At 53.4% G+C, this 1,000,405-nt stretch overlaps 337 protein-coding genes across 344 annotated transcripts; 166 read left to right on the plus strand and 171 right to left on the minus strand.

Annotated features, from left to right (window-relative positions):
* Positions 1 to 3,547: 3,547 nt before the first annotated feature.
* On the minus strand, positions 3,548 to 4,741 carry KRP23_2206 (6-phosphogluconolactonase; the record flags this gene model as incomplete). Its single annotated transcript, XM_067886912.1, has 1 exon — positions 3,548 to 4,741. One exon carries the CDS (start codon positions 4,739 to 4,741, stop codon positions 3,548 to 3,550), a length of 1,194 nt encoding a protein of 397 aa, XP_067749549.1.
* Positions 4,742 to 5,445: 704 nt separating this feature from the next.
* KRP23_2207 (Coenzyme Q-binding protein COQ10-like protein, mitochondrial) lies at positions 5,446 to 6,993 on the minus strand (the record flags this gene model as incomplete). The annotated part of the gene is made up of 3 exons (XM_067886913.1): positions 5,446 to 6,580; positions 6,668 to 6,724; positions 6,830 to 6,993. The coding sequence occupies 3 exons, from the start codon at positions 6,991 to 6,993 to the stop codon at positions 5,446 to 5,448; spliced, it is 1,356 nt and encodes a 451-aa protein (XP_067749550.1).
* A 154-nt stretch (positions 6,994 to 7,147) lies between these two features.
* Positions 7,148 to 7,876, plus strand: KRP23_2208 (uncharacterized protein; the record flags this gene model as incomplete). The annotated part of the gene is made up of 6 exons (XM_067886914.1): positions 7,148 to 7,187; positions 7,240 to 7,288; positions 7,369 to 7,411; positions 7,479 to 7,581; positions 7,648 to 7,731; positions 7,812 to 7,876. The coding sequence occupies 6 exons, from the start codon at positions 7,148 to 7,150 to the stop codon at positions 7,874 to 7,876; spliced, it is 384 nt and encodes a 127-aa protein (XP_067749551.1).
* Positions 7,877 to 10,360: 2,484 nt separating this feature from the next.
* Positions 10,361 to 12,724, minus strand: KRP23_2209 (Coiled-coil domain-containing protein 112; the record flags this gene model as incomplete). Its single annotated transcript, XM_067886915.1, has 3 exons — positions 10,361 to 10,726; positions 10,802 to 10,957; positions 11,030 to 12,724. The coding sequence occupies 3 exons, from the start codon at positions 12,722 to 12,724 to the stop codon at positions 10,361 to 10,363; spliced, it is 2,217 nt and encodes a 738-aa protein (XP_067749552.1).
* Positions 12,725 to 12,858: 134 nt separating this feature from the next.
* On the plus strand, positions 12,859 to 18,120 carry KRP23_2210 (uncharacterized protein; the record flags this gene model as incomplete). The annotated part of the gene is made up of 9 exons (XM_067886917.1): positions 12,859 to 12,908; positions 12,999 to 13,384; positions 13,455 to 13,834; positions 14,788 to 14,833; positions 15,795 to 16,166; positions 16,271 to 16,654; positions 16,722 to 16,796; positions 16,877 to 17,143; positions 17,522 to 18,120. 9 exons carry the CDS (start codon positions 12,859 to 12,861, stop codon positions 18,118 to 18,120), a joined length of 2,559 nt encoding a protein of 852 aa, XP_067749553.1.
* A 722-nt stretch (positions 18,121 to 18,842) lies between these two features.
* On the plus strand, positions 18,843 to 19,337 carry KRP23_2211 (uncharacterized protein; the record flags this gene model as incomplete). The annotated part of the gene is made up of 1 exon (XM_067886918.1): positions 18,843 to 19,337. The coding sequence occupies one exon, from the start codon at positions 18,843 to 18,845 to the stop codon at positions 19,335 to 19,337; it is 495 nt and encodes a 164-aa protein (XP_067749554.1).
* A 453-nt stretch (positions 19,338 to 19,790) lies between these two features.
* On the plus strand, positions 19,791 to 20,318 carry KRP23_2212 (uncharacterized protein; the record flags this gene model as incomplete). Its single annotated transcript, XM_067886919.1, has 1 exon — positions 19,791 to 20,318. The coding sequence occupies one exon, from the start codon at positions 19,791 to 19,793 to the stop codon at positions 20,316 to 20,318; it is 528 nt and encodes a 175-aa protein (XP_067749555.1).
* Positions 20,319 to 20,747: 429 nt separating this feature from the next.
* KRP23_2213 (Rhamnogalacturonate lyase A) lies at positions 20,748 to 22,370 on the minus strand (the record flags this gene model as incomplete). The annotated part of the gene is made up of 1 exon (XM_067886920.1): positions 20,748 to 22,370. One exon carries the CDS (start codon positions 22,368 to 22,370, stop codon positions 20,748 to 20,750), a length of 1,623 nt encoding a protein of 540 aa, XP_067749556.1.
* A 516-nt stretch (positions 22,371 to 22,886) lies between these two features.
* Positions 22,887 to 24,635, minus strand: KRP23_2214 (Rhamnogalacturonate lyase A; the record flags this gene model as incomplete). Its single annotated transcript, XM_067886921.1, has 1 exon — positions 22,887 to 24,635. One exon carries the CDS (start codon positions 24,633 to 24,635, stop codon positions 22,887 to 22,889), a length of 1,749 nt encoding a protein of 582 aa, XP_067749557.1.
* Positions 24,636 to 26,472: 1,837 nt separating this feature from the next.
* KRP23_2215 (putative rhamnogalacturonase) lies at positions 26,473 to 28,107 on the minus strand (the record flags this gene model as incomplete). Its single annotated transcript, XM_067886922.1, has 1 exon — positions 26,473 to 28,107. One exon carries the CDS (start codon positions 28,105 to 28,107, stop codon positions 26,473 to 26,475), a length of 1,635 nt encoding a protein of 544 aa, XP_067749558.1.
* Positions 28,108 to 28,948: 841 nt separating this feature from the next.
* KRP23_2216 (Transcription initiation factor IIF subunit alpha) lies at positions 28,949 to 30,382 on the plus strand (the record flags this gene model as incomplete). Its single annotated transcript, XM_067886923.1, has 1 exon — positions 28,949 to 30,382. One exon carries the CDS (start codon positions 28,949 to 28,951, stop codon positions 30,380 to 30,382), a length of 1,434 nt encoding a protein of 477 aa, XP_067749559.1.
* Positions 30,383 to 31,147: 765 nt separating this feature from the next.
* KRP23_2217 (DIS3-like exonuclease 2) lies at positions 31,148 to 31,770 on the minus strand (the record flags this gene model as incomplete). Its single annotated transcript, XM_067886924.1, has 2 exons — positions 31,148 to 31,330; positions 31,423 to 31,770. 2 exons carry the CDS (start codon positions 31,768 to 31,770, stop codon positions 31,148 to 31,150), a joined length of 531 nt encoding a protein of 176 aa, XP_067749560.1.
* A 345-nt stretch (positions 31,771 to 32,115) lies between these two features.
* On the plus strand, positions 32,116 to 33,336 carry KRP23_2218 (Peroxisomal acyl-coenzyme A oxidase 1; the record flags this gene model as incomplete). Its single annotated transcript, XM_067886925.1, has 1 exon — positions 32,116 to 33,336. One exon carries the CDS (start codon positions 32,116 to 32,118, stop codon positions 33,334 to 33,336), a length of 1,221 nt encoding a protein of 406 aa, XP_067749561.1.
* A 1,750-nt stretch (positions 33,337 to 35,086) lies between these two features.
* Positions 35,087 to 35,821, minus strand: KRP23_2219 (DIS3-like exonuclease 2; the record flags this gene model as incomplete). The annotated part of the gene is made up of 1 exon (XM_067886926.1): positions 35,087 to 35,821. One exon carries the CDS (start codon positions 35,819 to 35,821, stop codon positions 35,087 to 35,089), a length of 735 nt encoding a protein of 244 aa, XP_067749562.1.
* Positions 35,822 to 36,886: 1,065 nt separating this feature from the next.
* Positions 36,887 to 38,128, minus strand: KRP23_2220 (putative beta-glucosidase btgE; the record flags this gene model as incomplete). The annotated part of the gene is made up of 1 exon (XM_067886928.1): positions 36,887 to 38,128. One exon carries the CDS (start codon positions 38,126 to 38,128, stop codon positions 36,887 to 36,889), a length of 1,242 nt encoding a protein of 413 aa, XP_067749563.1.
* A 1,031-nt stretch (positions 38,129 to 39,159) lies between these two features.
* On the plus strand, positions 39,160 to 42,447 carry KRP23_2221 (DIS3-like exonuclease 2; the record flags this gene model as incomplete). The annotated part of the gene is made up of 1 exon (XM_067886929.1): positions 39,160 to 42,447. One exon carries the CDS (start codon positions 39,160 to 39,162, stop codon positions 42,445 to 42,447), a length of 3,288 nt encoding a protein of 1,095 aa, XP_067749564.1.
* A 704-nt stretch (positions 42,448 to 43,151) lies between these two features.
* On the plus strand, positions 43,152 to 44,873 carry KRP23_2222 (Glucan 1,3-beta-glucosidase; the record flags this gene model as incomplete). Its single annotated transcript, XM_067886930.1, has 1 exon — positions 43,152 to 44,873. One exon carries the CDS (start codon positions 43,152 to 43,154, stop codon positions 44,871 to 44,873), a length of 1,722 nt encoding a protein of 573 aa, XP_067749565.1.
* A 1,090-nt stretch (positions 44,874 to 45,963) lies between these two features.
* Positions 45,964 to 46,656, plus strand: KRP23_2223 (Chloride conductance regulatory protein ICln; the record flags this gene model as incomplete). Its single annotated transcript, XM_067886931.1, has 2 exons — positions 45,964 to 46,351; positions 46,439 to 46,656. 2 exons carry the CDS (start codon positions 45,964 to 45,966, stop codon positions 46,654 to 46,656), a joined length of 606 nt encoding a protein of 201 aa, XP_067749566.1.
* A 225-nt stretch (positions 46,657 to 46,881) lies between these two features.
* Positions 46,882 to 48,343, minus strand: KRP23_2224 (26S proteasome non-ATPase regulatory subunit 12; the record flags this gene model as incomplete). Its single annotated transcript, XM_067886932.1, has 3 exons — positions 46,882 to 46,961; positions 47,050 to 47,176; positions 47,240 to 48,343. 3 exons carry the CDS (start codon positions 48,341 to 48,343, stop codon positions 46,882 to 46,884), a joined length of 1,311 nt encoding a protein of 436 aa, XP_067749567.1.
* Positions 48,344 to 48,765: 422 nt separating this feature from the next.
* On the minus strand, positions 48,766 to 49,464 carry KRP23_2225 (uncharacterized protein; the record flags this gene model as incomplete). The annotated part of the gene is made up of 1 exon (XM_067886933.1): positions 48,766 to 49,464. The coding sequence occupies one exon, from the start codon at positions 49,462 to 49,464 to the stop codon at positions 48,766 to 48,768; it is 699 nt and encodes a 232-aa protein (XP_067749568.1).
* A 2,609-nt stretch (positions 49,465 to 52,073) lies between these two features.
* KRP23_2226 (uncharacterized protein) lies at positions 52,074 to 53,752 on the minus strand (the record flags this gene model as incomplete). Its single annotated transcript, XM_067886934.1, has 7 exons — positions 52,074 to 52,148; positions 52,211 to 52,286; positions 52,372 to 52,457; positions 52,528 to 52,642; positions 52,696 to 52,799; positions 52,876 to 52,967; positions 53,401 to 53,752. The coding sequence occupies 7 exons, from the start codon at positions 53,750 to 53,752 to the stop codon at positions 52,074 to 52,076; spliced, it is 900 nt and encodes a 299-aa protein (XP_067749569.1).
* A 110-nt stretch (positions 53,753 to 53,862) lies between these two features.
* KRP23_2227 (Dynein light chain Tctex-type 1) lies at positions 53,863 to 54,473 on the plus strand (the record flags this gene model as incomplete). Its single annotated transcript, XM_067886935.1, has 5 exons — positions 53,863 to 53,973; positions 54,036 to 54,098; positions 54,169 to 54,233; positions 54,305 to 54,333; positions 54,403 to 54,473. The coding sequence occupies 5 exons, from the start codon at positions 53,863 to 53,865 to the stop codon at positions 54,471 to 54,473; spliced, it is 339 nt and encodes a 112-aa protein (XP_067749570.1).
* A 102-nt stretch (positions 54,474 to 54,575) lies between these two features.
* Positions 54,576 to 59,974, minus strand: KRP23_2228 (Kinesin-like protein KIF13B; the record flags this gene model as incomplete). The annotated part of the gene is made up of 6 exons (XM_067886936.1): positions 54,576 to 57,385; positions 57,460 to 58,405; positions 58,489 to 58,524; positions 58,594 to 58,672; positions 58,739 to 58,878; positions 58,961 to 59,974. 6 exons carry the CDS (start codon positions 59,972 to 59,974, stop codon positions 54,576 to 54,578), a joined length of 5,025 nt encoding a protein of 1,674 aa, XP_067749571.1.
* Positions 59,975 to 60,728: 754 nt separating this feature from the next.
* KRP23_2229 (5-oxoprolinase) lies at positions 60,729 to 64,772 on the plus strand (the record flags this gene model as incomplete). The annotated part of the gene is made up of 3 exons (XM_067886937.1): positions 60,729 to 60,886; positions 60,952 to 61,189; positions 61,269 to 64,772. The coding sequence occupies 3 exons, from the start codon at positions 60,729 to 60,731 to the stop codon at positions 64,770 to 64,772; spliced, it is 3,900 nt and encodes a 1,299-aa protein (XP_067749572.1).
* Positions 64,773 to 64,895: 123 nt separating this feature from the next.
* Positions 64,896 to 65,909, minus strand: KRP23_2230 (uncharacterized protein; the record flags this gene model as incomplete). The annotated part of the gene is made up of 1 exon (XM_067886939.1): positions 64,896 to 65,909. One exon carries the CDS (start codon positions 65,907 to 65,909, stop codon positions 64,896 to 64,898), a length of 1,014 nt encoding a protein of 337 aa, XP_067749573.1.
* A 351-nt stretch (positions 65,910 to 66,260) lies between these two features.
* KRP23_2231 (CCR4-NOT transcription complex subunit 7) lies at positions 66,261 to 67,082 on the plus strand (the record flags this gene model as incomplete). Its single annotated transcript, XM_067886940.1, has 1 exon — positions 66,261 to 67,082. The coding sequence occupies one exon, from the start codon at positions 66,261 to 66,263 to the stop codon at positions 67,080 to 67,082; it is 822 nt and encodes a 273-aa protein (XP_067749574.1).
* A 235-nt stretch (positions 67,083 to 67,317) lies between these two features.
* KRP23_2232 (Signal recognition particle receptor subunit beta) lies at positions 67,318 to 68,216 on the minus strand (the record flags this gene model as incomplete). The annotated part of the gene is made up of 3 exons (XM_067886941.1): positions 67,318 to 67,648; positions 67,706 to 67,792; positions 67,864 to 68,216. The coding sequence occupies 3 exons, from the start codon at positions 68,214 to 68,216 to the stop codon at positions 67,318 to 67,320; spliced, it is 771 nt and encodes a 256-aa protein (XP_067749575.1).
* A 206-nt stretch (positions 68,217 to 68,422) lies between these two features.
* On the plus strand, positions 68,423 to 69,448 carry KRP23_2233 (putative oxidoreductase; the record flags this gene model as incomplete). The annotated part of the gene is made up of 1 exon (XM_067886942.1): positions 68,423 to 69,448. The coding sequence occupies one exon, from the start codon at positions 68,423 to 68,425 to the stop codon at positions 69,446 to 69,448; it is 1,026 nt and encodes a 341-aa protein (XP_067749576.1).
* A 141-nt stretch (positions 69,449 to 69,589) lies between these two features.
* On the minus strand, positions 69,590 to 70,209 carry KRP23_2234 (Pyridinium-3,5-bisthiocarboxylic acid mononucleotide nickel insertion protein; the record flags this gene model as incomplete). Its single annotated transcript, XM_067886943.1, has 4 exons — positions 69,590 to 69,694; positions 69,764 to 69,896; positions 70,026 to 70,103; positions 70,178 to 70,209. 4 exons carry the CDS (start codon positions 70,207 to 70,209, stop codon positions 69,590 to 69,592), a joined length of 348 nt encoding a protein of 115 aa, XP_067749577.1.
* Positions 70,210 to 70,277: 68 nt separating this feature from the next.
* On the minus strand, positions 70,278 to 71,564 carry KRP23_2235 (putative nickel insertion protein; the record flags this gene model as incomplete). Its single annotated transcript, XM_067886944.1, has 4 exons — positions 70,278 to 70,281; positions 70,364 to 70,585; positions 70,663 to 71,417; positions 71,484 to 71,564. The coding sequence occupies 4 exons, from the start codon at positions 71,562 to 71,564 to the stop codon at positions 70,278 to 70,280; spliced, it is 1,062 nt and encodes a 353-aa protein (XP_067749578.1).
* Positions 71,565 to 72,473: 909 nt separating this feature from the next.
* Positions 72,474 to 72,827, plus strand: KRP23_2236 (6-phosphogluconolactonase; the record flags this gene model as incomplete). The annotated part of the gene is made up of 1 exon (XM_067886945.1): positions 72,474 to 72,827. The coding sequence occupies one exon, from the start codon at positions 72,474 to 72,476 to the stop codon at positions 72,825 to 72,827; it is 354 nt and encodes a 117-aa protein (XP_067749579.1).
* Positions 72,828 to 73,273: 446 nt separating this feature from the next.
* Positions 73,274 to 74,560, plus strand: KRP23_2237 (putative nickel insertion protein; the record flags this gene model as incomplete). Its single annotated transcript, XM_067886946.1, has 4 exons — positions 73,274 to 73,354; positions 73,421 to 74,175; positions 74,253 to 74,474; positions 74,557 to 74,560. 4 exons carry the CDS (start codon positions 73,274 to 73,276, stop codon positions 74,558 to 74,560), a joined length of 1,062 nt encoding a protein of 353 aa, XP_067749580.1.
* Positions 74,561 to 74,583: 23 nt separating this feature from the next.
* On the plus strand, positions 74,584 to 75,236 carry KRP23_2238 (Pyridinium-3,5-bisthiocarboxylic acid mononucleotide nickel insertion protein; the record flags this gene model as incomplete). Its single annotated transcript, XM_067886947.1, has 4 exons — positions 74,584 to 74,660; positions 74,735 to 74,812; positions 74,942 to 75,074; positions 75,144 to 75,236. 4 exons carry the CDS (start codon positions 74,584 to 74,586, stop codon positions 75,234 to 75,236), a joined length of 381 nt encoding a protein of 126 aa, XP_067749581.1.
* Positions 75,237 to 75,482: 246 nt separating this feature from the next.
* Positions 75,483 to 76,733, plus strand: KRP23_2239 (Transcription termination factor MTERF4, chloroplastic; the record flags this gene model as incomplete). Its single annotated transcript, XM_067886948.1, has 4 exons — positions 75,483 to 75,740; positions 75,799 to 75,834; positions 75,900 to 76,043; positions 76,116 to 76,733. 4 exons carry the CDS (start codon positions 75,483 to 75,485, stop codon positions 76,731 to 76,733), a joined length of 1,056 nt encoding a protein of 351 aa, XP_067749582.1.
* Positions 76,734 to 77,138: 405 nt separating this feature from the next.
* Positions 77,139 to 79,133, plus strand: KRP23_2240 (Gamma-aminobutyric acid receptor subunit beta-3; the record flags this gene model as incomplete). Its single annotated transcript, XM_067886950.1, has 1 exon — positions 77,139 to 79,133. One exon carries the CDS (start codon positions 77,139 to 77,141, stop codon positions 79,131 to 79,133), a length of 1,995 nt encoding a protein of 664 aa, XP_067749583.1.
* A 4,786-nt stretch (positions 79,134 to 83,919) lies between these two features.
* Positions 83,920 to 85,980, plus strand: KRP23_2241 (uncharacterized protein; the record flags this gene model as incomplete). The annotated part of the gene is made up of 1 exon (XM_067886951.1): positions 83,920 to 85,980. The coding sequence occupies one exon, from the start codon at positions 83,920 to 83,922 to the stop codon at positions 85,978 to 85,980; it is 2,061 nt and encodes a 686-aa protein (XP_067749584.1).
* Positions 85,981 to 86,176: 196 nt separating this feature from the next.
* On the plus strand, positions 86,177 to 86,659 carry KRP23_2242 (uncharacterized protein; the record flags this gene model as incomplete). The annotated part of the gene is made up of 1 exon (XM_067886952.1): positions 86,177 to 86,659. One exon carries the CDS (start codon positions 86,177 to 86,179, stop codon positions 86,657 to 86,659), a length of 483 nt encoding a protein of 160 aa, XP_067749585.1.
* Positions 86,660 to 90,243: 3,584 nt separating this feature from the next.
* On the plus strand, positions 90,244 to 93,849 carry KRP23_2243 (Calcium-transporting ATPase 1; the record flags this gene model as incomplete). Its single annotated transcript, XM_067886953.1, has 1 exon — positions 90,244 to 93,849. One exon carries the CDS (start codon positions 90,244 to 90,246, stop codon positions 93,847 to 93,849), a length of 3,606 nt encoding a protein of 1,201 aa, XP_067749586.1.
* Positions 93,850 to 94,510: 661 nt separating this feature from the next.
* KRP23_2244 (putative rhamnogalacturonate lyase A) lies at positions 94,511 to 96,136 on the plus strand (the record flags this gene model as incomplete). The annotated part of the gene is made up of 1 exon (XM_067886954.1): positions 94,511 to 96,136. One exon carries the CDS (start codon positions 94,511 to 94,513, stop codon positions 96,134 to 96,136), a length of 1,626 nt encoding a protein of 541 aa, XP_067749587.1.
* A 121-nt stretch (positions 96,137 to 96,257) lies between these two features.
* On the minus strand, positions 96,258 to 97,274 carry KRP23_2245 (putative oxidoreductase YqjQ; the record flags this gene model as incomplete). Its single annotated transcript, XM_067886955.1, has 1 exon — positions 96,258 to 97,274. The coding sequence occupies one exon, from the start codon at positions 97,272 to 97,274 to the stop codon at positions 96,258 to 96,260; it is 1,017 nt and encodes a 338-aa protein (XP_067749588.1).
* A 387-nt stretch (positions 97,275 to 97,661) lies between these two features.
* Positions 97,662 to 99,217, plus strand: KRP23_2246 (uncharacterized protein; the record flags this gene model as incomplete). The annotated part of the gene is made up of 4 exons (XM_067886956.1): positions 97,662 to 98,321; positions 98,386 to 98,592; positions 98,657 to 98,723; positions 98,784 to 99,217. The coding sequence occupies 4 exons, from the start codon at positions 97,662 to 97,664 to the stop codon at positions 99,215 to 99,217; spliced, it is 1,368 nt and encodes a 455-aa protein (XP_067749589.1).
* Positions 99,218 to 99,781: 564 nt separating this feature from the next.
* On the minus strand, positions 99,782 to 102,585 carry KRP23_2247 (uncharacterized protein; the record flags this gene model as incomplete). The annotated part of the gene is made up of 2 exons (XM_067886957.1): positions 99,782 to 102,360; positions 102,447 to 102,585. 2 exons carry the CDS (start codon positions 102,583 to 102,585, stop codon positions 99,782 to 99,784), a joined length of 2,718 nt encoding a protein of 905 aa, XP_067749590.1.
* Positions 102,586 to 102,932: 347 nt separating this feature from the next.
* On the minus strand, positions 102,933 to 104,391 carry KRP23_2248 (uncharacterized protein; the record flags this gene model as incomplete). The annotated part of the gene is made up of 4 exons (XM_067886958.1): positions 102,933 to 103,864; positions 103,949 to 104,026; positions 104,130 to 104,177; positions 104,277 to 104,391. The coding sequence occupies 4 exons, from the start codon at positions 104,389 to 104,391 to the stop codon at positions 102,933 to 102,935; spliced, it is 1,173 nt and encodes a 390-aa protein (XP_067749591.1).
* Positions 104,392 to 105,044: 653 nt separating this feature from the next.
* Positions 105,045 to 107,081, minus strand: KRP23_2249 (Gamma-aminobutyric acid receptor subunit beta-3; the record flags this gene model as incomplete). Its single annotated transcript, XM_067886959.1, has 1 exon — positions 105,045 to 107,081. The coding sequence occupies one exon, from the start codon at positions 107,079 to 107,081 to the stop codon at positions 105,045 to 105,047; it is 2,037 nt and encodes a 678-aa protein (XP_067749592.1).
* A 1,480-nt stretch (positions 107,082 to 108,561) lies between these two features.
* Positions 108,562 to 112,035, plus strand: KRP23_2250 (Calcium-transporting ATPase 1; the record flags this gene model as incomplete). Its single annotated transcript, XM_067886961.1, has 1 exon — positions 108,562 to 112,035. The coding sequence occupies one exon, from the start codon at positions 108,562 to 108,564 to the stop codon at positions 112,033 to 112,035; it is 3,474 nt and encodes a 1,157-aa protein (XP_067749593.1).
* An 834-nt stretch (positions 112,036 to 112,869) lies between these two features.
* Positions 112,870 to 114,072, plus strand: KRP23_2251 (uncharacterized protein; the record flags this gene model as incomplete). The annotated part of the gene is made up of 2 exons (XM_067886962.1): positions 112,870 to 113,299; positions 113,699 to 114,072. 2 exons carry the CDS (start codon positions 112,870 to 112,872, stop codon positions 114,070 to 114,072), a joined length of 804 nt encoding a protein of 267 aa, XP_067749594.1.
* A 353-nt stretch (positions 114,073 to 114,425) lies between these two features.
* On the plus strand, positions 114,426 to 115,172 carry KRP23_2252 (Synaptotagmin-2; the record flags this gene model as incomplete). The annotated part of the gene is made up of 1 exon (XM_067886963.1): positions 114,426 to 115,172. One exon carries the CDS (start codon positions 114,426 to 114,428, stop codon positions 115,170 to 115,172), a length of 747 nt encoding a protein of 248 aa, XP_067749595.1.
* A 1,407-nt stretch (positions 115,173 to 116,579) lies between these two features.
* On the minus strand, positions 116,580 to 116,999 carry KRP23_2253 (uncharacterized protein; the record flags this gene model as incomplete). Its single annotated transcript, XM_067886964.1, has 1 exon — positions 116,580 to 116,999. The coding sequence occupies one exon, from the start codon at positions 116,997 to 116,999 to the stop codon at positions 116,580 to 116,582; it is 420 nt and encodes a 139-aa protein (XP_067749596.1).
* A 467-nt stretch (positions 117,000 to 117,466) lies between these two features.
* Positions 117,467 to 119,581, minus strand: KRP23_2254 (Zinc finger MYND domain-containing protein 10; the record flags this gene model as incomplete). Its single annotated transcript, XM_067886965.1, has 2 exons — positions 117,467 to 118,054; positions 119,006 to 119,581. The coding sequence occupies 2 exons, from the start codon at positions 119,579 to 119,581 to the stop codon at positions 117,467 to 117,469; spliced, it is 1,164 nt and encodes a 387-aa protein (XP_067749597.1).
* Positions 119,582 to 123,806: 4,225 nt separating this feature from the next.
* On the minus strand, positions 123,807 to 125,082 carry KRP23_2255 (Transcription termination factor MTERF5, chloroplastic; the record flags this gene model as incomplete). The annotated part of the gene is made up of 4 exons (XM_067886966.1): positions 123,807 to 124,418; positions 124,495 to 124,638; positions 124,714 to 124,749; positions 124,825 to 125,082. The coding sequence occupies 4 exons, from the start codon at positions 125,080 to 125,082 to the stop codon at positions 123,807 to 123,809; spliced, it is 1,050 nt and encodes a 349-aa protein (XP_067749598.1).
* A 6,976-nt stretch (positions 125,083 to 132,058) lies between these two features.
* On the plus strand, positions 132,059 to 133,552 carry KRP23_2256 (putative alpha-1,3-mannosyltransferase MNT4; the record flags this gene model as incomplete). The annotated part of the gene is made up of 1 exon (XM_067886967.1): positions 132,059 to 133,552. One exon carries the CDS (start codon positions 132,059 to 132,061, stop codon positions 133,550 to 133,552), a length of 1,494 nt encoding a protein of 497 aa, XP_067749599.1.
* Positions 133,553 to 134,219: 667 nt separating this feature from the next.
* Positions 134,220 to 137,441, plus strand: KRP23_2257 (putative alpha-1,3-mannosyltransferase MNT4; the record flags this gene model as incomplete). Its single annotated transcript, XM_067886968.1, has 3 exons — positions 134,220 to 135,734; positions 135,909 to 136,280; positions 137,235 to 137,441. 3 exons carry the CDS (start codon positions 134,220 to 134,222, stop codon positions 137,439 to 137,441), a joined length of 2,094 nt encoding a protein of 697 aa, XP_067749600.1.
* A 1,672-nt stretch (positions 137,442 to 139,113) lies between these two features.
* KRP23_2258 (uncharacterized protein) lies at positions 139,114 to 140,571 on the plus strand (the record flags this gene model as incomplete). Its single annotated transcript, XM_067886969.1, has 2 exons — positions 139,114 to 139,439; positions 139,833 to 140,571. The coding sequence occupies 2 exons, from the start codon at positions 139,114 to 139,116 to the stop codon at positions 140,569 to 140,571; spliced, it is 1,065 nt and encodes a 354-aa protein (XP_067749601.1).
* A 158-nt stretch (positions 140,572 to 140,729) lies between these two features.
* KRP23_2259 (uncharacterized protein) lies at positions 140,730 to 141,397 on the minus strand (the record flags this gene model as incomplete). Its single annotated transcript, XM_067886970.1, has 2 exons — positions 140,730 to 140,804; positions 140,879 to 141,397. 2 exons carry the CDS (start codon positions 141,395 to 141,397, stop codon positions 140,730 to 140,732), a joined length of 594 nt encoding a protein of 197 aa, XP_067749602.1.
* Positions 141,398 to 141,542: 145 nt separating this feature from the next.
* Positions 141,543 to 145,062, minus strand: KRP23_2260 (Tyrosine-protein kinase Fer; the record flags this gene model as incomplete). The annotated part of the gene is made up of 6 exons (XM_067886973.1): positions 141,543 to 143,510; positions 143,580 to 143,827; positions 143,917 to 144,065; positions 144,139 to 144,236; positions 144,315 to 144,588; positions 144,665 to 145,062. The coding sequence occupies 6 exons, from the start codon at positions 145,060 to 145,062 to the stop codon at positions 141,543 to 141,545; spliced, it is 3,135 nt and encodes a 1,044-aa protein (XP_067749603.1).
* A 587-nt stretch (positions 145,063 to 145,649) lies between these two features.
* Positions 145,650 to 148,336, plus strand: KRP23_2261 (Phosphatidylinositol 3,4,5-trisphosphate 3-phosphatase and dual-specificity protein phosphatase PTEN; the record flags this gene model as incomplete). The annotated part of the gene is made up of 3 exons (XM_067886974.1): positions 145,650 to 146,468; positions 146,529 to 146,654; positions 146,726 to 148,336. The coding sequence occupies 3 exons, from the start codon at positions 145,650 to 145,652 to the stop codon at positions 148,334 to 148,336; spliced, it is 2,556 nt and encodes an 851-aa protein (XP_067749604.1).
* A 2,162-nt stretch (positions 148,337 to 150,498) lies between these two features.
* Positions 150,499 to 152,106, minus strand: KRP23_2262 (Vacuolar amino acid transporter 6; the record flags this gene model as incomplete). The annotated part of the gene is made up of 1 exon (XM_067886975.1): positions 150,499 to 152,106. The coding sequence occupies one exon, from the start codon at positions 152,104 to 152,106 to the stop codon at positions 150,499 to 150,501; it is 1,608 nt and encodes a 535-aa protein (XP_067749605.1).
* A 400-nt stretch (positions 152,107 to 152,506) lies between these two features.
* On the minus strand, positions 152,507 to 153,842 carry KRP23_2263 (SNF1-related protein kinase catalytic subunit alpha KIN12; the record flags this gene model as incomplete). Its single annotated transcript, XM_067886976.1, has 2 exons — positions 152,507 to 152,827; positions 152,907 to 153,842. 2 exons carry the CDS (start codon positions 153,840 to 153,842, stop codon positions 152,507 to 152,509), a joined length of 1,257 nt encoding a protein of 418 aa, XP_067749606.1.
* Positions 153,843 to 162,047: 8,205 nt separating this feature from the next.
* KRP23_2264 (uncharacterized protein) lies at positions 162,048 to 164,271 on the plus strand (the record flags this gene model as incomplete). Of its 2 annotated transcripts, none has more annotated exons than XM_067886978.1 (5): positions 162,048 to 162,605; positions 162,665 to 162,724; positions 162,803 to 162,901; positions 163,030 to 163,266; positions 163,351 to 164,271. In XM_067886978.1, 5 exons carry the CDS (start codon positions 162,048 to 162,050, stop codon positions 164,269 to 164,271), a joined length of 1,875 nt encoding a protein of 624 aa, XP_067749608.1. The 2 variants fall into 2 exon arrangements, with proteins under 2 accessions (XP_067749608.1, XP_067749607.1); XM_067886977.1 differs by having other exon boundaries at positions 163,354 to 164,271.
* A 153-nt stretch (positions 164,272 to 164,424) lies between these two features.
* Positions 164,425 to 164,748, minus strand: KRP23_2265 (uncharacterized protein; the record flags this gene model as incomplete). The annotated part of the gene is made up of 1 exon (XM_067886979.1): positions 164,425 to 164,748. One exon carries the CDS (start codon positions 164,746 to 164,748, stop codon positions 164,425 to 164,427), a length of 324 nt encoding a protein of 107 aa, XP_067749609.1.
* Positions 164,749 to 164,965: 217 nt separating this feature from the next.
* KRP23_2266 (Outer dynein arm protein 1) lies at positions 164,966 to 166,843 on the plus strand (the record flags this gene model as incomplete). The annotated part of the gene is made up of 1 exon (XM_067886980.1): positions 164,966 to 166,843. One exon carries the CDS (start codon positions 164,966 to 164,968, stop codon positions 166,841 to 166,843), a length of 1,878 nt encoding a protein of 625 aa, XP_067749610.1.
* Positions 166,844 to 167,116: 273 nt separating this feature from the next.
* On the minus strand, positions 167,117 to 168,820 carry KRP23_2267 (E3 ubiquitin-protein ligase pellino-like protein 3; the record flags this gene model as incomplete). Its single annotated transcript, XM_067886981.1, has 1 exon — positions 167,117 to 168,820. One exon carries the CDS (start codon positions 168,818 to 168,820, stop codon positions 167,117 to 167,119), a length of 1,704 nt encoding a protein of 567 aa, XP_067749611.1.
* Positions 168,821 to 169,081: 261 nt separating this feature from the next.
* Positions 169,082 to 171,880, minus strand: KRP23_2268 (Potassium voltage-gated channel protein Shab; the record flags this gene model as incomplete). Of its 2 annotated transcripts, XM_067886983.1 has the most annotated exons (6): positions 169,082 to 169,252; positions 169,312 to 169,656; positions 169,719 to 169,890; positions 169,959 to 170,182; positions 171,144 to 171,702; positions 171,780 to 171,880. In XM_067886983.1, the coding sequence occupies 6 exons, from the start codon at positions 171,878 to 171,880 to the stop codon at positions 169,082 to 169,084; spliced, it is 1,572 nt and encodes a 523-aa protein (XP_067749613.1). The 2 variants fall into 2 exon arrangements, with proteins under 2 accessions (XP_067749613.1, XP_067749612.1); XM_067886982.1 differs by lacking the exon at positions 171,780 to 171,880 and having other exon boundaries at positions 171,144 to 171,221.
* A 1,945-nt stretch (positions 171,881 to 173,825) lies between these two features.
* KRP23_2269 (putative DNA-directed RNA polymerase I subunit RPA2) lies at positions 173,826 to 177,449 on the plus strand (the record flags this gene model as incomplete). The annotated part of the gene is made up of 2 exons (XM_067886984.1): positions 173,826 to 173,938; positions 174,020 to 177,449. 2 exons carry the CDS (start codon positions 173,826 to 173,828, stop codon positions 177,447 to 177,449), a joined length of 3,543 nt encoding a protein of 1,180 aa, XP_067749614.1.
* Positions 177,450 to 179,532: 2,083 nt separating this feature from the next.
* On the plus strand, positions 179,533 to 181,065 carry KRP23_2270 (uncharacterized protein; the record flags this gene model as incomplete). The annotated part of the gene is made up of 1 exon (XM_067886986.1): positions 179,533 to 181,065. The coding sequence occupies one exon, from the start codon at positions 179,533 to 179,535 to the stop codon at positions 181,063 to 181,065; it is 1,533 nt and encodes a 510-aa protein (XP_067749615.1).
* Positions 181,066 to 181,131: 66 nt separating this feature from the next.
* KRP23_2271 (Store-operated calcium entry regulator STIMATE) lies at positions 181,132 to 182,024 on the minus strand (the record flags this gene model as incomplete). Its single annotated transcript, XM_067886987.1, has 3 exons — positions 181,132 to 181,644; positions 181,705 to 181,815; positions 181,881 to 182,024. The coding sequence occupies 3 exons, from the start codon at positions 182,022 to 182,024 to the stop codon at positions 181,132 to 181,134; spliced, it is 768 nt and encodes a 255-aa protein (XP_067749616.1).
* Positions 182,025 to 182,186: 162 nt separating this feature from the next.
* KRP23_2272 (Cathepsin Z-1) lies at positions 182,187 to 184,422 on the minus strand (the record flags this gene model as incomplete). Its single annotated transcript, XM_067886988.1, has 5 exons — positions 182,187 to 182,404; positions 182,480 to 182,757; positions 182,839 to 183,022; positions 183,094 to 184,065; positions 184,161 to 184,422. 5 exons carry the CDS (start codon positions 184,420 to 184,422, stop codon positions 182,187 to 182,189), a joined length of 1,914 nt encoding a protein of 637 aa, XP_067749617.1.
* Positions 184,423 to 184,755: 333 nt separating this feature from the next.
* Positions 184,756 to 185,583, plus strand: KRP23_2273 (9,11-endoperoxide prostaglandin H2 reductase; the record flags this gene model as incomplete). Its single annotated transcript, XM_067886989.1, has 1 exon — positions 184,756 to 185,583. The coding sequence occupies one exon, from the start codon at positions 184,756 to 184,758 to the stop codon at positions 185,581 to 185,583; it is 828 nt and encodes a 275-aa protein (XP_067749618.1).
* A 124-nt stretch (positions 185,584 to 185,707) lies between these two features.
* KRP23_2274 (Serine/threonine-protein phosphatase PGAM5, mitochondrial) lies at positions 185,708 to 187,253 on the minus strand (the record flags this gene model as incomplete). The annotated part of the gene is made up of 2 exons (XM_067886990.1): positions 185,708 to 186,841; positions 186,915 to 187,253. 2 exons carry the CDS (start codon positions 187,251 to 187,253, stop codon positions 185,708 to 185,710), a joined length of 1,473 nt encoding a protein of 490 aa, XP_067749619.1.
* A 1,013-nt stretch (positions 187,254 to 188,266) lies between these two features.
* On the plus strand, positions 188,267 to 189,661 carry KRP23_2275 (Ribosomal lysine N-methyltransferase set10; the record flags this gene model as incomplete). Its single annotated transcript, XM_067886991.1, has 1 exon — positions 188,267 to 189,661. One exon carries the CDS (start codon positions 188,267 to 188,269, stop codon positions 189,659 to 189,661), a length of 1,395 nt encoding a protein of 464 aa, XP_067749620.1.
* Positions 189,662 to 189,788: 127 nt separating this feature from the next.
* KRP23_2276 (Transducin beta-like protein 2) lies at positions 189,789 to 191,456 on the minus strand (the record flags this gene model as incomplete). The annotated part of the gene is made up of 7 exons (XM_067886992.1): positions 189,789 to 189,977; positions 190,055 to 190,152; positions 190,229 to 190,331; positions 190,403 to 190,648; positions 190,719 to 190,810; positions 190,881 to 190,917; positions 190,983 to 191,456. The coding sequence occupies 7 exons, from the start codon at positions 191,454 to 191,456 to the stop codon at positions 189,789 to 189,791; spliced, it is 1,239 nt and encodes a 412-aa protein (XP_067749621.1).
* Positions 191,457 to 192,303: 847 nt separating this feature from the next.
* KRP23_2277 (15-hydroxyprostaglandin dehydrogenase [NAD(+)]) lies at positions 192,304 to 193,095 on the plus strand (the record flags this gene model as incomplete). The annotated part of the gene is made up of 1 exon (XM_067886993.1): positions 192,304 to 193,095. One exon carries the CDS (start codon positions 192,304 to 192,306, stop codon positions 193,093 to 193,095), a length of 792 nt encoding a protein of 263 aa, XP_067749622.1.
* A 433-nt stretch (positions 193,096 to 193,528) lies between these two features.
* On the minus strand, positions 193,529 to 194,602 carry KRP23_2278 (cAMP-dependent protein kinase catalytic subunit beta; the record flags this gene model as incomplete). Its single annotated transcript, XM_067886994.1, has 2 exons — positions 193,529 to 194,395; positions 194,465 to 194,602. The coding sequence occupies 2 exons, from the start codon at positions 194,600 to 194,602 to the stop codon at positions 193,529 to 193,531; spliced, it is 1,005 nt and encodes a 334-aa protein (XP_067749623.1).
* A 901-nt stretch (positions 194,603 to 195,503) lies between these two features.
* KRP23_2279 (putative glucuronosyltransferase PGSIP8) lies at positions 195,504 to 197,240 on the plus strand (the record flags this gene model as incomplete). Its single annotated transcript, XM_067886995.1, has 1 exon — positions 195,504 to 197,240. One exon carries the CDS (start codon positions 195,504 to 195,506, stop codon positions 197,238 to 197,240), a length of 1,737 nt encoding a protein of 578 aa, XP_067749624.1.
* A 228-nt stretch (positions 197,241 to 197,468) lies between these two features.
* KRP23_2280 (Mitotic-spindle organizing protein 1) lies at positions 197,469 to 197,899 on the minus strand (the record flags this gene model as incomplete). Of its 2 annotated transcripts, none has more annotated exons than XM_067886998.1 (3): positions 197,469 to 197,492; positions 197,578 to 197,783; positions 197,857 to 197,899. In XM_067886998.1, 3 exons carry the CDS (start codon positions 197,897 to 197,899, stop codon positions 197,469 to 197,471), a joined length of 273 nt encoding a protein of 90 aa, XP_067749626.1. The 2 variants fall into 2 exon arrangements, with proteins under 2 accessions (XP_067749626.1, XP_067749625.1); XM_067886997.1 differs by having other exon boundaries at positions 197,569 to 197,783.
* Positions 197,900 to 198,232: 333 nt separating this feature from the next.
* On the minus strand, positions 198,233 to 199,987 carry KRP23_2281 (2-(3-amino-3-carboxypropyl)histidine synthase subunit 2; the record flags this gene model as incomplete). The annotated part of the gene is made up of 4 exons (XM_067886999.1): positions 198,233 to 198,815; positions 198,884 to 198,997; positions 199,062 to 199,553; positions 199,626 to 199,987. The coding sequence occupies 4 exons, from the start codon at positions 199,985 to 199,987 to the stop codon at positions 198,233 to 198,235; spliced, it is 1,551 nt and encodes a 516-aa protein (XP_067749627.1).
* A 99-nt stretch (positions 199,988 to 200,086) lies between these two features.
* Positions 200,087 to 201,947, minus strand: KRP23_2282 (putative Dol-P-Man:Man(5)GlcNAc(2)-PP-Dol alpha-1,3-mannosyltransferase; the record flags this gene model as incomplete). The annotated part of the gene is made up of 3 exons (XM_067887000.1): positions 200,087 to 201,411; positions 201,496 to 201,669; positions 201,743 to 201,947. 3 exons carry the CDS (start codon positions 201,945 to 201,947, stop codon positions 200,087 to 200,089), a joined length of 1,704 nt encoding a protein of 567 aa, XP_067749628.1.
* A 1,283-nt stretch (positions 201,948 to 203,230) lies between these two features.
* On the plus strand, positions 203,231 to 204,082 carry KRP23_2283 (Egl nine-like protein 1; the record flags this gene model as incomplete). Its single annotated transcript, XM_067887001.1, has 1 exon — positions 203,231 to 204,082. The coding sequence occupies one exon, from the start codon at positions 203,231 to 203,233 to the stop codon at positions 204,080 to 204,082; it is 852 nt and encodes a 283-aa protein (XP_067749629.1).
* Positions 204,083 to 205,787: 1,705 nt separating this feature from the next.
* KRP23_2284 (WD repeat-containing protein 70) lies at positions 205,788 to 208,189 on the minus strand (the record flags this gene model as incomplete). Its single annotated transcript, XM_067887002.1, has 3 exons — positions 205,788 to 207,494; positions 207,579 to 208,089; positions 208,164 to 208,189. The coding sequence occupies 3 exons, from the start codon at positions 208,187 to 208,189 to the stop codon at positions 205,788 to 205,790; spliced, it is 2,244 nt and encodes a 747-aa protein (XP_067749630.1).
* A 7,279-nt stretch (positions 208,190 to 215,468) lies between these two features.
* On the plus strand, positions 215,469 to 217,100 carry KRP23_2285 (uncharacterized protein; the record flags this gene model as incomplete). Its single annotated transcript, XM_067887003.1, has 1 exon — positions 215,469 to 217,100. One exon carries the CDS (start codon positions 215,469 to 215,471, stop codon positions 217,098 to 217,100), a length of 1,632 nt encoding a protein of 543 aa, XP_067749631.1.
* Positions 217,101 to 217,209: 109 nt separating this feature from the next.
* Positions 217,210 to 218,951, minus strand: KRP23_2286 (uncharacterized protein; the record flags this gene model as incomplete). The annotated part of the gene is made up of 6 exons (XM_067887004.1): positions 217,210 to 217,345; positions 217,413 to 217,594; positions 217,670 to 217,797; positions 217,864 to 217,984; positions 218,061 to 218,286; positions 218,353 to 218,951. The coding sequence occupies 6 exons, from the start codon at positions 218,949 to 218,951 to the stop codon at positions 217,210 to 217,212; spliced, it is 1,392 nt and encodes a 463-aa protein (XP_067749632.1).
* Positions 218,952 to 221,989: 3,038 nt separating this feature from the next.
* Positions 221,990 to 225,542, minus strand: KRP23_2287 (Calpain-type cysteine protease DEK1; the record flags this gene model as incomplete). Its single annotated transcript, XM_067887005.1, has 10 exons — positions 221,990 to 222,019; positions 223,008 to 223,052; positions 223,114 to 223,173; positions 223,243 to 223,676; positions 223,751 to 224,006; positions 224,079 to 224,496; positions 224,559 to 224,671; positions 224,744 to 224,847; positions 224,908 to 225,047; positions 225,121 to 225,542. 10 exons carry the CDS (start codon positions 225,540 to 225,542, stop codon positions 221,990 to 221,992), a joined length of 2,022 nt encoding a protein of 673 aa, XP_067749633.1.
* A 1,634-nt stretch (positions 225,543 to 227,176) lies between these two features.
* KRP23_2288 (uncharacterized protein) lies at positions 227,177 to 227,632 on the minus strand (the record flags this gene model as incomplete). The annotated part of the gene is made up of 1 exon (XM_067887006.1): positions 227,177 to 227,632. The coding sequence occupies one exon, from the start codon at positions 227,630 to 227,632 to the stop codon at positions 227,177 to 227,179; it is 456 nt and encodes a 151-aa protein (XP_067749634.1).
* A 482-nt stretch (positions 227,633 to 228,114) lies between these two features.
* KRP23_2289 (Reticulocyte-binding protein 2-like protein a) lies at positions 228,115 to 230,449 on the minus strand (the record flags this gene model as incomplete). Its single annotated transcript, XM_067887007.1, has 2 exons — positions 228,115 to 230,241; positions 230,306 to 230,449. 2 exons carry the CDS (start codon positions 230,447 to 230,449, stop codon positions 228,115 to 228,117), a joined length of 2,271 nt encoding a protein of 756 aa, XP_067749635.1.
* Positions 230,450 to 230,719: 270 nt separating this feature from the next.
* On the plus strand, positions 230,720 to 231,814 carry KRP23_2290 (Spindle assembly abnormal protein 6-like protein; the record flags this gene model as incomplete). The annotated part of the gene is made up of 6 exons (XM_067887009.1): positions 230,720 to 230,831; positions 230,897 to 230,952; positions 231,026 to 231,091; positions 231,165 to 231,551; positions 231,627 to 231,674; positions 231,758 to 231,814. 6 exons carry the CDS (start codon positions 230,720 to 230,722, stop codon positions 231,812 to 231,814), a joined length of 726 nt encoding a protein of 241 aa, XP_067749636.1.
* A 187-nt stretch (positions 231,815 to 232,001) lies between these two features.
* Positions 232,002 to 233,662, minus strand: KRP23_2291 (Cyclin-dependent kinase C-1; the record flags this gene model as incomplete). The annotated part of the gene is made up of 6 exons (XM_067887010.1): positions 232,002 to 232,848; positions 232,934 to 233,017; positions 233,076 to 233,184; positions 233,255 to 233,363; positions 233,428 to 233,509; positions 233,574 to 233,662. 6 exons carry the CDS (start codon positions 233,660 to 233,662, stop codon positions 232,002 to 232,004), a joined length of 1,320 nt encoding a protein of 439 aa, XP_067749637.1.
* Positions 233,663 to 233,817: 155 nt separating this feature from the next.
* KRP23_2292 (putative complex I intermediate-associated protein 30) lies at positions 233,818 to 235,175 on the plus strand (the record flags this gene model as incomplete). Its single annotated transcript, XM_067887011.1, has 8 exons — positions 233,818 to 233,878; positions 233,958 to 234,062; positions 234,172 to 234,294; positions 234,370 to 234,575; positions 234,650 to 234,691; positions 234,762 to 234,848; positions 234,927 to 235,045; positions 235,115 to 235,175. 8 exons carry the CDS (start codon positions 233,818 to 233,820, stop codon positions 235,173 to 235,175), a joined length of 804 nt encoding a protein of 267 aa, XP_067749638.1.
* A 181-nt stretch (positions 235,176 to 235,356) lies between these two features.
* Positions 235,357 to 235,734, minus strand: KRP23_2293 (Multifunctional methyltransferase subunit TRM112-like protein B; the record flags this gene model as incomplete). Its single annotated transcript, XM_067887012.1, has 1 exon — positions 235,357 to 235,734. One exon carries the CDS (start codon positions 235,732 to 235,734, stop codon positions 235,357 to 235,359), a length of 378 nt encoding a protein of 125 aa, XP_067749639.1.
* A 502-nt stretch (positions 235,735 to 236,236) lies between these two features.
* KRP23_2294 (uncharacterized protein) lies at positions 236,237 to 237,046 on the minus strand (the record flags this gene model as incomplete). Its single annotated transcript, XM_067887013.1, has 2 exons — positions 236,237 to 236,435; positions 236,511 to 237,046. 2 exons carry the CDS (start codon positions 237,044 to 237,046, stop codon positions 236,237 to 236,239), a joined length of 735 nt encoding a protein of 244 aa, XP_067749640.1.
* Positions 237,047 to 237,972: 926 nt separating this feature from the next.
* On the plus strand, positions 237,973 to 239,252 carry KRP23_2295 (KRR1 small subunit processome component-like protein; the record flags this gene model as incomplete). The annotated part of the gene is made up of 2 exons (XM_067887014.1): positions 237,973 to 239,076; positions 239,157 to 239,252. The coding sequence occupies 2 exons, from the start codon at positions 237,973 to 237,975 to the stop codon at positions 239,250 to 239,252; spliced, it is 1,200 nt and encodes a 399-aa protein (XP_067749641.1).
* Positions 239,253 to 239,853: 601 nt separating this feature from the next.
* Positions 239,854 to 241,755, plus strand: KRP23_2296 (uncharacterized protein; the record flags this gene model as incomplete). Its single annotated transcript, XM_067887015.1, has 5 exons — positions 239,854 to 239,978; positions 240,065 to 240,119; positions 240,201 to 241,154; positions 241,235 to 241,288; positions 241,369 to 241,755. 5 exons carry the CDS (start codon positions 239,854 to 239,856, stop codon positions 241,753 to 241,755), a joined length of 1,575 nt encoding a protein of 524 aa, XP_067749642.1.
* Positions 241,756 to 243,394: 1,639 nt separating this feature from the next.
* KRP23_2297 (putative low molecular weight protein-tyrosine-phosphatase) lies at positions 243,395 to 243,928 on the minus strand (the record flags this gene model as incomplete). The annotated part of the gene is made up of 1 exon (XM_067887016.1): positions 243,395 to 243,928. The coding sequence occupies one exon, from the start codon at positions 243,926 to 243,928 to the stop codon at positions 243,395 to 243,397; it is 534 nt and encodes a 177-aa protein (XP_067749643.1).
* A 134-nt stretch (positions 243,929 to 244,062) lies between these two features.
* On the plus strand, positions 244,063 to 245,082 carry KRP23_2298 (Protein SUPPRESSOR OF FRI 4; the record flags this gene model as incomplete). The annotated part of the gene is made up of 3 exons (XM_067887017.1): positions 244,063 to 244,348; positions 244,415 to 244,938; positions 245,014 to 245,082. 3 exons carry the CDS (start codon positions 244,063 to 244,065, stop codon positions 245,080 to 245,082), a joined length of 879 nt encoding a protein of 292 aa, XP_067749644.1.
* Positions 245,083 to 245,460: 378 nt separating this feature from the next.
* On the minus strand, positions 245,461 to 248,301 carry KRP23_2299 (uncharacterized protein; the record flags this gene model as incomplete). The annotated part of the gene is made up of 1 exon (XM_067887018.1): positions 245,461 to 248,301. One exon carries the CDS (start codon positions 248,299 to 248,301, stop codon positions 245,461 to 245,463), a length of 2,841 nt encoding a protein of 946 aa, XP_067749645.1.
* An 860-nt stretch (positions 248,302 to 249,161) lies between these two features.
* KRP23_2300 (Ornithine decarboxylase) lies at positions 249,162 to 250,373 on the plus strand (the record flags this gene model as incomplete). Its single annotated transcript, XM_067887020.1, has 1 exon — positions 249,162 to 250,373. One exon carries the CDS (start codon positions 249,162 to 249,164, stop codon positions 250,371 to 250,373), a length of 1,212 nt encoding a protein of 403 aa, XP_067749646.1.
* A 150-nt stretch (positions 250,374 to 250,523) lies between these two features.
* On the plus strand, positions 250,524 to 251,092 carry KRP23_2301 (uncharacterized protein; the record flags this gene model as incomplete). Its single annotated transcript, XM_067887021.1, has 3 exons — positions 250,524 to 250,547; positions 250,638 to 250,986; positions 251,070 to 251,092. 3 exons carry the CDS (start codon positions 250,524 to 250,526, stop codon positions 251,090 to 251,092), a joined length of 396 nt encoding a protein of 131 aa, XP_067749647.1.
* A 3,925-nt stretch (positions 251,093 to 255,017) lies between these two features.
* On the plus strand, positions 255,018 to 256,070 carry KRP23_2302 (uncharacterized protein; the record flags this gene model as incomplete). Its single annotated transcript, XM_067887022.1, has 1 exon — positions 255,018 to 256,070. One exon carries the CDS (start codon positions 255,018 to 255,020, stop codon positions 256,068 to 256,070), a length of 1,053 nt encoding a protein of 350 aa, XP_067749648.1.
* A 164-nt stretch (positions 256,071 to 256,234) lies between these two features.
* Positions 256,235 to 258,947, minus strand: KRP23_2303 (putative serine/threonine-protein kinase drkD; the record flags this gene model as incomplete). The annotated part of the gene is made up of 2 exons (XM_067887023.1): positions 256,235 to 257,841; positions 257,918 to 258,947. The coding sequence occupies 2 exons, from the start codon at positions 258,945 to 258,947 to the stop codon at positions 256,235 to 256,237; spliced, it is 2,637 nt and encodes an 878-aa protein (XP_067749649.1).
* Positions 258,948 to 259,937: 990 nt separating this feature from the next.
* On the minus strand, positions 259,938 to 262,534 carry KRP23_2304 (uncharacterized protein; the record flags this gene model as incomplete). The annotated part of the gene is made up of 8 exons (XM_067887024.1): positions 259,938 to 259,984; positions 260,071 to 260,162; positions 260,255 to 260,546; positions 260,612 to 260,754; positions 261,070 to 261,442; positions 261,508 to 261,717; positions 261,795 to 262,286; positions 262,354 to 262,534. The coding sequence occupies 8 exons, from the start codon at positions 262,532 to 262,534 to the stop codon at positions 259,938 to 259,940; spliced, it is 1,830 nt and encodes a 609-aa protein (XP_067749650.1).
* Positions 262,535 to 262,667: 133 nt separating this feature from the next.
* On the plus strand, positions 262,668 to 263,681 carry KRP23_2305 (putative metal-dependent hydrolase YcfH; the record flags this gene model as incomplete). Its single annotated transcript, XM_067887025.1, has 2 exons — positions 262,668 to 262,991; positions 263,073 to 263,681. 2 exons carry the CDS (start codon positions 262,668 to 262,670, stop codon positions 263,679 to 263,681), a joined length of 933 nt encoding a protein of 310 aa, XP_067749651.1.
* A 76-nt stretch (positions 263,682 to 263,757) lies between these two features.
* KRP23_2306 (uncharacterized protein) lies at positions 263,758 to 264,328 on the minus strand (the record flags this gene model as incomplete). Its single annotated transcript, XM_067887026.1, has 2 exons — positions 263,758 to 263,825; positions 263,890 to 264,328. The coding sequence occupies 2 exons, from the start codon at positions 264,326 to 264,328 to the stop codon at positions 263,758 to 263,760; spliced, it is 507 nt and encodes a 168-aa protein (XP_067749652.1).
* A 162-nt stretch (positions 264,329 to 264,490) lies between these two features.
* KRP23_2307 (uncharacterized protein) lies at positions 264,491 to 266,075 on the plus strand (the record flags this gene model as incomplete). Its single annotated transcript, XM_067887027.1, has 4 exons — positions 264,491 to 265,072; positions 265,144 to 265,641; positions 265,721 to 265,970; positions 266,050 to 266,075. 4 exons carry the CDS (start codon positions 264,491 to 264,493, stop codon positions 266,073 to 266,075), a joined length of 1,356 nt encoding a protein of 451 aa, XP_067749653.1.
* Positions 266,076 to 266,167: 92 nt separating this feature from the next.
* KRP23_2308 (DNA-directed primase/polymerase protein) lies at positions 266,168 to 268,610 on the minus strand (the record flags this gene model as incomplete). The annotated part of the gene is made up of 6 exons (XM_067887028.1): positions 266,168 to 266,222; positions 266,287 to 267,062; positions 267,129 to 267,179; positions 267,250 to 267,333; positions 267,412 to 268,255; positions 268,333 to 268,610. The coding sequence occupies 6 exons, from the start codon at positions 268,608 to 268,610 to the stop codon at positions 266,168 to 266,170; spliced, it is 2,088 nt and encodes a 695-aa protein (XP_067749654.1).
* A 120-nt stretch (positions 268,611 to 268,730) lies between these two features.
* On the plus strand, positions 268,731 to 269,921 carry KRP23_2309 (actin; the record flags this gene model as incomplete). The annotated part of the gene is made up of 1 exon (XM_067887029.1): positions 268,731 to 269,921. One exon carries the CDS (start codon positions 268,731 to 268,733, stop codon positions 269,919 to 269,921), a length of 1,191 nt encoding a protein of 396 aa, XP_067749655.1.
* A 191-nt stretch (positions 269,922 to 270,112) lies between these two features.
* KRP23_2310 (uncharacterized protein) lies at positions 270,113 to 270,415 on the minus strand (the record flags this gene model as incomplete). The annotated part of the gene is made up of 2 exons (XM_067887031.1): positions 270,113 to 270,195; positions 270,277 to 270,415. The coding sequence occupies 2 exons, from the start codon at positions 270,413 to 270,415 to the stop codon at positions 270,113 to 270,115; spliced, it is 222 nt and encodes a 73-aa protein (XP_067749656.1).
* A 149-nt stretch (positions 270,416 to 270,564) lies between these two features.
* KRP23_2311 (uncharacterized protein) lies at positions 270,565 to 273,348 on the plus strand (the record flags this gene model as incomplete). Its single annotated transcript, XM_067887032.1, has 1 exon — positions 270,565 to 273,348. The coding sequence occupies one exon, from the start codon at positions 270,565 to 270,567 to the stop codon at positions 273,346 to 273,348; it is 2,784 nt and encodes a 927-aa protein (XP_067749657.1).
* A 141-nt stretch (positions 273,349 to 273,489) lies between these two features.
* KRP23_2312 (Ubiquitin recognition factor in ER-associated degradation protein 1) lies at positions 273,490 to 275,080 on the plus strand (the record flags this gene model as incomplete). Its single annotated transcript, XM_067887033.1, has 8 exons — positions 273,490 to 273,492; positions 273,555 to 273,622; positions 273,696 to 273,766; positions 273,841 to 273,873; positions 273,940 to 274,061; positions 274,130 to 274,260; positions 274,328 to 274,563; positions 274,638 to 275,080. 8 exons carry the CDS (start codon positions 273,490 to 273,492, stop codon positions 275,078 to 275,080), a joined length of 1,107 nt encoding a protein of 368 aa, XP_067749658.1.
* A 310-nt stretch (positions 275,081 to 275,390) lies between these two features.
* Positions 275,391 to 277,294, minus strand: KRP23_2313 (putative tRNA pseudouridine synthase; the record flags this gene model as incomplete). Its single annotated transcript, XM_067887034.1, has 4 exons — positions 275,391 to 275,516; positions 275,587 to 276,104; positions 276,168 to 276,873; positions 276,941 to 277,294. The coding sequence occupies 4 exons, from the start codon at positions 277,292 to 277,294 to the stop codon at positions 275,391 to 275,393; spliced, it is 1,704 nt and encodes a 567-aa protein (XP_067749659.1).
* A 126-nt stretch (positions 277,295 to 277,420) lies between these two features.
* Positions 277,421 to 283,032, minus strand: KRP23_2314 (uncharacterized protein; the record flags this gene model as incomplete). The annotated part of the gene is made up of 12 exons (XM_067887035.1): positions 277,421 to 278,938; positions 279,018 to 279,431; positions 279,518 to 279,758; positions 279,844 to 281,338; positions 281,429 to 281,551; positions 281,635 to 281,919; positions 281,993 to 282,071; positions 282,142 to 282,173; positions 282,255 to 282,525; positions 282,583 to 282,664; positions 282,728 to 282,814; positions 282,881 to 283,032. 12 exons carry the CDS (start codon positions 283,030 to 283,032, stop codon positions 277,421 to 277,423), a joined length of 4,779 nt encoding a protein of 1,592 aa, XP_067749660.1.
* A 1,552-nt stretch (positions 283,033 to 284,584) lies between these two features.
* On the plus strand, positions 284,585 to 285,301 carry KRP23_2315 (Tubulin polyglutamylase TTLL5; the record flags this gene model as incomplete). The annotated part of the gene is made up of 1 exon (XM_067887036.1): positions 284,585 to 285,301. The coding sequence occupies one exon, from the start codon at positions 284,585 to 284,587 to the stop codon at positions 285,299 to 285,301; it is 717 nt and encodes a 238-aa protein (XP_067749661.1).
* Positions 285,302 to 285,316: 15 nt separating this feature from the next.
* On the minus strand, positions 285,317 to 286,284 carry KRP23_2316 (uncharacterized protein; the record flags this gene model as incomplete). The annotated part of the gene is made up of 2 exons (XM_067887037.1): positions 285,317 to 285,725; positions 285,794 to 286,284. The coding sequence occupies 2 exons, from the start codon at positions 286,282 to 286,284 to the stop codon at positions 285,317 to 285,319; spliced, it is 900 nt and encodes a 299-aa protein (XP_067749662.1).
* A 408-nt stretch (positions 286,285 to 286,692) lies between these two features.
* Positions 286,693 to 288,610, plus strand: KRP23_2317 (DnaJ protein ERDJ2A; the record flags this gene model as incomplete). The annotated part of the gene is made up of 2 exons (XM_067887038.1): positions 286,693 to 288,315; positions 288,413 to 288,610. 2 exons carry the CDS (start codon positions 286,693 to 286,695, stop codon positions 288,608 to 288,610), a joined length of 1,821 nt encoding a protein of 606 aa, XP_067749663.1.
* Positions 288,611 to 289,517: 907 nt separating this feature from the next.
* KRP23_2318 (Vignain) lies at positions 289,518 to 291,326 on the plus strand (the record flags this gene model as incomplete). Its single annotated transcript, XM_067887039.1, has 1 exon — positions 289,518 to 291,326. One exon carries the CDS (start codon positions 289,518 to 289,520, stop codon positions 291,324 to 291,326), a length of 1,809 nt encoding a protein of 602 aa, XP_067749664.1.
* A 1,076-nt stretch (positions 291,327 to 292,402) lies between these two features.
* On the plus strand, positions 292,403 to 294,397 carry KRP23_2319 (E3 ubiquitin-protein ligase pub3; the record flags this gene model as incomplete). The annotated part of the gene is made up of 1 exon (XM_067887040.1): positions 292,403 to 294,397. One exon carries the CDS (start codon positions 292,403 to 292,405, stop codon positions 294,395 to 294,397), a length of 1,995 nt encoding a protein of 664 aa, XP_067749665.1.
* Positions 294,398 to 294,648: 251 nt separating this feature from the next.
* KRP23_2320 (Alpha-ketoglutarate-dependent dioxygenase alkB-like protein 3) lies at positions 294,649 to 295,524 on the plus strand (the record flags this gene model as incomplete). Its single annotated transcript, XM_067887042.1, has 1 exon — positions 294,649 to 295,524. The coding sequence occupies one exon, from the start codon at positions 294,649 to 294,651 to the stop codon at positions 295,522 to 295,524; it is 876 nt and encodes a 291-aa protein (XP_067749666.1).
* Positions 295,525 to 295,577: 53 nt separating this feature from the next.
* On the minus strand, positions 295,578 to 296,573 carry KRP23_2321 (Cytochrome b5; the record flags this gene model as incomplete). The annotated part of the gene is made up of 1 exon (XM_067887043.1): positions 295,578 to 296,573. One exon carries the CDS (start codon positions 296,571 to 296,573, stop codon positions 295,578 to 295,580), a length of 996 nt encoding a protein of 331 aa, XP_067749667.1.
* A 247-nt stretch (positions 296,574 to 296,820) lies between these two features.
* On the minus strand, positions 296,821 to 297,722 carry KRP23_2322 (UPF0598 protein C8orf82; the record flags this gene model as incomplete). The annotated part of the gene is made up of 3 exons (XM_067887044.1): positions 296,821 to 297,348; positions 297,442 to 297,502; positions 297,589 to 297,722. The coding sequence occupies 3 exons, from the start codon at positions 297,720 to 297,722 to the stop codon at positions 296,821 to 296,823; spliced, it is 723 nt and encodes a 240-aa protein (XP_067749668.1).
* A 61-nt stretch (positions 297,723 to 297,783) lies between these two features.
* KRP23_2323 (uncharacterized protein) lies at positions 297,784 to 298,674 on the plus strand (the record flags this gene model as incomplete). The annotated part of the gene is made up of 2 exons (XM_067887045.1): positions 297,784 to 298,425; positions 298,501 to 298,674. The coding sequence occupies 2 exons, from the start codon at positions 297,784 to 297,786 to the stop codon at positions 298,672 to 298,674; spliced, it is 816 nt and encodes a 271-aa protein (XP_067749669.1).
* Positions 298,675 to 298,934: 260 nt separating this feature from the next.
* On the minus strand, positions 298,935 to 299,267 carry KRP23_2324 (uncharacterized protein; the record flags this gene model as incomplete). The annotated part of the gene is made up of 1 exon (XM_067887046.1): positions 298,935 to 299,267. One exon carries the CDS (start codon positions 299,265 to 299,267, stop codon positions 298,935 to 298,937), a length of 333 nt encoding a protein of 110 aa, XP_067749670.1.
* A 1,200-nt stretch (positions 299,268 to 300,467) lies between these two features.
* On the plus strand, positions 300,468 to 300,800 carry KRP23_2325 (uncharacterized protein; the record flags this gene model as incomplete). The annotated part of the gene is made up of 1 exon (XM_067887047.1): positions 300,468 to 300,800. One exon carries the CDS (start codon positions 300,468 to 300,470, stop codon positions 300,798 to 300,800), a length of 333 nt encoding a protein of 110 aa, XP_067749671.1.
* A 266-nt stretch (positions 300,801 to 301,066) lies between these two features.
* On the minus strand, positions 301,067 to 302,930 carry KRP23_2326 (WD repeat-containing protein WRAP73; the record flags this gene model as incomplete). Its single annotated transcript, XM_067887048.1, has 7 exons — positions 301,067 to 301,158; positions 301,225 to 301,487; positions 301,574 to 301,788; positions 301,870 to 302,046; positions 302,129 to 302,210; positions 302,279 to 302,379; positions 302,445 to 302,930. The coding sequence occupies 7 exons, from the start codon at positions 302,928 to 302,930 to the stop codon at positions 301,067 to 301,069; spliced, it is 1,416 nt and encodes a 471-aa protein (XP_067749672.1).
* Positions 302,931 to 303,899: 969 nt separating this feature from the next.
* On the plus strand, positions 303,900 to 304,977 carry KRP23_2327 (3-ketodihydrosphingosine reductase; the record flags this gene model as incomplete). Its single annotated transcript, XM_067887049.1, has 2 exons — positions 303,900 to 303,965; positions 304,030 to 304,977. The coding sequence occupies 2 exons, from the start codon at positions 303,900 to 303,902 to the stop codon at positions 304,975 to 304,977; spliced, it is 1,014 nt and encodes a 337-aa protein (XP_067749673.1).
* Positions 304,978 to 305,150: 173 nt separating this feature from the next.
* KRP23_2328 (putative pre-mRNA-splicing factor ATP-dependent RNA helicase DEAH5) lies at positions 305,151 to 308,705 on the minus strand (the record flags this gene model as incomplete). The annotated part of the gene is made up of 1 exon (XM_067887050.1): positions 305,151 to 308,705. One exon carries the CDS (start codon positions 308,703 to 308,705, stop codon positions 305,151 to 305,153), a length of 3,555 nt encoding a protein of 1,184 aa, XP_067749674.1.
* A 310-nt stretch (positions 308,706 to 309,015) lies between these two features.
* On the plus strand, positions 309,016 to 309,902 carry KRP23_2329 (Zinc finger protein ZIC 3; the record flags this gene model as incomplete). Its single annotated transcript, XM_067887051.1, has 3 exons — positions 309,016 to 309,296; positions 309,364 to 309,453; positions 309,524 to 309,902. The coding sequence occupies 3 exons, from the start codon at positions 309,016 to 309,018 to the stop codon at positions 309,900 to 309,902; spliced, it is 750 nt and encodes a 249-aa protein (XP_067749675.1).
* A 441-nt stretch (positions 309,903 to 310,343) lies between these two features.
* Positions 310,344 to 312,062, minus strand: KRP23_2330 (T-complex protein 1 subunit theta; the record flags this gene model as incomplete). Its single annotated transcript, XM_067887053.1, has 2 exons — positions 310,344 to 310,517; positions 310,599 to 312,062. 2 exons carry the CDS (start codon positions 312,060 to 312,062, stop codon positions 310,344 to 310,346), a joined length of 1,638 nt encoding a protein of 545 aa, XP_067749676.1.
* Positions 312,063 to 312,254: 192 nt separating this feature from the next.
* Positions 312,255 to 314,558, plus strand: KRP23_2331 (putative ATP-dependent RNA helicase DDX31; the record flags this gene model as incomplete). The annotated part of the gene is made up of 1 exon (XM_067887054.1): positions 312,255 to 314,558. One exon carries the CDS (start codon positions 312,255 to 312,257, stop codon positions 314,556 to 314,558), a length of 2,304 nt encoding a protein of 767 aa, XP_067749677.1.
* Positions 314,559 to 314,641: 83 nt separating this feature from the next.
* KRP23_2332 (uncharacterized protein) lies at positions 314,642 to 315,417 on the minus strand (the record flags this gene model as incomplete). Its single annotated transcript, XM_067887055.1, has 2 exons — positions 314,642 to 314,837; positions 314,912 to 315,417. The coding sequence occupies 2 exons, from the start codon at positions 315,415 to 315,417 to the stop codon at positions 314,642 to 314,644; spliced, it is 702 nt and encodes a 233-aa protein (XP_067749678.1).
* A 144-nt stretch (positions 315,418 to 315,561) lies between these two features.
* KRP23_2333 (Gem-associated protein 2) lies at positions 315,562 to 316,344 on the plus strand (the record flags this gene model as incomplete). The annotated part of the gene is made up of 1 exon (XM_067887056.1): positions 315,562 to 316,344. The coding sequence occupies one exon, from the start codon at positions 315,562 to 315,564 to the stop codon at positions 316,342 to 316,344; it is 783 nt and encodes a 260-aa protein (XP_067749679.1).
* Positions 316,345 to 316,482: 138 nt separating this feature from the next.
* On the plus strand, positions 316,483 to 317,921 carry KRP23_2334 (Maspardin; the record flags this gene model as incomplete). Its single annotated transcript, XM_067887057.1, has 9 exons — positions 316,483 to 316,722; positions 316,780 to 316,860; positions 316,927 to 316,968; positions 317,033 to 317,133; positions 317,204 to 317,236; positions 317,309 to 317,387; positions 317,476 to 317,589; positions 317,659 to 317,730; positions 317,817 to 317,921. The coding sequence occupies 9 exons, from the start codon at positions 316,483 to 316,485 to the stop codon at positions 317,919 to 317,921; spliced, it is 867 nt and encodes a 288-aa protein (XP_067749680.1).
* An 88-nt stretch (positions 317,922 to 318,009) lies between these two features.
* On the plus strand, positions 318,010 to 319,480 carry KRP23_2335 (uncharacterized protein; the record flags this gene model as incomplete). Its single annotated transcript, XM_067887058.1, has 3 exons — positions 318,010 to 318,081; positions 318,165 to 318,956; positions 319,025 to 319,480. The coding sequence occupies 3 exons, from the start codon at positions 318,010 to 318,012 to the stop codon at positions 319,478 to 319,480; spliced, it is 1,320 nt and encodes a 439-aa protein (XP_067749681.1).
* Positions 319,481 to 319,546: 66 nt separating this feature from the next.
* On the minus strand, positions 319,547 to 320,847 carry KRP23_2336 (uncharacterized protein; the record flags this gene model as incomplete). The annotated part of the gene is made up of 4 exons (XM_067887059.1): positions 319,547 to 319,931; positions 319,999 to 320,276; positions 320,340 to 320,552; positions 320,644 to 320,847. The coding sequence occupies 4 exons, from the start codon at positions 320,845 to 320,847 to the stop codon at positions 319,547 to 319,549; spliced, it is 1,080 nt and encodes a 359-aa protein (XP_067749682.1).
* A 419-nt stretch (positions 320,848 to 321,266) lies between these two features.
* Positions 321,267 to 322,196, minus strand: KRP23_2337 (uncharacterized protein; the record flags this gene model as incomplete). The annotated part of the gene is made up of 1 exon (XM_067887060.1): positions 321,267 to 322,196. One exon carries the CDS (start codon positions 322,194 to 322,196, stop codon positions 321,267 to 321,269), a length of 930 nt encoding a protein of 309 aa, XP_067749683.1.
* Positions 322,197 to 324,339: 2,143 nt separating this feature from the next.
* On the plus strand, positions 324,340 to 326,606 carry KRP23_2338 (uncharacterized protein; the record flags this gene model as incomplete). Its single annotated transcript, XM_067887061.1, has 8 exons — positions 324,340 to 324,463; positions 324,525 to 324,601; positions 324,670 to 324,702; positions 324,782 to 325,016; positions 325,117 to 325,823; positions 325,906 to 326,015; positions 326,093 to 326,282; positions 326,346 to 326,606. The coding sequence occupies 8 exons, from the start codon at positions 324,340 to 324,342 to the stop codon at positions 326,604 to 326,606; spliced, it is 1,737 nt and encodes a 578-aa protein (XP_067749684.1).
* Positions 326,607 to 326,758: 152 nt separating this feature from the next.
* Positions 326,759 to 327,694, minus strand: KRP23_2339 (uncharacterized protein; the record flags this gene model as incomplete). The annotated part of the gene is made up of 1 exon (XM_067887062.1): positions 326,759 to 327,694. The coding sequence occupies one exon, from the start codon at positions 327,692 to 327,694 to the stop codon at positions 326,759 to 326,761; it is 936 nt and encodes a 311-aa protein (XP_067749685.1).
* A 598-nt stretch (positions 327,695 to 328,292) lies between these two features.
* KRP23_2340 (uncharacterized protein) lies at positions 328,293 to 328,940 on the plus strand (the record flags this gene model as incomplete). The annotated part of the gene is made up of 1 exon (XM_067887064.1): positions 328,293 to 328,940. One exon carries the CDS (start codon positions 328,293 to 328,295, stop codon positions 328,938 to 328,940), a length of 648 nt encoding a protein of 215 aa, XP_067749686.1.
* Positions 328,941 to 329,046: 106 nt separating this feature from the next.
* Positions 329,047 to 331,228, minus strand: KRP23_2341 (Echinoderm microtubule-associated protein-like 6; the record flags this gene model as incomplete). Its single annotated transcript, XM_067887065.1, has 2 exons — positions 329,047 to 329,172; positions 329,240 to 331,228. The coding sequence occupies 2 exons, from the start codon at positions 331,226 to 331,228 to the stop codon at positions 329,047 to 329,049; spliced, it is 2,115 nt and encodes a 704-aa protein (XP_067749687.1).
* Positions 331,229 to 335,195: 3,967 nt separating this feature from the next.
* On the minus strand, positions 335,196 to 336,187 carry KRP23_2342 (uncharacterized protein; the record flags this gene model as incomplete). The annotated part of the gene is made up of 2 exons (XM_067887066.1): positions 335,196 to 335,250; positions 335,328 to 336,187. The coding sequence occupies 2 exons, from the start codon at positions 336,185 to 336,187 to the stop codon at positions 335,196 to 335,198; spliced, it is 915 nt and encodes a 304-aa protein (XP_067749688.1).
* Positions 336,188 to 336,374: 187 nt separating this feature from the next.
* KRP23_2343 (Protein translation factor sui1) lies at positions 336,375 to 336,797 on the plus strand (the record flags this gene model as incomplete). The annotated part of the gene is made up of 2 exons (XM_067887067.1): positions 336,375 to 336,405; positions 336,499 to 336,797. 2 exons carry the CDS (start codon positions 336,375 to 336,377, stop codon positions 336,795 to 336,797), a joined length of 330 nt encoding a protein of 109 aa, XP_067749689.1.
* Positions 336,798 to 337,083: 286 nt separating this feature from the next.
* Positions 337,084 to 337,675, minus strand: KRP23_2344 (54S ribosomal protein L51, mitochondrial; the record flags this gene model as incomplete). Its single annotated transcript, XM_067887068.1, has 3 exons — positions 337,084 to 337,221; positions 337,344 to 337,405; positions 337,486 to 337,675. 3 exons carry the CDS (start codon positions 337,673 to 337,675, stop codon positions 337,084 to 337,086), a joined length of 390 nt encoding a protein of 129 aa, XP_067749690.1.
* A 142-nt stretch (positions 337,676 to 337,817) lies between these two features.
* KRP23_2345 (uncharacterized protein) lies at positions 337,818 to 338,920 on the plus strand (the record flags this gene model as incomplete). Its single annotated transcript, XM_067887069.1, has 2 exons — positions 337,818 to 338,817; positions 338,904 to 338,920. 2 exons carry the CDS (start codon positions 337,818 to 337,820, stop codon positions 338,918 to 338,920), a joined length of 1,017 nt encoding a protein of 338 aa, XP_067749691.1.
* Positions 338,921 to 341,909: 2,989 nt separating this feature from the next.
* On the plus strand, positions 341,910 to 346,967 carry KRP23_2346 (Serine/threonine-protein kinase ATR; the record flags this gene model as incomplete). The annotated part of the gene is made up of 2 exons (XM_067887070.1): positions 341,910 to 342,139; positions 343,118 to 346,967. 2 exons carry the CDS (start codon positions 341,910 to 341,912, stop codon positions 346,965 to 346,967), a joined length of 4,080 nt encoding a protein of 1,359 aa, XP_067749692.1.
* Positions 346,968 to 347,092: 125 nt separating this feature from the next.
* Positions 347,093 to 349,944, plus strand: KRP23_2347 (Ketohexokinase; the record flags this gene model as incomplete). The annotated part of the gene is made up of 12 exons (XM_067887071.1): positions 347,093 to 347,159; positions 347,232 to 347,242; positions 347,315 to 347,368; positions 347,432 to 347,590; positions 347,664 to 347,932; positions 348,032 to 348,471; positions 348,563 to 348,862; positions 348,941 to 348,975; positions 349,040 to 349,085; positions 349,158 to 349,264; positions 349,338 to 349,474; positions 349,548 to 349,944. 12 exons carry the CDS (start codon positions 347,093 to 347,095, stop codon positions 349,942 to 349,944), a joined length of 2,022 nt encoding a protein of 673 aa, XP_067749693.1.
* Positions 349,945 to 351,913: 1,969 nt separating this feature from the next.
* Positions 351,914 to 354,146, minus strand: KRP23_2348 (E3 ubiquitin-protein ligase SMURF1; the record flags this gene model as incomplete). The annotated part of the gene is made up of 2 exons (XM_067887072.1): positions 351,914 to 351,952; positions 352,038 to 354,146. The coding sequence occupies 2 exons, from the start codon at positions 354,144 to 354,146 to the stop codon at positions 351,914 to 351,916; spliced, it is 2,148 nt and encodes a 715-aa protein (XP_067749694.1).
* A 2,606-nt stretch (positions 354,147 to 356,752) lies between these two features.
* KRP23_2349 (Iron-sulfur cluster assembly enzyme ISCU, mitochondrial) lies at positions 356,753 to 357,229 on the plus strand (the record flags this gene model as incomplete). The annotated part of the gene is made up of 1 exon (XM_067887073.1): positions 356,753 to 357,229. The coding sequence occupies one exon, from the start codon at positions 356,753 to 356,755 to the stop codon at positions 357,227 to 357,229; it is 477 nt and encodes a 158-aa protein (XP_067749695.1).
* A 1,025-nt stretch (positions 357,230 to 358,254) lies between these two features.
* KRP23_2350 (putative lipase ROG1) lies at positions 358,255 to 359,869 on the plus strand (the record flags this gene model as incomplete). Its single annotated transcript, XM_067887075.1, has 3 exons — positions 358,255 to 358,782; positions 358,859 to 358,940; positions 359,007 to 359,869. 3 exons carry the CDS (start codon positions 358,255 to 358,257, stop codon positions 359,867 to 359,869), a joined length of 1,473 nt encoding a protein of 490 aa, XP_067749696.1.
* An 857-nt stretch (positions 359,870 to 360,726) lies between these two features.
* On the minus strand, positions 360,727 to 362,130 carry KRP23_2351 (Ketohexokinase; the record flags this gene model as incomplete). The annotated part of the gene is made up of 7 exons (XM_067887076.1): positions 360,727 to 361,165; positions 361,239 to 361,507; positions 361,579 to 361,737; positions 361,802 to 361,826; positions 361,884 to 361,912; positions 361,972 to 361,982; positions 362,064 to 362,130. 7 exons carry the CDS (start codon positions 362,128 to 362,130, stop codon positions 360,727 to 360,729), a joined length of 999 nt encoding a protein of 332 aa, XP_067749697.1.
* A 490-nt stretch (positions 362,131 to 362,620) lies between these two features.
* On the plus strand, positions 362,621 to 363,487 carry KRP23_2352 (E3 ubiquitin-protein ligase RING1-like; the record flags this gene model as incomplete). Its single annotated transcript, XM_067887077.1, has 1 exon — positions 362,621 to 363,487. One exon carries the CDS (start codon positions 362,621 to 362,623, stop codon positions 363,485 to 363,487), a length of 867 nt encoding a protein of 288 aa, XP_067749698.1.
* Positions 363,488 to 365,326: 1,839 nt separating this feature from the next.
* Positions 365,327 to 367,097, plus strand: KRP23_2353 (T-complex protein 1 subunit zeta; the record flags this gene model as incomplete). The annotated part of the gene is made up of 3 exons (XM_067887078.1): positions 365,327 to 365,438; positions 365,503 to 365,981; positions 366,063 to 367,097. 3 exons carry the CDS (start codon positions 365,327 to 365,329, stop codon positions 367,095 to 367,097), a joined length of 1,626 nt encoding a protein of 541 aa, XP_067749699.1.
* Positions 367,098 to 367,244: 147 nt separating this feature from the next.
* On the minus strand, positions 367,245 to 367,735 carry KRP23_2354 (uncharacterized protein; the record flags this gene model as incomplete). Its single annotated transcript, XM_067887079.1, has 2 exons — positions 367,245 to 367,535; positions 367,604 to 367,735. The coding sequence occupies 2 exons, from the start codon at positions 367,733 to 367,735 to the stop codon at positions 367,245 to 367,247; spliced, it is 423 nt and encodes a 140-aa protein (XP_067749700.1).
* A 154-nt stretch (positions 367,736 to 367,889) lies between these two features.
* On the plus strand, positions 367,890 to 369,159 carry KRP23_2355 (Multiple myeloma tumor-associated protein 2-like protein; the record flags this gene model as incomplete). Its single annotated transcript, XM_067887080.1, has 5 exons — positions 367,890 to 367,944; positions 368,039 to 368,128; positions 368,203 to 368,314; positions 368,384 to 368,790; positions 368,870 to 369,159. 5 exons carry the CDS (start codon positions 367,890 to 367,892, stop codon positions 369,157 to 369,159), a joined length of 954 nt encoding a protein of 317 aa, XP_067749701.1.
* Positions 369,160 to 369,343: 184 nt separating this feature from the next.
* KRP23_2356 (putative FAD synthase) lies at positions 369,344 to 370,219 on the minus strand (the record flags this gene model as incomplete). The annotated part of the gene is made up of 1 exon (XM_067887081.1): positions 369,344 to 370,219. The coding sequence occupies one exon, from the start codon at positions 370,217 to 370,219 to the stop codon at positions 369,344 to 369,346; it is 876 nt and encodes a 291-aa protein (XP_067749702.1).
* Positions 370,220 to 370,662: 443 nt separating this feature from the next.
* On the minus strand, positions 370,663 to 371,052 carry KRP23_2357 (uncharacterized protein; the record flags this gene model as incomplete). Its single annotated transcript, XM_067887082.1, has 1 exon — positions 370,663 to 371,052. One exon carries the CDS (start codon positions 371,050 to 371,052, stop codon positions 370,663 to 370,665), a length of 390 nt encoding a protein of 129 aa, XP_067749703.1.
* A 398-nt stretch (positions 371,053 to 371,450) lies between these two features.
* On the minus strand, positions 371,451 to 372,431 carry KRP23_2358 (Carboxylesterase NlhH; the record flags this gene model as incomplete). The annotated part of the gene is made up of 1 exon (XM_067887083.1): positions 371,451 to 372,431. One exon carries the CDS (start codon positions 372,429 to 372,431, stop codon positions 371,451 to 371,453), a length of 981 nt encoding a protein of 326 aa, XP_067749704.1.
* An 820-nt stretch (positions 372,432 to 373,251) lies between these two features.
* KRP23_2359 (Alpha-elicitin MGM-alpha) lies at positions 373,252 to 374,007 on the plus strand (the record flags this gene model as incomplete). The annotated part of the gene is made up of 1 exon (XM_067887084.1): positions 373,252 to 374,007. One exon carries the CDS (start codon positions 373,252 to 373,254, stop codon positions 374,005 to 374,007), a length of 756 nt encoding a protein of 251 aa, XP_067749705.1.
* Positions 374,008 to 374,298: 291 nt separating this feature from the next.
* Positions 374,299 to 376,083, minus strand: KRP23_2360 (uncharacterized protein; the record flags this gene model as incomplete). The annotated part of the gene is made up of 2 exons (XM_067887087.1): positions 374,299 to 375,099; positions 375,169 to 376,083. The coding sequence occupies 2 exons, from the start codon at positions 376,081 to 376,083 to the stop codon at positions 374,299 to 374,301; spliced, it is 1,716 nt and encodes a 571-aa protein (XP_067749706.1).
* Positions 376,084 to 376,312: 229 nt separating this feature from the next.
* On the minus strand, positions 376,313 to 377,254 carry KRP23_2361 (uncharacterized protein; the record flags this gene model as incomplete). Its single annotated transcript, XM_067887088.1, has 1 exon — positions 376,313 to 377,254. The coding sequence occupies one exon, from the start codon at positions 377,252 to 377,254 to the stop codon at positions 376,313 to 376,315; it is 942 nt and encodes a 313-aa protein (XP_067749707.1).
* Positions 377,255 to 377,903: 649 nt separating this feature from the next.
* Positions 377,904 to 378,620, plus strand: KRP23_2362 (uncharacterized protein; the record flags this gene model as incomplete). Its single annotated transcript, XM_067887089.1, has 1 exon — positions 377,904 to 378,620. The coding sequence occupies one exon, from the start codon at positions 377,904 to 377,906 to the stop codon at positions 378,618 to 378,620; it is 717 nt and encodes a 238-aa protein (XP_067749708.1).
* A 496-nt stretch (positions 378,621 to 379,116) lies between these two features.
* Positions 379,117 to 380,058, plus strand: KRP23_2363 (uncharacterized protein; the record flags this gene model as incomplete). The annotated part of the gene is made up of 1 exon (XM_067887090.1): positions 379,117 to 380,058. The coding sequence occupies one exon, from the start codon at positions 379,117 to 379,119 to the stop codon at positions 380,056 to 380,058; it is 942 nt and encodes a 313-aa protein (XP_067749709.1).
* Positions 380,059 to 380,522: 464 nt separating this feature from the next.
* KRP23_2364 (Mitochondrial proton/calcium exchanger protein) lies at positions 380,523 to 383,023 on the minus strand (the record flags this gene model as incomplete). The annotated part of the gene is made up of 2 exons (XM_067887091.1): positions 380,523 to 380,734; positions 380,809 to 383,023. The coding sequence occupies 2 exons, from the start codon at positions 383,021 to 383,023 to the stop codon at positions 380,523 to 380,525; spliced, it is 2,427 nt and encodes an 808-aa protein (XP_067749710.1).
* Positions 383,024 to 383,242: 219 nt separating this feature from the next.
* Positions 383,243 to 385,017, plus strand: KRP23_2365 (5'-3' exoribonuclease; the record flags this gene model as incomplete). Its single annotated transcript, XM_067887092.1, has 8 exons — positions 383,243 to 383,330; positions 383,460 to 383,493; positions 383,579 to 383,885; positions 383,966 to 384,133; positions 384,209 to 384,295; positions 384,373 to 384,417; positions 384,486 to 384,560; positions 384,637 to 385,017. The coding sequence occupies 8 exons, from the start codon at positions 383,243 to 383,245 to the stop codon at positions 385,015 to 385,017; spliced, it is 1,185 nt and encodes a 394-aa protein (XP_067749711.1).
* Positions 385,018 to 385,192: 175 nt separating this feature from the next.
* KRP23_2366 (Leucine-zipper-like transcriptional regulator 1-like protein) lies at positions 385,193 to 387,446 on the minus strand (the record flags this gene model as incomplete). The annotated part of the gene is made up of 10 exons (XM_067887093.1): positions 385,193 to 385,426; positions 385,498 to 385,715; positions 385,799 to 386,047; positions 386,151 to 386,297; positions 386,370 to 386,467; positions 386,521 to 386,572; positions 386,661 to 386,729; positions 386,811 to 386,891; positions 386,976 to 387,173; positions 387,323 to 387,446. 10 exons carry the CDS (start codon positions 387,444 to 387,446, stop codon positions 385,193 to 385,195), a joined length of 1,470 nt encoding a protein of 489 aa, XP_067749712.1.
* A 199-nt stretch (positions 387,447 to 387,645) lies between these two features.
* On the plus strand, positions 387,646 to 388,193 carry KRP23_2367 (putative histone H2A variant 3; the record flags this gene model as incomplete). The annotated part of the gene is made up of 3 exons (XM_067887094.1): positions 387,646 to 387,648; positions 387,716 to 387,814; positions 387,885 to 388,193. 3 exons carry the CDS (start codon positions 387,646 to 387,648, stop codon positions 388,191 to 388,193), a joined length of 411 nt encoding a protein of 136 aa, XP_067749713.1.
* A 386-nt stretch (positions 388,194 to 388,579) lies between these two features.
* Positions 388,580 to 402,853, plus strand: KRP23_2368 (Cytoplasmic dynein 1 heavy chain 1; the record flags this gene model as incomplete). Its single annotated transcript, XM_067887095.1, has 3 exons — positions 388,580 to 389,329; positions 389,398 to 389,537; positions 389,614 to 402,853. The coding sequence occupies 3 exons, from the start codon at positions 388,580 to 388,582 to the stop codon at positions 402,851 to 402,853; spliced, it is 14,130 nt and encodes a 4,709-aa protein (XP_067749714.1).
* Positions 402,854 to 403,309: 456 nt separating this feature from the next.
* Positions 403,310 to 404,065, plus strand: KRP23_2369 (Elicitin-like protein 2; the record flags this gene model as incomplete). The annotated part of the gene is made up of 1 exon (XM_067887096.1): positions 403,310 to 404,065. The coding sequence occupies one exon, from the start codon at positions 403,310 to 403,312 to the stop codon at positions 404,063 to 404,065; it is 756 nt and encodes a 251-aa protein (XP_067749715.1).
* Positions 404,066 to 404,185: 120 nt separating this feature from the next.
* Positions 404,186 to 407,545, minus strand: KRP23_2370 (uncharacterized protein; the record flags this gene model as incomplete). The annotated part of the gene is made up of 1 exon (XM_067887098.1): positions 404,186 to 407,545. The coding sequence occupies one exon, from the start codon at positions 407,543 to 407,545 to the stop codon at positions 404,186 to 404,188; it is 3,360 nt and encodes a 1,119-aa protein (XP_067749716.1).
* Positions 407,546 to 408,573: 1,028 nt separating this feature from the next.
* Positions 408,574 to 410,909, plus strand: KRP23_2371 (Leucine-zipper-like transcriptional regulator 1-like protein; the record flags this gene model as incomplete). Its single annotated transcript, XM_067887099.1, has 11 exons — positions 408,574 to 408,703; positions 408,801 to 409,028; positions 409,112 to 409,192; positions 409,253 to 409,384; positions 409,462 to 409,513; positions 409,595 to 409,695; positions 409,781 to 409,918; positions 409,988 to 410,245; positions 410,322 to 410,398; positions 410,465 to 410,605; positions 410,676 to 410,909. 11 exons carry the CDS (start codon positions 408,574 to 408,576, stop codon positions 410,907 to 410,909), a joined length of 1,572 nt encoding a protein of 523 aa, XP_067749717.1.
* A 1,438-nt stretch (positions 410,910 to 412,347) lies between these two features.
* Positions 412,348 to 413,493, minus strand: KRP23_2372 (uncharacterized protein; the record flags this gene model as incomplete). The annotated part of the gene is made up of 1 exon (XM_067887100.1): positions 412,348 to 413,493. One exon carries the CDS (start codon positions 413,491 to 413,493, stop codon positions 412,348 to 412,350), a length of 1,146 nt encoding a protein of 381 aa, XP_067749718.1.
* Positions 413,494 to 413,648: 155 nt separating this feature from the next.
* On the plus strand, positions 413,649 to 415,748 carry KRP23_2373 (tRNA uridine(34) acetyltransferase; the record flags this gene model as incomplete). The annotated part of the gene is made up of 1 exon (XM_067887101.1): positions 413,649 to 415,748. One exon carries the CDS (start codon positions 413,649 to 413,651, stop codon positions 415,746 to 415,748), a length of 2,100 nt encoding a protein of 699 aa, XP_067749719.1.
* Positions 415,749 to 416,871: 1,123 nt separating this feature from the next.
* Positions 416,872 to 418,659, minus strand: KRP23_2374 (putative serine/threonine-protein kinase; the record flags this gene model as incomplete). The annotated part of the gene is made up of 1 exon (XM_067887102.1): positions 416,872 to 418,659. The coding sequence occupies one exon, from the start codon at positions 418,657 to 418,659 to the stop codon at positions 416,872 to 416,874; it is 1,788 nt and encodes a 595-aa protein (XP_067749720.1).
* A 2,374-nt stretch (positions 418,660 to 421,033) lies between these two features.
* Positions 421,034 to 421,345, plus strand: KRP23_2375 (uncharacterized protein; the record flags this gene model as incomplete). The annotated part of the gene is made up of 1 exon (XM_067887103.1): positions 421,034 to 421,345. The coding sequence occupies one exon, from the start codon at positions 421,034 to 421,036 to the stop codon at positions 421,343 to 421,345; it is 312 nt and encodes a 103-aa protein (XP_067749721.1).
* A 255-nt stretch (positions 421,346 to 421,600) lies between these two features.
* Positions 421,601 to 423,370, minus strand: KRP23_2376 (uncharacterized protein; the record flags this gene model as incomplete). The annotated part of the gene is made up of 7 exons (XM_067887104.1): positions 421,601 to 421,623; positions 421,705 to 421,782; positions 421,849 to 421,921; positions 421,984 to 422,653; positions 422,751 to 422,781; positions 422,865 to 423,030; positions 423,329 to 423,370. The coding sequence occupies 7 exons, from the start codon at positions 423,368 to 423,370 to the stop codon at positions 421,601 to 421,603; spliced, it is 1,083 nt and encodes a 360-aa protein (XP_067749722.1).
* A 70-nt stretch (positions 423,371 to 423,440) lies between these two features.
* KRP23_2377 (U3 small nucleolar RNA-associated protein 18-like protein) lies at positions 423,441 to 424,902 on the plus strand (the record flags this gene model as incomplete). The annotated part of the gene is made up of 2 exons (XM_067887105.1): positions 423,441 to 423,718; positions 423,792 to 424,902. 2 exons carry the CDS (start codon positions 423,441 to 423,443, stop codon positions 424,900 to 424,902), a joined length of 1,389 nt encoding a protein of 462 aa, XP_067749723.1.
* Positions 424,903 to 425,033: 131 nt separating this feature from the next.
* KRP23_2378 (X-ray radiation resistance-associated protein 1) lies at positions 425,034 to 427,619 on the minus strand (the record flags this gene model as incomplete). The annotated part of the gene is made up of 12 exons (XM_067887106.1): positions 425,034 to 425,149; positions 425,216 to 425,287; positions 425,349 to 425,451; positions 425,513 to 425,641; positions 425,727 to 425,780; positions 425,843 to 425,922; positions 426,007 to 426,037; positions 426,106 to 426,558; positions 426,634 to 426,891; positions 426,976 to 427,080; positions 427,138 to 427,256; positions 427,337 to 427,619. 12 exons carry the CDS (start codon positions 427,617 to 427,619, stop codon positions 425,034 to 425,036), a joined length of 1,803 nt encoding a protein of 600 aa, XP_067749724.1.
* A 400-nt stretch (positions 427,620 to 428,019) lies between these two features.
* On the minus strand, positions 428,020 to 428,823 carry KRP23_2379 (Vesicle transport through interaction with t-SNAREs-like protein 1A; the record flags this gene model as incomplete). The annotated part of the gene is made up of 4 exons (XM_067887107.1): positions 428,020 to 428,169; positions 428,233 to 428,350; positions 428,408 to 428,610; positions 428,668 to 428,823. 4 exons carry the CDS (start codon positions 428,821 to 428,823, stop codon positions 428,020 to 428,022), a joined length of 627 nt encoding a protein of 208 aa, XP_067749725.1.
* A 396-nt stretch (positions 428,824 to 429,219) lies between these two features.
* KRP23_2380 (Sodium/calcium exchanger NCL2) lies at positions 429,220 to 430,914 on the minus strand (the record flags this gene model as incomplete). Its single annotated transcript, XM_067887109.1, has 1 exon — positions 429,220 to 430,914. One exon carries the CDS (start codon positions 430,912 to 430,914, stop codon positions 429,220 to 429,222), a length of 1,695 nt encoding a protein of 564 aa, XP_067749726.1.
* Positions 430,915 to 433,169: 2,255 nt separating this feature from the next.
* KRP23_2381 (SWR1 complex subunit 6) lies at positions 433,170 to 433,868 on the minus strand (the record flags this gene model as incomplete). Its single annotated transcript, XM_067887110.1, has 2 exons — positions 433,170 to 433,651; positions 433,757 to 433,868. The coding sequence occupies 2 exons, from the start codon at positions 433,866 to 433,868 to the stop codon at positions 433,170 to 433,172; spliced, it is 594 nt and encodes a 197-aa protein (XP_067749727.1).
* Positions 433,869 to 434,075: 207 nt separating this feature from the next.
* KRP23_2382 (TBC1 domain family member 9B) lies at positions 434,076 to 438,096 on the minus strand (the record flags this gene model as incomplete). Its single annotated transcript, XM_067887111.1, has 9 exons — positions 434,076 to 435,689; positions 435,760 to 435,844; positions 435,909 to 436,186; positions 436,263 to 436,358; positions 436,428 to 436,634; positions 436,715 to 437,365; positions 437,472 to 437,563; positions 437,638 to 437,717; positions 437,816 to 438,096. The coding sequence occupies 9 exons, from the start codon at positions 438,094 to 438,096 to the stop codon at positions 434,076 to 434,078; spliced, it is 3,384 nt and encodes a 1,127-aa protein (XP_067749728.1).
* A 474-nt stretch (positions 438,097 to 438,570) lies between these two features.
* On the plus strand, positions 438,571 to 440,189 carry KRP23_2383 (uncharacterized protein; the record flags this gene model as incomplete). The annotated part of the gene is made up of 6 exons (XM_067887112.1): positions 438,571 to 439,092; positions 439,155 to 439,278; positions 439,345 to 439,401; positions 439,468 to 439,542; positions 439,620 to 439,796; positions 439,879 to 440,189. The coding sequence occupies 6 exons, from the start codon at positions 438,571 to 438,573 to the stop codon at positions 440,187 to 440,189; spliced, it is 1,266 nt and encodes a 421-aa protein (XP_067749729.1).
* Positions 440,190 to 447,170: 6,981 nt separating this feature from the next.
* Positions 447,171 to 447,794, plus strand: KRP23_2384 (uncharacterized protein; the record flags this gene model as incomplete). The annotated part of the gene is made up of 2 exons (XM_067887113.1): positions 447,171 to 447,601; positions 447,692 to 447,794. The coding sequence occupies 2 exons, from the start codon at positions 447,171 to 447,173 to the stop codon at positions 447,792 to 447,794; spliced, it is 534 nt and encodes a 177-aa protein (XP_067749730.1).
* A 407-nt stretch (positions 447,795 to 448,201) lies between these two features.
* On the plus strand, positions 448,202 to 450,596 carry KRP23_2385 (Integrator complex subunit 9; the record flags this gene model as incomplete). Its single annotated transcript, XM_067887114.1, has 6 exons — positions 448,202 to 448,210; positions 448,350 to 449,366; positions 449,423 to 449,528; positions 449,598 to 449,941; positions 450,022 to 450,318; positions 450,399 to 450,596. 6 exons carry the CDS (start codon positions 448,202 to 448,204, stop codon positions 450,594 to 450,596), a joined length of 1,971 nt encoding a protein of 656 aa, XP_067749731.1.
* Positions 450,597 to 450,783: 187 nt separating this feature from the next.
* On the plus strand, positions 450,784 to 453,201 carry KRP23_2386 (uncharacterized protein; the record flags this gene model as incomplete). Its single annotated transcript, XM_067887115.1, has 5 exons — positions 450,784 to 450,841; positions 450,899 to 451,047; positions 451,128 to 451,230; positions 452,209 to 452,417; positions 452,494 to 453,201. The coding sequence occupies 5 exons, from the start codon at positions 450,784 to 450,786 to the stop codon at positions 453,199 to 453,201; spliced, it is 1,227 nt and encodes a 408-aa protein (XP_067749732.1).
* Positions 453,202 to 453,314: 113 nt separating this feature from the next.
* KRP23_2387 (Ubiquitin carboxyl-terminal hydrolase 5) lies at positions 453,315 to 455,942 on the minus strand (the record flags this gene model as incomplete). Its single annotated transcript, XM_067887116.1, has 1 exon — positions 453,315 to 455,942. The coding sequence occupies one exon, from the start codon at positions 455,940 to 455,942 to the stop codon at positions 453,315 to 453,317; it is 2,628 nt and encodes an 875-aa protein (XP_067749733.1).
* A 964-nt stretch (positions 455,943 to 456,906) lies between these two features.
* KRP23_2388 lies at positions 456,907 to 461,634 on the minus strand (the record flags this gene model as incomplete). Of its 2 annotated transcripts, none has more annotated exons than XM_067887118.1 (1): positions 456,907 to 461,634. In XM_067887118.1, the coding sequence occupies one exon, from the start codon at positions 461,632 to 461,634 to the stop codon at positions 456,907 to 456,909; it is 4,728 nt and encodes a 1,575-aa protein (XP_067749735.1). The 2 variants fall into 2 exon arrangements, with proteins under 2 accessions (XP_067749735.1, XP_067749734.1); XM_067887117.1 differs by having other exon boundaries at positions 456,907 to 457,602.
* A 117-nt stretch (positions 461,635 to 461,751) lies between these two features.
* On the plus strand, positions 461,752 to 462,989 carry KRP23_2389 (uncharacterized protein; the record flags this gene model as incomplete). The annotated part of the gene is made up of 6 exons (XM_067887119.1): positions 461,752 to 462,205; positions 462,272 to 462,321; positions 462,389 to 462,503; positions 462,573 to 462,687; positions 462,754 to 462,843; positions 462,923 to 462,989. The coding sequence occupies 6 exons, from the start codon at positions 461,752 to 461,754 to the stop codon at positions 462,987 to 462,989; spliced, it is 891 nt and encodes a 296-aa protein (XP_067749736.1).
* A 2,706-nt stretch (positions 462,990 to 465,695) lies between these two features.
* KRP23_2390 (uncharacterized protein) lies at positions 465,696 to 467,231 on the plus strand (the record flags this gene model as incomplete). The annotated part of the gene is made up of 1 exon (XM_067887122.1): positions 465,696 to 467,231. One exon carries the CDS (start codon positions 465,696 to 465,698, stop codon positions 467,229 to 467,231), a length of 1,536 nt encoding a protein of 511 aa, XP_067749737.1.
* A 5,774-nt stretch (positions 467,232 to 473,005) lies between these two features.
* On the minus strand, positions 473,006 to 474,264 carry KRP23_2391 (uncharacterized protein; the record flags this gene model as incomplete). The annotated part of the gene is made up of 2 exons (XM_067887123.1): positions 473,006 to 473,046; positions 473,154 to 474,264. The coding sequence occupies 2 exons, from the start codon at positions 474,262 to 474,264 to the stop codon at positions 473,006 to 473,008; spliced, it is 1,152 nt and encodes a 383-aa protein (XP_067749738.1).
* Positions 474,265 to 474,746: 482 nt separating this feature from the next.
* Positions 474,747 to 475,959, minus strand: KRP23_2392 (uncharacterized protein; the record flags this gene model as incomplete). The annotated part of the gene is made up of 2 exons (XM_067887124.1): positions 474,747 to 474,792; positions 475,115 to 475,959. The coding sequence occupies 2 exons, from the start codon at positions 475,957 to 475,959 to the stop codon at positions 474,747 to 474,749; spliced, it is 891 nt and encodes a 296-aa protein (XP_067749739.1).
* Positions 475,960 to 477,935: 1,976 nt separating this feature from the next.
* On the plus strand, positions 477,936 to 479,144 carry KRP23_2393 (uncharacterized protein; the record flags this gene model as incomplete). The annotated part of the gene is made up of 1 exon (XM_067887125.1): positions 477,936 to 479,144. The coding sequence occupies one exon, from the start codon at positions 477,936 to 477,938 to the stop codon at positions 479,142 to 479,144; it is 1,209 nt and encodes a 402-aa protein (XP_067749740.1).
* A 2,601-nt stretch (positions 479,145 to 481,745) lies between these two features.
* On the minus strand, positions 481,746 to 482,765 carry KRP23_2394 (Arylacetonitrilase; the record flags this gene model as incomplete). The annotated part of the gene is made up of 1 exon (XM_067887126.1): positions 481,746 to 482,765. The coding sequence occupies one exon, from the start codon at positions 482,763 to 482,765 to the stop codon at positions 481,746 to 481,748; it is 1,020 nt and encodes a 339-aa protein (XP_067749741.1).
* Positions 482,766 to 484,883: 2,118 nt separating this feature from the next.
* On the plus strand, positions 484,884 to 486,891 carry KRP23_2395 (Retrovirus-related Pol polyprotein from transposon 412; the record flags this gene model as incomplete). The annotated part of the gene is made up of 2 exons (XM_067887127.1): positions 484,884 to 486,759; positions 486,839 to 486,891. 2 exons carry the CDS (start codon positions 484,884 to 484,886, stop codon positions 486,889 to 486,891), a joined length of 1,929 nt encoding a protein of 642 aa, XP_067749742.1.
* A 4,273-nt stretch (positions 486,892 to 491,164) lies between these two features.
* Positions 491,165 to 492,373, minus strand: KRP23_2396 (uncharacterized protein; the record flags this gene model as incomplete). The annotated part of the gene is made up of 3 exons (XM_067887128.1): positions 491,165 to 491,953; positions 492,018 to 492,233; positions 492,308 to 492,373. The coding sequence occupies 3 exons, from the start codon at positions 492,371 to 492,373 to the stop codon at positions 491,165 to 491,167; spliced, it is 1,071 nt and encodes a 356-aa protein (XP_067749743.1).
* Positions 492,374 to 496,414: 4,041 nt separating this feature from the next.
* Positions 496,415 to 497,569, plus strand: KRP23_2397 (F-box/LRR-repeat protein 14; the record flags this gene model as incomplete). The annotated part of the gene is made up of 1 exon (XM_067887129.1): positions 496,415 to 497,569. One exon carries the CDS (start codon positions 496,415 to 496,417, stop codon positions 497,567 to 497,569), a length of 1,155 nt encoding a protein of 384 aa, XP_067749744.1.
* A 281-nt stretch (positions 497,570 to 497,850) lies between these two features.
* Positions 497,851 to 502,453, minus strand: KRP23_2398 (Ubiquitin carboxyl-terminal hydrolase 38; the record flags this gene model as incomplete). The annotated part of the gene is made up of 2 exons (XM_067887130.1): positions 497,851 to 497,994; positions 498,062 to 502,453. The coding sequence occupies 2 exons, from the start codon at positions 502,451 to 502,453 to the stop codon at positions 497,851 to 497,853; spliced, it is 4,536 nt and encodes a 1,511-aa protein (XP_067749745.1).
* An 863-nt stretch (positions 502,454 to 503,316) lies between these two features.
* KRP23_2399 (uncharacterized protein) lies at positions 503,317 to 506,080 on the minus strand (the record flags this gene model as incomplete). Its single annotated transcript, XM_067887131.1, has 2 exons — positions 503,317 to 503,379; positions 504,335 to 506,080. 2 exons carry the CDS (start codon positions 506,078 to 506,080, stop codon positions 503,317 to 503,319), a joined length of 1,809 nt encoding a protein of 602 aa, XP_067749746.1.
* Positions 506,081 to 506,289: 209 nt separating this feature from the next.
* On the plus strand, positions 506,290 to 508,545 carry KRP23_2400 (RNA cytosine-C(5)-methyltransferase NSUN2; the record flags this gene model as incomplete). The annotated part of the gene is made up of 1 exon (XM_067887133.1): positions 506,290 to 508,545. One exon carries the CDS (start codon positions 506,290 to 506,292, stop codon positions 508,543 to 508,545), a length of 2,256 nt encoding a protein of 751 aa, XP_067749747.1.
* Positions 508,546 to 508,621: 76 nt separating this feature from the next.
* KRP23_2401 (Protein-ADP-ribose hydrolase) lies at positions 508,622 to 510,439 on the minus strand (the record flags this gene model as incomplete). The annotated part of the gene is made up of 1 exon (XM_067887134.1): positions 508,622 to 510,439. One exon carries the CDS (start codon positions 510,437 to 510,439, stop codon positions 508,622 to 508,624), a length of 1,818 nt encoding a protein of 605 aa, XP_067749748.1.
* A 748-nt stretch (positions 510,440 to 511,187) lies between these two features.
* Positions 511,188 to 511,711, minus strand: KRP23_2402 (uncharacterized protein; the record flags this gene model as incomplete). Its single annotated transcript, XM_067887135.1, has 2 exons — positions 511,188 to 511,462; positions 511,546 to 511,711. 2 exons carry the CDS (start codon positions 511,709 to 511,711, stop codon positions 511,188 to 511,190), a joined length of 441 nt encoding a protein of 146 aa, XP_067749749.1.
* Positions 511,712 to 511,962: 251 nt separating this feature from the next.
* On the minus strand, positions 511,963 to 512,871 carry KRP23_2403 (Protein-ADP-ribose hydrolase; the record flags this gene model as incomplete). Its single annotated transcript, XM_067887136.1, has 1 exon — positions 511,963 to 512,871. One exon carries the CDS (start codon positions 512,869 to 512,871, stop codon positions 511,963 to 511,965), a length of 909 nt encoding a protein of 302 aa, XP_067749750.1.
* A 536-nt stretch (positions 512,872 to 513,407) lies between these two features.
* Positions 513,408 to 515,449, plus strand: KRP23_2404 (tRNA-dihydrouridine(47) synthase [NAD(P)(+)]-like; the record flags this gene model as incomplete). The annotated part of the gene is made up of 2 exons (XM_067887137.1): positions 513,408 to 513,529; positions 513,595 to 515,449. The coding sequence occupies 2 exons, from the start codon at positions 513,408 to 513,410 to the stop codon at positions 515,447 to 515,449; spliced, it is 1,977 nt and encodes a 658-aa protein (XP_067749751.1).
* Positions 515,450 to 515,929: 480 nt separating this feature from the next.
* Positions 515,930 to 516,613, plus strand: KRP23_2405 (Histidine triad nucleotide-binding protein 3; the record flags this gene model as incomplete). The annotated part of the gene is made up of 1 exon (XM_067887138.1): positions 515,930 to 516,613. The coding sequence occupies one exon, from the start codon at positions 515,930 to 515,932 to the stop codon at positions 516,611 to 516,613; it is 684 nt and encodes a 227-aa protein (XP_067749752.1).
* A 51-nt stretch (positions 516,614 to 516,664) lies between these two features.
* Positions 516,665 to 518,457, minus strand: KRP23_2406 (Sugar transporter ERD6; the record flags this gene model as incomplete). Its single annotated transcript, XM_067887139.1, has 3 exons — positions 516,665 to 517,206; positions 517,261 to 518,225; positions 518,294 to 518,457. 3 exons carry the CDS (start codon positions 518,455 to 518,457, stop codon positions 516,665 to 516,667), a joined length of 1,671 nt encoding a protein of 556 aa, XP_067749753.1.
* Positions 517,022 to 517,414, plus strand: KRP23_2407 (uncharacterized protein; the record flags this gene model as incomplete). Its single annotated transcript, XM_067896053.1, has 1 exon — positions 517,022 to 517,414. The coding sequence occupies one exon, from the start codon at positions 517,022 to 517,024 to the stop codon at positions 517,412 to 517,414; it is 393 nt and encodes a 130-aa protein (XP_067749754.1).
* Positions 518,458 to 518,553: 96 nt separating the features above from the next.
* Positions 518,554 to 521,044, minus strand: KRP23_2408 (uncharacterized protein; the record flags this gene model as incomplete). The annotated part of the gene is made up of 3 exons (XM_067887140.1): positions 518,554 to 519,004; positions 519,085 to 519,263; positions 519,332 to 521,044. 3 exons carry the CDS (start codon positions 521,042 to 521,044, stop codon positions 518,554 to 518,556), a joined length of 2,343 nt encoding a protein of 780 aa, XP_067749755.1.
* A 440-nt stretch (positions 521,045 to 521,484) lies between these two features.
* KRP23_2409 (Exosome component 10) lies at positions 521,485 to 526,302 on the plus strand (the record flags this gene model as incomplete). Its single annotated transcript, XM_067887141.1, has 5 exons — positions 521,485 to 523,943; positions 524,102 to 524,391; positions 524,498 to 525,285; positions 525,349 to 525,437; positions 525,507 to 526,302. The coding sequence occupies 5 exons, from the start codon at positions 521,485 to 521,487 to the stop codon at positions 526,300 to 526,302; spliced, it is 4,422 nt and encodes a 1,473-aa protein (XP_067749756.1).
* Positions 526,303 to 526,516: 214 nt separating this feature from the next.
* KRP23_2410 (UDP-galactose transporter senju) lies at positions 526,517 to 527,638 on the minus strand (the record flags this gene model as incomplete). The annotated part of the gene is made up of 1 exon (XM_067887142.1): positions 526,517 to 527,638. One exon carries the CDS (start codon positions 527,636 to 527,638, stop codon positions 526,517 to 526,519), a length of 1,122 nt encoding a protein of 373 aa, XP_067749757.1.
* A 2,601-nt stretch (positions 527,639 to 530,239) lies between these two features.
* On the plus strand, positions 530,240 to 530,764 carry KRP23_2411 (uncharacterized protein; the record flags this gene model as incomplete). Its single annotated transcript, XM_067887144.1, has 1 exon — positions 530,240 to 530,764. One exon carries the CDS (start codon positions 530,240 to 530,242, stop codon positions 530,762 to 530,764), a length of 525 nt encoding a protein of 174 aa, XP_067749758.1.
* A 163-nt stretch (positions 530,765 to 530,927) lies between these two features.
* KRP23_2412 (Condensin-2 complex subunit G2) lies at positions 530,928 to 534,302 on the minus strand (the record flags this gene model as incomplete). The annotated part of the gene is made up of 3 exons (XM_067887145.1): positions 530,928 to 532,715; positions 532,780 to 533,358; positions 533,439 to 534,302. 3 exons carry the CDS (start codon positions 534,300 to 534,302, stop codon positions 530,928 to 530,930), a joined length of 3,231 nt encoding a protein of 1,076 aa, XP_067749759.1.
* A 207-nt stretch (positions 534,303 to 534,509) lies between these two features.
* On the plus strand, positions 534,510 to 536,253 carry KRP23_2413 (T-complex protein 1 subunit alpha; the record flags this gene model as incomplete). Its single annotated transcript, XM_067887146.1, has 2 exons — positions 534,510 to 534,818; positions 534,922 to 536,253. The coding sequence occupies 2 exons, from the start codon at positions 534,510 to 534,512 to the stop codon at positions 536,251 to 536,253; spliced, it is 1,641 nt and encodes a 546-aa protein (XP_067749760.1).
* A 91-nt stretch (positions 536,254 to 536,344) lies between these two features.
* KRP23_2414 (Leucine-rich repeat-containing protein 23) lies at positions 536,345 to 537,504 on the minus strand (the record flags this gene model as incomplete). Its single annotated transcript, XM_067887147.1, has 6 exons — positions 536,345 to 536,581; positions 536,640 to 536,717; positions 536,782 to 536,915; positions 536,982 to 537,060; positions 537,128 to 537,307; positions 537,403 to 537,504. The coding sequence occupies 6 exons, from the start codon at positions 537,502 to 537,504 to the stop codon at positions 536,345 to 536,347; spliced, it is 810 nt and encodes a 269-aa protein (XP_067749761.1).
* A 162-nt stretch (positions 537,505 to 537,666) lies between these two features.
* Positions 537,667 to 539,258, plus strand: KRP23_2415 (GTP-binding protein YPT32/YPT11; the record flags this gene model as incomplete). Its single annotated transcript, XM_067887148.1, has 6 exons — positions 537,667 to 537,742; positions 537,807 to 537,901; positions 537,995 to 538,059; positions 538,122 to 538,202; positions 538,265 to 538,559; positions 538,638 to 539,258. The coding sequence occupies 6 exons, from the start codon at positions 537,667 to 537,669 to the stop codon at positions 539,256 to 539,258; spliced, it is 1,233 nt and encodes a 410-aa protein (XP_067749762.1).
* Positions 539,259 to 539,892: 634 nt separating this feature from the next.
* Positions 539,893 to 541,783, plus strand: KRP23_2416 (E3 ubiquitin-protein ligase RNF13; the record flags this gene model as incomplete). The annotated part of the gene is made up of 9 exons (XM_067887149.1): positions 539,893 to 539,960; positions 540,054 to 540,080; positions 540,149 to 540,216; positions 540,290 to 540,449; positions 540,528 to 540,688; positions 540,763 to 541,283; positions 541,353 to 541,455; positions 541,536 to 541,606; positions 541,688 to 541,783. 9 exons carry the CDS (start codon positions 539,893 to 539,895, stop codon positions 541,781 to 541,783), a joined length of 1,275 nt encoding a protein of 424 aa, XP_067749763.1.
* A 194-nt stretch (positions 541,784 to 541,977) lies between these two features.
* On the minus strand, positions 541,978 to 545,325 carry KRP23_2417 (Secreted RxLR effector protein 83; the record flags this gene model as incomplete). Its single annotated transcript, XM_067887150.1, has 4 exons — positions 541,978 to 543,000; positions 543,060 to 543,179; positions 543,244 to 544,479; positions 544,540 to 545,325. The coding sequence occupies 4 exons, from the start codon at positions 545,323 to 545,325 to the stop codon at positions 541,978 to 541,980; spliced, it is 3,165 nt and encodes a 1,054-aa protein (XP_067749764.1).
* Positions 545,326 to 545,440: 115 nt separating this feature from the next.
* KRP23_2418 (Axonemal dynein light chain domain-containing protein 1) lies at positions 545,441 to 549,139 on the minus strand (the record flags this gene model as incomplete). The annotated part of the gene is made up of 1 exon (XM_067887151.1): positions 545,441 to 549,139. One exon carries the CDS (start codon positions 549,137 to 549,139, stop codon positions 545,441 to 545,443), a length of 3,699 nt encoding a protein of 1,232 aa, XP_067749765.1.
* A 512-nt stretch (positions 549,140 to 549,651) lies between these two features.
* On the minus strand, positions 549,652 to 552,536 carry KRP23_2419 (Phosphatidylinositol 4-phosphate 5-kinase 3; the record flags this gene model as incomplete). Its single annotated transcript, XM_067887152.1, has 2 exons — positions 549,652 to 552,403; positions 552,481 to 552,536. 2 exons carry the CDS (start codon positions 552,534 to 552,536, stop codon positions 549,652 to 549,654), a joined length of 2,808 nt encoding a protein of 935 aa, XP_067749766.1.
* An 8,619-nt stretch (positions 552,537 to 561,155) lies between these two features.
* Positions 561,156 to 562,026, minus strand: KRP23_2420 (Eukaryotic translation initiation factor 4E-2; the record flags this gene model as incomplete). Its single annotated transcript, XM_067887153.1, has 4 exons — positions 561,156 to 561,329; positions 561,447 to 561,556; positions 561,620 to 561,759; positions 561,860 to 562,026. The coding sequence occupies 4 exons, from the start codon at positions 562,024 to 562,026 to the stop codon at positions 561,156 to 561,158; spliced, it is 591 nt and encodes a 196-aa protein (XP_067749767.1).
* Positions 562,027 to 562,216: 190 nt separating this feature from the next.
* Positions 562,217 to 563,231, minus strand: KRP23_2421 (Methylglutaconyl-CoA hydratase, mitochondrial; the record flags this gene model as incomplete). The annotated part of the gene is made up of 3 exons (XM_067887155.1): positions 562,217 to 562,539; positions 562,622 to 562,847; positions 562,908 to 563,231. 3 exons carry the CDS (start codon positions 563,229 to 563,231, stop codon positions 562,217 to 562,219), a joined length of 873 nt encoding a protein of 290 aa, XP_067749768.1.
* A 223-nt stretch (positions 563,232 to 563,454) lies between these two features.
* KRP23_2422 (60S ribosomal protein L15) lies at positions 563,455 to 564,075 on the plus strand (the record flags this gene model as incomplete). The annotated part of the gene is made up of 1 exon (XM_067887156.1): positions 563,455 to 564,075. One exon carries the CDS (start codon positions 563,455 to 563,457, stop codon positions 564,073 to 564,075), a length of 621 nt encoding a protein of 206 aa, XP_067749769.1.
* Positions 564,076 to 564,260: 185 nt separating this feature from the next.
* On the minus strand, positions 564,261 to 564,590 carry KRP23_2423 (uncharacterized protein; the record flags this gene model as incomplete). Its single annotated transcript, XM_067887157.1, has 1 exon — positions 564,261 to 564,590. One exon carries the CDS (start codon positions 564,588 to 564,590, stop codon positions 564,261 to 564,263), a length of 330 nt encoding a protein of 109 aa, XP_067749770.1.
* Positions 564,591 to 564,738: 148 nt separating this feature from the next.
* KRP23_2424 (Protein phosphatase 2C-like protein 1) lies at positions 564,739 to 565,998 on the plus strand (the record flags this gene model as incomplete). The annotated part of the gene is made up of 8 exons (XM_067887158.1): positions 564,739 to 564,741; positions 564,818 to 564,920; positions 565,009 to 565,111; positions 565,183 to 565,311; positions 565,379 to 565,424; positions 565,489 to 565,586; positions 565,652 to 565,714; positions 565,797 to 565,998. 8 exons carry the CDS (start codon positions 564,739 to 564,741, stop codon positions 565,996 to 565,998), a joined length of 747 nt encoding a protein of 248 aa, XP_067749771.1.
* Positions 565,999 to 566,078: 80 nt separating this feature from the next.
* KRP23_2425 (uncharacterized protein) lies at positions 566,079 to 567,241 on the plus strand (the record flags this gene model as incomplete). Its single annotated transcript, XM_067887159.1, has 2 exons — positions 566,079 to 566,123; positions 566,198 to 567,241. The coding sequence occupies 2 exons, from the start codon at positions 566,079 to 566,081 to the stop codon at positions 567,239 to 567,241; spliced, it is 1,089 nt and encodes a 362-aa protein (XP_067749772.1).
* A 141-nt stretch (positions 567,242 to 567,382) lies between these two features.
* KRP23_2426 (Alpha,alpha-trehalose-phosphate synthase [UDP-forming] 6) lies at positions 567,383 to 571,513 on the plus strand (the record flags this gene model as incomplete). Its single annotated transcript, XM_067887160.1, has 8 exons — positions 567,383 to 567,915; positions 567,979 to 569,857; positions 569,930 to 570,101; positions 570,165 to 570,256; positions 570,338 to 570,385; positions 570,460 to 570,776; positions 570,866 to 570,928; positions 571,000 to 571,513. 8 exons carry the CDS (start codon positions 567,383 to 567,385, stop codon positions 571,511 to 571,513), a joined length of 3,618 nt encoding a protein of 1,205 aa, XP_067749773.1.
* Positions 571,514 to 571,622: 109 nt separating this feature from the next.
* Positions 571,623 to 573,785, minus strand: KRP23_2427 (E3 ubiquitin-protein ligase TOM1-like; the record flags this gene model as incomplete). The annotated part of the gene is made up of 3 exons (XM_067887161.1): positions 571,623 to 572,728; positions 572,800 to 572,896; positions 572,970 to 573,785. 3 exons carry the CDS (start codon positions 573,783 to 573,785, stop codon positions 571,623 to 571,625), a joined length of 2,019 nt encoding a protein of 672 aa, XP_067749774.1.
* A 902-nt stretch (positions 573,786 to 574,687) lies between these two features.
* KRP23_2428 (Synaptotagmin-9) lies at positions 574,688 to 575,425 on the plus strand (the record flags this gene model as incomplete). Its single annotated transcript, XM_067887162.1, has 1 exon — positions 574,688 to 575,425. The coding sequence occupies one exon, from the start codon at positions 574,688 to 574,690 to the stop codon at positions 575,423 to 575,425; it is 738 nt and encodes a 245-aa protein (XP_067749775.1).
* A 193-nt stretch (positions 575,426 to 575,618) lies between these two features.
* On the plus strand, positions 575,619 to 578,723 carry KRP23_2429 (Cilia- and flagella-associated protein 251; the record flags this gene model as incomplete). Its single annotated transcript, XM_067887163.1, has 1 exon — positions 575,619 to 578,723. One exon carries the CDS (start codon positions 575,619 to 575,621, stop codon positions 578,721 to 578,723), a length of 3,105 nt encoding a protein of 1,034 aa, XP_067749776.1.
* Positions 578,724 to 579,999: 1,276 nt separating this feature from the next.
* KRP23_2430 (Protein sel-1-like protein 1) lies at positions 580,000 to 582,858 on the plus strand (the record flags this gene model as incomplete). Its single annotated transcript, XM_067887164.1, has 1 exon — positions 580,000 to 582,858. One exon carries the CDS (start codon positions 580,000 to 580,002, stop codon positions 582,856 to 582,858), a length of 2,859 nt encoding a protein of 952 aa, XP_067749777.1.
* Positions 582,859 to 583,052: 194 nt separating this feature from the next.
* On the minus strand, positions 583,053 to 584,554 carry KRP23_2431 (3-ketodihydrosphingosine reductase TSC10; the record flags this gene model as incomplete). Its single annotated transcript, XM_067887166.1, has 7 exons — positions 583,053 to 583,290; positions 583,367 to 583,409; positions 583,469 to 583,506; positions 583,590 to 583,861; positions 583,930 to 584,160; positions 584,249 to 584,364; positions 584,437 to 584,554. 7 exons carry the CDS (start codon positions 584,552 to 584,554, stop codon positions 583,053 to 583,055), a joined length of 1,056 nt encoding a protein of 351 aa, XP_067749778.1.
* Positions 584,555 to 585,659: 1,105 nt separating this feature from the next.
* On the minus strand, positions 585,660 to 590,747 carry KRP23_2432 (FYVE and coiled-coil domain-containing protein 1; the record flags this gene model as incomplete). Its single annotated transcript, XM_067887167.1, has 1 exon — positions 585,660 to 590,747. The coding sequence occupies one exon, from the start codon at positions 590,745 to 590,747 to the stop codon at positions 585,660 to 585,662; it is 5,088 nt and encodes a 1,695-aa protein (XP_067749779.1).
* A 24,826-nt stretch (positions 590,748 to 615,573) lies between these two features.
* KRP23_2433 (uncharacterized protein) lies at positions 615,574 to 617,230 on the minus strand (the record flags this gene model as incomplete). Its single annotated transcript, XM_067887168.1, has 6 exons — positions 615,574 to 615,705; positions 615,773 to 616,611; positions 616,689 to 616,793; positions 616,893 to 616,928; positions 617,000 to 617,125; positions 617,188 to 617,230. The coding sequence occupies 6 exons, from the start codon at positions 617,228 to 617,230 to the stop codon at positions 615,574 to 615,576; spliced, it is 1,281 nt and encodes a 426-aa protein (XP_067749780.1).
* Positions 617,231 to 617,596: 366 nt separating this feature from the next.
* Positions 617,597 to 618,483, plus strand: KRP23_2434 (Mitochondrial ATPase complex subunit ATP10; the record flags this gene model as incomplete). The annotated part of the gene is made up of 2 exons (XM_067887169.1): positions 617,597 to 618,318; positions 618,390 to 618,483. 2 exons carry the CDS (start codon positions 617,597 to 617,599, stop codon positions 618,481 to 618,483), a joined length of 816 nt encoding a protein of 271 aa, XP_067749781.1.
* A 25,253-nt stretch (positions 618,484 to 643,736) lies between these two features.
* KRP23_2435 (uncharacterized protein) lies at positions 643,737 to 645,092 on the plus strand (the record flags this gene model as incomplete). Its single annotated transcript, XM_067887170.1, has 8 exons — positions 643,737 to 643,743; positions 643,918 to 644,003; positions 644,076 to 644,153; positions 644,424 to 644,566; positions 644,679 to 644,737; positions 644,801 to 644,848; positions 644,940 to 645,005; positions 645,073 to 645,092. The coding sequence occupies 8 exons, from the start codon at positions 643,737 to 643,739 to the stop codon at positions 645,090 to 645,092; spliced, it is 507 nt and encodes a 168-aa protein (XP_067749782.1).
* An 89-nt stretch (positions 645,093 to 645,181) lies between these two features.
* KRP23_2436 (Leucine-zipper-like transcriptional regulator 1) lies at positions 645,182 to 646,325 on the minus strand (the record flags this gene model as incomplete). Its single annotated transcript, XM_067887171.1, has 2 exons — positions 645,182 to 645,234; positions 645,311 to 646,325. 2 exons carry the CDS (start codon positions 646,323 to 646,325, stop codon positions 645,182 to 645,184), a joined length of 1,068 nt encoding a protein of 355 aa, XP_067749783.1.
* Positions 646,326 to 647,027: 702 nt separating this feature from the next.
* On the minus strand, positions 647,028 to 650,742 carry KRP23_2437 (uncharacterized protein; the record flags this gene model as incomplete). Its single annotated transcript, XM_067887172.1, has 7 exons — positions 647,028 to 647,213; positions 647,294 to 647,431; positions 647,514 to 647,591; positions 647,663 to 647,889; positions 647,970 to 648,209; positions 649,206 to 649,484; positions 649,557 to 650,742. The coding sequence occupies 7 exons, from the start codon at positions 650,740 to 650,742 to the stop codon at positions 647,028 to 647,030; spliced, it is 2,334 nt and encodes a 777-aa protein (XP_067749784.1).
* Positions 650,743 to 651,533: 791 nt separating this feature from the next.
* KRP23_2438 (Upstream activation factor subunit spp27) lies at positions 651,534 to 652,685 on the plus strand (the record flags this gene model as incomplete). Its single annotated transcript, XM_067887173.1, has 1 exon — positions 651,534 to 652,685. The coding sequence occupies one exon, from the start codon at positions 651,534 to 651,536 to the stop codon at positions 652,683 to 652,685; it is 1,152 nt and encodes a 383-aa protein (XP_067749785.1).
* Positions 652,686 to 653,020: 335 nt separating this feature from the next.
* KRP23_2439 (U3 small nucleolar ribonucleoprotein MPP10) lies at positions 653,021 to 655,003 on the plus strand (the record flags this gene model as incomplete). The annotated part of the gene is made up of 3 exons (XM_067887174.1): positions 653,021 to 653,074; positions 653,169 to 654,857; positions 654,953 to 655,003. 3 exons carry the CDS (start codon positions 653,021 to 653,023, stop codon positions 655,001 to 655,003), a joined length of 1,794 nt encoding a protein of 597 aa, XP_067749786.1.
* A 324-nt stretch (positions 655,004 to 655,327) lies between these two features.
* Positions 655,328 to 656,809, plus strand: KRP23_2440 (Glutamate decarboxylase 4; the record flags this gene model as incomplete). The annotated part of the gene is made up of 1 exon (XM_067887175.1): positions 655,328 to 656,809. The coding sequence occupies one exon, from the start codon at positions 655,328 to 655,330 to the stop codon at positions 656,807 to 656,809; it is 1,482 nt and encodes a 493-aa protein (XP_067749787.1).
* Positions 656,810 to 657,032: 223 nt separating this feature from the next.
* On the minus strand, positions 657,033 to 658,091 carry KRP23_2441 (uncharacterized protein; the record flags this gene model as incomplete). The annotated part of the gene is made up of 1 exon (XM_067887177.1): positions 657,033 to 658,091. One exon carries the CDS (start codon positions 658,089 to 658,091, stop codon positions 657,033 to 657,035), a length of 1,059 nt encoding a protein of 352 aa, XP_067749788.1.
* A 1,693-nt stretch (positions 658,092 to 659,784) lies between these two features.
* KRP23_2442 (uncharacterized protein) lies at positions 659,785 to 661,385 on the minus strand (the record flags this gene model as incomplete). The annotated part of the gene is made up of 6 exons (XM_067887178.1): positions 659,785 to 659,858; positions 659,918 to 660,065; positions 660,146 to 660,293; positions 660,374 to 660,524; positions 660,617 to 660,715; positions 660,788 to 661,385. 6 exons carry the CDS (start codon positions 661,383 to 661,385, stop codon positions 659,785 to 659,787), a joined length of 1,218 nt encoding a protein of 405 aa, XP_067749789.1.
* Positions 661,386 to 661,529: 144 nt separating this feature from the next.
* KRP23_2443 (Abasic site processing protein HMCES) lies at positions 661,530 to 663,228 on the plus strand (the record flags this gene model as incomplete). Its single annotated transcript, XM_067887179.1, has 9 exons — positions 661,530 to 661,620; positions 661,709 to 661,821; positions 661,907 to 661,974; positions 662,045 to 662,119; positions 662,199 to 662,274; positions 662,341 to 662,454; positions 662,515 to 662,635; positions 662,706 to 662,765; positions 662,831 to 663,228. The coding sequence occupies 9 exons, from the start codon at positions 661,530 to 661,532 to the stop codon at positions 663,226 to 663,228; spliced, it is 1,116 nt and encodes a 371-aa protein (XP_067749790.1).
* A 282-nt stretch (positions 663,229 to 663,510) lies between these two features.
* KRP23_2444 (DnaJ-like protein subfamily B member 14) lies at positions 663,511 to 664,714 on the plus strand (the record flags this gene model as incomplete). Its single annotated transcript, XM_067887180.1, has 2 exons — positions 663,511 to 663,924; positions 663,992 to 664,714. 2 exons carry the CDS (start codon positions 663,511 to 663,513, stop codon positions 664,712 to 664,714), a joined length of 1,137 nt encoding a protein of 378 aa, XP_067749791.1.
* Positions 664,715 to 664,977: 263 nt separating this feature from the next.
* On the plus strand, positions 664,978 to 667,113 carry KRP23_2445 (uncharacterized protein; the record flags this gene model as incomplete). Its single annotated transcript, XM_067887181.1, has 3 exons — positions 664,978 to 665,649; positions 665,716 to 665,790; positions 665,857 to 667,113. The coding sequence occupies 3 exons, from the start codon at positions 664,978 to 664,980 to the stop codon at positions 667,111 to 667,113; spliced, it is 2,004 nt and encodes a 667-aa protein (XP_067749792.1).
* Positions 667,114 to 667,884: 771 nt separating this feature from the next.
* KRP23_2446 (uncharacterized protein) lies at positions 667,885 to 668,643 on the minus strand (the record flags this gene model as incomplete). The annotated part of the gene is made up of 1 exon (XM_067887182.1): positions 667,885 to 668,643. The coding sequence occupies one exon, from the start codon at positions 668,641 to 668,643 to the stop codon at positions 667,885 to 667,887; it is 759 nt and encodes a 252-aa protein (XP_067749793.1).
* Positions 668,644 to 670,239: 1,596 nt separating this feature from the next.
* On the plus strand, positions 670,240 to 673,584 carry KRP23_2447 (uncharacterized protein; the record flags this gene model as incomplete). Its single annotated transcript, XM_067887183.1, has 4 exons — positions 670,240 to 670,383; positions 670,446 to 670,524; positions 670,597 to 670,799; positions 670,882 to 673,584. 4 exons carry the CDS (start codon positions 670,240 to 670,242, stop codon positions 673,582 to 673,584), a joined length of 3,129 nt encoding a protein of 1,042 aa, XP_067749794.1.
* A 420-nt stretch (positions 673,585 to 674,004) lies between these two features.
* KRP23_2448 (uncharacterized protein) lies at positions 674,005 to 675,158 on the minus strand (the record flags this gene model as incomplete). The annotated part of the gene is made up of 4 exons (XM_067887184.1): positions 674,005 to 674,071; positions 674,139 to 674,179; positions 674,250 to 674,303; positions 674,385 to 675,158. 4 exons carry the CDS (start codon positions 675,156 to 675,158, stop codon positions 674,005 to 674,007), a joined length of 936 nt encoding a protein of 311 aa, XP_067749795.1.
* A 510-nt stretch (positions 675,159 to 675,668) lies between these two features.
* Positions 675,669 to 677,405, minus strand: KRP23_2449 (Deoxyribodipyrimidine photo-lyase; the record flags this gene model as incomplete). Its single annotated transcript, XM_067887185.1, has 1 exon — positions 675,669 to 677,405. One exon carries the CDS (start codon positions 677,403 to 677,405, stop codon positions 675,669 to 675,671), a length of 1,737 nt encoding a protein of 578 aa, XP_067749796.1.
* Positions 677,406 to 677,797: 392 nt separating this feature from the next.
* On the minus strand, positions 677,798 to 681,214 carry KRP23_2450 (putative E3 ubiquitin ligase SUD1; the record flags this gene model as incomplete). Its single annotated transcript, XM_067887186.1, has 2 exons — positions 677,798 to 679,419; positions 679,855 to 681,214. The coding sequence occupies 2 exons, from the start codon at positions 681,212 to 681,214 to the stop codon at positions 677,798 to 677,800; spliced, it is 2,982 nt and encodes a 993-aa protein (XP_067749797.1).
* Positions 681,215 to 696,417: 15,203 nt separating this feature from the next.
* KRP23_2451 (Peroxisomal multifunctional enzyme type 2) lies at positions 696,418 to 697,514 on the plus strand (the record flags this gene model as incomplete). The annotated part of the gene is made up of 4 exons (XM_067887188.1): positions 696,418 to 696,515; positions 696,585 to 696,646; positions 696,724 to 696,906; positions 696,988 to 697,514. 4 exons carry the CDS (start codon positions 696,418 to 696,420, stop codon positions 697,512 to 697,514), a joined length of 870 nt encoding a protein of 289 aa, XP_067749798.1.
* A 263-nt stretch (positions 697,515 to 697,777) lies between these two features.
* Positions 697,778 to 698,790, plus strand: KRP23_2452 (NEDD8-conjugating enzyme Ubc12; the record flags this gene model as incomplete). The annotated part of the gene is made up of 6 exons (XM_067887189.1): positions 697,778 to 697,982; positions 698,054 to 698,133; positions 698,190 to 698,252; positions 698,325 to 698,366; positions 698,452 to 698,599; positions 698,684 to 698,790. 6 exons carry the CDS (start codon positions 697,778 to 697,780, stop codon positions 698,788 to 698,790), a joined length of 645 nt encoding a protein of 214 aa, XP_067749799.1.
* Positions 698,791 to 699,151: 361 nt separating this feature from the next.
* KRP23_2453 (Autophagy-related protein 18) lies at positions 699,152 to 700,917 on the minus strand (the record flags this gene model as incomplete). Its single annotated transcript, XM_067887190.1, has 7 exons — positions 699,152 to 699,208; positions 699,279 to 699,437; positions 699,502 to 699,981; positions 700,043 to 700,322; positions 700,397 to 700,506; positions 700,608 to 700,755; positions 700,856 to 700,917. The coding sequence occupies 7 exons, from the start codon at positions 700,915 to 700,917 to the stop codon at positions 699,152 to 699,154; spliced, it is 1,296 nt and encodes a 431-aa protein (XP_067749800.1).
* A 1,352-nt stretch (positions 700,918 to 702,269) lies between these two features.
* Positions 702,270 to 702,965, plus strand: KRP23_2454 (uncharacterized protein; the record flags this gene model as incomplete). The annotated part of the gene is made up of 1 exon (XM_067887191.1): positions 702,270 to 702,965. The coding sequence occupies one exon, from the start codon at positions 702,270 to 702,272 to the stop codon at positions 702,963 to 702,965; it is 696 nt and encodes a 231-aa protein (XP_067749801.1).
* A 211-nt stretch (positions 702,966 to 703,176) lies between these two features.
* KRP23_2455 (uncharacterized protein) lies at positions 703,177 to 703,935 on the plus strand (the record flags this gene model as incomplete). Its single annotated transcript, XM_067887192.1, has 4 exons — positions 703,177 to 703,331; positions 703,404 to 703,483; positions 703,550 to 703,743; positions 703,816 to 703,935. The coding sequence occupies 4 exons, from the start codon at positions 703,177 to 703,179 to the stop codon at positions 703,933 to 703,935; spliced, it is 549 nt and encodes a 182-aa protein (XP_067749802.1).
* Positions 703,936 to 704,081: 146 nt separating this feature from the next.
* On the minus strand, positions 704,082 to 704,993 carry KRP23_2456 (uncharacterized protein; the record flags this gene model as incomplete). Its single annotated transcript, XM_067887193.1, has 3 exons — positions 704,082 to 704,385; positions 704,453 to 704,663; positions 704,735 to 704,993. 3 exons carry the CDS (start codon positions 704,991 to 704,993, stop codon positions 704,082 to 704,084), a joined length of 774 nt encoding a protein of 257 aa, XP_067749803.1.
* A 241-nt stretch (positions 704,994 to 705,234) lies between these two features.
* On the plus strand, positions 705,235 to 705,939 carry KRP23_2457 (Caltractin; the record flags this gene model as incomplete). Its single annotated transcript, XM_067887194.1, has 3 exons — positions 705,235 to 705,237; positions 705,309 to 705,605; positions 705,682 to 705,939. 3 exons carry the CDS (start codon positions 705,235 to 705,237, stop codon positions 705,937 to 705,939), a joined length of 558 nt encoding a protein of 185 aa, XP_067749804.1.
* Positions 705,940 to 707,158: 1,219 nt separating this feature from the next.
* KRP23_2458 (uncharacterized protein) lies at positions 707,159 to 708,005 on the minus strand (the record flags this gene model as incomplete). The annotated part of the gene is made up of 6 exons (XM_067887195.1): positions 707,159 to 707,214; positions 707,319 to 707,427; positions 707,492 to 707,575; positions 707,643 to 707,703; positions 707,775 to 707,872; positions 707,934 to 708,005. 6 exons carry the CDS (start codon positions 708,003 to 708,005, stop codon positions 707,159 to 707,161), a joined length of 480 nt encoding a protein of 159 aa, XP_067749805.1.
* Positions 708,006 to 708,078: 73 nt separating this feature from the next.
* On the plus strand, positions 708,079 to 709,859 carry KRP23_2459 (uncharacterized protein; the record flags this gene model as incomplete). Its single annotated transcript, XM_067887196.1, has 10 exons — positions 708,079 to 708,112; positions 708,191 to 708,230; positions 708,295 to 708,373; positions 708,445 to 708,594; positions 708,653 to 708,781; positions 708,840 to 708,869; positions 708,948 to 709,097; positions 709,173 to 709,405; positions 709,468 to 709,536; positions 709,601 to 709,859. The coding sequence occupies 10 exons, from the start codon at positions 708,079 to 708,081 to the stop codon at positions 709,857 to 709,859; spliced, it is 1,173 nt and encodes a 390-aa protein (XP_067749806.1).
* A 63-nt stretch (positions 709,860 to 709,922) lies between these two features.
* Positions 709,923 to 711,498, minus strand: KRP23_2460 (Ankyrin repeat, bromo and BTB domain-containing protein; the record flags this gene model as incomplete). 2 transcript variants are annotated; one of them, XM_067887198.1, is made up of 3 exons in its annotated part: positions 709,923 to 709,978; positions 710,060 to 710,264; positions 710,335 to 711,498. In XM_067887198.1, 3 exons carry the CDS (start codon positions 711,496 to 711,498, stop codon positions 709,923 to 709,925), a joined length of 1,425 nt encoding a protein of 474 aa, XP_067749808.1. The 2 variants fall into 2 exon arrangements, with proteins under 2 accessions (XP_067749808.1, XP_067749807.1); XM_067887197.1 differs by having other exon boundaries at positions 710,060 to 710,267.
* A 397-nt stretch (positions 711,499 to 711,895) lies between these two features.
* KRP23_2461 (CTP synthase) lies at positions 711,896 to 713,638 on the minus strand (the record flags this gene model as incomplete). The annotated part of the gene is made up of 1 exon (XM_067887201.1): positions 711,896 to 713,638. The coding sequence occupies one exon, from the start codon at positions 713,636 to 713,638 to the stop codon at positions 711,896 to 711,898; it is 1,743 nt and encodes a 580-aa protein (XP_067749809.1).
* A 744-nt stretch (positions 713,639 to 714,382) lies between these two features.
* KRP23_2462 (Zinc finger protein CONSTANS-LIKE 4) lies at positions 714,383 to 716,818 on the plus strand (the record flags this gene model as incomplete). The annotated part of the gene is made up of 1 exon (XM_067887202.1): positions 714,383 to 716,818. The coding sequence occupies one exon, from the start codon at positions 714,383 to 714,385 to the stop codon at positions 716,816 to 716,818; it is 2,436 nt and encodes an 811-aa protein (XP_067749810.1).
* A 346-nt stretch (positions 716,819 to 717,164) lies between these two features.
* On the plus strand, positions 717,165 to 719,270 carry KRP23_2463 (Aspartyl protease family protein 1; the record flags this gene model as incomplete). Its single annotated transcript, XM_067887203.1, has 3 exons — positions 717,165 to 717,367; positions 717,453 to 718,049; positions 718,118 to 719,270. The coding sequence occupies 3 exons, from the start codon at positions 717,165 to 717,167 to the stop codon at positions 719,268 to 719,270; spliced, it is 1,953 nt and encodes a 650-aa protein (XP_067749811.1).
* A 596-nt stretch (positions 719,271 to 719,866) lies between these two features.
* On the plus strand, positions 719,867 to 721,189 carry KRP23_2464 (uncharacterized protein; the record flags this gene model as incomplete). Its single annotated transcript, XM_067887204.1, has 1 exon — positions 719,867 to 721,189. One exon carries the CDS (start codon positions 719,867 to 719,869, stop codon positions 721,187 to 721,189), a length of 1,323 nt encoding a protein of 440 aa, XP_067749812.1.
* A 173-nt stretch (positions 721,190 to 721,362) lies between these two features.
* On the plus strand, positions 721,363 to 723,567 carry KRP23_2465 (Beta-secretase 2; the record flags this gene model as incomplete). Its single annotated transcript, XM_067887205.1, has 5 exons — positions 721,363 to 721,646; positions 721,711 to 721,936; positions 722,006 to 722,744; positions 722,815 to 722,898; positions 722,978 to 723,567. 5 exons carry the CDS (start codon positions 721,363 to 721,365, stop codon positions 723,565 to 723,567), a joined length of 1,923 nt encoding a protein of 640 aa, XP_067749813.1.
* A 173-nt stretch (positions 723,568 to 723,740) lies between these two features.
* On the plus strand, positions 723,741 to 724,596 carry KRP23_2466 (2-5A-dependent ribonuclease; the record flags this gene model as incomplete). Its single annotated transcript, XM_067887206.1, has 3 exons — positions 723,741 to 723,973; positions 724,057 to 724,151; positions 724,223 to 724,596. The coding sequence occupies 3 exons, from the start codon at positions 723,741 to 723,743 to the stop codon at positions 724,594 to 724,596; spliced, it is 702 nt and encodes a 233-aa protein (XP_067749814.1).
* Positions 724,597 to 726,144: 1,548 nt separating this feature from the next.
* On the plus strand, positions 726,145 to 727,719 carry KRP23_2467 (SPX domain-containing protein 1; the record flags this gene model as incomplete). The annotated part of the gene is made up of 4 exons (XM_067887207.1): positions 726,145 to 726,340; positions 726,404 to 726,540; positions 726,639 to 726,755; positions 726,886 to 727,719. 4 exons carry the CDS (start codon positions 726,145 to 726,147, stop codon positions 727,717 to 727,719), a joined length of 1,284 nt encoding a protein of 427 aa, XP_067749815.1.
* Positions 727,720 to 728,178: 459 nt separating this feature from the next.
* Positions 728,179 to 729,342, minus strand: KRP23_2468 (Vesicle-associated membrane protein/synaptobrevin-binding protein; the record flags this gene model as incomplete). Its single annotated transcript, XM_067887208.1, has 3 exons — positions 728,179 to 728,244; positions 728,309 to 728,530; positions 728,605 to 729,342. The coding sequence occupies 3 exons, from the start codon at positions 729,340 to 729,342 to the stop codon at positions 728,179 to 728,181; spliced, it is 1,026 nt and encodes a 341-aa protein (XP_067749816.1).
* Positions 729,343 to 729,644: 302 nt separating this feature from the next.
* On the minus strand, positions 729,645 to 730,782 carry KRP23_2469 (uncharacterized protein; the record flags this gene model as incomplete). Its single annotated transcript, XM_067887209.1, has 2 exons — positions 729,645 to 729,929; positions 730,009 to 730,782. The coding sequence occupies 2 exons, from the start codon at positions 730,780 to 730,782 to the stop codon at positions 729,645 to 729,647; spliced, it is 1,059 nt and encodes a 352-aa protein (XP_067749817.1).
* A 315-nt stretch (positions 730,783 to 731,097) lies between these two features.
* On the plus strand, positions 731,098 to 732,519 carry KRP23_2470 (Phragmoplastin interacting protein 1; the record flags this gene model as incomplete). The annotated part of the gene is made up of 1 exon (XM_067887210.1): positions 731,098 to 732,519. The coding sequence occupies one exon, from the start codon at positions 731,098 to 731,100 to the stop codon at positions 732,517 to 732,519; it is 1,422 nt and encodes a 473-aa protein (XP_067749818.1).
* Positions 732,520 to 732,858: 339 nt separating this feature from the next.
* On the minus strand, positions 732,859 to 735,317 carry KRP23_2471 (G patch domain-containing protein TGH; the record flags this gene model as incomplete). Its single annotated transcript, XM_067887212.1, has 2 exons — positions 732,859 to 735,180; positions 735,288 to 735,317. 2 exons carry the CDS (start codon positions 735,315 to 735,317, stop codon positions 732,859 to 732,861), a joined length of 2,352 nt encoding a protein of 783 aa, XP_067749819.1.
* A 351-nt stretch (positions 735,318 to 735,668) lies between these two features.
* On the minus strand, positions 735,669 to 736,589 carry KRP23_2472 (uncharacterized protein; the record flags this gene model as incomplete). Its single annotated transcript, XM_067887213.1, has 1 exon — positions 735,669 to 736,589. One exon carries the CDS (start codon positions 736,587 to 736,589, stop codon positions 735,669 to 735,671), a length of 921 nt encoding a protein of 306 aa, XP_067749820.1.
* Positions 736,590 to 739,115: 2,526 nt separating this feature from the next.
* On the plus strand, positions 739,116 to 739,835 carry KRP23_2473 (uncharacterized protein; the record flags this gene model as incomplete). The annotated part of the gene is made up of 1 exon (XM_067887214.1): positions 739,116 to 739,835. The coding sequence occupies one exon, from the start codon at positions 739,116 to 739,118 to the stop codon at positions 739,833 to 739,835; it is 720 nt and encodes a 239-aa protein (XP_067749821.1).
* Positions 739,836 to 740,039: 204 nt separating this feature from the next.
* Positions 740,040 to 741,830, minus strand: KRP23_2474 (uncharacterized protein; the record flags this gene model as incomplete). Its single annotated transcript, XM_067887215.1, has 1 exon — positions 740,040 to 741,830. The coding sequence occupies one exon, from the start codon at positions 741,828 to 741,830 to the stop codon at positions 740,040 to 740,042; it is 1,791 nt and encodes a 596-aa protein (XP_067749822.1).
* Positions 741,831 to 742,041: 211 nt separating this feature from the next.
* Positions 742,042 to 743,779, plus strand: KRP23_2475 (Transmembrane protein 231; the record flags this gene model as incomplete). Of its 2 annotated transcripts, none has more annotated exons than XM_067887216.1 (10): positions 742,042 to 742,177; positions 742,233 to 742,423; positions 742,479 to 742,607; positions 742,689 to 742,816; positions 742,897 to 743,006; positions 743,068 to 743,182; positions 743,251 to 743,296; positions 743,374 to 743,442; positions 743,524 to 743,564; positions 743,638 to 743,779. In XM_067887216.1, 10 exons carry the CDS (start codon positions 742,042 to 742,044, stop codon positions 743,777 to 743,779), a joined length of 1,107 nt encoding a protein of 368 aa, XP_067749823.1. The 2 variants fall into 2 exon arrangements, with proteins under 2 accessions (XP_067749823.1, XP_067749824.1); XM_067887217.1 differs by having other exon boundaries at positions 742,900 to 743,006.
* A 95-nt stretch (positions 743,780 to 743,874) lies between these two features.
* KRP23_2476 (Peroxisome biogenesis protein 19-1) lies at positions 743,875 to 745,421 on the plus strand (the record flags this gene model as incomplete). Its single annotated transcript, XM_067887218.1, has 10 exons — positions 743,875 to 743,941; positions 744,000 to 744,124; positions 744,192 to 744,276; positions 744,339 to 744,553; positions 744,620 to 744,709; positions 744,795 to 744,850; positions 744,926 to 745,071; positions 745,144 to 745,187; positions 745,261 to 745,306; positions 745,381 to 745,421. 10 exons carry the CDS (start codon positions 743,875 to 743,877, stop codon positions 745,419 to 745,421), a joined length of 915 nt encoding a protein of 304 aa, XP_067749825.1.
* A 146-nt stretch (positions 745,422 to 745,567) lies between these two features.
* KRP23_2477 (Tubulin polyglutamylase complex subunit 2) lies at positions 745,568 to 746,645 on the plus strand (the record flags this gene model as incomplete). The annotated part of the gene is made up of 7 exons (XM_067887219.1): positions 745,568 to 745,693; positions 745,761 to 745,851; positions 745,935 to 746,056; positions 746,118 to 746,196; positions 746,260 to 746,372; positions 746,444 to 746,482; positions 746,556 to 746,645. The coding sequence occupies 7 exons, from the start codon at positions 745,568 to 745,570 to the stop codon at positions 746,643 to 746,645; spliced, it is 660 nt and encodes a 219-aa protein (XP_067749826.1).
* Positions 746,646 to 746,715: 70 nt separating this feature from the next.
* KRP23_2478 (TP53-binding protein 1) lies at positions 746,716 to 750,363 on the minus strand (the record flags this gene model as incomplete). The annotated part of the gene is made up of 7 exons (XM_067887220.1): positions 746,716 to 746,917; positions 746,995 to 747,186; positions 747,258 to 747,352; positions 747,433 to 747,510; positions 747,594 to 747,653; positions 747,729 to 747,860; positions 747,943 to 750,363. The coding sequence occupies 7 exons, from the start codon at positions 750,361 to 750,363 to the stop codon at positions 746,716 to 746,718; spliced, it is 3,180 nt and encodes a 1,059-aa protein (XP_067749827.1).
* Positions 750,364 to 750,527: 164 nt separating this feature from the next.
* Positions 750,528 to 752,157, plus strand: KRP23_2479 (uncharacterized protein; the record flags this gene model as incomplete). Its single annotated transcript, XM_067887221.1, has 2 exons — positions 750,528 to 751,191; positions 752,147 to 752,157. The coding sequence occupies 2 exons, from the start codon at positions 750,528 to 750,530 to the stop codon at positions 752,155 to 752,157; spliced, it is 675 nt and encodes a 224-aa protein (XP_067749828.1).
* A 1,496-nt stretch (positions 752,158 to 753,653) lies between these two features.
* On the minus strand, positions 753,654 to 754,577 carry KRP23_2480 (uncharacterized protein; the record flags this gene model as incomplete). Its single annotated transcript, XM_067887222.1, has 5 exons — positions 753,654 to 753,730; positions 753,809 to 753,991; positions 754,071 to 754,141; positions 754,207 to 754,236; positions 754,309 to 754,577. 5 exons carry the CDS (start codon positions 754,575 to 754,577, stop codon positions 753,654 to 753,656), a joined length of 630 nt encoding a protein of 209 aa, XP_067749829.1.
* Positions 754,578 to 758,836: 4,259 nt separating this feature from the next.
* On the minus strand, positions 758,837 to 759,791 carry KRP23_2481 (uncharacterized protein; the record flags this gene model as incomplete). Its single annotated transcript, XM_067887224.1, has 6 exons — positions 758,837 to 758,880; positions 759,005 to 759,044; positions 759,118 to 759,259; positions 759,326 to 759,419; positions 759,487 to 759,593; positions 759,661 to 759,791. 6 exons carry the CDS (start codon positions 759,789 to 759,791, stop codon positions 758,837 to 758,839), a joined length of 558 nt encoding a protein of 185 aa, XP_067749830.1.
* Positions 759,792 to 771,814: 12,023 nt separating this feature from the next.
* On the minus strand, positions 771,815 to 772,957 carry KRP23_2482 ([Pyruvate dehydrogenase (acetyl-transferring)] kinase, mitochondrial; the record flags this gene model as incomplete). Its single annotated transcript, XM_067887225.1, has 1 exon — positions 771,815 to 772,957. The coding sequence occupies one exon, from the start codon at positions 772,955 to 772,957 to the stop codon at positions 771,815 to 771,817; it is 1,143 nt and encodes a 380-aa protein (XP_067749831.1).
* Positions 772,958 to 773,242: 285 nt separating this feature from the next.
* On the minus strand, positions 773,243 to 775,198 carry KRP23_2483 (Histone-lysine N-methyltransferase EHMT2; the record flags this gene model as incomplete). The annotated part of the gene is made up of 1 exon (XM_067887226.1): positions 773,243 to 775,198. The coding sequence occupies one exon, from the start codon at positions 775,196 to 775,198 to the stop codon at positions 773,243 to 773,245; it is 1,956 nt and encodes a 651-aa protein (XP_067749832.1).
* A 314-nt stretch (positions 775,199 to 775,512) lies between these two features.
* On the plus strand, positions 775,513 to 776,982 carry KRP23_2484 (Phosphatidylinositol:ceramide inositolphosphotransferase 1; the record flags this gene model as incomplete). The annotated part of the gene is made up of 4 exons (XM_067887227.1): positions 775,513 to 775,545; positions 775,612 to 775,788; positions 775,875 to 775,904; positions 775,963 to 776,982. 4 exons carry the CDS (start codon positions 775,513 to 775,515, stop codon positions 776,980 to 776,982), a joined length of 1,260 nt encoding a protein of 419 aa, XP_067749833.1.
* Positions 776,983 to 777,123: 141 nt separating this feature from the next.
* Positions 777,124 to 777,961, minus strand: KRP23_2485 (uncharacterized protein; the record flags this gene model as incomplete). The annotated part of the gene is made up of 2 exons (XM_067887228.1): positions 777,124 to 777,809; positions 777,874 to 777,961. The coding sequence occupies 2 exons, from the start codon at positions 777,959 to 777,961 to the stop codon at positions 777,124 to 777,126; spliced, it is 774 nt and encodes a 257-aa protein (XP_067749834.1).
* Positions 777,962 to 778,267: 306 nt separating this feature from the next.
* On the minus strand, positions 778,268 to 779,525 carry KRP23_2486 (uncharacterized protein; the record flags this gene model as incomplete). The annotated part of the gene is made up of 5 exons (XM_067887229.1): positions 778,268 to 778,611; positions 778,679 to 778,785; positions 778,867 to 778,919; positions 779,000 to 779,047; positions 779,106 to 779,525. The coding sequence occupies 5 exons, from the start codon at positions 779,523 to 779,525 to the stop codon at positions 778,268 to 778,270; spliced, it is 972 nt and encodes a 323-aa protein (XP_067749835.1).
* A 583-nt stretch (positions 779,526 to 780,108) lies between these two features.
* On the plus strand, positions 780,109 to 781,760 carry KRP23_2487 (Zinc finger protein BRUTUS-like; the record flags this gene model as incomplete). The annotated part of the gene is made up of 9 exons (XM_067887230.1): positions 780,109 to 780,119; positions 780,185 to 780,287; positions 780,352 to 780,537; positions 780,600 to 780,637; positions 780,698 to 780,759; positions 780,837 to 780,910; positions 780,985 to 781,326; positions 781,390 to 781,572; positions 781,653 to 781,760. The coding sequence occupies 9 exons, from the start codon at positions 780,109 to 780,111 to the stop codon at positions 781,758 to 781,760; spliced, it is 1,107 nt and encodes a 368-aa protein (XP_067749836.1).
* A 722-nt stretch (positions 781,761 to 782,482) lies between these two features.
* Positions 782,483 to 783,320, plus strand: KRP23_2488 (uncharacterized protein; the record flags this gene model as incomplete). Its single annotated transcript, XM_067887231.1, has 2 exons — positions 782,483 to 782,570; positions 782,635 to 783,320. The coding sequence occupies 2 exons, from the start codon at positions 782,483 to 782,485 to the stop codon at positions 783,318 to 783,320; spliced, it is 774 nt and encodes a 257-aa protein (XP_067749837.1).
* A 2,310-nt stretch (positions 783,321 to 785,630) lies between these two features.
* KRP23_2489 (uncharacterized protein) lies at positions 785,631 to 786,134 on the plus strand (the record flags this gene model as incomplete). Its single annotated transcript, XM_067887232.1, has 1 exon — positions 785,631 to 786,134. The coding sequence occupies one exon, from the start codon at positions 785,631 to 785,633 to the stop codon at positions 786,132 to 786,134; it is 504 nt and encodes a 167-aa protein (XP_067749838.1).
* Positions 786,135 to 788,425: 2,291 nt separating this feature from the next.
* On the plus strand, positions 788,426 to 790,324 carry KRP23_2490 (Sodium/glucose cotransporter 1; the record flags this gene model as incomplete). Its single annotated transcript, XM_067887233.1, has 1 exon — positions 788,426 to 790,324. The coding sequence occupies one exon, from the start codon at positions 788,426 to 788,428 to the stop codon at positions 790,322 to 790,324; it is 1,899 nt and encodes a 632-aa protein (XP_067749839.1).
* A 138-nt stretch (positions 790,325 to 790,462) lies between these two features.
* KRP23_2491 (uncharacterized protein) lies at positions 790,463 to 791,829 on the minus strand (the record flags this gene model as incomplete). Its single annotated transcript, XM_067887235.1, has 2 exons — positions 790,463 to 791,094; positions 791,169 to 791,829. The coding sequence occupies 2 exons, from the start codon at positions 791,827 to 791,829 to the stop codon at positions 790,463 to 790,465; spliced, it is 1,293 nt and encodes a 430-aa protein (XP_067749840.1).
* An 856-nt stretch (positions 791,830 to 792,685) lies between these two features.
* KRP23_2492 (Elicitin-like protein 2) lies at positions 792,686 to 793,057 on the plus strand (the record flags this gene model as incomplete). Its single annotated transcript, XM_067887236.1, has 1 exon — positions 792,686 to 793,057. One exon carries the CDS (start codon positions 792,686 to 792,688, stop codon positions 793,055 to 793,057), a length of 372 nt encoding a protein of 123 aa, XP_067749841.1.
* Positions 793,058 to 793,371: 314 nt separating this feature from the next.
* Positions 793,372 to 794,229, minus strand: KRP23_2493 (Esterase OVCA2; the record flags this gene model as incomplete). Its single annotated transcript, XM_067887237.1, has 1 exon — positions 793,372 to 794,229. One exon carries the CDS (start codon positions 794,227 to 794,229, stop codon positions 793,372 to 793,374), a length of 858 nt encoding a protein of 285 aa, XP_067749842.1.
* A 205-nt stretch (positions 794,230 to 794,434) lies between these two features.
* KRP23_2494 (Esterase OVCA2) lies at positions 794,435 to 795,244 on the minus strand (the record flags this gene model as incomplete). Its single annotated transcript, XM_067887238.1, has 1 exon — positions 794,435 to 795,244. One exon carries the CDS (start codon positions 795,242 to 795,244, stop codon positions 794,435 to 794,437), a length of 810 nt encoding a protein of 269 aa, XP_067749843.1.
* A 345-nt stretch (positions 795,245 to 795,589) lies between these two features.
* KRP23_2495 (uncharacterized protein) lies at positions 795,590 to 797,101 on the minus strand (the record flags this gene model as incomplete). The annotated part of the gene is made up of 1 exon (XM_067887239.1): positions 795,590 to 797,101. The coding sequence occupies one exon, from the start codon at positions 797,099 to 797,101 to the stop codon at positions 795,590 to 795,592; it is 1,512 nt and encodes a 503-aa protein (XP_067749844.1).
* Positions 797,102 to 797,442: 341 nt separating this feature from the next.
* Positions 797,443 to 798,714, plus strand: KRP23_2496 (uncharacterized protein; the record flags this gene model as incomplete). Its single annotated transcript, XM_067887240.1, has 1 exon — positions 797,443 to 798,714. The coding sequence occupies one exon, from the start codon at positions 797,443 to 797,445 to the stop codon at positions 798,712 to 798,714; it is 1,272 nt and encodes a 423-aa protein (XP_067749845.1).
* A 217-nt stretch (positions 798,715 to 798,931) lies between these two features.
* Positions 798,932 to 799,636, minus strand: KRP23_2497 (Rhodanese-like domain-containing protein 6; the record flags this gene model as incomplete). The annotated part of the gene is made up of 1 exon (XM_067887241.1): positions 798,932 to 799,636. One exon carries the CDS (start codon positions 799,634 to 799,636, stop codon positions 798,932 to 798,934), a length of 705 nt encoding a protein of 234 aa, XP_067749846.1.
* Positions 799,637 to 799,841: 205 nt separating this feature from the next.
* On the minus strand, positions 799,842 to 800,585 carry KRP23_2498 (Rhodanese-like domain-containing protein 6; the record flags this gene model as incomplete). Its single annotated transcript, XM_067887242.1, has 1 exon — positions 799,842 to 800,585. The coding sequence occupies one exon, from the start codon at positions 800,583 to 800,585 to the stop codon at positions 799,842 to 799,844; it is 744 nt and encodes a 247-aa protein (XP_067749847.1).
* Positions 800,586 to 800,815: 230 nt separating this feature from the next.
* KRP23_2499 (uncharacterized protein) lies at positions 800,816 to 801,480 on the plus strand (the record flags this gene model as incomplete). The annotated part of the gene is made up of 4 exons (XM_067887243.1): positions 800,816 to 800,828; positions 800,917 to 800,963; positions 801,065 to 801,155; positions 801,290 to 801,480. The coding sequence occupies 4 exons, from the start codon at positions 800,816 to 800,818 to the stop codon at positions 801,478 to 801,480; spliced, it is 342 nt and encodes a 113-aa protein (XP_067749848.1).
* A 403-nt stretch (positions 801,481 to 801,883) lies between these two features.
* Positions 801,884 to 805,648, plus strand: KRP23_2500 (Ubiquitin carboxyl-terminal hydrolase 47; the record flags this gene model as incomplete). The annotated part of the gene is made up of 1 exon (XM_067887244.1): positions 801,884 to 805,648. The coding sequence occupies one exon, from the start codon at positions 801,884 to 801,886 to the stop codon at positions 805,646 to 805,648; it is 3,765 nt and encodes a 1,254-aa protein (XP_067749849.1).
* Positions 805,649 to 805,872: 224 nt separating this feature from the next.
* KRP23_2501 (Chromosome-associated kinesin KIF4) lies at positions 805,873 to 808,923 on the minus strand (the record flags this gene model as incomplete). The annotated part of the gene is made up of 6 exons (XM_067887246.1): positions 805,873 to 807,489; positions 808,096 to 808,176; positions 808,244 to 808,309; positions 808,377 to 808,452; positions 808,517 to 808,617; positions 808,690 to 808,923. 6 exons carry the CDS (start codon positions 808,921 to 808,923, stop codon positions 805,873 to 805,875), a joined length of 2,175 nt encoding a protein of 724 aa, XP_067749850.1.
* Positions 808,924 to 809,161: 238 nt separating this feature from the next.
* On the plus strand, positions 809,162 to 810,314 carry KRP23_2502 (uncharacterized protein; the record flags this gene model as incomplete). Its single annotated transcript, XM_067887247.1, has 5 exons — positions 809,162 to 809,209; positions 809,287 to 809,586; positions 809,663 to 809,900; positions 809,979 to 810,139; positions 810,210 to 810,314. The coding sequence occupies 5 exons, from the start codon at positions 809,162 to 809,164 to the stop codon at positions 810,312 to 810,314; spliced, it is 852 nt and encodes a 283-aa protein (XP_067749851.1).
* Positions 810,315 to 810,547: 233 nt separating this feature from the next.
* Positions 810,548 to 811,861, plus strand: KRP23_2503 (putative 6-carboxy-5,6,7,8-tetrahydropterin synthase; the record flags this gene model as incomplete). The annotated part of the gene is made up of 7 exons (XM_067887248.1): positions 810,548 to 810,708; positions 810,811 to 811,066; positions 811,144 to 811,317; positions 811,386 to 811,441; positions 811,514 to 811,583; positions 811,658 to 811,699; positions 811,778 to 811,861. The coding sequence occupies 7 exons, from the start codon at positions 810,548 to 810,550 to the stop codon at positions 811,859 to 811,861; spliced, it is 843 nt and encodes a 280-aa protein (XP_067749852.1).
* A 699-nt stretch (positions 811,862 to 812,560) lies between these two features.
* KRP23_2504 (ATP-dependent RNA helicase DBP2) lies at positions 812,561 to 814,518 on the plus strand (the record flags this gene model as incomplete). The annotated part of the gene is made up of 2 exons (XM_067887249.1): positions 812,561 to 812,896; positions 813,505 to 814,518. The coding sequence occupies 2 exons, from the start codon at positions 812,561 to 812,563 to the stop codon at positions 814,516 to 814,518; spliced, it is 1,350 nt and encodes a 449-aa protein (XP_067749853.1).
* Positions 814,519 to 814,789: 271 nt separating this feature from the next.
* KRP23_2505 (Inward rectifier potassium channel Kirbac3.1) lies at positions 814,790 to 817,705 on the minus strand (the record flags this gene model as incomplete). Of its 2 annotated transcripts, none has more annotated exons than XM_067887251.1 (1): positions 814,790 to 817,705. In XM_067887251.1, the coding sequence occupies one exon, from the start codon at positions 817,703 to 817,705 to the stop codon at positions 814,790 to 814,792; it is 2,916 nt and encodes a 971-aa protein (XP_067749855.1). The 2 variants fall into 2 exon arrangements, with proteins under 2 accessions (XP_067749855.1, XP_067749854.1); XM_067887250.1 differs by having other exon boundaries at positions 814,790 to 816,814.
* Positions 817,706 to 820,707: 3,002 nt separating this feature from the next.
* Positions 820,708 to 823,867, plus strand: KRP23_2506 (putative serine/threonine protein kinase IRE; the record flags this gene model as incomplete). Its single annotated transcript, XM_067887252.1, has 6 exons — positions 820,708 to 822,063; positions 822,158 to 822,243; positions 822,321 to 822,405; positions 822,476 to 822,546; positions 822,647 to 822,695; positions 822,788 to 823,867. 6 exons carry the CDS (start codon positions 820,708 to 820,710, stop codon positions 823,865 to 823,867), a joined length of 2,727 nt encoding a protein of 908 aa, XP_067749856.1.
* Positions 823,868 to 824,089: 222 nt separating this feature from the next.
* Positions 824,090 to 825,289, minus strand: KRP23_2507 (rRNA-processing protein EFG1; the record flags this gene model as incomplete). Its single annotated transcript, XM_067887253.1, has 6 exons — positions 824,090 to 824,569; positions 824,642 to 824,707; positions 824,802 to 824,858; positions 824,938 to 824,997; positions 825,083 to 825,192; positions 825,274 to 825,289. 6 exons carry the CDS (start codon positions 825,287 to 825,289, stop codon positions 824,090 to 824,092), a joined length of 789 nt encoding a protein of 262 aa, XP_067749857.1.
* Positions 825,290 to 866,592: 41,303 nt separating this feature from the next.
* Positions 866,593 to 867,988, plus strand: KRP23_2508 (cAMP-dependent protein kinase type I regulatory subunit; the record flags this gene model as incomplete). Its single annotated transcript, XM_067887254.1, has 4 exons — positions 866,593 to 866,818; positions 866,886 to 867,027; positions 867,095 to 867,347; positions 867,422 to 867,988. The coding sequence occupies 4 exons, from the start codon at positions 866,593 to 866,595 to the stop codon at positions 867,986 to 867,988; spliced, it is 1,188 nt and encodes a 395-aa protein (XP_067749858.1).
* A 392-nt stretch (positions 867,989 to 868,380) lies between these two features.
* Positions 868,381 to 869,295, minus strand: KRP23_2509 (ATP-dependent protease subunit HslV; the record flags this gene model as incomplete). Its single annotated transcript, XM_067887255.1, has 4 exons — positions 868,381 to 868,541; positions 868,623 to 868,974; positions 869,051 to 869,095; positions 869,179 to 869,295. The coding sequence occupies 4 exons, from the start codon at positions 869,293 to 869,295 to the stop codon at positions 868,381 to 868,383; spliced, it is 675 nt and encodes a 224-aa protein (XP_067749859.1).
* Positions 869,296 to 869,418: 123 nt separating this feature from the next.
* KRP23_2510 (Trafficking protein particle complex subunit 13) lies at positions 869,419 to 871,122 on the plus strand (the record flags this gene model as incomplete). The annotated part of the gene is made up of 5 exons (XM_067887256.1): positions 869,419 to 869,512; positions 869,597 to 869,735; positions 869,819 to 870,467; positions 870,539 to 870,841; positions 870,931 to 871,122. The coding sequence occupies 5 exons, from the start codon at positions 869,419 to 869,421 to the stop codon at positions 871,120 to 871,122; spliced, it is 1,377 nt and encodes a 458-aa protein (XP_067749860.1).
* Positions 871,123 to 871,196: 74 nt separating this feature from the next.
* On the minus strand, positions 871,197 to 871,724 carry KRP23_2511 (uncharacterized protein; the record flags this gene model as incomplete). The annotated part of the gene is made up of 2 exons (XM_067887258.1): positions 871,197 to 871,341; positions 871,411 to 871,724. 2 exons carry the CDS (start codon positions 871,722 to 871,724, stop codon positions 871,197 to 871,199), a joined length of 459 nt encoding a protein of 152 aa, XP_067749861.1.
* A 14,187-nt stretch (positions 871,725 to 885,911) lies between these two features.
* Positions 885,912 to 886,525, plus strand: KRP23_2512 (uncharacterized protein; the record flags this gene model as incomplete). The annotated part of the gene is made up of 2 exons (XM_067887259.1): positions 885,912 to 886,442; positions 886,493 to 886,525. The coding sequence occupies 2 exons, from the start codon at positions 885,912 to 885,914 to the stop codon at positions 886,523 to 886,525; spliced, it is 564 nt and encodes a 187-aa protein (XP_067749862.1).
* Positions 886,526 to 894,374: 7,849 nt separating this feature from the next.
* KRP23_2513 (uncharacterized protein) lies at positions 894,375 to 896,921 on the minus strand (the record flags this gene model as incomplete). Its single annotated transcript, XM_067887260.1, has 1 exon — positions 894,375 to 896,921. The coding sequence occupies one exon, from the start codon at positions 896,919 to 896,921 to the stop codon at positions 894,375 to 894,377; it is 2,547 nt and encodes an 848-aa protein (XP_067749863.1).
* Positions 896,922 to 914,625: 17,704 nt separating this feature from the next.
* Positions 914,626 to 916,511, minus strand: KRP23_2514 (DEAD-box ATP-dependent RNA helicase 41; the record flags this gene model as incomplete). The annotated part of the gene is made up of 4 exons (XM_067887261.1): positions 914,626 to 915,192; positions 915,287 to 915,970; positions 916,023 to 916,376; positions 916,440 to 916,511. 4 exons carry the CDS (start codon positions 916,509 to 916,511, stop codon positions 914,626 to 914,628), a joined length of 1,677 nt encoding a protein of 558 aa, XP_067749864.1.
* Positions 916,512 to 916,779: 268 nt separating this feature from the next.
* Positions 916,780 to 917,252, minus strand: KRP23_2515 (uncharacterized protein; the record flags this gene model as incomplete). Its single annotated transcript, XM_067887262.1, has 3 exons — positions 916,780 to 917,012; positions 917,081 to 917,171; positions 917,250 to 917,252. 3 exons carry the CDS (start codon positions 917,250 to 917,252, stop codon positions 916,780 to 916,782), a joined length of 327 nt encoding a protein of 108 aa, XP_067749865.1.
* A 283-nt stretch (positions 917,253 to 917,535) lies between these two features.
* KRP23_2516 (Serine/threonine-protein phosphatase 6 regulatory ankyrin repeat subunit A) lies at positions 917,536 to 918,657 on the minus strand (the record flags this gene model as incomplete). The annotated part of the gene is made up of 7 exons (XM_067887263.1): positions 917,536 to 917,643; positions 917,719 to 917,805; positions 917,874 to 917,983; positions 918,048 to 918,209; positions 918,280 to 918,378; positions 918,448 to 918,496; positions 918,568 to 918,657. 7 exons carry the CDS (start codon positions 918,655 to 918,657, stop codon positions 917,536 to 917,538), a joined length of 705 nt encoding a protein of 234 aa, XP_067749866.1.
* A 160-nt stretch (positions 918,658 to 918,817) lies between these two features.
* Positions 918,818 to 921,946, minus strand: KRP23_2517 (Phospholipase A1-Igamma2, chloroplastic; the record flags this gene model as incomplete). Its single annotated transcript, XM_067887264.1, has 7 exons — positions 918,818 to 919,000; positions 919,077 to 919,369; positions 919,449 to 920,378; positions 920,448 to 920,758; positions 920,835 to 920,932; positions 921,004 to 921,516; positions 921,590 to 921,946. 7 exons carry the CDS (start codon positions 921,944 to 921,946, stop codon positions 918,818 to 918,820), a joined length of 2,685 nt encoding a protein of 894 aa, XP_067749867.1.
* A 122-nt stretch (positions 921,947 to 922,068) lies between these two features.
* KRP23_2518 (uncharacterized protein) lies at positions 922,069 to 925,926 on the minus strand (the record flags this gene model as incomplete). Its single annotated transcript, XM_067887265.1, has 5 exons — positions 922,069 to 922,608; positions 922,672 to 922,816; positions 922,890 to 923,591; positions 923,659 to 925,718; positions 925,786 to 925,926. The coding sequence occupies 5 exons, from the start codon at positions 925,924 to 925,926 to the stop codon at positions 922,069 to 922,071; spliced, it is 3,588 nt and encodes a 1,195-aa protein (XP_067749868.1).
* A 2,841-nt stretch (positions 925,927 to 928,767) lies between these two features.
* On the plus strand, positions 928,768 to 929,088 carry KRP23_2519 (uncharacterized protein; the record flags this gene model as incomplete). Its single annotated transcript, XM_067887266.1, has 1 exon — positions 928,768 to 929,088. One exon carries the CDS (start codon positions 928,768 to 928,770, stop codon positions 929,086 to 929,088), a length of 321 nt encoding a protein of 106 aa, XP_067749869.1.
* Positions 929,089 to 929,967: 879 nt separating this feature from the next.
* KRP23_2520 (Acid sphingomyelinase-like phosphodiesterase 3b) lies at positions 929,968 to 931,606 on the plus strand (the record flags this gene model as incomplete). The annotated part of the gene is made up of 3 exons (XM_067887267.1): positions 929,968 to 930,346; positions 930,413 to 930,600; positions 930,659 to 931,606. 3 exons carry the CDS (start codon positions 929,968 to 929,970, stop codon positions 931,604 to 931,606), a joined length of 1,515 nt encoding a protein of 504 aa, XP_067749870.1.
* Positions 931,607 to 931,723: 117 nt separating this feature from the next.
* On the minus strand, positions 931,724 to 932,404 carry KRP23_2521 (Peptidyl-tRNA hydrolase 2, mitochondrial; the record flags this gene model as incomplete). The annotated part of the gene is made up of 3 exons (XM_067887269.1): positions 931,724 to 931,834; positions 931,899 to 932,089; positions 932,149 to 932,404. The coding sequence occupies 3 exons, from the start codon at positions 932,402 to 932,404 to the stop codon at positions 931,724 to 931,726; spliced, it is 558 nt and encodes a 185-aa protein (XP_067749871.1).
* A 129-nt stretch (positions 932,405 to 932,533) lies between these two features.
* KRP23_2522 (Sphingomyelinase phosphodiesterase D) lies at positions 932,534 to 934,034 on the minus strand (the record flags this gene model as incomplete). The annotated part of the gene is made up of 3 exons (XM_067887270.1): positions 932,534 to 933,253; positions 933,343 to 933,530; positions 933,596 to 934,034. 3 exons carry the CDS (start codon positions 934,032 to 934,034, stop codon positions 932,534 to 932,536), a joined length of 1,347 nt encoding a protein of 448 aa, XP_067749872.1.
* Positions 934,035 to 935,283: 1,249 nt separating this feature from the next.
* Positions 935,284 to 935,662, minus strand: KRP23_2523 (uncharacterized protein; the record flags this gene model as incomplete). The annotated part of the gene is made up of 2 exons (XM_067887271.1): positions 935,284 to 935,403; positions 935,474 to 935,662. 2 exons carry the CDS (start codon positions 935,660 to 935,662, stop codon positions 935,284 to 935,286), a joined length of 309 nt encoding a protein of 102 aa, XP_067749873.1.
* A 630-nt stretch (positions 935,663 to 936,292) lies between these two features.
* Positions 936,293 to 936,613, minus strand: KRP23_2524 (uncharacterized protein; the record flags this gene model as incomplete). Its single annotated transcript, XM_067887272.1, has 1 exon — positions 936,293 to 936,613. The coding sequence occupies one exon, from the start codon at positions 936,611 to 936,613 to the stop codon at positions 936,293 to 936,295; it is 321 nt and encodes a 106-aa protein (XP_067749874.1).
* A 1,273-nt stretch (positions 936,614 to 937,886) lies between these two features.
* On the plus strand, positions 937,887 to 938,207 carry KRP23_2525 (uncharacterized protein; the record flags this gene model as incomplete). Its single annotated transcript, XM_067887273.1, has 1 exon — positions 937,887 to 938,207. One exon carries the CDS (start codon positions 937,887 to 937,889, stop codon positions 938,205 to 938,207), a length of 321 nt encoding a protein of 106 aa, XP_067749875.1.
* Positions 938,208 to 938,838: 631 nt separating this feature from the next.
* KRP23_2526 (uncharacterized protein) lies at positions 938,839 to 939,232 on the plus strand (the record flags this gene model as incomplete). Its single annotated transcript, XM_067887274.1, has 2 exons — positions 938,839 to 939,027; positions 939,101 to 939,232. 2 exons carry the CDS (start codon positions 938,839 to 938,841, stop codon positions 939,230 to 939,232), a joined length of 321 nt encoding a protein of 106 aa, XP_067749876.1.
* A 678-nt stretch (positions 939,233 to 939,910) lies between these two features.
* KRP23_2527 (uncharacterized protein) lies at positions 939,911 to 941,290 on the minus strand (the record flags this gene model as incomplete). The annotated part of the gene is made up of 4 exons (XM_067887275.1): positions 939,911 to 940,054; positions 940,117 to 940,138; positions 940,199 to 940,260; positions 941,234 to 941,290. 4 exons carry the CDS (start codon positions 941,288 to 941,290, stop codon positions 939,911 to 939,913), a joined length of 285 nt encoding a protein of 94 aa, XP_067749877.1.
* Positions 941,291 to 946,324: 5,034 nt separating this feature from the next.
* On the minus strand, positions 946,325 to 946,780 carry KRP23_2528 (uncharacterized protein; the record flags this gene model as incomplete). Its single annotated transcript, XM_067887276.1, has 2 exons — positions 946,325 to 946,438; positions 946,592 to 946,780. The coding sequence occupies 2 exons, from the start codon at positions 946,778 to 946,780 to the stop codon at positions 946,325 to 946,327; spliced, it is 303 nt and encodes a 100-aa protein (XP_067749878.1).
* Positions 946,781 to 948,070: 1,290 nt separating this feature from the next.
* Positions 948,071 to 948,526, plus strand: KRP23_2529 (uncharacterized protein; the record flags this gene model as incomplete). Its single annotated transcript, XM_067887277.1, has 2 exons — positions 948,071 to 948,259; positions 948,413 to 948,526. The coding sequence occupies 2 exons, from the start codon at positions 948,071 to 948,073 to the stop codon at positions 948,524 to 948,526; spliced, it is 303 nt and encodes a 100-aa protein (XP_067749879.1).
* Positions 948,527 to 949,683: 1,157 nt separating this feature from the next.
* On the minus strand, positions 949,684 to 950,139 carry KRP23_2530 (uncharacterized protein; the record flags this gene model as incomplete). The annotated part of the gene is made up of 2 exons (XM_067887278.1): positions 949,684 to 949,797; positions 949,951 to 950,139. The coding sequence occupies 2 exons, from the start codon at positions 950,137 to 950,139 to the stop codon at positions 949,684 to 949,686; spliced, it is 303 nt and encodes a 100-aa protein (XP_067749880.1).
* Positions 950,140 to 951,429: 1,290 nt separating this feature from the next.
* On the plus strand, positions 951,430 to 951,885 carry KRP23_2531 (uncharacterized protein; the record flags this gene model as incomplete). Its single annotated transcript, XM_067887280.1, has 2 exons — positions 951,430 to 951,618; positions 951,772 to 951,885. The coding sequence occupies 2 exons, from the start codon at positions 951,430 to 951,432 to the stop codon at positions 951,883 to 951,885; spliced, it is 303 nt and encodes a 100-aa protein (XP_067749881.1).
* Positions 951,886 to 953,042: 1,157 nt separating this feature from the next.
* KRP23_2532 (uncharacterized protein) lies at positions 953,043 to 953,498 on the minus strand (the record flags this gene model as incomplete). Its single annotated transcript, XM_067887281.1, has 2 exons — positions 953,043 to 953,156; positions 953,310 to 953,498. The coding sequence occupies 2 exons, from the start codon at positions 953,496 to 953,498 to the stop codon at positions 953,043 to 953,045; spliced, it is 303 nt and encodes a 100-aa protein (XP_067749882.1).
* Positions 953,499 to 954,788: 1,290 nt separating this feature from the next.
* On the plus strand, positions 954,789 to 955,244 carry KRP23_2533 (uncharacterized protein; the record flags this gene model as incomplete). Its single annotated transcript, XM_067887282.1, has 2 exons — positions 954,789 to 954,977; positions 955,131 to 955,244. The coding sequence occupies 2 exons, from the start codon at positions 954,789 to 954,791 to the stop codon at positions 955,242 to 955,244; spliced, it is 303 nt and encodes a 100-aa protein (XP_067749883.1).
* Positions 955,245 to 955,723: 479 nt separating this feature from the next.
* On the minus strand, positions 955,724 to 957,480 carry KRP23_2534 (Uracil phosphoribosyltransferase; the record flags this gene model as incomplete). The annotated part of the gene is made up of 2 exons (XM_067887283.1): positions 955,724 to 955,845; positions 955,920 to 957,480. The coding sequence occupies 2 exons, from the start codon at positions 957,478 to 957,480 to the stop codon at positions 955,724 to 955,726; spliced, it is 1,683 nt and encodes a 560-aa protein (XP_067749884.1).
* A 1,420-nt stretch (positions 957,481 to 958,900) lies between these two features.
* Positions 958,901 to 960,624, minus strand: KRP23_2535 (Sphingomyelinase phosphodiesterase D; the record flags this gene model as incomplete). The annotated part of the gene is made up of 3 exons (XM_067887284.1): positions 958,901 to 959,848; positions 959,910 to 960,097; positions 960,156 to 960,624. The coding sequence occupies 3 exons, from the start codon at positions 960,622 to 960,624 to the stop codon at positions 958,901 to 958,903; spliced, it is 1,605 nt and encodes a 534-aa protein (XP_067749885.1).
* Positions 960,625 to 960,978: 354 nt separating this feature from the next.
* Positions 960,979 to 961,655, plus strand: KRP23_2536 (60S ribosomal protein L23a; the record flags this gene model as incomplete). The annotated part of the gene is made up of 2 exons (XM_067887285.1): positions 960,979 to 961,340; positions 961,571 to 961,655. The coding sequence occupies 2 exons, from the start codon at positions 960,979 to 960,981 to the stop codon at positions 961,653 to 961,655; spliced, it is 447 nt and encodes a 148-aa protein (XP_067749886.1).
* A 325-nt stretch (positions 961,656 to 961,980) lies between these two features.
* Positions 961,981 to 964,326, minus strand: KRP23_2537 (Striatin-3; the record flags this gene model as incomplete). Its single annotated transcript, XM_067887286.1, has 8 exons — positions 961,981 to 962,088; positions 962,155 to 962,216; positions 962,293 to 962,458; positions 962,534 to 962,718; positions 962,828 to 962,884; positions 962,969 to 963,428; positions 963,506 to 963,609; positions 963,678 to 964,326. 8 exons carry the CDS (start codon positions 964,324 to 964,326, stop codon positions 961,981 to 961,983), a joined length of 1,791 nt encoding a protein of 596 aa, XP_067749887.1.
* A 215-nt stretch (positions 964,327 to 964,541) lies between these two features.
* On the plus strand, positions 964,542 to 967,932 carry KRP23_2538 (putative vacuolar protein sorting-associated protein 13A; the record flags this gene model as incomplete). The annotated part of the gene is made up of 2 exons (XM_067887287.1): positions 964,542 to 967,832; positions 967,915 to 967,932. The coding sequence occupies 2 exons, from the start codon at positions 964,542 to 964,544 to the stop codon at positions 967,930 to 967,932; spliced, it is 3,309 nt and encodes a 1,102-aa protein (XP_067749888.1).
* Positions 967,933 to 970,532: 2,600 nt separating this feature from the next.
* On the plus strand, positions 970,533 to 978,038 carry KRP23_2539 (putative vacuolar protein sorting-associated protein 13A; the record flags this gene model as incomplete). The annotated part of the gene is made up of 4 exons (XM_067887288.1): positions 970,533 to 970,661; positions 970,737 to 972,111; positions 973,066 to 974,101; positions 974,189 to 978,038. The coding sequence occupies 4 exons, from the start codon at positions 970,533 to 970,535 to the stop codon at positions 978,036 to 978,038; spliced, it is 6,390 nt and encodes a 2,129-aa protein (XP_067749889.1).
* Positions 978,039 to 978,071: 33 nt separating this feature from the next.
* On the minus strand, positions 978,072 to 980,629 carry KRP23_2540 (Heavy metal tolerance factor 1; the record flags this gene model as incomplete). The annotated part of the gene is made up of 3 exons (XM_067887289.1): positions 978,072 to 978,236; positions 978,302 to 978,342; positions 978,796 to 980,629. The coding sequence occupies 3 exons, from the start codon at positions 980,627 to 980,629 to the stop codon at positions 978,072 to 978,074; spliced, it is 2,040 nt and encodes a 679-aa protein (XP_067749890.1).
* A 294-nt stretch (positions 980,630 to 980,923) lies between these two features.
* On the minus strand, positions 980,924 to 985,704 carry KRP23_2541 (uncharacterized protein; the record flags this gene model as incomplete). Its single annotated transcript, XM_067887291.1, has 3 exons — positions 980,924 to 981,586; positions 981,650 to 985,483; positions 985,576 to 985,704. 3 exons carry the CDS (start codon positions 985,702 to 985,704, stop codon positions 980,924 to 980,926), a joined length of 4,626 nt encoding a protein of 1,541 aa, XP_067749891.1.
* A 220-nt stretch (positions 985,705 to 985,924) lies between these two features.
* On the minus strand, positions 985,925 to 986,512 carry KRP23_2542 (uncharacterized protein; the record flags this gene model as incomplete). Its single annotated transcript, XM_067887292.1, has 1 exon — positions 985,925 to 986,512. One exon carries the CDS (start codon positions 986,510 to 986,512, stop codon positions 985,925 to 985,927), a length of 588 nt encoding a protein of 195 aa, XP_067749892.1.
* Between the last annotated feature and the right edge of the window lie 13,893 nt (positions 986,513 to 1,000,405).

Genomic DNA, 1,000,405 nt, shown 5'->3' on the forward strand with positions numbered 1-1,000,405 from the left:
GGTGTTCTGCGTGGTTCCCGAAGGCGTCGAACTGGATGATGGCTTTGACTGCCTGGAACTGGTGAAGGCCATCTACGGTCTCAAGCAAGCTTCGCGCGTGTGGAACGAGACCTTCGACGAGTTCATGTGCTCTATCGACTTCCAAGTGTCGGCCTTCGATCCGTGCCTCTACATCAAGGTGGTGGACGGTCAGTGCGTGCTAGTGCTGGTGTACGTGGACGACGTGCTGATTACCGGGAGTTCGCCCGAGCTGATCGCACGCACGAAGACGGACCTGAAGACGCGCTTCGAGATGACCGACAGCGGCAAGTGCGCGTTTGTTCTTGGGATCGAGCTGGTGGACGGCCCGGACGGCAGCGTGACCATGTGTCAGCGTCGCTACGTGGACGACATCCTGAAACGCTTCGCCATGGACGAGTGCAAGGCTGTGGTGAGTCCGGTGGACATGAGCACGCGACTGGTTCCAAGCGACGCGGCGACCAAGGTGAACGCTCCGTTTCGCGAAGCTGTTGGTGCGCTGATGCACCTGATGACCGCCACGCGCCCGGACATCGCGTACGCCGTTGGCTATGTGTCGCGCTTCATGGAGAACCCCCAAGAGGAACACTGGGTTGCGGTCAAGCGCATCTTTCGCTACCTGCAAGGCACCAAGACGCATGGCATCTGCTTCAAGCCGGGCGACAAGGTCGACTTTCGCGGCTACTCGGACGCAGACTGGGCCGGCGACCTCGCGGACCGCAAGTCCACTTCAGGCTACACGTTCATGCTGATGAGTGCGCCTGTGAGCTGGGGAAGCAAGAAGCAGTCAAGTGTGTCGCTGTCCACGAGCGAAGCGGAGTACATCGCGCTCAGTCTGGCTATCCAAGAGGGCAAGTGGATCCATCGCCTGCTGTGCGAGATTCTGGCGGCTGCCAACGACACGGGACCCGAGCTCATGATCCGTGAAGACAACCAGTCGTGCATCAAGATGACCAAGAACCCGGTGAACCACGGCCGCGCCAAGCACATCGACATCAAGTACCACCACATCCGCGACGAAGTGAAACGCGGTGAAGTGAAGCTCGAGTATTGCGAGACTTCTGTGATGCTGGCGGACATCATGACGAAGGCGCTTGCGGGACCACGCCACACGGAGCTGACGGCGGCTCTCGGCATTCATGGGACTTCGCATTGAGGGGGCGTATTGAGGGTATGGAGGGTTACCGGTTTGGTATCGGTTGTTGACCGTGAACCGGTTAACCCGAACCGGTCCAATCCGAACCCACGCCGATTACGCCACCAAGGATTACGCCACTGTCGATTACGCCACCTGTGGGTACAAGATTGTAGGTACAAGATGGGCTTCGACGTGGCGCTCTCTCATTGGCTGAAGTAACTCAGTATCCAGTAAAGAATCAAGTAGTGTGTATCCAGTAGGTCTAGAGTAGCGAGAAGGCTAGCGAGCTAAAGACCTCAATCAATCACTTTCGAATCTTCATTCTACCCCTCAAGTGGTTTCCAGTCTCCGCTCCGGTCTCGCCCAGAGTGCTGCCCTCCCTCCGCTCCGTCAAGCTTCGGTGTCCAAGATCCATACCTTCCATCAGCACGAAGCAATCGCCGGCACCAGAGTGAAGGTGGTAGAGAGTGCATGTAACTCTCCACCATGCTTCAAGTACCGATGGGTACCTCGGTGTCGATGTCCGACACCGAAGCGTCTATGGTACGACGACCTAGACGCGGGGTGGAGCTTGCTGCTCTACCCGAAATGCTCTTAGTGATGAGCAGGCTGCTAATGGCAGCCGTCGTATCACTACGACGAAGCACGATGCTTTGTGCTTTGGTCAACGAATGACCTGAGCGCGTGTACGGCGTCGATGCTTCACGCGCTCAGCCATGACTAGCGTAACCCATGCGGGTCCGCTATCATGGCAGGAGGTGAGCTGCGAGCTCCCTCCACCCTTGGGCTATGTGATGCCCGGGATGGTGTCGACCCACACGGGAGACACAAGACACACGAAGTGTCAGGGAGGGCCCACGGCTCCTCCCAAGTGAACTGCAGGTGGTCATGGAGAACCACCGCAAGTTTGGATGCAGTAGCATCCCGTGCCGAAGCACTGTGCGCTTGCTAGCACCGCAACGCGAGTTGCTAAGGACGGCGGCTTCGCGGCCGACATCGTCCTCTGTGCAAGGAAGCACCTCGCGGTGTCCGCCACGGACACAAGTCACTGCGTGACTGTCGAGAGGGCGCGCCAGCCGTGCTGTGGCTGCGCCCGGGAATTCCCAATTTGGGAGTTCCAATTCTCTCCCTTCTGATTGGAGAATAAGGTGTGATTCTCAGATAAGTGGGGGAGGATGTAACGGGGTACACCGACGTGTACCCATGTTACATAAAGAGTGACGGGATGTCTCTCTTTTGTGCCCATGGTACGTGGTACCGGTTGGCGGTGAGCCAACCATTGGGCACTTGTTTAGCTTTTACTATAGTTGACTTAGAGTTTGTAAGGATCAAGCTTGACTCACCTATAAATATATTCAGTCTTTAAACCTACCGTCTAAGTCGTAGTCGGTTCCCTTAGACCGGGAACCGTGAACTTGTTGTTCACCGAGAGCTTACGCTCTCTAGCACTTCCTCTGTGCAAGGTGCTGTGTGCCCCGTCACAGTAAGCTTACTCGATGCAGATATTGTCACGGGAGTCACACAGCACCTTGCGCTTGAGGAAGGGCTAGGAGTATACAAACTTCAAGTGAACGGCAGTTCACGAGTTCCCGGTCTTGGGGAACGGTTGACTTAGACAACGTAGATTATAGACTGGTATATTTATAGTTAGTTACCTACAAATCGTCCTGCAATCCAATTCCTAAGTCAACTACAGTTTCTCCTATATATCTTATACCATCAACGGTGTCAGTGGTGTTTGATACACCATGTACCCAACTCGGAAGAGTGATGGGCACTCTTCATCTAACCCCGTTACAGATATCGTTTTCAGTGGTCAACTTTACTTGGGAATTCCTTGATAGTATTGTTGCCGCTCTGCCGGCGAAGAAAGACCCGCCGTTTGCGGACACTAGTTTTATGCCGCCGACTGGCAATGTTGAGTCTAGCGCATACATATAATGTGGCTACGCGAGAACATGTTATTATCATAATAACGCTTACAACGCCGCCCAACACAGACCCGGACAATAGCTGCCAGTGCAACGAACTAATCTTCAGTATCCACTGACTTTTTCTACAGTGACGCCAACCAAGGAGCGTAAAGTTTGGGTAAAGTATGGGAACAATAATTTCCAGGTGTATGACGCCTGCGATTTGTGCAGCCCTTTGAAAAGCTTGTATGGCCAAGATACGTATCATGGACAAGAATGACAGGTGAACGGATACCCAGAGCGACATCGCAAGCATAACTGCAGCAGTAGCTGACCCCACGCATGAAGCAAACGTGATCACATGTGACTGTTGTAACAAAAGATTAGATTGTTTGTAGACTTGGTAGACTTACTTCAAAGAGATTGCTTTGTGCTGTCCAACAGTCGTTGTTCCCAACACTAGCAAGCGTCCATCTATCTAATACTCCGCGACATACAGGCACACAGCCGTTCCAATCTCGTACGAGTTGCCCGTGTACGAAAGCAGACCCGTCTTGCTGTTCACCGCAAACACGTACATGTCGTTCGAGTTCTGGTTCGCCACGATCAGCCAGTCGCCGTAAATCGTGAATCCACGCGGGACAGTACCCCGAGTGCTCTCCCAGCCGAGCGACGTCAACGTGCCATCCGTCTTGTCAATCGAAAACATGGCAATAGAGTCGTGGCCGCGGTTGGACGTGTAGAGGAACTTGCCATTGCTGGACAAGTGAATATCAGCACTCGTGCTGGAGTTCGTGAAATCTTCCGGTAGTGTCGTGATATTCTGCACGGAGGCGCTTGACAGCAGAGCCTTCTTCTTGTTGATGCCGTATACGCCAACAGTGTTGGAAATCTCGTCCACCACGTACGCGATGTTACCGTCAGGGTGGAGTGCCATGTGCCGGGGTCCAGATCCGGGCGGACGGGCCACGGTTGCCAAGCTCTTGAGGGTCTGCTTCTTCTCGTCGAGCTTGTACTGCAGGAGCTCGTCGCTTCCTAGGTTGGCGGCGACCACGTGCTTGGAGTTGGGCAGCCACGTGGTGCTGTGGATGTGGCCGGTAGCCTGCTGGTCCATGACGATCTCACTGCCGTTGGGGAACTCCTGGTGGAACGTCTCGTTGGCGAGCGAGCCGTCGTCATTGAGAGGGAACATTGACAGACTACCAGCGTAGTTGGACACGACGAGGAAGTCCTCGCCCGGACTCAGCGAGATGTGCGTGGGAGATCCGCCGTGGGTCTCGAGCGTGTTGAGCAGTTCGAGCGTGCCGTCAGTGTTCAATGTCAGAGCCGACACGTATCCGGTCTGAGTTCCTGGGTTCGTGGGGGACTCGTCCGACACGGCGTTGATGGCGTAGATCACCCGTTCACCGGTGCTAAACGCCTTGGTCGAGCCCTGCACGTACATGGGGTTGATGCCGAGAGGGGTGACGCCAAAGGGTGTGAGGGACCCGTCGCTCGTGTCCAGCTTGTACGTGTAGATGCCCTTGCCCGTGCCGTTGAGCCAGCCTTCGTCGCGGGTGTAAGTGGCTGCGAACAGAATCGGCTGCGAGGCGGTTTGCTCTTGTTTGGGCGAGCCGGCCGAGACGCCCGTCACGGCGGCCGCCAAGCCGAGGAGGAGACTGGGGAGGTGCATCTTGTCTGAAGCGGAGGTAGTTGTGGCACAAGCCCGCAAATAGAAGAGTGGGGCGATTGTTGTCATCCGGCGATGCTGCACAATCCAGAGATTAACGACGTCCTGTGATCGCGGTACATGTTTACTGCCAGTAAATTGCTGGAGGGCGAGGAAGGCACATCCGGCTAGCATATCATGCGAACCCAAGCCATCTTTACATGGTTGGGGAGGGAAGGTGCGGCATCTGTGGTCAAGAGGGACAGCCGCCCTCGCAGGGTGCAAGTGTCCAGAGGCCGTACTTTGGCCTTAGAACGCTGGCTACAATAGAAACGCCGCGTGTATGAAGGTGGTACTTTGCTGGTGCTTCGTGACTTCATCCCATGAAGAATAACGAGCGATTAACATACTGAGAGAGCTCATCGTCCTGCGTAGAAAACATAATGGTTATGGAGTCGTGATCGCGGACAGTGCACATCGTGCAGCTATATAATAGTGCTGCTGTTTTTAAGTGTTTTCCTGTTCGCCACATGCTGTGGCGGGCATAAGTAACTGACTGGCTCCGCTCGAACAATCAATCATCTGGAGGATTTGAGTCACAAATTGATGTCCTGGCAGGAACATGCAGCACTCATCTATTTTCACTTCTGTAGCTAAATGCCCTCAGTTGATTTACGGATGTCATTGGCAAACTTCGTTTTATAAAGGAAACGATCATCAGAGTGATATTAGTCCACGTACGTTAGCCTTGTGTCAAGGCTCTGGCCGGAGGACCCTGTCTTATCATCGCCGTCGTTATCATCATCGCTGTTGTTGGCCTCCTGTACGACCGACGCCCATTGCGCCATCTTCTTCATGCCGTCGATTGTCAGCAGCTCCACAAACTCCGGGTGCGCCTGCCACGCGAACAGCCACTCCTGTTCGCGGATGTAGTCGTCCTGGTCGAGATCCGCTTCACGGAAAATCTGATTCACGGCCAGGGGGATCTCTTTCTCGACCTCCTCCATCAGCTTCTCGATCGCCTGGACACTGTTCGCCATGGCCGCGTCCTGGACAGACGATAGTTCTTCGACCTGCTCGTTCGCCATTTGGATTTGCACTTGGTCATGGAGCAGCTTGGGAAAAAGTTTTTTCACTGCGCGAATACGGCGCTGCATCGCGTGGGTAAGCTCCTCGCGAGTGATTTTGCCGTCCCCCGTTTTGTTCACAACTTCAAAGAGGTTGTGCGCCTTTTGTTCAAACGTTCCTTTGGTCATCAGATACACGCCCACGACGAACTCATCCAGCGTAAGCCACTCCTTCGGCGTTGAATGGGTCTCAAAACTGGAAAACACAGCCCCTGCAAGCGCGGCACTGTCACTAACGTCCTTCAAGTCCTCGTACTCGTCACTCAGCGCCATGCAAGCCGCTGTGAACCCGCCGTAGTAGAGTTTGCTGTCCTTGTCTGCATAGTCGGTGAATACTGCAGCCAGGTCGCTATAGTTTTGGGCAGAAATGCCACCTTTGATGCGGCGTGATGCCCTAGCTTTCGCCTCCCGTCGAGCCGAATCATCTTCGGAGGATTGCGTTGATGCAGTCGAACTGATTGCTGGTGCAGTCTTCCTGTCCGAGCTTTCATTTCGTGCATCTTGTGCGCTAGACCCGCTGGTCACCAGTCCGGCTGCAGGGGTCTGGGACATTGTACGAGGAGTTGTTCCGTACATTTTTCGAGCGCGGCCAATAAATGCATTAAGCTGAGTGAGTGCAACATCGTCGAAGAAGAGCTGAATGGCGTTGGCGTGCAGGAACGACGACACCTCGAAGGTGACCTTAAAGTTGATCTCGCAGCTTCCGGGCGTGCTGCAGGGCTTAAATACCCACTCACTGTCATCAATAAAGCACCATCCAGCTAGTGTTCAGTGACGGTATTGCTCCTCGTTCTACCTCACACCACTAAAACTTCCAACAAACCTCTCGATCCGCTTGAACGTGGGCGAATCGATCGCTTTCGTTGCAATTTTGTTAGGTCTGCACATTGCGCGGCAGCATACCAATAACCAGCAACACAATAGCAACTATGAGCTACACCGTCTCAACAGTTCTTCACTCAGTAGGACCACACAACAAACGCACCGGATCATGAGGACGCGGGACGTGTACGACTCGGTGAAGATGTTGAAGCCTATCCGCAAAGCCGCCTCCATGACGTTGTCGTTGGGGCTTCGCAGCACGCGCGACTCGACGCAGAAGGGCAGGAACTCGCTGTAGTGGGCCACGTCCGCCACCACGGCGAACATCTCGGAGCAGGAGAAGGGAACGACGCGCGTCTCGGTGTGCGACTTGACCAGCGCCTGTGACGCTGACGGGAACGAGAAGAAGGAGGCGCGCTGGTCCAGCCACAAGGCCGTCCTCACCGCGCGCAGGCGCCGCCCCGAGCGCAGCAGCATCGCCATGAGCTCTGTGGCTGGCAATTGGCAGATTGAGACATTGCGTATGTGACGGACGTTATAGGTGACGCGAAGGTGGACTGAAGTTCTTTATAGAGGAAATTTCACCCTCTATAAGACACTATAGCTGCACTGATCCGCAGAGGTGCGTGGGGCCCACGCGCATTGGCGCTGCTGTTAGTTGATCGGAGATGCCATTCTGACGATCGAAACCTATTGGCGCAGAGAGCTGGTGACTGTGGGCGAGATGTCGGGCGTCGTTCCTGAGGTGCGGCGTTGACGGTGGGCTGCTGCTGTTGCTGTCTGCAGGTGCTGATAGTGTTTGGCGTGTGCAGACAATCCCGCCGACGGTTCCGTTGAGCCAAGAGCTAGAGTCGCTGTACGAGTTCCTGGCGCACCAGAAGCCAGCCCTCGCGGCGGGAAACCGTGAGTTCAATGGTTTGTGCTCTGCCTTGTCGATCGAGTAGATGCGAATGATGCTAATAGTGCTTGGTGCGACGCCAGAGCTGGCCCAGCTGAACGAGAAGGAGCTGGACGCCAAGATCCGCGAGCTAGAGAACTGGAACTTCCGCCTCAACCTCGACGAAGGTGCGTTTTCACCGTGTGTGCTGAGATTAAACGAACAGCGCTGACGCCGACGACGTCTTTGCGACGGTAACCACCTGCAGCGAAAGAGATGCAAGACAGCATCAACCTCGGGATTGTCGGGGACGAGAAGCAGCAGAAGCAGTGAGATGTCGTGCTCATTGCCCTACCGATGCCTCGTAAAAGCAGCCTATAATCCCACCAGGTGTCGTCGGAGAGAGGTGCAATAACCATTGTTGAAAGGGCAAATGGCTCGACTTGAACCTCAGAATTCTGCATGGACATCAAACTCGAAAACTCTGGCGGAGTTCACGATATCGTAGCAATCACTTAGGTTTCGCCGAGGTTGCCTTTGCCCACTCAAGTCGCCTTGACCTGACCCACTGTATCCATCAACACGTCATCGCACTTAGTCGAGAGCGAGAACTTGCTTTGCTCGTCTCCGCACATTTCAGCGCAACACGCTGCCCAGCATGCGAACACGGCGAGCGTCCAGCGCCGGCGACGACAACAGCCCCGCTGTCGCTGTATCTGCGCCTCCATCGATCACAATCGCCCCAGCCGCATCTCCTAAACCCTCCAAGAAGCGCGCGCGGCGCCAATGCTCCCACGCCGACTGCAAGAAGGTGGACGCTGGCGGAGGCTTCTGCGTCGCCCACGGTGGCGGCAAAAAGTGTTCGTTCCCGGGCTGCACCAAGGGCTATCAGACCGGAGGTTTCTGCAGACGACACGGCGGCGGTGCACGATGTCAAGTGGAGGGTTGCGGGAAGGTAGACGCCGGCAGGGGTCTGTGTCGCGCCCATGGCGGCGGCAAGCGCTGCCAGATCGCCGAATGTCCCAAAGCAGACGTGGGTGGGGGCCTCTGCACGGCTCACGGAGGAGGCAGACGCTGTTCAGAGCCAGGATGCACCAAGATTGACCAGGGAGGAGGCAAGTGTCGAGCCCACGGCGGCGCGAGACGCTGTCGACGACGGAACTGCCAGCAGCCAGCTCGAGGAACAACAGGATTCTGCACGGAGCACGGCGGGTCACGTGTGTGCTCTGAGTTGAGCTGCAGGAGACTGGTACGTTCACCAAGCGATTCAGGGACTTTGTGCGCGACGTGTGCGAGAATCCAGAAGCAAAAAGCGAAGACGGGTGAGGCTACTCGGGAAAACGCACCAAACAGTGACCACTACGACGACAGTCCTCGAAACAGTGCGATACCAACCCCCGAAGGATCAGGAACTGCCGTGCTGGCCTCGCTCCCACCTCTGTCTCCAGCTTCGGCAAATGCCCGCTGCGACGGCACACAAATCGCCAACTGCTTGGAAAATGGCTGCACACGGAGCTTTGGCGGCGACTGCAATTGTGTTGAGGACTGCTCCTGCAATAGTCCAACGTCACTGTCTACGTCGCGCATAGTTCCTCTGCTAACAAGCAGCAACACCTTCACAAACGTTGCTGCATCTACTAACCAGACCATCAGCGCGAGTGACGCCAGCGATTTTCATCCTCTTTCTGCTGTATCAGGGTCGACACCGAGGGCCACAATGATGCAGCGGTACTTACTTCAGATCAAGCCATTTTCAAGTTTATTGGGAATCGACGCAGTCGTGGCGGTGTTAACGACAATGTCAGGTGTGAGGAGCGTGCACATGGTTCCCAGTAGCGCGACGCGATCCGTACAAGAGTCAGAAAGCGGAATTATACCAGCTTGCTCCGCTCTTAATACGGCCCCGTCGTCGCGGCTTGTTGTAGTGCGTGGGAGCCAATCGCTTGATTTGGAACCGTCGTTGACATCTCTGCGGGATCTCAAGCTTGCACAAATTGACATCATTGAGCAGTCAACAACAGCTTGGATGCGGAAAGAAATAGTGCTGCATGTACCGGATATGATGTGTCCTGGAAATTGCGGTTCATCAGTTCTCAATGCTCTGCGCGTTGTAGAAGGTGTGGAAGCTGCTAGGCTTCGCTTTGGGCAACGTCAAGTGGCCGTTCGCGGAGATATGAACGCAGACGACCTTCGTACGGCTGTAATGGACATCGGTTTCGACTCGGAGGTACACGCAGAGACATTGTTGCCACGACGATTTCGGTTCCGCGTAGATGACCTGAGTGATGTGGGATTAAGCGACGTGCGGCTTAAAAACGCCCTCAAGACTGTGGAAGGCGTAGAAAATGTTGTGCTGCTGACGGACCGCGTTGAAGTGCTGGTTGTAGCCATGCTGTTGCACTCCATGCAGCTTGTAGAAGCTGCTGAGAACATCGGCTTTGAAATGCTGGAGTTGTCCGAAGAAGCCTGGGGAATACCGATGGAAGTAGTGCCACCAACTCTTTCATCAAATGACGCGGGGTCCAATGTATCAACGGATGCAAACGCGTATCACCAACCTCACAAGTGTGATATGCGCATTTGCCCACAGAATGGATGTTCGAGGTATATGACGACGGTGGCACATACTGCTGCGCTCGCCGTTGGTTGGGCCGTTCCTGGCTGTGGCATGTCCTCTGGGGGAGAGTGCACGTGTGGTGACAGCTGCAAGTGTGAAGGTTGCCCCGAGCATAATCCTGCCTCGTAAGCATCGCGGTCTACCGTTACCCTGTTTCTTCGTATGCGTTTGTACGCCAATATTTAAACTCGTCCAGAGAATTAAATATTTTTTCTCCATGCTGGCACCGCGCGTGGCTGAATCGGCAAGTGGCCAAAGCTTTTGAACTTAGCATCAGGTATCGCCTTTTCACCAGGGATGAAGCCATCGTGGGCGCTTTGGCGTTCCCTCAGTCGCGCTTTCTTTCGAAGCTCGTCCTTGGTGAGTTCCCGTGCTTTTGATGCCTCAGTCGGATTAAACACCAACACTGGTTTCGGGGAAGTGTTAGCAGTTTCGTTGGATTCCGGGCGCGGCGGTAGTTGGATTTGTTTTTGCCTGCGCTCTTCGATTTGTTGGAGTCTAAGACGCTTGGCTTTTGCATACTCGATTGCGATTCGGGAACGCTCAACCAAATCTTCCTTGGATGTCTAGGCATATTGAAAGCAGTTGAGTAAGCTTCACAAAAGCACTCAAAACCCAGAAACAAAAAACGCTTAACGTACCGGCGACACAAATGGTAGAGGCCCGGTTTGAAGGCCGTCTTCTGTTGCACTTTCGTGACGAAATTTTGTTGTGCGATCCAGCATCATCGCCTCTTGCTCCTTCTGTAACTTATACAGCAAGATCTTCTGTTTGGCATCCAATTGCTCTTGCTTTCGCTAACGAAAACAAATAAATCAGTGGTCAGCAAAAAGGAAAGAAATGCATTCAATGTCGCGCAATGTGCTCACCTTAGCTTCAACTGCTTCGCGCTTCTTCTGGAGCTCTCGTCTGCGCTGCTTCTGCTCTTCATCCTTCTGTTTCTTCTCTAATTTCCATTTTTCTAATAGGCGATCCGTCTTCTCACGTGACTTCAGCTTGATTCTTTTGCTTTGATTGCGTGAGGACGGGTCACGGCTAGCCTCCGGTATGCCTCCACGAACTAGGCTCTCGAGTACTTCTCCATCAGCATCAAAGCTGAACTGGAGAATTAGCTGTCGCTCCTGTTCCTTCCGCACTTTCCATTCCTGTATCACGCGCTTCTTCTCCTCCACGAGCTCAAGATGCCGAAGATACCACTCGAAGTGTGATCGCACTGAGCTTTCTGTCTGAGTGACAACCTTTCGCATGCATTTCCGAAGAAATCGTGCTACCTGCGTCTCGTAGTCGCTGCAATTCTGTTGGGACGGCTCATCGTGGTGTGACTCTTGATTTGAAGCGCTCGCTTTGTCTGAGGGAAATAAATGTTGAAGCAATATATCGTCGGAGAGACTGCACTTCACAAGTAATGTCGTAAATGTGGCATGCTCGCGACTATCCCATCCCCCTTTCAGCCCACCCGACCGAAGAATTGCGTCGTTCAGCCGACGCACTCGATTCACCATGCCGAGTTCATCTGAAGCACCTGCTCGCGTTGCTCGATCCTCGCTCTGATTAGTACCGCAGCATTGATCAACCGTTTCGTCGTTATTACTCTTGCTTTCCATTCGCGACAGATTAACATGATGCTCATCTAGTTTTGCCTCGCTACCAAGATGAATGAGTCTCGGTCCTAAACATGCCGTACTCGCACCACCTCGCCCAAGACTAGGTGGAGGCTCATTCTCCCAGTCGTTCATATTTTCCATAAAAATTGCAAGCTCCTTCTCCAACATCTTTTCCTCCAGAATGTTCTCCTCAAACAGTTTTCGCTGCGAAAGCCGAAACTTCGCCAGCGCTGTTTCCATCGCATCGATTCGTTCCTGAAGCTCCGACAAAAACTCACCTCCATTCTGAATCTCCTCCACCTTCATCTGCACATCGTTCGCCTTGCTGCTCAGCTTCCGCAGCTCCTGCTTCATCTTCTGTACATCCTCCCCTCTCAGCGTCTCCACTTCCTCAATCAACTTATTAACTTCAATGGTCGACACAAAGCCCCCAGACGAAGCCGAAGTCCCGGCACCAGCAAAGAAGCTCAACCACGCAGCCTGACACTCCTTCTCGAGCGTCGCAGCCCGTACGCTATACTGCAGCTGCTTCTCAATCCACTCCGCCTCCTGTTTTCCCATTCTGTGTCGACCAGCACTCCTGTCTTCCTCCTCAGACGTCGCCTCTCCTCGTCTCCGTACCGCTGCGATCTTCCTCGTCGTCTTGACCTTCTCCACGGGCCTCAACGCGCTCTGCTTCCTCTCGCTGCGTTCCGTCTGCATACCACGACGTGCCGCCGTCACTTTGTCCCTCAGGCGTGCGGACGTGGACACGCCGTCTCGGTCCTGCTGTCGCTCGTACACTATAGCGTCCACAGTGCGCGATACCAACGCATCCCCTGGTTGCTGTAGGGGAGCAGAGACCCCCCCGTCACGCTTCAGGTGCCGCTCGCGCACATTGTTGTCGCCGGCCTCGCGCAGCTCCCGCAGACGCCGAAGCTGCTGTCCACCGAGTGGCCGTGCGCGCACGAACTGGTGCATGGCGGGAATGGTCAAGAGTGAAGGTCGCGTCGCTTTAACTTCAATGAAAACGGACGTTATATTGGACCTTTCAACGTTGGTTAGTTGGAAAGAAACGTTGCTTTAGGTGTTAGGTTCGGATTTTCAAGGGGAAGATGGAGGAGGGAGCGACGCTGGGCGTCGTGGTCGTGTACCAGCGCCAAGAGTGCGTTATATGAGGGCTACAGAGGCTGATTAGTTGCTGCAGATGGGTATGTACTGACTGTGGTGGCTATATTTGTCGCTGTAATCGCAGATATTACGTGGCGACGCAAGCTTCTGCGGATCGGAAGTCGCTCGTGGTGGATTTACTGCAATGCCAGCTGCTGTCGCTCGTGGGGGTGATGCCAGACGAGCAGATATTGCTGTCTTCCACTGGGGAAGTGCTGTACGCGCCTAGTAAGGGTGACGTGGCGGCTATCGCCGTGTCCACGGGGTCCCGTCCTCGTTTCTTCCTCTTTTCCAGTGCCGAAGCGACTGCTGGGGTGCCGGAGATGGCGAGCGACTGGAGACAGATCTGCACTAAAAGCACGTTTGGAAATATAGAAGTGGTGCAACCTGCTTTCAGGAAGGTCACTCCTGGTGGAGAGGATCCGCTGGCCACGCTCATCTGTGAACCCTGTGCCAAAACGTGCACAACAGGTAAAAAAAAAAATGTCTGGAACTTGTTTTCTGAGTCGGGAAGTACTTATGACGTTTATGTTGGCTATAGCTTTCCAGCCTGTGAATCCGATGAAGTGGAATACGGCGTCACGGTTCATCTCCGAGGTCGCGGTGGTTGCTGGCGACGTGGATGTCGGTGCGCCGTCTGGATTTACGAAGCTGCCAGTGGAATTGAACTTCTCGGCATCTGGTGACTATGTGTATTTGTGTGTGAAGCGTGGAGGACCTCGTGCACTGACGCAGGTGCACGTTCTGCTTGATCGACGTGATGACGGTATTGGTAAAGAGGGGTCCCAAACTCCCGGTGAAGTGATTAGCGGTGGTATTGCTGGAGATGGAAATGAAATGAACATTCGCATTGGCTACGATTTAGTACAGCTTAAGGGCAGCATGGAGCTGCTCGAGACGCTGGCTATCACCGATATTGCTGTAGTCGTTGGTGACAACTCTCCCCCATCCCCAGCGTATGTGAAAATTTCGCGAAATTTGAACGAAGGGGCTCAAGGGGCTCAGCCTGTTTTCCTGTATTATCAATTGTCACCTCTTGGAGGTTTCGTGTGTGATTCGAGTCGAAAACACAGTGAGTTTGGTGAATGCCTTTTTGCTGCTCGTCATCTGGCCGAAGTTGAAAGCATCATGGATTTGGATGAACGACGTCTCATTGTTGCTAAACCTGCATTAGCAGCGGAACGCGGACGTGGAGATGCTGTAATTATGGAGGCTCATTATCGTCAACACCAACCTGGAATGTTGAAGCGTTTACAAAGTGGGTTGCAGCGAGCACAGTCCTACGAGAATAAGCAGATGCAGGCAGAGGCATTGAGGCGAATTCCGGTCGACAAGCTTCATGAACGCGCACAGGCCAACCCGTCACCGATGCCGTTGTACCAGGACGAACTAGTCAAGCAGCTGCTGCACTGGTTCAAGCGCGAATTTTTTACTTGGATGAATCAGCCTCGTTGTTCGACATGCAACCACGAGAAAACTCGATCGGTGCGAAATGAGGGGCCCAGCACACCCGAAGAGATAACTGGTCATGCAAGCCGCGTGGAGGTGTATCAGTGCCCCGTGTGCAGTGCATTTACCAGATTCCCTCGCTATAATGACCCCGTAAAGTTACTCGATACTCGTACTGGCCGTTGTGGTGAGTGGGCAAACTGCTTTACTCTATGCTGCCGTGCAATGGGATTCGAAGCTCGGTATGTCTTAGACGTAACCGATCATGTTTGGACCGAAGTGTACTCCGATCACTTCAAACGATGGCTGCACTGTGATTCATGCGAAGATCAGCTTGACTGTCCTCTGACGTATGAAGTTGGCTGGGGTAAAAAATTGTCGTACATATTTTCCTTTGCTCATGACGAAGTGGTCGACACTGCTAGGCGATATACGCAGAACTGGGCGGAAATGCGCTCAAGGCGACAAGAAGTGAGTGAGAAGTGGCTAGAGTCGACAATTAATCAGATTAATTGCGGCCTCTGGGAACGATATACTCCTGAGAGAGTAGCAGTTTTGAGGGAACGAGCACGGAATGAGAGCGAAGAGCTGCTTCGTGGACGGGCTGCCCAAACGACAGAGGTTAAGGGGCGTGTTTCAGGTTCTGCGGAATGGAAGAACCAACGCAATGAAGAAGGAAAGCAGAATGAAGCACCTACTCAGGTTACGAGCGCGCCATCCTCAGCGAATTCGGCAGCCGTTGTGCCAGTTACCGACGTGCTGCAAGAGATTTGTAAAAATCTGGTTGTTGGTTGCCAGTCTTCGGGCTGCACCAACCCATTTTGTCTTACTGGTCGTACAGGATTAAGCCTCGTGGAAGCGTCTACTGATGTAAATGAACGAGCTGCACAGGCTATTGAAGTGGCCACGACTTTAAGTTTGAATGGGTTTTCGTCCGAATCATTGGCGATGCTACGATGTCCTACAGAAACGATGGAGCTTCGCAGCTTCTTGTGGAGGCAGAAGCCGTTGGTGTACTTGCCTTTGCAAGACTCGTTTTCTCCCCATGGGGGGTTGCTTCTGATAGACATATCAGGGCATGGCAATCACGCAGAAAATAAGCAGCAAAGCGCTTTGCGGAAGCCGTTCAGGATTCCGAATTCTGGGAGTGAAAATTCGTTCGGTATGCAGTTGCTTGGAGGTCGACGGCTATCGATTCATGCAAAACGCGTCCTTCCTGGAGAGTGTATGCTATCATTTCTCGTGCGTCTCGATCGGAATGGAAGGATTGAGTCAAATAGCGATGCCGTCGTAAGTATTCTAGCAGGTCGGCTGGGTGGGTCCGACTGTTCCAGCTCAGTAAAATTTCGTGCAGTCTGGAATTGCTCGGAACAGCACTTCAAGTTTGAATTGCTAGCCAATAACGACCAAACCGCCTTCAGTTTTGATTCAGAACTAAAGTTTGGTCGATATGCCCACATTGCTGTTGTGCGCGGCACACATTCGGTCACGATGTACATCAACGGGACGGAAACGGGGCAAGTGGACGTGGTAACCGAAACAATGCGGTCGGTTGATGGCGAAATAGCCTTTATTGAGGGACCTACACAGTCAATATCGAGTGGTGCGGCTGTAATAAGCCATGTGGCCCTGATACCAGCAAAATCGCCAGCAGAAGTGCGAGATTTCTGCGCTTTGATGAAAAATAATTTCGTATCTGCCCCGCCTCTGAGAGCTTTTGGCCCCGATGGAGAGCTTAGCGGGCGGCGGTGCTTCGATACTGCCGCAGAGGCACAATCTGGCTATCGTGTCTCACGAGTCAAGAGTACGTTCACTTCTTTTACGGGCTTTTTACTCGGACGAACTTGCTGCAGTAAATGACTTATGTGCTCTAATATTGATATCCTGTTTTCTTTGGCTGATGTTCAGTGTGGGGTGGACAGTTCTTCGATGGCCTGCAGTTTGTGTACGAAAACCCTCAGAAGCTCGGCGATGAAAACACTACCGTTTTCGGTGCATTATTCGGAAATGCTGATGCAAAGCGTCAAGCTTCACAGCCAACAGTCACACTGAAGCTGCTACCGGACGAGATTATCACTCGAGTGAGTGGACACAAAGGGGCCTGGACCGATTGTATCACTCTTCATACCAACTTTGGACGGAGTGTCACTTGTGGGGGAAATGGTGGGGGTCACTTCTCGGTTCCTGCGCCTTCAAAAAGTGAAATCCGCTCCGTCACCTTCAAGTTGGGTGATCATTTGACAGACATCAGTGTTTTTGTGCTTGAAACGTCTTCAGCGGAGTCTCTTGAAGGTGTACTTTGATCTTTTTTTCTCCGTTTGATGAGTACTCTGCATTCTAATCCTTACCCGTGTGTTAGATGAAGCAACGAAAATTCTCCTGGGAAAGCTATCGGCAGCTGAGCCTGCATCTCGCCAAAGCGCAATTTCTGCAGGTGCGAATTCATTTTTCATGCTCCTTATTTACCAAAGTTGTGGCTTTCGTGGCTCATTTTGTTGTTCTGTTTGCGCACAGCACTTCGCTATCTTGATAACATTGCAAGGCAGCCAGAGGAGCCGAAGTTCCAACGCATCCGCGCCAGCAACAAGTATTTTGCTGCTAGTGTTGGCGTTTTGGGCGACGAAGCCGCCAAGTCGTTCATGAGCTGGTGTGGTTTTGAGGAGAGCTCTGAGCAAGGAGAACAGTTCTTCGTCTTTCAACCATGTTTGCACGAAGAGGAGCCGTCGCCTCAGCGGCTAGCTGCAGAAGCGCACAAGCGAATCCATTTCCTCAAGAATGTCGGTACGCAGTAGAGTGCATTCAACTGCTAGCGTTGCTTGCAGTACCACCGAAATGGGATACTACTCAAAAGTAGATGAGACAATCTGAAGCTAGCTGAGACCAAGCAGATTGGATCGCGTTCGTCTACCACTTGCCGCATTCTCTGCAAAACGTTAGATAACTGGGTACACTTCATCAACTCCATGTAATCGTACTTGACCAGAACGTGCTTTGCAGTCATATGATTGATTTTCGCGCCCGCGAAGTGAAGCATAGCTTCATCTCTTGATATTGTCAAGCCATTACATCAAGCCATGAAAGGCGATCGCTTTCGTACCGCTGTAAGTGGCGTTCTGCTGGGATTTGCGTGAGTGTTGGTTTGGTAGCTGTACTTTGTAGGCGCGTCTGGTAAATCATTCGTGAGAGATCAGTTCATTAGTCAATTTGCTTTGAAGGGCGCACTAGACAGCACGCAACGACTAGCGCCACGCTTCGTCACGGCTCACGAACTCATGTCGATTTCAGCTCCCACGATCAGCGCTACGGATGTGTCCGGCCTGCTAGCACGTGGATCGTCGCCCCAGCGAAATAATGCAGTGCAGATCGGCAAGTGCCCGCCGCCCAGGACGCGGCGCCCACGGACACCCATTGCACTGACCGAAGAAGATATGCGCACTCTCAGTCCGGACGAAATCCGGAAGAAGAAAAATCGCGTGTCAGCACAGCGCGACCGCGACCGCAAGAAGCAGCACGTTCAGGACCTGGAGGATATGGTGTGTGAGCTCTGGAAACGAGTGCAGTACCTCGAGGGTGTTATCACGTCGATGCACCCCAACCAGGACCTGAGCGGGCTGTACCATTCGTACGAACCGTACGACGTGTCACGCAGCCTGCAGCCCCTGACAGGGCCGACTCCTGGCGGTCTCAATGAAGTTGACATGACCGAGCTGGCATGGTTGCTGGACTCCATGCCGATGGATCCATGCAGCGAGGACTAACTGCCTCCAACCCCCCCCCCCCCACACACACACACGCACTCACTACACGAAATTATAAATTCAATCCTCCAATTCACTTGTACCCTGGTGCGTTTGCCAAAACTCACAATATGGTCCATACTTGTTGAGCTACCCCACATCGACGTGAGCCACAGCAACTTTTCTTTCAAGTGGCCCAACCTATGAATCAAATATGTTGCTTGGCCGCCAAGTTGGCGGGACCAAAACATTTGCGAGTCGTCGTGCTCATCATGCGGGGAGGGCACCAAGCTGCACACTCCGGCTTCTTCTCGTTCGTAAGTGTTGCACAGTTTGGATCGAGTCGGAGGCAAGCGTATCCAACGTCAGCAAAGCTGCACTTCCAAAGTTTTGCTGGTGATGGTCTGGTCCAAACCACCTTCACTCCCTCGGTTGAGCACGGTCTCTTCCCGAATCAACCCGCGAAAGCCAAGGCTCTACGATGTGACGTCCGCTGTAAGATGTCTGTATCCATGTAGCCCCGCACGCCGCGACTCGAAGCATCATATATTTGAACTGCACTACAGTATTCAGCTCCGTATATCCGACGGATATTATCCGTCAATTTTCCGACGTCTATGCAGTCAATCTTCAACCCAAGCAGAAGTTGGCACAGCCGCACATGTCAAGTGAAGCTGGCAACCAACAGACATTTGGCAACTTGCCGCGTGACACACACTCCATTGCAATCTTCCGTCCACGTGATGAACGTCAACGCCACCACCATTGCCGCTCTGCTGGGCCCTGGTGCGTCCTCCAAGGTGCAACACGGACAGGTTCAAGTTGGCAAGTATCCTACGTCCACGCGCAGTCGGCGTCCCCGCGAAACCATCGAGCTTGAGCTCACCGAAGATGAACTACGCACCTTGAGTCCGGAGGAGATCCGAAAACTCAAGAACCGGGTGGCAGCCAAGCGCGCTCGAGGCCGAGCGCAGCAGCGCACCACCGACCTGGAGAACACCGTGTGCGAGCTCTGGAAGCGCGTGCAGTACCTCGAGCGTGTCATCAAGCTGCTGCACCCCAACGAGCCCATGGAGTACTTGTACAGCAAGTACACCATGTACGCCGACTCGCCCAACCTGGAGCCTCTCACGGCGAGCGACGCCGAAAAAGGCACCCTCTCCCTCGACATGCACGAGCTCGAGTGGCTCTTCAACACGACCCCATCTGGGTCGACAGACGTTGACATGAAGGAGTGAACAGCAATAGCAATACAGGCACGCCGTGGCCATGCAGCCAGATCACTCAAGCTGCCAAGGTTCGACTAAGTGGAGACGACGTAGCGCCAAGAAACTCAGACCGAGATGAAATACTACAAAGGATAGGGGGCATGCACACATTCGATAGGCATCATGTGAGCAATATATAAACGTTAGGCCTCACTCCGATCGCGCTTTGGTTGCTACAGTCGTCTTGGCTTCAGCTTGTCTGTCTAATACGCCGTGTACATCGAGAAAATCCACTGGTATCATATCGTAGAGCATAGAGCCTCGATGCTCGTTCACCTCCGTTACGTGGGACTCGATCCATTATTTGTACCCAGCTCCTCGAGGCTTTGTAGGTGTTAGTGCAACGCATTACCCGGTCCTCTGTCTCTCAACGGGTTGAATAAAGGTCTCCATTACGCATTCTTACCTACAGTGCGCACCTCAATGTCCGCGGAATCCAGCAAGAGCGAAGTCAAGCGACCGGTGTTGGCCCCTACCATCAGTGTAAACGACGTGTCCGCGCTGTTGAGCGTCGGTGCATCACCCGCCTCGGATTTCGAGCGGGTACGAATCGGCAAGTGTCCGCCAACGCCTCGGTCCCGCCGTCCTCGAGAAACCATTACGCTCACGAACAGGGAGATGCAGACGCTCAGTGCAGACGACATACGGAAAAGGAAGAATGCCATCGCCGCGCAACGCGCGCGGGATCACAAGGAGCAGCGCACACGGGACCTGGAGGACATGGTGCGCGAGCTCTGGAAGCGCGTGCAGTATCTCGAGTCAGTCATTCAAACACTGCACCCCAACGAGGCACTGGATGATTTATACAGCCAGTACGAGCCTTACTCCGTGTCCCACACCATCAAGCCATTGCATCGCCATGACGATGAGGGCGAGAACTCCCCGCCCTCAACCAACATGAAGGAGCTCGCCTGGCTACTTGTCGGTCACTCGGGACGCTCAAACAACTGATAAATCGATTATGGACATGTTTTCCTCATCTTATTGATAGGACACATTACATTCGCAGCGGTAAATACCAACCAGTTCTCCCCCACGGTGTGGCACTTCATGTAGCATTCAAATGTTGAGCCCTTCCGGCCGTTATTCAGCATCCCACCTTGCCATGAACACTTGCTCAATGAAACGTCATCATGCGTTGACTTCGGCACTTCGTGGCTCATGAATCGTGTAGACACGGCTTGGTGAAGAAGGGCAGCATCATGAAGTGTAATCCAGTTGTGGACGCGCGCTGCCTGGTTCCAGCACTGTAGCAGCAACATCTTACCCGGAAACGCAACACTTTCGTATTGTGTCGTGATGCGCGTGGATTAGCACATTCGACATCCATCTAAACTACCAACAACGTATCTTCTTCACATGGACTCCGCATCACCAAGCCTACACAAGTTCGAGAGCATCGAACACAACAGAAGCAGACAGCCATTTCTCGCTGGGGTCAGTCGAGCCACTAGCGATCGACAGCTTGATCTCGTTGGTGCCCGTTAGCAAAGCAGAGGTCGGGATGGTGTACTCGTAGAGCTTGTAGTTGCCCAGCGTGACGCCACGCGTGACACCGCGCGTCGTGACGGCCACAGACGCCGGGACATCAGCTGTCCAGTCACTGTTTACCGTGACGCTGCAGCGACCACTGCTTTGCGCAAGAGTCAAGCCGATCTTGAGTGTGCGGGCATCCGCAGCCTGGCCACTCGTGAGCGTGAAGCTCAGAGTGATGGGGTCGTTGACAGCACGGAACATGGCCATGGGGAAGGTGCTGTCATCGTCCGTACCGGGCGCGAAAGTCAGGGAGTCCACCCAAGTGTCCAAACGGGAGTCGCTAGGATGCATAGTGTGGATGTTCGCGGCATTCAAGAAGCCGTCGGGCGTGCCGTCCCATTCGCCGATGCGCCAAATGGGGCTAGACTCGAGCTCGTAGGTCACGTCAAGTGTCTGCGTCTTGGTGCTACCCGCTGTAATGAGGACTGAATCGGAGCTCACTGCAAGCTGCTTCTTGTAGATGGTGGTGTTGTAGCGGCCACCGCGCATGAGCGGCGACGTGAACGTTGTAGCATTCGAGTCAACCGACACCCAGTACTGCACCTGGTCGTTGGAGAAGCCCACAACAATATCGCTGCCGAGCACGGCATTATCGTCCGTAATGGTACCGGAGAGAGTGCCGCGCTTCGCTTCCGTGATGAAGCCCGTGAGACCCAGATCCTGGAAAAAGCCAAAGTCCACATCAGATGTCGAGGGCTCGGTGCCGTCCGTGAAAACGAGTGCATACGGGCCGTGGAAACCGTAGCGGTAGTCCTCCGTGCGCGTGTGGTCCGAGTTAAAGTAGACCGTCAATTCATTCGCGGTCGTGCACTGGTTGTTGATGTCGCGGAAGAACGGACCACCGAGAGACGCCTCGTACGCGTAGTCGGACATGACGAAGAATACTCCACCAGCGTCGCCGGTCACACCATGAACCTGGTCCTCAATATGCGCGATTCCAGAGTAGAACTTGGAAGCCGTCACACCGTCGTCGTCGGCGTAGATGTCGGTGGACTCGATCGCAGACATGCCATCGATCTCCGACGCTGCGCTCATCCCGTTGTTGAGGGCGGTGCGATCCAAACGCGCAAGAAAGCGCAGCTCGGCGAGCTCCAAGTCGGTCGTGTGGTACGTGCCCATGTAAATGGCATTCTCGTTCGGGCGGAACAGATAGGTCTGTTCAAGACCGGTGGTCTTGCAGATGATGCGGATGGTCGAGTCGTCAAGAGTCTTGATCGAGCTAGTGACGCTGCCCAGACCTGAGTTGACGTGCGTGTTCTTGGCCGAGTACTGCAGCTCCACGTCATTCCAGAGCATGGAAGTGATGTCGCACGTGTCTTGATCCATGGTGACGGTGAGGCCTCCGCCCGAGCTGATCACCCACGAGCCGCCACTCGACGTGTAGCCGAAGCTCGTTGCTGCTTGAGCAGCGGGCATGAAGCCGCTCGCAAGCAGCAAAATCGCGCTAACGAGGCGTCCAGCAAGCATGCTGGATAGGGTTTACTGTCGTCCGAAGCTGGCAAAAGTGGAAGTGAGGAGTGCCAAGCGCGCCAGGATGGCGTACAGTTGTGAAGCGCCGATTCCAGCCGCAGTGCATTTGCTGCCCTGCGCTGTAGAGGAGCGAAGGGGGCAAGAGGCACGAATGAACAAGCTTTGGTGGTCGTGATCGTTGTTGATATCCATATAGACGCTCCGAGAGAATCACCAGCCGGAAGACAAGCATGCGTCTGCCACCAAGTAACGCAAATGACTAAGGTCTCACCTTCAATCGATGAGACTCCCGACCATTGTTAGCGGGCTACCCAAGATAACGCCAAAGTATTTGAATGTGCAGGGAGAACTTATGTGGAAACCATCGATTCTACAAGAATGGGTAAAATGAGAAACCCACTCACGGACAACGTCAGTGTATTTAGATGTACAGCCCTTGGCTGTAAAGGACGGCAATTACGTCGTTATTTCTATCGTTCGTTTGACCGACGTAGTTGTGAATCCTGATCGACTTTAGACGAGCTCGAGCGCGTCAAAAACCACCGAAGCGGATAACCACTCTCCCAGCGAGTCCTTGTTGCCGCTGACGATCGAAAGACGGATCTGGTTGGTGCCCTCAACCAGCGCGGTGGTAGGAATAGTGTAGTCGTAAAACATGTAGTTGCCCACGGTGACACCGCGCGTGACACCACGGGACTTCACAGCCGCACTCATAGGTGTCTTGGGGCTGAAGTCGTTGTTCACAGTCACGCTGCAACGACCATTGTTCTGAGAGAGAGGCACGCCAAGTTTTAGAGTGCGATCTTTTCCGGTCTGCTCCTTGGTAAGCTCGAAGTTGATCGTGATCGGGTCGTTGACGGCTCGGAACATCGCCATCGGGAAAACTGAATCCTTGTCAGTGCCGATGGTAAAGTTGAGTGGTTTCCAAGGCTCCATGCGTGAATCGCTGGGGTGCGCAGTGTGGATCTTGTCGGCGTTCAGGAAACCATCGGGCGTGCCGTCCCATTCACCGATGCGCCAAATGGGCTCAGCCACGAGCTCGTATGTCACCGTGAGAGCTTGCGCCTCCGTACTCTGCGTTCTGCGTGACTGTCCATTGTTCGTGGCTGGGGCGGGACCCGCCTGAGAGTTAGTAGGAGTCGAGCCACCGGCGATTGTGATCGGGTCTGAGCTAACCGGAAGCTGGTTCTTGTAGATAGTTGCGTTGTAGCTTCCAGCGATCATCATGGGCGACGTGAGTGGCTCCGTAGTCGAGTTCATCGTCACCCAATACTGGGCATCGGCGTTCGAGAAGCCCACCACCACGCTGGAGTTGGCCAGCACTCCGTTCTTGTCCGTGATGGTGCCCGTCCACGAGCCACGGTCGGCTTCCGGGACGAAACCCGCGAGAGTAAGGTCCTGGAAAAAGTCAAAGTCCACGTCCGAAACGGTAGGCTGCTTTCCATCCGTGAACACCAAAGCATACGGGCCGTGGAATCCGTAGCGGTACTCCTCCGTGCGGGTGTGATCCGAGAAGAGATAAAGGCTTAATTCGTTCGCCTCGGTGCATTGATTGTTGATGTCGCGGAAGAACGGACCACCCACGGACTTCTCGTACGCGTAGTCGGACATGACGAAGAAGACGCCACCAGCGTCGCCGGTGACACCGTGAACTCGGTCCTCAATGAACGGGATGCCAGAGTAGAATTTGGAGGCCGACACGCCCTTCGAATCAGCGTAGACATCGTGCGCCTCGATTGCTTTCATGCCGTCGATGTTCGACGCGGGCACCATGGGGTTGCTGAGCTGCTTGCGGTTTAAGCGCGCAAGGAATCGCAGCTCTGGTAGCTCCATTTCCGTGGTGTGGTGCGTACCCATGTAAATGGCATTCTCGTTAGGGCGGAATAAGTACGTGTGCTCCAGTCCCGTGGCCTTGCAGGAGATGAGGATGGTCGAATCCTTGAGCGACTCGATGGAGCTCTTGACCCTCTTACCGAGACCGGAGTTGATGTGCGACTTCTTCTTGGAAACCTGCAGCTCAGTCTTGTTCCACAGCATCGACGTGATATCGCACGTGCGCTGGTTCACTGTGACGGAGAGACCGGCACCGGAGTCGATCACCCACGACCCACCAGTCTCCTTGTATCCGAAGCTGCTGGTCGCCGCTCGTTCCTCTCCAGAACTGAAGTTCAGGTTTGTTAACTGCTTGGTGTTTGCCTGCGCCACAGCCAGCAGACCGCTGGTGAACAGCAAAGCTGCTCGAAACAAGTGTCCAGACAGCATGCTGCACTTGGTTCAAGTCGAGACTTCTTGCTGTAAGGTGGGGAAATGCGAAGTGCCATTGGTGACATGGTCCCTGCGAGCCAGATCTACAGCTCCTCCCCATCGAGCCGAGCAGCAAAACAAACACAAAACGTGAAGAGCTCGAAACGAGCTTTGCAAAATCCATTGAAGGCAGCAATGACTGTACATGTACATGTAGAGGCGAGGTGACTTACACTTGTCCCCGACTTCGTTGGTCGCGCGACATAGTCGATCTCGATCTCGAGATTGTACAGGGGCAAGAGAAACGATTACCTTCACCGAAGACCTTGAGGTGGTGCAGTTTTAAACGCAAAGCTTTGATTCGTTTTCAAGCAGCCAAACAGCAACGACATAAGGCAATGAACAAGTAGTAAACAGTAGTAAGCTTACATGTACTGGCAGCACGCGGTGGATGTGAATATTTTGCGCTGCATACATGTAGGCTGGATGGCGGTCGCAGCGACTTCAACTACACCTCAACCAGAGAAGTTATTGTATACACATTGGAGGGGGCAATTCCATGGAGGCTTTCACGACTCGTGACTCGCGAATCGCGAACACCGGCGAACGGAAGCTGCTTCCTTTCCATATGCGGACTGCATTTGCTTGATGAGTCCGTGGCACGGACTCCGTGCTGACTCAAAATGAGGATAGAGCGGAAGATCTGAAGCCGAAGCTCTGGCGTTCTGGAGTACAGACAGCGACACAAATACCCGGGCCAAACAGGCCACAGACCAATGCGCTGATTGGTAAATACAAACTTCAGAGAAAATATAAAAACGCCATTTTATTAATCGCTTAAACTGTCATTGACTCGATGCTAGGAATTGCTGTCTGAAAGCTACGAATTACTAGCTCCTCTGAAAACTCATATTGTAAATTTCAAATGGTTAGTAGGAGCTGTAGACAGACCAAAACTTAATAGCAAAGTCCTGCTTAATCTGCATCAGATCTAAGCACGGCAACTTCGTTTCTTGAGCCTTTTGTGTCGAAAATCCATATCTAAAAACAGTACATAATGACAGTACATGACACATTTAGTATAGATATAATGTTCAATGTACTGAGACAAAAGTTTTTACCGATTTGCTGTTCTCTGCAGTAGTCTCTCCAGCGCCTTTCGGCAGCTCTGAGGCGACGTTTTGCCTTCTTCATATTGTTCTAGCCATTCTTCATAGTTCTCCGCTATAAAACCTATCATTATCGACGTAGTGAGCCACTACATAGACGCTTAACGTTAGAAATAATGCAAAAATTGTAAAATATGATAAAACGTACGTCTTCGTCCCGCCGAGTGTCCTTCATGAAGGTGACGAGGGCTGGGGTGCAAGGAAAGCTTTCCTTGCGCCCCTGCCCGTTTATCGTCTTGGACAGCTTGTTTCCGGCGTACGCTCGGAGCTTGTCACGCGCCCGCCACCACCCGTCCACGGTCCCATGGGGGTACCGGAGCTCGGCGACCGTCGCGGTCAAGCCGATCCGCTCGATGGAGTCCAGCGCCACCAGCTTCACCTTCACGGTGTAGCTATGTTGCTTCCGCGGCATTTGTTGCAGTGGCAGGACTGGCCGGTGCCTCGGCGTTTTAGCTGCTGGCCATCCAATTTTTATTTTTTCATGATTTGTAAATATAATTTTTTCTAGTAATTTGATTGGTCAAAATAAATGCATTTTCTCGTGTTCCCGGGTTTTGTGTTGCCCGGGTATTTGTGTCGTTGTCTGTAAACTCCATGATAGCAATTTGCACTTGCACACCTTTCCTTGAAACACTACACACAGGTATTTACGGCTCTGTACACGTCTACGAGATCACCTTCTAGCTTTAAACCAACTCCAGAGCATCAAAAACGACAGATGCAGCCAGAAACTTCTCGGCTGGATCGCTGGCACCGCTAGCAACCGTGAGCTTGATCGTGTTGGTACCTGCGACGAGAGCAGACGCCGGAATCGTGTACTCGTACAGCTTGTAGTTGCCCACTGTGACACCTCGGGTGATGCCGCGCGTTTTCACTGCAACGGAAGCGGGCACTGCAGCAGTCCACTTGCCGTTCACGGTAACACTGGAGCGACCACTGCTCTGCGCGAGCGTCAGACCAATTTTCAGGGTTCTAGACGTCTTGGCTTGAGCTGCCGTCAGACTGAAGCTGACGGTAATGGGGTCGTTCATTCCGCGGAACTGAGCCATTGGAAATGCACTATCGGCATCCAATCCTGCCTTGAAGGTGAGCGCCTTCCACTCAGACATTCGGGAGTCGCTCGGGTGCATCTTGTGGATCTTGTCGGCGTTCAGGAAGCCGTCGGGAGTGCCATCCCACTCGCCGATGCGCCAAATAGGCTTCGATGTCTCATTATACGACACTGCAATGCCTTGCGTCTTGGTCGTGCCAGCGTTGATGAGGACGGACGCCGTGCCCACTGCTAGTTGCTTCTTGTACACGGTGGCGGTGTATCGACCGGCCTTCATCAGTGGTGACGTGAACGTCTTCGTTCCAGCGGCCACCTTTACCCAGTACTGAGCAGCAGCGTTGGAAAACCCAACAACAACATCGGAGCCACCCAAGACATTCTTCGAGTCGGTGATCGAGCCCGCCATCTTGCCACGCTTGGTGGACGGAATGAAGCCGGTCAGTCCGAGGTCCTGGAAGAAGCTGAAGTCCAGCGACGAGGCCAACGGAGCAGCACCGCTCGTGAATGAGAGGGCGTACGGTCCGTGGAAGCCGTAGCGGTAGTCCTCCGTTCGCGTGTGCTCGGAGTTCATGTAGAAGGTGAGTTCATTCGAGACGTCAAACTTGTTGTTGATATCACGGAAGAACGGACCACCGCTGGACGTCTCATAGCCGTGTTCCGACATCACGAAGTACACACCAGCAGCGCTGCTCTTTACGCCATGAACCGCATCGTCAATGAAAGGTACAGCCGAGTAGAACTTGGAGCGCGTGAGCCCCTTGGAGTTAGTGACCACGTCCTCAGCTTCGATGGCGGTCATGCCCGACTCGATGGTGGCCTCAGTGATACCGGAATTCACGACAGTCTTGTCCAGACGAGCGAGGAAGCGGAGTTCCGGCAGTACGAGGTCGCTCGAGTGGTGCGTGCCCAAATAAATGACGTTCTCGTTCGGGCGGAAGAGGTAGGTCTGCTCAAGACCCGTGGCCTTGCAGATGACGCGGATGGTCTTCTTGGAGTCACTGAGCGTTTTGATGGACGACGTGACCTTGCCGAGACCCGAGTTCACGTGGGTGGCCTTGGACTTGTACTGCAGCTCCTTGTCGTTGTATTTGATGGACGTGATGTCGCACGTCGATTGCTTCATGGTGACCGTGAGCCCCTTGCCAGTACTGATGATGTACTGGTCGGAGCCCGTTGTGTATCCGAAAGCCGTAGCAGCGGAGACCGTCGATGGTGCCGCTGTAAAAACGGAAGCGGCCGCCAAGACGGCGGTAAGCAGACTGCAAAGCATGGCGTCGAGCGAACTTGAGTGTTGTTGGGCTTGCTTAGCGAGCTGGAAGTTGCCGAGTGAGCTCTACGAACTCGATAGAGCGGCAGGGAGGCCGCTGCTGGCCATGCGGAGTCCGAACGCGAACAGCACAAAGGAAAAGCGCATCCACGGCTGTTGATCCATATGAAGAAGTCATCCTACAGCTGAAGCTCAATCCAACATCAAGGTTTGTGAGACTGTGATTTGGTGAGTGACGGAGCGGCTGTTCACGGCGAATCTGCTTGTTCAAGACCTTGGTCATCGCGTTTTCACTAGTGGGCACAGCGCCCACTCTTCGATAGACGCCACGTAGCGACGGAAGTGTTTGCTCGCGTTGACCGAGTATTGCGCAGATTGAATGCTGCACATGTAGCGCCCAGCCACTGCCCACAGCGACGCCCGAGATGCCAATTTCCAGAGGGCGGAACGTGTTGTCCGCAAAAGTGTCTGTCGGCCCATTACCTTACTAACGAAATAGCCGCAAGGTGACGCCGATGTACTGCAGCCATAGGCACTTCCGTTCATTTGTTGTGAGCGACGACGAGGCACCGCCGCTCAGTTGATAAACGGCGAAGCATGGGTTGCTTCCATGACGACCGAGTTTTGACAATGAACGTGCAGTACATCCACGTCGAGAACAGAGAATCTCGATCCCCCACGTTGCGATTTACAGTTGAACATCCATGGTCCTCATACGTGCATGCTTTCACACCTGCAATAAATGTAGCCAAATTGCAATAAATGTAGCCAATTTGTCTCGGATATTGTGTACATTTCGTGCACCGATACGTACTCCACACTAACCTCCCTTCTCACTCTAAAAATGCAGCGTGGGCCGTCACCCGCCGGACACGCCGCGTCGTCCGCGCCGGAGACGGAGACGCTGGTGCTGCGCGCGACGCCGTCCATCAAGCGCTACAACATCGCGCGCTTCGACCTTCCGCAGCTGCCGCGCTTCGGTGCGTGCCCACAACCCGTCATGATGTACCGCGAGCCGGAGCGCGTGGACGACGAGGAGGACAAGGAGGACGACGCTCCCGTGGGCTACAACCCGGCGCTGCGCAAGCGCCGCCGCCGCCGCCGCAAGGACACGCGCACGGCCGGCTGGGTGATCGAGGACAGCGAGGGCAAGAACAAGTACAACGGCACGTTCGAGGGAGGCCAGTCGTCCACGTACATGCTGCTGGTCAAGAACCGCCACAATGACGAGTTCAGCGTCATCCCCGTGGAGCAGTGGTTCCGCTTCAAGAAGCCGCTCAACTACCGCACACTCACGCTGGACGAGGCCGAAGAGATGAATAACGAGAAGAAGCGCGCGGTAGAGCGCTGGCTCATGAAGCACAAGCTCGCGGGCGAGGACAAGTCGGACGCGGCCGGAGACTCGGTGAGTGCCCCGCGTGTCCGTACAGGTGCTTTGGCTACAGCTACTGCTCGGACCAAAACGGGGGAAGGGGACAATATCTTTGGTGGTACGACGGAGGCAAAGCCCCGTCGTGCACCTCGTCCCAAGGCTCGCGGAGAAGGAGCCACGGGGGAAGACGGCGGAGACTTTGAAGAGAAGTTTGATGATGATGAGAGTGACGCGGAGATCCATAACGATGCACCGCAGGGAATCGAGTCGGACTCGGACGAAGACGAGTTCGAGGTGGACCCCGAGGGGACGGGCAAGCTGACCGAGACCGGCCAAGCCATGAAGGACCTGCTGAAGCGCGCCCAGAACGGCGAAATGCTGGAGAACAAGGAAAAGGACGAGGAGGAGGACGAGGAGGAGGAGGACAACTTCACGGCCAAGGACATGGACGTCATCAAGCGTGATCTGGGTGGAAACATCATTCGCGACCGCTCCGTCGCCGTGGGAGATGCAGGTGCCTCTGGTGACGCCAAGGCTGGAGCTACTGTTGCTGATGGGGCCTCCACGGCGGATTCGAACGGCAAGGCAAAGGCGCCGACTGGCGCGGACAGTGGCAACGGCAAGAGGAAGGCCGAAGAGGGTCGTATGAAGGAGGAGACGCCGTCCAAGGCGGCTAAGACGTCTGCTGCATCGTCCTCGACCAAGCTCACTGAGGCTGGCGTGCAGCAAGAGCTGATCCGTTACGGCGGACGCATGCGCACGCGTGATTTGCTAAGGAAGCTGAAGAAGCTGATCGTCACGGACAATGATAAGGCCTTGCTCAAGGATATTCTGCGCACCATTTGCGATGTGGAAGTGGATGCTATTGACGGACGCCTGCTGGTGCTGAAGTCTCAGTTCCGTTAAGCGTCAACTCGACGCGGAAAAGGAAGTACGTGGGTATCACCCCAAACAAAGCAAAGACAACAAAAACAAATAAAAACCGCCAGATGCATGCGCTTCGCTTTCGTCTTGCTCTTCAACATAATTTGCACACGTTTCTTGGGTAGCTCAAGTTGCCTTTCCAACGATAGCGAAAGTCAAGGCTAGCGGTATCATATTCGTCGTCGATACGCGCATCTTTAAGTTGTCCATGATCGACAACTTGATCATCCACGCACCCGTGGACAGCCGGATTGAAGTCTGTGACCTCTTCTTATCCCACCACCCCCAGGCGATATTGAGCTCTTTGACAAACAACCGCCTCGTTATTCCAAGCTCCAGAATGCCAGTCCCTCCAATATCGCCGTGGCGCCGCACGTACGCACACAGATACACTTGGTCGCACTCGGTTTCGGCGTATCTCTCATTTCAGAGCAGCGTTCTGCAAGTGATGTGAGCTCTTCTAGTCTGTTTTTCGGGTCTTTATCCTCAGACACACGGCTGAATTCACAGGGGGTAAGTGGTCTCTGGCAATACTCTCCTGAAGCAAGCGGTGCACCACAACGTCCGCGCTCCGGCGAATAGGCGACATGAAGTGCGTATAGTAAGGAATGTTCAGGGCGTAGTGACACCACGACTCTGGAGACGCGCCGTTACCCGCGATAATGTACTAACAAGACTTCATCGGCTTGGCGAGCGTTGCTTGGACGACCACGAACGCTGCATCACCTCGCTCTTCTTGAATACGATTCAATGATTCCATAAAGCTGCTTTGGGGACACACTCATGGTAATCCCGTGCTTTGTTACGCTGCAAGAGCACCCTGTCCATCGATCGCTGGATCGGCGGCGATTGGTGGCGCAGGAATGCAGGAGGGCCGTGCGCTCGAAGCAACTGCTGGGCAACCAAGAAGTTCGCCAGCAACATGTACTCCTCCACCAAACGGTTAGCTCATAAGACCCATATCGAGTCGGGTTTCCCTTCTCATCCAGAGAAAACACGAGCTTCACATCGTTCAAGCTCACCGCACCCGTCTCGAAGCGCATCGCGCGGCGATTGACACCGATGCTCCACAGGTCTTTCACACTCTGGATCACCGTCGCGTTCGTGATGTCGGGGTTTGCATCAGGAATTGGACGTCGGTTCTCTTCCCACTCGTCCACGTTGTCGCTGTTAATGACTCCGTCGAGCATTTTCTGCGCCGAGCCGTAGTCCAGTTTGCAGCATGAACGAATGATCGATTTACCAAACCACGGCTCGACTCCGTCCACCAAAGTGCCATCCACGTTCATCTGCCACACGACTGAGAACGCCAACCGATCCACTTGCGGTTGCAGAGAACACAGCTTTTCGCACAAAATACGAGGTAGCATAGGCAATACTCGGTTGGCAAGGTAGACACTGGTTGCACGCGAGCGAGCTTCCCTATCCAACAGCGAGTTGTGCTCGATGAAGTGATTGACTCACCCACGCTGACGAGTCGCAAGTGGTGGCCTGGCGGACTGAGCAAGACGGCCAACCATGCCATTGTACATGCGAGGCTGTTCCTGGACGGGGAGGACGTGGGTGTGCAAGCGTTCTTGGTGCAGATTCGGTCGCTGAAGGACCACGAACCGGTGGTCGGGGTGGAGGTCGGTGACATCGGCCCCAAGGTCGGATTCCAGTTCATTGACAATGGCTACTGTGCATTCCACAAGGTTCGCGTTCCTCGTGAAAACATGATGATGAGGTATGCGAAGGTGCTGCCGAATGGGACGTTCGTTAAGCCCAAGAGTGACAAGCTCGTGTACTTGACCATGGTGCAGATCCGCGCGTACTTGATCCGATCGCTCGGACAAGGGATGGGGATGGCCACGACCATTACGACTCGCTTCAGTGCGGCGCGTGTGCAAGGTCGCAAGGCTCCGGGTGCGACGAAAGGCGAGTTCCAGGTGCTGGACTACCAGAACCAGCAGCACGTGCTGTTCCCGTATATTGCCATCTCGTACGCTGGTTTCTTCGCCGGTACGGGGCTCATTGGCATGCACGACTCTGCGCTGGCCATTGTCAAGAGTGGCGATCCGTCGTTCGGCTCCAAGCTCGCGGATCTGCACGCCGTGTGCTCTGGACTGAAGGCGTGGCTGGCAAACCATGTCAGCGACGGCATCGAGAACTGCCGTCGCCTGTGTGGTGGGCACGGATTCACACACTCGAGCAACCTTGGTCACTTGTTTGCGGAGACGGTTGGTGCCTGCACGTACGAAGGCACGTTTGATGTGCTGGTGAACCAGCACGGACGCTACCTGTTGAAGGCCCTTTCGAGCGGGAGCCACCTCCCAGACAGCCCAACGGCGTTCCTTGCAGACGCGAAGTCACACGCCAACCCGAACTTTCGCTGCAAGGCGCAAAAGCCCGAGGACTTTGCCACCCTGACACTACTGCTGGAGGCTTTCCGTGTGCGTGCTAGCCGTGCGGTGCTGACTCTGGCAGCTGAGATGAAGACAGCCAAGAACAACGCCAACGCCTGCATGGTGCAGATTACACGTGCGTCTACTGCCCACGCGGGGCTTCTTCTCGTTGAGGCGTTCGTGACCGGCCTGAACTCGATCCCCTCGGGCAGAGAGTGCCAGGCTGTGGCCCACCTGTGCGAGCTCTTTGGTGTCTGGCTGATCACCAAGACCCTGGGCAACTTCCGTGAGGACGACTACATTTCTTCCAAGCAGGCTGCCATGGCTCGTCGGCAGCTCGTGAGCCTGCTGCCCGTCATTCGCAAGAACTGCGTGCTCCTTACGGACGCCTGGGACTTCACGGACTTTGAGCTGAACTCGACCATCGGCCGCTATGACGGCGATATTTACCGCGCCTTGGTGCGTCGTGCTGCTGACGAGCCGCTGAACAAGACGCAGGTGCCCGAGTGCTACGAGCAGTTCCTCAAGCCGCTTTTGCAGTCGACCCTGTAAGATGGTTGGATAGTGTATGGAGTAAGTCTTAACAACGGAATGAAATGAAAAACTGATCGTGATCAAATGAAAAGCGTGAAACGCACGTACATTTAGTGCTATCAACCTCCTACCACGGTATGCGGCATGAAACTCAAAACCTTAGCCGCCGGCCAACTTTGAGAGCACTGCGTCCTTGTTTCTGATTGTTATTGGGAATTTTACTCTCACGAAACAGGGTATTGTTGTTCGAGATACATGTACTACATAGTATGCCTGGATTCTGCTGTGAGTAGTTTGAGCTGAGTGAAATTCGTGCTCAAGTCACGAATCAATAGTATTGATTCAATACATGTACAATTTGCGTTGAGAGTGATGCCCGACGGTTATCCGATTGATTGTTGTCAACAGTAAGGACGTTGCAAGAGTTGAAGCCCCTCGTGCCAGATTAAAACATTAGGGCAAGCAAGTGATGCAGCGAATATACTTATATTGGTGTACTTCTAGCAATATGCAGGGTGAGCAGCAACGTATAACCGAAGTTCTCACAAAAAAGGGTTCTCCCTAGAATCATGGATCGCATGACTCGGAGATACCAGAGGCGTAAATCTGCACCCAATAGTGCTTGCTGGACGTGTTGTCGTTGTACACGTACGCCGCTCCGGCCATCGTGAACGACTTGTCGAGAATTCTGTCGCGACCCACGTTCTTCATCCACCAGTCCACCACATCACCCGCGTTGGCATTTCCGGAGTCAATGTTCTCGGCCATGTGCTGGCACTTAAAGCCGGCGTCGCTGACACGAGACTCGGGAGTCGAGTTGTCGGTACCGTAGTCGGACATGTAGTCCGACCTCGACTGGTCCTTGGCATGACGCTGCGCTGCAGCCTGCAGCTTCTTGTTCGAGCAGAGTGACGGTAGTCCGTGGGCGGCGCGCTCCTTGTTGACTCGGGCCAGAATGGCGGACGCGTACTGGTTCGTCTGTGTGTAGGTGGCTGCTGCCATGTCGTTCAAGTCGCGGTGGTCCTGGCGGAGGCTGGTGGCGTCAGAGACACTGCTGGACACGGCAACGAGCGCGAGCAGGAGCGCGATAGAGGATTTCATGGTGGACATCATGACTTGCTTGGTTTGATCGGAAGATGGTAACTCGAAGAATGGACTTGTCTGGATGGAGAATGGGATCTGTTAAACAAAACATCGGGAGAGGACGGCGCTTGTTCGGACAAGCTCCGACGCCACGAGATATATGCAGTTGGTAGTTGTCTCTGCTTGCCGTAAGAACTTAACATCTTCTCTGCTTTTAATAATCAAGATAAACTGCCGGATGGTAGAATAGGCACTAACGTCTGTCACGAAGGCTTCTCCTCCACAGACTCGGCGACCCAGACAACATGCAGCAGGAGCCTGCTAGTAACCCTCTTGCATATGTGGTTGATTATGATATGCATGCATCGGTTTAACCAAGACCAATAGGTGCTCCATGAAGGGCTCACTTTACTATTAATAGCAACATTGCAATTTGGTAAGCTTAGCAGCAGCAACTCGGGGTCATGTTGAAGTCTCACCGATGACGTCACATCTGCAATGTGGACACCGATCTCAAACTTCGCGGGTATCATTGAGGGTTTTGGTTTTGGAAGTGAGGTACATTAATGTCATTTAGCACATGCTAACGCCACCTAATGTCCGTTGCCTGCTCACTCCAGTGTCGTAGTCAGCAGGGATGCGGTCGGGTTCGTGCCAGGCGCTGGAGGGACCGCCCCCCGTAAGGTTACGCCGCGCCGGATCCGGCTGCAGCTTGCTGCTGCTCTGTCCTCTCGTTCAACCATGCTCGAATATCCGTGTCCGCACAAGCGATGATCGCTGTCCATTTACTGCTCTTTGGGGTGGCCTCTCTAGCTGTCCAGCTGACTCCCTGTTGCGTGGTCCGCACTTCTTTCATGATCTCATGCGTGGTTCTGTTGCATTCCCGTGGCAGGGTGCTCCAGCTGGCGACACCTACAGCGTCCGCCGTCCGTCTGGCCACCCAGAAAGCTTTCTTGAGCGCAGCCACCTTTGGGGGCCGTCGAGTTTCCTGCTGCCGTACCCCAACAGCGTTGGTCCCTGCAACATGCACAGGTCCCCACGACCATCGCCTGCAGATCCTCAAACCCTGCAAAAGCCCCAGATGTGGGGTATCATTGAGGGATCGAATATGCAGCGCGTCGTCCAAATCGCGGGCGTTGTACGGGTCAATGCTGAAGATTTGAGTCTCACGAAAATCGCGGCGCTTCGTCAGTTCTTCTGCGGGAACTTCCCACTTCTCGCCGCTTGTGCCGTACTTCTCGTCCAGTTCTGTCAGAATCGAGCTATCGAAGTCGAGTGTGTGCGACTGCAGGCCGTTCTTCGACAGAATGGCTGAGATGCCGGTTTCAATACCCATGTACTCTCCGACTGTCTTGACAAATTCGGCCAACGGACTTGGGTCTGTGGTGGGCCACTCAATAATTCGACACGAGTAGAGCATTGTGCTGTAATTCCGCACCGAGGTGTCGATAAAAGCTGCTGGAAGCTGCAGCGTCGGAATTCGGATTCGCTGGCGTTAAAGTAAGCGTAGGAACTACGAGAGTGACAAGGCTCGAGCGATCCAACAAAGCACTTGCTGTTGCCTTCGGGTTGAGCAAATACGAATACCACACTTGCAGTCAGACGACGTCCAGTTTCTTGAATGAGCTCGCTGAATCGGACCATATAATCCTTCAGCATATTCGTCGCTTCTTTCGTCGTCACTTGGATATGTCGAGTAAAAGTCTGGAAGTAAACAGACTGCTACCACATCACCGTATAAAGCGCGGTTGCGGGCAACGAGAGCATCAACCGATAAACCATTCACCGTGATGTAGCCACCATTCGGGTCCATGATGCTATTTACCCTTGAATAATGATCCCGTCTCGAGCCCTCGAACCACCACATTGGGGTCAAGATACTTTGTGTACGTTAGAGGACTACTGTCGTAGACCCTCGGTGGGTGGAACAAGTTTGGCACGGCCATTGGGAGAGTGTTGGGGGCTCTGGAGGCAGCGTACGTATGCAAATCTGGGAAGTGACAAAATCGAGGATTTTGACCGGAACTTTTCTTCTGTATATTCGTAAGAGGTTTGACTGCAGTAGTTCGCAGTTTTGTAGGTTGTTAGAAGTCTTATCTCGCGTGGCTTCGGCAGACTGAGCTGTGTTTTGACAGGCCTTACCAATGCTTTCCTGTACATGGATATCGTAAATCTGCAACTTACGTTAGCCAATTTCGGCCCACGATTGTGGGTTTCCGCTTTCATGTCAAGTTGGTCAAGTTGGTATACATGTATCATTGGATAGATAAAACTTTTGAAGCATTTCAACTACGGAGAATGTGCATTACGATCTTGGCTCGAACACAACTTCTCAGTCTTAACAAGTGCATTTTTGGTACGAATATATCGCCTTGGATGGGTTTCTCACGCCTTCGTAGCGAACACTCGTGGTTAGTGCCCATTAACTTGGCCGACTTGGGCTGGCACAAAACTGGTGGGTACTTGATGACAATCGCGCTTAAGCTTAACAGCTATCGTGCGTTGCCACGGTAGGTTCTGGAGTTGACGTCGCCGCAGCAGTAGATACCGTGGTTGTCGCTGGGGCGGTTGTCGTAGCAATAGTCGTTGTCGAAGGAGTCGTGGTTTCAATCTGGGTCTTGGTCGAGATTGTATCTGAGCTAGAAACGGCCGAGCTTGAAGCGGGGTTAGAAGAGGTCTGCTGGGTCTGGGTCGAGCTCGAAGTGGTTGTCGTCGAGCTAGAGCTGGACGAGACGGCACAGGCGCCATCCAGAGGGGCCAGGTAGTTCTCGCTCTTGAGCTGGCTGTCGTACGTGTAAATGCCAAAGTGTCTCTCCAGCTCGACGTCCACTGAGGTATCATCCGAACGGCGGTCGAAGAAGTCGAACCAGAACTTCAGAGCCGTCTCCGCACCTGTGGGGACCCACGAGGTGACAGCCTCGAAATACTGGACCGACGACTCCAACGAAGGGGTCACATCCGGCGACAGTGTGGACGGATCACCTGCCGTGGGGAAACCAGTCTCGCACAGGAGCATCTGCGAGACAGAGTACTTGGCCGCAATTGCGTTCCAGACCGAGTCCAACAGGGCGGTGGGCTCACTCGAATCATAGCTGTCATCGAAGTACGGGTAGATGTTCACGCCCAGAATGTCGAGGCTCTCCGACAGCAGGTTGATCTGGTCGTCGTAGTCCGTGTCCAGGTACTCGGTGGATCGTTGCACGGTACCGAACAGAATGTCGTCGGCAGCATCACCCAGGGTCTCCTTGAGGGAGGTGACGATGGCGATGATCTCCGTGGCGGTGGTACCGGTGTACATGTTCTCGTTACCGATGAGAATGGCCTCAACGGTGCCGGGGTAGTCCTGGACAGCAGCCACCGCGCTGTCGATTTGGTCCTGCTGCCAGGACTCATCGGTCATGTAGATACCGAGGTGCAGCTTGATGCCGTGCGCGGCAGCGTACTGGGCGACGCCCACTCCGTAGAACTGGGAGTAAAATGTTCGCACGTGTGTGAAGGTCTGCGCGATTAGCTCCATGTCGGCATCAATGGCCTTCTCCAGCGCAGTAGTATCCAGGGTCTCGCTATCTGTCAGCGGGTAGGCGGTGGAGTGCATGGCGCTGTAAGTGGTGGCCATGTAAGCTGCCGGATTGGTCGACGTGAGGTTGCGCGAAGTAGTCGCGGCCGACTGGCAGATAGCACCGACGGCCAGGCCAATAGTCAACACGACGTTACTGGCAGTAAACATCGTCGCTGAGCTCTCGAATCGAAGGAACCAGTTGCTGACGAGTGCGCGAGTTTTGAAATGAGCAAAGTTGGCTCGGAGCTCACGGCCTGGAGCTCACGACGAAGACTTGGAGCGGAGCAGGCGAATCCACGCGCACATCAGATGTGTGACGCCGCATTGCACCGTGCGCACGCACAGCACGGTCAGTTTCTCTATGTCCGTCCGATACTGATTTGTGCTGGTTCATTGCCTGCCCTTTGCCATGCCCGACAGAGCATTTCAGTGGCGCGACTGGTTCGAAAGCTTCGGATGTCACGTTGGTAAAGGTGCTTGGTCTCACGAGCTGTCACGGAGTGGGACCTGCACAGAGCTTTAACATCCTCGTACCTGATCGGCATGGGACACCAGGATTCATTCCGACGTGTTACCCTGGCACGAGCGAGGCCATGGAGGGCGCACTCTCCAGTCCAGACAGTGGGCATGCAGGCTCGGAATGGCATTGCGACACTGGTCGCGACGAGAGCGAAGTCGACTCCTACCGTCATATTGCCTTTTCGGTGCACTGTAACTGACAGCCTGTATGCCTGGTGAGGTGAGGTATATTGTGTTACTTTTCCTATCGCTAGAAGTAAACTCTAAAAAAAAGTATTTACTGACAGCCTCTATGCCGCTGTGAGTATACGTTTCCTTTTAACCCACACACGTTTTTGAGTGGAAGCCGACGTGGAGACACGTACCTGAATGGATCTGACAGCAGCCAGGCTGACTCATCGAACGCAAACCTCCGCCCAGCGTGTAGGGCACACGTGCACGAAGGATCTCGAAGGCGCTAGGGAATCAAGCAGTCATAGCTCGGCGGCAGCGGTGTCAAGAGTCTTGGCTCTCTGGACTAAATCGTCTTTACGTGGTGGAATTCCTTCAGCAGAACTATGCTTAGTCCAGTTGTTGGGTGATACACAACTTCACATAATCCTACGTGTATCTTATGTATTATGAGTGAAGGTCTCAAACGAAGCCTTCAAAGCGGATCCAAAGTGACATTTTGACCCAAGATGGCGCATCGCGGTGGTCGTTCACGCGTCAAGGTCTCGTGGCAGGACGCGCTCGGTCAGCAGGATGAGGAGGAGAAAACGCAGACACCCAAGTCGAAGCCCAAGAATCCGCCGCAGCCCAAGCCTAAGGGCAAGAAGCGGCACCCGAACGACGTCCGGACGGAGCAAGACTTGGACGCGATCGCAGGCTTCGACGACAGCTCGAGCGACGAACTGGATGCCGAGATAGACACGCTCGGCTGCGCGGGTTTCGTGCTTGTGGACCTGGAGAGCGAGTTGGAGGAGCTGGCGCTCGTGGCCACGGAGGAAGGATTCGCCAGTGTGCGCGTGGGTCGCAAAGAGAGCAAGAAGAAGAGCGAAAAGGATAAGAACAACGGAAAAAAAGAGGAGCAGCAGGTGAAACTGGAGAAGAAAAAGAAGAAGAAGCAGGAGAAGAAGAAAATGAAACAGGCCCAGAAGTTGCTGGAAAGCGTTGAGAGCGAGATTCAAGTGGAGATTGGAGAGGGAAAAGGTACAAAACAAAACAAAAAGAAGGGTAAGAAGGAAGCTGCAGCAAATATTGCTGCGGCGGCTGTTTCGAAGAAGGGGGAGAAAAACTCGAAGAAGGAGAAGAAGAATGGCGACGAGAAGAGTGCTGTGAAGGAAAACAAGACTACTAAGAATGAGAAAAAGAAACAAAATAGTAGCGAGGTGAAATTGGAGGAGAAGCAAGCGCTACCCCCAAGAAGTGGGACGGACTCGAACTCCAAGAAGTCTGCGAGAAAGGATGCGCGTGGGAATGGTCCGGTCACTTACTTTGAGTACCTGGATCGCGAGGTGGTTCTTCGTGGACTGGAAATGGGGAATCTTCTTCAAGGCAAGCTTCGCGTTAACGCAATGTACCGCATGGATGGCTACATCACCGTGGACGGCTTGTCGATGGATTTGCTGGTTAAGGGTATGCAGGACCGTAATCGAGCACTTGACGGAGATCTTGTGGCAGTTCGACTGCACCCAGAGTCCGAATGGAAGCCTTTGAATGATGAAAATGAAAGAAAAAGCGTCAATGCTACTGTATCGATGCCGATGTCTTCGACTGCCGGCGTGGACCAGAATGCGCTGCATTCGCTGTGGCTTCCCAGTGTGGAGACGGATAAGTGCTTTTTCGAGCGTTCTCCGGACGAAGAAAATTCTGTCGACATGCTGAAGCAGACGATGGCTCGCCTTAATGAGCGTATTAAAGAGTCTCGCTGTCGCCCCACTGCGACTGTGGTATTTATTCTTGCCCAAGGCAACGCTAACGGTTTTATTGGATCCATAGAGCCTAAGACCCGAGTGAAGGACCTGAATACGCCACTCTCTACTGACGACAACTACGCGTACTTCAACGCCGATGACCTCCGCTTGCCTCGCCACATTCGCATTCCGAGGCTCCAGCTTCCAGACGAGTTTATTAGCCGCCCGTTGTTGTATTCTAAGTCGATGCTTTGCTTTTGCCGGATTAAAACCTGGTCAACTAGGCACCAGAGTCCAATGGGCGAATTTGTCAAGACAGTCGGAGAGTACACGGGTATTGAAACCGGCATCTCAGCCATTCTGTCGAAGAACGGCCTGCAGGCGCACACACTCGACTTCGATAGCTCGATTCTGACAGAACTGGACGAGAAGTACGGCACAAGCGGCGAGAAGTGGGAAGTTCCCGCAGAAGAACTGACGAAGCGCCGCGATTTTCGTGAGACTCAAATCTTCAGCATTGACCCGTACAACGCCCGCGATTTGGACGACGCGCTGCATATTCGATCCCTCAATGATACCCGCACGAAGTTTGAGATCGGTGTCCACATTGCAGATGTGACTCACTTCATCGAGCACAACTCGCTGTTGGATAGGGAAGCTCGCTCGCGTGCAACCAGTGTCTACCTTGCCAACCGAGTATTGCCTATGCTACCTCGTATTTTGTGCGAAAAGCTGTGTTCTCTGCAACCGCAAGTGGATCGATTGGCGTTCTCAGTCGTGTGGCAGATGAACGTGGATGGCACTTTGGTGGACGGAGTCGAGCCGTGGTTTGGTAAATCGATCATTCGTTCATGCTGCAAACTGGACTACGGCTCGGCGCAGAAAATGCTCGACGGAGTCATTAGCAGCGACAACGTGGACGAGTGGGAAGAGGACCGACGTCCAATTCCTGATGCAAACCCCGACATCACGAACGCGACGGTGATCCAGAGTGTGAAAGACCTGTGGAGCATCGGTGTCAATCGCCGCGCGATGCGCTTCGAGACGGGTGCGGTGAGCTTGAACGATGTGAAGCTCGTGTTTTCTCTGGATGAGAAGGGAAACCCGACTCGATACGGGTCTTATGAGCTGAAGGATAGCAACCGTTTGGTGGAGGAGTACATGTTGCTGGCGAACTTCTTGGTTGCTCAGCAGTTGCTTCGAGCGCACGGCCCTCTTGCATTCCTGCGCCACCACCCTCCGCCGGTCTCACGATCCATGGATCAAGCATTGGAGCAACTGGACAAGAGTGACATTAAGCTGGACGGCAGATCGACGAAGCAGTTGACAGAGTCACTTGAGTGTGTTCGGCAAGACCGTGGTGCGACTACGTTTGCTATCGTGCAAGCGCTGATCATCAAGCCAATGAAGCCCGCGGAGTACATGGTAGCTGGGAACGGCGCGTCTTCCGATTCATGGCGTCACTACGCCTTGAATATCCCATATTACACGCATTTCACGTCGCCCATTCGCCGGTATGCGGATGTTGTTGTGCACCGCCTGCTTCAAGAGAGTGTATCAAGCGAGTTATCGGCGTCGGACAGTTCAGACTCTGAATCGAGGATTATGGAGTTCACCTCGGCTGCTCAAAACTGCAACGAGAAGAAAATGACGTCGAAGAACGCGGAAAAGGAATGCGACAAGGTGTTTTTGTGTGCGTATGTGCAGCACCACGGTGATGTTGAGGTGACTGGCGTCGTGCTGAGTATGGGTCAGAAGAGCTTCACGCTTTACATTCTCGAACTTGGATTAGAGCAGCGACTATTCCTGCAGGAAATTCATTTGACGGGCTCGTGGAACGAGAAGACGGGGGAGCTCTCAATCAAACTACCTGTGCCACAGAAGAAACAAGAAAAAGAGGTTGAAGATGACAACGGTGAGAAAGATGATCAAGACTCGAGTAAGAATACGATGAAGAAGGAGGCTCTAACGGAGACGATCAGGCTGACGTTCATGAAACAGCTTTGCATTCGCATGTCGACAACGAAGAAAATGCCGCTAGCTTTGACATTCTCCGTCATCGGGGAAAAGTAACGGGAGGCGCAAAGTTGTTCGTGACTTCATAAGATAAAAAATAAAATATGCATGTTGTAGAGTGAACGCCGAGGTGACTCATGATTGCCGCATCTTCATTGTTTTCGCACCCCGTAGGATTGGTCGTTTCGTTCAGCACATTGCCAACTCCTTTCATGGAGCAATATTCCTGGCTCTGCAACAAGTGACGCACAGGTTTTGCAATAACGGCAATGAAGGCAGATATGCAAATGCCTTTCCTAAACATTGGTGGCGACCGACCTCCCCCGAAGTGCTCGTTACTCACAAATGGCAGCGTCCAGTGCAGATAATAAAGAGCTGAAGTCGCCGGACCCAGTTCAGCGCAGCGATCGAACACCTGAAAACAAATTTTGCTTTCCACGCTGCACTGTTTGTTTGCTTGGGCATGCTGTTATGCTAAGTGCTTCCATATCAAAGACGGATCCAAGTGATGTTGTCAGGAAACGAGTCATATCTTCAGCTTTGCGTGTGCGTAACGTGTGCCTCGGCCATCCAACTGAACAGTGAAGTTGCGTCGTGCAGGCAATCACAGAGAGCCCTCCACGTCTTAAACGGCAGATCCAGCGATTGTGCGTGCTCTGCTCGCAACTCACTTTTCATTTTCCTATTTGCCAGCCCCAACGCACTGAACGGCGCCAGTCGAGATGGCATCTACTACCCGCGCACTTGCACTCGCAGCCGCAATGGTCTCAGCGTCCGTGCTAGGTTTCACCCAAGCTTCTCCGATCGACACTTCGATGACCAACATGGCAGTGACGTACAGCCCCATGCACTCCCTCGACTATCCGCTCGGCAACGAAGTCTTCAACTACGACAATTTGTCCGCATCCATTGACATCGACATGCAGTATATCGCGCAGTATTTCACGCATGCTCGAACCTACTACTCGCAATACTATGGGGTACCCGTTGCTGACATTGCGAAGAAGCACAATGTTTTGCTCCACCTGGGAGTCTACATGACGAGCGAGTCATGGCTGCAGGCAGAGATCGACAGCGCTGTGGCAGCTGTTGAAAACAACCCCGGCACGGTGGAGGCTATCTTGGTTGGTAACGAAAACCTGTACCAGGACACTGTCAACGCGTCCACGATCCTTGACATCGTGACCTCAATCAAGACCCGCCTAGGAGCCAAGGCCGATGCAGTGAAGTTTGGCACGGTGCAGCGTGTTACGGAATACTTGGATTCGAGCTACGATACCCAAACCGCCTACCTCTCCGCTAACCTGGACATCCTTGGCGTGAACCTTTACCCATTTTTTAGCGACGGGTACGATGCATCAAAGCCGACTGCCATCTTGGACAGCTTATGGAATATGCTGGTGGCGAAGTTCCCCGCCTCACAGCTGCTGCTCACTGAAACGGGATTCCCGACCGCGGGCGAGTCTTCGTCATCGCACGCGCAGCCTGCGCTCAACGAGTCAATCCACTATTTCAAGGCGGTGGTAGATTGGATGCCGACAGGTAATGAAGATTCGCTCAAGTTTTGGTTCGACATCTTCGACCGTCGGCCTGATGACAACTCCATGAGCGGTGAGCTTGAGAAGCACTTCGGCTTGTACACGTACAACCGCACTGCAAAGGCCGGTTACCCTCTACCTGGAGACGAGTGGGATGATGGCTCCGATGTGTTGTTATCGGTATCTTCATCGTCTGCCTCCGCGTCCTCCGCATCATCTTCGTCTTCGCTGGCGTCGGGATCCGGCTCAAGCTGCGCAGCCGAGGGTGATAACTGCGGAAGCGACCACGACGGCGCTCATTGCTGCGAGTCAGGTTCCTATTGCCAACCTTGGAACCCATGGTATTACCAGTGCCGTGCATCGCCCGAACAGTGCGGTGTCCAAGAAGTGAACGTCGACTACTTCGGAGAAGACATCTCGAAGGTGTTCGGCATTTTGCCGGAGGCTTGCTGTGCTAAGTGTGCGAAGACCCCTGGGTGCGCTGCCTACACGTACATTAACTACAACTACGACGATCGCTCCGTATGTTACCTGAAGTCTGGTACCGGCACCAAGCAGGAGAGCGAAGGCGCAGTGTCGGCGATAGTGAAGAACCCTCTGTCAGGTTGTCCTACTGCTGCGGGCGGTCAGTGTGGTGACGCCAACGGCGCTACATGTTGTCCGTCGGGAACTTACTGCCAGCCGTGGAACATCTGGTACTACCAGTGCATCAGCACGCCAGCACGGTGTTCCAGGCAGTACACGAACGTCGATTTCGTCGGCAACGACCTGTCCGTCGTCTACGGCCTGCAACCCGACGCGTGCTGCGCCAAGTGTTCGCAGACGACCGGATGCAAAGCCTACACGTTCATCAACGACAACCCGGGACGCACCGCCTGCTACCTCAAGAGCAGTACAGCCGGTAAAGCTACCAAGACCGGCGCCGTCTCGGGCATCGTCAACTAGCGAAAAGCTATGTTTTAAACAGAATTCACCGATGTCAGAGGGTACGACAAGTCTGAAATTCAGCGGCGACACGTGAATGTCGGCTATTGTTTGATGAGCTTTCGTGTATTTCACAGTGTAGGAAAGTGTAAAGCACTACTGGCCCTGCTCCGGAGGATTTCTTGCCGTAATTTATTGATCAAAATCAAAAGTGTGAACTGCTGCCCAGTGCAGACATGGGGAGATCTGTCCGTGCAGCTCTCTCAAGTCTAACCTAAAGCTCTGCACTACCAGTCATGTTGGACACCACCTACGCAATTGCCTCCCTCGCATTGTTGGCCGCACGCACTTTAACATTGTTCTCATGAACCCAGCATCTGCAGCCAATTCGAAGGTGTTCGCGAAGGTGTTGTTGGGTACGCCCTGAGACTTCACTGCTCCAGCAAGCTCTCACTTTTCATTTTGCTCCATCAAGCGCACTTGTCCAGACTCCAAGGTCCAGTGTCGCGCAAGCGCCGTCCTCCGCGGGAGGCGAGGATGCGGAGGAGGAAGAGGAAGAAGGTCGCTGAAGGAGTCCCGAGAGCCCGTTGTTCACTGCTGAGGAGCTACCCGCCACATCCAAAAATGCTATTCTTGGCGGACCTCCCAGCGCGGACGTAAGTAAGGCTCGAGGTGAATGCTACGAGCTGCTCAACGGATGTCACGTCATGCGACCTGCATGGCGAGACTGAGCACCGTCCAAATTTGCTTCAAGACAAGACGTAAGCAGAAAAGTTTCATAGTGTCGCCGTGTGCCTATCTGGAGGTGGGAAGGTTGCATGGTGATAGCCGGCTCAGGCATTAGCCCTTTCGGACTCTGTAGGCTACTTACCTGTAGGACGCCCTTCGGGAAATAATGGGTTAAACAGAATTTGTCCAACATTTAGGAACCGAAATTTGGGTAGCTTTGAAATCCGTTAGCATTTTCGACCATTCACAACGCAAAGATTCGATTCGACTTGTCGAAAAGCAAGTCACGCTTCCAATTGGCCAATATGAAGGAGGATCAATCGACTTGACCTTGGGCCACTTACTGGATCATCATTCTGTCAGTCAATAATTCCGTCCAATAATGAATCTCTTGAACGTCGCAGACTTGAGCGCCGATGGCTCGCCGCTGCTGCGCACTGGCGCTGGTGACGACGAGGAATTTCTGCTCGCGAGCTTCACCAACGTGGAGATCCACGCATCCACCAGCGACGTGGGCGAGGAGGACGACGGAGAGGCACTGACGCTGCCGCATAGCGGTTTAACCGGCGGCCTGTTCGTGACCACACGCCGCGTCATTTGGCTGGGCGCGTTGGCGGGGCCGCACGTGGGCTACGCGTGGGAGATGGGCGATGTGACACTGCACGCCATCTCCAGAGACCCCGCAGCCTTCCCGAAGCCTTGTTTGTACTGCCAGATGAGCAGCCAGGACGTGTCGGAAGTGCGCTTCGTCCCGGCGGACGACAAGACACGTACGACTGCAGTTGATTGAGTTAGTGCTGATGTTATTGGTGGAGATTCTGACGTGGCTATGGTGTTTTGTATGTTGCTGGAAGCAGTGCAAGACTTGTTTGATGCCTTTTGCAAGGCGGCGGAGATGAATCCGGATGACGAGGAGGAGGACGACGATGGCTGGATCTGTGACGAGGACGAGGTGGCGGACGGTGCTAGAGCGGCTCAGCTGGCGGCGCACTTGGACTCGGTGCTGCATGTGTCGCCGGAGCTGCAGACGGAGGCAGGGCAGTTCGATGATGCTGATGAAGACAGTCTGCTGTAGGGCACTGGAGGATGCGTAGTGATAGGAAATTTTCTTGAAAGAAACAGCACATGGTTGCGATGGAGTGTTGGTTTGGTGACGACAATACACGCGCGGAAGTAAGGACATACTGCACGAGCCTCAATTGCCGCTGCATTTTTGTTTCAGTTTTAGGTTGCCGGGCAAAATGTCCGTCAGTCCGCAGCAATTGCAGCGCGCACTTACGGGCTTGTGCTACATGCGAGCTTAGATCTTGTGGATCATGTTCTCTTTGTTGACTAAGTGGCACGTGGTCTCCACCAAGCGAAGCAACTGAGAAATATCCGCTGCAAAATGCCAACGCACAGGAGCAAGTTAGAATCGTCAACAGCTTTCGACGTGCATCTTCGCGAAAGTGGAAAGCTGGGAACGTACCCGACCAGTCGGAGAGCTGCTCTTCCGGCGAAAGTGGTCTGTGGAATGACACGAGCTTGGCAGGGCGGTCAATCTTCGCGTAGATGGAGCCGTCGCTCACCAGCGTCGAAATACTGCTCTCAGTCAGCTGTAAACCCACACAAGCAACATTAGTTCATCGCAAGTAACCACCTCGCGACTGCAAACGTACGTCTTCTGCAAGTCCAATCATGTTTGCAAGGTGGGGCAGACGGATACGCTCGTAGTGCTCTGCCACCACGCGAATATTGTGCTCGACGACGCGAGTGTGCAGCGTCTTCCACCACTCGGCGCCTCGCTCGGCGTGCTTAAAGATTGGGTGGTTCTTCAACACGGCGTCCTGCTCCATGGGGAAGGCAATGATCTCCTTGGTCGTAAACTGCTTGAGCACAGCGGCAAAGTCCGGCACCTTCTCCGCGAGCTTCTCATTGGCCAGTTTGTGGAGCAGGTCGTTCTGCAAGTTGGAGTAGGCCGAGAGCACGACGAAGACGGTGGCGTGCTCCAGTGCCTTCTTCCACATCTCCTGTTTCTCCTTGACCATGTCCGTGTTGAAGATGGCCATCCAGTGGCGACACAACTCGAGCGTGTTGTTCTCGTGCGTGTCGTACTCGATCATCAAGTGGTAAAACTTGAGCTTGCACTCCTGGAAGTTCTTCTCCTCGAGCGTGCGGCGCAGGATCTTCTTGGCCAGGATGTTGGCTCGCACAAAGTCCTTCTTGGCCAGCGTGAGCCGCACCTGCTCCAGGATGTACTCGGTCTTCTCCAGCTTGGTCATGGCTCCGTACGTCTCCACGTGGACCTCCTGCAGGATTGTGGCCGCCTCGTCGATCTCTCCGCGCGCCTCCTTCATCCTGGACAGCATCTGCGTGAGCGTGGCGCGCTCTTTCTCCAGGAAGATCTTGCCTTCCGCCACGGAGCGTAGCGCGTCGATGAGCTCCATCTTGACGGCATCGGACGGCGTCTCGGCCAGGAACTCCATCGCGCGCTGCACCACAACCGTGATGGCACCTGATTTTTGCGCGCGGCGCTTGGCCAGCAGCGCCACGTGGTCGCGCAGCAGCTCCCAGCGCTTGTGCTGCGCGCAGAGCGTGAGGATGGCGCCCACCGCCTCCTTGAGTGTGGCCACGTCGTTCGACAGTCGTGCCTGCTTCTCCAGCGCCAGCAGCAGCTCGCATGCGCGCTCCACGTCGCCGCTGGCGGCCACGGCCTGCGCCTGAGGCAGCACGCGCTGGAACTCGGGCCCCAGGTCCGCCTTCTTGCCGATCTCGTCGCTCATGCTTGAAATCTTTTGTGGGGGAAGGTCGAGGATTAAGGTACACCAAGTGAACATGAAAGTGGTGTGGTGGACATCATACTGGGAAAAGGCATTTGTAGCCATGTGAAGGAGGACGTTTCATTGACGACCTTCTTGAAGTGGACGCAAGATGGAGTTGCGGTTGAGACTAAGGAGTGCGAATTTTCCACTGGACGTGTAGCGTTTCAAGCTGCGAAGGGCCTGAAGCGCGTGCTGAACAATGCTACGTAGTACCTTGCATGCATCAGGAAGTCCACAGGATGAGTGAAAAGCGGCGTGAGTTGTCGTCTATTGTATTGTACCCGGCAGCCTTCGCGCTGCGCTTAAGCCTCCTAGTCTCTGCGGACGGTCACCGCTTGGGTGGGCGCCTCCGGATCGAGAGGACATGAAAAATGGTCGTGGTTTTAATATTCGGGTTGCCGGTGCTCCTCGAGCGGAGGAGACTCGCCACCGTCCGAGAAGGAGTCGAATCTTCGTTTCTGTGGAGTGCCGTCCGGGGATCCTCCGCTGCCGGTCGACAGCTTGAGCTTGCGGCTTCTTAAATAGGTGAGCGCATTGCGCAGCTGGATCTTGGTGGGCATGAGGTCTGCGCCGAAAGCGCCTTGCTCGTGCAGTGCTGTGAGCTCTTTGTAGATGGCCATGGGCTTCACGTCCGGGTTCTCTTGCAGCATGCGCACGATGTGGACCTTCATCTCCTCCGTGACCGATGTCTGCAGTGGCTCGGCGGAGTCGTGCTCCTCGCTCAGATGCTGATAGGCCTGGCAGATGATGCCGGCGAACGTGAGCTGGCACGTCGACATGCGCACCTGCACGGGACACGCGCGCGACTTGCTCGGTTCGTCGACCTCGTTCTGGTTGTTGCCCTTGGGGTGGCACAGGGCCGAGGTGCACTTGGTCCACTGCACCTTCATCTTGTGTTCGGTGTTCGCGACGTCCACGCCGAGGTTCTCGTGGTTCATGGTGCAGTTGACGAGGTGGGTGTTGATGATGGCGTTGCGCTTGAGCGAGCGGCGGAACTCGTTCATCTCGGCCTCGCTCTTGGTCTCGCCGATGATGTACCAGCCTCCGTCGTCCGGGTTGTGCAGCAGGCGCCGGATATCCATGGCGGTGGTGTGGCGGGCGCGTGTCCGATTCCAGAATGGGGCTGGCGTCCGAAGCGAGCGTGGGAAAGGCTCGAGTGGATGCTTGTCACACTCGGTTCTTGTCAAACGCACCGGCGTCTCTTGGCCGCGGTTGGGTCGCGCGAAATTTGGGGGTTGTGAACGCTGCTCGTTCGCGCAGGTTTCGCGGAGTCGGCTGGGCGGTGCCGCGAAATGATGAGCTGGCGTCGGTCTGCTGTTTCGACGTGGCGCGGCTTGACCGATGCGATCGAAATTGGAAACTGAAGGGCGATCCCCACCGAGGCAAGTCCGAACCAGCAACGTGGTCTGCACGATGGTGATGGAGGGGTGCAAAGAAGAGAGAGTGCTCAGCTCCGAGTCACCGGCTGACGCGAGAGCGCGCAGAGAGAAGGGCTCGCCGCCACACGAGAGAAAATCCGAGCACGCCGTCGTCAACGGCTCAACGGCGCAAACTTCCGCCGCGATTGCGATCCGCTGGACTGCAGTGGCGGATCCGTTGCTGCTGCAGTTGCCCTTATTCACCGACAGCAAACAGCAAGCGCTCTCAGGTGTACCAGCATCCATCCGTGTCATAGGACTATTGCTGTATTCGCAGCGACCGACCGACCGATTGCAGCTGTTGTAGCTTTGAGCCGCTGCTCGAAACGGCAACAACGGATTTCGTCGCGAGCGGATAGACACGTTGAAGTCGGGCACCGAATAATACTGTTTTCCCTGTACGGCGATCCGTCAGTTCTACTAAAACGTATCTTCGGCGACTGCAACGAAGTCGACAGGGATCGATCGGCCTGGCGGTGGCGTCTCGGGCTCCAATGTGGAGCTTAGAGTCCAAAGCTGCCTCCGCGCGCTGCGACTCTTGTAAGTTATGTGTAATAGTCGGGGGCCACGCTTGTGACCGATATGCCTGCAAAACCGGGCAGCGCGAGCACTTGTTTTCCGAGAACCCTTGACCATGATGGCGAGGTGGCCAACGTCCGGACCGATGGCGGGCTGTCATCTCCGAGATTCGCGGGATCATTAGTCGCGGATACCACCCTGACAGGTGCACCTGCCAAGTGTCCGTTTGTGGCGGCGCTTGATGTGATCCCAGGTCGGCCGGGGCCGTTGGGCTTTCATTTTTTTGAGCTCGACAGCAACTTGGACCAAGTTTACACGAACGCAGTAACGATCCGGTCTCCGCCCAGCGCGTTGTACGCGCTACGATCCCGAGATGCTCGTCCACGTTGCATCGAAAAACCCGCTCGCCAGCCAGAGACCAGCGCGCGCTCACTCATAGGAAGCTGACAGCTGCAACCTGCCGGCGGCGCCGTCAACAGACATGAAGCAGTGAGCACAGGATTTGATTGCCACGCGGTTCTCAAGTAAGGCAGGTAAGCTGTCTGTCGCGGGCAACAGCAAGTACATGGAACGTTACACCTCTGTATTAATACATGCAAGTCCCTGCAAGTTGTCGGAGTGTGCGAGAATCGTCAATTGGTATTTGGTAAGCTCGCCGACGCCGACACCGACGATCTGGTCCAGTGTTGCTAATGACAGCAGTAAATCTCGCGACGGCATCAGCGCTGGCCCAGCGACGATGCAAGTCGGAAGGATGCGAAGCCGAGCCCATGAGCAAGGCTTAATGAACAGGTTCCCAGTCTGCACATCACGGCGTGTCCGTCTTCGAATTCCGACTTGCCCAGTTCGACTGGTTGCCATCCGCGCGGCCCGGCCTTGCTGGTCGTACCGTAACCGTATGCCAGTCATGACCACCGCAGCTCTCTTCACGCCGTCACTCGGCAAGAGAAGTTGCAGTCGTGAACATGATAATGGAGACCGATCGACTCCACCGGCTTCCTCGGTGCGGTGACGGCACTATCCGCGCCAGGACGAATACCTCGGATCTGTTCGTGCGACTAGAATTTCCAGTCCGGACAGCGTTCGGCCCGACCTGCGACCAGAATGCAAAAATGCGGCTAGAATGACAACGAGACACACGCAGAGGCCATGAAACTTCACCATGAAAAAGGAGTCCCTGCTGACCCTCGCGCGGTGGAATTGGATCGAAATGAGGAAAGCTTCGAGCGCAGGTTCTTCCGCGAGCTTTGTCCCAGTGTGCGTGCGCGAGACGTACGTCCACCGACTTGACGACTTGCCGAATGCAAGTGTGTGCTCGCCGCGTCACTATGTCGGTTGAACCAGAGTCTCTGGTCGATGATCGAGCGTTGCAGGCATCTGAGTGATCGGCGCTTGTTCCGGCCTCGCTGCGCGCGCGTACTCTGTGCTGCCAGTTGCTTGCTGCGCCGCAATATGATGAATACGGCCCAGGACCTTGATGCGAGCCCTGCTCGTCACCTTCATGCCACCCACCCACTCGGAGATCGAGCTGCTGCAAAAGAGACCGCCTCGGTCAATGGAGAGCTCCACCGAAACGATCTCACTCAATGTATGGTGAGATTCCAACCGGGGCTTGCAAGCATGGCACAGTTGGTAAAACCAGCAATCGAAGCAAGGAGCTTTGCATGGATAGGAGTCAGTGGTTCACTCGTATCATTCACTTTATTCCAGAATCTGTGACGCGGCAGATGTAGCCATTTTGTTCCGAGCCTAGGCTAGCTGGCCGCGGTGGGGCGGTGTTGCGCCTGCAGCTTCGCCACGAGAACGCCTTCAGTGAGCTCGATCGCACGCTGTACGCAGAGACACGAACAGTGTTAGTTGGCATTGCCACAAGGCTCACTCGTGTTCTTACGTGGTGCAGTTGGATGAGCGACTTCAGGTCCTCGACTGACGCGCCATCGAGGTGAGTTCCCTCCAGCTCGTCGACTCTGCTCAACAATGAAATATGAGCAAGAGTGAGTAGCGATCCCGGCATTACTGTTTGCGTCCATTGCATTGCTACAAAAGACTGACCGCTTCTCGTGGGCTGAGAGAGTTTCTTGAAGCTCCATGATTCGGTTCCGATTCGCGCTTGTGGATGACATCGTCGCGCTGCATTGCTACTACCCAGGAAGACGACAACATCATTAGCATCCGTCAAACAAACGACGATTATCGATGCAATCGTACCAGTGCAACTAGTAGCCAGGCGGCTGTAATGAGCGCCGTGTTCAAAATTGCGCACACTTGCAGAGTCAAGATCCGGCGTTGGAAAATGTCTGATACCGGAGCAACATCCTCACACCTGCGCCAATGTGAGTATTGAGTCCATGACGCCCCAACACAATACCTGCTTACCAAGTAGCATTCGATTGCTGAGCTCGACTCAGTCTCAAAGCGGAAGGCGACTCGATTAAAAGCACCAGTAATGCCGTGGACATTAATGCAGTTGCAGCCTGGAGCTATAACGTCAAACACTGCACGTTAGCCTAACAATGGCAAACAAAAATCGTATCAACACTAGAATAATGAGCAAACCATTCGATAAGATGTGAGTTCTGCAACGGCGCCATTTCCCAATGCTTCATACCCTTGGTTGTGATCCATTCGGCTTAGCTTCCGCATGAGTCCTATCAACACGCCAGTGAATCCGTCATACAACACACGCGAGCTAGATGTAAGGATCCCACACCGGGAAAAGTCATTGTAAGCCCGTGACCAAAGATTCAAGTCGTGAAGGATATTTGAACAGGATGAAGAGGTTCTGCCGTGTGCGGTTGGCCCCCGCGCTGTATGTGCAAAGGAAGCGGTCAGCCCCGCTAGTCGACGATGAAGCAGTTCCTGATCGCAGATTTAGCACGTCCATCCAGCACATTCCTGCTACGATCCCTAAAGCCACGACGACCGCTGCTTTCTCGCCGTCTCGCTGCAGGATTGCCCACCACCTCCAATTTTCCGCCTTCGTGGAGCTATCTCGGAGCTTCTGCTGTGCTTTAATCAACGAAGACCGTCGGTGTTGGGCGTGCTCCGGCAAAGACGAGTGTAGTTTGCGTTGCCTCGTACGCACTTGGTAGAAATCACCACTGACCTCGTTCTCGACAAGGTATCGCGCAGTCGTCGCTCCCGAGATCACGCGTGAGTTCTCGTCGCCCTGAAGATGAAACATCTCAACTATTGCTGACGGTGACAGACTCGTAGCGCTGTCCGATCGAATAAGTTCTCGTTCAGCTCCGTCCGCATCGGACCTGACATCCTGCACTTCCTGAGCTTGTGGTTGTGCGTGTGCCTGGGCTCGCTGTGCGTCTTCGCGAAATTGGCGCCGAGTTCTCTTGGCCCTGGGCTTGTCACCCTTCTCTTTCTTCGAGGTGGTAGCTTCAGCTGCAGTTGAGTCCTTAACAATATCATCTCCTCTCATCTTCAGAGCTTGACGAGTCGAGCACGACGCTAAAAGCTTTCGATACACCACGAACCGACACCCGACACCAGACCCTTCGTATCGCTCCAAAACGAAACGAGATCCTAATCATGCCGACGGATACCTGCTACGATTTCCCACTGCTCAAGGATGAAGTGAGCGCCATCGTGCAGGACGCCGTGCTCAGTGTACTGGAAGGCAATGTGTACGACAACGCAAAGGTGAATGAGGAGGGCTTGAAAAACCCAACAGCAGCTCTAAATCCATAAATCCTTGCTAACAGGCGAACGACTGGGTCAACATGGTGACCAATGCCTGCACTGAAGACCTGAGGCGCCTCTGTCCTGTACGGCATGCAGTGGTTCCGATGCTATGGTTATCGTTTCCACACTAGCTGACTTGGTTAGTGTTTGCAGAATTTCAAGTACATCGTGACTTGCTACGTCCGACAACGAAAGGGGGCGGGACTCGAAGTCAGCAGGTGGGCGTGCTTCCTTCCTGTATTCCTCTGGTGTTGTAAAGCTTAACTAGTGCCGAACTATGACTGTGCAGCGGCGCGTATTGGGACGAGAAGTCTGATGGTGCGTCAAAGGATCACCAACAGGACAATACCTATCTTGCTGATCGTTTGCATTCAACATTTACGATAGGGTCTTGCACGGTGTCATGGGAGAACGCTACGATCGCGGCGGTCTTGTACGTCTACGGTTTGGCTATCTGAGTGCAACAAGGAGGGAAACCACGAGCGAATTCATACATGTATGCAAACGACTACTATTATAAGCGTAGAATGACGATAGCTTGTTCTCTGATCTCCTGGTAATTATGCTGTAAGCGCAGGTGTTTGTCCTACTGGAGGCGTCGGCGCGATGCTTTGCCTTGCTTCGATCTTGAGTGGGTCAATCGCTACGAGCCACGCCCGCATCTCTGCCGAAGTCGAAGCCTGGAGCCACCACACCGCCGACTGCTTTCTCCCGTCAACGCACACCAGACGAAACGAAAACGGCACATCAGATGCAGTCGACACGATCAACTGGCACAGCGAGAGGTCCATCACACCCGTTTGCTGCTTCCGCGCGAAGCTCTCGTACGCATACAAAAACGGCCTCTTCAACACAAACCACTGTCGCTCCCACATCATCTTCGACGCACGGCTAGCTTTCGGAGGGGTCCTTGGTTGTGCTGTGTTATTTCGTAGAGGTGCAACAACCGCAGCAGCCGTCTCCTCGTCCATAGAGGACGACAGCGAAAGCATGAGGAAGCCACTCATCTCGCCTCCCAGCTGATCGCCGCCGACTAGTTGAGTTGGCTCCGAAACGAAGTGAATAATGTGTCCCCTACGCTTCTGCGGTGATCGATGAAGGGAAACTGCAGACACTGCATCCAGACCTACCAGTTTTCCCGTGAAGAGATTCATCAGTAGATCCGTTCGCCTCAAGTGACGAATAAAGAGCTCAGGTGAGTCGAATTGTACGCTTTCGAACACTTGAACTTCGTCCTCAGTCCTTTGGAAAATCTCGTCCAAGCATAGGTTCACCTTGGTTGGTGTCAGTGATTCTTCGAAGCTTGTGTTGTTACCATCGCTTTGATCGGAAGATCCAGCTTTCAAATTCATCATAATCAACACCTTCTGCCTTATCCGTTCCAGCTGCATCACGATTTCCAGTCGGTACAAGCCATTGACATGGCAGGTCACCGCAGCATCGTTGATAGAAGCAGTCTTTGGCGCATCTTTAGGTTGATCGTCGTTGGCTGGATCACCATTATCATCCTCAAATGGCTCATCTTCAGCAATGATGTCCGCCGCATACCAGGTGCCGAGACGGTAGCTGCGGCTGAAGCTTTCTTTCGCCCACCACACAGTGCGTGAGGCAACCAAGCCACGCGTAAACCTTTGCGTAGCCGAAACGCTACTACCACACACCTTCGCGACGAGGGTCTTGGAGATAACAACGGGCACCTTCGACAAGCTGGTGGTGAATGCGATAGCTAGTCGATACGTCGACCGTGCACCAGCGGTGTTGATCGGCTCTAGATCGCTGTCAGGGGCTCTGTCCCAGCGCAAAATAGCACTCAGTGACCGACTCGCATCGTCAACACCGCAATCGCCACGGAACTCCAGCACCTGCCATCTGGTTGACCCCTGATCGATCAATTGGGACTCGCCGGAAGCTACACTGGAGGACTGGTCGTGATGGTCATGAAGCATACGAGAGGATGGCAGCATCCTTTGTGTCGTCTTCCCCATCATTCTTGACATTGAGGCTGTTCTGTTGACCGAAGGAGCATCCGGAGCTGCAATTCGGACGTGCACAATTTGCGAGAGTGTGAAGGTTTGTTGATCAGACTGTGTCACGCGAACCATCAACCGACGAGACCGGTTCGCGTGGAGACGCAATGCGCCGTCAGGCTTAACAGCAACGGGATGGTACAGCCCGTCCACCTCGCGCTCCTCCACATCCACGGACACGTAAAACCCCACTTGCTGCGGCTCCAGTTCGACAGCGTCCATTGACTTCACTTCATCTGCTCTGGGGGCCATGCAGCGTGTTAGCTTGACATCGTATCCCCAGACTTCTACCAGTAACGACTCCTCTTCAGCGGTACGACGGCTAAACAAGGTGTTCTTCTTCGCAGTAATCGAAGTCTCGAACTGTTCCCCGATCAAAAAGGTCTTCCGACTTTCATCCAGAGCCAAATTGCCATCATTAGAAGTCTCCACCGGTGGCACTCTCGGAGTCGAAAAGATCTTTGGGGTACCTGCTTCTTCCGGAGATGCATTCTTGGTCTCGTGTCTTTTGAGCTTTGCATTTGCCTTTGAAGCTGTTTCCTTCAGTGTGACGGAAATGCCCGACGCAACCAGGAGGCCCTCTGCGTCAAATTTCATTCTGTCGAGATGAACTCGGACACGGTGTATAGAGGTTTCGAGATCTTTTGTCGGTAGAATCCCTCGTTTCTTCCCAAGCACTGCAGTTGCGGAGACCCCTTCCAACTGCGACTCCAACCTGCCAATATATGCCCCAGAGGAATCGTAGATCGCGACAGATAGCGGCACTGTCGATCCTGGCGATTGGGCTGCTACGTAAATCCTTCCGTAGCCGAGTAGGCGCAGCGAGGGCATCGTCTGCGATTGGGGCTTGCTGTGATGCACCAACCCGTCATTGTCATGCATCTCAGCGTGAGATTTATCTTGGGCGCGTGAGGATCTGCGCTCGTGGTCAAATGATGGGCTTGGTTGGCGTGAAGCAGCGACTTTACGAGATGGTTCGGGAATCTGCAAGTCTTCAATCTTTGGGGCTTCCTCGACTGTGAAGGAGACGACGTTTTCAAGCGAAGCCGCAAACTCACGCAAGAATTGAAGCTTTAGCTCGAGCATGGTTCGATCCCAATGCACGGTGCTACAACAATTCGACTCCAACTTCTTCGTTACGATCACAGTGCCCAGCCCTTTGCTTTCATCGTTTGGGTCCTTCCCCACGGCAAACTCAGTGTTGAGGACCCACTTCGTGCAGATTGCGTTGGCCTCCTCCACCAGCACCTCAAGCGCCCGCCCTTCATCGTCATCAATCTCTAATTCAGGCGGTTGCTCCACTGCTTCGGCGATTCTTGGTGTTGACACCGCACAGCCAGGAACTACAGTAGATTGGAAGGCAAATATGTTAGAATGACCGATCAAACCAAATGGAAAGGCATTTTGTGCGGCTTACCATGGATACGGAAGCAGTAGGGCTTGCCTAGTCGAACCTGGTCACCATGATGAAGCTTTGTCGGGTGCTCACCCCCATATTCAAGTGGCTGACCATTCACCAGAAGTATCGCCGTAGGGTCCAATGATTCAAGCTCCACAATATACTCAGGTGCATCCTCGTCAGCACTCGTAGTGTCGTGTTCATTCGATATACGGGTACACGTGAAACGAGCGTGGCGAGGTAAGATTCTGCTCACGTCGTCGCCTGGTAGCTTGCATACTTGCATGACCGAACGTCTATCGGCAGAAAGAGCCAAGGTGACGTCCGATACATTCAGGTTTGATCCCTTGCGTGACGCTTTCCCACTTGGAGTAGAGGGAACACTCCGTGAAGAACTTTTTCGCCGTCGTAACATTATTGATGACCAGGAACCATGCCGTTTCTTCTGCTTAGGTGGACTGCTTGCATTTGCATTATCTTCAGCACTCTTTCCGTCGGCTCCATCATGGTCCTGCTGTATTTCCACAGTCTCGTACTTGGTCATGTCAGGATTGGGGTCGGATCCAAACAAAGTTGTCCCCTCCACTAACACATACGCAAGTGCTTCACCAGGTCCCAGGTTGGCACTCATGTTCACTAAGCTGGGAAGGCTGTCACTCAGATGAATGGCACGAGGCGTCGTTGTATCAGTCAAGTGTTTCTGTTGTGAACGGAAGAATTCGACCTCCGTCTGCAACTCTGCATAGAAAGATTCACGCTCCACCAAACTCGCCGATATGCCAGCGTTCACGAGTTCTTTTCCTGGGCTGCCCTCCTTTCGAGCGAGCTGGGACCGCAGTTCTTCAATTTCCTGGCGAAGTTGACGGATAATACGAGCATTCTTGTCTTCATTCACAACAGCACGATTCATCACTCTCTTCGCAGATTCCGCATAGCGCAGAGTACTCATCGTTTCGTCATAGTTCTGTTGTGTACAGCAATTATACGCGGTGGGTTAGTATGATTTCTAAAATGAACAAATTAGACAAATTTGCGTTTGCTGCTTACTTCTGAGGATGGACTGATCATAGCAAACATTGTTGTCTATCATGGGAGAGCAGGATAGTTAGAATCTGTCGACAGTCACGTATCACTGTCGAATTTGCAACATACCTTCGCGTTTCCTCCCAGACTCTCCTTTAGAAGCCACGTGAGCGTACTATCTCGATAAGGAATCCGATCTGAACCTTGCCTGCGCCAGTCAGAGCAGTTCATACATTAGCAGCCAATACCGAGAGTATTCGATTGAAATACGTACTTGCTTAACGCAGATATGACGCGTCCAAGTGTTGTGAGGCTTTTGTTAATCATGGCACCTTCTTTCAGTCGGTCGCCACTAGTTCCCGACACATTTGCGCGTTCTGAGCCCGCCAGATCGATCATACTAATCTTCGAGGTCTGAAACCGACCCCACCAAACAAATACCATCTTCTAGTTAGACAACAAATCAAGTATCCAACAAGATAGCTTCCGTCCAAACCTTATCATTGGCGCACTGCGAGATCGGGTCAAACGTCGTCTGCGTGAACGTGATCGTGAACACCGCGTGCGAGCGAGAGGACACTGCGTTCATGAGCGTCGATGCCACCGTCCGCAGTTTCTCTCCAGCAAGCATTTCTTCAGCGATATCCGCATACGAAGTGACGGAACGGAGGCTCAGTCCCTCCACAAAGGGGCCCGTCACTGGGTGTTCTCGAACTCTCAACGTTCGACGTGGTACATTTGCTTCATTCTCCACAGTCTGCGTCTGGGTTGTAAACGATGGTCGGCGCTTCTCTGGATTCATCACCGCTTCGGTATCGAGCAGGTCGTTCACCTTCTCCTTGTAGATCTCGCAGTAGCTCACATGAGCACTGTACATGGTCCTCTTAACGTCCGAATCTCCTTCTTCTTCCTGTAAGATGGCTTCTTTATCTCTTCGAGCGTCGATTTCTCGGAAAAGAGCTTCACACACTCTCGGGATCACGCCCTTCCCACTCACCGTCTTATCCCCCACCATAGTATGGGTCTTGCCACTACCCGTTTGCCCATAAGCCAGCATGGTACAGTTGAATCCTTGAAATGCCGACTCGATCACGGACTGGCCGACTTCGTCGAAGATGAGCTCCTGGTTGGGTCGTTGGGTCTCTAGGTCCACATCAATACTGGTAGAGTCCCCTATAGAAGCTCCAAAGCACCGATCGAAGTGGAACGAGCGGCATTCCCCTGCCGTAGTCGCTGCATTGATAACAGCCGTACTGAGTGCGAGGGACGCGTCCCCAATTGAAGGGGACGAAGGACCGACTGTCTCGAGGAACGACGGGTCGGAGAACACGATAGGATTCACCACTTGCACCGCGGCGCGACTGACGTTGACGATGACGGGCGTCTTGGCCTGAAGCTCCCGTTCATTGAGTGGACGGGAGCGCACCACCACTTTAATGGCACAAGGCACGTCCTCGTCGTTGGACGAGGAGTTTGGGGACCCCCGACTCAGTGAGGGGCGCGGCTTCATCGGATGCCTGGGTGGAAGCTGGCGGATCTGAAACTGAGACGAAATGATGGAAGCGTGAGCAATCCGCAGCAAAGAACGCGCCTCTTCAACAAGATTTTTCTCTTGCGACGATTATTCAAAAGAAACCTGGCACGGGGTGAAGTGATGAACTGAGGTGGAATTAGTTGGATGGGGGTGACGGAATGGAGGAGAACGGGGAGAGCGCTGACGGCGGCGAAGCTTTTAGTGTGGAGGAATTGTGGAATGACACATCGAGCCTCTGCCACTTCAAGTTGGTACCGGCGATCTCTAGTATTTTGATTGGATGAAATGGTTTTGTACGCGTTTGATTCGTTGAAAGTGGGGCCAAGTTGAAGCAACTACTTTGATTACCTGAATTGTCGACCATCGATGTTGTGCAGCACTATGGGGGAATGCTTTAACAACGCCTTCACTCCAACTCCAAACATCCCATCCAGCGTGTCGATGGTCTCTTGAATTCGGGCAGGTCTTAAGAGAGCACATTGGTGATGATTTCAGGCAGTTCCTCCCGCCAACACCACAGGCGAGCATCATAATACTTTGCTACCGGTTTACCGATATGTTTTACCCATCCCGAGATAATTGGCCAATTAAGGTGCTTCCCAGCTACTACTTGGCCAATCAGAATTCGATTGCGTTCTGTCCGTCACGATGCCCATCGTCATTGTGCATTTTGCACGCATCCAAGCAATCCAAGTCCGAGAAGGTTTGTCTGTGGCACCGCCTGCTGAATATGCGCGTCTTCCGCTTCGCCATCGACCGCGGCGGCACCTTCACGGACGTCTACGCCGAGATGGACGTGCTGGACGCCCAGGGAAACGTCGTGGACGTGCAGCCAAAGGTCATCAAGCTGCTGTCGGAGGACCCCGCCAACTACCCGGACGCTCCTCGGTACGGGGAACAAATACTATGCAATGCTGAGGGGTAGTTACTCACAATGTTGTTCATGCACTTAGAGAGGGAATCCGCCGCGTGCTGGAGATCATGACAGGCGTCCCGCACCCGCGCGACCAACCAGTGGACACGGCCAAGATCCAGAGCATCCGGATGGGGACGACAGTGGCCACCAACGCGCTGTTAGAGAGGAACGGAGAACGCACGGTGCTGGTGACCACCAAGGGCTTCCACGACCTGCTGTACATTGGCAACCAGTCGCGTCCCAAGATCTTCGATCTCGAGATCCACATGCCCGACGTCAGTTGAGTCATTTATTGCTGATTGGGTGCTGAGTTTTTTGACGTGGTGTATTTTTTATGACGTGAAATTGGCGCAGACGCTATACGACTCGGTGGTTGAGGTGGACGAGCGGCTGCAGATTGTGAGCAATGAGAAGGACCGTCAACCGACGGACGAGAAGGGCATCAGTGGCGACTACATTCGTGTGATCCAGGATCTGGATGCTGACGACCTTACCAAGAAGTTGCAAGCAGCGCGGGATGATGGAGTGGAGAGTGTGGCCATCGTGCTGCTGCACTCGTACACGTTCCCGCGCCACGAGCAGCAGGTTCGCGACATTGCTGTCAAGTTGGGCTTCACGCAAGTCTCGCTGTCGTCGGAGGTCATGCCTATGGTGAAGGCTGTGCCGCGTGGTTTCACCACGTGCGCCGACGCTTACCTGACGCCGGTGATCAAGAAGTATGTGGCGTCGTTCTGCGCTGGTTTTGGCGAAGGATTGGACCAAGTGAACATTAGCTTCATGCAGAGCGATGGCGGACTTGCGCGCATGAAGCACTTCCACGGGCACCGTGCTATTCTCTCTGGTCCTGCCGGTGGAGTGGTGGGCTACGCCCGTACGACGCGACCGCCGGAAACGCCTGGTGCTGCCTCAGTGCAGCCTGCCGTGATCGGATTTGACATGGGCGGCACCTCCACGGACGTCTCTCGCTTTGATGGCAAGTTCGAGCACGTTCTCGAGAGTGTGACGGCCAACGTGACTGTGCGTGCACCGCAACTGGACATCCAGACGGTGGCTGCAGGAGGTGGCTCACGCCTGTTTTACAAGAACGGACTGTTTCTTGTTGGCCCTGAGTCCGTGCGAGCGCACCCCGGGCCTGTGTGCTACCGCAAGAACGGCTACCTGAGTGTCACTGATGCCAACCTGGTCACTGGTCGTATTCTGCCCGACTTCTTCCCTAAGATCTTTGGCCCTAATGAGGACGAGCCCCTGGATGTTGCTGGATCGCAGCAAGCGTTCGAAGAGCTCACAAGGGAAATTAACGCTTCTGCAGGTGCTAGTGGAACCAAGTACACGATGGAAGAGGTAGCCTCGGGTTTCCTGCGTGTGGCTAACGAAGCTATGTGCCGCCCCATCCGAAACCTTACGCAGAATAAGGGCTACGACATCAGCACGCACATCCTGGCATGCTTTGGAGGTGCTGGACCGCAGCATGCTTGCTCCATCGCAAAGGCGCTGGGCATGTCGAGGGTTTACATTCACCGCTACAGCGGTATTCTCTCGGCGTATGGCTTGAGTGTGGCTGATAGTGTTGTTGACAAGCAGCAGCCCTCGTCCGCAGAATACAGTGCCGCGACCAAGCCCGCTTTGATTAGCAGTCTGACTAAAATCGCTGACGAAGCGGTGAACGAGCTGGTTGCTGATGGGTTCCAGCATGAGGACGTGCAGGTGCAGTATTTCCTCAACATGCGCTACGAAGGCACCGATAACGCTGTCATGACACGCGGACCTGCGGGCGCGAAGGGCGAGTCTATTGCAAGTGGTGCGGACGCTCTCGCAGTATTTGATTTCGAGGCCACTTTTGTGAAGAAGTATCAGCGTGAATTTGGTTTTGTTCTGCAGAACCGCTCGATTCTCATCGATGACGTTCGTGTGCGCGCTACGGTGTCACCCGACCTGAAGGACCCGGCATTGACGGTCGGCGCAAGCGCTGTTGAGGCTGTTGAGCCGTGCTCACCCCACTCGATGACGCGCTTCTACTTTGAGCAAGAGAAGGCTTGGAAGCAGATTCCCGTTTATCTGCATGAAGAGCTTCTTGAAAAGCGTGGTGCCAAGTACACCGGACCGGCAGTTATTATGCAGGGCACGGCGACAGTAGTTGTGGAACCTGAGTGGGGAGTGCAGATCATGCCCAGCGGTGACCTGTTCCTTGTCAACAGTGTTGAGGCTGCTGGGCCGGAAAATGATCACCCCGCTCTGCGCTCTGAAGACGTGCCGTTAGACCCCATCCAGCTCTCGGTGTTTTCGCACCGATTCATGGGCATTGCCGAACAGATGGGCCGTACGCTGGCGCGTACGTCGGTGTCTGTGAACATCAAGGAGCGCTTGGACTTCTCGTGTGCCCTGTTTGGCCCGGATGGTGGACTCGTGGCAAACGCGCCACACCTTCCCGTTCACCTTGGTGCTATGCAACAGGCAGTGCGCCACCAGCTCAAGTACTGGGGCGACGATCTCTCTGACGGAGACGTGTTGCTGTCTAACCACCCTCAGCTTGCTGGGGGTTCTCACCTGCCAGACATCACCGTCATCACACCTGTGTTTGACCAAACGAGCGGTAAAATTGAGTTTTTTGTGGCCAGTCGTGGCCACCACGCCGATATCGGTGGCATCTCGCCTGGCTCCATGCCTCCTCTCTCAAAGACGCTGTCTGAAGAAGGCGCAGCAATTGTGGCGTTCAAGCTGGTGGATGGCAAGGTGGGCGAGTTCCGTGAGAAAGAGATCACCGACATCCTACTGCAGAAGGGACGTATGGATGATCAGGGACGCCCTTGCATCGGCACGCGCAACTTGCGCGACAACCTGTCCGATTTGCGCGCTCAGGTCGCTGCCAACCAACGTGGTGTGGTGCTGATGCACGAGCTTTGTGCCGAATACTCGTTGCCGGTGGTCACTGCCTACATGGACTACATCCAGCAGGCAGCTGAGATTGCCGTGCGTAATATGCTCCACGAGTTCTCGCTGCAGCGAAAGCTGCCAGAAGTGGGCGTGGTTCAAGCTGAAGATTTCATGGATGACGGCACGAGAATTGCACTGCAGATCTCGATCGACCGCCGCTCGAACTCTGCGGTGTTCGACTTTGCTGGCACTGGACCCGAAGTCTTCGGAAACGTGAACACGCCCCCAGCAGTGACTTACTCTGCAATCATCTACTGTTTGCGCTGTCTGCTGCCTGGTGAAGACTTGCCACTTAACCAAGGCTGTCTGACTCCCATCGAGGTACGCTTCCCGAGCGAAGGTAGCATTCTGAATCCCAGCGCTAACGCCGCCGTCGTCGGGGGCAACGTGCTCACCAGCCAGCGCATCACCGATGTGATCCTCAAGGCCTTCGGTGCCTGCGCAGCCTCGCAGGGTTGCATGAACAACCTGACGTTCGGCAGCGCCACGCTTGGCGGCTACTACGAAACCATCGCTGGTGGCGCTGGTGCCGGCCCATCTTGGCATGGCCGCAGCGGAATCCACACGCACATGACCAACACGCGCATCACAGATCCCGAGATTCTGGAGAAGCGCTTCCCCGTGCTCCTGCGTGCATTCCACCTCCGCGAAGGTTCAGGTGGCGAAGGCAAGTTCCGTGGCGGCGACGGTGTGGTGCGTCAATTGGAGTTCCTGGAGGGCATGACTGTCAGCATTCTTTCGGAGCGACGTGCTTTCCAGCCTTACGGTCTCGAGGGCGGCGCACCTGGTGCTCGCGGTATCAACTTGCTTTATCGCCGGGGAGGTCGTACAGTCAACCTCGGAGGCAAAAACACGGTGGACGTGCTGCCAGGCGAGGTCTTGACCCTGTTCACGCCCGGCGGCGGTGGCTTCGGAGATGCCAACTAAACGACCATGCCCGACCAAGGACATGCTCACGAAAAACAGAGAGCAATTGAGCTAGTGAAGTGCGTCCCAGATACAAGAGTTCCTTATGCTTTCAAGCTCTAACACTGGGTTTCTTTTCGTCTCTTAACTCTCGGGCGTTGCGTTGTCACTCTGTGCATCCTTCTGCGCCTTGTGCGTTTTCCGCTTCCGAGCCCTTTCCTCCAGCATGTCGGCGTACGCGTCCAGCTCATCGTCCAGCTCCTTTCGTAGACTCTCATTGCGCTTGTTAAAATCACTCGTGGGCACCTCCTTGGGTCGCGGCATGTGCGGGTTCTTGGACGCTCGGGCCGCTTTCTTCCTGAGTTTCCAACTCTGCTTCCTCTTCTCATGGTAGTACTCCTCCCTCTTAAGGAACTCGTCAATAGACTTGGGAGTGCTTCGGAACCTACACTGACCAGCGGCGTGGCCCAACCCGCCGCAGTTTGGGCAGATCCATGGCACGAGGCAGTTCCTCGAGCGATGACCGCGCTCCCCGCAGTTGGTGCACACGTGATCCCTGTCCTCTTCACGACGCAGCGCGCGGTGGAACTTGCGGAGCTTGAGTTCCCCCTCATCCCACACGTTCTCCAGCTCCGCTTCGTAGTTGAGCTCGTCCATGTCCTTACCAGCCAGGCGATTGACCGCCATCTTCCCTAGTTTCGACTGCCGGTCCGATAAACCTCGACGACGGAAAGGATCGCGCTTGAACGCAGGAGCAGGTCGACTGGTCTCCGACTGCCAATTGCTGGCAAAAGGTTCGTCTTCATCGTCATCATCATCCTCATCGTCACCCTCATCGTGCTTTGGTTCACTGTCGTTTTCTGATTCCCCCTCTTCGTCCATGTCCAATTGGAACTGCTGCGAGTGCTGCATGAGCCGCTCTAAAGGACTCAACTCCCCGTTGATTGGCTGCTGTCCGTCCTCCAGCGCCGGGTCATCATCCTGCTCATTCTCGCCGTCTTTTGGGCCGTCGAGCGTCGAAAAAACGCGCGATTTCGGCGCTTGGAAGCGGGCGGAGATATCGGTGTTGTTGTTGCCGATGCAGCAAGCGACTCTAGACGCGGCGCGGGTGGCCACGGGTGCGCACAGCAGCCGTGAACGAACTGCCAACGACAACATTTCCGAAATGAATGTGTGGCCGGAGTGCCAATAGATATGCCTGTTGTGATTGGTTCAAAACATACTGTGATCTCATTCGTTAAAAAGAATATGGTCGTTGCTAAGTGCGAAACGGAACAATAGCTCCCCGCATAAGCAGAAGGCGAGGTGAGCTTGTCGACTTGCGTAGTGACAGCTCCTGTTCCGGCGTGTGCAGCTTCTGTTGAGCGTGTTTCCAGCCTGCAAACCGCGTGACGTAAATATCCAGACGCGTGCCGTTCCTCTCTTCCAAGCGCCGTCCTCTGTCGAGCTCCCGTCGCGACGCTACAGCAGTTTAAAGCTCCATCTCCGACTCTTCCGACTCTTGTCGCGATGCTGTCGGCCCGCCCCATGCCCGCCGAGGTGGAGATTCGCGACGTGTGGGAGACCAACCTGGAGGAGACCATGAAGACTATCCGAGAAGTGGTGACCAGAGGATGTTACGTGGCCATGGACACGGAGTATCCGGGCGTCGTGGCACGCCCCATCGGCTCGTTCACCACGTCATCCGACTACCAGTACCAGACGCTGCGCTGCAACGTGGACCTGCTACGAATCATCCAGCTGGGTGTGGCCTTCTTCAACGAGGACGGCTCGTTCATGGAGGAGCTGCCGGTGTGGCAGTTCAACTTCAAGTTCAGCCTCAGTGAGGACATGTACGCGCAGGACTCGATCGAGATCCTCAAGCAGGCAGGTATCGACTTTGCCAAGCACGAGGAGCTGGGAATCGAAGTGGCCAGGTTCGGGGAGCTGCTCGTGCCGTCCGGACTCGTTCTGGGCGACCACGTCAAGTGGGTCTCGTTCCACGGATCGTCCGACTTTGGCTACCTACTCAAGGTGCTGACCTGTGCCCCACTGCCAGCGGAGGAAGACACGTTCTTCGACTTGCTGCACACGTACTTCCCGGCGACGTTTGACCTCAAGCACGTGGCGATGGACTTTGACAAGGTGGGAGGACTCAGTCGCTTGGCCGAGGACCTCAAGGTGGAAAGAATAGGCACAATGCACCAGGCGGGATCAGACGCGCTGCTCACGGCCGCCACGTTCTTCAAGATGGTCGAGGTCTTCTTCGACGGCAATGTCGAAAACGCAGCCAAGTACTCTGGTCAGCTCTACGGACTGGGCAATAGCATTGCCAACTTGGGCCAGCCATAGACTAGCAGCAAAGGCGAGTGCTGAGGATACCGACAGGCTTAGGAAAGCACATGCAAATAGCACCACGAACAAAACCATCTACCCACCACACACTAGAAGCACTGTGGATTAGCTGTTTCCGATGCCCTGTTCACTCGACGCAGATTACTTACTGGAAAACACGTTAGCAGCTTTGGTCACCGAGTCGTGACGTCATTGCCCTGATACTCTTCACGTGTGTGTCCACGCTGCTTGCTTAGTGCTGCTGGATAAAACGCACCACGTCGTGAATCTCGGCGTCCTTGACGCTGCACTTGACGAACGAGATCTCGCACGGCGAATCCACGTCGAACTGGAACGGAGCTCCATCGCGGCCGACTGGCACCTGCGACAAGTCCTGCTCGTCGTCGTCTCCCTCCGTCTCCAGCGACGAGCGCGTCGTCTTGAGCTGGGTCAGCTCCTTCTCCAGCGCATCACGCACGGTCTGCGGGCTCGAAGCGCCAGGCGCCTCGCTCTTGTTGCACACCACCATGATCGGCGGCGTCTGGTCGTTCACCTTCTTGTTGGCGAAAATGTCGTACAGGAATCTGCTCCCAACACAAATTAGCACCATATATTGCACTTGCACTTGCAAAACAACGTACTCTGCAGCCTTGCGGAACGACGACAGGTCGCTGGCGTCCACGAAGAAGGCGATGCACCCGGCGACAGGGAAAAAGTCCCCCACTCGTCTACAAAAAACAAAATAATCACCATTAAACTATTGCAATAATGAAAATAACTCGATAGCCAGCAGCCTTACGAGCGGAGGCGCTCGTGGCCCGGGTAGTCGACGACAGTGAGCTCGGCGTCGAATTTGTCCGGGTTGTACTTGGGGTGCACCATGAAGCGGAAGGTCTGCTCCTTCATAGAGCTCACCGTGTCCGCGTGCTGCCCGTCACGGATGAGGTGGAAGAAGCTCGTCTTGCCGGCGTGGCGCGGGCCCAGCAGCAACGCCATCTTGCGCTTCTTACCCGTGAAGCTCACGTTGAGGCCGCGCATGTGCAGGATGAAGCGCACCACCAGCACCACGTACACCACCACGAGGGCCACGAAAGGCACCACCATGTAGGCCGGCGCCCCATAGAACTTGTACGTCAGCAGCTCCACCAGCATCGTCAGGAAGGCACTTGAGCAGGAGGTCGCACAAACGGGAATGACACGTCAGGTGAAGTGCATTCCACATTCTGATTGGTTCAAATGGAGGTAATGAACACGTTGATTGGACAAATTGTGCGTGCTCGATTAAGTGCGGTTGACAATCAAGTGAGGACCACTGTCAGTTCAAGTCAAGAGAGCAGAGGGGATCACTTGTGTCAATTATGTCGACCCCGAAGCGCCGAGAGCGCGTGAATGTGGTGTGGAAGCCCGCGCATTTAACGGGCGTGTTGCTGCTGGGTTTGTCCTTCGTAGACGGGTCTATCGTCGTGCAGGTGGTGCGCGTGTTGCTCTTCCTGTACTTCATCATGGCGAGTCTCGACTTGGCACTCACACGGTACCACCTCTGGAAGTTCGAGCCCACGACGCCCGAGCTCAAACGCTTCGCGCTGGTGACAGGGGCGTCCTCGGGGCTCGGGAGGGAGATGAGCTACTTGCTGTCGGAGCAAAAGTATTCGCTCGTGCTGACGGCGCGCTCCGAGACGGTGCTGGAGAGAATGCGCGCCGAGATGGAGCTCGTGAACGGCCCTACGCAGGTGTTGGTGTGCGTGTGCGACTTGGCGACCACCGAGGGGATCGACAAGCTGATCAAGTTTGTGAGGGACAAGGGGCTGGTGGTCGACATCCTCGTGAACAATGCGGGGGCCTGTCTGACCAAGGACTTCACGGAGCTCAAGGGCAAGGACGTGGACGAGCTCATGACGCTCGACATGCACGCCATGGCCAAGCTCACACACGCTATGGTGCCGCAGATGGTGAAGCGCGGCATTGGACGTGTGCTCAACATTAGTTCCATTGCTGGGGCCTGTGCAGTGCCCACGGCGGCGCTGTACGGCGGTAGCAAGGCCTTTGCGACCAGCTTCAGTCAAGCGCTGAGCTACGAGCTGCGCTCCACGGGGGTCACGGTTACTTGTGTGTGTCCGGGACCTGTGGCCACCAACTTTGGCAAGACGGCCAATCTTGACCAGGCGGTGTGCATGACGTTCCCTGGACTCACGGCGGACGCCAAGGACACAGCCAAACTGGCTCTGGACGCCATGTTTAACGGCGAAGTGCTCGTCTACGACACCTGGTTCGCCTACTTGGCCGCGAACCTGGTGCAGGGCATTATCCCAGGTCGCCTAGCTGCCTTCTGCTACGGCGCTGGCATGCACGAGCTCAAGAATATCTGGCAGATGGCCAAGAGATAAACTCGTGCAAAACGCAAGACGAGAACAAAGACCTTTTTGAAGTGGTAGCAAAACGTGTGAGTGACAATGACAAAGACGCTTGGTGAATCCAACGCAGACGCTATTCGTTTCCAATTTCCGGTGTTTGGCTTACTGAGCACCTCAATGCTGCACATCGGTACTCGGCGTCCTCATCTGGGCAAGGGCGAGAGCTTTCACCTCGTCAATAACTTGTAGCAGCGGTATGTTGTGCTCCACAGCAATCGCCTGATAAACAACAAAGATATGTGTCAGGTTACTATGCGCGAGCGATGGCCACGCAGGTAAGTATCTTGCCTTGCAGTGCTCAAACTCTGGGTGCACGTTCACCGCTTCATTGCCAAGGTATGCGACTTTAACGTCCACGGAGCGACCGAAAGCAGAGACAGAGACAAACTTGCGAGAGAGGAAGACGCGATCCACCACGTTGCTGCTCAAGCGACCGTTTATTGTTTCGATTAGGACATTCACGACATGGACAAGTGTTAGTGTTCATTCCGTCCTCTATCTTCCGCATCGTAGAGCCGGAAAGTGTGGAGAGAGGATAACGGCAACGTACCGGCGGACACCGAGCGTCGTGGTTTCACGGAAGAGCGCCTCTAAAATCTCTTGCTCGTTCTCAGCGCGGCACAAAATGCTGTTCACCAAGCACAAACAAACACAAAATCAGAAACATGACGCTCCCTTCGAATGCGGATCTGTGGTTGGTACCTGAGGCACACGCCCGGTCGGTTCTTCTTCATCTGAATGGGCTGCTTCCACACGTCCAATGCGTGATGCTTCGACATCAAACGCTCCGACACGTAGCCGATCACCTGCGGGTTCAAATCATCCAGGTTGGTCTCAAGAACGACAACTTTCTCGGTGGCAAAATGACAGGAGGCAGGTTCCGCAGACCTCGAGGTGGTGGCGGCAGGGTTGGCGTAGCTCTTTTCGGGGGCCGAGGGGTCGATCTTCGTTCCGATTGCAACGCGGACGATATTCGCATGGCCCGGGAACTCCTTCGTGCCGGCGCCAACACCCGTGTGCGTCGGAATGAATGCAGGTGGCTCGCCGAACGTGGAAGCGAGCGCCTTCACGAGGCTGATCCCCGTCGGCGTCACGAGCTCTCCCTTCGCCCTGCAATCACGGACAATGATGACTTTCTGCAGTACTCAGTGCAAAGTGCACAACCTTATACGTGTAGACAGACTCACCCTTTCGGAGCAGGACACACTGGAACGCCAATCATAAGACGGAACGTGGCCGGCGGCGGCACAGGCAGCTCTCCATGCATGCACTTGACCGTGCCCGAGGAGAAGGGCAGGAACGACGCGTGCACCTCGCGCACACCAAGCAAATCCAGCGCAAGCACAGAACCGATCGTGTCCACGATGCTGTCGATCGCGCCCACCTCGTGGAAGTGAATCTCTTGGAGTGACGTGCCGTGCGTGTGGGCCTCCGCCTGCGCTAAGAGGGTGAACACTGCCACGCTCTTCTCCTTCACCCAGTCAGACAGCTCGCTCTCGTGAATCAGAGCCTTGATGTCGTCTAAGTTGCGCATAGGCTCCCCGTGGTCGGCACCTTCTTCAGTGCCGTGCTTATGGCCATGGCTATGGTCATGGTCATGGTCATGGTCGTGGGAATGGTCGTGGTCGTGGGAATGGTCGTGGTGCATCTCGACCGGAGCAGCCTCAGCATCCTTCACTTCCACCGCCTCCTCCTCATGAGTGTGGGTGTCGTCGTGTCCGTGGCTGTGACTGTGACTGTGTCCATGGCTGTGGCTATGGCTGTGTCCGTGGAGAGGCGTGGGTGGAGCGACCTCCTTGTGCTGGTAGATGGATCCCACGTGCGCCTTGGTGCCTGCGATGCTGCCCGGTCCTTTCCACGCTCTGCTGGTGCTCAGCTGCCACTCGCCCTTGATGCCGTGCAGCGACTCGAGGCCGCGCTTGATGTCCGTCAGCGGGGCTCCCTACGAATGAGACACTGTCAGAGGGGGCAACTGACTGCACCGACAGAAGCAGCGAGCAACACCCACCGCGTCGATCAGCGCGCCAAGGAGCATGTCGCCCGCGATGCCCGCGGAGCAGTCGATGAAGGCGAGCGTCGTGCCGTCCATTTTTCGGCAGTGTTGGTGGTGTCTTGGTGGTGCCGAAAAGGGCAAGTGGAATGGTACTCGGAGTGACGTCAGGATGGCTAAGGTTGCTGGAAGTGGATGGAAGTTGTTGCAAATCGTTGAAGCGAGCTATGTTGCTGTAGCAGCTTATCGACTTCGACCATCAAGCGATGGTCCTGTCATGTCGAACACGTATTACCCCGTGGTTCCCTTTCCGGCCAAAATGGAAGAGTAAAACCTGGCACCTAAGACCAGCCTAAGACCAGGCTGTTGCGTGAGTAGTTGACGCTTCTGCTGCCGGTAGGTGCCATGCATTGCAGACCGGGGGCTACACCTCATTCATCGGATTCCCGTCTGCGGAATTGTCCACTCTCACGTTCGTTTAAAATCCGTGCGACTTTCCAGTTTTCTACTCTACGCCGCAGCTGCCATTGTCGGCTCTACTGCTACGACTCGAGAGGTCGAACCCCACCCAATCCTGCTCGCTGCTACATCGACGACCGACAGCCCACTCCGTGGTGGGCTGTCGCGCCGCTAAGCTTCACCTCAGGCGGACTCAATCCCACCAACCTGCAGGAATATACCAGCAAATTGTACGACGGCAATCGTGTGATCTACGCCCTCATCCGCGCCACGGGGACCGGGGACCGGGTACGTGTCGGCATTGACGCAGAACGCCAACGGCACACTCGACCTTCTCAACACGCAACCGATGCAGGGTGGGTCCCCCACACACCTCACTCTGAGCCCCAACGAGGACTTCGTAGTCTTGGCCAACTGCGCCGGCAGCCTCTCATTATTCCCGCTCTACGACGACGGTACCGTCACACCAGAAAGCTTCTACGAGGAGTTCCCGAATGGCAGCCATGTTGTCATGGACCAGCAGGCTACGGGTCACATCCACAGCACGAGATGGCTGCCCAACTCAACCTAGGTGGTGAAAACCTGCTGCAGTACGAGCTCGACGCCAAGGGGCAGACGCTCAACAGCCTTGAGACGGTCTACCGTCCACCTGGGTCGAGACCTCGCCACACCGTGCTGAGCGTGAATGGGGACTTCCTCTACGTCTCGAACGAGATTTCCAACGCCGTCGGCGTGTACAAGATCAACCAGCAGGAGATTTTGTTGGAGAGTCCGGCTATCCAGAACATCACGACCCTACTGGCCAATTTTACAACTACGAGCACTGCAGCAGACATGCACCTGTCGAGCAACGGCAAGTTGTGTACATGTCGAATCGTGACTCGATCGCCATTTTGCGATTGATGAGACGGTTGGCACACTGACCCCTCTTGGCTGGGAGAGCACACGCGGTCAGATTCCTCGTGGTTTCACGATCAACGAAGACTGGCTCATTGTGGCAAACTAAAGCTCAGACGACATGTACGTGTTTAAGGTGGATGGCGATTGCTATCGTACACGGGAAACTCGTACACAATTGATGGAGCCGTCTACCTGTACGTGCCAGAGTAACCAATTACAGACGAGTAGAACAAAGGAAACCCGCGGTATGTTCGGGAGCCTTGTCAACTTGACAATGCTAGGTGCTTGATGGTCGAAGTCGATAAGCTGCTACAGCAACATAGCTCGCTTCAACGATTTGCAACAACTTCCATCCACTTCCAGCAACCTTAGCCATCCTGACGTCACTCCGAGTACCATTCCACTTGCCCTTTTCGGCACCACCAAGACACCACCAACACTGCCGAAAAATGGACGGCACGACGCTCGCCTTCATCGACTGCTCCGCGGGCATCGCGGGCGACATGCTCCTTGGCGCGCTGATCGACGCGGTGGGTGTTGCTCGCTGCTTCTGTCGGTGCAGTCAGTTGCCCCCTCTGACAGTGTCTCATTCGTAGGGAGCCCCGCTGACGGACATCAAGCGCGGCCTCGAGTCGCTGCACGGCATCAAGGGCGAGTGGCAGCTGAGCACCAGCAGAGCGTGGAAAGGACCGGGCAGCATCGCAGGCACCAAGGCGCACGTGGGATCCATCTACCAGCACAAGGAGGTCGCTCCACCCACGCCTCTCCACGGACACAGCCATAGCCACAGCCATGGACACAGTCACAGTCACAGCCACGGACACGACGACACCCACACTCATGAGGAGGAGGCGGTGGAAGTGAAGGATGCTGAGGCTGCTCCGGTCGAGATGCACCACGACCATTCCCACGACCACGACCATTCCCACGACCATGACCATGACCATGACCATAGCCATGGCCATAAGCACGGCACTGAAGAAGGTGCCGACCACGGGGAGCCTATGCGCAACTTAGACGACATCAAGGCTCTGATTCACGAGAGCGAGCTGTCTGACTGGGTGAAGGAGAAGAGCGTGGCAGTGTTCACCCTCTTAGCGCAGGCGGAGGCCCACACGCACGGCACGTCGCTCCAAGAGATTCACTTCCACGAGGTGGGCGCGATCGACAGCATCGTGGACACGATCGGTTCTGTGCTTGCGCTGGATTTGCTTGGTGTGCGCGAGGTGCACGCGTCGTTCCTGCCCTTCTCCTCGGGCACGGTCAAGTGCATGCATGGAGAGCTGCCTGTGCCGCCGCCGGCCACGTTCCGTCTTATGATTGGCGTTCCAGTGTGTCCTGCTCCGAAAGGGTGAGTCTGTCTACACGTATAAGGTTGTGCACTTTGCACTGAGTACTGCAGAAAGTCATCATTGTCCGTGATTGCAGGGCGAAGGGAGAGCTCGTGACGCCGACGGGGATCAGCCTCGTGAAGGCGCTCGCTTCCACGTTCGGCGAGCCACCTGCATTCATTCCGACGCACACGGGTGTTGGCGCCGGCACGAAGGAGTTCCCGGGCCATGCGAATATCGTCCGCGTTGCAATCGGAACGAAGATCGACCCCTCGGCCCCCGAAAAGAGCTACGCCAACCCTGCCGCCACCACCTCGAGGTCTGCGGAACCTGCCTCCTGTCATTTTGCCACCGAGAAAGTTGTCGTTCTTGAGACCAACCTGGATGATTTGAACCCGCAGGTGATCGGCTACGTGTCGGAGCGTTTGATGTCGAAGCATCACGCATTGGACGTGTGGAAGCAGCCCATTCAGATGAAGAAGAACCGACCGGGCGTGTGCCTCAGGTACCAACCACAGATCCGCATTCGAAGGGAGCGTCATGTTTCTGATTTTGTGTTTGTTTGTGCTTGGTGAACAGCATTTTGTGCCGCGCTGAGAACGAGCAAGAGATTTTAGAGGCGCTCTTCCGTGAAACCACGACGCTCGGTGTCCGCCGGTACGTTGCCGTTATCCTCTCTCCACACTTTCCGGCTCTACGATGCGGAAGATAGAGGACGGAATGAACACTAACACTTGTCCATGTCGTGAATGTCCTAATCGAAACAATAAACGGTCGCTTGAGCAGCAACGTGGTGGATCGCGTCTTCCTCTCTCGCAAGTTTGTCTCTGTCTCTGCTTTCGGTCGCTCCGTGGACGTTAAAGTCGCATACCTTGGCAATGAAGCGGTGAACGTGCACCCAGAGTTTGAGCACTGCAAGGCAAGATACTTACCTGCGTGGCCATCGCTCGCGCATAGTAACCTGACACATATCTTTGTTGTTTATCAGGCGATTGCTGTGGAGCACAACATACCGCTGCTACAAGTTATTGACGAGGTGAAAGCTCTCGCCCTTGCCCAGATCACCGGCCTGCGAGCTTAGACTGGTGGAATTATACCGGAACTTCTTTCCTTCGACACTATACTTCGACTACACCAGGGGTGCACGGAATCAAGATGGTTGGGCACCAGACCAACTACTACGTATTAATAGTAGATACTGTCAATAAAAAAAATATCAATATTAAATTGCTTCTCGATCATGTTGTACAGTCCAACATGTTCAATATTGTGATCACCAAAACCCGCCTCAATTTCTAGCCAATCGTTGCACTCTACTAACGTGAAAATGCTGCGACTATGGAGGAGCTCCCTGCCGGCGCTGGCGCGCGTGAGGGGGTTCTCGTCAGCTTCGGCGGCATCCACGGAGGCGGCAGCACTTGCGCTGATGGAGCGCCAGCAGTCAACGTACTACGAGCGCATCGTGCGCAAGTTCCCCAAGCACTTGAGCATCTCCCAGGACATGCTGGACCGCACGACGCACTATTTGGTGCACCGAGGGATGACTCAGACGCAGGCGCTGCGAGCAGTTTCCCAGAACGTCATGGTGCGTTCGATTAAATTGTAACAATTGCATCGCAGGGTCTGAGTGTGTCAATGTGCAGCTGCTTTACTGTTCGACGGACCTGATTGAGAGCAAGGTGCGGCCTGTGATAATGAACTTGGGGAGAAGGTTAATTGTTAATTTTTATTTTGTGTGCGGTAGATTGAGTGGCTGACCGAATTGGGGCTCACCCAGGACAAGATCAACCAGACGATTGTGCGTCACCCCAACATCCTCGGAATCACCATCACCAAGTACGAGGCACTTGTTGACTGGTACATTTCTCACGGCGTGCCCAGGAAGAAAGTGAGTGTTTTTTCGTTATTGAAGGTGCTGACACGTGTAAACTGACAGTGGATTGGTTGTTGTGTGTGGCAGATCCCGTACCTGTTCAACGTCTTCCCTCAAGGAGTGTCGACCAGCATTAAAAAGAACTTGGACCTAAAAGTGCTATTCCTGAGAGGAATTGGATTCAACAACAAGCAGGTGACGCGCTTTCTGTCCATGGCTCCGCAGATTTTCACCCTCAGTGTTGAGCGTCTGCATGCGAACGTGAACTACTTGGCGGAGCTGGGCGTTCCTCGTCAGAAGCTAGCGGCCATCATTTCGATTGTGCCACAGTGTCTCGCCTTGACTCCAGCTCGGATCAAAGAAACGGTGGACGTGCTTGACGAGATGTATGGGGAGGGAGCTGGAGTGCGGGCCTTGACTTTCAACTGCCGCATCGTCATGTACCGCACCAGCGTCTTGCGTGAAGCATTCGACTACCTGATTTCGGTGGGCTACAGCAAGGAGCGACTTGAGAAGAACACGAGATTCATCTCACGCAATGTGGACCGCTTTCTGCGCCCGCGCGTCGAGTTCCTGGAGGCGAAGGGCCATGATGTTGTAGACGATATCACGTGGATTTTAATGTCGGAGACTCTGTTTATTGACAAGTACCCGGGTTACGCTGCTTACGTGACAGCGTACAAGGCGCTGCTGAAGAAGGAGTAAACCGACTTGCTTGCATAGTAAGTAAGACCTTAGAAGCTCCGATTTGATACTGTTTTAATCTACTGGTCGAACTCCAAGGTGGTCTGGGCGTCCAATACAACCTTGGACCGCCGGTTGTCGTCCAGTCGGTGCGACAACCAAGTCTCTTTGAATCCTTTGCATGCGTCGAGGTTTACCCATGCAAACGTAGGTAAGAAATGACACCCGTCCTGACGACTACTTTTGTATGATATCACTATACTTATGGAAAATGTTGCAGCAGAAGGGGTGTCAACACTATGTGCTGATCATCAAACGTTATTAATCAGAGATCAGATTTTGCTAGTAGATAGAGTGCACTGTGTGACAGCATTTTCGCATTTGCAGTCACGTAAAACCCACTCGACGCCAATTGAGTGCAGCACAATGAAGACTAAGATAAGTCTCCAGGAGACTATCACGGCCACCGTCGAGGAAACCCGGACATGGTCAAGCATTGTTCTCAAGGACAAACTCACGCTGGAGCACGCCGCCGTGGATATCAACACCGATCGAGTTCTGTATCACCTGCACTTGGAGCTGGAACACCCGATTCCGGAGCCATATCTCGCCAATGCAGAGTTCATGGCGTTGACGTGGCCAGTGGGAGGCATCTGGAAGATCATGGGCCTCAGCGACAACAACCGACATGTCCACTGCATGTCGTGGCGCAAGACCGAGATGGACCACGTGGAGGTGGAGGACTTGGCCAAAAAAGTCGAGGCGGCCGCGGATGCTGGAAACCCGGACAAGGCCCACAGCTCCACCCTTGCCGCTGCAGATGCGGGCGACCTGCCGCCGACGCTCTTCCCGTGGAAAATGCAGCTTGGCAAGTGGGGGAACGCCCAACATTGGTTCCTCCGTGATGTCATGCCGCCGCACGACACGGATAGCGTCGGCAGTAGCCAACCTGGCCCATTGACCGCGCACCTGATGGCTGGGTTTTCGCCGCTCGAAGTGCAGATCGAAGTGAACTCGATCACGGCTATAGACACCGTTGAGCAGACTTTCTCGGCGGATGTAACGTGGGAAGTCACGATGCCTGGCATCACAACGATTCGCGAAGACTCTGTACTGCGGGAGCTGATGGACATTCTCGAGTTTGACGAGACCCAATTTGAATTCACAAACATCAACTCATTGGAAGAGGAGCGTGACATGACTTCCAGTCTCTCTCCTGCGGGACCGGTGCACTTCACAGACTCGACAAGTCTCTCATTCCCAATGAAAACTACCACCGAGTTCTTGAGCCACCTGCAGTTCAGCCGTCGCGTTGTTGCCGTGTTCAGCGAGGAGATGACTTTGCGCAGTTTCCCCGTGGACCAGCAAAAGTTAACGTTTGCGTTTTCGACTGGCACCGGCGTCAGGAAATCGCTGCGTATCACACCAGCGGCTGTGGACGCGGGAAGCTTCGCGATCGGTAACTACAAGCTTGGAAATGTGTTTGACGTGGTGCACCATGACAAGGTCTTCGTGGGCGAGATCGATGCTGAAGGAGACAAGAAGGGGATCCGTTTCGAGATGATGCTGGAGCGCCGTCCTGGGTACTACGTGACGAACGTGGCAATTCCTGCGGCGATCATCACGTATCTGTGCTTCATTTCGTACGCCCCGTTGTCCGACGGCTCGCTCATGGACACTGGTGACCGCGTTCAGATCGTTCTCACGCTGCTGTTGACGGCTGTGACGTTCAAAAGCGAGGTCGCGTCGCTCACGCCGCAGATTTCGTACTTCACCACGCTCGACAAGTATGTGTTTTTCTGCTTCGTCATTGCCTGTTTGGTCGCGATTGAGAACGCCCTCTTCCCAACCTTTGTTGGCCTCTTTCCGTCCCGAGAAACATGGCAGGAAGAGGGTCTGTTGGGTATATCCATTGGGGTTTTCACGCTCGTGAATGTCGTGTGGGCGGTGCGTCTCATTACGCATGTCAACACTCGCAGGCGTACGTCAGAGGCACTCGTCACAGTTCACGAGGCCATCCGTGTGCTTTCTGCCTCGATCCCACCGGAACACCGCGAAGCCGTTCTGCATGAGTACTTGGCCGGTTTCGACATTAACGAGCAGGAGCTCCCAAAAATCAGCTGCACCGAGTTCGGATACCTGTACGTCCAGTTGCCAGTCGACAGACCACAGCACACCGAGCAGGTTGACGCGAGGGTAGAATTCCATAGAGCTAGTCGTCACAAAGCGGAGCGGGAGTTTGATACGTTCAAGAAGATCTACGAGAAGCTGAACCCGGACGTCACGCTGTTGTACCCGTCTGGTACAGATAGTGAAAACCCACTGCGTGCTGCAAAACCAAACGAGGCTGCTACTGGTGGTCGCGAGAGAAGACGCTCAATGGTCGGCCCTGTAGCTAAGGCTAGCAACCGCCGCTGGTGAACGCTTCTACTAGATGTAGAGTCTCTCGAGCGAGTTCACAAACTGCGACTCAACATCTGAAACACATCCTACTCTCACTGTTTGCTATTCTGTACGCAACCCGAATGCGGTTCATCAATATTTTGCACTAGTACTACTGAGGTATTAGTTGGTATCGCTGAGATCACAAGGACCTCGTTTACACCCGACGATTAGACCAAACCTCATCTCATTCAACGATTAGACTGGTCCTCATCTCATCCGCCGATTAGCGTTGCGTACAGCTAACCAGTCGCCACTACTTCCTCATTCACGATCTCGCAGACCACCAAGCATTGACAGCAAAATGCCGGACATTGATCGTTTACCGACTACCATCGGTGAAGAGTTGACGACAAAAACACTAAAAACGCTTCACCACGAGGTAGCTACCAGGTTGGAACGAGCTCTCGGCAAACCACTTCCTCGGATGGAAGTTCGCTTCGAGAATTTGTCTGTCTCGGCCGACATCGTAGCGAGAGATGAAACGCAACTGGAGGCGGAGCTGCCAACGATCCCCAATGTCATCAAGACGAGCGCCCAGCGGATGATAGCAAATAAACACGTGGTCAAGAAGCAGATTCTCCAAAACGTGAGTGGGATCTTGAAACCGGGCACGATGACTCTCGTGCTAGGCGAACCCGGGTCTGGCAAGTCAACGTTGCTGAAGATTCTCAGTGGCCGCTTTCTGATGACGAGCAACATCAAGGTAGAAGGAGAGGTGACGTTCAGTGGCAGAAAACAAGACGAGTTGCGGAACAAACTCCCGCAGCTCGTTTCGTACGTGGGTCAGCACGACAAGCACTACCCGACCTTGACGGTCAAGGAAACACTCGAGTTCGCGCACGCCTGCAGCGGTGCGGGTCTGTCTAAGAATGACGAACGCCATTTGGTTCGTGGTCCACCTGATGAGAACCAGGTCGCTATGGATCCTGCCCACGCAACGTTCAAGAACCACCCGGACGTTATCATCCGGCAACTTGGCCTCGAAAATTGCCAACACACCGTCATGGGCGATGCAATGTCGCGAGGTGTGTCGGGTGGCGAGCGCAAGCGTGTGACGACGGGCGAGATGGCATTTGGTAACAAGTTCGTGCTGATGTTGGACGAGATCAGCACGGGGCTGGACAGCGCCACGACGTTCGACATCATTTCGACGCAGCGCAGCTTGGTGAAGGCATTCAGCAAGACGGCTATGATTTCTTTGCTGCAGCCGTCTCCAGAGGTGTTTGAGCTGTTCGACGACGTGATTTTATTAAACGACGGCTGTGTGCTGTATCATGGCCCTCGTGTTGATGCACTGGGCTACTTCGAAACCCTAGGGTTTAAGTGTCCATCAAATCGTGATGAGGCTGACTTTTTGCTGGATCTGGGCACCGACAGACAATTTCAGTACGAGGTGGAGAATGTGCCGAGAAAAGCATGCGAATTCAAGGAGATCTTCGAGCGATCGGAAATTCACGCACGAATGCTGGAAGTTCTGCATCGTCCGTTGGACCAGTCGCTGTTGGATGACATGAACACGCACATCGACCCGATTCCCGAGTTCAGCCAGGGGTATTGGAAAAGTTCCTCAATACTTATCCAGCGCCAGTGGAAACTGATTTTCCGTGACAAGGCTCTGCTGCTTAGCCGCTTGGCGATGTCAGTTGGATTGGGGCTGCTGAACGCGAGCACCTTTTACCAATTCGATGAGGTTGATTCGCAACTCGTGATGGGTCTCGGATATGTCGTTGCCAGTGTCGTGACCATAGGTCAATCGGCTCAAGTTCCGGCGTTCATCGCCATTCGAGATGTGTTCAAGAAGCAGCGACGCGCCAACTTTTTCCGCACCTCGTCCTTTGTGCTAGCAGCATCTACAAGTCATATTCCGCTCGCGGCAATCGAGACGGTGATCTTCGGGACAATCATGTATTGGATGTGCGGCTTCGTCTCCACGATCCAAAGCTTTTTGGTGTTTGAACTGCTTACTTTTCTCACAAGCATGACACTTGGCGCCTGGTTCTTCGTGGTGGCTGCAATTTGCCCAGACTTGAATGTGGCCAGCCCAATTTCAGTGGTCTCCGACCTTTTTTTCGCTATCTACTCTGGTTTTGTCATCACGAAAGGCCAAATTCCATCCTACTTGATGTGGATTTACTGGACCAGTCCGCTGACCTGGAGCATTCGTGCAATTGCGGTGAACCAGTACACAGATTCGTCGTTTGACGTGTGTGTGTACCGAAATGTGGACTACTGCGAGAAATATGGCATGACAATGGGCCAGTACTCATTGAGTTCGTTCGATGTACAAACGGAACAGTACTGGGTGTGGCTGGGCATTGTCGTTTTGATGGTACTCTACGTTTTCTTCATGGTGGCGGCGTGGTTTGTGCTCGAGTACTGGTGCTACGAAAGTCCACCCAATGCAGAGTTAGGCTCGAAAAGTGATACCGTTGTGAAAGAAGCAGTCTTCTCGAAACAACAATACCTTCAAGCAGAAACTCCAAGAAATGAAAACCAAGCAGTTGTGTGCAATGTCAACATTGGAATCCACGAAAATGAATCCAACATGAAAACTTTTGTCCCAGTGGCGCTGGCGTTCAAGGATTTATGGTACTCCGTCCCAGACTCGGCTAACTCCAAAGCCAGTATCGACCTACTCAAAGGCGTCAGCGGATTCGCGTTACCCGGTACCATCACCGCACTCATGGGATCCTCGGGTGCCGGTAAAACTACGCTCATGGACGTTATCGCCGGGCGGAAGCCTGGCGGCCAGGTTTCCGGTGAGATTTTGTTAAACGGCCACGCTGCAACCGACCTGGCTATCCGGCGTGCAACGGGTTACTGCGAGCAGACAGACATTCATTCGGATGCATCGACGTTCCGAGAGGCGCTTACTTTCAGCGCTTTCATGCGCCAAGATGCCGACATATCTGATGACCAGAAGTACGAATCCGTGAACGAATGTTTGGACCTCCTCGATCTGCACCCGGTCGCCGACAAGATTATTCGCGGCAGCTCCACGGAGCAGATGAAGCGGCTAACAATTGGTGTCGAGCTGGCAGCGCAGCCCAGCGTGCTGTTCTTGGATGAACCCACCAGTGGGTTAGACGCGAGATCCGCCAAACTCATAATGGACGGCGTGCGCAAGGTGGCAGACACAGATCGCACCATCATTTGCACAATCCACCAGCCGTCGGCGGTGGTGTTCAGCCTGTTCGATGGATTGTTATTGCTCAAACGCGGAGGAGAGATGGCTTTCTTTGGTGATCTGGGAGAGCAAGGGTCAAACTTGATCAACTACTTCGGAGCTGTCAATGGCGTGGCGAAGCTGGACGAGGACTATAATCCCGCGACGTGGATGCTGGAGGTGATAGGTGCGGGAGTGGGCAGTAAGAATGCCGACAAGACGGACTTCGTGGCATTATTCAAGTCGAGCAAGTATTTTCGGTTGCTGAACGAGTCGCTGAGCCAAGAGGGAGTTGGCCGCCCGTCACCGCATCTTCCAGCTCTTCAATTCACCACGAAATGCGCAGCAAGCAATGCGACTCAAGTGAAGCTCTTGGTCAAGCGCTTTTTCAATCTATACTGGCGAACACCGTCGTACAACTTGACACGGTTCATCGTGTCGCTTGTTGTTGGTTTGATTTTCGGCATCACTTTCATTGGTTCGGAGTATTCGTCGTATCAAGGTATCAACTCGGGTCTAGGCATGGTCTACATGACGACCTCGTTCATGACGTTCATCACCTTCAACGCGGTGATGCCCATCACGTACCGAGAGCGAATGTCCTTTTACCGCGAACGAGAATGTCAAACGTACAGCGCGTTCTGGTACTTGGTGGGGTCGTCTCTTGTCGAGATTCCGTTCTGCTTTGCAGCAAGTCTGATTTTCGTGGCTGTCTACTTCCCCATGGCCGGGTATTCCGAAACGGCCGCGTTCTTCGCGTACTGGCTCAACCTCACTATGCTGTTCGTGGTGCAAGCGTACTTCGGGCAGTTGCTGGCGTACTCACTGCCGTCTATCGAGGTGGCGTCAGTCTTCAGTGTGATCATCGGCTCCATCTGCACCTTGTTCACGGGCTTCAATCCCCCGGCCGGTTCCATTCCCGAAGGCTACCAATGGCTGCACCACATCGTTCCGCACAAACGAACATTCGCCAGCCTCTCCGCCATCGTTTTCGGCGACTGCCCAAGCCACGGTGACAACAGCAACTTCGGTTGTCAACAAATGTCCAGCAAACCTCCGAGTTTGCCCGAAGGTGTCACCGTGAAAAAATACTTGGAAATGGTGTTCGAGGTGGAGCACAGCAAAATCTGGTCCAACCTCGTCATTGTGGTAGGATGGGTCGTTGGCCTCCGTCTCCTCGCACTCGCAGCGCTGCGCTTTGTCAATCATCAGAAACGCTGATGAGAACCAATTTCCAGGAATGCTCTTCAATCAGTGAACTGCGATTACTAACCAATACATGTAGTCGTTCGTCAAACCGAGCCATGCTGAGGCTGCGGAGAGCTCCTCATGCTCGGTTTCCCCCAGATAGCTTGAATCCGAGACAGTGTGAACGGCATACTTCGCTCGCGCCATGCGAAGGGCCCAGTGGGTATCGATGTCTGACCGTCTATTCATTGCGCGATACCCCGCCTACGAAGCGTACCTGGTGGAGTACCAGACCCGTGACACGAAAAACAGTAACAGCAAGCGCAATCATTTGACATCCGAATTAATTCAAGTAACTTGGTCTTTCCACTACAAAATTCAACAAAGTTTATTAGATTTGTTATAATAATGGAGCCTGCCCCAGATGCCCCGTCCTCAGCCACGCCGACGCTGCCCAAAGGCATGCGCTTCCCGGACAGCAAGCGCGCCTTCTACGCCGTGCAGGACTACGCGCTGCACCACAACAAGCAGGTGAAAGTGGCGCGTCGCGGGGGCAAACACCGCAAAATGGTGTGCACGTCCACCGCGCCTTGCCCGTTCTTCGTGCAACTTTACCTGCACAACTCCAAGACGGACCACACGTGGTACGTGTCCAGCGCCGAGCTCACGCACTCGCCCGAGTGCACGTCCACTGCCAAGCCAACGCAACGGCAGCTGGTGGAGAGTCTCAGTTTCCAGCAAGCGTTGGCGACCACGCCCAATGGCACGGCGGCGCAATTGCTGCAGCAACTTAAGGGCAAAGCCAATCTGCGCACCATCTACAGGGCCAAGCAAATCATGAAGAGGGAGGTGCTGAGCCAAGTGGGCTCGTCATTCAGGAAGATCCCGGCGCTCTTGCGCAACTTTACCGAGCTCAACCCGGGCTCCTTTACGAGGTACGAAGTGGGCGGGCCGGACAGTAAAATGCCTGGAGCTTTTTCCAGAGCCTTCGTGAGCTGCAATGAGTTTGCAGAGTCTACGACATTTAATCAGCAGATTTATGGATTTGAGTGCATGCCGTGCAATAATGGGGAAGCCAACTACCATGGAGTGCACATGTTCCTGTTGGGCAAAGATGGCAATATGCGCAATCTGACGATTGCAGCAGCTTGTTGCGATGCAGCGTCGAGTGAGAATTATCGGTGGTTCTTCCGCTGTGTGGAAGAGAGCGGCGTGAATTTGCGCTATTGCCCGGTGCTGTGTGCTGTCGACGGTCAATTGATGGCCTTGGAGAATGAACTCGGACTTATCTTTCGCTACTGCACGAGGTACATTATTGAGCATGAGCTGACGCAGATCGGATCGTTTAACCGACACCACCATGCGCTGGTCTGGGGTCTGCAGGGATCGGAGACGGAGGTCGAGTATAATAATCGGCTTGAATGGATTGGCACGACTTGTGGCCCTGGCGTGGAGAACTATCTCAGGCAATTCCCTATTGAGCGTTGGGTAGTGGCCGGGAATATTGGGAAGGTGGCGCTTTACGGTTGGCGTAGTCGAACCTTTTTCGAGACCTCGCAGCAAGAGCTGCAAGAGTGTAGCGGAGGAGCAGGTGGGCCTTATGTTGGAGGGGACAGTGATGTGGCGATTGATGGCGCTAGTCTGGCTGTGGCGGCGATCGCCCCCGCTGTTAATTCTAAGCCTACCAGCAAACCTGCTATCGAGGCCGCAGAATCGTCAGAATCAAGTGCTCAAGGGCTTGACCGTTACCGGGACTTGCTGCCATTTGCTTTCCTTGAAGCAGTTATGACGTCGTTTATGCAAGGCGCGTTTGAGCGCAGCATGCTAGCCGCAAAATGGAAACGACAAACCCGGAAGGTGACACAAGGAGCACAAGAACTCTATGATACACAATGCAAGCGCATCGGCGAGTATAAAGTTAGTCGAGCCTCGGAGACTGTTGCTTTTGTGACGCAGTTGAATAAGGATCCGAGTCTTCGCCGCCGCGTGGACTTGCAGGCTAGCACATGTTCGTGCTCCTTTATTGACCAGTATGCTATTCCATGTCGCCACCTCATCGCTGTACTGCTGTTCTGCGAGCTGATGGATTCGGTCATTGACCGTTTTGCTCCTGGATACCTCGTGGACAATTACGCACTGTCCTTCGGGGGTAAAGCAGTCGAGCTTCCACTTGATGCATCACTCAGTGAGGACCCAGGGTGTGCTCCTCCGATAAATTTGCCAATCTCTCGTCGCGCAAAAGTCAACGTCGATGACAATGACCCGATCCCGATTGCAGCACCTCGTCAGGGAGCGAAGCGTCCAGCTCCAGGGAATGACACTACTATTGAAACTGAGGCCCAGATTACCGATACAGAAACAGCTGCAGCACCTCCACGCATTCGACTGTGCAAGAAGTGCCGTGGCCCTGGACATAATTCAAGAAGCTGCTCATTCGTTCCTCCCGTGCTAGACCAGCAAATCATATAGCGCTGTAAAAATATCAAACCGAAGCCATCAACACACGGCTGGATCGCCACGTTACCCGGTGATGAATTGTGACCTACAGGGCTCATGGAATTATCTTTGCTCCGATTTTGGCCCCATGAACTTTTTTTAGTGTTGAAAAGATAAAAATACCGTATTTTATCCGTGTTTCAGAAAGCGGCGAAGAGAAGCTGTTTTGATGGAGGAGCGATTTGATCGTGCGTGGCTCAATTTTGCATGGGGCCATGCTGTCGACTCGCTCGTGCCGACCACCAGCCGGTGGCACTCGTTACTCGACAGGTTGGTGCGTACGCAAGACGCAATCGGGGACTCCTTAGCAGCAGCTTTGCGCGACGCAGCGAAGAAAGCTCGAGGCGACATGGACCTCGTGAACTTGGGGTGGGACCTCGTCAAGCGCCTGCTGAGCTACGAGCAAGAGCCACGCTTCCTTGTCAAGCTGGCAGACACTGAGCGAGTGATGAAAGTCCTTGAAAAAGCCGTGAAAACGTCACTCGACGTACTGAATATCCACGACTCGGAGACTGCCAACTTGTGGCGGAAAAAGCTTCAGCGAGAACGTGAAGTTCGACTGCAAATGTACGAAACTCAAGTGAATGATATAAGCAAGACAAGGGGTTTTGGTGAAAGCGTGCTCGTGAAAATGGGCTTGCCAGAAAATTGACTAGCGAGAGAAGTTTCTGGCGAAAAGGATCAACTGGAGATATTGACGCTACTGAAGCGTGGGCTACAAGATCATGGCGGCGCGCTTTTGCCTCGTGAACTGGATGTGTTTTCAGCGTTGTACGACTGGGTGGTCCGCCGTTCGAACCTTGTGGTGACGGTTATTCCAGAGTGGTTTACAACTACGATTTACGAGTGGGGGTACGCAGAGAAATCTTCACCTGGTGAAGGAGGCGAAGAAAGTTGTCTCAGGCAGACGGTAATTTGGCTAGAGCTCCACCACCCGCATGTTCGGAGATTCTACGGCGCGTGTCATGTGGGAACGGAGTTTATCGTTCACGAACACAGCGAACAAAGTGCGGGAAATACATCGTGGGGGATACTTTATGGGTGTGCACTGGGACTGGGATATTTGCACGAGCGTGGTGTAGTGCATCGGCAACTTACTGCTGATATGCTATACATTCTTTCAGGTCCAGGCAGAGGTCTGGTCAGCGGAATGGGATTGCAACGCTTGGTCAAGAATGGCACTGAGCCCTCCTATATTTCCAATGATATCTTCCTGTTCGGGATTGCCACTTTCAGATTAATCGCTCGTGCTCGGGGTATGGACGACAATACGAACCAAAGCCTGCCCACCGTTCAACCCGCGTTTCTTTCCAGTGAGGAGTGGAGATTACTCTGTCGTATGTGCGTTACAGCACCAGAGGCCAGGATGAGTATGCTTGAGATTATACAAGTCATGGGAGGTCTTGCCAGCGACGAAAAGAATGAAAAAGGTGTGGAACGGGTGCAGTCTGCGTTGGCGACATACAAGCATACGTATTTCCTCTGGCTGGTGAAACCATCGCTGGCATGCTACATGATGTAAACCATTTGTGTAGCGAAATATCGGGGTTTGATTAATTGAATCGCCGCGTGTACGGCCGGCTAGAAGAAGTGTACCAGCAACGTGTGGAGGTTATGACACCCCTGCCAGCACCGTTCGTTGGCGACTTTTGCTCAGTCCTGTGGCGCTTTCTGAACCGGCTAGAGCAAGGATCCACAGATGGATATAACACGACGATAAGCTTATGTGCGTCGCGGACAATTGGCAATCAAAACTTCGGTCTGCATCACGCAATCGATCGTCTCATCCTGAGTTCTCCGGACCTGCACTCGTCTGCACCGATTCATCGATGGCAGTCGCAATGGAGAGAGTTCGAGTATGAGCAGCGAGTAGCCTTAGAAGCATGTCTAGAAAACCCTATCCAGAGCTTGAGCGAACTGCCGACTGAGAACGTGCGGGAAGAAGCACTCGCTATCATCAAGTTTGAAGCGGGGCAACATGGAATCCCAGACGCTGATGTCCTTCCTCGTTGGTTCGTTCCGCCATATCAAGTTGAGATTGAAGAGCATATCGCTGACGGATCATTCGGCTCCGCATACAGAGGGCGATGGCTCGGTGCAGACGTTGTGATTAAGCAGGTACTAGCGGACCAAGTAAAGCGAGAGAATCGGGACCAGTTCCGCCAAGAACTGCATCTGTGGTTTGCGTTGAATCATCCAAACTTGATCAAGCTCTATGGTGCGTGCCGTCTGTGAACTCGCTTCCGGTGGAACGCTCACATCTTTTGTAAGGGGAAAGGACCGCAAGACGGTGTGGCGTTGTCTCTGGTACGCGGCGTGGGGACTTGGCCACCTCCATGAGCGTGGCATCATTCACGGCGATCTCAAGGGCAACAATATACTCATGGGCAAGGACGCATATTCGGTTAAGCTGGCAGACTTCGGTTTGAGTGTTTTGGCTGCCAATTCTCCATCGATCGGCGAATTCGGGGCTCTTGGTGCGCTTAGATGAAAAGCTCCCGAGTGTTTACTCGGATCTCGTCCTAGCTTCGCGTCGGACATCTACTCGTTCGGTATGTGCATCATTGAGGCGATCACTGGAGTTTATCCGTGGGGGAATTTGATGCGAGACGACGCAGTAAAGTACAATGTGACTATGAAGCAGCGGCTCCCACCTCGACCGGCATCGTTTCTTGACGAGGAATGGGAACTTGTGGAGCGTATGTGCTGTTTCAACCCCGAAGAGAGGATCAGCGCGCTCGCCCTCATCCAAGGTGCTAAGCGAATTCAACAATGGCACTCGCTCGGTTACCTGGCCAAAGGAGGGATGGATCGACGTTCGCAAAGACTCTCATTGCAGTTCGAGTGAAGATGCGGCGTCTGGAGATTTGCGGCAAAGGAGGCAGTGCGTCAATGGCGTGGAGAAGGCGGTGGCAGGGTCTGTACGAGCAGAAGAGTCCGAGTGAAGGTGTCGGGCTCGAAATACGAGCGACTTCAACTTGTTACTACCTCCGTGATTAATTAATACTTGCCCCTGATGCAACGCTCAATTTGCCAGCGTTCCGCCCTGTTATTTTTAAACAAGGTCGTGCCAAACCGCAGTCGTTGCCGTTGAAGTAAACGTGCTGCCTTGCCCGCGAGGAGGAGTCGTGCGAGCCGGAGAGCATTGACGAGCTTCGCATATCCATAGAAGGGGAAACGACGGGACTTCAAAACGCGCGCCTAGCAAAGTTAGCTCAGCGTGACTCAACCGGGGCTATGAAATGGCTAGTGCAACCACGCCCCAAACTCTTCGGCATCTGCACTTAAAGGCAAATCCAAGAGGCAGTGCGCCGAACAGGTTTGGAGCCTTCAACATGCAACCAGCTGGGGCTGACTCGACGTGCATTGCTGTTACCCGGCGGTGTTTGTCCTCGCAGGCAGCACCTCGCGCTGGAATGCATCCCGTCCATTCTCCGCCCGTAGTGTCCCAGCACCTCGACATTCGTGCGACAGTGCTGCAAGGCACTGCGACACCGCCTCGCATGCATGCATTGCATGTATTGATCAGCACGCTCGACTGGAGAACCAACTCTACATGCACTGTAGACTGTAGACCTCATGCGTCGCAGCACCAAGCGCTTGTCTTGTCGCCTCGACAGAAAACAATAGAGAAGCGCAGTATCCAATTGCAGTGCCGCTGTCCTCTCGAACGAAGCTCTTCGTAACTTTCGGCCAGCACCTTCGAAAAATGGCCAGACGCTACGCGAACTCGGCAAGTGTTGCACCACGCGTATCTTGGAGATTTGCACGTGTTCTTCGACTCGAAGTTCGAGATTGCCACGCCAGCGATGCGTACGCTTGCATATCCAGACAGCAAACGTCACGCAACAACCCCCGCTCGCAACGCGCACGAACGCAGGGGGGTTACAACAAGTTGCCTTTTGGCCAGCGGCGACTATCAAAGTGTACATATTAAATCATCGTGAGTGAAGGTCTCGCGCGGCGAAAAGCGAATCAGATGCCGTCACACGGAGATTAACCAATCGAAAGCCAGCTCCGAGGGGATGCGCGATGACTCGGATCTCGCACGTGCGACCGTTGAAGTGCCTACAGCTGCAGGCACATCCATCACCGAAGCTTCACCCCATCCAAGATAATCCTCCATGTTGACCATGAGCGCTCATTTTCCAATTGGCATCGTAGGCCGCACACCTCCCCAGCCACCTCGGGGACCATCAACCAGATCTTCCACTCCTTCACGTCAACACATTGTCCATGTCGGGCTACGAGAGTGGGGCGTCCTTGCCCTCCCGCTCCGTGCACGACTACGCCAGCATGGAGACGCCTCGAGCCTCTTCGCGCTCCTTCGAGCTGCCGCAGCACCACGTCGTGGACGTGTCCGGCACCGCCGGCGCGCGCTCCTTCTCCACTGCGGACCTGTACCACGTAGACGCCAAGATGGCGACCAACACAAACTCGACCAAGGTCGGTCCCAACACGCCGCGACCCGACCACCGCTCACGCTTCTTGAGCGACGGAGAGCTGCTGCTGGCTGCCAACCCGGTACCCACGCGTGAGTCCTTCGCGACGCTCAACCAGACGGACGAAAAGGCTTGGCACCAGCGCTCTACCGAGCTCATCTCCAAGATGCTCAACACAAACCTCGAGCGAGGCCTCAACGTCATGGATGTCGAGCGACGGATACTGCGCTACGGCTACAACGCACTGGAAGAGGAGGCCCGTACCCCAGTGGTCGTGCTCTTCCTGTTACAGTTCTACAACCTCATCATCGCCATGCTATTGTTCGCGGCGGTGGCGTCGCTGGCGCTGCAAGAATGGGTGGAGGGTATCGCCATCCTTGCAATTGTCACACTCAACGCTGGAGTCGCAACGTACCAAGAACACTCGGCTAGTAACGCGCTGGAAGCGCTGGCCAGCTTGTCCAGTCCACAGTCGCTGGTCATTCGTGACAACATGCAGCAGGTGGTGGACAGCAAGCAGCTGGTGCCCGGCGACATCGTGATCCTCGTCACGGGTGACGTGGTCCCAGCTGACATTCGGCTGTTCACGAGCGTCGATCTCAAGTGTAACGAGATGCTGCTCACGGGCGAGTCGGAAGACGTCCCCAAGAAGTACAACGCGCCGATGCATCCTGCTGGTCCAGGCAAGCCTGAGAAGTTGACGGCTTCCAACATGGTGTTCTCGTCCACCACCATCACTGCGGGTAACGCGCGTGGAATCATAGTGGAGACCGGCATGCACACGCGTGTGGGCTCCATTGCAGCCCTTCTCCAGGCCAAGAGCGGGGCTCCGGACGAAGCAGCCAAGAAGAAGTGGATCCGCAACCCGATCGGCGACTGCATTGCCAAGCACCGCCCGAAGCTCACCCCGCTGCAGCGAGCACTGCATGGCATGGGGCAGATCATGGGGTTGCTGGCGTTGGCCGTCGCTGTGCTGGTCTTTATCGTGGGCATGGTGCGGGGCACAGAGGACCCGAAACATCCTTCCCAGCCAGTGTGGGTCACGACGCTTATGATTTCAGTATCTGTCGCGGTGAGCGCCGTGCCTGAAGGTCTGCCGATGGTGGTGACCATCTGCTTGTCCTCGGGCACAGCTGAGATGGTCAAGAAGAACGTCCTCGTACGCAAACTTGCCGCCGTTGAAACGCTGGGTGCTGCATCGGTGATCTGTACCGACAAGACCGGCACGCTCACTGAGGGCAAAATGACTGCTGTGAAGCTCTGGGGAGACTTTCAAGAGTACGATATCACCGGTAAAGGGTTCACGCCCGAAGGCGCGATCCTGTCCGTCGACGGCGTTAAGCAGGCGGCGCCAGAGGCTGGAAACGTGCAAGTCCGAGCTACTCTGATGGCCTCGGTTCTCTGCAGCAACACGCAGCTTAAGCAAGTGGAAGGCGAGGACGGTGAAACCTCGCGCTGGGTGCCGTTTGGCAACTCGTCCGAGGCACCGCTCGTGGTCGCAGCCGCCAAGGCTGGTATCTGGGAGGACAACATCGCTGACGACTACCCGCGAGTCGTGGAAGTGCCTTTCAGCTCGTCGCGCAAGATGATGGTCACTGTCAACGCAGTGCCTCTTGTGAACGGAACCGCCATGTTCGACACGCTGTCGCTTCCTGGTGACAAACCGCCCAACCTCGTCGTCAACGTCAAGGGAGCCCCGAACTACATCCTGCGCAACTGCACTCAATACTGCCGCAAAGATGGCACGTTTGAGCCTCTGACCGACGCGCAACGCAACGAGATCACGGACGCTGTGGACGCGTTGTCGTCGCAGGCGCTGCGTGTCCTTGCTGTGGCTATCCGACCGCTGTCGGAACTGCCGTACGCGCGCGATTGCGATGACGTTGACGAGAAGTTCGCCGCTCTGGCGAAGCCGCTGGTATTCCTCGGGCTTGTGGCATCGATCGACCCTGAGCGTGACGGTGTTCGCGACGCCATTGCCACTGCACGCTCGGCTTCCATCCGAACCGTGATGATCACGGGCGACTACCTCGCTACTGCAGTCGCTATTGCCAAGAACATTGACCTGTTGCAAGTCGGTGCCGACCCGGAAGCGCAAGCCACCGACTGCACGCAACTTCGGCCGAAGGGAGACGTGTATCTCCCGTCGGCCGACATCGACGCGATCACTTCTCGCACGCTGGTGTTCGCTCGAGCCAAGCCAGAAGACAAGATTGAGATCGTCAAGTCACTTCAACGCCAGGGCCTGATCGCTGCCATGACGGGCGACGGAGTGAACGATGCGCCTGCCCTGAAGGAGGCTGACATCGGTGTGGCCATGGGCATTTCTGGCACTGAAGTCGCCAAGGGCGCGTCCGACATGATCCTGACGGACGACAACTTCTGCAGCATCGTGGCAGCCGTGGAGAAGGGCCGTGTCATCTACGCCAACATCCAGAAGTTTGTCATGTTCTTGCTGTCGACAAACATCGGCGAGATCATCTTGATCTTCGCGTCAGTCGCTGGAGGGTTCCCTCTTCCTCTCGAGGCACTTCACATCCTGCTTCTCAACCTCTTCACGGACGGCATGCCTGCAGTAGCACTAAGCTTGGAGAAGGGCGACCCGCACATTATGGGCGAGAAGCCACGCCACAAGCACTCTTCGCTGATCCAGGGCCGACTCTGGCTGCTTGTGCTCTTCAACGCCTTCTTGCTTCTGGCTGGTGCCATGACAACCTTTTTGCTGGGGCTCTACTGGAACTTCGGTGAGCTGCTGACGGACGACATTTACAACGCCGGCGGTGGCTCCGATGGTACCGACTACACGGACGTCACCTGCACACGTTGGGAAGGCGTGAACGATGGCTGGAGGACGTACGGCAACTGCGCCGCGCAGTTCACCGACGGTTCGTACATCTTTGGCGACGAAGTGGCTGGTATGAGTTCGTTTGAGAACTCGACCGTCTCCTGCGAAGGAGGCGACTACGACTGCGTTCCGGCAGGCTTGGGTCGCACGCAGACCATGGTGTTCCTGGGACTGGCCTTCACTGAAGTCCTGCGAGCCTATACGGTGCGCCATTTCACGGAGCCGGTGTTCACGCGGATGCTGTCGAACGGCTACATGCAGCTCGCGGCTTGTATGTCGGTGGTGCTGACTGTTCTTGTCACGAACGTCCCCGTCATCATGGACAGCATTTTCGGCTTCGAGTACATCCCGTGGTTCCAGTGGCTCGTCGTCGGCGCCGTCGCGGTCAACAGCGCGTTCTGGGGCGAGGTGCTGAAGGCCAGTTTGCGCCGAAATGACCGTGTCCAGGCGCGTTGGGACCACATGAAGTCTGGGTTTGAGGAGATTCTGCTCGAGATCCGTCACGTGCGTCACCACGTCGAACGGCTTGAAGCTGACGGTCTGAAGCGTGAGTAAGAGTGACGAAGTGGCGTTGCTGATGGGTTATGTATTGCATGTCGATTGCCAAGCGTCAAGGCAGCTAGGACTATTATACTATAGTGGAGACATCAAGTTGACGTTAATGAATTACGATGTTTTAGTGAAAAGACCAAGTTTAGATCAAGAATCGGTCGCGGGGATATCTGCTGGGAACTTGCAGTTCTTTGTCCTGCTCTGTTATTCCGAAGCTCGCTGCACTACGGTTGCACGATTTCATTGGAGACTTCATCCTGAACGACGTTGGACTTGTGGCGATAGCTCGACGGAGGTTCTTGAGCAGCAGCCGCTGTGGTCAACAGGAGCCAAGTCAACACGTTTTGAGCCGGACCCCCGCATTTGCCTGATGATGTGCATGGTTTAGCAGCAGCTGGAGATTTGCAGTGTCGTGCAGACGCGACCACCTCAAAGGCCGCTGTCTACCGGAGCTGAAGCACCTAGAGCCTGATGTTGTACGGGAAAACTTTGATGCTGTCGGAGCACATCGTCGCTCGCGCTGTTCGCACGCCCCATTCACGGACACCGTGTGGCGGATGAGGCACACGACCTCAGCCATCTCTCGCACCAAGTCATGGTCATTTGGTAAACTTCTTCGACGTGGTCAAGTCCAGCGTTGCTCCTTACGATCACGCACTGAAAAATGCTGTCTTGCCGACTTCTTGCTGCTGCCGCGGTCGCTTCCGTCCTCGCGGTGGCCTCCGCTGCCACCGACTTCGGATACACCGAGCAGTCCGACAAGTTCATCATTACCACCGGAGCTGGCCTGACCATCGCCATGAGGCAAACGACGTGCGATATCGTCTCGCTCAACTACAACGGCAAGGAGCTGCAGTACAAGTCCATGGGCACGCACGTGAACTCTGGTCTGGGCACGACGGTCACGTCGTCGATCCAGACCCTCAACGACGACAAGAAGACCATCAGTGTCAGCTGCAAGAAGACTGGTATCGAGCAGACGTACTTCTTCCGCCCCAACGAGAACGTCATCTACATGGGCACGCACCACTCGAACGACCTGGTGCTGCAGGAATTGCGTTTCCTCGCTCGTATGGACAAGACCGTCGTGAACCAGGGCATTCTGGAAGCGACAATTGAGTCTGGCATGACCGCCATCGAAGCCGAAGACGTGGTCGCGGACAGCGAGGGGCTTACACGCTCCAAGTACTACTCGGGTGTGCCCTTCATCGAAGACGCTGTCCACGGGGTGAACAGTACTGCTGCTGGTGTGTACTTCGTGATCTCGGAGCACGGCTACGAGACGTCCAGCGGTGGCCCGTTCTTCCGCGACATCAACAACAAGTTTGACGTCTCGAATGAACTCTCCTTCTACATGAACTCCGAGCACACGCGCATCGAGGACTACCGCTACGGCTTCCACGGACCGTACGCGCTCGTGTTCACGAGCGGTGCTGCTCCTTCAGCCGACTCACTGGACTTTAGCTTCTTCCAAGACCAGGATCTCACTGGATTTGTTCCAGACGCTCAACGAGGAGATGTGGCCGGCACGATCACCGACGCAAACGACGTCTTGGGCAACTCGGAGGTTGTCGTTGGCTTCTCCAACGCTGATGCGCAGTACTGGGTGAAGGTGGCCGCTGGATCCAAGACCTTCACTTCGCCAAAGATGAAGCCTGGCCAGTACAAGGCCACTGTCTACAAGAAGCAGCTTGCCGTCGGATCGGCCTCCGTCACCGTTAGCAAAGGAGCTTCCGCGAAGCAAAGCATCGTGGTGTCCTACGAGATGGTTGCGGAGCCCATTTGGCGTATTGGTGAATGGGATGGCACACCTGACGGCTTCCTGAACGCCGACAAGATCCACAAGATGCACCCGAGTGACTCCCGCATGGCTGCTTGGGAACCGCTTACGTTCGCAGCTGGCTCGGACGATGCCAGCAAGTTCCCCATGGCGCAGTTCCGCGGATCGAACGACCCGATCAAGATCACTTTCAGTCTGACGGATGCTCAAGCTTCGGAATCGAGGACGCTCAAGATTGGCCTGACGCTCGCGCAGCTTAGTGCTCGCTCCAGCGTCACCGTGAATGATAACTGGACTGCCGATGTGCCTGACTCGGTGGCTGTCAAGAACCGTGGTGTTACCCGAGGGGTGACGCTGGGTAACTACAAGCTCTACGACTACGTGATCCCGTCGTCCGCGCTTGTTTCGGGATCCAACACGATCACGCTCACCGTTGCCAGCGGCGCCAGCGACCCAGCTCAGACGTTCCTGGCTGCTTCGGTGGTCTTTGATGCTCTTGAGCTAGTTTAGAGTTAGACAAAATGCCAACTCGCAAGAGCGTGCGTGTAGATACATCGGTGAGTCAGCAATAAAAGATGTCAAATCCATCGTCTTCATCTTTACTTGTAGCTTTCACGTGTGTTTCACAAGCTTAGCAACAAAGCATTTCCCACATTTTGCTCGGTGCGTTCATGCACACGGCACAAATCGCAGCCAGAAGACGCCTGGGGGACACGCATGCTCCAAGAAACGCCGAAATGTGCGCGAACCAGGTATCATACGCCAGTGTCTGGCCATGGAACATGGCTTGCAGCGCCAACGCCGCACAGTCCTTTGGCGTACAAGCCGTCCCTGGAATGTTCATGTAGATAGCATCGTCACACTCAGCAGTGCTACCGAAGTTGGTGTGCACGGGTCCAGGACAGAAGCACGTGACGGTGACGCCGGTGCCGCGCAGCTCGTAGTCGAGTCCCTGGCTGAAATGGATCACGAACGCCTTGGCGCTACTGTACAACGCAGCTGACGGCGACACGATCGATCCCGCCATCGATCCCATGTTCAACACTCTCCCCACTCCTCGCTCCACCATTTGCGGTACGAACGCGTGCGTGAGCTGTGCCACCGCTGCCATATCCAGCGCCATGATCTGCGTCACCTGCGTCTGCGAGAGCTTGACAAAGTCCTTGGTGATGGAAAACCCCGCGCAGTTCACGAGGATATCAACGACAAGATCGTTCTTGTTGGCAAACTCCACAAGCGCAGTGATTCCCAACTCCGACGTCAAGTCGCATGTGCAAAAGGAGACTTTCACGAATTTATGGACCTGTTCGATCTCCGTCTGCATCCGTTCCAGCACCGACTCACTCCTCGCCGCAAGTAACAGTGAATACCCCTTTCCAGCTAATTGGTAAGCCATTTCCTTGCCCAGTCCGGACGACGCCCCCGTCATGAGAGCGACGTGCTTGGCTTGAGGCTTGGGATCCAAAGCCGAAAAGTCCCATCGATGGTACCGAGTCAACAAAACGTCAACACTCGACAAAACCAAGTACCCCGACACCACAAGACGTAGGAGATACCCCCCAAACTCCAGCGACAGCGAATAAAGCGCTAGGAGCAGCACGAAGACGCCCAACGCAGGCTGCAGCTTACTGTAGATCGACTCCACCATCTCGACGGATAGCCGCGCAGCAGGTTATGTAACTCCACACAACCGGTTTGAAGTTTTGGTGGTTGTGTACGTTGTAGTCCACCCACCCAGCACCAGATAATAGGCTTTGCGTTTCGACGGGCTCAGCTGTTCATTATCCTTGTGGTCGCCATCGTCTCACTTGCCCGTTAATCATCACCACACCGTGAATTATTTTCACGCAAGTTTCGAGTCATCTGGCCGGACGTTTCCCTGACACCTGCGCCGAACTTGCATCGCTAGCAGCTAGAAACCGCCCGAGACTTCAACTCGAGCACCGCGTCGCATCGACCAATTCTAGACTAGACACCGCGTCGCAGCGACCAATTCTAGACTGTCGGGTGTCCTGCTCAGCGGCTCATTGCAACGATGGCGACGACGCTAGCTGACGCATCAGTACTCGAGCACAAGGTCAACACTGACGAACAAGCTGCAGAACCGCAGGAATTGGACCTCGGACACGACACGGGAGACGTGGACGGACTGCTACTGCACTTGATCCGCACGATTGCCTTGTACCTGTTCGTGTTCCTCTCGCAGACGGCCAAGTTAGTGGTGACGGATACCGAACTTGCTGTTTTCGTGTCGGACACTACCACGCCGGACTTGTTGGATACACAGACTCGACTACATGCAGCGCTTTTCGCGTGGGTGAAGAGCGAGGTAAATAGCAACCAGTTTGATGGACTACTGCAAGAACAACGTGCGTTTGTGGTGATCAAGAGATTGTTTCGGCAGCAGCGCACCAAGGCTTCAGCGCAGTGCCGCGTACTCGCAGCGTTGCTGACTTCGTATTTGACACAACTGGAGACTCCGCTGGTGCATTGCGAACGGACCAGCATGCTGTCTTCAACTCTGGAATATTTGCTGGCGAACGAGAAAAACTCAAAGAATAAAGAGCCGGTGCCTCTCCCTATGCTGTACCCGCTCGTGAATGCAATCGACCTGGTGAGCATTGAGCAGCGCGAGTGTCTTGACGCACTTATGAACCTATTGAGGTGGCTTACAGCACGCGACCAATCTCAAAAGGTTAGCTTTGTACAATGGTAAATGGACGATGGAGGATTTGCTAACAGACAGGGTTTTTCTGCAGGTATTCACAGCATTCGCCAGCAAGTATCACGTCAAGATCATTGGAATGGAAGGAGGCAACGATACCACCAAAAACACCTTGGACATTGCTTCAGTGTCCAGGGTCAATAGTCGAGATAGTCACGAAAACAACAGCAAAGCACTGAGTGTGTGTTTTGTGCAGATGCTGCTGCGCTACTCAGACCACATTTTCCGACGAGACCTACAGGTAAGCTCTATCCTTTATGCTTGCTTTTCGAGGCCGCTAACATGCTATGCATGTTTCTGTATAGTTTGAGGATATCGTTCCAACACTTACGTACAGCGACACCGAGGATGATGATGTCTCAAGCGAAGATGGTACCGCTAGACCTTTTCAATCGTCAGAGGAACCTCATAGCGTATCTACGACTTGCTCAGTACCCGATTCACTCACACCTGCTAGTCCGGCTGCTGTGGACACAATTTTGCTGGAGAAAGCGTCTTCAAACTCGCCTGAGATCGAGCAAAGTAACAAGAAAAGTGGTGCATCGGTCCCGGAGGTTGTTGGTGTAGCGCTCGAAATGGAAAAGGCTCCAATTCCCAGCAAGGTGGCGTCCCGCGCGCTGCGTAAGCGCAAGAAACGCGAGGAAAAGGTGGCTCCTGTTGGTACAAAGACTACCCGTCGCGCGAACAAGTTTTGCTCGAAGCTTATTCAAGAAATGGAAACCAAATACATCGACGAAAAAATGCTACTGAGCCAAGCGGGGATAAACGAAGAACCGTTGCCAGCGGTGGTGTGCGTCGGGATCGCCGCTGCAGCTGGCACGATTGCAGCCGTGCTCTGCGCCTTTTTCAGCTTGCCAACTCAATAGTTGGTACGAGCTGGCAACACCGTTCCGCATACTAACTTCAGCTAGTACTAATAAAGGGTCACCGCGAGCCGCACAAACTCCACATCTTGTGTACATTCAGTCCTGATCTCATCCTGTGTCTTTGTAGCCTAAGCACAAGTTTTTTGTGATAACTTTGATGTGTCAAAGTGATATTGACCGGAAGTTCATCGTTTTTCGGATCACTTGCATTTGTTCAACTACTTCACAAAACTTCCTAGTATTGTATACCAGGTTAGTGACTGCTGTCATGTGCACGACTATTTCGACGAAGCCAGACTTCGGCCAGTGTAAGTTTACGATTAATGAGGATGTCTACCGAAACGATGAAAGAGATTTACTTAACCATGCGAGGTTCCGTGCTCCGAAGATATCACCCAGGTGTGTGATAACTGCTCGACCCTAAGAACAACATGCGCTTCCAGTACTTCACCATCGGCCACTCTATAAAAAAACAATTCATTAAAAAATCCCTGGTCAGTCCAGCAAAATACTAGCACGCGTTCGTGCTCTCCTGTCGCTTTGACGCTCTAACTTGTATGCATTTTACAATCGATAGGCTCCCCGTGCGAGCTCCCATAAACCGGCGATGACGGGTGTAGTGGCTTCATAAGCTGAGGCGGCACACTGCTCAGGCGCATCACAAGCGATGCCTACAGCTGTCACCACTGTCAAAAGCAGCGAGAAGAGCGGGAACATTGCGTAAAGCAAGACACTCCGCTGTTTGGTAGCGGTGCTGGCAGGATCCTTGTCGCTTGCTTTGACCATGTGGTCATCGTTACTACGGTCTTCGAAGCGGTTAAACAGGAAGAGAATACCTGAGTTGAAGCCGTAGATGACGAGCAGTAGCGGAAGCCTAAATAGCATGTTCATCCATTCGTCACGCAGGTAGTATAGGACACCCGCACCCAGCACTGGCAGCATCACAGCTACGAGATTGAGCTGAGCAACCGCGAAAAACAAGACTCCGAGGCCAAGTAGGATGGCAAGGATCTTCATACCGTACGCCACCTCGCAACCGAAAACCTGGAGCGACGTCGGCGCCCACCAGGAAACCATCCACCAGTGGTGCTCGTCATCCGGTTGGCACAACGGCTTCACGAATGCCACCTCACGTAGATTTTCGAAGAACACGATTGACATGATCACAAGCACCACAAGTACGTCCGCTTTCGTAACAGTCCACACAAAAGATGAACGATCGCGGGCGTTCTGCGCCCGCCATTCGTTTAGCTCTTCCATGCGTCGCTGGAGACGTGCCTCCTCTTCCTGCTGGCGCTGCACCTCACGATTTCGCTCGATTTTTTCAACGATGAGATGCTGCTTGTTCTGAAACTTTAAAGCCATGCGCTCGCGCTTCTCCTGAGCCTTTACACGATCGCGGTTCCGTCGCTCATTCATTTTCATGATGTCGCGCTTGCGAAGTTGATCAAACATGCCGCGGAGACTGGTTACCAACAACATCATGTTCGATCGGTTTGCTAGGATTTCGCCAGCTTTCAGGATAGCGTCTTCGCGTTTGGCCCCAAGCGCCACAAAATTCGTGGCTAGTGTTTGCACGCTGTCGAGGCCCTTTCCTTCATTGCTGACAACAGCTGCACAGAAGCTGTCGCGTCGAGCATCTTCTAGCATGAACTGCGCACTTTCAACCTCTTCCACGTAAGTCATCTCCATCATCTCAGCTTCGTCGACCCATCGCTCTAAACGACGCATTGACGCAGCAGTGGCTCCGCTGGTTGCTGCAGATGTCGCACCAAGCTGCTCGGTGCGACGAATAATTTGACTACTGCTCGCACTCTCCGTGCTTTCTAGTAGCAGCAACTGCTCGTGCTCTGGTTCGTGTGCTGACTGGAAGTTCTCGATGGCACTCTGTAGCTCCTGGCGAACTTTCTGCTGCTCGATAACTTCGTCAAATGCTTTGAGCAAGAAGCTGAACTCGTCTTTGTTCTTGTTGTGTCCACCGAGGTTACCCACACTGCCGCTCATAGTCATGCTTCCGCTCCAGCACCTCGCAAATGCATCCAGCTCGCTTGGTGTCGCGTTTCCATTATTGCCATTCTGAGGCGGGGTTCCAGAATTCTGACGGAGCGATGCAAGCAGCATAAGGAACACTGGCTTAGGGATAGCTTCATTCGCGTTCACCTTTGACACGAGCAGTTCAGAAATCTCCGTAGAGAGTTGTTGGACGCGAGCGTTCTCTAAATGGAGGCTCTGCAAGCTTTCGTCTTGAGCCTTTAGCCAAGAGTTCTCGTCAACGTAGCTTCGCCAGCGCGGAGGGACCACTAGCTGCATCATCTCAACAGCAACCTGCTCGCCTCGGCACGCAATCTCCTCGACCGCAGTCAGAATCTCGGCGAACGTCATCTCCTTCCTATTCGTCTGATGTAGTGGCAGATTCACCAATTCCATTTCAGAGTCACGGAATTCCACCGCTTCAAGCTGCTTTTTAAAGTCCCTTGCATTCTCTAGAACCTGCAAGTGGCGCAGCCTCACACATGCGATCTGCTTAATCCGCAGTGACAATAAGTCCGCTGGGAACTTCCGCAGCTCCTGTTCCAGCGCAGCAGGTTCGTCTTCACTGAACAAGCGGTTCAGTGTCCGTCTTTCACGGTAGAGCCGCCACGCGAACCACGCCAAGTTCCACAGCAGTGCAGCCCCGAGGCCAAGCACTGTGAGCATCGTAACCACCACCGCCAGCACTGCAGCCTGCTCCTGAGTCGTGAGCTCCGTCTTCTCATGGCTCCACCACCACACCGCTGTGCGGTACGACGCGTATCTCTTGAGCATAACGTCGTCTTTGGCCTTAACAACAGCTTTCAGGTTCTCCACCTCAAATAGCTCTTCATCATCCTCTTCTTCCTCCAGAGCCACAGGCACTGGAAATTCCAGTGGAACTGGCACAGGAAGTGCAATCGGCTCCTGCTTCTTCTCAGGAACAACAATAGCTTCTTCCTCTTCAAGTGCCTCGTCTGTCGTCTCCCAGGTAACTACATGGACGTCTCCATCAGGCCACGGGTTCAGCTGTGAGCCTTTGATATCGTGTGCCTCGACGGCGACCTGCTGCTTCTCCTCCTGTCCGTCCGAGAAGGAAAAGTCTTCAACGCGGATCTCCACACGGCGATACGCTGCAAAATTAAAAAAATAAGCGTAAGTGATCAGATACATGCAAACCTTTCCGCACGAAATATGTCATTAGTGTATAAGAACTCACGGTGCGAGCGTTCGGCCACCGCTCGGCGCGCGTCGCTGGCGCTCAGCAGCAGGAAGGCGACGATGAGCAGCCGCCGCAGACAGCAAAAGGTGACCGCAGAATTCCCCGGGCGGCGTCTTGGGCGCCACAGTGTGAGCATCTTGCGCGTCGCGAGCCTCAAGGCGAAGTGCCGAGTGCGCGCTGATTCCATTGAGCTGTTTCCGAGAACCATCCCGCGCTAAAACTCCCCATGTGAGATGCCACTGTTGGTTTCACACTAGACACTCACGCGGGGGTTTCGACTTGAGTGACGATACAAGTTGAAGCAAAAAGGCCAAAACGATTTTTTGGGATTTGACACATGGCACGCCCACTAACCAAGAAACGGATGATTTGGTATGCTACAAGGTTTGAGGTTTCTCTCCTACGGCTCGGCGCTCCCTACTATTATACTACTGAGCTCTACTGCTATTAGGTTCTACTACTACTTAGTTCAAAGTTGGCACTTTACTTGGCTTCTGCACACACCAAGGATGTGTGAGCCACGCTGGCCGAGCGCGGGGGCTTCGTCTCCAGCTGTGGAGGTAGCGCAGGGCTTGTCTCAGGCTCGGCTGCTACCATCTTCTCGTGCATGGCATTGCCCAGCGACGTGAACATGTCGGCAGTAAAACCCTGCGGCAGCTCCTTGGTCAGTTCTTGCAACTCGTGCAAAACTTCGGCTGTCGGGTCCTCGCTGCTCGGAAGTTGACGCTGACGTCGTCGGGGTGCTTCACTCTCGTGCTGATGCATCTGCCATTTCCACGCCTTCCGCTTTTGCCTCCGGATAATTGTTGCCTGAATCCGAAGGAACGACGCGTAAATCTCCTGTAGACGTTCCCAAGCTTCCAGTAGCCCAAATTCATTATCCTCTTCGTCCTCCACGTCTTGCTTGATGTCTGCAAGGTGCTCCTCAACCTCACTCGTTTTGAAACTGCTGTCCTTCGCCTGAATCTTCTGCAACGTCGCCAACATTTCGGTGAGTGTCACCTCCTTCCCGTCTTCGTGTGGAGATACTGTCAAAGCCGCCACCATTTGCTGCGTGTCCTCGCACTTATCTTCTCGCATTTCACGCTTTAACTTCTCTACCACCAGCAAGAATTGCAAGTGGCAAAAGCGGATGATCGCCAACTGCTTCCTTCGAACCGACGATTCATCGCTGCCTTTATCTGTGATTTCAACCTCCATTCTTTCGTCCTCTTCCTTCTTCAACGCGTCGTACCATTGCATGGGCAATCTCGCAAGCTTCCACGTCATTTGTATCACGAACACCACCAGTCGCAGGACGCACAATGCGATCAACGCAAGCACCACGACGTCCTGCCTCGAGAACTCCTCTGTGACTGCATCTTTCCACCAGGACGCGCTTTCCTCCACCCCCGCCTCCTCCTCCCCTCCGATTGCTGGCAACACACACAGTGCAAGAGCGTACCGCCGGTCAGAAAAGAGCACCGCGCAGCTTCGTGTCTCCACCAAAGCCCGCATACCTTCCATGATGCTGAAGATGTCGGACGTCCGCACGTCTTTCGTGACCACCTCGATAACTGGCCGCTCTCGGCCGCCATCTGCAGGATTAAAACAATACAAAAATCAACCCAGTAGGGAGCAACAAGGGCAGAAGCCAGTCAGTGAAGCTTTCAGCGAACGGTATCAACCCACGCCACTCACCATTGAAGGAGTAGTCCTGCTCGCGGATCTCCATGCGCGTCTTAGCTGCTGTGAATTGCATCAATAGACGGAATTAAACAGCCAGCAGCAATCGGAGTCAGGCGATTGAAACGACCACAAAACGAGAAAAAAGTGGGGATTTTTCACCTTTAGCCGTGCTGGGACTGGCTGCAATTAGCGTCCGCCGCGTCTCATGCAGCAGCAACAGCAGCAGGTACAGCGCTCTTCGCGGCCACAATGGGCTGTAGGACTGGCGTTGCATGCTGGCGAGTGTCCGAGAGGCTGCTGAGCTCGCCGCGGCGCATTCGGTCAAGTGAAGCTTTCGCTAGAAACTTCGACTCCGAATGAAATACTGGGAACGTTCTCCGTTGCGTGTAGAAAATTCGCTATCATAGGTTGAAGCTGGGCTTACAAACGGCAAGTGTACGTCTGATTCCGGTTTGGAATCAGACAAAGCCTTCCTAGCAACTGTGTCCATACAGTTGTAGTTTCATGCAAAGGGATAGTTTCTAAGTGGCGGAGACACATTTTGGTGACGATTGATTCGGAATAGTGGGGGTATCTTCGACGTACGGGATGAAACTCAGTCAACGTCAACGCCGCACTTGGACTTAGAGTAGCTTCACTGGGCACTCGAACATTTAACTCTCTCGACTAAACGCGCGCAGCGGTGAACCGTTCAGGATTTCAGCTCCCGCAGTTCATCTCCTTGAACACATCGGTCTTATATCTCGTTTTTCGTCGACCTTGCGTGCTTCTTGTTCGTGCTTTTGGTGTATAGTCTCGTCGTCTGGTAACTTATGGTGCGTTGGATTTGGTTATTTGAGCGGTTTTGCCACACCTGGTCTGCAAAGTTGGACACATCTGTTGGAAATCAGCGGCAGTGAATATTATTCGCTGCAGTATTTACATGGGCTACACCATGCGACGGTACTTGACCTGACTGTTTGTCCTTGATGAAGCAGCCACGGGACTGCTTGGGACAGCAACTGAACGTCTTCGGTCGCGACCACCGCCTCCAGCCAGGAGTGCCTCATTGGGCTTCGCAGCACGCAGCGGTTTCTCACTATCACGGCCTGACGAATACAGCAAGGACCCTGCCGGGTTTAGCTTCTCGAATATCTCCTTGAATGCATCAAACTCCCGCTCAGCCTTCTGGCGGCTGGCCGCATGCAACGCCACTCGCGCATCATTCCGTTCGGTCTGCGGGGTCTCGTCATCTGGCAATTGAACGTAAAGATATCCAAACTCTGTGCAGCTGACCTTGGGAACCTCCCACGAGTGAAACTCAAAGCGCTCCAAGTACTCATGCAGCACTGCTTCGCGATGGTCAGGCGGAATGGAGGCGGAAAGTACGCGAATGGTTTCGTGCACTTTAATCAGCGCTGCAGATGCACGTCTGCGAATTTTCACGAACACGACGATGTACATCGCCCACACAACATTCACGATAGTGAAGAAGCCACAAGAGAAGCCCAGCAGACTGTTCTCCTGCCAACTTTCACGTTTTGGGAAGAGATCCACGAACAGCGGAAAGAGTGCGTTCTCGATCGCAACGATACAGGCAATGATGAAGCAGAAGAAAACATACTGGTCGAGAGTCGTGAAGTACGAGATCTGTGGTGTCAGTGACGCCACTTGGTTCTTGAACGTCACAGCCGTCAACAGCAGCGTGAGAACGATCTGAACGCGGTCACCAGTGTCCATGAGCGAGCCGTCGGACAACGGGGCGTACGAAATGAAGCACAGATACGTGATGATCGCCGCAGGAATTGCCACGTTCGTCACGTAGTACCCAGGACGGCGCTCCAGCATCATCTCGAAACGGATCCCCTTCTTGTCTCCTTCAGCATCGATCTCGCCCACGAAGACCTTGTCATGGTGCACCACGTCAAACACATTTCCAAGCTTGTAGTTACCGATCGCGAAGCTTCCCGCGTCCACAGCCGCTGGTGTGATACGCAGCGATTTCCTGACGCCGGTACCAGTCGAAAACGCAAACGTTAACTTTTGCTGGTCCACGGGGAAACTGCGCAAAGTCATCTCCTCGCTGAACACGGCAACAACGCGACGGCTGAACTGCAGGTGGCTCAAGAACTCGGTGGTAGTTTTCATTGGGAATGAGAGACTTGTCGAGTCTGTGAAGTGTACCGGTCCTGCAGGAGAGAGACTAGAAGTCATGTCGCGCTCCTCTTGCATTGAGTTGATGTTTGTGAATTCAAATTGGGTCTCGTCAAACTCGAGAATGTCCATCAGCTCCCGCAGTACAGAGTCTTCGCGAATCGTTGTGATGGCAGGCATCGTGACTTCCCACGTTACATCCGCCGAGAAAGTTTGTCCAACGGTATCCACAGCCGTGATCGAGTTCACTTCGATCTGCACTTCGAGCGGCGAAAACCCAGCCATCAGGTGCGCGGTCAATGGGCCAGGTTGGCTACTGCCGACGCTATCCGTGTCGTGCGGCGGCATGACATCACGGAGGAACCAATGTTGGGCGTTCCCCCACTTGCCAAGCTGCATTTTCCACGGGAAGAGCGTCGGCGGCAGGTCGCCCGCATCTGCAGCGGCAAGGGTGGAGCTGTGGGCCTTGTCCGGGTTTCCAGCATCCGCGGCCGCCTCGACTTTTTTGGCCAATTCCTCCACCTCCACGTGGTCCATCTCGGTCTTGCGCCACGACATGCAGTGGACATGTCGGTTGTTGTCGCTGAGGCCCATGATCCTCCAGATGCCTCCCACTGGCCACGTCAGCGTCATGTACTCTGCATTGGCGAGATATGGCTCCGGGATCGGGTGTTCCAACTCCAAGTGCAAGTGATACAGAACTCGATCGGTGTTGATGTCCACGGCGGCGTGTTCAAGCGTAAGTTTGTCCTTGAGCACAATACTCGACCACGTCCGGGTTTCCTCGACGGTGGCCGTGATGGTCTCCTGGAGACTGGTCTTGGTCTTCATCCTAGCGCTATCCACGATTGAGTAGGGCGGTTGTAAATACGAAAGTGCTGTCCGTCAGCCGTGATCGGAGACTTGATGCCAGCCACGCATCTGATCTTGAGGTGACAAGGTGCACGGAGGTGACAAGCATGTGGTGTTGACCCCCCTCCCCGCTGATTAAAATTGTGCTCATAGAGTTTGCTTATACAGGGACGGGTGGCATTGCTTACCCACGCTGTCCAGCAAATCGCAGCAGCACGAACATCGATTGACTGTTGGTGACTGCTCGACACCTGTCGGAGAATCTACAAGAAAGCCGCAATCTGGTAGGCTATTGAATACTACTAATAATAGTACCAGCTGTAGCCCAGCTCTCCATTGGGAATGACATTTGCTCGACGATCACAATGTCAAGACTGGTTGCGGGCATGCTGCAGATCCTGGTTGAACTGCGCGAGATGCTGATGGATGGTTTACGTTGTGCTGATGGCCATTTTCAGAAATGGCACCGACACCAAGGCACCAGGACTCGTGAACTACCGTCAACGAAGAGCGAGCAACTCGACACAACAACAAGCGACGTATCCATTCATCACTGCAACAGTGACGACCACGTCTACTCTTCATCACCCGAACTCTGCGCTTGGCTAATGCAAACGTGCTGTTAAGAGCATCTCCAGCAGTATATTCCGATAAGGCTGCTCCAGCGAACGCTTTGGAGCACTGCACTCGACACTTCTCCCACTCGCGTGTGCATCGCCGTACGACGCGTGGCAATGCCGTACGAAGCTGCAGCCATTGTTGCAATGGGCAAGCACGCAATTCCGTGCGCATCTCGCTCTCGTCACGGCGGTGCCTTCGAGCTGCTCTGGCTAATAGCGAGCACGCTGGTCCCATCAAGAACTTTCTCTCGTTTGCAAGTCTCCACGCGGTGCTGCTTCAACTTGAGTAGTTTTACGACCGGTGTGAATGGCTGAGCAAATGAGCCCAAACACGTTGGAAAGCAAACGGACCGAGCCTAGACGACAGCGAATTCGGCAGGCGCAACTGCAACCACCGGCAGCCAGCCACGCTAGAACAACGTTGGAGAAGCGGGTCTTCTGCAAAACTGGTAACTGCGTGCATCGCCGTACGAATTCGTGTAGCGCCGTACGATGAAGAAGCGTCTGGATTCGGCATGGCCCGCGTCGTACGGCCATGTTGAGCTCGCGCATCTCCGGTTGCCTACGCCATCGGCTGAGTTGTCGAAAGATGCTTGCCTCGATAGAAACGATTGGCCATGCTTCCTCGAAGACCAACTGCACCAGAGCCCAGCCAAGGCACTCGCGACCACGTTGCGGCATGCAATCGTCGTACGCTAGACACTTCAACCACTTGGGCCGTCGGCGACGCACACCAGCAAACTGGCAGTCATTTTCCAATTTGCTTCGTCGGAGGCAAGAGTTCTTCCAAACACCAAGTACCAGGCCATCTCCACCGATACCTTCGTCCTTTGTCAACGATGCTGAAGAAGCAGAACGTGGTGTCCTCGCCACAACGCTCGCTGCTAGGCAACGCAGCTCCGTCTCCGCGCGACTCGGCATCCTCGGCAGGATATCTGAACATCCTGTCCGCTAGGCCACAGCCCGACCACACGCTGCGTCCAAGTTACTTGTCGGACGACTCGGACCACCGCTCACGGTTCTTGAGCGATGCCGAGCGCGTTATCGTTGACAACCAGCAAGAAGCCAAGAAGTCCTTTGCCAAGATGGACACCCAAGACACCAAAATGTGGGCTTTGACGCCCATTGATGTCATCGCCAAGAAGTTGGCTACGGACGTCGAAAACGGGTTGGATAGCACTCATGTGACTCGCCTTTTGGCCGAGCACGGGCCAAACGAGCTTGAAGCTGAGCTGCGGACGCCGCTTTGCATCGTGTTCCTGCTCCAGTTCTACAATCTCATCATCGGGATGCTGTTGTTTGCTGCTGTGGCTTCGCTGTCGCTGCAGGAGTTCGTTGAAGGTATTGCCATCCTCTTCATTGTTACATTGAACGCCGTGATCGCCACCATCCAGGAGAACAGCGCCAGTAACGCGCTTGAGGCGTTGGCCAACATGTCAAGTCCGCAGTCCACCCTTATCCGAGATGGCGTTGAGCAAATGGTCGACAGCAAGGAGCTCGTTCCGGGCGACATCGTTCTACTCAAGACGGGCGATGTCGTGCCTGCTGACATCCGTCTGCACCACAGTGCTGACCTCAAGTCGAACGAGATGCTGTTGACCGGTGAGGCAGAAGACGTGTCCAAGAAGTATAATGCGTCCATGGTGGCCAAGTCCAACACGCTTACAGCCGACAACATGGTCTTCTCGTCCACCACTATCACAGCGGGCAATGCACGCGGAATCGTCGTCGAGACCGGCATGAACACGCGCGTGGGCTCCATCGCGCTTCTGCTGCAGTCACGCTCGGAGAATGAAAAGCAGCGAGGCTTCAAGAACCCACTGACCAAGTTCTTGGAGAAGCACCAGCCCAAGTTGACGCCGTTGCAACGAGCTCTGCATAAGCTTGGGTTTGTAATGGGCACGATCGCACTGACCGTGTGCGCGCTCGTGTTCATCGTTGGAATGGTGCGCGGCACGCGCGACGCCAAGCACCCCGAACGTCCCGTGTGGCTTACCATGATAATGATTTCCGTGTCGCTCGCTGTCAGTGCCGTGCCCGAAGGCTTGCCGATGGTGGTGACGATTTGCCTCTCCACGGGAACCAGCGACATGGTCAAGAAGAATGTTTTGGTGCGCAAGCTGGCCGCGGTCGAGACCCTGGGTGCCGCCTCAGTGGTTTGCACCGACAAGACAGGCACGTTAACGGAAGGCAAGATGACTGCGGTCAAGCTATGGGGTGATTTCAAGGAGTACGATATTACTGGCAAGGGTTTCACGCCTGAAGGAGCAATTCTGCTGAATGGCGTCAACGTGACGGCTCCAAGCGGCGACAATGTGCAAGTTCGAGCTACTCTGGTGGCCTCTGTTCTCTGCAGCAACACGCAGCTTAAGCAAGTAGAATGCGAAGATGGTGAAACCCCGCGCTGGGTACCGCTTGGCAACTCGTCTGAGGCACCGCTCGTGGTCGCAGCTGCCAAGGCTGGTATCTGGGAAGACTACATGACGGAAGACTACAAACGCGTAGCAGAGGTACCCTTCAGCTCGTCGCGAAAAATGATGGTGACGGTGCACACGCTGCCGACGACTTGCATGTTCGGCACGCTCGCGCTTGAGCCGAAAGATAGGTTTGTGGCCTGTGTGAAGGGCGCTCCAAACTACATCGTGGACAACTGCACTCGATTCTGCCAGGCGAACGGTACGATTTCATCGCTATCGGATGAACGACGACAAGAGATCGCAGATGCCGTCGACAACCTCTCCTCGCAAGCTCTGCGCGTACTTGCGGTTGCTATCAATCCGCTGACGCGAATTCCCTACGCGGCCGACTGCGACGATGTTGACGAGAAGTTCGCCGCTCTGTCGTTACCGCTTGTGTTCCTAGGTCTGATCGCGTCAATTGACCCGGAGCGCGACGGAGTGAGGGATGCTATCGGGCTCGCACGAATGGCATCTATTCGCACAGTGATGATCACGGGCGATTATCTGAAGACTGCCGTGGCTATCGCGAAAAATATCGATCTACTGGAGGTTGGTGCAGACCCTGACGAGGAAGCTAGCGACTGCTCTCAACTGCGACCTCGAGGGGCCTACCTCCCAGCCGCCGACATCGACGAAATCACTTCACGTACGCTGGTTTTCGCTCGTGCCAAGCCGGAAGACAAGATTGAGATCGTCAAGTCACTTCAACGTCAGGGTCTTATCGCCGCGATGACCGGTGACGGAGTGAACGACGCCCCAGCTCTAAAGGAGGCTGATATCGGTGTGGCTATGGGTATCGCTGGCACGGAGGTTGCCAAGGGGGCTTCCGATATGCTGCTAACAGACGACAATTTCGTAAGCATCGTGTCTGCTGTGAAAAAGGGCCGCATCATCTACGCGAACATCCAGAAGTTTGTCATCTTCTTGCTGTCCACGAATATCGGTGAGATCCTGTTGATCTTCTCGACCATCGCTGCGGGTTGCCCACTGCCGCTCGAAGCACTCCAAATTCTGATGCTCAACCTTTTCTCCGACGGCATGCCAGCGGTGGCGTTGAGCATGGAGAAAGGTGACCCGAACATAATGGAGGACCGCCCCCGCCCCAAGCAGCAACACCTGATCCACGGTCGCTTGTGGCTGTTCGTCGCCTTCAACGCTGTGATCATCGCTGCCGGTGCTATCACCGCTTTCATGCTGGGCGTATACTGGAACTTTGGACATGTATTGCTCGACGACATCTATGCCCAGGGCGGTGGCTCACACGGTACCGACTACTCGGACGTGACGTGCACACGCTGGGAAGGCATTAACGATGGCTGGAGGTTGTACGGTAACTGCGCCGCGCAATATGCGGACAGCAGCTACATTTTCGGCGAGGAACTAAGCGGCGCAGAGTTCTTCGCGAACTCGACGATGTACTGCGAAGGTGGCGACTACGACTGTCTCCCGGAAGGTCTTGCGCGCTCGCAAACGATGACTTTCATCTGCATCACCTTCACTGAAGTGATGCGAGCGTTCACGGTGCGCAACTTCACGGAGCCTGTGTTCGTGGGGATCTTCGCGAACAAGTACATGTGGTTTGCGGCCGTGCTCTCCGTGTGCCTGACCATCCTAGTTACCAACACACCCGCAGTCATGGACGACATTTTCGGGTTCGCCTACATCCCGTGGTTCCAGTGGCTGGTGTCGTGCATTGGAGCAGTGAACGCGGCCTTCTGGGGGGAGATCCTCAAGATGTTCATTCGGCGACGAGACCGCGAGCGAGCGCGCTGGGAAGAAATGCGCGAGGGGTTTGAGGCGGTGCTTCTGGAAATCCGCCATGTGCGCCACCACGTCGAGAGACTCGAGAAGTAAATCATGAGAGCATTGGTACCTAAGCTTATTGGACACCGTCAGCAAAGTGTTTGGGTTGGTTGTTCCTCGTTGACTTGGAGCGCTTCAATATCTCACCATCTTTCGGATGTCTGTTGGCACTTTTCTCCAGGACAGGTGCCATTCCCTATTTCGCCGCAAGACCACCAAGTAGACCATCCGATGGCTGTCAAGGGTCGGAAGTGGACGACTCTGCTAGTTGCTACATTCGTCGCTATTGCAGATGCCGATACCGACGTCCCCAACTGGGTGAGCCCGATCAATGTGACAGATTCCGCCTGCTACCGCAAGACGTACCTGTCTTCGGAGACCTGCGCCATAGGCTACGAGTCTGATGGAATTGCATCATGCTGGGCGCAGTGCCCTTTGAACTTTCCTGTTGAGTGCGGCGCGGAGTGTATTCCACAGAGTTCGGACTGCACTTCCGAGGTCCTGGACAAGGTCACGTCGGTTGCTACGGTGGCACTTAATGCCGCTACGGCTGGCGTCTTCGGCGAGTTCATCAAGGCCAGTAAAGCCCTGCAGCTCGGTGTCAAGTGCGGCCAGTCGCTCTTCGCAGCCACAAGCTCCCTTGTGAGCTATGTGGACGAGCTCCAGGCTAACGCAACGCAAAGCGAGCAGCTACTGAGCGTGGTGAACCAGTCGGATCTCGTCATCAACGAGCTGCCTGCGGCTGTCTGCACGTGCCTCGGACTCCCGGTGTCTACTGACACGTTGGAGCTCAGTGCTGACGTGGTTGCTGCCGTCAACCAGATTGTTACGGAGGTGGTTGAGAATGGAGCATCGCTGCTTGACCCCAGTACGTTCTTGGCGCTCATGAGCGACATTGGCGTTGACGACTCTGTTCAAGACCTCGACACGGACAGCGTCGCCCAGCTCCAAGACGTTCTAACGGCGGGCACAACGTGCGGCACCAAGCTGCAGACGATTATCCACAAGGTGACGCAGTTCGTGGCTGGTATCAAGACCAAGGACCCCAGTAGCACCGTCAGCAATATCCGAGAGGCTCTGAGCGTCTCGGACCTCTTCCTTCAGGATATTCCCGCTGTGACCAACACCTGCATCCGCAACCTCACGGACGATGCTTTCAGTGTACGAGACACCCTGCGCACAGTAATGAGCACAATCACGGACGGCCTGGCTGACGGAGCAGTGGACGATGACGGAAACGCGATCTCGACGTCAGACTACCTTGTGTCGGTGGCTGACATGGGCCTGGACGTCATCGCCACGCTCGATCCGACTGGTATCGCTGACATGATGGCCACCTTCATCCAACCCATCTGCGGACCTACGTCCTTTGTCGGAGAGATCGATGATGGCTCCTTGGCAGATGCGCTAGCGCTCACAACGGAAGACCAGGCTTTCAACGGCAGCTGCGGCACTTGGAGTAAATCTGGGGATGGCTCGGTGAACATAACGTTCGAGAGCACTGACACTGAAGATGTGACGGTGGTCATTCACTCTGGCGGTGACACGGTAGCTGAGGTGGACGTGGCGAGCGGCGAGACGATGTCGTGGAACTCGACGGTGAAGGCTCTTCAGGACCAAACGCTGTATCTCGACCGCTGGCGTCCAGGGCTTCTGGATGTGCCGGGTTCCGGTGGAGGATCGCTGCTCATGTGGGTGCCGCGATCGTCTGCAGGAGGCAAGATTGAGTTGCTCGTGAAGATAAATGGCGATGGAGGCGATGATAGCGACGAAAGTGGCAGTGCTGAGCAGAATGACAGCGAGGCAGAAAGTGGCGACGATGATAGTGCAACGCCAGCTCCTACGACCTCCGAGGATGAAGACCAGATACAGCAGACGCCAATTGCCGAAGAAGATGATGGCAGAAGCGAATCGGACGATGGTGCAGCTACACCTGCCCCGACGTCAGCGGACGATGGTAATGTTACACCAGCACCCACCACCGTTGACGCTGACCAAACCACCAAGCAGAGCCACAAGACAGCAAGCATCCGTTTCCACCTCACCTCCAAGGGCAGCACGAAGGTCAACATGCGCGTTCACAGCTGAGTTTGTTCCGATATGAATTATGAGGTCCATACTTCAACTTGCTCGGATCTCATAACTAATATATCACTTCCTGTAAAAACACGTCACATCTTTAATCTGTTGCACTACGTCATTCCCAAACCACACTGACTCACCTCTATACTTTCATCCTCGTTTTTGTATCTACCGAAAAAGTCAAAAATGGTTGATCACCCCGGTAAACGTATAAACCTTTATGTTTGTGACGCCTTAGAGCAACTTCTTTACTCAGATTAGGTTAAGCAACCTCTACTAATAGATTGAATGTACAATGCCAGTGCTTTAATTTTCGCCTTTTTCGGTACTCACGTCCAGTATCCAAAAATCGCTCCACCATGCCCCAACTGATCGTGACGCTGCTGCGCGCCAGCAACCTGCCCGTGGCCGACACCTTCGTCCAGGGCAGCGCGAGCGACCCGTTCGTGACCTTCCAGCTGGGCGACGAGTACCTGCGCTCGTCGTGTGAGAGCGGGGCGCTGGACCCCGTGTGGCAGCCAGCGGAGACGTTCGAGTTTGAAGTGGGGCACCAGTCGCAGGCCACGGATCGTCAACTGGTGGTGCACGTGGTGGACAATGACCGGTTCAAGCAAGACGACCTGCTGGGGGAGCTGTGTCTCCCATTGTCCACCTTTGAGAGACGCCCTAATGAAGCTGTGGTGGACACGTATGAGCTGCAAGTCCCCGAAGGCCTCCGACAGGCGGTCAAGCACCCGGACAAGAAGACAACCGTCCAGTTGGACATTTGCTTTGCAGAAGAGACAGATGGACAGAAGACACTCTGTGTCTGGGAGAATGAGGACTATGTGGACGGCAAGTGGACTCCCTCGCACAGCAACGAGCGTCGTCATTGGAGCACGTTCGACCTGCAGGTCTCGTCCGACAACTTTGACCACGTGGCGCCAGAAGTGCCCGAAGGACTCGAGGGGGTGGGATGGGCCTACTCGACCAAGAAGGGGGACGACCACGGGTGGATCTACGCCAGCACATACACGGGTCCCTGGTCGTCTGCGTCCTCTCCGACCTGCTATGCGCGCCGTCGTCTGTGGCAGAACAACTGCCGCCCCGCAGTGGCTTGTGAGTGAGAGAGAGATGATGGGAAGGAAAGCTCTGGGTATGTGCATGAAATGTGAGCTTTGTGAAAAGATGAAAATCGAGTGACTGCTGCATTGATGAGAGAGAGAGGTGACTGGATCTACAATTTATTGACTAACCTTTGCATGCCAAACGGAACTGCACAGATGTAGTCGCAGCATTTACTTTCACTGTCTTGTTCTTGCCATCATACTTAAATTGAAGTTGTGTTTTCCTGCTTTGTAGGGTAGCTGCTCTGTCCAAGCCTTCGAGCGTCTCAACCTCAGCGGTCCAGGAGGCCGATGTGGTGCACCTTCATCAGTGCGTCGAGCTGCTTCAACTCGCTTTGGGCTGAATGCATCGTTGTATTGGCGGTTCAGGTACATGACACCTGCGAACAAGGGCCGACGGCAGTCCCTTGTTCGTAAGGGGTGGATTGCCGATGAGCAGTGAAAAGAAGTTGAAATTTTATCTGGACGTCCTGCGCGAGCATGACAGCGTCACTTGGCAGTGCTCACACTGTGCTTTTCGTACTCGTTCCGATTGTGAGACTCGAGCTGCATCAATTTATCAGTAGTGACCAAGATTGGGGTGCCGCTGGACGGCGCGACTCCCATCGATTGGCCTTCACCACTCCGTCACAGTCCGGCTTGTGCTTTTGCACATACTCTCGAACCACTCCCGATTGCACACTTGCAGTGCCTTGCACCGACTGCAGCATTTGTGCAAGGGATTTCCGCCGTTTGCACACACCGCCTTCGTCATCGTATCCAGCGTCTTGTGCTTGTTGTTGCAAGTAAAAAAATGAACCGGTACCCCGTCACTTTCAAAGACTCCTTTCCACAGCGGGTGAAACTCAACGGCAGTAGTTTATCTAGTCCAACCTAGAGCGAAACGCTACGGCGGGTGATGACAGAAGGGCAGCGAATCGATTTGCTTCGCGAATAGGCGGGCTTTGGGTATGCTCTCAAAGCACGGCTTAACCAACATGCCAGAGCGCGGATCGTCGATGGATATGAATCAAAAGCTGGCACTTTTCGTGGACTTGCTGGACGAACATAACATTTCTTCGACCGCGAACAAGGACGTACCGCTGGTTGAGAAGCTGTTTCTGGATCGCTTCTATCGGATTTATTGCCACGCCCTGGATAACTTCAAGGCGAAGGAAATCATGGAACGTGATCGCTTTGATGCAGTTTTAGCTGATGTTCCTGGAGTTGAGAGACCCCACAACAGGTTTCTAGTGTTGCGGATAAGCTCAAAGTCCCTGTCCAGAGGGAGAAGCAGTCGCTGCATTACTTTCTCAGTTCCACGTCAAACTACGACTACAAGCCCATCAATACTTTCCCTTGCTTACCAATTGTCCTACATATCCAAAGTGTCTTCAAAAGCCCTTCGTAATTTCTCCAAAACCCAACTCAGTGAGTCGCCATCCCGACGTGATCCGCCTTGATCTGCGCGTCAAGGTGCGCAAATTTGGTTGGCGTGAAAATATCCTTAGCACGCTCATACATGCCGTTGTAGTACCGATTCAGCAAGAGCTTCTCGGGTAGCGGGCGAGCTCTGTTTACTGGGGTGCATGTGTCGTTTTCGCGCAAAACACCCAAGAAGAGCGCAAGTTTCTTGTCCTCATCAAGCTCCGAGTCGTGGTCTGGGAGTTCGTCCACTCCATATTTTTGGTAGATAGCGATGCTGAGATCATCCAACCGAAGCACGTCCTCTGTCGGGAGCATGCACGACACGCCTGAAGCCTCTGGATCTCCAATCGACTGGAAATACTTTGTCGTAGCCACCACCGTGTTGCAGTCCAGTTTGTGCCAGGGCCACACCGCCGTCATGCACTCGCGACTGCAAACGAAAAACGCCTTGCACCACTGATGCGTAGTTTTCCCGCAGTGCTCGCACAGAGTAAGTATGTGATCACGACCAGACATGTTTCGCTGACCTCTCTTCCTCGCTTACCGGTGAAATGGTGAATGAATTTTACTCTGGCGATGACAGTTGAGGGTCAGTTCAACCACTCTCGCAGACCCCCGTCCCGTGAATGCAGGCAACACCACAAACAAATGTGGATGCCCGATCCGTTGTAGCAACTGACGTATTCAGGATGTATAATATGCTATTCACTGTTGGCAAGAGTAAAATACTAGTGCCTTCTTGGAAATGCCGAACACGAAAGCGAAGTGTGGTGGAACAGGGTTTCTGTTTTTGCGTTGTTCGCTGTACTGGGTCTAGTACAACAACTACACGCAATCATCAATCTTCGTTGGTCTTCTTCAAATACCTCTGCGTCCGGTCTTCTGAGTTAGCGGTTCGAATTGCCGACATGGTGAGTGCGCATCAACGCATGGAGCTGACTGAGTTCGCTCGCCGAGAACGTGTCCACCGCGTGGCGGTACGTGTTATTGTAACGGCGGTTGAGGAACATCTTCTCGGCCAGAGGGAGGTCCTTGATTTCGGGCGACGAGGTGTCGTGCACCTTCAGAACGTCCAGGAAGAACGCCAACTTCTTGTTCAGGGGCATCGTCGATCCGCGTCCAGGAGGTTCGCTCACGCCGTGCTTATCATACATGGCCAAGCCCCGATGGTTAAGACGCATCACAGTCTCTGGGTCCATCAAGCATGGTTCACCCGACACGCTCGTCCCCGCCGCTTCTAGCTGCTTCCGTGCTTCCACCACCTTGTCGCAGTCCGGCTTGTGTTTGTGCCACGCTGCTACCATGCACGCCTGGCGGCAGACAGAGAAGGCCTTGCATCGACTGCACCGCTTACTTGAAGGCTGGCCGCAGTTTTCACACGGCGCAATGCCCAACGCTGCATTAACACCTCCAAGCATGTTTCTTGCTTCTTCGGCCTCCAAATGATGAATGACCTTATCGACAGTTGAGAAAGTCTGTACATTGATTGAGTCACTCTACATTCTCCATTAACATTAACCATCCAGCAAGCGACGTGGCGGATGGGACGAGACAACCTTGTCTGCATCTAGCCTAGGAATCTAATCTACCCGCTTCGGACAATCGTCTAGTGCCTCGTACGCGTTGGTTTCCGCAGCGAAGTAGTGGAACCGACGACGTAGCAGGCGATTGAAGAAGTAGTGGGGAAGCGGAACGGATCCCAGGTTGTCCATGCACTCGAACGACTTGGAGGTTGCGAGATCAAAGTCGGCATGCCGGTACCGAGGTGTGAGATGTGTCGGATTCAGATTGAACATCCGCGAACGCTTGCCCTTGACAGTCTTTTCCACGCCTGATGGGAATGGCTCTAGCAGCGCCTTGCCATTGACGTAAAGCAGCTCCGACAGTTCCGTATCGTTCTCCGTGGGCATAAAGTGAGCCATGCTGCCGCACATAGTGTTCGGGTGGGCGAGATCGTTGTTCGGCACGGATTCCAGCAAGCTAAGCCCCCACGGCGAGAAGAAATACTCCTGATGCGCCAGCTCGTACGCAAGCCAAAACGATTCTTTATCTCCCCACGAAAACTGCAAGTGGAAGCGCGTATTGAAGATGAGTTCCCGCAAGACTTCCAGCGCCTTGCCAGCTCTCGTCTTGTCGATCAGCACCATGGACGAGTCCATCTCATGGCCCGTGTCTCCTCGGTATGAGAACGTCGTCTGGAGCTGTTCCGACGGCTCCGGCCCAGTCAACCCAAGCTTCTCGTACGGGAACGAGTCGATTAAGTAGCGGATGTAAGGCTTGCCGTCCTCCGTCTTCTTGTTCAAGAACCTGTTCATCTTGGCGACCCGGTCACGAAAAAACGTTGTGCCCGTGCGTACATACCCAGACATGGTACGAATCACCGCTGGGTCCTGCATCAGCACTGCATCTCCATCCAGCAGAATCACTTCCCTAAGTTTGGTATGGTACAGCGCCAACGGCTTGATCCAGTAGTTCTGGAAGGCTTTGGCGGTCTTGACGTTGCCCAGGAAGAGGTTCTCGGGGCCTTTCTGGGCCAGAATCTCGGTGCACACGTCGATGATCTCGACCCTCGAGTCGTTGCGCGTGAGCAGTTGTCTGCTCTCGTCCGAGATCTCGTCGGGGAAGCAATGGTACACCTGGACGACCTCCGTGTTGCCCAGACAGCGCAGCTCCTTGATGAGCGACACGCCCATTGCCACGATGCCGTTGTGCAGACACAGGATGATGCCGCGCCCGTAGTCGTCCTCGCTCTTGGAAGTTGTCACGGACGACGTGTTGATCTGTTGGAGGTGCCAATTGGACGGCCGGGCCCGCAGCCAATTGGTCTGCACCTTCATGGCCGTCTGCTGGATGGACGAGAGCGAGAAGGTGCTCGCGTACGACGAGATGAGCCCCAGCGCGAAGCAGCACACGCAGGCCAGCAGCCACATGAGCGTGTTGCGGCCGTGGCGCGACATGGTTGACACCTGACCCAGCGGAATGAAAAGTGCAGCACTGTCCATAAAGTCTCAGCCGGATTGGTGTCCAGTTGTAGCCATCTGAACGGAGGTTAGGGGATAGGTATAGTGGAAGTAAGAGGATCGACTCGACTAAATGCGGGATGGTGGCTCGCACACCATATTGACCGCCTTGGGATAGACCGAGAGATCGGCTTGTGATGCGGAGAGAGCGGCTCGCAAGAGCAGACAGAGATGCAACTTGTTAAAGTAATGATTTGCAGAGGATTAGGACAGCGGAGGATAGCGCGAAGAGTAAGGTAAGAGAGGGTTCTTGAGGAGGAAGTCGGCCTGGAAGATGGCTTGTGTATTGGAGGAGAAGATGAGAAGTTGAGAAGTGAGGACTGGAAGTCCTCGGCGGGGATAATAACCCCTTATCTGTCATACCTTGACTGGTCTACATTGCACGGGATACAAATCCCTAGTACTACTTGAGTACTATGATAAAGCGTAGGCACGTCGGAGATGCATACTTTCACAGCCTCCCACAACGAGGAACGTGCGTCGCAAACGTCATGTAGTTTTACCATGTTGAGCCAAGCAATGCTTTAGATATTTTAGCAAATGTACTGATAGTAATGATACCGTGTGTCCGTATGTTTATCGGTACTTATCACGTGAAAATGCTATTTTTGCCTTTTTGGCATTTGGTGCAGCGTTGCTTTTGCTCTGATGCAGTATGCCTTGTACCGGGCATGTTGGTTACTCAGGAAAACCTTTTATTGAAAGGGAAAACCTGTTCGCTTATTTGCATTGTGCGTACAAATTACTAGTGTGCACTTTGTGGCAGTATTTTACTTTGCGTATGGATGTTCAGGAAACCTTTTAGGATGAAAACCTGTTTTAGCGTATCTCATTTTCTTTGGTGTATTTGTATCAACCTTGAGTCTTTCTCATTATTGTTTATTGAGAGAAATGTAATAGGCTTTGGGAATTCTTGCCAGTGTCAATGACAGGGAAGGAGTATGTGCCTCCCAATTTCATAGACTTCTTCTAAACGCTTATTGAGCTACTATCTCAGTGATCGATACATTTATTTTCCACCACATTGATTTGTTTAATTCTGTGTGTGTTGTAGGTATCAATTGGAGTTGGGTTTTTGTTTCTCCATGAGTATAGTTTCTGTCTTTAGGTGTTTAGAAGCTGTTCGTTATTTTAGACAAACTGGCTTATCTCTTTACAGCAGCGTATGCCTCTAGCCGCAAGAGCCTCATCAGTGCAATTTCATCAGTAGTAGCACACCTTACTCGCAGATAGTGCGCAGGCTCACATCTTTGGGGTAATTTTCTCCCTAGTGGCCTTACGAGGTGTTTCTCGTTTAGTAATGCTATTATTTGCAGGCGCTTGCGATAAGCGTGTGTACTACCAAGTCAATTGACTGGTGAGGTTCATGCGTCTAAACACAATTGCTAATGCAAAGATGTAATTTCATCCCATTTTATTTTATTCTTGTGTAAGTAGAGATATCACTGTAATATTCCAGTAGGTAAATGACGCACATCGGAAATGGTATCTTCAACAGCCTCCCACATTGACGAACGTGCGTTGCATGCTTGGGGCGTCGATTGGCTAAGTTAGACATCACCATTATTGCTCTTAGAATATTGTTAGCATTTTGTGCCTTCATCGTTGGCGATATTCATCTTGACTGTATGGCAGGGTGCCGTCATTCTTGTGCTAATGTTTGATCATTTGATTGATTTTGGCGTATAGGCTAGTCAGGAACCTTTGCTTGTGAAGGATAAAACCTGTTCGTCTTGTGTAATATACTTGAGCATTTGTTTGTTTGTTTGCTTGTTTTGCTCATAGGTGAAACCTTTTAATGAGAACTCGTTCAAGAACTGTTTGTCTTCAGTTAGAAAGCTCATTTAGAACTATTGCTACCGTTGAATCCCTTAGTGGGTCTTGAGAGCTTTAAGACTACTCAATAACTGGGGTTTGTGTGAGGATGTTGTGCCTCTCAGTTTTCCAAGATTGGTCTAAGTGCTTGCAGTTATTACATCATGCTATGATATTTCAATAGCGAATGTAGTGTGGAGTTGCTGTTTTCTGTTATGCTTTTATCCACTAAAGTAGTGAACGTTCAACTGTTTAGAGTGCTTTTGTCATATAGATCATTGCTATCGCAGTGTATAGCTCTAGATGTAGGGACGACATCACCGCAATGTCATCAGTAGAATCAGATGGGTATTTTTCTCATTAGTGGCCTTATCGAGGTGGTTCTCGCTTTAAATTGCTGTTATTAGCTAGCGGTGGGGACAAGTATTATATGTGTCCTACCGAATCCATAGAGTGGTCTACTACAGGCAGAGGTAGTGTGTGGCATGCCGTTCATAAATTGGTAACGTTCTAGCAAGTTTGCACGATATTTTGGCAGTTTTGTGTAAGTGTTCGTGCCGTACGTATTTGTGAAGACAAAGTTTAATGACAGAGGCTTTGTGTACTTGTCGTTCTCGCTTATATAGTTTGATAGAGGCCGTGTGTGCTTGTCGTTAGTGCAGGAAGTGAAAAACGTTGGTACAGATTGTGTATGCACCAGAATATATAGTTCTATTACACCAATGACAGAGGCTTTGTGTGCTTGTCGTACTAGTTCATAGTCAACAGAGGCTCTTTATGGCTTGTCGTACATTTTACAGGTAAAAACTCAGTGAGAAAAGCCTGTGGCATTTGGAATTTTCGCGTATGAGCGGTGCGTTTAAATCTTAGGAAGCTCTTTGGCTTCTCATGAAAGTTGATGGCGTTGAGCCAGCACAAACAGCGGTATTTGGCTCGCTGAGTGCTACTACTACGTACAGTAGTATTGTAGTATCCGTAAGCTTTTCGCCTTGATAAAATGAATATTATACTTCCATGGACTAACAGCAGCAGAGGCTCATTGGCTTGCTTGTGATGCAGCATGCCTGTCATGTGAGGTCTTACAGCATTTTCATGCAAAAGGCACGGCTTGTAGCCGGCATTAGCTCAAAGCACATTTGGTGCAGCAGAAGTTCTGCTCGCGCAGCGCAGTAGCTCAGTGGCTAGCGCAGTGGGCAGCACAGCCTCACAGCTCGGCAGTAGCCGGTTTAGCACGGCAGCAGTGTGGCTCGTGCGGCGCTACAGCACTTTGGCTGGGCTGGTACATTTGGGCAGCATGGCCACACAGCGCAGCAGTAACTGGCCTAGCACGGCAGCACTAGTTCGTGCGGCGCTACAACTCAGTGGCTGGCGCAAAGGGGGGCAGCATGGCCTAATGGCGAAAGCGCCTTGACACGTAGCACCCGTAGTGCAGACTTGGTCCGTCGGGCTTGCTTGACACGTGGCAACTTCGCACGCGTCCTCTTGTCAGCGTTGGGTTCATAACCTGTTAAAGTAATGATTTGCAGAGGATTAGGACAGCGGAGGATAGCGCGAAGAGTAAGGTAAGAGAGGGTTCTTGAGGAGGAAGTCGGCCTGGAAGATGGCTTGTGTATTGGAGGAGAAGATGAGAAGTTGAGAAGTGAGGACTGGAAGTCCTCGGCGGGGATAATAACCCCTTATCTGTCATACCTTGACTGGTCTACATTGCACGGGATACAAATCCCTAGTACTACTTGAGTACTATGATAAAGCGTAGGCACGTCGGAGATGCATACTTTCACACAACTCGACGACCTGGAGCGGGTCCAGCGTGTCCACAAGCTCCCGGGTACATGTACCGGTCCTTGTATTCTTTGGCGGCGAATCTGCGGCACTCGTAAAATAGGCAACTTGCCGTCATGGTTGAGCCATTCGTGGCTCGGCTTGCTATCGCTAGGGCTCCACTTAACACGTTAGATACCGTTTGAGGAATCTTTACTAACGCGTACGATTTGCTGGCTACCGAAGTGGGGAGCGTGAGTTGTGGTTCGTGAACCTGGGTATTGAACTCAAAACGGGGTTGTAGCCGAGATAATATCAGGCCCAACGTGTTGTCGCCATCATCAACGTTGAATACTACTTGTACGCTAGCAACTGACTATGATATTGCAACTGGGTTTAGATTTCGCCAATTGTTGCCAATCTGCTTTCTGTAACGCTGTTAACAATCGCCTCCAGGTCAACTAAACCGTTCGAGATGAGCGGCAAATAGGCCCACGTGATTCACCTACCTCTACAAACAATGTGCTCTCGTCACTCAGTCGAAGGTAAAACAGGTCTGCACAACTTGGATGCAAGCTTTAAACCTTGTTTTTGGGAGGGGGTCAAATTTGACAGCACTACGCGGAACTTGCTAGTTTGGTCGTGCATTGTAGCTCGTCAAGTAGGCAGTATAGTCTGGGTATTTTGCGACGAATTGGCCCTCCGCCAGCGAAATCCACTTGATATCAGCAACTACATCATAGCCGCTTGCCTTCAGGAACTCGGCGCGTGGACGGAGAACTCGACCCACACTGCGCATGATAAACCTCGTATTCTTCTCCACTCTCTCTGCCGTGAAGCCTAACGATATCAGGTAGTTGAATGATTGACGCAAGCCGCCGACATTGTGCATGACGATACGACCGTTCCAAATCAGCGCCCGAATTCCAGCGCCATCACCAAACATCTCGTCAAGCGCGTCTACCGTTTCCTGAATTCGGGTCACCTTCAACGCAAGGCACTGAGGTACTATCGCGATAAAGCTTGGCAAATTGTCTAGAGGAACGCCTAGCTTGGCGATGTACTCCATGTTCGCATATAATCGCTCAACACCGATGGAAAATATCTGCGGAGCCATCGTCAAGACACGCGCGACTTGACTATCGTTGCACCCCATCTTTTTGAGTAAATTCACCTTCGCCTCCAGGTTCTCCACAATGCTGCACAACATTGCTTGAGGGAATACGTTAATCACGTAAGGGATCTAGCAGTAACATCTAGACGTCAGTTAATCACGAAGCCTTCTCCCCAAATGCAGCCTCACCAAAATAACAACTCACTTTCTCCTTCGGCACGCCTTGAGATATGTACCACTCCACGACCGCTTCGTACTTTTCAATGGAAATCCCCAGGATGCTTGGTTTATGCCGAATAACGGCGTTGATCTTGTCGTGACTGAGACCCAAGTTACTTAGCCACTCGATCTACAAAAATAAGCACCACCAAGACTCGTTTACTCACTAATTTAACCCCTGCCATTGCATTACACCGGTTCACACCTTGATCTCCATCATCTCCTGGGAGTACTTGCACAACTAAATATTGCAACCAATTCCCCCAAGTTAACACCCCGTTTTCAGCACCACCTCATAAAATATTGCCGTACCTACCGTGATGTGGTGGCCAATCGCTTGTAGCGCGTGCACCTGACTCATCCCCCGATTCGTCAAGAAGAGCGCCGTTCGGTCCACCGCCTCCAGGGACAGCTCTCCGGGCTGGAATTTGCGGGTGATTCGCGCGTAATAATGCGACTGCTGTTTGCGGCTTGCCATCGCATCGTCCACGGGCGTCGGCGTAGCTGATGCGAATCCCCTGGCAAGCGTCTGCGCCGGACGAACGCTGCGCTGAAGCAGCGACAGTCGCAGCATGACGAATGCTGTGAAAATAGGAGGCACAGGTTTGACGAGATACGATTGGCTGAAAAACTAATTAAATAAAACACGCAGTGTATCCTGGGCCAGTTCGAAAGCTCCGAAAGTGTCCTGCATTCAACTAACGCCCCGAGTGCTCTTCAATTTGACTGGAGGTGTGAATGCCTGATACATTTACCACGGCAATGTTAATATTGCCCGGAGTTGTCATTCACCTTCATGAGGTGAGAGACGCCTCGCCAAACAACTGCAGTCCGTAGAGGAGTACGCGCCTCATGTTGATCCGCAAGGCACTTTCGAGATCTGGATGAGTCAAGCTTGTCACATGTGGCTCGCATCAACATTACAAGATGTCACGATTCAAGGTTGTTCTTTGCAACAAACTGCAAGACGACTGCCGAAAGCAAGCCTCATCGACTGCTCGCAAGGCACCAAGCCACGCAAGACTTCTAAAACTATCTCGCACGTGTACTCATCCAGCATCCCTCCTGGTTTTGCGGCTTCTTCCGAGACTAACTTAGAGTCGAATCTACAATGTTAGCTCCGTCAATAGAGCAGAACGTCAATGTTGGGTCAAAGTATCAGCGTTCCACTACTCTGCCTGCTCGGACCTCCTCCGTCCTCGTTACTAGTCACTTTTCATTTTACCAGCACCTCCACAAGCAACTCGGCCAAGTACAACACACCGTCTTGCTGTCATGAAGCTATTCCGATACGAATTCATCTGCGCATTTGTGCTCACCGTACGATCGGCCGCCGCGATCACCACCGGCGCGGCACTCGGACTCGCTTCCGGTGCCACCGGTGGTGGCGACGTCGACCCCGTGTACCCGACCACCATCGACGAGCTTACCTCGTATCTGTCGGACGACGAGGCGCGCGTGATCATCCTGCAGCAGGAGTTCGACTACCGTGGATCGGAGGGCACCACGACGGAGGATGGTTGCCGCCCGCTGTCTAACCAAGAGTGCATTGCCAAGAACAACGGCTGCAAGGGGCAAGACGTGATCCTGCAGAGCGGCGGGATGTCCAACACGGGCGGCTGCACCGACGGTATCTCCGTGGAGGTGACATACGACAACGCCGGACCCAACCCGCTGGAGGTGCAGGGCAATAAGACTATCCGCGGCGTCGGCACGTCGGGTGTGATCATCGGCAAGGGCCTGTGGATCCTGGGCAGTAACGTCATCGTGCAGAATATCCACATCACGAACTTGAACCCGCACCTGGTCTGGGGTGGCGACGCCATCTACATCCAAGGTGCGGATGGCGGTGAGACCGCGCTGGAGAACGTGTGGTTCGACCACGTTAAGATCTCGAATATCGGTCGTCAAATGATCGCCACCAATACGGCCAGCGTCAAGAGCATGACCATCAGCAACTGCGACTTCGACGGCTATACGGAGTACTCGGCGTCGTGCGACAACCGCCACTACTGGACCATGCTCTTCTACGGAACGGAGACGCAGGTAAGTCTCGTGAACAACTACATTCACCAGACGTCGGGACGCTCGCCCAAGGTGGGCGGCAACACTCTCCTGCACGCGGCCAACAACTACTTCTACAACAACTCGGGGCACAACTTCGACCCCACTGACGAGTCGTACACCGTGGCGGAAGGCAACTACATGGACACGTGCACGGAGCCCATTCTGCTCGACGACGACGCCACTGGTGCTATTATGGTGCCCACGAGTGACACGCAGTCGTACTGCGAGTCGGCTCTGGGAAAAGCTTCTTTTCATGTCGCCACCGGCTACTTTCTATTACCGGTGGCTTTTTTCCATGAGTGCAGTTACATTGTATTTCGATGGCTATTATTGATTTCGTAGCTGTACGAAATTGATGTAGCGTTCAAATGAGGGTGCACAGAGACGAAAGGGCAAGAAGTGCACGTTTTGGAAACTGATTGGAATTTTACATAGAAATTACTTATAATATCATACTTTATCTGACGATATGTTCTCTATGAAATGTCTGCTCGGCGGAGCGGAGGCGATGTTCACTTCGCATTTGCCATGCGCGCTCTCAGGCACATTCGCTCCGCCGTCAACGATGCCTACGACGGCATCCGGCGTCTTCGACAACAACTTCGCGATGCTGAAGAGACGATCCGACGCCAAGCGCGCGAGATCGATATGCTAACGACCTCGCTGCGCCGGATCAGACAGGGCCGCGAGCTGGTCTCTGAATCCGCTTCGGACACGGAGGACGAAGAGATGTGGGGCTTTCCATCGCCGCGCCGACCAAGGACACCGGAATTCGTCGACAACTTCAACTCCACCACACCAAGCCCAAATCTTGCAGGCTATTATAGCCAATCAAGCGACGACGAATCTGAGGATAGCGATTGATTCTGATTGGGTTGTAGCCAGAAAATTTCATTCATTGCAAATTTCATTTTGTTCGTTTCAGTACATTATAGGGTAGTAACGTTTAAGTCAAATTTCTTTCTGGAGTTAAAAAATTATCTGTGCTGCTTACAATGCGGTTTCTACTAAATCCAGATAATATACCACAAAGAATTTTCTGAAGCTCAATAACTGAAAACAAATGACGTTCGTGCGCTATCCTTCCAATATAGAGCGCCTTTGCAGCTGACGTCTCCGTTGGCTGCTCACGCTCGCTGACATGCGTTTGTGTTCTCTCGTTGGAGTCTTGCTCACTTTCAAATTAGCCTCAAAGCAGTCTGCCTATAGACTAACCGCTCAAGTTCCAACCGATCCAGCCACAACAGAAGCCTCCCACCACATCAGCTTTCCGCATCTTCCCTTGCTGTCAAGTTGCTCCGCTTGTTGTGACCCCATAGGCTCCATGCGCTCGCGTAGAGCTCAAAGAAGGCATTCCCGCCGGTTGGTGTCAGCTATCAGCAGCGACGTCCCCAACACTCAACCGGCGACGGCCGTACCCTCGCAATCACCGCCCCGTGTCAGTGATGCTCAAAGTAGTTCACGGCGGTCACTGTCGTCAAGCAGCAGCGACATTCCCACGACTCAACCCGCTACCACGGTGCCCTCGCCATTGCTCCAAAGTGCGCGTGAAGATAGTAGTACACCGACTCCGACTAGCCAACCTGTGATAGCTTCGTCATCCAGCGAAAGCGAGGACTTTGCATGTGAAGTAACCCCGCGACGACAACCACCTGCATCAATTGGAAGCAGTGGCAGCGGCAATGAACTGTTGCAGAGCCATACAAGCGCAAGTGCTGCTGAACTATCGGCTAGTGACAGCAATTATTCGTACGCGAGTGGTGGCGAAGAACACGAAGGTGTATCTCTCGTAGCGAGCATGGAATCCGGATCCAGCATACCTCACAGTCGAGAAGAGTTTGTTCACCCAGTCACATTCATAACGAAGGCCGAAGCCCGGGCGCAGCTCGACGGGTTGGAGAACGCTCGATTTTCTGTAACCGGCAACAGTCGCTTCTCCACGCGATTGTCGTGTACAACTCATGTTGATTGCACTGCAGAAGCTCGAATTAAGAAAGAGCGCAACGGACAGTTCCGCCTTTTTCGAAGTGGGATTCACACTACCGCAAAAGTGGCTGTGATGGCGCAGCGCACTGGCATCCACAAGCCGTTCCTTTCGGAGATTGACAACCTACTTCTTGGTGGTCAGGGCCCGCGTCAGTGCTTGATCACACTGCAAACAAAGTACATCGACAATGAAGATACATTGACTTTGCTGCCTTCAGTTACACAACTGAAAAACCGAGCGCATAAACTCCGAAAGCGAGGTGATTTTGACATTACGACATATGCAGACATCATGAAGTGGGCATCGCCAAGAATGTGCTTTACCAAGACCACATTTTTCAAGGATATGAGGTACTTTGTGGAGGATGACGCGCTCCGGGTTAGCCACCAGCCCTTGCAATACCAGAACGAACTGCTCGTTTTAGACATCTTTACGGACGCATTGGAGATTGGACAGACTTCCGTGGGGATTATCTTCACATCGAGGCGATTATTTCGAACGGTTACTCGCATGTTGTTGGGCCAACGGAAAGAAGTACTCATGGCCACCGATGGAACGTACAAGCTTCATTTTGGTGGTTGGACCCTTGTCTCCTTCGGAACATATGGAGTGAGATATACTGCAACACACCAATATCAGCAAAAGTTTTACCCGGCTGCGTTCATGTTCGTTCGGACTGAGACCGCGTACGCATACGTTCGACTTTTTACAGTCGTCAAGGATCGCACCAAGGAATTTTTCGGGGGAATCCTGGACGTACAGTTTGGATCAATGGATCATTCTTCGGAGATTGCAAATGCATTCCGCCAGGTGTGGCCGGACATTAAGCTGTTGAACTGTTGGCCACATTTGGATCGAAATGCTCGACGAAAGAAGAGCCTTCTAACAGACTCTGACCGCTACGAGAACATCATCAAGCCGCAGCTCGACTATCTGAGTCTGTCGCGGTCGTTCGACCAATTCGAAGCACTATCTAACCTGGTAACATCGAATTGGGCTGCTCTAGGGGAAACGGAATACGCTCATTGGTTAGAGGACCAATACCTCGTTGATCCGTGGGATCTGTGGTTCTACACAGCCAGTGACGAGCCTGGGATCGTGCCCAACCAAAACCCAATAGAGTCCCATCATCACGCCATCAAAGCAAGTAGTGTCATGCACCTTCGCGCTGCTACTGGCCATGTATTAGCCGGGACGTTGCCAAGAATTCTAACGCAATGCGCCATGGACTTTGGCTCGGAAATCATATGTCACTACGCAAGTGGCCCGGTCGGAGCAGAGATACTCCAAGCTGCAATGAACCTTTGTGCTCATGAGAACCACTTTCCGAAGCACCGAGGAAAATCGAAACGAGCAATCCTTTGCATCGGCGAGTACTACTTCAACGCTGATTACTACGTGGTTCAAGATGACAACGTGCACGGTCTTAACGTCGATACAGCACGAACAAAGCTGTATAAGCGTTCTCTCGGCGGAATTATGAGAGCACACGAGAAGATCGAAAACGTTCAGCTTCGATATCTATCTCTCCACCGCGTGACAATTCTCGAGCGAGTGTCGTTTGAGCATAACTGGGATTCTCCGTCTTGGTGTGTGGATGAAATCAAGACAATTCGCCAAAAGTTCAAATGCGACTGCAAGTCGTTTTACCAATCTGGATGGCTGTGCGCACACGTACTAGCTTGTTTAAAGCTAGTGGACGCAGTGGATTTGAGCGCAATGCTCCGGGGTTTGCCAACTCGTAGACCGCCTGGGCGTCCTCGAAAGAAAGCTAAGTGTCTGGAACGCGACGGTCTCAGGAGGTCACAATATAGTATGACCGCACTGATCAAGAGATTAGTCGATAAGCCCGCGAGTGTTATCAACTGGAGTGTTCTGGGAACCTGGACCAACACAGGTGACGATGGTGTTGAAATCAGTCGGGACTTCGTCGGAACAATCAAGCCACCGTTTTTGCGCGGTGGTAAACGTCACTGGGATGTGGATTTTCACGAAATTGAGAAAGAGGAAGAATATGAGGCTGAAGAGCTTGCCACTATGATCAACTACTCGTTTCGGATGGGGCACATCATTGTTCGAAGCTGATCGGTAAGTAGTGTGTGCACTACCGCGTCTACATTTGTATGCCTGCATTTCATTCAAAGCAAAAAACTCAGAAAAAGAAGATAAAACAGAAAACACTAGAAAAAAGGAGTTGTTCCACCCACCTCTCCAAAAAAATCTTGTGTTAAAATCTGACATACAATTTTGCCGGTGGCATACAATAACACCGGTGGCATACAATATCACCCTCCGCATGGAAAATAGCTGGCGGGGAATAAAAAGAAACCGAAAATGCACGCAATAAAAAATAGCCGATGAAAGCATGAAAAAAAACCGCCCCCGTCGGCTCTGGGCCGCGACTGCATTGTGAACACGGTGGTGGACAGCGATGCTGAGCTGACCGGTCAGAGCGAGGAGTCGGCCGTGACGACCGCTGCGACTGTGGCCAAGGCGTACGACCCGTCCGCGGCGGCGACGCTGTCTCTGTCGAGCTCAAACTTCGGTGTGGGTGATCTGGACGCCATCGACGGCTCGAGTTCCTCTGCCACCAATACCAGCACCACTTCGGCAACGTCGAGCGGTTCAACGGTGGCGACAGCTACGACGGCTTCGTCTACGATTGCTTCGACGACCTCTAGCGGATCTGCTGCAGCTACCAGTACCGCTACTTCGAATGGCACCACCACTGAAGCTTCAACCTCTTCAAGTACGGCATACACTACCACCACGTCAGCGTCCAGCGATACAACAGCTCAGGGAACCACCTACTCGTCGCCTTCCAGCGACGCTCAAGAGGCCGTCGATGCTTCTTCAGCGACGGAGACTTCTGTTGCTGGCGAGGCGGATGATTCCATCACTGAGGCTACTTCCACCTTCACTTCCAGTTACGCGACGAACAATACTGCTACCTCAGTCGCAGGTAGCGCGGCAACCGAGTACTTGACGGCGTCCAGCGCAGCCAGCCAGACAACAGCCTCCTACGCCAGCAGCGCCTCGATCGATATCACTACGAACGCTGGCTTAACTGAGACTTCAGCCAACGCGGCGGCATCAACTGCGTTCTCTGTGGACGCTACGTTCACCACCTCGCCGAGCACGTCCACAACTACAACTGAGACCAAGTGCAATGCTCGTCGTGCCCGTCAGTAGACGCTTTGATACGAAACACCCTTTTGTGAGTAAGAACACCCTGTTAGTGTAGTCGACGTCCATTCAATGCATGCAAAGCGTATTTGTCTCGCTCTTGAGTGTCATTCTCGAAGTGTAGCCATGTCTTTTGGCAACCATGATGCGTATCATATCTAGGTTCTGTCGGCCTATAAATCGAGCATACTGAAATGCATACATAACCTACAAAAGATCTAGGTCCCAGATGCTACAGCGGATAGGAGACCAGCATCCGCCATTCCAGCTCTTCCCGGCTCAAGTGCACACTCCCTCAACGTAGGACACCATGCACGACACCAGCACATTGGTAAGTCGCGGTGGCGGCAGCAGCAACGACAACTCCCATGTCAATGCAATGGAGTCCGGTCGTCCCACTCGGTCTCCCAGCTCGTCTACAGCTCCCAGCTCGAGTCGCACGTGGACGTACGTGGTGTCCATCTTGCTGGTGTGCATCGTCATGTACTCGATAATGCCCCCGTCAGTACGGCAAGCGCCACCGAAGCAGCTGGACGTGAGGGCGCAGCAAGTTATCACTGACGACCGCCAGGCTACGGGCATGGCGACCCATAGCCCGTCGTCGAGCCAGCGGGGCGCCGAGTTCGACACGACGGTCAAGCGCGACAAAGGCGTTGTCATGTGCATGCACAACGACGCAGTACCCATGGGGTTGTCGCTCGTGCGGGAGCTCCGCTGTCTCGGAAACCAGGAGCTGGTGCAGGTCTACCACTGCTTCCCCGAAGAGATGTCGGACGAGAACCGCGCGCTGTTGCTCGGCGCCGACAACCGACTGGAGATCGTGGACGTGTGCTCTGACCTCGTGAAGCGAAAAGTGTTGACCCAAGAGGTGGCCGAGAAGTTCCGCAACTGGTGGATCAAGCCGCTCGCGATGTACCATACAGATATCACCGAAGTCTTGCTGCTGGACATCGACGACGTGTTCATGCACGACCCAGCGGTGCTGCGTGATACGGAGGGCTACAAGAACACTGGCACGACCTTCTTCTACGACCGCGTGCTCTTCAGTCGCGAGTTCTTCAATCAGAATGTTAACGGCACTTCTTACCTCAGGGACATGCTGAACGAGTTCGACTACGCCAAGTACGGACTTGATCCTGAAGCTCATCCCTCGGATCATCTGAAGAGGTCTTACGCATACCGCCGCCAGTCTTCTCACGAGCAGGACTCGTCACTCGTTGCAATCAACAAGGCGCTCTCGGGCCAAGCCATGCCGATCATGTTCTGGCTCATTACGGAGGAGCGTTTCCGGCGTGAGTTTTCCTACGGCGACAAGGAGACCTTCTGGATCGCCTTTGAATTGGCCAAGCAAGACTACTACTTCTCTCCATGGGGCGTGGGCGGCATTTCATCGTCTACCTACGATGATCTGGAGAAGCACAGCGACACACTGTGCGGCAGCATCGTGCAGTACATGCCCGAGCTGAACAAGCCCGCAGACTTCCTCTACGTGAACGGCAAGGCGATGCTGAACCCGTTCCCCGTGGTAATGGAAAAGCTGGGTACGGCCTCACACAACGTGCTGTTCAACACGAATCCGACGCACATTACGCCGCGCCAGCGCCGCAAACCCAACGGCCGTACGCGTTCGGGCTGGAAAGGCGGCTATGCCATGGAATGCCTCGTGGGGTTCGGTTCGGAGCCGCTGCCGGCGAAGTTTGCGCCCCAGTTGCTGCGACGCCGCATGTTCTACTTTGGCATCCGCATGGGCGTGCTCTCGGCGCTCGACCAGTGCTTCCCGTTCGAGGGCATGGTCGAAGGGTAGATATTTTGCGGTTGGTCGTGCAGCAGCAAAAGGCAGCTACATACATGTATAGATGAATCACTACAACTCCACGCAAGACGCTTGCATTTATCGCAGCCGCTGACTGCTCACCTCAATCTGCAGATCAAAGACCATTATTTCGCGCACTGAAATGCACTGCGAGCCACAAATTCCGACTCATCCATGCTGGGCAGGATGTGCAGAACCGGAATGTGAGCCGGCACGACATGACAGACACGCTATTATGATAGCCGAGGTGTCTGCAGTCTGCTGGGCGTGGTGTTTCTCCGACAGCATCCAGTATGGCCCAGGACGATAGATACTTCTACGAGAAAGTTGCGGGTTGCTGTCCAAGTACCGGTCATTTTTGAAATTTTTGGAACATGCATCCCGACTCTGTCCACACACACAAAAAAAGAAAATGTGCCGCTCCCTGCCTATCGCTCCACATGTATCATCGGCTATCTCAGGGTATCGACTTTCACATCATTTTTAAATGAATTTACTACTGTGTCGACCAGCTAACAGGTGGCTACACTCATCCAATATCAATTCTCGTGTCCCAAAATGCTGTCAGATACCCACTCTTTTGCTCGAATGCGATTTGACTCTGCCGCCAGTCTCCGCTCGACGTCAGTCCACAACATTTTCTGTATCCAGGTGCACCATGTCCGAACCGATGGACGACGAAGTATTGCTGGACGCCGACATGGAGGCCTCGCTTCCTCTCAACGGCAGCAAAGTCGTCGCGTCGCCTCCTCGCAGCCATCGCAAGCTGCTGGTTGTGCTGCCGCTGCTCGTGGTGGTCGGCATGACGGCGGTCGCATTGGGGACGGGATATCTCAGCGACGGCAACGCGGACGGCAGCGCCGACAATAGCTTCGGCACCTTTGGGTCCGGCACCCACAGTTTACTGTCCAATTTCATGGGCGGTGGCAACGCTACGGCCGGAGGAGCACCCGAGGACGGGGACATCGTGTTTCCCCACCCTCAGTCGCCCTACTACCAACGCGGCGAACGCTTCGACAGGAGCGTAATGCGCGACCGCAGCGTCATGATCTGCATGCACAACGGAGTGTTGGCAATGGGATTGTCGCTCATTCGGGAGCTGAGGTGTCTGGGCAATGAAGAGCTCGTGCAGGTGTATCACTGCGGGCCGGACGAACTGTCGGCGCAGTCGAAGGATATGCTGTTCTCGTCGGACAACCGAATTGAGCTTGTGGACGCGTGCTCGGACCTTGCGGAGCAGAGGGTGATCACGAACGAGTTGGTGGGTAAATTCAAGAGCTGGTGGATCAAACCGCTTGCGATGTACCATACCGACGTGCGCCACGTGATGCTCATGGATGTGGACGATATTATTGTGAAGGATCCCGCTGCTCTGCGTGACCTTGACGGCTACAAGGAGACGGGCACAACATTCTTCTACGACCGTGTGTTTGCCAACTGCAAGGAGTTCGTGAACGGAAATGACAAAGGCAGGAAGTACCTGCCGAAGCTGTTTGAGACCTTCGACTACGAGAAATTTAACATCACGCAAGGGTTTGATCCGTCCCCGCACGTGCTCGAGTCTTTTGCGTACCGAGGCAAGACTTGCCACGAGATGGATTCATCGCTCGTGCTTATTGACAAGAAGCGCACTGGGCAAACCGTGTTGGACGTCATGCTGTGGTTCATCACCAAGGAGCGCTTCCGCTTCACTTATTCCTGGGGAGATAAGGAGACATTCTGGCTCTCGTTTGAGCTGGCCCACAAGCCCTACTTCTTCTCGCCGTGGGGCGTGAGCGTGGTGTCCTCGACGCCCAACAAGGATATGAAGAAGCACCCGGACTCGCTGTGTGGCAGTATTCTGCAGTACGTGCCTAGCGATGCGAGCGACGCCGAGATGCTGTACGTGAACGGCAAGGCGCTGCTCGATCCGTACCCCCAGGGCATCGACTACGTGCCCAAGGCCCAGTGGAACAACATGTTCAACACGTTCCCGACCCACATGACACCGCGCCAGCCTCGGACGGAACTTGATAGGGCAGGCCACGGGAAAATGTACACCGAGTGCCTCATCGGACTTGGCGCCACGCCACTGCCCGACACGTTTGCAGGAATGCTGCTCCGTCGCCGGCTCCATTACCTGGGAATTATGACCGGCGTCCTCGGCTCCTTGCAGCACTGCGAGACTTTCGAGGTGCGTCGTTTGCTGGAGGTTTAACGTCGATCGTCCAGCTAGTCCACGTAAATAGTCTGTGTGCTAATAGAGTCCAGTGCAAGAGTTCTGACATCTTCAACCTGTTCCTTGGGCGCTGACGTACTTGCGCGGCACAAGTGGTGCCTGGCTCTGACCATCGTATGGTTGTGGCAGAGCGCGGGGGACTCGGCGCCATCGCCTCCATTCTGCTTCCGCCCGATGGCAAGTGTTCCGCACACGCCTCGCCCCACCGAGATCGATGGCGACCTCGTGGACATTGAGACGCATCCGTTGACCGGCTCCAGGCCGACGCCATCGCCTGCTTCGCCGTACCGGAGACCCTTACTGCTGCTGCTGCCGCTGCTCGTCGTGTCCGGCATGATCATGATCGCTGTCATGGCAGGCTACGTGGACACCAGCAGAAAGGGAGCCATCGGACAGTTCGTCTTCAGACGCAATGCGAATGTGGTCGGCACGCCCCACCCCAGCTCGTCGTTCTACCAACGTGGCGAGCGGTTCGACCTCGGTGTCAACCGCGACCGAGCGGTGCTCCTGTGCATGCACGAGGACGTGCTCGCCTTGGGCGTATCACTCATTCGTGAGTTGAGGTGTCTTGGCAATGAGGAGCTCATCCAGGTGTACCATTGCGGTCCAGACGAGCTTTCGGAGGACGCGAGGGATCTGCTCTTCACCATTGACAACCGGCTGGAGCTCGTGGACGTGTGCTCGGATCTTGCGAGCCGTAACGTGATCACTGAAGCCATGGCCGGCAAGTTCAGGAATTGGTGGATCAAACCGCTGGCTGTGTACCATACCGACGTGCGTCACGTCATGCTCATGGACGTCGACGATATCATTATCAAAGACCCTGCGACTTTACGCCACCTGGAGGGCTACAGCGCGACTGGCACGACGTTCTTCTACGACCGGGTTCATGATCACTGTAAGGAGTTTGTCAACGGTATTGATGGCGCTGGGAAGTACTTGCCGAAACTCTTTTCCGCGTTCGATTACGACCGATTCAATGTGACCGGAGGCGAGAACCCGTCCGAGCACGTGTTGGAGTCGTTCGCGTATTCCGGTAAAACATGCCACGAGATGGATTCGTCGCTGGTGCTCATTGATAAGGAGCGTGCTGGACAAACAGTCATGGACATTATGTTGTGGTTCATCACCAAGGAACGCTTTCGTTACGCCTACTCTTTTGGAGACAAGGAGACGTTCTGGCTGTCTTTCGAGATGGCTCATGTGCCGTATTCGTTCTCGCCGTGGGGTGTCAGCGTGGTGTCTTCGACACCTAATAAGGATATTGAGAAGCACCCGGACTCGCTCTGCGGTAGCATCTTGCAGTATTTACCAGACAGCGGCCCCGAGGCTCAGATGCTCTACGTGAACGGCAAAGCTCTGCTAGATCCATACCCGGAAGGAGTCGAGAATGCAGCCAAAATGCGCTCCAACAACATGTTCAACGCGTTCCCGACACACATGACGCCTCGCCAGGAGCGTCAGGAGCTCAACAAGTCGCTTCATGCGGAGATCAAATTCTACAGCGAGTGCCTCATTGGGCTGGGAGGAGTTCCGCTACCGCATGAATTTGCGGGTCATTTGCTGCGACGACGATTGTTCTACTTGGGTGTAACCACGGGCGTGCTGGGCTCGCTGCAGCACTGTGAGACATACGAGCAGCGCCGGCTACTTGAAGTATAATTTGCGCGTCCCAACACGTCGTTCCCCACCGTCTGTAAACAAGAAATCGCAAATTGTATTTGGCAATTACTTAAGTACTTGTTGAGATTGCTTGTGCATGGATCAATTGTAACTATGGGAGAGCAAGCCGTTCGTTTGGCTGGAAAGCTCGCCAATCGTATACATGTATTGTGGCGAAGGTCGTGGACACAGCATGATGTAGTAGCTTCCGTAGGCCGAGTACGAGAGTGAATTCTCAAACATCTTTCGATCATCCTGAAGTATCATTTTACTAACGCGGCAAACGTTTTCGATTACTGTACGCTGGTTTTTACAGGCACCCGCTGCTTTGCATCCAAGCAGTTCCCTGCATCATGCATGCGCATTGCATGTACGTATACGTGTCCACGTCGAGATCCCTTTTCTAAGCAGGTTTAAAATGTGATGACCATTTCAAGCACCAGTAATTTGCTCATCCTGAGGATAAATTTCAATGACGACTTCCCCATCTTTTGCAGCGCAACAAGGCAGCGATCACCAAGCCTCATTAAATGAGGGAATTTGAGCCGAATTCCCGCATCTAACCTATCTTGGAATGACATTCCCCAAATTCTACACTTAGCAACTCTTTTCCGTTGCTTACCACAGCGTCGACAACCACTTGCGCCTTCGCCGAGATGCACACTGTTTACAGACGCCATTTTAGCCAAGGCACGACACCTTGCATGGTCTAGAGATCGCCGAGCGAAATACAGAGTCACTTCGGTAGCTTGCCGGTTCTGCATCAAGTTTGGTCGGGAAGTCAAGGCAAATGAGAAGCGAAAGAAAACCAACAAAGCGTTTCGAAGCACCGTAAGCTTTGCGTTAACAATACAACACAAGACGTGACGAAACTCAGCTATCTTAGAGGGGCTTCGGACCTTCGCTGTGCTGAATACGTTCGCGTTCGAGGCGGGGTGGCTGCTATCATAGTAGGAGACCGTCTCCCAGTGCTTCAACAGTTTAGTGGGGCTCTGGGTACCGTGTTTCCAAACATGGAAGGCATTCTTCACGCAAAGTAGTTCGATGTCGTCTACGCATTGCTTGTAGCATTCGAACTCATCATTTCAGTACGTTTATACTATATTCACTATACCTTGAAGATTACCTCACCTTACCTTTCTTAAGATAACCTTTCGTACCGAAGTTAGCTTCATATCGCCGATCACTTTGAGTCACAGAGCCGAAGAGGGCAAGGTGTTCGTATAAGGCAAGCTGCGTCAATTTTGTCGGCGACAGATACTACATGTACAGATTAACCTGTTAAACTGGATGGGAACCGAAGACCAAGTTCATATCAAATATTGCAATAACGGAGAGGCGTCACTTGCTGTTTGTATGAATTGACTGCATAACAAGGACATATTCTCATTATCATTTAGTATCTTCGAGAGGGATCAGTTAGCACAGGATGATTTGTACCCCTAACGTGTGGCAGTCTATCGCGCGCGGCTGGTCTCATGGGCAGATAAAGCTGAGCTGACCATGTGCTTTGTGTCCTCATTCCCGTCTGAAGCTTCATCCGTGTGCATGGACGGCGTCGCTTTGCTCGAAGCACCAACAGACGACCGGCCGATCCGCGCATATCCCGCGCCTCTGGCTGAGAGAGTACCAGTCGCGAAAAAGCCAACGACAGGGTCAGTTCATAGCCAAGATGCCCGATGCGCAGCCACCTTCAGACGTCGAGGCCGCTCGCCTTCTCACAGGTTCACGGACGTCCATCACGTCACCTCCCCGCAAGCTCTTGGCCTGTATGCCCATGCTGGTGCTGGCCGCTTTGACGACTATGGTGGGGATGACGGTGGTCATCGGTGCTGGAGGCGTCGACTTCGGCAGCGGCAACAGCGTCGCGTCGCTCAGCAGCTCGGCCACGTTCCTCGCAGCCGACGTTTCGGTCAATGTGTCACACCCGGACTCGCAATGGTATCACCGCAGCGACGGCTTCGATGAGACCGTGGGTCGCGACCGCGGCGTCGTCACGTGCATGCACGACGGCGTGTTGCCATTGGGTCTGTCCCTCGTCCGAGAGCTCCGTTGTCTCGGTAACCGGGAGCTCATCCAGGTGTACCATTGCGGCCAGCAGGAGCTGTCCAACTCGTCCCAGGAGACGCTGCTCGGCGCGGACGACCGACTGGAGCTCGTCGACGTCTGCTCAGACCTTGTCGAGCGCGGTGTGCTGAACGACAACATGGCGAGTCAATTCCGGAGCTGGTGGATCAAGCCCCTCGCAATGTACCATACCGACGTGCGCCATGTGATGCTGGTCGATGTGGACGATATTTTCGTGAAAAATCCCGCCGTCTTGCGCGATTTGGAGGGGTACACGATCACAGGCACGACCTTCTTTTACGACCGCGTGGTCAAGAACTGCAGGAAGTTCATGAGCGGCATGGACGGCAATATGCAGTACATGGACAAGCTGATTGCCAACTTTGACTACAAGCGATTCAACATTACAGGCGAACCCAAGCCGTCGGACAACGCGTTGAAGTCGTTTGCGTACAACAACAACACTTGCCACGAGATGGACTCGTCACTCGTGCTGATCGACAAGGAACGCGTCGGCCAAGCTGCGATGGACGTCATGCTCTGGTTCATCACGGAAGAGAGATTCCGGTATCAGTTCTCCTTCGGTGACAAGGAGACCTTCTGGCTCACTATGGAGATGGCTCACGTGCCGTACTTCTTCTCACCCTGGGGCGTCAGTGTGGTGTCGTCGTCGCCCAATAAGGACATGCAAGAGCACCCGGATACACTTTGCGGCAGCATCCTCCAGTATATGCCCGTCAACGACAACAACCCGGAGATGCTGTACGTGAACGGCAAGGCGCTGGTGGACCCGTACCCTTCAGGCGTTGACGGGGTGGCCACGGCCCGTCGGCAGAATCTGTACAACACATTCCCGACGCACATGGTGCCACGACAGAAGCGCACACCGACCAAACCTTCTCGTCAGCAGTTCACGATCGAGTGTATGATTGGTTTGGGCTCCACACCGCTGCCAGACTCGTTCCCTGGTGCCTTGATGCGTCGCCGACTGCACTTCTTGGGCGTCACGACGGGCGTCCTGGGCTCGCTTCAGCATTGCGAGACGTATGCACTCGACTTCTAAGTGTTAGTCTTTCTGTAGGAATATGTTGTGACCGCCATCAACTTGTACAAATACCAATTAAGAAAGAGGAGAGCTGGTGGCTATTTCCTTGCTCGGATTATGAAAGTGAAGCAGGCATTGGTGGTACTGGGTTGCCTTGAGATTGACTGCGGCGACACTTACAGCTCCACCTTGGGTACCTCTGGATTCGAGAAGGCAGCCTCCGCCTCTCTGCGGGCATCGTCCAGCAGGTTCTACACCACAGAGAGCAATGAGCACGTTGTTTTGGAAAGGATGGAGAGCAAGGTGTGAATACAACGTGGCATACCCTGCGTTCTGGTTCGATGACCTTCTTGACTCGGACCTTTTTGGGCTCGCCAGCCGCCGCGGTTCCAGTTTCTTGGCTGCCTTGGTTGGCCTGGCTACCTTGGTCCGCTTGGCTGCTAGTGGCTTGCACTGGCTCGTGGTCGGCTTCAGGGATGGCTGCGTCCTTTGCCAGATCCAGCGCTTCAGAAAAGCCTGCCTGGCAAGCCTGTTGGCGCTCCTGCGGCGGGACCCCCTTCAGTGAGCTGCAGGCATCCAGACGAAGCGACTTCATGACTCCCAGGTCTGGTGACTCCTTGCAAAAGCCCTCACATCCTGCAGACTTGCCCCTGTTGAACCCTTGTCCGCAGTGGTTGAACAGGTCCGGGCGCGGAAGCTGTTCACGCCACTTCTGGCACGCCTCTTCACGGAAGTGCACGAGCTGCGACTGGCACGCAGACTTGCACGAAGCTGCCACGGGGTCCATTACCGCTGTGGTGAGTACCACCAGCGTCGCGAGAAGCGCAGTCCACGACGTCTTCATCTGTTCTGCGCTGCTACCTGTGTCTCTGTTGCCTTGAAAGTGAAAGCGCTACTGGGAGATCCACCTGCAAAAAGATCCGCCCAACGCCAAAGGGTGCGACCATTCACGCGCGCGATCTAATGTGCGCCACTTCAACATGCCGTCATCATGACGTGGTCACCGCAGTCTTGGTGTCCTGCAGCACCCACTCGTCCAGCGTTGTGTAAATCTGGTCCATGGATGGACGTCGCAGCGGATGCACGTCGAAGCACTGCTCCATGAGTTGGCGGTGCGCAGTCGGCAGCGAGGATGGAATAGGGACGTGGTGACCTTCTAGAATCAGCGCTGCTGCATCTTGTGACGACAAGTTTGGAAACGGAGGTTGACCGCTGAAAATCTCGTACAGCAGCACACCGAACATGTACGAGTCTGAGTACGTGGAGAAGAGATGAGGCGGCGTAATGGACTCAGGTGCCATCCACTTAAGAGGACCGAAGCCGTGTCGGTCATCGTCGAACAGAAAGCTGCCCAGAAACCCCGCACTGGGGCTGCGCAGACGCCGAGACAACCCAAAATCGCACACTTTCACGCGGAACTGAGAGTCCACCAAACAGTTTCGAGCTGCAATGTCGCGGTGGAGGAAGTTGCCCTGATGGATGTTCGCCAGGCCATGAGCAGCGTCCCGTGCCATGATAGTGCGTGAAAACAAGCTGACACAGGAACTTGCAGGCGCTTCGGGGTTCGCACTTATTCCCAAGACATTTTCCACGCTGCCATTAGGCAGATACTCAGTCACCAGAGAGAGATTTCGTGAGTCGGTCGTGTCCTTGTCTGGCCCTGAGTTGCTTACACCTATCAACTCGACGACGTGTGGGTGTTTACCCAGTAAATTCATCACGGCGGCTTCATGGTGAAACTCCGCGAGCGCATCAGAAGCGCGATACGCGTCTTGGTTCATTGTTTTGACGACTACATCCTGTGACGTGCTTTTCCAACGTGCAAGCACCGCGTCACCGAATGCACCGTGACCAATCGGCCGGATAAGCTCCAAGTCTTCCTTTGGGATGTCTCGAACGTTTGGCGCCACATGCTCCATGTGCGCGTCCAAAAGAGCAAGATCGGAGGAGCTTGTCATACCTGCCGCTGCAGCGGAGTAAGTGTGTGTTGTGACCGCATGGAGTCGGATATATAGCACCGACACTCTCGTCCCAGCCACGATCTTGGCAATGCAAAGTTCATCAGCCTCATCTTCTTCGTAAACGGATCGTGTCGTAATCCGAAAGAGATCAAAAGACACACCAGTGATATCACCATGCCACCGGAACGACTTGCAGCCCTCACCCTTGATGCCAAAGCGCTCGCTGGGCTCAATTGAAATGGTAACTAGCGTGCCGCGCTGGATATGAAATGGTTGCACGCGCTGCCCGCTCTCGACTTCATTGTGCTCAAGTGCCACCTCCAGCATTGACTCCCGTTGCTGCTTCAAATACGCCCAAATATCGATACGGAAGCAATCACACAACATGATTTGAGCTGGTCCGAAGGCACTGAAGTGCACTGCATCGTGCGAGGCGTGTCTGTCATAGCCAAATACCCCGTGTGCACTTCCCGCACTGGTTATCGTTGAGCTTCTTCGTTGCTTGAATATACCCTCGTAGGCCATCTGTGTGTGGCTCACATCCTCATGCAGGTTGTCTGCTGGTTCATGTTGCAGCGAACGAACGACTTCTCTTTGGAGATTTCGGACACCGTCGCCATCGAGGAAATTCGACAGCGATGACCGCCTCTCTTCAGTCGGCAGAGACATAAACTCACCCTCACTGTCTTCCTCCGATATCCCAGCGTCATTGTCACCTTCAAAATTATCATACAGCACACCATCGGGGCTGCTGTAAAAGCTTGGAAAATCGTAGTTGAAGTCGTCGTAAGTTCTCCATCTCTCCGAGTCTCTATCATCGTGTACACTGTTTTCTGGAGGGAGAGTGTACAAATGCCGACGCTGCTCTCTGTTGTTGTCGCCGTCTTGTGGAAGAAGCGAATGTCCTGCTGGCACAGGGACGGGCAGTGGCCCTCTCCGAAGCATACCGTTCGGAACGTACAACCTCGATCGGGTGTATATTCGACGTGTTGGCTTCTGTTAGTATGGCCCAAACACAAGTTAGATATCTACGAACTACGATAAATTGTTCGCAAATAATCGTACCCGGTTGCGTTGACGTGAGCTCTCTGCCTCTTCCTCTTCTTCTGCGTGCTTTGCTTCAGGCACATCAGGAATGCGTCTGAGCCAGTCCATCATGCATAATGCCGCCAGCTTCCACAACAAGGACTTGAGTAATGCATTCCGAGACTCCGGGGAGGTCAATACTCCGTCCAACTTGTGCGTATTGTGGAGAAAGTCCACTTGACGCAGCCATTTACGCGCCAGCAATTGTTCAGCAGTCAGTTTTGCGGCTATGGTAGAATAATACAGGTACAGGAGAGTAAAGATTAGGCTGTCAGCGATAAACCCAAGCACTTGAAACGCTGGACGACAAACTTACTCAAACAATCCACGAACAGATCCCGGCATGCAGATGAAAGGTGGTCCAATTGATCTTCAATGGAGCCTTCCACATAGCGAATGTCGACTTCTTTGCTTGGCGAGCGCGGCATCATAGCGATCTGAAACATGAGCATGCCAATCGCCGCACTAAGTCGCAATTGCAAACCATTAACTGTGAGTCACAAGTATAGACACCCCACCTCCAAACACGCACACGTACATATCTGCCGCTCGATGCTTTTCGGTTGCAGGTACAAGAATGCACCCACTCAAAATCAAGTCCAGGTGCAGCAAAAACGTAGCTTGATCACCTGCCATCTACACCAAATCGTAAGCACGCGCATATCCGTCGATACCAGTTTTTCTCTCCAGCATAGTCTTCGGAGCAATACTAACCACCAAGTCGTAGTGCACCAGCTCGCCAGCCAAGCTCAGTCCGTGTCTATGCAAGAAGTAGACCAAAGCTGCGACTTGGAACACCACACGGCGCAGCTTCTCTTCTGAAAACTGCGTCACATCAGCAAAGCTTTCTCTCAATGGTGCCCACTCCTGTCGGAGCTCCTGTACCAGCACCCAGCTGCCTCCTGCCTCCCAGATCTGCAGCAGCCTCTGAAACACCGCTGGTTGTCTCTGCAGCGTCGCCCCCACACGCCCCACGTGCTCCAATTGCCTGTAAATCATACACCATAATACACATTAAGTCCGCCATCAATAGCACCCTCTAGAGTACTGCAAAGGTCCTTTACCAGTCCGTCACTGACGCCTTGGAGAAGCTCGTGAGTAGCACCTGGTGCTTGAGCCGGGGGGCTTCCAGGTCGATTGCAACCACCGAGTGCTGACGCGGCAGCGCTCGCGAGTGCATTGGTGACTCATAGGCACGTAGAAACGCGTATCTGGAGGCCGGGAAGCGCGGGAACGGGGCGGAACACGCAGTAAGTGGCTGGTAGATCGACTGTATCAAGGTGGAGCACTGTTGACGCGCTGCTGGAGGGCGTAGGCGGTCTTTAGAGGCCGGAATTGCTGCGTTTGGAGCGTGCGCATGAGGTTTAGTATTCAATTGATAGGATAGTAGGCCGCGTAGACTCGTGGGCGCTCGCAGAGACGCGTCGCTGCCCTCGGAGGAAGACGTCGCCATCACCAGCATGACTTTGGTCGGAATGATGGTATTGGTACTGTTCAGATCTATCTAGGTTGATCTACATAGAATGAAATCTAGTTGGACCTATAATTGTAGGTTGCCGTGACCAACGTTAGTCGAAGTGTTCAAGGCCGTAAATGCATCAACGGTACACTGCACCCACGTTCGTAGGCGTGTTGGCCCGACGACTTCCAAGTCACTCGACAGCCATGTTGCGGAGACCGCAAGATCAGACAGCAACGCCACCGACAGGCTGGCGCCAGCATAGCATTGTCGCAGTGGATTTTTACCGCCCAACATCCCACACGATGGTCCTCCGCAACACCAGCCAATGCACCTCCACTGACCAGAGGCATGCTAGCGGGAAAATGCACTCCGTCCTCCGCCACGTAGCGATGGACGCTCTTCTTGATTAACCCGGTGTTTTTCCTGTCTCAAATTCCCAAAATCCGCAAAGCAACATGTGACACAACTGTACCAACATGATGGTACACAAACTTTTCGTCGTTCTTTTATCATGCCAAACCTCCCCAATAGGTTCAAACGGCCATTTGGCGAGTCGCGTTCACCTCCTCACTAAATTCCCTATAGCCATGAAGGCGTTGCGCGCCGCCGTGTCGGGCTCGCGCGTGCGCTTCATGCAGGACGGCTTCGACCTGGACCTGACGTACATCACGCCCAAACTGCTCGCCATGGGCTACCCGGCCTCGGGCGTGGAGAAGACGTACCGCAACGACATCAACGAGGTGGCGGCGTTCCTCAACTCGCGCCACCCGGACGCCTACCGCGTGTACAACCTGAGCGAGCGCGCGTACGACTACAGCAAGTTCGAGGGCCGTGTGAGCGAGTGCGGCTTCCCGGACCATCACCCGCCGCCGCTGCAACTGCTGCTGGACATTATGAACGACATGATCGAGTGGGTGGCCAAGAGTCCCAAGCACGTGGTCGTGGTGCACTGTTTAGCTGGAAAAGGCCGCACGGGCGTCGTGTGCTCGTGCTACTTGCTACTCACGGGCTACTACGGCAGCGTCTTCAAGCTGCGCAAGGAGCGCGAGCTACGCGAGCTCGCCAACTCGAGCATCCGCGACTTCTGGAACGCCAGAGGCCAAGGCGTGCGCTTCCCCAGCCAGGCGCTGTATATTTATTACTTTATCAAGGTGCTACGACGGCTGGGTAGGATGCCCACGCAAATCCCGCCGTTACGACCGTCCAAGAAGATGTTCCTGAGGAGTATCGTGCTTAATGGCGTACCCGACTTTGAGGCCCCACCTAGAGGAGGATGCACCCCGTTTCTGCAAGTTTTGCCGGCGCCGTCGCAACACCATCAGCCACATTTGCTGTATAATAGCTCGTGGCAGAGACCCAAATTCGAGACGTACATGGCGGACCCGCAAGGGTCGATTGTGTTTGAGGTACGTGGAAGGAGTGTGGGTGGGGTTGGATGCAGTGCACTAATGGAGGGTGTTATCTAGGTGAATGCGGAGGTGCAGGGAGATACGCTCGTGAGGTGCTTCCACGCCAACACGACCAACATATTGGGCAAGCACATGGTCAAGATGTTCCACTTCACGTTCAACACCGACTTCTTCCACAGCAACGTAAGGCTGCAGATTATTTTGTGCTGTTGTGTTGGTGCTGATGTTTTCTATTGTTTGTTGCATTTTCATAGAGCAATTTGTATCGACTGCCGAAGGTTGAGGTTGATGAGGCAACCGGGAACCAACGGTACCCGGATAACTTCCAGGTGGTCTGTCACGTAGAGATGTTGGATTCGCATGGAAATCCGTTCCCACCAAAGTCGGCGTCGTCGTCATCCGTTTTGCACTCGGGAAGCAGCAGCAGCATCCGCGATGATGAGGCTGAGCAGTCGAGAGCGGCTCGCCCACAGTCTGCTCCACAACAGCGCCGGATGACGGTGCCATCCCATCAGTCTTACTACGATAAAAAGGTGCAACCCCAGGCCTCTTGGCGGCCAGAGGAGACGACTCCTACCATGCAAGGGTGGCTGTACAAGCAGGGCGGATTCGTTAAAAACTGGAAGAAGCGATGGTTTGTGGCGCGCGAAGGAAAAATGATGTACTATCATGGAATCTCGGACGCTACGCCGCTGGGTGTGGTAAATTTGCGGCGCGTGACAGTGGAAATTTGTGAAGCCCACGAAGTAAACGCGCGGAATAAGTGTCTCCACTTTTTCAAGGTGGTCCCTCCAAGCGCCGGCCAGCGGACATACTTTTTTGGTGCCGAGTCCGAACAGGACCTCGTGGGTTGGATTCATGTGCTCGGTGCTCAGTCCGCTTACGGCATCGTTCATGGTGTGTTGACGCGGCGACCTTCTTTGCCGCGCAACAATACGTTCGCTACACGGGCGTCGTACCAGCAGGAACATCTTCCGCAGAATCGCGGAGCGGATCGGCAGCGTCCCAGTAGTGACAGCCGAAATTATCACGTTGGGGATACTAGGTCGTCGCTGCCGGCCATGACTTCATCTGCACCTCCTTCCGCGTTTACTACGCTGCACGATGTAAGGCCATCGACACAATTGAGCGCTACAGAACTTTCGTTTCAACTCACTTCAAGCGAGGATAGTCGTCGGCCACAACCATCAGAAGCAGCGCCAGGAACCTCAGCCAACTACGGTAGACGAGAAAGCATGCCACATGACGTAGCTAGTTTATCCCAGCGCGCTTTGGAGATGCGTTCGCTGTCATTTACAGACTACGAAGATCAGGAAGGTGACCGACTGTCCTCCACGTCGGCGTCAGCGATGCCTCATTGTGTACCAGCTGAACCTGTTGCTGACCTGACGAACACGCTTTCAGCGCGAGAGCAAGCGTCGCTGTTGCAAGAAGTCAACGGATTCGAGGCTGGCATCTACATCTACTCTGCGGACGAGCTACAGGAAGCCGCACGACTGCAGAAATATATGCGTGAGACCCGCGGTCCAAGTACTCTTACAGGACGTGACCCAGATCCCGATCCGGATCCAGCGCTCTCTGCTGCATATGGACTCAAGGCCTCACCCCCTGGCACCCTGAGCAGGCAGCTTCACCAATATGTAGTGCAAAAGCGCCTGGGTGACGCTGAGCAATTACTTACGGAGCTCGTACTGACGAAATTCCCGGGCCTCATCGATGCGATGGACCACGACCCACTGGCGTTCACGCAGCTTGTTGCCGGTGGAGACATTGCTTTAGCGAGCCACCGGATGCAGGAGCAAGAAGGCTCGACTCCAGCCGTCAGACAAGATTCCAATGGCACCCGTCGAGCTGTATTCTTCTAGACCAGGTGCGCTGTAGCTACTCAGAATACTTTGTTGATTTCTTTGGCTAGAGGAGATAAGTGTATCTCAATGAAAGGTTTCAGAACTACATGTAGTTTGCAAAGCTCACTACAGTCTAGTAAAGCTCGTTTGCAAGCTTCCGAGTCATTGAGTACTTCGAGAGTTCCGTAATTCTCTCTAGTGGCAAGTGAGGCAACGCCAGCCTGTGCAAAGCACGATCAAAAGCGCATTAGCCTAAAAACTCGGACTTGTCGACCTATCTGTGCACTCACTCGTTGAATTCCGCGGGGTCCTTTGCAAAGTTCTGCACCATATAAATGGCAAAACGCACGACGTCTTGATCCGTGTCGTTAAGTAAAGACTTCAAGACTGAAGTCAACTCGTGCTTGAACTGGGCCAGTAGTGTGCGCCGATTTGCATCGTACTGACACGCATCCTTTAGGCGGATGGTCACATGTGTGCGTGCAGATTTCCAACACGACGAGTTGAATGTCAATACCATTTGTGATAGCTCGCTTGCATCCAATATGTACGGCCCTGCGTGCAGTTTTGGTGAAAGAAGACCGGTCCACGGCAAGTTTCTTCTGCAGGGACGCAATCCGAGGCAAAGCGTTAGACGAAGATTTCAAGCAACCAGCCCTTCCTGCAGAAAATACTTGCGCAAATAAGAACTCTGATTTTGCAGCCCGATTATTTCCTTGTCGATCGCCAAGCATAAATTGTGGATTCTGCTCACTAGCACAGAAAACTTGAGCTGGTACACTTGCTGCATAGTTACAAGAATTGTGGTCAATTCTTCGCTCATGTTTATGCGGTGACCTCAAATGGAGGCGACGTACCGGTAGGTAATTGCATGCGAATTCAACTTGAATTGCTCTAGTGGTTGTCAAGCGGTACATGCACACACTGAAAAATACTTGTTCTGCCTCGCTCAATGCGGACCCAGCGATCTGTACAAGTAGCATTAACCATCAGGCCATTTTACTCATCGACCGAAACTCGGGCGACACATTCACAATATTTGGATACTCACCGACCATTTTGGATGGCTCGTGAAGTCAGCGTCGTGGGCTTTCAAAGCCCTCTGCAACGTGGCATGTACGACTTCAGCCGGTTCGTACGACTCAAATTCGGGTTTATGGAGGCGAAAATCGTCTACATGTACTTCCGGAAGTTCATCGGTGGGCACACGCGTTTGCTGCTCGTGAATCAAATTGCGAGTTCCAATGAAAGCCCGATTGCTTATTGTCTTGACGCTGGTTAAAGGAATGTGGACTGTTGGGGTTTCTTTCTCGATCAAATTCACCATGTCACGGGTGAGACCGTTGAGTTTTTGCTTCGTATTGGCCACTTCGGACAGCGAGAGGGAAAAATGATGCGTGGGGTTTCGTACATCGTGCAAGCCATTGCTGCCGAGACTTCCTTGTACGCCTCGGTCCCCATTGACAGATCCATGCTTTGAAGCTTCCCGACTTCGAACACGATGACCGAAAACGGAGCATTACTCTGCTCGATAGACTCCATCACAGCCACGATGTTCGCCATGTCGGCACTTTCAACGCGGCCACCATCCAGACGAACCATGAAGAACAGTTTGTGTTATTCAAATGCTTTAAGCGTGTCAATGGTGGTCGAGGCTTGATGGTGCTTTCGGGCTGGGTAGTACAAAGCCTAGATTTTTTCCGGGCGGCGTCATTACCTCTGCAACTTTCTTCACTGAAGCGGCAGTGGCTACCAGACTTTTGCTAGATACAATCGAGAGCGATCACTTCGTGTTCGGGTCGTATCGCTCAAAATCATGAGCTAGATTGAATCGTCAGCTGAGCCTTCAAAATGAAGTTCGTGTCCTAGGGCATATGAAGCCAAGGGGGCTCGACAGGATGAACCCTACATGGCACGTGGATGTTTCGAGACCGACCCCAGCGATCGTTTGACTGCCGCTGCTCTAGTAGCTCAGTTGGCAAAGTTTTTTTTTACGGTTCGCGAGTTCGACACAACCTTTTTGAAAGGTAAGGAGCTCGCGGCCGACCGTGCAAGAGCTCCATAACGAAGAGTGATTGCCAAGTTTAGTGCAGATCAACAAGTGTCGTGAACAAGAACAATGCTAGATGTTTGAGCCCGAGTTCACATGTCAGCCAGGGCCACTGGAGGTATCAAGAGTATCATTCTGGTCGTACAAGTTGTAGCGTGGCAGCAGTGCAAAGTACAATGGCGACTACAGCTAGCGCTGTCAGCAAAACAAGTCTTGTCATACCCTTGCGGCTTGATCTCCACGGCGCCAGTCGCACGTAAAAGATCAACGGGAACAGATAACATAGCATCAGCAGGATGCTAGCCCCCACGAAGGAGAACACCACCTGAAGCCCAGGCACACGCAAAGCACACAGGATCTGGGCAACAAGAAGCAGCACAGTCACAACAGCCTGTACGAATTGTGATGGCTCCAGCGCTTGCTCCTCTTCACCGTCCAAATTCTTGTCTTCAATGTCAACACTGCGCGAGGTGCAGGCCACGTACATCTCGAGCACAAGCGAGCGAAGCGGATGGAACAGCAGCGGGAATGAGAGCAGGATCGTGAGCAGCACAGCTACACGAGGCACTGCCATGATTCGGTCGTGCGAGAGATTCAGCAATATATTGCCCTGTGTATTGCGCCCGTAGATCTGAGAAGCGCATACACCGAACGTGGCGTAGAGCACAACACAACTACCCACGGCCAGAGCCAGATGACGTCGCATGGTTCGTCTAGCAGCTTGTAGCAGATGCAGAGCCACCGGGGCCTGTGCACTACCGAGTGCCTCAATATCCTGATCATGTTGCTCGTGCCTCTTTACCGTCTCAGTGGCCACGAGCTGGGCCAGTAGCGGGATCACGTTCAGATGAAGCATGAATGTAAAATTGTAAATGCCAACCACTTCCGAAACGCGCCAGAACAACGAGGCTTCTGTCTCCGGCACCGACGTTGGCAGCACCGAACTGTTGGCGCTGTCATCTCCTCCTCCTCCTCCAAACGTAGCGCGGTACGCTACGGCACCAACCAGGTAAACAGAGAAAGCCACTCCGAAGTACGACGAAAAACGCAGCGCCGAAATGCTGGTCAAACATCCCAGGGGCAGCACCACGACCAGCACCACAACCCAAACGGTCCTCACCACCGCCTGCTGCTGCGCTTCCACCGTCCATTGTTCAAACCCGGCCATCACCGCCGACAGAATCACCGGTGCCATGTCCTTCACCACACGCACGCAGCCCACGCACGCTCCAAACACGGCAAAGGCCGTGAGTGCACCCGCAAGGCGAGCCAGCGGCTTGCCACCTGCTCTCCACGCCAAATGCTGGTACGTCTCCCGACTCTCCTGCACGTCGCCTGCGTTCTCCTTTGCCACCGCCACATGAACGTCCACAAGTGTATCGGCCGTGAAAGCCATCGCCAGCCCCACGCAGCACAGCACCAGCACCGCCTGGGCAGGCGACAACAAGACGAATGTATAGGGCACCGCCAATGTGCCGGCGCCGATGGCCGACATCAGCAGCGTGAACGGCACGGCGCAACTGCGTCCCAACCCTTGGCAGGGCGACACGGAGGCAGCCACCGACTGGGTCTCAGCTGTAGACGCCTCCTGCTCCTTCACAGTCGCCTGGACATGGATTTCTTCCGAGACCACGAGCGGGAAGCCCGTCTCGAACGATTCACGGCGGTGGCGATGTCTTCGACCGGATGAAAGCGGCTCAGGCGATAACAGTGGCGACGTCTCGTCGGAGTTGGCCATGGCGACCAAATGAGCTGCTCGAGGAGACTTGACGAGTGCTGCATACGTCACGTCGGACCATCACAACCCTACGATGGCCATTGGAGTTTTCTGCGAATCGGAGTGGAGGCTTTACTATGGGGCGATGCAGTAAGCTTATCTATCGATCTACCTTGTTGGTGTTTAGTCCCCAGCACCTTATTGTCTATCAACTTCTAGTCGGCGGTCTGATCCTCTCGGCGAATTGGAATCTGGTTGTGCTTGGCGATTGGTCTGACGGGCTTCATTGCCGTTCTCCAAATGCCGAGTCTCGTCTTCGTTGACAACTCTCGCGAGACGGTTTGGTATATCGATGACTGTCCTTGATGTAATTCAGTGTAGTGCGCACGATTCTGGTGGGGGTGATACTGCAGGCGATCGATCATCCGAGCGTGTTGAGGACGGCTTGGGCGCGGCGGTTGAAGTCGAGGTCGTAGTCGACGAGCAGCGGCTGCAGCAGGTTCGCTGCCGCCACAGCCGTCAGTCGCTCGGTCGGGCGGGCCGCGAGCAGCAGGCCGCGGAAGATTTCATAAATTAGCGGAGGGAACTCGATGTGGCGGAAACAAATGAGGCAGCCTTCCTGTCCGAGGCATGAGTTGTACCCTGGCTGGTTTGCATGTGCCAGCAGATTTGTCGCCCAGTTGGTGTCGCACACGAGCGCCAAGTGGCCCTTGGGGTATCCGAAGCACAGCAATTGATACAACTGCAATTCAAAAACACACAATACACATTACCGTCAGCCCACACCATGAAAACCCTCACAAAATCCACCATCCACGTACCAATACGCCAGCCGACCACATATCTGCGGGCGCTCCCAAGAAGCCCGGTCTTGGGGACGGGTGTTGGTTATGTGCCCTCACTTCTTCCGCCACATAGAGCGGCTTGAACTTGATCAGTCGGTCGTCCGCTCCCGCGCGTCCGTTGTTTGTCATAATCTCGGAACTGCCAAAATCGATGATCCTCGGGTTGTACTCTGCGTCCATGACGACATTGCACGGATCCACGTCCAGATGACACACATTCTGCGCGTGCATGTACGCGAGCCCCTTGAGTACGCCTTCAAAAATGTGGAGTGCCTCGAGCATCCAGGCTCTGGCCACGAAGATGTTGACCGCCTGTTCCAGCTCGGGCAATGACGTCATGGTCGTCACGAGTCTCTCAACTGCAAAACGCTTGTAGTCCGTAAGTCGCCGCTTGGCGTACATGATCAAGCTGCCATTGGCTGCCCAGTCCATGGCGATGTACTCGTTGTGCTCATCTGCCAGACACTCCCACTGAGAGAAGTGCGGCGAGTGGTAGAGTCCCGCGAAGCCCGGCGGCTGCAGCTGCGCCATGACGCGCACCTCGTTGAGCACGTCGTCGTGCTGCAGCTTGAGCTGCGTCTTGTCCATGACTTTGAGCGCTACGTCGTACGTGGGGGCGGCTCCGAGACGCCCTCGCTGAAAGTACTTGGCAAAGCGCACGACGCCGCAGCGGCACACGCCCAGCAGCGCCGTCTCGTCCTGATTGGCCGCGTCCGAGGCCAGCGGCGATTGGTGCAGCGGGTGCGCGAAGCACATGATGCCGCCGCGCTCGTCGTCCCAGGGCAGCAGCAGCACCGGCAGCTGCAGCTCGAACGCCGGGTAGCGCGGCGGCACTCCGCGGTGGCGGAAGGGCGTGTAGCGCGGCTCTCCGCGCTGCCGGTTGTAGGCGAACTCGACCGCCTCGAGCTCCATGAGCGACGGACTAACGTAGCTCTTGAGACGCAATTGCAATTGTGGGGAGGGATGATTCGAGTTTGAGGAGGTGGTACATGGTACCGCTTTACTCGAGGGAATGAATGTGCAACTTGTTGCCTTTTCTGGGTTGAAGAGCGTGCGAGGAAGCGATGGAGGCGGCGGATTGTCGTGTGGACTGTCATCGTGTGACGTGGCATGCACGCTCTTCAGTTTGTACAGATTACTGAGCGATTTGAATGCACCTGGCAGCGTGAGTGAGTATCTTCGACGTTGAAGATACTTGGCGTATTCTGGAATGTCCGCTGCGGGGGGATTGTTTCTTTTCACAAGGTATCGACGTCAAGTACATCGAAATGCAGGCATTTCTTTGCCTATTAAAACATTGTCTTTTTCCACGAGCGCATCTGAGCCGTGCTTTACGAAAACCTTTGTTGGTGGGACGCTAGCCTCGACTTTGATGTAGTGGCAGGGCAAACTCTCGGTTATTGGTGCTGCGGAACAGGAATCCCGGCTCGGGCAACAGCTTTTATTGTATCCGGTCATTCAGCATTTCGAACATTTCGGCCCGAATGTTGGTGCTGTTGAGCAGCCAGGATACGTCGGCCCCCACTGCATGCAGTCGAATCAACGATTTCCCGGGTTTGGCACGTCAATGCTCCATGTTGGACTGGCAACCTTCGAGCAGCGATAGCATCTTCAGGAAAACACGAGGCATGCGAAATAAAACGTTAATAGTCCTCCGGAATAGGCCAAGTATCTTCAACTTCGAAGATACTGTACCTACGCTGCCAGGTGGTCCAAACTCGTTAATCAATCCTTGCAGACTGAAGAGCGTGGACGCCACGTCGCATGACGGCAGTCTACAGTAAACTTACAATTCACCGTTCACATCGCTTCTCGCCCTTCAACCCAAAAAGGCAACAAGTTGTGCATTCAGGATAGATTTGCGCAAGGCAGATGATTGGCAGGTATTAGGCTAAATGCCATTTTGCGCTCATAACTACAAGCACATACTTCGAAGTACAAGACAAAACGCAGGTAGGCATCGGTAAAATCTTGTATCCATAGAGTGTTGCGGAACCCACTGCGCGTTCTGGCACCAAGTGTATTACTATTTTCGAGCAGGAACTATTCGAATTCAGCTGCAGTAAAATGGATTTGACCACTTTGAGCAAAATAGAGATGCAATTCGAGTGTCGTCTACATGAGGTCAAGCGCCGACTGGTTCAACCGTCGACCTCTGCTGCACAGAAGGCCGCGGTCGCCACCAATTCGTCAGTCAAAAACCTCGATGAGGGTGAGATGGCAAAGGATACGGTAGTGCCTAGATTTGCTAGTGAGGTCACAGTCGAGTAGGGCAGATCTCGACAATCCTCCTCGAGCAATTCTGTACTGTACTCTGAACCAGCCTCACCCCCACATTCTTGCAATTTCACCCCAATAGTACTCGCCGTGGAGCTTAGCTCGCCTACAACACGCCAAGCTGCGAATAAGTCGCAGCTGATCAAAGGCAGAGCAACCACGATGATAACAATCAACTTATGTACTTTGTATTGGATCGTAAGGGGCTCGTTTTCTAAGGCCCTTTGGTCATAACGCTACAGAGAGTAATTGCAGCGGCGTCTAGCAACCACTGCCACCAGCAATCATCAGACACGAGGTGCTGTCGAAGATGGCCAGGGTGTTGGCCATCAGCGACCACACCAGCGCGAACGACAGGTAGGCGATGGTGATGCCGCCGAGCAGCTTGCTGGAGCCGCCGTTGGCAGCGAGCTCCTGCGTCTCCTTCTTCTGGCGCGGCAGAAGCACGAGGAAACCCCACGAGATGATGGTCATCGCGTACGAGATGATGACTGTGTACGTGATATCCGTACGGATTGAGTGGTCGTCGGCCTGCACACGAGCGTTCGTGATGTTGAACGGGCCGTTGATCAGCAGCGTGATCGTCGTGGCGAAAGGCGTGGCGAGGTTACCGACAGTCGTCATGAGGCCGTACACGGCGCCTTCGTTACCGACGCCAGCAATCTCGACCGTCACGAACAGCGCAATGATCCAAGCAACACCGCTCGGAATCTGCACCGCGATAGGAGGACCGAGCCAGAACCACTGGTTACGGAAGATATCCCACACCGTGATGAGAGCAACGGAGCAGTCCACGACAATCACAACGATGCCGGTGCAGACGATCATCCAGCGCCAGTTCCAGTGGAGACCGTACTTGGACGTGGTCGTGATACCGATCAAGAAGCACAAGTGACCGAGCACATCGTTCAGCGTGTTGTTGATAGGAGTCACGCCCACCAAGTACGACTGCACCGGAGAGCTGGCCGTGTACGAGATGCTGGAGAAGATGCCGGCGAAGAAGTGGTGGGCAATGACCTGGTACACCACGCGCTTGCACAGCAGGTTCCAGAACTCGTTGATGTACTTGCGGAAGTCAGCGCGCTCCGCCTTCTCCTCCTGGATGAAGTACCACGTCATGGGGATGGCAGGTGTCACAAGCACCACCATGATGATCATAAGCTCCGGGAAGCTCAGTGAGAAGTCGAAGTCACCGCCGTACTCTTCACCGTTGAAGCAGAAGCCAACGAGCAACTCACCGAGGATCACGAGAATGTATCGCACAGCGTAAATAGCCGACTGGGTCTTTCCGCGCTTCGCCATGGGCTCCTGCTGAGCGAGCTCACACACGATACTGTCGGAGCAGACGTCTGAGAGCACGTAGCCGAACGCTGCGAAGAACATGATGACGACGTACTTGGCGCCTTCGCTGGAGGCGTTATAGTTGATACGAGCTTCAATTTCAGCGGTGTAATCGGCCGGGTCGACATCGCGGTCGGCAGCGACGGTGAAGTACGGCTGGCCAATCGGCATGACAGCCATGAGCAACAGCATCGCAATGCAAATGACCCAGCCGATCAGCATGTACGGACGACGGCGGTAGCCCCAGATCGGGAAGCAGTCGGAGATGATACCGTAGAAGACCTTGAAACTCCACGGGAGAATGACGAGCTCCTTGGCGGCAGCGACCTGGGCTCCGCTACAGTTAAGGTACTGCTGCAAGAACGGGTACACTGTCTCGGGAAGCATACCATAGACGACACCGACGGCAGCGTACTGGAAGATGAGACCGAGGTATTTTTTGCTGGTCAGGTCGGGCATGCCGCCAGGTCGCAGCGCGCCGCCCTCAAGGACCTCCGCGTTGTCATCGGGCGTCTTCATGCCAGCATAGCTGTCCTTGGTGGCGCTGTCCTTCGCGATGCTCACGTATGAGAGACGCTGCAGGTCGTGCACATTGTGGCCATTGGGAGTCGGGGCCATTGCGAAGTAACCGAGCTTGGTGAAGCGAAGAAGCCTGGAAGCTTGGCGGTGGGTGGCACTTGCGCAGTCCGAGGCAAAAAGCGGAATGAACTCCACTGTCCTGGTCGATTAACAGATTAAAGGCAAGAGGAATCCCCTGGACCGGTCTGACTGAGATTGACCATCAGTCAGGCAGATAAAGAACAGCACAGCCTGTGCACGCTCGCCAATCTCGTGCACTTGAGCACAGCCAGCGCAGGCTCTGGCTCGACCGGGTTAATGAGCCTGCGAGACCCGATAATTATCATCCGGACGATGGGGAAATTCGCCACTCGGCCGAGACGAAGCACTTCGTGCCGCCGTTGCGAAGTGAAGCTCCAACTCCGGAATCTAATGGGACGACCCTGGCTCATGTCTGTCACAGGCGCTATGAACGCGGTATGGCAGCGTGGAGACAGGAGCTTGGGCTCAGACGTCCGCCTTATCACGCCGTGTCTTGCCCAATCAACCACCGAAAGTCTCCAACGTCGAAGAGCTTGCACGAATAGTGAACGCCAAACGCACCACGATGCTCGTTACCTACACTATTCGGAGCTTTTGCCAAGCATTCGAGCACCGCGCCCGTCTACAATGCTTGAGCCAGCGCGGAGGCGGCCGCCGTGCTCAGTGAGCCCGTGCAGCTCTCATTCTGTGCTGGGCGTCTACGAATCGTAGGCTACGTTGGCAGTGTATCCGTCAGAGCGCGGATACAGTTCACCGGGCAGGGCATCCCTCGCTCATCTACCTTTTTCCATTCCTGCGGCTTTGAACCGTTGCCAGCAAACGCTCGTTTCGATTAGGTATGGAGGGGCCCCGTTAGCAGCGTCGTGGATTTGCCACCTCGGCAACTGCGCTGGCCTCGGGGCGGGAACTCGAGCAGAGAGACGGACACTGAGAGTCCGAAACCTGCCTCGTCACGGTTGCTCCGTTTGCCTCGATGGCTGGACGACGAAGTATGACGGACTTTTGGCGAGGCTCCAATTGGCAGGAGCTCGGCACGTCCGGAGGAAGCCGAAATACTGTACCCCATCTCAATCGGATCGACGTGTTACATGCACGGGAAACGGAACCGGATGGCTCGAGTTTGGATCAGTGAGGTGACGATATCCAGCGGGCTGTCGCTGCCGTTGTCAACGGCGGCCAGTCAGCCCGCTTGAAAGATACTCTAAAGTTAACCTTCACAGTGTCGTTTCGGTATAAAAAAGTGGAGGCGGGTCAGATTGCTGATATTGCCGCCAAAGGCGATACATGCACGCTGTAGATCCAACATCGGCACCGGTAGTAGCACTGCAACACTGTTGTAATCTTCCAGTACCTTGTCAACCTCCACGAATCTCAAAGTCTCCAAGCGAAGCCACACATGGGTAGCTCGGTATAAAAAAATAAGAGGAGTTGTATGCATATTCACGCAACGGCATTTACTCCTCGCTCCTGAGCCCCACTACTGTAAATGGTAGTAACATACTACAAAGTGAGTAAGAAGATTTTGTGCGTTGGTATGTACAAGCTCATCGGGTTACAGCCACACGCCAGGATAAGGCATTGTACATGCTTACAGTCATTCTGTACGGAGACAAGCAAGGCCTTTCCGTCTACGCTACGTTGTACTCTAGCATCCAGTGCCGCCAGCAATCACCAGGCACGAAGTGCTGTCGAAGACGGCCAGCGTGTTGACTGTGATCGACCAGACAAGCGAAAATGCCAAATAGAGAATGGTGAGGCCGCCCAAGATTTTGTTGGAGCCGCCAGTTCGAGCAAGCTCCTGCGTCTCCTCCTTCTGACGCGGAAGCAGGAACAGGAACACCCACGAGAAAATTGTCATCGCGTACGAGATGATGATCGTGTACGTGATGTCCGTACGGATTGAGTGATCGTCGGCCTGCACACGAGCGTTCGTGATGTTGAACGGGCCGTCGACCAACAGCGTGATCGTCGTGGCGAAAGGTGTCGCCAAGTTACCGACCGTAGTCACCAGACCATAAACGGCGCCTTCGTTACCGACGCCAGCAATCTCGACCGTCACGAACAGCGCAATGATCCAAGCAACACCGCTCGGGATCTGTACCGCGATAGGAGGGCCGAGCCAGAACCACTGGTTACGGAAGATATCCCACACCGTGATGAGAGCAACAGTGCAGTCCACGATGATCACAACGATGCCGGTGCAGACGATCATCCAGCGCCAGTTCCAGTGCAGGCCATACTTCGATGTCACCATGATACCAATCAAAAAGCAGACGTGACCTAACACATCGTTCAGGGTGCTGTTGATCGGCGTAACATCCACCATGTACGACTGCACCGGAGAGCTGGCCGTGTACGAGATGCTGGAGAAGATGCCGGCGAAGAAATGATACGCGATAATCTGGTACACCACACGCTTGCACAGCAGATCCCAGAACTCGTTGATGTACTTACGGAAGTCAGCGCGCTCCGCTTTCTCCTCCTCGATAAAGAACCACGCAAGCGGGAGAATAGGCGCGGTGAGCACCGTCATGATGATCATAAGCTGTGGGAAACTCAGCGAGAAGTCGAAATCGCCGCCGTACTCTTCACCGTTGAAGCAGAAGCCAACGAGCAACTCTCCGAGGATCACGAGAACGTATCGCACAGCGTAAATAGCCGACTGGGTTTTACCACGACGTGCCACCGGCTCGCGCTGTGCGAGTTCGCACACGATACTGTCGGAGCAGACATCCGAGAGCACGTATCCAACCGCTGCGAAGAACATGATGATGATGTACTTGGCGCCTTCGCTGGGGGCGTCGTAGTTGATACGAGCTTCAATCTCCGAGGTATAGTCAGATGTGTCGACATCGCGGTCGGAGGCGACGGTGTAGTAAGGCTTGCCAATCGGCATGATGGCCATGACCAGCAGCATCAAGATGCAAACTGTCCAGCCGATCAGCATATAAGGGCGACGGCGGTAGCCCCAGATCGGAAAGCAATCCGACAGGATGCCGAAAAAGACCTTGAAACTCCACGGCAGCACAACAAGCTCCTTGGCAGCAGCCACTTGCGCGCCACTGCAGTTGAGATACTCTTGCATGAACGGATAAATGGTTTCAGGAAGCATGCCGTAGACAATACCGACTGCAGCGTACTGGAAGAGCAAACCAATGTACTTCTTGCTTGTCAGCACGGGCACGCCACCAGGTCGAAGCGCGCCGCCTTCGAGAGCGTCCGGATTGGCATCAGGCGTCTTCATGCCAGCGTAGCCGCTCTGGTCGGGATCCTTGGTGATGCTTACCGCGGACAGGCGCTCTAGGTCGTGCACATTCCTGGTGCTCGGGGTCGCCATTGTGATGTTTCCAGGACTTGTAGAGCGCTGGAATTTGGTAGGTTGGTGACGCTCGAGGCAAAACGGAGAATGAGTTCAAGCTGCAGAGTCGCGGGCGGAATGCGCAAATGGCGAGGGAGGACGCCATCAATCAGCAGCGTTGCTTCACCAGCGTGCAGCCTGATGAACATCCACAACGTCAGGAGCGCATCGGGGACATAGCAGCAGGATCTGCTGAGCACAGCCAGCCAAAGCAAATCAGTCAAGCAGCGATTCGCCAATCGGCTACCCTGCAGCTCCGGAACGCCTGTGACAGACGACGCTATGCCCGCGGTATGCGCGCGGAGACGAGTGCGCCGCTTTATCACGCGCGCCACGTCCAATCCGCCGCCCAAGCGCGACCGACGTCGAGCCCGCACCAGCGAATCGCTCGCGCAAGATTGTCCACGACGCGCTGCACACGGCTTTATGAGCGATTTGTGACCCACGGTGACCTAGGTCGTCTACAAAACTGAGCCGGGATCTATTCCGAGCCGGGAAGACCTGCCAGACAGTCGCACAATACACGCGCGGCAGCTGATGATGCGTCCTCGCTTACATGAACGTTTATGGAAACTCAAGATTTCCTTCTCCCTGACGAGGAAGTCTTCCGTCAGAGCACCATGCGCGCGACGTTGCTTACAATGCAAAATGATGTTTCTTGTACGGCTTGAAACGTTTAGAGATTAACAGGCGCTCTGGCACAACACACCAAGTACATGTAGATGAAAGCTTTCGATTGCTGGCCCCTGACGAACTGCGTGCGCAGGCTTTTATTGGCGGAGGCTTTGTCGGTCAATTGGGACCTCGGTGGGAGTGTGCAACAGCATGCAGTAGGGAAGCGAAAGCACCATTTACTAAACGGTCTTGTCTCGTTACTGTGATGAAGAAGGCGAAGGTCAAGTCACACCAGGACGATGAGTGCTGTTTTGAGGCTGTAGCGGACGATACTCCAAATGGCTGTGCGGGCTGTGGTGGCATGCGTAAAAGGCCGACGACATGCATCGATCACTGGTACCGTAGTACATGTACGTGTGTGAGTGGCGTAAAACTTTGCTCACATCTTACATAGGACCTGTCAGAAATAATGGCGTCGTTTCAATATAGTAGATAGGAGGTCTTTGTTCCGGTGCGGCAAGAGGGCTTTAGCGCCGACCGAGGCACGTGTACGGGGTCAAACTACAGTGTAGAAGCTCAAGGGAGCGTAGACACAATCGTGTCGTGGTTCAGGGCCCATGAAATGCTCGTGTTAACGTGGACATCGCATCCATCGGGCCATAATATCTCGCCAATGCCCTCGGAACGCGACGGACGGAGCAAATTGTCACCGCGCGTAGCACGCTGACTCCACCAGAGTGCATCTCAAAGCGACCACAAGCTGCCTCTCAACTCCTCACCCCACTCACTCAAACTGAACTTGACAAAGTTGAAGCTCGTTTCGTCGTTAAATTCGGACTTTAAATTCGGTTCCGTCTGGTTCCGAGGTTCCGACTGGTCGCTTCCATACTGAGTGCAAGTCACAGGCATTCCTGATTCCTCTCGGTATGCGTAGTCGCTGGGTGGACTCGTTCAAGCGCGGCCTCGCGCCGTCTCCGCGGGGCGAGCGTTCCCCTTTGCCTTCGGGGGCTACGTACGCGCCCACGCCGAGCTCCACGCTTTCGTCCACGTCCGCAGCGAGCGTCAGCGGCGCCGAGAACCCCGCGTTTGTGCACGACGCCGACCGCTGCGAGTGCGTGGGCGTCTGCAGCGTCGCGCGCGTGCTGGAGAACTGCGTCCTTCAAGGTGGTGTACACCACACACACATGCACGTGCTGACGTACCTGGGGCGGCCGCTGCGCTCGGATTGCTGCTGTTATCCGGTGGGGGTGCAGTGGTTCCGAGCTGTTGCGGAGCAGGACGACTTCCAGGTCATTCCTGGCGCCTGCGACGAGTGGTACACGCCCACAGCAGACGACATTGGAGCCAGGATACTGGCCAAGGTCATGATCGAGGACGAGGACGTGTTGAAGACCAAGATGCTCGAGTACGGACCTATCAAGGAAGACCCCGAGGTCCGGAGCAAGGTCGAGATGTACTTGGAGAGAAAGTCGGTGCTGTTCATGGTGAGAAGAAAGAGAAGACGAGAGAGGAAAAGTGAGCTGATGATTAATTGGTGGTACAGGGACTCAGGAGCATCTCGGTGCAGGATGGCAGCGAACACCTGAACGAGGAGGAACTGAGAGTACGGCGTGACTGTTGGGTTGGATGGGGTTGACGAGGCTGAAAACATGATGCGGTGGTTTGTTGACTGCAATTATAGGAGAGCTGGACGCTGCTCATTGACGACCGCAGAGTGCGCTTGACGTGCGAGTCGTCGCTCATCCCGCCGTTTGAAAGCCTCTACACTCCGGACATCAAGGTAGGAGGGTACTCGCTCGTGGGCGTTGGTTTTGGGAACTCATCGCATTATTGTGCTTTGTCTCTTGGTCGCATCGATTACCAACTGCTTCAACTGCCCGTCTTACTTAAACTTGCGTTTCCTGGCAGCTGGAGATGGCTCGAGACACACCTAACGAGTTTTATCTCCACCTGGCAGAAGGATGCTACGTGCGACTTCGTGCCGAGTCCAATACGGTGCGGGATATTATCGTGCTCACGCTGCGTGCCTTCTGCAAGATGGCTGTTTCAGATGAGGTCACACACGACGCCGTAGCTCGCGGACTGTCGCCAATGTTGACACTGCGCAAGATTGCCCAGCAAGAAGAGGCCAAGAAGCTGCCCCCAGTAGGTGCCAGTGCTAACTTTGGCGGATTGCCGGGATTGAGTTGCATGCTGAGGTTGTACACACCGTCTCTTGATTTCAACCAGCAGACGCACGAAGATCCACCACCACCCCTGCCACTGCCAGCTCCGGTATACGATCTTCCGTGGAATCGATCGCCAAGTAACTCGTTTAGTATGGATCACCCCGAGTCTACTGGTGCAAGTACCGTACTTGAAGAAGTAGACGAGTCGCTTGACGCGGGTACCAGGCGGCTGAGTCTAGGCAGCAGTCTGGGTGGTGGAATGGGGACCGATGGATGGCAGCACAGCGACGACCTCGATGATTCCTTGCTGATGGATGCTGAAGCGCTGATCGGTAACGCGCACAAGATGGGAATTCAGTACCAGATCCTGCCGCGCGCTCCGAAGCGCATCTCGATCTTGGACGTTCCTGACTTACAGATCATCGAAGCGATGGAGGCATTAACCGACAACGCAGGTCCAGGGGGAGCAGGTAATAAGCGAGACGAAGAGAAGCTGCGGCAGCAGCAGCAGCGAGATCATCGACGAAGGCGAGGGAGTAATGGTGACGCTAGCGACAGCAACCCGGAAGATTGTCGAGGCGGAAGTGGCAACAACGTCGACGGAAGCGTTGCCGCTGGGATGCCCGAGATGCCGGATGCCAGCTGCATTGACAAGGCTATCAAGGACTTCATGGCGGACGGAAGTGGTGACAAGGAGAGCATGGACGTATCTGCATTGCGAGAGCGCTATGTCGCGATCTTCTGTGCACTGCAACGCGAGCTGCACACGTACAAGCAGCGAGTAGTGGCGCTGTCCAAGCAGCTCGAGGAGAAGCAGGAGCTCAACTCGAGCTTCCGCAAGGACATCGAGTCGCTGCGCAGTGCTCTCACGTCCATGCAGCTCGCCGACAAAGTGTACGACCTCGTGACCACGGACCTGCAGCAGCTCGTCAAGCGCACCGCCACGGAAGCGGCGCCGGCCGTTGGTCAGATCTCGTCCTGACCAAATCCTGACACAACTAAAACAACCTGCAACAAAGCTCGAGTGTATAGAGAGCTGCCAACACGAAAAAACTGCAACGATAGAGAAGCATTAACCACCGTCCTCACATTGTTCCGGTCGTCTCCATTATTGCGTCTCCTTCTCTTGTGCCTTCTACTGGCTCTTCTCGAGCGCCTCGATCCGCTTGGTGAGCGACGCGTTCTGCGCGATCATCTCGTCCTTGAGGCTGCCCACGGAGCTCTGGATCTGCTGCGTGGACTGCTCCACGTCCTCCGCCAGCACGTACAGCCCGTAGCCGGCGCCCACCGCCACGCCCACGCCGAACGATACGACACGCTGCATGAAGGAGCTGCCGCCCTTCTTCACGACCACCGGGGCGGGCGTGGGCGCCTTGGCCACCTCCTCCTTGGCCTCCGACGCGAAGCGGCGCACGATTCCCCGAGACTTGGTCACTTTGGTCACTTGAGCGCGCAGCATCTTCAGAAATGTGGGGAGCGGAGCTTCGCACTTAACACGCGAGACCTGTTAAATATGTTTGTAAATTGTTTATGCGATATGACAGGTATCCTTTCGCATTCTATAAACATTGATTAGCAGGTTTGACAGGCATGTTGAGGTCCGTTTCGAAGTCGCAGTTGCCTTTTTTGGCTCGGTGACTTGCGGTCACTTGTGGACTGGTGTTGCTGCGGTGAAGATGCATCCGACAGGGGGCAACAATGGCGCAGATCTGACGCAGCTGCAGCGCGAGTACCGCAACATGGAGATGAACCGCAAGGTGTACGCGGACGAGAGCCACCAGGTCATGCGCAGGCAGCAGACGGTGATCGAGAAGCTGCGCAAGGACAACGAGGAGATGAAGGCCGAGTTGACCCTGGCCGAGCGTCACATTAATGAGGGGGCGGTGGCTCAGCAGCAGGAGCACATCGCGCGCTTGCAGGACCAGATCGATAACTACAACCGCAAGAACGTGGGCGAGTCCAAGCGGCTCGAGACCCTCACGCAGCAGATCCAAGTCATGCGGCATAAAGTTCTCCACCAGAAGAAGCACATGGGAGGCGTTAACGCTGCTCGCGAGAATCAGCAAATGGTGAGCAAGCAGATCCGCATCCTCGAGAACAGGCTGGATAAGTCGCTCATCAAGTTCAATGAGGCTCTCGCACAGAACAAAGTGCTGCGTGAAGAAATCGACAACTTGCGTCGCGAGAGAGTAGTGTTTGACACCATTTACCGAAAGCTGGAGCGGGAGCATGGAGACAAGAAGCGTCAAATGGCTCAGACTATTGAGCTCAGCAACCAGGCGTACGAACAACGCGATGCAGCGCAACTAGAGCTACGAGGTCTGCAGGACGAGAACCGTGCCGAGTTGGACGCTCACCGTCGATCGTTGTCCGAGTTGATGGCGAGACTTGAAGAGAGCAAGATACTTTTAGGTGGTGACACTTCCAGCTATCGGCGTGGTGCATCTTCGGCTGGGGTCTCAGGGGCAGGAGCATCAGGGGGGGGTTACGCAGGCAACATGTCGGTTGAGGAAGAGAATGAGATGAAGCGGAAGGTGCAGAAAGGCACGTGGGGTGTGGCGAAGGAGAAGGTTCATGTGCAGGTTTCTGTTGAGCGCGTACAAAACTTCGAGGAAGCTTTCTTGAAGATCAAGGCGGCGACAAGAATCGATGATCTGGAGCAACTTGTGACTTCATTTATCAAGAAAGAAGACCAAAACTTCTCACTGTTCAACTATGTCAATGAGCAGAGCAATGAGATCGAGAAGCTGGAGGAGTGGATCACAGCTCTGCGCGATGAAGAACGCCGGTACACAGGCAATGGTGATGGTGCAAATGGAGCGGCAGGGGGCGATGACGATGGTGTTGGTCAACACAAGCAGCTGCTGCGTGAGCTCGAGGCGAGACTTGCACTGACGGAGCAGGCAGCTGAAAAGTGCGAGTCGCGCTGTGCAGAGGCCCAGAAGACAGTAAACGCCGTCAAGCGCGCTATCCAAAGCTTGTTCACCAAAACTGGTTGCAACGCACAAGCGATGGTGGAGATGCTGGGAGATTCAGTGGTCACCGAAGCCAACATGATGGCTTACTTGGGCGTAATTGAGCAAAAGACCAACGAGATCCTGCACCATTACGCCGCAGTCATCGCCAAGCAACAGGCAGATGCTCACAAGAACAAAACCACCTCTGATACCTACGACCGAGAGTCGCAATTTGCAGCCAACGCCATGTCTGGCAATCCAGTAAGAACTGCAGGTGGAACAAACGGGGCCGCGGCGGCGCTGCATTCAATTCTCGGTGTGGGTCCAATCACACCCATGGGCCAGGAGCCATTGCAGATCAACCCGCCCAACCTCGACGATTACTCGTCTGAAGACGAAGACAGCGGTGACAATGAAGATACGATGCATCCTCTCACGCGTGACGAGCTTAAAGTACGCACGCTCAAGGGCATGCGGCGCCTGAACCATGCTAATCCCTCGCAAGGTGGAGCGCCCAGCAACACCAACACCAAGGATGCTAAGCGTGTTGCCTCAAACTCGTCCTTTGCGAGCCCCCCAAAGTATCGTAAGCAGTAAAGAAAGTTGTACAACTTGCCATTTACAGACCCCAAGCTTCATCGTGCATTCAACTTGTGTACTTCAGTAATTCTAATTCTGTGAATTTGCCATCGCATCCATTGTGTTCTTGTCCTGCGTGCTTGTCACGTTGCTAATGTTGGTTGTAATTTGTCTTGCTCTTTCTTGCTTCTTCTTCGAATTGAATGTCTGTACTCTCTTGGATACTTTAGGCATGTAGTTCTTCTTCACCTGCGTATGCCGCCTTCGTTGGCGGAGCTGCTTGATGCTGTATCAATCGGAATCGCAATAGAGGTAGAGTCTGGAGAATGGCACACGCAGGTCAAGGTGAACCGCGCAGAACGGGCAAATCGCTCGGCCGTTAGGCATGAGCAGCGCTGAGTAGTGGTGGGCCAACTTTGTGCTGATCGCATGACCGCACGGGTTGAGCACGCACTCCGGGATTGAGTGCTGCTCTTCGGCAGATTGCAACTGCGAGTTTTCCTTGAGCAGCAACTGCACCAGTGATCCAGGAGTCCGACAGAGGGGGCAAGTGTGCGAACTGGCAATTCGCTTTTCATAGCCAAACACATGTCCACAAGCCGGAAAAACATGCGGTATTTGATCTAGCGGAACCTCTTCACCCGTAGCTGCTCGTGTAAAGTGCAGCGAGTGCAGCTGAACAGGACACTGTACGTTAAGCCGCTCCAGTTGCATGCCTACCGACGACAGCGTTGCCCGACCGTACACCACTGGGGCCTCCAGCAGCTCGCTGATTTCTGCTTTTGTTTCAAGCTCAGAGCGGTAGCTGGTCTGAAATTGTAGTTGAACACCACCAAGGTCAATAACTGCACCATCCGTCAGTATCGGCGCCACGTCCTCAGCACCCGCAGATGGACGGTTGAACGCGCCACTGCGCGACCGCAATGCTCCGTTGTGATGGCGCCGCCTATCAGCACCATCCGAGTCTGAACTTGGCGGTGCTGCCGTTTTGTCCGCAGCACGTGACTCGATCGCGTACAATTTACCATTCACCGACACTTCAAACCATTGCTTGCGTTCGGGGAGCCAGACCCGCACTCCATTCTTCGTCAGTCCGTCCAGAGGTAGCTCACGTGCATCGTGTACATCCAGCTCAAAGTGCTCCAACGGTCCGTCCTCGCTCGTGTCGTCAATATAATGCAGCACACCTTCACGGTTGCTCTTTCGCTTTCGGTTGAAGAGCCCTCCATCACTAAAAACACTTCTACCTCGCTCAACCAGCGTCTGCATCACACACGAGTGGTCTGTCCCCACCCGCTTCGACCACACTCCGCAGCCTGCACAATGTTTGAGCGCATGGCCCGCCGTGCTCATGCGCCGTGCAGCATCAAATCCACCCGCAAAGATGCGGCACTCGAATGGCGGCTCACGAGAGCACACGATCCTTGCCGCATAGCGCGAAATGGTCCCCGACGCGCCGACGCGCGGTCCGGGGATCACAAAATCATTCTGTCGACACGGCATGCGACCGATCTGGAACATGTCGGCGGCTAAATCCGCGTGGAACTCCGTCACGCTGGCGATTGCGTCCTTGTCGTTCATGGGGACGCACATGAGGAACGGCGCGACGGCCGTTGGAGGCGCGTCCTCCCTCTGATTGTCGATAACTGGGCGGCTACGCGCCCCCTCAATGCGCTGCATGATGCGCGTGGTGACGCCCTTGAGGTCCCTAATAGCGTCTGCGTTGCTGCTCTTGAACTCTGCGACGGGCGTCACGTAGTGGAAGCGATGCAGACGCACGCCGTTGGCCCGCACGCGCTTCTCCAGCACGTACTGGGCGTTCTGGTCACCCAGCGGCTTCCACAGCTGCCCCAGCGACCGCTTGCGACTCATGGTCGCCTCATCACCGGCATCTGAGAGCCCGAAGGAACGCGGCGCCAGGTCCAGGCTGCCGCTGCGCACCATGTCGACGCGGTAGCTGCTATAGCCCAACACCACAAGGCGTCCGTACTCCATCGCGCCAGTTGGGGAATGACGCAGCAGATGGAGACTGGGCCCGGATCTCTGGACGATATAATAGAAGAGGCGGAGACCGTCTTTGTGATCTTTTTTGCCGGAGGAACGCCCGCGGAAGCGCTACTATCCACCCACTCGACCTCTGGTCGCCGACCTTGCTCGTTGTGATGAAGAATCTGAATGTGAAATGTCGGATATAACAACAAATTGGGGTTGTCGGCGACAAGTCAAGAATCCTTGGCAGGATTTTCTTGGTATATTTCATGACAAAGTGACGTCGGGGTTCAAGTCGTCGGATGGAGGGCGAGGAGAGTAGCCGTTGGGGTAGACGTTCGTAGTGCGGAGGTCATCTTCCGTTCCCTCGAACGCCTCAAAGTCGCGCGGTGCCTCCTGCAGCCTCTCGACGACCTGCGAGAACTGCAACAATGTGTCCTGGATGTAAAAGCAAGTTAGGTGGGAGTTCAGTGGGGCATTGGGGAGACTGGGCTTACTATGATGGCAGCGCTCTTCAGCTCTATGGACTGGTCGAGGCTCGCGGGGCTTCGTTGGGATGCCGTCCCGGAGCCTCTGGACGTTGCCGAAGCCTTCGAGGTTTTGGTAGACATGGATGATTTGCGCTGGGTACCGTTGAAAGTAGAGGTCGTTGCGGCGTCCAAGGTGCGCTGCAAGTTTTGAATCGTGCGCCGCATGCTCTCGAACTCGTGAACGATTATCAGCTGCTCTTCCGAGAGCGCAAAGAGCTCGAGTTTTCGGACCGAAGAATGCTTGATCGTGTTCTTGTACTGCGTCAAGATGGTGATCGTACTCTTCGTGCGCCATGAAATGGATGATCCACCCTGTAAGCAGGAGCATGGCTGTCAGCACGAGCGTGGACGCAGGGTATATGCGAGACTCGTACCTGTTTGACAACCATATTTTCCATGTGTTTCTCGTACAGCGTGTAGAACTGTTTTCCTACCAGCGATAGGGGCATCGCCGAGTAAATCGTCGCAACAATGATCACAAACACGTCGAAGAATTTCCCGATCGCCGTCCTCGGTACCAAATCGCCGTAGCCAACGGATGTAAGTCTAGTACGAACATGAGATGTGTAAGCAACTAACAAAAAGAAATAGGATCAAGTATCCGCAGTGCTTACGTTGTATACGAAAGCCACGTGGAGTGAATCATGTCCGTGATTATTGCTTTCACATTGTCTTGAATCAAGATGCGCTTGCCAATTGGAAGCCCAGCCGCAAGTTCTGATGTAAGGACATTCTTTTGCCACCACCAGCACGGTTGTCCAACAAAGCATTCTCTTCCACGCTCAATCTCGTAAAACATTGCGCCAGCAATGATACAGCCTGTAAAGAGGAAAAAGAGCTGCAAGAGGAAATGGGATGAGAACACAAATTCCCGCATGAGAATATCAACGCACGATGGCCTTACCGGAATAACGAGTGGCTTCCAGACTCTAATCGCAGTTGAAGCTATGATTTTGGTGCCTCGAAAATGCTGTTGAAAAGAAAGTATACCGGTTAGTGTGAAGGAAATGCTTTTCAAGCAAACAAAATCGTACCCGTGTGAGTTTAAGGATGCGCATAATTTTGAGCACGCGTATGACTGAGAGAAGCGATGGCGCTGTGGCGACGATCGCATAGTCTGGCTGAATTCTCAAGAACAGCACCTCGATTACCTCGACGAAGAATGGCAAGATTGCAACCACATCGAAGAACACGTAGAAATTCCTCCAAAATTGCTTGCGGTTCTGTGATATATAAAACCGCACCGCAAACTCCACTGTAAACACCATGCCGAAAAACCACTCAAAGTAAATCCAATATGGCCCCATATCGAAGATCATATTAAAATTTGCCCGGCACTGCTGGCGGAAACAGACATAGTTCACACCTGCTTCAAGAAAGGCATCTGTACATGGCAAAGCAGAGGAATTCAGTGAACCGAAGTTGAGTCCGCCCCCATAACATTCCTGTGACTCGGTTACACTTGAGCACGAGAAATGGAGCTGTTCACCAAAATCACTCGTGCCATTATCATACCGCAAGAAGCAAGCTGGATCCAGTTGACCAAATCCTGTTGAGCTGCAATAACTTTTCACGACCGTTTTGCAGCCATTGGTGTTGACACCACTCGCTGCCAACTCTTGAAGCGATTCGGTAAAAAAGATCATAACGCTGACAAGTGCAAATCCAACCATAGCTTGGTTCACTAATGTCGCCAGGCGTGACGAATCGGGAACCTCTATCAGCAACCAAAGTCGCCCTCTAAAGGTTTGCGATAATGTCCGTTGATCGACAACGGCTGGAAGCTGGCCCGATCTCACTTTTGCGTTGGCGATAGCCTTCTTTGCCTTTGCGTACATGTTGCTCAACATCCCCTGCGACTGAGGGTCGAACGACATGTCGAGCGATCTTCGCCGATGCGGGACAAAAACCTGCAAAAGCAGCACAGCCTCGGTGTGTACCTCCAATAGACGGCTAATGCCTTCTTTGATCTTGGTTTCTCGGTCCGCCTCGGTCTCGAGTATCTCCATTGTCATTGTCAAAGATTGACTTCTTCTCGTATTTGTGCGCGCGATACCGGAAATATGCTGGTGCACAACTGACCATGCGTTGAGTAAATGATACTGAATGTCACAAAGCCGCTTAGCATGACTATGCAGTGTCTGGCAGTCGAATGGAGATAGCGACGCATCGAGATAACGGGCTTTCTTCTTCTTGTCCAGTTGGAAATTCTCGTAGGTCCGTTGAAAGTTATTGCCGATAATCGCTACAGGCATGGAGAAATAGATCTGTCCGAGGATCATTACCAGCATCGTCAGCATCATGGACCCGGGGTTCTTCAAAGAGGGCACCTGGTGACCATACCCCACAGTCGCGACCCTAAGAACAAATTACCGCACAACCAAATTTGAGTCATCAAGACTGAAAACAAAATGATATGCAGGACAGATACTTACGTGACCATCACAAAGTAGGCGGAGTTGAAAATGTCTGTGAAGGTGCAGGTGTCCACGTTGTAGCAAGGCTCCGAGTAGAAAATAGCTGTTGCAATCACCATTACCAGTGTGAACAGGAAAAATAGGGTGATACTCAGAGGTCTCAAGCTGGCCTTGATAGCCAAGTACATAATTTTCGACTGCTCATAGTGGCGCAATATGAGTGCCAAGCGTGCGGTGCGAACCAAACGAAGCAGGTTAACGCTACGCTCAACACCGTCCCCCACCCCTGCTGCTTCCAAGACCCGCATTATATACCATGGAGAAATCCCGATCAAGTCTAACCACATGTACGGGTCTCGGACGATTGATTGTACGTTCCTTGTCTGTATAAGACGACCCAGAAACTCCAACGTGAAAAATCCCGCAAACAAACCATCGTAGACTTCATGTTGTTCCTCCGACGGTAAATAGGGATACCCAGGATCTGAACTCCCCAAATTCGGTCCATCGCACGTTTCGATGGCAAGATCAGCAGTTCCAAGCATAATGAGAAGAAATACGATTCGGTTGGCGCGACGCCCCCACAATGACACCGACGGCAAGACAAACAAATCGCTGAGCTCTTTCTTCGTGCGGAAGTAAATCATACGATGAACCGACGGATCCATCGGCTGCTGTGAACCTCCTCCATCCGTTAGAATTGAATTATTCCGCGATGCGATATGCACTCGATGCAGGGACAACTTCTTGCCCACTACCAATGCCATGTCCCGCTCGACGAAATTGGACAGTCTCTCGGATGGATCACTGCCAACTCTGCCAACCGATTCCAGGCGACTCCTGCCACACGCCATTATGTCATCGGAGGAAACAGGATGCACTCGAGATGGTCCGAATCCGTCAGAGGAAGCTCTTTTCAATGAAGACCGCTTCACAAGCCGCGCTGGCTGGCCCTCTGACTCCGAGTGCGAGTCAGCCTCCCCTCGGTCTTGAATAAATATTCTGTTGTTTTCTTCTGTCTGTGGCAGCATATCTGAAAGACTCCGAACCGTAAAGCTATGCGTCCTGGATAAACCAGAAGCAGTTTCTTCCTCTGCAGTGGGAATGGAGCTGGGTAGCCCTGCATCACCTTCAAAAAGGCCGCTCTGGTCGAAAGTCTGCAGTCTTCCTGGGAGTACTTTTGACTGCGGAATGAAAGGCCGCTCGTCCGAACCTGGTACCCTGTTTCGATCATCGGACATCTGACGCAGAGGCGGCAGCGCCGCGCTCCGTGGGACTGATGCCTCCACCTTGCCGGTCGGTACGGAGCACCCGCTTCCGTGTTTCGTCTACTCGGTGCAACCAACCGAGCTTTGCTGTGGCGGTGATACGAAAAGTTACACTAGTCTAGACCCAGGTCTATCGCCGCCGCGCATGAAGCTGCTGTACACAACCGCGGAGGCTAGAGGTGTCGACGTGAAGCTCAGAGCACGCGTAGTTTGGTGAGGCGAGCGTCCTATATTTCGAAACGCTCGGCGCTTCGCAAAACCAACCGCAAGGTAAAAATACCCCGATGGCAGCATGAGTGCCCCCCCTCAATGCGTGCAATATAGTTGGCACTACCAACTTGGCAGTGTCCACGACGCTGGATAATGCAGGTAGTTATACCCCTCGACGAAAACGAACGTCTCAAGCTGTGCACGCATGTCCTCGGGTCCCTCCCCCAGGTCCCCTTTGGGATGGATACATACTTCAACAAAAAGACCATCACTCTGCGTTTAGATAACCGATACTCGGTAACATGATATATTCGCCTATTTCGATATGTAGAAGAAGCTGTGAGAATGATTTAGCCCCGCATAATCCACTAGTACTGCTATAACAAATATACTGAAATCATACTCACTGTTGCGACTTGGGGGTAGGGGTCGGATTTGCGAGGTTTTACTACTCGCTCGCAAGGTTTTACTTGTTGGCTGGCTGAGCTGAGCTGAAGCGACACCGATTGACCTCCATTCGTGCACTTCCGCATCTGGTGCGCTGCCCTTCCTCCAGCTACGCAGCAGCGACTGACCCCCAGCAGCCATGGCGGGCGACAAGAGCTCGAAGAAGAAGGCTAAGGCCAAGACGACGCAGGGCGTCAACGAGTGGCCGTCCACGAACCCGTCGTCGGCTTCGCGCTCGATCCCGCTCAAGACGTACGTCGCTATTGCACACTTGACCATCACTATGGCTATTTTTGCTAATCATTTCACTTGATGTTTTAAATCCAACTGCAGCAATGACAACCTGCAGAAGCTCGTGTCGCCGCACCTGGACTCGTTCAACTTCTGCCTCACCGAGGGCCTGGACCTGGCCGTCGCCGACATGAGTCGCATCCCCGTGCAGCTGCCCAACCAGCACCGCATGGACCTCTGGATCGAGAGTGCGCAGATTGGATACCCGACCACCGAGAACCAGATCACGGGCGAGCAGAAGCTGCTGCCCAGCGAGTGCCGCCAGCGTGGCGTCTCGTACACGGCGCCCCTGGTCGTGACGCTCGCCCGCTCTTTCGGTGGCTCGCAAAACGTCGAGCGCATCCAGCGCGTGGTGGGCGACATCCCCATCATGGTGCGCTCCAAGCGCTGCCACCTCAACGGCATGGCGCCGTCCGAGCTCGTCAAGGCCCGTGAAGAGGCCAACGAGATGGGCGGATACTTCATCTGTAACGGTAACGAGCGCTGCGTGCGTCTGCTGCAGATGCCGCGTCGCCACCATATCATGGCGGTGCGTCGTGGTGCTTTCGCCAACCGTGGCGATTTGTACACGGAGCTGGCCGTGTTCATGAAGTGCGTGAAACGCGACCAGTCAGCTGTCACGGTGACGCTGCACTACTTGCAGGATGGTAACGCCACGGTGCGTTTCGGCGTGCGCAAACAGGAGTTTATGATCCCCGTGGGTCTTGTACTTAAGGCACTGTACCCGCTGACGGATCGCGAAATTTACGAGCGCGTGCTGCGAGGAGACCACGAGAACACATACTTGTCCGCCCGTGTGGAGCTGATTCTGCGAGAAGCGAAGAAATTCTCGCTGTACTCGCGTGACGAGGCGCTGGCGTACCTGGGTAAGCACTTTCGATTTGCGATGCCGTACGTGTATGAAGATATGAGCAATGTGGAGGTTGGCAGCAAGCTGCTGGACGAGTTCCTGTTTGTTCACATCCCGAAGGGTGAGAAGGGACGCACGCAGAAGGTAGAGCTGCTTTGCCTGATGCTTCGTAAGCTGTATGCGTTCGCCAAGGGTGATGTACCCGAGGACAACTCCGATTCTGTCATGAACCACGAGCTGCTGCTGCCAGGCCACCTTTATTTGATGATTCTGAAGGAGAAGCTGCAAGAATCCCTTGCTTCCATGCGCGAGAACATTTTGAAGGCCACCGAGAACAAGAAGCGCAGTGTTGTGATGGACCAGGTTTTCCTGCGCAAGATGTGGGATCGTACCCCCAACATCGGTAACGCCATGTCATATTTCCTGAACACGGGCAACCTGCGCTCATCCAGTGGTTTGGATCTGCTGCAAATTGCTGGTTACACTATCGTCGCTGAGAAGCTGAACTACTACCGTTACTTCTCGCACTTCCGCTCAGTTCACCGTGGTCAGTTCTTCACAGAAATGAAGACAACAGCAGTGCGTAAGTTGCTGCCCGACTCGTGGGGATTTTTGTGCCCTGTGCACACTCCTGATGGATCTCCTTGTGGTCTGCTGAACCACTTGGCTGTGGAGTGCCAATTGGTGTCATATCCGGCGTTCAAGGCGGATGATTGTCTTCAGCAGGAAGTCAAGCTTTCGCGCTTTCTGGCCAGTCTGGGCATGATTCCGACCTCGGGTTATGCTGATGGTGCTCTGATCGTGCCGTACTCGTACTTGCCTGTGATGATGAACGGTAAGGTGCTTGGTGGTGCGCCTGCAGAGGTGTGCAAGCGTATCGCAAACGTTTTGCGCAAGGTCAAGTCCGCAGAAAGCTCGGAAGAGCGTGATGCGAATGGTATTGTTGTTAATCTTGAGGTGTGCCTTATCCTGCCTACTCGTGGTGGCCCCTTCCCTGGATTGTATCTGTCTGCAGACGCTGCGCGTATGTCGCGCCCGGTGATGCAGATGGACACCAAGCGTATTGAATACATCGGACCGATGGAGCAGGTGTTCATGGATATCGCGTGTACGAAGGACGATATTCGCCCGGCCACTACTCACATGGAGATCAAGCCCACAAATATGCTGTCGCTTGTGGCTTCGTTGACGCCTTTCTCGGACTACAACCAATCGCCGCGTAACATGTACCAATGTCAGATGGCTAAGCAGACAATGGGCACGCCCGCTCACTCGATCGTTCACCGTTCAGACAACAAGATGTACCGTATCCAGTCACCGCAGATTCCGATCGTTCAGAACGAGCGCCTGCGCGAGTACCAGCTTGACGAGTATCCGCTGGGTACTAATGCTGTCGTTGCTGTTATTTCATACACGGGTTTCGATATGGAGGATGCTATGATTCTGAACAAGTCGTCCTACGAGCGCGGTTTCGGGCACGCGTCGGTGTACAAGCAGCTGACTGTGGACATTGGCCCGAGTGGCAAGCAGGGAGGCGCATCGACCAAGAAATATTTCTCCAACATTAAGACTGATGGCAGTGGCGAGTTTTGCTCTACGAAGCTGGACCGTGACGGTTTCCCGCATATTGGCCAGATGGTGAACTATGGCGACCCTATTGCGAGCTGGATTGATGAGACCACCGGTCTGCCCTCGTTCCAGAAGCACAAGGAGTCTGAGCCCGCCATCATCGAGCAGGTCAACATGATTGGCAACTCGTCACAAGCTTCTGAGTTCCAAAAGGCGAGCATCAAACTGCGTTTCTGTCGTAACCCCACGATTGGTGACAAGTTCTCGTCGCGTCACGGACAGAAGGGTGTCATGAGTATTCTGTGGCCTCAGGCCGACATGCCGTTCTCCGAGACTGGTATTTCCCCGGACATTATCATCAACCCGCACGCCTTCCCGTCGCGTATGACCATCGGTATGCTTATCGAGTCCATGGCCGCGAAAACGGGTGCGCTGAAGGGTAAGTACATGGATGCCACTCCGTTCAAGTTCAGTGAGAAGGACCGTGTGATCGACCACTTCGGCTCGCAGCTGAAGGAGCACGGCTACAACTACATGGGTAGCGAGCCCTTGTACTCGGGTATTTCCGGCACGGTGATGCAGGCGGATATCTACATGGGTGTTGTGTACTACCAGCGTCTGCGTCATATGGTTAGCGACAAGAGTCAGGTGCGCGCGACGGGCCCGATGAACTCGCTCACCCGCCAGCCCGTGAAGGGCCGCAAGAAGGGCGGAGGTATCCGTTTCGGCGAGATGGAGCGCGACTCGATACTTGCCCACGGTTGTTCGTTCCTGCTGCAGGATCGCCTCATGAACTGTTCCGACAAGCACATTGCCACCGTGTGCACAAACTGTGGCAGTCTGCTCTCGAACGCCACGCAGCGCTCGACGGTCGAGACTGCTGGCCAGGGCGAGGTCGCTGTCGCTTTGAAGTCGAAGACGCAGTGGTACTGTACAGTTTGCCAAACGGGCGAGAGCTGCCAGGCTGTCGCCATGCCCTACGTCTTCCGCTACCTGGCCAACGAGCTGGCAGCAATGAACATCAAGATGTCGCTCACCTTGAAGGGATGCTAACCGGTGTTCACTCACCGAGGGACCCAGGCATGCAGTTACGGCCAAACAAATAGATTTATTGAGTCTCAGTTTTGCGGTGTGAGCTTATCCGTTTTCGTGATCGCCGCAGTTTCCAGCCAAGGTAAGGTGTCACCCAATCCTGTTTCAGAGTTCAAGGGGCGCGACCGACCGGACAGCTCACTCCCGAGATCAAGGTTGCGCCAAGATGAAGAGCACCAGCGACTTCAACGCGTCGCTGCGTCAATCGCGGAGTCCCAGTGGGGCTGCACCACGATCCGCCAGTGGATACAACAGCAGAGGTGGGCATCCGTATGCTCAGGGCATGAACATCAACGTGTCCGCTTCAAGTTCTCCGTCAGGCAGCGCGCGGTCGTCTCCCCGTAGCAGTTCGCCTAGCAATACGGCTCGACGAGCCCAGCCACTGCAGCAACAACAGCAGCAATACTACGCTCCGCCAGCACCAGCTACTGCAGCAGCCGCGTATCTGCAACGAACAGCCATATCCAACGCCTACAATTCAACCGGAGGATCGCGTAGCATTGAGGATACTGAAACTTCGTCTACATCGTCCGACAGCTTTCTCGGAGACCGGCCTTCCTCGCCAGCCCACAGTATCTCCAGCAACTCGAGTCGATACGCGGGAGAGCGTGGCAGCAATTTCAAAGTGGTGATCCGTGTGCGTCCTCCATTACCTCGTGAGCTGCACGGTGATCGCCCTTTTCAGAATGTCATCAACGTGGACCAACAGGGTCACGTTCTCACGGTTTCGGAGAACTTGAGTGCACTCGCCTTTGGAGGAGGTAATGGGGGCAACGGGGATAACGAAGCGAGCACACCAGGTGCATACGGCAGCCACGTATTCTCGTTTGATCATGTGTACGATCAGCAGTGCACTCAGAGTACCGTGTACGAGAACACGGCGAAGGCAGTGGTGGAGTCGTCGCTTGAAGGGTACAATGCCACTATCTTCGCCTACGGACAAACCGGAACAGGCAAAACGTACACAATGGAGGGTTTCAACAGTGGATCTGGCAGCGTTGAGGAGCGAGGTATCATTCCCCGCGCCATTGAACAGATTTTCTGTCATATTCAGGCCAATGTTTCAGCGCGCTGCCGGTTCCTTGTTCGTGCGTCGTACTTGCAGATTTACAACGAGTCCATTTCGGACCTGCTCAAGCCTGAACGAAGCAACCTGACCATCCGAGAGGATCGACGCCGCGGAGTGTTTGTGGAGGGTCTTTCTGAGTGGGTCGTGAGATCACCAGAGGAGATTTACGGACTCATGGAGCGTGGCGGTGCAATGCGTGCGACTGGTAGCACGAAGATGAACGAGCTCTCCTCACGCAGTCATGCAGTCTTCATTATTATTGCGGAGCAGAGTAAAACGTCTTACGTGGATTCCAAGGGCAACGATGTGGCACCAGAGGAGTTTATGGCGCTTGTAAACGCGTACCAGGCGCGTCATGGCGGGGGCAATGCTCCTGGCAATTCCAATGGTGGTGCAGCTGGTAAGGCATCTGGCGGTGGCAATGGTGCAAACGCAAATGGCACTGCAGCGCTGCACCCTAAATTGGAGGCTATGGTGCGGCAAAGCTTTAAGGTTGGTAAGCTGAACCTTGTGGATCTCGCTGGTTCGGAGCGTGTGCGGTTGTCCGGCGCCACAGGCCAGAGACTCGAGGAGAGCAAGAAGATTAATCAGTCACTCTCAGCCCTTGGCAATGTTATCTCGGCGCTTACTGACGCACGTGGGCGTCAGCATATTCCATACCGTGACAGTAAGCTCACGCGTATCCTTGAAGACTCGCTGGGTGGAAACTGCAAGACGACGATGATGGCGATGATTTCGCCTGCGTTGGAGGCCATGACTGAGTCGCTTTCGACACTCAAATTCGCCAATCGAGCGAAGCACATCAAAAATGAAGCGCGGGTGAATGAAGACTTGGACCAGAAATCGTTGCTGCGAAAGTATGAGCGTGAGCTAAAGCGACTCCGAGCAGAGCTCGAAGAGCGTTCACGCAATGTGGTGGATAAGCGCCGGTTATTAGAGCTCGATGAACAGCGCCGTCGCGCCGAAGAGGACAAGATGGCAGCTATTCGTGCACTCGAGGAACGCTCTCGTGAGTTTATGCGGGAGAAAGAAGAGAAAAAGCGCCTTGAGCAACGCATCTCAGCACTTACGTCGCAAATGCTCATGAGCAACCAGCGGCGTTTGACGCCTTCAATAGGTGCGGGACTGGGTGGAGAAGGTGATGTTGAGGACCCACTGATACGAGACGCCATCAAAGAGCACCAGGATCGTATCCGGCAAGAGTACGAGTGTCGTCTAGCTGATCTTGAAAAGGAGCGCGAAACAATCGAGGAGGAGAAGGCCCAGGTAGACCGCTACAAGCAGCTGCTGCTAAAGCAGCGCGACATTATGATTGCCCTCACGCAGAGGTTGAATGAGCGCGACGAGCAGATCACGGCTCTCCAAGACGAGCTGGATGCGTACGACCGTCACCAAAAGGAGCTGGAAGAGAAGCTCGACGAGAAGACAGCTCATCTAATTCACTTGCAGCGTGTGGCGATGGAACACAACGCAAGTTCTCCGGGTAAAATTGATGCTGAGCTGCTGAAAGCGCTCGGTGATTGGGGCGGTGGCGCAGCACAAGCAGCGGTGGCACCTTCAGCAACGTCAGGCATGGTCTCCGAGACTTCTGCTGAGTTACTTATTACCCACAAGCAGTTCAGGCCTCACCCAGTGGACCCTGTCATTATCAACGACAATAACTACAGCAGCGGCAACAACAACTTGCTTCACGCTGGGAGTGGTGGCTCAAACCTGCTTTCCGCCGAAGAAAAAATCAAAGAACTTTGCTCACTCGTGGATACACAGTCTGCAGAGCACCAACGGATGGCTAGGGAGTTAGAGGACGTGAAGTCTGAGAAAGTCTCAGTCGAGTTTCAAATGCGCGAAAAGATTGACAAGCTCGTGCAGGTGGAGCTTGAGGCACGTACCAAAGATCTTAGCCGGACCGATAGCAGCCGAGATAAGCAGCAGCTTGCAAACCTGCAGCGTCAGCTGGAGACGTTGATGTCAGAAAACCAGCAACTTCAAGCCCGAGCAACAACCGATGACCAGCAACAGCAGCTACAAGCACGGTGTGAGACTCTGGTGAAGGAGAGACGGGCTGTGCAGACTATCATGGAGCACAAGATCAAGGCACTCGTGACAGCGATCGGTGAGGCTTCGGATGCCACGCTTCAGACTGCAGGTGGGGCTGAAAGACTTGGTGAGCCCGCTAAATGGCTTGCAAGGGAGGTGAATGCACTCCAGCGCCTCGTCAATGCGTCTATTGTTGCGCTGCGTAACGCAGACGCAGGAAATGGCGGCTCTGGTGGTGCGTCCGTAAATGCCAGCGGTAGGCCCGCTCAAAAAGAGTCAAGCAACAGCCAACCAACTCTAACTACGGTACCTTCTGGCATGAGCAACACTCGCGAAAAACCTGCCCCCTCAACGATGATGCCGTCACCTGCATTTGGTGCAGCGCCAGCATCTAATCTGTCGGTGGACGAGCTTATAGAACAGAGAAGAGCGCAACTTCAGCAGCAACGAGAACGACACCCCACAGTATGACCAGCAGTAAATGCAACTCAAACGGACTCTAATGATACTGCCGACTACCGTATCGATAACCATAATTCAAAGCGGACTTACAGTCTTGACAGACTCATCACCACCTGAAGGCGGTGCTGCCTGTGGCTTGACAGCGTCTCCTATCCAGCGCTTCTCACTGTCATCTACGCTCGCGACCAAAAACTTGAGTTCGTTGCTTTCACTCTTCAGATATGAATCCACGATCCAAAACTGGGCCGAGTTGCAGCATCCTGGAATCACGAGCATCACGATGGATAGCTCCAGGTATCGGTGGTTATCAAACGATGAAAAGAGCCTTGTAGAAAAGTACGCGATGTCTGAAAAGAACACCCACAGCACCAGCATATCGACCATCTTCATGAGCGAGAGCGCCACTAGGTACGCCATGAACTGCGTCCACCACACTCGCATCTGCGGTGGGTCGCCGTAGTCACCGCAACGTGCGATGTCCATCAAGCCGAATCGAGCAGCCACTTTGTCGATCATACGCAGAAACACTATCATGGTGAAGCCGCCCCACGTCGTGTCTAGGACGTAGTTCACAAAGTAGATCCCGCACTATGCAAATGTTAGCTTCGTAGAGTCAACATTTCTCGAAGTACAAGAAGCATTTCGTACCTCGTCATAGTTCTCCGTCGACGTAGCGACCATCACGATGGACAAGACGACACTTATGCAATGAATATACAGCGCGCCCATAGCCTGTTTGCTCACATCTAGTGCCCACACCTGCACGATAACAAAGTGTAAGAACGCTTGCAACGAGCTGGACGGGCGGACGGAGCTGTTCGGACCTTGATAGGGCGGATAGGGAACTCGAGCTTCCGCTTGATGTAGAGCATGAACACGGCGATGAAGGCCAACAGCAACTGCAGCAGGCGGGCAAACACATCGGTGAACAAGTGGCAACGATCGCCTTCCGCATCAACGGCCGCCATCGTAAGTGAGCGCAAGGATCGAGAGTATCTTCTATCAGTGCACGTCGTTTCATGATCGCTTCATTAGTTTTTTCTTTACATTTTTTTTTGCCAATCAACGGTCACTGGTCGACTTTAACTTGTTGCTATGCAAGCGTCTCTCACCCCACGCTCTCGTTTCATTTAATTGCCGCCCACGCTCAGGAAGTTTCTCGCCGTCGCGCCTCCCTCCTCGTTGCCTTGGTAGTCGATCGAGACGACAAAGTCTTTGGGCTTGGAGCCGTCCGGGAGCGGCACACCCCAGTCACAGTCCTGCTCGATGCCCAAGTTGTTGTGGTGCATCTGGATGCGGAACCAGCCGTTCTCGCCCCAATACGTTCCCCACGAGTTGCGACCGATCCCTGGACGTCAAATAACACGAAGAGCAAAGTCAACAGCTACTCAAAAAGGAAGATAGATCAGCGATCACTACGTACAGTATTCGGTGTCCGTCTCCTCGTCGTAGCCCCAACCGGCCACAGAGATTTCGTGGTTGATCAAGGGGAACATGACGTGCTCCGAGTAGATCCCACCCGTGTAGGACTCGAACTTTTCCGTGGCGTGCACACCACAACCGATGGGGCCGCGCTTGTAGATCTCAGCCTTCATGCGGTCAGCACCGCTCACCGAACCGTATTCGGAGACGAAGTACTTGGCGAATTTCTTGATGGGCTCGCACACGCCAGGGGTGAAAGACTCCTTTGACGGCCAGCACCTGAAGCGCGCACACAATGAACGCACAGCAGTTAATCACCACGCTCGGCTGAGGAAACGTGGTCGAGTTGAAGCCACTTACGTTTCACAGATAGCGAATTGGTCGCAATCAAGGTTCGTCGCCTGGTAAGCCTGGCATGTTTGGTCAGGGATGCCGTGACGGTGTGCGTACTCGTACACCAAACCAGGGTTTCCACCGTTGCAGGTGCCACCAGCGTGGCAGTTGATGAGAACCTGCGGCGACAACGCAATTTCAGGCCATGTCGCTACGTTTGCAAGACAAATCAGTCAGTAAACAAAAAGCGACCGCAGGCTTGATTCGACTACTGTTGCGTACCATTTCTCAGGATGGAGATTCGATCCGATAGAGCACTGGTGGTGCCCTGAGCCCAGCAGCTGCCGCAGTACTTCGGGATGTGCTGGTTCTTGTCCCACGTGACGAAGTTCTTGCCGTTGATGTCGCGCCAGTCCCAAGCCTTCGGAAGGTCCTTGTCATCCATCGTTTCATGCGGCAGCGGCGAGATCACTCGCTCACCACCAGCAAAGTGCAGCTTTTGGCGGCACCCACCTAGCGTCGATTCCACCGACTTGTCCTCTTCCGTGTCCTCTTCCACTTCTTGCTGCACCTCCCCGACATCTTCATCAGTGGCAGGGGTTGGCCAGCCATCGTCCTTAGGCACTCCGAACGCGCACTCACCTTCCACACCGACGTTGTTCACGCCGCGGACGAGGCGCATCCAGCCGTCTTCCCCCCAGAAGCTCCCCCAACTGTTGCGCAGAACCCAGTAGGGGATGCCATTTTCCTCCCCCCATCCAACAATCGAGATGGCATGGTCCACCTCCGTAGCATTAGTCTTGTCGTCAAAGATACCGCCCGAATATTTGAGGAAGTCGTCGGTGACTGCGACGCTGCAGGCAATCGGCCCACGTGCATAGATCTCAGCCATCATCTGCTTCTCCCCGAGCGTCGTGCCGTACTCGGACACAAAGTACTTGTCGTACGTCTTCTGCGGGAAGCAGCCCTTGGACGGGAGACAGTTCTCGCACACATCCATGGCCGTGCAAGTGTTGCCCGTGTCGTGGCCCGTAGCTGCGTATCGCTGGCAGCCTTCCTCGGGCACGCCATTCTGCTTGATATAGCGATATGCTTCCAGCTGGTCGCCGCCATGGCAGCCGTTGTCCTTCAAGTCACAGTTCAGCACAACCTGTGGAGATAGCACCACCTCTCGGTGCACCTCCACGGGCGGCTTGTTGCCCGGGTTGCGGTCCTTGGCGATCAGGATGCGATCCGACAACGCTGAGGTCGCAGCTAGTCAAAATTTAAAGCGTCATGTCAATAAGAAGGATACTTTTCAACATAAGACAACTCCGCCAGCTTCAAGGTGCAGGAAGTGGATGACGCACCGAAGGACCAGCAGGAGCCGCAGTAGTGCGGGATGTGCTGGTTGCGGGATATGGTCACGTAGCGCGTGCCGTTGATGTTGCGCCAGTCGAAGTTCTTGGGCAGCCTGGACACGTCCAAGTACTGGTGTGGCTGAGGGGACGTGAGCTCCACGGAGCGGTCGGGACTGCGCACGTAGCCGAAACCGCCGTGTTCAGACAGCGAGAGCGACGACGCCGAGGCGGTGGCAGTCGCTGCTGCAGCGAGGAGGAGAGACACTCGCATGGTCTGCAAGGATGACACTTGAGTACTTGACGTCAGGATGGAGAGTGAGCTGACGCTTCAACGAGGGGGGGGGACGCGACCGATCTTCTTCAATCGGTTTGGAGAGGGGTTAACTTTGAAATGCAATATATAGAGATGGCTTCATATCTTCAATTAGAATATATCAGGGTTTGCGAGAATGAGTACAGCAAGTTAAAAACAGTCAACAGTATCCTTTATGTTTGAATTTCGCAGATAATGAATAGTAAAATGATAATACTATTAATTAATTATAACAGGATTTGTGAGAAACGATTGCCAACTGCCGCTGCGTGTCAGAATCAGATTTTGAGCATGAGTGTGCAGTCGGTGGCGCTGCCGAGCGGGGCGCGCATGCCGCTCGTGGGGCTGGGCGTGTACAAGGCTGCAGCAGGCGAGGAAGCGTACGAGTCGGTGCTATCGGCGCTACGTCTGGGCTACCGCCACATCGACACGGCGCGTCTGTACGAGAACGAGGCGGATGTGGGGCGCGCCGTGCGGGACTCGGGTATCCCCCGGGAGCAGCTTTTCATCACCAGCAAGCTGCGCGAGTTCCACTGGGGCTACGACAAGGCCGTCGAGGGCACGCGATCCAGCAACGAGCTCATCGGCTGCGGCTACATCGATCTGTTCCTGCTGCACCAGCCGTTCGACCCCAAGCTCCGAGCAGACACTTGGCGAGCACTTGAGGACCTGCAGGCCGAGGGGATCCTGCGGGACATTGGCGTGTCCAACTTCGGGGAGCCTCACCTCGCCAAGCTGGCCGAGACATGGCGGGTCAAGCCGGCGGTCAACCAGATCGAGCTGCACCCGTGGCTCACGAGGGTGCCCCTGGTCACGTACTGCCAAGAGAACGGTATCCTGCTTCAGGCCTTCTCGCCACTGGCTCGCGTCAAGAAGATTGACGACCCGAGACTTGTTGCGATCGCCAAGGAGGTGCAGGCGACGCCAGCCCAAGTTCTGATTACATGGGACCTTGCCAAGGGATTCACGACGCTGCCCAAGTCGGTGCACGAAGCGAGACAGAAGGAGAACCTGGAAGCGGTCGCGGTCAAGTTGACGCCGGAACAGGTTGCACGTCTGGACGCGTTTAACGAGAACTTCTTCTCGGGCACGGACCACGTCAGCAACTCCGCTGTCTGAGACTGCGGCAGTTCACATTGAGTTTAGCGTCGTAAAGAGCCTTTGGCTTAGCCCGATAGTTTTGGTCTAACACGTTGACAACATATAGTTTCCTGCAGCTATGTGCTCTGCCCTCGTCGCCTGCTTATAGATGGTCTTCGCTGGATGTTATGAGGGACTGCGGCAGGTGACCAGTCTCGTTGACTGCAATGACCTTGATCGGCCGGTTGACGCACACGTCAATACGCGTGACACCACAGTGGTTGATCTCAAAGTGACCCCACGTGCTCGAGGGGCTCACACCAAGTGCCCGGCATAGGAAGAACCGGATCAGGTTGGCGTGACAGACAAGGATGCAGTACGACTCCTCCTCATCCTCCTCTTCTTGGGGTTTGCCTAAAGCCGAAAAGAACCAGTTGAACGCCTTCTCCATGCGCTCAACATCCGCACGACTCCGCTCCTCCATTGCATCGAGCGCGCTATTGTTGCGTGCTGCAGCGGCCCCACCCACGGGAAAATCGGTCGAGTACGGAGTTCCCGGCCATCCTTCACGCAGTAAAGGACTCGGCTTCAACGCCACTTCACTAAAGTTACCACTGATGATGGTCGCAGTCTCGACGGCACGTGTCATGTCGCTGTGGTAAATAGCGACATCATGACGGGTTGGAACTCGGTTGTGCGCCATTCCTAGATGTTTGCCTGTGAGTTCGGCCTGCTGCCTACCCATCTGCGAGAGCACTTGCTGTGTGTCTGATGCTTGCGGCACGTGGGCATTGATGTAGTGGCCGTGGCGTACCAAAATGAAGTGCTTGGTTCTTGGCGGCGTGGAGTAGACAAATTCTCCGAGAGATGGCTGAGCACGTTGCACACATGCTTCGTCCTGTGGTCGTTGCTGGTTCAGTTGATCATCACGGCGTGCATTCGAGCCTGTTTCCCCTTGCTGTAGTTGAATAGGGCCCGCCCCTACAGTCATGGCACCTGGCTTACTCGCGGAACTCTCTTGCTCTCTACCACCACCGTGGTGACTGATGATGCCATTCACCCACGCACTATACTCGTCCTTTCTCGAGGCTATGAAGGCGTACACGGGCGCTCGCAGTCCGTTCCCACTGTCGCTCAACCCCCTACACCGGTAGCGCAGCTGGAACTTGAGGTCCCGCGCAAAAGGCTCGTGCACGAGGTCCATGGCGTCCACCTCCAGCACAATGGAGTGGTGACTGTCCTTGGACACAGTCTCCAAGAACAACCCACCGCGCTTCCGCACCAGCACACAGTAAATCTGCACCGATAGTCACACACAACATACCATCAGCACCTGCGTTCACCGTAGCAGAGCAGCTCAGCGTCCTCACCGATCCCAGCGTCCGGAACACGGGCGGGTTCTGCAGCATCTGACCCCTGTCGACCTGCTCCGCCACCACGAGCATCCCCTGGACCTCCACGGCCTCGCCGTCTTTCCGCCTGTCGCTTGGCACCGACGTCAGCAACGCACGCTTGTTGCCGCGCTTCCTGTCGGCCGGCAGCTCCACCGACAGCGTCGTGAGGTCCGTGGGCAGCGTCCCGCTGGCCGGCCGCTGTTTTCGCTTGGGCGAGTTGCGCGTGCCCTGCTCCTCGCCCTCGCCGGCCAGCGACAGCTCCTGAATGCGCACGGCCTCCGTCTTGACGGAGCAGCGCGCCAAGTCCAGCGACATGCAGAGGCGCGACTTGTGAATGATAATGACGAATTGAAAATGAATGTTTCAAAGGCAAATTTCCGTTTGGGGGTTCCGGTGAAAATCTGACAGGAGAGCACCGACAGCTTCAATCGGTCCCATTACTCGTGCGGTGTTAGACCATGACGCCATTGCACGAAGAACGGGCTGCGCGAAGCCAAGCTGTAGTTTCGCGGCGGTAAGGTGCGTCGGCAACGCGGGGATTTAGTCCGGCAGACAGGCACGCAAGCACAAACTTTCAGGGCACATCGGAGGATACTTTTGGCGTGTTTGGACTGGACGCGACCAAGCATGCCCTTGATTTACAGTGGTGTACTTTAAATACCAGTACCGAGTGTGCATTGCAGCGAAACCTACCGCTGCATTTGACTAAAATCTCGCAAGAGCGGAAGAAATTTGTTAGCGCCGCCAGCTGCTGCGTCCGAAGTCGTCCTGGACGATAAAACGAGCGGCGCCCAGACAAAGACGAGCAGCGCTGCTCGCCAGGATGGCAGGCAGGATGAGAGCACGCCGCGTGGCGAAGCGCAAGCATGAACTTGGCGAAGGTGGCGGCGGGCATGTTCGGTGACCCAATTTTTCCATCCAGACAGGCGTAAAAATCACGGTGGGAGGGCGCTCCCGCTTCCGGTTAGAAAGCCGGAGCCGAGGATCTGATCGATGCGGAGTGGCAGGCGCGCGCCACCTCGATGGCTAATGCACGGCGGCGGCAACAACTTGTTGCCAACAAGAGCCTGCAGGCCACTGAGCACAGAGAGAGCGAGCGCCCACATGCCCATCAATAGTTTTGGCCACGTACTTGACCTTCATTCCTGATGTCTCTGCCACCTCACGCGTACACAATATGTACATCACAATCACACCACTTCCGGTCATACTTTGCGCAAGTGATCGAGATCTGATCCAAGCGCTGACCACATGCAGCAGCTCGCGCCGCCGAGCCGAAGCCGCACCGCGCTGGCCACACGAGAAAAAGCTGACGACGACCCGCGAGGATGGCGCCAGGCGACGAGAAACCCGATGCGTTCGTGGGCTACAACGAGTGGGCGGCCGAGAGGCTCAAGGTGCAGGTAGCCACGGACTTCGTGTACGAGAGCCAGGAGGGCGCTGAGCGCGGCGTGTTCATCGCCGAGGATGTGGCGCCCCACACGGAGGTGTTCAGCATTCCGCTGGACTCGGTGTTGTCCGTCAAGAGCCTGCAGGAAGACGCCGTGCTGCAGAGCATGGAGTTCTTCCAGCAGCTCTCGCCCGAGCGAGAGGACGATCAACTGGCCATCGCGCTGCTGTACGAGAAGTTCGTGCGGGGCGCCCAGTCCAAGTGGGCCCAGCACATTGAGCTGCTTCCCAGGACGTACTACAACGCGCTGTACTTGGACCAGAGCGAGCTCAACGCGCTGACAGGCAGCAATGTATTCTTTGTGGCTCAGCAGATGGAGAAGAAGGTGGCGCAGGACTACGCGCGGCTGAAGGAATCCGTGCTGCTGGAGCTCTTTGAGAACGTGACAGAAGGCATCAACTTCGACCTGTTCGACGAGTTTTTCTCCTTTGAGAACTACAAGTGGGCGCTCTCGACGATCTGGAGTCGCTTTGTGTCGTTGAGGGTGGACGAGACGGTGTCGTTTGCTGAGGACGACAAACCGGCGGAGGAAAACGCCAAAAAGTCCGACGCGCCCGTGGCAAAGCAGTCGTTCAAGGCGATGGTTCCGGTGTTTGACATGCTGAACCACGACCCGGAAGCGGAGATGTCGCACTTCTTCGACATGGCGAGTCAGAGGTTTAAGCTGGTGAGTCATCAGCACTGGAACGCGGGCGCGCAGATGTTCATCAACTATGGTGCGCTGTCGAACCACAAGCTACTGTCGCTGTACGGGTTTGTGATACTCGGGAACCCGTTTGATGCGGTGGAGATGTGGTTGCCCATGGACGAAGCGTCCACCAAGCTCTTCCAGGAGAAAGAGCAATTGCTGCTTACTAACGGGCTGGATCATGCTACGAGTCCGTTCGAGCTTGTAGCAGACGAGAGTAATGATCTCCTTCTCATGGCTGCTCGGATACAGGAGATTGATTGCGAAACGGCGGAGGAGTTCGAGCTCCTGGCCCAAAAGGCCCTTGACGGCGAGATGGTAAATCTCGTGAATGAGCATGTAGCGCTCACACGCCTGATTTACACACTGGAAAAGTTGCTAGAGGCATTTCCAGAGTCGATTGAGGAGGACGACAAGCTGCTTGAGTCCTGGGAGAATGACTTGATCCAACAAGACAAGGACCAGAGCGACAGCCTGAATCACGAGCGAATGGCTGTTGCAGTCCGTCGATCAGACAAGAATATTCTCTCTGAAAACATCAACATGCTCAAGTGGAAGCTGCTGGATATCCTCCCGAAGAATTGATGCGCGAGTGCACCCGTGAAGACAACAATCTACGCTCAAAGTATAAAAACAGCAATACAGTCATCATGTACAACCTTTCCACCTCTATGACCCAGTGCTTATTTCCCATTGCGCAAAGCTACAGCTTCTACAATGCCGGTGTCTTGTAAATCTTGACATGCTTGGAGCTCTTTCCCAGCACCAGCACCTCAGATCCGTCTGGCGAGAACACAGCACGCTTGATGGGATCTTCGACCGCGTTTACAATGGCGAAGAATTCCTTGTTGTCGCTGGTTCGGAGGAACAAAAGATCCTTGCCCCTCACCACAGCCAGAATCTGCGAGGATAAGCAGCAAAGAAGACGTCAGCACTGCTTGAAGGGACTTGATCGATATGAAGGCAATGTGTGCATACCTTTCCGTTGGGGGCGAAGTCGACAGCCTGGAACGGCTCCTCATCACTTGCAGTGAACGACGACAACACTTTGGGGTCCTCTTGCACGGTGTATCGGACTTCACAAACAGAAAACAGTCGTCAGCACAATAACAACACTCGGTGACTTTAATGAATTGTGCATGCTAAGCTCACCGTTGATATCCCACAGACGAACGGAAGCGTCCTTGGAAATGGTCACGACACGGTTTACTGGCAGCGCATCTGAGCCGTCGAAGGCGAGGTCCATCACACCCGTCTTCAAAAATACACAAGTGTTAGCAACGGATATCATGCTCGATCGTGCAGCTGAATCGTCTTTTGTCTTACCCGGTGCCCTTGGAGGGTCATGATCTTGTTCACCTTCTTGAAGGCACCCGTCTTTTCACGCGCGATCTCATAGATCTTGACTTCCGGTGTGTAAGCCGCCACGGCAATATACCGGTTGTCCTTTGAGCCGACGCAGTGGTAGTTAGCGACTTGGTTAGTGTTCACCGTCTGCAGCAACTCGCCGCTCAAACTCCAGAACTTGACGTCCGTGTCTGAATCACCCGCGCACGTAATGATCGTTGCCCACTGACCCATTGCAACGACGTCAAGTTAGTATTGATTCCAAGTAGAGCTCTAAACACGATTACGCACGTACGTTGCCAATATCGTTCATGAGCACCGAGTGCACGTCGGTCTTGTGCGCAATGGGGAAGTCCGCCACGATCTCCGGTTTCATTCGCAGTTTTTCTGTCAGAATCAACAGCACAAAACGGTCAGCTCCAGTTACCAGCAATCTCACAGACTCCCACAAACGTACGGTAAACCTTCACTGTGCCACTCTCCGTTGCAATCACCTATAGGTAAAAAAAAGATCGAGTTAGAAGCCTCCTTACCCCTTTTCAAAAGGAAAATGACGCACCAGACTGCGTCCATCGGAGCTGAAGCACATAGCCGTCGCATGGTCGTACTCAATGTTGATCTGGTGCATCTTTGGGTTTTTGTCCTTGAGCGTGTCGCGGAAGTAGAGGCGGATGGAGCGGTCCGAACTGGCGGTGGCCAGGAAGCGGCCGTTCGGGCTGTAAGCGGCAGCGGTGACACCGTATTTGTGGCCTTTGAGCACGTGGACGATGCTGGAGTGTTCATCTTCCGTGTCATGGTCCGCTTCCGCCTGCTTCTTCTTCTTCTTGAGCTCTGCCGTCACATCCACTTTCTTGCCCTTGCTGCCCTTGCCCTTGGGCTTCTTGTTGATGGCGTGGAACTGCTGACGCGCCAGTTCCTCCTTCTCCTTCTGCAGCTTCAGAGCCTGGCGCTTGGATTCCTCCTGCTGCCGCATGTACATGTAGCTGGCGCCCGCCAGCACCAGCAAAAGCGCCAACACCCACGCAAGCTCCATGATCGACGATCCACGAAAATGAAAAAGATACGTGGCACTTTTAGTTTTTAAGAAAACCTCCCTGATATCAATATAGGATAGGATATGCATTATGGTAAGTTTGGACTATCAAACCATGACTGAAGAATGTAGAGAACTTGACCGTCTCAACAGTGATCTTGTGCTTCTTGTCGTGTATTCAACATGCGTTTGCTACCGGATGCGAAGTTCTGGTAAAGATCTGCTTTCTCTCAAGAGAGCAGCTAGTTTCCGTTCAAAGTTGTTAAGAGGGATCTTGTTGCCTCTGTCAGCTGGAACTTACATCTATAAAACGTTTGTACATACAACGAGACCCTTGTCCAAGATTTCGGGATTGTCGGGGGGCATCGGTACCCCAGAGTTAGCGGATCTTTACAAGTCATACTTCGTGAGCTCTCGAACCCTGCCAACGAAATCGACTAACTTGCGCTGCTTGAATGCCGAGTTTCATGCTGGTCTTCCAACATCCAGGCTAGTCATTTGAGAGAGATCTAGCGGCTCGCTCATGGGGGGAGCACGAAGCGTACGGGCGGAATGGCTGGCCCAAAACTGATGACGCAGCACCGCCAGCTTCAACACCGGCAGCTCTCCCTCCACTTCAATCAGCCCTTAGTGCAGTCCTTTAAGAAGGTTCAACTTCCATAGACTAACCGACAACTACCCCTAGAAACAAAACACCATAGTGAAGTTTTATCCCAGAAGGAAGTCCGTTCACGTCAACAAGAAATCCGGCATTTTTGTTTGACATGCTCCACTTCCCAATCGTGACCGTCAAGGTCAAGTGCTGCACCCCTCGTTGTGACCCCGCTGTCCCAGTCAATCCATTACCATGGAGTTCCACCAAGCTGTTGCCATCGTGACCGGCGGTGGCCGTGGGTTCGGCCGCGCCTTCGCAGAGAAAATCCTGGCGGGCCGCGGCAAGGTCATGATCACGGACGTGGACGTGCACGAGCTGCAGGCTACCGGCAAGGAGCTGCAGCGCAAGTTCGGCAAGAGCAACGTGTGCTGGGACCGCCAGAACGTGACGGAGAAGGACAGCTTCCAGCGCGCCTTTGCGTACGCCCGCGAGTACTTCAAGCAGCCCGTGAACGTGCTGGTCAACAACGCTGGCATTTCTGGCGACATGACCTTCTACGACCCCAAGAGCTCGAGCTGGGAGGCCGTCGTGGACATCGACCTGGTGGCGCTCATCCGCGGTACAAAGTTGGCCATCTGCGAGTTCAAGCGCACGCTCAACGGCAAGGAGGGCGTCATCGTGAACCTCGGCAGTATGGCGGGTCTCACCCCCACGCCGTTCGGTCCTGATTACGCGGCGGCTAAGGCCGGCGTCGTGGGATTCACGCGCTCGCTGTACGAGCTAAAGAAGTCGGACAACATCCGCTGCTTTTGCATGTGCCCAGGCTTCGCGGAGACCAACATGGGACGCCAGGCGGATGTGGAGATCCCCGAGTACACCAACATGATGGGCGGCCTCTTGCCCGTCAAAGTCGTTGTGGACGCCTTCGCGGCTGGCATGCGTGAACCTGATAACGCCGGCCGAGTGCAGCGCATCATGAAGAAGAACACCTCGTACTACCGCTTCCCCGGCGACAAACTGTTGTTCCCTGACTCAAAGCTTTAGGTCGGAGGCTTGAGTTTACTATGTAGTACCAGACCAGAGTTTTCTCGGACGAGTTGAAATATGGGGCCTGAATGAAGTTGCTGTTTGTGATTTGGGTGAAGGCGGGGACTATGGATGTGGTGCATATATTACTTAGAAAGTGAAAATGAACTGTGCTGTTGATGAACGGAGCAGCCAGAGCGAGCAATCCGGGTGCATGCTGAATGAATAGAACTAACAGGTCACAAGACAGCCCCCCACCACAGCCAAACAGACTGCAGCTGACCTTGAACCTCTTCCTCGCCGCATCTTCGTGATAAATAGAAATGCATGACCATGCATGCTGGCCAGAATTTCTTGCTTGCCCTCCCGTTTGCCCCCCACCCATCTACCAGCACTCGCACCATTTTCACTGTCTACCTCCTCCTGGTTGAGGTGATGGCGGCGACATCGTCTAGAACTCGGCAAATGGGTCCTTGCCATTGTAAACAGGGACAATTGCATCCTCCATAGAGTCCGGGTACGGGTCGAAATTGGACGTGTCGTTCGCAGTGCCGACCCGAGGAATAATCGGTGCTGCACCCTTGCGCGCTAACAAATCCTCCCAGTTGACGCCTGCGAAGAACTTGTGCTTTTTGATATCCTCAACGCCATTCTTCAGACAGCCATACCGTTTGGTAAGGTCTGCCGTGAGCATGCGCTTGATCAGACCCTTGGCGTTGCGGTCGAAGAAGCGTGGGAAGTTGAGCTTGCCTGAAAGAATCTGCTGGTAGATGCCCATGGGGTCGTCGTCGCAGAAAGGAGGCTGACCTGCCAGCATTTCGTAAAGCAGGATGCCCAGTGTCCACCAGTCCACACCCTTGCCGTGGCCCTTGTTTAGTAACACCTCCGGCGCAATGTACTCGGGTGTCCCGCAGAGTGTGTACGTCTTGAATGCGACGCGCTTGGCGAAGCCGAAGTCCGTGATCTTGATGTAGCCCTCGTTATCCAGCAACAGGTTCTCGGGTTTCAAGTCGCGGTAGATGAAGTCCTGACTGTGCATGTACTCGAAGATGGACACGACTTGCGCTGCGTAAAACTTTGCCGTGTTGTTGTCGAAGCGTCCGGCCTTCCGCAGGTGCGTGAAGAACTCGCCGCCTATCACGTACTCGAGCACCATGTACAAGTACTTCGTGTCCTGGTACGTGCCTGCCAGGTTCACGATGAACGGGTGGTCCAAGCACAGCAGGATGGACTTCTCCGAGAGCATGTGCTCGACCTGCTGCAGCCGAATGATCTCGGCCTTCTTGAGGATTTTAATGGCCCAGTACGTGTTGGTCGCCTGTCAAAAAATCAATTGCACCTCAGTCTCCAGAGTTTAGAACCTGCGTCACCATTCGCCGCCACTTACTTTGTGCGTCGCGAAGCGCACCCGTCCGAAGGAGCCCGTGCCCAGCGTTACTCCCATGTCGAATTGCGTCCCATCGAGCGGAGCCGCGAACTTGTGCGAGTTCTTGACGGCCGATGCCGTCGCGTCCGGGGTGGCCATGTCTGTCTCCGCTGCTGGCTGTGCTCTAGTCTAGTGCTGCTGCCGTGGCCAACGGTGGTCGAATGTGTCAATCCGTCGGGCGGTGGTGGGCGTGAGCGCGGCGAAACCCCAGCGACCTAGTCACTCGGGTCTTTTTTGGGCTATGGGCGCGTGCACGCAGGAGGGTATTGAAGCCGAGGGCGGACTGTAGCAGACAATAGGCGGTGGTTATGCTCGGTATTTTGGTCCGTGTTCGCTCCGTTTCCACCTACCGATAGCGATAGGAATAGCAATGGCGCCCACCAGCACGAGCGCAAATAGACGGCGCTGGGCGGACCTGGATATAACCAACATGCGCACGAAGAGCCGCGCGCGCAACTATAGAAGAAAGCGAGATAAGACCGGCCGCCCACGTTAGTGCCAAGAATAGCTAGATATAGCCGACTGGGAGGCTATCCTTCGGGGCTGACTGAGAGGCCGCTTCCATTACAATTCGACTGATGCCGGGAACATATCTTAAAGCCTGAGTCGCGGGATCGACTGACGTCTGTGGATCTCAAAGTGCACCGAACGCGCCTGGAAGGCGGCGGGAAAGGCAACCAGGTCGGCCCGATGCAATGCCGTTCGGGTGTTAGCTGCTAACTTAGCACGACCTAAAAAATGATGCCAGTGACAGCGCTTCACGTATAGTGCATGTATCTACCAGATACTACGAGGCTTCTCACCGCCAGTGCTGACCCCAATGAGATACACGCCTGAGGGCTCCTGACTTCGATCAGCTCCGTGTTCAGCCCCGTCGAACTCGGATATTGTCCGGTGTCGGTTTGCCAAGTTGAAGTCCGAGGTTGCGCGAATGTATCTTATAGGTGGCCCACATATTTACAAGAGCTCCTCGCTTTTAGGGTCAGCCATTTTCTCCTCGATGGGGGTCAGACCGTTGCGCGTGCATGGCGCCAGGCGCCCGCGGCGAGTTGGCGCTCTCTCGATGCTGCTGCTCGTCGTCGCCCTGTCTTTGTGTTGCTGCTCTGCCGAGACTTCCAAGACGAAGTCCAGGACCCCCGCGACGGTGGCGCCCGAGAGCGTCGTCGAGGCCAACGAGGGCGCGTTCGCCACCATCCTGTACGACTTCGGAGAGGACAGCGAGGCGCAGCTGCTAGGCACACGCGTGCTCATGCGCAGCATCAAGGACTCGGGCACCAAGTACCGCCGTATGGTGATCGTGCCGCAGGACGGACTGCAGGAGAACAGCGAGCGCGCGCTCAAGGAGGACGACCCGGAGCTGGAGATCGTGCGCACCAACATCCCCAACGTGTTCGCACACATGCCAATCACCGACTTCCGCACGCAGCTGCTGCACATGCGCAACAAGCTCGTGATCTGGGACGACCCGCAGATCTCGGTGCTCAAGCGCGTGGTGTACCTGGACCCGGAGAACCTGGTTCTGCGCAACTTGGACGAGATCTTCGCGTGCCACCAATTCTGCGCCGTGGACAATGGCCAGTCTGTCGTTTACTCAAATGGACTGCTGATCATCTCCCCGGAGAGTATTGCGGCGCGCAACTTGTACTCGGACGCTATCGATGGCTTCATGATCACTGGGCGCGAGTACAACTACATCGGCATCATTCAGGGCTTCATGCCCGGACTTTTTGAGGCTTTTGAAGAGAGCCCGCTCTTCTTCCTTGGGTGGGATGGAGATGACAACGGAGAAGAGAGCGACGGCGCTGACGATGGCGACGATGCAGAGGAACCGGTGGAAAGCTCTGTCGTCCACCGTCTGCCGTTTTACTACAGCATCAACCACATGGTCTTCTACGAGCGCATGAACTGGGACCTGTACAAATGCAAGGACAAGAACCTGGCCACGGGAGAAATTCCCGGCCCACTGCTGAGTTACAAGTACAGCGGCGCCACATTGAAGCCGTGGTTCTGGCTGCCGTACACTTACTTCCAAGTGTTCTGGTATTGGCAGGACGTGCGCGACCGCCTGGGAGAAGACCACTTTAGCTACTTCATGGGCAAGGTGGTATCGTTCCTGGTGATTTTCGCCTTCATCTGGTTTGCCTACGTCTCGCTATGCTTGAAGCTGTTTACGGAGCCAAATGGACGCCCGCGTCGCCTGTCAAGTTGGGGACTTCCAACCCCTGGCAACGCGCAGCCGCTGTCCATCGATGTGTTTAACTCCAGGGTGGTTCGCCGTGCTTGCCAGTTCTCATGCAGTGTGCTTTACGCTGTGGCGTCGATGCCTCTGGTGTCCAGTGTCTCCATCGTTGTCATGCTCATCTGGTGTAGCGTCGAGGTGATCCCGGTCACGATGCATCCTAGCTACGCCGGCAAGCTCTGGGTTATCACGCACGATCTGATGTTGACCACGCTACTGCTCATTTTTGCCATCGCACACACGCTGCGCACGGCGCAGTGGAAGAAGGACGAGGTCCCTGCTACCTCAGAGCTGTTGTTGGGCGGTGTCTGGTGGTGCATCAAGAAGCTTCCGCTGCTGGTATTGGCGCAGCTCCAGTTCCTCTACATAGTGGGGCGCACTGATTTGTTCCAGAATCCGGTATTGCGCCCTGTGATGACTTTCTTCTTCTTCGCGATCGCCGGCTTCTTGGAAGGCCGCATTCTCATCGTCGAAATGCACCGCATCACGCGGGGTTAGCCGACGGCGAAACTCATTGCAAATAGTAAGAGATTTTGCCGACTATACATAAGACGGGTGCAGGATGCTACAACCATCAGGAAGAGGGTTGAGCGAGTGTCGATTATCAGCTTGTAGCAGCTAGAAGTGCAGAGACAACGTGGCGAGCAGTTCGGTACGACCACTCAATAGCAAAATAGCAACAAACGCCAATAGAAAAAAGGAAACTACACCACGAAAATTAGCTGGCTAGTAGTCTGAGCGGCGCTTCTTCTAAGAGGCAGACACGCACACAGCAGTCAGTCCAGAGGTCGATTGAGTGAAGAAGACGGCGCTTCTTTCAACACACCTGACTGACCTGGAGTTCCTGGGTCGACAGGGGCTGCTTGCCGCCGGTGACTCGCGGCGTCTCCGCCTGCTGCTCTTCTGCTGCGTCTTTGCGCAGGTCCTTGACGACTGCAGCTAGCGCCTCGGGGTTGACGCCCTTCTGGATAAGCGCCATGAGGATCGCCAACGTGTCGCGGTCCAGCCCCGTGTTGAGCAGCCGGGAGAGCTCGTACACGGCTGTGAAAGGAGGATAGCGTAAAGGGTTATAGGTGATAGAGGTGCACTGCAGGACGGAGGAGAGCGCGCGTACTCTCCATGACTTCCGCGCGAGACGCGGTGATGCCGTCGCTCATGGTGCGTTGGCTGCGCTGGTTGGGAAGTGCGAGTCGGACTAAGTGCGATTTAGAAAATGGCAACTTGGAGTTCACTTCAACTTGCCTTCATTTGAGCAAATGAACCATCCATTATTGCATAGGCTCTCACAACGAGACAGACAACAAAGTAGGTTAAGGTACTTGGCGTACTAGGAATCCACTCTAGAAGGACGACGAGAAGAAGAAGCGATGGCGACAACTGGCAATTCCTAAGCTTACCAGTTGTTGCAGTGTACCAGGTGATTCTCGGAAGCACTTCAGCTTTCAAGTTCTGCAAACGTCGTCGTTTGATTTCCATTTACCATTATCTCTCTATTCGGTCTCGTGGGTGTAGCCTCGCGCGATGCCGGTACTGCCCTCGACAGCAGCGTGTGCGGGTGTCTTTCCGATACGGGGGTCCAAGCCCTGGTACTCTCTAGCAGCCAGGTAATCAGCAGCTTCACTGTGATACGCCGTGAGCTCCGTACGCTCGTTTTTAACCTGCAAAGCAGTGGACGCATCGATTTCTTCAGAGGCGGCGAGGGCGTATGTTGTAGCTTCGCGATCACTGGCCGTTGTGCGCGACGAGGTCTTGTACGTTCCAGACACCAGCGAGAAGAAAGGCTTGTCAGCATCTTCATCGTCGCCGTCTGCTTGTTCCACAATTTGCGCAGTCTGTTCTAGAGCTGGGATCACCTCCCGGAAATCGGTCTTATATTGGCCATCCCATTCTTCAGTGGGTGAGAGTGCCAGCTGCAGCTCATACGGAGTAACGATAGGCTTGTAGAACTCCTTGCTGTCCATGAGTGTGTTTTGCTGGCATGCCACAAGTACGAAAGCGTCGATCTCAGCGTAGTTTGCAAGTTTGGGTACATTGACCTTGCCCACCACGAACAGGTACGACTTGCGTCCACTCCTGTATCACACAAGTAATGCTTTAGCGCCCGAAATCTTTATCGACCAAAGCAAAACTAGCTCACTTACTTCTTGATCAGCTTTTGAAGGCCATGTACCACGTCAAGATATCGGTTGACACCTAGCGTGCCCATCAAAATGCCAAAAATCTGTGCCTCCTTCGCTTGTTGGACGAGGTAGAAGCTATGACATGCAAACAAAACCATTACGCCCTTGTAGAAGGTCGATGTCAGCAAAAACACCTTACCGTCTCATGAGCGCACGATTGACGGTTGCACCCTCCTTGCGCGTGGACATCATCTCAGGGTTGTACGAGAAGCAGTCTACGGTGCTGTAGCGCATCAAGATGCTGGTGAGGTGCGCCGATTCCGCGCCGATGTACAGAAGTGCAAACGTCTCCGGGGTAATTTCTGCATTCCCTGAGTTCACCACAATTTCCTGCCCGCCAATGTGAAGCACCGAGGTTGAAAGAGCCTCATCACACGGTACATCTTTCACCTCTTCCGTCGGGTCGAAGAACGTCTTCATCGTGCCAAATGCCATGTTCCGGTCACTAAACTTCTCCTTCAGCGCTGCAAACACAGCACCACTAGCATGATGGTAGCGAGGCTCATACAGCAGCACGACCGTCTTCGTCGCGTCCACTCCAGCGACGGCTTCACTCAACTGCTGCACACAATCGTCGACGTCAATCGTTGCGTTGCCGAACGCGTAAATCACCGGAATTTTGGTCGTCGCACTGCACCACACACCACCTCGTCATCAGTCTCCAGTAATATCCCTCCACTCGTTTACAGCCTGCAGCTCGTACCTGAGACACGTGCGACCGTAGTGTACGATGCAGTCGGCCACGAGATGCTGCGCCGCCACTTCGTCCACGCAGCAACTGCCGTACGACGTATCTCCGAGCACGAACACGCGCTCCCATTGGCCGGAAAGCCCGTCCTTGAGCTCCTGCTGCACCTGCGACGCGTCCGGCAGCAGCGAGTCCGGGAACTGCAGCGCGATTTTCCTGTACCCACCACGGCGGATCTGCTCCACGGTGCGCGCAATGTCGAAGAACTTGTTCAGGTCGCAATCTTCTGTGCGTACTCCGTCAGTTTCTTGCACCTGCACCTGCATCTCGATGGCCCGCGAGCCATCGTCGCTCTCGAACGCCAACGCCACCGTCATGACACGACCAGCAGAATGGCTGGCTCAAGGTAGAATAAATTTGCACGAGCTTTTATGTACACCACATGGAAAGCGAATTCACAAGGGTATTTAGTTCCCCTAGACATTCGTCGTCTTGGTGGTCGTACGCTGACGTAGCGAGGTACTGCTACCCTGGTCGTCTAGCGAGCCGACGAGATTCTTGAGCTCCTTGTCCTTCATGAACTCGCGGTTAATGAGTTTGCCCATGGTATCGCCAGCCTTGATGCCCTCTGACGCTTCACTCAGCATTCCCTTGAGCACCTGGCGACCGTAGCCCTCGCCAGTCACGGGGCCGCTGCTGCCGAAACCAACGGCGAGCGTCAGCTTCAGCTTGGGCAGCGACAGCACAACTTCGTGCTCGTCGATGGACGACACCGTTGCACCATTGGCCAGCTCCTCCGTCACACTGCCGTAGTACAGCGCGAGCTGACGCGCACCGTCGAAACACTCCTCGTTCACGAAAGCGATGAGGTTCGTGCGGGCCTCGGCGTCCAGGTACGGCACGAACGAATTCGACTTTTGGTTCAGGTACAGCGTCATGAGCAGGAAAAGGTTCGTTAGCTGCAGCATGAGCGAGCTCATCGTGGTCGACGGGAACGTGTTGAAGGCGTACTCGTTGTTCAGCAGCGCCGCCATCTTCAACAGCAGAGGCAGGTCTGAGCACCAGAGCAAGTATGGCAGCGTCGGGTAGTACCACGAGTAAAACTGGTAGTGCAGCGTACGCGAGAACACAATTCCGGCAAAATTGATCACAAACAGCGACGTCACAACGATCTCACTCTGGATCGGGAACGGCTCATAAATCGCAAACGGCTTCATGAGGACGGCGCGGAACGTTCCAATGATGTTGAAGTGCTTGTCCAGGAAGAGCACCATAAAGAAGAGGTGCCCCAACAGCAGCAAAATCGCGAATCCGCCAGACACGAACGTCTCTTCGTCGATGAACCTCCAGTTGACCGTCCACTTGTACGTGAACACGCGACTGAGCTCGAACGCCTTGTTCATGTAGCTCCACCAGTTGTGCTTGAGGAACGGGTAGCCCAGTGCAATCTGAATGGCAGCGCAGGTAAGCAGGTACCACGCCGTGCGAAGAATGCCGCACGACTGCAACAGCAGGAAGAAAAGTGCGGGCGCGAACAGTAGCACGTTCATCTTGACGGATACGGCGACGCTGAAGAACACACAGCCCCACCGCCAACGCTGACGAGCGAACAGGTAGATAGCAATGAAGAGCAGCATCATCGCCACGCCGTCATTGAACATGCGCAGCATGAAGATCGAGTGCAAGCGCTTCGAGATGCACAGGAACACAGTGGCCCACGGAGGCAGCACGCGCGCACGGTAGTAAATAGCCAGCACCGTGGCGATCGTGATGAGGTAAAAGCCCAGGAAAATGAACTGCGCTGCACTCGTCAACGGCAACAAACACAAGAAAATCAACATTTAGCAACGAAAAATCATCAATCGTATCCTGATTTTGCACGCACCTCGTCTAATGTTTTGTCCTTCGTCCGTCACCGAGTGCAGAAAGGAGAAGATGTAGAGGAAGCCAGCGGGGTACACGAGTGGGCCCGTGTCTCCGCGGATGTTCATGTAGTCGCGCTCTCCGCCCTTGAACAGCTCCACTTGCTGCATGTACGTGGACCAGTCGATCTCCGTGTCTGCGCATCGACACAAAAACTAATTTAGTGTGTACATATTTTTCTTGTTTGCCCTAGGCGTTTTGGTCCGTACAGGGCACGTTCTGGATGATGACGTAGCCCACCACAGCCTCGACCAGCAGCAGCACGGCGGCCAGCTGCGGGAAGTAGCGGTAGCTCCACATGAGGTCGTACAGGAACGACAGCACGCGGCTGTGCATGAGCGTCGTCTTGACATCCTTGTCGATACGCGTAGCGCGCTTCGTCTTGGACTTGGACGTCGTGGGCTTGCGCGCCATCGTGACGGATTGGCGATAGCGGGAGATAATCCGGTTGTGAGACCGCAGTCCACGTGGAGCGAATGATGTAGGATAGGGCCTTACATACAGCATAACTTCAACTTGGTCACTTGGCGATGAGACGAGCGCATTGGGATTCCTAGTAAAGTTCGCCTGATGTCTCGAGTCGCTGAAACGGTGCGGGTCCTGTAAACGAGTGAGTTAGTGCTCCCAAGAACACCAACTCCAGCACTGGGAAGTACATCGTGTATAGTGCACGTACCAATCGCAGTAGTAAGATACGGATAATCCTCTTCAGACTCTAGTAAGGTGCTGATCGTGGTTGAAATCAGAGCAGTGAAGTCAATGGGCTTATGGTAAGCTTAAACCACTTGTACAATTCGCGGGTCTAGGTGACAGATTGCATTCGGCAACGTTTGGGTTATACTCCGAGTGGTAACCTCAAGAAGCTCATTCGTGACTGAACTGTTGGGCTTTTACGCGTTCGCGCCATTCACGAAATAATTCCTTGACCGCTATTGCTTCAGAGCTGATCTGAGCGATGGATATTACCGCTTCGGCCCCAACGGCAGCACTGGATTAAACGCAATGGCTATATTCCTTGGATGCAGAGTTGACGACGGGGCTTCGAGGTTTCTAAACGCGCGAGGTGATTCATTCTTCATTGGCTCGAAACCAGCAATGTGCTCTGGGGTGAGACCAATCTACTGTGCGAGGCTATGCCGCATGACGGTGAAGGGCACAGAGACGATCAAGAGCAAACATGGAGGCGGGCATGCGGAATGACATGTTTCGCAAGTGGGACGAGCATATTTGCTCTGAACGTGGCAGGCAATAACGGGGTGAATCTATCGAGACGGATCGCTTCCGATGCGTAGTCGGCTGGCCCGTTGCGGAGAATCAGGAGACACCAACAAATTATGAATGAGCCGTCGCGACGCAGGAAGAGGTACAGCGAGGTTGATGGGAACGAGGTAAGACTCGTTGAGCCAAGTGCAGTACGGTAGCTTTTTGCTAGGGTGTTGATCCATTTTTGACGGGCAAAACTACATGCAAGCACTGAAGCATAGCTCAAAAGCATATACTATACCCACTCGCTGTTCGAACTCCGACATCGCCATAGTCTTCTGAAACTTGCGGGTTTGCCTACAGGAATCCAAAAAATGGATGGAAGATTGGGCCAGGACCGTCATTTGCCATCCCTCAAACACGGTCAAATTCCTATTCCTTTTGGCTGTCGTCGCACTATTCATTTAGCACAGTGCTAGCAAGCCACCGTCGCCATGGACACGGCCAACCCAACGCAGGCGACCTGCCCAATCTGCGGCGAGTCGGAGTCGCTCAAGCGGTGCGGGTCTTGCAAGCTCGTGGGCTACTGCTCCCGCGAGTATCAACGTGAGCACTGGAAGGTGCACCGTGTCGAGTGCAAGAAGCACTCGCAGCCAGAAAGCCCCCCTTCAAGCCCCAGCAAATTGGTGGTCGTGGTGGAGATCAAGAGCGGCGAAGGCAGCGGCCTGACCAACCGAATGGCCAATCACGTCTTCGGGTCCCGCGTGCAAGCCACGAGATTCATCCGACAGCGTCTGGGCTACAGTCAGACGGAGGAGATGAAGGAGCTGCCAGAGATACCGTTCCTTCGCGAGCTGATGGGCTTTTCCAGTGGAGTGATCTTTGTGGACCCCAGCCAGAACGCCTTCCCGCCATTTACGAAGGAATTAGTGCGCCAATTCGGCTTTGGCTACGGGGTGGACGAGTTGAACGACATGTTGAACTGCCGAGGAGTTGCTGGGGAACTGAACGCGATGGCGATTTACCTGGGGAGCAAACTGGACAACGGACTGTCGATGTCTGTGAACGCGAGCGGCGACGCGTTCTTTATTGGCACGACGGCCAAGGGTGAACCCGTGACAAGCAACGTCCTCTGGGGAGCGGCCAACTTCGTGTACGAGGGCATGGACTATTACCCGGAGGAGTACACGAAGGAGGAGCGAGAGGCCAAATTCCGCAAGTGGAGTCGCCGGTACGCGCTTGGAAAGTGGGAGCCCATGGCCGGCAACGGTGGAGTGAACTTGTACCAGACAGACCCCTTCCAGTGCGCGAGAAACTGGCCGGCCGTGGATCACCGCACGCCGTAAGGCAAAAACCTAGACGTGGATAATCCAGCACGCTCTTACAAAGAAAAAGATGCAAGGAAGTTGGATGGCCTGAATTGCAGTTGTGCTGCTTTTATCCTTGCTCGTCAGTTGGTAACATATGAATGCACCAGCAAGTTGCTACCTCGAAGTACTTGATTCTATTGGTAACACGCAAACTGCTTGTAGTCCTTCACACATGTGTAGAGCAATACATTCAGTATCTTGAGTTTGAAGTTAGTTTTATCTTTTCCATTTGCAATAAGTTTCTACGACGTGTACTTCTTGTTTCTTGCAGAGACTCAAGAGACAAGGACAATCGAGAGTTTCCTCGTGGATAGATTCATGGACTCGCTCACCTTTTTTGTGGCTCTCACTTTTTCGCATTCCGTCGAGTCCTGTCTCGGTTTGTGGCTGACGGTGATCGCTTTGGGCAGTTCGACGCTCAGCCCGCACCAATCCAGCGCCACAGCAACCCACTGTTCCACTGCAGGCTCACTTGAAAATTTCTCTCCACTAAGACAGACTCTCCCGGATGCGCATCTATCAACAGCATCGGTTTGAAGGCCACTTCCTCCTGACGCCCGGCACTCCTGACATGAACAGTGGCACTATCCTCGATCTGTCGGCCTTACTAAACTTGGTGATACCCAGCTACGATGCACCTTCGTCTTCGGTTGAGATGGTGCAGACCCACAGCTACGACTCTCTCGTATACCCATCGCCAGCCCCCATGTACCAGTCGCTGGCTCCACCGCTACCAATATTTCCATACCAAGACGTTCACGGATTTGACTTTTGTGCGCAGTCATTTCCTGTCCCGAGTGAGGATGTCCGCAACATTTCCCTGGTGACGTGCAACGGTGAGCCTTTTCTCGGTGGAAGCGAGCCTTTGACATCGTTTCTTCGGCCTGACCCAGAGCTTTCCGTCGAAGTGCCTTCGTTGAAACCTGAATCGGGTGAAGCTCAGCGTTACACGTTAACGACCCCTTTGGAAGTGCTTCTCCCAATGCCCAAACCAGTTGTGAAAGAGACGAAAGCAGCGAAAGGCCATCAAAGACTGCAGGGGCACCACAAGCCCCGCCCCAAATGCGTGATTAACGGGTGCACCACGCAACAGCAGAGCCACGGGAGGTGCATTCGGCACGGTGGTGGCAAACGCTGCGTTGTCTCCGGCTGCAGTAGTGGAGCCCAGACAATGGGCCTATGCAAGCGTCATGGTGGTGGTTCCCGCTGCAACGTTCTCGGCTGCGGCAAAAGCAGCCAAAGTGGAGGTCTGTGCCGCTCGCACGGTGGTGGAATGCTGTGCATTGCCCCTGGCTGCAAGAAAGGCGCACAACGCCAAGGCAAATGTGCCAAGCACGCGCCGAAGAAGTGCGTTATGGATGGTTGCTCGAGTCTCAACCGTTCTGGAGGTTTCTGCAGCCGTCACAGACCCCTGAATAATTAGCTGAGCAAACCAAACAAATTAGCGAGACTAGTAGTTCGGCTATGCATGTCCATTAGCGACACCTCGACCAAGTCGCGAAGAAGGTGATAGGCCGCTCTTGCACGACGCAAGCAAACAATAACGAGACCACACCAACCCACAGTCTGTAAACCATTTCATTGCCATCCATAATGAGAGTTGATGAACCCAAGTGCTTCGACAAAAGCACTTTGAGTTCGAGCTCACCAACTTGCCAGACGAGGCAGTGCGAGCAGAGTCTCATGGCTGCAGGAGACGACGGTCTTCCTCCTCCTTTGCGATCTTCTCCTCCTCCAGTGTCTGCTTAGCCAGCTGATAGCGCGGATCTAGTTTGGTTTGTCCATACGCAGCTCCCAGGAACTGGGGGTCTGCCTCAGCCTTTTTGGCGTACTTCAGGATGGCCTCGCGCGGGTCTTCCTCTCGGAATGACGACTTGATATGGCTGCTCATAAAGTACTGCGTGAAGGTAGTGCTACCGCTGATCTTGCCGCCCATACCTGGGCCTGTGATAGGCTTCTCTGGCGCGTGGGACTTCTTGGGGTCAGCGCGAACCTTCTCGTACTTGCGCTTGCGAGAGCCCGAATCCTCATCGCGGTACATGGGTAGCGCGTGGGGGTTGTAAACCTTTCCAGCGCCTTCGATGCGCACTCCGGAATCGTTGTTCTGCACTTTTAGCTTTTTCGTCGCACTCAAAAGAACACCCTTCTTGCTCTGTCGCGGGTCGTAGAATACACGGCAAGTACCGGTTGAGCTTCCCACAAAAACTTGGTTAATCCCATGATGCCACTCCACGCACACAGCGCTTTCGTCTTCTTTCATACCGATGCGAGCAACTGGATCCACAAGACCAGGTGTGTGCACATCCAGGAACAAAACCTGCCCCTTTAGGCCCTTGCCCTTGCGAACGCACGTTCCAGCAGCAATTGCGGTGCCGTTGTGGTTAAATGCAAGATTGCACGTTCCGAATACACCCTCAATGCCACGGAACTCCTTCATACTCTGCTTCGTTTTGCGCAAATCCCAAATCTTGACAGTGTCATCTGAGCAGGAACGTGAAGCCATGTATTTGCCGTCAGGTGAGAACCGGATCGAAGAAACACCTACATCACCTCCACCGTCGGCATGTGCATCGCGGATAGTAATCGCAGCACCCATGTAAGCCTTACGTGGGTCAATGCACTGCACTTGACCATCCATAGTTGCTCCTGCAACCAACGACCCGTCCGGGTTAAAACGACAAGTCGTCACCCCGCAGCGACGGCCACGGCGGCTCTTAAATTTGAAGACTGACGTATTTATCAGCTTGTCGAAAGCCCGCTTGCCTCCAAGACTCCAAAGCCGCACCGTGCCATCCAGCGAGCTCGTAATCATTTGATCGCGTACTGTCGGGTGCCATTGGCCACCAGTTGCCGTGTGTGTATGCCCATTCGTGTTCGCCATGTCGACAACGTACATGTCTCCCTTTGCAAATTGCAGCTCTTCTACGCCTTCGCGTGTGAGAACCTTTGGCTGAGAAGACCCAGTAACCGAGAGCAAGCGATCACCTGACGGGCTGTAGCTCACTGCCACGATCGGGTGACCCTCGTCCACCTCGATATCACGGAATGGACGCACGTACCGGGCCATACCAGCGAAATCCCACAGCTTAACGTGGTAGTCCATGGACCCTGTGGCAACGCGAGCACCGGGAGCGTCCACTGCAATGCACGCCAAGACCTTAGTATGGCTTTCCAATGCAACTTCGTGAGACTTGGGCAGGCCATAACGGAGTGCAACATTGTCTCTGTCATCCTCCTCCTCCTCATCTTCGTCGTCGGACTCGGACGCAGAGCTAGCTTTGTCCTTACTGTCATCTTGCGTCTGATCTTGTTCTGCACCAGCACTCTTGGATACTTGCGCAGGCGCTTGCATCATCTGAGCAGTCATCTCTGCAATCTCAGCTTGTCGCTAATACAGTTCATAGCAATTCAAACAAATCAGTTAGTGCGTGACCTAACAGCTCAACGACGAAGAGTCTATAGTATGCCCCACCTTTCTCCGTTCTGCATCCGCATCCGACCGCGTTGAACTTGATTGCGTCTCGTTGCTCTTTTGTTTTTGCTGATTTTTGTCTCCAAAGCTCTGCATCTCCCGCATCATCCGCTGCAGCTCCGGGTCTGCACTAGCTGCTCCCTTTTCCTTCTGCATAGTTTCTTCATTGTCCTCAACATTATAGAACACGTACGTCCTGGTGCTTGCCCCAAATTTGAGGCGATCTCCAATTTTCAGTTCCAGCGGTTCGTTCGGTTCAATTTCCTTGTCATTCACGAAAGTTCCTTGAGCCGAGTCCAAGTCCACGAGACAGATTCGCTCGCGCTTGTCGTGCACGATGGCCGCGTGCTGTCTGGAAATGGACGGGTGCTGCAGCCACACGTCGCTCAGCTCCTCGCTGCGCCCCAAGACGGAGCAGGACCGTGGGCCCACGGAGATCTCCTCGATGCATTCACCTCCCTTCTCCACGCGCAGTTTGGCCTGGTGATTGCGACGCGCTGGAGTCGCCGCCCTGGACGAAGACACAAGAGAAGTGTTAGCTAGAGTGCGGGGAAGGAGGAGACGTTGCAGGCGAGCGAGACGCACCACTCGGGCGTCCGGTATGGCGGCATTTTTGCTTTGAAAGCAAAAAAATGACTTCATAAGCGAATATTTTCATTAAGCGAAAACTAACATTGAGATTATAATTTTCATGTTGGTTTACACTAATTTACAACATGAAATTTTCATTTTTTATGTTGCAAATCCTTGTGAATTATTTTTCTGAAAGTTAGCGGCTGTTTCTTTCAACAAGACGACAAGATATATTCCGGGAGCGATGAAAAGTATTCTCCGAGGTGTGGTGCACATGAACTCTAAATTTATAAATTTGTACAGCTGGAAACGAGTGGCATTCGTCGTTCGGCCCCCTCGAGAGGAAGCGGCGCGGATCGTGTACGAGTACGAGCTAGCTCGAGCTGGCCATTCCGAGACTCAAGTTATTCGACGAATGGGGAGGAAGAGGTGTTAAGAGGCTGTGTGATTGGCCATATATATAACCAATGGAAAAGCACATGACATCGTACTTTATAAGGGTACTTACTAAGTAAGCCACAAAACCTGCCAAGGGATGTTAGGAGGACGCATGGCAAAGTGCTCGCCTTGAATGTTCTCCTCACTTCCGAACTGACGGCTCAAAGGTAAAAGCTTAACAAGAGGGTAGTGAGAGTTACTCGGGTGAGAACGACTCAGAGGAGGGAAGTAAAAGCTGCTCGGACGAGGGCAGTGAGAGCGCGGAGTAGGAGGTGAAGCGCATGCACAAGAAGCACCGAGAGGGAACAGATTTAGACTCCACCGCTGCTGTGTAGAAGTGTGGTAGGTAGTCCAGCACACATTATTCTTGCTTTGGAAGCGAGGAGGACGCGCTAACAGTAGTATCCAGGCCCAATTATATTGATACTACATTGATCTTAGCGTAACATATTGATGATCTCTGCCTACTAAGTGTGCAGAACGTGGCCGATCTCGAAGATTTGTGTGTTGTCGAAAGACTAGAGCGGGCACTTGGTTTTGCTACCAACTTTCCCAGGTAGCGATGGCGACAAGAAAATTCGACAGATCAATAAACGCTCTAGTCCGTTAGATTTAATATTACCGGTAGTAAAACAATTCAGCTCAACGTAACTTTGTTACTTTTGCTCCTTAATTATTTGTATCCTAAAATATAAAGTTTATAGTATATGATGATGGCGTACTCATCCGATAAATATCAACTTAACAAGGAGCGTATCAAATCCGCTCAAAAGCGCTACTACATCAAAACGAGAGAAACACGTATCGCTAAGCAGCGAGAGTACGATGAGAAACACCGCGATTAAATTAATGCTGAAAAGCGAAAGTTGTACTTCCTCTGGGCGGAAATAAACGCAACAAAGTACTCAAGATTTAATAGCTTTTTTAATTTTTAAGTCTTTTGTGAATCTGACTGCACCAATCGACGCGTATTGATCTCTTCTTTAAAATCATATTCTTACATACTTTTAAATGTTATTTTTGCCGGCACGGCAGGTCCACAAGCGAGGAGTCCGAGCTCTAGACAAAAACCAACTTCCGCCCAGCCAAGACCAGAGCAGTTTGAGACGCAAGAAGGTCGCCATGCGCAACTTCGAGGACCGCGAACGCAGAGGGATCATTGCGGAGCTCCTGAAGCACAGTACTAACGGCGAATTGGGGAGCGCTCGCGGAGCTAGCGGAAGAACAAAGCCGCAACAGGTCCACGATCTCGCGCATATGGACCAAGTACACGGAGGCGGTCGCCGAAGGCAACGAGGATGAAGGCTGGCGCAGCGGCAAGAAGCAACGATGCGGCAGGAAGAAGGTAGACCGACAGAAGCTGCAAGCGCTCGTGGCAGCGGTCCCCATTGAAGATCGCCAAGTCTAGAGACAAACCGCTCACCACGCAGGCATCTCTCGGTACCTGGTGAGAGCAATGCTGCGCGAGGAGGAGCTGAATCGTGCGTCAGGGCGGATCAAACCTCTGCTTTCGGAGGAAAACAAGCTGGAACGGCTTGAGTTTGTCCTTGGCTTTGTCGACGATCGGACGCTCGAGTTCGAGCCTATGGACAACATGGTTCATGTCGATGAGAAGTGGTTTAATGAAGACAAGGACAAGCGGTCGTACATTGTCCTGCCGGGCGAAACAGCGCCACCACGGCACCGGCGAAGCAAGCGCTTCATCAACAAGACCATGTTCCTGGCTGCCGTCACGCGACCGAGTATGACCTGCCATATTCAATGATTGAATAGTTTCTGCTACCTCTAACACTTTATCATGTGATTGATAGGCATGATTCCCACCGTAATGCAACGTGGGACGGGAAGCTTGGGATCTGGTCGTTCACCGAGGAGTATGTCGCCCAACGATCGAGTGTCAATCGTCCGAGGGGGGCTATTGTCACGCGCAACGTTGAGACGGTCGACAGACGTCTCTACAAGCGGTACCTCCTGGAGTATTTGATCCCGGCTATAAATGAGAATTGGCCGCGACGAGACCGCGGCAAGCTCATATACATTCAGCAAGACAACGCCAAATCTCATGTCTCTCCGTTCGACGCGGACGTCTTGGCCGCAGGGCTGGAATATCCGCATGTATTGCCAGCCTCCGAACTCCCCCGATCTCAACGTTCTCGACTTGGGACTGTTCGCGGCGCTCCAGGCTCTACAGTACCAAGTCGTTATCCGTGGGGTGGACGAGCTGATCGACGCCGTCGAGGCTGCGTACGAGGAGTTGAGCGAGACGACCCAGGACAACATCTTTCTGACTCTGCAGAACTGCATGATCTGCACTCTGCGCGACAGCGGCGGGAACCAGTACAAGTTGCCTCACATGGGCAGGGAGAAGCTCAGGAAGAAAGGCTTGCTTCCGCGGTCACTCTCATGCCCTCCAGACGCAGTCAGTGCCGCACTCGATGTGCTGCGTGAAGCTGGCCGCCCCAGTGTGTTGCTGTTTGATTTTGATCTGGAATGAGTCTTCAACATACAATACCTGCCAAAAGTGATCACACGCATTTTTTTTGTTGCGAAAAGCCCAAAGCGGAACCTATCGAACTGTCATTTAGACTTGTTGCGTTTATTTCCGCCCAGAGGAAGTACGCGGTAAGGAAAGAAAACGAAATTAATCAAAGCGAAGCCGAACTTACCGAACGAAGCCGAACTTAGCTAATTAATTAAAAAATAGCGAAAATAGAAAGTCGACACTGATATAGTACCACGCTGAAGATTTAAGTCAGTATCACGTGGTACTAGCGTTCGACAAAGGGTTAAGAGCGGTGAGTTGTCACCGATAAAAATATTATCATTGGCTCCAATGATCGACGAGGCTTTTACCAGGTATCTCTGAATTAATTAATTTCAGTTTTTTTCTAGAGGTCTAACATATAAAGACGATACTGAGCGGAAAAAGTATAACTATAAAGACGACTCCACGAGGGGAAAATATAAGCGATAATTTATTGTATGTATGTATGCCTACGATCCTGAGAAAGTAAGTAGATTAAATATTCGGGCTACTAAATGGGGGAGCAGCTACCGAGTCAAGGTTCGCGGTAGAACCGGTAAGATGGTGTATATTAGCAACATTTCCCAGCCTAAAAATCGGAAACTCGTAGCTAAGCAGTACAAGGTCTCCATCGATAAACTAGAAAAACACATGTCGGTTGGCTACATACAAGACTGACCCTAAGTACCGGTTCTACAACGGAAAGAACATGGAGTATCACCTACCGTATTTATCGACCCCAGTGCGACAAATGTTTTTGGCGCAAATCAAGTAATTTTGAAAAAACCTCATAAGGTTTTTATTGAGTGTGGTTTTGATGACATCCGTCCGGCACAAACCAACGTCTCCCATGCCGCGAAGACCGAAGAACACGAATAGGACGAAGATCAAGGCAAGATTATCATCGAATGGCGCTAACATGATATGCAACTAATTGTTATGTGTGCAGGGAGCACAAGCAGCGGAGACAGCCTCAGCGGCGTCAGTGGCGGAGTGCTTGTTGGTGCATCGCGCGACTGTATATCGGTGGAAGAAGAATATTGCCCTGCTTGCTGGCAAAACAAATAGTGGGAAGTTCTATGCTGACCCCAGCGCACACCAGGCTCTACGCGTTCGCTTTCCTGATCTAGAGGCCAAGTAAGTGCTCGAAATGTTCTGATATGTGGTGTCTAAATGCTGAATGTTATATTTGTACAGATTGATATCATACGTAGCAGAGATCCGCAACAATCGCAAGCTGTGCCTGATAACTAAATGCTTGACGCTCATGATCACTAAGTTTGACGGTCAATTCGCTGCAGCGCGCCAGTACACAGCGCTTCGCTCGTGGGCTGTGCGTTTTCTAAAGCGCAATCGTATCATAGTCCGACGGATTACACACAAAGGCAGCAATGTTCGCAAGGAGATGCAGGTGGGATTATGCTGCCAAGATTAAATTTTTGGGTGCACATATTTCCTATTTGCTGCTATGTTTTATTTATTTTTTTAGGACGTTGCCGACTCTTTTGCAAATTCGGTCAATGTTGCTGTCGAAGAAGACGGTATGCTGTCGTTTCACATGTCCTACGATAGTAAATATGCTGGACTGTTTAATATGGACCAGACAGCGGTCTGTATGGACAACCCTGGCCACTTGACCGTATACTACCGCGGGGTTGCGAACGTTGACATTGTTCAGGGAACTGCGGTAAACGGCGGAGGCTGTAACGTGTTTTTGTGTGCATCCGCAACCGGCAAAAAGCTCGCACCGTTCGTCGTATTTGCTGGGGCCCGTCTCAGAAGAAGTGTCAGTTCCGTCTTTCGGTGACTCATCGGTGATACACACGGTGCAGCCAAAAGCCTTTTGTGATCATTCAATTATGATGGAATGGATTGAAAAGGTACGTTCTAATATGGTCTTGTGCAACTACAAAGAAATTAACATCTGGTTGTAATATGCTTTGGTGTAGGTATGGCGTCCAAGCATAACTGGATGCCGGATGCTGCTGTTAGATAGCTTTTATAAAGGTACACAAAATGACGAGCATCCGCGAGCACCTTGAGGATGAATGTGTGACGCAAATCTAGTACATACCTGCAGGGATCACCGGTTTAAGCCAGCCCATGGACGTTAGCGTCATGCGATCATTCAAGGCAAAGATTCAGTAAGTTTTAGGCACGGATTTCGATTGATTGATGATTTTACTAACTCTGTTTCTGAGCAGGGATTTGTACGTGAAGTATCACATTGAGCACCCTTTCCCGTCAACGGCCGGTGAGCGGCGTGCAATGCTCTCTCATTTGGTCGGGAAAGCATGGGAGAGTGTCAACCCAGAGACTATTGTGAACGGATTTCACAAAGCTAAGTTACTTTCAGTCGGGCCCCGTGACGCTGCAGGCGCATTTAGGACGTATTTGCGTTCACTTCCAGAAGAATGTGTTGTTGACGCAGTTGAATTTGATAGCGAATAAACATATTCTTTTAGACAGTTTTTAAATCTATTAATTATAACAGGTGTGGGAAGGGGTGTCACCCCCACATGAGTTAGTGTTGCACTGGGACAGTTTGTCGCACTGGGGCCGATAAATATGGTATATGAGGGTATCCAGGCCTCATAGTTCTATGACAAGCTTGAGAACGTTCTCGCAAGTCAGAAGAATGCTTTTAAAAGGGAGGTTCTGCAGGTTGAAGACCATTATGGCTGAAAAAACAGTGCCCAAAGCATTCCGCATTATTGCTGCAGCAGTTGTCATGCAGAACATTTTCATTTTGCTGGGAGACGGAACTGAAATTGACGAAGCAATCGAGCCTACCAATAATGACCCCAATGACGAGCCAGATTCAGTATCCACTCGGACAGTTCGAGGAATAGCAATTGCTAAACGGACTGGGATCATGTCACTTGTTCTCGGGTAGTTTCTCGCTGATTTTCGTGAGTTGGGCTAACATCAACTGCATTGCCTTCGATTGCTGCTGGTGGTGTTCCAGAAGTTGGGTCGTTAGTTGGTTTTGGCGCTGCTGGCTTTCAGCAAGCGTCTGCAGCACCAGCTGGTTCGTGGTCTCCGCGATGGTTTCACTTGCTGGCTTTGAAATTGCAGAGGCTACCTCTGATATACTCTTGGATAAAAGTTTCATCCCTTCCGCAACATGTTCGCTTTGCGTCTTGTACTTTTTCTTTGGTCGTTGTGTTTCAGGCTTGGGTTTTGACGTCAGGCTTGGGTTTTGACGGAGGGTTTAAGTCGTGACCGATCCTTGAGCTGGGTTTTCGGAGGAACGGAATGATGCAATGGACTGGCTAACCGTCTCATCAGAGGTAAGTTCTTGAGCAGCGATGCCTTGTGTCGACGCTGGGGGTCGAATGGATGATGAGATGAATGGCGTCGAGCTCATACCGTTGCTTTTAGACCATAGGTGATGCATTAGATCGTAGCACGGTGGCTCTTCAGGCGGCGTAGCATTTCCTGTCTGGTCCCGCGCCTTGTTGTACGAGTGCCACAACCGCTGCATGTGCGCAACAATTGATTACAACATGTCAGAGACAACACGTCATCAAACATTATTCGGTACCTTATTCTTGCACTGATCCACGTCGATCTCTTCGCCCACGGCGGTGCTGACACTACTGGCCAGCAATCGCCAGCTCACTTTACACAGTTGGCTTGACTTGCCGTTATCAAAGCGATCCTTCAGTTGGATGAAGCGATGGCACAGAAGAATGTCAATGCGAGGGTCTGTCCAATTAAACGGCGCCTTCGTCTTGTTTTTCGGTGGTCTCCCTCTCTTCGTTCGTCCCGATTTTCCTGCAGGAAGACCCCGATCTTTGGGCCCCTGTTGGGTCTCTGGTAGCTGGGCCTCTGGTGTCGCGCTTGTTGCCGGTGATTCCCACCGTTCTTGGGCATGATCACGTGCTGTTGTAGCGGATTGCGACTCTCTTGTCTCGAACGTTTGGCCCTGCTCGGCGAATCCTCTCTGATAGCCCTCGTTCAGCGAGGCTGCCTCCACTGACAAGCTGTACGGTTGAGCTAGCAACTGCTAGCCTGGATCACATAGACTTAGTTGAACAGCGCTAGCAGGAAACACACCGAGCCCGTCGGTGCTCCCATCGGAGCCCTCGCCATCGCTCGCCATCTTGAACTTTGGGGGCGGGACACGAACCGGTTAAGTGTTGACTCAACAAAGACGAAAAACTCATCTCGTTAAGTTATCACATAACTTAACCAGACGGCAAAGACGCTCATATGTCTAAAATCTCCCTGGTGTTCCGTACACAAATGTAGGAGAACCGTCTCTTTCGCCTTTCATTCGCGTTCCAAACTACTGTAGTCACCTATTCCGTTTCTGACGTGTAGACAAGAGTAGCAGACGCAGCAGCATCATGTGGAAGGTCCTGGAGCAGGCGGCCAAGAGCGCGTCGGCCAACGCGTCGGGATACGTGAGCTCCGTGCACGAGAAGGCGCAGAGTCTGGCGGCGGCGGTGCAGGACGAGGCGGCGACGCTGCTCAGCAGCGCAATGGGCTCTGCGCGGCCCGGACCCGTGGACGAGATTCTGTACGAGGAGCTGGCGGACTTTAAGGAGTTCGCGAGCTTTTTCTCCGCCGAGCAGCACACGCACGAGATCGCGCGCGCTGTGGACGAGGACAACGAGATCCGCACGCTGCACGACGCGCTGGTGCCGCTGGAGCTGAGCTACGACGAGTTCTGGAGCCGCTACTTCTTCCGACAGCAGCAGGCGGAGAAGATCGAGCAGGAACGGCAGCTACGCACCATGACGGAGAACAAGAAGGCGCCCGAGGATGAGGACGAGGATACGGACAGCGTTGATGGACAGGACGATGCAGACTACGAGCACAGACCAGAAGAGAAGCAGCCGCCGCTGTCTCCTCCTGCTGGCCAACGGCGAGACAGTGAAGACCAGGAAGGGGTGTGGCTGCTAAGGGCCGCTAGGGATGCAGAGAGACGAGCAGCCACCCAGTGGCGTCAGAAGTCGAGAGACCTGCACCACCAGCTACAGGAAGCTAAGCAGAATTATGATGAGAAGGAGCAGAAGGCGTTGAAAGAGTGGGGGGAGCAGCTTCAGGAACTGTGTGACACGTACGAGACCAAGATGGCGACGGCGACTATGCAGATCGATGAAGCACGAGCTGCAGGGTACGATGAAGGTGTGCGTGAGAGTCAGGCGGTTGTGGAGAGTGTGCGGCAGGCGGCTGAAGAGGATATGACGCGCCTTCGTAAGGAGATTACTGAGGGCCAAGGTGGCGCCTCGGAGGAGAGGGTGGCTGTGTTAACAAAGGAGAAAATGGAGCTGCAGATGGCTCTTGAAGCTGCGCGTGAACGGTTGGTGGAGCTAGAAAAAAAGGAAGGTGCACCGGTGTCGGATAAGACTGGAGGTGCCGCACTGGCTGAGCTGAGCAAGGAGAAAGACCTCTGGCGTATGCGAGCTCTCAAGATGAAAAAGTTGAAGGACCTTGTGCAGGCGGAGCTCACGACATTGCGACAGCAGCGCGATGCTGTATCGGCGAGCTCGGACTCGGCTACGAATAGTGTTCAAGTTGGTTTGAATGACCACAGCAAGCTCCAGACTCGAATGAATGAGCTGCAGACTCAGCTTGCCAATGCCCTCGCTGGCGCTGAAGCTCGTGCCCGCGAAGCTTATGAAAAGGGGCTCACAGCAGGCAAAGTCGATGCTGACCAACGCATGAAGCAGGAGCGGGATCAGGCATTTGAGGAAGGCTATAAGAAGGCGCGAGCTGAAGCCAAGAGTGAAATGGGCGTACTCACAGCTGAGCTCGGAATGTTCCGTGCATTCCACGAGAGCGCAGCTCATTGCGCTGATCACGTTCATGATGCGGAAGGTCTCCTCGACGATTCGTTAGATGACATCTCGCTGGCTGACGGCCAGCAACTGTGCTCGCCAACGTCTTCAGTGTCAGTATTTACTGACAACGGCAAGAACGACTTCTCCGCCCAGGAAATCCCAAAGTCTACGGACGAGTGGGGTGAGTGGTAGACGCGTTAATGGCCCGTGTGCGTGATCTTTTGTGAGATCATTGTTTTCTATTTCCCGAATGAACCGTCAGTTGCCTTGCGTGCAATCCTGCATCGAATGTGTTGATTAATCATCCTACCAATCCATGCGTTTGCTTTGAAGCGCGTGCAGAGGTAGACCTCCGATTGAAAAATGCTCCATTTTCTTGCACCCATTCGCTGAAGATCGTTTCGATCTCTGCACGTGGGTGTTTCCAATGGGTGGACCTGCAAGCAAGGGAAACATGCCTGTTAGGTTGCACAAGACACCAAGAAGTTTTGGCGTTTTACGTACCGGTTGGCGTGGTTGCAGAAGTAGGGTCTTCCTTTTTCAGTGAACCGAGTCTCCCAACCATCCGGGAGATTCAGCACGAGAAACTTTTTCATGTCGTGCCAACTCATCTTTGACCGCATGCCTAGAGCTCGCATAGGAGAAGAAACCGGAGATACCGGCCGCTGGACGGGGGGTGGAGACGGCTGTATCGTACAAGGAAATGGCAAAATGGTGAGTGAGGGAACTCGTCCAACCAGTACTGCGTAACATGGATTTACCGTGAAAAAGATAGGCTCTGGTTCTTCCACTGGAACTGGGCTGACTGGTTCTGGCGCTGGTGACTGCGATCGAGGCGTCTTTACCGTGGCATAAGCCTCAGCATCACCACAAAGCTTAACGAAGAAATCTACAAGGGAGCTGACTGTGAGGTATCGGTGACATGTGCAGTAGAAGGTTGTCACTTGCTACGCACCTTCAATGCTAACACGTCCGAACATTTCGGGGTCGAAGAGGTAAGAAAGCGTCGTGCGATGCTCTGAAGACAGGGCAAGACCGAAATCACCAAGTACATCATTGAACACAGCGAAGGTTACCTGCACAGGTAAAATCAACAAGAGTGAGCTTTCTACAGTCAAACTGGTTAGTTTAGAGGCAATAGGTCAGTCGTACCTTCCCTGGAACTTCCGCCTCGGCAGCAAAAGCCTTCTTTAACCCGTTGTATGGCCGCTCAGGACAACGACTTGTCAAAATTCCCCTCATTGCTGAGAGAATATCATGTGCTGATGCTGCAGTTGAAAGTCGACAGTCTTTTAGGTTCGAAGCCTCGCGAGGTGCATTCTTCTGCTTCTCATTCTCTTCGGTTCGTTTGCGAAGTTCTACTTGAAGAGCTGTCAATCTGTAATCCTCACAAACACAGCAATGATCAGCTGAAGGCGTCAACAATTCAGGTCAGATCACCAACCTTGCTGCATGTTCTTCCTCAGCCGCAAACTGTTCCTGTCTCGCCTGCTCCAGCCGCCGTTTCCATCTTTCGGAAGCGTCATCAGATGCCTTAGTTGATGCATACGATAATTGCTGCACCTGTGCTTTGAGTTGTCGAACTTGGTCTTGAGCTTCAAGCTTTGATAACTCGATTGAAGCTATTGCGGCTTGCAGTTGCTGTAGCCTGTCATCATTGTTGTCGTGAACTGGTTCCGTCCGCGGAGTTTGAATTTCGCCTGCTAAATACCGTGCACCGAGTTTAATTGGTACCAGAGTTCCTGTGGTCTGATGTGAGTCATTCCTCTTGTTTGTTGAGTGCACTTCACTAGTGATAGTAGAAGCCTTTTTGACATCGAACCGGAACGTCAATGCAGTTACACCGGCAACAGGGGACGCTGTTAATGAAGTTGGGGGCTGAAGCGCAATGCGCTCCTCGAATATCTGCCCCTCGAGTGTAATCGCTGACCCAACCGAGACCTCACACTCTCCGATCAACTTGTCCGTCTTTGGCTTTTTATTGAAAACAGTAATGCAGAGTTTGGGGGTAATAGTCACTCCAAGTTTCATGGTACCAAGCATAGCTTGCCACTGCGACTCGAACAAAGGGTTTGCTGTGACATCAAAAAAATCGATAGACCAGTCGGAAGGATATCCTTCGACTGTATAATCGCAAGAGGTCAGCGGGTCATACGCTGTGCAGTAAAGCCTTGGCTTTGGAGATTTAGGTCCGGACGGAAGAGCTCTGCGAACGTTCACTACGACAAAATGGCCAGGGATTTCCTCGCCATCCCCGACAATAAAGCTGATATTCTCAGCCATTGGAGTGCTGCCTGGAATGCACGACACCTTGACCGTATCCGTAAACACAACAGGACGGTCGATACGATGATCACATATCTTCGGTTCGTCCATCGTTATTTGAGTCTTAAAATTCCACTGCACTGTATCTGACCCAGTGGCTCGAGCTACACGCGTGGTAAACAATGATCCATGTGGTCGTAGCTCCAAGACCGCGTATGCGTCTTGGTGTCCTGCAACAAACTCTTGAAATTCTTGCCAGCTAGTTTCAACATTGGTGTGCATGCCAACAACTTGGTACCGAACCAGTAATGATGAAGCTGTATGCGATACGAAAGTTGCTAGCGCGCGCAATTGCGGGGATGCTTGAGAACCACGCACGGAAATTGTATCGGCAACTAGCTGCTGAAAGCTTGATTTGCCTTGCTGGCCAAAATACTCGCTGTCAATCGACAGCGACAAGCAACGAGTTGACACGGACCAAAAAAAAGGCAACTCTACTTGAAAAAGTAGGCTCCGCAGGGTTGTTACAAAAGATTCGCTCTCCACCATGGACAGAATTAAAGCCGTCGGTCGAGAACTGTGAGAAGTGGTGGTTTGACGTTGCGATTCAACACGCACACGCGCAAGAATCGCTAGCATGGCATTGTTCAGATCTGAGTGAAAATCCCCCGTGATGAGACCGTGTGGAGATTTAGAGAAAGTTATATCGCGGGAAGCTTCATGTACTTGTTGTAGCCGACGCTCAAAGTCACTGTTTTGCACTTGTGCAAGCAGATTTTCGCAATCGTATTCATCTTCACGAAGTATGAAGTCAGCAGCATACTTTAAGACAGGGTCTCGTGCACGAATGATGAGGTTCCGACTGAGGTCTATCCCTATCGTTACGAGATGCTGTTGCTCTCCTTGGCAAATTTGCAAGAAGTTGGCAAGCGCATGCCGGAACTTAAGTTCAATTTCTTTGACTTTCTGAAGCCGCATCATTAACTTGAACAGGTTGTAGCTGACAGTTGGTTCTTCGGTTTGAACATTTCCTGGCTTTGGCTGACAATCAATTCGCACTGAATCAACTGCAAGCGAGAGCAGTAACTGTGTAAGTAGCTGACCAGCCCCGTTAATTGCCGAATCAGGATCTGGTGAGACGCAAAACCCGGTTCGCAAAATACCATCCAGAAAGTCACTCAGGTGCATCAAATCAGCTACGTCAGTCGCAAACACGCTTCTCCATATAGTTGAAGTACTAGTTGTTCCACCTCGCGTCTGCAAATGAGTTGCAAGTTCTTGGCATATAGCCACAGCATCGAATGACTTTACGTATTTCATCAAACCGCTCGTGTCTGCTAGCAAAGACCGGGCCAAAAGATCTCCACTAGACTTATATGATATCGATTGGACATTACTGTCAACCACCGTTGAGTTCGAGGATGACACGGGTGCTTCAAAGTGAAGGGATAGGTTGGTGGCCAAAGAATGCAATTCATCCACGCCGATGACAAGTCCTGTTTTCTCATCAAGAGCCTTGCAAACCATCAGCAAGTCCTTCTCGCTCATATGTTCGTGTAGTCGTTGGCACTCGCTCTGCAAAATATCTCGAACAGTAGCTTCAGACCCAGCAAGCGCATCCAGGCGAATCAGCACCTCGCTTAGCCCAACTGCAGTTTTACCGATTGGCGATTGTATATTGGTTTGTTCAACGTAAGCAATAAAGGCAGACCGTGTAATTGTACTGCTCCCATTACCTACTGGTGAAGCACTCAAACGATTCATGAGCAATTTTGCATCTTCAAAACGGAGATGAATGCCCAAGGCTGAAAGCAAGTCTACAAATTCATACTGGTCGATGATCCCACTGCCGTCACCGTCAACCTGCTCAAAGACCTTCTCAGCGGCATTTGTTGCTGCACTTGAAGCAATACCAAGACTGATAACTCGTTGAAACAGGATAGTTCCAGTTTCTCCTGTTTGTGACGGGTTAATTTGGCCTTCAGAGATCGAGTTTGCTGAGCGGGACCAGGATCCAATAGTAGAGCTGAACGCATGTGCGTTGTATGCCAAGTCTATAATTTCATCGCATATGGGACTGATGACAGTATCGAAGGCCTCTGCTACAGTATGGGTCTTATTTTCAGGGTTTGTAGGCAACGCTGGTGATTCTTCCCACACCCGGTCTCTGAGTATCCAATGTTTGAACTCAGTCAAACTGATCTCACCATCAGCATTCGCATCAAATTGGTCAATAAGAAAGGTTTTCTGTCCTTGAGTAAGAGGGGGCTGGACATTCAAAAGCAGAAGCATTTTCTCAAACTCTTGCGGGCTTAGTGCACCCGACCCATCTACGTCGAAAGACCGAAATATATCTTCCAACCGTGTTCGCTGCTGGTCGGAGGCGCCAATTTTCTCAATTAGCACCACGCGAAGTTGTTCGCCAAAGGTTTCTTCTGGGGTTATTTCATGCTGAAAGCATTCTTCACACAGCTTGTTTTTTGCTGATAGTAGGTGGTAGCAAGAAGAACAAAACACGTTCACGCAATTGGCTCCGCAGCACGGGTAGCTGTTTGAATCTTCTGGTGAGCTAGTTTGTTGACTTCCTCGTCCACCAACAAGAACACAAATTCCACAGTCAATACATTTTATGTGATTTGAACCACTCTTGCGACCCCCAATGAGCCGAGGTAACGCACAAATTTTCTCCGCATCGCCAAGTGCCTGCTGCTTGTGCTGGAGCAGCAGCGCCAGCTTTTCTGACCGTTTGGTTTCCAGGTCTCGGATGCGGTTGCTTTTGTGCAGTTCTATCGCGTTTGAAGATGCCGTGTTTAGAATCAATCCAGGTACTCCTTTTGGCGATTGTGCTGAGAAGAAGGGAAATGATCCATCTGTTTTAGAATAAACTGGTGTTCTGCTGACAGGGGTAGAGCTCTCGATCTCATCCTGGGTGTTGATGCGCGATAAAATGCGAGCAGCATACTCTTTTTCGAGCAGGGTATAGAAATCAGCTACAGGAGTTGCATTTAGAAGCTGGGGTGAGCGAGTAGACGTATCGCGGTTTTTTGCTTGAGATGCATATTGGCTTTTTGAAAGCAGAGCCGATTTTCGTGCAAAGTGACGCAGATACCGGGCCATTGATGGGTCTCTCTCCAATATCTCAACCGCGATTCTCCGACGAAGGGAACTTAGCGATTCCGAAAATTCAAGTGCCACGATTTGAACCTTCCTCTGAACCAGAGATTGCCGTTTTTGACAAACAGCGAGGCCACTTGCTCCATGAAGTTCAATTTCTAGAACCCCTTCTCGATGTATACTGTTAGATGTATCTCCATCTTCTTCCATATCCGGAAGCTCACATGCCATTTTCTCCTCTTGGATATCTGGGGTAAACAACTTCAGAATCCGGTCCGTGTGAATTATCCCGCTGGCTGGACTATCGCCTGTTTCTCCAAAAAGCAAAACAATCTTCTCATCGTCCCAGGTCGCAACATTAAAACCCAACTTCTGTAATTTGTGTCGGCACTCTGCTTTTTGAATTTTTGGCGTCTTCGCAAACGCTGCTTTCAGTTCTCGGAGCCCAATTCCATACCGTTTTGCCTGCCTGAGCAATTCCTCTTTTTCATGTTCATACTTTCGTCGCGTTTCGGCTGCAACTGCATTTCCTGTAGCCACGATTGCGCTCGATCGTTTACCCGAACTAGCTGCCGACAGTTGTCTAGCAAGTGGAGTAGTACCGACACTCGAACCCCTGAGTGGTATATCTCCATTAGTCTGAGTATCTTCTTCTCCCTCTTCTTCCTCAACGATTTTTTCTCCTCCCTCCAACCGGAAATTGGGTTTATCGGAATATACCGAAATCCAAAAGCTACCAACATTAGTGTTTCCAGTCGCTTTATCCTACGAACGCCATAGTTAGTCAAGGCTATCATTTAGAGGTCGCGTCCATATCCACTCTTACCGTTCTCATGTACATGCTAGGAATAATGCAATATCTGCCTGGTTCCATCGTAGCTTCAGCCTATCAGAGCAAATGGAAAATGTGAGCGCTCTCACGGTCACAAACTATTACGACAAATAGTTTACTAACCGACACGGCTTGCTTGAATGTGTAGGCTGGTTGGGGAACCCCATCGTTGTCAATACCAGCAATCACGGTACCAGGTATAATCGCTGGTGGAAGGTTCTCTGGTCGTTTACCAGTCTGAAAGCTTTCGCGGTCTGTACGTTTGTACAGTCGATAGTATGCATCCAGTTTCTTCGCTGGTTCTCGGATCTCGAATTTGCTCGCTTCGTTGACGACCTGACTAAGTGAACAAATGTGAAAGCCGACAGGGACAATCTTCAGGTTCTCGCTACCGCGAGGGTCTTCTTGACTCAAGGAAGCAAAAATTCGGGCACGCTGCTCAAGTACCAGTTCAAAGTGTGGGTTATTGATCCAGGTGCTTTTTGTTGTGTTTCCACCACAATTGGCTTCGTTCCAACTGCCTTCAGACCGCCGTCCGTGCCAGGAATCAGGGAAATCTGAACAGGCAGGAAGTTAGACTGTTGGGTGCTACGATAGGTATCAAAAATAAGCGAAATAATAACCAGCATACCGATTCCAGCGAAAAAGTGGGTGAAAGACTGCATCCAAGCGTCGAAGGACATGAAAAAGGTTCCGTCGTTGGCGTTGATTTCAATAACCTCTTCCTGAGAAATCTCATCCGCGCCAACTTTGCCCTGGACATTTAGCGTCATGAACACGCGTTTTTCGGCGTTTGCACCAACTTTGCGCTTCAAAATTTTAAAGAACTTCTCGATGGCATCCTCGTTTCCTGCACGCTCGTCGCTGGAATCTGACCATGGCCCAGTCTAATGTAGAAACATCAAAAGAGTCTTGTTAAATCAACTTCAATGCCAATTCCAGACGCCAGAGTCTCGTACCCATTCCCCCATTCCCCACGGGTTGCGTAGTTTCACCAACCGAACATACTCCCCCTTCCCCGTTTTAATCTCAGCGGCGTCAACAAGAGCATAGGCATGCTTGAAATACAAGCCATTCCCCGCGCTCGATTCTACTGCGACATCCTTCGACGAAGTGACGGGTGGCTGGATTGAGCACCCCATAAGCGTTCCGGACTGCTTGTATCGAGTGATTTTCTCCCAAAACGGGTCTCCATTCTTCTGCTGTGGTTTTTCTGGTGTATAAGGATTTTCACCGAAGCCAGGAAACCCGTCTTTCAAAATGACTTGCTCAGAGCACATTCCAGTAAGGTCGTTCAAAGCACAGTCGACGAATCCACCTATGAGTGACTCATAGCTCCCATGCAACTTCGCATATGCCTTTTCAAGTAGTGATACCCTAGCAAAAACAAAAATGTTTAGCAGTGCCCGATTTCAATGCTGCGCACGGAGCAAGCTTACCAAAGTTCATCTGGATTTCGACAGCGGGCAAAGTAAGGTTTACCAGCTTTCTTGTCGGAAAACCCGAAAACGGGTAGGCGGTCATCGATAAGAACGTAGTTCCAAACAAAATTCTGGGGAATCAGAAACAGTGTCAATGAGACGCCAATCAGTGCACGGTGAGGTGAATTTTATACAAGACACACCTTCATGAACTTGCAAACAAACAGACCCTTGGACTTGTGTTGGTCCTTTCGCCAGAACGTCTGCTCCAGTAAATCTGATCTAGTAGCAACCACACTCAGCGCGCCTAGAATTACAGCAAGCCTGGTTAAAACGCCGAGATTACTGCGAGGCATGTTGTACTCACTCAAAAACCAGCAGTCGCCCAGATTCCCCTGTATAACGTCTCCGGAAGACACCCCGTCGGCAAAAAGCGTTGCATTTGAAGCGAAAACGTTATCGGATGATGTCATCGCGTAGATGTCGTCCTCGTCACCTCCTTGTGGACTGCATCAACCACATCAAATTATCAGCTATGGTGAGTACCCCAACGATAAGACAGCCGTTCTAAAAATCCTACCTGTTCTCGACTTCTTCGTTATCCGCGGCATAAATCGGTCGTTCCCATCGGAGTTTGCCTCGCTGAAGTAGACCAAGAACCTTAGCTTGGTGTTGAGAGCCACCTTTAGACGGGGCGGTACTTCCAGCTTTGCACATCGCTGCAGCTCCGTCCGGGTCATTGCTGGAAGGCCCAAACGTCGGATCCGTGAAAAGCTTCGTAGCTGGATCTGTGCAGGTTTTGATTGCATGTTTGATCTTCTCCTGAAGTAGCTGGTCCGCTAGTCGCAGGCCGCGGATTAGCGCTCGACCTGCCAGCCCCTTGACCTTCACCGAGATGACGGTATCTTGACGGCCGGACACGACACTGATGCCGAGCTTTTTCAGCTCCTCCTGCAGCACGTGGAGGTCCCCCGCCCCGCCGTCTCTTGTTGCAGCACGCATGCCGACTAGGATTGACGAGTCACGTTGGATATCCCCAGCTTCAGCAGTGACTCTTGGAAAATGGTTCTCGAATTGTGAAAACGAAAGGTCGGTCAAGCAGAGTGCAGATACAATACTTTTTGACATGTACGATAACTTAGCCCTGGACTCTCATCTGTTCAATAAGTTTTGCACTACTTAAGTACATTGCCAAGGCCAGAGAGCTGCACAATCAAAAGCGTCCATGACACAAGAAGCAGAAATGCCAAAACGATCACCAGCAATCGAGGTTGGTACAGATAACCTGGTTCGGGCTCTTCAACAGAGCCCGTACTCTCCTTCAGGTTCTTGAGGCACTCCGCTTTAGCTTTCGTCAAAGCGGCAGTTGAATTAGTGCTGGAAGCGCGTGAAAAATGCCACGGTTGCATATCATTGCCTCTCTCTGGTAGGAAATAGCGTGCTCGATCTTGTATCGAACGGCACCTCCAAACACGTGCGGTGGTGACAACCGATTCAGTGATGTTAGTACACCGATAAAGGGTCTCCACTGACGCTGCAACCATCTCACAATCACGAATTGGTCGAGTGTTTCTTTCGGTATATGCGGGAGTAAGGGTTTGGCAACTTGAGCTTCGAGTGTCTGCCATTGAGATGTATGGGTTTCTTAATGCTGCCCTCACAGTTTCCTCCCGAACTCGCTGAATAGTTGGGATAGCCGATATCTGTGAACGTCTTGCACCGCGTTTTGCACCGACAGCTTCCATGTGCAGCGGCACTATTGCGTCGAAAATCCTCCCTACAGGAGACGTTGTTGTCGTTATACAAGGAGCGAGCTGAAGCTCTGTTGTGGGTAAATTCGAGGGTAACTCTGCGCTTGCAACTGGAGCCATCTCTGCTTTTATCGAGATCGCTCTGCTTTCAGCGAGATTTTGAGGTGGGGGTCGTTTGTTCGGTTTTGCTGTAGGTGACGGTGTCTTGTGATGTATCGGATGGAGCTTGGAGGCTATACAACGTAGCTCACAAGTAGCTGCAAAACCTGAATTGGACCCTACCGGTACTGGATGTGGAGCAGTTTGAATTGTAGTGATCTCAGGCCTGACCGCGCATAAGGTATCCACGAATGCAGGGAAATCCTATTAAGACACAGAATCCAATGTTAGCCGTAGTGATGTGTACAGTTAAAGTCTGCAGACTTACCGCAGACTCCAGTATGAAGGCCACCACGTTGATTCCATCCAATCCAACCACGCTCTTCGTGAAAATATACGCCAAGCATCTTGTTTCATCTAACTCGAGCCTCTCCACGCATATGTACGGCATATTGTACAGGATAGTTTCTCGAGGCAACTGATGGTAAAATGTCACCATTGTTCCCCCAAAATCAAGCCACTTATCAACTGCAATAGGCACCTATCACCACAGAACGCATAAGGCTTGTATAATCGCATCATCACTGCGAAAAAGGAACTTCGCGTACCAACTTGCCCTTCCCACTGGAAGAGATCCAGCATTTCCGTACAATATACGTTCGGCATATCCTCGAGCTCCTATTCAGTGCATTCACCTGCTTCCGCACCTTGATCGTGTTGTCCTGCACACGCAACGGAAATAGCTTAGGATCGCATTCCCCTTGTTGCAATCTCAACAACCTTTACTCAGACCGAATCGATCACTTCGACCACTTCGTCCACCGGCAGCGAACTAAGCAGAACGTCGTCAATTTGCTTCACACTTTCACGAAATCGGTGGAGGGCAGCAGCAGCTAGTACATCGTTTCTTCCGTTCAGCGTACTCAGCAAGCTCGCTATTGACATGTAGAACAACTGCTGAAGCGGGACGTAGGCCGTGTGTAGCAGTGCATCTGCCAATTTTACCACCAGGTGCTGCTGAATTTTCAAGAAGTCCACGACTTGATTCGTATCCAGCAGCTTTATCTCTTTTCTCATCTTGAGCGCCAAATTCAGCCGCGAACTCAACGCCACGCCGTCGTTAGTGGCCTGTTTCACGAGAGTTGCTAGATTCGACACCTGCCTTGTCCTCTGCTTCGTGTTGCGAGGGAACTGGGGGCTATCAGCATCCATTTGACCATATTTACGCTTAGTTACTACCATTTTGGTTGCGTACGACGTGAAGAAAAGTGATGTGGGGTGATGTTGAACTTGACCAACACTCTGAAGCCACTCGACTCAATCTTTAACACAACAGGATTCACAGAAAATGTCGATGAAAATACATCGTTGCAGGTGATTTTCTTACTGAATATATGGACAGCTGAGTGATAATGACTGCGCAAGGCAAGACCACATTTAAGCGTGTCGTTCATGTAGGTGTCCGTCGGTTAAGCGGCAGCAGGACTACTCGTCTCGATGATGTTCTCAAAAACGCCAAGACACTCGTCCATGTCGAGAGATGTCTCCTTCACGATCTCGTCACAGCACAAGATGACTCATCCATTCAGCGAGCGAAGCAACCAGCAGCTTGTTGGCTTGAGAAACGTAGTCGAAGAGCTTCGGTATCGTCTTGTTGGGATCAACAAGTGATGGCCCAGCTTTTTAATCCACCACTTTCAGAAGCTCCGACTATTATCCCGGGTTTATCTTACATCTAGCTCGTCCATTTCGGCAGCTAGCGCACGCTCGTGGCGATTGGTGAGCTGCATAATACGTTCACTAGCGAGAGCTCGCTCTTTGTCAAACATTTGCTCCATTCTCACGCGCTCCCGACGATCAGCACTTGCCTGGCGCAGAAGATGCTCGCGCTGCTCTTCAGCATGGTGCTCTTCCTCCAAGACCTTCAGTAATTCCTCGTTTTGTTGTCTCCGAAGCTCGTTGATCGCAGCACCGCGCTTCTCGTCATTCATGTCATCCTGATGGCCTACATCGTCCGCACTGTTAGGCCTGTCGTATTGATCATTGTCAGTGGGGCTCCGGTATTCACGGCTTGTGGTCGGGCGGCGGCTGGAAATTGGACCAGCACTGCGCGGGCGCCGCGCCGTAGCACTGATGGGCCTCCTGCTAGTCCTCGGAACTCTATCTGTCATCCTTGAAGTCGATGCGAACGAGTCGTCTACCGCGGTGAAGGACCGAGAATGCAACATGGTTGCAGAGGATGAACGCGGGCGCTCGACGGCAATACTAGCTGCGAGATGCTTGGGGAGCTCATACCTTTTCGTGACCTTCATCTTGTAGAAGCTTTCCAGGATTTCGTGCTTCTGGCGGTTGGCAGTTTGCTTGATCTGCTGCCGTCGACGAATAAGGTCGGTGCGGTGCTGCTTGAGGTGCTGCGTACGCTCATTATCGTTCTCAATACGAGAGAGTAACAGGTTTGTACGATACTCGTCTTGCTTGCTCTTGCGCATCAACGCCGTCTGGATTTCTTCCTCCCGAAGCTTTGCGTCTAGCAGTCGAGCACGCACAGATGCATACTTCTGCTTCTGCATCATTTGCGCTACCGCCGCTTTCTCCTCCGTCTTGCGCAGAATGGCTGATTGCTTCTTTTGTAGTTGAGACTCCATGCGTTCATAGGCCCGACGCCGCTCACGCTCCAGTCGCCTTTCCTCGCGCTGTTGAGCCTCAAGTTGCTGCTGTTTCTCCCGTTCTCGTTGCATCAACCGCAGCTGGGCTTGACGCTCTTGCTCTCTTAGCCGCTCACGCCGCTGCGCCTCATTTGACGCTAACTGGATTTGAACACCTTCGATTGCCTCCTTTTTGCGTTGTGCTTGAAGTCGAACTTCTTCCTCCTTCGCTCTTCGCTCCTCCTCAAAGGCTTGGCGGCGTTCCTCGCTTTGCTGATGCTTACGGGCCGCTTCTTCGAGTTGAGCCCTGCGCTGCAGGTCCTTTTCTTGCAGCACAAGTGCAATGCGTTCGGTATTGCGCGCCTGTTTTTCTTCCAGCTCCCGAGCCTTAGCTTTCCTATGGCGCTCTCGCTCCTCCGTAAGCTTCTCTTCGCGAGCCTGCATTTCACGGAGCTTCCGTGTTGCCTCTCGCTCTTGGGCAAGCTGGTACAGCTCATTCTGCATTCGCGCCTCTTCCTGGTGACGTAGACGCTCTTTCTCACTGAGCTGGGCATCGCGCTGTCTGCGGGCTTCTTCTTGTTTAACACGCTGCTCACGGCGCATTATCTCTTTCTGCTGCTCTTCAGCTCGTTTGCGAGCCAGCTCGAGATCCAAGCGGTGTTGCTCCGCTCTTTCAATCTCTTGTTGTCGCCGCTGTTCATCAGCTTCCCGTTGCTTTCGCGTACGCTCCTTTGCAAATAGTTCTTCTCGCCGCTTTTGCTCACGCTCCTTCTTCTCGCGCTCCTGGTGGAGATCGCTCATCTTCAGTTCAAAATTCAGCATCTGCTGCATTTCAAGGGCTTGCCGCTGCTGGATCCGCTCCAGCTCTCGTTTCTCCCGTTCAATCATGCTGAAATCGTTTTGAGAACTGCAGCAACTGTAAGTTGTTCCTGGGAAACCGAGTCGAGCTGCCCCCACTGGAGAACGGCAGTAGCTGCGCGTTCTCAGAGACATACTGCCACGAATACCCCGTAGCTGAGCCTCGATAAGCTCTTGTCGCTGTGCTCGTACATTACGAAGCTGCACCTGACGATTCTTTTCATATCGCGCAGCTCGCTTGGCAACAAATTTGTGGTTCTCCGATCGTCCACGTTCAGATGAACGGACAAAATACTCAAGAGGTCGTTGAACGAGCTCTTCAGGTTCCACACCGAGCATCCGACAAGCCTAAGCAACAGAACAGCCATCAAGTTAGCACGCATTTCAATGGAGGCGAATGAGCCCTTGATACCTCGATTGAGCGTGGGCTGGTCAGAATAGGATCAGCCGTCGTATCGGTCTCATCGAAGTTGCTCAGGGTGATTTCCTCGTCGTCTTCTTCGCAACCCACCAATGCGAGTTCACCAATCCTACTGCCACGCCCCAGAGAAACCATTCTGCCGACAGAAATGCAGCGTCAAGGCGATGTTCTTGGCCTTCCGCTGCTCGGTAAGATGTCTCGTGATCTGTGAAGCCCTGATGGAGCCATCAAGTCCATTTCCGTCGCCTCGCCCCCGTATTTTTAGCGGAAACCATGACAAGCATTTGCCAAGAGCACACCAAACCACCACCAACGACCTTTCAAGTCTCTCGCAGCATCAGAAAAACGGTCGGCGTCCATATTCACCAGAGATAAATAGACGGAGCCTCCGTTGAAGCAACGACTATGGCTATGAGCTCTTCCTCTATTGGGTCGTCGAGGTATGTGGACGTGAGTGGCACGGACGGTGAAGCTCACATTCCGGTGAGCACGACCGACGAGTTGGACCCGAGTCTAGGTGCGTTCCATGCATTTGTCGTGTTGCTGGCTACCCCTCCATTGCTGAGGTGGTTGATGCTTCAGCGGGTGGTTTTCGCGTGATCTACGACCGAGAAACACCATTCGAGTTGCGGATTCAGGTAAAGAAATTCTTGGAGCTTCAGGAAAGCCAACATAAATCTGAATCTTCACTTGGCATCTTCATGATGGCAGGATGCCGACAACACCCCTCAGCAGATCGGAACCCTCGAGGCCATCAAGGTTAAGATCTTAATCTTGGTACGTTTGGTGGCTGAAGCTTGTGTGCCTGACGCTTGAAACATTCGATGACGCTTCTATCCTCTTGGTCCAGGGAAGTGACACGGACATTCATGTGGTTCGTGTGGAGCTGTCGACCGAAAGCGATCTGTTCTTCTTGTACACGCACACGTGCGACTTGGAGAGCTTCCACGCCATGCAAGAGCAGCAGAAACTCATGGTGGACTTTGCTGATTACGCCAATGTGTTGATTCGTATGCTCAACAACTGCATCAAGGAGCCGCACAACCACCTTGCAGTGTACCTCATGCAAGCCGACGGTCGGGCGCGGCTGGACTTCATCCAGAACATGGAGTACAAGTTCATCGAGCTTCTCTCCGTAGACTTTATGCGCGCTTCAGAGGACACTATCCGCCAGCATATCTCCTTCCGTTATACCTCCATGAAGTCACGTCTTCAAGTGCTGCAGACGCGGCTTCATGTGCGGTCTTCGCATGGATTCACGGTCCCAGTGACTTACAACTAACACGTCACATTTCCCTTTGTCCGGCTGCAGGAGGTCAACAGCATTGTCAAGACTAAAAACCCGTCGTTACTGCTGCAGGTAAAACTGTTCTTGATGGCTGTATCACCGCTGTAAGTTGCTGACGCTGCCGGCTTGCCTCCTGTGCATCCGTTATGTCTTAGCTTCAAAAGACAGTCCCGTCGCCATCGTCGTCCCGGAACCGCTACCTCACGCACTGACAACTGCACGGCAGGCCTCCTTCTTCTCCCTAATGGCGCAATGAATCCGCGTTTACCACACCTTTCTTCAGTCCTTTTCGCGTATATTCAAAGCACTAAGAATTGGGTGACCCACCGCTCGGAAATTGCATATTGACTAATGTGATCACAGGGCCATTTTCATGATCTCCGCTTCATCAACGCTCTGCTATGCCACACGCCGTCTCTTCTTCGCAGATGATGGTTGGCCCTTCGGGGAGCGGCCGTCTTCTTCTCGCTTGACTTCTGTTTTCACCGACACTTTGGTGTTCTCTTTCGCAGTATTCTGCTTAGATCGGCCCCCACTGTTCGCACCGGGGGGACTCGCAGCACGTGAAGCCCGGCCACCACTGGCCCCAGTGTTGTTGTTGCTATGATTGTTAGCACCTCCACCGTTCAACTGCTTTGCCTGCTCCCGACGGATTTTCTTCGTCTGGTACTCATGCGATGGCGGAAGGTTTGTGATAGGAGGGAGCTTCTTTGGGTCACTCGGAGCATACGGGCGGGCTTTGAAATACTGTGAGTTGAGGCAGTCGGAAGCCGTCAACCGCTGCTCCGGGTCCAACACCAGAAGCGCCTCGATCAGTTCAAGAGCGCCCTTCGGCAATATTCTCTTACGCGCCGTAGTTTCGCGCATCAGAAATTCGCGCAGACGCTTGGGCTTTGGTTTATCGGGGACGAACGTACTGCTGTGCGTCAGGAACTTGTAGTCGGGCCAAGACTCCGTAGTCGGGGTGCCACAAATGTCAAAGATTTTGGTGATCTGCTCGAGCTCCGTCTTACCCTGGAAGATTGGATGACCGATGTACAGCTCCGCAAACACGCAGCCGATGCTCCACATGTCGATGCTGGCATCGTAACTAGTGGCACCAAGAAGCAGCTCAGGCGGGCGGTACCACAGAGTGACCACCTTGTTCGTGAAGAGCTGGTCTCCACGCAACGAGCGAGCTAAACCGAAATCAGCCACTTTAAGCAAGTGGTCTCTGGTCATCAAAAGGTTGGAGCACTTGATGTCTCTGCCAATGCAACGTAACAAGTCATGTAAATCGCCAGAAATCCTCACAGCGTCCAAAGATCAGACAAAATTAACTTGTTACATACCGATGGATAATGTCAATTGAGTGCATGTACTCCATGACGTCCAGCAATTGCTTCATCAGGCACTTAATCTCCGTGTCGTCAAACCTGCCATCATAAAACCACATCAGAAACACACAAAGCATTTGCTACCAAATCTTCGTACGGGTGCTGGCGGTCGATAAGGCCGGTCAAGTCGTGCTCCAGGTATTCAAGCACCAAGTAAATGGACCCGTGGCAATAGTCCAAAGGCTCATCCTTGTCCGTAAACTCAGCTGCACAGCACAGAACCATCTAAGCATTACCAATCCCCTCAGTCTCTCGTCTGCGTCAGCTCCAACTCACCGTCGTCGTCGTCGTTTTCAGACGAGACCACCACTTCTTTGAGCTCCACGAGGTTCGCGTGGTTCAGACACTTGAGCACTTTGATCTCTCGGATCGTCGTCACCGGAAGCTTCAGACAAACAAACGACTCGGTCACAAACCGCTAAATAAATGGATAAAAGGTGTAAACTCACGCCCTGCACTTCGTTGAGACTGCGGATCTTCTTGATGGCCACTACTTCCCCCGTCGCCTTGTCCTTGGCCATGTACACTTGCCTGCGGCCACAAAACTTAGGCTAAAACGCTCCACTCGAGCCGCACAACAGCCAACGGAACGTACCCGTAGGTGCCCGCCCCAATGCACTCCAGCTTCTCGTAGGCATCCATGCCCCGGGTGCCCCAGTGGTGCTTGGGCAGGTGCAGACTCATGGCGCTCCGCGTTCGATCGGTAAATGCCACAAACTCCGAATTATCCAGATGTATAAAACGGAGTGTAAAACGCTATACCTAAAAGCAAGGTTTCTCTTAAGTACGAATATCACGCTGGCCGCAGCTTTTGGCAATAATTGGGAAGAGCAGTCACCATGGGCTTGTGGCGCAAGGCGTTAACGTCTATGAACGCAACGCTCCTGAGCTCCAAGCAGTGTACGACACGCGCATCAGAGGCTGCGCTAGGTGCTCTCAAGTGGTGCAGGCGCTGACGCCTTGTTTTGTGTCGTTGCAGCGCTCGGTCTGCAGCTCAAACTGCAACCGCAGAAGGACATTTTCCTGTTTAACGCGAAGGATTCGGTGGCCAATTGGACGGCGTCAAGCGACAGATCGATCGGAGGTGCGGGGCAATTACTTGCAACGTTGTGGTCCAAAGAAAAAGAGCTACGGGCTGCTGGAGCTGTTATCTGGTTCTGCCGACACCTGACTCGTTCTTGTTATATTTTCAGGGCTGTCGGAGTGCAAGTGGGGCTTTTACAAGAGCGGAGAGCAGGAGGAGCAGGAGGAGGAGGAGGAAAATGCGTCCAAAAGACTCATTCACAAAGTGAACAACCAGGACAATGTCCCGTCCGGTAGGATGAAAGATACTTTAGACTGTAATGCTGCTTAGTGTCGTATATGCACTTACTGTTTTTGTGTGTTTGCAGCGGTGTTTACTGGACGATTGAGTATGGATTGCCAGCCGACGGAAGTGGGCGTGGTTCGAAGTGGCTACTGTGCTGTGCGGGCGTCTGTACCTCCAGAGTTGCTCCTGCACGGCTACGAAGGACTTACCATGCGCGTCATGACGGATGGCCGCGACTACCGTATGAACGTGCAAATGGAGAGCTGGAATCCCTTCAACTTGTATATGGTACGTGAAATTAACTATACCTGCGCTGGTATATATGCCACTGTATCTGACTAGCTGGCTTTTTCACTTTTCAGGGTTTTATCCGAACGCCTCCTAACGAGTGGGTCGACATCGACGTACGTGTTTGACAGATAACCTCTCCCTCGTCCTTGACTTAGCGAAATGACGTATGATTCTCTTTTGTAGCTGCCGTTCCGTGACTTTTTGCTGACGGCTAAGGGCTTCGTGAAGCTTGACGATGAAACGGAACTCGACCCCTCCAAGCTCAAAAGCGTAAACAGCTCAAACAAAGCAAGTGATGCATTGCTAGGATCTTTACTGACGTGGTTGCTTGTTGTGTTGATGTAACAGGTCGGCTTTGCCATCGCTGATCAGAAGGAGGGCGATTTCGAACTCCGCATCCAGTGGATCAAGGCAGTCGCACAGTTAGGACCATCAGACAAGGACAATTACAATGACGATGACGACCGGTACGTCCTGGCACGGGATATCTCGTTGTGTCGTTTACTGATTTGCTTCCTTGTCTTACTCGCTTTCAGCTTCGACAACTCCAGCAACAGCAAGGATTACTTCCGGAAGCCTGCAGATTTAGTCATTTAATGCGCGGCTTGCATGCACCGACAAAGTCTCTGCCCCCTACCGAATGAAGACGTAGGATAGCGTGGACATAATGAACTAGTTTTGGCCCCGTGCACGTCGTCGCTCGTTCAAGGTAAAAACAGAAGTACGAGCATGTTTGTGTATTATCTATCTATCAAGAGAGCGTTCATCCGTGTCCTGCTTACACCTCGTCCTCGTTCAGGAGCATGTTGGGAATGCCGTCAATGACGGGGAACGCGCGGCCAGATTCGGGGCACACTAGCTTTCCCTGCTTCACGTGCACTTCCAGCAACGCGTGGTGGATCTTGCGTAGTGTGTCCTCGTCCGTGGCGCCCTCCTCTTCGCTGGGCAGCGTTTCTGGGAGTCCGTCCGCGATCTTGAGTGTCTTGGCGCCGGCGAGAAACGCGCTCCAGTCTAGTTTGGCTAGCATCTTGCGCACAAAGGCGGCGTGGAATTCGCAGGCCACGACCTCCACCTTCTCCACCTCGATGACGAGCGGGTAGCCATTCTCCACGCCCTTCTTGTTGCACATGAGTAGGTTGTGGGTGATTAGACGCATGGCGAGCAGTTGATACGAGTTGCTACAGGGAGGTGGCCAATGTCGAGACACGAGACGCAAATGGTTATTTAGTGTGCAACACACACGCGATTTGCAGCCAGCCATTCGCCAGGTTTTTGAAGTTGCAGTATCCGGGCACGACCGACGTCAATTTGAACTGTATTTGGCCTTGCTCCGTTTCGTGAAGTACACATGTAAAAGCTACCCACAAGTATTTTGTTATATGACTAAGATATACAGTACTACGTATTACAGTCCATTGGCGCGCTGCTTGGCTGGGCTACCTTCAGGCTTGATCGCCGCTTGCGACGCTGCCGACGCCTGCTCGTAGTTTTCGGTGAGTGCGATGTACGCACGGTACAAACAATTTACATCAGGATATCCACACGCGACGCTCAGTCATCGGTGACGGTTGTTGTGAGCAATACTGGTGCAACTCACACCAACCTCAACGGAGGTTCCAGACCAGGTTGTCGCGATCACTGCAGCTTTCTATAACGACTCACTTGTTCTGCTCCCAAATGGAGAAAAAGACCAGCAGCAGGATGATGGAGATCATGCCGCCGAACATGGCAAAGATGATGCGGCGCTGATTCCTGCGGTTGAGCTCTTCAACCTGTTCGTTATAAAAAGGAGCGGGGCCAATCTCAAGGTCAGGGCGAACTCGGTACAGCTCCGCTTTCTCCTCGAACGTCAGGCGTCTGCAAGTCACAATACCACAAACAAGTCAGGGGGGGAATCATCAGCACAACAGCACAACTTTGCCAGGAACGTACCGTGGCTCTCGTCCAATGGATGACGTACTGGCGTGGATACTCTGTGCTGCCTGTTGATGTGCGTGGTCTAGGACGAATTCCACGGACGCGCTTTTCCTCAATCCGTTGCCACTGGAAGTTTTGCTGGCGCTCATGCGCAAGATCGAGTGTCTACGCTGCATCGTGACGCTGGTGCCGTATCCGCAGTTGACATCATTCATTGAGGTCGGCTTGTTGCCAGCTAGCAGCGCCGTCGTCACGTCCTCCCGTACACGCGGCCCGGGCTCCGAGCGCACCGCTGTGGCGTAAAGCATCGTGGGCGTCATCATGGCCGATTCGGTGATGATGCTGACCGCACCGGGGTCCGTGGCCACCCACGGGTACACGAGCTCGGCATTGACTGGGTGCTGCATGGACGTCTCGGCCAATTGAAGCGGTGGTGGCTTGACGATCAGCGCGCTGCTCTCTCCGCTGTTGAGACTGTTCCTGCGCAGGTCCTCCTCCTCTGGCTCGTCGTCGTCGGGGCGGAGATCACACACTGGGATCGGGTCTGCCATTGCCGAGGGGTCTCGAGAGGGACGAGGGGCTGAAAACTGTTTGGAGCCCGTGGAATGGATTCCTCGTCAACGAGAAACGTCGTTCAAGGCAGTGTGTACGCCACACAAAAAAGCAGCTTCTTTGCGGCGCGTCCTGCAGGGACTTCAACACTGCTGGAAGGCTGCGATGGCATTTGAAAACTTGTAATCAAACGTAGTACTTGCGTGTATTTGCATCGAACAGGGCTCTTATTGCTACGGTTGTGGGGAGATGAAGTGCGTTGTGCTGTTCGAGCTTGGTCGGTGACCGGACTGGAATCCTCTTTACATTTTGGAGACGAGATGGAAGTTTCATTTCGTTTTTCCCTCTCAGTCGCCTGCATGTCAGCGCAGCACCGCACTGCAACGATAACCTAATGCCAGTCGCTCCTACCCCTATATTCTAGCTTCTCTAGGTTTGCGCACCATCTCGAGCAGCTTTCCAAGGTCAGCTCGTCTGGACTTCTCCAACGGAAATTAATGAGCTCATGGCTGTGTATTATTATAGCCGATGTGCGCACTAGAAACGAATAAATAGTAGAGTCGTTTAACATATATGGTGGCATGAGTTTGACGCAGCAAAGCATGTAATTTGCCATCTCGTTCTTGTAAACAACGCCGTTTCCTTCACGACATTAACTGCAAAGCCTCGTCTTTCAAAGTCATTCACTAACAACACAAGGGCTGGAGAAGAGGAACAGTCGGGGCTTACTAGAGTAGAGAGGAGCAAGTCTAGCAACTCGCTAGACTTTGCATGTCAAAGAGTCCCTAGCGGTAATTTATCATGCATACTGTAAATTACTTCCCAACTCGCTTGACGTCGGGTTCTCGAATATGTCTTCTTATGTACCGATACTCCAACAATTGGCTGGCGGGCATCAAGCAACACACTGCAACTTCCAAGGACGATGGAGCAATTCGACGGCGACGCACCGCGTAACCACGTGGAGGCCGAGGCCCGCGAGGAGAAGAAGAACCACCGCAAGGACAAGCCGTGGGACAACGAGGACATCGACCACTGGAAGATCGACCCATGGCAGGACGAGGTGGACGACGCCAAGAGCATTGGAAAGAAGCTCACGATGCCTGGCCTGCTGGAGGAAAGCTCGTTCGCCACGCTCTTCCCCAAGTACCGCGAAAAGTACCTGCGCGAGGTGTGGCCCATCGTCACCAAGGCGCTGGACGCACACAAGGTCTCTTGCGAGCTCAACCTGGTGGAAGGCAGCATGACGGTGCGCACTACACGCAAGACGACGGACCCGTACATCGTACTCAAGGCGCGCGACCTCATCAAACTGTTGGCGCGCAGCATCCCCGTGAACCAGGCCGCTAAGATTCTGGATGACGACGTGCAGTGCGATATCATCAAGATTGGAGGACTCGTGCGCAACAAGGAGCGCTTCGTCAAACGCCGCCAACGTCTCGTGGGCCCCGACGGAGCCACGCTCAAGGCCATTGAACTGCTCACCAACTGCTACGTGCTCGTGCAGGGCAACACAGTCTCGGCCATGGGCACCTACCAAGGGCTGCGCAATGTACGCAAGATCGTGGAGGACTGCTTTGCGAATGTGCACCCGATCTACAACGTCAAACGGCTCATGATCAAGCGTGAGCTGGCCAAGGACCCCAAACTCAAAGACGAGAACTGGGAACGCTTCTTGCCCACGTTCAAGAAACAGAACGTGCAGACCAAGAAGCCCAAGAAGGTGCGTGACAAGAAGGACTACACGCCGTTCCCGCCGGCACCCACGGCCAGCAAGGTGGACAAGGAGATCGAGAGCGGCGAGTACTTCATGAAGGAGCACGAGCGTAAGGCCATGAAGCAGCAGAAGAAGCACGAGGAGAAGGTGGAAGTGCTGCAGAAGCGCAAAGCCGATAAGATGGCCGAGTACGTGGCGCCCAGTGAGAAGGAGGCTAGCAAGAAGCGCAAGAAACAGAAGGCCGAGGTCCAGGAAGAGAACAAGCGCGCCACTTCCGTCGAGGCGCTCAAGCAGAAGTTCCTCAGTCAAAAGGTGCGAGAGACCCGACCTCCTTCTTGGAACTTCGATAACGACATGACTAACCGCTTTTTTCTTACTCTTTCAAATTGCAGAGTGCGAAGGCTACAACAAAGTCCAAGGCTGCATCCTCAGTCAGCGACTACGTGTCGATGCCATCCAAGAAGAAAGCAAAGAAGGCCGACGCATAAGCAAACTCAATCCACCCACGAAATTTTCCCTTGCCATTTCCCTTCTTCGATTGGTGCAGGTGAGTTTGTTGCCAGCATTCCATATTCCACGGTACCTCGGTCCGATCCGTGTTGAAGACCTTGAAAGGGCGTGGATACCCGGATATATTTACAGAAGGTCAAAGCGAACCGAGGATCCGTGTCACCTCGCAAATCAACGCAGAGATCGATGCCAGGACATCAGAATCGTAGCGCTAATCGCGTCGCGGATCGGCCGCCGCAGTCTTTTTCGCACGCCTCGGACGTCCACGACAGTCTCCAGGACACCCCTCAAGCCGAAGTTCGCCGGTCTCCGGTCCTGAGGCCTTCCGCCAAGTTTGACACGCAAGTAGCCTCACTACCCATTCGGTTTCAAGCCATGACCCGGATAACAGGAGCAGAGATGATATCGTCGAGCAGGGCCAGACTGGAGTCTCAGAGGTCTACAGACAATACAGGAAATAGGGCGGAGGAAGATGACGGGGAGCTTGGACGGCGTGCTGCTTCGCAGTTGAGCTCACGAAAGTCACTCAGCAGACGAGATCAGAGACGATCAAAGGCAGTAGATGGTAGTTTGGCATCGATGCAGACCGAACAGCCCGTTGGGCTAGTGGTGGCACTCTTTCATGATGGCTTTGTCTGCCGCCACACCAACAAGGAGAACGAGGGGGTTGAAGGTTTTGCGCAGCCCTACGACACCGAGTCCAGGTGCGTTCGCTTGTCAATGCACTATCAGAGACCTTCAGAATTATAACGCATCCACCTTTTATTCACGTTGGTCGTGGATGCTTCAGTTATTTTCTCGCTTGTATCGATAACGGACGCGTCCCCGAAGGACTCCCCGATATGGTTTGGCATCATTCGAATCTACTTGATCTGCATTTTTGTCGGGGTGATAACAATGTTTACTTGTTGTACACGTACATGTAGATCGCATGCGCACATTTCAACGGGAGTGTGCTGGCTGAGATTCACGACTACAGGGACATGGGAGCCGCTATGTGCCCAGTCTCGTCAGCATTTCTCCCAGCAACATCGGCGCTTCCCCAAGAAGACGGCACCGAGAGCGATGCTGAATGCTGTGTTTGGCAAACCTTGCTTCTGCCGGGTAAAAGTCCATCACCGATTAACGCACACGGCTCGCAATTCTTTGAGCCGCCGACACTGCAGTCGCTGTTCGACCATTTTCCAGATGTCACTCCTGGTGAGCTGGAGACTCTGGCCATGGATGCAAAGCGCCAACTGCTGCAGGAGGAAGACATGCTGCTTTCGTCTTCATCCACGGATTCGTCATCTCCGCGAGACGAATCTCGGGGTTTTGGTTTCTTCCCAACGGAGTCGGAGGAAGGTCGTACAAACGGAGAAAATGATGTTGTGAGCCTGACAATGACTCCAACCACTCGGTCGCGCTTGCAGGGTGGTTTAGAGGTGTCTCCTCCTGCATCGGTATTGTCACCAATCCAGCGGAAAAGTGCTCGATCGAATCTAAACGGTCAAGAAGACAATTCAGCCAAGCGCTGTAAGCGACAGATTCAGACGAAGGCAAAAGCGGCCTGCACTCGTAGAGACAACCAGAAGTCCAAAGGCATAAGCCTGAAAAGCGGCACCGGTACTCCCCGAGACCAACGCACCGAGATTAGTGAGTCTATTAGGAGTCATCCTCAACAAACCCAACGAGGGTACATTGACATCCTGACCGAAGATTCTGCTGCGGTCACACCACTACCAGCAACGCAGCTTTTCCTGTCGAGGTTGAAAGGAAAGCGGAGGCGGCCAGACAATGAATTGCTTTACGGCAAACCCGCGTGGGTGACTATAGCGCACGTCGGGAGGTTCTTTCGTGCTGCTACGCGTTTGGAACGCGAGCACTCTCGATTTCTCCATGTCAGCACCCACCCATTTCCCTGTGATGAATTTGCTTAGCTTCAGCATGCTTACATAACCGATCGTGCTGTTTTGCACAGGTGAATGCACAGCGGTTAATGCAAGTCGAGAAGCCACCTCCTACCGAAACGGAGGTAAGCCTCCTGTTTATTAGTGCTGAATGGTATTGACGTGGCAATTTGGCTAACTCAAGACTGAACCTTGTGCAAATTAGCACGTAGCAGGTAGCATGCGCTACCTAGCTAGGCAGCTTGGCAATCTCACGCGTCCCAGCGACGTTGTCGCAGTAGCAGGCGCCCGCGAGTTGAAAACAGCAGAAGATGAAGGACGAGAGCTTGTCGCGCCAGACTGGACGGATAACGGAGAAGGCGGCCCATCGCCTGTGTATCAACCAGCAGAAGCTTCCACCGCGCTGGTCAACCCCGACGAACCTGCGTTGTTCCTCCAACACATAGACACAGAAGAAGATATCCTTCTCGGGCAGTTCTGCGCGCTCGCGACGGAGACAGCCAATCTGATCAAAGACTACCAGCCTACAGCAGCCGCGCCACACTTCAACACCTTTGACGACGATGGCAATCTGCAGCTCCAATCCACTTGAAAGTCACGAAACTTCACACATTTTAAACGAACCAAACATCACAAAAAGAGATCTGTATGTACAGTACGCGCCGAAATTATAGCCGCACCGGACAAGCGGAGCTCTTGCGCCGGGAACTGAGAACTTCCTGCAAACTGAGGGCTCCGAGGCCGTCGTAAAGGAATAGAAAACTTATACAGCAAGCGAAGTTGAAAAAGACCAAGATGGCTTGGAGCCAGGAGGCAAAATCTGGTTTCAGGTCGGGTCAGAACTATAGCCGCACTTGGTATTATAAAGTTCAGTGGAGTAATAAACAAAATTGAAGGGCTATTAAACGTAATAAATGAGACCGGTGGACAGCTTTGTGAAAGACCTTTTAGAATCTGTTCTTGGATTCGCGAGGAAGCTGGAAACGATGCCACGAGGCAAGCAGCTAACCGAGGAGGAGTGCATGAAGATAAACGCACACTTGAGAGGCGGCAAAAGCAACCGAGAGATCGGGAGGCTCATCGGGCGCGACGAGAAGGCTATAAGGAACTACTTGAAGCGCGGGAAGGCGTCGTCGGTGACGAAGAGGACAGGAAGAAGGCCGAAAATAGTTGGCCGGGAGGCCAGGCGCGTCATTCGACTTGCAATTGTCCAAAACCTGTCCGCCCAAGAGATCGCAGGACTGCTACCATCGAAACCAAGCAAGTCTACGGTACTCCGCGTACTGCGTAGCAACCGCTACGTCACGTACGCGAAGAGAAAACTCACCCCTGCCATCAAGCCGCATCATAAGAAGGCTAGGGTCGCTTTTGCGGAGCGTTACGCCGGTAAAAGGGTCTTTTGGAGACGCGTGCTGTTCACGGATGAGAAGAAGTTCAACTTAGATGGCCCGGATGGGTTTAGATTCTACTGGCACGACTTGCGAGCAGCACCCAAACTCATGTCGAAGCGGGTCAACGGTGGCGGAAGCGTCATGATTTGGGCGGGGGTGAGCTGGCATGGCAACACCGAGCTGGTCTTCCTGAAGGGGAAGCAGAACTCTGTCAAGTACACCGAGACGCTGACCTCCAGCATGCTTCCTTGCCTTCGAGAACTGGGGTCAAAATTGGGCAATTTGACCCCAATTTTCCAGCAGGATAACGCGTCCATACATGCCTCGAGGCTCACCAAGGGCTTCCTAGCCACCCATAACATCGAAATGCTGCCGTGGCCTGCCAAGAGCCCCGATCTGAACATCATAGAGAACGTGTGGGGGCTCCTGGCTGGCCGGGTGCACGCCAACGGGCGCCAATTTGACAAGCCTGCCGACTTGATCAGACAGATCAAGTTGGAATGGTCTCGCATTGATCCTGCGTATGTTAAGAAGTTAGTGCGAAGCATCCCGAAGCGTCTGGAAGCGACGCGGCTGTTAAAAGGAGCCAAGACAGGTTACTAGAGCCGTTAGCATGTAGAGCCTCCAAGTGCGGCTATACTTCTGACCCGACCTGAAACCAGATTTTGCCTCCTGGCTCCAAGCCATCTTGATCTTTTTCAACTTCGCTTGCTGTATAAGTTTTCTATTCCTTTACGACGGCCTCGGGGCCCTCAGTTTGCAGGAAGTTCTCAGTTCCCGGCGCAAGAGCTCCGCTTGTCCGGTGCGGCTATAATTTCGGCGCGTACTGTACATGTTTCATCACTTCTTGTGGGCCACAATGTGGTCGAACAGTCCGTCGCAAGCGTCCTCCAGCAGGTCCAGCACATGGTCGAATCCGCCTTCGTACCACGGGTCCGGTACGCGCGTGGCATCCGTGAAGCTCTTGCAGTAGTCGGTCATCATGGAGATCTTGCGGTCCGCGAGGTCGCGACAGGAAGCTCCACCCCAGGCCTCAGCGGCCTCCAGCACCGCCGCCTTGTTCTTGTCCTCCATGCAGATGATGTAGTCGAACTCGTTGACGTCCTGTTGATTAAGCGGCCGCGAGCGCGACGTCATGACGTAGCCACGCTTCTGAGCCTCCTTGGTCATGCGCGAGTCAGCCGCGTCGCCCTCGTGGTAGGACCAGCCGCCGGCGCCGAACCAGTTGGGGTTGCCCCCGCCAGTGCCGCACGAGTCGACATGGAACAAGGACGCGTCTGCAGCCGCCTTCTTGGCCACGATGCCCTTGAGCACGGCCTCGCCTGCGGGGCTACGGCAAATGTTGCCCAAACACACGAACAGCACACTCACCATAGTGGAATGAAGTTACCAAGCAAGTGCAGGACGTGCGCCATGACTTGGATACTTTTCTGTGTTCCTACATTAATATGATGTGCGTATACACCACTATGGACAATAAAAACGGATCGTGGAGCAGACGGCAAGTTATGGGCAAAAAGAAGCGGCGCGACGACGGCGCGGGCGGCGAGGCTCCGGCGCGACGCATCTTCTGCTACTACTGCGACCGCAACTTCGATGACGAGAAGGTGCTGATCCTGCACCAGAAGGCGCGCCACTTCAAGTGCCCTACGTGCCACAAGCGGCTCAGCACCATCAGCGGGATGATCATCCACACCCAGCAGGTGCACAAGGAGGCGCTCCAAGGCGTCCCGAATGCCAAGCCAGGCAGGGAGAGCCCGGACGTCGAGGTCTACGGCATGGAAGGCGTGCCAGGTGAGGCTTTCCTAATAAGCTGTAAATGGCCGAAACCTTTAATTAATCTGCTGTATTGTTATTCAGAGGCTGATGGAGGAGTGACCAAGAAACCTCGGTTAGATGCGCCAGGTCCGCCTATGATGGGCGGCTTTTCCGGTCGAGGCATGCCGCTTCCGCCGTTTATGGGCGGTAGACCGATGCAATATCCAGGTGGGATGGCTCCTCCGGGTGCTGGTATGATGCCGATGCGTCCTCCGCCGCCGGGTATTGGAGGTGCAATTCCCCCACCTCCGCCGAGAGGGTTCCCTGGTGGTGTCATGCCGCCTCCTAGAATGATGGCACCACAAGGCTATCCGCCGTACGGTGGAGTGCCGCAACAGTGGGCTAGAGGGCCACCGCCTCCTGGCACTGCGGTGCCTTCACTGCAACCTGGCGCTCCGTACATGAATCAGCAAGTGTTGCAGGCTGGTTTAACACCGCCGGGGGGTGGAGCAAGAGCGCCGCCTCAGGCTGCAACAGTCAGCAATACGAACATGTTCAATGGCGCTGCACAGAAAGAGGTAAAAAACGACCATGGCCTTGTGTATACTGACGAGAGCACATCGATGGTACGTGTGAACAAGTCGATATGCAGGTTTTGTTTTGTTAATCTGACGGGTGTGGTGATTTGACTCATTGTTTAGGAGGAAAAGCGTGCACTCCGACCGAAGTACGCGTACAAGCCACTGGGGGAAACTGGCGCAATGGCTTGAATGGCTTGAAACAAGTAACATATCCAGAACGAAGACAATCGAGCCTCCTCGTTTGGAATTATATCATCAAGTGAGCCTAACATAGTTGGCTTGATTCGGTGACCGACGGATGTATGGTACGATCTGCTTTCGATTTGGGTTGGTTGCACATGATCAAGGGTTAAAGAAAGATTCATTTTCCTCACTCACTACATAGTTGTTCACGGTTGGCCCCCGCTGCTGTCGCCTCAGCCAAGGCGTTTTGTCCCTGGGAGCGGCGCCTATGTGAGTTATGTGCTAGTAGTTTGTTTACCTCTCTCCTTTGTGTTTCTTATGTGCTGTTTCATTTGGTATAGCACGGTGCGGTGAATACGTGGAAATACGCGGGTGTCGCGTCGCCTACAAATCCGGGTAGCCGCCGTACTTGGAGCAATAACTCTTGAAGGACGCCGACACTGGGCTGGGAATCTGTTCCAGATCATTCTCCTGCTCGTTGTTGTCATCGGTCGTGTTGTTACCGACTTGCATGTCTGGCTCCACGTTGGCCTGACTCCAATTCATTGTCGGGGCAGGCACGCTGATCTCCATCCTGGTTGGTCGAGGACTCCTACACAAGCTGCTGGTGCTACTAGTGAATGAAGGCGGTCCTTGGGGAGCCTGGTTATCGGCGTTGGTAGCTGCAGCTGTAGACATGGACCCACCCATCGACTGGAAAGCTGCGAGATTGAATGCTCGCCTCGAGGCACCATAACTACCGTCATCTCCAGATGCACTACCCATACTGCCAACAGACCTGCTGTGGCCCCTCCAGCGACTTAGCATATTGTTGCGTCCGAGCGAGTTATTGCGGCCGATTGAGTTGCTGTTACCAGGAAAGTAGCGCGATCCGCTGGGCCTCGCAGTGACGGAAGATGCTGGGGAGTCGTAAATGCGAAGAAACACGTTTGTTGGAGAAGCCACGGAGTCGCGCTGTCCAGCGATTTGGTCAGACGAGTCTGACGGGATAACTGAGCCGAGTGGTGGGGTAACAAGGCCGAGCGGTGGCGTCACGGGACCAAATGGCGGTGTTGCGGGATGCGGCTGATAGCCTTCGCCTTCTGTGTAGTGACTTCTCAGGAACGATCGACGCATGATTCGCGTGTGTGTTTTCACCTCTTCTTGAGTTACGTTGCGATGCTTTCCTTCCTCGTCACCGTTGCTGGCGTTGAGATCCACAAAAATACCCGTGAGGCTCATGACCAGCACGAGGCTGGGCATCGTGAGAGGCGTGATAACGAAAAGAGATAATACCGGAAATATCACCATGAGAACCAACAGCGCCGATCGACTTGCTGGGGAGAATGACGAGTTCGAAACGCTGTTGATTTCTACCAGCGAAAGCCACACCAGGTAGAAGGCTTGTCCGATCGTGGCAAACTGAAAGAGTCGAAGCAGCAACTTGGGGCTGTTGAACCAGAACTGGTCATCGTGGTAGTGTAGCTGCCTGTGACAAAGTGCAGACATCTGCATACGAATCATCGCGCGGACGGCAAGTGCTGCAGCCTTGAACTTCATAGCACTCTTCTTGCGATGGGTCTGCAATAAGCTTTGAAGATCTTCAGCAGAATTCTCCTCCGTTGACTCCTCGGCTGAAGGTGGTATCGACTCGGAAGCGGAGGCATTATTATTGTTGTGATGCCAGCGTTTGCGAACTCGATTGCGCCCTCCCGGGGTTTTGATCACCTTGTTAAGCCGCGCTTGGATATCTCTCGTCGTGATAATGCGTAGACGGTCGTCTACGATGCCGCGCAGGATCTTCAGCACCTTGAAAAAGATGACAATGTTCACCAGCAGTAGCAGTCCGCCCACACCGATGAAGATCCAGTGATCTTGGCCAGGGAACATTGACGGCAGCAGGCAGATAACCACGAGGATAATGAATGCGCTTGGATGGATGTTGGTCATGTGGAGAAGCAAGTTGCGCATGCACAGCACATGGTACTTCGCGTACGTCATACGGTCTTTATCGTCTTCTGCGCCGTCTTCTCCTCCACCTTGCGCTGGCAGATTTGAACGAACGCCAAAAAGCCGCTCCATCTCCGCAGGGTTCTTGTAGATGTATCCGCTTCTGTTCTGGCAAATGTTGTACGCCAGGATTTCGAAGCTCTTCCAGAGATTCCATTGCTTGCGCACGTTGAAGTGAAAGCACCACCCTTCGCGTTGGTATCGCTGAATTAGCAGGCTGTACGCTCGGGTGCCCAAAACAAGGTCCATGCCAGACAGTGCTCTTGTCCTCATGGCCATCGTGCGGTACACGCCGTCTCCATCCGAGCGCTGGCGGGCTCGCATGGCGATATAGTAGTCGTCGGACGGAGTATCGAGCGTGCGTTCCCCATCCTCTATAAAGCTACTGCCGGAGCTGTACGGGTTGAGATCGCGTGCCAGTGAGGACGCGTCTCGGATGAAGGAGTGGCGCATACGACGTCCATTGGCACCGCAGTCGTCTCGGTCACTGCTACTCCCGACAATACTGGGGTGTCGAGGGTCGTACGTGTCGTCGTGGATGTCACTGATGCTCTCTCGGCGCTCGTCGGGGTGCTTCTTGATCTCCCAGACGAGCTTGGGCACGACCGTGCCGATGAAAAGCAGCAGCAGTACAATGACGATAAAGTAGATCATGGTGAGGAACACGATGTAGTGGAAGAACTCGTAGAAGTGAAGCTGCTCCGAGGCCGTGAGATCGTTGAGTCTCAGCGATTTGAGCGCGCCGCTTGTGTTGAGCGTGAAGATGACCATGGACAGGAAGCCCAGGATCATGACCTCCTCGAAGACGCGGTTCACGATCTTGCGGAGCTGCGGACACTTGATGGAGGCGCGGACGCACTCGATTAATCGGTCCACGGCGATAGAGATCGCAATGATCACTGCGAGCAGAAATACGGCCGTCTGGAGGTTCTCGTGTAGACACAGCGTGTTGCCGACGCCCAGGAACGACCCCGAGCTGTGGCAGTACGGGTTGCCTTCCTCGTCACCCCCTGCGGCCAGCTCTCGCTGTATATTGTTGTCGATGTCCATAGTTCCCTCCAGTGCTCGAAGTTGTGAAGCTGCTGCTGAGACCAGAGACGTCTGGCCCTTGAGATCGTCCAACGTGAACAGCAGCGCCGCAAGCAAAGCGGAAGACTTAACGGGGAGGCGGGCGCCGGTCGGTCGAGCTCGACGGCGGCCACGGATCCCTCCACGGAGTGGCAAGTCAACGTTCATTTTTGCGCTCTGCTATTTGCAGATGCGCGCGGTTGAAGGTGAAAGGCGAAGTGGGGGTCTGCTTACGGCGGTTCGCCAAGCAGAACCGGAGTGCATGTTAAACGAGCTTCCACGAAGCTCGTTGGTTACATCTGCTGCTATGCACGTTCAACGTACGCGGCGTTCAGACGACAGCTGTGCCTCTTTCGACTGCTTGAGTGCTGCTTGCCCACACAGTCTTACCCAGACGCCCGAGATACTTGAGCGAGCGCTAGCAATTAGACAACCTGCTTTTTTTCGCCGCGTGCATGCCTGTAAGATGGGGAGAAGGTGCCGTTAATCAACCGCGGTGTGTCACCTCGAGGACGACAGGCCCGTTTGATAGGCACGCAATGCGCTGGGCTCGAGATTCAAAGCTGCGACGGCGGCGACGAGGCCAGCGGGGAGGCTTCTAACAAGCGAGTCTTAACAAAGGTGCAAGTGCCAGAGCTGAACCCGCGCATTACTTTTGTTGCGAACCAGGCGTTCGCATAAGATGGAGCTGAAGCTGAAGAGAGAGAAAAAACCACAGCATGATCACATCGGACCATGCAATCGGACCATGCAACGTAGCCATTCCGCCCATCCTCTTCTAGCGCCACAAACTTCAACCCGTTGGATTGTGTCGAGTGGTGTGACTATTAATAGCTGGTGGCACTTCGTCAGCAGTGTAAGATCGGGTCAAGACTTCCATCGGCCAATGCACATGTGCCACCACATGCCGCTAGCGGCAGCGCAATCGCCCTGATGATGCCTCCGCCCCGTCATTGCGATGGCAGGGCGATCTCATTATCCAAATTGAGCTGGAAACAAACAGGCAGCAACTCCTTCCAAGTGCCAAGATGACGACTGCAACGATGGATGAGCGCGTGCTGACTGCCTCTCGAGCGCACATCGAATCACTGGGCGACGCGGCCGAGGACGCCTTCTACACCATCGACCTGCAGCACGTCGCGAACCAGTACCGGCGCATGGTGACGCAGCTTCCGCGCGTGTTGCCCTTCTACACCGTCAAGTGCCACCCGGACACGCGCGTGCTGGGACTGTTGGCCAAACTCGGAGCTGGGGTTGATTGTGCGAGTCAGTCGGAGGTGGCGCTGTCCTTGAGCCACGGAGTGCCACCCGAACGGATTATCTTCGCCAACACGATGAAGCAACGCTCTCACTTGCGCTTTGCTCGCGAGCATAACGTGCCGCTCATGACCTTCGACTCGAGTGACGAACTCGGCAAGATCCACCGTGAGTTCCCCGAGGCGAGGCTTGTACTACGACTGCAAGTTGACGACTCCAAGGCGCGACACCAGTTCGGCCCCAAGTTCGGCACGCCCATGGCGACTGTGCCGGCGCTTCTAGAGACAGCAAAACGTCTGGAGCTCAACGTGGTCGGCGTTTGCTTTCACGTGGGTGTGGGTGTCTTGGAAGCGAGTGCTTTCGTAGATGCGATTGTACGGGCCAAGGAGGCCTTCGCAATGGGGTTGGAAGCTGGTTATCACTTTACTCTGTTGAATCTTGGTGGCGGCTTCGCTGGGGACGACCTCGGCCCTGTCAAGTTCGAAGACGCAGCGGAAGCTATCAATGAGGTGCTGGACGATCTCTTCCCAGAAGACAGTGGCGTGCGTATCATCTCTGAGCCAGGACGATATTTCGTGTCAGCTTGCGCCACGCTCACTGTGAACGTCGTCGGACGGAAGGTCGACCCTGAACTCACTGAGCGTACACACTCTGCTGCTAACGAGCTAAACTCGGAGCTGCCGCGCTACATGTACATTGTGAACGACGGCAAGCACGGCTCGTTCAGCACGCCACATCTGTGCGTGGTGTCACCACCCGTGGTGCTTAAAGCAGCCAACGCTGACGCGTCCAAGCCAGTACCGTGCAGCGTGTGGGGTCCAACCATGGACGGTAAGGACGCCATCACACGTGAGACGGCGCTCCCTGTTCTGCAAGTCGGCGACTGGATCACGTTCCCGCGTATGGGCGCCTACAGCTTCGCCACAGGCTCTACCTTCAACGGCTTCTCGCTGCCAAGCCGCATCTACATCAAAGATGAATAGGCTACCCCACACGTAGCCATCGTAAAAAGTCGTAGTTGAAGTAAGCGGTTAAGTTGCTGCAACTTGACTAATTGCATGTATGGCACACAACAAGCAACCTATTCAGTTCCAAACAGAGAACAAATCGAGGCGGACGCGGACTCGGACGGCATGAACGACCCGTTCTTCGACGAGGTAGGCCCCCTTCCAGCACCCCACTGCACTCCCTGCATACTCCTCTTTCTCGTTCTCATTTCCATGTGTTTCTTGCTCAAAACGCTTCAGGGTGGCGGCGAATTCGCCGATTATCCGTCGCCATCGGCGTCTTCCCCCGAAATGAAGCCCAAACATCGCAATAAAGAGGCCCCTGCTGCTCAGCCAGCGACGCCAGGCGCTCGACTCTCGACACGCAGTCCCGCAGCTCCTAGCAGCGTCGTTTCCAGGTCTTTTGTGCGCGATAGAACAGGGTCTTCGGCCAGTAACACGACGGACTTGGGAAAGCAAGACAAACGGCGCAAAAAGCACGGGAAACCGCGCCGCAAAGCCAGTCAGGAGCTTTTCGACGTGCAGTGGGAGTCAGACGTCATGGTGGCCAAGTGTGGGCTCTGCAAGTCGGATTTCTCGCTCGTGAGACGTAAACATCACTGTCGCCACTGTGGACGCGTCATGTGCTCAGACTGCTCGTCCTTTTTGTACTTTGAGTTCTCCCATCGAAAGCACCGAGTGTGCACTACGTGTAACAATGAGTTGCTTGCGGAACAAGAAGCTTATGATCGCGAAACTCTTTCTGGTGAGGGTCAGGAGCGCGATACAACGTCGCGTTTGTTTGAAGACTCGTGTGGTGATGAACGCCCCTCGGCGGTAGCAGTAACAGCAACATTGTCTGGTGATGTTGATCATAATAATTCGGTGAATGCTCTTGATGTGTTGGTTTCTCCAACACATAATGGTTTTGATGAAAAGGCCAGAAAGAAAGTGGAGAAAAGGGAACGGAAGAAAAGGGAAAAGCTGGCGAAGAGGGAGGTAACACCGCCGGTTGTAAAAATGGATAGAATTTCACGAAGACAAGTTGAAGAGGAGGAGAACGAAGCAGCACTGTTCGATGGCGCGGATGACGATTGGTTTACGGATGTGCCAGATCAAAATGTCCGCTCTCGCGATAACGGTGGCCAGCACGGTGAGGCTGGATCCAAGGGGCGCGGTTGGAGAGATCGCGTAAGAGATACATATACCATCTCATCTGCAACAGATCAACCATCGGTAATTCAGCCGATGGCTGGAAGCAGGTTGACTGCTGGAATCACCGGCAAGGGTTACATTTCCGATCAATTCCGGTATGATGATGTGGGAGGACCGGCACTGGGACACGATGATGATTTATCCGTAGAAATGCCACGGCCAAAACAGCAGCCAGCAACAAGGGCCTACACCGACCACAGTGTTAAGCCAAGTCATCTCACCGGCAATGGCTACTTCTCGGAGCAATTTCAATATGATGGTGTGGGTGGGCCCGGTCTTGGTCACGACGATGATCACTCTGTGGGCATGCCTCGGCCAAAGCAGCAACCGGTGGCTACGCCCTACAGTTATGACAGCAGTCATACACTGTCAGAACATAACACATCTCCAGGCGATGGTGGGCCTCCAGAGCACGAGGTTCAGCCTCGCCTTACGCTCAAAGATAATTTGAAAGACATATTTGGGACAGAGCGACGTGAGTCTTTTTCGAAAAGGAAGGAGAGAAAAATCAAGGTGAGCAAGCCTCGCGCTCGGGGCAACGAAAATATGACGCTTGATGAACTGAATCCATCATATTCATCGGAAGATGAACCTCGCTTGCTTGCACCAGCCATGCTAGGACCTACTGCCAATTCCACTCAGCCTACGTTTTATGAAAACGATGCTGACAAGTTTGTCGTTGACGACTCCCCGGGGTTCTTTGAGGCAACCATCGCGGAGCAGGAGGCGCAACGTCGAAGGAAAGAGGACCAACAGCAACAACTTGCAAGTGATATGGAGTGGGTGAATAGTTCGGCGCTACCGCCAAATGTGCCAGCGCATCGCTTCTCGAGCGAGCAAGATTCCTATAGTATCGTGGATCATCCTTCGCATACATCAAACTCTCCTGTTGAAAAGCAACGAGTGCGCAGTGCCGGTACAAACGCTACTGGAAGCAACGGAAATCGAAAGGGCGGCATCACTGGGGCACTTAAGCGGTTTTTTGGTATGGGATCAAGGACGGCGAAGGCAACTACACCACCAAAGTCTGCCAAGATGCCACCTGCGGCGGTGACTTCGCCACACAAGGGCAGTACCGAAATCCACACTGTCGGTGTACCTGAGAGCACTCACCCTGACAACAGTATTCCAACTGAACCAGCTTCGAGTGGGCTTGCGCGACACACTGTCGTAAATTACTATGAAACCAGTCGCGAAGAGCCAGCCACACAAGCGAACTTTCGAAACACCGTGGGTGCGTATGCCGACCCTAAAGGTGGTCATTCTCGGCTTGAGACATCTGTACCTTCAGAGGTCGGCGCCACAAGCCAAACTTTTGACCAAATTCAACAAAGGCCAGAGCGTAAGCGTCGAGATACGTTTGATGATCTGTTTGAGTCGCCGAAAAATGATCTAGCTGCCGGTGGTGCTGGCCGGTACAGTTCAGCGGGGGTAAATGGATGGACAGCTGCCGGTGATGAAAGCTCTAACACAGGGCGAGGATCGTACCATGCTTCTGCCGTTGGTGTGTCTCGCTTTGACCATCGAAGATCCATGGATGAAACCGATGAATTCACGCTTGGAGATGAGCCAAAACTATCTCAACCCCCAACGCGGTTATCTAACAATTCTACCGAGACATGGAGGCAATCTGCAGCAATGTCCGTACTGGATGATCGAAAATATGCATCTCAGTCGGAGGAGTCAGCATTCACGTGGAGCAATGTACGGTCAGTTCCAGGTCTTGTAACGGCTACGTATGCCGTTCCGACCAGTCTTCAGCCCCGTGCGGCCTACGATGATAATCGAGATTCGTCGTTTCAGTACGATACTTCTTCTGCTCCACTTGGAAGCATCATGGATGACTTGAAGCGTGGTTCGACTTCAAACAAGTCGCCGGCCAAGGAATCAGTTAATGATTTCTTTGCTGAATTTGAAGAGCCAAATGACTACGTATTTGACCCTGCAACGGGTGGGTACGTCGCCGCAAGGGTCCCTCCACGAGCTGCGGTACCTCGCTCTGTTATTCGGTCGGTATCAACAGAGCTACAATCACCACGAGTGTCGAACCCGGCAGTCGCCCCAAATAGTAGCGAACGCGAATACTACGCCCCATCAGAACCGCTTGCAGGGGCTACTTCTCTTACTACGGTCCTTAGGGAAGACGAAGACGTTGGAGGTGAAGTCGCTGACATTATTGTGGACAAGATTAGCTCCCTCGAAGGTGAACTAGCGGCGTTGAAGCAGCTAATTCGCAATCGAAAAGGTAATGGGGGTAATAACAGTCAAGGATATAAGCCACGAGTCAGCCATAGCTCTGCAAGTCCAAGTGTTCGCAAGGAGAGCATATTTGATAACGACAGCAGTGACGAAGACAGTGCAAAACCCAGTGCTCCATACACCTCCTCGATTCACCCAGCACCGAAACGCGAAGGCAAACGAAGACCTGGAAGTATAAAGAAACACGCCAGAAAGCGCAAAGACTCATTTGCTGATCTGTTCGATGACAGTCCTAACGAAAAGGAGACATTTGGTGCTGCAACTAGCTACGAAGCGCTTTTCCAGACGGGGCCCAAAGCTTCAGGTGCTAGCAAAGAAGACAGCGGCGACGATGTGGAGCCTACACCGAAACCGATTAAGACAAGAGCCGCAAAATCGATACGTCGATCAAGTCGCAAAAATATTGATCTTATGGCGAATAAGGATGATTCCGGGAGCGAACCAGAATTTGCATCTCTTAAAGGGCGCCGTGGTAAACAATCATTCCGGCGCAAGACAAACGATGGACCTGACGATATCGTCGTTGACTCCTCCAGGAAGTCAGAAAATCAACTGGTTACACCACCAGCGGTCGATGTTGTCCCTGCATCAAAACCTATGAAAAGGAAATCAGAGGAGGAGGATCCGATTGATGCTTTGTTCGACTCCTCCGATGATCGTGATGTGACCAAATTTTATGGTGGAGATGACGCTCACGATAGAGAAGACAAGAACTTCGTCCTGGAGTCTCAGCCTGACCCGTTGCTGAAGGACAAAAGTGTTCTATCCACTCACGCGTTTTCCACATCCTTTAGTGACGATGAAGTTAGTGGGAATTCATTTACTGTCATAACTAGCACACAATCTGTGGAACCTGTTGGCGCTCGCACTTATTCTTTGGACTCGCAAACTCCGGACGACGCCGACGAGGATGAAGAGTTCGCGATTAACTGGACGAAGATGCGAAAAAACAAATCTCGAAGACACAAACCTCACAGAAGTCCATTTGCTGTAACGAAACCTGCCGATGAAAGCATTACAACTGATGGCTCGACACAAGATCTTGTTTTGGATCAAAGTTTGCTGAGCGTGAATCATAAAGAATCACAAGTTTCTGCCTTTTCAGACGTTAAAGGCGATCAGGTTACAGTTCCAAGCATTCTTCTTCCAGACACTTCATCGAACTGGATGTCGATCAGCACATTTAGGGATGAGACTATAAATCTTCGCCTAACCGGGGGCGAAGATTTAGAGTCTTTGCTTCAGCCGGTGGGTGGAAATAAATCGGTGGAGTCAACCGTTGAATTTGCACTTCCTGGCGGGAACAAGCGTGATGATGATCAAGATACCACTCCACCTCCTGTCTTGGTTGACCATCATGTACCATCTGAAGCGTTATCAACTAGTGCACGCGCGAATGATGCCACTTTGAGTGAGAGAGATGATGCCTCCGACGACGATCAAGTGCTTCCCAAGAGATCCTATTCTGCAGATTCTCCTAAAAAATCGGATGCAGCCTTCGACATTTTTGACGAGTCCAGTGACGTGGATTTCTTATCAGCAACTCTGCCTGTGAAAACCTCCAGCCATGCTGATGAAAGTGCTGGCAGTGAGGGCGAAAACGAAGAATCGCTCCCCGATAAAGAGGCATTCAGCTTTGAGATCAAGGCTTCCAAGAAACGAGTCTCTGGACTTGATGTAACAGCTAACATTGCCAGTGCCAGCTCCGCACCGGAAGGTAGAGAATCCTCTCCCCCGTCACCTACATCTTCAGAGGACAACGTCGAGATTGGCAAATACTCAGTGTCATCGGTACCGTCTTCGCGCACCCCTTCTGTTGATGACAGTATTGAGAACCTGGAGGAAACACCACTAGACGACGAGTCGATGCTTGGGAAAGTAGAATCTCATGCTTTCGACTCGGACTGGAATCAAATGCAGGCGAAAGAAAAGGAACGCAAGAAGCGACTGCAAGCGAAACAGCGCCAGGCACAGCGAGACAAGGTAATACGGAAACAAGGCGCGTCCTCAAGGTCGCTGACTGGTAGCTCTGCTGCCAATGGTTCGAGCATAGGCAAGTCGAAGAGCGGCAAGAAGAAGAAAAAAAATAAGGATGACGCTCCTTCTTCCTCTTCACATCACAAGAAGAGCGGGTCATCACGAAAACACCGACATCGCGAGAAAGGAGATGGAAACAGTGCGGCCCCATCGGAGCCTCCTCGTTCATTAACGGAACTATGATCGATCGTTATGGGCAAATGCATGATAACAATGCAAGTAGTCGTCAATGAACGCGATCGAACCTTTGCAAGGTACTCAACAAGAAATTTACAATATAGATAAAGGCCTCCAACACAGACTGCATCGTCTAGGTAGAACGTTAGTAGCTGCAGTGCGAGTCAAGCTCAATGCTTCGTGCGCTTGAGAGGTTTTTGGTGCAACGCAAGAAGCCACAGTCGATGAACTGACGGGATAATATCCTCGACTGCAACGCGATCACCAGGATTGGCAGCCCAGCCAGCCTCGAGAATTTCGGCACAAGCCTTCGGAATGGAAGGAACAAGTGGAGGTCTCTCGCCGTTTGCCACCAATCGATACACTTCGAGGTGAGTCTTGGCCTCCCATGGACTGCGTCTAGGCACCATGATCTGCCACAGCGTAATCATCAGGCTGTAAACGTCTACAGCAGTGCCGTATCGCGCCGTCTTGCCTCCCTTGATCATCTCCGGTGCCATGTAGTCCACCGTGCCGGCAATCGTCATGGTACCATCTGTTCTTGGTCGCAGCAAGTTTGCTTCACCGAAATCCGCGAGCTTGATCAAGAAGTCCTGACCCACCAGAAAGTTGTCCGTCTTGATGTCACGGTGCAGCAGTGGAGGCGAGAAACTGTGCAGATAGGCAACTGCGCGACAGGCATCCAGCCATGCCTTGAGCTTAGCTGCGAGAGTCCAAATCTCGGGGGTTTCACGCAAAGTCACGTCCAATGCACCGTACTCGCAAAACTCAAAGATGAGCGAAATAGACGGAGGCACCACACACAGACCGTAGAAGCGAACAACATTCGGGTGCGATAACTGCACATTCAGCGCTGTCTCGCGCGAAAATCTGGTCACTTCATCGTTCGTCACCTGCACATCGGTGTAAATCTTGAGCGCGATAGGCACAGGTGTGCTCCTGCGCAACGTTCCACGCATCACAATAGACGTGGCTCCTTGCGCAACAATACAGTCCAGTGCCAGGGCAGAAAAATCTACCACGTTATGCCGGTGTTCCTCGATCATGTGATGCACGTCGTATACCGACGTACGCGTGGAAAAATTGGTGATCATGCCGCGCTCCGACAGCAGGTTCACGTAACGCCGCATTGCGCTTGAAGACGTTGGCCTACCTGGTCCACCGTCATCGATGGCCAACCAGTATCGTGTATCGGCACGCAACGAAAGTAGGACGGCCACGACGATAAGTGAGTCTAACCCCGTGACAATGCAGTGCACAATAGGCAATGTGGTGGTTGCATCCAAGTGAGCGAGTCCCAAGATGGAGCTCGTGATGTTTGCTATCGAAGTGACGACGGCGGCGACGAAGAAGAAGTCGAACGTAGCTCGAGCGTGGAAAGCGAACTTGGCCCAGATGTAAAATACGAGTAGCAGAACGTGAATAGTCATCGCGATGCCGTCCGCAATGTCGTGGCCTATCTTGTACAGCGTCATATTGCATATCACGAAGATAACGCACACAGCTCCAGAATAACAGATCGCGCGCAGCACCGCTTCTTGGGAGACACTGCGCTGGATCATGAGCATTGGCAGCAGCTGCAAAACCCACACGGATGGCATCGTGACCAGGCTGCACGGATAATTGGGATCGGTATCCAGCGTAAGGGCACTGTACGTCTTGTCGCTATCGCTGTGATAAGCTTGAAAACTGACGAAGTAGAGCACCAACCCAATTGCCGACAGAGCAGCCATCGTGTACCAAATCGCTTCGTAACACGGAAGCATAAATGCAGACTCTGTCATCAAGAAAGAACACCAAGAAATAGTTAGGCAACGCTCTCAGAATGGTGAAGGCAACGAACTGAAACTTACTTAGGTTGGAGCTGATGCTGCAAGGGGCGCTACGCAACACACGTTTGCGACTGCGACTGCACAGAATACCGATCCACAGTGACACAACCATAAAAACAAAGTTGTTCATGGTCGGGATCAACACTCCAGCCAGATAAGCCGTCGACGCAGAATAACTCTCCATACTGCCAGGTACAGAACACCGTGCCACCATGTGGACCTTATCTGGCGCCGCATTCGACAGGAGAGCAGCGATGCCTACCGCTACGAGCACACCCATCACTGCCAGCAGCAGCGTGGCTTTCAGTCCCAGAGAGTCCCAGTTCGGAACCATTCTTTTCCACAGCGCCAAGAGTCTCTGTTTCGGTCGCCAATGGTGCCAACGTCGGCCTTGGCACTTGAAGCATTTCCGGAATCTGAACGCCCACCTAGCTCCGCGGTCCGCCGGTTCCATAGGCGGGATCCCGTCCAGGAAGCTGCTGCGTGACCTGGTGTTCTCACTGGGCGCGTTCTGCCCCATCGGATCTCCTTCAAACGACACGTTGCGTCCCGACGCGTTGGTCGAGCTCGTGACACGACTGCCGTGTCCCTCTCCCTTCTGTTCCAGGACCGAGTGCAGGATGGAAGATCCTGCTTGCTGCAGTCCTGGCCTGTGTCCTGTGTCCTGAGCCTGCTGCACGTCCGTATCGATGAGGATGGAGGCCTCCCTCGTGGGCATAATGTTGGCTGGATTGGTGAAGACGTTGGACCCCGTCATGGGGAACAGGTCGCTGATAGAGTCCAGACGTCGGCGGTTAGTCCGCTCGCCTCCGCCTTCGCTGCGGGTGCCGTCCCCATCGCTGCGGGCCGAGGGCGTCGGGGGGTACATGCGGCGCAACGAGTGCAGCGACTGCGGAGCTCGGTATGTCCCCGGGAGGCCTCGCAGTGGGCCACCGTCGCTGTGGGTGCTGTGCAGGAGGCCTGGGGACAGCTGGCCATCGCTTTCTAATAGCACGAAGCTCGAGCGCGGCGACGAGGAGACGCCGTCGCGACGTCCTGGGGAAGACGCCATGTCATGCGCGAAATTGGTAATGGAGACTTTTTGCTGGTCAAAACATTTATGTGTAACGGTTTGGGGAGTGGAAATAGTACTGTGACCATTCGTTGGTGTGCTTTAATATGAGTGTTGGTGTGAAGAGTGCGGACTTTAGAGAGGGATGATGTGTCAGAGGACTGAACCCTTTGGTGTCTCACTTGATGTAGTGGGATCCTGCAGTATCTGATATCAGGCATCTGTGTATAAAGTAACGTTTGTATGCAATCTACTTGCTGCAATGGAGAGAGTGCGACACCATCATATTGTCTAACAGAGGGGGGCTGCTCGACGCATCACAAACTGGCCATCTTCCCACGGGTAAAAATCAATTTTTGCCGCGACCACGTAAAGTCGCGACCCGGCAAACAGCGCTAACGTTACATGTAGTTTCCGCTCCCTTGGTTGTGCTCATTGATGAGCATCACGACATACGCCGTGGCCGTCTTCAAGAACATGTTGAGATTGTCGTGCAGCTCGTGCGCCAAGACGGTCGGTGCATGAGCAGCAGGGGCTCCTGGGGTAGTCTCGGTTTGACCCGCTGTCGCTGTGAGTTCTGGATTCTCATTCGTGCCAGGCAATTGCACCGAGTCAGTGGTCGTTGCTGGAAGGGGAGGACGTGAACTGGAATGGGTGCCAACTTGTTCATCACGTGTGCCGACCGTGATTGCTGTTGTAGTACCCCCGTTGCTAGGAAGTCCTCAAGACTAGCAGGCTCGATTCCATCAGCCGCTGTGTCTCCTGAAAGCGCGCCACATTAGGCAGGTCAGTTATTTTCCATGTAGATCGGCTTGAATAGGACTTATCACTGATCAGGCTGCACACCTCCACATGCGGAAGACCACCTCGGTTCGTCAGCCTTTGCAGTTCCAGCGAACAGGTTGGACGCTCATGCATGAGCTGGTCCCAGTCCTTTTCGCACTTTGGGACCGTCTCGAGTGCACCCGAGAACCCAGTTGCGCGCTTGAATCAGTCGTAAGATAGCATCAGCTGTAAGTACTTCGCCTTGACTTGCTCTATATTACATCCAAGAGCAGCATTGCACCACAAACATCAGAAACCACAAGCTTATTCACATATTGAAAGTTGGCAAAGCACAAACTCTTGTCGAATTTTCTCTTGCCGTGCTTGTTGAGGTCATTGGTCACTTCGAGCCACGTCTGAGGTTGGATGCCTTCGTTGGCAAATATCTCACTGTCGTGTTTAGCTCTCCATCACAAAAACAGCAACAGCTTTTCCTCGTGGTCACCCCCGTTGATAGCTCCGTGGTCAGCCTCAACACAAACTCTTTTAGCTTCCGGCAACTCGTTTTTTCTGCTCGATCTGGCCTTTTACTAGAGGCTTGGGTCCCCGACAGCGGTGCCGTGGTCAACTCTTCCTTTCTAAGAGCAATGCGATAGCAAATATCAGCGTGGAGGAAGCCTGTAGAGTCATTGAATCTATGTAGACGTGACGCATTCTCGGGCATCTCGCGGATGATTCTGTCCCAATCTTGGTCATTGAGCGCGTGCTCGCCACCAACGTCCTTAAACAACTCGTAGTCCATCATAAGCCGAGAACATTTGGACTGAAGCTGGTCTGCTTCATCATGAATTCAATACAATAAAATCATGTTTATCTCTAACGGTAGGAATGGTACGCACCGACGTTGAAGCTGCTGGAGCAACGGCGGTTGATCTCCGCGGCGATATTTTTCCAACTATTTGGTGTACCGCCGCGACCCGTTCGGTTCTCTGGGTCTTGGCGCGCCTTCTCAAAGAGCTCTAGCAGCTCGGTGAACCCCACACTGCTCGTTGACTCGAAGCGTGCATCGTTTTTTATGAGCTTCAATGCTGAGAAGCTACTTAGGCTATTGGGCAGTTCCCGAAAACTCTGTTCTTTCACTTTTATTCAGCAACATTATCACAGAAGTTGTGCTGCAGCAAGACGCATACTTTATTTTCAAACAGGAAGGATCCCACTCAAAACAGGCCCGCCATGTGCAAGGCATTATCTCAGAGCAAACAGCAAAAAAGAGCATTGAAAAACGTCACTTGAAAAGCCTCTCACCACGTACTTGGTCATGGCGATCCAAACGGGGAGATGTTGTCCGTCGTCCTACATCCCATTGTCTTGGTTGTGGTCGTTAATGAGCATCACGAGATACGCCGTGGCTGTCTTCAGAAACATGTTGAGGTTGTCGTGGAGCTCTTGAGTGAAGACGGCTGGAGTCGCACCAACCCCTGGCCCCGACCCGGCTTGGCTTGCAGAGGGGTGACCATTCGCAGCAGCCTGCAACGAAGCCGCTATATTTCCGGTTGCTGGCAATAGGTAGGAGAGAGCGCTAGCTGACAGGGACGCTTGAGCACTTGCAATAGCGTGGGCAGAGGTTTGGGCTGGGCTAGCAGTACGCGAAGGCTTTCGGATCTCCAGTGCCCCAGTAGATAAAAATTCACTTACGCTCACCGGGCCCATTCCGTTGGGTTGTGTGTCTCCTGGAAAGCATCCAAAATTCACATCGGTTAGCAAGTGCAAATGAATGAATATCTTGTAATCGTACCCTTGATAAGACTACACGCCTCGACGTGCGGGAAGCCACCCTGCTCCTGGAGCTTCTGAAGCTGCTGATAAAACCGCGGGCGTTCTCGAATGAGGCGTTCCCAGTCCATTTCGTCCTTGGGGGCCGAGTCCGCGACGCCCGAGTAGCCTGTCGCGGCCTTGAACTGGGTATAGCGTTGGATCAGCTCAACGTACTTCTCCTTCACTTCCTCTGCGACATAAAAATACCACCCAAATGATCAACAACCACGACTCTACCGCTGTCGTGCAGCTCATCAAAGTACATACTCTCAGTGAAGTGTGTTAAGTAGTGCTGATTGAGCTCGGAAACCACGTCTTGCCATCCCTGAGGCTTCAACCCTTCGTCACCGGACACCTCCCGGTCATTCTTCGCTCTCCAGCACAGAAACAGCAGGAGTTTCTCCTCGCGAAGGCCCCATCCATTGCCATCCTGCCCCACGTCAATGCGCACCTTCTTGACCGTCGGCTCTTCAGCAGTCGACTGATTCAATCGTTTCGTGGCGTTCCGCGGCCGCCCCCTTGGTCTCCCCGACGTCGTACCCGATGCACTCGTCGACTCCCCTTGAGTCGCGACAATGCGACGACAAATTTCAGCGTGGGGGAAGCCGCTCTCTTTGAACTGGCGGAGTCTCGACGCGTTCTCGGGCCTTGCAGTGATCAGCGTGTCCCAGTCTTGGTCCGTCAACGAGCCTCCCCCGCCCACCTCCGTGAACAGCTCGTAGTCGATCATCGTACGCGTGTATTTTGACTTGATCTGGTCTGCAAAATGCCATAAAAATTAAATATTTACTTTGTTTTCCTAGCTACAAAACTTGTAATGACACACCGATAACAAACGTGCAGCCGCAGCGGCGGTTGATTTCCGCAACGATGTTGGCCCACGCTGCGGGGCTCACTCCCCGCCCTTTACAGCTCGATGGGTCCTCGCGCGCCTTCTCAAAGAGCTCCAACAGCGCCTGCTCCTCCGTGAGGCCCCACACTGCGCGTGACGGCTTCTTCCCACTCATTTGTTTTGATGCGCTTCAGGATATCAATTAAGCTATTCGATGGGCGCCATTATGAAACTAGGTAGGTTTCAATAAAAAAGAGTGTTTGATGTGTCGTGCTGTCATCCAGTCGTTCCTTCGCCACAGCTTCAAAATGACGTCCCCACTTGTCGACGCACACTGCCACCTCCATAACGAGCGCCTATGGTCTGTTAGCTCTCCATCCAGCCGTCGCACGTTCGAAGGCGTGCTCTTTAGGGCCCGCAATGCTGGTCTGAGTCACATCGTGTCCTGTGCTACACACGAGCAGGACTGGAGAGTCCTGGAGCGGCTTGTGGGTCAACAAGAGCGCGACAATTCACTGAAGATTGTGATGGCGTTTGGGGTACATCCGTGGTGGGCTCAGGAGCTGTCGCCAATGACTCCAGAGAACCTGAGGCCACTGAAGGAAACGTTGGCGCGGCACCCCACAGCAAGTGTATGTGCGACTAGCGAATCTGATTACAATTTCAGCTTGAAGTTGCCTTGACCATGGACTAAGAAACAATACTAAATGCAGGTGGGGGAGATTGGATTGTGCAAGAGCACTCGAGGACGGCAGGTACCTGTGGACGTTCAGTTGGAGGCGTTTCGAGCGCAACTGGAGATCGCTGCGGAGTTGAAACGGGCCTGTGTGCTACATTGTGTGGGCTACTACGGCAAGCTACTGGGGATTCTGCTGGGTGTTAACCGCTCAGGCGGTCGACTGCCTCCTGTCATTGTGTTTCATTCATACAGCGGTCCGCCAGATATGATGAGGCTGTTTCTGGCGCTACGAGGCACGAAGGTTTTCTTCTCACTGAATGCCAAGCAATTGACGGATCCGCGGATGACGAAGGCTGCAGCTTGTTGCAAGGAGCTACCGCTGGAAACATTGCTATTGGAAACAGATGCACCTGATCAAGCTCCGTCTCGAGAGGATGCCGCAAAAGTGTTCAAAGACCAGAAAGGCGATAGTCTGCCACTACTGCTGCAAGGAGACACGGCCGGTATCAACGAGCCTGCAATGGTGAAACTAGCGCTGCAGAGCGCAGCAGAGATCCGGGGCACAGTAGCCGATGAGCTGGCAGCTGCAGTGTACCAGAACTTTAGGGTGGCATTCGGCCTTGATAACCCGAAAATACAGTGAATGTGCATTTTGCTAAACATCACTAAACAATGATGATAGCCTACAGCGCCGAGATCACTGTGCTTTTCACGCTTTCCTAGATCGCAGCGTAGTCCATGTCGCTGTACAAAAGCGATTGTAGCATTGGGTCCGCGCTATCTGTGGCTAAAACGTAGCACAAGGGGGTCAGCCTTTCGATCGTGAGTCAGCATGTAGAAGTAGAGCGCACCTTCGCCGTATTCGTACTGAGCTGCAGAATAGCGTCCTTTGACCTTGGCAATGAGAAGAACGGCGATCGTTGCTCCACCGACAAGTAGAGCCGTGGCTTCAACAGCGACCAATGCTCCTCCATAGGGCACTGCGGTTGTGAGGCTTCTGGTATGCTGCTCTGTCTTCGACACTGTGAATGGCCTTAAATCACGCGATCCTTCACTCACAGGAGGAGGCACAGCCTTCTCGCTTTCTAACGACGCAGGCGCTACAATCTCATCCAGAAGCTTCGTCACATTCTCGTCAGGGACGCCCTCGAATGCCCCGGCGAGCTTGAAAGGGTCGATGTCGCTACCTCCAACCTGGGAATCCGGCTGCAGTGCCGACGCGAAGGCTACTACACCAAGTAACAGTGCGAGCTCCCTGGACACACCTCGCAGGCGTCGTTGCTGGCGCATGATTTATACCGATCTGAGCCCGACACCACAAAAGTCAAGGGACGTCGATGGACGGACGCCAATGAAGATCGCGATGGACCGGATCCCAGACTGAAGAGGCACAGAGCATTGCTGGGCATATCTTGTTCATAGCTGGATGCGACCGCTAGCTGCTTGATCTGCATGGTGAAATCCGCAAAGGCGAGTCACGCTTACGCCACCATCAAATCGTCGGCGTACACCATCCACGACAATCGCGGCGTCCGACACAGCACATATGACGACGATCTGCTTGGTAGTCCTGACACGTTCATAGAGCTGAGTGACCTTGCGCCGGGAGACTGCTCGGCTCTTCACGTCGCTATCATTCAGGCTGCTGCCTGTGTTGGTCCGACGGCGCTGGTGCTGCCCTATGTTTTTCTCCTCGGAGGGTTCGTGCTCACACTGGTCCTGTTGCCCATCTTTGCGTTCGTGGCCTGCGCCTTGAGACTGCGGCTTGTGCAGCTTGGTATCTCGCACGGAGTGTATTCTTTGCATGGGTTAGCCGCCATGGCTTTCGGTTCGAAAGGTGCAATCGCAGCGGGGTTACTCCAGCTCACGGTCTCAGGAGGTCTCATCTCGACGTATTTCGCCATCCTCTTCCAGGACTTGCCGGTGCTGTTGACACAAGCGTTTGGCTTAGGGCAAGAAGATGACGATACATTGAACAGACTTCCCACGATGGCCTGGTTTCTCAGAGATCGCGTACGGTTCGCGGAACTTTTGGTTCGTCCATTTCGTTTGCTTCGACCCCATGGACGTTTCTGACGTAGTTTACTTGACCTGCTTCTCTGCAGACAATTGGAGTGGTGATTCCGTTCTGCCTAATCTGGTCATCTCACACGAAATTGAAGCGCTCGTGCATGCTTGTAGCTTTGGCGCTATTTGTCGCGTGCTTCTTTGTTCTGGTGAATGCACCTGGACTTCATAGGCGCGACGCACGATTGTTTTCCCGAGGATTTCCTGAGGACTATCTCGCAATGCACGTGGCCGTATGCCACTCCATGGCGATTCTAGCGACGTCTTTCTCGAGTCCACACCATATATTTCACTCATTCTACGCACTCACAGAGCGCTCGATCGGCCGCTTTGCCTGGCTGTCGATCGGTTCCACAATGATATCAACCTTCTGGGCCCTCGGATTTGGTATTGGTGGGTACGTGTCGTTCCTATCGGACACCCGAGCCGACGTACTACAAAACTATATCAACGCTGGAGGCGACATCCCATCGAAATGCAGCTGGGCGTACTGGATGATGATCCCTTTTTGCGCTATTGTCTGCATCGCACTGGAGGTAAGATGTGATATTTGCACACACACAACTTTGGTGCACAGAGCTCATGCAGATTCACCATCGTTGCTCTTCATTGTAGGTTGTTGTTTCGAGACATACCTTTCGATTCTTCTACCGGGCAAGCTATTCGCTTGACACAGAGAAAGCCGATATCCTCTTTTGGTCCCAGACAACATCGTCACAACCCACGACCCCAGCTCGCAAAAGTGCCACAAACCAAAACGTCTTTGGTTGGAAGAGCACCGTCGTCACAGCGATTACGATGCTAGCTGTGGCACAAATTGCGATCTTCACGCGATATACGATTGCGAAGGCAATGAGTGCCACCGGTGCAATAGGTGGTCTCTCACTCTTGTTCATTTTGCCAGCAGTATGTCACTTGAAGTTAACTGTTGGGGACGACGACAGTGATCGTGGTGGTTGGGTACTCATGAGACTAGTACCCACGCTTAGCATAGGTACTGGTCTCGTTGGTATTATCTCGTGCGCAATTGTTGCTGCAATACAAGCATTTCCGTAGGCGGTGCTAGTCGATGCATGAGTGAAGTTCTATGTGCGAAGGAAGTGGTTGTGGTGGTGACCTGCGTTCAAAATATGAATCAGATATGACATTGATTCGAGAAAAAATGTTCATCGTAACGTTACCTGAAGTCAATTGCTTGGCATGCAGGGTCATGGCACTTCTGGTAGAACACGCGCTGGTCGATGTCCACGATGAACATAACGTTGTTGCTCCTGTGTGGCCGCCCAATATTCGCACACCAGCGATTTCGTGCCATGTGATAAATAATCATCCACGGGTACGGCTGAGTCTCAGCGTTGGCATCCTCAGATGGCTCAAGACCAGGCTCTTGAACTGGTAAATTAGGCGACGGGGTGGAGTTGTTAGTCATCAGCATTTGAATTGCACGAACTTCACCCTGAACGCCTCCCGTGGTTGACTTGCAGCGAATGAAGGCATCTAACGCTGGGTAGGATGACCTTCGGCATTCAATTGAGGAGGTCGTGACAGTCTTCGCACGAGAAGGAATAAAACGCCGGCCTCGTCCTAAGGCTGCAGTTGATGGCTCACAACGGAGAAGAGAACGTTCAGTCTGCTGACTTAGTTCCATAGCTTCAAGAGAAGGGTATGGACACACTAGGGTGTTCAGGAAGAATTCTTGATCGAGATCAGTTGCACAAGCCGATGCAGTAAATGGCCGCAAGAGCGCATTCTTCCTAAACTTTGACGAGCCCAACACACGAAACATGCGGTTTCGAGTGTACACTCCAGCGTCGATGAAGAGTTGCTTCTTGTCAACAGGGTCATCAGCAGTCTCTGTGTTGACAAGGAACGGAGTGTATAGTCCTTCAGATCCTTCCTGCTGATCAGCGTCTTCATTTCTAAAGGCCACGAGGTCACCAATGAATTCGCGCACAAACTGTCGTCGACCAAGAGCAAAGCATGGTCAGACGTGCTAGTGACTACAAAACAATGACGAACATACCGCTCCAGCGTGAAGATTATCCGCGAAGAGATCACCAGATGGGAGATGGAACTGCACGAGCGAGCAAAATGTAGTTAGTAATAGTTGAGATAAGTTAAAAGAAGAAGAAAAAATCACCTACGATGAGATGACGACTGAATTTTGCTTGCGTCGAAGATTCCAGCTGATAAATATTTCCTTGGTTCACACGAATTCCATACCTGCGCTGTAAACCAGGTTCAGACCATTAAATGCTGTAAGCTTCCAGCGCAATAATATTGTCATGAAATGTTCAAGGTCTTACATGAAACTGGAGTTGAAGTAGTGATATAAGTCGATCCACGAGCGCATTGCCATCTACGTTTGGGTTGATAGCGCGATTAAACTCGAGGTCAAAGTACAGTCGGCAAGGTACACCTTCACGGATAATCTCATAGACATGGCGTTGATCCGCGCGGGTTTTCTTGAAATTTTTCCAGAATTCGGCAAAACTTGCAACAAGGAAGCGTCTCTTGCCATTTCCTGCACTTTCAAAAGAGAAGACACGAGGGACGCGGTCTTCTTCACGTCCGACGTTGGTAGAAGCCGCGCGAGTGGCGCTCACACGTCGTCGGAGTGCAGCAACTTGATCTGCGAACTCGAAAGCTTCATGTTGTCGTGGGAAAGATGATGAAATCGGCGCCGTTCCTTCTAGTTGGCACATCAGCGAATGCGAAACTCTAAACTGGAGTTTTTCGTAAAAGGACCTCCAACTGTTATCCGACATGCGACCATCAGCATCACCAGCTGACACCGTAGGCGTCAGTGCATTCGATCCGTAAAACGCTTCAGCTGACAGCGTTTTCCTTCGTTTAACCATCTCGCCAATCTTCGCTCCAGCCGCTCGACGCATCTCTCGCTTAGCCAAACAGTCCTTGGCTGAGGTCGACAACTGAACTTTCGGAAACGCTGTGTGCAGCGCAGCCAGCAGTTCTTCCACCAACTCGGTATCGTAGAACGCGTCACTGTCTTGGTTACCTGTTTGCATCAGTTTACCATCCGATATCAACCTCAGCAGTGCACGTCGCACTCTTCCAAAAAAATATCCTTGCTGTTGCGTATCGCCCGCATCCAGGACCACCAGAACACTCGACACAAATGGCGATGGACTGCACAAAGCAGATATCGTCAATGATCGACCAAATTTAAGCATACCACGGACAGTTCCAATGCAAAAGACACGAACCTGTATAGTGAGAAGCAAGACAATGCATCAGCAGGCAGTAGTAAGCTTTGGGCCCTTAAATCGTCCCCAGGGCTCAAACTTTTGACCAGATAGAGACCTTGCTGTGCAGGGCTCTGGACGTCCACCGACGCTGTATTAGACTGGTTACTTAGCCAGATCTGAAGGATGAAGGGGACCACGTCCAGCTCATGCTGCTCTGCGTCCTCAATTGCGTGCAGGGGAGTGCCCAGAGCCCCCGTCCAGACGCGGCACGCCTCGCTCTCGAACACTGCCGCCATTACTCTGAATTATAGAGTGCTGCACGGTGATTCGTTGAAATTCGCAGGACGCGAAAGGTCGTGAAGAGATGGCTACATTTCGTGATACACCGATCTGCGCTCGACCTCTGGCGGACAGTGATGGAGGCTATCGTGCTGGACAATGGCTCGGGAATATTGAAAGCGGGGTTCTCTGGCGAAGACACGCCTCGGACGACTTTCACGACTTGTACAGGACGAGTGAAGAATCCCGAATGGTTTGCGTCGCAGGCGCCCAACTGGAAGGCAGAGCTGCGCGACCGCGAGATGTTCGTTGGGACGGAGTGTCAGCTCTATCGAGACTTTCTGGAGCTGTCGAATCCGATCAGTCGGGGTATCGTGGAAGACTGGGACGCGCTGGAACGCGTGTGGGAGTTCGTGTTCGCACAGGAGCTGCGGGTGGATCCAGAGACGGCGGCTCTGCCAGTGCTTTGCATCAGTTCTCCGTCTGCACCTAAGAAGCAGCAGGAACGCATGGCACAGCTCATGTTCGAGTCGCAAAAAGCTTGTGGTTTCTACTTCATGCAACAATGTGTGTTGTCGCTATTTGCTTCGGGGCGCACGCGGGGGCTCGTAGTGGAAGTGGGCCACGGGTCGAGTCACGCGATTCCCATTTTTGAAGGCTACGCGCTACCCCATGCAGCACTGCACTACAATGCCGGCGGTATGGACATCAGCCATCGCCTCCACCTGCTGCTATCCAAACGCGGAGTATCATTTCACTCCTTTCCGTTGCACACGATTGACGAGATCAAGGAGTCAACCTGTGTGATGGGGGACGGCACAAACCAACAAGGACAGAACCAACAAAATGAGGCGAATAAACCGTTTGAACTGCCCGATGGGACGATTCTGCAGGTAGATCGGCACACGCAGGCTACACCTGCTGAAATCCTCTTCAAACCACAAGAGCTAGGCGATGAGCACCCGATGCACCCGGATAAGGGTCTGCACGAGTGTGCGGCTGCAAGCATTGCCATGTGCGACAAGGATCTGCAAAGTGATTTGCTCAGCGCTGTCGTGCTCGCTGGCGGGACGACCATGCTTCCTGGGTTTTCGCAGCGCTTCCAGGACGAGCTCCAAGCTGCTCTACAGCGCACTGGCGGTAATGGCAACGTGAACGTCATCCCCGACCCAGTCGTGCGCGAACGAGGCTACAACTCGCAGCGTAAGATTGCAGCCTGGGTAGGAGGCTCCATGTTTGCATCGCTCGACACGTTTCGCGATATCCACATCACTAAGCAGGAGTGGGAAGAGTATCACGAGGCTATTCTCGACCGCAAATGCTTCTAACCAAAAGGCAAGTAGGTGCGCGTGTATTTTATTTTCGAGGTTACAGGCAGCATCCAGGCAGAAACTAAAGAGTTTAAGACACAGAAACATGGAACAACAACTGGGGGAGCGTGCGCCGTTGATGGCAGCACAGAGGCCAATGACCTCTGAAGCTGAGTCCAACTCAGACTTAGACGCGGTCTCCAATGGCCTTAGCAACCGCAGGGCTGGCGCATCGCGTATTGCACGAAGTGCAGCAGCAGCATGAACATGAAGACCATGTTCAAGTTCCAGTCTAGAATCACCAAACACCACGAAGTCCATTAGACATCCACGCGTGTAACCACCAACGAGGGGGTCCAGTACATGTACGCACCTCCGAACATGTCGTGTTCGGGCTGCTGCTGCGCGTCTGGCGTCTGCTGGTTGGCCGAGTCAGCGTCAGTGTCATCTGTGCGGTTGCGTCGCTGCGATCCCGACACGGAGCACGAGGGAGCGGGCGCGGCGTTCTCCATGGCGACGGACTGGACGAGGATGATGAAGAATGAAGAGACGGAACAAAAACGTCACTAAAGCGATCTGAGTCAGAACGGATCCATGTCACTGAAACGAGTATTATTAAATGGGGTACAGAGTACCGCGGGTTACACCTGTCTTTATAATAATGGAGCTGCCGTCGAGCACGTCGAGCGCGACGCTAAAGCGTACGGGGCGGCCTGTGCACCCTCTGTGGGCACACTTCCACCGCGGAGAGAAGCGGAACCGCTATCATTACCATGCGTACTGTTCCTACTGCGTGGATCGCTATGGATTGGACCACGTGCCGCCTACACGTGGAGTGTCCTCCGACATGTTGCGGCATCTCGAGAGCTGTCCCAATTGTCCTCGCAAAGTGGTGGACAGTGTGAAGGAGCTTTGCGGCCGCCGAGAACGCAATGCGCACGCCAGGAAACAGAATCATAGCAATGGAGGTGGCCCTAATAACGGCAGTAATGGACTGGACGCGGCTGTGGACGGGGAAGACGACGACCAAGTGCTGCTACTAGACGTCTCCGCAGCGGCTACCGCCGCTGCAGCTTCCGTTGCTACTATGGCGGAGACAGAAGCGACGAGTGCAGGTGCTGCTGCTGTCATTGCGACTGCGGCAGGAACAGAGATGGACGTGCAGTCGGACACTCGAGTTGCTGCGAAGAGGACGGCGAGTGAAGCCTTGCCGGACGAGACGTCAGTCACGGTGGACGAGATGCCACGACTTGGTCATGTAAACGGCAGTACAGAAAGCGGGACGAGAACGTCGGATAAGAGTGGACATAATGCTGCTCGGGACGGCGGTGTTGGGTTCTTGACGATGACGACGAAACGCGGACGGACAGACAGTGGAAGTGCTGTGGAGCGAACTGGTGATGAAGACCCGATGTCAAGATGGAGAATGGGTCTATTGCAAACTGCGGTGGTCTCTGGGATACCTCTGTCGGCGTTTCAGAATCTCGAGTTCCAGGAGCTGCTGCAGGTGCTTAGTCCTGTGCGAGTGGACAGTGACGCAGAGATCAGCAGCGTGGGTAATCAAAGTTTTCTTGAAGAGACTGCTGCAAAGCTGGCCCATAGTCAACTGGATCGCGTGAAGGAAGGAATGCTGAACTCGACAATTAAAAGTGGTCTTACATTAAGCGTGACTTGTTGGCGTACTCTCGATCTCCAGCAGCTAGTGGCGTTCACACTCGTGAATTCGAATGGCGATGCTGCTTGCGTACGTGTTGAAGATATAAGTGGCCACATCCAGCAGCATCGTTCTGGCGACGAAAATGGTTCACCAATGGCACTGTTGCGCCCAGCTCTACTGCTTCCGCTTGCACGTGCCATCGAGGATGTTCTGCTGGAGCTAAATGGGAAGAATATTTGCGTCATGGGTATCGTCGCTGATTCAGCGGTGACACTAAGCGCGGCAAAGAAAGTGTGTTGCAGTTCACGATGGAGGTCACTGCTGGTTGTTCCTTGCATGTCCGCATTACTGACTTCGCTAGCAGGCAGTGTTCTTACACATGATTCGTTCAACGCTGCAGTCGGACAACTCGTGGACCTGGCTGCATATTTCTCCAATTCTCGATTGCAGACATCACTACGTACGATATCGGGGGAGAATGATGCACGGATCCCAATGCCAACAAAGGATCATTGGTTTTCGTTTGTGACTTGCCTGACGAAGGCGCTGCATTACAGCGATGCCATTACTGCCATGTGTTCGAGCCAAGGCGAAGGAGGGTCTGCTTTGGCACCGTTGGCACTTCGTGAACTTGTGCTGGGTAACAACGGTCAGTTCTGGAAAACGCAACGGGAATTGGCTGTGCTTTTAGCACCACTACGAGAAGCTTACAGTCTGGTGTTCCAGCCAAAGGCCCAGTTCGGCGAGGTTGGCAACGGATACGACTACGACAACGAGTGTGCGACAACGGTGCATGGAGGACTCACCCTCGCTCACATGATGTACCAGCTTGGACGGATGAGCCAGCAGTACGCAGCGCTAGCAGAATCTGCGACTTTGTCTTCGATGCCATCCAGTAACAACAGAGGGGACACGACGGTCGTAGCACATCGGTTACATGAACTTTTAGACGCCATGTGGCAACGCTACGATCTGCCAACGATGGTGCTGGCATTTGTGTTCGACTTTCACATGGATATTTCGCGGCTAGACATGAGCAACAGTTCTCTTCAGTGGAAGGCGGTGGCCTCATATTTTCAGCTCTACTTCCAGCGTTGGTTCTGCCAGGCAGAAGAAAGCCAAAACCAGTCACCAAAGGATATACCACCAATCTCCAGCGACAAGATCGATGGGCTCCTAAGTTCGTACCAGCTTCATCAGTTTCCGTTCGATGCTGACACGACCAACTGTTACACGGATGTATCATCCTTCTACTCGTTCATCTCAGACTCACACCCAGAGATCTGCGCACTCTGCTGTCGAGTGTACGCCATAGCATTGGCATGCGTGGATATCCGACGCGTGGTTCACGGCCTCGGGTTCGTGCCTCCAGTCGCTCAGACGTCTGAGCGTCCGGAGCAGGTGGAGCTTCTTCTCCACGTGGGCTTCGCAACGAGCTTAAAGAATTCCAGACGCCCTGTCGCTGTCGATAGTAGCAACACCCTATCTGAGCTTCTGCAGGCGAGTCGTCCAGAAGAGCTCATATGCAATCAAGAAGACTGGGAGACGTTCTCGTTTGACTGGAAGCAGCTCCTTGACCACGAACTGGCGATGGACGAGCTGGAGCAGCTTCAGCAGCTGCAAGGACTCGGCAGTCGCCAACCCAAGAGCGACAATCCATTCGATTCCCGCTTACCACTGGACCAACTGTTCTTCGAGGCGCTTCCGCCGTTACCTGCTGCAATTGTTGTGGCGCCATCGCCTCACGACCCGGCAGGGGCAGCAACCCCGGCGTCCGTTGACCTGTAAGTTGAAGTGCCCCTTTCCCGCAACATGATTGGTCTGCATCTAGTCACCTTATCATCCAATGAAATCGTACCATTTGTCTGGAATTTCTCTCCCTGCATTCTCTAAGACGTCAGCCTCGGATCGGGAGACGTGCCTTCAGCAATGGTAGGCGAACTACTGTAAGAGTATACACAGAACCTGCTGCCTACTAACGCACCCACTGACAGTTCGGCGGCTTTGGTGGAGACGGAAACCCTTTCGGCGTGCAGTTCAACTTCGGGGACTTCCCGCAGCGGTGCGTCTGACTGAGGAATCAACAATTATGTTTCTTCTAATTTTTAGCATTTCTTATAATTTTATGATATCAGATTCGACGAGCACTACCGCGTGTACCCCGTGTCATTCTGCGACAAGGCGCACTTGGAAGATGGCGACAAGAGTGCGTAAATGTTCCTGCACCAGTTTAATGTGAAGTTTTACTAAGGTTTTGTGGATTGTTGATGCTTTGTGCAGTTTTGTTGCCACCTTCTGCACTTGAGATGCTGGGTACGCCGGTTTTGGGCTGGAGTTGATGAGAAAGGGGCTTATTTTTTTGTATTTTTTGCGGCACAGCACGTCTGCACATTGAGTACCCGATGCTATTCAAGGTTACCAATGAAGGGGTGGAGCGCTCCTCGCACTGTGGTGTGCTGGAGTTTAGCGCCCCAGAAGGAAGCTGCTACATGCCGTACTGGGTACGCTGCTTCGCTGTTAGTTCCATCAGAGGGTTATTTTACCCACCAAGTTGTTGGTTATTGGGCAGATGATGCAAAATCTGTTCGTCAAGGAAGGCGGCATTCTCAACATTCAAAACGTCTCACTGCCAAAGGCGACGTTCGTCAAGTTGCGGCCGCAGTCCCAGGACTTCTTGGACATCTCCAACCCGCGTGCAGTGTACGTTGATTGTTTTTACGGTGAGGTAAAACGATTTTTGATCAAATGAAGTGGTGCTTCCGTGTAGATTGGAGGGCTCTCTCCGGAAGTTTTCATGTATGACCGTGGGTGACACGATCTGCCTCAAATACAACAACAAGAATTACATACTGGATGTGCGCGAGGTCAAGCCAGCACCTGCTGCTTGTATCATTGAAACGGACTGTGAAGTGGACTTCGAGGCCCCTGCTGATTATGTGCCTCCTGTTCACCCGCCCGCGGCGGCAGCTCTTCCTGCTGCACCGTCGAACGTTCCTTACGGGGGTAAGCTGCAAATCACTGCTGTGCATACTGTCATGACGGTATATTTTCTCATATTTTGTGTTATTGAATATTAGGTGTACCAACGATGAAAGCGGAAGATGTCAAGCCGACACGCGTCTCTGGATTTGGTAGCGGTTTGCGCCTCAAGAAACAAGGCGAACAAAGCTCTACAGATGCGGCTGCTCTTCGTGCCGCTCGCCTCCGTAAATACGAAGCGTTCCATGGAACTGGTCACTCGCTGAGCGGGAAGACTTCAACCATCAGTGGTGCTACCTCTGGTAGCACTCACTTGGGAGGGAGCAACAATGGAGGGTACTCCCTTAATGGAGGTGGCAACAGCAGCAGCAACAACCCAGAATCTGGAAGTAAACGTAAGCCGCACTCGATGGGCTTCCGTCTGAATGGCGAAGCTGTTCGACTGGATGAGGACGAAGAAAAGAAAGATGTCGAGATGAAGGAGGAAAAAGATCACAAAGACCCCGTTCCGTTCGAGGGTGAAGGCCGGCGGCTGAGATAGGCAGGCGTGCGCCAGACTCCCCGCAAACGTTTGCAAAGCGATGTCCATTCGATACTTCAAAGCAGAGTTATCGATTGAGTAGTTTTGAAAGCTTTTGAATGGCACTGTTCACCAGCCCGCTGATCTCTCATTACTACGGTTTACCTAAGATAAGACTCACGTCCAGTTTGATTCGCCATCTCGGCCACTGAAAGCTTTGCCGGAATTCTCTGCCGTGCAAAATGTACGTACATATTGCTCGTGTTGATGTCTTGCTCGCCCCTGATTGCGAGCACCGCCTTCTACTTCTTTGCCGAGGTTCTCTATTCTATCACGTTCGGATGCTAAGACGCAGCTTGCGCCCCTCCTCGGCTAGATTTTCCGGACCACAGCTGTCAATGTAAGTCAAAATCTGGTCTTCATCAGCATCAAGAGGGATTTTGCCCGACTTCAGGTGCTGCAGGACAGGGCAACACTACAATGTTAGCTTTTCGCAAAAGGCCATAGATCACGGAGGCAATTCGTACCCGTGTAACAGCACGACGCAGATCCGACGTGAAGATGCCAGGCGCCACGCTGAGACGAACGCAGAGCTTCGTAGTGAACTGTCTCGGTAGCAATGCGCCCTGACGCCCCTTTTCAACAAGCTCGATGCGATTCTGCTCAACGATGGACTGGTTCCTGGTCTTGCTCTTGAGCTTAGCTTGATCTAGATCAAACAGCACGCGCGACAACTCATCTTCGTCCAAGCGTCCGTTGGACTCGTAGCAACGCTCGAGGTATTCGCGCCACCGGTCCAGCTTCTCCTCCATGTTCCAGCTGCTACCGACCTCCTTGTAGATCACCTCCTCACGGAATTTCTGCATTTTATCATCCTCGTTCTTGTTCAAGAGGATTCGGTGCACCAGATTCTTGCGCTCTTTAGCAAGAGCCGTGTTCGGGTCCTCGTATAACGAGACCGTGTGCAGCTTTCCTCCAAATGAGCTGCTAAGAAGAACAAGACCTTCAGCCGGAGCAATCGGAACTCGCACGATGCGGTTCGTTGCTGTACAAGCACCCATCGAAGTTAGTAGAGTATCACCATAACAGAGCAACAGAAGCGACTTACTCAAAGCAGCATCGAACGCAACTCGGGACATGCCCTTCGTCGCCACAGCCAGAGCACCACCGACCATGCAGCGGATTTGATTCAGCAGAAAAGCTTGACCGACAATGTGGACCCGCAAATGTGGCTCGCCACAAAAGTCGGGAATGAGACTGCCCGAGCACGAGTAGATAGATCGGCGGTGACGAGGTAGCAGCTTACGAGTCAGCTCCTCTTCATCGTGAAACTGACTAGTAGCGTAGTCATCGCCACCCCCCTCTCCTTCTGCTTCGTCGACATCGTCCTCAGCATTGTCGTCCGCCTCAACCACCTCACCATCCGTCACATCAGTTCTACTCTGCGTCTTCCACTGCTTCCTCTGGGCCTGCACCTTGTAAAAGTATGATCTCGACCGCGTAAAGTTGTGGAAGTCGTGCACTCCTTCATAACGCCGCAGTGCCCGGCAGAACTCGGCGACCGCCTCCTCCGTGTCCAAAACTTCCACATCCGAGCCCACCATGCTCGCTTTCAAGAACGAAAGCGGCATGAAGTACTCATACTCCCGGAGCACACAGTTCTTACGTGCGGAGAAGCGTTTGTTCACTCTCGTGCACGAGAAAACTCGGATGTTATCGGGTAGCGACTCGTTCAGCGCTTCCGTGAGACCCTGCACGCGACCCGACACCGGGTCCACCTTGTCCTCCTCGTCAATCAGCAGCTTGCCAGAGAACTGCAACAACCAAAACCACACATTAACACCGTAAATTCCTCACTACAAAGCCCATTTCCATCCTCACCACAATGCAGCCAGCGTGCACGCCCTTGTCCGTGCGACTGCTGCGGGCCCAGTCGATCTTACCCAGGTCCGCAAAGTTGGACTCACGCATGGCTCCGGCCTTGAAGATGGCGTGGCGGACCTCGTCCTCGATGGTGTTCACGTTCTCATTCAGCTGTAGTCCGTGGTAACCTGTGCCCATGTAGCCGCTCACGATCGCCACCTTGCGCTTGACCAGCTTGGACGGCGCGATGGAGGAGAGCGGCTCCGCCAAGCGACGACCCGTTGCAATGCCATCTCCCACACTGGAAGCAGCACGGAGACACAGGAATGCAGAGCTGCGCACGGCAGGACGCAGGGCCAAGCGCGTCAACATGATGGCCACTTGAACCAGTCAGTGGCTTGAGGCTTTTCGAAAATAGTGGTGTGGTATACATACTATCGTGTGTAATAAAGACATAAAATATAGCTCTTCCACTTACGACCACCGGAATTGTAGCATTTACCGAGAGGTTTGGCGGGTCATCTTCTCTCGGAGCAAACTCATGCGGGAGATAATCTTGCGCCGGTTGATTGCGTTCGTAGTGGTTTCTAGCTGCACTTGGCAGCAGGCAAGCGCGCGTTCGAAGTCCTCGCTTGCCACCAGTGCGAGCACCAGGTTGTTGAGGATGGTGCGCTCCCGCTTGGTGTCTTCGATGGCACGCGTGATGTCCAGACACTGCTGATAGCAACGCACGGCCTGCTGCGGATTCTTCTTGTCGAGATACACAGTCCCTAGGTTGCCGAGTGCACGCGCTTCCACGACCTGGTCGCCGGTTGAACGCGCCAGCTCTTGAGCCAGGATGAAGCGAAGCAGCGCATCATCCAACCGCTTTTGCTTGTAAAACTCCATTCCGATGTTGAGCTCGTCTAGTGCTGAAGTGATCGGGGTTGTCTTGATCGTCGGATTCGCTGCTGCTGCATCGAAGGAGCCGTACACATCCGAGTTTGGTGATGGAGTGGCGCGAGCTGGGGGCTTCTCCAGTAATACGTGTAAAGGTTCCTTTTCTTGGGAACGTGCGTCATGTCCTGCAAGTGATACGGAAGCGAAGTTTTCGTAGATAGCATTGCTCGGGCGAGTCGTCTGAGGGTCAAAGCTGGTTTTCACGGCCATCGGTGGAGGAGGAGGTCCCAGCGTTTGCTCCCACTGAGGTCTCTTGTCTTCGAGTTCGTTTGTGATGGAGGCAAAGCTGCCGTAGTCATTGTCGGCAGACGATCCGCGATTGTTGCTGCGTTGATGTCTGCTGCTGTTTGCTGCATCAACTGGGGTCGAACTTGTTGGTTTGGTGATAGCTACGCTCGCGAACGAACCGTATCCGCTGGTATCAAAACCCGTCCGAGCTGTAGACGTCGGTGATCTTGAAAGTGAGACAGTTTGATGACCTTGAGCAGCTAACTGCTGTGATTCGTGAGCATACGTTAACGCCAAGTTTGCGAAGGTGCCATACTCGGCGGAGGTACTAGCCTCAGGGCTTCGATAGTGATGCTGCACTGGTGAGTTTTTATTGCCGGCCTGCTTCGCTGCAACGGGTTGTGCCTCTTCTTCTGGTTGGTGCTGAGCAAATGACGCAAAATTTCCATAGTCGCTGCTTCCAAAAGGTCCAGGAGAAGACACAACTCCCCCGCCGTTCCAGTTTCCAAGAGTCGGCTTCTTGTCTGCAACAATGCTAGCGGGTGCCGTCTGCCATTGTGTTTCAACGCTATGAACTGTTGGAGGCGCCAGTGAGTCCACAATGAAACTTGCGTAGCTGTTCGAGCTAGTCTCAGCTTTGCTGTTGGCATTGAGTGGAAATGTCGGCATGCCCAGAAATGACTGTGATGGTGGGGATCGCGAGAACAGCATTGATGCTGAGCCAGGAGGCGGCTCTGGCGTGCCAAACGATTCCGTACTAAACGCCGAGTACGAGTCACTTTGGTGATCCTGTACCGCTCTCACCACCGCGAGCTCTTGGTTACATTTTGCAGAGAAATTTGATGCCACCTACACCAGCAGACCGCGATAAAGACGTCATTAGCCACAATGAACCTTTGTCTTTTCTGTCAACCACAACAAAGCGTACCCCATACTTCAGTCTGCCTGAGCTGGACTGTATGAATGCTCCAATCGACGGATATGTGCGCTGTCTAACACTTCCACCAGCCGAAGCACCACGCCTCACCGCCTCTGAAAGTGCATACCCGGGTTCTCCGAGATTTCTTACAAGGCAGTTCTTCAGTTCACGTCGCCCGGGTGTGCTCGAACTCGCCGAGTGCACTTTCAGATACGTGAGCGTGAACTTCGTCGGATGTGATTCCGAAAACCTCACCAGAAATGCGCCATCGCTGCGTTCTCGCACAGCCAGCACACTTTCCGCCTCCTGTCGTCCAATATCTCCGTGGAACCAGGGAACCAATTCTTGGTTCGCGCAAAAGCACGCCACCAACTTGGACAGACTGAGCTCGAGTGGCCCGAATCGTGCGAGGAACCGACGGAACTGCACCCATTACAACAACAACAAGCACACCGTTAGCACCACAAAAAACAACACTGTATGGTAGTCTGCATTGCACGGAGCCTCACGTCTTCTCTGGTCACTTGGCCGCTTTGATTGGCATCGGGAGAGATGCAAAACTGCGTTACGACACGCAATTCGTCGCGCGAGAGCTCGGAAGGCAGCGACTGAGGGTCGCAGGATCGCAGCAACGCTGGAAAGAAGGCGGTACGGAAGGACACCTGCGTCTGGAGTAGCTCCTCGTCCCACCAGCGCAGACCCAACGCTTCAGTCTCCATAATCTCCGAGTACGCTAATACTGTAGTAAATCTATTCCCAAATAGTAATTTGATAACATAGTGTAGGGATTACTACTGTAACACGTTTGTACTACTGTATACCTGTGTATACCTACCCGAACTTACCCGGGGCGATGGCTAGCCCCTGGAGCTCGGATGGGCGTCGTTGCTGCCGCTGCTGCTGGAGATGACTCGATGCTGGACCGGTGGCCAATCCGGACGGTTGATGCCGAACGCGGGGACTGCTTTTCGCGAACCCTCGAGTCGAACCTTGTGGTCGAATGCTCGACTGTTTCAGGTTTGACGAAAGCTGAGCGGGGTGATTGGAGGCCACCGGGTTGGTAACAATGTATCGAGGTGATAGCAGAGCTTTCAAGTCGTCTTTCGGTGAAGCGCCGGTTGTAATTCCGTCGGAAATGCCGAGGGGTATCAACAGTGACCCCAAGGTGTCCCCAAGCAATGCCGAGAGCCCAGGTTCGAATTTTGATCGTTGAAGTGCGCTTGGTGTCTCGACGCTGTTGTTTTGAGCTGCAGTTCTTCCGCTAATAGTCAACCCCATGAGGCTCGTCGAAGTTGCACTTAGTGATAGGCTTTCTTCGCGCTGCTGCAATTTCCTTGGGCTCTTTGGAGCCTGATGGTCGCTGCCCAAGATGCTTCCAGGTCTTTGCGTAGTAAGAAGAGATGGACGTGGAGAGCTTGGAGGATTTATCGATCGCTGTGACGAAAGAAAGATACCGGCAGCTTGGGCTGTGATCGCATTGCTGGCTCGTGGAGACGATAGTGAAGCGCCCAAGAGACCTTCATGCGGAGTTTGGGGTCGCGCTGCGTATGGGTCCGGGGTTTCCTGCAATTGCAACTGAATCTTGTTGATCGACGAAGTTGCTTCACGTGGTGTCGGGGCCTTGCTACTGACAATTGTCATCAATGGTGCAGTGAGGCTGCTGTTGTTAATGAAAACATTCGGAGGGATGTTTTTCGTTGATCCCCCAACTACGGAGGCGGCGATTCCATCCTGATTCGATTGCAGGGAGCGTTGCTGCACTTGGAACTGTGTGCGCTGGATGGACAGTGCCTGCTGGGGTTTCACCGGCGCAGCGGCTGAAGCCATGCTGGCTGCTGCCACTGCAACAGCAGCCGCACGGACCGTGAAGGGCTCTCGCGATTTTCCAGACGATGCACTCGGAAGTAATATGTAGCCCGCGGCGTTGGGGTCTTGAGAGCCTGTCCGAAGTACCGACTTTGTGGCTTCAATATGGTTCACCTGCAGCCCTGCTTCACGGGTGATGTCCATTTTACCGGCCGTTTGCATGGCCTGATCACGTCGTTGTTGGCTCGAGTTCGAAGCGCTTCTGGACCTTCGCCGAGGAAAAGCTGCGTTGCCTGTTGTTGATACTGCAGCGGAAGACTTGCCGTCCGCGGTTGACATCGAAATTACCATGCCATCCATCGTACCAATGTTCAGGATTACACCGCCACCGCGAGCGAACACGTTTGGCGAAGTTGCTCGCTGAAGCGCAACTTCCCGCCTCGGGGACACTGGAATCGCGTCAGCAGGGTAGTTCTGGGTCTGAGTTGTCAAGGGTGGAGCTCCACCGTTGATGCTGCCGAATCCTACACAAAGTATCAAAACACGAATTCGGTTAGTCAAACAGCACTTGCTGGTGGCTATTTCCTAGTCACTAAGAATGAGAAACGTCTTACCAGATGCATTAGCTGTGAGATAAAGAGAGTTAGCACTGGCTTGAACGGAGAACTTGCGCTTTGTGGGATCTTGGCCAAAATCACTACTACCAGATCGACTTCGACGGTGCTGCGAATTCAGATCTAGCGAATACATCTACCCGTAAGAATCATACTGAATGGCGAGACGACCTCGCCGTGCAGAGCAGCAAACGGAATTTACGCACCCGTAGTGGTACCTCCGGGAAAGTTATCTTTTTCACCGCTTCTTGACGTTGACCGCTTACGGTCTCGCGACCGCGATCTGTTGCCTTGCTGGCTTTGCGATACTCGGCGTGGTCTACTAGTTCCAGTGACTTCTCGCTCCGCAGCTTGGTTTGCTTCGGTAACGAGCCTGACCTGGTCCCGAAAATATGCGAACGATTCACCATTTAACTCTCGCTGCAAGTCCTCCTTGATGATTTCTAGTGTCACCCCCTTAGACTCTTTCAGAATGTCAACGTTGGAAACATCTACATGCAATAATATCACACCAGCGATGAGCAAAGCGAACCACAACTTCACGCTACAAACTCTTGCCGAGACCTATAAGAGATTTTAGCATGTGATGCTCGTTGAGAAGGTATGTCAGGCAATGGGTAATGCAATAAAGCAGCGAGATGTACTACCAACCCACATCAAGCGAGAGTGATTAATCCATCCAATATTGGTTATGCACAGCAACAGCAACGTACATCTTCGGGATCGACAGTGTCAGTCCACAAATCTTGGGAACGCATGTATTACCGTCAGTGAAACATTCCCAGCGAAAGATTTCGAGTTGAGTAACAATATTCAACATACGTACCAACCAACTCGAACATCGACAAGTGAAAAAAAGCGTAGTCCAAGTAGTCCTGCTCCCCGCTGTCTCGCTTCCAGTCGTCCGCGATCAACTCTTTGGAAGCGGCAATGTCAAATTCGGGCAGGATCAAGCGGTGCAGACACAGCATGTAAGTTTCGTAGTCGCCATACTTCAGCTTTTTGTCTCCATTCCGCAGCGCGCAATTCCAAAGGCGTTGAGTTAGTGCAATCATGTGAGGATCCTGCTGTAGGCTTACGCGTTTTGCCAGGTTGTCCTGCGCACAATGACTTGAGGCATGCGATTGAAAACCGGGTTTCTAGTTTGGACGTACCTCGGTATAGTGATCCAGGTTGCCTTGTTGGCGATAGGTGACCTCCATGCCTGATGTCCGATCAACCTCGGCGACAACACGCCTGTCCGGAGCAAAAAATATGTTTAGCGGCCACAGTCTCCAGCGCACGGCAAAGTAGGCCTACCCTTCAGCTACGAGCTTTTGCACCTGACTCTGGACAGTGGAAGCACCAGCTGCGGATATTCGCGGAACTTCTAGTACGGCACTATTTCTATTGCACGAACACGGTAGCATGAGTACCTCACAGATCCATTCAAGCAGAAAGTAGTCACCGGACCTTCGCAGGTCCCCGCTACCATTTGATACGGATGAGGCAGCTTTAACGGCACTGGACAATGATAGTGGGGTCCGTCGAAGATTGATAAGTGCGCGGATAGTTCCCTTGAACGTGCGCAGTTTGCGGTAATACGCTTTCAGCGAACCAAGCATCGAACCCCGGCAAGCTGGTGTTGAAAATCTTGAAGCAGGCAAAAGACTTGAGTTCATCAGAGGAGGATCTCCATCTTGCTGTTGTGTAGGTTGTGGATGCTCTGCTTGCAGCTGCTGTAGTGGTTCCTGTAAAGCTCGTCCTGAGCCTTGCAGCTCCACCTTGCTTCCCATTCGGATCGGAAAGCTACCAGAGGCGATGCTCAGCCTCCGGTCACCTCCCGGCATCCTCTTAAAAGAGCCCCGCTCCTCCGCAAGCTGCATCCATGGCTCCCGCGTCATGGTTCAATATCGTGACGGACGGCACTGCCGACGCTTTCGAACGAGGAGGACGCCGTAAATAGGCAAACAAGTTCTTGTTGTCATGTTCATGCGATGTTCTTGTCGGAAATAGAGATAAAGCACGCCCTGGTACACGATTTCATGACTTGATTGCTGCACAAGTTGGCTCGGGTGTCTTGATAACAATCAGAGTGGCCATGCAGCAGGGGCCCGAAGCCAAACGATCTTCAATCTTTGTGCTCGTCTCCAAAATCGAGCCGTCCTCGCAACCAGTTCTTTTCTTCCCTTATCCTGCCTCCGTCCAACTTGAGCGATCATGCCCTGCTGGCTATGAAGGTGCAAGACTCAATCTGGGCTGATTATTCAAAGACGAGCTTCTTACTTCGCTTTACCATCTCTTGATTTTGATTCCGTGCAGTCCGCGAGATTTCTGGAAATGAATCGGAGCTGCGTGTATCCTTTGCAGCTACGAAGCGATTCTTGTACAATGCCATCACCAACTCACTACGAGCAACTAGTGTTCGCAAAACAGCATTCAACAATACCTGGAATATTTTCTGGGGTGAACATCTCAAGGCACAAGAATTTGGAGCATTGCTGCCTTTTCAGCGTGTAAACCATTTTCCAGGCAGCTTCGAACTAGGTCGCAAGGACCGCTTGTGTGCTCACCTACTGCGTATGAGAAAGAAACACCCGACCGCCTATGCGGATATTATTCCGGAGACGTATCTCACAGCGAACGACTACGATAAGCAGCAGTTCTTGTCTCGCTTTCACGCTGAGGTAAATGTTGTGTGGATTCTCAAGCCGCCTAATTTGTCTTGTGGGAGGGGAATCAAACTCGTGTCGGCGAGTACTCATGCAGCCCCAAAACTCTCGAAGAAGAAAGCGTACGTTGTACAGGTATGTCTCCCTATTTTCCTTTTCAGATTCAGTGGGAATCACCATTTTCTGACATTATCGTATTCCCTTCCTCATGGCCTCAAACTTGTGAAGCGCTACGTTGCCAATCCGTTCCTAATCAACGGTCTCAAGTTTGACCTCCGAGTTTACGTCGCGGTGACATCGTACGATCCTCTACGTATCCACCTCTTTCACGACGGTTTGGTACGCTTTTGCACGGAAAAGTACTCCACAAGCAAAAGCGAGTTGCAGAACCCATTTGGCCACCTTACTAACTACAGCATCAACAACAAAAAATGCTGCAGCTTTTCAAAAAAATCAAGATGATATCGAAGCTCATGCGTTCTCCAGTAGCAAATGGAGTCTCCAGATGCTCTTCAAATACCTTTGCGACGAAGGCAAAACTCGTGAGCTTGAGAGTTTCCAGGAAGAACTCGAAGACTTGATCGTCAAAACGCTGATTGCAGTCGAAGATAAATTAGCGTCGGCCTCCAGCGGCAGTAGTTGTCGACGCAATGGATTCGAGCTGTACGGATTCGATGTGCTGCTTGAAGGTGAGAGCATGAAGCCCCGTCTACTGGAGGTCAATGTTTTTCCGTCTCTCAGCAGCTCGTCGCCGATGGACAAACGCATCAAAACTGTCCTCGTTAGCGACTTGTTCCAGCTTGTAGGAATCCCGTTTGTGGACGCACAAAGGGAGGCCCAGCAGCTCGATAAGGCCAAACAAGACCGACTACATGGAATCAAGCAACCTCGACAATTGGGCGCGGGGGTCACACCGACGATTCTCCAAAAGGAAAAGGACGCACAACGGCGGCGACGGACATTTGAAGGACTGCTACAAGGATCCGCGAGCAGTTTAATGCTGTCTCAGATCGAAGGCGAAGACCTCCAGCTGATCAAAGAGATGGAGGAAGAGCTTCATCGCTGCGGACACTTCAAGCGGATCTTCCCCACTCCCCAATCGTTCGACACGTACGCAAATCTCTTCGACACCCTGCGATATCGCAACCTGCTCTGTATGAGATGGTTGCAGCACACGAATCAAGACGGTGGTAGGCGGCTGCCTCGAACGGGAAAGAAATGAAAAACGTTGGCCTGGTTACTCGCCTTCAGTTGCCGGCACTGCTGTTTCCGCTTCCGTATCTGCTTCTTCTTCCGTCGCCTTCATCTCCACATCGTCCACATTATTCACCTTTTCTTTCGTGGCGCTAAACTCGTTCAACTGGGTTTCTAACTGCGCGAACTTGTGCTGGATCTGCTCTAGACTCGCTTGCACATTCGCATCCTTCGCGTCCATTTTCTTATGCAATTGAAACAGTGCCTGCTCCGAGAATGCCAATCGTTGCGAAAGCGTCGACAACTTTGCATCAATCACTCGTGCAATTTTGGTCTCCATTTCGCGCTCCAGCGTCTGCTGGAAGCCTTTCAGAAGCATCTGCACGTCCGGAGCAGCGTCCGGAGCTCCACCCATCCCAAGTGCAGCCATCTTGGCCGCCAATCCCGCAGCTCTGTCAACATCAACACCACCGTCAATACCCTCAATCACTTCACCGTCTTAAAAAAATCACCATCCTACCTCGTATCAACTGCGGCAACAGGCTCTATAGGCACGAGAATGCATCGAAACTCGTGCAACTTCAGCACGCTTTTGTCCCCCGTCAAGGACACAAATTTGACCTTGAGCGTCTGCAAACTCTTGAGCACGTCGCAGTCCCGATCGCTCTGCTTGAACACCGGCGACATGCTGAAGAGCAGCGGATCCGAAGGTTGTTTGGAGCCCCGGAAGGTACCGAGATACACTTGGCCCTGCTCCTCCTCGCCCAGTAGGTTGCGCCTCGTGCCGTCCACGTGTAGTTCCACGTGGCGGGCGGAGCTCTGGATCTTGATCTGGAGCTGGCGGCAGCGCAGCGGCTGCGCGGGCCATTGGAGCGACAGTTCGCAAGGGACGTCGGACGCAGGGCGCGTCAACTGCAGCGGCGCGGGCAGAGAGACCCCATCGCTGCTTACGTTGACGTTGGGATCGGAGCCATCATCGGACCACGAGGAGCGCCACGTCACTGTCGACATGATTGGCAAAGTGCGGTATACTGAAGTTAAGTGGTTCGAACGACGAAACCCCGTTAAAACCGATCGCGTGAAACACGGTCAATAACAATTGGCGGGAGGCAGTGGTCGACATCGATCACTCCACGACAAGTAGATGGAAGATGACCGATAAAAGACATTCATGCTATCGTGGCAGCAGTGGAGGGAGAGGGTCCGCAGCAATATGGTTGTGTCTAGAACCCAAAACAGAAATATCGTGATAACCCAAAACATTATCCAGTCCCCCTCATTTCGCAACCGTTAATACAAATATCTTTATCCGTTGCTCATAGAGAGGGCCATCCGTTTTTGGCTTGTTTTGGGTTCCGTAGCTCCACGTGTCGTGCCTCCCCATAATCCTCGCCACAAGCCATTCGCCTATCGTCCGCCATGTTGGAGTACGACAACTCGGCCTTCTACTACTTCTCGGTGTCGCTCTGCGCGCTGTACGCGGTGCCCGTGACGTTCCTGTCGCTGCGGCGCATCGTCTATGGCGTGTTCCTCAAGGACCGACTCATCGACAAGAGCCAAGTGCGCTGCGAGCGTGAGCTGCGCAAGCTCAAGCAGCTGCAGGCCGAGAAGACGGCCTTTCGCAATGTCTTCTCGCTGCCCTTCGTGTTCAATCTGCTGGTGTTGGCCGCCGTGTGGTACGCGCTCGTGCGCATGGCGCTGCTTCTCAAGGACGACTCGGAGATCAAGTCGTTCGACCCGTTCGCCATCCTCGGCATCGCTGCGGGCGTCTCGGAGCGCGAGATCAAGCGCGCGTACCGCAAGATGAGTCTGCTCTACCACCCGGACAAGAACCAGGGCGACGCCGTGGCCGAGCAGAAGTTCATGCTCGTGGCCAAGGCCTACGAGGCACTCACGGACGAGGTGGCCAAGGCCAACTACGAGAAGTTCGGCAACCCGGACGGCCGCCAGGCGCTGCAGCTGTCCATCGGCCTGCCCACGTTCCTGCTGGACCCGGCCAACCACAATGTTGTGCTCTTCCTGTACCTTATCATCCTCGTTGTGGCCATCCCGAGCTGCGTGGCGCTCTGGTACTCGCACTCGAAGAAGTACGGAGACAGCATGATCATGTACGACACATACGGCTTCTACAATTTTGCCATGTCGCAGCACTCGCACCCGCGCATGCTGCCCGAGATCCTGGCCGGGTCGGCCGAGTTCCGCGAGATCCCGCGCCGCGCGACCGATGATGCGGAACTCGGTGGCCTTTTCAAGCGCTTCAAGCAGTCGGACATGATGGCCAAGCCCAAGTTCAACCACCCGTCCATTGCCAAGGCCAACCTGCTGCTGCACGCGCACTTCCTGCGCGAGAAGCTGAGCCCCACGCTGCAGGGAGACCTGAGCTTGATGCTGAAGAAGGGTATCCAGCTTGTGGACGGTATGCTGGAGATCTCAGTCATGAAGTCGTGGCTGCAGACCACGCTGAACCTCATGGAGCTGCAGCAGTTCCTGACGCAGGGACTGTGGTTTAAGGACCCGCCGTTCCTGCAGCTGCCTCACATGACGGAGGCTGAGGTCAAACACATTGTCACAGGCAAGAGCGCTGTGCGTAGCATGCACCAGTACATTGCCATGAAGCCGGAGGAACGTAAGGGTCTGAGCGGACTCTCAGAGGAAAATCGCGCGGAGGTGAACACCGTGCTGGAGATGATGCCCCACATGGAGCTGCAGATCTCGATTGGCGTAGAGGACGAGGAGTTTATTGCCGAGGGCGACATCATGACGGTAACCGTCAAGCTCACGCGCAAGAACGTGAAGGAGGGCGACACGTGCGACTTGGTGTACGCCCCGCGCTTCCCGCACCCGAAGATGGAGCGCTGGTACTGCGTGGTGGGGGACGTTAAGATGAACCACCTGCACGCTTTCGCAAAGATGACGTCTCAGGAGCGCGTCGTTGAACAGAAGCTACAGCTGCAGGCGCCGCCCAAGGCTGGCACTTACCAGCTGGATATTTTCGTCAAGAGCGACTCATACGTCGGCATGGACTTGCGCGCTGTTGCTAAGGTACATGCACGTCGCAATTATATTGAAGTACTGCGTTCGCTTGATTGTAGCCGGTTTACTAACTCATGCGGTGTATTTTACCGTTTGTGTGTTGCAGTTTAATGTTGCCCCAGCAGCCACTCTGCCGGTCTACCAGCCGCACCCGGAGGATTTGGAGTTAGATAACGAGCCCACGCTGTTCGAGCAGGTGATGAACGCTGCGGACTCGAGTGATAGCGAGGAAGAGGATGAGGACTTGGAGCAGGAGCAGGAGGAGGCCGAAAAGCAGTCAGAGGAAACCAAGAAGGACAAATAGAGAGCGAGCGCAGCTAGTCTGTCTGTTTTGCCGTGAACAACGCAGCGGTGCAATGACGATGTGAACTTGGTGTGTGTTGTTGCGTACGATTGACTTGCGGTGTTGCTGCTACGTGGGCATCCCCGAAAATCTGTGCGCAGAATCCGGTTAACTGAGCTTGCTGGACGGTGGTCACGTAAGGGTGTGAGAAGGAGAGCGGGTTAGTCGATCGCTGCGGAGAAAGTCTCTATTGCACAAAAGCCTACTGACATCGTTCATCTGGTCTAATACGTCCGTATCAATAGGTGCGTCGGCTTTACATGCCGAACGAGCCATGCCCTGAGCTCAGATATCGGACTCGAACGGAGACTTACTTTACCGCCACGACAACAGTTGCAGGTCAAGTCAATGCCACGGATACGTAAAATACTAGGCAGAGTGAGTCATTGACGTTGAATCCGTCCAGCTGTACTTGCTCAAGGATTCATCATGCAAAGCAAACGCCCGTATCAGCTTTTACCCACGAGTTTCGAGTATGAGTTTGATGAGGCGCCACAATGCAGCGAAAACTGATGAAGCAACACGTATCCTGCTTCAAGCAAGCGTTGACAGACTCGTAGAGGACTAACGACCTGGCGTCAAGCATGTAGTTTAGTGCTTCACTATTCAGCGATGTAGTGATCGACAGAGATGAAGCTTCTTTACCTGGTCGAGGCGTCGAAACGGACATGTAGAAGTCCATCGTGGTGAGCTGCTCGCGTATCCAGAAAACCGGTGGCATGTTCGGTGGAGACCAGGCAAGCCTCGACAGGACGCAGTCCCGCAGCACGCCTCCGCTCCTCTCACATCTCAATTTCCTCGACTGCGACTACCAGCTCCCAGTCCAACTCAGTCCGGCGCATTCTGTTCGTCTCCAGTCATCTCAAGTATGTTGCCCGTGTCCGCGCTGTCGTTGGGCGCTTTGATGCTGTCGGCACACTACCTTTCTCCGGTGGACGCGATGAGTGAAAGTGCTCAGCAGATTTACTACGAGTGGAAGCAATCCAGCTACTACAGCCAGGCCGTTCAGGTTGTCAACACAGTCGGCGGCACGGCAGCTGGTACCTTCACTTCGACAAGCAAGACCGGCGTTTCAAGCAGTGCTAGCTCGGCCGGCAGTGTGGATGTGGGCTCACTCGACTCCAACGCAACAATCACGGCCCCATCCTCGGGGTCCAACGCTACGAGCACATCGTCGTCATCCAGCTCGGCTGTCACCACCATCACGGAAACGGAGGAGCAGCAGCGATTCGACCAGGCGCTGACTGTCATTGCAGGGCTCCAGGAACAGCACCCCCACGCCAACTTTTCGATCAACACGCCATTCGTGCTTCTGACCTCGGAGGAGTTCCTCGCCTATGTCAACCGCTTCGCTATCGACCCAGATGCGAACCCCGTCAAGTCCAGCAACAGCACGAGTTCGACTGCCGGAATGTTTACCACAGCTGCGGAAGGTTCCAGCAACTCCACCATTACCAGTGCAAGTGGCGACATCATGACATCGTCGGCAGCCTCGGGTGAGACGGTGGACTGGGAATCCGCAGGATGCGTCACGGCTGTCAAGGACCAGGGGGAGTGTGGCGCTTGCTGGGCGTTTTCGGCAACTGCGGCCATGGAGTCGGGTTACTGCGTGGCTACTGGGGGATCGCTGCCCAGCCTGTCGGACCAAGAGCTCATTAGTTGTGACACCGACGATGGAAACAATGGCTGTGGTGGAGGTTATGCTGCGTACACCATGGACTGGGTTACCAATGAACGAAGCGGGAAAATGTGCACGCTCGACTCGTATCCGTTTGCCTCAGATGACGGCAATGTCCCGAGCTGCTCCATGAGCTCTTGTACAGAGATTGACATCGGTGTGACCGGCTACGAATCTGTTCGCGAAGACCCCGGCGCCGTCGAGGATGCCGTGCGCAACCAGCCCGTGTCGATCTTCCTTTACAGCGGATCGAGTGCTTTCCAGTACTATTCGGGCGGTGTGCTCACGGGTGAGAACTGCGATAAGACCGGATCCCACTCGGGGCTTGCTGTGGGCTTCGGTGAAACGGATGACAACGTGCTTTACTGGCGCATCAAGAACCAGTGGGGCACCTCGTGGGGCGAGGATGGATACGTCCGTGTCGAGCGGCGCTACTCGGGTGACAGCGAAGGTGCTTGCGGCGTTGAATTGTACGCGACGTGGCCCACCTTTGATGTCTCCGCCACCTCCGCTCCATCCACCGCATCGCCCTCAACCACTACCCCGACTCCTTCGAACACTGCTGTGACGCCCTCGGCCACGACGGCTGCTTCAACTAGCACCCCTTCCGCCACCACGGCCGCCCCGACAACGGAGACTCCTGCAACGACTGCAGCTACCCCGACAACGGAGACACCAACCGCAACGAAGGTCGTTCAGAACGTGGTCGACCAGAACGAAGCCAGCGCCAGCGCTTCCTCGGGCTCCGCCTCGACTGTCCAGAATGATGCAGTAGATCAGGTGACCATCAGCACTAGTGATGCCGCGTCGGGTTCGACTGTGCTGTATGAGGCAGTGGGTCAGGAGTCGGATAATGCAAGTGCCAACGGAGACTCGACGAACTTGGTGACGGAGACGCCAACCCCCGTGCCGACGAGCGTCGAGCAGAGGGACAGCGTTGCTGGAGACGCCTCGTACGCATCCACTCCGAGCTCGGACAAGAGAGACTGCGCCATGTAAGTCGTAAGTAACACACCACTTCCATGGTATCAAGTCAAGTAGCGAGCACTTAACCAGACATTGAACGGTTATAGATCACACTGTCAAACAAAACGCTTGAGTACGTCTAAGACATTTAAATCGCTGCTGCGTCAGCCTAACAGCGGGCTCGACAACGCCACATACGATCGAGGACAACGTTTGGCAGGAGGTGGATGCATACCGTTTGACCAGGCTCCACTAAAATCGCGACCATACAGGATCACGTCGCCAATCCAGGCATGCCAGCTGGCAGCCGGCGTGCAGACGAAAACGGAAGAGCTGACTGTACGAAGCACAGCTCAGCGGCAGGAGCGGCAGCAGAGCTGCACGCACGGAGGCGCGCTCGACGATCGCGCCGTGATGCAAGCTCAGCCCAGAAACTCTCTTGCTGGAAGGCTCTTCTTGCCCAAGCAGCACTGCCACTTCAACCGCTGACAGCCAATCAAATCGTTGCGAAAGAGTTCGGAATTTTGTCTTGGTCTTTGTAAGGTGACGGTTGGAGACCATTGTCGAGAACGTCCCTTCCGTCCGAGGCAGACGACCCGCATTTTCGGCTCAAAGCCCAGCTCCTGACTCCTGCACTTGGGACCTCAGTGCCGCCTCGGTGGCCTAAGCAGCTCCTACGATCGCAGCACGCCACCTGCCATCCGGGAGCCATTTGCTTTCTGCTGTGCGAAGACTTGACGAAGTGGGACCTGGGTTTGTGGCGACAAGGCGGACCAGCCGAATTACAAAACTAGCCGCAACGTCGGAATTCCAGCCGCCAATCGCAGCATTTCGCTCGATTTATCCTCCAATCACAACGCACATGTCAAAACAAATCGCATATCTAGCCGCATCCTACTGGCTCTTCCAGGGCTAGGCACCGCTCTTCCCGCAGCCAGCGCACTCAGCACAACTCAAACGGACCGTGTGCCAACCAGCAGTGCTGTAAGTCGCCGGCCAGTTCAGGGCAGGCGCTTCTTTCGCGGCGCCCCAGCAAGGCCTCGTTTAGTATTGGACGCGACCAGATCCGGGCACTCGAATAACCGCCTCCCCCTTTGTAACCTTCAGTCATGACGGCGGGTCTGGCGGTGCTCGTGGCGCTGGCCGTGCTGCTCTTTGTGGGGGCCATCGTCATGCTGCTCTTCTTCTGTCGCCGCATCCAAGTGCAGCGCGAGCGTGAGTCGCTCGTGTTCATCCAGGAGACGGCCGACGTCTACCGCGAGGAACTCAATGACAGCTTCATGGAGCAGGCGCTATGGCGCTGCGGCGTGTGCAAATTCCTCAACCACCCGGAGCGCAAGCTCTGTGACTTGTGTCAGACGCTGAGAGGTGCCGAGCGAGACGTTGCAGGCAGCAAGAAGCACTCGAGAAGCAGTTTCACGCGCTCGAGCTTGAGCGCCAGTGCAGCCCAGAGAATGGGCAGAATCGGCGAGACAGAAGCGTTCTCGTCCTCGCACGCCGATGACGCGATCGGCGGGTCGTTTGGGCGCCCGAGCTTTGAGTTCCCCAGGAAAAAGAAGAAATCCAAGAGCAAATTGAGCAAGCTGCAATTGGCGGCCAGTCGAAGACAGCAGTGGAAGCGAATGCCCACTACGGACGGCTTGCATCGCTGGGTGAGACAGGAATCCACGAGGAAGCAGTCCAGGGCCCAGCGGGACTCCATTGAGAGCGACCCTGGAGGCAGGTTGTCGCTCAACCGGTATTTGGACGCGACAGAGAGGGACAGCAATTTGTCGGTCGGGTATATTCGCGTCAGGGACTCGCTCGGACAGTTGGTGCTGAACGAAAGCGATGTGGTGGCGACGGATTTCCACTACCGGATCAATATTCTGGACGGCACAGGCAGCTCGGAGCTCATCATGAACCTCGAGGGGGTGCACAACCTGCCGTTCCCGGACAAGATCCGCTGGTTCTCGACGGAGATACACCGCCTGTGGCTGCCGTGGGAGTCGGGGCATGCCGAGCTGGTTGTGCGAAGGGATCATTTATTGCAGGACTCTTTCGAGCTGGTGGCAGCGATGAAGCCGTATCAGTTGAGACAGAGGTGGCGTGTGGTGTTCGACGGGGAACCGGCCTTGGATGCCGGAGGTGTCATGCGAGAGTGGTTCACATTGCTGTTTGCTGAGCTCTTTGACCCGTCGTTCGGACTTTTCGTTAGCACAGTTGGAGACGAAAGGAGCTACTGGATCAACGCCAGCTCGGACTTGCTGATAGGTGAAGAGGAGCATATAGCCTACTTCGAGTTCGCTGGACGGCTCGTGGGCAAGGCCATTCTGGAAGAGCATTTGATGCCAGTTCATCTTGCGCTGCCATTCCTCAAGCACATCCTGGGTGTGCCTATCTCCTTCTCGGATTTGCAGTTTCTTGATGACGAAATTTACAACAGCGCGTTGATGGTGAAAAAGATTGACGACATTGAACCGCTGTGCCTGGACTTTACGGCCACCCGTGTTGTGGATGGCAAGCCGGAAATTGTCGAGCTCGTCGAGGGTGGTGCCGATATTGACGTAACGCGTGAGAATCGGTCGCGCTTCTTGGATGCTCTGTTCAAGTACCACGTGCTGGGTAGCGTGAGCGATCAGCTGCTGTCCTTCCTTACGGCATTGTATGATGTGGTGCCTGAAGGACTGCTCAAGCTGTTTGACTACCAGGAGCTCGAGTTGCTTATGTGTGGTGTTCCGTCTATCGACGTGGAGGACTGGAAGAAACACACAGACTTGAAGTTTTTTACGCATAACTTCCCCTCGGAGCTCGAGCTCAACAACATTGAGTGGTTCTGGGAGGTAGTGGAGGATATGAAGAACGAGGATCGTGTGCGCTTGCTGCAGTTCGCGACTGGCACAAGTCGTGTTCCGGCGCAGGGGTTTAAGGGATTGATCAGCAGTGATGGTCGCGTGCGGCGCTTCAACGTCGCCTTCGCCGGCACGAATCAGTCGTTCCTGTTCCCGAAGGCGCACACGTGTTTCAACCGTCTGGACCTGCCAATCTACAACTCGAAGGAAGTGCTAGCGGAGTACGTCAAGCTGATCGTGCAGATGGACATCACTGGCTTCACCATCGAATAAGTGTCAATGCGTCACTGGTCGGAGTATTTATTTAGCGGGGCAGGGAAGGACAAGCAAGCGTGGGTGCGTGATAGGGCAACATAGCTAACAAGTTTGCCACTGGATGAACAGATTGCCTAGTGGGAGAGTAGAGAGGAGCTAGGAGAGCAAGCATCATGTCATGTAACGGGTTATTGTGAATGTGTATCGATTGACATGTGAACAACAGTAGTTTGGACGGCCCTCCATGTACATTTTCGACAATCACCGTGATGGCTAAGCAGCCAAAGCGCTCTGCTTCCCCACAACTGAGTGGTGGCAGTCCAACCAAGCGTGCTAAACTGTCGACACTGCCAAGCGAGGAGGAGTTCTCGTTAACCAGTGTGATGGCAAACGTCAAGAAGGCCGCCGTGGAGCATGCTCACCTGTCGGAGGCGGTCGTTTCGAAGCTCTTTGATAAAGATGCATCCGTGTCATACCTTACGACAGACCATAGGAGCTGGATCTACCATGTGCCGCGTTGGTACTGGCACGTGTTCGAGCACGCCAAGCCTGAGGAGCTGCAAGCAACAGCTACGTGTTCGCCTGTTACCTGGTCGACGATGTTCAAGCAGGCGTGGGAGGCCCACCCGAAGGAACACGATACAATCATGATGTTTGGCAAGCCGACGAAGATCCCGCGGTTCCAACTGCTGTGCGGGGAGATGCCTAGCTATCGATACTCAGGCAAGACATTTGAAGCACAGAAGAGGTTCCCGCAGGGTCTGGAACACGCTGTTCAGCACATGCGGCGGATGGTGGAGGACTCGGTCACCCAGCAGACACGACTCTCAGGGGGTCTCGTGAACTGGTACGAGAATGGAAACCACTACATTGGACCGCACGCGGACGATGAACGTGATATGATGGCGTGCTCTCCTATCGTAGCGCTGTCACTGGGGGCTACTCGACGCTTTGTGCTCACAAAAAAGACGTCCAAGAGTGCCCCTCAAGGCGATGGAGCTGTGACACGGTTGGAGTTGCAGATGGAGGACGGAGACCTGACGATCATGGGCGGTACCACGCAAAGAACTCACAAGCATGCAGTGCCCAAGATGGCGCGATGCCGTGAGCCAAGGATCAGCATTACTCTGCGCTGCTTCCACTAATGTGAAAGTTGTTCATACATATTGATTCGCATAATTCAAACAGACGAAAGCTTTCACTTTGCCTTGTTGCTTGTGACACCACGTGAGTGGAAGCGAAACACGGCGCTCGCAAATCGCGGGGCCATGCGCCCGAAGCAGTGCGAGTGAGCAAGAGCCCACGAGATCTTGCGCCAGCGAGCCACCACCAACTCGAGATTTCCGTGTAACCTCTCACTGTCTGGTCTAGCCAGTACGTCATCATGTACCAAGAACTGCTGCATGCTTTCCTTAGCCTCCTTTGAATGTTGGAATTGGTCCCAGATCACCGTAGCGTCAGTGCCCACAGCATCCCCAATCACATGAGGACCGCCCGGATGCAAGTCCAGGAAGTCCGTGACATCATACACCTGCCCTTCAATTGCCAGGCACTTGCGGCCTTCCGTGATGCCAAGCAACCTCGCTAGCTCTACAGCTCGTGACAAGTGATGTTGGAAGTAAAACTGCCTCCAGCACTCAATGGGGAACACTTGTGCGAACCTGTCGCCTGGCTCACAGAAATCTCGCCGGAAGACGCGTCTCCAGAGCGCCTCGGCAGCGTCCCCAATATGGTAGTTCCATGCTCTACACACCAGCGGACAAATGACCAGATCTTTTGGCGTCAGAAACAGCAGCAGCTCGTGCAAGACGTCACGTGGCAAATTGACCACGGACGTCCCGGCAGCTCTCGAAGACCCATTTTTGAGCCTATTTCGCTGCTTCTGCACTATTCTGGCAACCTGCTGCTGCTCGGCTTCGACGTCGGCCTTCTTACCGAGCTTGTTCTTGTGCTGCAGTAGCCCAAAGAGCCCCAGGAACAGCAGGAAGCCCGTGATCTCGGACGACGTGAAACGCCGCGAGTCTTCGCCCTTGCGGTACCCAGAAACCAGCGGAGACGCGGTGGGCGGCGAAGACGGAGAGGAGACGGCCGCTGGACGCGTGAAGAGCTGGTACATCACGCTGAAGACGGCGGTGATCACGATGAACTGGGCCACGCGGTTGCCCGTGGACACGGCGGCACTGCTTGACGTCATGGTGGGAGAAGTTGAAATGACGGATGTCTCACAAACGATGAGAGACACATTCTTTTCAAGAAGGGCAGGACTATTAGAAAAGCCACTTTCGTAGTCATTTGTACCACTAACACGGTACCACGTCAGCTGAAGCCCCCTTTAGATAAGAATATGCTGTGGAGGGTATAGTTGAAGTTGACTGGCTTGAGCATGCTTCAAAGCGTTGGTTTGTTCTCCTGCGTACAGATCAACACAGTTCTCGAGTAGTTTACTCGATGGCGTGGATATCGTAGCGCTGGTTGTCCCATTTGAAGTCGCCGATCACGATAGCATTCACGTCTTGATCTTCGCCAACGTCATCTGGGAAGTCGGGGACGTCGATGTGCTTGCCGAGCTCCACGGCGAGTTGAGATCGCACGAGCGCAATACCCTCGCTTGTTCCAGCAGCGACGTGTTTGGTCTCCACGTCGTGGTACAACCTCCCAGTCGAGAGGGAAATCCGCAGCGACGCCGGCAGGAAGGGCATCGTCAGCTCCCCACCACCGAACACGAGCGTCCACTCGCCGTGGTCATCTTGGTGAAGATCCTCGAACACAAATGGGCGGTCGGCACACTTGATAAAGTTCATCTCCTTGCCGCAAGGCGATCGGAACGGGTACTCGAGAAATTCCTCCTCCGACTTGCACTGCGCAATGCCATTCGGCCGCACCTGCGAGAAGAAGAAGCGCAGGAACTTGGCGCTCTTCAGGGATGTGGCAATGTTCTTCGGGCGTGTGTCTTCAAGAAACAGACGACCCTGTCCACACACAGCAGCCCGGAAACTTCATCAACTCACTGCAACTCCCCCCCCCCACACACACACAACAACGAGAGAAAAATCGACCCCCACCTGCAGATCAACGTAATAAAAGTATCTTCGCTTCTGGCCTTGCAAGTCGTAGAACTCTTCACTATACACAGCAAAAATGAAAGCTGAACGCGTTAGCAAAGAGGGGGTTTAGTGCCCTCTCAATAGACAGGAGCCTTTCCACCGAACCTCTTGATGTCTTTCAGCTGCTTGAGTTCCAGGTACTTGTCCTCGTCCGCTGTGCAGAGCCCTCGCAGCCCGTTGGGTGCACGACGCCACGCCCTAGACAAAGGCCTCAAATGCCGACGCAGGTACGAGCTCATGGCGAGAGGTGCGTCACTAAACTGTCACTATTGCCAAGAAACGCCACTTCAACTAATCGGAATGGCGGCGAGCAGCGGCGATTGGGAGTCTATTACACCCTCCTTCCGCTCGAATGGCGGCCGCAATAGCATTATCAGCTTTGGAGAAGGGAAAGGATACGCGTTGAGATCTCTGGGCACGGACGCGAGGGTGCGTGGCGCGGATACACGTCGGCGAGGGAACTCCGAAGGAGGGACGGCGAGTCGCATGTTTTCCTTGACCACGCCTCTGGTTGCTCGGCCGCCTCCGAGACCGCCGCTGGATAGAAACTTGGTGTCTGAAAAGTGTGTGGCGATGGCCCAGCGCACGCAGGAATTGCTGTTCGACGCGAGGGAACTTGACACTGCGATGGAGGATATGATCTTGTGGGTGCATGCTCGCGTCGTGCCGATGAAGTGGCGCCGTCAGGTTTTGACTCATCTAGACCCCATCTATCGCCAACTGACATTCTGCCGGGAAGAGCTCGTACGAGGGTGGAAGTTGCTGCATCCGCCATTTTGCCAGCCCAATCTCGACTCGTACGAGCGTCGACTTGGCTTCTTTCAACGATCGGTGGACCTACTCTCGGCGGCTATGGAGGAGTGCAAGACCAAACTACTGAGCGCAGAGGCTCTCGCGGCATGCAGATACATCCAGCTATGGACGCGTCGACTGCTGGCAAAGGTACAATACCTGGCACCCCGTTTAATAAATGCACGATGGAGTGTTATTGACCATCATGTTTTGTGCACTTGACAGCGTGGGTTCTACACAAAGCTGATCAAACTGTCCTATCATCATCGTGGCATAGTGTCCGGCATGTTCGACTCAATCCCTGGTAACTCCAAGTTGACAGCCCACCGACATGACCAGCACGTGACGCTGGAATACCCTCGCTCCGAGAGGAACTGGGACAGCTTTGGCCAGCACTGATACCTCATCGAGACGAAGCCTTGGCGGCGTGATCGTCAAAAGGCCGACAACCTACTCGTAGATTTTCGCAATACTGCGCAATATATATATTGTGTTACTTTTCGCGGATCAACCGACTACATGTAGCTCAGGTTGCGATGTGAGCCAGCAAAGCGCAAAAAAAGACGTAGGGCGGAACCACCGGCACGAGGTGACTTAATGACGGATCCCTGCGCCGATCTGTTTCCGCTCGTGTCGACCTTCTCTGAAGCTCCGGCCGCTTATCTCTTGACGCTCTTGTTTTCCTCCTTTTCAAACAGGTCGTCGAACTGGCGAGACTGGTTGATCGGGTTGCGCTTGAGGTTCGCCATGCGGAAACGGAACTGCCTCCACGATGACCCGCGGTCCTCGCGTGGCTCCAGCGTGTGGTGCAGCGTCGTGAAGCGCTCCTCCTTGTTCACGTACACGTCGGGGTTCTGGAAGAGGTAGCGCAGCGACATGCCCGTGGCAGCCACGGCGGCAAAGGTGGCACAGAAGACGACGGGGAAGGTGCCCTTGTCCGTGGTCCAGAGGTTGAGCAGCTTGTAGCCCTGACGTTTGATGACTTGAACCATGTTTTGGATGCAGCGGGGGGAGGGAGGTGAGGGGGTCTGTGCACTCACGCGAGAGGAACTTGGGGAATGACTGCCATCGAGCTTCGGCTCAGTCGTCGACCGCTAGCGGAGCCACACATGCCCCGGCGGATAGACACGATCAGCGCTGCGCAGTGATACGCATCGTACCATTCTGGGGATGCGGTCAGTCCTTATCGACATCGGTCGCTAAAGCGGCGGTACTGGAGGTGCTAGATGCATACTTTCATGCAGTGGACCAGTGCGTTGAAGACGCCTGTCGCGGGGGAGACCGGGGCGAAAGCCCCGTGCGTGTCTGGAATCGGCCACAAAGACATTTCGGCAGGACTATCCAGAACCACGTTTTTTTGCCACGCTGCTACCACCGAAAATAGGCCCAAGTTTCGATGTGTTTTCGGTATAATACCGCATTTACACGAAATCTGGCTTTGAGCTAGGTATTTCCCCGAAATATGAAGAATCGGTAAATGTGTGTACCATGACGCTGATGCCACGACAGCCTCAACCATGCTTCGCTGTAAGCAAAAACACTGTATTGATCATATCGGCGCACGATGCAACTTGCTTTACTCAGACCAGATCGTGGTAAGTGTATTCGTTCTCGCACGCGCTCAATGTTGCGGACAAAATTCTCGTGCACTTTGCATTAGGGGGATTGCCAACAAGAGACAAATTGCTATAACTAGAGGCCTTCAGAAAACGCCCGGCTGAAAGTTTGACATAATCTCTCGCTCACTCGACCGCCGGCGCCAGCTGAACGTACCGGTACCAAGTCTACAAGTAATCCTACGATCAGACCCTGCGTGATGAAATGTTTCAACCCCTTGCTGAAGTATTTAATTCGAGTCCGATCTCGCCATGGGCAAGTCGTGTAGTAGATTCGAGTCCGAGCCCCCGGCCTCGTGTCCTCGCTGCCAGTCGCACCAATGGGGCTCATGTTTGTCGTCAAAGAATTTCCAGCATGGGTCCTATTCAGATATTGCTCTGGGACTTCGCCTGGGTTTCAAATCCACCCAAAACGATTTCATGCGTGTTTTTGTTGTTGAAGTCCTCGGACGTTGCTGCTTTGGTTACTTGCACTGCTTCCACATATGCATCTCCGCACCATCAACTCATTCCCCAAGTCCCCCTCGACCGATCACTTTCGTCCCGAATAGCTACCCCCTCCGCTGCATCCAAAACATGGTTCAAGTCATCAAACGTCAGGGCTACAAGCTGCTCAACCTCTGGACCACGGACAAGGGCACCTTCCCCGTCGTCTTCTGTGCCACCTTTGCCGCCGTGGCTGCCACGGGCATGTCGCTGCGCTACCTCTTCCAGAACCCCGACGTGTACGTGAACAAGGAGGAGCGCTTCACGACGCTGCACCACACGCTGGAGCCACGCGAGGACCGCGGGTCATCGTGGAGGCAGTTCCGTTTCCGCATGGCGAACCTCAAGCGCAACCCGATCAACCAGTCTCGCCAGTTCGACGACCTGTTTGAAAAGGAGGAAAACAAGAGCGTCAAGAGATAGATGGCATCGACGTGCAGCAGCAGAGGTCGCCACGGATAGCACAGCCGAGGTGAATGCTGCTCTCGCAATCGGGTCGCGCTTACGAGTTAGTACCCGGTTACTGTATACATATATGTACTTGACGGTGGCTCTCGGTCATAACCAAAAGGAAACAATAAATCATCTGAGCACCATACTTCAACAACGAAGTCTACCCGTGCCATCCATGTTGGTAGCACGGACCAACTACCAAAATGGCAGTCTGTTGCCTGCCAACACGACATGAATTATAGTGTTATGGTGCAAAACTCTTGGCGGCCAACCGCAACAAGTGCATCACCAGTGGGCGCCCACTGAAGGCCGAGCGCTTGAAAAGACTCTACACTCAGAAAAGCAAGCGTAAATCAAACATGAAGACAACAGATTGTGAAAAAACTGTGCTTACCAATGGGGATGTCGATCCACGAAATGCCTTCTACAGACCAGAGGTGTACGCGATTTTCTCCCGACGTGATGGCCAGGCGGGTATGTACTGGGTCCCATCGCAAGCTCCGGACAGACTCGAGCAGTGAGACGACTGAATGCAGTGTTAGACTTTGAGTACGCCATATCCACACGTTGTATGGCATTTGGTCGCTTCTGGTAGCAATAAAAGCAGAGTCACCGCTCCACACAACGCGACTGATACCCATTCTAGGGTTCTCAGTTCTACAAAAGCAAAAGTAACAAGGCATCGCCATTATCATTGTCAGTCTCGTCAAAGACATCGCAGCAGCTAATGCAGATATCCTTACAGTGGATCAGAGGCGATTGTCCGGACTGAGAATGGTGGTTCGCGCGTCACAAAGCATATGTCACGGATCTTTTTGCTGCCTGCAGCTTGTGCTGCTGCAGAAGCGGCTTGCAACGAGTTGGACAACAGCGAAGAGGACCGCTGTGTCACTGCGATGCGCCTGCCTTGTGGTCGTTCCATAACACTAGCGTTTGCGAAGCTTTCTTCGTACTCAATCTGCAATTTCCAGCAGGCAAGTAACGAACTAAGTCTTAGTAAAAATATCAGCAACGACCCAAGACGAACCAGTCTACTCACCGCTGCCTGGTTCGTATGAGAGCTCGTGATCGCGATGCTTTCGTGATCAAAGTCGGCAACGGGCTTCCAGTTGATGTGACTCAATACTCGTAGGTGCTCATCATAGCTTCCCAGCGCAAGGAACTGTCCAGAAGCCGACCATGCCATAGCTTTCAGGCCTAATGCGTTTTCGTAGGCCTAAAGCGATAGTGCCAGAACGAAAACGTCGACCATCAGCAACCACGTCAGAATCAGCATGCTTCTTAGCATGCTACTTTACCTGATACTTTGCCAACAGCGTGCCATCAGGTGAATACAACAATACCCTGAACTCCAAGTGAATATCCCGCACGGCGATCGTCCTGTAAGCAGCAACCCCATTCAAAACTTTGTCTGCGAAATAAGATGCCTGCCGCTAGATTCAACATACGCGTTGTCCGGCGACCACGCAATCTCGACACAGTCGTAGCTCTCAATAGAGAAATGTGCTGTCAGCTCCCAACTTTCACAACTGTAGATACCGATAAAGTCCTGCAACCACCAACGTACAATCTTCAGTCCGAAATTATCATCATACCGATACCCACAGATTCGACCTTGCAATCATGCCGTTCTGCAACTGCTAGAAACTCCCCATTGGCTGAAAAACTCAGTCCTTCTCCTGCCAGCTTCGGATTGCGGATGGAACACCTGGCCGTTGGCTCCTCGAGGGACCACACGGTCGCGTGCAGTTGGAAATCCGATACAGTAAGTACATGCCGTGCACCAGGTGCCCACTTGGCGAAGATCAGTCCTGCGACACCCTCCGATATTTTGCAGGTCCATGACGCGTCCTGCACGGACCAAATTTGCACCACCGCACGCTTGTACATGGCCGTCAAGACCATTTGCGAGTCCTCGGACCAGCTCACGGTCTGGATCACGTCCACCGTCGAGTAGCGCTGCACCATCTGCAGTGACTGAGCGTCGCGGATGGACAGGCGGTTGCCCGTGGCAGCAGCGAAATACCCACCGCACGGAGACCAGCGCACTAGGCCATGCGTGATCCGCATCGCGGCCGACACCTCCGTCGCTGTAAGCATCGCCATAAAACACAAATCTGCACCTTGAGATTGAAAACACGACTAACCACTAAACCTAACTTAACCCTATCACTACCAAACGTGAATTTATTGATAGTAAGATGATCTGAACAACCTGCTCTATCGTGCGCGCAGACGTAGCAGTACGTGTCGCCGTCCTCGCATGGTACACACACAATGAGCTAACTTATACCAACCTGGCGTGGTAATGCGTTGGTCCGTTCATGCGCTCATGCTTCTCACTGCATGTTGTATCATTTTACAACCTTGTTGCATTGGAGTCCTCTGTTTGCAGCGCTGGTCGTTTGATGCGATGGAAGCGGAATCAAGGCCATTTTGGTGTTGCTGACGGCAGATCAACCGCCCATGGAGAATTTGACTTCAAGCTTGAACCGCATGGGGAAACGGCGAAAAGGGCATTCGCGGCATCTTGCGCAGCGCTGGAAGGTCTGAGTAGATGAGCTGTGCACACTAGTGGACTCAATGTCCGTCAGTCTCCTGCAAGACCACAAATTTCTTGACTCAACCGACATCGTGCAGCGTGCGCTCAATCACCTGGAGCCGAAGCAAGTCGACACCATGCTGAAGAAGAAGGAGGTGCAAACGCTGCTGGGAGCTCTGGTGAGTCTTCACGGAGCGATCGGAGCGATGCCCCTCGCTGGCGCCTTGTAAATCCAGGTGGCGTAGCTCAGCACCATTGAGTCCGTGTCGAGGAGCTTGAGCTCTGAAGTTTTGAGTAGCGTTTTCGTCTGGAGGTTGAGTCACATCTTTTGCGTGCAGTGAACGCAGCCCGTTCACCGACACAGACCGCACAATCCACCCGAAGCGAAAACAAGCAGCCAGCTTCCTACAGATGTGCAGTTTCCATACAAAGCACACTAATTTCTGTTTATAGAGGCCACTATTGAGGGCATCTTTTCCCTCACGCTCAGCCCACACAACGCAATCGACGCTCGACCGCAAACTGCGATGGCTGCGGATCTCTGGTGGGTGGGCGTGCTGGTCGCCGGCGTCGTCGTGGGCGTCTCCGTCGTGGTGAGACCCTCTCTTGGGAGAGTAATAGTTCCTCTCCCTCATACTAACTCGTCCCCCGTTGTAGTCGTTCGTGGTGAACAAGCTCTTGGCCCCGGGCTTCAAAGTGGATGGCAAACACGTGTTCATCACTGGCGGCAGTTCCGGCCTAGGTCTGGCTCTAGCTAAGAAGTACGCGCAGCAAGGCGCCAAGGTGTCCATTGTGGCCCGTGGCCTGGACAAGCTGGAGGCGGCCAAGGCGGAGATCGAGGGCGTGCGCAAGAACGCCGACGCTGGCGTGTTCATCGAGTCGACAGACGTGGCGGACTTTGACAGCGTCCAGAAGGCTGTGGACGCTGCCAACAAGTTCCACGGTCGCGTTACCGACCACGTGGTCTGCTCGGCGGGCTACGCTGCCCCCGGCTACTTCTTGGAACAGGACGTGAGTCTCTACAAGAAGATCATGGACGTCAACTACTTTGGCACGCTGCACACCATCAAGGCGGCTCTGCCGGCCATGGTGCAGCGCTCTGAGGAAGGAGGAGAAGGCGGCCAGATTGTGCTGGTGAGCTCCGGTCTCGGACTCATTTCGTGGATTGGCTACGCGCAGTACGCTGCCCCCAAGTACGCGCTGCGTGGACTGGCCGAGTCACTGCGCAACGAGCTCAAGCTGTTTGGTATCCGTGTGAGCATCTTCTACCCGGGCAACATTGACTCACCCGGGTATGTCGAGGAGAACCGCACGAAGCCCGAGGAGACCAAGACCATTGAAGGTGTGAGCGAGCCGCTGCACCCCGACAAGGTGGCGCAGTCTCTGATCAACGGCGTGAGCGACGGCCAGTTCAGCATCACGAACGACCCCATGATCTTCATCCTGCGTGTCCTGGCTAACGGCGTTGCCCCTCGCTACAACACCATGCTGGAGACAGTGATGCTGCCGCTGCTCATTCTGATTCAGGTCGGCTTCGGCTTCTTCATGGACTTTATTGTGTGGCAGACCAAGCGCGCTCGCGAGAAGAAGTCCAAGGATCAGTAAGACGAGGATCGTTCGCTCACGACTGGGAGAAGTTAAGAGAAACGAAGGTCTCTGAAAGTACGCGTTCCGATTTGTTTGTTTACTTCTGCTGCTGAGTTGTGCTGTGAATTGGTCGTGCTTGCCAGAGAATCTATCCTGCCTGCGCAACTTGCTGCAGGCTGTGTTGAGCTTGTTTATCCCCTACGCTTGCTGAGACGCCATGAATCCGGCGGGTTAAAGCGGTCATACAACGGCTCGATCTTTTCATTGCGCTTGCGCTTCGAGAGCTTGGTGGGGTCGCCCTTTTTGAAGAAAGCAGGGGCCAACTCCACCAGCCACTTGGGTTCGATCGTCATGATGTTGCGCATGTACTCCTTCGTCGTGAGGACGAGCTCGTGGTAGAGCACCCATTCAGGGCTCTTGTTGAACAGCGCACTAGACGGGTGAATATACACGGGTTGACCCTCCACCATGGTGCGGTATCCCTCTTGTGGGTCCTTCTTTGCTGTATTAGCAAAGTAGCCTGCCACGATAGCACGTCGGACCTTGTTGAAGTTCTTGCCACAAGAAACGACGTCCATTTTGTATCGATCGAGAATGGAAAGCAATTGTTTGCGAACATCTTGCGCTCGGCGAATAGCACGGGCCTGAATGAAGTTCTCATAGCACCAAGGGTTAGAAAACTTGGAGTTCGCCCAAGCCTCGTACACGCCCAGCAACGTCAAGTGGTCACCCTCGGGTTGGTGGAACTTTGCCTTCTTCTGATCAGCCTGCGCTTGCTTTTCCTTAGGTCGGAAAAAGACCGACTCCACCGATAGCATCGCCACGATGGTCAGTACTTCCTCCGCACAGCCAAGCACTACCGATGTCAAGAGCACCTTGGCGTTCTTTGGCTCCACTGGGAACTCAGCCATCTTCTTCCCTAGTCGCGTCAACAATCCTTCGTCATCTAGTGCGCCCAGTGCGTATAAATTCTCCAGCGCCATAACGAGGGCATCTTGTGGTGGTGGATCCATAAAGTCAAAGCCCATGAGGTCGTTGATACCCATTGCCTTTAGTTGTAGTACTACTGACCCCAAGTTTGCGCGTTGAATTTCGGGTACAGTCGTCGACAGCATCTCATTCTTGTAAGCATTCTCTGTGTACAGGCGATAGCATTTGCCTGGACCTGTACGCCCAGCACGACCAGCACGTTGACGTGCTGAGGCCTGTGAGCACGGCACAACGACCAACGAGTCCATTCCAATCTTCGAGTTGAAGGCATTCTGCTTGCAAAAGCCAGGATCCACCACGTAGTAAATACCATCAATCGTCAACGACGCTTCCGCAATATTGGTGGCTACAACACACTTGCGTGAGCCTTTGGGTGCTGGCTCGAAGATGCGTGACTGCATTTCTGAAGGAAGTGCACCATACACGGGAAGAATGATAAGCTCTGGGGCCAATGCACGCTCTTGTAAAGCCTTGATACGCTGATAGAGCACTTCACATGCAGTATCAATCTCTTCCTGACCCGTCAAGAACAGCAAAATATCGCCTTCAGGCTCAGACAAATGAATTTGCATGACACAGAGAAGCGACGCGTCCAAGTAGTCCAGCTCCGGTTCCTTCGTGTACAGAATCTCCACAGGGAATGTACGTCCGGGAATCGTGAAAATCGGGCAATCAAAGAAGTACCGCGAGAACTTCTCAGCATCGAGCGTTGCAGAGGTCACAATAATCTTCAGATCCTTTCGCTTGCGCACGAGGTCTTTCAGCAGTCCGAATAAAACATCCGTATTGATAGTTCGCTCGTGAGCTTCATCAAGCATGAGAGCGCTGTACTTTGACAAAGTAGAATCAGCCAGGTATTCTCTGAGCAACATACCTTCTGTCATGTACTTGATCACTGTCTCTGGGCTGGTGACATCCTCGAATCGCATCGAGTAACCGACTTCCTGACCAAGTTCGCAGCCGAATTCTTCCGCCACACGTTTCGCCACAGACGAAGCAGCCACACGACGCGGCTGAGTGCAACCAATAATGCCAGTAGACGTTAAGCCCATTTCTGCCATATACTGTGTCATCTGTGTGGTCTTGCCTGACCCTGTCTCTCCGATAACAACAAGTACTTGATTTTCAGCAATAGCCTTCATCAGTTGGCGCTTGAGCTTGAAAACTGGAAGACTTTCGCGTTGCTCTAGAATCGTTTTGTTGGACACGATACCGTACGACAGGTTCTTTCCCACCGACTTCTGCTTCCACTCGGGCAACTCGAACGTCGAACCCATGTTAATGCCACGCAGTTCCTGCGCGAAATGTCGTTCACCAGCCTCTGGCATCGGATCTTCCCAGGGTCGGTTAAGATCCTTCGGAATAGAATCGATCAGTTGGTTTGCCTGTGTCTGACGCAGCTCACGACGCTCCTTGGCCAAATTGGACTGTGTCATGGCAGCGCGTTGCATCGTTCCATCCGGGTTCTTCACAATCTTCACAGGTGACATCTCGCGTGTCGCTTGCGTCTGGCCGCGCAGGAACACTGGTTCGTCCTCATTCAGCTCCACCTCAAAATCTTCTTCAGTGGTTTCTGTGTTGAGCAGTCCATGCTCTTCGTCGAAAGTGGGGTAGTCTTCAACTGAGAGCACTCCCGAGTTGATAAGCTGCTGCACTTCCCATCGCTCGGGTGATGACATGCGCTTTGCAGCACGCTGAGGTTTGCTGTCATCTTCATCGAGCTGTTGAGAGCTCTGCATACCAGGTGCCGATGGGTTGATCCACGAACGCGAATCCAAAGACTTGTTCTCCTGTCGTGCGCGCTCGGCACCACCACTCGAGCGCTGCGGCATCAGATCATGTCCCGTTTTCTGATCCACATCCCGCATGGACATCGACAGCTTCGCCCCAGAAATCGAAATGAGTTTAATCTTCACTCGATCACCGCGGTTAATGAACTCCTTCACATTGCTCACTCGGTTCGCCGACAGGTTCGAAACATGGACCAGTCCTTCCTTCTTCTCAAGTCCGTCCAGCTCCACAAACACGCCAAAGTCCATGACCTTCGTCACACGACCGTCGTAGATGTCATACAGCTCCAGCTCTCTCGGTCGCCCATCCCTTCTTCTCCTGTCACAGTCCTCCCGATCTCTGTCATCACGTCGGGAACGCGACGATCCGTAGCGGTCATCGCGATCACGCCCCCGACTGCGGTCTCTCTGCTTGTCTCCATATCCTCGTCTGCCTTCCGATCTCGACCTTGAGCGTCTGCTTCTCCTGCCTCGGTCTTCGTCGCGACTTCTGTCCCGTCCGTAACGATCTCTGTCCTCGCGTCGTCGCTCTCTCGAGCGATCTCTGGGTCTAGACTGACCACCACTCTCTCTGTCCTGACGTCCACTGGACAGCTTGATATCCTTCTCTCTGTCCTGCTCCTCGTCTTTAGCTGCAACCCCCGCGATATCTTCCGCCGTGAGCTGCTCGTCATCCCGGATCTGGTGCTTCCCGCCCTTGCTCTTCCCACCCGGCGCCGCTGCTCCCTTGCTCTGCTTCATCTTGCGCGGCGCCATCGTCTGCACGATGCGGTAGAGGTTCTCAGCCAGCGCGGGGGGCAGCGGCAGCTCGTCCTTCTTGATGGCCGCCAGGAAGGCGGCGCAGCTGGAGCTGCCGCGCACCAGGTCTATCACGAATTCGGCCAGCGTCTTGTCGCTCATGCCCAGGTGGTTCTCCAGCGCCTGGCACACCTTGGACACGAGGCTCAGCTCCTGCAGCTTCTCCATCGCGACCGGTGGTGGGCTGCGTGTGCTGCGAGCAGAGAAAGAGTGATTGTCAACGGAGGCGCTTTGTGTACTGGTACATCAAACATATGTGTAGCTGATGTGGCGGGATGGGCCAAATCTGCTGTTGTTTTACAGTACAAATAACAGCCAATCCTACCCCGCTAAACTAAAATGGGGCGCTGTCATTGGCTTACAGCGAATTTCGACGATTCCAGCGGTCTCCCAAATTCAACTTGCCTTCGTGATCGCGGCGATTCACCACCTTGAGGTCCACTCCATTTAGGTCAGTTCCAATATTCGAGCGCTGGCAATGGACGCCCACCAGCAGCAGCTGGCCATGACGGGTGCCTACCTCTCTGCAGGGATGGATCTGAATGCAATGGCGGCGGTGCAGCCGCTGCCGCCGCCCATCAACACCAGCATGGGGCTGGCCATGACGGCAGCAGGAGACATGCTCCAGGACGTGAAACTCGATCCGGCGTCTCCCGCGCCGTCGAACGTGTCGTCCAAGGACAAGTGGCAGCAAAAGCGCCACGTGTGCGAGACGGCCGACTGCGGCAAGAGCTTCGACTCCAAGTGGGCCCTCATCAGGTCAAGAGACGTTGATTTTTTTTTGCTGCTTGGGGCTTGGAGACTGATTAGTGCCGCTCCATTGTAGACACATTCGCGTGCACACGGGCGAGAAGCCATTTCCCTGCACGTATCCGTCGTGCGATAAGTCGTTCGCCGAGAAGTCCGCCATGACACGGTACGTTTAGAGGCTGTTAAACGGATCTTGAGAGGTTGTAAAGTGGCTGACTTGGTGGGTTTGTTGATAGTCACTTGCAGACGCATTCGCGTGACAAGCCGTACAAGTGCACGTATGCGGACTGCCCCAAGAGCTTTAAGGGCAAAGATTACCTGGAATTTCACTTGAAAATCCACGCAGAAGGCAACCCATACGCCTGCGACCACCCGACGTGCTCCAAGACATTTTGCAGCCCCAAGAGTCTGAAAAAACACATCAGGTTGTGGCACAACCCAGGCGGCAAGAGTACCTCCATGGAGCAGCAGCTGAGAGAACGCATTATCAAGATGGCCACGCGCAATAAGGATAAGATCCGCAAATTTGACGCGACCGTTCGAACTCTCATGGAGGAGAACGAAGCGCTCAAGAGGAGGATTCTCGAGCTCGAGAGTCATCAGCAGAGATTGTAACTTTCGGTGTTGCAATCACCATCCTTTTTCTGCAGACTACTGGGATCTCACAGTTGAAGCGAGCTGTGTGAATGATTTATTGAAGAACGGAGGAGATCCCAGAGGACGACAGAAGTAAAAAGGCAACAGTAGGCGTTTGGTTTGTGTATTTGAGTTATGGAGCGAGGTAGACGACCAGGAGCAGCAAACAATGTCAGGAACTAAGGACGCCTGGCAAGAACATGCCTTTTCAACTCGGCCATCTTTTTGCATCAACAAGATTTGCTCCTGTTCCTAATCGCAGGGTCAAGAACTGCTATCGGCAGACCATAAACAGTAGTTTTGTTCTACACGTGTGAGAGCTGAAGGCTTCATTATTGAATAAACTACCTGAGCGAAGAAACGAAGGAAGCCGCGACAAACTAATCAAGCTGCAGACGCAGGAGATATCGTAGCGTTTCCTTACATGCCTCGCGGCTTAGGTCCGCCAGCCGCCTTTGCCATGATAATCTGGTCCACACGCAGCACCGTGATGGCAGCGTCAGCACCCAGGCGAATAGCAGACATCTTGGTCTGGAGGTGGTCCCAGATGCCCTTGTCCAACGCGTCCGGAATTACGTGCGACTCATGCTCGTTCTGCAGCATCACAATCGACACGTCAACAGCAGTTAGTGCATGATATAGTAGTCACAACCCACGACAAGCAAAGTAACTTACGTCCACATCCACACCGGCGCTGACATTGCCCGCAGCGTGGGCAGCGTACAAACTAGAGATAACCTCGGTAGCCATCTGACCCGAGTTCTCGGCCAGAATTCGGGGCACAACCTCAATAGCGTCGCCGAACTTCTTAATGGCGTACTGGTCGAGGCCGGGCGTAGCCTCACCGAAGCCCTTGATTTGACGCGACAGCTCAATCTCCGTGGAACCGGCACCAGACACGAACCGGCCGTCCCGGCAGACAGACTTCACACAGTTCACGCCATCGTCGATAGCGCGCTCAATGTCGTTGAGCACGTTGTCCGTGCTGGCACGCAGCACAATCGTCGAGATCTTGGCGTCTTCCTGTTCCTGCTCGAAGACGGTCACCTTCTTGCCACCGATCTCCTTCACGGTCACGCTGTCACAAAAGCCCATCTCATCAGGCGTGGGGGCACCCAGACGCACCATCGCGTTGGCGTTCACGGCACGGCACAGACGACGCAGCTCCCACTTGGACTGAATCTTAATGGCCATAAGGTTGTACTTCTCCAGGAAGTGCAGCGACATCTCACTGATGCTGCCGCCCGAGACGACCACGGTAGCTCCCGACTCGCTGATAGCGCGCACCGCCTCCTCGAGGTGCTTCTCCTCGCCCTTGTTGTAGTTCATGAGCTCGTCTGCGTCCTTAATGAGCACGGTGCTCTTCGCTTCCGTGGACGAGATCTCAATGCCGCAGCCGAAGACCGCCACCTTAGCCTTCAGCGCCTTCTTCACATAGCCCTCAGTGTTGCGCTGGATGACCATACCACGGATGACCGTCGAATCGTGGAGGTTGCCGCCCATGATCTTGGCCACGCGGATGTTGTCCACGTTGATCGTCGGCTTCTTGGGGGCAGCGGGCATCACGTTCAAGCATGCCTCCGCCACGAGCTTGGCGAGCAGGTCCTCGTATCCGTACTGCTTGGAGGCCAGCGACGTTTTGATGGCCTTCTGCAGCTCCTCCTGGTCGCGCGGGTCCTTCACCTGCACGCTCTGGAGCTTCAGCAGGATCTCCTGGCACTTGTCGTGCGCCTTCTCGTAGCCCGTGACGATTTCGCTGGCATGCAGGCCCATGCGCAGCAGACTGGCCGCCTCCATGAGCAGCTCGCCCGCGAGGGCCACGACGAGGCACGTGCCGTCGCCAAAGTCGTTCTCCTGCATCTTGGCGGCCATGACGACCATGCGCGCGGCCGGGTGGATGACCTCCAGCTCCTTGACGATCGTGGCCGTGTCACTCGTGACGAAGATGCGCTCCAGGTGGTTAATCACGAGCTTGTTCATGCCGTTGGGGCCAAGCGACGAGCGCGTGATGGCCGCCAGCTGCTTCACGGCGTCGATGTTCTTGGCCACAGCCTCATCCACGCCCTCGAAGTGCTTGTGGCCGTCCTTGAGCAGCGACGACAGGCCGCCGGCCACGTTCAATCCCATCGACTTGGACATGATGCTGCGCTTGGCTCAACTTGGCTGGTCGCCTTGGGCTCGCTTTGCTTGGTGTAAAGATTCCCCTCCTGCCACACAAGAGATACTCTTCTGCGATTGGGCATAAATAGGTGCATATTTCAGCCAATGGGAGGAGATTGGAGGGTCAGGGAGCTGGTGACCAGCAGTCGCAGATCACTTTCAGCGTCGATCATGGAGCTCAACATCTCGGCGTCCAGCGGCACCCGCAAGCCCACCAAGAAGAAAAACACGTTCCGGGCTAAGCAGCAGGCCAAGCGCGCGAAATCCAAGACTGGAAAAGTTCCGCATAAGCCGCGTGACGAGCAGGCGCATGCTCATAGTCGACCGCAAACTGGCAGCAACAGCCACAACCAGCATAACCCAGTGACGCAGAAGCCCAAGGTGGAAGCTGTTAAGACAGAGACTGTTAAGGTTGAGACTGTGAAGGTGGAGGCTCAAGAACCGGTGAAAGTGGCGCTTGTGAAACACGAAGAGCCGGCCGAAGACTCGGAGAAGGAGTCTGAAGAGGAGCAGGAGGAACCCAAGCCGAAAGAGAAGATTGAAGATACTGAGATCGCTGCGGAGCCGACGGAAGTGAAGGCGATCACTTTTGGCACGCGTCGCAACCCCAACAAGGAAAACTACAATGTGGAGAAGTTCACTCAACCGAGTGTCCAGATCGACAACGTGCTGTCCAAGCCGTTGGCGTCGTCCTCCAGTGAGAAGATTTTTGCTGCAAACACGTTCGAGTCGATGGGTATGGTGGAGAAGCTGGTGAGCGTGCTGAAGAAAGACTCAGAGGGCGGCGGCTTTGGCTTTGCTCGGCCAACCACTGTGCAAGTGCAAACGATCCCTTCGGTGCTGAAGGGCAATGATATTCTGATCAAGAGTGAAACGGGGTCGGGTAAGACGCTGTCGTACCTTTTGCCTATCGTTCAGAAGCTGCAGGCGGTGTCGCCGCGTATCCAGCGACAGGATGGCTGCATGGCGCTGGTGCTGGCACCGACACGTGAGTTGTGTACGCAAATCTTGGAAACTGCCAACAAGCTCATCCAACCCTTTGTTTTCCTGGTGCCGGGCGCTATTATCGGTGGTGAAAAGAAGAAGGCAGAGAAGGCACGACTGCGCAAGGGCATCACTATCCTGGTCGCCACCCCAGGGCGTCTGGCAGACCACTTGGCGAACACTCAATCGTTCAACTACTCACGGCTGCAGTTTTTGGTGCTGGATGAGGCAGATCGCCTGCTGGATATGGGTTTCGAGAAACAGATTACGCAGATCCTGACCATTCTTGATGGCAAAAAGACAGCGCAGAAGCGTCAAAACATTTTGGTGTCCGCAACTGTTAACAGTGGGGTACAACAGTTGGCGAAGATGAGTTTGTTGAAGCCTGTGCTTATTGATGCAGACGCAATTTCTAGCTGTGAAGGAGCAGCATCAGAAACCAAACCAAAAACCCAGGAGTTCTCCACCCCACATCAGCTGATGCAGCACTTTATGCTCGTTCCACCCAAGGCACGCCTTTGCGCACTGACTTGCTTCTTGCGTGAAGAACTTCGCTACGCTCCTCAAAAGGACAAGAAGGGTACTGGCCCTGGCAAATGTAAGATCGTGGTGTTCCTGTCTACGTGCGATGCAGTGGATTTCCACTTCGCCCTGTTCCGCAAGTGCGCTTGGCCATCAGCTAAGGGGTCGTCCGATGACGCAGAAAGCAGTGGAGATAACGGCGTGGCCTCACTCTTTGGAAACGAAGGTCCAGTGTTCCGCCTCCACGGTAATATTCCTCAGAAGGAGCGCGTGACCACGTTCAAAAGCTTTTGCTCGTCGAGTGCTGGCGTTCTGCTCTGCACTGATGTGGCTGCCCGTGGTCTTAACTTGCCGACTGTTAAGTGGATCGTGCAGTATGACCCGCCAACGGAAACGCGCGACTACGTACATCGTGTGGGTCGAACTGCCCGAAGTGGTAACCAGGGTAGCAGCCTACTGTTCTTGATGCCGTCTGAGTCGGAGTACCTCAACTATCTAAGCAAGCAAGGCCTGAAGCTGAACGCTCTGAGTCTTGAGAAGACCGTCGCACGCGTTGGTAAACACGGTGGATTTATGACCAACTCCCGTAAGAAGCTACTTCACGAGGTTGTGCAGGGTGATTTGCAGTTCTTGTATGAGCAAACGCTTATGGCGGACAAAGAGCTGTTCGAGTTGGCTTGCCAAGCCTTTCACTCGTTCGTGCGCAGTTACGCGACCCACTCCTCGGATACGCGAAATATTTTTCACGTCCGTAGTTTGCACTTTGGTCACGTTGCCAAGAGTTTCGCTCTGCGGGACCCGCCTGCCTCGTCCAAACTGCGTGACACTGGACGGAATGCCAAGAAGGGTACGCTCCACAAGCGTAAGGAGCGCGATGACAAGCAACAGGCCGTGATTGCCAAGAAGCAGAAGAAGGTGCGCGACGAGAAGCGCCGATACGCACACAACGTTTCGGAGTTTGCCGATTAAATCACCAGCAATAACAACACATAGAGCACTGAATTTTTTCTGATGTCCCTATGAGTGGATAAAGTTATCGTGAATCGACCACATTAAGTGCTCTTCCTCTTTTTCGACTTCTGCTGCTTGGACTTGCCTTTCTTGGCAGCCTCCTGCTTCTGAGCCTTGTTCTTCTTGGTCTTCTTGGTCTTAGGAGCGAACAGCGGCGCAAAAACTTCTGCAACATCGGTGTCTTCCGTAATCTCCACAACCTTGCCATCTACAGCAATCGGTAGTCTTGGGAAAGCACTAAATAACACAAGAGCACCACAACCTTAGTCAAACCACTGGTTGGCATGCACCTCTTTCTAAAGAATACTCACCGAAGTAGGGTCTGCAGGGCAAAGGCAGCACTGAAGCACTGCTGAGCCAGCGTAGCATCCTCAGGCTTGTGGCCATTCACCTCCAGAAAGTATTGCACGACCTGTTTAGCTGCAACGGGGTTCTCCAACTCCAGCTCAATGAAGCGCGCGAACTCGTGCACTACGGCATCGCGTTCGTGCAGCCACTGCACTTTTTGCACCGCGAACGCTCGGTTTTCCACGTCGAACGCGCCGACGACCTGTGGCTCCAAGTATTCACCGTCCTCCTCCTCGTTGTCCGTGTCTCCGCCGCTTTTTTGCGTCGCAGGAGCCTTGCCGCCGTTCGGTTTGTTGCTCCGGGCCAGCGCCAAGAGGGTGTGACGTTGCTCCTCGGTCTTGCACAGCGACAAAATTAGGTCTAAGCCATACTCGACACCCTTAGGGAGCACTTGGGGCTTCAACGAAGGCGCCAGCGCCGTCACGACACTCTGTAGCTGCTGCACGGCGGTCAGCGGATCACTCGCCATTAGTGTCGTTTAGTGGAGATGGCAGACTGAGCAATTGGTTGGACGGCTTTCATGTTTATTGCCACCCCAATTATAGTCCTCGTAGTCACAAATTAAACTTGAATTCACTAAAGTGCACACATTCCGACCCAAATCCTTTCAATCATGATGGCTGCAGCGCTGCCCATGGAGGGCCAAGAAGCTGTGGACGTACAACTCATTCGGCGACGAATGCAGCAAGGTCTGCCTCCGCAAGACGTCCAGGAGTATTTATGGAGGGTCAGACTGGAAGCGGAGGACATCCCGGACGTCGTGGTGGCTCCAGACGTCGACCCGAGACAGTTTGATACCCAACAGACCAGCAACATGCCGATGCTGCAGGCGTTTGGCCTCAAGGAGACGGACTCGGGGCGGGTTCCTGACGACAAGTGGAAAAGGAACTTACTGGCGGATTTTGCAGAGTTGAGGCAATTAATTGCCCGCTGGGAAGCCATTGGGCCGCCCAAAGCGGAGACCGAAAGAGATGGAGACGTCCCCGCCGAGATCTTGCGCACGAAAGTACCTAGAATGAGCGACGAGGACGGATGGAGTGCCTTCTTCTTCGGCAAAGTAGGTGTGGAGATGTCAGCTACTCCGCCGCACTTGAGACTGCTGCTGCAGTTCGACCAGGTGCTGACGAGACGACTGCTGGACTACCATGCTGCGTGGCTCAGTGATGGAGATGCGACGCCGATCTCTCGAGCACGAGCAGTATGGATCTATGCACTGCTGGCAAGGCTGGATAAACCTGTGCATGCTAGTGTGGCAGCTACGATTCGACAGATTCTACGACGATGTTGGACATTGAGGTGCGAGTTAGAAGCCCCGACCGAGATTCAGCTCAAGTCGCTGAATATCCTCATCGTTATTTCTGGGGACTTCTTTGGTCAGCTACATGACTTGGAGTAAGAAGCGCACGATAAGGCGCATACGAGATTTCAATAAAGGGTTACATTTTTTATGAATTTACTAGGATTATATCTATTTCGTGCGCCATCGCGACCCCCGACCATCGGTCGTCCCGGTCTTGATTCGCATCAACTCAACATGAAGCCAACGGAGTTGCCACCTCTGAAGCGCAGTGAGCAGGAGTTCCTGCAGCAGACAGCGCGCCAGCGTATCACTACATACGATAGCAACACGTGGGAGTACTACGACTCGGGGAGACTGAGTGATGCGAACGCTGGCCTGCCTCCACTGGTGTGTCTTCCCGGTACGAGTGGAGTGGCTAGCTCTTTCCATTTACAGCTGCAAGAGCTGGGTGCGAAAGGCTTCCGAGTGTTAGCGGTGAGCTGGTGAATGCAAAAATGTGATCGTGCTCATTTGCTGACAATACCCGCACAGATCCAGCACCCCATCGTTTGGACGCATGAGGAATGGATCCACAGTTTTGACCGGTTTCTCAACGCTATGAATCTTTCCCAGGTACTGAATATTGGATGAGGAATCTTTTGGCAGACTTAAGCTAAGGCAGTCCGTTGTGCGCGAAAGATCCACGTGTATGCTGTGTCTCTAGGCGCGTACTTGATACAGGTATCGCTACGAAGCGCAATTTTTGCATATTTTGTCATGAAAACTAATATGTGTATGAGAGCAGCGTTATATGTCCCTGTATCCCCAGCGTGTCGTGTCCTTAGCCATGACGCAAGGGTTTTGTGATACCGGAGTGTACGGTGCTAACGCTCCGTGCATCAAAATGTAAGTGCGTGACGATGTGCTCTCACTGCCAGCGGTGCACTAATTTACAGTAACATTATGTCAATTGTAGGCTTCCTTTCATGCCCGACTTCTACTTGAGGAAGTAAGTGGTGTACAACGTAGATGTTTTCGAAAATGCCGGTAGTAAACATTGGGATACTCTTGTGGCATACAGATACATCCTCGAACGCTTTCCAAAGCCGACCTCTCATTTGGACGCGCAAAACCAAGCAATCGACTACATGATGGAGCACGTTAGTCGCAGAGTCATCAGACATTTCTCACTGCAAAAGCCTCGAAAGTGACTAACAACTTGCTTGACTAAACTCATTATAACAACAGCTAGGTCTTCTATCTCAACAGGAGATCGCGTCCCGTTTGACCCTGAACTGCTTATCGTGTGACCCCGAGAGCTGGAAAATCTTCCTGCCAGATGAAAAGATCACTCTCATTGACGTAGGCACCGCCAAATTGTCACTTCAATCCCTTCGTAATCCCTAAAATATGTGTTTCTTCTTATTGTAGAGCTATGAAAACACTACTCTTCCGACAAGTCTGAAAGACCAGATCGGCTCCCGCTACCCACGCGCCAAACAGGTATCGGTCCGGCATCGACGATATCCGCTACAATCAAAAACTAACTTCAAACACAATGTCTCTAATTCAACATTCGACATTCCCAGGCGATGATCAGGAAAGGAGGTGACTTCCCATTCTTGTCGCACCATGAAGAGGTCACTATGCACCTTCAAGTCCACTTGCGCGCCAACGGTGTCTTCATCGCATGAACTTCATCATGCACTTGTCCTCTATAACAAATCACAATTTACTGCCAATCAAAACTTCGCTCATTTTTGGCTTCGGTAGCCATACAAAATGACGGTGTGGTCGCGCTTCGAAGCCCTTCGCGAGGCAGTGGCGCAATGGACCGCTGACAAGGCTCTGCAGGTTGCACTTAATAGCTTTGGGTCCTGTTATAATCACAATACGACACTGGCGCATTAACCCTAAGCTTATTGCTCGTTTGCCAGGACGACATAGTAGTGGAAGGTCAGTTGATGCACCAGCGACGCATTAGTCGCAAGTGTTCGTTCTTCGACTTGGCGTCGGTGACAACGGTGCCAGAAGACCAACCCGAGCGACTTGAGGTGATTTTGAAGATCATCGACAAAGAATTATCGGTGGAAGAGGTGGATACGATCCGATACCGAGTCAAGGTGGGCGACATCGTCCACGTTCGGGGATTCGTGGAGCGTCTGCAAAACGGAGCGTCGATTTTGATTCACGCGCGCGATATCACGGTCACCCGCGCGTGGAAAGATGAAAACCCAGGCGTGACATTCCTCCCGTTGCCCACGGTCGTCACCACGACGAACAAACGGCAACGAGTTGAGCAAAACAAGCAAGAGGAGAGCACGGATATTGTGGAAGGTCGAACTAACACGCAGCAAGTCACTTCCGAAAATGCAGTCGAACGAGTGCACTGCAAGTTCTGGATCAACTCAAAAACTTGTCAGCACGGAGACAATTGCGAGTTTTTCCACGTTAGTGATGCCGAGCGAAAGTGTGAGCGCGCGAGGTGGCTGAAAGAGCGACTGCAGCTTAAACGTGTCCGAGCGCACCTCGATGACGATCCTTCAGATCCGCACGGCAAAACAGGAAAGCAGAAGCGTGCTCAGGTGTTCGTTGAGTGGCTGGTTGAGATGTTTGGTGCCGATTTTCTTGCGTCTGGAAAAGGCGTAGTGGACGTTGCGGGAGGGCGAGGTAGTGTGTCGTTCGAGCTGTGGAACAAGAGGCGTCTGCCCTGCACTCTCATCGAACCGGTAAGACATGCTTTCATTTTTTTTTGCGACTAGAACGTAGCACTGACACGAATTTGTATCACGAACAGCGGCCTATGAAGTTGTCAAAAATGCAGCACAAATACCTGAAGAAGCAAAAGAAAGAGCGCAAGCAGACTGGTGAAGCAGAGCAACATCTCACCGAGTCGCTTGTGCCACAAGTTATGACGCTCTTCAACACGGACTCTTTCCTAAAGAGCGCAGAAACTGTTCAACTCGTAGAACGAGCTTCAATGCTCCTTGGTATGCATCCCGACGAGGCCACCGACTCCATTTTCGACGTGGCCATCAAGTTCAACAAGCCTTTCGCAGTGGTGCCCTGCTGTGTGTTCGGCCAAAAGTTTCCTGAACGCCGGCTCGCTGATGGCAGCAAGGTGTTGTCGTACGAGGACTTGGTCGAGTACCTCATAGCAAAGCACCCGGACATCGAAAAGGCATTCCTACCGTTTGATGGGAAAAACTTGGTGCTCTTTCGGCGGTCTAAGCCTTCAGACGACCACGTTTAGGTCGGCTAATGTGAGTAAACGATTTCATTTCCGCTTGTGTGTTAGTGTATTCTCCTGCCACTATTGTTAACTTGTGAGTTCGAGTGGGAAGGTGTGTATCCTATCTGGGAACACGATAGCCCCACTTTGTAGCGTAGCGTTGGCATCACTGTTACGTAGTGCAGTAATATCGACGGGAAATCCCGCCTCGCCTCCGCAAGTACTGCTCAAACTAGCAGCGTTCCACTGCTTCACGCGCTCCTGGCCACAGAATAGTGCAACCTCGCCATCCACACCAAGGCACAGCCACGAAAATTCGGAAGGCTTCGCTGCTGTGGAGGACACAGGCACTCTTACGGGCAATAGCTTTGCAACAGGGAACGAAACCTGAGCCCACACTTCCGTAGCGAACCGGAAGTCAGGCCTATCCTTCGGCGACTTGTCCCGATAGCTCACAAGGCGATAGATAACCCTGTTGCACAGGAAAATGATCGTCAGGAATCTATCGACACGGTATCCACGTCGGCCAGACTACTCACCCTTCCTCTCCGGCAGCCAGGACGGCATCCCCATCACCAACCGGGAGACTCGCGAGCGTTTCGATCGGTGTACGAGTCGGGATCGTCCTAAATTCCTTGCCGCGATGAGTCACCAGCAAGTGTTTCTGGCCAGTAGCCACAAGAACGTAGTTTGACAGCGTGCTCTCCATATCCAGTAGCTTGGCGAGCGCGATTGCTTTCACAGTAGGCTGGACCATCACTGGATAGAAACACTCAGCGCCCAGTTGCTCTCTTGGAGCAATAGCAGGCAGGCGAGTCTGTTGGCAGCTCAGCAGGCGTCAATTCCCAATCTCCAAAGCTCCACTCGTTTCCGCACGCACCTTCCAGAGGATCTCGTACTGCGTCACACCGTAAAGATTGCCCAGCGCGTCCCCCACAACGAACTCGCCGTCCCGATCGTAGCAAATCTGCTGCACGGCGCTCTCCAACTGGAACCGCCGCAGCTCCAGCTCTTCGCGCAGCACCACGAGCTCGCCGCCCGCGCTACCACACACCAGCAGGGCGCCCTGCTCGGCTTCAACAGCGCAAACACTCTGCAAAGGGCAAGTGCAACCACACAATCACTCAGCTCGCTGCCCGAACGCCCGCCGAAAGCCACGACACTTGTAGTGTATCCACACGCACCGTCACAGCCTCCATGCACGCCCGCAGACCCCATCGCGGGTGCGCGAGCGGGAGGTCCGCGCCTGATTCCTCGTTCGCAGCGATTGCGCGCACGCTTCCGTCCGCGGCCCCCACATAAACGCGACCGGCGCCGCCGCCCTGCGCGCACGTCAGCTCCCCGCCCGCCCAGGCGGCTGTGCCAGTGTTGTCCATTTGCGTCTGCATTGCACCCGCGGCAACCTGCACTTGCAGCGGAAGGTCGGTGTGCGGAGATTCTCAGATTAAGTGCGACCACCCTTTATTCAACGTAGATACTATGTGGTGTCGTAGTATATTAGATGATACAGGGATTACGGTAGGTAACTAGCATAATTAAGGATAGTGACGCCGGCACTCGAGGTTGCGGTAGAATATGGTTTTGGAGGGTTCTACACCGCCCGGGAAGGTTCGCGGCGCGCGGAGCCTTCGCAGAAGGGATGGGGTGCGATCATATCAGGGAGATGACGTCGCTTTGGCGGAGGTGGCGCATGCTTCCTCGGATCTTACGAAGGACAAGAAGGACTAGTGGCGGTGGTTGGAGGCGAGGCTTCCCCGGGTGGATTAAATAATGGTTTCCTATCCTGACTGTGTGTGCGCGCGGGCGGCTACGGCTGTGTGAGGCCGCCGCTGCCGGGGCCGCGCGACCAGAAGCGCAGCGTGAACTTGCGCTTGTTCTTGATGGCGTCGTTGGAGCTCATGGAGAGCCCGCGCATCTTGCCCGTGGGGCGGTGGCCGTCCCAGGACTCGGCGCGTGGCGACGGCGGCCAGTTGGAGGCGCCCGTGGGCGTCGTGGGCGTGATGGGCGCCACGTTGGTGCAGTCCCAGGACGCGGGCGAGGCGCACACGTCGGGCCGCTGCTGCTGTGGTTCTTCGTCTCCGAACACAGAGCGGATCTGGGGGAAGCGCACGAGGAAGTTGGCCACGTACGGCTGGAAGGCATAAATGAATTCGTTGCTGTCGCTGAACGTGGCATCGCTGTCGCCCACGGGCGTGCCGCTGAGCGTGTGCTGCAGGATCTTGGCGATCTGGACGCCCACGGGCAGCGACTGCGCCGTGTGCGCGGGGAAGTCGAACATCTCGGGCTTGATGAGCGCGGGGCAGAGTATCCGCAGGAAGAGCAGGCTGCCCACGACGATGCGTGCGTCGTGCTTGCATTCCGGGAAGGCCTTGCGGAATTCGGTCAGCATATAATGACAGCCAGCGCGCAGCACGAGCGGCGCGAAGTGGATGGCCTTGGCCAATCGCTGGATGACGCTCTTGGCGTACCCGCACACCTGGGCCATCGGGGGAGGCGCACGGGCCTCGTAGAGCTTGGAGCGCTCGCCGAACACGTCGCGCAGCACGTAGCGGAAGTAGGCGCGGCCCTGCGAGCGGCCGAGCTTCTTCATGAGCGACGTGAGCTCCGACGTGGAGCGCAGGAAGAGCTCCTCGCGCCCGCGCACGTCCTTGATCTCGGCCTGCACGGCGCGCTCGAGCTCGTGCAGGCGTGGCAGCTCGCTGTGCGACCGCCGCCGTTGCAGGCTCCACTTGCCCATCGTGCGGTCGTTCGTGGCCCCAGGCGGCGCTGGAGCGGGTGCTGACGCTGTGGCTGTTATCGTGCCTCGAATCGCACGGGGCTGGCTACGGCTCGCCCTTCAGTTAGGTTTGGCTGTGTGACCGCGGCTGGCTTGCGCGGCGAGTTCTACAATGAGGAGCTCGCGCGAGTGGCGTTTCCTGGAGATGAGACGCACCGTCGATCTTTTTTGGCCCAAGGCGAGTGCAGGTGGCCGGTGGGTGGCTTGAGGCTTGCCTTGGCGAGTGCACTGGAAGGCGCGCGGCGGCTTGCAGCCCAATGGCGTAATGGCGAGTGCGAGCGCCGCGAAGGCGGCGAGCAGCGGCGGAGGAATTCAGTTCGCCTCGCACCGCCACAACGCATGCACATGCTGGCCGGCAGGTACATATATATTCACAGGTTTGGAAGCAGGTCATTTGTATGTGATACCAAAGTCCGAATGCGTTCGATATAAAAGACAAGAGATATTCCCTGTTTCTGTTCCGCAAGCAGACTGCTGACGAGAACGTTCGGCGAGGCGAGGCGAGGAGAGAAACGGCGCGTGTCATCATCAGCCAAAAGGCAACTTCACAAGCGACGGAGCCAACCCCATTGCCTAGCATGGTTTGCCTGGATGCCTTGCACGCGCATTGGCGCTGCTACGCAAGACCATCGGATGCCCCGCCATGATCGCCCACTATAGATAGCACACGCAAGTGGCTTCAACGAACGTTCGCGCGCAGCAGTGACTCACATTGACTCAAAGCCTGCGGACGGTGTCGCGGACGCTTGCAATTGCTTCAAACAGCAAACACCAGCCCTGCAGGTTGATTTTGTGCGTCGCAGACTCTGGCGTACAGCTTGCCGGCGCCTTCGCTGAAGGCTGCTCGGCTGCGGCCCGGGTTACAGGTGTTTCAGTTGGTCTTTGCCCCCATTTTGACGGGCGTGAGCTGATGCCTGGGGAGCACCCGAAATAACCAGCCATGCCCTCGAGTCGGACGCTGCGCCATGCAAACCGCGCTCCGTCTTGACGGCCATGGGCTGGGCGCTGGGATCGGGAGCTTGATGGGACTGCGGGCATATCACGCCGGCTCGTGATCGCATCAACCATCGAATCCCAGGATAAGGCGTTATCCTGGCTGAATATGGTCCACGGCAAGGTGGCCGCTCTGCCAGCCATTCTCTGCTCGATCCGACAGCACATCCGAGGCGGTGAAAATAGCTACCTATGGTATGAATGCAAGGGCCATGTTACAGCTCTTCCGAGTCCTACTCGAGATGCTGCGCTTCCAGCTGGCCCGCCACTCATGGCCTTGACGCAGACCAAAAAATTGGAGCCTTGCATCTGGTGGGGAGCACCCGACGCAAGAGCTCCATTTCTTGGCGACAGTCTTCCTCGCACAACTCAATCGGCTCGTTGATGCCAAAGGCACTTCAATGCTGTACATACCTGTAGTTCAGTCGAGTGGCAAAATGGTGTCGTTTGTAACTGCAGATTCAACGCGGGCGGTCACCCGCTTCAAGCAATCGACCAATCTGGTCTCCACACTCGCACCCGCAGTTACGGCTGCCCGGACCAGCTCGGGGCGCCGCGCTCTACCGCTTGCTGTGCGAGCTGGCACCGTTTTGTCGTGTGCCGCTGCGAGGAGTCCAAGTGCCATGTCCTGACCTCTGCGCAATGACACTTGTGAGCTCCTCCTAGCAACGGTGATAGTCATCCGTACATGTATCCGCCTGCTGCATCGTCCTCAGCCACCCCGCCCTTCCTTTCCACAACTGCCGCTCCTTCGCGGGCGATGCTCTCGTCACTGCCACCACAGCAAAGCTGCGATGCGCCAGCGGTTCTGGCAATGGCCATAGGCTCAAGCGGATTCTTGTCCGTGGTCAAGCAGTTTGTTTGACGACTTTGACCATTTCGGATACATGTAGAGCTGACAGCTATTAGCTTGAGCTGGGAGTCTTGGGTCGGAGCAGTGGAAGTGGTCGGTCCATTTGAAGTTGTTGAATGAGCACAGCTGCGAGTGTGGGGGCGAACGCGACAGTGGCAATGTCCGGGATGCATCAGATTTGGGTTTTATGAATCATAATGTTTTTACTTTTAATGGCTTTACCTTAAAAACGCGTCGGAAAAAAAACACCCTGCCGATATGCGATTCTGGGCATCGGGCATCACCGTCGCCGCGTGCCTTGGAGTCGATGCAGCGCCCCCTGCGACGTTCGCACTGTGGCCCCAGTACATTGACGCACAACTGTCGCTCTCGCATGATGCAGGTGCGTTAAATAACGCGGCTGCGCATCGAGATAATTGCTCTAACAGTTTTGGTTCCTTCAGATGGGTCGCCAGTCGTCGAGGCCTCGCATGGAGGAGCTCTGGGCACTTTCAATATGAAGATGGACGCTCAATCGGAGGTATAAATCACCACAGTTTGGTTGTTTGTGTTGGCGCAAGCATTGCATTAATGGCGTTCTGCGTGCAGGTGGCTCTCGACCCCCTCATTGAGGCAATTGAGGTAGGAATGTAACGTATTCCAGGTTGAAGGGGTTGAGTTACAATAGTGCAATGATTCTTACTCGTTATGACTGCTGCAGCTTACGTGGGTCCCAGCTGTGCATGTCGAGAGCTCCGTGTTGGATCGATTCTTGGCGAACTCGCTACTGTTCACTAGGACGAATGCCGAGGGAGTTCATCTACAAATCAAGCTGAGAAATGGAACTGCATGGGGTGGAATCAACGAGACGCGCCATGAACGAGTCGAGAGAAATGTCCGTGAAATCGTACAGAGCACGCTTCCCGCGACGGAGATTGTACCTAATCTTTCTAAAGGTGCGGACTTCTACATAGATAGCTGTGGAGGTGTCTACGTACGGATGATCTTTGCGTTTGCAGCTCATTCTACATTGGTGGTCACATGTTTTGGTTGTAGGTTTCTTGGCCAAATCGTTGTGTAATTTTCACGCATGGAAGACGATCAACCCGCTTCAAGAGATTCTTGGCGAGCCTACTGCCGATGCACCAGGGCTCTGCTACTCCTCATCGTTTCCGCACTCGTCAAAGGATGGCACTGCACCATTCTTCGGAAACGTTGCTGAGAACTCCTGGGGAGGACGGGTTGATTCACAGACACCAGCAGTGGAACGCGCTCTGCTTGAAGCGAAACGTGAAACCAGCTCAGTCCAACGTGAAGTTCGGCTCGTCGTGATGCGACTAGGTCGCAGTTCAGCTTCTTCGACGAGTATTGAAGCAGAGTATTTGGAGGCGTGGATTGCTAGAACCTCGGATGCAAAGGAACCTTGGACTACTGTCCTGTCAACTGTTAAGGCTAGTACGGACCTGCTCATTGTGAAGTCACTTGGTCAAGAAGTGGGTCGCAATAATCTTGAGTATGCCTGGGCTCGACGAGGAGGAAAGTCCATGGTGTCCACCTCTCCGTCAATGCTAGGGATTGGAATCCCAAAGACGATAGCAGCAGCTTCAGTACAGACAACTATAGCTGGAGAGGGATTCCATCGACGATACGTCATGGACGTGAAGCTCTTGCAGCCCGAGGCATGTGGAGGTTCATCGAGCAAAACAATCCTGGTTCGCATGCCGGTCTCCAACACTGCGTATATTGACTTGGATGAGATTCGGGTGCGTTCCAACCGAAGACAAAAATTCCGTGTTGGGTCATTTTGTTAACGTGCTTGTGGTGTGTATATCGCTTATCTTGCAGAGGATGGAGCGCTTCGGTGAGCTGAAGCTACTGTCTTTCACGAAGCACATCGAAATTGAGCGACCGTCGCCGATTTCCTCGCAACAAGTGGTTGGCCTCAAATTTGCCATGTTCGTGCTTGTTACCTTATTAGATGCTCTTAACGAAATTGCTGTTCTCATGGCGCTCACTCTTATGGTTTTTGCAGGCCATCCACCAACCAACTGCATGCAGAGTTCCCGATCCACTTCCGGTACCAAGCCCCGTCAGAAACTGATCTGTACCGCTCCGCGTTTGTCATCGCCCCAGACATGTTCCTATTCTGCCAGGGAGAAGGTCACCCTATCACAAGAAAAGAAGCATTGTCGGAAGATACTCCTGCGCGAGACTACTTTCAGGTAAACAACGGATTCACAGTGGCGGTTAACGTTGTGGTGCTAATGATTTTATTTATTATGCAGATCTTGGGATTGATCAGCACCACAGAACAAGCGACTTCAACCACTCGCTGGCTTCGCCTATCGACAAGATTTCCGATTGAAGTAACGGAGGTGCTTACACCCGTCGGCTACCTTCCTTCAGACTGTCTTGTGAGCTCTGTGACACTGATATTTGCAAGTTTGGGGGCAGCGATTCTCGTCTGGGTTTCCGTTGGTGTGGAGAAGCAAGCTCAGAGCTCGTCGGTGACTGTGGGGGCCCGCTGGAAAGCCAAGCTTGAATGATAACCTCGGGACATTATACCTCGCAATTAAAAGTCTTCAAACATACACCATTTTTAATACCTGTCGCGCTCTGCTTGCTTTGTGCTGCTCATTGATGAGAATAATAACTTGTCCAATACATACGCTCTCAGATTGAGAGTTCCTCGTGCTCGTTAGCTGCCGTAGTTTTCCTCAGTTAGCAGCCGTAATGTGAGGGTGGCATGGTCCAGCACAGTGATGGTGTAATGATTCATGCGTCGTGTCTGCAGGTCCCTTGTAATAGGAGTCGGAGGAAAAGACCCCGGCGTGACGGCGCCCATGTAGTAGTCCATACCCTGGTCGTCGTCGTCGCACCCGCTGAGGGTGACTGTGGCGCGGAACAGGTTCGTCGGCACGTTCGAGTGCATCATCTTGGCCATCCGTCGAGACATTGCCGACGGGATGTTCGAGTCCTGCTCCCTGTAGTCCACGGCCCAACCCGGTTCGAACTCGTCGTCGCTCCTTTCCACGTCGCTCAAACTGCTTTCCGACTCGTAGCCGATGTCGTGCATGCTGTGGTATTGACGTCGCGTGCTATGCTGCGGCTGTCTGTGACTCGAGTCTGTGAGGTCTACAGGCGACGTGCACGGCGTCTGTGTCCCTGAAGGTTCGGCCGCGAAGAACCGCTGGATCCCGATGAAGAGTTGCTGGTAGAATCGCTTGACCCCGTGCCGCTCTTGCTCGTCTTCTGATTCTTCGTCTTGCTGATGCCTGTGCTGGTGGTGCAGCCTCCTGTACGAGGCCTCATCGAGCTCTTTGGCCACAAGAGACCGCCAGAACTCGGTGAACTGGTCGTCCGAAAGCGAGATGACCGAGTCAGCCACCCTGTCCAGCGAGTCCACCGCTGCAACCGGCAGTTGCGTCTGGAGCTGCATGTACCATTGCACGATAGAGGAGGCGCAGTACTTGGCGCAGTTCCGATCTACCTGGTAAAGCACGAAGGCCAGTGTGCGCAGCAGCGACTTCTCCACTGCCACGACGACCGACATGGCGCCAGACGCGCCGTCGTCGTTGGATGCGTCGGGCGGTACGTCGCTTGGGCCGCGACAGACTTCCATGGCACCGGTCATGCGCTTCAAGAGGGCTTGCGGTCTCGCGGGCGAAGTCGATGAATGACCTCCGCTGGAGCGTCGTTTCCCAGGTGAGTGGGCGTTCCGGTCCCTTGTGAATCAGCTCCAAAGGCGGCCAGCGTGCGCGATATCTTCGTCCAGTATTGGCAAGTGCCTATGCCAGCGGTCAGAAACGGCCGGGCAGTTGTTGCAGGCACTACCTTTTCGTATGGCGGCCCAGCAATTCCTTCCACACTTTTTATAGCCAGAACCAAGCACCACACGCGCGGCGAGCGAAGGCTTTGCCAAAGATCCTCGTGCGATTCAGCGGCCTAGGAGCGATGATCTGCTTGGTCTTCGCGTTGGTCGTCGCGTTGGTCGTCGCGTTGGTCGTCGCGAGTGAAGGTAGCTTCAACCTTGCCGGTGCTCGACTGGTATTGTATGCGGCATAAGCAGCGTGGTGGGTTCCGTGAGAGAATCGGTAACCCTAAGCGGGCGTTGGAACGACCGTTGTTGCCAACGATTGTTTTTTGCATTCAGAAATGTAGCCATCTCGGAATGTCGGTCAGTGTCACTCCGTCCGACGTGTGGCGCAAATCCTTCGCATAATCGGATCCCAATGCTGCCGAGTGCCGCGCTACGCTCGCTGCTCCGCAGCTCCATGCAGACGTCTGCGCTACGCAACCGCTCCCCGATGATCGCGCAACGCCTGGCGCGTCCGTCGTCGTCCTTCTCGCCGCTCACGGCCTCCTACAGCCTCCGCTTCAGCGCACAGAGCTCATTCGCCAAGAGCTTGCAGGTCCATTCGTTCGCATCCATCCCCAGCCGCGACGAGGAGCTCCAGAGCAGCGGCAAGAGCAAGAAGCAGCAGATTCAGGAGCTGCTAGAGGAGAACGCAGCGCTCAAGAAGGAGGTGGAGACGCTCAAGGCCGAGGTGGCCAAGAAGCCCAACAAGTTCTTGGGCACGCTGCAGCAGTACGGCCTGCCCTTCCTCGTGTGGTGGACGTCGCTCTACCTCGCGTCGGGCGTGTCCATCTACGTGGCACTGGACACAGGCCTCGTGTCGGGCGCCAGTATCATTGACTTCATCATGCAGATGGGTCTGGACAAGTTCATCGACCCCGCGAGACTCGACCCGACGTACGGGAACATCGCCATCGCGGTGATCGTGAACGAGTGCCTTGAGGTCATCCGCTTCCCTATTACGCTGGCCACGCTGCCGTACGTGAAGCGCACGTTCTCTCGCAACAAAGAGGAGGCCAAGTAAGGAGACACGACAAGTGAACGAAGAGTACAGGTCACTTCGACAGTATGAAGAGAGAATAGAAGTGAGTGCATTTTAGAATGATGCATGGGGGGTTGCGCTACTGAGGCTAGGCCAGCTTCCACTGGAAAATGGATCTGTCGTTTCCGCCGACTGAGATCACGTACTTGTCGTCAAAGCTGAAGCGCACATTAGCGACGTGCGAAGAGTGGCCGCGGCAGGCAATGAACTTTGACTGCAGATGCAATAACAAAACAAGGTGTTAGGTGCACGCAAAGTCTTCGTAATAGTAGGCAACGTACCCCTTTTGGGATGCAAGGATACCGGAAAAACTTCACGTTGCCGGAGTCATCCCCCGACGCGAGAATTGTACGCGATGAAGACGCACAAACAGCGTTGATGTCAGTGCCGTCGGCACATTCAGGCCAGATACCTTGAACAGGCCAGCCTAAGGTGCATGTCCAAGTTGCCCACTTCACATCACGTAGAGATGAAGCTCGACTCACTTGGCTACTCGATGCTGCATCGCAAAACAAATATTCGTATGCGCCGCAATTCGACTGTATGTAGCTGCTGTCGTCTGAAAAATCAAAGTGTGTAATGTAGCTGTTGTGCTTGCTGAATGGCTTGCGTTTCTTGAACTCTGTTGCCCCGGAGCCCACAGAGTAGAGATAAAGCGCGTTGTCATGAGAACCCAGCGCCAAAATACGTCCACAGGGCGAAAACTTGATATCACTGATCCATTCCTTAGCTGGCTTGTCTTCAACCACCACTTTATCTGTATCAAGGTCACGTGATCGAAACACAGCAAACCCTCCTTCTCTCGATTGTGTTTGCCCTTGTTTGGCTGCTGCTGCTCTCTTCTGGCGTACACCATTGTCGCCACCAAAGCCAACTGCTAGCAGCTCGGAATCAGGCGAGTATGCACAGGCACGAGCTTTTGCAGGTAGTGCGCGTGCCTGAATTAACCGCTTAGCCTCCATATCCCACACCCGCAGCGTTCGGTCGTCACCAACGGTGATAAATTCTCGCTGAGAGGGATGCACGGCAAGCCCCCAGAGCTCCATAGCAAAGTGACCGGAGAATAGCGGCTGGCCTCCATTGAGAACACTCCCACTGACTACATCTATCTCGATGATGTCACTGGAGCAAGTACCGACGAGAAGTTTCGTGCCAGTAGAGCTTAAAAACACGCTATTGATGATCCTGCCAAAGCTCCCGGCGTGCATTGCGTCCAGATCAAAACACTTTAGCGACTGGTACGCAGGGTTCCACATGATAATTCGACCATCTTTTCCGCCTGATAGCAGAACTGATGAATTTCCAGCCGGGTTATCAATTGAATTCGTACTGGCCACGGCTCGGACTTCCCCTTCATGTGCTTTCACCGTCTTTGAGAGATCATTGCCTCTCCAGACATACAACTCACCACCTGCCGTCCCTGTTACAAAGTCTCCTCCGAAGTTGCAGCCCATTGGAAACGTTTGCAAAGTCCCTTTCTTGCCAACTACGCCCTTCTTGGAGACAATGGTTTTTCCTTGGACAGACCAAAACAGCACGTGCTTCACGCCGCCAGTGATAATCGTATCTAGATTGGAACCAAACGAGGCAAAGCGGTTCAGGCCTTTATCCCCTTTACCCGTTGCCAGAAGTTTTGCTAAAGTCCATGATCCATTACTGGCATCACTCCAAACTGCCAGTGAGTGGTCATCATCTGCCCCTACGCTGACAAGCCTTGTCGAGTCATTGCTGAACGCAAGCGACAAAATGCCGCGAGTATGAGCATCCTTCAGCTCGCATCGTAATTCACCTGTGTGGGCATCCCATACCCTTAGTGAAGGCTTCTTTCCCCTCTCTCCTGTTGCTATGAGGTTGCGTTTGGCGTCACAAAGCGCGAAACTGATAATGTCGTCGTTATGCCCAACGTGGTGTTTTTGGAGATGGTTTGCAGAGTCGTAGATGATTCCCACCGCAGCAGTGTGGTAGACAATTTCATCTTGCGCATTGTACGCTAGGTTTTGCTGTGATAGTTCCGATTGATAACCGTACACCCATTCAAGCTCAACATTCAATTCGGGCTCACGAGAGTTAGGCGTGGCAGCGTTCGTGGGTGCAACAATCGCTCCAACCCAAGGTTTTACTGCCATAAACTCGTCCCCCGCAGGTTCATCAAACGATTCCTCTTCCGATTCAGCAGACGAATCCGTGACTTCCTCTGCCTCAACAAAGCTCAATTTCTTTTCAGATCCCGCTGGAACCCGTTCATTTTGCCCTAAGACCCTCCACTCCATCACGGAGCGATCATTTCCGCCAATGCTGATCACATAGCTATCGTCAAGAGCCCACCGGACGTTGGTCACATGGGACGAGTGCCCGCGATGATCTATGGAGCTCGCATTCTTAGCGACGCATGGATACCGATAAAGCTTGACCAGGCCAAAATCATCCGAGGTTACCAGTAGGTCTTCGCGTGAATTGCGAGCGACTGCGTTCACATCAGTGCCATCGGAACACGGCGGCCAAATGCCTTGCACGGGCCACCCAAGCACGCATGTCCACGAATGCCACTGAGTATCCTTCGTGCTGCTCGCAGATGTGATATGCTTACCTGTGGTAGCATTACTGAAAAGAAGTTCGTAGGCGCCGCAATTACTTTGTAACACTTGACCATCCGCTGAGAAGTCAAGGTGAGTTATGTAGCTTTGATGCTTGTCGAAAGCTGATGCTTTGGTGATTTTGGTGGTATTCCGATCAAGGCGATACAGGTAGATCTTATGATCATGCGACCCAACGGCAAGAACGGAACCACTCGGCGAGAACTTCATCTCGCTGATAGCTTGCTTGGAAGGGCGATCTTCAAACACCTTTTTCGTCAAGTCACTGTAGCTCAGTAAAACAATACCTCCTGTTTTTGCTTGGGCAGCTTTTGATAGACCAGTCACCGCATTGCGCCCACCGAATCCTATCGCGACAATGTCGGCTGAGCCCGTTAATGCACAGGCTCGAGCTACGCACTCAAGCCTCTGCACCCTTAGCTGAATTTTCTTAGCGAGGCACCACACTCGAATAGTTTGGTCATCGCCGACAGTGCAGTATTCAGGTTTGGTTGGGTGGCACGCAAGACCCCAGACCTCCATTTTGAAATGTCCGCGTGTGATTGTAGACAAAGTTGGTTGAGCGCGGCCAGCATCGAGCTCAAGTAGATCGCTCCCGCCAGTTCCAACTAAGAAAACTCTAGGAGAAACTCGGTTAGAGGAAACACTTCGAATCTCCGAGTTCAAAAGTTTGGCCCCCTGAAGTGTGTACTCCTTCATATCGAATGTAGCCACTTTATTTAGCTGGGCATCCCAAACGATGACCTTGGAGTCCTTTCCACCACTAATTAATTCCCTCTCTGTTGAATACAGTGCCAATACAGCGCTGTCATGTGCCGGTACTGCCTTTGTCAAATCAACTGAGCTCTGAAATACAAGTAGATGTCCACTCGACCCACCCGCAATTACCATTTGCCCAAACGATACAACACAGTCAAAGACGGACGGAACCTTTCCATTTTGATACGCCTTCGTCCCAAAAATTGCCTTCTTCGAAGTTAAGTTTTTCCCTTGCTCCGTCCAGAATCGAATATGTTTGTCACCACATGTCACCCACTCCATCGTGGCAGCATGGAAGCACATACCGCGCACATTGTTGCGTTCTCCACGAGATTGTGATACCAATACACCACTCTGCCAAGCGTAAATTGCAATGGAATGATCATCATCGCCACCAACACTTCCGAGTTTTGTGCCGTCGCTTGAAAAGCAAATAACATTTACAAAACGCTGATGAAATCCTTCCAGACAGGGAGCTACAGCTGCTCCGCTCACTGAGTCCCAGACATATATCTTGGGCTTCTTTCCCATTTGTGACGTAGCAAAGGTTGTACCATTCGGATGAGGACACAATGCGACGACGTCATCGTCGTGACTCTTAAAGAAAGCCTGACGCTGAGCAGCTTTGTCGAACACAACACCAAGCGCGGCAGTATGATATACAACCTTGCCGTTGGAATCATATCGAGCATTGTTTGAAGCAGTTTGAGCTTGATAGCCGTGAACTCGCTCCAATTCCAACCTTGAGTTCGGAGACGTGTTGTCCACTTTCAGCGAAGCAGCCTTTGAAGGCGCCACAACGGCCCCGAGCCATGGTCGTACCGCCATAAATTCATCTCCAATATCATCGCTCGTAGCCACGACCTCCAAAGGGTCTTCAGCTCTCGTACTGAGTAAGTCGATTCCGAAACTGGTAGTTTCACTTTTGGTAGTGTTGCGCTTGTGATTGGCGTCTTCCATTGTGGGCTGCTGGTCATGTTTCCAGACAAATAGGCACCTGTCATTTCCACCTACAGACACTATGTAGTTGTCACCAGGCGACCACCTAACGTTCGTGACGTGAGAAGCATGCCCACGCAGCTCGAGGAATGAGGCTTTTTCCGAGGCACAAGGATACTGGAAGACCTTCACCTTTCCGAAATCGTCGCCTGTTGCCAACAGCTTTCCGTTGTTAGATCGATCAACGGCATTTACGTCTGTGCCGTCGCTTTCTGCTTCCCAGATTCCCTGCACTGACCAGCCCAGCGTGCAGGTCATAGTGTGCCATAATTCGTCCCGAAATGTTGTGGCACTTGTGACGTGTTTGCCAGACTTAACTTCGGTGAATAAAAGCTCGTATCCGCCTGAGGTGCTCTGTAAGTAGTTCCCGTCCAGTGAGAAGTCCAAATGTGTGATATAGCTCGAGTGTTTACTGAAAACGTGAGTTCTTGAGAAACCTTTCAGAACATTGTACAGATAGATTTTGGAATCGTGGCTTGCGACTGCTAGCGTTCTGTTGTCTGGGGAGAACTTTATATCGCTCACCCAACGTTTTGCTTCATAACAAGGCTCCTTTGCACAGGTTAAATCCATCGCACTGTACACCACGAAGCCACCGTTAGGCTGCCGTCGTTTAGAACTAGCTGATGAGGTCTTTGCCCGAGACGGATTTCCAGTCTTGCCAGATTCCTCCGTGCCAAGACCGACTGCGATTAATTTGCCATCGCTAGAGTAAGCGCAAGCTCGTCCTGGAATCGGTAACTCTAAGAATCCCAACTCATGCTGCATTGCTAAGTCCCAAATGCGAAGCGTTTGGTCATCTCCAATGGTACAACACTGCTGCTTTGTGGGGTGAATATCCAATCCCCACAGTTCGCCTTGAAAGTGTCCTTTAGTGAGTGCCTCCGAGTGAGTATTTTGGCCCGTCTTAGCATCCAGTTCATAGATCTCTGACGCTAGTGTCCCAACGACGATAGTTCGTCTATCAGGCGAATAACAACAACTTCGAATTCCCTTGCGCTCAGACAGTGAAGTTGATTCAAGCAAATCTTGGATCTGGAAAGCGTTGCCTACTTGTTTGAGCTTATCATCCCATTGAGCGATTTGACCATCTCGTCCTCCAGAAACCAAAAGCCCAGATGAGTAAAATAAGGCAGTGACTGCTCCTTCGTGTGCCTTAATGACGGATGTCAATTGCCGAGCAAGGAAGAGATACAAAAAGCCATCACTTGTTCCGACAACTACTGCCTGTTCAGAATTTTCGAGATACTGAGCCACGGGAAACGGTTGCAGAGATCCTTTTTTCCCCAGCAAACCCTTCTTCGACACAAGTTCTTTTCCTTCAAGTGACCAGTACTCGATGTACTTTTGACCACACGTAACAAACTCGTTAGGTGTCCTCGGGTTTGTAGTGAGGTGGAACGGGACCGCTTTGTTACCTCTCACCGAAATTTTCAATACTGCAGAGTTCCAATTGCTGGATGACTCGTAGATTGCAATGCTGTGATCATCGTCTCCACCGATTGATACCAGCAATTCAGGCGCCAGGAAGGCTAATTGTAAGATACCGCGCTTGTGAAACCCTTGCAAAATGCATTGGGTCTCCATTGTGTCTAAATCCCACACAATAATCTTAGGTTGCTTGCCGATTTCACCACTTGCAGCCAAGGGAAGGCGGGGATGCAGACATAAACTCAACACATCGTCTGTATGAGCTAGATGGTGACGCTGAGTCATGGATTTTGTGTTGAGCACAACGCATGTTGCTGCAGCTGGGTATACAATCTCTTCGGAGCGTCCAGCTCTGCCACCGGCCGTTGTTGAAGCAAAGCGCACGTTGTTTTTGCAGTCTTGCGCGCTGTATCCAAATACCCAGTCTAGCTGGACTGAGATCAGTGGGGCTCCTCTAGAAATCGGGGGGACCTTGCTTGGGGGTACAATTGCTCCTATCCACGGCTTTACTGCTAGAAACATATCACCGACGTCATCAAGCATAACATCCATCGGTGTATCCACGACTATTGATGAGTCCGACGACTCTGAGTGCTTTTCAAGCTTGGCCACTAGCGTAATTTCAGTACTCTCCATTGAATCCTCCCGGTCTCCAGCTTCTATCCCACGTTTCTCCGGGCTAGCATCTGCAACATCAAACAAGTCGAAAAGTTCCTTTGCCCGCTTGTTCTTAGCACAAAATTCCCGAAATTGCTCACACGTGATCGTGGCAGTCTCCTGCGCTGGCAACTTCTCCTTCGACAACGAGACTCCACAGGTAGTGATCTCTCTGAAAGTCGATTCAGCCAGCATCACAATCTCCTCTTCATTGACCACCGTATCCGAGTTCGCCGCTCTGACTGCAAGATTAGGGCCAACCGGCTGAAGGATCTTGACCAGTCCCGACAGCGTCGACTTCAATGAGATCGTGAACTCATCTAAGTCCAGCGCTCCGTCCTCCGACATATCCCACGAATCAAACAGCAAATCGATCTTCTCATCCAGCGGAATTGCAGCAATGAACGCAATAGCCGAAAGGAATTCGAGGGCGTCAATTGCCGCCAAACTATCGCTGGAAGCTGAAAATTGCTGGCTGTGCATCCCTCTAGCCCCTGGCTGCCACCTTCTCTGCATAAAAGGATCTGCAAATAGTTCAAAGGCAGCGTCAGCATACTCGGCGATGCGAGAGTTCGATCCCTGCAAACTCGAGACGCCTGTGGCCACTGCGCGGCAGCAGATGGAGCGCAATTGGCTCCTGGACAGCGCGAAGCTCGTCGCCGAGTCGTAGAACGCGCGCCAGAACGCCTCGATCTCGCGCAGCCGCAGGTTGTCAAAGGGGAGGATGGCATCGGCCAGTGCCACCGCCTGGCGGTCCTTGACGGACGCGACCAGCAGCGCGTTGCCCATGTTAATAGTAGATGCACTGCGATGATCGCACCCTTTCGCGCTTCAATATGATTATCCACCAATGAGAGCGAGGCACATAGTTGTGTGAATGCGGTGTGATTCGAGGTTTTCGACCAATCATAGCGCAGAACTTGGGAGAATCCGACGGGCGCCACTCAAATACAAAAGTCCCGTACACGTAGCGAATATGGCCGACATCCAGAACTTCCAGACCTTCGGTGCGTTATTGCGGAAGTAGGAGGGTGAATATGGAGGTGTACAGTAGTCAGGTAGATGCGGAGCGTTGTACTGATTTGATTGCTTCTTTTTAGACGCCTTTGCCGACGCCAAGGACGACTCGAGCATCGGCGGTGGCAAGGTTCACGTGCGTGTGCAGCAGCGTAACGGCCGCAAGTGTCTGACGACGGTGCAGGGCCTGGCCGACGACCTGGACGTGAAGCGCATCCTCAAGGCCTTCAAGAAGAACTTCAGCTGCAACGGCGCCATCGTCAAGGACGACGAGTTGGGCGAGATCATCCAGCTGTCGGGCGACCAGCGAACCAACATCCGCGAGTTCCTGCTGGACCAGGAGATCTGCACGGACGCCCAGGTGGTGCTGCACGGTTTCTAAGCTGGATGGCGCCACTGGTGCTTGAGCTTGAGCTTGAGCTACCGCAGCGGCGTGAACACGCCTGCTAGTTCGTAGTTCCAAGAGTTATAAGAGAGGGGAGGTGGAAGACGAGGTGGTGGACCTCTCTTCCCTTCTCTCGGCGGCTGTTGAAGGAATATATTTGATGCTTCACTTGTTGAGATAGCCTGTGCAGTGCTGTTGCAGTGTTCAGTGAACTCCATTGCTGCTAATGAGCTACGCTAACGACCCTGAAAACTGCATTCTCCCAAACCAGTAGCATCGACGTCTACGTGCGGTCGCTGATCTTGAACTCCGGGAAGTCGAGGTCCGGCTGCCAGATGCCTTGGATGGTCGGGCGCTTGGAGATCACGGGTTTCTTGATGTGCGTCATTTTGCGGCCGCTAGAATTACGAAGACGCTCCAGCTGCAGAAGAATTGCCCGCCACCATAATCACATGTAGCCGTTAGCAAAGTAGCCGTAGGGAGCAACGCTGACAACCAGTCCAGACAGTATTGCGTTGTGTGTCAATCGCTTGTGAGCCGCACCTGGTCCAGGATGAAGGGGATGTCCTGGTTCTTGATGTCGCTGACCTTGCGCTCATTTGTCACTGGAATTAGGCAGCCAAAACGTCATTTAAGCACCTCCATTTGCAATCCATAACCGCAATTTTCAGTGCCCGCTACGCACCGTAGTCGCCGATGAGGACGGGGTGGCGCGCGCCCTTGAGCTCCGTCTCGAACTGCACCTGCGGGTTCGCCTCCACGAACTTGAGGAAGCGCTCGTCGCCCAGGAGCTGTCGCACGTGGCGACTGCTGCCGCCGTGCTGGCAGTAACGGATTGTCACCTGCTTGAGCTGCCACACACCCTTGGTCGCCATCTTCGATTGAGCGTGCGGTTGCCAAGCGTTGAGGGCGCACTTAGTGCGATCACCGCGCAACCTATGTACAACGCACCACGTACAATCCACTTAAGTACGTTGAAGTGGGAGTGTTTGTCTTCTGCACTCGCCACCACTTGCCATGACGACGCTCGGGATGGCGCCGCCGCTGGTCGAGGACGCGGAGAAGAGCGATGTAGGCAGTCTACTGCGGCACGTTCGTGCGCACCAGCGGCAGCATGACGACCGCGCGTACGACTCGGGCTCACCTGCGGCCATCCGCCGCTGCAAGACTATACTAACCAAGCTGCGGAAGCTGCTGCCCAAGCTCATGCGCCCAGTGGCGACGCTGGCGACGGAGAAGGCAGTGCTAGTGCTGCAGGATCTGTGTCAGCTTCTAGCGCTGCTGCTGGGCGGTAGCGCGTGTCCGCACTCCATGACGCTCTTCATGGAGAGCAACACGGGCGCTTCACGCGCTGCCGACGACCCCTCGGCGTCAGGCTTCCCGACCTACCCGACGCTGGCCACGATGCTGTTCTACATGGTGTCGTTCTACACGAACGAGAGGCTGCGACAGGCCCAGAGAGAGATTCGCGGCGTAACGCTGCAGATGATTTTGTTCCTCCAGAGAAACGACGTGTACGGGTTCATCCACTTCTTTCGAGACACCGTGCTGCTACTGGAGGACTGTTTCTTGCTGGAGGAGTCGCTTAAAAACAGAGAAGCGACGGATCTGCTGCCTGGAGGAGCGAACATCATGTGCTACTTGGATACGGCGATCCATGTGTACCAAGATGCTGATGGACCGCTGGGAGCGAAAAGTACTGCTACGCTGTGTGGATGTATGCCGATTACGGATTCGAGCCATCTTTACGAACGTAGAGAGCAGCTGAAGCAGATGCTGCCTTCGATTCAAGTTGGCTCGTACGGCATGGTTGTGACTCTCCGGCAGTCGGTGGTTGTGCTAGCGGACCGAATTGCCCGTGAGCATCATGCGATGGTTGAAGAGGATCAATCTTTTGACAGGTTATGCCAATTAGTGGAATTGTTCATTGTCAAGAATGAAACGCTTGTGAAAAGCGCTGGGGAAACATACGTGACCGGGGCTGTTTCCAGTCAAAGCGTCGATGAAGTCATACAAAGTACGTTTCGACTGCTTCACACGATGTTGAAGATCAGCGTACCTTCGGAAAGGCGGTTTGTTCGCCTGACGCTGATGTACTTGAAGTCCAGCTTGATTCATAAAACTAATCCTCGGATACTTAAAGCGAGCGCTGCGATTCTTGAACTGATTGGGGAAGCTTATCCGCGCCTCTCTACGTTTGCTACGGATGTACTCTGGCCGCCGTTCGAGACATGGGTATCTGGGAACATGCATTTAGTTCACGTTGCTGGCCGTGAAAGCAAAACTAGTGCGGAAATGATTTGGAAGTCGGTGCTTTCGGTGTTGTGTGTATACATTCGCCAATCCAATATCTCGTCCCCCTCATCATTGTTTGTGGATTTATTGAAGATCATCGACATTAGAGTGTTGAGCCCATCATTTCGATCGAGCATCATTGATGGTGTTCATCGTGTGCTGTCATCGAAGGAAGTGTTGATAAAGGTGGTTCGCCTCATTTCGAAGTCGCTGGCGAACAGCGGGTCCAATTCAACTCGATCAAGCAAAATAGCTCGCAAGCGAAAGCGAAGTGAAATATCTGTGGATGAGCAAAGACCGTCGTCTGGCTGGCACCGCCAGAACAATGGTGAGCTTCATGAAAAGTTGAGTCGGTGGGTGCTCGATCTAATCTCGATCGGAAGTGGCACAGACCGTAGAAATGTTGTTGCCATTTCGACTAGCTTACGGATCATCTTACCTCTTCGTCGCTACATTGTGGCCTTTGTGCGCCTAGAAAGTTTTGCCATATTCCGAACACTGTTTCAGCGTGTGGATTTGGTTGTGAACACGTATGCACCCTCGCTTACGGCGCTTACATCCGATTACTTGGATCTATGGCTAACCTTGCTTCGCTATTTTGATGACCACGAGCTGGAAAAATACCGAAATCTATTAACCAAGGTCATTGAGACCGTCGAGACCCAACAGATACTTGCACAAAGTATTGAACGGGACAAAACCTTTGTAACACCTGATTGTTGGGAGTATGTCGACTTCTTAAAACTGTACCAGCAGCACCCGGGTTGTCACGACATACCTCCATCAGAGAGGCTAGTTGAAGTCTCGTACGATTGCGTTCGTAGCGGAGACATTGTGCTTGATGCTCTTTTCCAGAAACCTGCAGCCCTACGCGGTCCAATGTTGGTATACTTGGTGTGGTCACGTCCGACGACGCTTAATGTCGCCGGTGAGGATTTTTGGCGGAATGCTCTTCCCTGGAAAGTTGCCTATCAGGCAATATTGCAGGATACGTTACTTGATACGGCAGTGTGTTCCTATCTTGCTATGCTCCCCCTTCTAGCGTTTTTTGTCGTTTGTGGGTCGCTCACTTCGCCGAAAAAGATGGTCACCTGCATCGTAGAAGCTCTCAGCGACAAGATCCAACGCACGGGGTCGGTATTAATTTCGTCAGCAATAATTCAAACGTGTGGAGCAGTGTTATGTGCAGTGGCGTACGGCCAAGCATCTGTTGGTGTCGTGAATCATCTCAACAAGGGGGAAGTTTGCGCTGGAAATTGCCGCCCTAAGAGCTGCCAATGCCGAAACAGTGCAAACAGTTTCGATTTGCTGCCCATTCCACTAGCTCTGTTCGAGCCCATAATTTGCGATGCTACGGTCAGTACTACCGAAATCGTGCGTGTCGTAAAAATCTACGCGATGTCCAGCATTTTTGAACATTGTGAGGTTGATTTGGGAAGAGATCCAACCGGCATGCGATTTGTCGAGCTCCTTTTGAATGGTTTTGAAAGTCCCTCGGGGCTTATCCGTCAAGCCATTCTGGAGTCCATTGTCCAGCACCCACGACTTCTCGATGCAATGATTGATCCAGCAAAGGATGGTTCTGTTGGTCTGATGGAGCGACTGGAGGCTCTTTTGACTGCAGCAGCAGAAAGCTCTGATGATAGTGTGATCATGGCTACAATGTTGACGGCGGGTACCATTGGTTGTGAGTGTGACTTGCAGCAAGGTGACCGCGGAGATAATTGCGCGTGGATTCTCCTGCGTTTGGTCTCTTTGTGGAACCGGTTCCAGATTGCGAATCGCTTGAAATATGCAGCGACTGCTTACGACCAGATTTGCCGCATTATGGCTCACCACCGGATGTCATGGAGACGATCATGCGTCGAATTTCCCGAGTTGCTCTACTTTCCGCTTGTTGACGAGTTGCTAGAGACTCAGGCACTTAAGTTGTTTCTCCGCACATTCATGGAGGGCAAGGTTGACGCAAAAATGTTTTTGAAAGCCGGTGCCCCATACGTGCTTCCGAAGTTTGTGCTCAATCAAAACGAACGGATGTTGCGCGCGTACGTTGATGAATACAACGGCACAGTGGAAGATGTTGTAATGGCTGACAATGGTTCAGAAGGGAGGCAACCGATGACTATTGCTAATCTTCTCTTGAATCATCTCGAGTATGTGCTGAAGGACCTTCTTATTCACCAGGTACAGGCAGTCTCAAACAATAATCGTTTGGCAGAATGGGAATTTTTGTTTAAGTTCTTGCCAGAAAATTTGACTGTCCGTGATGTAATTACACATTCCCCGCTGCGGTTGATGAACTTGTTAGCTTGGGAGCTTGGCGGCTCACAGTATCGTATGGCTAAGAGAGCGATACGAGAGGTGGCAAATTGCTTAAATGAAGTTTCTCGGGGTGTGGAGACGAGTGAACGAATGACAAGTTTACAACTTGGAGAGGGGTTTATGCCTCGGCCTTACTTTTTGGGCATCATGACGGATTTAGGCAATCGCATCAGCGATAACACCGTCGTTGAATTGAAGATACGGGCCATAAAAAGCATTGACCGATTACTGGAACTTTATAATTGTGGATCGGCATATTCTGAGAGTACGCCGAGTAACGGGGTCGTTGATCCTTTTGTTCCTAAAGTGATGGCTACTCTAAAGGTCGGTCTCACAGAACGTGAACTGCAAGTGCATGCAATTCAAGCATGGGGAAATTTCTTGCGAATGATGTCAACGAAAGCTCTGGAGGCGAATTTAAGCTCTATCATTGTCAGTCTGCTTCCGTGTTTTGGATACGAATCCTCGGCCATTTTGCTTGAGGACAGATCCATGAATGCTAGTCAATGCTGGAATGTTGAGGCTCTCGACCATCTGAAAAATGGTGACCCTGGTCTAGTCGGACCTTCAGGCAGAGATGACGCTCAAACAAAATGCATTGCAGCAGCTGTGGAAGTCCTCAAGTACTTGTTCATCGAAAAGAGAGCTGAACTGAAGCCAGCGTTCCCGAAGATTCCGTTGCTACCGTCCATTCCCGAACTCGATGAGATCTACGTTGTCTTGTACGCGGATGACGGCGATCCAAGATGCCGACCATTACATGAATACCTGATGAACCTTTCAGCCTACGTCAATCATCTTGACATGGCGGTTCGTGAAATGGCGTTGACACAACTGTTACGATGCTTGATTGTCCGTGGGTCTGAGTTAGAAGCCCTGATGCAGAATGAAGGAGATATATACGTCGATCCAGCGCTTGCTAGTGTCGTGCTGTCTGTTTTACAGCTGTCACGAACGGAGAGCCATGAGCCTATAAAATTGCTTTGCGCACGATGCTTGGGAGCCTTGGGTGCAATCGATGGCGCCCGCGTGCCATTAAGCATGTTTTATACGGCAGCTGGTCCGCAAGGAACTGCTGCTGTCGGGAAAGAAAAGGTGAACCAAAAGATTGAACATTCGACTAAGGACTTAGCCTGTGCGCTGATAGAGACATGGTTGCTGAAGGAACTACGTGCAGCACCCGAGAACACTGACTCGTTAGCTTTTGCAATTCAGGAGCTTCTGAAGTTTTTGGGGGAGCTGACAGCCGATCCACAACATAGTGGCCAAAGCTTGGCATCAACAACTACGTTTGGGTCGTCTTATAAAACGAGGAAGGGCCCCGGGTCTCCCATGCCCGAATGGATGAAAAGACGATTTGAGCGGAAAGATGTCCTTCAGTTCGTTGAGCCATATTGGTCAACAAACTATTCTTTGTCGGGCGGTAAATCTTCACGTCACGATAATAGTGGATCCGACCGTCGTTTATCAGCAAGTGCTGACCGAAACTTGCACCCTGCATGCGATGATATTTCGTTTTATGAAACGTATGGAACGTCATATGAGGAATGGCTGCTGATGTGGTGTCGGCGATTGATTCACCTTTCTCAGCCGCCAGAGCGGAAGATCTTTTGGGCGTGTAGGACTGCCCTCGTGACGTGCCCCAAAATATCCCGATTTTTGTTGCCGTATTTGATACAGAATGTGCTTCGGTCTGGAAGGCCTGACGTTGGCGAGGAGCTTAAAAAAGAGGTTATGGCGGTGTTGAATGACCAGGACTGCGGTATTTTAATGGATGATATCCTAATACCACCGCCTGAATCTGAGCACACAAGTGACTCAGTGACTAGTGTCGGCAGCACGTCTGAAAATGCTGTTGGAGAATATTTTCGTCGCCATGACCAGTGCTCCCAGACCATTTTCTCGACAATCGATGAACTGAATGAATGGATTTGGACCAGCGAGAAAAAGCGCCTCGCACTCAGTGGCAGCACTGCCAGCCGCCAGACATCAGCTTCTGGCCGTTCAGACATGCCCTCCGAAATGGATGACCACGAAAAGGAGTATCTGGAGGAGTTTTTAAAAGACATTCCGAGTCGCTCGCTTTCAAACGCTGCATACCAAATCAAGGCATACGCCCGAGCTATCCAATATTTTGAAGTTTATCTGCGACAGCAAGAGTTTACACCTACGGAGTCAAGAGACAGCAATATTGATATGGCGGGACCGGTCCACCTGTCTTTGATATCAAATAATGCGTTTTATCTCCAGCAGTTATATAAGAGCGTGGACGAACCGGACGCACTTATCGGGTTGACAACACTGCGCCGCTTATACGACACGTACCGGCGCAATGATAGTGGAGGGGGTCTGCACGGCGAGGACCAAGAGGAGGGGCTGAACCTCACTGATTTGATGCATCAGATTATTGATCACGAGCAGCTTGCTCAGTGGGAAGATGCGCTAGCTTGCTACGAACAAGCTATCCAAGAAATCCAGTCTGCTCTATCGTCTAGACCGACTCGACTGTCTTTTAGCCAGCATGTGATGCTGCAGCCTCCTGCGGAGATGTTGGAAGCAAACGCACACAAGGACCCAGATACGCTGAAGCCTAAGCTCTATTCTGGAATGATTGGCTGTCTCATCCAGCTAGGGCGACTTGAAAGCGCGTTGCAGCACATCAACGGGATTGTTACACAAGAACCTCAATTCATGGCGACGATGTACCCTTTTGCGCTTGAATGCTCTTGGCGCCTGTCACGATGGGAGCTTCTTACAGATCTGCTGAGTGCGGAGAAACAGAATCCGCTACTTGTTTCGTCGACCAGTTCGTCTGATGGGGGGCGGCTGAAGGGTTTCGCTGTCTCACAACTGATGCTCGTGCGCGTTCTCCACAGTTTACATAGCGGAAAGCAAGATGATTTCCAACGCCACCTGGAAGCAGCACGACTGGAAGTGATGGCACCACTCGCCGCGGCGTCCGCAGAATCATACCAACGCGCGTATCCATTTCTTCATCAGCTCCACTTCCTGCACGAGGCTGAACAGGGATTTATATTTCTAAAAAATATGAAGGAGTATGACGAACTAGGGCAGCGCAGTCTTCTGTGGAAAAAGCAAACGCCTTGGAAAATGCGGTATGATGCCATCGCAACACCGCTCAAATACCGTGATCCGATACTCGCACTTCGCCGAGTAATTCTGCATGAGGCAGACCTACGAAATGAAGTATCCGAGAACTGGCTTCTGTACGCGAAGTTAGCTAGAAAAGAAGGGTTTATTCGCACCGCCACCAGCGCGTTGATGCATGCTGAAGCAGTGGACAACCAGTACGCACTGATTGAAAAAGCCAAGCTGCTGGTGAGCCAGGACCGAATGTACGAGGCTTTGCAAATTCTCGAGCCAGTTGATATTGATGCATCTACGTTGGACTTTGACGTTGAAGACCCTCATTTAAGCGCGAAGAACCTACTGTTGGCGACCAACTGGATGCAAGAGTCTGGCCAGCGTCAAGGCAAAAAGGTGATCGAGCGGTATCAAGCTGTCATTCACTTCGATCCCACGTGGGAGAAAGGTTACTTTTTTCTGGCTAAATACTACGAGTACTTGCTGAGTGTACGCCACCCCGATGCTTTAAGTGGGTCTGTGAGCACTGACGAGGCTGCCGATCTTGCACTAGATTCGGTATTTCATGCGCACCTGATTAATTTGATGAAAAACTATGTGCAAGCGCTGACACACGGAACAAAGTTTGTATTCCAGTCACTTCCCCGACTGCTGACGCTATGGTTCGAGTATGGCGAGGTACTTTACGCCAGTTCTTCCAGTGGGCGAACAAGCAACAAAGTAAACAAGACCATGCAGCAAATTGAGAACCATCTGAGCCAGCCCAGCCCTGAACAGAACATTCTGGCTGATATCGGCAAGGTGGTAGATGAAGCCACCGAGTCATTGCCGGCGTATGAGTGGTTTGTGTGCTTCCCACAGGTGATATCTCGCATTTGCCACCCCAACCCAGTTGTCGTGGACGGCGTCAAGAAAATCATGATTCGGGTGCTCCTGGCTTACCCTACACAGGCTATGTGGCCACTACTGGGTCTCTCGCGATCATTGAATAGCCAGCGAAAAAGTCGTGCACGTGAAATCATCTCCAGCACACAGCAGCAGTTAATTTCGAACGGTCTTAAGGAGATTGCAGACAGCTTCTCGGAGGGAATGCGAATGGCTGAAGAACTTATTAGTCTCGCTGGCCACGACCCCGGTAATAATCAGCGCAAGATCCACATTCGACTGAGCCGGATTCGAACCAAAATTCTCGTACCAATCCAGGCGGCATTGACTACGATCCGGCCGGCATCGGGGCTTGCCCCTCGTGATGAACTCCATGTCGCCTTCTCATCGAACGCTCAAGTTTACATCAAGGCATTTAGTGATAAAGCTGATGTGATGATGACGAAGGAAAAGCCCAAACGCATCGAAGTATTGGGCACCGATGGCCAAATGTATCCGTTTCTGTGTAAGCGCGAGAAGACTGGTGATCTTCGGAAGGATGCACGCATGATGGAGTTCAACTCGATGATCAACAAACTTCTTCAGAAAGATCGAGAAGGCCGGAAGCGCAAGCTCCGATTGCGCACGTACGCGGTGGTGTGTCTAAACGAGGAGAGCGGATTGATGGAGTGGGTACGGAATACAAAGGCTATGCGGCAGCTTATCGGTCAGATCCACAAAACCGAGCGTGGCTACATACAGCCTGTTCGGTTGACACATATCAAAGAGAAATTTCTCGACATGCAAAAGAAGTACGCGCAAGATCCGTCAGCGATGGCGCGGTACTACCGCCGCGAGGTGCTTTCGCACCCAATGTTCACTCCGAGGTTTCACCAGTGGTTTTATAATAATTTCGCCGACCCGACGGCCTGGTTTGAGGCTCGGCTCGCATTCTCGCGGTCGGCAGCCGTGTGGTCTATGGTGGGGCACATTGTCGGTCTAGGTGACCGTCACGGTGAAAACATTTTGATCGACTGCACCACTGGCGAGTGCGTGCACGTGGATTTCGACTGCCTTTTCGATAAGGGACTCAAGTTAGCAAAGCCCGAGATCGTTCCATTCCGTCTGACGCCCAACATTATTGACGCTTTCGGAATCACAGGTTATGAAGGAGTATTCCGTCGGGTCAGCGAGGTAACGATACATCTGCTTCGAGAAAACAGCGAGACGCTGCGAAGCGTGCTCGAGTCGTTCATCCACGATCCGTTGGTCGAGTGGGGCCGCCGTGGCAAGGCGATTCAAAGCAGCAGTGGCTCGACCAAAAAAAGTATCGAAATCTCGAGCGAGCGCAGCAAAGCAGAGACGCGCCTTGTGCTCACGACCATCGACGACCGACTGCGTGGCATCTACAACCTGGGCGACGCTATCCGCCCGCTCGTGTCGTCCTCCCATCGCAGCATCCTGCCCGAAAACGAGACACTCCCACTTTCAGTGCAAGGCCAAGTGGACAAGCTCATCCACGAGGCCACATCGCACGAGAACCTCGCCCAAATGTACATCGGCTGGATGCCATTTTTGTAGACGAATGGATCACTTTTCAGTAATATATCGGTAAGTTACAAACAAAACGTTTAATTCGACTTTCATACGGATCGAGTCAAGAATTTAAAACGTAAAATACAAAAACATTTTTGACCGCGAGCTTGATGGAGGTGATCGCGGTCGGAACGGGCGCCATCGACGTGGTCCATGAAGTGGCCACGTACCCAAAAGGTATGCCCCCTTGTTCTACATTCATTGTGCAGTAGCCTCTATTGACCTGATTGCCCACATGTGAAAATACAGAGGACGCAAAGGTTCGTTGCGATAGTTTTCATCCCGAGTACTCGATATGGTAACATACATACTGATACTACCTACACCCGAAGGCGCGATCACTTGCATCGTGGAAGTGCAGGGGAGGAAATGCTGCGAGTGCATTGGTGATTGCCTTCTACAAGTTCAAAAGTGAATAATGCAGAAGCTAATGCTATCGCCGTTTGCAGGTTGTTTGCTCCCAACTTGGAGGTCGCTGTTGGTGGTTAAGCACGTCGACCGACCCGGCAAAAGACAACGACGCCGCGTTTATCCACGCTGATATGACTGACTTTGGGGTAGACTGTTCATTGGCAGTCATTGAAACGGAGGGCTCCATGCCCGTGTCGGTGGGTGCAGTGTTTCGTGCACATTCGAATTTGATGTCTGCGTTGCTTACGTGTGTGAGTGAATTGCGTGCAGTACATTCTGTCAAGTCGAATAACAGGCTCTCGGACGATTGTCCACTCGCGGACGATCGCGGAACTGAGCTGCGAAGCGTTTGCGAAACAATTGGAGCGGTATCTGAAGGAGGTCCGACAAAATATGAATGCGCCTGTGTGGTTTCACTTTGAAGGACGCAACATGGAAACTGTGAGGCAAATGATGCTGCACGTGCGAGCTCGTGCACCTCAGGCGAAAATTTCCGTCGAGATTGAGTTCCCGAGATACCCATGGAGCCTTGCCAAGACGTAAGATCAATGTCGTTTGGGGTAGATAGAGCAAAAGTAAGGATACCTGCCAGGATCTGACTTGCTACACTAATGGGCATATGTGTTGTTGCCCTATAGGCTGGCGTCGCTCGCAGACTACGTGTTCATATCCAAGGACTACCTTCGTGACAACGTGAACCTTTCGAGTGCACAGGAGTTCTTTGAAGGAATTCTAGCTCAGCAATGGGGCGAGGAATGGGATCAGTGGGTGAAGGCATTTATCTGTCCCTGGGGCCCCGAAGGTGTCTACTATCTCGAGATGGCTGGATCAATGGCTCGTCATATCCCCGCTACTCGACTTGACAGCGTCGTGGAGTCCAATGGAGCAGGAGATTCTTTCATTGGCGCCGCTCTTGCGGGTTTATCGCGTATAAACGTCCCCCTTCACCTCGTTATGAAGACGGCGTGTGACATAGCGACTACCAAGTGCTCACAGCATGGATTCAAGTTTCCTGAGGACAAAATTTCGATGTGGCAGCAGGATCTCGACCACCCGGAAGAGATGGACGATGTAGATGGTGCTTAGCTTGCTGGACTGATCTCTGTGTTAGGCATCGCATTAAATTCTTACATCCGACCATGTGTGTATCGAATGTATTTCGTGACTAGCGGAAATGATGTCAAATTTCATGGATCAAGATCGTTGTGCGCAGCTCGGCTCACTGGATCTTTCTTCGGAGGTTCTGCCAACAACACACAGCGTGACTTCTGAAGTGGAATTGGAGCTGGACCGCGTGCAGCATACTATCATAAAACAGTCAGACCCAGAGCACCTTTTTATCGTGGCGCTTCTTCCGACTTTTGTAGAGGATGCTGATGGAGATATCGTCGTGCCTCGGAGACAAGCAAAAAAGCGAAGGAAATCATCTGGACAAGAAGTCTCTCTTCCAGCCAGCAATGTCACAAGGGGTACAGAAACTACATTCGTCTTGGGGGCATGCAGCCGTACTACGTGGGATACTGCAGGGACACAACTTTGGCGAGCAGCATTCCTGTTGGCGGAATACATCTACAGCGCCCCGGTGTGTTCAGCTATCCTGACGTAATTCATGAATCATTCTTTAGTATTGACGCCTGCACATGTAGGATATTTTCAAGAGACAAGTTGTTCTTGAACTCGGCTGCGGAATTGGTAATGCTTAGTTTGGTGTGGAAGGGGCAAACAGATTTGGCAAACTAACTTAGTTGGTATATCATGCAACAGGTTTCACGTCTATCGTAGCCTCCAGAATGAGCCGCTGTGTGTACGCGACGGATTCGGATGAAAACGCGCTTCTCCTGGCTAAGAGGAATACCAAAAGCAACCATCACGTACAAAACGCGATACCACGATCGAGTCGGAGTACAGGTCATACCTTACTGACGCTGTTGTGCTTGTTTACAGGGGGATTTGAGGTTCCGCTTGCTGGATTGGGACGATTGCAGCTTGATACCGACGCCCAGTGGCACTTTGCCTACCGCATTTGGTTGGACGCATAGTGATCAAACCGATCTGGATGATCTGACTATCATTATCGCCAGGTACGATTGATACCCAAACTACTCCGTGTTGCATGCTATTGACGTTGAAGTTTATTTGTACGCGTCTTCATAGTGATGTCTTCTATGATGATGTCACGACAACTCTCTTCTTACGCGCCGTTCACCGCTTAATGCTTCAGCACAGTAGCGCAAAAACGTATGTGTCGTTGGAACGCCGTTCAGTCTTCTCCGCTGCAGCTATGCGAGTCATCTCGTTAGGATATGATACCTTTCACGAGCATATTTGCTTCCATGACCCAAGCACTTGCCACACGCACATCCGCGACAATCTAGTGCGCTGTCAAATATGTTCCGCTGAGCGCTCCACAAGTACTGGAAGAGACGAAGAAGAAGATTTTCTCCGGTTTATCACTCACGAGATCGATATCGGAGACTTCCCTCAGCGCTTCAGATACGACAGGCTGTCAACTCTAATGTTCTGGGTGATTGATGCCGTGGTGGTCTGTTGACATGAAGACTTAAGACAAATCATTGCTTTGACCAGTCAGGTTCATCTTATAAACTGGGCTATCTACACTGGAGCACCGTTAAGCGTAGATCTACCCGAAAAAGTTCGCACTAATGTGCTACGAATGCCACCTGCAAGGCTCGAAACCCCCCAGGACCTGGATGATGTGCCACTTCCTGGGTCCGGTCCAGTCCCCGTAATTGATGAAGCATTTAACCACGAGCTCAACGTGGTTTCCAGACGTCTGAACCCGCCCAATGCCATGAGCTCCAATCGGTTGTTTGCTGGATATACCGTGGTCAGAGGAGAATGGTCGCTTGAGTCCGTGTCCGTGCTAGAATCAGTGTTGTTGCTGCTGCTGCTCAAAGATCTGATGAGCGTATTGTACTCGATCTCAAGCTTAAAACTCCAAGTACGCAGGTGCATCACGCCTGCCTCGAACGGAGCTGCTTGCAGCTCATTCCGTTTCTCGCTACTCCGTGCGAAGTTGCTGTGCCGTACAAAATTCACCACAGAGTGAACGACCAAGCGTTAGGAATCAAAATAATATGTTCGTGCCGGAGATGGGGACGCACTCAATAGTAACGGTGATGCACTGGTCAAGCAGTCGTGGAAACAAGTCGATGTAAGATGCTGAAGGTTCTGCCAGCATGCGTTGCCCCATGGGCTCCAGTAAATGCTGCACAAGCCGCTCGATGAATTCTCTCTGCACAAGGATTTCAAAGACAACTAACAGTGAGCTTGATCCAAGATTAAGTCCTGTAAACGAGTGATCTACCGCTGAAATTCGTGATCTCCCTCCGTCTTTGCTTGCAGTGGGTGCACACATATGCTTGGCGATCTGTTTCACCAAACTAAGAATATTAGTGGAATTCTTCTTGGGCTCGACAAAGAACTTCACGATGACCTTACCATATCGACGACCTCAACCAGGCTCTCGGTCAAATCTGCTAGGTGCACCTTGCATTCTGCGTCCACATGAGCGAGCTCTGCAGAAATGTAATGGATTTGAGGGACCGAGGACCGCTGCTCTCGAGTGACTCGTGGTGTGAGCACTTTCGCAGTGTCGGCTGCCCCCCGAGGCGTCGACGCCACTGAGGAGCAAGACTCAGATCCCGAAGACGCCTGAGATGCAGGTTTTGCAGCTTTTGAGTGATGAGGGGACTGCCTTGTGTAGTCACCTTCTTGGTTGATGCCATCGTTGCTCTCAATGAGCCGCAAAATGTGCGCGGTATGTAATGAGAACCGGGTGAGGATGTCGTGCTGGGCTAGCATCGCCCAAAACACAGTATCAGCCTCACCTCTGTAAATGGGTCCATCGGAGCTTGTACTCTGGTGTCGTAAAGCAAGAAAGTTGCGCCCCCAAATCGATCTAGTCGCCTGTGTCCATGTCAGGTATTTCCGAAGTGTTGGCAGCAGCATTGACAGGAGCATCACGAATGGGCACGCGCTTTTCGATTCGAATCGTGGATCTGCAGCTTCTGCCAAGTCATCAAGCGCACGCAAAACCTGTCGCCCGGTCTGTGAGACGTTTGCATCTGTAAAATTGTCTGCTCCGCCTCGACTCAAACGTTGGTGCAGCTCTCCGTAGAGCTGAGCACTTGTCCGGAAGAATTTTAGATCAACTGTCGGTCCGCTTGAACACTGACGATGGCTACCATACGGCTGATTGTCGGGGACGCCGTTGCCACCACTGTCATCATCGCCTCCTTCGCTCAGAGGCGGATCACTATTCCTTTTCACATGTTTTTTCTTGCTTCGCTTGGTCATTTTCGCCGCCATGTTGTATACAGCCTCAAGGTTGAGCTCCACAACTACTACTTCTTTTTTACTGCCCACACCAACCGACCAGCCATGCAGAAAACAATAATAGCAGCCTGAAACCATTAAACATACAAACGAAATTTCTACGCCTGGCTTGATTTTAGATACTTCACATTGTTCTCCTTCTCACCCCTCTTTGTACCTCCCTACTCGAAACCAAATCCAGTGATCTCCATTTGAATAACCTGAAGGCACATGAACACGAAACAATACAAACGAATGAGTTCATCTGTGCCACGGATAATGAGAAAAGCCACCACAACGGCTTACCAGAGATAGATACGAGGTGAGATCCTCCTTGGTCTCATACACGGGCAAGTCGATGCGGTTAAAGCACGTGTGCGCACGCGGACACATTCCAAGTGGGGGCGTGCCTGTGGGCACAAGCTGCAGCGTGAACGAATGCACAATTCCACTGGCGCTCGTGAGTGCTCTGAACCCCTCCACTGGTACACGCGAGCAGCCAGTTGCAAACTGCAGTAGTCGGGCTCGTTGGTCGTCTGTGAAAGACCCAACGACATCCCAGAACCACTGCAACACCTCGAGCTCGCGCTCGATTCCTTCCGAATCGTCATCCTGAGCTGCATGTCGAACACGCGAGTTGTTCTGCCAATCAGTCACATTTAATGTGGGTAGTCCACTGAGGTAGAAGTCCAGCTCCTGGTAGTCGAAAATTGTGAGTAGAGACTTCGGAATCACCTCATACAGTCCTTTGAGTAATGCTGTGAGCTGCTCGGCTACGCTGTCAAGCATGCGGTAGCGCAGCACGAGCGATAAATACTCCATCTTGTTCTCATCGGTCACATCGATGCTCTCTCCACCTGGCTTGAGCTCCACGGTTTCGCCTGATGGTGTCTGGATGCTAAATGTTACGCACAGTGCGTCCACATGATCATTGTCCCGCACCCAACTCAAGTGCTTATAAAGTTCCTCGTCCAGAAATTCCAGGTCGGAGAACGTGATCGGGACACCCAGAAGATGCTTCAGCAAAGGTAGCGCCAAGCTTACTTCTAGCACAAGTCCGTCGAGAATGGACTTGCCGAGCAGTCTGCCCGCGAAAGTAAAATATTGCAGATGGTCTTGGCCTTCGGGTACGCACTTCGCGGACTCGGAGTTAATCCAATAACTGGAGTCCTCTGCGTGTGTCGTCACGAAAAGGCCGCGGTCAGCGCTGAAAAGTTCCTTGCACACAAGTCCAAACCACTCGCGCAGCACACCACCAGCATCGAGTGCTGGTTCGCCGATGAAGCCGATGTTTAGATGCTCCTGCATTCTTGACCTGTCGACTTCGGCTCCGGCCAACTGCGGCAGTGAGTCGTCCAAGATGGCGCTACGGCGCACATCGATCTTGAACATGGACTCGGTGTACGGCACGGCAAGGTTGGTGATCTGCTTCAGGAACCAGCGTTTCTTCTCGCGCCAGGTCATTGCCAGGACACCCTCAAAGTCCATGGCCGAGTCTCCGTCTTCGCTCTTTGGCTCGATATCCAACGCTACCGAGTCCGTCTTTCGCCACTTCACCGCTGTACCGGACGCATTGAGTTCCGAGAAAAAGCCCATGGACGCCGCGTTCTTCCGATGCAGTTGTTCAGCCAAATCTCCACGCAAGTCTCGCGCCTGCGGATTCTTCGTCAGGAACGAATTGTTCCTCAGCTTGTTCACGAACGAGTCCGCTCTTGCAAACACAGACCCGGGCGCCGCGGGTTCCATGGTCCTGACCCACACAAAGCCTCCATTGGGCAGTGGCACCCGTTGCCAGAGTCTCCTTCTGCTCGCGCCTCTCTGCTTGGGGTTGAGCTGCATCTCGTTGAGTCTGCGATAGCGCAGCGCTCTCTGTCTCATGCTGGTGATGGCCTCCAGCTCTTGGGCCGAGTCGCCAAAGGACGACTCGCTGCGCAGCATGGGCAGCGTCTTGGCCTTGTGTAGCGGCGTCTTGGACGCGTCCTCCATGACCGCTGGGGCCGAGTCTGAGCTCGTGACCAAATTCTCCAGCAACGTCGAGCTTAGTAGCGTGCCGTTGTCCGTGCCCAGGAATGTGGTTCTAGCCACTCTGTGCGTCCTCGTGTGCGTGAGCGGGTCCTCCACCGTCTCCTGCATCGTCGAGAACTCGGCCGACGTGCCGCACAGCAGACACAGCTCGTGGTTTGGGTGGTTCATGTGCGCACAGACCAGACATTGCCACTCGCTGCGGCCCGCGTCCAGCACTGTGTCCACAAGGTCCTCGCGCAGTTGTAGACTGCGCAGATCCACCGAGTCGATGGCCACGTCGTCGTCCAGGCGGTGGCAGTAGCTCGCGCACAAGACGATCCCACAGAAGAGCAGCAACACGCACGCGCCCGCGGCGATCAGCGCGCCCCCGAGAGACGACGAGTCGCTCATGGCGTCGGAGGCACTTGACTGTGTGGGGGGCAATGGATGCAGCGGCTGGTATGTACCTATATGCGAGAAGTAGCCGCCCCTACCGGATACAAACAAACAATTCGCTCAGTTCCGAACTGACGTTGGATTGCAATTTTTTGGAGCTTTTCAGCCAATGGCGACGCAGTCGGGGATAGTGGCGAGAAGTGCGCGGAGCTGATGGGAGCGCCGGCCGGTGCGGTGGAGTGCAGGCTCTAGGGCTCTGCTTGGGCGACGGGGTCACGAGCGCGGAGCCGAGTTGCTGTGACAAGCGGTGCAACGATAGCGAGTGCGGAATTGGATTCGATTAAGATCGAGCGGTGTCGACACATCGTCAAGATCCTGTGACGGCGGCCAATGTGACGGGAGGGGCTCTCTCCAGTTCCTGATTTCGGCCATGTACATGCAGAGCAAGGGGGTGGGCTTTCCATTGGCATCGTTTTGCGTTGGTGGCGTGCCGCGACGAAACGTCGGGGTAAATTTCGTTCATGTGTGATGACGACCAAGCGAACTGCTCGTCGATAGCACGCTGTAGCTCTCGTGAACGACGAGGGCGACACCTGTGTTGGGCAGCGCAGTGACGACGGCGTCTGACGCAGCCTGCGGGTACGTTGGCCATGTGCTGTTGACCGAGGCAGCGATGCTGGACGACATGACTGTCGTGTTGGAAAGCCTTCGCGTGTCGATCGTGTCGGTTGTCGTCGTATGCCTCAACGTTGTCGAGGCTGATGTACGGTCCCAACGCACACACGCACGATTGCAGCGAGAAGTTTGGCGGATGGAGGTTGCGCCACTACCACTTTGGCTCGATTACCGAAATGTGACGACGCTATCCACGTTGCAATTGTGGTCTGATTTGGGCACAGGAAATGACGGTGTGGGGCTTACCCTTGTTAGAATGTTTGGGGCGACTGAAACGGCCAAGGGACATTGACGTCCTGTTGCCTCAACGCAGCTCGTCGAAGGTTTCGAGCTATAGTGCCATCGTTAATATAATACAAAATGTACCTTGGAAGTATCGATTTCGTAGTGGCAATCGGCAGCGAATCAAATAGTGTCGGTGGCGGGTTAACACAACGATGGACGAAATGGTGGCGAGTGAGTACCTGTGAGTATTGTAGGTTAGTTCATGCACGTGGCAGCAACAAAAACTTTGTCTAAAAACGAGTTTCCCCCACAACCAACGAGATGAGCTACATCTTGGGTCGGAGCACGGACTACTCTAGTCGATCGCGCAGACAACACTGAGAGTGAACTGGGCGTATTGCAGAGCAGCAGAAAGGAATTGCACGAGCTTGAGAGCAGTTGTAACTTACAACTACAACTTGCAAGTCACCACGCGGCGACTTCTGCAATCGAGGGCGGCGCAATACCACTATCGGGGCGCTGTAATACTCGTCTTGAGTGACTGCAAATGGGTTTTGTGTAAGCTGTAAAAAGCGATCACCGAGACCCGGTGAGTCATTGAACATCGGCTAGGTCGAAACCAGAAGTGATGCGAAGCGTTGGCTCTGTAGATAGGAAAGTTGGCCCTGAGAGTCTTACGGTGAGACTAACTTTGCAAATTGCAAGATCACACATCTTTGCAGGCGGCCACGTGCCTCGGGCATTGGACGACCAGTGCCAGGCCGGCGCGTGCCCACAGCTAATGGCATCACGTGCTCACCCACCAAAGTGCAACCTGGTAGCGGACAATTATGATTGGCGCCATGCATCGAAGCTACGGTGTGTTCGTGTAGATGCACGCTTGTGTTGTTTCGCCCAGCATGCTCCACGAGACTTCAGCATTTAACAGTGCTCCTTGCAGCAGAACTTGTTGCAGCTTACACACGCAAAGCTGCAGCAGATACTGCAGTGTAGGCCGCTTGCGGATTGATTTCCACTGAACGCAGTAAACTACTCAGCTGAGCCCACGTCAAATGAACAGCCTCCACCGGAGCGACTCCTCGAAGAGCGCTGGCCTCGTCCAGCGCAACGATCCACACGCTGAAGGATCAAGGTATTGGTCACTCCACGCCTGCTCCCCAGTCGCCAATAAGCGCCGCCCTCAGCTCTCCCAACAGCGTAAACAGCTCACGAACGACCCGCGTGCTGTCGTTTAAACCAGCGCGCGGCTGGCATGAGTCCGACACCTGCAGACCAACGAGCCTCGTGACGTTAGCCCTCATCCAGCGCCGACGAGATATGGCCAGCGATTCCACGACTGCAGTGCCGCGCGTCTACTGGTAGCCGGAAGTTCGTCTTCGAGCCGCGGGGGAGGGGGGCTAGCCTTGCAGCGCTGTGCTTGGCGTCGGCGAGCACGCGCTTCCGGTGGTGTTGACTCCCCCGTCACCATCATTCCTGCATCTTTCTGTTAAACGGGAGGGGATGCGTCACACATTTGGCCAAACAGTCGCCCACCAATGAAATCCGCGCATGTGGGCTGATTTGGCGGAGACACGTGGCCCGGGTATTCCTCATTGGCTGAAACTAAACTATTTCATGTGGCACACACGAGGCGGCGCGGCTCCTGAGAGGCTCAGGGTCACTCACTTCGCAAAGGAATCCGTCGGGGGAAGAAGGCAATCGAAACCTCCCAAACCAGTATCATGATCGCTCGCACGGCTCTCAAGCGATCCCTGGGCGCCTTCTCGGCGGTCCGCGCGGCCGGTGTCGCCCCTGCCTTCGGCCAGGCGCGCCTGTACCACGAGAACGTGATCGACCACTACGAGAACCCGCGCAACGTTGGCGCCATGGACAAGAATGCCAAGGACGTGGGAACGGGCCTCGTGGGCGCCCCCGCCTGCGGTGACGTGATGAAGCTGCAGATCCAGGTGGACGAGAACGGCACGATCGTCGACTCCAAGTTCAAGACGTTCGGCTGCGGGTCGGCCATCGCGTCCAGCTCCGTGGCCACTGAGTGGCTCAAGGGTAAGAGCGTGGAGGACTGCCTCAAGATCAAGAACACGGACATCGCGTCGCACCTGAAGCTGCCGCCTGTCAAGCTGCACTGCAGCATGCTGGCGGAGGACGCCATCAAGGCCGCCATCTCCGACTATAAGCGCAAGCAGAGCGCGTCAGGCTAAGAGGGATCGGAATAGCAACAGTCTTGTCGTTGCCGCGCTCGCACCACGTCTTTGTTGAGGCAGAAGGCAGCCAAGTGGACGCGAGAACGTTGGCGCTCTGTGGGGGCGTGCTTGGCCCCCACTCGAAGAAAAACAGGTCAAAGAAAAGCATACAGTATTGAAGGAGAGAGAGGAGAAGCTGTGAAATAATCAGTTGCTAATTTATTGCCCGCCATCGACCAGTGTTTGTTGTTTTTACCAGAACAGTCGAATCTTAATGCTGGTCTGCTTTCATTCTGGTGGTTATTTTGCTGTCAGTTGAGGGCAGACGCGCTTCTCTTGCATAACGCCTTCACTTCGGGACGCTGTGCAGTGCAAGCCTCAAGGACAAGACTGTGTTTCTCGAAGCCTCCACCTGGCAAAGTCTTACCGCATTCAAGAGCTGTAGTGTCTTGTCTGAGATGCTACATGGCCTTCGCAGAACCCAACTGCTGCGATAATACCGCTTTAATCGCATATCCAGCTTCCTGCCTCTATTAGCGCGATTTCATTGCCGCTATCGACGCTGGGGCTGAGCATATCTTTGGAGCTCTGGATTCGGCTTGAAGGTCAGAGACACAGTCCGGTGTAGTGTCGGCCGGGCGCTGGAGCCTCAACTTCAGATTGTCAAGCAATTACAGTGCTGATTTCAGTAACATCAAATACCCTTCCATATCCGGTACCTCCAAAAAGATCGTTAACAGCTTGTTGCATGTTTTATTAGCTCGCAAACTCGATTATCCCGCATAATCGGTTCTGGTTTGATCATATACAAACGAAGTAGTTTACAGTACGGTTTAAACTCCCAGAGCAGCGTAATCGAAAAAATCCGAGTCAGACCGACGTCACGCTGCTCGAGGCCGCTGCTGCTTCACCAGTTCTGAACTTCGGTTGTGCGCGGCAAGACACTCTGCCTTTGAGAGCTGGAGGTGCTGCATGAAATGTCTGCGTCAATTGTGGTCACGTCTGACGCTTTGGTCTCCGCGTATTCTTAGGTCCGTCGCTGCATGCCAATCCACAGAGCCAGCGCTGCCAAGAAACGCCCCAAGGCTCCGCCCGCGCGTCGCAGCAAGACCCACACGCAGCTCGCTATGGCCGCCACCGAGTCGCTCCGCACTGGCATCCGCTCCGTGTATCTGCCGCAGCACATTGTGGTGCTGGTCCACGGCAACAACGGCTCGGCCGCAGACTTTGACGCCATGGAGGGCGCGCTGCTGGCCAAGTTCGGTGAGCGGCAGATGCTCATCATCAAGTCCCACGCCAACGAGCCGGACACGTCACTGGGCGTGGAGATCGGAGGCACTAGACTCGCCAAGGAGGTCGTGGAGGCCGTGTTCGAGTACGACCTCAGCCCGGTCGTGAGCACCTACAAGCTCTCGGTCATCGGCCACTCGCTGGGCGGACTGTACGCGAGATACGCGCTCGTCCAGATCATGGACGCGCTAAGCTGCCTGCGCGTGGAGTACGTCGATTTCGTCACGATTTGCACGCCGCACCTCGGCTCGAGGCGCGCGAGAGGACCGTCAACCGTGAAGGTTGGTTGTGCTGGCCGTGGCGTCGTGGGGATTGCACTATCGGCTAACTGGGGACTCTCTTGTGTTGGATGCACAGAATATCCTTCGCCTGGGAGTGCATAAAGTGCTTGCGTCGCGGTCGATATACGGACTGACGGGCATTGATCTTTTGTTAGATGGTGAGCTGTCTTGTCGTGGGTAGAGGAAGTCGTCGATTGAGGCTGATGTGTGCAATGTGAATGCAGCACAAGAACAGCAAGTAGGACTCACAGATGCCGATGCTGTGGCGTCACCTCGTCCACTGCTGCAAGTGATGAGCGACACCGAGTCGGAGTTTATCCGCTCTTTGAAGCGCTTTCGCCATGGCACATTAGTCGCAATGACGGACGGCGATGTGGTGGTGCCGTACCCCTCAGCATCCATGCGTAGCTACAGCCCATACGTAAGCACCTTTCTCACAGAGCGCTACATGGATTGGCGGTGGCATGTCCGCCACTCTGGCTTTGGCGAGAACGATGACAGCGGCCGTACCAACCCTGCATATGCGGCATTCTTGGGGCGACTGAACTCGAAGATCGACTCTTCCATCGAAGTTAAGGAGCAAGAACTTGGGCTTGATGCTACGTGTGCTCCGCGATATCCAAGTATTGAAGGATTCGACTGTGACAATAAGCAGGAGGTGGAGTTTCCGCATGATATGCTCTGCCGTCTGCAGCACGCGCTTCCGTGGCGACGCATTGACGTGACCGTGGAGCCCTGCGGCATGAAAGGAAAAATGCGTCTGCATGACTGGCCAATCAGCAAGATGCAACCTCCCGATTGCCGCGCGGACGAGTTCATCGATCTTCTGTGCGATATGATCGGAGCAGACCACCAGATGCGTCCATTGCCGACACCAGATACAGTCGGCAACGTGCACGAGAGCCCTGCACTCGCATTAGCGCGCCGGCTTCGAAATGCTGCAAAGCGGACCGGAGGAGCTGTCGAAAGCGACGTAGAAGCGCATCACTCAGGAATGAATACTCCTACCTCCACGCAGTCGCCCACCTCGGGGTCGTCAATAGCATCGAGTGACACCAATGCTGAACATTTCGCAGTCCAAGTGTAGTATGTTAATGACTCGAAATATACTGGAATCACGACCTCGCTGCTCGAATCGTCCGGTGACAGCTTGTTGCCTCGGACCCCCAAGAGGTTGGACCTTACTCGCAGTTCTCATGTTTTTTACGAGGAGGAAGACTACAGGGCGTTCGTGAGAATGTCGAGCTCATTCGTCGCCATCACGTCAATTGGAACCACAACTTGTACGTGTAGAAGTATACATCAAGATATGAGCCTCATTGGGAATCGATGCAAGGAATATATCACTGTTCGAAACAAAGCGTTGCACTCGCCACGTCCTCAACCCTGAACGAGAAGCCACACCACAAATTGGTAGAAGCCATCTATCGATAATTGTTTTTTAGCAAAGTCTGTTCCTGGCCACTAGTGTTTGTTGTAATTCAATAATTTATGGTAGAATGTGTCTTTCATCAGTTTCTCATTTAGCAAGAGCCAGAGAGTCTTCGCGTCCAAGCGGCGAATCATACAGATTCGTTTCTCAGACTCCCCACCAAACAATGTGTGCAACAAGGTTTACCGATTTTGTCGGAATTATGAATCCACAACACACAAGCAGATACAAATACTTACCATTTCCGAACCAGAATACTGTGTACGAGCTCCACAACACAGGATAAACGTTCCCTCCATTCGTCTTCCAGCAAACAATGACGATACAAGCGCAACCGCGTTCAGTCTTGAACATGGCGGCGGGACTCTGCTCAGCAAACGAGAAAGCAGGGCATGGTGTGCACACCAAGTATCATTTAAGGTAGCACTACTGTTCATGTTTTGGAGTTGTTGTGATGCATTGCAACTGAATAAATTTCACTACTGAATATTTTGAGCAGGACACATAGCACGCTAAGCTGCGTTGGCTCCTTCATCGCGTTGCAATTTCTGTTGCCAGACTGCTTGTTCTTCCAACGATACCTCGAAGCCATGCTTGGAGCACTTGACGCTTGCCACCTCACACGCCGTCGTCAGCACCAGGTCCAATGGTGCATTTCCACGTGACAGCCCCGCAAGGCTAGCCCCAATAAACGAGTCGCCCGCCCCTATAGTTTCAACCACATTGTCGAGGCCAGGTGCGGGCAAGTGCTGCGTTATCTTTGCAGGCACATCGAGATAGTAGACACCTTCTGTTCCCCAGGGACAAATGAAGGCTTTCGCGTGCTCAGTTAACGCTTCACCCCATTGCTTCGATAATATGGCGGCAAAAAATTGATCGGCACTCTGAAAGTCCAACTTTTGAAGAAGATAGTCCTTGGAAAAGAATGCGTAGTCCGCAAGTGAAATCAACCTGGAAAGACATGCCGATGACAAATGTGGTCAGTCCATTTTCAGTATCTCCAGTACGGAAGTCATCATCTTACTTTACTGCAGACCCCCACTCGTTGCGCAGTGCCTCAATCTCGACAGAGATTTTTGTAGCTGGCATGCAATCTCGCACGTGAAGTATCATCTTTTCGGTTGCGCCCAGATTTCGGCCCTCAAAATGGAACCATGCCGGCCTGTTTGCATTCTGTTGTATGTCTTCACGATATACTGCGAGCTGTTTCTTAAACGCCTCGTAGCTCAGCTCAGCTAGGTTCCGCGAGTGTACGATGGTGCGGGATCCAGTCGCACGGCTCGAAAGAATGTACTGGTAACCAATAATATCAACGTATGAGCTACGTAGTGATGTACTTCAAGTAGTTGCTCGATAAGACTTACGGATATTGGCATACTGCCCTCGTGTTCGATCCAAGCCAGCGAGCAATCCACGCCGAAAGCCGCAAGATCTGCGTGGACGAACGCAGCATCACGGTCCATCGCTGGGTCCGTGGACACACCAACCCAGCGGCACCGCCCACCTAGCTGAGCACACACCACCTAGTACCCGTTCCAGCAGCAGATTAACCATTTGTATATCCCTACTGAAGAATGACCGTTTTACCAGCGCATTCGCAACGTTTCCTCCTCTGCAAAAACCGGTTTGGTTAGACCTCGACAACGAAGGCAAACGATGCCGTGCCCACCTGCACTTTCGACTTCTTAACGACCGAATCTGTACGACACAAAATCAATGAGCAGGGCCTAAGAGAATAAATTGGCAGCCCTATCGACCTTCGCGTCCTCTGCCCTCCATTACAGACGGTCGACAACGTTAGCCCCCTTCCTAGTACACTGGATATGTGGACTGCATAGGCTGGATTTACCGTCAGGATACGCCGCCACCTCGTGGATCACGTCGATGATCGCGATCCCGACACCGATCACGTCCATCGTCTTGTATGAATCTTGTATGAATATGAATACCGCTCAATCAGAACTTCAACGTCTTGTGCCCAGTTAAGTGCGATTCGTGGCGGCTGCTATTTATGGTGCATTGCTGAGTGTCCTCAGTTGACTTTCATTCGCCGTTATCGACTAAGACGTGACTAAGACGTGAACAGCCATTTGTTTTGGCTGGAGTTGACACGCGGCGATTGGCGAGACCTTCACCGCCTCGTCGGCGTCCTCCATGCGGCCAGCCAGCCAGCCGAGCGCTTCGCATCCTGGCCAGCCCATAGGTACCGCGCACATGTTCGTGAACATTCGTCACAGCGCCGCGCCACTTTGCCTTGATTTTCATCGATCTTCTCGAAGTTAAGAATAGAATTCTCGAGCACCTTTTCCGCCAATCCCGTCCTCGTGCCAAAAAAGTGGCCCTTTTCGCATACCCAGTTGCAGTGACCGTGGTCACTCAGTCTTCAATTTGCAAGAAGCAGCAAACATGAACGCAAGCAACAGCAACGCGTCGAGCGGACCAACAGCGTCGCAGCCACAGCCACAGCCGGGCCAGCCGCACGGCAACTTCATCTTCTTCATGCCTCCACCGCCCACGGTCTGGGTGCAGTTTAGCGACGGCATGCAGGTGGCCTTCACGCCGTCCCCGGCGCGGTACCTGCAGTCGATGCTGAACGGCGTCCCTCTGTTCGGGTCGATGCCCGGTAATGCCAGTGACAACGGCAGTGAAGGGTTCCTGAACGCGCTGAACGAGCTATTCCAGCGCGCGCAGAATCAGCAGCACGGCCCGCCTCCGACGAGCAAGCCATTCCTGGACAAGCTGCCGGTCAAGATCTGGACCGCGGATATGCACAAGACTGAGAGCCACACGGAGTGCGTCATCTGCTTGAGCGACTACGAGAAGGACGACAAGGTCATCTCGCTACCGTGCGGACACACCTTCCACGAGGACTGCGGCATGATGTGGCTCGTGGAGCACAACGTGTGCCCCACGTGCAGATACCAGCTGCCGACGCAGGCAGAAACCACAACTCAGGCTTCGACGCAGACGACCCCTGCGGCCGCCCCTGCAGCTACCGCCACCGCGGAGCCGGAGCAGGAACCTGACAACGCCTCGAACATCACAGGTGTGCGTCGCCAGCGCCCGACGGTGGTGTTCCGTCCGCGCGACGTCCGTCAGCGTGTTGATGAGTCAATGCCGGTGCTTGACGAGACTGAGCTGGACAGCATGCTCGAGGAGGAGGCCGACCGATTCGTGAAGGAAGAGATGGAGAAGCACCAGGTCAACGACGACAACGTCGAGATCGACGACCGGGACGTGGAGGAGCTTCTCAACGAGTCGTCGGGCAGCTAATCCCACGACTACTGGGTAGTTATTGTACAACAGTAATGTAGGCATACAGCATTAACTTAAGCACTAGGAGGGGCAATGTCCCGTGCGGTGATGGTTTTCCCAAATGTTAGCATTGACTTCATGGGCGCGTACCCGAAGACTATCGAGTCGCATGCATGCAGACCGGCTGCCGGACGAGTGCCATGAGCTGCTCAGTCCGCAAATTGACGCAAGAAGCTCAAGCGATGGCTGGTGGGCACGTCCTTCTTTGGTCTGAGGAACCTCAGCAACCAGTCCGTCTTCGCTGCGCGATACCGACTTCGACGGTCCAGTGCTTCACGACGACGCCGTCAACAGCTGCATCAAGATTGAGCTCGACCCCACTCCTCAACAGCCGAGGTCCTGAAGATGTTCGGCACGTACCGAGCGGTCTGGAATGAAGTCGTAAAGCAATTGAGAGAGGACTGTTTCTTGCTGAGCGATCAAGAGCTCTCACGTCGATACCGGCCAATCTGTACCAAACGAACCCTCACGGACTACCTGCCAGCGTATCACTTGGAAGTGAGCTCGAAAGTGCTGGATTGGTCTTCCAAGACTTCAAAACGGCAATCCATTCGGTGTGGGCCTCCTATCGTGCACTTCATCGGCTGCAATTACTAGAAAACTCCGTCGGAAAACAAGGAAGGATAACTCTACGTCAATTGAGGTGCAAGCAAGAGATTTTCTCTGGACGGGTGTGGTGTAGGGAAGCAAGCTCGCTTCTACCTTCGATACTTCAGCTTCCGCAATAGCACCGATGCAGGCATCAACACCAAAGAGATTTTCCCGCAGCCCAATGGAGCCGTACGTCTACAGTATCTACGCACCGGCAAGTTTTATCTGTGCGTCCCAAGACACCGAAATTTCGAGCTTTCGGGTAACTTTCACGTCTGTGCTGGCGAACGAGACTGTATCTCCATCTATGACCCGGGCGAATTCGCTGTGGCCGTGTACGACGCGGAGAACTAGATCGAAAGGTGCTTCGCCTCCATCGACCGCCTTCAGTCCCGCAGGACTCGCGAGAGAAACAAGCACAAGCGGCAGCGGATGAACAAAACCATATACGCTACGCACCAAAAGGTCACCAAGTGGTTATCCCTCACCTACCACGAGTTGCTGCTGCCTGAGTTCCGGGTGTCGGAGATGGTACGACACCGAAATCGCCCCGATGGCCGTCCTCCGCCATCGGCAGGGAGACGGCTCGGATGATGTTGACGTGGTCACCGTACAAGTTCATGAAAATGCTGGAGAAGATGGCCAGGACCGGCGGCCGACTGGTTGTGTGCACGGAGCCGTTCACTAGCAAGACCTGCTCGTTCTGCGGGGGAATCAACCGCGGGTTAACGAGGCAGAAGGTCTTCAGGTGCCCGCACTGCGGCTACGTGTGCGATCGAGATACGAATGGTACTCGTAAAATCTACCTGATAAACGAGCACATGCTCAGCAGGAACTAGCTCTCTGTGGGGATGGTATCTCAAGCGGTGAAGCCTACACCGTGGTGCTCCTGGGGTGATTCTCAATCTCACTGGGTCCCGTAAGGTTAACGTTAGGTGCAGTGGAGGTCTAACATAATCTGAGGCGTTAGGGATAAAGAGGTCTATCATAATTCGAGACTAGTCGAAGTGACCAACCACTCCGTTAGACCCGTGTGCTTGCTTTCCAAGTTGCCTTTCGGAAGTTGCTACACGTACTTAGTGGTCATACTTAAAATGTGTCATACACAAATGTACCTTAAATATGGTACCGCTTCCCAGTGCGGCGCCACCATCGAGATCGCAATCCACCCCTCGCTCGCCTCCGACACAGCCACTCGACATCAGCATGAGCTACCGCGGCATGAACCCCAACGCCGAGATCGTGAGCAAGTCACAGGCGCTCATGGTCAACGTGAGCGCCGCCAAAGGCCTCCAGGGTGTGCTCAAGTCCAACCTCGGTGCGTCCTCCCTCTCTTAACAGTCCCCCCAAGGCTAAAGATCCCCATCTAACCACAATAACAGGCCCGCGCGGCACGCTCAAGATGCTGGTGGGCGGTGCCGGCCAGATCAAACTCACCAAAGATGGCAACGTGCTGCTGCACGAGATGCAGATCCAGCACCCGACGGCTGCGCTGATCGCGCGCGCGGCTACTGCCCAAGACGACGTGACGGGTGACGGCACCACGTCCACCGTCCTATTCATCGGCGAGCTGCTGAAGCAGGCGGAGCGCTTCCTGGCCGACGGTCTGCACCCGCGCATCCTGTCTGAGGGCTTCGAGCTCGCCAAGGACGAAGCGCTGCGCGTCCTGGACAGCATGAAGACCACGCCCGAGGATATTCTCAAGGATCGCGAGCTGCTCTGCAGCGTGGCGCGCACCTCGCTGCGTACCAAGCTGGACCAGAAGCTGGCGGACCAGCTTACGGAGATCATCACAGACGCCGTGCTGACCATTGCCGCGCCCGAACGCCCCATCGACCTGCACATGATCGAGATCATGCACGTACGTGTCGTGTGGTGAGTGTGATTATTTTTTAGTGATGCTGACGACTGTATTGTGTTGTGTTTGTTTGAATTTGTGCAGATGATGCACCAGAGCAGCAGCGACACTCGTCTTGTGAAGGGCCTGGTGCTGGACCACGGCTCGCGCCACCCGGAAATGCCCACGTCGCTGGAAAACTGCTACATCATGACGTGCAACGTGTCGCTGGAGTACGAGAAGAGCGAGGTGAACTCGGGCTTCTTCTACAACAGCGCTGACCAGCGTGAGAAGATGGTGGAGGCTGAGCGCAAGTTCACTGACGACAAGGTCCGCCAGATTATTGAGCTGAAGCGCGAGGTGTGCACGGAGGAGAACAAGAAGAGCTTCGTGATCATCAACCAGAAGGGCATTGACCCTCTGTCGCTGGACATGCTCGCTAAGGAGGGCATTCTGGCTCTTCGTCGTGCCAAGCGTCGCAACATGGAGCGGATAACGCTTGCTTGCGGGGGCATGCCCATCAACTCGACGGATGACATGGACGAGTCCATGCTCGGTTACGCCGGCAAGGTCTACGAGCAGACCCTGGGCGAGGAGCGCTACACGTTCGTGGAGGACGTGCAGCACCCGAAGTCGTGCACGATTCTGATTAAGGGCCCCAACGAGCACACGATCGCGCAGATTAAGGACGCCATTCGCGATGGCGTCCGCGCTGTGAACAACGCCGTTGAGGACAAGGGTGTTGTACCCGGTGCTGCTGCCTTCGAGCTGACTGCCCACGAGGCGCTGAACAAGTTCAAGGGCACCGTGAAGGGCCGCGCTAAGCTCGGCGTGCAGGCTTTCTCGGACGCTCTGCTGGTGATCCCGAAGGTGCTGGCGGAGAACTCTGGTCTAGACGTTCAGGACACTTTGATTGCCGTCCAGGAGGAGCACCAGAACTCGGGCATGTTTGTGGGCATCGACCTGTTCTCGGGCGAGCCCATGCTGCCGGAGCAGGAGGGTATCTGGGACAACTACCGGGTGAAGCGTCAGTTCATCCACCTTGCCACGACGCTGGCTTCGCAGCTGCTGCTTGTCGATGAGGTTATGCGTGCTGGCAAGCAGATGGGTGGCGGCGGCGGCATGCAGCCCGAGCAGTAAGTAGGGAGCGGAGGCGTAAGTAGTTTATTTCCCACACCCATCCATCTACTCACCACTCATCTGAGTCATAATAAACAGAGAAACCCCACACAGAAGAGCTTCAAGACGTCGGCACACAGGCTGAAAGCACCGTCCTTTTAACACTAGTTAGCGCACAAACAATAGATAGAATACCAGGACGTCCGTGATCGACAGCGCCACGACGACGAACCAGAGACACACTTTCTTCCGGTACGAGCGGTCGGCGATGATCTGCAGCAGGTGGCGCACTTGGCCCGTCATGCTCGAGGTCTCGGACACCATCCCCTTCATGTCGTGGAGCTGCGAGCGCTGCAGCTCCAGGTCCACGAGCACATTCTTGGCCACCTCCTCCGACTCTGCCACTGTGCGGCGCGTGCGCTCAATGTTGTCGGACGTACGCATGAGCGATCGCACGCTCTGTACACAGGGAAGCATCGAGTTAGCTGCTACAAATCGGCACAGACGCCGCGTCGATTGACACGCACCGGGTCCGCCGCGAAGAACGTGCTGTAGTTATTAAGGCCGGTGGCATCGGGGCCTCCACCGGTGACGCCGCTGCCGCTGTTGCCTCCAGCGAAGATACCGCCGCCGTTGGACGCATTGTAGCTGCCGGACATGGCGCCTGCCGTCACTTCCTGAGCTCTTGGCCGCTGAGACTTCTGTGGAAGAGGTGTTCGAAAGATACCGCAGCTAGAGGCCCACTACAGAGTTTTGTCTGTCGGCCCAGTACCTATTTTGGTGTGCTGTACACAATCCACATTTTGGCGTGCTATGAGTTTCGGCAAGACCAACTATCGCGTGGGCGGCACTCGCGGTGGCGCCGATCGTACGTGGATGTAGAGCTTCCTGCTGTGGTGTCGCGGTTCTCCGTGTGTATTTATCTAATAGTATGGCGATTTTCTCGTGTGTCTGCGCTCCAGAGTTCAAGTGGGAGGACGTCAAAAACGACAAGTACCGGGAGAACTACCTGGGCCACTCCGTGCAGGCGCCTGTGGGTCGCTGGCAGAAAGGTGCGGTGTAATATCCGACATAATTGATATAGTAAACTGTGCGTCTTATTGGTATTGTGCCGGTTTGATCGCAGGCAAGGACTTGACGTGGTATGCCAAAGCGAGCAAGTCAGAGCGAGCCGAGGCGCTGCAGGCAGAGCTAACGCTGGCCAAGCAGCGAGATGAAGACCTGATGAACGAGGCTCTGTACGTCGCTGAGAAGATTCATTATTGGCTGGAGTTGCTGACGAGGGGTTGATTGACTTTTGTGAGCAGGGGTATCGCTCCGAAGAAGCGCCGCGAGCATGGTGAAGGTTTGAGTGCGTCGGAGATGAAGGAACTACTAAAGCGGGGAGAGGCGGGGCGTGATGGGATGGATGTGGAGCGTGTTGAGGGCTTGGGTGTGGCGCCGGTGGATGCTGATGGTTTTGAGACTGGACCGAAGCGCACACTGGCGGAAAGATACAAGGACCAACTCGCCAGCGGCAAAGCAGATATTACGTATGCGCTGCCAGGGACTGTGAATGAGAACATGACGGAGGGTGAGATGAAGGCTGCGAGAAAGGAGGCGCGCAAGGCTGAGAAGGCTGGTAAAAAACTCAAGAAGAAGGAAAAGAAGGAGCGCAAGAAGGAGAAGAAGGCAAAGCGTCATGACTCGGACGATGCAGGCGATGAAAAACCTCGTCACCATTACCACCATCGCCACAATAGGGAAGAGAACCCCGGGCACCGCTCACGTTCTCTTTCTCGTTCACCGCCAAGGCGTTCCGATAGGAGCGGAAATTCTGCTCGGCGATCGCGATCCGCCAGTCGTCAGCACCGATCCCGATCCTATTCACGATCTCCAGCCGATCGTCGTAGGCATGACACTTCAAACAGAAGATATCTGCTGCAGGACGACTCGCGTGGACATTCGCGATCTCCCGGGAGCCCTTTCAACCGGCGTCGTCATCGCTACCGATCGTCATCGCGATCCCCTGCCCCGAGGAGACGAACGCGCTCTCGCTCTCGCTCGCGATCGTGTCGCCGCTATTGATTCATCCAGTAATTGAACGGCATGGAGCAGTGCATGTTGCGGTAATTTCTGCTTGGGCTATAGTAGTACATACGAGCGCCATTACAACTCTTCGTCTCGCTCTTTATCTTTTATCCATGCAAGACGATGCTGCTATTACCCACTTGCGATATCCATAGGAGTTTGCAACATATACAGCCTTAAACATGTTTCGCAACTATCTATTCAGACTTGGATGTTGTGTGGGCCTTCTTCTGACGCCCGCAGCGCTCAGAGCTGCCGTCCTTGAGGTCATACGCGGGCAAGTAGTAGCCCTCTTTGCTGTCTTCGCCCTTTCGCCAGAGTTCTGGGTTCTGCACGGTATCGAAAATGTTTCCTAGCGATGTGTAGCCGTGGTCGTACAGTGAGCAGTACTCCAGTTGGCAGTCGCGCAGGAAGCTCCACACATCCGCGTATGTCCAGCACAAAATCGGGTTCACGCGCAGGAAGGGCGGCCACCCAGGGCTACTCGGCGAGAAGTGCTCCATGTCCTCCGTGTACGGGTCACCTCCACGAACACCCATGTACACGCCCTTGATCTTGAGCTTCTCCAAGATGTCCTTCACGCCTTCAACGAACGAGCACTTGTACACGTGACAACTGAGCGCATACTTCTCGGTGCACTGCTCGGTGAACTCCCGCACCTCCGGGAACTGGTCGTACGAGTCGAAATACATGACTGGCACGCGCTGCAATTGCGCATTCACTCGGGTTTCGAGCTCGTCTTCGTGCAGCAAGTCAGCCGAGACGAAACTGTTTCGCGGCGATGTAACAGTCGTCTTGGGGCCGCCCACAGCTTCCTGCTGGATCTTGTCGTGTGCCTGCTGCGCCTCCTCCAGTACGCGCTTGCCCACCACAATACGCAGCAGGTGGAGCACCACTGTCGAGTCTTTCCCCCCGTTGAAGCTGAAGCAGACGCCCTCCAGGCCGAAGATGTCGATGGCGCTGCGAACCACGTCCAACGCCTTCTGCAGTCGCGCTTGCATGGCCGGATCGGCGGCGGCGAAGAAGAGGTCGAAGCGCAGCAATATAGACCTCATACTAGAGTTGATGGTCATGGTTTTGAGCCCTTAAAGGCGCCGTAAAAGGTGAGGATTACACGGAGTAGACGAAAGTTTCCCCTGATCTCGGACTTGGTCGGAATTCAGGCGCTTTTGGAGGAGTTATACGGCGATCAATGGCTCAAAAGAAGCGTCGGAAGATGGCCAATGCGCTACCGGTGATTGTCGAAGTGGAGGATCGATCTGGTGAGCCCTGCGGGCGATGGAACAGAGAGGTGCACCCGCGTAGAGGGCTGTTGCCGCCGTTGTTGGATGTTGCAAGTGTCGGCGTAAACCGCTGACGTGGGCTCTGATGATGAGCAGCAAACGGATTGGATGATAATCGACGAATGGAAAATTAAAACCGAGGTAGCCAATGAAAAGAGTCGGACAACAGCCGAAATTTGAGAACAAATATGTGACTTGTGCAGGATGACGAGTTTGGAGCTGCTTGGAGTTGCTTACATTCCGCCGTGGCGTCGTGGGAGTTCCTGGGATTGACGACGTTGTGCGTCAGCTGGGACAACATGGGCGAACAGCACCGTGTTGCCGTAGCGAACAGGAGCACGCTTGGCTCGGTGTCGCTTCGCCCGGGAGAGTCTCGAGGGCCACGGCGTGTTCTTGCACTTGGGCTGGTGGCGCTTCTGCCGTTGCTGGGCGCGAGTGGAGACCGTGGAGAAATCCGTTACAATAGGATCCTCTCGAGGTCGCTTGCGTGTTGGAGGAGAGACTGGTGTCTTCTCTTCTGCTTCACTACTGTCGTCGTTGGGAGCTGCTATGTCGGCGCTGTCCCTGGTTTCCGCGACGTACAGCGGGTACCCGAACACTTCGGTTACTCTTCTCCTCGTCATCGGAGGAAGACGACTACAGTACAATTGTATCGCGTCCTGTGCTGAGCTCATGCTCTCATCTGTTACCGTGGAGACAACAGGTTTCTTAGTCTGGGGCGAGACGGGTGTTATTGCTTCTTGGTGTTTTCAGCTGACCTCACAGCTCACAGCTCCAACTCAAACTTTCCTACCTTCTCTTCTCATACACAACCTCCCCTTCGGATATCTGTGGTGACCAACTGCGGTAACCAGTATACTCCGCAACACAACTACGATGAAGAATGCAGCTGCGGTTCTCAAAACACGGATCGTACCGCAACGCTACGAAGACGAGAACATCACAGTTGAGACATAAGACATTCAAGAGAAAATGCCTTGTGCGTTGGGCCTTCTTCGACAGGCCTGAATGGTATTCAACATCATACAAGCCCTTTTAGTTGTTTCTCGACCCACTGATGCCTTGTGCGTAGGGCCTTCTTCGATAGGCCTGCGTCTGGCGCATGAGCTGCAAAATTGTGCCAACCGCCTGCCCACACGTGGAGTTCCGCCTGCACGCCGCCTTCCCACAGTTTGCTCGCGTACGCGACGACTTCATCCCGACACACTTCCGCCGAGCCCACCTCAAGATACGTCGATGGTAGACCTGACAGATCTGCAGCTCGGCCTGGAGCCTCAAAGTCCTTCACGTGTTCGGTCCCGCTTCGCGACCCGAGTACGCAACCCCACGCAAAGCGGTTGCTTCGACTGCTCCACTGGCCACCCTCGGCCTCGAATTGGCGGGCACTCACACTCTCGTTCCGGTCGTCTAGCATTGGCGCTACCAGCAGCTGACCGCACAGCTTGGGCCCGCCCCGCTCGCGAGCTAGAAGCATCACACCAGCACAGATTGCACCGCCTCCGGAGGCTCCAGTAATCAGAAGTCTAGACGGGTCGATGCAGAGCTCCGTGAGGTTGCTACCGACCCACCTGAATGCTGCGTAGGCGTCTTCGAAAGGAATTGGAGCTGGGTGCTCCGGCGCAAGACGGTATTCAGGGGATATGACGATGGCGTTGCACGAGTCAAGGTATGGAGCAAGCGCTGCCAAACCAGTGAAGCGGTTGCCGATTATCATGCCGCCCGGGTGGTAGAAGAGAATGGCAGGATGCGGCTTGGTCGGGTCGAAGCGAGACGGTCGAAAGATCGAAACCAGGATGTCCCCGTTTGGACCAGGAATGATACATTCTTCATGAGTGCTGCCGCTACACAGAGCAAGGATGGGATCCGCCGTGGTGGAGGCTGCCTCTGTGCGGATTGTAGAGAGATTGTCGAGTCCAAAATGGAGTGGCATTCCCTCGGCAAACGCTTGATCAATCACTGTCCTCAGGTCAGGGTCGTACGGTGGTCGTGGAGGAAGGTTCATGGTGCTTGCAGTGGTGAAGTTGAAGACGCTGGACTCGAGAGGTACGAGAACGAACTTGGCGGAAGAAAAAGTGATTGAGCCTTCGGGAAGCAAATCTTTACAGGGACGTCTCAGCCACAAATTGGCTGCGTGTATTTTAATATTAATGAAAGAAGCCACAAGAATAATATTCTTGTGGCCCTGGATGACTTCTTGCCCACCCCGCCTCACACCCCGCCTCACACCCCGCCTCGTATTAATAATGATCGGTGTGCAGACAGAAACTTGTGTTTGTATTTCAAAATGAAGGCTAGAAATTCCGAGCTGTAAATTGTGTTGAGCAGTCAAGAAAAATGGGATAGCAACCCTGCGATGAGGATACTATCATACTGATGGTTGCGAGAGAGAGAGAAAGCTTGCAACACCCTTGCATTCTCCTGACACAAGAGCGAGAAGGCAGTCTCAACCGAAAACATGTTAGCAGTTTTTCTCGCATGGGTTGGCAGGCATTCACCGACAGTCTTCCAATCCACATGCGCCACACCGCGTACACTTCAGTGGTGTGGGTTCTTTCACAGGAGTCAATATTCAACTGAGAGCTGCTAGAAACTCTGTCTCTTCTCGTGGTACCTATCTACCATTGGCAGCAAGAGAATGCAAGGTGCTGTAGCCGTTCTTTCTCAATGGAGTAGGCCAATTCAAGCAAGACCGGCAATTCAAAACGACAGCCCCTCGGATTTCTTTCTTTTCATTCTCCAATTTGCTTCCAAGTGGGCAACCCAGCTCCAGATCAAGACAACCAAGTTCAAGCTCTGACTCCACATCGACTACTCAAGCGACCATGCAGTTCTGTGCCGCCACCGTCTTCCTGCTAATGACCTACGCGGCTGCAGCTGAAAACGTCTGTCCTCCGACCGAAGTCGTCAAGTTCGCCGAGCTGTACGCCAACCCGCACCTTCATCCGTGCCAGAAAACCTCGGCCGGCTTTTCCATGGCCCCACCGATGGGCTACCCGACGGAGCCGCAAGTCAAGGCCATGTGCTCTTCGGATGCGTGCCATGCGCTGATCAAAGACGTTCTCGCCTTGACGCCTGGCGATTGCTACCTGTCCTTCGCCGGCGTAAAGTTGAACGTGTACAAGCTGGCACACAGTTTTGCAGACGCCTGCAAGACGGACAAGAGCCACGAGAACGGAAAGTACGAGCCAACACCGAAGCCCATTGATGACAAGCACTACCCAACTCCGAAGCCCACTGACGGAAAGTACTACCCCACGGCGAAGCCGACTGAGGACAACAAACACTACCCCACGCCAAAGCCCACCCACGACAAGCACTACCCCACGCCGAAGCCGACCAAGGACAGCAAGCACTACCCAACACCGAAGTCGACGAACGAGGAGCACACTCAAACGAAGGAGCCGAAGGCGTTGAAGGTCGACAGTGAGGAAACATCCAGCCCAAAGCAATGCGCTGAAAAGGAGAGCGCGGAGGATTCAGATATGAAGCCACCTATGAACGGAACTGCTGAGGAGCTCTACCCCATGCCCAACACAACCTACAAGGCGATCGAGCCAAAAACCTCGCTCAAGGCGTAAGCATTTAACCACCTGTGGTGCCAAACTACAACACACCAAGTTCCTTTCTTTCAAGGACCAGACGTTCTGCAAGCCAGCGCTGCATTCAAAGTAGCTAACGATTTTCCCCACAGAACCCCAACGAACTTTTCCCTTTACTGCCACGTGTTTCGCTTGTGAATTGATGAAATATTGACCATGAGACGATTATCCTACCCTGTAGCAATAACGCTTTTCTGCTGCTGTCAGATCGCTTCCATTGATGATCCCAATGTACGAAATATGGCTCCGAAACCACTCCTTCATGACCACTTACTCTACGGAGAGAACGTCGTCAATAGTAGCTACCCCGATTCCAGGGGCACCATCCTGCTCTACCTCTGCAGAGTACACCTCAGAGACAAATGTTTTTGCGCTCAACCACACACCAGAAATCGAGCTGGGAGCGTGTTGCATCAGTTGGGTATACACGAGTTCATTCTCATATCCAGAAGCCGGCACCGAAAACTCCATCGTCCCCGAAGAAAGCGCTGCGCAAGCGGCTGCTGCGTCGGCTTCAACGACCGGCGATCTTCCGAGCACCCAGTGGCGTGGATTATGCACGTCAACGCACGCAGGTAACAGGTTGGGTGTGTGGCAGTCTACACTTTGCCAAGTGGTCGACTCGCGCATGAGCGCCACACACTTGTTGCCATCAAGTTCGTGCCCCTTCGACACAGCCCAGATAGTTGCCTCCATGCGCTTCGGGGTGATATTGTCCGGTGACGGTACGTTCACGCCGCAGTCTGCCACGCCCGGAAGAGACTCCTCGTCCAGCAAGTTCTCGTTGGTGCCGATCTGGCCATCAGCATTGAGGAAGCCGTATTCGATTTCGCTGGTTTCAGGACGAAATATTGTAAAGTTCTCGTCCGGGACCCCGATATTCGCCTTGGAATGGTTAAACCGGCATTCCGGGAACGGAGCAAGAGGCAGTGGCGGTTCCTGCCAGTTGCAAACATTGTCTTTCACAAACAGAATCTCCTCTCCCTGTGTGAGATAGTCCACACCACTCATGAACACCACGCGCTTTCCAACACGCATAAGTTCTTCGAACGCAGGCCATTTTGTGTCGAACTATTGCGCCACCAGTCAAACCCAAAATGTCAGTAATTTGTCCAAAACATTTGTCATAAACGAACTCACCACCAACTCAAACGGTCGCAGAATCTCCTTCTCCGGGAAATATTCCTTGATATAGTCCAGCAGCTTGCCCACTTTCTTCCACTTCATCAGGTCGGTCTCATCATCGAAGAACACCATCAAGAACTCGTCTGCATGCTCTGGCGCATGCAACCACGTCGACAGCTCACTCAGCGCTTCCTTCAGAGGCCGCTGTTCCTTGGACGGGATACTACTCAAACTGGGCTTGCAACCAATTGTCTCGGAGTCCCACTCGATGCCCGTCCCCAGCATCTTGGCGATCTCATTGAAAACATCGATCATCCCGTCCAGCAACTTTGACTTGAAGCCTCCACAATGAGCGATGTGCAGATCCCCATCGAACCAATGCACATCCAGCTCAATGAACCTCACACCCATGTGCAATTGGTCCGTGAGCGAAAAGAGCTGGTCGTTGGTGTGCACCTTCATGCCCGTTTTGAACCACGAGAAATAGTGCAGATACCCCTCAAAGACATGGTCTTCCACGCCATAACCGTCGGCCAAATTGATGGCCGAGTTGTGAGTGCCCGGCAATGTTGCAGAGCAGAAATTGCGTCGGTACGCGAGCTTCCGTTGCAGTTTCAGAGCGCGCTGCAGCCATCGGTCCACCTGGACCGATCCGTGCTGACAGACAATGGCGCACACGCCCTTTTGATCGCAGCGTTTAATCTTGTTGCACTTAACGTCGGCGGGGACCAAATCTGGCACGGAATTGAGCACTTGGGTCTTGAATTGGGCACTATCTAGGGCGAGTTGATCTGTTGAAAGTGTCCATAAATCATCGATACTCTGCAGATGCAGCGGGTCCTGCACCGGAGCGCCGACTGCAGATGCGGAAAGGGCTGTGATAGTGAGCGCAATTGCGACCAAGAGGATGCAGGGGGGCCTGGTATGCATGGAGAGGCGGGGGAGGGCGTGTAGATGGAGCGGCGACAAGGAGCCCGCCATTATCGCTCCAAGAGTCGAATCAGGTTTTTGGAGGGTAATCTATCAAACCCAAAAGTACTGATACTGGATAGTCATTAAAACAATACATTTGGATTGCAAGCTTCAACCTGTGTTTCATTATTCATCCTATGCAGTCAACCTAGCTCTCCTACACTAGAGCGGGCTAGCAGCCTCCCGTTTACGGGGTGATGGCGTGCTTGTTGGCGTGGTGGCCGTCGTGTGTCGGACTCGCCTTGTCGCCAGTGAGCTTGTCCTTCACCTCGTTCACCGCCTCCTTCGCGCGCTCCACGAAGGACGGCGACGCCGACAGCGACTTCTCTGCGATCGTGATCTGGTGGCTCAGTGCGCTGAGATTGAAGTTGTCTCGCAGCGTCGTCTTGGTCAGTTCCTCGACGGTGTCGGCGCCTCCGAGGATGCCGCCTCCGTGGTGGTGGTGGTCGGCCTTGCCGCCGAGCAGACCGCCGTGGTTGTCGTCCTTGTTCTTGTCTCCCTTGCTGAAGAGGCCGGTGTGCTTGTCATCCTTGTCCTTGTCGCTCCTGCCAAAGAGACCGGTGTGCTTGCTATCCTTGTCCTTGTTGTCGCTCTTGCCGAAAAGACCACCCTTGGATTCCTTGTCCTTGTCACCCTTGCCAAAGAGACCGGTGTGCTTTTCGTCCTTCTCCCTGTCGCCCTTACCAAAGAGACCGGTGTGCTTCTCGTCCTCCTCCCTGTCGTTATTGCCGACGACGTTGTCGACCGCGCCCTTGACGCCCTTCGAGCGGCCGTTCTTCTGATCGTAGTTGCGAGCCGTGGTCTTCAAGATGTCCATGGCCTTGGCCGTGGCGCCCATCATGTTGCGGGCGGAGACGACCTCGGACTCGGACGGCTGCGAGCTCTTGTGGATCTCGTGGGCCACGTGCTTCAGGTCCGACGCCGTGTCCTTGGCCGTGCGCATGTCACTCCGCATGTAGGACGTGGCCGTGTTCATGAAGTGATTGCCGTGGCGGCTGTCGTACTCGGAGAGGTTCGATTTCAGCAGCTTGAGGCACCTGGCGGCGTCGTCCGCGGTCTGGTTGAGCACCTTCTCGAGCGATGCGAACTCCTGCTCGGCGGTCACGTTGCGGTCGTTGGACTTGCCCATGCTTGCGTTGGGAGGTGTTGAGGTTGGTTCTTGGTGGTGGTGGTGGTGGTGGTGGTGGGGATCGACTCGTGTGCTTGAGATCACGTTTCGAAATGAGCTGAGTTATGGCGGGCGAGTTGTGGCGCACTCGATCGGGCTGGAGCTGGTACGTGAGGGTCGTCGTGGTGCGGGCTTGGACGAATAGGCAACGTCGATTAAAAGGCTAGTTTGTTGGCTGCCGACGTCTCCCATCGAGTGGCATCAGCGGATATATCTTGGGACAGCTTGCGTGGCTCATCGGAAATGCGCACAACTGTGTCGCAGCAAGTGTATCTCGGTAAGCCCACCTCGCCGACTTGCAGCAGCAGCAGCAGCAGCAATGGATGTCATGTTTGTGTATAATTTTACATGTGTATTTTGAAATAAGTTTACGGCTAATACATGTTCCCAACGAGCTATAGTATAGCTGTTCTTGTGCGGGTGGGCGAGGTGGAACGATTGAGCACAGTGTAGTGCGAGGCTCAGATGCTCAAGCTCTTCTCGCCCACGCGCTGAGGGCTCGAGTCGGGCTTGATGCACAGGAAATGTGTCCGTTGAAGTTTTGAAGGAGAACATATCGAAAAATTGCTGTCGCACTGCGAGCAGCCACCTTTTTTGTGGAAGAAACGATATGGCTACTCGTTGGGCTGAAAATCTCATTACGCAAGGTGACCGCAAGAGCGAAGACTACACTACTGTTAGTGAACATCGGTTCGATCTCATGGGCAAGTCTGACACTGGCATTGCCGCCGAATTCTTCAAACTCGAGCTACTGCTGATCCAGACGGCAGATGACGCAGTCAAGTGCGTCAAAGTGCTGAAAGCCAACTTGGTCGAATACGATACTCACAACGGACTGCATTTCGTCAACACCTCGAAGTATTTCCTGATCAACAACATTCGTATTGCCAAAGATGCGGCCTCAAAGCTCCGCCTTGTGTCGGATCAAATCGCCAAAAGCAAGTTTCCGTCGGAATGGGAGATCGCTGCAGCACGCAACAAAATGAATGCTGCCTCCGATGCCATGAAAGAGCTGAAGAAGGCAGCTCGTGCCTACGACGAAATGAACGGGAAATCGAAAGGCATCACGCGCATTATCGACAATATGCTTGTCGGAAAAGAGAGCAAAGGCGGAGAAGCTGCTGATACAGTGGAGTCAGTGGTGAAGTCGACACTGCGCAGCAACTTCAGCGGGTTTTCAGCTTTGAAGCATCAGATTTCAGGCGCAGAGAAATCGCTTTCGCCCTCGATTGTAGAGCGAGCCAAGTACGCCGTGGTCGACGTAGTGAACAAGTTGAAGCCCGACTCGAGCCCTCAGCGCGTGGGCGAGAAGAGCTTGAGCATCTGAGCCTCGCACTACACTGTGCTCAATCGTGCCACCTCGCCCACCCGCACAAGAACAGCTATACTATATAGCTCGTTGGGAACATGTATTAGCCGTAAACTTATTTCAAAATACACATGTAAAATTATACACAAACATGACATCCATTGCTGCTGCTGCTGCTGCTGCAAGTCGGCGAGGTGGGCTTACCGAGATACACTTGCTGCGACACAGTTGTGCGCATTTCCGATGAGCCACGCAAGCTGTCCCAAGATATATCCGCTGATGCCACTCGATGGGAGACGTCGGCAGCCAACAAACTAGCCTTTTAATCGACGTTGCCTATTCGTCCAAGCCCGCACCACGACGACCCTCACGTACCAGCTCCAGCCCGATCGAGTGCGCCACAACTCGCCCGCCATAACTCAGCTCATTTCGAAACGTGATCTCAAGCACACGAGTCGATCCCCACCACCACCACCACCACCAAGAACCAACCTCAACACCTCCCAACGCAAGCATGGGCAAGTCCAACGACCGCAACGTGACCGCCGAGCAGGAGTTCGCATCGCTCGAGAAGGTGCTCAACCAGACCGCGGACGACGCCGCCAGGTGCCTCAAGCTGCTGAAATCGAACCTCTCCGAGTACGACAGCCGCCACGGCAATCACTTCATGAACACGGCCACGTCCTACATGCGGAGTGACATGCGCACGGCCAAGGACACGGCGTCGGACCTGAAGCACGTGGCCCACGAGATCCACAAGAGCTCGCAGCCGTCCGAGTCCGAGGTCGTCTCCGCCCGCAACATGATGGGCGCCACGGCCAAGGCCATGGACATCTTGAAGACCACGGCTCGCAACTACGATCAGAAGAACGGCCGCTCGAAGGGCGTCAAGGGCGCGGTCGACAACGTCGTCGGCAATAACGACAGGGAGGAGGACGAGAAGCACACCGGTCTCTTTGGTAAGGGCGACAGGGAGAAGGACGAAAAGCACACCGGTCTCTTTGGCAAGGGTGACAAGGACAAGGAATCCAAGGGTGGTCTTTTCGGCAAGAGCGACAACAAGGACAAGGATAGCAAGCACACCGGTCTCTTTGGCAGGAGCGACAAGGACAAGGATGACAAGCACACCGGCCTCTTCAGCAAGGGAGACAAGAACAAGGACGACAACCACGGCGGTCTGCTCGGCGGCAAGGCCGACCACCACCACCACGGAGGCGGCATCCTCGGAGGCGCCGACACCGTCGAGGAACTGACCAAGACGACGCTGCGAGACAACTTCAATCTCAGCGCACTGAGCCACCAGATCACGATCGCAGAGAAGTCGCTGTCGGCGTCGCCGTCCTTCGTGGAGCGCGCGAAGGAGGCGGTGAACGAGGTGAAGGACAAGCTCACTGGCGACAAGGCGAGTCCGACACACGACGGCCACCACGCCAACAAGCACGCCATCACCCCGTAAACGGGAGGCTGCTAGCCCGCTCTAGTGTAGGAGAGCTAGGTTGACTGCATAGGATGAATAATGAAACACAGGTTGAAGCTTGCAATCCAAATGTATTGTTTTAATGACTATCCAGTATCAGTACTTTTGGGTTTGATAGATTACCCTCCAAAAACCTGATTCGACTCTTGGAGCGATAATGGCGGGCTCCTTGTCGCCGCTCCATCTACACGCCCTCCCCCGCCTCGAATGTAATTGACAACACTGTAAAAGGACGCTCGTTGTTTCAAGGACCTTGAGTGATGGTCATCGGAAATCCGATCGCATTTTTACGAACCACATTTCCTCTAACCAGCCAGAGCGGTGGCAATATATCTATTGTGGAATAAGCGAAACCCAGAACGTTTAGACACCTGTCAACCACTTGCGTATCAAACACACAGCGAGTGGACATTGTTGGGCCAGCACCAGTTTCCGGAAACGGTTTACAGTTCCTTCTCCTTCTTCTTACGGCTGTTCGCTCGCTTGACCTTCGCCTTCTCTGCCTTCTCTGCCTTGTCCGCCTTCGCCTTATCAGCTTCTGCTGCGGCAGCGGCTTCGGCAGACGCATCCGTCGACTCCTGCAGAGCAATGCGACCCGTAGCTTCCAGACTCTCGCGGCACTTGGCAATCCAGGCCACCAGCTCCTCCAAAGCGACTACAAGAGATAACAAGAGCAGCAACAAAACGTTAGTATCAAACCAATAGTCCACGTGTTAAACCGAAACGTACTTTTGCCATCGTTGTCTTCATCGATCAGCGAAATCACCCACTCCACGTCCTCCTGCGTGTTTGCCTTGCGCAGAATCGTCATAACGGCATCACGCAGCTCCTCAGCCGAAAGCACACCATCGCTATCGCGGTCCAGGATGTTGAGACGGTCACCAACGTGACGGTCAACCTCCTCGATCTCCACCTCCAGGTTGGACAACATCGACTCAAGCTTCTTCATCATACGACCCGCGGTCTTGTTTTCCGCAGTCTGTGCGCCGATTCGGCCCGCCGCAAGCAGACCCTCAACATCCATGTCGTATTTGTTTTGCTTCAGCTGGCTCACCGTCTGGCGCTCTTTCTCGACTAGCGACTTGAATGCAAGCGACTCAAGCGCGCTCAATTCCTCCAAGCTGACAATGTTCTCGATACTCTTGGGAAGCGGTGCCGCATCCTCCTCGAACTTGGTCTCAATAACAGCGCTGGGATCCGCTGCAGCAGCTGGAGTGGCTGCAGTCTGGGCCTGAGCCTTCTCCATAATCACATCAGCAATCACCTGCTCCACTTCAGTCTGCGTCTCGGCAACGGCGGCAGCGTGGGATGCGGCAGCTTCGCTCTCTGCCTGTTTCTGAGCTTCAGTCTCCTTTTTCTGAGCTTCATCACGGAACTTCTCTTCGTCCGCAATCATCTCATTCTGGTATCGAATACTGTCAAGCTTCAACTTACGCATCTCAGGCGTCTCCTCCGTGGAAGTCTTCGCCGCTAGAGCCACCTCAGTCACGACTTCTTCGTCCATAGACGACATGGAAGTTGCCAGCGCCTCCTCCAGGTTGTCCGTAGCAGTAATATTAAGCGCCCGCGAAAGAATGAGTAGCGACGCCGGCACGTTTTTGTTAATGGACAGGTCGAGCCACTGGCGCATTTGACGAACGTAGCCGGCCTTCGTAAGTCCGGTAGCGCGCATACCACGCTCCATGCAGGCCATCTGCAGTTCTTCCTTGTCAAGCGTATCAAGGCCTTCCCAAATGATGTCCTGGTCGTCCTTCTTCAGCTGACGGATACGGTTACGCAGCTGGAAACGAAGCAGGTTGTCGTTACCATAGTGCTGCACACCCATGAAACGGCACATGCCCACAAGCTGCGGCCGCGAAATGTTGTCCAGCATTAGTTCATCGTTGAACAGCTTCGCGACCTGAAGCGTTTCCTCTGACGTCAGCGGCTCACCGCGCTGAGCACGCTCCACGAAGTTCATAACCTCGCTTGCCGTCGACTTGCGCTCCTCTGAGACACCTTCCGTGTCACGCGTGTCCTCCATGATTTCCTTGACCGTGTCCTGCAGGAATCCAGCCAGCGCCACACGCAGTTGGAGCTGACGCTTCATGTCTTCCTCGCGCTGGAATGAGTCCTTGTACGTGCTGGGCAGCATGTTAGGGAACATCTTCAGTGCCACAGGCAGCAGCAGTTCCATGAACGGTACAATCACGAAGAAGGCAAACGGCACCAGACGCAGCAAGTCCGCCACCGTGCGTTGCAGCTGCTTGCGCTCACGACGCGAAAGCGCGTTGCCCTTGAGCAGCCGGCGAATGATACGCGTAGACGTAGAAACGTCTGCGTAGAGCAGTTTGGTACCCAACCAATAGTGGTCTAGCTCGTGTTTCACTTTACCCTTCATCTTGGCAAGCCAGGCCTTGACCGCCGCCGGATCCGTGACCAGCACCTGCAGCGCATGGGCCACGGCCTTGACGCCCTGAATTGTGAGCTGGGGCGTGCGTTTGATTAGCGTCACGGCGCGCTCGGGGACCTTGGGCAGTTCCTTCTCTACGTCCTCGACGCGGATCATGCGGCGCTCGCCGCCCTTCTCCAGCGCGGACTCGAGCTTCTCCTCCTGAACGCGGATCTTGCTGCGCCGGCGTCTGGCTGCCGCGATCTTCTTCTTTAGAGCGGCAGCTTCGGCAGGCGTGGGGGCGGCCGCAGGCGTCGGTTTGGAAGTCGACAGCTTCGTAGGCAGCGCGGCGAACCCGCGGGTCTGCGCGCGGAATAGCAGCGGGGAGTACTGCGGCAGCAGTGGCAGCATCAGCGGTGCGCGGACGTCACGCGATGAGAAACTGGAGAACTCGTAGCCGAAGCTTGCGAGCGGCTCGATGCGAGACGGAGCCTGCGCGTGGGCAGGCACCGCCCCCGTGTAGTGCAGCAGCCGCTGCGACCGCGCGGCGTTGCGCAGACTAGAGCGCAACATGAAGGTCCGTCCTGCGTCTGGCCGATCTGGAAATGCTGTGGCTTTAGCTCACCCAATAAACGCAAGATCGCGTTAAGTGCGAAACGACCAGCATTCCTGTTTGACAGCTACCTCTCTGACGTGATGTACTCGTGAAAGGAGATGGATCATGATGATTCATTTGATGGGGGCCTGTGAAAATATGTGAAATGGCGGACACACATAAGTCTGCGGTCGGCGATGGTCTCAGCGTCGGCGGGCCACCGCAAGAAGAAGAAGGCCAAGAAGAGCAAGCGCAAGCCGGTGAATCTGCAGGCAAATTTCAACCGTAAGTGCGCGATAGCTGGTGGCCGCAGCGTAGCGCCCAACGCGGCCTACGAAGCGCTCAGCGACGCCATGTTCCCGTCCAATGATCACCACTCGGCTCATGACGAGGCCCGTGACTCTCCTCCTGCAGGTGACGCGGCATGTGGCGACTTCCATCTGCACAGGTGGGACATGCAACTTGTATTCAAAATATTTTTATGTGAGGTGGTATAGTGTAGTGGTAACGAGTGGAATGGTGGCGATCTGCAGTGTGTGCAGCGACGGCAAGCTCAAGCCAAATGAAGTGATCGCCAAGGCGGCGGCCAATGGAGTCAAGTACATGTCGCTCACAGACCATGACACGATGGCCGGAGTGAGTGAAGCCATTGCTGCGGCGCAGAAGCTTGGGGTGCTGGTGTTCCCAGGCGTTGAGATCAGCGCTGAAGTGAAGGGCGGCGAGAACTTGCATATCCTCGGCTATTTCTGCCCTGGATTGAACAATGCCGAGCTGGAGAAGCAGCTCCTGAAGATCCGCACTGGCAGACACAAACGTGGCAAGGGGATGTTGAAGAAGCTGGTAGGTCTGACGGTGGATGGCATTTTTATTGCTACTGTGCTTTTAAGTGTGGCTAACTGGGGTTGGTTCTGGGCTTGTAGGAGGATATGGGCATCAAGCTCAAGTGGGAACGCGTGCTAGAGATCGCGGGTGAAGCAGCACCTGGCCGACCCCACGTAGCTGAAGCCCTGGTTGAAGCCGGTCATGTCGCCAACTTTCGCCAGGCGTTCTCGCGATATCTGCACAATGACGGCCCTGCATATGTCGAGGTATGGCACGTAGTGATTGTTGCTGTGTGGGTTGGTCCTGATGATAACGTTTTGGACTGCGGATTGACGCACCAGGGTGAGCATTTTCCGCCTGAAGAAGCCATCAAACTTATTGCCAGCGCCGGTGGAGTCTCCGTTCTCGCGCACCCGTGGTGCTGCAAGGTATAGATGCGCTTGATTCTGTATGTGGCTGTAACTATTTATCACGTCGGCTAATGTAGCGCTACCTCGTGTGATAGAATCCGCTGACGCTTGTTCCAGACCTTGCCAAACTCGGCATTCAGGTATGACAAGTATATTTTGCTACCTCCATGATCAAATTCAGCCGGTAACAATGGTGCTCTCCGTGTAGGGTATCGAGGTTTATCATGATACATCCAAAATCGACGTCTATGGTTCTTTGGCGAAAGAGTCGGGTTTGCTCAAGGTTCGCGTGCTTGGATTTCATTTTGCAGCGACAAGTGCTAACAATGTTTTGCTGATCTGTTGAATCTGCTCTGTAGATGGGTGGCTCGGATTTTCATGGCATCGACCCTACCACCGAACGAGCCCCAGGTGCCATCCCATTCCCGCGGCTACACGTTGAACGATTCCTTGCCCACGCGTTAGATGTGTGGGAACGACCGCTTGTGGAGCGGCTGCGGGCTATGACGGAAACTATCAAACAATCTGGCACTAATGCTTCCGTGTCTGAGGAGTTGCTAATCTGGAAGGAGCAGGAGCTGTTGGTGCGTAGAACGTTAGCGGAGCTTGGAATGGGCATGGAGGTTTTCGAAACCGAAGCCACGCAAAGCGAAGGTAGTTCTTCTGGCGTTGAAAGTGGCAACACTAGCGCGGTCGAGAGCCACTACAGAACCATTCGCGTCACGACGCTCGGTCGATGAGGCAGCACATTAGAGATTCTAGCAATCGTCACACGAAGCGTTTGTGCTACTACCAGCGAAAGCTCATGGGTCAACATCAACACGTAGTTACTTCAGTTGCATATTCTATAAACTTCCGACAAAACGCTGCCCATTCCAAAGGTGCATGCTGCCTGTTTCGCATTTGTCGAGTACCCTAACGGCGCTTCAACAGCTCAAAGACCAATTCAACGTTGGTTCGGCCCATTTCTTCAAAGGCATCGGTCTTCGTCACGGCGTCAAAGTTATGAAGCATGAAGGCGACACACTGGTCTCGCAGTACTGTCGCGTTGTGGAGGTCTGCAGCATGGAAAATACTGGCCGCATTATCGATGCACAGGGACCCGAGCATTTTACTTTCGCAAATGCGCTTTAAACGTTCAACGCCATACTGATTTAAGAACATACGGATAGATGTTAGCATAAATGAAACTCACAACTGTGCAAAGCGGCATCGCGTACCCGGTCTGCAGTGACGAACAGCTCCATCGCAACGTCCACAGCGACATCCAGATAGTCTGTGTACAGATACTCCATCAAGGAAATAAAGATCGGCCGACGCACATCCGTGATTTGAATCTCGCGAGCACGGCTTTCCAGCATCTCGCCGGTAAGCATCGCGTTGAAATAGTTGCAGCGGATGCACAGAATTTTGTGCCCGTACACAGGAATCCCCTCCACTACTCAATCACAGTAGCAATTTGTGGGAGCTAAGTTAGACTGCACCGAAATCGTCGAACAAGAGGTATTTCATCGTACGTACCGACAAACGTTACATCACTCATGATGTCATTGTTTACCAGAATCCTGAGATCGCTGATCAGCGTGCTCTCAGGAATATCCAGCTGAAACTCCTCCTCTCCAAAACGGAATTGCTTAAAGTCGTTCAGTCGACTGCTTCCATCGTAGCCACCGAAAATGATCAGATTGGCGTCGTAAACAGTACCAACGTGGCAGAATCGTTGTCCTGGTGGCTGGCCATTGAACTGCATTGGCTGCCACGTATTCGATTCTAGTTCATCAACAGTACATAGTCACTGTCAGCACGAGAACGATTGACGAGAGATCAAGGCGGCAAATTTACACAGACGAATCAAAAATCTTAGCTTGCTCACCCAGATTCAGCTCATAGAAATCATTCACTGCAGTTCCCGTACTGCCACCAAAGATATACATGGCATCCGAGTGGATCACCGCAACGTGGCTGTCGCGAGCAATCGGCGCTGGGCCTTCCGTTTGAAGGAGCGACCACACATGCGTATCTAACATTGGAATCACAATGTCAGCCAACAAATGATGCAGTATTCGACGCGATTCGTATTCAATGAACGTACCAAAGTCATATACATGAGCATCGTTGAGGTGGCGCGAACCATCGTGTCCACCAAACAGCACACAGGTGTGGTTATGCACTACCAGCGAGGACCGATATCTGCGAGCACCATTAGACAGCATTTACCATAATACAAAAAAGTCCGAGCTTACCGAGGTCTTGGAACACGACCCGTTGCTGCTACTAATGACCAAGTGTTTGTTTCTAAGCAAAGCAGTGATAAACTGTTGTTAACAATGGTGTAGCGTGGCATCTTTAACCCAAAACAAATATCATACGCAACCCAACATACCGAAGTTGAATTCGTGGAAATCGTTTCGGTAGCTGCCGTCGTACCCTCCGAAGCAGTACATGGACTTGTCTGTCACATTCACCATACCAATGCGTAAATATGCCAGATCAATACGCAGAGCTTTCTACCGAACAAGCAGCGCAAGCGTACCATACACCACTGCTGCATGGCTGTGTCGCGCTGTCGGAGGCAGCCCGGCATTCACCACAACACTGCTCCACCTCTGCGTCACTGCACGCAGTTGACACCCACACAATAGTCAACAACTAAACACACAAATTCCCACAGGTCCGATAGTTCATGTCCCCAACGTACGAAAGTTATACTCGATGAAGTCGTTGACACGGGAGCTGCCGTCGAAGCCAGCAAACACGTAGAACAAATCTTTGTAGACCACTGCCACGTGACGGTCGCGCGGACTCGGGGCAGAGCCGATGGCGAGCACCACCGACCAGAGCTTGCGCTTGAAGTTGAATTCGTAGAAGTCGTTGATGCGGTTCGACCCGTCGTAGCCTGCACACGCAGTAGCCAGCAAGACAATCAGTAATTTAGTGAGCGCCACCGTCAGGAAGTACCAACACTCGAGATCGCATATTGTCTACAATCGCTCCACACAAAATGGTTGCCTCGTCGTATAAAGGACTACATTTTTGGTCACGCACCTCCGAAGATGTAGAGCGAGTCCTTACGGACGGCGCACACGTGCAGCGAGCGGTGGCACGGCGCCGCCGACGGGTTCTCGCACGGCACGTTGATCCACGCGCGCGAGCTGGACTGCAGCGCCATCACGAGAGGAGGAGGACACCGGGAAGTGCTCCGCAGCGAACTGCTGGATCGCTGCTGTGAAACGCCAGAGTCTCTGATTTGCTGAAATAATTTCTTTTCGACGAATCGCGCTCGGAACTGAAACACCTCCGAGGTTTTTCTCCCCAGGTTGAAAAATCTATGAAAATCCTCGCATTTCGAAATTGTACCGCTTCGCAATATGGTGGGTGATGACGCTTGGCAATGAGGCTGGAAGTGACGTGTGGCTCTAACAGAGGTCGTGTGTACAGTCAGGCATCGGCGGAAAAGGCGGAAAGGGAGGCAAAGGCGGCAAGGGCGTCACCTCCAAGAGGGCGCCGCAGTCGCGTTCACAGCGTGCCGGACTGCAGGTAAATCGATAAGCGGAATGTTCTTGCCCTTTTGGGTTGCTCACCCTCTGTTCTTGTGCTGTGTGTCCAGTTCCCCGTGGGTCGTATCCACCGCTTTCTGAAGAAGCGCGTGGCCAACAACCAGCGCGTGGGCGCGACGGCGGCTGTGTACGCTGCCGCCATCATGGAGTACCTGACGGCCGAGGTGCTGGAGCTGGCGGGCAACGCGTCCAAGGACCTCAAGGTCAAGCGCATCACGCCGCGCCATCTACAGCTCGCCATCCGCGGAGACGAGGAGCTGGATACGCTGATCAAGGCCACCATCGCCGGTGGAGGCGTCATCCCGCACATCCACAAGAACCTCATCACTAAACAGAACAAGAAGCGGATGCCTCTGTAGAGACGAAGAGACCTATTGCTGCAGTTCTACAGTCAGTGGCCCGAGGCTTTTCCTCTCTCTGCGGTCTTTGCGATGCATATATAACTAAAATATGAGTTTTGTTGGCTCCCCCGCATGCAGAAGCTGCCGTCGCATCCAGCCCCATTTTCCCGCCTTTCCGACACAAAAACCGAGTGAGAACGCAAATGATTGCTACAGATTGAGGTGGTGGACGCCAACCCCTCAATAGCGATCCACGTGCACTCCCCCCCGCCCCGAAGAAGATCGACGGGAAAGGAAACTTGGTTGACTGCACCGAGGCGAGTGCGCGCGCTGAGGGCCGAAAGTTGCCCTTGGCCATACAAAGACCAAGCCAACAAGAAGAAACACAGCGGAGAGTGTGTGGCATGGCGAGTAGCGCGGACGTGACGGCGCCAGCGGCCGACGTGCTGCCCGTGGCCGACTTCCAGCGCTACCTGCTGGCCACGTGCATGCCGCTCTTCGGCGAAGGCGCGGCGCTCACGGTGGAACGCTTCAAGGGCGATCTGGAGGCCGCGGATGCGGTCATCACTCTCGACCAGTTCGTCTCGGACTCGGCCACGCGCGTGCTGCAGGTGCACTGCTTCCCCCCGCGCGCGGACGAGGATAGCCCCATGGACGGATCGGTGGCGGGCTACCGGGTGCGCGTGAACCTCGGCATCGCGTACTCGCCCGGCAAGAAGAGCGGCCATGACGTCGTGTGCTTCATCAAGCGCTTCAGCGCACCGTTGGCCAAGGACCAGACGCTGAACCACCAGCTACAGGTCATGACGCTCGGTCTGGGCTCAAGCGCTGCGGGCGGAGACAAAACGGACTCGGACACGGCCACAGCCAGCAGTGGTGAAAACACGGAGGAGGAGGAGGAAGACCGGGGTAACCTGCTCTCGGTCGTGTACAACTACGTGCATCAGTCGTTCACGCCGCTTGTGAACGAGTACTCGAAGGTGCACCAGCCGCAGAGTGAGATAACCAACGCGAGCGAAGGCACGAGAGGATTGCCAGCTATCCGACGTCGGATGAAGGAGCTGGAACTTGCGCTGCTGCAGTATCAGCAGAACATTGAGATCCCGGAGGTGAACTTGATCTCTCACCCGGTGATCCAGCAAGCTGCGGACTTGGTACGATAGATTGGGGCTGTTTTATGTGAGTGAAAGACGACGCTAATTGCAATTGTGCTGGGTGTTAGGTTCGCGAGAAAGGGGTGCTCATTGATGTGGAGGCTCTTGGCTTGGAGGATAAAGTAAACGACGTGGTGTTTGTGAACAACATCCAGGGAGGAGTCAGCAAGTGGATCAAAGAGATTCAGAAAGTCACCCGCCTCATCAAGTACGGGAACTAGGTTCGATGTTGGGGCTTACGAGTTTTAATGCGTTGTTTGTGTGTTGTTGTTGTTGTTGCGTAGTGAACCGCTGCCAGGGACAACCATGCAGGAGATCAACTTCTGGTGTGATTTGAACCGTGCCCTGCTTGCAGTTCAGGAAAAACTCAAGTCACCGGAGGTGGAAATTACGCTTGCTGTACTTCAGCGGGCTAAGAGATATCTGGCCACAGTCACATTTAGTGCTGACCATGGTCTTGGTCCGGCGGTTCAGCACGTGTCTAGTGTCATGACGCTCATGAAGGAGTTCCCGATGAACTCAATTTTGTCGGCCACTGACATTAACCAGCTCAACCAAGGCGTAACACTCGTTTTTACCCACCTGAAGAAGATTCGCGTGGCAGACGCTTACAATCTTTCGCGTCTACTGCGTTTAGTGGAAGTCATGTCGAGTGATTTGACACAGCAGGTCATCAGCTTGCTGCGTGTATACAGCCTTATCCAGGTACCATTTCATCAGTTTGAGCAACTGATTTCGTCGTGTAAAGAACTGTTCTCGAACTGGCACCGCCAGGTTGCAACACTCTACGATCTATCGAAGGAGCTCTTCAAACGACGGGGAGGATCAATCAACACCGAGAAGCTTCCGCTGCTTTCCGAGTTGCAGATGGAGCATGTCGCGATTGAAGAGCGACTATTGGAATTGTACGAGTTCCGAGAGCAGCACGAGAAGCTGCGTGAGGTGATTCAAAGAGTGCTGGGTGGGTCAAACACAATCGGACTAGACGAACAGCGCGGAGGCGATGGCACGAATGATGCACTCACTGAAATTAACTCGGCGTACTCCCAGCTAAATTCACTTGACCCGCTGGATGTATCCAGTGAAGGTACAACTGCCTGGAAGAACTTGCGCAAGGCATACGATCTATGCATTGATCGCGTAGAAGGCCGCATTATCAGCAGTCTGACCAGTCGATTAAGTGCTACGTCCAACGCAGATGAGATGTTCCGCGTCTTTTCGAAGTACAACGCGCTATTTTTCCGCCCTCGCATTCGTAGTGCTGTGCAACAATTCCAGATGCAGCTGATCGAAAACGTGAAAGAGGATGTGAGCAGCCTGCAAGCCAAGTTTCGCGCACATTATGCCTACTCTGAGGCATCTCGCACAAGCAAACTACGTGATATTCCTCCTATCGCTGGTGCGGTGATGTGGGCTAAGCAAATCGAACGAAAGCTGAAAATGCTTCTGTCGCGTGTTGAGAGTGTTCTCGGTGTCGGTTGGGAGCAGCACGTGGAAGGCAAGGCGCTTAAGGCAGCCGCCGAGGCGTTTATCGCCAAACTCAACCCGCAGCTTATCTTCGATCAGTGGGTAAACGATTTGGCGTCAATGCCAATCTTCGACATTAAGAACATTATTTTGAACATTGTGACGGAAGACACCCCACATGGAGAGAAGAAGAAGTTGGTGGTAGCATTCAACCAACAAATCGTCACGTTATTCAAGGAAGTTCGAAACTTGGAGTGGTTGGGTTACCGTGTGCCTTTTACGCTGAAGATGATTGCCGAAGATGCCAAGTCAAAATACCCATTTGCCATGTCTCTGGATGCTAGCCTAAAGACCTACACGAGTTCATGCCGACGCATCCAGCCAATCTTTGAAGCTTTGACGGCTGCGTATGTCCGAGAAGTTCGAGCTACCATTGGCAAGACTTTCACGAAGGGCAACGAGATGAGATGGCATGCGGATGGATTGGGTGAATATGTTTCTGACCTTGCTGCAAAGGTGGAGCGTTTGCACGACAAGGTGGATGACTTGTTGCAGAAGGCTAGTGACATTGATACTCTTCTGGAAAGCGTCCGGTCCAGTTCAGACTTCCAGCCCGGAGATGTTCAGGCTGTGTTGGTGAAAATCCAAGCGCATGTTGACGAGCTTAGCTTGGCTGGATATGCGAATCTTCATGTGTTTGTGAAGAACCTGAACACTTTGATTAGTGAAATTCTCGGCAAGAAACTCGGGGTGTTGCTGCAACGCTGGGTTGCTTGTTTTGGCCCTCAGCCTGATGAAAAGTCATTTCAAGCTGCTTTATCTGACGCAGGACTTACGGTGACGACGCATCAGATCTTGTTGAAGAATCAAGTGCTGTATTTGGAACCATCAGTTGGTGATGCACGGCGCGACTGGCTGGCGCAGCTTCAGAATTTGTTAAATTCTGTATGCGATTTGTCCAAGATTCAGACGTCGTCGTATGAAAATGTGTATGGAAAGTCAACTGTGTCTGCGCTATCGTCTCCTCCTCGAAAGAGCGCCAGCTCAAGACGACGGGAGGCTGTATTTAAGGAAGCGCTGAATCAGGTACCCTTGGAGTTGCTTACTAAAGCGTACAGCGTGTTGGATCTCACGGTTAATGATGTGGAGAAGTACGCTTCGACGTGGTTGCAATACCAAGCGCTATGGGATATGGATGCTCAAACGGCGTTGAACAGTGTAGGAGAGGATCTTCGGAAGTGGCAACAAATTCTAGTGGAGATCAAGAATGAGCGCAATGCATTTGATGCTGTCTTCAACACCAAACGATTCGGTCCGATGGTGATCAACTACCAGCAAGTACAAGCTCAGGTGAACGTGAAATATGACGCATGGCACAACGAGTTCTTAGCGTATTTCGGTGACCTTCTGCGCGATCAGATTAATTCATTCTATTCGACAATTTCGTCCAAGCGGACGCTGTTAGAACAGCATGCTTTAGAAGCTGCTACTGCACAAGTTGTTGCTGCGATTACTCTCATCCAAGAAATGCGCCAGATGCGAGTGCAGTGGGAAGAAGCCGTAGAATCCTTTGAGCAGGGTGAGCGTTTGCTGAAAAAGCAGCGGTACAGATTTTCGGCTGACTGGCCGTCGCTGGCAAACGTCGAAGGAGAGTGGGAAGCATTTATCCAATTGCTGAAACGGAAGACAGCTGCCATGGAAAGCCAGTTGCCTCAACTTCAGGCTAAGATCATGGAAGAAAAGAGCGCGTTGGATAGCAAGATTAGCAAGGCCGTGACTGAGTGGGACAGCGCTAAACCGCTCCAAGGTGCGCAATCCCCTAAAGCGGCTACAGAATTGTTGATTATCTACGATACTCGCTTCAAATTGCTTCGGGGTGAACAAGACAAAACGAATGCAGCATTGGACGCGTTGAACATTTCGTACGTGTCGGGAATGGGGGGCTCGTCAATCAATGACGACCGCAGCTCTTACGGTGATCTTTCGAGAGCCATGGAAGAGTTGTCTGGACTGGACGAAGTCTGGAAAAACATTTCAAAAGTGTGGGCTCACGTTGATGAGCTACAAGACACGCTGTGGTCCGCAGTTCACCCTCGCAAGGTTCGTAAGCAACTGGATGAAATCGTCGAGGAGATGCGTCGATTCCCTGCTCGGGTACAGCAATACGAAGCTTTTGAGCATTTCGCATCTTTGATCCAGTCAAGGAAGGCGATGAGCTCCTTGCTGTCGGAGCTAAAATCCGATGCTGTTCGCGATCGCCACTGGAAACAAATTCTCCGACTGCTGGACATTTCTTCTCCGTTCACGGAGTTAACGTTGCGCAGTTTCTGGGAATCTAAAATCTCTGCAAACGACAACGAGCTCAAGTCGATTATTCGTACGGCCCAGGGTGAAATGGCGCTGGATGAGTTCTTGCGTCAAGTATCAGACTACTGGACAAATTATCAGCTGGACCTGGTTAACTACCAAAATCGCTGTCGGGTCATTCGAGGGTGGGATGAAATGTTTGCAAAGCTCGATGAACATCTCAACAGCTTAAGTAGTATGAAGCAGTCACCTTACTACCGTGTATTTGCTGAGCTAGCCACGAGTTGGGAAGACAAACTTACTAGAATCCGGGGCATCCTCGACTTCTGGATTGACGTCCAGAGACGTTGGGTGTACCTTGAAGGTATCTTCTTCGGATCGGCGGATATCAAGCAACAGTTGCCAAAAGAGTTTGCGCGTTTCCAGAGCGTTGATAACGAGTTCACTTCCACAATGAAGCGTGTAGCGCACAAACCAATGATTGTGGATGTTGCCAATATCCCGAATTTGTATCATTCGCTGGAGCGTCAGCAAGATATGATGGGCAACGTCCAGCGTGCGCTGGGAGAATACTTGGAACGTCAACGCGCTGCTTTCCCTCGCTTCTACTTCGTGGGCGATGAAGATTTGCTAGAGATGATAGGCAACAGCAAGGAGCCGATGCAGATTCAGCGTCATCTTTCTAAGATGTTCGCTGGCATATCTTCGTTGGAGATGGATAGCAGCACCGGCGTGATTCTCGGAATGGTGTCTCGTGAAGGCGAGGTTGTACGCTTTAAAGAGCCTGTCAAAACGACCGAAGATACCCGCATTAACGTATGGTTGGGCAAGGTTGAAGAGCAAATGCGTAAGACTCTATCACTTCTCTTGGAGGAGGCTGTGCGTACCTATCCTTCCGATGACAGTGCTGAAACGTATTTGAAATGGGTGTCCGAGTTCCCAGCTCAAGTGGTTATTCTCGCCACGCAGGTGCAGTGGTCGAATGAAGTCGAGAATATGTTGAAGGCTGGTGGTGGCAATCTATCTGCGGTCTTGGGCCAGTTGGATAAGCTGTTGCTCATTCTGAGTGAACGTGTTCTCACCGACGTAAAAAATGATGTCCGGAAAAAGTACGAACAACTCATTACTGAGCTTGTGCATCAAAAGAGTGTAACCAAGCGCTTGAGTCAGGCCAAGGTGAGCAGTGCTGAGGACTTCCGCTGGTTGTACCATATGCGCCATTACTTCCAAGCTAAGGAGTCGGACCCGCTCAAGAAACTTACCATCCAAATTTCCAATGCAAGCTTCTCGTACGGCTTTGAGTACTTCGGTGTTGGTGAGAGACTGGTGCAAACTCCTCTCACAGAGCGTTGCTACCTCACACTGACTCAGGCGTTGGACTTCGGAATGGGGGGTAATCCGTTTGGCCCTGCCGGCACAGGTAAAACGGAGTCAGTTAAAGCCTTGGGATCCCACCTGGGTCGTTTTGTGTTGGTTTTCAACTGTGACGAACACTTCGATTTCCAAGCGATGGGACGGATTTTTGTGGGCTTGTGCCAAGTTGGTGCATGGGGATGTTTCGATGAGTTTAACCGCTTGGAGGAGCGTGTGCTATCTGCTGTTTCTCAGCAAATTTTGGCGATCCAGAGTGGAGTGTCGTCGTTGAAGGTCGGAAAGACGGCTGACAGCTCGCAAACAATCACAAACGGCTCCAGCACTACCATCGAATTGCTGGGCAAGAGTGTAAAGCTGAATCCTGACGTAGGCATCTTTGTGACGATGAATCCAGGATATGCTGGTCGATCCAATCTGCCGGACAACTTGAAGCAACTTTTCCGTAGCATTGCAATGGTTGCCCCGGATCGCGAGTTGATTGCGCAGGTGATGCTGTTCTCTCAGGGTATTACTACTGCTGAACAAATCTCTGCCAAGGTTGTGCTCTTGTTCAACCTTTGCGAAGACCAACTTTCAAAGCAGCCGCACTACGACTTCGGACTTCGTGCTTTGAAGAGCGTGCTTGTTAGTGCTGGCCAGCTCAAGCGAAAGATCACACAATCACAGGACAGAGCGGCACCTGCAAATATCGAGGAATTAGAAACCAAGGCTCTAATCGGCTCTATTACGGATACAATTTTGCCTAAGCTGGTTTCTAACGATGTACCTGTCTTCGAGACACTGCTGAAGGGGGTGTTCCCGGGCACTGATGCTCATCGTATTGACGAAGACAATCTTCGCGCCAAAATTGTGGAATTGGCGAAGAATGCTAATTACGTTGCAAACGACCAGTGGGTCGAGAAAGCCTTGCAACTCTACCAGGTCATGCAACTTCGCCACGGAGTGATGCTTGTTGGTGCTTCAGGAACTGGAAAGTCAAGCGCCTGGCGCGTGTTGATGAATGCTATGGAACTTGTTGATGGTGTTAAGGGGGAAGCTCACGTGATCGACCCGAAGGCTCTCTCCAAGGAACACTTGTATGGTGTTCTTGATAACACTACGCTTGAGTGGACGGACGGAGTTTTCACGTACTTGCTCCGTCAAGTACTTAACAGCGTGAGAGGTGAGAGTGAAAAGCGTCACTGGATCATTTTCGATGGCGACGTGGACCCTGAGTGGGCCGAAAACCTGAACTCCGTGCTTGATGACAACCGCTTGTTGACGCTTCCGTCCGGAGAACGCCTTGAGATTCCTCCGAACGTGTGGATCATGATGGAAACGGAGACACTTCGTTACGCAACACTAGCGACGGTCAGTCGTTGCGGCATGGTTTGGTTTTCGCATGATACGGTTAAAACTTGCCACATCGTGGAGCACTATCTGCTGAAAATGCGAGACGACGTGTCTGTAGTTTCGTCATTCACGCTCCAGCCTAGTGAAAGTGAGCTTGCTAAGAAGACTGCACATACCTACGTCACTCTTCTCCGAGACCTTATTCATCGAGAAGATGGCATCCCTTCATTGATCGAAGTATGCTTGGAGCAAGCAATGGGCCAAACACATATCATGGAAGTTACGGCGCTGCGCTTACTGATGTCGATGTTTACTCTGCTTGGAAGGGGGCTATCCCGAATCAACGAGTACAACGAAGGCCACTCTGATTTCCCGATGACGGTTGACCAAATGTCACGCTTTGTGCCGAAGTGGTTTGTATTTTCGATTCTGTGGGGATTTGGAGGCTCCATGGACTCGGTGAATCGCATGGATCTATGTGATTTCGTTGTGCAGACCCTAGAGAATCGCCTGGTGTTCCCAGTGTCCGCGTTGTCGAGTCCGGACAACAGTTTGCTTGAGTACGAAGTCAGCATTGATGATGGTGAATGGCGCCAGTGGTTGCGATCGATTCCGCAACTGGATCTTGAGAGCCACCAAGTACTGTCGACGGATGTTGTCGTGACAACAGTGGACACGATTCGCCACGTTGAAGTACTGCGAGGGTGGCTGTCGCAACATCGCCCGCTCATTCTCTGTGGCCCCCCCGGTAGTGGTAAAACCATGACGCTGACGTCGACGATCAATTCGCTTCCTGAATTTGAATTTGCGAGCCTCAATTTCTCGTCTGGAACTTCTCCTGACCTTATTCTGAAGACGTTCTCGCAGTATTGCGAATACAAGCGTACTCCGAACGGGATGATGTTGTCACCGAATGCACCGGAAAAGTGGCTCGTCGTGTTTTGTGACGAAATTAATCTTCCGGAGGCTGACCGCTATGGTACGCAACGAGTGATCACATTCTTGAGGCAATTGATCGAGCAAGGTGGCTTTTGGTTGGGTGGCAAGAACAACTGGGTCCGGTTGGAACGCATTCAGTTCGTTGGGGCTTGTAACCCACCGACGGACCCAGGACGGGTGCCGATTTCTCTGCGTCTGTTGCGTCACGCGCCTGTGCTCTTGGTCGACTTCCCCTCGTATCCATCTTTGAAACAGATATACGGAACGTTCAACCGGGCGTTGCTGAAGCTGACACCTTCTCTGCGATCGTACGTTCAACCGCTGACCGACGCGATGGTTGACGTCTATGATAGCAATCAGAAGAAATTCACGGCGGAGATGCAGCCACATTACATCTACAGTCCTCGAGAACTGTCAAGATGGATGCGTGCGCTGTATGAGGCTATTGAGCCGTTGGAGTACGAAATCGATGTTGAAACGCTGGCTAAGCTGGTTTTCCACGAAGCACTGCGACTTTTCATGGATCGCTTGGTGACATCGGACGAGCAAAATTGGTGCTTCCACATGGTAAAGGAAACCTTGAGGAACCATTTCCCACAAAGTGCAACAGCTCTCGAAGTGGTTGAATACGGCGGCCAGCATCCGATTTTGTTCAGCACATGGCTTTCGAAAAACTACACAGAAGTTACGACGACTGATCTCCGCAAGCACATCGAAGCCCGCTTGCGCGTTTTCTACGAGGAAGAGCTTAACGTTCAGCTTGTGGTGTTTGACTCGGTGATTGACCATGTGCTGCGCATTGACCGCGTCTTGCGTCAACCGCTTGGTCACTTGTTGCTTGTTGGAGAAAGCGGCGCTGGTAAAACAGTTTTGTCGCGTTTTGTCAGCTGGATGAACGGCATGTCTGTGTTCCAGATCAAGCTCACCTCGAACTACACTCTGGACAACTTCGATGACGATCTTCGTGTTGTACTGAAACGGTGTGGATGTGAAGCAGAGAAGATCTGCTTTATCTTCGATGAATCCAACGTGTTGGACTCGGCCTTCTTGGAGCGCATGAACGCTTTGCTCGCGTCTGGCGAAGTACCTGGTCTATTTGAAGACGACGAATACACGTCGCTCATGCATGCTTGCCGTGAAGCTGTGCAACGCGATGGAGTAATTGTGGAAAATACCGAGGATGAACTCTTCCGGTACTTTACCAAACAAGTGCAGCGAAACTTGCACGTCGTATTTACGATGAACCCAGCATCGGGAGACTTCCAAAACCGTACCAACACATCTCCTGCTCTCTTTAACCGATGCGTGGTTGACTGGTTTGGTACATGGAATGATCACGCACTGGCGCAGGTGGCATACGAATTTACGAACACGTTGGATCTTGCTGGGTCCGCAGATTTTGTTATCCCGGACGATGCTGCAGAAGTATTGGCGAAACTGATCCCGCACATTGCTACAGGAACTTTCCGGGATGTGCTGGTTGGAAGCATTGTTCAGTTCCACCACGCCGTGCTGCTGCATATGCTCCGTCTTCAGAAGCGCCACATGAAGTACAACCATATTTCCCCTCGGGACTACTTGGAATTTATCCGCCATTTTGTGTCACTGTACTCTGAGAAGCGTGCACAGCTAGAGGACCAGCAACTTCACTTGAATGTAGGCGTGCAAAAATTACAGGCTACTCACGAACAAGTGGCGGAACTGCAGGGACAGCTCAGTCTTAAGGAAAAGGAGCTCAAGAAGAAGGATGTTGAAGCTAATGAGAAGCTCCAGCAAATGGTTCAGGAGCAGAATGAAGCGCAAGAAAAGAAAAAGGATACGGAGGCTCTTGCTGCTGATCTCGCGAGCAAAGATGAGGAAATTCGCTCGCGGAAAGAGGTCGTTGAAGCTGATCTCGCGCAGGCTGAGCCTGCGCTTCTGGATGCTCAGTCTTCTGTGAACTCCATCCGCAAGGCGCAGCTTGACGAAATTCGTGCCCTTGCACGGCCCCCTGCTGCCGTCCGAATGACCATGGAGGCGGTAGCCGTCATGCTTGGCGAGTCAAGCTTGGAATGGGCTGACTTGCGCCGATTTATTCGAAAGGACGACTTCATTTCCCAGGTTGTGAACTTTGACTCCGAAAAGTTGACAGCGCGCCAACGTCACACTATCCAGGCAAACTATGTCGACAAGGTTGACGAGTTTGATTACGAAAAGGTTAATCGTGCGTCGAAGGCTTGTGGTCCTCTGTATAAATGGATTGTCTCACAAATTAACTACACGAATATTCTGCACAAAATTCAGCCATTGCGGGACGAGGTCCAAACACTGGTTGACAAGTCGTCCGATCTGCGCCAGAGATATGAGCAAGCTAAACATACCATCGACGCACTTGAAGTTCGTATTGAGAGCTACAAACATGAGTATGCGGCTTTGATCAACGAGGCACAGGTGATTACAAATGACATGGCTTCGGTGTCGAAGAAGGTGGGGCGCTCCGTAGCACTGCTAAAAAGTCTGCTGCAAGAAAGTGAGCGATGGGAAACTGGATCAAACGACTTTGATACGCAGATGAAGACACTCGTGGGTGACACATTGCTTTCCTCTGCATTCCTCACGTACATCGGCTTCCTCGACTTCCAGCAGCGAAAGATTCTGGTGCAAGATTGGCGAGACATTCTCGACTCGATGGGCATCAGTACGAAGCCGCAGTTAAGCTTCGTGGATTACCTTTCGCGTCCGAACGAACAGCTAGAGTGGCAAATGAGCGACTTGCCCTCGGACGAGTTGTGCTACGAGAATGCTATTATTCTGCAGCGCTTCCACCGCTTCCCGCTGATCATCGATCCGTCAGGCCAAGCGAACAACTTCATTATGAAATACTACAGTCTCAAGACCAACACGAAAATTGCCCAGACGTCGTTCCTCGACAGCTCTTTCATGAAGGTGCTGGCTAGTGCGATTCGCTTCGGCACAGCCCTCCTGGTTCACGAGGTGGAGAACATCGATCCGATTCTGAACCCTGTGTTGAACCGGGAGCTGTACAAAACTGGTGGCCGCGTTTTGATTCGCTTGGCTGGCGAGGAAATCGATTACTCTCCAGACTTCCGTCTTTTCCTGATCACAAGAGACCCGTCTTGCCGGTTTTCACCCGATATTTGCAGTCGTGTGACGTTTGTGAACTTCACTGTTACTCCAAGTTCTTTGGAAAGTCAGGGATTGAGTATTCTTCTGAAGAGTGAACAGCCTGAAGCAGAGGAAAAACGCAACAATCTTCTGAAGTTGCAGGGAGAATACCAGGCCAAGCTGCGTGAGTTAGAGGACTCTCTGCTGCAGCAAATCAACAACGTGCAGGGCAACATTCTAGACGACGACCGTGTCATTAATGCGCTGGAAAGCATGAAGGCGGAAGCTGCGCAGATCTCACAGCAAGTGGCTGAGACGGAATCGACCATGGCACTCGTGGAGGCGGCAACTAGTCGCTACCGCCCACTTGCCAAGGCAAGCTCACGACTATTCTTCGCGTTGGAGAACCTGTCGTCTGTTCACTTCCTGTACCAGTACTCGCTCGATTTTTTCCTTTCCTTGCTGTCCAGAGTGTTGGCGCGACCCGCTGAAGGTGGCGATTTAGCTCGACTTGCCAGCATTTCTACCGGGCTGTTTGTTCTACTTGCTGGCCGCGTTAGTAGAGGCCTTGCTGAGAACGATAAACTCATGTTTGCACTGCGTCTATCTCAAATCTACTTGGAACTCGAGCAACAGAGTGCTGCTGTTGCTGATGCTAAGACGACTATGGACGACAGCAGCGCGTTTGACGGGCCTACTGATGAGGACATGGATATGCTTCTTGGAAGCTCGGCAACTTTCTTGAAGACTGATGGCGGCGCACAGCGTAGCGAGTTTGAGCAGTTGCTGCCGGCTTTTTCGAAGACCGAAATGGACCAACTCTTGAAGTTAATGAAGCTGTCGACGTTCAAGCACCTGGAGGGGCATGTGCGTGAACATGCCGCTGAATGGAACACCTTCTTGAAGACCCCGTCAGCGGAAATGGTACTTCCAGCCGATTGGGATGCTGAGTACGTGGCATCTTCGGCAAGCCCGCGTCGTGCTGCGTTCCGAAACATGATTGTGATTCATTTCCTTCGACCCGATCGTATCATGTTTGCGTCCGAGAAATACATTGAGCTGGTATTTACGGCGTCGTTCCCGTGGCGCGGCGAGATCGAACTCGCTAAGAACATTGACGAAGATACCCAGGCAGCGCGTGGAGTGCTATTGTGCTCAACGACTGGTTTTGACCCAAGCACACAGATCGACGAACTTGCGGCGGTTCTGAAGAAGAAATACAACTCAGTCTCGATGGGTTCTTCGGAGGGTTTTGATGCAGCCGAAAAGGGTATCAACACAGCTTTGAAGCATGGTACATGGCTATTACTGCGCAATGTCCACTTATGCCCGTCATGGCTCGTTAGCGTGGAGAAGAAGCTCTACAACGCGCGCGAGAGCGTGCACCCTAACTTCCGTTTGTTCCTGACAAGCGAGATCAACCCGAATTTGCCGGTGAACCTCGTCCGCATGTGCGACATCTTTGTGTTCGAGCCACCCAGTGGCATGAAACTAAGCATGGTGAGGTCGCTCGATACGGTGGCAGCTGAACGCATGAATCGCACGCCGGCAGAGCGTGCACGCCTGTACTTGCTACTTGCTTGGTTCCACGCCTTGGTCCATGAACGACTGCGCTACGTGCCAATTGGATGGTCTAAGACGTATGAGTTTAGCCAGTCGGACTTCCGTGGCGCCTGTGATGTGATTGACCGCTGGGTTGATTCGGTGGCCAACGGCCGCGCACACGTCGCACCTGACAACATTCCATGGACAGCTATTCGGACCACCTTGAAGGAGTCGGTGTACGGTGGTCGCGTGGACAACACATTTGACCAGGAGCTCATGGACACACTGCTGGAGCACGTGTTTACAGCGGCTAGTTACGAGAACACATTTGAACTTGTCGCGCCAGGTGGAGGAAGTGATACTGGTCTAGTGATCGCAGAAGGAAAAACCAAGGCGCAGTTTATGGATTGGGTCCTTGCACTCCCAACGACAAACCCACCTTCGTGGATGGGCCTTCCACGCTCGGCGGAGATGATGGTACTTATCAGCCAGGGTGCGCGCATGTTGCGTAACCTACAGGTGATGCAGGACTTCTACGGCAATGAAGGTGGAGACGATGTCGCTGGAGCGGATGACGAGAGCAAGATGGTGCTTGGCACTGCTGGTTCAGATGGTGAAGACGCACGACCGAAGTGGGTTCAGGACCTGGATCACCGTGTCGGCGCATGGCTTGAGCTGTTCCCGGCGGAGGGACTTGCAGTACCCACAGTGCGTGATCCGGTACACTTCGGTAACCCTGTTTACCGGTGTATGTTCCGTGAGCTAGAACTTGGAGCGAAATTTTTGGGCAACGTTGTTGGTCAACTACGAACGGTGCAGCGAGTGTGCGCTTACAAAGCTAAGCCTTCAAACGAAACTCGTCAAGCCATGCGTACACTTTACCGCGAGCAGGTTCCTGAACAATGGAAACAACTGTATCGTGTTTCCGGCGACCTGAACGTTAGCGAGTGGCTTTCGGACTTCTCTCGACGCGTTCATCAGTTGAACGCGTTGGCAGAGGTTGCCCCGACGGAACTGCTGCAGCAATCTGGTGGTATTTGGCTGGGTGGATTTTTCTCACCTGAGGCTTTCGTGACAGCTGCACGTCAAAGCGCTGCAGCAGACCTTGGCTGTTCACTGGATGAGCTGCATCTGCTTGCCGATGTGGAGGATCCTTCGACATTGTCGCCTGGCGGATTCAGCGCTCGTGGGCTATTACTCGAGGGTGCCACGTGGAACTTCACTGGGTTTGCACCGTCGAACGAAATTCGCAACGGTCTCTCTGCCTTGCACCTGCGATGGGCTCCGCGTAATGAGGCAAGCTCCGACAACCTTCGACTGCTTCCTGTCTACTCAAGCAGCAAGCGCGAGACTCTACTTTTCTCCGTGGCTGTGAATGCGGAGGACTCCGCGTTCCCAAAGACGCAGTGGGTACAGCGCTCAGTGGCGCTTGTGCTTTGGGAAGTCCAAGCCTAGAATGTTTTGTAGGCGTGAATGACGTGGGAACGTGATTGATGACTGTCTCTAATGGATGTTTTGCATTTTACAATTTAGTGGTTGTTTTTATCTTGCTTGGTGGCGAATGTCTTAGTCTGTTGTGCTACAACACTTGGTGCTTGTTTATTTTCTTGGCAGCCACAAGAGAAACCAAGACCAGAGCGAAAATAACATGGGTTGTGATGGCGCACTGACAAAGTCTAATTGATAAAGTCACGCCAGTCCAGTCTCTTCTAACCCTTCGTTTTTTAAGTTGCGAGAGAATCCAAGGGTGCTACTGCTCTTTCTCTCCTAACAGGAGCTAGTGCTTCAAAAGGAGAGTCCCTCGGATTTCTTGCCTTTTCATTCTCCAATTTGCTTCCAAGTTGGCAACCCAGCTCCAGATCAAGACAACTAAGTTCAAGCTCTGACTCCACATCGACTACTCAAGCGACCATGCAGTTCTGTGCCGCCATCGTCTTTCTGCTAATGACCTACGCGGCTGCAGCTGAAAACGTCTGTCCTCCGACCGAAGTCGTCAAGTTCGCCGAGCTGTACGCCAACCCGCACCTTCATCCGTGCCAGAAAGCCTCGGCCGGCTTTTCCATGGCCCCACCGATGGGCTACCCGACGGAGCCGCAAGTCAAGGCCATGTGCTCTTCGGATGCGTGCCATGCGCTGATCAAAGACGTTCTCGCCTTGACGCCTGGCGATTGCTACCTGTCCTTCGCCGGCGTAAAGTTGAACGTGTACAAGCTGTCACACAGTTTTGCAGACGCCTGCAAGACGGACAAGAGCCACGAGAACGGAAAGTACGAGCCAACACCGAAGCCCATTGATGACAAGCACTACCCAACTCCGAAGCCCACTGACGGAAAGTACTACCCCATGGCGAAGCCGACTGAGGACAACAAACACTACCCCACGCCAAAGCCCACCCACGAAAAGTACTACCCCACGCCGAAGCCGACCAAGGACAGCAAGCACTACCCAACACCGAAGTCGACGAACGAGGAGCACACTCAAACGAAGGAGCCGAAGGCGTTGAAGGTCGACAGTGAGGAAACATCCAGCCCAAAGCAATGCGCTGAAAAGGAGAGCGCGGAGGATTCGGATATGAAGCCACCTATGAACGGAACTGCTGAGGAGCTCTACCCCATGCCCAACACGACGTACAAGGCAATTGAGCCGAAGACCACGCCCAATGCGTAGATGCTCTGTGTCATCTGCACCCACCTCCTTCCAACAGAATTCCTTTCACTCAGTAATAGTAGTCGACTTGCTCTGTTAACACGACATTTCCTATTCACAGCTACCACATCCCGATAGCTATCACTTCGCCACTCCAGCACGCCGCTGCTGCATCAGAGCGACCAGCACTAATCGCAAGTCACCAACAGTCACACCTGTGCATGATCCGTCACCCTTGTGTTGCCGCAGGTTGGTGCCAGACGAAAAAATGGTACGGAGCGCCCGTAGTACATGCAGCATGTCAACATGGACTGGCTTCAGCATCAGCAATGTCTTCAGCTCTGTAGCATCACGATACTTGACGCAGTACTCCAATAGCAAAAAGTAGACTGTACTTGAGGCGGTTGCACGAGCCCGGGCCCCCTCTTCTTGCTCATCATCACCGGCAGCTTGCTCATTTTGTGGGGTCTTCAGCAACATCAAGAGTTTATGCTTACTCTTTTCGTACAAGTGACATTGTAGTAGCGCTCGGCACGCTTCGGTGTAGTGACCGCAGTAGCTTAAGAGGTCCACGTACGCTAACAGCGAGGCTTCAGCCGCTTGCATGCTCTTGGTTTCATCCCCTTTGAGTACTTTATTCGTGAAAAGCTCCAGCGGTGGGAAAAGCGTCAGCGCTCGCTCAGCGTGAGACCGAGCTAAAGGTTGATGACCAGACAGCGAAAAGAGCCGGGGGCAGAAGCGCTCGACGCATCGGATAAATGGAAGCAGTGACTCGGGCTCGTACAGCAGATACAACCGGCTCATAGATTCCAAGTACATATGCTTCGAAAAGGATGACGCCGCAACATGGCGGAAATCGGCAAGCACTCGTTCGCTATGGAAAAGACGATGACTTGGCGTTGCTTCTGCTCTGATTACGCCACGCGAACCACCGTCTTGTTGCTCCTTGAACGCCACACCGTCCAGAAGAAAAGACTCAAGTTGCAGAAGCCATTGTTGACCTTGACGCTCTGAACTGGTGCTACAACCGGCAGCAAAACGCAAACTGCTCATGGGGCGAAGTTTCCGACTAAGTCGAAAGTTGCGCGCATCTTCTGGGTCAATCACCGAGTCTTTACGTTGAAGGTTGCCTCGCACCTCCTGCGCTATCGATAAGTCATCATCGTTAGCGAGCACAGTAGTAAGCTCGCTTACCGCGCGCGTTTTGCGGATGACATGATCTTCGTTGCCTGATGTCAACTTCTTCAGGTTATCACCACTGCTTGTTTCCAGACGAGCAAGCTTTCGCTTTGCCAGGACAATCCAATTGGAGAGATGGTGCAGTGACTCGAGGTTGGCAGGTGTGAGTCGAAGAAAATGGTTTTTGTTGCTGCTAGTATTGCCGGATCCATCCAAACGGCCACACGAACGGACGCTGCTTGCAGTACGATAGATAGCAGCTACGTGCTGCGCCAGCTCGCTGACGACGTGCTCCGATGTAGCTCGGTTGTCAAGCAGTGCTAAGAGTAAAGCTGGGCTAGACACCGTATGCCACACGGCTTCCCAGGCTTCAGGGTGACTTTGCGTTGGATCCATCGCCGAAGGAGTCACTCGCTCTAGAACTTCGAGTGCATAGCGCACTGTATCTAAATGCAAGTTACCTGTACCGTAATCTTTCACAGCCAGGAACGCTGCTTCCGGATCTTTATCTGCCGACTCACTTTTGGTTTCTTGTGTCGATGTCAGCGGTTGGTGTAGCGCCACCGCCATAGCCTTAGCTGGAGGCAGACGGATTGTCCAGAATCCATCCGGGGCCCAAAGGCCGACAGAGCTTGCACTTCCGGAAATGGTCCAGAACTTGCACTTTCCATAGGCACGTTGCTGCTGCGAGGCGTTAGCGATAATACCTGGCAAACTGACATCTTCAAGCAGTTTACCAGTTATCAGCGTGTATACACGAAGCACACGGTGAGTCAATACAAGAAGAACGTGGCGGTGTGCTGCTACATCTAGCACTTCGAAGTCCTCCTGGGCGTCTTGAGCACCGCTTTTAAGTTGTCGCCAGGGCGTCAAAGGTGTCAACTTCCGAGAGAGGAGGGTAGTACAAGATGCCTTGTCGCGCGCATAACTGTTGGCATCACTGTTGAGAGATGAAGAGCTTGAAGACTTCGGTGTCACCAGGTACACATCGCCGGAATCACGGTGCAGAATTATGAGCTCGCCCGTTACACTGTGCAAGCAGACAATGATCTCCGCCATATTGGGAGGAGTACTTCCGTCATCGAGTGAGAAAATGCCATGCCAGTCCAGCGCTACAGTGCGAAGGGAAGCCGTCGAGCTCCGAAAGTAAACGCCTTGTGTCTTAGAAATCGAAAAAAGACCGAGCTTTGAGCTCAGCAGTTTGACGACGTCATCACACACCGGCTTTGGCATGAACGCACTGCCGACAACCACATCAGTAGCTCGAAGTGCATCTGTTGCACGTTCAAAGCGCAGCCGTCGCAATTTTAATTTCGGCTCGTGCTTGGTAGCAGTCGACCACCATGCCAGTTCCGTCGCACCGCTAGAATCAGATCCATTGCTACCACTACTTCCAGACCCCCCACTCAAATTATGCTCCGTCATACAGCTGTCAAGGGGCAGATCGGTCGTCGTAAAGGCTGCAACCGGCCTCGTCCACTTGAGATTCGGGTTCTCCAAGAAACACAACCGGTTCAGAAACACCCACTGGAATAAATCTGCCTGCCACTCCCACAAAAACGCCATGCCATCCTCTCGAGCCACAACACATCTCAACGGCGTTGCAACTCCGCCAGCCCTTGACGAGGACGCAACACCCGACGACGACGAATTAAATGACGCAGAGGAGTCGTTGAGTCCTCGACTTCCGCTGCGATTTCGATTCTGGGGCTTCTGTAAACTACCTCCACTTCGAATAAACCGAATAGAAACCACCTTGCAATCAAACCGAGCACACAGCAAGGGAGCTTTAATCAACACACTGCCCTCTTTGCCACCTGCAGCTCGTGTGTGAGGAGCAAAGAGCTCTTGGAGCAGCTCCAGCTCGTTGACCTGCTGCGGAGGTAATTGTGCCCCCAGGGTCTTATTTTTCCTGGAAGTTGACTTGTCCTCGTACCCCCCACGTCTCGAAGGAGGAAGTGCGTCCAGCACGTAGACAACACGCGGAGCCGCTGGAGCAGCCGCCATGTTGGCGTTGGACGCCGTATTACTGCGACTAACTGGGGCATTTAATTGTACTCCCGGCGGTCGCCGCACCAATACTAACGCGACATGACCGGCTGTCGGAACGCAAAGTTCCAGTTCGTAGGGAAACTCGGCACTAAACTGATCGTCTTCTTTCCGATCTTCTTCTTGATCGGCTCCTTTTTGTTCTTGTTCTGTGTGGCTGCGACTGGCGCGAGTTAGTGCACGCAAGAGATGAGCGCCGCGCACCGCAGGCCACGTGAGACCCCCGTGCACCACGCGCGTCGACGGGGAGGACGCGGAGGCCGGAGGGAGCATTGTATCGCGGGAAGATTTATGATTAGAGAAACCTTCAAGGAATATACTAAGTGCGTTTATTTTTAATGTGTGACGTGTGACAAGAGATGGCTACATGCTTTTTACCTCAATGCTGCAGGGCATAATACTGGCATGAATGAGCGAATGGCTCCTGGTGGATATTGCCAGGGCATACGAGATTCACTGACCGCCTCGGGTCTACTCCGCCTCGACGTCGAGCAGTCCTCACACACCCTCTACAAACGCAAGAAGGTGGATTTTCAATACGTGGACCTCTTCGTATAGGCTCGAGATGACGATCTGCATGGATTCGCCGCTGCTGTAGTGACTCACAAAGCATCTAGAACGTGGAGCAGGTTCCTTCTCGAGAAAGCGAACACCAACGCCGACAAGTTCAATCCCATTCCAGGGGATTTAAGTTGCTCTATGGTCCAGCTTGCTGGGGCGTAGGTCGTCTCGAACGAGAGAGTAATCAGTCTGTGCTCTACCGCGACCATCAGAGCGCGTCGTCCATCGTAAGGTTGAGGAAGATCTCCAGCACTGCTGGATGTCCTAAGACATACTAGTATTAGGCAAGCTGACGCCAGGGCAAAACCCATAATGATCGCCTCATGAGGCTTCAGTACGACGAACGAGCTTATTTCCCTGCTTATCGTTGCTTTGCATAAGAACCAAAGCATGTTGGCGATTCCGGTAAGATGACGTTGCACAGTCCTAAGCTGGTCGAATGCATTGGGAGTCCACCCCAATTTGGGACGAACAACAAGGAGCGCATGTTTTTCAAGCAGGCTGGCTGCTCAAATCGCTGGCGCCAATCCTTGTCAGACTTGCACACGTACCGTACCCTTTTCGCCATATCGCGTTGCGAGCGCCGGTCAGCAAGCGCTTTCGACCCAGGTCAGGCAAGTCTCCTCGATTGGACGACGTCGTTCTTAACGTGGCCTCGTGGTGCTGCTGCAAGCGTGCACTTTTGTTTCGCGCCGAGACCTCACTAGTCCGACGTAGCGGAACGCCACCCAACCAGAAAGATGACCAGCAACGGAGACGCCGACCGACCGGCCTGGGTGACAGTGCCCTGTGTGAACACGAGAGAGGCGCCGCTCGTTGACGCCGGCCACGCCAGCGCCGTTCGCAAAGGCTCGCTCTACATTTTCGGAGGTGAGATCGTGACCTGCAGGGGCGGAACATCGCAGCTCTTTCTGCCGGCACGGGTGCATCTCTGGGTCTGTTTGACTAACGTGTGCGTTATTTCCAGAGCGCAACCTTCCCGCGGTCCCGACTCGCAGCAGCTCGGTGATCCGTACCACCACCAACTTCTACGAGTTCAATTTCACTCGGAAGGAGTGGTCGGTTGTGTTGGGCAATGGCGTGGCCCCCAGTCCGCGTAAGAGCCATTCGGCTGTTGTCCACAAGGACTCGTTCTACGTATTCGGCGGCTACGACGGTGACAAGCGCTTGAACGACTTCTTCTCCTACAACTTCCGTGAGTTTGCGCGGTTGCGTTTGTGTCGACATCTCCTCTTCTAGCTGTGGCTTGGTGCTGACGAGTTGATTGTGATAATGTAGTGACGCAAACCTGGACCAACGTGTTCGTCAACGCTGGACAGCAGCCAACGCCGAGATATGGTCACGCTTCGGTGGTGTATGGTAAGCGTTGCTTAATGGCTGTTGACCACAGGAATATTCAGTGCTAATCAATCCTGCTAGACAACGCCATGTACATCTTCGGTGGCAGTGATAGTCACTATGACCGCGAGTCGATGTCAAGTCGCAGCTCTAGCGAATACGGCAGACTGGACTCTGGTCGCCACGTGAACGACATGCACTCGTTTAACTTGGGTACGTGATTGCCGCGGAGCTTCAATCGTTAAAGCGCACGTCGATCTGATACTAACCTTATCGTTTCGGTGTGCCAGAGACCAACTCATGGTCGTTGATTCGCACCACCGGGGAAGTTCCATATCCTCGGTAAGGAAGTTCGCTGCAAGTATATGACCTGTTGGTTTGCTAACGCGCTTGCATGCATTTGTTGGATTCGATTGATTCCAGAGAGGGGGGCACGATGATTGTACACGAGAAAACTTGCTTGCTGTTTGGAGGATATGACCACGATCTGGGCTACCTCAACGATGTCCACATTTTCAACTTCGGTATGCGGGTGCACTTTTGTTTTCAAGAACTCAAGTGCGGTACTCTAACTTGTGTTTCATTCCCGTGTTGTTCAAATACAAATAGAGACCCGCGTTTGGTCGAGCCTGGAAACGAAGGGCACGGCACCAACGAGCTGCCATCACCCGCTTGTGGCATTGCACAACAACTTTCTGATTGTATTTGGTGGCAAGAAGGACCCGGACCTTTATGTGCTCGACCTTGGTACGGATGTGACTTTGAGCTGATGGTGTTCGTAAACGCCTTAGCTAACGTACTGCTGCTTGTTGTCAGAATCAAACACTTGGGAGGCTATTGTTTGCGATGGTTCGTCTCCGAAGAGCAGTGCGCCTGCTGGATGCGTTAATGACGGCAACTTGATCGTCTTGAGTGGCCACAATGACTCTGTCAGCTTCAAGCAAGTTCGTTTACCACAGCAGAAGGTCAAATCCAAGGCCCGCATCGATCTAGAGCCCGACGATGAGGGCTCAGCTATCGCCCACTTGCGTTCTCTCGTCAACAATCAACTCCTGAGCGACGTGACTTTCATAGGTAAGCCCTGCCCGCCCGCAACATTATCAGGCGAATGTGAAAACCAGAACTTATCTTTGCTTGGTTTGTGCTACAGTTGAAGGAAGTCCGATTTTCGGCCACAAGAGCCTCTGTGTGCGCTGCAACTACTTCAAGGCCATGTTCACGGGAGAGGTAAGAGCTGGAGCTTATACGCAATTCACAGATTTAACAGATTTGACTGATATTGTGGTTTCATAGATGATGGAAAGCACTGCTCGTGAAATAGAGGTCTCCGACGTCAGCCGAGCAACGTTCCTTTCTTTGCTAGAATTTGTCTATACCGATCGCCTTACGGTCACGGATGCTGATGTCGAAGAACTGTTCGTCGCCGCGGACCGGGTACGTTGTTTTCATCGCTCTGATTGTAATTCGCGCGTATTACTAACTTGAGCCTTGCTGTGCTCAACAGTACGGCATCGAAAGTCTCAAACGACTTTGCGCTCAAAAGCTTCTGAAGTCGGTACGCATCGACAACGTCTCAAGCATCCTCCAGGCTGCCGACCAGCATAACTCTCCTTCGCTGCGCGACGAGTGCTTTGCTTTTACGCTTCGCAATTTTGACACAGTCTCCAAGACGCCGTCATTCTTGGAAATGGCCCGCACCAACATTGAATTGGCGTTGCAAATTCTGCAGCAGCGCTAGATTATTACCGCAGCGGATAGATCGATAGATATAGATAGATATACACTCTTCTTGACATTGGAATCAAGAGACCCGCAGTACCCCATACTCAGATCTTCCTGATATAGATATCACACTACCATCTCATGTAAACGATCATGCATGTTTCTGTTTGCGCGTTTGGCGCATTTCCAGTTCCTGCTGGTTGCATCAGCTCACGTAAGGCTTCTTCTGCAGTCGGTCGCAGTGCTGGATCTTCTCTCATCATCCGCATAGGCAAATTCGTTCGTTTGGGCAAGGCAGTTCATTCATTTACTTCGAAGTACTATCGCAAGTATCAATCAAGTACTACCGACCAAATGCCGGCAGCAGTCGTGTGCATGCCAATAAAACCGTTGCTTCATCACATCAGACCACCGGATATCCCGATGAGTCCACCCGAAATGATGTTCGTTACGAAGGATACCAGACAACTCAAGTAAACCAGATACGTTTGTCAGACTTGTAACAGGAGCAACTTTCGGGGCGTTGGCGTCCGTCAAAACACCGTCCAAGGAACCAACAGCATAATTATTTGGCATCCTCGAACGCTGGGTTCCATCGCACAATAGACGTAAAGTATCCCTGTATTCATCCGTGACGGCAGAAAGTAGCAAATACAAATTCAAGAGCGTCTCCCAGGGCCGCACTAACAGTCGTCGTCGTCGACATCGTATTGCTCACAACCTTTGGACCCAACTGCGTCCACAACTCGAAAACGGTCTGCCACACACTGCAAGTGGGAAAGCATCGCTCTCGCTACATAGTGCAACCTGTAGCCCGACGTAGCGTAGACAAACACGTAAGGCATTGTTCCATAGGTCCAGGCCAGATTCTCGCGGAGCTTTCCGCTGTTGCGCAGATTCTGATCCCGCCCCCCTCACGCACATTGTTAGGAAAACACGATAAATCTGGACGTTTCGTTCTGGTTGACAGATTGCTGCTTGAATCGCGCCAGGCTCGTGCGTCACGCTTTCAGTAAAATAGAAATCGAGCACGTTGCGAAACACTGAATCACTGAATCGCACGTCCAAATAAACGATTCCGCTGTATCGGAACTTCGTCGTGTATCGCGAGCATCGTGTTCAGGAGTGTAGATCTGCCCGATATTGGCGCGGCAGACCATATGCCAAGCCATTTTCTTTGACACGAATCTTTACAGGTGCCGATAAATGTTGGCAACGATTCAACGAGAGAAACTCTGCCATCTTTCGTCCGCTCTATCTTGCTTCGGACAACGACATGCGGTGGAGGCAAACACCGTGTTTTGTGAGGAACTTTAATAAAAACTTTCTCAAACAGTTTGTGAAACTACGACAGTTTGACTACTTCGAAGTACTGCCTACAATCGTGGGCAATTTTGAAATCCTGCTGTAGGTACTATAAGTAGCGTCTGCATGTAGTAATGTGCTAGTCAAGCCTACAGCATAAATTGATCGGCTGCGGCGGCAGCTAGAGTACACATAGCAAATTTCACCTGATAAAGGATTTCAGCCACCGTTTCCTTCCCATCATTGTGCCGACCGGAGTACTTGTGGTTCAGCTTTGGCTGGAACATGTCCGAACGCACGAAGTCATCCGTAAAGAGTCCGACCATTGCTTTCATCGCGATGTGACGTCCAACGCAAACTCGAGATCCAGCGCCGAAAGTCAAATCAAAACCAGCAGCAAACGCACCGCCTGCCATCTCATCCAGCGGAATCAAAACGTGCGTGTTCGGCGCAATATCCATCGTAGCAACACCGTCAGGAAAATAGCGCTCCACAACAGGAAATGGATGCGCACTACATACGCACTGCCGAATGATTTCAGGCGTAACAGGCTGCGTCGCCGATGTAGACTGAACCCACTCCTTGACAGCCACCGCGACGTCTGTTTGGTTGATCGCCGGTGAGATCACGAACGGCTGCAAAATGAGCGAGAAGTACTCCGGTTCCGCCCACTTTTCCTCAAACAAGTCATACAACCTTGGCGTGCGACGGATCTCCTCCAAGCACCACTCGACAGTGCGTTGCTTCACAGTAGAGTCTGCAACACCTTTGAGCGCAAGCTGCTTCCGCCACTCCCACGTCGCTTGACACGCCACCGCGAATTTTTCATGGTCAAACTCCCGTTCAAACACCCACTCGTAGAAGCAGGCAACCGAAAGCTCGTTCAGCTTGAGTGCGTCGATTACCGTCTCGGATTCCAGCAATTCTCGACCACGGGTCTCGAAAAGGGCCCCGAGATGCGAAATCGGCTGCAACACCTGCGCCACTTTTGTGAAGCAGGCCTTCATCCGTCGCCATTGCTCTCCGTTCACCGATTCGAGTGAGACGATGGGACTCCACGCTGGCAACGACAAAAGAGTCTCGATCAGGTCTCCCTTGTTGCTGGTCGCTTTCAGCACTCGGATGACCAGGTCCGGGTCTGTGATCCACTTGACCCGGACCCCTTGAAAAAAAGCCAACAAATGCAGCAATGCAGCCCGTAATGCCTGCGATCGAATGCCAACTGTCGCCGACACGAAAATGTACGCGGCCACCAGTGCAACCGCAGAGACCGCGCTCGCCACCAACAGGTTCATGGCTACAAGCTTAGGTGGCCACCGCTTTTCAGTGTCCGTGGTGTGACGAGAAACCCCCCTAACGCGAATTTCTATCGTAACCAAATATTTAAAATTTCGTTAGAAACGAATATTTTTTGTTAAACGCTCGTGACCACCCGTGCATTGTCTCCATCATGGCGGACGTGCAGCCTCCCGCGCCGGCGTCCGACGTAATCTCCAGCGCCGCAACCAGCTCCACGATCACTGCCAGTGAATCTACTATCTCTTCTGCAAGTGCGAACTCATCGATCGTGCTAGAAGCCACGCCAGCCACGGATATCGAAGCAATCCAATTGCCCCGAGCCGCTCCGACGGGCGACGTGAACGATCCCGCCACGTACAAGCGCAGCCAGGACCCAGACTGGAAGAACACGTGTCTGGAGGATATTTACTCGTCCTGGGACAAGTTGGTGCCCGTGGACGAGCTGCCCAAATATGAGGAAATGGGTCTCTTCCTCGTGGAGCACAACCCGCAGACAGCTCGCGAGCTGGAGAAGGCGTTTGTGCTGCTACGACGCAAATTCAAGTGTCTGCCGAAGAAATCCCAGATGAAGTTCGTGCTGGGACTGCTGGTGCAAAAGGGCGAGGCTCCGAAAGGCCTGGCTCTCGAGAAATTGTTGATCAAGAAAGCCCAGAAGAGTCAGTCGGGTGTGTTGGTGGTCACAGTGCTCACTAGCCCATACCCAACTGTGGGCGGGAAGAAGCAGAAGTTTAGCTGCCAGTGGAACTGCTACTATTGTCCTAATGAGCCAGACCAGCCGAGAAGCTACTTGCACGACGAACCGAGCGTGCTCCGTGCCAACAGGAATGACTTTGACCCGGTGCTGCAGTTTTGTGATCGCTGTGTGACGCTGGCGATGAACGGACACCCTGTGGATAAGATTGAGTTGCTGGTGCTCGGAGGAACGTGGGCCTCGTACCCAGTGGAGTACCAGGAGAATTTCATCCGTGACTTGTTCTACGCGGCGAATACATTCTTTAGCAAGGGGAAGCGTGAGCGCCACAGTCTGGATGAGGAGAAACTGGAGAATGAAACAGCGGCGGTGAAGATTATCGGTATCACGCTGGAAACGCGACCGGATTGCATCACGCCGGAGGAGCTGCGTCGGTTCCGTCGGTACGGCTGCACGCGTGTGCAGCTGGGTATCCAGCACACGGACGATGCCATTCTAAAGAAGATCAACCGGGGTCACACCTTGGCGGACGCGGTAGCTGCGCTCAAGCTGCTGCGCGACTGCTGCTACAAGACTGACATCCATCTGATGCCGAACCTGCCCGGCAGCGACCCGGAGAAGGATCGTGCGATGTTCGATTATGTACTGCACTCGCCAGATTTGCACGCGGACCAGTGGAAGATCTACCCGTGCGAGATTACCCCGTGGACTGTGATCAAGAAGTGGTATGACGAAGGCAGCTATGTGCCGTATGCTGATGACATGCTGATTGAGTTGCTGATGGACGTGAAGGCCGAGGTGCACCCGTGGATCCGCCTCAACCGCGTGATCCGAGATATCCCGAGCCAGTACATTTTGGGCGGAATGGATGAGCCGAATCTACGCCAGGTGATTGGCAACAAGATGATCGCACGAGGTACCCCGTGCAAATGCATCCGGTGTCGTGAGGTGAAGACTGACGATGCCGCTATTGCTTCCGCCGAGTGTGTTATTCGTGAGTACAAGGCTAACGATGGCGATGAATATTTCATCAGCTTCGAGACTCCAGACCGATCCAAGATCTGTGGCTTCGCCCGACTGCGACTTTCGCAGTCTGCTGGTGGCGGTGTGTTCCCGGAACTTGATGGTGCCGCCTTGATCCGGGAGCTGCACGTGTACGGGCAACTGGTGTCTGCAATCAGCAAGTCGAAGAAGGATGCAGCTAATGCCGCTCCGAACGATGCAGAACGGTCACACGCACAGCACACCGGCTTCGGCACACAGCTAATGATGAAGGCTGAGGAGATTGCTCGTGCCCACGGGTACAAGAAGGTGGCAGTGATCGCAGGTGTGGGTGTACGCAATTTCTATCGTCGGTTGGGCTTTGAAGTGGAAGGTGAGGGTGAACTGATGATCAAACACCTAAAGGAGCTGCCGGTGCCTGGTGTCTGGTCCAACTTGCACTTTTTCGTCTCCGAAAACTTAGGTCAGGAGTTGTCGGCGAAGCAATTGAGCACCTTTGCCGTTGCTGGTGCTGTTTTCATTAGCGCAGTGACTGCTGCCATGATCCGAAGAAAGTAAACGCTACAATCTACATGTAGAGAACATCAGAGGCTCGATACGATTAGGCCTTAGTCAACTCTGACCAAAGTTACGTCAGTGCCAGTTCGTGTACGGTGAACAATCCTTGGCAACAGAAACAATGGAAGAATGCCACAGTCGTGGCAACGGACAGCTAAAAGACAATTTGCAAGCTTTGTTACTTGTCAAGCTCGCATGCAGTTCCGGATTCAATTCCTTCTGGCTTCGTTCGATAGACGTGTTCCTAATCGTTTACTGATGTGTAAAATACCTATCATTTGTGACTTCAGCTCCAACGAAATGCAAGTCATTTGCCCGAAACTTCACCACTCTGGTGGTATCAGGGTCATTGGACACGCTTCGAACATCGGCGAGTCGCTCAATCATTTGCGCGTGCTTTGCACTTGCCTCCTTTCTGTTGGCATTTGGTGCAACCTGGATGCGAGCATCGTCTGACTCCCACCATGCTTGCAGCACTTCCCTCTTGTCAGAGATTGCTTGACGCATCCCGGTTGCGAGCACTGGTTTCCCCCACCGTACTCAAAGCACCTGTCTTTCGACACTACTTGCTTGACACAGCCAAGACTCGAGCAAATTCTGCAACCTCCATGCGCTCTACACAAACCCTTGTACTGGACTTGGTTCATGCACCTGGAGTACAAATTATACGACCACCAGGTGTCCGTCTTTGGTCAATCGGAGAATCGTCGCATCAGTCGAATCGGCACTTTTCTCTTCTTCTTCAGCGTCTCGGCGCCGATGCCGAGAAGCTCCTCCGGAGCTCTGGGAGACGGCGGGCGCTCGTATGGGAGACCACAACGGCATCATTCCCAACTGGGGAATCCGAATCGATCCGTGTAGTGACAACGTGGCGCACATACGAGGGAGGTTGCATACGAAACCTGTTCTTGCAAGTTCCCGCAATTGGCATCGTCAAGTCTGCTCGTGCACAACTTCCTCAGAGGCGAAGGCACGACGAGAACGAGATGGGATCAATGGACGTATTAATACGTGCGTTTTGTTCCAGTTGCGGGAGGATTTTTATCCTGCACGCTACATCGACACCCTGGCGTTGTCGAGACAATATTCGTCTGTCATTTATCAAGCACGTTGAGCACACTTATTACACCCAAATGGGTCGGTCCTGCTCTTTGCGCAGGTTTGTCCTCGAAGCAACCGACCTGGTCATAGCAGTATTGGTAGCAGCCGCAGCAGTGGCTGTAGCAACAGCGGTTCTAGCGGCAATAACAACGGATGCACGTTGACTTGCAACCAGCGAGTCATCCAATGCAGAGAGCACTTCATGCATGGACGGACGTTCCGCAGGCGAATCATGAAAGCAGTTCTGCATGAGTGTCTGGAGAGATGTTGGTAGCTCCTTAGGAACAGGAAGCCGCTCACCACGCAGGACGTGCATCATAGCCTGTACAGGAGTCAGGGACGCAAACGGTGGCGAACTCGTGTAGGTTTCCCACATCAGCACGCCAAACATGTAAACATCTGAGTCGTACGAAAACGCGTGTGGGGGTTGCAACGACTCGGGCGCCATGTACTTGACAGGGCCCACGGCGTCCTTCATAAGCATCCCAGCCGTTTCCGATCGCACACGGCGGCAAAGACCAAAATCACAGATGCGTACGTGGCGGCCTTGGTCCACTAGACAATTGCGCGCACCCAGGTCGCGGTGTATGAAGCCACCTTCGTGAATATTAAGCAACCCGGCAGCAGCGTCCTTCAACATTCCAGTGCGCTCATCAACAGATAATGTAGAACTGGTTGGTCCACGTAAATTATCTTCCAGACTGCCGTACGGAAGGTACTTGGTAACCAACGCTAGGGGGAACTTCGTGTCTGTAGATGCACCGACAAATGGCACGACGCACGGGTGATGGCCAAACATATTCAGCATCGCGGCCTCGTGCTGAAATTCGCGCACAATCTGGGAGGTCGTCTCACCAAATTCGCTAGCTCGAATCGTTTTCACCACTACATCATGACCATCAAGTGAAGCACGGTAGGCGTCACCAAAGTAACCTTGCCCTACGAGTTCCTTCATTTCTAGAGATCGGAACGGAATCTCACGATAAGTCTGCTCCATAACATCCATCCAACCCTCCAGAACATCGGCTTCTAATTCGCTAGGGTCTACCTCACGCGAGCCGACAAGCACAAATGCGTTCAACACGGCGACAGAAGAACCGACTGTGATCCGCGCCTTAAACAGAACACGCCCAAACGCTGCACCTTCGGTGCATACCACGTCATAGTCTACGCTTGAAATATCTCCTTCCCAAGCAAATCCCTGCGTTGCACCATTCAATACCTGGAATCCATTTGGTACTTCTAGGGTCACGTGCACCAAAGCACCACGACGAACGTTCAGTTTCGTTTCGAGCGACAACTTTCGTGACTCCGGGTGGTCAGTCCGAGCTAGTTCTTGCATTTCCGCTCGCTGGTTCAAAAGAAATGCCCAGACCGTGAACTGGAATGGATTTACTGAAGGGCATACGCTCGGTGGGGCAAACGCACTAAAGTTGACACGGTCCCGACGTCCAGGCACTCCTTTGAATTCAGATACCTCATCCAATCCTCCTTCCTCCGCCGCGAGTGACGATGCAGCGCGGCGAGGCGGAGGTACAGCAGCCATCTGGATAGAACGGTAGACCTGCTGGAACTTTTCAGTAGGAAATTCCGCATCGTGAATACTGGTCGTCGGGGACAGCAGATCATAGTCATGACCGATATCTCCAAATGACCCGCGGCCTGTACCTGTGCTTCTGGGGGACCCCATCGGTGAAAAGCTATCGTAATCTGGTTGCTCTGACGGACCACGATAAATCGGACTTGGGTCCAGCGCAGTGATGTACTCCGGAGGACTTCCCGTATAGCTAAGTGGCGCATAGGCTCGCATGTTTGTCACGTCGTCGTCCTCATATGAGCGCGTAATATTTCCGTAGCGACCTTGGATCTCGAAATCGCTGATATCGTGCGCCGCACGTGCCTGAGTTATATGTGCAATGTTCGGTGAACACTTATCCTCCCGTTCATCATGTTCAACAATGTCGGATTTGCCAGAAATGCCACTAGTAGAGCGACTTTGTTGGTCTCGTGAAATGCTTGGTCGGCCCCGAACGCGAGATGATAAAGCTCGCTTCCGGGGATCACCACTTGTTTTCATAAGAGGCGCAGGCCTTGCACGGGCTGATGAACCAGGCGGTCCTACAGCAGATGCCGAAGGAGTGGGCATGGCCGATATAATTGGAGAAGCAGCGGGTACCTGGGGCCCTGTGTGGAGAAGAGAGCTTCTCTTTGGACCTTCTGATAGCTGTTGGTGAATTGTTTGCTTTGCCTCTGGCGCGCGAGATGCTTCATCAGCCGCTTGTTCAATTTCCTTTGCATACCGATCACGCTCCATCGCATGAATATACCTCTGTTGGGCTTCGGCATCTTGGGAGTGTCTTTTGCCACTCCTTTCTCGTGCTCCATGAAGCTTCTGTTCATACTTTTCCAATTTTTTCTCATAACGCCGCTGTTTCCATTCAGCATGCCTTCGACGAATTTTACCTGTTTTAGGCCCAAATGCCCCATCAAGCTCTGCATGTTCCCATTCTGCCTCACTAGCAGTTTCTCTTCCGTCTCGGCCAGATGTGCTGGCCTCGTGCTTCAAGTCTTTTCGAAAGGTATCCTGCACTTCGGATAAGCGGCGGCGCACATTATGGCCCCTTCTACTGGAATCCAGTTGACGTGTTGTGCGTAATTCATCATCGTTCTCGTCATCTTCATCTGAGTCAAAGTCGCTCTCTGCTTCATTCCTATGCCAATATTCATGTTGAGAATAGCGCCTAACAGGTTCAGACATACTTTTGTGCAAGGAATCACCCCGGTGGTGGCTTCCTCCGTCACGGGTATCTGGCAAGGTTGCTCGATCCCACTGGGTATCATCATTTCCCCAGCGCGGGCGATGATGTGGCAGAGGTGGTGCTGACGGACGCAAATCCAACGCCTCATACATACTCGTGTGCGCTGGTTCCTTCTCGAAGCTATCATCAGAGTCCGTCACTGTTGCTGCAACAGGTACGGCAACAGCGTACACGTCGTCAAAGCTATTTCGCCTTCGAATTCCTCTTCGACCCCCCATTTTTCTTCTTCTGTGATGCATTTCGGGCCATCGCCAACCTTGCCAGCCTGACCAATGCTCAAGCCATCGCTCGCGCCAGTCAGTACTCCACGGTGGAAACCCACTGAAGGGTGGAAATGGTGGTGGTCCGCGTACATCGGGCCTTCTTTGATCAAACCGCAAACCACCTCGGCCTCCTCCACGACCCCATCCTAATCCTCCTCGGCTGCTGTTGTTGGCCCTGCCGCCACGCCTAAGGCCGTCACGGTCTCCACTTCCAATACCGCAACGCTGGTTATCGCTGCCATCGCTACCAGTGTTTACTTTAACGTCAGATTTAATGACAACCTTACAGCAGCACATTTCAAGCTCCTGGTCGTGGTTGTGGTCATGAACGTCATTTTGAAAAGCACGTTCCGCATGAGGCAACTCTCGCGGTGGGGGCATCCCAGGTGCAACGTACGGGAATTCCGCTCCATCAAAGCTTGCTGGCTGTTGATTCATAACTCTCGGTCCCATGCGAGGTCGGGACACGTTCGACTCGCTAGCACTCCGACCATCTTGGTACAAATTCCGCGTCACAACTTCAGCCGACGGTTTTCTCGTAGATGCCAAAGTAGGCGCATCCATTCTCTGTCTTGATCGCTGGTGTTTTCCACCTCTCATCGTTCCATAATCACTAGACGCGGCAGCGCCAATGCGTCTCTCCTCCTGATCATGTCTACCATCAAACCGCTCGCGGTCTGTCTGCTGCTCTCCACTGTCCTGTCTCGTAAAAAGCACTTCTGATACATTTCTCGACACAAACAATAACCCTCTCGCGGACGTGACTCCCAATTGATGAGCCAAGAAGGCAAACGCCAAAGCCGTGAACACCTCAGTAGCTGTAGTCCCCGTCGACACAACTCTCACGTCCGAGAGCCCTGCATCCTCGGGTAGCACTTGAGCCACACTCACGAACCACAGCACCAATGGCACCGCACTGAAGATCAAGTCTAAAATCCACTTGAACACCAAAAAGTACAGCAGCGACAGCAGCATCACCGGAAACGTCACCTCCCCCACTACCGGTCCTTGTTGCTGAGGACTTGCATCGTCCCCTCTAGAGCTCGATACTTGCCGTCTGAATATTGGGCCCAGTTCCTCCTCGTCCGATACTAAGGCGTCTATGGCCATCTCCGTCCTCCACAGAATCCGCGTGATCTTCCGCGCAAACTGCGACGACCCCACGAGCAAGCAGCCCACCACGAGCAGCAGTGCGGACCCGGAAATGGCGAAGAACGCTCCTAAGACGCAGGCGAAGACCAACGTGGCTAAGTGGAAGCTCAGCGTGCGCAAGACGGAGGCCACGACGCCTCTCCTGGCTGGCATGACCCGCGATCTCGTACGGGCCACAGCAGCACGGGGAGGGAGGCGGGAAGCGCGCGAGGAGCGACAGGAACGGGAAAGGATGCTGGAGCGATGGATGGCGTCTCTGTAGAGCTGAAGACGCGGGGACGAACAGCTCCGACTGCTTCCTTTCGAATGATGCGCTTTTCGGTTTGAGGGCGAGAAATGTAATTTGAGAATAGTTTGGAGATAGTGTGCCCGAGATGAAGTCAGTCTTCGTTTTGGCTGACTTAGGTAATATATGAGGATAGGGGGTAATTAATGTAGTACCATCATTCCTAATGAGGTGGTTCACACTTACAATGGTTTCACAGGAGCCTTTGTTGCAGCTTGGTGAAGAGGTTTGCTATGGTTTTCCAACGTGCACGCCTGATCAACCAAAAAGTCACAGAACAAAATCTCGGCGCCTACGTGTATTACGCAGTTTATCGTTTGAAGATGCACGCGAACCTTCGCACCCATTGAAAGTGAAAGGCAGGATGGTGGCGCTCGACTCGCTTCTTGCCTCGCTCGAATGGAAAGCATTCACTGCCCTTACCAGCATAAATAAGAGTCGGAGGTTGGCAAGAGAGCGCCACGGATGATATAACTTACGGACACGAGATGATCGTCGATGGGAACTGTAGGTGGTTGAAGGCAGACACAGCGGACGCGAGCGGCCTGTGCCCTGCTACAGCACATGAAACCGGATCTCGTCAGTCAATCCAGTTCGTGCACCAGATCCTCCACCTTGCGGCCCTGCAGCACCGTGAGACCCTCCGCCACCTGGAAGTACACGTGCACGTGAAAAATGTCGATGGACCGCTCCGGATTGTCGTCGTAGTTCCACCGCTGCACATGCGGCGCGTTCGCGTCGATCCAGTTCTCCACGTACTGTTTCACCTGCTCATGGTTCAGGTCCTTCACATGCCACAGCGTCCAGTGCTCGATGCCTGCAGGAGTGTCATAGGGAAACATATTCGGCTCCAGGAAGGCAGTCCTACCCTTCAAAGTCGTCGCAAAAATGTGCTCCTCAGCAGACCCGTAGTTCTCGGCGATCTCATCCAGGTGGTCCCACTTGCGCTCCTTGCACTCGTCGGTGCGGCTCCAGTACTCGACGTAGAGCGTGCGGAGACTGCGGCGGCGCGGCGACTCGCTGCTACATTCAACATCAGCAGTGGCATCCATTGCAACACATCCAGGACCATCAGCAGCACCACGAGTCTCAGACTGCGGGTGTTCATAGGGCACCTCCTCGTCCTCCTCAATGTCAGTAGGCAAATAGTCACTTTCCGATTCCGCCGTAGGCTCCGGAGTTGTCTGGGTCTTCAACTTCTTAGTTTCTTGCTGTTGCTGCTCCCGCTCAGCTTTATTGTCGCCCTCGTCGGCATCGCTGGCTTTGCGCTTGAGCGACTGGGAGCTGCTCACAGGATGCGCAAGAGCCTCATTAATATCAACGGAACCCGAGGCTGCACATAGGGCACGCAAACCGTCTTGGGGATTTTCAAGCTTATCACCTGATTCTGCGCCAGCAGTCGGGTCTTGAGTCTAACCAGCAGTAAAACCCCAAAAAAGATCGGCCAAGTGTTAAACCCAAATAGCGCTAATAAAACCCAATTTTTCGCACGCACCTTGTCGCTGGCTGGAGTTGCTTTTTTTGTGGAGAGATGGCTGAAATCCACGTCGGAGATGGAAGACGGGGAGTCGCAGAAGGCGCGCGGTGAGTCCACGCGCTTCTGGGCGCTGGAGGAAGCCACGCTGACTGCTGTCTGGTACCTCATTCGATAGGGTTCGTTTCTAGAGTTACAGAGACACAGACACCTGCCTGTGGTCGCTCTGCGTGTCTGCGGTGGTTGTGAAGTGCTGCAGGCAGTCGAAGACCTGTTCGGGGACGTCCACGCGATGGGTTAAGTGCGACGGAGTTCTGTGCTTTTGCTTGCGTTTTCAATAATGAGGCTGCGTTCACTTGGTTACAGTATGCTGGAAATGAAGTAATAGCAAAGTGGCACGAGAGAGACGTGGCAAATTAAAACTTGTATACAGTATTCATAATCGACGTCGCCCCTCCTAAAACAATCTCCTTATTGTAACTTACGATGTGAAGTAGCAGGGACTGTACCGCATCTGCGGTACACATTGGCCTAATGCCTTTTTGACTGGTGAGGACATCGCCATAGCAACTCTTCCAGCTCCGGACTGTATCAAATATGGGCAAGCGTGCGCCAGCCGTCCCCGTCTCCGCGGCGGAGAAGCTCCTGGCTGAAGACGTTTTCCAGCCCAAGCAGCTCAAGAAGAAGAACAAACGCAAGAACAAGGCCAGCGCCGAGCAGCAGGCCGGGCCCAAGCTCAAGGCCGCCTGGGTGGACGAGGATGACGAGGACGTGGAGGTGAATCTGGAGGAGCAGTCGCAGCTGCGTAAACTCCGCAAGACCGAAAAGGATGCGGTCGTGGACGGCAAGGAGCTGCACCACCGACTCAAGAGCTAGTGCGTCCTTGCGACGGTCTCTTTTTCAGCAATTGATGGACTAATTTTTATTTTTATTTACTTATTGTTGCAGCTACCAGTCAGCACACGGCTCCACGTCTTGGGCAGACCCAAAGAATTTCCTGGGAGACCGCCCGGAGGACTCGGACAACAGCGACTATGAAGAGGAGGCGGAGCTCATCCGCAGTACTGGCAAAATGCTCGAAGACTCGGGCGACCTGCTGCCTCAGGGCGCGCTGGAAATTACCCGCATGAAAGACGCCAATCAACACTCGCCGTCCAATGCGGTGATCCAGTCGGTGCAGTTCCACGAGAACGGGCAGTTGCTATTGACGGCGGGTCTCGACAAGACGCTGCACCTCTTCCAGGTGGACGGCAGCAACAATGCGAACATCGAGAACGTGTTTGTGAAGGACCTACCGATGACGGACGCGAAGTTTACGATGCGCGGAGAACGCGCAGTTCTGACCGGACCCCGTGCGTACTTCTTCTCGTACGACATTGAGGCTGGCAAGATCACGAAGATCCCGGGTCTCTACGGACGTAACGAGAAGAAGCGTGAGAAGTTCGTGGTGTCTGACGACGGCCAGACGATTGTGTTCATTGGCAGCAGTGGCTACATGGACGTGGTGTCTGCCAAGTCGTACGAGTCGATTGGCACGTTGAAAATGAACGGCGATGTGGTCTCTGCGGTGTTCTGTGAGAACGACCACTTTTTGCTCAGCACAGGCTCGGATGGACAGATTTACAAGTGGGATATGCGCACCAGGCGGTGCGTGTTCGTTCACGACGACGAAGGTAGTCTAGGCAACAACGCCTTGGCTGCCAGCGGAAAATACTACGCCGCAGGCTCGAAGAGCGGTGTGGTAAACATCTATGACAATGCTGGTCTTACTGCTAAGCCCAAGCCGCGCAAGACCCTGATGCACCTTACCACCCGTGTCGACCACCTCAAGTTCAACGCCACCTCCGAGATCCTTGCGATGGCATCTACCGACGCCAAGGATTCGCTCAAGATGGTGCACGTACCATCAATGACTGTTTTTGCTAACTGGCCGACGGCGCGTACGCCTCTGAACTACGTGTCTGCGATGGACTTCAGTCCGAACAGCGGCTACTTCGCTGTGGGTAATGCCCGAGGGCGTGTGCTACTGTATCGACTGACCCACTACAAGTCCACATAAAGAGGGAACTCAGTCAAACACAAGCGCGCCGCGGTTCTCCAACTGGTTGAGGTTGCTGTTGGGGCGTTTTAGGACAGAGGCTTGCTATATAATAGAGATCGACTGCTCGTTTCATACATTGTTCCTCTCAGTTATGCTCGTCGCGTTTGAGTAGGCCCTTTAGGTTGGTGATTGTACGTCAGGTTCAGCTTCTGAGCTGTCGTGATAAGCGAGTCCAGTGCTTTGTCCACACCTTGCTCGGCTCCATCTGCTCCAATAGACTTCGTGTCAAGCCCTTGTCGTAGCGAAACAAGAGTTGTAGGGCAATACGTACATGCTCGTCTATCCCAAGTGCTGGAAACTTGATGGCTCAACTGTGTCAGAGCGTCATCTACACCTTTAGAGCCTGCATTGGAACACGTCAGATATCTTACTGGTCGAGAAACGAATACCAAAGCATCACATACCTTTGTGCTTCAAAACGCTGTTGCCATGACTGTTGTGGCGGCAATTAGGTGAATTCGGGGAGTCCTTTTGCGCTGGAAGCGGACGTCGAGGCCGTTGTCGTTGCTGTAACCAACAAAATTCAAGTTAAAAGAAGTTAAGATGCTCATTAGCACTTTGGATTTACCAACTGAGCCTGAGTTGGCTGCTGAGAGTGCGAAGGAAAGAGCTCCGAGTCATCGTGCGACGTCAACGGATGCTCCAGCTGATAGCGAAGTGCATTCACTGCCATTCTTGTGTTCATAGCCGGAAGATCCTGTGATAATTATCGCAAAGGTATGTTTTGTCAGTATGTTCTCACATGAGGTGGATAAGGTTCGGAATGAAACCCTTTTACTTACTCTGGAGTCTACTGCTAACGAGCGAGTGATCATGCATGCTGGAACGGCCGGAAGCTGGTCATACAGTAACACGTGAAGACTAGTAGCAAACAAATTTAAATTGCTCTTTTTCGTACCTCAGTTGATGATCCCGTCAGAACGTCTTCGATGCCTACACCCGTCAGGAAGGTCGAATCGCCAGAATTGTATCGAAGTGCTGGAAATGGGCACAAATCAAAGTGGTTACGACAGTCAAACTCTGACACCATTTCAGGAAGAAATAGTGCTTCGTATTGCTTACGTCTCCTCATCGGTGTTGCTGGAGTATCAGACTATACAAGAAGCAAACACATGCTGAGAGAGAGACATCAGCGCGTTTGACACAGCCAATTTAACGTACCTGTCGTTTTGACAGCAATTCTTTGTCAGTGACTGTATCAGGATTGGCTCCTACCAAAAACTCAGTTGTTCGAGTGCGGAACGGGGACTCAAGCACCACCTCATTCGGAATCATTTTGTAAATCTCCACGTGTTCGTAAGAGGACATGGAGTGCAGTTTCTTCTTTTTTGTAGCTGGGTAGGCGACCATGATAGTCATCGCAATTTGGTCCGCCGTTCTTTCATTCAAGATGGCAGTAAGACTTGGTACGGGATCATGAGCCAGCTTGGTTGGGTCGTACGAGGTGACAGCAGCGTGTGCGAGAGGGTTGCCGTACAAAATTAACTTCCGCAAGCTGCGTAGTTCACTAGTGTGAACAATAGCCTCCTCATCGGCAATCATGTTATGCGCTAGATTGAGATAAATGAGATTGTAGAATCCAGCGCCACGTTTTTCTTCCAGTGTCAATGCAGACTGTCGTCGAGGCCAGCAAGCAAGAGAACAGTAGTCAGAAAAGCTGTAGTGTTCGGCAGCAATCATGCATCGTACCTCTGGAAAGCCAGTGATTTTGTTGTAGCTAAGGTTCAAGTTGCGCAGTCGCGGCATGATGGCGAGGAAGGAGAAAACCTCTTGTCCAGATATGTTATTACTTTCAAGCGATAATGTCTCCAGTCGAGAAAAACGATCCATGATTGGCGGCAGTGATCGAATGCGATTGCTCCCCAGGTAGAGCTCACGGATTCGTAGCAGATTCGACAACTCTTCCATGTCTTTCGATCTGAGGCAGTTGAAAGCCAAGTTGAGCACCTACCATCACGTTTTCATCACGTGAACAACATAAGTTTAGTCGGTTAAAGCAAGCCAACTCGTACGCCAACACGCCATCAGTACCTCAAGATTCTGGAATCCGTTGCCAATGACGACCTCTTCCAACGCATTGCACTGAAAATCCAGCTCAACCAACGCTGGCAGACAACCAAACGGTTCTAACGGTGCCTAACAGAGAGCTCAATTAGGATTTCTCTCTCAATATTCGTTTATCAAAACTCGCACCTCGTTGTCGCTCATGTCTAGCCGTGTCAAGTTGGAGAAAAAGAGCAGGTCCTCAGCCACGACATCCGTGATATGCATGTCGCTCAGAACTGCTTGAACAACTTCATCAGGAAATTCCACTATACAACACAAGCAATATAATCAAGCACCGATTGACAGAACCCACACAATAGCGTAACCTTGCAGCAGCAAGACTAACCTCGACACCAGTCCAAGAGCAAAAACCCGTCCAGCGTCCGCGGGGAATCAGTTGATATGCCGCGCTTTCTACTCGAGCTTCGTGAATGCTGATTGCTGCTGCCGCTCAGCGTTGACGCTGATGCCGATCCAGCAGGTAAGTGAGCGTTGCCTCTCGCTACAGTTTGGCCGGACTGCACTAATGTCAAATTTGGTGATGGCTTCTTCCGAGTCTGGTCGCGCTTCCGACGAGCCCCAGAGTTGGCTGCTGGTACAGGTGGCCTCGTTTCACTACCAAGCTCCATTATCGGCTGGGGGTTGTTGTAGACAACTTGAGCGGCTACGAGTCGCCTTCTCACAGCTAATGGCGGTTTTTGCTAAAATAAGGAGTGCTCCAAGTTGGTCGATCACCATGTTCCGCTGAGCAGTATGCAGTATCGCCCCGCCTCGAGATTATTTCAAAATACTGCAGCAGAAGTCGTCGCTATTTCCTTAAAAATGCAATCGCCATGTTCTTAGTTACACGCAAAAATGTGCTGTTTGGTATAGGGTGATCTCCGCTCACAAAGTCGCGAGCGCAAGACGCTTAAGCCGTGTCCCTTTGCCTGCAACCAACGAACCTCGGACCAGCTCGCTACTGTGCGAGGTGAGGCGAAGCGAGCTGAACGCTCCCGCAATCCATCCACCGCGTCCTGCTCAGATTTCCTATGTAAATTTGGAAATGACCTGCCAAATGATCACCACGATCAGCCCCAAGATGATGAGGTACAGGAACACAATCTGGGACGCCATCTTGCACTTGAGCTTCTTCAGGTGCATACCAGCCTCTGCTGTGTCCTCACGTGTCTCGTCAACCTGAAACACAAAAAAATAAAAGTAAGCCTCATTTCCAATCCGTATTTCACCATCTCAACGTACGTTCGTGCGGACGTTGATGAGTTGTTCACGCTGGTCGGCCAGGTTGCTGTTAATGTTCTGGGCCGTCGCCTCCGTCCTGGAAATAATGGCTTGGGCGTCGCTCAAGTGGTCGTCAATCCTGCCCACAAATCATTAGTCCACTGGTTTAATCAGCCCTTTAAGTGGTCTAACTCACCGGTCGGTGCGCTGTTCGTAGCGGGCCACGTTGTCCTGCGGGGCTGCAGCCTTTTGACGCTGCTGACTGCCGTCCATGAGCTTGGAGCGCTCCAGGTTGGCCTTGAGCTTGTCCAGCTGCGACTTGAACGTGCGCAGCTGCTGGTGCATCCGTCGGCGGTCCTGCGAGTCGCCGGCGCGCGACTCGCTCTCCAGAATGCGCATCTACAGGCATTAACAGTTAGGCGAATTCTGCGTCAATTTGTAAGAAAGAAGACGTACGTAGCGCTCGGCCTCCGAGATGTTTCCCTGTGCGCGCTCCGACAGGTCGTTCCGCTCGCTCTGGTTGCGCGCCTTGGGGATGGAGCGGATGTCGGACATGGCGTCGTCGCGACACTGCTCGAAGTCCTCGCTGTAGCCCATAAAAGCCTCCGTCATGGTCGTCCCGAGGAAGTTCTCTTGTTGTTTGGGTTTTTGGAGAGCTGCTTACGCCTTTAGCCTTCGATACAAAAAGGAAGTCAGCGACCACAACCCAACAATCCGATGCAAGGGATCTGCGACACACAAAGCCTACACAAAAGAATACTCTCCCTCTGGTACACTGTCCCCATATACCGTATGACAGCTGGCTCGAAAATGTAGCCATGTGTTGCACGAAAAAAGTATCCACTTTGGGATTTGGGGGGAGAATCATGAATTGGGTGACAATTATTGTGCCGTTGCTACAAGCAGGTCACCTCTCGTTGCAGCTCTCGACGGAGAACTGTGCGACTCAATTTTGAACACTCAGCTACGATCCGCTGCGCGCAGCAGATCGCTTGGCTGCTGGCGCGCTTAGTCCAGGCCGAGCACGTTCTCCAGCAGGAACACCAAGAAGATGGAGAACGGGTACAGCAGCACCACGATCAGGCCGTCCAGAAGACGTTGGGTCTTCTTCATGGCGATGTAGCCGATCACGAGCTCCACAAGGAGAATCGAGAACGTCTCGGCCGAGAACTCCCACACCAAACCGCCGCTCTTGAACGACATGAGCGCCGCGAAGATGCCCAGGCAGAATGTGTTGTTCATGCACGCGGCGCCAAGAAGAGCAGAGATGGAAATGGAGATCGTCTTGGACGTTTTCTTCTGCGCGTAGTTATAGGCAGCGATGAGTTCACTGGCGTTCGACGCCAGCGGAGCCACCACGAACGACACGTAGAAAGCCGGGATGCCCGTACGGGCACCAACCTCAGACAGCACGTCGACCATCGGGTCCGAGAAGAGAAGCACAAGAGCCGTGCCCAAGAACATCATGTACGCCGAGCGGATCTTGATCTTCTTCTGCTGCTCGGCGATCGACAGGTGAGCCAAGTCCTCTGGCACCTCTTCCTCCTCTTCTTCCTCCTCGCCTTCCGCGGCCGGGATGGCCAGCGAGTACTGCTGCTCCACCACCACGCGCTGCATGGAGACAGCCGAGTGGCCCAGGCGCTCGTTCTCATACTTGGCCAGCAGGTAACGGAGAGTGGCCTCCACCAGCTCGTTGAACTCAATGAACCCGCTCTTGTCCTTGTCGGCGGCGGCCATCCACTTCTCAGACTCGTCACGGTCGAGAGGCTCGCCCAGGTCCTTGAAGAAGAGCTGCAGCTCGTCGGAATCCATGCGACGGTCACGGTTCTTGTCGTAGGCGTGGAAGAAAGGGCGGATGATGTCCGCGACGCGGTCGAACTGCTCGCGGCTCGCGTTGAGCGGCGTCTGGTTGGTCGGCGACTCCTGTTTGAGCTTGGCCACCTCCTTGGCAAGGATACCGGACAGACTGATCTCTCCGTCGCGGATGGCGGCCACACGGACCTCGTCAATGACGTCCTCCTTGACCTCCGACGAGCGCTTGACGTTCCAGTAGAGGTACATCACGAAGGCGACCATAGACACGACGAAGGCGACAATGGCGAAGGGCTTCTCGGCCTTGGCCACCTTGGTGTTGTCCGCCTGGGCATCCTCCTTGGCCGTGCCCGTGTAGAAGAGCGCCGGCACCTGGAGGATCAAATAGATCAGGCTCGTGTAAATCATGGTCCTGGCCGTGGACGGAATCTCGTCGAAGAGCACGACGCCCGTCTTGGTCAGGTCCTTGTTGCCCGCAGGCATGAGCTTGCTCCAGTGCTGGTCGCCTTTGGGGCGCACGTAGTTGCCGCGGCCGTTCTCGTCGATGTTGACGCGGCCGGCGAAGATGCTGAGCGCCCAAGGGATCGTGAGCAACATGATGGTGGAGCCGGCGAGCGCGCCCACTCCCACCGAGACCTGCTGCTGGGCGTCCGGCCCCATGCCCGAGAAGAGCACGATGGCGCCGTCGGGCACGGCGCCCAACACGGGCAGCACGACGCTGCCCACGATGCCCGCCATGGATGGCACGAGCAGCAGCAGCTCGCTGCCGTCCGAGATGAGGTTGCTGGCGTTGAAGAGCACGAAGGCGTAGACGGCGCCCAGGAACAAAACCTGGAAGAGCCCGTAGCCGTCGTCCGGCAGATCTTTGGGGTCGATGAAGAAGCCCGACATGGCGCTTAGAGTTCTGAGCTTGTGACGTCCGCGAGCTTTTGCCGAGTGAGTGAGGGAAGCCCCCCCCGGATAAAGCTGATTCAGGATCGGATCCCCGTTTTTACCGATTGCTCGAACGAATTGCTCGAACGAATTGCTCGATCCAGCGTCGATTAAGACCGCGATTTACATGTACAAATCGAGGTATCCTTGAAGTGCCGGCCTGACCGACCTGAGTTGCGAGTGCCCTAAAGCTTGGCAAATTGCTGGGCGAGTCGGAGGATGTAGGAAGATCGTATAATACATGTACATGTACTGCCCTGCCCTGCGTGTAGAGTTAGAAGCCGGAATTATCGTTGCGATCGCTGCCTGGTCGGATCACGGCATCGCTCCTGTCCCGTAGTCTACCATGGCGCTGGTAGGCAGGCCTCTGCGCGGTCCGCAGTAAGCAATGGATTTTTTCGCTCATCATTCAGCTGCTTGATGGGTCAAGTGTGCCAAGCAGCCTGCACGGCGGGCCGCCAATACATGCAACACTAATAGTGTTGTCAATGCCGCTGGCACTGCCTTGCCTCCCGGCGGCAGGGATTTTGCACGCGCTCATTTGATGCCAGTTCCATTCAGAGTCTCAACATTGGTAACCAAATCAATGTTAGAATCCTGAGTTTCCACTTCAACGTCTTCAACATGTATTTTGTTGGCTGGGGAAGTGGCTCGCGAACGGGTTCAAGCTGTTCCAGGGTGACGATGAACACGATTTAGAGAGGCTTCGTGGCATACTGGACTTGCGTTGCCCTTCGAAGTAGATGTCGCTGCGCCACGAGCCTGACGCGTGTTGGTTGGTCTGCGGGGAGTAGTAGACACTGTGGCTGACAAAACCATCTCTCGGTTCGTATGGCTGCCACACGAATCCGGCGGCGCCGTTGTAGATACCATGATGGTACCGTCCTGCTCGAATGTACGATGCATTCCAGAAGGTCTTTTCCAGGTTGAAGCTGATCCATCGTCGAGGTCTAGGACGGGGAAAGTGAACTTTAACGGCTCATTTCAGCGATTTTTTCATCGAGTCCCAGCCATCTATGGGCGTGAAGTTGTAAATCGGATCGAGTACGGTGTGACCGAGCTGCTCCGCATCACCAGACAAGCATTCCTCCTCGTTTGACAACATGGCATGGCCATAGGGAAGCGGTGTGACTCAGGCTTGACGATCCAGATATTCGTAGGGTGAAACAGGATCATGACGCCATAGCCCAGGTCACACTCAGTGTATTTAAGACCAGCACGCATGGTTGCCCACACCGCCAATGTATTGTCATCATGCTAACGAAGTTTTGGTTTAATTATCGTTGTATTCTGCCTTCTCCGTCCAGCAAACGCTTGTGCAAACAGGGTTTCTGTCATGGAGTCCTTTTCATTCATGCTGATCATAACCGACATTGTTTTCGTCAAGTTTGCTCGGCCACATCCAAACATTGTGTTCAGCGAAGTACTGCGAAGTAAAAGATAAAGACCAAGATGATGGCATTGATGCGTGACTAACTTTAATGGTATCAGGTGTTCACGGTCTCGCAAGGAGAGGACGGACTGGATGTGCGGTTTCGAGTAGCCAACGAGACACGTCGTGATGTCGCCCGGAAGGGCGACATATTCCATAACCAAAGAGCATTGAAGTCGCCACCGAGGATCGTTCGTATGACTCAGAAGCAATTCGATAGAGGTAGACTGGCAAGGGCAGCTTGAGTCTTCATGGAATCCTTGATACTGGGGTTGGTGCGTACAGAACAAAATAACTGTAGAATGGCATGAAGCAGTTTGTTACTAGCGTCGTTGCTGGTGACACTATATAGTACTCATGCGATTGGTGAAAGCGTAGCATGGTGTAATACATGTAGTGTGCACGTTACCTAGTACCACTGGTACACTGTACGTGTTTCGTGATTGCAATCCCGTCCTCGCAGTGACTTGATTCAAAACTCGAATTCGATGACGCAAACGTAGATTTTTCAGCTTGCGGACAGAAACCGCAATCGTTTAGCAATTGTCCTTCGCGGCCGAATAACGCGATGCGTGCTGGCAACAGAGTGTGGGTACAGTTGCAACTCGAATTATCCAAGCAGGTCCTGCATGTTGACCTTCTGAAGCTTGCTCCACTTGCTGATATAGACACTTGTTTTCTACCCCACACATGATCATGCATTTACCACCCGGTCACTCAGCTCGACTGTATTTCCCAACACCCCTTTGCCCTGTTCTGCAAACAAACTTCAGTGAAGTGGTCACAATCCGAACTTCATGCAGCCGCTCTCCTTGTGCTGATCTCCACAGCCCACACTGCAATATCTGGATCCACATCGCCGACAATTGTAGTTCGCAAAGATCCCGCACACGCAGCAAAACCTCCTCGCCGGATATGTAGGCGGTCCCACTGCCGCTGTATAGTAGTTGGGGCCTTCTGCGTTGTCCCCATTGCCCAGTTCCTCGAACACCAGCTGTGCCAGACTCTTGACCTTCCACTTCTTCTTGCTCGACGCTGCAACTCTCCTCTTCTTTCTAACAGGTTCCCTGCCTGCTGTAGCAGCGCCAGCTCCTCCCTCCTCCTCATCCACATAAGCTTCGTCTCCATCTTGAGCTTCGTCGCCTTCATCCGCATCTTCCCCAAAATTATCAGCTTCTAGAGCGTCCAGCCGGGCATTACGCACTTCATTTCGTGTGTCATCATCCACCCGCCTCATAGCGGCGCTCAGCTTGTGCGTTCGGCCTGCAAAACCCATAAAAATGAAAATATATCAATATTTATTGCTCTATTGCACAGCCTCTAGTGAGCATCAGGAGCCCGGACCCGGGGGATCAACAAGCGACGTACCCGAGAGACGCTTCTTCGCAGCCGTGTGCCGCCCGCCAGCCGCAGAGGACCGCACCGTCGTCGCCAGGATGGTCTCATTCCAACGCTTCTTTCCGTCGTACGCTTTCCCCATTTTTTTTGAATTTATGCAAAAACAGCTTTTCGGGAATAAACGAACATACAATTTCCAAGTCTAAAATTGTTGTCAACGATATTTTGTTTTTGCTCTATTGGTTTTGGACTTGACACTCACTTCACTACCATCAAAACGCCTGAAGCGTTGGTACTTTTTCATCTTGTTGCAAATTCCTCACGTTGTCCTTGTTTGGCATCGCGTCGGTCACGACGAGATGGAGATGGCCCCGCCCATCGGCCGTTGCTCGTCGACTGTACTGGAGCGACCAGTGGTGACTGAAGACATGGAGCCTCGGCCGATGCTCTCAGTCTTGAATTCGGCATCGTCGCCTAGAATGTCCAAGCCGTGCGTACTGCTCTCTAGGTCACTCGAGAGCTTGTCGAAAAATGAGAATGAACTCTTGCGGAACGGCATGGACTTGCCACTTCGATTGCTGGCATGCTCACCGAATCGGGACGAGTCGCTGGAGCTTTCGCTCATGCGAGCCGCCATGTCAACCCGTTCATGAGGACTGCGCGGGATGCTGCTGGCAATGCTGCTAGCGTCACTCGCCTTCCGCTGCATGTACTGCAGAACGTTCGCGCGCTCTCGGATCGCTTGCGAACACTCGTTGGAGCGCTTCGAGTTGCGCAGACGCTTTTGCTGAGCATACACCTCCTCGGCAGGGACGGACACGATTCGTCGAATGAGGGGCGGGGCACAGGAACTAGGCTCGTCCGCGGCGAAGTCCATCGAGCTTGATCGATAGTGAACCGGAGAGTAAAGAAGTTCATGCGCCGGCGGCTTCTCCAGAAGTGGCACCGTAGAGGTCTGCTCCGGCGTGCCTAGCTTCCCATTCTTGTCATCCTGCGAGTGATTTGAGTTCGTCTCGTCTTGTGGGTCCTGAGTGAAGGAAGCTGTATTCGCGTAGGAAATGGTGCTCCTAGAAAGTGTGCTTTGATCACTAAACCCACGAGAAGTGCGTCCACTGCCACTTCGAGCGAGCTTTCGCACGTCGTCGAAATCGGGCTTATGTACAATTCCATCGTAGTCGCGCTTGAACGGGTGCTGTGGAATCATTGGACATAGGTCAATTGCATCATTACGTGCCTTTTCAATCGCGTTTTGATGCTGCTCTTGTCCTGAAGTGGCCGCTGGGGATCGGAACGGGTCTGAATACGAGCGCGACAGCGAAGGCTCCTCCAGCATTGCAATGTTGTCATTAGGTAGACGTTGGTGCTCGTTGGATCTCCTTCGGTGTCCCAACGAAAACTCTTCGATGCCACGATTGTGCGACTTCTTCGGCTGGGGGCCAAGCAGCACTGGGGATGAGTCAATTGCGCCACGCACCCAGTTACCTGATCCGGAATCTGAATGCCCATTTCTCATGCCGAGAAGCATACTTTCCGAACGCTGGTTGCGTCGTAAACGTTTCTCTGCCTTCTTTCGCTCCTTTTGGGTTTTCATATCCTTGTGCCATTCCTCGAAACGCTGGATCCAAGCCAGCGGCGATCGCCCAATCGTCTGGGTATCATCGTCGTTGTCTTTGAGGGATCGACTGTTAGGAGTGTTATTTGCGCTGTTGCTTGGAATCTTCCGCGCGTGTATGAAAGCAGAGCTTTTACTTCGCCGGTCGCGCATTAGCCCGGGTCTACTTTCGCCAACATCCGCCCCATCTGGGCTAGGACGGGGATCAGTTAAATTTGTGTCGGGCTTCATGCGGCGACCTTCGTTTTCCTGCGAACTGCTAACAGCGAAACCATCCCTTGAGATCCGACGGACATTTCGAGCACCCCACTGACGATAACTATCTGCTGAGCCCCAATATTCTTCCTTAATCTGCACGGTTTACGTCGTTAGGCTTGTGTTATCATTTACAGCTCATTACCTCACCAGCGATTGCACTTACTTGGGGGTGCGTGCCTTCGTAATACTCTGCAAAGTTGTTGTTGTCTCGTTGAATGTATTCATCGGTGAGATTCCGATCAAAGGTTCTGCACATACACAACATTCGTCAGTTGCCTACACTCGCCAACAATTATTATCGCGTTCACATACCGAGCCAGACGAGGAGGAATCTTGTCAATATGCCGAAAGATGCTCTGCTTGTTCTTGCGACCAAATATACGCAGCCTCGGCTCTGTTCTCGATTCCGAGCTTCGCCGCCCGGTTGTTGAGCTCCGCCTATCCTCAGATTCAACAGTAGACGCGACAATGCCTGAAGCTAATTGCAGACGGTGGTGTGCCCGAAAGTCTTCGACACGACCACGAATTACGCAGTCTTGCTGTTTTGAGATTCTCATCAACGCAAGCGCACCAATATCTCCTCGGCCAAGCTATACGTACAACAAAGGTAAATCATATTAGTACGAGCAGTGCCTTCTTTCCTATGTTCCGCATCGCAATGCATACCTCATTAAGATGCTTCAGCATGTCGCCGTATGTGGTGCATGCGATAAGCTCCGTTTTTGCTTGCTGCAGCAATGCCAGTGCTACCCGAAAGAGGACCTGCATCAACACAAGTTTGACGTTAGTTGTCTGGTTTACAGCTTGCTCAAATGAAATGAATGAACCAACCTCATCCCCTTGGAGGAAAACTGAGTCCCAGATCTGGAAAGTGACTTCCCGTTCACACGGGCTCGCGAAGAGGGTCAAGAACCACTCAGTACATGCAAGGGAAAGTTCCATTCCTGAACCTCCGAGGCCTGCCAAGTGATCGGAAACCTCTGGATATTGGAGCCGAACGAGATCGGCAAATACGTGTTGGTCCACTGCAAGCCCCAGCTACAATACATATTGGACAGTATCACATTTGTTAGTACAGGATTGATGGATGTAGAACTTACAAATGCATCGCCACTCACCATTGTCGTGTAGTAATCGTCAGGGACAAGCCGAATAATCGCGATGAGTAAATAAAACGCTTCTTCCTCGCCCAGGTAGTGCAGACTTCGTGCAACAATATAGTTCAGGCCCTGACAGTATCCCAAGCCCGGGTTGTAGAGCGAGTATGCCACCAGAATGCGCCGCATCATTCTCGACTTCTCTTCGGTCCAAAATTCTTTGTCCTCGTCAGCAACAGTTCGGTGTAGATCCACATCAATCTGCCGCGTAGCCTCAGTGCTTTCTAATTCGGATGCTAACAGTCGCTCGTATTGGCCCATGTGCTTCCGCATTTCCAGTTGAGCGCCTGACGCTAGCATCCACAACTTTCCGTGTAATTCTTCCGGTACTGGTCCAAAGTCGCGGTCATCGCGCATGAGTATGGCTCGTATCCGCTCTTCCGTACGCCAAATACCATGTGCGAGCGGACCCAGCCCGTCAGACGCTGAGGAATCGCCAGCACGATCGTTCTCTTCCTTTCGCTGCTGCTGGTGCTCATATTCAAACAGTAACCGCTGCCAGCGCGATTGCTGCAGCAAATGAACAGCTTCAGGAGACTCCAGATCCAGCTCATCCTCATCTAAATCGTCGTCGTCGACGAAGACACCGTGCTCCGACAAGGGTGACCAGTCCTGAAACAATTCAGTCGCCACAAACAAACCACGAGCGCGTTGTAAGTAAGAGCTATGAACATGCTAACGCACTACAAACAATAAAAATACAAGTTGTGCAGCATACCGGAGCGTTGATCATGGAGCTGCGTTCATCAATCGAGCGGCGACTCGACAGCGACACTGCCACCGCCTGAAGAGCAAGCACATTGCTGTACACTGCAGCACAATAATTCCAAAACAAGTGAGCATTCTCCCCCCTCCCACTCACCTCCACAACAAGCCCAACACACCTTTCTCCATATCCTTGCGTCGCAAAAGGTCTTCAGGCTGGAACAGATCTTGCCGTGCGACGCCAAGCACTTCGCAGGCCCTAGCCATTTTCAAGAATGACAAGAAGTGCAGCCACACCAACAGCGTTAGTGCCGTCAACTCGACGACTCGACGACTACAGCTCCACCCCCAACTGACCTAAGATACTCGAGCACATTACTCAGCGCGTCCACGTCGCTGTCTTGCTCCTCGGCGCGCCGCACTGGGCTGATCTGACTCTTCATGCCTAGCGCCTTGTACAGTTTGTTGACGAGGTCGCACAGCAGTTCGCCCGAGCGCAGCGCGGCCGGCAGGTCTCCCAGGAACTTGTCGCCCAGCACCATTTCCATCCAGCGGCGCACGATGTCGCCGTCCTTGCTCACGTTGCGCGTGGGCGAGAGCGTGACTCCCGTGGCCAGCAGCTCCTCCTCCAGCTGCATCCTGTCCTGTAAGTCCTGGGGGAATTCGGGGGGAAGGCCGCCGCAAACTGGCGCTCCAAGAGCATGCAAGTGCCGGCCTGCCTGCTGCTGAAGCACGTCACACGCGCTCTGTCTGCACGAGAAAGCGCCGGCCCCTGCTTTGACGCGAGACTTGACTTGCCCTTTGACTGAACTGAATACAACTGCCGAAACGGCGCCTGCTTATTCTGTGTTCGACACACCACTACCTAGCCCCAGATAGCTCTGTGATGGGCAAAGATGACGACTTGCTGCTTGCTCTGTCAATGTCGCACGAAGGTAGCTGCATTCTGCGCAACTTTCCGCGCCAAAGTAAAAAGTCTAAATATAAGAAACCCCGTCTCTCAGCTCCTCTTACTATGCTTAAATTCCCAAAAAGTCAGCTTTCCCGTCTTTAAGTCGTCCTGCAACATTCCCCCTTCGGCAACAGCACCCGCAACTGAAGCAACGCAAGGCATGAACAGCAAGGACGCCGAGCCATCAGCTTCAACGTCGGACGTGGAGCTCGTCGCCGCTCCGTCCCACGCGCGCCAAGACGACGAGCCGCTGGTCAAGAAGCGCCGCACCAAGAACTTCCAGCTGCGCGAGGACTTGGCCAAGTCGCGCGGCTCCGTGAGCGTCGTGATCCCGCCGTTCGAGCCGCACGCGTTTGTCACGTGGGACGACTTTATCCAGGCCTGGAATGGCTACACGGCGCGTACGAGGACCATGTACCGACGACGCAGCTCGTCCACGACCACGTACTGGAACAACAAGCACAAGTTCAAGAAGTACCCGGTGCCCGAGAATTTCAAGTACGCCACAATGGCCTATTGGTGCACGCACGGGTGCATCCAGCCGTCCCGCGGCAATGGAGTGCGAACCCATTTACACAACCGGTACACGGGGTGCTCGGCCCGGATCACGGCCGACGTGGTGTTCGAGATGGCGGAGAGCGAGCCGGGCAAAGTCCGCTGGTTGGTTCGTGTGCGCAACCAGGTAGGGCACGTCCAAGGAGGGTAGAGGACAACAGAGGGACTGACTGCTGCTGCGTGGTGTAGATTGCGCAACATAACCATCGCATCAGCGACGAGATATACCACTGCTACACGAACAACAGCGCCGTGCCGGACGAACTGCTGCTGGGCCCGGATAAGCAGGAGCTGCGCCAAGCAGATGACGCAGGTGAGGCAGGGTGTGTGTCGATGCATTGTGGGTGGAGTATTATTGACTTTGTGTTGCTGGATGCAGCGTACGAACCATCGGCTCGGATGCTTACGGAGCTGGATCCGATGGGAGTCGATGCAGGTACGAGGAGGTAACTTTCTTGTTGGCGTGGACTGTGGCTGATTGTGTTTTTTGTGGCGTTTGCAGGGTTCACGATGAGACCTTCTGCTGCCGAGGCGAAGATGAGCGCCAAGACGACTGTCATCAATGCCGCATCGACAGGTGCGCCCGAGATACATACGTATGAACCCGAAGGTTTCAGTGTTGACTAATTCGAGTTTTGGTGTATTGTGGAGTAGGTGTCTCTGGTTTGATTATGAAGGAAACGCTCGCGAATGAACACAAGATGAATATGGCCGCGTCAGAGATGCAGCCACTGCTCGATGAGCTGAAGAGTACGCCGTCACGCGTCATTCACAAGCGGTTGCAAGATGTGTCGGAAATGGTCGCGCATCTGCTAGCGAAGTGGAACCAAGGTACGACTTCTAGCAAACCTCGTTTGTGTCAACAGGAATGAATTTAGATCTAATGGCTTCTTCGTTGCGCTGCTGCCATTAGACCGCGTCGCTGAGGAAGCTTCTCAAGCTCATGCTGCCGCCTCGCTATCGGTCGAACAGGCCACATCAAGTGAGGCTCTCAGCAAGCTGGGTGCCAGCGCTATTCCCACTATCACTAGTCTGCCCCCAGGAGCTGCTTATTACCTGGCACCACGTGTTGAGCAATTGACAACTGAAACAAGCCGGGCGGCATCTGCCAGTACCGATAGCAGATCAGGTGATGAGGCAACTCCCACCCAAAGCGACCGAGAGCTCCCCGAAAAGAGCGACCAAGTGCTGGGGAACCAGCGTGGCCCCTCCGAAGCAGTTTAGGGTGGTAGCGCTGACGAATTGAGTGCATTCTGCATTGGCATGTGTGTGCTGTACCAATTGAAGGAACGGTGGGCCTCAGATTTCGTTAGACCTCCACTGCACCTAACGCTAACCTTACGGGATCTAGTGAGATTGAGCATCCCCCAGGAGCACCACGGTGTAGGCTTCACCGCTTGAGAAACCAGCCCCACAGAAAGCTAGTTCCTGCTGAGCATGTGCTCGTTCATCAGGTAGATTTTACGAGTACCATTCGTATCTCGATCGCACACGTAGCCGCAGTGCGGGCACCTGAAGACCTTCTGCCTCGTTAACCCGCGGTTGATTTCCCCGCAGAGCGAGCAGGTCTTGCTAGTGAACGGCTCCGTGCACACAACCAGTCGGCCGCCGGTCCTGGCCATCTTCTCCAGCATTTTCATGAACTTGTACGGTGACCACGTCAACATCATCCGAGCCGTCTCCCTGCCGATGGCGGAGGACGGCCATCGGGGCGATTTCGGTGTCGTACCATCTCCGACACCCGGAACTCAGGCAGCAGCACCTCGTGGTAGGTGAGGGATAACCACTTGGTGACCTTTTGGTGCGTAGCGTATACGGTTTTGTTCATCCGCTGCCGCTTGCGCTTGTTTCTCTCGCGAGTCCTGCGGGACTGAAGGCGGTCGATGGAGATGAAGCACTTTTCGATCTAGTTCTCCGCGTCGTACACGGCCACAGCGAGTCCGTCCGGGTCATAAATGGAGATAAAGTCGTTCGCCAGGATCGATGGCACAGACGTGAGAGCTACCCGAAAGCTCGAAATTTCGGTGCCTCGGGACGCACAGATAAAACTTGCCGGTGCGTAGATACTGTAGACGTACGGCTCCATTGGGCTGCGGGAAAATCTCTTTGGTGTTGATGCCTGCATCGGTGCTATTGCGGAAGCTGAAGTATCGAAGGTAGAAGCGAGCTTGCTTCCCTACACCACACCCGTCCAGAGAAAATCTCTTGCTTGCACCTCAATTGACGTAGAGTTATCCTTCCTTGTTTTCCGACGGAGATTTCTAGTAATTGCAGCCGATGAAGTGCACGATAGGAGGCCCACACCGAATGGATTGCCGTTTTGAAGTCTTGGAAGACCAATCCAGCACTTTCGAGCTCACTTCCAAGTGATACGCTGGCAGGTAGTCCGTGAGGGTTCGTTTGGTACAGATTGGCCGGTATCGACGTGAGAGCTCTTGATCGCTCAGCAAGAAACAGTCCTCTCTAGATTGCTTTACGACTTCATTCCAGACCGCTCGGTACGTGCCGAACATCTTTAGGAGCTCGCGCTGTTGAGGAGTGGGGTCGAGCCCAATCTTGATGCAGCTGTTGACGGCGTCGTCGTGAAGCATTGGGTCGTCGAAGTCGATATCGCGCATCGAAGACGGACTGGTTGCTAAGGTTCCTCAGACTAAAGAAGGACGTGCCCACCAGTGGAAGGGCAAGTTCGCCCCCGGGCTCACCGCTCCGCTCCGAGGAGTCCTCGGCAACGGGTAGCCACACCTCCTCGGCGAGCCTCTCGACGTCTTCGTCCCACCAGGCCGGTCGGCTCATCACTTGAGCTTCTTGGGTCAAATTGAGGAATGAGCGGCTCATGGCATTCGTCCGGCGGCAGTCGTATGAGACTCGATTGTCTTCGGGTACGCGCCCATGAAGCCACATTGGCCTTGCGGATGCACCCGAGGGTGAAAATCAACACCAATCATTCTGGGCTAACCAGTTTTCTCCAAATGTGAAGCTGGCGGACAATTCTGTTCACTCCTGGAAGCCCGGTAGTATCTACCGCGGTATTTCTGTCAGATGGGAAGGAGATACCGACGGTTTTTTCCATTATCAAAAGCGTCTGGCACGGGAAGCGTTCATTTTGAGGAGGGCGTCATTTCACTGTTATCGCTGTCATGAATGGAGACCACGATACACACGACGCCAGCTATTGCAGTGATCGTCTACCGAGGGTAAAGACGCGCTTTTTCGCGAGCGAGCTCACTGACACCGACTCGATTCACGAGAACGAAGAGCCGATGCAAGGCAGCGAAAGAGATGACGATAACCAGGATGACAGTGAGCTTTTTCTCGCTGATGATGACGACGGGGATTTCAATGAGTTGGCAGCTGAAACTTCAAGTCTTGCTTCCAGCGACAGCAGCGGCTTTGTATGCAATGATCAAGGCACAATTACTGCGGTGCGTTTGCGACCAATGCTTCCTTCCGAGAAAAAAAGTGGTTATCGTGCCATCGTCGACATGAGCGTGAATAACGACTACTCAGTGACTACAATTGTGAACCCGGCAGCACTTCCGCCTCCGTCTCAAAGTCACACGTCTTCAAAGTATACATCGAGCAAACTCCCCTTGATGGAGTTGACACAAGCCCCCAACGAGACAGATTTTCCACCCCAGTTCACACAAGAATTCAAGTTCGACTATAGCTATTGGTCTTTTGATCGCTCGCCTGAGCGTCAAGTTGCAACACAAAGCACGGTTTACGATAGTGTCGGGGTTTTCGTGCTTGATACTGTTCTGCAAGGGCAAAATTGCTCTGTCTTTGCTTATGGACAACCGGGAGCAGGGAAAACTTACACTATGATGGGGAGCAGTAAAGCGTTTCCTGCATACGTGAGAGCCAACAGCCGCGCCAATGGTGTGAAAGTTCCTAGCACGCTATTGACATCAGAGCGACGAGGATTGATTCCACGAATTTGTCAGGGTCTGCTTGCTGAGATCGACGAAGGAAAAACGTCGGGCAGGTCGTCCACTCTTATAATAAGCTACGTGGAAATCTACGACGAACGAGTCTATGATCTGCTCTCGAACGCTTCCATCAAGGTAAGTGTATTGTGAAAATGCCTGCTCACAAACCCTACCAACTCTGACGTGTTGCACTCTACAGAAATCCCTGAAGGTAAGAGAACACCCTGAAGAGGGTGCTTTCGTTGAACGAGCTAAGCGTGTACGCGCTACGAGCTATGCTCAAGTCTTGGAATTGATCGAGGAGGGAAACCGCACACGCTCGCAGAGCAGCTGTCGTCCTGCTCGTTCACACACTGTGTTAACTCTTTCGCTTACTCAAAACACACTAGCGTCCGAGGTCGGAAGTCTCGAGAAGTCGCTAAAGAGTAGACTCTGCTTGGTTGATTTAGCCAGCGCTGAACGGATGGATCACTCTGCTACCAATGGGTTGGGTTTGCGTGAAGCTGCAAGCATTAACCGTTCCCTAGGAACCCTCGCTGATGTTGTCAGCGCTTTAGCGAAGCGAATAAGGAATCGCGCTGTTGATGAATCGCAACGCCACGTCCCCTACCGAAACTCAGTCTTAACAAGGCTTCTGAAGGAAAGTCTTGGTGGGCGCTCCAAGACAATCATGCTCGGTGCTATCAGTCCGTGTTGTGCGCACTATGAGGAGTCAATCGCGACGCTGAGGTACATTGGACGCGCGAAGAGCGTATACGGTACAACTCGAGCACATGTGGATACGAATGGAGACACAACACAAAGATTTCTTAACGAAGCAAGCGAGTTGAAGACGAACCTATGCGACTTTAACTTAAGTGAGGTTCCTTTAGCTATGGCTAACGTTTGCTGTGGCATTCCGGAGCATCATGAAGGCTGTGTAGATTGTGAAGCTTGCGACCATAGGTCGAGCAAGGACAACACTGCGGACCTAAAATCACTGGCGGCCTGCGAGCAGGATAGGACAAAGGATGACGAAACAAAAAAAGGATCGAGTATCTGTGGAAACGAGCTTCGAGTGGAGACTCGGGCGGATTGCGCCAAGAACGTGGAAATGGGCGATCAAGTGCTACGGAGGAGTGTTGTTTTACTGAAATTGGTCGCTATTCGTCGTCGCTGTCAACTTTTGAGCAAGTATCGTGCCTTGGACCGGTGGAGAAAACTCGTAGTTTGGCACGCTAAAACTATTGTTGAAGTACGGTCGCACCAAGACAAAATGGAGCGAGAATCATTGGAGCGTGGTGGTAGCGCGACACTCTCGCCTTTAAGCGGCCGAAAAACAGGTTATCCTCCTCTTCACACGCGCAGTCCAACGGCTGAAACACAGATTGGTGGTCGTGTTCAGGATGTGGTTGCGGCAGTAGTTGCTACCGATGCCATTTGCTGTTCGGTGGTTCAGGAATTTATATTTCCACATTGCGAAGACTCGTCTAAACAGGCCATTCAGCGAGCAAATACAACAACATCGTCATCTCTCTTGGAATTGCTAGCGTCGAGCTCAGAGTTTGATCGGTCTGATTGTCGCTTGACGTGCCGGCTGGATGAATTAGCAGAAACTTGGTGCAATCTTGAGGACGACCAATTCGGCTTGCCCACGCAATTCGACTCGCTTGATTTCAAGGAAGAATTAACAACGGCGAAGAACTGGGGCAGCAATTCGCGTTTATTATCGCCAGGAACTCAGTGCGAAGAGAATACCACTTTCTCTTCACTGTCACTTTGTGTGGACTCCATCGACATGGCTCGAAGAGCATTAGGACCTGGCGAGCGAAACTTACGCCGCCGAACTAAGGATGATACACGAGCACCAAGTGGTGTAGAGTGTGAACTCCTCAGATATCTGGATAAGCGATGTGTAGTAATGACTCGGCGTTTAGAAGAGTTGATGGACGCACTTCAATCACACCCCGAGACGAGGGCACCATCTCAATCATGTTGTGACGCCCTGGAGACGATGGTCGGCGAGTTTTGTCTGCAAATTGTTGCCAGGCTGTGTGACCGGCTTCCTAGTGCGTCTAGTGCATGTGTAGCCGGTCGCCTACAGCTGGAGACACAGTTGGAGGACTATGGCGAGCGGCTGAAGCAGTTGTTACCTGATTTAGCTCGTGAAAGTGGTGATATCGAGACAAATCCCGATGAGAACGCTGCCAATGCTGTTTTCTCTGTGGCCACTGATCTTCTCGTTATGACGGAGAGAATAAAACTCATTTGGAGTTTCGCAGAGCATAAGAAGAGGGAGCGATTGCTTCAGGTGCAAGTTTTGAAAGCTGCGACTATCAAAGATAGGAAAATAGCTGCTAAAATCGCCGCTCTTGAAGAACAAAATGCTGAGTTATCTGCAAGATGCGATGCATTTGTAGCAACAAATGGAGAACTCACGGCAAATGGATCGGAGATAAATGATCATACAGACACGAATCTAAGAGCGAGACATGCTAACGAAAAGCTGGATCACCTTGAAGTGGGGTACGATACAATTGCAGCTTCAAAATCTGCGGACAACCTTGGACCAAAGCTCGCCGTGGAAGTTGCGCGGACTTGGGACGTCCAGATTCGGAATGACGAGCTGTTATGCAGTTTTGCAACGTTGAACAGTGCGTTAGCAGCGGCTTCAGCACGAGTAAGAGCTCTTGAAGCAGAAAATAGTCGGCTAAGCTTTGAGGTCCAAGACTCGGCGTGCAAAGACGGTAAGAACGACTCAGCAAAGAGTCAAATGGCACTGGCTACGCGGGGGGCACTGCAGGATCACGTATTTTCGCTGCAGAAGGAGCTTGAGAACGCTAACAGTCATTCCAATGTCCTAGAAGGTCAGCTGAAAGGACTAAAAAGCACCGGTTTGAAGCTCTGCCCCGAGCTGAAAAGTGTCGAAGCACTCCTTAATTGTGAGAAGGAAGCGCGAAAAAGCGTAGAAGCGGATTTGATTCTATTGGAAATGCAGGCCAATGCGAAGATGGAGGGTATAAGACAGCAACGTGACGATGCTGAAGCACGAGCCAGAGAGTTGGAAGAAGCCGAAGCAAGGCGGCAAGAAATCAATGAGGCTTTCATGGTCAGTAAGGCAGTGAATGCTGAGTTGTCAGCATCACTAGCGCAAGCTAAAGCGGAGTTGCTGATCGCATTGGAGAAAAATTGCCAAGCTGAGAGCCAAAGTGTACATCATATAGCAGCAATTGAAGGCTTGAAGATGAGTTTGTACCAAGCCCAGGCACAGCGAGAATCGGCCGAAATGGCAGCAGAGGAGTTAAAGTTGAAAAACGTAAGGAACCAGGTCTCGGGTCAAGCAAACCAAATTTGCGTATTGGAGACACGCATTCGTCATGAAGAGCAGAATATGCAAGAGCTGCAGTCAAAGGTTACAGTGCACGATAGAGATGAGCATGCCCTCTTGCTTTCTGAGACTCCCTGCGAACGTGAAAAAGTTTTGCAGCTAGACACGTTTTCTGCATGGGAGTTGGATGAGACCAATCGTGTTCGTGGAGAGCTGCATGAAGCAACATTAGAAATTGGCTCACTGCGCGAGGAGCTGACAGAATTACTGGACTACTCCACACTGCAAAGTGCTACTATCGACACTCTGAAGCTCGAACAAACAGAAACTAGGAAAACGGTTGATGAATTGGAGCTAGAGCGTGACGAGCTAGTGCTTCGGTGCGAACGTGAACAACATATTTCTGAGCAAAAAGAGCGCGCGCGTCATATGGCCCAATTACACGCTCAACAATCTGCAGAAAGTTTATCTAGATTAGAGAGGCAGCTGGAAACCGAGCGCCAAGGAAGTATGGCCATGCATGAGACTTTGCAGCAACAAATGAGCGCCATCCTTGGGCCACAGACTCAGCAACACTCGCTTGAAGTGAGCCGTATCAACATTGTTCGAGGACTTGAGACGCGAGTTGAGACCGTATCAACTGAAGTGCAGATAGTGAAAGCGAAGGAATTGGAATCTACTCATGGAGCGGCGAAGGCTCAAATGCCGAAATTTGTAAAGCAGACGCAATCATCTGAAGCACTTGTTCTCCAACAACACCTCGAGTCTCGCAGGTTAACACAGCAACTGGACGAATGTCAAATGGACTTACATGCAAGTACGCAGAGATGGGTGCGAGCAGAGACGCAGAGCGGATTGCTACGAATTTGCATCACTCATTTGCATATCCATATTGCACAGCTGAAAGAAGCGTACTTGATGCAGGTCGCTGACATTGAATCTGCTCGGTTGAGAGACGATAGCTGCCCAATGTTCACTGAAGCTACGTATGAAACTGCACAAACTGTGAATGACCACTTGAGCAGCGTGGACGCGTGGTTTGAAGAAGTCATTTCGGGAAACCAGGCATCAGCGACTGGCCCAGGCTCAGTAACAGAAATTGTTGGAAAAAGAAGTAAGAGCATAGGCGAAGATTACGTCGCGCGATCGTCGCTGTTGAAGACGCTTCCGGACTTGAGTGCTCTTACTAATGAGCTGCAGACGGTTTGTGAGGCTTCGCCTCAAGCTAACGATCAACCCAATTGTCGGACTGATGAACATTTAGCGAAAGGAACTGATCATCATGACGCGAATGTTAACACAAATAGTGTGATGGAGGATCAGCAGGAATCAACTTTCGAGGGGAAGGAGGCGGTGACGATACAGAACACAAAGGCATCGAGTGAAGTTGTTCAGCTAAGGTGCGCGTCAAAAAAGAAGATGTCTATTGCGGAGAATCTTGTATTACTTGAAGTACTTGCTAAGCTTATTAATTGTCTACATGCCAACAGGAAAATAGTGGTGAAGCTGAAAGAGGCGCTAGACTCGAAAGATGACATGCTGCTGATCCTAGACGGAAAAGTTAAGAGTCTGGAGCTGTTGGCATCGAAGTGAGCATATTTTGTCGTATCACAGATATAAACTTGGTGATAGTAAAATGGCCGAACAAATCGAGAGTCACAGTTCACTTCAACGTCACGTTGCAGAGAATTTCACATACTGCACCTACAGAAGGAGCTCGTGAGTAAGATCGAAGCTGGATACCGAAACGAATCTAAGTCTGCATCCAAAGCCGCAGATGAAAGTAAAGCTACCATTTCGCCTTGCATCTAACCCTACTTCATCACGCCAAAGGTTCTGCATGGTTACAACCATTGGAAACCTTCACCCCGCTTTAAAGTATACACGTAACTTTAAGTATACAATACAAACTGTGTACAATTAAGTATACTACCTCGTGTAAATCATATTGTGTAAATTTACACAACCCAGAAAAATCACAATAGCAATAATCACCCAGCATGAAAGTGGTAAGTCGGCCGCTCCTGCCTCCCAGTGCTTCTCCCAGCTCCTACAGACGACCCCTCTCGCCACCCCAACACTCTCCAAGTAGCCGGTGACCGCCTTTATCTCACCCTGGTGTTTATTTCTCCTAATGACCCCGTACAGATCCAACTAGGTGGCGCGAACGATGGGCTCTGCCACTTTTTGAGCTTCGGCGGCTTCGAGATGCTTCTGGACTGCGGTGTGGAGATCCAGTCGCTGCGCTGCGAGACCCATCTAGATGGACGCTCTGTCTATCGCCTGCAGCTTCCAGCGCTGGGTTCTGTCGACGTGGGGGCTCTGGACGTGGTGCTGCTGTCCAACCATCTCACTTTGCTGGCTCTGCCCCTACTGACGGAGGTTCTGGGGTTCAAGGGAAATATCTACGCCACACAACTCACTTTAGACTTCGGTCGGGTGTTTCTGGAGGAGCTGGCAGCTCTGGCCCAAGGGGACGACACTGCTGTGTTTACTTTTAATGATGTGGCCGGCGGAATGGAAGCGACATTGCCCATGTTCTCATCGAAAGATATCGAAAACTGCTGCAAGAAGGTTCGCTGTGTGGAGTACAATGAGGTAGTGCCATTGGCGTACAATGTGCAGGTGACGGCGCTGAGCTCTGGGTATGCTTTGGGAGCGAGCATTTGGCTTGTGGAAGGCCCGAACGACCGACTTGCCTACGTGGCTGCGAGTTCGGGAGATTATAACCGTCACCCCAAGGAGTTGGACTTGCTGCCTCTTGTGGACTGCGAAACACTGCTGCTGACAGACTTGAAGCCTGATCGTGACCCACATTCTAACACAGAGCGCATGGTGGAACGTGTGCTTAGTGGCGTGAACCGTGTGCTTGAGCGCGGCGGCGTTTGCATCATACCCACGTCGCCTAGTGGTGTGATGTTTGACCTCATGGAAGCTGTGTATGCGGCGTGTCTTCATAACAAGCAGAGCGCTCCGATGTACTTTATCTCGGACTATGCATCGCGAGTTATGAAGCTTACCCAGCTTGGTGCGGAGTGGCTCTGTGAAAAGAAGATTGAAAAACTATACGCTGGTGAAGATGCATTTCTCCATGAGTCGCTGCTGAAAAATAACCTGTTCCACGCCATTGCAGATGTCTCTGCTGCCACGGCTGCTACCCTTCAGGTACGTTCATCCCTGCTTGCGAGCGCTCGAGCAAAGAACTGATTCTTTGTACGCAGAATGGTAGCATCCTTTTCGTTGGACACCCTTCGCTCAAGTTTGGACGTGCTCCAGAATTGATCCAAATGCTTGGAAAGGAGAGTCGCAATGCTGTATTTTTGATTGGTATGCCGTGATCGCTCTAACGTGCCGATAGTCAATCCGCGTCTAACAAAAGGCGCTTGTTGCAAACAGACCCATCTGTCGATGCTACTGAAGCCTTTGCCCCATTTCAAGAACTGCAGATCGAGAAGATTGCGTCCCCAATTGACCCAAAGCTTAGCTGCGGCGACGCCAACCAGTTCATTGCCCGGTGCTGCCCGCACAACCTGATCATCCCATTCGAATACACAATCCCACCACCAGCAAGCGCGATGGAAGGAGCTGAAATGTCATCACACTTTTCACGAGTTCTTCCGCTTCACGAGCTGACTGCGGCGAAAACGAAGACGGAGCTTCTTACGTTCCCTATGAAGCAGTTTGAGCCCGTTGTGATCGAGAAATCGTCGAAGTATCTTGATGGAAGGCTTGACCCCAAGGTACGGCTTTGTCATTGTGTTGTCCGCTTGTTGTTGCATGGTCTAATTGACTGCTGGATGTTTGCTTTAAACGCGAATAGCTTGCTGCATTAGCTACAATTACCGAGGTAAATGGAAAAGCTGCAGCCTGCGTAAATGGCGTGCTCAACGTGAAGCGAAAAGCGTTTGTGCTGGAACCGCCTCCAGTTGCGTCTGCCGTACCGCCATCCTCTGAGGGGAATGATGACTTCAAGCCGAAGAGCGCAGGAAAGCGCAAAGCATCAGCAATCGCAGAATCGGATGCCAGTAGCAACCTCCACAGTATCGACTACAAGGAAAAGAGCAGCCTTCTCCTCGGGCAAGTGGATGAAGATAAGCTGATGAAGCAGGTGAAAACGGTACGTCATCAGGACAGCTCCGGAGAAAGCATCGATACGTGCTCACGATGTACTTCCACTTCGTTTGATTTGGTGTCCAGCATGATCCACAAGCGCAGGTGTACATCTCACAAGGCCAGGGAGACGCTGACGTGTTCATGAGTATTCCTTCCCTGGATGCCCGGATCACATTGTGGAAAGAAACTGGGAAGACGCTCGTTGAAACGGAGAAGGAGGACGCTCGTGCATTGCTGACATCATTCATCCTGGCACAGCTAGTAGTGATCACCCAAGGCTAGTCAGGAGAGATTATGCCGACTCTTGCTGTTGCGCAGAATAGATAGCATTATCCCTATCCAGCACGAACGCGAGCGTTTTCACATTGCGGCACCTTGACGGACCAGGCGTATTTTTGGCTGGTGTGGTGGTTTAGCTAGGCTGCTGTTTCTCCCGGACGCGTTGACATCGGCACGACGAGCAGTGAAGATGGAGCGTGTAGAAGATGGCAGCAGCATGAACGTCGCCCCGCCCATGTTTCATGCTGGTACGTGAGATGCTTGCTTCGTACTTCTCAGTGAACTTACAAATGGAATTGCTGTAGGCATTTCAAACAAATTCACAAAGCGCCATCTTAGCAACTTCCGCGATACCACGTTGACGGCGGCATCTGCAGCAAAGCAGCGAGCGGAGCGGAAGCTGGAACGACAAGCTGATGCCATTGAGAAACAGCAGCAGAAAATTGACAGTGAAGTAAGAGCTGACACTCAACGATCAGTGATTCGTGAGATCCAGAATTCATTATGGTTGTGTGTGTATGCTTGAATTTACAGATGAAAAAAATCGGGGAGATTACTCAAAATCTACATCGACAACAACTACGCGAAGCAAAACGTCTTCGGAATCGACTGAACTACGCTGCGTCAAAGATTCAAGGTGCTTATCGACGCCATTTTGCCCGCGTGAATGAGGTGAGGAGTGATGCCGCCATTTGCATTCAGACTTTATCGCGTGGATTTCTCGCTCGGAGTTTGGGCTGGAGGTTGCGACTGCAGCGCGAAGCGTACGAACAAAATTGCTCCTCGGAGATAATTTCGCGGTGCATCCGTAAATTTGCTGCAAGAAACACTCGCGCTAGGGAGATTGAGCTTAGATATTGGGCGGCATGCTCTATACAAGGTCTGGCCCGAATAGCTGCCGCTCGATTATACGTTTACGAACGGCGGCGACAGCAGCAAGAGGCAGACCGACAATATCGAGCAGCAATCGTGATTCAGTGCAACGCGCGGAGCTTTATGACGAGATTGATCTATCTGGATGTACTCTACCTCATCTGTCGAATTCAGGCCGTTATGCGTGGACATCTTGTTCGAAAGCAATTGAGGTGGCTCCGGACTTCCGACGTGGAAGCCATTTCAAAATTGCAGGCTCATATCCGAGGATTTTTGGTGCGGATACGGATACACTTCGTTCACCACACCGATGGCTTCAGTAGTGTTTCTCCAATGGTTAGCAGCCGATGTATGGACTCTGTGGAGCAAGCCACGCATGCCGATTTTCGGCCCTCCGATAGAAGGCGTGAAGGACTTCGCGAACATACTGAAGCAGGATTGCGCACAACACGAGCAGCTTCCTTATCTCTTGCAGGAGACGGGAGGACCGGGAAGAACGGATTTGAGCGTGTTTTTGGGCGTTCCTCGACAGGCTTGGGGTGGCAGCCAGCCGACGAGCCTGCAATAAAGCGTTCGTACTGGCTGCCAGCAGGAGCTAGCTTTGACAGACGATTGCCGGTTCTACCAGTACCAAAGCGAATGTTAGCGTTAGAGCGCCGAGATCCTCTTGATAGTGATGAGCTTCGCCTGGTGAACCAAAGCTGGACGCCTAAAAAACGACCGCATCAGAAACCATGTCCAGTTCGATTGAACCCGGTGGTAATCCCGTCGGTGAAAAGTAATTCAAGTGACCTCGCCACAAACGAAATTGAGGTGGAAGAGGATGCCAGTGCTTTGGAAATGGAGGAACGCCTTCATCGTCATGAAGAGTTCAAACAAAAACTACAGCTTCGAAGAAACCAGGAGAAGCGGCAGCAAGAACACGAACTTAAGCTCAAACGTGAAGCAGAGGTAAGGCTCCGAAGTCTTGAGTGACATTCAACAGCACTATCTATCGCACTAACCTTTTGTATCCTTGACAATGCAGACAGAAGCCAATGAAAGGAAGCTGATGGAGCGAGAAGAGAAGGCAATACGTCTACAGCTGAAAATCCTACGACGACGTTCAAAGGAGGGCAAGATCCGACAGGTGACGGCTGACCAGCGTCGTGAGGAGCGAGAGCGATTAGCCATGGCACGTGAAGAACGACACGTTCGATTGCACATCAAGTTTTGCGCTCGGCAAAACAAGAAGCGCCAGCAGCTCGCAACCGCCTCGACAAACGCGAGTGAATCGGATTCTCGACCACCGTCCACTAGTACATCGAGTCGCCGTGAAGGCCACGCGCGTCGAAAATCGCCAGCAACCAAGCCTTGCAAAATGACGACCAAATCCAAGAGCGGAGGCGATGCTAGCAGCGAAGATGACGGCGATATGTCGTTCCTCGACATTGACTTCGCCATACCAGCCTCGATGAAATCGCGACAGCACATTCAAGGAGGAAACAACTCAGGAAGTTCTCAATCGAGAACAGGCCGCGTGAATAGCTCAGCTATACCGCCGAAGAAGAAGAAAAAGCACTTGGCCGGGGGGAAAACGAAGCAGGGCAGCACACTGAGCCGGAAACCTGGTCGTGAAGTGACACCTTTGCCAGTAGACATGCCAGCCGAGACGGATCACGAAGACGATTGTGGATATGGCGACGAGTTCGAAGAAGTAGTGGACGAAGCAGCTCTTAGTCACCTAATTTGCTGAGAGGAGCATTGCTTGCTACGGAAGAGGTTGGCTAGAAACGAAGAAGCTCATCAGTGGCCATTTGCGTTGTGCCTTATTCAAATGATTTTAACTCCTGCAGGGTGCTTCCGCTTCTACGCTTCGGTGTCTGTCCGACGGAACAAGTAGAGGTATCCAGCGCCAAGCGGGGGCTCCTCCGACACGGCCACCTTGTCATCGTTGAAGATAATCCAGCGGCCGTCCTTCTTCATGTGGCAGACGTAGTGTCCCGAGTTGGTGTTCTTGCCCACGTGGCTGACAAAGCCCACCAAAGAATAGTCACCAACCGTATCGCTATCCAAGCGCTTCGCAGATGACGCCTCACCGGAGGCTTCGGCCGACGCAGTCGAATCGCTTTCGCACTGAGCGACAGCACCATCAAGATCATCCATGTGGCTGAACAACCACTCTGCAGCACGGTCGGGGTTGTTATCTGTTTGCTTGAGCGCGCACTTAGCATGGGCTTCTGCGAAACCCATAGCCATTAGATTAGATACGACGTCCATGTTGACAGACTCGCCTTCAGACTTTGTCGCAGAGCTTGCCGGCGCCGGCGGGTCGTTAAAGTCAGGGTCTTCCATGTGGCTAAAGATCCACTCCATGGCAACCTCAGCATTAGAATTACCCGTAGCGATGGCTGCACGCTTGCAACCGTTCTCAGAGAAACCCATCGACACCAACTGAGCCACAAGGACCTCGTCAGCGGCATCCAAAGTGGTGCTAGAAGCACTTTCTCCCGTTGTACTTGCAGCGGGGGCCTCTGGCAGCACTTCCTCACCATCAACAAGGCCTTTCGACACGAACCGGCTCAGCGAGAACTTCTCTGGCACGTTCACCACAACTTCCAGCTTCTTGGGAGTCCAGTCTTCAGCCACGAAGAAGCGTCTCATTTGCACAAGCAAATAGCGAGGGAAGGAACAGAAGCGAACCGATTTTTGCGCCGAGCCCTTCTTGCCAGTGGCTGGTGACAAAAAGTCTTCAATACTTTCGGGTGCCAACGTCTTCTCAACGCAAGCTTCGAACGGAACGATAGGCACCACGCGCTCTTCTCCGTCCTTGCCCTCATTCTTATCGGCTTTCTCATTGTCACCAATCTTTTGACGCTTTTGCTCGAGCACTTGGTAAGCACTAACCTGATTGGCATTGGTGGCCGCTTCCACGGGGATCTGCAATTGAAGAAGCATGTCATCACGCGACACGTACTTCACCTTGTTGGACGCCATGCATTGTACGCGGTCTTCAAGCTTAAACTTGAACAGACTCGCAGTCGGAAGCTCTGCACTACTGGCGCCGTCTCCCGGAACCAGTGACCCCAAGCGGCCCGCAGCAACACGTTCGGCTCGGGTCATGAAATCGAGCAGATACTGAAGGTACTCAACAGCATCCTGCTGCTGGCCGGTCGAGAAGTCCGGGTGGCCCTTGCCTACAAGACCACGAAACGTAATAGGTCGCAGCTCTACATTATGAATGTCATCCTCTTCAACCTCCGTGTTGCTGTCCTTCGGAGGCAGGAACTGCTTCTTGTAGCGATCCGTCAGTGCCGCACACGCGAGTTTAGCGAACTGCGCCGCAAAGTCGTCCACCGGCAGCGTCGACGGCGTATCCGCCGAAGCAAAAATCTTGTCAGACACCTTGAAATATCGTTCCTGAATCTCCGGGAGCGCGAGCAATAGCTGCAGCACTGAGTTCATGTAGCAGCTATTTCCCAGGTTCTTAAATCCCATGTACCCGGCTCCAGAAACCGGCGCCAACTTCTTCCCCGCCTCCGTGACAGCATCAAACTCGTACGACAAGTTCAGCCCCACCTGCAGTTCATTCATCGACTTGTCCGTCTTGCGCAGATTATTGACATTAATTCCAAAGTGCGTCAAGTGCTTGGCCAAATGAGGGTTCTTCACCATGTCGTCCTCATCAGGTGCGTAGCTGTACACATCTCCTCCTTCCGCCGTGATCGTACCCAATTTGACTGACAGTGGGTAAATGCCTCCCGTCCCTGTGAAATGGGTCAGGGCAGCTCCACAGCCACCCGATCCGTCCCAGTTCTGCCGGCCACAGCCAATGTAGCCATCAGAGAGATTCAGCCACAAGTTCTCGTGCTTGTCACAGTCTGAGGCTTGACACTTCCAGGCCGTGGGATTCGACGCAATGTGCGGCGGGGACGGGACCTGCTCCAGGTGCTCCGCGTACTTGGTCTGCTTGAGTTCCTCTTGCCAGGACGCCACTTCCTCGGTGACCGTGTTGCCTGCATGGTTTAGCACGGCTTCAGCTGCTTCTTTGAGCTTAGAAGGGAGGCTGGACGAGTCCAAAGCCACGCGGGCGAGCTCCTGCTGCGCTGTATCCAGTAAAACAATGCAAAACGTTTTTTCAAGCTCGAACTTGTCTTCTACGTTGGCTACGAAGCCCCCGGCGCCGCCGATCGCGAGCTTCGTGGGTGTTTCTTCGATGGTCGCAAGGTCTTTAGTCTTGGTCGAGCGCTTGTGTTGCTGGTGCAGATAAATGGCGGCCCCAATCGTGTCCGACTGGGCGTCCAGGAGTCCATTGCGGTCGTACGGAAGGTAGGACGCCCCATACGAGAGGAAAGAGCGCAGGTTCGTGTACAGCCCCGAAGGAGACAGCGCGCAGTCGAAGGACAAGACGCACTCGTCGCGGTACACGCGGTCGGAGGCGCGCGCGACGCGTACGTGGGACTCCGTGGACTGCAGGCGTAGAGAGACTTCTGCCATTTCTTCGGATTCTTTGGATTTTGCCAAGATATGGTTCCCGAAAACTGGAGTAGGGGATGATGAAGTTGGGTAGTTTTGAGGATCTGGAGGATGCAGTGGTTGTAATACTAGGCTAGGGCATGCAGGCGTTTTCTCACCGACAAACAAATGGCTAGTAAAGCAACTCACGTTCATTTATTTATAATACTACATGAAGATGTAGGCATCAGTCTTTATATATAGAGGGGTAGATATGGAGGAGTTCCTACAGCAGCTAGCGTTTTACTTCTACTCGATGGCATGTTGAATAGAAAACACCAAGGTGAATCCCAAAAGCTAGACGCACATCAAACCCAATGCTGTGCAATTCAAGATGCAGTAGCCCTATACGGCTTCGGGAGAAGCGGGAAACACACAATACTCGCGTTTGGTGGAGGGGTTGCTGCTTGGCCGTCTAGGCTACCCTCGCAGCTGGATGCGCCATCTCGAGCCAATGGTCAAACTTATAGATGAACTTGTTGACATTGGAGAAGTGTACGTGGAGGAAGCTGTACAGGATTTCAAGCGAGTCGACATCTTCGTTACTGTCGATCCGCCACGCCATAATGATACTATTGTAGCTGACGGCACGCTGTTCATTCGCCATGTGGTCCGTCTTGGTCTGCCCGTCCAAAAGCAGCAGCACACGAGCCAACGTGTCCGGCATGCTCTGCCTGACAACGCCAGCACCCAGATCACGTGCTAGACATTCCCAGTACGTGGAAGTTTGTGCCACGCCTGGCGGAGGAGCTACGGGGCAAGAACATCGTCCGACAGGTCATGTGCGGTTGTACTTGATTTCAATTTTACTGAAGTGAGAAATACAAATGTTGATTGGAGAGCACACTCATGCTCAAATGCTTCATTGCAGCGTGTGGGTTTAGTGTCGTTAACTATTTCTCGGGTTTGTTGCTGCGTCGTCGGTCAGCGTGAATAAATCCTTGCCTTACTTCAACATGGCTGTTGTTGCAGTAGTCGGTGTGGTGGGGGTCATGCTACCCTCGGCGCTAAGCGCTGCCATTTCGTCCTGAGCGCGACGAAGCACCTTTTGCGCATTGGCCGTGATGAGTGACTTCGTTGGGTCGCCATTGAAAATGCGCGAATTGTTCACAATGAGCTCCAAGTCCTTCACAAATTCACGCATTGAATCGTACTCTTTGGCCTCGATCTTACGGCGAATCGTACTCAAGTCCATCGGCTGCTTTACGATCTGGTAATAGTTGTGGACAGTCGCTGCATCCACAGGCATGCGGAAGAGTTCGCTTTCGGGCATTTCGAGCAGCCGCTGAACAACCATCTCCAGAGCGTTGTTGAGGTGCTCCACGGGCATCCGCGAGCGACTTTGCTTGATAGCACTCTTCACGTACGGCCGCTTGTACAGTTCCGCTTGCTCGCGCACCTCCATCTCACGCTTGCGCTTCTTTTCAGCGTGGTGCTTACGCGCGCCTTCGCGCAACTCTGCGAGGTTGACCGTGATCTTAGTGCCTGAATCTCCACCACTGATCACGGACGGGCTCTTCTTAACCTTGAGTTTTAATGGCTCAGAGAGAGCTGCGTTAGTCTGTTTCTCAGAGAAAGAACCCGGTTTCTTTGCGCGAGTCTCATCGGCCATATACAGCGGGCAGCTGCGGTTGGTGCGCATGTGGCCAACCTGCAGGCACTGGGTACAACGGATGACGCTCTTGCCACTCGCTTCATCACCGTCGGAACCATTTCCACTTTCACCATTCTTCAGCATCTCTTGGTAGCCTTTGTTTTGCACTTCAGTCTTCTGCAGCTGCTTTAATTCTTCTTGCAACTGTTTGCGGCGCTTCGCCTTATCCAGCAAGCTCTGACTGGTAGCGTCATCCTCCAAAGCCAGCATGCGCTTTCGTTTCCGCAGTTGGTTGCGCTCATCAGCCTTTAGTTGACGATCCTTGCGCTGCTGCATCGCTCGAAAACGAGCCACTTGCTTATCATCCACAATGAATTGGATACGGACCGTTTCGCTACCGTCCTCTTCAATGGTGCGCACAACACGTTTTAACACCTTTCGTCCTGGAATCTTCTTGGATGCACTAGGTGGTTCTGACATTACAGGTGTGCGACTACCATGAGTCGGTGAGGAGACCCGCGACAACTGGCCCGTGGGCGTCGCTAGAGCCGATGACACTGTAGACCCGCCACGAGAGATGATGTTAGATCGTGATCCAAAGCCTGACACCGACGAAATCCCACTAGCACCAGTGCCGCCTTCTCTAATACCACTAGCGCGTAATTGATTACGCAGTCGATTCGCGTCAACATCCGGACGGCGAACAGCGCTTGCAGGTTTGGCATTAGCGTTAGGACCTTGGTCCTCATTCATCTCTTCCATTAGACGCCGTAGCTCTACTGCATCCTCTCGCTCCGCAAGCACTTCTTTCGAGCGGTTAAGACCTCCACCACCACTGCGGAACAGGTTCTTCGGGCCACGCTTCGTGTCTGTGCCTCCTAAGATGTCAGCCTCGACATCGGCACCCAACTCATCAAGTTCATCATCACCATCCGATTCCTCGTCCGACGAAAAGGTAGTCTTTGTCGAGCTCAGCACATCCATTTGGCGCTCATAGATCACATCACACTTCTTGCGATACTCTTGCTGTTGCGCAGAGAGCGACTTGCGCGCCCCACGCGCGAATTTGCTTAAGCTACCAGCCACACCGTGTGCTGTAGCACGACTACTAAGCTCACGCACCATGTGAATTCGATCCCAACGGCGCAGTTTCTTGATATCTGCGTCAGCCAAGCCTAGATTGCGCAGCACATCGCCAGCCTCTTTCATCTTCAGTTTCCGCAAATCAGCAGTCGTACCAGTGACTGCTGCTACCGCCTTTTGCATAGCTGTAGTCTCGGCGCTGGTTTTGCTCTCTGCAGTAGGAGCTGCGTCTTCCTCTCCATCTTTCTTCTTAGCACGAGACTGCGGTACACGGACGAAACTAAAACCTTCACCACGACCAGTTGGGTCACCGATGCCACCGAGCTGCAACATACCAGAACCTTTGCCCTGAAGGTGGCACTCAACGTAGTTGTTTGTCAAGTTCCACGGCGTGAGCTGCAGCTGCTCGTTAACATAACGGGCGACTTGGATGTCTTTCTCGAGCTTGCGAACAACAGGGTCAGTCTTCCAAAGTTCAGTTTGGGCCCTCTCTCTCGCGCGCCGCTCCAGGTTGGCCGGGATAAGGCGTGTTGACAAGGAGTTCTTGCGTAGTTCCAGTCGTCGAATCAAATGGTTGATTGCGCCATTCACACCAGAAGGAGTGAAGAGCTTGGACAGACCAATATCTAGCAGTCTCCTGTGGCCTGACATCATGCTTTCGTAGAGACACACACTCTCCGGGGGAATGCTGGCACGAATCTCTTCCTCGCTTTGGAGTTGTGAAGCAGACTTTTTTTTCCACCAACCGGAGTCATTGCCACCGCGTTCGAACGTAGCCACCTCTTTCATTCGCTTACGAATGGCAGTGCCAGATTGATTCGGAAATGCTCGTGCAATGTCCTCGATCTTCAGTCGCTCACCATCGCTCGCTTTCTTAAACAACCGCAGAATGTGGAACGACATGTATGGGCGAATGAACTCATTGGCACTACGAGAGTTTGGCGCCGGAACCTCGATTTGAGGTTCGATTTGCCCTGCCACGAATACCTCCGGCAGTTCCATGATGTATGCAGTCGTCTTTGGAACGCCAAGCCCGCCCGATTTATCAGCGGCAGCGCCCTTCTTGCCTTTCGTCACAGAGCGGCACAGAAGGAAAATATCCGAGTTGTTGCGCTCTCGCGCATCTGGACTCGCAGCAAACGGGACGGTCGGCTTGTGGGGGAAAATGGGCACCTTGTAGAGTTTCGAGTTCAACGACGTTACAACTCGCCCAGGAGGAATGTCACCGACAAACGGTGACTCGTCGTGATCTCCAAGAGTAATGACTTGACCCATCTTCATGTCGGGCGGCTTTGGACGCGTTTTGCGAGCCTTCTTCTTGCCCAAAATGCCCAATCCCATAGACGTATCTTCTGGTGGTCGCCAGTAGTGAAGAATACTTGAAGCCATCCCCGGGTTTGACAGCATAGGTGGATGCTGCTCTGTGTACTCGATCAGAATCAGCTTGCCACCAGCAGTTGGGTTCAAGTCCGAACTCTTCTTAATTTGTGTAACCATAGCGCTCTCCTCCTGCGGGGCCAACTTGGCAGCACCCGGAGGTGGCGGCAAAAACTCCAGCCGCTCGCTGATTTTGAACTTACCACGCGGTCGGTGGAAGTCGCGCAGCTTGGCCTTAGGCAGTTCAGGTTTCGTGAGCGAAAGCTTCATGGCTGGAAGCGAGTGGTGAACGTAGCCAATGTTCTTCACCACACGCGTATCTTTCGACTTCTTGCCGCTGCCTTCAGTGCCCAATCGTCCTTCCGCCGTTTCCTCGCCGAACTCCAAGTTGACCATAACCTCGTCAATACGCTGCTTCTTCTCAATGCGCTGCTTGTCGAGCTGCGCCAGCCGCTGTTCAGCAGCTCCCAGCTTTCTCTCTGGAATACGCAACGTAGGACGCACATCCTCCATTTCCGGAACCGAGTATATGAGAGACGCGTCGTTATCGTCCAGCACGAGCTTGCTCTCGGGCATGTCCTGCGTCGATTTCCAGCCAATGGCCGCTACCCATGAGTCATCCTGCAGCTCCTTGTTCAGGGGGCACGGCAGCGTCTCAGGCTCAACACCCTCCGCCATGGTCGCCGTTCCATTAGCGGCATCCCCCCCAGTTTTCTTCTTAGAGCCATCGTCCAATTCCCACCGGTAGTTCCGAGGCTTGGTCATATCAAACTGCTCTCCACTAAACCCCGATACCACATCTGCTTCCTGTCCCGCTCTAGCAGCACGCAGCTGCTTGTATGTCTGCACAGCCGGCACTTCACTCTTCTTTTCAGCAACCCTCGTGAAACTTGCTCCCCTACTGCTACTCTTCTGCACCACAGTCACCCCACCCGCCGAGTCCTCCACCTCCACACTTCCATCTTCATCCTCCACCTGTCCTCCTATAGCAGAGAAGTCAACCCCCCAAATGATGTGGTCCTCCCACGGAAGCTGCTGCACTTTGTGGTACTGTGCATCTGTCTCTTCCTCGTCCGAGACGCCACCAGGGCGTCCTCCTGTCGCCGCCATCGTGACGAACGGCGTCGCCGAGGACGCCTGGAAGCGCCGCATGGGCTTCCCCTTTGCCTCGGCGGCTCTGGGCGGGTGTGGCAGCATAGTCTGCTCTTTACCCGCGGCATTCTCGGCCCCTCCGGCTTCCTGCGTCGTCAGTAGCTGCTGCAGTTGGTCGGGCGCAAACCTCGCGGTCGTCGCGCCCGCAGCCGCTTGCTGCGCATTGTGCTGCATCGTCACATCCTGCAGATCCTTTTCCAGCGATCGCAGCGTCGCGACCACCTCCGCTTCGCGCGTCGATCGCTGATACAGCGCGGCGAAGTTCAGCGGCTCGCGACGGGGACTCGATGCCCTCTCCTCGGGCGAGAACGAGGCTGTCGGGGACGTAGACGCCATCAGCAGCTTTGTGGGAGACTGATCTTCACGTAAAGACGGAGTCGCGCGTTCGCCGCCTGCTATGGGGCGAGATAGAGGCGTCTCCAGCGGCGCGGAGGCCAGCCTCGCCCCTGCTTGGTCAGTAGGCGCCATTTTGCCAACTGCGGATAATAAGTTGCGCGAGGCGCTGCTACGGTGCTCGAAGAGATGGTCAACGCGCAACTTAGGTAACAAGAGTGATGGTCCCATACATGGCTACATTTTGGCTTCATGCAGCTCAAGCTGGACGAGACGGCGCTGGACCTGTTCGCACGGCGGCCTATGCGCAGCTTCTCGACGGGAATTCACTTCCTGGACGCTGCGACAGTTAAACAAGGTGGTGAGGAAGCTGGTTACCGGCCGCGACAGGTCGTGGAGCTCTGTGGTGATCGCGACACGCCCAAGAGTCAAATACTGGAGCAGATCGTGGCCGCGTTCGTCACGAAAAGCTGCAAAACGAGTGACCGGCCGCCCAAAGAGCGCATTTTCATCTTTGACCACGAGTGTCAAGTGTCTGCAACGCGGTTGGCGGGGCTTGTGGGCTCCAAATTGGCCGGTAGCAAGCGGGAGGACGCAGTGCAGGAGGCGCTCAGTCGCGTGCAGACCTGCTACTGTCGAGACTCATTTCAGTGGCTCGCGACGCTCAATCATATCCATTTTGATCTATTGCAGGCGTCTCCTGCACGTAAGTTGTAGTGGAGTGGATGCAGATTGGTGAGGTTTTAACGACAGAGTTTTTGTTTATGGATAGCTTTGCTGCTAGTGTTCAACTGCGTGGGGTCATTCCATGCTATTGATAAGGTGAGAGGAAGCAGTGATGGGTGGTTGGAGAGGTTATGGGTCTGAGATCTGGTGGTGAGTGCTGCAGATGACAGCGAAGTGTGTGGGGGACGGGCTGGCTCTCTCGGAGCAAGTGTTCATTTTGCTCAAGCAGTTTATCCGACATCACTCGCCGATCGTTTTTGCCGCCAAGGAGACCGCAAGTATGTTTGAGGCCAAGATGAAGTTGTTGTTTTGGTTGAGGTTGCTGACTGGTTGATTTTATTTTGCAGAAAGCTCGCGATCACCGTGGGAAAATGCGGAGTATTTGCCTTCGTCGTGGAGTAGTCAAGTCTCGAAGAAAATTCTACTTCGGATACCCCAACCATTACGGCAGTCATCTGATAGGTATTCACTTTGGCATCTATCATTAGTGTTCTGTCTTGTTTGCTTAGCATTCACATGTGGTGGTAGTTTAAAGAAGGACATGGGGAGCGGTGTCGATGATGAGGGCAGCAGCGATGGGACCCAGTTCGAGGCCAAGTGCATTGTCGGTGGAGAGAGGTGCGTCTGCTTGGATGTTGTTAATAACAGTAACTATTGCCTCGAGCTCGTATCTCACACTATTTGCTGCATGTTATAGTCGTGTGTTTGCGTGCAGCGTCAATAAAGAAACAATTATTTCAGCCCCACTCGGTATCCACAAATGAAATAATCCAAGCACAGCATTGTTCGCAAAGAGGCGAAACGAGGTATACGACACGTCGATACTTCGTCAATCATGGATAATCCCAATTTTGAATACGCCCAGGTGGACCTCGATTCGCCTCCTCTAATGTAGGCAAGACTTTCCGAGTATTGTGTTCGTCCTTCAGAAAACGAACGTTTATCTTCGCTTGCGCTGGCCCAGGTGCAACTTCGGAAGCTCGAGAAATTCGTTCATTCGAGCGCTTTAATGGACAGCAACGAGACCTGCTGGATAGCGGAAGAACCACATCGTCAGCAGTGGATACATCGTCCATCGCGCTACCACCAAGCGCGTCTTCAAAAAAGCTTACGACGCCGGAACACGGGCGTTCTGAGCTTGGAATCACGCTTTGGTTCGATACATTTCCCAGGACAACGAGATTATCTTGCGGGATACTTATCCAGTATAACGTCGTGTGCACGAGCAACTCGTTTCCGTCGGGATCAACCGATTTGAAGATACCAAGTGCTTTCAGTGTGCTAGACCTGTAGTAAAGCTCTTCATTCTCCCAGGCGTACCCAGCCAGCAAGACCAACTTGCTTCGCGCCCCCAGTGCAGCATCCACGCAACACGTTTTCGCCAATACACGCAAGGTGCCGAAGTGCCACAGCGCGTACCCGATTGCACCGAGCACTCGCGTGCAAATGATGATACAGAGACAGCCCAACGCTAGCACAATATGCCCCAGTAGTCCCATCACGTAATGTGACACCACGTTAGCCACAGATTCCGTGTCTTGAAGTCGTGACCGACTCAGCGATGTGATATAGTGCTGCAACACACCTGCAGAAATAAGCTCGCCGACCAAAACCGTCTCATAGTTAAACAAGAGCCTCTTGGCAAGAATTCGTAGCTTCTCGTTCATCCAGTTCATTGTCTCCACCATCTCAAACAGCATGGACACCACTCCGGACAAATTGTAGCCGAGCGAAATGGACTGAATACGTCCAAACCAGCCTTCTTGCGTGCTCAGCAGGAAAAAGTCACTCATGACGCCCTGATCGACAAGAAGGAAAAGCAACAATACGCGGTGGAAATTTTTCGCGCCGTGCGCCGATAGCCGCATGCTCTCTTGGACGTATACGGCAGCTTCTTGGATTCGAACCCGTTCGGACATGTGGTCACAGCGTTCGGCAAACCTTCTGCACGATACAAAGCTTCTTCTCAAAGTGAAGCCTCTGACGAGAATGAAGGCGGTGCCAGTGACAATGTACCAGTACGACATTCGATATCTAAGGTCTCCTTTGTCTTTTGCGAGATCTTCTCCATTAATGTCGTAGGTACCCACCCCGTCAACTTGGATGTAGGCTGTGTTGTCTTCTGTACAATACGTTCCGGTTCCCTCCGCATAAATCGAGTAGTATCCGATGCTGCCGTGGTAGAAATTCATTTCAAACGGGAAACTTTTGTCAGCACAGCTTGATGGCGTGTGTTCATGCGGTATTGCCGCACGGTTCAGGATGATGTAGTTTCCGTGCGCATTGTATTCTGGTACAGTAAAATGGCAAAATATTCCATCTTCCATGCGATGATAATGAGTTGGGCTTGCGTTCCATCGAGCACCAGCAAAGAACATGACGGTGGCTGGGCAGAATTCAAGTAAATCTGCTGTCTCCACTACTGCATCCGGAGAAGCGACTAAGCTTTCAGAAATCTTGTGTGGCGTCACAAACTTCGCGAAACCACGTAGCTGAAGAATGAACGATCCCAAACCCAAGCCAGCCCACACGACCATGACACTTCGTATTGCAGGTACTCGAGTCCCACGATTTCTTCGATTCCTTCGCAATTTATGGATGCATCTGCCGTCGGGAACACTTAGGGTGGTGCTACAATTCGTTGTGCCATCGATCGACATGAAGGAGAAGACTGTTCGTGCCTACAACCAACAATAACCGTTGCCGCAGTCCCGGCAATTCAGGTTCATCGCGTCGAGATGTTAAAATACTTCGGTAGAAAAAGCTCGTCCAATTGTTCGCATAGAACGAAATTGTAGTCAAACATTGGAATTGAGGATCCTTATAAAAGAAAGAAGTTAGGGCACCTTGTCTGCAGTGCTGAACGATGGCCGCATGACAGCTGCAGAGACCTTTATCATCTTTAAAGTAGGGGAGTACATAGCGAGCCAACTTGTGCAGCTTTGATAGCAAGACCGTTAGTTAGTGACAGACCACAACATGAGGAAAAGGGCGATCAACCAACACTTTTCACCAACAGCGTTCACAGTTGGCTTGGGATCGAAGAGGAGTGAAAGCATTCATCATAGACAGAGGGCTAAGACCAAAGAAGCGACATTACTGCTGCGTGGCGGTTGTCAAGAAAGGTTTATACTGATACTGTAGACTTCAGGTGCAGCATGCAGAGATCGAATTTCCAGATCGATTTTCTTCAAACGTCATCCCTCCTTGTTTGCTCCTTGAAGTCTTTCGTTACCAAATTCGAGCTGCAAAAGTTTGAGAGACCACGTTTGTGTCTATCATCGTGCAGCGAAGCCGTTTTCTCTCGATAAGTGTCAGTGGCCCGGTATTTATTATTATAGTATTTGTTTACTATTACCGCCCAACTAGTTTTACAGAACCAGGAAATCTGTTTACCGGTATGTTGATAACATCGTATCCGATTTCGTGAACCAATCACATCCCTTGATTGGTGTCAGTTTCTCTGAATAATGGGTCATGCATCTTCCAAGAGCTCTGCCGGTCGTTCGCCACGAGGTCCCAACACGACGCCCAACGTCAATGGCCTCTTAAGCGTAATAGCTGGCCGTCCTCCGCTCGTCTGCACCTTTTACTACGAAGCTCAAGTGTTCACGCAGCAGATCCAATTACCACTACTGTACGACCGTCCACCGTCAGATTCAAATGGCACGACGCTCATGGACCTGGAAATGCAGTTGAGGGACAAGCTGCAATTGCCCACAGGATCCAGTGTATTCGCCGTTGTGCCGGCCGATGAACTCTACAGTCCCCCGTACCCGTTGGTGATGATCAACATCGTGGCTGCAAAACTGTACGCACGCATGGAAGCGGCGAGAGTTCCGGTACTGCACTACGCTTTGGTAGTGAGGAATATGGCACTGCTCAAACAACCGTTGCCCATGGGGGACGCCTGCGAGTCGCCGTTTTTTGCGGTGAACGCATCGACGTTGGCATTGTCCACGAACTCCATCGCCCGGACATTGGCACGACGGAGATTTGTGCAGAATTTGCAGAATTTCGGCTTTGCCAGGTTAGAGGTGACGCCGGAACAAGCGAATATTCCCAAAGTTGCGTTTGAGAAGGTGAGGAAGTGGCTGGTGGATCAGTTGGAGCTGCCCAAGGAGAAGAGATGGTTTGACTATGTGGATGTGAGCAACCGCGAAAGCGGTGACGAGAATGAAAGTAATGCCAGTGATAATTTGTATACTTCGCATGCGGTGGTGTCACGTGGACGACGTGTGGGGTTTAGTTCAGATCGCAATCGAGAGTACATGCAACTACGTCTTCCTATTGCTGCCAGTGGCACACCATGGCCTCCTGCCTGCTTCCGAGACAGCGAAGAGAACAAAGAATTTGCAAACGAGCTGCTGATACTTATGGAGCTACTTGATGATATTTCGAGGGACTGCATGAGAGCGGTGTGTGAGATTCTCAATATTGACGAGCGCTGGTTGTTTGAGGAGCTTCTGGATGATCGAACGCGTCCGACGGACACATTTGAAGGGCCTAGAGATACGAGCTATCAGTATGGCGCGTCGGTGCTACGCATCTACAGCTACCGCAACAAAGGTATGGGGAGAGCAGAAGTGGACCCGAATGACCATTCTTGCGGCGTGCATGCTGATCTTGGACTGGTAACAGTGTCGCCTTTGGCTACTGTTACGGGGCTGCAGATGTGGAATCTCGAGCGCATGCTCTGGGCTGACGTGGAGAAGAGCGCTACATCGCTCCACTTTTCCGTTTTTGCTGGGGAGACCCTTGCACTGCTTACCCACGGCGTCATTTCAGCACCTCTACATCGTGTGCCACCCATTTGCGTTGACATGGAGTCTGAGCGCCGAATGTCTATGCCTTACTTCTTACGCGTAAAGCCTGATGCTTGTGTAAACCCGAAAGCTCCAACTGCTGAGCAGATCAAGTGCCGCGACTTCATGGAGGACATCCTTTTCAAGAAACGTCCATGGCGTCAAGAAAACTCTAAAACTCCGTCACCTCCTGATTATTAATTGACATCGTGCTGCTAGCCAATTCATCCTCGTGGCCCGTGATTCCTGTAGTCATTCATCATTTATTTTCAGGCTGCTTCGTGGTCAAGCGCCTACGCCACCATTCGGCCACATCTGCTAGGTAAGCCTCAGCTCTTTTAGCTACGGAAGAAGCTCTTTTTCCTCGCCGTCGCCATCGTGTCATTCTAATAGACTGCAGGATTTCAATGTCACTCGGCTGGAATCCAGTCTCGCCCATTGCTTTTACAATTTCTTTCATCTGAAGCTCAAGACCACCGATATCATCCTGTTTGTTCGAAGTATCGAGGTATTCACGAGCACGTTGTGTAGCTGGCATGTATGCTTTTTCTAGCTGAGTCAATTCATTTCCATCCAGCACTAGGATTCCTCGAAGTTCCTGCGCACGCCAATCCTCCCGTGTCATCTGCATCCATTCCGACATCACTCGTAAGCCCGTATCCGAAGGAAGAGCAGTTCTAGCAAGTATTCTGCCGCATGCAGCGGCTCGGATTGCAGGTTGGTGCTTCTGAAAGTGATGATCTAACACACGCTTCACTGCTTTGCGCTCCGCCAAGACATCAGAACGACAGCGGCGTTGAGCTGATAATGGTGTCGTTTGCGAAACTGGGTGATCGTCTTTCACTGAATCGCAATGCGGGTCATCAAATTCGTCGGGCTTTTGTACTGATAAATTCTCAGCCAAGCCAACCTCTCCAGAGTTTTTGTCTACTCCATCAACGTCAGCTTGTGATGATTCGCAAGATAACACTTCTGCGCTGATCTCTTGTTGAGGTAGCACCTCAGGAATGTATAGTTCTAGGCACAACGAGAGAGCACCATTTTTTCTTCGAAATACTAAAAATTGCGCAGCGAGGGCGGCCACTTTTCTCCATTCTTCAATCGTGAGAATCGCCGATTTGTTCCGCCACTGTGCTTCAAATTCTGATGATATCGATTCTAGGAATCCCACGTTCACGTTTTCCTGGCTGCGCTGATGAATAAGAGACTGTAAACTGTGATAGTCACAGTCGACAAAGTACATTCGTTGGGTTTGCAGATTGCGATAAGAGAAAATGATGCAGCGCGGTTTTACCACGTTGTCGATCTCCACCCGAATGCCTTCCATCTTGAATACATCATTATCTTTACATCCAACGCAAGGAATCTGAATAGTGTATCCGTCAGAATCATAGATGCCCAGCACTTGATGCATTGTTCGAGGACTGGCAATTGAGACTCGCCAATTCACTGAACTGTCTTGTAGACAATCTTTATGAAGCCTGAAAAGATGTCTCATGCATTTCGTGGCACTTTCACTGTCAAGAAGTTCGAGGCTACCACGCTTCCCGAGCGAGATTTCCAGTTGCCGGAAGTCAACCGAGACAGAAGTGACCATTTGCTTCTCCTTTTCCATCTCATCAGGATCATTCAACAGTGAATCAACGCACATTCCTTCACTGATACGACTACGTTTTACAATTCTCGCGACTCGTAGTCGTTCAATAGCGTACTGCTTCCAAGGCAGATACTTAGTCGATCGTACTGCGGCTGGACGTTTAAGACAATCTTCTTGGTCGGGCACATCTGAATTTAAAGCTAAGTCCGTGAAAACTACAGAACAATCCATTAAGCGCTGGTACCAACCGCTACCAACTTGTAAAGGCCAAAACAATGCAGGTCCGTATACGTCCACGTCTCCTGTCAACCCGGCAGCACGCGAGTTGAGTTCTGATACTTGCCTTTTCGTAGAAGAATCTCGTGGCATTATTTGGTACACAAGCACGCCGTAGGGTACTCTTTGGTACGTCAAAGCTCCACTGGTGTTCGAGGTGCGTCGCCCAAACCGAGAACCAGAGATCTGTTGCTGTCTCCATTGATGCTGAAAAAACGAGCGCAGTTGTTTCACCATAATTCGAGCATGGTCCACGAAAGAAGAAGCTGCCAATGGGGACCACGTTGGCATATCTGCAAGAAATACTTCTTGGACTGGTTCGTTAGTATTGCACGGAATCAAAACTCCAGTGTTTACGACACCGGTCGTTGGCATATCTTCGTTTGCAACCACTGACACTACTAGTTCATCGTGTTCCACGCCAGCGCTAGTGGCTTCATGATCATGCTTGATTTCATCACCTTCGTTTTCGTCATTCGTCACAGACTTAGTTGCCTGACGTGTCAAGAAACTGCAAAACTGAATAACTCTAGCTTTGTGCATTCGAAGGTCTTCCAAGCCATATTCGCTGCGCTCAATCTTCTCAAAAGTGGCTTCGAGGTTAGCCTGTGTTGCTTTCAGCTCGTTCTCCCATCGTTGTAAACAGGCTTGAAGAAGGCTAGAAGCTACAAGAACCGGACGCCAACAGTCAAACGGAAGAGCCAACGAGATAAACTGTGCCAAGTCCGTCGTCGTAGCAGAAACCCACAAATGAAGGAAGCCCAAAAACATGCAGCCACTGTCTTCATGGATCATTAGAGCGGCGTTTGCTGCTGCTAACACTCCTTGGATACCGATATTTGACTGTTCATCAGTTTTAGCAGCTACCCGCAATTCCGAGTGAATTTGCCGCCATTGATCAATCCATTTTGTTGCTGTCGCGTGGAGATCCGAAAGCCTTTGCCATGTAGTCGAGATATGCTCTTTAGCTGACTTCATCAAAGTAGAAATATCTAGGCACAGACTAGTATGATCCTCCTGCTCCATTCCTGACCAGTTCTCTCGCTTCCGACGCTCTTTTGCCTCCGTTTCAAGTTCGCCGCGTACTCGAGAGAATAAAGTGTGCGCTTTAACGAAGAAATCCATTCGCATGTACGGGAGTTCCTTCTTCCAATGTTGTGTTTGAGATGATGGGCCTGCTAGAGCTTCCACCCAATCGATCGTTCCGACATATTCCTTCTCTAACGCAAACGGAAGCCGCGAATGACCAATCAGTGTTAGCTGATCAAACTGTAGACTTGAAAATGCTGCTGCATCAACTGATGATGCCCGACGTGCTATTTCAACCTCTGTTACAGCAGGGAGAGGATTTCGCGGGCTTAAATCAATCCACCGGTTTAGTATTCGGAAGCTTTCTCGTAAATGAAGACCAAATACAAGAGGAGATGTCCCCGAAGTAAGCATTTCTGGGTGCTCCAACATTTTTTGGAAACGTAGGCGGCTGCAAATCCACTCGTACAATAACTTCCTGTTTCGTCGAAGTAGCAGCGAGGAGGAAGACGTTTCGAATCTTGATCGTACGCCAGCCGCCGAATCAGCTACCATAGCGCTCGTTTTCAGAACTCGGTGAAGCCCTTCGCGCTCCAGCAAAACCTTATACGTGATCTCACTTTTCAAGTCGTATCCAGCGACGAAAAAGTCACCCGAGCTGTCCTCAGTAATACTAACAAGCACCTTCCTGTTTTGAATTCGGAGAACTGTCTGATAGCGTTTGGAGCGCATTTGGTTGGGAAGCCCGTGCTCTATTTGTACATCTTCGCATTCATCGTCGCGCTGGTAAAATCTCACATACTTTAAGAGATAAGTCAAGAGTGTCGGAGCGTACGAGTTTGACTTCACACAACAGATCCAAAGCCGAAGCATCAGGGGTTTACCGCTCAGAATGTCAAGCACTTGGCTCAGCGGCATCACCAATCTAAAGAAATTGCCACTTGCCGTGTGATAAATAGCAAACGTCAAGTCGCCCCAGTTTTCATACACAACCACGACACACAAGCGTCCATTGACAGATACTCCTTGGCGTAGAATTTCGTCTCCTTGTCCACACTTGCGGCCGGTTTGCAAATCGCGCATTACTCTGCTGGACAGAAATTGCGGAGATAAGCGACGCAACGTGTGATAGAATTGTAACTTTTGCAGTGTAAACACACCCGTAAAACGATCCAGCATTGTTACCGATAGAAGTATGTCTGCTATCGATCGACACGCGCTTCTCTTCGATTCTGTGGAGTTTTGCCAGATTTTCCTCCCATCTGGTCCTGTTAGGAGCTGCACGAGTTCCCATTCCAGAAAAATGTTGTGCACTGAGCAGTCTACAGGGTCGTATGCAGTCACCCAAAAATCTCTTTTTGCGTATGCACTGTGATTGCCACGTTCAACAAGAGGCCACATGCTGGCGCTCACGATCATTCGTCGAGTCTTTGTGTTCTGTTTCGCTAGGTTCGATAGAACCAACGTACGTGTCCGCAAATGACTCAGTCTTTGACGAAGACCAGGAATGTCAAGTCGAAATGGGATCATGCCATGCCACACGGGGCTTTGAATGACTAGGTTACGGCGAGTTGGTACATGATAGCAATCTCGGAGCGTCAAGAAACGGCCACAAAGTTGCTCCATAAATCTTTCCACGCGTGTTTTAGCTGTCGTCTCAAGCAAAATCGCCTCTTCCATAGCTTGGCTCTCTCGCTCAACCAACGGAAGCCAGAGGCGATTATACTCTTCTTGGGCGTGTGCCCCACGAGCTTGGGTATACTGGTCATTGTATGTCGCCTGAAAATGAGCTACCCGAAGACGCTCCACTTCCTGGTGCACTTCCTCCAAACGCTTCACCAACTGCCGTTTTTCAACAATGAATCTCCAGTCGTTGGCATTTTCAAGCGGGTCCCATGCTTGAGCTTCGGAAAATGGGCGTGACGCGAAATTCAAAGCCTTTTTCGCGTTGCCGACAGAAACAGCATGAGCGTACTTCGTTCTATCCAACAAAGCCACATTTTTATCAAGTTCCACCATCAAAGACTTTCGAGTTTGTGTTGCTTCGCTGTTCATACGCCTCCAGTTTGCTAGATTATTCGCCACACAGTCTGCATTCTGTAAACAAAACGTTGCGCTTTTTGAAGCCACGGCTGCTGCAAGCTGCTTCGTTTCCATATCCATGATAAGAGGGCATAAATCGAATGTAGGTGATTGCGGGTAGAGATGTGAGTATGACTGAGACGAAATCAACTGCTGTAGTTGTGGTGTGTCCAGTCGTAGCCGATAGATCACATTATAAGACGAGCTATACGCGCGAATCAACCAACTCTCGCTGGCGCCGCTGTTATCCTGCACATTCCCACCGTTCAAAGTGCACGTGCACACCCCACACAATACCTCAAACCTGTTATCTCGAGATTGGTAGTGCGCCTTAACGTGAAACCTTCGCGCACAACTAGTGCAGCAAAATGATGGCAGCAGGGTACGCTTAGGTGCTGGAGGATTTCGAGAACTTGTGTCGCAAAGCTGGTGATGGCGGAGTGAGTGGAACATTATCGTCACAAGCTCTCCGTTCATCATTACGACACGAGTGTAAACTGGCGTGCAAATGGTCTTGTATGCTCGTCGAATAGCCACAGCACGTACACCGATATCATAAAACGTTTTGGCAACAGTAGCGACCTGATTTGCGTAAAACACGCGGAGTTTACAAGCAAAGCGAAGAGCCTTTCGTGTGGCTCGTGCCCTGTGTCTACCAAGAACGCCACGAAACCATCGTTGTACGACTAGTGACATGGTACACCACGAATCGTATCGTTGGAGCCGTTTGGTAGCATTGTTCACCTCCAGCTGGACAACATCACCTCGAACACTTTGTCCAGCTGCAATGAGCTCGGTGAATTTCGTACGAAATGGAACAAAGTACAAAGGAATCTTGTTTAGCTGGCGTAGTGCTGACAGAACTTGTTGTCGCCTATGCACCATCTCTTTGCCAGTCTGTTTCAGCTTCTCCTCAAACAAAAAGTGGAGTTGGTTAGCTCCACGAATGGCTAAGCTAGCCCATTCGCCTACGTCTGGACGGCACCAAATATTAGACTGTCGTAATGCCAGCGGTGGGCGTTCCTGTAAAATCTTAAGCGCAGCACAATGATCCCAATACAAAGCTTCCACCAACCGATACTGCGGAGCGGAAGCGTCCTGGTTAGTCTTGGACGCGGTTAAACTGTTACTTGACGTACGTTGTCGCGATAGAGATTCAGCGATCAACTCAGGTTGATAAATCTGCAGCTCCTGAAGAAAAATCCGCTGCGCTTTGAATATTCGGCCGCGATCGAGTGCTTCATCGTCGATATCATTCATACTAAGAGAGTCGGGAGATTCTCCTACCCGAGGGGCTGTGGGCGTTAGAAATGTTGTAAAGACGGCAAGATCGGGATCTTGAATAGGTGTTTTAGGCAAGAGGAAGATGTTTCCACGCATAGGGAATGTTTCATCTTCAATGCCACGACCATTGTTTAGCGCTGCTTTTAAAGGCAGCACATCATCCAGAAAGTCCAAGTCGTTTGCCATTTTCATGATGTAGTTCACGCCAGTGCCATAGTAGAACGGTGGTATCCATTCATCAACTGACGTTGAAGATGAGGACGCTAGCTGCTTCGTCTTGCACTCGATACAGAAACTCGGGCCATCTTTTTCACTTTCCACGGCAAAATGTTTACCACATGAGCGAAAAACATTTCGTCGACGTGGTAAATGTTCGACTGTGGTGTTCAACAGACGGGCCTCGGAAGCTGCGTGTTCATCGTAAGCGCGTTCGGCTTCCTCTTGCGTGGCAAAGTAACCCAGATATACGATGTGCTGCTCTCGTTTGCCGTTAATGTCTTCCGAGCGTCGGAAGCGCTTGACTTTGGAGACGAAAGCCTTGGACCCCTTGTAAAGCTGTTTCCCTGTCTCCAGTGTTATCGATGAAGACCACCCTAGTACCAGGGCCTCTGTTTGGTGGCTCTTAGTGTCCGTGTTTGAAGCATTGGTATCCAGTGTATCTACTTTATTGAATGCGTTTGCTGTCTCCGTCGTGCTGTCATGCCGCGCAAAACCAATCTTTCGAGCGTGTTGCCGCCAGCGGTCGATCTTTTCCAGAACCTTTACAGTCAAAAAGCGAATACGGTTTAGTTCTGCCAGCAGCTTTTTCTTAGCTTTCTCAGACTCCGCACGCAAGTTCTGCTGGTATTTGACCATGCACTTGCGACTCAAGTGATGCACACGATCCATCTGTCCTTCACGCTCAATGATAACTGTTAGCACATTTTTCTCGAGCCACGATTCCTTGGTCTGCACCCAGGTTGTCATTTCTGCTTTCTCCTCCAATGAAATAAAGTAGTGCCGCTTCAAGCAACCAAGTCCTATCCCATTCATCGGTGGCTCACTTGCTCCAGACATCACTTTGTCAGCTCGACGTCTTGAACAACGTGTAAACAATACCCACTCTCGACACAATGACGCACTCAATTCTGGGCGGGACTTTGCAACGTCGCTGATACCTTTCACTTCTCGAGATTCTTGGTTCATGACACTACTGCCATCCTGCTTCATGGCTTGTGGCGTATCGGCCATTTGAGCAGAATCGGTAGTGCTACAACTTGCAAGCATTCGGCGATTCCTTTCAATCGACGCGTTCATACTCAACCACGATCCAACGCGTTGCATTGACCGGAAATCATGCTCATCCTTCTCAATGGAAGCAAGTCCACTCGGTAAGACATCACTGGATTTTGTCTTCGTTGCCAGCCTTGAGGTATTCTCCCTTCCGCGCAGTTCCTCATCAGTAACACTTAAGCTGGCTGATTCGGGTCGCGCTGTTTCGCCACCATGTAAGGCCTGCGATAGTGTAGACAACACAGGTACGCACTTCCGAAAGAGCTCGACGCCAGCGGATGACTTGAATCGTCTGACGTGGTCGTGGACTCCACACGCAACATATTTGCCGTTCAAATGTCCAGCACCAGCCCCTCCCACAGTCCAAGTCTGCATCCCGGATCTGACTGGCGCAAGTCCTGGAGCTGGAGGTACACCATGCATTGAGCAGCACATCCAGCCAGCCGTTGGCGGACAATCATTGCTCAGTATATCCTGCCACTGATCTTCATTCTCCACGGGCTTGCTGTTCACTTCTGACCCAGCAATGTAGTACACAACGTACATTGACAGCTCCTTCTCGCTATCCATTGTGTGGTCCGGGGTTTCTTCGCGAGGTGTGAACGACAACTTTGTCGATGGAGACGCAAGGATCCATATCCATTCATACTCTTTCTTTTGACGCAGCTTTGCCGTCGTTAGGGGCGAGACTATAGGCGAGAGCACATGTCGAAGTACAGGATTAGATCGGAGCTCCCCGTACGGATCACGCAGTAAACCTTTCATCTGGCGGACAGTCTCGCGCTGCAAATCTGCTTCTTGCTGCGCTTTCTCCGCCTGCTGCTTCATCTCCATCACTTGCTGGTATCTGGTCGTGCGCTCTTCAAACTTCCACCCGCTCTCGTTCTGTGTATACGCCACCATGCGCTTCCGAGCTTCTTCTCCCAATTGTTGAGCCTCTTTGGTTGCCGATGCAACCGCCAGTTCTTTGGACGCCACTGCGTCTGCGTCTCGCACGTAAATTTCTCGAGTGAATGTGCGATGAAGAACGTTCTCCACCTCCAGGAACGGATCTTTTGGCTGAGTATTCGCCACCTTCATGCGTTCAATTTGTCGTAGCAACGGCAGCTTCAGGCGATCCATAGATGATGTCTCCGCTGCTGTTGAAGGGGCTAGAAGACTGCAATTCACTGCTGGGAGGTGGGAATCTCGTTGTGATGAGGCCAATTCTCGTCTCGCTTCGAGTCGCGCGCGGATCGTCGCCATTTGGTCCTCGAAGACGTCCATTTTGCGCTTGAGCGCCACAATCCCGAGTTTCTTGGAGGTCTTGAAGGGGTCATCGTGGACTTGGCGTCGCTCGTCTGCCGAAATCGACGCCTCTCGATCCGATTGCCGCGTCTGGCTATCCATCGGCCGCGCATTCCGTTCCGGACCCGACTCAACCGTCGCGATGGTTGGACGACACAATTTTTTTAGGATGCCGAGCAAAGTTCTGCTGCAGTGTTACCGGAAGCAGATGACGAGTACGTAACCTACAACAAGAAGCCCGAACATTGAAACTCAGCATAGCCCCCAATGTTTCCTTAGAAGGTGTATGTTACAACCTCTTCGCGGCACCCCTATTGGTATAGTTTTATTTCACTCCCAGCAGCTGGTCTTCCTTTCAGCACATTGGCTTGCTTGCTCGCTGTTTGCATTCATAAGAGTATGCATAGATTGACTCAAAGCGCAAATCTTGAGTACCTCCACTGTAGTCGTATCAGAATATGTTCATTGTGCGCGCGGAACGTCATACAACCTGGATGCGAATACTGACAACCTTCCCCGTGTGCCTATGTGGTTATGCAGGCTCGACAGCGCCCGCCTGTTCACTACACTGCCCTCGCAATTTTGGATACTTGCTGCAACCAGGATGCGAGCATTTCCGTTTCCCTCCATGAACACAGCACAAACCACGCAATTGTAGGTACTTGCTGCAATCGGGGTGCTCACATTTCGGGTTTCCTCCATGCGCACAGCACAAACCACGCATGTTTGCTTGCTTGCTGCACCCCGGATGGGAGCAGCTGGGTTTACCTCCATGGGCACTGCACAGCCCACGTCATTTTGCATGCTTGCCACAACCAGGATTCGAGCACTTTGGGTATTCTCCTTGTCGATTGCACAACCCACGCACGTTTGCGTGCTTGCTGCAGCCAGGGTGTGAAAATTCACGTTTCCCTCCATGTGCACAGCATAACCCACGCGTTTTTGTGAGCTTGTTGCACCCATGATGCGAGCATTTCTGGTTCCCTCCGTGTGCACTGCACAAACCACGAAAATGTGCTCGTTTGCTGCGCCCAGGGCGTGAGCATTTACTTCTTTTAGCACCGTGCTCAATGCATAGACCATTAAAATGTCTCTACTTGTGGCACCCTGGGCGCGTACAACAAAGGTGGTCGCTGGTAGTGCGCCGCCTCTCCGCAGGCCAGTCTTCTGTGCCCGCCTCCACTTTCGTCTCCGGGCTAGATCCAGAGGCTTCGTCTTCTCTTTCTTTTTGCTCCTCTCTCCCAGCTCCGTCTTGTGTCTCCGAGACCTGCGGCCCCCCTTGCAGTAGCTCGACCATGGATTCATCACCACAACGGTCAGCTTCAGCCATTGGACTCGCAAAATCCGAAGTCGTGGCAGACACTCGGGCCATTTCGTCATCTCTTGGCCAGTGACCTCCGGCGGTGGGTCTGTTGTCCTGCGTCCTCGCCGACCAGAGCAGGATCAACTTCGACCAGGAACCGGCGCTGGCCATGCTTCGTTGCTTTGCAATTGCTGTTTTTGATCTCGTACTTGCCACTGGCGGCGGTGGTCGTTTTTCTTCATCTGCTGACAGCTCGAAGCTTGTCAAAGATGCCTGGGGCATGGATGGCGATCTGGACCTGGACGACTCGCTGACGATTGATGACGGAGCGCTGGGCATGGACTACTTTGCCTTCAATTTGCTGAAAAGTCGCACGAATGTAGCGATTGGTGCGCGAGGCGAAGCAGAGATCGATTGCCTGGGGTTCGAGGCACGGGCGGAGGGTTGTCGAAAGCTCTCCCCAGGTGTGTTGCGCCGGTCCTACAGCGAATGGAGTGGGTGTTGAGCCTTGGCGCACTACATGATAGCACCCCATGCTCCGCGATGTACAAACCAGACATCCTCTATTTTGCCGTAGACAACCGAAGTCAAGCCATATCAGCCTTACCTAAATCCGCCTGCGCTATGTGCCTTTCTCTCCCATACAAACGCCAAGATGGTTTTAGGGAGAGGCGATTCTCTAGCTGCACCAGCATAACGCGAACCTCCGACCAGACGCCACTCTGCGATTCCACGACCTATAGCCCCCACCCGCGCTCCTTCACGCTCAAGTGCCATGCCGTCCAGCGTGCGTGCGCCGCGCCGCGCGAGCGAGGAAGACGCCGCGTCCACGCAGCCCTGTACGCCACCGCTACCCGACGCCAAGCAGCAGGAGCCCGAGCAGGAGCAGGAGTTCGAACAGGATGCGCACATGCCTGGCACGCCGCCCATGGACGCGCAGAGCCGCCGCTTTTGGGGGGAGAAACCCCTACCGCCAAACCCTAAAGAGACCGAGGCGCGGCGGCTGCAGGAGCAGGAGAAACTACAGCCCGAAGAGCGACGCGCGTTGCGTCATCGCGCCGCGCGCGTCACTCAGCGACTCGTGCGCTGCTTCCTAGCGCGGTGCCAACTGTCGCGCCGGCTCAGCGCCGTGGGGCGTCCTGTGGAGCTGCAGATCACACGCGTGCAGGGCCTGGAGATGCTCTGCGACTTCCGCAACGTGGTCTCGGTGCTGTGCAACGTGCGCGTGCTCAAGAAGCCGTTCGGGCCCTTCATGTTCCACTTCTCCACGGGTAAAAGCAGCAACGTGAACCTGCCCACGTGGGATGACACGTTCCTGGTGCCCATGCTGTCCAGCAAGTGCGACATCGTGACGACGCTCATTGGCGTCACGACGACGGGCCGAATGCGGTTCCTAGGCCAGGCAATAGTGGCCTTAGAGCCTGGTTGGGAGCACCACAAGACGGCCAGCGCACCTCTAGGTAAATGGAAGTTCCCAGTCGAGGAGTCCATTGTGGGGCTGCACCGCTTTGTGCAAGGCACAGTAGAGATGGAGATCACGCCCATCTCGTCCCGCATGCCGTGCAAGTCGGGTCAGTTCCTCCTGGCGCCGCCTATTTCCACGCGTCCGAGACGGTCCTTCTCCTTTTGGTCGAGACAGGTGTCATCCAATGGAATGCTGGCGTCTCCAGCGCCGCTCACGCCCAGGACGCCCGCGAGTGCCTCTCCCGGGAGGAAGACGGTCGTTACGCGCTGGGGCGTGCTCACCGACACGACGTTCCACCTCTTCGACAACACGACGGCCAAGCTGCTCATCAGCCTGGACTTGGCCAAGCTGCAGGTCATCAAGTCGAACGCGCAGCCCAAGAGCGACCCCAGCAGACTCTTCCCCGTGAAGCTCTACGCCAAGGGAACCATGTACGTGCTCTACGTGTCGAGCTACGCGCTGCAGCAGTCATGGGAGTACAAGATCAACCTGCACCGCCGCCAACTGCTCATTCCGTAGACGACCATGCTGGGGGGGTTGTCGTGAGTGAATGGATGAATGGATCAATCGTTGTGTATTTAAGCGTGAAATACTAGTTGAAATCGGCATGAATTCATTGTTTCGGTCAACGAGCTGTTGCGGGGAATCAGTTGGTGACCAACGTACCGTGTGCTGCGAGATACTTCGAAGTATGAACTTGAGCACTGACGTTTCAAAGCGATGAATACAAGTGAAGCATGCGCCAGCCCCAGAAGATATTTCCCCTGCGATGTCTATACTGATCCTCTTGTCGTCGCTGCGAACACAAGTGTCACGACACGACTTTCAACGACTTTGAGTCATCGGGCGCTGTCGAAAAAACGTGTGTCGATGGAGTAGTTGGTCCTTTCAAGGTGCTGGAATTCAACCTGCAATGAACCAAAGCGAGCGGACGGTGGCGCTTTTACTATGGGTAGCGTTCCCAGGGAAGTCCAAGTGCAAAATGAAGACGACTGTCAGAAGTCTTCAGTGTTCCTCAGGTTTCCGGTGCTACTACTGCTCCACGTCGATGGACTAAAGCTCGCGTCCAGCTAAACATTTGTCATACCCAGGCTGCCCTGGCATAGGGCTCGTTCATGAGAGTGGAGCTGCTCGAGCCAGTCTAAGAACTTGGTTGCGGCCGCGGCGAAAATACCACGTGATCACAGCTATACTGTGCGTTGCTAACTGCGTACGTCTTGGTGGTGACGAAAGAGGAACAATCGGTCTGATCAAGAAGGCGACAGGTATTCACTGCTTGGCGTTTGTTGGTGCGTACTGCAGCCTGCAAACTCTTGCAACTTGCAGGAATGCTTTTAGGTGGTCGGTGCTTACTTTCCCAGGATAATCGCTGACTCACAACCACAGGGAACCGATATTTTCCAGGGATACTTTTCGTTTTGGTGGTGGATGATGGTCGTTTTTGCGCAACCCACACTGTGCTATTATCAACGAGCTCGTCGATCATGATTTTGGGGTTGCTATTCGTCTCAGTCCAAGGCTCGGCGCTGTGTTGTGGCTAGGACATATAAATGCCATGTCCATGGTACAAATGAGATTGAATTGTGAAGAAATCAATTGGAATATTCGATATGTGTGCAAGTACAGCGCAGGTTGCTTCATTATTCATTACGAAAACATTTCGCTTGATTCGGTGAACGTGTTCGGTTTGGTTTTGCTCTATCCCCACAAGGTATTCGGAAGGTGTGGTGCGTCTCTGTCTAGTGTAGAGCTTTCGAACGTGGCTGCAGCAAATAGACGTCGCATAATCGAGCATGGTTTCCTTTAAGTTCTACACACTCACCACAGCAGGAAGACCAGTAGGATCAGCTGGTAATGGCGCTCCTCCTGGAGCAATAGCTTGCACCCGAGCTGTGTGAATGACCCGAACGAAGTCTTCGACATTCTGCCACCCAAATATTACTGGCAGATTCTCGTTAACAGCGAGCTCCATGATCTTCTCGTAGAGATGTTACTCTCCATTCGCCTTCAAAGCATCTTCGAGCAGGGCAGTATTTCTTGCGTCATCGATCTCGCTAGACCCTTCCTTACCACGCACCGATCCTGACATGTCAGGCGTCAGCTCAGGCATCATATTGTTCTTCTTGATCCTTGATCTCTCTGTCTTTGCTTCTCGAGCCTCTCGGAAACGGGAAAGGAAAGTATTGCATACATTAGCAGGCGGGCTGATTGATGTTTCTGTAGACGGACATGTAGAAATCAAGCATACTACTCAAACTCTTACGATATCTAGCCTGTCTTTTGCGAGAGCTGCTACGTTGATATCGTAAGTATCAATCCTACCTACTCGAATTTAGGCCGTGATGTCTTCAGTACAATATGTGTACGGTCCCCTCCACGAAGATAGCTTCACTTTGAGAAGGTGCTTCGTATCGTGCAGTAGGTTTGCGAAATCCTGTGACCGCATGCCCGAGCGGGCTCTAATCCAAGAAGCTGCCGTATATGTCGAAGAGAGCATTCGGCTATCGGCGCACGACGCGAAAAAATTCCACCGCGTGCTGTTGCTTTTTCCTTCTTGTCGATCAGGGCGTCATGAGTGACTTTTTCCTGTTGTGCACAGAGGTTCACTTGGGCGTATTCAAAATTGATTCTCCATGAAATGATCTCGTCACTCCTCAATTGGGAGCCACAGAACTAAAGCGACGAAGTCGTGGCGCGCCGTCAACCCCATTTTGCTTCGGAAATACCAAGTGCTCATAGTGGATTGTTCGCTGTACGGTGTTACCGCTCGAACACCTCGACGAGACGGTCACGGCGGAGTCAAAATTTCTGTACTGTTTGCACCGGGTCTGTGAAGGCATTGACTGAGTATTACCAAGTGACGGGCAAGTTCCTGAACGCGTGCCTGCCGAGATGCCGTGATAGACTAGAAGCGACGGCCGCTTGTTTTTGATGGTTATTCAAGCCGATCTGGCATAACCTTTATGACAAAGTTGAAGTGGAAAACGACAGCTCAAACAACGTAAGACAGGGCTACGATTTAAACGGGAAGTTAGAAAATGGCAAAGCATTCCCCAAGTGTGCCAAGCTCCAACTGAAGGCTTTACGTACCAGAGGTGGCGCCGACTATGCTATCCGAATTTAATCGCAGCTCGATTCGCTCGAGGTCTCGATCTTCTCAAACTTGAGATCAGGCAGGCCTTGGTAGTCGACGTGCTTGCGCTCACGGGCATCGACGCCAAGCCATAGCATATCTGGGCGACTGTAGTGACCGCAGCTGTCCACCAGTGTACGCGCGGCAATGATCAGCGACTTGTCTAGATCGGCAAATACCAGACCTTCCTCCGTCTCCGGGAGCCACTCGGACAGCCGGCGACCATCAGGGCCGTAAATGGCCGAACACCCTCCTCCAGGTGTATGACACACAGGGCCATTCTGCGTCCCCAGTAGGTCGATACCCCGTTGCGACACAACAGCAGTCGTGTGCATCACAAAGCACCCACCCTCAAGAGCATACTGCCGTCCAGCGTTGTGGCTGCCTTCGCGGCTCATACCCCAGTGGCCAGGGTCGCCTTCCTCGAACGGGTCCAAAGATGGCCACGAGCTCACGTGGATCTCCTCGTGCTGCAGGAACGTGTGGTACTTGAGCAGCGGCTGAATGTGCTCCCAGCAGTTGAGCGCGCCGACCTTGCCGATCGGCAGCTCCACCACGTTCATCAACGAAGAGCCCGAGGAATCTCCGAACACGGTGCGCTCAACGTGCGTGGGCTTGAATTTGCGACGCTTCATGAGGATGTCGCCCGTAGCTCCGGAGATTGTCGCTTGCGCCATGTACAGCGAGTTGTGGTGGTTCTCGGAGAACCCCAGCACGACGTTGATGTTGTGCTTGGCTGCAGCAGCTCGGATCGTCTCCATCTCGGGGGAGTCGACTTTGAGCGAATTGATGATGTACTTGACGGTAAGTTCTGGTTCCACCGGCCGAGTCCAGATCCATCCTGGGTAGCCCGGGATGAAGCACTCCGGAAACGACACTAGCTGCGCGCCTCCTTGCGCAGCGTCAGCGATCAAGGAGCACGTCTTCTTGACGCTGCCTTGCAGGTCGAGCCACTCGGGTTCAGCCTGGACTGCGGCCACGCGGACGATTTGTTGAGGTGGAGCCATGCTGCTTTGAACGAGGGTAATTGAGGAATGGTCAAGTGAACAATAGCATTACTGGCAGGAATTCAACCACGCAGGGGGCGATGGAGATGGAGCGACGGAATGGCCAATGGCCCCTTCACTCGCCCGCACTCGTCACTAAGGTGTCAAACCAATAACGTCTCGAACGAGGTTGCCGACGCGGTACGGCGATGGTGCTGCGGATCCCACCGCCGCGCAAACAGGTTGAAATCCGTGAAGCGGCGCGCAAACACGATAATCACAATGTTGACGCTTCCCGTCTTGGTTTGTCAGTGCAGCAGTACAGAGATCTCTCTCAATAAGCGCAGGGGGTCACCTAATCGACGAGGTGCACTTATTGATAAGCGCCTCTGTAGAACGTACTTGTACGCGCTCTATTATGGATGGTATCAACGTGAATAACATTTGCTACGAGCTCTCCGCTCCAACTTGCCATATCCACACGTGAAACTGAAGGTCTGCAGCGCTACAAATCTGTTAGCATTATTACGCCAGCGATCCCAGCAGGGACAAGTTGTCCCGGACGACTGTACATGCAACAACTAGATCCAATGAGCCGTGCTCCGATAGCTGTGACGCAGTTGCCGTCAGCGGCAGGTATTGCCGCAACTACAACCAATCTGGTTGAACAATAAATTTTCGTATGCATGTCTACCAATATCTGAATGGCGCAAGATATTCAAGGATAAGAACAAGAATCTGATACGTCCGATAATCATTAATTTGATTGGTCTAAATCATCAAGATTTGATAATATCCAGTATGGGAACTGGATTTTTGATGAAACTACAACTACGTGGATATTTTAGACAAGATCATTGGTAGAACAGATAGCAGCTGAGATTAGAGAAGGATAGGCTTTAGGGTAGTACACTAGTGGTCTCAAGGACATCCGTAAAAGCAAACAGCTCAATCTCAATCACTTCTCAATTTGCTTTCAATAGCAACAACCCCTCCACCAACCTCGTCACCTGCCTACCCAAGGACCGCACGCCGGACACGCCAAGCAAGACCTTCCTCGGCGCAAGACTGTTACATAGTAGCACTTGCCGTGTCAAGCTTCGATTCAAGCTTCGGTTCAAGTTCAAGAGTTCAAGGCTAGGGTACTTGTGGCCACATAGTGGGAAGCGAGTATCCTGTGACTATTAGTGCGAGCCACATCGTGGGGAGCACTAGGTTGCGAAAGGGTTGTCTTTTAGCACGAACGTTACGTTCAGTGGCTAGTCGGTGTGGTTGTGAACCAGTGTGGTTACTCGATTGGTACTCCTTCTGTGGGTCCGCGGTTTAGTGCTTTCACTTTGTGAATCCCTGTCCCGCCTCAGAAAACACGGAGAATAACTTCCTTTCGGTATACCTACTTGGTCTTACTTGATCTACATCCATTGCTACTGCAACTGTTTCAGTGTGCATTGTTGCATGGGTAAACGAAAAACTCGCGAGCCCGAAGAACCGTTCGTCAACACCACTAAGGTCTTAACCGATCGCCATAAGGAGCTTGATAAGCTTCGAAAGGACCTGTGGTTAACGACGGTAAAGCAACTTAAGGTTGTCAAACTCATCCGAAACGAAATTCCGGATTGTAAAAATTCAAGTGCGAGGAACGTCGTTCACGAATTTTCGGAACAGCTGAAACAGCTTATCGAGCGTACCCAAACGGTTTTGGAAGGAACATTCGACCACTCCGTCCAACTTTACAAGAAACGTAGACTGTAAATAAGAATTTAGACAGTTCCGTTTTATTTTCAAAGGCTTTATTTTAGGGTTTCGGTAGTATATATAGTGACGGCGCTGAGAAGTCCGGTTGATATGACCCAAAGAAGAGGTCGTGCAACTGAGCGCCCGTCCCCGAACCCTAGACCTCGTCAACAGAGCAGAATGAGCTCTCCGAGTGACAATGAAGCCACACGCCCGACAACACGTTCCAGAACACGCACGCAAGCACAACCGAATGGGGCTAGTGCCGATAATGAGGCAAATTCGGCCGCCCCCGCTGCAGCAGCTGCGCAATCAAGTCATGGACCCGATACGATGTCCATGCAGCAGTTACTAGTGTATCTTACACAGCAGCAACAACAATATCAAGCCCAGGTGCAAGCCCAAATGCAAGCCCAAATGCAGCAGGCTAACGAGCGTTTTGAATTCCTCGTTGCATCAAGAGGCGAACACAAGAAGAAGGACCCTCCTGTGTATGAAGGGAAGTACGGCGAAGACATTGAGCTATGGATCTTCGCTACTGAACAGTACTATGCCAACAAGCGTCACATAATGGAAGCTGATTCGTCAGACTTTGTGACGCTAATCTCCAGTAACTTGGGCAAGTCCGTGTTGAATTGGTACCGTGCCTTTATCACGGATTGTGAGCGCATGAGCGTTCACCAAACATGGTCTCTGTTCAAGCGTCAACTGCGTACACGTTTCCGACCCAAGGACTTCGAGTATGATCTTCGCGAGCGGATGTTTCACTTAAAACAAAAGGAAACAATCCACGAATATGTCTCTAAGTTCCAAGACTTGTTGTCTCAAACTGAATTAGAGATAAGTGAACTAGAGAAGCGTTTCTTTTTCCAGAATGGACTACGGGAAGAAACCGCGAAGAAAATCAAAGAAGAAAGTCCGAGTACGCTTCAAGACGCTATGGAGATTGCCTCTAACTTCGAGTTTGCACATTACTCGGGTAAACCACCTCGCATTCCGTCCAAGTCATCGCAGTCACCGGCCGAATCCGGTAAACGTTCAATCAAGCCGACATCGCAGAAACCAAAGCGATTCGAGAAGAAGAAGAACAAGAATGATGACTGGACGAAAACAGCTACATGCAATAACTGTGGCAAAGTTGGCCACATTTCCCCGCAATGTACCGCTCCAAAACGTAAGGAAGCAAATAGGTACATCAGCGGCGCACTGTATGCTATCTTGGAAGCCGAGGCTCATGCGTACAAAGAAACGGGTCAAGAGAGATCCGTCACCATTTTCATTGATAATGGATGCAGCTTAAATGGCGTATCTGAGGAATTGGTGAAAACGCTTGGGCTGGATGTAACCGAAGGCGAGTTGATGCAGGTCGACCTTGGTTATGACCAAGTGGTACACCGTCCGCGTCGAACCGTGGAGATGAATCTGCAGCTACCAGGTTTCCCATTGACGTCGGGAACCTTCCAAGTCATGCCCGTTCCAGAAAACAAGGATGTTATTCTGGGCATGATGTGGCTGCGAGAGCAAAACCCGGATATCGACTGGAGTACAGGGCAGGTCACACCACGCATCAAGATGGAGGATGAGCAAGATGCTCAACTAAGACTGCCTAAGCAACGCCCAGCTAGAAGAGTCGCTGGACAACGCAGATCTCGTATCGACCAAAGTCGCGAGATTTTCAACCACTATCGGCAGCATGGCCACAAAGGCCAATATGGCAAGACGCGACTTATTTCAGCTCAACAATTTCTAAGAATGTTGCGTCATGACAAGGACATTGAAGCAATCTTTGTCATCAATCCGCATGACTCTGAGAAGGCAGAACGCTTTAAGAGTCAAGGATGGGAGGCACTTAAGGATAATCCAGCGTATGATATACTACGCAAGTATGCGGATACTGTTTTTCGCACGGAACTTCCAAACGAGACGCCTCCTGTACGAGAAGGGATCGAACACGAAATCCTTCTCCAGCCTGGTACCACGCCTATTTCGGTGAAACAATGGCGCCAGAGCCCTGATCAGCGCATCACAATTCAAGATTGGACCAAAGAGATGGTTCAAGCGGGCATTATTCGACCAAGCACGTCTGCATTTTCCGCGCCGACGTTCTGTGTCAAGAAGCCTGTTGGATGGCGCATTGTGCACGACTATCGTCAGCTAAATCTAGCGACAATTTTGCCGGCTATACCAATGCCGCGCAAGGAGGATACCTTTGATGCCATGGCGGGCAGTCATTGGTTTTCGTGCATGGACCTACTGTGGGGTTACTACCAAGTTAAGCTACGTGAATCGGACATACCGTTTACAGCTTTTTCGACCCCTGATGGTCTATTTGAATACCTCGTTACTCCAATGGGACTCAGTGGTAGTCCCGGAACATTTAACCGTCTTTTACAGAAAGTCTTTAGGGACTTAAGAGACGTGATGAGGATCTATTTTGACGACATCTACGTATTCACCCCGAGTGAAGATGTCGCAGAGCACCTTGAAGCTTTAGATCGTGTGCTCAAGCGATGTGAAGAACAGCAACTTTACATCAAATTATCCAAGTGTCAGTTCTGTGTGGACGAGATTCCATGCCTAGGAGATTTCGTCGGACGAAAAGGAGTCCGAATGGATCCAGACAAGGTTCGCATCATCGCAGAATGGCCTGTTCCCAAGACCAAGAAGCAAATGGAGAGCTTCTTAGGAACTACGGTCTATGTGTCCAGATTCTGTAAGGACTTTGCACAATTTGCAGGACCACTTCATGACAGCATCAAGGGAAAGCGTCCACGAGAGACTATTGAACTCTCGGACGATCAACTCAAGTGCTTCAAAGAGCTTAAACGCCGGTTAGCCTCACCACCAGTTCTCGGCCTTCCTGACTTCACAAAACCTTTTGGTATTCGCATGGACGCCTCGAATTTTGCAATCGGGGGAGTCTTGTTTCAAAAGGAGGGAGGGCTAGAGCATCCAATCGCGTATACTGGCCGGAAGATGAAGCCAGCAGAACTAAACTACCCTGTTCGAGAACAGGAGTTGCTCGCGATCATGCATGCTCTTCGAGTATGGCGTGTGTATCTTCTTGACCGACCGTTTACGGTCGAAACGGATCACAAAAGTATTGAGATGATTCTGACTCAGAAGACTACAAACCGACGCGTTGCACGATGGTTCAATGAGCTTGCTGAATTCCAGCCTTTGTTCAAGTGGATTCCCGGAGAAACGAATACCGTGGCTGATGCATTGTCACGAAATCCAGAGTTTGAACTGAAAGCTGCTCAAGTAAGCTTACAAGAGCTACTGGAAGCAGCCAAGAATCGTGAAATTGTGGCAACGATTGTACCAAACAAGGTGACAGTGGCCCAAACGGCGAAGTCGATGTATTCGTGGAACAAGGATCTACAGTGGATCATCAAGAAGCTGAAGCAAGGGGATGAATTGCCTAAATACTCCTTACAGGATGACATTCTTTTCTATCAAACTGCGGAAGACCAGACTCCACGATTGTACATCCCTGATGACGAAGATCTGAAGAATCGAGTCATTTGCGAGAATCACGATGCAGTAGCAGCAGGACACCCAGGGTTTTATAAGACCTATTTGGCAGTACGCGAGAAATACTACTGGCCGAAGATGATGAAGTACATCCAGCGCTATGTCAACACATGTGAAATGTGTCAGCGCAACAAGGCGAGACAAACCAAGCCGCCGGGACTACTTCAACCACTAGACATACCTTCGGGTAGGTGGACAGACATCTCAATGGATTTTGTAGTGTCACTGCCTGTCAGCACCAAAGGTTGCGATGCGATTATGGTAATCGTTGACCGGCTGACAAAGCGAGCGAAGTTCGTTGCGACGAAGACAACGGACAACACCACAGATATCGCTAACGTGTTCATGAAGAATTATGTAAAGGATCACGGTTTACCCAAAACCATTATATCCGATCGAGACACCAAGTTTACGTCCAAACTTTGGCAGAGTATTGTGAGTGCGCTTGGTACGCAGCACAACTTGTCATCGGCTTTCCGACCCCAAACAGATGGACAAACGGAACGGACAAATCGATTTATCGGAGATTATCTTCGAGGTGTCGTCAACCCAGCTCAAAATGACTGGGATGAATATCTCCATTTGGCAGAAATTGCCTACAACCGACGTGTACACTCCACGATTCGAATGTCGCCGTTCGAAGCGGATCTAGGATATGTCCCCTACATGCCAGACGATGTGGCATCAGATCCGGAGTTTAAGAAATTGGAGAAAACAGCGCAAGAGTTTTTACTTCAGCAAGAGACTCTACTCAAGGTCGCACAAGACCGTATGAGCGAGGCGCAGGAGCGTATGAAGTATTATTACGACAAGAATAGACTTGTCCAGAACTTCGAAGTCAACGACATGGTGCTTTTAGACGGAAAGAATTTGGATATCCGTCACAAGGGGTATGCCCAGTCGAAGAAACTCGCTCCACGATACATTGGACCTTTTCCAGTGATAAAGAAGATCTCAAAAGATTCCTATGAGTTGGGATTATCGAAGGGATTAAAGTTGCATCCTGTGTTCCACACATCATTGCTGAAACCGTATCGCAAGGACCCAAAGCGAAGGCAGCAGGTGAACAAAGTCGTGTTAGCCGATGGAACCGAAGGACAACTCGTTGAAGCGGTGATTGATCACCGCATGTACAAGGGAAAACCGCAGTACAAGATTTGGTGGCTAGGTGAATTCAGAGCTGATGCAACCTGGGAACCCATTGAGAATCTAAAGCAGATTCCTGGGCTCATCGACCTCTATTGGAAATCCAAGAAGCGACCGAAGCCATTTTCAAAATAGGCGTCTTCTTGAAGGGAGGTCATGTGACGCAGTTGCCGTCAGCGGCAGGTATTGCCGCAACTACAACCAATCTGGTTGAACAATAAATTTTCGTATGCATGTCTACCAATATCTGAATGGCGCAAGATATTCAAGGATAAGAACAAGAATCTGATACGTCCGATAATCATTAATTTGATTGGTCTAAATCATCAAGATTTGATAATATCCAGTATGGGAACTGGATTTTTGATGAAACTACAACTACGTGGATATTTTAGACAAGATCATTGGTAGAACAGATAGCAGCTGAGATTAGAGAAGGATAGGCTTTAGGGTAGTACACTAGTGGTCTCAAGGACATCCGTAAAAGCAAACAGCTCAATCTCAATCACTTCTCAATTTGCTTTCAATAGCAACAACCCCTCCACCAACCTCGTCACCTGCCTACCCAAGGACCGCACGCCGGACACGCCAAGCAAGACCTTCCTCGGCGCAAGACTGTTACAATAGCAGTGTCGACGACCTCGCCATGTTGACCCCACAAAACGCAAGTCAACGCCCTCTGCACCACATCGAAAGTGTGGGAGCTCTCATGTAAATGAATCGATGCAATATACCTCCGAACCTAGAAGCATCACTATGGTTTGATTAACGCGGGCATCCGTTGAGCATGTACACCCGAAACGTAAATACCCAACGAATTTCTAAGCGCCAAACCGTTGCCACCGGTGGCATATTCGTCTGATTTGCTTCACCAAGGAGGATCACCGCCATCTGTCGTGATGTTGGCGCGCAAACACTCGAGTTTTGATGAAGTAACGTGCAACCATTACTACAAAGCAACAAAAGGCAAAGTCGCCAGCTCGCTGGTATACGCGCCTGTGGCCATATACGAATTTGCAACAACGTTCGCATTGCTCGAAAGTTTCGCCCCACTCTACAGCCTCCACACAGCAGCGCCAATTATGACAGACTCCTCGTCGACAGCGCACTCTGTCTTCGTGGTGCTCACCATTTTGTCATCAATTTTCGTACGAGTATCTCCATTCCCAGATTTCTACCGGATCTACAAAACGAAGGCCACCAGCGAAGTCGCAGTCCTACCTGTCATTCTCCTCGAAACAACCTGCTGCGTTCTCGCGATCTACGGGTACCTGGTGAACAATATTTTTCCTTTGTTTGTGGTCGCGGTCTTTGGTATTTTCACGTCCGCCGCGTTCATCGGAATTTTCTACAAGTGGACTGAAAATCGCGCAGCCGTCCGTCTCATTTTTGGAATCAATTTGCTCGTCGTCGTGCTAGTGGTCGTTTACACTGTTGCCGCTTTGACAACAAGCGTTACCTCTCAGTCACGGAGCGGGGTGAATAGGACTATCGGGTGGATCTCAGTTGGTGTGTCCATCGGAATGTTTGGGTCACCCCTCGCTACCATCAAGAAGGTCGTGCTAACCAAGTCTGCTGCGTCGTTGCCTTTTACGATGTGCCTCACAAACGCCATCAACTGTTTGCTTTGGGTTGTGCTGACGCTTATCGAACCGGACATGTTTGTGATGATTCCGAATGTTGCGGGGGCTGCGCTAGCGATCGTACAAGTGATTCTATGGTTCGTCTATCGCCCGAGGAAGGTTCAAGCAATCGATGTGAACACTGGAGGTCTGGAAATGCAAATATGCACCTTGACCTCTGAGGATAGTCACTGGCGCAAATCGGCTCTTGGTGCGTCACCTCTACCGCCAGGTAGTAACATCGAGCTAGGCACGAGCTTCGCTGCACTTCGTTCACCAGTAAGCCAAAGCGTGCCTGCAAATAGCTTGCAGAATAGACTATAAAGCAGCATGGCATATTATGGGCCAACCTGGTCCCGCAAATACTGTGAATTCAAAATCTTACAGCAGCGTTTCCAGCAGGGATGGCTGCAGCAACTGCATCCATCGCTCAGTGTGTTCGCACATTTCCTCCCAGTGATTGGCTTGAAGTGTAAAACTTGGATAATGCAATCGTGTATGCACCCACCGCGTTAAAACCACGATAACCTCTTCATCTACCTCATCCCCAGTCAACCTGGTGTTATCATACGTCGGCTTCTGTCGAACACACGAGCTGATCTCCAACACCGAACTCAAATCTCGTCGAACCCGTGCCTCTGGGTGAAATGGATAGCGATCATCTTCGTCCACAAAGTCGCAAACAACAATACCGTAACCGCGGGGTTGATCCACATCGATACCTCTTTCCACAAACTTGGAGAAGAAAACCGTGTTGGACTCCATTTCACATCCACCCAGCGTCGTTGTCACGAGTCGATTTTGTGCAATATCCGCATTGAAGCTGTCGTTGTCCTCGCGGATGGTAACGCTTCCAAACCTCTCGGAGCGACTGATTTCGAGGTTACCGAAGTACACGATGAGCGCCTCGAATGCTTGTTGTACCGTGCTGAAGCGCTTGAATGGCATCACTGCAAAGGATGACGCGTAGTAGTCGCGAGTCGATGCTTCGAACCCGTGGTCATCGTGCATTGATCGCCAAGGTTGATGCACTTGAGGCTTTCGACGCTGCAGCAGGCGAAGTCCGCGACTTATAACGTCCGGCTTCATAGCGACAAGTACAGCACGCCGAAAACTCTCGTCCTTGTTCAGGTGGGTAAATCGGTGCAGCGAGCTCCCCGCCTCCGTGTCCTGCGAAGACGATACACTGCGACTTAGTATCGGAATGTAGTGGTGATCCATTGTCACAGCTTACAGAGAGTGCATACTCGTTGACCAACGAGTGCACAGCAGTGAATTGGTCCTGTTGTTTGTGAACTGCACGTCGCAAGATACGGTTTTCTACCATTTTGTCTTTGCACCTTCGGTCGGCGTCTTCCTCCTCATCCTGAGCTCCAAATGCCTTCGTCTTGAGCTCTAGGAGTCGAGCAGTCAGCGCCTCAATGTCGCCCACCAACGCTTCCTTCTCCTCCTGGTATCCAGTGAGAAATAAAATACACTCAAGAATCGTAATATAGACGCCAAAGTGGAGCGACGGTGTCGCACCTTGAGAATGGCGTGCGTCGACTTCCGGTATTTACGCTTCCGCTTCATGGGATGCCTATCCTCCATCGCGCAAACTCGAAGTGCGGGCGAAAATCATTGGTGAAGAAAACGGCGGAGAGGCCGCAAACCCACTAATATCTGGTACTACTGTACCGTACCTGCACATGTACCTGGTATTTCTAGCAAATCCCTATGTGCAGTAGTCTGAATCCGACCAAATATTTTTTTCTCGTATTGTGCGCTCACCAACTGCTCGTCATGGAGTAGAGAGATTCAGACTTGTCTATTACGCCATTATCAGTGGTTGCAGGATGTCTGGTATGTCTTGAGCCTGGTTAGCAACGCCGGTTCCTCGTGTGAGTCCGGTGGTTGTACGGGGCGTGCCGCCTTTCGCGACTTCTCTCTTGGTGTCCTAGCTAGATGCTGCTGCATCAATAGCAGCCGTGTTCCTTGGATCTTCGTATCTGCTCTTCGTCGTTCCCGTTTTGCGATCGCTCGAATTTGCCTCATGCTGGATTCCCAAAATGTCCTCACACTACCATCGATGGTTACCTCCTCATTCTTGAATACGACTTGGTTGCGTTGGATCCATAGCGTTGTAATGCATACGCTGCACAACACTCGCCATAGTCGGTTCCAGACCCCCTCATATTGGTCTGCTGCATCCGGGTCGATCTTCTGGATCGCTGTTCGTATCACCGTTGATACGGGGGGTGCTTTCCTACTGGCACAGCTTGCTTGGAAGCTGTTTAAGCTGGTGTTTGTCCACTGTTCCGCAGTCCAATGGCTTATGAGCTTCTGCCAGCAAGCTTGAGCGCATGGACACTTCCAGAAGATATGCTCCATGGTTTCCTTGGAGTTCCGGCAGCACGGCAGCTTCCTGCAACTGTTGTCGTGTTCTCGTCCTTCATAGTACAAATTGAGTTGTCTCAACGCCACTCTGTACGTCGTCCACACCTGATACTCAGTTAGCTCTTGACGGTGAGCCCATAATTGTTTGGGAAGTTGCGTCAATGCTGCTGCTTGCCATGCGCTGGCCCCAGCTGTCTCCTGTAGTTGAGAAATAGCTCTGTCTAGGCCCTTTTCGGCGTTCCGATATCTCCTATACGGTTGTTTCAGGAGTGCCTTCAGTACATGCTGATTTGCGATGGAGTCCGGCACTTCCCATGGGAATCTGTGCAGAGCCGGATGGGCGAAGAAGACTATGCCCCCCTTCTCCTGTCGCTTCCGCAGTAGTTGACAGTCCTCGCTGGTTGCGTCGGTGTCTGCGTTGTCGCTGGCGATACTCCAGTGAATCCCGTCGCTTTGCTGGGTCAATGCAATCACCTCTTCCTTCCTGGTGTCTGCCCTGCTCTGATGCCCCTCGATCCTGCCGGCTTTCGCGCTTGTCCATATGTAAGCTTCTCTTAACTTCGGCAGATGCCGAAAGCGCTGCTCCGTTCCTACTTTCAATTCTTCTCCGATCTCCATTCTCGGTGAACTCATCAGGATTGCTATGCCCCACTGCCGGAGCTTGGGCTGCGAGTGGTGCTTCGGCCCCTTGGGTGGAATCTCCATGACACACGTCCTTTCGCCTATTCTTTGGATATGCAGGTCTCCTAGCGTACATGGCCGGATTCTGTTGAACTTCTGCGGGTTGAGTGTTTTGCCTTGTTGGTCCCTGATCCACGGGTTATCAGCCCATTGGTAGACCGGCCAGAAGGCAGTCTCAACCTTTGTCTGTTGCATGACTCGTTGCGTAAGCCTTCTTGGTAATTCCAGTGTCCATTCGTCGGCCCGCATCCAACTTATGGCTCCTGTCATTAGAATGTCGAATTCCTGATCCTGCTGGTGAGCTGCCTCGGTGTTCGGCATTTCGTTGGGCCCGATCCACGAGCCGATGAGCTGCTGTAGCGTGTTTCCTGGTGTTCGGAGTCCGCGCGCCGGACGCCTTACACTGATCGGGTGCGGTGAGATGCCTTGCTCCCAGTCCTGCGCTGCTTCTCTGAATGCCCAGGCCCGCCATGCCGACGAGTACCTGTCCCCTCTTTGGGTTAGCCATTGCAGAGCGTGTTTGGCCCTCTGGACCTTGCACGCTATTGCTATCGATGCAAGCCCCAGGCCACCAGCTTGCTTGGGTAAATATACGATCGCCGGATTGAGCTTGTGACGTGCTGCTCGTCATGGAGTACGGTATGCTCGCGCATGCGGCAACCATCTTGCTGTGGCGGTGCCACCTGCATAGCAATTGTTTAATTGTTTATGGTGTCTGCCAGGAACTTGCGGGGCATTGTCTCATTTCATCATCGTGGTGATTGCGCTGGCATACAAAATACCTAAGTTTTTTTTTTACTGTATGTAAGTTTTCCAGCATCAAGCAAGCTGTGGCAGCAGGACACTGGTGTTTGGCTTCGGAGGCTGCTTCCTAACAACCGCTTTACTTGTTGGGGGTTAGTACCCACGCCTCCTCTTCCGATCCCGTGCCTCGCATTCGTCGCCCGAGCTCCACACTCACTTTTAAATTAGCTCTCTACCCCGAAACAAACTCCAACCTCCAACAATGACTACCACCAAGAAGACGGTTCTCGTTACGGGAAGTACGCGCGGCATCGGCCTTGCCTTGGCTACCCACTTCGCCAAAGCTGGATGGAACGTTATCGGCACGGCTCGTGTAAACAGCAACACCGAGAAGGTGCATACAAAGGCCTTTTAGCGATTGCCTTGGACAGCTCTGCACTGACACTTCTCATGTCTTTCATGACAACAGCTCGCCGCACTTTCACCCTTCAAGATCGTCACCATGGACACCACCGAAGCAGCATCCGTGACCGAGGCGGCCCGTCAACTGGACGGAGTGGCCATCGACCTGCTCATCAACAACGCTGGCACGGGCTTCCTCACTGAGATCGCCGAGCCCACCAAGGAGACGTTCGTGAATGTGTACGAAGTGAACGTTGTGGGTCCGTTCCTCGTCACGCGTGCACTGCAGTCCAACCTTCAGCTCGCAGCCAAGAATCACGGCTCCGCTTCCGTCGTGCAGATCTCGTCGCTGCTGGGCAGCATCACCCTCAACACTGAAGATAACCCTCACTTCAGCGGCCAGTACAGCTACTGCACGTCTAAGACGGCAGTAAACATGCTCACGCGCTCCTTAGCCGTGGACCTGCGAGAGAGCAACGTCACCGTCGTGGCCGTGCACCCCGGATACGTGGACACGGAGTTGACGGGCAACCTGGGCGCTCTCAACCCCGCTGACGTTGCGGCGGCCATTGCCAACGTCACCGACAAGCTGTCGATCAAGGACACGGGCAAGTTCCTGAACGCGGACCCGACATACCCCAACGCGGAGCTTCCGTGGTAGGCAGCAGCGTCCCCTGCACAGTAGTAACACTCCAAGTTGAAAGTTTCTCGAATCCGCTCCCTTTGCGTCAGCGTGACTGCATGTACAGACTCCTGGATGTGTGTGGTCTCACCGGGATGCGCCGAGCTGCGATCATGTGCCTTGTGCGCGCCACGTACTCCCTCGTCATCACCGATGCATGTGTTGAACATGCCCAAACGATAGTGCGCTCCTGCCACGTGCCTCCGACGTGTCTTCTGCCATACATGTCGACTCGCAGCAACTAGCAGCACAGCACCTTTCCTTCATGAGATGATGCACAACCTGACAGCCACCAAAAGTTCAATCGGATCCGAGGCCCCTTCATCGAGACCGTCCGAAATATACAGCGAGAGAAAATCCATATGTAGCGTAGCAACCCCCAAACTCAGTTCATTCCGCAATTCGCCGAGAGAGTCTCAAGTGGTCGGTCTTCTCCCCCGTCCTCGTCCTCGTCCTCGTCCTCGTTCTCGTCCTCGTTGCTCCTCGTTCTCAACGCTTTTCAGTCCCCGACTCACGCCGCTCCTTCCGCGTCCGCCCCCCTGTCCGAAGACACAGAGAGGAAGCGTCGCGCCCCTCGTTCAAGTCCGTTCAGCAGCTCCAAGGGATGCTGAAGGACTGCCCGCAGCACCAGTGGATCAACCAGCGCTCGCACGAAACCCGCACGGCCTTTTGGCAGTCCGAATAAGCCCGAGACCCCCTCCCATTGAGTACACGTACCCTTTCCTTTCCAGGTGGACTCGTCCGTCATGGCGGCGTCCCAACAGGTCCACGGCGGCTTCGAGGCTCTTGCCAGCGAGAGTCTCCGCCAGGTGCTCGACTTTCTGAGCATCAGAGAGCAGTTCGCACTGCTGAGCAGCACCAAGTCGCTGCTGAGTCGGGAGCCCTTGGCCCCCGTGGTGGCGTCCTACTGCGGCGAGTGCGACGCGTGTCGTGACAAGACGGAGCATTTGTGCGCGAACAAGTTCAAGAACGAGAGCGGGGACTTCTGGACCGCGGTACTTAAGCACTCGACCCCCACGGGACTGGCGGAGCTCCGGCTCGCTAGTTGCGACGGGTTTGATGCTCAAGTGCTGAAGAGTGACGGGGCCAAGGCGGCGTTGATGCCGCTGAAGGTTTTGGAGCTTAATCGGTGCACGTCCGTGGGCGCTGAGGCGTTGGGACTCATTGCCGACATGTGTGGAAATCTGAGGGAGCTGAGACTCAGGGACATGGCGGTGGACCGCGTGGCGCTGAAGAAATTGCTGAATAGGAACGGCGAGACGCTGCGGGTCGTGGACTTGCTGGGCTGCCACACGGTGAAAGGTGAAGATGTTCGTGCTATTGCTCAGTGTACGCAGCTCCGGGACTTAAGTCTGTGGGGGTGCCATAATGTGGACAATGCGGCTATTGTGCACGTCGTGCAGCACTGCTCACAGCTGGAGAGACTCAACTTGCGTTATGCGCACAAGGTGGACGACAAGGTCGTGGCGGCCGTGGCTGCGCACCTGCCGCAGCTCAAGGACCTGAACCTGCGCTACTGCTACAAGGTCTCGGACAAGGGCGTGGACGTGCTGTGCAGGTCGTTGCCTGGCCTGCGCTCGCTGAATCTGTCGCAGTGCTCGCGTCTCACTGATGCTGCTATTATGAACGTGGCTTCGTCGATGACTCGCCTCAAGGAACTGCGTCTCTGGGGCTGCACGAAGCTCACATCGGACTCGGTGTTCTTCATCTCGGAGGGGCTGCCTGAGCTAACATTGCTGGATCTACGCAGTCGTGACAAGCTGGAGGCTGTCATTGGTGGTCCTACGGCTCTCAAGTTCCTCATCCAGACCTACCGCAGCAAACTCGCGAGATGGGAGCAGGCGCAAGGCGAGCAAGCCGGCGTGTTCAAGCGCCATGCCGTGGTCGCCGCCGCTGCGTGAAAGCGATAATCGTTGTCGCTTTGCAACAATAGTGTCCTCGCGGCCCTCTCTGCTTTTCCAGTTGCTTGTCTTTCCTTTTCTAGCTTGGATGTTCCTGCTACCTGAGCTGTTCGCAGCAGCATTCGTGGCTTTCTTCTACTTTACCCTTCGGTCTCGCCGCACCGTTCATATTCGTGACACTCGAGGAAACGATAGCGAAAACTAATGCACATGCCTCTTCGAACTCCACTCTATTCCATTTACAAGCCACCACCCCAAGGAATGAACATGCAGTCGTTTTATTAGCAGATCTCGTCCAACAGCGAGCGTAGGTGCAGCGGTAGCGAATGGCGCAGCACAAGCAATGTGTGTAAGTCGTCGGCGTGCAGCGCGCTGGAGGTAGCGGCCAACGAATCGTGCAGGAACGTCGCGTTCTCTTCCTCCACCTATAACAAACAGCAAGGGCACGTGAGTGAACATGTCCGCACAGCGACAAATACTGCTCAAGCGTACCTTCTTGAGGAGTGCCTTGGTTACCGTGCTGGTGGACAGCAGTGAGGTGTCCTCGTTGTTGGAAGAATCAGCCTCGCTCTTGGTTTCTTCCTCCCCAACCTGTCGCTGCTGGTTGTGCTTCGCAGCCGACATGGACAGCGCCATGGCCTTGGCCAGCAACATAGCTTCCTCGTCGTCGGAGTTCACTCCGTCCGTGTCGCCAGCATCAGTGTGTCCGTCACTCTTCGCAGTGGTCGGTGGCTCATACGAAAGCTTCTTGTAAAGCAACAGGTACACCGTATCTGACACGGTGCTACTCACGCGTCGGTTGATCTCCTTCCAGTTCGAGCGCTCGACCTTCGTGTCGTTGAACTTGATCCACGGAGACAGCGGTGAGTCTTCCAGATGCAGCTGCCGCGTGCTCTCATCGCTCTCGCGACAGAAACTGTAATAGTGGCCCGAATTGGCCGTGAGGCCAGAGTGAACGAGCACACCATAAAGACCGTAGTGACGCGACTGATGTTGCTGTTTGGCGTGCGACGATTCTCCATTCGCGGATTCATAAATCGCAAGCTCCTCATCAGCAGTCAACGACGGCAGCGTTAATAGTGCGGGGAAACGTACATCATGCAAGCACTTGCACGCCTTCTGCTGGGTCCAATCGTAGTACATGCGCTTCAGCGTGATGATAAGGTGCTCTGGTGGCTCGAAGATCACTGTGTGCGTCCGGGACTCAGTTTTTTGTTGGCACACACTGCAGGAGAGAGCATTATCGCCTCCCAATGTGCGCGTAGCAACGAAGCGCGATAGCATGGACTCGATATCGTGTCGCCACACACGTTCCGAAAACACAAGTTGGCCATCCTGCCATTCTGTGCTGTAGTCTTTCTTGAATGCCACGTGCACGTACGAATCTTTAATGAGCTTCCACTTGCCGCCAATAACAGTCGGAGCAGAGGTAGGTGTCGGTGCGTTGGTAGAAGCCCCGCCACTGGTTGGCGTAACGACAGAGACAGTGGGCTTAGAAACACTACCAGGTGCACCCTCAGCACCACTCCACCACCCATCCATCTCAGTACTTGTTTCGTTGAGTATCAGCTCAAAAGGATAGCTTGACGGTAAGAAGTCATTCATGGTCGGCGCGCCCACACCACCAGCCATTGGGCTCTCCATCCGCCACGCACCAACAATCGTGCGGTTCTTTTTGCCGCTGTCTTGCTGGTGCTTCGACCTGTACAGCATGCCACTCATAGATCCGACAAGCTGAGCATGCAATACGATCCCAAAATTACCCTCCACCGTTCGAGCTTCTTCGAGCTCTTCCACGGCGGAAAGACTGAGAAATCGACCAAATGCTGGCAATGGCGAGCTGGTAATTTCGTATTCGCCGTTGATTGCATTCTCCAGCGGCTTGACGATATCTTTCGCGTCGCATTTCGAGTAGCAGATATGAATTGCCACGCCATTGGTACCTTGATTCAGATTAGCTTCCATTCCGAGAGGTGTGTGTTGGATCTTTGTGAACCCTGTAGGAAGCGTGTCAGGTTGTGCACCCGAAGTCCACATCAGCGCAAGGTCCATCAAACTCTTCGAGCTAACAGAAGAAGCACCATCACTATTCGATGCTGATCCACCACGGCGGAAGCAGATAAAGACAGGCACACCTGATGTACCATCGTTCAGATTTGCCGAGTGCCCCGCAGGTGTTGTTTGGATGCTAGTGTAATACTCCGGGACAGCATCGATCTCGCCGTAAATCACGCAAACATCCGTGATGTAGCCATCAGCAGGTGCTTCCTCACGTTTCACTGCTAGGTATAGCGTATGAGGTGACGCAGTCTGAGCCAGCAGGTTGCCTGACCGACCAGAGCACGTCTCCCGAACAACCTGTACCCCTTCAGGGACACGTTCGTCGCCACGAAGCACCACGATCCCGGAGATAGGCCATTTGATTTTTACCTTCCGCGAGGTTTGCACGCCCTGAATGGCAATAGGCTTTCCTCTTCCATCCCCGATAGTACCGCTGACGGTATATAAACGCGCCGGCACTCCTTGCGATGACATATCTGTAGGAGTGCCACTCGCGCCAGTGGGCGCCGGTCGCAGCTCCACGTCTAGGAGTTGTGCACTGGGCACCTTTGCGTTCTTCCAATAGCCTGACACACGATACACTCGCGGGGCTGCGTTGCTAGTTGCAGCCACAGTCGAAGTAGGATCAGCATGCACAACAGATTCGGCCGCTGGAGCTGATCCTGCTGTAATTGAGTCAGACCATGACGACACACGTGTTGCGACACAACATAGTGCTCCCTTATCATCCAGCGAGCCCTTCACAAGTAGCGCATCTGAAATTGGTCCTGAAACTGAGCGGAGACGCACAGCCTTCCGCCCGCGGTCTGTCTCTTCATTTCCCATCCAGTCGCCCTTCACCTGTGCGCTCACATCCATCGACGATGCTTCCGCTGGGAATAGTTCAATCACTTCGTAGTCGTTGTATTTGGGCACTTGACGAGGTGCACGGAACACATCAATCGCAAAAATTGGGTTACCATGGCCACGGCGGACCATTAGCTGTGCTGGTACAATGGGTTCTTCCCCAAGAGTAACTTCAGCGAGAGGGGCTGAAGCGAATGGACTTCCAATCGACTGCCACCCTTGCTCTTCGTATGTTGACACGGCATCGTCTTCAACGAGCTTCAAGTCTGTAAGGCAGGGTTCGTTGCCCCCAACCTTGAGCGCAAGATACTGCTTCACTGCGTCTTCGTGGCTAACGTTGAGTAGGTGGTCCACCATGCGGTATCCTGGGATTCCGCTGTTTACGATTTTCAGATCCGTGATCGGCATATCGCATCGGTAGCACAAGTACACCTTGGAGCCATCGCCTTGGTTCAGGTCCACTTGAATCTGTTTGAAACCATCAGGAATAGACTCGTTGCCGTAGGTCACTTGTAGGTCTGTGATAGGTGAGCCATTAGGCTCGCGACGGAAGAAAAGGTATACCTGCTTCTTTCCACCGACAGTGGATCCACCGCCGATGTTTAGATCAAGCTCCACACGCTCAAAGCCCGGCATTGCGGGCTTTGGATCAGTAGCCAAGGCCACCTTTACAACCAGCTCAGTGATCGGCATTATTCGCTCGCAGTCATCGTCCATTGAAGTGTCGGTCGCGCGCTCGGGGGATCTTTTCACACACAAGTACACGTATGGTGCACCTGTGCGATCCTTGTTCAGGTCGGTATTTAGACGCTCATAACCCTCTGGAGTATGGATGTCCATCGAAGATCCACTTACAGCGGCAATGCTTGTGATTGGCGTGTAGCGAAGATCGATCATATTCAGAAGTAGTTCCCAGAAGTACTCGCGGTTCACCGACTTCTTCCCGCACATTTTGCACGCTAAAATCGTTGCTTGATGACCGCCAAAAATCGATGCAATATCGTCAGTGGTAACTTCATGCTGACTCAATTGCTGACTAAGAGAGTCAATCAAAAAGTGTGCAAAATCCGATGTGTCTTGCTGGCGTCCATTCTTGAATTCAGACGGTAGGCATCGTTGAAGAGCATGCGTAGCCAGGAAAGGGCGTTGAGAAGCGGTCATCTGAGCGAAGAGATCTTGAATTGTTGCCACAACGTTTCCTCCGCTAACAGTTCCATCGTCCGCATATGGAGCAAAGTAATGATGAGAATCGCACGACAAGATCAAGCGCCGGAAGTCTTGCGTCATGTAGAGAGTTTGCAGAAAACTGTTCTGGTAGCACACGTTTGTCAGATTTTGCTTCATGTTGACCATCCCGGCATAGTACGGTTGTAGCTCGTTCGGCTTTTTCGCCGGATCCGTAGGCGCAAGGCCGCAGAAGTCAGACGCATACGGCGACGCAAGACACTTCCAATCGCCCGAACCGTCACCACGATACCATTTTCCGTCGAAACGAGAGGCAGGTTTGTCCCAGTAAAGCGTGCAAGCATTGGATTGCGACTGACTCAGCTTTTTAAATCTTCCATCAAACTTCCATGCCCCGTCCTCCGTCAACCGAGCAAGACCACTCACTTTCCCGTCCTTCTCCAGGTATGTACCGCGAATATACTCGCCCACAAAGCTCTTGGCGAGGCCAATGTGCATCTTCCCCCCTGTCGTTTCCCACACCGAGTCGTCCATGTTTCCAACCTCGAGAGAGTGGCTGAACGTTAGAACTGCCGTGCGCTTATATTCATCCAGATGCTTCACGTTCTGTAGCTTAGACGCATGTGAGTCAGCGGCTGCTTCAGGGGCAGCCTCCACTTCAACTGCATCCATGTCCATGCTCATAGGAGAAGAAGCAGGCATTGCGTCGGGTTTGGGCGCTGGTAAAGCCATAACCACGTCGGAGGTGTCAACAGCATCCGCAATAGGAATTTCTCGCGGCGTCGAGCACATGTGGCACGTTGTGTCAGCGGATTGGTTTTCCATTGTGCACGCAGTACAAATCCACGGGCCTGTAGGTTGTGTCGCGGCCGGGTGGTTCTGCTTTACAGCATCCTCCGCTGCGTAATATAGTGTGGCGAGTCCATTGTCCGTTGTGCTCTCTTGGTTTGATTCGACCACCTCAGGTTCAGCTTGGGTCGATCGCGCGGTACCACAAACGGAGCATTTCGTAGCAGTTGCGCTGTTTAACATGGTGCAGGCTTCGCATGCCCAATTCTCAGCAGGTTTTGGCTGTTCGACTAACGCCAGTGCCGTGCAGGTTGATTCTAGTGCTGCAGAACTAGCACCAGTACTTAGGTCCGGCGCATTATTACCACATACACTGCACAGTTTGAGTTCAATGCTATTGATCACCGTACACTTACCACAACCCCACAGTGATGAGTTCACTGGCCGACCAAGCATCGGGAAATCAGAAACTTTTACTGCACTGCTGCAGCGACACACGTCATTACCACGAACACGACAAGCGCACGCAGTTGTTGTTACTCCTAATGCAACAAGCTCATGACCTTCGTGGCAAATGATAGCACAAGGTCGACAAATACTGTTTCCATGCACGAGATTGCAGGTTTGACACCCGTACGATTCCTGCTCAATTGCACTGCCATCAGTACTCACTCGAGTACACATTGTAGTCGCCTTCTCGCTGTTATTTTCACCTTCGCCATCACCTGAGCGCTTCGACTGAAGAGAGGAATAGACATTTCCCACGACAGAGTTCACAGCATCATCGGGCGAACCGTAAATATGCGAATCAAACTTCCACTTCATCAGCGTAGTTGCGTTTGACGTGCCTTCCACTGCCGGGAAAATTAGACCCGTACGAACTGAACTGTCTGGCTCCACGCGAAGAGCGAGCTCGAGATCCACCGCGACTTCAAATACCACACCAATACCACCAATAGCAACCGATAAAACACGCTCAGGCAGCTTGTACTTGATTTCAACGTCGGATGGAGCTGTAGATGGACCTCCAGCAACGCGAAAAGCGCGGGAAAGTGGGTTGCCCTGCCTTTTCGACCAAATGAACAATCCCAATTCGTACATTTGAATCCCTGGGGCAACAACATCCGAGCTGATTTTGACAAGCATAGCGGAGCCATCGAAATTACGCAGGGATGGATCTGCTTCACTATTTACTGCACCATTATCCGCATTTGATATTTTTGCTGCCTCTGACAACAAGGGGACAAGATCCCAGAATGAAGATTCGCACAGAGCAAATACAACAGTGTTCTGAGAAGACTGTGCTTCATCTGATGATGCGATAGATAAAGATGTTTGAAAACCGCTCATAATGGAAACAGCATTTTGTCGCCATAGCGCGGCCCCGGATTCTCCGCATTCCACTTTTAAGCCGCTCTTTCCGTCAGTTGACCCGTCAGGTAAAGAAAACTTGCCACTCCCGAAAAACTCGCTTCCGAGTGAGACCCCAAATGCATTCTTCACGGGAACAGATTCCACCGAGGTTGCGGGGGCGAAAGTACTAACCATAGAGACGGTAGCGTCGTGGACAGCGTCCGGAGACTGGTATCCTTCAAAGACGCATGCGTGGTTCTGCTGCTTCGACAAGTCCAGCAATAACCGCTCCGAATCACCAGCTAGCGGGTAGTACCCGACAAGGTGCCCTTCTCGGCCAGTTAAGGCGTACCAAATGCTCCAGCTCTCGTCCAGTTTGGAAAGCAAAGTCGACCAAATGCGCAGGTCAAGCATTTGTCCATAGAAACAACTTGGGGGCTTTCCTTTCTCGTTGGGATCGCAACTTTCAAAGCTACCACCGATAGTTAGCAGCGACGCGCCCGGTGCAGAAGGACCGGCCTCATCCAGTACCTCCGATCTCGCAATTTCACCAGCGACGGAACCATCGATCAAAAGCCCTACCCTTTCTTGACCAAATGAAAGCGTGACATGACAGAATACACCAAATTGTACAGCATCCCTGGAAGTTACAGTATACCGTCCTCCAGCAAGCTGCCACACCAAATGTCCGGCACTCGTCAATGACAACTCGAAGTCGTGTCCGTTTGCAAGAACAATTTGTGCCTCGTTTTCTGTCGGCGAACGCTCCGGTCGAATCCAGACCTGAACGGTGAACTCTGTGCGGTCTGAAGTTGAAAGTACACCTCGTTCCAGAACCAACGTACTAGCCGGATTGCCCTTGGGAGAAAACACAAAAGCGGGCAAATTGGTGGAGTCCATCATAGCATCATTTGCATCAACAAGCGATACCGCAAGGTCGAAAGATGTTTCAGTAGTCTGTCTTCGCGCAAGCCACACTCCTTGCTGCTCCCCACGTGACCATCTCATACGCATAAATGACAAATCCGAGCTAAACACCGCCGAAAATGGCGCGGGGTTGCTTCCTTTACTGGTGGTAGGGATCGTAGGTACATTCACATCTGCTGGACGCTCTGTCCCACACGTCGTACACTTTGTCGCGTTTCCTTCATTGTTCATCGTACATGCACGGCAGTCCCAAGTTGGCGCTGAGATCGGGGCCATTAGCGCCGTAGACGTTGCAGGTCCCTTCTCATCATGCAGCTGCCTCCACTGTCCCTCGAGCTCCCACGTCGATACTTCCATCATCTCCGGATGTGACAGCAACACCTGCATTTCTGGTATTTTCTTAAACAAATAGCCCGTCAGCTCCAGCTTATTCTTCGCCCTTTTGTCCATCATCGTCGCCGTCACTTCGTGCGCAAAGCAGTTGGTAGTCTTTTTCAGCAACACCGAGCCTGCATTTTGCGGTCCTCCGTTTCCATGCTGGTCACTGATGAACTCATCCACGATCCATTTTCCTTCAACACTGGGCAGCATCTCGTCCATTGTATCAGCCGGAAGCACCCACGCGCTCGCCCTCAGCAGCCTCTCCGCCTCAGCAGCAGTAGGTCGATCCACTTGGGACCCGAAAGCTCGTCTCAAAGCTCGTCTCAGCGTCATGGCTTCCGCCTCGTAGCCTCGATGGCAATGCTCCAGAGCTGCGCACGCCACCAGCAATGGGTGCACGAGCTCCCTGTTCTCTTCTGCGTCGTCTCCGCTGAATAAGTCCGCCAATTTCACGAGTTTCGGCACATTTTTCTCGAAAAGTTCGGCCGAATGCTGGAACCCCACCAGAATCTCAACGTAGAACCGCAAAGCTCGCTGCCGCGTATCTTTTTGAATGATTTTGGCGTACACGGCGTCTAATAATTGGGTCGAGACGGCGTGCAGCACGTCCCAACGCTTGGTCAACTTGAAGCCCTTGAACGTCATTTGCGCCAATCGCACGAGCCCGTTGCAGTGCAGCGACGGATGCAGCAATAAGACTCGTAGCAAACTCAGCTGCTGATTAGCGGAAATATTGGTGCTGGACACCAACAGCGCCAAATCTTCAGCTAATGAGAGCGATGCTGCAGACGCCGAATCCCCGCATAGCAAATCCCAGTACTGCAGTCGGTCTGGGGTTAAGACTCGTGGCGCGTCCACGGCCTGCACTCGCAGCGCGACATCTTGGGGCTCGGTCGACGCTGCGGCGGCGGTGCTGACGGCCACACACGCGCCCAGGAGAACGCGGAACTGCTCCGTCGCCGCCTCCATGGTTGCGGAATGCTCGATCTCCCCCTCAGCGGATTCCCTGTGTTCCAATTGGTGTAAAGCACAGTGGGACTTGAAGATGCATTGTGATTGGAAGATGAAACGGTACGCAATCAAAAGTCTTTGGACAGGTAAATAGTATCAAGGATTACGGTACCTGTCGCCCACCAGCCAGTCAATAGCTGCAGTGTATCATTCGAGTGTTGCTGGTCATGGGCGGTAAGAGTCGCGCTACGCTGCGTCGTGAGAAGAAGAGGAAGCAGAATAGCGCGTCGAGTGCGTCTGTTGGAGTTGCCGGCCAAGTTGTAGCCTCGGACAAGCCACAGAAGCGCCAGCAGAAGACCATCTATGACAGCGACTCGGACTCGGCGGACGACTCGAACCGCGCCGCAATCCCGCTGCCGTCACTGGAGGACGGAGACAAAGTGCGCGACTTTGTGCAGGAGCTGGAGCAGCACAAGCCCACGGGCAAGCGTGCGAGAGCTGAGGCAGAGCAGCACGCCGTGGACCAGCGTAAGAAGAGGTACAGGGAGGAGAAGGCGGAGAAGATCGTGTGGCGCAAGTTTGACAGAGAGAACCGGGCCTTTGAAGAGTTCTATGAGAGCTGCTTGGGACTGGATAAGGGCGAGTTTGAACGCTTCTTCGCCAGCTTGAAGGAGCCGCTGCCTGTGCACTTTCGTGTCAATGGCAACTACACGAGTCTGAGTGAGATCGTGACAGGTACAATGGAGCTGGACTTTGATCTGAGTGAAGTGACAGTGCCCACGCCTGTCGGGGGTGGTGAGATGCACGTGCAGTTTGGGCCGGAGATGTGGGCCCCCGAGAAGAGATTATGGAAGCTGTCGACGGATAGCAAGACTTTCAGAAAGGTCGAGGGTCTGCGCTCGCTTAGCACGTATGTGCGCGGACAAGGGTCGCTAGGAACGCTTCTACGACAAGACCCTGCTGCGACTGTGCTGCCAGCTTTCTTGGATGTTGCACCTGGTCAACGCGTGTTGGACCTCTGCGGTGGTGGTGAGCACCGTGCCCCTATTGTGGAAGAGTACTTGAGCCCTGCATCCCCAGCCAGCGCTGGAATCGAGACTAGCTCTAGTGCGTCTTGCTTGCTGATTGTCAATGAGCGTGATGCGGCGGCGGCGGCGTCTGCCGTGCGAAACCTGACGCGCACACTGCCACTTGCCCGCGATCTCGTTGTGACGGCACATAAGCCGGAAGAATTCCCCGCTCCGGAGGCTGCCGACGCTCTTTTTGACCGTGTGATTTGCACTGCCCCGTGTTCTGGAGATGGCCTGGTTCGCAAACTTCCCGAGAAGTGGCGTACGTGGAGTCCTGACCAGGCGCTCGCTCACCACCCGAGCCAGTTGGGTTTGGCTGAACACGCATTGACACTGCTTCGTATCGGTGGCGTCCTTTTGTATAGCACGCGTTCTCTGAACCCGATCGAAGACGAAGCTATTGTGGCGGAGCTTCTCCGTCGCTCGAATGGCGCATTGGAGCTTGCTGAGACCGATGACGTCCTGAGAGGCCTGAAACGTTCAAACGGTCTTACTCAGTGGAAAGTTTTGGATGTGCCGTCCTGGGACGATGCCCCGGAGGACCAGCGACATCGTCTGCGTCCGTCCATGTGGCCACCAACCACCCAAGAGCGTGATGATATGCACCTTGAGCGATGTGTACGCGTGCTGCCTCACCAAAACGACACCCATGGACTTTTCCTCGCTGTTATTCGAAAGGTGCGCGAGGCAGAGAATGCCGCTGTCACTGCTGGCCCTGCCCCGTTACCCAACGCTAAAACCAAGGCGAAGTCGAAGGCGTCTAGTGCTACCAAGAACAAGAAGCAGGCAAAGGCAGAAAAACCGTTTGGTAGCTTTACCACCATCGACGAGAAGCACCTATCGTCAATCCAGTCATTCTTTGCTCTACGCAGCAACTTGGCGTTCTTGGAGCGCGCAGGTATGGCTCGTCAGAAGCGCGCAGTTCACTTGGTCACTCCTGCAGTCGCGCGGTTGGTGACCAGCGAGCTTCGTGGGCGACTGAGCGTCTATCACGCTGGTGTGTTTGCGCTGCGGCCGGGCACTAGCATCGAAGCTGTTGGCGATGAACTCACAGACGATGGTGCCCGTGCACTATTGCCCGCAATAAATGCTCGAGTGTTAAATCTGCCGCAAGACGAGTTTGCGTCGTTCTTGGAGTCGCGTGAGATGTGGCTGAAGAATGCCGGTGAGCATGCGCGCAAGCAGCTAACGGAAATGAGTGAAGGTACTCTTGCCGTGGCTCTGGACGACATGGAGCCCGCTCAGACTGGTGACCGGGACATTGTGCTGGTGGCTGTGAAGCGACACAACTCGTGCTCAATCGTGTCATCTCCTGCAGCGATTGCCCGTATTAAGGCTCTTCTCGAGGAACTCAACGATGCCGGTGGAGATGGCGAGGACGGCTACGACTCGTTTGAGTTTGAGGACGAGTAGAAAAGAAAAGCATGGACAAAACAATACTTGGAATGAACACATCCTTCGTTATGATTTACCCTGCCAAGTGAGAAACCTACTTGTTTTGCACACGTTGTGAAATGTACTCCAGCACAGTATTCGCGTCTTCAGCGACTCCGACACCGTGTGACTGGAACGGCATTTCAGGGTACTCAGGGTTCACACGGACAAGCTGGACCCCAGCAGTGTATGCAATGCGTTCGTTCGGAAGGCGTAACACGCCGGGCGTGTTGAAGCCTGCACCAACCTCGAGGATTGCGAGTTTCTTGCCATCGTTTCGTACGTGGTCCAGCGCTTGAGCCAGCCATTTGTCGTACACTGCGCGCCCTTCCTCCAGTGCGCTCTGTAGAAACGAGTCGTCTACACGCAAAAGCAGGAACATCCTGCCCCCACAGCGGGGGCATTTCGGGATTCCGGCCGGGTCTTCAATTCTGTACGTCTCCGGGTTGAAGCTCTCCAGCCCCTTCTCCATGAACGGACGGGCATCCCAAACACTGTCTTTAGCACAGGGCCCTGAGCACTGAATGCGGCCGTACTCACCCTGCATGATGTACAAGGACTTCGTGTCGAACCCCTCCTGCTCGAACATACCATCGGCATTGCTCGTCTTGATGAACGCAGAGCCAGAATCGCGGTTCTCGAAGGACTTGACGATCGCCTTCACGTAGTCGTATGTAGGCGCTGTGCGGTGGCGCACCCAGTCGAAGCGGACCATACTGATCTGGTTAAACAAGTATCCCCACATTAGCGGTTCATCCCAGTTCGTGTATCCGATCGAGCTGTACATCATCCGGAAGCTAGGGATAATTTTTCTGATGCCCGGGTGGAACTTCTTCATGACTGCTTCCGAAGTGTAGTCGAGGCCAGCCGCAGCCGATAGCCCAGCACCCCCGGCCACCAACAAGTAGTCCGCACCTTGGACAGCTTCAAGTGCTCTTTGCAGTGCCGGGGAAATAGGAGCAGACGGAAGAACCACACTATCAGGGCATTTGCCCTCGATGTAAGTCTTGTACAGGTCGTAGTCCTTCTTCAAGAACGTATTGAAAACCACCTTCCACCCGCGGGTCTCATCTTCATGCGTCGCCAGCCACTCCAACACGCTGTCCACGGCGATCGGAACAGCCTCATCGCTCGGGAACGCAAACAAACCCGTCGAGATGCATGGGAACGCGACTGACACGTTCTCTTCCTGCTTACTACTACTCACAGTCTCCAGCAACAAGTCTAGCGACTTCGTGTAACACGACTGCAGTTGGTCGCGCTCAGCACCGCTGGGCTTTGACCCTCGACGCAGTTGAGGACCCACCGTGTGCAGCACATATTGTGCTGGCAGTGCAAAGCCTGGCGTGATCTGAGCATTGCCGGTAGATTCCTCATGTGCCTGACGAGACATGATGTCAAGGCAGGCCGCACGCAATCGCGGACCTGCCATGCAGTGGATCACGTTGTCGATACACTTGTGCGATGGCTGGAAACAGCCCAGCAGAGCCGAGTTGGCGGCGTTTACGATGGCTGTAGTCTTGAGTGTGGTGATGTCGCCCTTCCAGAGCGCAATCTGCTCGAACCCACGTGCGTCCTTCGACGAATGAGGCAGGACGGTCGGCAGTTGTTGTGCGTCCACAATGGTCTTGTGCTGCTTGAGTTCGAGGTTCAATAGAGAGTCCACTTGGCTGTACAGCTCCTCCTCTTGCTTGTTGTCGTTGCTGTCGTCCGGCGGCGGACGCACGACCAGGAGGTGCTGCACCATCTCTCGAATATCTGAGCTGGAGGCGTGGTGGAGGTGGTGCAGCGAGTGACCTCCCTCTGTAAGCAGTCGAGACGCCACTGCCCGCAGCAGTGAGTTGTAAGATCCAGATGGTACTGATGGAGCCATATTTGCTTGAGTGCGTTGCGCTGGCCGAGGCAAATTGAAGAATGAAGCAGAGGCTGCGCCAAGTACGCACAACGTTAATCACCATCTTATTTACGGTGTTGAGTGCCGTAAAATACTCATCTTGAGTTATGTAAGCGTGACCGTATTTAATTTACTTTGTTATGCCGTGTCCCATAAGTACGCAAATGGTTGATGACGTCGGAAGATTGCAAAACATGCATTTCAGATGCCAAGTTGTCGGTGGCACAGCGGTGATCTGCCTCAGTTGATGCTGGTAAACAGTACGCACAATATGAGGACCTGCCATCGCGAGCGCAGTTTTGATGATGAAGCGTTGTCGATCAAAAATGACCGCCTCGAAAAGGCAAGTGCTTTCGAATTGTAGTCCAAGCAGTAACTTAGTAAAGGACTTATTCATTTCATCCGCGGGGTCATACCCTTGCCTCTGCGGCTCGTAGGACGCATTGTATTATACAACTTGTTTACTTCGAAGTACGAGCCAAATCTCTACGTCCGAGCTGGTTGACCAGGTCTGTTTATTCATGTTCAGCATTTTAAAGCCCCCCCCCCCCCCCTCTAGCTTGGACTACGTAGTGAGCAGCTCCTAATTAGTGAGCGACTGCAACTTCTAGCCCAAAGCAGGGTCAATCCTTTGAAACTACTATTGGCGACGCTAATGGGTAGATTTCATGCTTTGTTTCGCATTGCAGATTCAATGTGACCTTCTGCCATGAAGCAAACCTAAAGCTTACTGGATTTGTAGCTGCTGTGAAATATACTCCAACACAGCATTTGCGTCTTCCGTCACTCCAACGCCATGGCATTGGAAAGGCATTCCGGGGTACTCTAGGTTCACGCACACTAACTGCACTCCATCTTGAGTAGATAGCCCCTCGTCAGGAATGCGCAGCACAATTGGAGTGTTGAAGCCGGCGTCCACTTCAAGAACCACCAGTTTCTTGCCGTTCTTCTGCACATGTTGCATCACTTGGGCAAGCCACTTTTCGTACCGGATACGACCGTCTTCCACACCGCTATCCAAGAAAGTACCGTCCTCACGCAAGAAGCAGACGTGCGATCTCCGCACATAGGACACTTGGGAATACCTACAGAGTCTTCAATGTGGTAGGTCACGGGGTTGAAACTCTTCATCCCCTTCTCCATGAAAGGTTTGATGTTCCAAACGCTCTCCTTGGAACACGGCTTGGCGCACTGAATTCGACCAAAATCGCCAAACACAGACGCTGGATCGAATCCCTCCTGATCAAACATACCGTCGGCGTTGCTGGTTTTGACGAAGGCAGAGCCAGGATCTCAAACTTGTCCACAATAGATTTCAAGAGCGCTTAGGTAGCCGTTGAGCGATAGCGAGACCAATTGTAGCGAACCTCGATGGCATTCTTGAAGAAGAAGCCCCACTTGAGCGACTCATTCCATTTTTGAAACTCAATCGAGTTGACCAACGACCGGAAACTCGGAAGAGAGTTCCGCTCGTTTGTGTGCACCGCCATCATGAGCTTTTCCTAGCCAAAATCAAGTCCTGCAGCTATAGAAAGCCCCGTGCCCGCTGACACTAACAAGTAATCTGCGTCGTGAATACTTTGAAGTGCGCTTTGCAGTGCCGGGGAAATAGGAGCAGACGGAAGAACCACACTATCAGGGCATTTGCCCTCGATGTAAGTCTTGTACAGGTCGTAGTCCTTCTTCAAGAACGTATTGAAAACCACCTTCCACCCGCGGGTCTCATCTTCATGCGTCGCCAGCCACTCCAACACGCTGTCCACGGCGATCGGAACAGCCTCATCGCTCGGGAACGCAAACAAACCCGTCGAGATGCATGGGAACGCGACTGACACGTTCTCTTCCTGCTTACTACTACTCACAGTCTCCAGCAACAAGTCTAGCGACTTCGTGTAACACGACTGCAGTTGGTCGCGCTCAGCACCGCTGGGCTTTGACCCTCGACGCAGTTGAGGACCCACCGTGTGCAGCACATATTGTGCTGGCAGTGCAAAGCCTGGCGTGATCTGAGCATTGCCGGTAGATTCCTCATGTGCCTGACGAGACATGATGTCATGGCAGGCCGCACGCAATCGCGGACCTGCCATGCAGTGGATCACGTTGTCGATACACTTGTGCGTTGGCTGGAAACAGCCCAGCAGAGCCGAGTTGGCGGCGTTTACGATGGCTGTAGTCTTGAGTGTGGTGATGTCGCCCTTCCAGAGCGCAATCTGCTCGAACCCACGTGCGTCCTTCGACGAATGAGGCAGGACGGTCGGCAGTTGTTGTGCGTCCACAATGGTCTTGTGCTGCTTGAGTTCGAGGTTCAATAGAGAGTCCACTTGGCTGTACAGCTCCTCCTCTTGCTTGTTGTTAACGGAGTTCTCTGGACACGGTCGGATGACGAGTAGCTGACGTACGGCATCCCTCATCTCGGTGCTGGATATATGCTGTAGGTGGCGAGGCGAGTAACCTGCCTCCTCTTGCTTGTTGTTAACGGAGTTCTCTGGACACTGACGAGCCCATTGGTATGCAGTGGTTCACGACTTGATCGATACACTGGAAACTGAATAGTGATGCCAGACCTCCACAGTCTCAAGCTTTTGTTGCGCGTGCCATGGTGGTCTCAGAAGCTCGTATGCAGGCGAGCGCGCAGCTTGGTCACGTTTTAGGGATATCTGGTTCGTCAACAATTCATAATCATCATCCCGCTCGTGAGCTGAAGGTCCGCCAGGTCTCCGCAAAATAAGCCGAGCACCCTAAATCGCTGGGCCTGTACGACGCCCATAGAGGGCGGTTGAATACTCTGCGCTGTCGGCGTGTCAACAAAGGATCCCGTTTCCTGACCAAGAGCGCGTAAGGTTTCATTTCATGCCTGCTGTCTCGTGTCTATACTTTGTTCAAGTCAAAACCCGCCAATGACACTCATCCTCTCCGCGTCCAGTCATCAATCAACCCAAGCACCAACATGTCGGACAAAACGGAGACGCCGTCTACAGAGACCCCGGAGACGCCCACCACCACCACTGGATTCTCTACAGAAGCGCCCATGCAAGAGCGTCGCGCTGGTGAAGCTCCCGTCAAGAAAGAGTGCGTACAGCCAGCAATATCCCTGTTTTATCCACTCTCAACTAACCAGAGCTTAAACACTATAGATTCCTCAAGCCCAAGTCTGCCCCGAAGCCTGCTACGCCCACTACTACCAAGACCAGTGATGCTAAGGACGTGGCCCACGTGAAGGACGATCGCGATCGCAACGATGGCAAAAAGAAGCGCGGCACCTTCAAGAAACGCCCAGCTGATGCTGGACAGGACCCCGCGGACAGTTTGTGCCGCGCCGAGGCCTCCGGGGAGGGCTGTAAATTCGGCGACAGCTGCAAGTTCAGTCACGACCTGGACGACTTCATGAAAAGGAAGCCCAAGGACATGGGCGACCGCTGTCCGGTGTTTGATGTTGTTGGCTATTGTCGCTACGGCGTGGCGTGCCGCTTCGCTAAGGCGCACACTGAGAAGGTTGACGGCAAATACCGCAACGTAAAGCGCGACGGGTATGTGGAAAGTGAGGGTCAAGATCTAGGCGACGAAGTGAACGACCTGACCCACGACTTGCGGGTAAAGCTCCGTAAGAACCAGTACCCCTTCCAGGCCAAAGAACCGATCCGGAAGAAATGGAACAAGGGTGGTAAGCGTCAGCAAAATAAAGACGTGAAGCAGGAGGAGAAACCCGACGGAGAGGCTGCTGCTGCCACGAAAGATCCTGCTGCAGACACGATGGACCCTGCTGCGGAGAGCCCCTTGTTGGCCGAGCGTAAGCCGGTCGACTTCAAGCAGAAAATCTATGTGGCTCCACTCACTACCGTGGGCAACCTGCCGTTCCGTCGATTGCTGAAGCAGACTGGTGCCGATATCACGTGCGGTGAGATGGCGATGGTCACTAACTTACTGCAGGCGCAGCAATCAGAGTGGGCACTGCTGCGTCGTCACAAGAGCGAGGACGTCTTTGGTGTACAGATCGCGGGCGGACACTCGGACCAAATGACTCGTGTGTGTGAGCTACTTGCTCGGGAAACAGACATTGATTTCGTGGACATTAACATGGGCTGCCCCATCGACCTCGTGTGCAACATGGGTGCTGGTTCTGCGTTGATGAACCGCCCACCGCGGTTGCTTGAGGTCGTCTCGGGCGCGTTGACTGGGTTGGAACTCGGCACGCGCATGCGTACGGGCGGTATCGTGAACACACCTGGCCTGACGGTGAAGCTCCGTACCGGGTGGAGTAACAACAATCCCACTGCTCACAAGTTGGTGCCCAAGCTTCAGTCTGTGCGTGCGTCGCAGGCATACGTGAATGCCGCGGTTGTCACCGCTGACTTCAAGCTGCGCGCCACACAGTCCATTGACGCCATTATGGTGCACGGCCGATCACGACTACAGCGCTACACGAAGAACGCCAACTGGGACTACATCTTCCAGTGCAGTGACGCTCAGCAGCACAGCCTCGACGAGAACCCGTTGCCTCACGTGCCATTCGTGGGTGGAGGTGACGTTCTATCGTACGAGGAGTTCGACGAGCACCTGCAAAACGGCAAGCTGGACACGTGCATGCTGGCGCGTGGTGCACTCATCAAGCCGTGGCTGCCTACCGAGATCAAAGAGCGCCGTCACTGGGATATCTCGTCCTCGGAGCGGATGGACTTGCTCAAGGACTTTGTTCGCTTCGGCCTCGAGCACTGGGGCTCCGACCAGAAGGGCGTGAACCGTACGCGCCGCTACCTGCTCGAATGGCAGTCGTTCCTGTGCCGCTACATCCCTGTGGGCCTACTGGAGGTCCTACCGCAGCGGATCAACGACCGTCCGTCGCCGTACTACGGACGCAACGACCTCGAGACGTTGATGGCCAGCGACCAGGCCGTGGACTGGATCAAGATTTCCGAGATGCTGCTGGGCCCCGTGCCGGAGGGTTTCCAGTTCGTGCCCAAGCACCGCGCCAACGCGTACAACTCGTCGTAAGAGGTGTTGATTGCAAAGGTGACGATCATTTGTTGCACAAGACAATAGATATTGTATAGCAATTGTGGACTTGTACAAGCTGTGTCTTCATCGGCCCGGCCAAAGCAGGAGCACAATGAGACGGCCGAACGCGCGTCCTCGTCGCAGTTTGGCTGTGCCTATCAAAAGTATCTTTAGACGCGGTGGTCCGTTTCGACACGATTGCAATGCCTAGCTAGAACCTGGCCCAACCAGCATACAGTCCCAGTCCAGCTTGCCAAACAGTAGCTCGAAACAGTGCAGTCAGGTCAACTCCCTCCCAAACGCGATAGAAGTGGGCTCACCTGGGCCCAAAAGCGATAGAAGTGGGATCACCTGTGGCATACAAAGACCAAGTGACGAGGAGACAGCAGTTTGGCCCCCTCTCACGCTGCGCCGCCCAGCTCACGCGCACTAACGGAAAATCACCGACGTCGACAGCGAGACTGCCCGCCCGCCCGCATGCTCGTGAGCAGCAAACAGGAGCCCCCAGAGGCCGAGCCGACCACACGCAGCAGCGCGAGCCTCACAGGCCTGTCCAGCGGCGTGTTGCCGGCGCCCCACCTGAACGTGGGCGTCTTCTCCAAGCGCAAGGGCGTGCGCTACCACCGCGACGGACAGGTGCGCAGCTGCCGCTTCTGCGAGATCCTGCGCGCGCGGGCCGAGCCCTTCCTGTACGAGGACGAGGACGTGGTGGTCTTCCGGCCGCTGCGCCCTATAGTGCCCAGTCACGTGCTCATCGTACCGCGCGCGCACATCCGCAACGTCAATCGGCTGGGGGCGAGGCACCGCGGCCTGCTGGAGCAGATGTACCGCGTGGCTGAAGCGGTCATGACGCAGGAACTGGAGTCGCAGGAGCCTCAGGAGCCTCAGGATAATGACGACAAGGCGGTGCGCTACTCGTTTCATGTGCCGCCGTTCAACAGCATCGACCACGTGCACATGCACGCGTTCCACGATGACCCGCGTAGCTTGGGCTACTACGGGCGGCTCAAGTACCGCACCGAGTCGTGGTGGTGCCGCTCGTACGACCAGGTCATGGCGCGGCTGCAGGAGCTGGAGACCGAGCAGAGAGAAAGCGCAGAGGTGGACGAGTCGTCGTCGAGCTCGTCCGGACTCCTCTCGGACGAGAGGCAGACGGCGTAAGCTGGAGACACCTATTTATTTGCAATACAAACACTTGTGGTTCTACCTACCTCAGTCGCTGCTGCCGTACTCGAGGCGGACGTGGGACGACGTGCCGCGTCGAGGAGTGGCAGGTTGCCACCCGCACAGAATCGCCTCGATGTCCTGCAGACTGCGGCGGCTCGTTTCGGGAACGTACCACCAGGACAAAACGACTCCAGCGACGTTGCACGCCATGACGATCCCAACGCAGATGCCCAATGCCGACACTGGGGTCGGTGTGTACTCGCGGAGCACTGGTAGTGTGTGCGCGAGGCCGATATTTACAATAGCCTCCCAGATTACCACGAGACTCACGGCCCCCATGCGCTGCTTGACGGCGAAAAGTTCGCTGACCATGACAACAGGCACAATCCCGAGACCAAGCTGATGGCCAGCATTGACCAGCAGCATGGCAGCCCAGCCGGAATCACTGAGCGACACGCCGTCGTCGTCCGCCTGCTTCGAGTCCCTGTAGAGGGAGACCAAGAGGAACACGCAGGCCAACACCACCACGTAGCAGCCGCACTGCAGCGCCGCAGGTCGCCCTCTAGTGTCGACAAAGTAGAAGCAAGCTACTACACCAACTGCAGCAGCCACAGCCACAGCTATAGTCACAGCGACCATACCTTCCTCAGTGCCTTCGACGGCGACACCGAATATCGTGAGGACGAAGGAGGCATTGGTGTGGGCTCCACCAACACCTCTGCTGCCCGCCTCAACGAGCGTCGACGTTATTGTCGGCTCAAGAAGGAAGGCGCTCACCGCACGCAGCATATATAGCGCAGCGCACAGCAGAACGGGGCGATAGAAGGCTCCGTGATGGCGTCGCTCACTCGCCGCCAGAACCTTTGCATGAATAATAGCATTCGCCTCGTCTTCGGCGATCCGTTCGTCACGATCGAACAGTTTGTAGAGCACATCGAAGGCGGCTTCCCGGTCGTCATGGCGTGCAATGAGCCACGTTGGCGAATCCGGGAGCTTCTGCGCAAACAGCAGCAGCACCAGCGCAGGGACCACTCCAGACAGCGCCAAGACCTTCCACTCACTGAGATTGAAGCCCACATACTGCCGACTGAGGTACATGAAGAGCGCTCCAAGAGCCAAGTAGCAGGCTCCGCCCAGCGACGACACGAACATCTGCGCGCAGATCACTCGACCCCGAGTGTGGGCTGCGCTCACCTCCGCCAAGTACACGGGCACAATAACGTAGATGATCCCTGCAGCTGCACCAAGCAGGTATCTCCCAATTAGCACCGTGAGCTCTCCATAGGCGACGCCAACCAGCACCCAGCCCACGACGAATGGAATGGCAGCGAGCTCCAAGGTGCCTGCTCGACCAAGTCGATCTCCGCAGTAGCCTGCCCCAGCAGCCCCCAGCACGGAGCCCAGATACAGACACGAGCGGAAGAAGAACTCGGCGTGCTCGTGTCTGGCTCGGAACACGTCCACCTGCATGTTGTAGAGCCTCCCCGGGGAGATGGGGAACAGCGCGAGCCAGGCGCAGGCCACGCCCGCAGCGCCCATGGCCGCCACATGCAGCAAGAAGAAGGTGTTGCGTTGACTCGCCAGACGCTTGTGGCGGTACTCGGGCCTGGCAATACAGATGTGTCGTATCAATGAATAAGCTGACAGGAGCAATAATGGGGAAGGGGCACCCACCGCGAGTTGATGGGCGTGCTCTCGTCGCTGGGCGAGAGCGACGCATCCGAGAGCTCCAGCGGCGCCGAGATGTACTGGTGCGGCACGAAGGCGAAGTCGCTGCGTGGAGGGTCCCGCAGGCACTCAACAAGGTAACGCCAGCTCCGTGGCCTGCGAGCGATCATTGACAAGTGAGACTGATCCAGCCGAGTTGCTCGAACTTTAGTTGCGCAACTTAAGTGCAACTTTATCATGGTTGAAGTTGATCTATGCTAATGCGGCTACGAGGATGGCGGCTTGGCGTCCGAGGTGGAAGTCTCGTGGTGTAATGGAAGACCCGGGTACTTTTGCGTCAGCTCGCTGCCCAGATGCTTCTTCCAGCGGAAAAAGTTGGCACATGAGTACAGGAACGACTTGACGCGGACCTTGGCAGACTCCTTGCGCGTCTTGGGGAACGGCGTCGTGTCTAGACAGACGACGCCCGGCAGCGAGAACATGTCGCTGTAGCCCATGCCAAACACGATGGCGCCAGGTCCCCACTCCTTGACGTAGTTCGCCAGCTGCGTCGAAATGAGACGCTTGCTCACAATGTGCGCGCCGTAGTAGTTCTTGGCGTCGATCCACCGGATCGGGACGCCGTTGATGATCACGGGGTCGAGCAGCAAGATGTCGGGGGAGATCACGCGGCGGCCGTGTGACACGATCTGGTCCGAGCACAGCTCTGCCTGGGTCCTGTGTAGACGCAATACGTAAAAACAACATATTAGTTCGGAGCTTCGAGTTTCATGAAAGCCTCGCGAGTAATGACGTACTTCACACGGATTCCCTTGGCCTTGAGGAAGTACTCGATAGCCTTTTCTAACGAGTCGGCATTATACTTGGGCGCGCCAATGAACGGGTCACTCTTGTGGATGCTGTCATATTCAATGGCCTTGCGCAGCTCGTACTGATCACGCTTCGAAAGGTTCTGGGCAGGTCGTGCCAGAGCGTTCTGCAAGCAAAATACACAGTTTTCAATAACAACAATCCAGCGTCATCACAAGCGAGAGAGTTACATACCTTGACCTCCATTTGGCTCTTGCCCTTGGCACGCAGGATGACTCGCATGAGCGATACTGGAGGGTAGTTATGTGCCGTCGAAAGCGCGATGAGGCTGCGGCCGCTGTCGTATTCCTTGCAAATAGTAGCCCTATCGCGGCGGACGCGGTGCGTATTAACCAACAGCGACATGCGCAGCAGTTGCTTGCGCAGGTTGATGGTCATGTTGGTCGTGATAGGCAGCATTTGCAGCAGTGCATCGATATGATTCACTTGTGTTCGCTTCAAACGGCGAAACGTTTCTTGCTGCAGAATCAGCCCCGCGGCCTGGGTTTCCAGAACCTGCGGGATTGGGGTCACGGGCCATTCTAGCTCCATCGGCGTGAGACCACCGAATTTATTCCGTGCGTCCTTGATATCCTTCTTCGTCAGCGCCATGAAACTCGGGCCGTTTTGGTACACAGACGACTGCATGGACGAAAAGACAGACGACATAGCAAAGCAAGGGTCCAGACCCACCGCACGCACTCCCTCCATCACCGTCAGTGCGCGGTCCTTGCGTCCCGACTCGAGCGACGTGAGCGACATGATCTCCGGTTCAACCTCTGATAGCCGCATCTCCATCAAGATGTCGAAAAATGCATCTGACCGCCATACAATCGATGCGCGCAGTAGCCAATGCATGTACGTGTGCACGGAAATCGGGCGAAGCAGACGAAGCTGCTTCAGCACCTTGACGGCACCGTCCAAGTACTCTTGGCGGTAGCAAATGTCCAAGAAGCGGTTGTAGTCCGCCAGCTCCAGCTTCATCCCGGCCTTATCCATGAGATCCCACAGCTCAATCACTTCCACAGCAGCAGACGCCTCATTACACGCATCAAACAGCGTCCGCAGCGTCGCCTCGTCCACCTTGCGTCCTTGGTTCAGCATATCCCGAACAATGTGGATACCCTCGGACGGCTTCTTCGCCTCGCAGCACGCCAACACTCCAGGCGTCAAAAAGTTCTCGTCCAGGTACGGGTTGCCATAGTTCCGGTACAGATCAAAGAGCGTATGTGCGTTCTCAAACGACACGCGACGGAGCTTGGTGATCAACGCCGCGATCTCCTGCTCGCTCGGCAGCGTATTCTGCAACGATGCGATCTCCTGCAACGTCATCCTAATCTTATCCGTCTTGATATTCTTCAGCGGCATCGGCGTCTTCACCTGCACCACCGCAGGCTCGGATCCTGCACTCAAGCAGCTGTTCTTCTTCTCCTCCGGCTCATTGCTGCTCTTCTCCGAGCTATGTGTCGTTGCAGCAGCAGCTGCCTTCATCTTGGCGTCTCCCTTCATTGCTCTGGACAGCATCTCCTCTTCGATCTCCTTCTGACTCATGGGCTTGCGCTGGTTCGCCTTGGATTTCTTCTTGGGGGTCGTCGGCGTCGGAACCGGTGTCGGAACCGGTGTCGGAACCTCTGAATCTTCCAGCACTGCACTTGCAGCTGCAGCAGGAGCGGCGGTCGTTGCCGCTTTCTTCTTGACCTTTTTGCTCTTGCGGCGCTTGGCAGCCACCGGTTTGTGGCTCGCAGTGTCCGCCGCTACTGTCGCCGGGGCCTGCGTGGAGAGGAAGCGAGCCGCATAGGGCTGCTGCAGGACACTCCGGCCGCTTGCTGGGCGCAGGAATGCCAGCTGTACAGGCGCGTGAGCCGCCGACGTGAGCCCGAGGCGACGCGCGCTCAGACCCAGCAGCATCGACTCTGCTTCTGGTCCAACAAAACTCTCTCTTTTTGGTCGCCGTTTGTCTTTGGTCTTTTGTGTCGCCGTTTGTCTTTGGTCTTTTGTGTCGCCGTTTGTCTTTGGTCTTTTGTGTCGCCGTCTATCTTTGGTCTTTTGTGTCGCCGTTTGTCTTTGGTCTTTTGTGTCGCCGTCTATCTTTGGTCTTTTGTGTTGCCGTTTGTTTTTGGTCTTTTGTGTCGCCGTTTGTCTTTGGTCTTTTGTGTCGCCGTCTATCTTTGGTCTTTTGTGTCGCCGTTTGTCTTTGGTCTTTTGTGTCGCCGTTTGTCTTTGGTCTTTTGTGTCGCCATTTGTTTTTGGTCTTTTGTGTCGCCGTTTGTTTTTGGTCTTTTGTGTCGCCGTTTATCTTTGGTCTTTTGTATCGCCGGCCTGGTGCCCAGTCAATTTTCCGGTTTTCGATGGAGCAAGCTTCGCCCGCCGCCACCGCGGCCTTCGTGGGCGCCTTGTACCGCAAGGTGGTGCTCTCCGTCAAGGCATCGAACGCTGTGCCCTCGGAGGACGACGGCTTCCACTTCCACAGCCAGTTCAGTAAGCAATTCGCCGCTAAGTCCAAGAGCTCGGGCGCCACGGCCGAAGCGCTCGTGAAGCTGCTGACCAAGCGCCGACGCAATGATGCGGACGGAGACAAGGACGCAGAAAGCAGCGACGAGGATGGGGACGAGCAGCAGGAGCTTTTTGACGGCCCGGAGCCCAACGCGCGCGTCACGGACTACGCCGACATGTTGCTGGACGAGGCCACCAAACACTTGCAGCGCTTCGTGCGTGGCGAGACGGACGCGGCGTCCGCAGAGGCCAAGAAGCTTCGACCACTGGAAAACAAGCCGCAGACCTTTGAGAAGAACAAGAAGGCCAAGAAGAACGAGAAGGAGGAGGCTCCAGAGAAGAAACTGGCGCGAGGGGCGCAGGACAAGCCCCAGGACAGGTTCAACGAGAAGATTGACAATTCTAACGCGCCCTTTGTGTCGAAATTAAGGGAAAAGGTCCACGCACTGAAGGGTGTCGCTGAGGACGAAGACGACGAGATGACGCTGCGCCATCCGTACTTCCCGGAGATTAAGGGGCTCAAGTATGCGCAGTGGCAGCTGGAAGCGGCCGAGGAATCCTATGAGAGAGTGGAGCTGGACCAGGCGTCGTACTTGTGGGTGGACTCGGACGATAAGCTGATGCAGATGATGAAGTCGCTCACTGCGCCGGAAGCACGTGTGATTGCCGTGGATCTCGAACACCACAGCTACAGATCGTACATGGGACTTACGTGTCTGATGCAGATTTCTACTGCGCGCGAGGACTTTTTAGTCGACACGTTAGCGCTTCGTGGCAAGCTGCAGACGCTGAACCAGGTCTTCTGCGACCCCGAGAAGGTGAAGGTGCTGCACGGTAGTGACATGGATATCCTCTGGCTGCAGCGCGATCTTGGATTGTACGTTGTGAACCTATTCGACACGGGCCGCGCGGCGCGTCTGCTGCAGTACCCACGTTTCTCGTTGGCGTACATGCTCAAGCGTCACTGCAACATCGACGCTGATAAGCAGTATCAGCTTGCGGATTGGCGCATCCGCCCGCTCGAGACGAACATGATCAAGTACGCACGTGAGGATACGCGCTATCTGCTGTATATCTACGACCGCCTTAAGAAGGAGCTGCTTCAGGCCGGAGCAAAGTCTCGCGAGAGCCTGCTTTTTCAGGCGCTACAGAACTCCAGTAAGATCTGCTTGCAGGTGTATCAGAAGCCCCAGCCTACCGAGGGAGACGCATTGGCCGTGGGCGAAAAGCTCATGGGCACGGTGAACATCCGTGAACTGTCGGAACTTCAGAAGCGTGTCATTGCGGCTCTTTACTTGTGGCGTGATCGTATTGCTCGTCAGGAAGATGAGTCGGTGGCATACGTAATGCCAAATCATGTGCTCATGAAACTGACAAAGCACCTGCCAGCGCGCTCCGATGAACTCTTCCGTACATGCAACCCTGTGCCTTTGCTGATCCGCAAGTACTCCCTTCAAATTACCAAAATCATTATCGCTGAGAAGGTCAAGCTTGCTGAGGAAGAGTCGAAGACACAGCAAGAACCCGCCGCACCTGCGGTCGTCACCAACCCGACGAGAAAGACCTGGAATGAGGATGGAGTGGAGCAGACGGTGGCTTCGTCGAATCTGAAGCGTGTTGGGCGTGCTGAGTACGCTCCTTGGAAGAGTGGCCAGCGCAAAGCTGTTGCTGGTGCTGACGCTGGCACATCATCGTCTAGCGATGCCCGGCCAATGGCTCTGGGGATCAATGTCTCCAGCACTATTTCCGAACCGGAGACTGCATCCACGCTGCTTGACCAGGTGAATGCCATGGTTGCGAGCACGATGTTCACAATCGCAGAGAATGAGCCGTCCGATGTATCGACCGCCAACCCAGCCTCCTTGTCCGAGATCCCCAACAAGGACGCCAGCGCAGCCAACGACGCCCAGCCTAAGATGCCTCAATCCATCTCGGAGACTTATCACATGTCGAGTCGCTCCAAGCGGAGGAAGACGACCCCCGTGGATACAACCTCGGCGTCTCAAGTCAAGGACCGCACTGAAGAGTTCATGCAGAAGGCGGACGGAGATGCCAAGGACGAGAGCGACTTCCAGGCCTTCGACTATGCGGCTGCCAGCTCCCAGGTCACGGGAGCCAAGTTCGAGCTCAAGAAGGACAAGGACGAAGAGAGACCAGGTCGTGGCCGCAAGAGCCAGAACAGGAACAAGAAGCAGGCAGGCTACAACCCGTTCGCGGCCATGGGCGGCAAGGGCAATAAGGACAAGGACGAGCCCAAGGGTGCACGGAAACCTGTCAAGAAGATGCACCACATGCCAAGAAGTGCCACATTCAGGTAGGCGCTCCAACTCGTTTTTCTAGGCTTCCAGCGCAATTAGATAGACCAATATACGCATCTGTCGCTCCACCACCAAGTGCTAAGTAAAAAATGCTTGTTTCAGTAAATTTTCGACCTGTGATTGGCTAACAGCCCGATGGCGGTTTTTTTCTTAGCGGTTTTAGCGCCATTTTGGAAAACGGACCAAGCAGCCGCTGCGATCTCCCGATGGCTCGCAGCCCCGCGCTTAAGCGCGTGTCGCCCGAGTTGGACGGAGGGGAAGGCAGTGCCAAGAAGCTCAAAGCCGCGGTGGTCGTGGCCAGCCAATCGGCGGCGACGGTGCGCAGCGAGCCGCTTGAGGCGGAGGACAGCGAGTCGGACTCTGTCGGGGCAGGGGAAGGCGTCCAAGCGCTGACTTTGGCGGACAATAATGACGTGTACCACGCACAGGAGGACGGACAACATGGTACGCACTGGTAGCACTGTGCTTCAGTTATTTATTGATTGTCTTTGAGCGTCAAAGCTCTTGGTGTTGAAAGTTGTTGATTTTTTTTACTTAACTGTCTTCGTAGACGTGGAAATGGCCGATATGGAGCGCTCAAAGGCCCAACAGACCACAGACAGCAAGAATGAGGTCGAGAATGATGGTGCAGCCAAACCGAGCGCGAAGAAGCCGATCAAGCAGCGCGCGAAACCTGCTGGGAAGGCTGTGGCCAACGGGAAGACCAAGGCCAAGGCAAAGTCGAAGGTTAAAGCCAAACCTAAGGCCAAGGCTACTCCGAAGCGGAAGGTGCGCACGCAGGAGGACAAAGTGAAGGAGAACGCGCCGCTGGTTGCGCCGTTCTTCGTAGAGACGGGCGTCGAGTGGAACAACACGAACATCGACTTTGACGAGCTCAGTGTATTGCGCTCGCGATGGGAGCTGCCTGCCGCTTGTCACATCCTGTGGCTACTGCAGAGTCCGCTGACGCTGCGCTTCTCGAATACGCTGCTGGAGTACGAGGCGGCGCTGCTGAAGCCGGAGGAGAGTCCTGTGCTGGAGGATGTGTTCACGAAGCTTCTGCTGAAGAAAAGCGAGCGGGCGTGTCTGAGCGCTGGGATTGGCCTCAAGTATGAGTGGTGGAACAAGCAGCTGCGCATTTACTACATGGACATGTACGACAAGTGGTACGCGCTGCTGCGGAAAGCGGGCGAGCGGCTACCGGAATCGTTTTCGCAAGATGAGGACGATGATGACGCTAGCGCCTCGGACAGCAAAACTGAGGAACAGGTGGACGTCGAGCTCAGTGATGACGAGTGGCTGACGCTAGACATTCTGAAAGCTCGGCTTGAAACTCTAGGCATGGTGTGCCCATTGAAGGTGAGTTTGTTCAAGTCTGTATTGATGGAGCAATTCTGACCTGTTTTGGCTATATACTTGCAGCACCAGTCGTTTGCGGACCTGTCGGTCGAGTTGCGTTGCAAGATCTTGCTGAACTTGTGCGAGGCTGTGGTGGACGACCCAGCCAACACGTACGCATTTTGGACTTTGTGATTATCTTGAGCTTACACTGATCCGTTCGACTTCTTATATCGAAACAGTGAATACATGCGTCAAATGGAAGACGACGATATGCGCGTGGAGCCACTAGGCAATGACCGCGCCGGAAACCTGTTTTATTTCTTCCCGCAGTTCTACGAGGAGCGACGGCTGTACAGATTAGACCCGGAAACGCATCAATGGGCCCTTTGGGCAAAGGGGGATGGTGCGTTCCGCTCCATGCTCAAAGCAATGAAGGGGATCCGTGGACGTAAAATTCGTGGAGAGCAAGAACTTCTGGATCATCTGGAAGTGATCGTGGAGCAGATAGAGGATGAAGATGAGGCCCGCGCCCGGCAACTAGAGAAGGCAAACCGCCTTGCCATTTTAGAGGCTATTCCGCGCAAACGTTCTCTTCGCCTTCAGGTGAAGCAGCTGGAGAAGATGGAGAAACACCAGGAGGAACTGGAACACCAGAAAGAACTCTCAACGGAGGATATAGCGGAAATGAAGCGCGCTGAGTTGCTGCGCAAGGTCGAGAAAGAGGCTGAAAAAGAGGTGCGTGACGCCGAGCGTGAAGCACGTCGTTTGCATCGCGAGCAGGTAGAGCGAGAAGAGGCCCAGGCCGAGCGCGAGAAGCGTCGCCTCCGTCGGATTGAAAAGGAAAATGAGGAGGAAAGGCTTGAGCAACTAGCCCAAGAAGAGCGTAGAAAGCAGGAGGAGGCGCGCGAGCTGCGTGCTCGCCAGCGGCATGGAGAAGGGGAGTGGGAGGATGTCGCTGAAGATGACCAGAGCTCAGCGGAGGAAGAAACACCTACCTCTGCAGTAGATACCCCCGTGCAGGTTCCGGTGCCATGAGCCGGCATGGACCAATCGATCGACGATCAGAAAAATGCATTCCCTGGTAACAGACAATAGAGATCACTCGCTCAACAGACCTTGGCAGTGTTCACACAACAACAACATGTATTGTGGAGCATCAAGGACATCGATCGTGTTTGTAGCGAGGTTGAGGCAGAGGCAGTGTATCAAAGCAAATAAAGGATTGATATGCAAAGTCACGCAGTTCATTCTAAGCAAACTTGCTGGTCGAGCTGGTCTTGCCAACAGGAGCAACTGCATCTTTGTTGCCGTTCTCCTCTTCGGCCCCTTCGCCCGACGCCACCTTGGTGTACTGAGGTAATCCGGACAAGGCTTTAGGCTCGACAGGCAGCGAGTAAATGTAGACTCCAAACCCGACAAAGCACACGGCAGTGACCGTGTACAGCGTGATCGACTGACCGAAAAGCATCGCGCTAAGCAGCGGCAAGAAGACGAGCTCCAAAGCGCTGGCAATAGCCTTGCGGATCGAGTCCAGCTGCTTGAGGAAGAGACTCGTGACGACACCAATAAACGACATGATGAGAACCATGGGCAGCACATAGGGAGAAAAGAGCACACTGAAGTTGGCCGCGGTAAGAGCCTCTTGTGCCGTCTGGCCCGTGAGGCCCAGAGCGAGCATTCCCATGGTACACACGATGGAGTCGATGTACATGAAGACGTTCTGCAGGTTCACTGGGATGGAGGCTTGTTTCTTGAGCAGAACTTCATTGTACACCCCTGCAAAGGTGCTGCTGAGCATCTGCACCATTAAAAGTCCGTAGGCCATGAAGGTAGGGCCGTCCCCATCGGCGCCCACCTGGGCCGATCCATTGGGGTCTTGAGAGCCCAACGTCTTGATAGCGCAGCCTACCGTCGTGACTGCCAATGAGACCCATTGGTTCCGGTTCAGTCTCTTGGAGAACATCATCTGATGTAGCACGCCAGTGACCACGAGGCGGAATTGCAGTAGAAGGAAGTAGGTCGAGGCGTCGAACGCGCGTAGGTTGATGTAGGACAGCACGTCGTAGACTACGTAGAGCCCCGACGGGATGAAGTAGAGCAGCAGTAGGGTGCGGTGGTCTCGCGCTTGCGTCATCATGAAGCGCAGCCGGTCGCCCAGCGGCTCCGTCGTCTGCGTGTCCGCCCTCAGGTACATGTAGCTGGCGATCAGCAGCTTGAGCAGCGACTGGAGCACCACGGCGCAGGCCGAATTGAAGCGCACGCTCTGGCGCTTGGCCAGCTCGTTCAGCAGCCCGTAGCTCACCCAGAGCCCCATGTACGTGACGAAGATGCCGCGCTGGGTCTTGGTCTCGAGTCCCAGCGGCGCCGGCATGGTAGCAATAGGCGGGTTCGGATGTGGGCACGGGGAGGTTACGTTTGGGGCTACTATAATTTGGATTTGATTTTTGTATGCGGCAGTTACGATATGAAAATGAATACACAACAGGAAAGGTTTGATCGTGTGGCCGCTTGTTGGGGCGTGACGATCACGTAGGTGATGGCACCATAGTCGGCAATGAGGGATTGCATTTTATTTGCCTGGTTCATTTTTAAACTTTGTTGCCAGCGGTTATCATACGTCGAGGTCCGAAATTTCGGAAACGACCGACGCTGTGGGCTTTGTGCGTTACATTGCTGTCTGCGCTCATGATTTCTGCTGATCGACGCGTCCGACAGCTCTTCAGCTCAGGGCCAGGAAACTTTTGATGTGTCTGAATGTGAGAGCAACGCTGCGTCTTGACCTTGTAGAGTCGATGCACTTGAAGCCGAAAAGTCCACCGTGAGTGGGCTGTCCATTTGCCTTGAGTTTCCGACGAGGTAGGCTATTCGACGCATTCACATTGCCTCAAGCTTTTCACCCGCATCTCGAAGTGATCTTTGGATAGTCTCCGCTCAAACTCCTTTACCAAGTTTGGCAAAAGTGTTGTAGAGAGCGTGGCGGTCTTGAGGCTGAGCACGAGATAGGTTGTGGTGGATTTAGAGGAATGCAAACAAAAATCTCAGTATCAAGGCTGCGCGGCCACCAACGCAGCTTTCAGGCCCTAGAAGCGAATCTGTAATCCTTTTGGCGAAGCAATAGAGATCACGCACTCACAATATCCAGGCTGTTGCCATGCCGTGCTTTTGGTGAAGATGGCAAGGAGCATCTCGTTGAGGTGAAACGCAACAGCGTCGCCGTGTTCTTGGCGCACGGGAACCGCGAAGTAATTCGCGCCACATCCGATTTGCATGGCGTCGAAAGGTTTGCGCAGGGCACTCTAACAACCAGCGATTTGCACTTGGGCTCCGCTCGAAAGAAACCGTAAGCACATCCATTGAGCTTTCCGGCCGATGTGATTATGAGCGCTGTGTGTTTTTTGGCTCTGGGACGCCCGAGTGGTGGATACACGCCGAGTCCATTCATGAAGCCAAATGCATGTACTATATGCCCGCCGACCAGTTATGCTTCGCATGTGGAGCTGGTCGGGCCTCCGTGGGTTTATCACAAGCGATAATCACACGCGTCTAACATGTAAATACATGTTGTGCTAAAGGCAAGAGTCTTTGGCAGAGACGGTATTCCTGCGCCTTTTGTATCCATCATGGAGCGTGGCGTCGTGTGGTCCCGCAAAACTTCAGCAAAAAGAGAGCAGCAGCAACGTTACTGCACTATCCTCAAGACGAAAGTCACCGCGCTGCTCGCGTCACGCAGAGAGAGACCGGCGACTCGGGTTCGTCCACCGCGCTGCACGTCCCTGTAGGACAAGCAAGAGCCACGACGAATGAGCAACGCCAGAGTCTCAGCAATCCGAAAAACTTGACATCAACACGCTGATTTCCAGAAACGGCAGCACTTGCAGGCCAACAATCTCCAGATGTGCGCCGGCGACAAAAAGGTGGAAGTGTGCAACAAGGTGCAATGCAACCTCAACTGTAATTGCCGCAACTTGTACTTGAAGCCTGCCGCAAGGCCACTGCAAGTCCGCGCTCACAGTTGCAGCAGCGAGCCCTGCCACAAATTCCGCATTCCATAAAAGGTAAACCCAGCGCTGGATAGCCCTACATGTACAACCCTGAACCAGCACTTCGCCAACATTCTCTCGAGCGAGTGGCGCTGGTCGCTCGGATAAACTGCAGATTCGCTGCTGTGACAACGCTTTCAGGAAAACAAAGGGCAGATGGTGGACATCCATAGAATTGTGCCTCTTGAAGTACCTCGCATACTGCACCCAAGTGTAACCCAAAAAGTGTAGCCTACAGCTCTCATTCTTGAAAAAGCATTGGGGCCATCACTTGACACATCCCGCCATCATACATGCTCGCGCAACAGTACGAACCGCTGGAGACGCTCGCGCCAGCGCTCTTCGGCTCCGTGCAGAAGTGGCGCCACCTGCCCACCAACGAGTGCGTGGCCGTCAAGCGCATGGAGCTGCGCTTCGCGGCGCGCAAGCGCTCCAAGTCCTCCGAGCGCGCGGTGGAGGAGGACCTCTTCACGGAGATCAAGACGAACCTGCGCGTGCAGGCGCTGGGTGGCCACCCAAACGTGCTGCCGCTGCGCGACTGCATCATGGAGGACGAGGCCGTGCTGCTCGTGCTCAAGTTCTGCGCGAATGGCGAGCTGCTCGACGTGCTGAACGCGAAACGAGCCGCTGGCGAGCAGCTCAATGCGTTGTGCTACTTTGCGCAAATCCTAAGAGGCGCCTTGTTCCTCCACGCCAATGACATTGCCCACCGAGACCTGTCTCTGGAAAATGTGCTGCTGGACGAGCGCGACTGCTGCCAGATCACAGACTTCGGGCTGGCCACGCAGTGCAGCGGCAGGATGACCGTGCGACCCGTGGGCAAGCTTAGGTACATGGCGCCGGAAGTTAGTGCAGCGCTGGTGCATGAGGAAGAGCACGAGTACGACCCAAAGGTGGCAGATGTGTGGGCGCTCGGAGTGATGCTGTACGCCATGGTTGCTGCACAGTACCCGTTTCGGGAACCGCTTCGGCGGGACGATCGATTCAGGTTACTGGAGGACTTTGGAGTCGAGTATTTGCTGGAGAAGGACGAGGTGGACGTGGAGGGCAAGAAGGACGTGGTGGATCTACTACGCAAGCTGCTGGTTGTTGACCCTGCTAAGCGCTCGACGCTGGCAGAGCTGCAGTCGCACGCGGCGCTGCCGGCTGTGGATGACGCCGAAACGCGTCCGGCGAGCTTGACGGAGCAGCCCGAGGATCCCCAGCTGCTAGTGAGCAATGAAGGCGGACGACAACGTGCGCGGTCCCTGGGCCGCTTCACCGGCAAGGGATCGCTTTCTTCAGTGAGTCCTGACGCACCACTATCAGAGGCGGAAAGGAACAAACAAGCTCTGGCTGCCTCAGCCATCAACCCAACAGCCGTGGCTGCTGCATCTGTCGCTGGAGTCAATGGATCCAAAAACCCATGCACCGGTGGCAGGTTGCTGCGCAAGTGCTTTCCCAGTGCGCGAGTGTAAGGCAGGTATACCCACGCTGTATTTATCTATAAGGCGTCACGCTATCTAATATCAATCGCCAGATGACCATTATTCAACACAATCGATTGTCTTCGTGGCCCACTTCAACATGTGGTTCAACACGTTCAAATACCTTCAACAGCCCGCTGTACATTATGTGTAATTACTCCATCGCTACTGGTTGCTCGGCTGGAGATTCCACTGCACACTGCTCACCGAAAGAAACACTCACGGCAGACCAGAGGTCATCGCACTTATCCTCATACTTTCCGTGCGTGTTTTCCAACGCTTGCTGCAATCTGTTGATCCAGTGTTCAAGTGAAGGCGCAAGACTGGCTGCTTGAGCTACCGTAGATTTGGTAGCCTTGACTCGAGCGCCTTTCAGCAGATGGGCTAGTTGGCCTGATTGGTAGAACACGGTGCGCTCGAAGATCTCCATGTCCCGGAGTGTACCGCACAAGGTGTCCACGTACGCATCGACAAAGTCAGCAGCGGGTCCGTTCTCGAGCCAATGCGTGCGCTCGAGAGCAAACGCAACGCTCTCCGCTGACAATAAGGACACGGCGGAGAACAGGTTGCGCCAGCGGTACAGCATTTCCTTTTGAGGCGAAATCTGGTCTGCCGCATCGGCGTTTTTGCCTCGCCGGCGCTTCCTGCCCTTTGTAGTCTGCTCAGTCGTCTCCACTTCCTTGCGGAAATCAAGCATGAGTCGAGCGAGCCAAGCGAAAAGTGAGCTCAGAGATTTTGGCGGGGTGAAGAACTCAGATGGTTGCAGGTCACGCAAATCATCGTTCTTGCTTAATCGTTTTGCTGACTTCTGCACCAGCAATGAAGTCTCATCGCTTACGTTAGCACATTCGGTCATCACCGAAACCTTCGCGTACACCTCCAGCAAGCGGATGAACCCGAACGAGTTAGTCTTGTATGCCTCCTCAGCTTCGTCGGCATCGTACTCGAGAATGGGTTCGATGCACCTCTCCAGTACCTCAACAATAGGCTGCAGCATTGTGTTGATACCCTTGACAGATGGCATCTGAACAATGTACTCGATTGTGCCAAGGACCACGATGGGGTTTAGCGCAGTCTTTTTCGCCTTTGAACTGGTCATCCCAGAGCGGAACTTGCTTTTTCTCCATTGATCAAGGAACTTTGCCAACTTTGATGTCAAGAATGGGAGCTGTTCCCACTGAACCATGCAATCAACCATTGACTCGAGCAGCTTTTTGCTGGAGTTTTCGTTCATTTTCATCAGGTTCTCCACCAGACGTTCAAGAAGGACGCCTTCGGACAGATCGCCTAGGTAGCCAATGATTCTCCAAATCGAACTCAAGGCTTCCTGGTCGTTTGGACGGTCTTCACTGTAAGCAAGTAATAGCGCTTCGAGTGCCTCAACATTCAGCTGCTCGCGCAAAAATGTCTTGCACTCAGAGTACCGAGCGTCCCCCATCACCTTCACGTGTACGCTCTTCAAAAGGTTACCGATAACTTCTAACACGACAACTTGGCCGACAATGCTAAACCCCTCCTCATCGTCATCATCATCGTCTTCATCGTCATCTTCAGATTCCTGAGGCTTTAGTCGCCGAGACACAAAATTTAGGGAGCATCGAAGCAAAAGTGCAGCCAATTTGCAAACTGATCCGACGGACACGTGTTCAACGACGCTCGCGTAGAAAACCATGGCCGCCTCAGGGTTCTTTCTCACCAGAGCAAGGCACCGAGCCACCTGCGAAGATCCACCCACGCTTTGCGGGAAATACGAATTTAAGAACAGGGACACAAGCTGCTTGCATGCGAGAGGGCTGTCGCGATCCATGACCATGCGGCAGAGCAAATCGTTCACTGGGACAACGTCGTAAAAATGCAAGTTGCGAATGCTCTTGATTCGCACCAACAGAGCACCAAACTCAGCGCGGACTTTTTCATTGCGATCATTGATCAGAGGCGCCAGCTGCAAAACGCATGATGAAGATGCGTTAGCTCAACTCAGGTGACTAAACATACGGTAGGCTTACCATGGGAAGCAGCGGCTTCAAAATGGAGTGCGAGTTGTGGTTGTCCAAGATGAACTGGATGCCTTCAAATACGGCAGCACGAACGCTACTTGAGGCTGCATCATTTACTAGATCCACCACCAGCTTCGAGATGAAGCATCGGATTGTTTCCGCGGGAAGTAGCTCCCAGTACACTGAAAGCACTTTAGAAACACCTTCGATAGCTGCAACTCGGAGTGCAGGGTGAGAATCACCGAGCAATTCTTCGAATGTGTCGAACTGTTTCTGGAGAGTCAAGTCCATCGTTTCATTGTTGAATGCTGGGTCACGAAGCGGGAAGTTATCGAATAGCAAAATAGTGGCTTGACGCCGGACGGAATCGTTGGGAGCCTTCACTCCACGCCACAAAATGGGGCTGCAAATGCGATAAAGCATCTCGTCAACACCAGGATGGCGCTTGTTCTCAAAGAAAATCTGCAACACTGTGCAAACAGCATTGTACAACGATGTGCTGCCAGCATGGACTGCGTCCCGAACGTATCTCTGAATGCACTCCTCTTCAATTTTCGCTCGGAAGGCGCCCTTGCTTCCAACCCAAGCCTGTCAGCACCAATACACTTTAGAATAACCCCGCAAATGACACTATCAATTCACCCTTTTTCAAGGCAAAGATGGCTCACCTTGAAGTAAATGTTGCCGTACTTGACCAGGATCGAGTTGCGTTGGTTCGGGATCTGGTTCCTAATAGTCTCGTTGATATCCTCCACGAACGGCACGTGAAGTGTAAACAAAAAGCTCAAGAACGGTACCGCATCCGGTGACCGAAAGAACGTGGGCTGGATTAAACACCGCAGCAGGATATCCCTCAACAATCCACTGCTGTCATCGTCAAAGTCCAGCAGCGGCAGAGCGTCCTTAATCGCAAACAGTCTTCGGATCGGATGCTTCTTGGAGTTGAAGCTCCCCACCGCCGGGGACTCGTAGCTCCGCACAATCAGATACGGCAGCAGCTGCGTCACCAATGAATGTGCCCGTCCGCAAAAGTTATGTTTCCAACAAGCTTCACACAGCAGCGAAATGGCTTCCTGCGTGGCCAGCACCTGGTCGGCGTCCCCTCGAAGTCTCAACAACTGGTCATGCAGCTCCTGGGCCACGGCAAAGAGCTCTTTTTTGTCCACAGACGCGTCCTCGCTCTCCACCAGCAACACCGTGAACTCGGCGATCCACTCGCGGGCCTTCAGTCGCCTCGCCTCCTCCTCTTCGTCGTCACTTGGAGCCACAAGCTGCACTGCAGCAGGGTAGAAAATATCCAGCTGTTTGCGAGGCAGCGCGCGCACTTCGTCGTCCACCTGTGTCCTGTCTTGAGCGTCTTGCTCTACTTCAGTGTCCGCCTCGTCCTCGCTCTTCTTGCGTTTGTTCTTGGTCTTGCGCTTGCTGTTGCCGGGATTGCGGTTCTGCACCTTGCGCTGAATCATGATCTTACCCAGCGGCGCGGCGTCGCCGTCCTTGAGCGCTGCGATCGCGTCCGTCACTGCCGTCACCATGTGGATGCGGAATTCGAAAATGAGCGCGCGGAAACCTTCCAGTGTCAGTATTTTCTAATGAGTGACATCGTAGTGATTGTCCGTGTCACTGGCACGGGGTGATCTGAGTCCAAGAGAATTGTGACTGGTCGGAGAGATCCACACAAATTTCCCCCCAGACACTCACACGATCGTTTGGACGCCAAGCGCCGGGTTGATTGACCGAGAATGGAGACGGCAGACCTCGTGGTGGACGGCACGCGCACGTCGGGCAAGGATGTGCGCGAGCTGAATGTGACGGCGGCCGTGGCCATCGCTAACATCGTCAAGAGCTCGCTGGGGCCCGTGGGACTGGACAAGATGCTCGTGGACGACATCGGAGACGTAACCATCACGAACGACGGCGCCACGATCCTCAAGCAGCTGGAGGTGGAGCAGCCCGCGGGCAAGGTGCTCGTGGAGCTGGCAGGACTACAGGACCAGGAGGTGGGCGACGGCACCACGTCCGTCGTCATCATCGCCGCGGAGCTCCTCAAGGTGCGGAAAAAGATACTTTTTCTGTCAACTATGCTGTTTTTTGATAGGGAATTATGGTGGTTCTAATGTTGATTTTGTTTGCTGTGGTTGTTGTTGCTTGCAGCGTGCCAACGAGTTGGTGAAGAACAAGATCCACCCGACGTCCATCATTGCCGGGTACCGACTGGCCATGCGTGAGGCCGTCAAGTACATTAAGGAGAACCTGAGTGTTCCCGTGGACACGCTTGGGCGTGAGAGCCTCGTGAACGCTGCCAAGACCAGCATGTCGTCCAAGATTCTCGGACCCGAGAGTGAGTTCTTCGCCAACCTCGTGGTGGACGCCGTGTCCTCCGTGCGCGTAGAGCAGGAAGGAGCCAAGGGCAAGGTGAAGGCCAAGTACCCTGTCAGTTCGATTAACGTGCTCAAGGCGCACGGTAAGAGTGCTCTGGAGACGCAGCTGGTAGACGGGTTCGCGCTCAACTGCACTAAGGCCTCGCAGCAGATGCCGACGTACATCAAGAACGCGAAGATTGCCCTGCTGGACTTTGATCTGCAGCGTCACCGTATGCAGATGGGTGTGCAGGTGGTTGTGAACGACCCCAACGAGCTGGAGCTCATCCGTCAGCGCGAGATTGACATCACGAAGGAGAAGATCCAGAAGATGATCGACGCTGGTGCCAATGTGATTCTGACCACGAAGGGCATTGATGACCTGTGCCTCAAGTATTTCGTGGAGTCGGGTTGCATGGGTGTGCGTCGTTGTAAGAAGGAGGACCTTCAGCGTATTGCCAAGGCCACTGGCGGACAAGTTGTGCTCACGCTTGCCGACATGGAGGGCGAGGAGACGTTCGACCCCTTGACGCTTGGCGAGGCGCAGGAAGTTATTGAGGAGCGCGTCGGTGACGGCGAGCTTATCTACATCAAGGGTTGCAAGACGCGTCAGGCCACTACTGTGGTGCTGCGCGGCGCCAACGAGAACATGCTGGACGAGATGGACCGCTCGATGCACGACGCTTTTATGGTAGTCAAGCGTATGCTCGAGAGCAACCAGCTCGTTGCTGGCGGCGGTGCTGTGGAGGCGGCTTTGTCTATCTACCTCGAGAACTTCGCCACGACGCTGGGCTCCCGAGAGCAGCTGGCCATCGCTGAGTTTGCCGACGCGCTTCTGGTCATCCCGAAGACGCTGGCGGTTAACGCCGCCAAGGACGCCTCGGAGCTGGTGGCGCGCCTGCGCGCGCACCACAACACATCGCAGAGCGACGCTTCCAAGCGCGAACTGCGTTTCTCGGGCCTGGACCTGCTGGAGGGCGCTGTGCGCGACAACCTCGAGGCTGGTGTTGTGGAGCCTGCTATCAGCAAGATCAAGAGTCTGCGTTTTGCTACCGAGGCGGCCATTACCATTCTGCGGATTGATGATTTGATCAAGCTCAACCCTAAGGAAGAACCCCAGCAGTAGGCTTCCAGCTTCCCATTGACAGCGGGCAGGTGGTAATAGCGTTTTCTCTATAATAACACTCATTTCCCACTAGCTGTCTTGCTCAAATGCACTATTCATTCGCTTCTTCCTGCTCTGCAGCTTCAGCTTCACGCCGCTGCTTGAGTTCCACTGCGGCCAAGCGATCCTCGTCGGTCAGCGGTTCCCCGTCAAGCTGCGTAAGTGTCGGAGCCAGCAAAACGATCGATGGTCGATAGTCTTCCACCTGGGTCACGGGGTTCCCAGTCAAGTTCAACGTCGTCAGCTTCGTGAGTTGTTCGAGTTGTTGCACTGCCGTGAGGGTCTCAACCTACGAAGAAAGGCGGTAAGATTGGTTGTCTAAAGCAAGCATGAAGACGAATTCTTACATAGTTCTGCTGGAATGATACTGAAGTCAGCAATGGCAGATTCTCAATTCCGGTAAACGTCTCTAGCTTGTTCTCATCCTGCCAAGCAGCAATTTCGTAAGTTCCTGCATGCCACGCAGCAACTGTCAAAATCCTGACTCACCAAGTGCAGCGTCTCCAGTTTTGCTGATGCATCATTGGCAAGACTACTAATGTCTTCGATGGAATTGCGAGATGCCTCAAGAGTGGTGAGTAGTGGGAGGTTCTGGAGACCCACGAGGCTTGTCAGCGCGTTACCTTCAGACACAAACACGCAGGTGTAAGATTGCGAAGCTATCCCCATTGCGTACAACCATCAAGTACCATTGATCTTGAGCTCTGAAAGAGAGCCCGACTCAAGCCCTTGGAGGGCTGTAATCTGGTTTCCAGAGATATCTAGCGACTGCAAGCAGTCCGTGTTAGTGCAGCGGGTAATATCAACACACAAGATGGTATCTGCTTGAAGCTACCTGCAAATATTGCTGAGGAAGTACAGGTGGCGCTGTTAGGGCATTGTCCGACAGATCCACACATACCAGATACTGGAGCTCCGACAGCGGCATGGTATCGACGATCTGGTTCTTGGATGCGTTCACGTACAGCAAGTGCGAGTAGCTCCTGATCGGCTCCAGACTCACCAAACCTTTATCCTGTACATGCACAGCCAAGCGTATACACAAGGCGAACAAACATCTTAAGTGCAGCGCTTCAATTACTGCCACCAGCAAGGCAAAGTAAAACTTACGATGACGTCCAGTGCCGTGAATGCGTAGCCCGAGTCGTCCACAACGCGATCCACGCGGGATAATCCCTCCATGTAGACTTGTAGGCTGACTTCCTCGGCCATACTTGACGATCGCGATCTCTTTGAATTTGTGTTCGTGGGGACGAAGCTTGAGTGCTAGAGGTCGCCAATCTTGGTAACGACGGCCAGCTAAAACTGTCACAGGACTTCCAACGCCGAAACAGAAAGTTGAATTGCTTCGGTGGTGCACAAGCATCCGTCAGAATGGTATCGAGTCCGAGACGGCAGTCGTCGACGTTGTTACCCGCCGAGGCCTTTTCAACTGATGACGACTCGGATTGTACGTCTCCGTGCAGCTTTATCTTACCATATTCGTTGCTAATCTCCGTTTCCTCCGCTGGTAGACCTGCCATGGCGGATTGCCTTCCGTGTGAAATTCCCCAGCGATAAAATCGGTCTACGCTTCCACCCCGCTCAATTTCCGGATACTGGTAATGGAGTTTACGCCATTCGTCTCCTAGAGCTCACGAAGGCAAGCAAGCAGTCGCAGCCTTCCCATGATGTGTGTGATACTAACGAGCTTACCGATTAGGGGCCGGATGGCAGCGGACCAGCTCAGCAGTACAATAAGCACTTGCAACCGGGGCAAGAGCATTTGTAAGTGTCGCTAAAGGAGACCGAACATATCGAGTGTAACCTATCGGATTTGAACACGACAGAGCGCTGCGTCCAGGACTGTATTTGACCCACATCAACGACAATCATCTGGTTGAAGTGCCTTGCGAGGAGATCATCGCGAGGTGAGATGCTGTTAAGAGATTATGGCGAGGGAAGTAGGTTGACGAACGTGTCGTGACTGCAGCTTGCAGACCACTCCACGGCCCGTGATTTTGAGGTTTGTGGATGTCGAGGCAGGCGTCGTTACGCGTCATGAGCTGCGAGACTCGTTGCGCTTGGACGGCGAGGCATTATCGGCAGCAATTGCTTCACTGCCGGGGTCTGCACCGCCCTCGCCACGCCGACAGCCTTCTTCACCAAAAGCGCTTGCTGGGGAGCAAAACGTGTCTGCAGTGTACAAGATCATCCTGTTGGGCACTGCAGGCGTAGGCAAGAGCAGTCTCTTGGCTGTGGCAACGAATGGTGACGACGCGTACATGGTATGCCGAACAACTTACACAGGATCACTAGGACATTGAAGAAATATCTCTCTGACGTTGTTGCGTGTGTGACTACAGGATCGCCGTTCACCGACGTTGGAGGCAGAGTTCGGCAGCCTCGAGTTCCACGATCCGAGCGATTACACTGGCACGAAACTCATCAAGGTGCGCGTGTGGGACACAGCCGGTCAAGAGCGCTTTCGAGCTATCACTCGTTCGCACTACCGTCGTGCCGATGGTGCTTTGCTCGTGTTCGATGTCAGCGACGCTGCGACTTTCGAGCGTCTTGGCGAGTGGCTCCACACACTGCGCGAGACCGCCGGCGACTCACTCACTGCTGCGATGGTGCTCGAGAACAAAGCCGACAAGATTCCACTGCCCTGCAAACCCGCCCGACCCAAAGGGTTTGCAGAGCCCGACCGAGTGAAAGAGTTCTGCGAGAAGGAAAAGCTCCTTTTCGCCCGCACCACCGCGAAACTCAACGTTCGCGCATGGGAATGGGACGGCGCGGTGAAAGTCTTTGACGCCGTGCGGCAGCTCGTGCTCAGCATCCACGAGAGCCGCACTCGACCTGCCTCCCCTTCCAAGCAGCAAGGCAGCGGCAAGTCCGACAAGTCGGAACCAATCGTTCTGACCGACACGTTGACCCAGAAACCCAAAAGTTCGTTTGGAGACTGCGGAGGCTGCACTTCCCACTAGACGACAGTCAAACTTTCATTGGTTTCATTTACTGTTAAACACACGCGCAGGACAGCTACTGCAGATGTTTGGTCGCACATACTTCTTACACCCAATGCTACGAGATAAAAACCCTGAAGGACCACAAACTTCGCTGTAGGACGGTCGTATCGTGCGCAACGACAAGGAGTCGATTGCCTCCGGGGGGTTCAACGAGGCGCAGGCACTTCTGGTGGAGAGCTACAACGAGCCCCCCTCCGTCCAAGGATGCATACACACAAACACGCACTAAATACATACCCAATGGCGCTCCGCCACGACTTTTTTTACAATGGCGTGAAGACCTGTGAATCCTGTGGCCCGTCGCTGAGTACGATGCCATATTGAATCTCTATGATTTGAAGTGATTTATCAGGATATTACATCATACAGGGCAATTACCTTGTAATTGGCTTGGCTCAAATATTAAGTTATAGGGTCTCTACCTATTGAACAACAGGTACGGTACTATTTGTGTGTGCCACACGGCGCTTACGCTTGCAGGCGTCTGGTTACATGCGGAGCGGGCACCACAGGCGTCATTGCGGCCCAAAGCTGGTGTGATCAATCCCGCCTCCTCCTCTCGCCCCCTTCTCGCCGCCTCCTGCTCATTCCCATGCGTGGTGCACTGCTGCTGCTTCTGGGGGTGCTGGCGTCTGTCGCCTCCGCGCTCGTGATCGAGAGGTATCTGTTGGCGGCGCGCTCGTTCTCCAGCCGCGCCTGTTGAATGTACCACTAACTTGGGTTACGTTGTCGATATTGCTGCATTTTCGACAGTCCTGACTGCCGATTAATGACACATGTGTACGTAACCCTCCTCTGTCGTGTCGAAGACCCGAATATTGACGAGGTTACGCTTGTCGAAAATATAGCTCTGGCGAGTTCACCAACCTCACACTGTTGGAAGAGGGCGGGCTAGAGAATTACCAAGTCGTGCCAGGTACTGAACACGCTGGAAACGATATCGTTATTTGCACTTAGAGACTTGCAATTAATGCTAACAAATGCTATAGTGTCGCCATTCACCGCCTGCGAGCCTCTGCGCGGCCAAGACTTGACTGGCAAGGTGGCTCTCGTGCTGCGCGGAGATTGCAACTTCGTGCAGAAAGTGTGGCATGCCCAACGGGCCCACGCAGCGGCGGTGGTGGTAATGGACGACGAACTGCGCCACGAGTACGCACCCATTTTTGACAAATAGATCAAGATGAGGGGAATTATTGACATGATGTCGTTTTTATCTGGTTGCTGCAGACCGCCGTACCACATTATCATGATGAAAGACGATATGGCCAGCAGTGTGCGCATTCCATCCGTCTTTATTTCGTACGCGTCAGGGGAGTGGCTGCTGGACGCCATGAGCCGCGCGGCTCCGTGGAACCCGCTGGTGATCACGATCGACTCCAATGGAGAATGTGGGTGGACTGAGTTTGTAGCTTTGTTTAGTATTTTACCGACATAGTGTTTACGTTTTGTGCATTGGTGACAGTGCCGCAAGCGTCGACGTCGAATCGCTTGCTGAAGCGCGTGATCGCGTACATTTTCCTTATTTCCATTGTCTGTGCATTCTCGAGTGGACTGAGTCTGCTGTCGTCGGCGATTTTCCAGTGGATGGGGAAGACCCGGCGAACGCATGCGGCCAAGCGGCTGCCGATCGCAAAGTACGAGCGAAACATGCAGCGGGCACTGCTCCAGCACCTGCTGGAAGACCAGTTCGTGCTTGATCGCATTCCTCTTGCCGAGATTGAGAACGTGTCAAGTCACGAAACCCACATCCGCGAGCAGGGGGAACAGGAACCTTTGTTCAGGACTGCGGAGGCGAATGCAAGCCCTCATGAGAATGGAAACGTGGGCTCCGATGATATAAATCTCGGGAACGAAAAACAACAGTCTTCGGTGCAAAACGAAGAGTTGGTGAAGAAAAGAACGACATATCGAAGCTCGTCGGATTCAGAGTCAGAGACTTGCCCGATCTGTCTGGACGATTTCGAGGATGGAGCCGATGTCAAGGTATTCACTTCGTTTGCTTGTCGGCCGTTGCAATGTTGTTGAGATGTAACGAAATGGTGTTTGTCATAGGTTCTGCCGTGCCAGCACTTTTTCCACGTGGACTGCATCAACCCGTGGCTCGAGGGCCGAAGTGGACGTTGCCCACTCTGCAAGCAGGACGCTATTGCCACAAGTACGTGTATGCAGTTTAAGCTGGTGCAGATAATTCTGTTCGAATTTTGGCTAACGACAAGGTTTTCTTTTTATCTACAGTGGCTGGTGCGTCCAAGAAAATCTTCGGATTCTCGCTACCAAGAGTTGACCAAATCCTTCAACAGGAGCATGTACGTTGTTTGACGCAGCGCATTGTTTGACGTGATCCGTTTCTTACCCAATTCATACTATGCATGTTGTGGTGTACACAGTGGGTTCATACGTTCTTCCTCATGCTTCCTGCAAGTTTTATCAGCTGCTTGATCGTCAACGCCGCCGCCTCCATCATCGGCACGATGTGGCCGTAAGGGGCTATGCCTGCTGGAACACTTCCCTGGATACCTCGTTCTGTAATCGCCAAGAGGGAAGCGACGCGGGCACACAGTATTTATCGCAAAATGCCAGTGGTGGCCTCGCTTATGTATTACTTCTCTGTAAATGCACTCACGCTGAATGATCATGTTTCTGTGGGGTCTTCGTTCTCGTGCGGTCCTGTGGCTCATCAAAGGTTGGCATGCTTGTCCTTGTGATGTCTTCGCCACCAGCCACGGACACCTTTCTCCTCGTTTCCAAGCTTCTTCTCCTTTTTCCATTGCCACCAGCGCCTCTTCTTCGGCTCGGGCTCAGGGATCGGGCGTTGAGACCAGCGGCGTAGCTTGATGAACGCGTATCGGAGCTGTGTTCTCGTGGAAGTCATTTGGTGGAACTGATTGACACCCAACAATTTGAAGATGGAAAGCGCAGCCTTGTACGGATCAGCGTACGATGCAACTAGTGCAACTTCATGTTGCAGATCTGTTGGTTTCGGACCCAGCATTGAACGTCTCGACCCTGGCGCTTTTGGAATGGTGATCGATTCATACTCGGAAGTTGTACCATCTCGTCGTAAGTCAGCAAAACCTTGCTGAACAAGTGCCAACGCGTCCTTGCCTGACAGTCGAGAGAAGTACACTGCGCTTGTGGCGCCTAGCAGCACAAGCATCGCCACGAAATGGCCTCGACTAGCGACCTGCAGGAACACGAACGCCATAACCACCTCAAACACCACCAAGCACACGAATGTGAGCTCGAGCGCCGTATTGGCAATGTGGCCACGTCCGGGGCTGTACGGCAGCACATACAACATGTTGTACTTAGTTGTACCGAATTTGAGGTAGAAGTAGAGCGCTCCAAACGGCGTAATGATAGGCGTGATCACTGTTCCGAGCAGAACAACGAGGAATACGCTGAGCACCAGTGCGTAGTCGTGTCCGTACATGAAGGCACTCGGTCGGAGAGCCTTCTGTACTTCCTCGGGCGTGATTGATCGTGAGTGAATCCACGGTTGAGCCGCCACAGTGTCGGCACAGCGAGTGATGTCGACAATAGCTCCCAGGAACGCACGCTGGCAGACGTAGGAGATGAAGAAGGTCCCAGATACCTTGTAGAGGAACGCCTCGATATACGAGCGACCTCCTGTCTTCTCGATACCTGATAGTGCGAGGTACACAGCCGTCACTCCAATGCTGGGCAAGATGACAGAACTCTGCCATACGCGCAGTTAGTCTTACGTTCCTGACAAAGCAAAGATTCACGGAGACGTACCACAACGAGATAGGTGAAACCTTTGACGAGGAAGCTTTTGACACGACGAGAATGACTGAACGATGGTTCGGACATGGTCAAGTGAAACAGGAACGCGAGCAAGCACCAATTCACTGCAATCTACACACGGCACCAGTGTGAGTCACCGCAGGCAACAAACAATACAGGCCAAACACTTTCTTACCAATAGTAGTGACGGCAGGTAGGAAGCGATCATGGTGAGGAGCACCTGGTTTCGGCGATTGAGTCCACGATAGACGTCGCTGTTTGAATCCAGCTTGATGAACATGAGCACGGCAGTCGGTGTGGAGAACAGGAGCAACAGTCCCAACGTTGCGAGCTGCCGCATCAAGAAGACAAATACGCCGCGCGCTGTGTAGGGCTGATACGCGAGGCTCTGCCAGATTACGTCGTCAGGTTCTGGGGCACTCTGAAGAACGACATTATTGAGCACTGGGGCGAGTGGCCCCGAGAGAGAGCGCTCGGGCTTCCTTAATGAAGCTAATGGCTTCTCGCGGAACCCTCTGCGTGAGAAAGACTCAGCTGTGTTGATCACACGGCCGACACAAGTCTGACCACGAACGTTCCGGACGAAAGCGTTGCGAGTCGCAGTGGAGTCGAAGATCACGAAAGCTGCGCCCATGCATTTGCGTTTCCCAAACTCTTCAAGTGCGTCTTCAGGGAAAAAGTCTAGTTCCTCCCGCAGTGCGAAGACTTGGCGGGCCGCAGTTCTGTCATACGCCTCGACTGAGTTTTCGTCCACCAGACTTTCGTACAGAGTTTCGAATTGGCTGTCGGATCTGCTGCCACGTTTGATTTTCACCGCTTTGGGGCTGTGCTTCGGACAGCAACACGTGCAGCAATAACAGCAACACTCGCTCACTGTTTCGTGACGAAGAATGTAGCGACCAGGTTTGCAGCGCAAATGCCACCAGGCCACCTCCAGCGGCTCCGGAACCATCACGGCCCCGGGGCAGCAGAGGAGATTGCACGATAGCGTGCCGGTCTCGTAAGCCTCATCAAATGCAAGAACTCGGCTCAACTTTTCCGAAAGCTCTTGTCGTCGCTGGAGCAGAGCGTGAACAGCACGCAGGTCTCGTAGGACCGTGATTTCATGCACTGAGCCCTCGCTAGGCATCGCACTGCGCAGAATCTCAAGAAGAGAGCTGTGGGTAGTGTCCAGAGGCAGTCCATGCTGGATGAAGATACTTCGCGCTCCCACAATGTGCTTCGTACGTCTACGCAGCGCAGAGGCGACCTCGTGCTGCCGTCTCAGAAGACTCAGCACAGCAAAAGCTACGAGGTAACAGTAGGCTACGTGAACCCAGTACCAATTGCTATGCAGTGGCACATTGCTGAACGTCGTTTCCTGGTACGTATCACCTCCCTTTTGCTTGCGAGTGCTGCCCGGCCAGTAGTTCTGTACAGACCCGTCAGTACCCCACTCTACATATCCTCAAGCAAATGTAGCGCAACTTACCACTGGTAGCATCACTGCGAGGCTGAAAAAGCTGAGGACGGCGAACAAGTGGCCGCAGTCTCGGTAGAAGGTCACGACAAGCGCTGCTGGGATACCACAAGCAGAGCTCACGTAGTCACCACTGCAAGGGATGTCCCAGAAGCGCTTCATCCGTTCTTTGAGAGTAGATCCGTGGAGCTCGCTGTATTTCGCAGCAAACGCGTCCGGTGACATATCGTCATAGTTTCCTCGTTCAAAGAGAGCTTCTTGGTGCCCACTCCAGATGGGCAGATCCATTTGGTGAACCCGCCTCCACGCGAAGAATGCCATGCCGCCAACGAAGATGATACTGTTGAACAGCAACTGGAGCCAAATGCCTTGCCAGCCTTCTTCCAGCCCCGCAGCAATCGAGACCACGGATCGCTCTGCACTAAGGCGGTAATAGTCGTCCACCTTGGTTCCCGAGAGCGTGTAGGTCAGGTAAAACCTCCCTGCAGCGCGGCCAAACAACGTGAACGTGTGCTTCTGCTTCTGACTCGCCGTCGCATTGGTAGCAGGCATGAACACGAGTGTCCTCGGCGCCACCAGCGAATCCATTTGTGTGCCATTCCCGTCGGCCAAAGTGAGATCCAGAAACATTGGAGGTGCGTCAGGAGGCACCCACGTGTCCACCTTGAGCTCCACGCTACCGCCCAGCGTCAGCGTCGTGACACCCGACGGCACGTTCACCACATGAACGTCGCCATCCCCTCGAACCACTGCCCACAAGGCCACGACGACGAATAGTAGCCGCGGTAGTCGAGCCATTCCAACTAACCTCCCCAGCTCAGAACTCATTGTCATGAGATACCTGGATCTTATCCACGAAGAGACACCTGGAAGATATCGGAGACCGTTCATGATTTTCGGAAACGTGCGGCTGTCATTCGTCGACATGGTTTGAGCTTTTCAAGTAGGAAAAGGAGCTTGTCGACCACGTCCCGATGGATGGCGATGGTCCTAGTTGAACGTCTAGCATCCTCGTGTCGCCTCCGACGCGCGCTAATCGCTCGTTCACTAGGATTTCGTAGATTTCGTAGGCTCGTTTGAGGTCTCGACCGCGACCCGACCGACTGGCGAACAAGTCGTAGAGTTCCTGTCGAAGCTGCAATAGCTGCAGCGCATGGGCAGCTCGACTCTTGTCGATTGAAGGGCTGGTGTTGCTTTCGCTGGCTTGGTCCAGGTAGGCAGGAGACGAGTCGTGGTAGATGGCCTCGATAGCAGCCTCGAAGGCAGACTCTTGTGTCCTCCACTTGAGAGCAAGGGCACTCCACTGCTTGTCCTCGTTCTCCTCTCGGATGGAGAGCGATCGCTGTCGCGGCCCCGTTGAATTGCAGTCTCCATCGCGTTCCTCTTGCTTCTGCATTGGAGCGTAGGTCGACACGCTCAATAGACCATTTTTCAGCAGCAGCAGCGCCACGGATGTGAACACACGCAAGGGCATAAACACTTGCAGCTTGCGTTGACGCAGCGAGTTATGGAAAATGTTTTTCAGCTCTCGCTCGGTTGGTCCCAGCGAAAGTGGCGTCAGGGTCTCCACGAACGCTGCGTCGTCCAGCAGCTTGATCTGACTGGGAGAGTGGATGCTGGAAGCCGTGGAGCTGGCAGACGCTGCGAGACCAAACAGTTCCTGCACCCAGTACGAGAAGAGATGGAAATGGTTCATCTCGCCGCGGTACTTGATCAGCAACGCGAGAACCTCCTCGAAGTACACCCACTTGGGCTCATCAGCCGCAGAAACTTGAGACCACCATCGGCGAGGTTGCTGTTGCTGTTGACGAACGATTGGACTCCTTGCAGCTTGCGAATTGTATTGTTTGACATGGAACTGGTTGTAGTTTGTCGGCCGCATCATCGCGCTGGCGTGACGCGGTGACCCATTCGGACGACGACAGGCATTCGCAAGTGATTGAGAATTGGATTGTCCTCCATCTTCATTGTCTGCGTCCTTGATCGAAGAGGCAGCTGCAGCTTGTCTGTCTGGGTCAACGAAGAAGGACGAGATGATAGACTCGAACTGCTGATAGCCGTTCGTCGGCAGGTATTGCCGATACACAGTGCTCTCCACTTCTGTGAAGAAGGTATCACTCTCGACGATGAAGTTTTCTTCCTCAACTCGGAACAGCAGCCTTGCGAGCTGTAGTGCATGTGGCACATCGATCACTTCACGCATGGTAATGGGGTGGAACATGGGCTGACGGTGATACGATGAGCCAGCAACGCCAGTGGGACAGTCGTCACTTGACAACCGATTCGCGCAGAGATAGCGACACATACAGCAGAACACAAACTCTTCTTCGGATCGTTCGTTTGCCATGAACTCCTGAAAGTACCTTACGTCAGGATCGATCGCAGCAAAAGCCTCGATACTCTTGTGCAGACTAGCAAGCGCATCATCGATTAACGGTGGCAGCCCCAATCGACATCGGAAATGCTCGCGAATGAGATGCTCAACGCTGAAATTGACAGGTATCGATACTTCGGCAGGTTGGTCAGCAGCGACGGCCCTCGAGAAAATCTGGGATCTCTGCTTGCGCCACTCGGTAAATGATAGCGCAAGGTGGCAGCGTGAAGCTAGCATATCCGCAAAACGACGTGGAGGCAACTCTTTGAGTTTACCTACGATAGTGTCGTAGATGTCAGAGATAAACTGCTTCAACGAGACCAGCCTCTTCCGTTGCTCTCGTGATGCCAGCGCCAGTGCTAATAGAGCTTCCGCCTCGGCCATATCTTTCCTCGAGGCAGGATAATACATCGCTGAGCTCCATAAACTATCATCTAGGTGCAGTTCCGCGTAGTTTTGCAGTCGCATAGCATCTCGTTCCCCAAAGGGAATGTTGAGCGAATTGTCGTCGATTTCGTTGATATTGTTGCCATCAGATTTCTCTTCCTTGAAATCCATATCCATTTGCTGGTCCGTACTGATGTCGTCTTTGTCGTTTTGCGCTTGCTGGTCTTGATCAACAAACAAATCTGATGGAACTGCGTCATCAACGCTTAATTCTGCATCACTGTCATCTGCTGACAGCTCGACCTCGTCGTTTGCCGATTTCTCCTCCGGAACAGTGCCCAACACAACGTGAAGGGATCCCACAAGGGCCTGAGCCTCTTGCATTGTCTGCTGAAAGAGTTCGACATCCTCTTCATCAAATAATTCAGACGGCGTTGTGCTGGCAGGTCGAGGGGGCAAAACACTTCTATCGTCAGGAGCACCAATGTTTTCTTTTGGTACTGCGTTTTCTTCGACCTTTACGCTTTTAGTTTCAACGTGATGGAAAATGGCCATGACAGACGCCAGCTCGCGGAACGTTGTGAGCAAGCGGATCAGCGTTTGCCTGGCATTCAGTTTTGTATCACTTGCATTTTCCTTGGCTTCCGATAGACCGTCTTTTTTGGCATTCTCATCTTCGTTTTCGTTCGCAACAGGCATAACAACTTCTGTAGCCGGCTCTGAGTTCTGGACAACGGGTAAGGGAACGACTAGTGCTAAATCGCTTTCGCCGGTAAGTTTCGAAGTCCGCACAGCAGAGCGTTTGAGCTTTGCACTTCGACGTCGATTTAGCAAATAGGCACGGACATTCGCCTGCATGAGTTCAACTGCTGCGCTCTCTTCACGTCTACGCAAGATAGTTCGCATAACGGCTCGACGGTGCAACGCCAATTGACGTTCACGGAAGCCGCGGTATGAACGCTGGATATCCAGTGCTGCTGCTTGCTTCTCCACGCGAATTGTGATTCGAGTTTGCTCTTTCCGGACTTGATACTTCTGGAACGCGACCTGCAAACGCGTCGCTGCTAGATGCAGTTCCTTTGTTGAGTCGTGCTTTGAATTCATAGAGGGTCTGCTCACAGATGCTACGTCTCGTTGCCGTCTCCACTCGGCTTCATCCTCGTCAATTTCACTGCGGCTATCCTCGTCGTTCATTTCATCACCTTCGTTCATCACCTCGTCGTCAGGTCTTTTGAGTCGCGGCCTACGCAACCTATACGCCACCTGCGCTACTGCCACGGTAGGGCCGGATTTTACTATGTGCTCGAGTTCTTCTACCCGCTGTGCGTGTTGCTTGCTTTCGTCGGCTGCACGCTCATACTTTGTGGCTAGTTCAGCTAGTTGATCTTGTTGTTGATTGTTCTGCTGAACCAAATGCTTCATTTGATCGATAAGACGTGTCACCGCCGCATCATAGCGTCCGCGTATCTCGTGCAAAAGTTCACTCTGCTCTTTACAAATGCACGTGATTTGCCGAGCGAGTTCATGGAAGCAGTGTGAGTAGATCTTGGTCTCCTGGCTTGTGTACTCAATCACTAAACGTCTCCGTTCGGCCAGCACAGAGGTGTCAACCTCGGTTTCTGGCCCAGCACCTTCATTTTTATCCTCAAATTGCGGGATGGCAGCACGCATTTTGTCAAGCGTCTGTCTTAGATACAACACTTGCTGGCGATTGTGCGGTGTCAGTGCCGGGAATACCACAGTCTCCCACTGCCCATGGGCGTTGAGAGTCGACTTGTATTGGTTCGGTGGATAGTTGTGCGGCAGAATAACAGCGTTGGTCTCCACAACGAAAAACTCACGCGGTATCATGGAAACCTCGGTCAAGCTAGAACGCGGTTGTCCAGGAGACTTCTCATTACCAGCCCGAGGGGATGTAACAGCACAGTCGCCTCCATCTTCGCAGTCTCGACTGACTAAGCTGTGCCTTGCTGCTCGTGGGGACGGCCTGATAATCTTTACTGAGCTTCGTTTTCTTGCGCTGCTGTTCCCAGCAGATTCACCTCCGTCCACGCGCTTCCGCGAGAAGAACCCACCTTTGCCGTCGGCCAAATTCAATGGAGGCAGCATCACTCAGTACAAATGCTGCTGACAGAAGAATGAAACACTCACGGTTCACCCCAGCACAAAAATACATGCTACATACAGGAACTAAAATTGCGCTTAGCATTTTTATATGGTGTCGTTCGTCTAGGGAGGATTCAATACAGTTCGTTCTTCCCATCGAACATGACAACGAGAACTACTCCTAGTTAACCAGCAAGGGAGCATCCCAATCAGTTTCTGTCTCCATGCAAAACATATACATTTGACGTGCAGAAATCTCAGACGTCGTCTTCTAAGGACTCCAGTGGATGTGTAGGCATCGTGATGAAGAGCTGCTTCATTTTCCGCTGGAACCGCCGAGCGTATGGCCTTGGTGGGATCGCCGAGACGCCATTGCGCGATTTTCGGAGCACGCGCACCTTGTAGGAACGCTCAATCTGCTTTGACACAGTCCACTCCTGCAAGATGTCGACCAGGCCGAAATAGTACTTGCTCGGGCCTGAGACTTGGTGCGCGTGGTATGCATGACTCTGTGGGTACACTGCTCGCTCGGTTGGACCTGGACCCTGAGAAAGATCAGACAAACGACCTCCGAAAGAGATGTCAGATGCGTCGGATGGTCTCGTGCCTTCTGATAAACCGTCATCTTCAGCTGTCGAGCGACGATTCTCATAGAGGTTCGGCAGAAACTCAATGTCCGTCTTTTGCTCATATTTGTCGTCACAGAATGCAGTGAGCTCCACTGACTTGCGACGCGAAATTCCTCGCTTGTAGTCCGTCGCTATGGTGAAGTGTGAGTAATGCGTTCCAATCAGAAGACTATAGTCCATGATGCCGGCGCTGGCAAGATAGTTGCTATCACGGGTTAGCTGTTTCACGAGCTGCACTGCAGTTTCCGAATCCAGCTTCAGTCTTTTTTTCAGATCGTTGTCGCGTAGAGTGATATCGGGATAGTGTTCTTCACCCGGTAAAAAGCACGGCTCGTCAGGAGCGCCGCCAAACGTGAAGAACCTGTTGCACTTCGAGCATCGGTACTTCTCGCCCAAAACGCAGGCGGGAGCATTTCGGTCTTCCCATGACCCTTTAATGTCATATCTGCGATGAATCACTTCCGTTGTGCTTAAGAAGTTCCCCATCACGATGAAGTAGAAGATCTGGCCGTACACCTTCATCGCGTGAAAGCCAAAGAAGCGAGGCAGTAGCGTGCCAGGATTCCACTTGATATAGCGCAAATAACTAGGCAGGAGTCGGAGCAGCACGTCTTTTTCCTTTGAAGTCGTACTCTTCACCAAGTATTTGCGGTCACACGTGTTGAAAACGAAGGCACCACTTCGGCCTTCACTGATGCGTTCGTTTATCGTACTGCGGAAAGCGAAGATGTACTCAGCATCATTAACTCCGTACAGCTGACGAATAGATGCGAACACACGCGGTTGGAAATCGTAGAACTGCATTTCATTCAGGGCCATGGGCATGAACGTGAAGCGCATGTTGCTTGGGTTGTCCCGCGGTTCTTCTACGACTCGGATAGTCGAGTTCCTCATCTCGCGCAAAATTGGCATGGACTTTGGGGGACTCGCCATTGATCCGACGTCGTCACTAATTGAGACCGAGGACACCAACTGTCTGATGCGCCGCTGAGGAGATCGCTGCCAATCAAGTTGGAACGTGTGATTATTTCCCATTTCTCGCCGCATGCGGTGGTGGTGCTGAACAGATTCAATGATTCCATTCGTTGCCATGTGAATCATCTGCTTCCGCAACGCCACATTCAGCTGGGGGTTCATAAGTTTTTCTTCATGTTTGTGGGGATTGTTCTTAACATCGCTGGTATCAGTGCACTCAGAACTGTTACCAGAAGGAGAGTATGACCCCCTCATCGTCAACCCATTCCCGTACGGAGACTGCAGTGCAGACTCGGCTGGGTCTTCGGGGTATGCCGTAGGAAAATAGGGCGCGTTGACCACAATCCAAACGATAATGTTTACACATCCGCGGGAAGCGTGGAGAAACGCACTCAGGTCAATCAACTCCTTGAAAAGCGACTTCCCGAATAAAGTCTTGATCGTCGCCGTGTTCGTCATCGCAAACAGGCAGATCATCAGGAAAGACCACGATATGAACACCGCACACGTGAGCATGCCGTTTGACAGCACGCGGCGCCGCACCTCAAAAGTCTCCTCCAGTCCACGACGCAACCGGCTACGAACGTATACCATGCATGCCACACCGAACAGCAGATAAACCACGACACACACGTGGTACAGAATCCACTGGTGCCAGAAGAAGCCCGGCATGTCGGTGTTGTGGTGGAACCAGATGAACCGCTGGTCAATATCACTAGTAGCCTTGGCGCAGTCAGGGCTCGGGTCGTTTGTCTCGATGCACTCCGCCTCCGCGTCCCCAAGCGACCACAGCACAAATCCGCAAATAACGCCGCTTAGCACCGAGTAGAACCAATACACGCGGAAATTGTGCGCGTACGACGTGAAGGGGTTCGTGATGGACTGCACCATGTCGATCGGAATAGCAAAGAACCAGAACTCGCCCGCAATGAGCAGCGCCTGCGTGATCGCTGCGATCCGGAACGGGAGCGGCACCGAGTCCGAGAACTCCGTCACACAGTACTCGCCAATATAGATCAAGGCCAGCAGCAGATCCACCAGACTTTTACTAAAGATAAGAGGGTTCGGGTGTGCCCGCACGGCCGGACTCATGAGGAACGAGACGATGATGACGAGCGTGAAGGCCCCAGAAGCGATCGCCCCCAGGAACAAATACTCGTCAGCACTGTAGCTGCCCACCAGAGCAATAGTGGAGCAGGCGACGCCAACGAGCACCAAGAGACCGGCAATTGCAACGACGAGGGCGGAGCACGGACCCTTCACGAGCACTTTGAAGCAGCTGCACAGGGCCAAGAGCCCCGCTCCGTGGCGTACACGTCTTCGCCCCGTTTTCTGCCGGATGACGCGCGACTTGAAATTCTTCTCGAAGGGGTCGCTGGACAAGGAGATAGAGCAGAAGGAGCCACTGCAGAGCACACGAGGAAGACGTTCGATTAGCGCAATGGCAGACGAGGTGGGGAGACGGTAGGAAAAGCACGCAACTGGTCTCTGCCACGCAGCAGCGCGTCGCTCTCGGAGGCGGGCGGCGGGTGCCCCATGGGAGCGTCGGATGCAGGAGATTCGGGTAGTGGGCGGGGAGCTGCGGCGCCGTCCGAGGCGTTGCCCATCCAGCTCCAATAAAGCCGTAGAGACGTCTCTGCCCTATTGTTAATTATAATCGAGGGTACAACAAGTCAGAAATCCGATACGTCGGCTATTGAACTTTTGTGTACTTTACAAAATGTTGGAAAGTGTAGAGCACGAGCGAGAAGAGCTGGCCTTGAATTTCTTGCCGTAGTGTATTGACCAAAAGCAAAAGTGAGAACTGCTGCGCAGTCCAGACATGGGAAGGTCTGTCCGTGCAGCTCTCAAGTCTAACTGCACTACCAGTCATATTGTACACCACCTATTCAATTGCCTCCCAGCTCAAATCACATTACTGGCCACATGCATGGTCCTGCAGCCAGTACGCACTTCATCATTGAATCCAGCATCCGCAGCCACTAACATTTCGGAGGTGCTGTTGGGTACGCCCGAAGCTTCGCTGGTGCAACAGCTTTCATTTTCCACATCGCTCTGGCAAGCGCACTGGCTAGTCTACAAACTCCAGCGCTCCAGCGCCAACCATTTGAAGACACGAAGAGCGGCGGGAACGGCAATGAAGTCGTGTGCACGGACTCAGAGAACGAGGATGACCTCGACGATGACGACGTAGATCATGATACGGACCTCCATCCAGGAGAGACATGTCCCAGCAAGAGTCACGACGCCGTGGAGCGTGTGAAGGACAAGAAGAACAGCAGCTGTCTAGCTGTGAAGACGTCACTGGGTGCATTCTTGACAGGCGAGGGGAAGCTGTTGCTGTCATTTGAACGTATCCTCTTGGACTTGAACCTTGGATTGCTAGATGTCTACACGCTATTGAACATCTATGTTGCGCGATTGTGAGACGAAGGACCCCCTCCCTGTGACGGGGGTCACACGCACCTTAGCCTTAGAGGAAGCGCTAACGCGCTAACCACAACAGACGCTTGGCGTCTCTGTTGTAAGCTTGCCTTCCAGTCGTTTCCGGGTACCGAGTACCAAACGACTTGCGAACTTCCAGGTTAGAGTTAAACTGTCTGTATTAATCTCACTTGTAAGGTTCTAACTACTGTAAACTATCTGCATACTGAACTCCTGTCTAAACTGACGATCTTCCAAATGGGTGGCCCCCGTTTGATCCGCTACGGTAAGTCCGACTCCGTACCTTGTGTGATGTACACCATCGTACTTAACGTGCTGCCGAGTGCCACACACCAACTCGTGTGAAGTACGTACTCGTACTTAAGGTGACAGTGTGAACCACACCGAAGAACAATGGGTCTCCCCCTTTCACAAGTTCTTTTGCTCGGCAACGGTGTAGGTCAGCGTGGCCCCATTACACTCCCTCCTACCCCATAAAGACACACACTCCTTGATTGGAGCAGAACTTCGTTCGCCAGTGCTTGACGGTCGTGGTTATCAACGAAAGCAACGTGCATATTGATCCTGATCTACAGAGATCTTTCGAGCTATACAAATCATTGAGGGACCCTAATGCTCCCTGCGGACGTCGTGTCGGTATCAAGAGCAAGTAGTAACAATGCACAACTTGGGAAATGAAGGCCGCAATCCAAAATGCACTTGAAATGAATTTCCCTCAGCTGTTCAACAGAGCGCATCGGGGCCAATATGGTGTAGACAGAAGCACAGTGTATACTCTGGTAGCATGCATGATTGCCCCACAGTTCAAGCGTACTTCACCTGGTATTGCTGAGCCGTCTTATCTAGCGCCTGTTATTAGCGTTTTAGATGAGTAGAAGCCGTGACGAGACCTAACCGAGTAATCTTGACGCGATATGTGATCGTTTGACGCGTGTATGATTCCGTTGGAGCTTACTTGTTGATGACGAAATGAGCCATAACTAGCTGTTTTAGAAACAAAAATTCCTTTTATGCTGCTTGAGACTGAGGTGAAGCGACCTGGGTCAAATTGCCGATGATGGGAAGAGATCGCGTCTGGACTGATTGGACCAGAAGGGTTGGGGTTGGTGCCGGATATGTCCGGATAGCCCAGCACCTGACTTGGTACCACAACGATGGTACAGGTAATTTTATCTGTCTGGTACCACCCTTTCGGTACAGTCGATCATCCGGACACTTGCGATCAACCAGACATCTGCAATCATCTGGGCATCCGCGATCATCTGGACTCACCTGATCAGATCGACATGGTACCGCCACAGTGGTACAGTTGGATTGGATGGATGCTGGGTACAATGTTACTGTCATTCCGATACGAGGTCAAGATATACAGATGGAAGTTCAAGTGTGATGTGCAATCGGTGGGCACGCAAGCGGGATGGGGATAGGGAGAGAGATCTTTAGGACTTTTACCTTTGCTTAAATAGATTCTGATTTGCCTTGCAAGACACAAGTGTCGTCCACACATCCCGGGGAAGGAACTACATTGGCCTACCCGAAGAAGGACTCACCCAGTCAACCAAGGACACGTTGCGAACCTCGATAGCTTGGCCAGGGTGCGATCGTATAGTCTCATCTCAACTCAAGACCCCGCCAGAGGAGGCGGCAAGCAACGGAAAGGGCTATAACAGCACACCCAAAGGACACCCCCCACGTGATCGACTTACCCCAAGACCCGATCACCAACAACCGACGACCGCGTGAAGGATACCCGCGTGGCCGTCGTCCCCCCATTCCCCGGAAGGAGCAGTCCAGCTCCAACAGTTCTGCCTTGGTCACACCCTTGACATCCTTCAAGTGGACACCGGAAGAGCGTAACCCGCCCCGCCGTCGGGTACACAAGGTGGCTACAAGGTTTTTCTGATCACGCCTGATCAACGGAGTACCCACCACGTCTAGACCCACTGACCACACAAGTAAGTCAGCTGACGAGAAATTCGCAGCTCCAATCAATCCTCCACACGGATGGCTATCGGTGCTGCAATAGCTAGCGCTTTAAGCTGCGGGTACCAGGTAAGCCGTGAGTACGGCCATACCCTTTGCACTCACGTAGAGCCGCTGTTCCTTGAGTCCCGTGGCTATACTGAACAAGACTTATTACAAGCACCCAAGCCGCTCCCGCGTCGCATGGTCCAGCGATGTCGACAACGACAGGCGGTGTCTCTGCCTTCCAGCCGCTCAGAATTCGTGCTACCTTGCGGTTTTCACATTTCAAGTTGAAGGCATAGGCAAAGCCTTTGTTGACTTTGCTCTTGTCCCACGCACCACGGTCGAATATCCACTGAGCCGCGAGGTGGTCGCCGCCGTTCATGTGTTGGGTCCCACCGTGCCGGAAAAGGTGCAACATCAATTCCTCAGTAGCGCCATAAGGATCCTCACCTCGGCTCGCGTTCTCGGTCTCAAACCTCTTCTGCGGTGTGGTGCTAATAACGAGTACTGGTGCTCTTAACTGTGTGGTGCTAGGAAGAGACGTCCGTGGAGTCGTTGCGTTTGTGGCAACAGGAGCTACCAGGACATCTCGGAGAGTCGCCAGATCAGCTGAAAGCAAGACGTAGAGCGAGACACCAAGATTGTGTGGAGAAGCTTTGGTCGACGCAAGATCAGGGAGCTGGCTCGACAGCGTCGCACACGGTGAGTCTTGCATCACCGGGGCCACTAACAACGCGTGTAGTGGACAGGTAAAAAAAGCTCTCCTTGTCATGGACATTGCCCTTCCGCCGACTTCCCTCACAACAGGCAAGGGTGAAATACCCCGTCCGCTGAGACAGTTAAATATTGTTTGTGTATATAGCCCAGATTGGAGGACCGTTCGAAGCACTGCCACATTAAGCCCGCAAGACTGCGTCTTGGTACCCAGGCGGTGGTGTACGCATAGAGAACAAGAGCTTGTAAGTCCTCCTCAGTACAAAGAGGAGCCTTATTAAGCAAGCCTCCCCTATTGTGTTTCAGACAGTGTTTATACATAGTACTTCCTTACTTGAGCAAGTCCAACTCTGTAGATACACGGAGGTGTGGATGCTCATCAACCAGCCAAAGCTTAGTATATGAAGCCGCTGTATTGCGAGCTACATTACATTATTACCTTCGTTAGTTGCAAGTTAGTATCCATGGTTGCTGTCAAACGATTGCCGGAGGTGTCCAAAAAGATGCTAGCTAGGACTAAGTCCATTCCGACGTCCTCCATCTCTAGCATCCGCTTGAACGCGCTGGTCGCTCTGGTGCGTGCCTTTTGAGTGTTCGTGGGAAAGAACGAGGAGATATTCATTTTTATTGCTACGCTACTCTTCATAAAAAGTGCGCACTATCGGTGGACATCCAACCAGCAATCTCGTCAGAAGTGGGTCCTGCGACGTTAATGCGCGCATCTTTTCTGTCCGGTAACGCTGTTGTAAGGGCACGTCAACGTCGCTGTTAACAGGCAGGAAGACGTGAACGCAAATTCCGAGAGAGGTGTCTTGGACAACGTGTATGTGCTTCACTGGATTGTCATGCATACCGCTGCTTTCGCTAGACCTAGATAAACCACATTCAGCCCATTTAGAGAAGACGAAGGGCGCCAACAGGCTCCATTAAAAGCGATCAGGTCGATAAAAACTTCAGTGCTCACCTGCACACGCTAGTGACTAGCTGCTGGTCATGGCGTGAAAGCCCATACCAAAACATCTCCGATCTCCGACTGCCTCCGATGTACATATAGCCCGTTCATTAAGTATATGTCACACACAAATATGTATAAAATATGCGGGATGTGTATGCCCAGCCGGCGATAATATAGGGGCGTTTGATGGCGGAATAGGAAGCCTTGAAATGGCCTGTGTGGGCCAAGAAAACGGTGCATCTCGTTTATGCATGATTTTCAGTACAGATTCGCTACGGAGACTTGCTCACTTGGCACGGCAGATTGGCAAATGAGACCCCAGCCCAAAAATCGGTTTTTTGCATGATAGTTTTACGCTTACACGTAATTAGTCATAACTGTGGTTAGCTGGCAGGTCAGGCGTAGGTTCAATCTCAAAAACGAAGTTATTTGAGAATGGGGCTGCCGCAAGTGCCGCCGCACGGCAGCCCTCGCCATTCCCTCTTTTTTTCTCGTCTGGCACAAGTGCCCCGCAACAACCCAGTGCAATTGTTTTGTGTTCACTGCATGCTTGTATACAAGTCAATGCGCAGTCACCTATGCTGTCAATGCAAGGCGTGCTCACTCTGATTCGAGGTTAACTTGCTGTTCCGCAAGGAAGTTAAGCTTTGTGTTTGATGCTGTGCTTAGATGTGCGTTTGAGTGCTCTGTAACGCGGTTAACTTTGCTGTTCCAATGGCGGTTAAGCTTAGTGCTCAATATAGAGCTATCACTGTCTTTCCCCTGCTACTGGTTCTAAAGCACGTTATCCACCTGTATTAACTCCTTATGCGCTCCCTCGTCTATCCTTCCGTCTTGTCGATTGTGTTGTCATCAACAGCTTCCTCTTCGATGAATTTCTTGCGAACAAAAAGGCGGCGCTCTTTATCGAAGGCAGCGACGACGGTCTGGCTCAGGTGTTCTCGCGGCTCCCACGTCGCCACCCATTCGATGAGTTAGTACGTCTGCCGCTTCTCACGCTTCCAATTCAGCAGCCTGCAGATGTAGTGGAGATTTTCTGCTGTCAGATCTTCTTCAGCGCACCACTCCTCCTCATCGCCTAATCATTCATCATCACCTGGACCAGGAGCTGCTAACCACTCACGCACTCAGCAATGCCGACGCAACGCTTCTTCCGTTCGACCATGCAAGCGAAGATGAAATCGATCGCTTCGAGGAGGAGGGTCACGGAGGTAACCGTCGTATTCATGGTAAGTCGAAGGTGATGGATTGTCTCATCACTAGCCCGGATCTTGTACACCTTGTGAGCTGCGATGCATAGCGTCTTGAACTCCTTTGAGGAGCTGATGTCGTTCTTCTTGGGCTTGGTTAAAGGCATGGCGGATGCTTCGCCTGTTCGGGTGCAAACCGGAGAGTGAGCATCAGCGTTCTCCAAGCGATAATCATGAAAAGCAACGACTGGTTGCGACGACAAAAGGTAACCTTGTATGCATCTATGTGCTTAAACTAAATCTTGTATGTTGGTGGTGTGCGAAGAAGCAGGGTCAACTACGCGGCCGGCGGCTTGAAGTTGCTTGTAATAGCGGACATGTTCGTTGATGTGGCCAGACTTGTGCAGCTTGCGCATGGACTTCAAGACGTTTTAAGCCCCACGATCTACGATCTTGTGCTCGAGGAGATACAATAGCAACTGTGTCTCCGCGCTTGGCACCAACTTTCAGGACCTCGTCTCGATACCGCGGTGACTTCTCTTCGATCTCGAAACCATCTCGAAGAAACTGCTTCAAGAATGCGACGATCAACTTGGCATTCGGCCGTATGTACTTGGTCGCTTCGTCCGTTGAGCTACACATCCGCGGTTCTTGAGCGTACCTGGAAAACCAAGCAGTGTTCAGGTTGGTAGCAGCAGAGGTACGCCGACGCTTGGCTTAAGGATCGTTGTTGCTTGTATCTTCACTTGAAATCATTGCTGACGGAGCTTGTTGTTGTTTGTTGTATACATTAGCCTCCATGATAGACAACCCAGTGTCCAGCTTCTGGAATTAATTGTTCAATCAAGGATGCTTGTTGACGAAACATGGGGTGCTTTGGGATAGCGTTCGTGATGTGTTGGGTGGTTGCATGTTTTGCTTCAGATGTTGCCGTTGCGTTCGAGGACAGGAATGACGACTACACCAGCAGATCGTTGACTGAAAAGCCTTTCTCAACTGTTCAAGCCGTGATACGTTGAATCGCCAGTCCGTTAGTGCTGAGATTTTTCAAGGACGGATAGTGCCACAGCAGATATGCCATTAAGGTGTCGATGACGCGCGTGCTCACGTTGTACGGTGGCACCTCCTGGACGGACGAAGCATTGAACAGTGCTGCTGCTACGGACTGGGTCTTGGACTAGGTACAGGAATCGAAGCAGTCCAGCGTCAGAAGACGAACTCTTAGTTCGGGGTCGCGGCCGCTCCAGATTCGTGCAACGTTGTGGCCCTATTGAAGACGTACGCGAAGGCCTTGTTTGTCACCGTCATGTTCGACGTTCCACGATCGAAAATCCACTGCGCGCACATCCCAGCTGCATTTCCATGCTGAGCGCCGCCGCGTCGAAAGAATGCGACGTCAGACGCTCGACCACACCAGCTTTTTTGACGACTATGTCCAGAACGCGATTGACGTAGCTGTGAATCTTAGGTGCAGCATCGGCCGTCTTGATCTCATCTGACTTCTTGGCCGTATCGTGCGGCGGGATCACAGCTTCCGGGTGGTCGACCATGTCAATCAGAGGCGTAGCGGCTGTCAGCGTCGCTCGGGAGACTGTCTGCGACTCCGAAAGTTGGCTCAGAAGCGAAGCCGTTGGAGAAGACTGCGTCACCAGTGCAAACGCAATGGCGAGAAGCGGACATGTGGGGAAGTCATCGTCGGGAAAGAGCGAGAAGCCTTGTTCTTCTGTAATCTTGACACGGATGAAGCGCACGAAGATGTCGCCAGTGCCAATGGACAGGTGGGCCTTGCGAAGCATCGTAAGATCCGACGCACGCCCAAAGAGGAGCCAGAGCAGATACAGCACGGCGGCGTACTGTTTGTCCGCGGAGGTTTAAGCCGTCGAATAGAGATATACCATCACCCGCCTGAGCGCGTTCTTTGTGCATACAGAAGCTTTGTTAACAAACGCCCCCCCCCCCCCCCACACACACACACACACTCTCTCTTCATACAGTACCGTTCTAGGACTTGTCCTTTCTTCAGCAGAATCTTGTCGATCCCCGTTCGATGCTAAGGGAACTGTTCCAGTAGCCAGATCTTAGCCTGGCTGTAGTTATGCATGACCGCGTGTCGGGCTAACAGCTGGCCCTTGCGCCTTTCCTTGAAGGCGAGGTACATGCCAAACTTGTCTACCACAGCCTTAAAGACGAGCGAGGCACTATCACGCTGCATGCACACTCCCAAGTACTCCCAGCTGACGGGTTCCCCCTCGAAAAGCTTCAGGAACGAGCGTGCTGCGTATTCCCGAGCCCACTTTTGTGTTGGCCGGCGCAAGGTCGTTCAGGCTCATGTTGGGTCGGAGATGTCCGAGCTTGGGTGTTATTCTAAGAATATACGAATGACTTGCAAACTGCAGAGGGATATCAATCACTTCTCTGCTCTCTCCGACACGATACGTGGTTGTGAGACCTTTACGAATCAGAGAGCTATCTCATTGGTTAAAATAAATCGCACAGACTGATTTGATTCGTTATAAGTCAAACCAGCACCTAGCCATTCTGATTGGACACAACGGAGGATTTACGTGTTGTAATTGGTCAGAAAGAGCGACCAGGCACTTGTATTATTGCCACTTAGGAAAAGTCTATTTTTTTGTTTTTTCTTGTTATCCTCACATTGTGGCAGCAGCATGCTACCAACGTGGGGTTGCGATGCGTAGCGTTGACCGCCAACCTCTACCTCCCTCGTATCTGCTCTGTCTCAATCGCCTGCTGCATTCTTGGTTGAATCGCCAGACGCTTCCTGCTTGATGCACATCCTTGTGCGTCTTTGTTTCTGTTGCACCGCAGAATCATCTGTCTGACCCGTGAAGCAGCGCCGACGATCATATTGTGACTGGTTACACTTAGTGTTTCTTGTACAAAAACTCATTGGACACCCAAGGCGCGCCAGAGCTGCCCGAGTTGACCACGTCGAGCGTCTTGTTACGGATCTCGTCCGCCTTGGCGCGACTCACGCCTCGCAGCCAGATCTCATAGCGGTAGTTGTTGCCCGAGTCCTTCTTGTCCTTCTTGTTGTTCTGTGGGCACGCGGCAATAGTCAAGAAATACTATGTCAGACCTCTGCACATAGCAATCGTATTCTTTCAAAGTAGCAGCATTGTTTCAAACGCTGCAGACCAAACTCCAGCGCGTACCTTGTGGATGACTCGCACGCCCGTGACTTCGTTGCCTGAGTCGATGAGCTCTCCAATGGCACCTAGCACTAGCTTCTCCCAGAACGCGTCCAGCTCCTGAGCTCCAACCTCTGGCAATTGCAACGAAACGAATGAGTCCACAGCTTCTCCACACGTGAACAAGACGAGCGCACCTTTCCGGATGGACCACTCGCCACCGTTCTTATTCTCGGGGTCCTCCCACTCGGGCACAATGCCCTCCTTGAACACAGCGAAGCCCTCCACCGTTCGGTCCGCGAATTTTTTGCGCGTGAAGCCGTCAAACAGCACCTGGCTGCGATCCCCAGATACAATATAACAAAACACGTCATCCAATGCATGTTAAGACATTGTAACGGCTCCGAGTGGCAGCTGTAGATGGCGGAATGGCGCACCTGGGCGACGGGATGTTGTTCCAGTAGCCCCAAAACTCCTCCACGGTACTGAAGCTGCAGAGCTTGAAGAGCTTGTCGCCGTACGACATGTTCTTCCCCTGTTCGCGCTGCTCCCAGATGGCCCAAGGCTCGTTGAGCTCGTGCTTCTCGCTGTCTCCGGACGCCATCGTGTGCCGTATCCTGCTGCGCTCGTGGTCGTGCTGTGTTTATATCGAGGAGGGGGTCGGTTAGTGCCGATCCTGATTTGCCAAAAGTACCGCGAAATTCTGCCTTATGGTTCGTCAAAATCAACATAAAGACACTATTTCAGCAAATGGAAACGAGCTGACATTTAAGCCATAAGGCGACGGATCGGCCTTACTCGCCCTTGTACTGCGGCTTACGTTTCTCCTTGAAAGCGACGAGACCTTCGATGCGGTCCTTGGTCGGGATCACCTGCGCGTAGCAAGCGTTCTCGATAGCCATACCCGTAGCAATGTCCACTTCAGAGCCCCTCATGATCGCCTCCTTGGCCATGCGGACGCCGACAGGTCCGTTGGGGAGAATCTCACGCGCGATCTCGAGCGCCTTGTCGTAGGCCTTACCTTCAGGCACGGCGTAGTCGGCCAAACCGACCTTCTCAGCAGCCTCCGAGTTGAGGCGGCGGCTCGTAAAGATGAGCTCCTTGGCCTTCGAGATGCCTGCGGGGCAAGAGCGAGGATGATACGATGAGTACATGTACAACAATTAAGAGCAAGGACGACAAAAAGTTGGTGGCCATACCAATGAGGCGAGACGCGCGTTGGGTGCCTCCTGCTCCAGGTAGAATGGCCAGAGACGTCTCTGGAAACCCAAGGATGGCTTTAGCGCCAGCGATGCGGAGATCGCACGCCAGCGCCATCTCCATGCCACCGCCAAGTGCAGCTCCTTCAATAGCGGCGATCGTCGGCATCGGAAGTTGCTCCAAGTCGGTGAATCCCGTGCGATAGCCACGGGAGGAAGCGGCAGCCTGCAGTATCACGCCCCAGTCAACACCTCCCTGCATGCGCAAGCTATAGAGTCGTCGTACCTCCGGAGGCGACATGCCTAGACGCTCCTTCAGATCTGCACCGGCGCAAAAGACTTTGGGCACAACACTGCGCACGATTACCACGCGGACCTTGGGGTCGTAGCGTACCTGGTCCAGCGCCTGGCGGAACTCGGCCATGAACTGGCGGCCGAGAGCGTTGCGCGTCTCGGGGCGGTCCATGGTGAAGAGCGCGATGCCCGCGTCCTTGCCGCCCAGCATCTCCAGCTTGAATTGCGTGGCCGTCGTAGCCGCCGCGCTCATCCAGCGGCCGCCGGTCTGCTGCAGAGCTGCGGTAGTGCGCAACAGCATCGTCGTGAACACCATGAAGACGACAACGAATATCCGGAGCGCCAACTTCAAGCAGTCGTAGTGTGGGGTACACGAAACATCCTGTTTAAATACGAACAAGGTTTTATTGACTCATCCCATTTTAACCTCGGTCGTACTTAGCGGGACCGTTGGTGTGAATGACTGGCTGGGGCTGGCACGTTCCTGGCCTGGTGGCCCAATATGTCGGAGCATTTCCTTTTAGCAAAGTCGCAGAAGAATGGGAGCCTACAAGTACCTGGAGGAGCTGTGGAAGCGCAAACAGTCGGATGTGCTGCGCTTCCTGCTGCGTGTGCGCGCCTGGGAGTACCGCCAGCTGCCGGTCATCCACCGCGTGACGGGCCCCACCCGCGTGGACAAGGCTCGCCGCCTTGGTTACAAGGCCAAGCAGGGCTTCGTCATTGTGCGCGTCGCCGTGCGTCGCGGTGGCCGCAAGCGCCCGAACTCGAAGGGTATCGTGTACGGAAAGCCCAAGCACCACGGTATCAACGAGCTCAAGTTCGAGCGCAACCTGCGTTCGGTGGCTGAGGAGCGTGCCGGCAACAAGTTCACGAACCTGCGCGTGCTCAACTCGTACTGGGTGAACCAGGACGCTACGTACAAGTATTTCGAGATCATCATGGTCGACCACTCGCACAAGGTCATCCGTCGCGACCCGCGCATCAACTGGATCGCCAACGCCGTGCACAAGGGCCGCCAGCAGCGTGGCCTCACGTCGGCCGGCCGCCAGGGCCGTGGCCTCCGCAAGCGTGGCCACCGTGCCAACAAGATCATCGGCTCGTCGTTCCGCCAGAACTGGAAGCGTCGCAACACTCTGTCGCTGCGCCGCTACCGCTCGTAAGTGTAGCGTTAGCTCTCTGGAGACTCGCTGCATTTTGGCTGATGAGAGCCACAAGAACAAGTTGAATACATGCGACTTTGCTGCCGAGACTCGGTGTTTAATTGTTATTTTTTTGATTCGGTCTGTCTTACGCGTCTTCTGTCTCCATCGTAGTCCAATTGCCAGTAGAAATTATGGCTGCCCGTCTATTTGCCCTTGGGGCGCAGGTCCTCGACGATCTGGTGGATCTGCTCCTCGCGTTTCTTCTTGTGTTTTTCGAAGCGCTCGGCCATGTCGGGCACGTCAAACACGTCCTTGATGCTCTGCGGCACCGAGTCGATGACGCCCGTGCCGAAGAGGCCCCATCTGCGGTTGAAATCGTCCGACACCTCCGGGTGCGTCATGCGGATGCTGGCGTCCGCGAACTCCTGCGGGTGCTGGAAGCGATAGTACGCCATCATGGACACGGCCGCCGCCGTCATGCCCGTGACCGCCGAAAGCGCCACAGCCGCGATGCTCACGCGCGGACGACTCATACCGGTACTGCGCTTCTTGTGGACTGCGACTCAGACTGGACACAATTGAAAAGGCGCAATCGTTTCGATACACTTAAGCTTGAACAGAATCGATTCCATTATGGACGGGGTCTTCAGTTGCTGCAGATGCGTGAGCGTCTGCGAGGAAATGGTGAGTTGTATAGCCTGCTTAATATGTGCAATGAGGCTGCTAGTGTGTCGGCTGACGTTGCGTATGTCGTGTGGAGAACGCTGGACACAGGAAGACGATGGAGGACACGATCCGCATCGTGGATGGCTTCCTGCAGCACCCGAAGAACGGCTATTTCGCTATCCACGATGGACATGGAGGTAATGGAGCACTGTTACTATAATACTAGTAGTAATAGTGCGATCTAGGGATAGTTTCGTAATTAACGAACTGACAAGAGCTGTGTAGGTCGTTCCGTGTCGACGTGCCTGCAACGAGTGCTACACAAGAACATCGCGACGGAGCTGCAGCTGGCCGAGGATGGAAGCACAGTTGAGCAGCGCCTTGAACGGTAAGGACTGAAGTTGGCTGGGTGTTGTTGATGGTATTATAAGTGCTGTTACTGACGTGGTCGTTGTGTAGGGGCTACTTGGTCTCCGACATGGAATGCTGCCAGTCTTTTTCGGGGACGGTGGGCGCCACGGCTGTGACAGCGTTGCTGCTTGAGAAGAATTGTGCAAGGACACTTTACGTCTCCAATGTTGGCGATAGGTGCGTGGATACTAAAGTAAGATGCTGCAGGCCAATGGTGCTAACTTGTATGGCGTGCTTCGTGCAGTCGGGCTGTGCTTAGCTGCAAGGGAAAAGCAGTTCGACTCTCGAAGGTAGAGCAGGATACTTATTGATTATGCAACGATGAGGCTCATGGCTGTTATTGATGCTCTGCAGGACCACAAAGCGAATGACCAGGACGAAATGGAGCGGATTATTCAACACGGCGGCTTCGTCATTCAAGATCGCGTGTCTGGTGTACTTGCAGTTACCCGGTAATGCCCTGCCCACTGTCTTGTCGTTTAACGCGCTCAATCTCACGTGGGCTGATCGATTGCAGGAGCTTCGGAGACCGAAATCTCAAACAGGTTGTGATCGCAAGGCCGCACACCAGCGCGACGAGGTAAAGATATCTCCCGAGAGCCAATATTGCACCATGGTATCTGACGTCGCAACGGCTGCCTTCTAAAATGTATTTCCTCCAGACTTGAACCGGCGGAGGACTATCCCTTTATCGTGCTGGGATGCGACGGCGTCTGGGATGTTCTTAGTGACCAAGAAGTCGTGGATATGGTGGGATTCATACCCGTCCCCCAGCAATCTCAAGCCGCGCAAGTTCTTGTCAACGAGGCTCTGCAAAGGGGTAGCGGCGACAATGTCACTGCAATCGTCGTTTTTCTATTCTGACCAACTCTCGTTGGCGCACGGCGGCGCTTCAACTTTGATGATCGAAGCGTCGCTGCTTGCAGGATATCATCGCCGCGAGCATGGTGTCCTTCGATTGGGAAGAGTGTAGCTGCATTCTCAAGCAGGTACAGTCGAAAGCACCCCACTCACTACACCTAGAATTGTTTTATTGATGTTCTCTTCGTGGCGGACTTGCCAGCTTCAAACTGCTGCTCACATTGTGCATAACAACTTGAATCAAGCCTCAGTTCCTATTGCTGTATCCAGCGCCTCGGATTCGAAACGTGTGCTACGAACTGTGCTGGCGGAAACCCTTTCCTGTCTGCAAAGATTCCGACACTCAATTGACGCTTCGTTTCTCCAGGATGACCATCAAACCTCAAACCAATCGGACGCTAACAGCATGAACGCCTCCTACGTGACTCAAATGCAACTGGAACAAATCACGGAGCTGCTGGCCACCATTCAAGTCTGCACCCGTCGCAAGATCCCCACCATCAAGAGCATCCAAGAAGAGCGTCAACAAAAAATGCAACACGAGTTTGATGCAGTGGCGCAACTCGACGATGTTTTGTCGAGCCATAATCTGCCTGGTGTTAGTTCGGCAGACAAGGAACGGCTAAGACAACTAATTTCGCAATCAAGGCAGCAAGAGCAGCAACTCACATTCCATCGAGGGCTTCTGAAAGCTCAGCAGGATATCTCGGGCGCTGCCAGCGAGTACTCTGCAGAGAACTTTGCCTACGGAAACACTCCGTTCCCGACGTGGCTGAACCTCTTCACACAAACAGCAGTACTCGACGCAATTGCGCTCAACCCGAAGCAAGCAACGTTGACAGTCTTCGGATCGTCGTCCGGGTCTCTCGTGTTCTTCGCGGCCATCGTCCTCGGTCTTTCTTGCGTCGGTGTCGAGATCCTCCCGTTCCTGCACAACGCAGCAGAGCAGACTCGCCGCGAGCTACAACTCCCCGAGGCCAAATGTCGCTTCGTATGCGCCGACATGCTCACCGTTCCGGTGCACGAAACCATGATTCTCCTGCTCACGTCGCAGTGCTGGGATGCGGGTCTGTACCGGCAGGTGCAGACCAAACTCGAATCCGAGCTCCGGCCCGGGGCGCTCGTCATCGACTACAAAGACGCCCTGCAACGCTCTCCGCGTTTCGAAATGGTGCAGCAATTGACCCGCCAACGCGTGTCCTGGACCGAGTCTCAATCGCTCTACATCTTCCAACGCACGCAATAGTTGCACGTAAAACAAAGAGCTCATCCAGGAAGGTACTGGTCTGGCGGGTGTTCAGCGCCTGCATACAAAAGCCAAGTTAAACAATTTATAACTTCAACGTAAGTAGCCATTCCAAAATCCGTCGCCTCGAGCGCACGCAAGATGCCGTCGCCTCCACCGGCCTTGGCGCCACCCAAGACCGTCCTCATCGTGGTGAATGTGCTGCCGTTGGTCTTTGAGCGCAGCGCGGCGTCTGCCAGTGGCTGGGGCGTCTCGTGGGCCACCAGCGCCACCGCCATGCTCTACCGGACCCTAGTCAGGGACGCCGACCAATACTCGCCGCTCTTCATCGGGTGCCCGGAGGTCTTCGTGGCCAAGAGCGAGGAGGCGGCGCTGGAGAAGCAGCTGCTGGCGCTGCGTTGCGTCCCCGTGTTCCTGGACCCGCCTGTGGCGCACCGCTACTTCCAGGGTTTCTGCAAGGGTGTGCTCTGGCCGGTCTTCCACAACGTCGTGGACGTGTACAACTCGGCGGAGCTGCAATTGGACTGCGAGGAGGAGAAGAGCAAGGCTAATCAGTGGTGGTTCGGAGGGAGGGAGGAAGAAACCAGCGGCGTCAAGAGTACGTGGTGCGACCCCGTGTCGTGGAACCCGGCGGCGCAGGACATGTGCTGGGCAGACTACTGCAGTGTGAACAGGTAGTGTCTCACTAATAGTGGGTGTGGTGAACTTGTGGCTAAACTTTTATGTGAGGAGTGCAGGACGTTCGCGCGACGCGTGGTGGAGAGCTACCATGGTGGTGATCTGGTGTGGCTCCACGACTTCCACTTCTTGATGGTGCCGTCGTACTTGCTGCGTCGTCTGCGTATGGCGTTGGTCACGATGTACCTGCACGTGCCGTTCCCTTCGAGCGAGATATTCCGGTGTCTTGCGATGCGTACGGAGATCCTTCGTGCGATGCTGTGCGCGGACCACATTGGGTTTCTCATCTTTGAGCACGCGAGACACTTTCTTACAAGCTGTAAGCGATTGTTGGGACTGGACTACAAAACGTGCCCAAACGGCATGCTCGTCATCGAGTACAATGGACGCAAGATTCACATCTCCTGCTCTCATGTGGAGCCGGATGTGACGCACTTGCATGAGATGCTGGACCAGAATGAAGCTGATGTGAACGAAACTGCGCTAAAGTTCGCAAAAAACATTGGGGACACGATTAAGGCGGGACGAGACCATGAACAGCGTCCAATTATCATTGGGTCTGTGGACCGCTTGGAAGGCCTCACAGCTATCCCATTGAAGCTGCGTGCATTTGACCGCTTCTTAGCGACACACCCGGAAAAGCGTGGCTCTGTCGTTCTTGTACAAATCGGTATCACACTCGATTCAAGGCCTAATGACTACCACCGCATACGAGACTATGTCCTGAAGTTTACCGAGGAAATTAACCGCCGATACGCACCTCCTGGAGGAGTCGTGGTCTACTTCGAAGAAAAGAGGAAGACAACGTGTGCTGAGCGAGTTATTTTATGGCGTATGTGTGACATATACCTCGACACGTGCGTTCGAGGAGGGCTTTCATTGCTGCCATTCGAGTACATGATCGCGCAGCATCGAAACATCCAGAGCAAGTCCAGGACCAGTTCAGGTTGGAGCAGCCCGAGAGGAAATTTTGACATTGGTGGCCTTGAGCGCAGCTTCGGCATCATGATCGTTTCGGAGTTTAGTGCGTATAGCCGCATTTTGAGCGGAAGTTTGGCCGTGAACCCGTGGAAAACAGACGATATGGTTGCTACCTTTGCGAAAGCCTGTTCGATGAGCTACTATGAAAAGCACAACCGCTTTTACGTCAACTACAAGTTTCTGGTAGGGAAGTCTGATCCGACACCCTGGGGCGAGCGACTTCTAGCTGATGTGGAATCTGTTACAGCCAAGACAGAAGAAGCTTCGTCAGGTGAAGTGGTTCAGGTTGGTTTCGGGTTTGACTTTCGTATTATGCGGTTTGAGTCGGGATTTGTGAACCTGGATGTCGACGAGCTAGTCAAGAAATGTACAAGCACGTCCCGTCGACTCTTCATTTTCGATTATGGCGGGACCCTAAGTTCTACTGCAAGCATTTTGGATGAGGAGGGAGCTCAGTTCTCACACCGCGACGATTGTGCTAATCAGTCGTCCCATAGTTTGAACATGAGCGACCGTAATGGAGACTGCACGGGTCAAACGGCCGCTCGATACATTGATGGGAAAGTTCGAAAGCCGATTTCTGACGAAACCCGAGCTAACCTCTGGACACTCTGCGCTGATCCGTGCAACATCGTGTTTGTAGCCAGTAACACTCAGCGCGCAGCGCTTGACGATCAATTTGGTTCAATTCCGAATTTGAATCTCATAGCAGAGAACGGCTTGTTCATACGAAAAGCAGGAAGAAGTCGCTGGGAATGTGTATGCGATGAGGACAAGCGGACGTTCGACTGGAAAGACGACGTGAAACGTGTGATGCAGGCATACGCAGCACGAACGAATGGATCTTTTCTTGTTGAGAATGCAGCGTCATTGTTGTACGATTACCGCAACAGCGATCAAGAATACGGAGAGATCCAGTCGCTGGAGCTGTGTGCTCAACTCCGGAAAATTGTCGAGGTACGTTTTTGTAGCATTGCACTTCTTCGGATTTCTGTAGAAGTTCTCACCTTTTCACTATTTCGTGAACAGAGGGGCGAAGCCACGATCATCCGTGCAAAAGGATATGTGGAGGTGCATCAGTTTGGGGTCAGCAAAGCTGTGGCAGTGTCATTAATCCTGAAGGTTTTAAAGGAACGGGTTGGTGTACCTGAGTTTGCCTTTATCGTGGGCGACGACGACTCCGATGAGAAGGTGTTTCAGGGTACGTGCGACTCACTTTTTGCTGGGCGCCTGGGCGCTAAGTATTATTGCTCTGGCATTGCAGCTGTCCACGCATTCGTCGATAACGAGCCACAGTTGGAGCATGTGGTTACCTGCACTGTCGGGAAGAAACCGAGCAGCGCCAAATACTATGTGGTACGTGCTCCGCTTGAACACCTCGCATATAATCTGCAATGATTAAATCTTGTGCATTCGTGGCGGCGTCTTCTCCTTCAGGATAACATGTCAGACATCCTCAGCGCTCTCCATGCCATCGCCGTTCGGGTGCGAACACCACAATGGATAGTGAGGTATATGTGTTGCTGTAATTAACCAGCTTATGGTGCCTGGATCCACAGCTACGCTTGGCAAACTCCCGCATCCGCCTGTTCCAGCAGCCCCGCACGTTCAGCCGCCAGTTCTTCAAGCAAAAGTCGCTCGTGTCGAAAGAGCTTCTGCAGACGCTCAACCGAGAGATGCGGTCGTTGTCCAGCGGCTCCGCCACCATGATGTCTGGACACGACAGCGACGAGTTCTTTGCACCAAGTCCACACGAAGTGCCTTCCACAAATTGGACTGCTCTCGGCACAGCCGTCGTCGCGGGCTGCATCATCGGCGCGCTCGCCGCTTCACAGCGTCACCGCCTCGCACGACAACTGCAGCGCCGATACTTTTCGTGAACTTCCACCGCTTTTTTTTTTTTTTCATAAATCGGGATAAAATCACTATAAAGTATGTTTTACCATTTCATTGTTTTTTTTACAGCGTCACCATGGCCGCTGGCAGGGTCAAGATGCTCTTCTCGGACGCGCCTCCGGACGCGCTTGAGTGTGTAAACGCCAACTATAACACTAGAACTGCTTTGTATCTGATGTCGCCGTGCTGTTTGCCCCCCGCAGGAAGTTGCTGTCTCCGAGACGTAAGCTTTTCTACGGCTTGTTCGCCTTCGGGCCTGGCACTGTGCTGGGGTTGTACCTCTACTCTGTGAAGAGACGGATGGACCGTGAGAACGAGGCGCTCCGCATGGAGCAGGTAGAGAGCGAGATAAATGCCGTCCAGGAGCAGCAGGACAAGGAATCGGCGCTGGCATCCGCTATCCAGGAAATGCGCAACCGCCTCCGACGACTGGAGGAGGAGGCTATGGCTAGTCGACAGAGCGCCGCAACGGTTGCAAGTGCTGCTGATGATAAAACAAAAGAAAATATGAAGTTGGCTGCAAGTGAGAGCAAGATCGAGGCGGCTTTGGCCGTTCTGAAGAAGGAGCAGCCGGGAGAGCAGAAGGCTGCAGCCTCGCCTGCGTGGCTAAGTTCGTCGTTGGACGGCTCTCAAGGTCGCAGAGATAAACGCCATCAGGAGATGCTGCAGCAAGATGTCGCTGCGCATATTGCCAAGCTGAAGGACCAGACTAAATAACGCAACTCCGAACACTTTTGTAAGTCACGGCAACTTGAATGATTCAGAACTACAGCTTACACACGCGAGTTGCTGCCATATATATTGGATAGCACTTTTGTTATTGCCTCTACTCGAGGCCAAAGCCAAAGACTTCCATTTGAGATACCATCGTCAAGCTTCGTTCCAGCTCCTCCATGTCGCGGTACATGGGCAAGTCGAGTCGGTTGAAGCATGTGTGCGCTTTGGGGAACAGGTCCGCCTTCTCCTTCTTGCCCCGCGTCACGAGCTGGATCGTGAACTGGTGGATGATACCGCTGGAGCTCATGAGCCCACGGAAGCCCTCGACGGGCACGCGACTGGTTCCAGTGACAAACTGCAACAGCCGAGCACGTTCCTCGGGTGCAAGACCCTCGACAACAATCCAAAACCACTGCAGCACTCCGTTCTGCTCTTCTTCGGTGATGTTGCCTTTTCTGTTTTCCTCGGGCTTGATGTAGCGCACGTGAGTGTGCGCCTTCCAGTCAGCCGTGTCGATAGTGGGGATGCCGCAAAGGATCAGCTCAAGCTCCTGGTAGTCGAACACAGACAGCAGCGCCTTCGGCACCACATCGTAGATGCCCATGAGGAACTCTTGCAACTGGTCAGCAATGCTGTCCAGCATGCGGTGTTCGAGGACTAACCGTAAGTATTCCTCCTTGTTCTCGTCAGTAACGTCGACGTTGCGTCCATTTTCCTTGAGATCCACCTCAGTACCATTTTCAAGCATCACACTAAACGTCAGGCAAAGAGCTTCCACGTGATTGTTGCTGCGAAGCCACTTGCAGTTCCGGTGCAGCTCTTCGTCGAGGAACTCAAGGTCGGAGAACGAGATTGGAATACCAAGCACGTGCTTTAGCAACGGCAGAGCTAAGTGGGCATCAAGCACAAGACCCTCAAAAAGCGCCTTGCCGATCAAGATACCAGCTAGGCGGAACAGCTTCAGGTGGGTTTCGTTCTTCTCATCAGAGAGCGGGTCAATCCAATAGCTCATGTCTTCGCCCTTCGTGGGGACGAAGAGGCCCATCTTCTCACTGAAAATCTGTTTGCAGACGATTCCGAACCACTCTCGTAGCAGACCACCTGCATCGATACCCGGCTCACCATCAAACGTAATCTTCAAATACGCGTGAAGGGCGTCAGGTGGGGCCTCAGCAAGCTGCAGCGACTGCTGAATGATCCGTTCCCGCGTCACCGCTTCAAGTGTGGGCAATCAAAAGGTTAGCTTCATTGCAGGAGCCACGGCACTCAACAATATGGAGACGTACTCAGTTTGGCGACGGCTTCAGTCACTGGGGTAGCAATGCGGGACAGCTGCACCAAGAACCACTGCTTCTTCATGCGGAAACTTAGTGCCATCACTCCCTACAGTCAAACAAGCACAACCGTGAACACCTCAAGCAAGTACACACGTGCACGAATCGCCACAATTGCCCACCTCAAAGTCAATATTGTCAAGCCCCTTCCCAAACGATTCCATGTCAATCGACACTTCATCGGCTTTGGTCCACGTCAGCCGCCCCGTAGCGTCGTACATCGACACAAAGCCTTGCGAGCGCAGGTTATGGTAGTCTGTGACGCTCTCTCCGTTGGGCCCCGCTAAACTCGTCGCTTCCGCCGTCGACGGTAGCGTCGCCTGCGCTGAATCTCCACCCTGCAGCTCCGGTAGCGGGTCAACCGCATCCGTACTATTTTGCCGGACCCAATGGAACTTGCCATCGGACAACTGCTTGCGTTGCCAAAGGCGTCGTCGGAACGCACCGCGCTGTCTTTGCGACAAGCTCTTCCTGGCCGCCATGGTGTTCATCCGGCGCTTAAAGAGCGCGCGTTGCCTCACCCTCAACGCCTCCATATCCTCCTCTTCTCCTGCCCCACCGGCCACGTCGGCGCCCGTGATGCCTCGACTGTTGTTGCGTAGCAGCATCCGCGAGCTCTTCCGGCGTCCGAGCTCCGTGCTCATGAGGAACCCGATGCTGGTGCCGCACATGAGGCAGGTTTTGCGCTTGGCACTGTTGGCCAGGCCGCAGACGACGCACTGCCAGCCTTTGCCCTCGTCCTCGAGCTCCGTCTCTTCGAGCTGGTCGCGACGCAGCAGTCCATCCATGAGCTCCGACTGCGCCGAGCCGGTGTCCGTGCGGTAGCAGCACATGTAGACGATGGTGCAGACTGCGACGACCGCGGCCACGCCCAACACGATCCCGATCCATTTCACGGCGGACACGACGCTTTCCACGTCGCTGGACTGCGACGACATGGTCGAGGGAATTGTTGGTCTGGTCTAGAGAGCGAGACGGGCGTAATCCGCCTTGGTGGGACCTGAGCACTAAGAGTGAGTCTATACTCGTGTAAGTACGAATTTTGGAGTGTCAACTTGCCTGTCAACCGCTACTTTTGGTTGAAGCGCGTCGAAGATGTGCATGCATGATATTGTTTGCATTGAGTCAACGCCAGACTATCATTGCAAGCAGCAACGTGGTAGGCGAAGTAATGGACTGATCTGGCAGCATAGGAGATTGGTGTGGACAGCGATGGCAGCGCATTTCTCGGTTCGGTGCCGCGGGATGCATGATCACCTCACAGAAGTGATCACATTCGGTGAGAATCCAATGGTGAAAAAACCCGATACCACAAGTATATTCGCTGCCTGCCTCGCTCTCAGGCAGCACGGCCCCACGATGCTGATCGACCATCGTCGAGGAAATATTTCGTCTCGGCGCCGCCCGTAGTGTCGTGGGCGTCAAAGACCGGAGACCGACCGGCAGAGAGCTTCCATCCTGTCGGATCGCACAGCAAAATCTTGCTGCCGTACAGCTCGCCAACAGGATGGTTGGTTTCCTGTCCGCAGCTGTCTGTTGCCGAGCAAGATGTGATCGCAACTGGCATGTCATTGCTCTGCATTGGTCCGCCCACCAATAGCCAGCGCGACGGACGATAGAAAAAACAAAATGTACCCACAGCCACATCTCCACTTTAATGACCGCACCTAACAGCAAATTTTCTCCTTCCTCTATCCACAAGCTCTTTTGTCCGTATCCCAAACATGCCCCTACCTCTCTCCGTCCCTACTGACTGTCGCACTTAGCAAATCCCGCATACGTCGGCACCGCCGTGCCAATCCTTCCATTCCGCATTCTGCGCACTCGTCCAGCAGTGTCGATGCCCTTCCTGCACGTGACGCTGCGCGGCGCCTCGGACCTGCCGTCCAGCGACTTCAGCCTCGCGGGCGGCAAGAGCGATCCGTACGTGATCTTCAAGCTGCAGGGCGTCAAGCACCGCAGCCCGTGCCTCAAGAACACGCTCAACCCGGTGTGGGACCCTCCCGAGCACTACGTGTTCCCAATCCCGGACGCCGCCAGCGCCGTACTTAACGTGGAAGTGTACGACATGGATACCTTGAACCCAGACGACCTGCTAGGCACGCTCGTTATACCCGTTGCCAAGTTCGCGGACGAGATGGACGTGTCGACGCTCGAGAACTACCCGCTTTCGGTGGCCAGCGAGTTCTCGGGCCAGAAGCGCAATAGCACGCTGCTGCTGGAGATGTGTCTCAAGCGCGTGGACGACCAGGAGCGCCGCGTGTACGTGTGGGAGAACGAGAGCTGGTCTATGGGCAGCGGCTGGAAGCCCACGAAGACCAAGGAGCGGCGCCAGTGGTCGGCGTACGACGACTCGATGACGTCCGACACGTTCAGCGAGGTGGCACCACGCGCGCCTGCCAATATGACAGGCGCCGGCTGGCAGTACTGCTCCAACCGCGGTGACACGCAGGGCTGGTCGTACGCCAAGACCTTCGCGGGGCCTTGGACGCCGAATAAACCGGCCTTCAGTTTCGTGAGACGTCGTCTGTGGGAGAACACATTCAAGCGCGACAGCGACTCTGGGGCCGCATTCTGAGAGGGAAATTGAATGTATGTAAGTGATATTGATCGTTGCTGTCTTGTTGTGCTAGCAGATCATTTTTGGAGCTGTCCTTTCATGAGGTGGATCCAGGATTGATGAGGCGACGCCTTGGCGAGAAACGGATCTCGAGTGTGCCTTCCCGCATTGTTATTTGAGTGCTGCTACTATCAAAGCGCGACGTGAAGTCATGGCCTTGGAGACGTCCGAAGCGGAGGTGGTTGAGCAGCAACTGGATGAGGCTAACGCTGAGGCCGATCAGCGCGAAAAGGATGTCGAACCCAACCCCAACGCCTCAAGTGCTCAAGCTGGAGAGGACATTGCTGCGGCAGGTGGCAACGCACTGCGATTGGCTTGGACTTTCGGCTTTCAGAAGGATTTGATCAACGGCGTGCACAGTCTATCGGCAGGCTCGCGTCGTGCTGTATTCTATGCGGCTGCTCACACCGGTGTCATTTACGACTATGCCCGCCGTCAGCAACGACTTCTACAAGGTCATTGCCACCCCATATCTTGTTGCGTTGTCAGTGAGGATAAGCGATGGGTTGTCACGGCTGACCGCGGTCACGAGTCGATGCTAGTCGTTTGGGACGCTCAGTCGGGTAACCCGATTCGAACCATATTTCGACCACACGCGAACGGCGTCCAAGCTATTGACATCTCGCCCGACGCGCTCTTCCTGGTTACGCTGAGTGCTGTCAACCGTGAAGATGAAAACGGACGTGAGACTACAGAGGCAAAGAATACAGCGCGAAAGCGATTTGATCAAGAGCTGGCAGTCTGGGAGTGGGCCGCCCCAGCGAGCGGGGCAGCAGTATCAAAGCCTTTGTACTCGTCACTTGTAGCCACAGAAGACGTGCAGCACGCTGTGCGCTTCAACACGTACGACGTTCGAGAACTAGTCACGACAGGCCGTCAGCGAGTGATCTTTTGGAGCTGGGCAGCGCGCACGTTGCTCTTCTACTCTCCGTCGCTGGCGCAGAAAGATTTTCGCCAGGTGGTGGGGGCCTTCACGCAGTCACTGTTTGTGCCAGACTCTGCGCAAGCACTCACTGGAACAGAAGACGGCGATCTCGTGCTTTGGGATGCCGTTCAAAGCGATAATGGTGCTGAGACTCCCGCAGGGAGTTTTCCTGAGCGAAAGGCGGTCAAAATTGTGCGGCTCGCGGGTGGTGCTGAGCCACAGCGCAAGGTAGCATTAACCGCTCTCGTAGATATGGACGGCTATCTTGTTATTGGCTCGAGTGATGGTGCTGTTCGCTTTTATGACTTCGACTTCCGTTTGGTGGCCTGGTTTGAAGACATGAATGCTGGTCCGGTCACAAGTGTGTCGTTTGCTCTTCCTGCGAATGCAACTAATGGCGATGCTGACAGCAACCTCGGTCGTGCAGGTGGGGACGATGCAGACAGCGAGTCCTTCCACGTTCCTGAGTTTATTGTATCTACAGCCTCGGCTTTCATCGTTGGTATGAGTGCGGGGCTATTTGCTGAGCATGAGCCTGAGCGGCGACGAGGTACACTGCTCATGCAGGGGATCAACGACTCCATTCATGGACTTGCTGCGCATCCAAGACTTCCTCAGCTTGCTCTCAGCTCCTACTCGGGGGTGGTGCAGCTGTGGGACTACGCGGCTAAGAGGCTCATCATGGTACGACGCTTTGAATCAGAGAAGCTCCGTCCGCAGTGCCTCACATTTGCTCGCGATGGCCGAAAGCTCGTAGTTGGCTTCACCAGCGGTATCGTGAAAGTGCTGCATGGACATCGGCTCGATGATCTAGCTTCGTTTCGGCTTGGAAAAGCTGCTATCACGGATGTGTTAGTTAGTCCTGATTCATCGCTCTTCGTGGCACTAGACGCCAACTTGTTTCTCGGTATGTGGCGCGCCAAGCAAGTTACATCTAACCCCGATGGCTCTGACGACGCTGATGAATGGGTATACTTGGGCCGCTGCCGAGCTCACTCAAAGCCCGTAACTGGACTCGAGTTCTCGAGGGATGGCGACGGGCAACCCGTGTTGGTATCCGTAAGTGAAGATCGCACCTTAGCTGAGTACTGCCTGGAGCGGTCAAGTATCCTGGATGGTGTCGTTCTCAAGAATGCCCCAACACGTGTAGAGCAAAGTGCTGTACCGACTGCGTGCTGTTGGCACCCCGAGCTGCGTGGTGTGCAAGAGGACTTGGTTATCGTGGTTAACGATGAGTACAAGCTGAAGCAGTGGAATACAGGCAACCAGACGTGCCGGAAGACAACACTAGGTCCTTCATACGGTGGACCTATCAACAGATTGGTTCCTGTACCGCTTCGAGAGGATGACCAAATAGCTGCTGAGGCTACCGGTGGCGTAGCGGAGCGGTACTGTGTCTACAGTACGCACGAAAAGGTTGTCGGACTGCTAAAGCTCCCTCTCGATGGCAATCCGCACAAGGCCATGGGGCTCATTGCCCATCCAGGCAAAATCAGCAACGTCGATGTCACCTTTGATGGGAGTCACTTGCTCACTGCCGGTGGGGATGATCTTGTGGTGAATATGTGGGAAATTCACACTCATCAGTTAGACCTACTGGAGGCTCGGGGCACTCCTCGCAGTATTGAGGAGCAGTTGGGGGATGACCTTGGTGATGAAGATACACGTACTTCAGCAAAGAACGAGCTGGGCGAAGACGATGTGGCTCTAGCACCATACCTGGCACTGCTGGAAGGTGGCCGTGAGGGGTCATTTTACCATGAGATAATCGACTACTTCTACTTGGCCCAGCTTCGTGTCCAAGGCGAGGATGCCACCGCTGCCCGCGAGATCACTGCTCAAATTCCGCTGCGTGAGATACCAAACGCCATGCGTGCGCTGGGCTATTACCCCACAGACGAAGAGATCCAGCACATGGTGAGCGAAGTTCGCTATTCACGTTTTACCGAGACGTCTCGGCCGGTTGAAAGTATCGGGCTGCATGACTTCATCAAGCTGTACGTTAACCATCGACCAGTATTCGGAGTTGGCAAGGCACAGATCGAGCGCGCTTTCAAGATACTTGCTTCCGTGTCGAGAAGCTCAAACGCGATTGGTGACAATGTGGTCGATGGGCCAGCAACACTACAATGGGACCAGCTCGAAGCCCGGCTACTGCACTCCGGTGAGCATATGAGCGAAGAAGAGTTGCGTAGCTGCTTAGCTGCACTGCTTGTAACGGGTGCAGGCGGTCTGGTTATGGGTTCGCAATACACGGCACTCAGTTTTGCGGACAAGGTACTAGGCTTTGACGACTATGAGCACCCTGAAGGAGATGAAGCTGGACGCTAGCAGCAGTATCTACATGTAGTGAAAGTGGACGAAGATATCTGCGTACATGTATATTGATATTGATTTTCAAATGGAAGCTTCGTCAGCTAAGCACTGGTAGCCACACTCCAGCACTCGGTCTTGTTCGTCACACTCGAGCCAGGGATCACCTCCGGAGGCCTTTGGGGTTATTGTACTTGTTGGTGGCAGCCAGGGGTCCCTCAACTCCTTAGTCGGTGCGTAGTTGCTCGCAACTGAATCGTTACAAATTGCTACTGACCTCCGTGTCGTCGTCTTGGAAGACCCTGTGCAAATGGAGCTGAGCCACAACTCACGCAGTCGATCAGCCATTGAGACCTGGCGCTTCTCGTTGACAGAGCTCTCGCTGTTGTTAGAGCACGGCGAGCAACTACCGTCCATGGTCGTATACGTATCCCCAGTTGTCGAAGCAGTCAATTTCCTTGGCGTCGGAGATGGAGCAGACAGTGAACTTACTGCGTTCGGTTCGAGTGGGAAGTCGAAGATGTCGACGAGTCGATCAAGGACGTGATCGATCACGACCCGGGCACTGCGGCGTCGACGCGAAAGGTCTCCGTCGAGAACGGACCAGCGTTCCTTTTCTTTCCGTGTAGAAGGCATGGAGGACTGGACACGTTGGAATTGAAGCTGGGGCGTATAAGACCCGACAATGCCAGGGTAAACGCAGAAGTGAGCGAAAGTAGTAGACTTCGCGAAAGAGGAGCTTATGAGTGGGAGAGAAAGTTACGAACTGCAACAGCTGAAGACGCTCGGATTGCCTTTGTTGTGGCAGCCAGTTGGGTGGCCTCCCTTCCCACACAGAAGTGCACGCAATGCTTCCAGAAGACCAACGCAACGTGAATTCGATAAAAAGTCCTTCGTCTCCTTGACGAGACCTTGAAGCGACGGTGCCTTTCGCTGGTCGTAAAATGGCTACCTTTTTGGTGAGGTGCATGGGCCAAGTGAACTACAAGCTTCATAGTTATGAGTGACTGGGAGAGGCAGGAAGGCATTCACACCCAACCAGGGAGAGGTGAGTGACGAGCTGTTTACCGTGTGTCGTGATGGCATATGACCACGAGAGAAGTTGAGTTGAGGGATGTATGTTCACTCATGAACAGCAGGTACGGTATCTATCCACCCACCGCACGGGTGGCTTGGTCTCAAATTGGCTACCACATATCTTGCAACAACAGCACGAAGATGCTCTCCACCACAAAAGCAAACGCGTGCACGAGTTCAGTCGTCAAAAGGAAGGCTTGTTGTCAAGACGAGAAGGATGGTGAAGTTCATTGCCTTCTTGCTGCTGTTGGCATGCTGGGTCGCAGCTGAAGCTGCTCGTGAATCGGATATTCGTCGCGCGTTGGGTGAACTTGCGACTTCAGCTGAGCAACAAGATGGCATAACCATCCAAGACTTGCTTGAAGGTCCTCCGGAGCTGACGACTTCACTCCCACTGTTCAAGCAACTTGTCCGTGAAGACCGTCGAGAGCTACTGCTGCAAATTGGCGAACTGCATCTCTTCGAGGACGGCTCAGTGCCGCACAATGCGACTCATGCAGAGCTCTTTCTCCAAGCTAGTGCTGGGCACGGCAGTTCCCAAGCACAGTTCCTCCTAGGTGCTCTGCGAGCTGCCTCTGATGACAGTGCAGGTGCTCAATTATACTACGCGTTTGCTACTCGTGGACAATCGATCGGTGCTTCCATGGCGCTTGGTTATCGCGCCTTACACGGCTACGGCTCAAGGAAGTCCTGTACGGCAGCTATGAGGCACTACAAGTTCGCCGCGGATCGAGTCGTTACCCAGCAGAATGACCAGAAGCTTCAGCTGTATGCCTTTCCTGAACCTGCAAGGCTTTCCGAGACCGAGGGTGCCCGATATCATGGCGATCTCAACCCGGCAGAAGACTTCAACAGAGCTGAGTATCTTAGACAGCGTGCTGCTGACCTCCGCAACACCGACGTGATGGTTCAGTCGGCTAGCATCACCTTGTTCAGCGACCTGTACGGTGTTACAGCTATGTCTGATCTTGAAGAACACGCTGCTCGTGAACGTGAGGCACTACGATTTCTGGAGCGCTCAATTGAAATGGGCAGCATCAAGGCTCAGGCTCTTCTCGGTCACGTGTACGCCTACGGACTTGCAGGGTGCAAATCCAACGCCTCACGAGCTGTAGAGCTCTACGAAGCTGCATTGAACGCATCGGAAGGAAATCCTAGCGGTGAAGCAGCAAATGGCCTCGGTGTTATTTTCTCGCGCGGCATTGGTGACATGCCTGTCGATCCTGACAGAGCTCGCAACCTTTTCAAAGTTGCAGCTAACGCAGGTCATGCCGAAGGTGTCTACAATACGGGCATGTCTTTCTTGGAGCTCGGGTCTCACCTTTCGTCACGGGCAAAAGAGTATCTCGTTGCGGCGGCACACGTTGGCCATCTCAAGTCGCTTTTCCAGCTTGCTCGACTCAAGCAGCGGCAGATTCACACCATTGGAGGTGCAACCACGAGCAGTACATCGTGTCAAGAAGTTGTTGAGCTCTATAAGCGCGTGGCCGAATACTCACGAGAAGGAACAACATTGATGACACAAGCGCTGACCCACGCGCAACGAGGCAACTGGGCGCTAGCGCTGGAGCTGTACTTGATTGCTGCTGAAATGGGTTATGAAGTCGCGCAGAACAATGCTGTCTGGCTGATTGAACGTGTTCAGCGACAAGTATTTGGCACTCCCTCTATCCGTGACTCAAAGCTGCTTGAACGCTTATATGCTCGACTTGTGAATCGTGCCTTTGAGCAAGACAGCATTGACGCGCTGTTGCGTATGGGTGACAGTGCTTACCAAGATGAAGACTATACTGTTGCGCTAAGGCACTATCAACATGCAGACCTGGTGAGTGCTGGCACAAGCGCGCGAGCGCTTTTCAGTGTGGGGTACATGCACGAGCATGGTCTCGGGGTGTCGTTCATTTCGCCAGAGCGAGCTACGCTTTACTATCACCTTGCGGGTGAAAAGGAGCCGTCCTTACGCATTGTCATGGTGCTACTGCAGTTCAAGCTACGCGTCCAAACAATGTTTAGCCAAGTTGCCGAGACAGTGCGATGTGTTTGGTTGACAATTACACAGCGCAGTGATGAGGCAACTGCCTCAACTGAAGATATTTCCTCATCAAGGATGGCCCAGGGTGTAGAAGAAGGACCAGCCCTTACGTCAAGCGATGTTTCGGCGCTCGACACTCACGGGAGCGCTTTTCAGCAGCAGACAAACACACTTGCAGATTCTGCAGCTCTCGTCAGAGCTGCTACCAGGAGTGATCCGCACGAATATGCTGTAGCTCTGCAGTTTTTGGGTGATCAATCACGGGTGTATCTTGAACTAGCCCGAGGCGACCTGCCGCTGGAGCAACAGGACTTCACAATCGAGACGTGGCTCCGTGTCGATGAATTTTCAGCTAGAAATGACGAGCAGCAGGTGATAACGTTGGTGGATGCGCTTGATAATTTCCAACTTGAGCTGCTTCCTGCTACAGAAACTGCTGATGATTGCTGGATGCTGCGGTTCAGGAAGTTTTCCTTGGTTGATAAACAACTTCCAGAACTTGTGCTCAGCTTTCCCAATGCACCGCTGAGTCCTCACACCTGGAATCATGTAGCCGTCACGTTCGACGCAACGTATCAGACGGCCACGCTCGTGCTGAATGCTAAAGTGAAGCAAGTGCTCAGTTTCCGCCCACATCCAGCATCGCCCAGTCGAAAGGAAGAATCGAGCAATGACGGATCATCTTCATCGCAATTCCTTGCAGTCGGGAGTAGCCTCGGACGTATCTACGGAATGAGCCCTCCCAACTCCAGAGCTTTCTCGGGGCAGATCGTCCACTTCCGGCTATGGAAGTCGCGCAAGAACGTGAAGGAGGTCAGTGTGCTCATGCTGGAACAATACGACGAAGTGGGTACGCGGGGGTTGCTGGTCCACTTGCGCTACAAGCTCCATGGTGCATCAGCGTCCAGCAGTACACACAGTGTGAATAGTGGACGCAGCAATTCGAACCAAGCAACAAACCGAGTTATGAATGGAGACCGTACTATTCCCAACGCGGAAGGTGTGCAGCTCAAGATCGTCGAATTTCCGCCACCAAACAACTAACTCTGCAGCAGCAGAGTACAATATCATCGTATCGATAGCACAAACATTTGGTTAAGCCACAATGACACTGTAATGCTCCACTCGTAACTCCATTGGTATTTTGTTGGCGAATACACGAGGTTACCCACATGTCCAAAGTACAGTAGGCAACCCCAATGGGGTTATTGCTCGGTGATGGTCCTAACGAGTGGCTTTTAGACATGAGCTGCCGTGCCAGCACGGGCGGGTGCCTTAATTGAGGCCTCCTTCACCTTCTGCCTTAAGTAGTGGTACCCTCCCACGAAGAAGATGAAAATCCACTCCAGGAATGTGTTGTTCCGCGGTTCAACGCCATTTGCAAGCATTCGCAGCAGAAAGCCATTCCACGTGGTCGTGATTGAGTATTGGCCGAACCAAAGACCGTTAATGAGAATCTGGGCCCTCTTGTCAGATCTGAATCGGAAAAAGACCAGAAATACAGTGTTTTAGTGTTATCCTACAACCAGAACGTAAAACAGGAACGACTCACGCTTTCGTAGTTGCCAGACTTTGGTCTTCAAATGTCGAGTAGCCTAGGATATCAACATCAGCACAATAGAAGAAAAAGGATGAAAACTGTCGAAGCACCTACCCGTAGTGATGTGGCCCTCGTTCACACCCGGAGGAGTGCTAAATTGTACCAGCGACAAAAGCACAATTGTCAAGTCGGTAAGCTCAGCCTTGTAGTTGTTCAAAACCCAATAGTATAGCACCTTGTTTCCTCTGAACCCTGGTTCGAGCTTGATACAGATTTGAACCCCGTTGCAGTGTCCAAGAGGTTAAATGACGATGTGCCCGGATAAAAGACGGCCACCGAGATGTTGTACAACAGCAACTCGTTGCGCAAGCTGTCCGCCAGGCCGCGAATCGCACTCTTCGTGCCGCTGCACGCACCGCAACCCACAGGAAACTCGAGGCTGTCCACGCTGCTCACAAACACAATGCGGCCCCGGACCTTGGCTTCAATCATCGTCGGCAGCACAGCCTAACGTTATTCCAAAGTCACACAGTTAGCACCTTTTTCCACTCTAAGAAACGATTGCAGCCTATTACCTTGACCAGCACGACAGCGCCGTAGTAATTAACGTCCATGGCCTCCTTCATCAGTGGAAGATCTTGCTCCCAGAAGTATCCGGGCTTGATGCGTCTACTAGCAGCGTAGACAATGTGGTCTGTAGGTCGCCCGTGGAAAGCATTGGCCTCCGCCACAGCTTGGTCCACGTGCTCCACATCTACGAGCTCGCACTCGAACACGAACACTGTAGCTTCCTCCCCTGCCACCTTCTACATTGCAACAAATAATATAGGCACAAAAATATTTAGACTCAAAAAGTAGGTTATGAAAACACGAAACTCTCCGATATCAACTCACTTGGAGATCACTCTGCACCGCCTTCAGAGCCTCCATTGAAGGCCCAATAAGCGACACTTTAGCTCCCTTTTTGATGTACTTCTTGGCGATTGCCAGTCCCAGCGGGTTCTCAGCGCCTGGTAAGCAGTATAACGCAATGGTTGGTACAGTTTAACTATTCTAGCTGACACTTTAACAGTACACGATACCAGTAAGCATAACGTGCAGCCCGCGAACGTTGAAGCGCGGCGCCGTGAGCAGCGACCAGAACCACGAGAGCACGCAGAGGCCCACAAGGACGATGGGGGCGATCCACCCGAGCGCCATCGTCAGAGGAGTGGCGGGCCGGTTTCTGAAGAGTTCAGAATGGTGTACCTATGATGTGGGCCAGGTAAAGGCAGTTTGCATAAGGACAACATCGCCAATCCTAAGTCAGTATAGATGTCCTCGGCAAATTTGCAACTGCAAGCAGCAATTTACCTCGCACAGGTAGTTCAGATATGCATGGGATTTGAAACTGGTCATCTGGAAAGTACTGAGGTAGATGCAAGTTGGTGGGAAAATGTCGCGCTACGGGAAGCTTCCTGCACATACAAACAATAAATTCAGAGTAACTCAGTACTTATGACACCTGAGGGAACCTTGCAACCCCGCAGTCTTTATTGGTCCGACCTTTGCAAATTTGCGGGGGGGCATCTGTACTTGTCGGTACATGTGCGCAAGATTGGCTAGCTGTACGCTTCGGCACCAATTTGCTGTCTTGAGTGTTTCCACTTGGCTTCGCTCACTGTCTTTCATACATGTAACGCGGAAATTGTTTTGGAGTCTAAGCAACTGGAAAACCACTCAAAATTGGTGACTCTTTTTAGCGTTATAACGCATTTCGTGATCCGATGATAGAATACCTCGTCATTTTGCAGGTTCGTCGCTGCTGCGTTAGTTGTGTTGCCCCCGTGCAACCGAATAGCGTTTGGGGTGCGATCCGATGATGTTCGGCGCGAAACTCCACCTTCGACTTGCCAACGTACTCCGGCAAGTGAAGATTCAACACTTCGAATTACCGAACCAGCAAAGCTTGAGCAATCGAGGCTGGCCGCACGTGCATTGATAAGTGGAAGTCATGCGCCTATAAGTTGTAGTACACCAGGCCTGTCCCGTTTCCGCGTACGAACCCACACTAGTCCCAGCAAGTCAATGCCACTCCTACACGTAAGGACTAGCAAATGATCCACAACGCAGCCAACATACAGGACGCCGAACTGAACAATAAAAAAGGTATTCCGGACATTTTCCAAAAGCACACAAGAAATGAAAAAGGGAATAAAAACAAGTAACATTAGGAGCGGCTTGTGTTTCCCATAGATACCGACGTCAGAGGAGTCCATCAAGCCGCTCGCGTTTCACCAATCTCCTTACAGTCCTCTCTCTCTATCTAGAACTCCTGCGAACGAGGCTTTGCGACGGGGCGCGGCTTGGGGGCCGGGGCCGGGGCAGGTGAGGAGGTTGACTTTGCTGGGGAAGTCTTGGGCGGAGACACGGTCGGTTTTGACGGGGCCGGCGACGGGGTACGCGCCGGGTTCGGTGAAGCACTGCGGGCCGGCTTCGGTGAAGGAGTGCGGGCCTTGGGAGTCGGCTGCTCATCGCCGCTCAAGAAGCTACCGCTCTCGGAGCCAGGGCTGTGGCGCCCAGGGACACCACCCTTGCCGGTGCTGCGGATGGCCTTGGCCTCCTCCTGGTCAATGAAGCGAATGCTGTTCAGCACGTACTCCTTGTCTGTCTTCATCTTCTTCAGGTTGGCGTTCACAACGTCCTCCTCGCTCACCGCCGCATCCACAGTCACACTGATGTCCTTCAACAGCTTCGTATCGATCTCGGCGATGTTCTTCTTGAACTTCAGAAGCTCCACGATCCACTGCTCCGACGGGTGCACAGCGTCAGCGAGCTTAGCCTCGCTGTTGCTGCCCTTGTGGTTCGACGACGGGCCGTTCTGACGGGCCATCTTCTTCTGGATCTCCTTCAGCGCAGGGATACGTTCCAGGGTGTCTTCATCCCAGTTAATTTCCTTGCCCTTCACCTTAAGGTTCTCGACCTCCTTGCGCTCCTTGCGGCTCGAGTCGAGCCATTTCTCCATACGCTTGATGTCACGCTCGATCACAACCTTCAGCCAGTCAAACACGTCACGCACTTCCTTCATCTCCTGGTCAACCTTGAAGCGTTTGGCGAAATCAGCACACGCCTTACGGTCGTAGTAGTTGCGGTTCTTGATCAGCTTCTTGGCGGCTTCAAGCTCAGCCTCACGCGGCAGGATCGGTTTCTCGCGTTCGGAGCGACGGCTCTTGACCTTGCCGAGCTCAACAGGGTACTTCATATGCTCGGCTTGCATTTGCTTGTAGCTGTCGATCAGAGCACGAGCACGCTGCTCGATCAGGTCAGCTTCCGAGCGGCGCACCTGGGACTCCTTCGCAAGCGACGTCTTCTCCGTGGCGCACAGGGCGCTTTCCTCACTCTCCATGCGCTCCATAAACGCGTTGATCGAGTCGATCTCACCCTCCAGCTGCGTGGAAGCGTGCTGCAGACTCTCGTCCTCCTCCAACAGACGGTTCGTCAGCATCTCGAAGGCTTCAGCAAGCTGCTGCAGCAGGCTGCGGATCTGCGAGGTCATCATCATGTCCTCATCCTTCTCCTGCACCTTCGACACGCTGTACACGTCCTCCACCTGGGCCCAGATTTCGCGCTTCTCCACCTTGTCCTTGGAGAACGTGCGGCTCGTAGAGAGCTCCTTCACGACGCTCTTAATGTCAGATTCGTCGTCCTTCTGTAGACGCGAAGACTCCTTCAGATCTTCAGAGCGTTCGTTGCGGCCGGCCTCGAGGATCTTCATGTCCTTCTTGCCTAGGTCGACGGCGTGGCCAGTGACGTACTGATACCAGTTCTCCGAAGACTTCAGCATCTCCACCTTGTGCTCGCCGTTTAGGATGCGCTGCTTCTGACGCATAATACGCTCCTCCTGGTCGATCACACGGTGGGTGAAGTGCTGCACCAGCTTCTGCAGGTCAGCAGCACGCACAGCCTGCTTGACCAGACGGTTCGCCTCAACCTTCTTGCGGTTCGAGTGCTCGTGCAACGAGTCCAGCACCCAGTTGCCAGCGTTGTTCATCAGTTCCGTGATGAGGCGCTTCTTCTCCTCGCGCTTGGCCTCCTCGTCCGACAACAACTTTGTCTCTGTATCGATCAGCTTGTTGAACTCGGAGATCATCTCCTCCTCCGCGGCGGCGTTCTTAACTTCCTCCTCGAGGTTCTTGATGTGCTGGTTCATGCGCTCCAGCAGGGTCGTGCAAAGCTTGTTCTCGGTCTCAAGCTGAGCAGCCTGATCGTTCAGCTCCTTCTGGAACTGAGCACGGCGACGGCGCACGTCGTTCATGAACTCGTCACGCTCATCCACCTCGGTATCGCCACCCTCCTGTGGGATGCGCTTGTTGCTTTCCTTCACAGCCTGCAGCTCGCCTGCACGGACCTTCATGTCCGCTTCAAGACGGGCAACATACTCGGGTGTAATGATCAAAGCGTTGCGGGCCTCGTCCAGGGTGTTCTTGCAATCCTCGCGGTGCTCATCGAACAGCTTGCAGTCCGTCTTGCGCTCCTCCGTAAGGGCAGCACGCTTGAATAGCAGCATGCGCTGCGACTTGGTCTGGCGAGACAGCTGGTCGCTGAAGACATCCGTGCGCTTCTTGCCACGCGTGATGCGGGCCGAGTGCTCGTCGAGTCGCGACTTGGTGGTGTCGATACGTTGGGTTTGGATAACACGCCACTCCTTCTCGTACTCCTCGTCGAGGGCCTGGTGGCGCGATCGACGCTGAGCAATAGAGCGAGTACGGCCGTTGATCTCCGTCTTAAGCGCGAGCAGGTCAGCCTCAATAGTCTTGACCTTCTTTTGGCGAGCCTCAGCCTCCAAGCGCACGTAATCGTGCTCCTGCTTGTAGCGGGTGTCCTCGTCGCGGCACATCTCGTCCTCGCGCTTCATGTTGGCACGGCTGCTCGTCCAGTGCTCACGCTCCTTGGCAAGCTTCATCCACTCATCGTCGACGGTGTTACCTTCCTCCTCAAGAAGCTCAGGTTCCTTCTCCTGGATCTTTACAAACTGCGCGTGCAAGTCAATGAGCTCGCGCGGCACCTTGTTCTTCTGGTCGTTGGACGAGTGGAAAATACCGTATGAGTGCACGATCCAGTCGTTGGCAATATCCTTCGACACGGCCGGGTTGTGGGCCTCAGACCAGTCGGCACGGTGCTTCGACCACTGGGCCATGTCGTTGTTCCACTGGGTAGTGTCCTGCTGGAAGCTGTCCTTGGACTTGGTGAACTCGACCTTCTCCTTGATGCGCGTCTCCTCCTCCGTGTTACGGACGGAAAGATCGCGCACGACATCGAAGAACAGGATGTGCGTCGTGCTCGACTGCTTCTCGTAGCGCTCCTTCTCGCGCTCCATACGCTCAGTCTGCGTTTCCTTACGAGCCTCGAGAGCCTTGAAACGGAAAGCAGCCTGCTCGCGACGGATGTTTTGAGCGGCATCGCGCTTCTTCTGCTCCTCAGCACGCGCAGCCTGCTGGGCAAGACGTTGCTTCTGCTCCTTCTGGCGGTTGATCAGCGCGTTGACCTTGGTACGGATCTGCGCCTTCTCGAGCTCCAGACGCAGAGACTTGATCAGCGTGTTGTACTCGTCGGTGTTGTACAGGGACTTCTTGTTGCTCTTCTGGAACTGACGAAGCTGGTCAGTGGGCAGTGCCAGGAACGCCTTCAGACAGTCGGCGTCACGCAGCAGCGGATGAAGCATGCAGCCGTACAGGAACGTCTGCAGCACCTTCTCGCGGTCACCGCGAGGCGTCCGCTTGTCCGGGAAATTTGGCAGAGCCTTGGGGTTGGAGAAGTCGCCGAGCTTCACGAACAACCACTCGAAGTCAGCAAAGTTGCGCTCCTCGTGGATCTGGTACTCGTGCGTGACAGCGCGGTCCGACTCAGTGACCGTGTAGTTGGCAGCCTTGGCGGCGGCCTCGCTCGGCTCGCAGAACGTCTTGACCATGTACGTATCAGCGTCGGCCGTGTTGCCATTCGCCTTGGTCTTGACGTTCACGAGGATGTCCAACTTGGTCAGGTACTCGAAGCCAGCAGGCGGCTTGGATACAGGGTCCATGACCGGTTTGATGAATTTGGGCGGGCTATCGTTACATGACGTGCAGTGACGCACCGGCACGGGGAAGCCGAGCTCAGGGATGGGCTTCGACTCGACGCTACACTGGTTGCAGACACTGCGCGTGCAGCGCCGACAGTGGTGCTGGCGACGGCCAAGCTTGAACGGACGGAAGCAGACCTGGCACTCGGTCTGGTCACTACGCGCCGTGTCCGACACAAAGTGGTTGGTCGGTTCACCACCCAACAGACTGGAGTCGCGCGCTCGCTCCGAGTCGTTGCGACTGCGGGCGTTCGGGTCCTGCAGATTGCGGTAGGCGTCGTTGATCTTCTCGAGCGTCTCCTGGTCCTCAATCTTGGTGGGGTCCATGGAGCGCGATTTTTCCTTGTATTTGGCTGCGATCTCCTCGGGGGAAGCATCCTTGGACACGCCCAACACGTCGTAGCTCTCCTGGCCAGACATGGAGCGGCTCGTGGGGCCGCGACGCTGAGCGAACACATCCGCTGGCGTCGTGATAGCCTTCATCTGCAGCGCCGTGATGCAGTTGCGGCAGCAACGCTGCTGCGCGTTACCGTATCCGAACGAGGCGGGCACCTGGATCTTGTGGTTCACGCAGGGGCGGCAGAACAGTAGGCCGCACACACGGCAATGGTGGCGTCGCGGCTTGGGGAAGCCGAAGGGCGTCTTGCAGTCCATGCACTCACTGCTGAAGTTGTCGGGCACCCAGAGCTTCTCGAGGCCGGCCACGTCGGAGGGCACGCCGTCCAGCGAGCCGCGGCCGCTGTTCTCGTTCATGCGGCCTTCGCTCTGCGCGCGCGGAGCGACTGGCGTCGGGGCCGGCTTGGGGGCGGAGGCAGGCTGAGAGCGCCTCTGCGGGGATGGCGCCGACGCGGCCGTGGGCATGGGGGCTGGCCGGGCGGTGGCCGAGTTGCCGCTGGACGGGGCCGTCGACTGGCCGCTGGTGGGCGGTCGGCCGCCGGACTGGGGACCTGCCGCAGGCTTGGTGGCGGGCTTGGCCTCGACCTGCTTGGGGGCGGCAGGCTTGGCCTGGGCCGGAGCGGGGGCCGCTTGCTTGGGCGCGGCCTGCTTGGGAGCGGCCTGTTTGGTGGCAGCCGGCTTGGGGGCCGCCTGCTTGGCCTCGGGCTTCTTGGCTGCGGGGGTCGGGGCCGGCACGGGCGCAGCCTTGCGCTGCGAGAGCGAAAGGCTTACCTTGGTGCCGCAGTAGATGCAGAAGGCGTCGGCCTCGGACACGTCGCGGCCGCACTTGATGCAGTTGAGTCCGTTGTTTTTGGTGCTAGCGGCAGCTGAAGCCGCCGCTTTCTCGGAACTTCCTGCCATCGGTAACTCGGAGCTCTGCTTGGGGATCCACTCGCCCAATGGAGCGAATGAACAAGCGAGACCGAAGCGCGAGAGTCAGCAAGTGGAGTTGTGAGCACGGAAGGGTAGGCGCGCGGCAAGGGGGGGAGAGCGAGCGCGTGGCCTATCCGAGAGAGGACGAGGGGTCGAAACAAGGAGCTGCTGTTCCCGCCGACGATTGAGTTGTGGGGTTGTCGAAGACGGCAGATGCTTCTCTGTTGTGTGCGGAGCCGAGCCTTTACTTTCTTCTCTCTGACTTTCGCTGGGTCTCTGCTGCTGTAGAGAGTCAAGATATTGTTTGCAATGGTTGACGCGCGGTGGCCAGCGAGGCGCGGCTTTCTTGTGTGAGCTATGCTATTGCATGCGGCACGAGTTTTTTCGGTGAAATCGCGTTGGAGGAGACCAGATCCGAGGCCTGCGAACGTTCCGGGGCGGCACTCCAGTCGACAGCAGGTGCCTCCACCCCGTGACTCTGCCCGAGAGGCACAATTGCGTCGGCAGTCTTGCCCGCCATGTGGCTGGTCAGTGTGACTGGAGATCGCCGTGAGGCAAGCTGGTGCACTTCAAGAACAACAGCAGCAGCGAAAGCGATGGCTACGCTTCTGCTGCTCTCGACTTGCTGAACAATTCCGAGCATCTCCTACAAGTAACAGAGTAACCTGTCCGTCTGTCCGTCATTCCGTACGCACCTCGAGGGTAACGCAAATCCGGACTTTCCGTTGGCTATAAATAGCTGCCGAGCGCAGCGAAGGCGGCCCTCCCATTCGCCAATACTATAATTCGAGCCCTCTCATTGGCTATATAGTGGAGACTCTGCGCGATTGGCTGTTATAATGCGTAGTGTGGACTACACCACATCGGAAGTAGCCGAATAAAATCACTGATGCTGATTGGACAAAATAAACCGCCTTTAACAACGTTTCTTTTCATTCCCATACGTGGTCGAGTTTCAGGGAGATTCCAGGCAAATTCTGCAGGTGGTGAAGGGCGGATCGGCTACAGAGACAATCGACGCATGCCTGAAGTCATCCGAACGGTGGCCACTTTTCCAGAAGGTGCGTCTGACAGAGAACATGCGTGTTCGCACGGCTGCCACGTCCGATAGTGCTGCAGAAATGGCTGCGTTTTCCGAGTACCTGTTGAAGGTTGGAGAGGGGAGACACGAGGTACACAATGATCTGGGAAATGACTACATCAAGATTCCACGTGACATGCTCATCGACAACCCGTCGGTGATCCAGATGATGACGAGAAGATCCGACCGGGAGCTATTCCGCGAGGTATGCGGCGCATGATCGACGAGATGTACGCCGACATCAACAATTCGGAAGTCGCAACGGACGAGTACTTTGCGAGTCGCACCATCCTCACCACCACGAACGCGATAGTCCATCGTATCAACGAAGCCGTAGCGGATCGCATGACGGGACCAGCTCGAGAATATGTGTCCACGGACTCAGTGGAGGATGACGAGGACGGGAACTTATTCGAGCAGGAGGTGCTCGACTCCCTGAACATCAGTGGCATCCCACCCCACAAGCTGAAACTCAAGAAGGGGATGCCGATCATCATGATGCGGAACTTAAATCCCGACCTGGGGTTGTGCAACGGAACACGCCTGCGAATCGTCGAACTCAAAGATCATGTCATCCATGCCACCATCATGGCCGGCGACAGGCAAGGCCAGCATGTGTTGATCCCGCGCATCGTGTTCATCAGCGATGGCGACATCCGCGATTTCCCATTTCGACTGAGACGCAGGCAGTTTCCTATCCAGACTGCCTTTGCCATGACGATCAACAAGGCGCAGGGACAAACGGTGCAGTACCTGGGACTGTACTTGGCGACTCCTTGCTTTTCCCACGGTCAGCTGTATGTGGCCATGTCAAGGGTTACGTCGAGGTCGAGATTCAAGGCGTTGGTCGAGTATCCAGAGCGGGAGGAAGAAGACGGAGTGTACACGGCGAATATAGTGTACCGACAGCTGTTCGAGAGGGCGTAGGCAGTGACTTCGTGTGAATGCATATTTTACGAAAGGAATACATTTGTCACTTTGCATAGCGGTAATTGTTGAGAGTCACCATTCCCCCTCGAGCGCAGCGAGTACGCCTGTGGTTTGAAGTCCGTGTGCGAAGCACGCGGGTGAAAACCCAGGACCAAGCAGTGCATGCTAGACAAGCGGAGGCGAAGCTTGCGAGCCGTAGCGGGCTTAGGGTTCGTACACACGGGAACCACGTGAAACGAGCGCAGCGAGTACGCCTGTGGTTTGAAGTCCGTGTGCGAAGCACGCGGGTGAAAACCCAGGACCAAGCAGTGCATGCTAGACAAGCGGAGGCGAAGCTTGCGAGCCGTAGCAGGCTTAGGGTTCGTACACACTAGAACCACGTGAGACGAGCGCAGCGAGTACGCCTGCGGTTTGAAGTCCGTGTGCGAAGCACGCGGGTGAAAACCCAGGACCAAGCAGTGCATGGTAGACAAGCGGAGGCGAAGCTTGCGAGCCGTAGCGGGCTTAGGGTTGTGGTACAAGTCAATAATAAAACATATCGATATAAAATATAAGCCTTTCATAGTAAAAATAGTAGTGAAGCGAGCTGGATGAGCGAGCGAACGGGCACCAACCAACCATGCACCCACCGCCCGCAACGCGGGCGGCGCTCGGCTAGTCCCCTACAAGTAACAGAGTAACCTGTCCGTCCGTCCGTCCGTCCGTCCGTCTGTCCGTCATTCCGTACGCACCTCGAGCGTAACGCAAATCCGGACTTTCCGTTGGCTATAAATAGCTGCCGAGCGCAGCGAAGGCGGCCCTCCCATTCGCCAATACTATAATTCGAGCCCTCTCATTGGCTATTTAGTGGAGCCTCTGCGCGATTGGCTATTATAATGCGTAGAGTGGACTACACCACATCGGAACTAGCCGAATGAAATCGCTGCTGATTGGACAAAATAAACCGCCTTTCAACAACGTTTCTTTTCATTCCCATACGTGGTCGAGTTTCAGAGAGATTCCAGGCAAATTCTCCCGGTGGTGAAGGGCGGCTCGGCGACAGAGACAATCGACGCATGCCTGAAGTCATCCGAACTGTGGCCACTTTTCCAGAAGGTGCGTCTGACAGAGAACATGCGTGTTCGCACGGCTGCCACGTCCGATAGTGCTGCAGAAATGGCTGCGTTTTCCGAGTACCTGCTGAAGGTTGGAGAGGGGAGACACGAGGTACACAATGATCTGGGAAATGACTACATGAAGATTCCACGTGACATGCTCATCGACAACCCCGCCGGTGATCCAGATGAGGACGAGGAGATCCGACCGGGAGCTATTCCGCGAGGTATGCGGCGCATGATCGACGAGATGTACGCCGACATCAACAATTCGGAAGTCGCAACGGACGAGTACTTTGCGAGTCGCACCATCCTCACCACCACGAACGCGATAGTCCATCGTATCAACGAAGCCGTAGCGGATCGCATGACGGGACCAGCTCGAGAATATGTGTCCACGGACTCAGTGGAGGATGACGAGGACGGGAACTTATTCGAGCAGGAGGTGCTCGACTCCCTGAACATCAGTGGCATCCCACCCCACAAGCTGAAACTCAAGAAGGGGATGCCGATCATCATGATGCGGAACTTAAATCCCGACCTGGGGTTGTGCAACGGAACACGCCTGCGAATCGTCGAACTCAAAGATCATGTCATCCATGCCACCATCATGGCCGGCGACAGGCAAGGCCAGCATGTGTTGATCCCGCGCATCGTGTTCATCAGCGATGGCGACATCCGCGATTTCCCATTTCGACTGAGACGCAGGCAGTTTCCTATCCAGACTGCCTTTGCCATGACGATCAACAAGGCGCAGGGACAAACGGTGCAGTACCTGGGACTGTACTTGGCGACTCCTTGCTTTTCCCACGGTCAGCTGTATGTGGCCATGTCAAGGGTTACGTCGAGGTCGAGATTCAAGGCGTTGGTCGAGTATCCAGAGCGGGAGGAAGAAGACGGAGTGTACACGGCGAATATAGTGTACCGACAGCTGTTCGAGAGGGCGTAGGCAGTGACTTCGTGTGAATGCATATTTTACGAAAGGAATACATTTGTCACTTTGCATAGCGGTAATTGTTGAGAGTCACCATTCCCCCTCGAGCGCAGCGAGTACGCCTGTGGTTTGAAGTCCGTGTGCGAAGCACGCGGGTGAAAACCCAGGACCAAGCAGTGCATGCTAGACAAGCGGAGGCGAAGCTTGCGAGCCGTAGCGGGCTTAGGGTTCGTACACACGGGAACCACGTGAAACGAGCGCAGCGAGTACGCCTGTGGTTTGAAGTCCGTGTGCGAAGCACGCGGGTGAAAACCCAGGACCAAGCAGTGCATGCTAGACAAGCGGAGGCGAAGCTTGCGAGCCGTAGCAGGCTTAGGGTTCGTACACACTAGAACCACGTGAGACGAGCGCAGCGAGTACGCCTGCGGTTTGAAGTCCGTGTGCGAAGCACGCGGGTGAAAACCCAGGACCAAGCAGTGCATGGTAGACAAGCGGAGGCGAAGCTTGCGAGCCGTAGCGGGCTTAGGGTTGTGGTACAAGTCAATAATAAAACATATCGATATAAAATATAAGCCTTTCATAGTAAAAATAGTAGTGAAGCGAGCTGGATGAGCGAGCGAACGGGCACCAACCAACCATGCACCCACCGCCCGCAACGCGGGCGGCGCTCGGCTAGTCTCCTACAAGTAACAGAGTAACCTGTCCGTCTGTCCGTCATTCCGTACGCACCTCGAGGGTAACGCAAATCCGGACTTTCCGTTGGCTATAAATAGCTGCCGAGCGCAGCGAAGGCGGCCCTCCCATTCGCCAATACTATAATTCGAGCCCTCTCATTGGCTATATAGTGGAGACTCTGCGCGATTGGCTGTTATAATGCGTAGTGTGGACTACACCACATCGGAAGTAGCCGAATAAAATCACTGATGCTGATTGGACAAAATAAACCGCCTTTAACAACGTTTCTTTTCATTCCCATACGTGGTCGAGTTTCAGGGAGATTCCAGGCAAATTCTGCAGGTGGTGAAGGGCGGATCGGCTACAGAGACAATCGACGCATGCCTGAAGTCATCCGAACGGTGGCCACTTTTCCAGAAGGTGCGTCTGACAGAGAACATGCGTGTTCGCACGGCTGCCACGTCCGATAGTGCTGCAGAAATGGCTGCGTTTTCCGAGTACCTGTTGAAGGTTGGAGAGGGGAGACACGAGGTACACAATGATCTGGGAAATGACTACATCAAGATTCCACGTGACATGCTCATCGACAACCCGTCGGTGATCCAGATGATGACGAGAAGATCCGACCGGGAGCTATTCCGCGAGGTATGCGGCGCATGATCGACGAGATGTACGCCGACATCAACAATTCGGAAGTCGCAACGGACGAGTACTTTGCGAGTCGCACCATCCTCACCACCACGAACGCGATAGTCCATCGTATCAACGAAGCCGTAGCGGATCGCATGACGGGACCAGCTCGAGAATATGTGTCCACGGACTCAGTGGAGGATGACGAGGACGGGAACTTATTCGAGCAGGAGGTGCTCGACTCCCTGAACATCAGTGGCATCCCACCCCACAAGCTGAAACTCAAGAAGGGGATGCCGATCATCATGATGCGGAACTTAAATCCCGACCTGGGGTTGTGCAACGGAACACGCCTGCGAATCGTCGAACTCAAAGATCATGTCATCCATGCCACCATCATGGCCGGCGACAGGCAAGGCCAGCATGTGTTGATCCCGCGCATCGTGTTCATCAGCGATGGCGACATCCGCGATTTCCCATTTCGACTGAGACGCAGGCAGTTTCCTATCCAGACTGCCTTTGCCATGACGATCAACAAGGCGCAGGGACAAACGGTGCAGTACCTGGGACTGTACTTGGCGACTCCTTGCTTTTCCCACGGTCAGCTGTATGTGGCCATGTCAAGGGTTACGTCGAGGTCGAGATTCAAGGCGTTGGTCGAGTATCCAGAGCGGGAGGAAGAAGACGGAGTGTACACGGCGAATATAGTGTACCGACAGCTGTTCGAGAGGGCGTAGGCAGTGACTTCGTGTGAATGCATATTTTACGAAAGGAATACATTTGTCACTTTGCATAGCGGTAATTGTTGAGAGTCACCATTCCCCCTCGAGCGCAGCGAGTACGCCTGTGGTTTGAAGTCCGTGTGCGAAGCACGCGGGTGAAAACCCAGGACCAAGCAGTGCATGCTAGACAAGCGGAGGCGAAGCTTGCGAGCCGTAGCGGGCTTAGGGTTCGTACACACGGGAACCACGTGAAACGAGCGCAGCGAGTACGCCTGTGGTTTGAAGTCCGTGTGCGAAGCACGCGGGTGAAAACCCAGGACCAAGCAGTGCATGCTAGACAAGCGGAGGCGAAGCTTGCGAGCCGTAGCAGGCTTAGGGTTCGTACACACTAGAACCACGTGAGACGAGCGCAGCGAGTACGCCTGCGGTTTGAAGTCCGTGTGCGAAGCACGCGGGTGAAAACCCAGGACCAAGCAGTGCATGGTAGACAAGCGGAGGCGAAGCTTGCGAGCCGTAGCGGGCTTAGGGTTGTGGTACAAGTCAATAATAAAACATATCGATATAAAATATAAGCCTTTCATAGTAAAAATAGTAGTGAAGCGAGCTGGATGAGCGAGCGAACGGGCACCAACCAACCATGCACCCACCGCCCGCAACGCGGGCGGCGCTCGGCTAGTCCCCTACAAGTAACAGAGTAACCTGTCCGTCCGTCCGTCCGTCCGTCCGTCTGTCCGTCATTCCGTACGCACCTCGAGCGTAACGCAAATCCGGACTTTCCGTTGGCTATAAATAGCTGCCGAGCGCAGCGAAGGCGGCCCTCCCATTCGCCAATACTATAATTCGAGCCCTCTCATTGGCTATTTAGTGGAGCCTCTGCGCGATTGGCTATTATAATGCGTAGAGTGGACTACACCACATCGGAACTAGCCGAATGAAATCGCTGCTGATTGGACAAAATAAACCGCCTTTCAACAACGTTTCTTTTCATTCCCATACGTGGTCGAGTTTCAGAGAGATTCCAGGCAAATTCTCCCGGTGGTGAAGGGCGGCTCGGCGACAGAGACAATCGACGCATGCCTGAAGTCATCCGAACTGTGGCCACTTTTCCAGAAGGTGCGTCTGACAGAGAACATGCGTGTTCGCACGGCTGCCACGTCCGATAGTGCTGCAGAAATGGCTGCGTTTTCCGAGTACCTGCTGAAGGTTGGAGAGGGGAGACACGAGGTACACAATGATCTGGGAAATGACTACATGAAGATTCCACGTGACATGCTCATCGACAACCCCGCCGGTGATCCAGATGAGGACGAGGAGATCCGACCGGGAGCTACTCCGCGAGGTATGCGGCGCATGATCGACGAGATGTACGCCGACATCAACAATTCGGAAGTCGCAACGGACGAGTACTTTGCGAGTCGCACCATCCTCACCACCACGAACGCGATAGTCCATCGTATCAACGAAGCCGTAGCGGATCGCATGACTGGACCAGCTCGAGAATATGTGTCCACGGACTCAGTGGAGGATGACGAGGACGGGAACTTATTCGAGCAGGAGGTGCTCAACTCCCTGAACATCAGTGGCATCCCACCCCACAAGCTGAAACTCAAGAAGGGGATGCCGATCATCATGATGCGGAACTTAAATCCCGACCTGGGGTTGTGCAACGGAACACGCCTGCGAATCGTCGAACTCAAAGATCATGTCATCCACGCCACTATCATGGCCGGCGACAGGCAAGGCCAGCATGTGTTGATCCCGCGCATCGTGTTCATCAGCGATGGCGACATCCGCGATTTCCCATTTTGACTGAGACGCAGGCAGTTTCCTATCCAGACTGCCTTTGCCATGACGATCAACAAGGCGCAGGGACAAACGGTGCAGTACCTGGGACTGTACTTGGCGACTCCTTGCTTTTCCCACGGTCAGCTGTATGTGGCCATGTCAAGGGTTACGTCGAGGTCGAGATTCAAGGCATTGGTCGAGTATCCAGAGCGGGAGGAACAAGACGGAGTGTACACGGCGAACATAGTGTACCGACAGCTGTTCGAGAGGGCGTAGGCAGCGACACATACTGAGGAGGCGAGCGCAGCGAGTACGCCTGTGGTTTGAAGTCCGTGTGCGAAGCACGCGGGTGAAAACCCAGGACCAAGCAGTGCATGCTAGACAAGCGGAGGCGAAGCTTGCGAGCCGTAGCGGACTTAGGGTTCGTACACACGGGAACCACGTGAGACGAGCGCAGCGAGTACGCCTGCGGTTTGAAGTCCGTGTGCGAAGCACGCGGGTGAAAACCCAGGACCAAGCAGTGCATGCTAGACAAGCGGAGGCGAAGCTTGCGAGCCGTAGCGGACTTAGGGTTCGTACACACGGGAACCACGTGAGACGAGCGCAGCGAGTACGCCTGCGGTTTGAAGTCCGTGTGCGAAGCACGCGGGTGAAAACCCAGGACCAAGCAGTGCATGCTAGACAAGCGGAGGCGAAGCTTGCGAGCCGTAGCGGGCTTAGGGTTCGTACACACGGGAACCACGTGAGACGAGCGCAGCGAGTACGCCTGCGGTTTGAAGTCCGTGTGCGAAGCACGCGGGTGAAAACCCAGGACCAAACAGTGCATGGTAGACAAGCGAAGGCGAAGCTTGCGAGCTGTAGCGGGCTTAGGGTTTTGATACAAGTCTACTGTAAAATATACTGATATAAAACATAACCCTGTCATAGTAAAAATAGTAGTGAAGCGAGCTGGATGAGCGAGCGAACGGGCACCAACCAACCATGCACCCACCGCCCGCAACGCGGGCGGCGCTCGGCTAGTCCCCTACAAGTAACAGAGTAACCTGTCCGTCCGTCCGTCCGTCCGTCCGTCTGTCCGTCATTCCGTACGCACCTCGAGCGTAACGCAAATCCGGACTTTCCGTTGGCTATAAATAGCTGCCGAGCGCAGCGAAGGCGGCCCTCCCATTCGCCAATACTATAATTCGAGCCCTCTCATTGGCTATTTAGTGGAGCCTCTGCGCGATTGGCTATTATAATGCGTAGAGTGGACTACACCACATCGGAACTAGCCGAATGAAATCGCTGCTGATTGGACAAAATAAACCGCCTTTCAACAACGTTTCTTTTCATTCCCATACGTGGTCGAGTTTCAGAGAGATTCCAGGCAAATTCTCCCGGTGGTGAAGGGCGGCTCGGCGACAGAGACAATCGACGCATGCCTGAAGTCATCCGAACTGTGGCCACTTTTCCAGAAGGTGCGTCTGACAGAGAACATGCGTGTTCGCACGGCTGCCACGTCCGATAGTGCTGCAGAAATGGCTGCGTTTTCCGAGTACCTGCTGAAGGTTGGAGAGGGGAGACACGAGGTACACAATGATCTGGGAAATGACTACATGAAGATTCCACGTGACATGCTCATCGACAACCCCGCCGGTGATCCAGATGAGGACGAGGAGATCCGACCGGGAGCTACTCCGCGAGGTATGCGGCGCATGATCGACGAGATGTACGCCGACATCAACAATTCGGAAGTCGCAACGGACGAGTACTTTGCGAGTCGCACCATCCTCACCACCACGAACGCGATAGTCCATCGTATCAACGAAGCCGTAGCGGATCGCATGACTGGACCAGCTCGAGAATATGTGTCCACGGACTCAGTGGAGGATGACGAGGACGGGAACTTATTCGAGCAGGAGGTGCTCAACTCCCTGAACATCAGTGGCATCCCACCCCACAAGCTGAAACTCAAGAAGGGGATGCCGATCATCATGATGCGGAACTTAAATCCCGACCTGGGGTTGTGCAACGGAACACGCCTGCGAATCGTCGAACTCAAAGATCATGTCATCCACGCCACTATCATGGCCGGCGACAGGCAAGGCCAGCATGTGTTGATCCCGCGCATCGTGTTCATCAGCGATGGCGACATCCGCGATTTCCCATTTTGACTGAGACGCAGGCAGTTTCCTATCCAGACTGCCTTTGCCATGACGATCAACAAGGCGCAGGGACAAACGGTGCAGTACCTGGGACTGTACTTGGCGACTCCTTGCTTTTCCCACGGTCAGCTGTATGTGGCCATGTCAAGGGTTACGTCGAGGTCGAGATTCAAGGCATTGGTCGAGTATCCAGAGCGGGAGGAACAAGACGGAGTGTACACGGCGAACATAGTGTACCGACAGCTGTTCGAGAGGGCGTAGGCAGCGACACATACTGAGGAGGCGAGCGCAGCGAGTACGCCTGTGGTTTGAAGTCCGTGTGCGAAGCACGCGGGTGAAAACCCAGGACCAAGCAGTGCATGCTAGACAAGCGGAGGCGAAGCTTGCGAGCCGTAGCGGACTTAGGGTTCGTACACACGGGAACCACGTGAGACGAGCGCAGCGAGTACGCCTGCGGTTTGAAGTCCGTGTGCGAAGCACGCGGGTGAAAACCCAGGACCAAGCAGTGCATGCTAGACAAGCGGAGGCGAAGCTTGCGAGCCGTAGCGGACTTAGGGTTCGTACACACGGGAACCACGTGAGACGAGCGCAGCGAGTACGCCTGCGGTTTGAAGTCCGTGTGCGAAGCACGCGGGTGAAAACCCAGGACCAAGCAGTGCATGCTAGACAAGCGGAGGCGAAGCTTGCGAGCCGTAGCGGGCTTAGGGTTCGTACACACGGGAACCACGTGAGACGAGCGCAGCGAGTACGCCTGCGGTTTGAAGTCCGTGTGCGAAGCACGCGGGTGAAAACCCAGGACCAAACAGTGCATGGTAGACAAGCGAAGGCGAAGCTTGCGAGCTGTAGCGGGCTTAGGGTTTTGATACAAGTCTACTGTAAAATATACTGATATAAAACATAACCCTGTCATAGTAAAAATAGTAGTGAAGCGAGCTGGATGAGCGAGCGAACGGGCACCAACCAACCATGCACCCACCGCCCGCAACGCGGGCGGCGCTCGGCTAGTCCCCTACAAGTAACAGAGTAACCTGTCCGTCCGTCCGTCCGTCCGTCCGTCTGTCCGTCATTCCGTACGCACCTCGAGCGTAACGCAAATCCGGACTTTCCGTTGGCTATAAATAGCTGCCGAGCGCAGCGAAGGCGGCCCTCCCATTCGCCAATACTATAATTCGAGCCCTCTCATTGGCTATTTAGTGGAGCCTCTGCGCGATTGGCTATTATAATGCGTAGAGTGGACTACACCACATCGGAACTAGCCGAATGAAATCGCTGCTGATTGGACAAAATAAACCGCCTTTCAACAACGTTTCTTTTCATTCCCATACGTGGTCGAGTTTCAGAGAGATTCCAGGCAAATTCTCCCGGTGGTGAAGGGCGGCTCGGCGACAGAGACAATCGACGCATGCCTGAAGTCATCCGAACTGTGGCCACTTTTCCAGAAGGTGCGTCTGACAGAGAACATGCGTGTTCGCACGGCTGCCACGTCCGATAGTGCTGCAGAAATGGCTGCGTTTTCCGAGTACCTGCTGAAGGTTGGAGAGGGGAGACACGAGGTACACAATGATCTGGGAAATGACTACATGAAGATTCCACGTGACATGCTCATCGACAACCCCGCCGGTGATCCAGATGAGGACGAGGAGATCCGACCGGGAGCTACTCCGCGAGGTATGCGGCGCATGATCGACGAGATGTACGCCGACATCAACAATTCGGAAGTCGCAACGGACGAGTACTTTGCGAGTCGCACCATCCTCACCACCACGAACGCGATAGTCCATCGTATCAACGAAGCCGTAGCGGATCGCATGACTGGACCAGCTCGAGAATATGTGTCCACGGACTCAGTGGAGGATGACGAGGACGGGAACTTATTCGAGCAGGAGGTGCTCAACTCCCTGAACATCAGTGGCATCCCACCCCACAAGCTGAAACTCAAGAAGGGGATGCCGATCATCATGATGCGGAACTTAAATCCCGACCTGGGGTTGTGCAACGGAACACGCCTGCGAATCGTCGAACTCAAAGATCATGTCATCCACGCCACTATCATGGCCGGCGACAGGCAAGGCCAGCATGTGTTGATCCCGCGCATCGTGTTCATCAGCGATGGCGACATCCGCGATTTCCCATTTTGACTGAGACGCAGGCAGTTTCCTATCCAGACTGCCTTTGCCATGACGATCAACAAGGCGCAGGGACAAACGGTGCAGTACCTGGGACTGTACTTGGCGACTCCTTGCTTTTCCCACGGTCAGCTGTATGTGGCCATGTCAAGGGTTACGTCGAGGTCGAGATTCAAGGCATTGGTCGAGTATCCAGAGCGGGAGGAACAAGACGGAGTGTACACGGCGAACATAGTGTACCGACAGCTGTTCGAGAGGGCGTAGGCAGCGACACATACTGAGGAGGCGAGCGCAGCGAGTACGCCTGTGGTTTGAAGTCCGTGTGCGAAGCACGCGGGTGAAAACCCAGGACCAAGCAGTGCATGCTAGACAAGCGGAGGCGAAGCTTGCGAGCCGTAGCGGACTTAGGGTTCGTACACACGGGAACCACGTGAGACGAGCGCAGCGAGTACGCCTGCGGTTTGAAGTCCGTGTGCGAAGCACGCGGGTGAAAACCCAGGACCAAGCAGTGCATGCTAGACAAGCGGAGGCGAAGCTTGCGAGCCGTAGCGGACTTAGGGTTCGTACACACGGGAACCACGTGAGACGAGCGCAGCGAGTACGCCTGCGGTTTGAAGTCCGTGTGCGAAGCACGCGGGTGAAAACCCAGGACCAAGCAGTGCATGCTAGACAAGCGGAGGCGAAGCTTGCGAGCCGTAGCGGGCTTAGGGTTCGTACACACGGGAACCACGTGAGACGAGCGCAGCGAGTACGCCTGCGGTTTGAAGTCCGTGTGCGAAGCACGCGGGTGAAAACCCAGGACCAAACAGTGCATGGTAGACAAGCGAAGGCGAAGCTTGCGAGCTGTAGCGGGCTTAGGGTTTTGATACAAGTCTACTGTAAAATATACTGATATAAAACATAACCCTGTCATAGTAAAAATAGTAGTGAAGCGAGCTGGATGAGCGAGCGAACGGGCACCAACCAACCATGCACCCACCGCCCGCAACGCGGGCGGCGCTCGGCTAGTCCCCTACAAGTAACAGAGTAACCTGTCCGTCCGTCCGTCCGTCCGTCCGTCTGTCCGTCATTCCGTACGCACCTCGAGCGTAACGCAAATCCGGACTTTCCGTTGGCTATAAATAGCTGCCGAGCGCAGCGAAGGCGGCCCTCCCATTCGCCAATACTATAATTCGAGCCCTCTCATTGGCTATTTAGTGGAGCCTCTGCGCGATTGGCTATTATAATGCGTAGAGTGGACTACACCACATCGGAACTAGCCGAATGAAATCGCTGCTGATTGGACAAAATAAACCGCCTTTCAACAACGTTTCTTTTCATTCCCATACGTGGTCGAGTTTCAGAGAGATTCCAGGCAAATTCTCCCGGTGGTGAAGGGCGGCTCGGCGACAGAGACAATCGACGCATGCCTGAAGTCATCCGAACTGTGGCCACTTTTCCAGAAGGTGCGTCTGACAGAGAACATGCGTGTTCGCACGGCTGCCACGTCCGATAGTGCTGCAGAAATGGCTGCGTTTTCCGAGTACCTGCTGAAGGTTGGAGAGGGGAGACACGAGGTACACAATGATCTGGGAAATGACTACATGAAGATTCCACGTGACATGCTCATCGACAACCCCGCCGGTGATCCAGATGAGGACGAGGAGATCCGACCGGGAGCTACTCCGCGAGGTATGCGGCGCATGATCGACGAGATGTACGCCGACATCAACAATTCGGAAGTCGCAACGGACGAGTACTTTGCGAGTCGCACCATCCTCACCACCACGAACGCGATAGTCCATCGTATCAACGAAGCCGTAGCGGATCGCATGACTGGACCAGCTCGAGAATATGTGTCCACGGACTCAGTGGAGGATGACGAGGACGGGAACTTATTCGAGCAGGAGGTGCTCAACTCCCTGAACATCAGTGGCATCCCACCCCACAAGCTGAAACTCAAGAAGGGGATGCCGATCATCATGATGCGGAACTTAAATCCCGACCTGGGGTTGTGCAACGGAACACGCCTGCGAATCGTCGAACTCAAAGATCATGTCATCCACGCCACTATCATGGCCGGCGACAGGCAAGGCCAGCATGTGTTGATCCCGCGCATCGTGTTCATCAGCGATGGCGACATCCGCGATTTCCCATTTTGACTGAGACGCAGGCAGTTTCCTATCCAGACTGCCTTTGCCATGACGATCAACAAGGCGCAGGGACAAACGGTGCAGTACCTGGGACTGTACTTGGCGACTCCTTGCTTTTCCCACGGTCAGCTGTATGTGGCCATGTCAAGGGTTACGTCGAGGTCGAGATTCAAGGCATTGGTCGAGTATCCAGAGCGGGAGGAACAAGACGGAGTGTACACGGCGAACATAGTGTACCGACAGCTGTTCGAGAGGGCGTAGGCAGCGACACATACTGAGGAGGCGAGCGCAGCGAGTACGCCTGTGGTTTGAAGTCCGTGTGCGAAGCACGCGGGTGAAAACCCAGGACCAAGCAGTGCATGCTAGACAAGCGGAGGCGAAGCTTGCGAGCCGTAGCGGACTTAGGGTTCGTACACACGGGAACCACGTGAGACGAGCGCAGCGAGTACGCCTGCGGTTTGAAGTCCGTGTGCGAAGCACGCGGGTGAAAACCCAGGACCAAGCAGTGCATGCTAGACAAGCGGAGGCGAAGCTTGCGAGCCGTAGCGGACTTAGGGTTCGTACACACGGGAACCACGTGAGACGAGCGCAGCGAGTACGCCTGCGGTTTGAAGTCCGTGTGCGAAGCACGCGGGTGAAAACCCAGGACCAAGCAGTGCATGCTAGACAAGCGGAGGCGAAGCTTGCGAGCCGTAGCGGGCTTAGGGTTCGTACACACGGGAACCACGTGAGACGAGCGCAGCGAGTACGCCTGCGGTTTGAAGTCCGTGTGCGAAGCACGCGGGTGAAAACCCAGGACCAAACAGTGCATGGTAGACAAGCGAAGGCGAAGCTTGCGAGCTGTAGCGGGCTTAGGGTTTTGATACAAGTCTACTGTAAAATATACTGATATAAAACATAACCCTGTCATAGTAAAAATAGTAGTGAAGCGAGCTGGATGAGCGAGCGAACGGGCACCAACCAACCATGCACCCACCGCCCGCAACGCGGGCGGCGCTCGGCTAGTCCCCTACAAGTAACAGAGTAACCTGTCCGTCCGTCCGTCCGTCCGTCCGTCTGTCCGTCATTCCGTACGCACCTCGAGCGTAACGCAAATCCGGACTTTCCGTTGGCTATAAATAGCTGCCGAGCGCAGCGAAGGCGGCCCTCCCATTCGCCAATACTATAATTCGAGCCCTCTCATTGGCTATTTAGTGGAGCCTCTGCGCGATTGGCTATTATAATGCGTAGAGTGGACTACACCACATCGGAACTAGCCGAATGAAATCGCTGCTGATTGGACAAAATAAACCGCCTTTCAACAACGTTTCTTTTCATTCCCATACGTGGTCGAGTTTCAGAGAGATTCCAGGCAAATTCTCCCGGTGGTGAAGGGCGGCTCGGCGACAGAGACAATCGACGCATGCCTGAAGTCATCCGAACTGTGGCCACTTTTCCAGAAGGTGCGTCTGACAGAGAACATGCGTGTTCGCACGGCTGCCACGTCCGATAGTGCTGCAGAAATGGCTGCGTTTTCCGAGTACCTGCTGAAGGTTGGAGAGGGGAGACACGAGGTACACAATGATCTGGGAAATGACTACATGAAGATTCCACGTGACATGCTCATCGACAACCCCGCCGGTGATCCAGATGAGGACGAGGAGATCCGACCGGGAGCTACTCCGCGAGGTATGCGGCGCATGATCGACGAGATGTACGCCGACATCAACAATTCGGAAGTCGCAACGGACGAGTACTTTGCGAGTCGCACCATCCTCACCACCACGAACGCGATAGTCCATCGTATCAACGAAGCCGTAGCGGATCGCATGACTGGACCAGCTCGAGAATATGTGTCCACGGACTCAGTGGAGGATGACGAGGACGGGAACTTATTCGAGCAGGAGGTGCTCAACTCCCTGAACATCAGTGGCATCCCACCCCACAAGCTGAAACTCAAGAAGGGGATGCCGATCATCATGATGCGGAACTTAAATCCCGACCTGGGGTTGTGCAACGGAACACGCCTGCGAATCGTCGAACTCAAAGATCATGTCATCCACGCCACTATCATGGCCGGCGACAGGCAAGGCCAGCATGTGTTGATCCCGCGCATCGTGTTCATCAGCGATGGCGACATCCGCGATTTCCCATTTTGACTGAGACGCAGGCAGTTTCCTATCCAGACTGCCTTTGCCATGACGATCAACAAGGCGCAGGGACAAACGGTGCAGTACCTGGGACTGTACTTGGCGACTCCTTGCTTTTCCCACGGTCAGCTGTATGTGGCCATGTCAAGGGTTACGTCGAGGTCGAGATTCAAGGCATTGGTCGAGTATCCAGAGCGGGAGGAACAAGACGGAGTGTACACGGCGAACATAGTGTACCGACAGCTGTTCGAGAGGGCGTAGGCAGCGACACATACTGAGGAGGCGAGCGCAGCGAGTACGCCTGTGGTTTGAAGTCCGTGTGCGAAGCACGCGGGTGAAAACCCAGGACCAAGCAGTGCATGCTAGACAAGCGGAGGCGAAGCTTGCGAGCCGTAGCGGACTTAGGGTTCGTACACACGGGAACCACGTGAGACGAGCGCAGCGAGTACGCCTGCGGTTTGAAGTCCGTGTGCGAAGCACGCGGGTGAAAACCCAGGACCAAGCAGTGCATGCTAGACAAGCGGAGGCGAAGCTTGCGAGCCGTAGCGGACTTAGGGTTCGTACACACGGGAACCACGTGAGACGAGCGCAGCGAGTACGCCTGCGGTTTGAAGTCCGTGTGCGAAGCACGCGGGTGAAAACCCAGGACCAAGCAGTGCATGCTAGACAAGCGGAGGCGAAGCTTGCGAGCCGTAGCGGGCTTAGGGTTCGTACACACGGGAACCACGTGAGACGAGCGCAGCGAGTACGCCTGCGGTTTGAAGTCCGTGTGCGAAGCACGCGGGTGAAAACCCAGGACCAAACAGTGCATGGTAGACAAGCGAAGGCGAAGCTTGCGAGCTGTAGCGGGCTTAGGGTTTTGATACAAGTCTACTGTAAAATATACTGATATAAAACATAACCCTGTCATAGTAAAAATAGTAGTGAAGCGAGCTGGATGAGCGAGCGAACGGGCACCAACCAACCATGCACCCACCGCCCGCAACGCGGGCGGCGCTCGGCTAGTCCCCTACAAGTAACAGAGTAACCTGTCCGTCCGTCCGTCCGTCCGTCCGTCCGTCTGTCCGTCATTCCGTACGCACCTCGAGCGTAACGCAAATCCGGACTTTCCGTTGGCTATAAATAGCTGCCGAGCGCAGCGAAGGCGGCCCTCCCATTCGCCAATACTATAATTCGAGCCCTCTCATTGGCTATTTAGTGGAGCCTCTGCGCGATTGGCTATTATAATGCGTAGAGTGGACTACACCACATCGGAACTAGCCGAATGAAATCGCTGCTGATTGGACAAAATAAACCGCCTTTCAACAACGTTTCTTTTCATTCCCATACGTGGTCGAGTTTCAGAGAGATTCCAGGCAAATTCTCCCGGTGGTGAAGGGCGGCTCGGCGACAGAGACAATCGACGCATGCCTGAAGTCATCCGAACTGTGGCCACTTTTCCAGAAGGTGCGTCTGACAGAGAACATGCGTGTTCGCACGGCTGCCACGTCCGATAGTGCTGCAGAAATGGCTGCGTTTTCCGAGTACCTGCTGAAGGTTGGAGAGGGGAGACACGAGGTACACAATGATCTGGGAAATGACTACATGAAGATTCCACGTGACATGCTCATCGACAACCCCGCCGGTGATCCAGATGAGGACGAGGAGATCCGACCGGGAGCTACTCCGCGAGGTATGCGGCGCATGATCGACGAGATGTACGCCGACATCAACAATTCGGAAGTCGCAACGGACGAGTACTTTGCGAGTCGCACCATCCTCACCACCACGAACGCGATAGTCCATCGTATCAACGAAGCCGTAGCGGATCGCATGACTGGACCAGCTCGAGAATATGTGTCCACGGACTCAGTGGAGGATGACGAGGACGGGAACTTATTCGAGCAGGAGGTGCTCAACTCCCTGAACATCAGTGGCATCCCACCCCACAAGCTGAAACTCAAGAAGGGGATGCCGATCATCATGATGCGGAACTTAAATCCCGACCTGGGGTTGTGCAACGGAACACGCCTGCGAATCGTCGAACTCAAAGATCATGTCATCCACGCCACTATCATGGCCGGCGACAGGCAAGGCCAGCATGTGTTGATCCCGCGCATCGTGTTCATCAGCGATGGCGACATCCGCGATTTCCCATTTTGACTGAGACGCAGGCAGTTTCCTATCCAGACTGCCTTTGCCATGACGATCAACAAGGCGCAGGGACAAACGGTGCAGTACCTGGGACTGTACTTGGCGACTCCTTGCTTTTCCCACGGTCAGCTGTATGTGGCCATGTCAAGGGTTACGTCGAGGTCGAGATTCAAGGCATTGGTCGAGTATCCAGAGCGGGAGGAACAAGACGGAGTGTACACGGCGAACATAGTGTACCGACAGCTGTTCGAGAGGGCGTAGGCAGCGACACATACTGAGGAGGCGAGCGCAGCGAGTACGCCTGTGGTTTGAAGTCCGTGTGCGAAGCACGCGGGTGAAAACCCAGGACCAAGCAGTGCATGCTAGACAAGCGGAGGCGAAGCTTGCGAGCCGTAGCGGACTTAGGGTTCGTACACACGGGAACCACGTGAGACGAGCGCAGCGAGTACGCCTGCGGTTTGAAGTCCGTGTGCGAAGCACGCGGGTGAAAACCCAGGACCAAGCAGTGCATGCTAGACAAGCGGAGGCGAAGCTTGCGAGCCGTAGCGGACTTAGGGTTCGTACACACGGGAACCACGTGAGACGAGCGCAGCGAGTACGCCTGCGGTTTGAAGTCCGTGTGCGAAGCACGCGGGTGAAAACCCAGGACCAAGCAGTGCATGCTAGACAAGCGGAGGCGAAGCTTGCGAGCCGTAGCGGGCTTAGGGTTCGTACACACGGGAACCACGTGAGACGAGCGCAGCGAGTACGCCTGCGGTTTGAAGTCCGTGTGCGAAGCACGCGGGTGAAAACCCAGGACCAAACAGTGCATGGTAGACAAGCGAAGGCGAAGCTTGCGAGCTGTAGCGGGCTTAGGGTTTTGATACAAGTCTACTGTAAAATATACTGATATAAAACATAACCCTGTCATAGTAAAAATAGTAGTGAAGCGAGCTGGATGAGCGAGCGAACGGGCACCAACCAACCATGCACCCACCGCCCGCAACGCGGGCGGCGCTCGGCTAGTCCCCTACAAGTAACAGAGTAACCTGTCCGTCCGTCCGTCCGTCCGTCCGTCTGTCCGTCATTCCGTACGCACCTCGAGCGTAACGCAAATCCGGACTTTCCGTTGGCTATAAATAGCTGCCGAGCGCAGCGAAGGCGGCCCTCCCATTCGCCAATACTATAATTCGAGCCCTCTCATTGGCTATTTAGTGGAGCCTCTGCGCGATTGGCTATTATAATGCGTAGAGTGGACTACACCACATCGGAACTAGCCGAATGAAATCGCTGCTGATTGGACAAAATAAACCGCCTTTCAACAACGTTTCTTTTCATTCCCATACGTGGTCGAGTTTCAGAGAGATTCCAGGCAAATTCTCCCGGTGGTGAAGGGCGGCTCGGCGACAGAGACAATCGACGCATGCCTGAAGTCATCCGAACTGTGGCCACTTTTCCAGAAGGTGCGTCTGACAGAGAACATGCGTGTTCGCACGGCTGCCACGTCCGATAGTGCTGCAGAAATGGCTGCGTTTTCCGAGTACCTGCTGAAGGTTGGAGAGGGGAGACACGAGGTACACAATGATCTGGGAAATGACTACATGAAGATTCCACGTGACATGCTCATCGACAACCCCGCCGGTGATCCAGATGAGGACGAGGAGATCCGACCGGGAGCTACTCCGCGAGGTATGCGGCGCATGATCGACGAGATGTACGCCGACATCAACAATTCGGAAGTCGCAACGGACGAGTACTTTGCGAGTCGCACCATCCTCACCACCACGAACGCGATAGTCCATCGTATCAACGAAGCCGTAGCGGATCGCATGACTGGACCAGCTCGAGAATATGTGTCCACGGACTCAGTGGAGGATGACGAGGACGGGAACTTATTCGAGCAGGAGGTGCTCAACTCCCTGAACATCAGTGGCATCCCACCCCACAAGCTGAAACTCAAGAAGGGGATGCCGATCATCATGATGCGGAACTTAAATCCCGACCTGGGGTTGTGCAACGGAACACGCCTGCGAATCGTCGAACTCAAAGATCATGTCATCCACGCCACTATCATGGCCGGCGACAGGCAAGGCCAGCATGTGTTGATCCCGCGCATCGTGTTCATCAGCGATGGCGACATCCGCGATTTCCCATTTTGACTGAGACGCAGGCAGTTTCCTATCCAGACTGCCTTTGCCATGACGATCAACAAGGCGCAGGGACAAACGGTGCAGTACCTGGGACTGTACTTGGCGACTCCTTGCTTTTCCCACGGTCAGCTGTATGTGGCCATGTCAAGGGTTACGTCGAGGTCGAGATTCAAGGCATTGGTCGAGTATCCAGAGCGGGAGGAACAAGACGGAGTGTACACGGCGAACATAGTGTACCGACAGCTGTTCGAGAGGGCGTAGGCAGCGACACATACTGAGGAGGCGAGCGCAGCGAGTACGCCTGTGGTTTGAAGTCCGTGTGCGAAGCACGCGGGTGAAAACCCAGGACCAAGCAGTGCATGCTAGACAAGCGGAGGCGAAGCTTGCGAGCCGTAGCGGACTTAGGGTTCGTACACACGGGAACCACGTGAGACGAGCGCAGCGAGTACGCCTGCGGTTTGAAGTCCGTGTGCGAAGCACGCGGGTGAAAACCCAGGACCAAGCAGTGCATGCTAGACAAGCGGAGGCGAAGCTTGCGAGCCGTAGCGGACTTAGGGTTCGTACACACGGGAACCACGTGAGACGAGCGCAGCGAGTACGCCTGCGGTTTGAAGTCCGTGTGCGAAGCACGCGGGTGAAAACCCAGGACCAAGCAGTGCATGCTAGACAAGCGGAGGCGAAGCTTGCGAGCCGTAGCGGGCTTAGGGTTCGTACACACGGGAACCACGTGAGACGAGCGCAGCGAGTACGCCTGCGGTTTGAAGTCCGTGTGCGAAGCACGCGGGTGAAAACCCAGGACCAAACAGTGCATGGTAGACAAGCGAAGGCGAAGCTTGCGAGCTGTAGCGGGCTTAGGGTTTTGATACAAGTCTACTGTAAAATATACTGATATAAAACATAACCCTGTCATAGTAAAAATAGTAGTGAAGCGAGCTGGATGAGCGAGCGAACGGGCACCAACCAACCATGCACCCACCGCCCGCAACGCGGGCGGCGCTCGGCTAGTCCCCTACAAGTAACAGAGTAACCTGTCCGTCCGTCCGTCCGTCCGTCCGTCTGTCCGTCATTCCGTACGCACCTCGAGCGTAACGCAAATCCGGACTTTCCGTTGGCTATAAATAGCTGCCGAGCGCAGCGAAGGCGGCCCTCCCATTCGCCAATACTATAATTCGAGCCCTCTCATTGGCTATTTAGTGGAGCCTCTGCGCGATTGGCTATTATAATGCGTAGAGTGGACTACACCACATCGGAACTAGCCGAATGAAATCGCTGCTGATTGGACAAAATAAACCGCCTTTCAACAACGTTTCTTTTCATTCCCATACGTGGTCGAGTTTCAGAGAGATTCCAGGCAAATTCTCCCGGTGGTGAAGGGCGGCTCGGCGACAGAGACAATCGACGCATGCCTGAAGTCATCCGAACTGTGGCCACTTTTCCAGAAGGTGCGTCTGACAGAGAACATGCGTGTTCGCACGGCTGCCACGTCCGATAGTGCTGCAGAAATGGCTGCGTTTTCCGAGTACCTGCTGAAGGTTGGAGAGGGGAGACACGAGGTACACAATGATCTGGGAAATGACTACATGAAGATTCCACGTGACATGCTCATCGACAACCCCGCCGGTGATCCAGATGAGGACGAGGAGATCCGACCGGGAGCTACTCCGCGAGGTATGCGGCGCATGATCGACGAGATGTACGCCGACATCAACAATTCGGAAGTCGCAACGGACGAGTACTTTGCGAGTCGCACCATCCTCACCACCACGAACGCGATAGTCCATCGTATCAACGAAGCCGTAGCGGATCGCATGACTGGACCAGCTCGAGAATATGTGTCCACGGACTCAGTGGAGGATGACGAGGACGGGAACTTATTCGAGCAGGAGGTGCTCAACTCCCTGAACATCAGTGGCATCCCACCCCACAAGCTGAAACTCAAGAAGGGGATGCCGATCATCATGATGCGGAACTTAAATCCCGACCTGGGGTTGTGCAACGGAACACGCCTGCGAATCGTCGAACTCAAAGATCATGTCATCCACGCCACTATCATGGCCGGCGACAGGCAAGGCCAGCATGTGTTGATCCCGCGCATCGTGTTCATCAGCGATGGCGACATCCGCGATTTCCCATTTTGACTGAGACGCAGGCAGTTTCCTATCCAGACTGCCTTTGCCATGACGATCAACAAGGCGCAGGGACAAACGGTGCAGTACCTGGGACTGTACTTGGCGACTCCTTGCTTTTCCCACGGTCAGCTGTATGTGGCCATGTCAAGGGTTACGTCGAGGTCGAGATTCAAGGCATTGGTCGAGTATCCAGAGCGGGAGGAACAAGACGGAGTGTACACGGCGAACATAGTGTACCGACAGCTGTTCGAGAGGGCGTAGGCAGCGACACATACTGAGGAGGCGAGCGCAGCGAGTACGCCTGTGGTTTGAAGTCCGTGTGCGAAGCACGCGGGTGAAAACCCAGGACCAAGCAGTGCATGCTAGACAAGCGGAGGCGAAGCTTGCGAGCCGTAGCGGACTTAGGGTTCGTACACACGGGAACCACGTGAGACGAGCGCAGCGAGTACGCCTGCGGTTTGAAGTCCGTGTGCGAAGCACGCGGGTGAAAACCCAGGACCAAGCAGTGCATGCTAGACAAGCGGAGGCGAAGCTTGCGAGCCGTAGCGGACTTAGGGTTCGTACACACGGGAACCACGTGAGACGAGCGCAGCGAGTACGCCTGCGGTTTGAAGTCCGTGTGCGAAGCACGCGGGTGAAAACCCAGGACCAAGCAGTGCATGCTAGACAAGCGGAGGCGAAGCTTGCGAGCCGTAGCGGGCTTAGGGTTCGTACACACGGGAACCACGTGAGACGAGCGCAGCGAGTACGCCTGCGGTTTGAAGTCCGTGTGCGAAGCACGCGGGTGAAAACCCAGGACCAAACAGTGCATGGTAGACAAGCGAAGGCGAAGCTTGCGAGCTGTAGCGGGCTTAGGGTTTTGATACAAGTCTACTGTAAAATATACTGATATAAAACATAACCCTGTCATAGTAAAAATAGTAGTGAAGCGAGCTGGATGAGCGAGCGAACGGGCACCAACCAACCATGCACCCACCGCCCGCAACGCGGGCGGCGCTCGGCTAGTGATGAATCTCAATTGCGCACGTCCATCGGTGCCGCACAATGTGACGTAGAGTCGCGTGGTAGCCGGGGCTAAGGCGCGGAAGAGCCAGCAGCTCATGCAAGCACTTCAACGGGCACCAGGTCGGTCATGTTATGATGGCCATCACCAAGACTTGATGGCCATCACCTCCCTCGCCTACATGGCGGTCGCGTGACACGGCTGGAGCGTCGTTGCTGGGCTGCTTGCTGCTGGGCTGGTCAAGTGCCGCCAGCAGCGTGCACTGCAGCGCAGCACCAACCGGTAGGGGAGGCGACCGGTAGCGTTCAAATCCTGTACAACATGTACAGGTACGCACGTGGACGGACGAGGGCAGGCCATGTGCTCCGAATGTCGATGCCGAGCGAGCGTGACTCGGAGGTGACCACGGCAACCGCGCGCGGGGTTGGAAAGAGCGCTCCGCCCCGGGCCTCTGTACCGGGCCTCCGGCGCTATGTCGCTAATTGCCGCGATAGGCTCCGCGTTACTCACGAGTCGAGGCGGCGACGCACGTCGTAGCTCATGTACATCGAAGGGGTCCTGCGTGTTGGAGCTTTCAGCCTGAAGGTGCGTCGTCGACAATCCGCTTCAGCACCTGCACCACTGACGAACCGACAGGCATACAGGTTGACATCGGACGGTGTATCGGATACGCCATCCGACAATGCTGCACGCGCTCATTGCTGGTCCCCCCAACCTCGCGACCAGCAACAGCAGGAAGCGTGCAACGGCTGCAACAGCGCAGCACATCTCGGCACGATAGGCAAGTCCCCTATCCGTCCTCGCGCACGACTGTTGCCATGTACAGGCACGTTGAAGTTGTCCTTGTCATGGTTTGCATCCACCGGGGCTTCCGCTCCCGTTCGACGAGGCTTATTCGCTGGATATCGGTTCGAAGCACGGTTTCCTGAATCAGCAGCGGATACCGTGGCGCATGGATCTCGCAAACATCAAGTGCAGGGCAGGGCAAGACCAACCGACTCGCAAAACGGCCTGTACGTGTATTGAATAGCAAGGCTCCTAGGGCTCGTCGTCGCCTCTCGTGGGCTCGGCGGGTCTCGCCATGGCGCTGCCCTTCCGAGGTGACTGCTCTCGCGGACGCAGCGTTCGCGCGGACGTGGCCCCAGTCTGCCTCGGCGACGGCCGTGTGACCTGTATGCACCACATAGTATCATTAGTAAGTCGTTGTGAATGAGAAGCATCTAGTGACCCAACGTACCATGGCCGAGAAGCGGGTCGAGTACGTGGGACTAGGTCTGGTCTTGGCGTTATGGGAAAACGTCGCGAACGAGGACGGCGGCTCGGCGTACGCACCCGGGCCGGGCGGAACGTCGCCCATACGCAGCAGCACGGTCTCCTGGCCGTCGCTCTTGCGAACTGCGCCAGCGAGCCAGGAGCTGCGGCTGCTGGGGTTCGCGTGCGGGTCCTTCGGATCTGCTGGGCTCCCAGGCGGCGCTGGGCGCCGACCTGACTTGGGCGACGGCGCCAATCTGCCACCAGGACACTCCGGATTGTACGGCGCGTAGATCGGGCCTGGAGAAAACTCGCCCATGTTTTCGCGCGTATGCGTGGCAGACACGAACTGCACGCGGGTGTTGGCTGTACCAGGAGTCTTTGGCTTGGGTGGTTCAATCTGGCGCTTGCCGAAGCGATGCTCGTGTCCGAAGGCGTTGCCGCCGTTCTTGCCACTCGCATTGTTGTTTGGCGTGTAGGAGGCCTCTTCGGGCGGTGTGGCTCGAGTCTGTTCTGGAGTTGCAGTGCCTCCATTTGTGAGTTGGCGCGGTCTTACAGGAGACGCTGGCATGACCAAAACGCCGTTGCGATTGATGACAGATAGCCACGACTCACGGTGGCCGCGCCGTGGAGTATCGACGTCAGGCAAGCGCGTTTTGTGGGCCTCGACACGTGCTGACGACTTTGGCGAAGGTGGAGCCGCGAAAGAGAACTTTGGAGGTGCTGCCTTACCACCGTTGGACGTCAGATAGTTGACATTATACTTGGGTCCGGGGCTCTCTGCGGCCATGAGCTCGCGTTGGTGGCCCGTGCCGGTCATATTTACTGTGATGAGAAGCACCGAACAGCACGCATTCCAGTTAGCATTTAGCTGCCGCAGTCACGGCTGTCAGACAACTAACCTTTTTGTGATAAGAAGCGCTCGGATTTCGGGAACGACATCTTCGGTGCCCTCGTCTTGATAGACTTAAAGTTGTCGTTGTAATGGCCGGGAGCTCGGCTACTTTCTGTTGGAGCAAGAGGTGTCAGATGTAAATGATATCACGTCAGATGAGTTACTTGCACTCGTTCAGACGGAAAAATCAAAAGGGCTTTGTGCGAGGCACCTTTGTTAACCACGGGCATTTGAGGAGATGGACAACCTAGACATACAGCAGACATAGAGGCATTAGACCCATGAAGACCAGCCTCTTGCTACGTTGAAATCGCTTACCACCGATCCAGCTCTCGCGCTTCCCCCAGTTCCGGTTCTCGTCTACGGGCCTGTAGTCGGCCTTCATAACAACTTGCGCATTGGCGCGTACATCCGGCTTGGAGTAGATCGGGCCCGGCGATCGAGCTGGTAGTCGACATAGTGAGTAAAAGTACCAATCCCAGTGTCATTGGCATTGTCCAGCGCACCTAGCTCATTCGGGAACCGCACCGAGCCGCCAAAAATCGACATGGGGCCTTGGTGCTAATGTCACGCTGATTTACAAGGCACGCACTCTGCCCATGCCACGCAGGACAAGACCTTTGCAGTTATGTTCGCCAGGCCTTTCCCAGTTCATCGTCATCAAAATAGCCTGCTATTCCTGGTCAGCTAAGCTCCTGATCTGCGTCAACACCACTGCACACCATTTACTCCTTTAGTCCAGTTTGGTACTTCCACTGGAGAGGTGAATACGCTTCAAAAACAATCGAAAGGCAAGTTGAAGTGACGAAGTTGCTTGCCAAAACGTTCCTGCAACATTAGTTTAATCATTACTAGCGCAACTTAATCACACACAATCCCTTCCACACGTCCACAAGCTCAATGACCTGCAGCGTCATGCTGGCATCCCGTCGCGCGACGCTGGCGCTGCGTCGCTTCCGCACTCCTTTGTGTGCAACTTTCTCCAGCTCTCCGGACGTGCCCAAGAAGCAGAGCGCCGCGTCTCCATCCCCCAAGAAGCCCATCCCGACGCTGTCCGCGCGGGCGTCTCCGGCCCAGAACCTGCGCAACGCGCTGGAGGCGCTGGATGCGATGATCGAGGAGGCGGACCGCAAGGTGGAGAAGAAGTACCGCCCCAACATGTTCGCCGAGTTCAAGCAACTTAACGACACGGAGGGTAAGGTGCTGGAAGGGCCCGAGACGCTCATCGACGTAAACAAGGCCAAGCGAGTCCCTTCGCTGAAGGTGGACACTCTGGAGGGCAAACACGTCGATATCCAGAGCTTTTTGACCAAGGGGAAGGTGACGCTGGTGCTCACCGCCTTCAAGAACTACGGGCTGGACATGCTGCCGGCCTGGCGCAACGGCTTCACGGCAGCCTTTGCGGACAAGGACGCCCGCGTGCAGACACTCACGCTCAACGTGATCGAGGACTGGTACATGAAGCTCGTGCGCGGGAGTATCACCAGCGGCCTGCAGCAGAAGATCCCCGAGCAGCTGCACGCCACGACGTTCGCGCACTTCGGACGGTGCGACGACTTCCGGACGCCCATGGCACTGGACAACAGTTTTGTGGGATACGCCCACCTTGTGGATGGAAAAGGACGCATTCGTTGGATGTAGGTGATGGCGGTGGTGGGGGATAGCATGTGTATGTGGACTTACGATGGTGTGTTTTGTGTCGGTATAGTGCTGGCGGTCAGGCGACACCAAAGGAGTTGGAGCGGTTAACGAAAGTGACGAAGGAGCTGCTGGCGCAGAGCTCGCAGATGCGTCGTCGGTAACGAGATAGAACACTGTTTGCTGGACGTACACTTGAAACAAACACCACGCCAACAACGAGTGGAGCAAATACAATACAGTCACACCTGTTTATATGATCTTCCCTATTTGAGCCCCACCGTTTATAAGATCTATCTGAAATCCAGCTACGACACGAGCCCCCCCCCCATTAGCAACGCCATGCTGACCGAGTGGATTTACTCGACGTTCAAGGCTCGAGTCAGCCGGTCCACGCTTACTCGATTGCGTGGTCCTACTTCAGCCATGTCAACATGTCCGCGACCAAGCATCGTCACGTAAAATTTCCCCAGTTTGAGCGCGAGCTAAGAGAATTTTTCTTTCGAAACGAAGCAAAAACAACGATGGCGGACGACGTTCATCTGCTTAAGGCTTCTTTTGCCGTGTGGCGAGGAAACAGGCAGAGAAAGAAAATCTCTTGCCGCAGTTACATTCAAAAGAAGGTGATTTCGGAAATCTGTTCTATGGTTGAATATGACAATCTATCCGACTGTACTTTGAGTTTGTATTGAGCATAAAGGCCAATGGGAGCCAAGGTGGACAATTTAAACCAATCATTGTACATTATATCCCGTATTTTGGCCAATAGCATGACACGTATAAGGCAAGTCCTGTAGGCCAGCCGTTCCGACGTATTCGGTCGGAAACAGTCATCAAATATGTGTATCGTCTCTCAAAAGGCAAGTCAAAAGCATATCACTCGCATATTTGCCATCGCTCCGACCTGCAGGATGGGTTTGGAGGAGCTAGCCCCTGGAAACACGAAGCGTGCCAAGGCAACTGCCGTGTCAGCATTCATGAGATTTTTGAAGTCTGAGGGTGTGACAGAGGAGTATGTACGTGTGTGTATTGAACGTGACGAGAGTGGGAAGTGCTTTGTGTCCGTAATGGACAAGTTTGGTATGCACCTTGCATTCATAGAGGGTAAGAAAGGCAAGCCACTATCACGGAACACTTCGATGCAGTACTATCGGCAAGCTAAACTTTGGCTGTTGGATCAGTTTCCACAGCACCGAGCTGCACTGGAAGCACGGTTGCTCAAAATGGGGAAGACTCTAGACAATTTTTGTATGAAACGTGACGGTGGTGGCTTCATTAGCAAGGCACCACCATGTACAAAGGCTGACTTGAAACGAATGCTGGCGTACTTGTATGCTCATGCAAGCTGCTCTAGTGACTACCAAGATGCTGCGCTGCTGTGTCTGCTGTGGCACCTGTTCGGGCGAGCTTCAGATCTCGCGCTCCTCCGCAAGCCCAATGTCTCCATCGACGCTGGAAACGTGCTCTTCGTGCGCTTCATTCGCATGAAGACATCCGAAGAGCAGGGCTTGTCGCTCTTCCCCGGAACGGACTTCACGACGTGCCCAATGCTCGCGATAGCATTGGCCCTGATGATGCAGACCGCTCCATCTCCCGACGTCATCGACAACCTGCCGGAGCTGCCTGGCCAAGCCGCGATCTCGCTTTCCCCAGATGTCCCGCTGCTCGAGATCCTCAATCATCCTACAGACACCACAGGTCTTGATGCACCGTCGACTGCTGGGGCGGAGACGACGCCCACCATCTACTCCCACGTGAACCGGGTGCTGAACCGAATTGCTGCAGCCGCAGGAGTCAAGGTTGCGCTGACGTCTCATTCCTTCAGACGCGGCGGTGCACAGCATGCCAATGGGAGCGGGGAGCTCACGGCGCGGTGGATTTTCGACAGAGGTGCCTGGAATATGAGCACAACAAACAAGGGATTCGACTACATCTTCAACACCAGCAAGGAAGATCACAAGGTTAGCAAGATACTCAGTGGACATAGCGCTGAGGCAAAGGTGTCGCTCCAAAACTTGACAACGTTCGACACACAAACTAGGGCGATGATCGCTAGCTTCCAGCGCCGTCTGTTCACAACCTGTCACCATCTCGAAACCACACGACACAACGTGAATCAAGCAGTTCTGGATGTGCTTACCTCGAGTGTGCTTCGGCACTATCCGCTGTTGAAAGACTTGAACGCTGAAGCACCTGCTGTCAAGCGCATTGAAGGCTGTGTAGCTGACACCGGCTGCTCGCTCTCTGAGTTACTGGCGTGGTCGTCGCATCTTGCAAGTCCAGAGCTAACCTGTGAAGACACCAAGTCACAAAGCACACACCAGCAACAGCAGACCGTGGTATCCAAGCAGCTGATGGAGCCAAGCGCAGAACAGAAGATCATCGACCACCAAGCGGCTGTCATTAATCATTTTATCCAGCACGTCAAGCGGCAAGATGCTCGCATGGATGCCCTCGAGGCTAAGCTAAACAACGATCCTAGCCATGCTACACGCAAACGACAAAAGCCAGACACCGACACAAGCGACATCAGTAACGTCAAGAAGAAACAGCGCAGATCAGCAGTGACTCACCTTCGCGCGACCTGGTACGCGTGGTACGCTCATGAACCACGGATGTGGCGGGCACCGATCTCAAAGCAGCAGAAGTCCGACGCCAAGCAACTTGTTGCGTACATGAAGCTTTTCTTGGAGGACGGATTTGTGCTTGATCCAACTGCACCGAACTATCGCGATCAGGTACTGTCGCTCGGAGCTCGCGCGGAGGAGTCTGTTCTCGCGTTCCTTGGTGAGCATAACATCAGCTCCCGTGGATCCGGAGCCGTCCTCAAGCACCTACGCATACTCCATCGTGCTGGAACACTCAACACCAATATTGGGCGCCACGAACAGCTTCTCCAGACACCTGCCATCCAAGACCCTGCCCCTGGTTACACGCAGAACATATTGGAACAGATTAGTGCGTAAATACGCCAGCACTTTAAATTGCATAATACACGTTAGTTCACACACATGCACACACACACACTGCTTCACAACGCAACACATGTACTGTCACACATCGACACATACTTCCACACATAGGCTCGCACTCGCTGCCTTGCACCGGCCAATATGCTGTCGAACATTAGAAATACCTTAGGTGGGAATCGGACCCAACGACCATCCCTTTCGGGGGCTCTACCACTGAGCTACTAAGGTGGGGTTAGTACAACTCAGCGCAGGGTATACTCGTTGGAGTGCCCGAGGGAGCATTAACCAACCACAGTTCTTCGTGGCAGCGACAACCCTCTTCAGTGCACCGATGCTCGGCACACCTCCCTCAATTCATCCTCCAGGATGGTCACTCGGGCACTGACACGCGTCGACGAATTTGCGCAGGGCACGTGGGCTCAGTGCCATCAATTTCAAAACACGTATTTACCTTTTTACGAATATTTTTACAGGGTCACTCAACTTTTGTATTGCATACTATTTTCTATACATGGTCGGAAAGGTCGGAGGTCGGATATATTTTGGTATGGATGAATATCATCACGGTGCCGACATATTATTTTTACTTTGTTTTAGTATAGGCAGTGTGGACGTGATACCAGCTTATTGACCAATGACATCTAGAGACACTCAACGTCGACCAATGAGTGTAATTAGGTGTAGGGTAACACGACGCCGACGCCGTGCCGACATATAATGTAGGCACCGGGGGGGGGGGGGGGAATATGCTGACCGCCAATACGAATCACTAGTTCATTTCATATCTCTCGAATATTCGCGCTCCTGCCGACAGAATACTCCAACTCAGTATGAGTGTAATGGGTCTGCTTAGACCCACTACTTAAGCTTACACGTGTGCGCACGTGTAGGAGGAAGCGTAGGAGTAATTTACTTAAGTTCAGTATACTTGTATCCACAAGTATACTTAAACCTAGATAAATGAACCAAACGAAAGCTTTGGTGGTAAATGAGAACTGTATTGATTGTAAATGGGGTTTCCTCCTAAAACTGATATTTCTAATGAGAGGTTCTGCCATTGGATGGCTGGCAGAACCCCTATCTATTGAATGACTCTCATTGGTAGAAAGGTGTTACTTTCTACCAGTCATATGCCTTTTGCTATGAATGTGGACCACCCTGTGGTGGTCACCTGAATGTGTGCCTTAGTGCATGTTGCACTAAGGTAGGAGGTGAACCGAATGTGTAGCCCCGCTACACCATCCCCCCGTTAGGATTTGACGTGCCGGTCTCGACACGTCAATCCGTATTTTCTTCGGGAGAACACGTGCTCATTCCCAATGAGCACGCCAACGACGTCTTCGTCCAAGACGCCGGCCGCTTCGGCAACAGCAAGTGCTGTCGTCGCCTCCAAGGCGACGACGGCCGCTGCCTCAGCCACGACCGCTACTGGCATCGCCTCGACGGCGATGCCGACAAGCGCGGCAACAGAGAGTCGCCTCTCTGTTGCTGGATACCACTCGAGATGGCATGAGAAACATGCCATCCGAAACAAGACAGGCAAGATCATTGCTGTCGAAACCGGAGTGGGTATCTACTCTCCGGGTGGAGAGGGAATTCCCCTCGACTACGGGAGTGAAGTCGAGGAGGGGGAACTCGAAGGAGACAAGGACACCTTGTCTCCGGGCCACACTGACCCCAATGTGGGTCTGCGTCGTCCACGCGAGGACGACCCGAACGCTTCGAGCTCGAAGCGTTCGCGCAGCGGCAGTGGAACACCGCTCGCTGCCGCTGGAGCCTTAACGACTCCGCGGGATGGAGATGACTCTGCTCCATCCGCTGTTGTTGCGGCCTCGCACACTGAGCCAGTGCGCGAGCCGTGGATGCCGTCTTAGTCTGAGATCGGCAGCCGATTCGGTGCGACCGCGCCACCGAATCTGTACGCGCTGTATTCGTGCAACGCCATCGTTGACGATGACGTCGCGAAGCGATTGCACTTTGATCCGATGACGAATCAAAGGCGCGACTACTACATCGGGCTCTTCCATGAGCTCCGATGGTTTGCGAGCAAGAAGACTTCTCGCAGAAGCAAAGTGCCCGAGTGGCAGGCACTTTGTCAAAGTTGGAGTGCCTTTGTTGAAAACTTCAACAAGAACCCCGCTGGCTATCGCGACCGGATTAGCCAGGCGTGGGAGAGCTACGAGAAGTTCTCGAAGCGTGGTAAACTTGAACGACTGCACCATGGTGCAGTCGGTATTGGACTTCCTTGCGCAGTGCCTTATGACACTGCTTGTGAGTACTGCTACCCTGGAGCAGTACGCATCACCGAGCGGGACGTCAACGGGTACACGTCCATGTGTGTACCTGACGACCTCAAGACCCTGCGCGCCAGTTTTCAGGCGCAGGCGTCTTCTAGTGCTGCGGATAATCGCAGCACTTATCCGAGTGCTGTAGGCGACTACAGCGCTCGCCCAAGTTTTACGCCCTTCGGCGGAGGTGGCGGTGGCGGCCTTCGTACGCCGTCACCATTTCCGGAATGTCCTCCATCAGGACATTCCGTGATTCCCACGTATCGTGTTGGGGAGGAAATCCTCTCCAACGAATACGAAAATGAACCGGACCTTGGGTCTGGTTCCGATGACCAACAGTTCGCTGGACGATCCAGCGAGTTGCCCCGCGTGCGTCTCGCAACGGGGGTGGGGAAGACGCCCCGGGTTTGGTCAACCAAACCTTGAGTCTCGCTTGGAGGCTGTTGAGCGTCTCCAAGCGTCGCAGTTCGCTGCTCTGCGTCAGGAGCTGAGCTTGTTAAAGGCTCAGCTCGCGGAGGTTGCGCAGACGACCTCGAACGTAAAGGTCGAGGTCGGGACGAGGCTCTCCGGCGCCTTGAAGCGCGTCGCCGCGCTCGAGAGCGCTTTGGCGAGTCACCAGACGTAGGTGACTCGTGCTGCACGTACGGCTTCAGTCGCCCAACGTAAAACGTTGGGTGCAAGCGCATGCTGGACGGTATGTCCAGTGTGTACGCGTTGCCATGCTTCGCCAACACGGTGAATGGCCCAATGAAGCGCGGAGCAAGCTTGCTTGCTCCGAAATCGGAAACTGCATGTTTAGCTAGGTTCTGCGTAGCTAACAGAACTAATGAACCAATTTTAAATTCATTTGTGTTTCCCCTGCCGGAGTTATCGGCATTCAGCTTCTGTCGATCGACAGAAGCTGCTATTGCATCTTGGACAAACCGAATTACGGCTTGTCGACGCTGGACAAAGTCCATTGCATCCGAGCTGAACCCCTGGTTCAGTTCGTGCTCCTTGTTCGCAGCAGGCCCGGCCTGCGCGTGATGTTCGTTGTCGTTTAAAGTGTCTACGCCCGTCGTAGACACTGTCTTGTCGTCGCCATGATTGCGCGCAGTACGTGCGCGAGTCGTCACAGCTGATACATTGCTTGTATCAGCGTGCTTATCCGGTTGTTTTGAATTAACCGGATATCCTCCCCCACTTAAGGAAGGAGCTACCGCACCGAGTACGCTCGGTACGCGTGGGTGCCTCATGGCATTCACGTAGAACGGTGTGTGTCCTGTCGAGACATGCACCGAGTTGTTGATGGCGAACTCCGCCATCGGCAAGCAGTCGCTCCATTGATGGAACGAGTGCGCGTAGCTCTTCATGGTGTCAACCAGCACGCGGTTGACACGCTCTGTTTGTCCGTCGGTCTGCGGGTGATCCGCAGTCGACATGGACAACTGCGTCCCAAGAAGTGTAAACACTTCTTGCCAGAATCGCGCTGTAAAGCGCGGATCCCGATCCGACACGATGTCGAGTGGCATGCCATGGTGTCTAAACACCATGTCGACAAACAGACATGCCGTCTGTTTGGCTGTCACCTCAGCTGGTACTGCAGCAAGATGCACCATCTTGCTGAAGCGGTCAACAAAGACCACAATACCAGTCCTCCGCTTGTTGTCTTGCGGAAGACCAAAAACAAAGTCCATTGAAATGGACTGCCAGCACTCCGACGGAGTCGGTAGTGATTGAAGCGGAGCCTGCGATTTGGGCGCAGGCTTCACGCGCTGGCATACCTCGCAAGCACGAACGTACTTGCGTACCCACTTGTACTGGTGACTCCAATAGAAGTCACGCGTGAGAAGCAAATATGTCTTCTCAAGGCCAGGATGTCCCGATGTCGGGGCATCGTGGTACTCATACGTGATCTTGAGCTTCAGCTCATGATCATCCGGCACGACAATGCGATCTGCGTTGTCGTCGACTGCGCTGTAAAGCAGCAGACCATTGTGTACACGATAACGGTGTACACGGGCACGAAGGTGTTTGGCCAGCTTCTGACGAGACTTGTCAGAAGGTGTGGAGAAGTACTCCAACAATTGCTTCGCATCCGCATCATGTGCGTATGCGGCCTTCACTTCGTCCAGCAAGGACGACGAGGGTGTAGTCGTCCTGACGACGCCAACTGCGTTGGCGTCGGCCTCTTGCACCGCATAATCTGGTCGACGCGAAAGCGCGTCGGCCACGACATTCAACCTTCCAGGTTTGTACTCAACCTGGAAGTTGTATTCAGCAAAGAATGACAGCCACCGTGCCATTCTTTGTGATATGTGCGGCGACTTGATCGCCGTACGCAACGATGCGTGGTCGGTGTAGACCACGAATGGTCTACTCCCAAGTAGATACACTCGAAACTTTGCGAGTGCATACTTCATGGCAAGGAGTTCCTTGTCATGTACCGGGTAATTGCGCTCAGCTGGCTTCAGCTGACGCGATTGGTAGTAAACCACACGATCACGACCTTCGTGATCGAGTTGCATCAGTGCGCATCCGATCGCGAAATCGGATGCATCGCACACAACGTGGAATGGGCGATCTTGGTCGGCCACCGCCAAGATCGGCGCCTCAGTCAAGCCCTGCTTGACTGCTTCGAAGGCCTGCTGACAATCAGCAGTCCATTCCCATGCAGCCTCTTTCTTTAAGAGCTGCGACAGCGGGCGAATCTTGCCCGCGTAGTTGCTCACGTACTTGCATAAGTACGTGGCGAGTCCAAGGAACTGCCGCAGTTCCTTTACATTTGAAGGCGTAGGCCATTCATTGATCACTCTGACCTTTCCTGGGTCAGGGCGTACGCTGTTCTTCCCCACGAGACACCCAAGTACGGGTATCTCGGTTGCCCCGAAGATACACTTCTTCAGGTTCGCGTAGAGCTTGTGCTTTCGCATGAGCTCAAGCAACTTGCGGAGATGCTCTGTATGCATCTCCACATCCGATTTCCCATTCACAGCCCGGCTGTGAATGAACACGTCGTCGAAATAGCTCGGTGCGAAGTCGCGCACCGAGCGCAACAAGTGCGTGACGCACCTGTTGAACGTCGCTGGGGCGTTCTTCAGCCCCTGCGGCATTACGAGCCACTCCCAGAGCATGCCGCTCGGAGTGCTTACCGCTGTGAGAGGGATATCACTCTCACGCATGAGGATCTGATAGAACCCGTCTCTCAGATCCAGAGTACTGAAGATAGTACTCGAGGTCATCGAATCGATGATCACATCTTTTCGAGGTATCGGCGTCTGCGCCGGTACCGTCGCATCGTTCAGCTTGTTGTACGCATGAACGATGCGCCACCTGCCCTGTGGTTTCTGCACACAGAACGTAGGCGCGCTGTGCGGGGACTTCGATTCCCGCACTTGTCCTGCATTGCGACGACTTTCAAAGAAGTCGTCGATTGCCTTGACTTGCTCACGCGGCAGTGGCCACTGTCGCGTGACGCAGTACTTCGTTCCCGGCACGAGATCAATCTCGTGCTGAACACCCTTGTCCTGCGGTAACTCCGCAGGAATGTCGTCCGGGAGTACATCCTTGTACTCACGCAAGACCTTGTAAAAGGGGCTCGCTTTGAGCGAGTCCCAGCCTTGCTCGTCGAAGCGTTCCTTCTTCGACTTCGCGCTGAGGGCGTCCGCGCCCTCAGAGATGAGCTGATTCAGCTCTTCTGCTTCACACGTCATCCTCTCGACGTCCAAGAGGATGCAGATCTGCTCGATGCGTCCATCGTGCAGTTCGCGAGCGAAACGCTTCCAGCTTGTGACTGGGAGCGACATCAACTCCGACGCTAACGTCGGAGGATTATCCAGCCTCATCTTCTTGTATTGGAGACCAATACTTGTACGCGTCAAGACACTCAATGTCTCGACGGTCGTCTCCAACTCCTGTGTCTGCCCGGCAGACACTGCTTGTAGCGTCTCGGTCCCTGACCGAGACTTGCGCAGCTTTTCTCGCTTGCGCCGTTCACTTCTCGTGCGGAGCCCGGCTCCGCGAGTTTCTTCTTGTCCAGGCCCGGCCGTGGACAGTTGTTCCTTGTATTCGCCGGCGGGTTTTACCCGCGGGCGCACGCGTTCAAGCCCGGCTTGATCGCGCACCGCTTCGTCGTGCAGCCCGGCTGCACGCGAGCTCGCAAGCATCTCCGGTGCGGGACGTTTGCAACCGTCCGCACTGCTTGCAGCGTCGGCTCCCAGAGCCGACGCGTCTTCTTTACCTCTACGCCTAACGGCGGAGTGTCTTTCGACCAATTGTGTGTCGACATTACCTGTCGACACTACCGCGTCGCCCCGGACGCTTCGAGACCCTCTCGAATCGGATTGAACCAGGCCCTTCTGATTCGGTCCACATCTTCTCCCAACGACTCTCGCAGTCGTTGGCGTTCGCTTGGGGTGGCCGGAGACAGCCGCATTCTGCGCTGTCTCTGGTGGAGGGCCGCATGCACCACGTGGTGCATGTGCTGCGCCGACAGGGCCATCGCTCTCTGTCGCGCTGCTGCTGCTCCCGAAGCGCACGATCGTGCGCTTCGTCCAGTCGATCACCGGATCATGCCGTGGCTTGCACGGCATGCCCAACACCATATCGAACTTATCGTCCAGTTCCAGGACGATAAGCTCGTCGACGAACTCCTTCTCTTGATAAGAGAAGCGTACGCGTACGATACGCTTCTCGGTTCTAACAACGACACCCGTTGCTAGTCTCACTTCCAATAGACTTCGAGGTGTTTTCACCTCCTCGAAGTCAAGCCTTGGAAGGCTCTGCAGTCGAACAAAGTTGTTCGACGCACCACAGTCCACTAGGGCACGAAAAGACTTCTCTCTCTTCGAGCTTACCTTCAGGATGACAAGGTTCGGCTTGTCATCTTGCTTCTTGCAGTGAGATTGACTCTCACTGAGGGCAGCGATCTTCATTGCAGCGTGTCCGATGTCGACACGCTCAACCGCATCACCAGCAGGGCGCCCCGCGCCTGCTGGTCCCTTTAGTTTTTTTATTGCCCGTGACGATACCCAGTATCGCCACGACGGCTCCTCGCCGCGTGCACAGGTGCTGTGCACTCGCGGGCATAGTGACCGATGTTTCCGCAGCGGAAACAACGCACATTCGTTGATCCACGACGCTGCTGGTAACCAGCAGCGGTCGCACTCGAGAGGTCCATTGCTTCGGGACCTCCCGACGGCCTTACCACCGGTCGTGGCATCAGCCGTGGGGCGTTCACATGCAGTTTAGCCTGCCGCAGGCTAAACTCTTCTTGCATTGCAAGCGCAATTGCAGCCTCGAGAGTATTTGGATACTCTCGGAAGAGATAGGTCTTCACAGGCCCATCTCTAAGGCCCTTCATGAACGTGACGACCTTTGTCGCCTCGTCAATCGGGTTGGTCACGATGTTCGAGACCAAGTACCGTGCTCTTTGGGCGTAAGCATGCACGTCATGCTTGCCCTGTTGCAGATCGAGGAACTCCGCCCTCGATCGGAACTCGTTCTGCGGGGGCTCAAACGCTTGTTTGAGCTCCTCCTTGAAATCCTCGTACGTGCTAAAGCACGTAGGGTCTGTGAGTCGGCGTCCGTACGCCCAACTCCTCGCTCGTCCGCCAAGACATGACATGGCAAACGCAACCTTCGACAACGGGTCGACGATACGTCGAGCCGTAATGGCAGTGTCGACCTCGACAAGCCAACGGAGGAGAGGTTCGCCCTCTCTTCCAACGTAACTGCTTACGTGGAGTTTCAATGACTCCACGCGCGGTGTGGCCGATGGCGACATCGAAGTTCGAGCAGCGGTTTCACGCTGTTCCTTCACGATGAAACCCAGAGCAACACCGTGTTGCTCCGTCGGTGATAGCGTTCGCAACATCGTTGCTACCGCCGCTTCCCCAATGACTGTTGACAGTCGTTGGAGGGCCTCCCACTCTGGTTCCGACAGGTGGGGGCAGTCTGCACGCGCAACATGCGTTGCAGACGTGTTTGGGCTACCCACGGACATGTTACTGTCCGAGGGCAGGTTCTCAGCCCCGCGTTCGTATTCCATACGAACGTGTTAGTCAGTCGTTGGACGGACTACAAAGTGCTACCAGGTGTAATGGGTCTGCTTAGACCCACTACTTAAGCTTACACGTGTGCGCACGTGTAGGAGGAAGCGTAGGAGTAATTTACTTAAGTTCAGTATACTTGTATCCACAAGTATACTTAAACCTAGATAAATGAACCAAACGAAAGCTTTGGTGGTAAATGAGAACTGTATTGATTGTAAATGGGGTTTCCTCCTAAAACTGATATTTCTAATGAGAGGTTCTGCCATTGGATGGCTGGCAGAACCCCTATCTATTGAATGACTCTCATTGGTAGAAAGGTGTTACTTTCTACCAGTCATATGCCTTTTGCTATGAATGTGGACCACCCTGTGGTGGTCACCTGAATGTGTGCCTTAGTGCATGTTGCACTAAGGTAGGAGGTGAACCGAATGTGTAGCCCCGCTACAATGAGCCCCCAAGAACTTACTCCAGTCAACTCCCAGCGCGCGCTACAAACCGCTATCAACGCATTTGGGCGCTTTCTTGCGGCAGAAGACGTCTCCATAGGCTTCATCGCTGCCTCTCTCATCGGAGATGCGAGTGGGGCTGTGTTCGTGAAGCTCATGGATCGCTTCGGTGTTCACTTGGCCTTCGTTGAGGGACGCGTGGGGAAGCCGCTGGCTAAGAATTCCGTCATGAGCTACTTCCGCCATGTGAAGAACTGGCTGCTCGACACTTACTCGACACACCGAGCTACAATCGAGAAGAAGCTGCTCAAGATGGGGCAGACGCTCGAGCGCCACTGCCTGAAGCGAGTAGAGGGAGGTATGGTCAAGAAGGCACCGGCGTGCACGAAGGAGGATCTACGGATTCTTATGGACGGAATCTCCTACGATGCCGCCAGCTCCAAGGACTACCAAGATGCTGCGTTACTGACTCTGATGTGGTGCACATTTGGCCGCGCGTCGGATCTCGGATTCGTGGTGAAGGGAAACCTATCGGTTAGTGCAGATGGCATTATATTCGTTCGCTTCATTCGCGTAAAGACGGCTGAAGAACAAGGCATCTCCCTCTTCCCCGACAAGGACAACTTCATCACGTACCCCCTTCATGCTATAGCGATGGCACTGGTGATGCAAGATGCCCCATGCGCTCAGTTGTTTGGTCACCCGCATCTTGCCGCAAGCAGCTACGAGAATATGACCAACCCCGTGGAGATTCCCCTAACCGAAGCTCTCGTTGCATGTGAGAACTTCGATGAACCAAGTGAGCCGCCTAAGAAGAAGCAAAAGCAACCTGAAGACAACATGAAGACCCACGCCTACGTGAACCGGATGGTCAAGACTACCTCAGCCGTTCAAGCAAAAGCAAAGCCAACAGCAAACTTGACATCTCACTCGTTCCGACGCGGTGGAGCTCAACACGCGAACAGTGACCCTCTACTAAGTGCTCAGTGGATTTTCGATCGTGGCTCGTGGAACATGACGGCTACTAACAAGGCTTTCGCTTACGTTTTCAACACTACCAGTGAAGACCAGAAAGTGGCGCGTGTTCTTAGTGGCTGGGATTCCAGCAAGAAACCGCCGGTCCCTATGCTCTCCTGGTTTGATTCCGCCAGCCACCAGCAAGCACTGGAATTGGGAAATCTTCTACTCCAGACCAGTGTCGCCACCCAAGACCCCGAGAAAAAGTTGAATGCTCGCGTTGCTGAAGTCCTCACTGCTTCCGCGATCCAGCATTTTCCAGAGGTACTGGAGCGCTACCCGATGTGCCCGTATGCTTCAAGGATGCGCGAATATCTGGTGACGTTGGGGATATCGAAAGCGCAAATTTTAGCGTGGAGCTCCGAAATACAAGGCAAGGCCACACAGAAGGATCTAGAGGAGGCTCAAGGCGACGGGGAGGTGTTTACAAGAGAAGAAAAGCTGACCAATCACCAAAATTGTATTATCGGGGAGCTGATAGCTATGAACCAGGCCTTAACCGAGCGGGTAGGCCAACTGGAGCGTCAGGGCGACGTGGGTCAGGGGCAAGCAGCCATAAGTTCTTCAGGTTCAGCGGTGACGCAACAAGGAGCTTGTACCGATACACCTCCCGCGCCAAGATCGTGTGGGAGCAAGGCTCTTCCCAAGGGACCTGCGGCAATTTGGTTTGAGTGGTACGCAAAAACTCCACGCGTGCTCGGATCGGCAGAAGAAGTCAGCGTACAAACAAACCGTCAACTTCATGAAGCTCTTCTTACCTAGTGGATTTGAGTTGGACACGGTGGCACCTGACTACTGCGATCAAGTTATACGTACCGGGACGGAAGCTGAAGCTGGGCTGTACATGTTTTTCAAAGAGAATGGAGTCAAAAGCAAGCACGGATCGTCTGTACTCAAGCAACTGCGCAAGCTCTACCGAGAGAGTAAACTCGACCCTCTTGTAGACGCGTACCGCGCTCGTGTTGTTCTGAACAGCATTACGGACCCAGACTCAGGAGTTGTTTACATGGAAGTAGGCACTATATGAATTGAGCTGGGTAGCTATAATTAATACATTTATTCGGTTACAGTCATTTTTGTAGCTGACCACTTTACTCCAGTAAATACAGATTAGATGCACTCTCATCCACTCCTTGTTTGTCACTTTGATTTTCGCCTCCAAGATCTGAAGTGACCAAGTCAAGAATGTCCACTATAAACGCCATCGTAACGTACAAGGAATTCAAGCATCTGTGTATTACGTTCGCCAAAGCCTCCAAGCTCCGTATAATGGACGTGTCCATTCGAATGCTACGTAACTTTCTGGTGCAGACGGTTGGCTCGAAAGAGCGTATTCCTGAAGCGCTACGCGTAATCTTCATGAGCTTACGAGACAAATGCAAGGACAAGAACGACATCAAGAAACGCGGACTAGTTGAGATTGATGACATCAACGAATGGCTCACCGGACCATCAGATGGAGCACACGCTCAGATCAATGGCGTTTACGGTGTGAAGCGCCTTCTTCAGCGTGTAGTCATTGGAAGGAAGGCGTACTATGTGGTGGACTGGGAGCCAACCTTGGAACCGCGGGAGAACATCTCAAAGGAGCTCATCGCTGTCTTCAACCGTGAACGTCGCGCTCTAGCACGTAAAACGTATATCGAGGACGAGGCTGAAGAAGACAATAGCTTTAACAACTCAGCTGATGCTTAAGCTGTTAATAAAACAAGATCATTGGCGAATTCAACCTTTATTACATGCGGTAACATCTGATCACTCGTACAGCATACTTAACGGCAAGTGTGAACACTGCACAACAGTAAGCTTAGCTGAACTTTCAGTGCCTCCACAGCAACAACGGTATCATCGCAGAAATACCCACGGCTGGAATCGAACCAGCTCCTTCAGCCTATTGGCTGGGCTCAACCATCAGAGCTTCGTGGGTGTGGGCAAACAGATTGCGTAATGGCGAGCAAGAAGGTCTGCGCGTCCACTCAATTGTAAAACCTCAGTGATAGGTAAAAACCTCAGTTGTGGACACGTGGCTTTACCTGTGATATACTGGGGAAGTACCGGTATCGTCATGATTGGGCGGTTTTCACTCTAATAGTGGACCCGGTTTTTTTATTTGCGTGCTCATTGTTCAATTTGCCGTCAAGTGAGCACATCGTTGGGAGAGGTGTTTTTCTACCAAAACAGTTTTTGCCTTTTTCTCGATAACCAGGGCGTTTCAGACCCTGATATTATCACCATCTCATTGCTTCTCTATTTGGATCCTTTACTGCCATGTCCGATCGGGCATCCAATCAGATGGGTAATTGTTGTGCTGTTGTGTAGGCTTACTTTTCTGTGTTCTAATACATAAATCTGCTACTACCTGATTGGGTGTTATTCGACAATTTCGACCAATCATTTGAGTGTCGGCATGTCGGCCGATGTCGGCACCGTCACGGTATGGAGTTGGCTGGTAAACTGAACTACCCCAGCTCTGGGTATAAGCTCAAGGCGATCACTGCATTCAAAAATTTCATCTATCATCGCGACCATGCTCTGGGGGATAGCGAAGCTGTCATCCCTAAGATTATCCGCAAAACAAGCATGTAATCAACTTCTCTAAGACCAACAACAGGTGCGGCTTCCACTGCATCGCCTGGCATACATGCCAGAGTCCTAAGAAGGATTCTCGAAGGATTCAAGTTCAGGAAAAGGTGGGATTCAAAAGCTACTGCGATTTCAAGGGGGTTAAATATTCATTGAGCCTGTTTAGAAGTTTCAAGCCCATTGACCTACTACAGCTCGATGAGATTGAGGACTGCTTCTAACTTGGTGTTAACGTATATAAGATGGATGTAGCTTCTGGAAAAAATGTAGAATGCATTCGCAGATCGGACAAGGGGTATAAAGCTATGGATATTCTATCGCACGAGAATCACGCTCTATACATCAACAATATTGATATGCTCCAGTCCAAATACCAATGCCCTAAGTGTGAAATGGTATTCGTCAGCGCTAAACGGCTTAGAGACCACAAGAAGAATCAGTGCGACCTTGTGAATATCGAAAGCTTCCCAGCTGAGCCAACTATCTACAAACCAGCTCAGAACGCGATACGACCTCTGTTTACGAAGTAATTCATCAAGGATGCTGACCAGTACATCGACCACTTCATCGTTTATGACTTTGAGACTATCCTTAAGCCTACAACGACTCAACACGGGGAGAATACTGTCTTCACTAATGAACACATACCAGTGTCTGTATCAGTAGCTGATAGCTTAACCGAGGAGGTGTGTCGCTTTGTAAATGATGCTCCAAACATTTTTCTTACGGATATGGTCAAAGACATTGGTGATGTGTCAATGAAGATCCAGCAGTACAATGTTAATAAGTATAAGTCGCTTCTACAGAAAATCACCAATGCTCACGGTTGACAGGTATGGAATTCCAGGAGTCAATCTTGGTAAGACCTACAAGATGTCTGATGTGGAGAGTTGGATTGAAGAGGGGAAGTACGCCAGCTTCTTTAACTTTCACCGCAGTCTTGGTTTTGGAAAGCAAAAGTCTGATTACGCAAAACTGAAACAACAGCTTGATCAGGTAATATTTTTCGGTTTCAATTCTGGTTGATACGATATTAGCTTGATTAAGAAGGATTTGTTTGCCGTCATCGGTACGGACAACATCAAATCTGTTATCAAAAATCCCAGCTACATGTGCATTGCTACATCGGACATAAACATACGCGATATGATACTATGCACCAGCTAGTACCAGCTACGATAAGTATCTCACAACATATCTCGGTGGCTGCACATGCGATGACAAAATTAGATATGTCTGTTGTCTTGGCAAGGGTCTTTTCCCGTACGAGTACATTACCGCGTTCAATGTGCTAAACCAGACTACTATCCCGCCTAAGTCTGCTTTTGACAGCAAGCTCCGTGGAACAAGCATCACCACTAACGACTACGAACGAGTGAAATTCGTGTGGGGGTACTACGATATGAAATCAATCAAGGACCTACTGATCTGGTACAACAATCTCGAGGTAATTCCATTTTTTTTTAAGGCTATCAAGGCTCAGCGAGAACTCTTCAAGCGTTTCGATCTGGATATGTTTGCGGATGGAGTGTCGCTACCTGATCTTTCGGAGAAAGTCATGTATCAGACCTGCTTTAATAATCTCCAATATCCGAATTAGGAACCTGCTAACGCATTCCAATTTCCAGCTAAGCTCATGGGATGGTACAATATTCAGGATGCTAAGGTAAAGCGATAATTTGGTATGACACTCGAGCACTTGAATACATTGCTGCAAAAGCAAAAGTATCGATGTGGTCTATGTCACTGCAAGCTGACCGTTGATACGGCTTCAGCAAACCGTATCAACAACAATCTCGCAACATTGACGGCAACATCTTGATCAGCTGTGTGAAGTACAACACCGCTCGTAAGGACATGTAGCTCGGGGGATTTCGGTATAAGAAGTTGCTTGAGTTCAACTCAGACAGCCTGGTATATTCTATTGATCGGGAGGAAGAGCTAAGATGAAGGCCAATATCGCTAGAGGTCCATCTATTATCTTCAATTACTGTGCCAAGCGTTTTGAAACTTAAATCCGAAACTCATCAGGGAACCTCGTGAAAAGTATCATAGGCTACGACGCAAATGCTCTGTACCTGTGGGCTCTCGGTGATTATATGCCTTGCGGGCGCTGACCACCATTGAAGCATACCCGGGTATTGTTGATGACATTGTTAATGACAAGATATTTGGCTTTCTCGAGTGCAATATTCGTACTCCAGACTATCTAAAAGACTACTTCAGTGAAATGACCCCCATTTTCAAGAACGTACAAATCGATTGTCCCGACGAGAGTGTCATTGGTAAGCACATGTTCGATTACAACCACTCCCGCACATCAAATCGTTCGAAGCCAGCTCGTAAGCTGATTGGTAGCTACTTTGGTGAAAAGATTCGTATATACACACCATTGCTTAAGTTGTACCTTTCTCGCGGTATGGAGATCACTAAGACCTACTGCTTTATGAAGGCCCTCACAAGCCTTTGCTCCCTTTATGGAGGCTGTATCAAATGCACGACGAGGGGGTGATGTTGATAAACCTAAGGCGATAATTGCTGAGATGATGAAACTTGTAGGTAACAGTGCTTTTGGTCGCTCTGGAATGGACATGAGCAAATACAAAGAGGTCAAGTATGAGAGACAAAGCAATTAAGAGCAAGATCGAACACTTTAGCATTCCATGGGTTGGAAGAGCTTAATGATGCTTGTGAAACCACCATGAAGAAACGCCGACTCAATAACAAGAACCCGATCCATTTGTCGGTTCCTATGTATCAGCTTGCTAAGCTACGTATGCTTCAGTTCTACTACGACTGCATATATTTCTACTTCGACCGCTCTGACTTCCAGTATCAGGAGATGAACACCGATTCAGCTTATATCGCTTTCCCATGTGAGAATCCTTTTCAAGACTGTATCAAGCCTGAGCTACATGCTCACTTCAAGGAGCATAAATATGATTACTTTCCACGTGACTACAACACTGAGGTAGCTAAGTTTGATCACCGTACCCCTGGTCTGTTCAAAGATGAATGGTCAGGTAGCACGAACTATATTTGTTGTCTACCCGACGAATCTTACGAGGTCAAAGTTTCAGCAAAGGGTGTGCAGCAGGGTCGTGGTCGGAATGAACATGTCTTTAACCCTGACGGATTTGAGTCTGTTGTACGGTATCGCATCACGCTACAAGATACAAACAAGGAGTTCAGACTATCGAAAGAAACCAAATCTATCATAACCTATACTCAAAACAAAACAGCGCTCAACTACTACTTTGACAAACGTCGAGTACTTGATGATGGCATCACGACTAAACCTCTTGATATTTAAGCAGCTACCCCCTGGGGATTCTTTTAATGTAAATATAGATCATGGACGCGCTATTAAAGAATATCTACTATGATCCAAAAACCGGTTTTATCGGAGATCAAGCTCTGTATCAGAAGACAAAGGAGTTAGATCCTAATGTAACATTCAAAATCGTAAAAAATATGGTATGCGAGTCAGACCGATATTCAATGATTTCAGGAGCAACATAAGAGATTCAATCCGATACTGCATCAAGCGTTGATCAAGTGCGACGTACTCCAATCAGTTCTAACAAGCCTGAGTTCGTCATCATTGATGACTACAGCAACGATAAGCTACTTCAGAAGAATATCTTCTCACATTTCTTCACCAGGGGTCGCCACTTCAAATTGAGTACCATATTCCTAAGCCACAGCTACTTTGCTACTGATAAGATGATTCGCTTGAATTCAGAGAATGTAGCGATCCTAAAGCCAATTCGAAGCGTGATTAGAGATGATTGTACGCGATATCAATATAAACGGAATTAACGATAAAAATATGATTGCTTATAATAAAGCGATCTCCCGAGGAAAAGGTCAAATGTTGTTTTTGGATAGTGTCAAAACCCAGCTAAGGTATAACTTCGATGCGGTCATAGATTTATCAGATCTTTAACTCTGCTGCTGCTACTACGCCGACTTAATATTTTACTTTAATGAGGAAATATCAGAATCGATTGAAATGATATAGATCTTTCAATATACAACCAACTGTGTGTGCTTCGTTCGTCGAACTCGATTCCACCAATCTCGTTCAAGATAACTATAACTCGACTTGGAAGTACTCATTTCCCGGTTTGGCTGCTGATTTCCGTGATGTAGGTTGTGTAGTTCAATCGATCACGATGTACAACTCCGAGTATAACATCGGTTCATACAATTCTCAAATAATTCATTTAATGTAGAAGTTCCTACTGCCGCAACAGCATTGACAATCCGTATAACACTCCCTGATGGAATTTATGCATACGCTGATATCAATTGGAGCATCCAGATGACTTTTGTTAATGCTGGAGCGTATTTGATCAATCCATCTGTCTTCTATATCCAATTATCAGATAATAGCGCTTATTATGCTGCTCAGTTTGATTTACACCAACGTCTCTACTTACTGCAGGTGGTACTTGAACAAGACCCGCTGCAGGATTGTATTCCTCTGGAGGTATTGTTTTGCCGACTACTACTCGCGTTCCTCGACTAATCAATTTTTAACGCGTCTTTTGGGAAGGTAGTAGGACTGACTGCTGGTGCGTACCTTTCTACCTCTGCGACGGTTGCAAGTGCTCAGCTCTCGAATATCATTCCTCAGATCCACCCTACTAGCTTATACATCGTTCGCTGTGATCTGATCAACAATGAGTACGTTGCATCTAGCAATATTCTGAGTGGATCTGATCGAGGAGATGCTAAGGTATGTAACGGGCCAGGTGAGTGCTCGTCACTAGCTTACACGTAGCGGTGAGGAAGCGTCCAATAAGCTCAGGTATACTGAGACCAAGTGTTTAGTCTAGGGTAAAATCAACTCTGGTTTATTATTGGGACCGGGGCGGGTGGCCCTCGGATCCATGTGAACCACTCAAATGCAGGTTGACACCTGATTGGTCGAAATGGGTCTGGCTCCCCACTTTCAACCAATCACAGGATGACAACGAGCGTGCCTTTGTACCTACTTGTAGATCTACCTATATAGATCTACCTACATATGTAAATGGGAGGGGCCAATTACAAGGTAGGTCAGCATATTTAATACAAACCGAGTCAGTACGCTTGGATGAACTGTCGTACATGTAATGGCGTGCGTACCCCAGTCATGATCAGTATCTACAATTAGAATTACCAGAAAGTCAAGTTCCACGACACTTCCGTCTCAATCATGCTCCTGCTGAGACCAAAAAAGCTGATAGCTTTAGTTTTTTTCTTATAATCTAAAACTTCCTCCTGACTTACCCTCCTTTCGCACAGCTCGGAGCTTTGCCATATGAACATTTGCTTCTTATGACCCCTTAGCGATTTTTCCCCCTTTCTAAGCTACTCATACTCCATAGCGTCGCTTTACTTCACCTCTAATAGATTTGATTAGATTATCATGCTCTGGTTTTGTTGCCTTGTATTGAGGATATTGAGCATTACCGGTTTGGTATCGGTTGTTGACCGTGAACCGGTGAATCCGAACCGGTCCAATCCGAACCCACGCCGATTACGCCACCAAAGGTTACGCCACTGTCGATTACGCCACCTGTGGGTACAAGATTGTAGGGAAAAGATGGGCTTCGACGTGGCACTCTCTGATTGGCTGAAGTAACTCAGTATCCAGTAAAGAATCAAGTAGTGTGTATCCAGTAGGTCTAGAGAAGCGAGAAGGCTAGCGAGCTAAAGACCTCAATCAATCACTTTCGAATCTTTGTTCTATCCCTCAAGTGGTTTCCAGTCTCCGCTCCGGTCTCGCCCAGAGTGCTACCCTCCCTCCGCTCCGTCAAGCTTACGGTGTCCAAGATCCATACCTTTCATCACCTTGCTCAGTAGGTACTTCTCTTCAGCATCAACCGCATCGGTTAGAACTCCTGTGCGCTTATCATATGATAGTGGATGCTTTGCTGTCTTCTTGACACCTGCTATTGATAGACGACCTCCGTCCTTTTCCACATCGCTGTCAGAGTCGAACATACCAAATCCTGTCAATGACTTAATTGCTGCTCTGGCCGGAATTCCCGCGTAAGGAGTTTCAATCACTGTCGCAAGAGCTGGTACTGCTGCATCAAGTCCTTTGCTGAGTGATCCACTATCCCTTACAAATTTGAACGCGGAGGATAGACCAGATTTAATCTTACTCCAAATAGAGTCTCCTTGGCTCGCTTATAACCTTCTTAATATCATGCCTGGTAGTGTTAAGGCGCACGCCGCGACCTGCCTTGCGAGGTTTGACCGCCTTCACATAAGAGGCTGGATGAAGATGGATAACAGAGCCACTACCCTTGAGTTGATCAGCTGTCAGACTTAACTTATCAGTCTTGAGAGCTTTGGTCAACTTGGGAGTTGGTACGTCGCTTGAAATAGCTAGTTCGCGATACATTATTGCTATATAGCTTGAAACATTTTATGAACGAATTGTCAAAATCAGATCTATTGAGGAGTTCATCTTATTGTTTTGCTTACAATATAACCGGTGCTGTTGGTGCTATGGTGGGAACGTGGAACTATATGTTGAACATCAAGCTTGTAGATCCTCACCCGATTATTATGGAGCTTGACTTGATGGCTAACCCACAAATTCGTCTTCGTTTCAGTGTTAATCAGGGCACTTCAGCTATCGATTTTGATATATCCAATAGAATGACGCTAACGAGTACTACACTTTCGAGAGGTAATATCTGTTCAGTAATGGTTGCTTCAGGCGCCAGATCAAACCCTATGTATAGTGCAATTAATTAATGGTGTGGGTTCAATTGCAGTTTCTTGGGGGTGCCGATATCAATGTGCTTGAATCTACAATTGATGGTACATCTCGAAGCCGGTAAAGAAGCTTCGCTACAATGACTGCTATGATCGATGGTTCTATCAGCACGCTGGTACTGGAAAGCAACCGACTCAACTAAATGCTGCTTTTGATCTTCGATTATCGGCGAGACCTTTCGACTCGGCACCTTGGACGCTCCACCCCGGTAGTTCGATTCGAAACTTCAACGTGCGCATGGGTTCGCAACAATGCTTCGATATTGGCCATGACTGTGATTTCCACCACGTCACTAATGAGGTCTCTAAAATTGTAAAATTGCTTCGATTAACGGGGATCTGACCCCCGAGTTGGTGAATGCTCTTCTTGACTACCAGACATAATCGCTAACTAACGCGTTCTTATCGCAGATGTTAGTCGTCTGGCCGAGAAGAATATTTCACAAGCAATTCAGATTCAGGGCGTGAATGCTGGTTGCCAGGGTACAAACATGCTCGTATTGGTTATTAGCGAACAAGAGCTGACACTGGATCGCTTCACCGGGGAGGTATAGAGTACTCTACAGCTTAGTAGAGCTACTTTGATAGTCTTGTAAGCTAACACAAAAATATTTTTTTATCTTAGTTCAATTCCTTGAGTAGCTTAGGACACTTTTCAATCACGAATTCACTCTTACGAAGCCAATCGATATAGTTTGGATCCATACGACTGATATGTTTTAGTGTATTCCCTTTGTGTTTACCCCATCTCATCAAGTAAGAGTTGTCATTATTGAGAAACTTCGTATGTTTTAATATCACCACTGATGTTCAAGCTGGGTTGGTTGAGCATCCATCGACAATACCCTGGGTCGGAAGCATATACCTCCTCAATGGACTTGTTCTTGTATTTTCCAAAATTGAGCTAGAACGACATGCTATCAGTTAGATGTATCTATCCTTCTATATACATACCCCCTTTAACTTTTGAGAAAAAAATAAATACAGTGATGGGCGTCTTGGAGAGCCACATCGAGACACTTGCTTTGTATGAAGGACGGGCTAGCCTTACTTACTATTCTGCTAAAAAAATTTGCCAGAACTGCCGCTGCCGAAATCGACATCCCAGATTCTCGGCTGTCTCGCCTTTCCAGGGGCGGCTGGTGCAAGCATTTTCTCGCTCGGCACGGCTACCGCGTCCGCCGAACCCATGGAGAGATTCATTCGGTGGATGTGCCAGCAGCAATAAAGGGCGCTGCTGAGCTTCGGGCGAAAAAGATCGCCAAGTACGACTTGAACGACGTATTCAATGTCGACGAGGCCGCCTACTTCTACAAGGTCATATCGCGGGTGTCTGTCTGTCTGGGTGCCGCTCCCGCCCTGAAGGTCAACAAGTCTCGCATGACCTTCCTTGTCGGGTCGAAGGCCACGGGATCGGAGAAGCTGTGGCAACTGGTGTTGGGCAAATCCAAAAAGCCACGCTGGCTGCCGGAGAAGCCGGACAGCATGGACTACGTCGGCACCAGCAAAGGCTGGATGACCACACCCGTGTTCAATGAGTGGCTGGTGGAGCTGAACAAGAAGGTGAAGGCCGTTGACAAAAAGATCCTGCTGCTTTACGATAATGCACCAGTGCACAAGGAGACTGAGGAGGCACTCTCGTACGTGGAGATCGCCAGGCTGCCGAAGAACATCACGGCTATACTGCAACCTATGGACCAGGGCGTCATTGCGTGGATCAAGGCAAGGATTTTGAATGATAGATCAGGCGCTGCTTTACTGAGGGTTCTGTGTGTTCAGGAGGATGCATGTGCTATTGATACAGCAGACGCGATGTAATGGCTTGGAGACGCATGGGACACCATGCCCAAGAAGGTGCTTGCGAACTGCTGTAGACATACAGGTCTGCTCTCAGATCGACTAATGAGTGTGGGCCAGTACTCCACCCGCATCACCCACCCCAGACTCCCGATAGAAACTCATCCCCACCCCCAGTACTTCGCCGCGCTCGCAACGGAGTCCCCTCGGCCAGTCCCGGGTGTACCGGAAAACATCGCTCTTGCCACCGCTCGGATGTACACTGCTTCGCGACGCGTCGTGCCGAATCCCAACAGAACGCTGCCCAAGAAACGCCGTCCGCGACTAACTCCAGCAGAGAAGTCCCAGATTCGCATGCGATACCAGAATGGGGAGAGAATTACCCAGCTGCATCAAAGCACAGGACACGCCTGCAGCACGGATCGACGCCATCGTCCACTCCCAGCCCAGCCAAGACGAGTCCAAGTCCGGTAAACCCCCTCGGTGGACCCCCATGCGTTTCGTGGTGGAAATGCTGAAACGAGGTCTTTGCGTCACGGAAACCCTATCGCTCAAGGACATCGCAAGGATAATGGGGGTCGACCGTCGAGTATTTGGCCGCATGGAGCAGAACATATTGGGTAGACTACAAACTGCAGTTGAGCTCATTGATTTGCTCGACGGCGCAGAGACCTCAGTGGATATTGCTATGTTTATCTTGACGCATCCGGAACTGACAGAAGCTATCCTCCGTGCCTCCCAGCGTGTCACGGTTCGTGTTCTCGTTGATCGGGCACAAGTCTCCGAGAAAAGCTCACCTATGATGACCGAAAACGGGGTCAACGTATTTCACGCAGGCCCCAGACTCATGCACTGGAAGGTAGCGATTATCGATGGAACCGTGTTGACGATGGGAAGCTGCAATTGAAGTGGGGGGGGAAATGACGATGAATTGGGAGCAGACTATTGTATTGCGCGGTCCTATTGTTGGAGCACACGTCGTTGAGTATGACCCGCACATGTGGCCTGTTGCCGTGCAAAACAACTGGAAAGTCAAGATAGATAGCCGCGGTAATGTTCATCTGTAGCGTCAAGCAATGGTGAAAGCAGTGCCGCAGCTGGTACTCCGGCCTGGCAGTTTGTTTTACAAGGCACGGGCAACTACAGCGCGGTTGCGTTCGATGGAGCCCGCCACGGAGAGACGTTTCTGACGACCACGGATCAGACGCAAGTTGATTCGACCAACCGCGAGTTCGAGCAGCTTTGGCATGAAGGACGGGTGCTTCAATGGGCCTCGAGGCGTTCTGCTTGCGTCATGTACTTGAGGGAGGACGAGGACGAATCAAAGTACCCATCGGGAGAGCAGGACGAAGACGAGGACGCAACGATGTGCTACTTGAGAGAGGAGGACGGCGACGAGGAAGAAGAAACGAAAATGAACCCCCCGGGAGAGCAGGACGAGGACGAGAACGTTGTTGAATTGTAAGAGGTGGCTGAACGTGCGCGCCATTGTTCAGCAGATGCCCGGTGCGTAAGCGTCTCGGATCACCCCATCCGTCAGTTTACGCGAGCGAGCGACATCCATTGCCGAGCGAGAGCTCATTCTGCAGCAACCTGCAAGCAGCACACTCCAAGCAACCAACTTCACCTAGCGAAGTCCGCCTCTAACAAGACTGTTCTCATCACTGGCGCCACCCGCAGCCTCGGTCTCACCTTCGCCAAGCACTACACCAAAGCTGGCTGGAAGGTCATTGGCACGGCACGCGACGTTGGAGAAGGCTCACGATGTACGGACTCACCCTCTGCACTGGAGAACTCTTTGCTTTACTAACCCAACTCCTCTTTCCTCGTTGTTTTAGCTCAAGGCGCTCTCGCCGTTCAAGATCGTGCTGCAGCCCGGCTTCGTCAAGACCGACCTGAACCATGGCCACGGCGCCGTGCGTCGACTCCGTTTACCTCCACATCTCTGGTTGAGGAGAAGCGAATGAAGCAGAGGGACAGCGATAAGAAGCGCAATGAGCAGTTGGAGCCAATCGACGAGTTTAAAAAGAAGTTCTTCAAAAGGCCAAAGAGGGGTGGAGATTTAGGGCCTTGCCTTTTAGTCTTCCTCGAGCGTGGGGGCCTCTCCGATTTTTTTTTTCCAGTGTATATTACTACCGTAATGGGTTGTGTATGTCTGGGGTGGAGATACTGTGTCTGGCTTCTAGACACCCGTGGAAACGGGTGTGACGACGGCGCCGCCTCTAGCAGCGGGAGTCGTGGGTTGTTCTACAGAGATGTCCACTGCGTCTAGGTCCACGTTGCTTTTGCACATTGGGCAGGACTGGAATTCACACACATGCGAACGCAGGTAAGAGGAATAATAGCTTTGAAGTGGAATGTGCTAGTTGGTGCAAACGTACCGTGTTGCGTCGCAGCCACTCATCAATGCAAGCCACGTGGAAAATGTGTTTGCACGGCAGGTTGCGGACGTCTTCACCGTCTTCAAACTCGATCTACCAAAATCAACCGCGAGCAAAATGTAAGATACCAAGAAGTTTTTAGTTTTGCAAAGTGGCATGGGCTTACCAAGCAAATGGGGCAGACGTCTTCATTTTCCGACGCACAACCGTCAGCCGGTTTGAGTTGCTCCGTGGGTGCTTCTGGGTTCCGCTCAGCACGGCAGTATTTCGTGATCCTGAGCTGCTCCAACCGCTCCTTCGTGACGCCGTGAACAACTGCAGCACCGCGCATCTGGGCAGCTCTCAACTACAAACGGAGTAAGAAACGAATCGTGCGTGCGCTGTCAGGTAGGTACCGAACACTTTAGTATTCAGCACTACACAACTCACATTTCTTCGATCTGCGCGTCGCCAGCGGAGAAGAAGCACAAGTAGCACGAAGACGACAGTGACGATGAAGGCACCTAGCACGTAAACCAGCGATTCAGGATCAAGAGGGAGCGAGTTGGTAGCAGCATCCGTCGTTACGGCGTTTGTCGTGTTGTACACCCATACATCACCAAGTTGGCTTTGGTAGCTGCCACCGTGGATTATCATGCTATCTCCGCGCCAAAGAGCAGCGCGATGATTGTAACGCAGCGGTGGAGATGCACCATCGCCTTCGATTTCGGCTTGCCGTGCTTCCATTGCCATGTTGTTCAAGTCAAATTTCCCAAGCACGATGTCATCGTACACGTAGCCGCTAGAGCTCTGCTGTGGTTTATAGTATCCTCCGAAGAACCACATATTTGTTCCTTCAGTGGTGACAATCGACGTGTAGGCACGCGGGACTTCGGTCGTCGGAGTGACGCTCGTCCATTTATTCTGACTGAAGTCGTAGACCCAGACATCATTCAGCAGAGTCCAGCTCGAGAAAAGGAGATGGCGGCCGCTGTACGCGAGCAGATAGCCTTCGCCTTGTTCGTTGCTGTCATGAAGCATAGCAACCGAGTGTGAAAAGCGAGTTGGGGGCTGCAGATTTCCTGCGGGCTCAATTTTATTCCACGTGTACGTGCCAAGATCATATCTCCACAGGTCGTTGTAATCGGTTGGAGCCTCGTTGCCCTTCTCGTCGTACGCAATGCCGCCGAACATGAAGAGAGCGTCGTTATGAATCACGATACCAGCCTCCGATCGTGCATCCGGTACAACTTCCGAGTTGGGCGGGGCAGGATCCATTCGCCATGAAGGTGTTTTCGCTGTTAATGAAAGCCGCCAAACATCGTTGTACTGCACCACTGGCACACTGTTCGTCGCTGAAGCCGTGATCGCATCAGTCTCCGCAGCCAATATTGATAGACCTCCGAAAACTATAAACTCGCTGACAGTGAGGTTCGTATGGAGCACTCCAGCATGGTGAAATCGGTTCTGAGGTCTCTTGTTCCCAACTGGTAGTTCAGTCCACTGCCGTCCAACGAGATCGAACTTCCATGTGTCGTTATATTCGACGTCTTCGTCGATTGAGTTCGTGCTGATGCCTCCGAATACGTACAAGTTATCCTCGAAGGTGGCGATAGCATGAGCTGAGCGCCGCATAGGTTGCACTGAAGCCGGGCCGAAAGACGGGTCCCAAAGCTGTGTCCACTGTGCCGGAGCAGCAGCACCCATCATTTCCGACATCATCTCCATTACAGCGCAAGAAGTCCCTCCACAGCTGATGTGGATGTCAACGAGCGCTTGGAATACACAATGCAGGTGGGCCGTTGCGAACCAAAACGGTAGCATTACGTTTGTCGATCAGACTGCGAGGTAGGTATCGTAGCATGGACCCTAAAATTAGGGAGCAGGACATTCACAATGATTATATTGCATCTGATCCATGCTCTCCGGCCTGAACGAAAAGAAGTTGAGTTCTATTGTATATTGAGATAGAAAATCCCGTTGAAGTAACCAAGGACCATTTGTACATCTTTGGTGGTATTAGGGGGTCGAAGCAGGCAAGTACATGGTGCGCGGCGATACAAATTGTACAATACCCTTTTCACCTAAAATCTTCACACACCTTAGTCGTTTGAATTCCAGAAAAAAGTTTTGAGAGTTTTAGGTGAGTTTGGAAATTGGCATCGATGAGGAAGACTCAAGCGAATAGTACACGGACTCAGGATGCGGCGGAAAGAGCCAAAACAATTATTGGCATTGGTGCTTCGACCACACACAATCGTGGTTTTGTTTTGCAAACGTGCAAAAGCTTACATGTACTTCAAAGTATCACGTAGCCTTGTAGTGTGATCAAATCGTAACACTGGCTGCAGTTAACGTTGGTATTACTGCAAATGATGTAGATGGCAACCATGAAAGTTTCTAAACCCTTGAACCATACATAACGATGCTCTATGTGGGCAAATTTAGGGACGATGGTTCAGACGTCTTGGATACCCCATCATCTCTCGTTTCCACTGGGTGATAATTGCTGTCATCCTTATTGTAGCTGTTCGCTTCAAATGAGTGGTCTGAAGTCGTGGCAGCAGACTCTTGTCGATCTGTTTGTTTGGTGTCACTACTCACTTGCCTAATAAACTGTTATGGCCAGACGACGTGGTAATTCTGTCAGTCATCCAGTCAGCTGCAAATCCGAGAAGGCAAAGGCTAGTTAGTACCTGTTGAATTTGATCGCGTGCTTGCAACTCAGCTTCGGTCAGTACAGGGAATACCCAGTCACCAAGTTCGTGGCGCTGCTCAAGAAACCGGATCATCGTTTCCTTCGGCAAGCTACTTCGTGAAATCAGGGCTGTCCACTAAAATAAAGTTTTCGTCAGCATGTCTTGCAATTTGCGAGTCGCAAACGCGCCCGTGTCTAAAGTCATGGGGAATGCTTACATTTAGCTGAACATCCACCAGCTTTTTGATTTCTAAGCCGCCAATTACCGAGTGTATCCGCCACAGTTCCTTATCGCGCTAAGTTGATGGAGATACGGGTACAGTTAGCATCTGGGAGCTTATTCACTGCTATCATTTGAAGTATGTACCTCATCCACGCCAAAATCTCCTAATACATCTCCCTTGGGGTCCACAGAGTCGAGAATGGAGACAACGTGGTATTCAAGCTCCGAAATCGTGTCCACTCCCGCATACTGTTCAAAACTGTTCGCTTGAATTTTCTTCTCCAGTGAATCTAAGACGATGGTGGCTGGACCTGATCGGATGGCAAGTTGAAGTAGAAGTCGCAAGCAGATGAACCGAATGTCGTTCATCGCTAATAACACCACATAAAGCGTCAGTTAGAGCTTAGACAAAAGATTTCGTACGCTAGGCGATTTGACACAGCTATGGCACCTTTGCGTTTACTTTTAGCAGTCTGACTGGCGCCCCGGGATGAAAACATTTGATCGAGCTGCCGAAGTCCCTTGTATACGCCACACACTAGATAGATAATATCGATTTTCCACTGTGCCTCTCGCGATCTAGAGGTTATCAGATTTTCGTACGCCTCCGCAACACATGCCAAAACGTCCAGCAGCATTCGAACGGTAAGCTCGTACACCTTTTCGTGCACCCCAAGATTTCGTTCGTACTCTACCAGTACGGTATTGTTCACATACTCCAGCAGTAGCTGCATCCGGAAAACGAATCCCTGTACCGCGTACGTGCACCGAGTATTGCCAAACCAAGGTTTGCTTGCTGTCCACGACTGCTCATATATTCCTGGGAGCAAGTGGTTCATACATTCATGAAAGAAGGCGCGATGTGCGTAGTGAACAAGCGAGTTCATCATCCCTAAAATTTGCGCTTCCACTTGCTCAAAAGCTTGATCGACCCAATTGAGATGAATGCAGCGACTGTCGTTGTCGACGTTGCGCCGCCTGCTCTTTCTCCCTTGTCTTGCCAAAGTATCAACTTGATGCCGGCATATCCTCCACACGAAGAGCAGCCTGCATGAATTTGCGTGCTCTGATACAACGTGTTCAACGGTGCATGACGACAACTGTAGCATAGTAAGCATATGTCGCTTCATCTTGGCGATTTTCTCTAGCAGCACCTGTACAAATGCACAGCTCAGCGCAACATTTTGAGCCTGGATACAGGTGCCGACTATCTCCGTTTCTTCAAGTAAATGGTGTGCCAGCTTCTCAAATTGTGATAAAACTCTACATGTAGTAGATAGCGAAGTCTCAAAACTCGTGGATCGAGTGGCTGAGCCGATCTGCCCTACTTGGGATGGTCGCCGAGAGCAGTAGGCACCACCATCGCCAAAGTACCCAACTCCAGCTTGTGAAGTCACTCGAGCAAAGTTACCTCGAGCCGAATTTACGACAGGTAGCGCAGCTTGAGAAGCGCCCATGTCCCTCACAACAGATTGCGGTGCGTTCTCTTGACCAGGATAAAATGCGTTTCCAAGGGAACTCGACCGTACCATTGAAATGGAGCGCGACGGAGTTGCGTGAGTGGTGGGAGTCAATACATCGTGCTGCAGAATAGACCGAAAGTAGCGTGCGAAAATGTGCTCGCCTTTGCTGATCGAAGATTCCACGGATTTCCATAGTGCATTACCCACCTTGTCGTTTAGCTCACCATTTGGAAACACGGAGCTAATTTCAACAACCACAGCGTGCAAGGCATCTAGAACTTCGCGAAACTTGAGACCCATGTGCACGCGAAAGTTCGGGTTCACCGGGGCCCCGATGAAGCGAAGCTCGCGCATGTTCACCCACTCATTCAGTGACAGGAACTGGGTCCAGCTCACCACTTCGCTACATTTTTGAAGCGATTTTTTAATTTGAAGTTTGCACCGCTTGTCATCCACGTTGATAACGACAACCTCGACCCACGCACTATCCTTGCCGTTGTTTACTAAGACACGCTGGCCAACCCATTTAGATAGACCTCCACTTCGACCGAATAAACGAGATCCATCTTGCTCACCTCCTTTTCCGAGAAGCGGTACGTACAATTGACCGTCTAGCGTCTCGACTCGTCCAAAGATTTCTCGACTCTCATCGTCATGAACCGTAGTTACGTCCCTCTCCGAAATGGAACACACTGTTTTCTGCCACCATACACCCACATGATGTGGATCAGCCACGAGAAGCTTAGGCTGCTGGCCTGAATGAACTGTTGGTAAATGCACGAACCGATTCACCAGATTCATGAGCATGTCCGGAAAAATTCCTCCTTTACTACGAAATTTGCGTGGGCGATAGAAGCATTGCACCACGAGTTGGGGACCAGTGTCTCCCACGTGCTTCGAAGTCGACGAGGTTACCGCAATATCGTGCGCCCATTGATCCGAAACCTGAGTCAAATGCTTCATCTGCACGTCTAATGCTTCCCTCAAGTACCCGCTATATACGTCTGCGATGAGCGATTCAAATTTGATCGCTACGTTCTCCTCCACCATGTTACCATCGTCACCGAAAATCGTCGTGAGCACGCCATCTGCAGCGAACAGACAAACCGTGTCCACATCTTTTCGAATTTGCTGCTTCACGAAGTCGGCACGCTGTCGCAGTGCTTGGTTGTCTGTCTGTGGACCAGCGGGAGCGACAACGGGCACTATTGCTAGAGAATTGAATAGGGTCTCACGATAAACAAGCTCCACCTCTTCTTTTCGTGCCTCCTTATACGCTGTCCACTGGTACTCCATCGGCAAAAACCTCACGTAGTGAAGAATCGATGAGATCGACAACTTGCGAAGGCGCAGCTCCTTTAGGATCGAAGGACCGAGCAAACTTCCCAAATACCTGAACATCTCCTGGATACGGTCGACGGCAGCGTCATTCGGCACAGGAATCGCCGGAGCTTCACGAGGCGAGCTTGTTTCACGAGGCGAGCGAGGGGTTGGAGCCCCAACGCCGTCACTGCTGCTCAGTTGCTTACTGAGTTGTCGAAGCAGTTTTGGCTTGCCTTGGACATGCTCCTCCACCAGATTTTCAATGACTTCAAAGGTGTCACGCGTGTCCAGATACAGCTTGGCGGCCGGGTGCATTCTCGGGTTCACATCGCCACCAGGCTTCGCCACGCCCCCCGCCAGTTCCACTAATCGTTGAATTTCTTCCAGCAGCTGCAGCACCACAAGTTCATCTCTCGAGACTCTGCCGGCCAGTGCCATTTGCAGCAGCTTCCAAGCTCAGAAGCCGATGAAGTCGTGGGAATGAACTGCAGGTTGTCAGTGACTGCGCATCGGCTGATCGATCGATCGATCGCTCGAATCGATGGATCCGGTGGGCGCACACGGTCTAGTCACCGCCGTAGATAGCTGTTCTGGCGCCGTGCTCCTTCTGTCGTAAGATAAACTAGCACGCGACGATTATTAGCCGCCGCGCTATTGCTGGAGGAGGTCAACGCAACGGCTCGCCGAAATAGACAGCAAGGGGTGTGCGGCTTGTGGGCTACATGACCAGCAACGGCGACCACCTGGACGATAACTTGGTCAATGCATCATGGTTGCTCGAGCTAGAACGCACGAATAGCTCCTGTACCGGTACCGGCGCAAAGCTGAGCTAAGCTGAGCTGCATCGGATCGGATCCCGTCGAGGTGTGGCTCTCGAGAAAACTTTCTTCTCCGGCAAAACTGGGAGCACTCACACTATGTCGCAGCACTATCGACACCTACCTAACCGAGTCACTATAATACATGCATCGCAACCGAAGCCGAACCTCGTGCAATGCCAACGCAAGGCTTGGCCTGGTTTACAACTCCACGACAAATGGCTACAACTGCAACAAGATGTTCAGCAAAAAGTTCTAAGTCGCTTTGGTGACATTCTCCCCCTCAACTAGCAACCATTGTCTAAAACTTCGAAGTATTCCGGAGGTTTTTTCAAATATAGGTTTTTCACGTTGCTAGTTTAGGATCGCCAAACTGGGGGCGCAGACATTGCAAACTTGACAGACGCCACCATGAGCGACGGCATGGGGCTGGGACTGGACCTGTCGGGGCTGGGTCAGGAGACCTTGGCACCCGCCGTGGACGTGGCACAGCTCGCGGAGGCCATCCGCCTCATCCTTAAGGACGCGGACCTGGAGCAGCTCTCGCGCCGCATGATCCGCAAGCAGCTGGAGGCGCAGTTCCACGCCGACCTGTCGGGCTACAAGGACGTGATCAACGCCACGATCCTGGAGATCATTGAGCAGCAGCAGGCCGACGAGGAGGAGGAGGAGCGCGAGCCCGACCCGAGCGACGACGAGGACGCCGACGACGAGCAGGAGGAAGAACGGACGCCCCGGAAGAAGGCGGTGCCCAAGAAGAAGAAGACGCCGCCGCCCAAGAAGCGCAAGCGGAAGGCGGAAGGTGAAGAGGGCAAGAAGACGCGCGGAGGAGGCTTCAACGCAGAGCTGTGTCTGTCCCCGGAGCTCGCGCAGGTCGTGGGGGCTGACACGATGGCGCGGCCTCAAGTTGTCAAGGCACTGTGGGCGTACATCCGCGAGCACGACCTGCAGGACCCCAGTAACAAGAAGAGCATCCTGCTGGACGACACACTGCGCGGCGTGTTCCAGCGCGACTCGTTCACCATGTTCAGCATGAACAAGTTCGTCAAGCGCCACGTGCGCAAGCCCGACGACATGCCGGCGGGAGGGTGGAGCCAGATCCCGCGCGACGGCGTCTCGAGCGACGAGGACACAGAGGCCAAGGCCGCGAAGAAGAAGCCCGCCAAGCGGAAAAAGAAAGCGACGACGACCGAGGACGACGATGGGGAGAAGAAGAAGACGAACCCGTTCAACATGGAGCTGTCCGTGTCGCCCGAGCTGGCTTCGCTCGTCGGCAGCGATCGCATAGCGCGGCCGAAGATCGTGCAGGCGTTATGGGCGTACATTCACGAACACAATTTGCAGGACCCGAACGACAAGCGCACGATCCTCTTGGACGACAACATGCGGAGGGTATTTCAGCGGGACTCGTTCACGATGTTTAGCATGAACAAGTACATCAAGCGCCACGCGCGCAAGTTCGCGGACGTGCCGCCCGGCGGCTGGGCCGACATCCCGCGCGATGGACTCTCGAGCGACGAGGACGAGGCCAAGGCCAAGAAGAAGGCCCGGAAAGGAAAATAAGACGGGTGGAGGATTCTACAGACAGGAAGGCAGAGCGGACCAGACAGAGAGGAGCTGCGGCCGTGTAGAAGCAGTAACGCTATCGAGATGCAAGCGGCTGTATCTGGTACTGAAGTATTTGAAATCGACGTGACGCTTTTGTATGAATGCGGTCCGCAAAAGGCAACTTGGGCGGCCATTAGCTATGTCTGGGCGTTGGTTGCGTCCAACGTGAGGTAGAACCCCTCGGAATAGTGGCTTTGCTGAAAAGTGCTACTCTTCCATTTTAGTGACCATTTTGACTGGATCACGAAAGGGTAGCAACTCTACTGGCGCAGGAGACAGCAGAGACAGCCATGGACGCGTCCGTGATCGCCAGCTTCCGCACGAAGGTGGTGCAGAAGCCAGAGGTGTGTGTCCTCAATGTCTTGTTGATCTGTCAGTGCGGCGCCGTGCGGAGCCACCGAACGCTAACTGTCGAGTTGTTGTGTTTCTGCTCTGCAGCTATTTTTCACGCCGTCGGAAGAGGTTGCAGCGGAGATTAAGACGTTCGCTAAGCATGCGTTCGATCGCACGTCCAAGTACCAGAGCAAGAGCGGTGGCGCTGCTCCGCTGGAGGAGCTGTACGTGGACGGTTTCGACGCCGACCAGATCTGGGAGCAGCTCCGCATGTTGAACGGCCCGCTAGTGACGGAGATGACGCAGCGCATCCGCACGTTCCACAAGAAGTCGGAAAACATTTTGCTACTCCCGTCGGAGAAGCAGGAGGAGGACGCAGAGGAGGAAGAGGAGGACGTGGACAAGCTGGAGGAGGAGCAGGCTGACAGCGATGAGGAAGAGGACAACGACGAGGAGGACGAGGAGACGGCTGACTCGGACGACGAGGTAAAAGAAGTGAAGACCAAGTCGAAGAAGAAGAGCAAGAAGACGCGCGACGTCGCGGAGGACGGTTTCTTTGACTGGGACGAAATGGACAAGGCGGCTGAAGAAGAAGAGGAGGAGGAGGAAATGGAGGGCGACGAGGAAGGCGAAGAGAATGACGACGACGAAGAGGATGATGACGATGACTCTGAAATGGAGGAGGGCTCGGATGCTGAAGCTGCGGAGGAAATTCGCTTTGACGACTTCTTCGGAGACGAGGAAGTGGAAGTCGAAGAGGGCGACGAAGAGGAGGAAGAAGAGCTCAATGATGTCGACATGAAGGAAGGCGACGAAGACGAGGAGGAGGAGGAGTACCCGACGATTAACCGTGCGAAGCCTGATGAGGAGGACGTCGACTTGGAGGAGCTTGCGGAGCGCGGCATCATGTCATCCCACCAGCGTCGGCGCCAGCGTCTTCAGAAGGAGATTAAGCAGTTCGAAGACGAGGCTATTAACGAGAAGCCGTGGCTGCTGAAGGGCGAGGTGCGCTCTGCTGCGCGTCCGGAAAACAGTTTGCTGGAAGCGGTGCTGGACTATGACCGGCCAGTGAAGGCTGCACCGGTGATCACGGAGGAGGTGTCTATTGCGCTTGAGGAGATGATCAAGAAGCGTATTCTGGAGGACGACTTCGACGATGTGATCCGTAAGTTCGCTGGCAACGAGGAGGACCAGAAGAACAAGCTGGAGGAGGTGTCCATGGAGAAATCCAAGGAGGGTCTGGGCGAGATCTACGAGAAGGAGTACATGAAGACTGCGATGGGCTTCGAGGCCGACGACGAGTCCAAACAGGACCAGGAGGAGATCGAGGTGATGTTCAAGAGTTTGTGCTGGAAGCTCGACGCGCTGTCGAACTACCACTTCACGCCCAAGCCGGCTGTCAAGGAGCTGAAGGTCAAGCCTGCAGTGCCCGCCATCGCGATGGAGGAGGTGGTGCCGATCAGCGTGAGCGACGCGAACCTGAAGGCGCCCGAGGAGGTGTACGAGAAGAAGCGCAAGCGCGGCGAGGCCGTGCTGCAGTCCAAGGAGGAGATGACCCAGACGGAGCGCAAGGCGCTACGCAACGCCAAGAAGCACGCGCGGCGGAAAGAGAACCGCCAGCGCGAGTTCGACGAGCGGTTGGTGGCCAAGCTCAACCCGGGTCTGGGCAACAAGTACGAGAAGAAGAAGATGCTCGAGAGCATCGCCGGCGCCAAGAACATCACCACGGGCAAGCAGATCGAGGGCTCGTCCAAGCAGTTCTCCAACTCGAAGGAGTTCTTCTCCCGCCTGCAGGTGCGCAGCCATCGCCGCTGTGATTGCGCCTCGCCGGCGTGTCACCCTGTTCCCTGGCATGTGCTGATCGTTTTTTATTTGTCGTTGTCATGCAGGACGAGGTTCAAGAGAAAATCAGGAGCGCCAGCGCGAGCGAGAGCAAGTAGAGCGGACGTCATCAGCATTAAGCGGCAGCTGGCAGCGCTGCAGAGCAATAGAATGGATTTTGTGCATATTGTACGTCGGCCCCGTTTTGCCCGCCTCCGGCTGAGCAGCAAAGCGACCACGATGCGAATTGCTCGACGCAGTTGTAGTGACCGTCATCTGCCGGGGCATCTCTTGCCAATCCTGATTTGCGTGGGCAATTTTTTTTTAGAAAGGAATCTTGCGATCATTTTTATCGGGTTGCACTTGTCACGGACGCATGTCAAAAAGATCCCATTCTCCAAGTTGCTGGCTTCTACGCAAGACCTTTCCCATCAAACGACACCATGCAAGTGAGCACGCGCAAGTACTCGGGCGACGCCAACGACGTGCAGCTGGAGACGGAGGCCGTGTACGGCCACCCGCTCATGTGCGCCAGCCTGCCGTCCGACGTGTTCCCGCAGCGGTCGGTGCCCGCGCGCGTGGCCCACCAGCTCATCAAGGACGAGCTGGCGCTGGATGGCAACCCCAAGATGAACCTCGCCTCCTTCGTGACCACGTACATGGAGCCCGAAGCCGAGGACCTCATGATCGAGGGCCTGCGCAAGAACTACATCGACCTGGACCAGTACCCGCAGACGGCCGAGATCCACAACCGCTGCGTGACCATGCTGGCCAACCTGTACCACGCGCCGCTGCAGCCCGGCCAGCAGGCCACGGGCACGGGCTGCATCGGCTCGTCCGAGGCCATCATGCTGGCCGGCCTGGCCATGAAGCGCAGATGGAAGGACCGCCGTATCGCCGCCGGCCTGTCCTACGACAAGCCCAACATGGTCTTCGGCTCGAACGTGCAGGTGTGCTGGCACAAGATGTGCAAGTACTTTGAGATCGAGATCCGCGAGGCCGACGTGTCTCCGGACTGCCTCGTGCTCACAGCCAAGCGCGCGCGCGCGCTCCTGGACGAGAACACGATCGGCGTGAGCGCCATTCTGGGCAGCACGTTCAACGGCGAATACGAGGACGTCAAGTCCATCCACGACATGCTCGTGGCCGAGAACGAGGCTAACGGCTGGAGCATCCCGCTGCACGTGGACGCCGCGAGCGGCGGCTTCATTGCCCCATTCATCAGCCCCGAGCTCGAGTGGGACTTCCGTCTCCCGAACGTCAAGAGCATCAACGTGAGCGGCCACAAGTTCGGCCTCGTGTACGCTGGCATGGGCTGGGCGCTCTGGCGGGAGCCCGAGGACCTCCCCGACGACCTGGTGTTCCACGTCAACTATCTGGGCGGAGACCAGTCGTCGTTCACACTCAACTTCTCCAAGGGCGCGGGCAACGTCGTGGCCCAGTACTACAACATGCTGCGCTTCGGATTCGATGGATACCGCCGTATCATGGAGGCTAGCATGGAGAATGCGTTCCTTCTGCGTGGAGCGCTGGTGGCGACGGGCCACTTCCGTATCGTGGACAAGCAGCACATGCCGCTCGTAGCGTTTGCACTGATTGATTCGTCGCGGTACACGTGCTTCGACATCCAGGACAAGCTCAAGAGCCGCGGGTGGATTGTCCCGGCCTACACGTGCTCCAGTGGCGCCGAGGCGCTGACGATCATGCGCGTCGTGGTGAAGCAGAATTTCTCGTCGCACATGGCCAACATGCTGGTGCAAGACATCATGAAGGCCATCGAGGCGCTGGAGAAGCACCACATCCTGGTGGACACGGCCATGTCGTCGCCCAAGGCGCAGAAGAAGCACTTCAAGGACATTGTGCACTCGCTCCAGGCCAACCTCAAGCACCAGCAGTCTGGCCTCACAACGCACGGCGTGTGCTAGTTGTACTGACGTCGGTGCACGCTCTGGAAGCTGTTGTGCGGACACGTCCAGCACGACGTTTCCGATCTCTTTTTTAGTTGTTCCTTTCTGCGTTGCCTAGAGAGTGAACGACACGCAGTTCACTCTCCCAAGGAAAACAAACATAACATGCAAGTATTCGACACTGTGAGCTGTTCCGGGGTTTCAATTGGGGTAGTATTCAAGCTCGCCACAGTGTTTATGTCTAGGCGTGGTCGTGAGCTTCATCGGGTGATAACGGTAAGTATCGACGGAGGAACTGCGTGACCTTCGTTGCAGTCTTCAGGAATGGGTCGGGGAAGTAGACCATCGCCATCCCCACAAGCGCTTCGCAAAACTCGCTGTAGATCAACTCAAGCTGGTCGTCATTTCCAGGCGTGGCTTCTTGGACGTTGCGAAACACGTTCATAGCTTGGTCCATCGAGAAACGAGCGCGAACCAGGTGGTAGTCCTGTATGAAAGCCTGCCAATCTATTATGCGCATGTACTTGTTGATCCCGTGTGCAGTATGTCGAGGCTTTGGTTTCGCAGCGCCAACCACCGGTGCCATCAGCTCGCGTTCCTTTGCACAGTAGCGACGGAAGATGATGCGGATTGTCTGTGAATGACTACCAATTGCCAACTTGATATCCGAACGGTGCATCAGTACTCGGATCAGGCTCTGGTTTTGGAGGGCTATCGGCAGGTGGTGAGTGGTAAAATATTCAACACGTGCACTCAGCGGACCAATTTGAGGTTGGAATTGCTCGTTGCAGAGCTGGAGGAAGAGTTCGGCGAGGTCCTCGGGAGAAAAGAGCTGCTCGTAGCCGTTCGCGACCAGCTCTTCGTCGCGCAAGATGGGCAGCACGTGTATTTCGCGAGGCATGCGAAGTATCTTGACAATGTGCCACAGGTCGTCGAGACTCATGGCATGCTTGATGTTCGTACGAAATGGCGTGTATAGCTGGCGTATGATCCGTTGATGCTTCTCGAAGATAGCGCGAACGTGAATCAGCTCAACTTCGGGATTATCCTCAACACTGAACAACCTGCGCATTGTGCTGTTCGTGAGCGAAATGCATTCATAGACATGCTCGCGATGATCTGTGAGGCCTGCCGCAGTAGTTGGTGCTGGTACCTCCTTTTGTTCGGTCGCGAATTGAGAAGCAAGCTCACTTGCTTGTTGCCACTGGGTAACCCGAAGCTCTCGAAGTTGCTGATGCACCACCTGGAACGCTTGCATCTTCACGGACGTGGCTTTTACGGATTTGTGTATGGCCTCCATGCTTTGGATTAGTCTCTCAGGACCTTCGCCAGTAAGGTGTCGAATCCGAGCGGTATGGTATGTATTTCCATCCCCACTGCTTGAGCTAAGCCTACGACCACCTTTGTCCCTAGCTGGTGCGAGAAACGAACTGTGCGAGAGCGGTTCGAACTGATGCTGTAAAATTGGGCGGATGGGAGTCCCCATTACAGCCCTCGACATTTCTCCAATACTAGCCTCAGTAGAAGGATCCGCCACAGATCGCGGCATCAGACCTCGAGACTGCACCACATCCGCCGAAATGAGCTGCTCCGAAATTTGGTTCCACGTGTTATACGCGGTGACAATCGGTTGAATAATCCGCAGCGAACGGTTCGTGTTTGCTGTACTCTCTGCATCTTGCGGAGACAATTGCCCTGGCATCGTTAAATATGACGGTGCCAACGACAGCGAGCTCTGCACTGGAGATGATATCGGTGTTGCGTCTTCAGCTCGATTTTGTTTTACGTCTTCCGGGGTTAAGACCTGGGAATCTCTCGATGCCTTCGCCTTTTCATTTGGCGGCTGCAAGTAGGCGTTGTGGGTAAATGCACTCATGTCAGCCGGTGAGAATAATAATGAGCCGCATGCTGTCGCTAAATGTGCTAGAAGCAGTATGGTAAAGCTGCGTGAATGAAGCGGCGATATGTCAAAATCTGTCTCGTGGAGCAACTCCAGATTTTCGAGCAGATGAATCCGCGGTAGTGGAGGATGCTTGGGCGTAGAAACCGATTGTCTTCGTGTTGGTGCATGCCTTAGTTCCGAGCTACGTGACACCGTCCTCGGCTTTTTTGCCACAACACTTGATACCCAGAACCGATTGACACCATTAATGACACCCAGATCTCCTTTGTCGGACCCTGCAAACCCGTCGGCCACTTGGAGAGCTCGGTTGGGCATAGAGGGGTTTGGCACAAGGGAGATTTCATGATTTTCAAGCATCCGAGAGCTGAACAACTTGGAATGGCTGGCATAGTGTTCATCTTGAACGCGGATGGCACGCAGAAGCTGCTCGTATTCTCGTGCCGCCCGAGCATTTTCATGTTGGTTCGGTTGCTTGTCCGTGTCGACCGATAGTTCTTGTGGGGTGAACAAAACTTTGGCATCATCTGCTTGAATTTGGTCACGCAGAGCGCCAAAGAACTTTGAGAACGTTCGACCAGACATTTCATCTTGAGAAACAGCCCCCGCTGCAGCCCTCCTCGTAGTAGGACTACCTGCTGTCGCAGTGGCTGCTACTGCTACTTGTAGGGATGGTTGCTCACCATTTTCAGTGACAGGAGCACTTAAAACTACCGAGTTCGACCTCCCTGACGTGGTGACAACGGAATTGGACCTCACTGCAGATGCCGTATACACCAATGAAGAAGTCCGCCTCAGTACCGTACGTCGGAGTCGTGCAATCTCAGCAAGACATTCATGAAGAACAGAAGTGGTCCCTTGAGCTTCATCCCTTTGTACATTCGAATCACACATTTCATCAATCAACGCGGACGCACCGACGTGAACTTCTTGACTTGGTGCTTGCTGAAGAAATCCAACACTGTGATAACCTCGCAACAGCGACTCCAGTATAAGTGGTGGTAGGCACGCCACAGCTTCCACTCGGAGTTGACCTTCTTGACACACTTGAGTCTCTCGCCGACGACTTGTATCCAAGAACAAGCTTGCAGCTTTAATCCGCAGTTCCAGACTCCGAGTCCAGTCCTCTGCTTGCTTGCGATCGCTTCGCATTGACAGGTTGTCCGTCTGCGCATTATCCCGCTGCCTAGTTAGCTCCTCTACCTGTCGTTTTATGACTGTCAGACCTTGCAGGTCAATTTCCATTTGCTTTTGGATTTTCTCAACCCTGCGCAATGCAGCCTCGCGCTTCCAGGAGACAAACACCTTTCGGAGAATAGCCTTTGGAGCAACACTAAACCAGTTTGAGAAATACGCGACATACTTCCTGTTGTTCTACAGCAAATTCAACCATGAGACCACACCGTGAACCCCTACTAATGCAAAGGGATACAAATTCAAGCTCCATGACAAACCTTCTTTTGGACAACCGCAACGGAATACCATTCGCTCAGCAACATGCGCGATAAAGCATACGTGCACTCGGACAAGAAGCGCCGGAACATGGAATACACGTTGCCAATGTCATCAGCCAAGATTTCGTTGCGCTCTTCTCGCCACTCTCTACATGTAGAAACGCGCGACAGTGCATTCAGAAGTGAATTTCTCCAAAAGCGTTCGTTACGATGACAAACTTCACGTACTTGTCGTTTCGAAGCGTTAAAAGTAGACGCTTGTGATGCTTTACGAGCGCGAAATATGGCAGTCCGTTGTGAGCGTAGATGGACTGAATAAGCTCGGCACTCAGTACGCGAAACAATGGTGCGTACGGCCCGAAGTGCGGTGTGAGGTCTTCTACTCTTCGAAATCAATGATTAACACACAAATGAGCTCCTAGCAAGGCAGTGAACTGACGTTTTACAGCAATATGCTACTGACTAACGTACCAAGGACCTTGCAGCAAAAGGTTGTGATCAACTCGTTTGGCCTCGGAAGATTCGCTGTCCGTCGCTGAAGCTCCTCAAATCCAACTTCGTACCGGACCGCTGCAAGGCAAACATGAAAAAAAAAGAAGTAAAATCCACGTTGCACAAACCAGTCCTGCGTTCATTACGCACCAACAGATTTAAAACTTCGTCGATCTGCTTCAAACTGCCGAAGCCACTGGTCCAAGAACAAACGAGCAACAGCTGACTGATTGAGTTCGGCCAGAGGATCCGCCTTCACCGCGTCGTCCATCGTCTGAATTAGCTCGTGCAGTGGGAGCCCCGCTTCCTTAGGTGACTTCACCTGCATTGAAACAGCAGCAATCAGTTGATTGGATTGCCTTCCACCCTCCGGAGCAACATGCTGCTCCCTCGTCGTCAGCATCGGCAGCTTGGCGAGACGCAATGATTTCTGCGGAGTGAAAGCTTCTGCTGCTGGGAAGGCGCTATCACCAGCTGCTCGAAGCCTCCGTCGTCTCTGATTCTGCTGCTTTATAGCATTAGCATTGCGTTCTTCTGGCCTCCGACTGCTTTGTACTTGCGGTTTTCGAGGCAGAAACGTGAGCGGGTCCACGGTGTTGGCGAGACCCAGTGCGTCGGGCCCCGAGCGAGCGTTTGGCTTGCGCGACTGCGGCTCGATAGAGAACCAGCCATCTGACAATGCAGTTGAGCTGGTTGGAGATCGTGATCGAGGCTTCCTGTTGGTATTAGCAGCTCCGAGGTGCTGCATCCCTGGTTCAGGAGCTACTGATCGCGAAACGACGTGTTCGAGTTGGCTACACCTCGCATATCCGATACGGAAGTGTCAAACCACTTGGGCGGGTTTTTATCAGTCAAGGTTCGGTAAGACGTCGATCAGTATCATACCAATTTTATGTGTGGGCGCTCCCGTTGCACGTTGGCGCACGAGGAGGTGGCGGAAGCTGCTGGCGTCACGCCTGACGAGTTTGTAGATGGCGATAAATGTAGGAGAGTTGCAACGCCTGGCTGCTTGCGGTTGATTGACGTTGGCTTCTGTGGTGCATTGGTCACCTGCTGTCTGTCTGACTGCAGACACCCCAGTGGAGAATATGGGGCCGGGACGATATGGGCCGATCATTTTGCAACGTGGTGGAGCAAATGCGGAAGGAGAAAATAAGGTGAAAAATCGACTGCAGGCCATGCGGGTACGTGACGAGGTTGTACTGTGCGAGCTTCTGCCTTTAGATTGAATACATCCACTGAATATGCTGTGCGTTGACTGTTGATTAGTGGGGGTTGGTTCCATCCTTTACGAAGCCTAGTGCCAAACCGGATCACTTCTTGATGTTTAACGCCAGGTACTCGATTGACAAAATGGCGAAATGTATCTGAGAACGTGGCGGTTGACACGGTGCCATTGTGGTGCAGGTCCGAGAATGTCCAGGAACGACCGGCATTTAAGCGGTTGTTGGAGTCAAAACGATGCGTGGTGCTGTGTGAAGGGTAGACGTTCTACAACATCTTTCCTGAACAATCTGCTTGGGCTCCGAAATGATCATTGTCATTGTGTTTGACTTTCAAGCTATTACGAATGGCAGCAAATCAATAAAAGGGAAAAGCAGCCGTACTATTTCCACAGAGAGGCACGTCCGACGAAGGTAAATGCTTGCTATTAAGAATAAGTTCGAGCTACATTTCTTGCCAACTCGAATTTCTTTGTACAGTTTGCTGGCCTCTACGATCAGTGGAAAAACGAAAATGGCGAGCTGATGTGCACCTACACGATTCTCACGACTGCGGTTGCGCCAGCGTTGAAGTGGCTGCATACACGCATGCCGGTAAGAGCAGGCATCGTGATACTAGGCATCCACGACTACTGAACGATTGTGCTTTATCAGGTCATTTTGTCGGATGAAGGCGTCGACCGCTGGCTGTCCGGTGCAAAGTTCTTCGAACTCAAGGACTTACTGGAATCCTACCGTGATAGCGACCTCAAGTGGTACCCCGTCGATAAAAAGGGTATGTTATATGTCGCGTTCTCGATTACATGTAGAACTGTGGTTGTCCTGGACTAACGGTTGAAATGCAGTTGGGTCGATGCAGTTCCAGAGTGAAGCCTGCACCAAGAAAGTCAATATCAAACATGCAGGTGGAGTAATGTGCAGCGTCGCAATAATGATGGCCTGAATCATTTGCTCACGACGAATTGTTCAGGTGACATCAAATCGTTTTTCGGGGTCAAGACGGAGAAGCAGGAGCCCCAGATTGCGTCGCAGATGGCGCCGACGGGGCAAGCTAAGAAAGGAACTGAACTGGAGGTCAACTCCCCAGTCAAGAAAGAAGAGCTGGATGCCAACCCAGAGACGACGCCGAAGAAGCAGTTCCAGCAGTTTTCCACCACGTTTGTTCCGGCCTCGACACTTCTCACCAAGCGCTCCGACGACGAAGACGACCACAACCAACCAGCGACATTGCCAGTCAAGCGCCGCCGAGTGTCCTCGCCGGCGAAAGCGAAGCAGAAGTCTCCCGTCAAGTCAAAAGGCAAGTTGAAGTCACCACCGAGCAAGACACAGTCGTCGCTCGACTTCTTTTTCGGCAAAAGCCCAAAATAAGAAAGCCTTGTAAACACGTCTGGGACTGGGGGTTACGTTGGGGGTACATTTCCTGTAGCCTATTGTAACTTGGCGGTCTTCGGTGAGTCCCTCATAAAGTGCTGACGACATCGCACACGCGTTGTCGGTCCTCAGCGTCCCCCGCCTTCCTGGTCTTGTGTGCTCACTAGTCGATAGCGCGAGCTACTCCTCCAACTTCTGTTGCGCCTGGTGCGTCTGCTCGTGCAATTTCCACGCCGAAAACCGCAGTATCCGCCCCAGTACAAGCTTCAGACCAGAGCCATGGAGATGAACAAGGGGGAGGCCGAGAAATGCCTTGAGATCGGCAAGAAGCACTTGCGTCTCGGCAACTGGGAGAAGGCCATCAAGTTCTTCGACAAGTCGCACCGCATGTACCCGCTGGCGGGCGTGGAGGCGATGCGCGATCGAGCCAAGGAGGAGCTAGAGAAGGCCTCCGCGCCCAGGGCACAGCCCACGTCTCCACGTGGCGGAGCTCCGAACGCCGGTGTGCGGCACCGAGCAGCAGCTCCGGCAGCAGCTGCACCGTCGAGGTCTCCGTCGACGGAGCCCTCGCGGCCGTACACGGCCGAGCAGATGCAGATGGTGCGCAAGATCAAGGCGTGCAAGACTCACTACGAGGTGCTCGCTGTGCAGCAGACTGCAACGGAGAACGAGGTCAAAAAGGCCTATCGCAAGGTGAGAAGCGAGATACTTAGTGATTGCGTTGCAGTGTTTTGTTAACGTGGTGATTGGCATTGAGCAGTTGGCGCTGAAGCTGCATCCGGACAAGAACAGCGCCCCTGGAGCGGAGGATGCGTTCAAGGCTGTGGGCAAGGCGTTTGCAGTATTGAGCGATCCCGATAAGCGCGCACATTATGATCGCTACGGCGACGATGCGCCTGTGCAACAGCAGCAGAATCACCGCAGATACGCACAGGAGGACGACATCACGCCCGAGGAGATTTTCAACATGTTCTTCGGCGGCGGCTTCCGCCCACGTGGACGCCGGCCGCAACAGCAGCAGCCACAGCAAGGCCAGCGACAGCAGCAGGAGCAGCGGGGCGGTATGGCGAACTTGGCCCAGTTCCTGCCGCTGCTGCTGATCTTCCTCATGTCGCTGCTCTCGATCCCCTCAACGCCCGAGATGCCGTTCAGCCTAAACCCGACCCAACAGTTTAACGTGCAGCGCGCTACGCAGATGGCCAATGTGGTCAAGGGTATTCCGTACTACGTGGAGCGCGATTTTGAGCAGCGGTACACGACCCACTGGCGCGATCTCTCTCGTGTCGAGCAAATGGTAGAGCAGGCCCACGTGTCAAAACTCTCGGAGAGCTGCGAGAACCTCAAGCTCCGTCAGAAGCGGATGATCTACCGCGCCCGGAACTCCCGCAGCGAAGACCGCGAGGCAGCCATGCGCAAAGCGCTGGAGATGAAGCTGCCTCCCTGCGACGAGCTGCGCAAGCTTCGGCGAACGCGGCGCTATTGACCGCCGATAGCAGGTCAGGGCTTAGAAGGCGAAGTGCAGGCAGGGACACCAGAGTCAATACACATATGAAGCATGCCAACCTGATGCACATGTGCTTGAAGTCGTCAGTTCCGAATATTCCCGTCCAGAATCGACCAATACACCAGTATCCTTTCTCCTCTCCCTCTCCACAGGCATACATCGCTCCTTGTGTGGCATAATCCGGATTCCTCCGCGACATTTTCAAGCTCAAAGTCAAGTCCGACAAGGGGACGAGAAGAGCGATGGCGTCGAACGAACTGGCGGCAATCCTGGCGCGGCGCCGCGCCAAGGCGGGCGGTGGCAGCGAGCCGCCGGTCCCCGCAGTGGAGCGCAGCGCTTCCCCGTCGCCGGAGCCGGTCCCGGCGGCCGCCAGAAACTCCATCGCCGAGCGGATCGCGCGTCTCAAGCAGCAGAGCGCGGCCGCCAACGCCGCTTCCCCTGCGCCTGCACCGCCTCGCTTCAACCACCCAGCGCCCGCGTCGGAGCCGTCGGAGCAGCTGCACGCGAGCAGCAGCAGCGTCGGCAGTGTAAGCGACGCGAGTGTGGTGTCTGCAGCCTCCGAACCGGCTGATACATCTGCAGTAGCTGCTGCTCAGGAGGCGGCGGGGCTTCGTCGAGCCTCCAACAAGATCCAGCAGTTGCAGGGGAGTTTGGGGATAAATGTGAACCCCTTCGGACGTCCAGGGGGACCCTCAAACAGCGGATATCGGAGTGCTCAACGGGAGTCCATTATGAGCACCGGAGAGGAACAATATGGCCACTCACAGCATGCCATGGGCGTTGCTATGCCCGGCATGACAGGGTCGGCCATCCCGATGCCTGGACTGGCGAAGGGGGGATTCCGTCTGCCCGGAATGACACCGGAAGGAGAGAAGACTGGAGAGGCACCTGCTGCGTCACTGGATGATTCCCACGTGAGTTTTTTGCCGGTTGAAGTGGAAAAGAGTAAGTGTTCTAATGTTTTTTTTCCTACTCCACAGGCGACGATGAACCGTGTTGCTGGACCGAAGCGCCGTGGCCCGACGCGGCCGCCACCAGGAGCTTTCCGTATTCCGGTGAGATTTTACTGATGCTTATTGAGAGAAAATGTGTGTACTGATTCGTACTCGTGATTATTGTAGACGATGGCTGCACCAATTATTGACGATGTGGAGCCTGCTCAAGTGCCCGCTGAGCCTGCGGCCGCACCTGTTGCGGTGGCAACACCGACTGAAGTTATTGAGCCGAAAACTCCGGAAGTGTCAACGCCTGCTTACACTGCAGCCCCTGCACCTGTTTACACCTCAGCTCCAACGCCTGCTTACACTTACACTCCATCCCCAACGCCTGCTTACACCGCAGCCCCAATGCCTGCTCCAGCACCAGCGCCGACACCAGCTCCGATTTCTGCTCCTATCGCGCAGAAGTTGCCGGAGCCGGAGTTAATGCCAGCGATGAAATCCTACGAGCTTGTGGACGATGATCCGTACGCGCCGAAGTACGACGCCCCGGTTGATACTTCATTTGGGCCTGCAGGATTTCCGAGTGCGTTGATGGCTAATTTCTCTATGGACGAACTCACTCTGGACGACAAGCCGAAGCCAGTGACCACGTCCAGTCCGTCTTTAGAGTCAGCGTCATCACTTTTCGGAGTAAGTGCTCCGGCACCAGTTTCGCAGCCCACCCCGAATCCCGTGTCACCTCCCCCTGCTACGCCAGTTGTGGCTTTCAAGCCAACTCCTGCCCCAGTGTTTACTCCGGCACCCACTCCGGTTCAAGAAAGGGTGCTGTCTCCAACTCCAGTGCCTGTATCTGCGCCTGTAGAGGTGCCGACCCGCGCTCCAGAGCCGGTAACCCCAGCTCCAGTGGTGGCTACTCCCGCACCAACTCCTGCGGCAACGTCGGTACCCGCAGTCGCACCAGAGCCGACGCCCGCGCCAACTCCATCGGCGACACTAGTAGCGCCGTCTGGTTCGTCATATTTGTTCGGTTCCGCAGCGGCTGCTGCTTTGGATGATGACGATTCAAGCGAGAGCGATTGGAGTGATGATGACGACAAGGACGAAGCTAATCAGTCGCTATTTGGTGCTCAGACCCCACAACAGGTGGCAGCAACCCCCGAATCTGTTCTAGTGACACCGTCACAGCCCACCCCAGAGCTTCATCAAGCACCGGCTCACACGAGTGGCAGTCTTTTCGGAGAGGCATCTAGCTCCCCGGTACCGGCGGCTGCTGCCGCACCCGCCCCTGGGTTCGTGCAGGCTGCCCCACAAACTGCCATTCCACCTGCACCGTACAGCTCGCTTTTCAGCGGAGCTGTAAGCAGTAGCAGTGGAAGTGACAGCGACAGCGACGACGAAGGCGGCCTCTTTGGTACGGGGGTGCCGTCCAAGCGATAAGCTTTGCTGGAGGCATTTGACGAACGCAACCGCCACGCATCATCAACACTGGGACGGCGTATCTTGCGAGCACGAATATCCTAGACGCTGCTCACCACTGGTAGTCGACAAGCAGCATGGACCGTTCCAGTGACACATCGCTGAAGCCAGACAGCACCAACGCAGCGATCGATTGACAACGTGCTGTATGCTTCAATGTGATTCTCTGTTTTCTTTTTGTTTGTTATTCAGGGGGGACATTTTACTTGCTTCCCATTTCTTGCTTGATTATCCAGCACTCGCATCATCTTCATCTTGTTGGCCTTCACCATGCTGGTCTTCACTCCACGGTTCAATGGATAGCAGGGAACGGGCAACGCGACAGCCATCACAACTCCATACAAGCAGGACGGAAAAGCAGACGGCACGACACCAACACCATCTCACGGAGCAGGGGGAGGCAGGGGTGGCGGGAGGGGAGGCAGTCGACGGCGACACAGATGCTAACACGGCGCCTCGACATCAAAACGCAACTTCCATCGTCTACCTAAAAAAAATGCAAAATGAAAAATGCAAATCAAGATACATCGGCAAAGCGCCAAGTGCACACCAGACACGGGCGCCAATGTGCTCCCACCAGTGCTGCAACGTCTCCAACCCCTCCCTCCCTCGGTGTCCTCTTGCCTGGATCGCCTCCGTCGCCACATCTCACGTTTCGCTTATCCTGGCGCTTCCCTGCAGACAGGATACGCGCTATTCTACGCTGCGTCCCGTTGCAGCAGTTCCCTGCGTCTACCACTGCTGGGCAGGAGCGATCTTTTCCGTGTTGATGTACAGCATGTCTTCAATCTTGAAGTAGCGGCCCCAGAAGTAGGCCTTGGACCCTCCGACCGAGCCTTTCTGCCCCTGTGCAGCCACCAGTCGCTGCACCGGGAGATAGGCGGGAGAGTCCGGGTGCAGGAACGTCTTGCGCGTGCGCGCTTTGTTGTACACGAGCATGGGGTGGATGGTGCTGAGCGCGCCGTCGGCCTCCAAGGCCACCTGGATCTTGTAGATCTCTCCGAGCGAGCCCTCGGCCTTGCCCTCCTCACTGGTCGTCATGCGGATCACCGCCTGGTACGGGAACTCCTGCAGCTTGGACGCGGGCTCGTCCAGCTTGACGGGCAGCCACACCATGTCGTCCGCGGCCTCCGCAACCTCGGGGCCGCCCTCGCGCTGGGACTTGGAGTCTCCGCCCACAGTCATGAGCTTCACGGGCGTCTTGTCGTCCTCGTCCGAGGGCGAGTTCATGCCCAGCTTGTGCAGGTAGCGCTTGACGCGCTTAAACGGCACGCGCGCGAACTTGCCACCGTGCGACAGGACCTGGTCGTGCACGCGCTTGACGCCGAACTCCGGGTGCGCGAACTTGATGGCTTTGACGAGCGCCGTGAGCTCGTCGGCGTCCACGTCGTCAGGCCCGCGCGACGGAGACGAAGACGGAGACGCGCGCGGCGGCGAATGCTTGGGCGTTTGCGGCGCCGAGCCGTTCTTCTTGGGACTCGCGCCGGCCATCGTCTTCTACTAGGTGCTGGCGGGGCGGCGGATTGAGGATTGGCGAGGGGGAAAAGCAGATCTTTGGCGACTGAGTTGTGCGGAGCCAGCTGAGTCAAGCTCTATGCGGCCAAAAATTCCGCTCAAAAAAAGGAAAGCACCGGACACATTTTGCCGGAATGGGCACTTATGCGAGACCATTCTGTGGTCATCGCGCCCGGACTTGCGCGTCTTCATGCATGTAGCAGGCATGACTCGAGAGGCGCGAAAATGCGATCGCAGCGATATGAGGGCCCGCTTCAGTTTCCCCCCGCACACGCTTAAAGGACTTGTAGTGTGGCTGCCGCGTTGTCTGGGATTTCGGTGGTCAACAGGTCTTTTCGCGCCGCGCCAACTCACCGTGCACTCCATCACATCGCGCAAGCGAGCCCTGACGCGCGCCATATCCTACGGCGGTCACATTGTGGCATCGGAACCGTGGCCGTCACGGAAGGCGGCAAGTGATCCCGACCAACCAACCAACCAAGGTATCCGCAGTAAAAGTTTAGCCTTTGCATTCAAAATGGGCACCTGATCTACCCGCGTTGAAGTGAGCACACAAGTGGACATGGCGGACCCAGCACAGGACGCCTCTCCGAGCCTCCGTGCATTGCGTTGCAAGATCGCCTCGGCGAGAGCTTATTCTCGGCGCGCGGTGGCCTCACGCTGCGAGCTACTCACCCACGTAGTCGTTGGAGGGGCCCGGTTTGACAGGCAGCGTGGTTCAGTGTATCGCGCCACGTGAGACTGTAGCGGGTGGAAGATGAAGGAACAAGTTGACTGGCGGACAGCGCTCGGCGGCGGCGATGGACGAGTTAGGTAAGCAAACAAGTAAGCTTCGCTGCCGAGGGTCTGCCCACGCATGACGGCGGTGGCTCGACGGTCGAGAGGGATCACGACACACAGCAAATTGTCTTGGGGAACGGAAGGAGAGGGTTCCTGTCGTACAGAGACTGCCCTGCGGAATGCCGAGGAGCTTGCCATTAGACGAGCATTTCTGAATTTCGCAACGCGTGCTGCTCTCTTGCAAAGCGGGCCACTGTTGCGGCGTGCGATCGTGAGCAGTCGATTGCGAGCAAAATGCAGGGATTCCCTGTCACTGACCTCGCTGGGCGTCGTCAAGAAAGCTCGACGCGGCTTACACATGAAATTGTTGTCTCGATGATTGTGCCGAGCGCCGACAGCGCTGGTAAGAGAGACCTGCAGCTCGTCAAATACAGCTGCATGTGCGGCGGCGACTGGCCGACTGGCTTGACCGGCGCCGTGATGGCTACACCCGTGGAAATATCCAGTTTTATTGATTTTGGCAGGTGCGCTCTGGCATTAGCTGTGCATGCAACGTATTCCGTGTGACAGGTACATTAGTTCACAAAGGATTGTTTATGCGTTTCCATAGGATCGTCGATCGCACAATCCCCGCTTAAGTTCACCTGGCGTGCGGAGGCTCCCGCTTACGTTCATCCGAACCCATACAACGGCCAAGTGGCGGCGAAGAAGACCTGCCAGCCAGAGGCGAATCCGCGTAGAAAGACTGATTACTGCGGCGGCGACTTTAGGCACACCCGCACCTCCTCCGCCATGCCCAAGAACAACTACGATGACGACGAGGATGACGACCTGCTCATGGCGCTGCAGAGCATGGAGCCGTGCGGCAACTGCGGGGCGGAGGGCGCCAAGATCCCGTGCATGAGCGGCTGCGGAGAAGTGTTCTATTGCTCACGGGTAGGGCAGTAGAACGCCTGGTAGAGCCGACGTCAAGAGACTCACCTGTGCTCTACCTGTAGGAATGCAACATGCACCACGCGTCGGCACATCGTCTGCGCTGTCGGAACTTGCGCTGCTCCAAGTTCAACGACTCGGAGTGTAGGCCCCCGCTGGCTCATGGCACTGTACGAAGGGGGAGAAACTGACTTGTTGTTGTTGTTGTTGTTGTAGCCGAGTCGGAGTCGGACGACTCGGATGAGTACGAGACGGACTCGAGCGCCGAGTATGAGACGGACTCGGACGAGGAGGAGGAGGAAGAGGAGGAGGAGGAAGAGGCCAAACCCAAAAAGAAGAAGGGCAAGAAGAAGGGCAGGACCAAGTCTCGCCGGGTCAACAGCTCCCGCAGCGTCGAGTCCTCAGGCAGTACGCTCTCGGTATGAAGTGGGGAGCATTTGTAGCTGCTGGAAGTGTGTGTGTTTGACTTAACTGTGGGTGTTGGGGTTTTGTTTACTGCAGAGGAAAGTCAGCCTGGACGCCGACGTGGAGAAGCGTATTGAGGAGAAGATCATGCGTAGGCTCAAGAAGCAGGAGGAGGCGCGCATCGCGCAAGCCATCGAAGCTCGCATGCGCGAGGAAAAGGCCAACTGGCGCGACGACGAGATGAACCGCATCATCATGGAAATGCGGGAGCGTTTCCAGTCGGAAATGTCCACGACGACGTTTTGGACCACGCTGGCCAAGAAGAACGGGCTGGAACCGGACTCGCAGGAGATGCAGACGCTGCAAAAGTCAATGGAGCACTCGTTCCTGGCCTCCAACCCGCAGTCTGAGGACAAGATGGCGGTGCCGCTTTCTGCGTCGGAGGCTGCTGCTGCTGGAGTTGCGGCTGTTGACGGCACGCCTGTAGCCACCGTCAGCCGAACGCGCAGCGTATCGAAAGAGTCGTCGTGGAACAACGCATGCGCTGCTTTCGAGTTGATGCGTGTAGTGGTGTGGAAGCACAGTTTCTTGCCGCGCCTGCAGTTCCGTGCAGATGGCGCGACAAGCATCTGGAACACCATCACGGAGCTGGATGCCGACGAGTCGTTTGCTCACATTTGTGTGGGCGACAAGCTGCAATCGATTAACGGACGCGCCATTGACGACTCGGTGCGTACGGAAGATGACCTGAACGACGTTTTTGCAGCATACGCGTCGCCGATTATCATGAAGTTCGAGGCGGGCGACCCATCACCTGAAACGTGTAAGGTGCACGAGTACACGGTGACGTGGTCGAATGGCCCTCTTGGTGTGACGCTGAAGGACGACTGCGCGACGCAGAAGATTCCAATCGTTAACCGCCTCACCAAGAAGTCTGGGTCGGTGGCCGTGAAGCAGAACATCGCTATTGGTGACGTGCTAGTGGCAATTAACAACATCGACACCATCCAGCTTGGCTGCTCGCTCTCCATGTCAATCCTGAAGAAGGTACAGCTGCCAGCGAAGCTTCGATTCCGCGGTGTGGGCGGAACAGCTCCGGCAGTTGTGTCAAATAACGAGAGTGCGCCCGAAATGCCCCAGCGAAGCAGCATTACAGTTTCGCGCGCGCCGAGTGCTCGCAGACCCGATAATGGCAGTGTCTCCATTGACGACCGTGCACCTTCAGTGATGAATTTCAGCATGAGCATGTCGCGACCGAGCAAGTACACGATTAACTGGGGCGAAGGGCCTCTAGGTCTCACGATCATTCCCGGTCTGAACGATGGCGACCTCCCAGTGATCAAGAAGGTGACTGGTACGGGTAATTCCGTGGGCATTGACAAAGCGCAGGTGGGTGACTACTTGGAGAGCATGAATGGCATCGAGACAGCCACGATGCACTTTGAAAACGTGGTATCTTACTTGAAGACAGCACCAAAGCCAGTGTTGCTGCGCTTCCGCGCATCCATCGATGACGACGGAGCAAGCGGAACCGCGACCCGTAATAACGACACGGCTCTTTCCACCAGAAGCGACGTGAGTAACCCATCTTCGAGTTATGACCATGCTCCAGTGCACATGAGTCCACCAGCACCGTCGCCAATCCTTGCTCCTGCTCCAAGCAACCATGCCACCGAAATTGTGCGGCAAGTGTCGCGTGAGGCACCAAGTGATCTTTACAAAGTGGTGTGGGGATCTGGACCACTGGGTCTCACGATCGATGCTAATCCGCACACGGCAGGCGCATTTATTAAGCGTATTGCTTCTCAAGGCGCAGCGGCTCACCTTTCACAGGATTGCATCGGAGACGACGTGACCCACATCAATGATATGGACGTGTCGCGTGTTCAGTTCCAGGATATCGTGGCCCATCTCAAGAATGTGCCACGTCCGGTGACCCTTTTTTTCAGACGCAAGGCTGCCCACCATGACCGCCACGGCTCGTACTCGTCAAACTCTGGAGGAAATTCGCCTAATCAGTACGACATTCCCGCTCCAAGCCACAGCCGAAAAGCCGCAGCAGCCGCAGCAGGCGAAGACAACGGTGTGCAGTTTTACAATGTTGTGTGGCAAGATGGCACCCCTCTGGGTCTTTCGTTGCGTGGCGCTGACAACTTGTGTGAATACCCTTACATCACGCGTGTGACGGGTACTGGAAGTGCGGCTCATTTGCCACAGTCTGTGATGAATGACTGTCTGATCTCAGTCGATGGACGCAGCGTACACATTCGCGACAAGTCTTTCGAGGAGGTCATGACATTACTCAAGGTGATGCAGAAACCACTTACGCTGAAGTTCCAGGTGCGAAATGTGGGTGGTGGTGGCCAGCCTCAACCTCGCCACGCTCCACCGCCGGCACCGGTACCAGCTCCAGCACCGCAATATCAGCAACGAGTACCATCACCGTCGCCGCCTGCCCCGCAATCGCAGCAACCTCAGCAGCGGAAGGTGGTAAAGACGCAAGAGTCGTACACATGGCGGCAGAACCGGGCTCCACCTCCGCCGGCACCTGCTCCCCCCCAGCCCATGTCGCAATCGTATAACTCAAGCTCGTCGCTCCCCGGTGCAAACGGTATGATGTACGGGCAGAATAGTAATAATCTTAGTAGGAGCGTCGCGACTACCGGCAGCGATCGTGGTCTCGGTGGAGTGGCCCCGGGCAATGAGGACAAGTTCAGCAGCATCCAGGCACCCTTCCTCGTGCAGAACAAACTCTCGACCGGTCGCCGCCAAAAGATGCTCAAGGGGCTTAAGAAGTAGAAGAGGACACGCCATACCGAGATTTCCGATTCTTCCTGCCCACGCGACGTGCAAGATGTTGACAACGACGTGATGGAAGACTGAAGATCGGACGGGTGAGGAGTGGAGAGGAAGGAGAACAAGAATCTTACAGGGAAGACTGAAGACATCAGCACGACAAACATGATACAGAGAAAAACAGACGAGAGAACCGAGATGGCGAGCAAGAACCACAGCGCAGCATTTTTAAAGCACCCATCGTCCTACTAGGCCCAGCAAAAGATGGCGGTGAATGCAAACTGGTTGTCAGCCTCAAAGGTACATGGGTGAAAGTGAGTAACATTGCATACTGCCTTTGCTTTAGTGTTTTGTGTGAATGCCTCCAAGTCAAGTCGATTGCGAGACAAGCTTTTATCTCGTGACTGAGCATCCATGTGCTGGTCAAAATGGCCGGGATAGCCCGGGGAAGTATTGATGCCATTTCAGCTCCAGAACGGAAGGCACGACGCTGCACAGGAACAATTGGATATCACTTAGTAAAGTGCGGCACTGAGGAAAGATCAGACGAAGCCTACCCATATCGTCTGCGCAATTGTGTCTGCAGGTCTGACGCAAACTGGTGCAGCACAAGATGACCGAGGTAAGTTAGCCATAAACTGAGGCAGAATATGGGACGGACGGCGCACCCTCTGTGTTGCTGTGGTATGTTTTATTAGCTCTTGCTCAAGCTGGTGCTTCACCTGACCACAGAATCGAGAAGAGGCCGATCACGTTGTGAGCAGCAAATACTTTCCCAGCCTGGTTGAAACTAATGTACGTACGTGCTCCAGAGTCGTTCGGCGCTCTTTGGTCTCGGCGAGTTGTTCTTGCAGGTGGGCTGCTTGACCCCGTGCCAGTTCAAGCTGGATCTGAAGAGCCTGCTTGTCAACTTCGTGCTGTTGGTTGCATGCTTCGAGTTGCGCGATCTTCGCCGCGCTTTCTCGAGCTGCATCCGAGAAAATCGCTTGCGAGAGCGCTGCCTCGGACCCAACCAGTTGCCGCTCATAGCGCGCACAGATTGCTTCAAGTTGCTGGACTCGCAGGCGACCTACAATGGCGAGCGCCTGCGTCTCTATAGTCGATCCGGGGGCTGATGAGGTTGAGGATACCTTCGCAGTTGGCGATGAGGCACGCTGCAAGTCTTGCAAAGTTTGCTCTTCTGCAGTGACAGCTGCTGGTTCTTCTTGATCGTCAGCGTTGTCCACTTGAACCTGTTCCTCTCGCATGCAAAGCGCGGTGAGTTCTTCGATCAGCCCAAGAAACTGCTGCTGAGCGTCCACAACCTGGCGGCGATATCGCTCAAGCTCCGCAAAGACGCGATCCTGCACGCATTGTGCTCGTGCTTGTTCGCACTGAAGTCGGCGGACGCGTAGTTCGCTATCTCCAACGTGAGAGCTCAATTGCACTAAGTGCTCGAGGACTTGCGACTTTTTGAGCAGCTTAAAGTAAGTGTCTGAGCTCATTGTCGACACATGCGGACCCGAAGCAACAGGAGTTGTTGCCGACTTCGCGGTAGTTGGCTCTGCTGTTCTTGAAGACACGACATCGGTAGCCATGGGTGAAATACAGTCAGGGTCCGAGCAGTATTTGTAGTTGCGGGATCGACTTGATGCACTTGGCGTGAGGGTTTTCTGCTTGTTGGTGTTCAGGATTGCTACTGGAGCTGGAGGTGCAGCTGATGCAGCGGATGACGAGGACGGAGAGATCACACATGTTGACGATGTGGAGAGTGTTCGAGGTTTCACTAGACCGGAGTCGATGGTGGAGTGCGGAAAAACAGCAGCATTGACGTATTTGGCTTTGGCTTGCTGCGAGAGGTTGGTGACAATCGTAAGCGGTGGACGACTTGCTCGTGCCTGCACCTCCATTTGCGATTCAATCCCGTTGCTGAAGTGGTTTGATATCAACTATCCTGAGAGCGCAAGTATTTGAGATGCAAGACGCGAACGCATTTGGATCGTTCGTTCATCTGATAAAAATACTGCAAGCTCTTCCTGAGAAGTTCTCGATTGCTTCATGGTATTTATGCTTCAAGCTAACCCCACTTCGCCAAGTTCTGCTTCTCTTCACTTGTGCTGGGTCTTCGTCTTCTTCGCAGGAGTGCCGTCGCGTTTGCCGCTCTCATCTGAACGAGTCCCAGCTTTCTTGCGTCCAGGTTTAGCGAGTATCACTTGTTCCTTCGGTGCAGTTGGTTCTTCCTCTCCAGGCCCCTTCTTCGCTTTGGCAGCAAGGCGACCAACCTTGAGCACATAGGCATCCATGCGGAACTTGCGCTTGAGGCCAGCCTCGTTCATGTAGCGCACTTTGCCGAAGATAGGACGCTCCTTCCAGCCTTGGTCGTGCTTTCCAAACGTCCAGGCAACACCAGTGTACGAGTTTGGGTCAGGTGCGTCCAAGGCATACTTGTTGTTGAGGACCAACGCAGCATTGAAGCCTTCCTCGGGACTGCTTGTCCATTCCAACAGCTTCTTGCCCCAGTACATGCGCATGTAGCCGTGCATCTTGCCAGTGACCACGAGCTCCCGCTGTGCTGCGTTCCAATACCTGTCTCCGGTTTGCGCAGATTCGAGTTTTTCGCGAGAATACAGTACGTCGCGCTTGTCCGCAGCGTGCTCTTGCAAAGTGATCTGCGCGTAGCTCGGAAGACAGCGCATGGAGTCGTAGTTGTTCTGGTTGAAGACCACCATGTTCACCGAAAGCTCACGGCGCACGATGAGTTCCTCGAGGAACGACGCCAATCCCTCTTTAGCTCGCGTCACGCCCTTCAGCTTGTGTGCAGCAAGCACTACCCGCACGACGCAGATGTGCCCGTAACGTAGGTAAAGACTTAAGTCGCTGCCCGCATCCAGACTGGGCTCGTTGCGCTCGGTAGCATAACTTACAAGTTTATCCGGAGTGAGGAACTTCTTGGCGCAGGCCGAAGCCGCCGCCTCACCTCCTCGGAAGAGCCAACTCACATCCTTCACACTGCGATCGACATCCAGTAGCTCCAATGTTCGGGTGACGGCATCCTCGCTCGTCACATCCAGCCACTTTAGCTGCGTCGGACTGTCAAGGACCGCGAGGAGAGACTTTCCTTCCGTTTGGTACGCCTTCTCCAAGCTCACACTTTCCAGCGGAGCGACGTAGCGCTCCAAGTGTTTCGTGATCCTTGGACGAATCGTTCGAGCCGCATACTCCTCCTTGTCCGTAGCAACAGCTGAAGGCACCACAACGTCTCCCTCAACCTGAACAATACCGAAACCATCATCTTCGTCTTCAACCGAAGACACCAACTGGTCCAGGGCCGAGCGCCACGGACGCAAGTACGGCCGGTCGGTCACGACCAGAGCCGCTTTGCGCGCACAGAACCCGACCAGTTCGTTGCGCGTGGGCTGATCACTTAGTTGATGCTGGTGGTGGAACACGTCAAGGCTCAGTCCCCGACCAGCAAGTCGTTGGTGCGCGTCGACCAGACCTTGCAGCGCAAAGAGCGCGTGCCGCTCCGTTGCGAAGCCGTGGGCGTTGGCATCTTGCAGCGCCTCAGCCTTCCACTCGTCGTTTTCGTCTGGCTGCAATGGCGGCGCCACCGAGCGGTCCGGGAAGAGGTAAACCACGTGAAGAGGTAGCTTGAGCTCATTGGCCGCAGCCACCGCGTACTCTAGCGCGTAGTTGTGCTTGGTGCGCACAGACGTCTGCATCCAGTAGAGCAGGTAGCCCCCGTTGGGCTGCGACGTGGCGCCTTCGTACAGCCATTGGATGCGCTCGCGATGCAGGCCGGTGGGCAGCGGGAGCTTCTCGAGAGCGCGACGCACGTTGACCATCTTGGCGAGAGCTTGAGCTGGTCCGACTTGGAATGACGCACTGCCGACTGGGTCGCAACCGCCGAACACGATCGTCGGACTTGTGCTATTGCAACGAAACGGGCACTATGGCAACTTTGCTTTAAGGCGCCAGCAATGGTAGAGCGTCGTTATTATTCACAGGAGGCCCCCTCGTCTTTTAATCTAATGTCAATACACGCAACGAGGTCGCAGGAAGTAGAAGTCTTGGCATCGGGCCTTGGCGTGGAGGTGTAACTTGCTGCTTGGCTGCCAGACATCATTTGAGCCCACGGATGCTCATGACAGACGATGTCTCGCGCCATCTTTACAGGGCAACGCTAGGGGGCTTCTGCTTCATCTCTCCTTATACTTGATGTCGACTGGGCTAGCTTTTACCGCGCCATGTCCTGCAGCTGTCGGCCGATCAAATAGCGCTCATTGCGGATCGACTCGCTCAGATTCGACAGCCACCGGCTCACGTGGGAGTGCGACCGCAGAAGCACGAAGACCGTGCAGACCCAGAAAGCACACATCGCGAAGGCAGTCTTCTCGAAGTTCGCTTTCTCGGACGAAAACACCAGCAAGACCACCGAGGACAGCAGCCACGGCACCACGTACATTCCAAAGAGGAACGCCGCGATCGGCTGCAGCACGTTCTCCTGGAAAAATGCCACGTCAAAACATTTCTCACGAATGTTGTCCCGACGAAGCCGAACAGCCTCATTTTCGTGCACTGTCACGTTGAAAAGGACCTGGCGATACGCCTTGCGGAAACACGCAATGAAGCCCAGGTGCTCTCCAACAGCAACACCAGCTTCCTGAAGCGGTTGCTCTTCCTCCTCCTCTTCCAGCTCGTCCTCATTCAAATCGTCCTCAAACAGCTCGTCATCGTCTTCAACATCCAAGAAACCATCCTCGTCAGCCTCCAGTTCATCCAGGGCCGCTTGGCGCTGATTGCGACGTCTGTTGTTGCGCTTCGTTCGGAAGCAGCAAACCAGCCACGCAAACAGATTAAACACCAAGTAGCCCATCAGGAAGCTTTCCAAGGCAGTGGCCTTCGCACTCGAAACGCACGATGACATGACTTGTCCAAGCAGGAACGGGCAGACAAATGCCCACCCCACGACACAGACCACGGCGTTCCCTGGCGTCATGTTGCGGACGCAGTACCCGCGCTGAACCAGAGTCGGATCTACACGGTCGTCGGGAAGCATCAGGACATTTAGAGCGTGAATGCCGTTTACCAAGTACCAGACAATCTGGACGCCGGCTGCCATCACGAGCGGGTCATGGTTAATACCAGACACGCGTTCGAACGGACCCATACAAACCCGGCCGATATACAGAGAGCCAAAAAACAACGCTCCGATCATTACGATGCACACAGCCCACGTGAACACTGCTAATCCAGCAAGTCGAACCAGGAGATGGGATGGGGTCTCTCTCGGAAGCAACGGGTACTCAACAGGTTGCGGATCATCCAAACCGTCCTCGGGCCACGGAAGATAGCGGTGCCCGTCCACACGCAGCTCATCAGGAGGTAGTTGTGCGCGAGGGTGAAAGTGGAGAGGAGGTGGTGGAAGCACCACTACCTTTGACTTTCGCTGGCCATTCACAACAGCGTCCAACTCCGTTTGCGGAAGCAGGTACTCTGTCAAACCCAACCATTCGCTGGCAAACATGATTCCAAGATGTTGAAACTTGCCGATGTCGTTTTTCGCGTGTTCCAACACACTCAGAACAACAAGGTGGACCACAAGCAACTCCAGCGGCACTTGAATCTCTGGGCTGAAGTGCTGGAAGTGCAGTGTCAACGGGAAGAATGACGGTGCGATAGCACTAGCAATGCGCACAGGCGCATGTACAACCACCAGAAGTAGCGCTGCGTAGATCGCAAGCGACAGAATCATACGACGTGCATGCTTCATGCATTTTTCGCTCAGCAGCGTACGCAGCAGGTCTGGGTGGTCTTCCTGAGGTCGGATAACCTTGGCCAGAATATCCGGGTGGGCCACTTCCCGCATTTGCAAGACGGATACCGTCACGAAAAGCATAAACGTAATGCCCAGCACCCAGTGCACCATCAGCGCGCAAATCATGTTTTGCATGCAGAACGCGATTCGATCTTGAGCAGTCACCATAAACAAATGCAGCGTCGCAAAGTCGATGCCAAATCCCAAGATGATAGGGAGAATCACCATCTTCAGTAGTAGTAGCGTTGATACCTTCACGATTGCCGTCAGGCACCGCAGAGCCCACAGCAGACCGTCCATGAGAGGGCGGTGGATATACGAGGACGCGGTCCGCACCATAAACCTCCAGAGCACGATAGTCATGCAAATGGACAAGTAACCCATGGTGCATGTGCACAGGTCCACCAACTGCAAGCAATCGCCATTTTGCTTAGCTGTCTCGACAGACTGCAACATTGTCTTCACAAGGAACGCACCAAGTGACAGTTCCTGGTCAGCAGCCGATTCGAACGCGAGCAGCGAAGCGAAACCCGTTGAGATAACCGGTAACGACGCAACAATTCGAGCTCCAGCGGACAGGAGGGTGCTTCCAAGAGTGTACGGGATGAACGCAAACAGTCCAAGGTAGGCGCCATTGAATGCCAGAAGCCACGAAACGTTACGAAAGAGCACCACAAAATCCCCACGTAGGCCAAGCAGCTCGTCCATCGCGATGTTAATCTCCATGTGCTCGAAGTCATCTTCCCACTCGCGCTGGTTCATGTTGGGCGGTGGCGGCTCCACACGGTTGCGCGCGATTCTCGGTGCTGCTCCAGCATTATTCCGTCCACGCTCCTCTTCCACGTTGTCTTGGGCGTCTCGCAGCGGCCGGCGCTGACGAAGTTCGTGCTGCGGCTCCGGTACCGGGTCCGCATCTTCCACAGGAGGCTCAAACCCAAACTCCTGGTGCTGCATGAATGCGTCAGCGAACGGCTCATCGCGGTTCGGCACCTGGTCGGCCCACTCCTCTTCGTCCGACGAGTCGTCGTCCGACTCGGCGTTGTCGTCCAGGTTACCCAGTCTCCTAGGACCTTCAAAGATCGGCTGCAATCTCGGCTCCGGATCCGCTTGGTCGTTCTCGTTCAAGTGGTTGCCTTCTCCAAACTGTGCACGGCGCACAGGCTGCGGTACTTCATGGCGATGGTGGTGGTGATGATGGTGATGCTGGAGTGGCACGTCGGCCGCCACCTCCTCCTCAATGTGGTCCAAGTGGAACCGCAAGAAGTCGGCGAAGGACATGAGCGCCAAGAAGGAGAAGACAATGCACACGATCAAGACGACGCCAGAGAAGATGTCGGCCACAATATGCGGCGCGTCGAAGCGCTCCGAGAAGTTGACGTTCACCATGGCGGACGCGCGCAGCAGCCACATGCGGTAGAGCCAACTGGTGCACCACGGGGCCACCGCCAACCACAGCACGAGCACGAGCGCGGCCCTTAGCGCGAAGGGCAGCCACTTGAGCAGCACCACGCGCAACCCCGTGGCCAGCAGCTCCGTCCAGGGCAGCACGTCGGGTGCGGCGTCGTCGTACAGGGGCGTGAACGCGAACTCGTGGCCGCACAGCTCGCAGAAGCTCTTGCCCGAGTGCGTCAGCCACTGCTCCAGGCAGTCCGAGTGTGTGAAGCGGATGCTGCCGCTGCACTTGCAGGGCGCGAACAGGCGCCGGTCCGGCTCGGCCTCGCCGCGGCACACGCGGCATTCGGCCTCGTCCTCGTCTTCCAAGTGCGTAGGCGGTGAGGGAGGCGCGGCGAACAGCACGGCGTCCTGTGCCTCGTGCATGGGCCGCAGGTCCACCATGGGGCGTGTGCGGACAGGGAGGGAGGCGCCGGCTCGAGCGAGGCTTGAGCTGCTAGCTGTTGAGCTTCTTGGCTACTGGGCGACAGGACGTTGAAAAAGGCTGTCGCATACAAAAAACCGTCAAAAGAAAATCGACGGGGGAACCAATTAGGGCTAGGTGGCGAGAGCATCGTGGTACTGCCCAAATATTATTTTGGCTGCTGTTTGTTTGGCTCGGAAAGTCGGAAAGTAGGCGACTCGTCCTGCAATGTAGTGCGAATTGCCCACTTCCCGACTTTCCGAGCCATTTAAACAGCAAAGTGGAGGATCGGAGGTCTGCACGAAATTGGTACCCCGAGTGTACCCCACTTGTCCTAAGTGCGATTTCCGAAAAGTACGTCAGCCGCTCATTCGAAACTATAATAAGCCTAGGTTACTACGTACCCCTGGTACCGATCACAAATTACAAATCACAAATTCGAAGACGATATGAATGATACAATCACTTTAAACAGGGAACGGCTCAAGTTTTGGCGGGAGTTCTGGCGCGAAGCACTAAGCACCAGCCATCTCGAAGCTCTCCGTACCAGCCATGGAAACTTCGGCAGAGCTACACAGCAAACTAGCTGCACGGCACTCACCATATTTCAATCCTCTCTCGGCATGGGAGGTTGGATGAAGAGCAAGGAGAAGAGGGGTCTCATTGAGAAGGCTGCTGACTGCTCAGCCATGACGCAGAACGAGCTAGCAGCCTGGGCCAAGTCAACGTTCAAGCTCAAGAGAGCTGCTGCACAGACAACTGTCTCGGACATCCTCAAGCAAGCCGCCTCCATCATGAACCCCCACTACGGCGACGAAAACAGGCGCAAGCCCCTGCATGTGACTTCGCCGGCTCTGGAGGCCGCGCTGTGGGCATGGATACAGAAGCTGGAGGTGCAGGGCACATGCCTTTCTCGAGAGCTAATCACGTGACATACAACGAGAGCTATGCGATGCTTGGGACCTCTAGCTTTCAGACGGGTGGCTAACGGCTTTTGAGCGTAGGCATGGGCTGCGCTCTCGTCAGCGCCCTGGTGAAGCTGGTTCGGCCGATCCAGCAGCAGTAGGACGCGGCCGACAACGACTACAGGAGCTCACCGATCTCTACGAGGCCAAGGATATCTTCAACATGGACGAGATGGGCCTCTGCTACGCGATGGCACTCGCTCGCTCCATGTGTACTAAAGGGGCACGCGGCGTCAAGAAGAACAAGACCAGTCTTACGGTGGCTTTGACGGCGAACGCAGACGGCTCTGACGTGCTCCCACCGCTGTTCTTAGGCAGCTCAAAACAGCCGTATTACTTCAAGAAGCGCACTACTGACGTGCTGCGGTTTCAATACCGCTCGAACGCGAAGGCATGGATGACGGGAGTGATTTTCTGTGCGTGGCTCATTAGTCTAGATCGCGATAAGCGTGCATGTGGGCGTCATATATTGTTACTACTTGACAATGCCTCCTCCCATATACGGGGGATATTACATGCACTAACGCGACAGTAGAATTCTGCCGCCCAACACCACAGCTTTCTTACAGCCCATGGATGCCGGAGTCATCGCTGCGTTCAAGGTAGCGTACCGCGCTGAAGGCAGCTGCGCTGGGTATACGACAAGATCAAACGTGGCGACAAGATCGAGAAAAACGTGTACAAAGTCGATCAACTGCAAGCAATGCAGTGGAGCAAAGCGATTTGGCTTGATCTACAGGCAAAAGCTACTGTCAAAATTGCTTTCGCCATCCTGGCATTGCCTTCAATGCAGTTGACGAAAGGAACAAGGAGTCTGCTGATACCAGCTACGGAGCTGATGTAGAAGTAGAAGATATCATAGTTCGCGCGTCTCAATTGAGCCTCTAACCAACCTGCACTAAAATATAGCAAATACTAAGATGGTGTCGGACCTCTTTACCGGAATCGAGCTCGCATGCTGTATATTCATAACCGGGATCCTGGCTGTCAGCTATCAGCGTTGTGATAGGCAATACACGAGGGATGGCTGTCACCAGATTCGTGAATAAACATCAAGATGCATCAGTCTGCATAAGAAGTGACGATAAAAACTATTCATATTTGTATATCTGATAAGCTAGAGCGGTGGTTTCGAAACCAACTTTCTCTTGGGAGCACGATTCCTCGCCGCACTCTCTTAATGTCTACAACAAGCTGAGCATGTCGGAAGTGAATCAGGGACGCTGCACTGTCCGTTGGCTCGCGCGCGCCAGAGGTCTCGGCTGACGGCTACAAATAAGACCTAGCGTACGAGAACGAGCTGTACGAGCTCATGTAGCCGTAGGTGGCCGACCGGCCTAAAGACAATGATCATTTCTCCTTTTCCTTTCTCTCTACCAAGTTCAAGTTTCCTACAACCAATCCTGTCGATAGAGCAACCCCACTGAATCATCTTGTTAGAGCTGCTTCTCTATCTTACCTAGCTTCCTTGACCAAACACTATACGGAGCCTGACTACGAGAAGGAAGTTTGCTCTCGGAGTAAGTGGCACCATATTGCAACAATGGCCTCCTTTTTGGCAGTGCCAGACGCGCGCAGAAAACGAGAAACACAGAAAGCTTTAGATGAATGTGTCATCGGTAGACCTACGAGACGGAAGAGCACGGAACACTAAACGGGGAGACTGGAGACAATAGACCGCTCATCTGTCAACTTGTATGTTGCAGCCATGGTTGATCTGTAGAAAACAACAAGCTGAGTCAAGAATCAGTAGTTATCCTTCACCACGCGAAGTTGCTGTGAAATCGCTGCTTAAACTTACCCAATTCGAGGAGGACGAGCGCAAAAACTTTGAGGACAGGGGAGCTGATACTCTACTGTACGGGTATACAATGACATAGCAAATTCAGCACAGTGTTAGATTTTTTGGGGAATGACAGGCACAATTTTGCGGAATCATTTAGCTTTTATGGCGAACCACTACGCGTTATGAGAGTGGTGTCAGCACGCAGAGTTACATTAGGTTATTTTGGAGAACGAGGGTTACAGTCCATGTCGAGCATTCGTTATGGTAATGCGACAAGGCAAAACCAATCAAGTGGACCACATTGAGGTCGGCGTGTGCACGCGCCTCATGTACGTAGAGAGCTACCTCCATGAATTGCTGGGATTATATTTGTGTTGGCGCTGGCCTGTTGATGGAAAAGATTTTCCTGATATTTCATCCTCCAATCGATGGTACCCATTAAAACTACTCAAAACTGGCAAATACCCCAAGAAGATGATGTCGTACAAGGTGCAAAGAGAAACGATCACCGCATGATTGAAACATGTTAGCATTCGCAGCAATGCTAAGACTCGTACTGGACGAGGGCCAAAACCTCGGATTACGGACTTAGGTGATGCTAGCGAATCTCAAATTAGGCGTTTGGGTCGTTGGAACACTCAAGCAATGGAGAAGTGCTACCTCATGTCACTACCCCGCGAAGTTACGCATACACTGGCTGAGTTTGAGCCTTCTCGTGGCATTTTTGCTGTTGCTCGCGTTTCTGCGGTACCCTCTATTTCACTGCAGAGCCAGATCTTCCCCCAGGTTGAGATGTGGCAACAAGCTGAAGCAGCTCGAAGTGCGACCGCGGGTGGCGTCGCTGTGCAGCCAATTGCAGCAGGAGGTTTTCTCGAATATCTCCAATATCTTTGCAAGGTTGTTCTTCAGGATGCATCTTTTCTACAGGATTTGACACCGCATCACCCAGTATGACAGAACAGTACATTTACGTCCCCAGCACTTCTACAATATAAACTGAAAGCCAATGAATCCAATAGGACAATGGAGGATCGAGCTGATCATAAGTGCACAAATCTATTTCTATTCCCTCATACTAATTAAATCCTGATTTCAGCCAATCTGATCGCATTTTAGAATTTTTTAGCCAATAGGTCACCAAAATAAAACGAATGGCTAGCAGATAAAACTTCCCAGGGCTATTGCGAATTCTCCGACTCAGTCCGCGCTATGAAGCGCATCGAACGAAACCGCAGTATCAAGACAAAGCGTGAGGCGTTAGCACTGCTGGAGTGAGTTGGTGTCAAGGCTGCCTCGCAGCGACTCAATATCTCCCACGGGGTGACCTACGATTGGAAGAAGCAGGAGGACGCAATTTTCAACTTCAGAGGGCATGTCTCGTCGAGGACGTTGAAAGTCAGGGGAGCAAGGAAATTTTTCTTGGTGTCGCTGATCTAGTGATATACATGAAGGACGTTCGCCGCGACGAAGTCGTAACTTACGCTTTTAGTTATGCTGTTGTTTTGTGTTGTCACGAAGGTTTAGCCAATTTTTACTTTTACGGTTTTGTGCTTTTTATATTTAAAACGCATAGGTTTTTATCTATGGCTGGAATGATTGGGAAATTTACCCAGGCTGAATGAAATCATATTTTGACGTGAAGCTGCGCTCGAGCGTATGGTTCAGTGCATTGCTAATCGGTAATAATTTATAATGCTTTCTTATATGTTAACTTTAAAGCATTTTATTGTTTTTTTCTGGTTGAAATAGCTATGGATTCTTCTCTCAGAAGCCCCAAGCCGCCAAAACGTCGTACGCTGACCTAGAGGAAACACGGGCGACGTTTGCCCTGGACTTTTGGGCCCAACATGAAGCCTTTGATGGAGGTGGAATGTTGAATGTTGACGAAACTGCGATAATGTTCGACATGCCACCAATCAAGGCTTGGGCTGCGAAAGGGCGGAAGGATTCGGCGCGCATTTTGGGTGCGATCAAGCACGCTGGTCCCATGATAGCAGTGCTGACTGTACGCGGCGATGGTAGGTGTTAATATTTGTGATATTATGGAATGTTTTATTAATATAGGTGATGTTGCGGTTTGTTGTATTTATTTTAAAATTGGTTTTATGATTTATAGGAAAGAAAATGCCGATTCTCTTCATCATACGCGGTGTTCCGGGTGGACAAAGCCAGAAAAAATGAATTTGAGGAGCCCCGATGCTACGCTGTACAAGAGAATGGATGGATAGCTCGGTATAAAAATTCTGTGTAAAAAAAGGTCTGAAATAGACGCATCCGCTGTCATTCTTGTTGGCAATTTCGAATGCCACGTATCGGAAGAAGGACATCGGCTTGTGGTGAAAGAAGCTAATGCTACGGTGGTTCCATTACCCCCAAACAGCCCCGCTGTTTGTCAGCCGCTAGATGTGAGGGTAATGGGACCACGTAAAGCTAAAATTAGAAACAGCGGGAGTCTTCGGACGGGAGGAACCGCAAAGGATTAACGCTTCCGTGCTATCAATTCTACTATTGCTGATTGGGACACCTTAAAAGAAGCGACAATAATTCGTAGCTTCCAATAGGTTTTTTCTACGCATCTATTGAGGGTTGCCGGTTTGGTATCGGTTATTGACCGTGAACCGGTTAACCCGAACCGGTCCAATCCGAACCCACGCCGATTACGCCACCGAGGATTACGCCACCTGTGGGTACAAGATTGTAGGTACAAGATGGGCTTCGACGTTGGCGCTCTCTGATTGGCTGAAGTAACTCAGTATCCAGTAAATAATCAAGTAGTGTGTATCCAGTAGGTCTAGAGTAGCGAGAAGGCTAGCGAGCTAAAGACCTCAATCAATCACTTTCGAATCTTCGTTCTACCCCTCAAGTGGTTTCCAGTCTCCGCTCCGGTCTCGCCCCGAGTGCTGCCCTCCCTCCGCTCCGTCAAGCTTACGGTGTCAAGATCCATACCTTCCATCAGCATCCGGATGTAACAGTTTGATATACAGTCTGTACCAGTGCCGACGTTTAATTGCTGAAAAGAAGGCTGTCCGCGCTAAGTATCTTGAGATCGCGGAGACCAACAAGCACAAGAATCGATGGTGCTATGGAGGGCATTTAAGCCACAAACAGCGAGACTTCTTATGGCAGCACATCCACAAGGTATGTTCGATAAAGTTCCCCGCATCGTGGGAAGTTTGTGAACTTACGACCGGCTACACAACCAAGGGTGCGAAGGATGGGTATGAGCAATGGAAGGGCAAGCAGTCGCACGAAAGGCTCGCTGCGTCGAGCCGAGATGCGGAGCCGACGTGCGAGGACGATTGGATCCTCATTGATGATGCAGAGCGAACCAATACAGACGACCGACCGACCCACTGGAACGCCCCACTGGGCGAAAGTGATGCTCCGGATGAGTGGGTACCTGGTAATGAATATCCGTATCCGAATGCCTATAAGAGCGCTGTGCGGAAGTTCCTGTGATCGGAGGAAGGAAGGGTGCTCGATTAGCGGGTCGTGCGGTGTGAAGCCTTAGCGCACAAGCTGTAGGAGCTTGCAGATTACCATCAAGTGAACCTCGGCATCGAGTGGAGCAAGAGCTCATGAGTGATGAGTGACTGCGAAAATTACCCACCTAGCGTTCATCCACGTCAAGAGTCTTCGGGAAGGACGTAGAAATTGCCTCGCATGCCAAGTCAAGGAAGACACTGACGCGTTGCGTTCGACATTTCCTGACGAGGACAAATTATCTATGAGGTCGAAAAGTCTTTATGGTTTGCCAAGCATCGTGATGAAGCAGGCCTCAAAGTCGATGCAGTTGACGCCCCCGAGCAACAACAAGCTCAAATCTCTCTGCATCACCCCAAGCGCGTGAGGGAAGAGACATCAGAATCAGAGATGTTACCACGCCCCGCGAAGACAGCTCGACCTCGAAAGTGCGCGACTCGGAAACAGAAAACACCGCGCGGGGGAGGATTGAAGGCAGCGTCAACGGCGACACCACTTCGCATGGCGGATGCATTGGCCACGATCCAAGAAGGATTCCCAAAGTACGTCAAGATGACTGCGGAGGAGTTTCAGACACTGATGGCCACGGCGATGAGTGGGTACGAATCAAGACATGACGAGAAGACGTTACTGTTGAAGTTAGCTTAGTTGACGTAATAAATAGGAACGATCGCGAGAACATTTCGGCTGAATTGATGCCGGCATTGTGTTTGGCGTGGGACATACTACTACGACCCTAGAGAACAAGGCAGCACGTACTGTATGAGCTCTACTGTTTGACGGCAAGCAGGCGACCCTGGACTGGTTATAAATGCTTTGAGATGTTTTCTTACCAACTGATTATGTGACCTCTCTTACCAGAAATATAATTAGTCCTATGGTTTTAAGTTTATCGCTAGAGGGGTTTAAAACTGAGGGACTGGATAGGGCACCAATTTTGAGTTACTGCGAAGAGGGGAAGAGAAGAAGCAACCCCGCAATATTAGACTGGAACATGACGAGTGACTGTCACTCAGACTTTGTCCCGGCTTTGAGTGCCTCCGAAGATGAAGGGGAGGAAGCTGATTCGCCGCCACCAGCACCTGCGACAATTGAGGCTGGTGTGTCTACGTTGGGCTACGGTGATGGCCTGTTGTCGCTCGCTGACTGCGAGCGCAAACAGGCGCAGACCGAGATCTTGCCATTGGAGGCCTCCCACTGCTGCAAGGCGATGTGCCTATGGGAGGTAAGGGGGGGGGTCTGCTATTATTGCCAATCTAGATAGCGATGCTAGTATCCAAAGCGAACAAGGAAGGAAGGAGCAAGAGAAGGCTGGAAATACACAAACGGCGAAGCAAAATCTGGGGAGAGCTTTGATTACCCCATCCCGTACTTTGATCGGGTGATTGACATCCACAACCAGTATGAGAGAGGTTTTGATCAGTGCGCTATCTATCACAACCGGATGGGGTCCAGCCCGAGGCGGAGTCATGGATGAGCACCTGACGAGGCGAAAGCCATGAGGTACGCTAATGATATTTTTTATTTTATGGGTAGTTTTATGATACCTTTGATTACTATGGATGATTATAACCACTGAACGTTTGTATACGAATCGAACACAACCTGGACTATCAGAAGACAGCACCAATCAATTTGGTGCTAATTATGGAGAACGGTCAGAACCTGACACTGCCTTTTGCTGTTGGCACGCCGTCCAAGTGGTATTTCGTATCACCAGTGTCGGTGTTCGTGTTCAGCGTGTACTCTGCCAACAACAGCATTAACACGAACTTCCTGTACTCCAAGCGCAATGAGGAAAGGGCCCGAACGAGTTAATCAGGTTGTTGCACCGCATGCCAGAGCTCCACTACACGTTCCAGGTCATGGACAAGGCGATGCCTAGCCAAGTACCTGCGAGAAAGAGAGCGAAGGAGAACAACCAAGACGAATGAAAACAAACGTCAGTTTAGGTACTAGCATATTTAATCGTGTTTCTCATATGGGCTGAGCATTTCTTGATGATATCCCCCCTCCCCCCTCCCCCCCCCCGTTGGTTTTGCCAGGTTTTGATCGACCAACTTTAAATCAATTTGTAGAGAGGTTCCAGATCTGACTGGGGCCCCCTGTAGATTAATAGGAAATAGCGCCGACGGTAGAGCCCAAAACACTAATGAACATACTTTGACCTATTTTTCTCGAGGCATACCGCGCCGAGGGCCACATTGTTTTTCGTATTTTGGGCTGCTGAAAGAGGGTCGAAATGTAGTCGAAGGAACCCTCTATCGTGTAGTATAGCTCGCTTCGCTCTGAAGTTAAATCCGTAACGATACGTTTGTTTGGGGAGGCCTCATATACAGACAACGACGGAAAAATACGCTCTACTAAAAAAAAGCCATGCGACAAGTCCAGACTTTTGGTCTGATACAAAACAGCGATTGAACTACAGCCAATAAGGTTTTCCTAAACTTGTTTGTTTGTAACCAACAAAATACTTCAGCAAATTGTTTATTTTGCTATTTTATTAACCTGGTTTCTTTTAAATTTTTGATTGTAACAACACGAATGATGACCGACTACATTAAACAATACCAACAAGCCTGGTTCATGGAGTATTTAGGTACAAAAAGAGTGAATACAGCGGGCACAAAGCACTCTCTAAGTTGTGCCAACAGTTTGCAAAACGGTATGTTAAAACTCTGAATATGTATTTTTTTTTATTAATAATACTTCAGTCATGATTTCTGATCACAGGTCACCGATACCAGCAAACTCAATGATGGCGAGCTGGTTGAGACCCAGTTTGCATTTTCATTGGACTTTTGGGGGTATCACTGGAATACGCCTCTTTGTGAATCTACAATGTCGATCGATGAAACAACTATTTACTACGAAATGGTGCCTAATAAAGGATGGACTTGGAAGGAAGAAATTGACTCCGCGCGGATGCCAGGTTCGAAGAAGCACCTGGGTATTGTGACAGCCGTTATCACGGTGTGCGTGGACGGTAAAGTATTTTTGCTTTTGTTTGTTTTGACAATATCTACTAACATTTTATGGTATTGTTAGGAAAAAATTGCTGATGGTGTTCATAATTAAAGGCATCCCTGACGGAGACATTGAGAAGGACGGGCTGAACAGCTACCAGTTGAGCCACTACTATTGCGTTCAAGAGAACGCGTGGATGGACGGTGGATGCTGGAATTTCTATGCTAGCAAGGTGCTGCCATGTGAGCTGGATGGACCTGCTGTCATCCTCGCGGGCAATTTCTACTGTCATGTGTCCGACGAAGGGCAGCAGGTCGTCGCAGAGAAATCTTTCCATTTGGTGTACCCGTTACCAGCGAAATACACTTCCACCTGCCAACCGCTCGACGATGGCATCATCGGCCCACTGAAGTCAGTGCTACGTAGCGCATGGATACACCAGAAGGGATCGAGCTCCAAGACTGAGGGCGAAAGCGACTCGACCTTTATAGCCTGGAACAGTATTTCAGAGGATACTGTGCGCAGTTGCTTCAGGAAGACAATTCCTTGGTAGTTTGAAGCTGTCGAGTTCATGTAATCTCAATGAACTGATCTTTTTTTGTAGTAAAACTCGTCTTTTTATACAATATCGACCTTTTTCTTGGACTCAGATGTTACTTTTAACCACTCAGCTAAAAATTTCGGCTGGCGTAGTTTTTGGTAGACACCGCCTTACTATGGAAGATACAGGTAAGCGTTGGCGTATTTTTCCGTCGTTGTCTGTAGTATTTCAAGTCAAACTTAACGGGTAAAATGGAATGCAGTTACGTATTCAAAGATTAAGTGGCATGGAAAGCATTGCATTTCATTTAGGTATACACTACGTTTCTTCTTTGCTCAGCAGACTCATTTTATTCTATCCTCCCGCTGTTTTTTTTTGTTTTATTACCTACGAGGCACGTCTTTGCGTAGATATCAGAGTAGCAAGAAACCTTTCCTTCTCTTCGTCGAAGCTGCCGTCGTCCCAAATGCGCCCTTCCAGAAACAGTATGCTCAGAGCAGTGAGTTCCGCGGTCCTTTCATACCTCGTTTCGATCGAGATGTAAAATTGGTGAAGTATCGAAATTACGCCACACGATTTTCACGACGTAAGATCACATCACCCAAAAGATCGTCCCACTTGGTGACCTGAGGCGTACCAGATCGATACCGATGGAGTACCGAGTGATACACCAGAATTTTCAGGCAAATAATATCACCTGGACGTTGAATCTGGACACCCGCAGTCATACTATCCATCATCCGGTTGAACCAACCTTTTTAGCAGCCCACCTATACGCGCCTATCGACTTCACAGGAAGCATAACATACAAAACAATTATTTGGGGCAAGAACTCGCGCACGGCGGAATGTGCGAGATCACACACCCTTGGTCAAGATAAATGAGAAACAATGTTCCCCGCCTGCATCCAGTACTCAGCCTTGTACACGCACGCCTCGTTCGAGTCAAACTTTAGCTTGGAGTAGTACTGCTGTAGTATGACTGAAAGTTGGTTGAGAGTGCAAAAACGACCCGTTCCCTCGTCCTCTTGAGCGTCTCGGTAGATAAGTCCCCCCCCCCCCCGTGCTTGGCACACTAAACATACCCAAGAAATACGGAGGGTTCTTGAGTACACGGTCAAAATTCCAGCACCCATCGACGGCATTACAGACCTCGGGGGGAAACAGTGCTGGCAGACCACTCTCAGCTGCTCTCGTCCAGGAAGAAAGTGCGAAAGTGCAGTGGTTCTTATTCACGGGTAGTTTTGAAATCACGCGAGAGATGTTCTGGAACGTAGGTTCGTAGTCGTCATCTTTGTCAAGGCTACCCAGCTCTCTCAAAATCGCACCGCTCATTTCCCCTCTCTATCAGCGTTCTCCCCTACAGCGTGCAATACATCGGACTGCGGTATTTTTTAGGATAAGAGTTTCGATACTGTCAGGCTTGGAGAGTTTCGTGAGCTTGGTGCAAGCGGTTGAGACCCTGCAGCAAGCACAATTGTTGCGTTGATAGCGCACGACGTGCAACTCAGGTATTGGCTGCAAAGTACCTGATCATGAGGCGGTACGTGGGGAGCCGCGGCAGCTGCTGCCGGCAAGATGGGAACTCGCACGTGATAATACGTCTGGTTATGTATCGTTGCGGATTGATATTTTTGAATACTCGATTGAATGTTAACCCCATTGCGGACAAACTTATATTTGAGATTTGTAAACCTTTTTTCTATAGTAATATGTAAAACATGCGTACCGACTTCCTTGGCTTACAATGGTCACCCATAGAGATGGTTCAAAATGGAAGAGCAAAGAACGTTGAAATTATCTAAACATTTTAAACACTTTAGAACTATCCAAAAGTCAGGAATGGAACTCGGAGAATCATACGTCTCCGTGACGACGTCCACAGAGGGAGCTGCGGACAACATGTCGTCGGTACCGGATAATTTACTGTCACTTGGAGATGCCCCGCGAAGTTCACGCTTCATTTCAAGCACCTTCCGATCGCCACCCTGTTCGGCATTACAGAGGACGCATCGCTACAGCCCATATCATAGAGAGCCTACTCAGTCAAACGCATCTGAAGATCTTCAATCGTCGCCAGCAAGCTCCCGTAGGGTGATGATCTCGCCTCCACCCCACTCAAAAACTCCAGCGCGATCGCCCCCATCACCCACTCCAACGCAGACGCCCCGCTCGCCAACTCGAACACGTTTACCCTGCTCATTGACTTCACGTCGTTCTCCGCGTGCTTCAACTCTCGTGAAATCACCTCGTCCTTCCCGTACTCCAGCGCGATCGCCCACACCAGGATCGGTTCGACGATCTCGTGCAACACCATTGAAGACTGGATATCTACATGACGGGATTTGGAAGCACTATACCATTGGCCTTAAAGTGGCAACAACAACAACAACAACAACAACAAACAGCCGATGCAATTATAGCTGTGCTCTCGTAACGAACGGGAAGCCTAGATGTAACTTGTTGGATCGCTTGGTGAAGCCTAACAAGTGCCTTAATGTTCTGAGGGACGTTCAAAACCTCTATTCGACCTGTACTACATTAAAGTCCCCATCGATCCTACTCTGCAATCAGCTACGAGCGAGTTTGATCATGCTTCATGTGAAATGGCGCTTGCTTAGGTGTTGTTTTGTTTGTGCGCTGCAGTTTATGCTACTTGAAGCTCAAGTGTTTCGAGACTTCATTGCTATGGTTACACCGTCAATGAAGCTACCGTCACGCCACAAGCTCAGTATGGTGCTTTTGATACGAGTACGAGATGAGAATCGTTTGAAGGTTATAAACCCTTTCGCGGTAAAAGGGTACATTTTGCGCCTTTAAGGCTATTGACAAAATACGGTGCCTTAAAGGGCACATTTTTCGCCCTTTAAGGTCCCTCGTTGAATTCGGCTACTGTGTGTTGTTACTACCAATCAGAGCGCTTGGTTCAAAAATAATGCGGGTAAATTTGGGTATCAGCGGTTATTTTTCCAGCTGTATCTGGTAAGTGCGAAGTGTATTGTGCCATGTCGCCGTCATTACAACATGAAATGGATGTCTTCGTGCGACGCCGCCATGAACACGTCGCCAAATAGTGGACATAAAATGAATTCAATGCATGTCACACACCCTCCCGCACACCTTCCCGCCCTCGACCCTCCAGTCGTTTCCACTTTACAAAAAGCAAGTTTCATACACCCTTCTTCTAGTTTTGGCCATGCGCACGCTATTCGATGACTGGGAGGATGAAGCACTCGTCCAGATTGCTTTTCAATTTGAGCGCGAAGGAATCCGGATCACATGGGATTACGTGGCACGCCGATTCAAGAAGAATCGGGGTGCGCACGTACGAAAGAAGGATCGTAGACTTCCCGCCGTACTTATTTTCCGGTGTCGCACAGGGACGATTTTTGCCAGCAACACCAGGAGTTTGACCTCCACTACCAGTCCGTCAAATATTAACAACAGAGCCCCCCCCCCCTGTTTATGAGGTGACTGCGAATCCAGGTCAGGCAGCGTTCTCCCGTCCTTCATATCCGCACACCCTGCTCACGCCGACTGAAGCGGCTCAGACAATGACCTCCCTTTTTGGGAGCATCATCGCCGAAGATATACGATAGCCAGCAGGTCGTATGCAGTACAATGCAGGAGAGATCCTCCCTGCAGGTGTCTTCACCTTCGTTGAGGCTGTAGGGCATGTTGGTGTCCGTGACGTCTTAGTCGATGTTGAGGCAATGTCGTCAGCTTAAGACAAGCGCCAGTGTCTGTGTTGGAGTCGATCTTCGTGCCGATTTGTGCTCACTTGGCCAAGAGTGTATTAAGCGCTACGCAGACTCTCTACTTCAGTGGGTGACGTAAAGGCGGAAATCGTATCTTCACCCAATTTATATTTACACTAAAAAGCCTCAGTTTCAAACACCAACTTTTTTCATAAAACTAATAGAGTAGAAAAAGTCATTTCTCACAAAGTGACAATCGGGCTAGTCGAGTTCTAAACCACGTGAACATGACTACACTTAGCTACTTGCCCAGCTCCATGTCCTCACCTCTACCGGTGGTAAAGGATGCATTAAGGCAATGGCGCTCCATGCGCAACACCAGACGATGAGTAAAAACAGGCTTGGCTACTTCAGCAGCCTCCTTCATGAGAGCCTGACAATGCGCGGGAAACGTGCTGTACTCACCCCTCACTAGAAACCCTTCTTTCCGTTCAGCAATGAAGCGGTGAATCTTTGCCTTCAACACATTGGATCAGCCCTCATTAGGGTTAAGCATGGGGCTGTACGGGGCGAGGCGTGCACGACCAGATTGTTGCTGTTCATGATGCCGTCCGCCACAAGCATCTCCACTCCACATCACTAGTGGTTATACGGTTGGAAAGTAAGTAAGCCGCAAAGGCCAATCAAATCAATCCTTCCGATCACAGTGTCTGCGGCTGTCCGCCAGCCAAGACTCATTGTCGAATCGCAGCAGAGATGACTCGCAGTGAGCGTGCCATCGCCCTGGTGCAACGGGCTAATGCGAACCCGTTACCGACATACACTGTAGCGCAGGAAACAAGGGGAAAGTAGCTCTGGGATTCATTGTTATCAAGGCGTTCTCATGCCGAGAGCGCCGTGTCCACTAAAGCAGCGGAGAGTGTTGATTGGCCATGTGACGGAAGCCCGTCACACCTGGAGTGGTTGGAGGCTGCCATTGTGGTCAATGAGCTAGAGGGCGACGCAGAGGGCGAAGAGGAAGCCATCTTCCACGAAGCGATCAGCAGCAACCGCTAACTTTCCAATTCACAACCAACTAAACTCTCCTCCATTTCTGGAAAGTATCAGCGGGCAAAGGCAAGACAAGAGAAAAGAAGATTTGATTTGATTGGCTGTTGAAAGTTTTGCTTACTTACCCGTACTTTCCAACAGTGATAGCCACTACTGTGAGCTGGCGCATTGTCGGTCACGATTGCAATCTTCTTCATCGGCACCAGCTCACCGTACTCCTCTGTCGCCGACGCGGCGGTGAAGAGGTTCGCGACGAAGCGGGTATCTTTTTCTTGCTCGTTCACGGAGCCGAGGTGAGTGCGCATGATGACAACTGAGCATCGGGAAACGCTGTCTTATTCCTGTTGAGAGGGTTTCGGAATTTAGGATTACAATGGAGAGGGTAACCCTTGGTATGCGTATACCGATGACGTAAAACGGCAAGTTCAATCGCTTCACACAGAAGTCAACCTAAATTGTTCTAGTTTGTTTCTATTATATTGACGGAATTACTATAGTTCAAAGGATTTTTAAGCCTGGAATGGACTATTAAAACATTTGTTATTGCAGGTTATTATTTAAAATGAGCATGTTTAACATTGAGATCGGATACGGTACTCAAGCGACTTGCCCCACCTACGATGCACGTTCACATCTCAAATTCGCGTCCGCGGCTAACGTCCTCTCCTCGCACTTCAACGTCCAGACCGCGCGCAATGCTTCGCTACGACGGCCAGGTTGCTATCATTACCGGGTCAGGCGCTGGAATCGGCCGCTGCTACGCGTTGCTCTTCGCTGAGCGCGGCGCTAAAGTGTGCGTTGACAATTGCTGCGCTGTCGCTGTTCCGAGTTGCTTCTGATTGCTGCTCGATATGCGCTACAGTGTGGTAAACGACTTCAGCAGGGAGGCGGCGGATTCGGTGGTTCGCGAGATCAAGGCCAAGGGTGCGTTTCCCTGGTTGTGTAGCAAGTATGCGGCTGGGAGCGGCAGCTGACTATTGGATTGCTCTATTGACTCGCAGGCGGTGTCGCTGTGGCCAACTACAACTCAGTGACCGATGGCGACAAGGTGGTGGCCACTGCCATCGAGAACTTCGGCCGTGTAGATATCCTCGTGAACAACGCCGGTATTCTGCGCGATGTGACCTTCGCCAAGATGACTAAGGCCCAGTGGAACCAGGTCCTTGACGTGCACCTGCAAGGAAGTACGAACTATCTCTCTGTGTGTGTTACCTCTAGAAGCTGCTGCTCACCTTACGTTGCTCACTTTGGTTGACTGTGTGCAGCGTTCGCGGTGACCCACGCCGCGTGGCCCCACATGCGCAAGCAGAAGTACGGCCGTGTGATCCTGATCACGTCGGTGAACGGCCTCTACGGCCAGTTCGGCCAGACCAACTACAGCTCTGTGAAAGCGGCCATGACTGGTTTCGGCAAGTCGCTGGCCAAGGAAGGCGCGCGCTCGAACATCAAGGTGAACATCGTGGCCCCCGGCGCTGGCTCGAAGATGACGGAGAGCATCATGCCCGCGGACCTCGTGGCGAAGTGGAAGCCCGAGTACGTGGCGCCCACGATCGCCTTCCTGTGTCACGAGTCCGTGCCGTGCTCCGGCAAGATCTTCGAGAGCGGCGGCGGCTTTGTCGCGCAGGTCAAGTACGTGCGCAGCCCCGGCGTGTTCCTGGACTTGGAGAAGGAAATCACGCCTGAGGCCGTGCAGGCCAAGTTCGCCCAGATCACGGACTTCACCAACGCCACGGACCCGGACGACGACGAGGTCGCTCCGCAGCTCAAGCAGATCCTGAACGCCAAGCTGTAAGGACTCCGGGTTGGTACCGTAGTCGCTCCCGTAACGAAATGAATGAAACACGATTATGTGGTTCACACGATAATAGGGTGGGACACATAAAAGATCAATCTTTCAGGTCTACCTAATAAGTAGAAGTTTGGTACCGGTATTGGATGTTCGTGGTTAGGTACGACTCGGGATCCTCTCTTGTGGGATATGCCGATTTTGAGCGACTCATTCAGCAGTCAAAGAGAAGGCAAGGTCGCAGTCCTCAGAGGTAGCAGCAGCCAGCCATGATCCGTCTTAAAGCCAAGCAGGCGGAGAAGAAGGCCGAGGAGAAAAAGGAGGCAGAAGCCGCAGCAGCTGCAGCCACCGAGACGGGTGACGCGGCGTCGGACGCGAAGCCCAAGACGAAGATCCTTGGCGTCGGTCGTGGCAAGCGCAACGGCACCAGCAAGGGGAAGAAGCGCACGCCCGGCGAAATCCGCATCCAGAAAGGTGCAATACATGGCACTAGAGAGAGGTTATAACGCTAAGGGCTTATTCTGTGGCTTTTGTGTGGGTTGAAGATATCGTGGAGCTGGACGGCGGCAAGGCGGCGACGATCTCGTTCCCTGAAGAAAACGACATGACCAAGTTCATCGTCAAGGTGCGCGGTTAGTCGTGAGTTCTTTATGTTGTGATGGGGCTGATGTGGGAGTGCAGGTTGCTGTGGACACGGGACTATGGAAGGGCGCGTCGTACGACTTCAGCTTTAAGATCCCTCCTGTATGTTGGCTATGTTCGGGTTCATGAGGGTTTTGTGGGGTGGAAGGACTGATTGTAGGCCGTATGGAGCAGATGTATCCTCATGACCCACCCAAGGTTCAGTGCCTGACGAAAGTACGGTTGAGTCAAATCGTTGGTGGAAAAATGCATTGATGCAAAGGATGGAGGATCCTAACTTGATTACTACGCTGAACTGTAGATTTACCATCCGAACATTGACCTTGATGGCAACGTGTGCCTCAACATCTTACGCGAGGACTGGAAGCCCGTGCTGGACATCAATTCGGTCATCTATGGCCTCATCTACTTGTTCTACGAGCCCAATCCGGACGACCCACTGAATAAAGGTTCGTTAGTTGTGTTGATAAGGTTTTGAGCTCTGCGAGTCTCACAATTATGTTGCATATTTTGTGCCCGTATCGGGAGAGCAGAAGCCGCAGAGCTGTTCCGCAACGACCCGAAGCAGTTTTCTGCCGTGGTGCATCGGTCTTTGCGTGGGTACAGCGTCCAAGGCATTGAGTTTGAGCAGCTGATTTAAACTCCCGCGAGCTCAGGCCGATGCAAATTTGTACCTGGATCGTAAGCGGAAGCTGTAGCCGATTTGTCAGTGGCGAAAGTCACAACAGTTTAGGAACTTAGTGTCATAGACAGACAGCACCGTGGTCGGATGGATTGATAGCGAATGGAGCTGATGCTTTGGCTCAACTAATGTGGCGTTCCAGTATCGTTTATTTTATTTTACGTGCAGGTTGGACGCTACCTTGTTGTCGCCATCTATCATCTACAGGACAAAAGAAAGTAGTTGGAAATTTTCGATTGAGCATGGTATGTGCAGGTGTAGCAATCTTGGGTTGGGAGCACTGGGTTGTAGTAAAAGAATAACTTCGCCAATAAAGGTGCTACGAAATGTAGATCGCCTCGATCTCTTCGGACGTGCTGTCACGAAGGACATTTTCCTGTGTATCCCAGTCGCAGATGCACAATCAGTTCACAAAACATAAATGCGTGAAACACAAAGCTGCATACTCGTTCTAGCTTGCACTTGCCACCGATAGCAAGGTTGAGCGAGTATTCGTAAAAGTAGCCGTCAGCTGTCGCCACGTATAGTTGTACTATCGGAGTCTTCGCGTCGCGCGGGCCGTGAATTGCACACCGATTCGGTACCCCAGTTGAGCGCAGTCGAGCCTAACGGTTGACATGATTCCGCGTCAATTAGGTAAAAATTCAGATGACGTATACATATACGTACATAGGCAAAGTCCCGCGTGCCTTCAGCAATACCCGACAACGAGCTCGGCAGATATGTACTCATGACACCAGCCACCTCGTCAAAGCTCGCTGAGCTAGAGCTGGGACGGGTAGTACGCACCGAGGTAGATACGGAAGCTACCGCTGGATGCATCGAGGCCTTGCCAGACGACGGTCCGAGAGCTGTCGAGGCTATCGGACTGGGCGGGGCAGCGGCACTACCGAAGACTGTGGAGCCGAAGGTGTTTCCAGCAACTGCGAGCGTCGATGTGATCGGCGTGAAATGTCCAAAACTGCCAGTGGCAGAGCTCTCCGCTCCCGTTAATGAAAAGAAGTGAATGGTACCGGTGTCGCTGGATGCACACAAGATCGTCGAGCTTTCGTTAAACGCTAAGCAATAGACTTGAGCGCCGTAGGAGCCACGACGGAACGCAGCGATCTTCTTTCCATTTGGCACGGAAAATACACGAATCAATGTGCCCTTCAAAGCAAATGTTATTGTAAGCCCGTGCCAAATAAATTGAACAAAGCGGGTGTCTTACCGATTCCGAAGCTGTTGCGAGCAATGTGCCTTGGGGGTTAAATGCCATCGCCACGGGTGCAGTTTTGTGCGCTTGGAAAGCGTTCAAGACACTCAGGTTGTTGGCATCATACAGCACAATCTCTCCTGGAGATGCGCCGGAGGGGAAGGCCAGGTGACCGTTGTCGTGTGGCGACAACACACAAAGAGCCTTTGGGTTTGGCGACGTGTCCAGCGTCTCCAGGATCTTCATGGTGCTAATGTCAAAAATGTAAATTTTGCGCTCCAACACTGCAATCAGTCTGCAAATAATTGGAGAGACACATCAGACCCCTACTGTCACCTTCCCAAAGAGTAGGCAAGCAAGCTGCCATACCTCTGCCGGTTCATGCGCACAGCCAACACAGCCGTGACGAAATTCAAGTCGCAAATTGCAGACCCCGTCTTGGTGTTCCACACTCGCAGTCGACGAGGTGAAAATGCAGGCTAAAGAGCAGTGAACCATAGAGTCAAAAGTGCGCCGAAAGCAGTCATCCCATGTCAGTGGAAGGATGATGCAGTCGAGAACGTGATACCAACGGTCAGACCTGGTCCCCAGCGCCCACGAGAGCCACCAAGCTGGTGCAGTACAGCATTTCAGCAATGCCAATTCCACCAATGACTTCCTGGAAGCATTTGCCAAACGGTTCGCAGTTGTAGATAGCGAAACCTTGGCGCGTGCCCACGCTGATGCATCTGAGAGCGAATATGAGCGTTAGAACACCAGCGTCCGATCAAAAATCAGTATGTGAAATGCAGAGGAAGGAGCGACTGCGCTGCAGGGGCGTGTACGTACGAGGCTTCTTGGTTGAAATTCAGGAAGAGCAGGTCGGTGCGACTGCTTTCGGAGCTCCTCATTCTTTTCTTCGGCTAGCTGGCCTTAGGAAAGGGACGATAGTATCGGTATGCAAACCGGTATCAGATCGGTACAGTAGGCAACTTTCAATTGGCCATGCTTGTTTGAGGGCTTTCGCCCGACAGCGCTAAGCGATTTCCTCTCTTAGATTTCCCATCCGCAGATTCGGAAATGTACTTGTCTATCCAGGATATAACGACGCCATATTCACTTTTATCCGTGGATACCATGCCAACGCTAAGTATTATAATACTGGTATCAAGTTCTCACTTCGCAATCTTCCAAATGGTAGCTTGTTTCGACAGCCACTCGGCCACCCTGGCGACGACAGCTCGCAGGAGACGGACTTTGCTCAAGCTTTAATGCATTGGCTAAAAATCTGTGTGAGTCAAAGTTTCCCGGCTTTCACATGACCAATGGTGCAGCATTCGGTGACCTGTGTTGCACGTGGAAGAAGGATGGCAAACCCGACTTCACAGTCACTACATTTACGACCTCGCCGAGCAAGGCCCACGTGTGCTATACCGGTAGTGGGTCAACCTCCGAAGCCACGACGGGTGGGTCTTCGGATTCTCCGCAAGACAGAACCTCCGATGCCACAAAGGGCAGAGCGTCAGCTTCTGATGCCACGAAGGGTGGGGCGCCAGCCTCAGGTGGCTCAACGGCAGCTCCTAGCGCCAACCAGAACAGTGGCTCAACTCCGTCACCTTCGATGCGCTGCGCTGGAAAGCCAGCGTGAAAGAAGCACCATCGTCACAACTAAACAGCGGTAACGTCAGTGTCGATTATCCCCCACGAATTTCATCGGTACGTTCAAGCCAGAGATACCTGCTAGGAATACGAGCTCGAGGGCCGACGTTGACGGTGTCCGTGACAAGGAGGCACTTGTGCACTAATAAGCATAAATTTGCTGATCTTCTTACACGGTAACAATGAAGCACTCTAGCCAGCGCCCATTATCTACTCGCTCAAAGCTACAAGCCGGACGAAAATGAAAACGGCCGTATGCGATTTTGGTAGGTGCGGTGAGCCGTGAAGCCGTAAATGATAAAGATTGTCACCGCGATGTGTTCGCCCCCGCCCGCCTCACCGTTTTGCTGTCTGTACATCCAGAATCTGTATTACAGATGGAGCTTTCCCATCTGCGGATACGGCACCACCAGAACCCCCGTACGGTAATTTCCAAGACACTAGAAAGAAGAAATACAACATCGCCCCAATCCTCGATTCAATTTTATCCGTAAAATACCAGGCCGTGCGTTGGTGTTCGTCGGAAAAGTCAACACGGGTAAGTTCTCACTTCTCACTCCTGAATTTACCTCGCACCGCCAGAACCAGAACACGCCATACCAAGATGAAGATCCAAGTTGCCATCGCCGCTGCTGCTCTGACTATCGCCGCCACGGTGGATCCCGCTATGGGTCTCGCCAAGTACCTCAACGAGCTTCCGAACGGCACCTCCTTCCAGCAGGCACTCGGTCACCCTGGCGACGACAGCTCCAAGACGACGGATTTTGCTCAAGCGTTTGCTGCTGCCGGTCACACGTGGTCCAGCAGTCTGTGCCAAGCCAAGTTCCCGAGCTCGAGCATGACTAACGGTGCAGCGTTTGGTGACCCGTGCTGCACGTGGAAGAAGGGCGGTAAGCCCGATTTCACGGTGACGGCTTTCACGACCACTCCGGGCAAGGCCACAACGTGCGCCTCGAAAGGTGGTGCGTCTAGCTCCACCACTTCCGCCGCTGGGTCGACTGCTGCCAGCTCGCCTGCGTCTTCGAATGCTAGCTCGAGTGCAGGGAGCTCAACCACTGGAGCCTCTGATGCTACCAAGGGAGCATCGGATGCCACCAAGGGCACTGGGTGGTCTGCTCCCAGCTCCTCCGATGCCAGTTCGAGCGCAGCAGGCTCAACCGGGGGCTCCTCTGCTACCCCCGCGAGCTCTACCAGTGGTGCGGGTGATGCCACGAAGGGTTCCCCATGGGGCTCGAGCACTATCCCGACTTCGGGTGGTGGTTGCGCTGCCAAGTCTGCTACCAAGTCTCTGCGCCGCTAAATAAGCATCACGTCTCTATGTTGTCCGACAACTTTCTCTGTCTAGCATCGCTTAGGCCGCGCCAAGCAGCGAGAAAAGCTGTTCTGTATCGATTTCATTCTTGATTTCTCCAACAAGCTTTGAGAAATACACGTGCACTCCACACTGCTTGTCAACCTATTCTAGTCGACTTGTATTTTTGATTTGAGTCCCTGCTACAGGAGGAAAGGACATGGGCAATGTGTGCTGCGGTGGTGGCGACTCGGAGATGCTGGCGAGGCAGGAGCTGCTCAAAGAAGGCAACGATTTCAAGAAAAAGAGTTCCTTTCTGGGGGTGCTCAGCAGATCAGAAAGTGTCTACTTACAGCTGAACCCGTCAGCTACGAGGTTGAATAGGATGCTAGAACGGCAAAATTGAATGATATGCGAGCACTGAACCAGTATCTGTATCAACGGCAGGCTCGTGTGGCGCCAGACGCCCGGTCCAAGTAACTCGGAGGAACTGCCGATTCACAAGATTGGCAAAGTGTGTCCCATGGGTACGGCACGTACAGCCATTTTCTGCTGGTTCGTGTTGTTGCTAACAAGGCCGTTTGTGAGCATAGGTCGTCTCGATCTAGTACTGCTCGGGCAGAATGGCCAGAAACTGCTTGAGCTCACAGCTGGAGCGACAAGCGTCCGTGATCTCTGGGTGCAGACCCTGGAAGAGCTTTGTCTACCTGGTCAAGCAGAGCAAAATGAAGCTGACGCGAAGAGTTTGAACGAAAATCTGGGGAAACAGAAGGAGAAGCAGAAAGAGGTACGCCATGACTGTTGAGCTGCAACAGCGATATCCGTGAGGCTTATGGAATGGTTGCGTTTATCTTCACAGCAATACTGGAAGGATCGGACGGAGGAATTAGCAAAGCGACGACAAGAAGCAGAAGATCGCAAAAAGAAAATCGGTGTCATAGGCATGAAGTACACAGCTCAGGCGATGGCGAAAAGATAAACGCGGTAATGAAAGCTTTGTCATACCCTCCTTGAGTTCACCCGTCAATTTTGGAGTTAGGAGGTTGGCCTTATGGTATTGTCGCTGGAATTGATTTAGTTTCCAGATTTCATTGCCCTCGTCGACTGGATAAGTTCATCGCACTCTTATTCATGGACGTGGAAAGAGGCAGCGATCTCGAGCATGCTCGTCGTGTCCAGCGTTTGTCCGTGCACAGGGCCGATCGCACTGAGCACTGCAGCCTTGGCAACGGCACCTACAGGGATAGCAGCTTTCATTTCCTCACCAACGAACGGCACATAGCCCAGCGCTGTTGAAACTGCGCCCAGGTCGCGTGCCAGCGTCGAAAGAGGAGCCCCGGCAAGTTGCAGCGGAATCCCTTGACCCTTCTTCGTGCGGCGCCATCCATAGATGAAACCCGGACGCAGCGACACACCAGTGTTTGGGAATCTGACAGTGCACGAAAAATTGTCAGCAACAGAATAAACCCAATAGATGCCGTCAGTTCACGTCTCACCTCGCGTGCACAGCAGCTTCGGCTCTCTCCTTTCCATTGTAGTAGCCATGCATCGGCAGCCACGGCGGGAAATACGAGCCCACGCGCGAGTTAGACACAAACACGAATCTCTCCGCGCCTGCTTTCTGCGCCGCTCTCGCCGCCAGAATCGTCGCGTCTCCACACATTTTCTCCATCAGTTCGTTGCTGCCGAACGCGCCTACAGTGGAGACTACACAACAACAACAGCAACCATGCGTCGTCAATACAAAAGACGTCGAGTCTGTGGAGAGCTGCACGTACTGACGCCCGTGACGCCCTCCACGGCCTTGGCCAGCTGCTTCTCATCGAACACGTCGCCCTCGTGCCAGTCCACCTGGTCGATCCACGGCACGTCCTGCCACTGCGGCTTGCCCGACGGGTTAAGGCTGCGCACCTCGATGCCCTTTTGCACGGCGCGCTGCAAGATGTTGCTGCCCACGAAGCCATTGCCGCCCACGACGAGCAGCCGGTGCTCGCTCTTGTCGTAGGCCTTGAGCGTGTGCATGGTGCTCTGTCGCATACGCTTCGCTGCTGCCGATAGCATCGCGCTGAAAGGTCGTAGGAAGTGAGTGCGTGCTGGTCAATTGAAGAGTGTGACGGCAGGAAGGAAGTTGTCTGACCCACGAACCGGAATAGAAAACCGGGTTCTGTAATTTACGAAAGAGGTTCGGTCATTAAAGTAGAACCTCCACGTTGAAGTGTGCACCCGAAAGGTCGCCATTGGTTTGCAACGGACACTTTCAATTCTGCTCGCTGGAGAAATGGTACGTTCGTCTAGCGTCATGCTTGACGTGACGACGTACATTTGACGGACTGATGTTGTGCTTCGTGGTAGTCGAATACCATGTCCGCGTCGGCTTTTGCGCGGTCTCGCGCTGCGCTGCGCCGCAAGCCCAAGCCGGTAAAGAAGGTGCTGGACGAAGAAGACCTAGAGGAGATCAAGGAGGCGTTCCATCTCTTCGACACGGACGGCAGTGGCTCTATCGACGTGCGTGAGCTCAAGGCTGCAATGCGGGCACTGGGGTTCCAGGTGAAGAAGGCAGAGATCCGGCAGATGATTGCAGACATCGACAAGGACGAGTCTGGAACGATTAACCAGGACGAGTTCATCGAGATGATGACCGGGAAAATGGTTCGTTGCAATGACTATGAGGGGAGAATCGGCTCGATGTATTAAGGTTTACTGTCTTCTTGGTGTCCTCTGACAGAACTCGAGAGACTCGCGTGAGGAGATCATGAAGATTTTCCAGCTCTTCGACGACGACAACACGGGCAAGATCTCCTTCCGCAACTTGAAGCGCGTGTGCGCCGAACTAGGAGAATCGCTGACGGACGAAGAAATGCAAGAAATGATCGACGAAGCCGACCGCGATGGAGACGGGCTCATTAACGAGGAGGAATTCTTCCGCGTCATGAAGAAGCGCAGCGGCAATCCGCTGGACGATCTGGACAGTGACGATGAGTAAGCGTGTTTGTCTGTCCGATTCAACTACGCAATACACTTTTGAGGTCGTTCCCGGCCGTCGCTATTAAACTAGAGCACTTTGGTCTATTAGTGATTCTGTTGCTGCCACTCCGCCGGCAGGCACGGAGCGCAGAGCCGTCTGGACACGGACATCTGGTATACTAGCCAACCTCTTCTCCAGTTTTACTGATTGCAGTATTTCCTGCACGCTTCGCTTGACAACCTTCGTATTAGCCAAGGGCGCAACAGAAGCTGCTGGCATTACTTTTACTATCCCGTTTGCGTGAGTTGCTGGACGCAGGTCAAATATGCTCCAACGAATTCGTACGGTGGAGCCTGTGGACTCTGACTTTTGCCCCAATCGGCTTGTGATGATAGTCGATATCGGAGATTCGTCAGTGCAGATTTCTCGGTCATGGGATCGATCTGCATTCCAGTCTTGGTCGGTGTCACTGTCACCGATGCCAAGAAAAAGTTCCTCCATGTGATCACGAATGGAAGTAATCGGTTTCCGGATAGGCACATCAAAGTCGTAAAATCCGGAGGATCCTTGCAATTCGATCTCCCCATGGCCCTCTGTGTGCTTTCGGCGCCACCAATCCAGTGAATACACGCTCAAATAAAGGATTGGAGCGGGAATAATGTTGCCGAAATCAGCATCTCTAGCTGCCTGGGACGAAGTTTCTGCTGCTAAAAGCGATTTCTCAACATCGATGAGTTTTAAGTCGAAGTGTTCAAGCCATCCAAACGCTGCCGAAGAAGACCCACATTCAGTGTATGGGGATTGTTGAGGCAACGATAGCGGCGTCCTACCCCGTTTGCAGTCGAAATTTCCAGGTTGCAATTTCCAATCGAGATGACCCATGCCGTGAGGTAGTACAAGTTTATACTCCACAAAGACCGGATTCATCGTTTGTGGATTATCAACAGTCACCACTTCAAGTGATAACATTAACTTGCGTTTCGTATTTCCAGAGCCACCAGGTCTTGCTTCGACAAGTTTGGGGGGGTTATCCAGTTGTTGCCAGCGAGAAACCTCAGTTGTATCACGTTTTTCTTCTTGCAAGCGGATCTCTCGTGCAAGACGTTGGTCCTCAGCGGAGGCAAATGGTAGTAGGTCATTTGTGTTGTCTAGCACGTATTCATAGAGGGAGCCCGACGGAGTTGACACGTGAAACGTGGTGAGCTTGGGGCCCTTTACGAACAAGTCTGGATCGCTTTCAGGGTCGACGATTGGCGCTGAAAATCCTGGTGTCGCACAAAACAATCCGCTTTCCTTGTAAAACCGGAACGAACAAAGCACGCGTTCCACCTCCTCGATAAGAGCAACAATGTGCATCGCGCGAAATTTATCTTCACGGTTTGCTCGGAGCCACGCACGATGCTGGTTTGATGTCCATGAAGATTCATTTCGTCTGTCTCGCGGTCGTCGAGTGAGATCTGGTGGAATGAGGTGCGTTGTTGTGTTCATCGATGTGCTTGGTCGCTCCTTTGAATGGTACATCCCATTGTTGAGTCCGCAGCAAGTAAAAACATAAAGTTATAGCGCCCACCTCTTTTGGAACGTAGTCGTCGACATCGACATATGTCGATAAAATATCGGCGTTGGCAATCTTGGGTAAGTTTCTATCTCCGCGCTGCATTTTTTTCAAAGAAAATCTATCTGTATGTTGCATCGTTTATTCTTTGCAACATTGTACACACCTTTCGATTCGACAACTGAATCCCCCTTGCCTCCAGACTCTCCTGCTCTCGCTTCGTTTCACTTGTACAATGCAATAGGAACTGCTCTCAGTTGCATTGCTATTGTTGCTGACAGTACAACCATCCACGCACCTCATGCTAAGCTTTTTTTCCTGCCACCGGAAGCAATATTTCCATGTCCTGCCCACGGGAACCGAGTCTCCACTTGAATCACTCCCGAACCCGGAGATCTGTCACTTCGCCAGTTAGCCTGTGAGCGTCTCCCTTTCAGCGCTACTTTCGCTTACCGACCTTGCGTATTGTCACGCTAATGCGTAGGTTCTCCATAGGATCGCGCACATGATAGTACTGTGTCATTGGCATGCTGGTCTACCCACGAATGAACGTCGCGACCTTTTGCAGATTTTGTGTGCGTCTTTTCAAGATTGCAGTCGCAATGAATGCGTCAGACGCAGAAGAGAGAGACTATGGTATGTTGAGAGTATGTTTACTTCTCGTTGCATTCTAACAGAATTGCTCACCATGTCGGTCCATGGCACGCTTTCAAGCTTATCCTTCACCTCCCATGCCCACTCTCCATGTCGACAAGTAAACCATTTCAAGAATTATTGTAGGCGACAACAAAAAGCTAACATGTTTCTGTTTTCTACAGGGGTAAATATGGAGATTATAGATTTGTAGATGATGAAGAGGAATCCGACTGGCTTGACCTTAGTGTTGTTGATGTCGAGGTGATCACACGCTTTTCCCTTCAGAGGTATGGCGTTTGAATAGAGAAAATAACACCACACACTGTGGGCAGGCCGAAGCAGAGTCCATGCGGCAGGAGAGCAAAGACCGATTGCGTGTCAAGTCGAACGAGTTAAAACGATTCCACGACAAAATCTGCGTGCGCGTGACAGCGCGAGAGCGACAAAATCGCCTTGAAGCCCAGAAAACGCAGAAATGTTTGGTGCGTGGCTCCAAGCCTTTTTGAGGAAGTGCTGCTTCGAGCTTACATCGCCGAGTAGGATGCAAAGTGTGCAAAATTGTTTTCGACGACAGAGTCGACGCAGCAAACTGAAAGCACAGCAGCGGTGCGAATTTCGACCCGTCCATACTTTCAGGAGTTGAAGGAGCAGAAGAGGGCCGTACTAAAGGTTTGTCTACGTTGTTCACACTGATTCAATTCGCTCGTCTTACACTTGTTTCGACCAGAGCTGCCCTTTAGGCCATCAAATCGAAAAGGTAACATGTTGCATTTTAGGTTCTACCTTGCCTTCTGATGAATATAACACGTGAATGTATCTCTCTATGTGCGGTTAGAGCTTTCGCTTAGATGCCCAAATTCGTGACGAACTCCTTCAATCGACTCAGATTGCACGCTCAGTGGTTCTTAGCAACGATTTTGCTGAGAACACAGAGAGTGAAACCGAGAACAAACCAACTGAATCTCCGACTCTGCTGCCTGAGCAGGTAAGTGTAGCGTTCACCATTCGGCTTCGGGTAAGTCGATCTAAAATTGTTGCTAACATTTCTTGACTACACTAGCGCGTCGCTCTGTATGCTTTGGTGCGGCGACAGTACATGGAGATGAATCGAGCCAAAGCTCAGAGCAACGTTTGGCAAGGAGCTTCCCAGTCTCCCAGCACTACCAAAGCCAAGTCCCCGATCTCAAATTCCTCCGTTGCAGCAGCTGTGAGTGGTAGCAGGGCTCGTCGAGCTAGCAAGGCGGGAGACGAAAGCGGTGGAAATCGATGGACCACCTCCGCGGGTGTCGAAGTGTGCGTGGGAAGTGTCCTTCTCTTTGGTATGGTCCGTTTGGAGCTAACGTTGTCGTGGCCAGTGTTGATATATCGTCGGGATGTGAGGCACGAGCACATCGTCAGACTACCACATCGTCGACTCCGTGGAGGTAAGACACATTTACTGCCATGCACCTTGGAATTGCTCGTAGTCATTCACTGCAATTTCACAAGGAAAAAAACGAAGAGTGCAACGAGATCAGCAGCGACAAAAGATCACGAGCGCTATGTTCGTGCACTTCAAGCGCAACTTGGGACCCCAGCTCTTTGCTCGTGTGGTAAGGATGGACAAAATTCAATCTCGTCGCCACACTTGTGCGCAAACAATTGTGCACTATACAAGCAACCCAAGAAGCGGGAGAAACTTCTCGTAAGCGTCTACAAGCAGCAACAGCAGGATACGTCTGCAGCTGCTACCTCGCCAATGCGGTAGCGGGATACAATCATTGCTGGGTTTCCATCGATGCAAATCATTCAATTCACTTTGTTTCTCATTCTACACCGTCATGATGACCTCGCCGTCTTCATCGTGCGTCTCCTTCTCTTCATTGCCTGTAAAGATACCGTTCCACACCGTACTCCAAATGTCAGGACCATGCTTTTCGACGTATCGATTGAATGTTTCTTGCTCACGTTGAGCCTTCGATGTCCAGGCATCTAACTTCAGTGCTTGAGCTCGGGGTTCTTGTGAGTTCTCGTCCTCTTCATCAAACTGTGTATCGAGCTGGTGTAAATCCAGCGCATTCGTGTTGCTGTTGGAGCTATTCGGAGGGGCCCCAGCGACGCTGCTAGCCGTACCATCACTAGTATGAGAGAGAATGTCGTGGTCAGTCTCAAGCTGCTACATAAAAGAAGTAGTCGTAAGAACACCACTTTCAGCCAACTAACGCCAGCAACAATCTTCTTACCTGTTTGGTGGCACTGGATGTTTGTCGGATCTGCTCCTTCAAGCTTTCGAGTTGCTGCTGTTGGTCCTTGATGTAGTCGTTCGCATCCTCAATCTGCCTCTGGGCAATAGCCTTCTCATCGCGCAGCTTGCGCACATAGTCCAGCATCACACGCTCTTCTCCGAGCATTTGAATTTCCTGTGATTCTTGCACGAGAACTTCAATAGTCTTCTTCAACTGATTTACCAGGAGATCCTTTTCTTCGAGCTGAAGCAACAGTTTGCTGTTCTGCGCTTCATGTGGGCAGGCCCCAGAACGCTCACCACCAACCGTCATCAATCTGCACGACACATCATCACTGCTGCTTGCATCCTTATCTCCTTCCTTTGAAGCCTCCCTCTGCGTTTCCCTGGGCTCGCTGACCTCACTCTTCCCTCCTAGCCCTTGAGAGAACAATTCTATCACCTCCGCCATCGTAGCCAGCTCCAACGCCGTCTTGTCCTTACTGACCCCCTTCTCACCCCGTACACTTATATCAGCATGATGCAGTAGCAGCAGCTTGGTGCACTCCACCTGGTTCGCATGACACGCCAAGTGCAGTGGCGTCGCTCCTTCCCCGTTGCGAGCATCCACGAGCTTCTGCTTCTGAACGTCTTCTCTCTCCAGCAGGTCCCTCATCACCTCCACTGCTTGGCACGACGCCGCCCAATGCAGCAGCGATCCTCCCGTGGCTGTATCCGTCACGCCGACATCCACGCCAGCCGTCAGTAACTGTGTGACGCTCTGCACGTCGTTGGCCGCGACCTGCTGGATCAGGAACTGGTGGAACACCAGCAGCAAATCATGCGACTTCAGTTGCTGCGCCAGCGCGTACGCCGACCGATTTTCGCCCTCTAACGTGTATTTTCCTTCCTGTTGCTTGCTCTGATGGTGCGGGGGGAAGCCAGCGGCCAGCAGAACCCGCAGCGCGTCCTTCTTGCTGCTCGCTACGGCCACGTGCAGCGGCGAGCGCCCCGTCACGGGATCCACCACGTCTCCAAGCGACAGGCGTCCGCGACCGTGGTCCGCCAGTGCCTTGATGACGTCGGAGCGGCCGTATTCCGCCGCCAGGAAGAAGCCATCCACCGCCTCCTGCAGCTCTTCAGACATTTTCGGAAATGCCACGTTGAGTGCCACTCGAAGCATTCTGATTCGCCGAAAATGAGCAAATTCAGATGTAGCCATTTGGACCAAGTGCGTCAGCACGATGTGGCCGAAGCATTAGTGCTGGGCTCGCTGGCGTTCATGCGGACAATCAGACGGTTGAGTTGGAATAAATATATGTCTATTGGTCTAACGCTAGTTCTACCTGACCGTGGGCTGGTCACGGAACCCCACCGAGAGAGCTTCGCCCCGTTTTCCTTCGACGAAGAAAAACAAAGGCAAAGACATCGGAGTGGAGGGGTCCAAATCAATATTTTAGCCTATTCACACGCAAACCTGCTGCGAGAGAGGCATCGTCGTTGCGTCCTGCCGCGCCACTTGTCCACCTGCTCTGCGTCGCAGCAATTTCCACCGCCTCTAGCTCGAATCGCCCGAGCACTTACAGCTCCTGCTCCTTGGCCTCCACGTCCTTCATGAACTGGGCGAGCTGACCGGTGGCAGCGAGAATGAGGCCGTGGAACGGCGGCGACGGGTCGCTCGGGTGCGACTTGAACTCCGGATGGTATTGCGTGGCGAAGTAGAACGGGTGCACGTCGCGGTCGAGCTCCACGACCTGCATGCGCTCGCCCTTCTCGTCCGTGCCGACGAAGTTGAGACCAGCCTCACGAATGGCGGGCACAAGCTCCGGGTTCACCTCGTAACGATGACGGTGACGCTCCAGGATCGGCTTGTCCTTACCGTACAGGTAAGACACCAGCGAGCGCTTCGCCGGGTCCTCCTTTTCGTGCACAATCGTGCGGCGTTCACCGCAGCGCATAGTGCCACCCATGACCTCCGGGTTGATCTCAGGCATGAAAATAACCACCTTGTGTTCAGCATCGGCGTCAAACTCCTCGCTGTTAGCCTCCTTCCAGCCGATCACGTTGCGCGCAAACTCGATCACAACAACCTGCATGCCCAGGCAGACACCCAGGTACGGAATCCGGTTCTCGCGAGCGTACTTGGCCGTGAGCACTTTGCCGTCCACACCACGGTCACCGAAACCGCCAGGCACGACAATACCGTCCACGCTGCGCAGCTTGCGCCAGGCCTCCTCGTAGGCCTTGGGGTCGTTCTCACGCATGTCCACCTCCAGGTCGCTGGCCTCGATCCACTCGATCTCTAGGTCACGGTTGCACTTCATGGTGGCGTGCTTGAGCGCCTTGATGACACTCAGGTACGAGTCCTGCAGACCCGTGTACTTGCCCACGAGCGCGATCTTGCACACCTGCTCGAACGAATCGACGCGGTGGGCCATGGCTGACCAGGCCTCAAGGTCCGGCTCGCAGAAGCGGTCCATCAGCTGCAGTTTGGACATGAGAATGCTAGCAGCTCCCTGCTTGGACAGCAGCAGAGGCACGTGGTAAATGTTGCTCACGTCGTGCACCGACAGCACGTGGTTGGCCGGCACCTGGCAGAACATGCCGATCTTGGCTTTGGTGCCCGGTTCCAATTCGGTGCTGCTGCGGCAGATGATGACGTCGGGGGACAGTCCGGCGCTGCGCAGCTCCTTAATGGCGTGCTGTGTGGGCTTGGTCTTCTGCTCACCCACGGAGCCGAGCACGGGGACAAGAGACACGTGCACGAGGCAAAAGTTCTCGGGGCCCACGCGGAACTGGAACTGACGCAGAGCCTCGAGGAACACCATGCTCTCAATGTCGCCGACCGTGCCACCGACCTCAATGAGGCACACATCGGCGGCCTCGTCGTCCACAGCGGCAGCCTCGCCGGCGTGCTTGCCGTCCACGCCGATCTGGGCCACGCGCTCGATCCAGTCCTGGATGGCGTCCGTGACGTGGGGGACCACCTGCACCGTTTTACCCAGATAGTCACCGCGTCGCTCCTTCTCGAGCACATGCGTGTAGACTTTGCCCGTGGTGATGTTGTGGTCGCGCGTGAGCGTGATGCCCAGGAAGCGCTCGTAGTTGCCCAGGTCCAAGTCGCCCTCGCCGCCGTCGTTGAGCACAAACACCTCGCCGTGCTCGAACGGGGACATGGTGCCGGCATCGCAGTTGAGGTACGGGTCGATCTTGATGGACGTGACGCGCAGCCCCAGCGACTTGAGCACGACGCCGATGCTGCTGATGGTGATGCCCTTGCCCAGGCCGCTCACGGTGCCGCCGGTCACTGCCAGGTACTTCATGGTGGGATGTATGGGTAGACAAAGCAAATGGCCGAATGGCTGCGCACGCCTTTTTGACTCGAAGAGCTACGGGTTCCAAAATTACGGCCCATTTCCGTATTTGACTTGGGTTTGTATTGAAAACGGGCCGTAAAGGAAACCCGCTTGGTCGCGAGAGAGAACGGCCATTTGAATTGGTTGGACGGCTGGAGGTGGCGGGAACTGAGTGTCCCATTGGCGCGCTTTCGATTTGAGTTGGTGCCGATGACTGGGAGCGACCAGATCTGCAATATGGTCCTTTGCAGCACGGAATTGATGCTGCGACGTGAGTTTTTGGTTGTCCTTGGGCTGCTGCAGCAATCTCGAACGACCGCGACCGTTTTGTCAACGGATTGCTGCGGCGAGGACCTATTGCTTGCAGCTGGAGCTTATGGTGCCTGTCGCTTTGCATTGCATTGCTCTTAGCGATGTTGCCGCTGTGTCCGCTTTAAAGCAAATATGAGCGTAGTGCAGTCGGTTTAAGACTACGTTACTAGTAGCACACTGCGAAGGCGTGGCGCTTCATGGACTATGGTCCACTGCTCTATCGGGGTGACTGCGATTGGGCCGCACGGCAAAATTGCAAGTGAAGGAAGATACACCACCCCAGCTCCCAGCTCGTGAGCTCAATCCAATATTGTACTCACGCAATTCACGAAAGGACATCCGAAACGACGGCATCTAAAACGCACCGACGATCATCTCCTTGGCTGAACTCTGGTACCAATGGTAGTGAACGAGGCCGACGAGGCGAAGGCAAGTGCCTCGCTTGCGCGACTGCGGCTGTTCTTGTCGTCGCATTCCCCGAATGGACCAGGCGAGGCTGCTCGGCCTGCATCACCCGAGCGTCCAGTGGAGGGGGCTCAAAAAGATGAAGGCTCCGACGACGCTAGCTCGCAAGTCACCTCGTCAGCAGCACCGCCAGGCGAATACTCTGAATGGGGCGTCGAAACGGGGTCACATCCTGAAGTTTTAGTGGATGACGAAGAAGACGAAGCTGGGCAGACAACCATTCCTGCCGCAGGAGCAGTGGCAAGTGTGACGCCGATGAGCCAGTCTTCCAAGGAATTTGCACGCGTGAGGTACTTGCTGCAGTGCTCGTTGCCGGGGTATCGTGTGCACGAGGGCGTTGTTATCTGGGATATGCGCAATCCGTCTCTGGTGGCACAGTATGAGCAGCACACGGCAGGATTGCTAGAGCTCGAGTCGTGGGTCGCCGTAAACGACCTTGGCACTGACATGGGTGACGTCCACAGCTACGGCTTCACATCGCTCGATGCCAACCAATCGGGGATGAAGTTCACCACAGGAAACCTTCAGCTCAGTGCTCCACCTCCTCCGGAGCCTCCAGCAGAGGCAAAGAAGCCATCAAGTACGCGGCAGCTCGTGCTCTGCAAGATTGCGGTTGGACGATCTCTTGTTATTCATGAAGAGGAAGAGGCCAAAGCACGCCTTCCACCTGGTTACCACAGCTACTATTTGCACCGTGATGAAGGCTCCAGCTCGAATGAGCAGGAGCAGGAGCGTGATCTCCAGTCTGCACTGCTGGATCGCGGTTACTACCACGAGTACATCTTGAACAACACACTTCAGGTCTTGCCCCAGTACCTCGTGCGATTCACCTTCTCCGCAGCCGATGCACATGGTCCAGCCGTGGGATCATGTGCATTATGTGAGCAGCACCCCGCTGTTGTTGTCTGCCGTAATTGCGAGGCACAGATCTGTGCTCATTGCGACCAAGAAGTCCACTCGGCAAACAAGTTGGTACGTCGACACAAGCGTACGCCTCTGCGCAGTAAATCAAAAGCTTTAGCAAGCGGAGGTGCTAGACGCGGCAGACGTCGAAGCTCAACGCCATCTCTTGCTACTGCCATTGCGGAAGTAGGCGTGGAAAGTCTCGTGAACCCGCCAAGCAGCGCGGAGCCGACGGAGGCTCACATCAACGAGATCGTTGTAAAGCAAATGGAAGAAGGTCTCCTGGCTGATGATACACAGACACCAACGTGCCGCAGTCACCGTGGCAAGAAAGTGGAGTTTTATTGTCCCGTGTGCCAGGTTCCTGTGTGCGTGAGCTGCAAAATGATTGGAGACCACTCGATTGGAGAGAAAGGTTCGCATCGCCTGCTGACTGTTGCAGATGCGTACGAGAGCTGTCTACGGGAGTCATTGCGTCCTGATCCACTGATCACATCCCGCAAGACTGTGATCGAGAACAAGCTACAGTTTCTGACCAGGGTTCAACGGGCCGTGCAAGACAACAAGACGCACGTCGCAGCCGCAATCAAGGAGCAGTCTGCACGTGCTCTCCGCAACCTGGATGAAGCGGTATCAGTTAAAACGCGCGTGTTGTCTGGCGAAGCGCTCGAGTTTGAACGACAATTACAGCAAATCGACTGGGTGGATGAAAGCCTGGAGGATCACCGAACGCTGCTTCCAGCCGTGGAGTTCCTCTCTGCCTGGAGCCAACACAAACTTCTCCGTGCGGAACAGCGTGACTTCCCTCCGTTTGCGCACGGGTCGAACAATAGTGCTGAGCAAGTCAAAGCAGATTTACAACTTGCAGGTGAACTTCGCGTCATGTCTGCAGAGCAGCTAGCCACTCCACACCACCGCCTTTCATTTGTGTCGGGGGATGCCGACCTTGCTACGGGTGAAGGCGACATTTCAAGCAGCAGCAATCAGGGGGGCCATCCCGACGGTTCGCAAGTGGAATTAAAAGCTGCCGCCCTACTGGCACAGCATCGTCGACCGGGTGAGAATGACCTCCGCAAGCGTTTGCTCAGTATGAAAGCCTCGCTGCCAACTGAGCCCAACACGGGTGTCTTCATGGAGTCCCGGCGCGTCGTGTCTCCGAAATGCCAGCAGCTGCTGGACGAAATCCGTCATGATATTCTTGTTCAGAACAACGCCAAGAAGGACCCAATCACTGCTGCATCACCTCGCGGTGCTTGGTCACCTCACTCTCGCTTTGGCATCCCCCTCGTGGGCCTGGCAAGTCGAATGGCTGACTCCACAACCACGTTGCGGGCGTTCTCGGTGCAGCCAAACGCCAAGAAAGCGTTCGACGACGGCAATGAGCTGCTCTCTCCTGGCCAACGCCAACGCCGTGACACCAGCGCGTGGTCGACGCTACTGCGCCACGAAATGGCGCTCACGGACTAAGAGAGTCAGCACTTGAAAGATACTTTTTCCGGCTCTTTCGTGCGGTGCTGCGGGACCCAAACTAATTCTAAATCAAACACAAAGTACGATTTGGGATCGTTTCACATTTACGATTGGGTCGTCGTTTCAGCGAAAATAGGGGAGCACAAGACGTTGAGGAGGAAACTGCCACGTGCGCTCGCTCTCCCATCGGCGACCCTCTTCCTCACACTGTGTGGTTAGTACCGGTACTCACTGCCCAGCACCCATCCATCACGTAGCCCAGTTCGATAGGGAGATCCCCAGCGTCCAACCACCGCCTACGACGCAGAATTGACACAGGGGGCTCAACACTCAGAGACTCAAGATGGTGCACGTGTACGCAGGATTCCCGGTGTTGCTGGCTGCCATTTCGACGATAACTACTCTGGCGGAGGCTGCACAATCCGCTGGCATGACCATGGAGCTGCACCGCCTGCCGCAGCACGAGATTCACCCCGAGAGATACGCGAGGCGTCTGAACATCGAAGAAGACGCGCCGGAGCTCGTGCCGCTGCATTTGGGACTTGGGTACGTTGATCCTGCCTTGTGCAGCGTTGCTACAGTGTTGGGTGATGGATGGGGGGGGTCTAATGAAGCCGTGTGCTTGATCCAGAACGCACTACACATGGGTATATGCTGGTACCCCGCCTCAGAGAGCGTCGGTGATCGCGGACACAGGCAGTGGACTCATGGCCTTCCCGTGCTCGGGGTGCGACGGATGTGGCAGCCACACGGACCAACCTTTCATGGCAGACAATTCGTCCACGTTGGTGCATGTGACGTGCTCTCAGCAGTCGTTCTTTCAGTGTAAGGAGTGCAAGCAGACATCGGACACGTGCGGCATCTCTCAGTCGTACATGGAGGGAAGCAGCTGGAAGGCCTCTGTGGTCGAGGATGTCGTGTACTTGGGAGGAGAAACGAGCTTCCAGGATGAGGAGATGCGCAACCGCTACGGCACGCATTTCCAGTTCGGATGTCAGAGCTCGGAAACGGGGTTGTTCGTCACTCAGGTGGCGGATGGCATCATGGGATTGTCCAACGCGGATAACCATATTGTTGCGAAGCTCCATCGCGAGAACAAAATTCCCAGCAACTTGTTTTCGCTCTGCTTCACTGATCAAGGCGGAACCATGTCGGTTGGACAAGCGAACACAAATGCACACCGAGGTGAAATTTCCTACGCGAAAGTAATCTCTGACCGATCTGCCAGGTACAATTGGCTTGCTTGCTCCGCTGTGGAGTTTTTTATTAATGGTTTACTCGTTCCATGTGTTATAGCCATTTCTACAATGTTCACATGAAGGACATTCGCATCGGGGGCAAGTCTATTAACGCCAAGGAAGAGGCATACACGCGAGGCCACTATATTGTGGACAGCGGAACTACTGATTCGTACCTCCCCCGCGCTTTGAAGACCGAGTTTCTGCAGATGTTTAAGGAAGTCGCGGGCCGTGATTACCAGGTGGGCACATCGTGCCATGGTTTCACGAACGAGGATATGGCGTCACTACCCACGATCCAGCTTGTGATGGAAGCGTATGGAGATGAGAATGCTGAAGTTGTCCTGGATGTGCCGCCTGAGCAGTACCTCCTCAACGCAAACGGTGCCTTCTGTGGAAGTATTTACCTCTCAGAGAACTCTGGTGGTGTCATTGGCGCCAATCTCATGATGAACCGTGATGTGATCTTTGACCTTGGCAACCAGCGAGTGGGTTTTGTGGACGCAGACTGTGCCTACCAAAGCAATTCCTCGACAACAGCTTCCCCGTCCATCAGCAACGATTCAACGAGTAGCATTGATGGTGAAACGAACAACGTTGTCCCTATTGTTACCAATGCTGCAACAGTCCCTTCAGCTACGGAAGCAACGGTAGAATCATCCCCGAAGCCCACTTCCGCTGCAGCTGCCTCGGAACCAACTGTTACGGCTGCATCGACTCCAGAAGCGACGGTAGCAAATATCTCCACTCTGGACCTTGCTTCTAGTACGGCGGATTTGAATATTCAGCCATTGTCGGAAGAAGGAACGGCAAAGACTCAGTCGTCGTCGTCAGGTGTTGCCGCAGACCCGAAAGCGAAGGAAAAATCGTCAGGTGGCGCCCACCCAATGGTGCTCACGATCGTGGGTGCAGTTCTAGTGGTTGGTTTTCTACTGATGATGCTGATCTCGGTCAGCCGGCGGAGACAAAAGACAGGCAAGGACCAGCTCTGGAGCCGCGTGAAAGGCAGCGAGGAGGATGAGGATGACGACGACGAGGAAGAGTTTGGGATGGTTCGCAATGACAAGAAGGGCTCCGCGAAACACCAGCGGCTTGACGCAGACGATGATGATGATGACCAAAGCAGCAGCGATGAGGAGGATGAGGTCTTCGACCGCAAATCACTGCAAGAGGAGACGAAAGTCGACAACCGCACGTTGGAGCGGCTTTGAGTGGCACAGACCGAAACCTCTATTTCACGAATGCCCAGAAAATAAACATGCCAGAGACGGCATCAATGATTCCTACTGGGCGTCTGCTAGACGATGCAGGAATCGTGGACATGAGCTCGGATCAATCGCCAGTGCATTAGTTAGCGTTGAATGTCCACACCAGCATTTAAGTTTGCAACGAACGAATACCTGGTTCATGTTCCTTTCCTTTCCTCGCCAGAAGAGGATGAGTTTCAAAGGAATTCGTCTACAGGCCGATCGATGTTCATTTGTAGAATGAATAGCACGGAGGCAGTACCCCTATCAAACTAGCAGATACAGTAGCTGCATTGGCTGGACAACGAGTGACCCCGCTCCTACAGAGCCGACAACCGCGGTGGTTATAGATATCGTTGCCTCAAAGCATGTAGGGTCGACTGGAGCAGTCTCCTGACCCTTCACGTGAAAGATTCGTCGCCTGTTGGTTTGGGTCGCCACAGAACAGATATGTTTCTGGTCAATTGCTTAATGCCATTTGTGCTCGTAGCAGCAGAAGAGCAGTCGCGCCACTACTTGGAACAGGAAGAAGAATTGTTCGCCCACTAGCAGGTCTCGGCATGAGGCGATACCTTGGGTTGGTGGTGGTAGCGGCTCTGTTGGTCGTGAAGGCTTCGGCAGCAGTCAATTTTGTCGCTGACATTGAGATATATGCAGGTGACCATGGCAGGACAGATGCAGAGCATCACGAAGGCAAGAGAAGGCAGCTTCGAGCGGCGATTCTTGCGCGAAACGAAACGGCAACCACTCAAACTACGACAACAGGTCACGAGCTTGGTGAAAGGGGTGGTGCGCTAGTACTTGATGCTGACGAAGCTTCCAAGCATCCAAAGTCGCCCAGCAGGAAGCCACCAGCACCAACACCAAAACCTGGAAAGCAGCAGCTACAAGGTCGAGAGACGGATAAAGTTGCTGAAGGCGGCATCGAGACAGAGTCGGCTGTTCAGGCCGAGGATGAGTATGTGCGGTGGGATCAAGACGACTGTCATCCCTGTGAAGTGCCGACCCTACCAGCAACACTTGCTCCGGTTTACCCTCATGACCACGAAGAGATCCTCCCAGCAGTGACCGAAGCATACACTTCCTGGGAAGACCTTCAAGCCAAGGTGGAGGCCTATCCTCCGCCAAACAGCGATAACAATCAGGATGAGAAGGAAGATGAAGACGAGGAGAAGATCGGACTGTACTGTACAAAACTTTCCGACGAGGATGGAGACTGGTACGATTGTGATCAAGAATCCGAGGATTTTCAAAACGCCACAGCTGAACGTGACACAGAGTCTTATACTCCTGAAGGTGAGCCCACACCAGCCCCAACAGAACCAGGTGCGGTCACACCAGCCCCAACACAGCCAGCAACCACACCAGCCCCAACGCAGCCAGGTGAACCTACCGCTGCTTCGAAACCCGAGCCGACGCCAGCAGCAACCATCACCACGAATTCAGACACTTCGACAGGATCGACCGAGGGAACCGGAGGAGTTACTACGACTGGAGGAGCTACGACGACGTCAGGAGGGACAACGACGAGCGGGGGTGCTGCGACGAGCGATGGGGCAACGACCGGAACGACCACAGGAGGAACGGACACGGGAGGTACGACAGATACCAACACTGGCACGTCCGACACCGACACCACCGCCAATACTTCCGGGGCCACTACCTCCGCTGCTAAAACGACTACGACTAGCGGAGGCAGGGCTACTCTAGGCGGAGGCGGCATCGCAGGAATCATCATTGGTTGCGCTGTGTTCGTGGCTGTTGTCGTTGGAGCAGTGCTTTTCAGACAGAAGTCGCTCGCTCGCCAGCGCGAGGAGAATCTGTTCACTGACCTCAGCGGCGCCGGCGGTGGTGGCTTGGAGACGGACTACGCAGCCATGTGAGTCAGGTATCAGAGAGAGAGAGACGAGCAGCTACGTGGTGACGAGCAGTTGAAAAGAATAAAGTTTTCATTGAAAACGCCGACAGTTGCCGTTGAAGTGCAAATTATAGCCTATTTCATTGGCTATAAATAGATCCGCTATAACTGCCGAAGCCCTCACTCGGGTTATTGACGATGACGTCTCGAAGCGGAGCTGCTGGCGCTCGGTGGCGAGCGTCTCTGGCAGTCTTTGCAGCAGTAGCGTACACTCAAATGACATCTCTTGCCGCCGGCAAACAGAGTTTCCTGAAAATTCAGCTGCACAAGCAGCAGCAGCCGAGTGCAGACCTGGCCTATCGATTGGCGACGCAGCAGGAGCGAGCGCGGAGGCGAGCACAGGAGGAGACTGGGAACGCGGACGGAGACTTTACACTGGGGACATTAGCTCTGAGTGAAGCTCCATTGGGTGTAGGCTTAGGGTGAGTACGAACAGGTTGCGAGAGTAGTGGCTTCTCAACTGATTTTTGCTTTTGTGCACTGTAGTACTCACTATGCTGAAATTTACTTGGGGATTCCAGCGCAACGAGCGTCTGTGATTGTGGACACGGGTAGCCACTTGACGGCGTTGCCGTGCAGCACTTGTGACGGCTGCGGGACGCACACGGACCCTCTTTTTGATGTGTCCAAGTCGACGACGGCCAAGTATCTGGGATGCCATGATTTTGATTCTTGTCGGTCGTGTGAGCAAAACCGCTGCTATATCTCCCAGGTATTGATGCGCCTTCTTCTTGAATTGGTTTCTGGACTGCTTCTTATGTTGTGTTTGTCATTTGAACAGAGTTATATGGAGGGTAGCATGTGGCAGGCCGTCATGGTGGACGAGTTGGTGTGGGTCGGAGGATTCTCCTCAAAAGATGACGAGGTGGAGGGAGTACTGAAGACGTTCGGGTTTCGATTCCCAGTGGGCTGCCAGACTAAAGAGACTGGTCTCTTCATCACTCAGAAGGAGAACGGCATCATGGGTCTTGGTCGCCATCGCTCGACTGTCATGTCCTACATGCTGAGCGCTGGACGTATCACGCAGAACCTCTTTACATTGTGCTTTGCGGGAGATGGTGGCGAACTTGTTTTTGGAGGAGTGGATTACAGCCATCACACAAGCAATGTCGGCTACACTCCGCTGCTGGATGACAAGTCAGCGTATTATCCCGTCCACGTGAAGGACATCCGGCTAAATGGAGTGTCGCTTGGTATTGACGCCGGGACGATCAATTCAGGCAGAGGCATAATTGTGGACAGCGGTACAACCGACACTTTTTTCGACGCAAAAGGACAGCGCAGTTTCCTGAATGCGTTCAAAAATGCAGCCGGGGGTCGCGCGTACAACGAGAAAAGTATGAAGCTTACCACCGATGAGTTAGCATCCCTTCCAACAATTTCCATTATACTGTCTGGAATGAAGGGGGATGGTACCGATGACATTCAGCTGGATGTTCCAGCCTCACAGTATCTCACACCATCCGACGACGACGGATCGTACTATGGCAATTTTCACTTTTCGGAACGCAGTGGTGGCGGTAAGATTATGTCTCCTTTTCTTGTGTGTGCAATTGCAACAAAACTAACAATTTTTTTTCGCCAAACCAGTTCTCGGCGCGAGTACCATGGTTGGTTTCGACGTGATCTTTGATGCGGAGAACAAGCGTGTTGGCTTTGCTGAGTCTGATTGTGGTACGTCACTGGGTTTGTTGCTCGATGCCGAAACGTACTACGTAGTCCTAAGTCCATGTGATATTTTGACGGTTCACAGGAAAAGGTTATAGTAACAATAGCAGCGCAACACCGATCGCATCAGATAATACTGAACAGCAAACATCCGAAAGTGCCGCACCAATCACCGCAGATACGACTGAACCGCAACTCTTAGTGAATTCTTCCGCCGCCAGCTCCAGCAACAATTCGTTTGCTGAATCAAACGCAACAGCAACAGCTTTGGCCAACACAGTAGGCAGTCCCGAAGTCGCGGCTAGCTCAACCACTGGAGTGGCGACGAAGAGGTCAAGCCCCGCTTTTGGTGCCTTTGTCGCAGAAGTCATTCTGATCTCGCTAGTGGGCGTCGCGCTTGCCGTCATGGTGTGGACGAAGTGGCGCACGCGCGCCTGGTCTCGAATCCCTGACGCGGCAGAAACCTCGCGTGCATATATGCAGACAATTGTGGACATTATCGACAACGACAGTCCGTCGCCGGCGTCTCCACCAGGAAGTCCGCTCTCTCCACGATCCCGAGCCGCAAGGAAAGGACCGTCCCCGAAATTTACAATCGGCTCGAGCGAAGAAGGAGACAGGGATGAGCTCCGCGAAGAAGAGGAAGGTGCCGAGATCTGCTTTCCAAGGTCGTAGTACACATGGAACGCGGTCCAATCTTCACTAGTAAAAGCAACAGAATAGCGCCCTTCTCAACTGTAGCCATCTATTTACAGTTGGTCCGACGGCATTTTAATGATTTTAGTGATTGGTCCGACTGCTTTTTAGCGATTTTAGTGGCACCTCGGCTTAGTGACACAGCGGTGTAAATGGCGGACGGCGCGCTCGACTGCCGCCTCAAGCAGCGCGCGTTCCTGGACGCAGCGACGGATGGAGATCTCATCGTAGTCGACGCGTGGCTCTCGACTGGAGCAAGAGGTGACGTTAACGTGACGATGGGCGAAGGCTGGACGGCGTTGCTCTACGCCGTGGCGCACAGTCGCATTGGAGTCGTGCGGCGGCTCCTACAGGAGGAAAGCATTGACCTGAACGCCACCTCCACGTAATTCCTCAGCCATCCTGACACTATCACAATCGCGAGACTGAAAATAATATGATGGTGTGTTGTGGTATCTGTGAGCTTAGGACGGGGTCGTCGGCATTGACGCTTGCGATGGCCCGCAAGAACAACACGTTGGTTGCGCTTCTGCTGAGTAACGGGGCTTCACGCGCAACGCTACGTAAGGACAATTGTTGCAAATAGCGCGCTGGGATGAGGTGCTGAGTTTTTCTTTTGAACTGGTGATGGCAGCGAACGCACTTTGGCAGGAGATGGCATCTTGGATTCGCGCTGATGTGAGGCTGATGCTGTCCCCCGACTGGGCTGTGGTGTGGAGTCCGGCATTGCATCGGCACTTCCCACCGGCAGAGCGCGAAAAGTGCCGCCTCGTGGTGTACGCGAACACGTTGGCGCTGCGGCGACGAGAGCGACAAGCGCCTGGCAGCGCTGGACTGGCATCCTCGTCGTCGATTGCTAGCTGGAAGGAGAAGGCGATGCTGCAATTGGGGTGGATGTTTGCAGCCTTCATGGGCTCATTCGTTACAGATGAACAGCTTGTTCGGTGGCGATACCTGTCGCCGCCGCTGGTCGACCACATCATTGAATACGCCGTCTACCTCTGGTGAAATTATCGAGGCGTTGTGGCTGGGCCTGCTGCATGGACAGCGCTGCAAAACTGAGATTTGAGCCGGGGTTTACTTGCTCTACCCTACCAAGTCTATGAAGCTGCCGTCGTGAGAATCTCACGTTGAGAATTGAGTCTTTTCGTAGAGATCGCCGTCTGCGGACGTGGAGGTTCCCGCGCGGCAAAAGCGTAGCGATAATACTAGCGTTCTCGCTGCATCAAAGGCCAGACGCGTTCCCAATCCTTCAGGAAGGAAGATCCACTCTGCTGAGCTTCAGCAGCAGTGTGCCGAGGCGCCCAAGATTCACCAAAGGCTGGCGAGCCCGTCAGGTACATCGACAAAATCCTGACACAACGGTGCGCACGAACAAGCAGCACCGCCGCATACAGCCCGCGACCACTGCAGTGTCTGCAGTAAAAAGCTCGACTAGCGCTACGACCACTAACTAAATGCACACTGGCGTTGCAATAAATGCAGCACTTGGCGCCGAGGGCAACTTGGCCCTGTTGAAGTGGGCAGCAGAAGGTGCGTGTCTGACACGGTGTCACGCTTGCGCAAAATCGACTGGCCCTCGTGCACCTGCACTTTGGTGGCACTGCGTGCCGCACAGCGCTGGATCTACATGAACAACTCGCTCCGCAGACTTCACACTTTGCATCGATACATCGAAGATCGACGCCATGGAAGTCGATGATGGCCGTTCGTTTGGCTGGACGTCGTGCGTCGAGCGGATTTCCAAGCAAGCAAGACGCTCAAATCTCGTCGCGTGCCTTTGGCCCACATAACCAAGGCAAGCGAGATGAGTCAAAAATATACCGGTATACCGGTGATATCCAACATCGGATCCTTCGATTGTCGCGCATCTTGCACAAGAACAATGGAGACATCGACCGAGTACATGCAGTGGAGCGTGGCGCAGGTATGTCGGCGGCGAAGGCATGCATTCTCGCACTCCGCCGCGTGCCTCCGAAATCGGTGCGAACTGGCTGTCCGTGTCGCACCGCCAAACTTGGTCTTCGATTTGAACTTGAACATGCCGTTTGGCAGTGCGTCCATCATTCCAGTCTCACCTACAAACGTCAAGACTCGTCGACGATATCCTCCGTAAAATCATACGGCTAACAATATGCTATATCACAGGTGGTATGCCGTAGTACAGTCCTTTTAGCATTCTCGCTCTGTCGCTGTGTGGACGACCGCTTTGGCTTTGCAGCACACAAGACAATAACCGATCGGCTCCGCGTAGCCATACATAGCAGCTTTTGCGACTAGCGCCCACAGGTAAGTCTGCACGATGTGCTTGCGTGAGAAGTGGCGAAGCGACGGAGGGAGAGCGCAATGTCCGCGTTGGAGATTCGGGCTCTTCCTCCCGCTGCGGGCGACGGAAAAGATTCGACCAGGTGGTTTCTCCTCGTTTCTGCATCGAATCTCGCCGCCAGTTGCCAGCTCCGCCGCGCTCTGCAGAAGAGCAAAATCTGCCCGCTGACTGGTTATCAGTTGCTTTGTCTGCTCAGACCGCGATTGCGTTTTAGGAGTGAAGAGGTCGAAATGAAGTTCGGCAAAGTGTTGCAGCAGTCGACGCAGATGTCGCCGTCGGCCTGGGAGCCCTTTTGGGCCGACTATAAGCTGCTCAAGAAGATCATCAAGGACTGCGCGCAGATCAAGAAGGAGGAGAAGCTGCAGGGCGACAAGCTCGTGAAAATCAAGATCAAACCGTCCGCCAAGGAGGACAACGACAGCATCCGTGAGTGCCGCGCGGAGGTCGTTTTGATGGACAGGTTCTTATTGGTTCTGATTGCTGGAGCAGGCCAGTCGCAGGATGAAATGAACTTCTTCCGGACGCTGCGTGTGGAGATCAAGAAGATTGCCGATTTCTTCATCAAGGAGCAGGCCAAACACACGAGTCAGGTGGCAGCCATTGACGCCAGTTTCCAGCAGCTCAAGGTATTTGAAAAGAGAAATGCTGTTGATGGGGCTGGAATTCTTTTTTGATAAACATTAGCGTGGAGGTCTAACTGTCAATTTCGCGGTATGTCGTCCAGACGAACCCAGAATCCGAGGAAGCCAAAACAGCGCTGATGAAAAACTGCGTGGCGCTGTACAAGGAGCTGCTGCTGCTGGAAAACTTCGCCGTGATGAACTTCTGCGGCATTTCCAAGGTCGGATCCTAACTATATTGACCGCTGCGTCGAGTCAGGCGGTTCGTCCCCCTGGCAGCGTTTCCGTCTGCCTGATGTTGTTGAAGCAACTTGACTCACGTCTGGTTGCCTACTGCGTTGTGCCATTCAGATCTTGAAAAAGCACGACAAGTGGACGGGATATGCTACACGCAACAAATTCATGCACACGATCCTGATGAAGCAGCCCTTCGCAACGTATGAGCCGCTGCTGCAAATGATCGACCGCCTTGAGCACATTTTCATGCAGGCAACGGGTTCAAGTATCGAACAGCACGATGCGCAAAAGTCGTCCTCTCGACGCAGTGGTGGTGGCGGTAGTTCGTCCTCCTCACCTTCGGGGGAGGCACCCGGCAGCTCAGGCCCCACCTCAGGCGGCGGTGATGTCGGTGATGACACGTCTTCTGGTAACAATAACTCATCAAGCCATTCGCCAAGTCACACTCCACCCGGCGCAAGTGGCAGCCGCCATGACGGACGCAGGTATAGAAGCTCAGTGGATGAAGCTTCACCACGGTCAGAAGATTCAGTCACACTCGTACGAGTAAACGCCCTTCGCGACGATGTACGACAACTTCGGAAGATTGAGAGCGCGTATGACGGCGATGGAGAGTACGAGGACAATCCGGATGACTCAAATTTCCCTGACGATGATGCTGAGGTGCCGCCACTGCGCTTTGCCGGTCGTCCCCAGGAAGAAAAGCCCATCCTGCCTCCAGTGCTAGTGCGTGTTGCCCCTGCCGGTACCCAATCGGACAGCGATGCAGCTGCAATTGCGATGCTTTCTATGAAAGACAGCGCTGGTTTGCACGCGTCTGGAATCAGCAGCGACGGCGGTGACAGTGCCGCGGAAAGTTGCCGCACTCGGAATGCTAAGCGCAAGGCCTGCGCGCCGCTAGACATGGAAGGCAAGCGCAAAATGAGCGTCACAGCAATTCTCAACTAGCCACACATCAGCACAACCCGACTTTATAGCAGCAACACTGCCGATGTCAATCCGTCAGATCTAGACATTCAAGAAGAGGGCGTTGTACGAGTAACTTGTAGTCCATCTGCCGCTATCAAATGCACCATCAAGTTCACTGCAAGTCTCGTTTCCACGAATACTTTTGACAGTTTGACCATGAACCAAGAGGCCCGAAGGGTTCCTGTCCGGAATCGGTCTACTTACTACGTAGTACTCTTCCTACTATATGATTCTCGTCTACTTCAAGTAACCAAGATTGTTGCACTACCGGCCTACTTCCACACATGTGAACACGAGTCAGCGTCTTCACGCAGCTCGACAGAAAGCTCTATTGCTTCAATTTCCTTTTTTTTCAAGCGTGCTGTTGCCTCCCTCGTTCATCAGCAACACCTTCTGTCTCTGCCTAACTCCAGCGTACGTACGTAGCACGCAAGTTGCCTAGTAGTAGCGCCCAACTAAAAAGAAAATGATCGCGCACACCAGCAGGTGCAAGGGTCCAAAAGCCTGTCACAGCAAAACCTGTCAGTTGCCAGCATAGCCTATCGTATCAACATGAGCCAAGACGTACCCCTTGTTCCTTGGGACCCTTTCCCGTAATCGCCTGCGAGTCCTCCGTACCAGAAGCTCCGTTTCCGTTGTTCTTCCGATGACGCAGAGTCGATGACTCCTCTGAAAGCTTCTTCACGCGCTGTGCATCCGTGCTCGCCTTCTGCAGCAGCTGCCGCGTCTTGTCCAGATCGCTCATCAACACGTCGCGCTGAGCCGTAAGCTGCACTGTGAACGCCACCAACTGAGCACCATCAAGCACACAACGCACCTCCATTAGCCCCACTCGTCACCACAGTACCTCAACCCTGCACCTACCTCGTCGTATTTCTTCCGAAGTGCCGCAACTTCTTGGATCGCTTCCTTGCCTCCTTCCCTGTTCTCCGCCACTTTCGGCGCCTGCGGCTTGTCGTCCTGCAGCAATGCCGACGACAGTTGCGCGGGCGTGGCCACCTCGTCCCCGACCTCGTCGCTCTGTCTACTCTGGTATCTCATGTCCGACGTGGTCGCTGTCTTGGCCGGCGAGGCGCTGGCCGACGGCGCTCGCTGTGGACTCGGCGGCGACGGCGGACGGCCCAACTCTTCGCTGTCCTGCACGAAGCGGCAGCGCAATTTCTTGTTGGACAGCGCGCGCTTGTCCGTGCGCGCCCACATGTTGGTGAGCTCGTCCGCCATCTCCTTGGTGGACTTGGTCTTGACCAGCTCGTAGAAGCTGTCGTCCACGTAGATGCTCTGCACGAGGAACTTGTCGTTGGCCAGTTGGCGTTCGGCCGGGTCCAGTCGCAGCAGCTCGTCACAGTCTTTCTGCTGCAGGATCACCATGACGGAGGCCGAGCCGTTGGGCCCCAGCAGTCCCTGGTTGGGCCGCACCAGGTACCGCAGCGGCCGCGTCGTCTTGACCTTGAAGGCGATCTGCCGGTCGTCCGCCACGTTGCGGATCGTCAATACCGCCTGGGGCGCCGTCTGCGGCTGCAGATGGAAGGACAGCGAGTCCGCCGGCTCTAGAATCACGCTCGAGTTGGGCGCGAGCGCCACGTCCACGCCGCTGCTCGCCATCGCTGCTTCGGTTACGAGGCTGCGATGCAGATGTCGTGTATTGTTCTCAGTTCCCCCTCGGTACACAAACCAAACACAAATGATACACATTGCATACACAAAAAGGTAATCAAATTTTGTGGATGTAGTAAAACTTGTGTACCCATGAGCCACAGTGAAGTGACAACGATGCATTAGCGTGCACATGAATGCTGGACATGAACGTTGCTACACAGCAAGAGCAAAAATCGAATCTCGCTGGCAGCCTCTTCTCATCGCGTATTGGTATATAGCCACCGTTCGCCTCTCTCGCGACTTCATACTCAGACCGTTTGATCCTGCTCCGTGGCGGGGGTGTAGAGCCGCTGCAGCTGCCCGAGCTGCTGCTCGTAGTCCTCGTCAGCCAGCCGAGCCATGGTCTCGGCGATCGACTGGAACGTATTCATCGCGCGCTCGTACTTCTGCGTCTGCTGAGGCGTCTCAAACTTGGGCGGGGGCGGGTGACCCAGCATCGACTGGGACAGCTGGCTGCGCCGCATCATCTTGAGCAGCACATCCGGATATGCCTCATAAATCTCGCGGCTCACCGGGTGGTTGTGCGACACAACCTGCAGCACCAATAGCAAAAGACAACGGGTCAATCTCAAATCACAATAAATAACCAAGCAAATCGGGTGCCGTTCGTACCTGGTCCGTCACGATCACCATGTACTTGGACGGGTTGTCCGCCGGGGTGATCTTGACGTTGATCTTGGCCATGCAGCCGATACCGCGGTATTTTTGCCCAGGACGCGTGTTGGCGCCGCGGCAGCGCGCCTTCATGGCGTGCGTGCACATGTATATCCGGTGGTGGTGGATGGCCTCGTCCGGGAACTCGGCGCGGCGTCCGCGTGAGCTCTTGTTGTTGAGCATGACCTTCTGCTGGTTGCGGCGGTATGCCTCGACGCTGCAGGACGAGCGCATGCGGAACGGCTGGAACGTCTCCTGCATGTACAGTTCAAAGTACGCGTCGAAGTCGAACCACGAGTTGAACGACACGCGCGCCATGCGCTTGCTGTCGAACTTGACGTTGGCGGCACCGTTCGGGTCCACGCCGACGCCAGCCGCCGCGGCCGCCGCGACTGCGTCTTGCACGGGCGTGGACGAGTCAGTCTTCATGACCTCGGGGGGCGGCACCACGGCTGCAGCCGCGGCGGCGGCGTCGAACGTCACGTCGACGGCCGTGGCCTCTTTGATATTAGCCACAACGTCTTGGATGTCGTCGTCCTGCGTCGCTTGCGAGTCCTGTGAGGCTGCGGCGTCGACGTCGACGTCGACGTCCGGGACGAGCGGGTCCATGTCCTCGGAGCGCTCGTGGCGCTTCTCACCCACCACCGGCTCGTGCTCGACCTTGGTCGCGTCCTCCACCGCCACGTCCACCGCCACGTCCACCGCCACGTTCTCGTCGCCACTTGCCACCATTATTAGGATTTATTCGCGCGCCGGATTTCGAAAGAAAGACTGTGTGGTCGTTGTGTGGGGGGCCACACCCGCCACACATAAAGCCTCGGGGAGAAAGGGAAAAAAACCTCACGAACTGGCTTCATGTGCACCACACACTTCGTGTGGCTCACATGAAACGCGGCACAGTGTACCATGCAGCGCGGCAGCCAACCAAACCGGTGCTGACGCTTGAAGGTATCCCAGCCAACGGCCTGTTGTGCGAGTGTTTCGCTGGTCATTTGCCAATCGCTCGACGCCCCGACAGCTCCCGACTCTCCAATTGCTCTACACACGATGGCCAAGAAGGTGAAAACGCCCGTTGCCGTGAAGCCTGCGTCCAGCAGCGACAGCTCGTCGTCTGACTCGAGCAGCGACGAGGCCCCGCAGAAGAAGGTGGTGGTGGCCAAGAAGGTCGCTACCAAGAAGCCCGTGGCTTCGGACAGCTCGTCGTCCGACTCGAGCTCCGACGAGGAGGAGGCCCCCAAGAAGGTGGTGTCTAAGAAGACTGCTGCCAAGAAGGTGGTGGCCAAGAAGGAGAGCTCGGACTCAAGCTCGGACTCTTCTTCTGATGAGGAGGAGGCCCCCAAGAAGGCCGCCCCGGCCAAGAAGGTTGCCGCTAAGAAGGAGAGCTCGGACTCGAGCTCGGACTCTTCGTCTGATGAGGAGGAGGCTCCCAAGAAGGCTGCCCCTGCCAAGAAGGTTGCCGCTAAGAAGGAGGACAGCGACAGCTCGTCCTCGGACTCATCGGATGACGAGGCTGAGAAGCCGGCTGCCAAGAAGACTGCTGCCAAGAAGGAGGAGTCTTCTTCGTCGTCCAGCGACTCGGACTCGTCCTCGGACGAGGAGGAGACCCCTATTGTGTCCAAGAAGCGTAAGAACTCGGACGCTAGTGAGAAGTCCAACAAGGTCCACAAGCAGGAGGACGGCGAGGCCGCTGCTGTTGCCAACCCGCAGAAGAACCTTGAGGTCTTCATTGCCGGTCTGCCGTGGTCCGCCACGGAGGAGGAGGTGACGGAGCACTTTGCCGGATGCGGTGAGGTGACTGGCGCTCGCATCCCTCTGCAGAACGGCCGCTCGTCGGGTACTGCTTTCGTGACTTTCGCTACTCCGGAGGCTGCTGAGGCTGCTCTTGCAATGGACGGCCAAGACTTTGGAGGCCGCTGGATGAAAATCCGCACGGCCGAGAAGAAGAACATGTTCGACGAGAAGCCGGAGGGCTGCACGAGCGTCTTCATTGGCAACCTGTCCTGGGACGTGGATGAGAACACCATCCGTGAAACCTTCGGCGAGTGTGGTGAAATCCTCAGCTGCCGTTTGGCCACGGACCGTGAGACTGGCGAGTTCCGTGGCTTTGGCCACGTTGACTTTGAGACGACTGAGGCCGTCGACGAGGCTGTGAAGCTTGCTGGCTCGTACGTGAGCGGCCGTGCCATTCGCGTCAACTACGCCAAGAGCCGCGAGCAGCACAGCGGCGGTGGCCGTGGTGGTTTTGGCGGCCGTGGTGGAGGCCGTGGAGGCCGCGGCGGATTTGATGGTGGCCGTGGCGGTGGTCGTGGCTTTGGAGGCCGTGGTGGTGGCCGTGGCTTCGGAGGCCGTGGCGGTGGCCGTGGCTTCGGTGGTCGCGGCGGTGGCCGTGGTGGCCGTGGTGATGGTCCCCCCAGACGCCAGCCGTCGTCCATCCAGAACTTCCAGGGCAACAAGAAGACCTTCGACTAATTTAATGGCGGCTGCTGTGAGCGGGATAGCTTTCAAATAGGCCAGGATTACGAACACAGGGAGACACATGCGCTTTAAGCGCCAGGCAACGGTGCTTGACTCGGTAGAGGGGCCAGCCCTCTGTCGTGTATTGATTAGTTTTTGCATTGCTTTGAGCTTCAATCGATTCTGTTTACATAGAGACTCAAAAATGTTTTGTTCGTTTTTTGTGTTCAAGTTGAAGTGCTTGGGCTAGTCCACGCGAAATAATCGCCATGCCGCCGTGTCAACAGCGTCGGTTTACTCCTTCCATTACTGAAGTACTCTTGTTAGTAGAGAACTGAAGTTCCAGCTTTACTGCTAGTGCTGTTTGCTGGAGCTACGACGGTGACCCGAGCTTCGTTCCCCACTTCGACTTCTGCTTCGCCTGGAGTGTCTCGAGGAGCGGTGCTTGTGCGACTTTCGATCCTTTTTGTCCTTTTTCCTCTTCTTGTCCTTGTCGTCACGCGACGAGCGATGCTTGTGGTGTTTCTTGTGTTTTTTGTGCTTCCGCTTCTCGTCCTTCTTTTTTTGTCTCGCATCTCCATTGTCGGTGTCATCTTCACTGCGCAGTCGCTTGATGCCTCGGTCATCTTCTTTATTGCCAACTTTAGCGCCAAGCATCGAGGAGTGAGCACCAACCTCATCTTCTGACGAGCTTGACTCTGAGCTCACGTCACGTTGGTCGTGCTGATGATTTCGCACTAGTTGTTCAGCACTCCCGATGGGAAAGCTCGAGGCAGAATCTTGCTTCTCCATCTCTTCTACATTGCCGTCATCGCCTTCTTCATCCTCGCTATCGTAGTCACTCAATTCAGACTCATCCGACGGCTCGAAAATCGATTTGAGCAGACTGGCCGAGGTTCGTTTTACTGCAGGTAAAGGTGGCAGCACGCGTTCATCTTCAGCAACCTTGCCCGATTTCGAAGCTTCACGTGCCTTCTCTGGCGGACGCTGATGAGCAGCTCGGTCAGCGGCAAATTCTACTAAATGGGGAACGAGCTCCTTGTCGAAGAGGTCACGCTTCTTGTCGCTATCGTCATCTTTCCCCCCAGAGCCAGTCGGTCCGGCACATTTTACGTGGAAACGTTTGCAAAGAAGTGATTCGGGGATCCACAAACTCTGCGACCGGCGTGACGCCTTCGTGTGAACCTCTTGAGTAGGATCAGGCTTGCTCTTTTCCTCGTCGCTTGCACCTTTTGACGAAACGAATCGTTTCGCAATCGACGCTGAAATCGTTGCTCGAAACTGGTCGTCACCACTACCACCACGCACAAGTGGTTGCCGAACTTTCGGAGCGGCTAACTCTTTGACTGAAGTAGTATGTGCAACTCTGGACGAAGGTAGCCCCTGTTTCGCTTGAGCAGCAGCATCGAACAGTTTCGCCCTCTGCTCCTCGCCAAGCAAGTCAAACACACTCGCAGCTGGGCCCTTCACCTCGCTACCAACTCCCGCGCCAGCATTGCTACGTCCATTTCCCCCTTGGTCTTCCAGGAGAACGCCACGTTGGTTCGCTGTTACAACCATTCCACCGCTACCCGAGGAGAAATTATGCTTGCGATACAACGCTGTTACGGCATCATCGCGCCCTCCTTCCTCATCAAAGCGATGAAAGGCCTTGAAATCCGACGGCACAGTGAGACGCAATTTAACTACCTTCGGAGGCTTTTCCTTCGACGTTGCTAACTCAAACCCAGGAAGGACAGGTCGTCCATCTGAGCACAAAGCTCGACTGAGTCTTGCCTTCTCATACCGACGCGCTGGTAGTGCTGATGAATCCAGCCGCTTAATGTCATTCTTCGCTCCAAGTGGGGCAATTACCCGATCAAATTCTGTCATTGAGACAGTTCCATAAACATCGACGTCGTCGTCTTCTTCCAGCGCGCTCAGTCCATATCCTCCCGATGCGCGATTGCTGCCATTTGAAGCTTTCAAAGCGTCTGAAAAGGATACCACCTGACGGTGAGACCCCTCCTTCATTCTCTGATTCTCCTCCTTTTGCTGCTTGTGGAACGCAAACTCGGGAGCGTTCGTATACGGGTCAAATCCCGCGCCATACCGATCCAGCTTGGGCTTGGGAAAAGCCTTTTGAATGTCAAACACTTTCCGTGGCGGAACGTACACCTCTTCTTCATCCTGCGGCTCTGACTCTGTTTTCTCTTCATGAGCACTTTGCATCAATAGTTTCGGTCCCTCCACTCCCTCCTTCTCCATTTCCTCGTACTTGCGTCTGCGTACTCGCTGCCCGATGCCGTGACCTTCTTTCCACCCCATGTGCTTCAACAACTTAGCTCCAACGGAGTCGTTCACCGGCAGAACCCAGTCATCCGGCAAGGCGAACCCTGGGATAGCTCCAGCTCCAGCTTTGCCAACTTGTTGCTGCTGTTGCAGTTGTCGTTTGGCTCCCTTTTGCAGCGTGTCATAGCGTTCCGTGGTCTCCAGTCGTTTGCCCAGCAGCGGGTCGTCGTCCTCGTCCATAAAATCCTCAGCCCGCTGCTGGATCTGGGACGAGCGATTGCTCCGAGAAGACGAGAACGTCTGTGGCGTCCATCCTTCCGCACTACCCACGGAGTTGTAGTATCCAGCAGAGAAGCCGCCCGTGAAGGCTCCGTGGAAACGCCGGCGGCCTTGCTCGTCCGTAACCTGCGGAAAAGCGGTGGAAGTGATAGACGATGAGTTTGACTACCTATCGCATCCGAGAAAAAGCCCGTCGGTACAGCGAGGAGGGGGAGACAGAGAGGGATACGCACCTCCTGGTTGCGGACGTTCCCACGCTTCATGCCCAAGTTACTATAAATGGGTTATTTTGGTATTGGGTTATTCGTTTTTTGGATATATAAAATGGGTTTTACACAGACAGACAAGTACTACAGAACACGACACCGCCGAGCCTTTCTCCTGAGCGTGAAGAGATAGTCACTGCCGTCTCGTTGTGGGCTTCATGTAGACGAAACGACGAGAAGAGCCACGCTGCGGGTATTGCTGCACTTTAATCGTTTGGAGGTGATATGAATCTCCACGGTGCAATGGGGTTTGATGCGCTTGAATATGGCTCCCATGTCATTTATGAACAAGTACACACAGCCTTCTAGCTAGGTTAAGAGGTCTCTAGTGCACGGGTTGTTCGTTAACTAGGCAGCAGCGACGCCGGACTGTGGAGGACTGGTTTGCGCTATACACAGTGGACAAGTCAGCGACTCGTTTAGTTTCGCGAGAATGCACTCGTCGTGGAAGCAATGGCCGCAGTCGAGAGTCGTGAGGCCCGCCATCACGTGCTTATCGCGTTTCTTGCTCGAAGGCCCCCTGTTACTGCTTGGAGCTGCTGGGACGATCGATACGCTGGAGTCGCCCACCAGAGCCTTGCGACAGATGAAGCATTCCTCCGGATCTTGTGTCGGGTCGTTGTCGAGGAAGCTGCTGTCGCGGGTATTTATCGAGAGACGCTCGCTCAACCGCATGAAGTCGGAGCGGTCGAAAACCATGCCCTCGAACAGGAAATCGTAGATGAGCTGCGGCAGCTTGGTAGATGACACTGCGCACTCGAGGTTGCGGTTCTGCTTGGCCATGCGCAGCAGCGTCGAAAAATACGTTTGCAGCTCGGTGAGTCGCCCGGCGATCACGGAAGGGCTACGCGAACGGAAGATGTGGCGCCTCGGGAAGTGGTGCGCCGCGTACATGTAGAGCCACGGGCAGTTTGAAGGACAGAAGTGGCCGTAGTCGAGTACGCGGACGATCGCCTCCTTGAGCTCGTAGAACTCCTTGAATGTCCTCGCCATCTCCCACGTCTGGTCCAGCGCGGTGTTGTTGATGCGCATGACGTAGCGCGGGCTGGCCAGCTTGTTCTGGCCGGGCACCACGGCCTTGACGAATTCCACGTGCACGTTGTCCAGCAGCGTCTGCTCCATGGACTTCATCGGTGTGAGGCGCGACGGCTGCCGCTCGACGCGGCGCTTGGTGAACGAGAATGAACGACTCATTTGCTCCTCCCGCAACGACTTGCGGCGGCGCAGCTTGACAGGCGGCGCGATCGGCAGCGACATAGACTTTCTCATGGCTACAGGCGAACCAGATGAGAAGGCGAACTGATGGCCGAAAGGCGCGTGTGGGACGGCGGTTGCGAAGTGCTGAACACCCGATTGCCAGTCGCAACAGAAGACCGACAGAGCCACCTGGAGGCAAAAGAGCTTGTGCGCTGCAGCTGGTCGAGCGTCGAGTCCATTTGCACGTGTGGTCGCGATGTGGAAGCATCCCAGCTGTATCCATTCGACTAGATAGTGACAGAGCACATACTGACCTGCAGTCTGCAGTGCAAATGGCAGGCCAGATGTGGAAATACTCGTTTTAATGACACTAAAACGAGGGATACACTGGCTTTTGTAAGTCGCTTTTCCCGGACTACTATTACAATACATGTACACTTGGAAAGAAGCTGACCCCGGTCGAGCCGTCGTGACCGAGTTAACGGCGTGAGCTTTTCGAGTGTACGTGTACCAAGCCACACACCCTGATAAGTGTGCGCACTGCGGCTATCGCTTGGCAGCCTCTGCCGTTGGGAAGGATCCGAACGGGATGATCGGCAGCTACACAGATCATCACGTTCGAATCATTTTTACAGTTCGGAGCATTTAGTCGTTTATGCCAGTCTGTTCAGAACTCGCCTTCAGCGCAGCTCAGCTCGCGCGTGGCGTATCCAGGACATTTTGCAAGGGCGCCTGACTTACAGGCACCGCCAGCGACAAGCTCATTACTTGCGCACCCGCCGACTGCTGCTGCTGCTGACGAAGAGCTGTAACCTCACGCCACGCTTCCACCAGAAATGCAACTCTGCACGTTGATCACCCCCGAGTGCTCTCCCGCCCACTCGAGTCCAAAATCGTCGTGGTAGATGTATAATTGATGCGTTCAAACCTTGTCAGCAGCAACTTGCTACATGTCCATGTATAATATCCGTAGCGGGGATGTACTTGGGCTGGTCTCCGGCAATTACAGTGTCGGAGACCCAGTCCTTGCGTTTAGCTACGTGCGTACGTGTATTGCGAGGCCGAGCGGGAGAGCCGACAAACCACGTCAGCTTTGCTGTCCTAGCGTGTCATGCCGCGCGAACATGCTGAACAACGGTATATTTGTTTCCTTTACCCCCCTCTGCAGCTACGTGATTGCAGCGATGCGTGCATCCATACGAAACTATACACTTAAGTGCCGACTGAACCTCGGTGGATCCTGCTTCCAGCGGCAACAGTTGTCTCTACTGCTGTCGTCCCAGTTTGCATGCGCCCCAACGGCAGCAAGTGTAGCAACCAACACCGATGGCGCCGTTGTTAAAATATACTAGTACTAAGTAAAGCAGAGGATACGTATGTACAAACTTATGGCAGCTTCGTTTGGACCAGGCGAGTCTCGTATCCTACCGACTTTCGGAAAAACTTAAGGAACAACAGGTCTACAAGCACGAGAGAGAACTATAGGATTCCAGTCGTAGACCGACACCATTAGTTCTGGTCGAGCTGGGCAAGTTTCAGTTTTGCAATGAATACAACAGCCCTCATACTAATACATGTAGGATAGTCCTCTCAAGCTCCACCCTGCATCCAGCATGCTCGCACGACAAGATCATCATGTAGTGGGGTACCTACCAGGTGTTCGAGTTTGCTGTCGGCATTTTTTTAGCTGCATTTCCTGTGTGAGTTATTTGAATACAAGGTAAACTCAACCACCATTTGCCACAGTCCTGCAAGGGCAATAACCCCGTTTTGACTCGCAGTTGCTGAATTAATGCAACCGGTTGCAACATCCTCACAGGAATAGCCAATGGCCAAGGAAGCCATCAGCCACGTAACGACGCTGTATCCACATGCGACGATGGCAGACAGTAATAGGAGCGAAACTAGTTCAGCCTGTAATCCAAGTCTGCAGCGTCGCATGAAGAGAGTCACGGACAACCTGTGGCTTGTATCCATAGCGTCCAGCCAGCACCCCGCCTGGACTGTGTGAAGCCTAAGCTACGGCACATGAAGGCATGCCGCCCCCGCACCAGGATAATGCAAAAGTTGTCGGTTGCAAGCTGCTGTTGCAACCTTGCAAGAGCATTGAAGAAGTCGACAAAGGCAACAGCCTACAGTAAGCTTAGTCGCATTTGCGACGTCCCACTACCTCACTTTCATGATGCCCTTCCAAAAGCGATGCAAATGCTGTACCATTTGCACCTCTTATACCTGTAGTCAAACATACCCTTCATGACCTGAATAGATGGCGTCATCACCTCACTCGAGTGACACTCGTGTGATAGTGATCCTTCAATAATGGATTGGTAGTAAAAATAGTTAATAACACAGGATACCAATTATCAGATACTCTAAATAATATGTTGCTAGTGAGATACCGTTTCGGGCTCATTCACTGTTTATCAGCTGTAGCAGGTTCAGGTACGCGCACAGAGACGAGTTCTGAATCCATGCCGCTTCGCTCTGTACCCCGCAACAGAAACAGTCAAAGCAGTCAAGCGGCTCCCATCGTGGGCGGAGTCAGTCGAGAAACCCCCTCTTCAGCGCCACCTTCCTCTTCATTTGCACCAAGTTAGTATGAACTACCTGTTCGGGTACGGAGAAACGCCGGCGGCGGAGGAGCAGATCAAGCCTGAGGAGCCCGCGTACCCCACAGCCGACGATGTGGACTTTGAGGCCTACGGCAAGGAGAACATCCAGATTCTGCTCGACCGCCACTCAGGTGACGACAAGGTCACGACGTGGGAGCTCGTGGACGACGCCGAGGGCGTGCAGATCTGGCGCGGAGCCGTCGAGGACTGCGACTGGTGCCCGTTCCGCGCCGCGCGCCGCATCGATGCCGACAAGCGCGTCATCGAGCAGGTGCTGCTGGACCCGAACCGCACGCTGGAGCTGGACGAGATGATGGAGGGCATCGTGACGCTGCGCGACATCGGCGAGTCCAACCACTTGGCCTTCCGCCAGATCACTAGCAAGGGTCAGTTCCCAATCTACGGCCGCGAGTTCGTCGTGGTCACGTACGCCACGACACTCGAAGACGGACGAGTCGCCATTGCCACGCGCTCTGTCAACGTCGCGGACGTCGCGCCTCTGGAAGGCTACGTGCGCGCCCACAACTACATATCGGGCTATCTCATTGAGGAGTTCAAGGAGGAGGACGGCAAGGTGTACTGCATCGTGACCCTCCTCGCACACGCCGACCTGGCCGGCTACATCCCACCTAGCATCATCAACATGCTGGGTACGTCTTCGACTGTCAAGGTTCTCGAGAGCCTGGAGAACATCGTGACCAAGTAGAGAGTAGCTAGATCACACGGGGCTGAGCCACCGTCAATGGACTCGCATAACCGACCTTTTCTACAAATAAGCAGAAACAACCTTTGAAACTTCACGAATCTACATTTTTGATAGCCTAGTCCTTGGGATGAAGTGGTCATGAAAGCAAAGACTTAAGGCTTCAAGCCTTCAACACTCGACGCGGCTCCCCCATCGGCGTAACAACTAAATAAAGAAGGACAGCTTCGGGTTGGAAAAGTCGACGGTGTCCATCCTGTCGGCTGAGACGACAATCACAGCGGGATCTCGTGGCAGGCTTTTTGCTGCCGAGCTGAAGGCCACGTCCGCATCACTGCCAGATTCATCCTTGCCAACCTCAGAGAGCGCGACACTCGGAGCGACAGTGAACGCCGACTCGTCCGAATCGTACGCGGATCCCGGCTTCTCCTCTGCGACGCTCTCAGGCGACTCATCCGTTGAAGAGGAGGTAGATAGTTGTTTCATGCCCCGCACGACCGAGTGCAAACTTTGTCGAGACTTTTCAGGTGAACTCCGGTTGACAGTGCTCCGAGCGTCCGAGTTTCCACTGTCAGAGCTGTCGCAGGTGCCACTACCGCAATCGCTTCCTCCAGTCTTCAGCTCCACAGAAAGCATTGTCGACCGACGATCACTTCGAGGCATAAGGGACCACAGAGAGCTCATTTCGCGGGTGCGTTTTCGCTCGTCCAGTCTCATCAAACCTTCGTACTTGTCCCGCGAGATGTTGGCGACTTCAATCATAAAGCCATCTTTTGCCTCGCGCTTAGCGGGATCAAAACTGTTTTCATCGCGCGGTGCACACAGCGACACGATCACTTCCTGCGCATTCGTAGTCGATACAAGCCCTCGGCTGGGCTTCACCACGTAGCCCGATTGGTTAGACGTGCGCACCTTAAAAGCGAGACAGTCGTGTTGGCTAGAGTTCACCACGAAGAGCGAAGTCTGACCCCAGAAGCGTGGTGCACGCTTGAGATTGAACGAAAGCACGTCACTAGGCTGAATGTGGTACTGAAGTGGACCGAGCTCGTGCGTCTGTTCCTCCGTTGCCGCGTCCGTGGAAAAGGAAGTCTGCGCGGACAGCATAGTGTCACTGACAGATCCGTCGCTCACACTGATGCTAGTTAGCGCGCTGTCTCGTAGCCTCGTCGTGGGAGTTCTAGACGCAGCCCAGTTAGACGAAGTCGACATTCTTGCCTCCGACCTTCGGTTCACAATAGGGGGCTCAATTGTGGTGTGGAAGCTGGCGTCACTACCAAACGATTGATTTCGGCTCCAGCGTTCATTTCTGTGCATCTCCGGCGGCGGCGTTAGCTGGTTGCTCAAAGACCGATTGAGTCTGCTAAACTCGCTGTTGCTTCCACTGCGACTCGACCGGAACTCGTGCGCACTCATACTCAAGCTCCTGTTTTCACCGCGACCGGACCGGTACTCCTGCGAGTTCATACTCGTGTTGCTCAAACTCCGCGAGAACATATTGGGGTCCTGTGTGACTTTGGTCGCCAGCGCAGGGATACCAGCAGTGAACCGACACACCAGCTTGTTCTCCGTGACGCAGTCTCTCGGCATCTGCTTCCAGAAAGCCCGCAGCGATGAGCTGGAGTCCGGGTCCAGCGGTTGCATGGTTTGCACCTCTTTCTCTCGCTCCATACTCTGCACGACGAAGAGCTCGGAAGACTGACGGGTCATCAAATCCCGCGGGTCCATCGCACCCAGACGCTCGCAGGTCCGCGCAGTTGCAGTCATGACCACTTGGGAGCTCGTGCCTGGCGCTAGCAGCCCGTGGGTCGGACACACCGTGAACGCGTCCGGGTTGCGGGTCCGTACGCGGAACAACACGTCGTTGAGCGGCGACAAGTTGGTGAGCGTGAGGCAGCAGCGCGGACGGTGCCCCGACGTGACGTCCGGCAGCGGGAACTGTAGCTCGCGCGCAGGCTCCAGCAGCAGACTCGAGTCCACGCCCACGGACGCGGTGATCATCTTGTTGTTAGTGCTCAATGGAGAAACAATTGAGGATTGTGATTGCAGCGAGGGCACGATGGAACTTCAGACAATATTTGTTCACCGACTTTACAAACGCCTCCACTAAGTTTCTTATTTATCGATCAGCGCATGTCGCATGTGCACTAAATTTGGGCAATAATGGCTGCCTCCATAAGTATCTTGAAGCGACGTATGGACACTTGGAGCAATGCGCGCTATTTGCCACCGCTCGAGCCTGCAGCGGCGCTACTGTAGCGGGGTTTTGTCGCTCTCGCATGTGGTGGCGATCGCGCTCTGGCTGATCGCAGCGTTTCTGCCGTTGCTGTTGGCGCTGGGTTCGCGAGGTGCGTGCGCGAAAAGACCAAAAAGTTGTATAAGCGCTGTAACGCTTTTTGGCAGATTTTGTGCTGCAGGTGAACTCCTATCGAGAGCAGCCAGAGGTTGCGCTCACGGGTCATGTGCTCAGTATTCTAGAGGGGGAACGGGATGATGGAGGCGAGGTGCAACCGCTCACGCTGGTGCACACGACGTTCCCGAAGCACGTCCGAGAGATGTTCTCGAACGAAAGTCTTCGAACTGCCCAAGTTCAGGTAATTCTATCTTCTGTAGTTTAGGCAATGGTGATACGCTTATCGTGCTTTGAAGACTTCTAGTACAGATACCAACTTTGACGGAGTAGCGGATACGCTCCACGTAGAGGTGACCACACCGCTTTCGACTAATGAGTCCATTCGACAAGCAACCATGATAGTCGTGCTCGATTACACGCTGAAGGTGCACTCACTTGCCGTGGTTACGCTGGTCTTGACGTGGATGACGCGCTGTAACACTATGGTGTGGTGGTTCATTGAATAGAGCTACGCCAAACTCAACATGGATGTGCTGGCGATGGTTCGGCATTCGTCGCCGTTTGCAGGGGGCGCACTTTATGTAGACGGAGACCTTCATTTGAACCAGCGTAGTGCACTCGAGATTATCGACAGGTTCGTGCATGACCTCATTTAAATGCGAGGTTCTATTGGGTTTTCCTACTGTGACAACTACCCTCGATTTATGAACGCAGCAGCACTCAGTATCCATACGCAGATTCACCTATCATAAATATGACCACCGCCGACACAACGCAGGAGCTTCTGGTGCAGTCACTCATCAGCGGGTACCGAGAACGCAATCGTAAGTTTCTGCTCTTCGCCCAATCCAGGTCTAATCTGCCCATTCCTCAACAACGCTGCAGAATCCGCCAATTTCCGCTCTCCGTACCCGGTGTGGACATCAAATCTGAATTCAGCTAATGGCACAGCGCAGTTTCGGCTGCTCATGAACATTCGAATCGATCCTTCCTGCATAATGTGCGACTGGATGGAAAATTCGCTATCTCGACGATGGTACTCACAAGCCGCTCTCTCTTTCCCTGTAGATACACCCCTCAGTGGCCAGAAATCGTAAAACATGCTTGGATACAGGTAAGTTACTTACCATGGAGCGCGCGTTCTCTCCCGTATTCATTGCTCACGCCTCGCTCCCAATTATTCGCGACCAGTACTATTGCATCTTCATGGTCGTCTCGACTCTCGCAATAGCTCTGCGCGAGTATCTCTTCGCTAACAAGGTTCGTCGCCGTGCATCGGTGCACGGTCTTCCCCAGCGCTCTACTAACAAAAGCCTCTTCGCCCTGTCCTTCAAATCGTAGCTGCTGGCCAGTGTCTGCGTCGTCAACGAGCCCCAACTCAAGTTTGCTGCCAAATATCAATAGTACATGCGATAGTGCCCCAAGTCTAATGCAACTCAAATAACCTGGTGGCAGGCCATCAACATCTCGATGTCGGGTGTGCAAAGTTCAAAATGTCGTTAGGATGCCAATCTTCACAGCAGGACTTCTATGTATTCTCCACGACCTCATCGTACTGTATCTGGGGCCAATTCTCAAGGTCAAGTCGAAGCTATAAGAGTACCGTGACCACTTTTATCCAATTTCCACCGGGATAAATGAAACAACCCGGTGGGTCTTTTGTCAATGTCATACGTCAACCGGAGCCTGACGATGAGCACGAAGGAGGAGAGCGAGCCCAAGACGCAGGAGGAAGTGGATCTGGACGATCTCCTCGAAGGTAACCACCCATGCCTCCTTCACCTACACACACACCCGCTCACTGTCCGTCTCTGCAGATGCGCTGGACGACTTTGCGGACGAGGTGAGCACCGCCCAAGCCTCGGAGATGGCCACCGTGCAGCAGGAAGCGGCCGCCACCGCTGCTGCGACGCGGGACAGCGAAGACAACAAACTGCAAGAGGTTATCAAAACTGTTAAGAACTTGATCGAGGCGAAGTGAAGCGCTGACGCTGTGGTTATGGGGGCAGAACATGGCTAAGTTCCTCGAGGACGCGCAGAATCCCGAGTTCCAGCAGGTGCTGGAGCAGGCATTTCGAGAGCTGGGCACGGACGGTATAGTGGAGTCAAGTGAAGAGATTGATGGAGAGGTTCTGATGCTCTTGTGGTGAATGCAGACGACGCCGAGAACATCGAGCAGCTGCTGGGCTCGTTGAAGGTGGACGCGACGCCCGATGAGACGGACGATGTGAACGCTGGCGTGGCCAAAACGCTGCAGAATATGGCCAAGGCGGCGGAAGACATGGAGGGCGTCGGTACGGCCCAGGTGGAAGCTATGGGCGAGGATATGATGTCGGAGATGATGAAGAAGTTTGAAGAGATGGGCGAAAAGGTGCGGTGGCTACAGGAGTTGAGTGACTTCCTGTGTCTGGTTATTGACGGTGATTTTTGGGGGCAGAGCGATTTCCAGGACTTGGTGGACGGCATGATGCAGCAACTGCTATCAAAGGACGTTATGTATGATCCCATGAAGCAGATCTGCGAGCGGGTACGCAAGTACTGAAAGGGGTATGACTTTGCTGCTTGATGGAGGCTAATCACGAGTTGTTGTTTTTTTTTGCGTTTTTGCGTAGTATCCTGAGTGGCTAGCTGAGAAAGAGTCGCTGTTGTCTAAAGAAGACTACGAGCGGTAGGCATTTGTGTATCCGTGTGTGCTTTCTGTCGACTGCCTTCCTGAATGTGAGCTGTTTATTTTTTTGCGCAGATATGGCAAGCAGTACCAGTACTTCCAGCAGATCGTCGCAGCGTACGAGTCAGAGCCGGATAATTACGCTCGACTGTCAGAGCTTATGCAGGAGATGCAGGAGACCGGCCAACCGCCTTCGGAGATCGTGAAGGACCTTGCCCCAGGTACGCCTCAGTCAATGTTGTTGTTTTTGAAAAGAAGCGTCTTACTTCTACTTTATTCAACTCGGTGCACAGGCTTGCAGTTTGATGACGAAGGGATGCCGATTATGCCGAATATGGTTCGTTCTACTTTACAACGTTGGAGCAGAAACTACGTACAGGGTCTAACTGTGTTATGTCCGGGTTCTGCAGGGCGCTGGCATGTTCCCCGGTATGGCTGGAATGCCTGGCATGCCACGTAAGTCCAACTTTTGATACTTTGTCCAGGAGAGAGTCTAATTCTTGATTGCTTCTTGCTGATTTTGTGGTTAGTTGGTGGCGGCCCAGGCCAAGAGCAGTGCTCAATCATGTAGTCGAGCCTCGTCGCACTTTCAGGGGATCGTTGTAATAGCTGCTATTCCGTCGTAATATTGCTAGAGGATTGCAACGCCGGCTCCGCCTGTTCCCGTGCAGCTCTTATCTTAGAATCTGAGCGCTCGTTCATTCTTCGGCAGCACCAATGCAGCATTTGGACGCCATTTCCCTCGGAGTGTTTTCGTACTTGCAAGCTCATGAGCGCGTGTCGCGCGTCGAGTCGAAGCCGTTTGTTGGGGCTACCCAGGTGGAACTTGGACTCTGGGAGCAGGTGTACACCTTGAAGGGAGGCCAGAACAGAAAAAGATATTCATGCTGACGTTGATGCGTTGCTCCAGAAAAACTCCCCGTATCTACTTCCAGACGACTTGAAGCGGTTCTATTCGATCGCAAACGGGTTGTCGGTAAAATGGTTTGCTCCATTTCGCGGTAGGATATCTCGCAGAAGGGTAGTTGCAGTGCAGCGTTGTGAACACCAGCTTGTTTTGTTTTGTTTTGATTGCATCATTCAGACCACTCCACCTTGGTTGGTCATTTCTTGCTGAATCCTGTTAAGGAATTGCAACGGTTCTCGATCAAGGATCTCCCCTCACAATGCCGGCCCGTAGATCAGCATCGACTCGACTTGAGAAAGGTGAGTGTGATTTGGATTGTATTCTGGCGACGTGTTTGAGTTCACACGGTTTTGGCTCTAGGTCAACCACAAGGAACTCACAGGATTTTTTCTCGAGACATCGACAAAATACGGCACTGTCGCGCTCGTCTACCTCGATGGTACTGCACTCCCTGTTCCTTATATATTGCGGACTGTGGCTAAGTCATTATTACTGCAAGCAGAAGCACCACAGATTTGGTTTAGGGACCTGCGTGGTAAATGGAGTTTTCTGGCCGAGAGTTTCACCAACTACTACCGCATGATGCTTACTCACTTGGGCATTATTTCGTGGCAGGTACGCTGCACGAATGGTAGCAGAGGAAAGCCTACGAATTCAATGCTGCGTGTGATTGTTTCTCCAAACAGACCATCTTCTCAGACACTGGTGTCGACCCTATGCGAAAAGTACGTGCCAGTTGACAGCACCAGCACAGCCTCACTCTCAATCCTACTAAATTGGCTTCCTTCGCGTTGTTAGCCGTGGCTCCATCTATTCATCCCCAATAGGATGATTCTTGATGAACGAAATGCGCGAGATCAGGGTGGCCCTGAAGAGCAACACGAGTGAAACGCACAAGAAAGATTTTCCTGAAGCGGAGGCGTTTTGTGATAGCATTAACAACAGAGCAACGATGCAGTCACTGTGTCAGCCATCTGTGCTCAGACACGGCGAGTTTGTTCAGATCGCTCTCCTCCTCCAAATAAAAGATACTCTCATCCTTATACTTCAGCTTGCCATAGTCCTCCTTAGAAATCGCCACCACTCTTCGTTTCACTTGTGATGATGAGATTTCCAGCACATTGGCGGGGGATTTTGACAGCTCGGGGTTGTAAGGCTCGCTATTCATTCCACACACAGTGCAACATTGTCAACACAACTAGCCCAGCAACAAGCAACTACACAAAGCAAAGCGTACCGTTTCAACATGCCCACACGAAGCATAACGCGGCTTCCTTTGTCTTTCCTCTTTGACTGCGAGCCTTCATCTTTCCGTGCATTTACGTGAATACTGAGGATTTCGCAGACATTGAACAGGAGGTAGTGGTCGGCTGCACTGCCCGAGATGTCCGCCATCACAAGCTCCCCCGTGTATAACTTCAGGGTCGTGCTACCAAGACGCAACAGGAATATATGAGCGAGCCATTCACAGGTACGTGGAGAACAAGGCCCAGAACGTACTTGTCGCTGTCACCAATTTCAGCGCTTGCTGCAAAAACATCTACGCAGCCTACGCGCTGTGGTTCAAAAACTGGTTCTTCGGGATCCAGACATCGCTAAGAAACAGCCAAACTCTGTGTTAGTTGGCAGATCGACGATATTTCCTACCACACGGATTATCTCATGCTATGTGTACCTGAAGGATCATGCACTCGGTAACCCACTGGAAGTCTTTCACCGGCACGCGGCGTTTCTTCTTGTAGTACCGGCAAGTCTATATTTTAGACGACACAAGGATACACAATTACCGGTCAAACGGCTAGATCATACAGCATGGTTGGTATCAATGCTCCATACCTGAGTATACTCGTCGCAGAGCACCACATCCACGTTAACGTCGCTCTTGGTAGACAGATTCTACAAGTCACGACACGCGTTAGTGGACGACAAAACATCGACCGTACAGAGTGTTACTGATACCGATGGACTAACCTCGTATACAGCATCTGCACCACAAGCCTTCAAAATAAAAGCCATCAGATTGGCCTTGTCCTTCGCTTCTGCCTTCGACGTTTGTGCCACGTCACTGACAATACCAAAGGAATAGCCTTCAAAAATGTGTAGCTGTTCGCACAACCGCACGCAGCAAAAAGGTTAGTTTTGCATTCAACCATCCCAGGCGTTCGACCTATTCGAGAGGACTTACCTCTCTAGGGGGGAAACACTCGAATTTTCGAGTGGTAACGGAGTAGCCTGTTGGGACTTGATAGCCATCGAAAGGTACCACATAGCCATCTTCAATACAATCGTGAATCCAATCTGTATGAACGACGGGGATTCCACATGCCACAGCTTGCATAAACTTGCGCTTGCGCCATGATACCGGTGTTGCGATAACCACAGCTTTGACGTTGTTTTTGTATAGAACATCCTGGTATCTTTCAGGAATTTTGCCTCCGTGACCTTCAATCAGCTCCTTCAAGTTTTCTTCACCGGTCTTCACGAAGCCCGTCAAGCAAAACTCGAACTTGTACTTGAATAGCGTTCGAGATCTTGAAGCATATGCACGCTGTGACGGCACGGGGGTTAGTGTTCTTGTTCGTGTTCGAACTGTAGGGGTTGATGAAGGTGTGGACTGAGAGGACCGAGTGCCGCGGCGGGCAGGAGGCCGAGGAGTTTGCGGATCACCTCCGTCCGATTCTTTTGGCGTGCTGCTACTGTCAGGTGTAAAAAAACCGCGCTTACTCCTCTTAGGCTTGGATGAGCTAGGGGAATCGGTACCTTCAGCAGAATGTTTTTGCTTCTTTCCTGTCGGCAAATCACATGGCGATGTGGTTTTCTTCTTCAAACTTATCGTGACCCCAGTGACATCGGGAACGGCAGAACCCTCTACAGGTATGGGGGTTGGAATTGCCGCCCATACCGGGCTGATAGAAGACGCGAAAGGGCTTGTTTTGTCACTGCGAGAGAACGTTTCTGATCTCTTTGACACAGCTGCCCCTTCACTTGGCAGGCTTGCACTGAAGTGTGGCTCGCCTTCCTGCGACTCAGGCATCGAGAACGAAAACTCTAGTGTGCGGATCGCTTTTGCCTGAGAATCGGTTCCAGCAAGATGCTCGTTCGTCAAAAGCACATCGCTCTTCTTGGATACGTTTTGTTGCGAAGGCAAGTTCGGCTCGACGATGGGTTCACTCTCCGCCCGAGGTTTACTAGGTTGAGTAGGCACGCACTCATCTGGATCATTGTCATGTTGGGACTTCTGCGAGCTCTGCTCATCATCACCACTAGGGGCGACTGCGACGACAAAATTTGTGCTGGTTTCGGCAGCATCGGATCGTTTAGATCGGCTGGGGACAACTCTTGGAGTCAGATAGTCCTGTTGGGTAGTTTGTGACCCTTCTCGACTCGTTGCTTCGTCCTCAGCTCTTCGCTGGTCACTGATTTGATCCGGCGTCGGCACAAGGGTCATTTTTTCTTCTCTCGAAGCACTGCCCGCAGTCTCTTTCTGTGGATTTGCCTCGTCATCGTTGCCATCATCTAGAATGGTCGAGTCGGCCCCGTATGGTAAAGTGCCTGTATCAGAATAAGGGTATACTTCTGTATCCTCTTCATCGCAATCGCTTCCAATTTCATAGCTGCGAGTCATGTCCATATCGTCAATAGCCCCATCATCGTCAAGCTGCTGTGTACACTCCAGTTCATCCTCGTAATCGGTCTCCCGGTCGCTGTCTTCTGACATCGCACTGGTATCAAATTGAACATGGTCTGTCGAATTCTTGCCACAATTCTCATGAATAATCGACTCATTGGTGGGAACTTTAACCATAGCCTGGAAAATCCGCGGAGCAAGGTCTTCACTATACTCCGAACACGCGCTAGCTCCTGGCAGCGAGTCATCAGCGCGTTTCCCCCCAGCACTCTCTTGACTCACTGTTGCATCAGTAGCAGCAGCAAATTTGCGTGCTTCATCCATCGTCTCTGCGTCCAAACTTTCCTGGACATCCTTCTGGCCGTTCTGATTCTGTGCTGCATCCACTTCTCCAGTCGACCCTTTCAGGTCCAGTGAACTCTCAGCCACTCTCCGTTTGCGAGCTCGCCACGCACTTTCCATCGACGCCAGCATCGTAGGCGGGGGACTTGACCTGTCTGCACCTGCGTCATCCTCACGTTGTCGCCGTCTCTTCAACGGCAAAACCTCCTTCATGTTCTTCTGAACCAGTTCACCTCGTCTCTCTCCAGCAACTTGGTCTATCACCACGTTCTCATCATCCTGCGTGTCGCCTTCAAACAATTCACTGAACGGGTTGGACGTGCGTATCGAACTTTCGTACGACGTCGCAGGTCGGAAGCCGTTGTCGCCTCTCGTGGTCGCATCCAGGTTCAGCACCAGTTTCGGGGTCTGTTTCTGCTTCTGCTGAAGATGAGCAGGCTCCACTTCCACCTCCTCGGCGCTCGGAGGCACGTGGAATCCCAGAAAGGCGCTCGGGTCAGCGCTGCACTGCTGAGACTCGGCGAAGCTGTCGTTCGGGCGTTGGAGGGGGCTGTCGGGCCGCGAAAATGACGAGTCAGAGAGACAGGACGTTGGTACAGACCCAGACGCCGCCGACGGGCGCCGCGGAGACTCCATTCGCGCGCCAGCACCTGTCAATGAAGCGCTCAGTTCCGCGCGCACTGCCGTTGAAAAATGGCGAGCACGGTTATTCCCGCGTAAGACCTATTTGAGGTGTAGAACACTAAACACAAGAATGATGGTCAGTCAGTTGAAGTCCAATTGTCGATGCCAATTTCGGAATGGAAGGAATAAAGACACTGGAGCGAGCTTTTGAGGAGGCGGAGACTGCACTGGCGAGTGCTGATGGGAAGTGTGTGGCTGTGTGGCCCGCTACAGCGGCGGGGTTCGTGGAGGAGTTGCAGGTGATGACGGAGGAAAAATGGGAGCGACTGCTTCGAGTTGGGTTGAAACTTGCTCCAGACGTGGGTGTGAGGGAGCTCTACTGCTTCCAGAACGTCTCGACCTGCAACGGGTTGACGGCGGGTGTACTGCGATTGGTTCAAGATTCTCAGAGCCCTCCACGTGATCAACAAGAGGGCACCAGGTTCTGGAAGCTGCAGCAAACCCTGGTAGTTACCCGGAGGAAGATGGAGGAAACGAAGGAGCAGGGGGGGAACTCGAGCGTCAAATCAGCTGAGAAACAGTCACCCCCTCGAGTGGTGAGCGTCGCCACGTCCAAGACTATTTCCCCGGAGGAAATGCGGAGGAAAAGGAGCCGCGTGGACGAAGCTATACCTCTGGTTCATGCACCAAAGTGCAGTGTGGATGAAGTGCGTCCACCAACGAAGACGCGTCGTCTGAACAGCAAAGGGGAGAAGAAAAGAGTAGTCCAAATACGAGTGTCCAACAGAAGAGACAGCAAAAGTGATTCGGAGGAGCATAGCGACCAGCCTGAGCCAAGAGGTAACAGCGTTCAGCTTCGCCGTAATGGTGGGGTCGCGTCGGTATCTCCAGGGTTCATTGCTGTGGACAGAGGCATTTATTCAGCTGGATCCTCGACCAATATCTCCGAAGAAGACAGCGTATCAGATACCTCCGATGAATTGGAGAGTGATGTCGATGCTCGCGAAGATAATGCAAAGCGGGAATTGTCTCCACACAAACCACGCAAAACGTTCGGCGAGTGCGATACACTCTTTGCAACTTTGCAGCAGGTGATATCAGCTGGGCTGGGCTTGGATAGCGAAGACGAAGATGAAGAGGATTCCAACGCAAGTAAATCTGTCTCCCTTACTCGAAGTCGAGTTGCCAGCGCATCGTCTTTCAAACCATTCTGGTCCATTTTTGAGAGTGCATCGACGATACTGAGCGGTTTCTGTGGTTTGACCTCACTACTTGCAGCAATCACAGCCCAGGATTCAATGGACTATGACCTTCTGTGGGTTGAGGGAGAGGATCAACAACACTGGACGATGTTTGGCGAGCCGCGTACTCCAGGCAGAATCGGTGTGAAAACAAGGCGACACCACCGTGGAGCGAAACATGCAGATTCGAAGTGGAGGTGCTGATAAACTCGTTAAATAAAAAACCACGTTTCGTGGCACTACTTGCTAAGCAGCGCTCGTGTGCATGACTCAGGGGGTTTACAACCTGAACCGCTTAAGGCGCCATTTCATTTCAGATATCTCTTTTCGCAACGACGCTCAAAGAGATCCGAGAATCTGTTGAAGTTCTATCCTTCAAAGTGATCCAATAGTGTTGGAAGATTGTAAATTCTTCGACCTTACTACTGTGGATGACATCCTGAATATCTTTGAAAACCGTGAAGGTTCTGCTAAGCGGGACGTGATCGTGGCGGATTTCTCACACATATTCGCCTTCAAATGAACATATCACGTGTGCTATGTCTTGGTGTCAGTGACCCGCTAATGGGCTTGTCCGTCATGAACAAATTCATGGAGTGTTTCGTACTGCGACGTAGTTATGAATTGATGACACCATCACCGAGCACTTGACGGATAAAGCGTTCGAGTGGAAAATGCTGGCCACGCGTATGCCAGCGTGGGTGTGCCAATCCTATCTCGCGTAGTATGTGCTGGCGAAGCATGTTGTGTGCATGCGTAGAGCACAGATGCACCAATAAGTTGTTTATTTTGCTTTATCGTTGCTAGTAATTGTATCGCGAGCGATTAAGAGTTAGCTGGAGCCCATGATGAAGGTATCGGCAATTAACATCGAATGCAAGACCTTGTTGAAAAGATCGGCTTGCCTCCGCAAATCGCCCAAGGCCACACAGTGCGTAACCTTTGCGGTAGTATCCCTAAAGTTACAATATCCTGACATCAGTATATTAGCAGCAACTGAGAGCAAGTATTCAACGTACGACGGTTGATTTTGGGTCCAAGCACACAACTTGTTCCGCGTCTTGCAGCGACGCTGAGAATTTTCCCATTGCTGCTAAGAGCGTGGATCGCCGTGTGTACAGAATGGCCATGTTCTTTTGAGTATCTGTGTTCACGCGAATAATTTTGTTGTACAGTTCAAGCATCTTCTGGGCTTCCTGCAAAGGTAGTGTCGTCGGTGCATCAAGAGCGAGTGAGGATGGCGAGAAGTTCTTGTGTCCACCACTAGACTTCTCGGCTGCACCGCCTTCAGTACTAGATCGTGCTGTGCTTTTAGAACAGAGCGAAGGTAGTAACGAAATACTTGGCTCGCTGGTAAAGTTATGCTGCTGTCGAAGAGAGCTCGTGCTTTTGGAGGCTCGTAGCAGCACGGAGTCGAATTCTTCGCCAGAAGTTGGCTGTCTGGTAGAAGTTAGCGCTGTCATTGATCTGGAGAGCGGGGAATTCTGTTCCGCAAGTGCAGTTATCTTCTGCGCGAATTCAATCGATTCGAGGTGCGGTCGCGAGTTCCGAAGTGTTAGCTTGTGAGCACCACAAAACAACTCTGTGTATCGACCTCTTTTCGTAGCAGCAACACATTCGCATTGAAGAAAGCCAGGTGTAGCGAACGTCTTGGGCACATGGGCAGCTTTTGGGTGAGCCAACTGACTTGCATGGAATTCTGCCAGGAGATTATCATGGGGCTTTGGTTCTTCGGCTGCATTTTGAAGAGAATCAAAGACGTCTTTGCTGAAACTCTCGCTCATACTTGTTCAGAATGCGAGAGGGTCGTCCTGAATGAATCGAGCATGCGTAGAATAAACATTCGCTATCTATAGGTACAAAAGATGGCACTTTTCGACATGCTTTTGCTTGGCGTGCTGCTAACAAATTGACAGTCTATTCAAAACAAATAGGATAATGGCCTATTCAATCAAGGTTCCAACTCGAATGGTCCGAGCCGCCGCAATGCTCGAATAACCTGAGCTCTGCTTATATTAATACCAGAAATTCTGGATGCATCGCGATGGAGGCTGTGCACCATTAAATTTCATCCACACGACCCGAGTAGTCAGCGAACATATCGCTCTTGCCTTGTGCGCGCGCTTTTGCGCCGGCCTCTGCAGGAAGATCGCAAAATTAGCATTAGAGACAGTAACCCACTACAAATGTTAAAACAGCTACATGTAATAGCGTACCATGAGGGCCTTTTCCCTGTGAGGGCTGGAAGGAGTAGTGTGGAGGGTTGGAAGGAGCCTGTCGTCGTGAAGGGCGATTGGGTGTGGGCGACGGTGGACGCACCGGCATCCGCTCAAACTCTCCCTCTAGACCTTCAAAAGGATTGAAATCACCACGGCCCATCATGCCACCACCGAAGAAATCTGCAGCAGGAGCACGAATAGCGCAGCAAATCATTAGACCACCACTAAACTCCTCCACTTAACAGCAGACAGCTCGTACCTTCAAATGGACGAAGCATTTCTTGTCGAAGGAAGTCAAATGGACTCATTTGGGCCTCAAAGTCATCACCTCTGATAGCAAATAGCAACAAAGATTCAGACACCAAAACCCCTTCCAAAAGACCAAATGAACATACCGTTGCTGGAAAAAGAAGTCCTTGTCCCCTCTGCTTAACACAATACATCAAACCCACGGTCAGCACTCAGTTTCTAAAAGCTCCGTCCCAATCGGCGCGTACCCTTTACGTGGATCCATCCTCTCCCGATTGAAAAAGTCGCCGGTGGACGCTTCTCCGCTGTGCTCGTCCTCGGTGATCTCCTTGCGGTTCGAGATGAGCTCTTTGCGCGAGTTGGGGCATTGGCGGAAGATTTTCTTGATGATCTCGCACTTGCTGTCGCCGTTGATGGACCTACAGCTTTGCGACAGAGCCGTCGAGTAGAAGCAGCCAGGGTTGGCCTCGCGGTCCTTCTGGATCAACTCCTGCTCCTCGTCGCTCAACGTCGGCATCACTCTCCACTACTTGAGGTTAAATCTTGAGATTCGCGGACGCTTTCAATTGTGCCGATTTGGTCCTTCTGGAACAAAAAAGACTGGTGTATGTACACATAAAGAACCATCATTCTGGAAAACGAGTGAGCGTCCTTTTGTTGCCGTTGAAGTTATTTATACGTGCCAAAATACAGTCATTTGTGCCGAGTTCATGTTGGCATTTGGTTGATTGAAGTAATGAGTGACGGCGAGCGGGCTTCTTCTCTGCTGGAACTCCTGTACTGCTCCAGCGAGGATGTGCGCTTTCCCGCAGCCAACCTGACGCTGTCCCAACGCGCATCGACCTTGCCGTCGTCCCAGTTGGCGGTGTGGGAATCGGAGAAATTCTGCGAGTTCCCGCAAGAGTTGGTATTTCGCGTCAATCGAGGCTTACCGACATGCATTGAGCAGGTGAATCTGCTATCGCACCCGTTCAAAGTGGCGACCCGAGTTGAGATTTTCACGTCCGCAGCCACAAGCAATGGAATTCACGACGGTAGGACCGGTGTCAGATTCGAGAGGCTTGGGTTTGTGTGCTTTCGCAGCAATGAAAAGGCGCAGCGTGCTGCTTGCGAACTTCAGGAGGTGCAGCTTCCCCAACCTTCGAAGATTACACTGTTGCGTCTGGTTTTGCATCCGTGCCATCAGACAAGAACCAATCTCTTTAGCCAAGTTGGATTGGCATCAGTAGCAGCTTTCGAACCGCAGAAAATTGCGAAGGTGGCGCTGCCACTGATACCACCTCCTCTCAAGAGTGCATCAAAAAAGTCACCTCGTCGTCGTGTCCATAGTCTTTACGACACGACCACCCCCAGCCCAGCGCAAGAACGGGAAATGAGATCCCCTCGGGCAGCAGATATCTGGATTCAAGACACCCAGAAAATGAAGACACCAGAGCAAATTTTCGCAGACATTCAGATCGGCAAGCAACTCGTTCAATATGCTGGCAATGAGAAGCAAATACAGCCGTGGATTTCCTTGGAGCAGGAAGCTAGCCACTTGATCAATCTACTTGGGCAAAGTACAAAAGAGCTCGAAGATACCAAACATGTAAATGATCTCGATATGTTTGCTGAGTTTGAGCAACGCAGATATCACCTAGAGAAGATGCTATCCCAGAAAATGTCCTCTTCGCCGAGACCGCGCGATAAAGATGAACATGCGCTGACAGCACTTCAGGGGCTTAAAGCACATGACATACTGAAGAGGCTCAAGATAAGTCAGTGGCAAGAGAGAGAAGCATTACTATGGCAGCTTGCAGAGTGCTCGCAGGTAACAGATCAAAGTTGCCAAATTGCGATAACGGGTGCAGAAGCGTTAGAGATATTGGCTGTAGTTCTGGATGACACAAACGCCGAAGTATTTGCCGCCGGCTGCGGGTTTTTACGGGCACTATTAACTTGTTTACCATACTTCCAAGATGCAGCCGCTTCAAAATTGGATGTAAGTCAGTAGTACTTTAGTTTCGGACTACAGTATCTGGAGCTAGCAACAACTCATGAAATGCTCGATATGTGATATAGGTTACCGAAATTGTTGCCCGACTTACAGACAGGCTTGGCGCACGCGAGGCGCCAATTCGCAATGTTGCTGCGTTCACTATTTTGAAGGTAGGTACGCCGTAAAATCTTTACGCCTCCACGCAGTGAATTTACGCTAGTTTGGAAACACGTGTATAGGTCGCTGGGACAACACGAACAAGAGGGACATTCGTGACGCACCTCACTCTAAAAGATGCCGAGAGGAGAAACTTCCAACACTCAGACCAGCAGCTTCTAGCGATCTTGAAGCTTTTAGCAGCGCTACTATTGTCGTTTCACTGTTGTGCAAGTTTTGATATCGCGCCCCGACGTATCCTTCGCTTTTTGCTGCTTAGCGGCGCTGCTCAACACGAAATCTCCCTTATCCGCGAAGCTGCTAAGCAGGTAGTACTTGCCCTCTGCTGTGACGTTGACGAAGAATTCATAATGAAACATTACGTCAAGAAGCTATCAACGGAGCTCCAGGAGCGATATGAACTTTCCTTGAATCAGAGCGTACAAAGCTATCGATCACGAAAGAGCACTGGTTATTAGCTTGCTGCTGATAGCCTGTTACTGAAGTACGCAGTTGTCTTGATCTTTAGCACCGCTTTTGACTTTGCGTTTCTCCTTGCCTTTGACTTTGGCCCGTTCAGGCTGATAGGGAATTGCTTTTTGCTTGGTGGGGTCTTGTGTAACAGCGACAGGAAGCAAAACTGAATCGGTGCTTGTGGTTGGAGCTACAGCAGGTACTTCCTGTAAAAGTGTGTTATCTGCAATATTGGTTGAGTCTTCTACGACCTGAACTGAGCTTTTAGCAGCAGCAGCAGAAGTTGCATCACTTGACACAATCATGGTTGCTGTACTGACAGCATTCTTGCCAGGTTGATTACTTGTCACCGCTAGAGTTTTGGTGGTCTTGGGAGGTTGTAAGTGATCTTCGGGGGAAACTTTGCGCGTCTGTTTGGGGGGATCGCTACGCTGTTCGATTGTTCCTCGAAAAGCTGCAAAACTCGAGACCACTTCTTGGTGGTGTGGCGGTGCTGTACCAGCCACCTTCGTGCTGCTTGGAGTACCAACGTCGAACACAAATGAAGCTGCATTTCGTTGAATCTCCTCGTGAAAAGTTTCTTTCGGTGGTGTTCGGGCAACAACTTGCCCTTGGAAAGTGATGTTGCCTTTTTGAAACAGTTCGCATTGCTCCATTTCATCCTTCTCTATAATAATTTGAGGTGCACGTACAAATACGTGCCGATACAGGGCGCTCGGACGAGGCTGGGATGAAAAGTATCGCTGCATTTGTTTGGCAAACTCAGCAATCTCCAATTCCGTAAGCGGGTCTTGAACAAAGTCAGCAGTGTGATAGTGGCAGTTGGAGCGATGTCTGTTTAGAATACTTGCGACTTGCAGGTGTTTGGGCACAGCGACCAATAGACCCTTGACAAGGTTGGCGTTATCCTTGGCTTGTTGAGAAATTGAAGACGATCGGTCTATTTCATTTAAGCATTCCGAAGCAAGTCGTATTACTACTGCATCTTTGTCATCAAGGTTTGCATTTTCCAGAGCACGGGATGAAGACCTTTTCGGCATCAACCAGTTGGAGCAAAGCGAGTGTATACTGGCCTTCACGTTGGTTGAAATTCGACAGTGAATCATGTCATCCCGCAAGATCAACCGAAGCAATCGCAATCGGCTTGTCGTGAAAATGACCCCGGCAGCACTGTCGGTAGGAGTAAGACCAAGAAGCTCTTCGAAAAAGCTTGCACGTGTTAGATCTTGCTCGATCAGCGACCGGATAAAATACAGAAACTCCCTGTCGATTGACGGAGGCAATTTAGGAAGCCCATCCGAAACTTTCCGGCTGTGTGGGTTGGTACTCGAACGAAATGTTGGCTTGCTAGCGTGGTTAATGGAGGACCAACAAAGTTGGCTCGCAAGTGTTGACTCGAGAATGATTCGCAACCCATAGCTCACGTTGGTGATACCAACTTCCTCTATTAGCCCTAGCGACGACGTACTGACAGATGCTGCAGGGTCATTTGTATTCTGGGTATTGCCACCCACAGGTTGATATTGTGATGTTGTCTTCTTCGTATTTGCCATTTTAGTCAGAAACACAGTGTGTGCTAGATGAATCGTTGCGCGGAACACACGAGAAGACTTTGCCCCCCCGAACACCTATAATGATAAGTGCAACGATACCCTCGAGCGCAGATGTTGCACCAACGACGTCTTTGAGAAGTCGAGCAAAGCGCTCAGCCATCTGTACACACATTACTTGGATATCGGATCCACCACAGAGCAGACATTGTGTAAAAAATTCTCCAAACGTGTATAGCGTGATCTCGTTGCTGTTAGTGGGGTCAGTGGGTGATATCGTGGGAGATTGCCAACTCGCCACGTCGTCTGTGGTCACGCAGATTTCAGTGGCAAGAATTTTCTCGAGTATAGCTTTCTCACGAGCTGTTTGCTCGATATATTGTCGGAGCGCTCGGTCGAAAGGTGACGTTGGCCCCCTGTCTTGGTCGCTGCTATCGCGACCTATTAGCGGCGCAATGGTGCCACTGTCACTCTTTGGGACGCCGGTGAGTTCGTTATCTTGAGGGATTGATTTAGGAACGACTTCACTAGCTCCAGCAAGTGGCTTGATGCCTTTATGCGCTGAAGCCGATACTACAGCTTCAACGATTGGGATCGTGGCAACCTGGGCTACGATACTCATCGGTACGCCGGCATCCAAAAAAACAGCTTGCAACTCGTCACTATCGTTGTCCGGAGAAAGTAATAAGGGGCGGCGAATGCGACCAAAACAGTGGTCGAACGGACCATCCTGCCTGTCGACTATCCTCAAATTTGGGTCCAGCTTTCGAGCCCGACAAGATGTACCTCCAGTTAGCCCTAACAGCTCTATATCTTCCAGTACGACCTGCATGAAGGCAGAAAAGTCAGCCACGTATAGAAAACTAAATGCCAACAGCAGTTCAAAAATGCAGCAGCACCTCGTGAGATCGATTACAAGCGCTTTCGTGTGGCGCGTGCACAACGAGTCTAATGAACGAACAGTCTGACACATCAAGACGAACAGCCTTGGGATTTATTGCTTGTGGTATGTCCATCCGCGCCTCCCACATCAGGACCTCGCTATAGGACAATTTTATCAGACCATCAGTATTCGTGAGCCGCACCGACACAGTAAAATGTTCCTACCAGCTTGGTGTCCAGTCCGCACTGAAATAGCGAGACACTGCATCGAGATGGCCAGAAGCAACCACATCTTTCTGTCGTCCAACCGAAATTTCAACTGGCCAAACAAGCAGCAATTATTACTCGAGAAAGGTTGTTTCGCTTGAGTCCGAATTAACACTCACGTCTAGCTGGCGTTCGCGTAAGCTCCACTTTCACCCGCACACTCTTGATCGTCACAGGCTCCACTGACAGTAGAATCAGCCCTAGCTCCTGCGGGTACGAGCTGTTGCTGCACATGGAATACGAGGTTAGGCGAGGGACCTTATGACGAGCGGGCGGGGCTTCGCAGTGCTTACGGCGGAGATCTCCACAGCGGCTCGTGCTCCGAGTCCTCGACGACACCGGGCTGGTGCCAGTTGTGTCGACCGGCATCTCGCACATCCACATCATTCACGGCTAGCAGTCGGAACGGAAGACTTCGCACCATATGAAACCTTTTGTCTTAAAGTTAAAAACATGAAGTATTGTACCTTTCAGCCCTTTTGACGAACCGGACTTGAAAAACTGCTTAGATGCGGTTAGGTGTGCTCTTCAGTTTTATTTCTCCAAAAACTAGAAGTTATACTCAATTTTATTCATGGGTAATCAATTCGGCCAATCAAAATGAACGCAACTCCGAGTTACAGCCTTTCATCGGACTGTAAAACTTACTTTATGCGACCGAATGTCCGAATGGCTGGCGTGCACTCAGTATTGCAACATTCGTTGGAGAGGCACCGTGCTCATGTATGTGTACTCAATCGATACGGATACATGTTCGGACTCTCCGAACACAGCCTCACACGATGGTACAAGCTTTTCCGGAGAACAGGAAATGCTCTCGAGGCCGAGCCCCGCACGAAGACGTCAAGGTGGCCTCACAATGTGTGTGCACTTGTGCAGCAGTATGTGAAAGCACATCCGTGCTTTTATTTGAAGAGCTTCGTTTCGAGCTACGAACGCATTACAAGGACTCAATTAGTGTCTCCGACTCTACAATCTGTCGGGCCCTACGGTTTAATCTAAAGCAAACTCGAAAAGTACTCACTAAGCGTGCGAGAGAGAGCGCCCCCTGCGAAAGGCGTGAGTATGTCAGCCGCCTTCCATTGTTTTATAGTGACCCAGACCAGCTTGTCTTTGTCGACACAGCAAAACAGATAGGAGGTAAGTCTATTCTTGTTGACGCTTTTGTGGCAGGTCTAATATCAATGATGTAACGAAGATCTGTGCTGCGTCAATAGCTGGTCAGTTAGGAATACACCGGTTCATGTTACGCTTACGTGTAGCCGCGGAAAGCGTATTTCAATGCTGGCTGTGATTGACTTTCAAGGATTTTTTGGGTGGGGCAATATTGAAGGTACCTCTACCCGGGCTAGTTTTCATGAAGTATTCAAGGCCAAAATTATACATTTCCTCAATCCCTGGTCGCTGCCACGGTCGATCGTGATGATGGATAATCCAAAGATCCACATGTACAAAGATCTTCAAGAAATGATTCGCGAAACCGGTGCGCTGCTGTTTTTACTGCCTCCATACTCGCTCAACCTCAATCCAAGCGAAGTCGGGTTCTCGTTGCTCTGGCGAAGTGCGTAGAATGATTTATGGATAGAAACGTGGTGTCCCAAGTCACGTCTAGGTGACTACAAAGGTTGAGATCGTGCCAGGCCAACGGAGTACCACCTCCGACAGTCGGCGGTCCGGGCGTACCGTGCACAAGTTGGATGGCGTTAGCGAATGTCGCGATCCCGCTTCACCACATAGCTAAAGCGCTGGATTCAATACCACGCTAATCTGGCGTTCCACGAAGATCCGCTCGCGGTGATACGTGTCGCTATGCACTCTTGCACTAGACAGAAGGATAAAGTAGGAGAGAATTTGTACAGCCACTGTGATTACATGCATAACGCATTATCTATTAACGAAGTGTAGCTGCACACTGGCATCAGCTAATGTTGTTGACTTTAGCTATCTAAATAGTCATTATCATCCATATGACCCGAAGGAGCTGACGTGGCACCTTCCGTCGGCGCTCGAAATGGAGGGCGTAAACTGTAGCTATGAAGATCAAGAGCCGAGCGTATGTCGCTGATGTTCACCTGTAACACTGGGACATCCTGAACCTTGACACGCTCAAGACGGTACTCCGTATTTGCTAGCTGTTACCCTCCTTGCATCGTTTCATCCATTGTAACTTGTTGCGCATCCACCTGTTGCAGCTGTCGGAACGTAGTGTTGTCAGTCACCACAAGTGGACCCCCATCTGAAAGTCTTGCTTGGGTGACAGCCATTTAGTGCTGCGTGGCGGGACTAGTAGCTATTTTTTGGTCGCGTAGAAGGCCTATCACACGTGGCATTTGCTCCTGGATGTGGGTAACCGTTGCCCTCCGAAGTGTAGTCGTCTGTTCGGCCGACTTAGACACGTAGAGGTACAGCTCTAATATGAACCCAGCTTGACCTCCGTTGCGCAACGTCGCCTTGCGTCTGTAATGGGTCTGCTTAGACCCACTACTTAAGCTTACACGTGTGCGCACGTGTATGAGGAAGCGTAGGAGTAATTTACTTAAGTTCAGTATACTTGTATCCGCAAGTATACTTAAACCTAGATAAAGGAACCGAACGATAGCTTTGGAGCCAAATGAGAACTGTATTGATTGTAAATGGGGTTTCCTCCTAAAACTGATATTTATAATGAGAGGTTCTGCCATTGGATGGCTGGCAGAACCCCTATCTATTGAATGACTCTCATTGGTAGAAAGGTGTTACTTTCTACCAGTCATATGCCTTTTGCTATGAATGTGGACCACCCTGTGGAGTGGTCACCTGAATGTATCCTTTAGTGCATGTTGCACTAAGGTAGGAGGTGAACCGAATGTGTAGCCCCGCTACACCATCCCGCCGTTAGGATTTGACGTGCCAGTCTCGACACGTCAATCCGTATTTTCTTCGGGAGAACACGTGCTCATTCCCAATGAGCACGCCAACGACGTCTTCGTCCAAGACGCCGGCCGCTTCGGCAACAGCAAGTGCTGTCGTCGCCTCCAAGGCGACGACGGCCGCTGCCTCAGCCACGACCGCTACTGGCATCGCCTCGACGGCGATGGCGACAAGCGCGGCAACAGAGAGTCGCCTCTCTGTTGCTGGGTACCACTCGAGATGGCATGAGAAACATGCCATCCGAAACAAGACAGGCAAGATCATTGCTGTCGAAACCGGAGTGGGTATCTACTAGGGAGTTCCCCTCGACTACGGAAGCGAAGTCGAGGAAGGGGAACTCGAAGGAGACAAGGATACCTTGCCTCCGGGCCACACTGACCCCAATGTGGGTCTGCGTCGTCCACGCGAGGACGACTCGAACGCTTCGGGCTCGAAGCGTTCGCGCAGCGACAGTGGAACACCGCTCGCTGTCGCTGGAGCCTTAGCGACTCCGCGGGATGGAGATGACTCCGCTCCATCCGCTGTTGTTGCGACCTCGCACACTGAGCCAGTGCGCGAGCCGTGGATGCCGTCTCAGTTTGAGATCAGCAGCCGATTCGGTGCAACCGTGCCACCGAATCTGTACGTGCTGTATTCGTGCAACGTCATCGTTGACGATGACGTCGCGAAGCGATTGCACTTTGATCCGTTAACGAATCAAAGGCGCGATTACTACGTCGGGCTCTTCCATGAGCTCCGATGATTTGCGAGCAAGAAGACTTCTCGCAGAAGCAAAGTGCCCGAGTGGCAGGCACTTTGTCAGAGTTGGAGTGCCTTTGTTGAAAACTTCAACAAGAACCCCGCTGGCTATCGCGATCGGATTAGCCAGGCGCGGGAGCGCTACGAGAAGTTCTCAAAGCGTGGTAAACTTGAACGACTGCACCATGGTGCAGTCGGCATTGGACTTCCTTGCGCAGTGCCTTACGACACTGCTTGTGAGTACTGTTACCCCGAGGCAGTACGCATCACCGAGCGGGACGTCAACGGGTACACATCCATGTGTGTACCTGACGACCTCAAGACCCTGCGCGCCAGTTTTCAGGCGCAGGCGTCTTCTAGTGCTGCGGATAATCGCAGCACTTATTCGAGTGCTGTAGGCGACTACAGCGCTCGCTCAAGTTTTACGCCCTTCGGCGGAGATGGCGGTGGCGGCCTTCGTACGCCGTCACCATTTCCGGAATGTCCTTCATCAGGACATTTCGTGATTCCCACGTATCGTGTTTGGGAGGAAATCCTCTCCAACGAATTCGAAAATGAACCGGACCTTGGGTCTGGTTCCGATGACCAACAATTCGCTGGACGATCCAGCGAGTTGCCCCGCGTGCGTCTCGCAACGGGGGTGGGGAAGACGCCCCGGGTTTGGTCAACCAAACCTTGAGTCTCGCTTGGAGGCTGTTGAGAGTCTCCAAGCATCGCAGTTCGCTTCTCTGCGTCAGGAGCTGAGCTTGTTGAAGGCTCAGCTCGCGGAGGTTGTGCAGACGACCTCGAACGTGAAGGTCGAGGTCGGGACGAGGCTCTCTGCCGCCTCGAAGCGCGTCGCCGCGCTCGAGAGCGCTTTGGCGAGTCACCAGACGTAGGTGACTCGTGCTGCACGCACGGCTTCAGTCGCCCAACGTAAAACGTTGGGTGTAAGCGCATGCTGGACGGTATGTCCAGTGTGTACGCGTTGCCATGCTTCGCCAACACGGTGAATGGCCCAATGAAGCGCGGAGCAAGCTTGCTTGCTCCGAAATCGGAAACTGCATGTTTAGCTAGGTTCTGCGTAGCTAACAGAACTAATGAACCAACTTTGAATTCATTTGTGTTTCCCCTGCCGGTGTTATCGGCATTCAGCTTCTGTCGATCGACAGAAGCTGCTATTGCATCTTGGACAAACCGAATTACGGCTTGTTGACGCTGGACAAAGTCCATTGCATCCGAGCTGAACCCCTGGTTCAGTTCGTGCTCCTTGTTCGCAGCAGGCCCGGCCTGCACGTGTTGTTCGTTGTCGTTTGAAGTGTCTACGCCCGTCGTAGACACTGTGTTGCCGTCGCCATGACTGCGCGCAGTACGTGCGCGAGTCGTCACAGCTGATACATTGCTCGTATCAGCGTGCTTATCCGGTTGTTTTGAATTAACCGGATACCCTCCCCCACTTAAGGAAGGAGCTACCGCACCGAATACGCTCGGTACGCGTGGGTGCCTCATGGCATTCACGTAGAACGGTGTGTGTCCAGTCGAGACATGCACCGAGTTGTTGATGGCGAACTCCGCCATCGGCAAGCAGTCGCTCCATTGATGGAACGAGTGCGCGTAGCTCTTCATGGTGTCAACCAACACGCGGTTGACACGCTCTGTTTGTCCGTCGGTCTGCGGGTGATCCGCAGTCGACATGGACAACTGCGTCCCAAGAAGTGTAAACACTTCTTGCCAGAATCGCGCTGTAAAGCGCGGATCCTGATCCGACACGATGTCGAGTGGCATACCATGGTGTCTAAACACCATGTCGACAAACAGACATGCCGTCTGTTTGGATGTCACCTCGGCTGGTACTGCAGCAAGATGCACCATCTTGCTGAAGCGGTCAACAAAGACCACAATACCAGTCCTCCGCTTGTTGTCTTGCGGAAGACCAAAAACAAAGTCCATTGAAATGAACTGCCAGCACTCCGACGGAGTCGGTAGTGATTGAAGCGGAGCCTGCGAGTTGGGCGCAGGCTTCACACGCTGGCATACCTCGCAAGCACGAACGTACTTGCGTACCCATTTGTACTGGTGACTCCAGTAGAAGTCACGCGTGAGAAGCAAGTATGTCTTCTCACGGCCAGGATGTCCCGATGTCGGGGCATCGTGGTACTCATACGTGATCTTGAGCTTCAGCTCATGATCATCCGGCACGACAATGCGATCTGCGTTGTCGTCGACTGCGCTGTAAAACAGCAGACCATTGTGTACACGATAACGGTGTACACGGGCACGAAGGTGTTTGGCCAGCTTCTGACGAGACTTGTCAGAAGGTGTGGAGAAGTACTCCAACAACTGCTTCGCATCCGCATCATGTGCGTATGCGGCCTTCACGTCATCCAACAAGGACGACGAGGGTGTAGTCGTCCTGACGACGCCAACGCAGTTGGCGTCGGCCTCGTGCGCCGCATAATCTGATCGACGCGAAAGCGCGTCGGCCACGACATTCAACCTTCCAGGTTTGTACTCAACCTGGAAGTTGTATTCAGCAAAGAATGACAGCCACCGTGCCATTCTTTGGGGTATGTGCGGCGACTTGATCGCCGTACGCAACGATGCGTGGTCGGTGTAGACCACGAATGGTCTACTCCCAAGTAGATACACTCGAAACTTTGCGAGTGCATACTTCATGGCAAGGAGTTCCTTGTCATGTACCGGGTAATTGCGCTAAGCTGGCTTCAGCTGACGCGATTGGTAGTAAACCACACGATCACGACCTTCGTGATCGAGTTGCATCAGTGCGCATCCGATCGCGAAATCGGATGCATCACACACAACGTGGAATGGGCGATCTTGGTCGGCCACCGCCAAGATCGGCGCCTCAGTCAAGCCCTGCTGACAATCAGCAGTCCATTCCCATGCAGCTTCTTTCTTCAAGATCTGCGACAGCGGGCGAATCTTGCCCGCGAGTTGCTCACGTACTTGCACAAGTACGTGGCGAGTCCAAGGAACTGCCGCAGTTCCTTTACGTTTGAAGGCGTAGGCCATTCATTGATCACTCTGACCTTTCCTGGGTCAGGGCGTACGCCGTTCTTCCCCACGAGACAGTATCTCGGCCGCCCCGAAGATACACTTCTTCAGGTTCGCGTAGAGCTTGTGCTTTCGCATGAGTTCAAGCAACTTGCGGAGATGCTCCGTGTGCATCTCCATATCCGACCTCCCATTCACAGCCCGGCTGTGAATGAGCACATCATCGAAATAGCTCGGTGCGAAGTCGCGCACCGAGCGCAACAAGTGCGTGACGCACCTGTTGAACGTTCTTCAGCCCCTGCGGCATCACGAGCCACTCCCAGAGCATGCCGCTCGGAGTGCTTACCGCTGTGAGAGGGATATCATTCTCACGCATGAGGATCTGATAGGACCCGTCTCTCAGATCCAGAGTACTGAAGATAGTACTCGAGGTCATCGAATCGATGATCACATCTTTTCGAGGTATCGGCGTCTGTGCCGGTACCGTCGCATCGTTCAGCTTGTTGTACGCATGAACGATGCGCCACCCGCCCTGTGGTTTCTTCACACAGAATGTAGGCGCGCTGTGCGGGGACTTCGATTCCCGCACTTGTCCTGCCTTGCGACAAGTTTCAAAGAAGTCGTCGATTGCCTTGACTTGCTCACGCGGCAGTGGCCACTGTCGCGTGACGCAATACTTCGTTCCCGGCACGAGATCAATCTCGTGCTGAACACCCTTGTCCTGCGGTAACTCCGCAGGAATGTCGTCCGGGAGTACATCCTTGTACTCACGCAAGACCTTGTAAAAGGGGCTCGCCTTGAGCGAGTCCCAGCCTTGCTCGTCGAAGCGTTCCTTCTTCGACTTCGCGCTGAGGGCGTCCGCGCCCTCAGAGATGAGCTGATTCAGCTCTTCTGCTTCACACGTCATCCTCTCGACGTCCGAGAGGATGCAGATCTGCTCGATGCGTCCATCGTGCAGTTCGCGAGCGAAACGCTTCCAGCTTGTGACTGGGAGCGACATCAACTCCGACGCTAACGTCGGAGGATTATCCAGCCTCATCTTCTTGTATTGGAGACCAATACTTGTACGCGTCAAGACACTCAATGTCTCGACGGTCGTCTCCAACTCCTGTGTCTGCCCGGCAGACACTGCTTGTAGCGTCTCGGTCCCTGACTGAGACTTGCGCAGCTTTGCTCGCTTGCGCCGTTTACTTCTCGTGCGGAGCCCGGCTCCGCGAGTTTCTTCCTGTCCAGGCCCGGCTGTGGACAGTTGTTCCTTGTATTCGCCGGCGGGTTTTACCCGCGGGCGCACGCGTTCAAGCCCGGCTTGATCGCGCACCGCTTCGTCGTGCAGCCCGGCTGCACGCGATCTCGCAAGCATTTCCGGTGCGGGACGTTTGCAACCGTCCGCACTGCTTGCAGCGTCGGCTCCCAGAGCCGACGCGCCTTTTTTACCTCTACGCCTAACGGCGAAGTGTCTTTCGACAAATTGTGTGTCGACACGACCGCGTCGCCCCGGACGCTTCGAAACCTTCTCGAATCCGATTGAATCAGGCCCTGCTAATTCGTTTCACATCTTCTTCCAACGACTCTCGCAGTCGTTGGCGTTCGCTTGGGATGACCGGAGACAGCCGCATTCCGCGCTGTCTCTGGTGGAGGGCCGCATGCACCACGTGGTGCATGTGCTGCGCCGACAGGGCTATCGCTCTCTGTCGCGCTGCTGCTGCTCCCGAAACGCACGATCGTGCGCTTCGTCCAGTCGATCACCAGATCATGCCGTGCAAGCCATGGCATGCCCAACACCATATCGAACTTATCGTCCAGTTCCAGGACGATAAGCTCGTCGACGAATTCCTTCTCTTGATAAGAGAAGCGTACGCGTACGATACGCTTCTCGGTTCTACCAACGACACCCGTTGCTAGCCTCACTTCCAATAGACTTCGAGGTGTTTCCACCTCCTCGAAGTCAAGCCTTGGGAGGCTCTGCAGTCGAACAAAGTTGTTTGACGCACCACAGTCCACTAGAGCACGAAGAGACCTCTCTCTCTTCGAGCTTACCTTCAGGATGACAAGGTTTGGCTTGTCATCTTGCTTCTTGCAGTGAGATTGACTCTCACTGGGGGCAGCGATCTTCATTGCAGCGTGTCCGATGTCGACACGCTCGATCGCATCACCAGCAGGGCGCCCCGCGCCTGCTGGTCCCTTTAGTTTTTTTATTGCCCGTGACGATACCCAGTATCGCCACGACGGCTCCTCGCCGCGTGCACAGGTGCTGTGCACTCGCGGGCATAGTGACCGATGTTTCCGCAGCGGAAACAACGCACATTCGTTGATCCACGACGCTGCTGGGAACCAGCAGCTGTCGCACTCGAGAGGTCCATTGGTTCGGGACCTCCCGACGGCCTTACCACCGGTCGTGGCATCAGCCGTGGGGCGTTCACATGCGGTTTAGCATGCCGCAGGCTAAACTCTTCTTGCATTGCGAGCGCAATTGCAGCCTCGAGAGTATTTGGATACTCTCGGAAGAGATAGGTCTTCACAGGCCCATCTCTAAGGCCCTTCATGAACGTGACGACCTTTGTCGCCTCGTCGATCGGGTTGGTCGCGATGTTCGAGACCAAGTACCGTGCCCTTTGGGCGTAAGCATGCACGTCATGCTTGCCCTGTTGCAGATCGAGGAACTCCGCCCTCGATCGGAACTCGTTCTGCCGGGGCTCAAACGCTAGTTTGAGCTCCTCCTTGAACTCCTCGTACGTGCTGAAGCACGTAGGGTCCGTGAGTCGGCGTCCATACGCCCAACTCCTCGCTCGTCCGCCAAGACATGACATGGCGAACGCAACCTTCGACAACGGGTCGACGATACGTCGAGCCGCAATGGCAGTGTCGACCTCGACAAGCCAACGGAGGAGAGGCTCCCCCTCTCTTCCAACGTAGCTGCTTACGTGGAGTTTCAATGACTCCACGCGCGGTGTGGCCGATGGCGACACCGAAGTTCGAGCAGCGGTTTCACGCTGTTCCTTCACGATGAAACCCAGAGCAACACCGTGTTGCTCCGTCGGTGATAGCGTTCGCAACATCGTTGCTACCGCCGCTTCCCCAATGACTGTTGACAGTCGTCGGAGGGCCTCCCACTCTGGTTCCGACAGGTGGGGGCAGTCTGCACGCGCAACATGCGTTGCAGACGTGTTTGGGCTACCCACGGACATGTTACTGTCCGAGGGCAGGTACTCAGCCCCGCGTTCGTATTCCACACGAACGTGTTAGTCGGTCGTTGGACGGACTACAAAGTGCTACCAGGTGTAATGGGTCTGCTTAGACCCACTATTTAAGCTTACACGTGTGCGCACGCGTATGAGGAAGCGTAGGAGTAATTTACTTAAGTTCAGTATACTTGTATCCGCAAGTATACTTAAACCTAGATAAAGGAACCGAACGATAGCTTTGGAGCCAAATGAGAACTGTATTGATTGTAAATGGGGTTTCCTCCTAAAACTGATATTTATAATGAGAGGTTCTGCCATTGGATGGCTGGCAGAACCCCTATCTATTGAATGACTCTCATTGGTAGAAAGATGTTACTTTCTACCAGTCATATGCCTTTTGCTATGAATGTGGGCCACCCTGCGGAGTGGTCACCTGAATGTATCCCTTAGTGCATGTTGCACTAAGGTAGGAGGTGGACCGAATGTGTAGCCCCGCTACAGCGTCAGATTGTGTCTAGGTGCCACTGTATAGCAACTGGAAGTCTTTCCTGCGCGGATTGGATAATATCAAATGGGTTTGCGTACGTTTGATGATACACGACACAGTACTTTGCAAAGCCCGATTTTGCTTTGCAAGTGCCATCACAGCACTTGCAAAGCATCGGCAACAAGTCGGAAAGGCATAATACTATTTTCAAAAAAATTGTGGAGAGGTCAGTATGTCTGATCAGACGCACAGGACAAACAAAAGGCGCATCTACACCACACCGTGTTTTGAACAGCCATATTTTGACTGGCTCAGACAACTGGCACAGTATTTCTATGACACTAGAATCTACTATCCAATCTAGTGGAAGCGGATAAGTCCGCCGGTGATATATACAGCAACTTCAATCTTCACTCGATGATATACGCCATGATGTAAGCAGCGCCGAAGACAAGCATACCAGTCTGAATAAGAACAACCAGCGAGGTGTTCAACCGATGAATTTGCAGGTTGGATTCTATGTACTCTGGTCTCGTGTGGATGCGAATATCCACGTAAACAAGCTAGCGGTCAAATGAATTGGAACATATCGAGTAATTGATGCCAAGGCTAATTCGAGCACATACTCACCGATGCTACACGTGACGTGCATCCTTCGAGACTCCAGCTGTATATAGACAGCAGCTTCGCGGTCAACGAAGACATTTTAGAACACATTCCGAATCACGATGTGTACCCTACAGTGGAAGCGTTTAAACAACCCGCGAATATCAAACACACACGTACAAAAATTTAGTCAGCTTAGAAAGCTTGGAGAGTATTGGAGACTCGTGGGAGGCTATCAGAACGATGTACGAGGACGTTCCTGTCAAGGTACTAGAATAGGTGGACAAGACAAATGATGCCAATTTCAGTCAATTTATATCGCAGCTTAAATCGCCACGTAATATCAGCGCCGCCAAACCAATAGAAGCAACTCCTCTGTAACGTGTCTTTCAGTAACCCTGCATGCCGGGCTGGTCATATGTCCACTTCACCATCGCTGTCGAAAAAAACTCCGTGTGTTGGCCGCCAGGGGATCATCTGATGACCCCTGCGCCGGCACTCGTCTCGCTAAAAAAAACACCTACTTTATAAATAAAGCGAACTACTTCGCGTCTCTCGCCTACTCCGTCCGTCGCTAAGCTACCACGGCGGCTCTCCGCCTATCTCCAGTCGCTGCGCTCGTCTAGCCACTCGGGCGCACACCCAGTGATGCCTCTTACGTGCAGCCGTCGACCAACTCGGGACACCTCGCATCCTTACTCACTCCGTCGGTCGTCGGCAGGAAGCCCGCCGCCTGCTGTTTTGTTCCTCTCGCGCTTCAGGCTGCTAGTGTGAGACTGCCTTTTAAACTCCCCTTAATGGCCCCAACGACTCCAAGTTTCCCGTTTTGCACTACCCGCCCGTCGTTGAAATTTGACACTGCGTCAAACGAACTGATGCTTACAAGCTTTTAGAAAATTTCGAGATAATCGCCTCTAAAGTCGACCATTCGAAATTCGTGGGAAATTCTAAAACAATTGAGTAGTTAGAAACTGAATAACACTCCTATTCAGATAATAATAGTATTCGTATATTATACGCATTGAAAAAAATGAGGCAATGTTGCCAAAACACTCCCATTTTGAGGGGTTGAACATAGAGACTTTTTTTCAGGTGGCCATCATGCATCGAGTATTGCACATTTCAAAGCAATCAAGGGCTCACCTTTCCAAAGATGTGCTTAAATCGTGATTTGTACTTGGTGAAGTCACTTACTTCACTGATGTGTGCTCCGACAAGTATCACTTGGAAACGTGTATTTCAAGAGGCGTCTCGTTCGAAGTTTCCAGATTACTAGCCCCCTCCCCCCCTGGTCGAAAACGTCAGTAGTAACATGTAAACTAGTCTCCATCATCCACGAGTATGGGCTCCAAACACAAAGTAGGCGAGGGGCAATGACCCCAACACATTGGCCTTTTGTCGGCGGCATATTATTCCAGAAGATTCGTTCGTTGTGAGTCAACAAGACTCATCTGAAAAATACTGCATTGCTGCAAGCATTTCGTTCAACTTCAGGCCGTTCAGCGACAGCCACGGATGATTCGACTTTTCTTACTTGAGCTCAGAGGCGCCGGTGAGGCAGTTCATGTAAATATACGTGTCCACACCGTGACCTTCCATAGGCATGATCGCCAACTCGCCGCCAAAGTATTTGGCGTAGAGCTGAGCAATGCGCAGACCGAACGAGTCTGAGAAGTCCAGTCCGCTAGCACGCCTCTCCAACACATCCGCAACGGGGTCGTATCCGCTCGAGGGCGGCGACGTCGCAGTGTGGTAGTAGTTCGACAACGCATTGGCTTCCTTGCGAGTCATGCCGCCGCCAAGGTCCGACACCTTGACGCACACGCCGTGCGGCCCACCCGAAATCAGCACCGTGACAGGCGGCGGGGTGGTGGTTCCCGTCCTCTTGGTCGCAGCGACACTGTTAATCACCGCGTTCTTGAACACCTCGGTCAAGATGATCTCAATGTGCTGCGGGATATAGCGGTAGGTAGCATCCACCTCCCCATTCACAACGATTGCAGGCAGTTGGTCACCGTGGAGGCTCTCCTGCCACAGCGGCCGCACCTTGTGCACAATGTCCTGCGCGATCTGCACGGGCGAACACTCGTCGCTGACAATGCCCGTGAAGCCCGGCGTCGGGCTCTGCGCGGCAACGTGCTGGTCCACGAGCATGCGGATGCCAATGCGTGAGTTGTAAAAGTTGTCGAGCGACTCGCTGAGTCCCTGCGGCTCGTACTCGAGCGCCTGTACGGCCTCGGCGATGTTGCCGTGCATAGTGGCGTGCTCCTTGCGGATCTTGAGGTGCAGCTCCACGAAGTCCCTCTCGCCCGCGAGGTTAGCCGGCAGCGGGCAGCTCGTGAGCTGCTCGAAGCTGTTGAGCAGCTGCTCGCGCAGAGACACGATGGGCTGCGCGCCTGGCAGCTCGTCCGGCAGGTTCTCGAGGTCCACGATGCGGCGCGCGATGCGGATGGGTGCCTCGCGATGCAGCAGCTGCGCGGATGTGACGATGGCGGGCGCGTTCACCTCGCGCCACTTGGACAGCGCCTGCGGATCGTTCTGCAGCGACGCAGTGATGGCGGGGCTGGCACGGGGCCCTCGCTTGAGTAGCGCCTGCAGCGTAATAGGCGGCAGCGGGATGTGGTGCAGGCGGTACACCTCAGCCAGCACTTTGGCTCCTGCAGATGTGGCCATGGCTCCGAGACTGGGAAAATGAGCGTGAGGAGCTCCTGGGCTTTAGTGGATCAAGTTGGTGCTTGCGCAACGGCGGTCTTCGAGTAAGTACGAAAGTTGTCTATATCCTCGGATGCAAGAAATGCAAGAAATGCAAGGAGTCCCCTACGCTCCACCAGGTGCTGCAGGAGGTGGAGGGCGTCACAGTTAGATTGCACTGGCGAACTCGAGTGCATTGACTTGAAGCTGCAGTTGCTTGGACTCGGACGAGACAAAGGTCGCGTGGATTTGGTACAGTTATTGCTGCTACGGGCCTGCCGGCGCAAGGAGGAAGGTGGCATCGCCGAAGAAAGTGGGTGTGTACTCGAGTTTATCTCGAGCCGACGAATCGGCGCCTTTCTCGACGAGAAGCGCCGCACAGCTCGTGTTGCCGTGCAGTGTCGCGCAGTGCAGGGGCGTCCAGCCGCATCGATCCGCTTGGTGCACGTCTGCGCCAGCGGCAAGCAGAGCGGAGACTACTGCGGCCAATCCACGACTTGCTGCCCAGTGCAGAGCCGAGCGGTGCTCAGCACTGGTCTGTGTAACGCTCGCGCCAAGCGCCAGCAGCCTCTGGACGACGTCGACGTGGCCATTCGCTGCCGCACACATGAGTGGGGTCCAGTCGTGGCCATCGCGGGCATTGATCTCCAGCGTGCAGGATTTGTTTTCGCCAATGGACTCGTTCTCTGGAGGTGGCGTAGACATCTCGACGAGCAGATTGATCACCTCGAGTTGGCCGAAGTCGGCGGCGTAGTGCAACGATGACCAACCTGAAGCGTCCCCAGCATTTGGGTTGCAGCCGCGACTTATCCACTCTCGTACGAGATTCACATGTCCTCGACCACATGCTAGACGGAGCTCCTGGCCGTATTTGTACGCCGGGGCGTAGACCAGAGCGAACACATTGAGTAACTCTTCTCTGGAGAGATAATCGTCTGCCGGTGTGGTCGGTGTTACTGTAGCAGCGAGTGGTGTATTAACCAGCGACGTTTCGTTGTTTTCCGATTCACCTCTGGGAGGGTCCTCTCGCACTGGAAAACAAGGAGCCACAAGCGACTGAAACAGCTCGTCCGAGAGCGTCAAACCTGCTCGGCGCAAGACAGCTGGAACTCTGGCAATGGAAATGCCATCCTCAGTGTTTTCTGCTGCATCGGCGTCAAGCACTTTTGTGAGGACCTCAAAGTCCCGTTCTCGGAGCTCACTAATTCGCGCCACGTCCACTTTGTTGGGGCCATCAATCACGCCACCACTCGCTGACAGCGTGGTAAGTCGAGCAGCAGCTCGCGTCTCACTCGATGCACTTGACACGGACAAAATCATAGTCTCTTTCTTTGGATTCTTCACCTGTGCGACCGTCAGGATCACATTTGTCTTGGTAGCAATAGACGCCCCATCATTGCCTAGGTAAATCTCTAGGGTGTGCTGATTGCAATCCCAGGAAGCGGTGAGGACCTTGTTGTGATACACTGGCGTACGAAGCAGCACCTTGGGCTGGCCGTCCATATCCCAGCCGTCAGGTGGCAGCTCCACGAGCAGCTTCCCGCCCGCAGGAACCTTGCCATTGACAGTAAACGCCAGCGTCACGTCGGAGACTACCCCCGGACAGCAATTGGACGGGCTCCAGCGCTTCGCCCCACCAATCGACCCCGGCACGATTTTCGGAATTGCAAAGGCAGCAGGCCCATCAACGATCTGTCCACCGCGTGTGGAAGCCGGAACGGTGCTTCTCGCCACGAGTTTCTCGAAGGTCGTGACGACAGCTTCGCTCTGCGGCGTCGCCTTCTCCGGGGTCCCCACGCCCGACACCACCAGAACCAAGGGCGTGTCCGCGGGGATCACGCTCTCGTTCAGCAGCGTAAACTCCATCGTTCTAGTCGCAGCACTCCAGTTCATCTTCACCAGCGGCAGCGCGGCGGTAGTCGCCTGCTCATTCGGGGACGGCAGTTGCAGCACGACAGTCGGCGGCGACGCAGTGGGTAGCGTCCAGCCGTGGTCCGGCAATTGGCAGGTGATTCGTGCGTGCTTCGCCAGCGGTCCGGTGGTCGTAAAGCGCAGCGCGAACTTGCCGACCACGCCGGGCGTGGCGAACTCGGGCTCCAGCGCGGAGTGGCCCTTGAAGCTCCCGGCGACGATCTTGCGGTGGCGCTGTGCGAGTTGAAGGTGCGCGCCCCGCTCTTGCTCCGCGCCGCCATCGTCTCGCACCGAACTGCTCCGTCGCTTCATGCTCCTCGGGAGTCCTACGCAGCGATGGAAAATCCAGTTGGAAAGCGCTCTGCGCTGCCGAAACCGACGGGTTTATCATTAGGACGCGGACGTTTCGACCGCGGCGCTCGGTGTGCATGAAGACATTCTCAACCAGCGACACGACAGCGGTAGGATAGCATTGCTGCTGCGAGTGCAGGACCTGGTATCCATCGGATCACTTCGAGCATGGCGCTCGACGCAAATCGTCGACGGTCGCTGCGACAAAAAACTCCAAATGATCACGAACGCGTAATCCCCGTATAATTCGGTATGGCTACAAAGAAATATCTTAGATGGGATATAGTGGCAAGACAGGTCACAGAGAGGTGAAACTGCTTGTTTGAGGCGGCTATCATTACCGCACGAATTAGTACCGGCATTCTATATAACAGTTTCCTCGCCATAATACCAAGGCGCAATCGCGGGCGCTGGTTCCGTTTTTGGCCACTTCTCACAACCAAACATCAGGCCGACCGCGGACGTTCAGCGCGCGGAAGAGGAGGGCGAGCGACTCGAGCTCCAGATCTCCACTCGATAATCAGAGCGGCAGCACGCAGCGGAAAACATTGGTACGTACGTGGTCGCTGTCGAAATCCGCGTCCATAGCTCGAAAAAATAGCTCACCTGGCCTCCATCCTCCTGTCTCCGTGCACAGTTCCGTCTGATCCGAAGCGAAGCCTCCGCGGTCGCTACCTCCCGTCTCCTCCCAAAACAGAACACTCGACACTATGAGGCGCTGGCAGCTCCGTGACAAGCAGAACTTCATCAACTATGTGAAGATCGAGCTGCAGCTGTTGGCCCGCGAGTGGAAGATCATCTTGCCGTGCGTCATCATGCAGTACGTCCACGCCATCTTCCACAACCTGGCGTACTACATCCAGGGCAACTACCTGTCCACGGAGCAGCGTTTCACGCTCTACGACCTGGGCTACGAGCTCATGCCCGAGCTGACCGGCACCGCGGCGTCGCTCTCGGACATCCTCGTGTTCGTCGCTGTCTTTGGCCCAGCCATCATCCTGGTGCTGACCATCCCGCTCTTCAAGCAGGAGCCCGGCCGCCCGCGCTACCTGGTGATCGTGCTCAAGCGCTGTCTGCTGCAGCTCAGCATCTGTCTGGTCTTCCGCTGCATTTCGTTCCTCGTGACGGCGCTGCCGTCCCCAGCCGCGCACTGCGAGCTCAATTTTGACGACACGTGCTTGGCGGCGAACCCCGACGACCCGGTCCCTTGCGTTATTCCCAACCCTGACTTCAACCCGCCCACTGTGAGCGAGTGGTTCACCCGCCTCGACTCTCTCAACGGTTGCGGCGACTTGATGTTCAGCTCCCACACGATCTACACGGTGTCGCTTATCCTCACGGTCTGGAAGTTCTGGCCCAACAAGTACGGAATCACCATCATGGTGTGCGTGCAGATTGCGATCGCGTTCCTGATCGTGGCTTCGCGCAAGCACTACACGATCGATGTGTTCTCTGCGCTCTATATCGTGCCGCTCTTCTGGCTCACCCTGGAGGCGTACCACAAGGATATCAACAACAAGGACTCGGAGGTCACTGTCAAGACCATCTACGATTTCTACGAAGTTGACGTCTCGAGCGACATGACTGACGGCGCGGTGCCACTAAACTCTAACGGTGTGGTGCCGTCGGCGTCGGCCCCGCTGAACTCAGTGCAGGTGGCAATGACCGAGGAGGAAAGCCTGAGCGGTGAGAGATCCGACCCCGACAACTCAACCACAAGTTTCCAGCGCAAAAACTCTGTGTAAGGTAGATGGAAAACTGCATATTCACTTCAACACTACTGCCTCGTTTGGCCAGTGTACGCAATTTCTCTCAATCCGCCTCCTTGATGATTTTACTGCGCCAACTGGCTGTTAGTGGTGTTTCTTAAAAAAATACGTGCCCCACTATCCGTAGAACACGCTGATCTGAGAGAGCGCATCCATGTCGGACAGATCATCCGTGCAAATGCTGGAGAAGTCACTGTGCTGAGACCACCACAGTGGCGACTTCATGTCGTGGTCGCTGTTGAATCGGTCCGTGTCGTCAAACATTTCTTCCAAGGAGCTCTCTTCCATGCTGCTATCAACACCGAGACAGTCCTGAAAGTGGAAACCCCCTTTGTCGTCGATGCCTGGGTGGGGCAGGACGCTCGGTGCGACGGTGACCTCCCAAGTCTGCGAGTTCGACTCGGGAAGACTCAGTCGAACTTCCAGCGGCTTTAACGCCGCGCTGTAGGCGACACTGGGCATGGCCATACCCTTCTCGCTGCCGAGGAACGGCGCATCATTGACTAGCATCTCCGTGATCTTGCCAGGGTCCCCCCGAACGAAGCTGTCGTGGCGATAGATCGAATGCTCCCAGTGAAGCTCCTCTCGACAGTCGAAGTTCAGCGCCTCCAGCACCTGATGAAGCGAGCAACCCCTAAGCCCCAGCCACGCTTCGAGACTGGCCTCGACCCCTTGATGAACGATAAAGCGCGCGCCGTCTTCAAGCCACGCGAGCGCGTCCCCCGCGGTCTCGAACTCCAAGAAGAAGTGCAGCTTCTCCAGAAAAGTCCTCCAGCTCCAGTCTTCACCTGCATAGTCGAATCCTGTCCATACACAAGTCGCGTTAAACCCTCCACCTCACTCTCTTGCCTCAAGTAGTTTTCTGACCGTCACGCAGCAGCTTCAGTTGCTTGCGAGGGTGAAGCAGGTCCTGCCTCTCGGCGTCTATGCTCTCTTCGCGTGCTCTGCGCCCCATGTTGTTGCTTTTGCTTGGCGTCCTCAAATGCGCACTTCAACTTCAACTTTGTGAATTGGCAAACGCAGAGGCGAATTGAAGACACGGCAGCAATTCATCGCAGCGAGTAACACATTTCCTTTTGTTGAAATACGGCCTTGACGCAAAGTTCCTAAAACTGACTTTTACCATCGTTACTGCTGAATGCCTCTATTTCTCGAGCAGCGATTCTTGTACTACGTAGTGGAAATTCACTTGTGATAGCCAGCCCAGGATACCAGGGCACGCTTACTGCTGACAGAGATGTCGGCTGCCAGTTTGTACACGTCAACTCTGATCGAGACCGTCAGACCAGTTTCCACCTGCACCAGTTGGGTCCATCGAATCGACAGTGTCATCGTCAGGTAGTTTGCGTCTCTTATGTCTGTTCTGTTCATGGAAGCCGCTGGAATTGGAGCTGCGCTGAGTAGATGATACAGGACGCTTATTCGACGTAGAGCTGGGAGGCTGTGAGCTACTAGGTACTTCTGAGGAACATCCTGACGAGTTAGGCTGGCCGCCGCTCGTTTTTGCAGTTGGTTTGACGCTTGAATTTGTGTTGGACTGACATGCTGAGCTCCCACAGCCTTTCAGAATGCTATCAAGCTTAGCTTTAGCTTCCAAAGCTTGCGCTGCAGAAGTTGACAGTCAATGCTAAATGGCGGTCGGTTGCATCCACTAGCGAAAAGCTGTCCTTACCTAAAGACACGCTCCGCGCAACCGGTCGTGTCCACGTCGTCTCATTCGTCTTCCGATTCCAAAAGTAAACGTCGCCGCTCGCTGAATCCGGCACTTCTTCCCACCCACTTCACCGCGGCAACACCACAAAGCCACCACGCCAAAAATCAAAACTACAGTCAGAGCAGCAACGTTGAGCTACCACGTACTCTGCCAGCTGTTCCCCAGCAGTCTTGGCATCAGCAGTCTTCACCGTCATCTCCTAACATCAAATATCGTCGCCACCAAGCAAAGCATTGTTCAGCTTTCATCACTTTTCAATAGCCGCCAAGCTTGTTGCACCTGCACCGCTGAACTTCCAGGTCGCTCCCACATCGTTTCGTTAGTCGTCTACAACATCAAAAGTCAGTCAGCCATGTCTTCTCAGCTCCATCTCACAGGTACCCACCTCGTTCCAATAGTACACGTCTCCAGACGCAGGGTCCAGCACTTCCTGCCATCCCGAAGGTGGGGCGTTACGGTAAGTCTCCTTCGAGTCCAACCGGTAGCTCTCCGTCATCTGTTCGATCTGCTGCGTTTTCTGCAGCTCCTGCGCGCGCCGCAATGCCACCGCATGCAACGTGTTGTCCCTCACTCGAGGGTCGAACTTGTCGGCTGCTGACGGCTCTTGGGGTTGCGTGCCCACTACGCGACGCTGCGCCACAGAGGACGTGGCATTAGCTGTCTGTTTCTGGCGGAGCTGCTGCTGTTGTGTCAATTCGCGCTGGCTAGGACCACTGCCAGTGGACTGCAAATGCTTGAGGGCTTCCGCGCGCGCTTTTTGGGCCGTCAGCTCCTTCGCGAGCCGCTCGGCAGACTTGGGCGGCATCTTACCTCGTCGACAGGCGTTCAAGCTGTCGGAATGGCCTATTGTTGTGTCAATAGCTATTCTATGACATTCGGGGATAAGAGCATGTTTCAAGCTGAAGTTGCTCTACAAGTGTGTTCCGTGGTGACTAGTTTGGCGTGGTATTTGCTGATGATGCAGCCTATCGGTTAATTGTTCTCGAGTACGAGCTTAGCCGTCACTTCGGCGGACTCCGTGCAGACACGGGCAGAACGATCTGCGAAATGGCAACGTGCCGCTGGTCAACGGGGCCTTGACCTGCAATCCATCGGATACTCTCATACCTTCGGGCTGCACTTCACTGTCAATGTCTGAAAATAAGCTGCCAGCCTGAAAATACCCATTGTCGTGGCTCTCGCTGGTCGGAGTTATTTCGAGGTTGCTTGATGTAGTGAGCGTGAAACCTCACGATCGCATCGCTACTCATGCACAGTGTTGACCACTGCTTCTCATTCTCCATCGGGAGCTCCAGACTGCAGATTGTGTTGCCGGCTAAGCGCAACCAAGCACTCGCTTTATTCGACGAGAAAGGGCACAACTCCAGCAGTTGCTTTCAACTGACACGATGCTCAGAAGGTGAGCTTGGCCAACTGGGAGCTCAAATCACCCGCGTTAGACTCATATTTTGTTACGTGCAGCAGACCAGAGCACAGCTCTCAGGATGAATCATGTCCTGATCAAGTTACCAACCAGAGTCAGGAGATTCGGCCGACATCGTTGCCAGCGCCGCTTTCTGGCGCCGAGGTATGTGAATTGGGTGTAGGGGGGCCAGCTGGCCGATTTGACTCAATCGATGATGGTGTTTCAGGCAACTCAGGCACTGCTGAAAGCAAAAATTCGTGAAATTCAATCGAGCCCCGTGTTGACACCGAAGCAAAAAGCCGAGTCGGTACAAAATCTCATGATGAAGGATTGGAATGATGCGAAATCCAAAGCGGGCGCTTGCAAAGCCGAATGCGACACCGAGGCAGAGCGCACACAAACATCTTACCACGTACGAAGACGTGTGCGTTGGTCGTGCAAGAACCTTGCCAGTCTAACATTGGCGTATTACAGGACGAAGCTAAAACGGTGCTGGGGTGCAGCCACTACCAGTACGTGCTTGCCTTATGAACACCCAAAGACGGCTTTACTTATCGTTGTTTATCCTGTAGGCGGAAGTGCAAACTACTCAGTAAATGCTGCGGGAAGTGGTATTCATGTCGCTTTTGCCACGGTGAGTCTTATTTTACGGGATATTAATCTCTTCATATGCGCAACCAACGCTGAACATTGTGCTCGCCTTTTTTGCAGATGACAACGAGGATCATGCATTTGACCGCTATGCCACCGAGTCAGTGTCGTGCATGAAATGCGACACAGCTCAGGTAATGCCATTCGTTTTAGAGTTGCAAGTCAGGTTCACGAGTCTGACTTCGATTTCATCATTGTCTTGTTGCAGCCGATCGGGAAAACTTGCATAAACGACGACTGCAAATGCGAGTTTGGTCGCTATTACTGTGAGGTGTGCAAGTTCATCGATGACGACAACAGCAAGGATATCTATCATTGTGACAAGTGCAAGATCTGCCGCATCGGCAAGGGCCTGGACATTGACTACTTCCACTGTGATCGATGCAACGCTTGCATGAGCATCAGCTTGAAGAAGCACAAGTGCGTGGAGAGGTCCCTCGAGTCCGATTGCCCGATTTGCCACGCGTACATGTTCACTTCAACGACACCGGTCATGTTTCTTCCCTGCGGTCATTGCATGCATGTGTCTTGCTACGAAGAGTACACACTGGTACGAGCAGACGCTTGTTGGTATGCAGCTGTACCATTCTAATGATTGTGTTGTTCGTTGCAGACAAATTACATCTGCCCGCTGTGTTCTAAATCTCTCGGCGACATGGAGCTATACTTCGCCAGCATTGACGAACTCCTGGAGCGCGAACGCATGCCCACCGAATACCAAGACTACAAGTCACTGATCTACTGCAGCGACTGCGAACGCAAGTCCACGACCAGGTTTCACTTCGTCTATCACAAGGTATATAATTGGTGAACTGAACCTTAGCTTTTGCTCACAGGTACGGATGAACTAATTGGCTTGGATGTGACTATGTGCAGTGCCAATATGAAGACTGCATGTCGTACAACACCAAACTACTTCGGCAGTTCAAGGACCCCGACGGGCAGGTTCCGTGCGGCCCCGTCAGTCAGACCCACTCACACTAGCAAATGCTTGAATCAAAATTATAGCATCGATAGTTTCTCTCAGGATAACCACAAAACAAGAACCATGTAAGTCCGCCTAAGCTTACTCGATCTAAGTAACATTTTTGTATTTTGTATGTACGACCCAGTTCTTGAGGAGTATGACGAATGGAGAGCAGTCGCCGTCCTCTACACACATAGGGTCACTGGAATACACTTTAGCGCTCGTGAGGGAGACACGACATGCCTCGGGTCGTCAAAGCACTGAAGCACTTTTCAGCGCCGCGTGCAGAGAAGTCCCTTGCATGCGTAAAGTCCCACAGCGCAACGGAAGAAAATGTATCGAGTACACACTGTATTCATTGCAAGTTCGCAGCAGAAACGCTTGCTGTGCTTTCGATCAATTGGTAAATGCTGTGCCACGTACTTGTTCGGCACGAACCGGCTCATCTCCTCCATTCAATCTCGCAACCAATATTATCCAATTAGACGCTCGTATTTTGATTTATTCGACGTTAAGATGGCTACATCCGTATGTGTGCATGATGCAGCCGAATTGTAGCACCATAGCAATTGCAATGCGCGGCACTTTAATAGTCCAACACATTCCTCAGCTTTCAGATGAAGAATCATCTGTGAGGACGCAGACAGCAATCCACGTTTGCATCGTCCTTAGCGTTTGGGCCAATTCACAAAGTTGAAGTTGAAGTGCGCATTTGCGGACGCCAAGCAAAAGCAACAACATGGGGCGCAGAGCACGCGGAGAGAGCATAGACGCCGAGAGGCAGGACCTGCTTCACCCTCGCAAGCAACTGAAGCTGCTGCGTGACGGTCAGAAAACTACTTGAGGCAAGAGAGTGAGGTGGAGGGTTTAACGCGACTTGTGTATGGACAGGATTCGACTATGCAGGTGAAGACTGGAGCTGGAGGACTTTTCTGGAGAAGCTGCACTTCTTCTTGGAGTTCGAGACCGCGGGGGACGCGCTCGCGTGGCTTGAAGACGGCGCGCGCTTTATCGTTCATCAAGGGGTCGAGGCCAGTCTCGAAGCGTGGCTGGGGCTTAGGGGTTGCTCGCTTCATCAGGTGCTGGAGGCGCTGAACTTCGACTGTCGAGAGGAGCTTCACTGGGAGCATTCGATCTATCGCCACGACAGCTTCGTTCGGGGGGACCCTGGCAAGATCACGGAGATGCTAGTCAATGATGCGCCGTTCCTCGGCAGCGAGAAGGGTATGGCCATGCCCAGTGTCGCCTACAGCGCGGCGTTAAAGCCGCTGGAAGTTCGACTGAGTCTTCCCGAGTCGAACTCGCAGACTTGGGAGGTCACCGTCGCACCGAGCGTCCTGCCCCACCCAGGCATCGACGACAAAGGGGGTTTCCACTTTCAGGACTGTCTCGGTGTTGATAGCAGCATGGAAGAGAGCTCCTTGGAAGAAGTGTTTGACGACACGGACCGATTCAACAGCGACCACGACATGAAGTCGCCACTGTGGTGGTCTCAGCACAGTGACTTCTCCAGCATTTGCACGGATGATCTGTCCGACATGGATGCGCTCTCTCAGATCAGCGCGTACTATGAATAAATTGTGAAGCGTAGCTACGAAAGCTGGCATCAACTAAAAACCTGTAAAGACTTCAAACTTTTCGACTTAATCGGGAAGCTAGGGTACTGGGCTCTTAATTCACTCGAGGCATGACAGTATTTTCATCGTGCTGGGAGAACTGAAAATAACAATTCTGTGGTACTAACTTAGTTCAGCAACAACGCGCTGGGGCAGTTGCACGCATTGATCTGCGCCTCACTAAGAATGATGGAGACTCAATTTCAACGACGGGCTGCAGGGCAAAATGGGAAATTTGGAGTCGTTGGGGCCATCAACGGGAGTTTGAGTCCCAAAGGCACCATAAAGAAGAGAAAGCAGGACCGCAAGACCAAGGAACGACAAGAACAAGAAATTTGCAACCTGAACGTCCAAATCGGTCGCTTGGAGGACCGAGATACTCAGCAGCAAGCTTTCGCTATGCTCATGTGAGAAATTTAAACCTGCACAAACACCAAGTCTTGTCTAACTATCACGATTGCCACTCGCCTGCTGCAGCGAATCTCTACCAGGATTGGATTCATCATTGGTGAAGGAGGTATATTCTCTGATCGAGAAAAACAAGGTGAACGACTTGCTATAGATGTTTGACTGCTCTTTGAGGGTGCTGACACTGTACCGATGCGTTGTTTCTGAAGAAACCCACTCGCTCGTCAACACGGCGGATGCTTGTTCTTCTACTCGCAGCTCTCTGCAGATGTCATCCAACGCAGACAGCCAAACTTTTGCCTCGGATTGTATCCTATGCTTGCCTTCGTCTTCGTGACAGACACACCAAGACGACGGATGCATGTGTGATATTGATGTCGGCCATTGCCTTGTATGTTCTGCCATGCCCCAGTGTATCACTTCCTGGAAATGGTAACACTCAGCAGCCATTCGAAGCTGTGGCTGCAGTTTTTGCCAAGGAGGCAAACGCTATAGGGGAGGCAGCCACCAGGTGCCTTTGTGGCCTGCTTCACCCTGTCGATTTTGATGGAGTGTCGGTGCCCGGGCCCGCCACAATGCTCGCCCATGCCACACACATCCGCCCGTTCTTCAAAGCGCTTTTAGCTGAGACCGTTGTGAAGATGGACGGAAGCACAATGTTTGCAACCTTTTCACCTTTGTTTCTGCTGTTGCAATCGGCGTGTCAGTTAGCGCGAGATGCTAACGAACAAGCCTCTTTTACGCAGCTCGGTGACGACTTTGCTCCCTACATCGCTTCAATCTACGAAGCAGTCGAGGATACCTTCCAGTGTGGCCCTCGTGACGACTGGATACTTCGGAAGCGTGGACAAGAGCTGTTGACAATGCTACTTGACACATTTGCGCTGCAGGACTCTGCTTGGTGCACCTCCGTTGGGACAGCGAGAGGGTACTTTCAAGCTCAGTTGGTGCGTGCAGTCACCTTGAACTGTATGTACAGTACAAGTCTTACTTATCTGTTTCGCTGTTGACCTTACTTAGGAGCGAGTGCGAGCTCTTGTGCTGGCTGGCCGACACGATTCGGTCTCTCTTGTTCGCGAAGCTGCCATTCCTGCAGCCTTGGCATTTGAACGCTTGGAGAAGTTGTACCCGCAAACAGCCAGTGGTCCCCGCTCCAACGCTAGTTCAGACTACGACTTTGTCCCGCCCAACCCTCCTGCCTATTCGTACATTGGTAAACGTTGGGCAACACCTGCAGCGGTCAATGATCGTGACACTCATATCCCGATTGTGAGTGATGCAAGGGCACGTTCGTCACCCTTGCCTTCTGAGTCGACAGAGGAGGAAGACACACCAAGCTTCGGTGATCCCACACCAGGAGACGAGGCTCTACCTTCGCATGATGTTTCAACTGACGGAGACGATCTAGCGCCAATTTTCAGTGCCACCAGCCAAGAAAAAGTCGTCCGGTCTCGACCAAATCGGCGGGGGAATACAACGATAGCGACGGAAGCAAGACCTACAAGTATCCTGCTACCTGCTGAGCTTAACCAAGATGACGAGAGGTTCATGGATCTGCTCATGGACCAGGCTGCAGCACCAGCAAATGGCGACCAAGCGGATCACCCGCGATCAGAAGACGAACAGAGCAGTGAAGTTCTCCGCAAAGAGCGACGCAAAGAATTCACAGCTCACAACGCTCCGCTTAGATCCACAGCAGTTGTCTCTCAAACAAAGTCACGCCCATTGACTGCAACAACAGTACAAGCTGTTACAAGTTTGAAGCAGTTTGCAGCGAAGCAAAGAGCCCAGACACATTCACGGCGTTCTCAGCAACAAGGCATCCCTCAGATTTCCCTCCCCAAGCGGAGATCATCCCAAGCGATGAACTTACTCGAAGCAGACAATGACCCGCAGGGTCGCCAGCATATCAATGAGGCAGAAGCTAGAAATTACGAGAAGGACGATGACTCTGGCGAGATCGAATTCACTCGTGCCGAGGCTGCCTTGGAAGCGGCACAGTGCGGTGAGTACGAATTAGCGTTTCGTCTGTGCATTGTCGAAGACGATCTGGAGTTGCTACGGCGTGCGACGACGATCATCAAAACTCCTTGCATAGCGACGTTGTCAGGTGCAGTGCGCAACGCATTATGCACTGCGTTCTTGCTGCTTTTAGAAGGAGACGAAGAAGATGAATCGTCTGATGGGTGGATGGTGCTGCAGTGGCTGCAGCAATGGGCCGTAGACATCAGACGTGATCGACGACAGTTTGAGCAGCTCGATCCACGCGTTGCCCAAGGACTTCATACCAAACTCAGCGAGATGGCGGTCGCTTCGACAAAGTCGGCACTTGTGGCAGCGCATGTGCTGTTTTTGCTTGGAATATGACCCTCATCGATGTTGAACTACTCAGTAGCAGGACGAGCATCTGACTCCGGACCTCTTTGCAGCCATTTGCTCGAGGCGTTGTGGTTGCAGTTCCCTCATAATGACGAATAGCGCTGCACGCACAAGTGGCAGGAGCCAGAGCTCGCGTTGAAGTTATCCTCAACGATACACGATGCTTACGGAGGCGAGCTGCCAACTTGGCAGGGAGGGAGACGCCGTAATCGCAGAGTACATGTACCAAAGCGTCTAGTTCAAACACACCGGATGAACAGACACATAGCTGTATGACTTGAGATGAGCCCAACGCAGCACCACCCACTCGCTCAGAATGAGCAAGGCGGGTAAACTTGTTTGGTGTTGCGTGAGCCACTTCTTTTATGGTCGCGGTGTGCTGAGAGTTCTCTCACAAAACTATCAGGCTATTATGGTGCAGCCACAGCGATACTACAATAATATTGTAGTATCGCTGTGGCTGCACCATATTATGATACATGTACATGTAGTAGCTTGCCAAGAGAAAGCCGTCCCGGAGGACGATCTTGCGTGCAATTGACAAATTCTCCCACTACAACTTGAAGTTCCTGACCGATTTGCATTTTACAAGGCCCGATAGAGCTCATCGCCACCCGACTGACACTAACAGAATCGGCTTCAACCGCTGCTATAATATCGCTTCGCTCGAAACAAAGCATTCTGTAGAACAGGGACCAACAGTCTACATGCATCGCGTGGTGCGGTCTATACGTGCGGGTTACAGATTGGGCTCGAAATCCCAGCTGAATCCATTTCTTCGTTTGGACGAAGCGCTCGATCGATGAGAAGAACTACGCGGTTCATTCAGTGCACTTTTGCAAACGCCTAAATGTACGAGCTACATATTCAGCGAGTTAATTCCTCGTGTATGCAGGCTGCCGGTGATCTTCCCGCTTTACGTTTTGGTGGTAAGCTTCAACGTTGAAGGGGAACCACAAATGGCTCCAACGCCGTCTCTGCACGACAGCATCGTGTGATCAATGTTGTGTGAGCATGGCTCTCGACTCGCGCTCGTCCATCCAAGACTCGAGTATTACTCATGTAGTCGAACGCATCCTGGTGCACATAGGTGTTCTTGATCAATTCCTGCTAAGTGTTTATTTAATCTCTTTGAGGCAGCTAGGGAGGAGACCCTAAGCTGGTGATATTAATATTGTAATTCAGCAAGCAGCCAAATAGGAAGGCTCTAAACTCGAGCTCTTTCTCCAGTTCTTTCGGTGTCGACTCAAAGCGTCCGCCTCAGGTTTTCTCCAGTCTGTAAATCTCTGCACGTGTAAAAGTGCATTTGCTGTCTTCGAACGTCACCCACGCCGACTAGGACATCACAGCGCCGCGAAATCTGTCACGGTTTTTGAATTTCTAGAAGTATACAAGAAAGCATTCACATTGAGCCCGCGTTCGCGAGCAGGACAACGCCGTCGCTCACTTTGAAGCTGGCTTTTATAACTCAATCATAACTCGTAACAAAAGCCGCTGGCATTCCCCGCGCGGGTATCGTACATGTATCGTATCGCAATCGCAAGCTGGTTTGCAGTGCTGCCAAGGCGTGGGGTGGGGCCTTCTCGAAAATTCGCTTTCGATTTGAACATGGAGATGTCCATGTTTTTTTTTTAATTAAGCCAGATTAATTTGAAGATGCTGCGGTAAAACTACCTCCAGAAATGCTGTTGAGCTTGCCTACAAGTACTAATAAGTCCTGGTTTCCATTGTGGGACTGTTAACATGGCAGACATCCGACGATGCTCGCCTCCGTCGTGAACGGGATTGTCTTTGCGCGCGTTTCCTAGAGAAGATGTGCCAGCCAACGCATGGCGCCTTCCATCCATGCAGCCTTGCTGTAAGCGTAGCTCACAACATGCGCCAGAAGGCACAGCGTGCGAGCTTACCTTGGACATATTGTTCCATGAATGATGTTGCTTGGTGACGTCAAAATGGCTGGGCGAAAACCAAGTCGACGATGCTCGAGGTTAGCTACAGTATCGCCCGCATCGTTGTTTGACACGCAACCTCCTTGTGACACAAGTTGTGTTTGGCCCTGTCTTGCAACGCGGGCTGGTTAGGTGAGACTTTGGCCAATGTAGAGTTGAACCTCTCTATTATCAACAGGTGGTGCCATCCATGGACACCACCGTTGTTGTCGCCACCGCCCCCGAGTTCAGTTCATTATCCAATTCACCGCCTGGAGAGCGAGCGACTCTCCTCCGTTCTTGGTCCCTGTATCAAGTCAAGTCTACCTTCGTCGAGTTCAAGTCCTTGCCATGGTCGAGCTGTACACGCAGACGGTGCCCGACACTTCCGGGGGCGCCAAAGTTAACGCTTGGGACGTCGTCATCATTGTGACGGTGCTGTTCTTCACGATGGTCGTGGCCGTCATCGCCTCCATCCAAGCAGGCGAGAGTCACTTGGCCAAGTATTTTCCCTGTATTAAACGATCCAAACGCAACAACGACCAAGTGCTCGAGTCACCCGGCGACGGCTACCTGGCTTCGGAGCCCACCCCGGGCAAGAAGCTCCCCGCCGGAGACGAACGTGGCTCAGCAATCTCATCTCAGCGTCCGTCGGCCTCTCTCATTGCTCGTGACGGGCCAGAGCACCAAATGAACGAGGTGTCCAACTTTTTCCTGGCCGACCGCGGCATGCAATGGTACTTCGTCGGTGGTGCGTTGTTCGCCAGTAACATTGGCGCCGAGCACTTCATTGGTATGGCCGGTGATGGTGCTCGCCGCGGCATTGCTGTCGCCATGTACGAGTGGTACGCTGCCATTTTGATCCTGTGCTTGGGCTGGATCTTCTCCCCCATTTACCGCCGCTGCGGTGTGTATACGACGCCGGAATATCTCGAGTACCGCTTTGGTGCTCCGTGCCGTCACTACTTGTCGCTCATCACGATCATCATGTACGTGTTGACGAAAATGAGTGCCAGTATCTATGGTGGTGCTATCGTTTTCCAGGCCACGTTGGGCTGGAACCTGTATCTCGGTGCCGGTGTCTGCATTACCCTCAGTGCCATGTACAGCATTGCCGGTGGTCTTCGAGCAGTGATGTACACGGATCTGTTCCAGATGTGTGTCTTTACTTTGGGTGGCCTCGTTGTGTTCGCGTACTCGGTGAACCAAATCGGTGGCTTTGAGGGCATCCGCGAGAACCTGGACAACCAGGACCGCTCAGGGTGGTTTCACCTCTGGAAGCCCACGGACGACCCCGACTACCCGTGGACGGGTATGATCTTCGGCCAGCCTTTAGGCTCAATCTGGTACTGGTGCATGGATCAGGATCTTGTGCAGCGTGTGTTGTCGGCGAAGGACACGGCCAACGCTAAGGCTGGTTGCTCGTTCGCCAGTATGCTCAAGGTGCTCCCTCCGTTCCTCATTGTTATCCCGGGTATCATTGCCAGCATTTACTTCGACTTCAGCAAGATTGAGGACGGCACCGACGCTGCGTACCCGACCCTGCTCACCGAAATGATGCCTCATGGCATTATTGGCCTCATGATCTCCAGTATCATCACGGCTATGATGTCGAGCTTGGCGTCCGTGTTTGCTGCTGGTTCGTCGGTCGTCACCAACGACATCTACCTCAAGTTCCGCCCGGACGCTTCGCACAAGCAGCTCGTGTGGGTCGGTCGCATGAGCATCCTCATCTTTGCCGTCCTGAGTTTCTGCTGGATCCCTATCATGCGCAACGGAACGGGTCTCTACGAGCAGATCGTTGAAATCCAGAGCTACCTGACGCCTCCTATCGGTATTGTGCTCGTGCTTGGCGTTGCATGGAAGCCGGCAAACGTGTACGGAGCGTTCTCGGCTATGATCGTGGGCGGTCTGCTCGGTTTTTCGCGCCTTATCTTCGTGACGATCAAGGACGACAGCATGGACGGCGACCTACCTGGAATCTGGAATACGTTCTTCTACATGAACTTCCAGCACTTTGCGCTGCTGTTGTGGGTCACTGCCGGGGTCGTATGCGTCGTGGTGAGTCTGTTGACTCAGAACAAGAGCCGTCCCTCGGATGAAATCCGCAAGTATATGATTCATTGGGACAAGGTCCTGAAGCTCGATGCCACGGAGCTCACCAAACCTATGTGGGTCAACGCTCTCGTTGCTGGAAGTGCCATCGCTGCTCTGGCCGTCACATTCAGCATGTGGATCTACTTCGCGTAAGCATTTTGCGTAACGAAGACGAGAAGCGAGAGAGATTGTACGTATGTGGGGTTGCTTCAGCGAAGCTGCCATGTAAAAAACTCAAATATCAGTCATTTTCAGTTAAGTCTTCTATCGTCTTGCAGGTGTTGGTTGGCCTTACTCGGCCACAGCAATGGCTGATGTGTAGCTCATGTTCTCCACCGAAATATATCCATCGTTTTCGATGCTTGCAACCAATGCCGAGGTAACGTCGGAGCCGAGTGCGTGTTCTCTCAACCCGATTTGTGCACTGAACGACTCACTTGTGGTACTGACATCAAGTAGCTTGGTGCACTGAATGGCCTCACGAGAAGTGAAGTACGGAAGTAGTTGCTCCAGACTAGGAGTGTACCTCCCCGTTGCGTTATGAAAGGCTTGCTGCGCGTAGTAATACTGAAAGCTTACATACCGAACACCCCACTCAGGATCAGGCGGCACAACCGCTTCAGCAAACGCAGGTGGACTTTCGCCTTGCGGGCGGAACTGAAGATACCCCCACCACTCTGGGCGGTGCATATCCACTGCGTATTGTGAGCTCCACACCCAGTTTTCTTCACTCAAGCCGGGCTTCTTTTCGTAGTGCTGTCCCCCCGTGAGGCCGTCAGTGACGACTCGAACAGACCACTCGACACGAGAAAAGTTGATGCGCCAGAATGAGTTTTCGACGGGGGGGACTGGTGCCTTCGAATGCAGTGCAAGTTGTGCCAATGGCAACGCAATTTCAACAGTCCAGTAGTGCAGACGCTCGGCTAGAATGTGACATCAACATGATCATGAGCTACCCGATGTCAGACATGAGCGTCTCAAACTGCACACTACGCACATGGGTCGTTGATGCGGCCTTTGACGAACACTGCAGCCTGCATGCCACTGTCCAGCATGTCGAACCCGTGTTGTGGATCCACTCGCGTGCTGTTCTCGTGGCCGCCATCCCTGTACGGACGGTTGAGCCAGAGGTTCCAGGTCGTGTTTCGGGCGTTTAGCTCGAACTCTTTGTAGTTGTGCGTGCTCCCGTCCGCATCCACGAACACTTCGAAGTCGTTGTCGTGGAAAACCACATCGTTGCGCTTTGACACATTGGCCCACACCTCGGTCTCCTCCAAGTAGGCGCCAATGTAGAGAAACTGCTGGTCGTAACGGAGCTTGAACTTGGTCGTGAACCACGGCTGCGACCAGAACGTTGGGCCTCGAATGTCCTGGAAAGACTCGCTCCAAGGCACCTCGACCCACACTTTATCGCCCAAAACTCCGTCGATGGTGATGCTCGCTGGGAACTGGTCCGTTGGCGGTGGAAGGTGGTAAGCGGCATATCGTCGAGGGTGTAGGTGTGCGAAGTCGCATGGAGACTGAGACGTCGACGCAGGAGGACCAGAAATTGTTGGAGGAGGTAGTGGCTGTTGAACTTTATGCACTTCAATGACGGAGGGGGCAACGTGAAGTGCAGTCGAGCAAGGCAGGCCCATGAACAGCAGCAAGTGACGCATACTCAGCAGAGCAATTAGATTTTTGTTATTCGCAATTAGGTGGAGTATTCTGATACACAAACTCTACACAATCCAACTTCAACAGCTTCCTTGCACTTCAACGCGAACAGCTTTTCCCGCACGACAGTCGAACACCAGCACGGATGGTGTCGACGTGAAAACGAACAATGCTGCTTCCAGTTGCGGTCGACAGTGTCAAGGTCGAGTCGACACATATCCTTGCCGGGGTACTTGCGGATTGATCACGGCAGTGTGGACTTGAGGCGGGACGATCAGTCGGGTGGGGGGGGGGGGGGGGGGGGCTCCGCTGACTCAAAGATAGCGCCGGAAATGCTGCAGGTCACGGGGATGTCGGCGAGGATTTGGCTGTGAAATTGGGTAGGATAGATGGCCTGGGGTCGTACTGCGGCAATCATATTGAGATCGCTTGCTCATCTCGAACGTAAGTTAGCTTAGCAAGCCAATTTGAGTCAGCACTGCCTGCAACGGCGGAAGCAAGGTCTCAGTTACGGACGGTCTCAAGTTGAAGCTGCCCGCGTCTGCATGATCAGCAAGCTCGCCCCGAGCTTTACGCTGTGCCACAGTTGTCAAGAGACTTGGTTGGAAAACCACGCCGCACTTTCGTGTGAGTCGCCTCTCCTGAACACCATCCTTGTTGAAGCGGCGCCCGCCGCAGCACGTGTCCCTAGTGCTTGCCATCGTTATCGCCATGCAACTTAGCTGGTAGATGAGGCCCCCACCTTCGATGCTGCCTTAGAGCACCAACCTCCGTTTCGAGGCTCTGGCAGGAGCTCATTATCCAATCTTCCTCCAAGCTCCAACACCAGCTTCGCCATCCTCCACCCCTTCCAAGACCATGAAGACCTTCGCCTACGCCTACGCCGCCACCGCCGCTGTCACTTGCTTTGCCACGCAGACCATCGCCTACGACGAAACTACTGTGTGCCCCTCGTCGGAGATTGCCAAGCTTCTGGAGCTCGCCGCGGACCCATACCTTGACTCATGCCAGACCGCGTCAGGCTACTCGTTCGTGCCGCCCACGGCATACCCCACCGATGCCCAGGTGCTGCTCATGTGCCTGACGGCGGACTGCTACTCACTCATTGCTGACCTCCTGGCCCTCGGTCCGGCGGACTGCGTGATTAACTTCGGAACGGTCTCGATCAACGTCCTGGAGCTGGCGGAGAGTTTCCAGCCCAACTGCACAGCTCTCAACCTCTCGGCTTAAGCGATTGGCTTGCTACGCAACGACTACGAGGAACGATAATGTCGTGGCAATCAGCTCGTAGTAATCGAGCTCATGAATGCAGGTCCATTTTGATGTGATTTTGAGTATTTTGCATTGTCCGACCTGCCTCACAGTTCGTTCTGGCACGGTCTACCTTGGTTGCTTTCTTTGTATACGCTCTCTTCGGTCGCCATTCCTCTTCCCTTATGCGATGGCAAGACTCAGTTGTATTAAACGTCACCCATTTCGTGTACTTTCGTATCAGTGTACAGCGCAAGCCTACACGTTCAGTGCTACCCCATATCATAATGAGCTCAAAGTCTGGCCGAAGCTGTCTTGGCCCCCTTGCCACAGTGCTGCTTGATGGCACACCCCAACTCCGCATAGAACTCACGGTTCCTCGATACCGACGGAAACTTGTGACCGCCGTCATGCTCGTAAATCCACTTGTTAAAGTCATTGGGATCCGCTTTGTCCGCCCACGACAACGCCAGTCGGTGCGACTCGTGGTAAAGCGGGTCTGTCTTGCCAATTAGGTGAATGGAAGGCATCGGCACAGACATGCGGTTGCCCAGCTTGTCCAGGAACAGCGACCTCACATTGACGCCACTCACATCCACTCCGCCGACGCAGATCACGAGCTTCCACCAGCGCACGTTGCCATGGTGCAAGTACCACATAGTCAAAATCGTCAACAGCGCAGCACCCTGGGAGAATCCGATGACGACGTCAAACGGACCGTGACGACGAAGTTCCTCGTCAATTCTCATCATTGACTGCTCAACGCCCTTGTAGGAAAGACTCCACGCGTGGTCTGCTCCTTGGTCAGCCCCACTTTGCAGACGCGCCTTGGCAGACGACTCAGCATCGTTGTAGAGCAGCGGGGATCCGTCGGCGAGTTGATTCTCAAACCATTCGTAGAATGGAGCACTGGACGCGTAGGCACTCTCGATCATCGGATCACTTGTCCCGCGGGCTTCGTACGTGCCGTTCAGTATCGTAAACTCTGCCGAGTCGCCCAGAGCAGCTCGAATCCCGCGCGTCTGGTCTAGCATCACCTGCCTGTTCGTGCGGAACCCATGCAAACACAGCACGCGGATCTTCTTAGACGAGTCGAATGGACGCGGGTTACGCGCCGTAGGGTGCGGCAGCTTCTCGGCGACGATCACCATGGGAAGTGCTGGAAATGCTGGAAAATGTCGAGTGAGCAGATCCAACTTCAAGCAGGCTGGCGTACACAAATTGGCCATGGATTTGACGTCACGAGCGACTCAACTCTGGTGTTTGAGGCTCAAATTGAGCAACTTCGGATTGTTAAACACGTCAAGCAGTGACTATATTCTGGTGGTTGCTGTCTATCCACACTAACAGTACGCCTCAGAGTCGTGCCACCGAGCTCTGGCGTGTATCCTCAAAGAACTGCCAGATTGTGCTGGCCAAGTCCGCATAAAAATCCTGGTGTCGCTCGGGAGATGGAAATTTGTGTCCTCCGTCGTGCTCCAGCAGCAGTCTCGCCAAGGGGCTGCCTTTGGCGTGCGCTGTGTACATGTCCTTGAGAACTAGCGACTCTTGGTACAAACTGTCCTTCTTCCCCACGACGTGGATCGACGGGAGCGGCACCTGAATCGGCTGTCCGTCGTGCGTCTCGAACAGCTCCCGGACGTTGATGCCGCGCGGATACACGCCGCAGACGCAGAGTACGAGCTTCCACCAGCGCCTGTTGGTCTTCTTGAGATACCACATGGACAAAATCGTGAGCATGATGGAGCCCTGCGAAAAGCCCACGGCCAAGTCGAACTCGCCCAGCTGCGTAAGCTTCTCGTCCATGTACTCGATGGCTTGGTCCATGTCGCTGAACTCAAGGCACCAGCGTTTGGTAGTGCCCCTTGGGACGCCCTCCTCGGCCTCAATATCCTCCCGCTCCTCCTTCTCCAGGTAACGCGCTGCCCACCACTCGTAGAACGGCGCCGTGTCCCCGAACAAGCGCTCGATGACTTCGTCCGTCGGCCCGCGGGATTCGAACGGACCATCGAGGAAGACGAACTCGGCGTTGGGACCTAGAGCGTCCCGCAGTCCACGTGTCTGGGTCTCCATCACTTGACGGTTCGTGCGGAAGCCGTGAAGACACAGGACGCGCAACTTCTTCGGCGGGGAGGACGTCGGCAACGCGATGATCGCAGACGCCATTGCTGCCAATTGGCTTCTGAAGTGGTGGCGACTTCTGAAGGTCGTTTGACGTAAGCAATGAACAAATACACGCAGAAAAATGTATGTAGTGCGCTGTGATTGGTCAATCCATTTTTTACGCAAAGTGCACGTAAACACGCCTCACATGGCTACATGTTTTTAGCTGCATGTTGCACCTGCAGGAAATAACTGTACCGGTACCAAGTTTTTCGTGAATTTAGGGAGGCAAACGCTTTGATTATATATGCTGTTGTACGTTGTGGTCGGGCCTTCCATCGGCAGGACTGCGCTTTGTTGCTACTGCTGCATCACCATTGCCTTGATGTCGATGCGCTCAAAAATTCCTTAGACGAAGCCACCGCCACCGGCCTTACTCATCAAGCCGTCGATGTTCATCATGACATTGCCCTGGCGATTTGCCACCAGCACCTCCGACAGCAGACTGTTGGACGTGTCGCCCGACACCACAGTCTTCTTGTTCGTGGCGAGCGACCCGAGCATGTCCAGTTTCTTCATCTCGAGTGTGTGTCTGCGGTACTTCTCCAGCTTACCTACTGCAGCACCCTCGGCGCGAGCGATGATTTCGGCAGCCTTCGACTCGGACGTGACGCGGATCTCACCCGATGTAGCATCGAGCTGCATATGCAACGCGGCCTTCTCAGCATTGAGGAGGCTGATCTCGGCATCACAGCGAGCAGTGATCTCCGCTGCGATCCGCACAGTCTCCGCCTCAATCTCCGCGATCTTCAAGTCAGCCTCGACGTCGCGGTTGTTGCAAGTGACCGTCGTTTTCTGCTTGATCTCTTCGTCCGCGAGCTTGGTCTGAGCATTGATGAGGTCGATGCCCTTGCGGATCTCGGCGCACTTGGCCTTGCCGGTCTGCTCCTCCTCCATGTGCATCATCCGGCGCTTGAGCTTGGTCGTGTCGATCTCTTCCTTGTACTGCAGCATCTGCATGTCGCTCATCTGCTTCATGTTCTGCTCCTTGATGGCACTCAAGTGCGTCGTGCGGCTCTCCATTTGCCTCTGGAACTCGGTTGGCAGCGTGACGTTCGTGATGGCGACGCTGGTGATCTGCACGCCGTACGTGTTGAACTGGTCGTTCAAGCTGCGCTTGATGTCCTCCGTCACACAGTAGAGCACCTTGTCCTCCGCCGGTATGTCCTCCTCCTTCACGACCTCTTTCACTTTTGGCGAGTGGAACTCATCATTGGCCGGCCGGCGGTTCGTGCGGAAGTTGAGCGCCCCCGTTTTGAATCGTTCACGCATGGTGCCGTCGCGGAGCTGGTACACCTCAGTGTGCTCGACACTGCGAGCCAGTGCTCGCACCGCTTCGTCTTGAGCGGCGCGAAGCTGCACCTCCAGTCCGTTGGGGCCCAACTCGTACACGAAGCGGCGTACGAGCTCTGGGTCCTCGCCCTTGGACTCGTCGCCCATGATGCGAAGGATGAGACACATGTCGATGCCCACAGTCACGTCATCCGCCGTCTTGCAGCCCTTCACGGGCGTGTCGAACACGATGTACTGCTTGGTCACAAGGTGGGCCACCTTGGTGAACACGGAAGCGAAATGCATCCCTGGGGGCCACACGGGCGTGCGACTGCCGTCAGGCTTGATGTAGTCCACGTCGCGCCCCTGGTTTTGCACGAGCGCGTACGTGCCTTCGGGTACGCGAATGTAGGGCTTCACGGGGCTGCGGCCTGGGTTGATGATCATGACGGTGTTGCCGTCGTAGCATGCGCCGAAGACACGGTTCGCAGTGTCCACACGCCACGTATTCCGGTACAGCAGCCGCGTCTGGTGCTGCGAGCCGCCGGGGAGCGCGTCCCTGCTGAGTTTACTGTCGCCAGAGCCCATAGAGAGGAGAGTTGTGAGGGACTTGTGCGCTGGAGTGGAAATTCCAAAATGACACCTTTGACTTACCACGCACTTCAATGTCGAGGCGTGGTGTCAGAAAAGTGTCGATGGATGGTGATGGGTACATTCTGTCAGCATACGAACACCAAGACAAACTGAATCTGACGGATTTTTTCAAAGGGTATATGGCTTCATTGTGGAAAGTGTAGCTATCAAAAGTCACCTGGCCGTGCTGCTTCTTTCCCTCATTGAAGCGCAACGCACAACCAGTTCGCTTCATTTTCCAAGTTGCCACCCGCTGCACACACACAAGTTCCAGTCCCAAGTCAACCGCAGCAAGTATGGCCAGAATGGCCTCCAGTGGAGAGACAACGCGCTACAGCTTCCGTGTGAATCACCTGGTGCAGAAGACCATCCGCAAGCCCATCGACGGCATGAAGCACTTCAACGCCAAGGTCACGGACGGCCGCATCCCCATCGTGCTCACGCCCAGCTACCCGACGCTCCTAACGGTGTTCATGAAGGTCCCGTCGGGCCTCTGGGTGCTCAAGCAGAAATGGAACGCCCACGCCGGCATGATGGATCCAGGGCTCAAGATGTTCTGGCCTGCGTGGAACCGTGTCTCGCACATTGTGACCAAGCAGGCGGTGACGTACTCGAACCCCGTGCGCGGGTGCCCCACGTCCGACAACGTCATGGTGGACATTGACATCTCCATCAGCTTCCAGATCGGACCCACCGAGGACGACGCGTACACGTTCGTGTACTCTTTGGGAGCGCACCGCTTTGACGAGCTGCTCTACAGCCTCACGGAGGAGGCCATTCGCGGCCTTGTGCACTCGGTGCGTCATGACCAGGTGCACGACCTGCGAGAGGAGTTTGCCATGGGGATGAAGACGGATCTGAATGCCAAGTTGAAGTCGTTCGGAGTTTTCATCCACAACGTCAAGGTGACCAATGTGGATCTGCCCCAGGCGCTGTCCAGGACGTTGGAGGAGACGACGGCGTTCAAGACGCGCATGGAGGAGCAGGAGAAGAACCATGAGAACCAGATGCGCATCCTGCTAAACCAGGAGACGCAGAAGCTCACAGCATTGCAGAAGGGAAACGAGCGAGATATCCAAGACCTGCAAGCCGAGAGCGTGCGCGCCGCGATCATTCGCGACGAGAGACGCACAATCGCCGAGGCGAAGGCGCAGGTTGCTGTCGCTGAGCATGTGTCGAGGAACGAGAACAAGATCAAGGCCGCGGAGGGCTACAAGGCTGACGCGGTGGCCACCGCAACCGCAAAGACGGTGAAGCGCAAAGCACTGCCCACGGTGGAGCTCAGTAACCTCAAGATGGACTTTGAGCAGTTTGTGGCCGTTGCCAAGGTACAGGGAGAAGCGAGGATTCAAGCAGCGGAGAAGGAGGCGGAGAAAATTCAGGCAAATGCTGATGCTGAAGGCAACTCCGCAGCGTTCCTCAAGGCGAAGCGCGACTACGACTACAACTCCAAAAAGATCAGCATGGAGACGACTTTGCTGGCGTCTGTCCCGATTGTCATCAGTGGGAAGAACGGCGACCAACTCATTCAAGGAACTCTGTTGCAGACAATTCAGAGCGCCAAGTAAATGTGCCATCTCTTCAGTGCAGAGATGGGAACAGTGAATCGATTCGAAACGCAGCTCGCCCGGTCGAAGGACGAACTTGGCGCTATTGTCTTGCTCGATGTGTATCAATTTTCAGGAAACAGCAAAAGCTCCCGCGTGCGTAAAGCAATCAACAATATATTTGCAGCAGATAATTAGCCTCACTTACATGGTCTCGAGGCACAAGCAACCATCCATGTCAATTGTTGCAGTGCTTTCGGATCATGTCCGAGATTTTCTCGTAGAGTTCGGGATGGCGATCACCAGACGGGAATCGGTGGCCGCTTTCATGCTCAAACACAAACTTTGGGCTGGCAGCGTACAGCTCGGCGTGCTCGTGGCAGGTGTTGTAGTACGGGTCCTTCTTGCCGATGAGATGAATGGATGGTATTGGGACGTGCTTGGGCGAACCGTCAGCGTGTTCAAAGAGAGGACGCAAACCTACGTCTCGCACACGGGTGCCCGAGCAAATGAGACAGCACTTCCAGTGGCGTTCGTTGCGTTGGTGCAGGTACCACATCGACAACGCAGTGAGTATTTGGCCACCCTGCGAAAAGCCGATGGCGGCGTCGAAAGGGCCGTGGTCTTGCACCTGTTTGTCGATGTGCTCCACGACCCGGTCGAACCCGACGTATTGATGGTACCATCCGTTGTCGCTCGTGTCTGACTGGCGATCCAACCTGGTGATGTGGCCCCACTCGTAAAACGGCGCATGGTCCTTGTAAAGCCGCTCAATCGTCTCGTCCGAGGCACCGCGCGCCTTGAATGGGGCTGTGGCAAACACAAATTCCGCGTGGGGGGCCATGACATGACGCAGAGCCCGCGTCTGATCCTGCATCACCTTCACGTTGGTCCGGTAGCCGTGAAGGCACAGAATGCGAAGCTTCTTCGTCGCAACTCTCATTATCGAGGACGTGTGTTTGAGCGTGCGCAGCTCTCTCAGAAGTCCTCGAGCTGCTTCGGCCGCAAATCTAGATGTGAAGTCTCCTGACGTTCGGACCACTATCTTCAATGCTGATGAGTCGATCTACGGCATCTTCAACAATGCTCGGGCAAAGCTATAGTTCATTGGCATTTACTTTTTACCCTCCAGACCCACCTCTATTGCTTCACTGGCAATGCTGCAGGATGATCTGAGCCACGTCCTCGTAGAGCTGGTCGTGTCTCTCTCCGGAAGGGAAGCGGTGGCCCGTGTCGTGTTCGAACACGAATTTGTCGCGTGCTGCTCCGTCCGGGTGGTCCTCGTACATGTCCACCATCTCGTGGCAGCCTCGATGCCACTTGTCCGTCTTCCCGACGATGTGGATCGAGGGCATGGGCACCAACCGAGGACTCCCATCCTCATTCTCAAATAGCGGACGGAGCGCAGCCCCACGCACCCTTGGGCCGCAGACGCTCACACAACATTTCCACCAGCGCTTGTTGTGATTGTGCAGGTACCACATCGTCAGCGCCGTCATAGTCTGTGCGCCCTGGGAGAAGCCCACGACGGCGTCGATGGGCCCGAGCTTCGGTAGCTGCTCGTCCATGTACTGCACCGTGGCGTCCCAGTCCACGTAGTCGTGGTACCAGCCCTGGTCGGTGTACACAAGCTCCTGCGTCTCCGGGTCGCACTCCTGCGGTCGCTTGCGCTCGATGAAGCTCCCCCACTCGTAGAATGGCTTGTGCTCGGCGTATCGCGTCTCGATGACGTCGTCCGAGGGTCCGCGGGCTTCGATGGGCCCGTTCAGAAACACGAACTCGGCGTGCGGCGCCAGAGCCTTGCGCAGTCCGCGCGCCTGGTCCTCCATGATCTTGGCGTTGGTGCGGTACCCATGCATGCACAGCACGCGCAGCTTCTTGGCGACGCCCATGACAGTGAAGCAGGCAATGATGCAGCATTGAGCGATGACCTGCTTTATTTTACGTAAACTTCAAGTTAGAATATTGTGTGCAATACGTTATTTGGTGTTTCGACACACTAAAGTGGTTCAGAGCCGCGTATCCATCTTGTGGTCCTCCCATTGGATGAAATGCCTAGGGGCGGAGACGGCAGCTGGATCGACAATTCGCAAGAGGAAGAAGCGGAGTATCAGACGGCAGCATGAGTGGAGGGGGTACGTATCCTCAGTCGCGGTGTTCTCGCTACCCGGTTGATTAACCTGCGTCTGCTCTATCTGGCGATGTCTGTTGCGCCCGCTGCAGGTTATTTGTGCGGCACCATCTTCAGCTTCATGGGCTTCGTCTTCCTGGTACACGGCCATGTCGCTTTCGCTGGTCGCAGAGCGCTCTGCTGCGATGTTCTGGCTGTTTCTAACTCTGCTGGTGACTCCACATTGTGCTGAATTTGCAGGTAGTGGTCGGTTCTTTGCTGAAGCTGCAGCCGATGTACATTCACAACGCCAAGACACCCAACTCGGGGGCCAACTCGTGCTTTGAGGCCGGTAGGAATTGCCTTCAATTTTAATTGGGTGTTGGTCGTGTGTGGAGACTTATTTGTGTGACGTATTGACTGTCGGGGTGCGTTTGTGCTACTGTCGGTGTGGTTGGATGAATTATTTTTCTCGCTGCTGCTTAGCCATGCTGTACGCCGTTGCAATGGGCGTGTGCTACACGATGTGGCGGAAAGAGAAGCTGCGCGCGGGCGAGTTGGACTTCCTCACCGACACGTTCACGCTCAAGCGCGACAGAGCCAACTACGGTTCGGAAGACTCGGATGAGGAGCTGCCGTTGGCGAAGAACAGATCCCCCACGCCACGCATGGTGTAAGTCTTGGGACCTCGTCGACGTCAGACAAGCGATGATATCTAAGACTGGAAACTGTTTGCATAGTCACTGCTGTATTCTGTTGAGCTCACCCTCGCTCCTCGTTTTCATTTTTGTCTCGTCAGCACATTCTTATCTTTCCAACCACCGACCATTATCATCACGCTAACTCCTCCAGGCTCAGGCATACTCAACTCAAACATCAATTCCAGTGCCAAAAGCACCACACGTCTCAGCCTTCTTCCGGTGGTCGACGAACAAGGCACTTTCTGTCACTCTATCCACGGTACTTATATGTTGTGTTACATACACCACATCCTCCCTCACACCAGATCTCAGTCGTAATAGCGAAAATCCTTTGAGCATGAGCGACTGGCGACCTGGAGATCCCCCGAGAGTTTCTGGCATGAGCTGGGACTCGAGCGACGACGACGAGGCCTCGACATCTCGCGAGCAACACCGTGCGCAGGTGGCCTCCGTGCTGACGCAGCTGCCACGCGCCGACGACGACGCGGACAGTGCGGCGAGTCCCAGCGTGCAGTCCACGGCGCTCACGACGTACAGTTCTTCGGGGCTGGAGGGACTCTACGACTCGCCGGGCTACACGAGCAATGGTGGAAGCAGCTATGGTAGCTCTGGGGGTTACAGCAGAGCCAGGAACGCCTTCACTGGCCTGTCCAACCAGGGAGCCACGTGCTACATGAACAGTCTTCTGCAGAGCATGTTCATGACGCCCGAGTTCCGTCAGGGCCTGTACAACTGGACGTGCCGTCATGCAGCCAAGAAAGCGGAGCTGACCGAGCAAGAAGAAGACGAGGACAGCGACGAAGAGGCCGACGAAGACAACATCCCGTTGCAACTCCAGAACCTGTTCGCCAAGCTGCAACTCACGACACAGGACTCTATTTCTACCAAGGCTCTGACTAAGAGCTTTGGCTGGACAGGAGCTGACGTGTTCCAGCAACATGATGTGCAGGAGCTCTGTCGAGTGCTGCTGGACGCACTGGAGAAGTCTTTTAAGGGCACGGTGAACGAGACTCTTGTGAATGATTTGTACCAGGGATCGCTCAAGGATTATGTGCAATGCTGTGAGTGTGGATACGAGAGCTCGAGGATTGATAATTTTTTGGATTTGTCGCTTGTGATCCGACCTTTTGGATCGACGGAAATGATGAAGACTGTGGAGGAGGCTATTGAGCTGTTTTTGCGCCCGGAGGTGCTGGACAAGGAAAACCAGTGGATGTGCGACCGATGCAAGGTTAAACGTGACGCGATTAAGGGACTGAAATTCTCCAAGCTGCCGTACATTTTGATGCTGCAGCTGAAACGTTTTGATTTTGACTATGCTACGATGAACCGAATTAAATTACACAACGAGGTGACGTTCCCCAAGTACCTGGACATGAACTCGTACGTGAGCGACGAGAACGGAGGGGTACGGGGTAAGATTGCTAGAAAAATGTCGATGGAGCGTCACGTGTTGGAGGGCAAGAACCACCCTAAATCATCTGAGGATGTAGTGCCTACGATACCTTCTTCTCCTCCCCCAACGCCTGGACTTGCTGCTATGGGTGAACGTATGCGCCGCCTGTCTTCTATGGATGAATCGCAGCCGATGACGTTTGTGAATAATGACGAAAAAGAGGAGGAGGAGGAGGAAGACGATGTGGAAGGTGCTGCTTCGTTTGACACGTGGAGCTCCATATTTGACCCTGAGGTCATGATTAAGCGCTCAGGGCCGCATGTGTATGAGCTGTACTCGGTGCTCATTCACTCTGGCAGCGCGCTGGGTGGGCACTACTACGCGTACATTAAATCCCTGGAGACGGGCAAGTGGTACAACTTCAATGACTCCAATGTGAGTGAGATCTCAGACACAGAGCTTAAGACTGCATTTGGAGGCGCTAGTGGTTCTGGTTACAGCATGCGCTACAGCACGTGTGCGTACATGCTGTTGTATCGCTTGGTTTCTGCAGAGAAGAACGTAAATGTAATTTTGCCGGATAGTATTCCACAATATTTGAAAGACAAGATTCACGCTGATGAAGACAAGATTCGCAAACTTGAGCAGGAGCGGATTGAGATGGCGAAGAAGGTGCAAGTGAAGTTTTTTATGAAGGGTTCCAGGCCTAAAAACATAGAGAAGGCCATCTACGTCTACAAGACCTCGACTATTCGCGAGGCACTTGAAACAGCGTACAAGGAGTTTGCGATCGAGAAGGACGTGGTTGTACCTTCGATAGAAAACGTGAGATTGCGAGGATACAACGACTATAACTGCCTGCTATCTGACACGTACAACGATAAAGAGGACATGACGTTATCATCATTGGGTATCTATGCCGGACAGCAGATGTTCCTCGAGGTTAAGAACGATGACGAAGAATGGGAAGATCATGATCCAACAAAGCTCCAGCTCTTTATTCGTCGCTTTGTTGATCCAGAATCTGAGCCTACAAGCAGCACCAGCAACACCTTCCAGAGCTCGTTCATGGCAAGGTGCATTCAGGTGGACGAGGGTGCAAACATAGTCTCTCTCTGTGCTCTGATCGCCAAAAAGTTCTCCGTCCCAGCTGAACAGAAGATTCGCCTCATCAAGAAGAGCGCAACCACATACAGCATTTCTGCAGCCAAGATTCTGAATGCAAACGATGAAGAGCGCACACGGAACCTGCGACTAAAGATGGATCTGCACTTGGTGAATGGGACGGAGTTGTACCTCGAGGAGACACCAGATCTTACGCTTGCGTCCCCTGCTGAGGCGTTCTTTGAGCGTGAGGCCAACATGATTACCGTAAACTTTAAGTACTTGACGAGCCCTGCCGAGCCCATTCGCATTGACAGGCGGGAGACGATCCGTGCGCTAAAGGAGCGAATTAGTGCTAAGATTGGCCTGCCCTCGAACAAATTCAAGCTGTTACGTGGCATCAACAGTGCTGGTGTAGAAATCAAGGCTATCGATAGTACTCTATCCAAGCTGTCAATCGGCTCCAACCACACGGTCTTCGCTTTGGAGGGCACCCCGCTGAACACGGGGGAGTACAACTTTCGATTGATGTTCTACAATCCGTCCAACGGTAGTTCCGTTTCACCCGAGGGTGAGGACAACAACCAGGGTCAACCTACCGTGACATCAGCAGATGACAGCAACAGCCACGATTTCTTTGATATTGATGAGGTGCTGGTGGCGACAGGAAAGGATGATTCATTGCTGACATTTGTGGACCAAATCGTGATTAGTGAGGAGATGCTCGTGGAAGATATTCGTCAGAAGGTCTGGAATGGACTAGTGCAGAAGGACTTGATAAATGCAAATGGCGGTAATTTGACTCCATCCCACGTCCGCCTTCGCGATCTACGTCAAAGCACAATGACAAGCGTGCTGGTGGATGGTCAAAAACTCGTGGAGGCATCAAAACTTGCGGTGTACGAAGGAAGAAGCATTGTTGCAGAACTGTTGTCAGAGCCAGAGACCACAGAAGTCAACCACCGAATCGTTGAATTTGCGTATGTGAACCGCGGGACGTGGCGCTTCGTCAAGAACATGCGGCATGAGGTGGTGATTTCAACCTCAGACGAGGAAAACCATCCCGAGACGTGCTTGGCGGACGCTGCTAGCGCTGCGCTGTCAATTCCCGCTGAGCGGTTGCGCTTCGCACGTATCCCGTACCATCGTGACTCAATCGATATACTCGAAGTGGTTTCCTACGAATTCGTGCCCGCTGCATCATTTGCACAGAAGGAGGTCGAATACCAGGAACTTTTCCTGGTGCTCGATGCGGACGTGCAGATGTCGTACATGAGTAACCATGAGCGCCAACTCATTCAGAATTTCTTGGCGAAGAAGAGTGAGGAGAAGGCTCGCGCGTTGCGCGCAAAATACTCTTCGACTTCAAGCGGCAACAACACATACCAGTATCAGAAGCCCAAGGAGGCTGCACTTGTTATCCGCACGAGGTCAAGGACGAGTGAGAACAAGGGTACAGGCAGCATTGGAAGCAGCAACGGTAAGAACTCGAACGGCGTGAGCATCCGCACGCCGACTCGTCGAGGTGAAAAGGTGGCTGCTCGCCATCATGCCTCCTCTGACACCGATGATGAGGACGATACCGAATACATGGCGGGAAAACCTGAAGCACTAGACATGGATCTCTTTGGGGACCTATCATGAGAGCAAGCTTAACGGTGTAGATTGTGTGTCGCTCTTATTGAGCGAGGCGGCGGTGGTGAATGGCCGACACGCACAAGGAGTTCACCTCGAACGAATAATACACGAATTTACCTGACCTCACGTACATGTTCCATTTAGTATGGTGATGTGTCTGTTGCTTCGTTTCTAGCGTATTGCTTCTCGTTTCGCCAATGTTTTTGAACAGCAGGATCCGAAATGCGTGCTCACGGTGACATTAAGTCAATAATGGGGCTTGTATATGTCGTCACCGTGGGGTTCATCAAAGTCGTCGAGCTGCTCGTTTCCGAGGCAAAATCACCTGCACCACGCTTTGGAGTTGAACGAGCTACATCACTGACGGTCATACCAAGAACTTCGTCGCTGTCATGGACGACACCTGAAGACTCGCCAGTGTTGTCATCGCCCCCTCGATTCTGGCATTTGTTTGAGTTGCACGAGCATTCGTTGTTGCAGATGCGATTTTGCGACTTGCAAGCGCACGCCTTCGTTGCACATTTGCCGTAACACGCGCAACAGGTGGCTGCACTGGTCTCTAGCAGTTCATCGATTTCGTCCATAGCATCTACTCTCTTGGACCCTTCCGACACAGGCGTACGGCAACGTCTCTTCCTCTTGTTGCCTTCATTCCGATTGACTTCCTCATCCACATAGTCCGAGTCAGCTTCAGTATTGTCTTCCTCTTCGCTGCTGCTGCTGAACAGCGTATCCATCGTTTCGTACGACTCTCGAGCTTTTCGTTTCTTGGCTGCCTTTTTCTTCGTTGATTGCTCCCGTAGAGTTTGCATCTCCTTCAATGCCTCTTTCAATCTCTTACCCAGTGCCTGGACTTTGCTATGCGCTTCTTGCTGACTCATAATCCTTTCATTGGCTGCATCCGACTGGAGGACCATACACTCCTCTTTGAATCCTACTAACGTTTCAATGAGATGCCGGATCAAGTCATGGCAGGTTTCCAACCTGATGGGAAAAAGTCCCGACGGCAGCGACACGTTTTTTCCGACATTCGCCAACTTTTGTTGGAGAAGCCGAATATTAGCAGACTTACTTCGGAGATCACTTCGTAACCTGGCCAGCCTCTCAGTGTTTTCTGTTGAGGATGACCCCTCGAGTTGCGAAATCTCCAGCGCCAGAGCATTTCTGTTTGCAAGATTCACTCGGACATCCACTTTTGCATTGTAAATCGATTCTTGGGACGCTAGCACCTGCTGTAAAAGCTTCGTAATTGTCCCCATTATAAGAGCAGCAGATTCACCGACCCTGCTTCTCTTGATATGGGAAGGGAGTACTAAAGCCATCCTTGCATTCAAAATTTTGCTTTCAGTGTCCGGAGTGCTGGTGGATGGTGACATCAACGTCCGAGTGTGCATGTTTGCCGGGGTATAGTCCCCATTCTTTCGCTTCACAGCTGTGTCATCTTTGCTGTGCTGTGACTTCACTTTATGGCTTTGGAACTTCCGAAGTTGCTCCAGCCGTGACAGAGGCCCACTTTTGCCATATTCTCCATCGTTAACCGCACCATGCTTCTTGATGGGTGCCGACACATCCAGATGACTACCGATAGCCTTGCTTGGTGCAAACTCTGACTCGTTCTTGTTCTTGTCCGTCAATTCATTCGCAATCTGTTTCCACTTCTTCTTTTCATTGTTGGCCAGCGATAACTCCGCCTTCAGCTTGCGGTTTTCTGCCTCGAGAGCACTAACGCCCGACGTGCTCTCCACAATGCCATTAGCCGCACTGAAGCCCTGGGGAGTAAGTCGGCCAGGCCTGCTTGACGCACTTTGTGTTTGCTGTAACAGCTGCAGTCGCACAATTTCCAGCTGCTGTTTGAGATATACCACTTCATTCTCAGGTCCCCGCTCCTTGTTAATCACGGCCTTGTTCTCAATTTCCCGCGTTCGCGACGCATACCGGAGTGTGTTGAAAGTCTCTTCATAGTTTACATCTGCAGGACTGATACAAGCAATCATCAGTGTCTTGCTGTTACCACCCAGACTGTCTTGGAGTAGTCGAGTCAACTTGGAATCCCGGTATGGCACATGAGCTGTTAGCGAACTTGTGCGGTTGCGCTCGCATAGCGCGTTGATAACGTTTCCGAGCGCAAGCAACCCGCGATTAATGTTGACGCCTTCCCTAAAACGGGCACCTTCTGAGTTTGTGCGACGGACCCGCTCAGAGCCAGCCAAATCAACCAAATGGAACTTCGAAAGCCGTGTTTCCGTTCCTCCTCCCGATGCGCTGACTCCATACTGCTCCATTACGAAAGTACAAATTGCATGTGAGCGACTGGATCTAGCGTTCATGGTAGTAGAAGCTGTGGCACGAACTAACGCGCCAGAACGCAAAATTTCTTCAGCTTGATCCATCGTGTTCACGACATGCTCACTGAGCCCCGAAACAACAATCCCACGGTCACTATCACCGCGTACAGATAGACCCGTACTCTTCGGAGGTGGGTTTGGTTCAGGTTTTGCTACATTCAGCAAATCATGGATTTCCTCGTTTAAAATCTACATCCCAGATTATCATTAGAACAACATGGATCCATTACAGAGAAAAACGGAGCACGCGACACACCTCTAAATATGACAGCCTGATTACGAAGTGTTGAGGATTCGCGGAAGCCTCAACGCGCTCAAAAACCTGCAAGCGCATGAGTTGTTGACATTAACACCATCCTACTCATTGCGTGAATGATTTCTTCACCCACATCTTGAACCACACGCAGGATGACGCCGCGCTCCACGGGAACCACGCTAGACGCGAACTCGTTGCCCATAGTGTATCTATTCAACATACAAAACTATCAGTACACTCACATCACACCATCCGACTACCGCCAACACTCACGTCTTGCCCGTTCCCGTCTGCCCGTAGGCGAGCACTGTGGCATTGTAGCCAGCGAAGAACTGGTCCACCATAGGCGCTACCAATGTCGTGTACACGCTCTCCTACAGCAAATACAACACCAAGCATTAGAACAACGGACACAAAAAACTAGCCACCAAAGCCTTCATCTGGACCTGATCTGACGTCGCTGGAAATGTAACATCGAAGTCAAACTGCTTTTCAGCCAGTAAGATACTGCCATTAACCACGTCCAAACACGTTTCCGACCCCTGTGACGCCTCATTAGCGCTCAGCGGCCGCACACGCACGGCCACCTGCACGGCTTCGCTCTTGGCTCCAGATTCAGCTGTCACAGGGGGCTTGGGGGAGCTCTCGGAACCCGCCGCGTCTTGCACCTTGGAGGGCATTGCTTCAGCCACGGACAAATTTTGAATTGGCGTTCATTCTCGCGGTAACGTCGTGGATTGGCTAAAACACAGAGGTCCATTTTGGCCAGTAGAAGTGGAGAGATCCAACTGGCTCGCACATCCCTACCCGCAGCTGATAAAAAAGCCCTGGCGAGAAAAACCGCACAGATCAAATAGTGCGGAGGACGCTGAGCGGTCGAGGGAGGCGTGTGAGCGCCTACAGGTCGATCCAGGCAGCATGATGGAGCCGGAGTTCACCGAGAACATCACGGAGGAGAAGCCGCTGGTACACACTCGTAGCTGAGAGGCTGTGCCATGCTGCTTCCGATTTTATTTGAACTTATCTTCTTTATTTTATTCTAGTTGTCCGATGACGCCGTGGGCATCATGATCCATGAAGACAACAACGGGACCATCGTGCTGAAGGTCAAGACGCTGAGCGAGAAGCCGCTGCGCGTGGAGATCGCGCCCTCCGCAAGCGTCGGCGACCTGAAGGAGCTCGTGAAGAAGAAAGCCAATGCTGAGGGCAAATTTCTGCGGCTGATCCACCAGGGCAAGATGCTGTCGGACGACAAGGCGTCACTCGAGAGCTGCAAGGTCAAGAACGAAGACTTTGTACACTGCGCCATCAGCTCGGCGCCCCCAAAAGCTGTGGTGAACCAGGTGCGAGGATGTGGAGAGACGGTTGTCCATTTTGGTGGACACACTGCTAACGAGACATTGCGTAACCATGTTGCAGGTAGCAGCCACTGATAGCGAACCAGAGGAGAGAGACGACCCGTCCGGTCGGAGAGGCTTTGACAGACTCCGTGACCGGCTCAGTCGGGAGGAAATCCAGGCGTTGCGTCTGTATTTCTACCCTCAGCTCTCGGTGTATATCAGCCAGGCGGACCGCGTCCCTGGCGAGAGTAGCGAGGACCGGATATATCGTCTGGAAGAGGAGTGGATGGCGTCACAAGGACCTCAGTCGGAGTTCGGTATGAGCTTCTCTTGAACTTTGCAACGGTTTATTTTGGCTAGATCGACTTGTTCACTTTCTTGTTGCTGTGTTTTAGCGCTCAATGTTGTACCGACGGCTCGCATTGCGATGGATACGCAGATCGACATGAACGGCATGAACAACTCCATTTTGGCAGCAGATAATGAAGGCACCGGCACTGAATTTCTGTGGGGGTTCTTGATGGGCCTCCTGCTTGGTGTATTTATGCTGCTGATGGTGAGTTCCGTTCGCTGCCGTTCTTTGATTTACGCGGTGACTAACATGAGCTGTGTGTGCCCTGTACCAGCTTCTTGACCGCTCCGTCCCTCGCAAGCAGAAGGTCGGATTGCTGCTAGGCGTGAGCATGAACTTCTTCTTGAGCGTTGTGCCGCGTGCGGTCTCGGACCAATAGAGCGCCTTCGCCAGCATGCCGCAAAGCCTGCACGACCGCACTGGCGAGTTGCTGGCACGCTATATATATATTCGCCTCAACTTTGTCATTTTCTTTTACCATGGCCATCAAAATTCCGCCACTGTTGAAAGTTTCACATTGAAATAGTGTGACAGACACCATATGACATTTATCCACCAATCAAAAGCCTCGTTGATTTTCAAACCGAGCGTCCAGTGCTTCCCCGCCTGAGGATGTCAGTTGACGACGAGGAGCTCAAGCGGATCGCAGAGCAGAGCCTCGCTACCCCGTCGATCGAGGAGCTACCCGGGACCGGAACCACCAAGAGACGCAAGCACAACTCGACAGACATGGGCAAGGAACTCAACGCGGAGCAGAAGGCTATCGCCAAAATGTACGTGGCGCGTGGCACTTCTGAGGGCATCGTCAAGTGCTGCTACTGCGACAAGGAAATCTCATCCCGCAACGTTGACCGCTGGGCGTCCCATCTTCGTAGCTGCGTCAAGACTCCAGAGGAAATCAAGGCGCAGATCCAGCCGCTCCGAAGCAGTGCGACCTCGCCTCCTGCGTTGAGCAGTGACGCCTCGATGCCCGCCCGAACGTTGCAGAAGACGGGTGCGACTGTGGTAGCTGCGATGCCGACTCATTTGTCTACACCCAACCCGATGGGCAACGGCTACAACGAAGTGTTCAAGGTACACGTGTCGAAGGACTACATGAAGTTCAATGCGGCGCACTTCATCGCTTACAAGGTACGGCTGCAGCATGATTGGTACAGTTCCAAGCAGGGTTGAGTATCTGATGTTTGGTTACTGCGTGCGTATTTTAGGGATTCCGTGAGAAACTCCATGGACACAACTACCGTTTGGCTGTCACGATTACCGGACAGGTTGGCCGCGACGGCTACGTCCTGGATTTTGGTGAGATCAAGAAGATCTCGCGGGTGATCTGCAAGGACCTGAACGAATCGTTCCTCGTGCCCATGAACAGTGACGCGTTGAACGTGAGGGAGTGATTTTGTTGGGATAATGGATGTGCGCCGATTGCTGACTTGAGTGTGGTGTCACGCAGATTTCGTTTGATGGCACGAACGTACACATTCTGACGGAAGATAATGCTAAGTTTAGGTTGGTGGCCGATTATTTGGCGTCTGGCGTAGAGGCAGCGGATCTAACAAACAGTGTTGTGCATGTGTCCAGCTTCCCGAAAGCTGATTGTTCGTTGCTGCCGATTGTGCACTCTTCGGCGGAGGAGCTTGCCATTTACATCGTACGTGCGGTTGCTGTTTGAAATCCTACGCGGAAGTCTATATCTCACAATTATCTCTCTGCTGCCTGGAACAGAGCAACCAGCTCGTGGACGCATTCACGCTGGTTGCGCTCCTGGTATGTTTATGCCACTATCTGTTGCCTACTCCAGCTTGCCTACTGACCCTTTAATGTATTGAACTACCGAATCTGCAGGAGCGTGGAGTTCGGAAGCTCGAGGTGAGCATCTCGGAGGCCAACCAGCAGTTCGCCTCGTACGAGCGCACCATCTTAGCGTAGGCGGCTTAGAACGCACTTTTGGGTGCGAAATCATCCCAGTAAACCCTTCGGACCGAGGCAAGGACCCCGCCCCACCGTCTTCTGCGCTTACTGCAACGCACAATACAACGGGCTCATGCGCTCTCCATCATCTTCGTGCGGTCTTGTCTTTTGATGGCTCAAGAATCTTGAGCCATCAAGATCGTTTTAAAAAAAAACGTTTTGTTTCGTCCAATCACGGCCGGTTATGCGAATTTTCCACGAATGGCGCGAGCTGCGACACCTGATTGCAGGAAAAGCCGCCCGCCCGTCAGCCAACCAAAAGCCGCCTGTTACCGTTCCCCTGCCCAAAGCGATCGCTCTCTGCCCCCTGTCGCCCCAGTGCGCACTCAGCCCATTCGTCGAAACGACCCGTGGCGCGCAAGTGAAAGCGGCAAACCATCACTCTTGATCATGTACGGCGGCGGCGGTGACCGATACGGCGACTCTTCCTCGCGTCGTGACTACGGCGGAGGCAGCAGTGGTGGCTACGGCGGCGGTGGTGGCGGCGGCGGCTACTCTCGTGGTGGAGGTGGCGGCGGAGGCTATGGAGGTGGCGGTGGCTACGGAGGCGGTGGCGGCGGTGGATACGGTGGCGGCGGCGGCCGTGGGGGAGGTGGCGGTTTCGGTGGAGGCGGCGGTGACCTCGGCTCCAATCTGGACACGCACATCCAGTGGGACATGTCGAAGCTGCCGGTGTTCGAGAAAAACTTTTACTACGAGCATCCGGACGTAACCAAGCGCTCTGAGGATCAGTACGATCAGTGGAAGCGTGAGAACCAGATTATCGTGTCTGGCAAGGGCGTGCCCAAGTGCGTACTGTCGTTCGAAGAGGCTTCGTTCCCCGAGTACGTGCTGGAGGAGGTGGTGCGTCTGGGCTTTGACAAGCCCACGGCCATTCAGTGCCAGGGCTGGCCGATGGCGCTTTCAGGACGCGATATGGTGGGCATTTCGGCGACAGGATCCGGCAAAACGCTGGCTTTCTTGCTGCCCGCGATCGTGCACATTAACGCACAGGTTCGTAGTTTGAAGCAGACTCTTTGTAGAGGCTTTTGGTCGTTGTTGGACGCATCTTCCGTGGCGCTGGTGCGCTGATGGAGGAGTTAGCAACGTTGTGTCAAGCACACGACGATCGTTCGCGCATATGATGCGATGAGCGAGTCACACGCGTGAGGCGTTGGGGTTTGGATACGGTCTTCAGAGCGTGGTCGATCCACACGGATGCTCGTTTAGTGGAGAGCTATTGTGCGATCCTAGAGTAAGCGGCATTCGCGTGTTTTTCGTCACTTCAGTTGATTCGAAGCGTGATTTGCTGTGTTGGAGTGCCGGTCGAACATTTGACGGAGAGAGTTTCTACGACGGCTTCGGCTGTTTGGCTCGGCACGATCGACACGCATACAGATAGCAAATCTTGGCTGCTTTCTCGACGACCACCGGCGTCTTCTCGGCGATCAATCGGTGCGAAACATGCATTGGTGCGTTGTCGGCGGTGGCCAGAAGAAAGAGCAGCACGCGAACACCTCAATCCCTCGGCGCTCGCTTGTGTTTGCTTTCTCGTGCAACTTCATATGCTCGATTGCATCTAAGTGGTTCCTAACTTTTTGTGCTTTTATTTTATGCTGTAGCCGTACCTGCAACCTGGCGACGGTCCGATTGTTCTGATCATCGCTCCGACCCGCGAGCTCGCTGTGCAAATTCAGGCGGAATGTAACAAGTTTGGCGCTAGCTCCAAGATCAAGAATACGTGTGTGTACGGTGGTGTCCCCAAGGGTGGCCAAATCGCGGACCTGCGTCGCGGCGTGGAGATCTGCATTTGCACGCCTGGTCGTATGATTGATATGCTGAGCATGGGCAAGACGAACTTGCGCCGTGTAACCTACTTGGTTCTTGACGAGGCTGATCGCATGCTCGATATGGGATTTGAGCCGCAGCTGCGCAAGATCGTGAGCCAGATCCGCCCCGACCGTCAGACGTTGATGTGGTCGGCTACGTGGCCTAAGGAGATTGTGTCGCTTGCGAACGACTTCCTGACGGACTTCATTCAAGTGACGGTGGGCTCTCTTGAACTGACCGCTAACAAGAAAATCAAGCAGATCGTTGAGGTTATGGACGACCACCAGAAGTACACTGCGCTACAGGACCACCTGCGCGACATTTACGAGGGAGGACGTATCATTATTTTCTGTGAGACGAAGCGTGGAGCCGATGAGCTGAGCCGCAACTTGCGTGACACTCGCTACATGTGCAAGGCCATTCACGGTAACAAATCGCAGGAGGAGCGTGACTACGTGCTGCGTGAGTTCAAGGACGGCAAGACTCAGATCCTGGTCGCTACCGATGTGGCGTCTCGTGGTCTGGATATCAAGGACATCCGCTTCGTGGTCAACTTCGATATGCCCAAGAACATTGAGGACTATATTCACCGTATCGGTCGTACGGCTCGTGCCGGTAACAAGGGTACGTCGATCTCGTTCTTCACGCCCGGTAACAATGGTCGACTGGCTGGACCTTTGGTGAAGATCATGGAGGAGGCTGAACAGGAGGTGCCGCGTGAACTGCGTGACCTTGTGGGTCGCGGCGGTGGTGGTGGAGGCCGTGGCCGTGGTGGATACGGTGGTGGCGGCGGTCGTCGCTGGTAAACGTTCCGTGCGTGACGTATTCACTTCGTAGTGGCGGCTAGCTGGGTACAGTATCAAGTAGAGAAGAAGGCTCCAGCGTTTGCTGACTGCGTGGACTGGCAAGGATACAGTGCTGGTTGCCTCCGGTCTAATAACTTGCAATAAAGTGCTACGTAGTCATCACCAACTTGTGTGTTTGCTTCCAGTTCAAAGCCCTACAAATTCACTACGGTATCCAGGATAGTATGTATTACTAACATTGCCTCTACAGTAGCTTGTTATACCATCTACATTAAACTGAGTCAGCGATAGAAAACCTCACAGAGAGCACAGGAGTGGTCATAACTTGCTCTTCTCGGTCTTCTGGAAGGAGTCGATCAAAGCGGTCGTAGTCCACGATCACGCGGTCACGCTCAATAACGGCGAAGTCAGCAAAGCGCATGTCGTACGCAAAATCGTCCCAGAAGTACATCTTGCGCGCGTACACATTCTCCGAGAAAGTCGTATCGAGGCCTGTGAGCAAAGCGATGACTGCGACGCGCGACTGCGATAAGTCCTCCATCGAGTGAAACTTGTAGAACGGCGAGTTTTCGTTGATGACGTGGATAAGTGTCGCTGGCAGCTTGATAGACGGCCACTCAGCAGTAACCAGGGGCACGTCGTACATCTGGCGCAGCCCTGTGCGTCGGTTTGTGAGGATCACGCCGATGCGGAAAAAGTTCTCGTGCACCTCGCCGGAGTGCCTTGTATTAGCAGCTCTGAAAACGAGGCAACGGTGACCATAGATGGTCGAGATGGTCATCTTGGACGAAAAGTGGATATGTGCTCGGGGTCGCGCAAACTTGGACCAGGCGATGCCTGTGATGATTGTCACGGCGATAATACCCACCATCGACTCAATGAACACGATTACATTCATGTAAACGGCATCAGGCATCGGGGCCATCGAGCCGTAACCGATCGTAGCAAGCGTATGAACACTCATGTAGAAGGCCAACTCGTAGTCGGAGACTACCACATCGGTGTACGCTGAGATGTGGCTCACGTCAAACCAGTACAGCAGACCAAAGCCGAAGTTCAGTACTAGAAACGATAGTACGAACACAACAATGATTTTTGGCCAGCCCACATGGAGAGCACTCTGGTAGAACCGCATGAAACTGAAAGACTTCGGGATGTGGACAGGAAGAATGCGCAAGAAGCGAGGCGTGTCCTCAACCTCAATCGACACTGCAGACATAGTCGTTTGAACCCGCAACCGTTGCCGAGGAGTATCATCTTGGTCATAGTCATCTTGGTCATAGTCGTCCTCCACACAGTCTTCTCCGTCACTGGCATCAGTGTCGACGTTGTCAGCATCGTCACTATCATCCTTGTGCCCTTCCTCCTGAGAAATTGTACTCGTGTCGTCCTCGATCAAAGCTGACCCTGCCATTTCTCTTTGAAGCAGGTCCTTCGCTCGAACATGGTTCGGTCCTTCGAATGAGCCCCGACCACCACCGCTGCTACGCCCACCCCCGCTACTATCGCGGCCTCGAGCATTAATGTCTTCATTTGCAGTCAAAGCCTGTCCGCCCCGACCATCCTCCAGGCCTACCTGCTCGTTTGCCCTCAAGACACGCAGTCCTCCCCTTTGAGCGGCTCGAGCTTCAGCGGAAGGGGCTTTTGGTATCCGCTGTGTTCCAAACGGTTGCTGCAGCAATGGTTCGAACAGAGGCTCTAGACCCATTGCAAACTTTTTTGGTCCATTTTTCTTCGGGAACTGTACTGGAGGGTGTGGTTGTGCGGGCATCGCGTGGTCTGTTGATGACTGGGCGTCCCAAGATCCTGATCTTGAGCTTACCATGAAAGGCTCCGAATACTCTGCCGGAACTTCATGAATTGCCTCGTCATGATACGGGTGGTTTTCTTCCTGGTGGCTAGACACCCTTGACTTATGATGCGAACGGCGGTCAGCTACATTGTGCGAGTGCCCGCTATTTGCACTCTCATTACTCCCACGAGGTTTTCCACTCGAGACAACTGGCTTGAGATAGCGGGCATCGTCGATTGGAGCGGATTCCACCGTGCTGAGTTTTGCGAAGTTCATAATGACCTCTGCATTCCGCTCGTTGAACTCCAGCAATTCAGCAAAACGATACCCCCACATCAAATTTACTGCCGTATAGATGTATCGCTCGGACACTGTGTCTTGCAGCGTGGAATCGACACCTGACATAGCAACCTCTACGAGCATATCCGACTGAGCAATGTCGTTCTTTGACATTCCATACAACGGGCTGTTTTCGTCAATCACGTGCACGACGGCTACGCCCATACGGAAGGTGATGAAATTGTTCTGCAGTAGCTTGAGGTTGTACGATGTAAGCACTTTTGTAGGCGAGCAAGCGGGGTTATCCACTGCATCTTCAGCTTCGTTTATCACGTAATTAGCTGCACGAGAAAGCCTTCGCTTCTCCGAGACTTCGTCATCGTGAGCTCGAATGTGCTTAGTCTTGTGCTCAACACGCAGCAAATTCACCTTGAATACAGCCTCCATGATGACGTCGTGCGTCACATCACGTGACTGCGTGGCATTTGCAACCCGCACCACAAGCGCAAGATACTTTTTGCCGTACGGCTGCACAACACAAACTTTACTAAACGCCACTTTGGCCTGTGGCTTGGCAAACTTGGCAAACACAAGACCCGTGCTGGCCGACACGATCATCATGGACGCAAACGACTCCACCGACATGCTCACGTTCCCACACGTTCGCGTGGGGTACACAACACCGAAGCCAATTGTCGTAAACGTCTGGTAGCTCAAGTCAAACGCCTCAAAGAAGTTGGTCGGTTCTTCACAGATAAAGCACGTGACAGCCGCAAAGAAGAAAATGTTGACCAGAAAAATCGTCAGCAGTACCGTGAACAGCATTGGCCAGCGCATGTTCAACAGCACGTAGAGGAAGTCCTTGTACGGTTTTCTGGGGTTAGCGCTCGTGAAGACCCTGGAGAAGAGCGAGTTGGATGGCAGGCGGATGAATTGTTTCCAGAACGGCATCTCCTCGACGCGGGAGCCCACGTGGAAGATGGATGTGTCGTGTGACCCGTTGTTCACCTTGACGCCGTGCCAAATGTGCACCCAGTCCTGTAGCGCCGCCGGCACCTGCTGCGTGCCCACATTGAGTGTGCCGCGGTTCTGAATGCGCTTTTTGGAGGCGGGCATTGCTCCCGTTGAGGCTCAATTCTGAAAATGGCAACAGAGTCAACAACCATCCCGTTTGCACAGATATGCGCCCTCACAGCTGGGAGTTTTGCTTTGCTGGTGGCCATAACGGACGGTCTACGGCGCCACCAGCGTTCGCTCCGGACGGCAGTGCACGTACCAGCTTTTAATCACGTCGCGAAATGGTCATGCACTTGACGGCGGCGAAGATGAAAAGCGGAAGTGGTTAGGCCAAAGTTGAGAGTGACGACTCGTGTTTCTGCGCGTCATTAGGTGAGACAGCCAATGGGGCGGAACAGGTGGTTGCAGCCAGTCGGCACCGCCGCATTGCACAACGCTGGCTGCTTGCGTTTAAAGACTCCGCTCCTGTGAAATGGCAAGGAGACGGCGCTAGAATCGCTAGAATCTCGGCTGCAGTGGCGATTGCCTGCTACGAGAACAGCGGTGGGATAAGGATGGATGCACCGACACCAGGTCCCAGGACGTGGTTTCTAACATGCAATTTGAGTCGCATTGCAGAGGGGTCAACGAGCATCGCGCACTAACGTTTGGAGGATTACATGCACACAGCAGTGGAGGTATTGCTGTTGACAGTGGACGTGCACGGTAAACCAGAGAGATCGCGATCTTGAACCGACAATGCTGCAGGAATCAGCCTTCGCGTGGATGGCGTTCAGCGGTTTCAAATTGTGGTGGTCTCTTGCTTGCAGGCGCGCCAATAGCGTGTACTTTGCCGCTGGGCAAGGCAATGCTCGCAAGTATGCACCATGGCAGGACACCACAAGTCGACTTCAACCTAGAAACCTACAAAAGCACGCGCTTTTGAATCTTCAGATCCCCCTAAAAATGCCGAGCATCCGAGGCGCTCTCATCGACCTCAGCGGTGCGACTGCCTTATCGGCCCTTGCCTTATCCTTTGACTAATACTACTACCTTTAATGCCGAGCAGGGACGCTGCACGCGGAGGACGTCGTGCTGCCGGGCTGCGCTGCGGCGCTAACGAGATTGCTGAGCCATCAGGACATCGGCGTGCGCTTTCGTGCGTGGCAAAACCTTCCCACCTCCAGATAGGCACACGGCGACACTAGAAAACTTTTCTGCTACGTCCTGTCTTGAAGCAAATTTGGACGGTGCTCAGTCTCGCCATGCAGGTCGCATGACGTGACATCCGTTGAGCAGCTGTCGTGTCGACGCAGCATTCTCCTCGAGCCTTACTTACGTCCGCGCTGAGAGGTCCGCCTAGAATAGCATTTTTGGATGTGGCGGGTAGCTCCTCTGCAGCGAACAACGGGCTGTCGGGACTCCGTCAGCGATCTTCCTCCTCCTCCTCCTCGCCTCCACGGAGGACGGCACTTGCGCGACACTGGAGCTTGGTGCTTGGACGAGTGCGCTTGACGGAGCGATATGAAAAGTGAGAATGCGTGCGTGCGGCCAGCAATGGTTAGACTAGGAGGGCTGCACGGACTGACCTTCCCATGGGCAGCAGCTCTGGCTTTTGATTTTGATCAATACATTACGGCAAGAAATCCTACGGAGCAAGGACAGCCCCCCTCGCTAGTGCTTTACACTTTCCTACACTGTGAAATATACGAAAGCTCATCAAACAATAGCCGACATTCACGTGTCGCTTCTGGATTTCAGACTTGTCGTACCCTCTGACATCGGTGAATGGGGGTGGTGTGTGTGTGTGTGTGTGTGTGTGTGTGGGGGGGGGGGGGGGTTAAACTGCTTCTTGCTCTCAGAAAGCCCGCCCCAACGTTTTACGGTCAAACATGTACGCCTCATTTCTGGGTGGCACCGCATTCGGTAAAGCTGCTGACGTGTTGCTGGGTATCCGGATATTCCAGGAACGTTTCCCCCACGGAAGCAGTTATGATCGGTGATGACGTCCAACAAGACGTGCACGGCGCCATGGTGCTGGGCATGCACGGCCTCCTTGTGCAGACGGGCAAGCACAGGAGCGGCGATGAGGGAAAGATCGGCGAGCGCCTGCAAATTTTGCCTACAGTCTCTTCAGTTGCTAACTTGTTGTTCCAAACAACGTGTTCGTAGACCCTCCACCGCCTTACGTCGCGACGAGCTTCCCTGGCGCCGTGGAGTGGATTCTGCGCTCGTGAATCGTTCGTCAGGAAGCCGCGTTTTCCCGACAATTTTCGCTGACTCATCATTGCTGTAGTCCTCAGTGACGGCCTGTCCCTATTCAACATAAATGTACATTGTATTGAGGACGATCGGTCGTGGCATTTGTTTACACCGCAGACATCCGCGCGCCTACTTCGGCAATCAACCACAGCGAGGCCACTGAAAATGTCAGCATACGGGGCTTTACAATTTGTAACAAAGGGCCAGCCCGGTGAAACGCCAGACTGGTCTCGCGCCGCAACGTCACCAACCGGCTCGTGGTGTTGCGGATGGCGTGATGTAGTAGCCTCGAACATGCCGCAACTCGGGGATCGACTAGTGTTGGTAGCAGGTCGTCATGTGCAGGTGAGTGACTTCGACGCGACGAACAGGGTTCACAGTTTGCGAACAAGCCCCACCTAGTCAGGTGGCATTGAAAAAGTGTTTTTGTTTTTGGACACGCCCGTCTAGAGGATCCGGTGCACGATCCTCTAGACGGGCGTGTTCATGCTCCAAAACCATTTTCCGTACCGTTAGCGCAGACTCAAACCTCGAAAGGAAAAACGGCGGTGGACGCCTCAAATGCGAGTCACAAGCAAGCCACAATAAGCAACCCCCGCTTCCTGTGTATCCGAGGGACACCCCCAGGCAGCAAGGCCCAAGCCAACCGAAACGCTTCGCGCGTGGAAACCCGCGCGGCGCGAAGAGGAAAGGCACGCGCTCAAAACAATCGTTCGTCCATCCACCAAATACTTTCTACGAAATCTATCCTAAGAAACGAAATCCTCCAAGTGCAAACAAACTCATCGCAAGAAAAGGCGCCTCATTCATTCCCATAGTACGTTTCGCCGAACCGCCGCGCCGCCTCACTTCCCTTCCTCATGGCCGAGCGGCTGCAGCAGCTCGCCCTGGCCCGCGTGGCCGAGCTGCAGCTCCCCACGGACAGCAGCGGGCGCCGCCCGAGCGCCAGCAGCACCAGCAGCAGCGACATGGAGCGGATCCATGAGGAGCTACGTCTCGAGATCCAGCCCCAGCGGCTGCAGCGCCAGTACACGCTCAACGTGCCGCCCTTCAGCGGCGGCGGGGCCTCCATGAGTCGCAGTGGGCTGCTGGACGCCACTCCGGACGTGCTGGAGGACGTGCTGAACCGCTGGGAGAAGAACCAGGTCAAGTGGCGCCGCTTCGCATCTAGCGACGGCAACCAGGACGACGACCAGGGCGTGGCCATGCTCGAGGACGGAGGAGACCTGTTTGAGGACGTCCCGAGGGGTGAGACCTTTGACGTGACGTTCGGGGACGGCTTTTTGGGGCTCGAGTTTGTGTTTGACACCCAGAAGAACAAGGTCGTGATCAAGAGCGTCCACCTCGAGACGTGGACGACGGTGGTCATGCACATTCCCCCGGGAGTGACCATCACGAGGGGACTCATGGTGGACGCCATCAATGGACGGGACATGGCCGCCACGTCCCCCGAAGACGTGCTGGACAACCTGCAGTTCAGTAAACGACCCATGACGGTCACGTTCCACCGCGCCAACAAGTCCGTGGTCGTGTGCAAGCTCTGCGAGACGAAAGTGGACGCCAACAGCTTGGACGAACATACCAATTTTTGCGTACTGTCCAAGAGGGTGGAGCTGGAAGCGGATGTGATTAACAACTCGCTGGTGAAGCTCACGGCCTCGATTAACGCCACGCTGAGCGCGCAGGCCATGCGACCCATGTTCGACCAGGAGGAAATGCACATCTACCACGCACTGCGTGTAGTGGCGATCCAGGCTTCGACTTGTGATGTGACTAGTGTCGACGCGTTTGCGTTGTGTGCACGTCTAGTGAAAATTATCGATAGAATACGACAACAGGAGATCGAGACACCCAACTTTGCCGTCGAACGCGGGATCAAATACTGCACCAAGCTGCGCAACTTGATCCACGCCAAAATGAGCAAAATGCGAGCATCTCAGAAGGTGATGTTCCAGCAAGCCCCCGTCGAGGTAGTGCGAACGCCGCTAAAACGCACCAAGTCCCTGGAGAATATCGAAAGCAGCGATGGCTTTCGAGCACCGCGCCGGGCGAGTCTGAAGCCAGCCTCCTATCGTGTCTCGATCCGTGATTTCCAGATTGTTAAGCCTATTTCGAAAGGTGCTTTCGGTAAAGTATATCTCGCCCGGAAGAAGACAACTGGTGATCAGTATGCGATCAAGGTGCTCGCGAAAGAGCACTTGCTGCGCAAAAAGCAGGTACAGCGCATTGCCTGCAGCCTGGGATGGTTGCTATCACAGGGCTGCCTACTGAGCATTTTGCTCTGTTGCTCGCTTTGTGTGCCACCAACAGATTCAGCAGATCGAAACAGAGAGGAACATACTCGCCAGCGTCGTGAGTCCATTCGTCGTGAAATTATTCTGGACGTTTCAAACCAAGTAAGCAGTACATGCAGCACTAAGCTCATAGTACCCGCGTAGCTCATACCTGATATTATTTTTGGTGACATCGCTAGGCGCAACCTTTTTCTCGTGATGGAATATCTTCCCGGTGGAGATTTCATGTCCTTGTTGGAGTGCATTGTGCAGTTGGAAGAGCAGGTGAGCTTGTGTGCATGTTGCAAAAAGTACGATCAATGATGCTAACGAACTATGATTTACCCCTGATCAGGTGGCATGCGTCTACATTGCGGAGATCGCAATCGCGCTCAATCACCTGCACACTAAAGGCTGCGTCCACAGGTTTGGACAGTTCAATTCGCAGCTATTGCACGCTATCATAGATCGATCACTCATGTGTCTGTCTATCCACTTGCCTGGTTTTTGGCATATGATGATGCAGAGACCTGAAGCCCGATAACATTTTGCTCTCGTCAACCGGACACATTAAGGTGCGGTTAGCAGCTACTAGTACTTGTATACAGTTTCTCGTCTCTATCGTTTCACCTCTAATCGCTACTGGAATTCTCTTCCCACATTTTAGCTGACCGACTTCGGTTTGTCCGAGGAAGCCGTGACAATTGGTGACTCGGATTCGGAACCTGACGATGAGTCCATGGCCCAGGATTCGGATATATTACCCGACACTCCACTGGGAGTCACGCCGTCTGCTCCAGCACATAGCCGTCCACGCCACACCTCATCAGCGAAAAGGAGTTTGAAAAATAAGTCTGCATATCAGACGTATGGACGGTGTGGTACTCCGGACTACCTGGCGCCTGAAATCATTCGTAGGGTCCCTCACGGCCCTCCCGTGGATTACTGGGCTCTTGGAATTATCCTTTATGAAATGCTGGTTGGTTTTCCTCCGTTCAATGATGACACTGTGGAAGCGATCTTCGGGAATATTCTCGAGCGGCAAATTCTGTGGCCCGATGGAGAGAAGTGCTTGTCGCTCGAGGCGGTGGACCTGATAGACAAGCTACTCGACCCGAACCCGGCAGCCCGTATGGGTTGGGAGGGGATCAAACTGCACCCATTTTTCGATGGTATCAATTGGGATACGATCCTGGAATCTGTACCTCCGTTCGTACCGACACTGGAAGGGCCGAACGACACCAGCTATTTCAACAACCGTAATCTCACGGATATATTCATCGACGACGACGAATTTGATGTCGATTCCCGTTCCGCCAGTAGCAGCCAGAACAACATCGACTCTGGGCCTGAGAATGACGATCAGCCACTGAGTTCGTCTGACCCGAAAAGAGAAGATGATTGTGACAGTGGTGACAACAACGCAAGCTGTACTTCTGCAGGTACAGCGGATGTCGACATGTCGTGGGGGACCGCAGGAGCGCTAAATGCACTTGACACAGTGGATGCTACTCATGACGAATACATGGGCGACGGACTGCCGATGGAAGACAACAATAGTCACTATCGGTTCCCAAGTGGAATGTACGGTAGTCCCGAAGATTCCAACCTCTCAGATGCATTCAGGTCTTTCAGCTTCACCAACATGAACGCATTGGCGGCTGCATCGCAAGCTGAAGCAGACATGATCACTGACACAGAGCAGCAAACCGCAAGCACGGCGGGCGCTCCGTCTATTCTGATTTAGCTGAATTTCGAGATCGTCCGATGCTTCCTCCTCATATTTTTCTACAGACTTCTCGTGTCCAAGTTGTCTTCCTCCTCCTCCTCCTTATGAGCTCGTCAGCGTAAAGACTATTAGTACTTTGAAGTAATAAATCGCAAGAACGAAAACCTTGAACGTACGGTTGTCTGCACAGATGTGAACAGCAACGACCCGACTCGTTGCAACTATATTCTGTACCGACACTTACAAGAAGAAGTCGTCCTCTTCCTGTTCCTCCTCCAGTTCCTCTTCCTTTTCATTCTCCGACTTGGATGCATCCGGCACCTCATCATCGTCATCTTGGTCAACTAGAGCTGGAGTGTGCTTCGGCTTTTCACCTGACTTGTCACGTTTGCTGCGGGCCTTCTTCTGCTTCTTCACCATTTCCTTACTGGGCTTCTTCAGCAGAAGCTCCACAACCGGTCTAGCTTCACCTGCAGAGGCAGAATCTTTCGTCTTGAAGCAAAAGTGGTGGAATTCTTGAGTAGGCTGCTCCTCCTCGAAACGGGCGATCGCCTCAACACGAATCTCCTTCTGGCGCTTCTGGTTCTTCTCCGAGTGAGGTGTCGACGGGAACAGTGAAATGTAAGGCTCGCTCGTCGGGTAGTAGTAGATGTACATCATCTCCTCGCGGTACGTCTGGAATTTCTTTTCGTGCTCACTACGCTCGGCCTTATCCGTTGCCTACGACCAGAACAAATATTAGAGTCGTACTCAGCCCATATTTGCGACTCTGTGATCAACAAATTTCCTCACCTGCTCAAGGCGGTTTTTAGCCTGACGCAGTTTCCGCATCACCTTCACACGCTCGAAAAAGCGCGGCTAGGACATAATCAACACCAGCTCCAAGTCAGACATCACCTCATCAAAACGCCCCGAGTGTTGCTACGTAGCAATGTTGGCTGCGTGCACTCACCCTCTTGTACTTCTCGGCATTCTTTTTCTCCTCTGCGACCTTTCCCTTCTGCTCGTGCTGTTACCCAACCATCAACAAACCACAACTTTAGTTTTATTTGCATAACTACAAATATTATGATGCGAAGTGCACGAACCTCTTCCTTGAGCTGCTGGAGCTCCGCCTTTTTGGCTCTCCGCGTAGCATCAGCCAGCCCCTGCACCACCATCACCAATAACGCAAAATATTAGAAACAATACAAATGATGCAACGCTCCACACTCGCAATTGCAGCCAACGCACCCCGCGACTGAGGAACCGCTCGAGTCCTCGGATGCGATTCTTGAGCGACGGAACCTTCTTGGTCTGCTGCGTTTTCTTGGGCTGCGAGTTCTTGAAGCGGAGACGGGTGCCTGCGGTCGAGAGGGAAGCGTAGGGATGTTAGACGTTATTGCAGCGGAGGTGGGTAGGTACACACACGCAGCAAGACATACCAGCAGTCGGAGCCATGCTGCAAGCTAGTTGACGTTTGGTTGGCCGGTAACTTGCTGCGGTAACAGCCAATGAGAAACAGTGTGTGGTCCACCGTAATATCAATTTCTAATTTAACCCTTTCGCGAGGAGCAGTTACAGTGCTGGCCAAAAGGATAGCCCACCCTATATTTTCCCGCGTAACTCGGTCAATTTTTCGAGTTTGGGTGCCAAACTCGAACCAATTAACCCTTTCGTGAACGCTGGGTCTTCACTCAATTAAAGTATACTATACAAACTAAGATGTTAAGCTGTGAAAGGGGGCATTTTGCCCCCTTTCATAAACCACGGTACTCGCCTTGAAGCAGTCCTTTCTGGATAGCGGAAGGAGGATGGGATTTAGGAGGGCTAGGTCGCGAAGTTATGATGAAAGGGGGCATTTTGCCCCCTTTCATACGCCACGGTACTACCGCACCTGGCAGCTGGTCATTTTGCTGATTGGTCTAAAAAAGGTTTCCACCACTTTTCTGACGATCATGACACTTGATTGGCTGTTCGTCCGACTGGCGTGATGACGTAAGACGGCAGATCTTGAACCAGATCCCGTAAGATATCAGGTCCCACTTGAAATCTATCGGCGTCAGCCATCCGTGTGTGAGAGAGGACAGGAGTGTCCGACATGCTTGCGAATTGCATGAAGTAGCGAAGCCCGACACCTGCACCAGCGATCGCCGTACTGTTGGCGACGCTGCACAGATAGTTCTCTTTCACGAGTTGAGTGTGCGAAGTGCGTAACTTTTCACCACCTACAGTACCAAGCTGGCTGTTCTATCAGTAATTTGGCTCATAGCTTCAAAACGGCGAGTTATGCATTTATCTTCCTTTAACTATGCAAATAGCGGCAGATGTTGACGATCGCAATTGACTGTTCAGTCTCAAGAAACACCTCCGACGAACATGGAAAGTCATCAGAGTGATAACTTAGGCGGGGCAGCGCCTGGTGACGGCAGCAGCGAGAGCGAGAACCTCGGGCGCTTGCTCGGGGCGGCGTCCGGCGGAGGCGGCAGCGAGAACCTTGGGCGCTTGCGTCAGGCAGCGGTTTCCGCAAGCGGCAGTGCTAGAAGCGCTGGCAACACTCGGAGCCCGGATGAGGACGCAACTGGAGCTGCTCAACGTGTTGTTGAAGTTGTACCAGCCATGGAGAATACCGAAGGTGGTCCAGCGTCGGCGCCGAAGCGAAAGCGGGGCAGACCGAAGGGCTCAAAGAATAAGCCAAAGACTACGACCGACAGTGATGCTGCACGAAAGCGCGCCCGTCCGGCAAAGTCCAAGGCTTCACCGAAGCGCAGCCTTGTGCAGGCACTGGGTCAAGCTCGTGACAATGTGGCTCCCTCGACGCAATCGAGCCTGGCATCGACAGAGAGTGTATCGCAACCAGGAGAAACCTCGGTCGTCGGAGCCCCTGCGACAGATACTGGTGACAGCGAGGCCAGCGTTCCCTCAGCGCGTACCGGCACCGTTCAACAAACAGGTTCACCAGCGACTCCATCAGCTGGAACGCGTCGAAACAGTCTGACCCGACCACCACCCATTCCGGGATTGTACGTAGACACACTTGTGACATTTTCACCAGAGAAAGAGGGCTGGACAAAACGGAAGAAGGCCAAGGACAAGTATGCGGGTGTCGGTAGTGCGTATCTTGTCGGGCGCGTGTGTCGGATCGTCAAAGGAACGATGTTTCAGGTGCAGTGGCTAGACTCGCAGTATCAGAGAAAAGATGAGCACTTGAACCTCAGCATGATTCAGCGCGGGAACGCTAACTACCGATCCTTGCATGGAAGCACTTCACGAGTAGGCTGGAGCCACCTCTGTGCGGTCGAGGAAGGAGAACAAATTGAAGTGGAGGGGAGCATTGATGACATGGAGGAGTGCGTGGAGTTGTTTGATCCACCGATGGAGCTTCCAACAACGCTAGCGGAGGTGGAAGCCATAAAGAATATGCGTTTCGATCCTGGGGCGCAGAGCAAGGAACCCGAAGACTTGTTCCAGCACTCGGGCGGCAGTACTGAAACATATCTGCTTCCTCAGTTCAAGCATCTATTCGAGCACTCAGCTTCGGCAAGCTTCTTCGCGTACATTCCGGTATCGTTTTGGCAGCAAGTTCTTGGAGAAAGAAACAGCTACGCCCGTGTGCATGACATTGCACTGGCCAAACCTTTTCTGTGGATGAGATCATGACATTTCTCGGGGTGCTGTTCTACATGGAGCTAGTGGATAAAGGTGAGTACAGCAACTACTGGGGAGAGCAGGTGGAAACTGCAATTTTCGGAGGAAACTCCGTTAGTCTTGATGCAGTCATGCCTATTCGTCGCTTCAAGCAGCTTCGACAATCATTTTGCTTCCAGTGCGTTGAAGTGAACAACGCTAACCACGACCAGGCAGCTAGAATCAGGCCGCTGCTCAATCTACTCAAGATGACAGGCCCCAAGTATGTTTCTCCTGGGCGAAACTTAGCTCTCGATGAAGCAAGTGTCGCGTGCAGGTCAAAATACGGCAAACCGCTGATTGTGTACAACCCTATGAAGCCAACAGGGAAGTACCATTTCCGCCTCTACATGCTCTGCTGCTCTACCACGTGGATTTCTCTAAACTTTCGGCTACACTGTCAGAGCGATGTGACGGAGCGGCTTGCAGGTGTGACGACACAAGCGGAGGCTCAAGCCCTCAGCGATGAATTAGCAGTATCCTCGTCGATGCGGCAGTGTGTACTGGAAGTTGTTCGGCCAGTGTATGGCACCCGTCGCATTATCAACTCCGACAACTACTACACGTCGGTGCAGCTACTTGATGCTATGCGTCTAAAAGGGCTGTATGGACGTGGGACGGTGAGGAAGTCCAGCGCACACTTTCCAAGACACGTCGTGATTGAGAAGAAGGATTGCACTCGGGGAACCTATCGACAAGCGGTTTCTGCTGATCGCAACACGGTGGCGGCTTCGTGGTACGATAGCGCTATTGTCACTGTGATTTCCAATGCCGATGCTTCAACAGTCACTACTGTGGCTCGCCAAGTTCGCTCTGACAAGCGAACATTTAGCGCCCCAACGTGCATCAAAGAATACAACACCAACATGCAGGGCGTCGACAGACTCGACCAAGTACGAGGGAGGTTCTCTCTAGCGGATGGACACTCTTTCAAGAAATGGTATAAGAAGCTGGGCCTCGCGCTCGTGGATATCGCGCGCTCCAACGCGTACTTCACGCGCAAGTTGGCACTCGGACCGACTAATGATCGCGACTCTCATCGCGATTTCATCGCCCAGCTCAGCTCTGAATTACTGTCTGGAAAATGGAAAGAGGCGCCTAGTGAACGACGCATGTTTTACACCGACGTAGGCTCGTTGGATGTACCGGCAGAGGTGGACGAATCAATGTCACCGTCAAGTGCAGTCTGGATCGCTGGAAGACGCGGTGTCGACGAATGTCTCGGTAGCCCACAGAAGAGGTGCTCAGCGGTTTCCTCCAAGCAGCTATATCCAGAATCAAATCGGAAGCGACGGCAGTCAGGTGGGAGGACAGATACGCCACGGATGTCACCGACTACTGCGTTCTCCACACCGTTTGTCTCTGCCAGCACGTGTTCGTGACCACCAAGTCGTACATGTGTCCGAAGCAGACATGGACGTGCTGGGAGAAGTATCATCGCTTTTATCTTCCACACAAGCTATTCTCCGCAAAAGGCAAGGTGCGCACGAGCTCAGACTTGTACAAGCTCTAACATGAGAGCATGCGTCAACGCAGCCTGACCCCAGAACAAGAGGCAACCGCTGGAAACCGTCTAAGTGTAGTTCGCTCAATCAACTTGTAATTGGTGTGTGCATTTATCTCGAAGTAAGTATTGAAAATGTTGCATGCACTTTTCTAGAAAGCAAAGTCTACCATGTCATGTTGAAGTGTGTATTTATATGGATTTCACTATTGAAATTACGCAACTCAGTAAGATTCAAACGACCGGTAAATGTAAGCGCGCAGCGGCTCGGCTTTCCAGCTGCAGGCAATATCTACCTCTTTGAATAACTCGAAGGAAGAGCAGAACGCAGAGAAGCAAGGCTCACGGTGTCGTGGACAAAGGGAGGCCGTGCATACGATGAAACGCGCCCGAAGCATCTCGGCAAGCTCGCGTTTCACGTATTCGATCGCGACAGGCTCAAACAATAAGTTGTTCCAAAACACGATCGTTGCGAGTTCGTACGGAGGCAAGCGTGAGATACAAAGGCCGGTGATATCCTTGCAGTAGAGCTCAGCTCTTTCGTTGACTTGTCGACCATGCAGGCTTCTGGAAATCATCTCGACACCGAGTCTGTTGACATCCACACGCACCTCAATACCGATCGCCTTTGACATCTTGGTTGCGAGCACAACTTGAGCGATGACATTCCCAAGGCCCGAACCGATATCGAGAAATACGTCGCTTGAATCGACATCACCAAGCTCTCGAAGTAGTATTGTAACACCTGACGGCAGCACTTCTCCAACATTCAAATGGGATCTACCTCCATCATAACCGACCGCAGCACGCGGTACACCAGCAAACATTGAAGTCACTGCTTCCTCTGCACTCGATGGCGACAGAACTGGCATGGCAGATGCTGACGGCGCTTCTCCTGCTGGGCCTCCGACGGGGGGTGCCGGTACTTGTTGAGTTTCGTGTGGCGGTTCCACAGCAGGACGAGCGGTTGGCGCGACTGCCGCTGGTGCCTGTCGTGCTACCGGTCTCGTCGCTTCTCCTGCTGTGCTTGGTCTTGACACCGCAGCTGACTGGCGCGCTTTACGAGGCGGTGCCGCGCCTGGACGAGTTGTAGTAGTGGCCGTTGCTCCTGCTTGGCGTGATCGACCTGGCGAAGAATGTGCGGCGAGGTTCCGAAGCTGTAGCGTTATTGCTGGAGGGCGACCACGTGGACGGCGCACCTCGGTGAAGAAACTTGACGGGAAACGAGCAATATCTCGTCCCCATGTTCGGAAGAGCGACTGGAGCCTCTGGCGTAGCGCGGCTGCTGAATGTCCTGTAGGTCTCATGCGCCGAGCGACGTCCTTCCACGCGATCCGCGTCCCAGCATCAATGTAAGTCCGGGCGATCTGAACGAGCTGCTTGTCATCGTCGAAAATGAAAGTGGATCGCATGACACCACAAGATACGCACTACCCGTGATGTGGGTGACCAGCTTGGTTTCAATATTGAAAATGCTCAGAGCCAGTCGTTGCTAACAGGAGTAAACGTCGTACATGTGCGGGGCTTCAACGAATCGAGCGATGCGTGTGTCATTTTTCTCAGCTACGCTGACGCAATCTCGGACTTAAGTGCGCCTTTTCGCACTTAAACGCGTATATTTCAGTGGTGTGCGCCACACCTTGTAAAATATCGAGGGGGTAGGGAAAGAAGAAGGTGATGCGATTGGCTGTTACAAAGGTGGGTGGTGTGCAGGTTGAACTTCTGTCAAAGGGGGCATTTTGCCCCCTTTCGTGGTCGATTTCCTCGCAGGTTTTGACTCGACCATGAAAGGGGTCAAAATGCCCCTGTTTACCACGAAAGGGTTAACGTGCACAATGCGTTGATTCCGCCAATCAAATTTGAGTGGAATCCGCGCCATATTGAGGGAGTTTCTATACAAGCCCTCGACAACGAGGCTGGTCAAAAAGATAGCACACTTATATTTGACTTGGTTTGACTATTGAGAAGTTATGTGTACCATATATCATTTAGCAGGACGCTCATTTTCCGTCTTGCCATGGGCCGGAAGGGCACTCACGGAGTATGAGCGCGGCCATATGCAGCTCATGGTGTCAGCGCCAGCCAGATAGCTGCTGCTATAGGCCGCTCCACAAAACCCTATATCCAGTTACCTGCGTGATCCTGACGCGTATGGAAAGCGCTTCGGCCCGGCCGCCCGCGGAAAATGTCACCGCGCGACTGCCGCCGTGTTGTGCGAGCGACACGCCAAGGGACGCTGAGCTCGTCGGGGATCAAGAAGCAGCTACAGTTAACTATTTCCAGCCGTACTGTTCGCCGCTTCTTGAACTCCACCGAGCTCTTCAAGTACGTGACCATGAACAAGGCCCCGAAGCTGACGGACGCGCATCGTATGGCCCGCATCGAGTGGGCTGAAGATCATCACGACTGGGGCGAGAGAAACTGGCGATCTACCGTCTTTTCAGACGAGAAAAATGGAACTTAGACGGCATCGATGGGCTTAAGAGCTATTGGAGATATCTAGAAGACGACCCTAAGGTGCGGTTTAGTCGCCAACACGGCGGTGGGTCTGTCATGGTTTGGGGTGGCTTCTGGGCGGACGGGACTACGGCGCTAGCGTTGTTGGAAGGGACTCAAGACTCACACGTCTATATTTACACCCTCTCTGAGCACCTACCGCCTGCGGCCCACCGCCGGTTTGGTACCGAGTTTACGTTCCAGCAGGATAACGCCAGCATTCACTCGTCCAAGGCCACGAAGGCCTTCCTGAACGAGCACCTGGAGAAGATAATGAAGTCACCGGCTTTGTCACCTGATCTGAATCCAATTGAGAATATTTGGGGCTACTTGATGGGCAAGGTCTACGGAGGGGCGCGCCAGTATCTGACCAAGCAAGACCTCATTGCTGAAATCAAGGTGCTATGAGAGAAAATCCCTGTTAGCTACCTCGAAAAGTTGGTGCTGTCCATGAAGAAGCCGCGCATTGAAGGGCTATAGGCAGACGGTAAGACGATCAAGTATTGATTGTGTGTGGTACACATAACTTCTCAATAGTCAAACCAAGTCAAATATAAGTGTGCTATCCTTTTGACCAGCCTCGTAATCGAGGGCTTGTATAGAAACTCCCTCAATATGGCGCGGATTCCACTCAAATTTGATTGGCGGAATCAACGCATTGTGCACGTTAATTGGTTCGAGTTTGGCACCCAAACTCGAAAAATTGACCGAGTTACGCGGGAAAATATAGGGTAGGCTATCCTTTTGGCCAGCACTGTATAAGCTCTTGTTTACTAAACAGTGCGCGCCAGGTTCCTATTACCACCCACGTTTTAGGGCGTGGCTACCTCCGTTTTGCGAGTGGGGTTGTGCCATTTAGATATGTTGTCTGTGCCGTAAATGCGCGTTTGAGCCTTGTTTCAACGCGTGGGATATCGCACGTTACGACAGGCTTGGTATACAAACGATCACATTTGCCAATTAATAAGACCACTTGGGCACCTTACAAAAAGCAGGATAAACTGTTGAAATGACTACACCACTGCTAACCATTAATTCTGTTGCATTCTGTTGGCTGGTATTTTCACTTCACACTTTCACTACAATAGGGAGGGGACCAACACTATCTGACGAAGAGAAGGGAAGAATCAAAGGGTTGTTTGAGGTGGGCTGCAGTGAGCGCGAGATAGAGCGACGTGTGGATCGCGCACGTGGAGTTGTCAACCGTGTGCTGTTTGGGGTTGAGAAGTAACGATAAAATCCTGGACCGGTTGCTGCTGTGACCGAGCGGGAGGTGCGCTTGCTGTTGCGCACAGCGACCAAGGTGACTACTATGCGCAGCAGCTCAAGAACAAGCTTAGCTTGTCGGCATCGGTGCACACTATTCAGCGCGTACTTGCCGGTGTTGACTGGTTAGTTTACACTATAATGGACAACACCTTGCCGCTCTCTGCGGAGGACAAGGTGGCAAGGGAGGAGTGGGCGTGGGCAAGAATCTTCAACACGAATGCCGTCCGGTTCTGGGACTCCATCATCTTCTCAGAAGAGAAGAAGTGGAATCTTGATGGGGCGTACGGCTTCCAGACGTACGGGCGGGACATCCGCCTGCCACTTCGAAAGACTAAGCATCGTGTGGTGTTGTGATTCACAAAAACTTCGTTAGTGCGGCTTCCACGCAACAACACAACAATTCGCCGAATCAGGTCGGCGTTGTTGGGCTTGCGCAGGGTTCTGTTGGTTCCCTTTGCAGTTCGGCCCAGCCGGGTCCAGTTGAGGCCCTGTTCTCGCTGAGTACTAATCCAAACTCCAGAAGCTCGCCTGAGCGGGGCAGCTTCCGTTCTTCAAACCCTGTGACCTCCACCAAAGGATGGACGTCGGCGCGCGAGCGCTTTTACAGGTCACCGAGCGCAGAGTACGCTCAGCTAGAAGATTGCGGTGTCCTGGGTTGTGCAGACCCGCCGAATCGTCGATTCGACGAGGTTTGTCTTCGCTGGTAGCGAGAAGTGCCCACCCCGGGCCGACCTTGATCTCTTGGCGCTACCAGTCGATTCCGCTATAAGCTATGCCTCTCGGGGAACGACGGCAGACATAATCCAGCCCACGCAGGGACTTACCGGAAAGTATACGCTGTTCTTGGACTTAGAAGATTCTGCTCTGTTTTGTTATCTCTGTGTCCCCTTCGGGCTCCCCCCTTTTGGTCTCCTATCGATCCTATACGTATACCTAGTGAAATGGAGTCGTTATAGATCTCCCTGCGACTCTTCGCTCAGCTTCCTAGTTGATCTTCGCCGAGTCGGGTCGTTATGGATCTCGGCCGACCCGTCGCTCCGATTCCTGATTTATCGTCTCCCACTTGGAATAACTCCCAAATGGAATACGCTCGCTGAGTCGCTGAGTCTTGGTGCTCGCCGAGTCCGACCGCTTCGCCGCTTAGGTACGAACTTCGATTAGGTACGACGTAGTTAGCTGAGCCAGAATGGGTGGTCTACCCAAAATATGGGTTTTCCTACACCACAGTCGCCAGGCTGGTGGCTGCTCAGTGATGGTGTGGGCGGGCTTCAGCGCCGCTGGTAAGACGAAGCTTGCGGTGCTGAATGGCAAGCAGAACTAGGACGTCAATGTGTACACGACGTCCGAGTATCTGCTGTCATTTGCCCACCTGCACTATGACACCGATAGTGTTTATCAGCAGGATGGGGCGTCGATTCACAGGTCATGAGGAAGATGGAGTTTTTGGAAGAGCAAGACGTGCGTGCCCCCCCCCCCCCCCCCCACGGCCAGTCAGATCACCAGATTTAAATCCGATCGAGAATCTGTGGTCAATTATGAGTCGGCGTCTTTACGTTATTGGACGGCAGTACAGTAGCGTCATGGAGCTCGCGACAGTTGTCCTAACACTTGGGAGGCTATTGAGCATTCAACACTACTACCCTTGATTGAGACCATGCCATGTCGATGCAAGAAATTCATTAAGAAACGTGGTGATATAATAGACTACTAGTGTAGCCATTTCAACAGTTTATCCTGCTTTTTGTAAGGTGCCCAAGTGGTCTTATTAATGGGCAAATGTGGTCGTTTGTATACCAACCCTGTCGTAAAGTGCGATATCCCACGCGTTGCATTTACGGCACAGACAACATATCTAAATGGCACAACCCCACTCGCAAAACTGAGGGAGCCACGCCCTAAAACGTGGGTGGTCAAAAGAACCTGGCGCGCACTGTACTATACTATACTATAATATACTATACTAAAGTGAAGTCTAATCAATGTTAAAGGGCGCCATTTAAGCTGCTGATAGAGACGGGGGTGTACAGGATTTCGCTGGAAGTCCTGACAGATGTATAGGCATGTGACCTAACGGAAAAACCCTAGTTCAACGCGATGAGGTTAATTTACTTCGGGAGAGATGTCCAATCTGGATGCGGCTTATATCTCTCCCGAGCGAACGAGGTTCCCAGCGAGAGTTTCGTTTATTCACTGAGTTTCTCGGTCTCTCTTGGGCTCACATAAAATACGAAGTAAAAAAATGCCGCGTCGGGCATCCGGAAACCGCCAATCCGCTCGAGATCGAGTCGGAGCAGTTCTATTGGAGCTACAAGAACATCGTATTGAGCGGGAACAAGACCTCACCCACTACTCTAATTCACCTATACATGAGGTGGAGAATGAAGACACCGACACGCCAATGATGGACCCTTTTAGGGATCTCGGTGGCGCTGCAGCAATCAAAGCCATGACGAACTTCTTTCTACGCAAATTCAACGTGCTATGGCTCACTGTCCGCACCCACGCTCGCATGAATTATAATGTAGGGCGAAGCAGGCGATCTGAGATCAAGCCCAGAACTCTTTTTTCATGACACTTGTTATGCTGAAAGAGGGAGGGGCGTGGGACAGCAACGCCAAGCGTTTTAGTTAGCGACGACGACCTTCACCGACATCGTTATCAAGTTCATCAAAATGTTGGCATCGAAAGCCTACGTCGACTACGTTGGGGAGTGCTGCGATGAAGCAACAATGCGGAGGGCGTGCACAAGGGGCAACACCTTTGACAACAACCTGTGCGCCTTGTACGCGGTGGACGCCACCTTTGCTGAAAGGTGGCGTCCGGGCGGAAGCATCGGTGAGAACGGCAAGTTCTACAGTGACAAACACCCCCTGTACGGGCTCAAGGTCGAAGTTTCTGTGGCCAAATGAGGAGTCGCGATCAATTGCACACAGCACGAGCCTGGAGCCTCACCATGTTCAAGGAGAACAAGATCCTCCACCTTCAAAATACAAAAAAGCTGCCGGAGGATGAATCGCTGCCGGATGAAGGACCTCTGCTGGATGCCCATCCAAATGAATGGGCTATTCTAGCCGACAAAGGATACCAAGGGGCAGCTGATTATCTTCGCTGCATTATACCGAAGAAAGGCAGCAATCAAAGTCGTGTAGACCAAAACAGCAACGACAAGATCTCGCTCGACGGCGTGATTGTGCCGACTTACTTTGGACGCCTCAACGTAGTTTGGCAAATAAAGGCCGACAAATATCGACTGGCGCGGGAGCTATATGACGACGTGTTTCGACTGTGGGTGGGCCTAGCCAATGTTTACGTCTCTCACTGTCCTCTCCGGCGCGAGAATGGAGATTGGTATAGACGGTCTCAAAACGAGCTCATTAAACTCGGCATCAAGCTCAAACAAAAGCGCCGGCTGGATCAGGAGAAGTACAGGGCTAAGAATCGACGGCGAATCTCTTCCTCTCTGTCTGATTTAGGTGGGGGAGATGATGCGAGCGGAGATGCTCTCACGCAGCTTAGTCAAGATTTTGGATCGCTGTCTAGGTAGTGTCCGAGTAGTGGAAATACTTGAATTTGACTTGATATCGTTTTGCCCGGAAAAGATCGAGAATCACGGGATAGCATGATTTACCCCCGAATTGCTCGTTCCTTCACAGATGCTTCTGTCGCCCATGTGCTATGCCATTTTATGCCAAGTCCAAGATGCAATTCGGTGACGATGTGATATTTGCCTGGTTGCAAACTAACTATTTATGCGACCTAGTTTTGGTAAAGTCCCAGAGTTTCGGCCAACCATGGAAATGCCAGGGCGGCGAAACGGTGAAAACCGTGGTGTAAGGTAATAATGGCCACATATTAAACGTTGGTTTTAACCAAAATAATAATGAATTAGCTAAGATATTGAAAAATTATTCACGCTCTCATTCTTCGTTGTTGTCGACGAACTACGAACATTGGTGCTGTTTCCGTGGATGTGGAAGCTCACGGGCGCGATCTGAGCGCCTCCGTGTATGACATGATGTTCGACGGTCCGTCTGGAAGAATGGGAGGGTGCCAGAGGCACCGTTGTGAGGCATCGAATATGTTGGTGGTGGCGCTGGCATCAAACGGTTCGGATGAGCCTTTGGTCAGCAGGCTGGAGCTGTTTCTGTGGTGTCATTGGCCGGCCGCTAGTGTGGACTGGTACTGGTGTTCCGCGATAAGCGGAATGCGGGCAGAAGGTGGAGGTGGTGCGTCCGTAGGTGATTTTGTGGCGGCGTGGCGACGTGGCGATTTGGACCTGTCCGTGGAGCTGCACACGATGGTGTTTGTGAACGAGACAATTGTCAATGCCGCCGAGGCAGGCGGCGTCTAAGTCGCGCATCTGGTTTGATGACTGGCGCTCGGCTGGCTGTCCAGGGCGTGAGTGTGGCGCTGCCTCGCTGGATCTACGTTGTGCAGCTGCACCGCGTGGGCAGCGGTCGCGAGTGGGTGGTGTTTGGCGAGCTGCAGTCAAGCGATATGAGCTGGCTGAAGGCCACTGGCGCCGACCCCGGCTAATCTCCATGGTGTCCACAAACGTGGCCTCAGCTCTGTAGTGATGGAGAATCCGCGTGTGGTACGGGATATCCCAGAATCAATGTTAAAGTTGTTGGAGGTGTATACCACGGTGGACAGGTCGGTATTAATGCCCATGTTCAATGTGTTGGCAAGTAGCTGGAGTCCGTCTTTGCAAAGTGATGCCATCGGTCGCTGTTGAAGCTCTATGGGACATCATGTTCCTATTAGTTGTGATTTGTGATCGAAAATGAAACCAAGTTGTAGCGGGGCTACACATTCGGTTCACCTCCTACCTTAGTGCAACATGCACTAAGGCATACATTCAGGTGACCACCACAGGGTGGTCCACATTCATAGCAAAAGGCATATGACTGGTAGAAAGTAACACCTTTCTACCAATGAGAGTCATTCAATAGATAGGGGTTCTGCCAGCCATCCAATGGCAGAACCTCTCATTAGAAATATCAGTTTTAGGAGGAAACCCCATTTACAATCAATACAGTTCTCATTTGGCACCAAAGCTTTCGTTCGGTTCCTTTATCTAGGTTTAAGTATACTTGTGGATACAAGTATACTGAACTTAAGTAAATTACTCCTACGCTTCCTCATACACGTGCGCACACGTGTAAGCTTAAGTAGTGGGTCTAAGCAGACCCATTACACCTGGTAGCACTTTGTAGTCCGTCCAACGACCGACTAACACGTTCGTATGGAATACGAACGCGGGGCTGAGAACCTGCCCTCGGACAGTAACATGTCCGTGGGTAGCCCAAACACGTCTGCAACGCATCTTGCGCGTGCAGACTGCCCCCACCTGTCGGAACCAGAGTGGGAGGCCCTCCAACGACTGTCAACAGTCATTGGGGAAGCGGCGGTAGCAACGATGTTGCGAACGCTATCACCGACGGAGCCACACGGTGTTGCTCTGGGTTTCATCGTGAAAGAACAGCGTGAAACCGCTGCTCGAACTTCGGTGTCGCCATCGGCCACACCGCGCGTGGAGTCATTGAAACTCCACGTAAGCAGCTACGTTGGAAGAGAGGGCGAACCTCTCCTCCGTTGGCTTGTCGAGGTCGACACTGCCATTGCGGCTCGACGTATCGTCGACCCGTTGTCGAAGGTTGCGTTCGCCATGTCATGTCTTGGCGGACGAGCGAGGAGTTGGGCGTACGGACGCCGACTCACAGATCCTACGTGCTTTAGCACGTACGAAGAGTTCAAGGAGGGGCTCAAACTAGCGTTTGAGCCCCCGCAAAACGAGTTCCGATCGAGGGCGGAGTTCCTCGATCTGCAACAGGGCAAGCATGACGTGCATGCTTACGCCCAAAGGGCACGGTACTTGGTCTCGAACATCGCGACCAACCCGATTGACGAGGCGACAAAGGTCGTCACGTTCATGAAGGGCCTTAGAGATGGGCCTGTGAAGACCTATCTCTTCCGAGAGTATCCAAATACTCTCGAGACTGCAATTGCGCTCGCAATGCAAGAAGAGTTTAGCCTGCGGCAGGCTAAACTGCATGTGAACGCCCCACGGCTGATGCCACGACCGGTGGTAAGGCCGTCGGGAGGTCCCGAAGCAATGGACCTCTCGAGTGCGACCGCTGCTGGTTACCAGCAGCGTCGTGGATCAACGAATGTGCGTTGTTTCCGCTGCGGAAACATCGGTCACTATGCCCGCGAGTGCACAGCACCTGTGCACGCGGCGAGGAGCCGTCGTGGCGATACTGGGTATCGTCACGGGCAATAAAAAAACTAAAGGGACCAGCAGGCGCGGGGCGCCCTGCTGGTGATGCGGTCGAGCGTGTCGACATCGGACACGCTGCAATGAAGATCGCTGCCCTCAGTGAGAGTCAATCTCACTGCAAGAAGCAAGATGACAAGCCAAACCTTGTCATCCTGAAGGTAAGCTCGAAGAGAGAGAAGTCTCTTCGTGCTCTAGTGGACTGTGGTGCGTCGAACAACTTTGTTCGACTGCAGAGCCTTCCAAGGCTTGACTTCGAGGAGGTGAAAACACCTCGAAGTCTATTGGAAGTGAGACTAGCAACGGGTGTCGTTGTTAGAACCGAGAAGCGTATCGTACGCGTACGCTTCTCTTATCAAGAGAAGGAGTTCGTCGACGAGCTTATCGTCCTGGAACTGGACGATAAGTTCGATATGGTGTTGGGCATGCCGTGGCTTGCACGGCATGATCCGGTGATCGACTGGACGAAGCGCACGATCGTGCGCTTCGGGAGCAGCAGCAGCGCGACAGAGAGCGATGGCCCTGTCGGAGCAGCACATGCACCACGTGGTGCATGCGGCCCTCCACCAGAGACAGCGCGGAATGCGGCTGTCTCCGGTCACCCGAAGCGAACGCCAACGACTGCGAGAGTCGTTGGAAGAAGATGTGAAACGAATCAGCAGGGCCTGATTCAATCGGATTCGAGAGGGTCTCGAAGCGTCCGGGGCGACGCGGTCGTGTCGACAGATAATGTCGACACACAATTTCACACAATTTGTCGAAAGACACTCCGCCGTTAGGCGTCGAGGTAAAGAAGACGCGTCGGCTCTGGGAGCCGACGCTGCAAGCAGTGCGGACGGTTGCAAACGTCCCGCACCGGAAATGCTTGCGAGCTCGCGTGCAGCCGGGCTGCACGACGAAGCGGTGCGCGATCAAGCCGGGCTTGAACGCGTGCGCCGGCGGGTAGAACCCGCCGGCGAATACAAGGAACAACTGTCCACGGCCGGGCCTGGACAAGAAGAAACTCGCGGAGCCGGGCTCCGCACGAGAAGAGAACGGCACAAGCGAGAAAAGCTGCGCAAGTATCGGTCAGGGACCGAGACGCTACAAGCAGTGTCTGCCGGGCAGACACAGGAGTTGGAGACGACCATCGAGACATTGAGTGTCTTGACGCGCACGAGTATTGGTCTCCAATACAAGAAGATGAGGCTGAATAATCCTCCGACGTTAGCGTCGGAGTTGATGTCGCTCCCAGTCACAAACTGGAAGCGTTTCGCTCGCGAACTGCACGATGGAGATCTGCATCCTCTCGGACGTCGAGAGGATGACGTGTGAAGCAGAAGAGCTGAATCAGCTCATCTCTGAGGGCGCGGACGCCCTCAGCGCGAAGTCGAAGAAGGAACGCTTCGACGAGCAAGGCTGGGACTCGCTCAAGGCGAGCCCCTTTGACAAGGTCTTGTGTGAGTACAAGGATGTACTCCCGGACGACATTCCTGCGGAGTTACCGCAGGACAAGGGTGTTCAGCACGAGATTGATCTCGTGCCGGGAACGAAGTACTGCGTCACGCGACAGTGGCCACTGCCGCGTGAGCAAGTCAAGGCAATCAACGACTTCTTTGAAAGTCGTCGCAATGCAGGACAAGTGCGGGAATCGAAGTCCCCGCACAGTGCGCCTACGTTCTGTGTGAAGAAACCACAGGGCGGGTGGCGCATCGTTCATGCGTACAACAAGCTGAACGATGCGACGGTACCGGCGCAAACGCCGATACCTCGAAAAGATGTGATCATCGATTCGATGACCTCGAGTACTATCTTCAGTACTCTGGATCTGAGAGACGGGTTCTATCAGATCCTCATGCGTGAGAGTGATATCCCTCTCACAGCGGTAAGCACTCCGAGCGGCATGCTCTGGGAGTGGCTCGTAATGCCGCAGGGGCTGAAGAACGCCCCAGCGACGTTCAACAGGTGCGTCACGCACTTGTTGCGCCCGGTGCGCGACTTCGCACCGAGCTATTTCGACGACGTGTTCATTCACAGCCGGGCTGTGAATGGGAAATCGGATGTGGAGATGCATACAGAGCATCTCCGCAAGTTGCTTGAGCTCATGCGAAAGCACAAGCTCTACGCGAACCTGAAGAAGTGTATCTTCGGGGCGACCGAGATACCCGTACTTGGGTGTCTCGTGGGGAAGAACGGCGTACGCCCTGACCCAGGAAAGGTCAGAGTGATCAATGAATGGCCTACGCCTTCAAATGTAAAGGAACTGCGGCAGTTCCTTGGACTCGCCACGTACTTGTGCAAGTACGTGAGCAACTACGCGGGCAAGATTCGCCCGCTGTCGCAGCTCTTAAAGAAAGAGGCTGCATGGGAATGGACTGCTGATTGTCAGCAGGCCTTCGAAGCGGTCAAGCAGGGCTTGACTGAGGCGCCGATCTTGGCGGTGTCCGACCAAGATCGCCCATTCCACGTTGTGTGCGATGCATCCGATTTCGCGATCGGATGCGCACTGATGCAACTCGATCACGAAGGTCGTGATCGTGTGGTTTACTATCAATCGCGTCAGATGAAGCCAGCTGAGCGCAATTACCCGGTGCATGACAAGGAACTCCTTGCCATGAAGTATGCACTCGCAAAGTTTCGAGTGTATCTACTTGGGAGTAGACCATTCGTGGTCTACACCGACCACGCATCGTTGCGTACGGCGATCAAGTCGCCGCACATATCACAAAGAATGGCACGGTGGCTGTCATTCTTTGCTGAATACAACTTCCAGGTTGAGTACAAACCTGGAAGGTTGAATGTCGTGGCCGACGCGCTTTCGCGTCGACCAGATTATGCGGTGCAAGAGGCCGACTATTCCCTCGTCGTCCTTGTTGGACGACGTGAAGGCCGCACACGCGCATGATGCGGATGCGAAGCGATTGTTGGAGTACTTCTCCACACCTTCTGACAAGTCTCGTCAGAAGCTGGCCAAACACCTTCGTGCTCGTGTACACCGTTATCGTGTACACAATGGTCTGCTGCTTTACAGCGCAGTCGACGACAACGCAGATCGCATTGTCGTGCCGGATGATCATGAGCTGAAGCTCAAGATCACGTACGAGTACCACGATGCCCCGACATCGGGACATCCTGGCCGTGAGAAGACATATTTGCTTCTCACGCGTGGCTTCTATTGGAGTCACCAGTACAAGTGGGTACGCAAGTACGTTCGTGCTTGCGAGGTATGCCAGCGCGTGAAGCCTGCGCCCAACTCGCAGGCTCCGCTTCAATCACTACCGACTCCGTCGGAGTGCTGGCAGTCCATTTCAATGGGCTTTGTTTTTGGTCTTCCGCAAGACAACAAGCGGAGGACTGGTATTGTGGTCTTTGTTGACCGCTTCAGCAAGATGGTGCATCTTGCTGCAGTACCAGCCGAGGTGACAGCCAAACAGACGGCATGTCTGTTTGTCGACATGGTGTTTAGACACCATGGTATGCCACTCGACATCGTGTCGGATCGGGATCCGCGCTTTACAGCGCGATTCTGGCAAGAAGTGTTTACACTTCTTGGGATGCAGTTGTCCATGTCGACTGCGGATCACCCGCAGACCGACGGACAAACAGAGCGTGTCAACCGCGTGTTGGTTGACACCATGAAGAGCTACGCGCACTCGTTCCATCAATGGAGCGACTGCTTGCCGATGGCGGAGTTCGCCATCAACAACTCGGTGCATGTCTCGACAGGACACACACCGTTCTACGTGAATGCCATGAGGCACCCACGCGTACCGAGCGTACTCGGTGCGGTAGCCCCTTCCTTAAGTGGGGGAGGATATCCGGTTAATTCAAAACAACCGGATAAGCACGCTGATACAAACAATGTATCAGTTGTGACGACTCGCGCACGTACTGCGCGCAGTCATGGCGACGACAAGACAGTGTCTACGACGGGCGTAGACGCTTTAAACGACAACGAACATCACGCGCAGGCCGGGCCTGCTGCGAACAAGGAGCACGAACTGAACCAGGGGTTCAGCTCGGATGCAATGGACTTTGTCCAGCGCCGACAAGCCGTAATTCGGTTTGTCCAAGATGCAATAGCAGCTTCTGTCGATCGACAGAAGCTGAATGCCGATAACACCGGCAGAGGAAACACAAATGAATTTAAAATTGGTTCATTAGTTCTGTTAGCTACGCAGAACCTAGCTAAACATGCAGTTTCCGATTTCGGAGCAAGCAAGCTTGCTCCGCGCTTCATTGGGCCATTCACCGTGTTGGCGAAGCATGGCAACGCGTACACACTGGACATACCGTCCAGCATGCGCTTGCACCCAACGTTTTACGTTGGGCGACTGAAGCCGTACGTGCAGCACGAGTCACCTACGTCTGGTGACTCGCCAAAGCGCTCTCGAGCGCGGCGACGCGCTTCAAGGCGCCGGAGAGCCTCGTCCCGACCTCGACCTTTACGTTCGAGGTCGTCTGCGCAACCTCCGCGAGCTGAGCCTTCAACAAGCTCAGCTCCTGACGCAGAGCAGCGAACTGCGACGCTTGGAGACGCTCAACAGCCTCCAAGCGAGACTCAAGGTTTGGTTGACCAAACCCGGGGCGTCTTCCCGCCCCCCCCCACCCCCGTTGCGAGACGCACGCGGGGCAACTCGCTGGATCGTCCAGCGAATTGTTGGTCATCGGAACCAGACCCGAGGTCCGGTTCATTTTCGTATTCGTTGGAGAGGATTTCCTCCCCAACACGATACGTGGGAATCACGGAATGTCCTGATGGAGGACATTCCGGAAATGGTGACGGCGTACGAAGGCCGCCACCGCCACTTCCGCCGAAGGGCGTAAAACTTGGGCGAGCGCTGTAGTCGCCTACAGCACTCGGATAAGTGCTGCGAATATCCGCAGCACTAGAAGACGCCTGCGCCTGAAAACTGGCGCGCAGGGTCTTGAGGTCATCAGGTACACACATGGACGTGTACCCGTTGACGTCCCGCTCGGTGATGCGTACTGCTCCAGGGTAGCAGTACTCACAAGCAGTGTCGTAAGGCACTGCGCAAGGAAGTCCAATACCGACTGCACCATGGTGCAGTCGTTCAAGTTTACCACGCTTCGAGAACTTCTCGTAGCGCTCCCGCGCCTGGCTAATCCTGTCGCGATAGCCAGCGGGGTTCTTGTTGAAGTTTTCAACAAAGGCGCTCCAACTTTGACAAAGTGCCTGCCACTCGGGCACTTTGCTTCTGCGAGAAGTCTTCTTACTCGCAAACCATCGGAGCTCATGGAAGAGCCCGATGTAGTAGTCGCGCCTTTGATTCGTTAACGGATCAAAGTGTACTCGCTTCGCGACGTCATCGTCAACGATGGCGTTGCACGAGTACAGCGCGTACAGATTCGGTGGCGCGGTCGCACCGAATCGGCTGCCGATCTCAGACTGAGACGGCATCCACGGCTCGCGCACTGACTCAGTGTGCGAGGCCGCAACAACAGCGGATGGAGCAGAGTCATCTCCATCCCGCGGAGTCGTTAAGGCTCCAGCGACAGCGAGCGGTGTTCCACTGCCGCTGCGCGAACGCTTCGAGCTCGAAGCGTTCGGGTCGTCCTCGCGTGGACGACGCAGACCCACATTGGGGTCACTGTGGCCCGGAGACAAGATGTCCTTGTCTCCATCGAGTTCCCCCTCCTCGACTTCGCTTCCGTAGTCGAGGGGAACTCCCTCTCCACCCGGAGAGTAGATGCCCACTCCGGTTTCGACAGCAATGATCTTGCCTGTCTTGTTTCGGATGGCATGTTTCTCATGCCATCTCGAGTGGTATCCAGCAACAGAGAGGCGACTCTCTGTTGCCGCGCTTGTCGGCATCGCCGTCGAGGCGATGCCAGTAGCGGTCGTGGCTGAGGCAGCGGCCGTCGTCGCCTTGGAGGCGACGACAGCACTAGCTGTTGCCGAAGCGGCCGGCGTCTTGGACGAAGACGTCGTTGGCGTGCTCATTGGGAATGAGCACGTGTTCTCCCGAAGAAAATACGGATTGACGTGTCGAGACCGGCACGTCAAATCCTAACGGGGGGATGGTGTAGCGGGGCTACACATTCGGTTCACCTCCTACCTTAGTGCAACATGCACTAAGGCATACATTCAGGTGACCACTCCACAGGGTGGTCCACATTCATAGCAAAAGGCATATGACTGGTAGAAAGTAACACCTTTCTACCAATGAGAGTCATTCAATAGATAGGGGTTCTGCCAGCCATCCAATGGCAGAACCTCTCATTAGAAATATCAGTTTTAGGAGGAAACCCCATTTACAATCAATACAGTTCTCATTTGGCACCAAAGCTTTTGTTCGGTTCCTTTATCTAGGTTTAAGTATACTTGTGGATACAAGTATACTGAACTTAAGTAAATTACTCCTACGCTTCCTCATACACGTGCGCACACGTGTAAGCTTAAGTAGTGGGTCTAAGCAGACCCATTACACAAGTGCTGTGGAACTATCTAGAGAAACTCTGCTCGAACAGCTCTGACAGCGCTGCCTTTTGGCCACAAAATCATAGAAGCTTCAAGGGTTCCTGAGGGAGGTTTCTGTCATTAAGAATGGGGAGGGCCTGCTTGACCGCCTCCGGAATTTCTTCCAATTCGTCGTTATCTTCATTGTCCAAATCCACATCGCTCGAATTTGTTGGTATCCTCATCTCTGTCGAAGCACCCACCTCGGTGTTTCCCACATCGCGTTTAATTTCGGTGGAGACAGCCTCAATCTTTTCATCCTCAAATACCTCGTCAACAAATTCACCCCACAGTGATAGAGTTGAATCACCACCTCCGGGGTCTTCATCGCCAATTTCGGGGACGGCCTTCACCACGACATGCTGCTGTGGTGATGGGGTGAATAAGGTTAAACTACTTGTGGCACCAAGAATGATCTCTCTCTCATTTGGAGAGATTCTGAATTTTTGTTGTTTCTCAGCTGCCGCTGCCTCCTTTTGTGCGCGCTGGCGAACATGTTTCGCAATAATGCGAAAATCAAGCACCTTCTTGGATTCTATGCGATTGCGCTTTGCAGTGTGAATCAGTCCAAGGTCGCTGAAAGCCTTTCGCAGGTGGCAGTATTCACTGCAATCGATAACACCCTTATTGCAAGCTTATGCAGCAGTCGATAAGGCTCGGTACGTGGTCGATAATATGCAGATAAGCTAACGACTCTAATGCTGACCAACACCAGGACGTACCTGTGCAACAAAGTGTGACCCCGCTACACGGACAACTCAATGACGTGTTTTCAGATATGGTAGTGCAGGTGGGAAAACGGAACGAAGCGCCCACGACCGCGATGTGGCCGTGACATCCAATCGTAAGAAGCAGGACGTAGTGGAACGAAATCACCAGGCAAGCGCAAGCGTCTAAGCGAGAATAGCGACAATGATGAAGTGGAAGCTGCGCGTGACGAGAGCGACGAAGAGGAAGTCGAGGGCGACGAAGAGCAAGCCGAGGGCGACAAAGAGGAAGACAGCAGCGCAGACTAGGGAATGAAGGGCTGGTGATATTGTGTTGGTTTGCTGCTAGCGTGGGTGCAATCAATGTATTGTGAGCAAATACATGTTCTACCTACTGATTTCACATGCTGGGCCTTTGTATCTATTCCTCTCCGTCCGGTCTCTAGATAATAAGAACACAGCCATTACCTGTCTAAACAGATATCATGGTGTCTTATACAGCTAGTGGGACTCTCACATGATCGATCTACGACATGGAGTAGGGTTTGCAGAAAGCTCCCATGTCGTATTGTGCAGAAAACATACTCGTACTTATATGATACTATAGTAAAGCTGAGTGTCCAGTGGGTAAAGGCGTGACATATTAAATGTTGATGCTCCTGCGATGATATTGGATATGCCACCAACCAAGTTCTGGGCAGGGAAGGTGCGAAAAGATGGAGCACGTGTTACGGGGGCGACCAAGCACGTGAGACCCATGACGCTGTGCTCATTGTACGCGTCGACGATAAATTTTGTTTTTGTAAGATTTTATGTGAAATTCTTGGATTTAACACTTTTTTGTGTTGTTAGGAAATGCCGATCATCCGGACACCTGCGGTCATCTGATCAGATCGACATGGTACCGCCACGGTGGTACAGACGGATCAGATGGATGTTGGGTACAACGTTACTGTCATTCCGGTACGAGGTCAAGATATACAGATGGGAGTTCAAGTGTGATGTACAATCGGTGGGCACGCAAGTGGGATGGGGATAGGGAGAGAGATCTTTAGGACTTTTACCTTTGCTTATATAGATTCTGATTTGCCTTGCAAGACACAAGTGGCGTCCACACATCCCGGGGAAGGAACTACATTGGCCTGCCCGAAGAAGGACTCACCCAGTCAACCAAGGACACGTCGCAGACCTGGATAGCTTGGTCAGGGGGCGATCGTATAGTCTCATCTCAACTCAAGACCCCGCCAGAGGAGGCGGCAAGCAACGGAAAGGGCTATAACAGCACACCCAATGGACACCCCCCACGTGATCGACTTGTCCCAAGACCCGATCACCAACAACCGACGACCGCGTGAAGGATACCCGCGTGGCCGTCAACCCCCCATTCCCCGGAAGGAGCAGTCCAGATCCACAAGTTCTGCCTTGGTCACGCACTTGACGTCCTTCAAGTGAACACCGGAAGAGCGTAACCCGCCCCGCCGTCGGGTACACAAGGTGACTACAAGGTTTTCTGATCACGCCTGATCAACGGAGTACCCCCTCCGATAGTCGACAGTCCGGGCGTACCGCTGGTGAGCTTGGATCGCATCATCAATTTTTGTGATCCCGCTCCGCCACAAAGGCACCTTCTCATTACGCAAGTCTTTAGCCAGTGGGCCGCCCTCGCACTACTGGGACCGGTAACCGACCGAAGAAATACACACACATTCCAGTGGACTACACCCACAAGCTTCGCATTCTCGATCGTCTTGGCGAAGGCGCTACGGTGTCCCAGGCATCGACGAATTCTATCCATCTATCACCAAGTCAGATAGAAAGAGGAAGCAAAAACATATATCGAAGTAGAAGCAAAAAGCAGGTTTCATTCAGGACGTGTGTAATAGCAGCAAAGGCCATTTGCACGACTACCGCAGGCTTGGTAATGTGACTATCCTGTCAAGAGATACAGAAGGGGACACCGTTCCGTGGCTGAACTCCATGTGAAAGGGAGGTTGTCCGGTCTCAGCGAAAATGCCTACGTTTGTCGGCCTGCAGACGTTGCGTGGAATCAACCATTTAGGACTCGCTTGCGAGCACGATGGGTAGACTGCTCTCGCACCCAGATTGCTGAACATCACGTCATGGACAAGGTTCAGAAAGTGAACACCCAAAAGATAGCCGGCCATATAGCTGTTGTGGCTCGGAACGAAATGCAAGATGTAGCACGAGAGAATATCCAGGAGTTTCGACAAGGTTGACAGCACACAGCGTTTGAAAAGGTAGCTCCTATGCGACAAGAGATCACGTCGTGGATAACTGACTGGTGGATTGAACTTAGCGCAGCAACCCTATTTAGAGGATTTACGAAAGTCGACCTGTTCGGCGATACGCGCAACGCGGAGTCAGTTATTGAGGAAGACGATGCTGACACGATTAGCGACTTGCTGTTCTCGGTGCTGCAGACGAGACAGTAGATACCAGTGATACATTTGTCAGCAGTGACAGTTCTGATGAAGATTACAAGATCAGTAATACAGCTTCGGAAACATTTTGTATAAATTATAAATGTAACCAGATGTGTTTGGGCACGTAGCTCAAATGGCAAGAGCACCGCGTTTTTAGCGAACAGACACGGGTTCAATTTCCATCGTGTCCATTATGTATTTTAAATATTATGTTTAACGTAAATCGTAGCGGTTAACAGCTATTTCTTTGCTTTGCTCCCCTGTTATGAGACAACCACTATAACTCTACCACAACCTGTGAACTTTGAAGTTCGTTTAGGACAGGAGCAATACGGTAGATCACGACGAGGCCAGTTGCGTGATACATTTTGCTTTGAGTGGTGACTAATACTTTTTGAGCACCACCGTCTTCAAAACAAGGAAGAGCGGCCTTTGAGCCGTACACCGTAACTAGGATGTCTCTTTTATAGGGTCAAGCGCTGCGTAGGTCAAGTATTGCGCAACTCGCCTTTTGGGTCAACGACGGATCAAATTCATCATGCTTTGACCCAAACAAAGACTGCAGCTTGAGCATTTTCCGTTGCAAGACTTGCTTGAGATGGAACATGCAGACCACATTTCTAGAATCTAAAAATGGTTCTTGACTTCCTTGATCATAGCAAACTCGAAATCACAGACAATATGGGCGGGATCGAGCTGCTTTTTAGACGCGACCCAAGTATAGTGCACGAGGTGCTCATAAAGTTGATTCGTCTTTCCAGATGCTAGTTGTAATGGGTCTGCTTAGACCCACTACTTAAGCTTACACGTGTGCGCACGTGTATGAGGAAGCGTAGGAGTAATTTACTTAAGTTCAGTATACTTGTATCCACAAGTATACTTAAACCTAGATAAACGAACCAAACGAAAGCTTTGGTGCCAAATGAGAACTGTATTGATTGTAAATGGGGTTTCCTCCTAAAACTGATATTTCTAATGAGAGGTTCTGCCATTGGATGGCTGGCAGAACCCCTATCTATTGAATGACTCTCATTGGTAGAAAGGTGTTACTTTCTACCAGTCATATGCCTTTTGCTATGAATGTGGACCACCCTGTGGAGTGGTCACCTGAATGTATGCCTTAGTGCATGTTGCACTAAGGTAGGAGGTGAACCGAATGTGTAGCCCCGCTACACCATCCCCCCGTTAGGATTTGACGTGCCGGTCTCGACACGTCAATCCGTATTTTCTTCGGGAGAACACGTGCTCATTCCCAATGAGCACGCCAACGACGTCTTCGTCCAAGACGCCGGCCGCTTCGGCAACAGCTAGTGCTGTCGTCGCCTCCAAGGCGACGACGGCCGCTGCCTCAGCCACGACCGCTACTGGCATCGCCTCGACGGCGATGCCGACAAGCGCGGCAACAGAGAGTCGCCTCTCTGTTGCTGGATACCACTCGAGATGGCATGAGAAACATGCCATCCGAAACAAGACAGGCAAGATCATTGCTGTCGAAACCGGAGTGGGCATCTACTCTCCGGGTGGAGAGGGAGTTCCCCTCGACTACGGAAGCGAAGTCGAGGAGGGGGAACTCGATGGAGACAAGGACATCTTGTCTCCGGGCCACAGTGACCCCAATGTGGGTCTGCGTCGTCCACGCGAGGACGACCCGAACGCTTCGAGCTCGAAGCGTTCGCGCAGCGGCAGTGGAACACCGCTCGCTGTCGCTGGAGCCTTAACGACTCCGCGGGATGGAGATGACTCTGCTCCATCCGCTGTTGTTGCGGCCTCGCACACTGAGTCAGTGCGCGAGCCGTGGATGCCGTCTCAGTCTGAGATCGGCAGCCGATTCGGTGCGACCGCGCCACCGAATCTGTACGCGCTGTACTCGTGCAACGCCATCGTTGACGATGACGTCGCGAAGCGAGTACACTTTGATCCGATGACGGACCAAAGGCGCGACTACTACATCGGGCTCTTCCATGAGCTCCGATGGTTTGCGAGCAAGAAGACTTCTCGCAGAAGCAAAGTGCCCGAGTGGCAGGCACTTTGTCAAAGTTGGAGTGCCTTTGTTGAAAACTTCAACAAGAACCCCGCTGGCTATCGCGACAGGATTAGCCTGGCGCGGGAGCGCTACGAGAAGTTCTCGAAGCGTGGTAAACTTGAACGACTGCACCATGGTGCAGTCGGTATTGGACTTCCTTGCGCAGTGCCTTACGACACTGCTTGTGAGTACTGCTACCCTGGAGCAGTACGCATCACCGAGCGGGACGTCAACGGGTACACGTCCATGTGTGTACCTGATGACCTCAAGACCCTGCGCGCCAGTTTTCAGGCGCAGGCGTCTTCTAGTGCTGCGGATAATCGCAGCACTTATCCGAGTGCTGTAGGCGACTACAGCGCTCGCCCAAGTTTTACGCCCTTCGGCGGAGGTGGTGGTGGCGGCCTTCGTACGCCGTCACCATTTCCGGAATGTCCTCCATCAGGACATTCCGTGATTCCCACGTATCGTGTTGGGGAGGAAATCCTCTCCAACGAATACGAAAATGAACCGGACCTCGGGTCTGGTTCCGATGACCAACAATTCGCTGGACGATCCAGCGAGTTGCCCCGCGTGCGTCTCGCAACGGGGGTGGGGGGGGCGGGAAGACGCCCCGGGTTTGGTCAACCAAACCTTGAGTCTCGCTTGGAGGCTGTTGAGCGTCTCCAAGCGTCGCAGTTCGCTGCTCTGCGTCAGGAGCTGAGCTTGTTGAAGGCTCAGCTCGCGGAGGTTGCGCAGACGACCTCGAACGTAAAGGTCGAGGTCGGGACGAGGCTCTCTGGCGCCTTGAAGCGCGTCGCCGCGCTCGAGAGCGCTTTGGCGGGTCACCAGATGTACGTAATTCGTGCTGCACGTACGGCTTCAGTCGCCCAACGTAAAACGTTGGGTGCAAGCGCATGCTGGACGGTATGTCCAGTGTGTACGCGTTGCCATGCTTCGCCAACACGGTGAATGGCCCAATGAAGCGCGGAGCAAGCTTGCTTGCTCCGAAATCGGAAACTGCATGTTTAGTTAGGTTCTGCGTAGCTAACAGAACTAATGAACCAATTTTAAATTCATTTGTGTTTCCTCTGCCGGTGTTATCGGCATTCAGCTTCTGTCGATCGACAGAAGCTGCTATTGCATCTTGGACAAACCGAATTACGGCTTGTCGGCGCTGGACAAAGTCCATTGCATCCGAGCTGAACCCCTGGTTCAGTTCGTGCTCCTTGTTCGCAGCAGGCCCGGCCTGCGCGTGATGTTCGTTGTCGTTTAAAGCGTCTACGCCCGTCGTAGACACTGTCTTGTCGTCGCCATGACTGCGCGCAGTACGTGCGCGAGTCGTCACAACTGATACATTGTTTGTATCAGCGTGCTTATCCGGTTGTTTTGAATTAACCGGATATCCTCCCCCACTTAAGGAAGGGGCTACCGCACCGAGTACGCTCGGTACGCGTGGGTGCCTCATGGCATTCACGTAGAACGGTGTGTGTCCTGTCGAGACATGCACCGAGTTGTTGATGGCGAACTCCGCCATCGGCAAGCAGTCGCTCCATTGATGGAACGAGTGCGCGTAGCTCTTCATGGTGTCAACCAGCACGCGGTTGACACGCTCTGTTTGTCCGTCGGTCTGCGGGTGATCCGCAGTCGACATGGACAACTGCATCCCAAGAAGTGTAAACACTTCTTGCCAGAATCGCGCTGTAAAGCGCGGATCCCGATCCGACACGATGTCGAGTGGCATACCATGGTGTCTAAACACCATGTCGACAAACAGACATGCCGTCTGTTTGGCTGTCACCTCGGCTGGTACTGCAGCAAGATGCACCATCTTGCTGAAGCGGTCAACAAAGACCACAATACCAGTCCTCCGCTTGTTGTCTTGCGGAAGACCAAAAACAAAGTCCATTGAAATGGACTGCCAGCACTCCGACGGAGTCGGTAGTGATTGAAGCGGAGCCTGCGAGTTGGGCGCAGGCTTCACACGCTGGCATACCTCGCAAGCACGAACGTACTTGCGTACCCATTTGTACTGGTGACTCCAGTAGAAGTCACGCGTGAGAAGCAAATATGTCTTCTCACGGCCAGGATGTCCCGATGTCGGGGCATCGTGGTACTCGTACGTGATCTTGAGCTTCAACTCATGATCATCCGGCACGACAATGCGATCTGCGTTGTCGTCGACTGCGCTGTAAAGCAGCAGACCATTGTGTACACGATAACGGTGTACACGAGCACGAAGGTGTTTGGCCAGCTTCTGACGAGACTTGTCAGAAGGTGTGGAGAAGTACTCCAACAATCGCTTCGCATCCGCATCATGCGCGTGTGCGGCCTTCACGTCGTCCAACAAGGACGACGAGGGAATAGTCGGCCTCTTGCACCGCATAATCTGGTCGACGCGAAAGCGCGTCGGCCACGACATTCAACCTTCCAGGTTTGTACTCAACCTGGAAGTTGTATTCAGCAAAGAATGACAGCCACCGTGCCATTCTTTGTGATATGTGCGGCGACTTGATCGCCGTACGCAACGATGCGTGGTCGGTGTAGACCACGAATGGTCTACTCCCAAGTAGATACACTCAAAACTTTGCGAGTGCATACTTCATGGCAAGGAGTTCCTTGTCATGTACCGGGTAATTGCGCTCAGCTGGCTTCAGCTGACGCGATTGGTAGTAAACCACACGATCACGACCTTCGTGATCGAGTTGCATCAGTGCGCATCCGATCGCGAAATCGGATGCATCGCACACAACGTGGAATGGGCGATCTTGGTCGGACACCGCCAAGATCGGCGCCTCAGTCAAGCCCTGCTTGACCGCTTCGAAGGCCTGCTGACAATCAGCAGTCCATTCCCATGCAGCCTCTTTCTTTAAGAGCTGCGACAGCGGGCGAATCTTGCCCGCGTAGTTGCTCACGTACTTGCACAAGTACGTGGCGAGTCCAAGGAACTGCCGCAGTTCCTTTACATTTGAAGGCGTAGGCCATTCATTGATCACTCTGACCTTTCCTGGGTCAGGGCGTACGCCGTTCTTCCCCACGAGACACCCAAGTACGGGTATCTCGGTCGCCCCGAAGATACACTTCTTCAGGTTCGCGTAGAGCTTGTGCTTTCGCATGAGCTCAAGCAACTTGCGGAGATGCTCTGTATGCATCTCCACATCCGATTTCCCATTCACAGCCCGGCTGTGAATGAACACGTCGTCGAAATAGCTCGGTGCGAAGTCGCGCACCGGGCGCAACAAGTGCGTGACGCACCTGTTGAACGTCGCTGGGGCGTTCTTCAGCCCCTGCGGCATCACGAGCCACTCCCAGAGCATGCCGCTCGGAGTGCTTACCGCCGTGAGAGGGATATCACTCTCACGCATGAGGATCTGATAGAACCCGTCTCTCAGATCCAGAGTACTGAAGATAGTACTCGAGGTCATCGAATCGATGATCACATCTTTTCGAGGTATCGGCGTCTGCGCCGGTACCGTCGCATCGTTCAGCTTGTTGTACGCATGAACGATGCGCCACCCGCCCTGTGGTTTCTTCACACAGAACGTAGGCGCGCTGTGCGGGGACTTCGATTCCCGCACTTGTCCTGCATTGCGACGACTTTCAAAGAAGTCGTTGATTGCCTTGACTTGCTCACGCGGCAGTGGCCACTGTCGCGTGACGCAGTACTTCGTTCCCGGCACGATATCAATCTCGTGCTGAACACCCTTGTCCTGCGGTAACTCCGCAGGAATGTCGTCCGGGAGTACATCCTTGTACTCACACAAGACCTTGTAAAAGGGGCTCGCCTTGAGCGAGTCCCAGCCTTGCTCGTCGAAGCGTTCCTTCTTCGACTTCGCGCTGAGGGCGTCCGCGCCCTCAGAGATGAGCTGATTCAGCTCTTCTGCTTCACACGTCATCCTCTCGACGTCCGAGAGGATGCAGATCTCCATCGTGCAGTTCGCGAGCGAAACGCTTCCAGTTTGTGACTGGGAGCGACATCAACTCCGACGCTAACGTCGGAGGATTATTCAGCCTCATCTTCTTGTATTGGAGACCAATACTCGTGCGCGTCAAGACACTCAATGTCTCGATGGTCGTCTCCAACTCCTGTGTCTGCCCGGCAGACACTGCTTGTAGCGTCTCGGTCCCTGACCGATACTTGCGCAGCTTTTCTCGCTTGTGCCGTTCTCTTCTCGTGCGGAGCCCGGCTCCGCGAGTTTCTTCTTGTCCAGGCCCGGCCGTGGACAGTTGTTCCTTGTATTCGCCGGCGGGTTCTACCCGCCGGCGCACGCGTTCAAGCCCGGCTTGATCGCGCACCGCTTCGTCGTGCAGCCCGGCTGCACGCGAGCTCGCAAGCATTTCCGGTGCGGGACGTTTGCAACCGTCCGCACTGCTTGCAGCGTCGGCTCCCAGAGCCGACGCGTCTTCTTTACCTCGACGCCTAACGGCGGAGTGTCTTTCGACAAATTGTGAATTGTGTCGACATTATCTGTCGACACGACCGCGTCGCCCCGGACGCTTCGAGACCCTCTCGAATCCGATTGAATCAGGCCCTGCTGATTCGTTTCACATCTTCTTCCAACGACTCTCGCAGTCGTTGGCGTTCGCTTCGGGTGACCGGAGACAGCCGCATTCCGCGCTGTCTCTGATGGAGGGCCGCATGCACCACGTGGTGCATGTGCTGCGCCGACAGGGCCATCGCTCTCTGTCGCGCTGCTGCTGCTCCCGAAGCGCACGATCGTGCGCTTCGTCCAGTCGATCACCGGATCATGCCGTGCAAGCCACGGCATGCCCAACACCATATCGAACTTATCGTCCAGTTCCAGGACGATAAGCTCGTCGACGAACTCCTTCTCTTGATAAGAGAAGCGTACGCGTACGATACGCTTCTCGGTTCTAACAACGACACCCGTTGCTAGTCTCACTTCCAATAGACTTCGAGGTGTTTCCACCTCCTCGAAGTCAAGCCTTGGAAGGCTCTGCAGTCGAACAAAGTTGTTCGACGCACCACAGTCCACTAGAGCACGAAGAGACTTCTCTCTCTTCGAGCTTACCTTCAGGATGACAAGGTTTGGCTTGTCATCTTGCTTCTTGCAGTGAGATTGACTCTCACTGGGGGCAGCGATCTTCATTGCAGCGTGTCCGATGTCGACACGCTCGACCGCATCACCAGCAGGGCGCCCCGCGCCTGCTGGTCCCTTTAGTTTTTTTGATTGCCCGTGGCGATACCCAGTATCGCCACGACGGCTCCTCGCCGCGTGCACAGGTGCTGTGCACTCGCGGGCATAGTGACCGATGTTTCCGCAGCGGAAACAACGCACATTCGTTGATCCACGACGCTGCTGGTAACCAGCAGCGGTCGCACTCGAGAGGTCCATTGCTTCGGGACCTCCCGACGGCCTTACCACCGGTCGTGGCATCAGCCGTGGGGCGTTCACGTGCAGTTTAGCCTGCCGCAGGCTAAACTCTTCTTGCATTGCGAGCGCAATTGCAGTCTCGAGAGTATTTGGATACTCTCGGAAGAGATAGGTCTTCACAGGCCCATCTCTAAGGCCCTTCATGAACGTGACGACCTTTGTCGCCTCGTCAATCGGGTTGGTCGCGATGTTCGAGACCAAGTACCGTGCCCTTTGGGCGTAAGCATGCACGTCATGCTTGCCCTGTTGCAGATCGAGGAACTCCGCCCTCGATCGGAACTCGTTTTGCGGGGGCTCAAACGCTAGTTTGAGCTCCTCCTTGAACTCTTCGTACGTGCTAAAGCACGTAGGATCTGTGAGTCGGCGTCCGTACGCCCAACTCCTCGCTCGTCCGCCAAGACATGACATGGCGAACGCAACCTTCGACAACGGGTCGACGATACGTCGAGCCGCAATGGCAGTGTCGACCTCGACAAGCCAACGGAGGAGAGGTTCGCCCTCTCTTCCAACGTAGCTGCTTACGTGGAGTTTCAATGACTCCACGCGCGGTGTGGCCGATGGCGACACCGAAGTTCGAGCAGCGGTTTCACGCTGTTCCTTCACGATGAAACCCAGAGCAACACCGTGTGGCTCCGTCGGTGATAGCGTTCGCAACATCGTTGCTACCGCCGCTTCCCCAATGACTGTTGACAGTCGTTGGAGGGCCTCCCACTCTGGTTCCGACAGGTGGGGGCAGTCTGCACGCGCAACATGCGTTGCAGACGTGTTTGGGCTACCCACGGACATGTTACTGTCCGAGGGCAGGTTCTCAGCCCCGCGTTCGTATTCCATACGAACGTGTTAGTCGGTCGTTGGACGGACTACAAAGTGCTACCAGGTGTAATGGGTCTGCTTAGACCCACTACTTAAGCTTACACGTGTGCGCACGTGTATGAGGAAGCGTAGGAGTAATTTACTTAAGTTCAGTATACTTGTATCCACAAGTATACTTAAACCTAGATAAAGGAACCGAACGAAAGCTTTGGTGCCAAATGAGAACTGTATTGATTGTAAATGGGGTTTCCTCCTAAAACTGATATTTCTAATGAGAGGTTCTGCCATTGGATGGCTGGCAGAACCCCTATCTATTGAATGACTCTCATTGGTAGAAAGGTGTTACTTTCTACCAGTCATATGCCTTTTGCTATGAATGTGGACCACCCTGTGGTGGTCACCTGAATGTATGCCTTAGTGCATGTTGCACTAAGGTAGGAGGTGAACCGAATGTGTAGCCCCGCTACACCATCCCCCCGTTAGGATTTGACGTGCCGGTCTCGACACGTCAATCCGTATTTTCTTCGGGAGAACACGTGCTCATTCCCAATGAGCACGCCAACGACGTCTTCGTCCAAGACGCCGTCCGCTTCGGCAACAGCAAGTGCTGTCGTCGCCTCCAAGGCGACGACGGCCGCTGCCTCAGCCACGACCGCTACTGGCATCGCCTCGACGGCGATGCCGACAAGCGCGGCAACAGAGAGTCGCCTCTCTGTTGCTGGATACCACTCGAGATGGCATGAGAAACATGCCATCCGAAACAAGACAGGCAAGATCATTGCTGTCGAAACCGGAGTGGGTATCTACTCTCCGGGTGGAGAGGGAGTTCCCCTCGACTACGGAAGCGAAGTCGAGGAGGGGGAACTCGAAGGAGACAAGGACACCTTGTCTCCGGGCCACAGTGACCCCAATGTGGGTCTGCGTCGTCCACGCGAGGACGACCCGAACGCTTCGAGCTCGAAGCGTTCGCGCAGCGGCAGTGGAACACCGCTCGCTGTCGCTGGAGCCTTGACGACTCCGCGGGATGGAGATGACTCTGCTCCATCCGCTGTTGTTGCGGCCTCGCGCACTGAGCCAGTGCGCGAGCCGTGGATGCCGTCTCAGTCTGAGATCGGCAGCCGATTCGGTGCGACCGCGCCACCGAATCTGTACGCGCTGTACTCGTGCAACGCCATCGTTGACGATGACGTCGCGAAGCGAGTACACTTTGATCCGTTAACGAATCAAAGGCGCGACTACTACATCGGGCTCTTCCATGAGCTCCGATGGTTTGCGAGTAAGAAGACTTCTCGCAGAAGCAAAGTGCCCGAGTGGCAGGCACTTTGTCAAAGTTGGAGTGCCTTTGTTGAAAACTTCAACAAGAACCCCGCTGGCTATCGCGACAGGATTAGCCAGGCGCGGGAGCGCTACGAGAAGTTCTCGAAGCGTGGTAAACTTGAACGACTGCACCATGGTGCAGTCGGTATTGGACTTCCTTGCGCAGTGCCTTACGACACTGCTTGTGAGTACTGCTACCCTGGAGCAGTACGCATCACCGAGCGGGACGTCAACGGGTACACGTCCATGTGTGTACCTGATGACCTCAAGACCCTGCGCGCCAGTTTTCAGGCGCAGGCGTCTTCTAGTGCTGCGGATAATCGCAGCACTTATCCGAGTGCTGTAGGCGACTACAGCGCTCGCCCAAGTTTTACGCCCTTCGGCGGAGGTGGTGGTGGCGGCCTTCGTACGCCGTCACCATTTCCGGAATGTCCTCCATCAGGACATTCCGTGATTCCCACGTATCGTGTTGGGGAGGAAATCCTCTCCAACGAATACGAAAATGAACCGGACCTCGGGTCTGGTTCCGATGACCAACAATTCGCTGGACGATCCAGCGAGTTGCCCCGCGTGCGTCTCGCAACGGGGGTGGGGGGGGCGGGAAGACGCCCCGGGTTTGGTCAACCAAACCTTGAGTCTCGCTTGGAGGCTGTTGAGCGTCTCCAAGCGTCGCAGTTCGCTGCTCTGCGTCAGGAGCTGAGCTTGTTGAAGGCTCAGCTCGCGGAGGTTGCGCAGACGACCTCGAACGTAAAGGTCGAGGTCGGGACGAGACTCGCTGGCGTCCCGAAGCGCGTCGCCGCGCTCGAGAGCGCTTTGGCGAGTCACCAGACGTAGGTGACTCGTGCTGCACGTACGGCTTCAGTCGCCCAACGTAAAACGTTGGGTGCAAGCACATGCTGGACGGTATGTCCAGTGTGTACGCGTTGCCATGCTTCGCCAACACGGAGAATGGCCCAATGAAGCGCGGAGCAAGCTTGCTTGCTCCGAAATCGGAAACTGCATGTTTAGCTAGGTTCTGCGTAGCTAACAGAACTAATGAACCAACTTTGAATTCATTTGTGTTTCCCCTGCCGATGTTATCGGCATTCAGCTTCTGTCGATCGACAGAAGCTGCTATTGCATCTTGGACAAACCGAATTACGGCTTGTCGACGCTGGACAAAGTCCATTGCATCCGAGCTGAACCCCTGGTTCAGTTCGTGCTCCTTGTTCGCAGCAGGCCCGGCCTGCGCGTGATGTTCGTTGTCGTTTAAAGCGTCTACGCCCGTCGTAGACACTGTCTTGTCGTCGCCATGACTGCGCGCAGTACGTGCGCGAGTCGTCACAACTGATACATTGTTTGTATCAGCGTGCTTATCCGGTTGTTTTGAATTAACCGGATATCCTCCCCCACTTAAGGAAGGGGCTACCGCACCGAGTACGCTCGGTACGCGTGGGTGCCTCATGGCATTCACGTAGAACGGTGTGTGTCCTGTCGAGACATGCACCGAGTTGTTGATGGCGAACTCCGCCATCGGCAAGCAGTCGCTCCATTGATGGAACGAGTGCGCGTAGCTCTTCATGGTGTCAACCAGCACGCGGTTGACACGCTCTGTTTGTCCGTCGGTCTGCGGGTGATCCGCAGTCGACATGGACAACTGCATCCCAAGAAGTGTAAACACTTCTTGCCAGAATCGCGCTGTAAAGCGCGGATCCCGATCCGACACGATGTCGAGTGGCATACCATGGTGTCTAAACACCATGTCGACAAACAGACATGCCGTCTGTTTGGCTGTCACCTCGGCTGGTACTGCAGCAAGATGCACCATCTTGCTGAAGCGGTCAACAAAGACCACAATACCAGTCCTCCGCTTGTTGTCTTGCGGAAGACCAAAAACAAAGTCCATTGAAATGGACTGCCAGCACTCCGACGGAGTCGGTAGTGATTGAAGCGGAGCCTGCGAGTTGGGCGCAGGCTTCACACGCTGGCATACCTCGCAAGCACGAACGTACTTGCGTACCCATTTGTACTGGTGACTCCAGTAGAAGTCACGCGTGAGAAGCAAATATGTCTTCTCACGGCCAGGATGTCCCGATGTCGGGGCATCGTGGTACTCGTACGTGATCTTGAGCTTCAACTCATGATCATCCGGCACGACAATGCGATCTGCGTTGTCGTCGACTGCGCTGTAAAGCAGCAGACCATTGTGTACACGATAACGGTGTACACGAGCACGAAGGTGTTTGGCCAGCTTCTGACGAGACTTGTCAGAAGGTGTGGAGAAGTACTCCAACAATTGCTTCGCATCCGCATCATGCGCGTGTGCGGCCTTCACGTCGTCCAACAAGGACGACGAGGGAATAGTCGGCCTCTTGCACCGCATAATCTGGTCGACGCGAAAGCGCGTCGGCCACGACATTCAACCTTCCAGGTTTGTACTCAACCTGGAAGTTGTATTCAGCAAAGAATGACAGCCACCGTGCCATTCTTTGTGATATGTGCGGCGACTTGATCGCCGTACGCAACGATGCGTGGTCGGTGTAGACCACGAATGGTCTACTCCCAAGTAGATACACTCAAAACTTTGCGAGTGCATACTTCATGGCAAGGAGTTCCTTGTCATGTACCGGGTAATTGCGCTCAGCTGGCTTCATCTGACGCGATTGATAGTAAACCACACGATCACGACCTTCGTGATCGAGTTGCATCAGTGCGCATCCGATCGCGAAATCGGATGCATCGCACACAACGTGGAATGGGCGATCTTGGTCGGACACCGCCAAGATCGGCGTCTCAGTCAAGCCCTGCTTGACCGCTTCGAAGGCCTGCTGACAATCAGCAGTCCATTCCCATGCAGCCTCTTTCTTTAAGAGCTGCGACAGCGGGCGAATCTTGCCCGCGTAGTTGCTCACGTACTTGCACAAGTACGTGGCGAGTCCAAGGAACTGCCGCAGTTCCTTTACGTTTGAAGGCGTAGGCCATTCATTGATCACTCTGACCTTTCCTGGGTCAGGGCGTACGCCGTTCTTCCCCACGAGACACCCAAGTACGGGTATCTCGGTCGCCCCGAAGATACACTTCTTCAGGTTCGCGTAGAGCTTGTGCTTTCGCATGAGCTCAAGCAACTTGCGGAGATGCTCTGTATGCATCTCCACATCCGATTTCCCATTCACAGCCCGGCTGTGAATGAACACGTCGTCGAAATAGCTCGGTGCGAAGTCGCGCACCGAGCGCAACAAGTGCGTGACGCACCTGTTGAACGTCGCTGGGGCGTTCTTCAGCCCCTGCGGCATCACGAGCCACTCCCAGAGCATGCCGCTCGGAGTGCTTACCGCCGTGAGAGGGATATCACTCTCACGCATGAGGATCTGATAGAACCCGTCTCTCAGATCCAGAGTACTGAAGATAGTACTCGAGGTCATCGAATCGATGATCACATCTTTTCGAGGTATCGGCGTCTGCGCCGGTACCGTCGCATCGTTCAGCTTGTTGTACGCATGAACGATGCGCCACCCGCCCTGTGGTTTCTTCACACAGAACGTAGGCGCGCTGTGCGGGGACTTCGATTCCCGCACTTGTCCTGCATTGCGACGACTTTCAAAGAAGTCGTTGATTGCCTTGACTTGCTCACGCGGCAGTGGCCACTGTCGCGTGACGCAGTACTTCGTTCCCGGCACGAGATCAATCTCGTGCTGAACACCCTTATCCTGCGGTAACTCCGCAGGAATGTCGTCCGGGAGTACATCCTTGTACTCACGCAAGACCTTGTAAAAGGGGCTCGCCTTGAGCGAGTCCCAGCCTTGCTCGTCGAAGCGTTCCTTCTTCGACTTCGCGCTGAGGGCGTCCGCGCCCTCAGAGATGAGCTGATTCAGCTCTTCTGCTTCACACGTCATCCTCTCGACGTCCGAGAGGATGCAGATCTCCATCGTGCAGTTCGCGAGCGAAACGCTTCCAGCTTGTGACTGGGAGCGACATCAACTCCGACGCTAACGTCGGAGGATTATTCAGCCTCATCTTCTTGTATTGGAGACCAATACTCGTACGCGTCAAGACACTCAGTGTCTCGACGGTCGTCTCCAACTCCTGTGTCTGCCCGGCAGACACTGCTTGTAGCGTCTCGGTCCCTGACCGATACTTGCGCAGCTTTTCTCGCTTGTGCCGTTCACTTCTCGTACGGAGCCCGGCTCCGCGAGTTTCTTCTTGTCCAGGCCCGGCCGTGGACAGTTGTTCCTTGTATTCGCCGGCGGGTTTTATCCGCGGGCGCACGCGTTCAAGCCCAGCTTGATCGCGCACCGCTTCGTCGTGCAGCCCGGCTGCACGCGAGCTCGCAAGCATTTCCGGTGCGGGACGATTGCAACCGTCCGCACTGCTTGCAGCGTCGGCTCCCAGAGCCGACGCGTCTTCTTTACCTCGACGCCTAACGGCGGAGTGTCTTTCGACAAATTGTGTGTCGACATTATCTGTCGACACGACCGCGTCGCCCCGGACGCTTCGAGACCCTCTCGAATCCGATTGAATCAGGCCCTGCTGATTCGTTTCACATCTTCTTCCAACGACTCTCGCAGTCGTTGGCGTTCGCTTCGGGTGACCGGAGACAGCCGCATTCCGCGCTGTCTCTGATGGAGGGCCGCATGCACCACGTGGTGCATGTGCTGCGCCGACAGGGCCATCGCTCTCTGTCGCGCTGCTGCTGCTCCCGAAGCGCACGATCGTGCGCTTCGTCCAGTCGATCACCGGATCATGCCGTGCAAGCCACGGCATGCCCAACACCATATCGAACTTATCGTCCAGTTCCAGGACGATAAGCTCGTCGACGAACTCCTTCTCTTGATAAGAGAAGCGTACGCGTACGATACGCTTCTCGGTTCTAACAACGACACCCGTTGCTAGTCTCACTTCCAATAGACTTCGAGGTGTTTTCACCTCCTCGAAGTCAAGCCTTGGAAGGCTCTGCAGTCGAACAAAGTTGTTCGACGCACCACAGTCCACTAGAGCACGAAGAGACTTCTCTCTCTTCGAGCTTACCTTCAGGATGACAAGGTTTGGCTTGTCATCTTGCTTCTTGCAGTGAGATTGACTCTCACTGGGGGCAGCGATCTTCATTGCAGCGTGTCCGATGTCGACACGCTCGACCGCATCACCAGCAGGGCGCCCCGCGCCTGCTGGTCCCTTTAGTTTTTTTGATTGCCCGTGGCGATACCCAGTATCGCCACGACGGCTCCTCGCCGCGTGCACAGGTGCTGTGCACTCGCGGGCATAGTGACCGATGTTTCCGCAGCGGAAACAACGCACATTCGTTGATCCACGACGCTGCTGGGAACCAGCAGCGGTCGCACTCGAGAGGTCCATTGCTTCGGGACCTCCCGACGGCCTTACCACCGGTCGTGGCATCAGCCGTGGGGCGTTCACGTGCAGTTTAGCCTGCCGCAGGCTAAACTCTTCTTGCATTGCGAGCGCAATTGCAGTCTCGAGAGTATTTGGATACTCTCGGAAGAGATAGGTCTTCACAGGCCCATCTCTAAGGCCCTTCATGAACGTGACGACCTTTGTCGCCTCGTCAATCGGGTTGGTCACGATGTTCGAGACCAAGTACCGTGCCCTTTGGGCGTAAGCATGCACGTCATGCTTGCCCTGTTGCAGATCGAGGAACTCCGCCCTCGATCGGAACTCGTTTTGCGGGGGCTCAAACGCTAGTTTGAGCTCCTCCTTGAACTCTTCGTACGTGCTAAAGCACGTAGGATCTGTGAGTCGGCGTCCGTACGCCCAACTCCTCGCTCGTCCGCCAAGACATGACATGGCGAACGCAACCTTCGACAACGGGTCGACGATACGTCGAGCCGCAATGGCAGTGTCGACCTCGACAAGCCAACGGAGGAGAGGTTCGCCCTCTCTTCCAACGTAGCTGCTTACGTGGAGTTTCAATGACTCCACGCGCGGTGTGGCCGATGGCGACACCGAAGTTCGAGCAGCGGTTTCACGCTGTTCCTTCACGATGAAACCCAGAGCAACACCGTGTGGCTCCGTCGGTGATAGCGTTCGCAACATCGTTGCTACCGCCGCTTCCCCAATGACTGTTGACAGTCGTTGGAGGGCCTCCCACTCTGGTTCCGACAGGTGGGGGCAGTCTGCACGCGCAACATGCGTTGCAGACGTGTTTGGGCTACCCACGGACATGTTACTGTCCGAGGGCAGGTTCTCAGCCCCGCGTTCGTATTCCATACGAACGTGTTAGTCGGTCGTTGGACGGACTACAAAGTGCTACCAGGTGTAATGGGTCTGCTTAGACCCACTACTTAAGCTTACACGTGTGCGCACGTGTAGGAGGAAGCGTAGGAGTAATTTACTTAAGTTTAGTATACTTGTATCCGCAAGTATACTGAAACCTAGATAAACGAACCAAACGAAAGCTTTGGTGGTAAATGAGAACTGTATTGATTGTAAATGGGGTTTCCTCCTAAAACTGATATTTCTAATGAGAGGTTCTGCCATTGGATGGCTGGCAGAACCCCAATCTATTGAATGACTCTCATTGGTAGAAAGGTGTTACTTTCTACCAGTCATATGCCTTTTGCTATGAATGTGGACCACCCTGTGGAGTGGTCACCTGAATGTATCCCTTAGTGCATGTTGCACTAAGGTAGGAGGTGAACCGAATGTGTAGCCCCGCTACACTAGTACATACCACACAGGGAGGTAGAGCCCCGAAATAGGGTCATACATCATCACAATGACCAATTGGTAGAACTGGGTTGGTACACATCAGTAGGTCGTGTCGGTGAAATGGAGCATCGACGCTGCTTCATCCTTTCCATCAGTTGTGGACGCGCCCAACCAATCACCTGATGCAAAACTTCATCTTCGTAATATGTGGAGTGGAACCTAAAGATCGTTACCCCTGGTCTATGCTTGACGTCGCATAAAGGCTCGCCAGAAAATGTACCGACCGAAATGGTTCTTTCTCGTCTGGTACAGTAACCCATAACCTGTTTTTGGTTGCACCTTGGACGACGACGTTGTCGGCGCTGTAGAACCGATCCCGGATAATCTACCACACTTCTCTCGGGGTCAGAGTTATGTCGCGGACGCCGATGTCATCCGCAGCCAGCAGCATCTGTTGCTTCCAAATGACGAAAGTAGGTAGCGATCCACTTGGTCCTTGACGCATTTCTGGAACGCAATCAAATTGATGCGTCCCTTGAACTACGACTCCTAGTCGAGACACGCACAGCTTCACCAAGCAGTTGGTGTGTCGATAGATGCTGCAGCGATTGTTCTTGGTGGACCCTCCATGGTAAAATGCGTAGGGATATCCGTCGTAGACAACCGACTTGGAGCCTGGAACACATCAGGAAGCTTAAAACCGGTGCCAACTTCACGATCTTCAACTTGAAGACCATCACTCTGAAGGGAATCAGAGCTTGTGGACTGGTTTGGTATGATCTCGGTGTCTGCCGATGATACATCACTCATTTCAGAGCCTTCGTAGAGAGAGACACCGGTATAGACGGAGTCGGAGAGGATGTCGTTGAGGTCGAACTGCATAGCCAAGGTGCCAGACAGAAACGTTGGAGTGGAGCTTGGTGTCGAGTCGTGATGATTTGAAAAGACTACACTGTGCTGCGCTATTGTCAAGATTCACTCCAACTTATATATAACGCCAATAATTTGCACGGGAAGCGTCAATAAACAGTTTTGATATCATTGGGTAATGATTGGGTAAAAAAAACAATTGCCTGCCTGTCATGATAATGTTTGATCATCAGTTAACCTTAAAACGAGCTGCGCAAGACTTGGCCACACAAAAAAACGAGTTGCGCACGACTTGACCTTCGCAGCGTTTGACCCCCCAAAAAAATCACTCCGTAATTAGTCGAGCCTCGACTAATTAGGGTGAGCAGTGAGCCTTTGCGCGGCAGTATATGCACTCTTACTACCCGTGCGAGGTAAATTGCTGGTTGTAGCTGCAAATTTGCTGGTATAACAAATTCCAGATATTAGAAAGGGAGGTGCCTTTTTAAAACGATCACTATCGCCTTCTGCCGGGTATACGTTGTCTAAATTGACAGGTGATGATACGGCCTTGCCAAAAGTTGCAGCCAACCAAGCGTCGCGAGCAGAAGAAGCGCGGCTATTTAAATCTCCTTGGGCGTGCCACTACAAATACGTGCACGACAGCCAGAGTCCAGCAGAGCAGAAACCAACGCTCTCCGTTCTAATCTGGGAGCCACTACACAGGCAGAGCAACGACAAGGGGCGATCTTTCGCTTGGGTTCAGCGTCTGTTGCAGGGGTTTCTTCCATTTTGGAGCGAAGGCCCCGTGACGCCAGGCTCAGTTTAGTTTTCAGGCCCACGCAGAAGCCCGAGACGGAAGGATCCAGCTAGCCACTCGCAAGACAGACACTCGCCGCACAGGAGCATGACGGACGCAGAGGGCGTCCAACAGGAGCTGCAGGACTACCTGCACAAGAAGGGCATCAACACGCTCTTCATCAACCTCGTCGAGTCGCTGCTGCTGGCCAAGCCCGAGAACCCCATCCTGCACATCATCCAGTACCTGCAGACCAACTACCCGGAGGAGGCCACACCTCGCCGCAAGCCTGGGGCCAAGGAGGACAACCCAGCCGCCTCGCCCCACGTGCAGTGTGCGTCGTGGGCAGTTACACTACCTAATGGTAGAGAATGGAGATCTAATGTGCATTTTCTTGGCAGATCATTCGGACGAGTCCGAGAGCGAGGACGAGGATGAGGGTGGAGACGCCGTGGGCGAGATCGCAGCCAGCGCGCCGCCGCCCAAGATCATGGCCAAGGGACGGCGCACTTCGGTGTCCGCTGAAACCATTGACCCGCTGAGGTGAGCAGTTTGTTATGAGGTGGCGCTGTCCTGTCTGATGGTAAACTGACTTGGTGTGACGTGGCAGTGCGCGGCAGTTTGAGCGCGTGGTGCACCCCAAGTCTACAGAGGAGCGGGAGGGCATCAGTCGCATGGTCGTGGAGAACATTTTGTTCAAGTCGCTGGACGAGAAGCAGCACGAAATTGTGCTCGACGCCATGTTCCCCAAGGAATTCGAGCCTGGTGACACCATCATCAAGCAGGGTGACGACGGAGATAACTTTTACATTCTGGAGAGCGGCGTATGTGAAGTTTACAAGGACGGCGATCTCGTACAGACGGTGGGTTCACTACTGAAGGGGTTCTTGCTTTTTTTCAGTGGCAGGGTGCTCATGTTTTTTGTCTTCTGATGCAGTGCACTGAAGCAATGTCGTTCGGCGAGTTGGCCCTCATGTACAATGCTCCGCGAGCAGCAACCGTTAAAGCAGTGCAGCACTCGAAGGCGTGGGCATTAGATCGCCAGACTTTCAAGTTTATCATCATGGAAACGACATTGAAGAAACGCGAGGCCCACAAGGGCTTCATTGAGCGTGTACCACTGCTCGAGTCGCTCAGCGAGTACGAGCGTCTCACAGTCGCAGACGCTCTGAAGACAGAAACGTTTAGTGATGGCGAAGTCATCATCGCACAGGGTGACGACGGCAACCTGTTTTACATTATTGAGGAAGGCTCGGCAGTGTGCACGAAGCAGCTCTCGCCCGCAGACCCGCCAGTGGAAATGGGCCAGCTCACATCCGGCGCGTACTTTGGTGAAATCGCACTGCTCACAACTCGGCCTCGTCAGGCAACAGTGACCGCCCAGGGCAAGGTTAAGTGTCTCACGTTGGACCGTAAAACGTTCAAGAGAGTTATGGGCCCGCTAGAAGACATTCTGAAGCGCAACATCGACAAGTACAACTCGGTCATCGCCAACAACATTTAAGCAGCATCAGGAAAAGGAAAACGCACACGCGCACCAATACTACATCTTATACACGCCTTCAACCATCACAATTTCCGAGGGACGAGGGACGAAGGACATCTGGCACCTCGCGTGCCACACTACTGTGGACTGTGACTGACAACCGAGATGCTGGCGTTGCATTCACGGGGCAGACGGCGATGGCAGTCATTTCGGTGACGTTTGTTAGCGTTCTCTTTGTCTTCCTTTGCCCGACCACGACTATCATATTCATATTTTTCAGACACGCCATTGTGCCTTGGTTACGTTCTGCTTGCAATGGTTAGGCGATTCAACTCAACAGCTCAGACCTTGTATTTACTCGAGCGTTGCTGACGAATTACACGCCTCAGTGCAACCTGTTCTACCTCATCTTACTCTTTGTTGTCAGTCTTGGCCTCAGACTCCCCCTCCCCCAGCATCTCCACAGTAACATTCTCGTTCGTGTAGACGCAAATGTCGGCGGCAATCTTCATGGACTTGCGAGCGATGGTCTCGGCGTCCAGGTCCTGGTCGATAAGCGCACGGGCAGCGGCTACAACGTCCAACACAGCGCTGTCAATCATCTCCACAAAAATAACAATAAAAAGCTCACTAAACACCAGGCTGCACGTACCGAGAGCGTAGGTGCCTCCCGAGCCAATGCCTATGATGCCGTCGTGCGGCTCCAGCACGTCTCCGTTGCCCGTCAGCGTGTACGACTGATTGGTGTCCGAGACGATGAGTATGGCCTCCAGACGACGCAGGTACTTGTCCGTCCGCCAAGCCTTGGCCAGTTCCACGCACGACCGCGTGAGCTGTCCCGGGTATTCGTCCAGCTTGGCCTCCAGACGCTCCATGAGCGTGAACGCATCCGCCGTGGAGCCAGCAAAGCCTGCCACAATGTGCTCGCCGATGCGACGCACCTTCTTGGCGTTGGGCTTGACCACCGTGCTGCCCAGCGACACCTGGCCGTCTCCGATCAGGCACTACAGCAACAATTAGCCCTCCTTCTTCGCCAAGTTAACATACGCGATGCACTTTTCTCCGCTCTATCCAACGCACCACTTTGCCTCCCTTGCGGACGCACAAGATCGTCGTGCCGTGCATCTGAACGTTACGCAGTCATCATGAACAACCTTTGAGACGAGAGTTTTCACGTAATTCGACGCACATTTCGAGACAAATCGCACCGTGGGGGCGTCGGAGAAGCGCGCAACTTGCATTGCGCCAACGTTGGCGAAGGAAGCGACCAGCGACGGCGACGCACGGACGCTCGAGGCGGCGCGGAACAGCGAGCGAGCAAGCATCTTCCTCTATTCTGAAAGCAAATGAGGGGTCAATACCAGCGCAACATAGCAACGTTACGGTGCGCAAATGATAGAGCAACATAATTCTGAGAGCGCAACTTTGCGATCCATTATTCCTTCATCATGAGCTCCGCTTACGGGACCAGCGGCCCGCCCTCTTCCGGCGGCGGGAGCACCCCGCCAGCGTCCTCTCCGTCCGTGCAGCCCACGCTCAAAGGTGGCAGTCTATTTCTTCTGCGGCTCTTGTACTCTAATCTGAAATATTCCTCTTGATACGATTTTCTTGTTTGTTGTCTGTTAGTGATGCGACTGTACAAGCCCAAGCTGTACGCGCAGGGCGTTACCGGGGGTTCCATGCTGCCCGCGTCCCTGGACGAGGTCACCGCCACACAGCACGAGTTCGCGCTGTCCAGCATGCTCATCCTGCCCGACAGCTTCGGGTTCGACAAAAGCTTCTTCATTGTCATATTTGGGATGATGTGTCTTACTTGTAATATGTTTTATATGCATTTTACTATGACAGAGAGATTTTTCTGGGCAACACCTTCAGCAGCTACATCAGCGTCATCAACCCGTACTCGTGCGAGCTGCGGGACGTCGGGCTGTCGGCCAACATCCAATGTGCCAACGACCGGGTAGAGCTTCATGACAACCGCTACGCGAGGACGGGGAAACTGCCGCCACCGAATCCTGTGGCTGTGCTGCCTGCAGGTTCCAGTCTAGATATGGTAGTGGATTATCCGCTTAATCAGGTGGGGAACCACGTGCTACGGGTGGGCGTGACCTACGTGGACCCCGTGACCGGCGAAAGCAAGTCGCTCCGCAAATTCTACCGGTTTGCAGTGCAGAACCCATTGGTGATCACGTTCAAGCAGAATTCGGCAGCTAACAACCAGCAGCAGCAGCAGGGCGAGGCTATCGTTGAGGCTCAGATCCGTAATGTGTCCAAACTGCCACTTTTTGTGGACAGCATCAAATTCCTGCCCTTGCCGCCGTTTACATCGGAAGAGATGCACGTTGCTGGTAAGAAGGCAGATGGAGAACAACTATCAGTTCAGGACCTTCTCGCAACAAATGGCCCGCAGACTCTTGTATACCCGCAGGAGGAGCTGCAACGTGTGTTCCGTGTATCGTACGACCCCATGTCAGACCCGACGTTGTTATCAGCGCAGGTAATGCCTCATAGCGCGAAATTGGGAAGTTCTTCGATCTAAAAGATGTTATTTTGTGTATATTTGTCCAGGGCTCGCAAAACCTTGGCCGACTACATGTTGGGTGGAAAATATCAATGGGAGAAGCAGGATCAGTGCAGAGTCAGCCAGTTATGCGGAAAGCTCTTGGAGCTTCCGGCCATGCTGGCGTTGGAGCAGGGCAGCATAGCGAAGTCATAGTGATTGTTGAGGAACTACCCAAGGAAGTCGCGGTTGGACAACCATTCCTGGTGCCTATATCGGTGATCAACAACTCTACTCGAAGCCTCGCACTACAACTACAGTTCCGCAAGGAACTTATGCACGGTATTGTGTGTTCGTCAGCGTCTCACCAGGTAAGTTTGAGTACTATCTGCTGTTTTAAAAGGGTAGCTAGTGATTGACATTTTTGATCTCTTTGGTGTGGCTCTGCATGATGCCACAGAATATTGGTATGGTAGAAGCCAAGACAGCGAAGACTGTTTGGATCGAGTTTTTGCCTGTTGTGGGTGGTCTTCAGGCCTTGAGCGGTCCAGTCTGTGTTGATATCCGATCAGGACAGGAATTTATTCAAACGAGTGAACTAGCGCACGTGCTGGTTGCTTCATCTCTGGCGTCATGTAAGACTGTTGAATAAAGCCACTGGTCAAGCTGGTACTCTATCCAGTGTCATTACGATTTACTCTTTTTCACGGCCTGGTTCGCCATGGCTTACATTACACAGCACATGCTGGGTTTATTTCGCTCCGGGTACGACGTGAGGCACGTGAACTCAACTTCGCCGGCCAAAAAGACGTCTCCTGGATTGATGTCGACGGCGTTCTCCTCTTCAAGGCGTACGAAGGTTCCCCACTTACTACAGTTGTCGTACAACCAGTATCTGCCTTCATGGTATTCAATAACGGCATGTGCACGGGATATATACCGGTCGTTGAGTTCGATGTCTGCTCCGCTAAGAAAGCCGCCTATTGATGCCACGTTGCGAACCACGTGGATATCCCCTCTCTGAGCCCCCGCCAGCACGTATAATACCAACGCGTTTGGTATCTTCGCGTCGTTTTGCGTCTCCAGCACTGTCTGCTCGAGAAGATGCTTGTTACGCTTTTTGCGTCTCCATCGGCGAGCTGCGGTGTTATCACCTTCTCCATCGGACCCGTCCAACGAGTTATGGTCATCGTCGTCTCCATGACTGTTTCCACCACTGTGCAAAGCGCTGGTCACGACCTGCGAATGGTGCATTCGCCTAGGACCTAACGAATGGACTCGTTTCAATGGTGGTGGAGCCTGGGCGACAGAAGACGCCTCTGGCCCAAAAGAGGTAGTGTGCTGTTGTTTGGTTCCGATATCGACATCCAGATGGGCGAGATGCACCGCAGCAACAAAATAACACTCAACGGTGGAGCAAGCTTCCAGACGAAATGACAGATCAGAAACGCTCAACACAGACGGAGACGAGCTCCAGCTCAATGCAAGTACTGGATCCATTGGGCTCCACCACTCGTCATGATCCTGTTCTGGTTCCTCGTCGACGTCGCCGAAATCTCTTTCTTCAACATCCTCTGCCTGGTGTATTTTTCTGCTTCGCCGATATTGTCGCTCATGTTTTCTTCTGACAATCCGGGCATCCCCACGAATGAGCACGAGAAACCCATCCCGCAGTTGAAATGTGTTTCCGCCAGCAAAAGCAGCGGGGACAAAAAGTTTTCCATCCTCAAACAGGATCGATCCTGGAGGATACACAGCAATTTCAGCTTGTGATGAAAGAAAGCGCATCTCGTGGAGGGAGATCCCCCGCAGCCATGGCACACAAATGCATGCCAGTCTGATGGTCTTGTCGCGACACTGATCGTGGCGCAGATGAGCGCGTACAATATCCATATACAAACCCAGATACCCGCAAACATCTTCTCTAGCCAATGCTAGCAGCTCACAAGCGCTAGCAGCTCGCGCAGTTTCAGGATACTCATGACCATCACAGTTTGGTGCGGAAGCGTACAGTTCCATCGGGTCGTACAAACTCACATCTCCAAAGTATCCGCCGGCAGTCACTTGTTCAGTCAATATCTCCGAGTCATCCCCTTCCTGTTCATCGTTCGCACAGGTAATATGGAGCGCCACCTCGCCGCTGATCACGATAAACACGAAATTTGCTGCGTCACCTTTCTCATATACCAACTCCCCCGGGCCCAATTTCAATCTCTGGCCGCAGCGTGCAACGTTCGTAATGGTTTTCAAGTCGGAGACAATTGGTTTCAACCATGGCATGCCACTCAAGAACCGGATGTGCTCTTGCTCTTCAAAAGCAGCAGTGCTCTTCAAATCAGATGCAGTCGCGCTTTTTGAATAGATTACCTCCACTTCGCACCCGCCACACCTGAAGACACACCCTTCCGATAGCAGTAGAGGCTTGCTCGTATGTTTGACCACCTCGAATTTGGATTCTTCCGTGTCGCTCGAGTTGTAGCCTCCATCTTCGAGGAATGGCTGTCCAGGTTCATCACGTCCGATCAAGAAGTATGTGCCAGCGTTGATTCCTGTTGGTTTAGGCGTGAGCAAACATGTTCCCCGCTCAAGCTGGACGCTGAATTGCTCGGTCGCTAGAGACGCCGTGAAAACCTGTGCGTCACAGTCTCGCCCTTTGCCAAACGTGACAGGCCCGCCACTGCTGCCACCCCATCCACTACTCCCGCTAGACGCTCCGGAGCCTGATGACGAGTGCAATCGAAACCCCACGGGCACGAATAAACCACGTGTCCTTGGCTTTCGCTTTGAAAGTCTCAAAACGTCCAAGCGCATGGCTGCTTCTTTCATATCTGGACGGCGCACCGAGCCAAAGGCTCTGGCCACGGTCGTGATGTACAGCGCACATTTACCAAGTAGTAGCCAATCGCCTCGTGTAACTCTCACGGGTCTTTGGGTGAGTAAAACGCGTGTTTGTCGACGTGGATCGCGCTCAAATGATACGTCCTGCAACACGAACGATGTGCCGTCAAATAAAATCCGAGCGTGCACAGCACGGATTTCAATACCTTCCGACGGAAAAATGCGCACATCGCAAGCAGCTGAGGAGCCGATGAGATACGTTCCTTGGCCAGTCAGTGTCACTTCGCGAGCCTCACGCGGCTTTAAAGGCTCTGTACTGGCATTAGCAGAGTCATGTTGGAAAATGACGAGGCGAATCGATGCAGCCCGGCGTATGTTTGAGCCAGCGTACTCTGTTGGTGGTGATTCGTGCTCACTTCCAACGAGTTGCTTGATTGTATCATCCTCAGCATCTTCTACCTGGGATGGTTCACAGTAGTGCAGTTCCTTCACTTCTGGACGTATGTAGCGACTACCCAAGAAAACGGATCCATCCGACATCATTGGGGGCGTATCTGCAAAGTGAACGATGTGCTGCGGTTTTAATTGAGCAGGCATTTCCCCTCTGTGGTCATCTTTGGTGATGTTGCCGGCTTCATTTTGCGGTGTAACTCCTGGATGGATTCTACCGACATCGTTCATGAGCTCGTCTTCAATATCAGCAGCGAGAAGTCGAAGTTCCTCTACGGTCGACATTCGTTTCAAACCTGGTTGTGCGTTTCCACCGCTGTTGCTGCTGGCACTTGCAGTTTTTTCAAGCTTGGGGGTATGAGATGTACTGCTCTCAGAGTTTAATGCAGACTGTTCTGCTGCTGTGGTTGTAATGCTGGCGATAGAACTAGAGCGGCTCCGCGTGGTTTGGATAGGAGCTGTCTCAGTGGTTGTTTGCAGATCAAGAACGCGAATTGAAGTAGCCGGTCCGATCCGGAAGACGTCTCCATGGCACAAGCGGAAACCATCCCTCTGTGGATAATGTCGGTAGCGTGTACTCAGGCAAAGAAAGGTACCCATTGTGCTCTGAGCGTCCTGTACGAAGTAGTCGTCCCCTGCTACAGAGATTTCGGCATGCACTGCGTCCATGGATTTGTCCTTTGTCACTACGAGCGTGCCTTCTCCTGGGTCGCACCCAATAAATCCTGGTCCGAGAAACCAGGACTTCTGAGACCGCGTTCGGCCACGGGCAGTGGATCGAGGAAGTACGATGCATAATTCCTCCTTCGCTCGTAGCCTACGCCGCGGTTTTCCCGTTTGTTTTGCGATCGATGCATCTGCAGAAGAGATCATCACCTCTGCTCGTTTCTCAAAGAGAGCTTCCCCTTTGAATGAACCTGTCGATGTGATCCCGGGCGTGTGACTGCGACGACTGCTGCCAATAGAGCGTTGACTGATGACCGATCTCTCGAGTCTATCTGTTGCGATGCTTGATCTTCGCCGCTTGAACAAATAGGAGCGCAGATCAAATTCTGTCGGGTTGTTCAGGAAGACGATATTATCGTTGGGATCATTAGACCGACGTGTAGCTGAGTTTATCCCAGTTGATGATTGATGCTCCGCAACAACAAACGAACGCAAGCCTGCAGGAGTCACAGTTCGTCTGCGTCTCCAGAAAACTCGTAGACCTTTTGCTGGCCTGGTGCTTAAATGTCTTTGCGATGCAGACCTTGAGCCTGCATCGGAAGATTCCGGTCTCGCTGATCTGTGATGGAAGATCAGAGTCTTTCTCGAAGCACGTCGAGGATCGGAGGGCATTGTCGTCGGGTCAAATACTCAAACTTCCAGCTATCGGTGGTGGGCTGGCGAAGTTGAGACCACAAGCAGGATTCGAGGCCTGAATGAAGTCTTGGCGAGGCCTAACGCTATCAATAGTGTTTCGAGATGTAGGATAAGAATGCTCGATCCGTCCTGGTAAGCCAGCAGCTTATTTTTGTAAGTCTCTGCAGAATTCTACAACACGATTACAGTCACCACCACCGTATGAACATGATCGACATGATTTGACGTCGCAGTTACATTCTTGGAATGTGCACAATTTCCCGGGAGCTGCTGGATCAACAGTAGTTAATGTAGAACGACGCAGCGAATAATAGTAAAAATGGCCGGTGGTATCGGTAGTATCGACGACGGATGTATGTATGAACTCTCGCAGGAAGAAGACTGCCTCGGAATGATTTGGATAAGTCTACTACTGGAAGAGGTTGAGTTGGTACCAACGCGTAAACGACCCCGCTGTCCGTACAGACTTTTGTGAATCAGCACACACGCTTTGGACCAGTGGAATACGCAATCAACACTTTCTTTCAAGCCGAATAGCTGAAAATAAGCACTCGATTTGTTATTTTTGATAAAGCAAGAGCGTTGCTCGAAAATCGAAGAGAGAGTTAGTTAACCAGCATATCTGAACCTCTTTAACCCCCCTACGCCCAAGCCAAAAAACGGTAACTCTTGAGTTTCTTGACATGTACGATACAGGATGTTAAAGACAGTGGACACTCAGTTTTACTATAGTCTCGTATAAGTACGAGTACGTTTTCTGCAAAACGCGACATGGGAGCTCTCTGCAAATACTAGTCCATGTTGTAGAGAGAGCCCCACATGCTGTATAAAACATCATGATAACTGTTTAGACAGGTAATGGCTGTGTCCTTTTTATCAAGAGACCGGACGGAGCAGTGTTGGCAGTAGGGACTTAATATTTCGGCCAATCGATAACCGAAACGTGGTTTTGCCGAGGGATTTAGGCCATTCGGCCATGGCCGGATCGGGCAGGATTGGCCGGATTTGGCCGGATGTATCTTAGCCCCACTTTGAAAAGTATCGCCTAAAAAAAGAGTAAAAACATGGCATCAGGTCGCCCTCAAGCCCAGGAAGCTAGACACTTCAAGCTATTGCCAGAGTTGGGAAAGGCTGGAGGAGGCGATGGCTACCGCGAGTGTAGGTTCTGCAGGGCTGCGCACGACAACGACTTGACCACCATCCCGCCCAAAGTAATCATCGGCAGAGCACGCAATTACGCGAGCAACCTCATCAACTGCGCTCATTACCAGGCGGCACAAGCTCCACTAGCGTCGCCACTACTGATTACAACACCGGTAGTAGCACGTGAGCCAAGCCCTGCGCTATCCTTTGAGGTAACTCCAAGAGCAACGTCACAATCTGTTGCATCGAGGACAAGATCGCGGCAAGCAACCGTACCACTTCCTCGCCCCAGTACTCGGCCTGCAGGTCACCCCCCGTGCTCGCTGTTCGCTGGTGCTCGACAAGCGGTCATCCCCGGGGCACAAAAGGCAGAAACCAGCATCGGCCAAGAAAATGAAGAAGAAGCGGGTATTCACAAAAAATGAAATCAAGCAACTAGAGTGTTCCATTATTGAAGCGCACGCTGATAATCATCTCCCGGATCGGTTCGTTGAGAGTCGTTCAATTCGCCGAGTTTTGAAGCTGCTGTGCCCGGGGGTATCGGATATGCTTCCTTCTCGCCGTACTTTAGGCAATCGTGTTCTACAATACCATGCTAGTCGGTGCAAGGAGATGGATAAAGAAGCGCTCAAGTCTGTGGTGGCTACAACAGGGGGCTGGATCAACCTACTTTCAGACGTGTTGATGAATATTTGTAAGGAACACATGCTAGGTTGTCAGCTGTCTCTTTTTGGAGTTTTACTCACCTACGCTCTACTACCCGCTGGAGATGAACATCATGGAGTAGCAATTGCCAAACAGTTCGAACAAGTACTGGAACAAGTTCAGCAAGAGCAGTGGCGTGTAGGAGCAATCGTCACCGATAACACAGGGCAATGTGCACGCGCTCGTCGAATATTGGCAATTCACTGGTCGCACATATTTGTTTCTTTTCTGTTTCGCCCACGATGTCAAGAACCTTGCCAATGCTGTATTGCGATCTTCGTTTAAAGCTGTGGCACAACAGCAGTCAAAGTTGTAAACACTTCGTCTAGTAAATGGCTGCCGCGAGCACGCCAAATGATGAAGAAATGCTACGGAAAAACCTTGGCACTACGAACACTGTGTGAAACGAGATGGAACTCGATGCAAGGTTGTTTTGCATATCTATTGCGCGTACAGTCAGTATTGCAAATGTTCTACCGCCGGTACAAGAGCTACGAAGATTTTCCAGTGCATTTACGACCTTTTGGTGATCCCCTGTTTTGGGATGAGCTCAAGGAAGCGGAAGCCGTTATTGCACCACTGGCTTACGCATCGTATAGGTTACAGAAAGACGAGAATACGGTTAGAGATGTCGTACTTTCATTTCGCGACATTCACAAAGGATTTCAGCAACATATCACTTATCGTGATACACTAGTAGGTTGTATCGAGTCTCGTTGGGCACAGTGCGAGCAAACGTTGTTCATGCTGGGGTTTGCACTGCATCCTTTGTACGCCGAAATCGCGAGGAAAATGCCCCATACTTCCGTGTCTGGGATTGGTGCGCTGTGTAAAATTGCGGTTTACTACTACCGTCGGCTGTTCACTACAGAGGATATCGGCCAGGTACGGCGTGATATGTTAGCTTGGATGAAAGGACGTTTTACGCGAACGAAACCGAGTAAGTTCATTGATGCTATCTGGGAATACTGGGAGAGTGTTGCAGCCGAACGTCCACAGAGCTTCCTCCCGAAACTCGCCATGAGTGCTCTCAATTGCTGTAAATACGGCCACGTGTGAGCGACGTTTTAGTGACCTTGGATCAATTCACACACCAAAGCGCAATCAAATGGATGCAGTGAAAGCGCTTGATTTTCAGGTCGTCGCGCAGCATGTCCGTCGCCGTGATCAGAAGGTTGAGCCTTCAGATCCCAAAAAAAAACTTATCATATCTCCGAACGAGAGACAAATAATACATGATGCAGAAAGCAGTTACCGATTATCCAGCCCGTCACCCATGCATGGTGCGACGAATAACGATGAGGATAGCGAGGCTGAAGATCCTGGGGACAATATTGATAGAGCCCTAACGCTTTCGACGTGGAATGAATATTTAGATGATGTATTTGTCGATTCTGAAATTGATCATGGTTCCATGGCATATGAAAACAATTCAAGTATTTCAAACAACGTCATGAGGGCATCGAGAGATTCGAATGAAGATAACTCCGACGACGAGGAAGACAACGAGTTCGAAGAAATTGCAGAGGCGGTCAAACAGAATTTCCCCACCCATAATGATCGAAACTTTCCACAAGAAGACTTGGTTCTCAAGGGATTCCGTGGTCAGAAGGCAACACTCGTAGAACTATTTTGTCAAACATCGATAGAGGAGAGTTAGCAGTACATTAGAAGTAAAATCATTTCAACATCATTAGGAGCTGTCTCTAAGAAATTTTCAAGTTGGTCTGCTGCTGACGATACAACCGCAATATCTGTCTCTTGGCTTGGTCGTGGCCATCACCACCTCGACCTTCATTCACCCACACCGCGATTCACCTGCGACTCACCATTTGCGGTCGCTGTTCACGCAGAGCAGCACCATGACCCCGCCCAATCGATCTCTACAACAACAAACTCGGCACGCCGCCACGAATTTGCCAACGAGCGCACCACCTCCACCTTCTGCGCCGCATTACGCTTGTCGCGGAACATCATCACCAGAGAGCCACGGAACCGGCCGGTGAATGACCCCACCGGAACACCTCCAGGACGCCCGCCGAAGAATCACCCGACCTGTTTGCTGCCAGCGCCGCGGACACATTTTATACTTTCGCCACGGTGCTGTCAGCACGGCTCTCTCCTCTCGCGAAGTTGCTTCAGACCATGGGCGCCAACATCTTTCTGGCAACAGAGGTCAACGGCCAGTATGAAGATTAAAAAAAACCTATTTGTTCAATTCGCTAATATTTAGGTAAAATACTGTTGTTTAGCTCATGGCAGATGTTGCCGGTTTAGTCCTTCCGCCACGACTTTAGGCCATCCGGCCTGGACGGACTTTTTACGGTTGGTCGAAATGTTGGGACTTTGCCAACACTGGACGGAGAGGGATAGTGTAATGGGTCTGCTTAGACCCACTACTTAAGCTTACACGTGTGCGCACGTGTATGAGGAAGTGTAGGAGTATTTAACTTAAGTTCAGTATACTTGTATCCGCAAGTATACTGAAACCTAGATAAAGGAACCGAACGATAGCTTTGGTGCCAAATGAGAACTGTATTGATTGTAAATGGGGTTTCCTCCTGAAACTGATATTTCTAATGAGAGGTTCTGCCATTGGATGGCTGGCAGAACCCCTATCTATTGAATGACTCTCATTGGTAGAAAGGTGTTACTTTCTACCAGTCATATGCCTTTTGCTATGAATGTGGACCACCCTGTGGTGGTCACCTGAATGTATGCCTTAGTGCATGTTGCACTAAGGTAGGAGGTGAACCGAATGTGTAGCCCCGCTACACCATCCCCCCGTTAGGATTTGACGTGCCGGTCTCGACACGTCAATCCGTATTTTCTTCGGGAGAACACGTGCTCATTCCCAATGAGCACGCCAACGACGTCTTCGTCTAAGACGCCGGCCGCTTCGGCAACAGCAAGTGCTGTCGTCGCCTCCAAGGCGACGACGGCCGCTGCCTCAGCCACGACCGCTACTGGCATCGCCTCGACGGCGATGCCGACAAGCGCGGCAACAGAGAGTCGCCTCTCTGTTGCTGGATACCACTCGAGATGGCATGAGAAACATGCCATCCGAAACAAGACAGTCAAGATCATTGCTGTCGAAACCGGAGTGGGTATCTACTCTCCGGGTGGAGAGGGAGTTCCCCTCGACTACGGAAGTGAAGTCGAGGAGGGGGAACTCGAAGGAGACAAGGACACCTTGTCTCCGGGCCACACTGACCCCAATGTGGGTCTGCGTCGTCCACGCGAGGACGACTCGAACGCTTCGAGCTCGAAGTGTTCGCGCAGCGGCAGTGGAACACTGCTCGCTGCCGCTGGAGCCTTGACGACTCCGCGGGATGGAGATGACTCTGCTCCATCCGCTGTTGTTGCGGCCTCGCACACTGAGCCAGTGCGCGAGCCGTGGATGCCGTCTCAGTCTGAGATCGGCAGCCGATTCGGTGCGACCGCGCCACCGAATCTGTACGCGCTGTACTCGTGCAACGCCATCGTTGACGATGACGTCGCGAAGCGAGTACACTTTGATCCGTTAACGAATCAAAGGCGCGACTACTACATCGGGCTCTTCCATGAGCTCCGATGGTTTGCGAGCAAGAAGACTTCTCGCAGAAGCAAAGTGCCCGAGTGGCAGGCACTTTGTCAAAGTTGGAGTGCCTTTGTTGAAAACTTCAACAAGAACCCCGCTGGCTATCGCGACAGGATTAGCCAGGCGCGGGAGCGCTACGAGAAGTTCTCGAAGCGTGGTAAACTTGAACGACTGCACCATGGTGCAGTCGGTATTGGACTTCCTTGCGCAGTGCCTTACGACACTGCTTGTGAGTACTGCTACCCTGGAGCAGTACGCATCACCGAGCGGGACGTCAACGGGTACACGTCCATGTGTGTACCTGATGACCTCAAGACCCTGCGCGCCAGTTTTCAGGCGCAGGCGTCTTCTAGTGCTGCGGATATTCGCAGCACTTATCCGAGTGCTGTAGGCGACTACAGCGCTCGCCCAAGTTTTACGCCCTTCGGCGGAAGTGGCGGTGGCGGCCTTCGTACGCCGTCACCATTTCCGGAATGTCCTCCATCAGGACATTCCGTGATTCCCACGTATCGTGTTGGGGAGGAAATCCTCTCCAACGAATACGAAAATGAACCGGACCTCGGGTCTGGTTCCGATGACCAACAATTCGCTGGACGATCCAGCGAGTTGCCCCGCGTGCGTCTCGCAACGGGGGTGGGGAAGACGCCCCGGGTTTGGTCAACCAAACCTTGAGTCTCGCTTGGAGGCTGTTGAGCGTCTCCAAGCGTCGCAGTTCGCTGCTCTGCGTCAGGAGCTGAGCTTGTTGAAGGCTCAGCTCGCGGAGGTTGCGCAGACGACCTCGAACGTAAAGGTCGAGGTCGGGACGAGGGTCGCTGCCGCCTTGAAGCGCGTCGCCGCGCTCGAGAGCGCTTTGGCGAGTCACCAGACGTAGGTGCCTCGTGCTGCACGTACGGCTTCAGTCGCCCAACGTAAAACGTTGGGTGCAAGCACATGCTGGACGGTATGTCCAGTGTGTACGCGTTGCCATGCTTCGCCAACACGGAGAATGGCCCAATGAAGCGCGGAGCAAGCTTGCTTGCTCCGAAATCGGAAACTGCATGTTTAGTTAGGTTCTGCGTAGCTAACAGAACTAATGAACCAACTTTGAATTCATTTGTGTTTCCCCTGCCGGTGTTATCGGCGTTCAGCTTCTGTCGATCGACAGAAGCTGCTATTGCATCTTGGACAAACCGACTTACGGCTTGTCGACGCTGGACAAAGTCCATTGCATCCGAGCTGAACCCCTGGTTCAGTTCGTGCTCCTTGTTCGCAGCAGACCCGGCCTGCGCGTGTTGTCCGTTGTCGTTTGAAGTGTCTACGCCCGTCGCAGACACTGTGTTGTCGTCGCCATGACTGCGCGCAGTACGTGCGCGAGTCGTCACAGCTGATACATTGCTCGTATCAGCGTGTTTATCCGGTTGTTTTGAATTAACCGGATACCCCCCCCACACACACACACACTTAAGGAAGGAGCTACCGCACCGAGTACGCTTGGTACGCGTGGGTGCCTCATGGCATTCACGTAGAACGGTGTGTGTCCAGTCGAGATGACACGAGGCGATCTTGAGTTTCTCGTTCGCAGCTGCGCCGTCCGGTCTGTACCCATCAGAATCAAGTGGGAGAGAAGATGATCCGGGATACAGCCACGTGCGTCACCCGAGTGACTGGCTTTCTAGAGACTGCAGTCAAGGCCGAGCAACCTGGACCCGTACAGGCCCCTGATGAGTACGTACATCCTGAATGAACCACCCAAGTCCGAGCCTGGAACGACTGTGTAGCGATGAACCTGGAAGGAGAGCCGAGTGATGAAGGCACAAGATGGCAGAAGCCTATACCTCCGAAGGCGTGAAGGAAAGCGAGATCCGAGCTCGCAGAGCTCGTATAACCCGAGTTGGCGACGGACATCCCGAAGCGACGAGGACATCCCGAATGATCAAGTGACTTCCCGAATGAATCGACATCCCGGATGAAGTTGAAGCTGCGTGGCTCTCAGTCAATCAGCGAGTGACACGGCGTCCGACCAGCTGGCCAGGGGGTCAGTTTCAAGGTGTGCCCGGAGAAACGCAATGCCGGTCCCACCGTCGGGATGGGCCGTGCTGCAGATCCCCATACAAACCGCAAGTGAGTCCAAGGGACCCCAAAGATATCAGCGTCGACATGTGATGTGTGCTCCGCTCCAGAGCCCGACGTGACGTTCGACGTGCAACCCACCATACTAAGACCAAGTCAACCTGAATGCGAGTGCGCGGACACGACGAAGGAGACCGCCAAGAATCCAGTAGACCAAGTCAGACAGAAGAAGAAGATAGTGATAAGAAGAAAACAGAGTTTGTTTTGCGTTGGAAGTGAGAAGTGGTGCCTTGTCGGCCCCCTTGCTTTGAGCGTACTGCGTTGAGGAAGACTGCTGCGACCTATAGCGACTACTACGAGGCTGCGACCCGGGAGCGCTGGCGTATCGGACGACCAAGACCGCACGAAGATCGAGGAACCCGTGCGAAAACTCTCACCTAAGTCTAAGTCCCATTTAGGTGGGGACCAGGAACTCGTATCCCTGGATTGATCCGCCTATTTCATTTGTCAGTTGACTGTGGTTGCTTTAGAGTGACTGCTTTCATTTCATATTCACCTACGATTCGGGAGGTTATTAGCAATCCCCCCTGGATTTTGATAGTAGATTGCTGTGTGGTTCGAAGGAACTTGTATATTTCTCCCATCCGGGAGTGGTGCGCGGAGGCATCCCGAATTTACCTGTATTCGGGACTGTAACTCAGTCGGACAGGCTGTATATTGTGAGTGTATAACAAACTCTGTTGTTGTTTCTGTATTGCTTTTGGTTATATTGGAGAAGGTCTTTGTTCGTGACCCCACTCCCAGCCAAGACACTCCGGACTGTTAGAGTCTGGTAGTCTCTCTACATATCTACGTATCCTGATCGAAGAACATCCCAAAGGTCAAAGCCCGGTCCGTCGAAGATAAACGACACCGATAGGGATTACTTCAAGGTCACACGCCAAATCTCGGGGCAGACACTAGTTGTCTGCATTCGGGATTCTGACCCCGGCATCCGGACGCTCCCTCCTAGAGGAACGGGTACTCCCCGAAGCGTTCGGGTCGTCTGAGTTCTCGAAGCTCGTTCGTCTGCCGGCACGACTGTACACCCTGGACGATAAAGGCGTTCACCCGCCTCGCCTCAGCTGGTGCGCGTGCCCGGATTCGATTGCCTAGGGACTTGACCGATTGTATATTTGATTTAGGATTCAAGGGGTGTGAGAGCTACTAACCAACTGATCTAAGGTGTTATGGCTGATAGTGAGAGCACGCGCGAAGGAGGACGTGGTCGAGTGCGTGGTAAAGCGTCACGGAAGTCACGTCGAGCTCAAGGTTTGCCGCCTGAAGAGACGAAGTCGCTGGACGAAGTGAACCAGGAGCGCCGTCAGGCCGCCGCTGCAAAGCGGAAGGCTGCCAAGGAGCAGAAGGAGCGAGAGGAACCGCGAGATTTCCAGTTCCAGTCCGACTCAGAACCACCCACCCAGGATGCGCACCAAGCAACCCCGGATGGTGGCGTCAAAATCGGCTTGAACGCGGAGGCTTCGGGTGATCCCGCTGAAGATTCCAGCTCGGATTTGAGTGTGGAGTATGTGGGTGTGTCCGGTCCGGATGCGCCCGACCAGGCGTCTGTGGGAGGCGCCGTCAAGGTAGAGTCCTCGGCTGAGGGTGGGACTTCGGAACCGCCGCGGCCGAGTCAGAATGTCCAAGAGGAGATCGTCATCTCGGATGACGACTTGGAATCGGAGGAGAAGCGGCCGGCGCATGAAGACCCTCCGGACGAAGCGCCGACGATCAAGCGCGAAGGTCCGCTGTCGACGGTGAAGGAAGAAGTGACACCCCCGGCTGCATCGGCGCCGGCGCGTCCAAAGACCGAGCTGTCGCCAACCGACGTCGCGCTCCCGCCCAGTCGAGAGAGTTCACTCGGAACGCCACCATCCCCAGCACCCCGAACGGACGTCGACCTGACGTCCGAGAAGTCGGAAGAGGGGCGTCCAGAGTGGACGAGTGTGGAGCAGGCCAAGGCGTACGTGGCTGAACAAGTCCGTCGCTGGGAGCGTGTGGTCGTCGAGTATGTCGTGTCTCCGACTGTGCGCTACGAATGGCCTGCCGCCTCCCCGGATTTCCAAGCGTGGTGGCGAGCGATGACACTGACGACCGAGTATGTTCTATCCAGGACGGCAATGGCCGCGCAGTCCGAAGCGTGGATCTCCGAATGGGCGCTCGAGCGAATGGGCCCTAACACGACTGAAGATATCGCCGCAATCGTGGTGCCCCCGAGTACGCTGTCCCCAAGAGAGTGCATGGCACTTCTCCAGACGCTGTTCTTCGAGGCTGGGTTCAGGTTTCGCAACTTGATCCCTGAATGGTTTCGGACGCGTGCGTCCCGAGTCGACCCGAACATGATCCGCCGAGTGACCGAGGACTTGCAGCATCTTCTCGGCGCAGAATTTCTCGAATGGCGTAGCATCACTGCTGGAGCGGTATCCAGAATAGTGTCTACTGAGGAGGCACAGACTCTGGAAAACCAAAACACTCCGGAGGACGTGAAGGCCGAGGATCAAGACGGCGATCTATTGATGTCGACCTACGAGGCTGACTTGGTGGGAAAAGACTTTGTCGCCCGCCTGAAGGTGGCAGGGATCCGACCGACTTGTAGTCCGACAAGTTCGTACACTGGTGAACCTGACCTGAAGCGTCAGTATCTCCGGGCGATGTCGGTGCCGTCCATGGAGTCACACCTGTCGATCCATTCATCCGCGTTGCCGAGCCAGAGTGCGTCCAACCCGAGTGATCGCATGTCGGTCGCTCCAAGCACAATCTCACGGCGGAGCTCGGATATCTTCGGACCGTCCGCCCTGGATTCGGAAGAGTCAAACCGAAGCGCCACGTCCGGATCGCGATCATCCGGAAGGTACTCGTCTTCGTCATCCTCGATGTGGTCCATTGGGGGTGGAGGCGCTACGGCTCACATGCCATACGCCGGTCCATCCGGATTGGTGATGACGGCTCAAGGCGAGAGTGTTACTGCTCAGGACGTCGGAGGCATGAGCGTGCAGATTACACGTTCTGTTCTCCCGAGACCACCAGCGCAGGCAGACCCAGGCGATGTTGTTATGGCGGAGTCGGGTCGTGCACGCGTTCGAAGTGGTCACCGGTCGAGATCGTCACGCAGACGTGCTCGGCCCCGAAAATCGAGTCCAAGTGAGTCCCCGAGCGATTCCAGTTCGGATGAGGAGAGCTGGCGCGAGCATCGAAACTCCAAGCGCCATGGTCGTTCGAAGCGGTCTGTGAAGTCTGAACGCTCGAGCTACTCCGGAAGATCCGCACAATCCTCGATGTCTGGAGCGTCTCAGGTCGCCCTGAACGCCATGAAGTCGACGCAGGACGCGTTATCCCGAATGGAGGTCAAGCAAGACGAGCGGCTGGCACAGCAGGACGCTAACATGAACCAAGCGTTCCAGGCGATCCAGGCGCTGGCCTCCCAGGCCGCCGCGCAAGAAGAGCGTCTGCTCCAGACTTTGAAGTCCCGGATGAAAGTCCCTGCGGCTGTCCCTGCGCCCCCTGTCGTCCCGCAGTCCGTGACGCCTGACGACGTTGAGGCTGTACGAGAGGAGGCCGCACAGCGCGCGCGTGAAGCCGCCCAGGCGGAGATCGAACAGCGCCTGCAGCAGTTCCAAGCCGGGGTCGAAGCCGAGAAAGCGTCGTGGTCCTCTAGTTTCCAGCAGAGCCTGAATGCGCAGATTGAGTCTTTCCAGCAAAAGATCCAGGCCCTGGAAGAAGCCCGAAGAAGGGACCAAGCGACAATCCGGACCTTACGGAACGTTCCCGGAACGTTCTCCAGCAACATACCGGCAACATTACCCCAGGTTCAAGATGGCCAAGGGTCGACTAACCCTGATTTGGCAACCCGAACCAGATCCGACCCCTATCTTGCAACGGTATCCAGTAACGCAATCCCTGGAAACACAAGTGGTCAGCCAAAAAATCCAGCGAGTCCAACGGTCAGCAATCTTCCGGCAGCCCAAAAGCGTGTAATCATGCAGGGCATCCCGGGTGTGGGGAACTTGAAAAGAGAACCAGCTGTCAAAGAAGAGGCAGTCATCCAGGCTGCGGCGCCGGGCTCATCCCGAGCATATGCGCCGAAAACTGTTTCGAAGTCTAGGGAGCCGCAAAAGCCCGAAGACAAGAAGCCCGCCCGGGAAGACTCTCACAGGAAGCCCTTGCGCCGCCATGTAGGCCGCCTAGACCCTGATCCGGACTCGGATCCAGATTCCAGTGGCAACGGCTCTGACGACGACGACTCTGACAGCTCGAGTGATGGTGTGCCCGCGCACTCATCAACCCCAACGACCCTGCAGGACGGCACGACCGTGACGTTCAAGCAGTACGTGAGCTCAAGCACGCTGGAGGATTTCAATGAGAAGGCCTCGCTTGCCGCACGTCGTCGCTGGTGGGAGAGCTTCCTGAACATGGCCATTCAGGCTGGGTGGAGCGACGAGCTGAAGGGCTACGAGCTCAAGCTCAAGATGTCGCCTGCAGTCCGGAACTGGCGTGGACAGCTCAAGAAGGTCGTCCGGACCGACTGGACCAGGTTATCCAGAGCGTTCAAGCGCGAATACTGCAAGTCGAAGCTCTCGGATGCCGAGAAGTACTATACGATCCGGCAGTACAAGGATGAAACCGCATTGGCGTTTCTGTATCGCCTGAATCTCGCTGTCGAACAGGCCGATGTCAAGTTCAGGAGTTCGGAGCGGCAACGCGAGCAGCACATCAAGCGCTTCATGAAGACGATCGCGGACGACCAGCTCAGGGCCACACTTCAGAGTCAACGGTTCAGGAAGGTCTCTGACCTTGAGTATGTCCTGAAGCAACAAGAGGAAGTGCGCCAGAGCGAGGGCCGTCCCGGACGAGCACCGCAGATTCGGGATAACCGAGTCGACAATGTCATTCGGGACCGATTCCGACCGAAACGCCAAGACCGTGCGTACGTGGCTCAAGACGAAGACGATCCAGGATTTGAGAGTACTCGCTATCCTGAAGCGTCCGACAACTTCCCGTTCCCAGATGAGCTGGCGAGTGACTTGACTGACCCGGATGCTGACGTCCCGGATGCAGTTTTCAACCCGGCCACTATGACTCGGGAGGAGCTCATCCACGAGGTGTATCGAATCATGGGCAACGTCGGCTGGCCGAACCAACGCCCGCCAGCCCCGAACGTAGGACCAGCGGCCCACAGACAGGCTCCGTTGCCGTCATATCCGCGCCGTGATAACCCGGATCGGGATGAACAGTGCGGAGATTGTGGCAGATGGGGACACAAAGCCTCGAATTGCTTCCAGACTCGAGTGTGCGGACGCTGTAATCGCCGTGGCCACGCGAAGGAAGAATGCAGTACTCGACCGTGTCCCAAATGCAAGCAGTTTCACGATGGAAAATGTGAAGATTGGAAGGCACTCCAAGATCTCAAGAAGCTGCTCATGCAGGGCGACTTACCAGACCTGCCAAGCTACATCCGGGATGCTATCCTGGGTAGCGAAGCCAATTCTGACGGGGCACAGTTAAACCACTAAGCCCGCCGAGTGAGGACTCGGTACGCGTCGGGCAGAGAAAACCCTCAGAATTGTGTGTCTTAGTGTACGTCGGCCCGGAACTGAGAACCAAGAACCAAGATAAACAACAATGTATGACTTCCCTGATTGATGAAGAACCTGTACAGCCCGAGCGTTGGTCTTCGGATCGTCCGAGACCGCCTTCGCCTGCAGACCCTGGAGGTCCGACTGAATTTCGGTTGGATCCGGGAGAGCGGTATGGCTGGTGGGCCGATCACGATCCAGAAGAGGGAAGGCGTCAAGTTGCCACGGTTCATGGTGCAGTCAACAACTTCAGGGTGCAGGTCCTTCTGGACACCGGTGCGACTGTGAGTATGATCAGCTTTGACCTTGCGCGTAGGCTCAAGCTGAAGATCAACTCCGGAAAGCAGATCAAGGTGTCTGGACTCGGGGGTGTATCGACATACATCTCCGCGAGCACAGAAGTGAAGTTGACTCTGGGACATCGAGTGGTGTATGTCTCGGAGTTTTGGGTCGCGAATATTGGAGAAGACGTTCATGATCTTCTGGGCATGGATTTCATGCTTCGAGCTGGAGTACGGTTGTGCATTCGGGAAGGACTCATGGTCCTCCCAGATGAGGAGACAGTGCTCATGTACGGTGACGTCATACGCAAACACCAAGGGATAGACCTACCGGTCTGCCCTCTCGAGAGTTTGTACTTACGTCCCGGAGAGAGCACCACGGTTCGGATCCGCTATGGTCAGGCCAATCCCTGGCGAGACGTAGTTTGGGCCGGACGCGGTGACCGGTGGGTCACTCAGATCATCTATGGAGCCAAGTCATGGGCTACTGGAGTCAAGGTGGTGAACATCTCGAATCGAGATCTTTTGATGGATCTCCGAATGCCGATCGCCCGGATTGTGGAAAAGGATAGCTTCCCGAGCCCTGGCCATTTTGTGCGGCCCGGATCGAGACGCTATCAGGAGTGGCAGCAACTGGTCTACGAGAATACTGTTTCACAGCAGGCCAAGTTGCGGGCCAGACGTTTCGAGCAGATGATGTGGGACGCTCAGCCACCCGCAGTCCAGACGCACGAGTATAAGTGGCCGACCAAGTTGTTGCTCAAGCCTGCAACCCCGACCGGACAAGTTCGGATGGTGCAGCTCCAGAACAAACCTCGACCGTTGTTGATCACGATTTCCGAGCAGCCCGAGATGGACACTTCCGAATAAACGTGGTCACCCAAATCCGCCAAGGTTGGCTCACCCGCTAGGACCTCCCGGAAGAGTGTACGTAAGAAACCACCTGAACAAGGAGCCGACCGAATGGACAAGCCCAAACCGACGATCCACTCATCCGATGAAGTTCGAGGCGAGGCTGTCCTTACAGCGGTTCCGGGCGATCAATCGGAGACGGTGGTCCCAAGTGAACCTAATGTGGAGGATCCCGGCCCGGAATGGTCGAGTTCAGCTACGGCAAGCACGCCAGATCGGTTGCTCAAACAAGAGTATGAACGGTGCATGCGAATGAATGCTGAGGATCTCGACCTGGAACCGGCAGTGTACATTCACGAAGGCAGTGAACTACTGGCGCAGCTGCGCGACCAACTAGCGATGCTTCCTGAATTGCAAGATCTGACTCCGCATTGCGATATCAACAAGGCCGACGTGGGAGAACCTGGCGTCACGACAGAAGTTCAGGATCGCAAGCTTCGGAATATCCTGAAACATCATCGGCCCATTTTCCTAGGTGACGGTAATGCGGCTCCCGCGCCTGCGCGCGGAGTCGTGTGCGACCTAGATGTAGGTGACGCCAAACCAGTGACTCAACGTCCCCGTTCAGTTGCACCTCATGTAGCAATCAAGGTGTACGAGCTTCTGAAGAAGCTGCTTGAGACCAGATTGATCGAGCACTCTGAATCGCCGTGGGCATCCCCGATCGTGATTGTTCTAAAGAAGAACGGCTTGGATATCCGGATGTGTATCGACTACCGAATTGTCAACGGATTCATTCGGCTCTCCAATTACCCTCTCCCGCTGATCGATGACCTTCTGATTGGGTTCGAGCGAGCGATGTGGTTTATGAGCCTAGATATGGCCAGTGGATTCTGGGCAGTCCGGATGACGGAGCGAGCCAAGCTCATCTCGGCGTTCGTGTGCCCCTTCGGACATTTCCAGTGGGTGCGGATGCCTTTCGGGTTGAAGAATGCTCCGCTGGTCTATCAGCACATGATCAACAACTGCCTGTGGGGATTCGTTCGGCTATCTCCCGAAGAAGAAGCTTTGGTGGATCAAGACGTCTTGGACTACCTGAAACTGGATCCTTACGAACCTCGAGACGTTACTCTGGAATGTACATGCGCTGATCCGGAGTGCCCGAACCACGGCTCTCAGTTGCCTGCGTTGACGGAGCAGATGACTGTCTTTAAGCGCAATATCCCGGCGCCGTCCCAAATGGGACCGGTCCTGGGGCGCAGCTCTTACATCGATGACATTGCGCACGGAGCGCCAACTTGGGATGAACTGTGTAACGATCTGAATGCGCTGCTCTATCGGCTGCGTTATTGGAGCATCTCCGTGAGTCTGCCGAAGAGCGAATTCGGGAAGCAGACTATCCCCTACCTCTCGCATGAGATTGGTGCTGAAGGCATCCGGGCCACCCCGAAGATAGCCAAAGGCATTGAGAGTCTCCCGTTCCCGACCACCCTGAAGGGAGTTCAGTCGTTCTTGGGTAGCCTCAATTACTACCACAAGTTCATCGAGGATTTCCCGGTGGTAGCCGCCGTTCTGTACGAGCTGACCGATGAGCAGGTTCAGGCCGGGCGAGATCTCGCTCGAGCTAAGGAGGCTTTCGCTATCCTGAAAAGAAAGATTGTTTCGACGCCGATGCTGCGTCATCCGGACCGGACGAAGCCGTTCGTGATCATTCCGCATGCCAACCAGTGGGCAGCTTGCGCTGTCCTCGGACAAGAGCACGGTGGTCGCATTCAGCCTGTTCGATTCACGGGGCGCGTCCTGAATGAAGCCGAACTTCGGTACCACATCGCGGAGAAAGAAGTCATCGCAGAAAAGCGGGTGCTCCGGGTGTTCCGAACGCTTCTCGAAGGATGTCCCCTGGTGGTGTACACCAGGTACTCCGTTCTCAAATGGGTCATCAAGTCCAAGACCGCTGATGGGCGTACGGTGCCTTGGGGCGTCGCGCTCTCGCATTACGACTTGGAGATCCGGAAGGTCCAGCGTGATGAAGATGGACTCGCCGCCATCCTGGGTGCTGGCATCACTCCGAGAGAGCACTTAGATGAAATCGCGGAATCTCTCATCCCCGCCAAGGGGCACATCAAGACGCCTCCGGTAGTGAGCATTGAGATGCTTGAGGCTGGTTGCTCCGGGATTGTCATGAGTTTTGATGGTGCGGCTAAGACCTCCACGCGGCGAGGCAGCTGCGGATGCATCTTGTGGAAACTGCCCGAATGGACCGTCCTGGATGCACGAGGTTTCGTCCTGGATGACGTCACTGTGAACGACGCTGAATACTATGGCCTACTTAAAGGCCTAGACATGGCGTTGGAGAACGATGTTCAGGACCTCGTAGTCGTCGGTGATTCGAGGATTGTCATCCAACAGGTCCAAGGACTTATCAACTGCCACCAGCCGAATTTGCAACGCAGACTGGCTGAGTGTGAAGTCCTGAAGGAGAAGTTCCAGAGGCTTCGGTTAGTACACGTCAAGCGTGATTTCAACCAAGCTGCCGACTACCTGACCTCCAAGACGCTTGTCTTGGGAGAGTCGTGGACCGTTCAGGATGATGATGAGCGAAGACACCTGGAAGTGGTATCTAAGATCCATGAACAGTTGATGAAGCCGCCGGTGTACATTCAGGATGTCAAAAGCAAGGAGGTGAAAGAGGATTCGAGTAACACCCCGAATGATGATCCTGATAACACAGTGGCCGGTCCGGAGTCTGCTCCGCTAACGCCTGCCGCGCGAGTGATGGCTGTCCTAACGAGATCTTCCGCAGCTGAAGCTTCGGAAGAGCGCCCTGCAATGGGCCCACTCGAGTATCAAGCAGAAAGGTGGAGACGGATCAAAGTTCACCAGGAACAAGATGAGTATCTATCTGAGATTGCGGCTTTCCTGAATGGTGATTTGGACCAGTTCTCTCCCAAGCGACTGAGGAAGATTTCCAAGGTTGCTGATTTGTTCGTCTTGGATGAAAGAGGCATACTCTACCGACTTGCTCGGTCAACCCGGGATCGCCCAAGGGACCTCCAGGACGAACCTAGGCTTGTCGTCCCGGATGCACTCCAGGAGGACATGTTGCACTATGCCCACGAAGACTATCAAGGTGGACATCAAGGTGTGACCCGGACCTTCGAGAAGTTGCGGTCCGAGTTTTACTGGTACGGCATGTATGCTCACGTGGAACGGTTCGTGAAAGAATGTGTGGATTGTGCCTCCGGGAAGGGGGCGCCTCCGAATCCCGGACCGTCGCCGGGCAACATCGAGCCAAAACAGCCATTCGAGGTAGTCTCTATGGATTTCGTGACGCACATGCCGAAGTCAGCGCGAGGAAATACTTTCCTCCTCCTGTTTCAGGATGCTTTCTCCGGATACGTCATGTGCCAGCCGATGGCGTCCACAACGGCTCAAGATGTTGCTGAGGCCTACGAAGAGCGGGTGTTCCGGAGTTTTGGAGCATCGTCAATGCTTCGCCATGACCAGGACCCACGTTTCATGAGCGAGGTCTTCACGAGGTTCAGAGAGCTTCTGGGCAGCAAACAGCGTGCCACTCTGGCGTACCGCCCCCAAGCTAATGGTCAGCAGGAACGGTCGGTTCAGACTGTCATGCGAAGTGTCAAAGCTTACGTCGCCGAAGCGGATCAGACTGATTGGGATGACCACGCAGAGCGACTCATGTTCGCTCTGAATACGTCATTTGACGCAACCCGCCTAGATACACCGTTTTACCTGGTGCATGGTTGGGACGCTCGGGGTACGGTGTCTTCAATGCTCGGGCCTAAACCCTCCAGCCTTCCTGAACGTACGGCTTACGAGTGGCGCCGGAAGTTCCAGCGTGACTACAGTTATGCCCAAGCATGCGCCGAAGATCTTCAGAAGATGGCTAAGCGAGCTCGCTCGGACGAGCAGACACGCAAGTGGCGTGAACTTTCGGAGAGGCTCAAGGCTGGTTTCGAGCAGGGCGATGCTGTGTGGTTGTATATCCCACGCGTGCAGCCCGGACTGAGCAGGAAGTTGGCTCACATGTGGCACGGACCGTTCCGGATCGATGAGATTCGGGATGACTTTCGCGTGAAGCTCAAGGTGGACGGCACGGGTTATCGTGTGAACCCCTGGGTACACGTGAGCCGACTCAAGCAACGTGCAATTTTCCCGAAGCGACCCACGGAAGAGCTCGATCTGGACGAAGATGATGATTTCGACGCAGCACTTCTGCCCGAAGATAGCTGGGAGCCGGACAACACGAGTGGCGAGTTCGAGGTGGAAAAGATCATAGATCTGCGCTGGGTGAAGCGGACACGAACGTCTCGACGCATCCGGGAATACCTCCTCAAGTGGAAGGGGTATCGCGATCCGGAGTGGATTCCCGTCCATCAACTGAACTGCGGAGCATTGTTGTATGAGTTCAACCAGAGTGCAAGAGCCAAGGCTCGTTTCCAGGCTATGCAAGCCGGAGATGACCATCCCAGGCTCTAGCCGTCCCGAATGGGATCAACTTGAATGAACCAGACCGATGCAAGTGTGAAGCGACGGAGCCGTTTTTCTCTTCAAAGTGCTACGCTGTGAAAAAGTTGTTCAGGATGCCGCCCATCTAAAGAATCTGAGGGAGTCGCAGCCATCCTGAATCATGACGAGTGTGAGTGGAGATCGCGGAGAGTCATAATACTTTTCGAATCGTGGACATGTGGAGTGATGAAATGGTGGATAAGTGAAAGAAGACTCGAACGATCAGGTTTGCATGCAAAGGTTCTAGTTGATTGGAGTTAGGGAGGCCTAGATGAAAACATGCAACGCTGAACTGCCTTTTACCGTACTCCTACTCGGCCATTCGGGCTGAGTCGCTCTCACGAGTGTTCGGCGGAGATCAGGACAATGCGGCGGTCTTCCGGACGCACCAGCCGATTGCGAAGCTTCTCGGGCAAGTGCTCGACACGCTTCGCATCCGAAGTGCACGCGTTCCATTGCGCGCGCGCGGGTTCGTGTTTGTCGATCCGTGCGAGCTGTTCCTTCAGGGTGTACGGCTTCCCATCGCCTTCTTCTGAGATGCGTGCATGAACACCCAGGAACAACACTTGGCAGGATACGTCCAGACGCCAGGCTCCTCAAGGAACGTTTCGGGAAGACCTTCATTGACCACGTCGTTCAGCACTAGCTGATACTCCCTCTTGGCCGTGTCGCAGAGTTTCTTGCGTTCGGCAACCAGTACATCAGTCGCGCTATCCCGTTCGGTTGGCACGAAGTACCAGTGACCGACGAGCCAGAAGGCCTTGCGGTGTTTCTTCATCGCGGCGACGATCCGACTCAACGCACCCTGGACAAACACCGAATTGGTGTCAATCCGGGAGTGCATGATCAGGAACTTGGAGCGCTTGTCGAACATGGTGTCCCAGGGCTTGTCGGCGTATACCGCCTGAAAAGCTGCTAGGTCCCAACGTTCGCGGACCACGGTGATCACCTCTGGGACGGACAAGTTCGGGATGTAATCCGGAAAGCCTGATGTCTGGTCCACCGCATTCGCGGTGCCCGGGAAGAACTTGATCAGGACACCGTGGTGGCGCCAAGAAGTCACGCCACGCCCCGGTGTTTCGATCACCCAGAGCTCGTCACCAGACAGCTCGGAGTAAGACTTCCGAGCGAGCAAGGACTTCGTGCGTTCCTGAGCGGGCCGACGCTTCTTCGCCGGCGGAGCAACGACTTGTCCGGAGGTCCCAGCCGCGGACGCCCCGGAGTCTGACGTCACGGAGCGACGACGCTTGGCAGCCCGAGGTGGCGTGGTGCGACGGCTCGATCCGGCATCCGAGACGTTCGAATCGAAAGTCTCATCCCGATCGTCGTCGCCATCATTGCCACCCACATCCGAGAACAGAGCTTCATTGAGCTCACGAGCCTCATCCAGGCGGGACGTCTGAAGGTCGCCCCAACGCTCCGGAACGCTGGCGCTGTCCTTGGTCTCTTCGAGAAGAGCTTCGGCTTTCTTGAAATACCAGCTCGGAACGTACTTGGTCCAGGGCGTCGAGTCCAGCTCATGCCAGTACATCATCCGGAAGAGCATGGACTCCAGCGAGCGAGAATCGAACCGCGGGTGCACCACGTTGTCGCCCTTGGCTAGTTCGAGAGCGTCGTCATAGTCCAGCCCGGATTGCATGACCAACTGAATGTCGGTACGCAGCTTGGACCAGATTACTGGCAAGTCCCTGAGAGAGTCCATTGTCTCCCGAACCGTCCGGACCGGAGCTTCACGCGGATCCCGAGCATCCTCCTCGTTTGGAGCCCACGGATCGGGACGCATCTGGAATACCAAAGTGGCCCTCTTCGCGAACTTGGATCCCGAAGTCTTGCCGCGAGGATACTTAACCGGAGTGTGCGGGGGGCTAGAAGCTGAATGCGTGAGGTCGAGAGGCTTGTCCTTCGAGCCACCGCTGTCTGCATTTGAGCCGCCGTCACCCTTTTCTTCTTCATCCGTGTCGCCATCATGGTCAAACACGTACGGGCCGGAGTCCGCCCCGAAGTCATCAGCCGCGTTGACCAGAATCTGGGTGGCCCATGCATCCGGGACCGGCTGGTTGTCCTTGGCCAATTCGAGCAGCCCTTTCAAGCGCCCCCAGTTGCCAGCAACCCGAGTCTTGCCACGGTTCAGGAAGTTCATGACCCGGGGGACGTTGAGCGAGCCAGCCCGAAGGCGTCGGTCGAGCGCGCGGACGTGGTCTTCGAGATCCTCGACCTTGCGCTGCAGCTCGTCATTGCGCGCCTGAAGGGCATCCTCTTGGTGCTTGTGTTCAAGAGCGGCACGCTTGAAGTCACGATCGTGGATCTTGGCTTCTTGGTCCATCTTTTCGCGGGCGGAGGCGAACATCTTCTCGAAGTATGCTTGTTGCAGCCCGAATTGACGCTTGACCTCCCGTAGTTCGGAGTCTGCGTTAAGTAGCTGCTGACTGGTCGTCTTGCCATCGGACTTGAGCTGCGCTTCGGCCCGGTCCAGACGATCCAGAGCGCGACGAAACATCGTGACCATCCAGAAGACGCGACGTGCCAGGTCCTGGCTACCATACAGACGCACGAGCGACGCCAACTCGCGCTTCGCGCCCGGTCTTTCTAGGAAAGTGCGAAATTCCTCGGGAGTCCAATCAGAGTCTTGCGGGACGAGGAAATCACGATCCACTTGTGCATCCGGGGCGACGCGCCGCACGATCTCCCGTACGTGAGCTTCGGAGAGGCCCTCGACGCCGATCAACGCTTCGAGGCCACCGAAGCCGTCACATGTGAAGCTGTCCTCCAGGATATCTTGAGCCGTCGCCGGAACACCGACAAACTTAACATCTGGGATGCGGACGCTAGAAGGAGCGTCGAAGCGCGCTGGAGGGAACTGGCCGGCCATCGCGGGCTGAGCAGCAAGCGCAGCCTGCGCGGAGTCCCGGAGCTGATCCAGCTCAGCCTGGAAGATGTGTTGCGCCGCGAACTTGTGCAGCGCACGCAGGGAAGCGGTCCCGAGCGGCTCGCCGGCGGTGGGCGCAGGCAAGTTTGCCGACACCTCGTCCCGAATGTGCCTGCCGCCCATGCCATCTCCACCCGTGTTGTCGGACTTGTCGCCGGACGCATGCGCCGAATCGGGCTTGTCGTCAGCCGTGTCGCCAGGCTTGTCGTGCTCCTCGGTGACATCGTCGCCGCCGCCTTCGCCGCCGCTTTCGCCGGAAGCTGGACCGTGGCCATGCGCACCACCTCCCCCGCCTGAAGCGCCATCCCCATCTGGAGGGTCGTCTGAAGGCTGTGCAGGACTGCGCGGAGGCGTGCCACCAGTTGGCGCCCGGTTGTTGGCAGGCTCGGCGTCGCTCATGAGTTGCCGGAGAGTGAGAAATTTGCGTTGTGAACGCGCTTTCCTCGGGCGAATAAGTTTGGATACGCCAGTTGGATTTCGGACGGGACGGAGAAAGTTCGAAAACTTGGGAAGAGGCGTTGAAGGCCCACCATTCGGGTTGGCTGCCCATTCAGGACGACTCCGCTCGTGTGGTCTGGTCATGATCTGTCACTTCGAGAGCAAGTTTCTCAGTGAGAGACCGTGATCCAGAGGGGCGGTTGACACGAGGCGATCTTGAGTTTCTCGTTCGCAGCTGCGCCATCCGGTCTGTACCCATCAGAATCAAGTGGGAGAGAAGATGATCCGGGATACAGCCACGTGCGTCACCCGAGTGACTGGCTTTCTAGAGACTGCAGCCAAGGCCGAGCAACCTGGACCCGTACAGGCCCCTGATGAGTACGTACATCCTGAATGAACCACCCAAGTCCGAGCCTGGAACGACTGTGTAGCGATGAACCTGGAAGGAGAGCCGAGTGATGAAGGCACAAGATGGCAGAAGCCTATACCTCCGAAGGCGTGAAGGAAAGCGAGATCCGAGCTCGCAGAGCTCGTATAACCCGAGTTGGCGACGGACATCCCGAAGCGACGAGGACATCCCGAATGATCAAGTGACTTCCTGAATGAATCGACATCCCGGATGAAGTTGAAGCTGCGTGGCTCTCAGCCAATCAGCGAGTGACACGGCGTCCGACCAGCTGGCCAGGGGGTCAGTTTCAAGGTGTGCCCGGAGAAACGCAATGCCGGTCCCACCGTCGGGATGGGCCGTGCTGCAGATCCCCATACAAACCGCAAGTGAGTCCAAGGGACCCCAAAGATATCAGCGTCGACATGTGATGTGTGCTCCGCTCCAGAGCCCGACGTGACGTTCGACGTGCAACCTACCATACTAAGACCAAGTCAACCTGAATGCGAGTGCGCGGACACGACGAAGGAGACCGCCAAGAATCCAGTAGACCAAGTCAGACAGAAGAAGAAGATAGTGATAAGAAGAAAACAGAGTTTGTTTTGCGTTGGAAGTGAGAAGTGGTGCCTTGTCGGCCCCCTTGCTTTGAGCGTACTGCGTTGAGGAAGACTGCTGCGACCTATAGCGACTACTACGAGGCTGCGACCCGGGAGCGCTGGCGTATCGGACGACCAAGACCGCACGAAGATCGAGGAACCCGTGCGAAAACTCTCACCTAAGTCTAAGTCCCATTTAGGTGGGGACCAGGAACTCGTATCCCTGGATTGATCCGCCTATTTCATTTGTCAGTTGACTGTGGTTGCTTTAGAGTGACTGCTTTCATTTCATATTCACCTACGATTCGGGAGGTTATTAGCAATCCCCCCTGGATTTTGATAGTAGATTGCTGTGTGGTTCGAAGGAACTTGTATATTTCTCCCATCCGGGAGTGGTGCGCGGAGGCATCCCGAATTTACCTGTATTCGGGACTGTAACTCAGTCGGACAGGCTGTATATTGTGAGTGTATAACAAACTCTGTTGTTGTTTCTGTATTGCTTTTGGTTATATTGGAGAAGGTCTTTGTTCGTGACCCCACTCCCAGCCAAGACACTCCGGACTGTTAGAGTCTGGTAGTCTCTCTACATATCTACGTATCCTGATCGAAGAACATCCCAAAGGTCAAAGCCCGGTCCGTCGAAGATAAACGACACCGATAGGGATTACTTCAAGGTCACACGCCAAATCTCGGGGCAGACACTAGTTGTCTGCATTCGGGATTCTGACCCCGGCATCCGGACGCTCCCTCCTAGAGGAACGGGTACTCCCCGAAGCGTTCGGGTCGTCTGAGTTCTCGAAGCTCGTTCGTCTGCCGGCACGACTGTACACCCTGGACGATAAAGGCGTTCACCCGCCTCGCCTCAGAGACATGCACCGAGTTGTTGATGGCGAACTCCGCCATCGGCAAGCTGTCGCTCCATTGATGGAACGAATGCGCGTAGCTCTTCATGGTGTCAACCAACACGCGGTTGACACGCTCTGTTTGTCCGTCGGTCTGTGGGTGATCCGCAGGCGACATGGACAACTGCGTCCCAAGAAGTGTAAACACTTCTTGCCAGAACCGCGCTGTAAAGCGCGGACCCCGATCCGACACGATGTCGAGTGGTGTCTAAACACCATGTCAACAAACAGACATGCCGTCTGTTTGGCTGTCACCTCGGCTGGTACTGCAGCAAGATGCACCATCTTGCTGAAGCGGTCAACAAAGACCACAATACCAGTCCTCCGCTTGTTGTCTTGCGGAAGACCAAAAACAAAGTCCATTGAAATGGACTGCCAGCACTCCGACGGAGTCGGTAGTGATTGAAGCGGAGCCTGCGAGTTGGGCGCAGGCTTCACACGCTGGCATACCTCGCAGGCACGAACGTACTTGCGTACCCATTTGTACTGGTGACTCCAGTAGAAGTCACGCGTGAGAAGCAAATATGTCTTCTCACGGCCAGGATGTCCCGATGTCGGGGCATCGTGGTACTCGTACGTGATCTTGATCTTCAACTCATGATCATCCGGCACGACAATGCGATCTGCGTTGTCGTCGACTGCGCTGTAAAGCAGCAGACCATTGTGTACACGATAACGGTGTACACGAGCACGAAGGTGTTTGGCCAGCTTCTGACGAGACTTGTCAGAAAGTGTGGAGAAGTACTCCAACAACTGCTTCGCATCCGCATCATGCGCGTGTGCGGCCTTCACGTCATCCAACAAGGACGACGAGGGAATAGTCGGCCTCTTGCACCGTATAACCTGGTCGACGCGAAAGCACGTCGGCCACGACATTCAACCTTCCAGGTTTGTACTCAACCTGGAAGTTGTATTCAGCAAAGAATGACAGCCACCGTGCCATTCTTTGTGATATGTGCGGCGACTTGACCGCCGTACGCAACGATGCGTGGTCGGTGTAGACCACGAATGGTCTACTCCCAAGTAGATACACTCGAAACTTTGCGAGTGCATACTTCATGGCAAGGAGTTCCTTGTCATGTACCGGGTAATTACGCTCAGCTGGCTTCAGCTGACGCGATTGGTAGTAAACCACACGATCACGACCTTCGTGATCGAGTTGCATCAGTGCGCATCCGATCGCGAAATCGGATGCATCGCACACAACGTGGAATGGGCGATCTTGGTCGGACACCGCCAAGATCGGCGCCTCAGTCAAGCCCTGCTTGACCGCTTCGAAGGCCTGCTGACAATCAGCAGTCCATTCCCATGCAGCCTCTTTCTTTAAGAGCTGCGACAGCGGGCGAATCTTGCCCGCGTAGTTGCTCACGTACTTGCACAAGTACGTGGCGAGTCCAAGGAACTGCCGCAGTTCCTTTACGTTTGAAGGCGTAGGCCATTCATTGATCACTCTGACCTTTCCTGGGTCAGGGCGTACGCCGTTCTTCCCCACGAGACACCCAAGTACGGGTATCTCGGTCGCCCCGAAGATACGCTTCTTCAGGTTCGCATAGAGCTTGTGCTTTTGCATGAGCTCAAGTAACTTGCGGAGATGCTCTGTATGCATCTCCACATCCGATCTCCCATTCACAGCCCGGCTGTGAATGAACACGTCGTCGAAATAGCTCGGTGCGAAGTCGCGCACCGAGCGCAACAAGTGCGTGACGCACCTGTTGAACGTCGCTGGGGCGTTCTTCAGCCCCTGCGGCATTACGAGCCACTCCCAGAGCATGCCGCTCGGAGTGCTTACCGCTGTGAGAGGGATATCACTCTCACGCATGAGGATCTGATAGAACCCGTCTCTCAGATCCAGAGTACTGAAGATAGTACTCGAGGTCATCGAATCGATGATCACATCTTTTCGAGGTATCGGCGTCTGTGCCGGTACCGTCGCATCGTTCAGCTTGTTATACGCATGAACGATGCGCCACCCGCCCTGTGGTTTCTTCACACAGAACGTAGGCGCGTTGTGCGGGGACTTCGATTCCCGCACTTGTCCTGCATTGCGACGACTTTCAAAGAAGTCGTTGATTGCCTTGACTTGCTCACGCGGCAGTGGCCACTGTCGCGTGACGCAGTACTTCGTTCCCGGCACGAGATCAATCTCGTGCTGAACACCCTTGTCCTGCGGTAACTCCGCAGGAATGTCGTCCGGGAGTACATCCTTGTACTCACGCAAGACCTTGTAAAAGGGGCTCGCCTTGAGCGAGTCCCAGCCTTGCTCGTCGAAGCGTTCCTTCTTCGACTTCGCGCTGAGGGCGTCCGCGCCCTCATAGATGAGCTGCTTCAGCTCTTCTGCTTCACACGTCATCCTCTCGACGTCCGAGAGGATGCAGATCTCCATCGTGCAGTTCGCGAGCGAAACGCTTCCAGTTTGTGACTGGGAGCGACATCAACTCCGACGCTAACGTCGGAGGATTATTCAGCCTCATCTTCTTGTATTGGAGACCAATACTCGTGCGCGTCAAGACACTCAATGTCTCGATGGTCGTCTCCAAATCCTGTGTCTGCCCGGCAGACACTGCATGTAGCGTCTCGGTCCCTGACCGAGACTTGCGCAGCTTTTCTCGCTTGTGCCGTTCACTTCTCGTGCGGAGCCCGGCTCCGCGAGTTTCTTCTTGTCCAGGCCCGGCCGTGGACAGTTGTTCCTTGTATTCGCCGGCGGGTTTTACCCGCGGGCGCACGCGTTCAAGCCCGGCTGCACGCGAGCTCGCAAGCATTTCCGGTGCGGGACGTTTGCAACCGTCTGCACTGCTTGCAGCGTCGGCTCCCAGAGCCGACGCGCCTTCTTTACCTCGACGCCTAACGGCGGAGTGTCTTTCGACAAATTGTGTGTCGACATTATCTGTCGACACGACCGCGTCGCTCTGGACGCTTCGAGACCCTCTCGAATCCGATTGAATCAGGCCCTGCTGATTCGGTTCACATCTTCTTCCAACGCAGTCGTTGGCGTTCGCTTGGGGTGACCGGAGACAGCCGCATTCCGCGCTGTCTCTGGTGGAGGGCCGCATGCACCACGTGGTGCATGTGCTGCTCCGACAGGGCCATCGCTCTCTGTCGCGCTGCTGCTGCTCCCGAAGCGCACGATCGTGCGCTTCGTCCAGTCGATCACCGGATCATGCCGTGCAAGCCACGGCATGCCCAACACCATATCGAACTTATCGTCCAGTTCCAGGACGATAAGCTCGTCGACGAACTCCTTCTCTTGATAAGAGAAGCGTACGCGTACGATACGCTTCTCGGTTCTAACAACGACACCCGTTGCTAGCCTCACTTCCAATAGACTTCGAGGTGTTTTCACCTCCTCGAAGTCAAGCCTTGGGAGGCTCTGCAGTCGAACAAAGTTGTTTGACGCACCACAGTCCACTAGAGCACGAAGAGACCTCTCTCTCTTCGAGCTTACCTTCAGGATGACAAGGTTCGGCTTGTCATCTTGCTTCTTGCAGTGATATTGACTCTCACTGGGGGCAGCGATCTTCATTGCAGCGTGTCCGATGTCGACACGCTCGACCGCATCACCAGCAGGGCGCCCCGCGCCTGCTGGTCCCTTTAGTTTTTTTATTGCCCGTGACGATACCCAGTATCGCCACGACGGCTCCTCGCCGCGTGCACAGGTGCTGTGCACTCGCGGGCATAGTGACCGATGTTTCCGCAGCGGAAACAACGCACATTCGTTGATCCACGACGCTGCTGGGAACCAGCAGCGGTCGCACTCGAGAGGTCCATTGGTTCGGGACCTCCCGACGGCCTTACCACCGGTCGTGGCATCAGCCGCGGGGCGTTCACATGCAGTTTAGCCTGCCGCAGGCTAAACTCTTCTTGTATTGCGAGCGCAATTGCAGCCTCGAGAGTATTTGGATACTCTCGGAAGAGATAGGTCTTCACAGGCCCATCTCTAAGGCCTTTCATGAACGTGACGACCTTTGTCGCCTCGTCGATCGGGTTGGTCGCGATGTTCGAGACCAAGTACCGTGCCCTTTGGGCGTAAGCATGCACGTCATGCTTGCCCTGTTGCAGATCGAAGAACTCCGCCCTCGATCGGAACTCGTTCTGCGGGGGCTCAAACGCTAGTTTGAGCTCCTCCTTGAAATCCTCGTACGTGCTGAAGCACGTAGGGTTCGTGAGTCGGCGTCCGTACGCCCAACTCCTCGCTCGTCCGCCAAGACATCACATGGCGAACGCAACCTTCGACAACGGGTCGACGATACGTCTAGCCGCAATGGCAGTGTCGACCTCGACAAGCCAACGGAGGAGAGGTTCGCCCTCTCTTCCAACGTAGCTGCTTACGTGGAGTTTCAATGACTCCACGCGCGGTGTGGCCGATGGCGACACCGAAGTTCGAGCAGCGGTTTCACGCTGTTCCTTCACGATGAAACCCAGAGCAACACCGTGTGGCTCCGTCGGTGATAGCGTTCGCAACATCGTTGCTACCGCTGCTTCCCCAATGACTGTTGACAGTCGTTGGAGGGCCTCCCACTCTGGTTCCGACAGGTGGGGGCAGTCTGCACGCGCAAGATGCGTTGCAGACGTGTTTGGGCTACCCACGGACATGTAACTGTCCGAGGGCAGGTTCTCAGCCCCGCGTTCGTATTCCATACGAACGTGTTAGTCGGTCGTTGGACGGACTACAAGGTGCTACCAGGTGTAATGGGTCTGCTTAGACCCACTATTTAAGCTTACACGTGTGCGCACGTGTATGAGGAAGCGTAGGAGTAATTCACTTAAGTTCAGTATACTGAAACCTAGATAAAGGAACCGAACGATAGCTTTGGTGGTAAATGAGAACTGTATTGATTGTAAATGGGGTTTCCTCCTGAAACTGATATTTCTAATGAGAGGTTCTGCCATTGGATGGCTGGCAGAACCCCTATCTATTGAATGACTCTCATTGGTAACAAGGTGTTACTTTCTACCAGTCATATGCCTTTTGCTATGAATGTGGACCACCCTGTGGAGTGGTCACCTGAATGTATCCCTTAGTGCATGTTGCACTAAGGTAGGAGGTGAACCGAATGTGTAGCCCCGCTACATTTCGGCACCACCGCGACACTTACGTTCTTCTGACGCCTCTTCGCAGCTGGAGAATTCTTGTCCAGTTTTGTTCTCGCATCCTCGTGCGCTGCAGCACCCGCTTCTTCGGCAGCTGCAGTGGCTGCACACCGACTCTTAGCTGCTGCCTTCTTCTCTTCCTTCTCCTTGGCCACGCGGGCAGCACTTGGCTTTCGAGGCTTTGCTGCACCTGCATTTCATCCAGTATGAGCTAGTTGTAAGTACTTGCTGTATCATACAACATCAAACATGACATACCTTTACCACTTTTCCCTCGAGGGTTGGTGCTGCTTTTTGCCTTCTTCTTCGCTGTCGTCGATGCCACAGGCTTTGCCTTCCTTTTCGCCGCCCTCGATTCCGTCTCCTTCTCAACACTGTCGACATCCATCTCCTCCACTTCCTCGTCGTCATCATCATCTACTTCGTCGGGATTAAAGTCGCTGTCGTCGTCCTTGGTAGTTCTCGTGACAGCCAGTTTCTTTCCAGAGCCAGCGGACGTCTTCGCGGCAACAGCTCGGCGCTGCTCGGAGACTAGACGCTTCTGGGCCCTAAGGTAAGAAACGTCCTTACCCGTCGGAGGTCTTGCCGGAGGTTTCCAGGTCTTGCGGGGGGCAGTGCGCGGCTCTTCAGCCGCTGATGGCGCCTGGTTGTCGTCCCTGAAGTCAACGTCGGTGTCGCGCTCTCCGGCCAAATAGGCAGCATGTTCCTTCACAAGATGCTGCCGCTCCTCTGGGTTACGACCACCCAGACGTTCCAGAACGCGCTGGTGCTGAGCTCGGGATTCTCGCCGGGCCTTATTCCTCGCCATGCGTCTCCTGCTTTCTTGCGTTCTTTTTATTTTTCTTCAAATGAACACCAGCCATCTACCGATGCCAGTTTCGTTTATGAGCGGTTTATGCCTACCCCTGTGCATTTGCGGGAAAGTCTCGGCTTTGTCAGGATTTGATTAAATTTGAGTTCACTATACTTAGCCGTTTTCCGAGCCAACCCCTATTCAAACATGTTGTACGTACAACATGATTCATGTTGTCAAATACAACGTGTGGGCGTAGGGGGGTTAACCCTTTCGTGAGCCACCTACCTTAACTATACTATACAAAGTTAAGATACTGGTTTGTAGAAGGAGGCAAAATGCCTCCTTTTGAGGTGGTGATGGGCTCTCCAGCTAAGTACGCAGTCAGACAACACGACACCTGTAGTTACATTTTGCGGTAGGGCTCTTGTAAAAGGAGGCATTTTGCCTCCTTTTACGAAGACACGGTACTGCGTCGGCATGTACCTGATTGGGCAGATTCGACTCCTCTTCAGTGATTGGTCCAAACGATCCAATGAAACACCACAAAAACCACGGCCCCCCAACGTAAATTTCCCATCGCATATGGTATCCTTGCATAGACGTGCATCTGCCGGGAGCAATTATGTGGAGCATTTGTCTTTATTAAACTATACCGACCACTCTGAAGGCTGTGCAAACCGCTCATTTCCTGATTTTTTTCTCCCTGTACGAAATGGCGCGAAAGCACGCGCGCGGAGAAGAGATGCCAGCCGAGCCAAAGCGGCGGCGACCGCGGTGTGATGCAGCGTCCCAGGACAATGACACGGCACGTTTAACGAGGGTGCTCGACTTCAACGGCGTGTGGAAGGAGCTGAAGGCTGCTGGATGGACGCATAAACTGCCACGCGGTCTTGACAACCGGTATCGGTACGTGCTACCTGGTCGCTCTGCCAATGGAAAGGATGGCGAGGACTTCCTGCTAGGCGAGGAGACTGTACTTCGGTACTTCATTCAACACAGTGCTTCAAGTGGCGGTGATGGCGGCGCGGCGACGGCCACGGCGGGACGGCAGCAAGCAGTCGGTGGCGCGCGTGGACTTGGCGATGGTGACGGCGGATGCGGTGGGACCGGCGACGATGGCGGTGATCGTGGACCTGGTGACAATGGTGTCTGCCGCATGGCAGCAAGCCATTATTCACGTGAGCCTGGCAACGATGGTGTTGTCGCGGCATCAACCGGATGGCAGCAAGCAGTTGTTGACGCGCAAGGGCTTTGCGACGATGGTGGCGGCGTTGTGGCAGCGGGACCTGTCGGTAGTGCCCGCGGTAGTGTTCGAGTTCGTGGGTGTGGGCGTCGGCGCGGTAGTGGTCTTGGCCGCGGACGCGGAAGCGGTCGCGGAGATCGAATTGTCAGGAGCGTGATGGAAGAGGCGGCTACCGCAGCTACCGGGGCGGAGACTTCAAGACGGCAAGCGAGCTTGGTGATTGAACCCAACCTAGAAACCCCAACGAGTGTCCCCACGCGCAGTACGCCGCAGAGACGTACTCCTCCTGCCCCTTTGATGGAGCATCTATTCCTAAAGAAGCTGGTGGCATTTTCACCGTCAAAGGAATTGTGGATGAAGGAAAATATGTATAGATGCGTGGGCACAGCCTTTATTGTCGGCCGTGTGTGTCGTCAGGTCAAAAAGACGAAGAAGGGAGGGGTACTACAAGTAATTTGGCTAGATACGCAGTTCCAGAATGCAGTTGAAACTCTGAGTGTGGCAGTAATTCAGCGCGGGATCGAGAACTACCAGGCTCTCGCGCGCTCACCCAACAAGCCGGCGTGGCGTGAATTGACTGATACAGTGGTGGAAGGGGAGCTGCAGATGGAGGAACCGCTCGATGAACTTGAAGTCGCGTCAGACGACGACGGTATGGAAATGTACGATCCAGAGCGATTTTTGCCCGTGAGCCTTGCGGAGGTGGAAGCGGTGAAAAGTATGCGGTTTCAGCCAGATGTGGATATGGATGGCCCCACGGATCTGTATGAACACACGGACGAGAGCACTAGTACACGCTTACTACCCGAGTACAGTCACCTGTTTGCACACTCAGCCTCTTCGAGCTTCTTCGCTTACATTCCAATTTACTTCTGGAAACAAGTGGTTCTTGAGACGAATCGATATGCAGCCCTCAAGAATGTTCGAATCACCACGCCGTTTACAATGGAAGAGCTGATGATCTTCCTCGGCATCATGCTTTATCTGACCCTCACTGACAAGGGGGAGTACTCTAACTACTGGGGGCCACAGACTGAAGATGCGATTTTTGGTGGTGCATCTACCAGCTTGGACAATGTGATGAGTCTAAATAGATTCAAGTTGCTTCGCCGCTGTTTGAGCTTTCGCGCTGATCCGGGATCGGCTGTGGAACGAGACCCAGCAGCCCGAATTAGGCCCCTATTGAATTTGCTCAAATGCACTGGTGGTCGCTATGTTGAGCCTGGCCGTGACTTGGCTCTTGACGAAGCCAGTATCGCATGCCGGTCCCGCCATGGACGACATCTTATCGTGTTCAATCCCCAAAAGCCTGGCGGCAAGTATCATTTTCGTATGTACGTGCTGTGCTGCTCGACCACGTGGATCGCTTTGAACTATCGCCTCCACTGCAATAATAGTGATATCGCGGACCGCCTGCAAAACGTGGTGAGACTAGAAGAGGTGCAGCAGCTTCGTGAGGAGCTCGAGGATGTCAAACAAGTGCGTAAGCATGTTCTAGAGGTCGTGAGGCCCTACTTTTACTCTCGACGAATCATCAATATGGACAACTATTACACAAGCGTCCAGTTGCTGTTGGATTTGCGTTTGAAGGGGTTGTATGGGCGGGGAACTGTTCGGGGAAGGAGTAAGCACTATCCGAAGCACACTATTCTCCAGAAGGAGCACTCAACAAGGGGTGACTATCAGCAGTCTGTCTCCCTGGAGCACAACTTGCTCGGTGCGTCGTGGTGCGATGGCAATACCGTGATGATGGTTACCAATGCTGATGCATCTACTGCCGCGACAGTCACGCGGCGGGTTGGTAAAAATACTCATGAGTTTCCTGCTCCGAGCTGTATCCTGCAATACAATCGACGCATGCAAGGTGTTGATCGTTTGGATCAGATACGAGCTAGATTTTCACTAGCTGATGGTCATTCGTTCAAAAAATGGCATAAAAAATTGGCTTTGGCAATAGTGGATATTGCACGGTCCAACGCGTACCTGACTCGACGGATGGCAATCGACACTTCCAGAGATCGAGATCCCCACAGGACGTTTGTCACTGAATTAGTATCTGAGCTAATTTCTGGCAGGTGGCAAGAAGCCCCGAGCGATAGTCAAATGGCGTTTGGAAGCGGTGTTGCTGATGAAACCGCAGCAGTGGATGCAACTGGTATAACTCCTAAAGTGTACACTTCGCCAAACCCGCACAGCGCCCTGAAGCGATGTCAGTCTATGCCTTCGAAACAAATGTTCAAGGACAGTGGGCGGAAACGTCGGCAGTGCATTGTGTGTCGCTACGAGGGCAGATATCCTACAGAGGTGACGGATTATTGCCTCACGCACACTGTTTGTCTTTGTAGCACTGTGCATGGATACATCGAGAGTCCGTACACGTGCCCACAGAGCACTTGAACTTGTTGGGATAAGTTTCACAGATTCTATCTCCCAAATGGCCTCTTCAGTGACAATGGAAATGTCAACAGGTCATCGCATCTGGCTAAGTTGAAGGCAAGTAGCGCCGCGAGACCCGTCGATAAAGTTCTCCCTATCCCCGAAAGCGATAGTGTCGTGCTCTCTTATGAGACCCAGAGCGACAGTTCTGTACTCTCTGTCGACGAAACCGACCTACTTCTCAGTAGTGATTGTGCAGAGTTGCTCAGCGAAGATTCAGCGAGTCAAGACAGCAGAGATGCGCGACAGATATTCCAATGATTCGCATTCTGTAGGCAAAGAAGAGGGTATTTATCTTGATTAAAGTATGCTAATGCCTTCAGAGCAACATGACCGAATATATATCGAATAAACTATGGTCAATGTCTTTAGCATTATCAACAAGTGTTTCTCGTCCCAAATAACACAGTGGCAGCGTTGCACCCACGGCCATCGCCGCGGGATCTGTTCGGCCATCATCGCCAGCGTCAGCTCCAACTGCAGCTCAGTGCCCGCGACGTTCCTGTGGTAGGCCAACTGCGCCGTTCTGGGCATCACCACGGCCTTGACAGCCGCCGCCAGCCGCGTTGTGTCCGTCGTTCCCTCCTTCACCAAGTCCATTCGCGCTGAGACTGCGGCCGCCCAGTCCATCCCAAGCTGCAGCTGTCGTGCGCCAAGTCCTTTCGCGTCGCGCCCGCGCTGTGGACGCCGTAAACATGTGCGCAAAGTCCAGCACACGCTGTTGCCGCCCGGCACCAAGTTCAGCGTCCCGTGGCCGACGTTCCTGATATGTTGCCGCCGTGCACGCAGCTCGGAGTGCCGTGGCCACCATGCCCGTGTTCGCTTAGTCCTGTTGAGCTGCGCTCGCAGTCGCCAAGTCCCGTCGCCGCCCGCTGTCGTCTAATCCAGCCGTGCCCGTGCGCGCCATATCCAAGCTGTCGTTCACAAAGTCCAGCGCGCCGTAGTTGCCGTGCCCGCTTGCACCAAGTCCAGTTGCGCCTTGACCGCGATGTTGCTGCCGTGTACGATGTCCAGCGCGCCATGGCCGCTGTGAATGCGTGCGTCAAGTCCAGTCGCGCAAGTCCGTTGCAGGCTTTTAGCATTGTTTGTATATGTATATTGGAAGTGGTAGTGCCTTCCAACTGCCGCGGCCGTAAGTAGTTGCCGTCAATTTCCATCTCGCGCAAAAGCTGTTGCGGCATGATTCACGGTGGCGGGGGCAATACTTAGACGTGGATACTATCAGTCGGGCTCTTGGCATGCGAGTAAGCTCTTGTTGCACCACGAGCTTGGCGGCTTCATCAAACAGGAAATCATTAAGGAAAATGATGGTTGCATCGTGAAATGGTGCGGACGACCACAGCGGCGTATCGCGTACGTCCCCAGACTTCAGACTTACCTTGTGCAGAAGCACTAGTCGCGACGCACATGATCGCACGCACTCATACCCCCTGCGAGCAATATCCACCCTTTTCTCGATCCCCAAACACTGTCTAGCTTTTGTCTGCAACGCGAACTGTGCAGCAACATTTCCCAAACCAGCGCCTATGTCTAGAAAGACATCATCTGGCTTCACCGCTCCAATACTTCGAATGATACCCGACACCGCAGCAAGAATCATCTCCCCGGCATTTCCGTCAGTTTTACCTGCCTCCTGGCGCACATCAGCAGCCGAAACAGCTCCAAAAATCTCACGGATGGCTCTTTCAGCCTGGCTTGGGGACAGGAGGCAAAACTTGTTCACATATTGAGGCGTTGGCGAACATGTGGAAAAAAAACAGGTAGGGAAACGCCCGAGGTCGTTACTGTAGGTACGCTTTAGAGCGCGCAATCTCATCTTGAGTTGTGCTGCCGGACGCTTCCTGCGCATCTTGAGCTCGATGTCCTGCCAGACAACGCGCTTGCCGTGGGACTCATACTCGAGGGCACGAACAACGAGCTTCTTGTCTTCTGCGTCGGAAAAACTTGTGCGCATCTGAAACTGACGATAAATGAAAGAGTGAAGGCGAGCATCTCACCTCAGTATTGTATGAGATAGGTTTGGACGCCCGAACTGGTGGCGCAGCATCACGCGGGTCCAGGATAGAATTTGGGATGGGTCCACCTCGTTTCCACCACCTGTACCCACCATTTCCTCATTGCGTTTCATGTGAATGACCGCAAAACCACAAAAATCACGGGATATGGGGTGAAAACAGGGCGCTTTCGTGCAAAATTAGCATTTAAATTTTGATAGTCGGCCTCAAATCCTCGAGTGGGAACACCTAACCCACCCGCATCTAAAGATCTGATTGGCTTACACAAAACACGGTCTACTGAAACCCTGGTAAAAGCTAAAAGGAAGCAAAATGCTTCCTTTTAGGGGGTCCATTTTCACCTACTTTTGTGAAAGTGCTTAAAGGTAGCAAAATGCCTCCTTTTACCACGAAAGGGTTAAGAAATTGGTAGCAAACGCGACAACTTAGAAAGGTTGCGGACTACCCAAGTCATCAGCAGGTATCTCTTTGAACGAAAATGTATGTCATCTGATGCATCGTTCCATCGAGGAAATGCATTTTAGAAAACTATCTCGTTCCGCAGTAAGTGAAAAATGGTTTGGCGCCTTGGGTGCTGCTTCTATTGTGCGCGTTTCAATCAAGCCGAGTATTTCATCGATGGGTGATACAATATACCGCTAAATAATAGTACCTCCAGCCATCAAAACAGGTGGAGAGACTTCGGTACAAATAGGTCGTGAGGTCAACAAAGATAGCATCCAGTGCACAGACATCATTGTTCAGTGTCTCAGCAGGCGATCCCCAGTTGCCGACTCAACTACAGTGCCAACTACATGTAGAAGTACTGCACATCAGACCAAGACCTCGTGAGCTATTCAGCAATGTCCGCCCAAGAGAAGAGAGGCTCGACTACATCTTGCAACATCATCTACTCACTAGTACCAGCCCAGCCGCTTCCAGTCGTTGACCTATCCAAGACGTTTCGAGGCCGGCTTATTCCTGGCAGCGTTCACACATACATCCGTCGCCGATACTACCAGTACTACCGAGAAATCTTGTTTTGCGCAGCAGTATCCTACTGCATCAACGCCATTGTGCCCATGGTCAAGGCTCCAGTGGGCTGCGTGATGTCGATATTGGCCGTTCTCTTATGGCTCCCTATGGGGTTGGGAAGTGTGACGACACTGAGATACGATATCGTGCGCTTGGTGTGTCGAACGTTCGACTTCTGGTTCTTCTCCGTTGTCACAAGCGTGATTGTAGTTACGATGTCGATGTACTTTGGAGATTTGCGCTCGGTCCGGACGGTGATCGACTGGATAGGATATCATCACGTCATTTGTGTTGATGCTCATGTTCTGGGCCTCCGCAGTCTCACTTGCTTTCTGATCGCGGCGATTTTTTCGGTGTTCGTTGCACTTGCTTGGATAATGCTTGGGCACGTGGATAGTGGCTCAATCTTTTCAATTCTCAAATATCAAACCAGACATGGCAATTTTGAGCTCTCGGGGCTGGATGTGATCGGAAACGGACTGGTATCACTTGGATTTCTGCTTGCAAAAATTGTGCTTCGGAGACGCAAAGTTTTGCGTTCTCATCCCAAAAGACCAGCTATCGTTGAATGTGTCATTTATCGCGCCATACTAAAGCTGCAACCAGTGCAAGCACCAGCAGAATCGTCCGCGTGGGAAACGAATGATTCCATGTTCAAAGCAAAGATGTCATCCTTGAGAGACACTGATATCGTGCAACATTTAATGTTTGTCAACTTTTCTCAGACCTTCGCCGCGAGTAACACGCTGCTTCCTTGGCTAACGGCAAACAAACGTCGCTTTCCGCTGTGGTCAATGGTTGTGTTGTATTCAGTTGGAGCAGCTGGACTGATACTTTCTCACGTCGCCCTTGCACACGAGTTTAATGAATCACATGATGATCCTACAGCACACGAAGATTTTATATTGATGGTATCATCAAGCGCACTGCTGTGCACAGGCGTGTTCACATCTCTATTTGCTGGATTTTACCAGCCCCAACTACTCAAGTTGCTCTTTACTTCGTTTGACTTCGTGTTTTACTCCTTTCAAGTCACGTCTGCAAGTATCTCTGTGAGCGTCTTGTACAGCTGGGACGTCGCGCACAGCTTGATGGTGATTTCGTGGTGGCTTTGGGCACACTGGGTATTCACCTTAGACGCGTTAACTCCAGTCATGCGGGAAATGCTTCGATTTCGTAGTTGGTTTGCCGCAACCATATTATGCTTATTGCTCGCTGACCACATCGCAATCATATGCCGGATCTTCTTCGCAGGAGATTTACGACTCCAAGACTCGGTCATCTTTGAGGGCACTATTTGGGGTCAGCAACTAAGCTTTCGTGTGATACCTTTTTACGTCAGTCGATCGTTCACATTGATGTTGTGGTTCTCTCGCTTAGTATACCGGCTTGGCTCAGCATCAAACGACGATGTCACTATTCTTCGTGGAACTGTCTGCTACGACAACGTTTTCGCGAAGGGAAGACGAAAATTTTCGCAGATTGCTCATATTGTCGAAGCCAAGACATCAGCAGCAGCTTTCTCTCGACGAGCTAGAGTATCGCCTGCTATGTCGTTCCACCAAGATCCAAGCCTAATGTGACACCCAACATATTTCTGCATGTAGGATGTCCAGTTAATCACTTCGATCTGTCATCAAATTGCCAATACGGCGATCCGGATACTACAAAGCGACTGCATAACCAGGTGACACCTTATCATGCACGATAGTCCGCAAAATCTCAGATGTGTCCGAGTTGATACCACCACTTGATCAATCCACCAAGGTCGGTTTCAACATAACGGTGCATGTGAGGGGTTCAAAAGTATCAGGTTGCTCATCACTCTCCCTCGACCATTCTCTCTGCCCTCATAATATCCGCTAGCACTGTCAAATCGGCAAACCCATCAACAAAGTGCACGTGAACAGGAATATTTAGGTTGAGCCTTGGTTTGTTGCCCTGCAAGAGAGTTCTCATTGCTGTTATTTGTGCGAAATAGTGCACGCATGCTCTACTGTGTTTCTCTTGGTGGTGCAAACAAACAAAAAATTGGAGGATATCTTCAGTTTACCGTCGCGTGCGGCACTCTTCTTCGGCACACCACTGCTCGTCCTTGATTAACATATTGAGGTGCCTGTACCATCCACGCCTCGCAGCATTCCGATCCAGTGTCCCTCGTACATTTCATCCCCTTCGTGACCCAATGGCACCGCACAATGCTTCTCGAATAAGTATCTCCATCCTTTGTAATCCATGTCTGCGACCGCAGTCAGTAGAGCCAAGTCCTCGCGAGCAAGTTCGAATGTATCTGGCCCATCATAAAACTCGAAGCGTTCTTCGACAGTTGCCCGGACTGGCACAAGTGCTTGGAGGTAACGTCTCGGGTAATCACACATCGGGCGGGTTTGTGTTTGAGTGCGGTACACCACGGCACCATGAAGCCCCACCTCTAATCTAGATCAGTATCAAGAGCAGCACTACTGCGTGTCATCGTTGGGTTATGCAGGGCGCGATAGTTGACTTGAAGCAAATTCTCAGCAGCGAGGTCGGCGGTTTGGTTACATTTTTATTGGAGCAACCGTTCTGGTAGCGAGGAAGCCCGTGGTGTTCATGCCCTTCTCCATGTATTTAAGTACTTCTGTCGAATTGCGGGTTTGTGCCCGCGTTTGATTATGGCGTCAAAAGCAGTGCTATAACGATGCTTGTTCCGAGCAAAGGCGATAGCGCTCAGGAGGGCCCCTCCTGAGCCCTCTGGACAATAGCACAAAGGCGTGATAAACCACGAGAGCGAGTTAATCATGAGACCGAATCACATCCAGTGGCAAAACAGGAATCGTGGTCGAGGTTATCAACGCTAACCGCTCTGAATAATCAATAGCCAGTCGCACCGGATACTCGAAATGAATTTGCTGACACTAGTTTAACGAATAAATCATGGCCTTGTACGCCGCCGTTTACTCTTCTGACTGTCCCAGTTCTTCCATTCTGATGCGTGCGTACCCATTTCCTTAACCAATTGCTTCCGAATTCGGAAAGCCCGTTTAGATTCATCGATCACGACTTCGATGGAGCGAGCGCGCAACTTGGCATTCTCAGTGTGAATACTCTGGTACACTTCGTGAGGCACCGATACTTTAGCTTGCCGCAACAGCGATACAAGGTCCCAAAAAACTGATTGGTCATCCTTATTCACAAGCGTCAAAACATTTCCGGTCGAATCATCTCCACGCCCGATACGCCCAACGAGGTGAACGTAGTCTGACACTTTCTTGGGAAAATCATAGATCACAACATTCTGAACGTGCAGCAGATCCATTCCACGGCTCAGCACGTTTGTAGACACGAGGACAGGGGTCTCTAGATTAATAAAGGCCTCCAGCAGATGAAGTCTTTCGCTTTGAGTTTTATCTGCATGAATCGCTGCTGCACCAATTTGACAGCGTTTTTCAATGGCTTCAGCCAGCATGCTCGCGCCAAGTTTCGATCCGACAAAGACAATCTACAACGCCAGCAACACAAAAAGTATCAGCCACCCGTCAATGATGTCAGCTAGCTTGAAATTCCATAAGAGTCAATGCAATCACCTCACCCACCGTTGACTCTTCGTATTTCCCTTTCAAGAACTCAAACAACTCACTCTTTTTCACCTTGTCGTCCGACCATCGAACCTGTTGTTTAACACGAGGGTTGAGTGCGAAACTCGGTGTCCCAGTTGTCTTCGAATCACTGCGACGAACGTCGACGCGAATATAATTTTGCTGGCTTTGAACTTGCAAGATTTGCCGCACCATTTCTTCTACCTCGCCAGCGACGGTGGCGCTGAAAAACAGCATCTGGACGCTCTTTTTCCCAGCTAATGCTACCAATAAAGCCACGATTTGAGAAATCTGTGGACGAAAGCCAGCGTCCAGCATAATGTCCACTTCATCAACAATACACATGCGAATAGCTGCCAGGATAGCATCACCGCCACTGTAGTTCATGAAAATATCGAGGAAGCGCCCCGGTGTCGCCACAATAAGCTGAACTCCACCTTGTAGTCGATAGCGCTGGGTGGGGACAGGGAATCCCCCCACCAATAGCGCCGTCTTCATGTCAGCTATGCCTCTCACCAGCAGCTTTGCCACCGTCTCAATCTGAATTGCCAGTTCTCGCACAGGAGCCACAACTAGCGTCAAAATCTCCTCCTGCTCTTCCCGCGCACGCAAAACCTGCGCAACTGCTGGAATCAAATACGACGCCGTCTTCCCCGTACCCGTTGGCGCACTCACCAGCACCTGAAAAGAAAATATCAGCAACGCCACAAACCTCCAACCCCGCAATACGTACATTATGCCCCTGCAGCACACAAGGGATCGTCTGCATCTGCACGGGCGTGGGTCTATCAAAGCCGTTGGCACTCAAGTTAACCAGCAACTCTTCAGGCAATTGAACGCCTTCTTGTTTTTGCGCAAAGTCCACGAATGGGGTCGGCCATCGAGGCTCCAGGTCCCCGTTGTTGATGGTCTCAGTTGCCGATCCACAGCAGACATTGATGCCCAGTTTGGCGCGAAGTTGCTCGGATTGTTGAAATTGTTGCTGCGATTGCTGCTTTTGCCTGGACACGCAGACGTCGCGGCACTCGAGACTGCAAACGTCTTCGTCCGTGGCGTCGCACACATAGGCGCCGTATCGACCGCAGATCTGCAGGCGGGCGAGGAAGTTGAGGTAAGAAAGTTGCGCTAAAGGGATACGCAAGAGACTTACCACGCAGATAGGCTCGCCGGGCTGGGGCAGGCGCTGGAGAGCGGACACCTCCACTACTGGCGAGTCGTCCATGTTTGTTTTTCGTTATTTGTGTTGTTACTTTTAAAAGCGTTAAAACGCTGCAAAGGTGCTTGTCAAGGAACTTCCTTGAAGGAAGACTCGTGAATCAAGGCTGGTTAATAAGAGACGACAAAGACTCCGTTTCATTTTTTTTTTTTCTTCAATTGGTTGTGTGCGGAGTTGAGGTCCGAACGAACACGAAGACAGCGAAATAGCAGGCGTCAGTTCAAATACAGGAGAGGGTCCTCCCCTAAATGCTTTTTGCGACACTAACAGCTGCTTACTCCAGCGCCTTCTTGGCCTCACGGGCCTTGGCGCGGCACTCCGAGTCCAGGAGGTCGCAGTTCGACTCGGCCCACGGGAAGGGCTTGGTCCGCATCTTGAGGTAGGGGTAGGCGGGCGTGTGGTCCTCGTGGTGCTCGTGGCTCAGATGGTCGCCGATGGCGTACACCGTGTAGACGCCCACGAGACCGATCATGCCCTTGGAGATGGTGCTCCATCGGTGCATTTGCTCTGCCGATATGAACACAATAAGTCAGTAATTCCGCCAATAGCAATCGAGAGAAGAAGACGCAACGCACCCTTGGCCTCCTGCTCGGTGGCGCTCGACATGTTGCGGGCGCCAGCGCGGAGCGACTGGGTCATGACGCGCGATCCCTTGTTAAGAAGCGACTGTGGGCGGCGTTTGACGGGGAAGAAGGTTAGCTATGTCTGTATATTGGTTGCTGCTTCCGGCGGTGCAGGACTCACCATTGTAGAGCGACGTGCTGGGCCCGGAGCGATACAAGAACTGAGCGGCCGAGGGGAGGGGGGCTCCAAACGAGCGGCCACGGAACGGCACTTTTCTATAGCGCAGACACTGTGGACCACACTGAAACCGGTGATACAGAATGAAAGACCTGCCGTATGGCATATCTCGTTTTTTATGCAGCAAGCTATTTTTTATTGGTGGAAAAAGGCAACTTCAAGTTGCCTTTTTAGAATTTGTGTGCCTTGCCTTGTCCGCCAAGGCTGTTCTGGTTCTGAGGTGCAGCAGCTACAGCCCCATTCTCCTCAGGGACGGACGCCGCTGGTTCGAGTCAGAGTCGGCTGGCATGTCACCGAGCGGATCGATGGGGCCCGTGAGGATACGACCATCGCGTGACTGCCATTCGACATGAAAGCAAAGATGTTAGCTAACTGCAGTCGCAAAAGAAAAACTACAACAGAAGGGGCCCACCTTGACTGCAGGGCTCTGTCGGCGAGCCAGCGGCGGGTACATTTGTGCTCGGGTGTAAGCGGATCCAGGGCGTGAGAATGACGAGATCTGCCAGAAGCGAAGAGAAAGCAGGTGGGAACAGATTTTTGCCGTGCGCGAGGCATTTACAGACGTACCGTGTCGGCTTTTATGTCGTTTTGCTGAGTCTGCTCAGGCTGGTCCGGGAGTTTGCGGATGATTCCTTTTGCGATCAACTCCGACTTGAGGCTCTTGTTGCAACCTTTAGCTATACAAGTTGAGCAATAGTCAGGAGTGTGACGAGGTCTGGAGCATATTGTGACCAGTCCTACCTGAGAAGAAGGGCCAAATCGCCTCGGAGATGCTGGCGTAGTCCACCGGCCTCCGCCCCTCCGCGTCGACCATTTTAGGATCGGCCTGGTTGTCCAGCAAGATGCGCACGACTTTCCCATGCTCTTGGAATGAGGCTGCATGCAGAGCTGTCCACCCCGTGCCTGTCGAGGTGTTGGTGTGTTAGCCTTCTCTCGAGAATCACGTTGTTCTGTAACAAGAAGTCTGGCTTACCTTCGTTCCTGGCCGACACGTCGGCTCCTTTGTCAAGCAAACATGTGACCATCATGTCGTTCCCCCACAGAGCTGCAGCACATAGTGGTGTCGTTCCATCTGGTGAAAAGGTTGTCAATTCCATATACCATGTACAACGAAACATCTCCATGCAAGTGTGGAACAAACCTTTTCCAGGTGTATCAATGTGCACTCCATTGTCCAGTAGGAATTCCACCTGCGGTGAAGCAAAATCATGTTAGAAGATTGCGCCGATGTCGAAAGCTGCAGATTCTGCCGCACACATACCATGGCACGAGAGCCGTTCGCTGCCGCCTCCGCAAGATCCACGTGCGAGCGGATCACTCCTTCTTGGGCCTGTTGGTCGTCTCCATCCATGGTGGCGCACTAGCTGCTTGTCTTCTAGGAAGAAGCAAACTCTTCCAAAATGTTGAAACGGATTGCGACGCTTCGAGCAAAGAGGACACCATCACAGTCAGCTCGAGGTGTATCGAATAGAGTGGCGTCAATAGATATTCAATAGGGGTCTGTGAGCCTTTTACGACGTAGTTAGATTTTCGAGACATTTGGCAATTGACACGCGATAGACGTTTGTGCCGTGCATTGTCGTTTTGCGCCGAGATGAGTGATGAAGGTGGCGCTCCACGAAACTCGGATCGACGATCAGGTTGCCTGCGACATCGAGTGAGATCTCAGTCCCCACATGCTGATAAAGTCCCCACTGCAGTCGTACACAATTCATAGGCAGAATGCATCGTTAGTTTTTACATCTACGCAATAGCAGATGCCGTACGTACAAATTTTGGCCATCCCGGAACGATGTCGCCGTCCATGACGACGCGGTAGCTTGTTGGGACGCAGCTATCGTAGTGCTGGCGGAAGCTTGGGTTGCCAACACGAGGCCCTCCAAAGTTGTACATATTAACTTTGATGCTGAAATTCACCGCAAGGTCGTAGGCAGCTATGATTGCCAGCGCACCTCCCATGCTGTGGCCCGTGATATACACTGACACGCCAGGGTTTTCGTCTAATATGAGCCGTGTCACTTCCTTGAGTTCTTCTCGGATTGACTCGTATGCGATCCAAAAACCTGTACAGCAAAACAAACATCGCTAGATAAACAAAATGCCCGAGCGTTGTGGTAAGGAAAGCTAGATATGCGTAATTACCTCGATGAACTCGCGGCAGTGCCATGTTCAGCAAAGGGATCTTTGCCGCAGTGTCCTTCACTTTTTCGATGCACGTCTTCCTCCAGCGAAGTCCTCGGGATGTTATCCACAGCACGTGCTGGTCAGCTCGAAGATTGCTCTTCCAGTTCTCCTTGCTCGTTGTACCACGGAACGAAATGACCAAGCGTCGATGATCCTCTTGACTCCACGCAACAACTACGTGAGTATCCGTTAAGTTGCTCCTTAGATGAGTGATCAGCTCGAAGCCATATCGCTCAAGAGTAAGCTCTCCATATCCAGACGATGAAGGGCATCCAGGAGGGTCAAAGTATGCCTGGTATGCCAACTCCAGCAACCAGCCAGCCGTTTCAACGCAAAATAAATTCGAGTCGGGGGTCAGGAAGCCATACGAATCCACGCGAGGCTTTTCGTCGACGTGAAAAGCTGTAGATGCTAGCAGACCCGTACTGTTGCCCGCTAGCGGGGGCAAATGTACAAACATCACCAGGTACACGTACACCGACAAGAACACAAACTTGCCCAGAGACGGATGGCCAGTGTGCATCTTGGCAAACGTGTGCATAGAGTCTTGAATAAATGCGTCGTAACCAACGAAGTACCACGTTTGCGTTAGGTAGAATATCTGAAGAGCCGACAATACGAAGATGTAGAAAAAAATTAAAAGAGTCTCGAGCACCAAAAATCGGTACGACAGTTGCTTGAAGCGAGTTGCCATGTACGGCAGCGCCTTCAAATGCTGCCCTGATCGTGCACCAACTTTCATGATCCACACGAGCCAAATTAAAATTAATCCCGTACGAATGAATCCGAGAAGAACATAGATCTCTAGGTGCTGGAAATCATGCGCAGATGACGCTCCCTCTGCCCCAAAAAATAATTTGGGCAATCGTAGCATAGTCATAGCCGTATCTACCGCGAAAAGTACCAAACCAAATATCAGCTTCGTGGTAAACGCGCATCTTCGAGACGTGAAATCACCGCTGTGTAGGTCCATGAGACTCAGCCAGAACACGTAGAAAGAAGCCTCCGCAAGTGATTGACTAGTGATCGACACAAATCGCGTGCGCATGCTCACGGTTGTGTACAGTTGAGACACTGCGTACACTGGGTTCTGCCAGAGTACGAGCACGACGCCAATTCCCAGTAACCACTTTTGTACGGTAAGCACTTGGCTCCATGATCCACCGTGGAAATTCAGAACTGAAATGAACCAGCAAGGGAGCGCCAAAATGGATGCTAACACCATTACTCCACGCACAATAACTTCGCCAACGTGAATAGCTGGCTTACTGGATAACATAATTTAGCAAGTTAGTGCTCACCGAATAAGCGTAACTCACTTCAGCAACAACAATTTGTACGTACGTGTACGCGAATTGATAAACCACATCCTTGCCGAAGACGTTTGGATACAGCCCTCTAAAAGACACGATGACAAAATACGCGTCGTATCCGCTTCCACCCTAAAGATATCATACAACCAAAAGGTCAATCACACAAATAATATCCGATTCATCTCCCTTAGTGTTCTCACCAGTCGATCAACGTCTTGCGTAATCTCCAGTAGTTGAACAACTTCACACGGTTCGCTAGATCGGCACTCGATCCAAATACTCTGATTCCGTTCATCTGTTACAAGATCCTTCGTAGCAGGGGTCACCTCGTGATCAATACCATACAGCCTGGCGTCATAGGTCAATACATATCCTGCCTCTTGGTCAACCTCCCCTTCCGCAACCTCCGAAATGCTCGAGGCTTCGTTCTCTAAATTACTATTTCCTCTGTTTGCTTTTCGATCCATTTTCCACGCTGTGCCCACACGTTCCAGCTCCTGATACGTGTTGCTCTCCACAAGTGAAGCCACCGAGGTTGAAGCGTTCACCTGCTCCCGAACGTCCAGCTTTATCTCAATGGAACCAGAGTACCGCGACACATTCGTCACGTACGCTGTCCATTGAGCAATACTCCTCGTCTTGTCCACTTGAATGCACGGCTCTTCTCCCACTTTTTTCTCTGTCTGGCAAACCCCTCCCGGCAGTTCCACCGCCTATGTTGAAAATCACAAAAAGCGTCACAAAAGTCTTCAAGAATCAGAAATAGTCCTAAAAAATAGTCCTCACCGTTTCCAGGTACCCTTTGCTCTGCAAATACGGCAGTGCCATCGCAAGCAAAAACACCAAATACGTGACCCAAAGCACTGCTGTAGCAGCCCGCGACGATAGCGTCTCGAGTCGGATCTGTGGCTCGAACACATGACGCTTTTTCTGATTCTCTTCTGGTTCGGCGGCACTAGTCTCTACTCCTAATAGAGGCGCGGTCGGCAGGCGCGAGTGCATCTCATACGAGTCGCGGAAGAGCTCCGAAGACGCATAACCCGTGGACTGGAACAGCAGCGGGCGGTATACGCGTTCCTCGCTCGCGTGTTCGCTCCCTCGATACGCACCGGCAGTACCGCGCTGGTGCTCCGAAGGCCGCATCTTGGATTTGATGCGAGAAAAAGTGATTTAATACGAGTTTTAGCCAATGAAAAAGCGGGTTGATGATCTTCCGACCGGCGAATTTGGTGTTGTGCTACATCAAGTTGAAGCTGCCTTCAACTTCAGAGGAAGGTCCCCCACTGATCGCCTTGTGCGGATGTTTCTGGCGCTCGGACTTGCTCGGAGCGAGTGAATGAGGTCTTTCGGTCACTGGGAGCACCCACGTCTTTGTGGAAACTCGTGGTGGACCGCACGTCCGGTGCGAAGGCGGTGGGCAGTACGGGGTCTGCCGCGGTGAACGGCATTCCGTTTGCAACCTGCATTGGGGCCGGGGCTGCAGCTGGCAACGCGTTGGAGATCAGAGGTGGTGGGTTTGGAAGGGAGGGCGTTGCACTGACAGCATTGCTGGCCTGATCGGACGAGTTTGCACTCTCACAAGCAGTAGAAAGTGCGGATGCCGGTCTACTGCAGAGCTGCACGATCTCCCCAGCAAAGAGACGAACTGCGTCCTTCGGCCACTTCTCAAATTCGCGGATGTTTTCACAAGTCGACCGGACTTCCAGATCGCCCGACCAAGCAGAAGATGACGAATTCGAGTCTAGGCTCATGGTCAATGATGCCACCACATAGGAGCCCCATCTCGTCTGAGTGAGCATGGCAATCTACAAATTACGAGAGATGAGTACGGGGGTTGGAAACAGTTTAGAATGACGCGGAGAACGTACGTGAAAGTGCATGGGTAGCTCGAGCTGCAACTCGGGAGCCGCTGCAACTTTAGCATGCATGTAGTGGAGCGTGTGTTGGCAAACACTTAGTTCGACTTCCTGTGAGGTCTGTGCGCTGATGGGCCACAGAACGCTCGCGTTGGAACTAGAACGCAGACGTGAACGATAGGCGACTGAGGAACCTTTGAGCAATAAAAAGAGTTGCAGTCAAGTCGTACCTTTGCCAGCAATGTTGGAAGTACGCAGCGGTAGCAAACTGGGACTGGGGCAGTCGAAGGAGTGTGTCGAAGTGAACCACATAGGGGCTACTAAAGGCCAAACGAATTGGAGTAGCGAACGCCTCCTCTGCAGGATTGCCACCAATATCTTCACCGTCTTGACTAGGTTCTCGGACCAAGACCGCTTGCACCAGAAAGCTGGGCTGAGTGAATTTGCACACACGGAACTTTTTTTCCGCTTTGATCACGCCAAACGGCGGCAAGCTGGTACTGCCTCCGCTTGTACCAACGCTCGCAGTCTCACCGGTACGTAGCAAACGCAGTTTTAATTCCTTGGACTTGTCCACACATTGAACAACGCCCCCACCTCCGAGCGGATGAAGCTGAATTTCCAGGTCGCTCAGGGGCCATGTAGTGAGGTTGCAGCAGCTGACCTCGAGAGAGATCACTTCTTCCTTTCCTGCTAACGGGTGGTGATGAGAAATCCGAATGGAGACGGGGTCAGCACTACCCGTGACAGTGACCGGCTCCCGATTTTCTTCATCCTGAGGAAGTTCCGGGTTAGTCGTGTCGCCATGCTCGTCAAAATGCTTTCGTGGCAGGAAAATGTCTTGCGGGTCAAAAATCTCTGTCGAATACGGGTCTTCAGGTGCAAGATCCGTTGTCGAAGGAGTCGAAAGGAGAGCTACAACGTCCTCAATGCTGCAAATGTGGTCATGATTAGTAAAGCTTGTCGATGGCAAGGAATAATTCGGTTTGGTCTACGTACATTCGATACTGCTGAGATGTTGCTGCCGGTGAACTTCCTGAAGCCGATAGCGCAGCGATCATTTTCTCGCACATCTGGATAAACTGGGGCTGCGTGTTGGGCTGGAATTGTGCCAGCAGTGTAATGCAGTCACCAAGCACCATCAATGTGTCGACAGTGTTAGCATCTCCCGCACGTTTACGGTTCGCAGGTGTGTCCTCGCCAGTGTCACCGCATCCCAGCAATCCATTGTCGAAAGTCGCTCCCTCCATTTCGTCGTCATCGTTCCAGATAGCAGTGAAAAGGCGACCAGTCTCGTGCTGTAGCTCTCGAACCAGAACTTCAAAAGGTACGTGCGCCGCGTAATTGCGGTGAAGACGCACTCCAATCCAAAGTATCTGAAGACGAGCACTTTGTGATGCGATTTGGTCCATTGTCGGGAATAGCTCGTGCTGGAAAAAGTCGAGCGACTCACGAAGGGTGAGCTCGGGACATGCAAGCATGCCCTGGAAGTGCGATGTCAGCAAGCCCGTGTAGTAAACGATGTTCTCGCTGATCTCGCAGGACCGTCGATAGGCCTTGGGCGAAGTCGTGGCCGACCCGCCAAGTTTCAATAGTAAAAGCCCTCTGAAGACCCTCAAGGCAATCAGCTGGGACACCTGATGCTCAATGGCCCCGCGCCGAGGTGGTAGGTCTGCTGTGTTGGAGAGAGATTGAAAAAGTGCTCGAAACACCTCTGAGCCATTGGTACGTGGTGACAATCTGGAGAAGCCCCTGGGTTGTCTGAAGAAAGTCATCGTGCACAACCCCTGGAGCAGTTGAAAATCTCGATTAGCCACAATGTGTGCAGCGATCGTGTCCATTAGGGACTGCACAAGATCACGGCGGTCTTTGTCCTGGTCGACGAGGTAGATAGCTTCAGTTGTACGCACGAAGAGTGATTGGCAGTTGACTCCGGACAGCCACGCAAATGTTTTCACGAGCATCACACATAGCTCACGTTTAACGTCAACTCCGTTGGTGCTGCTTGAGCTCTTATTCGCAAGGTAGCACTGGGCAATGAGATGGTTGGTCAGTTGCGCACCCCATCGCATGCGGGTGAGTGTTTGAAGAGGGTGCGCCAGCAGAATAAAAATGGCGCGGCACATGCTGGACGCTTGCGCCAGAGATACTCTTCTCGATATCGTAGGAAATGCCCAGGACTCGAGCAAATCACTCACCAGTTCATCCACTCGAACAGGCTCGGTAGACGCGTGAGATTCATCATCGTCTTCATCGGCACCATCGACATTGTTGTTATCAGCATCAATCTCAACGTAAGGTACGCTGATGCTAGGGCATCTCGCACCACTACGCTCCATCATAGTGTAAAGCAGCATAGAGATCCAGAGCATGGCATCCGGTTGTTGTTTCATGGGAAGAGCGCGCGCAACAACAACCAACGCTCGAATTCGAGGAAATGCGTGCTTGTACATCACAGAGGCAACGTCGTCTATAGGAGCTTGCGCTCGGGTAGATTCTCGAGTGCTTGAAAAAAACGCTGTCATCGTACTGCATCGAGCAAATAGATTTGTCAAGGCTGTAAACGCAGTGCCGGCAGCCCACGCCGCAGTCTGGGACTGTTCATCGAAAGAAAGGGTGTGGAAAATCAGTTTCCAGCAGTCGATTACCATGGTCTCGACGTCTTGCTGGCAGCAAATTCGCGCTTCGTGCGACTCGAATGGAAAGACGAACAAACCATCACCAGTAACACTGATGGCGATATCTAGCGTTAGCTTGGATAGCATCTCGATCGAGCGACAGCGTGTCTCGACGTCTTCGTGCGTCAGTATTGTTCGCAGCTTGTTCATGGGCTCCCGTTCAGGAGAAAGCAAAAAGCCCAGCACAAGAGGCACTGGAATGAGCCCAAGCACAGGAACTGCAGCGGCTAAGGCTGACGGATTCTCGGAGTTACCAAGCTCCGTGACGATTGCCTCCAACACAAACTTCCAGATCTCGTTGGTCGAGCAACCCGGAGCAGTACCAGCCAGTTGAAATCCCAGAACCTTCATCACCGTACTGCCTTCCGGCTTCAGGCATTCCTAAACACAATACCGCAAGTGATTAGGATGATAAATTCGAGTCACCGACCCCTCCTCATCAACTAACCTCCAGTCCTTCGCGATATTCACGCAGCGTCAGCGCATTGGGTCTGACTGAAGCAAGGTGCACCAATTTCTGGGCTTGTGTCAACGCTTTCTTCGCGCTAGCAGCGGACTCCCCGCCACCACCTAAGCTTTCTTGTAGCATTTCTTGGTGGCAATGGCACGTGGGTGTCCGCGATCCTTTGCCAACGTCCTTTGGTGTGTACGACCGTTTATCCAGAATGGCTACAGTTTCATTTTTCGTTTCAACACTTAGCTCTGAGCACGAAGCTGCTCACGCTCCCAGTACTTGCATTCTTCTATGAGGCACCACAGCTGCTGAGTCGACACAAAGTTGTCAAGCTGTCTGTGGCAAGTACACCGAGAAAATCGATAGTCCAATCGATTCTTCAGTCCAAACCTCGGTTTCCAAGGGATCCGACCTCGAACAGCGACCTATTCTCACTTGAAATACGAAAGTGTTGCTGCTTGTGTAACTTGCTACCGCTCACTCTATGATCGAGACAAGCTCGAGGTGGCATTCGCGATGATGTCCTGTCTGTTGGTTGCCTTTCTTTTTGGTCGAATCCCCCAACTTTCGTGTTGTGTTCCTTCGTATAGTACATGTGATGTGGTGCTTGAGGATCAAGCCCATGGTTAAGCTGTCCTAACCACGATGCCATCATGGTTGGAGCAGAGGCAATCAACTGCGCTGCAATCGCAGCGGCGCCACAAAGGTTTCAACAACAGATCTCGACTTGCTGCCCAGCTGGAGCTGGCGCTGCAACTGCAACCAGAAGTCTCTCCCTGGACAGATTGTCACTGGTGGCCTTCATGATCGTGATGCCTGGAATCCCATTGCTACCGTCAGGAATTGCGTGGCGCCAGAGTTCGGTCGAGGCATTGACGAAAATTATTGTGGGATAGCATGAAATAAATAAATAGATAGATTATTTAGGAGCATTCCTTACTCTTCGGAATTCGTAACCTAGAAATAGGCTATCAATACATTTCAAATATCAGCACAAGCGAGTCGCAAGCACTATGAGGTTGTTGTTGGTGATACAATTCAATGAGGGTAATAAGTGTAGAGGACGCCAAACCGGAGCCGACATACGTGTTGGTCCCTATTAGCCCTCTGCTTACCATGGACCTATCCAAGTCCGTCGGGGCAAAATTTCTACCGAAACGAGTCGATGCATTCATTTTCTACTGTTTGGAGAGAATCATCAAGCCACTACAGCTAGCATCCGTGCTATCACTGTGCTTCAATTTCGCGGTAATAGTGTTGAAGCAGTCAATTGACCAGTTTCTGTCGCTTGCAAGTTCTGTTCTGGGTCTACCAATAATAATCGGGAGTATTTGTACGTACCGCTACGACATTGTCCGATTGGCACTGCACACGTTCGAATGTTGGTCTTTTTTCACCATACTAACTGTGACACCTTTGATGTACACTGCCTTCGTGAGCGATCTACGTATTCCGCGAGCTCTTCTTGACTGGATCGAGTGTCTTGCTGCGATTTTCCTGGACAGCCAGGTACACGATCTTCGCCACCATGCCATTAGCGTACTTGTCGCCATTGCACCAGTATGCTGGGCCGAATTTACGGTGGTAACAGCTTTACTATCCTGCAGTGCAAAAATCAAACTGATACTTTTGAGCTGAACACCCTGGATATCATGGGCAATGGACTTGTCACGCTCATACTACTCTTCGTAAAAATTGGCTACAGGAAGCGGGTGGCGTGACAGCTGGATGCCAATATGTCTCGAGTTGACTGTGCCATCCTGCAAACAGGGTTGAAGTTGGAAATGGTTGAGGCAACGGCTTCTCGATCTCGACGCCCATCGAGCTCCGATACATTTGAGAGACGTATAAGGTCACACGCCAACGCAAGCGCAACACCATCCTCCGGAGTCTTCATTCAGCAAATGCAACAAGTCCAGATAAACTTGAGATTTACCGCCAATAATGTGATTTTTCCGATTCAATCGGTCGAAAGTTTGCGGGTGCCAGCGCATGGTATTTTCTTCCTCTATCTCTTTGGGGTCGTAGGGTTAACACTAGCCTGTGTGACCCTCGTATTGGAATAGAACCCATACTTTTCAAATACTGCAAGCTCTCTGCAATCATCGGTATGTGTCTGGGTATCGTTGCTCTGCACCGTTGCGTTGCACCGTTGCGTTCAATCTACCATGCTGGGTTCTTTATCATCGCAAGCTGCTTCGAATCCTTATCTTCGACTTCGCTTTCTACAGCTTTCAGATTACGTCGGCTAATATTTGAATTGCTGTATCGCTGGAATATTTCGCATATTGTTTTGATGCTCGTGTGGTGGATCTGGGCTCGTTGGGCTTTCACTCTTGATGCATTGACGCCAATCGTCCGAACTAAGTTGCGTCTGCGTATTCAGTATGCTGCCCCAGTTGTCGCATTAGTTATCTGCCTCCACTTGCAGCATCCTCTCCAGTAACAGTGGAGGTGTGCCCGATGTTATCATTTGGAATGGCACAATTTGGCGCCATCAAGTGAAAGTTTGCGTACTCCCATACTACTTCAGCCGTGTCGCGACACTATCACTCTGGAGTTCTCGCCTAATGTGGCGTCTTGTGAGGGCATCTGAAGATGGAGTGGCGCTGATCCGAGCTAGAGTTAGCTATGAAAACTATTTCATCAGCACTGGACCCAATCACTCTCACTTATTTCTCACTACATCTTCGTCAAACCTTATTGTTGGAGCGTCTCGTATCATGCCAGCAGTAGACTTTATATCGTCTGCATGATTGACAGTATCAAGAAATATACGTGAGTGCACAACGACGCACTACCGGCTCCAGTTGACCAGTCTTTTAATTGCTTTTTTTTGATACGCTGTTAGTTGCATGACACCGTTAGAGAAGAACATCATTGCAATTTGAGCAGTAAGACCCCGTAAAGTCGACGGGGGTCTCATCCCAAAGGCGTTTAAACGAGTCTTGCTATCTCTTCCTGACGATCGGGAAAATGAAAACCCCCATTTCAACGCCGCCTGGTTCACCACGACAACGGCCTCTACTGACGGACTCCCCTCTAACGTATCGAGATCGCCGACAGGTCCGCTACATGGAACGTCAGAAGCTGCAACATATGAAAGTAAACGCTGCAGAACTGGCTGACCTCGCGTCGGACAAGTTCGATCTTACCACACTGGAGTTGGACGAGATATACGAGCACGTCTGCTACCCTCGCGAGGGCAACCTAGACGGACTTTGTCGTGAGGAACTGGAGATTGCAGTGGGTAAACAGACGCTTATGCTTAGTGGCACCGACATGACCAAGGTGTAGCTCACTCGTAATTTTGTGAGTTTCAACTACCGTTGTTTGAATTACGTCCGGTGTTATTAGCTCAGTGCGTCGGACTTGATAACGGCTAGTCGCGAGGCATGCGCTGGTGACTCAAAGGCCACTACACTATCATTTTAGTTTGTGCAGCGGCGGCAATATTCCTGATGCTTGTGTGCAACACAAGGCGTATCGTGGTGCAAATTTATCTGTGGTGGAGTACCAAACTCATAATGCATCTTAATGGCCTGGATATGGTGAGCCATGGACTTCTCACGCTCTTGCTGTTGCTCGCGAAAATGTATTACAAGCGGAAGATGTCGCAGCGAAGAGGCTCGCGTTGGCTGTCCTCGTTTGATGAATGCTATCACAAACTTGTCCAGCCATTATTCAGCAAATGCAGTTCAGATAGATCTGTCGTATGCCGTATGAGTCATTGGCGTGTTAGTTGCCACTCTGTCCCCCTGTTGGGAGGGGCTCCAATTTCTATACAAGTGGAGTGTTGTTTGCTTCTCTGACTTGCGCTGCTGTCTTCGTAGAGGCGCTCTATAGTCCCGCCGTGGTTTGATTTGACTGTTGGTCTCCTTGTTCGATTTCCTCTTCCGGCTCATTGGGCTCTCCCCCCCAGATGCATTATTGACACCAACAATGCGAAAGGAAATTCGATTGCGTGTCCGATACGCCGCACCTGTAATTCTCTTGTTTCTCGTCAGCCACGTCGCGTTCCCGTACAACATCTTCTTCAAGAAAAGGAAATGCGTTCTGTACGATGGAGCGCCTTGGGGCAAATTGGCTTGAAAATCTCAGAATTGTTGAAAATCCCACAAAATACCTTTCGACCCATTCTCGCCAATCGGAAGTCTCTGATCCTCACATTTAGAGATGTTGGGGCTGACGTCACTCGCTTGGGCGCTGCTGCTCTGGCCGGCGTCTGCGGGGCGCATCCTGCACTTCTCGGACGTGCACCTCAATATCTCCTCGTCTTTTTCCTCGGTGGACAACGCGCGCGTCCCCATCCGCTACTTCGCGGACGCCCCACTGGCCCTTGTCGAGTCTGCGCTGGTCTTCGCCAAGGAGCATGTGGTGGACGACCCGGATCTCTTCCTGTACACGGGGGACCACGCAGCCCACGGGCTGTTCAGCGATGAATACATTACGAAAGCAGTGGAGACTAACGTCCACGTTATGGAGAATTATTTCCCGCCAAAGAATCAGGACGGGCGACTCGAGGCCACGGCCATCATTGGCAATGCAGACGCGAGTAAGGAGACTCTTGTTGGTATTTTTGTGGAGAGATCCTTATTGTTGTGATTTGATGCGGGTGCAGACCCAGACTATCACATGGAGGTGACGGACCCGGAGAAGGAGACAAACCCATCCATTGAGATCATCTCGGGCGTGTGGGAGGACTCGCTCTCGGCTGCGAACATGGACCTGCTAAACCGACGAGGATATTTGAGCTACCCACTGGATGACAAGCTGCACGTGGTCACATTGAACACAGTGCCCTACTCGGTAGGTTTCTGCAAGTTTGGAGATTGGGCTGGGACTGATGGGTTTTGTTGCTGTGCAGCCGAGTCATTTGCCGGACACTTCGGACCAGCCAGACCCGTTTGGACAGTTTGAGTGGCTAGATACGACCCTTGCTGAGCTGCAGGACGCTGGGAAGTTTGCGTACATTGCTGGCCACATCGCTCCGATTGTGGACTCGTACGGAGGCAACCCGCAGTGGCACGTCAAGTACATCGCGGCGTACAAGAAAATCGTTGGCAAGTATGCCGACGTAATCAAGGCGCAGTTTTTCGGCCATGTCCACAGTATCGAGTTCCGCGTGCCTGTGGGGTCACTCGACGGTGAGGATGATGCTTTCCAGCTGCTGCCTATGTATATTACGGGCTCCATCTCGCCGCTCTTCGGCAACAACCCGTCCTTCATGGTCTGGGACTACGACACCGAGACGTACGACGTGCTCGACTACGCTGTGTATGCCTCTTCTATCGCCGAGAGCGACCCGCAGCTTGACTGGAAGCTTCTGTTCCGAGCGAGTGAGGCCTACGGCCTCAAGTCACTATCTACGTCCGAGCTCGCGGCCTTTGTGCAGCGCGTTGAGCAGAACGCGACCTTGGTGGAAGATTACTACTGGAATATGAAGGCCCATTCGCCCAATGCTCGACCCTGCAAAGACGCAGTCTGCCACGCGAAAACGCTGTGCACGCTCAAATGGTGGACGACACAGGGCGAGTTCCTGGCCTGTGTAGACACTATCCAAACGATGGCTGCCGCTCGCGTGGATAGCAACGATCCGACCTCCGAGTCACCGGCTGACGTGGACTCAGCGACTTCGTCCGGGTCCAGCTCCTCGCTCTACGATCTGGCAGCGACAGATGTGTACATAACAATCGGAGCGACTGCACTAGCAACTGTCGTCGCCATCACGTGCGTTGCTGTGGCCGTCTACATCCTACGGCGCGCTGGCATCCTTAAAAGCCGCACGCAGTACGATCCCGTGGCTACGCTCTAGCGACCGCCCTCCACTCTGCCATCACAGCAGACAGGAAAAGGCTAAATACAAACACCATCAGTTCACTCCGACACAGTTGATGTCTCTCTTCCTGGGTTATCCCTATTCAGTTCACGCTCACATGAGCTTGAGGTGGCCCGTGATCTCGTCAATTGCCTTCAGCGGCGCTGGTCCAATACTCAGCACCGTCTTGCTCTCAGGCGCAATCTGCGTCCGACCGGCGTCAATCTACCTCACACAAAAACCATCAACACTCACGTCTCCACACACGAACACAGAAACTGAGCCGTACCACGACGTAGTTGACGAGTCCGTGCTCGGCCGCCTTCTCAGCCAGCGCCAGCATCTCCTCCTCCGAGTCCACCTTGAGGCAGACCTTGGCTTGACCCAGCATCTCCCACGCTCGGATGGCGTCGGGCGTGCGCTTCGCCGCCCGCTTGTACGCGCCCAGTGTCGCGTGGCAGCACTGCGCAGCGACCTTGCCTGGCAATCCAACTGCGTCAGTATGATATACCCAAAAGTTGATCCATGTGGGTACCAACCTTTGCCCATTTTCAGGTCGGTGCGCACGCACATGACCATTTTGTGAGGCACCCAAGAGGCTTCGCCCTCGTCCTCCCAGTCGTCTGACGAACCTGACGAGGACCTGGACGGGGGTTCGGGGGTCTCCTCCTTGTCGCTGATGCTGCTACTTGGGGTCTTGAGGAATGGTGCATCGCCCAGTACTTGTGAGGACACGAAATAGTGCGCCGCTGCGCCCAGCACGAACGCCGCCGTGCACTTCCAGGCCACGTCCATCGCGCTTGCAAAATGATAGAGTGGTCATTGGCTGATACTAAATTAGTGTTTCTACACACAATGTCCCATTTTCGGGTTCAAACGAGGGACACACTTCAACTTGGTGTCGCTGGTTGTGCTTTGAATTCCCTAAATCGAGCGGCCCGCCTCCAATTCCGACACGCACGCGTCGAAGTCCTCCGATGTCGTGTACCACTGCGTCGTGCACAGCCACTTGGATTGACACGCGACGTCCACGCACGACGACTGCAGGTACGACTGCGCCTTCGAGTTGTAGTAGTACTGCTCCAACAAGGTCGGGTCCGACGCAGCTCGATCCACGAACGCGTTGAGCTCCGACGTGCGCAGTGAACTCACGCCGTACTCGGTGCTGGCCTTGAAGAGCGGCCTCCAGTCGAGTTCTTGGGTCGTGGAGACGTTGGAGCCGTACACGGTGAAGTCCAGCACCTCGTACGTGGTGGCGTCGAAGTCCCAGACCATGAACGCCGGGTTGTTGTTGTAGATTGGTGAGATCGCCGCCGACATGAATAATGGTACCAGCTCCGCACCATCGGCCTCTTGTTGAACCTTCTGCTCTGATGTTAGTGGCACACGGAACTCGATGCTGTGAACGTGGGCGAAGAACTGCGCCTTGATGATATCTGCGAACTGGTGCACGATCTCCTTGTAGATGACAATGTACTCGGGTTCCCACATTTGCGCGCCGCTGTACGAGTCAATGATGGGCGGGATGTGGCCGACGACGTACGCGAACTTGTCCGCGTTTCGAAGTTCCAGCAGAGTTTCGTTGAGCCATGCAAATTGCCCGAACGGGTCCGAAATGTTCGTCGTGTCTGGGGAATGACTGGGCTGAATCGCATGATACCAAGACAGTCAGATAGGCTGCTATATAGCGCGATGGTAACACCACCGGGAGGACATATACAGCAGCTCTTTACCGAGTAGGGCACCGTGTTGAGCGTCAAGACAACAAGCTTGTCATCGAGGTCATACGACAGGTAGCCGCGGCGGTTGAACCAGTCGAGGTTGGACTTGGACAGCGTATCTTCCCAGGCTGCTGAGATGAGTGCGATGGACGGGTTGACCTCCGTTTCTGGATCGGTCACGTTCATGTTGTAATCGGGGGCTGCGAGGAAAACGGAATGTGTTAGTGGTCATCGCCCGAAGCGCATGTGATACATTGAGACGTACTTGTGTCAGCGTTGCCAATCAGGGCAGTGACGTCCAACTTTGTGTCGTTATCCTTGGTCGCGTAGTATTGAGCCATGGTCTCGACATTTGTCTCCACTGTCTCAGCCTCGAACTCTTCGGACAGGTCACCGTGTGCGACGTGGTCGCCCGTGTAGAGGAAGAAATCCGGGTCGGGCATCAATTCCTTCGCGAACGCGAGTGCCGACGTCAAAAGCGTAATTGGCGCGTCGTCTCCATACGTGAGCTTAATCTCCACGGACTCTGTGGCATCCAGCGACTCCGAAATATTCAGATGAACATCGGAAAAGTGCACGATGTGTTTGACGTTGGCCGCACTTGACAGAGCTCGTGGAGAATCTCCGGACGATCGAAGACTCGTCGACGAGGCGATGTCAAGTTCAGCAAAGGTGATCGCAGCTAATAGAATACTCGCGAGCATGCTGCCTCCGTGGTGAACTCGCGGTTTCTCGGTGATCGAAATGCTTGCTTCCAGCACGGAAAATTGGGATGTGGTGTCTGGCTAGATCGGTGATCAAGGCTAATGATAAAGGCACTACCGCGACTAGCCCGGGATATTAATGGACATGGCCTGGGGAGTGAGCTGGGCTTGGTCTAACTGCCCCGTATGCAAGTTCCATGTCAACGTGATGCGCTGGGGCAACTTGTGATCCCGTCGGCGTCAATCAGCCAACAGCCAGTCAAGCGAAGAGATTCATTACGATGTGCAGTGCCTATCACGAGTGTACTGCGTGAACCAGCAGCATACTTTGGTGGGTCCTGTCCTGACTTGCATTCAGCGGTGGTGGTGCAAACCCAGGTGTGCTTTTCAGTTGGTCATCTTACGCAGCGTGAAGAAAGAGCGGAGGCAGAGTTTGCGCCAAAAGCTGCAAATGATCATTGCTCGTACGGATACGACTAGAAAGCTGCTCGGCTTCTGTGCTTGCCAAGCGCAGATGCGTTTTGTATGGTAACTTGACGTAAATGCAGAAGACCTGGTGATACGCGTGATTGTAGCCCAGCTCATGGGAACCCAAAGCACTTTGCAGCGTCTACACAAACACAAACCGCGCAATGCAAACCACGCAAGGGAATTCTCTCGGTCGTGAGAGAGGTTCAGTCGGTCTATTTACAAGTTAGTTATGTGCAAGATGGGATTCTCTCGGTTGTCGCTGCTAGTCAAACTTCGAGGACAAGTGTGGCAAGGAGCGTCATCCCAACGACCAGGCGATGATGCGTTAGATTCAAGTGGCCTCGTCCTTGCGGAAGTATTGTGCATCATTTCTCTTTTCTTTCTGTTGCATGAGCGGGGCAGCAGGCACACGGAGGACTACGCGGTGGCACCGTGGGAACATTGAACAAGTTAAGCGCTGATGCAGACATCTCACCAACCAATTTGTTGTCGATTATATGCTACACCAGTACTGAGTTTTGTCACAGTATAGCACGAAAGGCAGATCCTGCTCATCTTGATCCACAAACATCCAGGCTGTAGTGCCTGTACTACGAGTATTTCCTATACGGGAGCAGAATACACTCAATGCTTAAAGCCCGCCTTAACACAGGATACATATGTGCCTCTGCTGGCTGCATGCAGTCAAACGTGAGTATATGTAGTGAAAGTTATCACTTTTATCTCTGCGTTGATTTTGTGCGTTTGTTCCACGTTCGCGGTTGTGTGTTTTAACTGGTTAAAGGCGGCTCTTGTCCAGCTCGTTGAACTGACGAATCTCCAGCTTCTTGGAAAGGAGCGGCGCCATGTAGGCACCGAACGCGGCGTAGAACGAGTTGGAAATGTGAACCTTCAAGCTCTGTTCACAGCATAACAGTCGCCAGTCACGCCACAAAAGTACAAAAGCAGAAACCCACAACGTATCATACGCTTTTCTTTTCGTAACGCTCGACGATAGTCCATTTGCGCGGGTCGGCGTGGTCCTGCATCACGTGCCAATCGAGGGTTCCCTTGTCTTTAGTGTAAACGCTCGAGGCCTCGACTAGCTTCTTGTGGATCTTTTCCTCAATCTCCGCGCCCTCTTTGGCGTATAGGTGGCAGACGATGGTGTAGACCATGTTCGACCCGATTTCCTTGGCGGTGATTGACAACTGGGCAGAGAATTGTAAAGTGACCTGGAGACCGAGAAGGGCGAGTGGGCTGTATGCAAAATGTTTACGACGACGCTTTATTGGCAGCTTCAACATCAGCGCATCCGATCTCGGTCAACTCGAGGGTGCTTTACTGTGAGAGAGAATCTCGCCAGCATTCAAGGCGCTCAAAACCCAGAATGACTGATGTTCGAGCATTTTTTCCCTTTTAACTTACAAAAAGTTGCTTGCCTGCAGAGTTGTGTGCAGTCAACACATGCCATTTCGCCTTCACTGTTGTTAAAAATCCACGTCGCCGCACACCCCGCCAGAAACAAACGCTTTTGCAACACAAACGTACGTGTGACTCGGTTTTTTTTATCGTATTTATCTACCCGCATGCGCTCGTGGCCGCACACAAAGGGCACTAGGACTCCACTAAGAAGGTCCCTCCAAACGCCAGCGACTGCACCAAAACTGACTGCACCGACCGCGAAGACTCCTCGTCCGGCAAGCACTATTCGACTCGCACTTGGCAGACGACAAGCTCCGCATCCCGAGGCCATCTCTGCAGCTCACTTCGCCTCGAGGGACCGCTACTCATGCGTCCGAAGACGTTCACTCGACGTGCACGGGCTTGCTCGTGTCCAGCTCGTTGAAGCGGCGCAGGTCCATGGGCTGGTCGAGCAGCGGGATGACGTACGGGTCGAACGTCTTCCAGTACGGGTTGCCCAGGTGGTACTTCTGGCTGCTCTCGTGCTCGTAGCGCTCGACGATGCACCACTTGCGCGGGTCCTGGTGGTCCTGCATCACGTGCCAGCCGACGGTCTCGATGTCCTTGGAGTACACCTGCGAGGCCTCGATGAGCTTGTTGCGCAGCTTCTCCTCGACTTCCTTGCCCTCCTTGGCGTACAGGTGAACGACGATCGTGTAGACCATTGTGGCTAGGTGGTGGTGGTGGTGGTGCTTGTGAACTTGACAGGAAAATGAAAAGTGGGCGGCGGAAAGTCTCGCGGTGTGTGTGAAGGATGGGGTTCCGCTTGGGCCTGCTACGTCATTGAAGTAGCGAGGGGGGAATCGCGTGGATACGCAAAGGTATCCGGCTCATATTTTGAGTTAACTTCAGACTTGAGCTTCGGAGCCCTCTGTATTTTGCAACCTGTCATAGCTGCTGATGTGAGTGCAGAGGTGGTATAGTATGCAGACGTTACACTTGCTGTTCTGCATCTTGAAACACGATGTGGATGTGCTTGATGATCTGCTTTATACCATGCAGGTACAAAGGTAGATATAAATCTAAATTTACAGATCTGGAACGATCTGCTCCGAAGCAGACCCTTGACCTCCACGCGCCAAGCAGCTGTGGGCAGGTTGTGGCTGCACCACGACACGACTCGCATGAATTGGCACTTTGAAATGTTGCAAAAGAGTACAGCCCTGACCTGCAAGGTTGAGAGGGGGTTGGTGCCGCCATTTGTCCTGCGAGTCGTCGGACATTTGAATTGTAATGTCGGGGATTGTCTGATTTCCTTGTGTGTTAAAACATCGGGCGAGTGGACTTTGCTCGACAGAGAAAGGAGAGCCACACGAACTTCAACCCATGGCATCGTGCCGTGACTCAGCGCGAGCTTCCAGCAGTAGGAGCTGCGGGCCTGGCGGGCTCTTGGACGCCATGACGAGCTCCCGCAGCTCCACTGTGACCCCTGCAGGTCAGGGCTGTACTCTTTTGCAACATTTCAAAGTGCCAATTCATGCGAGTCGTGTCGTGGTGCAGCCACAACCTGCCCACAGCTGCTTGGCGCGTGGAGGTCAAGGGTCTGCTTCGGAGCAGATCGTTCCAGATCTGTAAATTTAGATTTATATCTACCTTTGTACCTGCATGGTATAAAGCAGATCATCAAGCACATCCACATCGTGTTTCAAGATGCAGAACAGCAAGTGTAACGTCTGCATACTATACCACCTCTGCACTCACATCAGCAGCTATGACAGGTTGCAAAATACAGAGGGCTCCGAAGCTCAAGTCTGAAGTTAACTCAAAATATGAGCCGGATACCTTTGCGTATCCACGCGATTCCCCCCTCGCTACTTCAATGACGTAGCAGGCCCAAGCGGAACCCCATCCTTCACACACACCGCGAGACTTTCCGCCGCCCACTTTTCATTTTCCTGTCAAGTTCACAAGCACCACCACCACCACCACCTAGCCACAATGGTCTACACGATCGTCGTTCACCTGTACGCCAAGGAGGGCAAGGAAGTCGAGGAGAAGCTGCGCAACAAGCTCATCGAGGCCTCGCAGGTGTACTCCAAGGACATCGAGACCGTCGGCTGGCACGTGATGCAGGACCACCAGGACCCGCGCAAGTGGTGCATCGTCGAGCGCTACGAGCACGAGAGCAGCCAGAAGTACCACCTGGGCAACCCGTACTGGAAGACGTTCGACCCGTACGTCATCCCGCTGCTCGACCAGCCCATGGACCTGCGCCGCTTCAACGAGCTGGACACGAGCAAGCCCGTGCACGTCGAGTGAACGTCTTCGGACGCATGAGTAGCGGTCCCTCGAGGCGAAGTGAGCTGCAGAGATGGCCTCGGGATGCGGAGCTTGTCGTCTGCCAAGTGCGAGTCGAATAGTGCTTGCCGGACGAGGAGTCTTCGCGGTCGGTGCAGTCAGTTTTGGTGCAGTCGCTGGCGTTTGGAGGGACCTTCTTAGTGGAGTCCTAGTGCCCTTTGTGTGCGGCCACGAGCGCATGCGGGTAGATAAATACGATAAAAAAAAACCGAGTCACACGTACGTTTGTGTTGCAAAAGCGTTTGTTTCTGGCGGGGTGTGCGGCGACGTTGTGAACTGCGCTGGAGAAGCTGTATTACTTCGTCACGATGGAGGCTACCTTGCCGGATACTGTTGCGTGTAAGTAAGTTTGCCTTGTTCCTTGAAACAAGTGCGCTCGAATTCATCAGAAAAAAGTGGCGATAGCAACAGCTCGTCCTTGACACTCAGCAACTGATGTGTCTCATGCTGTACTGGTACAGGTACATGCATTATGGACGCGTAAACAGGATTGTATGCGCCATCCAGCCGCAGTTCAACCACGACAGCAGTTGCTACGTCATTCCTCAATTTCCTCACAAGAACCACCGAGGGTATCCTCCATCACTACAAAATGGTCTACACGCTTGTTGTTCACCTACACACCAAAGAAGGCAAGGACATCGAGGAGAAAGTCCACAACAAGCTGATCGAGGCCTCGCAGACTTACATGAAGGACGCCGAGGTCATCGGCTGGCACGTCATGCAGGACCACGTTGACACCCGCAAGTGGACTATCGTCGAGCGCTACGAGCGTCAGAGCGTACGTGGTGCATTGATGGGAACGTAGTGTGTGGTAAGGTGAGGCTCATTGGTTGTTGTTGTTTTCTGAGCAGAGTCTGGAGATCCACCAGGCGAACCCGTACTACGCCGAGTTTGGAGTCTACATGGGTGCGCTTCTGGATCAGCCTCTGGAGATCTACCAGTTTAATGAGCTCGACACGAGCAAGCCCGTGCACGTCGAGTAAGCAGTTTGTGGTAAAATAGTTCCTTAAGATTACGGGGGGGGGGCTACGAAGGTAGATATTGTGTGTTCTTCTCAAACTTTCCGAATGGGCGCGTTTGAATCTCCCGAGCTGAACCTCCGTTGAATCTCCAAACCTGTTATACAGAATGAATTTATGCTATCTAAGAGGCGAGAGAGGATCAGATCCGAGTCCAAGAGCAACATGGACGCTAGCGAGGAAGGCGTGACTGCGAACCAGCGATCGCGTAGCCGGCGTGAACGCAGCTCTCCCTATACCCCGGTAGCTACAAGAAGATCGCCCCGTTTAACGCCATCGTCGTCTACGTCGTCACGCTCACGTAAGACACGACTCTCTCAGTCAGCTCAGCCATCGTCGCGTGACGCCAGCTCTCCTAGGACTATTCAAAGATCACCTCGTTTGGCCACGACTCCGGCTGCTCCCCCCTCTGTTGTTGCCAGAGGTGCCCCACAACCTGACTCAGCTGTACCTGACGTAGGGCAAGCACAACCAACACTCGTATCCAGTTTCTAACAGTTTTATCGGACTTATTGTAGACGTGTGCGAGCTCACCTACGGAATACCCAAGATGATAGTATCCGTATAAACAGTGAGATACCGTGTTTCGGTGCGCATGCTGCCTCGAAGCGGCTTCTTCCATTGCTTCTTCGAGCGGGCAGCTCACAACCTCCGAAGCGAGTGTCGCCACCACTTCGTGGACCCGAAAACGTCGTCGACGCCGTGAATACAATCGCACAGCCACAGCAATATTGCCCACAGCACGATGGAGAAGCTCTCCACGCACGAGAACAACTGATGCGAGCACTAAATGGTACATTCAGCAAGCATCACAACAATAAGAGAAAAATCAAGCTCAAATATCTCACCTTGTATGACAGCTCTTGCAACCTAGCAAATATCACACTTGTTAGTACGACAACCACCGTCAACGACAGCAGATACCCTCACCTGGTAGACTCTTGAGACTGCTCTGGCCACTGCGACCGCCTTCGCGTTGCGCTAGACTCGCGCTTCCGTTCAGTGAGAGTTTGTCTTAGAAGTTGCCGTCCGGTGATAGGGTACAAAATCAGAAATGCGTCCTATTTTGACCAATAACCGATGGTGGTAGATTGGCCGGCGAGATTGACAAAGGCTACAAATCTCCCGAGTTCGGCAAATTTGTGTGGAATTGACAATATGAGAAGTGCCTCACACAGCGCTGTTGTGCTGAGCGCCGCCCGCGTTTGGGCTGCATGCACTAGACCTAAGCTTAATGGTTCTTCATTTCCATGCACAATTCGTGCTCACTTGTCTAAAACTACTTTGGAATGCAGATAGTGGAAGTATCCTGGATGGATACTCCTATTTCTGGAAGCATAAGGAATGAAGACGCGCTGCTGCATCCCAGCCAGCGACAAGACTCCCGAGACGCATTTAGAAGAAGCTCCGAGGCACCGCAGCATTAGGAGTAGCTCACTTTCATTTCGTTCAGTTCGCAACAAGCGAACTCTTAGCCTTCTCTCCGCCATCCAAGTCGCAATGACAGGCAACGCCGTCACCGGAGCGCTTGCCCTTCTCGGCCCAACCCATTCCAAGCAGCTACAAGAGTTTCAGTAGTGTCGGCAGCAGAGGCTACGGTCACGGTGTAGGCCATTGATCCTGACGGTGATGACCAGCGCAGCGAGTTCGAAGTTCCCAAAGACATCGTTGAGCTACGGCTTGTCCCGGAATATGAACGACAGCTCTGGCCTGGTTCTTATCTCGCTCATCCAGTCGCCTTTGTGAAGACGGCGCACTCAGGTGTCGACTCATGGTCTTATGGAGTCGTCTCAGGGTACACGGCTTCTGAAACCACCCACCTACTACATATCGCCAGCGCCGAAGGGCCTACACGGTTCCCCTTAACGAACACACAGTCAGTGATAAAAGTGGATTCGCTAAACTACGCCCTGCAACCGGGTGCTGGAGTAAATGTGGTGGCACTCAGCCCATTAGAGCTCCTACGCCAACAAGACGCCATCGTTGCCGCCTGTCGTAAGCGCCGAGCAGGCGTGCCCTCATCGGTGATGTCAAGCCTATCAATTCCGTACGTTCCAGAGGCAGTCGTTCCTCTATTAAAACCTGCCACACTTCAACTCGTTCACGTCCGGCGTCAGCACATTGTGGATTTCGCAACAGGCAATCGCGCCAGTCGCCCTGACAATATCTATTTCAACAGTACCTTACTACCAGCAGCCAACAGCGGTTCCAATACCGCCCCCCCCCCCCCCCCCCCCCCCCCCGGCAGTAGAAAGTCACACCGACAACCGAAGGACGGACCGTCCCACTCGACGCCCCAACAGAACTAACGCCCAACACAGGTGTAGTGATAGCTCAGACGATGATATCAATTCTAGTGGATCCAACGACGATGATGACGAAGATGTCCGCGAAGTCCGACACATGAACGCACCATTACAAAAGCGTCGACGTGTAGACCATGACGACTCGAGTTCCGATAGAAGTGATGACTCTTCAGCCGGTCGGCATCCGCGACAGCACCAAGGTATTGGTTTTCACCCGTCTCCTACCGATCAACGCATCCACGACGCAATCGTTCACCGGCGACACACAGGTAAGGTCCCTCAAACACTACTTCAATCAATTCAGCAGTCGCCACACGTGGAGTTTGTAGCCAGCCCAGCAGTGTTACGTGGTTTGTATTCGGTCTCGAACTCTCTATCATGCACTGTAAGAGAGCGTTGAGGAACGACGAGGTCGCCGCCGAGGAAAAGGGAACCAATTTGAGGGATTTTTCACCCAGAAATGGCTACTCGCAGCCTGCCAGGGTTTCTAGCTTCGCTGGTATCATTTGCGCTCTTGACGCACTAGATAAGTTTGGACACCATTTCTACAACAAGCCGACCTCCAACTTCATCTCGGAAGCGAAAGCTTTCGTCATTTGCTATTCCGATCACGCTCGCCTAGATTCTCAAATGCCGCGTCTGCTTGCTTTCTCGATTAACACCAAGTTCAGTTTTTCCGCAACACAGTTCTTTCGGATGGACTAGCAACAGCCGTTAAGATTTCGACCCAGTTTCAGCGTAGCGACGACAGGCTTGCTGCTCTAAGAGAGTCCTGCGATGGGCCGAAGTCAACACCAAGCACCCGGTCTCGCCCAGTTGAGCATGCCAAAAATGCACGCCGCACACCCGGGTCTAACCGAATTCCTCCGGAAAATTACGCCACGTTGCCACGTGGGGAAGACGGAAAGACTCTGTGCCTCAAGTACCTGTCCAAGACCGGATGCCACTTCTCAAATTGTTCGTATGGCCATTTCCGCCCGACGTCACTTTCAGCGGAAGCCAAAACGGCTGTCATGGAACGATGGGGTGGTCTTGGCACTTCGTTTAGCGACTTATGACTCTGTTCGGACAGCGCCAACTCTCCAACTCAGCAAGAACGGCATGAGGAGAAAGAAACTATGGGCCACAACAGATTCATGTCAACTCTGCATCGACTTCATGAGCTAAACCAAGCGACAATCTCTGAAAATCTCCAGAATAACGAGATCGGGCTTCAGCCACCACCAGAGCGGCCGGACTTGGTCGCCGATATCGACAAGGATCAGGTTCGTTTCTGGTCTGATCTCGCTGAGCATAGCAAGTGGAGTCTACCACAGGTCGTTCGTCTTCTCCGGGGTCAAACAGAAGCCGATCCTCGACCAAACAAAGATCTCTACGAAATACCGATGCCCGTTGACCCTGCTCTTAAGCCCACTGTGCTCGAGTGGAACAAAATCGTTAGAGAAGGTGTACGGCCTCAGTGGTCAACCGACTTACCAGCAAAGCAGACCACACGCCCTCAAAACCATGCCGGACTTCAGGCTATGGCACCGCAAATACTTCGCCATTTGCGTCGCGGTCAATTTGAAGGACGCTACCTGATCGTCGAGTCACGGTTGCTCGAACAATGGCCGGACGTATTCATCAGTCCACTCGGAGCTGTCGAAAAATCTGGCTCACCCGCAGCTGATATTCGGCTAATTAACGACTATTCGATCCCTGATGGGTACGCGGTCAACGACTACACAGACCGAGAAAACTTTCCTTCGATCTTGTACACCCCCCTCGAGATATCGCCACTCGAATCCATCATCTCACCACTTCTCACATCGGAAGGTGTGTGTTAATGATGCTCGGGGATGTTTCGGGCACATCCCAATTCATTCGGAACATGTTCACATGTTCGCTTTCGTTTTCGAAAACTACCTCGTCATCGACCTTTCCTGCGGGTTCGGCTGGTGCGGGTCACCGGCATTTTACTCGATCGCCGGCTCGATCATTAACGCTCTGTACGAACACGGCAACAAGTTGACTCGCCAATTCTCCGGCAATGTGTGGTGCGACGACCACACGTGCATCGAGATCGACAAAGGGACAGTCTGCTTCGACGCTAACCTCTCACTCCGGCGTGCAAAGGCCACCGTCTTGGGACCCACAGCGATCAACGAGCAGAAATTTACAGCATGGTCTACTAAATGCAAGGCATTGGGGCTTCTGTGGAACACTACAACGGCGACAGTATCAATTCCAACGGAAAAACTCGTCAAGGCTCTCAATCGGGTTGAGCAGTTGCTGTCACACAAAGCCGCATCTCGAAGTATATTGCTCAAGACGATTGGTAGCTTGTGTCACGTCGTCAGTTGCTTTCCACCAGCCCGTGCCTTTATTCAATGTCTACAAGAATCAGCGTCGAGAATTCCCAAGCACGGCACTCGTGTGCTATCAACTGCAACCATCGATGATCTACTCTGGTTTCGATCGATTCTACAAAAGCATACTCGGTTCAATGGTATACCCGTCATCCACTTCGCTGAGGTGTCAGAACCTAAGTTTCACGTGTTCATGGACGTTAGCAACGACGGACTTTGTGCACTCGAACCAACGCTACAGCAATTTATTCGTCAAAAGTTTTCAACAGCGGACTCGCAGGATTCGTCGATCAATGTGAGAGAACTACGAAGTGCGGTACTTGCAGCGCTCCACTGGGGTCCATACTGGGCTGGAGCCGGGTGCCATTCTCGCACTCATGTCCAGTTTCACATCGACAACACTAGTGCTGTCTCGTGGGCAAATCGACGTTCGAGCCGAAACCCTATTGCCAGGATGTACAACCGTCTTCTATCGCTGGCTGAATTTAAGTACAACCTCGTGTTCACTGCATCTCATATTCCCGGCAAGCTCAACGTGATGGCCGATGCTGGATCTCGGGCGAGGTCGACACGCCACCCCCTCGCTGAAATCTGGTCTAACATGTCGTGTGTGTCGACACAGATTCAAATACAAGAGCCTTTCGACAATCTATCCGACGTCTGGGGCCAATGCTCCGTCGAAATGCCCTGGCAAACTTTACCTGTGCCACATATTCTCGCCACTGGAAACAGTGGCGTCGATTCGCTGCACGAATGAACTGGTCGAAATGGTTAACAGCATCAACAGCGTCTCGACGTTTGGAGTATTTCGCCACATACTGCTGGACGGGTGGTTGGAATACTCAACACAACAGGAATCAGCATTCAACAATTAAGCTCAAGCTGGCTAGTATCCGCTGGTATCATCGACGACACAAAATCTATCACTCTCGACAAGCCCCCGACTTGAACTACTACTCCAAGGGATCAAACGACTATCTGACCCTCGACGAAAGAAACAACCGCTGACCCCGCCATTTCTCCGCGTGTTGTACCGCTCTCTTGATCTCTCCAGGCCAAGACAGCACCTGCTGTGGGGGAGCGTCATCATCGGCTATTTCTTTCTTCTTCGCCGCTCGGAATTCCTCAAAGTAGGGAAACCCCGCCGGTTTGTCTACTTGAAGACGGTCAACGCCTTCTTCTCGGACGGCAACGGCAGACGTGTGAAGTGCAGACTAGCAACATCCGTGACAATCAGCTTAGAAGGAGCAAAGAATGACCAGTACGGCCGCGGTGCGTGGCGCACGATGAGCGCATCCGGTGATAAGTTGCTATGCCCGATCGAAGGTCTCAAGCACATACTTGCAGCACGAAGACAGCTCAAGTGTACTTTCAAGCGGCACCTCTGTGCATCGTTAACAGTCCGTGAAGTTGTAGATGCTATCAAGAATACGGCGCGAACGATAGGAGTTCCAGCAGCAAACTACTCATCTCACTCGATCAGAATCGGCGGTGCTACAGCCTTAGCAGCGGGTGGGCAGACAAGCTCGCAATCAAATTTCTCGGTCGATGGTTATCCAATTGTTACGAGGAATACCTACGATTAGCAGCTTCGGAGTCAATGGGGCTCTCCCGAAGAATGGTGCAGCGAGCCAAGCCGTCGCGCGTGCCAAGTCAACTCTAAACTCACAATTGGGGCCGCTTACCACGCCCTCCGGTTTGATCGCTGCAAACAAATGTATTTCTTTGCCCCATGACTTGCGAGATGGAAAGTGGAAGTATCCTGGATGGATATCGTCGTTTCGTGGTCTAATCATAACGTTAGGATCAATTTACTGCAGAGGAATTTTTGTGTATTCGTGACGTCTGTGCGAAGCGAGAAGAAGACATTAGTGTGAGGTACTAGTACAGAGTATCATGCCATGCTTTCTATCTGACGCCGGTCTCTTTGTCCTCAGGACCTCTGACGTCGAAAGGTGTCAGAAGCATGGCTCACTGTTGATTGTCAGTGTGCTCAGTGTATCCAACGCACAGGGCCGTGGATATCTACTGTCCGCTCTTACTACAACCAACACAGGGCAAAGCCATTTTCGACTACTCCTTCGTCACCAACACAACCCACCATGACAAGCCAACAGTTTTTGACACGCACGCAGAAGCACGACGTCGCTTCACGCTATAATATGGACAGGCATTTGTTTGTGTATTGTTATTTTTCAAGGTCGTAGAGATAGTTGTACTCTATGAGGACGTGCTAGGCAGCGCCGAAACTAGGTGAGTGCGGTTGGCTTCACAAGAAGTCTCCACCACCGCAAGCCCGTCGCTGCCATTTAAGCGTGCGCAACGTTCTGTGTCGCCGCGAGTGTGCTACACGTCCCGCCAATGCGCCATCATTGGAGCCTGTCGGTGCCGGCAGACGACGTCTACAGCTCCTTGAACTGGTGCACGTCCAGGCTCTCCTGGCCGTTCTCCAGCAGCGCGATCAAAGCACCGGCGAACGCCTTGTACTCCGGGTTCTCACGGTGGTGCACCACGCTCTGTTCAGTAGTATCGCCGCATGAGCATTGAGCAGAAACAAACAAAACAGGCAACAAGGTCAGTCGCAAGTCACGTCTCGACCGAGACCGAGACCGAGCACCTAGTGCACGGTATCACTGTAATGGAGCGGGAGTGATCGGTAGTGTACGTACGCTCTCCTGGTCGTAGCGCTCGATGATGGTCCACTTGCGCGCGTCGCTGGTGTTCTGCATGGGGTGCCAGCCGATGACGCCGGCATCCTTGGAGTAGGTCTGCGAGGCCTCGGCCAGCTTGACACGCAGCTGCTCCTCGACGTCCTTGCCATCCTTGGCGTGCAGGTTGACGACAATCGTGTAGACCATAGTTTCTTGGTGGTGGTGGTGATGGAGTGTGAAGTCGAGTGTGAATTCGAGAATGAGTGAGGAGACGGCCGCAGTTGTCCTCAAGCCGTCAAGCAGTCGTAGTCGATGCTGTGCGATGGGAGCTAGGCCTAGGACCCGTCCGTCCGTCCTGCTGGCACACCGAAGATACGTCGCTTCACTCTGCGCTCTGATAACCAGATTACGAACAGAGCGGGGAGCGAGCTTCTCGGTAATCTACCTCGGTGGCGACCGAACAGGCAACACCAGAAGGTAGACGCGAGAGATTTGTAGTGGAGATCGTCTACCGGTACGGTACTTGATCCCGGGCATGCTGCTGCTGGATATTGACGATTGAGGCATCTGTTACTTAAAATGGGTTGACTCCTGTGTCGAGGAGCTCGCGAAAGAGCAATCAGGACCGAGTGACGTGGCAGCGAGGAGGAGGCTCTGCATGATACCGTAGCCATGCCATTTTAATCAAAGTTGAAGCCTTTGACGTATGACGGCGACTGCCAGTATTTAACAGCGAGCAGTCGGCTATTGTGTCTGCTGTTCCGGTCTACTGATTCTCTGCTACCGTTGCTCAGACCAAGGTTAGCTTAAATGTTATTGAGTGCATGTATAGTGAGCGTACCCGTGTGCATGCCAAGACAATGAACATGTGTATACTCTCCCCCATTTCTCCCAAATACGACGACTCGAAAGCAGGGTTAGTAAACTAGAAGCAGAATCTAAACATACGAAGTACTGCACGGGTTCTAGTCTAGAGTCTACAGTTAGGGGCCACCTTCGTCACTTGCGCGTGGATTCAAGTTTCCCGATCGTTTGCTCGTCACCGAGCATCCAGCTTTAAAAGGGAGAGATATCCCTTGCTGGTGCTCGAGTTTGGCATTGACTTAATCGTCTTGACGATCCCTTTTCGCAAACCCTGCGGGTAACGAGCAAAGCTCTATAAACGTGAACATCCACCTGCCGCCGGATCGGTGGCCGATTGCCTCGCCAGCGGATGTTTGACAGCCGACAGCCGACAGTCGACAGCCGACAGACCGAACGTGGATTACCGAGAAGCTCGCTCCCCGCTCTGTTCGTAATCTGGTTATCAGAGCGCAGAGTGAAGCGACGTATCTTCGGTGTGCCAGCAGGACGGACGGACGGGTCCTAGGCCTAGCTCCCATCGCACAGCATCGACTACGACTGCTTGACGGCTTGAGGACAACTGCGGCCGTCTCCTCACTCATTCTCGAATTCACACTCGACTTCACACTCCATCACCACCACCACCAAGAAACTATGGTCTACACGATTGTCGTCAACCTGCACGCCAAGGATGGCAAGGACGTCGAGGAGCAGCTGCGTGTCAAGCTGGCCGAGGCCTCGCAGACCTACTCCAAGGATGCCGGCGTCATCGGCTGGCACCCCATGCAGAACACCAGCGACGCGCGCAAGTGGACCATCATCGAGCGCTACGACCAGGAGAGCGTACGTACACTACCGATCACTCCCGCTCCATTACAGTGATACCGTGCACTAGGTGCTCGGTCTCGGTCTCGGTCGAGACGTGACTTGCGACTGACCTTGTTGCCTGTTTTGTTTGTTTCTGCTCAATGCTCATGCGGCGATACTACTGAACAGAGCGTGGCGCACCACCGTGAGAACCCGGAGTACAAGGCGTTCGCCGGTGCTTTGATCGCGCTGCTGGAGAACGGCCAGGAGAGCCTGGACGTGCACCAGTTCAAGGAGCTGTAGACGTCGTCTGCCGGCACCGACAGGCTCCAATGATGGCGCATTGGCGGGACGTGTAGCACACTCGCGGCGACACAGAGTGTTGCGCACGCTTAAATGGCAGCGACGGGCTTGCGGTGGTGGAGACTTCTTGTGAAGCCAACCGCACTCACCTAGTTTCGGCGCTGCCTAGCACGTCCTCATAGAGTACAACTATCTCTACGACCTTGAAAAATAACAATACACAAACAAATGCCTGTCCATATTATAGCGTGAAGCGACGTCGTGCTTCTGCGTGCGTGTCAAAAACTGTTGGCTTGTCATGGTGGGTTGTGTTGGTGACGAAGGAGTAGTCGAAAATGGCTTTGCCCTGTGCTGGTTGTAGTAAGAGCGGACAGTAGATATCCACGGCCCTGTGCGTTGGATACACTGAGCACACTGACAATCAACAGTGAGCCATGCTTCTGACACCTTTCGACGTCAGAGGTCCTGAGGACAAAGAGACCGGCGTCAGATAGAAAGCATGGCATGATACTCTGTACTAGTACCTCACACTAATGTCTTCTTCTCGCTTCGCACAGACGTCACGCTCATTGCAGCCCAAGTGGACACCGTGCTAGATTTGAACGAACGTATCCGTCCAGGCATTGGAAACTTCATGCAGCGCTACTGGAACGTCCACCCCGACTCTGGTGCTCCTTGATACACCTACGAGGTTCCATACATGAACTATTCCATTCACAGGGGTGAACCCGGAGCCGAGAAGAGATACCAACACTATACAAGAATCCCCTTCAGTAGGTGTATCGTATCACGGCAATTTTCAGCGAAGACTGCATCTCTTCCAACAGCATTGCTCCACTCGCTGCTGTCGTGCAGTACAAATAACTGTCCTGCCACTACTCCGTAAAACCAAACCACACTACGTAGTAGTTTGACGCTAGGATCAGGCACTTTTTGTGTATTGTTATTTTTCAAGGTCGTAGAGGTAGTTGTACTCTATGAGGACGTGCTAGGCAGCGCCGAAACTAGGTGAGTGCGGTTGGCTTCACAAGAAGTCTCCACCACCGCAAGCCCGTCGCTGCCATTTAAGCGTGCGCAACGTTCTGTGTCGCCGCGAGTGTGCTACACGTCCCGCCAATGCGCCATCATTGGAGCCTGTCGGTGCCGGCAGACGACGTCTACAGCTCCTTGAACTGGTGCACGTCCAGGCTCTCCTGGCCGTTCTCCAGCAGCGCGATCAAAGCACCGGCGAACGCCTTGTACTCCGGGTTCTCACGGTGGTGCGCCACGCTCTGTTCAGTAGTATCGCCGCATGAGCATTGAGCAGAAACAAACAAAACAGGCAACAAGGTCAGTCGCAAGTCACGTCTCGACCGAGACCGAGACCGAGCACCTAGTGCACGGTATCACTGTAATGGAGCGGGAGTGATCGGTAGTGTACGTACGCTCTCCTGGTCGTAGCGCTCGATGATGGTCCACTTGCGCGCGTCGCTGGTGTTCTGCATGGGGTGCCAGCCGATGACGCCGGCATCCTTGGAGTAGGTCTGCGAGGCCTCGGCCAGCTTGACACGCAGCTGCTCCTCGACGTCCTTGCCATCCTTGGCGTGCAGGTTGACGACAATCGTGTAGACCATAGTTTCTTGGTGGTGGTGGTGATGGAGTGTGAAGTCGAGTGTGAATTCGAGAATGAGTGAGGAGACGGCCGCAGTTGTCCTCAAGCCGTCAAGCAGTCGTAGTCGATGCTGTGCGATGGGAGCTAGGCCTAGGACCCGTCCGTCCGTCCTGCTGGCACACCGAAGATACGTCGCTTCACTCTGCGCTCTGATAACCAGATTACGAACAGAGCGGGGAGCGAGCTTCTCGGTAATCCACGTTCGGTCTGTCGGCTGTCGACTGTCGGCTGTCGGCTGTCAAACATCCGCTGGCGAGGCAATCGGCCACCGATCCGGCGGCAGGTGGATGTTCACGTTTATAGAGCTTTGCTCGTTACCCGCAGGGTTTGCGAAAAGGGATCGTCAAGACGATTAAGTCAATGCCAAACTCGAGCACCAGCAAGGGATATCTCTCCCTTTTAAAGCTGGATGCTCGGTGACGAGCAAACGATCGGGAAACTTGAATCCACGCGCAAGTGACGAAGGTGGCCCCTAACTGTAGACTCTAGACTAGAACCCGTGCAGTACTTCGTATGTTTAGATTCTGCTTCTAGTTTACTAACCCTGCTTTCGAGTCGTCGTATTTGGGAGAAATGGGGGAGAGTATACACATGTTCATTGTCTTGGCATGCACACGGGTACGCTCACTATACATGCACTCAATAACATTTAAGCTAACCTTGGTCTGAGCAACGGTAGCAGAGAATCAGTAGACCGGAACAGCAGACACAATAGCCGACTGCTCGCTGTTAAATACTGGCAGTCGCCGTCATACGTCAAAGGCTTCAACTTTGATTAAAATGGCATGGCTACGGTATCATGCAGAGCCTCCTCCTCGCTGCCACGTCACTCGGTCCTGATTGCTCTTTCGCGAGCTCCTCGACACAGGAGTCAACCCATTTTAAGTAACAGATGCCTCAATCGACAATATCCAGCAGCAGCATGCCCGGGATCAAGTACCGTACCGGTAGACGATCTCCACTACAAATCTCTCGCGTCTACCTTCTGGTGTTGCCTGTTCGGTCGCCACCGAGGTAGATTACCGAGAAGCTCGCTCCCCGCTCTGTTCGTAATCTGGTTATCAGAGCGCAGAGTGAAGCGACGTATCTTCGGTGTGCCAGCAGGACGGACGGACGGGTCCTAGGCCTAGCTCCCATCGCACAGCATCGACTACGACTGCTTGACGGCTTGAGGACAACTGCGGCCGTCTCCTCACTCATTCTCGAATTCACACTCGACTTCACACTCCATCACCACCACCACCAAGAAACTATGGTCTACACGATTGTCGTCAACCTGCACGCCAAGGATGGCAAGGACGTCGAGGAGCAGCTGCGTGTCAAGCTGGCCGAGGCCTCGCAGACCTACTCCAAGGATGCCGGCGTCATCGGCTGGCACCCCATGCAGAACACCAGCGACGCGCGCAAGTGGACCATCATCGAGCGCTACGACCAGGAGAGCGTACGTACACTACCGATCACTCCCGCTCCATTACAGTGATACCGTGCACTAGGTGCTCGGTCTCGGTCTCGGTCGAGACGTGACTTGCGACTGACCTTGTTGCCTGTTTTGTTTGTTTCTGCTCAATGCTCATGCGGCGATACTACTGAACAGAGCGTGGCGCACCACCGTGAGAACCCGGAGTACAAGGCGTTCGCCGGTGCTTTGATCGCGCTGCTGGAGAACGGCCAGGAGAGCCTGGACGTGCACCAGTTCAAGGAGCTGTAGACGTCGTCTGCCGGCACCGACAGGCTCCAATGATGGCGCATTGGCGGGACGTGTAGCACACTCGCGGCGACACAGAGTGTTGCGCACGCTTAAATGGCAGCGACGGGCTTGCGGTGGTGGAGACTTCTTGTGAAGCCAACCGCACTCACCTAGTTTCGGCGCTGCCTAGCACGTCCTCATAGAGTACAACTATCTCTACGACCTTGAAAAATAACAATACACAAACAAATGCCTGTCCATATTATAGCGTGAAGCGACGTCGTGCTTCTGCGTGCGTGTCAAAAACTGTTGGCTTGTCATGGTGGGTTGTGTTGGTGACGAAGGAGTAGTCGAAAATGGCTTTGCCCTGTGCTGGTTGTAGTAAGAGCGGACAGTAGATATCCACGGCCCTGTGCGTTGGATACACTGAGCACACTGACAATCAACAGTGAGCCATGCTTCTGACACCTTTCGACGTCAGAGGTCCTGAGGACAAAGAGACCGGCGTCAGATAGAAAGCATGGCATGATACTCTGTACTAGTACCTCACACTAATGTCTTCTTCTCGCTTCGCACAGACGTCACGCTCATTGCAGCCCAAGTGGACACCGTGCTAGATTTGAACGAACGTATCCGTCCAGGCATTGGAAACTTCATGCAGCGCTACTGGAACGTCCACCCCGACTCTGGTGCTCCTTGATACACCTACGAGGTTCCATACATGAACTATTCCATTCACAGGGGTGAACCCGGAGCCGAGAAGAGATACCAACACTATACAAGAATCCCCTTCAGTAGGTGTATCGTATCACGGCAATTTTCAGCGAAGACTGCATCTCTTCCAACAGCATTGCTCCACTCGCTGCTGTCGTGCAGTACAAATAACTGTCCTGCCACTACTCCGTAAAACCAAACCACACTACGTAGTAGTTTGACGCTAGGATCAGGCACTTTTTGTGTATTGTTATTTTTCAAGGTCGTAGAGGTAGTTGTACTCTATGAGGACGTGCTAGGCAGCGCCGAAACTAGGTGAGTGCGGTTGGCTTCACAAGAAGTCTCCACCACCGCAAGCCCGTCGCTGCCATTTAAGCGTGCGCAACGTTCTGTGTCGCCGCGAGTGTGCTACACGTCCCGCCAATGCGCCATCATTGGAGCCTGTCGGTGCCGGCAGACGACGTCTACAGCTCCTTGAACTGGTGCACGTCCAGGCTCTCCTGGCCGTTCTCCAGCAGCGCGATCAAAGCACCGGCGAACGCCTTGTACTCCGGGTTCTCACGGTGGTGCGCCACGCTCTGTTCAGTAGTATCGCCGCATGAGCATTGAGCAGAAACAAACAAAACAGGCAACAAGGTCAGTCGCAAGTCACGTCTCGACCGAGACCGAGACCGAGCACCTAGTGCACGGTATCACTGTAATGGAGCGGGAGTGATCGGTAGTGTACGTACGCTCTCCTGGTCGTAGCGCTCGATGATGGTCCACTTGCGCGCGTCGCTGGTGTTCTGCATGGGGTGCCAGCCGATGACGCCGGCATCCTTGGAGTAGGTCTGCGAGGCCTCGGCCAGCTTGACACGCAGCTGCTCCTCGACGTCCTTGCCATCCTTGGCGTGCAGGTTGACGACAATCGTGTAGACCATAGTTTCTTGGTGGTGGTGGTGATGGAGTGTGAAGTCGAGTGTGAATTCGAGAATGAGTGAGGAGACGGCCGCAGTTGTCCTCAAGCCGTCAAGCAGTCGTAGTCGATGCTGTGCGATGGGAGCTAGGCCTAGGACCCGTCCGTCCGTCCTGCTGGCACACCGAAGATACGTCGCTTCACTCTGCGCTCTGATAACCAGATTACGAACAGAGCGGGGAGCGAGCTTCTCGGTAATCTACCTCGGTGGCGACCGAACAGGCAACACCAGAAGGTAGACGCGAGAGATTTGTAGTGGAGATCGTCTACCGGTACGGTACTTGATCCCGGGCATGCTGCTGCTGGATATTGACGATTGAGGCATCTGTTACTTAAAATGGGTTGACTCCTGTGTCGAGGAGCTCGCGAAAGAGCAATCAGGACCGAGTGACGTGGCAGCGAGGAGGAGGCTCTGCATGATACCGTAGCCATGCCATTTTAATCAAAGTTGAAGCCTTTGACGTATGACGGCGACTGCCAGTATTTAACAGCGAGCAGTCGGCTATTGTGTCTGCTGTTCCGGTCTACTGATTCTCTGCTACCGTTGCTCAGACCAAGGTTAGCTTAAATGTTATTGAGTGCATGTATAGTGAGCGTACCCGTGTGCATGCCAAGACAATGAACATGTGTATACTCTCCCCCATTTCTCCCAAATACGACGACTCGAAAGCAGGGTTAGTAAACTAGAAGCAGAATCTAAACATACGAAGTACTGCACGGGTTCTAGTCTAGAGTCTACAGTTAGGGGCCACCTTCGTCACTTGCGCGTGGATTCAAGTTTCCCGATCGTTTGCTCGTCACCGAGCATCCAGCTTTAAAAGGGAGAGATATCCCTTGCTGGTGCTCGAGTTTGGCATTGACTTAATCGTCTTGACGATCCCTTTTCGCAAACCCTGCGGGTAACGAGCAAAGCTCTATAAACGTGAACATCCACCTGCCGCCGGATCGGTGGCCGATTGCCTCGCCAGCGGATGTTTGACAGCCGACAGCCGACAGTCGACAGCCGACAGACCGAACGTGGATTACCGAGAAGCTCGCTCCCCGCTCTGTTCGTAATCTGGTTATCAGAGCGCAGAGTGAAGCGACGTATCTTCGGTGTGCCAGCAGGACGGACGGACGGGTCCTAGGCCTAGCTCCCATCGCACAGCATCGACTACGACTGCTTGACGGCTTGAGGACAACTGCGGCCGTCTCCTCACTCATTCTCGAATTCACACTCGACTTCACACTCCATCACCACCACCACCAAGAAACTATGGTCTACACGATTGTCGTCAACCTGCACGCCAAGGATGGCAAGGACGTCGAGGAGCAGCTGCGTGTCAAGCTGGCCGAGGCCTCGCAGACCTACTCCAAGGATGCCGGCGTCATCGGCTGGCACCCCATGCAGAACACCAGCGACGCGCGCAAGTGGACCATCATCGAGCGCTACGACCAGGAGAGCGTACGTACACTACCGATCACTCCCGCTCCATTACAGTGATACCGTGCACTAGGTGCTCGGTCTCGGTCTCGGTCGAGACGTGACTTGCGACTGACCTTGTTGCCTGTTTTGTTTGTTTCTGCTCAATGCTCATGCGGCGATACTACTGAACAGAGCGTGGTGCACCACCGTGAGAACCCGGAGTACAAGGCGTTCGCCGGTGCTTTGATCGCGCTGCTGGAGAACGGCCAGGAGAGCCTGGACGTGCACCAGTTCAAGGAGCTGTAGACGTCGTCTGCCGGCACCGACAGGCTCCAATGATGGCGCATTGGCGGGACGTGTAGCACACTCGCGGCGACACAGAACGTTGCGCACGCTTAAATGGCAGCGACGGGCTTGCGGTGGTGGAGACTTCTTGTGAAGCCAACCGCACTCACCTAGTTTCGGCGCTGCCTAGCACGTCCTCATAGAGTACAACTACCTCTACGACCTTGAAAAATAACAATACACAAAAAAGTGCCTGATCCTAGCGTCAAACTACTACGTAGTGTGGTTTGGTTTTACGGAGTAGTGGCAGGACAGTTATTTGTACTGCACGACAGCAGCGAGTGGAGCAATGCTGTTGGAAGAGATGCAGTCTTCGCTGAAAATTGCCGTGATACGATACACCTACTGGAGGGGATTCTTGTATAGTGTTGGTATCTCTTCTCGGCTCCGGGTTCACCCCTGTGAATGGAATAGTTCATGTACGGAACCTCGTATGTGTATCAAGGAGCACCAGAGTCGGAGTGGACGTTCCAGTAGCGCTGCATGAAGTTTCCAATGCCTGGACGGATACGTTCGTTCAAATCTAGCACGGTGTCCACTTGGGCTGCAATGAGCGTGACGTCTGTGTGGAGCAAGAAGATGTTAGTATGAGGAGACTAATTTGCTGGATAGGTACGGTTGATTCCGGACGCCCACCTGGGAAGTGCCTGAACACGTTCTGGAGACCCTCAAAGGAGCTGATGACCGTCACAAAATAAATACTTTTTGGCGCGATGTTCCTCTCATGTACCAGGTGGTGCAGTACTGCGCATGCCTCATTTCCTGTGGCGCACTTGATGTCAAGGAGTAGCACAGCCTGGTGAGAACTAACACACGGTAGCTGTGCGTGTAGGATCGGTGGTGTAGTGAGGTCCTTTGTATCGTCTCCTGTTGCCCTGGTTTCAATTGTGATCACGCCGGTGGGCGATGTCGGACTGATCGTCGAGAAGGCACGAAGCAGCACCATGCCCTTGTCCTCCATTGAGACGCCGCAAATGTCCCGCTCATCGAGCGACTTTGCTGCGTGGCATACGTCTCCAAATTGATTCTTGACCTGAATGTCTTCATGGGGTAAGCAAGTTAGCGCCTCCTCAATCAGCAGACGCACCAAGCGCGTAGCTCGCTGCTGGAACACTACTGTGCTGATGCTTTCGTCTCGTAGAGCGGCGACCAAGTTCCTGCAAGGATACGAGTATGCAGACGCCTCGTGAACGAGGAATGCCCTGGATGTCACTGGGCTGCTCACTCGTTCCTTGAAATGAGACTGTCGGCCGGGTCGCTGTTCACCCTCTTCTTTCTGCTGGAATTGATAATGGTGGTGTTGCAGATTCTCCGCCTGATGGTCCTGAGAAGAGTTTCCGTGATCCGAAGCTTCAGCGGAAGGTAGGGTGGTGTCTTGGTAGGGTCCGTCCTCGTTCAGCTCCAGCGTAGATTCCCTCATCGCTGAATCTACGTTGTCATCGCGTGGGGTTCCCTCTGCATGAATCGATATCGTGGACACGTCAGGGTAGATGACTTCAGATACAGCAATGCTCGCTTCGGCATTTGTTGAGGGCCGGGGCACTAGCCGTGGATTCGCCTTCTTGTTGCGCGCCTTCTTCGGGTGCTTGGATTCAGAGTTACGGCTCCCCCGAGTAAGCACCTCCCACCGATTCTTGTAGAGGTTGCAGATCGCAGCTCGGCTAACGTTGAACTCCCTTGCAAGTGCCACTTGCTTTTCGCCACCGTCGATCCGCGTTATGACCTCTCGGCGGTCGGCCTCGCTAAGGTACCTTGATGTGCGCTCTCGTCGGGGTGTAGCCGTCTGGGATTGTGACGCGAAATAACTGGTGGTCTCGATGCCCGATCTGTCGCCATCTTGCGAGGACGCTGTAGACGAAAATGAACTCCCCTCGGGAGTGATGACAGGGCTAGCCGCCTGTCCTTGAGATTGATAAATACTGTCGAGCCGCGAGAAAGACACCACCTTTGAACCCTTGGTGTTCGTTGAGAGTTCGACTGGGGTTTGCTTCCTCTTGCGCTGATCGTGCTTAGGCTGCTGGGGAGTCGGAGGGCAAGAACTTACTGCTGAAAACGCACCTTCGATGCTGTTTCGTCGTTTCTTCATTGCCATGGTACTGCTGGGGCCGGTGGTGGTCATGCTGACAGCAGGCGTGTCGGAAGACAGTGCTGGGAGGTAGGACGAAAGCTGAGGGAGTGCAGTTCGAGACGGCTCCATAGTGCCAACTTCTTCCTAACCGAGATGGACACCACGCTTTTCGTGGGGTGAATGCGTGGATGGGTTCGAAAACGAGAGTGAGTGAAGCGCGTTGGACCTCTCTCCTGTCGGTTTGTGCGGCGGTTCTTCTCTGCTCGATACGGGAATACGCGTCACGCATCGAGTTGACCGGCAGGGTTGAGAAGGGCCTTTGGTATGTGTGGCCAAAGCGTCCCTAGATTAACGGCATCATTCGTGCGTGAGTTTACCGGTACTGTCGTCGCGGGCTCCGTTTTCTCCCGGGGCCCTTCTGCAGCTCTGCAGTATGTAAACATTGATGCGTGCGCAGCTACGCATCGTGATCGGAGAATCCGGTTCACCACCACAGATGGTTGCAGTTGCTAGTCGAAGGCGTCCGTCACTTAAAATCTTCCGCCACTGCCTTGTCGCCGCCGTCAAGCCCAGGAATTAACGGTGCTTCCTAGCGAAATGGTGCTGCAATGCATTTCTTTTGGCTGGGGCGAAGGCCGGCATAAAGGACTTTCAAAGCCGAACTTGGCTCTCGCGATGCAGCCGTGCAAGACAAAGAAGCTGCTGCGCATTGAAGTTAACACGTTGATTGTGCTGCCACTGCAAGTTTGCTCGGCATCCCAACACAATCATAATCGTGGACCATCTCTTTCGCAACTGGATTTATAACGCCGAGCTCCCGCGGAGCACCGTTGCCGTGGTTGCTCACGAGGCGCATCAGTAAGCGCTTTCAGTCAGTCAGCGTGGTGGCAAGTGAAGTTTCATTTCTCCTGTTTTGGTGGTCTTCCAAGTGATTCATGTATGCCTGTTTAAAAGCTGAATTTACAACTTTGTTGGCCACCTCGGTGCAACAGCTCCTTCCAGTTAGGTACATGTACGCATATCATCTTCCCGCTGCAACTTGCAGCGCAGTACAAGTGCAACCTGCGTACGCACTGTATGTTATCGGGGAACCTTTTCGCTCCGGTCGCGCCGGTTGATGTTGCTGCAGTCGTCCAGCACTTCGTGGCAGGAGCCGTTCTAATCTGCTTGCTGCAACCACACATGTCGAGCGGCCGACAAGGCTGCGACTCAGGCATGCACGGACCAAGGATCTACTTGTTGCAGCTTGTGGCTCCAGACAGCTGCGTGGTAAAGTTTACCGGGTAAACTTCATTGCATCGTCACCGCGTTTCCTCTATCACCGTACAACGCGTGTACTAAGTTTGACTTTCGTTCTGTAGTAAAGTTTGTATCCGTGTTGGTGTGTGCCTTCGATCATTCTTCCATATGATACGGAGAAAAAAGCGAGCAAAGCATGATTCACCCACACAAATTAGTTTTTGATGCGTCATAGGTCTTCCAACTATACTCTCTGCATACCAGAGCAAGCGACCCCCTTTAATATTCGTCTAATACACGTACGAATCTGTCACACCATTGCAGCAAAATGAACACGTTGCCGTTGCAGGAGCTTGGCAGCTTCTTGATCACCACCGCATCGACACATCCGGGACGCAATGAGCACAAAGACAACGGTAGCTGCCATGCCTCCAACAATGATGGCGGCCGAAGCATACAACAACGATCCGGCCGACGACGAGATTGAAAGCTGGGTGGGAGAAGAACCTTTCGACTTTGCCGTCTCAGTTGATGCCACACAGGCATCGTAGTCTGCAACCGTAGACCACCAATACAACGAGCACAGCCATTCAGCCTGACATGTGGCTCCCATGCATGACGACTGGAGCCGTGACTGAGCCTTCGAGTTGTAGTAGTACTGCTCAAGCAGTTGTGCGTTTGCCGCCGCACGCTCCACGAAGCTGGTGATCTCAGAAGTATTCAGCGAACTAACGTCGTATTCTGTACTCGCCTTGAAGAGCGGCTTCCAGTCGACGTTTTGAGTAGCGGAAGAGATGTTGCCACCGTAGACCGCGAAGTCGAGAATGTCGTACGTGGAGGCATCGTAGTCCCAGATCATGAACGCTGGGTTGTTCAGAAAGATCGGCGAAATTGCCGCTACCATGAACAGCGGCACGAGATCCGAGCTGTCTCCGTAGTCTTCGTCGGCCGTCATCCCGTTCTTCTCAAACAGTGCATCCTGGCTGCTGGAAAGCGGCAATCGGAACTCGATGCTGTGCACGTGACCGAAGAATTGCGCCTTGATGACATCCGTGAATTCGTTGACAATCTGCTTGTACGTTTTGATATACGTCTCGTTCCACATTGGTGCGCCACTGTAGGAATCAATAATTGGTGGGATGTGGCCAACGATGTAGGCTAGCTTGCCGCTAGTGCGCAATTCTGCCAACGAGGCATTCAGCCACTCAAACTGTTCGAACGGATCCGGCATGTTTGACGTATCCGGCAGGTGGCTCGGCTGCAAAGACAACAAACCTGTCAGTCATATAAAATGCAGGCAAAAATTGCTGAAAACTCACCGAGTAAGGCAGAGTGTTCAAGGTGATCACGATGAGGTTTTCGTCTAGGGCGTACGCTAAATACCCGCGGTGATTGAACCAGTCGAGGTTTGACGACGACATGGTGTCTTCCCATGCTCCTGAAATGAGTGCGATCGATGGATTCTCCTCTGTCTCGGGGTCCGTCACATTCATGGTGTAGTCAGGACCTAACATCACCAGAAGTCAGTTTTCCACTCTGCAACACCACACCGCACCCGTACGTACTTGTATCGGCGTTGCCGAGGATCGCAGTGATGTCCAGCGCCGTGCCGTTGTCCGCTGCGGAATAATATTTCGCCATAATCTCGACGTTCTTCTCCACCGCTGCAGCAAGGTATTCACCCGACAGCTCGCCGTGCACCACGTGGTCCCCCGTATACAGGAAGAAATCCGGGTCGGGCAGCGCCTTTTTGGCGTAGTCCAGCGCAGACACCAAGAGACTGATGGGCGCGTCGTCACCATAGACAGCAGGGATAGTCTCTGAGTCGCTGTCGTTCAGCGATTCGGAGATGTTGAGATGCACGTCCGAAAAGTGCAAAATGTGTCGGACCGTCACGACCACGGACTCGTTGGTGGCGCTTGTGGCGTTGTCATGATCCGACTCAGCCAACGTAGTAAAGTCAACGGACGCAGTTGAAGTCGTTGAAGCGAAGAGTCCGAGCGTCACGGATGCCATCAAACAAGCGCAACGCATGGGCGTCGAAGGGGCTTGCACTTGTTGGTGGATTTGTTGGAATGAAATCATGTCGACAAGGATCGCGTGCCGAGTGCTGGCGTCGTCTTAAGACTTGGCCGTAGAAAGTCAGGCAACTGTGATACAGTCGATCCGCCATGCCAACGTTGCCATCGATGCCGCCAGCACTTTCGGGCGCCACGTAAAGTGCGGTTTCCCGCAAAAAGTACGATCCACGCTGATTCGCCGAAAAACTCATATATCCCGTCTTGGCATTGGATGATAATTGCACCTTGAAATTGTTGGCTGGCGCTCCTCGATTTTTGCTCCTGGCCATACATCCGGGCGATTCATTTCTCAAAGAGGCAAACAGAGATGGCGAAGGTTACCCAAAAGACCGCGGCCGGCAAGTCGGCTGCCAAGCTCTCCAAGAAGGTGATCAAGGGCTCGCACGGCAAGGTGCTCAAGATCCGCACCAAGGTGCACTTCTACAAGCCCAAGACCCTGCAGCTGGCGCGCGCCCCTCGCTACGCGCGCAAGTCGGTGCCGTCGCGCAACAAGCTCGACAAGTACCGCATCATCAAGGCCCCGCTCACGACCGAGTCGGCCATGAAGAAGATCGAGGACAACAACACGCTCGTCTTCCTGGTGGACCTCCTGGCCAACAAGCGTCAGATCAAGGATGCCGTCAAGCAGCTGTACGACATCAAGGTCGCCAAGGTCAACACGCTCATCAGGTACACCACATCGTGTCGAGCTCTTAGTTGCAGGGACGGAGGGACCAGTCGGAACCCCCTTAAGTTGCTGCTGCCGTAGTCCTGATAGGGAAGTGCGGTGGCGTGGTTTTGAGGGGCGGCGTTGTGTTAGGCGACGCCGCCCTTCGTCCCAAGACTGGATTGTAGGATGATCTGGAGCATCGTGTGCTGATGGTGTGAATTATGTTGTTGTTGTTGTTGTAATATTGCAGACCCGATGGCCAGAAGAAGGCGTACGTGCGCCTGACCGCTGACTACGACGCTTTGGACGTGGCCAACCGCATTGGCGTGATCTAAGCTGTCTAGCTGTCTAGCTGTCTAGCCGTGACGCGGATCGCTCTTTGCCATCTTGAAGAAATAAGAATAATACACGGCCGTCGCATTCTTGCCGAAAGGGTGAGGGAGCGGGCCTGCGTATGCTAAAATACCTTTGTGTGTTCATCGCGTGGATGGTCTGGGTGGTTGGTGTGAACTGTATCGACATCAAATACGCAGGTAAAGAGCAGGCAAGCTAGGTGTAGTTCTATTCCGCTAATCAGTCGTGCAACACGCAGCTATAGCTCCATCACTTTGCCAATTTTGAGGCGCTTGGTGAAAGAGCGGTGATATCTTCAGCTGCTGCTTACTGGAAGATCTTTATTGTACTGTCCGCACCGCCAGTCGCGATGAAGTTGCGCGACGGGTGATAACTCACTGCGTGCACTGCTTCTCCCATCTTTGGCCGGTGCGCCTAGAAACAACCACAATAGTGTTAGTCGTCACACCACTGAAGCCCAGTAATTGCAACACAACGCACCGTTTGTTCAAATACGCAATGCCGGTCCCCAACGGACCAAACACGCAAGGAACCATCATGGCCTGAAGCATGGTGCAACAAGTAATTCATCAATAAATGGGCGACACCGCATCATAAGTGGAACTTAAAGCCACGTACCTCCAGAAGCAAGATAGAGCCCCGCGGCGTCGATCGAAAGAGATGTGACGGTGTCTTGGTGAGCCGTAAGAGACCCAACGCATTCGCCTGCTCGCATGTCATACATTCGGATTTTTCGGTCTTGGTGGGCTGCAATAGCAATCGGCATGGTAGGGTGCACGGCCAACTTAAAAATGCAATAGCAGAAAAACAGTTAGATACTACAATGTCGACCCAGAATGGGAAAGCAGGTAGATCGAACCTTGTTCACCTGGCCCCCTCGTCCCTTGGTGTCAACGTCGATCGCCCGTGTAAGCTGAATTACGCGCTCAGCAGCGTAGTCGAACTGGGCAATTGCACCATTTGTGTAGCCAACCACGCACGTCTTCGGATCCGGTAGCATCGAACACACCGAAGTAGGTATCAAAGAACCACGGACGTGGGGACCTGTTTATTGCCAGCGCAATTACACGTAGGAGCAACAAATTAGTTCACCAGCTTGCTTCTCATAACCTTCGTCAATCATTATCTATGAGCAACAAAGACTTCAGCTTACCAGTTCCGTTCGTGTTGGTTTTAGTGGCGCACCGCAATTCACCCTGGAAATTGAGCTCTGTCGTGTCAAAGCAAGCAAACATGGGGGTTAGCAACGCCAAAAAAGCTGCGAAAAGTATTGTGGTAATGTGCAGTGACATACCTGACGTAACGCCCCACATCCGAACGACGCCATCTGCTCCGGCCGAGAACAAAGCGTTTGATAGTGGATGTGCGTGCAAGTCCCAAATTGCGTCGTCATGCGCATCCTTGATAGAATGCAGTTTCATGTCTTCATACTCTCCGTACGTGTACGGTTCAGGTTTATCGCTTTCTGTGCTCGGCAGCTGGAACAAGTGCAATGCTCCATCGCGCCCAGCAGAAGCGAATGCACCTGCTCGTCCAGGCGGGCAATCCGGGTAATTCTCCGTACTGAACACAGCCAACGCCAGCACACTTTGCGTATGCGTCCGCATTGTCACGAGTGAGTCCACCTCAGTCGCCCGCTGCGATGGCGGACCATTAGCCACACTCGATAGGCTCCACACCTTCACGGTGCAATCTTCACTACCGGACACCAACAGCGGCTCTGTCGGATGGAATGCAAGCGCCCGCACTCCGTCCTGTAAAAAAAGTAACAGTACCAGCAGCATTTTGAGCCCATCATTCAGAATCACAGCAAAAAACGATATCTCCGTACCATGTGTCCCGACAACTTTAGCTTCAGCTTGTGTGGTCGGTAAGATCCCTTCGGTGCAAGCGGGATTACAACAGGTTTGAGCGGCTTTGCAGTCTCAACAGTACCTACAAAAAAATTGCAGCAAGCTGTCAGCAAATTGCAGCCCACCACAAAATTCAAACCGTCCACGTACGTTCCACTTCCCGTCCTGAGCCGGACGCGGTCCTGTTCATCTCTCGCTCTACTTCGCGTCCTGAACCTGAGGTCGACCTGGTCATTTCCCGCTCCACCTCTCGGCCGGAGGCTGTCCTGCTCAGCTCGCGCTCTACCTCGCGTCCGGACGCCGTCCTGGACATCATCCGGGGCCGCGAGATTTCCGTGCCCTTGCCCTGAGAGTTCTTGGGCGTGTTGGCTGCACTCTTGCTCCTACTATCTGTTCTATATAGACTGTACGCCTTGGGACTACCCGCGGGCGACGGCGCTGGCGACGGCTGCTGCTCAACGGTGCGCGCTGACTTGGAGCGCTCCGTGGAGCGGGAGACTGTCACGCCGCGCGAGATCTCGGCACTCTCGGAGCGGGGTTTGGTGGCCGGACCCCCCGCGCTGCTGACCGCGGCGGGAGACGCTAAGTAGCGGCCGCGCTCCTGACGCAGCGCGAACTCGAGCATCTTGACGCGCAGCATGGCGTCCTTGTAGGCCTGCTCCTGCTCGCCGCGCTGGTCCTCGAGCTCGCGCACGTGCTGCTGCAGCTTCTGGCGCTCCTCGTTCCACTGCGCCTCGTCGCTAGCCACGACCGCGAACTGCCGCTGCAGGTAGCGCAGCGCCGCGTCCACGCTCTCCATGTCCGCTGCAAGTTTCTTCTGGCACTGCAAAAGTCCCCCTTGACGCCTGCTTGTGCTGCTGCCACCGAATCGAGCGACTTTAAAACCTCAGAACCTCGGTCTGTACTTGAAGTGGACGACCGGTACATACTATACCACCGACTACAGCTGTCTGTGTAAGTACACACCACCCTCACCTCCACAAACACTCTTCGAGTGCGCACTCGCGCGGCGCCATGTTCGAGACGCTGGTGACGGGGCTGCTGACGAGCGCGCTGGGCAACTACATCGAACCCAAGTGCTTCAGCAGCGACAAAATCAATGTGGCGGTTTGGTCGGGCTACGTGGTGCTCACGGAGCTCGAGGTGAAGCCCGAGGTGGTGGCGGACCTGCCGGCCGTGCGGCTCGTGCGCGGCCTCGTGGGCTCCATCGAGCTCAAGATTCCGTGGAACCGCCTGCAGTCCGACTCGGTGGTGGCCACCGTTGATGACGTGTACCTGCTGCTGCGCACGGAGGACGACATTGATGCCGTCATGCGCGCCATGGACGAGTTCACGCTCAAGAAGAAGCTGCTGGAGGAGCTGTACGTTCAGGCCAAGCGACAGGAGGACGCGGCCGCCAGCTCCGAGGATGGGTTCACCGCTAGACTCGTGAACAAGATCATAGACAACCTGGAGCTGCACATCCGACGCATCCACGTCCGCGTGGAGGACCACAGTTCGGGGGATCACCCCTTCGCCATGGGGATCACGATTGAGTCGGTGCACGTGCAGTCGACCAATTCCAATTGGCAGCCGTCGTACGTGGACACGTCCAAGAGCAACGAGCCGAGGATCTTCAAGATCGTGGAGCTCAACCACTTGAGCGTGTACTGTAACCCGGACTGCGAGCTGCAGCGAGATCGACCGTTGAACTTTGAAACGTGCTCGGCCGAGCAGTTCTCCAGCGCCTTTAGTCGCGCCATCCCCAAACGCTTTGACGAAAGGCATTACCACCACATGCAGCTGTACCCGTCACAGCAGCAGCATCACTTTCTGCTCAAACCGATTGACGCGAGCGCGCGTCTGATTGTGAATCGAGACGTATTTGACGCGAATGTGCCCAAGTTTGAGGTCGATGTGAATATTTCGGAGGTGGCGTTTCGCTTGGAGGAGTCTCAGTATTGTGATATACTGTATCTTGCATCGGCGCTGCAGATCCCGGAGCACTACACGAAGTACCAGCGGTATCGCAAATTTAGGCCCCGGGCTGCAGTGTTTGATGAGCCTGCGGACTGGTGGAAATATGCCATCACATCGGTGCAAGAGGATCTGAAAACAAAAAAGCAGCAATGGACATGGGGTTTTATGAAGGATCGGCGCGAGGATCGCAAGCATTACGTGAGCTTATGGCACCAGAAATCTCGTTTGCTGCTGGAGCTTACAAATGTTGATTACGTGCTCTCTGATAGTGAAGATAATGATGAAGCTGCAGATGAAAGTGACGTGCGGGAAGGAATTGGTTCATCTCCGCTGGATCACGCTAATGTGCCCAAGCTCTCATCTTTGGAAATTGATTTCGGGCTGGAAGAAATCGAACGACGTCGGAGTGTGGAGGATGTGCTATTCTTCCGTTACCTAGGTGATCTCGAAGTCCGGAAGTTCCAGGCTTCCCGAGCGCCTCGTGTGCGACGTCGGTTGCCGACGCCCCCACCGCACAAATCATCAGCATTTTCAGATTCTGAATCGGTGGATACAGAAGTCACTGAGTCTAGCGTGCCTGCCGAGGTGCGGTATCGATCGTGGGGCGCATGGATGTTTGGTTGGACGTCGAAACTTGCAACTCCAACCCCTGATGGAGAATCTAGTCAAACCCCCCATCGTATTATTCCAGAAGTGGAGCTTCGTGAGCTTTTTAAAATCTTAGAGGAACCGTCTCGACGGTCGAAGAAACGAAATCATAAGCATCGTGACGCTGGTGGGAAAGATGACGCTTCTGACAATGAGTCTCAAACAGAGCTAAGCGAACTTTATCGCGTTACAGTATCGTTGCAGAGGGGCTCACTGACACTAGCTAGCGATCCAGAAACTAACAAAACGCTGCTTCGCAATGACCCTAGCTACGGGCGGAAGTATGCTCCAACCGAATTCCTGCTTGGAACATTTTCTCAACTGCAAGTGGCTGCTGTAGGAAGGGACGAAACAGTGGTGGTGGATGTATCGTTGCAGTCCATTGAAGCGTTTGATGAAAGCGCTGAAAGCTCGGCATTTTCCCGCCTTCTGAGCAGAAAGCAGACTATACGTCCTACAGGTGATACAGATGACGTCAATGTTAACAAACTCTCTGGTGTCGTGTTTTTGATGAGCTATGAAATGAATCCACCAAACTCAAGCGCGGATGCGTCGTTATTTGTTCACATGGAACCACTAGAAATTGTGTTCTCGCCAACAGCACGATGTTGGGGCCGTTTGGCAAAGTTCATGGATACTCCTGCGAATTTGGGGCTGTGGGAGGAGCTCGAAGTCGCTTCATTCAACGACATCGTTAATTTAAAAGCGAGAACAGAAGCTAAACTGGATTACGTGATGGAGAACCGAATTGCACTCGCTGTGGATCTCCGTATTCAAGCACCAGTTCTCATTATTCCAGAGAGCGACACGGACTACAATTGCGCACGGCTCGTTGTTGATCTGGGACGAATTAACTTTCGAACCAATCGCCTCAGTCAAATGGACAGTGAGAGCATAAGTTTGGGTTCGACTGGTGGACCACCGTCGAACAGATCTGCACCGGGGTCACTTGCAGTCCAGAGCCCGTCCCATTTTCGGGGCGTGAACCCGAATACGTCTTTTGTTCAGCAGCTTTATGATGAAGCGGAGAGAGGAGAGGGGGCGATCCGCTGGAAAGAAGAATTCTACGACAAATTCAGCCTCTCAATAGCAAATATTCATGTTCTGTTGATTCCGTACGGGAAGACAAGCCGAGTTCAAGACGATGATACAGGAAGCAGTGGTTTGAACTATCCGTCTGTGTCCCTCCCGCCGTATCTTACCGATATCTATGACGAAGAGCAAGAATACGAACTGGTCGAGCGCTTCAACATCAACGTCACCGTCCGCATGTCGATTCTACCCCTTGATGCGACGTTAACGAGGTTTTACGTTCATGCAGATCTCCCTGCACTAACGTTTAATCTGTCTCTCGAGAAGTACTTCCAGTTGGTTGCCTTGGCGGATCGATTTAGTGTGGCAAATGCCGAGGCACCGAAACAAACGCGCAAATACTCAGATGGAGATTTTTACTCCCCAGACGGTGCGTACGGAAATGCTGATATTGGTGTGGCAGATTCCAATGATAGGTATGAAGCTATGAGAAGGGGAAGCTTTCTCAGCACGTCCGCATTGAAAAAGTTCATGCTTAACGATAACGAAAGCGCCGGACCTCTCTCGGCAGCCGGTGCGCTACCTGATGACCCAGGGGATTCTGATGGAAACTCGAGTGTTGAAAGTGATGATACGTGGTTTAGTATCACGAGCGGTAACCTAGATGTGAGTGCATCGACACAGAGTGGTGATATCACTGGCGAACTGGAGTGCGACCTCTCTCTATCTGATATTATTGATGCAGTAGGGACGGAGGACCACATAAGTGTGAGCACACGTCCTGAGAGAAGGCCTCGAAAGAGACTGCGACCATATACCCCAGGCGGAACTACTAAGCTGCTAGATCGAAGGCTTATGGTCTGCTCCTTCACGGTTCCTTTAATTTCGGTGCAGTTAAAGAAGCCGCGGTCTTCGGTAGTATCTTCGTATGCTTCATACCGTTACGATACGAGCGATTTTAATGACGACCCTACAGACAACAGCACGATTTTGGTGAAGCTACAAGGGTTTCGTATTCGAGTGGGACAAAAAACTTTGTCAACCCAAGTAAATGTGAGCCTTATGTCGCTCGAAGTTGAAGACTTTCTAGATGCCAGTGGACGCTCGACGCAGTATCTGTTATTTTCGTGCCCGACTATCGCGGCACCGTTCTCAATCAAAACTCCGCTGCGCCGTGGGGGGAAAGTTCCTGGTTATTCTGCCCAACGCAAGCGACTAAACAGGCAACGCGAACGAGTGATTTCTTTCCAAGTTGGTGGCCCAAAAAGCAATGATGGATCTAGATCGAAAGTCTTCGCACCACCAGAGACGCTGTTAGAACTTGGTTTCAACTCATTGAATGACAAAAAAACTGGAAAAGAGGTGTTGCGGGACGTGGATCTGCAACTTGGATCGGTGCAGTTTAACTTTGACCAGTCATATGTCTGCTCTTTGCTGGAGCTGTTTGAAGAATCATCTTCACAACTTGCACTGGTTCCAACTTCTTCACAAGGTGTTAGTGGTGACATTATGAACGCTGACGCCGATGATGACCAACCTCCCCCTTTCGAGCTCACTCCCACCATTAAGCACGAGTATTTGATGCCAGTAAATCTTACGGATTCTGTTCGTGCGGATTTAGAGCGCGCGAGAAGGAATTTATTTGAGCAGGCATCTGACGCTCCGAAGAACTCATCGATCGATAGTGGAAATGATGCTATTTCTGTCGCGCTAAAGCTTGGGGTCCGACTGCACTCTATTTCCTTCTGTTTTTCTGATCGTGGTGAATCGGTAGTGTCAGTGGCGATTCTCGACTCACAAATTCAGCTTGATACTACGAACCCAGGCCAGGTCAACGTGTCTGGCTTGGTTGGTGATGTGAAGGTGTTTGACTTATCTTCGAAGAAACATCAAGAGGATGGACTCGGCATCAGCGGTGCCTCGTTGCGCGGGCTTGGAGTCTCCTCTTCGGACTATATCGAAATATTTGGATTGGACAGTTCTGCTACCTTTTCGACAGACGATTCTCGGCACATTTTGAGTATAGAATGCTTGATCTCGGCAGAGTTGACATCGAAGTCACTGGCTCCTTCGGATGACGAAGAAGATATGCAGCAGCAAGGAATTAAATCGAGTGTTAGCGTGTGTGTACAACCTGTTCGATTACTGGCTCAACCGGAATTCGTGGAAAATCTGGCCAATTATGTTGTTGATGGTCCGCTTCGAACCCATTTCTTATCAAAATGTGTTACGTCGAGTGAAGGTGGTATGGAAAGGGAACACAAGCACGCAGGATCTTTAGGCTCCGAACTTCGATTAGCTCCCAGATTCTCCCCGCTTGTTGACCGTCCGCCCGAGAGTTTGACGCCGTTTTTCGATGCTGTCGATACGTCAAACAGAGAGGCGAAACAATTTAATTTTGACGAGTCAAGCCCCTGGACCCTTCTCAACCAAGATATTTCTATAAGTATTGGAGACGATGGCACACCTGAAAACCAGAGTAGCCAAGCTAATGACTCTGCAAAAGGAGACGGCGTGGCCCTGGTTCTCGCACATATTTTCAACAACTTTGACTTGGACGTCAAGCTCTTTCATCCGTGTGTTGTACTGCCATCTACACCTCTGAAAGATATTCGAGTTTCTCTTCAGTCACAACCGTACCGGGGAATTGTGTTAGACTTTGGAACGATATCTGTCACGCTACGGCGAGAATCATCGGACGCTTTGCGAGGAGCACCTGGGTGCTCGCCATACCAGACCGCTGTGATCGTTGAAAGTTTGCAGATCACTTCCCTGGCAGACCAAACTGCTATTCTCGATCGATCAGGTTTCCAGATGCGATGCAGTATACCAACGCAAATACCCAACATTGAACACAGCGATGGAGGAATAGCCTTACCAGAGATTGCACTGGACGTAGAAATTTACCCCGTTTGCTTTAACATTAGCGAGACCAACGTGTGCTTGGCACTGGAAGTATTCTACGAGGCGATCGTCCCCATCCTTGATACAGTCCAAGGAGTGACCCACCAGATTGAAAGTTATGAAGAGACGTCGGTAGTGGACTCTGCCAGTCTAACCGGTGGTCTACAAGGAGAGGGCGATTTGGAGTCTGCATTGCCTTATGGAAGTGCAAAGTGGGGGCAACTAACACTCCACTTCATGCTTGAGGAGTTCAAGATCGCACTTATTTCTTATTCTGAGGCGCCTCACCAATTCGAGACGTGGATGAAAAGTGCAATTGACATTCCAGATGAACTTTCTTCTCGCGAAAGCAGTGGCGGAGCCTCATCCACTGCACAGGGACGATCATATCCTCAACATTTTATGGGGCGCCGAGGAAGTTTCCCTAGCGAGATTCCTTGCTGTGTAATCGGCGAAATAGTTATGGTTGCGCTGGAAGCAGATCTTGCTATTGGATTAAAGGATTCTGATTTCGCGGACGGCGAAGTTACTTTCCAATGTGATTTTTCCTTGCGAGAGGCCGTGATCCGTGACAAAATCGCTGATCCTACGGTACGATAAGCTGCTGTTGAGCTGTGTAGATACTTTTGGTTATGACGATGATACTTCTGTTTTGGTGTCTTGCAGGAATTTTTGACTCAGCTGTTTGGACCGGTCCCAGGACCTGTTTTGGAGCGCATGGAATCTCGAACTTCTGTTTCGTCCGACAGCTCGTCATTTTCGTTCTTATCTCGAGACGACATCCAGCCACCGTTGCTTCGACCGTCACTATCACGGTCGTCAAGGCTAGACATGTCTTCGCAACTGAGTGGACGGCTGACAAGCAAACAAACTGGAGATGGATCTACTGTTACTATAAACTCGCTTGATTTGTCTGTGTCTTCTGCTAGGTTTATTCTACTACCACGGACTCTGCTTCGGTTGGAGCACTTTGTGTTGGATGTGTTCTTGGCGGCAAGCAAGAAAAGAAGTGAATTGGAAATCCAACGTGATGAGGCACTTGCGAACAATCCTCCTGGCGTCGACAGCTCTGCATATGTTGATGTGGGGGTTGATCCCAATGACAGCCGGGGTGAACGCCATGAAACGCGCTTTACTGTCCCCCCCCTTCGTCAACGAAGTGACAGCATATCTGAGTCGTTGAAGGATGACCTCAATGCGGTTCGATCAGCATTTATGTCTCCGTTGCAGCGCATGCTGAGTTCGGCCAGTGCGAAAGAAGGACGAGCCCCTGGGAGTTTTACTTCTCGTGCGATTGCAGAAGAAACTGGAAGCGGAGCGTCGGTGAACTCTAAAACTAAGGATTCTATATCGGGTAATCAAGATGTTGCGGACAGGAAGCGGGTTGTGATCCCTCAGTGGAAAGTCGATGCGCGCTTCGTGAACTTGCAGATGTGGGTTGTATCAACGGACCGGAAAGCGGATGTGGCAGGGTGCGTGTTGTCGAGTCAATTGATTGCGAACTTCGATAGCGCACTTGGCGGGGCAGAAGCTTCTGCTTCTCTCGACGAAAGTGAGCTTGTATCAGCGTCAGTCATGCTAAGCAAAGTGGAGGTATTAGTTGGCTCTCCAAAGGTCAGTGATAACGAAGATGGAACACTTGAACCACAACCAAAGCCCACACATCATACGGGAACGCTTGTAGAAAGCTTTGAAGTGGATGCGCAAGTCGTACTGCGCCAATGCTTTCGACCCGTGCTTGAGGAAACTATCGACCCAGAAAGCAGCGAGGAAAAGAGTGACCAAAACAGCGACTCGAATAGCGGTGGTGCTGAAAGCGGGGTTGAGACTAGTGATGAAGACGTAAAAGCAACTCCGTGGATCAACACCCCTACTGGGGACAAGGGTGATAGCCCAGGAATGGATTTGCCAGAGCTATTTGTTCGAGACGTTCCGCTGGAGTGGCAGGAATGGATTCTTAGTGAGCCCACTGTGCGTGTTAACCAGATCATCTCGCATATCGCTTACCGAGATTTGCCACTGCTGCTAAAAATATTTGCAGGTTTATCCAGCATGCTTAGCGCCGAAAAGAAAATTCGAGATGCATTCATTGCACGGATGAAAGCAGCAGCAGATGATCTCGATTGGTCCGATTTACCGGATGCGCCAGGGGATTATTCTGAGTACGCTCACTACTTTGGGGTAGATGACAACCAAGTATCGAAGCAAGGGACACTTGCTCCCCAGCATGATGTACTTATACGCGCGTCGCTAGTTGTGAGCGGGGCTCAGTTCCGATTGATCAATAATATCGTGGATCAGTCGTCGCCAGTAGTAGAGTTCGACACAAAGGCCATCGAAATTTTGTTGCGATCCGAGTCAAAATCGATGATAGATATCATCGCAAGTTGCAGAGCTGAAGCCAAGTATCAAAATCTGCGTCTTGTGACAATGGAACCCCTTATAGAACCGTGGAGTGTCAAGATGACACTTTCTCAGCAGCACTCACGCCAACGTGGTTTGGATGATAGAGGGCATCTAGCTGTATCACCTTGGAAGTTAAACATCTCGTCAGACGTCTTTTTACAACTCAATTTGACAGATGCGTTGATTGCGAACCTAGTGGCTGCAGATCGAGCGTGGCGATGGGTAGTGAATGCTGGCGGCGATTCACGCGAAATGACAGAATACTCTACGTATTGGATCCGAAACAACACTGGAATGCCTCTACGGTACTGGGGAGCTTCTTACAATGAACACTCTCTCGCGCCCGGCCAAGAAGAACCACTTCGCTTCAACAAAGAGTCAGAAAGCAACAAGGGAGACACCAGCGAGAAACGTCGAAAGAGGGGCCGGCACAATGCGTTTGTGCACGACCGCCAGCTCTTCATTGCTGTTGAAGAAGAATACCCGAGTGACGGTCTCTCTAACATCCCAAGAAAGTGGCAAAGCGAAGCACCCATTCCAGTCGACCAAGTTGATTCGCGTATGTATGCCCTCGTGGACTTTGAAGCAGACGTTACCGCCACTCGAATGCGGAAATGCGAGTGTGTGATTGATGTGCTCGTGGAACGCGGTTGCAAGTACTTTGTGGTGCGATCGACATTGATTCTGGAGAATCAAACCTCGTCAGATCTTGAAGTTGAATTTGTGCCTCCTCAACGACGTTCGATGTCACGCTCTTTGAGATCGGGAAATACACCACAAGGGCATATCATCCCAATTTGGAAGAAGATTGTCAAAGCTTCCTCTGTTGTTCCTGTACCGGTGCATATCGTTTCCTCCGGCGAAGGCTACGTGATGGTGCGTCCTCCTGAAATCAATGGCGCCGATGACGCAGATACTAACGGCATTTTGCCCAAAGCCTATGCCAAAGAGCGCGTACACCTTCCACTTTTCGACCGAGGAAGCTCTTCTGCTAACGAAAACGTTACGCACATGGAGACAGATGAGTTCGGTCAAGCCCAATGTACAATCAAATTCCGACGACTGTATAGTGATCGGCCCGTCCGTCCATTCATGATGAACATTTGCCTGTCAAACGCGAGTAGTGCTCTGTACCACCGCACACTGTCCTTCCACCCGCTACTGATCGTGCACAATCTAACTGCTGGGCCTCTAGATTTCTGCTTGGCAACGCCAAGTGACTGGTCGCCAGCGGTGGAAGCTGTGACGTTGACAAACTCGAGCATGAATGCAGGGTGGGAAACTCGCGAGCAGCGCCTGCGTGAGCGAGGAACAATCAATGTGGCCGATTCGCTTATTTGGCATTTGTCAAGTGAGGAGACACCTCTCGAATTAAGTGTTCGCATGAAAGGCTTTGACTGGAGTGAACCGCTCGAGCTCGAGGAAGATCTTGGCGATCTTGTGCGAATCAAGATGAAAGATTTGGTCAGCGACGCGTACCTTTATATTACTGCGGAAATTCGGATGAGTAAAGGTCATTGTCGCGAGTTGTTTCTCTACGTGCCGTACTGGATTGTAAATCTGACGGGACTCAAGTTGGAGTATGAATACGAAGAAGAGCGAATGGGGGGCGAACATAAGACCACGTACGTATTCAGGCACACCCAGAACATGGATACCGGTTTCGTGATTGATATCTAACATTCTTGTTTTACTGCTGCTTACGCCAACAGATTGCTGGCAGGACAAAAACGCCTGGACCGTGATGAACTCCTTCTAAAGGAAAACCAAAGAGCCAAGACGGGTCGTCGAGAACGCAATCCTCATCTACTCCACCCTGTTCCAGTTGAAGATGAAGAGTTTGCGGATGAAGTGGAGGGTATCGTACAGCAAAACAACACTGCTGCTCATAGAACCTCTCCCGATCGGCGCGAGAGTGAGCGCAAACGACGCCACCCTCGACTTCTTCCGAGCGTGCCACCTGTGAAGGGTCTGCTAGACTTGCTCCCGAAAACGATTGAGTATGATCCGCGTAGCCTTGGCCAGCTGGAAGTTCTTCAGGCTTGTCATTCAGACTATCGAACAGATCGTGGGTGTGTACGTCTGCGAGTAAGTAATGAAAGGGATCTAGCAACCCTGGAAGCGCGAAAGGAGAGTGGACAGCGCAAGTGGTCTGATCCCTTTGTATTGGATCAAGCGGGTACTATTGGTGAGATCGAAGCTGACGACTTTGGGGCAAACCGAAAATTTAGCATCGGTTACTCAATCATTCCAGCAAAGGGACAATATTCACGCACAAAAGTGATCATGCTGACGCCGCGGTTTATGCTCATCAACACAATGAGTAGTGCCATTGAGGTGTGCCATTCATCGTCGAAGATGGTGACTCCATCAGTTATCGATATAGCTAACGCGAGTGGTTCGATGCCCAATTCGCGAGTGATGTCACCTGTAAATCCTGTGGTCCAATTGGACGCTGGCGCATTTGCCGATTTTCATTGGACACTTCGTTTCGCGAAGACACGCACGATCCGGTGCCGTTTTACCGAGTATGGGTGGTCTTGGAGCGGTGCCGTTCCTTTGGTCGAGTCTGGCGAGTATGCTGTTCGCATGCGCCACGAATCGACGCGGGAAAGCAAGCTCGTACGTGTGACGCTTAAGCTAGACTCATCTTGTGTATGCGTGTATTTCCGCGAAGAGCGTACAACTGCGCCTCCATACCGAGTTGAGAACTACTCGCTGGAAACGCTACGAACGCACCAACACCGCGTGCGTCGCAGTGAAATTCTACTGCCACATCACAGTCTGGACTATGCGTGGGACGAGCCTACAGAAGAGCGATTGCTAGTGGTGGACATGCTCCCGTCAGCCGCTGGTGACAACAGTCGGCCTCTGCGCATCGGCAGTTTTGATTTGGATAAAATTCAACGGTATCCTGATGCACTTGGTGGCACATTGGGCATTGAAATCTCAACTGACGGACCGACACGCGTGTTAAGATTCACTGACACACGGTTGCGCGGAGAGAAGAATGCATCGGCAAATGTACAAGTATCTAATGATCAATCAGCGAAGTCTGAAGTGAGCCAGGGTGGTGCCTTGCAGCTTCTGCAGCGCTTTGTGACTGCACCTACAGTGCATGCGGCGCTGCATCTCCAGGGTGTGGGCATTTCAATCGTCGATAACGCACCCAAGGAGCTGGTGTACGTGTCGATCTCTGGAATTGCGCTAGAAATTCTTATCAGTGATGATGGTCGCAGCAACAGTGGTGCATCAATTGCTGAAAATGCGGTATCGTTGTCGCGCCTTGAACGCGAGACGCGTCCTCGGATTATTGCTTGCTGTCTCGAAGTAAATGACGTGCAAGTTGACAACCAGTTGCAGGTGACACCATACCCTGTGCTACTCCGCTTTTCAAATCCAAATGGCAGATCACGAATTGTGAACGGGCAAACTGTGAGTATTCCAGTGCTACAACTTGGACTTGTGAAGCATGATGAGTACGCCGGCATCGAGTTCATTCGGCATTTCAGCGTCAGTGTTTTGCCAGTGCACATTCGAGTTGATGGTGCGCTGCTCTATCAGCTACTCCCACTTTTGGTACACGCCAAAATCTATGGCAGCAGTGGCATTAATGGGGCGGCAATCAAAAAGCGAGCAGTTGTGATCGTAAACGGTGACAGTAGCAGCAATGAGGCAACTCGAGCTGCACACAGCCATTTGCTGCTGGCGGACTTCAACGCCAGTCTGGAGGTTTCAGTGAAGGTGCTGGAGGCGGCTCAAAAAGACAATACCACGTCGGCTGGACCTACTTCTGATCCCACCACTCCGACGATGAAAATTATCGCTCGAAGGAACAGTAATCAGCAGCAACTGATAAGCCCACGTCAGAAGCAGCATACCGCTCTGGCTACAGAGATTCAGCGCTACTCGGCAGCCAAATACGGAAGTATTAGCGCCATTGCTGCAAAGGACGAGCAGAAAAAACTTTACTTTGAAGAGTTTTACATCGACCCCATCCGCGCCACCGTCAGCTTTTCGTTTGGTGATAGTGCGGGCGCTATTGTGGACGGACACCTGTCTTCATTATCGCATGCGGCGGCACTAACGGATCCGACTTCGTCGCGAGAGTCACCCGTTATCACGGTCGGCCCTCTACGACTGATCTTGAATGCTATCGGTACCAGTCTGACCAAGATTGCAAATGCTCCGTTCCAACTGAAGGCACTACACATTCACAACTCGTTCGTGCAGCCTGATGTTTTGGCTACACGACTGGCATCACATTACCAGAGCGAGGCGCTACGTCAGGCTTATGTTATCCTGGGAAGTGTCGACGTGCTTGGCAACCCAATGATTGCATGGAAGAATCTGCGCAGTGGCTTCCAAGACTTTATCGCAGAGCCAGCGCATGGGCTTTCGCAGCGAAGCCCCCAGGCTTTTGCCTTTGGTGTGGGTCGGGGTTCACTGTCACTTGTGCGTGCCTCCGTGTATACGTTCCTGGATTTCAACACCCGCATCCTTACGGCCTTCTCTCTTGGCCTTTCAGAGGCGTGTCTGAAGTTGGATGACTACACAGGCTACCCTGCGACGCGGCATATTTTCCAAGGCCTTGTGCAAGGTGTTTCGGGTGTCGTGGTGGCGCCAATTCACTCGTTTGAGGTCAACGGCGCACGCGGAGTGCTGCCAGGTATTGTAGCTGGTGCGTTTGGAGTTGTTCTGAAGCCGTTGCTGGGCTTTTCATTAGCTACAGCGACAACCGCCTCTACGCTTCGCGACGCAGTCGACCCTAATACCAAGGCACTGTTAGTACGTGTGCGACCACCACGGCACATTGATCTACGAACGAAGAGGCTCAAGGTCTATTCGTACGTGGAGTCTTTGGGCGAAGAAATCGTAGGCAAAATCCGTGGTGGTCGCTACCGTGTTGATGGGTATGTAGGTCACGTCGACCTGAAAACGACCCACCAATGCTTTCTGGTCACACGCAAGCGAATTTTATTCTTGAATGTAAAGGGAAAAGCGTCAGCACAAACAACCAAGTACGACGTGGAGTGGGAACTGTTGGCCGAGGAAGTCGTTATGGTGGATTGCTCGAGGACACCCAAAGAACAGATCATCACCATTTACTACATGGAAGACGAGTTCCGCGCAGCGAATGGCGCTGGGCACAGTATCAGTGGTGCGAACGGATCCAACGCCGTGACCACGAGCCGCCGACGGACTCCAGGTATTCCGCGGGGCATGTTTCTACAGAAGCACGAGGTTGCATTGCCAGATTCAAAGGTACTGTTTGTTCGAGCTATGCTGCAGCAACAGGAGCGCTCGCTGCTTACAAAAATGAACAGCTACACAAAGGGCGGTACGCCGCACCACGTGAGCCCCATGTCGTCGCTCGCTAGGACGGACTCGATGGAGTTGAGTACTGCGTGGCAGCCGCAGCATCCGCACATGCCGCTAGAATATCCGATTTTCCGGCTGCCACTGACACTGCATCAAACTCGCAGTTTTGCCAACCTCGCACAGACGACGCCATCGCACCATCATTACAACCAGCAGCGCCGCACTCCAACAGACAGCTAGGGATTATCGTGCGTGTGAGTTAATCATGATTATCTAAGCTACTTCTTGAACATCAGCCGATTCTTCACCTTCGTGCTTACGCTGGGCATACCACATTCCAGCGTAAATACTGTCGGGCTGCGCCAGTAGCTCGTCGTGAGTGCCGCGCTCGGCAATCACGCCGTGTTGCATCACGATAATCTGGTGAGCATTGCGAATCTGCATGAATAATACACAAGGGAAGTGAGTACGTTATATGCAAGGCAGCAAATGTGGGAGCGTACGGTGGACAAGCGGTGCGCGATCACAAGCATGGTGCGGTTAGCTTTAAGGCGGTTCAGTGCAGCTTGAATCTCTTGCTCCGTCACCGTGTCCAGTGCGGAAGTAGCCTCGTCCAAAATGACAAAAGGCGGGTCCTTCAGCAACGTGCGCGCAATGGCAACACGCTGCTTCTCGCCGCCAGAAAGTTTAAGCCCACGCTCGCCAACCTTGGTGTTCCACTGATCCGGGAGCTTCATAATAAAGTCGTAGATGCGAGCAGCCTTGGCCGCGTCGACGACCTGGTCGAAGGTAGCGTTCAAGTTCCCGTACTTGATGTTGCGGAGAATGGTGTCGTTGAAAAGTACGGTATCTTGAGGAACAATGCCAATGGCTTGGCGTAGTGACTGCTGCGTCACCGTGGCAATGTTGTGGTGGTTCACGAGAATCTTGCCAGCGTTGCACTCGTAGAAGCGGAAAAGAAGGCGTGAAATGGTGGTTTTACCAGCACCAGTCTCACCTACGAGCGCAGTAGTTGTGCCTCGCGGAATGGTAAAGTTCAAGTCCTTGACGCCTGTCGTGGCCGGCTGAGACGGGTAGTGGAAAGACACATGCCGGAAAACCACGTCAATTCCATTCTCAGTATCGTATTTGCACACGCCCAGCTCGACAGCATCGGGAACGTCCAGAATATCAGGCTCCACTGAGAGCAGCTCGCTTAGCTTCTTCATGTCGACCACTGAGTTGATAACCATGTTGTAGATTCCACCCAAGAAAAACAGCGGTGCGAAAAGATTCGTGAGGTACACTGAGATGGCAATGAAAGCACCAATGTCAATTCTGCGCCCACTATCTTCGTTGACAACGTGCGGGGCCGCCAGCGCAAGTGCAGCCAAGACAGTAGCCTGAATGATCACAGCCTGGGCGCCGTTAAGCACGCCAAGCGAGGCCTGCACCGACACTGAATAGCGTTGATATTTCTCGATCACCTTGGAGTATTCATCAACCTCATGATGCTCGTTGCCGAAATATTTGATTGTCTCGTAGTTTAGGAGTGCATCTGTTGCCTTGTCATGGTACTCATTATCGTGGCGCATCGACGCTTCGCGGTACTTCTTGCGCCACAGCGTGATTTTGATGGTCAAATAGGCGTACACCACGAGACTTGAGAATGCCACAAAACTCAGTCCCGCCAACTCAAAGTGCATCGCAAAAATCACGATCACCACCACGGACTCGGCTAAGGTCGGAATCAGATACAAGAACACGTACGACACAACGCTGTTCGCCGATTCCACACCACGATCCATTGAGCGCAGCACATCACCAAGCTTCTTCTGCACATGCCAGTCGTACGACAGCGAGTGAACATGCTCATACGTAAGCGTGGCTAGCTCAATATACGCCGTCTGCTTCACCTTAAGGTAAATCAACGACTGCAATTCCTTGAACAGCTTCGACACCAACGTAAGACCGCTAAAGACGGCGATATCCCGAATAGCGCCACCAACATCCTTCGCCACAAGTGCGTTTGTAGCAGACGCCATAAACAGGGGCGCGGCCAAGTTAGCCAGTTTACTCAAGATCAGCACCAGGTAAGTGCTACCAGCACGCAGCTTGTTGGCGAGCCCGTGCGGCCAGAAGTAGGGTTTCAATATGTACACGAGCTTGACGAACGAAATCCCACGAGGCTTGGGAGCTTCCGTCGGGTTATCCGCAGCCACTTGCGGCAGCGCCTCACTCTCCGCGGGTGGCGGAGTCCTGATCGAGTCCAGCAAGAAGCCCAGGTTCACGACCTCGAGCACCGTGAAAATCAGCGGCAAAGAATTGGCCACATTAGCGTCCACAAGGGCCTGTTTCTCCTCGTCAAGACGCGAAATGGCGTCCAACTTGAAAGCGTCCACCGCCAACACACCCAAGAACCCAAGACAGAAAAGGTTCACTACCCACGTGACGACGCGGGCGTCCGGCCAGCGCGTAGCCAGAAGGAAAAGCACGCTTTTGACGGCTGTGACCCACACGGGAAGCCCCCAGAAGCGCCACTGGGTCTGGTGCACGTCCAGTAGCCAGCCCAGCTGGGTGAAGGCAGCACCGCCAAGGCTGAAGCTGCACACAAGCAGGAGGCTAGCTAGGTCCCAGGCTAGCAGGAGCAGTAAGCTGAACTGCATGCACAGCATTTGGCGCTGGGTCGACCTGCGTCTCCTCTTGGGGGACAGAGGGTCCACGCCGGACGCTTCGTCATCCACATCGTCGTCCCGCCAGCGCGAGTAGGTCTTCTGCTTCTCTTTGGCATCCAGATGCTCCGTCACTTTACTCAGTAGGGGGGTGGCCTCTTGGGCCGATTTCTGCGTCATCGTGGAGACTAGAGCTCAGCGTGGCAAGTTCGAAACTGAAGCGCCGGCAGTTGCATGGCTCGCCTTTGCCAAGATCTGATTGGTCCAGAGAAACGGCATGATGACGTACTCAGGGAATGATGGTCACTCGGAACGGCAACATGAACAGGCAGCCTCCACTTGCTTTGCTTCACTTCAAAACTAATAAGGACTGCGAATGTTGGCAATTCTTGATGCTCACTTCCTCTAATCACAGCCGATGGCAGCGACGCTACTGTAACAATACGTAGATCCATGGCGACTTCCAGACCGCCGCTACACGGTCAAATCTTCGATTCCGGACGAGCTGCAGCGCTCGATCCGCGTGATGTCCCAGTCTCGGTCGTCAGTTGGGGAAAACGAATTGCTTACTGCAATCACTTCGGTTGAAAAGATGCTGGACGTGGTCGGTGACATGGCGGGGGAGCTGTCCGACAGCGGGGCGTCGCGACTCGCAGCCACCTCGAGGTTGTGCTGCGGGTGCGTGCTCACGAGCTTCTCCATGGCCTGCCGCATGAGTCGGACAGCAGCTTCTTTTGCAGAGTCGATGGACCCTCGCTCTCGCAAGATTCGAAGCACGTTTTCATGACTTTGAATAGAAATCAGCAGTGCTTCCGAAAAGGACGCCATGTCGATGTCACCCAAGTCCAAATCCTCGACTGGTGTCGCCACGAAGTTGGCAAGATACACGTCGTGCAAGACGAGGACGTCAGTGAGTTCAGGGTACTGATACCGGAACGAGTCAGCTGCGACAAAGTGCTCAGGATCCCAGCGTGGCCAAGTCTTTGCTGAAGCTGCAGTTTTCACTTTCCCAAGTTCGGTTGTGATACATTTCTGCAGACGCTGCCGCATACTAACTGTCCAGATTAGCGTCGCTGTGCTGATATCTTCGGCGGTTTGCAGCTCGAGAATGAACTGATCAGGAGATGCACGCAGCACCTACAAAATGTAGTACGTGGTCAGAGCCTATCTGCATCAGACCAAGCCTATGTATCAACTTACCCTAACGAAGCTTGGCGTTAGCAGCTGATGAAGCACTTGAGTCGGTAATGTGGGCGTGGAGACATTCTTCGGTCCCATGCACGCCCGCAACACCAACGCAGCGCTTCGAATTGCGCCGAAAAATCGCGATGGAATCCTTTGAGGCTCCTCAATTGAGTTCCCGACGGCTTTTAAGGCTGAATGTTCGCTCGTTTGATCTCCTTCCGCATTTTCTTGTTGACTATCTTCAGCATCCGATGTATCCGATTCACTCCGGTCGCTCGTTACCTGAGGGTCCGTTGCCGCAGATTTATCAAGCTCCTCTGCTGGACAGAATACAACAGTATCTAATAGCGATAGTAAACCACCAGTATTGACTACAAGTGCACGTAGTTCTTCGTAGTGGCATAGTCCCCCAAGGCAACTCAAGCATACACTTGCTGCGTCAATATCCGCGTACTGCGTAATGATCTGGCGTGATGCCAATTCGATCAATGCAGTTACCACCTTCGGATTTTTAGTAATCGCGCGAATTCCTGCGGAGTTTTGGTTCGCCAGGATGGATAGCACGTCTGTTGAGCGATATAAAAGTATGCGCGCCATGTTCTGGGTAGTTGAATTGCTCCGCCGCCGAGGACCGAATACTTCCACCGTTTGCAATATCTGTTGATACACTGGACTACGCATACGCTCCAGAGAGTCAGCCAGCGCACTCAGGCCTTTATCCTCGAGGAAAGATCGGCACGCAGCTGTGTTGGCGTTACGATCGTCGGGAATTGAGAGAATAGCCACAAAAAGATCCAACGACAAAATACCCCGCACTTGGTCGACCTCGCTAAGCATGGAGCGACGCAGAGGAGCCAACAGAGACTCATAGAAATCTGCCTTGATTTTGACCTCAGCACAATGAGACGGAACAAGTCGTGCTAGGGCCTTGAGAATCAGGACTTGGACCTCCCACGGTTCGGCAGCACATGATCCACCACTGCCGATCGAAGATTTACCCAGAGAAAGCTGCTGCAGAGGGGAGGCTGGTAAAGAGCCAGCACTTCCGGTTCCGGCGTATGCAGACTTTCTGCGGCCAAGCAGCACCAATTTCTCGAACAGCGCATTGATTAACTCGCTGTACATTTCTGGTGTCCACTCGTTCAAAAACTCTCCATCGCCCTCAACATACGACCGCAAAAATATGTTGCCTATGAACAGATCATCATCCTCGTAGTGGTGGTCAGCATCATCATTGACAAGTGTACTCCACGCTGTGGACGAATCCTTTTCACTGGAACCTAAGTATTTGTGCTTCAAGTATCGATACAGACGCACACGCTGCTTCCGACCCCAGTTCACATCCGCTGCACGTTTCTCAGGTGCATTGAAGGTTTCCGCAAACACTTCAGCATTTACAGAATTAAGCAGTCGCTCCATGCCACAGCCACCGTAACCTAGTGCTTCATTGAGCAGATCGTTAAACTCGCAGGATGAGAGTGTCGACGGAGAGCTCTTTGACCCATCCGTAGTGCGTGAGGTTGGAGGCTGCGCGCATGACTCCTTAAGAAACTCAGCAGCGGCCACGCACATCCCCATCCCCTTTGGATCACAGCTTGCTAGCAGCACGTATACCACCGTGAGAGATCTCCAGTTGCAGTCCGATGTTGAGCTTGTGTGCGATGCCACTGACGAAGATGAAGCAGATGACAATTGGTTATATACAGCGCCAGATCCGCCAGGAACCCTAGAGTCGTTGTTGTTGTCTTGAAGTGCTAGTTGCTTCAATACAAATAGGAGTCGAGTGATCGTCACATGGTCTAGTGTCTCCACTGCTAGAAGGCGGCACAAGAACATGCGCTTAGGGCGGACCAGCCGTAGAACGAACTTGGCACGGCGGACAATCGCAAGCAAAAGAGAAATTCCGGCTCGTATCAATGCGTCGCGCTCGTTGATCACAGAAACGGCCTCATCTTCAGGTTCGGCTAACCGTATGCCAGACACATGGTCTGTTTCGTCGTCAGATTCAAGAGGCATGGAAACACTCGCCAGAAACACTGGATCTGCGAGCACACCCACGATTGTACGCGTCACAGTCAAACAAAGCTGATTAAAACTTTCCGAAGGTGCATTGCGAGTCGTAATGATCGCAGTATTGAGTAGAAGAAAACATTCGCGCACGAAAGCAGAGGAATGGTTCATGTGGTCGCTCAGCAATGACAGCACATATTGCATTGGAAGTTGGCCATGAAACAGCATAGCATAGCGTCTAATAACCAAACGCAGACATCGCACGCACAAAAGTGCCCATTTCTCATCGTGCTCCATTGCAAGCTGATCTGAGAGGTGCCACGCCAGTACTATGGGCTCAGCAATCTCGTAAGTTGTTGTCAGGTCCGCTATTCGTGGAATCAAATACTCAACAAAGTAGTCATTTACTACAAGCTCGGCTTGTATCGACGGGTACTCCACGTAAAACATTTCATGATCCCAGCGTGGAATTTGCTCCCCAGACTGTGACGTCTCATCTTCTGCCATAAAGCGCCGTCGTCGCTCAAGAGTCTCAATTTCTGTTCGCAAAGCCTCATGTAGCTCTGCAAGCATAGGAGCTCGCCATACGAGTTCTGGGCTCTCATGCGTTCGTCGGACAGCCTCAATAATTTCTCGCCAGTGCTCTCCTTTTTCGCGCGCGTCACCAAGCCACCTTTCAAAGGCGCCTCCACCAAAATTTATGGCGTTATATGCGAGTGCTACCACTCGATTACGTTTGGTTTCGACGTTTCCGTTAGTCGAATAAGCATTCGAGGTTGCTATCGATGTGCGCCTGGGTTGCTCCAAATCAAACGAAAAATGTGGCAACGTCCTTGCACTTCGTGCTCCTGCTACTACTGTCTTGGCTTTCACTGTGGGAGAAGGCGATGCCGCGGTGTGGCGTGATATAAGGTCAACGCGAATCTTCGCTGGAATAAATAAATCCACGGGAAAGATACGGTACATCGCCTTCTTGGAGCGCGTGTTGCCGGCGCAGAACACTTCAACAAGGTCCGCGCACATTTCCCGCATTTCAATAGCACTTTCACGGCTTTCTTCCACCTTCGTTCCATTCTCTATCGTTTTCAAATGCGTGTCCTGCTGCACCGCAGGCTCCAGAGCATACAAAAGAGCTCCGTACTCTCTTGCCGATTCTTGCAGTTCATGCACCTGGTTTAGATCCACAATGCAAAAGAGTTCCTTCACTAGCCCAATAGCGAGTTGCGCGACTTCATGCTCACTGTCTCGACAATGACACAAATCCAGCAGCGACACGCGCGCATTCATCAACGCGTCCACAGCTTGTGAGACCGTCATCATATCCGTCGTCGTTCGACGGGTCACGAGCGTCAAGTGGAAAATCTGGAGCACGCCTTCCAACACGGCCGCCGCGCTCCGTTTCTGCTCCTCCTTCACCACGGCAGCACCGTACTGCACCAACAGCGAACGCAGCACTTCAAACCCTCCTGCATCGCCAAAGTTGCGTCGATTGGCTGCCTCGCTCCGCTCCGCCGCTTTGTCGCCGGACTCGAAGCCCGGACAGGGCGACAGGATGAGCTCCAGCGTCTCCAGCACCGACAGCACGAGGTTGGGCGACGGGCGGTAGAGACACGTGAGAAAAGGTTTGAGCGAACACTTGGCGCAGAGCTTGTAGAGCTCCCGCCAGCGGATGATGCGGCGGAAGCTCGTGAGCAGCAGCTCCGTCATGTCCCGCGCATTGCTGAGCCGGCTCTGTTCCGTCTGGTCCTGCAGCAGCGCGTGCACCACATCGAAGACTTTCCGCTCCTTGACGTCGACGCCCACGACGCCGCTTATGAGCTGCGCGTCGGGCACTTGGAGCTGCTCAAAAACAAAATGTGTGACATGCGCGAAAAAGGTCATTTTTGGGGCCAATATTGGGGACCAAATAGTTTGGGAATGCTCTTGCGCACCTCGAGTGGGAACAAGGCGCAGAAGGTGCGCAGGACTTCTTCGAGCTCGGTAGCTGTGACGTTAGGCCGCCGCAGCGACAGCACGTCGCGCAGCGCGCTCTTCTGCTGTACGGAGCCGGCCTGCCCCATGGTCCTGTGTCAGGTATCCGAATGAAAAGCGCGTTTGGGTAAATTGCCAGTGAGCGTTACACAGCGACGTTGCAGCAAATTTCGCGGGATATGTATTGATACCGGTTTTATATCAGAGAATGTAAGGATGCAGCCTTCTATTGAGAGTGAGAAACCAAAAGATAGAGGTAATTTTACTCGAACTACCTGATTTCGTGATTTCAAGGCGAAAAATGGGTGCTTACTGGGATTCCTGCTGCACCACGTCGCTTTGGTGCACCAAGTCGGATTCCGAGCTCGCAGAAGCCGAGTCCTCGACGGTCTTGGTGGACTTCGTTGCCTTGGTACCCTTCGAGGTCGTAGCGACCGGTGACTTGGTCGATTCCTCCTCAGAAGAACTCGAAGCAAACTCAGTCGTCTGCGTACTTCCCTTCGTTGCCTTAGTGACCTTGGTAGCAGGAGCTTCCGACGAGTCCGAGGCAGACTCGGATTGCGAGCCCAAACTAGACTCAAACGATGAGCCCAAGAGAGCCTCGGACGACGATCCCGTCGTGGACTCCGACGACGTCTTCTTAGAGGCCTTGGTCGTCTTGGTCGTCTTGGTAGTAGGGGCCTTCGTCTCTTCCTCTGCAGATCCCGAGGCGGAATTAAACAACCACTCAAGCATGGCGTCAAGCGACGAGCTCGACAAACCGTCGAATAAATCGACTATGGACGAAGAACCCGAGGCCGACTCGGACGGTCCCTCCTCCTTCGGGGCTTTAGTCGCCTTGACAGGGTTCATCGTGGCATCCGAGTTCGATCCATCCGAAGACGATACATCCTCCATGGATGAGTCGGATGAGGAGGTAACGTTGAACTTGCTGCCATCGCCGCCACCCAAAATGTCCTCAATGTAATCCATAACGTACGTCAGGCGAGTGTAGATACCAGCCTGCTCACCGCACTTGCTTCCCCAGCTCACGCAGCCGATGAGGATGTCGTCGTCGACGAGTAGCGGGCCACCAGAGTCACCATTGCACGTGTCCTTGCCATTGCCAGTTCCTGCGCACAGCATGCCTTCCGTGACACGACCGACGTATTTCTCAAACTTGCCGCATTGCGCATTCGAGATGACAGGAATGGTCAGCTGCTCCAGGATCGGGCTAGCCGCACCCGAGCTGTCCTCCGTCTTTCCCCAGCCGAGCACGGTGGCCATGGTGCCGACTTCGTTGTCAGACCCATCAACAGCACAAAGCTTCGCCGTTTTGCGCTTCACAGGCGTCTTCAACTTGAGCAAGCCTACGTCGTAGAGGTGTTCTTTCTTCTTGTACATGGGGTGGCGGAAGCCTTGAATCACAGGGAATTGTTTGGCGTCACCCGACCCGGAGCCGGTGCTGTCGTTCGTTCCGAAGGTGGCGACGATGTCCATTTCGTCAGTTTTGATGCAGTGGCCAGCCGTAAGAATGTACTGGGGTGCGATCAGAGCTCCAGCGCAGAATGTTTCGTCAAAGAACGGGTCGCGCAGACTGACGAGGAATGGGTACTTGTCGATGTTCGCCTCCGTTCCGCCGTAAATGCGGCTCTCTTCGTTAGTGGTCAAATCTGTGCTTTCCTCTTTTTGATCGTTCATTGCGTCAGAAAACGAGTAGCCGTGCGTTAACGTCGACAGGGTCGTCAACGTTGCGGCGAAGGCGCCAACCTGTACGATTTTCATTCTTCAGTAAGGTGTGGACTTACTCCTTCGAACAGCGCTAAGGTCGAGGGCGGATAAAGCCAAACTGGCCGTTGACGACCACATCCCGGTAGGCTATCCGCCAAGCCGGAAGGTGCTCGAATCAAGCTGTGGCGCTAGCTAATACGCGCGCAGTTATTCGTCGAGATCGTGGGTTGGGGGTAAAAAGTGTCCTTTACGCACCACCAATTCGATCAAAGCTCAAGCAAGTGAACAAGTGCTGGAAAACAGCAGGCTTCATCGCATCGTAGGAGTATGGTAAAGATGGGAAAAGCTGTGCACCAGGTGCAGTGCAGTGCAGTGACTGCACCTCATGTCCTGCTCGATGCCGGTTTCGACAATCGACATTTGACCGAATATTGTGAATTCCGGCCAATCTGGACGGTTCGCTGGTCAACCCATCGCATTTAATTTTCGACTCATTTGGGAATCAGCAAACTAACTGGTACTGATATGATTCGTTTAAGTACGAACACATTTACTAAGTACCTATAATAATTGGGCACTCGCTACGCAAACTACGGTACACCTGTTTGTAAAAGGTTACGAGCAACTTTTTTTTATTACACCCGAGCCCTAAACCTTACCCGGGGGCATATTCTGGCGCTGCCCAAAATCTTTTGGCTGATTTTCAGGTACCGGTAAGGTTCATCACCTGGCTTTAACCAAATAGTTGGTCTAAGGATAAAAGAGTTACAAAAGAGAGTTGGCCCCATATCATGGTACGTAGTACAGGTTGGCTGTGAACCAACAATTTGGACCTTTGCATTGCTTTTACTATAGTTGACTTAAAGTATTTGTATGGATCAAGCTTGGTTCACCTATAAATAGATTCAGATTTTAACCTTCCGTCTAAGTCGTAGTCGGTTCCTTTAGGCCGTCAACTAACGGAATGCCCGATTAAAGACCTGACCCGATTAGAGTCCTGTTGCTCTCTGGTCTAGTCACTAATAAAAAATAGAAGACCTCTTCTTAATAGTGTCCCCTAGTGCTGAGTGCAAAACTCCGAGCCATTCTTGTCATTTCTTCAAAATGGCTGGCTGCCGCGAATCCACCCCGAACTGGACGAAAACCGGAGGTCATCGAGTGGACATTAGTGGCGAGGAAGAGGAAGGCAACAGCCCAACAGCTAAACGACTCCTTGGACGAGATTGGTGTTCTGCACGATGATGAATAAACGCGCTTTCCGATTAGAGTCCGATTTTGTAAGATTCAACGCTTCTAATATTTAGAAGGCCGACGGCCGCATACGCACATGATGCGGATGCGAAGCAATTGTTGGAGTACTTCTCCGCACCTTCTGACAAGTCTCGTCAGAAGCTGGCCAAACACCTTCGTGCTCGTGTACACCGTTATCGTGTACACAATGGTCTGCTGCTTTACAGCGCAGTCGACGACAACGCAGATCGCATTGTCGTGCCGGATGATCATGAGTTGAAGATCAAGATCACGTACGAGTACCACGATGCCCCGACATCGGGACATCCTGGCCGTGAGAAGACATACTTGCTTCTCACGCGTGACTTCTATTGGAGTCACCAGTACAAATGGGTACGCAAGTACGTTCGTGCTTGCGAGGTATGCCAGCGCGTGAAGCCTGCCCAACTCGCAGGCTCCGCTTCAATCACTACCGACTCCGTCGGAGTGCTGGCAGTCCATTTCAATGGACTTTGTTTTTGGTCTTCCGCAAGACAACAAGCGGAGGACTGGTATAGTGGCGCTTCAGTAAGATGGTGCATCTTGCTGCAGGTGATAGTCAAACAGACGGCATGTCTGTTTGTTGACCTGGTGTTTAGACACCATGGTATGCCACTCGACATCGTGTCGGATCGGGATCCGCGCTTTACAGCGCGATTCTGGCAAGAAGTGTTTACACTTCTTGGGACGCAGTTGTCCATGTCGACTGCGGATCACCCGCAGACCGACGGACAAACAGAGCGTGTCAACCGCGTGTTGGTTGACACCATGAAGAGCTACGCGCACTCGTTCCATCAATAGAGCGACTGCTTACCGATGGCGGAGTTCGCCATCAACAACTCGGTGCATGTCTCGACAGGACACACACCGTTCTACGTGAATGCCATGAGGCACCCACGCGTACCGAGCGTACTCGGTGCGGTAGCTCCTTCCTTAAGTGGGGGAGGATATCCGGTTAATTCAAAACAACCGGATAAGCACGCTGATACAAGCAATGTATCAGCTGTGACGACTCGCGCACGTACTGCGCGCAGTCATGGCAACGACAACACAGTGTCTACGCCCGTCGTAGACACTTCAAACGACAACGAACACCACGCGCAGGCCGGGCCTGCTGCGAACAAGGAGCACGAAGTGAACCAGGGGTTCAGCTCGGATGCAATGGACTTTGTCCAGCGCCGACAAGCCGTAATTCGGTTTGTCCAGGATGCAATAGCAGCTTCTGTCGATCGACAGAAGCTGAATGCTGATAACACCGGCAGGGGAAATACAAATAAATTCAAAGTTGGTTCATTAGTTCTGTTAGCTACTCAGAACCTAGCTAAACATGCAGTTTCCGATTTCGGAGCAAGCAAGCTTGCTCCGCGCTTCATTGGGCCATTCTCCGTGTTGGCGAAGCATGGCAACGCGTACACACTGGACATACCGTCCAGCATGCGCTTGCACCCAACGTTTTACGTTGGGCGACTGAAGCCGTACGTGCAGCACGAGTCACCTACGTCTGGTGACTCGCCAAAGCGCTCTCGAGCGCGGCGACGCGCTTCAAGGCGCCAGAGAGCCTCGTCCCGACCTCGACCTTTACGTTCGAGGTCGTCTGCGCAACCTCCGCGAGCTGATCCTTCAACAAACTCATCTCCTGACGCAGAGCAGCGAACTGCGACGCTTGGAGACGCTCAACAGCCTCCAAGCGAGACTCAAGGTTTGGTTGACCAAACCCGGGGCGTCTTCCCGCCCCCACCCCACCCCCGTTGCGAGACGCACGCGGGGCAACTCGCTGGATCGTCCAGCGAATTGTTGGTCATCGGAACCAGACCCAAGGTCCGGTTCATTTTCGAATTCGTTGGAGAGGATTTCCTCCCCAACACGATACGTGGGAATCACGGAATGTCCTGATGGAGGACATTCCGGAAATGGTGACGGCGTACGAAGGCCGCCACCGCCACCTCCGCCGAAGGGCGTAAAACTTGGGCGAGCGCTGTAGTCGCCTACAGCACTCGAATAAGTGCTGCGAATATCCGCAGCACTAGAAGACGCCTGCGCCTGAAAACTAGCGCGCAGGGTCTTGAGGTCGTCAGGTACACACATGGACGTGTACCCGTTGATGTCCCGTTCGGTGATGCGTACTGCTCCGGGGTAGCAGTACTCACAAGCAGTGTCGTAAGGCACTGCGCAAGGAAGTCCGATACCGACTGCACCATGGTGCAGTCGTTCAAGTTTACCACGCTTCGAGAACTTCTCGTAGCGCTCCCGCGCCTGGCTAATCCGATCGCGATAGCCAGCGCGGTTCTTGTTGAAGTTTTCAACAAAGTCACTCCAACTCTGACAAAGTGTCTGCCACTCGGGCACTTTGCTTCTGCGAGAAGTCTTCTTGCTCGCAAACCATCGGAGCTCATGGAAGAGTCCGATGTAGTAATCGCGCCTTTGGTCCGTCATCGGATCAAAGTGCAATCGCTTCGCAACGTCATCGTCAACGATGGCGTTACACGAATACAGCGCGTACAGATTCGGTGGCACAGTCGCACCGAATCGGCTGCTGATCTCAAACTGAGACGGCATCCACGGCTCGCGCACTGAGCCAGTGCGCGAGGCCGCAACAACAGCGGATGGAGTGGAGTCATCTCCATCCCGCGGAGTCGTTAAGGCTCCAGCGGCAGCGAGCGGTGTTCCACTGCCGCTGCGCGAACGCTTCGAGCCCGAAGCGTTCGAGTCGTCCTCGCGTGGACGACGCAGACCCACATTGGGGTCAGTGTGGCCCGGAGACAAGGTATCCTTGTCTCCCTCGAGTTTCCCCTCCTCGACTTCACTTCCGTAGTCGAGGGGAACTCCCTCTCCACCAGGAGAGTAGATACCCACTCCGGTTTCGACAGCAATGATCTTGCCTGTCTTGTTTCGGATGGCATGTTTCTCATGCCATCTCGAGTGGTATCCAGCAACAGAGAGGCGACTCTCTGTTGCCGCGCTTGTCGACATCGCCGTCGAGGCGATGTCAGTAGCGGTCGTGGCTGAGGCAGCGGCCATCGTCGCCTTGGAGGCGACGACAGCACTTGCTGTTGCTGAAGCGGCCGGCATCTTAGACGAAGACGTCGTTGGCGTGCTCATTCCCAATGAGCACGTGTTCTCCCGAAGAAAATACGGATTGACGTGTCGAGACCGGCACGTCAAATCCTAACGGGGGGATGGTGTAGCGGGGCTACACATTCGGTTCACCTCCTACCTTAGTGCAACATGCACTAAGGGATACATTCAGGTGACCACTCCACAAGGTGGTCCACATTCATAGCCCAAAGCATATGACTGGTAGAAAGTAACATCTTTCTACCAATGAGAATGATTCAATAGCTAGGGGTTCGGCCAGCCATCCAATGGCAGAACCTCTCATTAGAAATATCAGTTTTAGGAGGAAACCCCATTTACAATCAATACGGTTCTCATTTAGCACCAAAGCTATCGTTCGGTCCCTTTGTCTTAGTTTAAGTATACTTGCGGATACAAGTATACCGAACTTAACTTAAATACTCCTACGCTTCCTCATACACGTGCGCACATGTGTAAGCTTAAATAGTGGGTCTAAGCAGACCCATTACACCAATAATCTGCGATCCATATTTGCCATCCGTGATCTCCGTTCATGCTGATGGTAGTAGGTCTAGTTATCTGATAACAGTCTCACAAATATAGCCCTCCACTAATCGTTCACTGCCACTTAAATCTCACACGACCCTTCCATTATTTGCTTATGGAATGATACCTTCCACTAGCAGCCGCGAGTGACGTTGGTAGTTCCTTCTACCGTGTTCCAGGTATGCGCTGTTCGCTGCGCCATGTTAAAGGTCTTCGTTGTGGCAACGGCGCGGCGTTGTCATTATCGGTTTGGTGTTTTACATGTGCTCCTCGCTACACAATGTGCTCACAGTAAGTGTAATGGGTATGCTTAGTCCCACTACTTAAGCTCTACAGTAAGTGTAATGGGTCTGCTTAGACCCACTACTTAAGCTTACACGTGTGCGCACGTGTATGAGGAAGCGTAGGAGTATTTAACTTAAGTTCAGTATACTCGTATCCACAAGTATACTTAAACTAAGACAAAGGGACCGAACGATAGCTTTGGTGCTAAATGAGAACCGTATTGATTGTAAATGGGGTTTCCTCCTAAAACTGATATTTCTAATGAGAGGTTCTGCCATTGGATGGCTGGCCGAACCCCTAGCTATTGAATCATTCTCATTGGTAGAAAGATGTTACTTTCTACCAGTCATATGCTTTGGGCTATGAATGTGGACCACCTTGTGGAGTGGTCACCTGAATGTATCCCTTAGTGCATGTTGCACTAAGGTAGGAGGTGAACCGAATGTGTAGCCCCGCTACACCATCCCCCCGTTAGGATTTGACGTGCCGGTCTCGACACGTCAATCCGTATTTTCTTCGGGAGAACACGTGCTCATTGGGAATGAGCACGCCAACGACGTCTTCGTCTAAGATGCCGGCCGCTTCAGCAACAGCAAGTGCTGTCGTCGCCTCCAAGGCGACGATGGCCGCTGCCTCAGCCACGACCGCTACTGACATCGCCTCGACGGCGATGTCGACAAGCGCGGCAACAGAGAGTCGCCTCTCTGTTGCTGGATACCACTCGAGATGGCATGAGAAACATGCCATCCGAAACAAGACAGGCAAGATCATTGCTGTCGAAACCGGAGTGGGTATCTACTCTCCTGGTGGAGAGGGAGTTCCCCTCGACTACGGAAGTGAAGTCGAGGAGGGGAAACTCGAGGGAGACAAGGATACCTTGTCTCCGGGCCACACTGACCCCAATGTGGGTCTGCGTCGTCCACGCGAGGACGACTCGAACGCTTCGGGCTCGAAGCGTTCGCGCAGCGGCAGTGGAACACCGCTCGCTGCCGCTGGAGCCTTAACGACTCCGCGGGATGGAGATGACTCCACTCCATCCGCTGTTGTTGCGGCCTCGCGCACTGGCTCAGTGCGCGAGCCGTGGATGCCGTCTCAGTTTGAGATCAGCAGCCGATTCGGTGCGACTGTGCCACCGAATCTGTACGCGCTGTATTCGTGTAACGCCATCGTTGACGATGACGTTGCGAAGCGATTGCACTTTGATCCGATGACGGACCAAAGGCGCGATTACTACATCGGACTCTTCCATGAGCTCCGATGGTTTGCGAGCAAGAAGACTTCTCGCAGAAGCAAAGTGCCCGAGTGGCAGACACTTTGTCAGAGTTGGAGTGACTTTGTTGAAAACTTCAACAAGAACCGCGCTGGCTATTGCGATCGGATTAGCCAGGCGCGGGAGCGCTACGAGAAGTTCTCGAAGCGTGGTAAACTTGAACGACTGCACCATGGTGCAGTCGGTATCGGACTTCCTTGCGCAGTGCCTTACGACACTGCTTGTGAGTACTGCTACCCCGGAGCAGTACGCATCACCGAACGGGACATCAACGGGTACACGTCCATGTGTGTACCTGACGACCTCAAGACCCTGCGCGCTAGTTTTCAGGCGCAGGCGTCTTCTAGTGCTGCGGATATTCGCAGCACTTATTCGAGTGCTGTAGGCGACTACAGCGCTCGCCCAAGTTTTACGCCCTTCGGCGGAGGTGGCGGTGGCGGCCTTCGTACGCCGTCACCATTTCCGGAATGTCCTCCATCAGGACATTCCGTGATTCCCACGTATCGTGTTGGGGAGGAAATCCTCTCCAACGAATTCGAAAATGAACCGGACCTTGGGTCTGGTTCCGATGACCAACAATTCGCTGGACGATCCAGCGAGTTGCCCCGCGTGCGTCTCGCAACGGGGGTGGGGTGGGGGCGGGAAGACGCCCCGGGTTTGGTCAACCAAACCTTGAGTCTCGCTTGGAGGCTGTTGAGCGTCTCCAAGCGTCGCAGTTCGCTGCTCTGCGTCAGGAGATGAGTTTGTTGAAGGATCAGCTCGCGGAGGTTGCGCAGACGACCTCGAACGTAAAGGTCGAGGTCGGGACGAGGCTCTCTGGCGCCTTGAAGCGCGTCGCCGCGCTCGAGAGCGCTTTGGCGAGTCACCAGACGTAGGTGACTCGTGCTGCACGTACGGCTTCAGTCGCCCAACGTAAAACGTTGGGTGCAAGCGCATGCTGGACGGTATGTCCAGTGTGTACGCGTTGCCATGCTTCGCCAACACGGAGAATGGCCCAATGAAGCGCGGAGCAAGCTTGCTTGCTCCGAAATCGGAAACTGCATGTTTAGCTAGGTTCTGAGTAGCTAACAGAACTAATGAACCAACTTTGAATTTATTTGTATTTCCCCTGCCGGTGTTATCAGCATTCAGCTTCTGTCGATCGACAGAAGCTGCTATTGCATCCTGGACAAACCGAATTACGGCTTGTCGGCGCTGGACAAAGTCCATTGCATCCGAGCTGAACCCCTGGTTCACTTCGTGCTCCTTGTTCGCAGCAGGCCCGGCCTGCGCGTGGTGTTCGTTGTCGTTTGAAGTGTCTACGACGGGCGTAGACACTGTGTTGTCGTTGCCATGACTGCGCGCAGTACGTGCGCGAGTCGTCACAGCTGATACATTGCTTGTATCAGCGTGCTTATCCGGTTGTTTTGAATTAACCGGATATCCTCCCCCACTTAAGGAAGGAGCTACCGCACCGAGTACGCTCGGTACGCGTGGGTGCCTCATGGCATTCACGTAGAACGGTGTGTGTCCTGTCGAGACATGCACCGAGTTGTTGATGGCGAACTCCGCCATCGGTAAGCAGTCGCTCTATTGATGGAACGAGTGCGCGTAGCTCTTCATGGTGTCAACCAACACGCGGTTGACACGCTCTGTTTGTCCGTCGGTCTGCGGGTGATCCGCAGTCGACATGGACAACTGCGTCCCAAGAAGTGTAAACACTTCTTGCCAGAATCGCGCTGTAAAGCGCGGATCCCGATCCGACACGATGTCGAGTGGCATACCATGGTGTCTAAACACCAGGTCAACAAACAGACATGCCGTCTGTTTGACTATCACCTGCAGCAAGATGCACCATCTTACTGAAGCGCCACTATACCAGTCCTCCGCTTGTTGTCTTGCGGAAGACCAAAAACAAAGTCCATTGAAATGGACTGCCAGCACTCCGACGGAGTCGGTAGTGATTGAAGCGGAGCCTGCGAGTTGGGCAGGCTTCACGCGCTGGCATACCTCGCAAGCACGAACGTACTTGCGTACCCATTTGTACTGGTGACTCCAATAGAAGTCACGCGTGAGAAGCAAGTATGTCTTCTCACGGCCAGGATGTCCCGATGTCGGGGCATCGTGGTACTCGTACGTGATCTTGATCTTCAACTCATGATCATCCGGCACGACAATGCGATCTGCGTTGTCGTCGACTGCGCTGTAAAGCAGCAGACCATTGTGTACACGATAACGGTGTACACGAGCACGAAGGTGTTTGGCCAGCTTCTGACGAGACTTGTCAGAAGGTGCGGAGAAGTACTCCAACAATTGCTTCGCATCCGCATCATGTGCGTATGCGGCCTTCACGTCATCCAACAAGGACGACGAGGGAATAGTCGGCCTCTTGCACCGCATAATCTGGTCGACGCGAAAGCACGTCGGCCACGACATTCAACCTTCCAGGTTTGTACTCAACCTGGAAGTTGTATTCCGCCAAGAATGACAGCCACCGTGCCCTTCTTTGGGATATGTGCGGCGACTTAATCGCCGTACGCAACGATGCGTGGTCGGTGTAGACCACGAATGGTCTACTCCCAAGTAGATACACTCGAAATTTTGCGAGTGCATACTTCATGGCAAGGAGTTCCTTGTCATGTACCGGGTAATTGCGCTCAGCTGACTTCAGCTGACGCGATTGGTAGTAAACCACACGATCACGACCTTCGTGATCGAGCTGCATCAGTGCACATCCGATTGCGAAATCGGATGCATCGCACACCACGTGGAATGGGCGATCTTGGTCGGCCACCGCCAAGATCGGCGCCTCAGTCAAGCCCTGCTTGACTGCTTCAAAGGCCTGCTGACAATCAGCAGTCCATTCCCATGCAGCCTCTTTCTTTAAGAGCTGCGACAGCGGGCGAATCTTGCCCGCGTAGTTGCTCACGTACTTGCACAAGTACGTGGCGAGTCCAAGGAACTGCCGCAGTTCCTTTACGTTTGAAGGCGTAGGCCATTCATTGATCACTCTGACCTTTCCTGGGTCAGGGCGTACGCCGTTCTTCCCCACGAGACACCCAAGTACGGGTATCTCGGTCGCCCCGAAGATACGCTTCTTCAGGTTCGCGTAGAGCTTGTGCTTTTGCATGAGCTCAAGTAACTTGCGGAGATGCTCTGTATGCATCTCCACATCCGATTTACCATTCACAGCCCGGCTGTGAATGAACACGTCGTCGAAATAGCTCGGTGCGAAGTCGCGCACCGAGCGCAACAAGTGCGTGACGCACCTGTTGAACGTCGCTGGGGCGTTCTTCAGCCCCTGCGGCATCACGAGCCACTCCCAGAGCATGCCGCTCGGAGTGCTTACCGCTGTGAGAGGGATATCGCTCTCACGCATGAGGATCTGGTAGAACCCGTCTCTCAGATCCAGAGTACTGAAGATAGTACTCGAGGTCATCGAATCGATGATCACATCTTTTCGAGGTATCGGCGTCTGTGCCGGTACCGTCGCATCGTTCAGCTTGTTGTACGCATGAACGATGCGCCACCCGCCCTGTGGTTTCTTCACACAGAACGTAGGCGCGCTGTGCGGGGACTTCGATTCCCGCACTTGTCCTGCCTTGCGACCACTTTCAAAGAAGTCGTCGATTGCCTTGACTTGCTCACGCGGCAGTGGCCACTGTCGCGTGACGCAATACTTCGTTCCCGGCACGAGATCAATCTCATGCTGAACACCCTTGTCCTGCGGTAACTCCGCAGGAATGTCGTCCGGGAGTACATCCTTGTACTCACGCAAGACCTTGTAAAAGGGGCTCGCCTTGAGCGAGTCCCAGCCTTGCTCGTCGAAGCGTTCCTTCTTCGACTTCGCACTGAGGGCGTCCGCGCCCTCATAGATGAGCTGCTTCAGCTCTTCTGCTTCACACGTCATCCTCTCGACGTCCGAGAGGATGCAGATCTGCTCGATGCGTCCACCGTGCAGGTCGCGAGCGAAACGCTTCCAGCTTGTGACTGGGAGCGGCATCAACTCCGACGCTAACGTCGGAGGATTCTCCAGCCTCATCTTCTTGTATTGGAGACCAATACTCGTACGCGTCAAGACACTCAATGTCTCGACGGTCGTCTCCAACTCCTGTGTCTGCCCGGCAGACACTGCTTGTAGCGTCTCGGTCCCTGACCGATACTTGCGCAGCTTTTCTCGCTTGTGCCGTTCTCTTCTCGTGCGGAGCCCGGCTCCGCGAGTTTCTTCTTGTCCAGGCCCGGCCGTGGACAGTTGTTCCTTGTATTCGCCGGCGGGTTTTACCCGCGGGCGCGCGCGTTCAAGCCCGGCTTGATCGCGCACCGCTTCGTCGTGCAGCCCGGCTGCACGCGAGCTCGCAAGCATCTCCGGTGCGGGACGTTTGCAACCGTCCGCACTGCTTGCAGCGTCGGCTCCCAGAGCCGACGCGTCTTCTTTACCTCTACGCCTAACGGCGGAGTGTCTTTCGACCAATTGTGTGTCGACATTACCTGTCGACACTACCGCGTCGCCCCGGACGCTTCGAGACCCTCTCGAATCGGATTGAACCAGGCCCTGCTGATTCGTTTCACATCTTCTTCCAACGACTCTCGCAGTCGTTGGCGTTCGCTTGGGGTGACCGGAGACAGCCACATCCCGCGCTGTCTCTGATGGAGGGCCGCATGCACCACGTGGTGCATGTGCTGCGCCGACAGGGCCATCGCTCTCTGTCGCGCTGCTGCTGCTGCTGCTCCCGAAGCGCACGATCGTGCGCTTCATCCAGTCGATCACCGGATCATGCCGTGCAAGCCACGGCATGCCCAACACCATATCGAACTTATCGTCCAGTTCCAGGACGATAAGCTCGTCGACGAACTCCTTCTCTTGATAAGAGAAGCGTACGCGTACGATACGCTTCTCGGTTCTAACAACGACACCCGTTGCTAGTCTCACTTCCAATAGACTTCGAGGTGTTTTCACCTCCTCGAAGTCAAGCCTTGGAAGGCTCTGCAGTCGAACAAAGTTGTTCGACGCACCACAGTCCACTAGAGCACGAAGAGACCTCTCTCTCTTCGAGCTTACCTTCAGGATGACAAGGTTTGGCTTGTCATCTTGCTTCTTGCAGTGAGATTGACTCTCACTGGGGGCAGCGATCTTCATTGCAGCGTGTCCGATGTCGACACGCTCGATCGCATCACCAGCAGGGCGCCCCGCGCCTGCTGGTCCCTTTAGTTTTTTGATTGCCCGTGCCGATACCCAGTATCGCCACGACGGCTTCTCGCCGCGTGCACAGGTGCTGTGCACTCGCGGGCATAGTGACCGATGTTTCCGCAGCGGAAACAACGCACATTCGTTGATCCACGACGCTGCTGGGAACCAGCAGCGGTCGCACTCGAGAGGTCCATTGGTTCGGGACCTCCCGACGGCCTTACCACCGGTCGTGGCATCAGCCGTGGGGCGTTCACATGCAGTTTAGCCTGCCGCAGGCTAAACTCTTCTTGCATTGCGAGCGCAATTGCAGCCTCGAGAGTATTTGGATACTCTCGGAAGAGATAGGTCTTCACAGGCCCATCTCTAAGGCCTTTCATGAACGTGACGACCTTTGTCGCCTCGTCAATCGGGTTGGTCACGATGTTCGAGACCAAGTACCGTGCCCTTTGGGCGTAAGCATGTACGTCATGCTTGCCCTGTTGCAGATCGAGGAACTCCGCCCTCGATCGGAACTCGTTCTGCAGGGGATCAAACGCAAGTTTGAGCTCCTCCTTGAACTCTTCGTACGTGCTGAAGCACGTAGGGTCCGTGAGTCGGCGTCCGTACGCCCAACTCCTTGCTCGTCCGCCAAGACATGACATGGCGAACGCAACCTTCGACAACGGGTCGACGATACGTCGAGCCGCAACGGCAGTGTCGACCTCGACAAGCCAACGGAGGAGAGGTTCCCCCTCTCTTCCAACGTAGCTGCTTACGTGGAGTTTCAATGACTCCACGCGCGGTGTGGCCGATGACGACACCGAATTTCGAGCAGCGGTTTCACGCTGTTCCTTCACGATGAAACCCAGAGCAACACCGTGTTGCTCCGTCGGCGATAGTGTTCGCAACATCGTTGCTACCGCCGCTTCCCCAATGAATGTTGACAGTCGTTGGAGGGCCTCCCACTCTGGTTCCGACAGGTGGGGGCAGTCTGCACGCGCAACATGCGTTGCAGACGTGTTTGGCCTACCCACGGACATGTTACTGTCCGAGGGCAGGTTCTCAGCCCCGCGTTCGTATTCCACACGAACGTGTTAGTCGGTCGTTGGACGGACTACAAAGTGCTACCAGGTGTAATGGGTCTGCTTAGACCCACTATTTAAGCTTACACGTGTGCGCACGCGTATGAGGAAGCGTAGGAGTATTTAAATTAAGTTCAGTATACTTGTATCCGCAAGTATACTTAAACTAAGACAAAGGGACCGAACGATAGCTTTGGTGCTAAATGAGAACCGTATTGATTGTAAATGGGGTTTCCTCCTAAAACTGATATTTCTAATGAGAGGTTCTGCCATTGGATGGCTGGCAGAACCCCTATCTATCGAATGACTCTCATTGGTAGAAAGATGTTACTTTCTACCAGTCATATGCTTTTGCTATGAATGTGGACCACCCTGTGGAGTGGTCACCTGAATGTATCCCTTAGTGC

This window comes from Phytophthora ramorum (assembly GCF_020800215.1).
Source record: "Phytophthora ramorum isolate Pr-102 chromosome Unknown Phyram_PR-102_s0002, whole genome shotgun sequence".
Lineage (NCBI taxonomy): Eukaryota > Oomycota > Peronosporomycetes > Peronosporales > Peronosporaceae > Phytophthora > Phytophthora ramorum.